At 39.2% G+C, this 1017688-nt stretch overlaps 4 protein-coding genes, 2 long non-coding RNA genes, 2 other non-coding genes and 4 pseudogenes across 43 annotated transcripts; 8 read left to right on the forward strand and 4 right to left on the reverse strand.

The window, feature by feature from the left end:
- Positions 1 to 35306: 35306 nt before the first annotated feature.
- EOMES (eomesodermin) lies at positions 35307 to 41988 on the forward strand. 3 transcript variants are annotated; one of them, XM_055285074.2, is made up of 7 exons: positions 35307 to 35335; positions 36247 to 36582; positions 37640 to 37794; positions 38481 to 38602; positions 39064 to 39222; positions 39309 to 39370; positions 40126 to 41988. In XM_055285074.2, the coding sequence occupies exons 1-7, from the start codon at positions 35307 to 35309 to the stop codon at positions 40862 to 40864; spliced, it is 1602 nt and encodes a 533-aa protein (XP_055141049.1). In that variant the 3' UTR covers positions 40865 to 41988. The 3 variants fall into 3 exon arrangements, with proteins under 3 accessions (XP_055141049.1, XP_055141041.1, XP_055141033.1); XM_055285066.2 differs by having other exon boundaries at positions 35334 to 36582; positions 40183 to 41988; XM_055285058.2 differs by having other exon boundaries at positions 35335 to 36582.
- Positions 41989 to 94346: 52358 nt separating this feature from the next.
- On the forward strand, positions 94347 to 243684 carry LOC134736322 (uncharacterized). The gene is made up of 6 exons (XR_010120282.1): positions 94347 to 94808; positions 102642 to 102852; positions 153738 to 153832; positions 204028 to 204260; positions 205981 to 206173; positions 243469 to 243684. It is a non-coding gene; the product is annotated as an uncharacterized lncRNA (long non-coding RNA).
- Positions 133630 to 134090, forward strand: LOC129489204 (small ribosomal subunit protein eS27-like; annotated as a pseudogene).
- Positions 243466 to 243629, reverse strand: LOC129461768 (U1 spliceosomal RNA). The gene has a single exon (XR_008650689.1). It is a non-coding gene; the product is annotated as a U1 spliceosomal RNA (small nuclear RNA).
- A 1030-nt stretch (positions 243685 to 244714) lies between the features above and the next one.
- LOC134732190 (uncharacterized) lies at positions 244715 to 245987 on the forward strand. The gene is made up of 2 exons (XR_010115078.1): positions 244715 to 244994; positions 245838 to 245987. It is a non-coding gene; the product is annotated as an uncharacterized lncRNA (long non-coding RNA).
- A 27872-nt stretch (positions 245988 to 273859) lies between these two features.
- Positions 273860 to 278185, reverse strand: LOC129489210 (uncharacterized; annotated as a pseudogene).
- SLC4A7 (solute carrier family 4 member 7) lies at positions 277771 to 388662 on the forward strand. 16 transcript variants are annotated; one of them, XM_055285100.2, is made up of 26 exons: positions 277876 to 278243; positions 309786 to 309867; positions 313432 to 313578; positions 324728 to 324866; positions 325715 to 325875; positions 328167 to 328355; positions 330598 to 330969; positions 338105 to 338220; positions 340461 to 340618; positions 341455 to 341542; positions 343612 to 343758; positions 350446 to 350552; positions 352669 to 352843; positions 357210 to 357343; positions 358783 to 359028; positions 360270 to 360375; positions 362774 to 362935; positions 363331 to 363444; positions 366316 to 366477; positions 366662 to 366913; positions 369583 to 369651; positions 371281 to 371454; positions 375355 to 375486; positions 378120 to 378217; positions 382005 to 382112; positions 384520 to 388662. In XM_055285100.2, the coding sequence occupies exons 1-26, from the start codon at positions 278184 to 278186 to the stop codon at positions 384599 to 384601; spliced, it is 3780 nt and encodes a 1259-aa protein (XP_055141075.1). In that variant the 5' UTR covers positions 277876 to 278183; the 3' UTR covers positions 384602 to 388662. The 16 variants fall into 16 exon arrangements, with proteins under 16 accessions (XP_055141144.1, XP_055141134.1, XP_055141164.1 ...); XM_055285110.2 differs by having other exon boundaries at positions 328167 to 328316; XM_055285169.2 differs by lacking the exon at positions 330598 to 330969 and having other exon boundaries at positions 277771 to 278231.
- A 3287-nt stretch (positions 388663 to 391949) lies between these two features.
- Positions 391950 to 643809, forward strand: NEK10 (NIMA related kinase 10). 19 transcript variants are annotated; one of them, XM_055285241.2, is made up of 40 exons: positions 391998 to 392110; positions 393745 to 393784; positions 404754 to 404875; positions 408321 to 408431; positions 408718 to 408778; positions 415049 to 415179; positions 416895 to 416993; positions 438917 to 439001; positions 447246 to 447287; positions 449377 to 449455; positions 450544 to 450611; positions 452506 to 452585; positions 453562 to 453648; positions 456526 to 456750; positions 459658 to 459797; positions 464249 to 464310; positions 465797 to 465874; positions 467832 to 467896; positions 469866 to 469968; positions 470062 to 470190; positions 470695 to 470832; positions 473692 to 473737; positions 476232 to 476353; positions 476489 to 476591; positions 493844 to 493919; positions 546603 to 546732; positions 547578 to 547648; positions 556734 to 556947; positions 575358 to 575541; positions 575637 to 575723; positions 578287 to 578341; positions 587439 to 587476; positions 587576 to 587716; positions 606889 to 606918; positions 608773 to 608873; positions 618395 to 618505; positions 630517 to 630625; positions 634308 to 634360; positions 634440 to 634495; positions 634828 to 635913. In XM_055285241.2, exons 4-40 carry the CDS (start codon positions 408358 to 408360, stop codon positions 634901 to 634903), a joined length of 3549 nt encoding a protein of 1182 aa, XP_055141216.1. In that variant the 5' UTR covers positions 391998 to 392110; positions 393745 to 393784; positions 404754 to 404875; positions 408321 to 408357; the 3' UTR covers positions 634904 to 635913. The 19 variants fall into 19 exon arrangements, with proteins under 19 accessions (XP_063493086.1, XP_055141210.1, XP_055141202.1 ...); XM_055285227.2 differs by lacking the exon at positions 404754 to 404875 and having other exon boundaries at positions 391970 to 392110; XM_055285251.2 differs by lacking the exon at positions 393745 to 393784 and having other exon boundaries at positions 392009 to 392110.
- Positions 492754 to 492857, forward strand: LOC129461214 (U6 spliceosomal RNA). The gene has a single exon (XR_008650424.2). It is a non-coding gene; the product is annotated as a U6 spliceosomal RNA (small nuclear RNA).
- Positions 534965 to 536329, forward strand: LOC134732233 (MICOS complex subunit MIC10-like; annotated as a pseudogene).
- A 102794-nt stretch (positions 643810 to 746603) lies between the features above and the next one.
- LOC129489218 (syncytin-1-like) lies at positions 746604 to 748254 on the reverse strand (the record flags this gene model as incomplete). The annotated part of the gene is made up of 3 exons (XM_063615382.1): positions 746604 to 746831; positions 747655 to 747698; positions 748113 to 748254. Coding segments are annotated over 3 exons (414 nt in total), but the record flags the coding sequence as incomplete, so codon positions are not given.
- Positions 748255 to 748924: 670 nt separating this feature from the next.
- On the reverse strand, positions 748925 to 752364 carry LOC134736637 (uncharacterized; annotated as a pseudogene).
- Between the last annotated feature and the right edge of the window lie 265324 nt (positions 752365 to 1017688).

Consider the following 1017688-nt stretch of genomic DNA (forward strand, 5'->3'; position numbering starts at 1 on the left):
GTTTTACCTTTAATAAAATGCTGAAGAATTTCAGCTTATTGACAATGTGTGCAATTTTCTATTTTTTTTTCTTTTTTTTTTTTTAAATGGAGTTTCACTCTTGTTGCCCAGGCTGGAGTGCAATGGCACCATCTCGGCTCACCGCAACCTCCGCCTCTGAGGTTCAAGCGATTCTCCTGCTTCAGCCTCCTGAGTAGCTGGGATTACAGGCATGTGCCACCATGCCCAGCTAATTTTGTATTTTTAGTAGAGACAGGGTTTCTCCATGTTGGTCAGGCTGGTCTCGAACTCCCGACCTCAGGTGATCCATCTGCCTTGGCCTCCCAAAGTGCTGGGATTACAGGCATAAGCCACCACTCCCGGCCACAATTTTCTTTAAAAAGGACACAATTAAAAAATATACATAGTGTCTGGAAATACCTTGTTGAAAACTATGCCTAAAACATGAGATGAAATAAAGGATATTATATTTTATCTCTCTGAGATAAAAATTTCATTATAACAGGCAAAACTATCATTTGATGAGAGTTTAGTTTTAGGAATGCATCATGTATGTAAAAAGATGAGATGAATTACCTTTATGAGCCCTATAAAATACAGCAAAGAGCTGGCCACCTTCCACACACATTATTATACTCTTTTGGTTGGAAAAACAGAAGCCATACATTTTTGAATGAGAAAGGAATTTATTATTAGGATACCAGGTGTCAGCACCCACCTTTAAGGCAGGCAAGAGGGCCTCCTGCACTGAGATCCCCACTTTATAGCAAAGCTCCTCAATGTGTGATCCACAGAGCAGTGCCAGTTGAGGAATTTTTAGGTACCTATCTGCCACAAGGGAAATACACATAAGAAAGTAAGCGTAAGTATTCAGAAACTTTTATAACAACCTGATATTGTCACAACATTCAAGCATATGATTTTAATTTTACAAAATTATCAGTCTACAACATTATATGTTATTTCTAATACCATTATAAATGTGAAAGAAATGGACCTTGACCACATATAGTTGGAGATGCACTGCTTTCGAAAACTCTGTCTGTCCCTCCTCAGCCATGCAACTCTCCACAAGGCAAGGGGTCTGTGGTCCATGGAGATGTGTCCACCCAGATTCTTTTAAATCGCTCCTCAAGTACCCAGGACCCCAGAGATCTCTACCTAAATGGGCAGAAAGAAAGACAAAGACAAGATAGTAAATGTAAGCTATCTCATAAATAAGATTAGTCCTTCCCTCTGACCCTATCTGTCTTGATCATGCTTCCCCTGTGTCTCCACTTCACACTTAAAAGGTAACCTTAGAAATGCAGGATGTGAAGGGGAATGGTGATCAGAGACAGGAAGGAAGACATAGGCCGGCGCAGTGGCTCACCTCTCCGATTCCAACGTTTTGGGAGGCTGAGGCAGGAGGGTCACTTGAGCCCAAGAGTTTGAGACCAGCCTGGGCAAAATAGTGAGACTCTATCTCTACAAAAAATAAAAAAAATTAAAAATTAGCCGAGCATGGTGGTATATGCCTGTGATCCCAGCTACTCAGAAGGCTAAGGCAGGCGGATGGCTTGAGCCCAGGAGTTTGAGGTTGCAGTGAGCTATAATTGTACCACTGCACTCCAGCCTGGGTGGCAGAGCAAGACTCCATCTCTAAACATAAAAATAAAATAACAAATTAAAAAAGACAGTAAGGCATAATGAGAATCTTAGAAGCTACGGAAGCAGAATCGAAATCAACATAAGCAAACCAAGTACGCATCCCACCCCCGCACCCTCTCTCACCCACCCAATATCAAACACTGAAGCAGAAATCTCTCCCCAGAAGTCACCTTCTGAAATTGTGGGGCTCAATAAGTTGAAAAATAAAATCAGCCTAAATTTCAGCTCTTGACTGCTCAAGCAGACAACAAGTGTGCTCAAGGCCCAATTTTTCTCAAAGTCCCTGAAGGTCACAACTCCATAGGAAGCCACAAGTGCCCATGACTGGCTGCTTTCTCCCTAAGTTGCATCTGGTTTAGATTCCCGTTAACAGATGCCCTGACTTCTAAGCGCTCGTTTCTCCCTACAGCTCTGGACTCTGGATCCCTGCCTTACCCAGCCATGTGATGCGTGACTGATAAACCATAACTACCAGGAAACCTGCGTACACCAAACTTCACAAGTACTCACTCTCTTGACTCAAATGAAAGGAAAACAAAAAATAAGTATCTGGGAGAAGGAGATCCAGTAGCTGCCCTGTGGTACAGGAAGAGAGAAAACATCTTTTGTTTACCCACTTATTTTTCACTATGGAAGTTCTGCCAAATTCAGTCATTCTGATGACCTTGGTGCTTGCCTGTCTCCCTGGCTAGTCCCTTTTTCAGTTTATTTGTGTATTTTTTAGTAAATCCTGAAAACTGCTCTTATAGAGAATTTAAAGAGAAAGAAAATACAGTAATTATTGTAGTTCTAAGCAGTTGGAGGAGGGATTGGGGGCCAGGCGCACACATGCCATGTGGAAGAGAAGCTGGAACAGTTCCCCCACCATGTGGAGCAGAGAAACTGGCAAAGCCACTTAAGGGGGGCAGGGAGGGAGGCAAGACTGCCATCAGGAGGAAGATGCTAATCCACAAAGCCCCATAAATCATGGCTCCAGAGGCGGCAGGCCTGCCAGTCATCAAAATAAAAACAAAAACAAAAGCAAAGTAAACCAAACTCATGTCAGGCTACTAGGCTGCAGCCGTTGCCATCGAGAGAGAACTGTGCTGTTGTTTAATGCGAGACTTGAAATACAAGTCCTAGGTGGACTGGAGCAGAAACAGACAGGGTTACTGTGAAAAGCAGGCTGTGTAGTTATTTCTAGAGCTTCACACACCAGACAAGAAAAGTCTGCTCACTTGCCTTCATTAAAGAACTGACTTCTTGGCCAAGCACCAGTGGCTCATGCCTGTAATCCCAGCACTTTGGGAGGCTAAGACAGGTGGATCACTTGAGGTCAGGAGTTTGAGACTAGCCTGGCCAACCTGGTGAAACCCCATCTCTACTAAACATACAAAAAATTAGCCAGGCATGGTGGCACATGCCTGTAGTCCCAGCTACTCCTGAGGCTGAGGTGGGAGGATCCCTTGAGCCTGAGAGGCAGAGATTGCAGTGAGCCAAGATTGTGCCACTGCACTCCAGCCTGGGCAACAGAGCGAGACTCCATCTCAAAAAAAAAAAAAAACAAAATGACTTCTCCACCAGCTAGCCACATTCTGCATGCACTTCCCAAAGTGCTGAAGTTTTGCTAAGAGTTTGTGCTTCTTTGTTCAAAACAAAGCCAGGAGAAGGGTTTCTGCAAGAACTGGCAGTGGGGGCTGATCAAGCTCTCCCAAGTGGGAGAAAAATGCCTAGAGAGGTAGCAAATTAAAAAAAAAAAAAAAAGACAAAAAAAAAAACAGGAAAATATTCTAAGTGACAGTAAAAATTAACTGAGATTCCTTGGGTAACTTTATAATGCAGGAACATAGAACAAGTAACAGCTGCAGGAAACATTTGCTGAGTGGATTTTGTAGGAAGATGAAGACTCCATCTTGAAGAATTCCAAGCATTACCTGCCCTGAGGGGAATGTGCCATGGTGCAAGAAGAGAAGAGAGGGATATGGGTAAGGACATAAAAGCAATTCTGCAACCTTGGAAATGTGGAGAAAAAGCATCCAGAAGGCATCATCACCATCCTGAAGGGTTTAAACATTCAGATGCTTCCTAACTATGACCGAGAGGGTGATACATTTGTATGCTTCCCATTCCAAAGTCTTTTCTCTTTGAAAACACACATGCACTAGCTTCTTGCCCTCCCCGTGTCTCCACCACTGTTCCTTCTCTGGCCCACGGCCTCTATCCAGGTTTGTGCAATAACAGAAGGAAGAAGGGGCTTGAGGAGAAAGCCCAACGCTTTGATCTTCCAGAGACAGCACTGAGCTCCACTCCCCTGGGTGCCCATCACCTCTTCCTGCCCATTCAGAAAGTCCCATTGATCTTTAACTACTACTTTCCTCTGAGAAAAATAGGGTAAATGTCACTATCATCACTTCCTGGATGTTAAGGTCAAGGCCCTGAGAAATTTAGCAATTTGCTGCAAACATACCCAATCCAGCAGTGAACCTCCAAGAAATGCTGAGCAGCCAACATTGTAAATTCCAATTTATTGGGCCACTTTTCTGTAAAGATGGGCTCGATATCTCAGAAAAGTGTCTGCTAATTTATATAGGATGACTGAAGGCAGTGAGGAATACAGGCTTAAAGAAAACTTAAAAGAAGGAGATTTTAGGCACAATATCTCAAAGGGGACGAGGTAATGACAAGAATTATGTGTTTAAGAAAACAATAGAAAAGAAAAACTGGGCCCTGGAATTTTAAAAAATGAAATACCAGAGTCTCAATTAGATAAGATTTTGAAGGCACCTAAGTATTAATAATAGCTCTCTGGGGCAGAGGAAAAATGAATAAGAGAATAGTTGTAAATTTTTATCTGAGTCTAATCAGTGCATAATTAAATAAATACCTGGAAATATCTGCACTTATTTATTGATACTCTCCCTTTTCCAAATATAATTTAAAGCAACTTATAAGAAAATAGAAAATACATTAAGATAAAATAAATATAAAGCAAACAAGGAAAATTAGACTCAGTGAGAATAAAGGTAGAGTAGCAAGACAGAGAAAGGGGAGAGTTTAGAACCCAAAATGTCAGTTGTGGGAGAAAGTGTTACAGAGTAGTTAAGAGCATTTGATGTCAGACAAAACAAGTTTTTAGTTCTTGCTCTGTTATCCTTCTGTGATCTTGGGTAAGTTTACTTAACCTGTTTAAGCCTGAGTTTTCTCGTCTATACAATGGAGATTTTAAAGAGCACTTATGTCATAGCCCTGCCATCAAGAACAAGCAAGAAAATTCTTATATTTTCCAGGATGTCTATCAAAAGGTGCTTTTAATAAATGAGCCCTTCTATTGTAACCTACTCATACAGTAAAGGGAGACCCCACATTGAATCTAAGCATTCCAGCAGCCAACAGATAATAAGGTTTACAGTAGATGCTGTAAATTAAATCCATTGTTCAGGAAAAGCATAATAATTTTTCCTGAATCTGAGACTAGGCAAGTAAGTTTCTCTCATGGACCTTAACAACAAAACATGAGTTTACTTTATAACTCATGTTTTTACTATAAACTCATGTGTTTCCTTATAGTAAACACAGTAATGAGCTACCAAAGGATTTAAAAAAAAAATTTTTAATATCACTTCTCAGGCCAGGTGTGTTGGCTTACACCTGTAATCCCAGCACTTTGGGAGTCCAAGGTGGGCAGATCGCTCGAGCTCAGAAGTTCAAGATCAGCCTGGGCAATAGGGTGAAAACCAGTCTGTACCAAAAATACAAAAAATTAGCCGGGAGTAGTGGCACACACCTGTAGTCCCAACTACTGGGAAGCTGAGATGGGAGGATCACTTGAGCCCAGGAGGTAGAGGTTGTAATGACCCAAGATCGCACCACTGCACTCCAGCCTGGGCAACAGAGCAAGACCCCGTCTCTAATAAATAAATAAATCTCACTTCTCATTATAAACTTCCAGTTTTATGCTAAAACACAGGTAAAATAAGGCAGTCATTCAAAGGCCTCATGACATGTGATTCAGCTACAAAGTTCTCCACTGGTCCCTTTTATAATAGAGATAGATTTTAGAGTTTCAGAAAGGTTTTCTCGTTGGTTTGGTTTGGATTTTAACGTAAGGTCCTTGGAGCCTGAGCTGTTTGGACTTCTAATTATTTCTGAACTTGCTGATGTCAGATGCAAAATCTGGGGTGGGGAGGAGGGGATGGGGAGGAGGGGGTGGGGGTGTGAATATGTATATTTTTCAAGGAGATTATCCATATTTTTCATCAGATTTCAATGGAGTCTGTGACCCAATATGTCAAGACCCAGTTTCCTAGATTAATGGATAGAATATATATGCCGCAAGTATATGATTCAATTATTTTGGCCAACCTCAAATAGGTAGAAACATCTTTGAAATGAAAACACTACACACAGGCCAGGCACCGGTGGCTCACACCTGTAATCCCAACACTTTGGGAGGCTGAGGTGAGCAGATCACTTGAGGTCAGGAGTTTTGAGACTAGCCTGGCCAACAAGGTGAAACCCTGTCTCTACTAAAAATACAAAAATTAGACAGGCATGGTGGCAAGCTTACCCTTCCTTTCCCCATTCCTGCCCCATCCCAACAGCCTAGTGTCCTTCCAGTGCACATATCAGGAAAATTAGCCTAGTGTCCTTCCAGTGCACATATCAGGAAAATTCCAGGTGGCTTTTCCTTCTCCTATAGCTGTGGCCACCTACTTACCTCCTCCTCTTCCCAGTCCCTCTAGGATTCTCCTCTACCCATACAGATCAGCTTTGGGTGCTCCTGTGGACTTCCACGATACCTTGGAAGCTTCATGCTCATAGCATTTATGACACTGTCTCAGAGCAAATGTTATTGATTATCTACTATGTGCCATGTGCCAGACACTGAACAAGAGGCTGCCTGTAACACAGTGAATTAGATATCTGTTTCCTGCCTACATGAAGTTTACAGAATAGAGTTTTTTTACTTGTTTATGTTTTTTCCAGATATGCTGTCTCCAAATTATTTTTATCTTACACTCAAACCAATAAATACATTTGAATTCATTTTTCCAATAGTGTGCTAATAGATTTCAGTTTGTTTAAAAATTGGAGAAAAAAGTAAGAAAGAAAAGAAAAAAATGCTTTATGCACTTGAGAGCAAAAAGGTTTTACATTGAGGACAAAGTAATTGAATGTACTTTAAAAACTATTGGTGTAACTCTTTGTAGTTTAGTAATTTTCTGGATTTAGAAATGGTTTTAAAAGGTTTTAAGTTACCTTCATTTCAATACAAAACTTGTATGTTTTCATTTCTATTACAGCTGAAAATTTACTTTACATGGTCCTTATATGCAAAAGAAGTATCTTACTGCTTGACTTGCTTTTTCAATCTTATAAGTCAACTACACAAAAGTTTCTGTTATTAAAATTTGCCTAATCATATCAATTTTCCCTATCAAGCAAATATTTCTGGTCCTTCTAAGTAGTAGGATTGCACTTCCCCTCAATCTTGGAATCTGAAATGTCCATATGACTTCTTTTGCCCAAAGAAATCTGAACAGAAGTGACACTTGTTACTTCTGAGCAGAAGCTTTAAGAACCAGCGCACAACACAGTACTGCTCACTTTCCCTCTGCCATCAAGACCACCAATGATTCAGGCAGTGGCTGCTGCTTTGGCCTGTGCCCATGAGTTATGAATGAGAAGTATCACTGCAAAGTAAGCCTTTGTTATCTGAGGCCATCGAGGTCCAGGAATTGTTTATTGCAGCATAATTTTTCTATCCTGTTGGATTAGATGCTAGGATTCAAGTGGCCAGTTATTAAGCAATTGTCCCTTAGTTAAAACCTACTGCTCTAAACTATGTTTTGTGATGCTGGGCCTAGAGATCCTGAGATTTCCTTTCTTCTTTCCCGGTTGGCTCCCTGTTAGGTTCTGCCAGTATGATAGATACCGAAAGACTGGAAGGTGGGAGTGTAAGGGGCAGGGGTGAGAGTGTTTCCTTCCTGTTTGCCCACTTTTCTGTCAGCATATCCACTGTCTCACAAAGATCCAGGTTTCAATATCACAGGGCCTCTCTTTCGAGTTTCCATGTTCCAATAAATAACCCTAACGTCATCTCTTTGTTTCCTCAGTCTGATGGGTCATGGCTGCTTTTTGGAGTTACAAACATTGCATTACCTCAACTATTACTTTCCGCTTTTTTTCAGTTGCGCTAATCTGTAAAACTAATTCCACATATTAAATTCTCTCCATTAACATAACTGTTATAGTTTCTGTTTTCCTGTTTGGACTCTGACTGCTACACAGAGAAATCTCGTTACATGTGAATAAATTTACTTTGATCTGTTCTTTACCCATTTTGCTCCATGTTTCTCAACAACAGGAAACTTTGAGCCAGTGAGTTCATCTGTTCCTACCATTTTGGTGAAGAAAATTGCTAAGTCCATATGGAGCAAGCACTACATGCAAGGCAATGGGTCGAGGAGTTAGGTGTTCGGGGGACATTTCACACTGAGTCAAGACCTGCAGCTTTGATTTCTAAATAGTTCAGAAGTTAGCTAACATGGCTTTGGTTTTGTTTGTTGTTATTGTTGTTGTTGTTTGAGGTGGAGTTCCGCTCTTGTCGCCCCGGCTGGAACGCAATGGCGAGATCTCGGCTCACCACAACCTCTGCCTCCTGTCAAGCGAGTCTCCTGCCCCAGCCTCCCGAGTAGCTGGGATTATAGGCATATGCCACCACGCCCTGCTAATTTTGTATTTTTAATAGAGACGGGGTTTCTCCATGTCAGTCAGGCTGCTCTCGAACCCTTGACCTCAAGTGATCCGCCTGTCTCGGCCTCCCAAAGTGCTGGAATTACAGGCATGAGCCACCGCGCCCAGCCTGGTTTGGTTTTTAAAACTAGGCTCTTTAAGGAAAAAAATTTAAAAATGTCTTCTACTTGGAATAAAACCTATTCCCAGGTTGTCACTTAAAGAAAATCCTCTGCCTCCCCAATTTACTGTTTGACTCAATTGAAAGCATCAGCAAAGTAATGAAAATGTAAAGTATTTGCTTCTCAACGTACAAGGACAGAAAATCATTTGATTTAAATAACAGGGAATTCTAATTCCTAGCAAAAAACTCAGTCAAGCTGTTGGGTGGTGTTTCCACTGCCTTTATTACACAGGTGTAGCTTAACAAGATGATCCCCCTTTTCCCATCACGTTTGCTGCTGATTGTTCTTTGGTCCCAAAATACAAAATGCCACCTATATGATATAGAAAGTAAGTGTGGTTTTTTTAACCAGCGACTGATAGCATAGCTATTAAAAAGCCACTCGTCAGGAAATTGAAGCTCAGAATTCTAACAAGTGGCTTGTTAGTGAGGAATGTCCTGCCCGAAGTATGGAGCAGGCTTGTCACTTTTTACCCCATCCTCTGAGGATAATAAGTAAGGAGGACAAAATGAGTGCAGCCCTCCTGGGTCTCCCCTTAAGAGTTTAAAAGCAAAATATTGATTTTGAGTTACCCTGCTTCAACTCAGCTTTGCTCTCATGATATTTTTATTCCCCTGTAGATTCCTGGGTCCATTTGTTGCAGATTTAAAAAAGTAAATCACTGGTGAATCTGCGGTGTGTCCATGTAACATTTCTGCACCTAAAAATATGGTCAATTGACACCTTAAAGGTTTCCAAGCAGCTCTAACTCTTAGTGACATCTCTAGTTGCATCCCTAGTATGTTCAAAACAGATAAAGTGGATGAATTGATTTTAGTTGTATAAAACCCTTTACAAAATCTCTTTGTGGCCATCTATGCAGTCTCTTGATGATTTATAAAGGATTTGCTTATGACACGAATGTGATCTTCTACTCTTCTCCGTTTTGTTTTTCAACGAGATCCACAGTGAATTTCCCGAGGCCAGCAGATCAAAAGCAGAAAATTCTTAGGTACCCAGTGAAAGCCAGAGTCTTTACTAATTTGTACTAAGAGACATTAGAATTCTGATTCATATTATTATCAATATTAGTATTATCATCAAAAAAGCCTTAAATTGGAGCAATTAGGATTCTTAAATTCTAGTTGCAACTTTAAAATGACCATTTGAGCTTTCTACTGTCATATAAAGTTGTTAACTAAATTCTGACCAGTGAAAGCTGAGAAAAATAGCATGTTAACGGTCATTCTAAATGATGTTTAGCCACTCTTCTTTGGTTTCTAAGGAACAAATAATAAAGAATTTACATTAGGGGATAAGTCTACATTCTGAGTCTTCATTTAAATTTCTCAGAATTTCCTAACATTATCAATAGTTTCATATGCATCCACAGGAGTGAACTCCTATTTATCCTGGACTCTTCTATGCAGATAAGGAGCCATTTATATCTAAGAGAATGGATCTCAGCTTTCACATCTGCAAAGAGAGGTTTTAGAAGTCTCCAAAATCTCCTGATTTTTAAACTCCAGATGTAGATGATTGCTCTTGGCTGTGCCATAGAGATGCCAAATGACCTTGATTAATTTACTTTCACTCCAGCTTTTTATACCTCTGGATCTCCCTTTATAAAATAAATGTTAACATATTCCTACGAGACAAATATTTCTCCATAGAGATGTTACTAAAGTCAACAACATGTATTGAGACAATTATGCAATGGTCTGTGGATAAAGAAATGAACAAGACACAGATCATATTGAGACACAAACAAAGAAACCAGTGGCCAAAACACAAGACATATAAAGAGAGAAACAGAGGGGACCCCAGGGTGTCTGGAGATGTCAGTAAAGGCTTCCTACGAGATAATATTTGAACCAAATATTGAACAATGGGTAGAAGTTAATCAAGTGGAAGGAGGGTATATTAATTTCCCAGGGCTGCCATAACAAAGTACCACAAACTGGGTAGCTCAGGGCAATAGAAATGTATTGTCTGACAATGCTGGATGCCAGAATTCCAAAATAAGGGTATCAGCATGGCCATGTTCTCTCTATAGGCTCTAGGGGAGAATCTGTCGCAGAGCTTTCTCCTAGTTCCTGGTAGTTCCTTAGCTTGTGGCAGCATAACTCCAGTCTTCACATGGCAGTCTTCCGTGTGCTTACCCTGGTGTCCAAACTTCTCATTTTTATAAGGACACCAGTCATATTGAATTAGAGGCCTATGATACTTTGGTGTGACCTCATCTTAACTAATTACATCTACAATGACACTATTTCCAAATATAGTCACATTCTGAAGTACTGGGAATTAGGACTTAAACAAATGAATTGGGTAGCAGGGTGGGACACAATTCAGCCCCAAAACAGGGAGGGACAGGTCAGCTAGGCAGAGTAAATGCCTATATAGCCGCTGAAGAAGGATGCCACAGCAAGGCTGAAGTGTTTGTTGGAGAAAGAAATGAGTCAGAGAACAGAGGGCCTTATGGGGCAGCCAAACACTCTGATTTTTATCCTGAAGATCATGAGATGCCACTGGAAGGTTTGAGTCAGAGGAGTGGCATAATCAAGTTTGCTGATTTAAAAACAGATGCTGGCTTCAGTGTGGAGGATTGATTGAGACAGACAGGGAGACAATTAGAGCTTTTAGCAAAATTTGAGGGCAAAAAATATGGTAGCTCATGACTATCTTATGAACTATTAGCATGGTTATTGAATTAATAACATTTCCTCATCAGGACTGATTCCCTAGAAAATGGATTACTTTCAAAATCAGGGCTTACTGAGGTCTTCTTTTTTTTTTCAGAGGCAGGATCTCACCCTGTGGCCCAGGCTAAAGTGCAATGGCACAATCATAGCTTACTGTAGCCTCCAACTCCTGGGCTCCAGCTATCCTCCCACTTCAGCCTACTAAGTAGCTGGGACTAACGGTGCACACCATCACATTAAACTTCACAGAAGACTTAAAATATGCCTGATGTGATATGATATTAGTTATGAGGATGTCTATCATAATTTAGACACATATATTTATCATACCCTATCTCTATCATAAATAACTATGTCTAAATTGTAATACACATAAATATGTTGAGAAGGCAATGTTACATAAATTAAACAGAGAACAAAATTAATTAGAGAGAAAATAAAAGTCAAATACCAAAGCGGTATGCATTGCTAAAAGTAAAAAATTCTGGAAGAAGTGGTACTTTGTATGGGTCTTAAAAGACAATTAGAATTTAGATGAAAATAAACTGAGCTTGTGTTTTGATATTCCCTTTCAAACCAAGTTATTCCTTTCTTCAACTACTGTGGAAGAAACTTAGAACACTTTAACAATGATTAGATTGGGAATGAAAGAGCAATAATAGACATGCATTGTGAAACTCTTCATTTACAAAATTGCTTTAAATTTTCTTAACTCCCTGTGAGAAGACCTAAAGTGCCCTGACTCCAATTTTAACACATTGGTAACTAGCGATTCTATGGTGAAAAGCCAGAAATCTTCTCCCAAAAATATATACAGCATTGGATGTCAGCACTCCGGCAAGTAGATCATGTCAATGTATTTCTGTGCCATCCTGAACTTGTTTCTAATCCAAAAAGAAAGTGATTCATTTTTGCCCTTTAGGAAACAGGAGCAATTTTCATATTGTGAAATTTTGGCAAAGGTCTCCTCTTCACAATAGGCGAAGGGGAGAAAGCTGCATTTGGTACCATCTGTCAATTACAAATCCTTCAAAACTAGCAATGACACAGAAATAAAATATGTAGTATGAATGTGGACAATACAATATACATGTACAATCGTGTTAGGAAGAATTGTCTTCATATAGCTCATATCCTTCTTTCTTAAGACATTAAACATTTTATACTCCCTATGTATCCTATTACTTCCTTTTTGGCATTATTAAGATTAAAATACTTTGATAACTTTGTAACTCTGTTTTCCTGACATGACTCAATTATCATTAAATAATACTTATCAATAAATAATAATCTAATAAAATGTTAGAGTCTAAAATACAATAGTGTGGACTATAATATGATTTCTTTATTATGTAGTAACCCCATGGGAAAACCAACACACTAATTAGGATGCTTCCAGCTGTAAGCCACAGAACTCCAACTAACTGTGGTATAAAATAAATAACCAGTATGTTGAGCAATGAGACCGTAAGGCATGTAATTAGACAGTACCTTTATTTAAAGGTATTTTAGTCTCTTATTAAGATGTATTCAATATGGAAACTTCTGTTCGTGCCACTGGATGAAAACTCAGACACTCAGGCACTCATGATATTTCTAACAACTCTTAGGCTAGATTAATAGACAGTAGATAGATAGATACATTAATATATACATACATACATAGATGATAGATAAATGGTTTAGAGTCATTTAAGTTTGAAAACTTGTTCAAGCTTCATAATTAAACATTTCCCACCCTAGATAATAATCACAGCTTTGAATATGATTTTAAGTTATGACATTCTCCCTTCCTAATGCTGGTGGCTTCTGAAAGCAGGAAGCTGGAGAAAGGGCACAAACTGCTGTCCTTCCTCCTCTTTCATCTCCGTCTGTCCTTCTTCATCCTACTGATCATGCTTGTTGACTCTCTTCAGGGCCAAACCAACCTGAGCAGCTGGGAGAGAAGATGGTAAAGGAAAAGAGAAAAATTCTTACTTGACTGGCACTGTGACTGTTACTGTCACATGATTACATGAGATCTGACCAACGATGAAAAGTGAGTCTTCTTCTTGGGAATTTTCATAGTTTATTCAGAAACCACCAATGAAAACAGGCACTTCCTATGATGTGGGTGAAGCATTTTCCTCTCCCTCTGACCATTTTTCTCTGCTTCAGAGTTTTTCATCAGCCATTCCTCACGGTCTCTCTCAGTTGTGGTCCCACTGCCCTTCTAGATGGCCCTCACTTGGACAGATTTAGAATGGCCCCAGACTCTAAGTTATCACCTATAGCTCACCCCCTCCCACTGCCACTCCCTATCTCTTTCTCTCTCTTGTATAACCCACATCTAATCTTTGGTGTTTCAGTCCATTCAGACTGCTATAAGAAAGTACCATAAACTGGGTGGCTTGGGGCTGGGTGTGGTGGCTCATGCTGCAATCCCAGCAATTTGGGGAGCCGAGATGGGAGACTCACTTGAGGCTAGGAGTTCGATACCAGCCTGGGCAACATGTGAGACCCCATCTCCACACACAAAAAAAAAATTTAATAAAAAAATAATTTTAAAAAAAATGGGTGGCTTATAAACAGTAGGAGTTTATTGCTCACAGTTCTGGAGTCTGGAAAGTCCAGGATCACGTTGCCAGCAGATTCAGCATCTGCTGAAGGCCTGTTCCTCATAGATGGCTTTTCATGATGCATCCCCCTCCATCTCCTGTAGAAGAGGAAAAACAGCTTCCCTCAGGCTTCTTTTAAAAGGGTATTCATCCTATCCACATGGGTTTTGCTCTCATGATGTAATCACCTTCCAAAGGCCCTACTTCTTAATATCATCACCTTGGGGGGTTAGGTTTTAACATATGAATTTTAGAGGGTCACAGACATTCAGACCATAGCACTTGGGAGAGTCTCACTCTTCCTTTTGCCCCAAAATCTCGGTGACTACAGGCCCATGCCAACTCTGACCACCTCTACTGTGTGGCTCATCTCTCACATTTTCAATTGTCCTATCAGGAGCAGCCACTGGCCCTCTGTTCCCCTCACTGCAGGGGACACGTGCCGAGATCTTCTTAAAGACCCTTTATATTGACTAGAGGTAAAGGAGGAAGCAATATTTATCCCTTCTCTTTAGGAAATATATTTCACTAACCCTATATATCCATGATATGTAAGGGGTTCAAGAACTTATAATCAGATCTTGACCACCTGCTTTGAAAATTGTTTTCAGGCCATAACTGAAACTGAAGAGGAAAAAGTTCCATTTAACATACAAAAGGGAGACTGGAAGGAGAAATTCCAGGTTTGGTTAATTCAGCCGTTGAACAATGTCAGTGCTCTTACTGTTTCTCTGTGATCCTCCAGTTTTCTCTTCTTATGGTCATAAAAAAGCCACTGCAGGGTCAAACATCATGTCTACATTTGAAAACAGCTAAAGACAAGAAGGGAAAAGTACCCGTCCTGTGTCTGTCTTTACAGCCAGGAAAAATTTCTCAGAAATTCTCAGTAAGCCTTTTCTTAATATCTTGAAATGCAGAGCTGCGTCACATGCCCACACCTATAGCAATCTCTAACAAGAGGAATGGAATGACTGCATTTGGCTTAAACTAGTTGCCTCCCTTAAGAAAATGTGGCACATATACACCATGGAATACTATGCAGCCATAAAAAAGGATGAGTTCATGTCCTTTGCAGGGACATGGATGAAGCTGGAAACCATCATTCTCAGCAAATTATCACAAGATCAGAAAACAAAACACCACATGTTCTCACTCATAAATGGGAGTTGAACAATAACAACACATGGACACAGGGAAAGGAACATCACACACGGGGGCCTGTAGGGGATGGGGGGCTAGGGGAGGGATAACATTAGGAGAAATACCTAATGTAGGTGATGGGTTGATGGGTGCAGCAAACCATCATGGCACGTGTATACATATGTAACAAAACTAAACATTCTGCACATGTAACCCAGAACTTAAAGTATAATAAATAAATAAATAAATAAATAAATAAATAAATAAATAAATAAATCTAGTTGCCTCCCAAGAAGTATGAGCACCCTGGGTCCAGGACCTAAAATACGATACACTGGAGTACAAGAGGAAAATATTAGTGCCACCTCAATATTTCTTATCCCTGACTTTTTAAACTTTAATATTTGGGTTCTTATTTTATTTTATTTTAAGATGGAGTCTCGCTCTGTCACCCAGGCTGGAGTGCAGTGGTGCGATCTCGGCACACGGCAACCTCTGCCTCCCAGGTTCATATCTTGAAATAACTATTTTTTATTTTCCTAGCCTGCCCCACCCTACCCTCCCCAACCACCCCATTCCCCACCCACCACCATGTCCTCAGCTTCTCAATGTCATACTTTTGGTTACTCCAGTAGTTGTTTGTTTTTTGTTTGTTTTGTTTTGAGGCAGAGTATCACTCTATTGTCCAGGCTGGAGTGCAATGGCGCAGTCTCAGCTCACTGCAACCTCCACCTCCTGGGCTCAAGCCATTCTCCTGCCCTCAGCCTCTCGAGTAGCTGGGATTATAGGTGTGTGCCACCACGCCCAGCTAGTTTTTGTATTTTTAGTAGAGATGAGGTTTCACCATGTGGGCCAGGCTGGTCTCGAACTCCTAACCTCAGGTGATCTGCCTGCCTTGGCCTCCCAAAGTGCTGGGATTACAGGCGTGAGCCACTGTGCCCAGCCTGAAAGGCTATACCTTTACAAGTAAATAATAGTTTAAATGTCCATCATCTAATAGTTATATTTTGCCCATTGTTCATTGTGAGGATAAGAATAAAACCCAGGTATGTCTTCTGTGGTTCTTTCTCTATGCTTTGTATCAATAAAGCTTTTAATAGGAAAGAAATAAGAGTTTAATAGTGATTCTAAATGAAGAAATGGCTTTACTGTTCTGAGAGTAACATCTGAGAATCTTCAAAAGAAAAATAGTTGGCCACTTTCCTCAAGTTTAGACAGAAAAATCTGAGAGCAATGTCACCATTTTCATAAATTTGGGGTACTTATTATCCTCTTTCCCATAAGCATTTTGTATTAATGTGTATACAATGAACTCCTACATACAGGGAGTTAGTTAAAAGTATTTTGTCAGCCAGGCACAGTGGCTCACACCTGTAATCCCAGCACTTTGGGAGGCTGAGGCGGGTGGATCACCTGAGGTTGAGAGTTCGAGACCAGCCTGACCAACATGGTGAAACCCCATCTGTACTAAAAATACAAAATTAGCCGAGCATGGTGGCACATGCCTGTAATCCCAACTACTCAGGAGGCTGAGGCAGGAGAATCGCTTGAACCAGGGAGGCAGAGGTTGCGGTGAGCCAAGATCGCGCCATTGCACTGTAGCCTGAGCAACAAGAGCAAAACTCCATCTAAAAAAAAAAAAAGTTTTTTGTCCTTCCTAGACAAACAGACCATACTGGCAACAGTGTTACCTCCCAAATTTACAAGTAAAGTACAGTGATTAAAGTGACATCTGTTCCCCGCATCTTCTTTTTTTCCCCTACAGACAAGGTCTTGCTCTGTTGCACAGGCTAGAGTGTAGTAGTTTTATCATAGCTCACTGTAACCACGAATTCCTGGGCTCAAGCCATCCTCCCACCTCAGCTGCTTGAATAGCTAGAATTATAGGCACGCTTCACCATGCTTAGCTGTTTTCTGGGTTTTTTGTTTGTCTGTTTGTTTGTTTTGAGATAGGGTCTCTCTATGTTGCCCAGGCTGGTCTTGAACTCCTGGCCTCAAGTAACCCTCCCTCTTCATAATTCCAAACCACTGAGATTACAAGCATGAGCCACTGTGCCCAGCCTCATCCCTCTTCTTGAGAGTCACAAGTTTAATTGTTATGTTCAGCAATGATAACACTAGACCTTTAAAGAACTAGGCATGTAAAATCAATAAGCAACAATTAATCCATAAGTAATAATTATTTTATTTAACGAAAACATTACCTCTTCCTAGATAACATTTTTAAAGTGGGATTTTTTCTTTGACATTAAATTATCTTGCTTTTGTTGTTGCCTTGGTTGGCTAGGTTTGTATTACCAGTAATGTTTGCAGAGTGACAATATTAGAGAACCAACAGATTCAATACCCCTCCAAGTCATGGACCTAACCTTATTAGCCTTGGTATTCTCAGGGCTAGCACACAGCCTGGCATATAGGAAGTCCTTCACAAATTTGTGTTAAATGAGGGGACCTACCACTGTTTAAATGGTTCAATCCCAGAAAAATATCCTAGAATTCAAACTTGAATTCTGTTTTACAGTTTACTTAGTGCCATATGTACAAAGACCTTCCTTTTATGTTGTTTAACGTAATGAACACAGGCAACCAAAGAAGGGACTCAAGACTGACTCACTGAGTAATCCCTGGAAATATATAGTTTTGAGATCCTATTGAATTGGACATTCTAACTGACAGTGAAATCAAGTTTTTTAAATTTCCTCATGCTTCCAGCTCAATCAGCTTCCTTGGAACTTTTATTTTTGGTTTTAATTCTTCTACTTCCTATATCTTACACACATACACACACAAGCACACATATCCTATTGGTTCTCTTTCTGTGGAAAACCCTGAGTACTACAGAAGATAAAAGAAAAATATCACCTGTAAAACTTTTCTGGAAAAATTCATATAATACCATAATCTCGGCATGCAAAAGAGGTTGGAAGTGCAGAGGACAGTAAACAGAAAGACTGGCATTGAGATCAGAATTCATATAATTATAAATAATGGCAAATCATGATAGCAATTGGAGTTATGAAATGAGTCTTAAATATTCTTTTTTTTAAGGGAAAACGACATAATGAAAAGCATAAGAATATAACATTGATGTAATGGACTTGTACCTAAATCTCAAAGACTACTGTCAAAAATTCAAAAGTGAAAGTCAGTGAAGCGCATGAATTTATTTACCCAATCAATTTATATTTATCAAATATCTGCTATGTCTGAGGTTCTGTGCCCAACATTGAGGATACAGCAGTAAATGATACAGACAATATGGATTCTGTCATGATGCTTACATTCTAGCTGGTTCATGTCTTCACAGTAGAGATCTATACATGCTGTTTTGTTTCTTAGGCTGGAAATTTCTTTAGGCTCATTATATTGTTTAAATCCATTAAAAAATAATTATTAATGAAAGAGCTGGCCAGGCGCGGTGGCTCACGCCTGTAATCCCAGCACTTTGGGAGGCGAAGGCGGGCGGATCATGAAGTCAGGAGATTGAGACCATCCTGGCTAACATGGTGAAACCCCGTCCCTACGAAAAATACAAAAAATTAGCCAGGCGCCATGGCGGGCGCCTATAGTCCCAGCTACTTGGGAGGCTGAGGCAGGAGAATGGCGCGAACCCGGGAGGCGGAGCTTGCAGCCAGCCAAGAAATCACCACTGCACTCCAGCCTGGGTGAAAGAGTGAGACTCTGTCTCAAAAAAAAAAAAAAAAAAAAAAAAGAAAGAGCTATATTTTCAGAAATACAAATAAAGTACAGAAAGAGAGAAAGGGAAACAAAAAATATAGACTATATAACAAAAAAGGCAACAAGAAAGAAGTAAAAACATAAAATAAGATGGCAGAATTAAGACTAAACATAAAACATGACTGACTATATTACTATGTAAAATAGATTACTATAATACACAACTTTGGCATAACTCTCTGCTAAAACAGTTGACAATCTGATAATTAAATAGACCAATATAAATGGAAGAAAAAAATTTTTAATATGCTGAGAGTATTTCTAGGCCCTATTCATTTCACACACAAAGTCTTATGGAAGTGATACTTATATTTAAGTCATTTCATAGAAAATAAAACAAATTTCCCAAATTATTTTTACAAAATTAGCACACAATTGCTATCAAAACCTAACTAAGAGAAAATAGACCTTATAAATAGTGATGTAGGCTGGGTGTGGTGGCTGACACCTGTATTCCCAGCACTTTGGGAGGCCGAGGCAGGAGGACTATCTGAGGTCAGGAATTTGAGACCAGTCTGGCCAACATAGTGAAACCCTGTCTCTACTAAAAATACAGAAAATTAGCCAGGCATGGTGATGCATGCCTGTGATCCCAGCTACTCGGGAGACTAAGGCAGGAAAATCATTTGAACTTGGGAGGCAGAAGTTGCAGTGAGCCGAGATAGTGCCACTGTACTCCAGCAGAGTGAAACTCAGTCACAATAATAATAATAATAATTCATTTGAACAAATAGATTTTATCTTTTTAAAAATGCAACATTATCCACTTTGGGAGGCTGAGGTGGGTGGATCAATTGAGGTCAGGAGTTCAATAACAGCCTGACCAACATGGTGAAACCCCGTCTCTACTAAAAATACAATAATCAGCCGGGTGTGGTGACACGTGTCTGCAATCCCAGCTACTCAAGAGGCTGAGGCAGGAGAATCACTTGAACCCCAGGAGGTGGAAATTGCAGTGAGCTGAAATCACACCACTGCCCTCTAGCCTGGGCGACAGAGCTAGATTCCGTCTCAAAAAAAAAAAAAAAAAATTATCTCAGATAAAATAAGAATAAATTGTGAATTCTTTAATTTCGTATATGTCCACAAAATACATACACTACATATATATTTTCAAAGGAATTCATATGTATTTTAAATACATATATATGTGTATATGTATGTGTATATATATATGTGTATATATGTGTATATATATGTGTATATATATGTGTGTATATATGTGTATATATATGTGTATATATATATGTATATATGTGTATATATATATATGTATATATATATATATATATATATGTATATATATATATATATATATATATATATTTTTTTTTTTTTTTTGAGACAGAGTCTTGCTTTGTCACCCAGGCTGGAGTGCAGTGGCGTGATCTGGGCTCACTGCAACCTCCACCTCCTGGGTTCAAGTGATTTTCCTGCCTCAGCCTCTTGAGTAGCTGGGATTACAGGCATGTGCCACCACAACCAGGTGATTATTGTATTTTTAGTAGAGACGGGGTTTCACCATGTTGGTCAGGCTGGTCTTGAACTCCTGACCTCATGATCTGCCTGCCTCAGCCTCCCAAAGTGCTGGGATTACAGGCATGAGCCACTGCACCTGGCCCAATTACCTATATTTTATAGATGTGTGTGTGTGTGTGTGTGTGTGTGTGCACGTATTCAAAATTTAGCACGAGGCTACATGATTTAACACTAGAAGCATTCCCACTAAAGTCACGTACAAGAGGAGGATATTAGCAGCAGCAGTGCTATAGTATAAATATTTGCATGCTCCCTAAATTTATATATGTTAAAACCTAGTCCACAACATAATGGTGATATTAGGGGTGGAACATTTGGGAGGTAATTAGTTCATGAGGGTGGAGCCCAGATGAAGGGGATTCGTGTTTACAGAAGAGGCCACAGAGAGCTGTCTTGTTTCTTTCTACCATGTGAGGACAAATGGAGCCTACCTTAGAAGGCACCATTCATGAACCAGAAATCAGACCCTCAGGAAATACTAAGTCTGCTGATCCCTTGACCTTGGACTTCCTAGCCTTCAGAACTGTGAGCAATACATTTCCATTGTCTATAGGCTACCCAATTTATGGTATTTCATTATAGCAGACCAAACATACTAACATAAGCACTGTGATTTCACATTGATTTTGAGTGATGGTTCAATATTCAAGAATTAAATGAAAAAACTAAGAAAATTATCATACCCTATGGATCATATCTTAGGAAAATGTTCATATCCAAGCAAGTGATGTTATAAAAGAATAATCAAGTGCAAAGCTACTCAAAGGCAAAAGAAAACTCAGATAGGTAGTCATTAACTTTTTTTTTTTTCCAGCCGTGATCTCACTCTGTCGCCCAAGCTGGAGTACAGTGGCGCAACCTTTGCTCCCTTTGCTCACTACAAGCGCCTCCTTCCCTTCCAGGTTCAAGTGATCCTCCCACCTCAGCCGCTGGAGTAGCTGGGACCACAAGTGTACACCACCATGTCTGGCTAATTTTTGTATTTTTAGTAGAGATGGGGTTTCACTATGTTGTCCCGGCTGATCTCCACCTGCCTCGGCCTCCCAAAGTGCTGGGATTACAGGCGTGAGCCGCTGCCCCCAGCCACAAGATTTTTTTTTTTTTTCATCAATAGCTTTACTATAACAAACAATATACCAATTAAGTCTGGGCGAGGTGGTTCAGGCCTGTAATCCTAACACTTTGAGAGGCCAAGGTATGAGTATCACTTAAGCCCAGGAGTTCAAGACCAGCTTAAGCAACATAATGAGACTCAGAATCTGCAAAAAACACAAAAATTAGCTGGCCTTAGAGGCCACGAGCCGGTAGTCCCAGTTACTCCAGAAACTAAGGTGGGAAGATGGTTTGAGCCCAAGAGGTCAAGGCTGCAGTGAGCCAAGATTGCACTGCTGCACTCCAGCCCAGGCAACAGAGCAAGACCTTGTCGAGAGACAGAAAGAGAGGTGCCAAGATTCTTTTTTAAGTGGCAAGTATTTTGTCCTATAGGGGGAAAACTATATTATAAAGCTAAGATAATTAAAATAGCATGTTGCTAGTAGTGATAAAGACAAATAGTTCAATGGCAGCTAATGGAATCCAAAATTAAACCAAAGTATGCAGAGAAATGTGGTACATATTTTAAAAGTGTTCAAATTAAGGATAATCAGTAAATGGTATTTAGACAACTGGTTAGATAATTGCTAAAACATAAAGATGAATTTCTAACTGTTCTTTCCCTCAAAATTAATTTCAAATGTGTCAAACATTTATGATGTGGTTTGAAAGCACCAGAAAAACTCTGAAGGAGAGCAGGATTTTCTATGGCTTCACATAAACCCCAACATGCAGCAGGAAAGATACTTAACTTTCTGTACAGAATAAAATGTCATTAAATCAAAAGACAAATGATAACAGAGGAGAAAATATTTGAAACACTCAACATAGTAGAGATATATATATGATATCCAAAAAGCTCTTACTAAACTTAAATATGACACAGAAATTCATCAACAATTTTAAAAATGCAAAGCAGTATTGACATATTTTCCCTGGCCAGACTGACGAAGACTAGAGGATTAATAATAATAGCTGGTTTTGGTGAGGATGGAAACATTTTTATTGGGAGTGTAAATTGGTATAATATTTGTGGAAGAGTATCTATTACTGTGTATCAAAATTTGAAACACAAATGTATTTCATTCTAGAGCCATGAATTCTAAGGATTTATTCTAATGAAATAGTAAAGCAAGTATGTAAAGATGTTTGTGCAAGAATGTTCATTGTGTGGTGTCGCTTATAAATGAAAAAACTGAACTAATATTTGTATATTTACATATTACATATGTATATAGCTTATATGTAAATGTAGTACATTATGCAAATGGATATTTATGTAACTCCATGCTCAATCATATCTGGAAAGATATATAACTCCATAGTTAGGATGTTGATTCACATCATTTTAGACATTAAAGTAATTATTGCCTCAAAATATAGGGCAGGCCCAACCACCAGCAGCTCAAATAAATCCTCAACAATCCAGATTCTTTCCCTGTCTTTGATTTGTTGTTTGACCATTGGGTTCCCCTAAAAAGATTTCCCTCATGGTCCCAAGATGGTGCCAGAGGCAATCACACTACTTGCTTGCTTTTTCTACTTAGGTAGGAATGTGAAGGAGAAAAACTCTCTCCCAAGCATTGACTCTAAGTCTTTCCCTTCCATCTGGGCCAGGAGCATCTGCAAGGAAATGAAACACACTGATTGTCAACCTCTCCTTAATGCAGCTGGGATCACTTTTCCCAGAGTCTTATGAGAGGGATGGATGCGTAAATAAAACAGGAATTATTTTAGGAAAAACAAATGGAATGAGGGAGACACTAGGTAGGCAGCCACTGGTGCCCTATAACCACCATTGTTCAGAGTGGTTATCACTAAGGGATTCGATTATAGATTGTGTTTTGTTTTGTTGTCCTTGTTTTTTACTGGTTCTCAATTGCTTTTTTTTTTTTACAAAGATCATATAACATTATAACATCAGGTGGGAAAGTTTTTCCCTGGTTATATTTTTTGTGTAGAAATAATATATTATATATATAATAATATATTTATTTCTATATATTTTAGTATATATTTACATATAATATATTTTTATTTTAAAAATCAGTGGAAAATCTAGACTTGAAAATGTGCTGATATCAGTAACTCTACCGTCATATAGTAGAAATGTTCAACCTAGGCAATTGCTTTGAAGTCATAAATTTAGAAGATGAAATGTAAGCACGGGGCTTCCTCTGCATTCTCAATATTCCCTAATCCCTGTCTGCTTTACCAACGTGCTTCTCTGTGGGTGCTCAACAATTTGTAGAGGAAGTGTATTTATAAGTATTTACTGTTGAACAGAAGAATACAGAAAAGTAAATGTATGCTACAGCATAGCTTCTATCTTTCTATCTCCTTTTCATTTTTGCTGCTTTCTTTATCTTGATATCCCTTCCCTTAATACTCCATAACATTATTACAATTAAATATTAAGAATATAAGGTAGGTACCATCTTCAAATAGCCAAAAATTTTTAAGTGTTACTAACTTTCTTAAAAATATAGTCTGACCTCTGTGTCTCAGCAATCCCACTCCTGTGAGTACAGGCCTGACAGAAAGATGATACAGATACTCACCAAAGGACATGTACAAGAATGTTCATATCAGCCCTATATATAATAACCCAAAAACTAGAAACAACACAAATGTCTTCAACAGCAGAACAGAAAAATTATATATTTACACAATGAAATATGACACAGCAAGTAGATGGAACAAATGCACGTATGCAGTACAACATGAGCGAATCCCAAACACATGTTGAGTAAATGAAGCCACGCACAAAGAACACAGTATAAGATTCCATTTATATAAAACTCAAAAACAGGGAAAACTAATCAATGGTTACAAAAGTCAAAATGATGGTTACCTCATGGGAAGCAGTGAGCAGAAGGAAGAATGCGAAGCATCTGGAATTTGGGCAATAATGGATTTCTTAACACGGATGCTCATTATACAAGTGTGTTCAATTTGGTAAAACATATCAAGTCGTGAATTTAGAATACTTGTACTTTTTTGTATGTATTGTACTTTAGGTTTATTTTTTAAAGTTTACTTGAAAATTATGGCCTGAAAATATACAGCTATCATCTCTTTCTTAATTTTAAAAAATAAGATGATAACTGTATATTTTATTATCTCTTTCTTATTTTAATGGATAAGAATACTCTTGGCTATATAATATTGTCTTACCACATGATTCCTTCTACTCCTAAAATATTACAAAACAGATCAAGCAGAGAAGCAGATCCCAGCCTACCACTTAATTGAGTTCTCAAACCCTTTTTCTCACTTCTCATCCTGTACCCCTCCTTTCAACACTTCTGAGTCTCAGTTGGCTCATGTGGACAATTTTCTCAGGCTCCTATTGTAATTAAGCCCTCAGTGGGTTTATGCCCTATCTCTGCAACTTGGTAATGGTCTGACTTAAAGTAACTTAGCTTTCAATGTCTCAATTTTCTCACCTATAAATGTTGTTAATAAATAATTTTTCCTACCTCATATCATATCATTGTAAGGACTAAATGAACTAAAAGGTGTAAAGCACTGAGAGTAGTGAGCTCATTGGACAACACTGACTTGCATTGATTCTATGACACATCTTTTAACTTCTTAGAAATCAGATGCATTCTACAAGCAATAGTGTCTTACCACCACTGTTGATCAGGTGGCAGTTCTGACATAGCTGTCACTGCTTGTGAATACAGCTTTTATTTTCCATTTTATGTGTGCATGAGTGAAATATGAAAATAATACTTTCTCTAAATAAGCAATTATTGGCTGGGCACGGTGGCTCACACCTGTAATCCCAGCACTTTAGGAGGCTGAAGCGGGTGGATAACCTGAGGTCAGGAGTTTGAGACCAGCCTGGCCAACATGGTGAAACTCCGTCTCTACTAAAAAAAAAAAAAAAATTTACCAGGGTGTGGCGGCACGCGCCTGTAATCTCAGCTACTCGGGAGGCTGAGGCAGGAGAATCACTTGAACCTGAGAGGTGGAGGTTGCAGTGAGTCAAGATCTTGCACACCAGCTTGGGCAACAGAATGAGACTCAATCTCAAAAAACAAAATTATTTCAATAAGCACAAAATTAAAATTCTAGGACACAGCTCTTGTTTTCTTTGTGGTGAACACATCAGTGACGCATATCAATGGATGGCATCTTAGATTTGTTGAAATGTCCTCACGTAATACCTCATAAAGTTGCTGTTAAAAGCTTTCTAGCATTATTCTATTTTCATATATTTTTATGCATTATTTAATTTTAAAATTGTGTGTAAAAATCCATCATTTTAAGCTAGATATTTTTTAGTGTTGTTTAAAGCTTTCCTATGGAATTGGGCAATTGAGAGTCTTCCCAGGGATGCAGTGAACTGTGACTAGATGCTCTGCATCACATATTTCCTTCTACTTGTCAAATGTCCTCTTTTTCCCTCCCCCACTGCCAATCCCAGAGCATCAGCAGACTCAGGGCTGGTCGCGGGGTGTTCCCACACGCCTTCTCCTGACTGCCACCTCCCTATTGCTGTCTCAGCTCAAATGTCAACTCTCCATAAAGAGCCTCCACCAACCCACAAGTTTGCTGCATATTGGAACCATCTGGGGATCTTTAAGTACTCCTGATGCCTTGTCTCACCGCCAGAAATTCTGATTTAATTGTTCCGTGGTGCAACCTGGGCATCAGGATTTTTAAGAACTCTCCAGATTATTCTAATATGCAGCCAAGATTGGGAACCACCGCATTACTCCGTTTGACTGATACCTCGATATTCTGATACTCTCTTATTTGCTGACTTGATGTTGTCCGGATCCAACATCATCCACTTTTGTACCCCGGCACCTCGTGCAATATCTGACACACATACTAGGTCAACAAGTGTTTTATAATATTGTGGAATCAACTGAATCGTACAGTGCGACTTCTGAGAAGTGTAAGGAGCTTCAGCATCTTCAAGAGTTGCCACTGGGGCCGAGGAGAATTCAGGAAGTGTTTCAGATGGGGTCGCTCCCTGGACCTTAGGTAACAAGCAATTCCTGGCCCACACCTGCCCAACCCTATTCGGGCCCCAGCTGGCAAGCAGAGCGGGATGTTAATGGGGCTGACGGTTCCCTCTAGGTCCTCCGCTTTGATCTGACCTAAGGCAGCACTGGGACCATCTAGCAGATCGCTCCCTGGCCCAAGAGCTTCTGATCACAGGGCAGCGTATGAGTGCTTGTTTACCTGCTTTTGGGGTCTCAGAGGACAAACAATGAAGGAGTCTCAGTGAAAGGGAAACTCTCACAGCGGGGTTCCGCACACGCAGAGCAAGGGGGCGCTGCGTCTTCTGCGGCGCAAATCTTTCGACCCTCTGCGCTCTGCCGGGGATTGGGGGGCGGGGGGCGGGACAGCCGGCTGCTGGCCGGGGAAAGGACTGCAGCTTGTGGGCGCAAGCAGCTGCAAGGAAGGGCCTCAAAGCATCAATATAATTTTTAAGCTATTTCCCGCCAGTTGTGAGCCCGGGATGTGCCAAGCTAGCAAAAACTCCGACGTCTCCAAGGAACTAACTTAAAGATATATCATAAGTGAAAAAAGCAAGGTGGTGAATAGAGTGTATAAAAGCGTGCAAATGGGTGGGGGACAGATAAAGAGAAATTCAGGTGCGCTTACGTACTTACTGGTGCAAACGTAACATAGCCCCAGAAACACACAGGAGAAACTAATAGTGATTGCCTTCACTTCGAGGAATTGGGAGGCGCAAGAGTTGCCAATCTTGTGGCTTTTGGGTTGCTGGGTATTTTTTTTTTTTAACTCATGCAAGTACGTTAAGTATATATTGATTTTACATTATATAATATATACTACATATAATGTATTGTTGATATATTCATATATGTATGTAAGTATTATCAGTTGTTGGAGTCAAGTTGTCTAAATTAACCTCTGCCCTGGACGATGACCTAAGGGTACAGAGAAACAGAGAAGAATCTCGGCGTCAAGGACCAAAGAGGGAGGGTGAGAGGAAATATGTGGGATCCCCTACCCCCGTATCTTTTCCCAGAAGCCAATCTGGAATGGATGTGTATTTGTAGGGGGCGGTGATAAGATAAACTGAAGCGCTCGAATACCTGAGTGCCATCCCGACTGCATTTGGAGAACTAAGCCGCCAAAGGCTGGGGGGTGGGGAGGAGGACAAAGGAAGGGGTGGGATTGCGAAACCATCGCCCTTATCCTTCTCCGCGTAGTAAGCTTCAGGAACCCAGCTCCTGAGGGAGCCTTCCCTGACTGCAGGGCCCGACGCATGGGTTTGAGCCCCTACGTGGACTTTTTTTTTTCTTTTTCCCGGGCTGCGCGAACCAGGGCGTGTGTGGGAGCGATGGTGCATCACGGGGGGAGCATTCGCCACGCGCTCGGAGCCCTAAAAGACTCCTCTGAGGCGGAGTTGGCTGTAGTGCTGGCAAGTGCGCAGTCCCAGAGAGCAGTGTTTCGGGATTAGGGCGTCCGCCGAGGTTCCGCGCTCAGAGGAGGGAGAGACTAGAGGAGCCTTCTCGCTTCCCAGCCCTTGCTCAATTCGAAGGCTTCAAACGTCTAGGGGGAGGCGAGAAGCGCTCATGAAGTCCAAAAACCCTAACTTTAGAGCGCGCTTTCATGCAGGAGGCAGGGGCACCGCGAACCCCAGCGAGGAGTAGGAGAAAAGGAAATTTATCTGGAAGGGGATGAGGGAGATAACTGGCTGTTGCTTCGCCGCGGCTCTCTCTTCGGATCGTCCCTCAGTAAAAGCTCGGGGCCGAGGGATCAGTTTTCTGTTAAAGGTTTCAGAGTTCCAGGCAGGAGGTACCGCCTTCTCCATCTTCTAGGTCCTCCTGGACTTAAGGTTCACAAGTTGTGTAACCTCAGGCAAGTTAGTTCATCTCTCTGAGCCTGGGTTTTCTTAACTGTAAAGAGAAGATGCTGAAAGCACCTACCTTCAAGAGGTGGGAGTGAGAGCCTAAATGGGATGATATATGCCAAGGGCTTGGCCCAGCCCCAGCACTTAGAGAGTGGACAACCCATGTCATAATTATGCCAAGCAAGGATGACCGATTCTACCCCAAAGCTGGGATTTACAACCGAGTGATGGAGCCCGGTTTCCTCCAGAGACTCATTCTGAAGGTCCACCGGCTGTAGATGGACACTGAATGCCGTTCACTGGCTTGCTCCGAAGACTCACAGGGTCCCCGTTCCATAGCCTACATCTGCCCCCGCAAAGAAAACAACGACCCACCCCTGCCCCCATTCACACGTACTTAATCCCCCCACTAGGAGCCCCGCAGCCCAGATCGCTCGAATTCACATCCCCAGGCTACCATTTTCAGCTGGGTGCTTTGAGCCAGGGTCTTCGCCTCTCTAAGCATCACTTTACTCTTCCGTAAAATGGGATTATAACAGTGTAGGGTGCTATTTCTTTTAAAAGATTATACAAGTAAAGCAGAGCAAAGTCAGTTGCTGCTTTTCTTATTCTCCTTTTTTGTGGATTTGCAGATAACCTCTGTTCTTGAAAAGTCAGCCCTAAGTGGTGGAAAAATGATCCTAGCTGCTCTTTGTTGCCCCTTGGATACGCCTTTACTATGGCTCCTTCATAATCTGTGGGGGGAGGGAGTTCCAGGGACCGTCCCGGCCCCTGCTGAGTGATTAAGCAGCCCAGGCCGGCCTGGCCTTCGGGGCCTCCTCCGGACTTCCCTCGACAGCCGCTCTCTGCGGTAGATCTTGCTCTGCACTTGCTCTGTCCCCTTAATTTGCAGATGCCGCCACTGAGGCCCGCAGGGACCCACAGCGAGTGGATCCAGATGGCCTCTTTTTCTGGACATCCAGTTAAGGGTGCCTTCTCCTGGAGCGAGAACCCTGCGGGAGGCTTCCGACTACTCACTTAACTCCTTCGTGGTCAGGCGTTTAACCAAGTAGGTGGAGAACAAAAGCTGAGCTAAATACCCTATTTTCTTTCTTTGACAAGTAATCGGCCGGAACGGCAAAATCCCAGCGGGTGGCGGGAGATACTGGAGGCCTTGGGAAAAACAGAATGCTAATGGCCGCCTGGAGGGGGCGGAAGGCACAGCCTGGTTAGGGCGCCCCAACCGCCTCGCTTTGAAGTGCACCTCTCCAGCCCAGCTCACCGGGAGGGCACTTGATTTCCCCTTTCGGGGAAATAAAAAAGAGCTGCTAGAGTAACTGGGGACTCTCTTTGGTTCTGATTGACTCACTCCTTCTTCCTACCCCTGGTTCACGTTGCTTTTGACCTGTTTGCTCCTGGCCTCCCCCATCGGACTGGGAATCCCCGGGAGGAAAAAGACTAAGGTTTATTCATCCTAATTTAGCTCCAGTATCTTAGTAAGAACGGTAAAAAGTAAGCTCAGTCTAAGTGTAATGGCGAGTAATAGGAAAGACTTCCTATGTAGGTGTCAGGTACTGTTCTAATTGCTTCATATTAATTATGCTGTTATACAGGTGGGGAAATTGAGGCACACAAAAGTTAAAGAGCTTTCCCAGACTCACAAAGATAGTAAAGGTTACAGCCACAAATACATACAATTCTGAATACAAGGTTCTGTTTTCTCTTAGAAGTCTGAAAAGGGAGACCTTTAAGGAATGACGGCGACGGTTTTCTATCCTGTTGTCTGTCCTTCCTTTCTCCTTCCCTCTCACTGTTTCTCACTCGGTTATGTTATGGGCTTACTTATTTTTGCCCCCAACCCAAACTTCCTCTCCCTACTTTTCTCACATAGGGTCTGGATGGGGGAATTCCAACTATCCCTGTCATATTGAAGCCTTGGTCAACAGGATTTGGGTTCTGCCCACCTGTTGTGTAGACATCTTGCTGCACCTGTATCATAGGTGTGCCTTCTGTTGAAACATTAATTTTCATAGGCTCTGTCAACTCTGTTAGGAATGTACAACTGATTTACATTCGGGTTAACATTTCTCCTTGGTGACATGGTGTTTGCTTCCCTTAACAGCTGTACTACAATTCCAGCACTAACTTCTTTTTTTCTATTTTGCTATGGAAGAAGCTTAGCATGGAAATACAGACAAAGGCCATGCAACAGTGTAAGAACTTTGAGATAGAAAAGATCTTTAAAATGATATATTTTAAAGTCTGAAAAAGATGAAAATATTACGTCTATTAATTTAGAAAGGTCTTTGTTTTCTTTTTCGCTTAGAAAAAAAATTTACTTTAGTCCTTGTGGTTATAAAGCCTAAGACCTGACACTGTCCCTGACCTCTGTTAGCTGTTCTAGCACACAGGTTTAGTAAATTTTTTCATTTAATTGATGAGCACCTACTGTGCTCCAGGCTTTTCAGGGTAGAAAAATGAGCAAGATAGATGGAGCCCCGTATAACTTTCATATATAGCATAGCAACGATTAGCCAAACGTTCCCAAAATACACTTTCTTGAGAGTGTTTTACTTTCTTTGCCTAATGTGGCTTTTCTTGTTATTATATATTCCCATATACATGATGAGGAAGAAGAAAAAGATGATGATGATGACGATAAAACAGCAGCTAAATACAGAAATTCATTAGCAGTTTAAAAAATACTTTCATAAAAAAGGTAAGTCATGATTCTGTGTTATTGTCAAAGACTGATTCAATCTTTAGGAAAAGATAATTTATCTTTGTAATAAGCAACTATTAGTGTGTTCATTTATTAACTTCCATTTCAGGATTCCTTCACCTCCTCATATTTTAACAGTGAACCACAAAGTGCATTAGCAACATAGATATATAGACTTAGAGCAAAGATAATAGTTTAAACTGGTCATTTTTGTTGAAAAAAATACCATGGGTTTAATATAACATTTCACGTCACACATTTGTAGCTCTGGTTTGGGGGTTTTTTGTTTCGTCTTGTTTTTGTTTTTTTGTAAAGCAAGTGGTCAGTGTATTTCAGTGTCATGGTGAAATATAAATTCTAAAAATTCTTATAAAAGTGAAACTTTTGGTGGGAGTGTCTTGCTCTTGTCAGCAGAATCAACACTGCTTGTCTTTAACAAGATGTTTTATCTTACGGGACATTTTCTTTAAAAAAAAATGAAACATGAACAACCTAACGGTGATTAAAGCTCCCTCCCTCATTGGAAAGCACAGCAGAGGTGGCAGATCTGGCCATCAGAGAACAAAGGGCCAAAGAGTAAACCTGAGATGGTGAAATAAAATGTAACATCAACAAAGAAAGGGCCATAGATAAATAGTAAAAGGACCAACTCACCACAAAAAACCCATTGACGCTTTCCCAGAGTCCAGGCAAAGCGCTGGTGACCGGTTAATGTTGGAATGTTTTCCTAGGGTTAAAAGGAGAACCGGCAGCAAGTCTGCTCAGAATTTACAAAGTGTTTGAATAACATGGACAGTGTTTTGATAACATGTTTTTAGTGGGGGTGAAAATAATAGTATTTATTGGGACATTTATATGGGACCCCTTGGGTGTGGGGGTGGGTGGCACATGGGGAGAGGTAAACCATATATCATTGCACTCATCTATAACTTACCTCTGTAACATATCCATATGTATGTAAATGTATTTCATGTATAATAGTCCTGTTCCAACCAAATGCTTCTCAGTTTTGCTTTTAGAAGATCAATGCATGGATAGTGGTTACCTTTAAGGGGGAGAAAGAGATAAAGAGGTCATCTGGTCAAGCTGGCAATAACTTCGACCAAGACAGTGGTATGAAGTTGGTATTATTCCTCAGAACAATAGAGAGTGAGATCTTTAATATATTCACACACAGACTTGGCCTTGGCTTCCTGGTAGCCTTTAAAGATTCCTGCTTGCTCCATCTCAGGCTGAAAGGTGCAAGATTTGAGTTAATCCAGCAGGTATTTGGGTCTGGGGTTTCAAGGGGTTTCCATGTTTCCTCTTCAGTGTTGATGTTTTTGTTCAATGTATTCCAATACACTGTCAGTTGAGCCACATAAAACCAGGCACCTTTCAATAAATGTCTCATTTGGATTTCATGAAGCTTGGGGTGTAATTGAAATCAAACAGCAAACAGGCTGGAAGGCTCTGTTATTTGCCCACCCAATCTAAGGAGGGTGCTGCCTGACATGTTCACTTAAGCCTCTGCTTTGGCTTTCTTTTCTATTCCTATTTCTGGAAAGGAGTGCCTGGATTTTAAAGTGTGGCTGGGACACGTGAAAATATTTTTTATGTCTCTTCCCCTGGCTATAACATTGAGCTAGCAAAAGGAAAGCCCATTTCAAGCAGGAAATCACAGACTTGCTCATCTATAACTCTCCAGGCATTCTAGACTAGTATATTCTAAATGTAATAATAATAATAATAATAATGTGATTAGCTAATTAACACAGAGGAACTATTAAATGAGATTTTTTTATCTTCAGCCAGAAAAAAAAGATCTGTAGCTGAAACTGTGCTTTTCATTATTTTAAAGAGAATTTGTAACATATACTTACAAATGTGATGTAATACAATATGTAATATAATATTATGTACAGATTTTCCATGTTCCAAAAATCCTGGGTCCTAGAGTAGCTTTATAGAAAATGAATTTTTATTCTCTTTGAATTTGTCTTTGCTTCTCCATATGTAAAATGTCTTGAAGTTTGGGAAAAATAATATATTTATTGGGGAAGTGTGTAGATATGAACCAAAATTTCCTGTCCCCAAGAATCAATACAAATTCTAATTATACACATCTTGTATACATTTAATAATTAGGTGGTGCTCATACTGAACTCATGCGCTTTCAAAAGCTTGCTCTGGGGCTGGAATAAAATCAACGCTTTCTGATGTGGCTCGGGGGACAGCTGGCCCGCGTTATTCGCGCCAGAGTGGGTCGGAACGATGCCTGTTGCCTGCGATGGCACTTTGCCACGCGAAGCGCTTCCCTGGCTGAGTCAAAAGCATTTTGAAGGGACACCGAGGCCCGCTTCTTGCTTTGTTAAAGCGCAAAACTGTCATGTACCTTTGGCCACCCTAGCTCCAAATAACGTGAGATTAGGTCTCACATTAAGGAGATTTCTCATCCCTACTTTTCCCTTAGACATCTTGCAACTCAGGTCAAGGATAATGTGGAGGATCCCACGAATAGTAATCAGAACCCGCTAGCCCAGGGATAGATACGTCGTCAAAGCCGCCCAAGCGGCGCGGCCCCTTTCTTTCCTTGAGCTCGCGTACCCCTCACGGGATCTCCACGTTGACAATTATGAATTCTTCACAGAGCTATACTACTTGAACAATCAATGTTCGAGACTTCCTTGGGTCAAAATAACACTAAAGCAGGGGAGGAAGGCATGGACAGTGTAGTGATCAAAATAGCCGTGCCAAACACTAACTATACTGATGACACGAAACGCAGGAAGCGCAGGGCAGAACGCGCTCAGTACCAGCTTTCTGGCTATCTGCTCCTGGCCACTCTGGCCCAGGACCTACAAGGCCACCGCCCCAGCCCAGTAGTCTCAACTTGCCCCCTCCCCTGTGGCTGTGCCTTGACCCTGAAAATCTTCGCGCACTCCTGGGTTTCACCACCACACACACGCGAGCGCCCGAGCGCGCGAACACACACATCAAAAAAAAAAAAAAAAAAGAACCGTGACAAATGCCCTGGAGAGTCCAAGTGCATTAAGGACCTCGTTCTCGGAGACCCTAGACATGCCGATGTTGGTGCTGCTGTGGTTGGAAAATTGGGTTGGAAAGCTTCGCACTGTTCTACACCTGCGTGTGCGCGCTCAGCAATCCTTTGGCCACCTCATCTGTTCTGGGCGAAGAGTTTCCCGTGTGATCGCGTTCGGTTGGGGAAGCAGAGTCCCGACATCTCAGCCGGAAAATGCGCTCCCGGAGCGATTACTGGCGGCGTCTGTAATTGCTTATTAACAGCGAATATTCAGGCTTCTCCTTATCCGCAACGAAACGTGCCCCCCGCTTCTGTAATAATGAAACAATAAAATATGACGGCCCCGCTCTTGAATCTATCTGAGGAAACGCAGCGAAGAAACAAGCAGCTGGAGTTTAATTCAATATCAAACTGATTATTTCACTAATTATTCTACCTTCTGTATTAGCCGCAGAGCAGAGGCGCAGGGAATCCTAACTGCGGGGCTGCTAGGGAACCTTTGTTTCTTGGTGTCAGGCCTAACTGAAGATGGTGGTGAAGGGACGGAATCCGGGATTCAGGAAAACTGAGCAGAGTGGATTTTAAGTTGTGGGGAATAAAAGTGATTGTCTCCCCGAAAGCAGGTGTGTTGGCGTGAGTATGAAGTGGGTGTTAGCTCGCTTAGTTTCACTCTTGTCCTGTCCCCAGTACCCTCCCCTCTCCAAGCTTCTTATTTAGAAGCTGAGAGCTTAGGTCCTCGAGGATGGCAATGTTCTCTGGCCGTACCCAGAATCCCAAAAGCTTAGCGCGAGTTTCCTCTCTACAAACCTTTCCCACTGGGTAAAAGGATGGGAACAAACAAAAAGTGGTTCCTGTGCGTTGAAGGCCAGGGAGTTTGCCTTCGACAAGAGGAAGGTGTGCTTTGAAGTTACAGCTTCTGACGAGGAAAGAGACTTCCGTGGGCCTGTCTCCAACTCGCCCCAGTTTCCCCAGCCTCCAGGAGTGGCGCTTCCCTGCAAGCTATCAGCTTGAAGAATCTTTCTCTCTCTGGCCTCTAAAATGTGCTGCAGCCATCTCATTCTTCCAGCGGAGGGCTGAGATGACTAATGTGCCAAGGGTGGACACTGCTACGGAGACCCCAAACTTTATCCCCCTAAATTTAGGCGAAATTACAGACACCAGGATTGATTATCACAGCGGGACGCAGTCTCAAAAAAAAAAAAAAAAATCAGGCTAAAGGAAAAGAAAGTCGCAGGCGACTTGATCCAATTAGTAAATGCCTAATTGAATTAGTGTCACCTCCACCAGCCAATAGGAGGGTCTCCGGGCTGTGAGGCCGGGAAGCCCCTCCCTGGCCGCAAATATATAAAGCAGCTAGTGACAGCCCGTAAGTTTCCAAGTGGTCAACTTGACCGATGCTTTGGCAATTGCAAAAGGGCAGAAAGGCGCGGGCTAGTGGGTGGATGGGGACAAAGATCTAAGTCCCCTTCTTCCAGCGTGTGAGCCTGGGAGGAGGGTGGGGGTCCTGAGGAGCAAGAGGTACGAGGAAGGAAAAAGAGAGGGCTTCTGGTTTAGTTTCCACCTCCTGCTTTCCAACTCACGGCGCTTTCCTTCCGGAAAGGACGCTGGATTCAGGGCGCGCCGGTACGCGCAGTAGCGGCCCGCGAGTCGGCAGGTGGGTAGCCCCGGCGCGGGAGGAAGGGGAAGTTACCTTCCCCTCGGAAGAGGGCGCTGGCTCCCCCATCCCGCCTTTATAATAAGGCCACGGGAGGAGAGGAAGCAGCCAGCTGCCGTCTGCGCTTTGCAAAGCATGCAGTTAGGGGAGCAGCTCTTGGTGAGCTCAGTGAACCTGCCTGGCGCGCACTTCTACCCGCTGGAGAGTGCGCGAGGCGGCAGCGGCGGGAGCGCTGGCCACCTCCCTGGCGCAGCCCCCTCTCCTCAGAAGTTGGACTTAGACAAAGCGTCCAAGAAGTTTTCCGGCAGTCTCTCCTGCGAGGCCGTGAGCGGGGAGCCCGCAGCCGCCAGCGCAGGGGCCCCCGCGGCCATGCTTAGTGACACCGACGCCGGGGACGCATTTGCCAGCGCTGCCGCAGTGGCCAAGCCGGGGCCCCCGGACGGCCGCAAGGGCTCCCCCTGCGGGGAGGAGGAGCTGCCCTCCGCCGCTGCAGCCGCCGCCGCCGCCGCCGCCGCGGCTGCGGCCACTGCGCGCTACTCCATGGACAGCCTGAGCTCCGAGCGGTACTACCTCCAGTCCCCCGGGCCTCAGGGGTCGGAGCTGGCTGCGCCCTGCTCACTGTTCCCGTACCAGGCGGCGGCTGGGGCGCACCACGGACCTGTGTACCCGGCTCCTAACGGGGCGCGCTACCCCTACGGCTCCATGCTGCCCCCCGGCGGCTTCCCCGCGGCTGTGTGCCCACCCGGGAGGGCGCAGTTCGGCCCAGGAGCCGGTGCGGGCAGTGGCGCGGGCGGTAGCAGCGGCGGGGGCGGCGGCCCGGGCACCTATCAGTACAGCCAGGGGGCTCCGCTCTACGGGCCGTACCCTGGAGCCGCAGCGGCGGGATCTTGCGGAGGACTAGGGGGCCTGGGGGTTCCAGGTTCTGGCTTCCGTGCCCACGTCTACCTGTGCAACCGGCCTCTGTGGCTCAAATTCCACCGCCACCAAACTGAGATGATCATTACGAAACAGGGCAGGTGAGCGCAGCGTGGAGGGGCCTGTGGGTTCGGGGATAAAGGGTGAACGTGTGGTCCTGGGGAAGATCCGGGATGAGGGAGCTGAACCCAGTCGTTCCTCGCGGTGCTTAAGAGTGTTTGACCGCGCGCAATAAATCTCCGTAGACACCGCATCTCCAATGCGGTGTCCCTCTGTGTCAGTGCCCCGGCGGCTCTTGCAGGGTGCCAATGTTACTGCTGTACACCGCTTTTCCCTCCCATCATCCTCACCTGAACAGACCTGGAGGAGGCGGAAATGGAAATTAGGGCATGTCCACAAGCTGGATTCGTTAGATCCTCCTGCTCGGCGGTATGCTGGTGCATGCCTGCATGCCGGCAAGGAGCCACCGGTAGGGAAGGCTCAAGAGCTGGCCACCTGAGCGCAGTAGATGGGCTCCCGCAGTTTTAGGCGCCAGGGTCTCCACGGGGCGTCTCCGGGAGGTGGGCGTGAAGGCTAGAGCGCCGGCCTCGGAAGCTTGGTCCGAGTAGGTGGTTAGATCTGCCCTGGAGCCAGACCTGGCTCGGGTTCGGTGCGCGAGAAAGTTGTGATATACATCCAACTGCTAACACTGGCTACTTCTGGGGAAAGGGAGGGGTGGGTGCTGAGAGGGGTACTCAAAGGGGACTTTTAGCCTAAAGTTTTAATATATGTGTTTAACAAGAATAACCTAATATTGTTCTCTGGTACTTTTCAAAATGGTGCATTTAAAAATTAGTAGTTTTTAACATTCTAGGAGAAAAATTTTAATGAGCGTCTGAAAGGGCCGAGAATAATGAGCCTTCGGAAGCATGCGAATTTGGGATATACCGATGTTGGGGCAAGTTCTTTTTTTTTTTTGAAAAGACACTTTCCAAGAGTTGCCAACTCAAAAATATTTTACATAGTTTCAGACCACTTGATCTACCAGCATTCTGTTCATTGCAAACTTCTAAATGTGCTCCGACCCTATCCCAGGTGTCTGGGAACCCGCCGGGGCCTGGGCGCGTTCTAGGACATCCCAATTTAAGTCGATTTTTCTGGTTCTATTCCCTTGCACAGGCGCATGTTTCCTTTCTTGAGCTTCAACATTAACGGACTCAATCCCACTGCCCACTACAATGTGTTCGTAGAGGTGGTGCTGGCGGACCCCAACCACTGGCGCTTCCAAGGGGGCAAATGGGTGACCTGCGGCAAAGCCGACAATAACATGCAGGGTGAGCAGAGAAGAGGCTTGGGCCGGGGAGGAATAGGCGGGAAGAAATCGGAACCCTCGACTCAGACAACTCACATTTAAATGTAGCACTTTTTTTTTTCTTCCATTCTGAGGCCTAGAGGTGTTAGTATGAGTTTCTTTGAGTACTTGTTTGACGGAGAGGAGAATTTGCTAAGTCAGATTTCTTGTCTGCCAATATATAGATATTTAGAACCTTTAACTAAGACATCACCCCTCCCCCTAATCCCTACGTTTAAGAAATTTGTAGTCATAAGCTCTCCAGGTGGGAAGGGCTCCTGGGATTCTAATGTTCACTTCAGAAAGCCCAGCCAAAGTTCAGTTCACCCATAAATGTCCAACTGTCTTCCATCGGATGTTGCCCTTACAGCTTTAGAAGGCCCCAAATTGACCTTCAAGAGTCATCTCCTGTTAGCTCCGTTTCTAAATTCTGAAATGCCATTCAGGGGAGTCCCTAGTGCAAGAAAGGTTGGAAGCACAGGGGCCTGGGAGGGATATCGATGTAGTCCTGCTGGTCTCCACTGGCCTGTTTAAGCAACTTTTGCTGGGAGACCAGCTGTAAGTCTAGCTCTTATATCTTGCCCATAACTAAGAAACATCCCTCTGCTTTCTCCATTTGTAAACAGCCCTATATGCTTGGGTTTTGTGTTTTGTTTCATTTTCTCTTAGGCAACAAAATGTATGTTCACCCAGAGTCTCCTAATACTGGTTCCCACTGGATGAGACAGGAGATTTCATTCGGAAAATTAAAACTCACCAATAACAAAGGCGCAAATAACAACAACACCCAGGTAGAGTGACAGAGCAGGAGGGGGTATCTTCTGGCTGTGACTATAAGTTTTTTTTCTAATAAGAGTCCCTATTCTTTTCACTGTATTTATAATATTTGCATTTGTGACCTGTTTGCTCGCCTGTTTCTAACCTTTTTTGTTCTTTTGACCTTTCTCATCTTCACTTTCTTATTGGATTTCAATAACTGTGAGTTGACTATTAAGAACAGAAATATCGAAGTATTTTGGGAATTTAGGAAACCAAGAGGAAAGCATATCTATCAAAACCACATATCCAGCTATGTTTTAAATTTCAAAAAAAGGGAGGGGGCAATAATGAGAACTTTAAAATTGCAATAAACAAAGCTGTTAGGAGCATTTAGAAGTCCCATACCAAAATACATAGTTTGTCAAAATCTAATTTTGTTGAACCACTAAGAGACTTTTTAGATTTAGCAACTTTTTTTCTATACTCTTTCCAGATGATAGTCTTACAATCCTTACACAAATACCAACCCCGACTGCATATTGTTGAAGTTACAGAGGATGGTGTAGAGGACTTGAATGAACCCTCAAAGACCCAGACCTTTACCTTCTCAGAAACGCAATTCATTGCAGTGACTGCCTACCAAAACACCGATGTGAGTGCCCCAAACATCTCAAGAGTCTCTAAAGCTAAGGTCCAGCATGATAAAGCACTCAATGACTGTTTTTCTCCCCTATCTAGATAACTCAACTAAAGATTGATCATAACCCCTTTGCAAAAGGCTTCAGAGACAACTATGATTCGTAAGTGCAGCTTTTATCCAAACTTGCATGATCATCTCTGAACAGGACATATATCAACAGGCACTTTGCTGATAATGTATTTTAGGAAGAGCTTTTACCTTTGGGATTTTTACATATTTTTATTTTTTCAAATTTTTTTCCTTTACTAATCTTGCTTTAGAATTTTCTCAGAAGGGTTGTGTTAATTTCTGAAGAAATGTTAAGGACTTAAAAATGAAGAGTTTTCTTAGCATTTGTGTGAAGACTTGAAATTTTAAGAATCTGCATTTATATATATTTCATTTTTTTATCCTACCAAGAGCAGATATTATTACTCTCCCCCACCCCCACTTTTTTTTAACATAAGAAAAAACTGAAACTAAGAGGATGTAATTTCACAACACGAAACAGCAAGGCCCTGCTCTTTTTAAAATCTGAGGTTTCTACTGCCACAGCCAGTGTTTTTTCCATCACATTGACAAAAGAGGTTTGATCTGAGTTTTTCATGTTCTAGGACTAGTAAAGGTAGATTTTCTATAGTTTAAATACGTGACGCCTAGGAGGAAACTTTTTCTTACATGGTGGGAAATTTTTCCCAATAAGCCAAGAGTCCAGCTAAAATGGGCCAGTGCATCTCCTGCCTTGGTTGTTTCAGCCCAACGGACCAGCACTTTCGGTACAGATAACCAACACAAGCCTGTTTCATTTCTGGGAGGTGGTTTGGGGACAACATTAGGGTTTTTTTTTTTTTTTAAGTGTTTCTCTTTATATTGTAGCATGTACACCGCTTCAGAAAATGACAGGTTAACTCCATCTCCCACGGATTCTCCTAGATCCCATCAGATTGTCCCTGGAGGTCGGTACGGCGTTCAATCCTTCTTCCCGGAGCCCTTTGTCAACACTTTACCTCAAGCCCGCTATTATAATGGCGAGAGAACCGTGCCACAGACCAACGGCCTCCTTTCACCCCAACAGAGCGAAGAGGTGGCCAACCCTCCCCAGCGGTGGCTTGTCACGCCTGTCCAGCAACCTGGGACCAACAAACTAGACATCGGTTCCTATGAATCTGAGTATACTTCTAGCACATTGCTCCCATATGGCATTAAATCCTTGCCCCTTCAGACATCCCATGCCCTGGGGTATTACCCCGACCCAACCTTTCCTGCAATGGCAGGGTGGGGAGGTCGAGGTTCTTACCAGAGGAAGATGGCAGCTGGACTACCATGGACCTCCAGAACAAGCCCCACTGTGTTCTCTGAAGATCAGCTCTCCAAGGAGAAAGTGAAAGAGGAAATTGGCTCTTCTTGGATAGAGACACCCCCTTCCATCAAATCTCTAGATTCCAATGATTCAGGAGTATACACCAGTGCTTGTAAGCGAAGGCGGCTGTCTCCTAGCAACTCCAGTAATGAAAATTCACCCTCCATAAAGTGTGAGGACATTAATGCTGAAGAGTATAGTAAAGACACCTCAAAAGGCATGGGAGGGTATTATGCTTTTTACACAACTCCCTAAAGATTTATTTTAACCTCAAAAATTAGCTAACTTTTTGCAGATGGACTTGGTGGTGTTTTTTGTTGTCTTCTTTGCCTAGGTTGCCAAAAAGATGTTTGCCTTCCACCTTAATGCATCCTGTTTTGTGCAATTCTCTAAAAGAAGGTGCCAAAGCTTTTTGATTGCTGCAGGTAACTGAAACAGACCTAGCATTTTTTAAAAATAAGATTAATGGAAGACTTTAAGGTATTTTAAAATTCGAAGGGTATCCAAGGTTCTGTATTTATTTATTGGAGAGACACTAACCATTCAAAGAAGCAGGCTGTGAACATTGAGTGCCCAGTGCTATCAAATGCATTAAAACCTTTGATTCTCATTTCTATTTGTAAATTCTTAAGCAAATAGAAGCCGAGTGTTAAGGTGTTTTGCTTCTGAAAGAGGGCTGGGCCTTCAGTTTCAGCAGGAGACATTTTGCTGTTACATTCTGCCAGGGGCAAAAGATATTAGGCCCAGGAGTCAAGAAAAGCTTTTGTGAAAGTGATAGTTTCACGTGACTTTGATTCCTTAACCCCCGGCTTTTGGAACAAGCCATGTTTGCCCTAGTCCAGGATTGCCTCACTTGAGACTTGCCAGGCCTCTGCTGTGTGCTGGGGTGGTCAGTAGGACTTAGGAGAGAGCAAGGGAAGGAGTCACCAAAAAAAACAAAAAAAAAAGAGAGAGAGAGAGAATTTAAAAGTGTACAGTTGTGTGTTTAGATACACTGTAGAATAATGTGGTATATATTGTATAAATAGTCTACATAGGTGTCTGGGATAATGTAAAACTGGTGCTTTGGCTTTGTAAAGAATTTGCAAATCACTTAACAGCTGCAGGGGCAAGGGGAGAGTTTCATCGTCCCCGCGATATTTGGGAATATTCTGTTTACTTCTTAGATAGTTAAGAATGTATTCAGCTACTCTGTACTAACTTGAATCGTGTTTAAGGAAAACTCCTATTTCATCCTCTTCTTGCGCCATCCCCTCTCCCTAACTTGGTAACGTGCAGAAACTAAAACCTGATACCACAGCTCCTATAGGCTTTTTAGAAATCTTGGATTTTTATGTACAGTCTTAGTCATTTTTAATAAATGTGGTTCAATAAGGGAACGGGCATAGCTCTGTCTTCTGTGCTGTTGGGGTTTTCATCTTTGCTTAAAGATCTCATTTTGCTTCCTCCTCCATCGTTTTCAGCTTTAACAGTGCCTCACCCATCCCCTACCTCCACGGAAGGCTCTAGAATCTCTAACTGGATACTGTAGTCATGCGGGGGGTGGGGATGTTTTGTTTATCTTCTTTTTTCCTTGAAAGGGAATGGGGCTATTTCCTTACCCCACTGAGAAGTCTGGACAATGGGTGTTGGCGGGGCGGGGGAGGGGGGCGGGGGGGCGAGGGAGGGAGTATTGCTGCCATCAGACTTAACCAAGCCTCCAAAACCTCCGCTTCTGGTTCTTGGAGACCAGGCTCTGTCAGGGCACCTGGCCACTAAGTTCTCTAGGCTTTTTTCTAGGCTTACTTGGGGCCACCTATCCTTAGGCCCACGTAGGCTCCCTGGGAACCCCCGTGGCCCTTTGAGAGCCCACCAGTTCCGGGTCCCTGGGGCGCGGCGGCGCGGGGGGCTGCACACAGCTCAGCTTCTGCGCCCACCTGCGGCTTTCTTCTGAACCGAGACACTGCGCACCCGCCGGCGGCGGCTGCGGGCCTCGGTAGCTGCAGTCAAACTCCGCCCGGACTCGGTCTGAGGCGCAGGCTAGCGACGGGCGTGGCACTTACAAAGGAGGATTCCAGTCGTTCCGTGCACTGCCGCTCTGCAAACAGTGACCTTGGAGCAGTTCACCTTGCGCTTAGTTCCGTTTATTTGGCCCACGCTCCACGGAAAGGCGAAGGACAGCCCATCCCCTGGCTGAACCCTGGGCGGTCCAAAGAGTGGGGTGGAGGGTCCCCTTTGTCCCCCCAGCCAGACGTCCCGCCAGGCTTATCTGCAGACGTCTTCAGGCCCAGATTGCAAACCTTTCCAGCCCCCTCCTGGACTCTCCCGGGGTAAAGGTCTGGCCGGGAGGGTCATTCTGCTAACTGTGTAGCGCGGAAATGCAGCTGCTAAGAGGATTAGCTGCTGGGAGGCCAGCAATCAGCCGGGACCTCCTCCCCTTCTGCGCCCAATTAAGGCCGCCAGGACCTTGTACCTCGACTGTCCTGTCTCCCTTCCCCTCCATCCCTCTAGGGCCCGAGTTCTTCCTGCGCCACCCGTGACCTTGGGGGCTCGAACTCCTGCTCCGCGTTTCCGAACGGCCTGCTCAAAACACTTTGGCAAAGGCGCCCCGAATTTTACCGGGGAGCCAGGGACAAAAGCGTTGAAGATGTGCTTTTTAATATATATGTATTGTGGATGACTGATTTAGATTCCTGAAGGGAGACTCATAGCCCGTCTATCCTGGTCAGCGCCTTCCCCACACCCCCAACAGCCCCCTTACATCTGCATCCGACCACCGAATATTGGGAGATGCGATGGAATTTCGAAAACAGTGCTCTCCTATTTCTGCCCTCTAGAAAGCCCCAAAGTGCTAATCACTGCCGGGATAAAGCAGATTCTGGCCCTAGTCTATTTCGGGTCCTGTATATTTTTGCATCGTACAGTAAAAAGAACCTGGTACTTGTGAAAAGTCCCTCACAGTGTTTAATAGAAACGTAAGTGGCTGAGTGGCCCCAATTAACACCTTGTGATAAGGCATTCCTAAGATGGAGTGTCAGACACCAAATTGTGAAGAGATGTATCTAATTAATCCTCCTAGGATGACACCGATAAACAAGGCTCTATTTAAATAAAGATCAAGGGCTCGGCGCCCGGTTTGTTTACATTCTCCGCCAGGGTCCCTTCGTATGCACCGGTGCAGGCGGTGTTCCCTGCGCTGGGAGGAGATACTGGCTCGGGGGTCTGCTGGCTCGTCCTGGTTCACATCTCCGTTCTTGCCCCAAACAAACAAAAAACCACAATGAAATCAATAAATTGCAATGCAACAGGAAAAAGCAGTGCAAAGAGGACCTGAATAGGAGTTGGAAATACTGTTATTTGCCATTTTCCACTGGTGTTCTTTCCATCGCCACTTTTCGGTTGTTGGTTTGCGAGGGAAAAAAGGAAGAAGTGGGGAAAGCAGCCCACATGGAGCCTCTAGAATTCTTTTCTGCTCTGGGGAGAATTCGGAGTAGGACCTTCCTCCGGTCCCCACCCCGCCCCGGCACGAGTTCGCTCTGGGTGGTTCCAGAATTCCTCCTCCTGGGTGTAGAAGCTGGGAATTGTCTGGATGTAGAGTAGCTATCCTGGGGTGGAGTGGGGAGCCGCAGACGTATCGAAGGGAAACTGGGAAAGGCAGGAAGAGTCAGAAAGAACTTGGGGAGGAGGGGAAGCGGCAGATTAGCGCGCCATATTTTCAGCCCATGTTTGGGCCCGGATTTGGAGCCGTTTTCAAGTCTGCAGCAACGTATCTTCCAAACCCTCAATGGAGAGTTTCGAGGCTCCAAATCTGTTTTTGGTCCCGGTTTCCCTTTTTACAGCGGTCTTTGATTCGCTTTAAACGTAGGTGAAAGCAGACTCACGGTCTTGCCTCTCCTCTGCAGTCTCTTCTTTCCGAATTAAACCTGCGTAGGGGGAGGAATGTAATTTTTTAAATCTCTGCGGGTGTCATGGAAACGCTCTGGAATAAAAACTTGCCCGCATTCCCTTTGATTTTTATCGACATTCAGCTACCAGTGGGAACAAAAATTAAAATCTTTCCTTTCCCATTCGCCTGGACACTGTGTCGCTTCTCTTTCCTGCTCGCGCCGCGGTGTCCTCTACCCGGCTACACAGCGACTCCAAAAGTTTAGCTTTCACCCCGCGGAGATTTCGAAAGCTCTGGGAGGCTCTTTTTAAAAGGGAATTTGGAAAAATCTGTTGCTGAGCACGATTGAGTCCCACTCTATAAAATACCCATCACCCCGCCGTCATTCCTCAAGTTTACGCTTTCAAACATGAGAACCCCGAAGGTCCAGCCTGGCAGTAAGCCAATCCCAGGACCCGGTCCACCGGTGCGTGTCTTGAAAACAATGTCGGTTCCCTCCTACCGCTTAGAGGCCTCGGCTCAGCGCACACATTTGGGGTTCGCGGGGCTTCCCGCGCGCCCGAAATCGACCTGCGCTGGATTTTCTTCTGGGCGCAGGAGCTAAGCGATTCTTGGACAGTCTGAAGTTACAGGCACCTTTTTTTTCTCCCCCCCTCGCCCCCAACAAGACGATGGGACTCCGGCCTTGTTGGTCATCGAATTTCTCCTTATTACGGCTTAAATGAAAAAGAAAACACGAGGCGTGGGCGAGTGCGCACACACACATCCACCCCCTTCTTCAACCCTGGGAGCCCTCTGTGTGTCGCCGAGGGCACGTATGGAGTTCGCCAAGGGAAGGATTCAGCTGCCCAAATGCTAACCAGGCCCTCAGCAATGGTCCCTAAAGTGCCCCCGTGTCACATGGATCTCTGACCGCCGCCGAAGCAATGCATTATTTCAGGCAGCATTCCCCTCCCACCAAATACACATACAGACACGAGTTTAATTTTCCCCTGCCTCCTTGAAAAGCTCCGAACCCCTTCCTATAGGCCCTTGTGGGGACAGCAGGGCTTGCACAGTGACTTTTGTAACTTTAAGTTCTACCCAGGTTTCCCCACACAGTTGGAGTGGAGGAGGACCCCACGCCTCGCCCTTGGCCTGCAGGTCCCGCAGCAGAGTTTCCGCGCGGGTCTGCAGGCTCCTCTCTCTTCTGGGCCTCGGGCAGCCTTCGCCATCTGGTGGCCATGGAGAGTAAGGATCTCCCCAGCCGAAGAGGGTTCCTCCACTCTTAAAAGCTGCTGCTTTGTCAGGTCCTGAACGGTTCTGTCAGAAAACAAACAAACAAACAAACAAACAAACAAACAAAAAAAACCCAATGGCGCGATCTCACTGCAACCTCCGCCTCCCAGGTTCAAGTGATTCTCCTACCTCAGCCTCCCGAGTAGCTGGGACTACAGGCGTGCGCCACCACACCTGGCTGATTTTTGTATTTTTAGTAGAGGCTGGGTTTCACCGTGTTGGCCAGGCTGGTCTCCAACTCCTGATCTCAGGTGATCCACCAGTCTCGGCTTCCCAAAGTGCTGGGATTACAGGCGTGAGCCACTGAGCCCCACATTCCTACGCTTCTTTAAAAGTTTTTTAGTGTAGGGGAAGGAGCCTGGAATTTGGAGTTCTGTGACTTAAGTTCTAGCCCGCCACCCCTTACAGCGACATTGTCTTTAACTTCACTGAACTTCATTTCCTCATCTGTGAAGTAGGGATTCCAACAGCACCTATCCCTGCAAGCAGTACCGAGAAGGAAGAGATGAGATTATAAATTTAACTGCTTTGTAAACTGTTGAGTAGTTCCGAATATTAGTAGGTATCCCTAATTACTAATTTTATAACATATGATCGTAAACTTAGATGCATTAGCATATAAGTATATAGCATTTGCCATAAGTATATAGCCTTCTGTTGACTAGCACTTCTTCCTAAATCAGCCATCATTCCTTGAGTCACTGAATTGGAGAGCTGGGAGGCACCTTAGAGACTGCTCTAGTTCTATAAACCCCACTATAGAGAGGCAAGAACCAAGTCTCACTATAGTTTTATGGTTTGAAGCCCCTTGAGGAACTCATTAGTTTGTCAGTGTATCATGGGTTAGACCCTATACTTTGGACATACAATATTTCAGAGGCTTGGGAAAGATGTTTAGTCATGAAAACATTAAATTTGAAAGCATAGTTTTTATTATTGTTTGTGTTTTTCAGAGGATAAACAATATTTGAAATCCCAAAGTATCCATGATTAATTTTTCTTCTTTTTCTTCTTCCTCTTCTTTTTTTTTTTTTTTTTTTTTTTTTTTGAGACAGGGTTTCACTTTATCACCCAGGCACAATCATAGCTCACTGCAGCCTCAAAATCCTAGGTTCAAGCAATCCTTCTACCAGAGCCTCTTGAGTAGCTAGAACTACAGTTGCACACCACTATGCCTGGCTAATTAAAAAAAGTTTTTTTTTAGAGATGGATTCTCACTATGTTGTCCAGGCTGATCTTGCAATTCAGGGCTCAAAATCCTCCCACTTCAGCCTCCCAAAGCACTGAGATAATAGGCATGAGCCACCACAGATATCTGTTTAAAGCAAAAATAATAAGATATTCTAGGTTTTTTTCTTTTAAAAAACCTTTCGTTACTTTTATTTTTATTTGTTTTTTTCTAGCAGCCCTCATCCAATTATGTGGTGTTTATAACATACATGGAAGTAAAATATATGATAACTGAAAGAGGCCAGGCAAGGATCAGACTACACCAGTCGCGGTCAAGAGATTTTTATTGGAGGTATCGAGCGGAGAAGGAAGAGAAGAGAAGAGAGAGAGAGAGCTGCTGATGTGCTGGGTTTTATATCCCTTGGGCCTACGTGGGGCGGGCCCAAGGGAAGACGGAAGATGCTTCTTTCTGATTGGCCGTCCTTTGGTGGGTTCAGACAGTGCCCTGTCAAGGAGGGGAGAAGAACCCGGAACCGGCGCCATTAAGGTACCCCTGTTGCCTAACATTCCTCCCTTTTTTGTTTTTTTAAGAAGTGGGGAAATGGGCGTTGTAGTTCGTCTGGCTACTTTCTGCTGAACAGGGGCGTTGTGGGGGAGGGGTATGGGAGGACTGTGAGGGTTGTGGACAGGGCACAGTAGGAGTATAAGGCCAAGTAGTAGGGCGCTATATATGAACACCTCCTCGGGTGTGAAGTCTACGGATGTTCCTTGTAGGTATAGGTCGTCCAAAGCCGTGAGCCAGCCAAGGGGCGGGGAGGGGTCTGCAATGAACCAGCTGTCTGTTCGGATGTCGTCTAGGAACTGGTGGAACTGAGACATTGGGCGTTGGACCTAGGTTTAGCCCAGAAGGAAAAGAGAATGATAGTTATTTAGGGTGTTTGGCAGACTCGACCCTGGAAATGGCTGAATGAGGGATGTTGGATGAGGGGTTGTTATGGTAGATCTTATCTGACTGGTGTCAGCTGACTGGCGTATTGGTCGTTGATGTATTAGAAGGGTGTGAGGCCATCTCTGGAGTCCTCTGCGTCTTCACAGGTTGCTAAAAGTTGGTAATTTCTGAGGAGAAGCTGGTTAAAGATTTGGTTAGAGATGGAAAAGATGAAGTTAGTAGTGGGGGCAGAGGAGTTATTGGCAGGCATTGACTCGGATAAGGGGATGGCAGCAAGAGGGGGCTTTGACTGTGAAAAGGTAATAGGGCTGTGAAGGGGGTTCGCTGGTGGAGGAAGGTGAAAAGATGTGGGAGGCGGTAAGAGGTGGTCTGTTAAGGTTTGCACATAGAAGTGGAACTTGAGAGGAGAAGTAGTGTATGGAGATGGTGTTGAGTGTGCGGGTGATGGTTAGGGTTTGTGCTGGGTAGGACCAGGCATTGCTTGGGTATAAACCTCCTGTGGCTGACTGGCCCCAAATGGAACTGGATGGGTCGGAGATGTGAATGGCCTGGGATGAGGCATTGTTTTTGGTGGTGTAGTATATGAAGGGGGTTTGTGTGTTCTCCTGTTGGTAGTGTAGGTTTCTTTGATGGTGAACAGGTAGTAGGGTTGTGGGGAGAGTCTATGTTTCTGGAATAGGGGGAAGAGAAGGTGTTTTAGAGATGCGGATTTTGAGTGGGCTCTTTGGCACAGGTGTGCAAGTATATTTTGTAGGATGGTGTGGGGCCGGTGGGCTTCTTGTCTGATCCAGGTTGGTGGCCGGCTTTAACCTGGAAATATGAAGCCAGGGGATTAGTTGTCCTGGAGATTCCTGGAGTCTAGCGGCAGTGGGGATGCATAGTACGATTTGGAGGGGCCCTTTCCATTTTGGGGCCAGAGTTATTGAATCGGTGTGTCCGGGTGGTGAATAAAATACCCAGCCACCGGGCGTGAGGGGGAAGGTAGTCTGTATGATATTAGTGTCTGGTTGGAGGCCTTCCTGCCTTTTCCAAAGCTCGCAACGGATAAAGGACAAGAGGGGATAATTAATGTGTGATGGGATCAGTGGGGAGGTGGGATTAATGCCAGGAGGAAGTGCCGGACGACCATACATGAACTCGAAGCCTGAATAAGGCTGTGGGGAGTAATTTCACCCATTCTAGATGCAGTTCTAAGGATAGCTTGGTGAGGGTCTCTTTGAGTGTGCAGTTGGTCCGCTCAACCTTTCCGGAAGATTGTGGGTGATAGGGAATGTGGAAATGCCATGGGATATTGAGGGAGGCTGCAACGTTTTGGGAGATCTGGGATGTGAGTTCAGGGCCATTATCAGCGGCAGATTAGCGCGCCATATTTTCAGCCCGGGAGGTGATGCTACAGTAAGCCATATTCACACCGCTGCACTCCAGCCTCAGTGGGAAAACCCCATCCCCCCAGAAAAGAAATTGCTAAGCTGTTTCTAAAATTTTTCTGGAAATGGAAAGAACCTAGAATAGCCAAAAAAGTGAAAGAAAAAAAAAACAAAGAAGAAAGTTGGGGGACTTACATTGTCTTTAGGAATTATTATAAAACTACAGTAATCAAGATAGTATGCAACTGGCATTAAGATAAAACAATGGACCTGAATATTGTCTAGATGGAGACCATCACAACTGATTTTCAAAATGGTACAAAAGCAATTCACTGGAGAAAGGGTAGTCTTTTTAACAAATGGTGCTGGAACAACTGGATATCCAAATGCCATTCATACCTCACATCGTATACATGTATCAGTTAAGAATGAACTGACTTAATGGGTATAGTCTTAAATGTAAAAGTTAACACTATAAAACTTATAGAGGAAAACAGGGGAAAAGTTTTGTGACTTTTAGTCAGAAACAGCTCTTTAAGGTCTAACACCACACGTACTATCCATAAAGAGAAAGTATTGATAAATGGGACTTTATCAACAGTAAGAGCTTATGTTTCTTAAAAGACACTGGTAAGAGATTAAAAAGATGAGTCACAGAATGTGAGAAAATATTTGCAAATCACATATCTGATAACAGACTTGAATCTAGAATATATAAAGAGAACTCAAAACTCAAAACAACTCAATAACAAATGAGCAAAAGATTTAAAAAGACACCTTCCAGAGAAGACATATGGAGGATGACAAGAACAAGAAAAGATGTTCAGCATCACTGATAATCAGGGAAATCCAAATTAAAACTACTGAACGATGGCCGGGCATGGTGGCTCAGGCCTGTAATCCTAGCACTTTGGGAGGCCAAGGCAGGTGGGTCATGAGGTCAGGAGATTGAGACCACCCTGGCTAACACGGTGAAACCCCCTCTCTACTAAAAACACAAAAACAAAAAATTAGCTGGGCGTGGTGGCAGGCGCCTGTAGTCCCAGCTACTCGGGAGGCTGAGGCAGGAGAATGGCGTGAACCCGGGTGGTGGAGCTTGCAGTGAGCCAAGATTGCGCCACTGCGCTCTAGCCTGGGCGACAGAGTGAGACTCCATCTCAAAAAACAAGAAAAATAAAAAAAAGAAACTACTGAATGATACAAGAGACCCTACTACATACCTAATATTAGAATGTCTACAATTTTTAAAGACTGGCAATACCAAGTGTTAGCAAGGATATGGAGGAACCGGAACTGTCATACACTGCCAGAGGGTATATAAAATAGTACAACCTCTTTGGAAAACAGTTTGGCAATTCCTTAAAATGATAAATAAATACTGACTATGACCCACATATTCTACTCTTAGGTATTTACCCAAAATAACAAAAATACATGTCTATAAAAACACTTCTGGCCAGGCGCAGTGACTCAGGCCTGTAATCCCAAAACTTTGGGAGGCTGAGGTGGGTGGATCATCTGAGGTCAGGAGTTCAAGAACAGCCTGGCCAACATGGTGAAACCCATCTCTACAAAAATACAAAAACTAGCCAGGCATGATGGCAGGTGCCTGTAATCACAGCTATGGGAGGCTGAGGCGAAAGAATTGCTTGAACCCGGGAGGCAGAGGTTGCAGTGAGCCAAGATCGTGCCATTGCACTCCAGCCTAGGTGACAGAGTGAGACTCCAGCTCAAAACAAACAAGTGACAACAAGTAAAAACACTGCTACAAATATATTCGTAAGAGTTTTATTTGTAATAACTTCAAACTGAGAAGACCCAAGTGTCCGTTAACCTGTGACTGGATAGACAAATTGAGGTATATCAATGGAATGAAATACCACTTAGTAATAAAAATAAATGAACTATGATACAATAAACAACTTGGGTGAATCTCAAAATAATTAAGCTAAGTAAAAGAAAACAGACAAATAAGACTATGTAATAAATGATTACATTTATAGAAAATACTAACTGCTCCTTGGTGACAGAAAACAGATCACTGGTTGCTTGGGGCTTGACACAGAGTTATGGGGAAAAAAATTTAAAGGAGCATGAGAAAACTTTTGAGGTGATACCCTACTAATCAATCAAGTACTAGAAAATTATAACATAGTAAGGTAAGTATTATGATATAGGAAGATTAAGGTATTATGGAAGCACAGGAGTAGTGTGAGCAGTGGGATGAAATGGAAATGATATAGAAAGGATATCACAAAAGGCTTTCTGGATGAGAGACATCTAAATTGAGACCCAGACAAAGAATCAGGTGAAAGGCAGTAGAGGTGCTTGTAAGGGATGTTTTCATGAAAAGAAAAAGCACATGCAAGACCCACATATGTAAGATCACAGGGTGCCATTGACGAAGTGAAAGAAACCCAATATGGTTAGTTATCTACAATGTGGAATGAAGAGACAAAGGATGAGATTGGAGAAGTAAGCAGGTCTTTTTGGGTTCTTATGCAGTTTACACTCAACCCTAAAAGCAGTGGGAAGGCATAAGGAAATTTTCCTTTCTTTCTTTCATTTTAACATCTCTAGCCACATTTTCTAAGATTTTTTTTTTTTAAGATTTTTTTTTTAAAAGAAGTTTTAAATTCAAAGCAGAGTTGGGAGGAAGGTAGAGACTTAACATATACCCCCTGCTATCCCACATGCATTACTCCCACCACTGTCAACATCCCCCACCACAGTGGTACATTTGTTACAATTGATGAACCCACATTGACACATCAAAATCACCTGAAGTCCATAGTTTAGGGTTTAGACTTTGTATTGTACATTCTGTGGGTTTGGACAAATGCAGAATAACACATATCTATCATTATGGTATCATACAGAGTATTTTCACTGCTATAAAAGTCCTCTGTGCTCTGCCCATTCATTCCTCCCCCATCCCCAAGTTTCACTGCAATAACATTTCAATATTGGTGTGCTTTAATCTTTCAAAAATGAGAATTTACCACACGAACACATCAGAGCAATTATTATTAATTTATTCCTGTAGGGTATATTTCCATTATGGAATTATTACGTCAAAAACTTAAAATTATTTATTTTAATCATTATACATATATAGGTTAAAATGTATAATTAATATTAAAATATATAATGTTTAGATATATATATAGTTACTATCTAAAAACATATAGTTACTCTCTAAAATGAGGTAGCCGTTCTCATATCTACCAAAGACATGGTTATTTCCCCACACTCTGAATGGTATCAGTCTTTTAAATTTTTGCTAATCTAATGGATTAAAAAATGGAGCTGCCTTTTAGATTTATTTTTGTTTCTTTAATACTGGTGGTGCTTCTTCTACGTCTACTACGGCCACTCCAAATGCTATTGTCCTTTACTGAGCACTAACTATGTAGCAGAAATAGTTTTCAAAACTTTGTCTTCTATTGATTAACTCTTGTAACCCTACAAAGTTAAGCACCATCATTTTTTCCATTTTAGAGGAGGAAACTAAACTTTAGATAGATCAAGTAATTTTTAGCAGGTCATACGGACAGGTTTTAAATGCTGTCTTTCTAACACCCAAAACTCATAATTTTAGGTGAACATCTCTTCGTATGTGTATTAGTCATTAGCATTCCTCCTTATAAAATGTGTTTGTAGTCTTAGCCTATTTTCTCCTATGTGATTTTATTTTTATTATTGATTTGTAATAATTCTTTATATGTAATGCTTAGGAGCCATTTAATATATATTACAAGCATTTTCTTCTAGCATAAAAAAACTTCCTATATAAGTTACAAATTATATATGCAGAAAAGTGTACATATAAATTTATAGCTTACTAAATTTTGACAAACAACACTCTTGTGTAATTTATTTAATAAAAAGAAGATTACCAGTACCCTGGACTTATCCTCATGTTCTGTTTTAGTTACTTCCCATGCCAAGGGTAACCACCATCCTGATTTCTAATGGCACTGATTTGTATCGTCTGTGCTTGTACTTTATATAATTGTAATTTATATAATTGTAGTTTATATAATTGAAATAATGTAATGTGTTCTCTTTTGTATCTGGCCTTTTTCATTCAATATATATTTTTGTTTATTCAATGGTATATATATTATATATATTATATATGTATTGTATATATTATATACTATATATATATATAATATATATATAATGACAACACAAATATATATATTTGCCATAACAGAAAATCTGGAGACTCAGTAATGTATAAAGGACAGAAATTTATTTCTCGCAGTTCTGGAGACTGGGAAGTCCAAGACCATTCTACTTGTAGGTTCGGTCTCTGATGAGGTTTCATTCCACATAGATGGTACTGTCTGGGTGTGCTTACATGGCAGAAAGGCAGAAGCACAAAAGGGGTGAATGCTGTGGACTCATAGGGCAGAAGAGGAGAAGAGCATGATAAAGGGCCTAAGCTGGTTCCCTCCAGCCTTTTTATAAGACACTAATTCATGCCCTCATGACTTAGTCACTCCCTAAAAGGCCTCAGCTCTTTTTTTTTATTTATTTTTTTATATTTATTTATTTATTTTTTTTTTACATTTTTTTTATTATTATACTTTAGGTTTTAGGGTACATGTGCACAATGTGCAGGTTTGTTACATATGTATCCATGTGCCATTTTGTTTTCCTGCACCCATTAACTCGTCATTTAGCATTAGGTATATCTTCTAATGATGTCCCTCCCCTCTCCCCCCACCCCACAACAGTCCCCAGAGTGTGATGTTCCCCTTCCTGTGTCCATGAGTTCTCATTATTCAATTCCCACCTATGAGTGAGAACACGCGGTGTTTGGTTTTTTGTCCTTGCGATAGTTTACTGAGAATGATGTTTTCCAGTTTTATCCATGTCCCTACAAAGGACATGAACTCGTCATTTTTTATGGCTGCATAGTATTCCATGGTGTATATGTGCCACATTTTCTTAATCCAGTCTATTGTTGTTGGACATTTGGGTTGGTTCCAACTCTTTGCCATTGTGAATAGTGCCACAACAAACATACGTGTGCATGTGTCTTTATAGCAGCATGATTTATAATCCTTTGGGTATATACCCAGTAATGAGATGGCTGGGTCAAATGGTATTTCTAGTTCTAGATCCCCGAGGAATCGCCACACTGACTTCCACAATGGTTGAACAAGTTTACAGTCCCACCAACAGTGTAAAAGTGTTCCTATTTCTCCACATCCTCTCCAGCACCTGTTGTTTCCTGACTTTTTAATGATGACCATTCTAACTGGTGTGAGATGGTATCTCATTGTGGTTTTGATTTGCATTTCTCTGATGGCCAGTGATGATGAGCATTTTTGCATGTGTATTTTGGCTGCATAAATGTCTTCTTTTGAGAAGTGTCTGTTCATGTCCTTTGCCCACTTTTTGATGGGGTGGTTTGTTTTTTTTTTGTAAATTTGTTTGAGTTCATTGTAGATTCTGGATATTAGCCCTTTGTCAGATGAGTAGGTTGCAAAAATTTTCTCCCATTCTGTAGGTTGCCTGTTCATTGTGATGGTAGTTTCTTTTGCTGTGCAGAAGCTCTTTAGTTTAATTAGATCCCATTTGTCAATTTTGGCTTTTGTTGCCATTGCTTTTGGTGTTTTAGACATGAAGTCCTTGCCCACGCCTATGTCCTGAATGGTATTGCCTAGGCTTTCTTCTAGGGTTTTTATGGTTTTAGGTCTAACATGTAAGTCTTTAATCCATCTTGAATTAATTTTTGTATAAGGTGTAAGGAAGGGATCCAGTTTCAGGTTTCTACATATGGCTAGCCAGTTTTCCCAGCACCATTTATTAAATAGGCAATCCTTTCCCCATTGCTTGTTTTTGTCAGGTTTGTCAAAGATCAGATAGTTGTAGATATGTGGCATTATTTCTGAGGGCTCTGTTCTGTTCCATTGATCTATGTCTCTGTTGTGGTACCAGTACCATGCTGTTTTGGTTACTGTAGCCTTGTAGTATTGTTTGAAGTCAGGTAGCGTGATGCCTCCAGCTTTGTTCTTTTGGCTTAGGATTGACTTGGCGATGCGGGCTCTTTTTTGGTTCCATATGAACTTTAAGGTAGTTTTTTCCAATTCTGTGAAGAAAGTCATTGGTAGCTTGATGGGGATGGCATTGAATCTATAAATTACCTTGGGCAGTATGGCCATTTTCATGATATTGATTCTTCCAACCCATGAGCATGGAATGTTCTTCCATTTGTTTGTATCCTCTTTTATTTCATTGAGCAGTGGTTTGTAGTTCTCCTTGAAGAGGTCCTTCACATCCCTTGTAAGTTGGATTCCTAGGTATTTTATTCTCTTTGAAGCAATTGTGAATGGGAGTTCACTCATGATTTTGCCCTCTGTTTGTCTGTTATTGGTGTACAAGAATGCTTGTGATTTTTGTACATTGATTTTGTATCCTGAGACTTTGCTGAAGTTGCTAATCAGCTTAAGGAGATTTTGGGCTGAGACAATGGGGTTTTCTAGATATACAATCATGTCATCTGCAAACAGGGACAATTTGACTTCCTCTTTTCCTAATTGAATACCCTTTATTTCCTTCTCTTGCCTGATTGCCCTGGCCAGAACTTCCAGCACTATGTGAAATAGGAGTGGTGAGAGAGGGCATCCCTGTCTTGTGCCAGTTTTCAAAGGGAATGCTTCCAGTTTTTGCCCATTCAGTATGATATTGGCTGTGGGTTTGTCATAGATAGCTCTTATTATTTTGAGATACGTCCCATCAATACCTAATTTATTGAGAATTTTTAGCATGAAGGGTTGTTGAATTTTGTCAAAGGCCTTTTCTGCATCTATTGAGATAATCAGGTGGTTTTTGTCTTTGGTTCTGTTTGTATGCTGGATTACATTTATTGATTTGCATATGTTGAACCAGCCTTGCATCCCAGGGATGAAGCCCACTTGATCATGGTGTATAAGCTTTTTGATGTGCTGCTGGATTCGGTTTGCCAGTATTTTATTGAGGATTTTTGCATCAATGTTCATCAAGGATATTGGTCTGACATTCTCTTTTTTGGTTATGTTTCTGCCAGGCTTTGGTATCAGGATGATGCTGGCCTCATAAAATGTGTTAGGGAGGATTCCCTCTTTTTCTATCGATTGGAATAGTTTCAGAAGGAATGGTACCAGTTCCTCCTTGTACCTCTGGTAGAATTCGGCTGTGAATCCATCAGGTCCTGGACTCTTTTTGTTTGGTAAGCTATTGATTATTGCCACAATTTCAGAGCATGTTATTGGTCTATTCAGAGATTCAACTTCTTCCTGGTTTAGTCTTGGGAGGGTGTATTTGTCAAGGAATTTATCCATTTCTTCTAGATTTTCTAGTTTATTTGCATAGAGGTGTTTGTAGTATTCTCTGATGGTAGATTGTATTTCTGTGGGATAGGTGGTGATATCCCCTTTTTCATTTTTTATTGCAGATATTTGATTCTTCTCTCTTTTCTTCTTTATTAGTCTTGCTAGGAGTCTATTAATTTTGTTGATCTTTTCAAAAAACCAACTCCTGGATTCATTAATTTTTTGAAGGGTTTTTTGTGTCTCTATTTCCTTCAGTTCTGCTCTGATTTTAGTTATTTCTTGCCTTCTGCTAGCTTTTGAATGTTTTTGCTCTTGCTTTTCTAGTTCTTTTAATTGTGATGTTAGGGTGTCAATTTTGGATCTTTCCTGCTTTCTCTTGTGGGCATTTAGTGCTACAAATTTCCCTCTACACACTGCTTTGAATGTGTCCCAGAGATTCTGGTGTGTTGTGTCTTTGTTCTCGTTGGTTTCAAAGAACATCTTTATTTCTGCCTTCATTTCATTATGTACCCAATAGTCATTCAGGAGCAGGTTGTTCAGTTTCCATGCAGTTGAGCGGCCTTGAGTGAGTTTCTTAATCCTGAGTTGTAGTTTGATTGCACTGTGGTCTGAGAGACAGTTTGTTATAATTTCTGTTCTTTTACATTTGCTGAGGAGAGCTTTACTTCCAACTATGTGGTCAATTTTGGAATAGGTGTGGTGTGGTGCTGAAAAAAATGTATATTCTGTTGATTTGGGGTGGAGAGTTCTGTAGATGTCTATTAGGTCCACTTTGTGTAGAGCTGAGTTGGATTCCTGGATATCCTTGTTAACTTTCTGTCTCGTTGATCTGTCTAATGTTGACAGTGGGGTGTTAAAATCTCCCATTATTATTGTGTGGGAGTTTAAGTCCCTTTGTAGGTCACTCAGGACTTGCTTTATGAATCTGGGTGCTCCTGTGTTGGGTGCATATATATTTAGGATAGTTAGCTCTTCTTGTTGAATTGATCTGTTTACCATTATGTAATGGCCTTTTTGTCACTTTTGATCTTTGTTGGTTTAAAGTCTATTTTATCAGAGACTAGGATTGCAACCCCTGCCTTTTTTTGTTTTCCATTTTCTTGATAGATCTTCCTCCATCCCTTTATTTTGCGTCTATGTGTGTCTCTGCACATGAGATTGGTTTCCTGAATACAGCACACTGATGGGTCTTGACTCCTTATCCAGTTTGCCAGTCTGTGTCTTTTAATTGGAGCATTTAGTCCATTTACATTTAAAGTTAATATTGTTATGTGTGAATTTGATCCTGTCATTATGATGTTAGCTGGTTATTTTGCTCGTTAGTTGATGCAGTTTCTTCCTAGCCTCGATGGGCTTTATAATTTGGCATGTTTTTGCAGGGGCTGGTAGCAGTTATTCCTTTGCATGTTTAGTGCTTCCTTCAGGAGCTCTTTTAGGGCAGGCCTGGTGGTGACAAAATCACTCAGCATTTGCTTGTCTGTAAAGTATTTTATTTCTCCTTCACTTATGAAGCTTAGTTTGGCTGGATATGAAATTCTGGGCTGAAAATTCTTTTCTTTAAGAATGTTGAATATCGGCCCCCACTCTCCTCTGGCTTGTAGAGTTTCTGCCAAGAGATCCGCTGTTAGTCTGATGGGCTTCCCTTTGTGGGTAACCCGAGCTTTCTCTCTGGCTGCCCTTAACATTTTTTCCTTCATTTCAACTTTGGTGAATCTGACAATTATGTGTCTTGGAGTTGCTCTTCTCGAGGAGTATCTTTGTGGCATTCTCTGTATTTCCTGAATCTGAATGTTGGTCTGCCTTGCTAGATTGGGGAAGTTCTCCTGGATAATATCTTGCAGAGTGTTTTCCAACTTGGTTCCATTCTCCCCGTCATTTTCAGGTACACCAATCAGACGTAGGTTTGTTCTTTTCACATAATCCCAAATTTCTTGGAGGCTTTATTCATTTCTTTTTATTCTTTTTTCTCTAAACTTCCCTTCTCGCTTCATTTCATTCATTTCATCTTCCATCACTGATACCCTTTCTTCCAGTTGATCGTTTCGGCTACCGAGGCTTCTGCAATCTTCGCGTAGTTCTCGATACTTGGCTTTCAGCTCCATCAGCTCCTTTAAGCCCTTCTCTCCGTTGGTTATGCTAGTTATCCATTCATCTAATTTTTTTTCAAAGTTTTTAACTTCTTTGCTATTGTTTTGAATTTCCTCCCATAGCTCGGAGTAGTTTGATCGTCTGAAGCCTTCTTCTCTCAACTCATCGAAGTCATTCTCCATCCAGCTTTGTTCCATTGCTGGTGAGGAACTGTGTTCCTTTGGAGGAGTAGAGGTGCTCTGCTTTTTAGAGTTTCCAGTTTTTCTGCTCTGTTTTTCCCCATCTTTGTGGTTTTATCTAGTTTTGGTCTTTGATGATGGTGATGTACAGATGGGTTTTTGGTGTGGATGTCCTTTCTGTTTGTTAGTTTTCCTTCTACCAGACAGGACTCTCAGCTGCAGGTCTGTTCGAGTTTGCTAGAGATCCACTCCAGACCCTGTTTGGCTGGGTGTCAGCAGCGGTGGCTGCAGAACAGCGGATTTTCGTGAGACCACAAATTCAGCTGTCTGATAGTTCCTCTGAAGTTTTGTCTCAGAGGAGTACTTGGCCGCGTGAGGTGTCGGTCTGTCCCTACTGGGGAGTGCCTCCCAGTTAGGCTGCTCGGGGGTCAGGGACCCACTTTAGGAGGCAGTGTGTCTGTTCTCAGATCTCCAGCTGTGCGCTGGGAGAACCTCTTCTCTCTTCAAAGCTCTCAGTCAGATAGGGACATTTAAGTCTGCAGAGGTTCCTGCTGAATTTTTGTTTGTCTGTGCCCTGTTCCCAGAGGTGGAGCCTACAGAGGCAGGCAGGCCCCCTTGAGCTGTGGTGGACTCCACCCTGTTCGAGCTTCCTGGCTGCTTTGTTTACCTAAGCAAGCCTGGGCAATGGCAGGCGCCCCTCCCCCAGCCTCACTGCCATCTTGCAGTTTGATCTCAGACTGCTGTGCTAGCAATCAGCGAGACTCCGTGGGCATAGGACCCTCCGAGCCAGGGGTGGGACACAATCTCCTGGTGTGCCGTTTTCCAGGCCCGTTAGAAAAGCACAGGATTAGGGTGGGACTGACCTGATTTTCCAGGTGCCATCTGTTACCCCTTTCTTTGACTAGGAAAGGGAACTGCCTGACCCCTTGCACTTCCCGAGTGAGGCAATGCCTCGCCCTGCTTCAGCTCGCACACAGTGCGCTGCACCGACTGTCCTGCACCCGCTGTTTGGCACTCCCTAGTGAGATGAACCTGGTACCTCAAACGGAAATGCAGAAATCACCCATCTTCTGTGTCACTCAGGCTGGGAGCTATAGACTGGAGCTTTTCCTATTCGGCCATCTTGGCTCTACCAAGGCCTCGGCTCTTAATGCCACCACAATGGGTATTAAATTTCAACACATACATTTTGAGGAACATTCAGACTATAGCACACATAAAGTTGTAGATGATTCACACTCATTGTGTAAACATACCATAATTTACTGATCTAGTGGCTTCCAGCTTTACTTATCTGTAGCTTCCAGTTTCCACCTATTATATTTATGAAATTACTGTTTTGACCTCTATAGCTTTATGGTATTTTAACATCCTTCTTCCCTACTCCACCGCCAAATCATCTTTTGCCAAAATTTGGGAGAAGTTTTGATTTTAAAATGATTTTATAACTTTCTTTTACTACACCTCAAAAGAAAAAAAGGGCAGGGGTTGTCATCTAAATTATATTAATTTGTTTCAAATTAATCTTTTTTACAAATTTCTTATGATTTTTAAATAGTCAATCATGCCAAAAACAAATAAAAGTCATCTTGTGTCTTTATTTCTACTATATTAACACTTAATTTCTTTTCTATTCTTTCTGCTGTAGCTAGGATTTCTAAAAGAACGTCTTCTTAAACCACAAGAGGGAATTTATTGGAAGGATATTGACAAAGTCTGAAGAACCAGGCTTAGCATTAGGACAGGGAACTATTGAATATTTTCTTCTATCTGTGTAATAGTTTTTTTCAAGATTTAAAGTGAAGAAAGAGCCGTCCAACTGGCTGAACATAGGTCTCTTGCCCATGGTTGTCAGTATTAGAGCAGTGAGAAGATATGGCTCCACTTAAACTTCCCAATAGGCAGGTCAACTAATTCAGTTACAGTGCAAAAGATTTCCTCATGTCAAATCCCAATCTCCACATACTGCCTCTGGCCACCACTGATTTGCATTTTATCACCTTAAATTATATTAATTTTCTCTAAAATTTTATATAAATGAATTATATAAAATGTGTGCCTTTTTGTATCTAGCTGCTTTTTTTTTTCTCTTAATCTGACATCTTTTGCTCTGGTTAATGTTTTTCAGATTCATCCATGTTTTTCTATCTATCAATTATTTGTTTTCTTTTATTGCTGAGTAATATTCCATTGAATGGATATATCCAGTTTGTATATTCATTCACTCGTCTGGATATTTTGGTTGTTTCCAGTTTGGGGCTATTACAAGTAAAGCTGCTATGAATATTCTTATGCAAGTCCGTATGTTCTCATTTCTCTTTGGTAAATACTAAGGAGTGGAATTGCTGTGTCATGTGGTAAATGTATATTTAACTTTACAAGAAACTGTGAAGATGTTTTGCAAAGTGATTGTAACTTTTTACATTCTCACCAATAATGAATGAGAGTTCCACTTGCCTCATATCCTCACTAACACTTGGTGTGGTCAGTCTTTTTAATTCTAGCCATTTGAGTGCATGTATAGTGGTATAACATTGTAGCTTATTTTGTATTTCCCTGATAACAAATGATGTTAAGTATCTTTTCATGTACTTATCAGCTATTTACATATTTTCCTTTTAATTTTTGTGGGTATATAGTAGGTGTATATATTTATGGGGTACATGAGAAGTTTTGATACAGGCATGCAATGTGAAATAAGCACATCATGAAGAATGGTATATCCGTCCTCTTAAGCATTTATCCACTGAGTTGTAAATAATTCAATTATACTCTTTAAGTTATTTAAAAATGTACATTTAAGTTATAAATTACTATAGTTACCCTGTTGTGGTATCAGATAGTAGGCCTTATTCGTTCTTTCTAATTTTTTGTACCCATTAACAATCCCCACCTCCCCACTATCACCCCACTACCCTTCCCAGCCACTGGTAACCATCCTTCTACTCTCTGTGTGCATGAGTTTGTTTTGATTTTTAGATCCCACAGATAATTAACAACATGCAACGTTTGTCTTTCTGTGCCTGGCTTATTGCATTTAACACAATCATCTCTAGTCCCATCCATGTTGGTGCAAATGACTGAATCTCATTCTTTTTTATGGCTGAATAGTACTCCATTGTGTATATCTACCACATTTTCTTTATCCATTCATCTGGTGATGAACACTTAGGCTGCTTCCAAATCTTAGCTTTTGTAAGCACTGCTGCAACAAACATAGGAGTCCAGATATCTCTTCAATATACTGATTTTCTTTCTTTGGGAAATATACTGGGATTGCTGGATCATATGGTAGTTCAATTTTGAGTTTTTTGAGGAACCTCCAAACTGTTCTCCATAGTGGTTGCACTAATTTACATCCCCACCAACAGTATACAAGGGTCCCCTTTTCTCCACATCCTTGCCAGCATTTGTTATTGCCTGCCTTTGGATATAAGCCATTTTAACTGGGGTGAGATTATATTCTTATTCTTATTGTAGCTTTGATTTGCATTTCTCTGATGATCAATAATGTTGAGCACTTTTTTTTTTTTTTTTGGATGAAGTCCTTCTCTGTCACCCAGGCTGGAGTGCAGTGGCATGATTTCTGCTCACTGGAACCTCCGCCTCCCAGGTTCAAGCGATTCTCCTGCTTCAGCCTCCTGAGTAGCTGGCATTGCAGATGTGCACCACCATGCCCTACTAATTTATGAATTTTTAGTAGGGATGGGGTTTCACCACGTTGGCCAGGCTGGTCTCAAACTCCTGACATCCGGTGATCCGCCTGCCTAGGCCTCCCAAAGTGCTGAAATTACAGGTGTGAGGCACCGCACCTGACCATTGAGTACCTTTTTATAAGCCTGTTTGCCATTTGTGTGTCTTCTTTTGAGAACAGTCTATTCAAATCTTTTGCCCATCTTTTGATCAGATTATTAGATTTTTTTCTATGCAGTTGTTTGAGCTCTTTATATATTCTGGTTGTTAATCCCTTGTCAGACAGGTAGCTTGCAAATATTTTCTCCCATTCTGTGGGTTGTCTCTTCACTTTATTGATTGTATAATTTGCTTTATAGAAGCTTTTTAACTTGAAGTGATCTCATTTGTTCATTTTTGCTTAGGTTGCCCGTGCTTGTGGGCTGCTGCTGAAAAACTTTTTGCCCAGATCTATGTCCTAGAGATTTTTCCTTGTGTTTTCTTTTAGTAGTTTCATGGCTTGAGGTCTAACATTTAAGTCTTTAATCCATTTTGATTTGATTTGATTTTTTTTTTTTTTGTGACAGAGTCTTGCTCTGTCACCCAGGCTGGAGTGCAGTGGCATGATCTCTGGCTCACTGCAACCTCCACTTTCTGGCTTCAAGCGATTCCCTGTTGCAGCCTCCTGAGTAGCTGGGATTACAGGTGTGGACCACCACACCCAGCTAATTGTTGTATTTTTAGTGGAGACAGGGTTTCACCATGGTGTCGAGGCTGGTCTCAAACTCCTGACCTCAGGTGATCCACCCCTCTTGGCCCCCGAAAGTGCTAGGATTACAGGAGTGAGCCACCACACCTGACCTTGATTTGATTTTTGTGTGTGCCAAGAGATAGGGGTCTAGTTTCATTCTTCTACATATGGATATCCACTGTTCCAGCACCATTTATTGTAGAGACTGTCTTTTCCCCAGTGTATGTTCTTGAACCTTTGTTGCAAATGAGTTCACTGTAGGTGTGTGGATTTATTTCTGGGTTCTCTATTCTGTTCCATTAGTATATGTGGCTGTTTTTTATGCCAGTAGCAGTATAATTTGAAGTCAGGTAATGTGATTCCTCTAGTTTTGTTCTTTTGGCTTAGGATAGCTTTGGCAATTCTGGATCTTTTGTGGTTCCGTATAAATTTTAGAATTGTTTTTTCTATTTCTATGAAGAATATTATTGGCATTTTGATAGGGATTGCATTAAATTTGTAGATTGCTTTGAGTAGTATGGACATTTTAACAATATTGATTCTTTCAATCCATAAACATGGAATATTTTTTAATTTTGGGGGGCCCTCTTCCATTTCTTTCATCAGTGTTTTGTAGTTTTCATTATAGAGATCTTTCAGTCTTTTAGTTAGATTAATTTCTAGGTATTTAATTTTATGTGTGGCTGTCGTAAATGGGATTACTTTTTAATTTCTTTTTCATATTGTTTGCTGTTGGCATATAGAAATGCTACTGGTTTTGGATGTTGATTTCATATCCAGCAACTTTACTGAATTTGTTGATCAGTGCTAATAGATTTCTTGTGGAGTCTTTAGGTTTTTCCAAATATAAGATCATATCATCTGCAAACAAGGATACTTTGACTTGTTTCTTTCCAACTTGGATGCTCTTTATATCTTTCTCTTGTCTGATTGTTCTAGCTAGGACTTCCAATACTATGTTGACTAACACTGGTGACATTGTGTGACCTTGCCATGTTGCAGATCTTAGAGGAAAGGCTTTCAGGTTTTCCCCATTTAGTATGATACTAGCTGTGCATCTGTCATATATGCTTTTATTATCTTAAGGTATGTTCCCTCTATCCCTGGATTTTTTAAGGTTTGCATCATGAAGGGATGTTGAATTTTATCAAATGCTTTTTCAGCATCAATTAAAATGGTTATATGTCTTTTATCCTTCATTTTGTTAATATGATGTGTCACATTGATTGATTTGAGTAAGTTGAACCATCTTTGCATCCCAGGGATAAATCCTAGGACATAAAGAAGATCTTTCTAATATATTCTTGAATTCAATTTGCTAGTATTCTGTTGAGGATGTTTGCATCAATATTCATCAAAGATATTGGGCTGTGGGGTTTTTTTGCTTGTTTTGGGTTTTTTTTTTTTTATTAAATGTCTTTATCTGGTTTTGGTATCATGGTAATACTGGCCTTCTATAATGAGTTTGGGAGTGTTCCCTTCCTCTCTATTTTTCAGAATAGTTTCAGTAGGATTGATATTAGTTATTTAAATGTTTGGTAGAATTCAGCAGTGACGCCATCAGGTCCTGGGCCTTTCCTTAGTAGGAGACTTTTTATGACAGCTTTGATCTCATTACTTGTTATTGGTCTGTTCAGGTTTTGGATTTCTTTCTGATTCAATTTTTGCAGGTTGTATGTATCTAGGAACGTATCTATTTCTTCTAAATTTTCCAATTTATTGGCATACAGTTGCTCATAAAACTACTAATGACCCTTTGAATTTCTGCAGTATCAATTGTAATGTCTCCTTTTTCATTTCTGGTTTTATTTATTTAAATCTTCTCTCTTTTTTTCTTAGTTTGACTAAAGGCCAATTTGTCAATTTTGTTTAACTTTTCAAAAAATCAGCTTTTTGTTTCATTGACCCTTTGTATTTTTAAAATTTCAATTTCATTTATTTCTGCTCTGATCTTTGTTATTTCTTTTCTTCTACTGATTTGGGGTTTGCTTTAGATTAAATTATTTGAAGTTTTTCCTCTTTTTTGATGTAGGCACTTACAGCTATAGACTTCCCTCTTAGTACTGTTTTTGCTATATCCCATAGGTTTTGATAGGTTGTGTTTCCATTATCATTTGTTTCCAGAAATTTTTCAATTTTCTTCTTAATTTCTCCATTGACCCGCTGGTCATTCATGAGCATATTATTTAATTTTGATGTATTTGCATAGTTTCCTAAATTCCTCTTATTATTAATTTCTAGTTTTATTGCATTGTGGTCAGAGAAGATGCTTGATATTATTTCAATTTTTTACATGTTTTAAGTCCTGTTTTACAACCTAACATATGGTCTATCCTTGAGAATAATCCAGGTGCTAAAGAAGAGAATGTGTATTCTGCAGCTCTTGGATGAAATGTTCTGTAAATATCTATTAGATCCATTTGGTCTACAGTGCACATTAAGCCTGATATTTCTTCATTGATTTCCTGTCTGGAAGATCTGTCCAATGATGAAAGTAGGGTGTTGAATTCTCCAGCTATTATTGTTTTGAAGCCCATCTCTCTGTTTAGCTGTAGTAATATTTCGTTTATATATCTGGGTGTTCCTGTGTTCGGTGCATATATATTTAAAATTGTTATATCCTGTTGCTGAATTGTCCCCTTTATCACTCTATAGTGACCTTGTCTCTTCTTACATGTTTCCTCTTGAAATCTATTTTGTCTGATGTAGTGATTCCTACTCTTTTTTGGTTTCTGTTGGCATGGAATATCTTTTTCCATTCCTTTGTTTTCAGTCTGTGTGTGTCTTTATAGGTGATGTGTGTTTCTTGTAGGCAACAGATCAATGGGTCTTGTTTTTTCAATCCATTCAGCCAGTCTATGTCTTTTGATTGGAGAGTTTAGTCCATTTACATTCAATGTTATTATTGATAAGTTAGAACTTACTCCTGCCATTTTATTACTTGTTTTCTGATTGTTCCATAGTCTTTTCTTCCTTCTTTCTTACAGTCCTGTCTTCCTCCAGTGAAGATAATTTTCTCAGGTGATATGATTAATTTCTTGCTTTTTATTTTTTGTGCATCCATTGTATGTCTTTTGGTTTGAGATTACCATGAGGCTTGCAAATACTATCTTATAACCCATTATTTTAACCTGATAACAACACTATTTGCAAAAACAAACAAACTAGCAAAAAGAAAACTAATAAAAAATCACCTTAACTTTGTTACCCCACTTTTTTAACGTTTTTTGTTTCTATTTTTATCTTATTATACTATGTCTTGAAATGTTGTTTTTGTTATTTTTGATTGGTTCAATCATTTAGTTTTTCTACTTAGAATAAGAGTAGTTTACACACTGCAGTTACAGTGTTACAATATTCTGTATTTTTCTGTGTACTTACTATTACTAGTAAGTTTTGTACCTTCAGGTGATTGTTTATTGCTGATTAATACTTCATTCTTTCTGAATGAAGTACTCCCTTTAGCATTTCTTGTAGGACAGTTCTGGTATTGATGAAATCCCCCATATTTTGTTTGTCTAGGGAAGTCTTTATTTCTCCTTCATGTTTGAATAATATTTTCACCAGATAAATAATTCTAGAGTAAAAATTTTTTTCCTTCAGCATTTTCAATATGTCACACCTCTCTCTTCTGGCTTGTGAGGTTTCCACTGAAAAGTCTGTTGTCACACATATTGGAGCTCCATGGTATGTTATTTGTTTCTTTTCTCTTGCTACTTCCAGGATCCTTTCTTTATCCTTGACTTTTGGGAGTTTGATTATTAAATGCCTTGAGGTAGTCTTCTTTGGATTAAATCTGCTTGGTGTTCTATAACTTTCTTGTACTTGGATACTGATATCTTTCTCTAGGTTTGGGAAGTTATCTGTTATTATCCCTTAGAATAAACTTTCTATGCCTACCTCTTCCTCTACCTCCACTTTAAGGCCAATAACTCTTAGATTTGCCCTTCTGAGGATGTTTTCTAGATCCTGTAGGCATGCTTCATTGTTTTTTATTCTTTTTTCTTTTGTCTCCTCTGGTTGTGTGTTTTCAAATAGCCTCCCTTCAAGCTCACTAATTCTTTCTTCTGCTTAATTTATTCTGCTATTAAAGGACTCCAATGCATTCTTCAGTATTCCAATTGCATTTTTCAGCTCCATAATTTCTGCTTTATTCTTTTTAATTATTACAATCTCTTTGTTAAATTTATCTGATAGAATTCTGAATTCCTTCTCTGTGTTATCTTGAATTTCTTTGAGTTTCCTCAATGCAGCTATTTAGAATTCTCTGTCTAAAAGGTTACATATCTTTGTTTCTCCAGGATTGGTCCCTGGTTCCTTATTTAGTTCATTTAGTGAGGTCATGTTTTCCTGGACGGTGTTGATACTAGTAGATGTTCTTCGGTCTCTGAGCATTGAAGAAAGGTATTTATTGTAGTCTTCATTGTCTGGGCTTACTTGTAGCTGTCATTCTGGGGAAGGCTTTCCAGATATTTGAAAGGACTTGGGTGTTGTGATCTAAGCTGTTTCTGCTTTAAGGGGCACTCCAAGCCCAGTAACACTGTGTTTCTTGCAGACTTGTGGATCACCAACACCTTGATGGCCTTGGACAAGATCCGGGAGAATTCTCTGGATTACCAGGCAGAGACTCTTGTTCTCTTCCCTTACTTTCTCCCAAACGTACAGTCTCTTTCTGTTCTGAGTCACCTAAAGCTGGGAATGAAGTGACACAACCACTCCTGTGGCCACCACGACTATGGTTATGCTGGGCCAGACCTGAAGCCAGTGTAGCACTGGGTCTCACCCAAGGCCTGCTGTAACCACTCCCTGGCTATTGCCTATGTTTGACCAAGGTCCTGGGGCTCTGCCATCCTCAGGTGCCAAAGCCAGCTAGGCCTCTGTCCTTCCCCTCATGGTGGAGAGGTCCCCCAAACCCTGGGTGGGTCCAGAAGTTCCATCCTTTACCTGATGTTTTACTGTATTATGGCTGAGCTGGAACCAAAACCACATGATGCAGTGCTTCCCACTCTTCCCTCCCTCTTCCAAAGGCAAAGGAGCCTCACTCAATAGCCACTGCCACCCTGGCTACAAGAAGTACTGCCAGATTACCACCAATGTTCCGTTAAGGCCCAAGTTCTCTAAAGTCAGCTTGCGGTGGCCTGGGACTCACTCTTAGGGCGATGGGCTCCTCTCTGGCCCAAGGCAGGTCCAGAAATGTTGTCCATAAGTCAATCCCTATAATTAGGGTACCCAAGAGCCCTTTTGGTGCTCTACTATCCTGTGGCAATATTGGTACCTATGGTGCAAGACAAGGTCCTCTTTACTTTTCCCTCCGCTTTTCTCAAGCAGAAGGAGTTTTGCTCTGAAGCCACCACAGCTGGTTATGTGCTGAGTCTCACCTGAAGCCAGCAAGTCTCAGAGGCTCACCCAAGGCCGTTGATGTAGGGCTCTTTAGTTAGCTGAATGATGCCAGGACTGGATCCTTTCTTTCAAGGTAGCAGGTTCCCTTCTAACCCAGGGTGTGTCTATAAATGTCATCTGGGAGCTAGGGCCTGGAACAGGGGCCTCATGGCTCTGACTGGCTCCCTATGCTGCTATGGCTGAGCTGGTATCCAAGATGGAAGACGAAGTCCTCCCCACTCTTTCCTCTCCTCTCCTCAAGCAGAAGGAAGGGGTTTCTTTTGGAGACACTAACTGTGCACCCTGGGAAGGGATGATGCCAGCACTTCCCTGGTTGCCCCAGCTGGTGTCTCAGTACATCACGTGTCTTCTACCCCCAGTCCACTGTCTCTGGACCTACTTCCACCCTAGAACTTGCCTAAGAGTTGCAGTACTTAGGACCTAGACAGCCTTTCAAGCTTACTTAGAGGCCAAGAGTACTTTGGCCCTCCGTGGTGAGGTTTGTGGGAACTCAAGCTCCCACCTCCGAGATCTGTGATTCCCCTCTGCCTAGGGCTGGTTGAAATGCTCCCTCTGTGGGTGGATGTCAGCTGAGTTTGATCCGGTTTTCCTTTCTGCTCTAACAGGACAGCACTGACTTCAATACCTCACAGTTGCTCCTTTCTCCCTCCCCCAGTGCCCAGAGGTGCTCTTCACACCCCACTGCAGCTGCCAGAGGTAGGTAGGGGAGGAGTGGCATTGGTGATTCAGGACTGCTTTTTCTATTTCTTCATTGCCTTTTTCAGTGATATGAAGTTAAAACCAGGTACTATGAGTGCTCACCTGATTTTCATTCTTATAGAAGTGTTTTTTCTGTGTAGATAGTTGTTAACTTGGTGTCCTTGCTTGGGGGGCAATCGGTGGACCTTTCTATTCTACCATCTTTCTCCACCTCCTCTCTATATATTTTCCTTTGGGAAGTATCTAGTTAAATCTTTTACTCATTGTCAAAATTTAGTATTTTATCTTCTTCTTAAGTTCTATTCTATAAATTTATATGAATGTTTCTTAATTTCTAAAGTCAGTTTCAGGAGGAATTTTTAATTTCTTATTTTATTGAATTATCAGAGAATGTTGTTTGAAAATAGTTACTTTTTTTCTTTTTGTGACAGGGTCTCATTCTGTCACTCAGGTTGAAGCACAGTGGTGCAATCATAGCTTACTGTAGCCTCAATCTCATAGGCTCAGGTGATTCTCCCACCTCAGCCTCTTGAGTAGCTGGGAATACGGGTGTGCAACCCAACTAATTTTTTTATTTTTTAGAGATGAGGTTCTCACTATATTGTCCAGTATGGTCTCAAGCTCCTGGGTTCAAGCAATTGTCCTGCCTCAGCCTCCCAAAGTGCTGGGATTACATGTGTGAGCCACCGTGCCCAGGGAAAATAGTTACTTTTTTAAATAAAATTTTATTGGTGTGTAAGTACATAAAAAATTAATCCATAAATGTAGAGAAGAATAAACAGTCTCTCTGGATTACAAATTGTATATAGGGATATTAAATCAAATTTGCTGTTTACATTATTTGAATTCCTTCTGTCCTCCACTATTTTCTGTTTACCTGATTGACCAAATTCTTTAAAAATGTGCTCTCAAAATTTTGAAAATTATTGTGTTTTAGTTAAGTTTGCCCTGTATTTTCAGAGATCTTTCCTTAATGTATTTCACTAAATGTTAGTGCTTCACACCAACATCTCTGATTCTCCTCCTTTCAAGTACATGAGAAAGCAGTACTTTTTTTTTTTTTTTTTTTTTGAGGCGGAGTCTCGCTCTGCCGCCCAGGCTGGAGTGCAGTGGCGCGATCTCGGCTCACGAGAAAGCAGTACTTTTTGCTACCTCCCACCTTGAGGTTTGGCATGGCAATGTGCCTTGTTATGACCAATATGTTTCTGGATGGTTTGATTGCTACTGTACTTTTCTCCCTAATGGTAATCATGAAAACATGTGTTGATAAAGAAGTATCACATGGGGGATAGCTGCCTTATAAAGTTCCCACACTTGCAACAGACATTGTTTGAATAATAAACATACTGTGCTAGTCCACTGAAGTTTTCATGATTATTTGTTATTCTACAGCATCACCTAGGTTATCCTAACTAATGGAACCATATTATTCAGTGCATAAAGGCTTATAATTGTTAGATTTTGTCTTGGATTGTACTTTTTATTTTTACAAATTTGCTTCTTGCTTTGTTTAATGCATCTGATGTTGAATTCACTTTTATCTGCTATTGATATTGTCACTATTGGTTTCTTCTTACTTCTTTTATTTTTGCCTAGAATATCTTTATCTTCAATTTTAATCTTTCCTTGTCACTTTTTCAATATTTTTTCTATCTTAAAAATTGCTGCATTTAGTTTTTAACAAAAACTAAAAATTATATCTCTTGATAAATCTGTTTATCTCTTCATGTACATTTATCTGTTCTTGTATATTTATTGAAATCTGTTTATGTACATTTATTGTAATAAATTACATATTTGATTTTATTCCTTTCGTCTTGTATTCACTGATGTTTTACTTTGTGCTGATTATCCTTTTGCCATTTTCTTTTCTTTTCTTTTCCTTTTTTTTTTGAGACAGGGTCTCATTCTGTCACCCAGGCTGGGGTGCAGTGGTTCGATCTCGGCTCACTGCAACCTTGACCTCCAGGTTTCAAGCGGTCCTCCCACCTCAGCCTCCCAAGTAGCTGGGACTATAGGACATAGCTGCACCTGGCTAATTTTTTGCATTTTTTTTGTAGATAGAGAGTTTCACCATGTTGCACAGGCTGGCCTTTTACCATTTTCACACTTTTGTTTGCTTAAGTGTATTTTAGCCTTTTTTTTTTTTTTTTTTTTTTTTGAGATGGAGTCTCACTCTGTTGCCCAGGCTGGAGTTGAGTGGTGCAATCTCGGCTTGCTGCAAGCTCTGCCTCCCAGGTTCATGCCATTCTCCTGCCTCAGCCTCCAGAGTAGCTGGGACTACAGGCACCCACCACCACACCCAGCTAATTTTTTGTATTTTTAGTAGAGACAGGGTTTCACCATGTTAGCCAGGATGGTCTCGATCTCCTGACCTCGTGATCCACCCGCCTCGGCCTCCCAAAGTGCTGGGATTACAGGCATGAGCCGCTGTGCCCAGCCATGTGTTTTATCCTTATCGATTATTTTGCTCATAATACAGAACTTTGAGCATGGTTGTGTGGGGGAAATCTCACCTCTGCTCCACGTGGCTTTACCTGAGTAAGATCAACTGAAGGTTAGAGGATTTGCTTCGAAGACAGCTCACTAATATGGCTACTGTGTTAGTGCTGGCTGTCAGCTGAGAGCTTAGCCAGGGCCAATGGCTGGGGGCTTCACTTTCTCTGCAAGCGGCTTCTCATGGTAATTAGATTTCACTGGTGAGCACCCCAAGAGATAGAGTGTGTGTTCTAGACAGAAGCTATATTGATTTTTATCATTTTCCCCTGGAAGTTCCACAGTGTCACTGTCTCTGTTGGTTGTGGCATTCTCAAGGACCCATGCAGGTTCAAAATACGGTCAAGATTTTGGAAGAGCATGTATGATGGGAAATGTTATTGCAGTCTTTCATGGAGAATACAGGGATAAGATTCTTCTCTCCGACCTTCGAATATTACCTCTGACTTTATATTCTGTTTTCTTTTTCTCTCTATCCTTGGGTTGTCTTAACTACTATAACTTTTTTTTTTTTTTTTTTTTAGACAGAGTTTCTCTCTCACCCAGGCTGGAGTGCAATGGTGCAATCTCGGCTCACTACAACCTCCACTTCCCTGGCTCAAGCAATTCTCCTGCCTCAGCCTCCCAAGTAGCTGGGATTACAGGCATGAACCACTACACCCAGCTAGTTTTCGTATTTTTAGTAGAGACAGTGTTTCACCATGTTGGCCATGCTGGTCTTGAACTCCTGGCCTCAAGTGACCTGCCTGCGTTGGCCTCCTAAAGTGCTGGGATTACAGGCATGAGCCACCATGCCTAGTCCAATTACTATAACTTTTTAATACGTTTTCATATCAAGTAGGACTAGTCATCCTGTCTCCCACTCTTTTCTGCTTTGATAGCGTCTTAGCTATTCTTGGCCCTTTTCTCTTCATATAAATTTTGGAGTCATCTTGCTGATTTCCTTAAAAAGCTCTGAATATTTTTTTTTACTGAGATTGCATTGAATCTACAGATAAATTGGGAAGAATTAACTTTTTTATGATGTTAGATCTTTGAAGCCCTTAATGTGTTTTTTTGTTTGGTTAGTTGGTTTTTGTTGTTGTTGTTGTTGCTGTTGAGGCAGAGTCTCCCTCTGTCACCCAGACTGGTGTGCAGTGGAATGATCTCAGTTCACTGCAGCCTCAACCTCCTGGGCTCAAGCAATCCTTGCATCTCAGCCTCTCGAGTACTTGGGACTGCAGGTATGCACTTCCATGCCCGGCTAATTTTGTATTTTTAGTAGAGACAATGTTTTGCCATGTTGCCCAAGCTTGTCTCACATTCCTGGGCTCAAGCAATCAGCCCACCTAAGCCTCCCAAAGTGCTGGGATTACAGGCATGAGGCACTGTGCCCAGTCAGCATTTTTAAAATTATAGATCTTTTAAAACTTCTTTCCATAAGTTTGTAAATGTTCTTCACAAATATCCTATGCGTCTCTTATTAAATTTATTCATAATTGTCTTATTTGTTCTTGCTATTTTAAATCTTATATGTATTTAAATTGCACTTTATAAAACTGTTATTGGTGTACAAAAATTCAATTTATCTTATATCCAGCCGTATTGCTATATTATCTTTTTCTTAACATTTCTCTGTAAATTGTTTTTAGTTTTTTATGTAACCAGTAATATCATTGGTGAATAACAGTTTGTTTCTTTCTAATCCCTTTCACATTTTCTTATACTGACTAAGGACCTCCAGAATAATGCTGAAAAGAATGGTGAAGGCAGACATACTTTTCATATTCCTGGCTTTAACAACCACCCCCAATTATAATTTGAAATAATTCTCGGGCCGGGCACAGTGACTCACGACTGTAATCCCAACACTTTGGGAGGCCAAGGCGGGCAGATCGCCTGAGGTCAGGAGTTCAAGACCAGCATGGCCAACATGGTGAAACCCTGTCTCTACTAAAAATACAAAAATTAGCCGGGCATGGTGGCACCGCCTGTAATCCCAGCTACTCGGGAGGATGAGGCAGGAGAATCGCTTGAACCTCGATTCTCTTGCCTCAGGTGGAGGTTGCAGTGAGCCGAGATCTCACCACCACACTCCAGCCTGGGCGACACAGTGAGACTCTGTCTCAAAAAAAAAAAAAAAAAATTCTGAAGTCTACGGAAAGCCGAAAGAAGGTGTATGAACATGAACACCCATGTTCTCTTCATCTGATTTTTTATAATGAGGTTTACAGACAGGTGTTCTGGTCCTAACATTTCAGGCAGTAATTTTCACCAATTGAATACAAGTTGCCTTTATTATATATCTGAACTTATCTTGCGTGATAGTTTTGTTACAATTTTAGCTTTTACTGTATTTATTACAACTTAGATTTTTTCTGTTGTAAAATATTGATAGCTTAAGCAGCAAGAAATTTACATGTATTTGAAAAACTGAGAGTGAGTCAAAATCAATTGCTTACTCTGTTAAAATTAGTACAATTAACAGCATCTACTATCATTAGAATACTGCTCACCGCACCTCTTAAAATTATCTTAGACATCCTGGAGATTTCTGTGAGAACAGATTTGTTTTTTGAGTTACATTATCATAAGTGCTCAGAAAATTATTCCTTTAAGTTTAATTTACTATCAGTGCTTTTGAAATGGTGCCTCTTCATTTTGCTTATAATTGTTTGAAGCATTATCTTAAAATAATATCGCCTTCCTGAAGAATTTAATAGTCTTATGATGTATGTCCTCTTTTTATCTTTTTTGTTGAAATGTCAGTTTTCCTATTATACCACAGAAAGCAAGAAATGTCAGACGTTATCATGTGTACAGAGCTTTGGCATGTCTGAGTGAATTAATTGGGGAATAAATAAATTTTGAATTGTTGTCCTTGTCTTCATAATAAGCCAAATTTAGATAATCTTGAGAAAAAAAGAAAGTCACAGAAGATTGAATTCTAAGATTTATTTTTTAACATTGGGTCCTGAGGCCGGAGTGTCAGAGTTTAGATCTTCTTTCAGAGTTTAGAAAAGTATTTGATTTTTTTTTTTTTTTTTACAATGGGGTTTGCAGACAGACGGGAGGATGGCTGCTTTTTATTTTTTTAAACAACATACATCAGTAGTTTTTAATTCTGTTTGATTTTTTTTTTAACCTTGGGAATTGTAGCTAAAGAAAAGCCATTATCACTCCAAGTTTAGCTTTGTTTCTAAGCAAGATTTCAGGTTAAGTAGGAGGTGACAGAATTTTTAAAAATGTATGCGTTAAAGGTTTTTTTAAAAGAGTGCTAGGTAAAAGTTTATATTTTGGTGGGCTGATTTCATTGCAAACTAAGTCAGAAAAGACAATCGTATATCCAGGCTTTAATTTTCATTTACATTGCAGACACCCGAAGGTAAGTCACTTTTTCTTTCTTTAGATTTCAATTGTTGTGCTGCAGATAATTGTATCAGAGTAAACCTATTTGTGGAATCAGATTAAATTAAGTTTTAAGCAAGAAATATGAATTTGTGTCCTTAAGGATTCTCTGTGGGAGGACTTGAGCTTCTTTCTCAGTGCCTTTGTTTTCTTTTTTCTTTCTTTCTTTTTTTTTTTTTTTTTTGAGACAGAGTCTAGCTCTGTTGCCCAGGCTGGAGTGCAGTGGTGCGATCTCGGCTCACTGCAAGCTCTTGCCATTCTCCTGCCTCAGCCTCCCCAGTAGCTGGGACTACAGGCACCCACCACCACGCCTGGCTAATTTTTTGTATTTTTAGTAGAGACGGGGTTTCACCATGTTAGTCAGGATGGTGCGTTTGTTTTCACCCTTCCTCTGCCTTCATTTTATAATGGTATCTTCTCTTTAAAGTCACGAGGCTTGATCGGGCATGGTGGCTCACGCCTGCAATCTCAGCACTTTGGGAGGCTAAGGCGGGTGGATCACTTGAAGTCGGGAGTTTGAGACCAGCCTGGCCAATATGATGAAATCCTGTCTCTACTAAAAATACAAAAATTAGCCATGGGTTATGGTGGACATCTGTAGTCCCAGCTATTCTGGAGGCTGAGGCAGGAGAATTGCTTGAACCCAGGAGGTGGAGGTTGCAGTGAACCGAGATAGCGCCACTGCACTCCAGCCAAAGTCACATGGCTTGATGAAGCACAATTAGCACAAATAATGTGTTCCAGATTTCCTTGATTCTCACCGCACTACTATGATAATAGGTACTATTATCCCAATTTGACATATGAGATAGCTGATGATTGGTGAGATCTAAAGTCACATAACTCTTCAGTGCCATACACAGCTCACTCCAAACCCAGTGATTTCCCCGTTTTCTGATGTCACCTCTTTTTTCTCCCACCAGTCATTGTTTTTATCAAGAAAAAGATCAACCTCTTGTAGACATGGTCTGCAGGTTCGGTTTGAGCAGTGTTGGCAAAAACTCAATCTGCTGGTCAGTTAGGGGAAATGCAGCAAAGTTAAAAAGGTCATCTTAATTCCCTGGAGGCTCGTCTTTCGTCATACTTTAAATTCTTTTCGTTGCCCACTAGAGGGCAGATCTGTGTCATCACTGTCTGTTTTTTTTTTTCTGAGCGAAATGAGGACACCCAGTCAAGCAGGAAGAACCTGAAAACTGAGACCAAACATTTCCTTGAAAATTAAAATGTGAATGCTTTTACCTCCTTGGTAGGCACGTGATTAAATTGAAGGTCAGGAAAAAGTTCCTGTATGCCTTGTTCTTGTTTCTGATTCAAAAACACTGTTTCCTTCACCCTTTCTGAAATCCCCAGCCCTTTAGTTTAAGGAGGAGGACTTGCAGGATTTAGGAGATGGCAACAAAAGGCTTGGCAGGCTGCCATTGTCCCTGATGAGTTCCAACAGGGTAAAGCAAGTGTCAATTTCTGTGTCACTGTTAGTCTTAAAAGTCCTGATTCCTAGTAAAAACCACTTGGCAGCCTGGCACAGTGGCTCATGTTTGTAATTTCATCGCTTTGGGAGGCTGAGGCGGGAGGATTGCTGAGGCCAGGAGTTGGAGACCAGCCTGGGCAACATAGTGAGACCCCTTCTCCACACAATTTTTTTTAATTAGCCAGGTGTGGTGGCATGTGTCTGTGGTCCCACCTACTCAGGAGGCTGAGGCAGGAGGACTGCTTGAGCCCAGGAGGTCCAGGCTGTAGTGAGCTGACAGAGTGAGACCATGTCTCTAAAAAATGAAAACAAAACAACAAGAAAAAACTTACTTGGAGTCAGCATGTGGGAAAAGGAAAAGGGAAGGAGGTGATCTTGGTTATATGAGCTGCCTTCGTGAACATGCTGGAGCTTCTGTCTCACATAAGCTTGTACGTGGCTTATGACTGAACTGGATCACGAGACCCATAAGTGCAGTTGGAAAACATCATTCAGTCTCCCAGAACTCGAAGCAGAGATAGTTTAGCAAAAACAAAATTAAAGGGTGTCCCACACCCTCATCTGTTTATTTTGGTAGTGGTGGTGGTGGTTTTTTTGTGGGTGTGTTCATTTGTTTTTTGAGACAGAGTCTTGCTCTGTTGCCCAGGCTGGAGAGCAGTGGCACGAACACTGCTCACTGCAGATTCAACCACCTAGGCTCAAGAGAGCGCTTCTTGTTAGCCCCCTGAGTAGCTGGCACCACAGGCGCACACCACCACATCTGGCTGATTTTGTTTATTTTTTGTGGAGATGTGGTCTCACCATGTTGCTCAGGCTGGTCTCAAACTCCTGGTCTCAAGTGATCCTCCCGCGTTGGCCTCACAAAGTGCTGGGATTGCAGGCATACAGGCATGAGCCATCTGGCCTGGCCACCCTCATCTGTTCTAATACAAAAGTTATGACTGAAAACAAGTTCCTCAGAGCAAGCTCCAAGCAAAGCAAAGAGGGAAGAAGCCAGGGTGGATATATACTAGGAGCTGAGGGTTTCAACTCATCTGTAAAAGTCACTTGAAGCCACTTACAGTAGTTCCTCCTTACCGGCAAGGAATGTGTGCCAAGATCCCCAGTGGATGAGACTGCAGCTAATACTGAACCCTATGTATACTGTGTTTTTACCTATACGTACATACCCATGATAAAGTTTAATTTATAAATTAGGCACAGTAAGAGATTAACAAAAATAACTAATAAAATAGAACAATTGTAACAATATAGTAAAATACAAGTTATGTGGGCCAGGTGCAGTGGCTCATGCCTGTAATCCCAGCACTTTAGGAGGCTGAGGCAGGCGGATCAACTGAGTCCAGAAGTTTGAGACCAGCCTGGCCAACATGGCAAAACCCTATCTCCACTAAAAATATAAAAACTAGCTGGGCTTGGTGGCACATGCCTGTAATCCCAGCTACTTGGGTGGCTGAGACATGACAATTGCTTGAACCTGGGAGGCAGAAGTTGTAGTGAGCTGAGATCATGCCACTGCAAGCCAAAAAAAAAAAAAAGCCAGGCGCAGTGGCTCATGCCTGTAATCCCAACACTTTGAGAGGCCAAGGCGGGCGAATCACCTGAGGTCGGGAGTTCTAGACCAGCCTGACTAACATGGAGACACCTGTCTCTACTAAAAATACAAAATTAGCCAGGCGTGGTGGTGAATGCCTGTAATCCCAGCTACTCCGGAGGCTGAGGCAAGAGAATCGCTGGAACCTGGGAGGCGGAGGTTGCGGTGAGCCAAGATCACGCCATTGCACTCCAGCCTGGGCAACAAGAGCAAAACTCTGCCTCAAAAAACAAAAATGAAAAAGGTTATGTGAATGTCATGTCTCTCTTTCTCTCAAAATACTGGAATATTTTCAGACCACAGTTGACTGTAGGTAACTGAAACCTCGGAAAGCAAAACTGTGGATAAGGAGAAACTGTTTACACTTTATTTAGACTTTGGGCACTTGGGGGTTTTAGGCACCAGGAGGAACTTCTGTTTTTGTTTCTTTGTGGTGTACCTTCCCTAAGATTTTTTGCCAGGAAAAGAGCAAAAGTATTTCTCTGAGTACCATCTTATTTCATATTTTGGAGAGGTTAAAAGAATGGAACAAGAGGATCTTGAACTCTAAGACTGTTTCCATTGCTCACTTGCTGTGCAGTATTAGAAGAGCTTCTTACTCTCTATAAGCCTCAGTTTCCCCATCTGTAAAAGTCAGAATGTTGATACTACCTAACACACAGGTAAAGAGAGGTTGGGTGAGGAGACAAATGTAAAGTGCTAATGTAGTGCCTAGCACATCATACATCTACAGTAAAGGTGAGCTATTCTATTACTGTTTATGAAATTCTAGCAAGAAGAGTCTCTTTGATACTCATTGCAATAGTAGCAGCTACTGAAACACCTCCCCTCAGTGACTTCTAGACCCTGAGTGTTCTCACTTCTTGACTGTTTATTCTTTAAATTTTTAAAAAACTTATTTTCTTTTCTTTTCTTCTTTCTTTCTTTCTTTTTTTTTTGAGACAGTCTCACTTCGTTACCCAGGCTGGAGTGCAGTGGCACAATCTCGGCTCACTGCAGCCTCTACCTCCCAGGTTCAAGCGATTCTCCTGCCTCAGCCTCCTGAGTAGCTGGGACCACAGGCATCTGCCACCACACCGGGCTAATTTTTGTTTTGTTTTGTTTTGTTTTGTTTAAGTGAAGAGGGGGTTTCACCATTTTGGCCAGGGTGGTCTCAAACGCCCGACCTGAGGTGATCCATCTGCCTCGGCCTCCCAAAGTGTTGGGATTACAGGTATAAGCGAGAACACCCGGCCTCATTTTTTTCTTTTGGTGAAGATTTTCTCTTTCACCACTCTGGTAGACATCACCTTATATAACTTTTCACCCCACTCACCCAGAGAAGCTGGAAGAAAGGGAAAGGAAAAACACTTCGCTCCATGGGTCTCTGCTCACTCTCTTCTTTCCACGCAGCAGAGCAATGATGAAACCAAGGTCAGAGAGTTGGAAATGCCTTAGGGGAGAGCCAAGACCTGAGTCATATTTTCATTACTATTAAAATTCTCATCCACCCAGATCCTGCTCCTTACAAGTCCTGTATAATTTATTTCAAGGCCTGTGCCTGGGTGTTTGCTCTAACATGTACTTATGATGCAGCAAAAAAATCATTTTACTGTTTTTACTCTAGAGCTGGCTACAGGGCACAGGCCTTCCCCTGGGTTAGAGATTACTCACTCAGACTCACCTTACTCCTCAACATGGCTTTTCCCCACATCATTCCTTTTCATTTCAGTTGAGGTGGGGGTGAGGAAGCCAAACACTTCTATCCTTGTCATTCAGCCATTTCTGGATCCTAAGGAACTTAGTTACTAGAATTGTCCTCTCCCAAATAGGATCTTTTATTTTTTCTTCAACTTTTATTTTAAGTTCTCGGGTACATGTGCAGGATGTGCAGGTTTGTTACACAGGTAAACGTGTGCCATGGTGGTTAGCTGCAAAGATCATCCCATCACCTAGGTATTAAGCCCAGCATGCATTAGCTCTTCTTCCTAATGCTCTCCCTCTCCCCACTCTCCCTTTGCTCCACCAAATAGGTCTTTATGGCAATAAATAAAGAAAAGCTCACCCTGCATCAGTGACTTCAGAATATGTGTATGTTTAGGGGTCTGTGTATGTGTTTGGTTGAGGGTAAGTGTATATGTTGGCATGTGTTGGGGTTAGTTGAGATGGAACACAAAACTGGATCACAGATACTGCAGCCCTTAAAATATATCGGCAAACATTTACTGAAGCCCTAATCTACTCAAAGCACCAAGATAAAGGAATGCATTACTACATATGGTTCCTAATCTTGGGATTTTACTATAATCAATATGAAAGAGAGGATGTGTGAATATATTTAAAACAAACAAGGAGGTATAATAATTGACAATTGGAAACAAATGCTTTGGGAAATTAAAAGGAGGAAGGATTCACAAAGGTCTGATGGGATTCTAAAAGGCTGCAAGGATAACACAATATTTTAATTGGTCTTTCAAAAAAAACAGGACTTAGATAAGCAGAGTAGAAGGGCAACCTCTGGAAAGGCTTGCTTAACACCTAAATACACTGCATTACTGGTGTATGAGTCAAAATTCTTTTGGTTGTCAGTGGCCAAAAACTCATTCAAATTACAAAGGAAATTAAAAAGATCCATGTAACTGAGAAGTTCAAGGCATGATGCTAACTTCAGGTCTCACAAAATGCCATCAGGATACTGTTGCCTTCCCTTGGCCTAGCTCTTCTCAATGTTGGCTTTATTTTCTGGTAGGCAGTCTCTGTAAACAGGACTATTCAGAGCTTCAGAATTAAGTTCTACCAACACAAGATATAGCACGTTTTCTCCAGCAGTGCCAGAAACTTCCTGGATTCTCATTAGCTTGGTGTGGGTCAAGTGGCCATCTCATCTATGAATCTATTACTTTAACTTGAGGCATGGAATTCTCTAATCTGAGTCATGTGCCCACTCCTAGAGCCAGGTGGTCAGAATAGTCCAACCTGAACCTCATGAACTGAGAGTGGAAGAGGGATGGTTCTGCAAAGGGACTCAGGATCATATCACAAGAAGAAAGGAAAGGATTCTAAGCAGACAAAAACAACAGAGGTTCACTGTCATCTCTTCCTTTAGCAATCTGTTGATGATGGCTCCTATTAAATCCTTTCTTGAGTTTCATAATTCTTTTATACTAATACCAGATTTTCTTGAACATATAACTTATCCTTAATTTTCGACCCTAACTCACGGCCTGTAGAAGTCTATTCTAGTTTTTATTGATAGGAGACACTTGGGATGATTAATTCAAGCATTCAGGGATGTGAGCACTAGCAAATCCTCCTCTATTCAGAATGAAAGGTGAAATTAGGGCTGAACTATTTTCTTCTATTTTCTGAACTATTTTCTTTTAACTATTAATAGCTATAATTTTTTTTTTTTTTGACCAAACAGTTGAGAAAGAATGAGACTCTGGCATTCATGACTTACCTCAATGAGGAAATCCTGCCTTTTGGGATGAAGCTAAGAGGTCCCCATAGGAAAGTGTTCAAATTAATAGAAAATGAGAGTTTAAAGACATTTCTGTATATTTTTGTTCCTGGGGATGAGATTTACCAAGGTCATGGATCTCTCTACCCAAGGAACAATGTCATGATTTTATTATTTCTTAGTAACCAACACTCAGGATCAAGATAGAAGTGCAAATGAGCTGAATAGTGCTTGTAAATTGGGACTTGGCAAACGTTATTTGGCAATGAGCTATGTACTTTTTCATTCTAAAGGCTTGGTGTTGAAAAATGCCTAAAGCTACACTCAGCATTTGCATTATTAGGGTCCAGGAAACTAGGCAATTTCACTGGTCTGTTGTTTTAAACTATAAGGCAATTTGTTTCTCTAGACATTACATTTGAGCCTTTAATGAAGTAATAGGTATTTTATAGATTCAGAACTATGTCAGGGTTCAAATGAGCCTTATGTTTGTTAGCAGTTATTTTTATCTTTTGTGTTTAATCTTTATTTTTCATATAATATTGTTTTTAAAGCCTTTTTCATTTAGACCTGACAGTGGCAAATATACTGATATGTATAAGCAAATGTAGAAAAATGTTTTTAATGTTCATTTTTATCCAAGGCCATATCTATGTAAAACCACCAAATTTGTAATTTCCTAAACGAATCAAAGATTTTGACACCATTTATTAAGCCATTATTTTCTTAAAAAACAATTCAAATTTCACAAACTATACATAAATATATTTTCCTTCAAAAAATATGAACCATTATAAATAAAGCTACAATTTTCCTCCTTTTTCCCCCACCCCTAACTCCCAGCCCTGGTGTTTCACCACCTTCTCCCTGGTAAACTCTGTTATTAGTTCTGGTGCACGTCCTTCCCCATACACGCACGTGCACGCACACGTGCGCGCGCACACACACACACACACCTACACCTACCCATAGAAACTTCAGAATATCACTCAGTGTATATTTACATAAAAGATATTATACTGGTTCAGGTGCAGTGGCTCACGCCTATAATCCCAGCACTTTGGGAGGCCAAAGCAGGCGGATCACTTGAGGCCAGGAGTTTGAAACCAGCCTGGCCAACATGGTGAAACCTTGTCTCTGCTAAAAATACAAAATTGGTCAGGCGTGGTGGTAGGCATCTGTATTCCCAGCTACTCAGGAGACTGAGGCAGGAGAATTGCTTGAACCCAGGAGGTGGAGGCTGCAGTGAGCCAAGATCATGCCATTGCACTCAAGCCTGGATGACAGAGAAAAACTCCATCTCAAAAAAAAAAGATACTATACTAAACATATTTATCTACAACTTGCTTTTTAAAATTCAACAGTATATCATGTAGGTCTATTGATATTTTTACATATGCATCTTGTCCGTCCCCAGTTTATGGACATAGAGATGGCTTCTGATCTTTTCCCATTATAAGCAAAGTCACTGCACATATCTTTTCTAATTTGTTGGCATAATATTCCCTTATAGTCCTGATAATCCTTGTCATTTATGTAAGGTTGGTGATGTGTCTACCCCTTCATTCCTGATCTTAGTAATTTGAGTCTTCATTTTTTTTTCTTGGTCAGTCCAGCTGAAGATTTGTCAATTTTGTTGATTATTACAAAGACAAAGAACCAACTTCTGGCTTTGTTGGTATATTGGTCCATTCTCACACTGCTATAAAGATACTACCCAAGACTGGGTAATTTATAAACAAAGGAGGTTTAATTGACTCACCATTCTGCATGGCTGGGGAGGCCTCAGGAAACTTACAGTCATGCCAGAAGGCAAACGAGAAGCAAGAACCTTCTTCACAAGGCAGCAGGAGGAAGAAGCAAGCAAAAGAGGAACTGGCCAAACACTTATAAAACCATCAGATCTCATGAGAGCTCACTCACTATCACTAGAACAGCACGGGGGAAACCGCCCCCATGATCCAATCACCTCCCACGGGTTCCTTCCTCAACACCCAGGGATTACAATTCAAGGTGAGATTGGGTGGGGACACAAAGCCAAACCATATCAGTTGGTTTTCTCTACTGTTTTTCTATTCCCTATTTCACTTATTCTCCTCTAATCATTATTTCCTTCCGTTTGCTTTGGGTTGTTTGCTCTGTTTTTTCTAGTTTCTTAAGGTAGAGGTTTAGGTGATTGATTTGTGGTCTTTCTTCTTTGTTAATATAGGCATTTACAGCTATAATTTTATCTTGGAACACTGCTTTAGCTACATAACATATGTTTCATCCTGTTTTTCTTTTCCTTCTTCTCAAAGTTTTCATTAATTTCCCTCTCTCCTCTGAGGGTTCAATAGTTGAGACTGGCTAGGCACAGTGGCTCATGCCTGTAATCCCAGCACTTTGAGAGGCTGACACAGGAAGATCAGTTGAGCCCAAGAGTTCAAGACTAGCCTGGGCAACATAGTGAGGCCCTGTCTCTATAAAAATAAAATTAAAAATAAAAAAATTAACTGGATGTGGTGGCATATGCCTGTTGTCCCAGCTACTCAGTAGGCTGTGGCAGGAGGATCACTTGAACTCATGAACTCAGGACCACAACAAGCCATGATTATACAACTGCACTCCAGCCTGAGTGACAGAACAAGACCTTGTTTCAAAATAATAATAAAAAATAACTGAGACTATGAAATAAATTTACAGCAGGCAGACTAACAGGATAAAACGTATATATTTGAGAAATGTTGGCAGTCCACCTCTCTTTGAGTGAGACAATTGCCCAGAATGGGAGCTGACGGACAAGGGAGCCCCCATCTCATTATCTGTCTGTGCCTGCCAGGAGCAGCACTTTCAGTGTAGAGCTTTGGTAACATGGCACTGCAGAGAAGGTTAGCAGGCCAGGCCATGGCTGAAATGCCACAGACACTCTCTTACTGAGATTCCTAACTGACTTTCTTGAGTGAGTTTTCTTTATTTGCTATATGTTCTTGAAACAATTTTCAGAGACTTTAATTTATTTTATTTTATTTTATTTTATTTTTTTTTTTGAGATGGAGTCTCGCTCTGTCACCCAGGCTGGAGTGCAGTGGTGCGATCTTGGCTCACTGCAAGCTCCGCCTCCCGGGTTCACGCCATTCTTCTGCCTCAGCCTCCTGAGTAGCTGGGACTACAGGTTCCTGTCACCACACCCGGCTAATTTTTTGTATTTTTAGTAGAGACGGGGTTGCACTGTGGTCTCGATCTCCTGACATGATGATACACGGGCCTCGGCCTCCCAAAGTGCTGGGATTACAAGCTTGAGCCACTGCGCCCAGCCAATTTTCAGAGACTTTAAATGGTTGTTGTTGTTGCTGCTGTTATTTTTGAGACAGGATCTTGCTCTGTCGCCCAGGCTGAAATGCAGTGGTACAGTCATAGCTCACTGCAGCCTCTACCTCCCGGGCTCAAGAGATCCTCCTGCCTCAGCCTCCCAAGTAGTTGGGACTACAGGCATGCACCACCATGCCCAGCTAATTTTAATTTTTGTAGAGATGGGGTCTCATTTTGTCGCCCACTCTGGTCTTGAACTCTGGGTCAAGCAATCCTCTCACCTCAGCCTCCCAAAGTTAAATGATTATTTAAAAATTTTTTTCACAAGTTAAATTGTTTTGCTGGAGAGAGACTTTTTATTTCACCATTCTAGAAGTCTCAAGGAAGAATGCTTTTGATTTTGTGTTTACTTAAGTTAAAATAAAGGAAACTAGCCATTAAGACTTCTATAAAAAGCAAAAAATAAAATAAAACTAAAGCTAAGTACTTGAACGATGGGAAGGCACAGGTATTAGTGGATTCCTGAATTTTATTAATTTTCAAAATGTCTTAAGGTTAAAGTTGAAAAAAAAGAGGCAAGTAGAAAAGTAAGACACCTGGCTGAGGGAATTATATTGAGCAGAAATTATTCTGGCATTCCATAAAAGTTGATTAAGAATTAACTATATATTAATGTTGTGTTTAATAATAAAATGAGAATAATTTGGTCTATAATGATTTTTATTTTTCCTTAGATTTTAGGATACTCAAAGCTAAATATAACGTCCAATCAAATTAATCATATTTGCCTAACTAGGGCTAATAAAATAACTAGCATTTACCACCTCCTCCCAAAACACACACCTCTGTATTTAATTTTCAATTCCCACATCAGTTTTACTCTTTCAGATATATGTTTTATTAGTATAATGATAATAGTTCCCATTTACTGAAAGTTATTGTATTAAGTTCTTTGCATCTGTTACCATATTTAATCATTACCAAAACCCTGAAAAATCCCAATTTTGTGAATGAGGAAGCTGAGGCCTAGAATCATTATTTGCCCATGATTTACTGTTAATAAGTGACAGAGCCTTGGATTCAGACTCAGGCAGTCTGAATTTAACCACCTTCTTCTTTTTCTTCCTTTTTTTTTTTTTTTTTTTTTTTAACAAGGTCTTGCTCTGTCACCCAGGCACGCAATCACGGCTCACTGCAGCCTTGAACTCCCAGGCTCAAGCAATCCTCCCACCTCATCCTCTCGAGTAGCTGGAAATACAGGCACATGCCACCATGCCTGGCAATTTTTTTTATTTCTTGTAGAGATGAGATTTTGCCATGTTGCCCAGGCTGGTCTTGAACTCCTAAGCTCAAGCGATCCACCCACCTCGGCTTCCTAGAGTGATGGAATTACAGGTGTGAGCCACCATACTCGGCCTTCTTAACCATATTCTGTATTGTCTTCCCAATTTCTTTTATCTTTTTGCTAATTGTTGGAATTAAAATATAAATAAACAGTAGTGGTAAGCACTTACTCATCTAGGGAGATCATAGTACTCACCCGTTTACAACAGTTTGACTTGCTCAGTCACAGGTTATCTTTCAGGCCTACACCATGTTCTGGCTGTGGATCAGAAAAATATTCTCCGTGCGCACCTGGTTAGAACACTGTGGCTTTGCTCCAGAGGCCTTTGAAGACATTGACAGATAGCTCACCATACTTTCCATCACCATCTAATTGGTAGTCACAACCTCAGGGAGAACCTAGTACCCTGGACCACACCTGAGCTGCCTTCAGTGAGTCAGTGCCTGGTCTGAATGTCTCTTTAATGTGCCTTGCCAGGCCTAATGACCTTCATTTGATACTCAGCTCTGTAAAAAACTGTCTCTCACTGTCTACTCTCAAAAGATAACTGTGGTCTCACAATAACTGCTTCTTTCTTTTTCCATTCACCTTAGTTTGGTGATTCTTGATGTTTTTAATAATCCTGCTATGCTTTTCAAAAGGCAAGATTTCCAACATCAGTCATACTTTTCCATTCTGTCCAGGGACAAGAAACATCCATAGCTTGCCATAACTCTCCTCTCTCTTGAGGTAAAAGAGTCAATGAGGCAATGTCTGGAAAGTGACATGTCTTGAAAGTGGGTGAATTTTTTTTTTTTTTTTTTTTTTTTTTTGAGACAGAGGCTTGCTGTGTCGCCCAGGCTGGAGTGCAGTGGTGCAGTCTCGGCTCACTGCAAGCTCCACCTCCCGGGTTCATGCCATTCTCCTGCCTCAGCCGCCTATGTAGTTGGGACCTGCCACCATGCCTGGCTAATTTTTTGTATTTTTAGTAGAGACGGGGTTACACCGTGTTAGTCAGGATGGTCTCGATCTCCTGACCTCGTGATCCACCCACCTCAGCCTCCCAAAGTGCTGGGATTACAGGCGTGAGCCACCGCACCCGGCCGAAAGTGAGTGAATTTTTATTCACACTGTGGTGTTCACATGATTTTCAGTTATCTTTGTTTTGACAGGTTTGAATATGATATTCACTTGTTAAATACATCCACTTGTGTTTAGATGTTGGCTATAATTTTCAGTTCCTCATAAGGTTACTAGAGGGAATTTAAAGGTTTGCCAAAGGAGGCATGCAATGACTAAGGGAGCAATGCTAAGACAGTTCTCCTTTCAGCAGGTCTCTGAAGCTCCCATGTGACTCCAGGCAACAGGTTAGCCACCTGCTTCCTTCTATGCCATTCTGCCATTGATAAAGTTCTGACAAGTTAGACATGGGGGCTATATCTGCAAGGTTGTCTTAAGGCTTGAAAAGTGCATTGATGACATCATGCTTTCTGAGGTACTTACTCATGTTCTAACCACACAGCCATGGCATCAGTCTCTGCAGTATCCCTAGAGTCACGTTTTGGAACAAAAACTCATGGTTTTTGTGTAACAGAACAGACTCTGTGGGCTAATTTCCTTTGATCCTTCCCTGGGGCAGACACAGTTGCATTGCAAGTTTAGGAATCATTACTTTTTATCTGTTCAAATTGGGAAATAGAGGAAGACCTACCTTCATAGAATGCAATTGTGATGAGAAACAGAAAATCTTGGGTAGACAAGATCTCAGTGGGGTGGGAAAGTGGGAAAGATGCTGAGGTGAGTAGGGTGGGAGGGCAGGTGGGAATGAGGAGAAATGTTTCTTCAGATGAGAACTTCATGATTAGCCAGAAAAACAAATTGCGTGTTAATATCTCATTCTCACCGTTTAGAAACTTTAGACACTAGTCAAGTTTTGTACATTCAGATACAAGAGCTGGCTTTGGGGCCTGTGATGCCGATTTTAGTAGTAGTCTTTTTCTCCCCTTCTTTCTCCCTTCACCTTGTTCTCTTCCTCTTCCTTCTCCTTCCTCCTTCTTTTCTACTCAGTCTTTGTAATATATGTTACTTGATGGAGTTTCAGCTTTCAATATTGAATAATATAATTAATCTTCTACAAAAGCCACCCATACTATTTGGGAAGTTTTCTGGAGTTTACCCAAATAATAAAATCCAAGAGTCTAAAACACCAACTTCTCACCACTGAGAGAACACATTCCCCCAATGGTTAAATTAAACTAAATTTGGCCTGAAGATGCCTCAGTACTTGACACCTTACTTAACAAACTGCAACCAACTTAGTGTGTAAACTAACTGAAAGCTTAACTTGGAAATATACTTTTATAACAAGTAGCTGAGTCTCAGCCAGTGACAGCAGCCAGGGATCAGTCAATCACAGGCAGCCAACTGATGAGACCACGTTCAAATAACGCAAACACTAAGCTGTCTCTATACCTCCCTTTTGTTTTCTGGGGTTTTTTGTTTGCTTGTTTTTTGAGACAGGGTCTCACTCTGTCACCCTGGCTGGAGTGCAGTGGCACAATATTGGCTCACTACAAATTTCCCCTCCTAGGCTTAAGCGATCCTCCCACCCAGCCTCCAGAGTAGCTGGGACTACAGGCATGCACCACCACAGCCAGCTAATTTTTGTATTTTTGTAGAGAGAAAATTTAATCATTTCGCCCTGCTCTCAAACTCCTGAGCTCAAACGATCCACTTGCCTCATTCTCCCAAAGTGCTGAGATTACAGGCCTGAGCCACAGTGCCCGGCCTTTATTGGCTGCCTTTCCTTCCCTGTCTTACTTCTCTAATCTGCTGGTGTTCCCCACACTTCCTAAATAAACTCTCATATGTGAACTTTTATTTCAGAATTTGCTTTCAGGTAAAGCCAAATAAGATAACTTTGAAACATTTATGTAACCAGTATTTATTGAATGCCTGTAGTATATACCAGGCTTTCTGATGAACCAAACGCCACGGGCCTTGCCTTGTTTTAAACTACGTGCGATCTTCCCCTTCCTTTCTCTTCCTGTTCCTGCTGTTGAAATCGTCAGTCTGTTTCTCCTCCATTCTATTCTACACATGAATTCCAGAATCACCATAATAATACAATTTTCATTGTAACACCATGATGGTTTCTCACGACCAAAACACAAACTTCAGATTTTTTAAAATGGCATTTGAGGGCATGATAATTTACCCCTCATCTTTGTTTCCCAGCAGTCTCAACTCTTGTTTCCCCTCTTTCTCCATGTATATCCTGTGACCTTGCCTTCCCAGAACAACGGGATAAGCATAAGGCTGAGATTAAATACATGAACTTTGGAGCCAGAAGCCTGGTTCTCCCACCCAATATCAAATACCAGTGTAACCTTAGGCAAGTTATTTTACTTATCTGTGCCTCTGTAAAATGGCACAGCAATACCTCCTCTACAGAGTCACTGTGAGGGTTAGCCGAGATAATACACATCAAGAACATAGAATAGTAGCTGAGCACTCTGCAAGTGCTATTATTATTGGTGGTTTTCTGATACATCCCATGTGGAACATACCACAAGTGTTTGTGTTGTGCCCTGTCTAGACAATTTTTTTTTCCATTTAACAAACTCCTTCAAGACCCTACTCAAGTATTAGCCTTTCTATGCAGTTTTCTCTTATCAGCTTCTTACACTCAACTCTAAGAATTAATTGCACTTGGTTTTTCAAGTCTGTAATATTTTTTATATATGTCTATTTCTGCACTTATAACGTTATATCATGGTTAATTGAGTGTGTGTGTGTGTGCATCTCCTATCTCCCATGTGAACTGTGAGCTCCCTGTAGGGGGGTGGGGGATGGTATCTTTCTCATCGTTACACCTCCAATGCCCAGTATAATGCCTGGAGTATGATTGGTCTTCCATAAAATTAGTTTAATATAAGAATGAGCAAGTGGGTAAATGAATGAGTGACTGAAATTGCTGCAGAAGATAGGGTGGGACCTACATCGACAGCCCACCCATCTTCCACCCCTTTCTTGAGACTTCCAGTATAGCGGGAGGCATCTTACCTGATCCTCCAACAATCTATTTGTTTCATACACCCTCATTGGTATTCCCCCAACCCCCTCATCCTACCTTCTTTCTAATACTTCCCTTCCAGGCCAGAAGAGCATAAGGATGAGATTGCTGAAAGATGCTCAGCATTTGAGCAGAGACAGGTTGCCACGGCAACCATCCACAAAAAGGGTGGCAGCATGTGCTACTATTTCTCAGACCTGGCTCTCAGCCTGGCCCTGGCTGGTGGGAGGCAGCAGAGAGACGCTGTGTAGCATTTCCACATTACAGTTTGTGCTGCACCCCATTGCTTCCTCATTTCATGCTGCGGTTGTGAGTTTTACAGTTTGCTTTTCTGTAGGAATTTTGTTTTCTTTAGGTTTGTGGTGGTAGAGGCAGGGAGGAATGAGCAGACTGAACCCAAGCCATCTTTTAAAATGTTTCTAAATTAGCAGGAGTCTACCCTTGGTCTCCTGTTTTTATCCCACAGAAATGTTTTGGGGATTAATGACAGGAAGCCCTGCTTAGTGCTTAAGAGCTGCTTTGTGAGGAAAAAATCATTATTGTTGAGCCAGAAACAAGCCCCAGGTGTGTTGCATTCAGACCTTGAGTAGAGGATAGGGCTGGGAGGACTTGTTCCTGCAGCTTTGGGCTTTCAGGCCTGTTGTTGTTTACCGGGTCTTTCACCAAAGTCACATGGGAGACAAGTTTGCATTTCCTGTAAAAACAGCTGTGGGAGGCTTCATTACAGTAAGTAAGAGTCTAGTGATAGATTCTAAGAACTCAGTACCAGGAAAAGCTTCTGTTTCTTCATGAATCGTGGCTTATTTTTTTTTTTCTGCTAATGGACAGTGGATATCATATAATTGCTGGAAGTTCTGAGCTACATATTATGTTCCAAATACTAGTTTCCTTTTTTCTATTTTTTTTTGGTTTTTTATATTTATTTTATTTTATTTTTTGAGACAGAGTATCTGTCTGTTGCCCAGGCTGGAGTGCAGTGGCACAATCTCGGCTCACTGCAACCTCCGCCTCCCGGCTTCAAGCGATTCTCCTGCCTCAGCCTCCTGAGTAGCTAGAATTTTAGGTGTATGCCACCACGCCTAGCTAATTTTTTTGTATTTTTTAGTAGGTACTGGTTGTCACCATGTTGGCCAGGCTGGTCTCGAACTCCTGACTTCAGGTGATCTGCCCACCTCGGCCTCCCAAAGTGCTGGGATGACAGGCGTGAGCCACTGTGCCCAGCCCCAAATACTATTTTCCTTAGCCAGCAGTTCTTATTACAATATATTTTATTACAAGCATGTAATAAAATACGTACTAAAAATATAATAAAATGTAATATTTTATTAGGAATATTACAATATACGTCTTTTAGCCATTTTGGACCTGTGAATTTTTTTTTTTTTTTTTTTTTTTTTGAGACAGGGTCTTAATCTGTCACCCAGGCTGGAATGCAGTGGCATGATCTCAGCTCACTGCAGCCTTGACCTCCTGGGTTCAAGCAATCCTCTCACTTCAGCCTCCTGAGTAGCTGAGACTACAGGCACACCATCAAACACAGCTAACTTTTTAAAATTTTATTAGAGACAATGTCTTGCTTTGTTGCCCAAGCTAGTCTCGAACTCCTGGACTCAAGTGATCCTCCCGCCTCAGCCTTCCAAAGTGCTGGGATTATAGGCATGAGCTACTGTGCCTGGCGGGGCTGTGATTTTATTAGAAATTACCATCTATCCTTTTGGTAAATGAGATTGGGACCAGAATGTACCTGGTATGTTGAAGAATCTTATAATGACATATTTGCCCCATAATTTCCACTGACTATGCCAGGTTGAGTCTTCATCTAACAATATAGCCTTTCCTTTCATTTGAAAAATGACTCATTTGGTTTTAAAACTCAGTCTTGTTCTTTTATTTTTTATTTTTTTATTTTTTGAGATGGAGTTTCGCTCTGTCACCCATGCTGTGAGTGCAATGGCACAGTCTCTACTCACTGCAACCTCCGCCTCCTGGGTTCAAGCGATTCTCCAGCCTCAGCCTCCCGAGTAGCTGGGATTACAGGCACCTGCTACCACGCCCAGCTAATTTTTGTAGTTTTAGTAGAGACGGGGTGTCACCATATTGGCCAGTCTGGTCTTGAACTCCTGACCTCAGGTGATCTGCCTGCCTTGGCCTCCAAAGTGCTGGGATCACAGGTGAGAGCCACCACGCCAGGCCAGTCTTGTTCATTTAACATTTCAGTCTCATTTCTTGTTCAAATGATTCCTTCTCCTCAACCATCTTGACTCCTTACCATCTTCAATATACTAGACTTGAGAATCTACTGGCCAAGAGCCAGTGGGGAATGGGAGATGGCAGAATAGCAATTGCCCGAGGAAGAGTTGTAATCCCCTGACCTAGCTCTTATCTGTCAGTTCCCATAGGCCAAGCTGACAAGAGGCCACCCCAAGCAGTTCTCCACGAGTGACCCCTTTGAAAATTTAGCCACTTTGTCTGGCAGCATTGCAGCTCATGGCAGCATCCTCTGCCCACACCGTTGTGGTCTTGCACATGGCCGTAACACAGAATCATCTTCTGACCCTGGCCATCTCTTCTTCACTTGGACGTGTGTTCCTTATCCCTTTTCTCATCTATAAATTTATCCCGACCACGAGGCACCCCTGGAGTCTCTCTGAATCTGCTGTGATTCTGGGGGCCGCCCACTTCGCAAATCGTTCATCGCTCTATTAAAGTGTAAATTTAATTGGGCTGAAGTTTTTCTTTTAACACAGCACACCAGCAGGCCTGAATGCCTGGTGGCTATGAAGAGAACACAGTGTCGGTGAGCCCCAAACATCATGGGTGATTCTCTGATGCTCTCCTGAGAGGTGACAGTCTGCTGGCAGCCCTCGCAACCCTTGCTCCCTCTCGGCGCCTCCTCGGCCTTGGCGCCCACTCTGGCTGCGCTTGAGGAGCCCTTCAGCCCGCCACTGCATTGTGGGAGCCCGTTTCTCGGCTGGCCAAGGCTGCAGCCGGCTCCCTCACCTTGCAGGGAGGTGTGGAGGGAGAGGCTCCGACGGGAACCCGGGCTCTGCGCGGCGCTTGCGGGCCAGCGTGAGTTCTGGGTGGGCGAGGGCTCGGCAGGCCATGCACTCGGAGTGGCCGGCCCCGCCGGCCCGGGCAGTGAGGGGCTTAGCACCTGGGCCAGCAGCCGCTGTGCTAGATTTCTCGCTGGGCCTTAGCTGCCTCCCCGTGGGGCAGGGCTCAGGACCTGCAGCCTGCCATGCCTCAGCCTACCACCTCCCCGCCCCCCACTACGCCATGGGCTCTTGAGCAGCCCGAGCCTCCCAGATGAGCGCTGCCCCCTGCTCCATGGTGCCCAGTCCCATGGACAGCCCAAGGGCTGAGGAGTACAGGCTCACGGTGTGGGACTGGCAGGCAGCTCCACCTGCAGCCCCCCTGTGGGATCCACTGGGTGAAGCCAGCTGGGCTCCTGAGTCTGGTGGGGACTTGGAGAATTTTTATGTCTAGCTAAGGGATTGTAAATACACCAATCAGCACTCTGTATCTAGCTCAAGGATTGTAAATACACCAATCAGCACCCTGTATCTAGCTCAGGGTTTGTGAATGCACCAATCGGCACTCTGTATCTAGTTAATCTGGTGGGGACTTGGAGAATCTTTATGTGTAGCTAAGGGATTGTGAATACACCCGTCAGCACTGTGTCTAGCTCAGGGTTTGTAAATACACCAATCAACACTCTGTATCTAGCTAATCTAGTGGGGACGTGGAGATTGTAAATGCACCAATCAACACCCTGTCAAAATGGACCAATCAGCTCTCTGTAAAACAGACCAATCGGCTCTCTGTAAGATGGACCAATCAGCAGGATGTGGGTGGGGCCAGGTAAGAGAATAAAAGCAGACTGCCAGAGCCGCTGTGGCAACTTGCTCGGCTCTGGTTCCACGCTCTGGCAGTTTATGTTCTTTTGCTGTTTGTAATAAATCTTGCTACTGCTGACTCTGTGGGTCCACACTTCTTTTATGAGCTGTAACACTCATCGCGAAGGTCTGCAGCTTTGTTCCTGAAGCCAGCAAGACCAGGAACCCGCGGGGAGGAATGAACAACTCCAGACGCGCTGCCTTAAGAGCTGTAATATCGCGAAGGTCTGCAGCTTTACTCCTGAGCCAGCGAGACCACGAACCCACCAGAAGGGGAAAACTCCAAACACATCCGAACATCAGAAGGAAGAAACTCCGCCTTTAAAAACTGTAACACACACCGCGAGGGTCCGCAGCTTCATTCTTGAAGTCAGTGAGACCAAGAACCCACCAGTTCCGGACACACTCACACACTTCGGTTTGGAATTGTGAAAAGAGGAAGCAAAATAACTTCACAAATGCATCATGTCTCCTCCTCCAAAGGTACCTCTCCTCAGGCCCCCGTTGTGTGGACTAGGGTGTGTGGGAGGGTGGAGAACATTTTGCCAGCCTGGCGGTTCTCATCAAGCCCTGTGGTGCGGCAGCCGGGCCCAGCCTTTGCAGATCCTAGGAGGCAGATTGTGGGCTGCTATTGGTTTTGTTCTTAGAGATGACCCTTGAGTCACAATTCTGGGAAAATGGAGGGAAAATCACATATCCTCCATAATCTCATTCCTGTGAAATTAGTAAATTGTCAAAAATCGTTTCCAGTGTCCATGAAGGGTTTATGGCACCAGAAAAAAACAGGAGAATTCTTTTGATTTATTTATTTATTGGTAGGCCTCTCTTTTGCAGATGTCAGACCTTCTTGTTTTAAGGAAAGGACATATGATTTCCAGTCTTTCGTCTACCTCCAGCAGAAAGTGGGTTCACCTGCAGCTCAGAACTTTATGGCATCTATTTTATAGGCTACAGAGAGATGCATTTGGTTTGTTTGCAAAAGGCTTTTTTCCTTTTTTTTTTTTTTTTTTTGAGACAGTCTTGCCCTGTCGCCCAGGCTAGAGTGCAGTGGTGTGATCTTGGCTCACTGCAACTTCTGCCTCCTGGGTTCAAGTGATTCTCCTCTCTCAGCCTCTTGTAGCTGGGATTACAGGCGTGTGCAACCATGCCTGGCTAATTTTTTGTATTTGTAGTAGAGACGGGGTTTCACCATGTGGACCAGGCTGGTCTTGAACTCCTGACCTCAAGTGATCTGCCCGCCTCAGCCTCCCAAAGTGCTGGGATTGCAGGCATGAGCCACCATGCACAGTCCCCCTTGTTCTTAAGTTGTGCCCAAGTCCATGGTTGCTAGACAGCTCTGGCTAGATAACATTGGCCAGAAAAAATTTCCATGTTCTTTTCCATCTAAGAGATGGGAAGCATGCTCTGTGGTGAAGTTCAAAAGGAACTTGCTGTAATAGATGAATGGTGCTTATTAGGAGCAATTGTGCAAATCCCTATCAAAAAAGGACAAGAGGCATAGAAATCTAAGGGGGAACAGTTGTCTTGGTACGGCTTCTCTAAATCTAGTTTAGATGTTACAGCTGCTCTGTGGCTATAGTATTATTATCAGAATGTGTTGACAGGAGTTGTGCTGGGGGGAAGCCCACCTCCTGTAATAGATGTGATGGAGTGGGCAGGGGTGGAGGAGTCTCACTTAGAGAATAAGATTATTTCTATTGTAGTTACCTGAGGAACACAAACATCCTTTAGAACTTCAACTGAGATCAGTGTCCCCAGGTAAAGATTATAGCTATCATTTATCTTATACTAACCATGTGTGAGGCTTCATCTTAAATGGTTGTCAGGTGTTAGCTTACATATTCCTTACAACAACACCTGAAATAGATCCTATTAATGTCCCTTTTTATAGATGAAAAAGCTGAGGCAAAGAGAGGTTAAGTAACTTGTCCAGGGATACACAGTGAGTAAGCAGTAGAGTGGGGATTTGAATGTGAGTAATTTCCCTTCAGAACCCCAATTCCTAACTCCCTACTATGTTGTTACTGCGTTGGTATAGGCAGGATTCTTTGGATTTGGGGTGCAGCAAACTAAGCTAGGGGATGAAACCCACAAGCTGTTGGAGCAGAAACTGTACAGTTTCTGCCTTTTTTTTAACTTAAATGTTTTTCCTATTTGGTTTTCTTTGGTATTAACTATCCCCTTTTTAGCTTAATGAGGGAGTCCATGAGAACTGGATTTTTACAGTTGGATCAGAATGACACAGAGGGATCAGAGTGACTTCAGGCCACTGTGGTGACAGTAAGGCAGGGTTCAAGTGAGACAACACCGAAGGTGACCTGGTAAAGGAAGGCACGGTCAAGGTTGGTTGGCTGTCTACAGATGTTCCCATCTCGACATTCTCTTTCTGTGGCCAAACTTGGAGTTCCTGGTTTGATTTTCTTGGAGAACACAGAATTTTTTAAGATACCATCTTCAGAAGAAAGTTATAAATTAAACATACAAAACACACATACTGTGTTAGTCTGTTCTCACACTGCTATAAAGAACTGCCAGAGACTGGGTAATTTATAAAGGAAAGAGGTTTAATTGATTCACAGTTCAGTATGGCTGGAGAGGCCTCAGGAAACTTACAATCATGGTGGAAGGGGAAGCAAACAGATCCTTTTTCACACGGTGGCAGCAAGGAGAAGTATGAGTGAAGGAAGGGGAAAGCCCCTTAAAAAACCATCAGATCTCATAAGAAATCACTATCACAGAACGGCATGAGGGTCACCACCCCCGTGATTCAATTACCTCCCACCGGGTTGCTCCAAGGACACATCGGGATTATGGGAACTGCAATTCAAGATGAGATTTGGGTGGGGACATACCCAAAGCATCTCTCTCTCTCTCTGTCTTACACACACACACACACACAAAAAAAAAAACTGGGAAAGGCTAAGTTAAAAAGGAGAGGCTGAACTTTGACTAAGTGGGGAAAAAAGTCTAGAATATCATCTACACAGTGGTTCCTGAAGTGCACCTGCAGTTCGTCTAGTGGATTCCTGTTAGAGTAGCTCCTCTGTGGACCATCATTTGGGGGAACGAAGTATTCCATAATAGTGTCACAGCTAACAAAAATTACCTCTTTTAATATTGTTTTAAAATTTGTGCACTTTTGCATGAAAAATATCTTGCAAGTGATGTATCTACCTTATATCCTGATGGTGGTGGTATTTACACAAATATATACAAGTGTTAAAATTCTCAGAACTGTATAGCACCCCTCATCAATTTTACTGTATGATTTTTTTTTTTTTTGAGACAGAGTGTCACTCTGTCACCCAAGCTAGAGTGCAGTTGTTCGATCTCAACACACTGCAACCTCCACTTCACAGGTTCAAGTGATTCTCCTGCCTCAGCCTCCCGAGTAGCTGGGACTAGAGGTGTGCACCACCACACCTGGCTAATTTTTGCATTTTTAGTAGAGACAGTGTTTCACTATGTTAGCCAGGCTGGTCTCCTGACCTGAGCTCAGGTAATTCATCCATCTTGGCCTCCCAACGTGCTGAGATTACAGGCATGTGCCACCACGTCCAGCCCTATATGATAATTTTTAAGATGAAAAAATTTTAAGGGAAAAAATTTCTGCATCTTTTGAGGGAAATGTTATGGGAATATTTTTAAAGGGAAATTCCCTTAGTGTTTACAGCAGGTTGGAAGAATTTTTTAAATTAGAAAAAAAAGGCAGGCTTGGCAGTGGGGAATGTCCCAGCTTTCCTCAATGAGATATTGTGCATATGATTTTACCTCTTTCGTGGGGTTTGAGACATTCATTTGAGGAGCAGGCGACTGATGTCCCCCTGGGTAGAGGCAGTTTTACAGAGAAGCTAATGAAGCTTAAGCACCATGACTCCTCATCTGCACAGGGCCATAAGTGCGGGCTCTAGGCGGAAAGTGTAGCATGTTCTAAGTGGCAAGGGGAAACAAGGCTGCATTACAGAATTTTTTCCATGTACATGTTTCTGGTAAATTTCAGAGAGATTGCAGAAGAAAGAGACCAAACTCTCCAGAGTTCCAGGAATTTGGTGTGTGTATATTTTCCCATTATAGATAAATATTCACTTTTGTCCCTAATTTTTATTTATGTATTTGTTTTTTGTTTTTTTTTTGTTTGTTTGTTTTGTTTTTGTGACAGTGTCTTGCTCTGCCATCCAGGCTGGAGTGCAGTGGCATGGTCTCGGCTCACTGCAACTTCTGCCTCCCGGGTTCTAAGCAATTTTTCTGCCCCAGCCACCTGAATAGCTGGGACTACAGGCATGTTAATATTGTATTTTTAGTAAAGATGGGGTTTCACCATGTTGGCCAGGCTGGTCTCGAACTTCTGACCTCAGGTAATCCACCCGCCTCGGCCTGCGAAAATGCTAGGATTACAGGCATATGCCACCCCACCTGGCCTGTATTCTTTTTCTTTAAAAAGATCTATTAAGTTATATAAGCCACAAAACCTGAGTCCAGCCCTGTTCAAGGTACCTCTCAGAGGTATCTTGGGCATTTCATAACCCAGCATTGCTGCATTCTAGTTATTGGGTTGATTTTTTAAAGAGGATTTTTGTCATTATTCCTCCTTTTCCTGTGACAGTATGCCTAATGCTAATAGTTCAGACATTTTATTTGCTATTTATTCCCCTTCTTCTGACCTGTTGGAAATGAGAAAATCATATAGTGAAGTTTTTCATACTTAAACCCTGAGTGAGAATTAAATACAGTTTCCTGTGTTTGAACATAATGCCTAAAACTTTTCTTTACTCACTTCCCAGCTCCCACGTATACTCATGTGGCTGATATTGCTATGCAAGTTATTACCACTAGAGTTAAGTTTCTATTATATTTTGCTTGGTAAAAAAAAGACATTTTGAAAAAAATAAAAGGAAGTAGGGTGTTAGGACATGATAATTTTTAAAGACAAATTCTAAGCCTTTAAGCTGTTTATTGCAGCCATCTTGATCTCAAATCACCCAATAGTGTACGTGCAGTTACAAGCAGTGGACTTTCAATCAGTATTTGTGCATTTGGTTTCAGACGGCCCCAGGAACACCTGGCTGTGTCTATTTCAGGCTCTGCCTGTAATAAGCGATGGGAGATTTACTAAGTCACTCTTTCTCCATTGTATGGTCTCTAATGCTCTTCCCACCTCTGTGATTCTTTGTCTACCTCTGGAATTAGGGAATGCGTGGGCCTTTGTTCCAGGTATTTCTGAGGTGTCACTGCAGCTTGTGGCCAGCAGGGGGCTGTGGCATTTAGTGGCCCTCCAGGTTCAGGTCTGCAGAATGCAGAATTGACAAAAAAATAGAAGATGTCCATCCATCCTCAGAGATTAGTAGTGAGCACTGTTCTTTCCAAACCTTATTCTCCATTTTCACCTATGTCTGATGTAGATTCCAGTAATAAATACTAATAACTATTAATATTAACTACTATGTATTACTAACAACAATCATTTGTACTCACACAGTACTTTAGTCCTAATCTAGACAACATTTCTTTCCAGTTGCCTGACAGAGTTTGTTAATGCAGAGGAAGAGGACTGGAGAGGACAACAGTTTCTCCCAGTCCCATCCATGGAGGGAAGACATCCCTTCTTTCTACGCATCACCTAACATAGCTCTAATGGGTACAGGATGACTCATGAGTTTCACGTCCATGCAGTCACCCACATTCTTCTCTGCCCCCTTCTAAAGGACAGAAGATAAGACTCTACTGATTAAAAAAAACAAAACAAAAAAACAAACAAACAAAAAAAAACCCTTTCTTGTGGCTCAGGCCTATAATCCGAGCACTTTGGGAGGCCGAGGCGGGTGGATCATGAGGTCAGGAGTTCAAGACCAGTGTGGCCAAGATGGTGAAACCCCATCTTTACTAAAAATACAAAAGTTAGCCAGGCATGGTGGTGGGTTCCTGGAATCCCAGCTACTCAGGAGGCTGAGGCAGAGAATTGCTTGAACCCGGGAGTCGAATTTTGCAGTGAGCCGAGATCACGCCACTGCACTCCAGCCTGGGTGACAGAGCAAGACTCCATCTCAAAAAAAACAAAAAACCTTTCTTTTCTAAGTGATGATGTGGCAGTAAATTTAGTGAAAGAGCATGGATCCCTGATAAGAAACTTGAAATCTAGGTTTTGCCACTAAGCTATAATATGACCCTGGCTCACTCAAGGCTTCCCCTTCCCTTTCCTCATCTGGAAAATGTGAAAATGAGCTTTCACAACACAAGGACCTCACTTAACATATTTGCATGTTTTTTCTTTGTTTTTAAAATAATTATTGTTATTGCCATCTATGTAGACCATAAGATTCTGGAGGGTCCACAAAGTAGAGCTTAGCATCACCACGTACCTAACTCACATTACACATCATCAGTGTAATGCACTGATAATAACGTGGTTCATACTGTAATTCACCAAAAAGGAATGTGCAACATGGCAGGCATTGTGTTGGGCATTGTTTTTGTATAAATTCAACAGGGTCATAATCTCTGTTCTCCAAGACTTTACAGGTTAGTTGGGGGTTCTGGAGCAATGCTGTGAATATCATAAATGTAGGGAGCACAGAGTTCCCTATCTCATACTAGGAGCCAGAGAAGACTTTAGGAGATGACACTTGAACTAAATCCTGAAGGATGATAGGAGATAGGGAGATGAAGAAAAACAGCAAGGGAGCATTTCAGAGGGGCAAGAACAGCATAACCACCCAGAGGTACCCTGTTGATTAATGCCAATCTGAATGTTTTGTGAAAAAAAAACAAAAAGCAATAGAGCCCTCTGGTCCAGAAGTCAGGAAATCTGGATTCATGTTCCAGCAATGCCAGCAGCTTTGTGAAACTGGCTCACCCATTCACATCATTGCTCTAGGCCTGTTTATTCATCAATCTAGTAGGAAGGCAGGCTGGATATCCTTGAGGATGGCCCCAGCCCTAACTTTTTATGGTTTTATATCATGAGTTGACCCTAAGAACCCAAATGAGAGTTCTGAGCTTCCAGTGACATTTCAAGTTGGTTGGCACCCCTGAGGTCATCGGCTAAGTCTTAATGAATATGGTGGGATGAATTATACCTAGCACAGCACAGCTGTTCAATGTTTGTGTGAATAACCTGAACTCAGCTATTCTCCTCCTCCTCTCAGGAGTGGATGGAAATTGGAAATCACAATCATCTTTTAGAACCAAGGAAATCTGACGTGTGACGTGTTGGCCAGGCAGCACGGTGCAATGTGACAAAGCAAGGAATATTGGATTTGTGCTTGAAGTTGTCTTGTGGGAAAAGTTAGAAAGCTAACCCTGCCTCCTGTGTGGCCCCCAATATTTTTGATGGATTAGGATCTCCTACACACACTTGGATTCTGGAGAATTAAGTCTTTAACCTTGAACTTGGCTCTTGAAAGGTCTTGAAATCCAGTTTCTTCTGACTGCCTTGAAATCCTGTTTCTTCTGACTCACTCTGGTAGGATACCTACCTTTGTATTGTATGTATTGGCCTACTATGAAAAGAAAAATAAATTCCTAGGCTGGAATGAGGGTGGCTAAGCAGGATTAGTCCTGTCCTTTTCTTATCCTCAGCTGCTCAGTGTTTCACTAACTGGTTAAAGCAGAGAGGGCCTGTATGATCCTGTGTCCCCTCCTCCCTAGACTCCTTCTTGTCTCACTTTCTGGAAATAGCTCCTGTCCTTTGTGGATTGGATCTTTCCACTCTTTTTTTTTTTTTTTTTTTTTGAGACAGGGTCTCTGTCACCTAGCCTGGAGTGCAGTGGCATGGTCTCAGCTGACTGCATCCTACGCCTCCCGGGTTCAAGTGATTCTCCTGCCTCAGCCTCCCGAGTAGCTGGGACTACAGGCACACACCACCATGCCTAGCTAATTTTTGTATTTTTAGTAGAGATGGGGTTTCACCACGTTGGCCAGGCTGGTCTCAAACTCCTGAATTCAAGTCATCTGCCCGCCTTAGCCTCCCAAAGTGTTGTGATTACAGGCATGAGCCACTGCTCCCGGCCCCTTTCACCTTTTAGATCTGGTTACTAACAGCCAGCCTTGATGTCATCCCCAGAAAGAAGCCCCTTCCCCATTTCTGCCAGAAATCAGCAGATAAGTCAAGGAAAAGGGAATTAGGCCAGGAATGAAGACTGTCATTCCTTTGTCAAATAATAACATATGGCCAAGGGCCTTATTCTCTGAAGCTGTTTAACAGAAGGTGTCAAGAGAGGTTTTAAAAACACGAGGCAGTTATGGGAATTGGGGAAATGTTGCATGACATTTGAACATTATTTATTGTTCTTCTAAATTGATTCCCCTGCGATCTTACAGGGTCAAGTGGAGTTTGCCTATGAATTGTGAGGAAAAGTTCTACCTAAAACAAATGATCTCAAGAGAGAGCCTTACAGGCAAAGTGAACCATGCCTAAGAGGATGTTCTAGGAGTAAAACGTGGGAACTTCAAGTACTTGCTGATTACTAATGTCCCATCAAGGAAAATGTGGAAGGAAAAGGTAAAGGGAGATAAAGCACCAGTAGCCAGGGTGAGTATATTCAAGGATTTCTCCTTGGAGCCAAATGTCATTAACTAGCACCTTGTTTCCACTGTAACATCTGATTCCAAAGAAGATGTACTAAGTTTGTTTTTCTCTCAGTCATAACCCTTGAACTGCATTTAAGCCCACGTGAAGCCTCCGTGTTTATGACGGTGTCTAGCGTAAGACTACCAGCTTGGGAGAACCTTTGTACATGATTACTGATGTTACTATTGTATGTTACTAAGGATGTGTTGGGCGGGGTGCTTGAAATGAGATTAAGTTATAGCGAAGCTAATTGTTGCATCAGCTGGAATTGATGAGGGATGGGTCAGCTGTTGGGGAGAAAGTCAAAGCCTGGCCTTCCTGGCCCTTGGGAAACTGCTTTGGAAAAGGGAACAAAATGACTCCCTGCCTTAGAATGATGACAGCAGTTAGGAATCTGTATGTGAGTCTTTGACATGGGGCAAATATAAGTTCAGATACAAGGTGTTGCCTGTTAATTAGAAACTACAGCTACTGTCTTTAGAATCCGTTGGTTGCCTGGAAGGCAGAGCTGCAGAGGTAGTGTGGGGAGACTCTTGACCAATGGGATGAAAGCAAGGTCTTCCAGGGCCGGGTGCGGTGGCTCACACGTGTAATCCCAGCACTTTGGGAGGCTAACGTGGGCGGATCACCTGAGGTCAGGATTTCAAGACCATCCTGGCCAACATGGAGAAACCCCATCTCTACTAAAAATAAAAAATGAGCCAGGTGTGGTGGCGCATGCCTGTAATCCCAGGTACTTGGGAGGATGAGGTAGGAGAATTGCTTGAACCCAGGAGGCGGAGGTTGTGGCGAGTGGAGATCGTGCCACTGCACTCCAGCCTGGGCAACAAGAGCAAAACTCCGTCTCAAAAAAAAAAGAAAGCAAGATCTTCCTTTTCTACACAGTGTGCTTCTTGGCCTGTATTCAATCCAGCATCTTGAGGCTAAATGCAGCCCCACTGGAATAAGAAGCATCAGTTGTGAGAAATAGAAGATTGTATTTATAACAATGCATGAGGCATAGAGAACTATTTTGGAAGGCATCCTTTCTGATTATTTTTGTACCATAATTGGAGCCAACTGCCATTTTGTACAAGTCATCAATGAGCTCCACAGTACCATGGAACATTTTTGCCTTGGACATCCTGAATGTGACACTGGCGTTGTTCCCTGTCAGGTGTACCATTGAGATTACCTTGTAGGAGGTGAGGGGCAACCTCGCTACCACTTTTTTGCTGCAGGCATTCCCTATGCTCTGTTGGTCTCTCTGCCTCTGTGTTATGAACAACATGGTTATAAGAACCTGTCCTTTTAATTTCTATAGTCTCTCTGAATAGAGATTTTTCAGATAAATTTCTAATTTGGTTGAGTCAAAGGCAACTCTGAGAAACCAATGTATCCCCCAAATACAATCCACTCCCACAATGCGCCCTCTAAGACAGTGATGCAAATTTTTTTTTTCAGAAGCGGGATCTCATTCTTGCCCCAGCTTGGAGTACAGTGATGCAATCACAGCTCACTATAGCCTTGAACTCCTGGGCTCAAGTGATCGTTCCACCTCAGCCTCCCAAGTAGCTGGGACTACAGGCACATGCTATCACTCCCATCTGCAAAACAATGAGTCTTAAACTTTGCTGCCTATTATAGTCAACTGGAGAGTTTAAAAACTCCAGGTGCCTAGGGTGCACCCCAGACCAGTTTATCAGATTTTTCTGGAACAGGGACACAGTCCTCAATATTTAAAAACAAAACAAAACAAAACAAAAAAATACCCTGGGTGATTACAACATGGAGCCAAGTTTAAGAACCAGTGCTCAAGAATCCCCAGAAATTTGGTGTTAGGACTGAGGACCTGGGTGATTGCTTCAAAAGTGAAGACTCTCAGGCAAACGCATTTCTCTTTAGCCCCATCAGTCACCTGCATTTGCCTGAGACAAGCAATAAGAGTGAAATGGCCTTACGATTGTAAATCTTGATGCCTCCAAGACAACGTGAGGTGCAGCGTGCTCCCTCAGAGCCCCTACCTTTGCTTCACAAATAGTGTAAATATGTCTCAGAATATGGATCGTAGCTAAAAGGCTGACCTGCCTATCTTAACTACATAGCTAAGCAGACATTTTAAGCATAAGACAACACAAATAAATATTTCTGTCTATCTACTTACCAGGTAGTTTTCATAATAAATTTACAGAACCATGGTCCTGCTTTTTGAAAAAAATCCCCCATTCATGATTGGAAAAGTGGTTGAGTAGCAGTAAACACCTACACACACACACACACACACAGAGGAATGAATGGGTTTTTAACACGACAGCTAAAAAGATTATCACAAACTGTTCTGGGACCAATCCCCTGTTCACACCCCCTCAATTATCACCAATGTATCAGATGCCATTTTCACCTGCTTCTGCAAAGCAGAGTAAGGCATCAACCCTCTCTCAACATAGCTGTTTCATTTGAGGCTTGGATTTGCTGGCTGGGGGGCCAGGGAACATAATCTCCCTCATATCTACTTTCCAACGTTAAAGAACACCCAGGAGCTGAGCTGCCCGCTTGGTAGAGGATGGGGGTGGGGCACAGGGAAGTGGCAGTAACTGATGCCTAGTTTTGCTCCTTAGGGTGGTGGCTCTTGAAGAAACTGAGGTCAGCCTGTGCACACAGCTTAATGAGAGTGTCACTTGCTGGGGGTTGTGGGGAGGGAGTGGGTACAGGGCAGGTGAAAAGCGACATTTGTAGACGGTTCCTGGACGTGTGTGAGGCTTCTTGCTCTATAATATGAAGCAACACAGGAGTAAAATAAGGACTCCTTGAAAGACAAATGTGTGATCCCCGGGGGAACCTGGAAATTTCTGAGGCAGGAGATTCTTGGAAAAAACTGGCTGGTAAATCCTTGAAAGCATGGCCACTACAGATTTGCGGTGGTAAATGGGACTACTTTTGTATTCTCATATATAGGGTTAAAAAAAGAAAATAATTGAAAAAAAAAAAGCACAGAATAGTAATATTTAAAAGGTACAAACTCTCTGAAATCCAACTACCAAGAGAAAAGCCTTATTAACATCTTCCAAATAGTTCTATACAAATATATATATATACACACACAGAAATATACGTGCAATATAGCTACACATTTTCACAAACTTGGGGCCTAATGTACATGCTGTTCTGCAACTGGTTATCTTTCAGTCAATAATTAATTAGTCCTGGCACCCTCTTCAATAAATGGTGCTGGAAAACTGGATATTCATACGCAGAATAAAACTAGACCCCCGTCTCCCACCATATACAAAAATCAACTCAAAATGGATTAAAGACTTAAATGTAAGACCCAAAACTATAAAACTGCTAGAAGAAAACAGGAAAAATACTTCAGGACATTGGTCTGGGCAAAGATTTTATGGCTAAGACTTCAAAAGCAAAGGCAACACAAGCAAAAGAAAGCAAATGGTTCTACATAAAACTAAAAAGCTCTGAAGAGCAAAGGAAACAACAGTGAAGAGACGTAAAATGGGAAAAAAATTTGCAAACTATGCATCTGACAAGATGAATATATAAGGAACTCAACAACAAGAAAAGCCCCTCAAAAACCAAAAAACAAATAATCCCATTAAAAAGTGGGAAAAGGATCTGAACAGATATTCTCAAAAGAAGATAAACAAATGGCCAACAAGTATATTTTTGTAATACTGAATATCACTAATTATCAGGGAAAACAAAACCACAATGAAATGTCATCTTACCCCAGTTAAAATGCCATCAACAAGACAAAAAATAAATGCTGGTGAGGATGCATAGAAAAGGGAATTCATACACATTGCTGATAGAAATGTAAATTAGTACAGCCATTATAGAAAGTGGTATAGAGGTTCTTCAAAAAACTAAAAATAGAACTACTACATCATAGTAATCCATGCAGTCTCACTACTTGCTATTTATTCAAAGGAAAGAAAAATCAGTATATCAAAGGAATAATGCATCCCCGTGTTTATTACAGTACTATTCCACGATAGTCAAGATATAAAATCAACCTAAGTGTTCATTAACAGATGAATGAATTCTAAAATGTAGTATATATACACAATGGAATACTATTCAGCCATTAAAACATGAAATTCTGTCATTTGCAGCAACATGGATGTAACTGAAGATCATTATGTTAAGTGAAATAAGCCAGGCACAGAATGATAAATATTACACGTCCTCATTCATATGTGGGAGCTTAAAAGTTGGTCTCATGGAGGTAGAGAGTAGAAGGATAGTCAGCCGAGGCTGGGAAGGGTGTTTCGGGGGAGAGGGAGGAGAAAGGTTTATTAATGAAAACAAGCATACAATTAGATACAAGGAATAAGCTTTAGTGTTAGCTAGCACAGAGGGTGACTATAGTTAACAATAATTTATTGTATATTTCAAAATAGGAGAGAAGATCTGAAATATTCGTAACACAAAGAAATGATAAATGTTTGAGGTGATGGATATCCTGATGCCTCTGACTTGATCATTACACATTGTGTACATGTATCAAAATATCACAGGTACTCCATAAATATGTATAATTATTATGCATCAATAAAAAATAATTACTTTTAGAAAACACAGTCCTGGATTTGCTCTATGTCAATAAATATGCATCCATAACATTTTCAGTGTCTGTAGACTGTTCCCTAGTATGTGCACGTAATTTGACTAGCTGCTTTGTTTTTTGTTTTTTGACATAGTCTGTCTGTATCATCCAGGCTGGTCTTGAGCTCAAGGGCTTAAGCAATCAGCCTGCCTCAGCCTCCCAAGTAGCTGGGATTACAGGTCCACAAGCCACTGTGCTTAGCTGACTAGACACTTTTTATGAATAAAGCCACTAACAACTATTTTGTATATGTCTTTTTTTTTTTTTTTTTTTGGACATACAACTTTATTTCTCTTGAAATGCACCTAGGAGACAGATTGCTGGGGCTACAAGCTATCAGTCTCCTATTGGTGGCCCCTGCAGTAATTCTCGTACTGCTAGAATGTAAGCTCCGCAAGGGTAAATACCTTTCCTGTTTGCCTCATAGATGAATTCCAAATGCCTGTCTGCTCAGCCTGTCTTAACAAAATCCCATGGGCTGGGTGGTTTAAGCAAAAGAATTTATTTTTCATAGTTCTGGAGGCTACAAGTCTGAGATGAAGGTGCCAGCAGGGTCAGGTTGTGGTGAGGGTTGTCTTCCTGGCTTGTTGGGTTCTTGCAGTGTCCTCACATGACAGAGAGAGCAAGCTCTGGGGTGTCTCTTCTTCTAAAGGTACTAATCCCAGCATGAGGGGCCCACTCTCATGACCTTATCTGACCTAATTACCTCCCAAAGGCCCCATCTCCAAATTCCACCACTTTGGGAGTTAGGGCTTCAACATATGAATTTGAGGGGGACACAGACGTTCAGCTCGTGTGTGTTCCTGTTTAAAGACATATTCTGTAATATATAATATTGATTCATGAACACTAAATACAGGGCTAACACCACTATAACTCATGCCTGAATGAAGTTTATCTAACAGTATCTTCTCCGTAAGGAACATCACAGCCTTCTTGAACTATGATGTACCTTATCACAGGTACAGTGATGGAGGTTGACATAACTTCAGCACTATGCTTTAGGACTATTTTAAACAGTGAAATGACCAACAAAAAGCACAAAAATGTGAAAAATGTGGCACTAAATAGACCATGAAAAGGATACTTGTTTGCAGTATAAGAGGAGAAACAAGAAGGCAACACATTACCTTGTTCAATTTCAGCTGGGAATATGTATCCTCAAAGCCTTTGCTGCCCTACGTGTTCAGGAATGACTGTGAAAATGCTCTGAGTAATAATCTTGGAGTTATAAATAAATTTTAGTGAACAGGCAAATTCACAAACAATGAGATCAACTGAATTTTCATAGGATACATTCTCAGAATTGGACTTGTTGAATAATAGAGTATATACACTTCAAGTACTAATAGATTCTGTCATATATCCACCCCACTTCATGACGAGGTGTATTAATCTGCTTTACCAACAATGGTATACTAGAGTGTTTATTTCCCACATTCTTGTCAACCCTAGACCAAACCTTTAACTTGTATATTCACAATGCCTAGCGTGTTGCCTGGCATGTAGCTGGTGCTTAATTGATGATTGTTGATTTGTTAATTGATTGCATAAAGAATGAATGAATACTTCACTACAGGCTCTTTATTCCTGCCCATTTAGCTGTAGATTTTCTAACTTTCTCTGTGTTTAATATTGACAGTAGTTTCTGGATTACTTCTCTGAGTATTTTCTACCCTGACCTTTAATGAGTCCAAAGAGCAGTGGGAAAGCAAAAATTCTGAAAAGGAAGGATGACTCAAGGGCCCAGCTTTTTCTCCACAAAGTACGAGAACTACCAGCAGAAAACACAAATACCTTTACAAAGCTGATAGGCAATTGATTCTTCATTTCAGTTTATGAAATATTTTTCAAACCATTTTTCTCCAGAAAGGACAAGAACTACTAGCAGAAAGCACAAATACCTTTACAAAGTTGATAGGCAACTGATTCTTCGTTTCAGTAAATTATAAAACATATTTTAAACCACAGACAACTCTAATTAACACCAAAGAAGATTAAGTATGAACACAAGTTTTTTGCTAACTTTAATGAATTAGTTGGATTGCTGGAGCATTACTCAACACTGGAGAAATAAAGGACAGATACATGCTTCCCAGTCTGCTGAGCATGATAATGAGGTCTCCACCTCATTTGCAGGGAAAACGTTCTTCGGTGAGCATCTAGAACTGACTGAGATAATGAATCTATGCCCAATTTTCCCCAATTTTATTAATAGATTATTTTACAGACAAATGCAATTATAAATTAGCTATTCAACAGCACACAATGGAATTCATGAACAAATTTGGTTAAATGCTTTTCTTGATTGTACTGTGTGTATAACATGTTTAAAACAGGGATATGATTCTTAATTTACACCATTAATTAATGTTTGCACACATTGTATTAATCAATTCCCTTTGCCAGAAAGAGTCCCAGTTGTTTGTTGGTATGTCTGTATTAGCATTTGCTTAGCATCTCTGATTACTAATCTGAAATCCCTAGAAAAAAAGGAGAAAATATTTTTTAAATTTGCATTTTTTACATCCAAATACTATCTTATGTTTATGATGTAGTAAAGGTAAAAAGCAGGTTCAAAATAATGTGAATTTATAACGCCAACTTTGTTCATCTAGAAGAGCTTAGAAGAATATATCATAAAATTTTGATCATGGTTATTTCCAGGCAATAGGCTGCCTGGTGACTTATTTTCTTTTTGCTTTCCTGTAGTTTTGGATATTTTTCTCCAGTGAGCATGTATTATTTGAAGAATGTTATATAGAGCCTTACACATACACATACAAAGTATACTGAAAACATATAAAGCATTTTATGGTTGCTAGGAGTCCTGATATTCAATAAATCCTTGAGCAAATGGACTATAAAAAATCTATCCCACCCCAGAATGGAGCTCTGTTTGCAACAAATACATTTAACTATATTTCAGATGTATACAATAACCTCACAGAAAGGGGTGGGGAGCTGACCTCAGCAACTTTTAAAAATGCTATTTTTATTAGAGGCTGTAAGACTAAAGACAAAAAGAACTCAGTATAAACACCTTACCTAAGTTGGCAAATTTGTTTCTTCAGGGCTTCTGGTTAGCAGTATATACTAGAGTTGAACAAATAAATACAACTTAGAGAAAGGAGTTACAAATATGCAAGAAGAGAAGGCTAGAATGTCCCCTATGCTGCCGAATTAGAGTAAGAGATACCAGTATAAACTTATGTTTATTTTATATCTGTATTTTAATATATTTTAGTACATATGCATGCAGGTAGCCAGATTCAGAAAAATATATAGATACGTGTGCATACATGTATCAGAATACACACATATATTTCCTTGCTATGTCAGATGACAGGGCCTAGAAGTAATGACACCCAGCATCAATAAACACAACTAGTGTCCAGATCTTGGTTTCTCAATTCTATGGCTCTTTGGGGCTGGGACAGGGAAAATGAGCTTGGGGATGTCAAAAGGACACAGGAGCCAATGTGAAACAGCTCCCAATGGCCAAAGCTTAGGACAATTTGAGCAAGAAAATGGTCATAATATAGGATTATAAACTAAAAAATTAAATATCCCTGAGTACACATCAATAAAAAATAATGAATAAATAAATGAGGAGGAGGGGCATATCTTTTGCGCAGAAGAATTCTAATTAATGTAGATACCGCCCCCTCTAGAAATTGAAACATAATTCTCCTCTTCTTGAGTGTGGGCTGGACTTAGTAGTGACTTAGTTCCAATGAATATATTATGGAAAGGGAAAAATAATACCATTGCAGTGGGGAAGCCTGACACAGAACACTTTGACCAAGTGCTCAAGGTCAATGTTGCCAGTGATAAGTTATGTTGATAGTATATACACACTGGTACAAGTGTGAGAAGGTGAGAAGGAACCTCACCTCCAGAACCCAGTTCCACAGTCTCATCATGAGAAAACTTGTCAGACAAGCCCAAATTGTGGGGCATTCTATAAAACACCAGACCAGCACCCTTCAAAACCATCAATATTATGAAAATCAAGGAAAAGTTGGGAAATTGTGATGAATTGGAGGAAATGAAGGAGACAGGACAACAAAATGCAAAACAGTATGCTAAAATGACTGTTGGAACAGTTTTTACATTTAATGAGAAATAGTAAAACCTGGTAAAATTGGAATAAAATGTAGCTGAGTGAAAAGTGTTGCACCAATGCTAAATTCTCAATTTTGATAAGTGTATCATGGTTATATACGATGTTAACATTCAAAGAAACTGAGGAAACTCCTCTGTACTACTTTTACAAATTTTCTGTAAATGTAGAATTACTCCAAAGTTTTAAAATATTTCAAATTTATTCTAGCACTTTATAGAATAGGTATTCTAATGATTTCTGCTATTCGAAGAAATGGCTTTTTAAGAACCACTATCTTGGCCAGGCATGGTAGCTCACACCTATATTCCTAACACTGTGGGAGGCTGAGGTGTGCGGATCACTTGAGGTCGGGAGTTCGAGACTAGACTGGCCAACATGGTGAAACCCCGTCTCTACTAAAAATACAAAAATCAGCTGGGTGTGGTGGCACGGGCCTAAAGTCCCAGCTACTTGGGAGGTTGAGGCAGCAGAATCGCTTGAACCTGGGAGATGGAGGTTGCAGTAAGCCAAGATCACGCCATTTCCCTCCAGCCTAGGCAACAGAGCGAGACCCCATCTCAAAAAATAAAAAATAAATAAATAAATAAATAAGCACTATCTAGTGGTTCACAATTTGACAACAGTGTGGTTAGTGGAGACTCACATTCCCTGGGTTTGTGCCCCTACTTGGCCACTTATTATATATGTGACCTCAGGTAAGGCATTTAACAGTGCTTCAGTTTAGAATAATAATACATCATAGGAATGTTGTGAAGATTAAATAAGATAACACAAAGCATATTTGTATTTGATAAATGTTAAATAACAGTAGTAGTAGAGATCTTCTTAAATGTCCCAGGAATAACCTAAAAACAAAAAATCAGGTTTTCTCCAAAATTCTCCTGGTTATGAGTCAGAAAATGGGCCAAAAAATCAGATGGATAAAAGGAGATAAAATTAACCTGACTATGATTATTATGTCCTAGTGGATACCCAGAGGAAACTAAATTAAGTAAAGCAAAAATTCATTTGATCCTTTTCATCTTCACAATGTAAGCTGGTCTTTCACTTTAATGTTAAAGAAATTACCTAAGTTGCTTCATTTTTTCTATTTTTTGTTTTATGTTTTTGTGGGGTCAGAAGGTCACCTGTGAGACGCCTTGCCCAGGTAGATGCAAGAAATATCTAGGACTAATTATGAAAAGCAATTATATTTTTCTAATATTCTTAGTATTGCAAAACTCTGGGGTGTTCCTGCAAGGTTAAATACCTAACCCTTGGATGCTTCACCTTTGGGCCTGATTAGTCACAATCATTAGTAAGCAGAGTTCAGATTTCACTTTTTTTTTTTTGAGACGGAGTCTCGCTCTGTCGCCCAGGCTGGAGTGCAGTGGCGCAATCTCGGCTCACTGCAAGCTCCGCCTCCCGGGTTCACGCCATTCTCCTGCCTCAGCCTCTCCGAGTAGCTGGGACTACAGGCGCCCGCCACCACGCCCGGCTAATTTTTTGTATTTTTAGTAGAGACGGGGTTTCACCGTGGTCTCGATCTCCTGACCTCGTGATCCGCCCGCCTCGGCCTCCCAAAGTGCTGGGATTACAAGCGTGAGCCACCGCGCCCGGCCCAGATTTCACTTTTTTAAAACTATTTAAGTAGGTACCTGATTTAAAAAAAAAAAACACTTCTGAAAAAAATCTGGCTTTTGGATCCCATTGGTAACAAAAGGAGGGAGGTTTTAAAGAATTCCCTTAAGATGCTGGTTCCAAATTTTAGGCTGCATCAGAATCACCTGAAGCATTTGTTAAAACACATAGTTTCAGGCGTACTGCCACAGTTTAAAATTCAACAGGCCTGCAATGGAACCTGAGAATAACATATCTAAGAATTTCCCAGGTGATACTGATGCTGCCAGTCTGACCATACTTTGGGGTACCACTGGTTTCAAAGAACTAATGTATTTTAGAACTTGTTTTACCTAATATGGGGAAAAGGTTTAAATTGGGGGGTGAACCTAGTAACCTGGTGAGCCTCAAGGGTACAATCACCTGTCATTGTTCTCTCCTGTGCTCTGAGCAGTGACACAGCTTTTTATTTTACCCCAAAAACTTTCCATGCAGAAGGTGTTTGCTTACTTACTGAAGTAGAATAGGCTTCCTTAAATGTTTTCTTTGTAAATAGGAATGCCAAGGGGTGTGTCTCTAGTTCAGCGGTTCTCAAATTTTATTGTGCATGAGAATCACTTGGAGAGCTTATTTGAAAAGTATATTTCTGGGCCCCACCCAAGAGACCTTGATCTATTCAATAATAATAGCATTTCTTATATACATTTACAATGAGCCAGACACTACTATAAGCACTTTACATGTACGAATTCATTTAATCCTGGTAAGAGCCCTATGTGGTAGCTACTGTTATTATTCCCATTTTACAGATGAGGAAACTGAAGCTTTGAATGGTTAACAACTAGTTAGCTAGTTATCAGCTAATCAGTAGTGGAACCTGGAGTACACCCAGGCAGTTGGCTCCAAAGCCTCTTGTCCATCATGACTCTACTGCCTCTTGTCTGAGATAAAGCTCCTTAATTTGAGCTCTCCAAAGAAACCCTAAAACAAAGACATGGATGTAAGCAGTTTATTAGAGTGACGGCCCCAGAAACACAAACAACAAAGAGAGAGATGAGGCAGGGAACATGTGCATTAATGAGCAGGTTGTAGACTTGGGCAACTAGGGCTCTACCTTACTAGGGATTGACTGAGGAACTGTGAAAAGCAAGCCTTAGAATTGCCCTACTGAGGGAGACAGAGAAGCTGGGGTATTTATCCACCAACTCCTTTCCTTTATTAGTTGATGGTTGTCTTGCTAGGCATGAATTCCCTGGCACTTAAAAATTTCTCTGGAGCCAGGGAAAGCCCTCAGGAAAAATAGAGAAGAGATTCATGTACAGAAACCATCTAGCTGCAGGCAAACTATGAGGTGAGTCATAGGGATGAAGGGGAGAACATCAGTAGGAATCTGCATTTTATTTTTTAATTTTTTTTTGAGATATTTCACTCTGTCACCCAGTCTGGAGTGCAATGGGGTGATCGTAGTTCACTGCAGCCTTGAAGTCCTGGACTCAAACGATCCTCTTGACTTGGCCTCCCAAGTAACTGGGGCTACAGGTGTGTGCTGCTGTGCCCAGCAAATTTTTTAAAAAATTATTTTTTGTAGAGACAGGTCCTCACATTGTTGCCCAAGCTGGGCTTGAACTCCTGGCTTCAATTGATCTTCCCACCTGCCTTGGCCTCCCAAAGTGCTGGGATTACAGGCATGAGCCACCATGCCCGACCAATATGCTATTGTCAGGTGGTGCAGAAAATACACTTTGAGAAACAGTCTTTTAATTTGAGGATGCCCTTGGGCTGTCCCATGTGACGGCTCAGGTCACAACAACAGAGTTCTAAATGGTATGAAATGAGAGGCTGGGCGCGGAAGTGCATGCCTATAATCCCAGCGCTTTGGGAGGCCAAGGCAGGCGAATCGCATGAGGCCAGGAGTTTGAGACCAGCCTGATAAACATGGTGAAACTCCATCTCTCCTGAAAATACAAAAATTTGATGGGCTTGGTAGCTCAGCTTGAACCTGGGAGGCGGAGGTTGCAGCAAGCTCAGATGGTGCCACTGCACTCAAGCCTGGGTGACAGAGCAAGACCCTGTCTCAAAAAAAAAAAAAAAAAAAAGAAGATATGAAACTAGATGGTTTCCCCCTTCTCTTTTCATCCCTAGCCCCCAAAACTATACCCTAAGAAGTGAGCTTGCCAGGCATGGTGGCTCATGCCTGTAATCCCAACACTTTGGGAGGCTGAGGTGGGTGGATCACCTGAGGTCAGGAGTTCGAGACTAGCCTGGCCAACATAGCGAAATCTCATCTCTACTAAAAATACAGAAATTAGCCGGGTGTGGTAGCAGGCGCCTGTAATCCCAACTACTCGGGAGGCTGAGGCATGAGAATCGCTTGAACCCAGGAGGCAGAGGTTGCAGTGGGCCAAGATCATGCCACTGTACTCCAGCCTGGGGGATAGAGTGAGACTCTGTCTCCAAAAAAAAAAAAAGAAGAAGTGAGCCAAACCAGACCAATAATTCTTTAAGGTCCTGGAGTTGAGTCCTGCCTTCTGTCCTAGAGTGACACATCACACAACCATCTGGAGACAACTGGGTCTAAATGATTACAAGGTTCCCTTTCTCTAGATGGACAAGGAGAGGGGAGACATTTCTGTGCCCATATTTTCATTTCTATCTAAATATCTCAAATCTGTTTAAAAATTCATAACTGATTCTCTCCCTATCCCCACCAAACCCCTCTCTCCCACTGATAAAATTGAACAGAAACCAGAATCCAAATCATGGAGCAAATAGAGGATGAAGCTTAAGAGACATCTAAATTAAATACACTATATTTAAGACCCTTGTCTCCCACGGCACTTACTAAGTCCTGGTGAAACAGCACAACACTAAGAGGGTGTTGAGAAAGAACAAGAACCAGGAATGTCAGAGCTGATAGGGGAGCCAAGGAAAGCTTCCAGTTCAAGGACTGAAAACTCAGATACCTTCATAGGCAAGACATCTATGTGTCATGGCTGGTTATATAAATGTATGCAAAGCAATTGTGAAAATAGGGTGTGCGCAGTAGAGAGTGGCGAGACCTGTGGCAAACTAGAGAATGCGTAGTCTAATCAATAATACTGGGCTTAAAACGTTGAGGCTCATCTTTGTCTGCAGACTACTAATTTTTGAATATTCAATATAGGCCCCTTTTAGCTGAGAGGAAACTGTATTCCGATGTCACTCCAGGCCTCATATTCAGCTGGTATGAGCCCATAAATCGATACTTGTTCTGCATAGTCAGGGTCTAGCCACACCTGTTTTTAACTATTTGCCTGTCACCTCTGAGTTCACACAATTAGCAGACCAAAGAACTGAAAACACATGTACTCTCTCTTCTGTTTTCTGCCCTTAAAAACGTACTTACATTTTATATTCATAATATGGAAAAATAAATGTATATAAAAAATTTTAAAACAATAAAAAGTCATCCAGGCACTGTGGCTCATACCTACAATCTCAACACTTTGGGAAGCCAAGGCAGGAGAATCGCTTGAGGCCAGGAGATTGAGACTAGCCTGGGCAAATAGTGAGACCCTGTCTCTACAAAAATTAACATTAGCCAAGAATGACGGTGCGTGCCTGTAGTTCTAGCTACTTGGGAGGCTGAGGTGGGAAGATTGCTTGAGCACAGGAGTTCGAGGATGCATGATCATGCCACTGCCCTTCAACTTGGTGACAGAGCAAGACCCCATCTCTAAAAAAATTAAAAAATAAACAGATACATAGATAAATGTATCAGTGTAAAATAAGATAATTTTCCAATGAAAATGACCTGAGATTGTATTAAAAATTCATCTGGAGAGCAGATCCATCTGCAGGATGACATTGACAATCCGAACATTTGTTCATCTTTCTTTTGTTGACCTCTGAGTTCTCAATGGACTGCTTGTGCGTGTGTTCTCATTGCGGATACATTAAAACATATTGAAAAAACTTCTCCGCCTTAATTTTTTTAAGTACGTTAATAAGTACAAAGTCTTGCTTTGTTACTGTCAAGGAAGTTCAGTTTTTAAAAACCCCCGAAATTTGGCAACAGTCAATAAACAAACCAATTGATTGTGAGTAGAAATGCCACAGGTATTTACCCCCTTGAGCTGGGAGCAGGATGTTAGCCAGCTGTAGGAGCTAAGGATATTTTCTGTTTTGTTCTCCTCTGTGTCCCCAGAGACCTAGGATCATGCCTGTCACAAAGACAGCTGTCTGGAAGAGTCAAATTCTGAAATTTTTCAAAACCAACTTCTGTTATGCAGAGGTCCTTTACCTCCAAGGGCTGAATGATGACAGAGGTAGAGATGGGATGTTAAAGCACAGGGGACCATCTGGAGAAGTTTGGGGAAATGTCAGTTTGAAGGGATGGGGACTAGGGGGTTAGATGAGGGAGAAAAAGAAAGGTGGGCATTCTGAACACACGTGCAGTTTTCACAGCAAAGAGGCAGGAGAGTGAAAGAAAGAAAGAAGGATTTTCTCTGCTGAGCAGGCAGTACAGTGCAGAGGGGAAAGAAAAATAAAACTAGAGATTGAGAGAGAGAGAGGTGATAGGCAGGGTATTGAAAAATACTTTTGCCAGGAGTTCCTGGTATACCTCTAAGCTTTGCTAGTTCACAGACCTCTCTATACAAGGAATGCAAAACATTGCATTTGGGTAGATAATGTATGATTAAGCTTAAAAATACCCAATAAGGGAAATATTGCATCAAGAAATGTGTGTCAAAACAGCCAGAGAGAAAGACAACTGGACAGAGGGCTGGTCTTACGGACCTAGGCTTCAAGGGAGCCCACCCTGAAAGAAGAGCTGTGTGAGTGATAGAAATCTCATCTAATCTCCCTACAAAGATGCCCTGGGAAGTATCTGTTTCCAGAAATCCAGAATCCTGAATGACTGTGTGCATTGTCAGTCTTTTTTTTTTTTTTTTAGTAAATATGCCCATGAAAGTTAGATTAGGCATTGCCTTTTTTTTTTAAACTATACCCTAAAAATGCTCTGTGAAGCTTTATATCAGTGTAATTAGGCAAAAGAAAAGCAGGAAATCTTAATGGAATCTTTTGATCCCATTAGGGCTACTGGGAGATTTGCTGAGCAAAGTCAGAGAAGGTTAATATCTAACCAGGGTTTAATTTATGATCTGAGTGTACAAACCACTTTCAAGACTATACAGCTGACTAATGAATTTATTAGGGAGATTAATGCTTATTACCTGCCGTTTCAAGACATGCTGTTATGTGCTAACTTGACTGTTGTACCTTGGAACATGCTGAAACCTCCCGAGGTTCACCTGAATGGCGGGTGTGTTCCCCAAGCTTAGTGCTCCCATGGAGTTTGAAGTGGAGGGTTAAGAGGAGTCAGTCCTCACTTCTGTGTTGGCTTCTGTACCTCTCAGCCCATCACCAGGACTACTATAGCCCATGAGACTAGCACAGTCTCCTCCTCCAGCCCTGCTCAGGGCTTTCCTTGGTTTCCTTGGGTAGGGGCAGGCAATGGGTCTGATGTAGGGATATTGCCCCGACAGAGGTCATTTCCCCCACCTTCTGGCAGCCAAGTGGCCACCTCCCTTTGAAAGGTAAGCATATATCTTTCCCATTGCCACTCTCCTTCAGCCTCCTCCCCACTCCTACCTCATAAACAAGAGCAAGTGAATCATGCTGTATATTCAGATAGAAATAAGTCCTATTAAGGCAGTATTTAGTAAGGCGGGGCTAATGAACAGATTCATCCACACCAAGCCCCAGAGTCTTACTGAAACAGTCGTGTAGAGTCCTCCTTATCCAGGTATCTCTTTTTCTTAACTTAAAAGTCACTTAGCCAGAAGTTTTGTAAAAAAAAAAAAAAAAAAAAAAAAGATTTAATCTAATCTATATGATAACCATACACATTTATTCTTTACCTTTAACCTAGGCCTTGAAATTCTTACAGCCCACTTGATAAGCTCAAGTGGAATCAGGCCTTCCCTTATTATTAAGAAGCACAGTATTTCCCAAAGACCACTCATCACTCTGCAAATAGTCTAAGGACATGAGGGGCTTAATCAAAGCAAGGGGAGAGAGAAACCTGAAAGTCACACATCAGGCCAATCCCACTGTTGCTCTGGCTGTGGGTGTGACTCTTGAAGACTGATCCCACACAGGCTGAGGGACATTCATCTGCTAAACGGAGACCCTTACTGGTTGAATTATGCCTTGGTCAATAGTGCCCCAACTTCGGATTGATCCAAGGTTATAATTCTTTTCATTAATCTCCATGTGCTTTGTATAGTCACCAAGGTATAGCACTACCAAACAGTATTTGTCCTCAGCTGTATGTTGTACCAATACCAACCCTCCCCCACACCCTTTTCCATCTCTCTGCATTGAACTTGGGTTACCAGGCTTGACCTACCTTTCCCTCGTGGTGAGTTCGTCTTTGATATTCTTTCCTGATAATAGCTATTAGTGGGCCTACCTCAATCTAAGAGTGATTCTCCAAGTGCTGAACCTCAAAACAGTAAGAGCTGGGGCCCAGATGCAGTGGCTCACACCTATAATCCCAGTGCTTTGGGAGGCCAAGGCAGGAGGATTGCTTGAGCCCAGCAGTTGGAGACCAGCCTGAGCAACATAGTAAGACTGCCATCTCTGCAAAAAATTTAAAAATTAGTCATGAGGTCAGGAGTTCAAGACCAGCCTGGGCAACATGGTGAAACCCCATCTCTACTAAAAATACAAAAATTAGCTGGGCATGTCAGTGCATGCCTGTAATCCCAACTAGTCAGGAGGCTGAGGCAGGAGAATTGCATAAACCTGGGAGGCAGAGGTTGCAGTAAGCCGAGATCACACCACTGTACTCCCAGCCTGGCGACAGAGTGAGACTTCATCTTAAAAAAAAAAAAACAAAAAAACAGGTGTGGTAGGTGGTATGTGCCTGTAGTCCCAGCTACTTGCACGCTTAATCCCATCTCCTTGCACTCCCTCATGAGGAAGGCTGAGGCAGTAAGATTGCTTGAGCCCAGGATTTCAAGGCTGCAGTGAACCACGATCATGCCACTACACTCCAGACTGGGTGATGCAGAGATACTCAGGCTCAAAAAAAAAAAAAAAAGTAGGATCTGAGGATTTTTGGTCCTTCTCTTCCAAGAAGGCTCCTTCACCCTACCCTTCCCTCACAGGACAGCTCTGTAAGCAGTGAGGAGCCAGAGAAATGAACACCTCTCTCCTTTTGACCCTAAGAAGACCTGAAGAGAGACTCTTCTCTGAACATAAAGAATTCTGGCTGTTTCCTCTGCCTTCCTTTCCACCTCCCAAAACAAGGGGAAAGAAGACTGTAGTCTCTGCTCACCAGGCACCCTGTCATAAACAATCTATAGCAATTTCTGATTCCTTCTGCTAAAGAACTATTGTTGAGGGTTGGGGAACAGACAAAGATTCTTAGCCATAAGAGTCATCTCTGTTCTGCCATAACCTAAATGTTTCTTCTTCAAATTTCTACTAATTGTCCTCTGTCTGTCTACTCTATGATGTCCCAACTCTCAGGTCTACTTATGCACTTACTTAAAGGTCTAATTTTATTTTTATTTTATTTTATTTTTTGAGACGGGGTCTCACTTTGTGGTCCAGGCTGGAGTGCAGTGGGTACAATCATGGCTCACTGCACTGCAGCCTTGAATCTCCGGGCTCAAGCTATCCTCCTACCTCAGCCTCTGGAGTAGCTGGGACCACAGGCATGCACCACCAAACTTGGCTAAATTTTTTTATTATTTGTGGAGACAGGCTCTACCTATGTTGCCCAGGCTGGTCTCGAAACTTTGGCCTTAAGCGATCTACCCACTTGGCCTCCCAAAGTTCTAGGATATCAGGTGTGAGCCACTGCACCTAGCCCAAATTTCATGATCTTTGTCTTTTGTTTCCTTTAAAGGTAAAAACCTGCAGATGTGCTGTACAGATGTGGGCTGCTGTTGTACTCATCATTCCAAGTAGATTTGTCTTCTGTCTGTTTGCAAAATGCTCTGGCTCTGCTCTCTAACCTAGGTAGAAGTGAGCAGCCTCTCTCAGGATACTGTATTATGGGTCTGTGGGAGAATTAGAGAGACGTTTTATGCTGCTGCCTATGATATGAGTTTATTTCCTGGTTGAGGTCTGTGCTAGAGCAGGTTCTCACTCAGAAAGGCAGAGACAGGAAGACTGTAGGGCACTTCCTCTATGAACCCACTAAACAGCAACTCTGGGTTCTCTAGTTCCAGGTGCATTTCTGTTCAGATATCTCATGCACTATGTCATGTGATTTTGCAAACTTATCTTCATTCTGTTTCACAGTTTAGGCACTCTGTTCCAATCCTGGGAAGTGAAGAAGGGTCACTTACTCAATTGACTTCAGGGTCTAGGCAGTAACCAGGTTCTTGAGTTCTCTTTCAACACATACGATCTTTTGACAAACATATAAAGTTTACATATTGAACATGCAGGAATATTCCTCAAGTCTGTGAAGAAATTTGTGCACTCCTGTTTTACTTGAAATATAATTTTCAGTTTATCTTTTGCTGTCTTACTCTTTTTGTTTGTTTGTTTGTTTGTTTGGTTTTTTTGAGACAAAGTCTCACTCTGTTGCTCAGGCTGGAGTGCAGTGGCACGATTTCGGCTCACTGCAACCTCTGCCTCCCGAGTTCAAGTGATTTCCCTGCCTCAGCCTCCCGAGTAGCTGAGATTGCAGGCATGCACCACCACTCCCGGCTAATTTTTATATTTTTAGTAGAGACAGGGGTTCGCCATGTTGCCTAGGCTGGTCTCGAACTCCTGACCTCAAGTGATCTGCCTGCCTGGGTCTCCCATGCTGGGATTACAGGCATGAGTCATCGCGCCTTGCCTGATATCTTTCTCTTGATAAAGACATGGGCCTAGATAAATATTTCTTTACTTTGAGATAAATAACATAGCAAGTACAAAGATCAGTAAATGAAAACTGGCCCCAAGATCAGTAAATGAAAACTCAGCCCCAAAGTCAGGGCAATGGTAGAGAACAGTGGAAACCGTGGCGTCCTAGGGTAGTCACTAGCCATTTCCAGCTGATCACTGTCATACGAAGAAGGATCCATGCCACACGAGAGTCTAGTCTTGTCACATATTCTCATTAAGTGAAGTAACTCTGATATTTTGGTGTGAAATCTCCCTGTTTTTACATTTTGGCTCAAAGTTTGTAAAAATAACTGTGGAGTCCAAATAAAACATGTCTGCAGGCCAGAGCTAGGCTTCAGACTACCAATGTAGAACCTGCCATGGGAAACGATAATATCTGGGAAGCACAGAGGTACCCCGGTGTTTTAAAGTGAGCAGTAGGCTGTTGAATTCACTTTACTACTGTTGTATTAGAGAAGAGTCGGAATATTTCAACATCTTGAGCACCAAGAGTCATCTGAGTGACTTCTTTTTCTTAAGGAATAAATCACACGTTATGAAAAACAATGCATGCAACTTTCATCATCCCCTAGCTGTCACAAACTATAGACAGAAAAGAACATTCTCTCCTATTTTTCCAGGGAGAAAAAGATTCACAGAACATTGTTTTCCTTGGTTCAAATTTGAAGTTCTAACTTGAAGTAGCTAGGTGCCGGAGAGAGGTTAAGAGGCTGGATTGTGTGTTCATTGGTGCTTTTCCCCCTGTAGCTGGGAGAGAGAGGACAAGAAGTAGTATGGTCTCAACATGGTGAAAGAAAATGAGAAGATGGAAAACGGAATGAGGTATTCAATTATCCTAATGTTGGCAAATATCTCTGAGGCTGGTATCATGTAGTCGAAACATCTGGATGAGTCACTGAAACTGTCAGACCTTAGGCAATAGCTGGTGCATGAATGCCGTGAGAGTAGTGTTTCCACTTATAGATGGAATGCCTTTCTTCTTCTTTCTTAATTCTTTCAATTGACAAAAGAATACAGCATCACTTGAGTTAGTACTCCTGCATGATAAGTAGGACACCCATGGAGGCTATTCTATCCCTTTCATAATCTCAAGGTGCCAGACCATTTTCACTAGTTCCCTGAAATATGTAAAAAACTTAGAGCCCATGTGTAACCCTCATGCTGTCTAATCTTAACTGAATAAGTTACACAACCCTGAGAAAGCTGGCACCTTGTGTGCTATGGCACTAATCAGCAATGTTTGGCCAGATGCAGTGGCTCATGCCTGTAATTCCAGCATTTTGGGAGGCCAAGGCGGGCAGATCACTTGAGGTCAGGAGTTCAAGACCAGCCTGGCCAACATGGTGAAACCCCGTCTCTACTAAAAATACAAAACTTTTCTGGGCATTGTGGCACACACCTGTAATTCCAGCCACTCGGGGGGCTGGGGCAGGAAAATCACTTGAACCGGGGAGGCGGAGGTTGCAGCAAGCCACTGCACTCCAGCCTCAGCAACAAGACGCTATCTCAAAAATAATAATAATTAGTAATGTTCAAGGTCACATAACAAATGCATAGAAAGGAAATATTGATTAAATAATGAAGAGAGAAATGAATATAAGTACAGCCTGCGTTTAACTTCTCAGGCAGAAAAAAACAATTTTGTTGTTTTTAAATGCATAAATATAATGCTAATGGGTACAGCAAACTTCGCAAACAAAACTAAACATGTCATTTGACCATGGATCTAGGCCTTAATGAATAGGCATGATTTTTAATTAGTCTATCAATTATCTGTAGATAAATGAGTATTGGACGTTACTTGTATTCTTTAAGTCTCCCAAATTTGTATTCTTGGACTCATCTTTGTGTCATCTCTGTCTCCAAAAACGTCAGAATACCAAGGCCTGCTAATTGTTACCTTGATCTGCCTTGCTGATCTACTCTTCCCTCCTCAGCCTCTCAGCTAACAGCCTAGCCCAGTGCTTGCCATATTTTAATTATATTGACAAATCTCCTGGGGATTTTGCTAAAATATATATTCTGGTGCCAATCCTGTTGGTCCAGGGATGACAGTTTGAGTAGCAAGGCCCCAGCCTAGTTTTTCAAGAACAATCTCCTCCCCACCCTACTCTCAATTCTAACCTCCCTTTTGTCTCTTCAGGTGAGTTCCAGCCCTTCTTGTATCCCACTGGTTACAAGATAAATGTTTTCTTTCTTCTCTTTTTTTTTTTTTTTTTTTTGAGACGGGGTCTCTCTCTGTCACTAGGCTGCAGTGCAGTGCTGAGATCTCGGCTCACCGCAACCTCCCCCTCCCGGGTTCAAGCGATTCTCCTGCCTCAGCCCCCCGAGTAGATGGGACTACAGGCATGCGCCACCCAGTTAATTTTTGTATTTTTAGTGTTTTTGTATTCTTAATAATTTTTAGTTAATTTTTGTGTTTTTAGTAATTTTTGTATTTTAGTAGAGACAGGGTTTCACCATGTTGGCCGGGATGGTCTCGATCTCCTGACCTTGTGATCCGCCCGCCTCAGCCTCCCAGGGTGCTGGGATCACAGGTGTGAGCCACCGCACCTGGCCACAAGATAAATGTTTTCTAAGTACTCTTCTGATTGTTTTAGAAGGGATCCACGTCCCCTTAGAGGCAGAGGCTCAAGGCACTCCAAGGGTTTAGTAGGGAAGCATTGACTAGTTGACTCTGCTGGAAAAGGTCTACCAAAACAAACCTGGCAAACCTCCTCCCAAATTCCCCATTCTCTGTGCAGTCTTTTTTTTAGTCATGAGCTGTGCTGCCAATATGATACCAGTCCCAAGGGATTCTCTCTCTGTTGCCGCTTTAAAACCCTCATCTGGAAATGGTCAAAAGCCCCTTTTCTTGGTTATACTTAGCACAGAAAGGAGGGGAAAAAAAGAGGGTAGTGATAGAAATTCTTAAAGACATTATGGGAATCAGAGCCAAGTATCTGATCTGAAGGCAATACACTCCAGCCCCAAAGCCTGGTATCATTTTCTTAGGACGTGGTCTGACTTTCCTTTTTAACTCCAGCTTCCGTTATGATTGGCATCATTTTATTTCTAGCGCCCTAGAAGCTGTATCCACAACAATGAGACCCAGATATAAGTCCTCTAGACACCCTACATTCTCCCACTAAGTTCTGCTTTGCAGTTGGAGGGTATTTATGGTCAAGGCCAAATGGCAGACCAGCAAATGATCTCATTCTTCCTGGCCCACCTTTGCCCACAGAAAAGCATTTTGTGATCCAGATGAGATCTATCTCTCCATATACAAAAAAAATTTTGTCCACATATGTAAAATGGTCATAGTGACTCCTTAACCATAAAGTAACATATATAAGACACAAATTATCAAACCCTGATTAGAGCTATCACTAGGCGCATCAGGCGCAGCGCCTAAAACTCATGATAGCTTTAGAAACCAATAAAATCATTTTAATTTTAATTTCTTTTAAAATTGGAAGAATAAATATAATAATATGAATATGACACCCAGCCAAACAGGGTCTGGAGTGGACCTCTAGCAAACTCCAACAGACCTGCAGCTGAGGGCCCTGTCTGGTAGAAGGAAAATTAACAAACAGAAAGGACTTCCACACCAAAAACCCGTCTGTACATCACCACCATCAAAGACCAAAAGTAGATAAAACCACAAAGATGGGGAAAAAACAGAGCAGAAAAACTGGAAACTCTAAAAAGCAGAGCACCTCTCCTCCTCCAAAGGAACGCAGTTCCTCACCAGCAGTGGAACAAAGCTGGACGGAGAATGAGTTTGACGAGTTGAGAGAAGAAGGCTTCAGACGATCAAACTACTCCGAGCTACGGGAGGAAATTCAAAACAATAGCAAAGAAGTTAAAAACTTTGAAAAAAAAATTAGACGAATGGATAACTAGAATAACCAATGGAGAGAAGGGCTTAAAGGAGCTGATGGAGCTGAAAGCCAAGTATAGAGAACTACGTGAAGATTGCAGAAGCCTCGGTAGCCAATGCGATCAACTGGAAGAAAGGGTATCAGTGATGGAAGATGAAATGAATATGATAATAAAAGCTACCTGGATTTTATATATATGTGTGTGTGTATATATATATATAATTTTTTTTTTTTTGAGACGGAGTCTCGCCCTGTCCCCCAGGCGGGAGTGCAGTGGCATGATCTTGGCTCACTGCAAGCTCCGCCTCCCGGGTTCACACCATTCTCCTGCCTCAGCCTCCCAAGTAGCTGGGACTACAGGTGCCCACCACCATGCCTGGCTAATTTTTTGTATTTTTAGTAGAGACGGGGTTTCACCGTGTTAGCCAGGATGGTCTCCATCTCCTGACCTTGTGATTGGCCTGCCTCGGCCTCACAAAGTGCTGGGATTACATGGCCTGAGCCACTGCGCCTGGCTGGATTATATTCATTTTATACTGGTATAGTCATAAAGTATAATTTTAAATTTTTTTGGAAGGAAGAAACTGACCCATGAAGGTAAAAATGCCTAGGGCATGTGAAAGTCATAATGCAACGCTGGCTATAATTAGAGAGGGTCATTCTGTCAAAGTCTTCCACAACCTGGCCTCACCCCACATGTATAGCCTGTGTCTAATTTTCCTCTGGTTGGGCCTTCTTGCTAATCTAGCTGGTTCTTCTCCAACTGTTATTTGGGGGAGAGACCCAAGTCAAGCTTTCTTTTATTAATGTGTCTTTATTGATTTCTTTTTCACATTTGGAAAGTTTTCTAACTTACTAACACAAACTCTACCCATTTTAATCCCACCTTCTTTCATAAGGCCTTCCCTAACTACAGCCGCCTACATGGATCCCTCTATTTTCTAACCTCTTACAGCGCTTTTAATTTATTGTACCTGCCAGAATACAGGCAAACACAGGTGAGAAGCAATCGCCCATTTCTCTATGAGAAATCACCTCCACCAAAAGAAAAAGAGATTTGGCCAATTTAACTTTATAAACTTTTGGTCATGTTGATGAAATAGGCAAATGTCTATGTCAATTTAAATTAACTCGAATGTATTTAAATGCACAAACATTTTTAAAATAGCAATTGACATAAAATCATGTCTTGATTTAGAAATACTGCTTTTTGTTCTTATATCACATTCCATGAGACTAAATAAAACTCCTAGTTGCAACTTAATTTCTTAGTCATCACTAAGGCCACATTTTGAGTCATCAAATGCAGTGTTCAGATGGTATCATCTTCACTTTCAGCTAAGTTCTTTACTTCCAGATAAGTAAGATTTCCTTTTCGAAATCCTGTATTGGGCTATTGCTAGAAAATTTATCCCAAGCTACAGGTAGCTATTCACATATTAGGACTATTTGCTTATATTCATGATTTCCTCAATATAATTACTGAATTGCGTTTTAAAAAAATCTTGCTTTAAACTATCTTCTTTATAATACAGCCAACATCTTTAACTGAGAGGCTATAACCTTTGGAATAATTACCATATCTTTGTTAAACCTCTGCATTCCTTTTTGAAACAACTTTATCACTTGATATCTATAGACATGTCAAGCTAGTATTGACTGAAGTGGTTTCAGGTTAATATGTTATTCTCCATCAATAATTTGTTGTTCAAAATGAAGTCATTGAGACAGAGCCCATAATGTGAAAGACTTGTAAGTACTAGAATTTAAGTCCAGTTACTCCTTTTCTGAAAGATAATTTAGGGGATAAGATTTTGCTGGCCGGGCGCGGTGGCTCACGCTTGTAATCCCAGCACTTTGGGAGGCCGAGGCGGGCGGATCACGAGGTCAGGAGATCGAGACCACGGTGAAACCCCGTCTCTACTAAAAATACAAAAAAAAAAAAAATTAGCCAGGCTTGGTGGCGGGCGCCTGTAGTCCCAGCTACTCAGAGAGGCTGAGGCAGGAGAATGGCGTGAACCCAGGAGACGGAGCTCTCAGTGAGCCGAGATCGCGCCACTGCACTCCAGCCTGGGCGACAGAGCAAGACTCTGTCTCAAAAAAAAAAAACCAAAAAAATTTTGCTTTGTATTTGAACCTATCTGTGTGTCCTACCATTTAACTATTTGTCACAGTTTGGTAATTATTTCAGATGTATCGGTCTTTTCTCAAACAGATTGCTTTTATTTTCCACTTTTTATGATAAAATTTTAAAACGTACACAAAAACACAGACCCTAGCTTAATAAGCCAAATATACCCATAACCCAGCTTCAACAATAATCAGTAGATGGCCAGTCTTATTTCATGTATATCCCCACTCAGTCCCCACACCTTTATTATTTTGAGGCAAATTCCAGACTCTACTAATATCTCAAAAAAATCCCACCACTTTCAAACCTAAAAAATTAATGATAATTCCTTACTATAATCAAATAACCAGTGTTTGAATTTTTTACATATTGCTTTTATGTTTTCTTTATTTCATTCCACATCAGGATAATGTCTATGCATCATGATTGTTGGTCTCATTTCTTTTAAACTATCTATCCCTCTTCCATCTCTTTTTTTCTTCTCTCTTTGCAATTTTTGTTGTTGAAGTCACTTGAATCATTTGATAGGAAGCATTTCCTACAGTCTGTATCTTGCTTGCTGCATTCCTGTGGTACCATTTAACACGTTTCTCTGTGTCTCATATTTCCTGTAAATGTGTAGTCAGATCAGGAGGCTTGATCAGATTTGCCTCAATTATTATCTTTTTTGGCAAGACAACACCATAGGTGGTGCTGTGTATTCTTCCTGGAAAGTGCGTAATGTCTGATTGTCTCCTTTTTGGTGATGTTATCAACCCCTAGTGATCATTGCCTAGATCCAGTAATTCAAATGGTGATATTCTAACTCTATCCCTCATTCTTTATTTATTAGCTGGAATTTCTCTGTAAAGAAAAATTTCCCATATCAACTATTTGGTTATTTTTTGCATAGCGAAGGCAAGATAAACAATTTATTCTTCATCTGTCAGTTTAAAAATTAATGAAGTTGTTTCCTAGCATTCTTCAAAGATATTCAATGTTAATTTGATGGGGTATTTTAGTGAACTTACAGATTTAAACATGTCTGAGAATTTTAAGTCATTATTGATGTTCAATTTGTTTCGTCTTTGACCAGTGGGAGCCTACTAAGTATGGCATCTAAGTCTTTTTAACATGACCCTAGTAGTCTTTAAGAGCTGCCTTGCTTTATAGCATGACAAAGTGTGGTAGGCTTAATTTTATATGGAAATGTACAATGTTTCCGGTTGGAATTAGCCATTTCTCCAGGGAGTCACAATCTGGGTGCTAGGCCTACCCATCAGCAATAATTGGTTACTGTTGCTAGGCCTTTTCAGTGGACGGAACAAAAAATATAAATCTATTTTATGAAAACTTTCTTGAGGTATAATTCATATACAATAAAATTCACACATTTTAAGTATACAGGTAACGACTTGACAAAGTATAAACCCATCCAAGCAGCACCCCAATAAACATATAGAAAATTTCCATCACTTCAGAAAATATCTTTATGCCCCTTTGTAAATCCCTTCTATCAGGCAGTTACTGATCACTATATGTTGATTTTAGCTACAGAAATTTATATAAATGCAACCATGCAGTACGTACTGTTTGGTGTCTGACTTCTTTTGTTTAGCATGTTTTAAAGATGTGTCCATGATGTTTCCTGTATCAATAATACATTCATTTTTGTTGATGAGTAATGCTCCATTGTGTAAATATACTGTAATTTTCTTATCTATTTATCTGTTAATGGATATATTTGATTTGTTTCCAATTTGGGACCATTATGAATAAAGCTATAACTGTATGCATACAGGTCTATTATTGAGCATAACTTTTTGTTTCTCTTGAATAAATACCTAGAAATAGAACAGCTAGATCATATGGTAAGGGTAATATATGCTTAACTTTATAAGAAACGGTCACATTGTTTTCCAAAGTAGTTATGCTATTCAACACTTCTAATAAAAATGTATGAGTGTTCCAGTTACACCACATCCCTGCCAATATTTGGTATTACAAGAATTTTTTATTTTAGCCATTGTAGCCAGCAGGAAGTGAAATCTCATTGTGGTTTTAATTTACATTTTCCTTATAAACAATTTGTTATATGCTATTTGGCTATGTATATGTTTGTGTCTGTGTGTGTGAAATGTCTGTTTAAGGCTTTTGCCCATTTTTTTTAACAGATTGAACTTATTTGTTTATTTGTTTAATAATGTGCCAGCATTTTGCTGGGAGTTACAGGGGATAGAAAAAAGTTAATTTGTAATCATCAGATTGTATCATTTTTATTTGACCTAACCCTACTTTTTAATGGGGTTTGGTCTCTCTCTATGTGTATCTCTCTCTTTTTTGGTGTTGGGTGATGAGGTCTTGCTCTGTCACCCAGGTTGGAGTGCAGTGGCATAATCTTATCTCACTTCAACCTTGACCTCCTAAGCTCAAGCGATCCTCCTGAGTATCTGGGATTATAGGTAGAAGCCACTGAGTTCAAGCAATTCTCCTGCCTCAGCCTTCCAAGTAGCTGGGATTACAGGCACGCACCACCATGCCTGGCTAATATTGTATTTTTAGTAGAGACAGGGTTTCACCGTGTTGGTCAGGCTGGTCTTGAACTCCTCTTCCTCAGGTGATCCACCCACCTTAGCCTCCCGAAGTGCTGGGATTACAGACATGAGCCACCGCGCCTGGCCTCCTTTTTCTTTTAATAATTTTGTATAAGATTCCACCATGGTTTGTTTCTGTTTATAACTTTTTAAGTGAAATAAATTTTCCTTTGTGTTAGGATGGAGGAGTGACAGTATAGCTTTTCTAGCTTCAGAGCTCTAGAGCTCTTCTACTGTTTTTACAAAGTGTTTAAAAAACAAACAGGCCTAGCACAGTGGCTCACACCTGTAATCCCAGCACTTTGGGAGGCCGAGGTTGGAAGATGGCTTGGTCCAGGAGTTTGAGACCAGCCTGGCCAACATGGTGAAGTCTCATCTCTACTAAAAATACAAAAATTAGCCAGAGGTGGTGGCATGAGCCTGTAGTCCCAGTTACTCAGGAGGCTGAGGCAGGAGAATCGCTTGAACCTGGGAGGCAAGGGTTGCAGTGAGCCAAGATCACGTACTGCACTCCAGCCTGAGCAACTGCAAGACTCTGTCCCCCACCCCCAAAACAAACAAACAAAAACAACTCTGTGTGTGTATGTGAGACTTTAAATTTTCTGGACCTGATCGTATCTGGATTGCTTTCTTCCCTACTTGTATCCAAACCTTTTTGTCCCATGCTCCACTGTCTTGGCCCTGCTCAGTGTGGATTACGTCCAGCATTTTCTCCTCACTGCCGAGCTTTGTCTTGGAAGGGAGCTCCTGTTTGTCAGTTTCAAGAGCGTTCGGGGCCCCGGTGACTCCAGCACCATCAGATCCGACTGCTTTGCCATCTCCTTGCATGCACACTCAAATTGGATCTTGTAGAACCCCATTCCAGTGTAGTGGCTAGTTTCAGATTGACCTGCCTTGCTTTCTGGTGCGTGTCCATTGGTGACTTAGCACTTTCCTTTTCTCATGACTGTCAGAAACCCAGTCACCCCTCTGTTTCATCCCAGTTTCTTACCCCATTGGATACTTTGTCCTTGCCCACAGTGTCTAGGTGTTGTGAGAATACCTTGGTATGCAGTTTTATTGTAGATGTTGCTATGGGTGATTGATTTTGATAGCCTAACTGCTTTGTCTGTTCATATGAGAAATTCGGAGAAATTCAAAACCACCATAAGCATTTTGTCACAGTGCTAGGCACAGAGCAGATAATCTGATGTTTGCTGACTGATGAAAGTTTATAGAAAATGTTCTGTTGTTGTGTAACAAATTACCATCAATTTAGTGCTTTAAAACAACACATATGTATAATCCCACAGTTCCCGTAAGTCAGAGCCACAGCTTAGCGGGGTTCTCTTTTTTGGGGTCTTCACCACACTGTAATCCGGGTGTCAGCCAGGGTTGCAGCCTCAATAGAGGCTCAAATGGGAGAAGATCCACTTCCAAGCTCCCTCAGTTTATTAGCAGAATTCATTTGTAGGACTGAGATCCCATTTCCTTGCTGGCTGTCAGCCAGGGGCTGCAGTCAGCTCCTGAAGGCCCCCACAGTTCCTTGCTTCATAGCCCTCTCCATAAGTCCTCTCACATCGTGATATCTACTAAAGCCAGCAATAGAGAGGCTGTCTCTGATGTATGCTAGCAAGATGAGCCATATGTATGTCGTAACATAGTCACAGGAGAGACATGCCATCAGCCTTGTCACAGCTTTTTGATTAGAAGCAAGTAGTAGGTTTCTCCTACACGGAAGGAAAGAGGATTGTTCAGGGAACCAACATGGGGCCACTCTAGAGTCTGTGCACCACGGTTCACATCTGCCTTGAGACCTGGTTTACCCTCTATATTTGTTTTTTTGTTTGTTTGAGACAGAGTCTCACTCTGTCGCCCAGGCTGGGGTGCAGTAGCACGATCTTGGCTCACTGCAACCTCTGCCACCTGGGTTTAAGTGATTCTCCTGCCTCAGCCTGCTGAGTAGCTGTGATTATAGGCACCTGCCACCATGCCTGATTAATTTTTATAGTTTGTTTTTAGTAGAGACAGGGTTTCACCATCTTGGTCAGGCTGGTCTTGAACTCCTGACCTCGTGATCCACCCACCTCGGCCTCCCAAAGTGCTGGGATTACAGGCATGAGCCACCGCACTTGGCCTACCCTCTTTGTTTGTTAAGACAAAAAGGTTTCTGCTGATAGACTGCCAGTGGTGACTTTTAGCTTAATTTCATGGCAAAGGATAATAAATTCAACTGTAATAGTGAAATATGCAGTTCAAATAGAAACTTTAACAACAATAACTTGAAAGTCCTACTACAGCAAAGTTACTTTGATTCCTTGCCCTTCTCTGTGAAATGGACATGGGTGTCTCTATTGCTCCCAACCTCACAGAGAAAAAATTAAATGATGCTTTTTAGTATCCAGAGGAAAAATAAGATTTCATATGCATCTTAGGCATTTTTAACCTATTTTGTGTCACCTGTGCTTGTGTATACTTTTGGAGTACTTCAAAGAACACATGTCCAAGAATGAAATAGTACCAAAAGCAATGGTTTCAATACTCCAATAAATCAGACAACCTGGGTAACCATTTGGGGAAGAATCAAAAGACGTGTATTTTGGAAACCACATTTTTTGGTGCTAATGATAAAGGAAATGATCTTATTTCCTATGCCAGAGCAGCTTAAGGGTTTAATGAACGAACACAGTGTTTCATTACTTCTGCTTCTGTTCTAACAACTGAGAGTATCCATCAGATTCACCTTTGCTTCCCCACTTTTGCTCATTCTGTCTACTGTTTTCTTCATCTCATTTTTCTGGTAAGCAAGAAAGGGGTAGAAAAAAGTGTACCTCTAATGAGACAATCATTTTTGGGGAATGATATTCTGTATGCTTAGAAGCATTCAGCTGTAGCAGTGAGGGATTCTCCTCCCCTGCTTCACTGTAGGAGAAACACTGAATAGCCTTTTTTGGTGGATGAGCATGGATGCTGTATGCTATGGTGAAGCTGTTTCTTCTCAGCAGCAGGGAGAGAGTGAGGATGGGGATCTCAGGAATACAGCATACAATATATGGGTACAGATTGTGCAGGATGCCCTCTCTCCTGAATTCCTGATTCCCTTCCTTGTGAGAACAGCAATAATAATAATCAGAGTTGCCTTTCCACTGGTGACCTACCCACAAGAACATACCCCTTGCAGAGGATCTTCTTCATCCCTCTCCGTAAAAGGAGAAGAGGAAACACAAGAAGAAATGCGTGGTGCAGAGCCTCAATTCCTGCTTCATGGATGTGAAATGCCCAGGATGCCATAAAATCACTACAGGTCTATAGCCATGCACAAATGGTAGTTTTGTGTGTTGGCTGCTCCATTGTCCTCTGCCAGCCTACAGGAGTAAAAGCAAGGCTTACAGAAGAACGTTCCTTCAGAAGGAAACAGCACTAAAAGCTCTCTGAATCAAGATGAGTGGGAAACCACCTCAATAAACACATTTTGTATAAAATAATCGTAATAATAATCAGTTAACATTTATTGAATAATTATACCAGGAGTGGTATTCAAAATATTTAAAAACTGAAACAGCACAGGTATCAACCAATCAGAATGAATACTGGCCATAATGGCATCCACTCTGATTAGTCATGCCCTCACCATATCAGTTGTTAAATATTTTGACAACAGACTATTTGGATATTTGAGGCCCACCGATGTCAGCCCTGCTTTACTACATGCCAGGCACTATGCCAAGCACCTTAAATACCTTTGCTCATTGAATCCTCCTTCCCACCTGCTCTACAAGATAGATACTCTTATTATTCCAACTTGGAAGATGGGGAAACTGAGACTTAAAGAAGTAGCATGACTTGTCCCATGTCAGATAGCTGAGAGGCAGAGGGACACTAGACTTACACCCTGGTCTTCTGACCCACAAGTCCAAGCCATTAAGTTCTACATTCTAGTAACTCTTGAGGAAGCCACGCCCTACAGCTCCCTCAGCCCTTATGAGAAATATACACTTTAAAAATATGAAGGCTGAACTTTATCACCCTGCTCTTAGTAACAAGGAAAGTAGCCCTTGGCCAATCCAAAAAGGAAAGCAATGCAAACAGCTCAGTAAAAATGACAGAATGAGGAATAGGCCTCAGGGGCCAGGCCTACTCAGGAAATTGTTCTGAACTTGATCCAAGGTCCCTGGAGTACCACTGAAGCCCAAAGTCCAGACCAGACTTCCAGCCTGAGGGGGCATTTTTCAGATAATTGTCACAAATCCTGACTCTACCTTCCTCTCACCATTAAGAGAATTCTGACTGTTTGGGGCTTTTGAAGTGTGTTTATTTAGAGCAAAACAAACAAGGGGGTCCTGGAGAGGAGCCACACGGAACTTATGTCATTGTCTTTCCTGACTAGATGACTGGCTATTTGGTTGAATTTTTTTTGTTCTTCAGCCGGTAGTGACTCCACGTCACTGCCTGTGAGCCAATCTTGATAGTGACACATTACCATTTCCAGAAATTGTGTTTTTCGGCATGACATACGGGACTAAAGAAGTCCACATGCCCAATACCCTACCTTGAGTCGTCCTTGGATTATGTGGCATCCCCAGATATCCCCCTTGTCCCTTTCCCTCCCATCCAAGAAAGCATATAAGAATGCAGAGAATGATGTAAGTCTTACTAGAGGAATCCACTTGGACACAGTTCTTAACCTCTTTGAGCCTCAGTTTCCACAGCTGTAAAATATAATTGAAACATTATATGTTTGGAGGTAGTGTGGGGTGAGGGCACAGTAGAAGTCATGATTAGTTAAAGCAAATCTTTATCCCAACTTCTTCACAACACTCATACACAGACTAGATTAGATCCCTGAATTGCAAAAAAATGAGTTACTAACAAGAAGTACCAATATTAGTATAATAGTAGCAGTATTACTACTACTGCTATTGCTACCACCAACCATAAATAGTAACAGCAACAATTATTAAATAATAACAGTTACTATGCATTGAGCTTTTACTGTGTGCCAGACATTGTGCTAAATGAGATATACCTTATATCTCATTAGTTCCTATGAAATTAGACTTTGTATGGGCATGTTTTACCACTTCTCTGGGGTGGAGGAAATGACACTGGGTCCTAAGATGCAGGATCCAGATCTGGGTGATCTATGTAGAGAACCAGAGTCTACCAGCGTCCACTGGCTGGCATGAATATCATCTGCTGTTGGCACCAGGAAGCAGCATTGTCCAACTGCTAGTTTCCATTCTAGTGAGAAGCATTGTCTGTGCTGAGGAGCTGGGCTAGCTGTTCTGCCTGATGGTGTCTGGGGCGAACAGCCCATCCTCAGCATCCAGCTTGGATCCTCATCTGGCAGGAGTGATGTCTGTCTGTCCTCAAGACATGCAGGGCTCATGTGACATGTTCCACTTGGACTCACAAGCTCCCTCCCTTATGATAGAAGGTGAGGTCATAGACACCAGAAGGGTTTAGAGAGGTGTGGAGAACTTTTGATGGGCCTGTACATCTTTCTTGGAGCTAGAGCAGTGGCAGAGTACATCTACATCTACTCATGGAGTTGTTTTGAGAAATGAATGAGCTCTGAGATATACGCTATTGACTACAGTCTCTGGAGCATCATAACACTCAATAAATAGCAATGTATTATTAATAAATAATAAAAATAATAGAATAAACAGAATGCAAGCATTGGTACTTTATTAGTAACATACTGCCAACACTCCTCACAAACAATTATGACGAAGACCATTTCACCATTCTGTTCAAGAACCCATGCTCTGCAGAAGCAAAGGACCTCTTCAAGGAGAACTACAAACCACTGCTCAAAGAAGTCAGAAAGGACACAAACAAATGAAGAAACATTCCATGCTCACGGATAGTAAGAATCAATATCATGAAAATGGCCATACTGCCCAAAGTAACTTATAGATTCAATACTATTCCCATTAAACTACAATTGACATTCTTCACAGAATTAGAAAAAAAATGATTTTAAAATTCACATGGAACCAAAAAGAGCTCAAATAGCCAGGACAATCCTAAGCAAAAAGAACAAAACTGGAGGCATCATGCTACTCAACTTCAAACTATACTACAAGGCTACAGTAACCAAAACAGCATGGTACTGGTACAAGAACAGTCACATAGATCAATGGAACAGAATAGAGAACTTAGAAATAAGACCATACACCTACAACCATCTGATCTTCGACAAACTTGACAAAAACAAGCAATAGGGAAAGGAATCCCTATTCGATAAATGGTGCCGGGATAACTGGGTTGCCATATGCAAAAAATTGAAACTAGACCCCTTCCTTATACCTTATACAAAAATTAACTGAAGATAGATTAAACACTTAAACGTAAAACCCAAAACTATAAAAACCCTAAAAGAAAAACTAGGCAATATCATTCAGGACATAGGCATGGCCAAAGATTTAATGATGAAAACACCAAAAGCAATTGCAACAAAAGCAAAAATTGACAAATGGGATCTAATTAAACTAAAGAGCTCCTGAACAGCAAAAGAAATTATCATCAGAGTACACAGACAACCTCCAGAATGGGAGAAAATTTTTGATTGCAATCTATACATCTGACAAGGTCTGATATCCAGAGTCTACATGGAATTTAAACAAATTTACAACAAAAAAAAAACCCCATTAAAAAGTGGCCAAAATACATGAACAGACACTTCTCAAAAGAAGACTCATGCAGCCAACAAACATATGAAAAAAAGCTCAACATTACTGATCATTAGAGAAAAGTAAATCAAGATCACAATGAGATACCATCTCACACCAGTCAGAATGACTATTATTAAAAGGTCAAAAAACAACAGATGCTGGTGAGGTTGTGGAGAAAGAGGAACGTTTTTACACCATTGGTGGGAGTGCAACTTAGTTCAACCACTGTGGAAGACAGTGTGGCGATTCCTCAAAGACCTGTAGGCAGAAATACTGTTTGACCCAGCAATTCCTTTACTGGGTATTTACCTAAAGGAATATAAATTATTCCATTATAAAGATACATGCACGCATATGTTCACTGCAGCACTATTTACAATAGTAAAGTCATGGAATCAACCTAAATGCCCAATAATGATAGACTGGATAAAGAAAATGTGATACATATACACCATAGAATACTATGCAGTCATAAAAAGGAATGAGATCATGTTCTTTTCAGGGACATAGATGAAGTTGGAAGCCATTATCCTCAGCAAACTAATGCAGGAACAGGAAACCAAACACTACATGTTCTCACTTCTAAGTGGGAGCTGAATTATGAGAACACATGTTCACATAGTGGGGAACAACATACACTGGGGCCTGTCAGAAAGTGTGGTGGGGGAGGGAGGACATCAGGAAGAATACCTAATGGATGCTGGGCTTAATACCTAGGTGATAAGATTATCTGTGCAGCAAACCGCCATGTTTGCAGGTAACAAACCTGCACATCCTGCATATATATGCCTGAACTTAAAACGAAGTTGAAGATAAATAAATAATTAATTAAATAATTAAAGAACAAATGAGTAGGGGAAAAAAAAAATGGATAGTGAAGGCAACCTGTGACCTCAGAGGCTTAGAGTCAATTTTCTGGCCTGAGCTATGCCTGGTCTTAGACAGCATTATTGGATGCAGCCTCAAAAGAGAAGTTCTGTGTCTAGTAACAGCCAGTGAGAAATACAAAACTAAACTGGTCACAGTACCATAATATAAGCAGCCAATGGTGACCCAATGCAAACATGAAACATTGTATCTCATCGGCACCCAGTCTGTATGTTGACAGTGCCATGTTACATAGCCATTTTCTCTCCATAGTTATGTTAAATTACTCAGGTTGAATTCATTTGCTCATTTTTTTTTTTTTTTGAGACGGAGTCTCGCTCTGTCACCCAAGCTGGAGTGCAATGGCACCATCTAGGCTCACTGCAACCCCTGCCTCCCGGGTTCAAGCAATTTTCCTGCCTCAGCCTCCCGAGTAGCTGGGATTTGGGATTACATGCGCCCACCACCACGTCCAGCTAATTTTTGTATTTTAATGGAGAAGGGGTTCGCCATGTTGGCCAGGCTGGTCTCGAACTCCTGACCTCAAGTGATCCACCTGCCTCAGCCTCCCAAAGTGCTGGATTACAGGCATGGCCTCATTTGTTCATGTTTTTAGTCTATAGTGAGCCCATTTTCTTACCCTAGGTGTAAGTCTTTGAGTCTTAGAGCTAGAACAGGCCTGCGAGTTCATTAGTCTGGTGCTGTCTAATATCTGCAGTGATAGGAATATTCCATATCTTCACTGTCCAGGATTGTAACCACTAGATATAAATGGCTATTGAACTCTTCAAATGTAGCTAATGTGACTGAAAAACTGAATTTTAAACTTTAAAAAAAAATTAATCCATTTAAATTTAAATAACCGTATGCTGCTAGAGCTATCTATTGGAAAGAAAAGATTTAGTCCAATTCTTTCATTTTGTGGATGAGTTCCAGAGACGCTAGTGACCTCCACACGATCGTTCAGCTGGTTAGAGGCAGTGCAATGCATAGGAAACACTGATTACCAACTCAAATGTTTTGTCAAACACATTATGTTTCCATTTATTTGTCCCCAGGTGGAAATGGCTTTCTATACATCCACTCAGGTTGGTAGGGAGGGAAGGCGGGTAGATGGAGAGATGCAAACTACTTTTGTTGTCTTGGTCGACCATCTATAGAAACTTTATTATTATTATTTTTAATAGATGAAAAAAGGGTCTTACTGTGTTGCTCAGGCTGGTCTCAAATTCCTGGGCTCAAGTGATCCTCCTACTTCAGCCTCCCTAGCAGCTGGGATTACAAGCATGCCTGGGGTTCAACATAAAAACATTTCTGAAGAGACAGGAAGAATAAGAAGCATCCCATTTTAAATACTGTGAAGAACCGAGAGTAGTTAAGGAGAGATGGGGATCAGGGTGGTAAAATGTGGTTTTGGCTTTGTCACATTGTAAATAAACACTGACAACTCATGTTGGTTTTGTTTGTTTGTTTGTTTGTTTAGTTAAGTTTTGTAGGATGAACCTCTATAGTGAAAAAATAAATGAGTTAAATACTGTTGAGGACTCACTATGTAGAAGGCCTAGTGTTAACTACCATGGGCGATTTCTAAAAACCATAAAATAGAGTTCCTCCCTTCGAAGAAGAGGCCATTTAATTGAGAAGATATGATATGCAAGCAGTAAAAGCTAAAAAATAGTATAAGCCTTTAAATAATTGTTAAATGTCATTGTGGAGAGTGGCCTCATTGCAGGTTTGGGAGACAGAAATGGGTAGCTCCTTGCTTCTGAGAATGTATTCCAACCCTTTGCTTATTTCATAAGTACCTTTCACTTCCATTTAGGGACATTAGCAGTGTCTGATTTTTGTTGTTGTTGTATTGTTTTGGTTTTGTTTTTGGGGTTTTTTGAGACAGAGTCTCGCTCTGTTGCTCAGGCTGGAGTGCAGTGGCGTGATCTCAGCTCACTGCAACCTCCACCTCATGGGTTCAAGCTATTCTCTTGCCTCAGCCTCCCAAGAAGCTGGGACTACAGGCGTGCACCACCACCTCCAGCTGATTTTTGTATTTTTTTTAGTAGAGACAGGGTTTCACCATGTTAGCCAGGCTGGTCTCAAACTCCTGACCTCAGGTAATCAGCCCGCCTCAGCCTCCCGAAATGCTGGGATTACAGGCATGAGCCACCATGCCTGGCCAGGTCTTTACCCATAATATGCTCAAGGGAAGCCAAGATCCAACAGCCAGGAAGGGGGAATGGGGTAGAACGTGGTCTCAGATCAGAACCCCTCCTGGCTGTGTGGCCCTCATCTGGGAACTTTGCATCCTGCGACTTCCTTTTCTCATCTGTCTAAGGGAAGAGTAACTTCAACTGTACAGGTTGTCATCAGCATTTATCAGCCCACCTATTGATTCATCCACACCCTATCCCACTTGTAAATGCAGACTGTCAATGCCACCATTACTTGAAATTTGGTTCTCCTGTGCTGCTTCTTTGGCTATTTAATTCTTGCACTGGTATTGGGCCCCGGTTGTCTCCTGCCAATTCAAGCTTGGCCTATTTCTCCAGCTTTTCCTTCTCTCATGAAAGGAAAATAGATTTGGATAAGATTAAATGATAAATTGAGTGCAGGTGACATAGTACTTGGCACAAAGTAAGCATTTAATAAAAATAAGTAGAATAGCTGTTAACATTTATTAAATTCTCATTATGTGCCAGACATTGTTCTAAGCACTTTATGTGTATTAACTCATCTAGTGCCTGGAGACAAGATTCAAGTACAAGTGTTATTAAGACAATGCTTCTGGGAATAACTTGTAAGAGAGTGGGGGAAGCAGGAAGCAAAGACAAAAAAAGAAAAAAAAAAAGCAAAATAGGTGCAATTTCAGGCAATATCCCACAGAGAGGTGGCTTCAGTCTAATCTCTCAGAGGAGTCCTGGAATGTAACTTATGCCCCAGTGCTTGGTTTCTGAGCTTTCAAATGCAGGTCCCTGCCAGTCATTGGCTAAAAATTAGGATAACGTAAACCGTCAGGCACTTCTGGCTCTCTGAACTTACGGGATAATGGGTCCACCAAGCAAAAATACAGGAGCAGGAGAAGGGATGCGAAGAAAATGATAAAAGGATGCTGAGATATTGGGCCAGAATACTAATAATGTCTGCTGCAAAGCCTCACAGTAACAACAAAAATTCTAGTGAACACATATTTCAGGCTGGGTACAGTGGCTCATTCCTGTAGTTCCAGCACTTGGGAGGCTGAGGTGGGTGGATTGCTTGAGCTCAGGAGTTTGAGACCAGCCTGGGCAATATGACAAAACCCCAGCTCTATTAAGCAAACAAACAAATTTAAAAATCCATTTAACAGATGAGGCACAGGAGTTTAAGTAATTTGCTCTGAAAAAATTAGCTGGGCATGGTGGTATGCATCTGTAGCCCCACCTACTCTGGAGACTGAGGCAGGAGGATCACTTGAACCCAAGAGACGAAGATTGCAGTGAGCCGAGATAGCACCACTGCACTCCAGCCTGGGCGACCAAGTGAGACTCTATCTCAAAAAAAAAAAGTTTTAAATATTAAAAATAATAAATAAATACACTGCTCCAGTCACATAGCTAGTAAAGGGAAATAAGAATTCAAACCTAGGCAGCCCAGCTCCCAAGTTTGTGCCCTTCATCTCAGTGCAGTACTAGCCAGGTGTCCTAGCCACACCACATTCTCTTTTCAGACATAATGCCTACATGTTGGTCTGTGGTACAGACATCTGGAAACACACTAAACTTAACCAAATTGTTCCTTCATGTGGGAGGTCCTTTGCCATCCTGACTTTTCTCAGCCTCCATCACTGTAATGTAATCAGGATGCTTTTCATCCCTAGCAGTTTCTAATTCCTGCAATTTTCCCCTTAATGGCTCTCCGGATCTTGCCACTGATTATGGTGCCATTCACAGCTCTTCAGCAGGTGCTGGGCATAGGCACCAGGTGCAGGCTTCCAAGAGCTCCACTTTTCATTTGAAACAAATTTCATTTTATTTCAACATTTCAAAAAAATTCCTCTCCCTTCAACATGTTATTAAATCACTTTTTTTCTGGAAAGACTTTGGCTACAATTTTTTTTTTTCTATAAAAATAGAGCCAAAGTATTTCCTGCTGGATTAAGTAATTAGAGAAAAGAAAGGTATGGACTTTATATTCTCTTCAAAGTGGCTGCAGAATGTGCATTTGTGTTTGGCAGCAGTTGAGGTTCATTTGGCATTGGAATTCACAACTTTTGGTCCTGGGGACAATAGACTATGACCTTCTATGACATAATTGATGGGATAACAATAAAATTTTATTTAATATGTTGATTAAATGTTCCAGATTAAACACATATTACTTTTTATATGTTACTGATTACTTTTTATAATCAGATAAACAACAATAAGTATGATAAAGCATTGATGCTGGCAGCTACAGACAGTCTAGAGCAAGGTTTCTCAATCTTGGCATTATTGACATTTTAGGCTAGACAATTCTCTATTGTCCTGTGAATTTTATAATGTTTAACAGCATCGCTTGCTGATAGTGACAGGAGGCGGCAAATGTACAGGGACAGGCCTCCAGTGAAACCCCATCTTCAAGCCAAAAACAACCTGAAGCCTGAAAGACCAGACTGCTGGTCCCAGATGAAACCTGCAACTCACAGTGCTAACTTCTGTTCCCATTTGCTCACTCTTTCCGATTGATTCTTTTCTTATTTTGAGACAAAGTTTCACTCTTGTTGCCTAGGCTAAAGTGCAATGGCATGATCTTGGCTCACCACAACCTCTGCCTCCCAGGTTCAAGTTTTTCTTCTGCCTCGGCTTACTGAGTAGCTGGGATTATAGGCATGCACCACCATGCACGGCTAATTTTTTATTTTTACTAGAGGTGGAGTTTCACCATGTTGGTCAAGCTAGTCCTGAACTCCTGACCTCAGGTGATCCAGCCACCTCAGCCTCCCAAAGTGCTGGGATTACAGGTGTGAGCCACTGTGCCTGGCCCCAATTGATTCTTTCTGAATAATGCCTTGTAGCCAATCGAATGTTGCCTTTTCCAACACTATCTATGGCCTGTCCCTCCCCCATTCTGAGCCCATAAAAGCCCTGGACTCAGTCATATTAGGGGGACTTTCCCACCTTCAGGTAGGGGGACCATGTCAGTGTCTCTGCTCTGCTGAAAGCTATTTCCTCACTCAATAAAACTCCCCACCTTTCTCACTCTTCAATTGTCAGTGCATCCTCATTCTTCTTGGGCGTGGGACAAGAACTCAGGAATTAATGCATAAGCCAGACTCAGCCTGGGTGGGCTGAGTGGGTGAGCCATCTTCTGCAGCAGGTAACATAATCAGGCAAGGCCCGGGTGGGGCATCACCGGCCAGAGGTCCCCATTTTGCAAAGTGACCAAGAAGAAAATCTTGCCTTATTGCCTCCACTCACTAGATACCAGTAGCAGTACCCCTCAACCCTGCATAAATTGTGATAATCGAAAGTATCTCCAGATATTGCCAAATGTCCTCTGGGAAGCAAAATTGCCCTGATTGAGTAGCACTGCTTAGAGAGGACAGTAACAATGAAGGGACATCTGATGATATGCTTTCTGGGCTCTTCCCCACCTTCTCTTCTCTGACAACCTCCCTTCTTGGTTTCTGTTTGCTGGTATTTCTGAGCTTGACCAGGTTTAGTTCCTTGTAGTTTTCAAATTTTTCTGGCAATCTCTCACCTACCGTTATCTCCCAGATGTTCACCCTATTTTCAGTTCTCATATTTTTGTCCATTGACACCATTTCTGAACTTTGGTTGTTCCCATTACCTTCACATCTGTACTGTGAGCCTAACTTTCTTGCAAACACTATATGTGAAGAGGACACACTGCAAGTAGGTAGAAAAGAGGCTGTATCAACACATCTGCACATTTTCAGCACTTCTTTTTAGCAAGTTTATTTCACCCTCATGATACACAAAATATGGGGAAAATGAAGTAGAGGAATTTAGAGTGACTCATTTTGACATGTCAGAGAGAACTGGTAATGGAAAAATAATCCAGGTTTCCGAGGATCTAGTGACAGGACTTTTCATTTTGAAAAATATGATCATCCTACTCAAAGAAGTTTTATTAAATCTGATCAAAATATTGATGTACACAATCACACAAGCCTGTTCTTGTATTTTTTTTCAAAGTTCAGGCCAAGTACAGCAAACAAATTTGGCCCATTGTACCACCATGATGGGTTGTCTCTTTACACTGTCATTTTCTATCAAGTTTCTAGGGTTGGACTTTACAAAACAGGCCAAGCAAATTCCTATGCTGCCAAAACCTCAAGCAAAGTTTCTGAGGGGATCTGAAGGACTTCTGGGTTCCATTTAAAACCTTCCCTCAAAAATTAGTTTCTTCCTTGTGGCATATGAGAAAAATTAACCTCTCAGATTTGAAGCTGATACTTAATACTTGCCACCATCCATGAACAGTCAAACTCAACAACTGTTCAAAGGTGGCTTGAATGAACCCAGTGGGTCCATTCAAAACCCTGTTATGCAACTCTACTGCACACCTCTGTTGGTCTAAAGGCCCTTCATCCTTCAAGGTCTAATGCCTTACGTGAAGATTTCCTCTCTTTCAGAGCCCATACCGTAATGGTCACTTTTTTTTTTTTTTTTTTTTTTGAGATGGAGTCTTGCTCTGTCGCCCAGGCTGGAGTGCAGTGGCATAATCTCGGGTCACTGCAAGCTCCGCCTCCCGGGTTCATGCCATTCTCCTGCCTCAGCCTCCCAAGTAGCTGGGAATACAGGCACCCGCCACCTCGCCCAGCTAATTTTTTTTTGTATTTTTAGTAGAGGCGGGGTTTCACCATGGTCTCGATCTCCTGACCTCATGATCTGCCTGCCTCGACCTCCCAAAGTGCTGGGATTACAGGCGTTAGCCACCATGCCAGGCCAATGGTCACATTTTTATTGCTCTCCTTTATACTGCAGTAATTTGTGATCTGTTTTCTTGTTTTTGTTTTTTGGTTTTGTGTTTTTATTGTTTTGTTTTGTTTTGAGATGGAGTCTCCCTGTGTTGCCCAGGCTGGAGTGCAGTGGTGCGATCTCGGCTCACTGCAAGCTCTGCCTCCCGGGTTCACGCCATTCTCTTCCCTCAGCCTCCCCAGTAGCTGGGACTACAGGCGCCTGCCACCACACCCACCTAATGTTTTTTTGTATTTTTAGTAGAGATGGGGTTTCACCGTGTTAGCCAGGATGGTCTTGATCTCTTGACCTCGTGATCCACCCGCCTCGGCCTCCCAAAGTGCTGGGATTACAGGCATGAGCCACCACCCCTGGCCTTTTTAATTTTTTTTTTTTGAGATAGGGTCTCGCTCTGTGGCCCAGGCTAGAGTGGCATGATCTTTGGCTCACTGTAACCTCTAGCTTTGAGCTCAAGTGATTTTCCCAATCCAGCATCCCAAGTAGCTGAGACTACAGGTGCACCACCATGCTTGGCTAATTTTTAACTTTTTTTGTAGGATGAAATCTCACTGTTTTGCCCAGGCTGGTCTTTAATTTGTGTGCTCCAGTGATCCTCCCACCTCAGCCTCTCAAAGTGCTGGACTTATAGGTATGAGCCACCATGCCCAGTTGATTTTGTCCTTCTTAAACTTCAAGATTCTTAAGGGTGGATATATATTTATTCCATCCTTTTGTGTGCATAGGACCTGCCCCTGTACAGAGCAGGTAACCAACAAATATTGGTATAATTTTTTTTTTGAGATGGAATCTCACTTTGTCGCCCAGGCTGGAGTGCAGTGGCGCAATCTTGGCTCACTACAACTTCTGCCTCCCAGGTTCAAGCAATTCTCATGCCTCAGCCTCCTGAGTAGCTGGGATTACGGGTGTGTGCCACCATGCCCAGCTAACTTTGCATTTTTAGTAGAGACGAGGTTTCACCATGTTGGTCAGGCTGGTCTCAAACTCCTGACCTCAGGTCTGATCCGCCTGCCTCGGCTTCCCAGAGTGCTGGGATAACAGGCATGAGCCACCACGCCCAGCCCAAATATTGATACAAATGAGTTTAATCTTGGTAGAATCCCCCTAGGTCCTGCTATGACACCTAATGTTTCTCTGCCAAGGATGCAAGGAGGAAGGAAGGAAGGAAGGAAAAGAAGAAAGCCAGAAGGAAGAAAGGAATGCAGGGAAGGAAAAATACTGTTTTCACTCAGACATGTTTAAATACTAGAGCTTCTTAGTAGGTGTGAAATGCTCTGTTGAAATCACGGTAAGATCATAATAATATGGAACCCAGTGTTAGCTTCCTCTAAAGATAAAGGTCATTTTAAACAAGAACTGAATAAACACCATTCTCTCCCTGCCTGCTGCCTCTTCCTATGCGTTTTACAATCATGCATAGAAAAAGTGTCCTTTTCTATGTATATATCACTTTCTATGCATGGTGTAAAATGAGTAAAAAAAAAAAAGACACTTATTGCAATTTAGGATACAGTTAAGCTTGTTTCTTTGCAACTGAGTCTTATTTCGTTTTGATTCAGAACCCTAATGTTGCTCGGGTTTTCTCTATAGCTTTAAGATTGTGAATGAAGAAAAATAATAAAGTGCTGCTTTATCCCTTTGGAAGCGCCATGACTTCTCTGGTATGTGAACATCTGTATGTTCTCTCCTTAGAGTGGGAACCTTGGTCATGTGATGGTGTTTCCTCCAAATATAACATCCATCTGTCCGGATCTGGATTTTTCATTATCAAATAGATTCTGCAGCATCCTGCAGCAGCGTCTTCTGCCTTCACTGCAAGGCTGCGACAAGCCACAGTCCTCACTCACTCACACTATACAATTATAAAGATTAGGGGGAAGAGAGTCAAAAAGAAAATCAGTCTTGAAGTGGTAGCAAGAGTGATTTCAATAAACTGTAAAAAGATTTCCTGACCAAGAAGGTAGCCTGAGAACACAGGCTCAAAGACATGTGGTCTTAGTCCCAGGGCCTATGCAAAGCACACAGCACAGGAAATAAAGGGTTTTTTTTTTTTCTAAGACAGTCATATGTTAGATGCCAACAAAGCTATTATGGAATCTGATGCCTTTTGGGTATGTAGTTGATGTGAAACAGAACCTATTTGGGGGTTTACCTGGTAGGATTTGGGAACCTACCCAAAATGGGTAGATAGAATTGAGAGGGTGTGGTTAAAGCAGGAGGCTCAGCCTAGAGAAATGGATATGACCAGGTCCTAAGTTCCTCAAGATATGAAGACTTCAGGGAATTAAATTATGTATCAAATTTTGTACATTTTCCTGGAACAAGAATCCATCCCTAGAAAGTAAAAATTTAACTGTAGTTGACCAAGGAGTTAGATTCTCTAAGTAGGCAAAGAGAGAAAAAAAGAAAGGGGCTGGTCATATGGAGGTAAAAATGTGACAATGAGGGACATTGTGGAGGGCCAGGAAGTTAAAATTCACAGCCATTCTATCTAATGTATCAGGGCCTTCCAGGAGAGGTGAGCTAGTCAAATGTAAAGAGTGAGGGTCTAGTGGCTGTGTTTATCTCACCCTTCTGGCTTACCACGCTGTGATCTCACAGACTTCTGAAGGGCAGAGACTTTATGATGTGGCACGATCAGATATCCTCTGACTCTTGAATATTTAATGATGGGATGCCTTCCAGTTGCTCACTTCCTTTGTTATTTATAGTCCCCATGATCTCAATAGGATGGAGATGCTATGGCTTTATTCCAGAAACTGTCCTACAGCAGGCCTCAGATAAAAACTAAAGGAGGGAGAGTGATAAACACATTGACGATGGAGGTATAAATGGTAGCTACTTTCACAGTCTCATGTGAGAAGGTTCAAGAGCATCATTGTCCATTGATTTGCTGTAGACAGTGTCAGATACCCCACCATTACCAGGATCACTGAATGGTATTACAGCTTCACTTCCACTACATGGGAAATACATCAGTCACCAATACTTCAATGTGAATTAGTATTCCCTGTTTTCCTCAACTGAGACTATGTGGAGAAGGCATGCTTTTAAATAAGAGTGAGGAGGCCTGTAATCCCAGCTACTTAGGAGTCTGAGGCAGGAGAATCACGTGAACCCAGGAGGCGGAGGTTGCAGTGAGCCAAGATGGCACCATTGCGTTCCAGCCTGGGCAACAAGACCGAAACTTCGTCTCAAAAAAAAAAAAAAAAAAAGATCTAATGTTAATGGACTGAGTGGGGGAAACCCAGCAAGGCCTGTCTTTCTAGATTCTTCTTGGCCTCTCTGAGCATGGATTCCTTCTTTCTGGGTATGGGGCAGGATCATCTCTGGAATGGGGGTATTATGACCTACAATTTCTTTATGGACAGATTTTACACAGAAAGGCAGGGGAGGTGGGAAGGAAGTTTGAGTAATATTTTTAGGTTTTATGGCTGGCTTTGGGGAAAGGGGGTTCTGGTTTCTATGACTCTCCTTGGGGAAGAGGGATTCTAGTTTCTACGGGTAGTCATTGGGGAGATTGAGAGGCAAGAGACAGGAGGGTGGGAGAAAGAGAGAGAGAGAGAGAGAGCTGCCTCTGAGGCCTTCATTTTGAGGTATTGTTTTTTTGTGAGTCTACACAACCATAAAATGGACCTGACAAAGGGCCTAATGGAAATAAACTGAGACCTTGATGCCACTATAAACCAGCACTGAAACCTGAATCACCTTTGCTTAAGTGAATCTTCATATCACCTGCATTGTTTAAGGCAGTTTAATCTCAAACCCAGTAATGTCTGTGGTCTAATGCAGGAAATAATATAGAAACCAAGATTACATTCAGTTCTTAGGGCTGGTCCTGGGCCAGTCTAAATCCAGTTAAATTTGCTTCTAGGGTCATCCAAAGCATCCCTCACCTTGCTGCTGGCTTTCTATTGAATCCCTCTTCGTTTACCCACTGTTTCACTCCTTCTATTCTGCTCTCATCTTTTAAATCTTTTTATCCTTCTCCTCATTCTTATTTATTTTTAATTTTATTTATATATATATTTTGTGATAGAATTTTGCTCTTTCGCCCACGCTGGAGAAAAGTGGCTCAATCTTGGCTCACTGCAAAATTTGCCTCCCGGGGTTCAAGTGATTCTCGTGCCTTAGCCTCCCAAGTAGCTGGGCTGGGATTATAGGCATGCATCACCATGCCCAGCTAAAGATTTTTAGTAGAGATGGGGTTTCGCCATGTTGGCCAGGCTGGTCTTGAACTCCTGACCTCAGGTGATCCACCCGCCTTGGCCTCCCAAAGTGCTGGGATTACAGGCGTGAGCTATGCACCCAGCCCAGCATTAGATCTTATCCATTTTGTCCAGTCATATTTCTACACGGCTGTGCATACTTTTTTTAACCTAAGCACAAAAATGGACAGTTTCTCCTATACCTTTGGGTCTTCATTCTGAAGGCTCCCATGTCACATAAAATTTTTATTAAATGAATTTGTATGATTTTTCTCCTATTAATCTGCCTCTTGTCTGTGATTTTCTGCAAAGGTTCAGAAGGCAAAGGGGAAGCTTTTCCTTGGTCTCTGGTTGCCACCAATCCTTCATACTTCCTGACTTCCATATTCAGGGAGAGAGAAGAAATTAGCCAGACACAGTGGTTCACACCTGTAATCCCCACATTCTGGGAGGCCGAGGTGGGTGGATCACGAGGTCAGGAGTTCGAGACCAGCTTGGCCAATATGGTGAAACCCCATCTCTACTAAAAATACAAAAAAAAAAAAAAAAAATTAGCTGGGCATGGTGGTGTGCGCCTGTAATCCCAGCTACTCAGGAGGCTGAGGCAGGAGAATCACTTGAACTCAGGAGGCATAAGTTGCAGTGAGTCGAGATCACACCATTGCACTCCAGCCTGGACAACAGAGCAGGACTCCATCTCAAAAAAAAAAAAAAAAAAAAAAATTCCTAAATGAAACACAAATATTTAGGTCAGGAGCTGTGGCTCACACCTGTAATCCCAGCACTTTGGGAGGCCAAGGTGGGCAGATCACGAGTTCAGGAGTTCCAGACTAGCCTGGCCAACATAGTGAAACCTGTCTCTACTAAAAATACAAAAACTTAGCCTGGCGTGGTGGCAGGCACCTGTAATCCCAGCAACTTGGGAGGCTGAGGCAGGAGAATCACTTGAACCCGGGAGGTGCAGGCTACAGTGAGCCAAGATCATACCACTGTACTCCAGCCTGGCAACAGTGTGAGACTGTGTCTCAAAAAAATAAATAACAAAATAACAAAACAAACCTGGAACTTTATTCCCCAAAAGCTCCCAGAAAATTAAATTCTCATGTGTCATTGTTCATAATTTGGTCACATGCCAGTTTCTGAATAATTTCCTGAAGTGGGGAAATGCCAAGTGTTGATTAACCCAAACCAACAACCAATCTCTTTAGCAAAGGGGATGAGACTGGATTAAACAAACATGGCCCACCCATGGAGCTAGAGGTGGAGTCAGTTTTCTCCATGCCAAAGGACATAGCTGCTACCCAGTGGGAGAGAGTCAACAAATGTCCATTTTACTACTCTTTTACTAGTTTTAGTTTTTGACAAATATTGAGAGTAAAGAAAAAGGAACTACGATATTTAGTGCCGCTTATGTTTTACATATGCGAAACCATTCAAGCCTTACAACATCTTTTGTGGTATTATGATTTCCATTTTACTGATAAGAAAACTGAGACATCAGTTAACTTACCTAATACACAGCTAGTAAAAGATAGAGCTGAAGCACAAACCTAGGTCTGCCCACATTCAAATACTCTTACCAACTGTTGTCTGATAGATGATTACTAATCTATTGTCTGAGGAATCCATTGTTATTTATGAAAAGCAGAACTCAATTCATTTTAGCAGGCATTTATTGAATATCCACTCTGTATATGGAGCACTCTGCTAGGCCTTGCATTTCCCTAGGTAAGGTACATCTAGAAGTGAACAGAAATTTCCAGTCTGCAAAAAGAAATAATAATTAGATAGTGAAAAGCAAACAAATATTAGGCAGAGAAAAAGTGTGATTGGGGAAATTGGTGAATATGAGATGTGGAGCGTGTGTGCTCCATCTATAGACCTCTAGAATTCATGCTACCCATGCCTAGATTTTGTTCACAGTTCCCGGGGTACAAACTTTGGCTTAACAGGAGGTTGAGCATGGTTCCACATCAGATATGTGTTTTCATGGAAAATAAGTACAGTTCCAAGTGTGTCAGTCAGGGTAACCAATATTTGGCATGTGTATTGCTATTCAACCATCCTCTCTACACACACACGCATACATACCTTACCCACCATGTCAGACATCACTAATCAATTGCTGCGTTTTTTACCTCTGAATCTGAATATGCTCTCATAATTCTTGGGCTTTACTCACCCCTATATCGTCAGCATTTAAAATTGTTCAAAGAGGCCGGGCACAGTGGCTCACATCTGTAATCCCAGCACTTTGGGAGGCTGAGTTGGGAGGATCCCTTGAGCCCAGGAGTTCAAGACCAGCCTGGGCAACATGGCAAAAATCTGTCTCTACAAAAAACACGAAAATTAGCCAGGCATGGTGGTGCACGCCTGTGGTCCCAACTACTCCAGAGGCTGAGATGGGAGTGTAGCTGCCCAACGGGTTCTCCTTGCCCGCTGCCTAGACAGAGCTGATTGATGGAGAGAGAGGAATTGCAATACAGAAAGAGTTTAATTCGCGCAGAGCTGGTTGTACAGGAAGCTGGAGTTTTTGTTACTCAAATCAGTCTCCTCGAGAATTCGGGGATGGGAGTTTTTTGGGTTTGTTTGTTTGTTTGTTTGTTTTGAGGCAGTCTCTCTCTGTCGCCCAGTCTGGAGTGCAGTGGCGCGATTTCGGCTCACTGCAACCTCCTCCTCCCAGGTTCAAGCGATTCTCCTGCTTCAGCCTCCTTAGTAGCTGGAGCTACAGGCATGTGCCACCACGCCTGGCTAATTTTTGTATTTTTGGTAGAGAGGCGGTTTCACCATATTGGTAAGGCTGATCCGCTCCCCTCAGCCTCCCAAAGCGCTGGGATTACAGGTGTGAGCCACCACGCCTGGCCAGGGTCGGGGTTTTTAAGGATAATTTGGTGGGTACAGGGCCAGTGAGTCAGGAGTGTTGATTGGTTGGCTTGGAGATGAAATCAAAGGGGATCGAGCTGTCCTCTATCAGTTCCTCGGTGGAGGCCACAGGACTGGTTGGCAGGTCCAGGTGGAGCCATCCAGTTGTCAGAAATGCAAAACCCTGAAAATAGATCTCAAAAGGCCAATGTTAGGCTCTGCAATAGTGATGTTATCTTCAAGGATGATTAAGGAAGTTGCGAATCTTATGACCGCTGAAATAATGGCCGGTAATTATTTAGAATTCAACTCCCTGTCATCTTAACTTGGAGGCCTTTCATTATTTTTATAAGAACAGTTTAGTTTGGGGGAAGGGCCTATTATTTAAATTATAAACTAAATTTCTTCCAAAGTTAGCTCACCCCATGCCCAGAAATGAGCACAGCCAACCTGCGAGCTAGAGACAAGATGGAGCAGCCATGTCAGATTTCTGTCACTGTCATAATTTCATCAGTTATAATTTTGGTAAAGGTGGTTTCAGAGGGATCACTTGAGCCTGGTAGGTTGAGGCTGCAGTGAACTGTGATCATGCCTGGGTGACAGAGTGAGACCCTGTCTAAAAAACAAAAAAAAATGTGCAATGTATATCAAAGGCATTCAGTAAATACTTGTCAAATAAATAGTAATAGTGCATTTATGTATCTATTTGTGTAGAATGTGCCTGACACAATTTTAAACATTGTACTATATCTTTACTATTTTATTCCTCATAATCTCTAGGATGTAGATGGTATTATCTCTCTTTTATATATGAGTAAGCTAAGGCAGAAAGAGCTTTAACAGCTTGCCCAAGGTCATCTGGCTGGTAGGAGTGGAATCAAAGTTTGAACCTGAGTTGTCCAGAGCCGTGTATGTAATCTTACACCCCATTATATTGTTTTTACCACAAACAGATGAATTCTTCACAACATGAAGCCCCTAATGACTCTGCCAATCAACCATACCAATAAATTTGTTTAGGTGATGAACAGTTAAAATTTTAGATTTTATTTTGAAGTGACTTCCATTTAATGTGACCCATTCTATGTGGCTTAAATATGAAAAAATTATGATTGCTTAAGTTTTATCTCAGTGAGAATGGGTTATTGAAACCACTTTTTCTCACATTATAATTCTTGAGAATAGCACTTGAAAATTACTTCATTCATTAAAGCATTTTCTTGTTTTTGAGGCAAGGTGCTAATATGAGAATTTGTGTTCAATAAAACAACCTGACACTACTTCTGTTTCAGTGCTAATGAAGGAAGGAAGAGGTAGAAATGATATAAGACAAGAGGAATTTTTTTTTTCTTTTTATTGAGATGGAGTCTCACCTGTCATCCAGGCTAGAGTGCAGTGGTGCTATCTTGGCTCACTGCAACCTCTGCCTCCCAGGATCAAACAATTCGACAAGAGGAATTTTTTTAAAAAAATATTTATTTCGTCTGTTTTGGAACAGGACATTCCATGGCCTCTTGAAGCAGCTTACTCTTGGTGGACCAGAGATCAAGTAATTAGTGTAAACGAGATGACGTCAGAATAAATTACAAAGAGGTAAGAATAAACTGCCAACTGGAATGAGATTTGAGTCTACTTTGTTAATTCTTTTTTTTTTTTTTTTTTTTTTTTTTGAGGTGGAGTCTCTCTCTGTCACTCAGGCTGGAGTGCAGTGGCACGATCTCAGCTCACTGCAACCTCCACCTCGCAGGTTCAAGCAATTTTCTGCCTCAGCCTCCGGAGTAGCTGGGATTACAGGTGTGTGCCACCACACCTGGCTAATTTCTATATTTTTAGTAGAGACGGGGTTTTACCATCTTGGCCAGGCTGGTCTTGAACTCATGGCCTCATGATCCACCAGCCTCAGCCTCCCAAAGTGGTGGGATTATAGGCATAAGCCACCACACCTGGCCCCTACTTTGTTATTTCAAACTATTTCTACCTATAGTGACCCATCCTATGGGTAAATTTAGAAAGACTGACAATATCAACTGTCTGAAAGGATATGGAGCAACTGGAACCTTCTTATGTTGCTGGTAGAAATGGAAATGGTCCAACCACTTGGGGAAACTGTTTAGAAGTTTCTTAGAAATAAAGGCTACACTTATCCTATGACCCAAAACTCTACTTCTAAATATTACCCAAGAGAAGCCAGGCATCAGTGGCTCATACCTGCAATCCTAGCCACAGCAGGAGGATTCCTTGAGTTCAGGAGTTTAAGACCAGCCTGGGCAAATAATGAGACCCTGTCTCTACAAAAAATACAAAAATTAGCTGGATGTGGTGGCATGTGCCTGTCATCCCAACTACTTGGGAGGCTAGGGCAGGAGGATTGCTTGAGACCCAGGAGTTTGAGGCTGCAGTGAGCCATGATCATAGAACTGCACTCCATCCTGGGCAACATAGGAAGACCCTGCTGTCTCACACATCCATGTGAAGAGACCACCAAACAGGCTTTGTGTGAGCAACAAGGCTGTTTATTTTACCTGGGTGCAGGTGGGCTGAGTCCAGAAAGAGAGTCAGCCAAGGGTGGTGGGATTATCGTTAGTTCTTACAGGTTTTGGGATAGGCGGTGGAGTTAGGAGCAATGTTTTGCAGGCAGGGGGTGGATCTCACAAAGTACATTCTCAAGCGTGGGGAGAATTACAAAGAACCTTCTTAAGGGTGGGGGAGATTACAAAGAACCTTCTTAAGGGTGGGGGGATTACAAAGTCCATTGATCAGTTAGAGTGAGGCAGAAACAAATCACAATGGTGGAATGTCATCAGTTAAGGCTATTTTCACTTCTTTTGTGGATCTTCAGTTGCTTCAGGCCATCTGGATGTATATGTGCAGGTCACAGGGGATATGATGGCTTAGCTTGGGCTCAGAGGCCTGACATTCCTGTCTTCTTATATTAATAAGAAAAATAAAACGAAATAGTGGTAAAGTGTTGGGGTGGTGAAAATTTTGGGGGCTGGTATGGAGAGATAATGGGCGATATTTCTCAGGGCTGCTTCAAGCGGTATTAGGGGTGGCATGGGAACCTAGAGTGGGAGAGATTAAGCTGAAGGAAGATTTGGGGGTAAGGGGTGATATTGTGGGGTTGTTAGAAGAAACATTTGTCATACAGAATGATTGGTGATGGCCTGGATACCGTTTTGGATGAATTGAGAAACTAAATGGAAGACACAAGGTCTGAATAAGAGAAGGAGAAAAACATGTATTAAAGGACTAAGAATTGGGAGGACCCAGGACATCCAATTACAGAGTGCCCAAGGGGGTTCAGCATAATTGCTTGGTTGGTGAGTTTTGGGGCTCTATCCTTGACAGAGTCCTTTTTGTTAAGTTAGAGGCTGAGCTTGGTGAGGTGTGTTTTTAAAAGATCATTAGTCAGTTCTACCTTTCCTGAAGACTGAGGACAGTAAGAGGTATGAAGGTTTCACTGAATACCAAGAGCCTGAGAAACTGCTTGGGTGATTTGACTAGTAAAGGCTGGTCAGTTATTGGGCTGTATAGAGGGGGGAAGGCCAAACTGAGGAATTATGTCTGACAGAAGGGAAGAAATGACCGTGGTGGCCTTCTCAGACCCTGTGGGAAAAGCCTCTACCCATCCAGTGAAAAGTGTCTACCCAGACCAAGACGTATTTTAGTTTCCTGACTCGAGGCATGTGAGTAAAGTCAATTTGCCAGTCCTGGGCAGGGGCAAATCCCCGAGCTTGATGTGTAGGGAAGGGAAGGGGCCTGAACAATCCCTGAGGGGTAGTAGAATAGCAGATGGAACACTGAGAAGTGATTTCCTTGAGGATAGATTTCCACGATGGAAAGGAAATGAGAGTTTTAAGAGGCAAGCTAGCGGCTTGTAACCTACATGGAAGAAGTTATGAAATGAGGACAGAATAGAATGGGCCTGTGAGGCTGGAAGGAGATATTTTCCTTGGTCTAAGATCCATTTGCCTTGTGTGGGAAGAGATTGATAGGTGGCAGTTCCAGTGGGGGAGTAGGTGGGAGTGACTGATGAGAAGGAGAAAAACTGGATGTGAGGGACAGAAGTTGGAATGCTGGCTGCTTCTTTAGTTACCTTACCAGCATGAGCGTTGCCCTGAGCGACGGAATCTGATGCCTTTTAGTGGCCATTGCAGTATATGACTCAAGCTTCCTTTGGAAGTAAAGCAGCCTTGAGAAGAGTTGTTATTAAAGAGGCATTAATGATGGACGACCTTTGCATAGTGAGGAAACCTGTTTCAGCCCATATAACAGCACGGTGGTGCAGGATATGGTAGGCATATTTAGAGCCAGTATAAATATTAACGCATAATTCCTTTGCAAGAGTGAGGGCTCAAGTTAAGGCAATGAGTTCGGCTTGCTAAGAGGTAGTGAAGTGGGGCAGAGTGGTAGCCTCAATGATAGATGTGGAAGATACTATAGCATAGCCTGCCTTTGCTGGTGAGTGGTGATTAGGCCTGGTGGAACTGCCATCAATAAACCAAGTGTGATCAGGGTGAGAAACAGGAAAGAAGGAAATATGGGGAAATGGAGTGAATGTCAGTTGGATCAGAGAGATAGTCATGGGGGTCAGGTGTGGTATCAGGAATAATGTGGGGGCTAGCCTAAAACAGTAAGGTCAGTTGTTTGGACAGAAAGGCTACAGGGCGCGGTCCCAGCTCTTGTGTAAGAATTTTGACCACACAGCCCTGTACTTTGGCTGTATGTAATGAAAAGAGTTGGGATGAGTTAGGGAGATCTAGTGTGGGAGCAGCTTCTAGGGCTGTTTTTAAGGAACAGAAAGAGGAATGGTGAAAGGATTTAGGATCTATGGAGTCAGCTAGGTTTGCTTTTGTGAGTTTACATAATGGTTTAGTCAGGATGGTAAAACTAGGTATCCAAAGGTGCAAGTACCTAACCATGCATAGGAAGGAAAGGAGTTGTTGTTTTGTAGAAGGGGTTGGGGTTTGGGAGATTAGCCGGACACAGTCAGCGGGGAGAGCACATGTGTTTTCATGAAGAATTATGCCGAGATAGGTAATGGATGAGGAGGAAATCTGGGCTTGACTGAAGTCATGGTAGCTGTCCATGAAGCCCTGCGGCAGTACAGCCCAGGTAAGCTGCTGGGACTGATGGGTGTCAGGGTCAGTCCAGGTAAAAGAAAGAGAGGCTGGGACGAGGGGTGTAGGGGAATACTGAAAAAAGCATCTTTAAGATCAAGAACGGAATAGTGAGTTGTGGAGGGAGGTATTGAGGACAAAAGAGTGTATGGGTGGGGCACCACTGAGTGGATAGGCAAAACAATTTGGTTGATAAGAAGAGAAAGAAGAAAGATTTGAGACGAGTCACATTGGGAGCAGAGACTAGGGAGGGACCAATGTGTAAAAAATGCCTGGACGTCAGGCACCTCAGACCATTTGCCCATTTTTCGACAAAAATTATCTAGGTCTCATAGGATGGAGAAATCAAAAGTGCCGTTTTCTGGCCATTTAGAATCATTGTCGAGTTTGTACTGGGGCCAAGCAGTGTTGCAAAAGAAAATAAGACACTTAGATTTTAGGTCAGGCGAGAGTTGAAGAGGTTTTAAGTTCTTGAGAACACAGGCTAAGGGAGAAGAAGGAGGAATGGAGGGTGGAAGGTTGCCCACAGTGAAGGAGGCAAGTTTAAAGAGAAGGGTGGAGACACAGAGAAGGGGGGTGGGGACCAGCCCTGGGCTGCAATGTGGGTGAGCAGCCAAAGCAGGCATCCCGCAATTGACCTGTCACCAAGGGAATGTGGGTGAACGACCAAGGCAGGTGTCCCTGTGGTGATCAGACACCAATGAAATGTGGGTGAATAATCAGGCAGGCATCCCCCCAGTGATTAAACACCAAGGGAAGGCTGTCTTCCCGAGTCCGTGACGGGCACTGGAGTTTTGGGTCCACGGATAAAATGTGTCTCCTTTGTCTCTACTAGAGAGGAAAAAGAACTGGAATTGGAAGGATAGGAGGATTGAAGGGTAGTGAGAGAGGCTGGAGCAGAGAGTGAAAAGACTGCTTTGAATTTGATCTTACCCGATTTGAAATTGGGAAATGTTCCTTGGGCTGGTTGGTCTGAGAACCTGAGGTTGTAGGTGCATCTCCTCACGGAGTGAGGGCGAAGACAGGGGACTGGTCTCTTGAAGGAGTCCCTCTGACCTGGGTCTTCAGCACCAAATGTCACACGCATCTGTGTGAAGAGACCACCAAACAGGCTTTGTGTGAGCAACAAGGCTGTTTATTTCACCCGGGTGCAGGCGGGCTGAGTCCGAAAAAGGAGTCAGCAAAGGATGGTGGATTATCATTAGTTCTTACAGGTTTTGGGATAGGCGGTGGAGTTAGGAGCAATGTTTTGCAGGCAGAGGGTGGATCTCACAAAGTACATTCTCAAGGGTGGGGAGAATTACAAAGAACCTTCTTAAGGGTGGAGGAGATTACAAGGTACATTGGTCAGTTAGGGTGAGGCAGAAACATCACAATGGCGGAATGTCATCAGTTAAGGCTATTTTCACTTCTTTTGTGGGTCTTCACTTACTTCAGGCCATCTGGATGTGTAGGTGCAGGTCACAGGGGATATGATGGCTTAGCTTGGGCTCAGAGGCCTCACACCTGCCTTGAAAAATAAATAAATGTTACCCAAGAAAAATGAAAACATGTCTACAAAAAAACCTGTATAAGCATGTTCATAATAACCAAGAAACAACCCAAATTTCCATTAAGTGAATATATAAACAAACTATAACACATTTTTACAACTGAATAATAGAACTGAGCAATAAAAACAAATTAGTGATACACAAAACAGTGTGGATGAATGTCAATAATATTATGCTGAGCAAAAAAAGACAGACACTGGCTGGGCATGGTGGCTCACACCTGTAATCCCAGCACTTTGGGAGGCCGAGGCTGGTGGATCACGAGGTCAGGAGTTTGGAACCAGCCAGACCAACATGGTGAAACCAAGTATCTACTAAAATTAGAAAACTTAGCCAGGCCTGGTGGTGTGCATCTGTAATCCCAGCTACTCAGGAGGCTGAGGCAGGAGAATGACTTGAACCCGGGAGGTGGAGGTTGCAGTGAGCTGAGATCATGCCACTGCACTCCAGCCTGGGCAATAGAGCGAGACTCCGTCTCAAAAAAAAAGGCAGGCACAGAAAAGTACACACTGGTTGATACCGTTTATATGAAGTCCAAGAATAAGTAAAGACACCAAAAGTGGTTGTCCATGGAAGGCAAGCAGCTAACTGGAAAAAAGCATGGGAAAACTTGCTGGGCACAGAAGATGTTCTCCCTGATGATATTGGGCATTGGATATTGGTTACGTGAACATATATATTTGTTTTTTGTTTTTGTTTTCTGCTTTTTATGTTTTTTTTCTTTTGTTTTGTTTTGTCTTGTTTTTGATGGAGTCTTGCTCTGCCACCCAAGCTGGAATGCAGTGGCGCAATCTTGGCTCACTGCAGTCTCCACCTCCCGGGTTCCAGTGATTCTCCTGCTTCAGCCTCCCACGAGTAGATGGGATTACAGGCATGCACCACCATGCCCGGCTAATTTTTGTATTTTTAGTAGAGACGAGGTTTCAGCATGTTGGCCAGGCTGGTCTCGACCTCCTAACCTCAGGTGATCTGCCCACCTTGGCTTCCCAAAGTGCTGGGATTACAGGTGTGAGCCACTGCGCCCGGCCACATGTATATATTTGTCAAAACTCATCAAACTGCAAGCTTAAGATCTATGCATTTTACTGTATGTAATTTATACTTCCATGGAAAATAAGAATATAAAAAGTAAAATGACCTATTATGGCTATAAAAGTAAACTTTTGACCGTACTCAACTTGATCTTATCTCCTTAATATGGCCTACTTTAAAATTAATTTATCATGTGGACTGATCAGAGACTGTCATCGTGTGGGCTAAAAGTACACTTGATAAAACCGTGCATAAAGGTCCATAGTTCATCTCTTTCCTATTGAATAATTCTACTCATTTTTTAAATCCTAAATATGTTTTTGATGTTAGTAATGAGACTAGCAATGAATTTAGGCATGTCTGTTGAATTCAGGTGATACCTAGTCAATTAGCATTTTGATTCACTAAAGGTGTTATTGTTCACTTTGGGGTTAAAATTTTCTGGAAGGTTTTGTTTTTTGTCAAGGAAGCAGAATATTTTCTTTTGAGAGTAATTAGCAATAAACTTATAAGTCACATTAATTTTCATGTTGTAAATATGATTTCCTTTCTCTCTTGCCCTGTTTGTTCTCAAAGTTTTTATTTAGTTAAAAGTGAAAATAAAAAAAAGTTTCTGTATTTACTCCAAATCCAGTCTTTCCAGGACCTCAGAGACTGATCCTTTGGTTGTTTGATGTAACCACGCTGGCTCTATGGTGACTGACCTGGTATTTTCCAGCTAAAATTACCCACCATGCAGCCAGCAGGGTCAGTCATTAAGACACATGAATCACTAGGTTGTCTGACCCATGGTCTGGATTTCTTGTTGTTATGAAGATGAAGCCTGAGTTCACTGGAGACTAGTTCCTTAACAAGAAAGACACCAAACTTCTCCTTAATTCAGCCTTGCATCAAGTCACTCACATGGAATGGGAAAATTTATGAAGATATAAAGAGAGCTCTGCTTTTCCTGTATGTGTCCCCATAGAAGGAATAGGTCTAGGGCCAGGCTTTGGAACCCTTGCCAGCTGGGCTGCATTAGCAATTCTGTTCTCCTTCATTTGTTGACCCTTCTAACTAACTATAAGCAATATTAGATTTCCTATTCAAGTATTGCAAATGCCTTGGTGTTTGGCAGGATATCAGATTTATTTCATACTTCTGTGGGAAATATTACTGCTTCACTCTATCAACAATCAGGCCGGAATGGGCAGCCCAAAGAGTTCTGTTCATGTTTTTTGGCTTTTGGCAAACCCCATCTCATTTTCTTTTTGATTCACTGTCTGCTTAACTTCTTTTGCTTTTATGCATGGCTCGCTTTGGGTGAGTAATTTTATTTACAGTCTGGAGAAAAGGAGTTTTAGATATAGGTCACCAGAAGCAGACCCAGAGACCAAGATTCATGCTAAAGTACTTTATTAGAAAACGTTTCTGAGAAGAAACAATAAGAAAAAGGGAAGTTGGATGGGAACCAAAGGAACCCTTTTGTGCTTGATACTGCCCTCTTGATTCAAGAGGGAGGTCGACCTCCCAGGCTCAAGCACAAAGAGGCAAGCACAGTATCAAGTACAAAGCCACCATGGGACTGCCTCAAACCTGCCGGGTAGCTCTGGAAAAGGTAGTTGTTTCAAACAGAGGCGAAGTTGATGTATTTATACTCTTGTGTCTATAAATCACTGGTTAAAGGCCATCTCACAAGTGTGTAAATGCCCAGAATCTCCTGAGTTTTGGGGGGTTTTCTTGTTTGCTTGTTTTTGTTTTGTTGTGTTGGGGAAGATGAGTTTTTTGTTTGTTTCTTTGTTTTCTTTTTTTGAGATCGAGTCTCTGTCGCCCAGGATGTAGTGCAGTGGTGTGATCTTGGCTCACTGCAGCCTCAACCTCCCTGGCTCAAGCAACCCTCCCACTTCAGCCTCCCTAGTAGCTAGGACTATAGGCACATACCACCATACCTGGCTAATTTTTGCACTTTTTGTAGAGATGGGGGTCTCACCTTGTTGCCCAGGCTAGTCTCAAACTCCCAAGCTCAAGTGATCCTCCCACCTCAGCTTCTGAAAGTGCTGGGATTACAGGCATGAGCCACAACTCCTGGCCCCCAGAATCTTCTGGCCCTTCATACACACAGGCCAAAGTAGCTTCAGTAACCTGACGACAATCACCTGATAAAGACACTCAGGTTTGGACTGTTGTGAGTGAAAGCACCTGGGAGCCAGTGTGCATAAAATATGTGGTGTGCACCAAAAAGAACCCAAGAGGCTATTGTCAGAGGCGTTTGAACCAGAGCAACTCCATGTTGACTAGGGGGTGGGTAAAATAAGGCTGAGACCTACTGGGCTACATTCCCAGGAGGGTAGGCATTCTTAGTCAAAGGATGAGATAGGAGGTCAGCGCAAGGTACAGGTCACAAAGACCTTAGTCATAAACAGCATGTGGTAAACAAGACAGCCAAAACCCACCAAAACCAACATGAGGACAAAAGTGACTTCTGGACGTTCTCACTGTTTATTACATGCTAATTATAATGCATTAGCATGTAAAAGACACTCCCACCAGCACCATGACAGTTTATAGATGTCATGGCAACCTCAAGAAATTACCCTACATAGTCTAAAAAGGGGAGGAGCCCTCAGTTCTGGTAATTGCCCATTCCTTTTCCCAGAAAACTCATGAATAATCCATCCCTTGTTTAGCATGTAATCAAGAAATAATTAGGCCAGGCACGGTGGCTCACACCTTTAATACTAGCACTTTGGGAAGCCAAGGCAGGCTGGTTGCTTGAGCTCAGGAGTTTGAGACCAGCCTGAGCAACACAGTGAAACCCTGTCTCTACTAAAATACAAAAGAAATTAGCTGGGTGTGGTGGCACGCACCTGTAATCCCAGCTACTTGGGAGGCTGAGGCAGGAGAATTGCTTGAACCCAGGAGGCAGAGGTTGCAGTAAGCCGAGATCAAGCCACTGCACTCCAGCCTGGGTGACAGAGCAAGACTCCATCTCTATTAAAAAAAAAAAAAAAAGAAAGAAAAAAAAGAAATAACTGTAAGTATAATCAGTCAAGTAGCCCACACTCCTGCTCTGCCTATGGGATAGCCATTCTTCTATTCCTTTACTTTATTGATAAACTTGCTTTCACTTTATAAACTCACCCCAAATTATTTCATGCATGAGGTCCAAGGACTCTCTCTTGGGGTCTGGATCGGGACCCCTTTCCAGTAACACTATGGGTGAAGCCCTGACATCTACCTAGCAACAGGTATCTATTTTAGTGCTTGTGATGGGACAAACATGGTTTCTTCCTTCCTTCTTCCCTTCCTCTCTCCTTTCCTGCTTTCTTTTCCCTTTTTCTCCTGTTCCCTTCTAAGCAACTTTCTGAATAGTGGACTGATTGTACTGCATCTCTACTGCAGTCTAATTTTTGGTTTTGCTTTTAAATTATCTGGCTAACTTCCCAGATTGTGCTATTGGTAAGGTGGAATATTTTGAAGGCTTTTTTCTCCAATCTTACTTTACTCTCAAAAGCATATCAAATAAAAATGTTGTGAGATTCCCTCAGGCTCTTTTTGGTTCCTGTTATGCCAGGCAAGTTGCACAGTGTTTGACTACCTTTCTTTTCCTCTTAATCGATCATGTTTTGTCTTGCCATTACTCATATTCGCCTCACTTTTGTTGTGCAAGTGACACAACAGCAAAAAGACAACAACAGAGACTGTGGCAGCTTAAAGAAAGAAGAGCAAAAACTTTCCTAGGATCCCCCAGCAGATTTTTCCTCATATCTTGTTGACCAGAACTTGACCACTTGGCTTCTGTAACAGCAAGGGAAGCCAGGAAAGCAAGTATCTACTGACAAGAAAGTAACAAGGGGCCAGACACAGTGGCTCACACTTGCAATTCTAGCACCTTGAGAGACCAAGGCAGGAGGATTGCTTGAGGCCAGGATTTGGAGACCAGTCTGGGCAACGTACCCCTTCTTCATCCTCCTGCCTGACTTCCTGAACTGTTTTTCTTCTCTGACGTGTTCCCCAAGGATAAGAACATGTAAGAAACCCTCAGAGAAGTGGAAATCTCAAATGACAAAAAGATGGCACTATTAAAAAGTGAACATTTTGGCCGGGCATGGTGGCTCACGCCTGTAATCCCAGCAATTTGGGAGGCCAAGGTGGGTGGAACATGAGGTCAGGAGTTCGAGACCAGCCTGGCCAATGTGGTGAAACCCCATCTCTACTAGAAATACAAAAATTAGCCAGGTGTGGTGGCACTCACCTGTAGTCCCAGCTACTCGGGAGGCTGAGGCAGAAGAATCACTTGAACCCTGGAGGCAGAGGTTGCAGTGAATCGAGATCAGCCTGGGTGACAGAGTGAGACTCCGTCTCAAAAAACAAACAACAAAAAAAAGAACATTTTACATGAGTGGACACTAGTGTACAATTATTTTGATAGGATTATCATTTAAACATGGTTAACAGTTTGAAAATGACACAAGCTTGCTCCAAAGTGAGCATGAATCTCCTCACTGAAAAGCTAGCTTGCTTTTGGAAGCAGTCATGTGATGTGCTGCTCTTGCTAATAAGCATAATAATGTTGAAAAAACAAGGTTTCTCACTTTCTTAGCAGCATTACTTATTATGCACCAAATTTCAAATATATATTTATCATGTGCTTAGATTAAATGTATTAAAAGCTACTATGTCATCAATACTCTAAATTTCTTCTGTAAAAATATAAATGTTTATTTATAAGTATATTTATAAGCATGTTTATAAGTATGCTTATTTGTATATTTATATTAATGTATAATACATAATATCATATACTATATATTTGATTATATATACATACATAAAATGGTATTTTTTATATATATAAACACACACACATACAATTTTGCATAACCCAATGAAAAGCCTAGAATAACTACTTCTTTTGAGCCATAAAGATGTTGGGGGAAATATAAATGTTTCTACTGATTCAAGTATTTCATTCTTTCTTTTTTTTTTTTTTTTTTTTGAGGTGGAGTCTTGGTCTTGTTGCCCAGGCTGGAGTGCAATGGCACAATCTCAGCTCAGTGCAACCTCTGCCTCCCAGGTTCAAGCGATTCTCCTGCCTCAGCCTCCCAAGTAGCTGAGATTACAGGCATTCACCACCATGCCTGGCTAATTTTTGTATTTTTAGTAGAGATGGGGTTTCACCATGTTGTCCAAGCTGGTCTTGAACTCCTGACCTTGTGATCCACCTGCTTCGGCCTCCCAAAGTGCTGGGATTACAGGCGTGAGCCACTGTGCCTGGCTCTTTTTTATTTTCTTATTTTCTTTTGAGACGGAATTTCATTCTTGTCGCCTAGGCTAGAGTACAATGGCGTGATCTCAGCTCACTGCAACCTCTGCCTCCCAGGGTTCAAGTGATTCTTCTTCCTCAGCATCCCGAGTAGCTGGGATTACAGGCATGCACCACCATGCCCAGCTAAATTTTTTTTGTATTTTCAGTAGAGATGGGGTTTCGCCATGTTGGCCAGGTTAGTCTCAAACTCCTGACCTTAAGTGATTTGCCCACCTTGGCCTCCAAAAGTGCTGGGATTACAGGCGTGAGCCACCGTGTCCGGCCAGGTATGGATTTTTAAAAACAGCAAAATCTATGGGAATCTAGTATTTCTCTCTGTATGAAGTAATGTCATTGAATATAATTTAAGTTGTAGTGTAATTAAAGATGGTATAAATCGCTCTGTTCTTCCCATGCTGGCATTTTATCCCAAGCCCTTTCTTCTGGCATCATTGGTCAATGATTTATGGGTTTTCCATGGCTTCCATATCTTGTCTATCACCAACTGGTTTCTGAGACATGAGTGGTTTACCCCGGAAGTGATTATTCAAATTCTGTGGCTGCTGGGCTTTGTTCTTACATCTAATGTATTCAGCTAGATTCTGCTCCAGGAAGAGATAACAAAAATTACTGAAACAATTTGTAAGATGCAGCCAGCTGCATATTGACCTTCAACTCCCACGGGTATCCCTGCCAAAATGGTACAGTTACTTAGTTTCCAGAGTCAAAATTATCGATAAAGCCCAAAGGCTTTCTCTCAATAGACAATGGGTATGTGTTTTGGTGTTTGGCTGTGGATGTGTGTTTGTGTGTCACAAAGAGAGAGACTTTCACTCAAAAGACAAGGTATGTGTGCATGAGTACATGTGTGTTAGAGAAAGAAAGAGAGAAAGACAGCAATGAAGAGAGAGCACAGCTTTGTTAGAATGGTCAAAGGAGACCCAATGTTAGTTTGCTTCCAGGACTTGAGGGAGATTATTGGTTTTTCTTTGAAAGCCCATTCCTCAGCCTAGGTAAAAGCTTTTCCTAGTAGACCATGATTCATTAACATCCTGTCCTTCTGGGGAGGAAAAGACAAGAAAATTTAAGGCAAGATTCTAGGCTGGAAAAGAGCTGTTGTTGAGACAAAAGCTTTGATGGAAGGTGAAAGCAGGCCTGGAACCATGTGTGTCATAGTGATTATTTTTTATGGCTCAACCTCAAAATGCCTCTGCTACTTGTTAGTTTGGGGTTTGATGGGACAGAAAAGAGGAAGGCTATGAGGAGAGTAAGGAGCAAAGAGGGAGAGATTGCAGAAAACTTTTTAGAGCAATTGAAGCTTGATAATACTGGATGTGTCCTGCCTTTTCTGTTGTTGCTTTCATTTGTTGAAGCATTTCGTAAATAGATCACATGTTCACAATAGAAAAGTGAATCTATTATGCAAAATGTCCCAGTTGGAAACTTGTAAATTCTGAAGGGAAAATACTCTTTTTCAGCTTAATTCCCTCTGGCAAAATTTCATACAAACAGACTGCTGTGTGACTATTTGGAACTGTTGACTAAACCAAGCTCTAAGGGAAATGAAAGTATCTTTTGGTCTGTGCACAACCACTTCTTTATTTTTTCCTTTGCCATTTACCAACTTATTGCATCTGTGTTGACAGCTAAAGACTGAAGATTAAATTAGAGGACAGTTCCTATTACATTTTAAGATTATGTTAAACACTTGAACACATTGCAGTTCTCTAAGGCTGAAATGACTCCTTTAATCTTTCATCAAGATTTATAATCACTATTTCCTTCACTGACAGTATCAAAAAGCTACAGTGGTCAGGGAATGTTCCAGCCACATTGGCAAGAGGATATGATTATATTCTCCAGGGGAAGTTGTAACTTCCGGTTGCCTTTTTCCCTGTGAAAACAGTGATTTCCGGTTACCTTCAAGGGTACTGTGACTTTATGACACATCACTTCAGAAAACCAGCTCTGTGGTTGTTGAAGGGGACCCAGAAGAGATGATGAATTTTTCTTTGGAAATCAGATTTTTCTCTCCTCGAAGACAGAAGAGGAAATAACATTCTAGGCCAGCACCCATTATTGTGCAAGACTTGGACTTTATCAAAAGTGATGATTAATTGAATTTACATCTCTGAGCATGCACCTACCACTCCAGCACTGATTTTTATTTTTCTTTACAGAAAATTTATTTCTCCTTCTTCAACCTTGCATTGTGCATATACCCACTGAAAACAAAAGTCACCAGTGTTTTCCACGAAGGCTTTTGCTGAAAAAGAAATCAACCTCTTTTCACTTTTATGTTATCAACAGAGAAGAAAAGAGATGAGAAAGCCAGAAAGATGAATAGCATTCCTATCTTTCTCATTCTTGCTTTTCTTCTCCTGTTTGTGTTCATTCTTTGACTCTTCTATTTTTACTTTTTGCTGCATTTACATCTTCTTTTTTGTTTTCTATCCCTTTACTTTGCTTTCCCTTCCCAACCCACACACCTCCTTTGCTCAGGAGGAAATCTCCTCTCCTGGGAGGAGGAAAGAGATAGAATAGAGAAAGAGCATGTAGTAACAGCAATGGAATTCTAATGTTCTCACTCATATGTGGGAGATAAAAAGTTGAGCTCACAGAAATAGAGGAGAACTGTGGTTACTATGGACTAGGAAGGGTGGGGGATGGGAGATAGAGATTGGATATGGAATGCAAACGACAGCTAGATAGGAAGAGTAAGTTGTAGTGCTCTATAGAACTATAGGGTGACAATAGTTAACAATAACTTATTGTATATTTTCAAATGGCTAAAAGAGAAGATGTTGAATGTTTCTCTTTTTTTGACCTAGAGCTTGGTTCTGTCGCTGGGATTACCAGCATGAGGCATGGCACCCTGTGGATTTTGAATGTTTCCAAAACAAAGAAATGATAAATGTTTTGAAGTGATAGATATACTAATTACCCTTATTTAATCATTACACATTGTATACAGATATCAAAATGTCACGTTGTACCCATAAATATGTACATTATTCCATGTTAATTAAAAATAAAATAAAGCCAGGCACAGTGACTCATGCCTGTAATCCCAGAATTTTGGGAGGCCAAGGCAGGCGGATCACTTAAGGTCAGGAGTTTGAGACAGGCCTGGTTAACATGGCAAAACACTATCTCTACTCAAAATACAAAAATTAGCTGGACTTGGTGGTGGTATGCACCTGTAGTCCCAGCTACTAGAGAGGCTGAGGTGGGAGGATCAGTTTAGCCCAGGAGGAAGAGGTTGCAGTGAGCCGAGATTGAGCCACTACGCTCCAGCCTGGGTGACAAAGCGAGACTGTGTCTCAAAAAATAAAATAAATCATTTTGCCCACTTACAAAAATGGATTGTTTTAATCCAAATTATGTATTCTGCGTGTAAATATGTATTCTAGATATAAATATATCTGGATATAAATCTTTTATCAGATTACCCTTTCTTCCATTCTATGGGTTATGTTTTCTTTTTTTTTTTTCACCCAGGCTGGAGTGCGGTGGCCCAATCTCAGCTCACTGCATCCTCTGCCTCCCAGGTTCAAGTGATTCTCCTGCCTCAGCCTCCCAAGTAGCTGGAATGGCAGCCACCCGCCACCACTCCTGGCCAATTTTTGTATCTTTAGTAGAGACGGTGTTTCACCATGTTGGCCAGGCTGGTCTTGAACTCCTGACCTCAAGTAATCTGCCTGCCTCGGCCTCCCAAAGTGCTGGGATTATAGGTGTGAGCCACCATGCCTGGCTGATTTTCATTATTTTAAGAGTGTCTTTCAAAAAGGAGAAGTTTGCCGGGTGTGGCGGCTCACATCTGTAATCCCAGCACTTTGGGAGGCCAAGGCGGGCAGATCACCTGAGGCCAGGAGTTTGAGACCAGCCTGACTAACATGGTGAAACCCTATCTCTACTAAAAATGCAAAAATTAGCTGGGCGTGATGGCTCATGTCCGTAATCCCAGCTATTCAGGAGGCTGAGGCAGGAGAATCATTTGAGCCCAGGAGGGAGAGGCTGCAGTGAGCTGAGATTGTGCCATTGCACTCCAGCCTGGGCGACAGAGTAAGACTCTGTCTCAAAAAAAAAAAAAGGATTTTATAATTTTCATGAAGTCTATTTAATCAGTTTGTTCTTTGAGGAATTATGCTTTTAGTATTGTATAATATCTAATGAATTTCTGCTTAACCCAAGATCACAAAGATTTTCTACCGTATTTTCTTTTAGAAGATTAGTCACTTTAGATGATATATTTAAGTCTGTAATAATTTTTTTTTCTTTTTTGGAGACAGAGTCTTGCTCTGTCACCCAGGCTGGAGTACAGTGGCACAATCTCAGCTCACTGCAACTTTCGCCTCCCGGGTTCAAGTGATTCTCCTGCCTCAGCCTCCCAAGTAGCTAGGATGATAGGTGGCCACCACCACGCCTGGCTATTATTATTATTTTTTTGTAGAGATGGGGTTTCACCATGTTGGCCAGGCTGGGATAATACATATTTAGATCATTATTTTCATATGGTGCAAGAATGGATTGACATTCTTTCTGTTGCATATGAATTTCTAATTGTTCTGCCACCATTTGTTAAAAAGACTATTTGTCCACTGAATTGCATTTGTGCCTTTGTCAAAAACAGTTGTCAGGACTGGGCGTGGTGGCTTATGCCTGTAATCCCAGTATTTTGGGAGGCCGAGGCAGGCGAATCACCTGAGGTCAAGAGTTCAAGACCAACCTAGCCAACATGGTGAAACCCCGTCTCTGCCAAAAATACAAAAAATTAGCCAGGTGTGGTGGCTCACGCCTGTAATCTCAGCTACTCTGGAGTCTGAGGCAGGAGAATCGCTTCAACCTCAGAGGCAGAGGTTGCCGTGAGCTGAGATTACACCACTGGACTACAGCCTGGGTAACAAAGCGAGATAACAGGCCGGGAGCTGTGGTTCATGTCTGTAATCCTAGCTTTTGGGGGGCTAAGGTGGGTGGATTACTGGAGCCCAGGAGTTAGAGACCCCCTGGTCAACATGGTGAAAACCCATCTCTACAAAAATACAAAAAAAAAAAAAAAAAAAATAGCTGGATATGGTGGCGTGTGCCTGTAGCCCCACTGGCTCAGGAGGCTGAGGTGGGAGGATTGCTTTGAGCCCAGGCAGTTAAGGCTGCAGTGAGCCATGTACACACCATTGCACTCTATCCAGGGTTCTCAAAAAACAAAACAAAACAAAAAAACAAATAAAAACTGGTTGTCAATATAAATATGTGGGTCTCTTTCTGGATTCATTTCTATTTCATTGACTTGTCTGTTTTTTGATTTTGGGGGTTTTGTTGTTTTTTTGTTTTTTTGTTGTTGTTTTTTTTTTTGGGACAGAGTCTCACTCTGTCGCCCAGGCCGGAGTACAGTGGTGCAATCTCGGCTCACTGTAACCTCCGCCTCCCAGGTTCAAGCGATTCTCCTGCCTTAGCCTCCTTAGTGGCTGGGATTACAGGTACACACCACCACATGGCTAATTTTTGTATTTTTAGTAGAAATGGGGTTTTACCGTGTTGGCCAGGATGGTCTCGATCTCCCGACCTAGTGATCCACCCACCTCGGCCTCCCAAAGTGCTGGGATTAGAGGCGTGAGCCACCACGCCCAGCCGACTTGTCTGCTTTTTTATACCATTAACACACTGTCCTGTTTACTAGAGCATTATAATGAATATTAAAATCAGGAAAAAGAAAAAAAAAGAACAGAACAACCAGGCAATATCCTGATGGTTCAGTTGGGCTGATTTGCTCTATCTTAAACATATATCCAGAATTTGATGGCTTACTACTCGCACTGCTACTGTTGTAGTTTAAACAACAGGGATTTGAGTCCAATCTCTCTCCTCTACTACAATACCCTGTTGCAGTGGTCCCCATATCTACAAAAAAAAAAGAAAAAAACAACAACTGAAAAAAAAAAAAAATAAACCACTACCAGCCTGGCATGGTGGCTCACGCCTGCACTCCCAGCATTTTGGGAGGCCGAGGCGGGCAGATCACCTGAGGTCAGGAGTTCGAGACCAGCCTGGCCAACATGATGAGACCCAGTCTCTACTAAGAATGTGTGGTGGTGGGCGCCTGTAATCCCAGCTACTTGGGAGGCCGAGGCAGGAGAATCACTTGAACCCAGGAGGCGGAGGTTGCATTGAGCTATTGTGCCACTGTACTCCAGCCTGGACGACAGAGCAAGACTCTATCTCAAAATAAAAAAAGGCTGGGCGCGGTGGCTCATGCCTGTAATCCCAGCACTTTGGGAGGCCGAGGCGGGCGGATCATGAGGTCAGGGGTTCGAGACCAGCCTGCTCAACGTGGTGAAACCCCGTCTCTACTAAAAATACAAAAATTAGCTGGACGTGGTGGCACGTGCCTGTAATCCCAGCTACTCAGGAGGCTGAGGCAGGAGAATCACTTGAACCCAGAAGGCAGAGGCTGCAGTGAGCCAAGATCGCACTACTGCAGTCCAGCCTGCGCAACAGAGTGAGATTCCGTCTCAAAAAAAAAAAAAAAAAAAAAAGAGATTTATGTCTGTCTACCAGACTGAAATGTAGAATATAGGGATTTGTCTCTATCCCCAACATCTAAAACACTGCCTAGCACATTTGGCACTATATGTGGGCTGAGTAAATGAAAAATCATAGCACCAGCACTATATGTAGCCTTTGGCCACACTATCTTCCTGGGACTTTTGTGTGTTATAAGGCCACACATCCTATGGTAGAAAGCCATATTGGAATGCTGATGACTTGACCAGAAGCCGGTTACTTTCTCCTCAGCGACAGCTCTGTAAGCCTGCAAATCCGGCTGCTTTCTTTTCCTTAGTTACTGGTTAGAAAGAGCCTGTTCAGTCACGTACTTGGCTTACTCATTTTCCAACCAGAACAGTGTGCACTTGCCCTTTTCCTGAGTCCCAATGCCAGGGACTGTACCTGCTGGTTGCATTTTGAGTTCCTATTCATAGTCGTGATTCTGCCCCACCTGAGTTCTTTTATGCCTGGGCAGTCTTGGGACTTGCAAGTCACTCCATTGGTTTCTTTCAAGTTGGTCAAGTGGAGGAGGAAAACTATAGCCTTTCCCAACATGACTTAGTGGACTAACCCATCATTGCTCAGACCTTCACGGAATCTTAGAGTATTAGAGTGGGGAAGACTTAAATCTTGGAGTACACTAATATTTAATTTTTTTTTTAAACTGCATCAATACCTTTTCTTTAAACCAGCACTCTACTGAAAGCTCAACATGTCAAACAAACGGAATTGGAGCTTCTCTGTTTGAAGCAGAGACAGGGACCAGAGTCTGCTTGGTTTGACACAGCCTCTTCCTAGGGGATTCCCTGAGGAAATTTGCAGAGCCAATAGTTTTTACAGGAAACAGTGTGAAGATCCCAGGTGCCATCCAATGCCATTGCATTGTAGATAAGAAAAGCAAAGTTCAGAGAGATAAAGGTATTTTCCCAAAGTTATACAGAAAGCAGCTGTCCTGGAATGAGAATTCCAGTCTCTTACTTCCCAGTTTGTACCCCTCTCCTCACCATATGCACCATGTTCTGCCAGCAGCCTACCACCCATTAAGAATTACTGTGTGCCAAGCCCCATGCAAGGTGTTTTACATTCACAATTTCATTTATTCCTGACATCTACCTTTTGTGGTACATACTATTAATTTTATTTTTCAAATGAGAGACTAGGCTGGGCATGGTGGCTCATGTCTGTAATTCCAGCATTTTGGGAGGCCAAGGTGGACGAATCACCTGAGGTCAGGAGTTCAAGACCAGCCTAGCCAACATGGTGAAACCCCATCTCTACTAAAAATACAAAAATTAGCCCAGCATGGTGGCGCATGCCTGTAATCCCAGCTACTCGGGAGGCTGAGGCAGGAGAATCGCTTGAACCCAGGAGGCAGAGGTTGCAGTGAGCTGAGATCCCACCACTGCACTCCAGCCTAGGTGACAAGAGTGAAACTCCGTCTCAAAAAAGAAAAAAAAAAAGAGAGAGAGACCAGGCCTGGTGCAGTGGATCATGCCTGTAATCTCAGCTACTTGGGAGGCTGAGGCAGGAGAATCACCTGAACCCAGGAGGCAGAGGTTGCAGGGAGCTGAGATCCAGCCACTGCACTGCAGCCTGGGTGACAAGAGTGAAACTCCTTCTGAGAAAAGAAAAAAAAGGAAAAAAGAGCGAATAGGCCCAGCGGATCATGCCTGTAATCCCAGCACCTTGGGAGGCCGAGGCGGGCAAATCACCTGAGGTCAGGAGTTCGAGATCTGCCTGGGCAACATGGTGAAACCCTGTCTCTGCTAAAAATACAAAAATTAGCCAGGCGTGGTAGCACACACCTATAGTCCCAGCTATTCGGGAGGCTGAGGCAGGAGAATCACTTGAACCCAGGAGGCAGAGGTTGCAGTGAGCCGAGATCGCACCACTGCACTCCAGCCTGGGTGACAGAGACGAGATTCCGTTTCAAAAAAAAAAAAAAAAGAAAAGAAAACAACATGGAGGAACACCATATGGAAAATGTCTATAAGCTAAGCCTGGAAGTGGGAGTGTATTACTTGTACATTCCATTTGATATAACCCAGTCACTTGGCTGCACCTTACTGTAAAGAGTACTGTAAAGGGGCCAGACACAGTGGCTGACACCTGTAATCCTAGCACTCTGGGAGGCCGAGGCGGGCAGATTGCCTGACCATTTGGGAGGCCAAGGCGGGCAGATTTCCTGAGCTCAGGAGTTCAAGACAAGCCTGGGCAACATGGCGAAACCCCATCTCTACTAAAAACAGAAAAAATCAGCCAGGCTGGGTGGTGCACATCTGTAATCCCTGCTACTTGTTAGGCTGAGGCACTAGAATTGCTTGAACCCAGGAAGTGGAGGTTGCAGTGAGCCAAGATCACGCCATTGCATTCCAGCCTGGGTGACAGAACGAGACTCCATCTCAAAAAAAAAAAAAAAAAAAAGTACTGAGGGGCCAGGCATGGTGGCTCATGCCTGTAATCCCAGAAGTTTGATCATTTAAGCCCAGGAGTTCAAGACTAGCCTCGGCAACATAGTCAGATCCTGTCTCTACAAAAAAAATTAAAAATCAGCCTGGCATGGTGGTGTGTGCCTGTAGTCCCAGCTACTCGGGAGGCTGAGGCAAGAGGATCACTTGAGCCCAGGAGGTTGAGGCTGCAATGAGCTGTGGTGCTGCCACTGCACTCCAGCCTGGGTGACAAAGCGAGACTCTGCCTCAAAAAAACAAACAAAGAGTGTCTGTAAATGTAGTCTGTAGCTTGGAAGCCACTTCCCTTTGACAACTTTATACTTTGAAAGGAAGGGCCCAGACTTTCAGTGTACATCTTGCTTTCTCTGCTTCACCAGCTAAGGGCTGGTACATACATATGAATACAATTCTACATTCAGTATTCTTTTTCCTGACATAGCTTTTAATTTCTGTAGCTAGAGTCATAGTTGTGGTGAATCTTCATTAATTGTTTTGCATTTCCAACATTCAACCTCCCTTTTTACTTTGGAGAAATCCACCAATAACCCTATTATTATAAGACACTGTTCTTCCCAACTTTCTAAGACCAGGGGAAGACAAAGAGGAGATAGCCCCCAGTTTCTCCTGCCCCTAGTAGTAGGGGTTCAAGCAAGGAAGCTAGGCCAATTGATCAGATGATCACTCTTGGCACTTTGAATTGGCAGAGTATAATGCAAAAAGCATAGGCCTGCTGGTGTGCACTTGCAGAGTGACAACAGTATCCACTGGTGGCCATGTTTTGTGGTCATGTCCAGCAACAGGTTGACATTTAGAAAGATAATGAGAACCCCAACCAGACTGTTTCTGTGACAATTTCTGAAGCCTTCTCATTTCCAACCTGTTTCCAAGGATTTCTACTCTCCTTACTCCAGACCTAGTGGATCCTGTGAACTCCCTCCTGATAACCTTCCAGGAATCTCTCTTTTTGCTTAAGTTATCCAGCGTTGGTTTTCCTTACTGGCATTCACCACCTCTGACTGGTACAAAGCCTCTCAGAGCACTTTGTGTAAATCTGCTTCCATCAGTCCTATTGCTTGGTTAATTCAAATACTGCTAGAAGGCTGAGCTTGGTGGCTCACACCTGTAATCCCAGCACTTTGGGGGGCTGAGACAGGCAGATCACTTGAGGTCAGGAGTTTGAGACCAGCCTGGCCAATATGATGAAACCCTGTCTCTTCAAAAAATACAAAAATTAGCCAGGCGTGGTGGTGTGTGCCTGTAATCCCAGCTACTCAGGAGGCTGAGGCAGGAGAATCACTTGAACCTGGGAGGCAAAGGTTGCAGTGAGCCGAGATTGCGCCATTGCACTCCAGCCTGGGCCACAAGAGCGAAGACTCCATCAAAAAACAAACAAACCCAAATACTGCTAGAAACACCATGGTTATTGACAAATCTGGACCCTTTACTCCTGAAGAGCTGGATCCAGGGTTCCTGGCATGACCTATGCTCTCTCTCTCTCTTTATTCATAATAAAGGTTTTATACTTCCTGTGAGAAGGGAGGGGCATGGAGAGGAGGAGAGGCAAGCAGCATGGCTTCTGCCAGCTGTTTCCAACCACCTCTTCAAGCAGAGCCTAGGTGGCACGAAAGGAATTCTCTAGAGTCCTGCATGGTAACTAGTGAGGGAGAAATTTGGAGGGCTGCAACAAATTTGGTGTGCGTGTGTGTGTGTTCAAGAAGGGAGCCTATACAAGATTCTCCTGACCATGGCAGAGGAGAAACAAGTCAATGGCCAATTTGTTGGTCCATTGAACTTTAAAACCTGTGTATCATGTACTCTCTTTCAGACAGTCAAGCCCGTTGACCCTCTCTCCCTGCAATATCTGAATGAACTTTTGCTGTCAAAGAGAGGACCCAGGCTCTACATTGTCAGGGCATTAACTATTAATGCAAGTAAATATGATCGATGTGCTTTTGAAAGGGGATTTGATCCCCTTGGTGTTATGGGCATTGGCCTTTGGTATTGATTGAATCTTGATTCAGTATAGATTTATTTTATTTATTTATTTATTTATTTATTTATTTATTTATCTTGAGACAGAGTCTCACTCTGTTGCCCAAGCTGGAGTGCATGGCACAATCTTGGCTCACTGCAGCCTCTGCCTCCTGGGCTCAAGTGATTCTGCTGCCTCAGCCTCCCGAATAGGTGGGATTACAGACATGCGCCATCACGCCCAGCTAATTGTTGTATTTCTAGTAGAGACGGGGTTTCACCACATTGGCCAGGCTGGTCTTGAACTCCTGACCTCAGGTGATCTGCCCACCTTGGCATCCTAAAGTGCTGGAATTACAGGCATGAGCCACCGTTCCTGGCCATATAGATTTACTGATAATCTTTCACATAAGCAAACACTCCTGTACTCTTAATTTGTCTAGGCCCCCAAAGCTCATAGATATGAATGAGGTCATATTCACATACTACCCAAATGTTGCTAGCTCATCGTCCTCATGTGTGTGTCTTTCCCTCTACCAAATCCATCTTTTTTTTTGAGATGGGGTTTCGCTCTTGTCATGCGATCTCCACTCACTGCAACCTCTGCCTTCCAGGTTCAAGCGATTCTCCTGCTTCAGTCCCCTAAATAGCTGGGATTACAGGCAGTGCCACTGTGCCTAGCTAATTTTTGTATTTTTAGTAGAGACGGGGTTTCGCCATGTTGGTCAGGCTGGTCTCAAACTCCTGACCTCAGGTGATCCACCCGCCTCGACCTCCTAAATGGCTAGAATTACAGGCATGAGCCACTGCGCCCAGCCCCAAATCTATCTCTTATTTTCAAGTGATCAAAAAGGTGTCTTCCTAAAAATCAAACGTTGGAGCCCTAACCCCGGGTACCTGAGAATGTGACTATATTTAAAGACAGGGTCTTTAAAGAGGTGAAGTTAAAATGAAGCTGTTAAGGTAGGCCCAAATCTAATCTGACTGGTGTCCTCATAATAACAGGAACTTTGGACACACAATGAGACACCAGAGAGGTGCATGCGCAAAGAAAAGACCATGTGAGGATGCAACAAGAAGGTGACCATCTGCAAGGCAAGGAGAGAGGCCTCAGAATGAAATTAACCTTGCCAACACCTTGATCTTAGACTTCTAGCCTCCAAAACTGTGAGAAAACAAATTTCTCATAGCTGTATAAGGAACCCAGTCTGTGTTATTTTGCTATAGCAGCTCTCTCAAACTAACACAGTCCCTGGCTCTGACAGTGATTCTTGAAACTGGTGTTAACCAAGGGTTTTGGGTGCTTTGACATCTGTGGCTTTTTGCACCCTGGAGGGTCTGACCCTCTAATGGCTAGCCAATTCCTAGAAATAGTAAAGGACTCACCTACTTTTTTTTTTTTTTACCTTTACTAGGTAAACCTAGTAAAGTTTACCTTTTACATGCAAGCCAAGTAATCCAGAGTCCATACCCCAACTCTCTCCTTTACTAAGCTCTCCCTGGGCTTTCACACTTAGGAGGCTGAGGCAGGAGAATCACTTGAACCAGGGAGGTGGAGGTTACAGTGAGCCGACATCGTGCCACTGCACTCCAGCCTGGGTGACAGAGAGAGATTCTGTCACAAAAAAAACAAAAAAGGAAAGAAAAATTTGTATTTTTAGTAGAGGCAGGGTTAAGCCATGTTGGCCAGGCCAGGCTGGTCTTGAACTCCTAAACTCAGGTGATCCGCCCGCCTTGGCCTCCCAAAATGCCGGGATTACAGGCATGAGCCACTGCACCCGGCGAGACTCTATCTCAAAAAAAAAAACAAGAAAAGAAAAGGAAGAAATTTAAATTTCCACAGCATGCTTAAACCCTGGAAAAATCTGTAAAGTAAGCGTAAGCAATTGCCCTTTGCCCCAGCCTGTTTTTCTGATCTGGAAGGATGGTGATCCATCTGTTGACTTTCTCTTTGTTTTGAGATGGAGTCTCTCACTGTTGTCGCCAGGGCTGGAGTGCAGTGAGCCTTGGCTCACTGCAACCTCTGCCTCCCGGGTTCAAGCAATTCTCCTGCCTCAGCCTCCCAAGTAGCTGGGATTACAGGTGCCTGCCACCATGCCCAGCTAAATATTTTTGTACTTTTAGTAGAGACGGAGTTTCATTATGTAGGCCAGGCTGGTTTCAAACTCCTGACCTCAGGTGATCCACCTGCCTCGGCCTCCCAAAGTGCAGGGATTAGAGGCGTGAGCCACCATGCCTGGCCCCATCTGTTGACTTTCAATCCTCTATTGCTTTTCTTTCCTTTTTTGAGACAGAGTCCCCACTCTGTCACCCAGGCTGGAGTGCAGTGATGCGATTTCAGCTCACTGCAACCTCTGCCTCCTGGATTCAAGCAATTCTCCTGCCTGAGCCTCACGAGTAGCTGGGATGACAGGAGCGCACCTCCATGTCTGGCTAATTTTTGTATTTTTAGTAGAGATGGGGTTTCACCATGTTGGCCAGGCTGGTCTCGAAATCCGGATGTCAAGTGATCTGTCCACCTCGGCCTCCCAAAATGCTGGGATTACAGGTGTGAGCCACTGCGCCCGGCCTTCTTTTCTTTTTTAAGCTTACATTTATTGAGGGCTTTGTGTGTGCCGGATATTCTGCATAAATCCTGATAGTTCTTGGAAATTTTTTCCTAGTGACACGGACACACACACACACACACCCCACACCATCCTTGGACCAAGCATTAGAGTTTGTACTAGTGTGAAAGGATTTTGTTAACATTTCAAAGTTTCACTTTATTGTTCATTAATCGTCAATTAATCCTATTAGGTACTATTATTATTATTCCCATTTAACTGACAAGAAAAAAAACTGAGGTTCAAAAAGGCTCATTACTTGCCCAAGATCATAATAAGTAAATGAATTCAATGGCAAACTACGATTAGAACTCAGAAACATCTAACTCCAAAACTTACAAGGCTAGGCCTTACCTGTTTTATGATTTGTGGTCCCACATCAGGAGAGTTACTGCCTACCTGGGGTAAGACATTTAGCCAAAGGAAAATACATTACTTGCTATAGTTGTTCAGTTTCCTTTGGACAGGACCAGAAACTAGCTGGCCTTAGAGGTCAGCACTGAGGTAGGTGCCAGGAATGGAGTGAGTCAGGGAAAGTATCCAGATCTTTCATTAGTGGACAAAATCCAAAAGGCAAGTACCAATATTGGAGCCAAAGAAGGGAGCTCTGGTCATTTCCAGAGAATCAGTATCAGATACCAGGGGCAAGTGTGAGGCTAGATACAGGAAATGAGACACAAGGTCCAGAGCCCCAGAAATCAGAAAGATGTTAGGGAGAAAGAGGAAGAGACAATAAGAGGTAAAAAAAAACCTCCAAAATATAGACCAAGAACAAAGGCGGGTGTAGGGAGTTTGAATTCGATTCTGAAGAAGAAAGAAATAAGACAGCTTAAGACTGCAGGCTGTGGCTAGAGAGAGGTAATTGAGAGTGCCTTTATGGAACCAGTGATGATGGGGTTTGAGCTGGCCCTTAAGGGATTGGCAAGATTAGATTAGACCAGGAAGTTATTTCAGGAAACTGGAGAAGCAAATTTTGGTCTATGCCTATAAGGGAACAGCAAGCTGATATTGTGGTTGCCAACAATTTAACAAGAGACACTGATCTGAGGCCAACTGTTCCGTGCGCACTCTTTTTTTAAAAAAAGAAAAACAGTCTCGCTCTGTTGCGTAGTTTGGAAGGAAGTGATCCGATGATCACAGCTCACTGACAATTGGCCAAGTTATTTTTATATTTCGTAAAGACAAGGCATCCCTATGTTGCCCAGGCTGGTCTTGAACTTCAGGGCTCAAGAAATCCTCCTGCCTTGGCCTCCCAAAGTGTCAATATTACAGGTGAGAACCACTATGCCTGGCCTCATGAGTACTCTTGGTCTTTAATTCCCCAGTGGTTCAAGAATTAAGTAATGGATCTGATGTCCATATTAAGGGATTGTCTGCATCTAAGCAGAGGATCCAGGCTTATGATACAGGGCAGGGTTTCTACAGATGGACGCCATGACAGAGGTGTTCTTCTTACAGAAACAACACCCCAGTGTTTTATGAACATCTGGGACATCTTATGAACTCTGGGACATTTTTGTCAGTTTGTGCAGCAGGAAATCTATCTGGGAAGTTTATCACTTTTCCTTCTTGAAGTGTTAAAATGTACATATTGCCCAAGATTTGGAGCTCTCATTAAGGTTCTCTCTGAAGGAGCCTGGACATCAGTAATAGGCCAATCTGGTCTGGGCATGGTGGCTAATGCCGTAATCACAGCTCTTTAGGAGGCCAAGGCAGGTGGATCACTTGAGCTCAGGAGTTTGAGAACGGCCTGGCAACAGGAGTTTGAGAACGGCCTGGCAAAACCTCATCTCTACAAAAAAATAAAAAAATTAGCAGGCCTGGTGGCACGCACTTATAGTCCCAGCTACTTGGGGGGCTGAGGTGGGAGGATCACCTGAGCCCAGAAGGTAGAGCCTGCAGTTCATCGTGATTATGCTACTGGACTCCAGCCTGGACAACAGAGTGAGACCCTGTCTCAAAAAAATAAAAGAGAGAGGCCAATGTGGAAACCCCTGTCTCCTAAGAAAGTCAGAATTATACCAAGTGCCTTTTTTCCTTCACATAGAAGACCATGTCCCACCTTATTCTAAATTAAACAACGAGTGAGGCTTTGCTGTTGTCTTGTTGAGCTTTGGAATATGCTTCTACACTCCAGTATACTCACCTACCCTCCCACCCCAGCAAAAGTTTTAAAGTCCTATTAACTAAAACTAATTCTGAATTCAGAGATAACATCTGGGATAGTAAAAGGTGAACATGTGACAGTGTAATGCTAATTTTCTAAAGAACAGACAGACTACAGGACATTACTTTGGGCAAGTAATGCTTTGTCAGGACCTAGTGTCTCCCTTATGAAGGGAGCAGTGAAGCAGCTAGAACAATGACTGGGCGGGAGCTCTGCATGAGGCGAGCGCAGGAACTCAAGAAACGTTCTTGGGTGGCTAATGATCCTGATTCTCGTGAGCCAGTTGATTGCAGTTCACTGGGAAGGATTCGTATTGGTGTGATACTGAGAAACATATATTTGGTCTTTGACCCTGTGTAATGGCACACAACTCCTAAAATCCTTGGAATATTCAAAGTGATAAGTGTCTTCCATACACTGAGTTGACTCAAGGCTGGCAGTCCCTAGGTAGTTTCAGGATGGGGGCCTGGTCACCAGAAGGAACAAGGCAGGGTTAGAGGGGGTGGGACTTTCAGCCCCATCCCCCAGCTTTCAGGGAAGTGAACAAGAACTCATCCATGTGCCAAGAGAATGTCCCCAACTTCACAGGGACAAAAGCTTCTGCACTCAGGGACCCTTCTAGAACTCATCCTGTGTATCTCTTCATGTGGCTGTTTATTTGCATCCTTTAAGATATCCTTTGCATTAAATTGGTCAATATAAGTATTTCCCTAGTTCTGTGGGCTGCTCCAACAAATTAATCCAACCCAAAAAGGGGGTTGTTAAAACCCCAAGTTAAAGCTGGTTGGTCAGATGTTCCAGGGGCCTAGACTCATGACTGGTGGGAAGGAGCGGGGGCTGACTTGTGAGACGGAGTCCTCATCCTGTGGTTTCTGATGCTATACAGCTGGGATCCACTGCAAAACTGATTGTTTGCATGGTGTGTGGGGAGAAACTCCCACACATTTGCTCAAAGAAGTCTTCTGTGTTCATTGTTATTGTGGTGTGAGAACAGCAGACAGATGGTTTGAGTTTTTTCTGACACAATTAGGGTTCAACACAATATAGCAAGGCAATATCCTTTGTGCTCCTATTCCTTTTAGAAATCTTTTAAAGCAGTATGCAGGAAAAAGAAAAGTCCAAGAGCGACTAAAAGAATCTGCAAAGTAAATGAAGGCCAGGGAGGTGCCCACAACAAGCAGGTAGTCTAAGTGGGATTTAGATTCTCATTAACACTAGTTTTGGGCCAGGTGCAGGGGCTGACGCCTGTAATCCCAGCACTTTGGGAGGCCAAGGCGGGCAGATCACTTGAAGTCAGGAGTTTGAGACCAGCACAGCTAACATGGTGAAACCTCATCTCTGCTAAGAATACAAAAAGTAGCTGGGCGTGGTGGTGGGAGCCTGTAATCTCCGCTACTCTGGAGGCTGAGGCAGGAGTATCGCTTGAACTTGGGAGACGGAGGTTGCAGTGTGCTGAAATCATACCACTGCACTCCAGCCTGGGCAATGGAGTGAGACTCCATCTCAAAAACAAAAAACAAAACAAAACAAAACAAAAAACCACTAGTCTTGGTCTTTGGTACTAATAAAAATAAAATAACAAGATAAATTATCGCCAGGTGCGGTGGCTGTAATCCTAGCACTTTGGGAGGCCGAGGAAGGTGGATCACGAGGTCAAGAGTTCAAGATCAGCCTGGCCAAGATGGTGAAACCCCGTCTCTACTAAAAATACAAAAATTAGCTGGGTGTGGTGGCGAGAGCTTGTAATCCCAGCTACTCAGGAGGCTGAGGCAGAGAATTGCTTGAACCCGGGAGGCGAAGTTTGCAGCAAGCTGAGATGGTGCCACTGCACTCCAGCCTAGGCAACAGAGCGAGGCTCCATCTCAAAAAAAAAAAAAAAAGAAAAAGATAAATGAATTATTAGTAATATGTCAGTGTGTGGACATACTACTTCCCTGTTTGACATCTTAAGAAGCATAGGCCCCAGCTGGGAGAACACATGTTTGGCTCAGAGCTATGTCTGAATCTTGTCTCCACACCTAAGGAACTGGGAGGAGGCAGGCTTTTCAGCTCCTCCACTTTCCCACTCCCCAGTGCAGAGCTCAGTGAGTGACCCAGGACTGATGCAGAGCCCGTTGTCTCATTGTCAGTGGAAATGCAGCAACATAAAGACTGCTTTATTTCATTTTGTTTGAGGACTAAAAGACAAAAAGATTAAGGCATGTGGTACTTGTTTTAAAAACTGGAATAGAACAGATGGGGTACGGAGCATCTACACAATTATTTTATTACTCTTGGGTTGTTACCAATGTTTGCTCCTCAGTATAAGAACACTAGAGACTTTAATGACAGGTGTGTACATGAGTGTGTGTGTGTGTGTGTGTGTGTGTGTGTGTGCTGACTGATGTGACATTGTCTCATTAGGGTCTTAGAGTCAACCCATCCAGTCCTAGTCACAGTTATGAAGCAATATCATGGAGCACCTGAATACAAGTTTTGGAAGAGCCCTTTGGAATCATAGTTGCCAACTTCCTCATTTTATAGATGAGAATTAAAGTCTAGAGAGATGAGCTTTTTTGGCTTTTTTGGAAAATCACATAGCTTGATTGATTAAGTGAGTCATGAGCCCAGGAATCCAGCAAGATACAGTGGAAAGAACATTGGCCTAAGACCCAGGGTCACTGTATGATCTTAGATAAGTCATTTAGCCTCTCTGAGTCTCAGTTTCTTCACGTATAAAAAAGACCGTAGGCTGGGCATGGTGACTTTTGCCTGTAATCCTGTACTTTGGGAGGCCGAGGTGGGAGGATCACAAGGTCAGGAGTTCAAGACCAGCCTGGCCAACATAGTGAAACCCCCATCTCTACTAAAAATACAAAAATTAGCCGGGCATGGTGATGCATGCCTGTAATCCTAGCTACTCGGGAGGCTGAGGCAGGAGTATGGCTTGAACCTGGGAGGCGGAGGTTGCAGTGAGCCAAGATCGTGCCACTGCACTCCAGCCTGGGTGACAGAGCGAGACTCTGTCTCAGGAAAAAAAAAAAAAAACACTATAACAACTTAATGAGGACCCAGTCCCAGCTTCTCTCAAAGCGTGTGTCATTCCATTTTGCATTGCTATAAAGGAATACCCAACACTGGGAAATTTATAAGAAAAGAAGTTTATCTGGCTCATAGTTTTGCAGGCTACAGGTGCATGGCACCAGCATCTGCTTCTGGTGAGCCTCCAGGAATCTTTTACTCATGGCAGAAGGCAAAGAGGGAGCAGGTGTGTCACATGGCAAGAGAGGGAACAAAAGAGAGAGAAGAAAGGAGGTGCTGGTCTCCTTCTAACAACCAGCTCTCTCGTGAACTAATAGAGCAAGCATTCACTCATTATTACTAGGATGGCACCAGGCCATTCATGAAGGATCTCCCCCCCATGACCCAAACACCTCCCACTAGGCCCCACCTCCAACATGAGGGATCACATTCCAACATGAGATTTGAAAGGGACGAACATCTAAACCATATCAGTTTGTGAGAGCAAATGGGTCTGAAAAAAATAAATGATTGCGTGGATGTGGATATGTGTGGTGTCTATACCAAAATGTAATCTGTGTACTGTCGTGGGAAGAGCTTGGGGAGAAGAGTACTAATTTGTTACGATTATTTTGGTTGGTCCATTGCAAATAATAAATCTCAGCTCAAACTTGCTTAGGAGGTAGGGAGGGAGGAAGGGGAAGAGAGAGAAAGAGGCAGAGGGAGAAGAACATGGTGGGATGGAGAGACAGAGAGACTGATTTTGACTTATTGATCCTGTAACAGAGAAGTCCAGAGATAAATAGATACAGCTGGATCTAGGGACTGCAATGATGCCATCTGAGCTCACCCTCTCTGCCCCTTATCTCACTTATCCTCTTTGATGGCTCCATTATTAGGCTCTTCGTGGTGCCTCCTGGTAGATTCAGGCTCACATCACCCTTACAACTTCTAGTCTCATTGGAAAGAATTTCTTGCTTTCTTTCATCCCATTAAAATAAGGGCCTGGCCGGCACGATGGATCATGCCTGTAATCCCAGCACTTTGGGAGGCCGAGGCAGGCCTATCAGGAGTTCGAGACCAGCCTGGCCAATATAGTGAAACCCTGTCTCTACTAAAAATACAAAAATTAGCCAGGCGTGGTGGTACACACCTGTAGTCCCAGCTACTTGGGAGGCTGAGGCAAGAGAACCACTTGAACCTGGGAGGCAGAGATTGCAGTGAGCCGAGATTGCACCACTGTGCTTCAGCCTGGGTGACAGAGCAAAACTCCATCTCAAAAAATAAAGTAATTAATTTAATAAAATAAAATAAGGGCCTAACTCTGGTCACGTGCTCATCTTTGAACCAATACTGGCCAAAGGAAGAGTGTATGGTGACTGGCTTGTGCCTGGAATCCGGGGTGGAGACATCTTCACCCAAATAACAAAGATTGAAGTAGAGAGGGCAGTTTCCAAAAGATAAATGTGGGCACTATACCAGAATAAGGAGGAATGGATCCTAAACAGGAAAAAGATAACAGAAATTGCTCAGAGTCAGGCAAGCCTAGGTTCCCATTTTAGCTTTAGACAAAAATATTCACTTCTTTGAGCCTCAATGTCCTCTTCTGTAATATAACAGGAATAATCTTTTTTTCCAAGGGGTGCAATGAGCATTACAGAAAGTACTATAAGCCTTGTCAGGAAAGCTGAGCAACTGCTGGGAAAGGAATTAATCTATGAAAGGAGCAGAGGGCTCAACAAGACTGTATTAGAAATGTAACAAGATGGAGAAAATCAAATTCCCCTAGTCCACTCAGGAAAAGTGGTACACATGACTGAAGGGAATATATTCATAAACAATTTAGGGTGAGGGTAGAGAACAAGAACTCAAATCCCTAATATGCCTTTGGAGAAGATACAACAATTACTTACAGGGCTTTATTTTTGTTGTAGGTATTTGCAAATTTGTAACAAGAGTTTAATTGTGCTGGAATGTAGAGGGGACACTGAGCGTGTTAACAACCTTCACCCTCCATCCATCTCCCCAAGGAAGCCCAGCCTCTTTTCTCACTATGTTGTCATCACATATTTAAAGCATGTGGGTTGAAGGGATGCCAGTGTTTAAAAGCAATTTAGTACATGGTCCTTAGTGGATACGTTATTTTCCCTTTATAAAAAATTTTTCTTAGGTGTGTGAGGGATGGCTGGGAACTCAAAATCATATCATGTAAGGATTATGTTGAAAGAATTGCAGATGTTTAAAAAGCAGGGAACCATGGGTATACAGAGGGACTATTATAACTATTTCAGATATTTAAAGGCTGACATGCAGAAAAGGCTTTAGATGTTTTGAGCAGCTCCAGAGAGTTGAACTAGCAGCCACTGGGGAATGTAGGGACAGGGAGATTTTAGGATACATGGGAAAGCACTTCAACACTTGAAGTTGCCAACAATGAAATCATTTGCCCTGATATGTACTAAGTTTCTTCTCAGTTCAGGTGTGGAGTGGGTATGGGAACACCAATTGTCACAAATGCTATGGAGAGGATTCAGGTCTCCCGTGGACAATTTTCCCTGGAAAGGGGTGTAGAAAATGCAGTGTGGGCCTCGCCCATAGACTTTCCCTCAGACTTTCCACGTCAGTGTGCTCTGGCTGACTTCCACCTTCCAGCATCTGCATCATGGAGCCTGAGGGAGTTTCTGAAACTGTGGAAGGCCACCCTGTCCTTCTATGTGTGGCAGGTTGAAAGGGCTGGGAAATTATGACACCCCCAGGAGCAGCCCTCAACAAATGACTCTCAGGATTTGGCATATAAATTATTTGAGCCACCTCACCCTGGGTTGGGATAATTCTGAGGACATGCTTTGTGCCATTTCCCAGAGCTTCCCTGAGATTAGACTCCAGCTGCCTACAGAGAAAACTTGCTTAATAACACACCCTTTTATTGGCTGCCTCCCCTCCTCTTCCCCATCTCACTTCCTCTCTCCCTTATGGTGTCCTTGGGATCAATTCCCAACTAAACAACTTACACAGGAATCCTTGTTCCAGCGTATGCTTCTAGGGAGACCCAAATTAGGAGAAGTATCTTCTTCTTCTTCTTCTTTTTTTTTTTTTTTTGTTTGAGATGGAGTCTAGCTCTGTTGCCAGGCTGGAGTGCAATGGTGCTATCTCGGCTCACTGCAACCTCCGCCTCCTGGATTCAAGCAATTCTCTGCCTCAGCCTCCCAAGTAGCTGGGACTACAGGCGCCTGCCACTACATGGCTAATTTTTGTATTTTTAGCAGAGACAGGGTTTCACCATATTGGCCAGGCTGGTCTTGAACTCCTGACCTTGTGATAGGCCTGCCTCAGCCTCCCAAAGTGCTGGGATTACAGGTGTGAGCCACCACAGCGGGCCGAGAAGTATCTTCTAACAGTGTTTGTTCATTTAGTTGTCAGTTTTCATGCAGCTACAATGGAATACCACAGATTGGGTGATTTATAAAAATAGATGTTCATGGCCGGTGCGGTGGCTCATGCCTGTAATCCCTGCACTTTGGGAGGCTGAGGTGGGTGGATCATCTGAGGTCAGAAGTTCAAGACCAGCCTGACCAACGTGGTGAAACCCCATTTCTACTAAAAATACAAAAATTAACTGGGCATGGTGATTACAGGGCACCTATAATCCCAGCTACTTGGGAGGCTGAGGCAGGAGAATCGCTTGAACTGGGGAGGCAGAGGTTGCAGTGAACCAAGATTGCACCATTTCGCTCCAGTCTGAGCAACAGAGTGAGACTGTGTCTCAAAAAAAAAAAAAAAAAAAAAAAAGATGTTCATTTTGCTAACTGTTCTGGAGGATGGGAAGTCCACGACCCAGAGGCTTCAACTGCTGAGGCCTTTCTTGCTGCATCATAACAGGGCAACAAAAGGCATCACATGGCAAGAGTGAGCAAAACAGTGCTGAACTCACTTTTATAACAAAACCATTCCCACAGTAACTAACACACTCCCGTGCTAAAAACACCAATCCATAGCCAGACACAGTGGCTTGTGCCTGTAATCCCAGCACTTTGGGAGGCCAAGAGGGGAGGATCACCTGAGCCCAGGAGTATAAGACCAGCCTGGCCAATACAGTGAGACACTGTCTCTATAAGAAATAAGATTAAAAAAAATTTTTTAAAGGAAAAAGAATAAAATAAAAATAATAAAAATAAAAAGATTAATTTGGTCTGGGCATGGTGGCTTATGCCCATGAGCTCAGCACTTTCGGAGGCCAAGGCAGGCAGAACACTTGAGTCCAGGAGTTTGAGACCAGCCTGGGTAACATAGCAAAACTTCGTCTCTACACAAAAAAAAGAAAAAGAAAAGAAAATAAGCAAAGTGTTGTTGTACATACCCGTAGTCTTAGCTACTTAGGAGGCTGAGATGGGAGGATCAATTGAGCCCTTGAGGTCGAGGCTGCAGTGAGCTGGGATCACACCACTGCACTCCAGCCTAGGTGACAGAATGAGATCCTGTCTCAGTAATAATAATAATAATCCATTAATGACCTAATCACCTCTTAAAAGTCCCACCTCTTAATACTGTTGCATTGGGAGTAAGTTTCCAGCACATGAACTTTGAGGGACACATTCAAACCATGGCAGTCATTCAGCAGCCAACACTGGGGTTACTCTGAGGAGTAGATCCTACAGAAGTTAAGGTGACTGACATGTGGTTCTTCAGTATGAGAACAATCAGGGTAGAAGAAGATGAGATGTATCGTGATGTTTTCTGTACCAGAGAGGGTAAGGAATGTTATGAGATTGTAGCCCCAGGAGCTGTCAGGCAATTACCCCATGAGTCCTTTGGCATTTATTTGATTTTCACAAGCAAAGAATATTTTGGGAACAAGAGCTCTTGGAGGCCAGGCCTCCTTGCCTTTTTTGGTCAGGGCCTGCCTGGGAGTCGCACAAGCATAACCATCTATGTTTTCAGGAAGCCCTGTTTAATAGCGTGTCTGCCTTTCCTTTACATGCTCCCTCGGGTGAAGCAAGGCAGATGGAGAAGGCTTTAGCAGACAGCGTGGGCATGTTTCCAAGCCCTCAGGCTGCTGAGCAACAATGCCGATGCCAGCACCAACAGGCTGAGGTGGCTTCTTCATTTTAGAAACAGAAAGGATCAAAATCTCCCAGTCGTCCCAGTCCCTACTCATTCTTTCAAGGCTCAATTTAAAAGCCCACCCCCTCCATCACATCCTTCCTGATCATCTGGTGCCAGCCTGCTGCACCTTCCCTCCTCTAAATGCCTCTGTCATCACTTATAGGACCCTTCTGTCTTCTTTCTTTGAGTTACCACCACCGTTTCCTTGTATAAATAGGTCTTCTTTGTTGACAAAAACGATAATGACTTTTTACTGAATATGATGTTTTAAGGCTAAGAAGTACAAAGTTTAGTAGAAGCTAAACAGACAATTCAAAAATTTGAAAAAAAAAAAAAAAAACCTGTGTGTCTGTCAAGAAGAAAAAGGGTAAAATCAGGCCAGGCATGGTGGTTCACACCTGTAATCCAAGCACTTCGGGAGGCCAAGGTAGGTGGATCAGCCAAGGTCAGGAGTTCAAAATCAGCCTGACCAACATGGTGAAATCCCGTCTCTACTAAAAATACAAAAAATTAGCCAGGCATGGTGGCAGGCACCTGTAATCCCAGCCACTCAGGAGGCTGAGGCAGGAGAATCACTTGAAGCTGGGAGGCAGAGGTTGCAGTGAGCCAAGAACACGCCATTGCACTCCAGCCTGGGTGACAGAGCGAGACTCCATCTCAAATAAATAAATAAATAAATAGAGTAAAATCGTTTGTACAGTCATACTGTAAAATATGTATGTAGACATTAAAGAGCAAAAGGTAGATCTCTATGTAAGGACATGGAAAAATATTCATATCCACGGATTTATTTTTATCATTTTTTATTTTATATTCATTTTATTTTATTTTTCAATTTATTTAAAAATAAATTATATCCATGAAAAGACAGAAAAGAGCTTTAAGTGTATATTGCTGAGTGACAGAAACCAGTCTGAAAGGGCTACATACTGTATGATTCCAACTATATGACATTTTGGAAAAGGCCAAAGTACAAAGACAGCAAAAAGATCAGTGGTTGCCAGGGTTAGGGGAGAGGGATGAATAGGCAGAGCACAGAGGACTTTTATGGCAGTGAAACTGTTCTGTGTGATACTGTAATGGTGGATACATGATGTATTTGGTAAAACCCATAACATGTACAACACAGAGTGAACCCTAATGTAAACTGTGGACTTTAGCCAATAATAATGTATCAATATTAGCTCATCAATTGTAACAAATGTACGGCACCAATGCAAGATGTTAATAACATGGGAAACTATGAGCGTGGAGAGGAGTAAATGAGAACTCTCTCCTTTTTTTTTTTGACCAAGTCTCACTCTGTTACCCAGGCTGGAGTGCTTTGGCATGATCGTGGCTCACTGCAAACTCTGCCTCCCGGGTTCAAGGGATTCTTGTGCCTCAGCCTCCTGAGTAGCTGGGACTACAGGTGTGCACCACCACTCCCGGCTAATTTTTTATGTATTTTTAGTAGAGACAGGGTTTCACCGTGTTGGCCAAACTGGTTTTGAACTCCTGACCTCAGGTGATCTGCCCGCCTCAGCCTCCCAAAGTGCTGGGATTATAGGCATGAGCCACAGTGCCCAGCCGAGGACTCTATTTGATTTTCTCTAAACCTAAACCTTCTCTAAGAAATAAAGTCTATTAATTTATTTTAAATTATAGAACAACAGGTATAGTATGGTTCCATGTGTATAAACAATTACATATTTGTGTCTATTTATAGGTTTGGAAACATGGCAAATGCTCGAGAAAAATGAGCACCCAATAAACTATTAACAGTCATTTTTCTAGCAAACAAGATGAGTGGCAAAGAAAATGAAAGACTATTACTTTTGAATGAAATAGTTCAGATACAAAAATGTATACAAAATAATAGAATGAGCACTTCTGTACTGGGTACCTCTTCTAACCCTGCCAGCCAGCTTCTGAATAAAAACGTGGGTGAAGGGATTCACACTTGCCACTCTATGTACTTGTTTTGTGAGATAGATTCCAGCTCTGTTGCCCAGGCTGGAGTCCAGTGGTGCAATCTAGGCTCACTGTAGTGGTGCAATCTCGGCTCACTGCAACCTCTGCCTCCTAAGTTCAATTCTCATGCTTTAGCCTCTGGAGTAGCTGGGACTTCAGGCATATGCCACCATGCCTGGCTAATTTTTATATTTTTAGTAGAGACAGGGTTTCACCATGTTGCCCAGGCTGGTCTGGAACTCCTGACCTCAAGTGATCCACCTGCCTTGGCCTCCCAGAGCACTGGGATTACAGGGATTAGTAACTGCGCCTGGCCTGTAATTGTATATTTTTTAAATATTTCTTTTTTTTTTCTTGTTCTTTTTTTTATTTTTATTTTTATTTTTTTTTTTTGAGACAGAGTTTCACTCTTGTTGCCCAGGCTGGAGTCCAATGATGCGATCTCAGCTCACTGCACCCTCTGCCTCCCGGGTTCAAGTGATTCAACTGCCTCAGCCTCCCAAGTAGCTGGGGTTATAGGCATGCACCACCATGCCCAACTAATTTTGTATTTTTTTAGCAGAAAAGGGGTTTCACCATGTTGGTCAGGCTGGTCTGGAACTCCTGACCTCAGATGATCCACCCACCTTGGCCTCCCAAAGTGCTAGGATTACAGGCGTGAACCACCACGCTAGGCCTAATGTTTCTTTTTTACATAAACATTTACTAATATTGTGATTTTTTTTGATAAAGAAAAAAGGTAGAAATGCGATAAATACAAGATGCTGCATGAAAACAAAGGTGGAAGTGATGAATGGAGGACCGGGGGAGTCTGAAAGCTGGTAGACAGGTGACATTAAAGCAGGCACAGAATTAGAGGAAGAGAGAAAGAGGAATTTTAGTAGATGCAAAAACAAAGAGCTGGGAAGGGAACAGGAAGCGGTTCTGAAAGTCAGTGGCAGGGAGGAAAGAAAATGTTCCAAGCCTTACAATGGAACCTGGAGTATCTGGTTGCAGTTTGACTGTGAAAGGCATTCAATATTGCGGTAAGGAGGTTGGTCTTTGTGTTGTCAGCACAGAACATCTAGAAGCAGCACCTAAGATGGCTCAAGATCTGCTCAGATGTATTTGATAGGGAGTAGCAGCAGGGAGCAAGGGCTGGAATGGGAACACCAGGCACACCGCCAGGGAGTGGACTCCTGTGTCCCCAGATTCAATGATGTTCAGAAAACATGTATTTTATTTTATAGTCTTTAAATGTTTTGTTCATTTGACTTGGAAAATAAACCTAAATATTTTCTCCTAAAATGTTGAAATAACACACCAGTACGTATAAAAACCTGTAACTGCTTCACTTTACCCCTCCCTGCCTCAGGCTTCCTGAAAGTTAGACTCCATTAATTCTGATTATTTTTAGATGCCAAGGTACAGAGAAGACTACGGTCTTCCCAGCATTCTCATAAAAGTGTATGAGCTATCTTCAGGAGGCTCCAGTTAAAAGCGTATATGTTACCTGGGCATGACACTAAAATTCCCAAAGCCCCAGTGGTAACAATTCGTTTCTTTAGAACTGCTTGGATATGTTTTGTATTTCCTCAGTAATGGCATGCCATTGATTTTGAGAGTTCCGAGGTAAATTACCTCTTGGCCTTTATTAAGCTAATTGTCTTTTCCAGGAGGCAGTCTGTTTTTCCCTCTTACGACAAAGGGTCAGTCTTTGTGAGTCTAAATATCAGAAATAGAGAAGCATCTTGATTTGGGAAGTTATCACAGGTAGGGTTCCCTGGGAAGCAGACTCTGGGATGGAGTTAGTGTGCAGGAAGTGTACGGGGGAGTGCATTTGCAATCTACACCTGTGGAAGGAAAGAAAATGAAGCAAAATTGGGCACAGGAAGAAGTGGAGCTACCACACAGACACGATGAAGGCCACAGCCAACCCCACGGGGAGTTCTAAAGATGGGGGACACTTCAGAATTGTCCTAAACTGAGCCAAGAGGTCACGGCCTCTAAAATTTACACACATCAGTCACTAGATGTGGGCTGCCCTGAGATGAAAGTGTGACACTTGACGAGGCACCTCTCTTCGGCTGAGGTAATCCCCCAAAAAGGCTGTCAGCTGAGAGAATAAGACCTTCATTCCTGAAGAATGGTCTGACCTATGCATCACAAAAATAATGTATCTAGGCCAGGCGTCATGGCTCACGCCTGTAATCTCAGCGCTTTGGGAGGCCAAGGCGGGTGGATCACCTGAGGTCAGGAGTTCGAGACCAGCCTGGCCAACATGGTGAAACCCTGTCTCTACTAAAAATGCAAAAATTAGCCGGGTGTGGTGGTACACGCCTATAATCTCAGCTACTTGGGAGGCTGAGGCAGGAGAATAGCTTGAACCTGTGAGTTGGAGGTTGAAGTGAGCCGAGATCAAACCACTACACTCCAGCCTGAGTGACAGAGTGAGACTCCGTCTCAAAAAAAAAAAGTAATGTATCTAAACCCTTTGCTGTTTTACAGGGAGACCCAAAGAGGCCTGGGCTTCCAAGACCTGCTATCTTTTTCATCCTGAGTTACTGCAATAGCAAAGTGCCTTGCAGAACAATCACCCCCAAAAGTTAATTAATTAACTTAACAACCACTTACTGTACTGAATTTCAACCATATGGCAGATATTGTTTTGAATGCTAAAGCATCCCAACAGTGAACACAATAGAGCTGACATTCTAGTGGTGGGGGCACACAGATCCTAAACAGAAGAGCTGATTAGAAGACACAGTATGTTAGACAGTGACTGTTATGGTGCTTATGTTTTTGCTGCCCACCCCCTCCCCCCATCCCAACAAATGCATATATTGAAATTCTAACCCCCAAGGTGATGGTATTAAGAGGTAGGGTCTTTGGGAAGGTGATTAGGATATGATGGCAGAGCTCTCACGAATGACATTTCTGTCCATGTAAAGGGACACCAGAGAGCTTCCTTGCCTCTTCCACCATCTGAGGATACAGTAAGAAGACAGCTGCTGTCTAAGAACCTGAAGCAGGCCCTCCACAGATCTCTAATCTGCTGGAGCCTTGATGTTGGATTTTCCAGCCTCTGGAACTGTAACAAGTAAATTTCTGTTGTTGCTAAACCACTCAGTCTGTGGTATTTTGTTATAGCAACCCAAGGATTACTATGGAACAGGGAAGGAAGCTAGGAAGTGCTAGGTGTGGTTAGGGGAGGGGTGAGGGTTTCCGGATATGTGGAGCACCAAGTACAAAGGCCCTGAGGTGAGGGTGGGCCTGAGGTGTTTATGGAACAGCAAGGGGTCCAGTGTGGCTGAAGTAAAACAAAAGAGGGAGAAAATACGCCCTGCAAGGTGGCTCACGCCTGTAATCCCAGCAGTTTGGGAGGCCAAAGCAGGCAGATCACCTGAGGCCAGGAGTTCGAGACCAGCCTAGTCAACATGGTAAAACCCTGTCTCTACTAAAAATACAAAAATTAGCTGGACATGGTGGCACGTGTCTGTAATCCCAGCTACTCGGGAAGCTGAGGCAGGAGAATTTCTTGAACCCAGGAGGTGGAGGTTCCAGTGAGCTGTACTCCAGCCTCCATCTCAAGAAAATAAATAAATAAATAAAATAAATAAATATGGGCAAGGAAAGTTGTGTTTTGCATTTCTTTCCATCTTTTTTTCTTTTTTTTTTTGTAAAAGCTGGAAAAATCTTTGACTATGAGCAGCCGTACTTCTAATGTCTTTAGCTTTCACACTTTTCCCAAAATTATGTTCCTAAAACTAGCTCTGGTGGCAAAGTGCTTGGAATTCTAGAGTTCAAAGTCTGTGTAACCTTGACCAAGTTTGTTAACCATTCTAAGCTTTAGGGAATAATAACAGTACCCATGTCATAGGATTATTGATAGAATAAAAGGAAATAATTTATGAAAAATGCTTAGTACAAAGATGAGCAAATAGTATTAATAAACATTAGTTTTCATTAGTAATGCTACTATCATCATCCTCATCCTTATCATCATCACCATTTTTATTATTATTTTATTCATCCTACCTCAAAAAGTCCTCATGGCTCACTAATGCCCACAGAATGTTGTCTAAACTCTACAGCAGGCATTTAAGCCAATCATCTTTTATTGCATCTGTGTGTGTGTGTGTGTGACAGAGTCTCGCTGGAGTGCAATGGCATGATCTTGGCTCACTGCAACCTCTGCCACCCAGGTTCAAGCTATTCTCCTGCCTCAGCCTCCCGAGTAGCTGGGATTACAGGTGCCCACCACTACACCAGCTAATTTTTTTTTAGTAGAGACGGGGTTTCACCATATTGGTCAGGCTGGTCTCAAACTCCCAACCTCAGGTGATCCTCCCACCTTGGCCTCTCAAAGTGCTGGGATTACAGGCGTAAGCCACTGTGCCCAACCTTATTGAATCTCAATTCATTCCCTGTATCCCATTACCACCCGCCTGCCCCATACTACAGTCTCAGCAAGCCATTTACTGTTATCCCTCATGCTTTACCTAAGACCACTCCTACTTCTTGCCTGGCTGTGGCTCATGCCTGTTATCCCAGCATTTTGGAAGGCCGAGGCAGGAGGCTCTCTTGAGGCCAGGTGTTGAAGACCAGCCTAGGCAACATAGCAAACTTTGTCTCTACAAAAACATTTTAAAAATTAAAAAAATCATCTGGGTATGGTGGCACCCGCTTGTAGACCCAGCTACTCAGGAGGCTGAAGTGGGAGGATTGCTTAAGCTCAGAAGTGTGAGGCTGTGATGAGCCATGATCATGCCACTGCACTCCAGCCTGGGTGACAAAGTGAGACGCGGTCTCAAAAATAAATAAAGCCATTCCTTCTTTTTGTATTGCCTTTCTCTCAAATTTCTGGCTGTCAAAATATTACCTATCTTTACGACTCAGCTCAAATTAGGGGCAGTACAGCATAGTCTTTTTTTTTTTCTTTTTTTTTTTTTTGAAATGGAGTCTCTCACTCTGTCATCAGGCTGGAGTGCAGTTCTCACTGCAACCTCCACCTCCTGGGTTCACCTGATTCTCGTACCTCAGCCTCCCGAGTAGGTGGGACTACAGGCATGCACCACAACATCCGGCTGATTTTTGTATTTTTAGTAGAGACGGGGTTTCACCACGTTGGCCAGGATGGTCTCGAACTCTTGACCTCGTGATCCATCTACCTCGGGCCTCCCAAAGTGCTGGGATTACAGGCATGAGCCTCTGTGCTCAGCTTTTTTTTTTTTTTTTTTTTTGAGACAGAGTCTTGCTCTGTTGCCCAGGCTGGAGTGCAGTGGCCCAATCTCAGCTCACTACAAGCTCCGCCTCCTGGGTTCACGCCATTCTCCTGCCTCAGCCTCCTGAGTAGCTGGGACTACAGGTGCCCGCCACCACGCCCGGCTAATTTTTTGTGTTTTTGGTAGAGACGGAGTTTCACCATGTTAGCGAGGATGGTCTCGATCTCCTGATCTCATGATCCGCCTGCCTCGCCTCGGCCTCCCAAAGTGCTGGGATTACAGGCATGAGCCACCATGCCTGGCCTTTTTTTTTTTTTTTTCTCTAATTAGCCCTAGTACTCTAGAAAACAGAGCCCAAGGCAGGGATTAAAGTGCTAATGCTTCCTTTGTGAAGTGCAAACCCATGGCAGCTGGGCTGGGGAAAAGGGGAAGTGGGGCAAGAAAAGATGTGGAGCAATATAAAGTAATGTTTTACTCTGTTGTGCAATATAAAGTAATACCTTGCACAATATAAAGTAATATATAAAGTGCAATAATATAATGTATTATATATAAATATATATTAATATTATGTAATGATAATATTATATTAAGGTAATATATAAAGGGCAATAATAATATAAAATGCAATATAAAGTAATGTTTTACTCTGTTGTGCAGGTGCCTGCTCAGCACACAGAACTTCTCTCACATTGAGGTAGTCCATGGAAGAGAGGAAGGTAGAGGAAACCCTGCCTCCTGCTTCCAATTGGCCAATTGTGGTTTTGTTTTGTTTTATTTGAGACAGCGTCTCACCTTGTCACCCAGGCTGGAGTGTAATGGCACGATCTCGGCTCACTGCAACATTTGCCTCCCAGAGTTCAAACAATTCTCCTGCCTCAGCCTCCAGAGTAGCTGGGATTACAGGCGCCCACCACTACCCCCAGCTAATTTCTGTATTTTTAGTAGAGCCATGTTGGCCAGGCTGGTCTCGAACTTCTGAACTCCGGTGATCCGCCCACCTTGGCCTCCCAAAGTGCTGGAATAACAGGCATGAGCCACTGCACACGGCCCCAATTGGCCAAAGTTTGCTCTGCAGGCAGAAACTACCTTGCATTCCTGCTTGCATCATTCTTTCCTTTCGCCTGTCTGATCCTATGCCCTGCAGCACAGCATTGCATCCAAATCCGGAAGCAGTGGGAGAAGCCAGACATTCTGGAAGAGCGTTGGCTTGACCCAGCCGCAGAGCACTAGCCAAGGGGGAGGGCCTAGTTGGTCCTCAGCTGCGGTATGATTGAGGAGGTGGACCATGCCAGAGGATATGAGAAGTCACAAAGCATCTGTGTTTGTACAGCATCTAAGAGAGTGGGTTCTAAAGAACATAGGAAAAGACCATTTCCTACCAGTCACCAGCTGCGTGACCTGGGTAAAACACTTTATGCCGATGTTTTTTCTTTTTTCTTTTACCTTCTTATTTTTAAATAATTCTAAACTTACAGGAAGTTGCAAAAATAGTACAAAATTTCCACTATACCCATCACTCACTGCTATGGACTGAATGGTGTCTCCCCACAATTCATATGTTAAAGCCCCAACCCCCAGTGTGATGGTATTTAGCCTGGTGCCTTTAGGAGGTGATTTGGTTTAGATGAGGTCATGAGAGTTGGGTCTCATAATGGGATTAGTGCCATTAGAAGAAGAGGCACCAGAGAACTTGCTACCCCCCTGCCATGTGAGAACACAGTAAGAAGGTAGCCATTTGCAAGCCAGGAAGAGAGTTCTTATTAGAGCCTGACCATGCTGCCCCTTGATCTTGGACCTCCATCCTCCAGAACTATAAAAAAATAGACTTCCGTTGTGTAAGCCACCTAGTCCATGGTATTTTGTTATAGCAGCCCAACCTGCCATATGTCACCAACTGTTAACATTTTGCTACATTTGTTTTATCATTCTTTCCTTCTCTCTCTCTCTCTCCATACGCATGAATGCACACACATCTAATTATTACAGTTTTCTGAAGTATTTGAGAGGAAATTTATGACATCATGCCCCTTTATTCCTAAATACTTCAGAGTAAATTTCCTATTAACAAGGACTTTCGGCTGGGTAAGGTGGCTCACGGCTGTAATGCCAGCACTTTGAGAGGCCGAGGCAGGCAGATCACCTGAGGTCAGGAGTTCAAGACCAGCCTGACCAACATGGAGAAACCCCGTCTCTACTAAAAATACAAAATTAGCCAGGTGTGGTGGCACATGCCTGTAATCCTAGCTACTCGGGAGGCTGAGGCAGGAGAATGGCTTGAACCCGGGAGGCAGAGGTTGTGGTGAGCCGAGATCACGCCATTGCACTCCAGCCTGGGCAACAAGAGTGAAACTCCATCTCCAAAAAAAAAAAAAAAAAAAAAAACCAAGGACATTCCTGGCTGAGTGTGGTGGCTCATGCCTGTAATCCCAGCACTTTGGGATGCCGAGGCAGGTGGATCACAAGGTCAGGAGTTCAAGACCAGCCTGGCCAAGATGGTGAAACCCAGTCTCTACTAAAATTACAAAAATTAGCTGGGCGTGGTGGCAAGCACCTGTAATCCCAGCTACTTGGGAGGATGAGGCAGAGAATTGCTTCAACCTGGGAGGCAGAGGTTTCAGTAAGCTGAGATCACACCACTGCACTCCAGCCTGGGCAACAAAGTGAGACTCCATCTCAAAAAAAAAAACGAAAAAAACAAGGACATTCCTTATATAACCAGAAAATAATGATCAAAATCCAGAGATTTAGCATTCATACAATAATATTATCTATCTAATCTACAGTCCATGTTGACATCTCACCAATTGACCCAGAAATGTCCTTTATAGCAAATTCTCCCCATGTTTGTTCTAATTTGGTTAATGGGAACAATGACGGTGCCTTCTCATAAGATTGTTATGAGAATGACATGGGGTGACATATATAAAACACTCCAGTACAGTGCCTGGCTTATAGGAAAAGTTGGACAACTGTTAGCTACTTCTATCATGTTTATAATTTCTTCAGTGAAAACTTTTCCAGTCCCCTTTCTCTTAATTCAGAATCAGCCTCTTCCAACTATATTTTCTTAGCAGTGTATTTCTACATTCTTGATTGTGCTTTCACATATAGCCTTTTTTTTTAACAAGCTTTTTAAGACCCATGCGTAATTCCTCTTTGCTTCTTCCAATGGCACCAAGCATAGCACCTTGTACATAATAAGCCTCCAACAATTTTGGCAGAATTTAATTTCTTTGGATAAAGTGGAGGGTTGATTAAGGCAACTAGAGGAAATGTATCTCATAGTATTGCAATAGTAGATACAATTCTGCTTTTAAAGAGTTTATATTTCATGTCAGGGAGAAATACACAAGTGAAAAGTTACAGAAAAGAAGATAACATTATATATCTTGAAACAGCCTCTGAGAAAGGTTTGAAAAGTAGGAGGAATAAAGAGGAGTTCTGGGAGCTCAGAGAAGCAAAAGGTTCATGTGGGAAGGAAAATAAAAAACTTCCAGAGACTGCTCAGCATGGCCTCCTCAGCAGAAGGGACTTCACGGAGGCCTGATAAACTAAAGTACTAAAAGACAAAGTTCTCAGATCTACTTTCCCAAGGCTGTGGATCTGGGAAAACAGTTGAATTACATCTTGGCCTTCCTTGCTGAGATTGGGTTCTGGCCAAAGGACATGAGCAAAAGCGATGTGAGCCATTTCCAGGCCTGGCCCATAAAAACTCCCATGTGTGGTCTCCCACTATTTCCCATTCTCTAGTAGCTTTGGAGGCCACATGTGGAAGATATTGATGCACAGGTAGAAAGAACATGAGTCTCTGCATGACAACATGGAGCAGAATCCCCAGCCCCATCAACCCATACTGCTGTGACAAGAATGAGGAATCAACTTTACTGCGCTCCACCACTGAAACATGGATGTCATTAGTTTCAGCAGCTACAATTACATGTCCTGTCCAGTGCACAGTTAGAACTGAAGGCCAGATTCAGAAAACCTGTGTTTATATCCTAGCTGTGCCACTTAGCTACAGGTGAGCCATGGCAAGTCACTTCGGCTCAGAACTGCTATGAGGATTATATGGAAGAAGACTTTGTAAACTGTGAACGTGCTATAAATGTTAGATACTATTAGTATTAGTCCATTCTTCCTAAGTTGGTGAAAATAACAGTTTCCAAGAATAGAATACAGGGATTAGTCATTCTTTCCAAACTAATAAAAAGAACACAGTCTGGGATCTCATGATGCTGATATTAACTCGAGTTGTTGGAAAAGAAATTTGGGTGGGTCTATGGAAGGCCAATGATTCACTTCAGAATTCATGGAGTTACTTTACTGTTTTGTTCCTATGGAGAAACCTCTTTTTTTTTTTTTTTCTTTTTTTATTTAGAGACAGGGTCTCACTCCATTACATGACTGGAATACAGTGGCAGGATCACAGCTCACTGTAGCCTTGAACTCCTGGGCTCAAGCAATCCTCTTTCCTTAGCCTCCCAAGTAACTAGCACTACAGGAGTGTGCCATCATGCCCTGCTAATTTTTAAAAATTTTTATAGGGATGGGGATCTTGCTATGTTGGCCAGGCTGGTCTCGAACTCCTTGCCTCAAGCAATTCTCCCTCCTTGGCTCCCCAAAGTTCTGAGATAACAGGTGTGAGCCACCATGCCTGGCTAGGAAACCTTTTGTTTCTGAATATTTCATTAATTGTAGGTGTAAGGGTCAAGGGAAAGCTTTTTCTTTGGCCTTCTGAGAGTTACCCAAAAAGTCAAATCACAAAAGGCAAATTAACTAGAGAAAAGGCATACAAATGTATTTAACACATGTACAATGTGTGCATGAGAAGCACACATTGCCCATCTCCAGTGTGGTTCAGAAGCTTGTATATCATCTCTGCAAAACAGGCTATGGGAGGGAGGAGAAGAGAAATTCTGTTGAGGGGATTACAAGGGAGAATGAATAGATCTAGGAACAGGCATTAATTTGTTCTGCATCTATTTCTCTTCGAAGGTAAAAGGATCTGTTCAGGTGTGGTAACATTCTTGGTCTTACTGGAAGGGGAAGAAAAACAATTGTTCTTTTTGGTGGGTTTGGATCTTAAGAAGATAAAGATTCTGGGAGAGGTGGTGGGGGGTGGGAGGGAGGGAGGGAAATCAGAGAGACCTTGAGGCTTTTTTAGTTTAGCGTGTCAAAATACCGTATTTTGGTATTTTGGTTTTTGAGCCCCAACATAGGTAACTCCAACATTGGAATATCTTAAGAATTCAACTTTTAGGCCAGGTGTGGTGGCTGATGCCTGTAATCCTGGCACTTTGTGAGGCCGAGGTGGGAGGATCGCTTGAGCCCAGGAGTTGGAGACCAGCCTGGGCAACATGGCAAAACCCCATGTCTACAAAAAATACAAAAGTTAGCTGAGCATGGTGGCATGCCCCTGTAGTCCCAGCTGCTTGAGTGGCTAAGGCAGGAGAATCGCTTGAGGTGGAGGTTGCAGTGAGCCATGCTATTGTACTCCAGCCTGGGTGGTAGGAGTGAAACCCTGTCTCAAAAAAATAGTTATAATAATAATTCAACTTTTGCGGGGATTGGGCAACAAGAAGAAAAGAGAGAAGAGTTGTTTCAAAATGAAATTTACCAATCATTTTCCTTAAAATCAAATGTATTCAAAGTATTTTTTTTTTTTTTTTTTGAGACAAAGTCTCACTCTGTCACCCAGGCAGGAGTACAGTGGCGTGGTCTCGGCTTACTGCAACCTCCAGCTCCCGGGTTCAAGTGATTCTTCTGCCTTAGCCTCCTGAGTAGCTGGAACTACAGGTGCATGGCACCACACCCTGCTAATTTTTATATTTTTAGTAGAGACGGGGTTTTACTATGTTGGCCAGGCTGGTCTTGAACTCCTGACCTTGTGATCTGCCTGCCTCGGCCTCCCAAAGTGCTGGGATTACACGCATGAGCCACCACGCCCAGCCTCAAAGTATTCTTTTTGACCACACATTGGTTGGTGTTTTTGTATTTATCACAGGTGTTAACAATTCTTTGCTTTATCAAGCAGGCTGAGATAAGCCAGAAATCATATTCCAACATAAATTATATTTTAAAGTAAATCATGGGCAGGACCAAAGGAGACTTCAGAGACTGTTACTTTATAAATTTCAACCTAGGCTTGAATATTGCAGCAGTCCTGAGTGGGTAAACAGGCTTCTTGGTGTGAGATTTGGCAAAGTGGGAAAGTATCCCAGACTCTATGAGAAACTTCCAAGGCACCAGTGGTGCCTTCACCACCGGTGACAGTTCCTGCTGCAGTCAGATGAAAGTAATGAGGCAGAGTTTGGTCATTAAAACCATCTGGGTCCTTTGTTCCTGGCCCTGGACCCATCCCTCTCCTGAGGAGATGATTTCTTAAGTTCCCTGTTTCTCCATTTCTTTTCTTCTGTCTCCACTTCCCCTTTGTAGTTTCTAGTCCCTCTTCTCCCTAACCTTCATAAGCTTTTTTGGTTTAATTTTAAACTTTTGGAGTCTGATTTAGGGAAATGAATGTGCAAACTCTTTTCTGGACCTTTTCTCCCTGGGGCTGTATGCCCTCCTGCTTCTCAACCCTTTTGTTTATAAGATTTGTTCACACTTCTCACTGGATTTTGAGCATTGGAATGAGAATCAGAAGACTTAAGCTGTTGCCCACCATAACATAGATAAAGTAAATTTATTCTGCTGGGACTCAGGATCTCATCTGTAAAAATAAAACAAGGTGGATTAGAGTGTCTCTGTCTATCTCTTTAGATTCTGTGTAAGTTAAGATCCCCCATCAGTGGCTGACAGAGGAGGTCTTTGGAATTATCTTGCTAACTTCTAAAGTTCTACAGTTAAGCAGATTCTCCTTGCATTTGCTGGGTGAGACATCTGAGGGAATTTCCAGAAGTGTGCTGAAATCATGAAATATGAATAAATCAGGAGTCAGTGAGGATGAGACTGGAGAAATGGCATCAAACCTTGTTAGAAGGATTTTGCTTTATGTTAGGTTTGGAACTTTATCCTTGGGTGATGTTGAGTCTTGGAAGGATTGTAATTAGGATCAGACTTGTGTTTTAGGAAGCTCATTCTGATGGAAACAGGAAGAGTGGTGAAAGCAGAAGGCAGTGCCACCAGATAAAACCACTGCCAATTGTTCAGGCAAGATACAGGGAGGATCTGAAGTTGGAAAGTGGAATGTAGTTGGTAAAAATGGGAAGAAGCCAATTTAATACATTTGGGGATTTGTTGGCTGATTGGCTAAGAGAGTTCAAGAGGAATAGAGGTCTAGGATGACTTTCTCTCATTTGAATGGATGGATTTGTCATGATTGTGGCACCTAAGGCTTTGCTGCTTATACCACTGCATTTTTTACTAAAAATAAAAAAATCAGGCCAGTCATGGTGGCTCATATCTGTAATCCCAACACTTTGGGAGGCCAAGGCAGGAGAATTGCTTCAGCTCAGTGTCAGGCCTCTGAGCCCAAGCTAAGCCATCATATCCCCTGTGACCTGCACGTATACATCCAGATGGCCTAAAACAACTGAAGATCCACAAAAGAAGTAAAAATAGCCTTAACTGATGACATTCCACAATTTTGATTTGTTTCTGCCCCACCCTAACTGATCAATGGACTTTGTAATCTCCCCTACCCTTAAGAAGGTTCTTTGTAATTCTCCCCATCCTTGAGAACGTACTTTGTGAGATCCACACCCTGCCCACAAAACACTGCTCCTAACTCCACCACCTATCCCAAAACCTATAAGAACTAACAATAATCCACCACCCTTTGCTGACTCCTTTTACAGACTCAGCCCGCCTGCACTCAGGTGAAATAAACAGCCTTGTTGCTCACACAAAGCCTGTTTGGTGGTCTCTTCACAAGGACTCGTGAGACACTTGGTGCCAAAGACCTGGGTCAGTGGGACTCCTTCGGGAGACCAGTCCCCTGTCCTCACCCTCACTCTGTGAAGAGATCCACCTACGACCTTTGGTCCTCAGACCAACCAACCCAAGGAACATCTCACCGATTTTAAATTGGGTAAGCGGCCTCTTTTTACTCTCTTGTCCAACCCCTCTCACTATCCCTCAACCTCTTTCTCCTTTCAATCTTGGTGCCACCCTTTAATCTCTCCCTTCTCTTAATTTCAATTCCTTTCATTTTCTGGTAGAGACAAAGGAGACATATTTTATCCGTGGACCCAAAACTGCGACACCTGTCACGGACTTGGGAAGGCAGCCTTCCCTTGGTGTTTTATCATTAAGTGGATGCCTGCCTGATTATTCACCCACATTCCATTGGTATCTGATCTCCACGGAGATGCCTGCCTTGGTCATTCACCCACATTTCCTTGGTGGCAAGTCGATTGCAGGGATGCCTGCTTTGGCTGCTCACCCACATTGCAGCCCAGGGCTGCTCACCCCACCCCTTCTCTCTGACCTCTTCTCCACTTTCCTGGGGGGGCAAGCACCCTCCACCCCTTCTCTCCGTGTCTCTGCTGCTTTTCCACTTTCCTGGGGGGCAAGCACCTCCCACCCCTTTTCCACTTTCCTGGGGGGCAAGCACCCCCCACCCCTTCTCTTCATGTCTCTACCCTTCTCTTTAAACTTGCCTCTTTCACTATGGGCAACCCTCCACCCTCCATTCCTCCTTCTTCTCCCTTAGCCTGTGTTCTCAAGAACTTAAAACCTCTCCAACTCTCGCTTGACCTAAAATCTAAGTGTCTTATTTTCTTCTGCAACACCGCTTGACCCCAGTACAAACTCAAAAGTGGTTCCAAATGGCCAGAAAATGGCATTTTCAATTTCTGCATCCTGCAAGATCTAAATAATTCTTGTCACAAAATGGGCAAACGGTGTGAGGTGCCTGACGTCCAGGCATTCTTTTACACATCGGTCCCTCCCTAGTCTCTTCCCAGTGCAATTTGTCCCAAATCTTCCTTCTTTCCCTCCCGCCTGTCCCTTCAGTCCCAACCCCAAGTGTCTCTGAGTCTTTTGAATATTCCTTTTCTATGGACCCATCTGACCTCTCCCCTCCTCCCCAGGCTGCTCCTTGCCAGGCCAAGCTAGGTCCCCAATTTTTCCTCAGCCTCTGCTCTCCTGCCCTATAATCCTTTTATCACCTCCCCTCCTCACACCTGGTCCGGCTTACAGTTTCGTTCAGCGACTAGCCCTCCCCCAGCTGCCCAGCAATTTCCTCTTAAAAAGGTGGCTGGAGCTAAAGGCATAGTCAAGGTTAATGCTCCTTTTTCTTTATCCGACCTCTCCCAAATCAGTTAGCATTTAGGCTCTTTTTCATCAAATATAAAAACCCAGCCCAGTTTATGGCCTGTTTGGCAGCAACCCTGAGATGCTTTACAGCCCTAGACCCTGAAAGGTCAGAAGGCCGTCTTATTCTCAATATGCATTTTATTTTATTACCCAATCTGCTCCCAACATTAAATAAACCTCCAAAAATTAAATTCCGGCCCTCAAACCCCACAACAGGACTTAATTAACCTCACCTTCAAGGTGTACAATAATAGAGTACAGGCAGCCAAGTAGCAATTTATTTCTGAGTTGCAATTCCTTGCCTCCACTGTGAGACAAACCCCAGCCATATCTCCAGCACAGAAGAACTCCAAACGCCTGAACCGCAGCTGCCAGGGGTTCCTCCAGAACCGCCTCCCCCAGGAGCTTGCTACAAGTGCCGGAAATCTGGCCACTGTGCCAAGGAATATCTGCACCCAGGATTCCTCCTAAGCCGTGTCCCATCTGTGCAGGACCCCACTGGAAATTGTACTGTCCAACACGCCAGGCAGCCACTCCCAGAGCCCCTGGAACTCTGGCCCAAGGCTCTCTGATTGACTCTTTCCTGGATCATCTCAGCTTAGCAGCTGAAGACTGATGCTGCCCGATTGCCTCGGAAGCCTCCTGGACCATCACAGACGCTTTGGACAACTCTTATAGTGGAGGGTAAGTCCGTACTCTTCTTAATCAATACGGAGGCTCCCCACTCCACATTACCTTCTTTTCAAGGCCTGTTTCCTTTGCCTCCATAACTATTGTGGGTATTGACGGCCAGGCTTCTAAACCTCTTAAAACTCCCCAACTCTTGTGCCAACTTAGACAATACTCTTTTAAGCTCTCGTTTTTAGTTATCCCCACCTGCCGAGTTCCCTTATTAGGCTGAAACATTTTCATTAAATTATCTGTTCCCTGACTATTCCTAGGCTACAGCCACACCTCAGTGCCGCCCTTTTCCCCAGTTCAAACCCTCCTTCACATCCTCCCCTTGTATCTCCCCACCTTAAACCACAAGTATAGGACACCTCTACTCCCTTCTTGGCGACCGATCATGCACCCCTTACCATCCCATTAAAACCTAATCACCCTTATCCCGCTTAGTCATCTATAGTACCCCAACTGCCGTCCACCTGCAGTATCCTCCACACCAGGTTCACTGTTCCAGGATAAAGCTGTGTCCGTCGGACAGCCAGCCTAATCTCTCCTCTTCCTCCTGGAAGTCGCAAGTACTCTCCCCTACTTCCCTTAAACTCACTTGCATTTCTGAAGAAGAGTAATAACCCTTATGGGCCTAATACATTCCTACATTCTATTAGGTCTGTTCGTCCTTACCCTACTTTTTGCAACAGGTCTTTACGAAGTCACCCCCACTACTTGGACTGAGCCCCAAAAACTAGTCATCCCTACTATCTTCTGTCTAGTCATACTCCTACACCATTCTCAACTACTCATAAATGCCCTACTCTTGTTTACACCGCCAGTTTACACTGTTTCTCCAAGCCATCACAGCTGATATCTCCAGGTGCTATCCCCAAACCACCACTCTTAACTCCCTCTTAAAGTAAATAATCTTTGCTGGCAGGGCTATGCTGAACCTCCTTGGGCACTCTCTAATTGGATGTCCTGGGTCCTCCCAATTCTTATTCCTTTAATACCTATTTTTCTCCTTCTCTTCAGACCTTGCGTCCTCCATTTAGTTTTTCAATTCATACAAAACCGCATCCAGGCCATCACCAATAATTCTATATGACAAATCCTCCTTCCAACAACCCCACAATATCACCCCTTACCCCAGAATCTTTCTTCAGTTGAATCTCTCCCGCTGTAGGTTCCCGTGCCGCCCCCTAATTCCGCTTGAAGCAGCCCTGAGAAACATCGCCCATTATCTCTCCATACCACCCCCAAAATTTTCGCTGTCCCAACACTTTACCACTATTTCATTTTATTTTTCATATTAATATAAGAAGACAGGAATGTCAGGCCTCTGAGCCCAAGCTAAGCCATCATATTCCCTGTGACCTGCACATATACATCCAGATGGCCTGAAGCAACTAAAGATCCACAAAAGAATTGAAAATAGCCTTAACTGATAACATTCCACCATTGTGATTTGTTTCTGCCCCACCCTAACTGATCAATGTACTTTGTAATCTCCCCTACCCTTAAGAAGGTTCTTTGTAATTCTCCCCATCCTTGAGAATGTACTTTGTGAGATCCACCCCCTGCCCGCAAAACATTGTTCCTAACTCCACCGCCTATCCCAAAACCTATAAGAACTAATGATAATCTACTACCCTTTGCTGACTCCTTTTTCGAACTCAGCCCGCCTGCACCCAGGTGAAATAAACAGCCTTGTTGCTCACACAAAGCCTATTTGGTGGTCTCTTCACACAGACACGTGAGACACTCAGGAGTTTGAAACCAGCCTGCTCAGCATAGCGAAACCTCATCTCCACGAAAAATGAGCGGAGCATAGTGGCATCACCCATAGTCTCAGCTACTCAGGAGGCTGAGGTGGGAAGCTCCCTTGGGCCCAGAAGGTTGAGGCTGCAGTGAGCCATGATTGCGCCACTGCATTCTAGCCTGGGTCACAGAGAGAGACCCTAACTCAAGAAAAAAAGACATTCCCAACTTTTCTTCTGAAACTGCTTAACAATTTACTTCAAGGGAGCTGGAGTTGGCTTTCCTATAATTTTGCCACAATGGCCCTAACTGATTGGTGTAGGAAGACACCTCACCTATGACAAGCATATATCCCAACCCACTGGCATAGATAGGGATGGATACAGGGAGAACAACTGATTCAATCCAAGCCAATCAGACTTCTCCAAAATTTCTAACTTGGAACCAAAGTGAACCTTAGTCAGTCCCTTATAAAGAATAGAAGTTGCAATAGGTAGATATAAAATGATGCAGCTGGCAGCCATATTTTTCATCATATGGAAGAAGTCAGTCTGAAGCAAAAGAAAATGAAGGCAAAAGGCAAGGAGAAACAGGAAGAAGAGTCCTGCTAATACTGAAGACTCTGGCTGTAGTTGTTCCCGGGGCCCATCTGCATCCTTGCCCCTCCTACAATTTGGTTATATAAATTTTCCTTGGATTTCATGAGGCAATACGCTTCCTTTGTTGCCTAAACTACTTAAAATTGAGTTTGGGCACTTGCAGTTGAGAATCTTGACTATTTGGTAGTCCACTAATTGAGTTAGGGAGAAATGGACAGAGGCAATTCCGAGAGAGGATAATGAGTTCAGTTTTGAACTTGTTAGTTTGAGTTGCTTTGGACATTTACATGAAGATTTCTAGGAATCCTTTTATTAGGAATCTGAAGCTCAATAAGATAATCGCATTATCCAAGTTATTAAAAATTTACTGAAAAAGACAAGTTCAAATATGATGCCTTCAGGCACAGTGGCTCATGCCTGTAATTCCAGCCGTTTGGGAGTCTGAGGCAGGAGGATCACTTGAGCCCAGGAGTTCAAGACCTGCCTGGGCAATATAGTGAGACCCTGTCTCTACAAAAAAAATAAAATAAAATTTAGCTGCACGTGATAGTGCACACCTGTAGTCCCAGCTACTTAAGAGGCTAAGGTGGGAGGATTGCTTGAAGCCTCAAGGTTGAGGCTGCAGTGAGCCGTGATCTCTCCACTGCACTCCAGCTTGAGCAACAAAGCAAGATCTTGTCTCAAACAAACACACAAAGAAATATGATGCCTTATGGAATTTCACCAGAGATATCCAATCAATATTGATTATTTCAGGATATGATTAAGTAACTACAGCTCTCTTCAATTGAACTAGTATTCAGATTACCATCCTCATTTCACAATGATATTGTGAAGCATCTTTCTAAGAACCTTGATCAAATCAAGTTAGAATGTTTCTACAGCATTCCCTTAATCTTCTTGTTGGGCAGAATAGCATAGATATGGATGAAAATGAGATTAGCATGACATGGCTTGTTCTTGGTGAACATAGCTCCTACTGCTAACTCCAAATGAGTGTTACTGTTTTCTAAGTTGTCATAAATCAACGAGCAATAATTTAATTATTTTGGCTACATCTGCTATCCTTACCTAAATCTGTAGAACTAGGAAGTACTAGGTGGGTGGCTGGTCCAAGAGCAGTGGTGTTTACAACTAATTGATCACAACCAGTTACAGATTTCTTTGTTCCTTTTCCATTCCCACTGCTTCACCTGACGAGCCTAAAAACAAATAAAGAAATAAATAAAGATGTAATAGGTGGATGTACTGAATCTTGAATAATGTCTTCACAAATTATAAAACATGTCTCTGTTAGCCTCACCAAATCTATGCATGGAAGCTTTTTTACCTCCCAATAGAAAGATGCCAGCATTTCATAAACTTAATGGTGCGTATGAATTGTCCTTGTTGTTCTGTTCGGAATGCAAAGGTACTGCTTCAGAAATGCCAGGTTGACCCTCCATGAGAAAATTATCTTTTCTGAGCAGCACAATAGTCCTCTACAGGTAGAGAAACCTGGGATGGAAATATTGACTCTAGTGATTACAAGCAGTGTGATTTTAGCGGGGGGGGGGGGGTTACTTACAGCCACAATTTTCCTCATCTGTAAAACAGGAACAACAATTAATTCTTAGTACATTTGTGAGAATGAAATTAGATAATATATGTACTGTCCTAAACGAGGGCATGGCACAGGAGTCCATTTTCTCTTTTTTTTTTTTTTTTTTTTTTTTTTTTTTTTTTTTTGAGACAAGGTCTTTCCACTGACTGCAGCCTCAACCTTCCAGGCTCAGGTGATCCTCCCACCTTAGCTCCCCATGTAACTGGGACTACAGGTGCATGCCACCACATCTGGCTAATTTTTGTATTTTTTGTAGAGACAGGGTTTCACTATGTTGCCTAGACTGGTCTTGAACTCCTGGGTTCACGCAATCCACCCACATTGGCCTTTCAAAGCATTGGGATTACAAGCATGAGCCACTGCGCCTGGCCCAGTTTTCAATAAATCGTCACTATGGGCTAGATGTAGTGGCTTGTGCCTGTAATTCCAGCTAAGTGAGAGGAGCACTTGAGGTCAGGAGTTGAAGACCAGTGTAGCTGAAAAAGCAGGACCCCATCTTTATTTATTTATTTATTTATTTATTTAACGAAAGCACAGATTTATTGAAATGAAAGTACACTCCACAAAGTGGGAGTGGGTTCAACCAAGTGGCCCAAGAGCCCCCACTTCTATTTTTAAAAGAAAAAAATTAATAATAAAAAGAGAGAAACTATGGCTGTGTTTGCTTATCTATTTTAGTTGATGACGTTGCTTCTTTCCCTTTTCCATTTGCCAATGTTTGTCACTGGTCTTGATTCCTTTGCATATCATTGATTTCTCTTTCTGGCTTCCTTTTTGAATTATTTCTCTCATCAAGGCGGGGCATAGATCATCTTCGTGAGAAAAAAACTAAACATACTCCTCTATTAATAAAAACTATCTCATGGATAGTTTGTATAATTGGTGATCCTCTTAGGCAGCCAGTTGAATAAGGCCCTTGGAAATTTCTGTCTATAACCCTGGCAAAGTGCCCATTTATGGGCTGGTTTTCCAGTAACTCCAAGTCAACCAAAATCACATTATAGGTAAATCAGGTACACTTTATTAATTTTTTTTTGAGGTGGAATTTTGCTCTTCTTGCCCAGGCTGGAGTGCAATGGCGCAATCTCGGCTCACTGCAACCTCCGCTTCCCGGGTTCAAGCGATTCTCCTGCCTCAGCCTCCCAAGTAGCTGGGATTACAGGGACCTGCCACCATGCCCAGCTAATTTTTGGTATTTTTTAGTAGAGGCGGGATTTCATCATGTTGGCCAGCCTGGTCTTGAACTTTTGACCTCAGGTGATCCACCTGCCTACCAAAAAGCTGGGATTACAGGTATGAGCCACCACACCCAGCCAAATATATATATATTTTTTGAGACAGAGTCTCTCTCTGTCACCGCAGGCTAGAGTGCAGTGGCACAATCTTGGCTCACTGCAGTTGAGACCACAGGCATGTGCCACCATACCCAGCTAATTTTATTTTTCGTAGAGACTATGTTGCCCAGGCTGGTCTTGAACTCCTGGAGTGCCACTGCACTCCAGCCTGGGTGACAGAGGGAGACACTGTCTCCAATTTTGCACCTATCCAAAGAGCAAAACAGTTTTTGAGTGACCTTCTAAATAGCTCTTGTATCTATTTACTTCTTTCTATACCCATTCCCAACCCACAACAACGGTGTCCTCACTTCCAGTCCATTTTCTCCTCTACTGCCAGAGTGAGCTTTCTAATTTGTAAATAAGACTGTCACTTTGCTGCATGGACCATTCAGTAAGGCTTCCATTGGATTTATACAGGGCCCCTCATGATCTGACCATGGCATACCTCTCTAGTCACATTTCTTGCCACTCACAGCTTTGTGGTCTATGGTTCAACTAGACTTTATTGGAGTCTTCGGTTTTTCAAATGTCCCGTGATATCCGTTGTCTACCAAGCTTTCCCCTTGTCATAGGTACATTCTCATTAGACTCTCCCTCTACTTCCTTAACCTTTTTGCCTTTGGCCTAATCTAAATTACTTTCTCTAGGAGTCTTTTTCTGACCCAAGCCTGGGTTAATTGTCCCTCTAATGAATAAACTGTGAATCATGGCATGTATTACTCATTTCAATCAGCCTACTGAAAAGATCATGACTATTTTGCTTATCACCATGTGGTCAATTCCACGCACAGTACTTGACATAGAATAAGGCCCTCAATAAATTACTGTTGAATCAGTAGTTGAATTAATGAATCACAATAATTAGTAGCAGAGAATCAGAACTGAGATATAAATCCATTAAAAATGTGAGATACACTTATGCTAAAATATTATTTGTTTATCTGAAATTCAGATTTAATTGAGAGTACTTTATTTCATCTGGCAGTCTTGCTTGTTAATTAAATACCTCCTTCTGAATGTCTGAGAAATAAACGTACTAATTTCATCAAACCCAAATCTTAGATTATTTACTGCCTTAGCATTTCAATATAGTGAATGATCATGTTACTGAAGATGAATAAATTACTTTTCTCTCTCTCTCTCTCTCTCTCTCTCCCTCTCCCTCCTTTTAACAGTGGGGATTGTGTAGGTTCCTTGCTTGAATTTCAGTGTTTCAATACTTGGCTTTATGTGATCTGATCTAATATGCATTCCTTTACATACACTATTGTTCTGAACATTGTAGTTGGTTAAGTTCCTAGAGACAGCTGTGACCCTTAAAATTGCTCAATCCTCATCTTTTAAACATTCCATTCATAATCTAATTTGCTGACTCTTTTTGGAGTCTCCTGTTTTTAAATTTTACTTTCATTATTGCACAATTCATAGTGACTGATGTTGAGTAATTAATGAGTAATCTATTTCCTGTGAAAAATAGAATATCTCTTTTTAATTCAGTTTCATCAACAACTTATTAGAGAAACTTTTTTTTTCTGAGATGGAGTCTCAGCCTGTCTCCCAGGCTGGGGGTACAGTGGCATGATCTCAGCTGACTGCAACCTCTGCCTCCCAGGTTCAAGGGATTCTCCTGCCTCAGCCTCCCGAGTAGCTGGGACCACAAGCATGTGCCACCACACCTGGCTAATTTTTGTATTTTTAGTAGAGATGGGGTTTCACCATGTTGGCCAGGCTGGTCTCAAACTCCTGACCTCAGGTGATCCCCCTGCCTCAGCCTCCCAAAGTGCTGGGATCACAGGCACGAGTCACCGTGCCTGGCCTAGAGAAATTTTTTAAGACTAACTTCATTTTTTCAGTGAACTTAAAGAAACAAATACTTAAAAAGTTAAGTGCACAAATGTTCATATTAAAAATCAATGTTGAGCCCGGTCAAGGTGGCTCACACTTGTAATCCCAACACTTAGAAAGACTGAGGCAGGAGGATAACTTGAGGCCAGGAGTACTAGGCAAGCCTGGGCAACATAGTGGGATTCCCATATCTATAAAAAAATAAAAATGAAAACAACCTGCTGTGGTGGCATGTGCTTGTAGTCCCAGTTACTAGGGAGGCTGAGCAGAGAGGATCACTTGATTCCAGAGATAAAGGCTACAGTGAGCTACGATGGCACCACTGCACTCTAGCCTGTGAGACCCTATCTCTAAAATAAATTGTTTTAAATGATTAAGTATTTACCTCCATTTAAGGTTTTAGCCTGGGGGCAGTTGCAGATGTAAAAGTAAATGGTTTCCAGAAATATTTGGCAAGATAAAAAGTAATTGACACTACACAAAGATGCTGAAAAAGTTCTGTGAGACTTCAGAAAACGTAAGAGAGTTCCCTTCCAACTAGAGGAACCAGGTGAGACTTTGTTTCAGGTTTTTGTAGAGGAAGTGGCATTGGTCCTGGGCTTTGAGGGCAGGATGGATGAGAATGTACCACCATGCAGAAGGATCCCCATAGGCAAAGTCTTCCTTTACCTTTAATATGAGCAACATTGAATCTCTTAAAAATTACATCCTTTAAAGAAGGCTTCAAGCAATATTTATACAATGGCCACACATCTGAGAATTGCCAAGGTAGTGTCACAAGATGCTGATAAGACTTCTACATACATTTTAAGAACACGACTAAAGAAATGTTGAGAAAACATGGTGTGGATCATTATCTATGTATGTGATAATTACATATAGCCATATTTAGTGTGTTAATACATGTATTTTAAGATGATTCCAGGCCAGGTGCGGTGGCTCACACCTGTAATCCCACCATTTGGGAGGCCAAGGTGGTCAGATCATGAGGTCAGGAGATAGAGACTATCCTGGCCAACTTGGTGAAACCCCGTCTCTACTAAAAACACAAAAATTGTCTGGGTGTGGTGGTGCTTGCTACTTGGGAGGCTGAGGCAGGAGAATTGCTTGAACCCGGGAGGTGGAGGTTGCAGTGAGCCGAGATTGCGCCACTGCACTCCAGCCTGGCAACGGAGCAAGACTCTGTGTCAAACCAAAAAAAAAAAAAAAAAAGAAAGAAAGAAAGAAAAGAAAAGAAAACAATGATTCCAAATCATTACTTATCTGGCTGAATGTTGTAGACAGCCTGTTGAAGCACTTTGCCTACAGTTAACTACCACCAGCCCTTCAGTTGACATATATGAATATCCTTAAAGAGCTAGAGGACTTCCCCCAGTTCAGAGCCCAAAGTGGTAGCAGCCACTTTGACTTAGGATAACCTAGGAGGAAGTTTCCGTGGGTGTGCTACAGTGCATGAAGGAACAACTCCGGGAAAGGTCGGTGGGGATTTTTGTCCCCTGTACCTTAGTTCTGATTCATTTTCTAGGCTCACGTAGCTCTCAGTTATCTGGGCCAAGGGGTGTGGAAGGCAGTTGCAAGGTTAGATCCTGAGCCATCCTCCTGGCCTTTCCAATGTATCATGGGATTCTCTCCCAGCAAACTCGTCTCTCTCATTTTGTTCTCCTGAGTTCATTGCAACCAGAACATGAATGTGAGTGGCAGGAGAGGCCAACTGATGGAAACAGGAACCACACATCCACTAATCCTGATCTGCATTCCAAAATCCAGAAAGCACTACAAACTGAGTTTTTGTAGCTTATTTGGCAGCAAAATCTGACCTCACCTGAACTCATTTGAAAGCAAAAGTTTACCTGGACCTACATGAGACTATTTGGCCAAGTAGCATTAATATTCACATTTTACTGCAGAAATATTAATGTATTTTAGTACAGAGTGCTGTCCCAGAGTCTGCTGGGAGTGTAAATAATACACAGTACATACATTGTATTACTTTTCTAAAAATCCAAGATAATTCTGAATTCTGACATCTGGCCCCAGGGTTTTAGATAAAGCCTTGTTGTCCTATAAGAGCAGACATAACTGTACAAAGGAAGGACATTGGTTCAGTTAATATTATTTCTGAACTCTCACTCGTTAGCATATGAAATTAATATTTTTCTAAATCAGTAGGTTTCAATATATGATCTCAGGACACTGGAAATTTCTAAGCTATGTTATGTGGTCTATACTTTTATTGCTATATATAAAAAATTATATATGCTTTATAGTGACAGCAAGAGATTATTGATAGCTCATAAAAAACCAAGCCAATTTGTTCTTCCCACTAACTCACCTCTTTCTCTTTCTCCTCCCCTACTTTTTTCTTTCTCTCTCTTTTTGTGCTATGTGTTGGCAAGTAGGGAAAATAGGAACAGGGTCGGCTTCATGGATATGTGATCAGTGCAGCTACACAAGATCCTGCACTTTCTCTGGAGTCAGGGTTCTCCAGAGAAACAGAAACAGTAAGATGTAGGGGTGTGTGTGTATGTGTGTGTGTGTGTGTGTGCACGCACTCGCATACGTGTGTATAAAGAGATTTATTATAAGGAATTGGCTCCTGCTATTATGGAGGCTGTCCAGTCTCAAGATCTGCAAAGTGAGTTGGCAATCTGTGAACTCACTCAGGAGAGCTGATGGTGTGGTTCTAGTATGATGACCAGCAGGCTCAAGACCCAGGAAGAGAGTGATGTTTCAGTTTAAATCTTTGTTTATTTGTTTGTTTGTTTGTTTGTTTGTTTTTTGAGACAGAGTCTCACTGTCACCAAGGCTGGAGTGCAGTGGTGTGGTCTCGGCTCACTGCAACCTCTGCCTCTCAGGTTCAAGCGATTCTCCTGCCTCAGCCTCCCGAGTAGCTGGGATTACAGGTGTGCCCCACCATGCCTAGCTAATTTTTTTACATTTTTAGTAGAGATGGGGTTTCACCATGTTGGTCAGGCTGATCTCAAACTCCTGACCTCATGATCTGCCCACCTCGGCTTCCCAAAGCGCTGGGATTATAGGCGTGAGCCACCACGCCCGGCCAGTTTAAATCTGAAGTCAGGGAAAACCTCTCTCTCATTTGGGAAGGGTCAGCCCTTTGTTCTGGCCTTTAGCTGATTGAATGAGGCCCCCTACATTAGGGAGGGCAATCTGCTTTGCTTAGTGTACAGATTGAAATGTTAATCTCTTTCAAAACACTCTCACAGAAACAGCCAGAATGATGTTTAACCAAATATCTGGACATCCCGGGGCCTGGTCAAGCTGAAACATAAAATAACAGTCACAAAAAGGGACCACATGCTTGGAGTTTAATGATCTGTGGTCACCAACTAGACATTTTTAATACTCTTTTCTTTGAATTCCTATTTCCTAACTGAAGTCTAGTGGACAGTGAAACATATACTAGGGTCTTGGAGCCTTGTTTCACTATCATCCCACCTCTCTACCTCCTGGAACCAGGTCCTGTCTGCCTGTTTCTCGCCCCCTGCCTCATGTACACTGCTGTCCTTTGCCCGCAACATGAGTCCTGAGAACAAGTGTGGGGAGGATCGGGGTTGGACACATGCACCCCAGGGCCCCAGGCAACTGGAGGGTTTGTGTTCACACCATGAGCATCCTATGCCCAAAGTAATTTGACATTAAGTAGCCAAAAATAATAATAACAATAAAGAGCATCACATGACAGATGAAGAAATAGGCCATGAAAGAAGGGAATAAATGGTTTTCCTGAGTTTCTGAACAAGGGCCTCTGAATTTTCATTTTTCATGGAGTCCCACAAATTATGTAGCTGGCACTGGTTAAGGAGAATATTCAAGAAAATCTTTTTTTTTTTTTTGCTTTTTTTTTTTGAGACAGAGTTTCACTTTTGTTGCCCAGGCTGGAGTGCAATGGCACGATCTTGGCTCAACGCGACCTCCGCCTCCCCGGTTCAAGCAATTCTCCTGCCTCAGCTTCCCAAGTAGCTGGGACTACAGGTGCTTGCCACCACGTCCAGCTAATTTTTGCATTTTTTAGTAGAGACGGGGTTTCACCATGTTGGTCAGGCTGGTCTCGAACTCCTGACCTCAGGTGACCACCTGGCTCAGCCTCTCAAAGTGCTGGGATTATAGGCGTGAGCCACCGCGCCCGGCCCTTAATGAAATCTTTAGCTTCTTACACACAGACACAGACACACACACACACACACACACACTCTCACACACACACCACAGAGTTATTTTTCATCATCGTTATTCCTATTTTTGGTACTGGTGGATGCAAATGATGAAATTCAAGAATCAGCCAATTCAACTGATATTTTAAACTTGAATCATAACTGACTTTTCCTTTTACCTCACTTCCCATCTCCAGACTACATACAGTCTTACTGATGTTTGCTAATAGCTCTCAAATCCATCTTTTCTTCTTTTTTTAATTATATTTTTTAGAATGGGGCGAGACAGGGACTCACTATGTTGCCCAGGCTGGTCTCAAAGTCCTGAGCTCAAGCAATCCTCCAGCCTCTGCCTCCTAAAGCGCTGAGATTACAGGCCACAGTCACCCTTTCTTGTTCATTTTCACTCCCACCAACCTAGTCCAGGAATAGTTTTCCTATTCTTCTCCCCATCTCCGTCTTCTTCCCCTCCGTTACCCCTCATTCTCCCTTTTCCTCCTCCTCATCTTCTTTCACTATTACCACTGTCACTATCATTACAAGAAGAGTCATTATGCCTATATTGTGTCAGACACTGTATTAGGTTTTTTGTTTGTTTGTTTGTTTATTTGTTTTTGAGACCGAGTCTCGCTCTGTCGCCCAGGCTGGAGTGCAGTGGCACGATCTCGGCTCACTGCAACCTCCGCCTCCTGGGTTCAAGCAATTCTCCTGCCTCAGCTGCCCAAGTAGCTGGGACTACAGGTGCTCGCCACCACGTCCAGCTAATTTTTTCATTTTTTAGTAGAGACGGGGTTTCACTATATGTAGGGCAGGCTGGTCTCGAACCCCTGACCTCAAGTGATCCACCCACCTCAGCCTCCCAAAGTGCTGGGATTACAGGTGTGAGCCACTGAGCCTGGCCAATATTGAGTTTTATTAGGGGTAATTTCCATAAACAGACGGCCCAGTGGCAGTGAGCTGGACAGGAGATCCAAGACTGCTTGCAGAAAGCATGCAGTTTAGGTAACATTTTCACTTAGCATCCTCCCCCTAGCAACCTCCACGTGGCAACCTTCATTCAACCCAAAACAAAGGACGTCAATCCCCTGTATGGCCCGTGTTCATGAGACAGTCTGGGGGTTCAGAAGTTCCTCATAGATAAGGAACGAATCTCCAGGTTGGCCACTCCTGGATTCCTTAAGCTGAGAACTCTGAACACACATTCTTCTTAAGTTATTGCTGTAAGGTGCTTCTACAATACACTCCACCCCAGTATACTCTTTTTTTGGGGGGGGAGGGGGACGGAGTTTTGCTTTTGTTGCCCAGGCTGGAGTGCAGTGGTGCGATCCTGGCTCACTGCAACCTCCCACCTCCCAGGTTCAAGTGATTCTCCTGCCTCAGCCTTCTGAGTAGCTGGGATTACAGGCGTGCACCACCATGCCCAGCTAATTTTGTATTTTTAGTAGAGATGGGGTTTCTCCATGTTGGTCAGGCTGGTCTCGAACTCCCGACCTCAGGTGATCCACCCGCCTCGGCCTCCCAAAATGAGCTAGACACAGGGTGCTGATTGGTGTGTTTACAAACCTTGAGCTAGATACAGAGTGCCGATTGGTGTATTTACAATCCCTGAGCTAGACATAAAGGTTCTCCACGTCTCCACCAGACTCAGGAGCCCAGCTGGCTTCACCCAGTGGATCCTGCACCAGGGCTGCAGGTGGAGCTGCCTGCCAGTCTCGCACCATGCGCTCACACTCCTCAGCCCTTGGGTGGTTGATGCGACTGGGTGCCGTGAAGCAGGGGGTGGCACTTTTCGGGGATGCTCGGGCCACACAGGAGCCCATGGAGGGTGTGGGAGGCTCAGGCATGGTGGGCTGCAGGTCCCGAGCCCTGCCCCGCGGGAAGGCAGCTAAGGCCTGGTGAGAAATCGAGTGCAGTGCCGGTGGGTTGGCACTGCTGGGGGACCCAGTACACCCTCCGCAGCTGCTGGCCCAGGTGCTAAGCCCCTCATTGCCCGGGGCCGGCTACTCCGAGTGCGGGGCCCGCCAAGCCCACTCCCACCGGAAACTCCAGCTGGCCCACAAACGCCACGCGCAGCCCGGGTTCCCGCTCGCGCCTCTCCCTCCACACCTCCCTGCAAGCTGAGGGAGCCGGCTCTGGCCTTGGCCAGCCCAGAAAGGGGCTCCCACAGTGCAGCAGGGGGCTGAAGGGCTCCTCCAGTGCCGCCAAAGTGGGAGCCCAGGCAGAGGAGGCGCCGAGAGCGAGCGAGGGAGGGCTGTGAGGACTGACAGCACGCTGTCACCTCTCGATATTAACAAGATTTCAATCTCCTAGAAGGATGGAAATAATAATAATTCTGGTCTTAAAAATAATTCCCTGGTGGGCCAGGCACAGTGGCTCATGCCTGTAATCCCAGCACTTTGGGAAGCCAAGGCAGGCCGATCACCTGAGGCCAGGAATTCGAGACCAGCCTGGCCAACATGGTGAAATCCTGCCTCTACTAAAAATACAAAACCTAGTGGGCGTGGTGCTGGGCGCCTGTAACCCAGCTACTCGGGAGGCTGAGGCAGGAGAATCGCTTGAACCTAGGAGCTGGAGGTTGCAGTCAGCCTAGATAGTGCCATTGCACTCCAGCCTGGGCGACAGAGCAAGACTCTGTCTCAAATAAATAAATAAAATAAAAAATAATAATAATTCCCTGGTCTGAAAGCCCTGTAGTAGCACTCAGGTAGCACATTCTATTTGCGTGCTCTCCAGTCATTTGTTGAAAGATTCTTACCAATGTAAATAAATATCTTTCTATAGTCCCTTGGGTCTAATTTTCCTTAAGAAAAAAATTTTGTTGATCTTGATACTTTTTTTCATAATCAACTTGATCGGTATTTTAGAAACCCAACCTGAAGTAGCTTAGGTCAAAAACAAAACAAAATGAAAAGGCCGGCGCGGTGGCTCATGCCTAAAATCCCAGCGCTTTGGGAGGCCGAGGAGGGCGGATCACCTGAGGTCAAGAGCTCACAGACCAGCCTGGCCAACATGGTGAAACCCTATCTCAACTAAAAATACAAAAAAATTAGCTGGGCGTGATGGCGGGCGCCTGTAATCCCAGCTACTTCGGGAGGCTGAGGCAGGAGAATTGCTTGAACCCGGGAGGCAGAGATTGCAATGAGCGGAGATCGCGCCGTTGCACTCCAGCCTGGGCAATGAGAGTGAAATTCTGTCCCAAAAAAAAAAAAAAGGAGAAGGTAGTGGTGATCATTTTTAAAAAGTATTCTGGCATATGTTATCCGTAAGTGGCAAGCTGAATGATCTTAGGGACAAATAAAACCAAAAACTCAAATGCGGCCAGCACTTTCTCCGTCTCATCTCTCAAAGTGTGAGCTCTTTTTTTTTCTTTCTGAAGATTGGCTTCCTCCATATGGCAAGGAACACCACATCTCCAGATTTCACACCCCATGCTCTCATGCAAGAGAATATGGGATACTCTGCCAAACTAGCCTGACTTGGGACAGGCACACTGATAATCTATAGCTAAAGAATCAGGATGACAGCAAAGACATGGCCCCTAGGTACCGACTTCTTGGATATCTTGAGCTGAATGAGCATGGAAGCAACTTGATGGGTTCTCATAAGATTTGAGAACATCTCATCTGTCACTTTTCTGAGAAAAGATACCCAAGGTTAAGTGAGATAAAAGCAGAATTCTTCTGAAAAAGTGTTAACAAGTCAGTCTGCCAGAGTCTGATCCCAGGTCTTCATGTTTTTCATAGAATTTAAATTTAAATTTTTTTTTTTTTTTCCTGGCAGGGTCTTTCCCTGTTGCCCAGGGTGGAGTGAAGTGATGCAATTGTAGCTCAGGGCAAGCTTGAACTCCTGGGCTCAAGTGATCCTCCCACCTCAACATCCTGAGTAGCTGGGACTACAGACACACACCACCATACCTAGCTAATTTTTAACCTTTTTGTAGAGACAGGGTCTCACTATGTTGCCCAGGCTGGTCTCAAGCTCCTGGCCTGAAGTAATCCTCCTGTCTTGGTATTCCAAAGAGCTAGGATTACAGGCAGGAGCCAAACAACTGGTCACTTTTTTGAGAGAATTTTTAAAGATGTGTCATGAATACCAGGCTAGTTAGGCATAAAGTCACAATTAGGTGTGTGTATTGTTTTGCCTTGGAATGGGCCTCGGGCATCTTTTAAATGTGTATGCCCACAAGTAAATGGGTAGTTCCGGAAGTTCTTTTGTAATATCCACAAATAATTATCCTTAAAAACAAGTAACTGAGACATTAATGAAAAAAATGTTCTGCAAACACTGAAGCCTTTTATTTTAAAATGTCAAGGTCTCAGGAATACAACTCCAAGTTTATAATCTTTATTTTCCACTTGCTGGTGATGTGCATTATAATTTTTTCTCCCCTAAATAAGAATGCTTTGAATCAAATAATACTTCTTCCTTCCGCTGTGTCTATGCCAACAGTGGCAGCTGAGTTCATTTTCATTACCTCAGCATTGTTACCAAGAGTTTAAATAGGTTGACTAACATTTGGAACACCAGGACAGAGGCTCTGTTTTCCTGGGCTTTGTAAAGTACCTAATATAGTGACAATATGTGGGCATACAGATATATTGTGATTATATACTAGAAATGACACAGAGTACCTAGACTCCTCTGGGTAGAGAAAAGCCAAGCTTTGATTTCCACACTCAAACCAGCTGAAAAGTCAGAGCTTTTTTTCCATTTGTAATTCCTCGCTTTCTGAAAGCAAACTGAAATGCCTGTGGTCAAATGCCTTCTCTGAGTCAAATCCAGGTTGAGTCCTCCATGAGCTCAAAACCTGCTGTGTGTGTGTGTGTGTGTGTGTGTGTGTGTGTGTGTGGTCATCTTGATTTTTTTCAACCATCTTAAATGGCTTGATTTACTGCCCAATGTCACTGAAATAAAACTAGCTGTTAGGGTAGCCCAAATTGTCAAATCACTGGTTTTCAAGCTGCTGTTTTTTGGTTCCTGGTCCTGGCATGACACTGTGACTTTATAGAACATTCTCCGTTGTAGAATTCTGGGTGGTCTTGAGGTCCTTTCCCAGTATTAAATGGTACCAGGCATAGCACCAATGGGAGGAACATCAGGAAGATGTCCTTTTTTTTTTTTTTTTTTTTTTTTGAGACAGAGTCTCACTCTGTCTCCCAGGCTGGAGTGCAATGGTGCTATCTCGGCTCACCGCAACCTCCACCTCCCAGGTTCAAGTGATTCTCCTGCCTCAGCCTCCTGAGTAGCTGAGATTACAGGCATGTGCCACTACACCTGGCAAATTTTTGTATTTTTAGTAGAGACGGGGTTTCACCATGTTGGTCAGGCTGGTCTCGAACTCCTGAACTTGTGATCTGCCTGCCTTGGCCTCCCAAAGTGCTGGGATTACAGGTGTGAGCCACCGCACCCGGCCGGAAGATGTCATTTCAAAGCCGTGTTGTTCTTTCAGATTCTAGAGTTGATGGTTAACACTGGCAGTCCCTCCTGACTGCCCTCCCCACCCACACTCCCAGGCCAATGAGGAAAAGTCCTAGAGAGCAGCATCAGATGCTTGTTCATGTGTGGAGTTTGGTCAACATCACCAGCCCCGGCCCTCCTCTAGCTGACAAACAGGCAGTTGTCTATTTTGGCTTTGACTAGACTCTACTTCCGTTTACCTCAGTCATATCCTTTTTAGATTTGTTTCTCTCCCTTCCCCCACCTTCCTCTTTCCCACTGTTATTTATAAACGTTATATACTTGTTTACAGAGAAAAGAACAAACTTTAAAGTTAATTGTTGATACAATTGCCAAATGAATAATGTCCAGGTGTCCGCTTTTAGCATCACAGGCATCTCTAGTCATCTCTTTTTAGTTGTTACCCTAGGATTGAGAAGACCAACAGCAGGAAAGGTGGTGACTCACACTCAGAACCCAGAAAACAAACAGCCACTAATGACTCACACCCTGGAACCAGGGAGATTTTGAGACTTTCTTTTGCTGAAAAAAATGCATATGCAAACAACATTCCCATCACCAGGAGGCCAAGCTGGCTATTCCTGCACGGACTGGGGCTCTGCTGAGGTGGCTGCGAGTCAGGGATGTGTCACCGACCCAGGGATGGAGTTTACTGGGTTAGTAGATGGAGGGCAGCTAAAACTAGACTTTCTTCTTTGCTTTTTTCCAAATGCCTGCTGGAGAAAATCCGATGTATCCTGTGTGAGTCAGTTGTGAGTGTATCTGCTGGGATAAGGGCATGTTAAGTCACCACTCTCCATCCCCTCTGCTTGTTTTAATTGTGATTTTAATTAGCAAGCAGGTCATGTGAGCAGAGGTGTGGCCTTTCATCTGAATGTGGATTTTCTGTCTGTGTGGTCCTTGATTGGCTACTTGGATCTTATAATGATAAAAGAATTTTTAAACTACTTTTTCTTTCCAAAGTTTAGGGCTTTACTGAACTTTAAATATAAACTTAGGGCCCTCAGTTTATATTTAGATAAAAAAGGAATTGTGAAGATAAAGGATCTTTTGTGGCAAAGTGCTTTGAAATCCTGAGATGAAAGGGAACCCGTAAAGAGAAATTAACCTCATTTATTTTTAAGCAGCATTTTGCTGCGTGTGTGGACAAATGTAATTTGAGGCAGCTTGAATTAAGAGCCTCGTCTTCACTCCACTCATAACCCTCCCTGTCTCCAACTGAGTCGAAGCACCTCTTTTTTCTTTCACTTCTCTATTCCTCAAGCCAGAGCTTGTCTGGTAGGGAAGGCAAATTCAGAGTTGAAATCCATCCTGTCTCCCGAGGTCTGAGTGCTCCCTGGCTGGGCTTCCGCAGGGGGACCTAGTCCCCTTTGTGGAAGATCCAAAGTTCAACACAGAAAGGGAAAAGTGAGATGTGTGGAGTGGGAGACTTGCTTGGCTTTGCTTCCGTTACTTTTGAGAACTCTCATTACATTCCTGAATCCATTGATGCATACGTGGCAAAGCACTCAAAAGCTCTCTGGGGCAAGACTACTATTTAACTGAGACACACTGGTACCACCATGCCTATTACTAAAATATTAAAATATTTACATTTTGATTTGTAAATAGCCATTGCCCATGCCTTCACCATTGTCAAATATTTTTAATTGTACCAATTTTTTGTAAGCTAGGAGAGGGTTTACCTTCTTAGTTTCACACAGTGTTTAGCATATCTTGTATATACTAATATGCATATTATGCATAGTATTTGAAATGCACATACCAATTGGTTAGGGGAAGAGAATAGAAAATTCCAGCTGCTTTTTTAGGCTGTCAGGGTAGTGAGAGATCAGCTTGGAGTTTCCCTACAAACTGTATTTGAGTGCTTCTAAGAGAGAATTTAGAACTCAAGTTCTCAATTCATTCTCTTTGGGATTCTGAACCAAGGGAGGGCACACAAAAGGATCAGTGACTGGATAGGAAACAATACCCTTCTACTTAGGAGGCACCAGCTGAAGGTCTAATAACCTCTGGGAGTCTGTGCGGGAGGCAAGGCCCAGGCATGGGGCTAAAGTTCTCTACTTTCCAATCCGGAGATTCTCAGAGACCCTGTTCCAGGTGCAGAGATACTGAGACAGAGGGGGCCAATGTTCCTGAGCCCACCACTTTAAGGCACTTTTTAAAGTTCAATGTTACTGTGGAAATTAGCAATCCTCTGCTTTTACCTTTCTTTTTCCTTAATTTCCACTTCCCAGAGGTACCCACATTTGCCCTTTCAGCTGTTCTTTTAACATTTTCCACTCTGTGTTTAGGTAATAGGTTTACCCTGCTATTTCTTGATTTCTTACTTTTAGAGACAATCTGTTGGCTTCCTAATGTGAAAGATAGAGTTAACTCTCTTACTCTACCTCTGCAACATAGACAAATACATACTCTCTGATATCCTAATTAAGGCATAGATTTTGGTTAGATCAGTATTCAGTTAATTATGTAATATTATTCAAAGCTGGGCCATGTAGTTTTTTGTTATTTTGTTTTGTTTTTTTTAATACAGAGCCTCGCTTTTGTCACCCAGGCTGGAGTATAATGGTGCGATTTGAGCTCACTGCAACTTCCCTCTCCCAGGTTCAAGTGATTCTCCTGCCTCAGCCTCTCAAGTAGCTGGGATTACAGGTGCCTGCCATCACAATCAGCTAATTTTTTTTTTTTTTTTTTTTTGTATTTTAGTAGAGAGGGGGGTTTCACCATGTTGCCCAGGCTGGTTTCGAAGTCCCGACCTCAGGTGATCCTCCCACCTCGGCCTCCCAAAATGCTGGGATTACAGGCATGAGCCACCATGCCCGGCCAGTTTTTTGTTTCTTTTGTTTTTGAGACAGGGTCTCACTATATCACCCAGGCTAGAGTGCAGTGGTGTGATCACGGTTCACTGCAGCCTTGACCTCCTGGGTTCAGGTGATCCTTCCACCTCAGCCTCCCAAGTAGCTGGGACTACAGGCACTTGCCACCACACCCTACTAGTTTTTGTATTTTTCGTAGAGACAGGGTTTTGCCATGTTGCCAAGGCTGGTCTCACACTCCTGAGCTCAAGCAATTCGCCCACCTTGGCCTCCCAAAGTGCTGGGATTACAGGCATGAGCCACTGCACCTGGCCTTCATTTTTGATTTGCTCAATTTTCTATGTAGCTTATATTAAGTCGTCTTCAAACACTCTTCCAGAAGAATACATCTCCTGTGAATATGTTTGCATGCATCAGATACTCTATCAAATTCTGTTTTTTAAAAAGAATGATTGCTACTGGTGCTTTCTTTGTGTATGCTCCAATCTGGACTGGTTGTGCTCTAGACTTGAGAAAGCTGATGTCCTAGGATCTCCCTTCACCATCATCTCAGGAAAAACCTAGACCTCCCTCTCATGTTGGATCTCTGCTTTCCTCTTTCTTAGTTTACTTTCTCATTTTAGTGGAACATATCCTCCAGTAGCTACGTGAGCTTCCTGGGCTACTGGAGGATATGTTCCACTAACCATATTCTCCAGGTTGTATGAGAGGAAAATCATTTGAGGCTTTGTTTATTGAAGCATATCATTATTTTAGCTTTGTAGTTGGTAAATAGTTTGGTAGGGAATGCTGGATTGGGACTCATTTGCTTTCCGAATTTTGAAGACATTGATCCATTCATTATCCTCTGGGTTCTAGGGGTTTGTTCAGCAATCCACTGCCATTATGATAACCAACCATTTGTATGTTACCTATTTTTACATTCAAAAAGATTTTAAGATATTCTCTTTTATCTCACTATTATAAATTTTAATGATAATATGCCTTGGCATAGTTAATTTCCGTTTATTGTCCCAGTTCTTGGTGGAATCTCTCATTACAGAAACTAGCATCCCCTACTTATGGAAATACTCTTTTTTGAGTTGGAGTCTTGCTCTGTCGCCCAGGCTGCAGTGCAGTAGCATGATCTCAGCTCACTGCAGCCTCTGCCTCCTGGGTTCAAGTGATTCTCCTGTCTCAGCCTCCTAAGGAGCCGGGATTACAGGTGTATGCCACCATGCCCAGCTAATTATTGTGCTTTTAGTAGAGATGGGGTTTCACCATGTTGGCCAAGCTAGTCTCGAACTCCCGACCTCAGGTGATCTGCCTGCCTCAGTCTCCCAAAGTGCTGGGATTACAGGCATCAGCCACCACACCTGGCCTGAAAATATTCTTATATTATTTCTTTGATAATTTCCTCCTCTCTGTTTTTCATGTTCTCTCTTTCTGGAACTCCTATTAAATAGTTGTTGGATGTTCATGATTGGTCCTCTCTTCTTATTACATTTTATTTTCTATTTTCCACCTGTTTGTATTTTAGTTCCACTTTCTGGGAGTTTCCAAAAAATGTTATCTTTTAATTATTCTATTGGGTTTTTCATTTCTGCTAAATGTTTTTATTTTTCAAAAGCTCTTTTCATTCTGTTTGTTTTATCTCTTAAGTAGTATCCTGTTCCTGTTTTGTGGCTATGACATGTTTTCTTATTTCTCTAAAAATATTAATATTAATTTGAAATTTTCTCCTTTCTGCATAGCTGTTTCTTCCAAGTGTCTTTTTACCCCTCCCATGTTTTGTTGTTTAATTTTTTACATTAGAGATTTTCCTTAGATTTGGTAGCCATTGATTTTTCCATTATGGTTAATAATGGTAGACCGTAAATGTGGTTGGAAGCTCTGAATGTGTGGAGTGACCTGCCTGGGCTCTGGGTTAGAGGTCATGACTGGGCACAATTGCTCATGCCTGTAAGCCCAGCACCTTGGGAGGCCAAGGGGGAGCAGATCGCTTGAGACCAGGAGTTCAAGACCAGCAGGACCAGGCAAAACCCCATCTCTATTAAAAATACAAAAATTAGCCAGGTTTGGTGGCACGCACCTGCAATCCCAGCTACTCAGGAGGCAGAGGCACAAGAATCTGGGAGGCAGAGGTTGCAGTGAACTGAGATTACAGAGACAGGCCTTCCCCACGTTGGCCAGGCGGGTCTCAAACTCCTGACCTCAGGTGATCCGCCCGCCTCAGCCTCCCAAAGTGCTGGGATTACAGGCTTGAACCACAGCACCTGGCTGGACTTAAAATTTGAAAAAATAAATTAAGAGTTGGTAATGATAATTCAGTTGCATTAAAACAAAAGAAGGCCTGTTGTGGTGAGATGAGTAAAAAAAAAAGAAGAATTAAGAAAGTAATGAAAGAAGTAAGAGTTTCATCTTACTATGAAAACTGAGAACTATGTATCTCTAAAGAATTCCCCTGAATAAATTAGAATCTAGGCTAACCTCCTAAAAGAATATAGTACCAAACTCATCAAAATGTTGTATCCTTTAAGCCCAGAATTATAAAAGTTAGTGATTTCAATCCCAGAAACATAAATCTATTTAAGCTAGCTCCCACAAGGCTACAATAAACCATCTCATAAACATTAAAGGACAGAAAAACTCCACATTTTATGTTTAAAAATGATTATATCTGGAACAAGGCTAAATTAGAAAATTGGTTTGCTGAGAAATTAAGTAACAATAATTTTCAATTTAACTGGTATGAAATGCAAACCAAGTGTTACGGCAATATGAGTCTGGTTTCCTGTCTAGAAAACCAACAGGAAAACATTTCTCAAAATGTCTCTTTTCTGTGCATGAGTATCTTTATGGAAACAGCTGTGTAAAATTTAGCATAGCTCTCTTGTTTAAACCTGTGGGGTTACTAATTTACATTACTAATGTTTTGGTTTTATTTATTTATTTATTTTTTCTTTTTGAGATGAGATTTCGCTCTGTCACCCAGGCTGGAGTGCAGTGGCAGGACCTCAGCTCACTGCAACCTCTGCCTCCCAGGTTCAAGTGATTCTCCTGTCTCAGCTTTTTGAGTAGCTGGGATTACAGGTGTCCACCACCATGCCCGGCTAATTTTTGTACTTTTAGTAGAGATGGGGTTTCACCATGTTGGCCAGGCTGGTCTCAAACTCAAGCTCAAGTGATCTGCCTGCCTCAGCCTCCCAAAGTGCGTGGGATTACAGGAGTGAGCCACCATGCCCGGCCCGGTTTTATTATTTATTTGGATTAGCAAATTACCTGATTTTCTCTAAAAGAAAATATGCATATTTTCTGACTCTGAAATATGACTTTTGTAACCATAGAGCAAATATTTCTTTACCTGCTAATTTTGTTTAATTTCACGAGCATGTATATTTTATTTTACAGTTTTGAAGGAGGCATGCACTTCATTCTGAACAAAGAAATACAAACCACAGCATGATAAATGGTACAATATTAACTGCCTTAAAATGATGTCAGTGTTGGAGGTGGAGTAGGGTTATAATTGTTTTTAAATGCAAATACAGTTAGGTTTTCTTTTTTTTTCTTTTCTTTTCTTTTTTTTTTTTTTTTTGAGACAAAGTCTTGCTCTGTCACCCAGGCTGGAGTGCAATGGTGCAATCTCTGCTCACTGCAACCTCCATCTCCTGGGTTCAAGCAATTCTCCTGCCTCAGCCTTCCGAGTAGCTGGGATTACAGGCACCCACCACCATGCCCGGCTAATTTTTGCCTTTGTAGTAGATACAGGGTCTCACCATGTTGGCCAGGCTGGTCTCAGACTCCTGACCTCAGATGATCCTCCCGCCTCGGCCTCCCAGAGTGCTGGGATTACAGGCATGAGCCACTGTGCCCAGCCAGGTTTTCAAGGAATTCAGCCTGGCTGTATTTGGGCCTTCCCCAGTTCACAGTCAACATGATGTTTTCTTTGGAAGTGCAAATGAATAACCCAGGGAGGTGGGTCTGAGAGCTTTCTGTGGGCAGTTCACTTTTACTTTCTTACAACTATTTCATTGGCAGCCAGACAGAGGAGGAATGAGGGACATCTTTCCTTGCATGGCCTCAGGTTTTCATGCTGCACAGGCTGCATTGTGCCTCCAACACAATCATGTGTTTTTCGTTAGCTGAGATGCTCAAAACAAAGTAGAGGTCAAACTTTAACTTGATTTGAAGACAAAGTGCAACTTATTCAGATGCTGTATGGGGAAAATAACCAGATTTGCTTATTTGGGGTCTGCTGTTAATCATATAGGTTCCTAGATCTTCACTCAGTTTAATTGTTCAGACACCACTCCCAAAGGAGACATCCTAGTGCTCAAATTGGTAAGCCTCGTCTGCAAGGTCTTTCAAAAAAATTCTGCTTAAGAGTCCAGCATTTCCTCTGCTGGTATTTGATAGGTCATCTCATTTAGATAGCCTAGGTCACCCAAAGTTCCTGATTTCCTCAAATTTGTCAAATAGACACTGTGCTTTTTAACTTTCAGAATCTGGTCGAGACAGTGGAGGTACAAGCTGGCATGGCAGGATCCACAAGCTGTGGCCCAATCTGAAGCCCAGCATTGGAGGATGCAGAGCAGGGGAAACCCTGCAGGCCATGGGGCCAGGACAAGGGCCTGGGACAAGCTTGGAGGCATTGACCAGGGTGTCCACCTAAATGGCATTCTTGATCATTCTGTTGACTCCATTAACAGAGTCACTGATAGAGCTATGAGAGGCTTAGTGAATATGGTATATAGTGAATATAGTGTAATAAACGTGTAGATTGTGGCTGGGCATGGTGGCTCATGTCTGTAATCCCAGCATTTTGGAAAGTCAATGCAGGAGGATTACTTGAGGCCAGGAGTTGGAGGCTAGAGTGAGCCATGATCCCACCACTGTACTCCAGCCTGGATGACAGAGCTAAACTCTGTCTCTTAAAAAAAAAATAAAAATGTAGATGGTAATTGCTATCCATTTTCAGCAATGAGAATCCCTTGAATGTTTACAAGGTACCAGGCCAAATTTTGAGACTTGCCATGTGGTAGTGTTCTTTGGATTTCTTGAACTCATACTGGTAAAGGCGTATCAGTCATTATCAGTTGTTATTCCATCTTTGTTTGAGAACTAAGTTTGGATTACATAACCTTTTGAAAAACCTAGATTTGTTCTGCTTTTATATTTTGTCCATGGAAAATCATTTCAGTTGTTTTTAGGCCTTGCTTTCTTCTGGGCTTGGCATTTCAGATTTGCTTCTAATCTGTGAATAACTAACCAAATTAATGGGCTGCTTTGAGCATCATTTTTAACTGGAGAGACGGAAATTCCATTATGCTTCAGGTCATAAGTCTTGTTGCCAAAAAGTTTCCCCAAGTGACAGCAGTTATGTATTTGAGATTTCTTGGTGAGTTTGGGTGTCCCAGAGTGACATGAGTAGGAAAATGAACACTTTAAGGCAAATCCTGAACTGATTCAGAGAGACTCCTCCAATCTTTTGAGGTTACTTGTCCTTATAGGAAGTGTGTGTGTGTGTGTGTGTGTGTGTGTGTGTGTGCTGTCTTCTGGAATTAGGGAAAATATAGTCATTGGTGTATTAGGTTCAATATTGAATAGAAGTTCCTCCCTCTGGTCACAAAATGAAATGGCCAACATTGCAGTTTTCAGGACAGTTAAACTCATAAACAAATTTCAAAATCTTTCATCTGAGATATTTTTATGAGTAGGCACAGGGTTTCTGAATGCATCATACAATTGGATCGAAGCCTGGAAAGTCACTCCGGTGTGTTTGAACAAACTAGCCCACGAGTACCATGTTTTTTACATTGGAACTTTCCTTTTCCTTTTAAAAGTGACCCAGCATCTATCTTATCCCTTTTTCACATTCTGGAATAGTTGAAGTAGATTTGTCACAAAGTCTTTTCAAAAACTTTACTTTTGTCCTTTTACAAGGCTAGAAAGCAATAAATCAAGAGGATAAATCCTGGATCTGCAACCCCAACTGGATAAAAAACTTTTGTAGCTTATAGAATTCTCTTTCTGTCACACACACAAACAGACACATATGCACAGTGGGTCAATTATGAGTGTTATTATTTATGGAGTTAACATTGTCAAATGGGCATATTGCATTATACTTATGACGCAGGTAATATATGCCTACATACATATCTTGTCTGCTTTAGTTAATCATATAGTGAGAGGAACTATGTTGCTATGAGAAGACAGAATTAGGTAAAATACAGTTAATCTGATGATTTCAAATGTTTTCGGAATGACTACAATTATTCAGTCATTAAACATTTGGATATTTCCTAGATGTCCCAGACTCTGTTCTAGGCTCTGGGAATATAAAGTTTTGTTTTTTTTTTTTTTTTAAAGCTATTTACCAGCTGGGCACAGTGGCTCATACCTGTAATCCCAGCACTTTGGGAGGTGGGTAGATCACCGGAGGTCAGGAGTTTGAGACCAGCCTGGCCATCATGGTGAAACCGTGTCTCTACTAAAAATGCAAAAATTAGCTGGGGGTGGTGGTGGGCACCTGTAATCCCAGCTACTTGGGAGGCTGAGGCAGGAGAATTGCTTGAACCTGGGAGACAGAGGTTGCAGTGAGCAGAGATTCCACCACTGCACTCCAGCCTGGGTGACAGAGAGAGACTCTGTTCAAAAAAAAAAAAAAAAAAAAAGCTGTAGGAGACAGTGCATATAAATTATGATTAATGAGACAAATGCTATAAGAAATTTTTGAGCAAAGGGAGTAAAGAGTTAAGCTAGCTAACGTGCATGGGAAAGTTTTCAGAGAAGGAAAGCATTTCATTTGAAACTTGAAGTATTAGTAGAACAAGCCTGGTTTAGAAAAGTGTCAAGTGCATTCCTGGAAGAGGTGCTACAGCACATCAGTAGGATTCAACTGGATCTGACTTCCTTTTTTTTTTTTTTTTGAGATGGAGTTTCGCTCTTGTTGCCCAGGCTGGAGTGCAGTGGCACCATCTCGACTCACTGCAACCTCCGCCTCCCGAGTTCAAGCGATTCTCCTGCTTCAGCCTCCCGAGTAGCTGGGATTACAGACATGCGCCACCACACCAGGCTATTTTTGTATTTTCAGTAGAGGTGGGATTTCTCCATGTTGGTCAAGCTGGTCTCGAACTCTTGACCTCAGGTGATCCACCCGCCTCAGCTTCCCAAATTGCTGGGGTTATAGGCATGAGCCACCGCTCCTGGCCCAGATCTGATTTCTAAGGTGAGCAAAATATAAATTAATTGAATTTTATGAGCTGAGCATTTGTATTTATTGAGCCAGTCTTGGAGTCACCTTAGACTCCTCTCTCTCTCACGTATAACATACCCAAGCTTTTGGCAAAAGCCCTTAGCAAATCTATCAACTCTGTGTTCAAAACATATCCCAAATCCAACCATTTCTCCCCACCTTAATGGCTACTAGCCTGGTTCAAGTCACCATCAATTCTCACCTGACTACTACAGAAACATCCTAATTGGTTGTGTTGGTTCTCTGTTGCTGTGTAACAAATTGCCACACACTTAATAGCTTAAAACCACACACATTTATTATCTCACTGTTCCCATGGATAAGGAGTCTGAAAATGGCTTAACCAGATACCCAGCTTACAGCCTCCACAATCTGTAATCAAGATGTAGGCTGGCTATATTCTCATCTGAGGGATTGACTAGGGAAGAATTTAACTCCAAGCTCATTCAAATTGTTGGTAAAGTCAATTATTTGTGGTTATATAACTGGAGACCCAGCTTCTCACTGGCTCTTGGCTGGGAGCTATCTGTAGGTCGTAGAGGTGTCTCATAGTTCCCTGACAAGTGGCCCTCTCCACAGCAATTCACACCGTGGTGGTTTGCGTCTTCAGCAGAATCACTCACACTCTGGTCGGCTAAGATGAAGTGTTATGTAATGTAACATATTCATGAGAATGACATCCATCATCTTTGCCATATTCTGTTCATTGGAAGCAAGTCACAGGTTCTGTCAGCACTCAAGGGAGCATATTACACAATGCATGAGTCATTGGAGGTCAACTAAGGCTGTGTCAACCAAATTGGTCTCCCAACTTCCACGCATGCTCTCCTACTGTTTATCTTCTATACAAAACCCAGAGTAATGTTTTTAAAATGTCAAACTTAACAGTGCCATTCCCTTGCTCACAACCTTCTAATGGCTTAAAAATCTAAAAGGCCCATAAAATCATATATGTGTGATCACTGGCTACCTCACTTGCAGTCACTCTGCTTATTCCTACCCAGTCCCATGGGAATCCTTGCTGTTCTGGAAATAGGCCAAGCACATGTATGTCTTTGCATTTACTATTTTCTCTGCCTCAAACACTCTATTCCAGTAGATCTTTAAGACTTGAACTCTCTCTTCATTTAGGTGTCTGCTCAAATGTCACTTCCTCAGAAACTACTACTTTTAACCCTCCAATCTAAGATAGCCCTTCCAGGATGATCCACACCTTTCCTTTGCCTCATTTTCTTTCTGTCCTTTGTCTTTCTGTGTATTTTAGAATGTACTCATTCACTTATTTATTAACTGTCTCTCCCACTGGAATTCAAGCTTCATGAGGACAGGGACCCAGTCTGTCTTATTCACTGTAATTTTCCCAGTGCCTATAAAATTGCCTGGCATATAGAAGACACTTATTTTTTTGAGATGGAGTTTTGCTCTTGTTGCCCAGGCTAGAGTGCAATGGCACAGTCTCGGCTCACCGCAAGCCCACCTCCCAGGTTCAAGCAATTCTCCTGCCTCAGCCTCCCAAGTAGCTGGGATTACAGAATGCACCACCACGCCTGGCTAATTTTTTTTTGTATTTTTAGTAGAGACAAGGTTTCTCCATGTTGGTCAGGCTGGTCTCGAACTCCTGCGCTCCAGTAATCCGCCCGCCTCAGCCTCCCAAAGTGCTGGGATTACAGGCATGAGCCACGGGGCCTGGCCCTTTTCCCTTTTTTTTTTTTTTTTTTTTTTCTGAGCTGTAGTCTCACTTTGTTGCTTAGGCTGGAGTACAGTGGCACGACCTTGGCTCACTGCAACCTCTGCCTCCTGAGTTCAAGCGATTCTCTCACCTCAGCCTCCTGAGTAGCTGGGATTACAGGCAACCACCACCACACTCGGCTAATTTTTCTATTTTTAGTAGAGATAGGGATTTACCATGTTGGTCAGGCTGGTTTCAAACCCCTGACCTCAAGTGATCCACCCACCTCGGCATCCCAAAGTGCTGGAATTACAGGCATGAGCCACCACGCCTGGCCTAGAAGACATGTAATTTCTTGTGATAATAAATAATGAAAAAATTGAGACACAAAACTTTTAAAAATATTTTATTGTCACTGATGATATGTTCAATTTTTCTTTTCTATTTTTTTAAATTTTTATTTTATTTATTTATTTTTTTGAGACGGAGTTTCGCTTTTGTTGCCTGGGCTGCAGTGCAATGGCACAATCTCGGCTCACCACAACCTCCGTCTCCCAGGTTCAAGCGATTCTCCTGCCTCAGCCTCCCAAGTAGCTGGGATTACAGGCACGTGCCACCGTGCCCGGCTAATTTTGTGTCTTTAGTAGAGATGGGGTTTCTCCATATTGGTCAGGCTGGTCTCGAACTCCTGACCTCAGGTGATCCACCAGCCTTCAGCCTCCCAAAGAGCTGGGATTACAGGCATGAGCCACTGCACCCAGCCTTTTATTTTTTTTTCTTTAAGAGATGAAGTCTCACTATGTTGCCCAGGCTGGTTTCAAACTCCTGAGCCCAAGTGATCCTCCCACCTTGGCCTCCCAAACTGCTAGGATTATAGGCGTGAGCCACCACACCTGGCAAATTTTTCAAGTAAGCAGTGAATAAATCCTAAACCGTATCCTTCTGAAATCTTACTCATGATTTTTTTTTTTTTTTTTGGTAGAGTGAAGAACAGTCAGTATCTCAAATGAAATTTAAAGTCATATGTACAATCTCAGAATAGTTAATATTTCTTGGTCATCAAATGATCAAAATTAGCATTGTGGGAAAGCCTGACATTAACACAAAAGAAGGCAGTTATGGAGGAAGAGAAACAAAAGATACAATACATATAGAAAACAAACAGCAAAATGGCAGTTGTAAATCCTTCCTTATCAGCAATTACATTAAATGTGTATAATTGAACACTTCACTTAATAGGTAGAGATTGGTAGAATGGATTTTTTTTTTTTTTTTTTTTTTTTTAGACCGAGTCTCGCTCTGTCATCACCCCGGCTAATTTTTGTATTTTTAGTAGAGATGGGGTTTCACCATGTTGGCCAGACTGGTCTCAAACTCCTGACCTTAAGTGATCTGCCCACCTCAGCCTCCCAAAGCACTGTGGTTACAGGCATGAGCCACCAGGCCTAGCCCCTACTTTTATTTATTTATTTATTTATTGAGACAGAGTTTTGCTCTTATTGCCTAGGCTAGAGTGCACTAGCGCAATCTCAGCTCACTGCAACCTATGCCTCCCAGGTTCAAGTGATTCTCCTGCCTCAGCCTCCTGAGTAGCTGGGATTACAGGTGCATGCCATCATGCCCAGCTAATTTTTTGTATTTTTAGTAGTGATAGGGTTTCATCGTGTTGGCCAGGCTGGTCTTGAACTCCTGACCTCAGGTGATCCACCCACCTCAGCCTCCCAAAGTACACGGATTACAGGTGTGAGCCACCATGCTGGCCTCTATTTTTTTTTTTTTAAGATGGAGTCTTGCTATATTGCCCAGGCTGGTCTCAAACTCCTAGCCTCAAGCAATTCTCCAGCCTTGGCCTCCAAGTGCTAGGATCACATTTGTGAGCCACTGTGCCTAGCCCCCACTTTCCATAATGGGTAGAACAACTGGATAAAAGATGGCCAAGGAAATAGAAGATATTAACAATACTATAAATCAACTTGACATGAAAGACATCTATAGAATATCCAACATTCATTCAGCCAGGCATGGGGGTTCATACCTATAGTACCAACACTTTGGGAGGCCAATGTTGGACGATTGCTTGAAGCCAGGAGTTTGAGACAGCCCGGGCAACATAGTAAGAACCTATCTCTACAAATATAATAATAGTAGTAATAACACCCAACATTCTAAGATATTCAAAGGTGTCTATAAAATACATGTTCGGTCAGGTGTGGTAGCTCATGCTTGTAATCCCAGCACTTTGGGAGGCCAAGGTGGACAGATCGCTTGAGTCCAGAAGTTTGAGATTAGCCTGGACAATTATAAATACAATAATTAGCCAGGCGTGGTGGTGAGTGCCTGTAGTCCCAGCTACTCGGGAGGCTAAGGTGGGAAGATTGCTTGAGCCTGGGAGGCAGAGGTTGCAGTGAACCAAGATTGTGTCACTGCACTCCAGCCTGGGTGACAGAGTGAGACCCTGTCTTAAAAAAAAAAAAGTAATAAAATAAATTGAAATAAATTAAAAAATACACATTCTTCTCAAGTGAACATGGAATATTCTCCAGGATAATCCATATGTTAGGCCATAAAAAAAACACTCAGAAAACTTTAAAAGACTATAATAATACACTGTATGTTCTCTGACCACAGTAAAATAAAATTAGAAATAATAGTAAAAGAAATTTCAGGAAATTCACACGTATTGGAAATTGAACAACACAATTCTTTTTTTTTTTTTTTTTTTTTTTTTTTTTGGTGTTGAGACAGTTTTGCTCTTGTTGCCCAGCCTGGAGTACAATGGCATGATCTCAGCCCACTGCAACCTTCGCCTCCCAAGTTCAAGCGATTCTCCTGCCTCAGCCTACCAAGTAGCTGGGACTACAATGCGCAGGCCACAATGACTTGCTAATTTTTGTATTTTTAGTAGAGACAGGATTTCACCATGTCGGCCAGGCTGACCTCAGGTGATTCACCAACATTGGCCTCCCAAAGTGCTGGGATTACAGGCGTGAGCCACTGCGTTTGGCCTGAACAACACATTTCTAAATAACTAACGGGTCAAAGAAGAAATCACATAGAAAATTAGAAATACTTTGAGATGAATGAAAATTAAAAAAACTACAACCTACCTTAAATTCAATGCAGTTAAATTGGTGCTTACAGGGGAATTTATTGCTCTAAATGCCTATACTTTAAAAAGAGTAAAGGTCAAAAATCAATAACCTAACTTTTGTCCCTAAGGAAATAGAAAAAGAAGAGCAAACTAAACCCAAATCAAGCAAACACAAGGAAGAAGATGATAACTATTATAGCAGAAATAAACAAAATAGAAAATAGACAAGATCAAGTGCATTCAGGGTGGTATGGCCGTAGAAACAAAATAGGAAATAGGAAATAGAATAAAAATGAAGAAAATCAGCAAAACTAAAAGTTGGTTGTTTGAAAAGATAATCAAAATGACAACAGTTAGCTAGGCTGACAAAAAAAGAAATGAAAGAAGACCCAAAGTACTAAAACCAGGTATGAAAGAGATGACAGAATATGATGAACAATTACATGCCGACAAATAAGATAACCTACATGAAAGGGGCACATTCCTAAGAAGATCCAAACTATCAAACTGCTTAAAAAACAGACAACCTGAATAGAACTATAGCAAGTAGAAAGGTTGATGAATCATTAAAAAACCTTTCTTTTTTTTTTTTTAAATTTTTGAGATAGAATCTCGCTCTGTCGCCCAGGCTGGAGTGCAGTGGTGCAATCTCGGCTCACTGCAACCTCCGCCTCCTGCGTTCAAGCTATTCTCCTGTCTCAGCGTCCTGAGTAGCTGGGACTACAGGCACCCGCCACCACGCCCGGCTAATTTTTGTATTTTTAGTAGAGATGAGGTTTTGCTGTGTTGGCCAGGGTGGTCTCCAACTCCTGACCTCCGGTGATCCACCCGCCTTGGTCTCCCAAAGTGCTGGGATTACAGGCGTGAGCCACCGCACCCGGCCAAAACTTTTCTATAAATAAAAGCCCAGAACCAGATGACTTCACTAGAGAATTCTACCAAGTATTAAAGAGGAATGAACACCAATCCTTCACAAAACCTTCTGAAAACATGAGAAGGGAACACTTTTCTACTAATTTGTGAGACCAATATTAGCCTGATACCAAGTACTAGCATACTAGCAAACTGCATACGAAAAGGATTATGCTGGCCGGGAGCGGTGACTCACGCCTGTAATCCCAGCACTTTGGGAGTCCGAGGCAGGCAGATCACAAGGTCAGGAGATTGAGACCATCCTGGCTAACACGGTGAAACCCAGTTTCCACTAAAAATACAAAAAAATTAGCCAGGCGTGGTGGCGGGCGCCTGCAGTCCCAGCTACTCGGAAGGCAGACGCAGGAGAATGGCGTGAACCTGGGAGGCGCAGCTTGCAGTGAGCCGAGACCACGCCACTGCACTGCAGCCTGGGCGACACAGCGAGACTCCATCTCAAAAAAAAAGAAAGAAAACAAAAGAAGATTATGCACCATAGCTAAGTGAGGTTTATCCCAGGAATGTAAGATTGGTTTGATGTACAAAATAAATGAATATAATGTACCATATTAATAGAATAAAAACCAAAATCATATGATCGTCTCAGTAGATGCAGAAAAGCATTTGACAAAATCCAACACTCTTTCTGAATAAAAACACTCAACACAAATAGAAAAATAACTTCCTTGGGGAACATCACACGCCGGGGCCTGTTGTAGGGTGTGAAGAGGGGGGAGAGATAGCATTTGGAGATACACATAATGTTAAATGACGAGTTACTGGGTTCAGCACACCAACATGGCACATGGATACATATGTAACTAACCTGCACGTTGTGCACATGTACCCTAAAACTTAAAGTATAATAAAAAAAAAAGAGAAGAAAAATAACTTCCTCAATCTGATAAAGGTCATCAACAAAAATCACATGGCTACCACCATACTTAATGGTGGAGGACTAAATGCTTTCCCCCGAAGATGAGGAACAAGAAAAGGATGTCCATTCCTGCCATTTCTTTCTTTCTTTTTTTTTTTTTTTTTTTTTTTGAGACGGAGTTTCACTCTTGTTGCCCAGGCTGGAGTGCAATGGCACGAACTCAGCTCACTGCAACCTCTGCCTCCTAGGTTAAAGCAATTCTCCTGCCTCAGCCTCCAGGGTAGCTGAGATTACAGGCTCCCACCACTATGCCCAGATAATTTTTACATTTTTAGTAGAGCTGGAATTTCACCATGTTGGCCAGGCTGGTCTCGAACTCCTGACCTCAAGTGATCTGCCCGCCTTGGCCTACCAAAGTGCTGGGATTATAGGCATGAGCCACCTCACCCGGCCAAATTTTTCACTTTTTGTAGAGATGATGTCTCACTGTGTTTCTCAGGCTGGTCTCAAACTCTTGAACTCCAGTGATCCTCCTGCCTTGGCCTTTCAAAGTACTAATACTATTTCAACATGTTTTGTAATTTTTTTAGCAACAAAGTCTCACTCTCTCACCCAGGCTAGAGTGCAGTGGCACAATCATAGCTCACTGCAGCTTGGAACTCCTGGGCTCAAGCAATCCTCCTGCCTCAGCCTCCCAAAGAGGAGTGTGCCATCATGCCCAGCTAACCTTTTAAATTTTTGTAGTGATGAGGTTCTCACTGTGTTGCCCAGGCTGGTCTTAAATTCCTGGCCTCAAATGATTCTCCTACCATGGCCTCCCAAAGTACTGGGATTACAGGTGTGAGCCACTGTACCTGGTAAGAGTATATATTTTGCACTTCTTTTGTTTAGTTTATTCCTAAACATTTTATTCTTTTTATGCTGAATGAAATTATTTTCTAAGTTTCATTTTCAGATTGCTAGTGTATAGAAAAACAATTGATTTTTATATATTGATCTTGTATCCTACGAACTTGCTGAACTCATTTATTAGCCCTAACAGTTTTTTGTGGATTCTCTAGAATTCTCTGTATTTCATGTATGTATGTATGTAAATAGGAATAGTTTTAGCCTTTCCTTTACAATCTGGCAATCTCGGCGCCTTTTAGCTCTTTTTCAAAAAAATTTTTTTTGGAGACAGGGTCTTGCTTTGTCACCCAGGCTAGAGTGCAGTGACACAATCATGGCTTACTGCAGCCTCGACTTCCCAGACTCAAGTCATCCTCCCACCTCAGCCTCCCAAAGTGCTGGGATTACAGGTGTGAGCCACTGTGCCCAGCTCATTCTTACCATTTCTATGTACCGTTGTCCTAGATATTCTAACCAGGGTGATTAGGCAGGAAAAATAACTAAAAGGGCAGCCAGGTCCAGTGGCTGGCACCCGTAATCTCAGCACTTTGGGAGGCTAAGGCAGGTAGATCACTTGAGGTCAGGAGTGGGAGAACAGCCTGGACAACATGGCAAAAACCCCATCTCTTCAAAAAATACAAAAATTAGCCAGTCGTGGTGGTGTGTGCCTGTAGTCCCAGGCACCCAGATTGCCAGATTGTTAAGGAAGGGCTAAACTTATTTATATTTGCATACATACATATATGAAATATGGAGAATTCTAGAGAATCCACAAAAAACTGTTAGGGCTAATAAATGAGTTCAGCAAGTTCGTAGGATACAAGATCAATATATAAAAATCAATTGTTTTTCTATACACTAGCAATCTGAAAATGAAACTTAGAAAATAATTTCATTCAGCATAAAAAGAATAAAATGTTTAGGCATAAACTAAACAAAAGAAGTGCAAAACATATACTCTTACCAGGTACAGTGGCTCACACCTGTAATCCCAGTACTTTGGGAGGCCAAGGTAGAAAAATCATTTGAGGCCAGGAGTTTAAGACCAGCCTGGGCAACATAGTGAGAACCTCATCATTACAAAAAATTAAAAATTTAGCTGGGCATGATGGCATACTCCTCTAGTCCCAGCTACTTGGGAGGCTGAGGCAGGAGGATTGCTTGAGCACAAGAGTTCCAAGCTGCAGTGAGCTATGATTGTGCCACTGCACTCTAGCCTGGGTGAGAGAGTGAGACTCTGTTGCTAAAAAAATTACAAAACATGTTGAAACAGTACTAGTACTTTGAAAGGCCAAGGCAGGAGGATCACTTGAGTTGAGGAGTTTGAGACCAGCCTGAGAAACATAGTGAGACATCATCTCTACAAAAAGTGAAAAATTTGGCCGGGTGAGGTAGCTCATGCTTATAATCCTGGCACTTTGGTAGGCCAAGGCGGGCAGATCACCTGAGGTCAAGAGTTCGAGACCAGCCTGGCCAACATGGTGAAACTCTGTCTCTAATAAAAATACAAAAATTGTCTGGGCGTGGTGGCACACACCTGTAATTCCAGCTACTCGGGAGGCTGAGGCAGGAGAATCGCTTGAACTTGGGAGGCAGAGGTTCCGGTGAGCCAAGATCACACCACTGCACTCCAGCCTGGGTGACAGAGTGAGACTCTGTCTCAAATAAATAAATAGTGAAAAATTAGCGAGGCATGATGGTGCATGCCTGTGGTCCCAGCTACTCAGGAGGCTGAGGTGGGAGGATCAGTTGAGCCTGGGTGATCAAGTCTGTAGTGAGCTGTAATTGTGCCACTGCATGCCAGTCTGGGTGACAGAGGTACATCCTGTCTGAAAACAAACAAACAAATGAAAAAACCAAACACATGTTGAAATAGACTAAAGAAGACTTAAATGAATGGAAAAACATCTCATGTTCATGGATCAGAAGACTTAATTTTGTTAAATATTGTAAAATATTGTTAAAAAAGCAGTATTTCCTAAAATGATCTAAAGATTTAATTTGATCCCTATCAAATTCCCAGCTAGCTTCTTTGCAGATATTGACAAAGTGATGCTGAAATTCACATGGAAATCCAAAAGGAAACCAAAATAGTGAAAACAATCTTGAAAGGGAACAAACTTAGAGGACTCATATGTTTTGATTTTAAAAGTCACTACAGGCCAGGTGCGGTGGCTTATTCCGGTAATCCCAGCACTTTGGAAGGCTGAGGAGGGCGGATCATGAGGTCAAGAGTTCGAGACCAGCCTGGCCAACATGGTGAAACCCCGTCTCTACTAAGAATACAAAAATTAGCCAAGCATGGTGACAGGCACCTGTAATTCCAGCTACTCAGGAGGCTGAGGCAGGAGAATTGCTTGAACCCAGGAGGCGGAGGTTGCGGTGAGTGGAGATCACGCCACTGCACTCCAGCCTGGGTGACAGAGCGAGACTCCATCTCAAAAAAAAAAAAAAAAAAAAAGGATGAAATAGTAATACATGCTATAACATGAACAAATATTAAAAACATTATGGTAAGTGAAAGAAGGCACACACCAAATGCCACATATTTGATGATTTTGTTTATATGAAATTTCCAGGCCGGCCACAGTGGCTCACGCCTGTAATCCCAGCACTTTGGAAGGCCAAGGCAGGTGGATCACCTGAGGTTGGGTGTTCGAGACCAGCCTGGCCAACATGGTGAAACTCTGTCTCTACTAAAAATACAAAAATTAACCGGATGTGGTGGCAGGCGCCTATAATCCCAGCTACTCAGGAGGCTTAGGCAGGAGAATCTCTTGAACCTGGGAAGCGCAGGTTGCAGTGAGCTGAGATCACGCTATTGCACTTCAGCCTGCGCAACAAGGGCCAAACCTTGTTTCAAAAAAAAAAAAAAGAAAAGAAAAGAAATTTCCAGAATATAGAGACAGAAAAGAGATTATTGGTTTCCAGGAGCTAGAAGGAGGAAAAGATGGAGAGTTACTGCTAATAGCAAAACACATGATTTCCTAAGGGTGATAAATATATATATATATATATTTTTTTTTTTTTTTTTCCATTGTTGTTGTTACAGAAGAGAGTGTGAACACAGTTTACCACTGCCAAAGATTATGCAGTTGAGTTCTCCACATTTGGGGAAATTGCAGGGATCAGCACATCCAGAGTGCAACGGATAAGCCTCACCCTGGGATAACCACCTTTGAGATGATGGTATTTCACCTCCTAGGTAAGTATGAAAGTATTCTTGAATTAATTAGTGGTGTAGATTGCATAACCTTGTGAACTTACCGCAAATCCTGAGCTATATATTTTAAAAGGATGGATTCTATGGTGTGTAAATTATATTTCAATTTTTAAGGAAGAATTTACAAAATTTATGAAGAAGTAGGTTGTAAGGAGTTACTTAAGCAAGAATATCTTTCTGGCTGGAGAGACATGGCTCTTCATGGAGTCTACAGACAGGGTAGGAAACCCAATCCACTTCCCTTCCCTAATAGGTAGGTTCTGCTCTTCACTTTATCCAAATGTCCCCCACTCTTTTTTTTTTTTTGAGATGGAATTTCACCCTTGTTGCCCAGGCTGGAGAGCAGTGGTGCGATCTCGGCTCACTGCAACCTCCACCTCCCGGGTTCAAGCGATTCTCCTGCCTCAGCCCCCTGAGTAGCTGGGATTATAGGTGTGCGCCACCATGCCCGGCTAATTTTTGTATTTTTAGTAGAAACAGGGTTTCATCATGTTTGCCAGGCTGGTCTTGAACTCCTGACCTCAGGTGATCTGCCCACCTCGGCCTCCCAAAGTGCTGGGATTTACAGGCATGAGCCACTGTGCCCAGCCTCTTCCTCCATTTTCTTTCCATTCTCTCCCCTGCCTTGTTTCCCCTCTCAACTCATTCCTTGATCACTTATGTTTTCCTTTTCCTTTTTATGTCTTCTCATCCCTCTATCCAGGTCTCTACTTTCCACCCCTGCCTCCTGCTTCTTCCTTCTCCCTTCCTATTTGCTCCCTTCTCTAACTCGTCACAAAATGGAAATAAATAATATTTTAAAGCATTTTTGTAAGAATTATGTGCTTTTTTGTTTGCTTAGGTGGAAAAGGACACGATTTTGATGTTTAATGTTTCTTTAAGCTAAAACAACTCTAAATTAATGACATAGTTGGTTTTGCTTTAGTGAATGTAATCAGCAATTTTTAAAAAAGAAAGATTATCCACCCATGCTATATGACTAGTTAGAAATAAATAATTGAGAGAAAATACTTTCATGAACATTATAAAGTGATTTGTAAATATGAGCAGACACTACGGATAAACACTGATAATATCTAGTGTGGTGGTGTTCACTGATAGCTCTTAATTATTATTTGGCTGTTCTATGTGTAGACATGTCTGAGTCAACCATTTAGGCTACAAATTGAAAACCTCTAACCCAGACAGTTTCGTCTGAAATATAAACATGATTATATTTTTTTCCCCCAGGAACATCCTTTTTGAACTAAAAAAAAAAAAAAAAAAAAGAAACCCAACATGGGTTGTAAGTTCTTCTCTCATGAAGCCATCTACAGAATGGCCAATTATTCTCTGTCGTTGATCTGGAAGAGCGAGTAAGTACAAAAAGAATACCATTAACCACAAAGTTGTCATCTTCTTCAAATAAAATTCTGATCTCTGGCTTGAATGCTGATTTACTGTTTACTTGTGCGAATAGGTCAAGAGAAATAACTTTTTTCTTAACAGTCATTTTATAAGAAAAGCATATTTCATTTGTTGACAAAATGTTAAGAAAATGAACTGGTTAAGTCTCATTGGTCGTCATGATTGAAATTCTAGCACCCAAAGTGGTAGTGTCAGAGCAATGAGACACCCAGATAATGGTCTCAGAAGACTTCCCAAACAATGGGGCTGATTCATTAGAAGGGGGAAGGGGGAGAAAAGGCCATCTCAGTCTGTTCCTAAGAGGCCATCTATCCTGTCTTGAAGCAGACAAAGTGCTTTACTATGGGGCCTACTTTGGTATATTGGTACAACTATTATTGAATGTTAGAATTATTTTTAGATACTAAGTTTTAAGCACTCTCAGGACAGCTAAAGAAGGTGGATTCTCATCCATAGCGTTTCTGCTACTGACTGACTCTAGCAGTCAGCCGACTGACACCTTTAAGATCCATCTAGTATGGTTTGAAGAGCTTGGTATTTGTCTTTCTTATGCTACACAAAGACTCTGTGTCTGGGTCTGTCAACTGTGCAGCAAAAATGAGTTTCCACTTTTTGCTGAGCACACAACTAGACTATTTTTCTAAACTTGCCTTGTAGTTAGTTGTGGCCACACAACTGAATTCTGATCTATGGAACAAATTCTGATCTATAGAACAAAATAATGATCTATGACATTATTTTAACAAATACGTAAGTCTCTTTTCTGCTCTGTTTCCCCCTTTACTGGCTAGATGCTGATGACAGTGAGGATTTGAGGAAAGGAGAGCTACATAATAAACTTAACATAAGGGGGCCTGATACAGAGAGGGTCCACCATCCCTCAGCAACAACAACCTCTTAGGTGAGCAAGAAATACACTGTTACTATGTTTTAGTACTATATATTTTGAGGTCTATTTATTACAGCTGTTAGTACCAGCCTATGTCGCAGTGCATTAGGATTGCTATAACGAATTACCATAGACTGGGTGGTTTATAAACAACAAAAATTTATTTTTCATATTTCTGGAGGTTGGGATTCCAAGATCAAGATGCTGGCAAATTCAGTGTCTGTTGACAGCCTGCTTTCTGGCTCGTAGAATTTGGTTATTTCCCTGTAAGTTCACATGGTGCAAGGGGCAAGGGAGCTTTCTCCGGCCTCTTTTATAAGGATCCCCTCCATGAGGGCGCTTCATGACCTAATCACCTCTCAAAGTCCTCATATCCTAATATCCATCATCTTGGGGGTCAGGATTTCAACATATTAATTGGGAGAGGAGCTGGGCATGGTCGCTCACGCCTGTAATCCCGGCACTTTGGGAGGCTGAGGCAGGTGGATCACCTGAGGTCAAGAGTTTGAGACCAGCCTGGGTAACATCGTGAAACCTTATCTCTACTAAAAATACAAAAATTAGCCGGGCGTGGTGGCAGGCGCCTGTATTTCCAGCTACTAGGGAGGCTGAGACAGAAGAATGGCTTGAACCTGGGAGGTGAAGGTTGCAGTGAGCTAAGATCACACCACTGCACTCCAGCCTGGGTGACAGTGTAAGACTCCATCTCAAAAAAATAAAAAAATTGGGAGACGAGTGCATAAACATTCAGGCCATAGCACCCTAACTACTAACTGATTGGAATGGCTAGTAATTGAAGTATTGCAATTAAAAGAAGCAGTGCCAACAGATGTGCCTTCACAGAAGGCATGGTAAATATGCCTTCGAAATATAACTCTTTTACCTTCTTTTGTTTCTTTCTTTCTTTCTTTTTTTTTTTTTTTCTGAGACAGAGTTTCACTCTTGTTGGCCAGGCTGGAGTGCAATGGTACAATCTCAGCTCACTGCAACCTCCACCTCCTGGGTTCAAGTGATTCTCCTGCCTCAGCCTCCCAAGAAGCTAGGATTACAGGCGCCTCCCACCTCGCCTGGCTAATTTTTGTATTTTTAGTAGAGATGGGGGTTTCACTATATTGGTCAGGCTGGTCTCAAACTCCTGACCTCAGGTGATCTGCCTGCCTCAGCCTCCCAAAGTGCTGGGATTACAGGTGTCAGCCACCGTGCCCGGCCTGTATTTGTACTTTCTAAGTTTTTGTGATACCAACTTATATATACTAGGCAGAGTGCACAAAAAATAATAGATTAAAATGAGGACATTTTTATCCCTCTTGATTTCCTTTAGTAGTTGTTGTTGTATTTATTTTTTTACTCCAGGACAGTCCACCAAGTTGTTGTTTTATTAAAGACAGGGCCTCAGGCTAGGCGTGGTGGCTTATGCCTATAATCCCAGAACTTTGGGAGGCCAAGGCTGGTGGATCACCTGAGGTCGGGAGTTTGAGACCAGCCTGGCCAACATGATGAAACCCTGTCTCTACTAAAAATACAAAAATTAGCCTGGCGTGGTGGTGGGCACCTGTAATCCCAGCTACTCAGTAGGCTGAGGCAGGAGGATCACTTGAACTCAGGAGGCGGAGCTTGCAGTGAGTGGAGGTTGTACCATTGCACTCCAGCCTGGGTGACAGAGTGAGACTCTGTCTCAAAATAAAAAATAAAAAATAAATAAATAAATAAAGGCAGGGCCTTACTATGTTGCCCAGGCTGGTCTTGAACTCCTGGGCTCAAGTGATTCTCCTGCCTTGGTCTCTCAAAGTGCTGGGATTACAGGTGTAAGCCACTGCACCTGATCCCCTCATAATTTTCTAATTTTATTTGGAAGTTCCGGGGACCTTCCTGGGAAACAGATTCTGAGATTCTGAGATTTTTGTGCAGAAGGTTAACTGCGGTGCGCTTTCAGGATCAGCACTTGTGAAGAGTAAAAAAAACAGAACCAGGCAAAAGCAGAAGTTGAACTCCTATGCAATTGCAAAAAAGGTGTCTGCTGATCCTACAGAGAGCTCTGCAGCTGTGATAGCCCTTCGAAGTTGTTCCAAATGGAGGCAAAGTGTCTGGGCCATTTTGGATGCTGGCTGTCCCCAGGCGGGAGTGTAACCTTTTTTTTTTTTTTTTTTAAGATGGAGTCTTGCTTTTGTCACCAGGCTGGAGTGCAAAGGCGTGATTTTGGCTCACTGCAACCTCCACCTCCTGGGTTCAAGTGATTCTCCTGCCTCAGCCTCCCGAGTAGCTGGGATTACAGGCATATGCCACCACACCCAGCTAATTTTTGTGTTTTTAGTAGAGATGAGGTTTCACCATGTTGTCCAGGCTGGTCTCGAACTCCTGACCTTGGTTGATCCACCCGCCTCGGCCTCCCAAAGTGCTGGGATTACAGGCGTGAGCCATCGCGCCCGGCCGAGGAGTATAACTTTGGGCTAGATAACTTCTTTCAGCCCAGGGCAATTCTTTGAGAGAAACTGAGTTGTGAGCCATCAGCAGGCAATACCCAGCAGCTGGAGGAGTGAGTTCCTTGATCCAAAAGGGATCTGGTAGGAACATAACATACACTGTATGCATATTAGATGGACTGTATTATTTTGTTACAAAAAGAATAATAACAGGATAGAAATAAACAGAGGGAGAAATTCAAGTAAGAAGGAAAGAGAAAAAAAGCATAAATCAGTATTTGAGGAAAAGGGAAAATATAGAAGAAACTGAAAAATAATTAAGTAACACTAAAATATAAAATTATCTGTCATAAACAATCGTTTCACAACACAGTGCATTCTAGTTGAAAACAGGCATTAAAATTGCCAAGGTCACTTGGTACATCAGAATTAGAGTTATAGAAAACACCTGTGAATCATGTTCGGAGGCTTGGGCTGTAACCTTCAAAGCACATTAAAATGATTGGAAATGCATTCTGTTAAACGATTTACCAGCAGAGGTCATTGAGTCAGAAGAACACTTTCAGAGCATGAAGAGGCAGTATGATGAATATTGATGCTGTGAGTAAAGGAATTTAGGTTTAGCAACTTTGAGTCTTGGCTTATCTATGAATTGCTGACTTTTAATTGTCCCCTAGGAAATTCAAAATTTATGTATATCTGGCTTTGGAATCCATTGTGAGAATATTTTGTTTGCCTACTGGCCATCACACTTTGAGTTCCACCAGAAGCTGACCCTGAGACCAAGATTCGAGGACTAGTGGTTTATTTGAAAGTTGCAGGAAACACTGGTATGGCAGGGTGTACGACACAGGGATAGAAAATGCAGCCACTCGGCCGGGCGCGGTGGCTCACGCTTGTAATCCCAGCACTTTGGGAGGCCGAGGCGGGCGGATCACGAGGTCAGGAGATCGAGACCACGGTGAAACCCCATCTCTATTAAAAATACAAAAAAATTAGCCGGGCGTGGTGGCGGGCGCCTGTAGTCCCAGCTACTCGGAGAGGCTGAGGCAGGAGAATGGCGTGAACCCAGGAGGCGGAGCTTGCAGTGAGCCGAGATTGTGCCACTGCATTCCAGCCTGGGCGACAGAGCGAGACTCCGTCTCAAAAAAAAAAAAAAAAAAAAAAAGAAAATGCAGCCACTCAAAGGTACGTTAGAAGCTTAGCCCCACTGTGAAATAAAACACACACTTTAGAATTACCTTGGCTCAAGGACTAGGAAGCTGGGGTATCAATCACCAGCACTTATTGGTCATTGGTAATGGCTCCTCCTGGGCATAGTAATTCTAAACTTCAGGCCTGTTTTGTGCACAGGTAGAGCAGGCTCCTTGGGCTTGGGGAAATGGCCTGAGGGCAGAGAGGCATGTACTGACAGCTAGAAGCTTGCAGAGAAGACCTGAGGGATATGAGTAAGGACCTGTCACTGTGGCCTCTGATACACTGACAGTCCTAAATATATTTTACTTGTTATGATATAGTCAGTTTCCATCCCCTGAGAACAAACCAGGCTGTGGCCAGGGGAGAGTGCCCAGATGGGTGCTGAGACATAAGAGGAAACCATTCTGAGATTAAGCATTTGAGTGTGGACTAGGTACAAGGGCAAAACTGAAAGCTGACAGCAGCTTAACAAGGCACTCAATGCTCCTGGAAAAGTGCTATGTATGAAAGCCCACAGAGGTGGTTTCTTCCATTCATTCATTTGGACTATATGATTCCTGAACAGAAGGATAACAGCAGAGTGGAAAGTTTTCAGGTCGCAGTTACCTTGGTTCTGTGCCAGGTATATTACTCACTGGTCACAAAGGTCCAGCTGGTATTTACCACCTAACAAAAGAGGAAAGAAACGAGAAAAGTTCTGATTTTCTCATATCATTGTGCATAATGTGTGAGAGATGAGACAACATGATGGGGAAGAACAAGAAAAATTTCCCATGGATCTTGTTTATTTTTATCATGGGACATCAATTTATTTCTACCACTTAGGGAATATAAGATTCTCCAATGTTTTGATGCTTTAGCTATATTTTGTTTATTAACTTCATATCTAAGGAAATAACATTTAATTGGCTCACTTCCTGAAGGGCTTGTTTCATATCCTTGACTCAGATTACTGTTGCACGATGAAGGAACAGCTTTACTCTCTCCTCCGACACAGAGCTGACTGAAGAACAATTCTGTGTCTCCCCCAAAATGAAATAAAGACTAGAGCAAGAAATGCCATGACCCTAAACATTCTCTTATGTTTTTACTAAGAAAATCCCCCTAAAAATTTAATCTGTAAAATCCCAACCAACCAGCCAGGATCATATTATCAAATTTATTTAACAGATCTTTATGTACTTCATATACTATGTACAGACTGTTGAGAGGAATACAGAGATGTGTAGTCCATGCTTCTAAACTTTATGGAGTGTATTAATTTTGAATTCAGAAGGCACGAAAGCAATTAATTGTAACAACCCAAAGTAGAGTTAGTGTTCTGATATCACATGAGAACATTAATGATGCTAATAGCCCCTCGCTCATTAACCCTTCTAGCCTTTATGTTTCATAATACATTATATAGAAGTTTTTTAAATTCTACCTTCAGTAGTTCCCTATGGTTTTTCCAACTCAAATGATAATTTATTTCAGGTCAGGAAGCAGATCTTCAGAGCAGTCCTTCCTAAGTGTATACAAAGGCCCATGGTTCTGCATGTCCAGCAATCTCCCAGAGGCCAAGACTGCTGGTCCTCTGATCATCTCTTTTGTCCCCTGTAGCTCTGGCCACACTGTTCAGAAAACACCTGAAGATTCAAGATTGCAAAATTAATTTTGAAACTATCAATCACTCTTATTGCACCAAGAAAACTAGTTAGGAAGTTCTCAAAACACGGTAGATACTTCATGTGCTCAACAAATTATAAGGCGAATTGGATGTGTTAGAATACTGTTTCCCCAACATTTACCCTTTTGGTGCTACTCTGTGTGCTCTAAGCCTAAAGATTAAACATAGGAACATGTCCTGCACTTATTTTATTTTATTTTTATTTTTTTGAGGTGGAGTCTTGCTCTGTTGCCCAGGCTGGAGTGCAGTGGCATGATCTTGGCTCACTGCAACCTCCGCCTCCGGGGTTCAAGCAATTTTCCTGTCTCAGCCTCCCGAGTAGCTGGGACTACAGGTGCACGCCACCGTGCCTGGCTAATTTTTGTATTTGTAGTAGAGATGGGTGTCACCTTATTGGTCAGGCTGGTCTCGAACTCATGACCTCAGGTGATCCACCCGCCTTGGCCTCCCAAAGTGTTGGGATTATAGGTGTTAGCCACTGCTCCTGGCCTATCCTGCACTTTTTAAAGAGGATGAAACATGTGTCTTTGTATTTTAACTCTGGTCTATCCACAGAATTGCTCAGTTAACATTTCCTTCGGGTTATTTTATTTTATTTTTGAGATGGAGTCTTGATCTGTCACCCAGGCTGGAGTGCAGTGGCACCATCTCGACTCACTACAACTCCCACCTCCTGAGTTCAAGCGATTCTCCTGCCTCAGACTCCCAAGTGCTGGGATTACAGGGACCCACCACCATGCCTGGCTAAATTTCTGTATTTTCAGAGAGAGGGGGTTTCACCATGTTGGCCAGGCTGGTTTTGAACACCTGACCTCAAGTGATCCACCCGCGTCAGCCTCCCAAAGTGCTAGGATTACAGGTGTGTACCACCATGCCTGCCCTCAGGGTTATTATACTTGCTTTGCAGAGTAAGTTCTTTTGTAAGAAAGGGTGTGGAACTGAGTGCTGGTCATGGGCTCCAGAACAACTATTAAGCCTCAATGCTGTGTAACAGTTCTAAAACGGTACATGCGTGGTGAGAGCCTGTTGCTAATCTAGCCTAGTCTTCCCCCCCCAAAATAAAACACACAGTGCAGGCTTCAGCCTGTTTTGTTTGATATATTTTGTCCCCCTCCAGCAGTTTATTTTTATTTATTTGAGACAGGGTGTCACTCTGTCGCCCAGGCTGGAGTGCAGTGGTGCAATCTCAGCTCACCACAACCTCCACCTCCCAGGGTTCAAGGAATTCTCCTGCCTTGTTGGCAAGTTGGTCTCTAACTCCTGACCTCAAGCAATCCACCCACCTCGGCCTCCCAAAGTGCTAGGATTACAGGTGTGAGCCACTGCACCCAGCCTACCAGCAGTTGATATTGAAATGAATTCTTCATGGCTTAATCTTTAACATCCTGGGTCTTTCTTACCCCAGTGTAAGCCCCTCTAGTTATCTAGTGCCTCCCATACATCCCCAAACCAATCTCTGCTTCCTCTTCTTTGCCCTTGATGGGTCTTCCTACCAAACTTTCCCATCCTGCCCTTTGGGACTTTTATTCTCTCCATTGCAGTTTGAGTGATCTTACATAAACACAAGACTGATCAAGTCACTCTGCCTTAAATTCCTCCAAATGGCTCTCACTGCCCTCAAAAAATGCAAAAAATGTTGGAACTCATTAACATAATGGAGAAAGTCCCCACCTTCCATTTTAGCCAGTTTGTTTTAGTTCCTGGAATGTCCCATTCTCTTCTACCCCTGGTTCCTCAAGTGCTGTTTCCTCTATCTGCACACTTTCTCTAGTTTTATTCCTTTTTGTACATTAGGTCTCACCTAGCAGTTTCTATGTTTGAGCCTCTTTCCCTGACCCCAGGACTGAAGCTACCAGGGTTTGCCTGTACTCCCATCAATGCCCTTACCCAGTGCAGAGTAATTTCCTGTTTTCTTGTCTGCTTTCCCTGTTAGGCAGAAAGGTTCACCAGTCTTTGCCTTGTTCACATTGTACCCTCAGGGAGTAGCACGTAATAGATTCTCAACAGATCCACCCTCATGAGCACTCAGAAGGGAGCTGTGGGCTTGAGATTTAATGTTCAGCAGTTGTCCTCTTATATTTAATAATTTATTTTTGAATTTGTGTTTTGTAAATGAAGTCCAGTGGAACAATGGAGCAGGCACCAGGGGTTTGAAGTCTAGGCTCTAGCCTGGTTCCACCTCACTGGACGCTCTCCTGCCCCTACTCAGTGACTACTGCCGTCCTTCTACACCCCCACACACCCACCAACAATCTGGGCACAGGAGGAGCACTATGACCACCTGTGGAGTAACTCACAGAGTCTGCAGTGTCTGCAAGGGTCTGCGAATATCCACATGCCCAAGGGAACACGACATTGACTAGCAAATATAAAACATAATTTCAGGTTGAGAAGGAGACTGCAGAAGAAAGAAAAATACTTTTTTCTTGCTTTCTGAACAAGGAGTTTTCCATTTTCATTTTGCACTGGGCCCCACAAACTATGTAGCAAGCCCTGGTTCTCAATGAGTATTTGTTGAAAAGATTAATCAGAGTAATTTGATGAACCAACTGCATGTTGTTTCTTCAAAGCAGTCACCTAGAGAGATTTTCCAACAGTGTTGTCATTTCTTAAAATACTTTGGAACTTTTGAGAAAGTCACTCCTTTGTTTAACAGTTTTTTGAGCATCTACTATGTGCCAGATTCTGGTGTTAAGCAGTGAATTATTCAGAAAATACTGGAAAATCTATTCTTGGAATTACTTTGGGGTGGACTTACTTTTTGAAAGTAGCCAGAAGTCTCTGGGGATCACATTTGGCGAATAAAGTGCACTATAAAGCTAAATAAGAGCAATCATATGACTTGAGACTAAAATAAACTTTATAACAATGAAACCACAAATTAAACATATGGGGTTTCTTGGCCGGGCATGGTGGCTCATGCCTGTAATCCCAGAAATTTGGGAGGCTGAGGAGGGTGAATCACCTCAGGTCAGGAATTCGAGACCAGCCTTGCCAACATGGTGAAACCCTATCTCTACTAAAAACACAAAAATTAGTCCGGGCGCAATGGCTCATGCCTGTAATCCCAGCACTTTGGGAGGCCGAGGCAAGCGGATCATGAGGTCAAGAGTTCAAGACCAGCCTGGCCAACATGGAGAAACCCCATCTCTACTAAGAATACAAAAATTAGCCAGGCATGGTGGCAGACGCCTGAGGTGGGAGAATCGCTTGAATCCAGGAGGTGGAGGTTGTAGTGAGCCGAGATCATGCCACTGCCTTCCAGCCTGGGCCACAGAGCGAGACTCCGTCTCAAAAAAACACAACAAAAAATTAGCCAGGTGTGGTGGTGCACTCCTGTACTCCCAGCTACTTGGGAGGCTGGGGCAGGAGAATCGCTTAAAGCTGGGGAGGTGGAGGTTGCAGTGAACCAAGATTGCACCACTGCACTTCAGCCTGGGCGGCAGAGTGAGACTCCACCTCAAAAAGAAAAAAAAAAAAAAAAAATATATATATATATATATATATATATATATATATATGGTCCTTATATGAATTTATAAAATTATTTTAAACAAACATTGAAAATTATTGCTTTCCTTTTTTTTTTGAAATGGAGTCTCACTCTGTCGCCCAGGATGGAGTGAGTGGTGTGATCTCAGCTCACCACAACCTCTGCCTCCCGGGTTCAAGCAATTCTTCTGTCTCAGCCCCCCAAGTAGCTGGGATTATAGGTGCATGTCACCATGCCCAGCTAATTTTTGTACGTTTTAGTAGAGACGGGGATTTCACCATGTTGGACAGGCTGGTCTCAAACTCCTGACCTTGTGATCCACTTGCCTCGGCCTCCCAAAATGCTGGGATTACAGATGTGAGCTACAGCACCTGGCTGAAAATTATTTCTTAATAAATGTAGAGTATCCCAAGGTTACTACCTTGATGCAGAAATTACAATTTAAATGTAGAAGTTCTATAGTAAATATCTTTTTTTAAAAAAAAGAAAATTTTTTTTGGTCAGTTCCATTTTTCTATATTGCCATTTCTATTTTCTTTCTATCTTTTTTTTTTTTTTTTTTTTGAGTCACAGACTTGCTTTATTGCCCAGGCTGGAGTGCGGTGGCGAGATCTCAGCTCACTGCAACCTCTGCCTCCTGGGTTCAAGTGATTCTCCTGTCTCAGCCTCCTGAGTAGCTGGGATTACAGGTGCCCACCACCATGCCCAGCTAAGTTTTGTATTTTTAGTATAGATGGGGATTCACTACGTTGGCCAGGCTGGTTTCGAACTCCTGACCTCAAGTGATCCCCTCACCTTGGCCCCCCAAAGTGCTGGGATTACAGGCGTGTGCCACCGCACCCGGCCTGGTTTTTTTATTTTCTTAAACATTACTTTTTCACATAATCCCACACACAAAAGGAATCTGCAGCTGGCCAGAATGTGGTTATAAGGAATAACCTATTTCCACAATCACATTATTCTCATAATTTCTACCATGACTTGTTTGCTGATTTATTGGAGCTTCCAAATTATGATTTTGTTCATTTCTTGAATCCTTGTGATAATCTATTTATTTTGCAATACCTTCTCTACCTAGGCCAGACACAGGCTTATTAGCTGTGTTACCTTAACTTCTTTATGCCTCAGCTTCCTCATAGGATTGTAGTGAAGACTAAGGAATTAACATATGCAAAGACCTTAGCGTACTGCCTGGCATATGGTAAATGCCACATAAGAACTTTATTATAGGCCAGGGTGTGTTGGTTTATCCCTGTAATCCCAGCAGTTTGGGAGGCAAGGTGGGAGGATTGCTTGAGACCAGGAATTGAAGACCAGCCAGGCAATATAGCAAGACTCTGTCTCTACAAAAACATATTTAAAAATTAGCCATGTGTGGTGGCATGTGCCAGTAGTTCTAACCACTTGGGAGGCTGAGGCAGGAGGATCGCTTGAGCCTAGGAGCGCAAGGCTGCAGTAAGCTATGATTGCGTCACTGCACTCTACTCTGTTGTTCAGGCTGGAGTGCAGTGGCCCGGTCTCAGCTCACTGCAACCTCTGCCTCCTAGGTTTAAGCAATTCTCCTGCCTCAGCCTCCCAACTAGCTGGGATTACAGGCACGTGCCACCACGCCTGGCTAATTTTGTATTTTGGGTAGAGACAGGGTTTCACCCTGTTGGCCAGGCTAGTCTCGAACTCCTGACCTCAAGTGATCCGCCTGCCTTGGCCTCCCAAAGTGCTGGGATTACAGGCATGAGCCATCGTGCCTGGTCCCAATAATTATTATTATCTGGCCCTATGCATCTAGGTCAGAGGTAGACAAAGTTTTTCTCAGAAAAGCCACATAGTAGATATTTTAGGCTTTATAGGTTAGATCATCTCTGTCACAACTATTCAACTCCACCATTGTAACACCAAAGTCAGCCTTAAATAATACATAAGTGAATGAGCATGGATGTGTTCCAATAAAACTTCATAAAAACAGGCAGCTGGTCAGTTTGGGCCCACGGGCTGTCATTTGCTGATCCCTGACTAGGCCTTTTCAACTAGGGTTTGCATGTGGATGGCTGGGAAAGGCTTAGCCAGGAGTCAAGAATGGAGGAGCAACAGGACCCCAGTCATCTGAAGCCCAGGTCACAGTAGTAACAGGCCTCTGTAGATATTATGGCCAAAAGTAAGGGCAGACTTGGCATCCCCATGGACAGTGGAGGTAGTGGAGCTGACAGGCCACAGCTGGAGAACAGGAAGATGACTCCATGTATTTCACTTTCCAGAATTAGTTTTGTCCTGACATATTGATTCAGTGAGCATTTTATAAACACCTACTCAGTGCCTATGTATATAGAAGTTTACTATTGATCTACAGTAAACTATGTACCTACGCAAATGCCATATTTCAACCAGCTAATATTCAGTAGCCATCTCTAATGTAATTGTTTAAAAACTAGAGAAAGGTTTTTGAGGGCGTTGCAGGCCCCAGATTTCTATAACATTCTTTTTTTTTTTTTTTAATGAGACGAAGTTTTGCTCTTGTTGACCAGGCTGGAGTGCAATGGCGCGATCTCGGCTCACTGCAACCTTTGCCTCTCGGGTTCAAGAGATTCTCCTGTCTCAGCCTCCCGAGTAGATGGGATTACAGGTGCATGCCACCACACCTGGCTAATTTTTGTATTTTTAGTAGAGATGGAGTTTCATCATATTGGTCAGGCTTGTCTCGAACTCCTGACCTCAGGTGATCCGCTTGCCTTGGCCTCCCAAAGTGCTGGGATTACAGGAATGAGCCACTGTGCCCAGCCTACATTCTTTATTCTTACAGTTTTTGGTGAACCTAAGTATTAGGAGAAACTGGAACCTATTTAGTTATACTGGCCCCTGACCTGCTTGGCAATTACTTCCCTCAGGACTGCCCTCAAAGGAACCAGAAAGTTAAGCTTCATATGATTGCCTAAGTAGAGATAGTAAAGTAGATCTAGACAGATATATATTTGTTTTCTCTATGAATTTGATGTCTTAATGCACTTGACAGTCAGCATGTCCTGTTTTGCAACAGTCTGCCAGTTTTGTGTGGCACTCTCCTTAAGATAACAAGAATTCCGTGCTTGAGTACCAGGTAGTCTGGATTCACATTGTGCTTTTCAGGGGTAGTGCTTTTCCTACAATCCTGAGGATGATCCAGACTTAAGTTGAGCTCTTATGATATGTAACGAAAGACTTAGATTGATTCATTCAGGAAGTATATTAATGTTAGCATCTTAGTCTATTTCCTTTCCATCATCTCATTGTTAACATTTATATGTATTACCTTCAGTTGATCATGTATAGATAGCTACAATTGATTCTACAAAAAAAAAAAATTTCCTTCTACTCTCACATACTGAACACTGGACACCAGATGTGTGTGGGTTTTTCTCCACACACCAAGCAATTCTCTAGTGGACAATAGCTGGATGTTCTACAATTCAATTCAATTCTGACACTAACTGGAGTCTGCACTGGTTAAGGGCTCACAGGTTAAGGGCTCAATCCCACAAGAAGACTGTCCCACACTTGAGAAACCAATCCCAAACAGCAGGTTTCTGGTTACTTACAACTTCTCTCCCACTTGGTTGGAGGTTCTCACAATCCTGTCCTCAGATGGATTAATTTGCTAGAGTGGCTCCTGGGGGGAAATACTTATAGTGACCAGCTTATTATATTAATAATGGATAGGATAAAGGACACAGAAGAACCACTAGATCAAGAGATACATAGGGCGAGGACTGGCAGAGTTCTGTCCCTGTGGAGCTGGGGTGTATCACCCTCCTGACATATTTATGTGTTTGCTAACGCTGAAACTCTGAACCCCATACTTTTTGAATTTTTATAGAATTCTGGATTATTAAGTCCATTTCCAGCCCCTCTCCCCTCTCTGGAGTATGAGAACTGTGGCTGAAAGTTTCAAGCCTAACCAGGTGAGGTAGCTCACGCCTGTAATCCAAGCACTTTGGGAGGCTGAGGCAGGAGGATCACCTGAGGTCAGAGGTCAGGAGTTCAAGACCAGCCTGGCCAACATGGTGAAACCTCGTCTCTACTAAAAGTCAAAAATTAGCCAGGTGTGGTGGCAAGTGCCTGTAATCCCATCTACTCAGGAAGTTGAGGCAGGAGAATCGTTTGAACCCAGGAGGTGGAGGTTGCAGTGGGCAGAGATCGAGCCACTGCACTCCAGCCTGGGTGACAGACTGAGACTCCATCTCAAAAAAAAAAAAAAAAAGAAAGAAAGAAAGAAAGTTTCAATCCTCTAATTATGACCTGGACTTACTGGTGACCAGCCCCATTCAGGAGTATGCATCAAGTCATGTTACTAGAACAAAAGATGCTCCTATCATCACCCAGGACATTTCAAGGCATTAGTAGGTCTGTGTCAGGGATTGAGGTCAAAGACCAAATATTAGAACAAAAGATGCACTCAGCGCTCTTATTGATCAGGAAATTTTACAAGAGTTTTAGGAGCTGTGTGCCAGGAACTGGGGTCAGCAACCAAGTAAATATTTCTTATTATATGGCAGTATTATATACTCTATATCAAGTTTGTGCATATCTATATCAAAATATCTGGCCGGGCACGGTGGCTCATGCCTGTAATCCCAGCACTTTGGGAGGCCGAGATGGGTGGATCATGAGGTCAAAAGTTCAAGACCAGCCTGGTCAAGATGGTGAAACGCCATCTCTACTAAAAATTAAAAAAAAAAAAAAAATTAGCTGGGCGTGGTGGTGGGCGCCTGTAATTCCAGCCACTCAGGAGGCTGAGGCAGAGAATTGTTTGAACCTGGGAGGCGGAGGTTGCAGTGAGCTGAGATGGTGCCACTGCACTCCAGCCTGGGCGACACAGTGAAACTCGTCTCAAAAAAAAAAAAAAAAAATGTGCATACTGGTCCTTAAATAGACACCATCACTGTTTTCATGGAACTTACTGTTTGATGGTAGGGGGAGACATTAAATAAATTATTAAACAGGTAAGGACAGAATGTAATTGTAACTAGCAAGAAGTGCTAGGAAGGAAATGAAAGTTTAAAATAATGTTTCTCAAACTTGCTGGTTATAAGAATTATCTAGGGCCCTTGAAATGATGAATTCCCTGGCCCCATCCCAGACCTACTAAATCATAATATTCAGAGAAATCCATGTATTTCACAAGTACCCCAGATGTTACTTATAAACAAGCAAAGTTGGGAAACCCTGGTCTAATAGAATCTAAAACAAAGACAAAAACTTTAGCTTCCCACCTGGCAGTAATCTTAGATGCTTTTATTCTAAAGGATTATTGGGAAGATCTTTGAAGATTTGTTATAATAATTGGCAGAAAATTTCCAATTCATATTTGTGTTTGCTGATGCCAATGACCTATGGACTTAAATGCCACCTTTATGAAACCATCATTAGGTTGCTAAGCAATGCGCTGCTCTACCAACCGGGTTTTGTTTCCTAGACATAAGACTTCCTGACACTCCTGCAGTTTTCTTTCTCTTTGTTAAAATATTCTTTTTGTCTCCCTTCTCCAGAAAAGATGCCATTGAGTATATTTACTCTAACAATTTAACAGTCTTCTTATTTTGGATCCCTAGAGCATACTCAACAGACCTCCAGGGAGACTCTAGTTTAACTCATTCAGTGTTTGACTTGGCCTCAAATAGTGGTCCCTCCTAACAGGTTATGAGTACCCTTACACTGCAGTTACACTGTTTAGTTTTAGTTACTATTAATGTGTTTGACTTTTAGAAAGTGGCATTTAACTCAAAAATTAGCCGGGCATGGTGGCACACGCCTGTAATCCCAGCTACTTGAGAGGCTGAGGCATGAGAATCGCTTGAACCCAAGAGGCGGAGGTTGCGGTGAGCTGAGATTGTGCCACTGCAGTCCAGCCTGGGCAACAAGAGCAAAACTCTGTCAAAAAAAAAAAAAAAAAAAAGAAAGAAGAAAGGAAAGAAAGAAAGAAAGAAAGAAAGAAAGAAAGAAAGAAAGAAAGAGGTATTTAACTTTGAAACATTCCTTTGAATGTTGAAACATTTGTCACTAGCATTGTATTTTGTCTTAAAATAATTAAAACAATGTTTATGTTTTTTCTCAATATAAAAATAATGTATTCATTGTAGGAATTTGTGGAAGCCAAATAAAATTTAAAAAAATAAAATTTTAAAATCTGTTCTCATGCCTATAATCCCAGCACTCTGGGAGGCCAAGGAAAGAGGACTGCTTGATCCCAGGAGTTGGAGACCAGCCTGGGCAACATGATGAAATCCCATCTCTACAAAGAAAATACAAAATTAGCAGGGCCTGGTGGCACGCACCTGTAGTCCCAGCTACTCAAGAAGGTGAGGTGGGAGGATCACTACAGCCTGGGAGTTTGAGGCTGCAGTGAACTACGATCATGTCACTGCACTCCAGCCTGGGTGACAGAGCAAGCCACTGTCTCAAAAAACAAACAAACAAAAAACACCTGTGATTTTACTACCCACCAATAACAATCGTTAGCACTTTAGTCTATTTCCTTTCCATCACTTGATTTTTAACTTTTAAATATTTTGTGTTGTTGATCATTCATAGGTTGATAGCCATGATTGGGATTATATTCTATATCAAGTTTGTATATAGCCAGGTGCAGTGGCTCACGCCTGTAATTCCAACAATCTGAGAGGCTGAGGTGGGAGGATCACCTGAGGTCAGGAGTTTGAGACCAGCCTGGCTAACGTGGTGAAATCCTGTCTCTACTAAAAATACAAAAATTAGCCAGGCATGGTTGTGCATGCCTGTAATCCCAGCTATTCGGGAGGCTGAGGCGGGAGAATTGCTTAAACCCGGGAGGCAGAGGTTGCAGTGAGACGAGATTGCACCACTGCATTCCAACCTGGGCAACAGAGTGAGACTCTGTCTCAAAAAAAAAAAAAAAAAAAGAAAAGAAAAGGAAAAAAAGCTTATATATAGATATTGTAATAAAATTTGATACCATGAGGATTTTTTCATTACAATTTAGAATGTCTTTCTAATGAATGCATTCTATTCCATCATATTCGTAAGCAACTATTTATCAGTTTTTAAATTTTTATTATTTATTTATTTTTTTGAGTCTCACTCTGTTGCCCAGACTGGGGTGCAGTGGCATGATCTCGGCTCCCTGCAAACTCCGCCTCCCAGGTTCAAGCAATTCTCCTGTCTCAGCCTCCCAAGTAGCTAGGACTACAGGCACCCGCCACCACACCTGGCTAATTTTTGTATTTTTAGTAGAGATGAGGTTTCACCATATTGATCAGGCTTCTCTCGAACTCCTGACCTTAGGTGATCCTCCTGCCTCAGCCTCCCAAAGTGCTGGAATTACAGGCGTGAACCACTGCACCCAGCCTATTTTATCAGTTTTAAATTGCTATGATTTTAGCTGGTTTTTAATTTTTCATCTTTACACTTAACATTGGCTAAAATTCCTTTGTATATAAATATATATCCATATCTGTGGCTCATCTTAGGTGGCAGTCTTAGTATGAAATTACTGTGTTGAAGGACAAGCTTTTTTTTTTTTTTTTTTTTGAGATAGGGTCTTGCTCTGTCACCCAGGCTGGAGTGCCATGCTGCAATCATAGTTTACTGAAACCTCCAACTCCTCAGCTTAAGCAATCTTCCTGTGTCTGCCTCCTGAGTGGCTGGGACTACAGGTGCATGCCACCATGCCCTGTTAATTTTTAAAATAATTTTTTGTAGAGACAGAGTCTTGCTATTTTGCCCAGGCTGCAATATCTTTTTTGAGATTGTTAATACATGTTGCCAAATTGCTTTTCAGGAAGATTGTACCAATTTAGTTTTAGGAAGTGTCTTTAGAGGGAGGGGTTAAAAATTATTCATGACTGATGGATACATTGGGACCAAAAAACCCTAGAAAATGCATTTGATTTATGGATGTACCTAATTATGGATGCTTCATTGTGTTCCTTTTCTTTTTCTTTTTTTTCCAGAGAGAGTCTCGTTCTGTCACCCAGGCTGGAGTGCAGTGGCGCCATCTCAGCTCACTGCAACCTCCACATCCCAGGTTCAAGCGATTCTCCTTGCCTCGGCCTCCCAAGTAGCTGGGATTACAGGCGCCTGCCACAACTCCCAGCTAATTTTTGCACTTTTAGTAGAGATGGGGTTTCACTATGTTGGCTGGTCTCGAACTCCTCAGGTAATCTGCCTTCCTTGGCCTTCCAAAGTGCTAGGATTACGAGCATGAGCCACCATGTCAGCCTATAAGCACTATTGTGAATTGGTGTTTAACAAGGAGAGCTAGGCTGGGCGCCATGGCTCATGTCTGTAATCCCAGCACTTTGGGAGGCCGAAGCCGGCAGATCACCTGAGGTCAGGAGTTCGAGACCAGCCTGACCAACATGGAGAAACCCCATCTCTACTAAAAATACAAAAAATTAGCCGGGTGTGGTAGCAGGTGCCTGTAATCCCAGCTACAAAGCAGGCTGAGGCAGGAAAATCGATTGAACCCGGGAGGAGGAGGTTGCGGTAAGCCGAGATCACGGCATTGCACTCCAGCCGGGGCAACAAGAAAGAAACTCGGTCTCAAAATAAATAAATAAATAAATAAAAGAGAGATATAGCTAGTGAGTCCATTGGTGAATGACAATACCAGTGTATCCCATTTGCAAGGGATACACTCTCAGTCCTCAAATGGAAACATTTCAAAGTCTCAGTGCTTTTTCTGATTACTTGTCTTTAAGCAAAGACAAAATGCTAGTGCTTATAACTTTGTATGAAAATATCTTTTTCATCTTTCCCTTCCCATTCTCAGCTTTCAGTTGTGCAGGATGTCTCGATAGACCTCAACTATGAAAAACAAGTGAAAGGAAAACTTACCACTTCTGAGTCCTAGTTAACCTCAAGCTACATTCTTTATATTTAAGTGGAGTATAATGTGGGTCAGTGTGCCCACCAACATGTAATGAACTTGCTGTTACCACCAAATGAATCTGTTGGTATAAGAAAAGGCCATAATTTATTTGAACAGACCACGGCTTGTGTTGCTTGTGTGTGTGTGTGTGTGTGTGTGTGTGTGTGTGAGAGAGAGAGAGAGAGAGAGAGAGAAACAGTGAGAAAGAGAGGGAGAGAGGGAGGAAGTATGTGCCTTGTTTCAATGCAGGCACAAAGCACAGATTGTACCTGTATTCTTACTTAGCTTCAAGCGGTGAAGACTATAGAAGCCTCCACAACTCCTAGAGAGCATTTGGAAGCATCCCAGGGCTTAAGTTTCCACTTGATTTAATTGTCTTCTACTCTGTTGCCAATTCTTTATGAGCTGGAGTTTAGCAAAGCTACAGAACAAGGACATCCAGACTGGCCCCCATCATAGGGAGCTGTTTTTAAAGAGATCTTTAAGGAGACGGAGAGAGAGCATAGGTGTGGGACAGAAGGAGCTATAGGACAGGTAGAAGCTGAAAACTGCTTCCAGTGTAAGACAGAGTCTCCCCACCCAAGGAGTTCTAGACACTTGGATCCCCACGGCTCCCCACGGCTCCCCACGGCTCCCTACAGCTCCCTCTTTGTTCTGCCAGGTATTTTCTTATCTGTTACCTTAACGGGCCTTTCCAATGTCTTTGAAATAAACACAAGTATTGTAGGTCTGAGGTCATTTATTTGAAACACTTAGGGCTTTATATTTTTAGAGTTCAGAACTTTTTAAAGTTTAGATAGGTGGTATAATGACAATTATGTATGTAATGAAACACCCACAACAGGGTCTGAAACAGTATCTTTTTTTTTTCAGATGGAGTCTCATGCTGTTGCCCAGGCTGGAGTGCAGTGGTGTGATCTTGGCTCACTGCAACCTCTGCCTCCCGGGTTCAAGCAATTCTCTGCCTCAGCTTCCCCAGTAGCTGGGATTATAGGCACTTGCCACCATGCCCGGCTAATTTTTGTATGTTTAGTAGAGACTGGGTTTCACCATCTTGGCCAGGCTGGTCTTGAACTCCTGACCTCGTGATCCACCCGCCTTGGCCTCTCAAAGTGCTGAGATTACAGGTTTGAGCCACTGTGCCTGGCTGACAATATCTTTTTATCAGATAGATATTTCTGCAAGGAGATCTATGAATATTCACAATAATGCAATAAAGATTATAAACAGCCTCATGTCAATTTGGTTAGGCTTTTTTTTGCAGTCAAATGAGTTACAAAACACTTTTAGTCTTTCGGGGCTCTATAGATTTTATAATTGAGGAGAACAGATTGAGGCCTGAATTATTCCCATTTACAGATGAGAAAATAGAAGTCCAGTGGTGTTAAGTGACATGTCCTGTGTCATGTAGAACCCAAGTCTCTTTTTTTCTGCCAGTTTTAGATTATTGTAAAATAATTATGAATATTCCAAGATGACTCAATCCAATTCAAGCAATTATTTTAACATGATTGCATGAAAACACTTTGTTTTGATAATTTTGATCCCATGGCAAGAAATCTCTTTCTCCACCTCTGGCTCCTTAAAAGTCTATTATATGTTTTTCTGTGCTTCTTAAAATGGGACCTTGGAATTTTAGATGTCCTCTTTGGTTCATTTGGGTTCTTCTCCAAAACTCATGTCAGTCCTAGTCATGGGCTTGGCCGAAGGGACCATTTTCCTAAAAGAAGTGTTTATTGTAACTGAGGGCTGTATAAAGAGTGGTTCTCTTTATATCAAATGAGCAATAGGAATCTGTTGTTTAATGCTTCCCTAGCTCAAGTACTAAGAGGAACAGTCTTCTGAAACAACTTAAAAAAAAAAAAAAAAACCACACCCAGGTTTACCTAGGTGTGACCGATATGGACTCTAACTTTTAAAGAACATTGTCTAAATCAAAACATGTAATGATCGTTAAAAGAAATTTGCTGGCACATCTTGGAATGCCAACGTACACTATTCAGTACTTGCCACCTGTTACTCAATGGTAGATTACAGCATTTGAGCCTGATGCCTGAGCAAACTATGTGGTGATCAGTGACTTTAACCTGACTTGGAAAAAGTCAGCACTGCAAAAGAAACAATGAGATGAATGTTAGCCTGTCTAGGGGTCAGTTCCAGAACGCTTCCTACCTGTGTTATTTGACCATGACAGTGCTTCCAGGCTTTATTTATTTATTTTTATTTTTTGAGACAGAGTTTTGCTCTGTCGCCCAGGCTGGAGTGCAGTGACGTGATCTCGACTCACTGCAAACTCCACCTCCTGGGTTCAAGCAATTCTGCCTCAGCCTCCCGAGTAGCTGGGATTACAGGCACCTGCCACCGTGCCTGGCTAATTTTTTGTATTTTTAGTAGAGATGGGGTTTCACCATGTTGGCTAAGCTGGTCTCGAACTCCTGACCTCAGGTCATCTGCCCTTGGGTCACGTAATCCTGTAATCTGGGATTACAGGTGAGAGCCACCATGCCTGTCGAGACTTTAGTTTTGATAAACATAGTTTCTTCTGAATAAGTATATGCATAATAGAATTCAGAAACAGACATAAACATAGTTTGGTATATATTCATAAAAAAATTGAAGAGAACTCAAAAATTATTATTTTATTAAGGATGCTGTGTGATATGGTTTGGCTGTGTACCCACCCAAATCTCATCTTGATATCTTGTGTTCTCATCTTGAGATCCACATGTTGTGGGAGGGACCTGGTGGGAGATAATTGAATCAAGGGGGCAAGTCTTTCCCTTGCTGTTCTCATGATAGTGAATAAGTCTCACAAGATGTGATGGTTTTATAAAGAGGTGTTCCCTTGCACAAGTTCTCTCTCTTTGCCTGCTGCTATCCATGTGAGATGTGACTTGTTCCTCCTTGCCTTCCACCATGATTGTGAGGCCTCCCCAGCCACGTGAAACTCTAAGTCCATTAAACCCTTTTTCCAATATAAATGACCCAGTCTCTGATATGTCTTTATCAGCAGTGTGAAAATAAACGAATACACTGTGACATACTCTTTTAAAGCACAGCAACATAGAATTGCTGTATAATCACTTGATATAAAAATCAAGTGAATGTCAAAGAGAATTGTATTTCACAGATTGTAAAATGTATCTTGATCAGTTTTATATATGCCACTTTTTGTGTTAAGTCACGTTTATTGGGTATTATTTTACATACAGTGATATTCATCATTTTTAATGTACAGTACTGTGAGTTTTGGCAAATGCATCTATAGAGTTGTGTAACTAACATGATCAAGAAATAAAATAGTGGCCAGGCATGCGGACTCACGCCTGTAATCTCACCACTTTGGGAGGCTGGGGCAGGCAGATCACTTGAGATGAGGAGTTCAAGACCAGCCTGGCAACAAGGTGAAACCCCATCTCTACTAAAAATACAAAAATTAGCTGGGCATGGTGGCACATGCCTGTAATCCCAGCTACTCTGGAGGCTGAGGCAGGAAAATTGCTTGAACCTGGGAGGCGGAGACTGCAGTGAGTCAAGATCATGCCACTGCACTCCAGCCTGGGCAACAGAGTGAGACTCCGTCTAAAAAAAAATTAATAAAAAATAAAGTGATGTTTTATATTGTGATAATACAAAATTTCTATTCTTCTTAAGTGAGAACTTTGTTGATTAGAGAGCATACTGGGAAATGATTAAAAGGGTTTTTTTTTTTTGAGACTGTCTCGCTCTGTCACCCAGGCTGGAGTGCAGTGGTGAGATCTCAGCTCACTGCAACCTCCGCCTCCTGTGTTCAAGCGATTCTCCTACCTCAACCTGCAGAGTAGCTGGGATTACAGGCGCACACCACCACATCCAGCTGATTTTTGTATTTTTAGTAGAGACAGGGTTTCGCTATGTTGGCCAGGCTGGTCTCGAACTCCTGACCTCAGATGATCCGCCCGCCTCGGCCCCCCAAAGTGTTGGGATTACAGGTGTGAGCCACTGTGCCCATCATAAAAGGGAATTTTTGAAGTACCAATAGAGGACTCTACCAAATAGGTTATTTCTTAAAACCTGAAGGTAAGGATAAATCAAATCTCATTGTATAACTTATCTACATTATACTTAAAAATATATAACATTTAAAATTAAATGTTCTTTAATAAAATTTTTTTTTTTTAGAGACGGAGTTTCACTCTTCTCGCCCAGGCTGGAGTGCAGTGGTGCAATCTTGGCTCATTGCAACCTCGCCCCCTGAGTTCAAGCAATTCTCCTGCCTCAGCGTCCCCAGTGGCTGGGATTACAGGCGTGCGCTACCACGCTCAGCTAATTTTTTCTTGTATTTTTAGCAGAGATGGGGTTTTGCCATGTTGGCCGGGGTGGTTTCAAACTCCTGATCTCAAGTGATCTGCCCTCCTCGGCCTCTGAAAGTGCTGGGATTATAAGCATGAGCCACCACCTCCGGCCATAAAATGCTTTTAAATATAAAGAAACAATATATGACCTTTGTTTTTACTGTCGATACAATTTTCATTAATATTAAAGTATAAAAAGACCAGGTGGCTGGAGGTGGTGGCTCATACCTGTAATCTTAACACTTTGGGAGGCGGACGGAGGTGGATCGCTTGAGGCCAGGAGTTCAAGAGCAGCCTGGCCTACATAGTGAAACTCCATCTCTACTAAAAATACAAAAAATCCCAGGAATTTCAGAGACTGAGGCGGGTGGCTCACTTGAGGTCAGGGGTTCAAGACCAGCCTTGGCAACATGGTGAAACCCTGTCTCTACTAAAAATACAAAAATTAGCCAGGCATGGTGGTGCATGCCTGTAATCCCAGCTACTCAGGAGGCTGAGGTAGGAGAATCATTTGAACCCGGGAGGCAGAGGTCGCAGTGAGCTGAGATTGCGCCATGGCACTCCAGCCTGGGCGATAGAGCGAGACTCTGTCTCAAAAAAAAAAAAAAAAAAAAAAAAAAAATTAAAAAAAAATTTGACAGATGTGGTGGTGGGCACCTGTAATCCCAGCTACTTGGGAGGCTGAGGCACGAGAATAGCTTGAACCGGGAGGCAAGGCAGAGGTTGCAGTGAGCTGAGATCATGCCATTGCACTCCAGCCTGGTGACAGAGCAAGACTCCGTCTCAGAAAAACAAAAACAAAAACCAAAAAACAAAAAATTAGCCAGGTGTGGTGGTGCATGCCCCTAGTCACATCTATTTGGGAGGCTGAGTCAGGAGAATCGCTTGAACCCGGGAGGCAGAGGTTGCAGTGAGCTGAGATAGTGCCACTGCACTCCAGCCTGGGTGAGAGAGACTCTGTCTCAAAAAAAAAAAAAAAAAAAAAAAGGACCAAGTATGGTGGCTCACACCTATAATTCTAGCACTTTGGGAGGCTGAGGAAGGAGGGATTCTTGAGCCCAGGAGTTTTAGACCAGCCTGTGCAACATAGTGAGACCCCTGACCCTACCAAAAAAAAATTAGCTGAGTTGGTGGCACGTGCCTGTGGTCCCTACTCAGGAGGCTGAGTTAGCAGGATTGCTTGAGTCTGGGATGTTGAGGCTGCAGTGAGCTGTGATCACACGATTGCACTCCAGCCTCAGTAACAGAGCGAGACCCTGTCTCAAAAAAGTTAAAAGTACAGTAAGACAGATACCCTCACCTTCTCCAATGATGCCCACTCTTAGAAGTGTCTTAACTTACTTCCAGAAGGGAATAGATACATAGATATATAATTCTTTTAGCTTGTAAAAAGAATCATAGTATAGCCATTGTTACTTACCTTGTGTTTTTTTGTAACTTAATAATATTCATAATATATTTTGAAACCCTTTCCTTCTCAGCACACCTGTCTAACTCATTCTTTTTAATCTTAAATTGCATTTCATCATTTGTAGTAGTAAAATAGATTTAACCAATCTCCCTTGACTGACATATTGATGATTACCAGTTTATTTTTCTATCAAAAATGTTTCAGTGACCATATGTGAACATATACTCTACCCACAGTATTTTTTTCTTTTCTTTTTTTTTGAGACAGACTCTCGCTCTGTCGCCCAGGCTGGAGTGCAGTGGCGTGATCTCGGCTCACTGCATGCTCTGCCTCCTGGGTTCATGCTATTCTCTTGCCTCAGCGTCCCCAGTAGCTGGGACTACAGGTGCCCGCCACCACGCCTGTATAATTTTTTTGTATTTTTTAGTAGAGATGGGGTTTCACTGTGTTAGCCAGGATGGTCTCGATCTCCTGACCTCGTGATCCGCCTGCCTCGGCCTCCCAAAGTGCTGGGATTACAGGGGTGAGCCACTGCGCCTGGCCCCTACCCACAGTATTTTAGAAGTGAAAAGAGATGAAAATGCCTCTTAAGTCTGGAAGGGGATGTGTTCCTATTGTAAAGGGAAAATAAATCTTGGAGCCCCCAAATCACTAAGCTAAAGGGAAAAGTCAAGCTGGGAACTGCTTAGGGAAAACCTGCCTCCCATTCTATTCAAAGTTATCCCTCTGCTCACTGAGATAAATGCATATCTGATTGCCTCCTTTGGAAAGGCTAATTAGAAACTCAAAAGAACGCAACCATTTGTCTCTCACCTACCTGTGACCTGGAAGCCCCCTCCCTGCTTGAGTTGTCCCGCCTTCCCAGACAGAACCAATGTATATCTTACATATATTGATTGATGTCTCATGTCTCCCTAAAATGTATAAAACCAAGCTGTGCCCCAACCACCATGGGCACACATTGTCAGGAACTACTGAGGCTGTGTCACCTGTGTGTGTCCTCAACCTTTGCAAAATAAACTTTCTAAATTAACCTGTGTCAGACTTTTGGGGTCCACACTGTGAAGGAACAGGTGCTCCAAGGAATGGTGATGATGGTGGTGTTACACTCTATGTGAATTATACATGTACACAGAGACTCCATGTTATGTAGCTTGATCTTAGTGATCTACATTCTTCTCTGTCTCTCTCCCTGGATGAATATCTGATCAATAATAGCCTCTCAAAATATCCACGAGTATACTAGCCTAGGTATTTTGTTGCTTCAGTGGAGACAACAAAATACCTAGGCTAGTATACTCCCGGATATTTTGAGAGGCCATTATTTAACCCAAATTATCCAAAGTATTGTCATTTCAACATGTAATGAATATAAGATTATTAACAAGATTACTTTCTTGGTGTGTATGTTAAATCTTTTAAACTTAAGCATATCTCAATTAAGACTAGCTACATTTCGGCCAGGCCCAGTAGCTCACGCCTGTAATCCCAGCACTTTGGGAAGCCAAGGCAGGTGGATCACAAGGTCAGGAGTTCAAGACCAGCCTGGCCAAGATGGTGAAACTCCATCTCTTCTAAAAATACAAAAATTAGTCGGGCGTGGTGGCGGGCACCTGTAACCCCAGCTACTTGGGAGGCTGAGGCAGAGAATCGCTTGAACCCAGGAGGCAGAAGTTGCAGTGAGCAGAGATCGCGCCACTGCACTCTAGCCTAGGCGACAGAGTCAGACTCTGTCTCAAAAAAAAAAAAAAAAAAAAAAAAAAAAAAAAAAGACTAGCTACATTTCAAGTCATTTCCCTCCGTAATACCCTCTAATGGTGGGTCTGCAATTTTGTGTAAAAAAAAAAATCCAATATCCTTAGCACTTACTCATTCAACATATTTTTGATGCCCACTATGTGCCAGGTACTCTGGGATGTTCCCAGTGACAAGGAACATCCTGCACTTGAGGAGTTTTCACTCTAATGAGAATATAAATTCCTCAGGGGCCTGGTATACAAGGCCTTTCCCTTTACATGAACCTGAGCCCACCTTTCTCCCACCTCGTGGTTTCCCAATCAGATAATAATTATAAGCGTTTATTGAGTGTTTCTTGCATGTAGATGCTATACTTGATGCTCTCATTTAATATTTATTGCAGTTCCCTTGAGGAGGGTACCACTATTATCCCCAAAACATCTTCTAAAAGGAGGCTTTTGGCTGAGCGTGGTGGCTCACACCTCAGTGTGTAATCCCAGCACTTTGGGAGGCTGAAGCAGGTGGATCACTTATTAGGAGTTGGAGACCTGCCTGGCCATAATGGTGAAACCCCGTTTATACTAAAAATACAAATTAGCTGGGCATGATGGTGCACGCCTGTAATCCTAGCTACTTGGGAGGCTGAGGCACGAGAATCGCTTGAACCTGGGTGGCAAAAGTTGCAGTGAGTTGAGATTGCACCACTGCACTCCAGCCTGGGTGACAGAGCGAGACTCCGTCTCAAAAAAAAAAAAAAAAAAAAAGAGGCTGGCAAGATGAGATAAAGACACAACTAGCACAAGGAGAATCGGCCGGGATAGTCTGCCCCCAGACCAGGCAGGCTTCACCACTGAGCAACCCTGATTCAGATCAATGTTGCTGATCTTGCTGTTGCTGTTACCTCTATCTGTAATGCCCTTCTCCCCCTCCCCCCCATTTATTTGATGATGTAATACTATAAAAGGAAAAAATTTTTTTCTTTTTTTGAGACAGAGTCTCACTCCCTCTCCCATGCTGGAGTGCAGTGGTGTGATCTCGGCTCACTGCAACCTCTGCCTCCCGGGTTCAAGCGATTCTCTTGTCTCAGCCTCCCGAATAGCTGGGACTATAGGTGCCTGGCTAATTTTTGTATTTTTAGTAGAGACAGGGTTTCACCATGTTGGCCAGGCTGGTCTTGAACTCTTGAACTCAAGTGATCCTCCTGCCTCAGCTTCCCAAAGTGCTAGATGACAGGCATGAGCTACTGCACCTGGTCGGAAAAACAATTTTTTCTTTCTACTCTCACACACCAAGCAATCTCCGGTGGACACCAACTGGGTATCCTATAATTACCTTCAATTCTGATGCTTCCTACCAGGAGATAGTGTCAGATCCCATTTGTTGAGGGCTCAGGCCCACAAGATAACCCCAACTTCAGATGCCAATCACAAGTAGTAGGTTGTTACCTGTACTTCTGACTGACCAGCTACAAACCAGAGTTCTCATCAATAATTTGTTGAGATGCCTCATATAACTCAGAGAAACACATTTACTGTTTTACTAGAAAGAATATTACAAAAGATAGAGATGTACAGCTAGATGAGGTGATGGAAAAGGCAAGTTATGGGGGCACGTGGAGCTCTCCTGCCCTCTCCAGCCACCTTCACATGTTCAGTAACCAGAAAGTTCATCAAATCTTGTTATTCCAGAGTTTTTATAGCATGTAATCCCTGCCTCCCTCTTCTTTCCCAAAGGTTGGTAGCTGGGCTGAAAATTCCAAGCCTCTAATCCTCTAATCAATTGGTGTTTCTGGTGACTGACCCCATTTCTGGTGACTGGACTATCTAGTGGTCCCACTGTAGGTAATCACATTAGTTAGCATAGACCCGGAAGTTATGAAAGTGTCTTGTTTTGAATAACAAAAGACGTTGCTATCACTCAGGAAATTCTAAAGGTTTTAGGAGTGAGTGCTATAATAGGAACCTAGGACAAAAACCAAATATGTTTTATATTATACCACGTATACCATCATGAATCAGTTTAAATCTACTACATTTCTCTATAGCTTTTCCAAACATCTTCATATTCACCTTTCTCCCACAGAGGGCAGCCTTATCCCCTCCCACCCTCAGTGGAATTCATTCCATTTCTTTCATTGAGGTTCCTAGGACTCAGAACTACACACATTGCTTTGTTGACAGTTGTTTATATATTGGTGTTTTGCACTCTGAACTCCATGAGATAGGGACAAGGTCTGTGTTTATTTCCTCATCTTTTGAATATTTATCTGTATGCCCAGCCTATAGAAATAAAGAACAATGAAGTAACTTTCCTTGTGTCTTTGCCCCGCTGAGGCTGCTCTGGTGCTCTTGAAAACACTATTCCAATGATTTTACTTTTCTTTATAGGATCAGATGATAGAAAACATTTAAATTTTAGCCATGACCAAGAAGAGGCAATGAAGATACATATAATTGCCAAAGAACCCTCTGCTAAAAGTTAAGAATGGTTTCACGTGGCCAGGTGCGGTGGCTCACACCTGTAATCCCAGCACTTTGGGAGGCTGAGGCAGGCAGATCACCTGATGTTGTCGGGAGTTTGAGACCAGTCTGATCCACATGGAGAAACCCCATCTCTACTAAAAATACAAAATTAGCCAGGCGTGGTGGTACATGCCTGTAATCCTAGCTACTTGGGAGGTTGAGGCAGGAGGATTGCTTGAACCCGGGAGGCGGAGGTTGCAGTGAGCCGAGATCGTACCATTGCACTCCAGCCTGGACAACAAGAGTGAAACTCCACCTCGAAAAAAAAAAAAGAATGGTTTCACACTTTTCAAAATACCAAAGAAGCTGCTCTCTGTCTTTATAAACTATACCTTGGCCTATAGAGAATTGTTCTTGGGAAGACTTCACTCCTCAGGATGGAGATCTTGCCAAGGAGTTTTTAGGATTATCTACTGCTCCAGATACTCAGGAAGTATTCTGAATTCAGGATACAGCTAAAACTCATTAACTTTAGGTACTACCACTTCATTGCTACTGATGAATTTAGGTTTACATTTACCTTTGTTTAGCAAATGTTTCCCTGTGCCACATTTCAAATTAATTTTTTTTTTTTTTTAATGGAGTCTGGACCTGTCCCCCAGGCTGGGGTGCAATGGCGTGATCTCGGCTCACTGCAACCTTGGCCTCCGGCGTTCAAACAATTCTCCTGTCTCAGCCTCCTGAGTAGCTCGGACTATAGGTGCCCGCCACCACGCCCAGCTAATTTTTATATTTTTAGTAGATATGGGGTTTCACCGTGTTGGCCAGGCTGGTCTCAAACTCCTGACCTCAGGTGATCCATTTGCCTTGGCCTCCCAAAGTGTTGGGATTACAGGCGTGAGCCACTGCACCTGGCCCCAGATGAATATTTAAAATATTCAAGAATACAATTTACTTTTCAGCACCTTGGAACACTTTGTAGCCATCTCTGGTTGCACAAAAGCAATTTTAACACATTATCTTCTTGAATGAACTTTGGCTGAGGTTGAATTAAGTGGGCAACTGAGTGACAAATTTAATAATTCAGATCTTTGCTACATTCCTCTTCTAGCAGTTGGGATGAAATGAGGAGCGGAAAAAGTGCATGGCAACAAAGACGTCACTAAAAAAATATTTGTGGATTAAATAAACCAATAATTTTTTCTCCTTGCAAGATAGATGAACAGAAATTCATTGTTTAGCAAGGTCTGCCAAGCATATATTTTTAAGACCTTCCTGAAGCTGACTATTTAACACTTTCAACTCTGGCACCATGGTTCTTGTCTCCTACTTTGTTCTTGTTACTATGGCCACATCCTCAGCTGCCATCTAAGATGCTCTTAGGTCTTAAGAAGAACAGATGTATCGCCCCACTTGTACATTTACTCATTTAACACATGTGCTGAGAGTTTACAGGGGCCAAACACTCATGTAGGCATAGGGATGTCTGAGAAAAAACCAAAAACCAAAAACCAAATTTGCTGTACACATGAAGCTTACATGGAGCTCGCATTTGTGCGTGTGTGTGTGTGTGTGTGTGTGTGTGTGTGTCTGTGTGTAGACAATAAGCATAATAAATCATAAAATATATAGAATGTTATAGCCAGACGCGGTGGCTCACAGCTGTAATCTCAGCACTTTGGGAGGCCAAGGTAGGTAGATCACCGGAGGTCAGGAGTTCTAGACCAGCCTGGTCAACATGGTGAAACCCCGTATCTACTAAAAATACAAAAAATTAGCTGGGTGCGGTGGCAGGCGCCTGTAATCCCAGCTACTCAGGAGGCTGAGGCAGGAGAATCGCTTGAACCTGGAGGGTGGAGGTTGCAGTGAGCCGAGATCGTGCCACTGCACTCCAGCCTGGGCAACAAAGTGAGGCTCCACCTCGAAAATAAATAAATAAATAAAAAAGAATGGTGCCAATAGTAAGAGCAGTTCCACTCACCAGAACTTAAAACCAGTATTTCTGTGGGCTTCAGCTTCCTCATCTGTAAAATGGAACTATAACATATTTTGTAGTATTGTTGTTTTGTTTGTTTTTGCTGCCCCAGTCAACGAAAGAGACACTCTATTGAGGCTCCAGGGAGGCTGCCCTTCGAGGAAGGAAGAGCCCTGACCTTCTTCTTGGGGTGCAGGTTGTTGGTGTGGTCGCACTTCTTGCAGCAGTTGACAGCACAGGGGTGCAGGCAAGCATAGCACTTGCAGCAGATCATTTTGTCACAGTTGTATTTCTGGGAGAGCTGGCAGAGGGAAGGCTCAATAATGCCACCTTGCAGGCACAGCACCAGGTGCAGGGTGGACTCTTTCCGGATGTTGTAGTCTGAGAGAGTTCGGCCATCCTCCAGCTGTTTGCCGGCAAGTATCAGATGCTGCTGGTCAGGTGGGATACCTCCTTGTCTTGAATTTTGGCTTTGACATTCTCAATGGTGTCACTTGGCTCGACCTCAAGGGTGATGGTCTTGCCCGTGAGGGTCTTCACAACGATCTGCGTCTCTGCATCTGCAGCTCGGCTGCCTTGCTGAAGAAAAAGAGGATGGCAGATATTGTGCAGTATTGAGAGGATTAGAAATGAAATATGTTTGCCAAATGTCACAGTCTCTAATTGTAGGCCTCTTTACATAGTAGCTATTAATAGAGGCACATCTGCTCTTGTACAAGTAAGTGAACAATGTGTGCTGGACTGGAAGTAACTCTCTGGGAAATTTAGGACAAAAGGGGACTAGGGCCCAAAGAAGGAATGAGTCATCCAGCATACCTAGCTACCTATTGCTGACAAAAAGCTTTACTAATACCCTGTTGGAGATGAATAGGATGTGAGCTCCGGATCCGCTGATGTATTTATATATCCTTCCATTGCACGGCTTCAGTTCTTCCCAACTAAACCTCTCCTTATCTTTTTTTATTTTATTTTTTATTTTTTTTGAGACAGGGTCTAGCTTTGTCGCCCAGGCTGGAGTGCAGTGGCGTGATCTCAGCTCACTGCAACCTCTGCCTCCTGAGTTCAAGAGATTCTTCTGCCTCAGCGTCCTGAGTAGCTGCGATTACAGGCGTGTGTCACCACGCCAGGCTAATTTTTGTATTTTTAGTAGAGACGGGGGGGTTTCATCATATTGGTCAGGCTGGTCTCGAACTCCTGATCTCAGGTGATCCGCCCGCCTCGGCCTCCCAAACTGTTGGGATTATAGGCGTAATCCACTGTGCCCGGCCAAATTTCTCATCTTTATGAAACACTCAAGAGAAACCTGTTAACAATAATGACAATTATCAGCATGCTATGTGCCAGGCACTTTTATGAATATAAATCCCTTTAATCCTTCAATGAGCCTGCGTGGCAGGTATTACAATCATTCGGTTACAGAAGGGATATTTGAGAGACGGCCTACAGGGTGGACTCAAGAATGTGGCAGCTGGCCGGGTGTGGTGGCTCACCCCTGTAATCCCAGCACTTTGGGAGGCCGAGGCTGGTGGATCACCTTAGCTCAGGAGTTCGAGACCAGCCTAACCAACATGGTGAAACCCCGTCTCTACTAAAAATACAAAAAGTTGCCGGTCGTGGTGGCGCGCGTCTGTAGTCCCAGCTACTCAGGTGGCTGAAGCAGGAGAATAGCTTGAACCCAGGCAGCGGAAGTTGCAGTGAGCCGAGATCATGCCATTGCACTCCAACCTGGGCTGGTGCAAGACTCCGTCTCAAAAAAAAAAAAAAAAAAGTGGCAGCTGTCGTGGTGCTTAGTGGGCGAGCAAGCACAGGAGGACACCTGGTCAAGTGTACCCCATCTTTCACGGTCCCTGAGTTGGGGTTCGTGCCTACTGGACAGACAGAAAAGAAACTTTGAGGAGTCGTGAAGACTCATTAGTTGCTTCGGAGGGTTATCCTGGGCGTCCTTGAGAGAGGTGGCGTCCTTCTTCCCTGCAGCCTCTAAAGAATGTAGTTAGGAGCCAAGGGAGGTGGTGACCCCCCCACCCCATTGAGAACGTCAGGGGAGCTTCCGACTTGAAAAACTAGTTAGACGCTCAGCTTCGGTCAATTAAGCTTATACAAAGAGAGGCGGTGCGTCCTGAGGAGGTGGCACGGGGGGAGGCGGGCGGAAGTCCGCCAGCCGCCGATTGGCTGGGACAAATGTCCGTCCTGCCTCCCTCCCGCCCCATCTCCCGGTGGCCTAGCGGCGCGGCCCGCGGGCGCGCTGAGGAGGCTGACGGTGCCAGACTGGCAGGGGGCGTGACCCGAGGAGGCGGGGCTGGGGGGCGTGTCTTGCCTGGCCCCGGCGCCGCGCTCGTCACGGTTTGCGGCTCCGCCCCCGAACCCCTCCTCCTACGCGGCTCTCCTCCTTCCCGCTCGGTCCTCCGGTTCGCTCAGTTCTAGCTTCAGGTTCCACGCCGCGGCCTCGCTCTCCTACTAGAGCCAGCCCAGCAGTCGCAGCGCGCACACGCACGCCCCGCGTCTCCCGCGCCCGGCGCCCGGCTCTCCCCACGCGCGCACACCTAGCGCACGGACGCACCAACGTTTGTCCTCGCGCGCCGGGGGGCTCGGCGGCGGCGGCGGCGGGGGCAGCGGCAGAAGCAGGCAGACCGCGCAGGGCAGTACCGTAGCGGCCGTCACGGGCTGGCCGGCCGGCCATGGAGGCTGATGGGGCCGGCGAGCAGATGAGACCGCTACTCACCCGGGTAACGAGCAGGGTGAGGGCGCCGCGGCGGTGGGGCTCCTCGGCAGGGGGAGGGCACGGGGCGAGGCAGACAAAGGCGGGGGGCGCGGCGGGCGTCGCGGCTCGGCCACCTAGTCCCAGACACGTCGCCCCTCCACCTCCCGGCGGCCGGCGCGCCTCGCCATCCCCTTTGTGTGGCGGCCTGGGGCGCGGTTGCGAGGGGGCCGGCGGCTGCGCCCGGGAGGCCCGAGTCGGGGCGGCCGGCGGCGCGCCGCGGGCATCCTCTGCGCGGCTCAAGCGGGACCCCGACATCTCCGCAGAGGCCGCCTGTGACCCCGACCATCCATCCCTTCGCTCAGCGCTCACCTCCCCTGTTTCTTAGCGCTCTCCCCAGGCGGGGTCCCGGTTCCGGTTGCCTTGGCGCAGGAGTTTCAGATTAGCCCTCGAAAACCTATCTTTCTTCTCCTTCTAAGGAGGACGGCGGCTCCACCTGTCTCTAGCCCCAGGCAGTGGTGAAGAGCTGGTTGAATCTTTCCCCCTCTTTCCGAGTGTCCCCTCCCGCTCCGCGGTGCGCTTTGTTCGGTGAGTTCTCCGGCCGCGTGGACTGGCCGCGCTCCTTCCCGGCCAAGGCTCTTTCGCTGTTGCCTGCCGGGTCCGCCTTCTCCACTGGCTGGAACCCGGGGAGTATCCTCCTGCCGCAGGCCAAGTAGAAGGAGGAGGGTGTCCTGAGCTGTCTGGTGCTGCTTCTTTAACTCAGCTAGCAAGATCGCGTTTCCTACTGAGACTGGCTTTGGTTTCAGGGTTAGAAGGGAATGGGGATGGACTTAAGGCCGGTGTTCCCATTTATGATGATGGGTGAATGGCCCGTGCTCAAGAAGCGGACTTCCTGCTTTCATTAGAGCACATGCGTCCCCGCAGTTGTCTCTTTCTTTCTCCTTTCCAAGTTCGTGACTCAAAGGAGATGGAAGTATTCTAAATTTTCCTACTTCTAATTTTTACTATGCAACCAGCAAAGGCGGGAAGGTTGCAGGGAAAATTGTCCGGTCTTTCACAACTAAGAGGAAAATTACTTCTCCTATGTTTTTATTCAAGAGTTGTCTTTAAAACTGCCTGCCGGCTTTCCCTTTTAACTTTTAGGATTATAGTTAAGGTTATGGAAAGTAGTCATTCATTAGTTCAGTACGTTCATGTAAGTTCTCTAACATAGAGGAAAACTCAGTCACCAGACAGTGAAGTCATTTAGCAGTGGTTATTGGAAGATCATTCACAGTGATGGTAATGGAATACTGGAAACTCATCCTAAATAATCTGTAATTATTATTATTATTATTTCGAGACAGAGTCTCGCTCTGTCTTCCAGGCTGGAGTGCAGTGGTGCGATCTCGGCTCACTGCAACGCACTCTGCCTCCTAGGTCCAAGCGATTCTCCCGCCTCGGCCTCCAGAGTAGCAGGAATTACAGGCACGCACCACCATGCCCAGCTAATTTTATGTATTTTTAGTAGAGACGGGGTTTTGCCATGTTGGCCAGGCTGGTCTGGAACTCCTGACCTCAGGCAATCCGCCTGCCTCGGCCTCCCAAAGTGCTAGGATTACAGGCGTGAGCCACCGCGCCTGGCCTTCTGTAATTCTTTGTGTAGCCTTTGAATAAACTGTTTTATAGTACTTTCTCTGTGTGTTTCAAGTATGATGTTGTCTGTTCTTAAATTTATTTGCAAATTCTCAATTGAGCAGTAAAGTGCATTCGAGTTTTCACGGAGCTGGATAGAAACTATGGTGTGTTCTCAAATTTTGCATGCCTAGCTAGTAGAGGAAGCATATGATAAGGCCATTGCCCTCCAAATTATTCATTCATTCATTGTAATAACACTTATTTAGACTAGTGTTTATGCGATTTAGACTATTATTTACACTACTTACTGTAGTGTCCAACAAGGCAGAACCAACTCCATCCTAATATTTATTTATTTATTTTTGAGACGGAGTTTCGCTCTGTCACCCAGGCTGGAGTGCAATGGCCTGATCTTGCCTCACTGCAACCTCCGCCTCCCAGGTTCAATTGATTCTTTGGCCTCAGCCTCCCGAGTAGCTGGGATTACAGGCATGTGCCACCATACCCGGCTAATTTTGTATTTTTAGTAGAGATGGGATTTCACTGTTGGTTAGGCTGGCCTCGAACTCCTGACTTCAGGTGATCCACCCACCTTGGCCTCACAGAGTGCTGGGATTACAGGTGTAAGCCATGGCGCCCTACCCAACTCTATCCTAATAGAAGTGGTATTTGAGTTGGGAGACAGATGACAAAGGAATTATTAAACACTGCTGTTAATGATGTGGTAGGGGAGCACTTTAGAAGGGTAAACCTCCTAAGTCTTTGAGAAGATAAGGCTTGGTTACAGTTAACGTATATAAATCAATAATAGAAATCAAATACAGTAAACTAGCATATAGTCTAAGAATAGAATGGGAGAATAGTAAAGCTGTAGGTTGAACTGATTTGAAAACAGGAAAGAGAAACTATTGGCTTTGATAAAATTAAATCTTTGCTCACCCGGTTTTGGTAAATGAAAGTCGTAAAAGTGAGAGATTATGATATTCATCAGTCACAACTCTTAACTCGCAGCAGACTGCTCAGCATAGCCAAAAAGTAGAACAAATTAATATTCATAAAATCCCATCTTAGATTTGTAATTATGCAAAAAGATGTTGAATAGATTGGTGGCAGTTTATATTACTCTGAAATTGGAGCCCATCTGTTTCATAGTTCAGCCTCGGTTGCTTCTGCTCCTAAAATTCTCTAATTTTCACTGATCAGGGTGTTGGGATAGAGAGAGGAAAGTCATTAATCTTGAAAAAATGTAACTTGTCTTTTGCTTTTGCTGTAAAGCCTCATAATTGTAAGCCTCACTTGGAATTCATTCGTCAGTCTTTTTCTGTTGTTGTTGTCCGTCTTATTTTCCAGTATAGGTTAAATCCTTTTATAAATAGCATGGTTTAGAAGGTTTCTAAGTTTTAGCAGATAATCTACTTTCTTTTAAGCAGTGCATGATTTAAGACAATTCTGATAGCACTGACATTTTAGGACCATGATATTTTTCCATGATTTTGTTATGATTTTATTCATTTTGCACATATTTATTAAATATCCTATAGGTGCCAGGTAATGGGGATATAGTCAAACAAGGTAGACAGAATCCTGCCTTCGCTGAGTTTATTTGGCATATGGTGTGAACACAGTGATGGCATTTACATTTCTGCTTTCCATTTGTGAGTGCCAGTTAAAACATTTCATGAGTCTGTAAGAAATTAAAAAAAAAAAATAGTCATTAGAATAAATGACAGACCCAAACAACCCAGTATGAATTCAGTAGTGATTGGCAAATGGAAGTTTTTTTTTGTGGGTCTGTAAGTAGGCATTCTCTTTGGGGAACTGCAGTTACGTATTGATAATAGGTATTGATATGGCACCCTAGGAATAGTATCAGGATTTCAATTACCCTATTGCCTTATTCTAAGTGTCTTTGGGCCACAATCCATGGAGTTGTAATAAAGGGAGAGAGCAAATCTGAAACTGTAGGACAAGGCTGGGTGCTGTGGCTCATCCTGTAACCCCTGTACTTTGGGAGGCTGAAGTGGGAGGATCGCTTGAGCCTAGGGGGTTCGAGACCAGCCTGGGCAACATAGTGGGACCCTGTCTCTACAAAACATAATTTCCCAGGTGTGTTGGTGCTCGCCTGTAGTCCCAGCTACTTGGGAGGCCGAGACAGGAGGATCACTTGGGCCTGGGAGGTTGAGGCTGCAGTGAACTGTGATTATGCCATTGCACTGCAGCCTGGGTGACAAGAGTGAAGCCCTGTCTCAATACAAGATGAAACAAAACTGTAGGACATTTGAGTTAGATTGATGAATCGTTTTGCCTCGTAATTGAGACTGGGAAGTACACAGGTTTTCTTCTAAGAGCTTAGAGAATTTTGTTACATTAGACTTGTTATTTGAATAGGTTAGAATACAGAGCCAAAGTAACCTGGTATTGGAGGAACCTGGTATATTATTTTAGTGGTATGTGGTGTGCTAACCAATATATTCTAAAACTTTGCTAGTTATAATTGTCAACATCCTGTAATGGGTGTTTTCTTCCTCTTTTCCTCCCCCTCCTTCTTAGTGTATCTTACCACAAATATGATCTTAAAGTGGATAGGATCTGCAACTGACTAAACTGTGTGGGCCATTTAGGCGCTTAGAGATATTTCCATAGAGTTAATGTTAAAGATTAGTTACAGATCAGTATAGTTTTTGATTTATACTATAGTTTCTTGTTGATGATTACAATTTCCTCTGTAGCTATCACTTTTTATGCATACAGTATTTTTAGTTTTGTAATAAGCAGTGAATTTTACCTCTGTTTTCATTTAGCAGGCAAAATACACAACAAAATGTGTATTTTGTTGCATTTTTGCAATTTGGACAAATTTAGGATTATTTGCAATTATAATGGTGACAAATCATAAAAGGTCTTTGGTTGATATAGTGTTACGGTAGTGTTTGGCAGTGCTGCTGTTGACAATCTTCCTTAAGGCAGAGGGCTAGCTGATTAAAGTAGACTAGTTTGCCTAAATTAGTGACTCTTTCCTTCCATGGACTAGACATTTTCAAATGACTGTTAAAATAAGAGAGTGGCCTAATACTTCTTTTTTGTTGTTGTTATTGAGGCAGGGTCTCATGCTCAGGGTTGTCCAGGCTGAAGTGCAGTGGTACCATCATGGCTCACTGCAGCCCCGACTTCCCGGGCTCACGTGATCCTCCCACCGCAGCCTCCTGAATAGCTGGGAATACAGGCACACCGCCACGTCTGGCTAATTTTTTGTATTTTTAATAGAGGCAGGGTTTCAACATTTTGCACAGGCTGATGTCGAACTCCTTGGCTCAAGCAATCCACCCTCCTCTGCCCCCCAAAGTGCTGGGATTACAGGCGTGAGCCATATACCTTGGCAACACGTCTTTTCAGTACTTGGTTTAGAAAGTTAATGTGTTTATAATATAGATGTGCATTTTATCTGGAGCTGATATGCCAATACAGACAGGTTCTAGTTTGGCGTTTTGTTTTTTTTTTTTCCCTGAGACAGGGTTCTCACTCTGTCACCCAGGCCGGAGTGCAGTGGCACCAACTCGACTCACGGCAACCTCCACCTTCTAGGTTCAAGAGATTCTTGTGCCTCAGCCTCCCCAGTAGCTGGGATTACAGGGGTGTGCCACCACGCCCCTCTCTCTCTCTCTCTCTTTTTTTTTGTTGTATTTTTAGTAGCGACAGGGTTTCACTACGTTGGCCAGGCTGGTCTTGAACTCCTGACCTCAAATGATCCACCTGCCTCGGCCTCCCAAAGTGCTGGGATTACAAGCATGAGCCACTGTGCCTGGCCTAGTTTGGCGGTTTTAAGCAGATTTTCAGATTTCTTGCAAAGAGGATGTTTTAAAATGTTTTAATTTTTCTTAAGCCATTTTAGTGAGCGTACTTAAGCAGTTTTCAGTATCAAGGGGTTAAAGCATAGTCCACTGTTGATAGTGAAATAGGGAAGATGCTTTAATGTTGTTGGTTGTTTTTTTTTTTTTTTTTTTTTTGAGGCAGAGTCTCGCTCTTTCGCCCAGGAGTGCAGTGGCATGATCTTGGCTCAGTGCAACCTCCGTCCCCCGGGTTCAAGTGATTCTCCTGCCTCAGCCTCCCAGGTAGCTGGAATTACAGGCGCACGCCACCATGCCCAGCTAATTTTTGTATTTTTAGTAGAGACAGGGTTTCACCATGTTGGCCAGGCTGGTCTCAAACTCCTGACCTCAGGTCATCCGGCCGCCTCAGCCTCCCAAAGTGCTGGGATTACAGGTGTGAGCCGCCGCACCCTGCCTGCTTTAATGTTTTAAATGACCTTTTTTTCTCATTTTTCAGAGAATTTTATGTGAACTAGTATCATTTGGTTCTGATTCTGTTCATTCACATCTTAGACAGTAGAGAAGTTGTCTTCTCCCTCTCTGGATTCCAGGACTGTATTGCTTCTTTTCAGTCAGATTTCCCAATTTGGAAAAGCTGTTGAATTGTATATCATCTCTGATTAGGAACATGAGAAATGGTTATACTTTTGACAGTAGATTCACACTTGGAAGATGCCTCTTTTATTTCGTTACAGAAAGGAGTGTGGAATGGTTTTCAAAAGAGCATGAAAGCCGGGCGTGGTGGCTCACGCCTGTAATCCCAGCAATTTGGGAGGCTGAGGCAGGTGGATTGCCTGAGCTCAGGAGTTCGAGACCAGTCTGGGCAACACGGTGAAACCCCGTCTCTACTAAAATACAAAAAATTACCAGGGCGTGGTGCTGTGCACCTGTAATCCCAGCTACTTGGGAGGCTGAGGTAGGATGAGGCAGAAGAATCACTTGAACCCAGGAGGTGGAGGTTGCAGTGAGCCAAGATCGTACCACTGCACTCCTGGGCAACAGAGCAAGACTCCATCTCCAAAAAATAAAAAAAAAAAAAAGGGCTCTGAGAAACCTTATAATAAATAAAGACATTAAACTTTGATGGGGAGAGAATGCAGCTTAATATTACATGGTATTGCCAAACAGAGATCTTTGATTATTCCAGCCTAATGAGAAACAGAAGAGAAGGGGACGAGCAGTGGTTTGGTATCAACCATGGGTTCAGATCTTAGCTTAGCCTCCAATGGTAGGGCCTGAAAATTTTTAGAAAATCTCTGCCCATGAGTTCACATCTTTAACACAGAGATACTAATAAGTGATTAAATGAGAGACCTAATACGATGCGTTGTTCAGAGCAGCTTTCTCTAAAAAGTTACCTGTTGACTAACTTGCCACACAGCAAAGGACAAAATCATAAATCTTACATTAGGATTTACATCAATGCAAGAAACATGACATTCCTCCTGCCCAGTGCTAGAATTAGAGGAAGAGTATGGTAGAACCTTCAATGGAGTTTCATTATTTCTTCTGAGGGGCTAGAATAATGCTGAAGTTATTAATTCAGAGTTAGCTGTAGTAGTTTCCTTCTATTTTTAAAAGGTTTTATTATGTAAGTTTTGTGAATTAAGTTGCTAATGTTATAGAAATTAAGTATCTGATATTTGCCTCTCTGCCTCCAGATTCCCTGATGGCTGGGGATAGAGTTTTCCTGGGTCATTCATTGCTAAATTCTCAATTAACATTGAACAAATGTATTTGTTCAATGGATGAATGTTAGGATGATGTATTAGTCTGTTATGACACTGCTATAAAGAACTATAAAGAACTACCTGAGACTGGGTAGTTGATGAAGGAAAGAGGTTTAATTGACTCACAGTTCTGCAGGCTGTACAAGAAGCATGGCTAGGAGGACTCAGGAAACAAATATGGCAGAAGGGGAAGCATGCAAGTCTTCACATAGTGGCGGGAGAGAGAGAAGTGGGAAGTGATACACACTCTCAACCAGATCTCATGAGAACTAACGAGAGCAATGAGGGGGACATCTGCCCCCATGATTCAGTCACCTCCCACCAGGCCCCTTCTTCAACATGAGGGGATTACAGTTTGACATGAGATTTGGGTGGGGACAGAGCCAAACGATAGCAGATGATATCATGACTCAATAAGATTTGAAATTGAATATACTGCTAGTTAATTGTTAAGTAATACGTTATATGGCTTTTATTTATGGTATTAACCATTAAGAAAAAGAATGCTACTTTGCTTGATAGAACTGCCAGTAGAAGAGAATGTTTCTTGCCTTGGTTCCTTGAGTGAGAATGTTGAGTAAATGCAGTAAATGCAAGTTGGATTGATTCCAAAGAATACATAACATTTTTTAAACCTGAGAGAAAATTTTAGGCAAGTGAATATTAAGCACCATTAAAATGAAAATTTTATGAAAATTTATCCTGTTTTCACCAATTTTAAATACATTTACACTGATTGTTGGAAAACTGGGTATTTTACTTAAATCTTAATACTTGTGTTATTTTGCTTCATGAAAAGCAGTGACTTTTGATATATATGATTATAAAACCACCAATGACAAGCAATTTCAGGTTCCAGATGTCAGCTGTTATATGTATTGGTTTGAAATTATGCTATTCTATTCTTTAGAATTATTACTTACATAATATAATTTCTTTCTGTTCATCTGCTTTTAATTTTGTGATATTGAGGTTTGTGGACCCTCTTCGTGAACTCTGCCTCCCTAACTTGCCAATCCATGCATAAATGTTTATACAGGTGCTGTAATTAGCCAATGCACTGACTCAGTAGAGTCCTTTCAGTAATATTTTGTCTTTTTTGTTGTTTTGTTCATAATCCCAAATGACCTTAATTATAAAATGTCCAAGAGGAACTTCCTTATCCATTTTTGCATATGCCATTAGCAGTATCCTTGGGATAAGATTTTGTTATAAGCCTGTTTGTATCTGGGGAAGTTGGTCATTTGTTAGGAATAAGGGATTCATTCAGTCTAAAATTGGCCTTCGTTTGGCCTTTCATTTTATCTTATTGAGCTATTTTATTCAGTAATAGGAAATTCAGTAAATAATCATAGACTCTAACCCTCATTTTCAAAACAAGGTAAAATTTGGGGGTGGCTTAACCTAGATGTAACAAGTACGTGTTTGGGTTTCAGATATACCTGGGTTCCCTATTTCTAATCTGCCACTTAGGTGGCTTTGGGCAACTGACAACTTTGAATCTCATTTTTCTCATTTGCAAATTGGAATTACTATATTAAACTTATCTCGTAGGGCTCGTCTTAGGATCAGGTAGAATACTGTGTATAAAATGCTAAATGTGCCTCTTGGAAACTTACTATTAATAATCAGCCTGTGTTCTTATGGAATGTCCTACATAATAAAATTCTAAAAGAGTTTATGTACAGAATGAGGACAGAGAAAAACATCTTGGCTGTCCTTAAACCCCTGGTGTTTAGATATTCCAGATAACTCTGTGGGCAGGGATTTGATACTGGTTTTTTTTTTTTTTTGAAACGGAGTCTCGCTCTGTCGCCCAGAGTGCAGTGGCGCAATCTTGGCTCACGGCAACCTCCACCTCCCAGGTTCAAGCGATTGTCCTGCCTTGGCCTCCCAAGTAGCTGGGATTACAGGCATGCGCCATCATGCCTGGCTAATTGTTTTATGTTTGTAGTAGAGATGGGGTTTCACCATGTTGGCCAGGCAGGTCTCGAACTTCTGACCTCAAGTGATCTGGCAAAGTTCTGGGATTATATGCGTGAGCCACCGCGCCTGGCCTGATACTGGTTTATTGCCTAAAGCTTCACATTTTAAAGGATATGACGTGTTGACAAAATTGTTTAAAAGCCTAGTTAAAGCACAATATAATTATCTTCCTTCATTTATTTTGAGACAGAGGCTTGCACTGTCTGCCGGAGTCACTGTCTCCATGAGTCTTGTATTGTCGCACGAGCTGGAGTGCAATGACGTGATCTCATTTGCCTCCCGGGTTCAAGTGATTCTCCTGCCTCAGCCTCCCGAGTAGATGGGATTACAGGTGCCCACCACCATGCCAGGCTAATTTTTTGTATTTTTAGTAGAGACCGGGTTTCACTATGTTGGCCAGACTGGTCTCAAACTCCTGAGCTCGTGATCTGCCTGCCTCGGCCTCCCAAAGTGCTGGGATTACCTTTAAATGATTTAACCATTTTGACAAAATATTTAAAATGTGATATATCTCTCTTTTTAAAAATAGAGTACTGATCACTAACTAGCTTTAGACTGTTTTTAAAACTTACCTTGTGTTTAACTGTTTTATCATTGAATTTCTTACCTGTTGTAGATTTGTTATTGATAACAAATGAAATCACAGTTATTTAATCAAGGCCTCTGTTATTTCACTTGTTTACTCTCTGAGACACAAATTTTACCTCCTAAGACTGCTTTCTGATTCTTGTTGTAGATAGCTTGTTTTGATGAGATCTTGCTGTATCTTTTTGATAATGTTAGACTTAAAATTTAGTGTCTAGAGTATAGAAAGTCAGAGAGCTTAGCATAGTGCTCAGCCGAACAGGCGTAAGATAGTTTCTAGTTGTTATTCCGTTGAGGCAGGACGATAATAAATTATACTTTATAAAGGGTTCATATTCATAGTTTCATCTTAAATTTACCATTTATGTATTTTTCCTGTAGTGTGAAATAAGAATTACCATGAATTTTATTGAGTAAAGTGATAGTCTTCTAAATTTTGTGTACACACACAATTTGTGCACATACACTCTTTGTGATTTTATATATGTATTTGTATTATTAGATAACTTAAAAGATGTTTACGAATTTCCAGAATAACTATGTAGCATTGAATTTTGTTGGGTTAATATACTCAATCTGCCTTTTTTTTTTTTGAGATGAAGTCTCAGTCTGTCACCCAGGCTGGAGTGCTGGTATGATCTCGGCTCACTACATCCTCCACCCCCCGGGCTCAAACAATCCTCCCACCTTAGCCTCCTTAGTAGCTGGGACTACAGGCATGCACCACCACACTTGGATAATTTTTTGTATTTTTGGTTTTGCCATGTTGCCCAGGCTGGTCTCAAACTCCTGAGCTCAAGTGATCTGCCTACCTTGGCCTCCCAAAGTGCTGGGATTACGGGCATGATCTTGGCCTCAAGCTGCCTATTTTACAGAAATGTGGTTTCTCAAAGGGTCGTTAAAGTAGGAATTTTAAAGTAATTCACCTTGTTTTAAAGAGCCGGTCATATATGTACTGACTTTATTAATTACATTTTTTTTTTTTTTTTAAGAGTTGAGGTCTTGCTATGTTGCACAGGCGAGAATGTGGTGGCTATTCACAGGCATAATCATAGTGCACGGGAGCCTTGAACTCCTGGGCTCAAGTGGTCCTCTGGCCTCAGCCTCCCAGGTAGCTGAGACTAATGGTACATACACACACACCATGCCCAGCTTATCAATTTTTGAGATAGATGTTAGATGTTTTCTTACTTCCATTTTTTAAGCTGATTCTAATCCTTTTTTTTTTGAGACAATGTCTCCCTCTGTTGCCCAGGCTGGAGTACAGTGGCGTGATCTGGACTCACTGCAACCTCCGCCTCCCAGATTCAAGCGATTCCCCTGCCTCAGCCTCCCGAGTAGCTGGGATTACTAGCTTGCGCTACCACACCCAGCTAATTTTTGTATTTTTAGTATAGATGGGGTTTCACCATGTTGGTCAGGCTGGTCTCAAACTCCTAACCTCAGGTGATCTGTCCGCCTCTGCCTCCCAAAGTGCTGGGATTATAGGCATGAGCCACTGTGCCCAGCCTGATGCAATTCGTTTTTGAAAAGCAATTTTGATAGAGGTAAGATACAAATAGAAATTGTTTCATTGATTAGAAATCAAAACAGTATTTTAATATGGTTCCATAGCAAAGTATGAGCCCATCAGAATTTGAATTCATATTGGAGGTGTGAGGCAAGAGGTGGGAGATAAGGTCGTAAAGGGAGTGGAGGAAATGATTTTTAGATTAAATTTCATCATTTCAGATCACAGCTGAAAAATGCAAATTATACACTTTATATCACTGCATTCAATTTATTTATTTTATTTTTATATATATTTTTATTTATATATATATATTTTGAGATGGAGCCTCATTCTGTCGCCCAGGCTGGAGTGCAGTGACGCAACCCATACAGATGGGGTTTCGCCATGTTGGCCAGGCTGGTCTTGAACTTCTGACCTCAGGTGATCGGCCCACTGTGTCCTCCCAAAGCACTGGGGTTACAGGTGTGCATTGCGGCAACCAGCTGCATTCAATTTAAAACGACATTTTTAAATTTAATATCTTGTCACTGACTTAAGCTCATGTATTCAATTTTTATATAACTTATTTGCTGTCATCTGCTAATTGCATTGGTTTAGCAATAAATGGCTTAAAAGGTTAATAAATGAGTATTGACTGGATTAGCTCTGAGGGATTGTTTTATACCACGCCAGTGCTTTCTTTGTTATGGTTGTGAGCTTTGAATAGGGAGGGGCAGTTTGAGATTGTAATTTGGTAGCAGTGAATTTCAGATGTTGGGGGATTGCTGCCTCTCTGCTAATCTAGAGTAAATAGCTGATTGGAGGAGTAAATACTGTTCATTGAGAAGATTTTCATATAAAGCCAGAATGATAATATTTTCAGCTTTTTCAATTGGCCTCACAGGAATGGCATATAAAGTGTAAAAAATAGAGCACTGGCTAACAAATTTTTGTTGGGTCTGTTGGTTAGCAGTCATTTACTGTTTAATGCCTTGAATCACTCAAATGTTAAGGCTTTTGCTTTAGTTTGTTATCTGAAACAAATTAGCATGAACCACAGTTTATAAAATGCAGGCCTGGGACCTGTAATGAGAATTTTTTATTCACTTTGTTGATGGTGTATTAAAGCTTCAAATTTGAAGCTGGGCACGGTGGCTCACACCTGTAGTCCCAGCACTTTGGGAGGCCGAGGTGGGTGGATCACCTGAGGTTAGGAGTTTGAGACCAGCCTGACCAACATGGAGAAACCCCATCTCTACTAAAAATACAAAATTAGCTGGGCGTGGTGGTGCATGCCTGTAATCCCAGCTACCTGGGAGGCAGAGGTTGTGGTGAACTGAGATCGCCCCATTGCACTCCAGCCTGGGTAACAAGAATGTGAAACTCCGTCTCAAAAAAAAAAAAAATTCTTCAAATGTTCCCCCTTTCACCTTGTTCTCCAATCAGAATAGCTATGGGGCTGAAATCCTGACTAGCCTCTGCGTGCTTTAATGTAGTTATTGTTAAATAAAATTCAGGAAGGGTATACCCCAAATATTCATTTCCTGAATCTCTTCCTTACTGCAGATTGAATCTTTTCCAAACTGCAGGTTGTGATTTATTAATAATTTGTAAAAACAATTTAGTGGATTATAAGTGTTAGAAAAGAAAGGAACAGAATAGAAAATTAAAACAATACGTTGCAAATAGTAGGGGCATATATTGTTTTGTGAAACTTTGTTTTATACATGCATACATACATGGCATGTAAAGAGGTATATTCTGCTTCTCGGCCGTTTGGCTAAGATCCAGTGAAGCGGTATGTTATGTACTGGGTTGTGGTGCAAAATGTGTTTCTTTCCAGGGTTTGCTGTTTTGTTTTGTTTTTTTGTGAGATGGAGTCTTGCTCTGTCGCTAGGCTGGAGTGCAGTGGCGCAATCTCAGCTCATTGCAACCTCCGCCCACCGGGTTCAAGCAATTCTCCTGCCTCAGTCTCCGGAGTAGTTGGGAGTACAGGCGCCTGCCACCACGCCCAGCTAATTTTTTGTAGTTTTAGTAGAGACGGGGTTTCACTGTGTTTGCCAGGATGGTCTCATTCTCCTGACCTCGTGAGCTGCCCGCCTCAGCCTCCCAGAGTGCTGGGATTACAGGCGTGAGCCACCGTGTCCGGCTGTTTTTTTTTTTTTTTTTTTTTTTTTTTAAAGTTGGAGCTACTCTGCCCATGAGGTAGCCACCCTTTTATTCCTTTTCTTAAAACAAGTTGGAAAACCATTGCTGTAGATTAACATTCGATTTCATTCTTTTAGAAATAATACATACCTATATTTTAATGTATTCATTATATGTATCAGTCATATATATATTCATTAAAATGTTAACACCCAAGTATTTAGATTAAATGCTGTTATTTGGCTTATAAATTAACAGTACATCAAAAGGTTTTTATTTTGGCAAATTTAACTTCATATTTCATTAATAGTAGCTTACTTGTTCCATGTATATTAATAAATTGAGGTGTAATGAGAAGAAAGAACTGCCAACAGATTATCTTCTGTTCAATTTCAAACTCAAATCAACTGCTTAAGCCTTTAAGCTCATGAGGAAAAAAAAGAAAGATTTACGATTAGCAAGACTGTTTAGTCAGTTCGACTCAGAAATAACTTGAAATATTGCAATGTGTTTAATTTGAAAAGGACTTAATGGAAAACTATTGAGAAAAATATCTTTAATGCTGTGGCAATTGAGCCAATTACTAGTTTTGATAAGAAGAAAGATAAGATACATGGAATGCTTAATTACACTAAACTGTAATTCTTATGTTTTTTATGTATGCCAATACATGGTTAAAGGAGGCTTGAAAGAAGACAAGTATTTATTTTTTAGGATAGTCTCAGACTTATTATTCTCAGTTATTTTGTTACAGCTACTTCTCAAAGGTTAGTTGAATGTTTATTTCTAAAAGAGTTAACTTATTTTGCAGTGATTGGATGAAATGATCAGCTTTTATAAGACTATCAACTGTATCATCATCTTAGCACCTCAGCAATGGCTTTAATTATTATTATTATTATTTATTATTTTTTTTGAGGCAGAGTTTTGCTCTTGTTGCCCAAGCTGGAGTGCAATGGTGTGATCTAGGCTCACTGCAACCTCTGCTTCCCGGGTTCAAGCAGTTCTCCTGCCTCAGCCTCCTGAATAGCTGGGATTACAGGCATGTGCCACCACACCCCGCTAATTGTATTTTTAATAGAGATGGGGTCTCTCCATGTTGGTCAGGCTGGTCTCGAACTCCATTTGTATCCTTTGTAATATCCTTTATAAATCAGTAAACATAAGTAAGTGTGTCTATGAGTTCTGTGAGCTGCTCCAGGACATTAATTGAACCCAAAGAGGGGATTGTGGAAACCCCAATTTAAAGTTCCAGAGGCCTGGACTTGTGATTAGTAGGGGATGGGGTGGTGAGGAGGAGGCTTGGTGACTGAGCCCTCAACCTGTGGGATCTAACACTATCTCCAGGTAGTGTTGGAATTAATAAATTAGAGGATACCCAGCTGGTGTCTACTGCAGAATTGATTGCTTACTTGGCTTGCTCGTAGGGAGAAATCCCCTGATATTTGGTCATAGAAGTCATCTTCTACGGTGATGATTATTGTGAGAGCACAGGAAAAATGATTTGAGTTTTTTCCAAAGAGTACTAATACCTAGTATTTAAGTTTTTTTTTTTTTTTTTTCTCTTTTATTGAGACGCAGTCTCCCTCTGTCACCCAGGCTGGAGTGTAGTGGTGCAAAATCGGCTCACTGCAACCTTCGCTTCCTGGGTTCAAGCAATTCTCCTGTCTAAGTTTCCCAAGTAGCTGGGATTACAGGTGTGCGCCACGAAGCCTGGCTAATATTTGTATTTTTAGTAGAGACAGCATTTTGCTTAATGGCCAGGCTGGTCTGGAACTCCTGACCTCAAGTGATCCGCCCACCTCGGCCTCCCAAAGTGCTAGGATTACACGCATAAGCCATCACGCCCCACCCCTAGTATTTCATTGAATGCTTGTATTGTACCAGAAATGTTTCTAAACTGTATTCATTGCATGCAACATCTTGTTTAATTTTTTTAGCCTATCATTTGTATAAATATTGTTGTTGTCCCCATTCTACAGATGAGGAAACAGATCCAGTGAGACTAAGTAATCTACCCAGCCTAGTAAGTGAAGAGCCAGGATTTCAATTCAGACAGTCTTAATAGATCTAGAACCTGTATTATTACAATTATTATTAATTTCTTCCTAGAGCCATGTTGCCTAGGCTGGAGTGCAGTGGCTATTAACAGGTGGCTTCATAGCACAGTGCAGCCCTAACTCCTGGGCTCAAGCAATCCTCCACCTCAGTCTCTTGACTCAGTGTGACAGGTGTGTATCACTGCACTCAGCTTAGATCATGTATTATCTTCAGCCAAAATAAATTGGTTGACAAATTGCATTGCATATGTTTATGTACAGTTTTTCAGTAGTCTTAATTTTATCCTAATATACAACTTAGGGAGATAATTTTTTGGATTATGTCATTAATTAGAAGCTGTTGACAAACGTGTAAATTGTTTTAATCTCTTAATAAGAATTTATAAGGCTGGTCTTGGTGGCTCACGCCTGTAATCCCAACACTTTGGGAGGCCGAGGCGGGCGGATCACTTGAGGTCAGGAGTTCAAGACCAGCTTGGCCAACATGGTGAAACGTCATCTCTACTAAAAATAGAAAAGTTAGCTTAGCTGGGTCTCGTGACGTGCACCTGTAATCCCGGCTACTTGGGAGGCTGAGGCAGGAGAATCTCTTGAACCTGAGAGGATTTTATTTACATATAAAATGCCCATCTGAATACTACTCTACTATATCCTAAATTTGGCTAATATAAAAATGAAATATTTAATAGTACTTTGCCTTAATAATTTTTTTCTGAATGAAATTAAATGTACAGCTTTCTTAAAGCAACTGCTAGAGAAGTTTTTTCAAACTCTGAATTTCTTTGCCTTTAGTCATTCTCTTAACCATACTCACAGCATGAGAGAAAAATTCCATGATTCGAATCATAACCACTAGATGGTGATCTTATACATTGGTGAAGCCTAAATTTTAGTGGTGTTAAATACTGAAATGGTTGCCCACATTAAGCAATGTGAACTCAGCAGTGATATTTAGCAGTGTGAAAGGAGTGGACTGGCTGTGCTCCTCACTGAAACATATGTTTTGAAGTGAGACAGGTTTCCATTTGTTTTATGGGATTTCTCCTTCCTCTTTTCTCGGCTACTTACTTCAAATTTATGTGTAAATTAAATTAAAACCTTCATGTTTGTTATAGTATTAATGCTGATTTATTGTGTTGACATTTGTGCTGCTTATTGCTGTGATTTCAATTTTATTAGCTGTTACTGAATTGCTAGTAAAGTGTTTTAAAATAATGAAGTGAAATTTTTTGTGATTGATTTAATTATATTTTACTTACAATTCCATAAATAAGGCATATGAGTAAAATTATATGTAGTTTAATATAGGGGAAGGTATGTGGCCTAGTGAAATGAACATGGGCTCTTTGAAATAAGATACCCCTGATTTGAATAATGATCAGCTGTGTTACCATAAGGAGTTTTTGTGAGAATTAAAAATAATGTTTGTAAGTGGCCCAGTGAAAAGTGCATTGTCCCTGGAAGTGGGACATGATTTTAAATTATATCTTATCCAAGCTGAAGCAATGGGACCTTGGGAAAACTATTTAACTTTTCTGAGTCTCAAGTTTCTTTCACATATTTGGGAGAGTAATACTTGCTCCTAAAATTGTTTAGTGTAAGACTATTATAAGAGCTAGTAAGAACCACAGTGTATGACTGTGGAATACTAAATAAAGCTAACTTCCTTACCCATCCATTATTAATGGATATTATTCTTCCCAAACTTATATTTCTAAAGAGTTTAGGAAAATATAAAGAAAATAAAAAAATTTTTTTTTTTTTTTTTTCTTGAGACGGAGTCTTGCTCTTTTGCCCAAGCTGGAGTGCAATGGCACAATCTCGGCTCAGTGAAACCGCTGCCTCGCAGGTTCAAGCAATTCTCCTGTCTCAGCCTCCCTAGTAGCTGGGACTACAGGCGTGCACCACCACGCCAGGCTAATTTTGGTATTGTTTATAGAGATGGCTAATTTTGGTGTTTTTTTATAGAGACGGGGCTTCGTCATATTGGCCAGGCTGGTCTCGAACTCCTGACTTCAGGTGATCCACCCGCCTCAGCCTCCCAAAGTACTGGGATTACAGGTGTGAACCACCACACCCGTCCAAGAAAGTTAAAATTTTAAAGAATTTAAAACATATCTTCTTATAATTAAAATTGTGCACCTTAATGTACCCCCTTTTCTGTCGTATAAAGAGAAAACATGGGCCCTCTGCTTTGTCAGCAGTATTATTTACATCTAGTTACATTCCTGTATTATGTTCCTATACAGAAAAAGTAATTTCCCATCTCTAAAGGAACTTAAATGGATACTACATATGCTTTCTTAATCACTTTAATTCCTGTACAGTTTTCTTTCTTTCTTTCTTTTTTTTTTTTTTGAGACGGAGTCTCGCTCTGTCGCCCAGGGTGGAGTGCAGTGGCGCAATCTCAGCTCATTGCAACCTCCCTCTCCTGGGTTCACGCCATTCTCTTGCCTCAGCCTCCTGAGTAGCTGGGACTACAGGCACCACCCACCACGCCCAGCTAATTTTTTGTATTTTTAGTAGAGAAAACCCCATGTTAGCCAGATTGGTTTTGATCTCCTGATCTCGTGATCCATCCGCCTTGGCCTCCCAAAGTGCTGGGATTACAGGCGTGAGCCATGCGCCTGGCCTAATTCCTGTACAGTTTTCTACCTAATTTAAAATTTCTCGGTTTCTCCCCGCTTTGGCCAATTGAAATTCACAATTAGAATTTCAAGCTGTGTAGTATTTCTTTTTCCAGAATTTAAGATTTCAAAAAATCAGTTAATTTGATTACATAATTTAAGGATTGTAAAGCAGTAAACATGTTAGTACTTTTTTTTTTTTTTACTGTGCCTACCAGGTTCAGTTTTAGAAAATGGGAAAATGGTTAGGAAAATTTTGAACCATCTTCTGTAGGTAGCTGACCTTGTGAAATGCTTTTTCAAAAATGTTACTTGCTTTTTTATTAAAGTCGTATCTACTTAAAACAAGAATTGATTGTAGGTTTGTGGTTTTTTTTTTTTGTTTTTTTTTTTTTTTTTTTTGAGATGGAGTCTTGCTCTGTTGCCCAGGCTTGGAGTGCAGTGGTGCGATCTCGGTTCACTGCAAACTCCGCCTCCCGGGTTCAAGCGATTGTCGTGGCTCAGCCTCCCGGGTGGCTGGGATTACAGGCACGCCTGGATAATTTTCGTGTTTTTGGTAGAAACCAGGGTTTCACCATGTTGTCCTGGCTGGTCAAACCCCTGAGCTCAGGCAGTCCACCCGCCTTGGCCTCCCAAAGTGCTGGTGTTGTAGAAAAAACCGGGTTCTTGTCACACGGCCGGGAAAGATTAGGGACGCAGATACTTTGAAAGGTGAGGGGTTACGAATTTATTGGGCGAAAAAAAAGAACAACACAGCAAAGTGAAATGGAGTCCTGGCTAACAGGCTGTCCATCTCACCAATTGAATTCCAGGTTACTATCCCGGAACAGGAGGGGCCAGACTCTTCTCCACTGCAGATGGCGCGAACTTTTCGCGGTTCCAGCCCATCCTCCCAGTGCTCGTAGATTGTCTTGGGAGCCCTTTTTACTTGACTGTCTCACTAGGATTACAGGCATCAGCGACCACGCTGGGCTGGTTGGCTGGCTTGTTTTTTTTTTTTTTTTTTTTTTGAGACGGAGTCCCGCTCTGTTGTCCAGGAGGGAGTAGAGTGGTGCGATCTCGGCTCACTGCAACCTCTGCCTGCCGGGTTCAAGCAGTTCTCATGCCTCACCCTCCCGAGTAGCTGGTAAAGGCGCCCGCCACCACGCCTGGCTAATTTTTGTATTTTTAGTGGAGATAGGGGTTTGCCATGTTTTCCAGGCTGTTCTCGAACTCCTGAGCTCTGCCTTGGCCTCCCAAAGTGCTGAGATTACTGGCGTGAGCTACCGCTCCCCGCCTTGATTGTAGTTTTGAATGGACTAAAATGTCACTATTTCACCCTTAATGAATTATCAGTTATCTTTTATATTAAATCTTATATTGAATTAATACATCTTTAATATCTCTAGAGAAACGTGATCTTTGTTGAAACAGACTAACTTATGTATCCTTATATATTTTGTGTTCATATAAACCCTCACATATGGGTTTTATCCTTCTGAAAACGTGAAAATGTGATATTAAAAACAACAGTGTGTTTTCTTTTTTTTTTTTGAGACGGAGTCTTGCTCCCAGGCTAGAGTGCAGTGGCACAATCTCGGCTCATTAGCTTCCGCCTCCTGGGTTCAAGCGATTCTCGTGTCTCGGCCTTCCAAGTAGTTGGGATAACAGGCATGCGTGGTTAATTTTCGTGTTTTTGGTAGAGACCAGGGTTTCACTGTGTTGCCCAGGATGGTCTCAAACCCCTGAGCTCAAGCAGTCAGCCCGCCTTGGCCTCCCAAAGTGCTGGTGTTGTAGACAAAACCGGGTTCTTGTCATACGGCAGGGAAAGATTAGGCACACAGCCACTTTGAAAGGTAAGGGGTTATGAACTTACCGGACGAAAAGAACAACACAGCAAAGTGAGATGGAGTCCTGCTAGCAGGCTGCCCATCTCACCAATTGAATTGCAGGTTACTATGCCGGAACAGGAGGGGTCAGGCTCTTCCCCGCTGCAAATGGGAACAGGAGGGGTCAGGTTCTTCCCCACCCTGCAGATGGCGCGAACTGTTCGCGGCTCCACCCCATCCTCATCCTCCCAGTGCACAGGCCACTCGTAGATTTTCTTGGGAGCCGTTTTTATTTGGCTGTCTCACTAGGATTACATACATTAGCCACCGCATTGGGCTTGCTTTATTTATTTTTTATTTTTTGAGGTGGAGTTTCGCTCTTTTTGTCCAGGCTGGAGTGCAGTGGTGCGATCTCGGCTTACTGCAACCACCACCACACTCGGCTAATTTTTGTATTTTTTGTATTTTATTTTATTTTTTTTAAAAGACAGTCTCGCTCTGTCTCCTAGGCTGGAGTGCAGTGGCGCGATCTCGGCTCACTGCAAGCTCCGCCTCCCGGGTCCACGCCGTTCTTCTGCCCCAGCCTCCTGAGTAGCTGGACTACAGGCGCCCGCCACCAAGCCTGGCTAATTTTATTTTTTGTATTTTTAGTAGAGACGGGGTTTCACCGTATTAACTAGGATGGTCTGGATCTCCTGACCTCGTGATCTGCCCGCCTCGACCTCCCAAAGTGCTGGGATTCCAGGCATGAGCCACTGCTCCAGGCCCTAACTTGTATTTTGAGTAGAGACGAGGTTTCGCCATGTTGGCCAGGCTGGTCTCTACTGACCTCCGGTGATCTGCCCACCTCCGCCCCCGCCTCACAAAGTGCTGGGATTACAGGCGTGAGCCACTGCGCCCAGTCCCTGCTTTCTTAATACTTTACCGACATCTGTTGCATGGGACTTTGTAATTGTAACTCGTTGTTCATAATATCGTTATAATATTCCAAGGTAATCAGCCATTTCTCTTTTTGCTTTCAGATTCTTTGTTTTTCCCGGTTTGAACAGTAAACATTTTTTAAACCCAACTCGTAATCAGTTTATTAAATAGTTAAGCATCTCCAGTGGTAACTTCAACCTCTATTACTAGTGCAGTAGTGATAGAAGTAATCTGTTTAACAATCTTAGAAGGACTCTCCAAGTCTATGAGTTGCTTGTAGATTCTCAACTGGAAGCCATCCCATGTTTTAGGACCTTCACCGTGAGTTTTTCTTGTAGTGATTCTCAAAGTCTTAGGCATCTGAACTGGTCCTTTTAAGATTCCTTTCCTTTGCACCTCTGTTCAAGCCAGCACACATCATCTTCGGGGATTTTACGTTGCGACTGCTTAGCATAATTCCGATTTGTCAAAGCTCCACCTCTGGTTCTTTCCAGCATCTTTAGAAGCATGGCTATGGTATTGCTTCCTGACCAACTTGTTCCTCAGTGACACCAAACATCAGTGACTCAGGAACATAATGTGAGTCAGGAGCAGGAGTGGGTTGACCAGAGCTCCCTAGTACCTGCGAATGTGTCTTCTTAAAAAACCCCAAACGTTCTTGACTTTATATTTTGTTGGTTTTGTTTCTGTTGAGTAGATACCCAGAAGTTATATTGCTGCACCAAATGTATGCTGAAAAGTTTGTAAATGAATTCTTGCTAGTTTACTCTCCAAAGTTTTGGGCAATTTACATTCCCAAGTAGAAAGTACAGGAGTGTCTGTGTCTCCCTATCTTTACTAGTTTTAAATGTGAATTTAAAAAAATTTATGGAAAGAAAAAATTAAATCTCATGGATGGTCCATTAAAAAAATTTGTTTTGCTAATCTGATGGGTCTTAAATTCCATTTGTTGAATATCTAGTGAGAGTGTCCCTTTAGTTATTGGCCATTGGTATTTTTACGTAAGGGAATTACTTGGTTCATAGTCTTCTTCTTGAGATGAAATGGCACTCTCTTTCCCAGGCTGGAGTGCAGTGGTACAATCTTGGGTCACTACAGTCTCTGCCTCCCAGGTTCAAGTGATCGTCCCACCTCAGCCTCTCGTGTAGCCAGGACTACAGGAGCATGCCACAATGACTGGCTAATTTTTTTTTTTTTTTTTGTAAACGAGGTCTTTCTGTGTTGCCTAGGCTGGTCTCAAAATCCTATCCTCAAGCAATCCTCCAGCCTTGGTCTACCAAAGTTGTAGGCTTATCACCATTCCTGGCCTGTTACTGCTTAAAGAAAAGCTATTGGTTTTAATTTATCTTGTAATTGGCTGCCTTCAAATGAATCTGTTTTTTTTTTTTTTTTTTTTTTTTTTTTTTTTTTTTTTTTTTTTTTTTTTTTAAGGCAGTGTCTTGCTTTGTCACCCAGGCTGGAGTGCAGTGGAGTGGTCTTTGCTCACTGCAACCTCCGCCTCCTGGGTTCGAGCAATTCTCCCTGCCACAGTCTCCCAGGTAGCTGGGATTACAGGTGCAAGCCACCACGCCTGGCCAAATGAATGTGTGTTTGTGTGTGTGTGTGTGTGCTAATTCGTTGAATCTGTCATTCTAGGTACACAGTCACATCATCTGCAAATAAAGATAATTTTGTTTTTTTGTTGTATTTTCATTACATTAGCTCCACATTCAAATTGATGGATTTTCCTATAGACAGTGGAATCTTACAGCTCGCGTAACAAGTGAAATCTTTAGTGTTTTACACTTTAGTATGTTTGCTCTTGGTTTCTGGTTATAATTTTAATACTTTTGAACAGGTTCGTTTTATTTTCATTATACTTGATCATGTTGTAAAGGTCTACTGGGAGTCTTGAAGGAATAATAAAAGACACACATCTAGACACATCTTGATGAAATTATTGAGCTAGAAGTGGAAAAACAAACAAAAACCTGGTGGATATTAGGCTTCTGGTCAACAACACTAGATTCTTAAAGGCCATGGCGCAGTACCTGAGAGAAGGTATCTATCCAAAATACATATCGAATAAAATGATTTTTGAACATGAAAGGTTTTCTTTATCACCCATATATTCATCGTGAAGCATATTTCTCAAGGCCTTAAATGAAAATGAGAAAGGAATAACATGAGCTGAACATCACTGAGACAAATCAGGGGAAAACACCCTTGATAATAAGTTAATAGAGGGATCTACTTTAATGTTTGAAATAGTCTCTTGTGAGCAGTAGGGATTTGGTGACATTGATTCAGATGGTCCAATTTTAATTATTGGTTCTGCACAGACAATACACTATTTAATTCTAGTACTTCAAATGCTTTTTAATATGAGTTTTCAGTTTTAGAATTAACCAGAGGACACAGCTTAGAAGGCTTTATTATAAATATTGAATGGAATGTAAATGTTATTCATCTTGATACAAAAATATATAGGCCAGGTGCAGTGGCTCACACCTATAATCCCAGCACTTTGGGAGGCCCAGGCGAGTGGTTATCTTTTGGGGCCAGAAGTTTGGGACCAGCCTAGCCAACATGGAGAAACCTGGTCTCTACTTAAAATATAAAAATTAGCCAGGCGTGGTAGCAGACGCCTATAATTCCAGCTGCTAGGGAGGCTGAGACATGAGAATTGCTTGAACTTGGGAGGCAGAGGTTGCAGTGAGCCAAGATTGCCGCTGCACCCAGCCTGGGCGATAGAGCAAGACCCTGTCTCAAAAGAAAAAAAAAATTATATATGTGTGTGTGTGTGTGTATATATATATATATATATATACACACACACACACACATATATATACACGTGCATATATACATATATATACACATATATATACACACACATATATATACACGTGTATATATACATATATACATATATATACATATACATATATACATATACATATATATATATATACACGTGTATGTATATAAATAAAACACTGAGATGTGGAAGAGAGATTGTAAATGAAAGGATATGGGTGTGTTAGAGAAAATTCTTTTCTTTTTGTGGAACAGATACTGTCTAAAATTGATAAACCAAGACGTAAAGTATTTAACGTTATAACAGCAACTCTAGCAACTAGAAAGTTACAAGACACAACAGAAAGTAGTTATATCTCATGAGTGGAAGTGGGAATGGGAGGAATACTTGCTTATTTGGGGACACTTCTGTAACCTTGGATTTTTCTACCATTTACAGATTGATAAATTACTTAAAAATGTAGTTTAAGTGAAAAAAGCAAGTTATATATAAAACAGTAAGTGTGTAATGAATGCTATCTTTTTTGTAAGAATATATATATTTCCATTTGCATAAAAATATTAGAAGGCTGAAAATGGAGTGCAGAGACAAAGGGATCAAATGAGATGTTTGTGTGTGCCTGCTATTAAATAAAATTATACTGAAAATAAATCTTTAAAGAATCAGCCAAATGAAAGCGTATTGGTTAAAGTTTATTTGTTGAGTTACTTTATATTTTTATTTTATCAAATAATGTATTAAACTAAAACTAACTTCAGCATTTCATCTATAAACTTTGATTTTTAAAATTTTATTGGAATATTGGTTTGGTAGTGTCCATGATAGTGTTACAATGGGAGATGTTGGAGAAGTGTGTCTTATGTATTTTGGTGTATAATATTTTGTTTTGTATTTGGGAAATTAAAAAGTCTACGTGCACCTAGTTTCTTCTTTTCCCTCTGGGGTTGCTTCACCTTCCCTTCCTCCCACTCAAATCCCTATGCTTATGGTTTTTATAATCCAGTGGGGGAGGAGAGGACATGTGCTTGACCAGGAGGTTAAGCTCTTAAGTACTGATGGGGAGGGCCAAGATTTTCCATAGGAAGTATGTTTCAAGAGGTCATTTTGGAATTTTTTTTTTTTTTTTTTTTTTAGATGGAATCTCACTCTGTTGTCCGGGCTGGAATACAGTGCAGTGGCATGATCTCAGCTCACTGCAGCCTCCGCCTCCCGGGTTCCAGCAATTCTCTTTCCTCAGCCTCCAGAGTAGCTGGGATTACAGGCGGGCACCACCATGCCTGGCTAATTTTTGTGTATTTAGTAGAGGCGGGGGTTTCACCACGTTGGCCAGGCTGGTCTTGAACCTGACCTCAGGTGATCCACCCACTTTGGCCTCCCAGAGTCCTAGGATTACAGGAACGAGCCACCTTGCCCAGCCAGAAATTGGTTTTTAACCTGATTGTTTGCAGATGTTCTTTGGGGCTTAATGTATTGAGAATTTAAAACAATCATTGACTGACATATGTCTTATTCTTGTATTTGATTCTTCAGATTTATGTTTATTTGCCAAGTATATATCATGCATAACAAGGGTGAAGATTTCAAATATGTAATTAATTATATATGTTATCTAGCTGTTCATGTTATTGGGATTTCTATTCTTGGAGAAGTTTAGAAGCCTTAGTTGTATTTGAAGTGTATGACATGTCTATCACCTGTTACCTACAGTCAGTCTCCCTACGTAAAGTTGTGAAAGATTTATTTCTTATTTTGTTACTTATTTAGTGCACGTCATCAGTGAATTCTCCAGGATGAGCTGGGTAGTAAGACTTTAGCTGTGGGATATAGATATTTTTATAGAAAATATTAAATATCATCTATTTTGCTACCTTATAGAATTGAGGGTACCAAGAAACAAATCTGTATACACAAAGAGCACTTTGATGCAGCAGTAAAAACCAGTTATCTTGTTAAATTTTTGCCTTTGTGTATTGCTTTAATATTCTGAATGACAAAATAGGCATTTGTAAAAACATTTCTGGGCCGGGCGCGGTGGCTCACGCTTGTAATCCCAGCACTTTGGGAGGCCGAGGCGGGCGGATCACGAGGTCAGGAGATCGAGACCAAGGTGAAACCCTGTCTCTACTAAAAATATAAAAAAAAAATCAGCCGGGCGTGGTGGCGGGCGCCTGTAGTCCCAGCTACTCGGAGAGGCTGAGGCAGGAGAATGGCGTGAACCTGGGAGGCGGAGCTTGCAGTGAGCCGAGATTGCGCCACTGCACTCCAGCCTGGGCAGCAGAGCGAGACTCTGCCTCAAAAAAAAAAAAAAAAAAAAAAAACATTTCTGCTGCGTATCCAAATAGAATGATTGTTTGGAGAAAAATCACTGGTTAATTGCCTGAATTGTGAACTCAACTAGCTGTTATTTTCATGGAACACCATTTTTACCTGAAAGAAAAACTGACAGACTTGGTTAATCATACTTGGGCATTTGACAGGTATTTTGTTAAAAATGAATGGAGCAAACTTGTCACTTCAAGAAAAACAACCGATAGTATTTGTTACCCATGATAATAATGCAAGCTTTCAGGCAAAACTTAGAATTTTGGAAAACTTGCATCTGCTAACCTGACTTTGACAATTTCTCAATACTTGGACTTATGAGATTATTGGTGATATTATTAAGTGTGATTTAAAAAAATTTTTGATATTGTTTAATGAAATGTGACATTTGGAAAAGCTCTAATACCCTGTGAACACATACATTCCAAAAATGTGGGAGATCCATTCAAAGTGCATAGTAGACAAATGGGTTTTGATGTAACAATGTATAAAATGTTCATTTGGAATGGTTTCAGATTCTACATTGCAACTATTAAGAAACAATATACTTGTTGAGCTTGATGAAATATCAAAGAGGAATGTCCATAACTACCTGAAGAGAATATTGAAATATGCCTCCCCTTTCCAGCAGAATATGTGTGTGAATCTGGATTTTTAAATGTACTTTAACCAAGGGCAGATCACATCAGATTGACTGCAGAAGTAGATATGAGAATCCAGTTGTCTTCTATTAAGTTAGATAATTGAAGAGATTTGTAAAAATGAAAAACAGAGGTATTCCTCTAAGTTTTGTCTTGTTTTTGAAAAGTTATTTTCATTACAATGTTATGTATATTAACGTGTAATGGCTTTATTATTGTGTAAATAATTCTGAATAAGTACTTTGAAGTTTTCTGTTTTAATCCTGATGTGGTAACTTATATAAACCAAGGTCCTTTGAGGTTTTCAGGAATTTTTAAGAATGTAGAGAATCCCAAGTCCAGTAGTTAGAGGGGTGCTAGTCTTTTTTTTTTTTCTAGCTATTGTCCATATTAATACTTTGTTTTTTGGTTACAATGATAATTATAAACCATACTCTCAAACATCCATCCACATATATTCTTAGAGTATGCACTCTTTGTACTAACATTGCAGAAAGGTTTTAGTTGAAAATGGATTGCTGCATTCCTCTTGGTATTTTTACCTATAACTAAATGTGTATATTACTTTCCAAATCTGTTATGCTGTGACCCTGTGTAAGTTGTAGTTATTAGCTTGGAAGATTAGGTAACTTAGAACACAGTGATTGGCTGTACCATAAAAGTAACTTAGAAGAATTCATCTCTGCAAAGCACAGTGACCTAAATCAGATATGTGCTCACTGTCCCTGGAATCTTCAAGGGACTTACTGCATTACATCATCAGAAACAAGGCATTTCTATATTACTATGGAAAGATTTCGTCTAGAGAAGAAGTTACCTGTATGTACCTAATTATGATCTTGTCTTTTATTTACAAACAAATTTGAATCGAGTTTAATAGTGACGCTTGAAGAAATGTCAGGCTTATTAGCACTGGCTTAGAATAGTATCATCCTTTGTGTCCTTGGCTGTGGAAGTCATCTGTTGAAGAGTAATTCCTTGTGTAAAGTTAAAAATAATTGTAGCATCTTTATTCTTCTATAGAACTAACTCTTTGGATAGTTAATATTACTTGAACGAGTCTTTAAAAATTATTTGGTTAAGATATTAGGAAGGAAATCACTTTATCTTAATGGTTAAGTGTGTTTTGAACCTAAAGTGTTCAATAACTATGAAATTGCTCCATATGGTTCATCATAATTTATGGGAGGCATTACTTTAGGCTATAGCCATATGTCTTATATAATGGAAAAATTAGTTTGTGACAGGGATCTCTAATGGCTGTTTTAATGGATTTTTGTAAACCTTAGGGTGTTGAAAGGATATTAGACACTATATTTTAAAGGAATCTTTTAACATCCTTTTTTTCTAATACTTTGCTTTTGGCATGTTAAGTGTCATTTTTGATAATTTGACCAACAAAAATATAAATTGTGGATTTTGCTTTTTCAGGCAAGATAAATAACTATGAGAGGAATTATTAAAATATCTTATGAAGGCATAAATCTGTTTCTAACAAAACTAGATTTGATTTTGCTGGGATTTGCACGTTGAATTGAATTTTGATTTTGTAATTCGTTGATGCTGGGTTTTTAAATTTATGAACTAGGTTTTTTTTTGTTTTTCTTTTTTTTTTTTTGAGACAAGGTCTCGTTCTGTCGCCCAGGCTAGAGTGCAGTGGTGCTCTATGCGCTCACGGCAACCTCCACTTCCTGGGTTCAAGCCAAGTAACTGGAATTAAAGGCATGCTCCACTGCACTCAGCTAATTTTTGTATTTTTAGTAGAGACAGGGTTTCACCATGTTGGCTAGGCTGGTCTTGAACTCATGACCTCAAGTTATCTGCCTTCTTTGGCCTCCCAAAGGCTGCACTCCAGCCTGGGTGACAGAATGAGACTGTCTTCAAAAAAAAAAAAAAATTTAGTTATGCAAGTTACACATGAAAACACTCTCATTGAAAACTGAAACAGTAACAATAAATTAATACTCTAACTTGACTTCCATTCAAACCCAGTTCCCTTTCCAGAAAGGAGCAGTTAAGAATTTGGTGTGTATCCCATCAAGCCTTTTCCCCTGCTTTTTACTTAATACAAATAAATACATATGAAAACATGTCTATGGAAATAAAATTTTGGTTTACTCTTGTAAATATTTTTAACATAAACTTGATCTTATTCACTACAATGTGCTTTTGCACTAAACAACTATCTTTGAGACCTTTTCTTACCAGGACACGTAGATCTACTTCCATTTTTTGGGTCTGGTTTCTCAAACTGTTTCCTAGCACTCCTTGGTATGAGATCGTCTCCTTACTATTGACACACATTTTTGTTTCATTTTTTTAAATATTGGGAACAATGCCTCAATGGAAATGAAAGTTCAGAGAAGTTGAACTTTCTCTTGCCCAAGACTTCACAGACAGTATATAGGGGGAGCAGCCTGTGTAGACCATGAGAGGATGTGCTCTTTTTTTTTTTTTTTTTTTTAACATGTCATGTTTGGTACATGTGGGAGCATTTATCTATGATAGATATTTAGAGGTCAAAGGGTATGTGTATTTTAAATAAGTATAGTAAATAATATATTTATAAGTATTGTGAGATTATATAACTTAAGCTGTTTTTTGAGTCCTTTTTGTTGTTATTTGAAGGTGAGAGTTAATTGTTTTGCTTCATATCCTGGCAATTGCACGACCTAAATGAAAGTTTGGAATGGGAGCAGTTAATCCCTTTTAGAATAGGCAGTATGCTACCTCTCAGGATACAACTTCTGTGCCTTTTACTTAGGAGAGCTTATCTTTTGTATCTGTGCATGTTCAGAGACTAAATGACATGAAGTCATTGGAATATGTAGCTCAAGATTTTAGAATATTACTTGGTTGATGGATGGAAATTATTATTCATTCTTGCACTTTTGGGGTTTGGTTTGGTTTCCTACTTTGGCTTTTCCTTGTTACTGAGGAAGTGAATGCTGTAAGGCGGCTTGATTAATTTGTGTCTTGTTTTTTATTAAAAAATTTTTTTTTTCTTTCTTGAGATGGAGTCTCGCTTTGTCTCCCAGGCTGGGGTAAAGTGACGTGATCTCGGCTCACTGCAACCTCTGCCTCCTGGGTTCAAGCGATTCCCCTGCCTCAGCCTCCTGAGTAGCTGGGATTACAGGCGCCCACCACCATGCCCAGCTTATTTTTTCATCTTTAGTAGAGATGGGGTTTTGCCACGTTGGCCAGGCTGGTGTCGAACTCCTGACCTCAGGTAATCCACCAACCTCGGCCTCCCAAAGTGTTGGGATTACAGATGTGAGCCACCATGCCTAGCCTTAAGTTTCTTTTTAATTAAAAATTTTATTAAATAAATGGAGATGGGGGTCTTGCTATGTTGTCCAGGCTGGTCTCAAACTCCTGGCTCAAGTGATACTCCTACCCCAGCCTCCCAGAGTACTGGGATTTCAGGTGTGAACCACCACACCCAGCCCATCTTGTTAGTCCATTGTATGAAATTGTCTCATGGTCTACATGGCCTGCTCCCACTCCTTTAAGTATGGAACTATAGCCAAGTCATTTAATATCTCTGTTACCTATATTAAATTGAACACCAATCATTCAGAGTCATATACATGTATCTCCTGATATCCAAATGTATTTGATTTACAGTTTGGATATCTAGCCTTTAGAAAGTAAATTTGGGTATCAAAAGATCTGCCTTTTCTTAATATACTGTGTCCTGTTCTGAGTTTTGGGTAACAAATAGTGGTAGTTTGGATAGCAAGGAATTTATTTGAAAATTTAATCAAATCAGTTCAGTTCCTGAGTTTACTTACTGAGAATTTGGACACCGAAGGTTTCCATAGCAGCAACAATTGTATCTCAGTTTACTTTGTATACATTTTTAGACGGAGTTTTGCTCTTGTTGCCCAGGCTGGAGTGCAACGGCACCATCTTGGCTCACCAATACCTCTGCCTCCCGGGTTCAAGCGATTCTCCTGCCTCAGCCTCCTGAGTAGCTGGGATTATAGGCGCCCACCACCATACCTGGCTAATTTTGTATTTTTAGTGGAGACGGGGTTTCTCCATGTTGGTCAGGCTGGTCTCGAACTCCGACCTCAGGTCATCTGCCCACCTTGGCCTCCCAAAGTGATCCAATTACAGGCGTGAGCAACCGTGCCCGGCTTCAAAGCCTTTTTGAGGGAAGGGTATTTGTTCTTCTCTGTCTAGCAGTGGCATAGAATCTTGTGTATAATAAGTTAATAAAAGTGGTTAATGATGATTAGAATGTCCTTTTGAAAGTTATTACAAGTTGAGAAGGGAAGTTAAAGCTAAAATTTTATCCTTTTAAAAATAGCCTATACAACATTTTCTAATAAATATGTTTAGTCTTTTTGTTGAACTGAAAAGAGAACAAAATTATGAAGGTGGGATTTTAACAACTGAAGCTAGAATTTCCCTAGAGGTTAAATTTTGGCATGAATTTTACTTTGGGGGAAAAGAAAAAGTTCTTTTAACTTTTGTTAGCTCTTGATTAATCAGTTGAAGTGGTACTGCATGTTGAGTCTTCTTATTTTTGACAATTTTATGTTTGACCATAATTCAATCCAGTGTAACTGTTTCCTGTTATTTAGGAGACTTAAGAGCAAAGATGAAGAAAGAAAGCATTCCATGTTGACATCTAAGGATTCCTCTCACATCACATTTTCTTTAATCTCTGACCCTGGAAGGTCTGTCTTTTGAGGATGAAATTAATATATTACCAGTTATTTAGTAATTTGCATGGAAAACCATTTAAAAATCTTTGCCATTTCACTTCTTACTATGGGATTTTTGAATGGTCTTCTGTGGATTTAAAAAACCTATAAACATAATTTTAAAAGATTGCAGTTAGCTGTAATGAGTTCAGTTTTTGAGAGAAAGCAATCTGTTTTATATTTTGTTGCCATTTCGAAGGATGCATTTAATAGGTCCTCAATAGATTGTGATCTCATGAGTCAATGAGAATAATTTGTTTTTAGGGTCCTGATGAAGAAGCTGTTGTGGATCTTGGCAAAACTAGCTCAACTGTGAACACCAAGTTTGAAAAAGAAGAACTAGAAAGTAAGTTGGTTTAAAATAACTTATTTTGCTTAGTAGGATAATTTACTAATTAACGTTTGTAAGTATCCTTTTAAATTTTACCTAGTATTTGTTGAGTTTTTTTGTTATTGTTGTAAAGCATACATTTAGAAGAGTGCCGTTTGAAAGTATTGGCAAAAGGTAGAGTTCAGAATGCTTCTCAAAATTTAGTGATGGTTACCATTAATTACCTTAACTTGGAAAAGTGAAAGGACACAGGCACAAAATTAGTTAACTCTTTTATTTTTTTCATTTCTAGCAGGCTGAGTAATTTGCATTATGAGTACACTAGAGTGCCAGACTAATAAACCACAGTTATCATTAGTTGTCATCTCAACATTCATTTTATAGGTGTTACGTTAGCCTTTTAAAATGTTGCAATAACCTCTCTCTAGAGCTGTAGAGCAACTGAGTTATTTGTCCATCTTTCTTCCTTAGACAGGAAGAAGTCCTGGCAAATGGTTTCTTTTCTTTTGAAAATAATTTTAGGTTTACAGAATAGCTGCAAAGACAGCACATAGTTCCTCCATACACTTCACCCAGTTTCTCCTAATGTTAACATTTTGCGCAGCCATCATACGTTTGTGTAAATGAAGAAATTAACATTGATTAATTACAAATTTAATTAGAATCTGACTAATTACTAGTTTACTGTTAAACCACAGATTTTATTTAGGCTTCACTAGTTTTTCCACTAATGGCCTTTTTCTGTTCTAGGATTCAGTTGATCCAGTTCAGGATCTGTAACAGTACATTTAGTTGCAGGTCTCCTCAGTCTCCTAATCTATACCAGTTTCTCATTCTTTTTTTGTTTTTCATGACCTTAACGCTTTTGAAGAGTAGTCGTTAGATATTTTGTACAGTGTTTCTCAGTTTGGGTTTAGTCTGATGTTATGGCATGAATAGGTGGAGGTTATGGTTATTTGGGAAGCATACCACAGAAGTAACGTTCCCTTTTCAGTGCATCATATCTGTGGACAATATGATATCAACATGACTTATTATTGATGATGTTAACCATGACCATGTGGTTAAAGTGGTGTTTATGGCAAATATTTTGATAGACATTTTTGGGGGATGTTTATAGGAACTACATCCTTAAGTTAAACTCTTCTGTGAGAGCTAGTACTATATTGAGTTATTGTTTATTTTAATAAAGAGATGTACAGAGAAACAAAGTTTCATTTATGTTGTAAATGTTTTCATTTATATTGTAAGATTTTGTTTTTTAAACTCAAAGTTTTTTTTTTTTTTTTTTTTAACTCTAAAAATTGGCTTTAAGAGCCTAGGCTTGTTAGGGTTTCCAAAAAGAACCTCAGTTATCTAGAAGCTTATGGTTAGATCCTGTGAATTATAGGAGCTAGGGAGGTTAAAATTTTTAGCAGTAATTTTACTAATTCAGATGTACAGTCATACATTTAATGTTTAATGTCAACCCTCACCTATACATAACCTGGATGTTCCTTCGCTTCCTTTGGTTACCACAGGCCCTAAGCTCTGCGTACTTTGTACACATCTGCAAGTTTGGTATCAAGTTTGAGGGAGAGATTAAGAGAGTTTGAGTAAATAGGCTTTTGATAGAATAAAGTAAGGGCAGAAGAAAAAGGAAAGAAAAAGAAAATAATTAAAACAGAGGACACTAGAAGCAATAGTAAAAGAAGAAAACACAATAAGCCTTAATCTACCAATCTTTGGATTATAGTGTGTTTTTATTTATTTTATCTATCCCTTTCTTTCTAAACTGCATACTCATAGCGTTTATTTTTACCTTGGTGCATTGGGGCTTCTGTGCCAAGACCCATTAGTACTAATTGGAGGAACAACTTTGTAGTTCCCAGTGCAGTGATGGGAATTTGACCCTTTAATTTCCACTTTTCTTTATGTTTTGAAGGAAATAGTTTCATTAAAATAAAATTGAGGTTTTGTTATATTTATTTATTGCTTTTTAAATGAGATTCACATAACATAAAATTAACTATTTTAAATTATACACTTTTTTAAATGTATTCACTATATTATGCAACCAATACCACTGTCTAATTCTCGAAACATATCTATAATTCCAAAAAGAAACCCTGTATAATTAGCTTTTACATTTGGAATTTTTGTTTTCTAGTAGTTGAGATTTAATTCCATAGACATTTATTGAGTACTTACCATGTGCTAGGCTGAGTACTGGGAGAAGTTTAAACAAATAATTTTAGTTCAGAATGTTTTGTTAAGTTGTCCCTCTTTTAATTTAAAAGGTGATTATTTATGAGATTAATATATTGGCAGCTGAAATAAGATGTCAGAGTATCACATTTTTCAGCCTTACCTGGGGACATGAGTGTCAGGCAACTCAAATTTTATGCTGCTCTCTGCCTGTCCGAAAAATGGCATGAAATCTCGATAAGTATTGATTTTGTGGTTACAAGTAAATGTTAGTGAGTCAGCAACTTTGCAAATATGGAATCCCATGAATAATGAGGATCAACTGTACTTTCAAATCACATGTAAAGATGGCAGTCCTAAGTTTCTTGAGGTACTTATTTTCTGAGCATGTTATGGAATTTTTAGGAAAGGAATGTCATTAATCATTTGTATTTCAGCCTATTAACTTTTTAAATTGTGTACATAGTTGGAGATTAGTTGACCTTGTACTTCATTCACATCCTTCTTCACTCAACACTCATTTGATACTTGACATAGTGCTCCTAGCTCTGTAGCTTTCCCTATTCAGTTCATCTAGTGAGCAAAAGCAGACTGCCTTTCATAACTATTTTGTTATTTATACTGCAAAGTTGGGATAATGCAATATCAGCAGTAGCTTTTTCTAGTTTAAAAGCATACAATAGCTTTACTTACTGCTTTTTTATTTAATCTGACAGTTTCTAACCTTTATTTGGATTATTTATATTTAATGTAGCTCTCAGTAATTTGGACTTTATTTTTATTTTGGTCTCTATTGATTTTTTTTCAAAACTCTAAAAAATTAGTAAATATTCGTAAATATTTATACATTATATTTATTACAAAGTATTTAATTGTTATTAAAATGTATCTCTTAAGGACCTCTACTAACTATGGTTGGCCATAAATGTAGATGGAATAAATATATGTCTACATAGTATGATTTCAGGTGGGCTAAGCTCTTCTTTCTTAAGATATCTTTTTAGGCTGGGCGCGGTGGCTCATCCTTGTAATCCCAGCACTTTGGGAGGCCGAGGTGGGCGGATCATGAGGTCAGGAGTTCAAGACCAGCCTGACTAACATGGTCATCTCTACTAAAAATACAAAAACAAAACAAAACAAAAGATATCTTTTTAGATGTGCAAATACTTACATAAGTGATTTGTAGATTTAGTGTAATGATCTGTCAGTGATATTAGCCCTGGGCACAATATTCTGTGTAGTGCTTTGTAAAATAAGAGAAGTAACTGGAGACTAACATTGTGAATTACGTGAACTTATATTCTTTATCAGAGTAGATTTTGGAGTACTTTTGTGTATATCACTTTTTTCTCTTTTGGAAAGCTAGAAACATGTTTCCGAACCTTTTAATAGGTCATAGAGCTGTATATATTGGTGTTCACGTCCCGTTTAGTAAAGAGAGTCGTCGGCGTCATAGGCATCGCGGACACAAACATCACCACCGGAGAAGAAAAGATAAAGAATCAGATAAAGAAGATGGACGGGAATCTCCTTCTTACGGTAAGAGAAAACAGTTCTTCTTTAACAGTTTAAAGTTCCTATTTTCCTGGAAAGTATTTTCTTTTAATTGAATATTTCTTTTAAAAATTGTATGTCTGCAGTAATATAGTCACATTGTATACATTGGGGAATACCAATTGAAGTAAGAATTTTTTTATAAGAAAAATCTTCATAGGTCAAGATCTCTTTCGTATAAGTGAAAAAATAAAGGGCTTTGTTTTCTTCATTGTATCCCATCCTCGAAATTGTAAAAGTTATGCCTAGTCACTTAGGCTCAAATTTAGTAGTGTTTCATTTTCTTTACTAAATTTTTAATTACTTAAATATGCAGTGGATAGACATTGGGAATGCTAAGGCTGTCATGGAAGTCATTAAAGTTTTGTTTCCTTCTTCTTCTTCTTTTTTTTTTTTTTTTTGAGATGGGGTCTTGCTCTGTCACCCCGGCTGGGCTGGAGTGCAGTGGTATGATCTCGGCTCACTGCAACGTCTGCCTCCAGGGTTCAAGCGATTCTTGTGCCTCAGCCTCCCAAGTAGCTGAGATTAAAGGCACACGCCACCAAGCCTGGCTAATTTTTGTATTTTTAGTACTGACAGGGTTTCACCATGTTGGCCAGGCTGGTCTTGAACTCCTGACCTCAAGTGATCCACCTGCCTCAGCCTCCCAAAGTGCTGGGATTACAGGTGTGAGCCACCATGCTTGACTGTTTTTTTCCTTCTTACACCACAGTTTTGGCCAGAAGATTTTATCCACTAGGCTGGATTATTTGGTTTTCTGTACAAAAAAGAGTACTCTTATTTGATAATATTAGTTATATAAAAGGACAGGGTTTTTTTGTTTGTTACTTGAAAGCAGAGAAGTTAGCGGTACCAATAGAAATCAGAAAGAAAAACAGGGATAGTCATGTTTTAAGTGGCCCTGAGAGTGGGAAAGGAAAGAACCAAAAAAAAAAAAAAAAAAAAAAAAAAGGCTGTGTAAAACCTGAGGAGGATTCTTAGACATTATACTTAGCATAGAGGGCATTATTAGTATAAGGCCATCTGTACGTCATGGGTCCTAGTGTGTGTTTTCTAGCAAAGAAAGCTATGTGCTATGTGAGCCACATTCTATAGGCAGTTGCGTGCTACGCTAAAAGAAAGTTTTTGTGAAAAGGCAAAGAACAAAAAAATTGTTATGTATAATATAGTTACTGCATGAACATAGGAAAGAAAATACTGATGGCATAGTAAAATCTAAAGTGCAAATTCTGTGTCTAAACATTGTACCAAGCCCTAGACAAATGGTATTATATTTAACCATCTTAGTATTTTAAATATATAACCATCTTAGCATTTTAAAAATACAGAAATTAAATTCATTTTATAGATCAGGAAACTTCAGCTCAGCAAGACTGACAGGAATCCATTAAGAAACTCTACTAGGCTGGGCGCAGTGGCTCATGCTTGTAATCCCAGTACTTTGGGAGGCCGAGGCGGGTGGATCATGAGGTCAGGAGTTCAAGACCAGCCTGGCCAACATGGTGAAACCCCGTCTCTACTAAAAAAAAAAAAAAAAAAAAAGTTAGCTGGGTGTGGTGATGGGCACCTGTAATCCCACCTATTCGGGAGGCTGAGGCAGAGAATTGCTTGAACCCAGGAGGCAGAGGTTGCAGTGAGCAGAGATCATGCCACTGCACTCTAGCATGGGTGACAGAGCGAGACTGTTTTAAAAAAACAACAACAACAAAAAAAAAAAAAACAAGAAACTCTACTAAGAGATACTGATGACCTAGTAAATCTAGTAAATATAATACTAAGTGGTCATGTAGCTAGCAAAGGAAAAACAAACACTGAATTTGGAAAGGGTCACTAGTGAACTTTTTTTTGGTGATGCTAAGTAATTTAGAAGTAAAAAATACTTAAACAGTAAAAAACTGTTCTGTACATAGCAGCCATTCAGTTTAGGATATCCTGGGTTCTTCTGTGAGTAAATGGATCAGTATGCTTCTCTAATTCATACTGAGTAAAAAGGCACACAGTATTTTTATGGACAGAAGTGTTGTTTACTTAACTCTTAGTATATTGATATGTTCACCTAAGTGTGTGGTTTGATGTTTTAAGCTAGGATATGGGATTAAAAGTGTAAGTATAGGGGCTTCAAAAATAGATTATAATGAAGAAAATATTTGACTTTTCAAAGGAATAACTATTCCTAGAAAAGATTTATGTTCCTGAAGTTTTTATTTTAACTACCAATTTGTATCCAAGAAAGTGCTAAAGATGAAGTCTCTTCGTTTCTGCTCTCTAAAGGGATTACACAGGACTTTGCTTCTAAACAGGATGGAATAACGGGGATTAAATTTTCTCACCATTTTATTTTAATAATTATTCCTATTTGGGTGCTGTTTTCCATTGCATTTTCCTTTAGCTTTATTGAGGTATAATTAACAAATAAAATTTGTATACATTTAAGGTGTACAGTATGATTTATATATATATACACACACACACACACAATTGTTAAATGATTATCACAATCAAGTTAATTAACACATCATTAACCTCATATAGTTGCCTTTTATTGTGTATAGCGAGAACACACATAATTAAAGTCTACTGTCTTAGCAAATTTCAAGGGTACTATATATATATATATTTTTTTTTTTTTTAAATTTTTATTTTTTTTGAGACTGAGCCTCTCTCTTTCACCCAGGCTGGAGTGCGGTGGCATGATCTCAGCTCACTGCAACCTCCGCCTCCCAGGTTCAAGCAATTCTCCTGCCTTAGCCTCCCAAGTAGCTGGGATTACAGGTGCCTGCCACAACGCACGGCTAATTTTTTTTTTTTTGTGTGTGTGTTTTTAGTAGAGACAGGATTTCACCATGTTGGCCAGGCTGGTCTCGAACTCCTGACCTCAAGTGATCTACCTACATCGGCCTCCCAAAGTACTGGGATTACAGGTGTGAGCCACTGCGCCCGGCCATTACAATATTATTAACTATAGTCATCATGTTGTCCGTTATTAGATCCCCAGAATTCATTTATCTAATAACTGAAAGTTTGTAACTGCCATCCCATTTAAAGTAGCCGGAAAACCAGATAAAATGTATGAAACAGTAGTTTTAAGACATTGTATAAAAGGCAGCCCAGGACTTCGATTTCTGAGAGAGGAGAAGCCAGTGAGAGAACACCTATGATGACCTGAGCTTATTGCCCAGAGACAGTTTCCAGGCCACAGCACAGGGAGGGGAACCCAAACAGAGCCTAGAGTTGAGGAGCATACATTGGAATTTGGGGAGGTCAAAGAGGCTAGAATTTCAGGTGTAGAGTTCAAGAGAGTGGAGAGTACTCAGAGTTCCAAAGATCTGAAAAAGGATCCTTTTGAATGTTTGGCTGATCACTGGTCTGGCCATGTGTGAGAGGAAACTACCTGTGGCCTGGGAAAAACTACCAGGAAACAGTAGTAGGCTAAGCAGTTTCTGTACTTTCACACAAGACTGGGAATAGTTTGTGTTCCCTTCAGCCACAATGGAAAGACTTTGACACATACAGGGTATTGGATAGAGTTCTCAGAAGGCTCTGGCCTTAGTAGTGAGTCTAGATTAGTTTTACAACAAAGACTGCAGTGAATCTGCTTTGAAAATTCTTAAAGGCAGGTCTTGAAAGAATTAAATTAACTATATGCTAGGGCAAAGTATTACACTACTAAAAGAAAGAAGATAAAATCTAGCACCTGACCATGTTAAATTTCACAATATCTGGAATCCAAAAATTATCAGGGATATAAAGAAGCAGGAAAGTATGAGCCAAAACCAGGAGAAAAATAATAATACAGATCCAGAAATGGCAGAGTTGATTGAATTAGAAAATAAGAATGTTAAAGCAACTAGAATAAATATGCTCAAAAGGATAGAGAAGAATATGACTGTGTTAAAGAGAGCTATTGAAAATAGGAGGAAGCCCCAAACAGAAATTCTAGACAGGAAAAAATACAGTATCTGAAATGGAAAACACACTGGATAGGATTAACTGAAGATTTACTATAGCAGGAAAGAAAAGTAATCAGTGGTTTTCAAGACAGTGATGGTAACTATCCAAAATGAAACACAGAGAATGAAGTGACTGAAAAAGAATGAAGGGAGCATCAGTAATTTGTGGGACAATATCATGTAGTCTAACATGTATGAGTAGAATCCCAGAAAGGAGGGTATCAGAAAAGATACTTGAAAAAATTATAGTTGAAGAATTTTCAAACTTAATGAAAACATTGAACTCATAGATCCAAGGAGCTGAACAAAACCCAAGAAGAAACATAAAGAAAACATATAATGGCTCATGAGAATCAGATTGCCAGAATCAGAATGTAATAAGCCTGAATGTGTATGCATATAACAACAGGTGCAGAATACATGATAAAATTGGAAATAGACCAATCCACAACTAGAATTGGAGATTTTAGCTCTCCTCTCTAACAGACAGAATACATAAACAATATTAATAAGGATATGGAAGACCTGAATAACACTGCCCAACCAGATTGATACTGACATTTATAAAACACTTCTCCCAAGGACAACAGAGTACATTCTCTACGAGTGCAAATGGCATATTTACCAAGATCATATTCTAGTCCATAAAACAAGTCTCAGTATAATTTAAAAGAAGTGAAAGTGTGTTCTCTGATCACAATAGAATTAAACTAGAAATGTCTCAATAATTCCTAGGTATTTGGAAATTGAAAATACTTCTCAATAATCATGGGTTAAGGAAATAATCACAACAGAAATTAGAAAATATTTTGAACTCATTGAAAATGAAAATAGTACAGGCAGGTAACCAAGATAGATTTTTGCCAAGTAAGGACAGTTTTGATATGTACAGGATTCATGCATGGTACTGTGCAGAGTGAGGACTGTCTAACATTCAAATTTGTTAGGTGCAACTAAAGCAGTACTTTAGAGAAAAATTGGTAGCATTTAATCCTTACATTAGAACAAAAAAAAGTTGAAATCAGTGACTTAAACTTCTAGCTAAGAAACTAAGGAAAAAAATAGGACAAATTGTAAGGAGAAGATGGGAAACAAAATTGAAGGAGAGTGAATAAAGTAAAAATCAGAAAAAAAATAGCAGACCTCAATCAGACCTAAATCTGGTACGTTGAAAAAAGATTATTAAAATTCATAACTCTAAAGCCAGATTGATCAGAGGACAAAAAACCCCCACAAATCACCAGTATTAGAAAATTTCGGTACACGTCCCGCAGAAATTAGAAAACTAATTAGAGGGCCGGGCCTGGTGGCTCAGGCCTGTAATTCCAACACTTTGAGAGGCCGAGGCTGGCGGATCACCTGAGGTCAGGAGTTCGAGACCAGCCTGGCCAACATGGTGAAACCACGTCTCTACTAAAAATAAAAAATTAGCCGGGCGTGTTGGCACGTGCCTGTAGTCTCAGCTACTCAGAGGCTGAGACAGGAGAATTGCTTGAACCCGAGAGGCAGAGGTTGCAGTGAGCTAAGATCTCACCACTGCACTCCAGCCTGGGCGACAAAGGGAAACTCCATCTCAAAAAAAGAAAAAAGAAAGAGAATGCCCAACGCGGTGTCTAATGCCTGTAATTCTAGTGAGACAGCCAAGTAAAAATGGCTCCCAAGACAATCTGCAAGCACTGGGAGGATGGGGTGCAGCAGCGAAAAGTTCGCACCATTTGCAGAGGGGAACAGCCTGGCCCCTCCTGTTCCAGGACAGTAACCAGGAATTCAGTTGGTGAGATGGACAGCCTGTTAGCAGGACTCCATCTCACTTTGCTGTGTTGTTCTTTTTCCTTATCGTCCAATAAATTCATAACCCCTCACCTTTCAAAGTGTCTGCGTGCCTAATCTTTCCCTGCCATGTGACAAGAACCCGGTTTTGTCTACAACACCAGCACTTTGGGAGGCCAAGGCGGGCCTTGAGCTTAGGGGTTTGAGACCAGCCTGGGCAACATAGTGAAACCCCGGTCTCTACCAAAAATACGAAAATTAACCAGGCGTGCCTGTTATCCCAGCTGAGGCACAAGAATCGCTTGAACCCAGGAGGCGGAAGCTAGTGAGCTGAGATTGTGCCACTGCACTCCATCCTGGGAGTGAGATGCTGTCTCAAAAAAAAAAAAAAAAAGAAAATGAGCTGTAGTTTTTGACGTCACATTTTATGTGGATGACGTCGCATTTTCATGGGATAAAACCCATTTGGGAGTTGTTTATTACAAAGTATAGAAAGATTAATAGGTGAGTCTGTGTTTCAACAAAGATGATGTTTCTCTAAAGATATACAAGATCTATTCAATATAATATTTAATATAAAAGATGACTGATAATTCATTAAGGGTGAAATATTAGGGACATTTTAGTCCATTCTTCAAAACTACAATCAATGCCAAGAGTGGTGGGTCACACTTGTAATCCCAGAACTTTGGGAGGCCGAGGCAAGCAGATCACCTGCCTCGTCACCTGGTCAGGAGTTCGAGAACAGCCTGGCCAACATGGTGAAACCCTGTCTCTACTAAAAATAATTAGCCAGGTGTGGTGGCACGTGCCTGTAATCCCAGCTACTCGGGAGGCTGAGGCAGGAGAATCGCTTGAACCTGGGAGGCGGAGGTTGCAGTGAGCCAAGATTGTGTCACTGCACTCCAGCCTGGGTGACAGAGTGAGACTCCCTCTCAACAAAAAAAAAAAAAAAAAAAGTCAAACTAATAAGAGAATATTATGGATGACTTTGTGGCAACTAAATTGATAATTTACATGAAATGGGCAACTTCCTCTAAGAATATAAACTACCAAACAGAAATGCATTAAAGAAGCCAGACATGTTGACACATGCCTGTAATTTCAACACTTGGAGGCTGAGGCAGGAGGATTGCTTGAAGCCAGGAGTTCCAGACCAGCCTAGGCAGCAAAGCAAAACCCTGTCACTACAAAAAATAAAAAATTATCTGGTTGTGGTAATGTGCATCTTCCCAACTTCTGGGGAGGCTGAGGTGGATTGATCCCTTTAGCCTAGGAGTTTGAGGCCGCAGTGAGCTATGCTTGTGTGACTGCACTTCCAGCCTGGGCAACAGATACCATCTCTTGAAAAAAATAAGTAAACGAAAAAGGAAAAAATGGATTAAAGACATTAAATGTGTAGTCTAAAACTTTCTTTTTCTTTTTGAGACGGAGTCTCGCTCTGTCGCCCAGGCTGGAGTGCAGTGGCGCAATCTCGGCTCCCTGCAAGCTCCGCCTGCCTGGTTCAGGCCATTCTCCTGCCTCAGCCTCTCCGAGTAGCTCGGACTACAGGCGCCTGCCAATTTTTTGTATTTTTTTTTTTTTTGTAGAGACGGGGTTTCACCGTGGTCTCTATCTCCTGACCTCATGATCTGCCCGCCTCGGCCTCCCAAAGTGCTGGGATTACAAGTGTGAGCCACCGCGTCAGGCTGTGTAGTCTAAAACTTTCTGACAAAAAAAATTTACTCTCAGATGGCATCAGTGATGAAATAAAACAAACTTAAGGAAGAAATAATATAGACCGCTAGAAAACGTAAGAGGAGGGAACACTTCTCGATTTTGTTAATGAATCCAGCATTACCCTGATACCAAAACTAATCAGGGATATTACAGGAGAAATACAACTATGGACAAAATATTTTTGTGCATATGGATTAGAAAATCCCTAACAAAATTACAACATTGTATCCAGCAATATTTAAAAAGGATAATATATCATGGGAGTGGTAGGCTGAGTAATATCCTGCAAGATACTCATCTCCTAAACCCTCGAACCTGTGAATGTTACCTTATATGGCAAAGAGGACTTTGCTGATGTGATTAGGTTAATTTTTTTTGTTATATATTGTTTTGAGACAGAGATTCACTCTTGTCACCCAGGCTGGAGTGTGATGATGCGATCTTGGCTCACTGCAACCTCTGTGTCCTGGGTTCAAGCGATTCTCCTGCCTCAGCCTCCCAAGTAGCTAGGAGTACAGGCCTGTGCCATCATGGCTGGCTAATTTTTGTATTTTTAGTAGAGACAGGGTTTCACCATGTTGGCCAGGCTGATCTCAAATTCCTGATCTCAGGTGATTCACCCACCTTGGCCTCCCAAAGTGGCTGGGATTACAGGTGTGAGCCACCGCATCTGGCCTATTTTTTTAAAATTTATTTTTGTTTTTATTTTTGAGATGGAGTCTTGCTGTGTCACCCAGGCTGGAGTATAGTGGCATGATCTTGGCTCACTGTAGCCTCTGCCTCCTGGGTTCAAGTGATTCTCCTGCCTTAGCCTCCTGAGTAGCTGGGATTACAGGTGTGTACCAGCATGCCTGGCTAATTTTTGTATTTTTCATAGAGATGGGGTTTCACCATGTTGGGCAGGCTGGTCTCGAACTCCTGACCTGAGGTGATCCACCTGCCTCGGCCTCCCAAAGTGCTGGGATTACAACTGTGAGTCACCACGCCTGGCTGGGTTAAGAATTTTGGAGTGGGAATATTATCCTAGATTATGCAGGTTGGCCTGATATAATCACAGGGATCCTTAGTAAGAGGAGGTCAGAAGATCAGACTGGATATAGATGTCACAAAAAGAAGCAAGTGGCTACAGTGACGTCAGGAAGGGATCCTGACCCCAGGAATGTAAGCTGCCTTCAGAAGCTGGAAAAAGTAAGGGAATTTGATTTTCCTGGAGCCTCCAGAAGGAACTAGCCTTGCCAACACCATGATTTTAGCCCTCTAAGACTCATTTTGGACTTCTGGTACCCAGAACTGTAAGAGAATAAATTTGTGTTATTTAATCCACCAGGTTTGTGGATTAAATTTGTTGCTAGCATGATGGCCAAGCTAGAAACGTAAGGTTGGTTTAAAACTTAAACGTCTGTCAATGTAACTAAGTAATGTCATTAACAATACAAAGGAGAAAAGCAATACAACCATCTAAATAAGTTCAAAGTAAGCCTTTAACAAAATTCAATCCTATCCGTGATAAAACTCTCTGCAAACTAAGAATAGCAGGAAACTTCCTTAACCTGATAAAGGGCATCTACGAAAACCAAAAACCAAGAAAACCACCATATAGTCAACATCACATTTCACAATTAAAGACTGAATATTTTTTGTAATTTGGGAAAAGGAAAGGATGTCCTCTCTGGTGACTTTTATACAACACTATACTAGAAGACCAGCCAGTGTAATAAGACAAGAAAGAATACAGGGCATACAGATTGGAATGAAAAAGTAAAATGGTCTTTATTCGCAGATACAGGATCATGTAGGTAGCAAATCCTAAGCAATCTACAATACTTAAGAGAACTAAGTGAGTTTAGCAGGTCCCACGACATAAAATCAATTATATTTCTATATAGTTGCAATGAGTAATGAGAAATTGGAATTAAAATTATTGCTTATGGTAGCACTAAAAGTAGTATTTAGGGATCATTCTGACAAAGATTTGTGCAAGACCTAAATGCTAGAAAGTTTAATACAGTAGGAAGTTCAATCACAATATGTGTTTTTTTAATCCTGCATAGGTCTTAGGTTATTTCTTCAATATGAAGGCTCATGACATAAACATACTGGAAAATTTTCAGATATGTTTTTTATATGCTTCTCCTCCTATTCTTTTATTTTCCTTGTCCTGGAGTTCTTGACTTTCTGCATCCTTCTTAATCTTTTGTTTTCTTCCTTCTTATCTGTTGTTTCTGCATTCTCTGAAATTTTCTCAGATCTGACTTTTACGAAAACAATGCTATTGAATCTACTCTTTATCCTGTTTAAATATCCTTGTTGTATCCACAAGTACTTGGAGGATTGTTCACTTAGGTGTAAATTTTGAGTGAGAACTCATCTCTCATATTCAGGGTAACTATTTGTGGTGGTTTATTTGTTTATATGGAGCCCTAGGGCTTTCAACTGTCCTGGACTAGTGTTTATGCTAATTCATCTGTTTCGGGCTCCTATACTACACAAGTAGTTTAATTTCAGATGCCATGAGTGGGTTATCTGTTCTTCGTAGTGACTTGTTCTACCCCCAAAACCCCAAGCTTACAGTTTTGTTTCTCCATGATAGTAGGAAAATATAGTTTCTGTATAGTTGGAGCTTTGAGTTTTCTCATCATTTTTTGGAACTTGGAGATTTTCTATTTTTCACTCTTTAACATAGCTTACATTTTATGTTATGTTATGTTATGTTATGTTATGTTATGTTATTTATGTATTTGAGACAGAGTCTCGCTCTGTCGCCCGGGCTGGAGTGCAATGGCACAATCTCGGCTCACTGCAACGTCCACCTTCTGGGTTCAAGCGATTCTTCTGCCTCAGCCTCCAGAGTAGCTGGGATTACAGGTGCCCGCCACCATGCCTGGCTAATGTTTGTATTTTTAGTAGAAACAGGGTTTCACCATGTTGGCCAGTCTCTAACTGCTGACCTCATGATTCAACTGCCTCGGCCTCCCAAAGTGCTGGGATTACAGGTGTGAGCCACTGTGCCCGGCCACATTTTATTGATTGATTGACTGAGACGGAGTCTGTCGCCTAGGCTGGAGTGCAGTGGCACAATCTCAGCTCACTGCAGTCTCCAGTTCCCAGGTTCAAGCGATTCTCCTGCCTCAGCCTCCCGAGCATTTGGGATTACAGGCATCCACCACCATGCCTGACTAATTTTTATATTTTTAGTAGAGATGGGGTTTCACCATGTTGGCTAGGCTGGTCTCGAGCTCCTGACCTCAGATGATACACCTGCCTCTGCCTTTCAAAGTGCTGGGATTACAGGCATAGCCACAGTACCTGGCCTTAGCTTATATTTTAAATGTTCTGTTCTGACTTTTCCATGTAGTTTTGGTGAGGAAAAAGGGCTGCCTTTGAGCATTATGTTCATGTTTTGGAATGTTACTTTTATTTTTGTTTGTTTAGATCAGTTATAAAGTTAGTTTGACTTGTTTATTTTCAACATAATTTTCTTTTTTTTCTATAGAGGTTTTCTGTGACTTTTTTTTTTCCTGGATTGTTGGTTCTTATTTCCTTTCAGAATTATGATAGTTCAATAATTAAGAGAGTTTTGATGAAATATATTTGTTTATACAGGTAACAAAAGTGTTTCATTTTCAAAACTGTGAATTTATCTTTGAATGACTTGAGGAAAAATTTGAGTGTATGTAAATTCTTATTTTGTAAAGATACACCATCCCAGAGAGTTCAGTTTATCCTTGGTACTGAAGATGATGATGAAGAACATATTCCCCATGATCTCTTCACGGAAATGGATGAACTGTGTTACAGAGATGGAGAAGAATATGAATGGAAAGAAACTGCTAGGTAATACTGCTAAAGTCTCTCTCTTTTTTTTTTTTTTTTTTTTTTTTTTGAGACGGAGTTTTGCTCTTGTTGCCCAGGCTGGAGTGCGATGGCGCGATCTGGGCTGACTGCAACTTCTGCCTCCCAGGTTCAAGTGATTTTCCTGCCTCAGCCTCCCGAGTAGCTGACACTGCAGGTGCCTGCCACCACGCCTGGCTAATTTTTGTATTTTTAGTAGAGATGGGGTTTCACCAAGTTGGCGAGGCTGGGCTCGAACTCCTGACCTCAGGTTATCCTCCCGTCTAGGCCTCCCACAGTGTTAGGATTACAGGCGTTAGCCACCGTTCCCGGCCTAAGTCTCATTTTTAAATTGGCTTTACTTGATTTCTTTTTGTAATGGGAAGTATGAGATATCTGGTGCTTTAAACCAGTGAGCAGAGAATTTCCTTATTAATTGATAGAAATTCTATCTTTAATTTTTCTCTTTATTCTCAAATTTGTTTAAATAATCCTTTATACTTCAATAAAGAAATTATGTCATTGTAGATTTTAATGTCTGCAATTTTGTGTATTGCAAGTTTAGAAGAGGAATAAAAGTAGAAACTATATGAAATTCCATAGTTTGTTTTTGTAGGCTTATTATTATGATACCTGGAATAGAAAGAGGAACTACAAAGGAAATTTGTGACTATAGATATTGTAGACCTTTAGCCTAATTTGTGAAAATGTGTTTGTAACCAAAGTTTGTTTGGTTGTGGTTTTCTTTGTTTATTTTTTTTTTTTAAAGAAAAAATTTTTCTTTATCACATTAAGATAAACAAATGGAATCTTCATTACTTATAAAAAATTTTTATATATTATGCATTCAGATGGCTGAAATTTGAAGAGGATGTTGAAGATGGCGGTGACCGATGGAGTAAACCTTATGTGGCAACTCTCTCTTTGCACAGTCTTTTTGAACTAAGGAGTTGCATCCTCAATGGAACAGTCATGCTGGATATGAGAGCAAGCACTCTAGATGAAATAGCAGGTTATAGTAAACTGACTTTTAAAAAATATGTAAGATGTAGTAGAATTTTAGACATTCATTTAACAACTATATGCTGAGCTTCTATCCTGTGGAGTGCAGTATAAGGAAATAAGATAGACTTTTTGTCTTTGATAAATTTGCAGATGAGATTAAATTAAACCGACATAAGTGTAGTGTCAATAAGAGAGTGAACAGTGGCACAAGAAAATACAGAGTCTGTTCTGTGGAAATTCAGAAAAGAGTTTTTTGTTTCCTTGTTTTTTGGAATGGGGATGTGGGGAATAGCCACAGAGAACATTAATTGTACAAGTTACTCATAAAATGTGAACACATGGGAACAAGGAGTAGGTGATACAGGAGAAAAAGTATTTTAAGGAAGAGTAAAGAAAAGTCTAGAGAAGTATAGACAGGAATCTCAGGAAAGTCAGTTCTGTGTGAATATACATATTTCTTCAGTAGTGATAGGAGGTATGTTGGGAAACCCAGTTAGAGATTAGATGGTGACTAGCCTTCAATTATTGGATTTTTTTTTGAGGGGGAGATCACAGGGTCTCTCACTGTTATCCAGGCTGGATGGAGTGCAGTGGCACGATCTCGGCTTACTGCAGTCTCCGTCTCCTGGGCTCAAGTGATCTCCCATCTCAACCTGCCAAGTAGCTGGGACCACAGGTGTATACACCACCACGCCTGGCTAATTTTTGTATTTTTTGTAGAGACGGGTTTTCGCCATGTAGCCCAGGCTGTTCTTGAACTCCTAAACTCAAACGACCTGCCCACTTTGGCTTGCCAGAGTTTTGGGTTTACAGGTGTGAGCCACGGTGCCTAGCCAAGAAATAGGATTTTATTTGGTAGGCATTTTGGTGGTCTTGATGGTTTTTAAGTTGAGGAATAGTGTGATTTGAGATACATATTCAGGAAGATCATTCTGGCAACAGAATGTAGGGTGGCTTTGGATTAGGAAGAGTTTAGAAGCAAGTAGGCCAGTTATTCTCTAGGAGCAGTCTAAGCAAGGAAAGAGCTCTGGTAGGTTGAGCAGTGAAAATGAAAGGGGGAGATTTGAAGGATAATGTGGAGGCAGAAAGTAGAAAAAGGCAGCTGTAATACAGCTTTTTGTCCACTAACTAAAATTAATGAAAACCAAAATTAAGTTTGGTGGTAATGAATTTGATGGTGGGACTACCATTGTAGATTGCTCCCATGGAAAAACAAAAAATTTGTAGTATTTAATCTTCAAGAGAACCATGAACTTAATACAATTTCTCAGGCTAGAAATACTTCAATTTTAGCCGGCTGTTAGATTTGACTGTTTGCTGCAAATACTTAAATTGTCAGTCCTTGCTTTCTTGTCTTACATGAATAACTGAAAAATTAAGGTTGGGAATATTGAATTTGTATAATACATATGGGTTTCAGACTTTGGTTTGCAATTATCACATAATACCATGTAGTACTTTTAGTATATATTGTATAATCTAGTGTTCATTTGTTTGCTAAACTGTAGCTGTTGTGTTAATGTTAACAGTTTACCTATCAGGCTGGTCCTTCCAAGGTTTTTTTTAGAGTAGCCATATAGTTTTGAAAATTTGACCCTCTTCTTCCAAGTTAGTACCACTGTTTAAAAATATTAATATATATTTTATAAATTAAAAAGTTTAATCACTTCAGTAATGTATAAAATGGCATTGCCATCAGTTTCCCCATTCCCCACATCCCTTTCACAACCTGATTTTACTCCTCTTCCTAGAACTTACGACCTCATGACGTTTTATCTGTTTGTATGTTGGTTTCTCTACTTCTCAAAGAGAGCAGAAACTTGGCCCTGTTTTGTTATTGTTAAACTGCTGTATTCCCAACACACAGCGGACGCTCAGTGAACAGTTAATGACTGAGTGGGTCCTGATATTCATCTGCTGGAACAGTTTTGGGGGAGAATATGAGGTTTGGCAATAAAATACCTTTACATCTTAGGAAGCCAGTATTATTGAATATGCAGCTTAACAGAATTTACTGTATTCATACAGGGAAGCACTTTCAGCTATAGGAAGGCTATTGGTATATAATAGTAGCCTCTTTATAAATAATAGTATTTATTAAAATAAGGCGGTCTTTGTAATTCATTTTTATTGGTTGGGATAATATTCATTTATGCATTGATTATTTAATAGTGACAGAATAAAACTTTCTAGAGCTATTTAAGGTTCTTATTTTTGTCATAAGGTTTCACTCACAGTTTATTCCTATATTATGGTCATCTGAGTGTTTAGTAATTTATTTTTTTTTTCATTGAATAGATATGGTATTAGACAACATGATAGCTTCTGGCCAATTAGACGAGTCCATACGAGAGAATGTCAGAGAAGCTCTTCTGAAGAGACATCATCATCAGAATGAGAAAAGATTCACCAGTCGGATTCCCCTTGTTCGATCTTTTGCAGATATAGGCAAGAAACATTCTGACCCTCACTTGCTTGAAAGGAATGGTGAGATAAGTTGTGGCATCCAATTTTTGCTAACACTTCTACTGTAAGAGCTTCCCAGTACGTTACGATTAACATTTGGGGATATTTAAACACTCACTATACCTACCTCTGAATTACTTCTCCTTCCTGCTTTGTTTCTTTTCAAGTCCTCTTGTATAATTAATTAAAGAGGCATAAATTATCTATAATTTTTAATTTTACCTTTTTGAAATTCTAAATCTTGGGTTTGAACCTTTATTTTAGATTTTTCCTAATTTTTTTTTCTCCTGAATATACTTGATTTGCTGGTATAAACAAGTGTTCTTGGATTGATTTGCTGATTTCACGACTCTTTATTTGTACAACTTGTGAAAGACTTTTATGACTATTCCAGTCTTACACTAAGGGTGACCTAGTTGATATCTTCTAATCCACTGAGAATGGCTCAGACCCAGGTCTACATATTCTGCCTTTCCACTCTCATTTTAGGTTACAGGCAGGTTGTGTGGCATGTGGGAAGACAGTGTTTTTGCAGTCGTTTACCTCTGTCAGTGTCCTAATGCTGGGCACTTGGAGGTTTTGCCTTTCCTTATTCTTCTGTGTAAAGCAGAGGAATGCATCAGTAGGGTTGAGAACTCTAACAGTGAGTCTGGAAAACCCAGATGCAAAGGATTGGAGTGGCTTATGGAGAGTCACTGTAGCCTGCAGCAGTTGCTGTAAGCTGCTACTGTTACCCAAAGCTTGTGAGGATTACAGTGAGGACTAGTAGAGTATGGGACACAATGCCTACTCATCTTTTTTGTCTCTGAAATAATAGTATAACTTTTAAGTGTTCTACCAACAATCAAGCATAGGTTAGAGGGTCTAATTTTTCTAAAGTTGAAAATAATCATCTTTTGTATCTTCCATTTGGCCATGAAAACCCTTTTTAATCCATTTAAAATTATGCCATGGTGCATTTAAGCAATCTTAGGAGTAAAAGAATATCTCTTATGGACCAAAATTCAGTGTAAAAACAAGCCATGTATAGCGCATTTTAACTGTCTTTTTTGTCTTTTATTTGTTGTTTATATTCTCTCCTTTGGTGAAATAAGTTCATTTATCCAGAGGGACCCTATTCAGTCTTTAATCTTCATATGCAGTTGTTCCTCACTATTGTCCAATTGTAATTTGGTCATCATAAGACGTTGGCTGTTTTAAATGCCATTTTAGCATGTTCTTTTGTTGAAATACAGTTATAATTTGAGTTTTTCCTGCATGTAGCTTATTGTTTAAATGGTGTTTTCTAATGGATTATAGTTTAACTATTTCTGAAACCTCTTGAGCATGTAACTTTGATTACTTAGGCCATATGGAATTGATTATTGTATTTGCATGGTTTTCGTAAAGAATGTTATTCTTTTAAGATACACTTAGTAGAAATATGAGGGGTTTAATTAAAAGTATGCATGACCTTTTGAAATATTTTAGACCTGCTGCCATATTGCTGTTGTTGGTGAGAAGTACTTTATTCCTAGCTAGTGAAATAAAAAATTATATGTATTTGTTTTAATGTATCTGCTACATATCAGAAGTGAGAAGCATACTTTAGGACATTTATTAATATTTTTAGAGAGCTCAAGAATATGTATCTTTTAAAATTGACATTGTGTTTCTCTTTTTAAAAAATTTCTGTTATTTGTCTTTTTTTAAAACTTGAGAGCAGCACCACCTGTAGATGGTGTCTTACTGACTTAATATTGTAAATATTTAATACCAGTTTTAAGTTAGAAATTATTACTTAATGTTAACATGAACTTTTTCTCTAAGAGATAATTGTCTGTAGCTGTTTGGTAAAATGTAGGAAAAATACGCTAAATATAAGCTATTAGTTTTGGTTATTTTTGGTTTGAATTATATTAATTTTGTATTACATATTTTCATTTGCTATTTATTGTTTAAGCAGTGACTTTGTATTGATATTGTCCTTTTTAAAAATGCCATGCTATTGGTCATTCCAATTTCTAACAGGATATTGCCCTTACCATCTGTCATTAACAATTTTTTTTTATGTGTTCTGAGAACTAATTACAGTTTTAAGCAACTTTTTAGTGACTTTCTAACATGTAAAAACCCGATTGACGTGCTAACCATCACAACATGACTTTGAAATTTTGGGCCTTTGAAGTATGCAATTTATAGTGTAAATTGGTTTTTTTTTAAATGTCTCTATTTGCCTTCTGCAGTGAACTTCATCATTTTTCATTTATTTGTTTTATCTCAGGGGAAGGCCTTTCAGCCTCCCGCCACTCTTTGCGAACAGGTCTGTCTGCCTCAAACCTTTCCTTGAGAGGAGAATCACCTTTATCTCTTCTTCTCGGTCATCTCCTTCCTTCTTCAAGAGCTGGAACCCCTGCAGGCTCAAGGTGTACAACCCCAGTACCCACCCCTCAAAACAGTCCTCCTTCTAGCCCTACCATCAGCCGCCTGACCTCCAGAAGTTCCCAACAGAGGCAGCTTCAGGCCCCAGAACTACTGGTTTCACCTGCCAGTGATGATATTCCCACAGTAGTAATTCATCCGCCTGAGGAAGACTTAGAAGCAGCGCTGAAAGGCGAGGAGCAGAAGAATGAGGAAAATGTTGACTTAACTCCAGGCAACTATCCAAAATCCTCCATGTGTGGTGCTTTCTGCCTCTGAGTCACTTGCACTTGGAATGCCTTTTAGCACATAGCTTAAGCAGCATATGTAGATAATGCTTATAATTTATTTTGACTTCTGCATGTTTTTTTTTCTTTATGATAGACTGTGTTAGGTTGGTGCAAAAGTAATTTCGGTTTTCGCCATTGAAAGTTTGCTTTACTTCAATGGCAAAAATTACTTTCGGTGGCAAGAACTCAATTGCTTTTACACCAACCTAATAAAAAAGAGGAAGATTATTAAAAATTTGAGTTACAAAAAGACTACAAAGAAGACTACACATAATTTAAGCCCTTTTAAAAAGTTTCACTTGAAGGTCAAGGCATTTGAATGCTTCAGTAAAACATAGACATTTTTTATAATGTTTTAATTTGCCATGAACTTATTTTGTATTTGTTTATGTATTTATTTATTTTTATTAGACCGAGTCTCACTCTGTTGCCCAGGCTGGAGTGCAGTGGTGTGATCTTACCTCACTGCAACCTCTGCCCCCCCGGGTTCAAGTGATTCTCATGCCTCAGCCTCCTGAGTAGCTGGGACTACAGGTGTGAGCCACCACGCCTGGCTAATTTTTGTATTTTTTTGTGGAGACATGTTTTCACCATGTTGGCCAGGCTGGGTGAACTTTTTTTTTTTTTTTTGGAGACAGGGTCTTGCTTTGGAGGCTGGCATGGTCTCAGCTCACTGCAACCTCCACCTCCTGGACTCAAGCAATCCTCCTGCCTCGGCTTCCCAATTAACTGGGACCCAGGGGCATGTCACCATGCCTGGTTAATTTTTGTGTTTTTTAGAGACCAGGTCTCACCATGTTGCCCAGGCTGGTCTTGAACTCCTGGGCTTAAGTGATCCACCCACCTTGGCCTACCAAAGTGCTGAGATTACAGGTGTGGGCCATTGCATCCTGCCTTGGTAGCTTGGTTTTGTGTGTGTGTGTGTATGTGCATGCAGTTCACTCATAAGGTGAATGAACACATACAAATAAATTACAGTGAAGTGATGTGCCTTAAATAGGGATAGAGTCGTACTCTGTCACCCAGGCTGGAGTGCAGTGCCACAATCATAGTTCATTGCAGTGCCACAATCATAGCTCACCTCAGCCTTGAACTCCTGGGATCAAGCAATCCTCCTGACTCAGCATCCCGAGTAGCTGAGACTACAGGCACATGCCACAACATCTGGCTAATTTTTTTGTAGAGACAGGATCTTGCTGTGTTGCCCAGGCTGGTCTTGAACTCCTGGCCTCAAGCAGTCCTCCTGCCTTAGCCTCCCAGAATGCTGGGATTATAGGTGTGAGTCACCAGGCCCAGCCATACCGTTTTTTCTGTTTAATGCTTTTCTCCAAAGAATGTAGTACATTTTAGGCTTTTTTTTTTTTTTTTTTTTTTTTTTTTGCGGGGGTGGGTGGGGCGGAGAGACAGGTTCTTACTCTGTTGCCCAGACTGGAGTGCAGTGGCACCATTTTGGTTCACTGCAACCTCCGCCTCCTGGGTTCAAGTGATTCTCCTGCCTCAACCTCCTGAGTAGCTGGGATTACAGGCTCGTGCCACTACCACCCAGATAATTTTTGTATTTTTTTAGTAGAGACGGAGTTTCACCATGTTGGCCAGGCTAGTCTTGAACTCCTGACCTCAAATGATCCACCCACCTTGGCCTCCCAAAGTGCTGGGATTACAGGCGTGAGCCACCGTGCCCAGCCACATTTTAGTCTTTTAAATAAAGATAGAATCAAATGTTCTTTGTCTCATTTTGTCTTTGAGAAGATTGAAGTTCTCTAATGACTGACGGCCTGGAATCATATCCAGACTTGGATTTATGTTTTGGAATAGACTTTAGTTGTCCATTGTTTCATGCTGTTATTTATCTTTAATCCAAATTTACCTTGAAATTTTCAGGACCAGAGTTCCTGTAGTTAGGGAAAAAAAATTTGTACGTGCAAATTAGCAAAAAATTATTATTTTTTAGTGGATAAAATGTTTATAACTTTTTTTTTTTTTTTTTTTTTTTGGAGATGGAGTCTCGCTTTTTCGCCAGGCTGGAATGCAGTGGTGTGATCTCGGCTCACTGCAACCTCCGTCTCCCGGGTTGAAGTGATTCTCTTGCCTCAGCCTGCCAAGTAGCTGGGACTACAGGCATGCACCACCATGCCCAGCTAATTTTTGTATTTTTAGTAGAGATAGGGTTTTACCATGTTGGCCAGGATGGTCTCAATCTCTTGACCTCGTGATCTGCCTGCCTGGGCCTCCCAAAGTGCTGGGATTACAGGTGTGAGCCACCATGCCCAGCCTATAACTCATCTTAAGGGCTATAAAGTATGAAAATTTGGTTTATCCTTATGTTGACTACATGTACATTTGTACATATATCTTTCTGCCTAATTAGTATAAAATAAATGTATTTTAGTGACTTTTTTTACTATTTCAGCTAAGCGTCAATGTGATGGATACTAATGCTAACCATTGGTTTTAATCACATAAGTATTAATCACATTTCTCCAAAATACTGACAACATCGAACACTTCAGTGGGTAGCTTGGTTATTAGCCTATTTAATGTGTATACAAATATGTGTAAGTTAGATGGACACACCCATTTTCAGAAACTTAGAAAAGTTAGTTATCTTTCCCTGCATCATACAACTAGTAACTGATGGCCTAAATCCTCTGACTGGAAATCCTTGTGTTCCTATCATTATGAAGTAAACCTCTCTTTCTACTGGCTTTATGGAAACACACCAATTACATTTAGCCAAAGCTCGTTGTAGTTGCAAAAAAGGATATACTTTTGGAAGTACAAATAGAAGCTTCATGGCTAAATCATTATGACATTAGTTATAATAGTAGTATGGCTGCCATTGTTTTATAGTTTGTTCCAGAGACAGTGATAAGTGCTTTTCAAATATATTTCTAATTCTTGTAATGATTTGATGAGGTTGGTGGTATTCCTGTTTTTCAGTGAAAAAAGACTTGGAAATGTTAAGATCAACCAGAGCGAGGATTTGAACTCAGGTCCACTTACAACAAAATCTATAGTAGAGTGTTTCATTGTGAACTTTATCAGTTCATGAAAAAGATAAAGCTTAATGATGAAGTAACTGAACATAAAAGAGGAAAACAACCCTAGAAATAATTATTCAGAAGTAATCAGCATTGTAATCTTAAGAACTAACAAGATTTACTATTTTTCCTTGAACAAAAGTGATTTTAAAAGCTACTTCCTTCCATTTTTTCCAATATTACATTGATCAGTAACAATGAACACATCTTGTTTTACTAGCGTCTATGTTATAAATAATTAGGAACTATAAATTTTATATAGGAAGGAAGGGGGAGATGGGTTCACATTGGCTTCTTAGGCCGTTTTAAGGGGATAAATTAACTGAGAATCCAACATACATTTTTTCCCACAAGTTTTTGTGATGAGATTTATCAGCCTTTTTGAACAGAAGAAATTAGAATGGAGAGGAGAGAGGGAATTTCTAAAGACAAGAATTACGGTTAAAAAGACGACTGCAGATAGTATGTAATTGCTGAGGAAAAATAGGGACAGCTATACATTATTCTCTGTTCAATTACTTTTGGTGCTTAAAGCATCTAGAAACTCTCATGGAGTTTCCTTGAAGTCTGGTACTGTCTTAGTGGGAGAAAGTGGCCTCAGTATCATTATATCTCAAGCGACTAACACCATGGATTTTTGTGTCATGGAGTCATAATTTGCATACTTATAATAAAAAAGTGGTATTTCCTATTAGTTACTTTTTAGAAGATAATTACATGTATAAAAATTATATGTATAAAATTGTAAATTGTATAAATTAATATGTATAAAACTTGTGGCTGGACATGGTAGCTCATGCCTGTAGTCTCAGCATCTTAGAAGGTCAAGAGGGGAGGATCACTTGAGGCCAGGAGTTCATAGTGAGACCCTCATCTCTAGGGAAAGGAAAAAAAAAAAAAAGAAGTGAATTTATTTTTAGTACTTGTAAATAACTTTTTTTGACTCAGTGGTTCTCAATCTTGGCACTATTGACATTTTAGGCTGGATGATTCTTGGCTGGGTGATTGGGTGGCAGGGGAGTAGTCCTGTGCTTTATAGGATGTTTAGCAGTATCCTTGGCTAGCTGCCTGTAGCACCCCCGAGTTGTGACAACCAAATATGTCTCCAGACATTGCCACAAGTCCCTTGGGGGTCATAATCTTTCCTGGTTGGGCACCATTGCTGTAACTACCTCACTTTCAAATTTTTAATGAAAAGTTTGAAATTTGAAGTTTAAAGAAAAATTTAAAGAAAATGCTTATATCTTTGATTTCCTTATACATATATTTTTTTCCTTAAAGCAAAGTAATATAGTCATTCTGTGTTTGTGCTAATGATGGCTTTATTTTTTTGTGATTTGCTCATTTAATTGTGAATGCTGGGAATTATAGGAGCAAGGAGACTTAACTGATTGAGAAAACAGTTTTAGTTTAGCTGAGGTTGGGAAAGACTACACAAATCATAATAATGAAGAACTGTGGCATGCATCTGGTGTGCCAGTTTTGAAAAAGGGACAGGTTTTCAAGACGACCAGGTTAGCCATATGACTTCAGGTTATACCTGCTAACTTTGTCAATGTTGAGTTCTTCATTATTTCTTCTTCTCATTGCTGGCATATCCTTACTTTTCCTTAGTCTTCTCATCATTCCACTTTTTTCCCTCAAATCTGGCAGCTAGAACTATTCTGGAAAACTGCGTTATGTATGCTTTTGATGATATATACACAGGTGGAATACATTTAGCCTTTGGAAGTATGTAATGCTCAGCTGCATTTGCCACCAGGGCCTAATGGTACTCTCAGTTTTCTTATGTGGAAGTAGTTGGAAGTCACTGAAAAATACTGGTTAACTTTTTATCTCTTGAGCAAGGAAGGGACTCTTCTAGAAGTTTAGGGACAAAGGTCAAAGAAGAGGAATCTTCTTGGTGTGCCAAGCTAAGATTGTAAGAAATGAGTTGAGGCTTGGGAAATCGTTTTTATTTCGGAATTGTTTAACTTTTCCAGAAAGTGAGCACATGGCTAAAATAGATTGCAAATTAAGATTTTTCATCACATCAACATTGTAGTTTAGGTATTTACAGAGAAGTGACGATGACAGCAGTCTCTGTCATTAAGCGTAAGCCATAAACCCAGATGACTTAGTTTCAGTATTCATTGCTTATAGTATATTCTGTTTTACAAAAGTGAAAACTCCTTTAGATGTGTCAGGTATATCTGATGTACTTTAAATTCTGGAACTTGATTACCAATACATCTTCGGAGCTTACAGAATCTAACCACAAAACAGATTTTAACTGAACTTCCATGTGTTGCTGTGCATGGAACAGTTAAAACAAAAAGTAAAGTCTATTGTATTTCAGTACCTTTTCCTCCTATAATGTTCAGTGTTTTAGGAATTATTAGTCTATATTCTTGCACTAGAAAACCTTGGATGCTTTGAAAAAAATGAGATGCATTTAATATTAGATTGGAGCAAAGGAAATTGCACCAACCTAATAGTAGAAATCTGTGTAGTGTACTTGAATTTAAATTTTTTTTTTTTTTTTTTTTGAGACAGTGTTTTGCTCTTGTTGCCCAGGCTGGAGTGCAATGGTGCAATCTCGGCTCACTGCAACCTCTGCCTCCCGGGTTCAAGCAATTCTCCTGCCTCAGCCTCCCGAGTAGCTGGGATTACAGGCATGCTCCACCAAGCCCGGCTAATTTTGTAGTTTTAGGAGAGAGGGTGTTTCTCCATATTGGTCAGGCTGGTCTCGAACTCCAGACCTCAGGTGATCCGTCCGCCTTGGCCTCCCAAAGTGCTGGGATGACGGGTGAGCCACAGCGCCTGGCCCATTTTTTTTTTTTTTTTTTAAGATGGAGTTTCTCTCTCGTTGCCGAGGCTGGAGTGCAATGGCGCAATCTTGGCTCACTGCAACCTCTGCCTCCTGGGTTCAATTGATTCTTCTGCCTCAGCCTCCCAAATAGCTGGGACTACAGGCACACGCCATCACGCCTGGCTAATTTTGTATTTTTCATAGAGATGGGGTTTCACCGTGTTGGCCAGACTGGTCTTGAACTCCCGACCTCAGGTGATCCACCCACCTTGGCCTCCCGGAGTGCTGGGATTACAGGCGTGAGCCACCGCGCCCGGCTGAATTTAAAATTTTTTAAATTTTAACTTTTTTTTAGAATTAGAATTCATAGTGTTAATGATTAGTCTCATTAATATGTGTTTTCATTTTATTATTGTGAAATGTTGGTGTTGAATGTCACTTTCGAAATGAATATACTAATGCTTCAATATGTGTCTATCCTTTGAAATCCAAACAGGTATCATTTCTAATCCAAATAAGCTATTTTTATGAGTTTGTCTGACTCTTAGAGATGGAGTGAGTTTCTTACAGTCACGTAGATACAAAGTGGCAGAGAGTGCGTAATTTAAACACAGATCCCTTTGGTTATAAAACTCTTACTCTGCCAATTTCATTGCGAAAAACTTGCTTGTTGTATTTTAAAGTTGGATTTCTTAGGAGTAATGACAATAGGTATTATAGACATAAATGTTACCAAAGAAAAATGAAAAGTCTTGAGGAAACTTCTGATTATGGGAGATTATGTTAATTCAACCTGCATTTAGTTAGTATAGCTTTTTTCTGAGGGTTTGTCAGAGAATTTATTGTTGAAAGCACGCTAAGTATAGCTAGGCTTCATTAAGCTCCATGCATTTCACATGTTTATGATAATTAAAAGTATATTCCCTAAGTATTTTTAACAGTAATCAGACTCAGGTCTTCCATCTTTTGTGGTTCACACCAACTCACGTTTTATTTCTTTTTGCAAAAGACCACAATTTTTGTAAATTCTAATTGTATTATTTTAAATATTAAAATGTATAGCTTTGTTATTACTTAAAATGTTGTTCTAGTTTTGCTGGTATGTTACTAACACCGGGCACTTATTTTTTTTAACTTTGCACTTTTGCTTTTATAATATTAATAAATCATCACTTTCAGAATGTGAGCAGAGTCAGGTTGCAAAGTGAATTTTCTTTTTACTAATTTGGAATTTGTCTTTAAACATAGGTATTTTGGCCTCTCCCCAGTCTGCTCCTGGAAACTTGGACAACAGTAAAAGTGGAGAAATTAAAGGTAATGGAAGTGGTGGAAGCAGAGAAAATAGTACTGTTGACTTCAGCAAGGTAATTCTATCATTAACTGAAAATTCTCATAATTATTCTTACTGAGAAAATAAGTAGTAATTTGTGGCTTTATTAACATTGATTATAGTAATTTTTTAGTAGACTGGTGCTTACAAACCTGCATGTGATGTCTGTGATATGTTAATTTAAGGTAAACAACTGTGAGAAGGGTTACAGTTAACCTGTGAGTACTTGAATAACTTTGCACCATTACTGGTGTTAGAAATTCTGAAAAAGAATATGTGAATAATATGATATTTCCATCCATACCTACCCATAGATAACGTGAAACGTCAGTACTTCTTGAACTACAGTCATTTGTTCTGGAGCTACCACCACTAGAAGGTTAATTCTGGGAGTGATGTTACAGCACTAATGATTCAGTCTTTCCTGGGCTGTAATGCGATCCCAGAATTACTGTCTTACGGTGTCAGTACTTTTGGAATGTCACTGAGAAATTTATTGGTGCTTCCCCGTGGGTAGATAAAGGCATGGATTAAAAAAAAATACCTATGTGAACTATGATTTTTTTATTTTGGTAAATGAGTATTTTGTTGAAATAGATAAACCTTAATTTAAAAGAACACGGCAAAAGACTACTAAGTTCAAATTATAATGGAATGTAAAATGTACTTTATGAGTATTTCTTATGAACAGTTGATTCTGTCTAGCCACTAATTTTTTAGTAATATTAATTTGCTATAGGCAGATACTCATGGTATTTTAATATTTTTGTATCCAGTATAAGACTTTTTAATAAATGTAATTATGTCAAGCTGATTTCATTTCTTAAGGCTTTTATTCTTTGATGAAAAGTCTACAAGATATATTTTACGGAAAAGGAGTTTAAATGGTTTGCATTATAGCTTTGTTGAGTGTTGTAGTCTAAAACTATAGGAAGCCTAGCATTAAGGATATTGGCTGTGCAGAAAGCCTGTTGTATTTTAAATTTTTCTGATCTATCCTGATCACATTTTACTGCTGCTCATGTTATTTCAGATAGTGCAAAGTACTTAGTAACAAAATTGCAATTTATTTCTTGTTAAATGAATAATTAATATAGTTTACATTATAGTGTTCCTCTAGGCATGGCAGTTGCCGTTTATTTTTGTTCCTCTGTCACAGTCTTATACTTGGCCTATCTTTGTGTATACCTCCTTGTCTCCTGTTGGGCAGGAGTCTGCCTCCTGGCACTGTAGTTGTGGCACACTGGGTGTGGGACTCAAGAGGCCCGCTGTAAGTGCTGGTTTTACTTTTCATAGATAGCCCTGTAAGTGGTTGTTTAGTGACTTGTGTGAAACTGCATATAAATGAAGTTCACATAATTTAATATCATGTGTAACCCTTTCCTTGTAATTATACACAGAAAACTAAATTTTACTATTATAACATTATCATATATCTGTGCCAATAAGGGCTATAGATTTTTGTTTTAAATAAAAACAAGGGGCCAGGCATAGTAGTTCATGCCTGTAATCCCTGTGTTTTGGGAGGCTGACGCAAGAGAATCACTTGGCCAGGAGTTCAAGACCAGCCTGGGCAAATAGCAAGCCCCCCACCTCTACAAAAAAACAACAAAAATTAGCCGGGCATGGTGGCGCATGCCTGTAGTCTCAGCTACTCGGGAGGCCAGGGTGCGAGGATTGCTTAAGTCCAGGATTTTGAGGTTTACAGTGAGCTATGTTCCTGCCACTGTACTCCAGCCTGGGCAATAGAGTGAGACCTTGTCTCAAAAATACTACTAATAAAATAAAAGTAATGATTTTTTTCCAGTTAATGAAGAGACTGGGAAATGCCCAAAGTTATTTTTTGGTTTGTTTTTAGGGGGGCTTTACATAAAATGTAAAGGTTTTCTAAGGTTAAGTACTATAAAACCATGAATATTTTTTAGCACTGTGTATAATTTCATGAACCATTGTTAGTTTGTGAACTACATATTTGTCCTTAATAGTTTTTAATGAATAATGCAGTATTCATTGAAAAATTTCTCAAGTTCATGTTTGATAAAGATTGTGACAGTTAAAACAGTAGCATTGATTCAAATATGTTTGCTTGCTTTTTTGTATTTGTCTACTCCATTCTTTATAGTTGTGAAAATTTTGACATTTTAAACATTCATTAGATCACAAGTTTTGATTAGCAAATAGTAGTCTTATGAAGCAGTTTTTCTTTCCTGTTTCTCTCTAGTCTTACAAATACCATGGAAACTTTATTTTTAATTATTATTTATTTGTCAATAGGTTGATATGAATTTCATGAGAAAAATTCCTACGGGTGCTGAGGCATCCAACGTCCTGGTGGGCGAAGTAGACTTTTTGGAAAGGCCTATAATTGCATTTGTGAGACTGGCTCCTGCTGTCCTCCTCACAGGGTTGACTGAGGTCCCTGTTCCAACCAGGTAAAGAGTTAGTTCCAAGTAACATTCTCTAAACATTTTCAAAATCTACAAGTTTTTATCCAGCGAATGAACAAGCATGTTGATTTGTGTAATAAAAGCTCATTTTATTTAATTTTATTTTATTTTTGAGACAATCTCCCTTTGTCATCCAGGCTGGAGTGTAGTGGCAAAATTTCAGCTCACTGCAACCTCCACTTCCCAGGTTCATGCGATTTTCCTGCCTTAGCCTCCCTATTAGTCTGGATCACAGGTGTGCGGCACCATGCCTAGCTAAGTTTTGTATTTGTAGTAAATACGGTGTTTTGCCATTGTCTCAGCTGGTCTCGAACTCCTACTTAAGTGATCTGCTTGTCTTGGCCTCCCAAAGTATTGGGATTACAGACGTGAGCCACTGTGCCCAGCCAAAAGCTCATTTTAATAGTTAATATTCAGCCATTGTACCAAATACTTTGAATATAAGACTACTATGAATAGGGCATAAAATCGTTTTCTTCCTGGAACTAAAAAGTACAATAAAATAAATATCGGCTGGGCTCAGTGGCTCACTCCTGTAATTCCAGCACTTTGGGAGGCCGAGGTGGGTGGATCACCTGAGGTCAGGAGTTTGATAGAAGGTTGATTTGGTAGAAAGTTAATTATGGATGCTTTTCCTAGTTTTGTGATTTCCTTTAGTCCAGGTGGAGTTGCCATCTTTTTTCAGTGATTGGTGTAGGGGAGTAGAAAAGATGTCAGAGTGTTGTTTCTTTGTTTATATTTGAATGGTTTCTTTTTTATGATTGCCTAGCTTTGTGGGTGTATGATGTTTATTTTAAAATTGTATTTTCATATTTCCTTAGGTTTTTGTTTTTGTTATTGGGTCCAGCAGGCAAGGCACCACAGTACCATGAAATTGGAAGATCAATAGCGACTCTCATGACAGATGAGGTAATCAGAATACTCCAAGTCTCTTTGGAGTAGACACTGATTATGCAGCATATAGTATATATTAGATTACACTTCTCTTTCTTTGATAGTGAAGCTCTAAAACTTTTCCTTGCTGTGTATACTGTTTTATCTCATATTTACTCCTCCTATTTGCCTTCGGTTAGGTTTTTAAGACCTATATATCAAGATCAGTGGGTACTTTAAAATTTTTTTTTATTTTAAACGTTTGTAATTGACTACTTTCTTGAACTTTCAAAATTTCGGGATGTTTTTATCCTAGATTTCAGGATATCGTTCCTCTAGGTTTTCCTCAGAACATTTTTTTTCGTGTGAATTTCTCTCATATGGGGTCCTGATCTTTGAGAATAATCTACATACTAATCAGGACCTTGTCTTTCTTTTGAAGAGAGATTTGTAGTCAGATTCTTGCCAAACATCAATGCTATGTGTCCCAAGGGTATTTGAAATGCCCCATATCTGAACCTGAGCTAATTTTTCTTTTTATTTTTCTTTTCTTTCTTTCTTTTTTTTTTTTTTTTTGAGACACAGTCTCACTCTATTGCCAGGCTGGAGTGCAGTGGTACAATCTCGGCTCACTGCAATTCTCCTGCCTCAGCCTCCCGAGTAGCTGGGACTACAGTCGCACGCCACCATGCCCAGCTAATTTTTCTGTATTTTCAGTAGAGACAGGGTTTCACCGTGTTGGCCAGGATGGTCTCAGTCTCCTGACCTCGTGATCTGCCCGCCTCGGCCTCCCAAAGTGCTGGGATTACAGGCGTGAGCCACTGCATCTGTCCCATTTTTCTACCTTCTTTCAACCAGCCAGTCACCAGATTCTTTTTACTCCTCAATTTGTTTTGCATTTAATCTGTCATATTCTTTCCATTTCTACTGCCATTTCTCTGGCTTAGCCTTTTATTTGTTGATTCAAGTAGACTTTATGAGTCTTTATTGTGTAGTATTTTTTCTACACTCTCAGTAACATGCAAATTTGAATGTATCATTTCCTTAGTCCAAAGGTATTAATGACTTCCTATCGTATAGTGAAATTTAAATTTGAACTTTTGGCTGGGCGCAGTGGCTCACTCCTGTAATCCCAGCACTTTGGGAGGCCGAGGTGGGTGGATCACTTGAGGTCGTGAGTTTGAGACCAGCCTGGCCAACGTGGTGAAACCCCATCTCTACTAAAAATACAAAAATTAGCTGGGCGTGGTGGCGCAGTTCTCCTGCCTCAGTCTCTTGAGTAGCTGGGATTACAGGCGTGCGCCACCACGCCTGGCTAATTTTGTAGTTTTAGTAGAGATGAGGTGTCACCATGTTGGCAAGTCTGGTCTCAAACTCCTGACATCAGGCGATCTGCCTGCCTCGGCCTCCCAAAGTGCTGGAATTACAGGCATGAGCCACCGTGCCTGGTCAGTTACCTCCTTTAAGAGAATGTTCCTGGCTCCTTCGTTCTTTCCCATCAGTTTCCCTTTCTGTACCCTACTTTCTTTTTATCAGAGCGTCTATCAATACCTATAATTATTTATTTATTTAATAACTCATTTCACTGTCTTTCCTCCTAGAAAAAAAGGTTCTTGAGTGTAGGGACCTTGCCTTACCTGTCACCATTGCATTATCCATAATGCTTAGAATTGTATTTTAGCAGTTAGTAGGTAGCCAATAAATATTGGTCATTAAATAAATTATTTAAGTAAAGTTGTTTGCATATCCATGACTATTTTCTTAGGATAAGTGACATTTAAATGTCATAGAAGTAGAATGACATACTACAGTGTTTTATTTTCTAATCAATTACTATTTCCCAGGCAAAATTTTATTTTAAAAAAATTGTTCTGTCATAACATGTAACTGTTGTCTTTCATTGCTTGTTATTGTTAATACATCTGATAATACTGAGTGGATTACCTTTTATAGTTGTTACCCAGGCTGGGCTGAATACCTGCCTGAGATAAGAGTTTAGGGGTTATCTTTATTGTGAAGCTATTTATGATATCCAGAGTGGATTTACTATGTGTAGAAATTTTTTTCAACTTTAAAAACTTTTACCCAATATTTTTTTCACTTAGATTTTCCATGATGTAGCTTATAAAGCAAAAGACAGAAATGACCTCTTATCTGGAATTGATGAATTTTTAGATCAAGTAACTGTCCTACCTCCAGGAGAGTGGGATCCTTCTATACGCATAGAACCACCAAAAAGTGTCCCTTCTCAGGTAAGAATCCAGAGCTATTCTTCTGTGACTTACTTTATTTTAATAGAATTTTTTTTTTATTAGCTATGATTCAAAAACTAAAACAGAGAAGTTGTATCCCCACCTCGTCCTCTTTACCTTCTTACCCCCATACTTACCTCCTATAGGTGGACCATTTTTTACTAGTTTTTTGTTTATCCTTTTCATTTTTCATTCAGTACTTGAAACTATGAACATGTAGTCTTGTTTCTCTCACCAAAAGTTAGTGTACTGCATATACCGTTCTGTACCTTGCTTTTTTCATATAAAAGTATATCTAGGAGATCTGACATAAGAAATCATGAAAATATCCCTTATTCTCTTTTTCACAGCTTTATTGTATTCTGTGCATGAATGTACCATAATTTATTCTATTCCTGGGTTCTGATGTTACCAGTCTTTTGCTATTTCAAACCATGCATGACAATATCACATGTCATTTTAGTCTTGTGCAGATATATCTGTAGAATAGATCCCCAGTAATAGGATTGCTGGGTCAAAGGGGAATTTATTTATAATTTTAGTAGATATTACCAGAATTCCCTCCATCAGCTGGAGTGTTTTGGACTCCCACGGTGATGTATGAAAGGGCCTATTTCCCTACATCCTCACTGACACTGTGTGTTGCCAGACTTTTGGATATTTGTCAATCTAATAGGTATCTTTATCTTCCCATTTTAAGTATTTTAATGAGGTTTTTAATTGAGTTTTTATGAGACAGGGTCTTGCTGTGTCACCCAGGCTGGAGGGCAATGTCATGAACATGGCTCACTGCAGCCTCAGTTTCCTGGGCTCAAGCAAACCTCCTGCCTTAGCCTCCTATGTAGCCTGGACCATAGGTGTGCACTACCAGCCCCAGCTAATTTTTTGGTACTTTGTAGATATGCTGTCTCACTTTGTTGTGCAGGCTGGTCTCAAACTCCTGGACTCTAGTGATCTTCTTGCTTCAGCCTCCCAAAATTCTAGGATTACAGGTGTGAGCCACTGCTTCCAGCCTTTTAATGAGGTTTTAATTTGCATTTGTATAATTAGTGAGGTTGAATATTTCTGATTATCTTTTGTTCATTGCCCCACCACTATCTGTTTTTTTTTTTTTTTAACATTTAAATTGTTCATTGATCCTTTGGAGGTTATCGTAGCGTATTTTATGTGAGTATAGACCCAGCTTCATCTTTTTTCTAAATTGCTGCCTGGTTCTCCCTGTTCATTAAGAGCTAAACATTGCTCCCCTTGGTTAGCGATGCTACCTTTATTAGCTAACATTCCATTTGCATTCAGGCCTGTTTTGGACTTTGTTTTGTTTTCCATTGGTCTGTCTATTCCTGGACCAATTCCGCACTCCAATTTTTGAGGCTTTATGGTATATTTTAATATCTGGTAGGTCTAGACTTGTTCTTGCTCTCTTTCTTACTCTTGTTTTTCTGCATTTTCTTGGCTATCTTGCATATTTATCTTTCTGTGTAGGCTTTAAAATCAGCTTTCTATATTCAGAAATATGCGTAATGGTTTTTAAAAAGTTGTGATGACAAATTTCTCATTCAACTGAGGGAGAACTGACGTCTTCATGACTTTGAGTCTTTCTATTCAAAAACATGGAGTGTCTCTCACAAGTTGATTTTCTGTTTCAAGCAAGTTTTTGTATTCTTAAAGAATGTTGTCAAGTTTTCCTTATAATTTACATGTTTCTTGGTGAGTGTATTCATGAGTATTGCATCTTTGTTGCTTTTATATGAAATGAAGGCTATTTGTTATTTTTATGTGCATATATACATACACAGTTGACCCTTGAACAATATGAGTTTGAACTGTGCAGTTCTAATTATGTGGAGTTTTTCAATAAACATTGGAAAGTTTTTTGATAATTTGAAAAAATTTGCATGCAAACTTCATAGCCTAGAAACATCAAAAAATTAAGATTAATTAGGTATTCCTGAATGCATAAAATATATGTATGTACTAGACTTCTTTAATAATAATTTATTACCATAAAATATATACAAATCTATTCTGAAAAGCTAAAATTTATCAAAAACTTATACACACTAAGAGTGTACATGGCACCATTCTCAGTGGAGAGAAATGTAAATAAAAGTAAAGATGCAGTATTAAATCCTAACTGCATAAAATTAACTATAGTAAATACCGTACCACTGTCATTGTAATTTCATAGTTACTACCTGTTGCTGTTGCAGTGAGCTCAAGTATTGCAAGTTAACATGCGTAAAATGCTGTGTGTTGCTCATCGTCTCCACATCAGCAGTTTGTCTCTCCAGTAAATTGTGTTTACCCTAAAAAGTGATCATGAGGTTCTCATATATTTTTCATCATGTTTACTGCAGTACTGTAAACTTTTAAATAACAACATGGGACTCACAGGAAGTCCTGTTAGTGATACTAGTAAGTGTTCCTAAGAAACAGAGAAAAGTCATGCAAATGTAAGATGAAGTGGAATCTCTTGGTATGTACCATAGAATGAAGTCTGCCATTGCCTGCCATTTCAAGATAAATGAATCTAGCGTAAGGATGATTGTAAAAAGAAAAGGAAACATAAAGTCGTCACTGTAGCTGTGCCAGCAGGCATGAACACCTTTGCTTTTTGCAAAATATCTTTTTATCTCATATTGAAAATGCAGCTTTTATGTGGGTGCAGATTACTATAAGAAAGACATACCTGTAGATTCTGATATGACCAAGAAAAAGCAGTCATTTTACGACAACATAAAGCAAAAGAAAAGCAAAGGATCGGATAATTTAGTGCCAGCAAAGATTATTTGATAATTTTAGAAAGAAGTTTGGCTTAGAAAATGTCAGAATAACTAGAGAAGCAGCTTCTGCCGTCCAGGAGGCAGCAGATGAGTTCCCAGATCAGATCCTGTTAAGAATATCCCCTGAACGGGTTTTTAATGCAGATGAAAGTACCCTCTTCTGGAAATAATGCTACAGAAGACATTTATTCGTAAGGAAGATTAGTGAGCACCAGGATTTAATGCAGGAAGGGTTAGCTAACTGTTTTGTGGAAATGCAGTGCAATTTATGATCTTGACTACCCTTCTCTATAAAGCTGCTAATGCTGAGCTTTGAAGGGACAAGATAAATGCCAGCTTCCAGTCTTTGTTATATGAGAAGGCCTGGATGAGAACCCTTTTTCTGGATTGGTCCCATCAGTGCATTGTTCCTGAAGTCAGGAAGTACCTTGCCAGTAAGGGACTGCCTTTTAAAATCTTTTTGATACTAGACAATGCCTCTGGCCACCCAAAACCTGTTAGTTCAACAGCAAAGGTGTCGAAGTGGTCTACTTGCACCCAAGCTCAACATCTCTAATTCAGTCTCTAGATTAGGGGGCTGAGGACTTTTAAGGCTTGTTACATTAGATGCTATATAGAAAAGATTATTAATGCTGTGGAAGAGAACCTTGGAAAGCAAGGACATCATGAAAGTCTGCAAGGATTACACCATTGAAGACACCATCATTATTATAGAAAAAGCCAGGAACGTTATCAAGCCTGAAACAATAAATTCCTTCTTGGAGAAAACCGTGCAGATGTTGTGCATGACTTAACAGGTTTTACAGCAGAGCCACTCAAGGAAATTGTGTATATGGCAAAAAAGGTGGAGGTTGAAGGGTTTCAAGATGTGGATCTTGGAGAAGCTCAAAAACTAATAAACACCACACCAGAGGAGTTAACAGAACACAACTTGATGCAGATGAGTGCGTCTGAACCAGTGCTGGTGATGAGGACAAAGATATAGAAGTAGTAGTGCCAGAAAACAAATTGACGTCAGCTGAACTGGCAGAAGGGTTCTGATTATTCAGGATTGCTTTTGACTTCTTTTGCGACATGGATCCTTCTATGGTTTGGGTGCTAAAGGAAACAAGGATTGGGACTGTCCACATTTTTAGAGAAATGAAATAAAGTGAAATAGAAATTATGATGTTTTTCCATTAATGTTTTCTTTTCGCTAGCTTACTGTATTGTGAAAATGTAGGATATAATACCTCTAACATTCCAAATATGTGTTCGACTTTTCATGTTACCAGTAAGGCTTTCCAGTCGACAGTAGGCTTATTAGATTGAGTTTCAGGGAGTTATACCCAAAATTTCAACTGCATGGGAGTTGGTACCAACTCCCTTGTTTATTCGAGTCAACTGTGTATTTTATTATTTTTTTCAAGATGGAGCTTCGCTCTTGCCACCCAGGCTGGAGTGCAATGGCGAGATCTCAGTTCACTGCAACCTCCGCCTCCCGGGTTCAAGCGATTCTCCTGCCTCAGCCTCCCGAGTAGGTGGGATTACAGGCATCTACTACCATGCCCGGCTACTTTTTGTATTTTTAATAGAGATGAGGTTTCACCATGTTGGCCAGGCTGGTTTTGAACTCCTGACCTCAGGTGATCCACCTGCCTCCGTCTCCCAAAGTGCTGGGATTACAAGTGTGAGCCACCACGCCCAGCCTCAGCTGTGTATTTTTAATCCTGCTACCATCCTTAATTGTTTGTAATAGTTTTTCAGTCAAATAATCTGTAAGAGATAGTTTTATTCCTCCTTTTCTAAATTTTATACATGTAATTGTTTTCTATTATCTAATTGTATTGACTGAAATCTCAAGTACAGTGTTAAGTAGCATGGGCTTTAAATAGGCATTTTTTAACTTGTTTCTCACTGTGGTCAAATGTCTCTAGTATTTCTCCCATTAAGTAAGATAATGACGTTGGAGCCAAAATATACATTTCATCATGTTAAGAAAGTAACATTATTTCTTTTTTATTGACATTTAAAATATAAATTGATGTAGAATTTTATCAAATGCCTTTTCAGCATCTCTGGCAAATGATTATATTTTATTTATCAATTATGGTAAATCATGAATAGATTTTTGAATATGAAAGAATTCCTGGAGTCAACTCAGTTTGGACTTTAAAGTGGTAGTGGTCTGTGTCTACTCGTTTGTATTACTATAGATTGGTTTATAGATTTTTGTGCCATCTTCACATTTTATACTTCACATCAATATACTTGTTTCATAAAAAAGTTTGTAAGTTTTCATTTTTGTTAAACAGTTTTAAATGATGTGGAATAAGTTGACTTTAAAAGTTTGCAAGAATTCCTTTGTAAAGTTTTTTGAGCTTGAATCTTCTGTCATGTAGACTTCAACAATTAGCTTATTTCTTCTTTGAAAATTGGTATATGTAAAACTTTTTTTTCTGGTGTCAGTTTTGGTAAGTCATTTTCCTTGTATATTACCAGTTTCGTCTAGGTTTCAAATTTATTTGCATGGAGTTATATAAAGTATAGTATGTATATGTGTATGTATATAAAATGTGCTCACTACGAAATTATTGCCTCTGCTTTTTTTTTGTTATTAGCTAAAGGTCTATTGTATTTTTCAAACAGCAGCCTTTAAAATTTATTTTAGTACTTTAAAAAAATGCATTTTATTTTGTATCTTAGTTTCTGCTCTTAGCTGTTTTATTTCATTCCTTTCACTTTCTTCCAGGAAAGATTTTTTGTTTTCACATTTTCTGAGGTAGTTGTTTAATTCACTTTTTTTTCCTTCTTTCATTTTTCTTAATATAATTCCTTAATTTTCTTGAATGTGCTTTGGCTAGGTCTCATGGGTTTTATTAGGTTGGCACAAAAGTAATTGTGGCTCTGGCCATTATTTTTAATCAAATCAATTAAATGATTAAATCAATTAAATGATTAATTAAAAATAATAGCCAAAACCACAATTACTTTTATAATTTGTAGTTTTAAAAATTATTTTTGTTTACTAGGAGTCTAAAATTTTATCCCTTTCCTCTTTAAGATGTAAGTTTGAAAACTGAAATTTTGTAAGTGAGATTTTGACATTTTCAAATGGCAGTCTTATATTTGTAGATGAGCCTTGCTACTCTCTAAATACAGAACATGTAAACCAGGTAGCCTAAGTCTTTAATTCAGCTAGAGCCTTTGACCCAGTAAACCTCCTGGGATGACAGATCTCTGTCTCCCTTTCCCTTTACCTCTCTGTTTCCTTTTCTTCCATCTTTCCCCTTGTATGTGCACATGCACACACATATTTTTAGCCCCAGCAATCTCTCGATGTAACAAGTTAAAAGTTCATTTCTTTGTCTTTAACAGAGGGGGAGAAATCCTGTATCATGTTAATAGTACTCTTGAATTTGTAATAAAATGTAATGGGAAGTTGATTTTTGTGGAAACGTTTATCAAACAGCTCTTATTTTTTAAGGGACATATTTTAGTAGAAGAAAAAATGACATTTGCTTTTTTCTTAATGTAAAGCGTATTTTTCAATAGTTAACAGGAGCAGTATTTTTAAAGTTTTGGTGGGAGAGATGCTTTTTTGGAGGTTACTTACGTTTGTAGCTATTGGTGAATAGGAATTTGAAATGGTATGTATGAATATATTTTATAGTATATTGATAATTAGAATATAAGATGCAAAAAGCTAATTACAGATTTAAAATATTAATAGAAACTGATACTAGATTCTATTTTTAAAGAGCAATCTATTTCAGAAGAGAGTTTATTTTAGGAACCATTCTTTTCTAGGAGAACTGATTAGATACATAATCAATATAAAATCTGATATTCACTCTAATTGAAGATGCCATCTCAAGTTTTCTTAAAATAGAATTCTGAAAATAATGTTTTTTGTGAAACTCAGGAAAAGAGAAAGATTCCTGTGTTTCACAATGGATCTACCCCCACATCGGGTGAGACTCCTAAAGAGGCCGCTCATCATGCTGGGCCTGAGCTACAGAGGACTGGACGGTGGGTGCAAATACTGATATTTTGAGGGGTTTGGGGGATGATTTGATGAAAACATAAATATTATATTTTTTTCCAAGTGTTTGGAACCTAATCTTGTACAGTATTTTTTCATATTTAGAAAAATTTGCATTATTATATATAAGGAAAATTTATATGTATAAATATGTAAGAATTTATAAATAATTTTAATAGTATGTATGAAGCTTTAGTTTAAAAGGAAAATAATGGACTGTATATTCAGAATATTGCAGTTATATAGTGTATAGGTTAATTTCCATTGCTTATACAGAAGGTTCTTGAAGAAGGTGTAGAGTCTTATTATAATTCTTCATCTTGAGTTAGAGAATTATGGGAACAGAGAGTAATTACAACTAATAATTTCTTTGTATATGTGCACCGATTTAAAACTCCTAAATGAGCATTATATCATGAGGTGATCTTCCATGGACAAGCATGATTAAACCATTGTATTGCTCTCTGGAAACCTAGCTAGAAAAATTGTTTAAGAAGTTAATTTTTGTAACAAAAAATAGAAATACTGGCAGATGCAAACATTGCCTTAATATTTTGTAGAAGTAGATAAATGTTATAGTATTTTCATAATGTGGAAAAGCATGTGGCTATTGATTCTTTATTGTCCACTGGTGGTCAGTATGGAATTAAATAATCTTAAATATTAAATCTTTGTTTTAAAAAAACCAGGATATCTTATACAGATACAATATGAGGAATTTTGATGACATCCTTAAAGGGTACTATATCATAAAAATAAGTAACTGGCATACTGAATATAGACTTTACAGAAACTGAAATTCACAATTAATTCATTGACTAATGAAGTGTTTTTGTCTCTGTGAATATAATAGAGAAAAGATTCTGACCCTGTGTGAACAGTACTGTTCTGTTATTAGCTATTATCGCTTCTTCAAACTGGGATAGGGTTAGTCATTGAGAAGCACTTGTCAGGCCTCCACTGATCTCAGTCACCTGAGAGCAACTGTATGCCTTCTACTAAGTAATTATCGATTTGATGATATACTATAGATTCATATTTTAGATTATTGATGGCACGTTTTTTATTGCAAGCTGATTTCCCTTGCTGTCAGATTATGAACAGAGTACTACTTGTCAATTTGTGTTTAGGATTTCAGTATCAACTTAAAAAAATTACAGTGGTAAAGCTTGAACTATCCATTTGAAAGCTTAATGTTAGTTTTTTTGGTCAATTTTCTTGCAGTTGGGATTTGAATGATTATCTATTTTTTGAGTATTAAAACGAATTACTGATTTAGTCACCAGTGTTTGTTGAGTGCCTACTATTTCCCAGGTAGTGTTCTAGACACTGTAGATAATGCAGTAAACAAGAAAAAGTCTCCCCTCATGGAGCTTATATTTTATTGGAATGTCTTCAAGTTAGATGTATCCAAAAGACTAATTGTTAAAAATGTTGAAATGGTACGGCTTTGATGTACAAACATATTTTTAATCTACTAATTGAAACCTGTTAGTTTTATTAATGTACATATTAGTTTGTCTGCATACACAGTAAATTAAATATACTGAAATGGTTTTTAGGGATATTTTTCCCTTTTTATATGATTGAAGTACTAGTTTTAAAAGTTTTTAAAGTTATTGAATTCATACTACTTGTGCATCTAAGCACAGCATACTGCATTTATATTAAAGTGTATTTGGATAATAATTGCCTTCCTCGTATTTGTGATTGTTGCCTTTAAGATTTTAATATAGACAATTAATAGAATTGCTTATGCACATTTTCATAAATGGGTTGTTGGGTTTTGTTTATTTTGTTATACCTTGCCTTGCACATTTGCGTCCAAAATTACATTTACTCATATAAAATCATTTGCCTGCAGTCTTTTCATTATATAGTCTGTAAAATACAGATATTTGTCTCTTAATGAAATATAACATTCCTCTATCATTAGATTAGATTAAATGAGTGTATCTTCTGTAATTTATAAGTTAAATTGGATTTAACATTTTGTTGACAAAACACCTAGGCACAAGCAGTTTTGTGTAGCCCATAGTTTTAGTTTGAACTAGCTAGAATCCTCTAGTGTACAGTTTGACGAGTTTCATCTCACCTATTTAGGCTTTTTGGTGGTTTGATACTTGACATCAAAAGGAAAGCACCTTTTTTCTTGAGTGACTTCAAGGATGCATTAAGCCTGCAGTGCCTGGCCTCGATTCTTTTCCTATACTGTGCCTGTATGTCTCCTGTAATCACTTTTGGAGGGCTGCTTGGAGAAGCTACAGAAGGCAGAATAGTGAGTACAAAGATTGGTAGTGGCCAGGCTCTTAGCTCTTCAGAGGCAAGTGTCTGTATGCATTTGTCTCACTATTCATACTTTTATTTGAAGAGTCTACCCACAGCATGATTAACGTGACCCAAAGCAGACTTTCCCCAAAGGTAATTGCTGTGGAAAACATGGGGAAGCCATTTGAACAGAAGATGCACAGTTGAGGTAAAAAAAAATTAAAAAAAAGTTTACTTTGGCTTGCTGGATGAATGGTTTTATAAATTGAGTAAAAGGCTTGGATTGTCTTTTGAGGTGGGGTGGACTGGGAGAAGACAACAGTTGAACTGATTCTGGGTGGGTCATGGGGGTTTTTATTAGTGGGGCTACTTCATATCCTATAAGGTATCATAGGATTAGTTAGAGCCACATGATGAATATTAACTCCTCAGTCCTGGCTGGTAGGCCTAGACTAGACTGGAAGAATAGAACATAATTATGGAAACTGTGGCTTTTTGAAGTGGCATTTAATTTTGCTGTTATTAAATCTATGTGAAAATAGCTAAAACTTTTATTTGGAAAATATAATTGAAAGCTCCATCCATTCTTTGATATGACTAAAATGAAAGTTTTTATGTTTTCCTGTTCCTGGTTATACTGTATTCAGAGCTATGGTGCTTTGTAAAATCTTGAAAGGCATTTCTTTGTTGTTGTTGATATGCATTTTAATGGCATTTAAATGAGACAATTTATAATTCTTAAGTGTATTTTACTTAATTGTATTTATTCTTGGGAGAACATTCATTTTTTTATAGATGAAAGGTTAAAAAATAACCAAAGCTAAGGCATGATAATTATTGAATTAAAATATTTCATGATCTAAGCATGAAATAAACCTAACAACTGAAATTTTCTTTCAACTCTGAATTTGTTTTGGATTATGTAAAATCTTTTTACCTTAGTCTTTAATCATTGTATCAAAGGTCCATATTTTTAGTAAGTTGCTTTATGTGCTGTCACAAATTGTGCATGTCACTCTGCTAGTCCCCATGGAAATGTGTTTTATCTGTTACCATCACGGAATTGCTGCCTCTTTGTCCGTGGACTGTCATTCATTACCTGCCCATCTAATCTCGCTATTTGATATCTTGTACATGTGACAATGTGTTTGGCATTGGAGGAATATAGATAAGTGTAAGAAGAGCCAGTATCTCCTGTCCTCAAGGATTCTAAGTGAAAAAAGTGAAAAAGACAAAATAGTATATACACAGTGCTTTGCCACACATGGGTGAGATAAAGGAAGAGCTGTAGGATTTGAAGTAATAGAAATAGAGGAAGCAGAAATATTATAGAAGAAAATGATAAGGATATGTATTAGTTATTAGGTGCTTTATTAGAACTTCAGGTGGAAATGGAGATATTAGGAGATACAGTCACAGAGTGTGTGGAGTAGTGAGGAGGAAATACAAAATTGGGAATTGTTTGTATAGGAGTGAAGGTTGAAATAGAATAGAGGAAGTTAACAAGAAAGATAATTTACAGGGAGAAAAGGAGAGGGAAAAAGTGTGAAATTACCCAGATTTATGGAATGAAGGAGGGATGGGATGGAGGAAGAAAATGATCCCAGCAAATTAGACACACAGACCTAGAAGAGGAATCAGAATGATGAAATTCTGTGAAAACCAAACTAGAGGTTTTGAGGAGGGAAGATTAGCAGGAGTATTTGATGATTTGAAAGGATAGTACAATAGAGAAGGTGTATTTATAGGTGTGTGAGGGGAAGGTAAGGGTAGATAGGCCCTCCGATGGGTACAATGGAAACTTCTGAATGTGAGAATGAGGTAGGCAGGCAGTGTAATAGGCTGTGTTTTTTTTGTTTGTTTTTTTTTTTTTTTGAGGTGGAGTCTCGCTCTGTCACCAGGCTAGAGTGCAGTGGCGAGATCTCGGCTCACTGCAACCTCCGCTTCTCGGATTCAAGCAATTCTTCTGCCTCAGCCTCCTGAGTAGCTGGGACTACAGGTGCCCACCACCACACCCGGCTAATTTTTGTATTTTTAGTAGAGACGGTATTTCATCATGTTGGTCAGGCTGGTCTCGATATCGTGACCTCGTAATCTGCCCACTTCAGCCTCCCAAAGTGCTGGATTATAGGCATGAGCCACCATGCCCAGCCACGCTGTGATTTCTTTAGGGGAAAAGACAGGTAACAGTATGGCAGTGAACATAGAAACAGTTCAAAAATTAGAAAAAAAAAAAAAAAAAGGTCTTCATATGGCAATATCTGCTTTTCAACCCAGGATTAGGAGAGGGGAACCTTAATTTTATACCCATTTGCCCCTGTTAATGTCTTTTTTGACATCTCCTTGCTTCGTGTCTCAATGTTTTGCTTTCTTTCTCTGTATGTATACCATTTAGACATTTTTTTCCTTTGTTTCTGCTTTTTGTTTTTTTGGGACAGGGTCTCACTGTGTCACTCAGGCTAGAGTGCAGTGGCATGATCTCGGCTCTCTGTAGTTTTGACCTCACTGGACTTCCCTCATAACCTCCGGAGTAGCTGGGACTATAGGCATGTACCACCACGCCTAGCTAATTTTTTGTATTTTTTTGTAGAGACCAGGTTTTGCCGTGTTGCCCTGGCTGGTCTTGAACTCCTGGGCTCAAGCAATCCACCCACCTCGGCTTCCCAAAGTGCTGGTGTTATAGGCGTGAGCCCATTTTTTTCCTTTGACTTAAGCTGTGCATAAATTCATTCCTAAATATGCTTATTGTAACTGAACTAAGGATTTATCATGGCTTAGCAGTGTCTTCTAAGAACAAACATTTTTCTCCACAGACAAGAAAACAAATTTAGCCCATATAATTAACAAATGTGTCATTAACATGGACACTTCTCCTTTATGTTGCGAAAAGATAAATTTGTTTATCTTTGAGTTTGATCCTGTTTTTATTCTAATAGTTGAATTATACTTTCATTGCATACTGTTATTTTGTAATTTTTGATTTTGGAAGATGCTGTTCTAGCTGATGATGAGAATTGCTACCCATTCATTGACTATATTCTGTGTGCCAGACACCATGCTTGCTAGGTGTTTTTGCAAATACTATTTATATTCTAGTTATCATCACCCCCTATTTCAAAGTGAGAAAGCTTAGGCTTAGAAAGGTTAAGATATGGCCATGGCTGAACACATGGTAGTAGTCAGTCTTCCCACTGGAAATCTAGTTTCGGAAGCCCGCCTCTTTGCCTGTTGTTGTGCTGCCTCTCATTTCAGCAGGATTGTTTCTTACAAGCTTCTTTTCTCCTTCCCTTTACCAATTAATGGGCTGGCTTTTCTGGATAGTACATTCCAGTTGACCTTGATGTTTGTATATGGTAAACTATTCTTTCCTTACTTTCTGATTCTTTCCCCCTTTTTCTAATGGCATAGCTAATCACGTGATAGCCTAATTAGTTAGAATGTAATGGTGGTGATTGTACGAAATTAGTGTACTAACTTTGATTTAAATTCCCTTAGTCTTTCATTTTCTGTTTATGTTTTCTTGCCAAACTTTAGCGATACTTTGTCATTTATAGTTGCTATAAAATTTTTTGAGGAGATTTTTGTCATTTATTTTGTTAAGTATTTTAGTTTTGATAATTGATTAAGCCTATCATATTAGGTTAATTTCTTTAAAATATGTGGAAAGTTTTGCTCTTTAGAAATCAGTTTGAGAAAGATAGTCGCATGTTGATTTATCACCTATTCGAAAGATCTTTTTATAGCAGTTCTTTTTTGTAGCACCATATTATTTACTATTTTTATTTTTAAAATGGACTATTTCTGCCATATAAAAGTATTCAAAATAATACATATCCTTCTGTACTCACAGACTTAAGAAATAAAACATATATAGATAAAGTTGAAGCCCTTGTGTGTGTCTGTCCCATTTACTCTTTGCTCCTTTCATCCCACAGCATAGGTTGAGTATCCCTTATCTGAAATGCTTGGAACCAGGAGTAGTTCAGATTTTGGATTTTTTGATTATACTTCTGGTTGAACATCCTTAATCTGAAATCCGAAGTGCTCTAATGAGCATTTCCTTTTGAGTGTCGTATTGGCACTCAAAAAGTTTGGAGTGTGGAGTTTTGGATTAGGGATACTCAACCTGTATTGAGTTTTGAATTAAGGATGATCACAAAAGTTTCTTTTTAATATGCAAAAAGAAAGCATTTTTTCTTGTGTATTTAAAATGTATTTGTAATTTTTTATATTTTAAATTAAAAACTCAAGGTGGTGTTGGTTTTATAACTGCTTGATGGGTATTTTTATGTTCCAGATGTCTTACATGTATTATAGTAGGTTAGAGAAATGTTTATGATGTATTGCTTTTATTCATTTCTTTTTTCCTTAAACAGAGTGCAATAGAGTCTCTTTTTGGAGCATCATTAACTGGGATTGCCTATTCATTGTTTGCTGGGCAACCTCTAACAATATTGGGGAGCACAGGTCCAGTTCTAGTGTTTGAAAAAATTTTATATAAATTCTGCAGGTAAGTAATAGCCCTCTCTACTTATCACATGTGTTATATATGAAATTGTTTATTAACTTAGAAGGGAATTATTTAATTGCTGAAAAGTAATTTGGTCAATATATGCATTCTCATTATTTTTGAGCTACTGTATGATTGACCATACTCTGGCCCCTTCCATTCTTAATCCAGTAACTTGGAGATGAAGAAAGTAAGATTGTCCTTGAGTATAAAATCAGTGGATTTGAATGCTGATAAGGAGATCACTTGAGAGCTGAATACAAATCCTTTGTGCTAACAAATTTAAACCAGTAAGAAGGTGTTAATCTGAATTGGGATGAAGCAATCAGAGTGAAGTGTCAGTTTCCATTGGTGAGGTTGTTCACACTGTAGAAATGAATATAGGGTACTGTAGCTGTTAGACTTTGAATTCAGCATGGCTAATACTGTTCCTTATTTTATTTATTTATGTATTTATTTATTTGAGACTGAATCTCACTCTGTTGCCCAGGCTGGAGTGCAGTGGTGCGATCTTGGCTCACTGCAACCTCTGCCTCCCAGGTTCAAGTGATTATCCTGCCTCAGCCTCCCAAGTGGCTGGGATTACTGGTGCCGCCACCACGCCTGGCTAATTTTTGTATTTTCAGTAGAGATGGGGTTTAACCATGTTGGCCAGACTGGTCTCAAACTGACCTCAAGTGATCCACCTGCCTCGGCCTCCCAAAGTTTGGGATTACAGGCGTGAGCCACCGCACCCAGCCTCTAGTACTCTTCATTTTGTGACATAAATGAAGTTTGTATATTTTAGTTTGAAACAACTTGATGCTATTACATATTTGATGGATCCAGCTCTCTTTTTCTGATTCTGTACTCACTAAACAAGCTTAATCTGATTCCAATCTGGCATGCCACGTAGACTAATAGAGAATGCAGTGACCCGAAGTATAGATTCTGGTAGCAATTTCTTGAAGTTTAAAATAAGAAATCACTTTTTGTGGTGATAATGGTGGAAGAGGAGGGTAGTGGTAGTGATGGTAATGATGTTGGAGCTGGTTACTGTATTGATACATATGACGTCTGGATCTTTAGAAGGAGTAAGATGCAGTTGTTTTTTCATATAGACACCATACCTGTCATTTGTTCATAACTGATTTATAAAGTGAGCTGTAATGATTTTGAAATATTTATCGCCCAGTAGATTTTTACTGCAAACCTTTTATATAAGTGTAATAAACTATTAATCATAAATTATAATTATTAATAATCTATTAATAAGCTAGTCTTCAGTTGAAGCAGAAAAAGATACAGAGTTTTCTCTAGTTGTTATTTTGTCATTCTGTAATTCATTCTCTTTTAGGAATCATGTTTTCATGCTCTTCCCATTGCTTGCTATGAAAAATTTTAGGTACAAATACTATTCCACATATGTTTATCATATTCATATTTTTCTTTCTAAACAGAGATTACCAACTTTCTTATCTGTCTTTAAGAACCAGTATTGGTCTGTGGACTTCTTTTTTGTGCATTGTTTTGGTTGCAACAGATGCAAGCAGCCTTGTGTGTTATATTACTCGATTTACAGAAGAGGCTTTTGCAGCCCTTATTTGCATCATATTCATCTACGAGGCTTTGGAGAAGCTCTTTGATTTAGGAGAAACATATGCATTTAATATGCACAACAACTTAGATAAACTGACCAGCTATTCGTAAGTATTTCTCTTTTCTCCTAATATTAAAATGTGTTTTTACAGAGATGTCAGAGCCTCAGAAAATGAATTTTTTTGCAGTATGATAGTGTAACTAGCTATAACTACTTAACTAGCTATGTGATAGTGACGTGGTTGTTTCAGATGAGATTTTGTCACAGCATTCAGTGAACAAAAATAAAGTTGATTAAATTCAGTATTTTTTGTTCACGGAAATAGCTTATTCACATGTGTATGTTTTGGTCTTCTGTTTGAATTGGATTGGCCAATTTAAATTTGATTGGCAACTGATCCACTACATATTTGAATCAGGCAATTATTACATTGGATCTTATATTCTTTAAGTGCTAGACGTATAATAGAATGTAGACTTGTTTTTTTATTTTTCAAATTTTGCATCTTTACTAATATTTTTGAATCTTGATTTTTTTTTTTTTTTTTTTTTGGAGACGTAGTCTCTCTCTGTTGCCCAGGCTGGAGTGCAGTGCCACAGTCTCAGCTAACTGCAGCCTCTGCCTCCCAGGTTCAAGTGATCTTCCTGCCTCAGCCCCCTAGTAGGTGGGATTACAGGCACATATCACCGTGCCTGGCTAATTTTTGTATTTTTAGTGGAGACAGAGTTTCGCCATGTTGGCCAGGCTGGTCTCAAACTCCTGACCTCAGGTGATCCACCTGCCTCGGCCTCCCAAAGTGCTGGGATTACAAACATGCTGATTTCCTTATGACTCTCCTAGTCCTGTCCTGATGAGAAACTATTTTTTATTTATTTCTTTAAGATTGAGCCTTAAGATCAACAAAGGGTGACTGTGAGTAGGTAGGGCTTGTCAGTTATAAAGAATTAATGGTAGTATAACTTATTGGGAACCTATACGTGCTGTGGGGGAGTGGGGGGAGACAGCAGTAACTGCTATGGAGGTTGAGTAGATAAGCTTTAGTGGAGACTAATCTTGCTAAACATGGTGGAATCATCTCAGATTTTTAAGTAAAATAGTGCCCCTGCCAAGGACATAACTAGCTTCATTAACTAAACATTTTGATATTTGTATTGGTTTTATTTTATTTCTATAACCCGAACTTTATTCCATTCTGTTGTTTCTTATGTATTTTTCACTTTCTAGTCTCCATGCTTTGCAATGTGGGAAAAAAAGAAGTTAAAAACTACCACATTGTATAATTGATTCAGTAAAATATAAGCATGAAATTCAGGATCCTTAAAAATGTATCCTACTCTAATTTCTCAGATGTGTATGTACTGAACCTCCTTACCCCAGCAATGAAACTCTAGCACAATGGAAGAAAGAGAATATAACAGCACACAATATTTCCTGGAGAAATCTTACTGTTTCTGTGAGTGTATTTTGAAATAAAGGGTTTTATAATATTGATCTGGTTCTTTTAGCTTTTTCTAATTAGACATCCATTTTCTTCTTGATTGATGGATCGGTAGTATGTTTTCAGAATGTAGTATTGTTTTGACCAGATAGTAGTTACCACATTTTTATGTATCATGCGCTCGAAAGTATAGGCTGAAAAGAACGAAACTGGCACGGGAGATGAAGGTGGATTATATTTGACTTCCAAGATATGAACAGTATAAAGATGTGAATATACTTCTGTTTTCTAATTCTACTTAGATTGATACATTCAAAGGAAGTGTTTACTGGGACTGTGGATACATATACGGTACTTTACGATATTTTATATCCACTTGTCCTGCCTTTTTATCTGTTATCTGCTCCATCGACAGCTTATTTAGATCATGAAGTGCTGTGTTAATGTCCTAAATGTCTAAGTTAACCTTGTCTAACTCATCAAGACTAGTCTGGGTCGAACATTAAGGGAAGAGAAAGGAAAAAGAATTAAAAACATGTAATGAACACCTACTGTGTGCTGAATACTATTACAGATGTTTGTGTTCTGCTGGGGGAATATTGTCCTAATCCTAGAATATTTATTTTTGACATTTCCAAGCCTGGGAGTTAGAAATAAAGATGTAAAGTTTGCCAGTAGTTAGAATTAAGACTAAGATCCCTTGAGCTACTGTTGTGCTTTTTATATGATATAAGTAACTGTAGGTCATTCCTTTCTCACTAAAGGTGATAGTTAGTTCCTAACTATATAATTTGAAGGGTATTATCTGAAATTTTATCCCACTGATAATTTAAGGCTGTATTGTCCAATACATTAGCCATTAGCCACATGTGTCTTTTTTAAACTTAAGATTAATTAAAAGTTTAGTTTTTCAGTTAACTAGCCACATTTCAGGTGTTCAGTCAATTCATGTGACTGCTGGCTTCTGTATTTCCATTATTTCTGTGATGGAAATGTTACATTATCTGCATCATCTAATGTATCTATTGGGCAGTGCTGATTTAAAGCAGTAAAAGTTGCCAGGCATGGTGGTTCACACCATAGCACTCTGGGAGGACAAGGCAGGAGTATTGCTAGAGTCCAGGAGTTAGAGACCAGCCTGGGCAACATAGCAAGGCACCATCTCTACAAAAATTAAAAAATTACCTGGTATGGTGACTCGCACTTGTAGCTAACTTATTGGGAGGCTAAGGAGGGAGAATCACTTGAGCCCAGGAGTTGGAGATTACAGTGAGCTGTGATAGCATCACTGCTCACCAGCCTGGGCGACAGAATGAGACCCTGTCTCTAAAAACAAATAAAAGAAAAAACATAGATTAATGCTTAACTACTTTATATTTAAAAAGTCATTTTTGTTAAGGAAGAGGTATAGTTAATAGAGGTGTTCAAATGAAAGTGATTTGTTACAAAGAATTCATTTCATGATGGGTCAGATGTCTTGATATATAGATATAAGTGTTTTCATGTTATCCCAAAGGGCCATGCAGGGTGGGTATTTTTGTTTTTCTGGTAATGGTATAGCTTTTATTTTCATGATCCATGGAATTGATTAGGTTTACTAATCTCAGCACATGGCATGTGAAAATAAGGGAACATTTAACTATTTTTCTTTGGGTACAACTGACTTGTTTTGTTAAAATGAGCCTCATTAGATTATAAGTAACAAAAAGGAGAACTTTAGTGGCATGTGCTTCTGTTAATCTCTGGTTGCCTTTCAGTTATTTTTTTTCCCTAAAGGAAAATGAAGTCAGTAGTTTCTATCATTGCATTTTATTATGCTATATTATTATGTTACTGATTTTATTAATGGAAATATTTTAACGGTCATTTTACTGCTTATGGTCCCTGTGTTTTTAGTCTGAAGGTACTGAATCAAGTCAGAAAAGCTAAACACAATTTTTATTACTGATTTTAATTTAGGTACCGTAGCCATCTCTTATCCAGCATCATAAAAGAGCGTAGTATTAGTTTTCTATCTGCTGCTTTTGTTTTAAACCACTTGTTCAGAAACAAAAGCGGCAAAATTGTGGACAAGCAAGAATGCAGAAGAAACATTTCACAAATAATATTCACTACGAGGCTTTCACTATAGGGAATATGGAACTGAAAGAAAGGAGTATATGAAGTGACTTGGCAAAATACTGTATTTTAGTGATTTGAGATGCACGTATTTTTCAAATTATAATATTGAACTCAGGATATATATTACAATTAGTGTGTTATAGTTGACTGGACAATGTTTTTTCTTTATAAGGAATACAAAGTAATGGTGCCTCTTACAATCAGTTGCATCTTATGAGTCAATGAAGCTCATAATAATTTATTGAATACTTAAGAATCCCCCATTCTCTTTTTTCTTTCTTCTTTTTTCCAGGAATGTAAAAAACTTCATGGTGTATTCTTAGGGTCAGCTTGTGGTCATCATGGACCTTATATTCCAGATGTGCTCTTTTGGTGTGTCATCTTGTTTTTCACAACATTTTTTCTGTCTTCATTCCTCAAGCAATTTAAGACCAAGCGTTACTTTCCTACCAAGGTAACTGTGATATAATTTTAGAATTCTGGTAATATTCGTATTTTTGTTTTTTATTTCCTTGGTTTATTTCAAAATGGTGATATATTTTTTGAGGTTAATACTCCATGCCAACTGGTTAATAAAGAAATTATTCATAGTGAAAAAATATATATTGCATGCCTGAGCTCACAGTAGGAAGATGATGGTACCATAAGAGTTGTTAGGTTAGTTGTGAAATGTGTTTCTTATATTTTTGGAAAGAATTAAATATAAATGTGTTTCTCTGTTAACATTGTCACTAGTTAAAAGCTCCATTTGTACGTTGTAGTGACAATTTTATCAATAAAAGATGTGAATTATTTAGAAAGAACACATAGTATTTCTGTGTTTATATTAACATAATCCCTTTAACATAGGTGCGATCGACAATCAGTGATTTTGCCGTATTTCTCACAATAGTAATAATGGTTACAATTGACTACCTTGTAGGAATCCCATCTCCTAAACTTCATGTTCCTGAAAAATTTGAGGTAAGGATTAAAACAAGTGGCTATTTGTTACTTGGGAATACCATACTACTTTAAAGCAAGATACTATTTTCTCAGTAGTTATTGTTTTAAAAGTATGTAGTCTCTTTGAAGGGCTGATGCTTTGAAAGGAAATAATTTATATGTGTTTTTCATGTATATATAAACAATGACAATATGGACAGAAAAGAGACATGTGAATTTAAAAGTATCCGTGCTGGGCCAGGCGCAGTGGCTCACGCTTGTAATCCCAGCACTTTGGGAGGCCGAGGCGGGCGGATCACGAGGTCAGGAGATCGAAACCACATTGAAACCCTGTCTCTACTAAAAAATACAAAAAATTAGCCGGGCGTGGTGGCGGGCGCCTGTAGTCCCAGCTACTCCGAGAGGCTGAGGCAGGAGAATGGCGTGAACCCGGGAGGCGGAGCTTGCAGTGAGCCGAGATTGCGCCACTGCACTCCAGCCTGGGCGACAGAGCGAGACTCCGTCTCTAAATAAATAAATAAATAAATAAAAATAAAGTGTCAGTGCTGGTCCATTAGAGAGAGTGAATGAAAATATTTGTGGTAAGATGTAGGGAGCCATTTAAAAAAAAAAAAATCTTTGCTCTCCTACCTGGAGTTCTTGCTGTACCTTCCAGGGAGAAGGAAACACCCTTTATTCTTTTATAAAGAAGTAACCCAGGCCAGGTGCAATGGCTTGTGCCTGTAATCCCAGCACTTTGGGAGGCCGAGCCGGGTGGATCACTTGAGGTCAGGAGTTTAAGACCAGCCTGGCCAACACGGTGAAACCCCGTCTCTACTAAAAATACAAAAATTAGCCAGGCGTGGTGGCGGGCGCCTGTAATCCTGCTACCTGGGAGGCTGAGGCAGGAGAATCGCTTGAACCCAGGAGGCGGAGGTTGCAGTGAGCTGAGACCATGCCATTGCACTCCAGACTGGGCAATAAGAGAGGAACTGCATCTCAAAAAAAAAAGTAACCTAAAATTGAATTTTCTAGGAGTGGCACAGAGGATCTAGTTAAATTTCTAGAAGGGTAATATATCTGACAGTAGTTGGAAAGTTCCATGTAACAATTTCCAGTAGCATAAGGAGAAAACGAAATGTGTTCTATAAGAAAAATGCTATTTGATCTGAGCATCCATTTGAATTTTCTGCTTTCATTAGCAAATTTGAATATATTCATTTTCCTTCTGCTGTGTTTTTGTTTTCTTCCATCCTCCTTTGCTTATGCTAAAAGGAAAGACATTGTGAATAGTGTCACTGGTTATATTTCATTTAACAAGTTATGTGACTTCTTTCAGAAGCAGCTGGTTTAAAAGGGATCCGAAATAAAGAATATAATGAAGATCATTTTATTTTATATTATAAAATCTAATTTTATAATACTGCACTGAGACCAAAAAATGTTATTTTTAAGACCAGTGGTCTTTAAAGTAGGGTACACAGGTGGAAAATGATCTGCCAACAATTTTTAGAAAGTCTATATTTTTAACATAAAAATATGAAAATATTAAATAAATAAATGAAACTGTGAATTAATATTGGTTCAAAACGTGATGTAATTTCCTGTAATCCTGGCCTAAGTTCCTTATTCTGATTCTTAAATATGTCCTTGTTATTAATTTACTGATATGGCTTTCAGGTAATAGGCTGATTTCAAGGGGCCTAAAATATACTTGGGGAAACAAATCAAGGAACTCTTAAGAGTAAATGGCATTGTATAAGTAGAATAAAATATTTTTATTCATACACAACATTGAGTGTGAGGTAGTTTAATATATATTAATGTGGAAAGATTGAATTACCTGAACTTTGAAAGTATTGAATTTCCCTTTTATACTGACAAATGTTTTCATGAAGAAGAAGCAAGCTTAATACCAAGTTGAGGTAATAAAATCATATGTTTAGGTTTCAATATATGCAGTGTTCTCCCAAACATGCTAAACTCTCTTGATCTTTAAAAAAAAAAATTGCTATTAAATAAATCTTACATTGTACCATCAAAATGTATTAGTACCTCATAAAGTGCCAGATTTTTGTTAGTAGTTCCTTTGGAAATATCATGTATTGAGGACCAGTTCTGATTTAGTACTGACCCTGTCAAAATCACTAAGTCTGCAGGACCTATAAAGCAGTTTAGTTTAGGAGTTTAGTAGGTAGATTGATTTCACCTTATATGAATTATGCAGGAACATGTGGAAATACATTCCAGTTTGCTTATCAGTTTCTACATAACAAACTTTTGAATAACAGCCCTTTATTTGTTTATAATTCTGTGGCAGTTGAGACTAGGCTTTGCTGGTTTGTGGTCTGCTCTATGCGGTGCAGTCATCAATGGGGGTAATATGCCTTCATTCATATGTCTGAGGCCTCAGATCAGATGGATGAAACAGCTGGAATAGTTGCCTGGGGAACCACCCCTGACACCCACTACCATATAGACTATATTGAGGATAGTCTTATCCTCAAGAAAGCTTATCTAGGCTTACTCGACAGCGTAATAATCTTAGGGTTCAAAGCAGGTTAGAGAAGAAGCTGCAAGGTTCGTTAAGGTTAAGACTTAGAAATCACATAGTGTCACTTTGGCCTTATTCTGTGGGTTAAAGTCACAGGGTCATCTTGGTTTCAGGGGGGAAGGAAGCAGACTCCACCTCTAGGTGGAAAGATTGACTGAGTCACATGGCAGGAGGTATGCTTGTAGGGATAGGAAGAATTACTGTGGCCATCTTTGAAAATAATTCACCATATAGTTCAAGATTTAAGTTATTTCCCATTCCTTGGTATTTCTTGGAACAGATCAAGTCTATGTTATGGAAATTTAGTGCAATACAGCAGGGAGACTTTTTGAAAATTATTTTTAATTTTTTAACAGCCTACTCATCCAGAGAGAGGGTGGATCATAAGCCCACTGGGAGATAATCCTTGGTGGACCTTATTAATAGCTGCTATTCCTGCTTTGCTTTGTACCATTCTCATCTTTATGGATCAACAAATCACAGCTGTAATTATAAACAGAAAGGAACACAAACTGAAGGTAATTTTAGAATTTTGCCTTAAGCATTGTGATTCTTCAAGGGTTTGAGCTGTTTTCGTAATGATTAGAACATTAAAAGATGTAAGATGAAAATTAGCTTCTTCCCTCTTTATGATTAGTGTAGAATTTTAAATTGAGGGAACAATTTAGACTTACAGATATTTATGTTCATTTCACTTTTCAGAAAGGAGCTGGCTATCACCTTGATTTGCTCATGGTTGGCGTTATGTTGGGAGTTTGCTCTGTCATGGGACTTCCATGGTTTGTGGCTGCAACAGTGTTGTCAATAAGTCACGTCAACAGCTTAAAAGTTGAATCTGAATGTTCTGCTCCAGGGGAGCAACCCAAGTTTTTGGGAATTCGTGAACAGCGGGTTACAGGGCTAATGATTTTTATTCTAATGGGCCTCTCTGTGTTCATGACTTCAGTCCTAAAGGTAAAATTTCTTTATTGCAGTGTTTTACAATCTTATTATAACATTTATACTTAGTTATGTGAACATGAAACATTAAAATATGCTTAAAATACCTAAAATTAGGTTTGTTTTCCACAGTTTACTTGGGAAATAATTTCATTAGGTTTTTAGTATAGCAAGCATTTCAGTGGTAAGCTGTATATATTTTTAAAATAATATATGCCTGGCGTAGTGGCTTACGCCTGTAATCTCAGCACTTTGGGAGGCCAAGGCAGGAGGATTGCTTGAGGCCAGGTGTTCAAGACCAGCCTGGGCAACATAATGAGACCCTGTCTCTATAAAAATAATTAGCCAGGTATGGTGGCGTGCTCCCATGGTGCCAGCTACTCAGGAGGCTGAGGTGGGAGGATCGCTTGAACCTGGGAGGTCAAGGCTGCAGTGAGCCATGATTGGGCCACTGCACTCCAACCTGGGTGACAAAGTGAGATCCTGTCTCAAAAAACAAAAAAATTATAATATGGCAAATATATGTATAAAACACTCAAAATAAAAGTATTTATGGGGGAGGGGAAATGACCTCAGTAATTTTTAAGAGTGTAAAGGAGTCTTGAGACCACAGAGTTTGAGAGCTGCTGACCTAAAGTTGTGTCTTTCACCTATGACTCCATCCTCATTCTGTCTTCCGTCACATCCCTCTTGTTGGCTTTTATTTTTAATTTTATTATTATTGTAAAAGTTGTTATTAACATTTACATTTTGTGCTATGATGATAATTAAGCCTTCCTTGCATCTCCTCTAAGTTAGATTATAGAAATTTAAACCCTCTGGGAACACATAAATGGTATTACGATGGTATTTGCTGAGGACTAAGCAGTGTGAGTTGCCTGCAGGGAGGCAGAAATATACCCTATTTTACTCCAGCCCAAGCCTCAAGACCAAATAAGTCTTTCTAATATCTGTTACCTTCCCTTACTGTAAAAAATTGCATATGCAGGTTCCTTTTTTCTTGTATTCACTTTCTGTATTGATAAATTCTTTTTGCACATGGTACCATTAGTGGTGAACTTATTGAGAGTTCTTGCGTATTTCAAAATGTCTCTATTTACCTCAACATTTGATCCATAGTTAGATGTTCAAAATAGTTTTCTTTTGGATCTTAAAGTCATTGTTTTCTACAGACCAGTTTTCTAATGAGAAATCTGTAATCTATTTGATTTTTGTACTTCTATGGAGACCTTTTCCTTCTTTAAGATAAACCAAAAAAATTTTTTTTAACTTCTGTTTTTGTGAAATCTCAGATACTTAGGGAGGCAGTTAGGGGCTTTTCATTTACCCTGCTTAGTCTCTGTTAGTTTCCTCAAGAAACTTGTGCCTTCTGCTGTGAGAATTTTCTTCCCCTGTTTACTTCCCTTTTCGTCTATTGTCTCTGTTACAAATTTCTTCAACTCCAGCTAAACATCTCAGACCTTTTGGATTTGTTCTAATATTCTTATCCCTCCTCCCCCTTGCTATTAAAGAAAATTTCCTCCTTTTTTCATATCATTATATTGGTCTTCAGTCTTATGAAAATTATTACTACAAAATTTTTGTTACTTTGATATTTATAGATTTAATTTTCACGAGCTTTTCCCATTCTTTTTTCTTTTTCCTAGCATTTTTTTTTTCTTTTTTCTTTTGAGTCAGAGTCTCACTCCATCACCCAGGCTGCAGTGCAGTGGCATGATCTTGGCTCACTGCAACCTCTGCCTCCTGGGTTCAAATGATTCTTGGCCTCAGCCTCCTGAGTAGCTGGGACTACAGGCACGTGCCACCATGCCCAGCTAATTTTTGTGTTTTTGGTAGAGATGGTGGTTTCACCATGTTAGATTCGTCTCAAACTTATGGCTGCAAGTGATCTGCCCACCTTAGCCTCCCAAAATGCTGAGATTACAGGCATTACTTAGATTTTTTAAAATATGTCTGCTTCATAAATTGTTTTCTTTTTTTCCAGTGTCCTTAGAAAGACACGCTAGGTTGTTTAGAAGAGATGTAGTAGATGTGGTTTTCATCTGTCATTTTTTAATTTGTTTTTCCTTATAGTACACTTCTACCTTAGGTCAGAGTGCTTTTTGTGGTTTTTGAGTAAATGGATGGGCTCTGTTAATAGCCAGACTTTCTAGCAGGATGATTAGGTGTGAACTGTGTAGACAGTTTGGGATTGTCATAACTGCCAAAGTAGTAAGGATTTTATTTTGGAGATGGATTTTACTTACTATATTCAGTAAAGGCTACTGCTTAGTATTCATCGCTGCAGGTAGTGATAGCAATGATAACGGTTGTCACTTTTTGTGTGCTTAATATGTGTCAGGTGCTTTTCTGAGTGTTTTATGTATTTGAAGTCATTGAATCTTCACAGCAATCTGATATAGAAACTGAGGTACAGAAAGTTAAGTTTGACTTAAAACTAAGTCTGACTGCAGTACCCCGATCTTAAGTGAACATACTCCCTTTTTAGGAAGCAACATGTAGAAGATGAGTCATTTTTCAAGTAGGTTATTGTATATTAGCAATTTTCTTATGTGTGGAAATGTTAGGTTGGTCTAATCCTCATGATTGAAAGATCTTTTAATTCTAGCCGTATAATTACTCACTGATTATGTTTTTGTTTACTTACTACTCATAAGTTCTAATTGTGGTCATTTTATTTACAGTTTATTCCAATGCCTGTTCTGTATGGTGTTTTCCTTTATATGGGAGTTTCCTCATTAAAAGGAATCCAGGCAAGTTTTAAGTATTTAATGATTTTCTATAGAAACTTGATAATTGTAAGTATGCAAAGATTGTTTTAATGATGGTAGTGATTTATTCTCAACTCTGGCATTTTGAGGGGAGGTTAGTCTTCTAACTGATGACTTCAGACATTTGCCAAGTGATTGTTTGCTTACTGCACATTTTTTCCTCCAGAGAGTGAGATCATGAGCTGACATGGTCCTTACCTGTTTTTAATTGAAGCCAATGAAAAGCCTTATAACTCAATAAAGACTAGTATAGTGAGAGGGAGGATCAAAAGGATTGTATTGAAAAAAAGGTTTGGTACTTAAAAAGGTAGATATTAGTTTCCTATAAAAATAGCAAGACCCGCCATTTGTGTAACACAGTACAGCTTATGAAGCCTAGCACTTACATCATTTTGTGATCCTCAAAATACTAACCAGTTGGGAGAGAGGAAAGGAAGAAATCCTAATATAAATCAGGAAACAGAAATAGAAGGACTTATTGAAGATTATTAGCTAAACCAGTGATTTCATTATTTTGTTTTGTTTTAATAGTTACTGGGAAAAAACCTAATAAAACTTCTTAAGATTTGTACTAATGTAATTTTAGTATAAAACATTTATGCTGGCTATCCTGACTCACGTCTGTTATCCCAACACTCTGAAAGCCTGAGGCAGGAGTATCACCTGAGGCCAGGAGTTTGAGACCAGCCTGGGCAACACAGTGAGATCCTGCCTCTACAAAACCTTTAAAAATTAGCTGGCTGTGGTGGTGTGTACTTGTAGTGCTGGCTACTCAGGAGGCTGAGGTAGAAGGATTGCTTGAGCCCAGGAGTTTGAGGCTGCCGTGAGCCGTGGTCATGCCACTGCATTCCAGCCTGGGTGACAGAGTGAGACCCTGTCTCAAACAAACAAACAAACAAAAAAAGATCATAAAGCACAGTTAGCACTACATGACCACCTTTTCTCATGAAAAAGGATGTTGTCTAAAGTTTCCAATTCATAGGCTAGTGGCAGGAAAGCATCTTTATTTTTTCAGCACCATCCAGGATCTACTCTTCACTGGTCAAGAAATTATTTCCTTATCTCACTTGATTTTTAAGAGTTTTGTGAGATGATTAGGGCTGATCTTATTCACAGTGTGTAAATGAGGAAATTAAAGCTCAAAAAGATGAAGGCATTTACTCAGTTTTATTTTCAATTAGTGAAGAATTGTAATTGTTATCTCAAGTTATTTTCTGGTTAGATTTGGAAAGAACCTTAGAAGTCACTCAGACTATTCTTTTGTCGTGCACATTAGAAAACAAGTTCAAAGAGATAAATGACTTGTGCATTCGATTATAGCAGATAAGTTTATCTAGATATTTTAATCCTTTGAATTAAACATTTTGGCTTGAGTTTTCTGATTAAATTAATTACGGCAGTGCAAGTGGTTGCTTGGTTCCCACCTGCCACCCCCCCACCCCCCTTTGGATCCAGAGCATCCTTGCTGTAACATTCTCCTGTACTATCAGAAAATGTCAAGGAAGTTACAATTTAATACACAAAATCCTGAAGTTGAGCATAGATTCTTCTTCTAAATAGCAGAAATATTTTATTGAAAACTTCTTTGTTTGTTTTTTATTCTATATGTAGTTATTTGACCGTATAAAATTATTTGGAATGCCTGCTAAGCATCAGCCTGATTTGATATACCTCCGTTATGTGCCGCTCTGGAAGGTCCATATTTTCACAGTTATTCAGCTTACTTGTTTGGTCCTTTTATGGGTGATAAAAGTTTCAGCTGCTGCAGTGGTTTTTCCCATGATGGTAAGATTTCTTCAGACTTGTTTTGTCACTAATTAATAATATGTTTACAGTAATTTTTTATTAATATTTATAATTGACTTTGAGAAAAGGAATAATGCATTTTAAGTACCTTAGGTGTTTGAAAATGTGAATTAGCTGTTACTAGATACAAACCAGTTGTTTCCCAGCCTCAGTTTTATTATTTTGTAAATTTTTGTTTGTTTTGCTTTTTAGTCCTTAGGCTGTAGGACTCGGTTTTGTGTTTTTAAATAACTTCAGAATTCAGGATGTTTGTGGAACAAATACATTTTCAAATGTAAAAGCAAAGGAACCAAAACAACATGGTTCATTATTAAAATATTTTGATACATCTTTTTCAGAAATTGACAGATCTGGAAGTTAAAAAGTAATGAAGGCTACCGATGACTTTAATAAGACAATATAATTCATTAAATTATCACAGAATATTGCGTTTTACAAATAGAGAATGTACATTCTTCTGTAAATACTATGTAAAAATTGGTTTTGTACATGGCCACAGAGAAAACTTTACAGAATTTAAAAAGCTATAAAAATTACTCAAGTAGTATTTTCTAATAACAGTTAAATTAGAAATAAATAATGGAAAGCCACTAAAATAATCTTAAATATTTGGAAATTAAACACTGTTCTAAATAATTTCTGAATAGAAAACAGTTAAAAAACCATCTAGAGGTATTAAAAGAGAGAAAATTGTAACAGTGTCTAAAACTTTGAGTACAACTAAAGTTACACTGAGAGAAAGGTGTATGCACTTCATTGCCTTTATTATTCAAGAAGACTTCAATGCAACTAAGTTGTTTTTTTAAAAAAATCAATAATGGATAAACCACTCCCAAGCCCATGTAAAGAAGAAAATGAGAGAACAGATATACAAGATTAAGGAAGAGAAAAGAGAGATAACCAGAGATATGGAGGTGATTCAAGGGACTTGATGAAAATAACACTTGCATGAATATCAACAAATTTGAGTATCTAGAGCAGAGGTCAATAAACTTTCTTCTGTAAAGGGCCAGATAGTAAACATTTTAGGCTTTGTAGGTCACGAGAGTATTATGTGGGTACTTATGTAATCTTACTGATGAAATTTTAAAAATAATTTTAAAAATATAGGACTATTAGAAGAATGGAATTATTTTTTATTTGACATTATTTTACTTAATTGGGGTTCATGGTTATTGTTCTCTACCATCAAATTAATTCCAAATGTTTATCTGTAAAAAAAAATTCTTAGGTTATGGGCTATACAAAAATAGATGGTGGATGAAATTTAACTCAGGTGCTATGGTTTGCTGACCTCTGACCTGGAACAAATGGATTATTTTCATACTATATCTAAATTTCCAAAATTGACACTAGGAGTATAAAATTTGTGTATAGCCCAGTTGTGTAGAAGAAACTGGAAAAGTGGTTAAAGACCTGTCCTTAAAGTATCAGGGTCAGATTAGTTAAAAGCTTAATTTTAAAGAACAGATAATTACAGTACCCTCTTGAATTATTCTAGACTGAAGGAAAAGATGGAAACCTATGCAATTTTTCTCAAAAAACACTAACAAGTTATTAATACCCAAGGCTAATTAAGTTGCACAAATGATCTATGCTGCCTTCTTACTAATATAAATGCAGAAACCTTAAACTAAAATATTAGCAAGTAAACAAATTCAGCAGAATTTCTAAGAGTAATATATCTTAAGTAGATAGACAATGATACTTTGGCTTCAAAGAAATTATTAACATATTTGTTGAAAATGTGATCGTATACCTGTTAACCCAAGTGATTTTAGTTAAAAACAAAAACGACTGAGCCCTTAATAGAATTAATAAGAATTGTGTTAGGGTGCCTGGATGTTAGAAAACTTGATGAATTAGTAGGCAGTCTCTCTCAATGATCAAAAACCATAAAATACTTAAGAATAAATTTTAAAAGAAAGACCCCTTTAAAGAAAAAGGCTTTGTAATAGCATTTGTATTAGCTTCCAAGGGCTGCTGTAACAAAGTACCACAAACCAGAGACAGTATGTGGGGGTGGGAAGCGACATGCTCTTTCTGAAGCCTCCAGGGGAATCCTGCCTTGTCTCTTCCTCTCTTCTGGAGATTTGCTGGCTGTCTTTGGCATTCCTTTGGCTTGCAGCTGGGTAACTGAAGTTGGAGCCTTTGTTGTCACATGGTGTTTTTCAACAGCTTATTTCCAAATAAGTTCATATTCTGAGGTACTGGAGGTTAAGACTTAACTGTCTTTAATGAGGAACAAAATTCAATCAGTAACAGTATTAAGGGACAACAAATAAGACCTGAACAAATACCGTGTTCTTTGTTTTAAAGATTTCATATTATGAAACTTTCAGTTTTCTGAAAAATCGCATTTGAATGTAATACAGTGCCAAGTACAAATTCTACTGGAGTTTTATCTGAATGTATGTGTTGGGGTGGGGGGTGGTGTCATTGTGAACTGGATAAATAATTTGGAACTGGATAAATAATAAATGCCTAACTCAAAAACATGGATGGTAGAAATGTTCTGTATCTTGTCTGGGTGTGCATTATATGAGTAGTATATACATTTGTCAAAAGTATCAAACTGTACACATGCTATTTTTCAATTTTTCTATGTGTAAATTACATATTCATTAGAAAGAAAGACATAACTACTGGAGAATAACAAGATAATGATAATTATAACTAAGAAGGATTCCTGGCTAGGATTTGGAATAGAGGGCTTTGCTTTGCCATCTACTTCACTGTTTGTGTGCTGATACTGTACTGTTTTAATAACCAAATATTTAAAAATTGCTGACAAGTCAGTGTAGCCACCATAATATAGAATTGGCATATGAATAGACAAATCAGAAAAATAGACAAATGGGTCCAGAAATGTATCTGAATACATCGGAATTTTATCACTTGAATACCATAAGCAGGTTATTTCATTAAAGGTAGTATTTCTTTTGTATGGGATAATTTAGTATTGGACGATTTAAATGTATACTGGAAGCTAAGTAATGTTGTACTCCTTATCTGAGACCGTGTTCAGAAATCATAATTGAATTCAGTATTTAAATGGTAAAATAAATTGTAGTAGAAAATGTAAAAGAGTATTGTATAATCCATTGATCAGGACTAACTTTTCAAAGAAGATAGGAAAACCCAAGTGTAAAAGGAAGATATGCTGTATTTGACCACATGATAATCAAATGTTTCTTGTATGTTCAAAAAGTATAAAAAACAGTAAAATCAGACGTGAACTGGGAGAAAATATGTGTAACATATAAGGCAGATAAAAAATTTCTATTCAAACTACACAGAACTCATAAATTCATAAACAAAAGTCATAAAAACCAGCAGAAAAAACGGTCAAAGTTTAGGAAATAGCAGGTGCAGAAGTGGAAATCTCATTGGCCAATCAGCATTCAAAAACATGCTCATCTTCAGCAGCAGTTAAAGCAAATTAAAGTAGTTCATTTCTCCCATATGACTGAAAAGTTAAAACCTAATGTTGGGAATAGGTACTCTAATGCATTGCTCAAGAGATTTTTAAAAATTATATATACTTACATAATATATAATGTCTTAAAAATTAATTTTTTTTGCTTTGATATTCAGTGTTTAACCTGCTTCATAATTTTATGTGTAGTGCAAGGGATTTATTCTGGAGAAGGTTAAGAATGCCATTTCCTTTTTTCCTCTATAGTTTTTTTTTTTTTTTAGCAGAAAGTAAAAAAAGATAAATAATTGACTCAATTCCTTTGAAACAAAATGATGTGTGAATAATTTTTAAACTAAATGAAGCATTTTTTAATAAGATTTAATAAATATGCTTCTCCTCTTTAAGTGATATAGTTTGTATTACGTGTTACTTAATATTTCTTTCCCCACTTTTTAAAGGTTCTTGCATTAGTGTTTATACGCAAACTCATGGACCTGTGTTTCACGAAGAGAGAACTTAGTTGGCTTGATGATCTCATGCCAGAAAGTAAGAAAAAGAAAGAAGATGACAAAAAGAAAAAAGAGAAAGAGGTAAAAAGATAACAATTTTAAAGACACCACTTCCTTATTTAATATTTTATACCATATTGCAGGCACCATTATAATCACTTTACATGAATCAGTTCCTTTCATCCTTCTAAGAACTTTATAAAAGTGTAGTAGGTACTGTTGTTATCTCCATTTTACAAATGAGGAAACTGAGGCATAGAGTGGTTAGGTAACTGTTCCAAATGTAGGCTCTTAACCATTTCACTGTGTTGTACCTCCATAGCTCTGACACAGGAATACTTTTCAAAAATTACATATCATGTGCTTACTAAATCAGCAATCAGAAGAATTAGAGCTTTTAGCAATATTAAAATATAGGTAACACAAAATAGTTGTACATCAGAGTTTATTATCTGAGAAAACCTTAAATACATTTAATATAAATTTTAGCATATATTTAATTTTAATAGCGTTTTAATAATTGGCATACATAATGACAAGGATTTTTAAGTAATTATCTTTTTTAAAAAGTATAATAAAATTTTAGTCTTTATATGCACTTACTGTCTACCACCATTAGTTGATTTGTATGCCGAGATTTAAACATACTTTATTCTGAATTGGAATTTGATTTTTAATAACCAACTAGATACTATCAGTTAATAAGAAGGAAAAGTAGAGACTTGAGTATACAGCATTGATGGTTTTGTTGATTGTAGTTTCTTGCTCCATTTTCCCATTCAGAGTATTGTTTAAAAATCAAAGATAAGAAAGATACATGTTTTTAAACGTTATGGTCCTGTTTAAATAAAGATTAAAATGTTATTGATTTTATGTTTATTTTTCAACAAAAATTGAAATTCTTTAATTAGATACTAATTAGAATATTAATTTGAATTAAGACACCAGATTTTTAAAATTAAGATTTTGGTTTTCTTCAGAGTTATATATGTAAATATGTATGAGGGTTTTTTGTTTTTTTCTTCTGAGATGGAGTCTTGCTCTGTGGCCCAGGCTGGAGTGCAGTGGCATGATCTCAGCTCACTGCAACCACCTCAACCTCCCGGGTCCAAGCTAGCTGGGATTACAGGCACCCGCCACCAAACTGGGCTTATTTTTGTATTTTTAGTAGAGACAAGGTTCCACCATGTTGGCCAGGCTGGTCTTCAACTCCTGACCACTGGTGATCTGCCTGCCTTGGTCCCCCAAATGCTGGGATTATAGACGTGAGCCACTGTGCCTGGCCTGTATGAGTTTTTCGTGATTTTTCAAATAGGATATAATTTGCCTATAAAATATATGGGCCAAATTGCCTGTTTATTACTTTATGTGTTAATTAGAATAAAGTTCGTCATATATAACAAAAAACAAAAGTGAAAGTGGCCTTTAAACACAAGGTTATTCTTGTGTTTCAAGTAAAAGAATTCTTGAAAGCAAGTGATGTAGTGTTAAGCCCCACAAAGTTATCAGGGGCTCCTTGTTACTTTTCTCCTGACCTCAGCATATAGTTTCCATCCTCATCTTCACTTCATGAGTCAAGATGGCTGTCAGACTCCAGCTGTCATGTTAGCATTAGAGACAGCAGGAAAAAGGAAGGGATAGAAGGCAAAATAGCTTTACCATATTGTCAAGTTTAAGGAGTCTTTCCAGAATGTCATCCAGTAAGTTCTGCTTGCACCTCATGATCCTACTAAATTGTAAGGAATGCTGGGATATTCAGTTTAGGGGTTTTTGTTTGTTTGTTTTTAGAATCTGGGCAAATTGACACCTCAAAATAGTCAAATTTCTATTAGTAAGGAAAAGAAATATGAATGTTCTCTCAGTGTCGCCTCTACTGTCCTGTCACCCCCATTATTAACATCCTAATTTTATTCCGTGTCCACTGTCCAAGTTGGTCTCAACCTGAGCTTGAGCCTTGATCTTAACTAGCCTTAGCGGTCTGCTTTGCTGGGTTCTATAAACATTTGCTAAATGATTTAAGATAGTACTTTTATTGATGTACTTTTAAAAAGAGTATAGGAACTACCATGATGGTTATTAGTAATTATCACTGGGGTGGGCTGGAGGGAATTACACAGCAAATACTCTCAGTAAGTTAGTCTGAGAGTATTTGAGACATTGCCGAGAGTATTTCAATTTCTGAGATATTTTTGATTGTTATAACTGGAGGGGCTGCTACTGGCATCTGATAGGTAGAATTCTGGGGTGCTGTGAAATACTGTATATACACAGGACTTCTACTACAAAAGATAAATATTATACCCTAAATGTCAGTATTGCTGAGGCTGAGAAACCCTGCCTTATCCAAATGACATTCTGCTCATATTGTATTGTGATAAGGTTTCACAGAATGTTATCTCTCATTATAAACCTACATAATAATTGATAATCATATTTATATAGTTAAATTGTAGTTAAATCTTAAATAGTATAAGTGATAGTGATTTACATAAAGAAATGAAAGTTATATCAGTGTTAAATTAGTCATGTTTTACAAGTGTTTTTTTTATTTTATGTTACAAGTATGTGTTCATGATTATAAAATTTTTCAGTAATGGCAGATATATTTAAATAATGTCAGTTTGGGTTTCTAAGTCTTTAAAATATTATATATTAACCGATTCTCATGGAAAATATTCTGGGAAAAGTAACCTCTTCACACATGTGTTATAAAGGAAGCTGAACGGATGCTTCAAGACGATGATGATACTGTGCATCTTCCATTTGAAGGGGGAAGTCTCTTGCAAATTCCAGTCAAGGCCCTAAAATATAGGTGAGACATAACTTTATGCTCTAAAACTTTTATATGCATGTCAAGTGTATTAATAAGTCATATAATGCTTCCTTAAAGTGATGATTTCTATTTTATAAAAGATGATAAAATCTGCATATGGTGTATCAACTAAAGGAGGGCTTCACACAATTTGAAAAGGAAGTCCCTTGCTCCTTTCCCACCCAAGCTGGACTTGGACTAGAGCCTTAAACTAACTTCCATGCCAAGCCAATAAAATTCGCTTGTCTTCTATCACTCCATCTATCTTAGTGAAGTTTAAAATCAGTACATGAGTCTGAGAATATTTCCATTTTCCCAGTAGTGTAGCTTTTTCCTTTGTGCCCTTCATTAGGGCTGGGGTCGGTGGATGCTGGAAAATAAACGTTTTCGGTAATCTTTGTCAGTATCCATTCAAATACCAGTAATTCATTTTCTGATAGCCTTCCAATATATAACTATGTTTAGAGGCCCTGGAAGTCTCTTAGTTTTCAAAGATGTGATTTGATTATTGGCAGTGAGGGTTCATATGATGTAAGAATTAATATTTTATGTATAATTCATTATGTGTGATTTTGATGATTTATATTTAAATTTAAGAACTAAAGATATAGAGGTTGGGAAATGCAGACTTTTTTAGTTTTAAAAGATTAACCTGTATTTGTGTACACACCTGATTTCTATTTCTACACATCTATTCCATTTCTGATTAGCTAGAGAAATCAGTCTTAGAGGCCTAGCGTGGTGGTTCACGCCTGTAATCCCAGCAATTTGGGAGGCTGAGGCAGGTAGATCACCTGAGGTCAGGAGTTCACGACCAGCCTGGCCAACATGGGGAAACCCGTCTCTACTAAAAATACAAAAATTAGCTGGGTGTGGTGGTGCCTGTAATCCCAGCTACTCAGGACTGTGAGACAGGAGAATTGCTTGAACCCAGGAGGCAGAGATTGCAGTGAACCAAGATCATGCCAGTGCACTCCAGCCTAGGCAACAGAGCAAGACTCAGTCTCAAAAATAATAATAATAGTAATAATAACAACTTATATTTGTGTACACACCTGATTTCTATTTTTTTTCTTTGTTTTTTGAGATGAAGTCTCATTCTTGTCCCCCAGGCTGGAGTGGAATGGTGTGATCTCGGCTTACTGCAACTTCCGCCTCCTGGGTTCTCCCAAGTAGTTGGGATTACAGGCGCCTGCCAGCATGCCCGGTTAATTTTTGTACTTTCAGTAGAGATGGGGTTTCACCATGTTGGCCACAATGGTCTTAAACTCCTGACCTCAGGTGATCCGCCCTTCTTGGCCTCCCAAAGTGCTGGGATTACAGGCATGAGCCACTGTGCCTGGCCCTCCTATTTCTACACATCTATTCCATTTCTGATTAGTTAGTGAAATCAGTCTTAGAAAATATACAGGTTTCTTCCCTGACCAGTTGATAGAAGATGTTTTATTGGTATTTCATTAACTTCCATTTTTTTTTTTTTTTAGCTATTTATAGCTTTTACAGGAGTAACATTTGACTTGTACATGTTGATTAGTTGCGATGAATGCATTCAACTAATTTTCCTCTATACATTTTGCTATTAATTTTCACTATTGGTATTATTCTGTATTAATATTTCCCCTCAAATTTTTATATACTTTAAATGCCAAGCATAGAGGCATTTAATATGGATATTTAATATATCCAGCCACAGCGATCTGCTTTGCTGGGTTCTAGAAATACTTGTTAAATGATTTAATATATTAGCTTCATTGATGTAAAAAGAGTATAGGAACTACCATGATGGTTGTTAGTAATTATCACCAATTTGCTAAGAGTATTTGTGCTTAATTTTTATATCCTGCTTTATCACTTTTTCAGTGTAATTATATATGGACCTTGACAAATTTAAGTGGAGTCTATAGTCTCATAAAGAAAAAGATGGATATCTGTAGTTTTCCTTTTGTCTTTTAAGTGGTGACATAAGCCATGATTAATGTGGCTATGTTTAAAAGTTTTTTACATCAGGAATGCCAGGAAATGGCTAATGTGCTTATTTGCCAGAATTTTATATCTTAAATAGCTTTGGATTATTTGTGTGGAAGAACAAATGAGATAGTATATGAAAGTATTTGGAAACTGCAAAGCCCTTATAAAAGATGAAAATAATTTATGTAACGCAGGCGAAGTTTTTCCCATCTAATTTCATTTTGAGGGAAAAAAATATATACTTTCTTCATAGTGGAGGATATTTAGAAGCTAGAAGGTTTATCAGGAATTCCTTTCTTCACTTATTTGAAGTTGGCAACCAAGTGAATAAACGTTTACTCGGGGTAGGCAGAGTTTCAAGTTGGATGGCTATGCCATTATAAACTTGGGTATTCAGACTTTGTGTACTTTTAAAAATCTGACCTAGCGAAGGTAAAGAAGCCATTCATAGAGACTTTTCAGTGACCACCTCACGCTTCTCTTCAATCTTAAATTTGTAAACAACATTCTGATTTTAAATATGAACAGAGCACTTTCTAAATGACTGCTGTTTAGTCATTTGTAAACTAGTTGCCATCACATTGTTAATTTAACATTACCTAATTTGACATTTGTATTTGTAGCTTGTTTGTCTGAATGTATTTTTTTAATCAAAGAAAAAGGACTTGCAAATGTATTTGTATTAACTTTATGATACTTTCCTATTACTTGTGATGGACAACCTTGAGCCCCAAATTAATTACTTATGGATATTATTGGATTTGAGGTCTTGAAGTAATTTTCATAGAAATATAGAAACAGAAACATTTGTCTCTTATTGTAATAAATGGATAGTACTCTGGGTTTTTTTTGTTGTTTGTTTGTTTTTTAAATTCTGGAGATGGAGTCTTGCTGTGTTGCCTAGGCTGGAGTGCAGTGGTGCGATCTCGACTCACTACAACCTCTGCCCCCCGGGTTCAAGAGATTCCTCTGCCTCAGCCTCCCAAGTACTGGGATTACAGGCGAGTGCCATCGTACCTGGCTAATTTTTGTATTTTTAGTAAAGATGGGGTTTCACCATGTTGGCCAGGCTGGTCTCGAACTCCTGACCTCGTGATCCGCCCGCCTCATACTCCCAGAGTGCTGGGATTATAGGCGTGAGCCACCATGCCCGGCCTACTCTGTTGTTTTAATTTTGATAAACTTGATAAAATACCACTTTTATCACACTGAATATGTGAATAACAGGTAAAAGCGGTACCTATGAGGCTATTTTGTGTTAGCTGTTGAAATATTTTCAGAGCTTTGTTTTCAATTTCAGAGGGTTATCTTTCCAAGCATTCTTTATAATGATTTGTAAAAGCTATGAAAAATAAGATTTTAAAAATCATAATCTTAAGTTTTCCTTACATACTTTGGGTATTTATTTGATAAGATTAAATGTGTGCCAATTATAAACGTTTTCTAGTTGACTTGAGATTGTATTATTTTTTGTATGTATAAGCACATTAACATAGTCGTATGTTATTTCAGTAGCATCTTTTCAGCCAAGATGATCAGAGAGCATCATTGCTAGAGTGCTGCCGAAGTACTACTGAAACCCCAAATTGGATTCTGAAGCAAAGTTCCATAAATAAATCTTGCTAACTTACTTAATCTCACTCCTAGTTTCTATTAGAAAGAAAGGTGTAATTCTTCATAAGGACTTTGTAACAGAACTCAAATTCTGATACTGGCAAAGGTTTTCTCAATGTAGTTGATGAAAGCAGATAATAAGAATGACAATATTAATGCTTTTGCAAGTACTGAATACTAACCAAAAAGTGTATTTGTTCTTCAGTGTTGATCCCTCAGTTGTTAACATATCAGATGAAATGGCCAAAACTGCACAGTGGAAGGCACTTTCCATGAATACTGAGAATGCCAAAGTAACCAGATCTAACATGAGGTAGTTATAACTATTTATGTGTTTTCTAACTGTAGCCAATTTTCATTTACTTATGATAGCTTCATTCCTTTCTTCCTTTCGTCCATCATTTTAATGTATACTTGGAATAAGGTATAAATAATGATGATGTTTTTGTCTTTTAATTTATAGTTACCTATTTTAAAAAATAATTTGAGTCAGGCACGGTGGCTCACACCTGTAACCCCAGCACTTTGGGAGGCTGAAGTGGGCAGATCATCTGCAGTCAGGATCATCTGAGGTCACTTCCAGTGAGCCGAGATCGTGCCATTGTGCTCCATCCTGAGGGACAAGAGTGAAACTCTGTCTCAAAAAATAATAATAATAATTTGAGCTATTTTATAATAAAAGTAAATTTCACATAGCAGTATGGAGTAAACATAAAGATCAGAAACCATATAAAGATTAGATAACTATTAGGGATTAAATACTGTAATTGAATACTGTTTCAGTCATGCTTTCTGATGGTCTAAGAAAAGAGAAAAACACAAGTTGTTTCCCTTCTTGTGTTTTGGTTTAGTATGCCATTTGTTCAGGTGAGGTAAACATTTTGCTTGGAGATATTTGGAAGAAATTGAATCCATTGACATAAAGACCATTCAATTTTACAGTGGACCATGTATTGAAAGTATTATGTAACTTCTTTCTTACATTTCTTGTTATGTAACCTTTTTTCTTTCTTTTGTTCTCACTTCAAGAACTAAGCCCTCAGGGATTCTGTTTGGTAATCATTAGTACTTTAATCCCTTAAGCCTCTGGAGAAATGAATTACTGTCTTGTAGGGTGCTCAGTCATTCATACTCAGCAAATACTTCTTTTTTATATACAGTTTGTGTGAGATGCTATGTTGGGTGTCTGTATATTCTGCTTGGGCATCAGGTGAAAACTTTTCTAGGCCTTCAGTCACGTAGCTGTTTTTGTTCACTTGCTGTCTTAGCTCTGTCTTCTGACAATAATTGATTAGCTTTTTCTCATTCTTTCACTACCCTCTTTTAGAACCTTTTTCCTACCTACTCTCTATCATGTGTTTTTCTCTTCTGTCATCTGAGTTCTAATTTCTCAGCTGGCTGTTTCCTTTCTTCTGTTTTTGATCTTAAAAAGTTTTAAAGTTAAACTCTTTGTAATTTTGGATCATTCAGTACAGCCAGAGTTTTTCTAAATATTCTTTTTACTATTAGTGATTATTCACACTGTGTCAGCACCTCTGGCCTTGTTAGTATAATTATCATAAAAAATAAAGGCCTTACAATAATAACTAACATCTTTTATGCTTCTGCTTTTTGTTTGGGTTGTCCTGCACTTCAAAATCACATAGGAAGAAAGAGAATGTCTTGGCAATGTTGTTTAACAGGAAAATGTTTGGGGATGGGGGTCTATTCTTCAGTTTGTCTGGAGAAGACAGCAAACCATAGTGTGTTTTTACACTTTCTGAAAACTTTTTCCAGAGCCCAGATATTCATATGTTACAACTAATCAATTAAAATCCATGTATGTGGAGTCACTGTGTGATACTAACTTGAAAATATAGAATAGGTCGTCCAGGTGCAGTGGTTCAGGCCTATAATCCCAGCACTTTGGGAGGCCAAGGTGAGTGGATGATTTGAGGTCAGCAGTTCGAGACCAGCCTGACCAGCGTGGTGAAACCCCATCTCTACTAAAACTACAAAAATTAGCTGGGCATGGTGGTGCATGCCTGTAATCCCAGCTACACGGGAGGCTGGGGCAGGAGAATCACTTGAACCTGGGAGGCGGAGGTTGCAGTGAGCTGAGATTGTGCCATTGCACTCCAGCCTGGGCAACAAGAGCAAAACTCTGTCTCTCAAAAAAACATATATATGTATATATTTCAAATATTTGTTCTCCATATATAGAATACATATTCATAAATACAAAACCAATATGTATATAGAATATATAGATGTATTGGTTTTGTATTTATGAATCAAATTTGGGGTGAGAAGTTTTATAAATTTATAACCTTCTTGGAAATTATTTGATACCTATCTGTATTAACAAAGATTCATATATTAATAGATTTTTCAGTAAAATAAAAGTCTCATGCTGTAACTGTTCATATATGAAATGAAAGTAATCCAACAGATTCTGACCATATACTGCCCTATTTTAAGGACCCCCTTTTTAGTTGTAAGAAAAACATGAGTTTAAATTGTAAATAGAACTTTTAATATTTGCAATTTTTTAAAAACAGAATTTTTAATATTTGCTTTTCCAGTTATGTTTATTGATTTAGAAAAGGTAAAATTAGCAAGTCATAAGTTTGTAGTGTTAATAGTAATCTCAGAAGGTTTAATATACTCATTGTTAGCCATGTTTAGAGTTGAATATTTATGTTTAAAAATTATTTATTTTCATTCTTTGTTTTAAATAGTCCTGATAAACCTGTGAGTGTGAAAATAAGTTTTGAAGATGAACCAAGAAAGAAATACGTGGATGCTGAAACTTCATTATAGAATTGAACCAAGAGGCATTATATATGTAGATAGATACATATGTAATGTGTGCGTATCATGTCACCATATATAAGAATATTGTACGTCATGCTGTTTATGTGTGACTACCGGGTTTTTAAAAGTAGTGTCTGGAGTTTGTAATGAGCACCGTGGAAACTATGTATTTAATGAAATGCTCTCTTTGAAGTGAGGTACATGGTTCTTAACTATTCAAATATTTATTCTGTTAGAAAAAAAAAATTTCTGTTTTGCAGTAGAAGGATGTGGAGAAATGCTTTCAGTCTGCTTTTCTTAAATCTCTTTGTTCATCAGTGGCAATTCATAAAAACCTTAAGTGATACTTTGCTTATATGTTTATAATTTTTATGTGTTTCTTGAAATTTTCACATATTATTTCACTTTTGTTAGTGCTTTATGGGAAGAATTAGGGAGTCTATACCAGTGCTGTGGGAAAAGTGGTAACATTTCAGGGCTTCTCTATTTGTGTTTCATTTCTGTAGATGTCCATCATGTTTCACTAACTGGCGTTTTCTTAGCCATAGAGATGACTGTAGAACAATGGAAACTTTAATAATGATAGTTTTTAACTTTTATGTTTAAATTTGTTTTTAATCTTAAAACCTTCATATCTAGGTATCCATTGTGACAGACAAGTAAAATTGCAGGTGATTTGATAATTAAACACCCATACCATTTATAACTTCATGAATTTAAAAAGTTATACAATGCCAGTTTGCAACAGTTAGATTTTGATACCTTTGTAGAATTTTTTTTCTGAATCCTTAGATTCTTTTAAAGCCTGTAATTCCCACTCTGTTCTCTGCCTTGTCTCTCTTTCTCTTAAAATGGTTTAGTTTCCATCAGGTTCAAGTTCTTGACTTTTTTTCTCTTATGAGTAGTAGGCGTAAATAATCAGGAGTCAGAATTCTCTCAGATGGGTCTATGATCAGTATTACTTTATTAAGAATTACCTTTCATTTCTCTTTATGTTGTTATTCTTTCACTTTTGTAGATTACATTTAATAGCTTGTTACCTGTGATTTTATTTTAAAATATTTATTTTGATATGATGCTTAAATATTATATAAACATTTGGAAAAGTAACAAATAGAGTAAATTGTTAATGTAAATAGTTGGTGCTCACTTGCATTTATGTTTATTATCTTAAAGCAATTGATAGATTTTACATCTTTGATATAAAGCACTGCCATATTTATATTTTAAAAGGAAATTAGACATTTTATCTGTAGCTCAGATTAATGGCATTTTTATTTTGTGTATTAGTTTTTGCTTTTCTGAGCTTTTTAAAGTCTAACAAATCTTTTTAGTCATCTTTTATATACTTTTAGCTCCCCATGAAATAAATGTTGTTAAGCCTGTAGGACTGGATGAATGGGGTTGTGAAACTGATTTGACAAGAGAATAATTTACAAAAATCAAATGAGTATCGAGAAGCCACAGTAATATAAAAAATGGTGACATGACTATTAGGATGACAATTTTAATGAAATTCCAGTGCTCCCTTTAACCATATAATTAAATTACAAAAGTATACATAATTAATCTAATAAAGGATCATGAGGAATGCCAAAAGCTGAAATTTTAGTAAGTCTGGTGTTTTAAATTCATTATAAACTATTCATTAACTAATGTAATGTCCTCCTCTAAGACCATATTGTAAGAGTCTAGTAAAATGATGGATTCAACTTCTGCCTCGGATGAGAGGTTGGAAATGTAGCTGCTTTTCTTTAGAAAATATATAGCTGTCATCATTTGGTACTGCCTAAGAAGAGTTAGACTCTATTGGCAATTGATAGAGTATTACCCACCCACGGTGCTTATTATTGTTTATGAGCTTCCATTGTAATGATTCCTTTTTATTTGTAGCAGCATAATTATTTCCAAAGACCCCAGTATTTGCTGCTATTTTTAAAACTCCCCTGATGTACCTGAACAAGAGGATTTCCTCACATCATTTCCTTGTGTCTGGACAGCAGGGGTAACAACTGTACTTACTTTACAGGAAGAAATTTTAAAACTGAAAACTACCTGGGATCATAGTGTTTCTGTGATTTTATTTAATTGTGTATAGTAATTATCCAGTGCCAGAAAAACCGTCACTTGCAAAATACTTTGCACTCAAAATGTTTTTACAATGCTTCTAATTGTTACTGGTTTCTGCTTTCTTTTGACTACTTGACTGACAAAATGATCTGACTACTCCATTTAAGAGCAAAGGTAACTCATGTTTAAGTAATTAACTGCCTGTTTCAAGTGATTATATTTCTTCCACTGTTTTTGAAAAATAATCATAGATAGCATTCATTGAGAGACAGTGACAGATATAATTTACTACATATATTGATTTTTAAATAAAGTTGCCTTAAATAAGTGTATATAAACAGTAGTAGTCGCTGTGTACTGATTTACCTCAAGGTGCAAAATAATTAAACCTGTACATATTCCATTTACAAAATAAATTCAGCCCTGCACTTTCTTTAGATGCCTTGATTTCCAGAATGGAGCTTAGTGCTACTGAATACCCTGGCCACAGAGCCACCTCAGGATATTCTTTTCTCCACCCTAGTTTATTTATTTATAGATATCTGTTTACAAAGTCTGTAGTAAATCCTGATGCTGACCATCTGAAATGTACTTTTTTTCTGAATGCTGTTTCAATCTAAAATAGCAGCTTTTGAGAAAACAATGACATAAATTCCTTATGATAAAAGGATGATTCTATATATTCTTTAATGATGTTAAATATGCCGAAGCCAAGCACACAGTCTTTCTAAAGTGTGTGTATGTTTGTGTGAATGTGAATGATACTGATCTTATATCTGTTAAAAGTTGTTTTAAAAAGCTGTGGCATACCATTGTTCATATTTGCCAAGTCTTCTGTAAAGATGTCTAGGACAAAATATTTTATGTGCTAATGCATGTATTTGTAAACCAGATTTGTTTACCACTCAAAATTAACTTGTTTTCTTCATCCAAAAAAGTTTATTTCTTCCACATACTTAAATTTTCTGTGTGGGTATAATTTAGCTTTCTAATTTTTTTCTTTCACAAAGGCAGGTTCAAAATTCTGTTGAAAGAAAAATCCTTTCTGAAACTGAGGTATAACACCAGAGCTTGCTGTTTAAAGGATTATATGATGTACATCAGTTCTATAAATGTGCTCAGCAGTTTAACATGTGAATCCTGTTTTAAAATGCTTAGATTTCAACTGTGTAAGCCACTGATACAATGTTGTAATTAAAAATGTTTATATGAAATAACTTAATGTTTTAAATTTATTTATGTAGATCACATCATTTTTATCGTATGCAGTGCAAATATGTGAAATGTCTTTTGGTTTATTCCAACAATTATTTATTTTAGAAAGTAAATTTAAAGACTTTAAGGACATTCAAAGTTTAAAATAGTTTTCAAATTGCAAAATTTGGCAATCTTAATATAAATTGGTTTCTTTTCTAACTTTTCAAAAACTAACATTAAATGTCAATTATAGGAAAACATAGTTGGAAATGTAATCATCCAAAGATCGTTTTTAAAATGAAATTTACTTAGCACATATTGACTTCAACATTTGACTTGATTGTTAAACCCCAGTTTTGTTTTGTTTTTTTAAATCAGATTTTTGCACATTGATTAGTTTTTGTGTTGTGGCTTTTGTTGCTTTATTATTCAAGGTTTTTTTTTTTTTTTTTTTTTCCCCATGGGGGAGATTGTCTTCCAATGTTTACTATGTTTAAATAAATAAAAATTGAATTTTATTGTTCATTTATATAAAATTTGATACCTTGATGTAATTTCACAATACAGTTCCAATTTTTATGGCTTTTATAATTACAATGATATTTTCTTCTATAATAAAATCCAAAGTAAACATTTAAATTGTAGAACTGATATTTTTCATTTATATAAAGTATAAGCCTCTACCGGGTCTATATTGTGAATGATCCTGCCTTTCAAATTTGTTTCATAATTGTTAGATGAAAACTATTTTTTTGGAGATGTTACTGAAGTTGATCGAGCAATAAAAGTCTACTTCATTAGTTGTTGGCTATTGTCTTTACTTTGTACTCTGATTATTAGAAGAGCCACATCTCTGTCTCAGCTTGAGATGGGATAGGAGAGGAAGGAAAATGAGTGATGTCTGTTTCCAGCCTCCTAATATTCCTAGGCTTCAATAGGAGAGAGAAAAGAGGAAACATTGAGGAAAAAATAAAATAGTGTTTGTTTCACAAAGGTGTTCGATAGTTAAGAAATAATTGATATTAAAGCTAAGAAAAGGCTGATCCATTTATTCCCCCCGATTTTAGAAATGTTGCTGTGTGATGTGTAATGATCTGCATGATATTACCGAACTCTCCAGGGCTTTTCTTTCTTTTTTTTTTTTTGTTTGTTTGTTTGTTTGTTTTTGAGACAGAGTCTTGCTCTGTTGCCCAGGCTGGAGTGCAGTGGCCCGATCTCTGCTCACTGCAAGCCGCCTCCTGGGTTCACGCCATTCTCCTGCCTCAGCCTCTCGAGTAGCTGGGACTACAGGCGCCCCCCACAACACTCGGCTAAGTTTTTGTATTTTTTTTAGTAGAGACGGGGTTTCATCATGTTAGCCAGGATGGTCTCAATCCCCTGACCTCGTGATCCGCCCGCCTTGGCCTCCCAAAGTGCTGGGATTACAGGCATGAGCCACCACGCCCGGCCTCTTTCTTTGTTTTTAGTGACTTACTTTATTAATTTCCTTAATAGCAAATTACAGGTCTTAGTTTGTTTTTCATTTGGCATGGGTGGAACACTTTCCTTTTGTGTTTTCTGCACTGGAAAACATCTGATAACCTCACCATGAATTTGATAGCCTTTGGAATAAGATGGGGATAGACACTTATGTTTTTGGAAATTTCATTTGAAAATTTAGTTCACATTTATTTTAGGGGAAATTTTTTTTTTTGTCAATTTATAATTCCTAGCTACAGACCTTTGAGATTCTGTAAGAGGAGAGAGGAAAAGAGTTAGCTCTCTTTGATCTGGCCAATAAAGGCATATCTGATCTCTTGAGTATCACTTCTTTTCATGGTTGACCCATACGTTCCTACCTCTATGCTTTTAATGAAAACATTTCTGCTGTTTAGAAAACCTTTCTTTCTGCTTTTCTTTCAAAGCCCAATTTAAGTTCTGCCTTTACTTCAAATTGTACTCAGTCCTCTGCTTTCGTTCCACAAGATCATTCTCATTCCTCCACTTAGATTGTGTGTGTGTGTGTGTGTGTGTGTGTGTGTGAATAGCCTTTTCTTATTCTAGACCATTGGGCTAAAGTCTTTATAAATTTTGGGAAGTGGTTTTGTCTTCTTGTTGAGTTGATCCTGAATATCTACTTACATGCTGATTTGTTACCTTTATGCTGTAGTTAGGGCATTATGCTGTTTTACTTTTGAACTGTATAACTTACATTATGCATTTCATTTAAAAAAAGATCTTAGAAAAATATGTTTTCATAGTTTTGAGCCTTGCTATATGAGCTATAAGCTTGGTGCAAGATCTCTTGTGGGATTTTATTTTTTGTCATGTTACAGAGGGACCCTTAACATGTGAGATGATAGTGTATGTGTCTGTTAGAGGCAGTGTCATTCTTGCCTCTTAATCTCTGCAGCTTTCAGGGAAGTTCAGGAATATTCTGGGATGGCCAAAACATTAGTTTAAGACTTTAATTTTACTGAGTAGTGGAAAGATGGGAAGCACAATTGATATTCTGGTGAAGATGAGAAGTTCAGTGCAGTCATGTCTCACTGCTTAATATTTATTTTTTAAGATAGTCTTGCACTGTCTCAGGCTGGAGTGCAGTGGCGTGATCTTAGCTCACTGCACCTCTGCTTCGTGGGTTCAAGTAATTCTTGTGCCTCAGCCTCCTGAGTAGTAGGGACTAGCATGTGCCACCATGTGCGGCTGATTTTTGTGTTTTTAGTAGAGACAGGGTTTGGCCATGATGGCCCGGCTGGTCTCGAACTCCTAACCTCAAGTGATCCTCCTGCCTCGGCCTCCCAAAGTGCTGGGATTACAGGCGTGAGCCACCAAGCCAGGCCGACTGCTTAACATTTAGAATGTATGTACAGAATACTTTTTCTACTCAGCATCGGTCTTCCTGCCCCGTCACCTTGTTTTGTTTTATTGGTAACATTAATCCTGATTGTTTTATATCTGAAGTTTAATTAGTTCTGCTATACTCACCAGAGTTTGGCTTTCATCTCGCCTTTCTGCATTTCCAAAATAGGACCGTCTTCATTTTAAAAAATGCTTTCAATTACCCAAGCCTAAGTACTGTTAACCCAATGGGCCTAGTATACTATCCACACCGGAAAAACGTTAGGGTTCACTGTATTCATTTAAAATCCAGTTTGGGAAGATGTGATCACCAGACACACTCATGAGCGTTTAGTGATACTCGAAGAAATCGTCGAAGGAGCATCATCGTGGTTAAGACCAGACTCAAGTAGGTTTTACCCTGAGTCCATCACTAGCTCTGCCACACTGGAATACTTACGAAACTTCTTGTGCCTCCATTTTATAACTAAGTGAAATAAATAAGGAAAGAATTTGAAATCGTGCCCAGCACAAAATTAAGCACTTAATAGATTGGCATTTTTCATTTATTTAAAATTACAGAATGTCAGGTATATTTTTAAAGCGTTTTCTAATGCAGTTCAGAAATTTTAAAGAAGCTTCAGACTTTCACAAAAGGTGAAGTGACTTGCCCAAGGCCACAAAACGAACTGGCGATAGTTGTACTATACAGGTTTCTTGAATACCAGGTCACTCTTATTTTTTTGTGAAAAATATGGTGCTGTGGCACCATATTCTCATTGCCTGTGGCTTGAGTAACTCAAGACGTTTTCATGCCATATGAAAGGTACTTAGCATGCTGCATTGATTCCTTATCAGATTAAATCTTTGCTTTTAAAGAGAATTGATTTTTAGCCCATAGCAATTCTTGAAAGTAAACAGTCCAAGCTGAAGCTGCCCTTTCCCATCAAAGGTTAGACACCCTAAATCCAGAAAAATCTTCAACGTATAGGAGACCTGTTCACAGGTAGCTCTAGGTTCCGGTGAAGTGGCTGCAGCACAGCCTTCAGCATCACTTGCCGCCTCTTCTGCTTGCAAGCTTGGTTGTGGACCTTGCGCGTCTCTGGTTGCTACGGCGGTTCCCCAGCAGGCGTCATACGTCGCTATGGCGCGCTGCACTGCGCAGCATGGCTGCTCCTGATTGGCTGAGGCGCCCCAGGTGGCGGAGGAAGAATTGTCGGCATTGGCCTGGCGAGCGCTGGTTGGTGGCCTAGAGAAGGGTTTGATTGGAAAACCAACGGTGCAGCTGGCCGCGGTGTCCCTGAGGTTGAGGGGACCGGGAATAGGCTGGGGGGAGGACGGGACGGGCTGAGACTGCAGCAGCAGGTGACAGCAGCAGGGACAATGATAAGGAGATTGGCCTGAAGGAGGGACCGTCCCTCCCGCGCGGTGAGTAGGCGGGAGCCGGTGCTCGGCTGTGCCGGCGCGCAGCTTGAGTCAGGGTCTCCGGGGAGACGTCCTCAGGTCCCTGTGGAGCGGCCCCGAAGCCTCCGGAGCCAGCTTCACTAGACAAGAGGCAGGGGTAGAGAATGCAGCTGTGGTGGGTAAGTGAGTCACTGCGTGAGGCAGTCTTTTCAAAGCAGGTGGGTTTGTGTTGGACGGATAGATGGTGGGAAAGCGCCATCATCGATGCTTCATGGCGCTTCCATTTTGATAACGGAATTATTCTGGTTAAATGGAGCCTGAATGTGTCTCTTCCAATCTGCTCCGACGCCTCTGGAGGCTCATTCTTCATCTCTATGAGCGTCGCTTTTCTGCCTTCTCCTTACAGGATGCTGCTTTGACTTTGCCCCTCTGCTTTTCTGCTCTACTTCGCTGAGCCCTTCCACTTCCTCGCCTCAGGCACCATCTATCTGACGATGATTAGAAAGCCTCCACCTGGAACCTAGCCTGCTCTACTAACCGTCAGACCCCAAAATCCAGCTGCCAAGTTAACGCCACACATGTGCAACCTTGAACGCCATCTTCCCCATGTCTGCTACTGCTCTTGGATTCCCTATTTTGGGCATCACTATCCATTAAGTTTTCAAAAACTACAGTCTAGACAACATCCATGACACTTACTGCTGCTTCCTCTGCATCTCTATCAATTATCAAGACTATCCCTTCTTAATAGGTGTTGAATCAATTCCCACATTACCATCTCCATTTTTACTGTCTCAATTTCCACCGTCGCTTGGTTAAATTCAACACCTATCTGGCTTCTCTGATTCTAGTCTGGCCCTATCTATCTAATCCACTTTTTTTCCCACCATTGTTAAACTGATATATATATATATAAAATTTTTTTTTTTTTTTTTAGAAGGAGTCTTGCTGTATTGCCAGGCTGGAGTGCAGTGGAGCAATCTCAGCTCACTGCAGCCTCCGCCTTCCGGGTTCAACCAATTCTCATGCCTCAGCCTCCAGAGAGCTGGGATTACAGGCGCGAGCCACTACGCCTGGCTAATTTTTGTGTTTTTAGTAGAGAAGGGGTTTCACCATGTTGGCCAGGCTGGTCTTGAACTCCTGATCTCAGGTGATCCACCCGCCTCAGCCTCCCAAAGTGCTGGAATTACAGGCGTGAGCCACCGTGCCTGGCTAAACTGATCTTTTTAAAATGCACATGAGGGCATTTCCCTTCCCTACTTAAAGTCCTGCAGTGATTCGCCATTACCCTAATCCAGTCTTTAGTTAGGCCTTCTATCAGCAGTTCCATCTTGATTGCTCCCAGAATATGTCGCATTCTCTCCTGTGTGTAATTATCTCACCTGTTGCTCACACGGCCTGGAATGGACTTTCCTTTTTGCACCCCCACGCTCCTGCTCTCCCTCCCCAATCATTTTCTGTATGTTGCTTGATTACTGTTTCTCTAGACTGCCTCTGTGATGGCAGAGGCCATCTTTGTCCCAGTCACTATTGTTATATATATCCAGCATTTAGCCCAGTACAAGACATCGTAACAGGTGTTCAACAAATACTTGTTAACTGATTGAATCTGTAAAACGAGAAGTTACTGTTTGCCATGGTATCTTTATTTCTTCCAGAAAAGTCAGAAATGGCCAATGAAGCTTTTGGTTATAAAAGGTAAATGTTGAGAAAATGTTATAAAAGGTTCAGGTTTTACTTTAATTTCAAGACGCTTAGTAATTGGAAACTACTTCAATTCACAGTTTATAGTTCAAGCCATAATCATTATCACGGTAGCTGTTATTATATGACATAAACTTAAAATGGTAAAGAGTGAGAGAGACAGTACAGCATGGTTTGCAAGAGGTAAGCTTTGGAGTCATACATACATGGGTTTGAATCCTAGCTCTAGCATTTTAGTTGTGTAACACATAACAAATTACTTAGCCTCTAGTCAGATTCTTTATCTGCACAATGGGCATATAATAGCACCTAGCTCATAGGATTGTTTTAAATATTATATGTACATAATTCATGCCAAAGGTATAGTGCTTTATATATAGTAAGATTTCACGTTTAAAAATGAACACACTGGGCCGGGCATGGTGGCTCATGCTGTGAATCCCAGCACTTTGGGACGATGAGGTGGGTGGATCACCTGAGGTCAGGAGTTCAAGACCAGCCTGGCCCACATGGTGAAACCCCATCTCTACAAAAAATATAAAATTAGCTGGGCATGGTGGCGCACACCTGTAATCCCCACTACTTGGGAGGCTGAAGCAGGAGAATCCCTTGAACCGGGAGGCAGAGGTTGCAGTGAGCCAAGATCATGCCACTGCTCTACAGCCTGGGCAACAAGAGTGAAACTCTGTCTCAAAAAAAAAAAAACAAAAACACACTGAAGTCTAGAGCTGTGAAATTGTCATGGTCAGTTTACAAAAGGTAAAAATCAATCTTTTGATTCAGTCAAGTGCAATTTCTAGGACACCATCCTGTTGTTATAGTACTTGATCACAAACTTTTGTGTTTGGTGACAGCTCTGATAACAGCTCAGAATCTCAATCATTCAGTGAGTATTTATTGACCATCTAATGGATTTGGGGCTCCATGCCCAGTGAGGGTGAGCCAAAAGACAGTGCAACAAATAAAGTCTTCAGGAGGTGGAAGAAGGGCCTGGAATGTTACTCTGCCTGTTAAAGCCAGTCAAGCTTTGAGGCTGAAGTCAAAGTGAACTGGGTTGAGCACTTGGATAGGCAGAGAGAAGCTGGAAGTTCATCCAGACAGTCAACAAATATTTGTTGAACACCTGGGCCTTCAGCAGTGAACAAAACAAAGGCACTATTCTCTTAGGACAGTTCTCAGGTCACAGTAGAGCAGAGTTCATAGAACACAGATTCTCGAGCCATACTTCTTGGGTTCTAATCCTAGCTCCCCAAATCCTAGATATGGGATTGGCAAGTTACTTAATCTTTCTGCACCTCAGTTTCCTCATCTGTAAAATGGGGTGGTTGTGAATATTACATGAATTAATATGGAAAAATTTCTTAGAACAGTGGCCAGTATGCCTCGGGAGCATGTAAATGTTATTTATTTGTATTATGTTCTATTTGGAACACAATACAAGGAGAGAAATAAGTAAAGCAGGATGAGGGAATAGTAATCATCAGCTTGTGGATAGGGTCTATGGCTTGGATTTGGGAATAAGTCTTACATTTTGAAAGATTTCATCTTCTAGATGAAAGTGAACTTTAAACAAACTCATGCATATGCCTGATATGTATCATGATTTAAGAAAAAGGAATGGCCAGGCACGATGGCTCACTTTGGGAGGCCGAGGTGGGAGGATCACTTGAGGTCAGGAGTTTGAGACCAGCTTGGCCAACATGGTGAAACCCCGTCTCTACTAAAATCGCAAAAATTAGCCAGGTGTGGTGATGCGTACTGGTAATCCCAGCTACTGTGGAGGCTGAGGCAGGAGAATCACTTGAACCTGGGAGGAGGAGGTTGCAGTGAGCTGAGATCGCGCCATTGCACTCCAGCCTGGGCAACAGAGCGAGACTCCGTCTCAAAAAAAAAAACCAACCAAAAAAACAAAAAACAAAAACAAAAAACAGGAATATGAGCACTGGATAAAATACATAGTTTTTCATTTGGTAGAATAATTACTTATCTATAGGTCAGACTCCCCTCATCTCAGCTAAAATCTGCCATGGTCATAATGAAAGTCATGGACTTAAGTCCATAGAGTTGGCATCAATTCAAAGCTTATTAAATCTTATATTAGAAATAGTTATGATAGACACAGATTCTACTTCAAAGCAGTCAGCAGAATCAAAGTGACAAAATGACAATTGACTGGCTCATGTCTACAAAAGATACCTAAGCCCTCCTGTAAAAATTAAAGTAAAAACTACAAGCAGGACAGATAAAGCACAGCAGCCATAACACTGACCTTGGGCCATCAGGAAAAAGTTGCACAGTATTTAGTATATTTTGCAAAAGACAGGGAATTGTTAATATGAAAAGTATGAATAAATTAATATTTGTTTATTAAAGAAGTAAATATTTATCTAGAAAATTCACTTAGATGAATAGAGAGCTGGATAACTGCCACCAATAAATGAGAGTTAGTACTGCATTAGATTAACAGGAAGGGTTCTGCCTGGCTTCAAATCTCCACTCTGCCACTCACCAGCGGTGGGACCTTGGCCAATGAATGAACCTCACTGGGCCTCATTTCCTTCGCGTGTAAATTAGGGACAGTAAGGGCAGCTACCTTACAGATTCATTAGGAGTGTTAACGTTAGGTAATGTATAGAAAGCACTTAGAACAGTGCTGGCACCACCATGTAAATGTTTGCTCTTATTATGACTGTTGTTATTACTAGATATGAGATCTTGGCCAAGTTCCTTGACATTTTAGTGCCTCAGTTTCTTCATCTGTAAGTTGGAGATATAATACTAATCACCTCAAAGGGTTGTTTTGAGGATTAAATGAATATACTAATGTGCTCGTAAGAATAACCCTTAATAGGTTTTTAAAAATTAAAATGAAAACCATTTGTGACATTGAATTTAAACCCTCTTTTTAATTTTATCTCTAGTATTTTTCATTAATGAGTCAAAGTCAATGAATATAGACAAATGATTTAAAATAAATACACGGCTGGGTGCTGTGGCTCATGCCTGTAATCCCAGCACTTCGGGAGGCCAAGGCGGGTGGATCAGCTGAGGGCAGGACTTTGAGACCAGCCTGGCCAACATGGTGAAACCCCGTCTCTACTAAAAATACACACACACACAAAAAATTAGCCAGGGCATGGTGGTGGGCTCCTGCAATTCCAGCCACTTGGGAGGCTGAGGCAGGAGAATTGCTTGAACCTGGGAGGCAGAGGTTGCAGTGAGCCAAGGTTGTGCCACTGCACTCCAGTCTGGGCGACAAGAGCAAAACTCCATCTCAAAAAATAAATAAATAAAATAAAGTAAATACACAAACTCTTCAAATGAAGTAATATTACCAGCCTGGGCGACATAGTGAGACCGCACTCTCCACACACACACAAAAAGATACTACTTACAACAGCTGTCATAACAGTAACATATTTCTCTAGTTGTGGACGGTTCTAAAGGGGTGTCACTCTATTTTATTTAGTCCCGACTACCACCTTGTCATAGGCATGTTGTTATTTCTAATTTTCGGTCAGTGAGAAAATAGAGAAGTCCACTGACATTTCTGAGGTCGCTCAGTGGGCAAGTGGAAACCAAGTCTCCTCTACCCTGTTATTCTTTTTGACTGTATTCCAGTGGTGTAACCAGAAGAATTCACATTCCCAGACTTGTCAACTTGCATCAGCGGAGACAGTGGCATTCATATAATACACATGTGTATGCTACACTTGACACAGTGTGAATACTCATCTTTCCTTTAGGAAACCTTATTGTCCTGTTCATTTATACTTGAGGTAGTCCATCTTTAACATCAATGTAATACTTTATGTTCTTTTCTTTATGGCTTCCTTGTATTTATAGAGAGATTTTGTCAAATCAACATGCTGCAATCACTGGATACTAGTCAGCTGGGGCAAACTTATTTGCTGTTCTTTTTCGTTGTCTTTACTCTCCATATCTACATCATGATGTTCCAGTTATATTTGGAGCTTCCCAATCACATTTAACTTGGGATTTTTTCATTGATTGATTAACTCAGCAATTATTTATTGAATCCCTCTTTTGTTGTAAACTACAAAGTATGTGCTAGATAGTGGGAACGAGCCAAAAAGCTGTCCTACATATGCTTGACTAGTTCACAGTAAACTAATGGAGATGGACATACGTACTCGTTGAATTATGACCTGAATCAGCCTCTTTGTCAAAAGCTGCAAGGCAGTGCTTGGCAGGGTTGTGACCCTGTCTAGGAGGTCAGCCCAAAGAATGGATACTTCAGTTGAGACATGAAGGATGAGACTTCCAGCCTTTCCATACCACTGTAGCCCTTGAGTCCAGGAGTAAAGACCTGGGGATATTCAGGAGAAGTAACTCTGGGGTGGCAGTTCAGGACCAAGTGTGAGTAGCAGCTGGCTAGGCGCCCAGGAGTGTCAATTGCATGCAGCACCTCGCAGACCTTGGTAAATTTGCTTTTTATCCCAGGAGAAATGGGAAGCATATAAGGGCATAACTGGTCAAATATGTACCATAAAAAGAGTGCTTTTGTTGATGTGTGGAGACAGATTTTTTTGTTGTAGTTGGGGAAAGGGAGAAATTGGAAGTTGGGAGATCATTTAGGAAGTGATAATGGTAGTTCATGTGATCACTGATGTTAAGTTTGGACTCGGGCGTTGGCAGTGAGGGTGGACAGATAAGTGTCATATTTAATAGAAAAATAGGACTTAGTAGCCAAATATCAGATAATGGGGGTGAGGAAGAGGAAGGTGTCATTTTTCTGACGTCCATGCCAAAGGACTCTCTCTTATTTGAGACTATTTGAGACAGGATGAATGAATGTGTTAGGTTGGCGCAAAAGTAATTGCGGTTTTTGCCATTGAAAGTAATGGCAAAAACCGCAATTAGTTTTGCGTCCACCTAATATGTTTGCATTCTCCTTGCCTCATATAATTACCTCTGGTGTTCCTGCTACTTAATGCAGTTCTTTGAATTCCATGAACACTCTAACATTACCTCAGGTCAATTCTTCTTTATCCAAAAGAGTTGGCCAAAGATTTAATGGAATGTGATGATAAACTGAATGATCTGCATATAGATGTTTTACATTTCCAAGAATAGCATTGCTTCCAAACTCTTTAGCCATCAGGAGTTCCATAAGCTGGCTTGCAGACTGAAGGCTGCCACTTACTCCTTTTCCCAACACTCGCTTTCTTCCAGATCCTTCAGCTCTAGCTCAACTCATCTACTCACTGTCTCCTCAAGCCACTTTCAGCATCTTGCCTGCATCCCTGTGTTCACTGGCCAGGCCCGTTGTTCACCCCCCTGCGCATCCTTCTGGACCTTGTTCAAGTTCGCAGTTCACAAAATCTTTGTATAATCTTTCCTCTGATTTCATTCAGTTTATAATCTCATTCGGACATTTTTTTTCTGCTTTTTGACACTTCTAGTGTTCTTATTTAATCCATTGTATTTGCCTGAACCATTAAAAAATGTCTTCTTTTACAAAGAGACATTATCAGCAGTTTCATATGCTTTCGCCTACATATTTATGATTTCCCAGACACATTGGATTGTAAAGAGATTTTTGTTTTGTAGTGCCCAGGGGTCTTGTGCACAGTCAGAGCACAGTAAATAATAAAATGCACTTGAAATAAAATGTTATTTGATGAAATTCAATTTTATTTTATAGCTCAGAAAGTACTTCTAGTTTTTGCAGCGCCACCAAACATATGAACATTAATTTGTTGATTCAGTCTTCTCTTCACTTGTGAAAGTTCTAGGGGTTTGGGTTGAATCTGTACTTACTTTATTACTTATTACAATGATGGTTAACTATTTTATTGGAAGACATTATGAACATGTCTTATTCAGTGTTGTATCCTCAGTGCCTGGCATATACTAGGGACTCAATAAATATTTCTTGGAGTAATGAATAAATATAATTCTCACCTTTCTGTTTCTCACAAAATCAGGAAATAGAATATAGTCTTATTCTATTTGGGGTCAATGAGAAAAGAGAAATTTAGTGTGCTACTTTAGTTATTTTTGTTGACGGGTTAATATAAATTCTTCCTTCACATCATCTGGGCCTTTTTTACTCTTTTCAATATCGCTGCTTAATATGTGAGTCTCAGGTTCATTTGCTCTAACACAGGCACATTGTAGACCATATGATGAGTAGACTTGGATGCTGTAGCAGCTACGCAAGGCACAGACGTAGCACACCACAAATATCATTATGCGATGACAATGGAGGGGATCCACAGAATCTACATTTATATCTGCAGATTTCCCTTTACAATAAAAGATATGAGTTGGAATGAGAATAAATCAGAAAATAGGGAGATTATAGTGGTATCTGTTGTCACACATTCTAGTTAATTTTGGAGCAGCACTCAGACCAACTTGGGTCAGTATTAGCCAGAGGAAAATGAAAGTCAGCACTTAAAGGAGTGTCCATCATCATAGCAGGTGGTCAGTAACTATTTGGAGGATTAAGTGGGAGAGGGTTAGAGTAGTATTAGAATTCTTGGTTCTTTTTATCCACAAGTGCTTGTTTACATATAAAATAGAAAATTGCTTAAAGTATTGACTATTTGCACAAGGAAGGTGGCAAATGTACTGACTCAGGAGCAAGGCCATGATAATAATGCTTGTCCTTAGCTGGCGACACACTCCTGCCCTTGGAGATTCTGTACCAACTGTGTCTTTGTTTACCACTCTATGATGATTAAAATACACCACCTACATATTTCACATGAGTGAACCAGGATGAATGAATGGATGTTTGCAAGCACCCCAGGGTCCAGGAGGTGAAGTTATGCAAACATCAGTTGTTATATCACCCTCTGCCCTTGGCTAAGGGCCAATATCAACAAGTTCTCTTTTTCTCATCTGCCTTAGAGTTTTCCATGAAGATTTAGTTCCTGAAGGTGAAGTGGGCTTTGTTCTCCTTCTACTCCTAAAGATGCAGTGTGGCCTTTGGCACATTTTTCCTCTCTGGGTCTTAATTTCCTCCTCTAGTAGAAGGGAGCTGAATCATGGTCTGCAACTGGTGACCTGTGGATTTGTTTTGTTATTTTGTGCAAGTGTCTTGTCTTGTTTTGCTTCATTTTTAATGTGCTTTTGAATCCCTCTTGGGAGAATGTGCCTTCTCAGGTGTGACCGAAGCTCTACCACCCTCTACGCCTGTCTTCATTCATTTACAGTCTGTTCTTGGGCCTGGAGGGTGTTAGACGTCCTGATACTGCATGTTCTCTGAGGTTTATTCTTGTCATAGCTGTCTCTTTACTGCTAACTCCACATATAGTTCCCATTGAAGAACAATAACAATGTAATATAAGGGATAAAATCATGACAACAGTTGAGACTAGAGAACCAGATGTCCTTTTTAAACTGTAATGGGTATTAGCAAGTTATGTTTCTTACAGGATTTCCTCAACTTTTTGCTCACCTTATTTTGAAAATGTGTGTGTGTTTATTTTCGGGCAATTTGACCAATTTAACTTGACATTTTCTGTGGAGGATTTATAGTTTTCTAAAGCATACATAATTTGAAAAGTCCAAGCACTATATATTTGTGAGATTTAGTGCAAATATTCTTTGCAAAATGAAAATTGTTTCTTTATTCTCAAAGCACTTTAACTACATAAACTGCTGAAGTGGTGAGTACACTTTAAGTGTGTATTTTGAAATAATTTTAGACTTAACATAAAAACTGCAAAAACAGCACAGAATTCCCATATACGCTTCACTCAGCTTCCCTTAATGTTGACATTTGCCATCACCATGTTACAGTCATCAAAACTGAGAACTAAACATTTAACCAGTGAATTTTAACATGTTTGTCTTATCTCTGGCTGCTGTATGTGAATTTTTATCTTATTTTAACTACTTTTCTCAAAGAATCACTATTAGAGGAATTTTTAGAAAAGTATCTACAGTAAAGGAATTAGAGAAATGGTTTTCCATTTTGTACTTCTAGTTAGTTACGGGGCTGAAAGTTCTCTAAATTCTTTTAATATGTCTCTTTGAAAACAGACAGAACTGTTACTTGTCATCTAAAATGAAAGGTTAATCATTATTCATCAGAAGAAATAGAGACTTCTTGTCAGTACAGGAAGTTCTAACTTCCTTTTGTGGTAGGGTTCATTGCAGTTTATTTTAGTGCTTTTTTCAAAATAATAAACCTGACATAGCCAAAGTGGTAATTAACTTTAATCTGATGTATTTTCACAGTTACTACTTTGTTTTTGATTGATTGATTGATTTTTTTTTTTTTTTTTGAAACGGAGTTTCATTCTGTTGTCCAGGCTGGAGTGCAGTGGCATGATCTCGGCTCACTGCAACCTCTGCCTCCTGGGTTCAAGTGATTCTCCTGCCTCAGCCTCCTGAGTAACTGGGACTACAGGTGTGCACCACCACACCTGGCTAATTTTTGTGTTTTTAGTGGAGACGGGGTTTCACCACGTTGGTCAGGCTGGTCTCGAACTGACCTCGGGTGATCTGCCTGCCTTGGCCTCCCAAAGTGCTGGGATTACAGGCATAAGCCACCACTCCCTGGCCTGTTATTACTTTATAAGTACCGTTTTTAACCATTAGTAAATGTAGTAAATAAAATGGTGTATTTACAAAGATGCAACCTAAGTGATTAGTAGGAAAAAAAAGATATTTGTGGATTTGTGGGCAATTTACCATAATGATTCAAATGACTCTGTTTTATATTTAGTAAATATGAGGCCACCTGAGGATCTTTTGAGTAGCTAAGGCAACCATGGAATAAAAACAGGTTTCTGGGTAGAGATCTGAAAACCATATCACAAATACTCCCTATGTTATTTAGTTAGTAGATTAATATTGCACAATTTAGATTAATTACACTCAGGTAATTTTGCCATGGCATGTGTTTTTTTCTCTGTCATGTGTGTTTACACAGCAATTACCAAGATATCACGAGCAAATGAGGTGCATCTCTGGGGACTTCTTTAGCATTAACCCAAAGTTCAAACAATAGAGGGTAGAAATTACTTCTGAGAGTTTCTTTTAAAAAATGGATTTAAAAATTCAACAATGAATCGTAACTGTGATTATAGTTGTACTTGTCTAGGGCTGTAAGCACAAAACCCTGAGGTTTGGAAAAGTCTCTTCTCTCCCATCTGAGATGGTATTCAGGTCCCATGACTGAGGTGTACAAAAAAAGCAAAGACACCAAAAGTTTTTGTTTTTAAAGTAGCATGCCTTTGGTTTTTATATATAATCTTTCACTACTGTGACTACTCCCTATATAAAAAAATAACAAACTTAATTTTCACCTTCCCATTAGAATGGAAGAAAAACCCATATAGGTACAAGTGTTTGTATAGCAAATTCTCTAACACTTATTTTACAGATAAGGCCAAAAGTTTTTGTAAAAAGCCAAAGTTTTTGGCCTCATCTCATTGGTAAAATAAGTGTTGGGGAATCAGTGGTTTTCTATTTTTATTTTTAGCAATAGAATCCTTTTCTCTAATGAAGCTGTATGCAGAACCCCAGAGAAGTATGATTGCTTTGATTTAAATGGAGAGTCCACTTTGAGCTTTAACTGCTTGGCCACAGTTCTCCTTTCCCAGCCTCACTCTCGCCCTCTCCTGGTTGTCATGGAATTGTCAATTTCTGGGTTAGTCCCCTCAGACTCTGTACTTAGGGCTGTGGTTCTCAATTAGAGATTCATCTAGGCTTGCTGTGAAAACAGTTTTGTTACTTAAAAAGATAGACTTTAATAATCCAGACCAGTGGTATTCAGGTGATATTCAGACTGGTGTGTTACTGGTCCATGAGCAGATAAAGACAGAAATTGAGAGTAAGAGTTTAGAAATATTTACAGCACTTCAGCATTGCCATGACATCTTAGGCACATCACCAGTGGCATTGTCTCACTGAACAGGATTTGAACCAAAGTATCAGTCCATAAAAGATTGGAAATTAAAAAGAGTTCTTTATTACAGATAGTTTTAGAAGCACAGGGATGAGTATTTTCGTATATAGAACTCTAAGTTTCCCCCAATGACTGAATAATTCCTGAATGTGCTCAGGATTATTACAACATCACAAATGCTCATCAACTGATTTTATTTATAAAAGAGCTTTATGAGCGATTTGTTGACCTAAAAAAGTAATAACACAGGTTTTTTTAAAAAGTAATCCTTTTATCCGTTCATCCATTTATTAGGCATTGCATTCAATAAATATTTATTATTTGCCTACAACTCACCATTCTCTGGTGAATAATGGAAGCCCAATTCCTGGCCTTCTGTGGTAATAAGGCAATTGCAACATCAAAACCTCCCAGAGCAAACCCATATATTTGATATTGGATTTTCCTGATTACCACATAATAGTAATACGTGGGGAGTATAGGCTGCTCTGGGGGCATGGAGAAGGAACACCAGACTTGGGATGTCAGAGGAGGTTCTAAGCCTTAAAATAAGTAACTGTTAAAAGCAAATAACTCACAAAATAAGTCACTCCTTACAGATTGTGATACATATCTTTTGAGGGCTTATGCCATGCTTACACTGTGTCATGCACTGTGTGCTGTTCTATGTGTCAGGGACATATTTGTGGATGAAACAGACACAGTCTCTGCCATGTGAGGCTTATAAGCTAGTTCAAATAAGTCAATAAATGGACAAGAGGATTTCCGATGTTGATGAACTCCAGAAGGAAAGAAAACAGAGTGCTGTGGTAAGTATGAGTGTGTAGGGGTGAATATGTCACAGAGACTCATCAGAGGAAACCCCACTTAGGAGAGCACATCTGACCTGAAACCCAAAGGATATGGAAAAGCCAGTGTGAGATTATAGGAAAAGAACAGCAAGCAGGCAGAAAGTGCTTAAGGCAAGAATATAGTTGGCATGTTCATGGGCACAAGTGGTCTTAGTCTGTTTTGTGCTGCTATGATAGCATACTACAGAGTGGGGTATTTATTTATTTGTTTATTTTTAAGAGACAGGATCTTGTGCAGTTGCTCAGGCTGGAATGCAGTAACACCATGAGGGCTCACTGCAGCCTCAACCTCCTGGGCTCAAGCAATCCTCCTGCCTCAGCTTATTGAAGCTTGCACTACAGGTACACACCACCACACTTGGCTTATTTTTAAATTTTTTGTAGAGATGGAGTCTTGGTATGTTGCTCAGGGTGGTTTCAAACTCTTGACCTTCAAGCGATCCTCCCACTTCAGCCTCTGAAGGTGTTAGGAATACAGGTATGAGCCTTCATGCCTGGCAGACTAGGTAATTGATAAAGAACAGTTCTGAAGGCTGGGAAGTCCAAGACCAAGGTGGTAGTAGGCTTGGTGTCTGGTAAGTGCCCAGTCCCTGCTTCCAAGATGGAGCCTTGAATGCTGTTTTCTCTGGAAGGGAGTCACACTTTTTCTTACATGGCAGAAGAGCAAAGAGAGAGAACTCATTCCTGAAAGGCCTTTGTAAAATGCACTAAACCTACTCATGAGGACAGACTCATGGCTCAATTATCTCTCAAAGGTCCTGCCTTTTTTAATATGTTTTAGTGGCAATTAAATTTCAACATGAATTTTAGAGAGGATAGACATTCAAACCATAGCATCTGGCATGTTCGTGGGTTCATGTTTCTCTCTAGAAAGCCAACATGGCTGAAGTGGAGGAAGCAAGAGGGAGAGGGGAGGAGGCAAGATCACAGCAGTGACAGTCATGGTTGGAAGCCAAGTCCAGTAGGAGGCCACTGGAAGGTTGTAAGCCACGGAGTGGTATGATCTGATTTACATTTTAAAGCATTCCCTGGGGTTCCTGAGAATGTAGAGGAGCAAGAGTGGAAGCAGAGAGACTGTTGAGGGGGTTGTGGCTGTCATCCAGGCAGAGAAGATGGTGGCTTGGAGTAGGGTGATAGTAGGAGTGGAAAGAAGGGAAAGCTAACTAGTTTTGCTGGTGGCTTGAATATGGGAGGTAGAGGAAAGAGAGGAGCCAAGAATGTCCCCTGAACTTTTGTCTGGAGAGCCATTGTGGTACCAGTTACCAAGATGAGGAGCACTAGGGGCATTTGGTACTAGGGGGTGGGGGTCAAGAGTTCTGTTTAGGGTATGTTAAATTTGGGATTCTCATTAGGCATCCATATGGTGACTTTGTGAATTTAGGAGGTCAGAATGGGGTTAGGGCTGAAGATATAAATTTATAATTGCTGATGGTATGTAAAACCATGGGACTGCAAGAGATCCTTGGGAGAGGGGGCAGATAGAGAAGGGAAGAGGACCAAGGACTGAGCTGCTAGGACATGAGATCATACCAACATCTGGCGAGGTCAAGCAAAGAAAGAGGGAAATTCAACTCAGTAGTTGGAAGCTAATCCAGTAGGCGCTGCTTGGTTTGTAGCCATAGCAAAGATCCCTTACCTTCATTATCCACAGCTCTTCCGCATAGAGTGGGTGATTTTAGTGGCACTCTGCCCAGAACCTCTCCCATTTCTTGGAATTGTGTGTCCTGGTATTGGCTTCAGTGTTCTGCTTTAACAGCTAGATTCTGTATGTCTTTTTTAGAGGACTGCCTCTACGTGACTTGGAGTCACTACCACAAGAGAGGAGTGCCTGGGGAGTTATGACTGAAGGCTATAGGAATATGAGAGCCAGGCTCTCACTTCTCTCAGTTTAGACAACTCTGAGGACTAATCTACACTGCAGCATTCCTCCATGGGCTTAGAATGAAGCTACCCTCTAGAGAGCTTTTGCATTAGCACCCTTGCCTGACCTCTATTGGGAATGCTTTCTTAATACATTGTCTGCCTTTGGGCAACTTAACATATGAACTGTCCTTCCTTCCCCCATCTCCCATTTTGTATTATAGCGTAGACATTAGTATAATGTAATCATTTTTGTTAATTTAAAATGGGATTAGGTTAAATATTTTGAAGCATTCCCAACTTCTCAAAGCTTTTTTTCAGAATATCTCCATTTGAGCAGCCATTAAATGGAAAGGATTTTGTTTTTTATCCTAAAGGCAATTGTCTGTTTCTGCTGATACTGGTGAATTTGTTTACTGTTTAATTAAGTGAAACATTTCCAAAGAGTCATCTATATTCAGCCTTCCAGCTCACAGAGTACATGCGGATCTCAAACAGATATAACGATTCGATCATTATTTCCTGTTCACACACTTGTTCAATACAATTATGGAAATTAAGCAAGAGAATAAGACAGGGCGTTTAGCGAGTTTGATAGTGGTAAACGCGATCCCCTTCTAGCAAAAGAAGCCTGTGAGCTTTTCCATAGGCTCTCCTGTGCTTGTCATTGTGGCTTCTATTTTCTGCTTCTAAAACAGTCTGTAGCTAGTTTGAGCAGGAATTCGAAGCCAACAGCAGGACAGTGTTGCTATGTAGAGTTTTTCTTCTGTCTTTGAGGGAAGAGTAAAGTTAGATTCTATTTATTTTGAATGGATTTCCATTTATTGTAGAACTTACGGGGCATTTTTGTATTTGCATATTAAAAACACTTGGGTCTTTTGCTTTTAAACACTACCTTACAGATCCTCCATTCTTTTTACCTCCCCTTCTCTCCCTTCTCTCTTCTCTTTCTTTTAGAGTAAAAATAGATGCTAAATCTCTACCTGAACACCTCACAAACATGTTCTAAAGTTCATGAGTGGGTTTTTGTTTGTTTTTTTGCTTGTGGTGGAAACGCATACCTGTAATAGCTTCTTTAACCTTTTAGCAGTTTTCAGTCTGAGAGTGGGCATAGTAAAGGGTCAAAAAATATTTGTGGAATGAAAGAGGTGGTGTTATATCCTCACAATTCTAAAGTGTTAATATTGTACCTTTTATTGTTGTGCTCCTGTGCTGAGAGACTTGGTCCCTGGCTCTTAGTTGTAGCCCAACTATTTGTCAAAAATATGACAAATATATTGGGAAAATCATTTTTAAATCCTTAAACTGTCTTTGAGCATTTCACAAAATTAAATTTCACTAGATTCAGTGGAAGTGAAGTGCCCGTTGGTACATTCCTTTTGCCTCTAAATACTTCTGAAACACTTGGATTTTGACCATAGATTTCACAATACATTGAAGCATGCTATTATAAGACAATAATGCATACTTTTTCATGCCTGAACAACACATTGAAGTCAAACTGTGGCATTGAAGCACAGTTGGAAAATTTTACATCCGTCAAATTAAACCCATAGAACACACTTAATTTTGTATTTGTTATATAATTGAAAATATGGGCATCTTCAAGTTTCTATTTCTATTCTGAAAATTAAAATAATTGCATTAGAAATTGATTAAGAAAAATAAAAGCAAACCAATTGTTCTTTGTCTATTGGCAAACCCATACTTATCTTTTGAGTGAGGGTAAAGCGTGCCCTAAATGTTCCCAATGTCCTTTGAATGATAAATAGTGGTATTCATATTAACACTTTTATTATTGTATTAGAACTAAATCTAGGTTTTCCATGTTTAAACAGATATTATAAGTGGGTTTTGCCTGTATTAACTGAGAATATTTTGGCGCACACAACCCAACTAAAATTTTCCCTCTGGTTTAATTTGAAAGGAATGCGATGTTAATTCTGGGGCATTGATGTTTTACAATGCCTGATCAAGACAAAAAGGTGAAGACCACAGAAAAATCAACTGATAAAAAACAGCAAGAAATCACCATCAGGTAACTCCCTACTGAGTGTTTGCTAATTATTAACTCAGGCAGTGGCCATTGAACAGATTTAATGGCTTTTTGAGAAATAGAGAAGACTCTTGACAACTACTATTCAGAGTTACAGTGTTTACTGAAACATTTGGTCATTTCTAGTGTTCTAAAGAAAATGTTTAGTGTGTGTATACATTCCACTTGATAAAAGCAGGCCTCCAAGTGGCAATGCCATCAGTGGGCAACATGATCTTGTTCACCTGGAGCCTTCTGTGGGTTCACATTGTGTTATTCTCTCTCCTAGGGACTATTCAGATCTTAAAAGACTTCGGTGCCTTTTGAACGTCCAATCAAGCAAACTACAGGTAGTGTTTTCAAAGAATGTTCACGTGGTAATAAAAGAAAAATCATATGTTTCCAAAGGGCTCCATTTAACATCTCTGTGCATGATATGTCTGCTTTCCTTTGCTCATTCGCATCTTTGCTCTTTCTTCATCTGGCTGTTTCTCTGACACCTGGTTCAGGCTTTGCCAAGACTTGGCATCCACATTCTTCTCTCAGGCCAGGTCCTGCTTTAGCCAATGCTTGTCACCCTGTGTCCTACTTAGCAAACCCTTTCCTCTTCGGTCTGTAAACAAACTGCATACTCTTTTACGGAATGGCCAACCTTTGGCTTTCCGAGCTTTAGGGAAATTGTTATTTTCAAAGCACTTTCTACCACATTTTTCTCCTCCTTCCCCCTCACTCTTCCCAATCCTGCCCCCTTGCTACAGTACCACTCTTGAGGCTTGCTGCACAATGTACCTCACCAAAAAGAGGGGCAAGGAGTGATTTTTGGCTATTTTTATAGTAGCATTTTAATGTTTTTATTAGAGAAAAAATGGTATTTCTGCTTGAATTTATCTCCAAACTTTTCCTTTTGGTTTTGCACCTGTGAGACTTTGGAAAGTCATGAGATTAGAGGCTATCCAGGGAGTCTTGGGGAACAGCATAGCAATGCTAATAATAATGAAAATAGCAGACACTTATTTAGCACCTTAATTCATAAATGGCAGGGATGGGACATGAACCCTGGTAGTCTGGCTCTAAAGTCTACATTGTTCTTGCTTAAGTAAATGTGTTTAAGAGCTCATGTGTTTGGTAATCCAGCCCTGATAGTTTTTGTTATATCAACCACATTTACCAGAGAACTATAGCATTTTTATCTGCTTATACTGGAAAATGATTTGATGGCATATAAAAGCCAAATAATGATAGTTCATATTTAGGGAACACTTTCTATGTGCCCGCTGCTTTACCTGCATTACCCTGCTTAATAATTACAACTCCCATTTTTACAGATGAGGAAACAGGCACAAAGAAATCAAGTGACTTTCCCAAGATCATACGGCTTCCTAATTGGTGAAGTCTAGTTCTCAACCCAGACACCCCATCTTTGCAGTGTGTGCTTCTAAATACTGAGATACCTGTTAAATGACTTGCAAAATTAAGTCTGTTCTTTCTTAAAGAGGCAAGCAAGATGGCTAGGCATACAGTTTGGAGCGTAGTGCCCATTCTTTCCCACTGTACGTCCTGTGATGTAACCATAATATCAAAGACTTCTACTTTTTGCTTTTACTATTTCCTTCTCCTAAATTTCTTTCTTATAAAATCTCACCCATTTCCAAGACCCAACTCTAATGATATTACCTCCATATAGTTTCCATTCTAGAGGTGATCTCTGTCTTCCCAAGGCTCCTTCTTTTACTGCTGTGGCATTATTTTCTCCTGTGTTTTGGAAACTCTTGTTTACACGTCTTATTTCCTGACAAGATCTTGTATTTCCTAATGCCAGCAACTTTGACTTTTGCCTCTGGTTCACTATATTTGATGAGTTCTTGGCCAGATTTTGCTAAATTGAATTGTGACTTGAGAATTGGGTCACCACATGAGGATGTATAACCTCCTAGCCAGGGCAAAGAAAAAAAAAACAAAAAAAAACAAAACAAAAACCAATACGGTTTTTCTGGCTCTAATTTTCCAACTTTGAAGTTTATGCTGACTTGATCTCTTGTGTGCCCTTTCAACACTGCTTGCTTGATAACACTTGGTAGGCTTAATTAAAGTTAATTTAGTCATTTTTTCTCCCTTTAACCAATTTTCGAATTTGCAATCTGTTGTGGGACAACTTTACATGGCGTATATTTTTGTAAAATCTTTCACATGTACAAAAATGCATACTTGTAATGCTTGAGTTATTCAGAAAATAGATGGTGCTAAAAAAATAAAAATACTGTCAATTTAATGAAGATCCTTAGGTTTACAAAATTAATGCCTAATTGTGTTTATAATTATAAAGTTTCATTCATTTGTAATTTTGAAATAAGAAATGTTACCCTGTTCTCCTTTTGTTAAAATAATGTGGAGACATTTATAGGAGAGGGAAGATATTGGAGAAAATAACTCAAGTTACACTTATTTATACTTTGCTTGTTCCAGAAAGAGTCATTAAGAGCTTATAAAGAGACAGAAAGTATGATAGGTTGTCATACATTAAAACCAGAGTCCAAAATAAGAGGAAAACAAGGGTTGGGAGCAAAGTAGAGTTGGGGTCAAGCAGAAATGCTCGACAAAATATACACATGGGCAACATATTTGGTTCTGAGATTTTCAGTACTCAATTTGAAGAGTGAAACCTGTGATTAAGGCCCACTCAGCTGCATTTCTGTGCTAACAAGTTGTGGCCTGTTTTTTCAAATGAACCAGGCTGGCCAAATTCAGGTTACAGAGGAAATCTACCTTGTGGGTAGAAAGTGCAGAGAACTGAATGCCCTTCCTCTGGATCTCTAAGGAGCGAGGCTACTTCCCCCGTTGTTCCATTGTGTTCCAGTGTTCTGCTTTTGTTCTTTGTCCTGACCTACACTCTGTGTATCTCTGCATATCTCTAGGACAGTCTCATAATGTGACAGAACTGGAGACAGAGACACACAGAGGCAGAAAGGCCTCCTTCAGGATGAGCAGGGTTAGAATAATCATAATCCAGGAAAACCCAGTAACTCAAGAAAAGGAACTGCCCCAGGATTGCTGAGGCAAAGTGAAACTACAAAGCTGATTGGAGATGTCACCAGAGGTTTTCACAAATCTTGAAGCAACCTGATGACACCTGGAATTCAGATTATTTTCTTCCTCCACATTTAGAACCATAGGAAGCTAAGGAATTTATTTGCAATTTTAAAAAAAGATGGAAGAAAGAAGAAAATTAATTTGTTATGGGCTTGTTAATTGTCTTGAAATAAAGGAGGTTTTGATAGATGCTGTAGAAAGAAAACGTATAAGGCATCGTGGTGGTTCTTATGTTTTGAGAGAGCGGGAGTAGGCACAGATAATTATGGTATGAGTCAAGACACTATCCTGGTTGAATGATGCATGCAGTGAGGATATAGCTTTTGAGGAATAGGAAGCCAGTTTTAGCTTGAATGACAGGGAAGGAGGTGGTTCTTAAAAAATAGGCTGGTTTTCTGTCAGTGGAATTGATGGAAAGGGCATTCTAGGTGAAGTGAGTAAAATAATCAAATATCTGAAGGAAGGAAAATGACAAGCATTTAAGTAAAAGAGTGACTAGACATTTCTATTCGATAAATAAAGCTGGAAGACACTGTGTAATGTCTGAAAGCCTATCTATGAATTTTGGACTTGATTCCATAAGCAACAGAGAACTTTGAAGTTTGCAAGCAGAAGTGACACAACATTCTTGACATTCTGGTCCATGGACTGCAACCCCCTCCCGTGACCCGTGGGACTGTAAGCTCCTTGAAGACAGAGGCCATGACTGTTCTGCTTACTATATATATATACAGTGTCTCACACAATGTCTGGTATATGATATGCCTGCAACAAGTACACTGAATTAATGGATGAACTTTTCTGGAGGTGGTTTAGCAGATGAATTAGTTTGGCAAAGAGACTGGGAACAAAGTGAGCATTTGTTCCACAGCTTCACATTTGGATACCTACAATATGCCCAGCTCTGTGAGAGGTGCTAAGAACGCAAAGATTAATAGATGTGATGCTGCCCTCAGGGTGGCCAAATTCAAGGGGAAAGGATGTTGTGTAAGCTATACATTATACTAGCCTGAGATAAGTTTTCAAAGAGAGGTAAGCATGGTATTGCCACCAGGAAAGGAATGAACAGCTCTATCCAGGAAGGCTTGGGCAAGTGCTTGTCAGGAGGTTAAGTCACACCCTGACCCAAGATCAGGAGTAACAGGCTGCAGATGCCTAGGTGTGGAGAGATCAGACACGCAGAAGATAGACAAATTGGGGACCCAAGAGAAAAGACTCTAGGTTTTGAACTGGATTCTGAAGGTACATTTCTTTCATATGCGGTGATACTTGCTTCAAGGTGCCTACTATTAGGTTCCTGGTCTTTGCAACTATCGATGCCAAATGCATCTTATCCACCCGTTTTCCATGAGTTGATTTCCGATACAGGCCGCCTGCTCTGCCTGCAAAGGGAATGGCTGCAAGCTGTGGCAGCTTTCCACTCCTCCCTTGGAATCACCTGGGCTTGCTTTCTCTTTGCTGGCTAATTTCTCTCTTGCAAACTTTTCTAGGAGTTGTGCTGATGGTAAGGGGGTTTAGAATCTCTTGGGCCTGGAAAACCTGCCTTTTTTTTGCCGTGTATCATGATATTTTGAGTATAACATAGGAAAATTTCCTTGTGCTGTTACTTCATGTTAGATATCATTTGGATTAATAGTTCATATTCAGAAATCACCTAATTTGTAATGACAAATTTTATTCGTTTAGCAAAATTCATCTGTATAATAGGAGTAATTATGAGGATTAAAAGAGAATGTACAAAGCAATTAGAACTGTGCTTGACACATAGCAAGTGTTTTATAAATAGTAACTCATGCAATATTCATAACTCTTGAGTTATATACTATTATTATTTCCATTTTAATGATACAGAAACTGATGTACAGAGAGATTGCATAAATTTTCTAAGATTATGCAGCTAGTTAATGGTAGATTTAAACTCATAGAATCTGGCCAGGGAATTTGTTCTCTTAACCACTAAGCATTGCTGGCTCAGCCTATTGTCTTTTGGTGGTTGTAGACTGGCTGACCAAATTGAGATAGAGAAGTAGTTTTATAGGATGGAAGATTTATTATTAACATTTTGAAAATCTGACTGTGGCTGGCATATGATAAAAAAGGATTTTAGTTTTTTTGTTAACTATTAAACAATGTCTTTATTATAATCAATTTTTCTGTAAGCTGACCTTATAAAAAGTCAGGCATATTCTCTTTGAATAACGAAATTATGTCTTTTTTTTTTTTTTTTTTTTGAGACGGAGTTTCACTCTTGTTGCCCAGGCTGGAGTGCAATGGTGCAATCTTGGCTCATGGCAACCTCCGCCTCCTGAGTTCAAGTGATTCTCCTGCCTCAGCCTCCCAAGTAGCTGGGATTACAGGCATGTGCCACCACACCCGGCTAATTTTGTATTTTTAGTAGAGACGAGTTTCTCCATGTTGGTCAGGCTGGTCTTGAACTCCCGACCTCAGGTGATCCACCCACCTGGGCCTCCCAAAGTGCTGGGATTATAGGCATGAGCCACTACGCCTGGCTGGAAATGATGTCTTCGTACTGATTTACATTAAATACTTCAGTGAAATAAGACAACAAGTGCAACATATTATAACTTTGTTTGGTAATATATAAAATGGAATAATTTACTGAAAAATAATTTTTTTGTTATGTTATACTCTGCTTACCTCATCTGTAATAATTTAGCTAGTTATAGAATGTCCTTCATTTGTACTTTGGAAAAAACAGGTTATTTGTCTATACCATGCTCAACTTTATTGTGTTATCAGAAACCTCAGGGTTATCCCAATTATAGACAAATACTGGTAAGTGAAACTATTTGAATACTGATAACCTGACAATTTATTATTGCAAGTGGAAGCATAGTGAAGCTGTTGTAGTTAAATTTTTACTTATGGTAAATTTGATAATATATTTTAATGTCTTTTATAAATATGATTGAGTAATCAGGATGTTCAGACTGATTAAAAATGATAGAATCTTCTTTATTGTTATATCCCTAGCACCAGAAAAATAGTGTGCACACCTGGTAAATATTGAAGAATGAATGAATGTATGATGACTCATTCTCAATTTGGGCACTCTGCTCTATATCAGAGTCTTCTACCTGGATCCAGGAGCTCTCTAGTCAGCTTGCACGTTTGAATCACGTGAGAAACTTCAAAACCTCCTGATACCCAGGTGTCACCCCAAACCTATATCTGTTTTAGGTGCTGGGGTAATAGCATTGAACAAAAACAGGCAAGTTCCTGCTTGTGTTGAGGTGACATTATAATCAAGGGAGACTAAAAGTACATAAATAACTGTCAGATATGACAAGAGGTGTTACAAGCTATGAAGAAAAATAAAACGGTGTAAGGTAGATGTTTAAGTCAAAGATACTTGATTTGAATCTTGGAAAACCCTTACATTTGAAAGGGTTGTTATCTTAACTATTGGCCTGGAAAAAATCTCATTCTCCTCATCCTCCCCATATTTTGTTACTTTCTTCATCCCGTGCTGAATTGTGATCCTCATGTACTCTATGCTTCTATTTCTGTAGCTTCCAGCCATTAACTTCGATAGTGCCCAAAATAGCATGACAAAGTCTGAGCCCGCCATCAGGGCGGGTGGACACAGAGCTCGGGGTCAGTGGCATGAATCCACAGAAGCTGTTGAACTTGAAAATTTTAGGTAAGAAATCCAGCATCTCCTTCGTCTTCAGTAACTTACTCTACTTAGCTCACAGTTTTATTTAAGTTTATCCCAGGAGCTAAAATTTAAAACCCGCTTCAAAATTTACCATAGAGTTTCTTAATTTAATATTTTCAGTTAGTGCTTAAACCATTCCCAGAAATAGTATGTAAATAGCAGGTTTAATGGGTACAGGTGGAACTGACCTGGGAGATTTAGGACCCTATGCTGACATGCGTTTGGCATTGCTCAACGAGGAAGTGGTTCCAGATTATTGACCTGGTTAGGCTTGTCCCAATCTTTGTCTGTCTAGATCTTGCCAGTAATGAGATGGCATAAAAGGAGCCGTTGCTGGGAACAGATGTGGTGGTTAAAGTATGTCGTTGTCAAAACAACTGAGGTTTTCAGTTGAAGGGGTTGCGGCACACCTCTAACATTGAAAGTGTCAGGTAATGTTCATCTCTGTTGCCACGCAGACCTCTGCAAAGCTACACATTCTTGTGGGCCACTCCCCTCTCGGGAGCTGGTTCTCTCAGTTTTACAGTGTGCTTGGGTCATTTGGCACTAAGTACCATGTAAATAGTGAGTGGCATGAAATATCAATATGAATAGTCTAGAAGGATCATTTGTTTATTTGGCCTAGATTTTGTTTTTGTTTCCCTGTCATCTTATGACAACAAATTTAATAGTATGGGAAAGTTACATGACATTTCATGGGTTCATATTTTAAAAATATATTTTTAGTGAGGAACACTTAAATACTTAAAAAATTGTCATATAGTGAGTACCAGTGCCCATGTACTAAGAAACGATTACAGCCCTCAGGTGACTAGGATGGGGACATGCTGTCCAATGGCATCTGAAACACTGAGAAGGCAGAACATTACACATGGCAACATAAGGTTACACACCTTTCCTTTGAGGTTGTATGTTCCTGGAATTCCAGCTTATTTGTCCTAGATCTTCAAATTAGTTTTATTTAATTATGTGCAAAAATACTGTATCATGTATTTGGTAGCAATGTGACCCTTTTATTATCTCTTATGCTTTTCCAGTTTTAAAATAGAATGTTTTAGAGGTATTTTTAACCTCTTTGGTGGGCTGTAAGATCAGCAAAAAGAAGCTGAAGCTGGACTATCTCAGAATTTTGTTAAACACACACACAAAACCATATAAACAATCAACAGTGACAGTCAACATGGCTGAAGGTGTATAAACTGTGTTAATAAACTCTTCTTATCTAGAAGGAATTATAAATGATAACCACTGGTGTTGATAGCAAGATCAGCCAGTGGGGTCGAGGGTATGTGGAAAAGTGGAGAGGGAATTCTTCTCTTCCTGTTACCCAGCTGTCTAAATAATGTGTCCCAATCATTCTTTCTCTCCATTTACCCTTTTCTTCCCTCCAACCAATTTTGGCCATTAGTGTTTATAGGGAATAATTTAATGAATATGGTAAAAGGAAATACATATACTTGACTATATTTTATTTTTAACTTTGTAATTGAATTTCTAGTTCCTTTTTAACAGCTGATAGTTGCTTTTAGCAACATGTTAAATGCAAGCCTCCTTCAATATTTGCCTGAGTCCTCATTAGTATAGTGGTTAGTAATAATAAAAACATTACCTGAATATAGATGATCTTTGTCTGCATTGGCAACTTTGAGACAGCCTGATCTCTGTTACAAAATCCTTTTCTGTTTGTTTTGTCTCAGTATAAACTACAAGAATGAGAGAAATTTCAGCAAACATCCTCAGCATAAACTATTTCAGGAGATCTTTACCGCCTTGGTGAAAAATAGACTCATATGCAGGTAAGATTGTTCCTGGAAAACAGGCTTTTACTCAAGAGTGGCATATGTCATCTATCTTGTCTCTAGAAAATGATTTGAAACATCTTACAGGATTGAACATATCATTAAAGGAAAGAAGGAGGCAAATGAGTGGGCATTACAGATGATCTCATTAAAATCACTGATTAGGTACTGAATTTAGCTGAATTTTATGACAGATAAGGAAAAATGGGAAAACACTCAAGTTATTATGTTTTCTTTATTTTCTTTGAGTTTTGATACTCAAGGAGGAGTTTATTGTGTGGGACTTATGAAAGAGACATTGGACAGTACCACGGACAACATTCTTATGCTGCACTTTTGCAGTGATTTAATGACTGATTAAATGGACTGCGCAAGCCTCGATCTTGAGGAAAGAAAGGATGAGTGTGTAACATCCAGCCACAGCCTCATAAAGATGTTTCTTCTCAGGACCAAATCGAACATTCCTTTCTTTGCCTTCTTAACACAGGTGCAGTGTTGGGACTATAGAGGAAGGATTAGTTAACAAGTCTTCTGGATTCTCTCTCACAAATATCAGGGGTTTTCAGGGAGCCATTGATTGTTGCTGGATTGCAGTCAGGAATGAGTTTTCTGTCCATTCTGAGCTGCTTCATAGAAGAGCTGGGTATTCTGCTGCCAGATGCAAAGGAGGCTCCTAACAGTGTGTCACTGTAGGGTCCTGTCTTTTGCTCTTTTCAGGGGGTGCATACTCTTCACACATGCATCAGCTGAAAAATGCCTATAAACAACCTTAAATCTTCCCTGTCACTTTGTGATTTGATTGAGATGTGAATTCCATCCCAGTGAAAATTGAAAAACATTATTTTTATTGTGAAAAATAAAAATAGGAGTATTAATAATTTAATACCTTGATCAAAATGAAACTCTGACTTGGCCCAGTGTAATAGCTAATTTTAAATAGAACAGCATTCTGACGAGTCCTCCATGACGAGTCAGCTACTCAATACGTGCTTAAGTGATGACCTCATATCTCCATCTTTTGGATGGGGTCATTCAGTATTACGTATTTAAGTATTGGACTTAAATGACTGTCCAATACATTACTTTTGTTTAAAACAATACAGAATTGAGACTGCATCTGTCATGCCTTTGTACTTAATTTAAGCAGAAGATTATTAGACTGGCTCAGATGATACAAGAAGCCTAAAATCTTTACCAAGGTTATGTAGTTGGGTCACCGTTCAGTTATACAAGAAGCCTAAAATCTTTACCAAGGTTATGTAATTGGGCCACTGTTCAGTTCTCGATTACACACTCAAAGATTGTTCAAAGATTAATGAACACTGCAAAGAACCTGAAGTTATATATATATTTCAATTGTTTTCTGCTTAGATTGAATGGAGTGAAACAATGGTAATAGCAGAATCATTATGCATAAAATGGTATTAGAAAATAAAGTTCTTTTTTTTTTTAAAGCCAGCTCACATGGACTCTTCCAGGGATGCCCGGTAGACTATTTATTGGGTCAATACTTTGGGGGAAGGCACTAGATGCAGAAATTATTAGAGAAAATAACCGGGCACTGGTTGGCATCAACTAGTTGAAAAAGATCTCAACAATTCTAAAGTCGAGAGATCTCTTTTCAGGGTGTTTTAAAATTCTTAGTGATTAAAGGAGCATCTTAGGCTGGATGCAGTTACTGGCTTGTAACATGAGTAGTACCTGTAAGTCTTCAAACTAGGAAGAGATAATTGTAGATCTCTTTGCTTTCACAGTATGAGATGGAATTCAGGAATGTTGAACATCAAGGGCATCCTTTTATGTCATCCTGTGGCTGCTGACAGCTTGTTATGTTCAGTTCTATTCTAAAGGCATTGAGTAAAAGATGGCTTAAATATAAAGGTTTTCCATTGTGCCTCACCCCATATAACCTTGCTAAAATAGCCACGATCATCCCTCCTTTTTTTTTCTTCCCTTCTAACTTTAGACTTATAGAAGAATTACACCTCAGGACCTTTTCTGGTATGGCTTGTTATCCCCTTTCTTTGCAAACATGAGATTTAGTGTTGGGTTGAAGGCTTAGATTCAATTTGATAAACAAACTGGTAAGCATGTACTGTGTGCAAGGAAGGGAGGAAGTAAGGGTGAAGAAGGACAAGAGGGTGAAATTAAAAAAATTAACAGGACATGTGGTCCTCTTCTCCCTGGGGACTCAAATTCTACTCTGATCAGCAAGACAATTACCCAATAAAGGAAAATGTACTAAATATATACAGTTTGTATTAACACAGCTAACTAAAGGCTGCATGAGATTGGGGGGTGGGTGGGAATTTGGGTCCTTGGTCCAATTAAGGTTGTAGATAAGACTGTAGATAAGACATTCAGCATGTTATGCTACTCAATTTTGCCCTGAAAATGTGACTTATTGGGAATTTAGTCTCATTTGTGAAGTGTGACCCTTTTCAACTCATTTCTCAATGTCTACCCAATTGGTGATAATTTTCCTCTTCTATTTTACTTACCCGAGCTCCAGCCTTTCCCTAAATCACATTTGTGGACACCTCCTTTCTGTGTTTTCCTAAGATTGATTTGTGATTACTCCCCCATTCTCAGAATGAAATTGCCAGATGGCAACTGAAACTGGAAAAGACTTGTTAATCCAGAGTCAGATAAGGTAACACTGCAAATACCTCACAGTAAATCTCAAAGGACAAGGGAAAGTATCATCCCTGAGCCTGGGATTACTCCTAGTTACACAATGGTAACTAATCTTTAAAAAAATCCTTTTATAATAGTATTATTTATAATATACTGCTATATAATATTTCACATATTTATGGGGGTACATGTGGTATTTTGTTACATACATAGAATGTGTAATGATCAAGTCAGGGTATTTGAGGTGCCCATCACTTTGAGGATTTGTCATTTCTATGTGTTCAGAACTCTCTTCTAGCTGCTTTGAAATAGACAATACATTGTTGTTAACTATAGTCACATGACTCTGCTGTCAAATGATGGAACTCATACCTTTCATCTAACAATACATTTGTACCTGTTAACTTACCTCTTTATCCCCCGTTGCACTCACCCACCCTTCCTGGACTCTGGTATCTATTATTCTACTCTCTATCTTTATGAGCTAACTTTTTTTAAGTTCCCATGTATGAGTGAGACTACATAATATTTCTCTTTCTATGCCTGGGTTATTTCACTTAACATAATGCCTCCCAGTTCCATCCATGTTGCTATAAATGATGTGATTTTTTTCTTTTTTATGGCCAAATAACTTTTCATTTTGTATATATACTACATTTTAAAAATTCATTTGTTTGTTGGTAGACACTAAGGTTGATTCCATAGCTTTGCTTTTGTGAACAGTGCTGCAATAAACATGTGAATGCAAGTATCCCTTTGTTATACTGATTTCTTTTTCTTTGGATAGATACCCAGTAGCAGAATTGCTGGATCAGTGGTTCTATTTTTATTTTTTTGAGAAATTGTCATAAGGTTCTCCACAGCAGTTGTACTAATTTGCATTCCCATAAACAGTGTATGAGTTCCTTCTTATCCACATCCTCTTCTGTTAGTTTTTTGTCTTTTAATCATAGCTGTTCTAACTGGGGTAAGGTGATATCTCACTGTAGTTTTGATTTGCATTTCTCTGATGATTAGTGATGTTGAACTTTTTTTCATATACTTGTTGGCTATTTGTATGTCTTCTTTTGAGAGTTGTCAATTCATGTCCTTTGCCCACTTATTTTATTTTATTTTACTTTAAGTTCTGGTATACATGTTCAGAACGTGCAGGTTTGTTACATAGGTATACATGTGCCATAGTGGTTTGCTGCACCTATCCACCCGTTGTCTAGGTTTTAAGCCCCCCATGCATTAGGTGTTTGCCACCCACCACCCAATAGGCCCCAGTGGGTGATGTTCCCCTCCCTGTGTCCATGTGTTCTCATTGTTCATCTTCCACGTATGAGTGAGAACATGCGGTGTTTGGTTTTCTGTTCCTGTGTTAGTTTGCTGAGAACGATGGCTTCTAGCTTCATCCATGTCTCTGCAAAGGACATGAACTCATTCTTTTTATGGCTGCATAGTATTCCGTGTTGTATATGTGCCACATCTTCTTTATACAGTCTATCATTGATAAGCATTTGGGTTGGTTCCAGGGCTTTGCTATTGAAAATAGTGCTGCAATAAACATACGTGTGCATGTGTCTTTATAGTAGCATGATTTATAATCCTTTGGGTATTACACAGTAATGGGATTGCTGGTTCAAATGTTATATCTGGTTCTAGATCCTTGAGGAATTACCATGCTGTCTTCCATAATGGTTGAACTGATTTACACTCCCACCAACAGTGTAATAGTGTTCCTATTTCTCCACAACCTCGCCAGCATCTGTTGTTTCCTGACTTTTTAATAATCACCGTTCTAACTGGCGTGAGATGGTATCTCATTGTGGGTTTTTTGTTTGTTTGTTTGTTTGTTTTTTGAGATGGAGTTTCACCCTGTGGCCCAGGCTGGAGTGCAGTGGCCCGATCTTGGCTCACTGCAACCTCCGCCTCCCGAGTTCAAGCTATTCTGCTACCTTAGCCTCCCAAGTAGCTGGGACTACAGGCACACACCACCACACCTGGCTAATTTTTGTATTTTTAGTAGAGTCGGGATTTCATCATATTGGCCAGGCTGGTCTCAAACTCTTGACCTCATGATCCTTCCACCTCAGCCTCCCAAAGTGCTGGGATTACAAGTGTGAGTCACTGTGCCCAGCCCTCATTGTGGTTTGGATTTGCATTTGTCTAATGACCAGTGATGATGAGCTCCTTTTCATTTGTTTGTTGGCTGCATAAATGTCTTCTTTTGAGAAGTCTCTGCTCATATACTTTGCCCATTTTTTGATAGGGTTGTTTGTTTCTTTCTTGTAAATTTGTTTAAATTTCTTGTAGATTCTGGATATTAGACCTTTGTCAGATGGATAGATTGCAAAAATTTTCTCCCATTTATAGGCATGGACAAGGACTTCCTGACTAAAACACCAAAAGTAATTGCAACAAAAGTCAAAATTGACAAATGAGATCTAATTAAACTAAAGAGCTTCTGCACAGCAAAGGAGACTATCCTCAGAGTGAACAGGCAACTTTGCCCACTTTTTAATGGTGTAATTTGCTTATGTTTTGCTATTGAGTTGTTTGAGTTCCTTGTATATTTTGGATATTAGTCGCTTGTTGATGAATAGTTTGTAAATATTTTCTCCTATTTAACGGGTTGTCTCTTCACTCTCTTGATTGCTTCCTTTGCTGTGCAGAAGTTTTTAGTATAATATAGTTCCATTTGTCTATTTTTGTTTTAATGTCTGTGCTTTTGAGGTCTTAGTCATAAAATCTTTGCCTAGACCACAACCTACAGAATGGGAGAAAATTTTTGCAATCTAGCCATCTGACAAAGGGCTAATATCCAGAATCTACAAATAACTTAAACAAATTTACAAGAAAAAAACAAGCCCATCAAAAAGAGGGCAAAGGATATGAACAGACACTTCTCAAAAGAAGACATTTATGCAGCCAACAGACATATGCAAAAATGCTCATCATCACTGGTCATCAGAGAAATGCAAATCAAAACCACAATGAGATACTATCTCACGCCAATTAGAATGGCGATCATTAAAAAGTCAGGAAATAACTTAGGATGTGGAGAAACAGGAACACTTTTACACTGTTGGTGGGAGTGTAAATTAGTTCAACCATTGTGGAATACAGTGTGGCGACTCCTCTAGGATCTAGAACTAGAAATACCATTGGACCCAGTAATCCCATTACTAGGTATATACCCAGAGGATTATAAATCATTCTACTATAGACACATGCACAGGTATGTTTATTGCGGCACTATTCACAATAGCAAAGACTTGGAACCAACCCAAATGTCCATCAATAATAGACTGGATAAAGAAAATGTGGCATATATACACCATGGAGTACTATGCAGCCATAAAAATGATGGGTTCATGTCCTTTGCAGGGACATGGATGAAGCTGGAAACCATCATTCTCAGTAAAATATCACAAGGACAGAAAACCAAGCACCACGTGTTCTCACTCATAAGTGTGAGCTGAACTATGAGAACACATGGACACAGGGAGCAGAAGATCACATACCAGGGCCTGTTGGGGGGCTGGGAGAGGGATAGCATTAGGAGAAATACCTGGTGTAAATGATGAGTTGATGGGTGCAGCAAACCAACATGGCACATATATACCCATGTAACAAACCTGCACGTTGTGCACATGTACCTTAGAACTTAAAGTATAATAATAAAAAAAGAAAAAAATTAAAAACTAGCAATCAAAACCCTAAAAAAAAATCTTTGCCTAGACCTTCCTATGTTTCATAGGAAAATGTTTTCTGTTTTTATTTAGTAGTTTCATAGTTTTGAATCTTATTTTTTAAGTCTTTAATCCATCTTGTGTTGATTTTTGTATATGGTGAGAGAGAGATAGGGGTCCAGTTTCATTCTTCTGCATACTGATATCCAATTTCTTCTGCACCATTTTTTGAAGAGGGTGTCCTTTTTGCAGTGAATATTCTTGGTGCCTTTGTTAAAAATCAATTCGCTGTAAATATGTGGATTTGTGTTGGGGTTCTCTATTCTGTTCCATCAGTCTGTATGTTTGGTTTTATACCATTACCATGCTGTTTTGGTTACTATGGCCTTGTAATATGTTTTGAAGTCAGGTAGTGTGATGGGTCCTGCTTTGTTCTTTTGCTCAGGATTGCCTTGGCTCTTCTGGTTCTTTTTTTGTTTCATATGAATTTTATTTCTTTTTTTTTCTATTTCTGTTAAATATGATCTTTTGATAGGGATTGCATTGAATCTGTATATTGCTTTGGGTAGTATGGTCATTTTAATGATATTAATTCTGATCCACGAGCATGGAATGTCTTTCCTTTGTGTTCTCCTTAGTTTCTTTCATCAGTGTTTTGTAGTTTTCCTTGTAGACATCTTTTACCTCATTGGTCACATTATTTTTCTAGGTATTTTATTTTTTTGGTAGCTAACAGAAATGGGATTGTCCTCTTGATTTCTTTTTCAGCTATTTCATTGTTGGTGTATAAAAACTCTACTGATTTTTGTATGTTGATTTTGTATCCTGCAACTTTACTGAATTTATTTATCATACCTGGGTCTTTGGTTTTTCTAAATATAAGATCCTGTCATCTGCAAAGAGGTACATCTTCCTTTTTTTCTCCCCCAATTTGGATGCCTTTTATTTCTTTGTCTTGACTTATTGTTCTGGCTGGGACTTCCAGTACTATATTGAATTTGAGTGGTGCAAGTAGACATCCTTGTCATGTTCCATTTCTTAGAGGAAAAATCTTCAGTATGATGTTGGCTAAAGTTGATGTTGTTATATATGGCCTCTATTATGTTGAGGTATGTTCCTTCTATGCATAGTTTGTTGAGAGTTTTTAATCAGGAAAGATACTGGATTTTATCAAATGCTTTTTCTGCATCTATTGAGATGATCATATGTTGTTTATCCTTCATTCTGCTGATGTGATGTATAACATTTATTTACTTCTGCCTGCCAAACCATTCTTGTCTCCCTGGTGTAAATCCCACTTGGTCATAGTGTATTATCTTTCCGATATGCTATTTAATTTGGTTTGCTAGTACTTTGTTGAGGATTTTTACATCTATGTTCATTAGGGATACTGTTCTATAGTTTTCATTTTTTTAATTCTTTTCTTGTTTTGTTATTAGGGTAACGCTGGCCTCATACAATGAGTTAGAGAGAATTCCTTCCTCTTCAATTTTCTGGAATAGTTTCATGAGGATTGATATTAGTTCTTCCTTATATGTTTGGTAGAATTCAGCAGTGAATCTACCAGTCCTAGGCTTTTCATTTTTAAGAGACTTTTTATTACTTATTTAATCTTGCTGCTCATTATTGGTCTGCTTCAACCTTGGGAAGCTGTAGTTTCCAGGAATTTATCCATTTCCTCTGGGTTTTTCAGTTTGTTACCACATAATTGTTCATAACAGTCTGTGATGATCTTTTGTATTTTTGTGTTGTCAGTTGTAATATCTCCTTTTCCATTTCTGATTTTGGTCTGGGTCTTTCTGTCTTTGCTAGTCTAGCTAGCGGTTCATTAATTTGTTTATCTTTTTGAAGAACCAACTTTTTGTTTTACTGATGCTTTGTGTTGTTTTTTAGCCTCTATTTTGTTTAATTCTGCTCTGATCTTTTTTGTTTCTTTCCTTCTGTTAATTTGGGGTTTGGTTTGTTCTTGCCTTTCTAGTGTCTTGAGGTATATTATTAGATTGTTTAAAATCTTTCTACTTTTTTGATGTAAGCATTTTATTGCTATAAACTTCCTTCTTAGTACAGCATTTGCTGTGTCCTACAGGTTTTGGTATGTTGTGTTTCCATGTTCATTTGTTTCAAGAAATTTTTCTATTTACATTTTAGTTTCTTTATTGACCCAATGGTCATTCAGGAGCAAATGTTTAATTTCCATGTATTAGTGTAGTTTCCAAGTTCCTCTTCTTATTGATTTTTAGTTTTATTCCATTCTGCTCTGAGAAGATACTTGATATGATTTCACTTTTTTAAAATGTGTTGAGACTTACTTTTTAGCCTAACATGGTCTATCATGGAGAATGTTCTATGTACTGAGGAGAAGAACTGTATTTTGCAGTTGTTGAGTTGTTGGATAAAATGTCCTGTTAATGTCTGTTATGTTCATTTGGTCTAATGTCCAGTTTAAATCCAATGTTTCTTTGTTGATTTCTACCTAGAACCTCTGCTTACTGCTGCTATTATTATATTAGAGTCTCTCTCTCTCTTTAGATCTAGTATTATTTGCTTTGTTCTTTTTTTTTTTTTTTTTTTTTTGAGACAGAGTTTTACTCTGTCACCTAGGCTGGAGTGCAGTTGTGCATTCTCGGCTCACTGCAACCTCCAACTCCCAGGTGCAAGCGAATCTCCTGCCTCAGCCTCCCAAGTAGCTGGGATTACAGGTGCCTGCCACCAAGCCTGGCTAATTTTTGTAGTTTTTAGTAGAGAGGGAGTTTCGCCATGTTGACCAGGGTGGTCTCGAACTCCTGACCTCAGGTGATCCACTCACCTCCGCCTCCCAAATTGCTGGGATTACAGGTGTGAGCCACTGTGCCCAGCCAGTTTGGTTCTTTTTTAAGATATCTATGTTTGTATCCTGAATTGTTTTTCTGATTTATTTATATTTTTTTGGACTTTTCTTATATCTCACTGAACTTCTTTTGAAACAATTTGAATTCTTTTTCCATGATTTTGTGAATTTATTTTTGATTGGGATCTATTGTTGGATAATCATTGTTCTCCTTTGGAGGTGACATATTTCCTTTCTTTTTCATGTTTCCTGTGTTCTTACAGTGATATCTGCACATCTGGTATAATAGTCACTTCTAATTTTTAAAATTGGCTTTCATATGGGAAGACTTTTTCCTGAGGATGAATCTATAATGTTGGTTGGGTAGGGTACTTTGGTTTTGATTCTGCGTGAGTACAGTTGTGCAGTCTCTGTATGATTTCTTTCTCTATAAACAGTGTCAGTGGTATCTGAGATTTCCTCAGTGGCTTAGGCTGTAGTTATTCTTGGAGGCTGGGGTGTAGTTTTGGTGGAGACTGGGACACAAGGTAGGCTGGTCTTCAGTCTCCTGGGGAGGCATCAGTGGGATAGCATGCCTATCCTGGGGACCCTAGATGGCGTACACTGCCACTAGTGTTAGCAGGTCCAGTTGGGTCTATTCTTGGGCCTCCAAGTGGCTTACTTGGATGCCAGTAGTGGCAACCATGGGCTGGACAGGTAGAAGGGTTCTCATGCCTCTGAGCAGCTGGTGTGTTGTGAGTGATGGTCGTGGCAGTTGTAGGGCTACCCTCTAGGTCCCAAGTAATGCATGCTGGTGTTGGTGGTGGCTGCAATGGGATAGGCACACTAGTCTCCAGCCCTGCAGGCAGCACATGCTGGTAGGTGCCAGCTGTGGTTGTAGTGGCTTGGTGGGTAGGCTCAACTTCAGGCCCTTGGGAGGAGTGTTTAGGTGCCAATGGTGGTAGACTAGGCTGGGCAATCCCCTGGCCCCTGGACTGTATGCTCTGGCATGGAGGGGAGGGTGAAGCTGGGCTGGGCTGGCTGGTCCTTAGGGCCCTGTAGTTGTGTGTACAGGTGTTGGCCATGGTAGGCAGGAATGGGGGCAACCTCTAGGCCACTGGCAGAATGCCACTGGGTGGTGGTGGTGGGGAGGCAATGTTTTTAGTGATGGCAGCCTAGGCCAGCAGATGTTAAGCATGTGTGCCCCTTGTGCCTCAGCCCCAGATATGGTAGCCCATGGTTGCTTGTTCCTAAGCCCTGGGGTCAGTAGCCAGCTCTTCTCTTGCACCTCTATCCCAGCACTGCTGGCTTCCAGGATAGTGCACACTCTGTTGGGGGTAGGGCTCTAGAATGGTGTCTTGCGCAGCCCTGGTGGTAGCCTGCATCTTGATCATGCCTCCTACCTGGGTATGGTAGCCCACGGTTGCTTGTGCCTAAGCCCTGTGGGCAGCAGCCCATGCTTCTCTCGCACCTCAACGCTGGTGCTACTGGGTTGCAGGATAGCATGCAGTCTATTGAAGACAAAGTTCTTTTTTTTTTTTTTTTTTATTTGAGATAGAGTTTTGCTCTTGTTGCCCAGGCTGGAGTGCAATGATGTGATCTTGGCTCACTGCAACTTCTGCCTCTCGGGTTTGAATGATTCTCCTGCCTCAGACTCATGAGTAGCTAGGATTACAGGTGCCTGCAACCACACTGAGCTAATTTTTGTATTTTTAGTAGAGACAGGGTTTTACCATGTTGGCCAGGCTGGTCTTGATCTCCTGACCTCAAGTGATCTGCCTGCCTCAGCCTCCCAGAGTGCTGGGATTACAGGTGTGAGCCACCGCACCTGGCCGTGGGTCAAGGAGCTCTCCCATGGCTAGGATTGCAGGAGTCCATGGTGATAATGTGGACCACTGAGAGTCTCTCACTCACCCTTTCCCTGTATTGTAGTCTCCCTTGGCTCCCAGCTGATCTTGGCTAAGCAGGCTTCCTTACTTCCTTCTCCTTGTTTACTTTAGGTATTGCCTGCCACTTTTCTACTGAATTCCAGTATCCTCTCTTGGGTGACCTATTTGAAGCATAATTATCTGCTCACTATATTGGTTCTTCTTAGTGGAGGAAGCAAGTTCAAAATGCTCCTAGTCAGCTCTCTTGAATTGTTACTCCTGGTAACTAATCTCAAGGTGCGGCAAGATATGGAAACAAATTGTGGTCTTCCAATCTTTTTTTCTGTCGTGACGTCATTTGTCTGTAGTAGAGTTTGATTTCATTTCCAGCTCGTCTGCCTGAACGGGAAAGTACAAAGGGCATTGGTATCCAAGACCAGGTTGTTATGAGCTGTGTAGGGAAGTTGTCAAAACATTATCATATTCTCTACTTAATTGACCTCTTATAAAATTGACCTCTATTCAGATATCTCTTGTGTATATCTGCTTTTCTGGGATTTCTCTTTGTTAGTCCATTCCTTGCTGACATGAAGATTCTGTATTACAAGGCAAATATTATTTGTTTGTGAAACAAACTTGCAAATCTGGCTGAAGTTGTAGAGTTTTATGAAGTTATTGAAAGTGATGGAGCTGAGCTGGTGGAATATGACAAATAAGGCTCAGGCAGAAATAGGTCACCTGACAATGAAGGAAGAGAGTGTTAACAAGGAAAATGATGAAGGTAGTTTGGAAAAACAGAATAAGAGAGGATTTTGGGAAAAAATAATGAATCCTTCCAATATATTCACAAAAATAAACCTCTTTTTCTTGCAAAATCAAAAATAAAGAAAGAATTGGATCATGTTATGTGAATATTTTTTCAGAAAAAGTGTTCCAAAAATGTCAGCAGAACTTATTCTTGCTTTGCTCTAGTTACCAGGGCAATGTTGCAGTATAACTTAAATTTTGTTAAATGTAAAATAAAATACATCTTGGTTTCCTAATTTATTTTTTAAGATGTTGTTTCAATCTTTCCTCCTGCTCTTTAATATGAAATTTGGTGTTATTTTGAAGTGGGTTTACTTAACTGGCCTCGTTCTGGTACTGTCGTTCTAGAATAACCAGGATATACCTCTTCCTTTGCCTGTAACTTTTGTATAGGTAAGCTTGTCTAAGGTACTCATTCTAGTTGGAATGAGTTGGAAGAAACCATTTAGTATGACCTTATTTGTAAAAAAATTAATTTACTTTTCTGAAAAGAATAAGTTAGTATCCTTATTATTTTATACCCCAGTTTCCTGAGATATCTGCTACAAATTTGAAGAATTTTGGAAATGAGTCTGTAGGAAGTCTAGATGAGAAATGTTTGCATAATGTATAAGAGAAAACTTGTTGAATTAGGAGAAAACATCACAATGTTATTAGAAATTATCATAAAAATTATTCTGAGAACATCATAGATACTTATAGCCAAGAGGATTAATATAGTTATTTGTTTAGCTGTCAGACAATTTGTTATCAATGTCCACTCCAGGACCTAGATCATGAAGCAAGTGACTCTTTTCCTTTTGAGCTTTACCTGGTCCTCAGCATTGATTATCCAGACTCCATCACAGAGGGAGGTTAGATGAGAGGACCAGAAGTTAGGATACAGGGAGAATCTCTTCAGTGTTTTGAATAAATTCTTGAAATAGATGAAGCTAATGAAGAGATGCTTTTTCTGTGAATTTATCTCTTCAGCCAGTACAGAGGCCAATAGAGACCTTTGAAGGTTCCTTACTGCCTAAGAAAGGAGAATCCTGGTCACCTTGGGAAAGCCTGTCAGATAGTTCAGAACATCCCTAGAGATAGAGCTTCAATTTAGCACCATAAACTGGGCACAGATAAAGTTTCATTAAGGTCTCAAAATCTTAGGTTTGTGTCTTTTTTTTTTTTTTTTTTTTTTGAGACAGAGTCTTGCTTTGTCACCCAGGCTGGAGTGCAGTGGCCTGATCTCAGCTCACTGCAACCTCTACTTCCCGAGTTTAAGCGATTCTCTCTGCCTCAGCCTCCCGAGTAGCTGGGATTACAGGTGCCTGCTACCACGACCGGCTAATTTTTGTATTTTTTAGTAGAGACGGGGTTTCACCATGTTGGCCAGACTGGTCTTGAACTCCTGACCTCAGGTGATCCGCCTGCTTCGGCCTCCCAAAGTGCTGGGATTACAGGTGTGAGCCACTGCATCCAGCCAGGTTTGTGTCTTTATGTATTAAAAAATGTTATAACAGCCTATTCCTTAGTTGGTTCACATAGTTCTCTGAGATCTTGTTCCTTCTTGGCCTCATCTCTTTATTCTGTCCAGTGTCTTTCCTGGACTCATTGAGGTCAGAGTGAAATTTCTGTTCCTTTGAAAGTTATTCTTTTTGTCACCTCTGATCCTTTGACCGTGGTATTCCTCTGCCTGAAGCACTCTGTCTCCACCTCTTTATAGTCTTTTATCCCCTGCTCAAGCCATTGACACTGGTTTTGTTAGGGGAACATTGAGGCTAAGATTGTTCATTTGGAATTTCTTTTCATTAAATTATTTTGATTGCTTTAAAAATTTTGGAAAACACAGAAAATTATAAAAACATGAGAGTTTACTATTTATACCACCCTTGGAAACAGCTATATTAACTTTTGCTATATTTCCTTCTAATCTTTTAACAGTTTTATGTTGTTTTCCTTCACTTATCTGATAGATTATTACGCACATACAAAACTACATTCTGCTCTCACCCAGAGTAGAACTTTTTAAACAGACTGGATCATTGTTTGAGAATGAAATTTGTCTTTTTTTTCTCTCTTTTACTCGAAGCTTCACAACCTTAAACATAGACATGAAGCAAATAAGCTTTAACAACCTAAGATCTCATGTAGTCCTCAAGCAAATGATGATTTCCCTTCTTCGCATCACCTAACTTGGAGCAAATATCTAGCTCTTATATTATTATTTCTCATGCAATATTATCTAGGGTATTTTAGGTAAATGTGTACACACATGTACACACACACACAGGCATAGTCAGCCCTCGATATCCAAAGGATCTGCATCATCAGATTCAACCAACTGCAGATTAAAAAATATTCAGGAAAAACAATAAAAAACACAACAATAAAAAATATTTACATAGCATTTACATTATATTAAGTATTATGAGTAATCTAAGATGATTTATAGTACATGTGAGAATATATTTAGGTTCTGTGGATTTTGGTAACCATGGGGGTCCTGGAACTCCTGAGGATACCAAGGGATGACTATATATACCAAAAAGGTCATGAAATAATTGTAGAGGTAGAATGGACTCTGAAGAAAACCTTCTTAAGCCTCATTTGATAGATGTGGGAGATGAGCAGGTAAGGTCCAAGGTCCTGAGACAAAGCCATGGCTGGTACTCTTTTCTCTTATGCCTCATGGATTCCCTTGTTCTTTACTAGTCAATGCACATTTAAAATTTGTTTTAGGTATGCACCAGGGAAAAGTATCACTTTGGTAACCAGACTTACTGCTTCTTGTGTAGCTCATTCACTTGGCTGTCAATAGGCATGAAATGAAAATGTTCCTACCTTCCTAGGAAAGAACTGGTTGTTCCTTGGCTACAGGTAACCACCAGAACCAGTTTTAAACCTGGCCAAATCAATAAATGACAGTTTCTCATGAGTACACGAGTTTCTGAGAGCCGGGCAGTAACTGACAGTCACATTCTGGGAGCTGCATTTCCACAGCTAAAAATCAACCAATCCCCAAACAGCCTTGTGAAACCTGGCCTTTCCTAAATTTTCCTATCCACTTTGCTCCAAGAAATGGGGCCTTCTAAGTACACTGTCTGTATTAGTCTGTTTTCACATCGCTAATAAAGACATACTCGAGACTGGGTAATTTATACAGGAAAAGAGTTTAATGGGCTTACAGTTCCATGTGGCTGGGGAGGCCTCACAATCATGGCAGAAGGCAAGGAGGAGCAATTCATGTCTTACATGGATGGCAGCAGGCAAAAAGAGCTTGTGCAGGGAAACTCCCATTTTTAAAACCATCAGATCTCATGAGACTTATTCACTATCATAAGAACAGCACAGGAAAGACCTGCCCCCATGACTAAATACCTCCCACCAGGTCCCTCCCACATGTGGGAATTCAAGATGAGATTTGGGTGGGGACACAGCCAAACCATATCACTCTCCTTTGCTGTAAATTCATCTTTTGTTATACTATTGATTTGTGGGCTCTTCCTTCTTTAAGCATCTCAAAGTTAAGATGTTTAAAACAGTACTTTTGAGTTTTCTCACTCAATGTGTGAGAATGCCTCAGTTTTAGTCTTCCCCATCGGCTAGTCGAAACCCCCATCATCTCTTGCTTGGACCATTGCAGTAGGCTAACAGGGCTCCCTGCTTTTGATGCTTGGTTCTTCATACTCTGTTCTCAACATTGAATTTAGAAGGATTTTTTCAAAATCTCCTTCCGATTATGTCAATCCTCTGCCCAGAGCCTTCCAGTGACTTCCCTGAATAGAAAATCCAAAGGCCCTGTTCTTATTTTACAAGGCTGTTAAAGCTCTGGCTTCTCCTGTCTCTCTCACCCCAATCGCTATTGCTCTATCTTTGCTCAGTCTGCTCCAGCCCCACTGGCTTCCTTGCTATTCTTTGCAGATTACAGTATTCCTGCCTCAGGGACTATGCTGTTCTGACTACTGTTCTAACTACTCTGCTGTTCTGACCTAGACATCCATATGGATCAATCCCTCAAAGAATTCAGATGCTAATCTTACCAAAGAACTGTTCTGTGACTGTCCTAGAATAGAATGCCCAGTACTCGTTAAATCATTAACCTTGATTATTTTCCACTGGCCACCACTTGATATGCATTTTTATTTGTTTTTGTGATCAGAATGTAAGCTCCATGAGTACAAGTGCATGGGTTTTTCCTCTGCTGTACTCCTGGGCTTATAACAGTACTTGGCTGATGACAGGTGATGAGTATATATTAAATATTTGAAAACATTCTGAAATTTTCATTAATTATGTAGAAGAAATACCTCTAAGAATGCATTTATATCCTGATTTTAGGGGCCAACATGATCCATTTGATGGGTTTCTGATTGGGTGTACATTTCATGCTAGATTTAATAGGTGACACAGAGAAAGAACAAAGACCTATTAAGAATAACAAAATAAGTCAGTGAGAATTCCCTAAATAATCATTTAGGATGGATTTCTTCACATATATTCTTTTTTTTTAAGTTTTGCATAGATGTGAATTTTGGTTTTTCAGCTCTCCAAAAAAATGGGACTCTTATGAATTTGAGGTGATATTTGTTTTGAAATAGGCTTGAATTCCTCTATTTTTAATGAGTCAAAGATGTCAGGTTGTTTTGGTTTGTCTTGTGTGTTAATGAAAACAGTACTACAACATGAAAAGGGCTGTGACATGAAAGAGACAGAGTGTGCTACAAATGACGGTCAATGTTGTCACTTCTGCCGTTTGCATCAGTTCCTGGGTTCAGTTAACCCTGCTTCATTATAATAGCACAGCTTCGTGGACTGACTTTTTACTTGGAACCCTCACATCACATATTTGTTTCTCTTACTGTGTAAGAAGTTGAAACCCTGTCTACTCTTTCTCTCTTCAAATAATGTGTCTCCAGTGCTTTTCCTTCTTTTTATATTGATGGCAGAAGATGGCACCTGATGCTGACAGCAGAATGGCAGGTGGTCATGGACAGGGGTGGCGGGAGCTCATCACGCTGCCATGTATTAATAGTCCTGTGAAAACAGTGGCATAAGTTCAGTCATAAGAGGGGACAAATATTTGCCCGCTCATGAATTTGCTTCTGTGTGGCTGCTATATTGAGACATGGCCTCTAGAGAAATACTATCTTTGCAGACAGGTTTTTCAGGGCTGCCCCCATGCCACTCTACTGAATGCTACTGTTCCCATATTAAACATATCTGCAGAGTCACTTTCTTTTCAGCCATCCCTGTTAGACTCAGGTGGAGGGGAGGGATGGCAAGAGCACTGGAATGGGAGTCTGGCACCTGGCTCTATTACTTATTGTGTAGCTGTGGGCCAGACACTCAGCTCCTCCAGGCCACAATTGCTGAGTCAGTAAAATAAAGGTGCCTGTCTTTATAATCTGTCACTATTATTCACTGTAATTCTCTGGTTGCACTAAGCTGTGTGTTTCCTAGTCCCTCAGCTCTTGGCAAACAGATATATAAATATATAGTCTTACAGAGCATGCAATTCTCCTTGAACACCAGCACTTCATCCCATGTGCCCCATCCTTGCAGTGGGTTAAGGGCTGAGAGCCAAGGAAGGAACAACTGCTCTTTCAGAGGTCAGCGCAAAGAGAGGAGAAGCCAGAGGACTCAGACACCAGGAATTCTATTTACATTTACAGCAGCAGAGGCCACGTAGAAATATTAATAGCTTTGGGCTTCAGTTACCAAATTGCAAAACAAAACAAAACAAAAATGCCATTTGGTTGAAACAGAAATTTCAACTCTGAGATTTTTCTGGAACTCTTCATTTATATACACTTCTTTATTAGTTAAAAAAAAACTATTCTGGAATTTTTGTTCTTTTCTTTTTCCTGGGAGGTGGGAAGGAAACAAACTTTTTATATTTATATTAATATGAAAAATCACTGGAAAAGTCATGAAATTTCCTCATGATGATTGTATATGGCTACTGGTAAAAATACCAACTGTACACATATTTGTAGCATGAATCATCTCTTAAAATGCCCCATGGCTTTTCCTTTAAATAATGAAAAGTAATTAGCATTCAACGTCACTAGGTTGCTAGCAGCTGTTGCAACCTGATCATTATTTCTGTTAGATCTTTGGGATGTAGTATGTTTGCCCTATAATTCAGGCTGCATGCTATCTTTAGCTAACCCAACACCTGGAAGAGAAACTTGTCATGTGCCCTCTTCCTAATTATAAAGATTAAAGATATCCTCTCTGTATTAGGAGCTTTAGAATAACCATATTTTTAATAAGTGCCCCCATAGATGATTATTTTGAATTCAAAATGTATTTCAAATTTGGTTTATTTTTCCCAATGCAGGTTATGTCCGATCTGAATTCAGGATGAACCCATAGTACATCCTGGATGTGGCCTTGGATAATTCTGCCTGGCTGGCAGTTTTGGGATTGGTTGAATCCTGACTCTATTTTCAGAGGAAAATGGGCTTTGACACCTTGGCAAAAAGGGGTCACTGACAGGGTGCTTGGGCCAGAGGAGGGGCCAAGGTGTTGATGGCAACTGTGGTGGGCAGCATAGCTGCCAAGAGTCTTGGTGATGGGAGGAAGAGTAATCCTCAGCCAGTGAAATTCTTTGGACATCTTACTCAACATCTCTCCACAGAGCCAGGCCTTATTGGGGGACTGTAATCTATAATGAGCACTCAGGAATATAAGGCTTTGGGAAGAGCCTACCTATCAACCTCCTTCCCATGAAGTCAGTCTTTGTAGATGGAAGGAATGGTGAGTGGCTTGGGGTGGAGTGTGAGTGGGGTGGGGTGGGGAGTAGCACCTCTAGTGGCAGTCACTACAAATGTTCATCCTAACTTTGAGGAAGGTGGTTCTCATTCACTCAGGTTTGAGACGTGCAGGTTTAGGGGCAGAGTTGAATTTCTCAGGATCGTAGAGGAGACAAAGTTGAACTGTACCCAGAGGCAGAGGATCAGTGTGGGACAGGCCAGGCAATGGATGGCTTGGGTCCACAGCTCAAGTAATTGCTCTGTTTGACAAGGGGGCAGATCTTTATTCTTGCTGGATACACAATCAGCTCAGCTGTGGAGGTGGGAGATGTGGGAGAAGTTATGTAGATTCTAGTCTAGAATAGCTTCCATTATCTCCCTCACTTTTTCTTGGCTGAGTATGAAATAGAAGATGCTTTGTGTTTTAGGCTTTTGTTAACGTGTGCACCAAGCACCACTATGGAACTAGCTTGCAGGGCAATGTGAGCAAGTGTCACCTGGCCAGGACCACCTTCTGTTTCCAAGTTCCAGTACATGGCAGCACTCAGTCTCTCTTTCTCACCTCAGGAGTTCAGTCTGTGCTGTGTTGGCCACTTCTGCACAACATACATGGTGGTTAGAACAACTGCAGGTGACTGGCCTCATATCATGGAGAACATCTTTCAAATTCTTTATGAGGTTCCAGTGTTGAAAAGCCACAAAAGGCTTTCATGGGAAGCACCTTAGGCACTGGACCTTGGCCCAGCCATGTAATGAGAAGGTCAGCATGACTGGGAGGGAGTGAACAAGGGGCAGTGGAAAGACATGAGGCCAGAGGTGTAATGGGGAGGCCAGGCCCTGGAGGGCCTATGAGTCATGGTATGGACTTTGGTTTTTATTCTGAATGAGATGGGGTCTATTGGAGGATTTGGGCTGAGGAGTGACATGAATGGACTTGTGTTTGTAAAGAATCATATTGGCAGATGTGAGAGAGTAAAGGAAGGGGCAAAGCTGGAAGCAAAGATGCCAGATAGAAGGCTTTTGCAATGGTTCAAGCAAAAGATGATGGTGGCTTGATCCCGGGTGGTGGTGGAGGAGATAGTGAGAAATGGATAGGTTGTGGAGGCAGATATTTTAAAGGTAGAGCAGACAGGATTTGCTGAGGAATTGGCAAAGAATGTGAGAGAAATAGAGGAGGCAAGAAGAACACCAAGGGTTTCTAGATGACTGGAAGAATCAGGCTTGAGGGGGGGTTCATGAAGTCAATTTCAGACATGCTAACTATCAAACTGAGATTCAGGAAGCCATGGGTTCTAGTTTCAGTCTGGGCTCTGTTGCTCCAACTCTTTGGGTACAAGTATCCTCAACAATTGATGTGAAATGCACCTTGCATTGTGCACATTCTATGGCCTATGAAGCAACATTGGGAGCGGACTGAAAAGCTTTAACATTTTGACTGCATTTACTACTAGCTATAACTGGATGTGGGACAGCTGAGCGACAAAATAGAAATTGTTCACAGTGGCCCAGCAGGGTCAGGAAGGGATGTGGGTGTCACCAAAGAGCATAGACTATCCCTACCCTGACTTCCTACTTCTAAGCTAACCTCAGCTTCTGAGCTCATAGAGGCATGTCAGTGGAGGGATTGTCTTGACTGATGTGCTCCCTTAGGTTTAAATCTAAATGAGAGGTGCCTAAAATGAGACCAATATGTGCTTACCTTTACCACACTGGTTTAAATCAGAGAATTGGTCATCCATGTGTATTTGAGTAGCTGGTGGGTGCAAGGCCTTGTGACCACCTCTGAATTTGATTAGTGTCTGGCTTCTTTCAAAAACATTGCAAAATTGAAATTGTCCTTATTTTAAAGACCTTTGAAGGATGCAACTAAATCATTCTTTGCTAAAGAAACATACTTTTTGAAAGCCTCTCAAAAGGTAGTTGAGTGAATACTTGCAGCATTTGATGGCATTGAAGTGATACTTTTAAGTTAAATAGTTCTTTAGAAATCTGATGATGGTATTTTGGATATTGGCTATATTCAGTATTCGAAGCAAAAATCCAGGTTTTTTTTTTTTTCCCTCTGAACAGACCTGTGGCAAATACACCTTCAATTTCTGTCATAATATGACTTCTCCAGTGACTGTGACTTTGATTTCAAAGGGTTCTGCTGAATCTCACTATAGAACTGTAGGGTAATATTGGTGCTTTGCCCAGAATCCTCCCGTTCTCACCCTTTTGGTTTTGGCACCTTCTTTTCCAACAACACTTGCACCAACCACCCTCAGGTTCCTTGAGTCTGCCTTGCCTTCAGGCACAGAGAGCCAGTGGGAGTGTCTGGGAATGTTCCATCAGTCCCTCCTGCGGCTGTTAGCGAATGGCAACAGCTTCAGTAGTATAGAAAAGCCCAGTGCCCTTGCCTCAGTATGGGACAACTCTGAGCAGTAACTTACATTCCAGAGCCCCACTGATTGGGTTGAGGGGAGATTTTGGCTGATGTGATACCCTTGCTTGGATTTCTCCTCTTCCCTTTCCTGTTTCTCCCACTCTCTTACTGGCCTCTCTTGAGAGCATGCTTTCAATCATTAATTTGCATACACTAATCTTCATCTCAGGGTCTGCTTCTGGGGAAACTAATCTAAAAAAATACTTTATCCCTGTTTCCCAAACTGAGCACCAAACTGCCTCAGGGCTGCAGAGAACTCCCAGGGGACACTGTGAGATATTTTCAATTTTCTAAAAAACAAAACCAAAAACACCCTCAGTGCTACTCAACATCCATCAGATACAGCATGAACAACTGAAGGCAGTTTATGATTTCAATGTTAGGTAGTCCTGCCTTCCTTTAGCTGATTGGCATACCTTTCAGAAGCTGAGTTTTCAGTGGTTGCTATGATAAAAAAACAAGTACTCTATGAAAGGGGGAAGAGAAAACAAAGATGGTGAAGTCCAGACTGATTCCCAAGATTGAGAAGTTGTTTTGTTTCCACTAATGCACACACCCCCATTAATAAGTAAGTGTGGTTATGAAAATAATCTTTTGATGTAATGTATTATTTTTTCAAATGGATACCAATTTGTTACGGCATAAATTCTTACCAAGTTGGACCTACCTAAATTTTGGAATATTTAGCTCTTTCTTTTGATCTTAGGTACTATGAAATATTACTGAGTCAGTAAGGATGGTGGCATGAACCAAATACGTTTGGGGGGCCTCTCCTCCACACTGATAGTTTAAATGTGTTTTGAATTAAAATGGGTCAAGTGTTCAAGTACCAAATAACAGTCCCCAGTGCAAATTAACTAAGTGCTTCGTGTGTTCTTTATACTCCTTCATAGCCTTGCATTTTTATGAATTGTCACACTGGGGTTTTAAACGTGAACATGTTCTCTTGTTTTCTTCTTTCAGAGAGTGGGTTAATCGAGCCCCATCTATTCATTTTCTGAGAGTGTTAATCTGTCTGAGGCTACTGATGAGGGATCCATGTTATCAGGTTGGTTGGATAAATACAATTATTTTTTTTACTTGTTATAAAGTCGTAATAAAAGACTGATGGGCTTTTCTTTGAAGTAGTCCATGTATACTTTTTGTTTTCTCTCTCACAACTCAATAGCTTCCATATATGGGGAATGTCTCATCTACTATTTAAAAAGATTTGAGAGGAGCGCTTTAATGGGGACCAAAAATTTGTATATTTCTGTTGTATTACTTACGGGATTAAGTGGATTGAACTTTTTGGTCCATGTTTTTCTTTGCTATCTGGCATTTTAAACCATTTACCATTCAAGAAGGTATACACTTGGCCACATCTTCAAACATGTTCAAGGCCAAGCAGCTCCCTAGGTCAAAGTCAGCAGTGATGAGTGGTGGCCTGCTCATGTGGCTGAGAGGCAGCCAGTGGAGCTTTACTAGCTGCTCCAGGGTCAATCTCTTCCCAACCTCTAGAGTCAAATTTGAGTTAGAGGTGAGCAAGGAGCCTCCCGCTTATCCCAAAGGAGGGCACTGAGGTCAAGAATCTTTTCCTGGCCGGGTGCGGTGGCTCACGCCTATAATCCTAGCACTCTGGGAGGCCAAGGCGGGTGGATCACTTGAGGTCAGGAGTTCGAGACCAGCCTGGCCAACATGGTGAAACCCCATCTCTACTATGAATACAAAAATATTAGCCGGACATGGTGGCGCGTGCCTATAGTCCCAGCTACTCAGGAGGCTGAGGAGGGAAAATTGCTTAAACCTGGGAGGTGGAGGTTGCAGTGAGCCAAGATTGGACCACTGCACTCCAGCCTGGGTGACAGAGCGAGACTCTGTCTAAAAAAAAATAAAGAATCTTTTCCTTCTTTCCGTAGTTAGTTTGATGTGCCACCTCTGGGTTTTTTTTTTTTTTTTTTTTTTTTTTTTTTTTTTTTTTTTTTTTTTGGGAGACAGAGTTTTTCTCTTGTTGCCCAGGCTGGAGTGCAATGGCATGGTCTCGGCTCACTGCAACCCCCACCTCCCAGTTTCAAGCGATTCTCCTGCCTCAGGCTCCCAAGTAGTTGGGATTATCAGCATGCACCACCATGCCTGGCTAATTTTTGTATTTTTAGTAGAGATGGGGTTTCACCATGTTGTCCAGGCTGGTCTCAAACCCCTGACCTCAGGTGATCCACCTGCCTCTACCTCCCAAAGTGCTGGGACTACAGGCATGAACTACCATGCCTGGCCTCTGTTTTTAGTGCCTCTCAAACTTTAATGTGCATGGGAATCACCTGGACATCTTGTACATGCAGAATCTGACTCAGTAGGTATAAACAAGATTCTTCATTTCTAACAAATTTCCCAGGGATGCTATTGCTACTAGTTCACGGCCCATACTTTGAGTAGCGAAGACATAGTGCTCTAGCTGTGAGGCTCTAAAGAAAAGCTTACTTAACACTTTTTTTTTTTAACTGAAAAAGTATCTCCTTTTATGCCCTGTCCTCATAAGCTACTAGGAAGCTCACACCTTTAATTCCGAACTCGATTTTATTGATGAATTGTTATTTAACTCAGAATATGTTTCCTTTATGTGCCAAGTTTGGAAAAGTAACCATTTCCTGTTTTACAGGGAAGCCCAAGGCCATCCCAGTGAGAGCTGTCTTATTTTCTCTTTGTTGTTTGAAATATTTGGGTTATCCTGCAACTCTACTTCCCTCATATTTCAGAAGTAACCATCTTTTCCATATTTGGCATTTGAGAAAGTATTTTGGTACCAACCAGCCACAGAGCCTGCTCTGATTGGACTCTTCTGGGATTCATGGGCACTACACATCTTTCGATTAGAAGAGTCGTCCTCTTCCTCATACTGTATTCTAAACTGGCCTTGTGCTATTGTAATTTAGCTAACCACAGCCCTTTGGATATGTGAGCCAGGGCATCCTTGAAATGGCTTTCTGTCCTTGTTGCTCACAGTTTTCTGCGTAGGTAAGCCTCCTTACTTTCCTGTGACCAACCATACAGAACTGTGTGTTCCATGCATTTCTGAGCTGCTTTTTGCAATTCTCTTTGGGTCATGTATAAATGAGCATAGGCCATAAGTTTCCTTTTGCCTGGATCAGTCTTATTATGCGCTTACTGTTCCCACTTAATTATTCATAGCACCGTCTTTTATTCCCCAATGTGTCTCAGTTTAGATGAAAACATTATATGTGTAATATTAATAAAGTTTTCCAGGAGGAAGGTCCGGTTAATCTGACTTGAACTAGCAAATATTTGTCCTAGAGATGTTCTGTTTGTTCAGAAAAACTGTTGATAAGAGTGTCTTACTCTGCTGATCTCCCATCTAAAGTTCTGCCTTTCTTAATCTCATTCTGGGTGGATTGAACAGGGTTGATTGTACTGCCCTCTGAAGGAAAAAATTCAGAGACAACTTTATGAGATTTTGTGACCAAGACACATATTAAATGAATATTGTCCTGCTGGCCAGCCTTTCCATAGAAGGGAATTATCTCTGAGTCTGTCCTCCCTGGCACTCTTTCCACACAGAAGACCACGTGCTCAGGCAGTTGTTTAACATCTTGAGGTGCCAAGAATTGTTGGCTGAAGTCACAAAGCTATGCTGGGATTTACTACAACTTGCGACTTAACGCCAGTGACTCTCAGCATGCCTTTTTCATGGGTATCTGTTCGTTTCCTCTCTTGTTCAGTCAGTACCGCAGGGTCCATAGCGGCTCTTCCAAGCCATCTTCACTTTTCTCAACCAAACCCTCTCCTGCCCCCATTATTCTCATCAAATTATATCATCCTCTGTTTTACAGGGAAGCCCAAGGCCATCCCAGTGGGAGCTATCTTATTTTCTCTTTGTTGTTTGAAATATTTGGGTTATCCTGCAACTCTACTTCCTTCATATTTCAGAAGTAATATTCCTCCCCCTGGCCAAGGCTTACCCTTCTACCTGCTCTCTTTCTATTTTTCCTTATCATAAAAATGTTCTTCTCTTGACCCATCTATTCCTTCAAGTCCTCCTCCTACTTTTATACTATATTTTTTGAAAGGTCAGGCTATGTCTCCTGAATCCAGTTCCTTTCCACCAGGACTGATGTATTGCATAACTTGCACATTGAATTCTATGTACAAGGTTCTCTCTGGAAGTCATTTAAATAGACCACACTGGGCCATGCTGCAGTCCTCATTCCTCGACTCAGAGGTTGCAAACTAGTGGCTTGTAGACTGGATCTTTCCTGCCGGTACAGTTTCCATTATATGTTTAGTGAATGTTCCAGCCAGGAAAGACTGGAAGGAATGATAGAGAAGCCATTTTGAAGATATAATTGTTTAGAGTTTTTCAGAATTAAAGGAAGACATGTATTGAGGTTTTGAGATGTCAGTTACAGCTGGAGTCCCAAGCAGGATAAAGATAAATGTTCACCTGGATTCATTATAGTGAAGCCATAGCACATTGCTTATCAAAGATAAAGAGAAAACCTTAAAAGATCCTGAATTGCAATTATGTTAGAAACAATAATAAAAAATAGTGGGATTGAGTAGTCTTCTCTCATCCCTTACGTTCCCCAACCTGTTTTTAGCAGGAGACACACTTTCACATTTTCTCTTTGCCTATACTGATCCTGAGAACCTCTAGCATTTATTCAGCATTTTTTGGGTATTATTTACACATTCCTATTCTTAACCTTGTCTTCCTAAGTAACCTTCCCCAAAGTTTTTTTTTTTCTTTATTGTCTTCTCCCATATCTTCCAAGCTCTTGGCTTCAACTATCTTTTTGTTGTTGTTTGTTGACAAGTTCATATCTTCAGCCTCAAACTTTCCCCTTTAAGTCCCAAGTTTCCAGAGACATGTTAGACAACCACCTCGATGACACAGTAGCATAATGGTTCTCAAAGTGTGGGCCCATGTACTGTTTACAGGTCTCTGAAACTCTTTCAGGGGTTCCATAAGATCAAAGCTGTCTTCAACATGATGCTAAATTATTCGAAATGATGTTGTTTGTCTTTTCACTCTCTTACATGTGTGCAGTGGAATTTTCTTTAAGCTACACAACATCTCATGACATCATGGCCCTGGCAACTGATGGAACGTGTACTTGTGTATTCTTGTGTTTTAAAAATTTCTCACTTTTAATTTCTAATGCAATAAATATAAACAGATACATTCTAACCCATATAAACAAAAGCTCTTTGAGGTTCTCAGTAATTTTTAAGAGTGTAAAGGGGTTTGAGACCAAAACTTTGAGAACAGCAATTGTAGCATATTATACTCAATAACTTTATAATGGGGCTCTTCAATTCTTCCCCTCATCCTTGAACTTTTGGAATCAATTCCTGATTCTTTTAATGGCACCATATTTTGTCAGACTTAGGGTAGAAAACTTTAGAAGTATCTATTGTATTTCCTTTTTTCTCATCCTCCTACAAATCAAGTATACCAAGCCTTTTAGAAGAGTGGTTACTGTTCCAAACCTAGAAAGATAGGTAAAGGCCAGTCCACAGAGGGGCATTAAAATCATAACCAAAGAATAAACTTTGGCCAGGCGCAGTGGCTCATGCCTGTAATCCCAGCACTTTGGGAGGCCGAGGTGGGCGGATCACGAGGTCAGGAGATTGAGACCATCCTGGCTAACACGGTGAAACCCCTTCTCTACTAAAAAATAGAAAAAATTAGCCAGACGTGGTGGCAGGCGCCTGTAGTCCCAGCTACTCGGGAGGCGGAGGCAGGAGTATGACGTGAAGCCGGGAGGCGGAGCTTGCAGTCAGCCGAGATCACGCCACTGCACTCCAGCCTGGGCGACTGAGCGAGACTCCATCTCAAAAACAAAAACAAACAAACAAAAAAGAATAAACTTTATGGAGCCACTGATGATCTGAACAGAGGAGTAAATGGTCATGTCAGTAATTCAGTGTTAATGGTTATGCAGTGTGTTCAGCATTCATTGATTTAGTTGCCACGTAGGCTTAGGATGAGAGCACCCAAATGGAAATGACAGTTTTGGCTGTAATAAAAATATATTGGCAAAATGTGCTCCATTTTTAAAAACATACTTTTTACCAGTATTATATTATTGACTCTATTTTTTTTAAAAAAGGAACAATTCAGGGGTAAGCTTAGGAAGGACATTGTTCACACTTTACAGATTGAACTGAAGTTCAGATTAACTAGGGGACTTTCTCCAAGTCATTAGACTCAGAAATATAGAAACCAGTTTTATGGCCCTCTGGCCTGTGACAAGGGAAAGATGCTGAGGGCTAAAAGGGCACACAGGGCGCATTGCTGTAATCTAAGCTTGCAGTCATATTTGCTTTTCAGGTCAGTAACTAGAAGTGTTAAGCCCATGTGTATACATACCTTGTAGTCATGGTTTTCTTTAGTTTACACTCTCGGGTTTGTACAGTCCTGTTGGTATAAGGAAAGGAAATGCAAGGAAGACCAGGGTCTGTGAACAATCTCCTGGCCTTGCTCCACTTTCCATGGGAGCACGGAGGGAAAGTGTTCATTTCATAAACGAAGGTTAAATTCTTGAGTACATAACATAATGACAAAATTCTCTAAGAGGGAGTAAGCGTCTTTCTCCTTCTTGTACTTTATAGCAGCACTTCTCAAACTTTATTCCACAGGAGTAATACGTGTCCTTGGAAATGAAGTGTGCTTTGGTTAGGGATGTTTAGAAAAAGCTGCACACTAGTTCTTCTTTTAGAGACTTACAGTGTACAGCAGCTCCAAAGAGTCTTGAGATACAGAATTTGTTAAATCTGTTTTACCTTACATTTCCCAAGCTGATTGGACAATAAAACTCTCTCTTTCTCTCTGTCTCTTTTTTTTTTTTTTTTGGTAGAATGCCTAATTCCATCCGCTGCACAAAATAAAATCACTGTTTCCAGGACATGGTTTAGGAAACATTGAGTTAGTCCCATATCATCAAAATTATTGAATAAATTTATTGTCATGGCAAACATTTAAAAATAACATTACCATGACCATTTAAACATTATTCTCTTCCTTGGTGTCTTCCCACTCCCAAGCTTCAGATAAATCTCCTTCATGTGAACGACTCCCAGATTTTAATCTTTTGCCCTCACCTCATTTTCTGTGGCCTGTTGTATTTTTTTTCACCTGGGCCTCCCATCAGCACTGCAGTATGTCCAAAATAGAGTCCTCTCCTCTGTCTCAGCCTATTCCTTTCTTTTTCCCTGTGTTAGTTCATTATGACATTGTTCCCAGCCACTCCCACTAAAATAGACTGATGTCTTTGACTTTGCTTCTTTTCTTCCAATCTTTCTTCATGTTCAGTTGATCATATCGCTTCAAATACTACCCCTTTCTCTCCATTCTTATTCCTGCTGTCACTGACCCCCAACTGAGCTCCCAGTTGATACCCTCCCCATCTCCGGTTCATTTTATGACTAGAAGGAAGTCCCCACAGCTAATTCTGGCCAGTCCGTTGCTCACATGTTTTCATTGGGTATCATGGTCTGCATGAAAACATTCAAATTCAGGCTCACATCTAAGTCCTCCCACAGTGTGAATCCACCCTAAGTTTCTGACATTTTTTCCCAATAATACCCTCCATGGAGTTATGGAACTGCTTCTCTCGGAATTACAGCATGTCTTGATGTTTTGTCTGCACAATTTCTATTCACCTTTGAGCCTCCTGTTCTCTTTGCTGGAATCTCCTTTATTTTCACCTCTTTCCGATCTTTACTCAGCAAATCCATGCATCCTTCCAGTCCCCACTTAGAGACCACCACCCACATGAGGTATCTCTTAGTCCTCTCAGGAGGAATGAGGTGTCTCTATTTTGGCCCCTCATAACACTGCATGTATAATTTACTTTTAACGGTTATCTTGTTCTGTCTTAAGTTCTAGTTGTTTGTATACCCACCTTATGCTTGCTTACAGTTCAGCAAAGCACACCCCTGCCATCTACATATTTGTGTCTCCAGAGCCTAACTCAAGGATTTTACATAGGTGGAATGGAAAAAAATGTTTGTTGAATAAATATAACTGGTTTTAAATGTTATTTTAATTTTTATGTGTACGAAACCTCCTACCATAAATAGAGATCATATGTACAATATTCTCGTGCTCTTTAATTATAGCTCTTCTAGAGTGAATAGCATTGATGAGGCTTCAAATTAGTAGGTAGTCATAGAACTATTTTTAATTGAGTTCTAAATGTTATTTTAAAATTTAATTTAGATGTAAGTGTGTTCAGTATTTCCAAGTTCACTTTATACAGAGTATGAAAACCTTGACCCAGGAGGCCTTGAGAGAAAAAGGCCCCTGTGCCTTTTCCCAGTCTGCCCACTCACTGGCTTCATGGCAGAGCTAGACTGTTCTCTCCCATGCTCACGTACTCATCCTTGTGCACTTCCCAGAATCGAAATTATGGCTCTTGTTTATGTTTCAAATAACTTCCTTGTGTGCATGTTAAGTAAGGAGAGAGATGTCAATACAGATGTAATTAAGCAGGTTAAAGCCACCTGAGAATATTTGTCTATAGATAAATGACAATGTGGCTAACCTAAGAGCACTTATTATTAGTAGATCTCCAGGCTGCTCCATTTCACAATTTAAAGTCCTGTATCAGGAGACATTGTCAAAAATTATCTTTACATTTATTTAGAGCATGGGTCTAATAAGATCATTCATCTAATAATTTTGAGAAGCTCCTTCTGTCCTAGAGCAATGCTTCTCAAACTGTACTGTACGTGCGTATGACCTGGAGATCTTGTTGAAACTGAGTGTGATTGAGCAGGTCTGGGGTGGGTGCAGGATTCTGCATTTCTGTTCAGCTCCCAGGTAATGCCGGTGCTGCTGGTTCATGGACACTAGGCAGAGACCTAGCTGAGGGTTCTTGGAGTTTGGTGACGAACTCATCCAGGTTCGTCAGTTATGCAAAATGGTTTTCTTTCTGTGTCTTGGTTTTCCTCATCTGTAACATGAGAATACTGAATGAAATGGTGTCTAATGGCTCTTCTCAACTCAAACATTTTATGATGACACAGGAGGAGGTAAGAAGAAGGAGGGGGCAGGCTGCGGTTCTGAGCACAGATTCATTCTCTTAATCTCAACCCAACTTTCATATTTATTAATAGTTTATTTTAAAGGTAGTATGAATGACATACCATAAGTTTTCCATATTTATATTAGAATGTAGACCTTCACAAAATAATTATAAATATGACAACTTAGTAAAGAAATTGCATGTAAAATATACTTCTCCCTCTACCCTCATCATTTACATGTGTTTTGTTGCTTTTATTTTATTAGGAAATACTCCATAGCTTAGGTGGGATTGAAAACCTAGCTCAGGTAAGATTCCTTTTGTGGTGGCTGGTCTTGCCTTTTCATTTTGTGCCTGCTCTGAGCAAGAATTAAAAGGATATGTGACAGAAGGTGGCTTTCCTATGTTATGCTGTCTGCCCCAGAGAGGGACAGACAGCGTTAAGCGTGAATGTGAGGCATGATACTCATAGAGCAGGGAGGAACCCACGACATTTTGTTCTGGCTAATTGGGCTCACTTTACTCAGCCTGATCAAATAAGAGAGTGCTATAAAAGGTCACATGTCTTTAGCTAGTAATAATAAGAAATAGGCAGCGGGGTGTGGTAGCTCACGCCTGTAATCCTAGCACTTTGGGAGGCTGAGGTGGGTGGATCACCTGAGGTCAGGAGTTTGAGACCAGCCTGGCCAACATGGTGAAACCCCGTCTCTTAAAAATACAAAAATTAGCCAGACATGGTGCCAGGTGCCTATAATCCCAGCTACTCGGGAGGCTGACGCAGAGAATCGCTTGAACCTGGGGGCAGAGGTTGCAATGAGCTGAAGTTGCACCATTGCACTCCAGCCTGGGCAACAGAGCGAAACTCTGCCTCACAACAACAAAAGGGGCAATGGCTGGAAGGCTCAAGCCCTTAGCATTGTATATACCATGTGGCAGGAGGAAAATAAATATGTATATATATGTATATATATTTGAGACGGTATCTTACTATGTTGCCTAGGCTGGTCTCAAAATGCTGGGCCCAAGCAATCCTCCTGCTTCAGCCTCCTGAGTAGCTGGGATTACAGGTGTGTGCCACTGGGCCTGGCAAGATAATAAACTGATTATGAAGATGTTCAAAACATTTTCAAACAAGAAAACGATTACTGTGCTCACTAAAATACTAATAAATAGATGACAAAGAAAGGAATTCTTGACCTTATTTATTTTTCTGCTTTGCTAACTACTGAGGGAGGGTAAGCAAGTGAGTATATATACTGAGCAACTCAGAGGCTTGCATTTATTAATACAATAAAACAAAATTTCTTTCCTTCTTTCTTTCTTTTTTGAGATAGGGTCTCACTCTGTCACCCAGGCTGAAGTGCGGTTGTGTGATGTCAGCTCACTGCAACCTCTGCCTCCCGGGTTCAAGTGATTCTTGTGCCTCAGCCTCCCAAGTAGCTGGGATTACAGGCATGCGCCACCATGCCCTGATCATTTTTGTTTGTATTTCTAGTAGAGACAGGGTTACACCATGTTGGCCAGGCTGGAATAAAACAAAATTTCTGATCATGTTTTTGAGTTGGAACAGGCTAGTCTCCTAAAACCTGCATAATGTTTACAGAAAGAATGATTTTCATAATAAACATGTGGCCCTGCAAACTCAGTCTGAATAATTAATGGAAAATTAAGTTTGTGGCAATTTAACATTAAATCTATTATATTCTTAGAAAATTGATTCATGTTTATTTTTTGTTTTCAAGAAACTTTTTAAATTGACTAGAGGTTTACCTCATTTAATAACATGTTTCATAAGATTATGTTACAAAGCATCTTCTTATCCATTTTAACTTCCATTATAATATTAGAAATTGCCTGTTTCCCTGAACCTGTTTATTGTAATCAATTATCCACAGTGAGAATTATCAGACTACTCAGTACCCATTTTATTCTGATTATTGCTAACTGCATGTATGCTGGTTAGACATATATTCAGAGATTATAAAATATAACGTCAGTAAAATATATACAATGTATTATAAAAATTATCCTAAAAAGATAACATTGAAGAATATACATTCTATATGCTATATATTATATGTATCTTGTATTTGGATACTAAATTACACCACAAACTTAGTTAAGAGTAATTTTGAGACTTTCGAGAGTTTATAGAGTCAGCCTTGAGATGGTCTTTCCCTCAACTTCATAGCATGCAAGAGAAGCGAAAGAATCTAGAAACCCAGCCACCTTTTGCACTTGAGTGGTAACAGTTACAGAAGGAGCGCGAGAGTATTATTTGATGAATCTGTTATGCCACCTACAGTTTATTTTAAGAACTGCAGCATCTTGTTCCTTGCTTCCTTGTGTGCTTTCGGTGTCCTCCTGACTGGCTTGTTGGTTTGTTCCTTCATGCAGTATATGGAGATTGTAGCCAATGAGTACCTCGGCTATGGAGAAGAGCAGCACACTGTGGACAAGCTGGTCAACATGACATGTAAGTGTTGTTGCGAGGACACAGCCAATTTTGTGGACTTGCTGGAAAAAGCAATATGGTGTTTGCAGCAGGAAACAAGGATACTTTAAATATTTATTAATGTTCGCATACACAGCTCAAGTGTTGAGCATCCAGGCCAATTGTTATATTCAGTGGCAACACAGCCAGAAGGAAGATGTTTAGATTACAACCCTTACCTTGAAAAGCACAATTTATTTAATGCAAGAGAGGCTTCCATAAAAGCAAATTTTGGTAAAATCTATTTTTGCCTCTTTTTATTTCTGTTAAAATGTCAGAGATTATCCAGTTTTTTTTTTTCTATAAAATTGGGTTAATCATGATTACCTACCTCATAGAATCTGAAACATCCAGAGCATGAAAAAGAAAAATAACAACAACAAAGCTTATCTGATGCTGCGAACGTGAAAACGTTGGGCTGTGAGTGTGAGGTATTCCTTAGTCACTCAATCTTCTCCTGTTGGAGGCTCTTCCCAGCCCTGCTGTCCTGCACTCCAGCTTTGATGAGCCACAGACATCCTGCCGTGTGGGATGCCAGTCCGTTTTCTTTGTGTGACTGGACTGGCTCTTCATATCTGCTTGTGGAGCAGCACAGTGATTCTCAGATCCGGGGAGACAAGAGTTTATGGCAAGCCCTGGGCACTAGGAAGTCTCTTTGAGGATGACTATTTTCCTCAGCTGAGGAAACGTGCAGGTTCCTCTCATTTGCTGGCCTTCCCTCTCTTCTTTCTAAGTTGAAATCTTCACAGAAAAGACCTTTGAAGAATAGGCCTCACTTTGAACTGGTAATGATGTTAAGGAACTTCAAGTGGAAAGAGAGGCTTGCCTTTTTTGGTATTTTTATACTTCATTATTATAATAATATTACAAAATAAATACCAGTGGAGCTTGAGGAGTAATTCTTGGGGTGAAAAAGTAGCCACGCTGCTCCTGCATCTGTTGTTCCTTTCGTGCTGTCTGTTCCGTTTGCCCTTTCTCTGGCTGCCCATATGTACTGCAGATCTGTGCACCTAGAAGTACGCCCCCTTTAATCTCTGGATGTGTCTTTGTGCTCTTTCTTTCCTTCATAGATATTTTTCAAAAACTTGCTGCAGTCAAAGATCAAAGAGAATGGGTCACCACAAGCGGAGCCCACAAGGTGAGTGGCCCCTGAAAGAGTTAATGCTTCAGCTTTCTATGGCAATAGTTCACATTAGGGAAGTTCAGAGCCTTTGTGGTTAAGTCATGGGTAATTAGAATCCACAAACCTGCCAGCCTGGCCTAAGATTGTGGATCTTTGTCAACCCTTTTATATTCTTTACCAGCGTTACAAGTTAATAGAGATATAATAAATACAAGTTTTCTGTAACTCTTTTCTTTTTTTTCTATGCCATTTAATACCAACTAGGTTTATTACTTAAATGTTATTTGAAAAGCCCCAGCTATGTATAAACTCACCCTAGGTGTGCATTTATAAATAAGCCAACAAAAATAAACAAAATGTACATATGTATACATATAAATTCCATATGGCATATGGGGCTATATTAGTTTGAACCATATATGATTGCCATTGTAGGTCAAAACAGACTATATTTATAGCAAAACTGTTTAGACTGTAGCCATGTGGAGCCAAGTTTCAGTAACCTGTTGAGTTTCATATCCCGGGAAGCCACTTTCTAGTGTATATGGGAGCAAGATTGCCTAAAATGTGTTAATGCATGCCACTCATGGTCTAGAGGATGATTCTAGGTGATACACAGGTCAACGTTTTTTGTTTCAGTAGCCATCTATTTCACAGATATTATTGCTTACAATTGGAAAATTTTTTTTTGAGTTAACATTAAAGATGTTAATTGAATATGGCAAAAATTGTGAAAATGATATGTAATGGATCGAAGTTTGGGAAACATTAGAAGACAGAGAAGAAAGAGAGAAGAAAAAGAGGAAAGGATCAGACAAATAAAGATAATGATAACTTCATTAAGATAAAATGAAATCATAAAGGCAAAAAATCCATATACTGGAAACATAAAAATTACCTTAGCAGTTGTTGCGCAGGTTGCAGCTCTGACCTGGGACATTTTGGGAGGCACTTTTCAGGGGCACTCCACATTCTGAAAATGTAGAGAACTTTCCAAATAAGAAAATTTGCCTTAATGAGAATTCAGGTAAAGCCACTGACAAGATACAGACTTCCAGCTAAGTCATGTTAGTTAAGATGATGCTTGGGAGCATCAATGATGCACTTTCAACATCAAATAGAAATCTGAGAGGCAAATGGAATGCTTGATAGTATTCATATCTTTTTTAGTTTGGCAAAAGAATGAAAGTTTCAATATTTTGTTGAAAAATAGTTTCATAATTTGGAAAGTGCCTAGCACAATGCCTGGGTCAAAGTGAGTTCTCAACGGCTGATCACTACGACTATTGTAATTTATGTCATTAATCTTCCTGGTTCTTCCCAGGGTGGGATCAGAAGGGGCAGAGAATACTTGGGCACATGGAAATAGAGGGAAGTATGAGGACCAGGCTGGTCTTGTAGCTTGATGCCTTTTGCATCCTGTCCTGGGCAAGGAATGGCTACAGGAGGTTACTCTCAAGAGTTCCAAAGTAAGGAGAGATGGATTCCTGCCATCTGTAAAGAACTGGATATTTTGAATGTTTAATAAAACTCTTTTTAAGAATAAACTTTTACATTGACTGCAAAAAATAAAAAAGAAACTGCATAAGGCTTGATAGGGCATAATATTTTTTCACTATTCTATGGGTAAAGCCATAGTAAAATAAACAACTTGATTATATTGACAAAAAGTGTTTATAAAGATATATTTAATGCCATGAAAAATTTCAGTAGATAACATTAAGAAAAAACATAAGAGAGAGCAGCTTTAACATTATATATAGTTTGTGCTTAATTGTATATACACATACATTATAAACTACTAAGCAAAACAAAAAAAAAACAGTTAAGCCTGTATGATCTTGAGAGGGAAACATTTTGCCATTCAAGCAGCTGGTAATGCAAAATAAATTTTTAATTTATTTTTCAGACATTAGTAAATTTACTTGGTGCCCGAGATACTAATGTTCTATTGGGTTCCCTTCTGGCCCTGGCTAGTTTAGCAGAAAGGTAAGTAGTGTATTCTAATATACTTTCCAGTTCTGCTACTATAGCAATTTAGGTGGTAAGGATGCAAAATAATCAGTTACTTTGTCAACTACTTAATACAATTTCTTGATAAATAGGTGTGAAATAACATGTTGAAGAGAATCTTGGATAGAAAGCATTATTTAAAAATTTAAACTGGAAAGGCAAATTGCAGTTTAAAATTTTCTTTTTATTTCCTGACTGGAAATGTTTAGTCTTTTCATCTAACCCTCAGTTACTTCTAATTTCAAAATTACCATAATATTTCTTTGGCAGTTGAATCTTTCTGACCATCTTAATTCATTCTTACCTGTGAATTTTAGCATACAGAACATTTTCAAACATTTGTGGGCTTTGAAAAATTTTCAAGAAGTTCTTTCCTCTTATAAATGTCATGATTATTTTAAATGTTTTTATGACAATAAGTGGACCATTGCTTTTCTGTGAGTGACATATGATTCCTCTTGTTTTTTCATGTCTTCTCCAAAGATAATATTGGAGCTAGGATATTAAATAAATAAATTTATATGGTTAGGCTTTGTGTCCCCACCCAAATCTCATCTTGAATTGTAATCCCTATAATCCCCATAATTCCCTCATGTCAAGGGAGAGACCAGGTGGAGGTAATTGAATCATGGGGCCATTTCCTCCATGCTGTTCTCATGATAGTGAGTTCTCATGAGATCTGATGGTTTTATAAGGGGCTCTCCCCCTTCTCTCGGCACTTACCCTTCCTGCTGCCTTGTGAAGAAGGTGCCTTGCTTCCGCTTTATCTTCCACCATGACCATAAGTTTCCTGAGGCCTTCCTAGCCATGCTGAACTGTGAGTCAATTAAACCTCTTTCCTTTGTAAATCACCCAGTCTCGGGCAGTTCTTCATACCAGTTTGAAAAAGGACTAATACATGGATGTAGCAAAATATGCTTTTAGTAATTGCTAATTATCTTTCAATTTATAGTCCAGAATGTAGGGAGAAGATAAGTGAACTCAACATTGTAGAAAATCTGTTGATGATTTTACATGAATATGACTTGCTTTCTAAAAGGTAGGATTGCTAACAGTAGAAAAAGACAATGCAGTGCCTTTATTTGACAGAAACACTTATTATTTTTATTACGTCATGTTATTTACATTGTAACTGAATATAATGAGTCAGCTTGGCATTTATTTTCTGTTTAAGTTTATATAAAGAAAATAGAGCAAAGAAGTATATCCATTTATCTTTAGTCCTGCATTATGTCTAGATCTGGGCATAGAAGCTGATGAAATAAATTTTTCTGATATCATTTTTAATGTTTTGTTTATTGCATTTATTTATATCCTGCCTTTTTAGGGAAAGAAACTCTGCAGTGGCTCTATTTTTAGTAATTTCAAATTGTATATTATAATAAATGATTAGATTGCTAAAATCCATTTGCATTAAGGCAAGTAAAATAAGATAGCAACTGACTTGTTTTGTGATCACCTGCTATAATAACTCAAAATAAAATCTAGAATAAAATGGATTCATTTTTACTTGAACTGCATATTGTTCTAATAACTATCCAGATAGTTATTAGATTGTACTTAAATAGAGTTGCAATCTACATCATTTGATATTTAGTTGAGTAATTTTCTAAAGAGGCAAAATAGATAAAAAGAAATCTCCAGCAACGAAGCCCTGATGCTTAACTCATAGTAAATCCTTTTGCATTCTTCTTCAAAACTCTCGTAAAAGAGCATTAAATATAGATAATACTTATAGACGTGGTTATCTGAACAAACAAGGTTCCAAGCTTGGTACCAGGTGTTGAAAACCAAAGATGAATAAGTTATAAATATGTAGTGTAGAAGAGGGTCAGACAGTGCTATAACTGATACAGTAGACAGATGCACAGGGTGCTCTGGGAGCATGGAGCAGAGACTTCCCAATTAGAATGTGGAGTCATGCAAAGTTTCCTGGAGGAAAGAGGAGATATCTAGGCAGAGAGAGAGAGACAACATAAAAACAGTATGTGCTTGGACATGGAGGCATGAAATTGGGTGTGTTAGAGGAATGTGATGGTTGGGCACAGCAGGAGCATAAGAATGAAAGTGCCAGAGAACTAGAGCAGATAGTTAATGATAAATTTAAAATGTAGATAACTTTGATCAGTGTTTTCTATATGCCAAGACCTGCTCTAAGCACTTTGCTTATTAACTCATGTGATCTGCACATTAACCCTATTTTTCCCATATTTTATAGATAAGGCAACAAGACACCTTTATCCAGGTCATGATGGTCTCTGATAAATAACGATGTGAATTTTATCATGAACATTATGGGGACTCATGGAAAAATTTTAAGCATGATCAAATTTGTTTTTTGAAAGATCAGTTTGATAGCAGTGTATGTGAGAGTGGGGTGGGGGGTGTTTGTTTATATCCACACACTGAGATCCACTTACAACAAGGAGAGGATGTTTGGTGTAGAAAGTTTGTGAAGGTAAAGAATACTATTTATCAAGGAACATTTATTATTAATGTCAGAGCACAAAATTTGGGAGGGAGAGGAGCCATAGATAATCAGCTCAGGGGAAAGGAATGAGAAAGCTGTATGAGAATGAGAATATTGGAGAGGTAGATGAAAGAGGGGTTTATATCTTGAGCATGACCGAGGATTACAAGGATGGGAGGAGCAGTGGGGTTAGCTAGCTGCCTGATGTTCAAAAGAATCCCAGCAGTTGCCCAGGAAATAGAAAACACTAAGAGCTCTTGATTGACAGTGGAGGAGTGTGAAAAGAGGAGTATGTGTGTTGATGACTCCCAGTCTTGTGGCTTGGAATATTGAAAATATTGTGGTGCCTCGAGTCAAGATTGGGGATATAAGGTGAAGAATAGACCTGGGGAGGAGGCTAATGACTGAGTTTAGGAGTAGTATGGAAAGTACTTGTGGAATACCCATGTGGCTAAAACTTCTGGAAGTTAGGAGCAATGCCTGGGCTGAGATCATGATGACAGGGTAGAAAGAGTGTTTGAAATCATGGGAATGGATGACACCATCCAGGAGGGGAGTGTTTAGAGAATGAGACTGGAGGACTAAGGATGATTCTATAAAACATTTATCATCATAATATTTCATGGCACAGCTGAACCTTGTGTCTTTACCATCAATTTAATGCACTTTGCACTGAGTATATAGTAACTGAGTGCTTTGCCCTTAACTTACCTGCATTGTAGTGTTTTTGACATTTTCTAAGAATGTCTTATTTTGCAATTACATAGTAAGTTTCTGAAGACTAGAATAAGGCTTTTATTATTATTATTATTTTAGTCTTTAGCACAATACAGATGTCATTGTTTGTCCTTGATACCTATTTGCTGGTCAGTAGGTTTTTTTTTTTTAAAAAAAAACAGAGTCTCGCTCTGTCACCCAGGCTGGAGTGCACTGGCAAGTGACCTTGGCTCACTGCAACCTCTGCCTCCTGGGTTCAAGCAATTCTTCTGCCTCAGCCTCCCAAGTGGCTGGGATTACAGGCACACACCACCATGCCCTGCCAATGCTGGTCAGTAGGTCTTTAACCAGAACAGTGATGATGCAATGAGCCTATAATTTAGAACAGTGGTCTGCAAACTGTGACCTACAGGCTAAGTTTATTCCACTGCTAATTTTTGTAAATAAAGATTTATTTTAACATAGGGATGTTAATTTATTTTTATATGTTGTCTATGGCTGCTTTCATGCTATCTCAGCATAGCTGAGTAGTTGTGACACAGATTGTACAGTTAGTAAAGCTAAAAGTGTTTGGCTTTGATTGGGCTTCTTACAGAAAATGGCACATTGACCCATGACTTACAAAATGTTAGGGTTATATTTCATGCACTGATGATAGCTTTAGTCTTAATGTAAAGTCATCAACTCATGATGCTGTGATTCTCACCCCACCCTCCGTACCCCTTTCAGACTAACAGCGGAGTTGCTGCGCCTACTTTGTGCAGAGCCCCAGGTGAAAGAGCAGGTGAAGCTCTACGAGGGGATACCTGTCCTCCTCAGTTTGCTCCACTCGGACCACTTGAAGCTGCTCTGGAGCGTTGTCTGGATTCTGGTACAGGTTTGTGAAGACCCTGAGACCAGCGTGGAAATTCGCATTTGGGGAGGCATCAAACAGCTTCTTCATATTTTACGAGGGTGAGTCAAAGTGAGCTTTGGCCTACTTTGCCCTATTTGTTGAAGTCTGGGGACTCTGTGACGAGATGGCAGATTGGTGTGTGTCACCTTGTTCCCTCCTGCTTTGGGGTTTCTTTGGTAATTCATGCTTTCCAAAGTCATCTAGACTTGTCACAAGCATGTTCTAGATCAATGTTAGGGGCATTCATCTTTTAAATTCCTTGGGGACCCAGATATATTTATCTTTGCCTCACCAACCTCCAGTACGGTGCTGGGAATGTAGAAGGCCATCAATCTGCAAATATAGTGAAGGCTGAATGGAAATCCAGTAACCTAAAAAAAACCTTTGTCTTGCCACCTTTTCCTTGAATTAGTATATGCATTTTGTCATTCCAACTATAATGATTACTAATATTTTCCTAAAATGTTTGTGTGTGCACATATATTATTATCTATAAAGAGAAAGCAAAGCCTATATGAAAGGAGCAGGTGTATAATCCTTGTTTTTGAAAGATGATATCATTAATCAAGTGGTTGCCATGTTACTAACTCTAGTCCAGTTCTCTACTTTTCTCTCTAATCTTCATTACGGTCCTCTAAGGTGGGCATTATCTCTCTTTTAAAAGTAGAATTCCAGTGACATTCTAAGTCAGGAACATGGAGAATGGATAGTTTAGTTCCCAGTTGAAATTCTCTAGAAGTATGTTGCAATCTAACTTCTGTATTTTCTGAATTAAATAGATTGAAGTATTTAATAATAATATCTTGTGGTACCATCCATGGGAAGATTCTATTACCTAATATTGTTATAAAGTATAATTCAGTTCTATGGGTGCTGAACCAAAGTTAAAAATGAGTATGCCTCCTTGAACTGGATTGTGTTTATGATCTGCAGCATAAATAGAGCTCATTCTAATACAAGCAGAGGGACTTATCAATTTTCATATAACTAGATATTGTCAAATCAATATTGTTATGACTTTGTATTTGTTATGCTTCTAGGGATATTGCAGAACTATGTGTTACCAACTTCATTTTATCTTAAGGAACATTCAGAGCGTAAGAATAGACTGTAGAGATATGAACAGTCGCTTTGTTAACAATATCTGTCATTACCTAAACAAAGGAAAAAATTTATAGACTGTTGACAGTCTACTTCATGAATGTGACATAAAAGTATCTATTACTTTATAGTATAGATTATAAGTCATTCATTAGTGCTGTGACATAATAAGCCAGGCCCTTGGTCAAAATAATTACAATTGCCAAATATTTTTTATTTAGGTTTGTAGGATGACGATGGTAATGATGATCATGGTGGCGGTTATTCTTTATTATTGGACAATCATACCTATTACAATAGGTGTGGGTTGCCCTCTTGGAGAACAGCTATTTTCTTAAGGATAAAATGAAATTCTGTAATAGCTAAGCAGAATTTCAAAGACAAAACCTGCCTTTTTCTCATATAGAATTGAATCTGGCTTTCTTCTTTTGCTGAAGTCATAACTATCCTTGGTAAAAAAGAGGTCTTTCACATCTAAAGAATCATTTTCCAGTCCATTTTGATGGTGCAATGTTAGCAAACTTTTCCCGGGACAATGACATATTTTAACTCTTATTCTATGTTAAATATGTACTGGTGCTCTGGGAGAATTTATTACCCCAGCTGGATAAACAGTTTCTTTTCAGAGCTTGTGCCTGATCCTGGGCTGACTGCAGCTGGCACTAGGGGTAGAGGTTTCCAGGCTGTCTTGTGGCTGGAGTATGAACAGCACTGTTTTCAGGGTAGTTTCCGGGAAACTTGCTCATGCCTGTTCACCTGCCATCCCAAACTCAAAGGCAGCTCCCAAAGGGCTCCCTTGATCAGGTGAAGAGATCCCTACAATTTGAGTTTTAAGAGAATAATGTCGACAGATAAGATCGCCACCTGTGACTGTCCCTAGGCCTAGCTCCATTACCTTCCCCATGCTCATTTCAGGGAGGACACTAGTGGACCCAGATGACATGAGAGGGAAGTCAAGGAAACTCCATCCACGTTACATTTAGGCACAGAGAAATCCAGGTAGAGTTGCTGCTATAAAAAATAAATACATGGAAAAAAATGGTAACTATGTAAAACAAAAGGGATCAAAGCAGGCAAAAGACAGATGAAGAACCTATTATGGAAGAAAGTGTACTGAGTAAGCAGAAAAGCGAATGCTTTATTTCATCAAAGACATTAAGCAGAGCATGAATTTATGAAATGAGATTAAAGATGAAACAAATTTTTGGACCCAAAAAGGCAAGAAGATTGCAGAGCTGGGAAAGAAAACAAGGATTGAATAACACCTACAGAACCAATAAATTAGATAGATCACCAGAAAAAAAAATGGAAATAGTAAAATGCAGGATAAGCTTGAAAAAAATTACATATAATGCAGAAGAAAAAGACCAATGAATAAAAGAAATTAGAAAATAAAAGATATGCCCAGTAGAAGAAGACAGGTTTTCAACATGTGGATAATTGAGATCCCTGAAGTACAGAGTAAAATGTAAAGGGCCAAACATTTCCAAGATACGATAGAAGAGAACTTTCTTAAAATAAAGGAAGATTGAAAGTTCATGGAAAAAGAAAACTGAGAATAATCAAGACTGAGATGTATTCAGGTGAATCAACTCCAGGAAAATTGAAAATTCAAAAACAAAGATGGCCATATAGAGCAGTGGGGAGAGGACACTTTTCAATAATAGTGAGAAATCAGTAACCATAAAAAAATGATTCTTACCACACACTATACACAAAAATCAGTTACAGGTGGATTGGAAAGTGAAACAATAATGATGCCTTCATGACCTGAGGGAGGCAAAGATTTCTTAAATGTGACACAGAAAGGACTGATGGTGAAGGGAAATTGATAAATGGTCTATGCATTAACTTTTCTTTTTCAGAGACAGAAATTTTGTTTCTGATCGCTCCTCCATTGGAAGCCTGTCCAGTGCAAATGCTGCAGGCCGAATCCAGCAGCTTCATTTATCAGAAGACTTGAGCCCTAGGGAAATACAAGAAAATACTTTCTCACTTCAAGCAGGTATTTATGTTTTATTATTTGATATGTTATAATTTATTGTGTTGTATTATTATTCACTATTATAGATTAGTGTAATAGTGTTAAGTAGGCACAATTTAGAAGTTTACAAAAATGTAAAGTGAAATCCACGTGGATGCCAGAAACTTCTTGGTCCCAGTGATGGACTTGCAGATGAATGATACAACAAATGTTTCTTTGTCTTCTGTGTTCTGAACCCAGCAAGAGATAAACACAGAAGTCAGAGATAAGGAGACAAAACATTAGCTTTATTATGAGGGAAGCTGGATTAGGGGATGCAGCTTGATCTGTGGCCAGAATCATGCTTTCTAGAATTTTCTAGATCCCAGGGCACCCTACATAAGGGGAAATCTACAGTGCACACACTTGTCTCACCAGGTGCAAGAGAGTACCTTCCCCATGCTTCTTGAGCTCCAAAGAGAAGACTGAAGGATGCTGCCCTGTCTAGGATTTTCACATGCAAGCGGGAGCAGCAATGCATCAATGCTTTTTGGCAGGGCCACCTTGAGTAGTCATGCAGTTTGTGCCCTGTCTGGGGGCACCTGGCCTTTGGGACAACTGGAGCTACAGTGCAGTCTGAGTGCTATTGGCCAATTTGGGTGCCCTAGAGCAGCCCACAGAAAGGGAGCAGAGAGGTGTGGTGTGGGCCAGCAGGAGACAGGGGGACTCTGAGGGGAAACAGCAGACTGCAAGAGAGGGATAGAGGGAGTGGGGAAGTGGGAGAAGGCAGGCTTTCCATGCTGTCTACTATTTTCTCCTGAAGAATACAGAAGATATTTCTTCACAGATGGTGTGAAAACAAGGACATAGGAGCTCCTCCTCAAAGTGCCATTTCTGCTTACTCTGAAAGGCCCCTGTCTCAGTACAAGGTCTTGTGCTGGGGGTTTACTGTTTGAAGACTCCCCAGAAGTCTAATCCAGTGGAATCTCAGAGCTCTGAGTGTTTCTAGCAATCATTCAAAGAGTGGGTGAGATTGATGGTGATAGAATTCAGAAGAACAGTTACTTAGATGTGGAATTATAGGAGAGTGAGTGCCTGAGAAGGGGCACAAGGAGCCTTTGAGAGCTGGAAATATAGCCTATGCATTCCTCTGGGTGGAGAATGGTTACAGGGCACATAGATATGTAGTATCTCATTGAGCCGTACGCTTAAGATGTGTTTACATTATATAGCTTATTCTATACTAGTATTAGTCCATTTTCATGCTGCTGCTAAAGACATACCCAAGACAGGGCAATTTACAAAAGAAAGAGGTTTAATGGACTTACAGTTCCACATGGTTGGGGAGGCCTCACAATCATGATGGAAGGTAAGGAGAAGCAAGTCACATCTTACATGGATGATGGCAGGCAAGAGAGGGCTTGTGCAGAAAAACTCAGTGCACTTTCAATGGTTTTACAAAAAAACACATTTTAAAAACAATCAGACCTCAAGTGAGACTCATTCACTATCATGAGAACAGCACAGGAAAGACCCATCCCCATAATTCAATCACCTCTCACTCGGTTCCTCCCATGACACATGAAAATTGTGGGAGTTACAATTCAAGATTGAGATTTGGGTGGGGGCAGAGTCAAACCATATCATTTTACTCCCGGCCCCTCCCAAATCATATGTCCTCACATTTCAAAACCAGTCATGCCTTCCCAACAGTCCCTCAAGGTCTTAACTCATTTCAGCATTAACTCAGAAGTCCACAGTCCAACATCTCATCTGAGACAAGGCAAGTCCCTTTTGCCTGTGAGCCTGTAAAATTGAAAGCAAGTCAGTTACTTCCTAGATACAATGGAGTACAGGCATTGGATAAATACAGCTGTTCCAAAGGGGAGAAATTGGCCAAAACAAAGGGGCTACAGGCCCCATACAAGTCCAGAATTCAGCAGGGCAGTCAAATCTTAAAGCTCCAAAATGATCTCCTTTGACTCCATGTCTTGCATCTGGGTCATGCTGATGCTATAAGTGGGTTCCCATGATCTTGGGTAGCTCCGCCCCTGTGGCTATGTGAGGTATAGCTTCTCTCTCGGCTGCTTTCATGGGTTGATGTTGAGTTTCTTTGGCTTTTCCAGGCACACAGTGCACATTGTCAGTGGATCTACCATTTTACTGGAGGACAGTGGCCTGCTTCTTACAGATCCACTAGGCACTACCCCAGCAGGGATTCTGTGTGGGGGCTCTGACCCCACATTTCCCTTCTGAACTGCCATAGCAGATGTTCTCCATGAGATCCCCGCCCCTGCAGCAAACTTCTGCCTGGGCATCCAGGCATTTCCATACATCCTCTGAAATCTAGGCAGAAGTTCCCAAACCCCAGTTCTTGACTTTTGTGTACACACAGGCTCAACACCACATGGAAGCTGCCAAGGCTTGGGGCTTCCACCCTCTGAAGCAACAGCCTGAGCTGTACCTTGGCCTCTTTTAGTCATGACTGAAGTGGCTGGGATGCAGGGCACTAAGTCCCTGGACTGCACACAGCAGAGGGACCGTGGATCCAGTCCGTGAAACCATCTTTTCCTCCTAAACCTCCAGGCCTGTGATGGGAGGGACTGCCACAAAGGTTTCCAACATGCCCTGGAGAAATTTTTCTCATTGTTTTGGGGATTGACATTTGGTTCCTCATTACTAATGCAAATTTCTGCAGCTGGCTTGAATTTCTCTTCAGAAAATGAGATTTTCTTTTCTATTGCATTGTCAGACTGCAAATTTTCCAAACTTTTATGCTGTGTTCCTCTTTTAAAACTCAATGCCTTTAACAGCATTTAAGTCACCTCTTGAATGCTTTGCTGCTTAGAAATTTCTTCTGCCAGGTACCCTAAATCATTTCTCTCAAGTTCAAAGTTCCACAGATATCTAGGGGAGGAGCAAAATGCCACCAGTCTCTTTGCTAAAACATAACAAGAGTCACCTTTGCTCCAGTTACCAACAATTTCCTCATCTCCATCTGAGACCACCTCAGCCTGGATTTCATTGTCCATATCATTATCAGTATTTGGTCAAAGCCATTCAACAAGTCTCTAGGGAGTTCCAAACTTTCCCACATTTTCCTATCTTCTTGTGAGCCCTCCAAACTGTTCCAACCTCTGCCTGTTACACAGTTCCAAAGTCACTTTCACATTTTCTGTTATCTTTTCAGCAAAGCCCCACTCTACTGGTACCAATTTACTGTATTAGTCCATTTTCATGCTGCTGATAAAGACATACCTGAGACTGGGCAATTTCCAAAAGAGAGGCTTAATGGACTTACAGTTCCACATGGCTGGGGAGGCCTCACAATCATGGCGGAAGGCAAGGAGGAGCAAGTCACATCTTAAGTGGATGGCAGCAGGCAAAGAGAGGGCTTGTGCAAGGAAACTCCCATTTTTAAAACCATCAGATCTTGTGAGACTCATTCACTATCACAAGAACAGTGCAGGAAAGACCCACCGCCATAATTCAATCACTTCACACTGGGTTCCTCCTACGACATGTGGGAATTGTCGGAATTACAATTCATGATGAGATTTGAGTGGGGACGCAGCCAAACCATGTTAATACCTAAATAAAAATGGAAAAATAAAAATTAAAAACATAAAGGGTTAAGAGTAGGGTCTGAGTTTTGGTTCCACCCTCATTGATGGCTATATGGCCTTGGGCAAATTCCTTAACTTCTCCAAGCTTCAGTTTTGCTTATGTAAAATGGTGATGATAATCATGATATCAGTGATAGAAGATCATTGTGAGAATTATATGGGAATATATGTAAAATATTTAGCACAGTAAAATGGAATTATCCTTTATAGGAGCTCTGTGCTATAGAGTCTGGCATACTTCTGAGAGCACAAGTATCTCAGTGCAAAATACCACCAAAGGCTGCCACTGTGGCTGTCAGGAGGCAAGAGTGGTGCTGCTTAGGGCTGGGGATTTAACGTCTGGCAGACTGGGGCTGTACTCCTGGTCATTTCCACTTACTGGTTGTGTGGCCTAGTCTAGTAACTCTTTGAAACTGTTTTCTCACCAGTAACACTGGTAATCACAGTGCATACTCTTGTTATAAGGATTGAGTTGGATAACATATTTAAAGCATTCTTTTATTTATCAACCATTATAGATATATTTGTTGAGCACCTGCTAAGTGCCAGGCATGTGTTGGGCACTGGGGATTACAATGAAATGGACAGATGCAGTACTTGCCTCCTGGTACACAGAAAGTGCTCAATAAATGGTTGCTGTGGAATAGACATGCACATGAATTACATGGGGAGGAGAATTAGAAGCCATTACAAGTCAACTTCTCTTCGTCCAGAGCTGTGCCAGAAGGAAAATTAGTGTTTCTTGAGAAGTAACTTTGCTAATAAAAATAGCAAAATAATAAAAATACCCTGTGGAGTAAGAGTATTTATGTGAAAGTATATTTATTGTAATGATGCACACTATGCATTTGATTGTTGTCATTCCAGCCTGCTGTGCTGCCCTCACTGAGCTGGTGCTCAATGACACCAATGCCCACCAGGTGGTTCAGGTGAGAGCACTCTTTCTCAAGGTCAGGTCTCCATAACCATTCATAGTCAATTCACCTTGTGGTACAGTCTGTATCCCAGAACATAGGTTTTGGGATTCCCATCATGTGAATTTAAAACTATTTTAACATTTCTCATTTTACTAATAAAGTCTTACTTTATATTCTTGTCCTTCCTCCTTTAACTCATTTGACTTAAAAAGGACTGACATGTGGTTAATTGATGTTTCTTCATTATGTTATGTGCGGTCCCTTTTATTTTTTCTTTCTGAAAGGGATACTCTAAATTGCTTTAATTCTGGGCATATAGAATACCATAAGGTAAGGACAGCAGTCATTTTGATTAAGACTATGCATCAGATTATTAAGTTAAAAATGATGATTGAGACACAGCAAACAAAATATTTATTGCCAAGAAACTGATTTTGCAAAGTATAATCCACTAATTAATCTACTATATGTACAGCTATATATATGTTTGTGTGTGTATGTATATATACACATAAATATAAATTAATAGATCTATATAAATAAATATAGACACATATATGTACAACCCTTATATGGGTTTCTATTGCAAAAGTTACCTCCTACTTAGTGAATTTTACAGAGAAACCATTTTTGGCTGTGTCAATACGATATCCAACTTCAAGATCCATACATGTTAGTAAGGGATCAGCTCATCAATGATTAAATTAGGACATAAGAGAAACTCAGCAGATTAGGGGGTAGTTGATAGAGCAGGGCATTTGAAGTTGGCCAGATTGAGGTTCAATTCCTGGAATTATTACTTCTTGGCTTGGCTTCTAAAAAAATAATGTATCTGCTCTAAGTATTGGTTTTCTCATGTATAAAACAAGGAAATTATAGACTAATTTCACAGAGTTGTTACAGAGATTAGATGCAATAAGGCAAATAAAGCTCTTTGCAGTTGTAATATGAATGCCTGCACACAGTAAAGATCAGTGCATTATATATTTACTAGATAATAGAAAAGTGGCTGTAAGGTATTATTATTTGTTCATTCCTTCCTGTGTATATTTCAATTAAAAAATCTAGAAAGATATCAAGATTATAATAAAGACATAAATTAATAGCTGGAATATAATTTCTCCCTTTATGGTTGTAGTAATTAAGGATATAAATAAATATCAAAGATATAAATCTAAGATATTTGGACACCTTTACTCTGTCCCTTTTTAATCTCTTATTATTTGTTTTTAAGGTATTTGAATCACTTTACGTTTATGTACTTTATTACAATCTTGGTTCTCCACGGACAGTTGAAATTTTAAGATTATAGTTGTACTCTTTTGTGTTTAAAAGTGTTATGTTGACATTTTAAATATTGTCCTGTAATGTTTACTTCAAGGTCCAAAGTTATACTAATATTTCTTCTTTGATATTAATTTTTGAGATTATTTGCCTCTTTTTGCTTGTGTATCACTACAGTGTTGTCACTCATAGTATGACCCCTTTATTCTTTCAGGAAAATGGTGTATATACAATAGCAAAATTAATTTTACCAAATAAGCAAAAGACTGCAGCAAAAACTAATCTATTACAGGTAATAAACATGTCTATTGTCCTTCAATATCAAGTTATTGAAATCTTGGGTAACTATGGTAAAATGATCTATGATTTTTAGAATGTTTAGGTTAGTACTGGTCCCTGTACTGACTATGAGGGAAAATATCTGGCAAGGAAGACTGGCATGGAATCAAATAATATTAAAACAATGCAGAAGGCTTAACAGTGGTTTCCCTGTGTGGGAGAATTACGTGATTTATTTAGGTGTTTCTTTGCTTATCAATAAGTTCTATTTTAAAAAAAATATGCAATCCTTATGTATCAGAATATAACAATAGGGGGAAAATTATTTGCCATCATGGATCTTGATGGATGAGAAGGGACTTGCCAAGTGGATAAGGGGATATTGGGTGGGGCACCAATGGCATCTGCTGCAGGGTGGAAGGGCATTCCATGCAGAGGGAACAGCCTGTACCAAGTGTGAAAGCTGTGAGCTTAGAGTGTGCTGAAGGAAGGGTGAGCTGCTCAGTGGGGCTGGGTTGTGTGGTTGTGGGAGGCAGTGCTCCAGCAGATGAGGCCTCACATGTACGAAAGGGGAACAGTTACGCAGGTTCTACATTCATTTTTGAGGAGTGGGTGTTGGGGGAGCTGAGTAAAGGGTGAGCTGCTCAGTGGAACTGGGGTGTGTGGTTTGGGGAGGCAGTGCTCCAGGAGTTGAGGCCTGACATGTAAGAAAGGGGAACAGTTACACAGGGTTCTATGTTCGTTTTTGAGGAGTGGGTATTGGCAGAGTGGGGGTTGGGGGGCAGTGGCCCTAATGTCAAAATCTGATTTAAAGTTAGTCTTTGCAATAGTTGTAGTTCATCTTTTTTTTTTCCCCAAGTCATTTTGAAAAGGAAGAAAGAAACAACCTTTGTCTCCAATCTAATTTAAGACTTATCATCCAAAATGATGGCCAAACCCAGCAGACGCTTTGGGGGTGTCTCTGTGCTGGAGGGTGGGGGTTTTTGGAGAGCTACCAATGGGAAGGTGCAGGCATGGAACTTGATTTCTTCAGTGCATCACAGATATATGACACTGTGCTGTTAAACAGATAAAGACAAACCCATCCTGCAGATACATTTTGTTAAGCCAGTAGAGAGTTTTTTAGAATTCCAGATGGAGGGCTTTTGAGGAATATGCATGCTCTCCCTTTCTCACAGTCTCCACTGCTCTCACCTGGCTCCTTCATGTCATTTTGTTACCAGCCTCACGTCTCTGGGCAATTTTGTTTGGGACCCTTCTGTGTTCAGATCACTGATTTTAGTAAATGATCCCAGATTTGATTCAGCAGACCCTGATCACTCCAATGGTGGCCTATTGTGCATGCACGCTGCAGGCTGGGCACACTCTTTTTTCTCAGTACTGCAAAATGTCAGATGTTTATTTTTCCTAGGTAAAGGCTCACAGGCCTCTTTCTGAGCGTTCTAGAGAGTAACTGTAGATTGTTCTATTTGGGGAATGCTTAAGACTCTTTACTCAAGAGACTAATTTGTCAAGTTTGAGTCCAGTGTGCCTGTGGCTATTTTTATATGTCATCATTTCTAGTGTTTATTTTCTCACAGAAACCATATAAATATTGAGGTATACATAGCAGGCTAGAAACAAAATAAACCTTGAGCTCCTGGAAATCTTTAGACGTTTGGTTTTCTCAGCATCGGAATTTTATTTCTTGTCTCTGTACTCATTTTGTACTTTCTAGAAAGAAATTAATGACGAGTACCAAGTGAAGCAAGGCCAATATTCCTAGCATTCTACAACGTAAACACTTTTTAAATACAGGAATGACCTCAGGTGTTGGTGTTTTTTGTTTTCACTTACAAGCTTTGGCTCCAACTTGGACCAGCCACTTACAATAAAGTCATGTTAATGTTTACTTCCTGTTAATTCTTTCCTGAAAAAGTTGTAATTTGTTGAGCTACCATTTAAGAATCACATATCCTTTTGTTTTCTAGTGTTATGCTTTCAGAGCCTTGAGATTTCTCTTCAGTATGGAAAGAAACAGACCACTCTTTAAAAGGTATGAGGTTAGAGAAATATAAGTGATCATTATGTTTAGGAGATCATTAGATTGAACTGTTTTCACATACTTGGCTTAGAAGCAACAGAAGGAAAATAATGCATCAGTATGCAAACCATGTGTCTTCAGATTTCTTATTTCACAGACATAAGTGAGCTACTGTAGTGATTCAGTATCCAGCCACACTGAATATTAACAGAATGATGATGAAAGAGCATAAATCGCTATATCAATACAACTCCCCTTAATTACATGTGACTGCTATGATTTTAGTTTTCTTTTTGATAATTAAAGATAATAACATTTTTAAAAGATGGCATTAAAATATGAGCTTATTTTTTTCCAGCTAGAAATCTGAAAGTCGATCTGGTAATTTCCCTTTAATCAAAGGGAATTTAATCAAAGGGAAAACAAACTATTTTTTTGTGTGTCTTTGATGGTGTAGGAGCTCATTTGAAGGGGAGGCTGGATGTTCTGGGGTCAAGATACTGTGTTGGTGAGCCTGACCAAAAGGTCACCATTTCGGGAAGCAAACACTGGTTCCCTCAGTGGTGTTCTGCACACCATTTAGTTAAGTGGGTTAGCCAAAATCATAGGCCCAAGTTTTTATTAAAATTCTGTTAATAAGGCAGAATAAAGTATTGAGTTAATATAGCATTTTTTGTTCAGAAAGCGTAGAGCATCACTTTTCAGCCTTTTGGCTGAGATCAAGTGCAGAAAGCATGGAGTATTTTATGTTGTTACTTTATTTCTATACTATATTTGGATTTAGAAGAAAATAAAGTAAAATTAGTTCTCTTTTTTTTTTTTTTTTTTTTGACAGAGGCTCATTCTGTCACTTCTCCTGCCTCAGCCTCCTGAGTAGCTGGGACTACAGGCATGCACCACCACACCTGGCTAATTTTTGTATTTTCAGTAGAGACGGGTTTTCACCGTGTTGGCCAGGCTGGTCTTGAACTCCTGACCTCAGGTGATCCGCCTGCCTTGGCCTCCCAAAGAGCTGGGATTACAGGCGTGAGCCACCACACCCAGCTACTTATTCTTTATAATCTTTCATTTCAAAGCTCTAAACCATCTCTTTTAGTGAACTCAAATATTTTAAAAGCCCTTGAAACCAGTGTCTTGGGAATGATAAATGAATCTCTTTATTTGTTTTATTTTTCATGTACCAGTATTTTTATTTTCATGAAACTTTTATTGAAAAGTTGGGTTAGTATTTACTTCTTACTAAAATCTGAGTTAAATGACATTTGTGAAAGTGCTCCACACCCAAAAAAAATCTAATAAATGTTTCCTTCTAATATATTCAATACCTATAGCCCCAAATATCTTACAAGTAAGATTTTTGTGTAATCTGTATCATATCTAATTTTAAATTACTGTAAAAATATTAACACGCCATCTACTTTCTTAAAATTTTAAGTGTACAGTGTTGTTAACTGTAAGCACGAGGTTGTACTGCAGATCTCTAGAACTTTCTTCTCCATTTGTTTTTTTCTTACCCCTCAAAAACTATAAATAGCGTATTTTTTTGAGGTTGTTGATAACCAAAAGAAGTTAAGTTTGTTTCATGTAATTAATCAGTGAGTGAGCTGCATTCAAAAGGGAAGTAATGGGCCGGGCGCAGTGGCTCATACCTGTAATCCCAGCACTTTGGGAGGCCAAGATGGGCAGTCATGAGGTCGGGAGATCAAGACCATCCTGGCTAACATGGTGAAACCCCATCTCTACTAAAAATACAAAAAATTAGCCGGGCATGGTGGCGGGCGCCTGTAGTCCCAGCTACTTGGGAGGCTGAGGCAGGAGAATGGCGTGAACCCGGGAGACGGAGCTTGCAGTGAGCCGAGATGGTTCCACTGCACTCCAGCCTGGGTGACAGAGTGAGATTCTGTCTCAAAAAAATAAAAAAGGGAAGTAATGATCAACAGTGTCCAGGTTCTACTTTAAGTGTGTGTAATTTTCTCTGTAGACTTTTCCCCACAGATTTGTTTGAGATCTTCATTGACATAGGGCATTATGTACGTGATATCAGTGCTTATGAAGAATTGGTATCCAAGCTGAATTTATTAGTGGTAAGTCCTGAGTTTTCAATATTTTGGCAGGCTGTTATGTAGTCAGGATGGAATTTATCACAGAAACCCATTTCCTTTTTATATTTTGATTAGGAGGATGAACTGAAGCAAATTGCTGAAAATATTGAAAGCATTAATCAGAACAAAGCTCCTTTGAAATATATAGGCAACTATGCGATTTTGGATCATCTTGGAAGTGGAGCTTTTGGCTGTGTTTACAAGGTGACTTTCCCCTTGGGGAACATTTCTGATACTCCCAACCAAACAGGATGTCACACTTGCACACCGATATTCAACTGAGTTGGAACTCTTGTCATTGAAAAATAGCAAACAAATAGATATGAAAATTAGAATGATTGTTTTTGTCAAACAGAGATAGCCACACTAATATTGTTTTAGCTGTAAGCTCTAGAAATTGGCCACTGACTTTTTAAGACAAGAGGCATTATTAATCTCTCACAAAGGTATTCAAAATAGCTTCTCTCAATGCATGATGCAATCTCTAAATTAAAAAATGCTACTAAGTATTGCAGACTGACCCAGGGGATGCCAGTGTTTTGAGCTGAGCTTAATGTAAATACAGCTGGAACTTTAAATGCTCTGTGACTTATTTATATAACTTAGTTACTCATGTGACTTCGTTAGTCTATCTCTTTCTTCCCCTTTATATCTTCTCCTTCTTTACCCTGTTTCTTTTGTTGTTGTTGTTGTTTTTCTTTATTTTAGGTTAGAAAGCGTAGTGGTCAAAATCTTCTAGCAATGAAAGAGGTCAATTTACATAACCCAGCATTTGGAAAGGATAAGAAAGATAGAGACAGCAGCGTAAGGAATATTGTTTCTGAATTAACAATAATTAAAGAGCAGGTAAATGTTTTCCTTGTTTCTGAAGATGTTTTTCTTAAATACATGTCATTGCAAGAAAGTAGAATTGTGGTGCTCTTGTCCATGCTGCTTATGAACTAGTTCCAGGTGAAATAATTGACGCTGAAGCAGTGATATTTTTGCCAGCTTTTTTCCTAAGGCTTGACACTGAAGCGTAAAACACTGTCTGGAGTTTATATCAGGGTCATGGATGCAAAACAATTGGATTTACAGTACAGAATGCATCATATATGAGAAATCCTTTTCATTGTGAGCATATCTATTCTTTTCTCATTATATTTTAGGATATTTGGTTACTTAGTTACATACATAGAAATATGACTAAGAGTTTCTTGACTTTTGTCAAATGGAACCAAGCTGTTAACATTCCTCAAATATGACTTTATTAAATCTAAAATGTAGATTTTCAAAATGGGTTATTATTTATTGGCATGAGCAGAATACTCTGACATAATGTAACAGCTCAATTAACTCTCATTATGCAAGTTTGTTTGAGGAGGAAGAATAAACATTTCAAAGAGAAATGGGATTTCTTTGTGTGATCCAAGAACACATTGGTTTCTTTTTCAGCCTTCCTTATTTGCACATTCATCACGAATACTGTTCATTTATAATTCCTGTGATGCACTATCAGCTTTGCTGCTTTTGTCCTCCACTGGTCACATTTGCATAGTACCTGTGTTGGGATGTACTGAATTCCATAAACATGAGAACTTTGTTCATAGAAATCGATAGTTCTACTCCAGTGTGTACATTATAGTAAATATTATCAATTGTTTATTTTATAGTTGATTTTATATACTAATAGACTAGACTTTAAAAAGTTTGTTCATGTGTAGTTTGTTCATGTGTTTGTATGGTCATCTAGCCTTCCACAGTGTGCTCTTTCATTGTAGCACAAGGCTAGAACAGGGCTTCTGACCTAAGCCAGTCCAGTGTTTTCATCTGGACCCAAATATGGTTTTAGTCCTTGTGGGTGAGCCAGGTCCAGAATATGGTTCTGGTTGGTTACCTGGTCACATATTGTTTAAGGTCTGCTGGCCACTTGCTAGTTGATGAAGTAGATTATTTGTTTTAGCACATTTCCTAAGAAAAGAAACTGTCAAACTAGGGTTAGATAGGAGCATATGCTTGGGCTTTGAGGTAACTCAAAATTGCCCTCTCACTAGAGGATCAAACTGATGGAAAGGATGATAACATTGAGTCCTTAAAGGAGGAGGTAGTGGCAGACAGAAGCAAAACAAATGGGGCTAGAATGGAGAGTACATTAAGATTAGCCTGCATTAACAAAGAGGATCCCAAATGCAGGTGCTTAGAAAGAGGACTCACAGTACAGTGGGTTATTTCTCTTTCACGGAACAATCCCAAAGTGAGCAAACCAGGTTGAAGATGTTCTCTGCTCCATGCGATCATTTGGGGACGCAGGCTTTTTTCTCTCTTCTTGTGCTGTTACCTCCTAGTGCATTGTCGTCATCTGTGTGGTTGAAACTGCCATAGCCATGCTCACATCCGAGGTGGGATGAGGAGGAGCATGGAGGGCTATTCCCAAGGTTTAGAGTTCACACAGGAAGCACACATGCTTCCTCTCATATTCCACAGGTCAGAACTGAGTGGTAGCTTCACCCCCAGCTTCAAGGGAGGCTGAGAAGTCTTCTCTAACTGGGAAGCCATGTCCAGCTACAACTGTATTGCAATGGGACAGCAGGTTTTTGGTGGACAGCTAGCAATCTCCCTTCAAAAAGACTTGCAGAAAGACCAAAAAGAGATGCAAGCAAGCCATTTGTTGATGTGATGGTGACTGTTCTAAGACAAATTTTATCTAGAAACTCAAATTATAAGCAAAAACTACAAAATTATTGGCATTCTTCTAGAAAATGATCTTTTTTAATTAAAAAATTAGAAATTCCACTAACATTCTTATATCAAAGAGAAATTGCACCAGACATTTTTTAAAAATGGTGAGGAAGACTTTATTCAATACTATTGCAATAGAAGTCAAACTATTGTAATTGAGGAGAGAGATTGAACTCAACTCTGAATTCGAGAACTGGACAGCTGGGGACTCAGAGCCAATGGTTAGGGTGAGGGGGGGTCAGTGGATGGAAGTTTACTAAGAGGAACTTGGTTAGATATCAAGGGTGAGTGGATGAGAAACTTAATTGGATGTCAAGGGTGGGAAATTTTTCCACAAACTGACTTAGCAAGATATAAGTTGCTAAAACTGACAGACCAAAGATGAGGCCTAGTCACGAAGAGGACTCAGAGGAGCCTGACTAAAGCTTGGTTAAGTAGGAAGTCCTTGTCAACTGTTATTATGATTTAAACTGAGTTGACTTAGATTATGTCATTTTCTACTAATCGTTTTGGAGAGCATAGAAAGACAGAAATAGTGTAAATAGGCACAAACTTTATATAAATATTTAGATGGTAGAGAGAGATAAAGAACAATGAATATTTGTAGTCAACAGAAGTTACCTCATTTCACTTTTCTCCTTTATACAGTCTGTGTGTGGGGTTGTGACAAGGCATGCTAAAGGAATTCTTAAGATTCCTTCTACCTCTGTAGTTCTCCCGGTTAAGTTAGATAGTAAAGTTAGGTGATAGAACGTTTTTAATTTTATTTAATAAGGCTATGTAGGATTGCTATTTTCAGATCAGTTTATAAGCCACAAGTTTTTAAAAATCACAACAATCTCAGTTTGATGATATCTTGAAATACTTAGTTTTGTAAATAAATATAATTTCTTTGTAGTTTTTAAACATGAAGTCCAACTAAGTAGTCAGTGAAAAACTTGTATTTTGAAGCAGTGCAACACATGTTTGTTATTTATTTTCTTATAGCTTTATCATCCCAACATTGTACGTTATTACAAAACATTTCTGGAAAGTAAGTATGAGTTTTCATGATATTTCTAAATAAGGAAACATTTTTGTCACATATATTTTCATATCGAAATGTCACAAAAGAAACCTAATCAACTATTTTATTGACCTTTTTTTGTTAATATGACAGTAGATGATCTGAAGCCTCACTTTCTTGACTAGTGAAACAGTGACCTAGTCAGTGACCTGAAGATAGTTATAAAATACTTAGCTCCCTGTGTGAAAAACACATGAACAAACCAAAATAGTTATTGCTATTCTCATATACAAAAAATCACTTAATAGGACCAAGGAAAAAGAAAACTAACAGATGGTGGTTTCCTTAAGGAAAGAAAGTTGTTTTTGTTGACTCAGGTGTCATTTTCCATCCCCAAAATAAGTTGGAGAGAGCTAGGTCTTTATTTCTTTTATCTGAAGTTCAGGTAAATGCCACAAGGTGGCGATGGAGGCCAGACTGATTCTGCAGGCGGGCAGGTTTGCTTTCTGCAGGTATTTTGGAATGCTGAACTAGAACCAAAACACAGATAAAGCTAAACTCAGCCACTCTTTTTTTTTTTAAAAAATAGGGCCTATGACAGAAATAATACAAGTATTGATAAGCTTTAATGATATGTGTCACATATGAAATGTCGAAATAAATCTCCACTTGAAGGATGATTTAAAGAGATATAAGGCAATGACTGGGGCTTCCGGACTACCTCTTTATCGGTGCTATTGTTATTTAAGAAAACCTTTTGTCTGTGTATTTTGGCATTTGTTACGATTTTACCCATCTCCCTTCCCCTAGATGACTCAGAAAAACTCAGTGCTAATACTCATGCAGTAAATCCTGTCCCCTTAGCCATTTGTTCTTGATATTAAAATAATTTTCTATAATTTAGTGTATATCCCTTCAAAAAAATCAAGGTTGCCTTCCGACTTGTACTGAAGTGATATAAATTATCTTAATATAAAAAACAAAAACTTTTTTACTACCTGGTGAAACCCTGTCTCTACTAAAAATAGACACACACAGACAAAATAGCTGGGCATGGTGGCAGACGCCTGTAATCCCAGCTACTTGGGAAGCTGAGGCAGGAGAATTGCTTGAACCCGGGAGGCAGAGGTTGCACTGAGTCAAGATCGCGCCACTGCACTTCAGCTTTGCGACACAGCAAGACTCCGCCTCAAAAAGAAAAAAAAAAAAAAAGGCCGGGCGCGGTGGCTCACTCCTGTAATCCCAGCACTTTGGGAGGCCAAGACGGGCGGATCACGAGGTCAGGAGATCGAGACCGTCCTGGCTAACACGGTGAAACCCCGTCTCTACTAAAAATACAAAAAAATTAGCCGGGCGTAGTGGTGGGCGCCTGTAGTCCCAGCTATTCGGGAGACTGAGGCAGGAGAATGGCGTGAACCCCGGAGGCGGAGCTTGCAGTGAGCCGAGATCGCGCCACTGCACTCCAGCCTGGGAGACAGAGCGAAACTCCATCTCAAAAAAAAAAAAAAAAAGAATTGGAAATGGCTTAAAAATACATAAAATATGATAAAATATATTAGGAAATTGCAATAAAGAGGAATGAAGGATGAGAAAATTAAATGATTAAATAAATTATGGTATACCCATATTGTGCTATACCATACAACCAGCAGAAAGAATGGTATGGATCTGTGTGTACTGAAATATCAAGCTGCTTAATGAAAAAAAGCATAAATTGCAGAACATGTATGATTCCATTTTTGTCAACATTTTCTACACACATATTTTGTATATATCCCATAGTTTCAAAAGACACATATCACATCCCATTGTAAATAAACCCTATTGGTTTTAGAGGAGGAAGTAGAATTTACTCCTTTGTTTCTTGGCATCCAAAGCAAAAAGACAAACACAATCAGTCATGAAGTTCTCCGTATCCATAAGATAAAACCTAGAGAAGTCCAGTTTTTTTTTTTTTTTTTTTTTGCTTTTGAAAGGCATAACAGAAATTTCTATCATGTGTGTTATTCTCAACTGTGTCATTGCAAGACCATGGCATTATTCCAGTGTAAAATTCTGTAAGGTAAATCTATCAGGCTATGAAACAGCACAGTTGAAAATGCAATTTTCTGAATGTCTGACTTGCTCTGAGGGTAAATTTTAGACTGCTGGGAGGAAGGATGGGCTTACAGGTTCTTCAGGGAATCCTCCATGACTGGAGATTATTTACTTGTTCTCTGTGGCACCTTTCAATCATTCCACATCCTTGCATACACAGAAAATGATATATTTGTCAGTGTAAACTTATGCTAAGGGGTTGCCTGTAGCCAGAAGATACTGTGGCTGGGCCCCAGTTTCCCTAAGACCCCCTCACCTCCACCTCTTCCATGGTTGAGTGGATCCATATTTTAGCACATCATCCCTAATTCTTAGTGTTAGTGTCCCGCACAGACATTGGGAAGCTTGAACTCTCATTTGTAAACTTTTTCAAGATGTCTGTATTGAATTTAAATTTCTATGACCTTTTGTGATATTTATATAGACGATAGGTTGTACATAGTTATGGAACTTATAGAAGGAGCCCCGCTTGGAGAGCATTTCAGTTCTTTGAAGGAAAAACATTACCATTTTACTGAAGAAAGACTATGGAAAATATTTATACAGGTATGCTTTTATCTTCATTAAATTTTTCTTAAAACAGTAAAGTTCTGAGCTGGCTTCTTAAAGACGTGCAGTAGTCATCATTGGCTTTATGTATGTTGGGGGAAATAAAATTTGTTTTCTATTCATTGTTTCAAGCTGTGCTTAGCTCTTCGATACTTACACAAGGAGAAGAGGATTGTCCATAGAGATCTGACACCAAACAACATTATGTTGGGGGATAAGGACAAAGTAACAGTTAGTAAGTATAAAGATTTTAAAACTTTTAACTAAAGAATTCCTGAATACTATCCTAGAGTAAGTAGTGTCCAGTAGAACTTTTGGCACTCATGGGAATGTTCTTTGTCTATGCTGTCCAATACAGTAGCCACTAGCCACATGTGGCTGTTGAGCCCTTGAAATGTGATTAGTGTGACTGAGGAAATACATCTTAAATTTTAATTAAATTTTTTTTTCTTTTTTTTTTCTTTGAGATAGAGTCTTGCTCTGTCACCCAGGCTGGAGTGCAGTGGTATGATCTCAGCTCACTGCAACCTCCACCTCCTGGGTTTCAAGTGATTCTCGCGCCTCAGCATCCTGAATAGCTGGGATTACGGGCACCCACCACTATGCCCACCTAATTTTGTATTTTTAGTAGAGACAGGGTTTCACCATGTTGGCCAGGCTGGTCTCAAACTCCTGGCCTTGTGTGATCCACCCTCCTCATCCTCCCAAAGTGCTGGGATTGCAGGCATGAGCCCCAATGCCTGGCCAAATTTTATTAAATTTTAATTTAGACATGCCTGTGTGATGAGTGGCTACCATGTTGGACAGTGACTAGTATAGTTCTAAATGACTGAGCTATATTTTGCCCATATGAGAGAATGAAGTACTCTTAGAATACTGAAGTGTTTCATTCCAAAATCAATGGTTTTCAGGTTTTTTCTTACTGTAGAACACTGCCTCATCAACAAAAGCTTTTATGACCACCACATGAGCACACTGTTTTGAACCATTTTACCATAGTCTGTGCCTTATGAGTGACAAATGTACATATGGAGGGCTATAAATCCTCTAGCCATTTGTATATTTCAACATAGAGTTTTTATCACAATTTACTTCATCTGTAGCAGGTAGGCCTGATGTTGGATAAAATTTTGCAAATGAGAAGGTTTATTTTCTCCTCCCAGTTGTTCAATTCTTAATCATAACTTAAAATTAAGTTTTTAGCTTAGGATTACATATTAGCTTTCTCCTGCCTGCCTCGTGAACACTTGTGTTACCCTCATGGACTTTAATGGTTCACTAACTACAATTAGGGAGACACCTTCCTAAACCAGCAGTTTCCAAATATTTTTCATCATAACATCCCAGCAATAAAAATTTTTTGAGAATACACTGCCAATATACATAAATTCTATACATATATATTACTGAACAAAGATTCTATAGTAAATAACAGAATCTACAGAAATAAAACATAAAGGGATACGTTTAAAAATAAAAATAGAGGTCTTAATATTTTTGCTGCCCCTGCCCACATTGGGTTGCCTTAGTAACTTAGTGCTGGAGACTACTGCCGTCAATGTTATTGATGTGGACAAATCATCAATGTCATATGACAACTTATGACAGCGTCTAAAGCTGAGTCCCTTAGTTTTAGAATTTCAGCACCCATGAAGGCAATTCCAAATGTACACATTTGCTATAACAACATGTGTTCAGGAATGGTGATAAGATTTACTGTCCAAATTTTCATAAGTAGAACATCATATTAATATATTTGTTGAAAAATAAAAAAACAACCTACAACAGAAACTCTAAATAACCTTCAATACAAAGCTACTTGGAAATATTTCCAAGCCAATGCATTGTGAAATAAAAAAAGAGACAAAATAACTGTGAATCTTTATATTAGACACACATTTGCTTAATGATTTGAAATTGATTATAACTTTGTTTACTTTAGGCTTTTTATGTTTTCTGTTTGTATAAATTGAACTTATATTTCCTGAAAATTTTTTACAATTTATTTATTTGCTGGTATGTCAACTTATAAGTTAATAAGGATTATCATAAATTGTGTTTTAATTTTATAACAAATAGTATATATATATATATATATATATACACACATATATAACACAGTTATGTATATATACAACAGAACAAATATGTTTAATCCTCCTTAAATGGCTGTTCAGGCCACATTTTCTGAGTAATAGCCAACTCTGCATTTTATTTTCTTATGAAGATTAGCTGTAATCATTTCCTTTCATTACATTTAAATGTACTAAGCTTAGTCTTTTATTGCAGTAGCCTGGTTTATTTTTTTCTAAACTTATATTTACTTTGTTTAGTCATTATCACACATCAAAATAGTTTACAAAATAAAAAGCTTATAGAGAAAAATAGTTTTATGACCCACCCCTTTGAAACCCTTAGTTCTGTTCCCACAAAACGGCCACTTCTCCACTTTTTGTTCTTTTTCTTATGGTATTTGATTTTCTATTGTAATGGGTGAGAATTTAGTTTTCTTTCTTCTTCTTCCCCATCTACCATCCTGCCAGTGCAGTTACATCAGAATTTTATGTTAAGTCAATTTTCAATGTTTACATTATTGCTGCTGTGTAATTATTGTTCGATGTTGATTACCTATACTTTCTCATAGGTAGTTTTGTTTTTCTTAGAGTTAATGATTGCCTTCCTTTTTGTTTGTGTTCCCAGTTTTCTTTGTACCTATTATTTACTTTTCTCCAAATCTTCCAGAAGAATTATAAAGCCCTATCAGTACTATTTTCCACATGGTCAAACATGACAAGTACTCCCACTTTTGTTTTCCTGGAATCCTCATTCCTGCAGCTGCTTGTTGCAGTGTATACTGGATTTCACTTTAGGCCTGCTGCACAGCCATTGTCATGGAACTATTGTTTGTTGGTCTTCCGATTGTAGACTCCGTTTCTTATGTTCTGTGTCTTTTTCTTTGTAAACTTCCCTGCTCTGCTGAAGTAAGTCTTCTAGTACTTTTCTAAGAGAGAGTGCTTTGGGCGCTATGTTTTTTGGATGTTTGTTTGCTGCAAATATTTTTATGGGACCCTCTTATTGGACTGGTATTTGGCTTAGTGTATGTATTCTCAGATGAAAGTCCTTATTCTCTCAAGTTTTAAAGGCATTTATCTAGTCTTCTGGTGTCTAGTTTTGCTGTCAGGAAATCCAATGTTCTTCTGATGCCTATTTCTTGATACATGAGGTGTTTTATCACTCTGGAAAATTTCAGTATGTTCCGTTTATCCACTGCTTTGGATGGATCTTTAAAATTCAATGTGTCTGTAGCTACATGTGCTCTTCAATCTGGAGACTTAAAATTTAAGTCCTGGGAAGTTTTCCTGCATTATTTCTTCACTACTTTTCTCCACTCTGCTCTCTCTGTTTTCATTTTTAGAATCTTTTTAGTCTTAGATACCATATGTACAAAATGATCTCCTGATTTAAAAAGTAATTATCTTAGTTTTTAATGTTTGTCTCTTTGTTGTAATTATTTCTTCAACTGTCTTTTCCATTCCATTGAATATTAAATTTATATTATCATATTTTAATTTCAAAAATTTTTATCTTATTTTGTGTTTTATTTTTATGGAACCCTGTTTTTATTCTTCTCAGGGTAATATAGACTTTTTTTCTTCAGCGTCCTGAATTGTTTCTGCATCTTCTGAAGGTGTATATATATATGTATATATATACATATACATATATGCACACACACACCATATGTACATATACACACACGTACACACACATATAATACTTATATAACTAAACAGGAGTATATATACATGTTTTATTCCTACTTAGTATTATCTGTCTTTCTGGCTGGGGGCTTTTCTCTACTGTCTTGTGACCCTGGGCTGGTCTTTAATAATTTTGAGGAAGGCATGAAAAAGGCTGTCAGAAGCACTGCGAGTTCCAGTTGAGGCTGTCATCTGGTGCCCTTCATTATAATAAAATGGAAATTTTCCTTTGAAGACTCCAAAATCAGTATCTAAACTTTGTTTTTTCTAGCGAATGCTATTCAAGTATCTTGCCTGGGGGTATGTACACCTGTTTGCTGTCATTCTGAGAGCAGCGTCGACAAATGGGGCTCAAGGAACCACATTCAGTTTATAGATTTTCATTGAATTATACTGTGCTTGGTTCCTTGCTGGTTTATTTCTTTGAAAAATGAATATTTTCTCTTAGTGGCAGCGGGTGCTTGATTTACTGGCTGTGTGTATGTGGGAGGGCACCTGGGAACTTGATCTCAATTCTAAGTATTGAGCTTTCTGCTTCTCTTCTCCCTTGGATGGCACCCTGGGCTAGGCAGGGTAAATGGGCTCCCTTCAGCCTTTCCTCCTCAGATGCATGGGTGGCATTTTTGCTCTGCTGAGTCTGACACCATCTTCTATCTACTTTCCATCTGCCATACATTTATTGGAATATCTCATCCTCTGTTGTTGCCAAGCCCATTCTCATTGTTCCTGTGGGTTAGTAACATTCCAAAGAATATCCCCTCTCCCAGCTTTTTTTTTTTTTTTCCATTTTAGCAGGATTTGAGATTTAGAGGAGATTAAAACATATGGTCAATTCGCCTTTTAACCCAAAATGGGCAGGCTAGTTACATTCTAAGTTTACACATTTGACTTAAAACATCCCATTTTCATGTTGACTCTCTAATAAATATATATATTTCTACTTGTATTCAAGTCATTTAGGACTCCCTAGAAAAAGTCACTTTGTTTTACAAAAACAAGCAAACTTTTGTTTTGTCCTTCTCTGTCCTGCCCCTCAATGTTATTTTACTCCATCTTATTAATATTTATCAGAGTTCTACTTAGGAGTTATAAAATTAAAGAATTACTTCCAGATTTTTTTTTTTTTTTTTTTTTGAGACAGAGTCTCACTCTGTCGCCAGGCTGGAGTGCAGTGGCACGATCTCAGCCCATTGCAACCTCTGCCTCCTGGGTTCAAGCGATTCTCCTGCCTCAACCTTCCGAGAAACTGGGACTACAGGTACATGCCACCACACCCAGCCAGTTTTTGTATTTTAGTAGAGATGGAGTTTCACCATGTTGGCCAGGATGGTCTCGATCTCTTGACCTCAAGATCTTTCTGCCTCGCCCTCCCAAAGTGCTGAGATTACAGGCGTGAGCCACCGCACCTGGCCTACTTCCAGGTTTTAAGGCTGTTCAGCTTTAAGTGAAGCAGTATTTTCCTAGTTTCAAATAAAGAAGCAGCACAGGTTGGTGGCATACTGGTGAGGCTAGCAGCCTTCAGATATAGAAGCAGTGAGCTCAGAATGGGATCCTAGCCTAGTCTAGTTTCTCTTCACTAAAGCAAATGTGTGGTTAGGGCATTGATGTACTCCCATTATTTTCAGTGAATATAAAATGATTTTATGACTGAAAAGATAATCCCCAGAGATTTGATGTCATTCTTTAAAAAGTATTTTAAATATAATAGTGCTGAAATATTTTTTAGTGTCTATCTCTATTGATATAATGTAAATATGTCCATTAGTCTCTTATCTTTAAGAGGGATTACGGTTAAATTAAAACCCTGCAGCATTAATTTAAAACTAAGTGTATAAAATTTCCATATTTTAGGAAGTGGAATGCAGCTGCAATTAGTAGAGCCTGTGAGAATGGGCTGGCTGCTGTGGATGTGAAAGCACGTCACCACAGAGGGGCAGCCTTGTAATGTTTTATTTTTCTCTTTGCTTGCACTAGAGGGTTTATTTACTTCCAGAAAAGAAACACAGAATTGCCAAATGATGTTTAAGATGCATGAGACAAAGTGTACTGAAAATGTGACCAGAAAAACAGCTTTCAGAAAACTAAAATTTTCATCTTCTCATTTTTCTCAGTATAGGTGAATTAAATGCTTTAAGATTGAGGTTGGTTTGCAATTATTTATAGTAAGCACACTGGCAGGAGTTTCCTTTGATGAGGAAGCAGAGTAGAAAGTACTCACATATTCTGTTATGCTTGGTTTTGCAAATGCTGTATATTTTTAAGTCTAAATATATTTCCATTTGAAAGACTATCTTTTGATGACATGTGCCGTGACACATGTTCAGGTCTTGCTCCTCCATTTATTTGCAGCCTTTGAAACCATACAAGGAAACAGACCCCAACTCAGTGGTACATGGAGTGAAACACAGTCAACATTTGCCCTAAATACTGTCACCTGCCAAGTAATGTCCATATTGTGCCATCACATTACAAAATGACTCTTAAGGGAATTTGGTAAAAATGAACTTAGCCTTGAACCCACCATTCCATATTTCTTGAACTTTTCAAATACCATTATTTTAATGTAAACCTTCCATGTCCCCTTGTCTCCTCTGCTTTCAAATAAAAAAGAAAAAAACGAAACTCATTTAACTATAGTTAATAGATTTCAGACATGAGCTTTAGTACATGACACAGAGGGTCACATGTTCATCTTTCAAACAAACAGGCTGTGTGAATTTCTGTTTCTCAAGTGATATTTGGCACCTGCTCTGATGATAACGACAAGGACAAACCTGATTCAGTGTAAAGTTTATCAAAGGCTACAAGGATCATCAAATGTTATCAAAGGTCAGGCATTGCTGGGATAGATATAAGATGAAAAGCCATGGTTTCTGCTCCCTAAGCTCACAGTCTTATGGGGAAAACGTCTGTTATTCACTCAGCAATTACCTTCCTAGCTGACACATCCTACAAGTGAGCACAGCAAGCATGAAGGACATAACCCCTGTCTTCATGAAGCTTATAGTTCTGTTACAGAGTGATGAAGGCTAGAACGTATGTGCAAAATACTGTAACGTGTAATAAGTAACCCGAAAGTCTCAACAGCTTAAAACAGTGGAAAAATACAGCCTGTGGGACAAATCGAGCTGTGACCTATTATTATATGTCCTGTGAGTTAAGAATGGTTTTTATATTTTTAAATGCTTGTTGAAAAAAGAAGAATACATGACAAAGACCATATATGTCCCATTTAGGCAAAGCCTAAAATGTTTACTATCTGGCCTTTACAGAAAATTTTGTCTGCCCCTGACTTAACAAGATTCCTATCCTGCTAATGCTACATGTCCATTATGTGTCAATAAGGGAGCTTCCTCTGTACTTGCTTCTACATCCCAGAGGCAGGAAAGACAGAACATGGGAAACCATGCTGTGGCTCTTAAAACTTCTGTCCCAAAGTAACACATGTTACTTCTACTCAGATTTCGTTGGTCACAGGAAGTCAGGTTTAACAGGATGCAGATGCGTTCCTCCTCTGAGAGAATATGAATGAATGGTTATGTAGTCTATGACAGCTGTATAAGCACTGGGGAAAATGTGACTAACTCTGCCTTAGGGATCTTTTGGTGCAGAGTTAAGCAGGAAGGGTAAGAGCAGTTAATGCAGGGGCATAGCACGTGTGGAGGATAGGGACATGAAGGAGTATAGTGTGTCTAGGGACTATCAAGGTGTTTGATGTGGCAAGAGATGAAGGAGCCTTGGTGGGTGGGGAGCTTGGTCAAAGACTTATCCTCAGAGATTTTTCAGACTGGAAATTATATGATCAGATCTGGGAGGTAGAAGGATTATTAAAATGGCAGGTGAGGGAGCATGCTGGGGAAAGACTGGACCCAGATACTCAGTTTAGGATATGTATTAGTTAGGATATGTTCAGGTGCAAAAAGCCAGACTAACGATGGCTTAAACCATGAGGATATTTAGTTATCTCACAACAAGGGGTCTGAGGGTGAGTAGTTCTAGGGTGGGTTCAGCAGCTTAGGGAGATCAGCCATGATCTAGGCCTTTCTGTGGTTTCTTTCCAGTATCCCCAGTAGATTGACTTCTTCTCCATATGTTTGTCATCTCATAGTCACATGATGGTTGCCAGAGCTCCAGACATTATTACCAAATTCAAAGACAGGAGGCAAGGTGGCTGCTTGGGTAAAATCTAGAAAAAAAAATTGTCTTCTTCGAATGCTGTCTCGTCTGCTTTTACCACTAAAGAAAATCCTTCAAAGAAGGTCTCCATTAGCCTTCTTATATTGTGTTGACTGAAACCAAGTCATGTGACTACTACTCATTGTAAGAGAGACTGTTGAGGTGAGCTTCCAGCCTCTGTAGTTGGAGATGAGAAAGGGAGAGGATTTGGTTGATGGCTTTTGCAGAGCTGGCCCACAATGTTTGCCACTGAAGACTCTTGCACTTGTCCAGGAAAGTCATGATGTGGGTTTTTCCAATGACAGCAGGAGAAGAGGATGTGAAAAAGGGGCTCAATTCAGCAGTTATTTGGGAACCAGAATTAAAAAGATTTGGTGGCCAGTTAATGAGATGTGAGGTATGAGAACAGGAAGAGGCTGAGTTTGTGAAGATTGCTCTGCCATTGGCAGAGATTTAGGTGTAAGGTTTTGGACCTGCTTAGTTAAAATCTGATTATGCTTTTCTTCTGGTTAAAATCCTTCAAGTAGTTGCCTATAATATTTAAGATAAAGTTTAGTTTCCTTATGGCACCCAAGGCCCTTTCTTCATAATCTCCTCCTTGCTCCTTGCTCTGACCTCCTGGGACAGATTGCACTTTCCTGAACAAGATGTGGCTGTATACCTCTGGGACTTATAACATGCCATCCCTCTGCCTGGAATGCTCTTCCTACCTTCTGCCACTCAAGTCAAATGCCCTTCCTCCAGGTGGCATCTTTGACATCCACATCCGATATGTCCAGTTTCTGGGATCCCTTAGTACCCTGGGCTTGCCTGTCTCGTAGCACATGGCACAAAATATTGAAAACACTGGCTTATTGCCATTTTCTCCTTCCAGGTAAGAGAAGTGAACTTTCTTGACCTTGTTTCTCTGATAGCACTTAATATTTTTATTCACTAAATGAATAGAAGAATGAATGAACAAGAGAATGAATTAATGAGCAAATGAACAAAAACACTTCCAGGTGGAAATATTCAGAAGCCGTTTACAAATAGGGAGCAGAGATTGAGGCGATACCTGGGTTTGAGATCTCCATCTGATAGCGAAGATTGTCTAGAAAGAGGGCTTAAAACAAGAGGAGTTGAATATTAATGTAGAAATTGCATGCACACATGGGCAAAAGTCCAAGCAGTTCCCACTGTCATCTTAGCAAACAGTAACCCAAAGAAAAAATTTTACTTTCTTGAATGCCACCAAAGTTTCAGACATTGAATTGGACCTACGCTGTATTGCCAGAATCTTCAGTATTTTAAATTTTTCAGAGGATTAGAGGACTTTTAATTGTTATTGGTTGGCTAAACTGCGGCTGAGAAATCTGTGTCATTATATAAATAAAAGAGTTAGTATTGCACTTCTGATAGGGAACTCAAAGTCTTTATATGCACATTACTCATATACTTACAAAACCTCCTGGTCAAATACATATATGATGGACTCTTCGTGGTTTTTGTAGGTCTGTCGACATGCCTTGCTTTGAACTTGTTCTGTGGTTTACTTCCCGTTAACCAGATATAGTGTCTGTTTGAGTTTGAGCTGACACAACTTGAGTACTCTTAAAAGACTACAGAATATTGAGCCACTTGTGTTAAATACCCTCATAGCAACTGTTGTAAGAAGGATCACCATGGAATTTTTCTCAGTCAACATATTGGCCTCATGTTAGTAAGAAAGTAAGAATATTTTTGTCAAGTTATCACAGTTGCCTTGTATTGCCATTGGGTCTCATAACATAAAAAGGAAATGTCAAAGGAAATTCAGTCAAATCCAATTTCTGAAGTACTTTAGAGATTCTTACACCTTTGATGGATCATTCTGCATTTGTCAGATTCTGTAATTTTGAGTTGGCTACAAGAAAAGGATAAGAATGGCAATTTGACAAAGTTAGAGCCAGATGGGGTTACTTTCTAACCCTGACAATTGTTACACTCCTCTGATGAGACAGTGAATTGGGTGAGCACAGAAGGAGACACGAAATTTTTATGACCTTAGGTGAAAGTTGGAAATAGCAACCTCATAACTGAGGTTATGAGGCCAAATAAAAACACCAAAGACTAAGGTTAATACAATAGAGTTCATTTTATTGTGTATTTGGGATATGATTTGGTTCTCTGAGAGCTTTTAAATGAAAGGGGTAGAATCTGATGTGTGATGTGTTCTGGATGAGTTGTTTTCACTCTGTGAGTTTTCTCAAAGTGTGTTTTCTGAAGCAACATAGTGAGTAGGCAGTAGTACCTATTTTTATAGAGACTAGTTCAGTGGTACAGAGTACTGTGCTTCTGATTATGTCATCAGCATTTCCAGCCAGCTGTCTACTAAAGCCACTGGAGCTTCAGAGGTACTGCCCTGATCTCCATCCTAGGCCTTTTAAGAACTAGTATCATGCCACGCATAGTATATGTGTGTGTGCATGTGTGTGTGTATGCCTGCCTGTGTACACACATGTGAGAAAAAGAGCGTGCACCCCTGACTTCCCATCCTTATAGAAGTCTGGCCCTTGGCACTTTTATGTAATATTAGAGCTATATGTACAGAGCTCCATTATTCCAACTGATAGTAACCAGAAACAAACCCCATTCTGAAGAATGATTTTAGAAGAGCCCTCTGTGGTTTGCTTCCCATTAACCCCAGATATAGTGTCTATTTGAGTCTGAGCTAAGGACATTAGTTTCTCCAAGAATCCAGTCTGTTGATAGACATCTTAGAGCTAGGTGATGTTTATGTACCACAGATATGGAGTTACCTAGAATTCAGAAAACACTCTTATCAGGTGTCGAATTTTTCATCATGAAACTCTGTGTCATCATAACCCCATCAATAAAATCAAGCAAATAATGATGCTGTTGAGAAAGAGAAGTTCCTTCCTTCTCCCTCATCCCTGGTGGAGTCTGCACTGGAGAAGGAGGCTTTGGAGAAGGGGAAAGTGGCATGGTACAGGGGTCCCTGGCACACCAACACCAAACACCTGCCCTCTACTCTTCGTTTAGGAATATCCACTTTAGACTTAATTAGCATGCCATTTGTTGAATTAGAAATAATTTTAATATTAATAGTAGTTGGGCTTTATTGGTCAGGAAGCAGTTTGAGGGGCAGAGATTAGAATCTGAATGACCTTCAGAGGAGGAAGTGCCAATGAGACAGGGGTTCGTTGAGGGAAAACTCTGAGCATTATCCTGGGAAACTCCTTCCCATCCCTCGCTGACTCCTGCACTGAGAGGATGTTACTGATGGTCCTATTGCTGTGGACATTGTAGGTTAGCCATTCCATTTACTGAGGCAGCAGGAAAGAGTAGAGTGATAAATGAGATGGAGATCTTTATTCTGGTCTGTTTCACAGTTGTGCTCAAGTAGACTCCTCTGTCATTGCCTAGTATTATAGAGGTTTCAAATAATCATTTCCTGAAGTTGTCAGAGTCATTAACTATTTTCATTTTACTTAGGGAAGACATCTTTAAGATGATAAAAATTTTAGCTGTGCTTTGAAGGAAAGGAACAACCACCCATAGTTACATCCCTTGAGCATTTACTATGGGATAAAAGGATAGATATGCATTTTCTCATTCAATACTCTGATGTCTTTTAAAGATAGTGAAAAAGGCTTAGAGAGTTTGGAAAACTTGCTCAAATTACCCTGTTTATAGATTGACAGTGTCAGCAATGAACCATATCTACTTCTAGAGGTCATCTCTTAACCTAGTTTCTCTATAGTATTCTCTCAGAGGAAGCCATTTCAGGTAAAGAAAAGGACATGTTTGAAAGGCACCAAGATGCTTATGGTCAAGTGCCGTACAAGGATGAGTAGCTTTGTTGGAATGGACATTTCAATTTGGGAAATTATGAGAGAGGTCAGTCATCTGAACGTGGCTGCAGGGACTTGCATAGCCTGCCAGTAACCCCCATTTGGCCACGCAGTTCCTCAGTGGACCATTTTCCCTTGACCATAGGGCCTTTGCACATGCCATTTCCTCTGCCTGAAAGTCTCTTCTTCGCTTTCTCCTCTTACCTAGATAACGTCTGCCTTCCTTCAGATGTTAACCCAGTCGCCATTTGTCACAGAGGCTTTTCCCAATCAGCTGTTTTCCTTATATTACCCTCTCTTAACCCCATATATGGGGGAAGGTCAGGAAGCAGTTGGGGGGCAGAGATTAGAATCTGAGTGACCTTCAGAGAAGGAAGTGTCAGTGGGACAGGGATTTGTTGAAGGTCAGTCTTCTTTAATGATCTTATCACAACTGTAAGTTTACATTTATATGTGTGATTCTTTATTTAATGTGTATCTACACCACTGATCCCTAAAGTCTGTGTCATCATGGATGGTTTTTGACCTGATTATCATCTTATCTTGACCTGGTTCAGTACCTAGAACATATGCTCTTAGTGTTGGACAGATGAGTAAATGGACAATCATGAAGTCCAGATAAGGCAGCTGGAAACTGTGTAAAAAATAGCAATTGGAAGACCTTCTGGTACATAAGTGGGAGCCTGATGTGATGAAGGCAGGTGTTGGTAGATTGTTTCATTGTCAAATACCCTGTAGGTGGATTAAAAGGAAAAGCTTTCTAAAGAAGTGCATCCCCTTTTTTGCACGAGGAGTGAGAGCCTAAGCTCCTGGCACATTTAAACTATAATCAGACAAATCAACAGAAAGATGCAGATACAAGAGCTGGTGAGGGGTTGAATACAGCAGCAAGTGAGAAAAGGCAAAGATTTCAAGCCCAGGAAATGGGGAAGATGAGATGCCATCTGGTTTACTGGGATATCCCTGATGACTGAATGATGAGCCCAGTCTTGGGTGGGAAGTGGCAGGTGCTTTATAGGGCTAGAGGTGAAACCCCAGACAAAGGCTGGGACTTTATGGCTGAATTTGGAAGTCACTGACACGTATGTGATGGGTGAAAGGTTGTGAACAGCTGAGTTCCATGTGGATAGGGATGGGAATACCTTGCATCTGTACAGTATTTCAAATTGCTTTTCACCTATTGTCATGCTGTTGTTGAAGCAAGCCTTTGCAAACAGTAAGGTAAGTTTTATAGGTCATTTTTGAAAACCAGAGAGCAAGAATCTAGGGACTCAGCCAAAGCCCACACAACTTTTCCATATGAAGGCTGGTAATTGTAGGGCTGTAGTCTAAACGTGCTATAGAATTTAACATTTTCTATATCATTTGTTCTGTCAAAGGGGAGAATTTCTTTGGATCCTATATTTTTTTTCATAATGTGCTGTATGCAAAATGTTTTCTGTTGTCATTTCGAATACCTATAATAGCATATGAATGCTTTTATGAGTACAATTTCTGAAATAAAACACTTTCTTCTTCTCCAAATATGATCACAAATGAGGAAAGAGTAATAGAAACATTTCTGTTACCACCAAAGTCTCCCAAATGTCCAAACAATATTAATTTTTGCTCATTTTAAGAATACTTCTCAACTATCTGTTTTTTACGGATATCTGTCCCAAGTGTCTGCTATTATCTAAATTAACTGGAGTGAATAAAATCATTGTAATGCTCCTCAGTTTTTGCCTTTCAAAATAAATGACATTTTAATAAGAATAAGATGACGCTTATGTAGCATTAGAACGAAAAGTCAAAGCATTATTTTTGGTTATAAGTTGGTCAAGAATTGTGTGCTAAAATTATAGTGGGCTCCCTAAAATTATTGAGGTTGTGAATATTGAATGCAAATTTTTTCTATAGTGGTTGCTTAATTTTAACTAACTTTCTCCAGTACATAAAAGGGGAAAGGAAAGATAGCAAGCCATCTAGTTTGTGAATAGTTGTTAACACCACCTTATATGATTTAGTCTTCTAATATGTCCTATATGTGAATAGTACTACTAGGTGGAGAGGTTAGACAGACAGATAGATGGATGGATAGATAGATAGACAGATGGATATACATATAGTTATGCATATATATGTACATATACGTGTATTAAAAGATATGTATCCATCAATCTACAGGGATAAGCAATACAAAGTCCTCTCATGGATCTTTCATACTAGTTAAAAACAACAGACCCTAAATGAATGAAAAAATACTAAATAAATACATAAAGTAATTTCAGATAATGAAATATGTTAAGAATTAAATAAATGTAATAGAAGAATATTGAAGGAGAGGGCATCCTTTTTATAGTGTGTACTAGAAAAGTCAATCTGAACGCCCAGATCATGTATGGTCATATAGACCTGGTAGTAGTTTGGCTTTTATTCTTAGTATTTATCAAAAGTCTTTGTAGAATTTTAACCTTGTAAGTAGTGACAAATGAGTAAATGGACAATCGTGATGGCTGCTTTAGATATTTAAAAGATCATTTGGGATCTGAAGTGGAGAATTATATTTCATGAGGAGAGATGGAAGGAGGGAGTCTGTTCAGGTGGAATAGCTCAGTAGCCTCAGTGAGAGGTCACAGCAGCATGGACTAGGATGATAGCAGTTGTATTCATTATCCATTGCTGGGTAACAAATTCCCCAGAAATTTCGAGGGTTAAAATAAGAAACATTTATTTTCTTATAGTTTCTGAGCATCAGGAGTCCAGAAGCAGTTTATCTGGGTGATTTTGACTCAGGGTTTCTCATGAGGATGTAGTCAAACTGTCAGCCAGAGATGCATCATCTGAAGCCTGGACTGGGGCTGGAGGGTCAGCTTCCAAGAAAACTCACTACCATGGCTGGCAATGAGTTCTGGCTTTTGGCTGGAGTGAGTGCCTCATTTCTCTTCCATTTGGCCTTTTATCCTCAAGGGCTGCTCTTCTCTATGTAACCTCTTCAGCAGAATAACCTTTACTATTCTACATGGTGGCTGGGTTCTGAAAGAGAGTCAGTGAGCAAGAGAGAGCACAACACAATTGGAAGGCACAGTCTTTTTATAACCTAACCTTGGAAGTAACATCTCATCAGTTCTGCTATATTCAGTTAATTAGCCATGAGTTACCAAGTCTCATCCACACGTAAGAGAAGGATAATTAAGATTCCCTTCCTGAAGGGAGGAATGTTAAAGAACTGGTAAACATTTTTCAAAACTGTAACTTCAGTGGAGGTGATGAGAGGTGGCCTAATTCACTCTCTCTCCATATATATAACTTTTTTTGTAGAAACAATAGGATTTTGCTGTGGTAAAGGAAAGTGAGGAACTATATCAGTCAGGATTAATCCATGAGACAGAAACCACTGAGTAATTTTAACAGGACAAGTTTCATGTTTTCATGTATTAAAATGATTTTTAACTAGTACTAACATTAACTACAAAGTGTTAAAGGCAACCCAATAAAGAATACAGGAATAGCATCTATAGGTATACCTTGGAGATACTGTGGACTTTGTTCCAGAACACCACAATAAAGCAAATATTACAATAAAGCAAGTCACGTAAACTTTTTGGTTTTCCAGTTTGTACACATGTTGTGTTCACATTATATTATAGTCATTTGTGTGTAATAATAGCATTATGTCTAAAAAGCAATTAAGGCACATACCTCAATTAAAACATAATTCGTTGGTAAAAACTGCTAACAATCATCTGAGCCTTTGGCAAGTCATAATCTTTTTGCTGTTTGGGTTGACATTGAGAATTCTCTTTGAGTGTGTTAATATTGAGATGCCTAGGAGACCCTTAAGTGAAAGTTTTGATTATCCAGATGAATATGTAAATCTGGTGCTCGGAGAGAGGAAGGGGCTATTTCCAACAAATGGTTCAGGAACAGTTGCAAATCGCCATAAAAAAATCAGAACCTCAACCTACGTATTGTATCTTATATAAAAATTAGCTCAGCTTGGATCATAGCACTATATGAAACTCAAATTATGAAACTTCTGGAAGAAAAAAATGGATATAGTCTTTGCAGTATTGGGCTAGGCAAATATTTCTTGGACATAACATCAAAGCCATAACATGTAAAATAAACTAATAAATTTGACTTAATCAAAGTTTAAAACTTCTATTCTTTGAAAAACATTAAGAGAATGAAAAGATAAGTTGTAGACTAGTAGAAAATATTTGCAAATTGTAGGCCGGGCGCAGTGGCTCACACCTGTAATCCTAGCACTTTGGGAGGCCGAGGTGGGTGGATCACGAGGTCAGGAGATCGCGACTATCCTGGCTAACATTGAAACCTCGTCTCTACTAAAAATACAAAAAAATTAGCCGGGCGTGGTGGCAGGCGTCTGTAGTCCCAGCTACTCGGGAGGCTGAGGCAGGAGAATGGTGTGAACCTGGAAGGCAGAGCTTGCAGTGAGCCGAGATTGCGCCACTGCACTCCAGCCTGGATGACAGAGCGAGACTCCATCTCAAAAAAAATATATATATTTGCAAATTGTATATCTGATAAATAATTTGTATCTAAAACTCAAAAATAAGAAAATAAATAACTTAATGAAAAATGCAAAAATTTGAGTAGCCACTTCACTAAGGAAGATACCCAGGTGCTCACTGTGGCAGCACAGATACTAAAACTGGAACGATACAGAGATTAGCATGGCCACTGCACAAGGATGACATGCAAATTCATGAAGTAGTGCATTTCTTTAAATGAAGATGCCCAGATGGCAGATAGGTACATGAAAAGTGTTCAACACCAATAAGTTCTTGAATCTGTAGCATACAGATAGGAAAAATATCTGTTTTTATCATTTTGACCTAAGTTGTTGAGTGGTTTATAAAAGACAGGCTGGGCATGGTGGCTCATGCGTGTAATCCCAGCACTTTGGGAGGCTGAGGCAGGTGGATCACAAGGTCAGGAGTTCAAGACCAGCCTGGCCAACGTGGTGAAACCACGTCTCTACTAAAACTACAAAAATTAGCCGGGCATGGTGGCACGTGCCTGTAATCCCAGCTACTTGGGAGGCTGAGGCATGAGAATCACTTGAACCTAGGAGGCAGAGGTTTCAGTGAGCCGAGATCACACCACTGCACTCCAGCTTGGGCGACAGAGCAGGACTCCGTCTCAAAAAAAAAAAAAAAAAAAAAAAAACAGAGAAAAAAAGACAAGTACCTGAAGATATTTTGAAAAGTACAAGATTGTGCTAATATTAAATATAGAAATTTGGTGTTCTGTGATAAAAATCAGAATATTTTGTTGATATATAAATATTTTGAGATTATTTTGAACATAATTGTACTGTGATTAGTACACGTTGTCACCAGTTAATTTTAGGTTTTCAGGCCTTCATGGTATTTATTCGGGTGTATCTTACTTTTCTTTTAGCCTGACGAGGTCATGACTGCCGTATGCCAAATGTTAGATTCATTCTGTTCACTTAAAAATTATAAAGGATAATCTAAAAAATGGAATCACAATTTCAATAAGTACTTTGTCCTATGTTTCAGTCAGCAAGACTTATTTTATGTTTTTTTAAAATGATAAACCTCATTATATCAAAATATATAGCATTAAGAAAAGAAAAGCCTTGGGTTATGAAGTGTGGTGGTTATTGTGTAGATTGTCAAATGCTAAGGAACAACGCTAACTCTGGGAAAATATAATAACATACTGCATTGTTTTGTGAATTGTAGCTGACTTTGGCCTGGCAAAGCAAAAACAAGAAAACAGTAAACTCACGTCTGTTGTTGGAACAATCCTGTATTCTTGGTAAGGACAATTCTTTTATGGCTCTCAAACATCATACTTAACTGATTTGGGCTTTCATTTCTATTATTGACTTGCAAAGGAAAGAGAATTTCAGGAAAGAAAGCTTATTTTATAAGTTTTTTTCAATTATCTAGGTAATACACATTACTAGAATTGAGGATCATTATGTGTGCTTAAAACAACCACCACAAAAATAATCTTTCTTCTAAGGTATCATGCCCCTCATGGGGATTACTTTTATCAATTGTAAATTGAAATGATCCTTGGCATATAGTAGGTGTGCAATAGTTGTTGAATGAATCTGAGAATGAAGTAATAGATATGCTACCCAACATGATACTTGGAACATTTTATTGTACCCACTTGTGTGTATGACTCTTTTTCTCTTTTCTACCTATAAACATTCAAGTGCAGGGCAAGGATTTTTGTACCCTAATACCTATCCTAGTATCTGGCAAATAATAGGCACTGAAGAAACTTTGTTGCATGAATGAATAAATAATGACATGTATACTTAAACATATGTTTACAAAGTAAGTTGCTTCTTGGATAAATGAGTGTTTGTATTTTGATAAATCGAGACACTTAAATTCTTTCGCATACTTTGGGGGTTCCTTTGCAAGCCATTAATTATTATGAAGTAAGAATCTTATTTTACTGATCACATGTCATTTGTCTGAATCTGCTGAAATTAGCAAACAGTTGTGATAGTGAGTAGAAAAGCAGATTTCAGGGAGATATTCTGAAATCTGATTCAACAGGTCAAGTAATCAAGACACTTTTTTTTTTTTAAATCTAGCTTATAGTTGTACAATTGAGTCCTGGGGATAGAATTAAACACGACTCTTCTTGAGGAAGAGTAGAAGTTGTCTAAAAATAACAGCCTAATTTTACAAAGTCCTTTTATGCAGAAGTGTTCAGAATAATGTTTTAAGAGGGTGACTTTTCACTTATCTTACTGGAAATGTTTTACATCTTTATTCTTGAAACTGGTTTCATGAGACGATGCAAAGAAGCTGTGGCAGGCTAATATGTACCTTGTAAGCTGCAAGCTTATGTGATGTCTACTTAACCTCTTAACAGTAAGGCTGACCTACTCATTACTTGCTGACCGAAGAATAATTTTCTTTTGTTTCACTGTGTACTGTTTTTATAAAATAAATAATAAAATTTGATCATAAAAGTGTCAAATAATCATATATTTCTGAACAGATTTGATTGTTAGTCAAATTATGGAACAATTAAAACACAAACTTAAATTTCTGCTGGTCATACTTGGTGAAAGCATATTTTTATTCCTGAGACTTTGAATTAAGTTTAGAATTGCTCATATGATAGTATCAACTGTGTGTGTGTGTGTGTGTGTATAAGAGAAAGAGAGAGAATCCATAGAATATGTAGGAAGAAATCCAAAACATGACAACTTTTTTGCCGTATTAGCCCAAACATGGCTTCACATTTTCATTTAATTTTTAAATTAACTGAAGAGTTTGTAAGCTGAACCTACTTATATAGATAAGCTATTATTTCATGTATGTGTACTATGATTGTTTTAATAGCATGTGCAGTATATCTTACTACCATTTATCTTTCTGTCAACTTCTTATTCTTTTAAATTGCTTTAAAAATTTCTTTCTACTCCCTTCTCTCATCTCTCCGAGTTATTAGAAATGCCCCTTGTCTGATAGGTTTTACTATGAATTCAGGCTCACAAACCATCTTTCTTGCTAGTTTTTGATGTCCTTAACTGAATATGGAGTTAAAAGAACTCAGTCCTACATCATATTGTGTTTCTTTTTTAGTTTGGGATTCTCCAAAAGCAGAATCTGAGGCAAGAATTTGAGTGAAATTTATTTAGGAGGAGGTCCCAGGAAACACTGTTAGGAGAGTGGTGAAGTGAGATTGGGAGGGAAAGCAGCCAGTACAGTGAACATTAATAATTAGGTTCATAGAGTATTATCTGGGATATAGTGTAGAGCAGGGGTGTCCAATCTTTCGGCTTCTCTGGGCCACATTGGAAGAGGAAAAATTGTCTTGGACCACAGACAAAATACACTGACACTAAAAATAGCTGATGGGCTTTTAAAAATTGAAAAAAAAAAAAAACAAAACTTCATAATGTTTTAAGAAAGATTTTTGAGTTTGTGTTGGGCTACATGCAGTCCGTGGGCCGGGGGTTGGACTAGCTTGGTGTACAGGATGTTTTAGAGTTGCCCTGTGCGTCGGATGAGAGGTTGGAGTATTTTTTTTTCCAATCACAAGGGGGAATCCTCAGCATCTGACTGAGGGCTGTTCTGGGGAGCTTATGCCCAGGTGCTTATGGCATGCCAGGGCGTGGGCTGGGGCCCTCCAGGCAGAGAGCTGGAGGGGCATTGCTTGAGGTATGATGCCATAGACTTGTACGAAATGTGAATAGGAGTCTGGCTAGGGTCCCAACATTCCAGAATTCTTTTGTAATTCTGTAATTATTTTCATGTAATTTTTCTAAGCTTGTCTGAGCCTATAAATGTGGACCTGGGTTGTGGACATTTGGATGCCATAGAGATGCCTAGGCACCCCTTTCCCTTCCCTGCAGAGTCCCCAGAGTTTGATGTCCCCATGTCATTTTGCCCTTTCCATTTGCTTTTGCTTCCTCAGATACTAACTTATTGAATGGAAGAAAGGTCTCTTTGTCAACTCTTGTAGGAAGTGCCTCAGAGCATTTATTCTGTATTCAGCTGCTAGAGAAAGAGTTTGTGGGCACATTGCTGGAGCAATTGTACTAGAACAGAAGGTCAGTAAAGGTTCTTTTCATTTATCTGATGTGATTTATTATTAGGCAGGTCTTTGTTATCCTTCTCAAGGGAAAAAATATCCAAATATGGTACTTGTTTCCATTTTTTATCTCTATGTCTTCCTCCAATTCCAGAAAAGAAAATTAGACACCACCTTCAACTTCATTTTCTTAGAAGAGTGTAGAGTTTGAGGCTCTGGGAAGCATTTTCAGCTAGTTCTTCACAGAACATATATGGGATTTATGAAGCTAGTATGATGTATAAAATACAATAAAAGTTTTCCAATAAAAATGGAAAACTTCAACTATTCCTGGAATGGGAATTATTACTCTATGGCTTAGTATAATCCCATTCATATTATGACACTAGATAATTAAAAGAGAAGCTCATGAACTTTAAATTGGATGGATCAAAACAAACCTATAGGTAAATCTGGTTAAGTAGAGACAAAGTGAAGCATGCTTATTAACTGCACTTCTCAAATTAAAAAAAAATTTTTTGATACATAAAGTTGATAGAATTCTTAAGAAAGCTATAATACACTCAAAATTTTGAGAATTTTAAGTGGCTTAAAACACTTAAGTGATTTCCAGCTGCTCATGCAAAGACCAAGCAGATAACCTTGCATTCTCTGGCCTCTGCCAAGTTCTTCAGCTTTACCACAAACCAAACTTTAACAATTCCTAGCTGTTTCAACTGGGCTCCCTCTGACCACAGGGCCTTTGCACATGCAGCTCCCTTTGCCTGGAATACTCTTTTCTACTTGTCATCTGGTTAACTCTTACCTGCCTTCAGCTGAACCCCCTTAGACAAGGTGTATTTCCTCTGATCTACACACTCCATGTACTTTTCCTTCACACAATTGATTTTTTTGTTGATTTTGTGATAAGCAATGATGATTTTGTTCATCACAATCCCCAGCAGTCCTAAGTCTGGTACTTTAAAACTCACAAGTAATATTTGCTACATGAATGATCCAGTGCTTGCATGATTATAAACATTACTGGAAATAACGTATTACAAAGAAAATTATTTCTTTCTGTTGTGACAAATTTTTGATTCCCTATCCTTTTCCCTCTTGCTGTTCCTTCAGATCTCCAAAATGCTCCTCCTTGGAATACTCTTCCTTCAGAGATAGCTGCAGAGTTTACTTCTTTACTTCATTCTGCTCTTTGCTTAAATGCCATTTATGTAGAGAGGATTTCTCTGATCACTTGCCCCAAATAGCAACCTCCCTTCAGACTCTATCCCTGTATCCTGCTTTATTTTTTCATAGTCTTTGCCTCTACCTGGCCTTATGTTGTACTTGAATTGGCTTACAGTGTGTCTCTCCACTACACACAAGCTTCATGAGCATAGGACTTGTGTCTCCTTTGTTCACCACTGTTTCCCTAGAGGAGTCGACTGGCAGAATCTTAAGAAACACTTTGAATCATTGAAGTGAAAACAAGTAATTTTTTTCATATTAATATGTTAAAAATTAGTGTATATTTTTATTGAGTTCTAGTATATCTTTGAACTTTTCTGATTTTTACCCTAATAAAGCCTGAAGAAAATGCTTTTCATTTGAGATAGTAAGTACCTCGATGGTAGGGTCTATTTTATTTTGTTTTCTCTTTGCTTATTTTATCTTTATATATTACATAATTACTACAACAGTGAGTAAATGAGGTCAAGTAGGATGTTAACATTTTAACAAAATAAAATGTGTAGAGATTATATATTATAGAAATATGTATTCTTCAGTGACCAATAAAGTGGCCCTGAGGGAAATTTCAACAAAGAGATGTGTTAGATCATTCTTGGATTGCTATGAAGAAATACCTGAGACTGGATAATTTATAAAGAAAAGAGGTTTAACTGGTTCATGGTTCTGCAGGCTGCACAGGAAGCATGATCCTGGTACCTTCTTTGCTTCTGGGGAGGCCCCAGGAAACTTACATTCATGGTGGAAGGTGAAGGGGGAGCAGGCACATCACATGGCCAGAGCAGGAGCAGGAGAGAGGAAGTTAGGAAATGCCACACACTTTAAAAACAACCAGAGCTCGTGAGAACACACTCACTGTCAGAACAACAGCACTAAGGGGATGGTATTAAACCATTCATGAGAAATCCACCCCCATGATCCAATCGTTTTCCACTAGGCCCCACCTTCAACACTGGGAATAACAATTCAATATGAGATTTGGGCAGGGATTTTCAAAAATAAGCATAATTGGAAAAAGACCATAGTATTGACAGAGACAGGTCATTATCAAGAGCACAAGCTCTAGAATCAGATGGCCTGGGTTTAATCCTAGATCTGCTATTGAGAGTTTTAAATGATTGAATTTTTCTGTGCCTCAGTTTCCTCATCTGCAACCTGGCGATAATAATAGTGCCCATGTCCTAGGATTATTGTGAGATTAAATGAGGTGATACATGCCTGGTGCTAGGAACAGTGCCTGGCTGGCATATGGTAAGCACTCACTAGATAATAGTGATTGTTATTTCCTGTTAGTCTAAAGTTTGAAAGGATAGTACTCATTTAAATGTATATATATATATAAATGTATATATTATATTATGCATATATAGGAGGTTATAGAACCTAAAGAAGACTACCTCAAGGTATTTAATAATCAAACTCGCAAAGGTCAGGGATAAAGAAAGGATCTCAAAAGCAGCAAGAGAAAAGAAACAAATAACATGCAATGGAGCTCAATACATCTGGCAGCAGACTTTTCAGTGGAAGCCTTACAGACCAGAAGAGAGTGGCATGACATATCGAAAGTGCTGAAGGAAAAAAAAAATTTACCCCAGAATAGTATATCTGGTGAAAATATCCTTCAAACATAAAGGAGAAATAAAGAGTTTCCCAAACAAACAAAAGCTAAGGGATTTCATCAACATCAGACCTGTCCTATGAGAAATGCTAAAGGGGGTTCTTCAATCAGAAATGAAAGGGCATTAATGAGGAATAAGAAATCATCTGAACATACAAAACTCACTGGTAATAGTAAATACCCAGGCTGGGCATGGTGGCTCACACCTGTAATCCCAGCATTTTGGGAGACTGAGGCAGGCGAATCACAAGGTCAGGAGATTGAGACCATCCTGGCTAACACAGTGAAACCCCGTCTCTACTAAAAATACAAAAAATTAGCCAGGCATGGTGGCGGGCGCCTGTAGTCCCAGCTACTCGGGAGGCTGAGGCAGGAGAATGGCATGAACCCGGGAGGCAGTGCTTGCAGTGAGCGGAGATCGTGCCACTGCACTCCAGCTTGGGTGACAGGGAGAGACTCCGTCTCAAAAAGTAAATACACAGAAAAACAAAGAATATTATAATAATGTACTTGTGGTGTATAAACTACTCTTACCTCAAGTAAGACTAAAAGATGAATCAATAAAAAATAATAACTACAACAACTTTTCAAGACATAGCACAGTAACATATAAAGAGAGACAATAAAAAGCTATAAAGTGGGGGGGCAAAATTAAAGTGTACAGTTTTTATGTTTTCTTTTTGCTTGTTTGTTTATGCCATCAGTATCATCAGTTTAAAATAATGGGTTACAACATAGTATTTGCAAGTTTCATGGTAACCTCAAATCAAGAAATATACAACAGATACACAAAAAGTAAAAAGTAATAAATTAAATCATACCATAAAAGAAAATCGCCTTCACTAAAAGGAAGACAGGAAAGAAGAACGGAAGAGAATACCCCAAAACAACCAGAAAACATAAATGACAAAATGGCAGGAATAAGTGCTTACTTATCAATAATAACATTGAATGTAAATGGATGAAACTCTCCAATCGAAAGACAGAGTGGCCGAGTGGACAAAAAAATAAGACAAAATGATTTGTTGCCTATTAAAAATGCATTTCACCTCTAAAGAAACATAGACTGAAAATAAAGAGAAGGAAAAAGATATTCCATGCCAATGGAAGCCAAAAAAGAACAGAGCAGAAGTAGCTATACTTATATCAGAAAAAATATATTTCAAGACAAAAACTATAAGAAGAGACAAAGAAAGTCATTATATAATGATAAGGGAGTCACTTCAGCAAGAGGATATAACAATTGTAAATATATATGCACCCAATACTGGAGCACCCAGATATATAAAAGAAATATTATTAGAGTGAAAGAAAGAGAGATGGACAACAATATAATTGTATTAGTCTGTTTTCAAACTCCTATGAAGAACTACCTGAGACTGGGTAACTTATAAAGGAAAGAGGTTTAATTGATTTACAGTTCAGTGTGGCTAGGGAGACCTCAGGAAACTTATAAACATGGTGGAAGACTAGGGGAAGCAAAGCTCCTTCTTTACAAGGCAGTAGGAAGGAGAATGAATGCAAGAGGAACTACCAAACACAAAATGAATCTCATGAGAACTCACTATCATGAGAACAGCTTGGGGGATATCGCCTCCCTCCCCCCCCCCCCCGATTCAATTACCTCCACCTGGTCTCTTCCTTGACTTGTGAGGATTATAGGGATTACAATTCAAGATGAGATTTTGGATGTGGCACAGCAAACCATATCAACAATAATAGCTGGAGACATCAATACCCCGTAGCATTGGACAGACCTCCCAGATCACGAGGTCAGGAGATCGAGACCACGGTGAAACCCCGTCTCTACTAAAAATACAAAAAAATTAGCCGGGCGTGGTGGCGGGCGCCTGTAGTCCCAGCTACTCGGAGAGGCTGAGGCAGGAGAATGGCGTGAACCTGGGAGGCGGAGCTTGCAGTGAGCCGAGATCGCGCCACTGCACTCCAGCCTGGGCGACAGAGCGAGACTCCATCTCAAAAAAAAAAAAAGAAAATCAGTGAAGGATCAGTGGACTTAATCTTCACTGTAGACCAAATGGACCTAATGGATAGTTACAGAATATCTCATCCAATGGCTACAGAATACACATTCTTCTCAGCACATGAATTATTCTCAAGGATAAACCATATGTTAGGTCACAAAACAAGTCTTAAAACATTTAAAAAAAGTCGAAATAATATCAAACATCTTCTCTGACTATAATAGAATAAAACTAGAAATCAGTGACAAGAGGAATATTGGATACTATACAAACATATGGAAATTAAACAGTATGCTCATGAATGACCAGTGGATCAATGAATAAATAAGAAGTAAATTGAAAAAATTTTTGAAACAAGTAATAATGGAAACACAACATACCAAAACCTATGGGATACAGTGAAAGTAGTACCGAGAGGGAAGTTTGTAGCTATAAGTGCCTAAACCAAAAAGAAGAAAAACTTCAAATAAATAACCTAATGATGCATCTAAGAGAACTAGAAAAGCCAAAGCAAACAAAACCCAAAATTAGTAGAAGAAAAGTAATAATAAAGAGCAGATATGAAAGCAATGGAAATGAAGAAAACTATTGTTTTGTATTCAAAAGATCAACAAAATGGAAAGTTGTTTTTTGGAAAAGTTAAGCAAAATTAACAAACCTTTAGACAGACTAAGAAAAAAGGGAGAAGACCCAAATAAATAAAATCAGGGATGAAAAAGAAGACATTACAATTGTTACTGCAGAAATTCAAAGAATAATTAGTGGCTACCATGAACAACTGTGTGCCAATAAACTGGAAAATCTAGAAGAAGTGAGTAAATTACTAGACACATACAACCTACCAAGATGGAACCATGAAGAAACTCAAAACCTGAACAGACCAATAACAAGTAATGAGATAGAAGCCATAATGAAAAGTCTCCTAGTAAAGAAAAGCCTGGGACCCAGTGGCTTCACTGCTGAATGCTACCAGACATTTAAAGAATAACTAATACCAATCCTACACAAACTATTGCAAAAAATGAAGGAAGAGGGTATACTTCCAAACTTACACTGTGAGGCCAGTATTACCCTGACACAAAAACCAGACAAAGATGCCTCCAAAAAAAAAAGAAAAGAAAAGAAAAGAAAATTAAAAGAAAAACTACAGGCCAATATTGCTTGAGTGCAGGAGTTTAAGACCAGCCTGGGCAACATGGCAAAACCCTGTCTCTACTAACAATGCAAAATATTAGCCAGGCATGGTAGTGTGCATGTGTAGTCCCAGCTACTTGGAAGGCTGAGGCGGGAGGATTGATTTAGTCCAGGAGGTGGAGGTTGAGGTGAGCTGAGATCGCGCCACTGCACTCCAGTTTGGGTGACAGAGACTCTGTCTCAAAAAAATAAAATAAAATAAAATAAACAAAATTCTAGCAAATCAAATCCAGCAACACATTAAAATGATTATTCCTCATGATCAAGTGGGATTTATCCCAGAGATGCAAGGATATGTAAATCAATCAATGTGATACATTATATCAACAGACTGGAGGACAACAACTATATGATCATTTCAATTGATGCTGACAAAGCATTTGATAAAATTCAACATCCCTTCATGATGAAAAACCCTAAAAAACCTGGGTACAAAAAGAACATACCTCAACATAATAAAAGCCATTTACAACAGACCCACAGCTAGCATCATACTGAATGGGGAAAAATTGAAAACCTCTTCTTGAAGATCTGGAACATGACAGGGATGTCAAGTTTCATCATTATTATTCAAAATAGTACTGGAAGCCCTAGCTGGAGCAGTGAGATAAGAGAAATAAATAAAAGGCATCCAAATTGGAAAGGAAGAAGTCAAGTTATCCTTGTTTGCAGATTATATGATCTTATATTTGGGAAAACCTAACGACTGCATCAAAAAGCTATTAGAACTGATCAACAAATTTAGTAAAGCTGCAGGATACAAAATCAACATACAAAAAGCAGCAGCATTTCTATACCCCAACAGCACACAATGTGAAAAAGAAATCAAGAAAGGAATATTTACGAGAGCTACAAATAAAGTAAAATACCTAGGAATTAACTTAACCAAAGAAGTGAAATATGGGACTAAAAATTGTGTGGGAATAAAAATTTGTGGTGCTAAAAATTAAATATTTGAACTCATGGAGAAAGAACGTAGAAGGATGGTTACCAGGGGCTAGGAAGGGTAGTGGGCAGGGATTGGGGGGATTGGGGTCGTTAATGGGTACAAAAAATAGAATTAGTGAATAAGAACTAATATTTGATAGCACAACAGGGTGACTATAGTTAAAAAAATTTAATTATACATTTTACAATAACTAAGAGTATAATTAGATTGTTTTAACACAATGCTTGAAGTGATGGATACCCCATTTACTGTGATGTGATTATTATTCATTGCATGCTTGTGTCAAAATATCTCATAAACCCCATAAACATATACACCTACTATATATTTACAAGTAAAGTTAAAAATAAAAAATTAAAAAATATAAATATACTTGAGGATGAAAAGTTGGAGGAGAGAGAGGATCAGAAAAAATACCTATTGAGTATTATGCTTACTGGTGGGTGACAAAATAATCTGCAACAAACCCCTGTGACATGCAGTTTACCTGTATAACAAACGTGCAGATGTACCCCTGAACCTAAAAGTTATAATAAAAATGGGTGAATGTAGGTACATAATGCCATTGTACCTTATGCATTTTTCAGTCTGATTTGTTCTGAACTCCTCAGAATCACAAAATGCAAGAAAGAGAGCTCTCTGATGATTGATTCTGCCAGTGGAAGTCCTTGCTTCTTTTATCAATTGGAAATTCAGAATCACTTATCTTCAGTCTCTACATTCTTTTTCTCTTGCCCTTTTATAGTCTTTACTTTTACAAGTAAAAGTGAATCATAAGCACTGGATTTCCTTCTTCATGTTTATTTATCTACTTTGTCATTTTGAACATTTAATACCTAGTTGTTATGTATAGTATTTCCCATTTCCTATTGGAACAAGATGCAAGAGAAAATACATAGTGATAAGATGTGATACTTTAACATGTTTTTCTGAGGGTGGGAGGGGTGTGGTCAAAAGAAGTTTCCTCATGTATTTACCACAAATTAATGTATTGAATAATTAAGAAATTAGAATCATTTGATGATGGGGAGATGTATATTTCAGTTATCTATTGGATGCATAACAATCCATCCCAAAATTTAGTTGCTTAAAACCACAATGGTTTATATAGGTTTGCTTGATTATTCCTCTGTTGGTTCCCCTGAACTCATGTGGATGCATTTGGCTGAATTATTGGCTTGGCTGGGCAGTCCAAGATGGCTTCACTAATAAGGCAGTTGGTGTTGATGCTTGTTTAGAGTCCCTCGGATGTTTTTCAGGTGGCCTTTCATTTACATGACAGTAGTGGAGTAACATTCCAAGAAAGTAAAAGCTGAGCTGCAAGGCCCAACTGGGGCTAGCCTTGGATGTCACTAAACATCCCTTCTGCCGTATTCTATTGGTCAAAGCACATAAGGGCCAGCCCAAATGTGTGAAATACATTTATCTATAGATGGAAGGAGGTGCAGAGTACTTGTGTCCATATTCAAGAAATCATAATGTAGCACCGTATTTCTTTAAAAAAGAATAATCCCCTAAATGGCTTCAGGAATCAACACATGTGAAACAAAGAAATAGTCTATTTTAAACATTAACGGTTGGCACGTTAGCCCCACATCTCCTTAGAATGAAGTATAGCAGCCTGGATCCAACTGGGAGATAGAAATGATGCAGTGGGCTAAATAGGGGAAGTTTAATATGAAGAATAATTATGATAAAAGAGTAACTATAAGATGTAAGAAAACTACATGGTACTTTAGGGTTGAGTGACAGTACCAAGGAAGGATAAACTTGGAAGGGGTTCAGATTTCATTGGAAAAGGTGTGGTAGCCCAACAGGCAGCAGAGAAGTTGGCTGGATGGTCCAGGCTGAAGCTGTTCTGGAGCTGCTGGGCAAGCTGGGAGCAACCCTCTGACGTGCAGGTGAGGGAGCAAGGCATCAGCATCCGCGGTGTGAGCACATAGTGGGAGTCCAGCTGCCACAGGTGCCCTTCAGAGTTTAAGGGCCACAGGGAAGGGAGAAGAGGGGGCGAGTCCAGGAACTGCACAAGCAGGAGGCCTTCAGAGGGTGCAGGCTACGCAGGGGCTCTGGTTTCTGTTTGAGAAGGTTGAAGAAAAATGATCACCAGGCCGAGGCTGCAGGGTTGCAGTGGGAGAATGGGCTATGGTTGGGAGAGGCTCTACTGGTTAGTCCTATACCTATACTGCCTACTTGTGGCCCATGTCAGAAATCGCAGGAAACCTCTTCTTCCTGCAGTGTCCCTCCAATCCATGTATAGAGAAAGCTTAATATTGTGCTCACTTTAAAGGAGAAATATTTAAAGGAATTCCATTGTTTATTGAAGAGTACATTAAGGACAACAGGCAATAAATTAATAACAGACACAATAAGAAACGTCAGGGCTTGGCCCAGCGTAACAGTGTACTGGGCAACTAGTAGAATAGGGCCACACCCCTGCTAGGGGATGTTCAATGCCTTTAATTCTTCTGTAAAATAGGTGTTTTATTTTTCTGTGCCTCCAAACTTTTGGTGTATCTCCAGAGTGTCTTTCTGAATTGTGAAAATTAAATCTTTCAGTTCAATTCTGAATAGGCTCAGCATATTTGGTGAAAAGTAGGAGCTATAGTTTGGCTGGGTTGAGTTTGTGCTGTGACATTGGAAGACCTAGAATTTTCCTCTTGGCATTGTAAAGCCAGAAGATATCCCTCAGCCTGACCGTTACTTAATGGAAGTGCGGTTTTTTGCGGGGAATATCTGTGGAATGAAACTGGGAAAAGGGAAGGAGAGATGTGTGTTCATCATTTTATCTGTCCCTCAAGTGGACATTCCAATATTTACTTCACAGGAGCAGATGACTTAGTTCTTTACCACTAGGAGAATTCAATTTAATTTGGGGACACGCACACACACACACACACACACACACCCATGGTGTCAGTCAAGTGTAGAAGAGTAAAGGATTACAAAACCCTATGATGCTTGTAATGAGTCTCCATCAGGTGCATAGCAAGTCCTCAGGATAATATAGAAAGTCAGGGTAGAACAGGGACCTCCCAGCACAGAGCTGCAGAACTCGAGGGAAAGGCCATTGAGGCTGGGGTGGATGCTCTGCTTTTCTGTATAATAAATGTGCCATATTCTATGCACTAACTAAGAATTATACAAACAGACATATTTTCCTCGAATTCAGACATTATGACAGTATATGCGTAGAAGGGAGTCTGGTTGATGGATAAAATGGTCACAAGAAATCAGAAGGAAAGAAGAAAAAAAGATAGCAATGTGATGAGGGTAAACAGATAATGGAAAGAGTGGAGAAGTCAGAGGATTCAAACAATGGGGAAATATGAAAGTGAAATTACCATATTAGGGGCAAAAGAATTAAATAAACATTTTCATTATTTTGCAGGGCTACATTTAATTTGTCTTATTCTTGTGAATGAGTTACTCCAAGTGACCTTACCAGTCATATATCCCTTTACATCAATTTATTTCTTAACTCATTTAGCTATTAGTAATTTATTAATTTTTATATTTAATTTTAAGTATTAATTTTTTGATCTTGGCATTTCAGACTGTTCATAACAACCCTAGAAGCAATGACACGATGCTAACACAAGAAAACCTTCCTTTGAAGTGCCAGAAATTATTTTCTCTAAAATAGTAGACTATTAGCTAAAAGGCCAATATTTTGAAATTCAAGCGTCTCTTTGGAGAAGGATTTAAAAAAATACATTTAAAAACAAGATAATAAACTGTTAAACTGTGACAATTTTATGGCCTATCATAAAATGTCAAAATAAAGACTTTAAATGTTAACTTTATGTAACCTTGATACATTGGCAATACTCAACCATTTTAAAACCTTCATTTTCACGGCAAGGCATACTTCTAGGATCCTCACATTTGGCAGTTAAATTTTGAAGATTTTACATATATTGGCCAATTTCATTTTAGCACTCTAGGGTTCCAGGAAGGCCACATCTATTCCTCAGTAAAGCGTTTGCCTCTCAGTCTGTTCAGCTCCTCCTCACCTTAATTCTTCTGAGTTCATTTGTAATTTTCATAACAAAGTGTACTTTGTTCATAAATTTAGTAAATAATGCTCAGAACTTCAGCAGTGAGAGAAGTAAGATGCCAGTGGACATGGGTGCATCTGTGCACAGTGGGCAACTGTGCTGTGTGGCTGTCCCTTCCCCTAGGAGCCAACAGGACATAGTGCAGACTCTAGACCTGGATTGCCTGGGCCCAATCCTGGATCTACACCTTCCTGTTTGACTTTGGGCAAACTACTTAATTTTTCTGGGCCTCAATTTCCTCACCTGAAATGGGGGCAGAGGGTGGTAATGATAATTTCTACAACATACGGTTGTTATGAGGATTGAGAAGATAGTTGGATAGATGGATGGAAGGATGGATGGATGGCAATAGATTGATCAATCGATTGATAAATAGTATTATCTGTAGCATAGCAGGGATTTAATTAACATTACCTATTGTCAGGCTGGAAGCAACAGCCTCATTCTTTAGGAAAATATTTCTTCCTTGCCTTTACTTCAAGCACATGGTTTAAATGGCTTATACATTGGGAATACTCAAAAAAGTATCAATGCCAAAAGTCCCATTGCTTTAGAGATCCTGCCTCCTTGGCCTTACATGGTGGAACAATTCTAGTATTCATGTCCCTATAGCCCAAAATGTTAAAAGTAGAAGTGTTTTCTTGATTCAAGTTTAACCATTCAGAATTCTTTCTTGAGAACGTGTTGAGCTGAGGCTCAGTTAAAAGTTGAAGCTGGGAGGCAAAAGGCCCAGCAGTGTTTTGGTGGCCATGGTTGTAGCCAGGGAGGAAGTCAGTCGGACAGCATGAGGTCAATACTTAAGAATAAGAGGTGGCAATGTCCAGGCTCAAGATTCCATTTTCTTAAGTCCCAGCTGCAGCTTTGCTCTTCCTGCACTTACAGGAGCCTATCAATAAAGTCCTCTATTTGCCTAACTTTGCTGGGTTTCTTTCTCTTGTCTCTTAGTTTGGGTTGCCCTGAAGGCAGACCCTGAGAAAAGAATTGAAGTGCAAGTGGTTTATTCTGGAGGTGATCCTAGGAAACATGAATAAAAGAGTAGGGGAAGTGAGACAGGGTAGGAAAGTAAGCAGATAACGGATTTCTTGGGCAAGTTACCACTGTGGGCAATTAGGGCTCAAATCTGTTGAGGAACTTGGGAGCCATTTATTTGAATACCCAAAAGGAGAGAGAGGGGTGTTTATACACCTGCTCTTGCCAGTCATTGAGTAAGGTCTGTTTCTGGGGTACAGTGATTCATCAGCACTTCAGGCTCATCATGTTGCAGGCACAGAAAGTCATGGGATTAAAGAAAATCCTCTGACAAACCTGCAAATGGTTGGAATTCAGTCCAGTGTGCTCGCAAGAAGTAAGGGTCAGGGGATGTTAATAGGACACCTACAACATCTGCTTCAAGTTAACAATGGAAACAACTTTGACTGTCACAATAGAGATATGGTTGTAGGGTGGCCTCAAAGTCTGTACATGCCAGGTTGTCTGAAAAAAATCTAATTTTCCACCCATGATCTCTGAACACGTTCTTCTATGCTGAATAGTTGGAAGTCATTAAAGATGTCCCTGAAGTCTGTTTTTAGATTTTCCTCACAGTTACATTGAGTTGAGAATTTTTTTCCCACAGTCACGCCCAGAGAGACTGTCTGCCTCCCTGTGGTTCTGGAGTGCTTCTCACTGTGCCAACTTTGCAAACAAAATAGCAATACCAGGCAGATGAGGTAATGATCATTTAAAAATAGATGTGATAGGCCAGGCATGGTGGCTCATGCCTGTAATCCCAGCACTTTAGGAGGCCGAGGCAGGCAGATCACCGGAGGTCAGGAGTTCAAGACCAGCCTGGCCAACATGATGAAACCCCGTCTCTACTAAAAAAATACAAAAATTAGCTGGGTGTGGTGGTGCACGCCTTTAATCTCAGCTACTCAGGAGGCTGAGGCAGGAGAATTGCTTGAGCCTGGGAGACGGAGGTTGCAGTGAGCCAAGATTATGCGGCTGCACTCCAGTCTGGCCAATAGAGTGAGACTCTGTCTCAAAAAAAAAAAAAAAAAGATGTGATAGTAATAAATGTAAATCAGAATGAGATAAGAATATTCTCCTGTGAGGGTCTCTGCTACCTTGAATAAAGACTATCAAATGTTTACATGGAAGTTACTCAACTGTCTTTTTTTATTTCTTAGTCTGTTAAGGAGCAAGAATACACATTTTTATGTGACTTTATATTTAGAGAAAGGCATTTGTATAATTATGTATTATAATTGGGAGATTGTATTATCTTTTTTGTGAAATCACCATAATTATTTAGTTATGTACTTGAATTTTAAAAGCTGCTGCTATTTGGCTTGAATACAAATACAAAATGTGTGATGTCAACCTATAATGCCAGCTTGTTTTTTTCTACAAAAAATCATTAGAGACAAGCAAATGGCAGTTGATGTATAATGAGAAATTTCAAGGCTGTTGGATCTGAATTTAATTTGTATTTGTGACTCAGAGTAGGCAATGCTGGATAATCATTTGATGGCTGGAGTGTAATCACTGGGTGAATGTAATCCATTTGTTTAATTGCCCAGACTCCTCACTGTATTTACAGTTAATTGGTTCCCATTAAGGTCCTCTTAATAGAGACCATAAAACAGTAGGATTAGAGAAACCCGAAAAGGAACATTTAGTTTGAGTCCTTTCTTGAAGCCAAGTTGTAACGTGTGTTCATCTATTTCATTTTTTACCATCTTCATAACAGACTGAGGGAGAAAAAGACTCTCAGGAAGGTGCTTTATAAATTATTTTTACTGTTTTGGCCTATGAACATTTCTATAGCCAGAAAATTAAAAATATCTAGTGTTCTTACATATAATTGAAGTTTTTCTCTTATGACTTGAAATTCTTTTTGGGTTTTAGTGGCCAGGCAAAGCAAATGGTCACTACCCAACATTTAATGATTCTCCATATACTGAAAGGTTATTTTAAGCCTTTTTTCCCTAAATTTCATTGCTCATTTGTAGTTTTTGTAACCTTTTGATTCAGACTTCTAGATATTACATACAAACATCGGATAGAAAACCTTTCAATACCTTAGGAAAGTCATGTGAACCCATCTGATGAGAAGGGATACAAGTCTCTTATAAAATGTGATTTTAGTGCTGCATTTTTAACTTACAGATTTTTTTTTTTTTTTTTTTTTTTTTTGAGACGGAGTCTCACTCTGTCGCCCAGGCTGGAGTTCAGTGGCGCAATCTCAGCTCACTGCAAGCTCCGCCTCCTGGGTTCACGCCATTCTCCTGCCTCAGCCTTTCCGAGTAGCTGGGACTACAGGCGCCCACCACCACGCCCAGCTAATTTTTTATATTTTTTTTTTTAGTAGAGACGGGGTTTCACCGTGGTCTCGATCTCCTGACCTCGTGATTCGCCCGCCTCGGCCTCCCAAAGTGCTGGGATTACAAGCGTGAGCCACCGTGCCCGGCCTAACTTACAGATTTTGTTTCTTCTCCAAATAAGGATTTCTTTACTTCAGGACTGATGAAGCAAATTAAAATTATAAATTCTCATTCCCTTTCCACAGAGATTTTCCAGTCTGCCTTCTTCTCCCTTTCTCCTACCCACAATAACCCTCACTACAAATGCTGGAGCTTCCCTTCCATTGGGCTCCAGCCAATTTGGGAAAATTTTGAAAGTAAATTAGTTTCAGTGACAATATAATCAAAATAACAAAATTTCTACAGTTGAATATTTCTCATCACTGATTTTTAAAATCTATTGATAATATTCAGGAGTTTTACATTCTTTCTGGGCACTTAACATTTTTAGTTATTTTAATTTTTTTTGTGAACTTGACATTTTATTTCTTAATTCATTTTTAGCCAATTGTGAGTATTATGCATTAAAATGGGAGATTGGCCCCTTTCCACTGCATCACAGATGAAAAATGGAAAGTACCTTTGATTGGTCCCCTCCCAAAACCAATCACTGGTTGTGGGCCAAGTCTTCATGTGTAACTTTGTTAACTTCACTTCAGCCTCTGATTGGTTGACTCTTGCAACCAATCAGACTAGTTGTGGGCCAAATCTTCATTTATAGAGGGTGTAACCAAGTAACCAATGGGAAACCTCTAGAGGGTATTTAAATCCCAGAAAATTCTGTAACCAGCGCTCTTGAGCTGCTTGCTCGAGCCCGCTCCTGCTCTGTGGAGTGTACTTTCATTTCCATAAATCTTTGCTTTCGTTGCTTTACATACACACACACACACACACACACATGAAAGGGGAGGTTGGTTAGATAAATAGCACTAAGCTGGTAATACAGTAATGTATTTGTTAACCCAGAAGCATATTTGCAATATTAAATAAAAAGATAAGTTACCAATGGCATATATTTTATGATCCTATCACAAATAGAAATATCTGAAAATATTGTCAAGTCAAGCAGACATCACAGACAAAAGTGAATTAGAAATTAAAGGAATATTAATACATATAACAAAATAAAAACAACAAAACTTCAAATCTGAAAAAAGTATATAATTTGTTGATTAAAGTTTCTTATATTGTTTTCTTATTAGAAAATCAGTATATTCTCAGTGCAGAAAATGAAGAAAAAAATCCCATTAAGAATATTTGTAATCCTACTAACCTAGAAATGGAAAAAACTCACAGAAAACAGCTTATTGTCCAGATTCCAAATTCCTTTCTATGTGAACACACAAACACACATACACAAATACTGATATTAATGAGTGCTTTTCTGTAGCTTCAGTTTTAACATCTGGATCGAATCCCATTACTTGGTTAAAATCATGATTCATTCAGCCAATCTCCTTTTTTTAGATATGCAAATTATTACCAGCTTTTCCCTAACTCATATTACACAGGGCATGTATACTTGGCTAAAATTAAATTAGAAATAAGAAAACAAAAGTTATCTGTGGCAAAGTTAGCCTCTAGCACACCATCCCCTTCTTAATCCCCAAATAAAAAACCCTAACTACACTTGTCGGTGAATATTTTGTTATTGGCTATAGTATTTAAAACCTTTCTGCTGTATGCAGCTCACTAATCTTCTCTGCTCTTGAGTTTGGGGAAAGCATGGTGTATTATTGGTGACACAAGCCCTTTTTATACAATTCCACATATCAGAGCTGGTTTTGAAAGGATGACTTGATGATTTGATGCCCACCATTTTCTTTACTTTTAAAAAATTTCAATAGTTTTTGTGGTACAGGTGGTTTTGGGATGCATGGATAGGTTCTTAAGGGTGATTTCTGAGACTTTAGTGTACCCATCACCTGAGCAGTGTACACTGTATGCAATATATAGCCGTTTATTCCTCACCCCACTCCCACTCTTCCCCGAGTTCCCAAAATCCATTATATCATTCTTATGCCTTTGCATACTCATAGTTTAGCTCCCACTAATAAGTGAGAACATATGATGTGGGAAGTCAGGGACCCTGAACGGAGGGACCGGCTGGAGCCACGGCAGAGGAACATAAATTGTGAAGATTTCATGGACATTTATCAGTTCCCAAAATTAATACTTTTATAATTTCTTACACCTGTCTTTACTGCAATCTCTGAACATAAATTGTGAAGATTTCATGGACATTTATCAGTTCCCAAATAATACTCTTATAATTTCTTATGCCTGTCTTTACTTTAATCTCTTAATCCTGTTATCTTTGTAAGCTGAGAATGTATGTGACCTCAGGACCGCTATTGTACAAACTGATTGTAAAACATGCGTGTTTGAACAATATGAAATCAGTGCACCTTGAAAATGAACAGAATAACAGCGATTTTAGGGAACAAGGGAAGACAACCAAAGGTCTGACTGCCTGTGGGGTCAGGCAGAATAGAGCCATATTTTTCTTCTTGCAGAGAGCCTATAAACAGACATACAAGTAGGAAAGATATCACTGAATTCTTTTCCCAGCAAGGAATAATAATAATAATGCATTCCTTGGGGGAGATCTATAAACGGCCACTTTGGGAGTGTCTGTCTTATGATCCCGCCCTGGTAAATTTGAGGTCAGACCGGTTCTCTGCTCTTGAACCCTGTTTTCTGTTGTTTAAGACGTTTATCAAGATAATATGTGCACAGCTGAACATAGAACCTCATCAGTAATTCTAATTTTGCTCTTTGCCTTGTGATCTTTGCTTTGCCCTTTGCCTTGTCATCTTTATTGCCCTTTAAGGCATATGATCTTTGTGACCTACTCCCTGTTCATACACCCCCTCCCCTTTTAAAGTCCTTAATAAAAACCGGCTGGTTTTGCGGCTCAGGTGGGACATCACAGACCTACTGATATGTGATGTCACCCCCGGAGGCCCTGCTGTAAAATTCCTCTCTTTGTATTCTTTCTCTTTATTTCTCAGACCGGCTGACACTTAGAGAAAATAGAGCCTATATTGAAATACTGGGGGCTGGTTCCCCCGATAATATGATATTTGGTTTTCCATTCCTGAGTTACTTCAGTTAGAATAATGGCCTCCAGCTCCACCCAAGTTGCTGCAAAAGATATTATTTTGTTCCTTTTTATAGCTGAGTAGTATTCCATAGTGTATATATACATTTTGTTCTTAAAAATATTTCATTTATTTATTTACTTATTTTTTAACTTTTAAGTTCAGGTGTACATGTGTAGGATGTGCAGTTTTGTTACATTGTTAGTTATACAGATTATTTCATCACCCAGGTATTAGGCGTAGCATCCATTAGTTATTTTTCCTGATCCTCTCTCTCCTTCCACCCTCCACCCTCCAGTAGACCCCAGTGTGCCTTGTTCCCCCTCTATGAGTCCGTATGTTCTTCATTTAGCTCCCACTTATAAGTAAGAATGTGCGGTATTTGTTTTTCTGTTTCTGCATTAGTTTGCTAATGATAATGGCCTCCAGCTGCATCCATGTTCCTGCAAAGGACATGATCTTATTCTTTTTTATGGTTGCATAGTATTCCATGGTGTATATGTATCACATTTTCTTTATATGTATCACATTTTTTTACCCAGTCTATCATTTCTGAGCATTTAGGTTGATTCCATGTCTTTGCTATTGTGAATAGTGCAGCAATGAACATGTGCATGAACATGTGAATAGTGCATGCATGTTTCTTTGTAATGGAGCAATTTCTATTCCTTTGGGTATATACCCAGTAATGGAATTGCTGGGTCAAATGGTATTTCTGTCTGTAGGTCTTTGAGGAATTGCCACACTGTCTTCCACAATGGTTGAACTAATTTACACTCCCACCAACAATGTAAAAGCATTTCTTTTTCTCCACAACCTCATCAGCATCTGTTATTTTTTGACTTTTTAATGATAGCTATTGTGATGGGCGTGAGATGACATCTCATTGGGGTTTTGATTTGCATTTCTCTAATAATCAGTGATGTTGAGCTTTTCTTCATATGCTTGTTGGCTGCATGTATACCTTCTTCTGAAAAGTGTTTGTTCATGTCCTTTGCCCACTTTTTGATGGCGTTGTTTGTTTGTTTTGTAAATTTGTTTAAGCTCTTTATAGATGCTGGATATTAGACCTTTGTGAGATGCATAGTTTGCAAAAATTATCTCCCATTCTGTAGGCTGTCTTTTTGCTGTGTTGATAGTTTCTTTTGCTGTATGGAAGCTCTTTAGTTTAATTAGATTTGATTTGTCAATTTTTGCTTTTGTTGCAATTGCTTTTGGCATCTTCATCATGAAATCTTTGCCAGTACCTATGTCCTAAATGGTATTGCCTAGGTTTTCTTCTAGGGTTTTTATAGTTTTGGGTTTTAGATTTAAGTCTTTAAACCATCTTGAGTTGATTTTTGTGTATGGTATAAGAAAGGGGTTCAGTTTCAATTTTCTGCATGTGGCTAGCTAGTGATCCCAGCACCATTTATTAAATAGGGAATCCTTTCCCCATTGCTTGTTTTTGTCAGGTTTCTTAAAGATCAGATGGTTGTAGGTGTGCAGTCTTATTTCTGAGTTATCTATTGTGTTCCATTGGTCTATGTGTCTGTTCTTGTACCAATACCATGCTGTTTTGGTTACTGTAGCCCTGTAGTATAGTTTGAAGTCGGGTAGCATGATACCTCCAGCTTTGTTCTTTTTGCTTAGGATCTCCTTGGCTAGTTGGGCACTTTTTTGGTTCCATATGAATTTTAAAATAGCTTTTTCTAGTTCTGTGAAGAATGTCAAATGGTAGTTTTCACGGGAATAGCATTGAATCTATAAATTGCTTTGGGCAGTATGGCCATTTTCACAGTATTAATTCTTCCTATCCATGAGCATGGAATGTTTTCCATTTGTTTGTGTCCTTTCTGATTTCTTTGAGCGGTGGTTTGTAGTTCTCCTTATAGAGATCCTTCACTTTCCTTGTTAGCTGTATTCCTAGGTATTTTATTCTTTTTGTGGCAATTGTCAATGGGAGTTCATTTGTGATTCAGATCTTGGCCTGATTGTTGTTGGTGTATAGGAATGCTAGTGATTTTTGCACATTGATTTTGTATCCTGAGACTTTGCTGAAGTTGATTACCAACTTAAGAAATCTTTGGGATGAGACAATGGGGTTTTCTAGATATAGGATCATGTCATCTGAAAACAGGGATAGTTTGAGTTCCTCTCTTCCTATCTGAACATCCTTTATTACTTTCTCTTGCTTGATTGTCCTGGCCAGAATTTCCAATATTTTGTTGAATAGGAGTTGTAAGAGAGCTTTCTTGTGCTGGTTTTCAAGGAAAATGCTTCCAGGTTTTGCCCATTTAGTATAATACTGGCTGTGGGTTTGTCATATATGGCTCTTACTATTTTGAGGTATGTTTCTTCAATACCAGTTTATTGAGAGTTTTTAGCATGAAGGGATGTTCAATTTTATCGAAAGCCTTTTCTGAATCTATTGAGAATAATCATGTTGTTTTTTTTTCTTTAGTTCTGTTTATGTGATGAATCACATTTATTGATTTGCGTATGTTGAACAAAACTTGCATTCCGGGAATGAAGCCTACTTCATCGTGGTGGTTAAGCTTTTTGATGTGGTGCTGGATTCAGTTTGCCAGTGTTTTGTTGAGGATTTTTGCATTGATGTTCATCAAGGATATTGGCCTGAAGTTTTCCTTTTTTGTTGTATCTCTGCCAGGTTTTAGTATCAGGATGATGCTGGCCTCATAGAACGGGTTAGGGAAGAGTTCCTCCTTTAAAATTTTTTGGAATGGTTTCAGTAGGAATGGTACCAGCTCTTCTTTGTACATCTTATACCACATTTTCTTTATCCACTTGTTGGTTGATGGGCACTTAGGTTGGTTTCATATCTTTGCATTTGTGAATTGTGCTGCTACAAACATGTATTTTCATGAAACAACTTCTTTTCCTTTTGGTACATACCCAGTAGTGGGATTGCTAGATCAAATGGTAGTTCTACTTTTAGTTCTTTATGTAGTCTTCTTACTGTTTTCCATAGTGATTGTACTAATTTACATTCCCACCAGCAGTGTAAAATGTTCCTTTTTCACCACATCCACACCAACATCTATTGTTTTGGATTTTTTTAAAAAAACCTTTTAATTATGGTCATTCTTGCAGGAGTAAGGTGGTATCTCATTGTGGTTTTAATTTGTGTTTCCCTGATGATTAGTGATGTCGAGAATTTTTCATATGTTTGCTGGTTGTTTGTATGTCTTCTTTTAAGAACTGTCCATGTGCTTTGCCCACTTTTGATGGGATTATTTGTTTTTTTCTTGTTGATTTGTTTTGAGTTCCTTGTAGATTCTGCATACTAGTCCTTTGTTGGATCTATAGTTTGTGAATATTTTCTCCCACTCTGTGAGGTTGTCTGTTGTTTACTCTGCTGATTATTTCTATTGCTGTGCAGAAGATTTTTAGTTTAATTAGGTCCCATTTACTTATTTTTGTTTTTGTTGCATTTGGTTTTGGGGTCTTAGTCATGAATTGTTTGCCTAAAACAATCTCCACTAGAGTTTTTCTGATTCAGGTGTTAGATTTAAGTCTTTGATCCATCTTGATTTGATTTTTCTATAAGGTGAGAGATGGGGACCCGGTTTTATTCTTCTACTTGTGGCTTGCCAATTATCCCAGAACCATTTATTGAATAGTGTGTCCTTTCCCCCAATTTATGTTTTTGTTTGCTTTGTTGAAGATCAGTTGGCTGTAAGTATTTGGCTTTATTTCTTGGTTCTCTATTCTGTTCCATTGTCTCCATGCCTGTTTTTATACCAGTACCATGCTGTTTGGTAACTATAGCCTTGTAATATAATTTGAAGTCTGGTAATGTGATGCCTCCAGATTTACACTTTTTGCTTAGCATTGCTTTGGTTATGTGGGCTCTTTTTTTGTTCCATATGATTTTTAAGATTGTTTTTTCTAATTCTGTGAAGAATGATGATGATATTTTGATGGAAATTTCATTGAATCTGTATATTGCTTTGGATAGTATGGTCATTTTCTCAATATTGATTCTTCCCATCCATGAGCATGGGGTATGTTCCCATTTGTGCATGTCATCTCAGATTTCTTTCAGCAGTGTTTGGTAGTTTTCCTTGCAGAGATCATTCACTTCCTTGGTTAAGTATATTCCTAAGTATTTTATTTGTTTTGCAGTCTTTGTAAAAAGGGTTGCATTCTTGATTTGATTCTCAGCTTGGTCATTCTTGGTGTGTAGCAGTGCTACTAGCTTGTGTACATTGATTATGTATTCTGAGACTTTATTGAATCCATTTATTGGGTCTAGGAGCTTTTTGGATGAGTCTAGGTTTTCTGCATATATGATCATATCATGATGTGTTATCTTTTTGATATGCTGTTGGATTTGGTTAGCTAGTATTTTATTGAGAACTTTTCCATCTATATTCATCAGGGTTATTAATCTGTAGTTTTCTTTTTTTGTTATGTCCTTTCCTGGTTTTTGTATTAGGGTGACAGTGGTTTCCTAGAGTGAATTAGGGATGATTCCCTCTCTCTCTATCTTTTGGAATAGTTTCAGTAGAATCAATACCAATTCTTCTTAGAACGCCTAGTAGAATTCAGCTGAGAATCTGTCTGGTCCTGGCTTTTTGTTGGCAGTGTTTTTGTTACTGATTGACTCTCACTGCTTGTTATTGGTCTGTTCAGAGTTTCTATTTCTTTCTTATTTGATGTAGGAGGGTTGTATATTTCCAAGATTTTGTCCATTTCCTCTACATTTCCTGATTTGCACATGTAAAGGTGTTCATAGTAGCCCTGAATGATCTTTTTTATTTCTGTGGTATTGGTTGTAATATCTCCAGTTTCATTGCTAATTGAGCTTATTTGGATCTTCTCTCTTCTTTTCATGGTTAATCTCACTAATGGCCTATCAATTCTGTTTATCTTTTCAAAGAATTGGATTTTTGTTTCATTTATCTTTTGTACTTTTTTGTTTCACTTGCATTTAGTTATGCTCTGATGTTTGTTATTTCTTTCCTTCTGCTGGGTTTGTGTTTAATTTGTTCCTGTTTCTGTAGTTTTTTGAGGTGTGACATTAGATTATCAATTTGTGCTCTTTCAGACTTTTTGATATAGGCATTTAATGCTATGAACTTTCCTTTTAGCACCAGTTTTGCTGTATTCCAGAGGTTTCGATAAGTTGTGTCACTGTTATTCATTTCAAATAATTTTTAAATTTTCATATTGATTTTATTTTTAACCCAAAAATCATTCAAGAGCAGATTATTTAATTTTCAAGTATTTGTTTGATTTGGAGGGTTCCTTTTAGAGTTGATTTCCAGTTTTATTCCACTGTGGTTTGAGAAGATACTTCATATGATTTTGATTTTCTTAAATTAATTGAGAATTGTTTTGTGGCCTATCATATGGTCCATCTTGGAGAATATTTCATGTGCTGAAGAGAAGAATGTATATTCTGCAGTTGTGGGGAAGAGTGTTCTGTAAATACATGTTAAGTCCATTAGTTGTAGGATATAGTTTAAGTTCACTGTTTCTTTGTTGACATTCTGTCTTGATGATCTGTCTGTTGGGAGTATTGAAGTCCCCCACTATTATTGAGTTGCTGTCTATCTCATTTTTTGGGTCTAGTAGCAATTGTTTTATAAATCTGGGAGCTCCAGTGTTAGGTGCATATGTATTTAGGATTGTAATGTCTTCTCATTGGACTAATCCTTTCATGAATATATAACATCCTTCTTTGCCTTTTCTTACTATTGTTGCTTTAAAGTCTGTTTTGTCTCATATAAGAATTATTACTCCTGCTCGCTTTTGGTTTCTATTTGCATGGATTGTCTTTTTTCACCCCTGTACTTTAAGTTTATTTGAATTCTTATGTGTTATGTGAGTCTCTTGAGGACAGCAGATATTTGGTTGGTGGTTTTCTATCCATTCTTCTGTTCCGTACTTTTTAAGTGGAGCATCTAGGCCATTTACATTCATTGTTAATACTGAGATGTGAGGTACTATTCTATTCATTATGTTAGTTGTTACCTAGATACTTTTTTTACATTGTATTATTGTTTTGTAGGCCCTCTGAGATGTATGCTTTAAGGCGGTTCTATTTTGGTGCACATTGAACTTCTGTTTCAAGATTTAGAAGTCCTTTTAGCATTTCTTGTAGTGCTAGTTTGGTAGTGGCAAATTCCCTCAGCATTTATTTGTCTGAAAAAGACTTTCTTTCTCCTTTGTTTATGAAGCTTAGTTCTTCTGGCTATACAAATCTTGGCTGAAAATTAATTTGTTTAAGGAGGCTAAAGATAGGATCCCAATCCCTTCTGGCTTGTAAGGTTTCTCCTAAGAAATCTTCTGTTAATCTGATAGGTTTCTCTTTATAGGTCACCTGATGCTTTTGTCTCACTGCTCTTAAAATTCTCTTCTTCATGTTGATTTTGGTTTGCCTGATAACTATGTGCTTTGGTGATGATCTTTTTGTAATTAATTTCCCAGGAGTTCTTTGAGCTTCTTGTATTTGAATATGTAGATCTCTAGTAAGGCCAGGGGAGTTTTCCTCAATTATTCCCTAAAATAAGTTTTCCAAACTTATTTGTTCTTTTCCCTCAGGAGCACCAATTATTCTTGGGTTTGACTGTTTTACATAATCTCGTATTTCTTGGAGACTTTGTTCATGTCTTTTGATTCGTTTTTCTTTATCTTTGACTGGGTTAATTTGAAAGCCTTTTCTTTGGGCTCTGAAATTCTTTCTTCTACATGTTCTAGTCTATTGTTGAAACTATCCATTGCATTTTGTATTTCCCTAAGTGTGTCTTTCATTTCCAGAAGTTCCGATTGGTTTTTCTTTATGATATCTATCTCTCCGGAAAATTTTTTATTCATTTTCTAGATTAAAAAAATTTCTTTATGTTGGTTTTAACCTTCCTCTGTTATCTCCTTGAGTCACTTAATAATCAACCTTCTGAATTCTTTATCTAGCATTTCAAAGATTTCCCTTTAGTTTGGATTCATTAATGTGGAACTAGTGTGATCTTTTGAAGGTGTTATAGAACCCTGTTTTGTCATATTGCCAGAGTTACTTTTCTGGTTCCTTCTCATTTGGGTAGACTGTTTCTTCAGATTGTTCTTGAATTTATTTTTGATTTGACTCTATTTTTCATGAGTTCCTATTTTTCATTTTAAGGATCAGACTTTAATGTTTATATTTTATTATAGCCTAATTTGATTCTTTGTACTGTTAGGGGTAAAGACTCTGTATGAGTTCCTAAGTTGTAGACTTTGTGCACTGGCTTTCCTAGATGCTGGTTGTAGTAATTATGTGTTTGGTGTGTGGGCAAGTTCACTGTCTTCTATTGGGTTGGAATGGCAGGGGTATCTTGAAGCTTATCTCATTCTCTCGAGGTGCAAAATTTATTTAGTTATTTAATTTTCCCCCAGTATTTTACTTACTGAGTTGATGATTCAGGCTTCAGGCCAGTAGTGGGGGTATCCCTGAATAGGAACCAGTTGTAGCTAGGGCAGGTGGGTAGATGTAATACCCAGTGGTAATACCCAGAGGTCCCAGTCTCCATGAAGGTTGCTGGGGGAGCTCTCCATTCGATGTGCTGAGGTTTTTATCAGGGTGAAGGGTGGGAGCTACCTCAGCTCCTCTGCTAGGCCAGCAGGAAAGGAATCCACCTCCCAGCCTTACTCCTATCCCAGAGTTCCAGCTATTCAGATCAGACAGGCATCTCTTTTTTTTTTTCTTTTTTTTGAGACGGAGTCTCGCTCTGTCGCCCAGGCTGGAGTGCAGTGGCGCCATCTCGGCTCACTGCAAGCTCCGCCTCCCGCGTTCACGCCATTCTCCTGCCTCAGCCTCTCCGAGTAGCTGGGACTACAGGCGCCCGCCACCACGCCCGGATAATTTTTTGGATTTTTAGTAGAGACGGGGTTTCATCATGGTCTCGATCTCCTGACCTCGTGATCTGCCCGCCTCGGCCTCCCAAAGTGCTGGGATTACAAGCGTGAGCCACTGAGCCCGGCCGTGGCATCTCTTTTCATCTGTAGGAATGTTGATGTTCCAAGTAGGGAGAAATTGTCACTCTGCCTCTTGTGCAAGCCTGAATCTGGGGAGTGCTCCTCCTGTGGGGCTACAATCATTCTAAGTTGTTCCAGGAAGGCTGTCTATAGGTTGATGCCCTCCATTTTCTCATCTGAAACAACCTGCTCCCACTAGCTCCTGCCTCTTAGATCATGTTGTCCTGCATGAAATCTCTTTATGCAGCTTTCAAATATTGCCAAGATGTGATGGGCCATGGTAGAAATAAGCAGAATGTGCTAATTGCCAGGGAGAAAACAACAGCATCTAGCTAACATTATTTACTGAAATTGTTTTGGACCACTGAGAAAATAGGGCCAGATAGTTTCTCTATAATAGGAGATAGCAGGAGGGCCTGAAGAGAGCACAAAATCTGAGCAATGGGAAGGAAAGTGGTAATTCCAAATATATTATTTTAAGTCGTCATGAGGAAATGAAGAGAGTAAGATGTGTAAGAAGTGGAGGTTGGTTTAATATCTTTGCTTTAATAACCAAATCACATAGCTAGTAAATTGGGCAGTGAAAATTTAAACTTGGTCTTGCCTGATACAGCATTAAAAAAGGAAAGGACAGAAAGGTTTTCTTAGTAGCAAGATAATGATTAAGATGTAGAATGTCCAGTGACTAGGAATATTCATAGGTGATCATTTTCTCATTTTATCCAGGAAAATGTTCACTTCTTGACTATTGCAAGTTATTAAAGTAATAATAACTAACTAGAAGTTATTGTGCCCTTATATATGTCAGTGTCTGAGTTTAAACAAGATCTGCTTTAACTTGAATGCTTTTTGACAAAGCAGTTTTTACTCAAATTGCCTGCCACACTATTATATCACTCAAGAGTGGCCAAGGGCTATAGGCAAAGTAGCCATGCCTGTGGCACTTCTCAGATCAACAGGGCCCTTCTACTATTTATGTACAATTAGAAAAACATTTTTATTATTCTCTGTTTATACCTGTTCATATGAATAAAATAATGTTTCCTTGGTTATGGGTATTACCTACTTAGTGATATTTACTTTCAGGTTTTATGCTGTTGAATTGCTGACATACAATGTGTGTTATGATGGAATCAAGTGTTCATCCTGTACCCCTTCAGCCACCATGTCAGTAGGGAACAGCAGAGCAAGCCTGGGAAGGTTACAGGAGTTGAAGGGGCTGCAGGAGGTCCATGAAATGGGAAATCAATATGTGCCCGATGTCTGAGGAGGTGTTTGACTATAATTAATATTTGGATTAGGAGGATTTGGCAGGAGGAAGAAGTTTTGACTCTAACCTTTATGCTAATGAGCCTGCTCCCTACTTCACAGAGAAGCTGGGAGCTATAGAAGAGAAATTGCACAAGCTCCTGCCTCCATGTCTTTCCCCTTACCCCTACCTGTGTTCCTGTAGCCGACCTTCTCTCATGTGACTGCTTCCACGGTCCTGGTTAAGGCCAACCCTCCTCCTGTCTGTCCATTTCCTCAAGGGCATCACTCCAGCAATTCTCTGTCATGTATCAATTTCTACACCTCCATTAGTTCGTTTCTACCAATTTACTAGCATTCTGTCATTTTTCCCATTAGAAAAATAATCCATGAAAAAGAGGACTTGGCACATAGCAGGTGCTCAGAAAATGCTTGTTCAATGAATAAATGAATGAATGAATAAATGAATGAAAGCACTTAAGGGAGTAAGGCTTTTGTAATAATTTAGGGGTGGGCTGATTTGGACTTGTTGGCAATAAGAATAAAAAGAAATGGGAGGTAGGATATAAACTTTGAAGAAAGAATTAAAAATCTTTGGTTAGTTATTATATACATATGTAATACAGGAGGGGAAATAACCTGTAATTTTAGGATTGTGTGTTTGATAATGAGATTATTTTGTGGTATAACTAATAAGGATATACTTGATAGAAGTGGTTTGTTTTCCTCCTTCAAGTATTTTTATTTCCATTTTTTTATATATCTTTTTTCTAAGAATAAAAATCTTATCATCTTAATATTACATATGTGCATTGGCCAGGGAATGTTTTCTTTTAAGATTTATAACTAATGGTAGATTATTAATGTTGAGACTGAGAGGAATTTGCCTCTGTTCACTACGAGTTGTAATTACTCTTTGGAGCCAGCAGAGGGCTAGAAAGAGGTGACCCAGAGTTAAAAAGCATTTAGCCCACTTTGCCCAGGGCATCTGAAAGCATTACTGTGACCTCTGCAGCAGCCGTTAGGTCCACTCAAGAAATAGCTAGTGCACTATGGACTATCTAGACATGGAATATACTTCGCAAGAATTCCCTCAATAAGTAAATTATTCCCACCTTCCTCTTTCTCTCTTTTTTCTTTTCTTTTTTTCTTTTCTTTTCTTTTCTTTTTTTTCTTTTCTTTCCTTTCCTTTCCTTTCCTTTCCTTTCCTTTCCTTTCCTTTCTTTTCTTTCTTTTCTTTTCTTTTCTTTTCTTTTCTTTTCTTTTCTTTTCTTTTCTTTTCCTTTTTTTCTTTTCTTTTAATTGTGTCCGAGCATGGTGGCTCATGCCTGTAATCCCAGCACTTTGGGAGGCCGAGGTGGGCGGGTCATGAGGTCAGGAGATCTAGACCATCCTGGCTAACACAGTGAAACCCCGTCTCTACTAAAAATACAAAAAAAAAAAAAAAAAAAAAAAATAGCCGGGTGTAGTGGCAGGCGCCTGTAGTTCCAGCTACTCCGGAGGCCGAGGCAGGAGAATGACGTGAACCCAGGAGGCAGAGCTTGCAGTGAGCCAAGATCATGCCACTGCACTCCAGCCTGGGTGACAGAGCGAGACTCTATCTCAAAAAAAAAAAAAAAAAAATTGTAACCATATTTTATTTGGTTTGGGACGTTTCTTCAAGTAGATATAGAGTGTACATTTGTCATATTTTCTGGCTGTTCAGTCAATCTTACGAACTCATTTCCTATATTTGGAGGGGACTTCCTACCTTATGAATATTTTTTCCTTAAGCAAGTCAACAGAAAAATGTGTAATCTTAGCCTCCCTTGCAGCTGAAGCACAACCATGTGACTTAGACTCCATCAATCAGATTACGTCAGCAAGACTTGGATTTGCAAGTGAGAAATGGGAGAAAGTGTGTATTGGCTAGAGTCCAGTTTGGGGTTGGGGAAAGGGTGGTGTTGGAAGATGGCAGGATTGGGTCAACTTTCCACTGTCGGTGGTACAAGTTGTGCCTGACCCAATACGATGTTGGCTAAAGTTTTGTTCCTCCCTGTATGGCCTTCAAGCCTGACTGCTGTGTACTCCAGGGACTTTCTAAGCCTTCTAACAGCCTTTAATAAGTGTTTTCCTGTGTAAATGAACTTTAATGCTTCCATAGCGCAAGGTACAGTGGTAATGGTTTTTAACGTAGCACAGTAGGATTAAAGAAAAGAAGGGACATTATGTGCACATTCTCTGGTTTCTTCTTCCTGTAACAAAGTAGGCGTGATGGTTAATACTGAGTGTCAACTTGACTGGATTGAAGGATACAAAGTATTGATCCTGGTTGTGTCTGTGAGGGTGTTGCCAAAGGAGATTAACATTGGAGTCAGTGTGCTGGGAAAGGTAGACCCACCCTTAATCTTGGTGGGCACCATCTAATCAGCTGTCAGCATGGCCAGAATATAAGCAGGCAGAAAAATGTGGAAAGAGAGACTGGCCTAGCCTCCCAGCCTTCATCTTTCTCCCATGCTGGATGCTTCCTGCCCTCGAACACTGGACTCTAAGTTCTTTAGTTTTGGAACTCCAACTGACTCTCCTTGCTCCTCAGCCTGCAGACTGCCTATTGTGGGACCTTGCAATTGTGTAAGTTAACACTTAATAAACTCCCCTTTATATACATATCGATTCCATTAGTTCTGTCCTTCTAGAGAACCTGAACTAACACAGTGGGAGAAGAATGCAAAAATAGCTCTGGATCTTCATATAGTTATAATTAATAGTAACAAGTGACATTTTGTGTACACTAACAATTTCAAGTTACTGTGCTTTTCAGATATTGTCTGATATAATACTTTTGGTGGTCCTATGAGAAGAGCCATCATTATCTCTATTTTTAGAAGATAAAAAATGATGTTTAAGCAACTTGCTATCTTAGCCTGGGTTCCATAGAAAATGGAGCTTACATGTGAGCTTTTTATTGGAGAGGAGAGGTAGTAATCCCAGGGTAGTGAGAGTAAGGAAAAAACCAAGAAACAAAGAAGGGAAGGAAGGACAGCAGATACAATGTACTGTTACTGAGCTTGTCACAGCTTTATTAAGAAGCAGCATTTACTTGGTCATGGGAGATATCTCTGGACAGATCTTATGGGACTTCTGTGCATTAGAAGAGTCGATTTTGGGAGGGAAGGAAGAATAATTCATTTCCTGTCTCTCATTGATGAAAGTTTGCTCATAGGCCAGATTCTTTTGGATTGTGTCACTCAACCCCACTGGAAGTGTTGTGGGGGCAGAAGTATGCAGCCAGCACCTCTTTTAGAGCAGTTGGCAGGTGCCTGGGTACAGAAGCTGCTATAGCTCTCACCACACTGCCATGAGGGAACTCATGCTGGAAGCCAGCCCTCACGCTAAGAAGCCAGACAGCTGAAAGTGTTAAGAAATGGGACTGTCCATTGAACAGGCTACCAAAAGCCGGGGAGGCAGTTGGGACAGGACAGATCTGGGAAGGGACATACTTGACAAGAGACATCACTCTTGTCTCTGCCTCACCTGGCATTCTCTGTGTGTCTATGCCTGTGTGTCTGTTTTCTCAGAAGTACAGTAGTCATATTGGATTAGGGCCAACCCTTATTCAGTATGACCTCATCTTAACTTGATTACCTCTGCAAAGATCCTCTTTCCAAACAAGGTCGCATTCACAGGTACTGTGAGTTAGGACTTCAACATATCTTTTCGGGGGACACAATCCAACCCACACAACATCTTGATGGTTAGAGAAGACATGGATAGAATTTGCAGAGAAAATGAAGTGATTAATTTAGTTTTGAGTAGGTTGAGTTTGAATTGCTTTTGAGACGGTAAGACTGTTAATGTCCAATAAGCAACCCAAATATGTTTCTGGAGCCTCAGGGGAGTGTTTCTGGCTGGTAAGGAGACATAGGGTCATCAGCATCTGTGTGAAACTTGCTGTGATATAGACAAGTGATGAATAAAACCTTGAGGAGCCACAACGCTTAAGAGGCAAACACAGAGACAGGAAGGTTGGGGTGACTTACAAGGAGTAGGCAGACAGGAAATTCAAAAGAAAAAAAACTAGGAGAAAGTAGTGTCAGACACGATGTGAGAAAGTTCCTAAGGAGGAACACAATGCTTTTGTAAGCTCAATAGTACTACAGAGCAGCCAGGTATTGAGAATTGTTTTTATATGGTGATTTCATATGAGTCCATGTAAAGGATGGAAGAATATCCCTCGGATTTGCAGATGGACAATGGTTATCCAGAGAGGTTTCAGGGGAGTGGTAAGGGCTGGGGTGCAGGGGGATCATGACAAGCAATGGTAGGTAGAACTGTGGCAACAGCCAATAGAGGAAAACTGTGCTATGATGAAATATGAGAACAGAAGGTGTGGTTAGAAATCAGGAGACTTGACGATCCTTGTTTCCAGACAGGAAAGAGCCGTTGATGGAGGAAGAGGATAAAGGTTTGAGAAAGGTAGCAAGCAAGGGCTCAGAATGCAGCTCCCAGCTTCAAACACAGCACCTTTGTTATGGCTTCTTCTACATGTTGAGCTTCTGCACATTATTTAATATGAAGAAAGGTTTCTAGAAAATCATTGGAAACTGTTGAATTAGATGTCCTAGCTCTAAAAAGTTCTATTAATTATTAATTATACCTCTACACTGAGTAATTTATAGTAATAGCTTGAATGACCACATTCAGATAATCCTGGGCTATTTAAGGTCATGTTGCCAAAAAAAAAAACTTAATAGGAATAATTATTAAAGCTGTAATTATTTGCATTTCAGTTCCTGACTAGCTCTTACAATTTGGACATGTGTAAATTTCAGCTTTTAAATTTTAGTTTGCGTTTGAAAAATAAAAGCATTTCTCAGCACTGAACTATTAAAATATTTGTAGAGATTTTTTTACATGAAAATGAGATTTTAATACTGGTTCAATTTTTAAGCCATATATTACAGTTTAACAAAATATATTTTTATAGCTCTCTGCTTAACTAAAGTTATGGGTAGTAATACCTCTTTGTGAAACACATGTATTATTTATTATCATTATAAAAGAAATTCACGTTGTTTGGAAGAGTTTGAAAAAATGTATATACATATCAAGAAAAAACTAAAATCACAATCACATATAATTTCACCACCTGGGGCTAAGAATTATTTCAATATTTTTCATTCTTTTGTATTATGAAATATTTCATATGTGTAACAAATATCCATTTATGCATACTAGGTTTTACTACATTATGGCTTTATTATATTTTCTTAAGAAAAGATTTTTGTTTTGTTTTGTTTTTTTGAGATGGAGTCTCGCTGTCACCCAGGCTGGAGTGCAGTGGCATGATCTCGGCTCACAGCCACCTCTGCCTCCCAAGTTCAAGTAATTCTCCCGTCTCAGCCTCCAGAGTAGCTGGAACTACAGGCACCGGCCACCATGCCTGGCTAATTTTTGTATTTTTAGTAGAGATGGGGTTTCACCATATTGGTCAGGCTGGTCTTGAACTGTTGACCTCTGGTGATCCACCCACCCCAGCCTCCCAAATTGCTGGGATTACAGGCATGAGCCACCGTGCCCGGCCAGGAAAAGTTTTTTGAAGAAATAATGTTATGGAGTCAACTGAAGGCTCCTCTTCATCCTACTTCCCCTTCCTACCCAGAGGTAACCACTATCTAGAAGGTGGTATGCATCCTTTCTATGTTTTTATACTTTTACGATGTGTGTAACTGTTCATTCAATATGAAGAAGTATCACTAGTAGCTGAAAGTGCTGCCTCAGCCAAGCCCTCCCTAAGGAGGTCTCAGCTGGGACTGCTGAAAAGGGCCTGAGCTGAAGCCTCTGAACGGAAGTGCCTGAGCTAGGAAAGCAGAGAAGCCTATGAGCAGGGCTGGTTGGGGTGGAGGGCACAGGGAGTGAGTTCTTGGCTGCAAATCCCTCCAGGAGCTGTAACATACTAGCTGTGTACCAAGTCTGGTGTGGAGATGGCAGTTTCCCCCAATGAGGTCTGCCGGGCAAAGCCTTGTAACTGTCTAGGGTCCTGCCTGAAAGATAATACATAGAATTTTGGCCTGCAGCCATACTCCTCAATATGGTAATTCTATGTTTAACTTTTTGAGAAACTGCCAAATTGTCTTCCAAAGTGACTGCACCATTTTCCATTTCTACCAGGAATATGTGAAGGTTCCAATCTCCTACTTGTTTGCCAATAGTTATTATTTAATCTGTCTTTTGGATTATAGCCACACTAGTGGGTATGACATGGTATCTCACTATGGTTTTTCATTGCATTTCTCTATAACTCATTAAGTTTAACACCTTTTTTTTGTCCATTTTTAAACTAGGTTACTTGTGTTTTTACTATTGAGTTATAAAAGTTTTTACTTATTTTGGAAAGCAGACATGTATCAGATACATGATTTGTAAGTGTGTTCTTCTATGTGTTGTCTTCTCATTGTCTTGATAATGTCCTTTGAGGCACAAAAGTTTTCAATTTTGATGAAATCCAACTTATTGATTTGGTTGCTTGTGCTTAAGAGTCATTCTAGGAAACCATTGTGTAATCCAAAATCACAAAGACTTACACCTATATTTTCTTCCATAAGTTTTATAGTTCTAATTCTTATATTTAGGTCTATGACTCATTTAGCATTAATTTTTGCATATGGTATGAGGTAAGGTTCCAACTTCATCCTTTTGCATGTGTGTATCCAGTTGTCCCAGTACCATTTGTTGAAATAACTTCTTTTCCTATTGAATTTTCTTGTCATTTTTGTCAAAAATCAGTTGACCATATATATAAGGTTTATTTCTCAAGGGATTCTTAGTTTTATTTTATCAGTCTATATGCATATCCTTATGCCAGTCTCACACAGTGTTAATTACTGTGCTTTGTAGTCAGTTTTGAAATCAAGAAGTATGAGTCCTTCGTTCTTATTTCTCACAATTGTTTTGGCTGTTCTGTGTCCCCTGTGTTTCTAGATAAATTTTAGGATCATCTTGTCAATTTCTGCAAGAAAAAAAAAAAGCCAATTGTGTTGAATCTGTAGATCAATTTGCCTATTGTGATAGGCAGAAAAATGATCCCCCCCCAAGATGTCTACATTCTAGTATAATCCCTAGAGCCTATGGATGTGTTATGTTACATGGTGAAGGGGAATTAAGGTAGCAGATGGATTTGAGGCTACCGGACCCAGTGTAATGACAAGTGTCTTTAAACATGAAAAAGGGAGGCAGAAGATTAAGTGCCAGAGTGATGTGCTGTGAGAAAGACTTGACTGCCCATTGTTGACTTTGAAGATGAAAGTGAGCCATAAGCCATGGAATGTGGGCAGCCTCTAGAAGCTGGAAAAAGGCAAGGAAATAGGTTCTCTCCTAGACCCTTCAGAAAGAAATGCAGCCCTACCAAAACCTTGATTTTAGTCCAGCAAGAACCATTTTAGATCAATCCAGGACTATAAGATGTGTGTTCTAAACCACTGAATTTGTGGTGATTTACACAGCAACAAGAGGAAACTAATGCAGCCATTTAAACAATGGCAAGTCTTCTAATTTTTGAACACAAAATGTCTTTCCAGTTATTTAGGTCTTTTTTAAAAAAACTTTTTTCAGTGATGTTACGCTCTTTTTCGTGTACAAGTCATGTACTTTTTTTGTTAAATTTATCCCTAAGTTTTGGGTTTTTTTGATGCTATTGTAAATAAATTGTTTTCTTAATTTCGTCTTGGATTGTTCATTCTAGAGTATAGAAATATAATTTATTTTTGTATATTGATTTTGTATACTATAAACTTACTGAACTCACATATTAGCTGTAATTTTTTTGTGAATTTCTTGCAGTTTTCTACATAAAATATCATATAATCTGCAATAGAAATTGTCTTACTTCTTTCTTTCCCATCTGGATGCCTTTTATTTCCCTTTCTGACTAAGTGACTCGACTAGAAATTCTAGTACAATGTTGAATGAAGTGGTAAGGGCAGACTTCCTTGTCTTATTCCTGATCTGAAGAAGTGTTAGGGGAATATAAATTAAAAAACAAAATCTCTTGCCAACCCAGACAAGCTCAACCCAAAAGTAGAAAAGAAAACAGTTTGGATTTTTGAATAAACATTAAACCAGATGTCATTTTCAACATAGGCAATCCACTAAAGAGATAGAAAAGACAGAAAGAAATCTCATACAGCTAAGCAGATGTAACCCTTGTCATACATATTCTCAAGATAAATGATAACTAGTCTTCAAGCAAGAGGACTTGACTCACCATTTGTCACACATAGTTCACCCTAAATTCACCTGATAATTGGGGTAGCCATCTGTGTTTACTAATTGCCTTAATCCAAAAGAAAAACAAATTTATCATATCTTTACAATAGGAGGTAGGTTTGTAGTTTGGACCCAGGTGCCTGCTGAGTTAGGCTCCCACCCTCCCATGGAAACTCCCCTAGTAGGTGCATTGTCTTCCTCATTGGCTTCATTTCAAAGAGATGGTGGCTACGCCTTTAAGGAAAAGGTTCCTGGGTTATAACACTGACAAGAGGCTTATTTAAGTTTTGGAAAGATTTACAGAGTTCATTTTAAAGAGGCAGAGAAAGAATGAACAATTATAAATTTTCTAAGGTATATGCACTAAAAAAAGGCAGAGAGTGTGGAAAATCTCTTACCCTTCTTGTGTTGAGGGAGAACGTAGGTAGTTGTGTGTATATGTGTGTTTTTCAAGATTCATCTTATTTACCCATCTGAGTGGAAGCTGTTGGTCTTCATCATGAAGCCTAATGTTACCTGAGAATTGTGCAGATGTCTTTCATTGGGCTGAGGATGTTTCCTTCTGTTCCTAGCTGAGTGCTTTTATCATGAAAGACAGTTGGACTTTGTCAAATGCTCTTGTCTGCATTTACTAAGATGATCCTTTTTTTTTTTTTAGACTTCATTCTGTTAATATGATGTTTTACCTTGATTGATTTTCGTATTTTAAGCCGTCCTTGCTTTTCTAAGACAAATCCCACTTGGTCATGGTATACACAGTAGTCCCCTCTTTTTTTTTTTTTTGAGATGGAGACTTGATACGTTGCCCAGGCTGGAGTGCAGTGGCGTGATCTCGGCTCACTGCAACCTCCGCTTCCCAGGTTCAAGGGATTCTCCTGCCTCGGCCTCCTGAGCAGCTGGAATTACAGGCATGCGCCACCAAGCCCAGCTAATTTTTGTATTTTTAGTAGAGGCAGGGTTTCATTGTGTTGGTGAGGCTGGTCTCAAACTCCTGACCTTGTGATCCATCCGCCTTGGCCTCCCAAAGTGCTGGAATTACGGGTGTGAGCCACTGCACCCAGCCCACAGTAGTCCCCTCTTATCCATGATTTCACTTTCCACAGTTTCAGCCAACTGCAGTTTGAAAATAGTAAATGGAAGATTTCAGAAATAAACAATTTGTAAGTTTTAAATTGCGCACCATTCTGCGCAGTGTGGTGAAATCTTGCACTGTCCTGCTGCTTCTCACCTGGGATGTGAATCCGCTCTTTTTCCAGTGTATCCACACTGCATGCTCTATCTACGCAGTAGTCACTTAGCTTTCTCAGTGATCAGGTCAACTGTCATGGTATCTCAGTGCTTCTCTTCAAGTAACCCTTATTTTACTTAATAATAGCCCAAAAGCATCAAAGTAGTGATGCTGGCATATTGTTATAATTCTTCTATTTTGGTTTCAGGCATCCACTGGGGGTCTTAGAACATATTTTCCTTGGATAAGGGGGTACTACTGTAATTCTTTTTATATGTTGCTGGGTTCAGTTTACTAGTATTTTATTGAAGATTTTTGTGTCTACATTTATAAGGGATATTGGTCTGTTTTCTTTCTTGTGATTTTATTTACCTGGGTTTTGTAGCAGGTTAATACTGACCTCACAGAATGAGTTGGGAAGTGACATGATTTGGATTTGTGTCCCCACCCAAATCTCATGTTGGATTGTAATCCCAGTGTTGGAGGTGGGGCCTGGTAGAAGGTGACTGGGTCATGGGGGCGGATGTACCACTTTGGTGGTGCTGTTTTTGTGATAGAGTTCTCACAAGATCTCATTGTTTAAAAGTGTGTGACACCTCCCTACTCTCTCTCTTCCTCCTGCTCTGACCATGCAAAGATACCTGCTCCCACTTTACCTTCTGCCATGAGTCAAAGTTCCCTAAGGCCTCCACAGTCATGCCTCTTCTATAGCCTGTGAGCCAGTTAAACCTCTTTTGTATATAAATTACCCAGTCTCAGGGATTTCTTTATAGCAATGCGAGAATGGACTAATACAGGATTTTCTTCTTTGTTTCGTAATGTTATGCCAGAGTTGGGTTGGAAAGTAAATCATGATGTGTAGGGTTAAATAAAACCTATCTGAGGCCATGACTCGCCAGATGCCTTAGATAGGAATTTGGGCAAGATAAAAAAAATCAGAAGTTAGTCATCATTTTCATTGTCCTTATTTTCTAAGAAGACTGTCAGTAAAATTTTTGTATCTTTATCACTCATAAGTAATTTATAAAACGTTTTTTATTTCAAAGTTTTTGGTTTTTTCTCTTTGTTCAAAGCTTATATTTTATTTGGCTTTACTATGTCAGAATAAAGCTTGAACAATTATAGTTTAGAATAAACTGATAAATTGTTCATACTCTGATGATTTGGATAATCATTGCATAGCATTTATCCCCAACTTATTGGTTTAATACAATAATAATAATTTATTTGCTCAAATTCTGCAGTTTGAACAGGGCTTATTAATAACAGTTTATCTCTGCTCCATGCGGCATTACCTAGGGCAACTCAAGTGGAATGGGAGGAATCTCTTTTAAGGAGGATGTTGGTACTGGCTTTTGGCTAGGAGCTTACCTGGGGATATTGGCTGGGTTCTTGGTTTACTTCCATGCGTTCTCTTTAAATGGCTAGACTGGGCTTTGTTTTTTTCAGTATTGTGGTTGGAATCTGAGAGGGAATGTTCCAAGAGTTAGAGTTCTGAAAATATAGCCTGCATGTACGGGCATGAATCACAATTGCTAATGTCCCATTGGCTAAAGCCAGTCACATGGCCAAAACCAGAAATAATGTATGGAGGGACTACACAAGGGCATATATACTAGTAAAAGTGTTTTTTCATTAGATCACCAAAGTAAGAGTTTGCCACACCTGATATATAGAAAAGTTTATGTAAGTTTTATGAATTCCTTGAAGATAATGTGTTGTTTTTAGACTGCAGTACTCAATATATATTTATCCAACTATATTTACTGTATTGAATTTGTAATGATACTGTCTAGAATTATTTGTCTTTTCTTTGACTATTACGGACCCTTCTCTTGGGCAGGGGTTCTTTTCTTTCTGTTTCTTTTCTTTCTCAATGACCCCATTCACAAAGCTGGTTAGTTTATACTTTTCATAAATTTGAGACAGTAGAGAAAAATTTTAAAGTAATTTGTATGTCAATTTAAAATCAGTGAAACTTTAGTGTTGGTACAATCAAGGTATACTCTCTGATATGGTTTGGATCTTTGTCCCCACCTAAATTTCATGTTGAATTTTAATCTAGTATGTTACAGGTGGAGCCTGGTGGGAGGTGATTGTATTATTGGGGCGAATTTCTCCCCTGGTGCTGTTCTCATGATGGTGAGTTGTTGTGTGATCTGGTTGTTTAAAGCGTGCAGCACCTCTCCCCTCGCTCTCCTGCTCCTGCTCTGGCCACATAAAACGTGCTGGCTCCTCCTTTGCCTTCTGCTATCATTGGAAGCTTCCTGAGGCCTCCCAAGAAGCAAATGCCATCATGCTTCCTGTATAGCTTGCAGAACCGTGAGCCAATTAAACCTCTCTTCTTTCTGAATTACCTAGTCTCAGGTATTTCTTTGTAGTAGTGCAAGAACGGATTCATACACTCTTTAAATGTGATAAACAAAACAAAGTACAATCCTTATTTCAGCTTTGTTTACCTTTTGCCTTTCTCTCATTTAAACTGCCAACATCCAAGGAAAGAAGACTCAAAACTTATTTGAGTAAATATAAAGATATTCTATGCCTTATATTTTAAAAATGTATTGCATTTGGCAATTCTTATAACACACTGAACCGGTCATTCTCCTATTGTATAAGAAAGGAAGCTAAGGCACAAAGCAAATATCTTGTTTTCCACAGTCCTACAATTTTGAAGTGTCATTTCATTCAGCCACACCAGGTCCATTGCTAAAATGGTTTATTCTCTCCTTATAGAGTTGGCATCCCATGGGCTACCCAGATAGTAGTTCATTCCCAAATGGAACACAATAAATCTGGAACTAAATAAAGTGCTTTATTTCCCTCTGTTTTGAAAATCTATATTGTGCAGAAAGAGAAAAGAAAGGATTATCTTTATGTGTTCAGAGATTAAGACTGATTTTGATGGTGTTAAGAGCCGAAACTATGGAAGTTTTCAAGGGTAATGCTTTTAAAAAAAATAGCTCGCGAGACTTGCAGGGGTTGGAGCAGGAGGCCGGCCGAGAGGAAAGCTGGAGGCGCGGGTGGGGAACAGGTCGGAGTTGGAGCCCGGCCGGAAGTGGGACCGGTGCCTGGCGGATGCGGTCGTGAAGATAGGCACTGGTTTTGGATTAGGAATTGTTTTCTCACCTTCTTTAAAAGAAGAATGTGGCCATTAGCCTCCGGTTCTGGCATGGGATTAGGAATGGCATACTCCAACTGTCACGTGATTTCCAGGCTCCCTATCTTCTACACGGAAAATATGTCAAAGAGCAGGAGCAGTGACTTCACCTGAAAACATCCCAGTGGGAGGACAAGAGAAATCGTGTTTATTCCTCAGGAATACTGAAGTGCCCTGGAGTAAGCTGCCATTCTTCTTTAACAATGTTATCAGTAATGCTTTAAACTCCAGCACCTGGTTATGTATTTGAAACCAAGTCTGTTTCTTGTTTTGTATTTTCTCTCTGGAAATTGTAAGCAGGTGGTCTTAAATAAATTTTAAAAAAAAGGAAAAAAAAAAAAGAAAGAAAGAAAGTAAAAGCTGCCTGCATTGCATTTGAATGACTTGAATAAGTAAAGGGAAGCTGAAGTAGGCCATTCAGCTTCTTGCTTACAGGAGGAGGGAAATTAGCGATTTAGTGCAGGTAAAATGGTAGTAAATATGGACTCTCACTTTTTAACTTTTACCTAGAAATTATTGATGAAAAAAGCCAAGCTCCGTAAAATACTTGAAGAGATTTGTTCTGAGCCACATGTGAGGACGGTGACCCGTCACACTGCCTCAGGAGGTCCTGATAACATGTGCCTAGGGGTGGTTGGGTTACAGCTTGGTTTTATATGTTTTAGGGAGACCTAAGACATCAATCAACGTATGTAAGGTATACATTGATTTGGTCCAGAAAGGTAGAACAACTTGAAGCAGGAGGTGTGGGTGGGATTCATAGATTTTCTGATTGATGATTAGTTAAAACTGGTATTATCTAAAGACCTGGAATCAGTGGAAACAAGTGTCTGGGTTAAGATATGGGATTGTGGAGAGCAAGGTTCTTATTATGTAGATGAAGTTGCATAGGTGGCTGCCCTTAGAGGCAATAGATGGCAAATGCTCTCTATTCCAACCTTTAAAAGGGTCTAGACTCTCAGTTAATCTCTTCAGGATCAGAAAAAGACCTGGAAAGGGAAGGGGGTTCTCTACAAAATGCATTTCCCCCACAAGAGACAGCTTTGTAGGGCCTTTAAAAATATGTCAAAGGAATATATTTTGGGATAAAATACTTTGATTTTTTTCAGGGCCTGCTATCTGTCGCGTGATGCTACACTAGAGTCGGGTTGGAATTTGGTATCTTATTCCTACAAAGATCAGTCCTAAGATCTCTGTTGTAATGTTAATGCTGGTCAGCTGTGCCTGAATTCCAAAAAGAGGAGGGTATAATGAGGCATGTTTGAGCACCCTTACCTATCATGGCCTGAACTAGTTTTTCAGGTTTCTTTGGAATTCCCTTGGCCTAACAGGATGGGTCCATGGATTCGGTTGAGGGGCTTTGAATTTTAGTTTTGGTTTACAAACCTAGGAGTCATATATTGGACAATTGCTCATTTTTTCAAACCTTAATTTTTGGTCAGGTTAGTGGAAACGATGACCAATTATGGCAAACCAGAATGTCAATAAAGCAAAATACCAAGGAAAACGGCTTGTTGTCATGTCAGATGTACAGACAGCAAAGATCAGTTTTAATAAAATGTGACTTAAAGTTCCTCCTCCCTTCCTCTCTGAAACCCCTTCTTTCTTTATTCCCCCTACTCTGTCTTTATCTTGTTACCAGTGGAGGGAGTCCAGGTTCTTGGCATCTTGAACAAAGAATTGGACAGAATGCACAAAGCAAGGAAAGAATGAAGCAACAAAAACAGAGATTTATTTAAAATGAAAGTATGCTTCACAGGTGGGAGTGGGTTGAGCATAGGGGCTCAAGAGCCCTGTTACAGGATTTTCTGGGGTTTAAATACTCTCTAGAGGTTTCCATTGGTTACTTGGTGTATGCCCTATGTAAATGAAGAAGATGAATTAAAGTTACAGTCATTTACTTGGGGCATGCCCAATGTAAATGGAGAGGATATTTCCTGTCATAGGAAATTAATTTTAATTTCCCATTTAATTAAATTTCCCATTTAATTTAGTTCCAGGAAGTCAGTATGAATTGGCCTTATGTTTCCTGCCTCCAGACTCTATTCTCCTGCCTCCATCTCACACTCTAGTTTGAGGGAAATTACTATAAAGTTACTCCCTGTGTGGCCTTGGCCTCAGTATCTTATCAAGCTATTATCTTTTAGTCCACCACCAACCAACAGTCACTGTCAAACATACTCAAGCCCTGCGTTCCCCATATTTTCACCCCTCTTCCTCATTTTCTCCTTATCTACTTCCCAGAAATAACTACTATATAACATAGAAGAATAAATCACTAATTGTGAGAACTCACACATTGGTGTCAGAGAAGATATTTTGTGTAAAGGACATTCCTTGGTCCTCAGATGTCATCAAATCTGTGTTTTCTGTTGACAGGTGTCTTTGTATCTGCTCAGCAAATGGGAATAGGGAGACAGAGTGAAATTGGTTGTGAGGAAGTTGTCAAAGGCCATGGCCATTGGTTTTCGCATATTCAGTGAGGGAACTTCTGTTTCAGAGATGAAAGAGGAAAGAATTTCTTTTGTTCTTCAGCCACATAAGTTTACAGATTTAGGATCTCTTTGCCCAGCATTTTTTGAGCAAATGTGGTGATGATTCAGGTTAAGACATCTATAATTCTTAAAAGTGACTTTGAAATATGTGTTAGCTGTCTGTTAAAATAAAAATGCCTTATTTTGCTTAAAAATCTTAAAACACAGATTTTAATACTGTACCAAAGCAACAATCAAAAATTATTTACATGTTCATGAATTTGTTTTGATAGAACACATTTTAATTTGGAAAATATTGTTGACTCTGTCCTCAGAGATTAAACCACACTGAAAAAGAAATGTAATCTTTATCTTAAAACTATGTGCATATCTGTCACGAAGGTATTTTCAGTCTTTAATCGATGGACATAGCATTTGGAACAGGAATAGATACTACAAATTATCTCTCTGTCTTACAGATGTGAGGAAATTAATATCTACCCAACCTCACCTCCAAAGTCAAACAGCCTATTAAGGCCACAGAACAGTTTAAAAGTCAATTCATGAGATAAATGTTATTTTAAAAAATAGTCTGTTTTCTTCATGGCATCTAATAAATTTTAAATCAGTCAATCAATCAATCAGTCAATCAATCAATTAGTATATTGGTTGTCTCCTTTACTGGAATGTAAACTCCATGAGGCCAGGTATTTTGTGTTGTGTTTGTTTGCTCCTGTATTCTACTACGTGCTCCTGGCTCATAGTATTGCTTGGAGATGAATGGGTAAACTTGCCAGATAGGGGTTTCCATGAACTAGGGGCAAAGATCAGGAGGGAGGCTAACATGGGTGGGACAAGGTAAGAGTAGGCTGCCACTCGTGTTTTGAGATCATACATACTTTTACCAAACTGGACCTAATGGAAAGGACAACTGACACCCCTGTCACCACTACCAACATTTTTACCTGTAATAGTAAAGGTTCTTGGTCTATCTGACTTTGACTTTAATAGACAGAAGGTCAACTATTTGGTTGTCCACTCAGAACTCCTCAGAATTCAGGAATATGACAGTCCCTTCTTTACTACCATATTTATTCTGCTGCCTGTTTTTTTCTAGCTCACTTATTGTCACAGTCCCTATGAAATGTGACAGATCTCTCTATGTAATAATAATGCCACTTTGTATTTGTATAGTACTTAGTATTTTTCACAGCACTTGCACATTTATTATCTCATGAACAGATTCTACATAATTTGGAGTGTCTCATGAAATGATCTGAAATCAATTGTGTCATTCAGTCAATGTCCACTGATCCTAGTGGAGAGATGAAAATTTAGTCTAATTTGACTCATCATTTTGCAGTAAAAACAAGAAACTAATTAAAGGCAGATCAACAGCTACACTGGTAATCACAGATCCTGATTTGCATAATGCAGTGTCAGTCTCTTCTGCTTTTTACTGTTATGAATTTTATATATATTAGATATAAAATGTTTCCCTAACTTGAAGAAGTATTGCATTAATCTTTCAAATAAGGGATTGGTTTTAGTTGTAGCAGTTGTCTACCACTCATTCATAAAAAGTACATTGATAACTCTTCCAGGTGGAGTGTCTTGTCACTCTGGTTCATAAAATGTTATTTAGAGGTCTGAATCATGTGTAGGGGTGAAGATAACTTCCTCCTTCCTCACCCTTCTGAAGGTTTGATAATTTGAGTCTATAAAACAAATGCATAATAGACAGATTGATAGGAGAAAGGTATACAAATTATTACTTGCACATGTGTACATGAGAACAATATGAAATATGAAAACTCAGAAAAGGCCAGATGACTGAAGGTTTTAACCATCCGGAAGTTGCAGAAGGAATAGGGGCTTGGATTTTGCAAGACAGGTTATGGGAGGGAGGGACAAGAAAAGGCCTGGCTAGTGAAGGTGGTCTTGTTATACAGAGTGCTATGGTTTGAAATTTTATTCCTTCCAAAACTTAGGTTGAAACTTAATTCCCCATGTGGCAGTATTAGGAGATGGGACCTTTAAGAAATCACTGGATCATGAGAGAAGAGCCCTTATGATCTAGTGGATCATGAGGATCCATTCATGGATTAAGGAATTAATGAGTTATTATGAGAATGGCACTAGAGGGAGACCCAAGTGAGCACTCTCAGCCTCTTTGCTGTGTGATGCCTCGTGCTGCCTCAGGACTCTGCAGAAAGTCTGCACCAGCAAGAAGGCCCTCACCAGATGCAGCCCCTCATCCTTGGATTTTCAGCCTCCAGAATTGTAAGAAATAAGTTCCTTTTCTTTATAAATTGTCTAGTTTCAGGTATTCTGTTATAAGGAACAGAAACAGAAAACAGACTAAGACACATGAAATTTCACAGGTAGCAGTTCTCAGAATAGATGGTGGCCTGTGGTAACATGTCTCTGTCAGACTTTCAGAGGTATCATACTCTCCCTCTCATTCCTGTGAGTTAATCTTTCCTGGATTTGGATAGGACTGGGGTGGGGCTGGGCTCAGAGAAACCCTAGCTGTTTATTTCATGAATGTAGATTTTCTCTACAGATGCAAATATTCTCCACAAAAGAGATTTTCAAGAAGATTTCTGTGGTTTGCAGTTCCTTTGAATAGCTATATGGAAATATGCCAAAGAAGTGTTTTTTGGGGGTGAGATATTCTGGTTTTGTTCACATGCATGTCCCTAAACACAATCCACAGGAGCTAGGTGACCTAAAAAGAGGGTTTGGCATCTAGAAACCAGTCGTGGCCCACCTTTGCTATGGGACTACGGAGGCTATTCTGATGGCTTCTACTCCAGTTTGTTTATTATCTAACTTAACATTTACAGAGACATTTGGTAAAAGTGTTTGTAAAAACTAGGCCTGAATTTAACATTTCATATATTCAAATGTGTTTTGTACTTTAAGATGCTGCTTATATTTTAAAGAATTTTTAAATCATTGATTTCATTGGCAGTTAAGGCATGTTAATGCATAGCTTCATGCAACATGAAAGAAATAGCATTTAGAGAAGTGTCCCAAATGCCCAGTATAAACACCCTGCTTTGCTATTTTTGTAACGTAAGTGCAGAAAACCATAGATAGTGTTTAAATAGCTCTTTTTGTGCCTTTCTAGAATAAAGATGACTTAAACACTAACAAAGAAGAGTACATGAATAATACTGCAATTTAGGATTGCGAGATGAAATACAGGGTGGCCAATGAAATTTGAATTTTGAATAAACACCAATGAACATTTTAGTTTATGTCCCATTTACTGTATTTTTTAGCATATTTTTCAACTATTGCATTTTTAAAAGTAATTCAAATTTAACTGGCTGTCCTATATTTTTAGTGGATAAAGCTGTCAATGCTGGATGCTGTCCAGAAGCAGGCAGGCTCTCAAATTTGTGTTAAAGGTGTGCCAATTTCTTTTAGTGGCATAGTATATTATTCCACAGCTCTTGAATGTGTCTTCTAATTCTCTTGTCTCTCTGTAAGAGGTTTGTGTTCAGAAAAGTCAGAGCTGTTTAGGTATCAAATCTTTTTAACTAACTGCATAATGGCAGTAGTCATCTATGAGCTGAGAACATTTCCGTGATGCCAGGCTTACAGACAGCACATGCTCTGAGGATAAGGTTTTGAGAGACTCTTCACATCTAGAATGATGTTGCCCATTGAATATCCCCAATTGTGGATCTTGCAGACATACATGAATTAATATATTCCAAATTGATGTAGTTTCTTCCTGCACATCTGCTCCCCCTGTATCTGTGTTAATGACTCTTATACCCATTTAGTCACCAGAACCAAATACTTGGGAGCTTAGAGAAGAAGGGGATCATCTTTCCTTTCTCTTTTTCTCCTCCCCACATCCAATCAATTCTGAAGTCCTGTGGCTTTCATCTTCTCATTTCCCTGATCACCACATTAGTGGGCTTGTCCAGCCTTCCAGTCTCTTTTCTGGCTCAATCCCTTTACTCCTCCATAGTGGAGAATGCCACAAGGCTGATCAGGGTGCTCTTTAATTTTTGTGGCTCTTGTGGGACCAGGTTATATTTTATCAATGCTATTAAGTGCTTATAATAAGTAGGACCTTATAGAAAAAGATCAAGGCATGGATGAATCTCTCTACATTCATGATTCCTGCCTAGTGTCTTTTCTGCTAAGCTATGCTTATCTCACCATATATCTGAATATTATGTTGCTCAGTTTTTCCAGAAAATGCACCGAGATTTATTTCCCCGTGGTTTTTCCAAGTTTCCGCATCCTCATTAGTTCTCATTAACTCCTATCCTACCATAGTGATGGTTTTTTGAGCCATTTCTCGGCAACGGTTCACCTACCTTCAGCAACCATAAATATCCATGGACATGCACACAAACATTCACATACACATACAAATACACAGACATCCACAATACATGCATACACACAAAAATACACACACACACATTTTATTCATCCTATATTGCTACATGCTGTACAATGAATTATAATTAGAGCATCATTTGATTTTCAGTCTAAATAGATGGTTACTTATTGGCACACAGACTTAATTATGTCATCTCAGGTCAGAATTTTATCCTCATGAGTTCAGATGGAGTTTTGCCTCCTTGGGTGCACAAATAATGCATCTTAAACCTTCAGACAGAAGGTTTATGTTCTTTTTTCAGTAACGATGATAAGTTAGTTCTCTTTCTCCTTTGTATTTAAGGTACTCCCAGGAGATGAAGGTGTGATAGCCAATACCTGAGAACTAAGTGTACTTTTTAATAGACTCAGAATTAACACATTGCAGTGGGATGCAAAAATCCCTTTTCTGTCTCTACCTAGTGAAGCAAATATTATTGGATAAACAACTTCAATAGAAGTTACTACTTACAGTAGTAAGTCTATTTTTATTTATTTATCAAATAGACTTTGTAATAGTCTTCAAACAATTTAGCCCTCACTGTGTCCCAAACTCCTTGAGATTCTTTTATTAGTATTTTCTAACGCTTGTTAAGGGAACATTTTCTTTTATGACATCTCTAAATATCATTGTTTCCAAGATGCTATATCATTATATTGTCAATGAGTTACTTCTTCAATGATAGTTTTTCAATTTCTCTTAAGGTTTTAATTTCTTCTTCAATTTCTCATACCTGTGCCCTAGTATTTCTTTCAGCTCATTAATGATGAAAATAAGCTAGTTCTTATAAACTCTTAGTTGTCAAATCTTATAATCTTATCTTTTGAGGAAAGAACTAGCATTTAGAGGATAAATTTAACTGCTAATGTGGTAATGCTGGACACACCAGGAATTAGGGGCAAATCTGAAACCAGCAGATGTCCTGGAAACATTAACTCTTGACATCAGAAAGGTTCCCTGGGATGCAGAGTAGTCACCCCGGAGTCTTGCAGATTAAGAAAAAGCTCCCATAGCACACACACATATTTAAAAGAATTGCTTGAAGTGACTAGTTTTGAAGTGCAAATGGAAGCAGAGGTGGAAGTAGAAAAATAAATAGAAATGTTTGTCTCAGGAAGTCATGTGTGGGCAAAGACAGTCACAGGCCCAGGGCTTTAAGATATCTCCCAGGGAGCTATCTTCCTGTTGCAGATGCTCACGCCTTTGTCCTGCAGGGTTGTTTTGTACACCTCAGAAACAGTGCTTGAAATTCAAGAAAGTAAGCATTGTAGACTTGAGATGAGTTCTCCGCCCTAATTTATAAAATAGGCAAATTGTTTAGAGTCCACTGCTTTAACCCTATTTTAGTCAGTGATTTGTAACAGAGCCTTCATCTCAAGCACTTGAGGGGCTTGAGGAATGGAAATTAGGTCTGCGAGTTACCAGCATATGGTTTCAATGGAAGCCTTGGATGTGAATGAAATTATCCAAGGAGAGAGTAAAGTATGAAGAGAAGATGAACGAGTGAATGAAGGAGGAAGCCACTGAAGGGTCATTATATGCTATCTGAGAGGGAGGAAGGAGCCATTTTTTCTAATATTGCAACTTGCCACCTTACCTCCTCTCCAGACCTCCTTTATTCTAGTCAAGTTTATTTTCCTATAGCATTTTTCACTTATTAAAATACTACATCATTTACTTTTATTTTCTTGTGTTTTATTTTATATCTTCTCTGCCTCCTGTCCCTTACTAGAAGGTAAGCCCCATGAGGACAGATTCCAAGCAGGTAGAAGAGTGACTAGTACTTTGGAGGTGCTTAGTCATATTTACTGGATGAGTGAAAAGCATAGCAGTGTTTCGAGAGGAAAGTCTGCTACAGACTGAATGCTTGTGTCTCTCCAAAATTCTTATATTGAAATCCTAACCTGCAACGTGATGGTATTAGGAAGTGTGGCCTGTGGTAGGTGATTAGATTATGAGGGCTCTGCCCTCACCAATGGGATTAGTGCCCTTATAAACGAGACATTGAAAATTTATCTTTTGAGGAAAAAATAGAAAGCTGTCCTCCAAACAAGTGCAGGTGCTGGCTGTGGGGAGTGAAAGCACACCAAAAATAGGAAATGCGAAAGGGATTTGAGGGGATATGGGTGGAACACTCACAGCTTGTGCTTCATGATCTTTTGGAAATATGAAGCAAATCTTCTGAGATCTCAGTAGATGAGAATATGAGAAATTTGTCTGTGGGGAGCCAAAGACATTTTCTGTGTTGAGCATGTTTTCCTCTTGTTAAAGCATTTTTTTTTTTTTTAATGCGAACAGCTGATGAAGGGATGGCAGGGAATACTTTTTGCACAGTTAAAACCAGCAGAGCCTTGTGGAAATCTAAGCCCCAATTCCCCCATTTCCATACTATTGAACTGAAAAACACTAAAAATGAAAATGCTTAACTGATAGACCTAGAAATCATACTTTTCTTTGCAAATACATACTATAAATCTTACACTAGGAATTCTTCTTCTTCTCAAGAACAGTAATTTGTTGATTATTTTTAAGTCAATGCTGATGTATACCTGCCCTGATTGTTTTGATGCTAATTTATGAATTTCTGTATACCTTAACCCACTGTCAATGCTAACTATATTAATCTTTACTCCATTAGAGTACTGAGGCCAGACCCAAGTACTTATTATGGAACTGAATTAGCAAGCTACTTAATTTAGGGTGTGTGTGTGTTGAGTACTTTTAGTACTTTGTTTTTTAGTGTACATATATGTTAAAGGAAACTTCTATTATTACAAAATGTCCAAGGGAACTACACTCGCCTCCACATAAATTAAATCCAATTAAATTAAAAAATAGATTCAAGAACCCTTGCAGATTATTTAAATGTTGTTTAAATTGTGTGGCAATTTCAGAAGCAGCAAACATGGTAGATATTGTCATTTCCCGCAACATATTTAAATATGGTCTTCCCCCTACTTTATATGCTAGAGCTGAATAGCAAAGGGGAAGGCTCTATCAGTCAGTTTTTTCCGAATTAACACCTTATCATTAATCACCACAAAGTCTCAGTGGCATTCAACTTCAGAATCACAGGTATGTGAGCCTGCTAGGCTAGTTCTCCAGCCTGTTGGTATATGGGTTGTCTGGGGGCAGACGGGTTCTGTGTGTCTTATGCTGGGCCCCGGCTGCAAGGGTGGAAGCTACCTGTTACATATTCTTCCTGTGGTAGTGGACTGAAGCTCCTAGAAGGATAAATGGAAGCCCTCGGTACCTGTTCAGACTGAGGCTCTAATCAGGTTATTGTCACTTCCACATTCCACTGGTCAAAGGAAGAAAACACAGTCAAAACCAAAGGCAGGAGCGGATGATGAACACTGCCTTGAAGAGGCTACAGCAAGGGTGAGATGTAGAGAAGCTCCCACAGCAGCAAAGAACTGGGGCCAGCAACTCCATCTACCACAGTGGGCTAGCTCTTTCTGGAAATAAACACATCCTTGGATGCATACTAGGTGATATTTATATGAGTTCTTGGTATTTAGTGCTTAAGCTGGAATTGCTTGATATGCTTCCTGGTTCATCTGAGGCTGGGAAATTTCAAACAGACTTTTTGATATCCTTTCCTGAAATAGTGATTAAGTTAAGCATTTCAGATACTTAAAAAATAACTCTAATAAAGGTTGAAAACTGGATCTTTCTGAGCAGATTCTCCCTTCCTTAGCATGTATTGTCCTTATTTTACGTCAGCCCTGAGGTACTGAAGAGTGAGCCGTATGGGGAGAAGGTTGATGTCTGGGCAGCAGGTTGCATCCTTTATCAGATGGCGACTTTGAATCCCCCCTTCTACAGCACTAACATGCTGTCCTTGGCTACAAAAGTAAGCAACACTGGGAGACAAAAGGGTCTCGTGTAGTTAAAAATGCAATTCCTTTTCTTATTAAACAGATCTCTGTGATTTGTATATAACTGCCCATTAAAAGCAAGAATTGTTTTTAACTGCATGATCCAGTTTATTTTTTCCGCTTTCTTCTAAGTATATATCTCGTGTAATGGCTTATTTCCCTCGATAATTGTCTTTATTTATAATACAAAATTATTTTTAAAAAGACATTTTAGTTTTCTATTTTTTATTTATTTATTTATTTATTTTTGAGACAAAGTCTCACTCTGTCGGCCAGGCTAGAGTGCAGTGGCATGATCTTGGCTCACTGCAACCTCTGCCTCCCAGGCTCAAGCAATTCTCCTGCCTCAGCCTCCTGAGTAGCTGGGATTACAGGTATGTGCCACCATGCCTGAATTTTTTGTTTTTTTTTTTAGGTTTCACCATGTTGGCCGGGCTGGTCTTGAACTCCTGACCTCAGGTAATCCACCCACCTCGGCCTCCCAAAGTGCTGGGATTACAGGTGTGAGCCACTGCACCTGGCTAGTCTTTTATTTTTAATTGCAGTCTGGACTACTCACAATCCAGCACCTTATATTATCTCATACACCATTTTATTATGAATCTAAGGTTAATTTTTAACTCAGCTTGGAGAATATAATTCCACATTCAAGAACTGTTTAATTGATGCAAATGTTTTATTTGGTCAGGATTTCTGAGTAAAATTTGTGTATGAAGTTATCCTGCTTAATTAGTAACTCTCAGGTTATGGTCAAGTACTAACTATTCAAAGACATCCGTGGCCCCTTTGCTTCCATCACTCTAGTCTGTTTGTTTTGCAGATAGTGGAGGCGGTATATGAACCAGTGCCAGAAGGTATCTACTCTGAAAAAGTAACAGACACCATCAGCAGGTAATTAGTCTTGCGGCTTCAGACATGTAGGGACAATCAAGAAATACCTCATGTCTATAATTAATCACTATTTATGGATAAAAGCTCATGAAGAGAAAGAGTCCCTACATAATCCAAATCTAGAAAGATGTTTGTGCATCATCAGTAACAGTGACTATTTGGACACTACTTAAGTATCCAAGAGGAAGTAGAGCATTCACTTACTGTGCAACCACTAGAACGATTATTTGGAAGGGTTTGTAACAACCCGTAAAACACATTGTGATATGTGGGTAAAATAAATATGATGTAAAGGTGTTTGTAGCCATGACAAACCCCATAAAAATATGCAAAAAATTGGAAAAAGGCCGGACAAGAACACATGAAACAAAAAGCTATGTTAGATGATAAAGTTGCAGGTACTTTTTAATTTCCATTTTTAAACCGATAATGTAATTTATCATAATTTTTCATAGAGAATCAGGAGCTCCAGCTACCACTATAGCAGGAGTTTAATGAAAGTCATTATTTAGTTGTACTTCCAAAGTTTTGGCCAATGCCTGCTGGCCTGTCACCCATGCTCCCTCCCACTTCCCCTTCTGTTTTCTCTGCTCCAGCCACATGGTGCTTTCCGCCAGTCCTGGCATGAACCCTCCTTCTAGACCTTTGCCCTTGCTTTCATGGTTTCCTAGAACTCTCTTTCGTCAGATATATGTGTGACACAGGCCCTCACTTCCTCTAGGTCTCTGCTAAAATGTTCCCCACCCTGATGGCCCCACTACCTCGCAGTACTCTCTAACCTCCTTGCCTGCTTTAAAAAGCTCACAGCACTCATCATCCCTGACATATTATACATGTGCATACATGCTTTTTGTTTATTGTCTGTCTGTTCCCCACCAAAATGGAAACTCAAGAGCAGGGACTTAGTCAGTTTAGTTTGCAGCTTTTATTGCCCAAAGCCGTGGCTGGCACAGAGTAGACCCTTAATAAATATTGCTTGTAAGAATAAATGACTCATGTATCTGGCTGATTGCTATTTCTGGACCATCTTGGGTACTTAAGTTGCATCTTGAGTACTTAAGTTGGGTACTTAAGTTGATGGGATTTCTCCATCCCATCAAACTGAGCCAAATCCTCAGTATTTTGGATTGTAGAAATTCTAGAGTCACCCCGGATAGAATCTTTTTTCATCTGCCTTCTGAGTCTTTTAAAACTTGGGTTGCTATCTGTGCTAGCACTTAGCCCCATCTCTGATGAAATATAATAGATGTATTATTGTGGCTATACCCCTTTCCCTTTGATTTCTCCTCCTAGCCCATTGTTTGTGCTAATATTACTCCTCACCTGTTTTTGTAGGATGATATCTAAACCTTTCTTTCTTTGGCACAATACTAATCTACAGTCTTATTTTTTTAATTGATTTTTTAAAAAATTGTTAAGTTCAGAGGCACATGTGCAGGTTTGTTATACAGGTAAACTTGTGTCATGGGGGATTGTTGTATAGATTGTTTCATCACCCAGGTATTAAGCCTAGTGCCCAATAGCTATTTTTCCTGATACTCTCCTTCCTCCTGCCCTCCACCATCCAATAAATCCCAGTGTCTGCTGTTCCCCTTTATGGGTCCAGGTGTTCTCATCATTTAGCTCCTACTTATAAGTGAAAACATGTAGTATTTGGTTTTCTGTTCCTGCATTAGTTTGCTAAGGAAATGGCCTCCAGATCCAGCCATGTTCCTACAAAAGACATGAGGTTGTTGCTTTTTATGGCTACATAGTATTCCATAGTGTATGTATACCATATTTTCTTTATCCAGTCTAGAATTTATGGACATTTATGTTGATTCCATGTCTTTGCTATTGTGAATAGTGCTACAGTGAACATATGTGTACAGGTGTTTTTGTGATAGAATGATTTGTATTCCTTTAGGTATAGAGCCAGTAATGGGATTGCTGGGTTGAATGGTAGTTCTGTTTTTATGTCTTTGGGGAATCACTACACATTGTTTTCCACAATGGTAAAACTAATTTACACTCCCACCAACAGTGCATAAGTGTTCCTTTTTCGCTGAACCTTTCCAGCATCTGTTATTTTTTAACTTTTTAATAATAGCCATTCTGACTGGTATAAGATGGTATCTCATTGTGATTTTGATCTGCATTTTTCTAATGATCAGTGATGTTGAGCTTTATTTCATGCTTGTTGGCTACATGTATGTCTTCTTTTGTGAAGTGTCTGTTCATGTTCTTTGCCCACTTTTTAATGGAGTTGTTTTTCTCTTCTAAATTTGCTTAAGTTCCTTATAGAAGCTGCATATTAGACCTTTGTCAGGTGCATAGTTTGCAAAAATTTTCTTCTGTTCTGTAGGTTGTCTGTTTACTCTGTTGATAGTATCCTTTGCTGTGCAGAAGCTCTTTAGTTTAATTAAATCCCACTTGTTGATTTTTTCTTTCTTTTTTTCTTTTTTTTTTTTTTTTTGTTTTGAGTTGGAGTCTTGCTCTGTTGCCCAGGCTGGAGTGCAGTGGTACGATCTCAGCTCACTGCAACCTCCGCCTCCCGGGTTCAAGTGATTCTCCTGCCTCAGCCTCCTGAGTAGCTGGGACTGTAGGCCCGTGCCACCACACCTGGCTAATTTTTTGTATTTTTAGTAGAGATGGGTTTCACGGTGTTAGCCAGGATGGTCTCCATCTCCTGACCTCGTGATCTACCCGCCTCGGCCTCCCAAAGTGCTGGGATTACAGTCGTGAGTCACCATGCCTGGCCCCCAGCTTGTCAATTTTTGCTTTTGGTATCTTTGTCATGAAATCTTTGCCTGTGCCTATGTTCTGAATGGTATTGCCTAGGTTGTCTTCCAGGATTTTTGTAGTTTTGGGTTTTACATGTAAGGCTTTAATCTGTCTTGAGTTGACTTTTGTATATGGGGTTCAGTTCAGATTTTTGTAAAGGGGTTCAATTTCAATTTTCTGCATCTGGCTAGTCAGTTATCCCAGCACCATTTATTACATGGGGAATCTTTTCCCCATTGCTTGTTTTTGTCAGGTTTGTTGAAGATCAGATGTTTGTAGGTGTGCAGCCTTATTTCTGGGTTCTCTTTTCCGTTCCACTGGTCTGTGTGTCTATTTTTGTATCAATACCATGCTGTTTTGGTTACTGTAGCCCTGTAGTATAGTTTGAAGTCAGGTAGCATGATGACTCAAGCTTTGTTTTTTTTTTTTTTTTTTTGCTTAGGATTGCCTTGGCTATTCAGGTGCTCTTTTGGTTCCATGTAAATTTAAAAATCTTTTTTTTAGTGGTGTGAACAATGTCACTGGTAGTTTGATAAGAATAGCATTGAATCTATAAATTGCTTTGGGCAGTATTGTCATTTTAATGATATTGATTCTTTCTATCTGTGAGCATGGGATATTTTTCCATTTGTTTGTGTCATCTCTGATTTCTTTGAGCAGTGTTTTGTAGTTCTCTCTGTAAAGCTCTTTTACTGGTTAGCTGTATTCCTAGGTATTTTATTCTTTTTGTGGCAATTGTGAATGGGATTGCATTCCTGATCTGGCTCTTGGCTTGACCCACAGCCAGTGTTATACTGAATAGGCAAGAGCTGGAAGCATTTCTCTTGAAAATCAGCACAAGACAATACTTCAACATAGTATTGACGAGTTAATGGGTGCAGCACACCCACATGGCACATGTATACATATGTAACTAACCTGCACGTTGTGCGCATGTACCCTAAAACTTGAAGTATAATGAAAAAAAAAAAAAAGAAAGTACTGGTCAGAGCAGTCAGGCAAGGGAAAGAAAGGGCATCCATATAGGAAGAGAAGAAGTCAAACTATCCCTGTTTGCAGATGATGTTATCTTATATCTGGAAAACCCAATAGTATTGGCTCAAAAGCTCCTTAAGCTTATAAACAACTTCAGCAAAGTTGCAGGATACAAAACCAATGTGCAAAAATCACTAGCATTTCTATACAACAACAGTGAAGCCGAAATCTACAGTCTTAAGGCCTCAGGCTCTGAAGACAGGCTTACCTGGGGCTAAGTCATGTAAACAGTTGCAAACTCTAAAAAGTGATTTGAGGCCAGGTGCAGTGGCTCACACCTGTGATCCCAGCACTTTGGGAGGCTGAGGCAGGCAGATCACCTGAGGTCAGGAGTTTGAGACCAGCCTGGACAACATGGTGAAACCCCATCTCTACTAAAAATACAAAAATTAGCCAGGCCTGGTGGTGTGCACCTGTAATTCCAGCTACTTGGGAGGCTGAGGAAGGAGAATCACCTGAATCTGGGAGGTGGAGGTTGCAATGAGCTGAGATTGAGCTATTGCACTCTAGCCTGGGTGAAAAGAAAAAAACTCCATCTCAAAAAAAAATTTTAAATAAAAATAAAAAAAAGAGTGATTTGACCATTATTTCTGCATCCCTGTTTTCTGATCTAGTAGAATTAGAATCATAATACTACCAGTCTCATTAGGCTGATGTGATGATTACACAAAGTAACATATGCAAATCACTTAGGATAGGGCTTGCAGAATGGTAAATACTTGAGCAATTTTGGCAATCATCATGGTTAATATTATGGGAAATGAGACGAACCTGTCTTTAAATCATTTGATTCCACAAACACTGGATCATGCCTTGTTGTTAATGAATCCAAATATATTTAAACTGCTCATCTCTATGTTTGTTCCTGTTCTTTATTGTTTTTTGGAAACTACATTAAAAATTGACAGAGTCGTCAGAGGTGTCAAGACAAAAGTACCATATTTGCTCATTTAATTTCTCCTTTTAATAGGTATTTGAGTGCCACAAAGGGCAAGGGAGGGGTAGCGCAAATAACAAGCTGCAGAGACATTGCTTTGATTTTGTAAATCTGGGCAAATAGGACTGTAAATCTCTTCTGAAAGTAATAGACCCTGGCTATGGCTACCCAGGACTCTTGGGGTTAACATACTAGTAGGGGAGTCAGATAGCAACATTAGAGTGTAAAGGTTTAGAGCGTCACCAGGTTCTGGAGTCAACTGGATTCTAATGCCTCCTCTTCCACTCAATTTAACTTCCCTGAGGCCCAATTTTCTCATCTATGATGTGTGGGTAGCAGTAGTAATTACTTTGCAGCAGGATGAGGCCCAATTTTCTCATCTATGATGTGTGGGTAGCAGTAGTAATTACTTTGCAGCAGGATGAGGCCCAATTTTCTCATCTATGATGTGTGGGTAGCAGTAGTAATTACTCTGTAGCAGGATGAGTTCATGAGTCTGATGAACTCCTCAGACACTGAGTTGTAGAAGGAAAGGGCTTTATTCAGCTGGGAGCATCGGCAGACTCACGTCTCCAAAAACTGAGCTCCCCGAGTGAGCAATTCCTGTCCCTTTTAAGGGCTTACAACTCTAAGGGGGTCTGTGTTAAAGGATCGTGATTGATTGAGCAAGCAAGGGTTACTTGACTGGGGGCTGCATGCACTGGTAATCAGAACAGAACAGAACAGGACAGGGATTTTCACGATGCTTTTCCATACAATGTCTGAAATCTATAGATAACACAAGCGGTTAGGTCAGGGGTTGATTTTTAACTAACAAGTCCAGGGCACAGTGCTGGGCTATTTGCCTGTGGATTCCATTTCTGCCTTTTAGTTTTTACTTCTTTCTTCGGCGGCAGAAATTGGGCATAAGACAATATGAGGGTGGTCTCCTCCGTTAACTTCATGGGCTTGTTTTAAAGCTTAAATCGGATAGTGCTTTTGACACACTTAACACAGTACCCAGCAAGTTGTAGGCACTCAATAAAATTAGGTATTATTATTATTAATAATGATATTATATTATTTACAGAATGAAGTCTATAAAGCAAATTGTGATAAATGTGACGAAAAATGGTAAAGGGGGCAATGAGAGATTACAGAAGGACCTGTCTTACTCTGGGAATTTGCAAAAAGTTTCTCTGAAGAAAGGACATGTAATCTGAGACCTGGAACATTTCATTAACTCTCAAATAGTAAGCAGCATTTCGCAGACCAGCATCTGTGAAGGCTTTGCTGAGGGAAAGAGCTTCTTAATTTGAGGTTGCTTTTAATTTAAAATACTAAGATGCCATAATAAGTTAGAACTGACAATTCAACTTTATATCTGACAATAAATTAAGATTGCAGGGTGCATTCTGTAATAAATTTATTTCCGTTTAAAGTTAAGACTCCTCATTGTCTGGGTTTACATTCCAAATAAAGTTTTATCTTCAGAAAATTTGACTTAAAACTGAAATCAATCATGCATTATATGCAATTGCATATTTAATTTACTTTGGATTTTTAGTATTAAAAAATTGAGTTCTGAAAGAATTAGGGAACAAACTCAAATTTCCTGTTTTCTTAAAGCAGTGATGCAAGGGACACATAAAGGCAAGTGTTCCTAATGATCATTTATGACTCAGCAAAAGATCAGGCTCACAGCCAATCTTTAGTAATTTGATAGAGCCTTTGAAATAGAAGACAGCTCTTGACAGAAACTTTTATTATAATCATTCCTAAACAATATATTATTTCTAATCATATATATCTTCTTTTCTCTATTTTACTATCTTCTCATTATTTTTCACATCCTTGTCAAGTAGAGCTCACACAGTTTGCATTTCTAATGTGCAGCATGTTTCCTTTTTCCTGTTTGCTCATGTGGTATACAAGCACATTTGTTATTGAAACTTGTCTTTCCTAGCAGGCCTTCAAATTGGGAGAATAACTTAGCAACCCTGAGGAGTTTGGGGCAGAAAATAAATATATTTTTTTGTTCTGCTCAGTACTAGGATTACTATTTTTACCTACCAGTATGCTATTAAGAGAATATTGTCTGTTTACTTTTTAAAAAGGGAGAACATTTCCTTTTACGCATAAAATATTCTATTAAAATAATTGCCTTATTTTTCTCTCTCTGTGCCTGGTTGCATAAGCTGCCTGGTGCTTTGCTTCAGAAGCAGTCATGAGGACTAACAAAGTTAATACTTTCAGCTAGCTCCAAGGACAAATGGATCTTTATATTTTTCACCCCTTTCAATTCTTTGTATCTTAAAACATGACATGAATGTAATTGAACAAGATATCCTAATTCTTTCCATCTGGCCTTTCAGAGTGGAGTGGGGACAAAGTGGATGTGGTGAGAATATCCCCAATTTTTTTTAGGACCAGATTTTATGCTTATTTGTTTACAGAATCATTGGTAGACAATCTTTAGCATGTATTATTACTCTGATTCAGTTGCTCTTAAGAATTTCTCTGAAATACCTAAGCAGGGAGTCATTTCAGAGCAACGAGACTATCCTGGAACTTCTGGTAGGAAATGTTCCTGGGAATCCAAAAGTCTATGGCTAAATATTTTGGGTTATGTGTAGGTAAACTTTTTAGATGTTAGGCTGAGTTTGTTTGTGGATTTATTCATTGATTCATTCATTCATTTGCTGAATACCTATCAGGACTCAGATTCCATTGTATATGCTGGGAGATCTTAGTGAAGGGGACACCTGTCCCTCTTCTCTAGAAGTTTCCAGTTTAGTGGTGAAACAGACCATTATAATGAAATAATTACAATAGTTTTAAGTACTTAAGTGCAAATGGTGCAAAAAGAATGTACAAAAGGGGCTCAGGATATCTGTCTGAGGGCAGTCCAAAAGTATTCCTAATGGAGCCTGGAAAAAGAGTGGGATTTTGGCAAGTATATAAGAGATGGTGGCTGGGAAAGACAACATACCATTGGCAAAAAAAAAAAAAGAAAGAAATCAAGCATGTGGAATAAAATAAGCAAAGAAATGGGGGTATAGGAGAGACAGGTGCTATTTGGGGAAGTGCAGGTAGCTGCATTGGATGTGTTGATGGAGGAGGGGAAAGAGTGGAGGAATTTAAGGGCCAGTTCAAGAGAGACCTTGTATAGCATTCTAGGAATTTTAATTTTATCCTATTGGACCATGAGAACTATTGAAGAATTTTGAGTAGAGAAATAATATAGTCAGATTTAGGAATATTATTCTGGTTAGCAGTTTACAGTACAGACCAGAGGTAGACAAGAAATGAGTGTGTTATTTAGGAGACTCTTTCAGTAGTCCAAGTAAGTGACGTTGTAATAGCCAAATAGCTGTGGGATTACAGGGGAAGGATGTGGATTCAAGAAATATTTAGAAGGTAGAAGTCACAGGACTTAGTGTTTGTTAAATGTAGGAAGAGATGGAGGATACATAAAAGTGTGGATTTTGTTTTCAATGTATTGAAATTTTACAATGTGTGTGCACTTCACAGAGATTACCTCATTCAAACTCCATACCAGTTTAATGAGGTAGATACTATAATTATCCCATTTTACAGGTGGGCTATCTGAGTCTTAGAAGCTATGTAACTTGCCCAGGATCTGACCTAATAAATGGTAAATGAGGTTTTAAACCCCAGCAAAATGATCCAGAGCCTGCATGCTGAGTTATGATGCTAAACTGCATCTTCTTTGTGGTGCCTTTTCTAGTGATGGCAAATACAGGACCAGGAGAGTAACCTTGGGCAAGGAGATGACTATATGCCAGGAGAACAAAGGTCATTTCCATTCCCATATACCATAATATGTAGCTATATAATTTATAAAACTAGTTTATGTTGCTTTTTTTTTGATTTTTAGAAAAGCTCAGCTGATAATTCAGCTGCCAATATTACCTTGAAGCAGCTTAAACATCTGCAGTCTAAGAATTCAGAATATCCACACTAATGAAAGGCTTAGATACTGGGCTTTTTTTTTTTTTTTTTTTCACCTGCCAGTGAGTTGGCAGTGATTTCAGAAAGCAGCCACCCCATGCAGGAGAAGATGGTCCCATCTGCCCATCCAAAGAGCATCTTCATGCTCAGCCTGGAACCCTTACCTTCCAGCCCAAGTGCAAAGAGAATAACACTGCCTCTTTTTCCTTCCTTAGCTTTCCATATGCCTTTTGAGAAGTCTTGGACTCAAAGCTGTGCTTGATATCCATCTTATCCCAGGTTACCTTAGGTGAAAATACCATAGTGGACACACAGTGGTTTAACCTTGACCCTTTACACTCTGTGGCCTGCTCCCAACATTGACCAGAGTGTTATAATTATCTTATGTTATCTTAGGTGCCTCACTCCTGATGCGGAAGCTCGTCCAGATATTGTAGAAGTCAGTTCGATGATATCAGATGTCATGATGAAATATTTAGACAACTTATCTACATCCCAGTTGTCCTTGGAGAAGAAGCTAGAACGGGAACGAAGACGCACACAAAGGTATTTTATGGAAGCCAACCGGAACACCGTCACATGTCACCATGAGCTGGCTCTTCTATCTCACGTAAGTGCAAATATTTCAATCTGTTCATGATGCGCTCCAATGGGCTGTCTGAAGTTGTTCATGCTTGTTTTAAGGAACATTCATCAAAAGTTAGAAAAATAGTTACATGCAGTATTTCAGTAGTATAGTTACGTATTTATATCCATTTCTGTATCTTATACACAAATTAAAATAATTAAATATGACTGACCTTCCTAAGAATGAATCCATAATTTATTGTATTTTTGCAAAAATCAGAGGTATCACAAAGTTCTCTTAGCGAAGTTTAAGTTACAGACTGTAAAATTAGCAGTGAATGCTTATATTTAATTTCTTTAGCAATCTGACTGCAACTTTTGGGAATACGGATGAAAATGTTGTGAGTTAATTCAGAGAAGGAAATAATATTTGCCTTTAAAATTGTTCGTATTGGTCTTTGCAATTTCTTTCATTGCTGTTTGTGGTATAAATAATGTTGCCATGCTTCAAATCAGAATATGTCTTATTTTTCTTGCCAAGAACCTTTAGATTGTTTCGATATTTAAGTATATTTCTGAACATTGCTTGGAAAAGAGATGCCAAAGCTACAAATGTCCACATGTGCAAGCGATGGTGCCAGTGATGCTCTTGTTGCTGTCTCTTATTTTCTTTCTTCTGTGTCTTTGTTGCAATCACTATCAATGTTCTGTTGTTTGCTCATGCTTTGGGCCTCCACCCAGTGTCGACCTCGTAAGGGGACTTTCACCCTTTTTTTTTTTTTCCTGTCCTTGGGGTGGGCCCAAGGCAATTGGATCATAAAACTCTTTCTTAGGGTACCTGGTCATTAAATTCCTTCCCAGGATCCTAAGGACCTGCTCCATCTCAGCTGGGAAAATTATGTAAGAAGTTGGTCTCAGAGAGGCAGTTCTGATTTCTTGAATAACAGTGTTTCCAGTGAACTGCTTTCTGAAAAGAAGGAAAGTACTACTGTTTAGTGGGTTTGTCTTCAGGTATTTGGAATCCAGAAGTTGAAGACTGAATGCAGTTTTCATTTGGGAAGGAAACTCTTTCATCTTCATTGCCTTAAATGCTGAGCCTAGCTGTAATTTTGCAGAACACTCCATGATGATTATTTAAGTTATATGTTTATGTAAAGGAGCATATAACTTGGAGTTATAGCCCTTACTAAACACAGTTAAATCTCAGACAGGGAGTTAGAGCTCACTTTGCTTTTTATTTTACTACCTGACTTAATAGTAACTAGGCAACAATGCATCATTCTGTGTATGTCATGTTGCATTCTAAATAGAGTATTCCTAGTAGACTAAAATGCAAGAGATTTAGCTATTTCTAGATATCTTAGGTATTTGGGGCCTTCTATTATTAAGTTCTGCACTGCAGAGCTACTTAGCTAATTTCCAGTTGTATGTGAAAGAGTCATTTCATATTAGATTCGTGTGGCTGATGTGGAGCTGAGTGGCATTAGTTTACAATCTAACAGCAGAAAGTCTGTTATCTTTAGCAAAACACCTTGAGAAGGACCATTACTTATCTATTTATTTGTACTTCTCAGCTTAAAAAATTCTTTATTGTGGAAAATTTCAAACATTTATAAATGCAAAGATTGCTTCCTGTACCCATCCCAGCTTCAACAGTTAGCTATTCAGGGCTAATCCTGTATCATCTCTATTCCCACCTGCTTCCTTCCTTCCCCAGATTATTTTGAAGTAAATCCCAGATACCATATAGTTTCCTCTATCAGTATTTCCATATGTATTTGGAGAGTCATTTTAGCTATAGAAATATAATTTTCAGGCTATCGCCAGGTAAAATAAAGGGAAAGCTCTGAAGCCAAGGGAGGGATTTTAATGTTCCAGAGGTTGTATACTCATTTGTAAATTAAGGGGTGGAGGATATTATCTACCTCAGAGGGTACTAGGATAAATGAGCTAATGTGTTTGAATATATTGCAAGACTTTAAAAGTGGCGTAAATTGTAAGATAGCATCAGTTATATAAATGAGCATAGCTTTTGTTAGAATAATTTGTTGATGGAACTTGTTAATCTAGTGCTAACTTGTCCAAGTAGTCTCTACATTAAATCCTTATGTCAGGCATACAGTTAATGCATATATATTAGCACCTGCTGCTAGCCAGCCTCAGTGCCCTCATTGAGCATTCAGGTTTTTATGGACCATACAGAAATGCTTTACTTCAAAGCAAAGTTTATATTCCTGCTTTAAATAGTCATACAATACTTTCTCCTTTCGCACTATTTTAAGTCTACTGATGTAGTTTCATTTCAAGGTTAACCAAATGTTAACTGAAAGGAAAAAATGCAGCTTTATTAAAGAAGCAAGAAGGAAGTAAGATTGCGTTTCATCAAAAGACAGTATGCAGTTAATTGGCATTTTTTTCGCTGGGGACCAATTATTATTTTTAAAAACTTACATCTACACCATTGCTGCAGAAAAATTATAGGTGTAAAATTTTATGACTCTTTTTTCTTAAGCAGTATTATGATTATCTTATTTCAGATATACTGAAATGTTCTCCCAGATCAGTTATTATCAATAATGCAGTTACATAATCCAGTGATAAATTATAGTCAAGGGAAAGAGAAATTAGTGGGTTCAGTAGAACTTTATGAATTCCCAACATCAATAAGGAGATCCACTGTGAATTACTGAAATTTTGCAAATTAGTGGGTAAGCAAACAATTGATAAGAAACATTAAAAGTTTCTATTTCATGGGGAAGTATTCTATTTACTTTCATATTTTAGTCTATTCTTAATTATGGCAATTTTTATAGTGGCCTAGTAAAGGTAAGTACTAATATGTATTTTAGAAGGACAGGGAAGTCTTCACTAAAAAGTTCACTCTGCGTGCTGTGGTTTACCCACTATGAAAGTGAAGCAAACCTTTCCTTTTGAAGAATGTTTTCTGATTCTTACAACTTAAAATTAGAGATCATAAGGAGAGCATAGAGTTGAGAATGATAAGAATCACGCAGAGTAAAAGGAAGTAAAATTTTAACTTAAATGTGTAATAATTAGAATATTGTCATGTAGAGGGTATTGTGGCATCATAATAGTGAAAATCGTGATCCATGTTTTGGCACTGTTCACAGTATAGTGAACACAGAGAATCATTACCCTTTCGATCTTATATCCCAGGCAGAAAAATCAATCAAAGACATTTCTGAAGAGTCTACTGCTTATATCTTTCCCAACAAATACAATAATGTGTATTAAAGAAATTCAGCCTGACAAAACCTGGAGAATGAATGGAAAGCTTCAATTCCGTTAGAATTATTGGGATTTTGTAGAGACAGCTTTAGACTAATATTTAAATGGGTGAGAAAAGCATATTTCTAAGTGTACAAATGGAGCAGAATTGAGTGTTCCAGGGAGACTGAAGAGAAATCATGAGAGAAGCATGCTCTCAGTGCGAGGCTTGGAGGAATCACAACTACTTTTCCAGTGAAATTTGACAGGAAGTTTGTCTTCACCACTCCCTATTTAAAGGCTGAATGATGATTTCTTTTTACTAGTTTAGTAAGTTTGTTCAGTTTGGAGAACTGCTTTCACATCTATAACACAAAGAGAGAAAGATTGAAAATCCCTGTGGTATATAATTAATAATGAAGGAACAAGCATTTGTTGGATGTCTTCTGAATGTAAGGCATTATGTTTGGTATAGTGAAGTTTATAAAAAAATATAAACAATGACCCCAGTCATGAAGTAGCTGATAATCTACTTGGAAAGACAAGATAGATGTGCATATGCAGGAGGAACTTTCTAATGATTCCGAACAGTTTGGGTAAATAAATGAGATAAGGGAGGGAAATGAATTAATGAGGCCTAGGGAGGAGGATCTCAGAGCCAAAGGAAGATAGGGTCTTGATAACTAGATAAGGAAATCACTCCTTGATGGAAAAGAATAACGTTAAGTGCAGAAATTCCAGCTCAGCTCACTTAATACTAAGAATCAAACTTAGAAATGGATTTGTTTTATGTTTTAATTGCACAAGGAAAAGGAAACCAGGAGAAGTTAAAAGACTTGTCCAAGGTCATCTAGCTAGTTAGAGACAGCCCCAGGACCAAAAACTGCGTCTGCTGATTTACAATGCATATTTTTATATGTGTAGTTTGAAAAGCCTGGGGAAGTAGGCTGGAGCTAGATGATGGATGTTTGTGAATACCTCATTAAGCTGTTTGAATTAAATCCTGTGGGTAACGTGGACTAAAACTTTGAATTTCTCCAAAATACCTAACAAGCAAATTGCCAAACTATGAACTAATTCTTTCTTTTTTTTTTTTTTTTTTGAGATGGAGTCTCACTCTGTCGCCCAGGCTGGAGTGCAGTGGTGCAATCTCGGCTCACTGCAAGCTCCACCTCACTACTGGCTAATTATTTCTTATTGTACATACCTGCTTTTTAATGTTTTTTACCCCCCAGTGTTTTCCATTACACTCCTCTGTCCTGGTTTCTGTCTTCTCTCTTTGAATACTCTTGCTCATTTTCTCTTCCATCCCTGGCCTTTTAACTTTAAATGTTCTGCCTCTCTTGCACTTCCCTTGGTCTCCATCTAGTCCCATGGTATTTCATTTCATATGAATTTGGGTAAAAATTGGTGTACAAGATGGAAACTTTATTTTCTATAATTATATATCTGAACCCCTGTTTGTGCTGGTAGCAGAAAATAGTAGTAGTAGTCAGGATCAATTATATCAGTCTCTTTTGGTCTAAAAGTTTTTTACCGTCCCAAGGGTTCTCTTCTCCATGCCCTCTTTCGAAGATGGCAACAGAGTACAGGAGAAAGCTTAAGCATCTCCATGTTGATGAGAGAGGGGCAGGGGCTCTGGTCTTCTTCTATTGGCCCCTGCTGAACTTAGACGACATGAACCCTGTGATTTTGGGATGCTGACCTCTGTCCTTATTAAACGTTTATGGCATCTGTAACTCATGGCCTCTTTTATCATCATGGTTTAAACCCAAGGAATTACACATGATGCCCCAACTCTCAACTTGGGGTTACTACTTTTGATGCTCTGAGGCTTGATTGTGACTTTCTTGGCATTCTTAGTTTAAACAGCCTACTCTGTGGCCCTCAGTGCAGTGATGGCCAAGTGAACTCACCTGCCAGCCCCAGAGCTGTCTTCTACATTGGCACAAGACACGTGGGGGCTTTGGATTCCCATCCACACCACACACAGCCCATGGGGAACTCACCGGCACTAGGGGACCCTATCTCAGCCCCATCAGCTCCAGTGCCTTTTTCATCCTTTTCTATTCTTCTATCCCAGGTGCCTACAATGCAATTATTCATTCAACAAGTATTTACTGAGTGCCTAATAGGTGTCAGGCACTATGTGTACAAAGTATACCACAGTGAGCAAAATAGACAAGGCCTCTGCTCTCATGGGCCTTATGTATATAGTGTTATGATGATCATGAAGCTTCTTCAAAGCTCCCAGTCTTTTCTGTCTGTGCCCCAGTTTCCCCCTCAAACTCTCTGTGTATCTCCATCAACAGCCCAGCTCTAATCCCAAGGTTCACATCTGCTGGAGTGGATGTGAGAAGGAAAAACAAGGAGGCTTGCACTTGCTCTTTCATTTTCTCTTCCTTCTGGCAGGCTCTTATTTTGAGCTCCAGAAGAAATTTCCAGTTTCACCTTTCTGCCAGAAGCTACCCTTGCATTTATTATATCCTTCTTTTTCTCCAGGTATTCTTTTCCCCTATCTTCTCCTGGGTCTATAAATCTCAGCCTCATAAACTTGTCTTAATAGTAGAAGAAAAGAGCTCTGGAGAAGTGCACAACATTTTCTGCGAAGGCAAGATATGTCGGGATGTGTTTCACAACATTATTTCCACACCCATTTGCTGGAGATCACCAAAGCTGCCTGTCTGATCTCAGTCTCTCTGTGTGCCAGACCTATATTTTGAACCGAACATTTACCTGCATGTCTAACAGGTACTTATGCTCGGCAAGTCCACAATGAATGGATTCTCCTCCCTTGATCAGCCATGTTCTGTCTCCTCATATCACCTTAATTGTAAGCTTGACATCTTCAGTTCACACTCTCTGAAATCCTGTATTCATTTTGTTAGCAAGCTCTACTAATTCTGTCTTTGAAATGTCTGACAAATCCATCTTATCCTTTCAGTTCTCATTCTCATTATCTTGCATTGGATCATTGCAAGATCCAACTTTCTTGTCTCTAGTTTTTTCCTTACCTCTACCAAGTGATTCAGTCAGTATATCACCTCTGCACTGTCCACTAGGGGCCATTAAGGAATGTATGTACTGGGGGTGGGGTGGTATAATTGTTGTTTATCACTGTTAGCAGCCAAGGATGCTGATATGTCATATACATTGACAGTCCTGCACAAAATGTGTGAAACAGAACCAGCAGTAGATACATATTCAGATATTTATTGCAAGGAACTGGCTTACATGATTGTGGGGACTGACGAGGCAAGTGCTAAATAGCATAGGGATGGTTGGCAGGAGGAGCAGGCTGGAAATCTTGGTCATGGGCTGAAGCTGTTGTCCACAGGCTGAATCTCTTCCTCATCTCAGAGATGCCTCAGCTCCACTTTGGAGACCTGCCACCTGATTAAATCAGTTCCATCCAGATTATCGGGGATCATCTCCCTCCTTTAGCCATCCTCCACATTCCTACCCAAACTATTTTCCAAAAAAACATATCTGATCTTGGTAAATTGTTTCATGCTTAGGACAATAAGTAAATGCTCATGTAGTGAGTCCTAAAAATTTTGTCTAAGCTTTTGGTGAATCTAAAAAAAGATTCCTATGATGATTTGATATTGCCAAAGAGTCAAAATATGGCATACATAAGTGTCATCTTAAATTCTATCTACTTTGGAGGACCAGGCTGGTAGAGCAATTATTAGCAAATATTATTTTTTAAATTCACAAACCGTTCATAACTTCACTTCTTTGTTATAAAATTCTTACTGTAGTTTTCTAATCTATGATTTTTAGCAGACATTGACAGATACTGATATTTTTCATAAATTCTCAGATGTCTTTAAAGTTGAGCATATAAGAACTGAACAGATATGTAAGCATCTAGATTCTCTTTTTTTAATGCAAATTTTAAAAAGTGCCATTTATTTATCTGGGTTGCTTTATTTTTATTATACCATATGTCATTTACAATTGCTGAGCACACCACTAAAGGCATGTGTCTGCAATCCTCTGCTAGGAGATTAAATTAAGCCATGTAGAAAATGATGTGTTTTTAAAGGACAATATTTTTGTGAACATCTTTGCTTTTATTGTCTGGTTAATTGTTGACTGAATTTCTCCTAAGCCTGTGAAAATGCTACAAATAATGATGTAGGAAGAGAAATATTAGGAAAAATCATGACTTGTTTTGGAAATGTTCTATGCTCATTATGTTATATGAAAATAAAGCAATGCCTTATAGGCTCCCTCACAAATACAGACACAATTCTCACATCGACACTACAATTCTCTCTTTTTTATTGACATATGATTTACATGTAGTAAAATGTACACATCTTTAGGTGCCTAGTTCTGGGGCTTTTGGCACATGTGTAACCCCCACCCCAAACAAGAATCAGAACATTTATCTCACCTCAGAATGTTCCCTTAAGCCTCTTTCTATACAATTCTCTGCCCCAGGATGAAGACTGGTGATTTCTGTCACTATAAATTACTTTTGCCTGTTGTTTGACTTCATTTAAATAAAACATGTGTTCTCTTTAGTGGCTGGCTTTTTTTCCATGACAAAATATCTATGAGATTCCCCCACATGGTGTGTATTAGTAATTTGTTCATATTGCTAGGCAGTGTTAAATTATATGACTACACCATAATTTGTTTATCTGTCCTCCTGTTGATGAACACTTATGTTTTCTCCAGATTTGGAATTTCCTAAGACTGTTGAAAACATATTTACAAAAAGACCCATACAAAAATATTTATAACTTTTTTCTCTTAGATAAAGACCTAGAAATAGAATTTCAGGGTTATAGGTAGTTGTATGTTTAACTGTTAAAGAAAGCACCAAATAGTTCTTCAAAATTGTACTGTTTAACACTTTCAGAAGCAGTATATGAGAGTTCCAGGCGTTCCACATCCTTGCCAATATTGGGTATTGTCAGTCTTTCCAATTTTAGCCTTTGCGGTGTAATGGTACTTCTTTCTGGTTTAGTTTGCATTTTCCTGATGATCAATGATGTTGAGCACATTTATGTTTGATTTTTAGCTATTTATGTATCTTTGTGTGTGTGTATGTGTTAAATATCTGTTCAAATCTTTCGCCTGTGATTTTATTGGATTACTTGTCTGTTTTTGTTGATTTGTAGGAGTTCTTTATATATGCCAGATAACGAGCCTATTGTCAAACATACGTATTGCAAACATTTTGTATAGTCTATGGCTTGCCTGTTTTTTTTTAATTAATGGCATTTTTTGGATAAGCAGAAAATTTTAATTTTCATAAAGACTTATTCATGTAGTTGTTTGTGGTGGTCAGTGTTTTTTGCCTCTTTGTGATGAAATTATTGCCTACCCCATGGTTGCAAAAATAGAATTCTTTATATTTTTGTAAATGTTTTAGACCTATGATCCCTTTTGATTTAATTTTGTGTATAGAATAATGAGGAGATTGACTTTTTTTTTTTTTGGCCTTTTGGGGATCCAGTTTTTCCAGCATCACTTCTTTAAATGTCTAGTCTTTTCCCATGGATTTTGCTAAGCATCTTTATTGAAAATTGCTTGACAATATATATGTAGATCTATTTACTTTTTTATTTGTTTATAGATATTTTTAAATTTTAAGTTTTAAAGTTTTAATTATTATAGGTACATAATAGTTGTACATATTTATTGTGTACATGTGAAATTTTGATACAAGCATAAAATGTTTAATGATCAAATCAGGGTAATTGGGGTATCAGCGACCTCCAACATTTATCATTTGTTTGTGTTAGAAACATTCCAATTGCATTCATTTAGTTATTTTAAAATATACAATAAATTATTGTTACCTATAGCCACCCTATTTTGCTACCAAACACTAAATCTTATTCCTTGCATCTTACTGTATTTTTGTGCCCAACTGTTCCTTTTTTATCCCCCCTCTCCTCTCCTCTTCCCAGCCTCTGGTAACCATTATTCCACTCTTTATCTCCGTGAATTCATATTTTTTAGCTCCCACATATAAGTAGGAACATTTTGTATTTCTCTTTCTGTGCCTGGCTTATTTCACTTAACGTAATGTCCTTCAGTTCCATCCATGTTGTTGAAAATGACAAGAGTTCATTCTTTTTTATCACTGAAAAATTCCCCATTTCTTTATCAATTCATCTGTTGATGGGTACTTAGGTTGATTCCAAATCTTGGCCACTGTGAATAGTGCTATAATAAAAATGAGCATGCAGATATCTCTTCAACATACTTATTTCTTTTCTTGTGGATAAATACCTAGCAATGGGATTGCTGGATCGTATGGTATTTCTATTTTTAGTTTTTAAAGGAAACTCCATACTATTCATTATAGTGGCTGTACTAATTTACATTCCCACCAACAGTCTGCAAGGGTTCCCCTTTCTTGCAGATCTATTTCTGAACTCTATTCTGTTCCATGGATTATACATCTCTTCTTAGACCAATATCACACCGTTTTGATTTTTGTAGCTTTTAAAAAATGTTTTAATTTTAATTGGCAAAAAATTATATATATTGTATACAACATGATGTTTTGAATATATATACGTTGTGGAATGGCTCAACTGAGTTAATTAACATATGCATTACCATACATATGCGTTACCACATAACACATACATTACCACACAGTATAATTTTTGTGGTGAGAACACTTAAAATCCGATCTCAGTATTTTTCAAGAATACAATATATTGTTATTAAGTATAGTCATCATGCTGTGCAATAGATCTCTTGAACTTATCCTCCCATCTAACCGAAACTCTGTATCTTTTGATATTGTAGCTTTTTAATAAGTCTCAAAACAAGCCCTGTAAGTCCTCCAACTTTGTTGTTCATTGTCAAATTTGAATTGGGTATTCTAGGTCTGTTGTATTTCCTTATTAATTTTAGAATAAGTTTGTCAATTTCTTCAAAAAATCATACCTACAATTTTTATTTTTACCGTTTGTTTTAACATGGAGAATCTTGGCAACATTTTAAAAAATCAATCTTTTATTTTACTTATTCAACAAAATTTATTAAGCATTTATTCTTTCCTGGGACCTATTCTAGTATTCTCCTGATACAGTAGTGAACCAAACAGCCACAGACTCCCTCCTTCATAGTGAGGGAAGACAAATAATAGATAAATAAAACTATATTTAAGTGCTATGAACAAAAATAAAGGAAGGCAAGGTAATAGAAAGTGGTTGTAGACACAGGGAGACAGGCTATTTTAAATAGGGATGTCAGCGAAGGGCTTTATAATTACATAACATTTGGGCAGAGACTTTAATACAGTTGACCTTTAAACAATCTGGGTTTGAACTGCATGAATCCACTTATACATGAATTTTCTTCTGCCTTTGCCACTCCTGAGACAGCAAAACCAACCCCTCCTCTTCCTCTTCCTTGTCTTCAGCCTACTCAATGTGAAGATGACAAAGACGAAGACCTTTATCATGATCCACTTCCACTTAATGAATAGTAAATATAGTTTCTCTTCTTTGTGTTTTTCTTAATAACAAGCTAGAGAAAAGAAAATGTTATTAAGAAAATCACAAGGAAGATAAACTATATTTACCATATGACATATCAAGTATGTATTAATTGTTTCTGTTATTGGTAACGCTTCTAGTAAGCAGTAGGCTATTAGTAGTTAAGTTTTTAGAAAGTTAAAAGTTATACATAGATTTTTGACTGCATGGAGGATTGGTGCCCCTCACCCCCATGTTGTTCAAGGGTCAACTGCACATTAAAGGGATGAGCTCTGCAAATATCTGAAGGCACAACATTGGTAGCAGAAGGAGTAGCATGCCCAAAGATCCTGAGGTAGGAGTGAGCCTGCCAAGCTCAGGGAACAGCAAGGAGGCCTGTGTGTCCAGAGTGCAGTAAAGCAGGGAGAGACAGTTGGACATGCGGGTGCCATAGTCCCTGGCATGCACTTGAGTGATATGAGTTCTGAGCAAGCCAAGGTGGCACCACTAGGCTTTAAAATGATATAGCTGGCCGCTGAGTAGGAATAAACCACTGAGAGCCAAGAATGAAATCAGGGAAATTGGTTAAGAAGAGATTGCAGTGGGCCAAGCAAAAGACAATGGTGACTCTTTTTCTTGACCTTTAATTCTTTCTCTACTGGCATTTAATCAGTTTGGAATTTTGACAACATGTGCAAAATGTGCAGTTTAACAAGAACTTGACCTTTCCTTATGTAACTCTGTGTTAATGAGGTTCTAATTTGTGTATTTCATTCCTGTTGATAACCACTCATTTCTAATTCCATACTCTTTAATTCCTTAAGCATTGGTAAATTTCAATGGCATTGTTTTTTTGAGAAACAAAAAATTTCCAATGAGAACACATGGACACAGGAAGGGGAACATCACACTCCAGGGACTGTTGTGGGGTGGGGGGAGGAGGAGGGATAGCATTAGGAGATATACCTAATGCTAAATGACGAGTTAATGGGTGCAGCACACCAACATGGCACCTGGATACATATGTAACAAACCTGCACATTGTGCACATGTACCCTAAAACTTAAAGTATAATAATAAAAAAAAAATTTGCCCACTTAATTGTTCTCTGTACATTTTCCCTTCCCTTTCCTTCCCTTCCCTTCCCTCCCCTCCCCTCCCCTCCCCTCCCCTCCCCTTCCCTTCCCGTCTTTCTTTTTTGAGATACAGTCTCACTCTGTCACCCAGGATGGAGTGCAGTGTTGTGATCTTGGCTCACTGCAACCTCCACCTCCCATATTCAAGCAATTCTCTTGCCTCAGCCTCCTCAATAGCTGGGATTATAGGCACCCACCACCATGCCTGTCTAATTTTTATATTTTTAATAGAGACGGGGTTTCACAATTTGGCCAGGCTGGTCTCAAACTCCTGACCTCAAATGATCGGTCCACTTTTGGCCTCCCAAAGTGCTGGGATTACAGGCATGAGCCACCATGCCTGGCCCATTGTTTCTTTCTTTTTTTCTTGAGACAGAGTCTTGCTCTGTTTCCCAGGCTGGAGTGCAGTAGTATGATCTCAGCTCACTGCAACCTCCGCCTCCCAGGTTTAAGCAATTCTCGTGCTTCAGCCTTGCGAGTACCTGGGATTACAGGTGCCCGCCACCATGTGTGGCTAATTTTTGTATTTTTAGTAGAGACCAGGTTTCACCTTGTTGGCTAGGCTGGTCTCAAACTCCTGACCTCAAATGATCTGTCTGCCTCAGCCTCCTGAAGTGCTAGGATTACAGGTGTGAACCACCATGCCCAGCCCCCATTGTTTCTTTTAAATGTTAAATAGAATTACCTGATCCTGGCCTCATTTGAAATGCTTTTAAATATATTGGTATATACATTTAGTTCTATTGGCATGTTAGTCTGCTGTCTCAGAAGAACATGGTGGTCAGTATTGTTGTGATGGACCAGATCTTCTGCATTCTTAACAAATGATAATTTCAGATTATGACATTGTTTTTCTTCTCCTCTTTGTTAGTATTATTCCTTCTAGAAAACCTGTATTTGAGTTAAAAGTGATAGAAAATCTATTCATTTCTGATGCACTACTAGGTTTGTTATGGGATAACAGTGAAACATTTTTAACCATAATAAATTTATACTGGATTTTTAGATTGAATTGTAATGACCAATTTATTCCCTAATTAATTTAATCACAGCTCATTAATATGTAATAGTGCTTTTAAGAAGTTCTAATTAAGATAGTATCATAATAATGAGATCATAACTATGTCATGACAGTAAAATTTTTAGCTTTGTGTAAATATTTAAGAAGTTCAAAATAGATAAGATCCAACCGAAAGAGAATATTTTTTTATTATATAATCCATATAAATTAGTTATTTTTAGGGTCCCAAAACACCAGTTTTTCTGGTTTAAATTTAACTATTGCTCTCTTAACTGTATGTGGAGAATGGGAGAAGGGAAATTCTTCAAGATTCCCTGATGAAAATAGACGATGTTACCATCCAAACCATTTTGGGAAAGCTGGACACAGTGGTGTGCCTCTGTATTTCCAGCTACTCAGAAGACCGAGGCAGGATGATCCCTTAAACCCAGAAGTTCGAGAACAGCCTGGGCAACATAGTGAGAACCTATTTCTAAAAAATAAACAAAAACTAACTTCCAGGATCAAAGATGGAAAGATTTCCATCTACCACTGGGTGGGGGGTGGGACCAGGCTCCAGGCTTATTTCATCAGCCCACCTGTCTGATGTGGCAAAGCCAAGTCTTCCATAGGGAGGCCTGGAGAAAAGATTCCTATCTCACCACTACAGTGAGCAGTTCACTCAGCTATGGTCTAGTCCACAAGGTTCCTTAATCATCTGACCACACTGGCTGATTTTTAAAAATATACCTTAAAATGTAGGAACTAAGTTTATTTATAATAGTATGCAATCAATGGCCTGTCTCCTAGTTTGAATTTTCTTTGTGCAATCATCCGTGAAAAGCATAGAATGCAGTGCCACTGATAAAAGATCACCTCAGCCAGATGAATTTCTAGCACCTGGTAGCACTAAATTGAGATATTTAAGGGTACAGTTTATTAACAAAACAGATGGAAGAAACTGGGTAAAAATATACCTAATAGAATATGAATATTTCAGAACACAAAGAAATAGTGTATTTTTTAGAGTTCTAATGTAAAGCATCTATGGGATATAGCTGGTGTTATGCTTTATATTTATTTCTTGATTTTCTTTCTCTCCTAAAACTAACATTCTGGCAATTTTAAAAATTGCACTGATTTTAATAAAATAGATGCCCTTAATTTTCCTACTGTAGCAGTTAATTTGGGTAATGTCAGTCTGTTACTGTTAGAATTGCTATTCAACTGAAAATGTATTATGATCTGCTGCACACATAAAAATATTACATTATAATGCGCAAAACCGAGCTAAACATAATTGTGCCTATACTAGCGTGGTGACAGGAAGCATCTTCTATAATGGTGCTGATTTCCATATCAGCGATAATTTTATTGTCTGATTTGCATTGTATTCTCCTTGCTGCCGTACTGATATCCAGAATGTGTCTATTCATTCCTAGGATAAATGCATGCAGATGCCAAAAAAATCTAGTTAACTCCCTCTCCTACTCCTTGGAAAATCTTCGTAATTAGAAAGTGAAAAAGATGATAGCAGCCAAATTCTGTCTCCAAAAACTTTGTCTTTTTTCTTGCCTAAATCCCTTTAATGGGTTAATGTACTTGCTGGATGTGTCTTCTGAGGACAACTTAATGGCTCAACTATTTATTGAGCCTTTGCTATGTGTAAGGCATTGTGCAAAGCACTGAAGGATTTAAAACGGACTAAAGTGCCCCCAGTTCTTCACGGAACAATTTTATAAAGAGCTGGATACTCAAATACTCACAGTGAAAAACTCCAGAAATCACGGTAGAGAAAATGTGTGGCATAAGGTTTATGGCAAGGTCAAAAATTATATCAATTTTTTTGAAGCAAAAACTGCTGCAAGGGACTGTTATAGAAATATGATTTTTTTTTTTTTTTGAGACAGTCTTGCTCTGTCGCCCAGGCTGGAGTGCAGTGACACAATCTCGGCTCACTGCAAGCTCTGCCTCCCGGGTTCATGCAGTTCTCCTCCTTCAGCCTCCCGAGGAGTAGCTGGGACTACAGGCGCCCGCCACCATGCCCAGCTAATTTTTTTGTATTTTTTAGTAGAGACAGGGTTTCACTGTTAGCCAGGGTGGTCTTCATCTCCTGACCTCATGATCCACCTGCCTCAGCCTCCCAAAGTGCTGGGATTACAGGCGTGAGCCACCATGCCTGGCCTAGAAATACAAATTTTAAACCAAAACTATCCATCTATATTATCATATTTTTATGCATACAGAGTCTGAAAAAGCATCTCTCTCAGACTGTAAATTCCCCTTTATCAGAATTTATGCAAACAGTCAATTACCCATGGATGAAATTTTGGCAGTTACAAGTGACTATTGATTTATGACCCAATTAGTTCTTGGGTTTTGATTGCAAGTCCAGCATCCTTAAGTCTCGAATTGCCTTTTTCAGTGGGGACTCCAGCTTCTCCTGACTCTTCACTTGTTCAAAGAAAATGTTTTCCTCTAACACTTTTACACTGTTGGTGGGACTGTAAACTAGTTCAACCATTGTGGAAGTCAGTGTGGCGATTCCTCAGGGATCTCGAACTAGAAATACCATTTGACTCAGCCATCCCATTACTGGGTATATACCCAAAGGACTATAAATCATGCTGCTATAAAGACACATGCACACGTATGTTTATTGTGGCACTATTCACAATAGCAAAGAGTTGGAACCAACCCAAATGTCCAACAACGATAGACTGGATTAAGAAAATGTGGCACATATACACCATGGAATACTATGCAGCCATAAAAAATGATGAGTTCGCGTCCTTTGTAGGGACATGGATGAAACTGGAAAACATCATTCTCAGTAAACTATCGCAAGGACAAAAAACCAAACACCGCATGTTCTCACTCATAGGTGGGAATTGAACAATGAGAACTCATGGACACAGGAAGGGGAACATCACACTCTGGGGACTGTTGTGGGATGGGGGGAGGGGGGAGGGACAGCATTAGGAGATACACCTAATGCTAAATGACGAGTTAATGGGTGCAGGAAATCAACATGGCACATGGATACATATGTAACAAACCTGCACAATGTGCACATGTACCCTAAAACCCTAAAGTATGATAAAAAAAAATAAGAAAAAAAATAATAAAATAAAATAAAATAAAATAAAATAAAATAAAAAAAAAAAAAAAAAAGAAAATGTTTTCCTCTGATGTTTTATCCATGACTGTTCTTTTTTTTTTTTTTTTTTTGAGACAGAGTCTCGCTCTGTCGCCCGGGCTGGAGTGCAGTGGTGCAATCTCGGCTCACTGCAAGCTCCGCCTCCCGGGTTCACGCCATTCTCCTGCCTCAGCCTCCGAGTAGCTGGGACTACAGGCGCCCGCCACCGCGCCCGGCTAATTTTTTGTATTTTTTAGTAGAGACGGGGTTTCACCGTGGTCTCGATCTCCTGACCTCGTGATCCACCCGCCTCGGCCTCCCAAAGTGCTGGGATTACAAGCGTGAGCCACCGCGCCCGGCCCCATGACTGTTCTTAAGAGAAACAAAGCCTTTGTTAAAGTTTTACTAGTTTTAGAGATATTCGAATTCCAGCATCTTAATTGCATCGACAAAACAAAAAGTTTTCTCAATTCAAAAATTCTCCTTCATCTTTTTTCAACCTTGGTAACGTTGACACATCTTGGGTGTAAAGTCCTTAAAAAGTTGCAGATGCCAGCTGTGGTCTTCAGGATAGGGTAGAAGATGATTTACTTAGAATAAAAAAGGTCATAAAAGGAAAAGCCCTTGAATTGGGTTTTTACTTCTACGTAAATTTCTAATGACTTCAGTTGAGGATAGAGGAAGAAGGGTTTTGTGGTTTGGGACCAAGAAAAAAGGTACGCATGGAAGAAGTTGAGTTGGTTTTGCCCTAATGTTTTGAGCCTTAGAAAGAGCTCCTGGATTTGGTATCAGGGGTTGAGTGTGGCAGAGCTGAGGCTGGCCTTAGAAGCCCCATACTAGCCTTAGGCATTGGAAAAATTTCTGAGTAGCGTATATCTTTTGCCAGAGAGCGGCCAAAGCATTTCCCATCTCAGGTTGTAAGTTAGCCAACCCGGGTGGACCTCAGAAGCAGAAATTAACAACTCAGGGTCATAAAACAGCCTTCGAACATTGGATGTACTAATTATGGAAAATCAAAGTTAAAATACTCCTTCACCTGCAAATTAACTTCAACAAAGCAAGGAGATTGGTGAAACTTTGAAGAATCACTGAAAAGAATCTCAGGGAAAAGAAAGAATAAACAGCAATTGATCAGACAGTTTGCAATGCGCAAATGTTTTTTATATTTTAAAAATCTTTTCATCTTACCTGTAGAACATAAACATATAAAAGCTTTTAGAGGTTTACTTCTGATTCTAGTTATCCCTAAGTTCTTAGGTTTTCTTCATCCGCAAATTCTATTATTATGGAGTTTTTAGAAACCTGTGCCTTGGAGCTGTGTCATTTTACTGTAGGAAAAAAAATAAAAACACATAAATCTGAAATAAATAAGTCTGTCTCTCAAATGAGCATCATTGGAGCCTTTTTAGTCAAGAAGTGCTAGGTAATTTGCGACTAAATCATCTTGGACACAATTCATAGAGGGAATTCTTTCCCCTTCAATAAATGCACCTTTTTCTTTCTTCTCACACTCTCTGCCTGTTATCCTTTCCTCCATCACGGCCTTTCTTTGTCTTTTGGTCTACCTGATCTGTAGCTTTACTTTGCCAGCACTGTTTAGCCTCACCGCCTAAAAAGGCTCTTCACACTTGCTGCAAATAGTCCCCATACAATGAACATCTTAGGAATTGCTTGGGTAAAGAAACAAGTGGTACTTTTTTACTGATTCATAGTCATTCCTTCTGCACGGTCTTTTTCTTAGAAAAATGAAAACTTCCAGCATTAGTGACGTTAATTATTTAATTTTTATTGACCCTTGAGACATAATTTTTGCAGTTTCTAATACTATTATTTAGGGAAATGTGGAATTACACAACCAGATTGATGATTTTGTAGTGCTATCATAATGGAAATGCATCCTTCTGTTTTGGAGGATTCAGGAGGACCCTGTGGCTAGTTCTGCAGAGAGTGTTCAAGCCAGGCAGTAGTGTTAGAGTCCCAAGTGGTTTGTAAGTTCTGTTCTCTGTAGCTCTTCTTTTTTTGGAAGATCCTGCCTCTCACTCTCCATGGCCTGGCTTTGTCTGCTACTAATTTTCCTGGAGTTTTGAAGAGAATAAGCCTTACTTATTTTCAAAAATATTTGCTATCAAATATTTTTGAAAAAACTTAAAGGAGAGAAATTTCTCCTAAATTAATATAGTCTATTTCATAGAAGTACATTCCCAACCCCCGCCCCCTGCCCTGCCACTGGGTTGTATGGGCCTTTTCTACTGAGCACTCTTGCCACTTCCATCCTTTTTGATCCAATGTAGCTTATAGACCTGCATCTTTTTGTATTTATGGACTGAATAGATTCTATAACAGGTGTATAGATGGAACTACTGATGCTTCTTCTGCATCAAACATTTATATTGATATTTGAAGCAGTTAATATATGTTCTAACAAGATTTAGGTCCTATAGAAGGAAGGATGGAGAAAGAGGCTATGAAAAACTGAGTGTCTCTTTCCAGGAGACCTTTGAGAAGGCAAGCTTGAGTAGCAGCAGCAGTGGAGCAGCCAGCCTGAAAAGTGAACTTTCAGAAAGCGCAGACCTGACCCCTGAAGGCTTCCAGGCCTCCTGTGGTAAAGATGAAGACAGGGCCTGTGACGAAATCCTGTCAGATGATAACTTCAACCTGGAAAATACTGAGAAAGGTACTGCTAGTGGCGGTGTGTCAACATGAATGTGTTCTGGACTCCTTCCTGATTCAAGACTCATTTGCTTTTTTATTGTTTTTATTAATGTACAGATACATATTCAGAGGTAGATGATGAATTGGACATTTCGGATAACTCCAGCAGCTCCAGTTCAAGCCCTCTGAAAGAATCTACATTCAGTAAGCTTTCTTTTATCAATTTGCTATTTGTGGGATTCCGGAAGACAGTGGTTTGGAAATCATATTTGAGTCAAGCAAATATCACCATATACATAACCCAGTGGTTTGTTTTTCAGGTGCATTGCTAATTAGGACAGATATGTCTGTCTCTCTGACAGAGCCCAAAGGTTAGCCAGCACAGTGGTTTTATATTTTCTCAGCTGTCAAATGAATAGTTATTATTTCTACCAGCAATTGCAGGTTCTAACTAGAGAGTCAAGATAGCTAACTTGGAGACAGCCAAATAACCACAGGAGTAATGGACATGACCTTTTATGAGCCTGTTGGTTAGATGAATTCAAAGCCTGTAGAAGAAATTGGTCTTGGTATAGACTAATTTTTGTACAATTTTATTTATATAAATCCAAAGGGATGTGTTACATTTAAAACAATAAAATAAAAGAAATTTTTTTAGAGTTATAAAAAATATGACATATAAATTCAGTCCATAATGTTAATCTTGACTCTTAATTTAAAACAGTAAAGAAAATAGTCATACTGGGATATGGGAAAGAAAAGGAAAAGGCATATTTAGATAAAATTTAAAGATTATAAAGAGAGATAGAATAAAATACATGGAACAAACCTTAAAGTTAAAGAGAAGTTAAAATAGAAAATGAAGAGAAACAATTTTTTTTAGAAAAGAGTAAGTTGATAAAATATTAAAAACTGTAGATAGAAATATTCTGAAATAAATTAAGTGAAAATAATTCTCTCTCCTCAGTGACTATACTATGAAAATCTCATAAAAGAACATTTAAAATAGCTTCTCTAAGGATCAAAGTAGAACCCTAAGGATTTAGCTACATTCTTTGTGCTTTCCAAACTTAATTGATCCATCGAAATAATGACTAGATGTTCCAGATTTTCTGGGACAACCCCAGTTTTCAATATTCTGTCCTATTTTCTCTGTAAATCCCTGCCTTCTAGGTGTATTAATTTGCGATTGGGAAAACATGAAGCTCATATGGGAAAAAATATTTATGCATAGAAACATATATAACAAATTCCAGAAGAAGTTTATTACTGACTGATAAGTTTAGTGTTCTATATACCTGGCAGCAATGGTGGGAGGGTTAGTGGGAAGGTAGGAAAGAGATGCTTGACCCTTAAATTTGCATATGGTAACTTGGCAAGGATGGTTATGACATTTTATTGCATGACATTTTATTGTGTTTTGTTAGATATTAATAACAGGGTTGTTTTTGTTTGTTTAGCACATTAGCTTTGGAAAAAAAGCCCTTAAACAAACCTGACAAATAAATAACAATTTGTAACATATTTTAGCTCATGCTTTCATAATCAAAGACAATTTTTACAGTGTGTACAATTGCTCAGGTAACAGAAATTCAGCATTGTTTTTTGTTGTTGTTATTGTGGTTTGCCATGAATAAAGCCATGTTTGTTTCTTGAATGTTGTTTGACTGCTTTCATGCTACAATGGCAGCAGAATTCAGTTGTGACAGACATAGTATGGCTTGCAAAGCCTAGAATATTTCCTACCTACCGTTTACAGAGAAAAGTTTGACTTTAGAACAATATGAGAGTGTTTATAGACAAAGCCGTTCATGGAATATATATGTTCTTTATTATTTTTAATTTAATAAAAAAACTTAATTTAAATTTTTTTGATATATAATATTTGTACCTATTTATGGATACTTGTGATATTTTGATATATGCATAGAATGTGTAGTCATTAAATTACACATTGTATGGGTAATTCAGATATTGATCACCTCAAACATTTATGATTTATTTGCGTTGGTAAACGTTTCAGATCTCCCCTTCTAGCTATTTTTAAATATTCAATAAATTATTGTTAAACATTTTCTTTATCCATTCATCTGCTGATGGGTACTTAGTTTGATTTCATATCCTGGTTGTTGTGAGTAGTGCTGCAATAAACACGAGAGTGGGGATATCTTTTTGATATACTAACTTCCCTTCTTTTGGATATATACCAGTAGTGGGATTGCTGGATCATATAGAAGTTCTATTTTTAGTTTTTTGAAGAGAACCTTTATTTATTATTTTAAGTTTTTTTTTTTTTTTTTTTTTTTTGTGACGGAGTCTCGCTCTATCACCAGGCTGGAGTGCAGTGGCACGATCTTAGCTCACTGCAACCTCTGCTTCCTGGGTTCAAGCGATTCTCCTGCCTTAGCCTCCCGAGTAGCTGGGACTACAGGCATGCTCCACCACACCCAGCTAATATTTGTACTTTTTATTAGGGACGGGGTTTCATGTTGGCCAGGATGGTCTCACTCTCTTGACCTCATGATTCATCTACCTCGGCCTCACAAAGTGCTGGGATTACAGGTGTGAGCCACCACACCCAGCTGAGAACGTTTATACTGTTTTCCATAATGGCTACACTAATTTACAGTTCCACCAACAGTGTATGAGTTCCCTTTTCTCTGCATCTTCACCAGCATTTGTTGTTCAGTATTGTTTTATTAAAACATAAAAAATAAAAGATTTGCTGAGGAAATAATGTAAAGTTATTTGTATTTTCTCGTCTCAGACATTTTAAAGAGAAGTTTTAGTGCTTCAGGAGGAGAAAGACAATCCCAAACAAGGTAGGTACAAATTGAGCTCCTAGAAATATCTTTTGATTTTGCAGAGCTGAGTTATTGATGGCTGAATTGAAACCTGATAGCCAGAAGTTTCCTTGTGCCTGCGGGAATAGAAGGAGTTAGAACTTACTTGCCCAGAACCGTTTATAGTTCACCAAGTAGCATACTGAAACAGGTACTGATCTTGGACCTGGGTCTTAGTCTAGCTCTGCCTTTTTCTAGCTTTGTGACCTTGAGCAAATCAGTTAGCCTCTCTGAGCTCAAGGGTAGGCCAGCAGGGTAGGGCAGCTGTGCTCCATGAGGTCATCTGGAGCCTTGGTCTTATACCTTGTTCTTCCATATCCCCAGGGTATAGATTTCATCTTTTTGACCAATATGACTTATGAGACCACATCCTACCTCCAAGCCAGCAAGAAGAAGAAAGGGGAAGTAGAGGCACCCCTCTTCCTTTTAAGGATATGACCCAGATGTTATGCTCATCACTTCTGTTCACATACCATTGGCCAGAACTTCCTCCTATGACCATAGCTAGTTGCAAGGGAGGGTGGAATATGTTTGAGAGATTGTCTTTTAAAAGCAAAGCAAAATTGTTATTTTGGGACAGCTAGCTGTGTCAGTGACAGTTGTTTCTTAGAGTAGGGACTGAAACAAAACTATTAGATTGAGCCTTCTGCAAGTTCTCCTGACCTTCATGAGAGCCCCTTCACTGGCACTAGATGAGATTAGAGGGAGCAGAAACTTGATTGCAATGTTCCAGAGGCAGAGATAGGAGGCATTTAAGAAGTTGAGAAATGAGCTGGGAGAATGAGCTGGTGGGGAATGTTTGATGGAAAAGGACCTCCTAGAATCAGGATGAACTCAGGGCATTTGGGACAGCGGAAGGAGAAGAGACCAATGGAGAGGAGAGATTAGAGAGGAAAAGAGATAACTGACAGTATACAGTTGCATCATAGACCAGAGCCAGAGGAGTGGGCCTGGAAAAGATGAGTGGCAACTCCTTCTTTGTGTCTGGAGAAAGGGAGGTGAAGATAAAATTAAGCTAGAGAAATAGAGAAAGGCAGATTAAGGAAGAATATACTTTATGGTTTCTATATATTTATATTATTATTATTATTATTATTATTATTATTGAGATAGAATCTCGCTCTGTTGCCCAGGCTGGAGTACAGTGGCATGATCTCAGCTCACTGCAACCTCTGCCTTCCAGGTTCAAGTGATTCTCCTGCCTCCGCCTCCCGAGTAGCTGAGATTACAGGCGCCTGCCACCATACCTGGCTAATTTTTGTATTTTCAAGAGAGATGGGGTTTCACCATGTTGGCCAGGCTGGTATCGAACTGCTGACCTCAGGTGATCCACCCACCTTAGCCTCTCAAGGTGCTGGGATTACAGGCCTTCGCCAATGTGCCCGGCCGGTTTCTATGTATTAGTTGATATTCTAGGCCAATATTCTAGACAGCTGAGAGGAATGTCTAGATTTGAGAAGTATATTCAGCTAGGAGCAGCCAATGTTGAGGTGAGAACTGAGCAGAGAATGGTGGAAGAACTGCCAGGCTTCTCTGAGGCTGGGGCACCTATGAGGTTGGGCCACATATAAGTGGTGACGCCAGGCAGGAGTCTTCAGAGCTGTGGAATGACTCCCACTCAGGAGGTGGCAGCATCTGTGTGACAAAAGGCTAAGGCTGCGATGTGCTATAGCAGGCAGGGCTTTTTGGATACAAGCAAAGGAGCCTGACTCTAGCTAACTTATGTGACAGGGGGTTCTTTAGAAGGCATTGTGGGGCTTGCGTAATTTAGGCTCTGGAGGATCAAGCTTGGGAAGGCATAGGAGCCAGTTCAGTCCCTGAAGTCTATAAAGGAGACATTTTGGGGAGGCTTATAAGGGCTCAAGAACTCTGGGATAAATGAACTCCCAGCTTGTTTATTCCATTCTCATGTCACCTTTCTTAGGATTCAAAATCTTCAGAGAGAGACAGCCAGATTGGCCTGGCTGGGATCAGGTTCCTGTTTACTGCCTTGAGGAGAGCTGAGATCCTTGACTAGTCCATCAGGGGTGCTTGCTGAAGGGAGCAGGTGTTAGTGATGGGCAGCCTCAATGGAACCACTTGGATCAACCTCTGGGTTTGAGGGTGCTGGGAATCACGTAACATAAATGAAGTTCAGAAGAACCTGCTCAGCAAAGTCCTGGGGGATTCAGTTAGGTGACAAAGGAAGGTTCCTATAGACAAATCCTTTTCTTGTTTAGTCAAAGATGCATCACTGATACATTTATCTTCAAATGAAGATCAGGAGGAGTTAGGGTGGAGCCTTTTAATTTCCTAACTTTTTTTCCATGTTTCTGGGAATAAAAACCCAAGGAAAACTTACCAACAGGGTGTATGATCTATCAGAAAGGTATTTGAGAAAAGCCTGTAAGACCTCATGACGTTCTTTAGTGGGCCAAAGTGCAGAGGAGTCATGGTCAGAAGTAATGGGGAGGGTAGGGGAAAGAAAAGTACTCCAAAATGCCAAAGAGAACCACAATGGGTGTTTGTGGGGACTGGAGATCTGAGTTAGAAGATCTTCCAAAGGATCTTTAGGACTTCCCCACTTACTGACTTTCTATTGCTAACAAAGCAAGTATTTTAGTTCAAAAGTAAATTATGATATATGATGTACTCCTAATTAAGTGAGTTTTATATTAAAATGAAAATTTCCAATCAGATGAATGTAGGTATCTTGGCCCTGTCAAAAATAATTCTATTATTTTTTTGAAAGGATCCATGGAAAATTGTCTTATTTGCACAAATCTGGTTGATGTCCACCCCTTCAAAAACAAACAAAAACCCCATATGGTCTATATCTTTTAGAGCTTGAGATGGTTTTTAAAAAGTTAGTTATTAATTAAATACTTTATAACAAATTGGGTAAGCTAGAATCAGCAGAAAGGCAAAGTTTAATCTGAAGACCATTGAAACAGGGTTATAGAACAAGCTTTAACTTGGGGTTATGACCAAGTCAACAGATGGATATGGAAAGTGGCCCATACATTGAAGTTGATGTTTTGGAAAATATGTTCCAAGGTGAACAGGACCTGACCTAAAGCAACATTTGCAAAATTGTGCCGTGAAATGTGGTAATACAGCGCGACATGCCACCAGGGAACACAGGTTTGTTTAAGACAAACTCTCTTCCTTCAGGGAGCTCACAGCGAAACTGAAAGACGAGGGCCGACTTCAGAAGAAAAATGATAAAAGACAGCCTTTGATTTATGCCAAATAAGAGGAGAGAAAATTATAACTTTTGACTCCCTCCCAGGTAATCCCTGGGGCTTCTCTGAATTAAAAGGAGACAATACCAAAATATATTTATAATTCTTTAAAGAACGTTAAATAGAGCTAAAGTTATTTGCAATCTAATTTGTTTAGGATTTTCCTGGGTTTCTTTGTTTATTAATGTGAAATGTGAACCCATCCTGCAAAATATTTAGAAGCTAAATAAGTTTGAATATAAAAGAAGATAGCAAAGCTACATAATAGAATAAAAATAAATTGAAAATCAAGCCTGTAGAGGGTTTTCTTTCTTTCTTTTTTTTTTCCTATTCTGTGCCATGTATAAAATGGTATAACAATTTCAAGGAGACCCTAGGCAGCTCTCCCACTTGGGGACCCTTACTGACTCTTTAAAAAGGCCCAAAGAGAGAAGTCACAGGGAAGTACATACCTGTTCTGACCACAGCCTCCAAAATATAGAAGTCAGACATGGCCCTGGCTAAATATTAATAGTACCAAGAGAAAGCTTAAGCATAAACTCATAACTTTGGTCAGGTATCAGTTATCAGGAGCCAGATTTAAACCAATTGCCTGTGGAAGAACTAACATAACTCCCTAATAACTTAGGATATGCTTTTGGGCAAATGAGCCAGACAAATGGATAAAACATGAGCAAATGGAACTAGGAGGGATAGCCCCTGCCTGCTCAGAGAAGTTTTGAAGTCTCAAGGCTGGAGAATAATATTAGAACTGGAAGGCACCTGGGAATCCAAGCCATCATCAGTGGATAAAACTTTTTTTTAAGGAATATAGTTAATGGCAAGATCAGGAGAGGAATAAGCCCCAATTTCTTTGAAATTTCCAACCTTAATCATTTTCAAACTTGATATGAAATCTTTTATATCTACTACTATTTGCTAGGAAGGCATTAAGAATGGGCTTGACTTTTACCAGTTTTTATGCAGGTTTCATAGGCTGACCTAGTATATACACATTGAGGATTCTAATCCAGCAAATCATAGCATGTTATTTCAACTTATAAATAAAATACTCTGTATAGTGGAACTTGGTAATGCTCACTGGGGCTTCAGCCTCTTTATCACATATTCTCAGATCCTAGTAAAATTTAGTCATTGTATTACGATCATCTTAAGAACCTTCATTCATTCGTTTAACTGATGGATATTTATTACTGTGTGCCAGGCCTGCGCCAAACTATGCTTAAGTCATCTTTGCATTCTCCAGGGCACAGTGTATTGCACATAGGTACCAACCTACAGATACTTGTTAATTAATACATGAATGACTGTTATCTCAGTGTAAATTCTTTATCTCATTACCAAGGACTGAAATCTTGCCTACTGACAGCCTTTGCCATAGCCACAGCTTAAGGCACATTTTTTTTTTTTTTTTTAAAGGATCCTGTTGCTCCGGCAACAAGATTTCTCCACGTCTGCTTGCCTCCTGTCACCAAGGCAACAGGGTATAGTTGGCAGGCTGGTTTGAGACACTGGATGTTTGTGGTATCAGAGATGCCTGTGGTTCACAACTTTTTTGATTCATCAGTGTATGCATAATTGTATTTGACAGTGTGCGCTCCTAAGTCTAAATCTATTTTTTTTTTTTTTTTTTTGAGACAGAGTTTTGCTCTTTCACCCAGGCTGGAGTGCAGTGACGCCATCTCAGCTCACTGCAACCTCCACCCGCTGGGTTCTAGCAGTCATCCTGCCCCAGCCTCCCTAGTAGCTAGGATTATAGGCTCCTGCCACCACACCCAGCTAATTTTTGTGTTTTTAGTAGAGATGGGGTTTCGCCATGTTGACCAGGCTGGTCTCAAACTCCTGACTTCAGGTGATCCACCCGCCTGGGCCTCCCAAAGTGGTAGGATTACAGGCATAAGCCACCGCGCCAGGCCTCTAAGTCTTTATATGTAAAGATGATTGTGGATATTTGTGACCATTCAGCATCATATTTGTGACTGGAAAGACCTTGTGTATTTTCAGGACCTGTGGATCTTGCCTCTTAAAAGCAGAAGTCTTGCTTATTTTTACTTGTAGCTCTTCTCCCTCCATCTTTTTCATAATCTGTATCTGGTTTTACTTTGGTTGAATAAATACTGCATGATTACTCTTTGCTAGAATCAACCTGGCCCATCTGCTAATGTCACACTCCAGCAGTCTTAAAACAAACAAACAAACAAACACACATAGTAAGACCACTTTGTTTCTTTTCTGTCATAGTTGTATACTTTCCTGGTTTATTGCTCATTTGTTTCTAGCTGTTATTGGAGTAGGAGGGGATAGCCACAGGAGCATTATAACTTTGTTGTCATGATACCAACTCTATTAACGTTATAGATAAATAGGAGAACTCAAAGCTACATAATGTTGTTTATTCACACAGGACATATTTATGAATGTCACTGCCCGAAAGAGACCTTAAGCTATAAAATGCTCATTAGCTCACATGGTGTGGTTGCAGTAGTTTCGGAAGGCATTACCTTACTATTGTAAGCCAAACCTCTCATTTCATAAGGTTTAATTATTTTTATCAATATCAAATAACATTGATACTTCTCACAATTGAATTAAATGATGGAATACCTTTATAATGCATTTGAAAATGTTTTCTTTGTTCAGATACATATTTCAAGGAATTCTTACGAGAGATGAAATTCTAGGGCTTCATCTTCTTCTTGGCCAGGACTCTGCTGGCAAAATTATTATCCAAATAATTCACCTTGCTCTTGACTTAATTCAGTGAAAAGTCTATTTAAAAAATTACAACGCTAATTCCTGGATTATTCACTTTATCTGTTAGTGTTTTGGGGTAGAAGTTGTAGGCTAACACTCATTTTCAGCACTTCAGTTTCTCTTTTGCCTTATTAATTCCAGATGAGGTCACGCTAAGCCTGAAGAGAGCTGGAAGGGATGGCGTTATAGAATTCTTTCAGCCTTCTATTTTTCTGAAATTCTTCCATCAGCCTGAAGTGCTGTTGGTCAATGCCCATTTCAAAATTTTCAGAGAACACAAACTGTAATATGTTAAGCCTCTTCACCAGAAACTATTTCTGGAATGTTCTCTGTGTGAAACCACTTTGGTATATTTTCCAGCTTGTGATACGATGGGAACACCACTATCTGTAGCCATAATGCTCTATTAGGCATAAACATTCAATGTGGTTCAATCTAGAGGCAGACTTCCCCCAGGCTCTGCATAATTTCAATCGTTTGTCCATCTGTCAGCCCAACAATTGCATAGTTAAAAGCTGTCACTTCTGGTGACAATGAGTCTGTCCTATTTTGAAATTTCAGATAACTATATTTTCTTGTGGTTAGTGATATAATTTCCAGAGAAATTGACATTTTATTTTCTGCTATCTCTGTGCAATCTTTTAAATTCCAAGACTGTGGAAACTATTTATTTTCGCCATACCATCTCCAGTGTCTAGCATGGTGGCTACACATCGTGGGCACTTACTAAATATTTCTTGAATCATTGAATGAATGTGTAATGGTTCTTTTTAAAGATTCCCTAAAGTTTATTAAAGAGGAATTTAAAATTATGTAAAGGAATAGCAAAAGCGGCAGCAACTCAGCATTGTCAGGGTGTTCTGTGTCACATATCCCACTAGCACACATTCTGCATAACATTTGTTAATATGTAAAAATGTTTGAAATGTTAGATTCTTCAGGACATCTGGAATAGTCATCTTGCAAACTCATCATGTGACTGATTATCAGCTTTTCAAGAACATGTATAACCTGATGGATACAAGTTTGCCACAAGTTGCATTTTTATTCACTTTTTAAGAGAGTGGGATTCAGGAGGTATTGCAGGTTTAGCAGCTACATGGCATGAATGTAGTAAGTGTATGAAGACAATGATCAACACTCAAGGAAGGGCCTGGACCACATTGTTAAGTATGGAGGCCACTGGGCACATGTGACTCTTGAGCAGCTTAAATATGGCCAGTGCAACTGAGGGACTGAATTTTTAATTTCATTTAATATTCATTTAGATGTAAAATAATAAGATATCTCAATTTTTATATGTTGAAATAATATTTTGGATATTTTTGATTAAATAAAATAGATTTATTTCACTTTATTCTTTTTATTTTTTGAAAATGTGGCTACAAGAAAACTTAAAATTATGTTTGATGCTTACAATCGGTTTCTATTAGACAGTACTAGTCTCATCTAGAAGGGTAAGGGACAAAGTTATTCGGAAAGCATTTGCTGGGGTATGGCATTTGTGCAGGCATACGAGGAGCTGGAACACATGCTCTGTTCCTCAGCTCAGCCCTGGGGCTGTCTTGCCTACACATGGGCACTGCTGTCATCATGCCTCTTTTCAAACTTTCTGAGGGCAGGATCAGCTTCATTTCTTTTTTTAAACATGCTCCTTATCTCAGGGTTAGGGAAAGTATATAAACTGTTAAAGGCTGGCAGGTTCCATTTACTTTTCAAGGCTCTGGAAACGAGCTCAGAATGGAACAGAATATATTATGAGATCAAGAGAGTGTTAGCCTGGTGAGGATCAAGAGGGAATGGAAAGGAACAGGGAAGAAACTCATAGGTGGATGCAAAGATTTTGGCATTATTCTAGTGCTTAAGTTGGGTAGTAGGTAAATGAGTCCCAATTTTGCTATGCTTAATAACTTAGGTAGGCGTTGCATGCATGTATCAAAAATTCTATGATTAAAACGAAAAGGTTGGGACAAGAGAATTATCAGCCATGTTTACTTGTATTTGAATTCCTGTATTTATTCCTGCTTAACAAATAACCTATCATGTGCCTTATACCTAGTAGATGTATGATATATTTTTGTTGGATTGCATTAAGTTTAAGAATGATTCTTATAACTTGTCAGGGCACAGATGTTTCCTATTTCATTCCAGAAAACTATTAAAAACTTGGTTCTAGGCTGGGTGTGGTGGGTCACACCTGTAATCCCAGCACTTTGGGAGGCCGAGGCAGGTGGATCATGAGGTCAGGAGATCGAGACCATCCTGGCTAACATGGTGAAACCCCGTCTCTACTAAAAATACAGAAAAATTAGCCAGGCGTGGTGGCGGGCACCTGTAGTCCCAGCTACTCGGGAGGCTGAGGCAGGAGAATGGTGTGAACCTGGGAGGTGGAGGTTTCAGTGAGCCGAGATCGCGTCACTGCACTCCAGCCTGGGTGACAGAGCTAGACTTGTCTCAAAAAAAAAAAAAAAAAAAAAATTGGTTCTCGGGTACAGTGGAAAAAACAAGGCTGAAGGTGATTTACAGATATCCCTGGTGGGGTCTAAGGCCACCTCCACAGAGGAGAAGACACTGAGCCCAACTCGTAAAATGATCAAATAATCTAGAATTTTGGAGCAAGGCAAACAAGGGATGTTAATAACACTGGCAACTCTAGGAAAGATAATTATTTTCAATGCAAAAAACATTTTATAGGAAGAGGTATAAGGTTTTTTTTTGTTTTTTTAATAGAGCAGGAACAAATCATAGAAAATACTGAATATAACATTTTAAATCTTATATCCTTTTAGTGCAAAATCATATTCTGAGTTTAAGCGTAACAAGAAAATCATTCAGGATCCTAAAATTTAGGCTCTTAGTCATACTTAGAGCCTAAAAACCAACTGTGGTGAGACAATTCTGCCATTTGTCAGTAGAATGCCATTTGTACTGTGTGTTGCAATATATTTATTTCCCTCTTAATTAAACTCTTGAGAGCATCTTGAGGGAAAATAATCTTTATTAATCTTTATAATGTAGACCATAGCAAAATGTAGGCTCTTAGTTTGTCAAATCCGAGTTGAACAAGTCATTCTAATGGCCTGTAATTCTATTTTCAGGGACTTCACTGGAGGAACAGGATCAAGACCAAGACCAGGTAACTTAGTGTTGGTAGCAATAAAATCAAACACAACTCTCTAAAATTCAATGTAATTTATGTTACAGTTTCATATCTTTCCCCCTTTTATTTCTTCAGCTTTGCTGCCTCTCGACCTGCTTCTGAAAGTGCCACCCCTCATGCTCAGGGCCCACATTAAGGAACTAGAGGCCGAGTTAGTGACAGGGTGGCAGTCCCATAGCCTTCCTGCTGTGATTCTTCGAAATCTCAAAGATCATGGTAGTACTTACTAGATCACATTGATGTTAAGCACACAATGGGCAAATGCAGAATTATAGTTGGGCCTGAGATGTCTGAACAATGCTGGAGTGGTAATTTTAATACAAAGAGCAGGAGAATTCTGCCTTGTTTGTTCACCATTATTAGTTTGGCAATTTGATGGTAACAAAACGCCTTCTGTGTTCACTGTTGGTTGAAATATTATGGGCTGTTTTTTCCAAAATTTGCATTTCTGCCATGGTGGGAATGTTAGCCAGTTGACCTATTGATGCTTCAAGTACATACCTACAAACAAGAAATGTAACCATATATTACATAAGTATTTCTGTAAACTCTACACCTACATGATACATGTAGAATGAAGAAAGTAAGTCATATTTTTTTCTATCTCCTTTACCCTTACACAAATAATTATTTTTTACTTATTTATGTTTCTTTTTTTCTTTCTTTTTTTTTTTTTTTTTTGAGACAGAATCTCACTCTATCACCCAGGCTGGAGTGCAGTGGCATGATCTCGGCTCACTGCAACCTCCACCTCCCAGGTTCAAGTGATTCTCCTGCCTCAGCCTCCTGAGTAGCTGGGATTACAGGTGCCTGCCACCACGCCTGGCTAATTTTTGTATTTTTAGCATAGATGGGGTTTCACCATGCTGGCCAGGCTGGCCTTGAACTCTTGACCTCAGGTGATCCGCCCACGATTAAAATGACATATCACAATGTTTCCCTAATAATTAATTAATGTTTCTATTTTTTGTTAAAGAAGACCAAAGTCCATCAGTAACATTAAAGTTATTAGTTAACCTAGACAATTCAGAAAAAAGTTTGATGATTATGCTTTTATCGTATGTGTGAGTGTACAGCTCTTGAGCATAGAGTTCTACTTTACTATTGGTTAATTTGGGATTATTGTTTAATGCTATTTTCACTTCAGCTTCCTTGATTCACATTCTTTTGTAGAGCTAATGTGTATAGTGAATATAGGCAAACTGACTGTAATATTAGCCCATGTCTCCACATTTATTAAATTTGCTTTGGATGAGTTATTGACAGTTTGAGGCCATTACAATGTCAGCATAGATGCCAAAAATGATGGTTTTATTAAGATGCCTGAAACTATCATGTTGACCATGCTCTGGTCCTGTTATTTGGCAAAGGTAAGTTCAAAATATAATTATGAAATTAAGATGATTGTTATTAATTGATGTTATAACAGCAAGAATGGAACACACATATATATGTAAGCAATTGGCAGTTCTGTTGTAATCCATATTAGAAATTCTTTTTCCTAGACAGTATGTTGACTTAGTTCAGTGCAAGACTTGATTTTATGTCAGTGACACTGATCAGATCTCTGGACCTTTAAACAAATTATTTACATTATGGCACAGTTTACATACATTTCTTTCTTATCCCTACAGTTTGCTATATCATCTAATTCTTTAAAATCTGCTGATTCATATATTGTTAAAACTTGTATCAGAATACACAAAAGCATTTTTTTTTTTTTTGAGACAGAGTCTCGCTGTGTTGCCCAGGCTTGAGTGCAGTGGTGTGATCTCAGCTCACTGAAGCCTCCTCCTCCTCCTGGGTTCAAGCAATTCTTCTGTCTCAGCCTCCCGAGTAGCTGGGATTACAGGTGTGCACTATCATGCCTGGCTAATTTTTGTATTTTTAGTAGAGACGGGATTTCGCCATGTTGGCCAGGCTGGTCTCTAACTCCTGACCCCAAGTGATCCACCCACCTTGGCCTCCCAAAGTGCTGGGATTACAGATGTGAGCCACCACTCCTGGGCATTTTAAGTGTTATCACTGAGTGCTAAATTTTATACATAAAAGGAGTGATTAGGTTTTACTAATATTGTACAACACATTAATTCACAGGGAATATTTGGGTTACCACCTGAGAGTTATTATACTTTCATGTCAGAAAATGAGACCTTTATTTTTCTCAACCTTAATATGAAAGTTTTTTCCATTAATTATAAAACTCATACCTTTTAAGTGTTGCAGGTAAATTTGGATGATTAGTTGCTTTATCAAATTATAAACAGCTGGTGCCAGTGCCATTCATTTAGGTCACCCCATCTGCAAACCATGCTCTAATCCAGTCATTACCTTGGTATCTCTGTCTTAACTAAAGTATAAAGAGGTGATATTAATCTGGTAGTCCAACAATAAAGTAGTACGTTTGGACCAAGGTGTCATGAGACATTGTTGGTCCTGTCAGTAGTGAGTTATACCTTAAGTATTTGTTATGAAAATAGGTAAAGCACTTAAATTTGTGAATGATTTATATTTTTTTAAAAATAAGCTGATTATATTAGTGTATTTTCATTTACTTAACATTTGGTTTCGCTTTCTTGGATAGAAAGGAACACGTTGGACTTATGCATAACCAACATTTACAGCCCTGTATTGCCTAAATGTTCTGGAAAAAATAGCAGAAAGGGGAGAATTTTGCCAAAATCAGGGTATTCCCCCAGGAATATATCTAGTATGTGACCATTATTTTCCATGTATTATGGCAGAATACGGGGTTAGAACCATTATTTTAGAGTGCCAAGTGCCTATATTGTAATATGATCTTGCCTGTATGGTACTCCCAAAAGCTGAACTTCTAGGTTCATGTCATGGTAATAACAGCAGTACCTCCAAACTCTTCTAGAACAAATGACGGTGAAACTATTTTACATTACTTGTATTAAAAATCCCCTTGTTCTTTTAATACTAACTAAATTGTATCAATAATTTATTTTCTACAAATTATTTTGATTAAATAATAGATTGCAATTCCCTGGAAACAGAAAAGAAAACTTAGGAATTCATATATTATACAAATGAAAATATTAACAATAATTAATATGAATAACTGAATGAAGAAATATTTTTAACATGTTAATTATTTTAGCTCTGTTTTCCCAACTTTAGTCACTAGTGAATTACCATGGTACAAATTTACCTATATCTGAGAACTATATGTACTGTAATTTTCCTAATATTTTTCTTTACATTGACTAACTCAATTTAAATTCATTTTTAGAGGAAAGTTATTATTATTTCTGTAAATGACAACCAGTATAGTATCACTTGCCATAAGTAGGTAACCATTGTAAAAGTAAATACAAATCTAAGAAAGACAACATTAAATTCCAGGTAGATATTGTTGTCTGCTTATCTTGAGGTCTGTTGTCTTTGCTGTAAAGGAACATTACCTAATATTTGAGAAATGATGAAAACATACTTGCACGATACTGAAACTTAATCCTTGATATAAACAACAGAAAGAAAACTGTAAAAGGAATACCTTTCCTACTGGACTATTTCATACCTGATCTACCTACTAATGAAATTAGGCTGTGTAGGTGTCCCATGCCTTGGGAAACTCAGTTCTTTAAAAATAGATTGATTCTGTGGTCTATAAAGTCAAATCAGTTAATCAAACAACTGGATATTACCAAGTATTTGGAATTGGGGAAAAAGGTCTCAGGTCTGTCTTGTATAAAAAAGAAATAATCGTTTCCTTTCAAGGCAAGGGAAATGGTATATATTTGTGAAAATTAAATCACACAAAAATATAACACAAGAAACATGTTCAAGTACATACTATAATGTTATGGATTCTATTAGTGTGGGTCAAATGTAAATTTTTGGGTGTGTAGGTCAAACCTAAATTTTCAAGTGCAAATATAATGTCAACTAAAAATATGGCCTAATTTGACCGGATTAACACTGACATTTTCCCCTCCCTTGCTGAGGTTTTTATTTAGACAGCATCTGACACTCAGGCACTGAACTGATGTATGGGTTCTTATGCACTGCATTTTGAATAGAAATTGTCACGTTATGATTTCTGGGTCCTTAATTATGTTTTCTTATTGGATGACTGTGAATCTATTTTTATGCTTCCATCTTGTTAGTAAAGGCAGATTTAAATCAAATTGTCAATTTTTTTTTTTGCTCAAATATTCTAGAAAGCATAGCTAACATTCTAGTTGTCCTTATACGAGCAACTTTTAGTAGTTTACTTTCAAGTTAATTATTAACATAAAGTACTTAAAACTCATTTTCACAATTGCCAAAGTGATTTTAAGTACATACCATCTTTTATTATGTTGCATAGCATTTTTAATCATATAAAAATTTGCTCACAGGTTTTAGTCAAAACTTCTATGATACTAGTCTATACTATATAATTTGGCATATAATTACATACATTGTTGGGATTTGTGAAGTATTACTTATGTTTTCCAACCAGATTGTAAGCATCTTCATTGCAACTTTTATAGATATAGGTGTATCTCACAGATATTGCAGGTTCCGTCCCGGCCAACAGCAATAAAGCAAATATCACAATTAAACATGTCACCTGAATTTTTTGGTTTTCCATTGCACCTAAAGGTTATGTTTACACTATACTAAGTCTATTAAGTGCAAAATAACATTATGTCTAAAAATATATATACTGTAATTAAAAATGCCTTGTTGCTAAAAAGCGCTAAAGATCATCTGAGACTTTAACAAGACATAATCATTTTGCTGGCGGAGGGTCTTGCCTCCGTGTAGATGGCTGCAGATTGATCAGGTTGGTGGTTGCTAAGGATTGGGGTGGTTGTAGCAATTTTGTAATATAAGATAACAGTGAAGTTTGCTCAATCAATTCAGTCTTTCACAAAAGTTTCTCTGTAGCGTGCGATGCTGTTTGATAGCATCTTCCTCACAGTAGAACTTCTTACAAAAACTGGAGTCAGTCCCCTGAAACCTACTGCTGCTTTATGAACTAAATTTATAGACTATTCTAAATTATTTGTTGCCATTTCAACAATGTTCGTAGCATCTTTACCAGGAGTAGATCCCATAACAAGAAACCACTTTTGTTGCTCATCCCTAAGAAGCAACTGCTCATCCATTCAAGTTTTATCATGAGACTGCAGAAATTCAGTCACATCTTCAGTCTACGTCTAATTTTAGTTCTCTTGCTATTTCTTTTTTTTTTTTTAAGTTAAAAAAGAATATTTATTTTTGTCACTGAAAGAACAATTATTCATGTCTTTAAGTTATTTACAGTATTTTTATGAATTCTAAAACATTTTGATGTTTAGCTGCACACAATAAAAATGCCATATTAGTGGGTCCTTCAACTAAAATATTTTGGTTGCAGGGTCTTGGCCTTTCAATAATACTAGGTATCATTTATTATTGAAAGTTCTCTTGCTATTTCTACTACATTTGCAATTACTTCTTCTACTGAAGTTTTAAACCCTCACAGTCATCCATGAGAGTTGGAACCATCTTCTTCCAAACTCCTGTTACTGTTGATATTTTGACCATTAATCATAATTTTTTTTTACTTTTTAAATTTCTTTCCATAAGTTATTGGGGTACAATTCTTTAGTGGTGATTTGTGAGATTTTGGTGCACCCATTACCTGAGCAGTATACACTGCACCATATTTGTAGTCTTCTATTCCTCACCCCTTTCCCACTCTTCCCCCCAAGTCCCCAGAGTCCATTGTATCATTCTCATGCCTTTGCATCCTTATAGCTTAGCTCCCACATATCAGTGAGAAGATACGATGTTTGGTTTTCCATTCCTGAGTTACTTCACTTAGAATAATAGTCTCCAGTCTCATCCAGGTCACTGCAAATGCTGTTAATTCTTTCCCTTTTTTATGGCTGAGTAGTATGTCATCATATATATATATATATATATATATATATATATATATCAGTTTCTTTATGCACTCCTTGATTGATGGGCATTTGGGTTGGTTCCACAATTTTACAGTTGTGAATTGTGTGGCTACAAACATGCATGATTTATTTTCCTCTGGGTAGATACCCAGTAGTGGGACTGCTGGCTTAAAGAACTTTTAGTTCTTTAAGGAATCTCCACACTATTTTCTATAGTGATTGTACTAGTTTACATTCCCACCAGCAGTGAAGAAGTGTTCCCTGATCACTGCATCCATGCCAATATCTACCGTTTTCTGATTTTTTGATTATGGCCATTCTTGCAGGAGTAAGGTGGTATTGCATTTTGGTTTTTATTTGCATTTCCCTGCTCATTAGTGATGCTGAACATTTTTTCATATGTTTGTTGGCCATTTGAGTATCTTCTTTTGAGAATTGTCTATTCATGTCTTTGGCCCACTTTTTGATAGGATTGTTTGTTTTTTTCTTGCTGATTTTTTTGAGTTTGTTGTGGATTCTAGATACTAGTCCTTTGTCACATTTATAGATTGTGAAGATTTTCTCCCACTCTGTGGGTTGTCTGTTTACTCTGCTGACTGTTCCTTTTGCCATGCAAAAGCTCTATAGTTTAATTAGGTCCCAGCTATTTATCTTTGTTTTTATTGCATTTGCTTTTAGTTTCTTGGTCATTAAATCCTTGCCTAAGCCAATCTCTAGAAGGATTTTTCTAGAATTCTAGATCCTAGATCTTATAGTTCCAGGTCTTAGATTTTTCTAGAATTCTAGATCCTAGATCTTATAGTTCCAGGTCTTAGGTTTAAGTCCTTAATCCATCTTGAGCTGATTTTTGTATAGGGTGAGAGATGAGAGTCCAGTTTCTTTTCCTACTTGTGGCTAGCCAATTATCCCAGCACCATTTGTTGAAAAGGGTGTCCTTTCCCCACTTTATGTTTTTGTTTGCTTTGTCGAAAATTGGTTGGTAAGTATTTGGGTTTATTTCTGGGTTCTCTATTCTGTTCCATTGGTCTATGTGCCTATTTTTATACCAGTACCATGCTGTCTTGGTGACTATGGCGTTATAGTATAGTTAGAAATCAGGTAGTATGATGCCTCCAGATTTGTTCTTTTTGCTTTGTCTTGATTTGGCTATGCAGACTCCTTTTTGGTTCCATATGAATTTTAGAATTGTTTTTTTCTAATTCTGTGAAGAATGATGGTGGTATTTTGATGGGGGTTGCGTTGAATTTGTAGACTGTTTTTGGAAGTATGGTCATTTTCACAATATTGATTCTACTCATCCCTGAGCATGGGATGTGTTTCCATTTGTTTGTGTCATCTATGATTTCTTTCAGCAGTGTTTTGTAGTTTTCCTTGTAGAGGTCTTTCAACTTCTTGGTTAGGTATATTCCTAAGTATTTTATTTTATTTTATTTATTTTTTTGAGATGGAGTCTCACTCTGTTGCCAGGCTGGAGTACAGTGGTGCAATTTTGGCTCACTGCAACCTCCTCCTCCTGGGTTCAAGTGATTCTCTTGCCTCAGCCTCCCTAATAGCTGGGACTACAGGTGTGCGCTACCACACCCAGCTGATTTTTGTATTTTTAGTAGAGACAGAGTTTCACCATGTTGGCCAGCATGGTCTCGATCTCTTGACCTCGTGATCTGCCCACCTTGGCCTCCCAAACTGCTGGGATTACAGGTGTGAGCCACCATGCCCAGCCAGTATTTGTATTTTTTGCAGCTATTGTGAAAGGAATTGAGTTCTTGATTTGATTCTCCACTTGGTTGCTGTTGGTGTATAGAAGAGCTACTAATTTGTGTACATTAATCTTCTATCTAGAAAATTTGCTGAATTCTTTTATCAGTTCTAGGAGCTTTCTGGAGGAGTCTTTAGGGTTTTCAAGGTAAATGATCATATTATCAGCAAACAATGACAGTTTGACTTCCTCTTTACTGATTTGGATGCCCTTTATTTCCTTCTCTTGCCTGACTGCTCTGGCTAGGACTTCCAGTACTGTGTTGAAGAGTAGTGGTGAGAGTGGGCATCCTTGTCTTGTTCCAGTTCTCAGAGAGAATGCTTTCAACTTTTCCCCATTCAGTATTATGTTTTCTATGGGTTTGTCATAGATGGCTTTTATTACATTGAGGTATGTCCCTTGCATGCCAATTTTGCTGAGAGTTTTAATCATAAAGGGATGCTGGATTTTGTTGAATGCTTTTTCTGCATGTATTGTGATGATCATTTGATTTTAGTTTTTAATTCTGTTTATGTGGTATATCACATTTATTGACTTGTGTATTTTAAACCATCCCTGTATCCCTGGTATGAAATCCACTTGATTATGGTGGATTGTCTTTTTGATATGTTGTTGGATTTTGTTAGCTAGTATTTTGTTAAGGATTTTACCATCTATGTTCATCAAGGATTTCAGTCTATAGTTTTCTTTTTTGGTTATGTCCTATCCTGGTTTTGGTATTAGGGTGATGCTGGCATCATAGAATGAATTAGGGAGGGTTCCCTCTTTCTCTATCTTATGGAATAGTGTCAAAAGGATTGGTACCAATTCTTTGAATGTCTGGTAGAATTCTACTGTGAATCCCTCTAGTCCTGGACCTTTTTTTGTTGGTAATTTTTAAGTTACCATTTCAGTCTCACTGCTTGTTATTGGTCTGTTCAGGGTATCTAATTCTTCCTGATTTAAGCTAGGAGGGTTGTATTTTTCTAGGAATTTATCCATCTCTTCTAGGTTTTCTAGTTTATATGCATAAAGGTGTTCATAGTAACCTGAATCATCTTTTGTATTCCAGTAGTATCAGTTGTAATAGCTCCTATTTTGTTTCTTAGTGAGGTTATTTGGATTTTCTCTCTTTTCTTGATTAATCTTGCTAATGATCTATCAATTTGATTTATATTTTCAAAGAATTAGCTTTTTTTCATGTATCTTTTGTATATTTTTTGTTTCAATTTCATTTAGTTCTGCTTTGATCTTGGTTATTTCCTTTCTTTTGCTGGGTTTGAGTTTGGTTTGTTCTTGTTTCTGTAGTTCCTTAAGGTGTGACCTTAGAATGTCAGTTTGTGCTCTTTCAGTCTTTCCGATGTAGTGTTTAGGGCTATGAACATTCCTCTTAGCAACGCTTTTGCTGTATCCCAGAGCTTTTGATAGGTTGTGTCGTTATTGTCATTCGGTTCAAAGAATTTTTAAATTTCCATCTTGATTTTGTTTTTGACCCATTTCTCATTCAGGAGCAGGTTATTTAATTTCCATATATTTGCATGGTTTTGAAGGTTCCTTTTGCAGTTGATTTCCACTTTCAGTCCACTGTGGTCTAGGAGAGTGCTTGATATAATTTCAGTTTTTAAAAATTTATTGAGGCTCATTTTATGGCCTATCATATGGTCTATCTTGGAGAAAGTTCCATGCACTGTTGAATAGAATGTATGTTTTGCGGTTGTTGGATGAAATGTTCTGTATACATCTGTTAAGTCCATTTGTTCCAAGGTATTTAGTTAAATCCATTGTTTCTCTGTTGACTTTCTGTCTTGATAACCTGTCTAATTTTGTCAGTGGAGTACTGAAGTCCCTGCTACTGTCTATCTCATTTCTTTTTTTCTTTTTTTTTTGAGATGGAGTCTTGCTCTGTCGCCCAGGCTGGAGTGCAGTGGCACGATCTCGGCTCACTTCAAGTTTCATCTCCCAGGTTCATGCCATTCTCCTGCCTCAGCCTCCCGAGTAGCTGGGACTATAGGTGCCCGCTACCATGCCCGGCTAATTTTTTGTGTTTTTAGTAGAGATGGGGTTTCACCATGTTAGCCAGGATAGTCTCGATCTCCTGACCTCGTGATCTGCCCACCTCGGCCTCCCAAAGTGCTGGGATTACAGGCATGAGCCACCGCGCCTGGCCAGTCTCATTTCTTAGGTCTATTAGTGTTTTATAAATTGGGAAGCTCCAGTTTTAGGTGCATATATATTTAGGATTGTGGTATTTTCCTGTTGGACAAGGCCTTTTACCATTATATAATGTCCCTCTTTGTTTCTTTTAACCGCTGTTGCTTTAAAGTTTGTTTTGTCTGATATAAGAATAGCTACCTTGCTCACTTTTGGTGTCCATTTGTATGAAATGCCTTTTTCCACCCCTTTACTTTAAACTTTTGTGAGTCCTTATGTGTTAGGTGAATCTCCTGAAGACAGCAGATGGTTGGTGAGTTCTGATCCATTCTGTGATTCTGTATGTTTTAAGCAGAGCATTTAGGCCATTTACATTCAATGTTAGTATTGAAATGTGAGGTACTGTTGCATTCATTGTGCTATTTGTTTCCTGTGTACTTTTGTTTTTTTTTTTTTGTTTTTTTGTTTTTGCTTTTTAAGTTGTATTTTTGTTTTTAGGTCCTGTGTGATTTATGCTTTAAGTAGGTGCTGTTTTGAGTGTTTCCAGGATTTGTTTCAAGATTTAGAGCTCCTTTTAGCAGTTCTTATAGTCGTGGCTTGGTAGTGATGAATTCTCTTGGCATTTGTTTGTCTGAAAAATATTGTATCTTTCCTTCATATATGATGCTTAGTTTTGTTGGATACAAAATTCTTGGCTGATAATTGTTTTGTTTGAGGAGGCTGAAGATAGGGCTCCAATCCCTTCTAGCTTGTAGGGTTTCTGCTGATAAATCTGCTATTAATCTGATAGGTTTTCCTTTATAGGTTACCTGGTGCTTCTTCCTCACAGCTCTTAAGATTCTTTCCTTCGTCTTAACTTTGGATAACAGATGACAATGTGCCTAGGTGATGATCTTTTTGCAATGAATTTCCTAGGTGTTCTTTGTGCTTCTTGTATTTTTATGTCTAGGTCTCTAGCAATGCTGGGAATTGTTCCTTGATTATTCCCCCAAATATGTTTTCCAAGCTTTTAGAATTATCTTCTTCCTCAGGAATACCAATTATTCTTGGTATTGGGTTATTTAACATAATCCCAGACTTCTTGGAGGCTTTGTTCATATTTTCTTATACTTTTTCTTTGTCTTTGTTGGATTGGGTTAATTCAAAGACCTTGTCTTCAAGCTCTACTTGTTCAATTCTATTGCTGAGACTTTCCAGAGCATTTTGCATTTCTATAAGTGTGTCCAATGTTACCTGAATTTTTTATTGTTTTACTTTAAACTATCTATTTCCCTGAATATTTCTCCCTTCACTTCTTGTATTGTGTTTTGGATTTCCTTAAACTGGGCTTCGCCTTTCTCTGGCTCCTCCCTGATTAGCTTGGTAATTAACCTCCTGAATTCTTTTTCAGGTAAATCGGGGATTTCTTCTTGGTTTGGCTGCATTGCTGGTGAACAAGTGTGATTTTTTGGGGGTGTTGCAGAGCCTTGTTTTGTCATATTACCAGGGTTGGTTTTCTGGTTCCTTCTTATTCAGGTAGGCTCTGTCAGAGGGAATGTCTAGGGCTGAAGACTGTTGTTCAGATTCTTTTGTCCCATGGGGTTTTCCCTTGATGTAGTACTCTCACCCTTTTCCTATGGATGTGGCCTCCTGTGAACTGAACCTCAGTGATTGTTGTGTCTCTTCTGGATCTAGCCACCCAGCAAGTCTACCCAGCTCCAGGATGGTACTGAGAGTTTTCTGCACAGAGTCCTGGGATGTGAACCATCTATGGGTCTCTCAGCCGTGGATGCCAGTGCCTGTTCTGGTGGAGGTGGCGGGGTGGTGGTTGCAATGGACTCCATGAGGGTTCTTTAGTGGTTTAATGCTCTATTTTTGTGCTGGTTGGCCTCCTTCTGGAAGGTGGTGTTTTCCAAAGAGCATCAGCTATGGTAGCATGGAGAGGGACTAGCAGTGGGTGGGGTCCTAGAACTCCCAAGATTATATGTCCTTTGTCTTCCGCTACCAGGGTGGGTAGGAAAGGACCATCCAGTGGGGGCAGAGCTAGGCATGCCTGAGCTCAGCCTCTCCTTGGGCAGATCTTGCTGCAGCTGAACATTTGGGGTGTCTCCTAGGTCCTGCAGGAGCAGTCTGCTTCCTTCAGAGGGTCTGTGAGTCCTCTCGGGATTCCTAGTTTGTTCTTGGAGTTGATCTGGAGCTAAAATGCATAAATATTTTTAATGGCATCTAGAATAGTGAATCCTTTCTGGGAGGTTTTCAATAGACTTTGCCTAGATTCATCAGAGGAATCACTATCTATGGCAGCTATAGCTTTATGAAATGTATTTCTGAAATAATGACTTGAAAGTCAAAATGACTCCTTGATCATTGGGCTGCAGAATGGATGTTGTGTTAGCATACATGAAAACAGTATTGATATCCTGTACCTCGTCATCACAGCTCTTAGGTGACCAAGTATTTTGTCAATGAATGTCAATATTTTGATGGGAATCTTTATTTCAGGGCAGTAGATCTCAAGAGTTGGCTTAAAATATTCAATAAACAGAGTGCTGTCATCCAGGCTTTGTTGTTCTATTTATAGAGCATAGGCAGAATAGATTTAGTACAATTCTTAAGGGCCCTAGTACTTTTGGAATGGTGAATAAGCATTGGCTTCAACCTAAGATTACCTGTTGCGTTAGCTCCTAACAAGAGAGTCAGCCTGTACTTTGAAGCCAGGCTTTGATTTCTCCTCCCTAGCTATGAAAGTCCTAGATGGCCTCTACTTGCAATAAAAGGCTGTTTTGTCTACCTTGAAAATCTATTGTTTAGTGTAGCCATCTTCATCAGTTATCTTGGCTGGATCATAAGAAGATCTTATCTTGCTGCAACTTCTATATCAGCAGTTACAGCTTCACCTTGTACTTTTATGTTATGGAAATGGCTTCTCTCCTTAAACTGCATGAACCAACATCTACTACTTCCAGCTTTCCTTCTGCAGCTCTCTCACCTCTCTCAGATTTCATAGAGTTGAAGAGAGTTGGGGCCTTCCTCTGGATTCGGCTTTGGCTTAAGGGAATGTTGTGGCAGGTTTGGTCTTTTATCTTCTAAATCTTTCTCTATGTAAGCAATAAGGCTGTCATTGTTATTATTCATGTGTTCGCTGTTGTAGCACTTCTAATTTTCTACAAAAATCTTTTCTCTGCATTCACAGCTTGGCTAACTATTTGATGCAAGAGGCCTAGCTTTCTGGTATCTTGGCTTTTGACATGCCTTCCTCACTAAGCTTTATCATTTCTGCCTTTTGATTGAAAGTAAGAGACATGTGACTCTTTTTTCCACTTGAACAATTAGAGGCCATTGTAGGATTATTAACTGGCTTAATCTCAGTATTGTTGTGTCTCAGGGAATAGGAAGGCCTACAAAGAAGGGAAAGATGGGGGAATGGCTGGTTGGTGGAATAGTCAGAGTATACACAACATCTATCCATTAAGTTTACTATCTTATATGAGTGCAGTTTTTGGTGCCCCAAAACAATTACAATAGTGACATGCAGGATCAGTCATTACAGATCATCACAACAGATCTAATAATGAAAATTTTGAAATATTGCAAGAATTACCAAAATGTGACACAGAGGCATGAAGTAAATGCACGCTACTGGAAAAATGGTGCCAGTAGCCCTGGTCAATGCAGAATTGACACAAAACTTAAATTTGTAAAAAAAAAAAAAAAAAAGCGACATCTTTGAAGTGCAGTATAATAAGGTGCAATGAAATGAGGTATGCCTGTAAATATCTTGGAGTATTTCCTCTGAGATCAAGCCCTTGAAAACTATTTATTGAGTAACTGATTTAGACCCATCACTGTATAAACTCTTGTTTATCTTTGCTATTGTATTGAGAGCAACTGCATGAGTAATCTGAAGCAGTAAGGGAATCACTGATTTTTTTTGTATTAGACTTTTAAAATATTTTATTTTATTTAAACTTAATTTTATTATATTAAAGTACATACATATAATTTTTTAGATTTCAGATTGAGATAAGAAATTTCCTTTACCAATGATTATTTGCTTCCTCATTCTTCATACCAAGGGAGGTGCCAAATGACTGTGTACAAGGTCCTAGGAGGATGCTGCTTGGAGATGTAGATTTTTTTCATGGTCATTTTAGGGTAATGTGTTTTCAAAGGGATACTCATCTCACAAGAGTTACTGGTGGTTCCAATTCAAGCCTAAATCCAAATTGCATATCACCTGTTAAATGGCAGCTCATACTCATGCCATTTGGGTTTCTGCCTGGGAGGAAAGGCTAAAGGAAGTAGGGGTTGAAAGGTATCCCACTGTCTGGTAGGAGTAAAGGGAGGTAGGTCAGCATGACTTGGGTGATGATTGTAGCATGGTGTACAAAATAATTGAATCAATAGAGAAGAGCATCACCCTCAAATTCCAAATTGCCATTATTAGTAATTCATAGTGGATTTTAAAAATATGTTAAAAGTATTTACAAATATGCTTTGAATTAGTTTGTTGCATTACCAATTTGAGAATTGAGGACAGTGACAGAAGAGCCAATTATAATAAGAAGAAACCTGGATATCAAAGACCTTAGGTTCATGTGGAGTCTTTTGCACATGAGCCATACCATTTTGGACATACATATGGACATCTAACCAAATTATTACTGTGTAGAAATGTAAGCACCAGTAGCTAAGAATCTATCCATGTATTGGCTCCTGTCTAGGGAGTAGTTTTTTTTAAGGATCTCAGAGTACATTTAAACCATAAGGGAGTATTAATCATTGAATCAGTCATTAAGCTTCTATTAATTCCCTTTCTTCAAGAAAAATGATGATAAAACTAAGGCTGTGTCCAAACCATTCTATAATGTTTGCTACAGCAGTTCCCTCTCCTGAAAGCAAGAGGCCTCTTTCTTCTCTCTGGGCTACCTGCCTGCCCTCCACTATAGCTGGAACCTTGTTCATTCTTAATTGACTCTGCTCAGTATGGATTCAATAATTTATTTGGGATGTTTCATATAGTGTGTCAAGTAAAAATTTTTCTGTTTATATAACTACTTATTATTTTTTATAGTGGGGTGCAAAAGCACAATTCTTAAAGTTATTCTTTAGCAAGTGTCTGAGTTTTATTGAATGCATTAATGATAGAACCAGGTGGAAGACAAAAATGCTGATTCCAGAGCATTTGAAGAACAGAGATTTATGTAGTTAGGCAAGAAAGAAAAGCTGACATAAGATTGCTAAATTAAGCGTGAGTGGTAGAACTTCTATAGGGCAATAAAACGATACCATTTTTGTAATCAAGTTCTTGACTGGGTGTAAAATCATACCAGTATATTAATTTCTTCAGGTTAACCTCTAACACTACAGGCCTGTGAACTGTCTGCTCCTTTATTGGTGTAGATTGTTAGTTAAATATACTGTGACATTACCCATTACAGAAATTTAAGACACATTACTTAAAAGAGGCTCAGCCAGAATTCAAGAGTTAAGGACTTCAAAGCAGCCTTGCACCTGGCCTTTAAACAGCTTGTTCCTGAAGTTTCAAATGAAAGGAAGTTTGTTGCTTGATTACCCAGAGGTGAAAGGAGCTGATGCTTTGACTCAGTTCCTGCCATTCTGTGAGAAACTCCACCGGAGGGTAGAGTAGCAGGGGCATCTAGGCCTAGACTGCCAAGCTCCTTCCAAACAATTTTGTCTGATTATAGAATGGTCTACTGGTCTGTGTAGGGAAGTTTCATTGTCCATGCACCATCTCCTCTGTCACTTCCCTATCTCTTCTGATGGAACATCATATTCTCAGTATCTCAGTCCCAAGCTTCAGCAGTCCTTGGCTCCTGCTCCCCATGTGGAAACAGCTACAGTGCACTGTAGATTGATTTACCCCGCAACGTGTATGAGCTCAGCCCCCTTGGTTCTAGTCCCATTTTTACCATGCTGCCATGTCAGATGAAGAAACTAAGGCCCAAAGAAGTTGTGACTTTCTGAAAACCTGCTAGTGCCTAGCAGAGAGACAATGCAAGCCAGGCCTCTGACTTCAACTGTATGAGCCTCTTCCCGTGAGATCACCTTTCCTGAAATACAGTCAGCCTTATTGTTCCTCACCATTGTGTATGGCCCCTGGCTACCTCTTCAGCTGTATACATACTGTACTTTTTTTATTGTACTGCACAGCAGCTAAACTGAACACTTTGCTGTTCTTCAGTTGCAGCCCTCGCTTAGCTGTCTTCGCCCTTTGCTGGAATTATTCCTTCTCCTAAGAACCCACACTCACATACAACTTCCCTCACACCCAATACATTTCCTGTGCTATTGAAGACCTTCTAATTCTTCCTGGTCTTCTCAAATGTAACATTTGAATCTGCTCTTTATCCTACATCCATGGTTGTCTGGGTGAACCTTCTATGAAATCCTTATGAGTTCAAGATTCTTCATCTAACCAGGGACACAGGGATTGATTGCTGAACACTTACAGATTTGAACTACAATTACGTTACTTTATTTCATTGTTATGATAGTAAAGAGGTGAGAGTAAATTTGTATTGTAGTTTGACAAGACTGTTGGTCCAATATAGAGAAGCTCGTGTGTGTTTTGGCCCCCCATTCATGAAAACAATATGTTTTTTGCTTCTTCACAGATTTCCTTCCTTAATCTTTTTTTCTCCAGTTGTCCAAAAGTTCCTGATCCTTAGCTGAGAGAAATCAGAAAAATAATACATTGATACCATATTTTGATCAACTGGGAGAATACAGTGTAACCCACTTTTTTGGGTTTAATTTGTAGTTATTAACAGCTTCAAAGTGTATATTGTGAATTATAGTTTCAATAGAATGGACATATAGTATAAGTCAAGTGTCAAAGCACCAGGGATGGGCAACTAACTTGGCTATTTTATTATGCAATGAGATACTAAAGCAGAATGTAGTGCACAGCACTAGTCGTAAATACCTAATGCTTCCAGCTTATTATGTCTACATGCTTTCCAAAAATAATTAATCCAATGTTGAGAGATATAGGTAGAACATTGTGTTAAAAGTAGCATTCCTTTTAAGAAGAGAAGTAATATTTCATTATGGGAAGGAGATATTGTTTTGTATTTGCAGTAACCAGAGGCGCCTTCTAGCTGTGTCCTTGCATGGTAGAAGGGGGTGACCACCTCCCTCTGGCCTCTTTTATAATGGCACTGATTCCATTCATGAGGCCTCCACCCTTATGACCTAATCACCTCCCAAGCTCACTTCCTCCAAATGCCATTTGGGGATTAGGATTTCAACCTGTGAATTTTGGTGGTTCAGAAGCATTTAGACCATAGCACTCAGTCTCCTCATCTGTAAAATGGGGATAGAATCTACACCAATAAAGGAGCAGACAGTTTACAGGCACTGGGAGGTGTTTTACGCATTTAGTCTCCTCCGTGGATTAAAGGAGACTAAATGTGTAAAACACCTCCCAGTTTCTCACCCAAGTTCTTGCTAAAAAAGAAGGATGCTCTTCTTGCAAGTCCTCTGACCTAACACTGCAAAGGGGAAACAAATAGCTCTTTAGTGTCGTGCTTGCAACAGAGTAAGCTAGCAAATATAATTATGTAATGACTTTTTGACGCTTTTAAGTCAATTGCCTCTTATAAGAAATTTTGTAGTTTCCTTCTAAGTTTTAAAATACTAGTCAAATTTACTATTTTAATAAAAACTGTAAAAGGATACAAAGTATCCCAATATTTTAAACTTTGATTTTATTTAAATTTTAAGGAGACCAAATATTGTGTATATATTTTTGCAGTAGGAAATGCCACATAGATATGAATCATGGGCATATTATGTATGACTGACATTGCACATGAACTGTGATCAGCCTCACAGATGTCTCTTTAATAAAAAATTGTTTTAATACAAATATTCTCAGTACAAAATTGGTAGTATAAATATATGCTGCATTTTTTTTTTTTTTTTTTTTGGTGAACAGTCAGGAAGTGTAGTGTTTTCAGTGGGCTAATCTAAAAGATATACTGAGAGAGAATGTTTTTAAAGCTAGATAAAATGATATGGCTAACAATTTGCCAAATGTTTGACAATTAATAACCTTTAAATAAAGAATAAAAATACACTTTGGGAGGCCGAGTTGGGTGGGTCACTTGAGGCCAGGAGTTCAAGACGAGCCTGTCCAATGTGGTGAAACCCTGTCTCTACTAAAAATATAAAAGTTAACCAAGTGTGATGGTGCATGCTTGTGGTCCCAGCTACTCGGGAGGCTGAGGCAGGAGGATTGCTTGAGCCCAGGAGGCAGAGGCTGCAGTGAACTGTGATCATGCCACTGCACTCCAGCCTGAGTGACAGAGTGAGACCCTGTTTCAATTTTTTAAAAATGTAGTAAAAGGATGAGTATTCAGAATATCTAAAGAGCATTTACAAATCAGTAAGAACAAAGAACTATGGATACAAGCAAGAAATTTACCAAAGAAGTACAGCAACCTCACTAGCATTTAGATAAATACAAAAACAATCAGATTGGCACAGTGGAAAAGTTTGATAATATATAGTGTTGACCGAGGTGTAGAAAAATGGATTCTTTTCTGGTCAGAGTGTAAATTGACTCAGCCACTTAAAAATGTATTTGTTACAATGTATCCTTGGGTCCAGCTATTTCACTTCACTGTATCTACCCTAAAATAACTCTTGTACTTATGCACAATGAGGCATGCCCATGTATATTCACTGCAGCATCACTTATTATCATGATAAATTGAAAGCAAACGAAGTGTCCACTAACACAGAAGTGGCTATGTAAACTACTGTGCATCCAGGACACATAGTAGTCTTCAGTGGTTACAGAGAATGGGCTAGAACTGCATGTGTTGATCATAAACAATCTCCATGATAGACTAAGTGAAAAAAACAAATTGTATAACAGTTCATGTGATGTGATGGGTCACCATTTGTTTACAAAGGAAGGGAAGGAAGGAGGGAGGAAAGAAGGGAGGAAGAGTGCAAGGGAGAAAGAGAGGAAAGGAGGGAGGGAGGACGGACAGACTACTATAGATTTTCCGTAATAGTAGCTTTCAAAAGCTTGGAAATGACTGTCAATAGAAAACACATTTTATGTCTTGACTGAGTGGACCCTTCCAATGTACTCTGAAATTTTAAAATCTAGTTCCAATTCACTTGATATCATTTTTCAAAATGCTGATCATGACGCATTAAAATTGGCTTCAGGACTCAAGTATGGTTTGAAAAATACTGTTTTGAAGTATACATTTATGTATGTAAATGGATAGAAAAGTGAGTGGAAGTCAACACACCCCTCTGATATCACAGGTTATTTCTGGGGAGGTGGCTGTGATGGGTGGTGGCTCCTGGGAGCCTTGAATCTCATTTGTAATACTAATATTTTTGTTTGTTTGCTTGCTTGTTTTTATAGGGGCATGCATAATTAAATCTTTTTAACTTTATTTTTTAATAACTAAGTAATCAAAAGTATTTCCAAAAGTCAAGGATGTATTGGGATTGTGAGGGTAGTGGTCAAAGGGTCTCAAGAAAAATAATTTTTAAGTTAAAAATATTACATAGTTGATTAATTTAGAAGGCAGACCTTCTAGCTAACTCTTTGTTTTTGTATTTAGGGCCACAGATGGGCACATTCTTGTGGCAAGGTAGAGTCAAACCTATGTGATATCCCCTTCAAAATGTCATCACAGACCTAAGAACTCTCTGCCATGTTGTGAGATTTTAACTCATTACCTATGAATGTTGCATCTACAAATAAAAAACCTAAAGTAGTTAGTATAAAAATGATTTTAAAAAATCAAGCTTTCCATTTTCAGAGAATGCAAAGTTAATTTTTCTGTAGCAACAGCAACTTGGTCATGTTACACAGTGTCTAGTATTTGGTTTGGGTCTGGACAAACGGTTATATTTTAAGAATTATTTCTCCAAGAAGCACTACTGTAGAAAATATGGCATGTGTACCCTTGGTCATCTCCACAAGATGGAGCAGACAACTCCAGCTCTCTGTTTTCTATTTTAGAGCTACATTAACTCTATTGGTCCCTTTACATTTTTATCCCAAGGATATTTATTAAACCTCATATTAATAATCAAATAATTCATATTAAAAGGAGTAAACATTTTGTCCATGGGATAGAGACTCTTTAAATTTCAAACATTTAAACAAGGTATTAACTGAAGATGAGCTAGAACTGGATTATTTCTTGTGCTAAATTCTAAACTGACTCAGTAAAGCTATCTGTAAAGAAAGTAGTATTTCTTTGAATGTTTATATTTTATTCTTTTTTGCATTTTATGTCTTAAATATACATTTTCCTGTGCTTATAATAAAACAAGTTGACTCTTTTAAATGACCACATTGAATGTTCTCTTTAAATGTCTTGAAAACAAAATATTTATGGTAAAATATGTAAGCTTTCTCAGGAAGTGCTTATAATAGAAGCATTTTTAAAAATGTTTAGCTGTTGTTAAAGCGAGGACTATATTCGTGTTTAACTTCATAGTGGCTCACTGTTGTGTGAAGGGAAGAAAAGAGGGTCTTTGGAACTTTCAACTTTTTTTTTTTTAAAAGGAAATTGGCAAGAGAAGTTTTATTGCGGAAAGTACACTCTAGGTTAAGAGGAGGAAAGGAAAGAGAAAGAGAAGGAAGAGAAAGGAAGGAAGATAATGCACATCACATATCTGAAGTCTCTTTTTGTTTTATCCAGTGTGGTTCTGTGGGTAAAAAGAGGCAGAGGTGGCCTTTGTAGGTAATCTAGAGAAAAAAAATCATTCCTTTAAATAGTTTTATAGTCCTCAGGTTAAGAACAGACTGTGGCTATGACAGAGGACGCTGGGAAAGCAACTAATCTACAATTTGACACCAAATTAGTCTGAAAACTGTGAAGGTGGTGTGGCTGTATGATGAGAATTCAGGATAAATTATAAATGTACCCCCACTTAGACCTGGAAAGAAATCTAGGTGAAAATTATAATTCGTAATAATCAAAGGTTTGAAAGTTATTTAATTCTAGCTAAAAGAATTTTCATTTTTTTTTGCTCTGTAAGAATGTCTATTCAGTGATTACATTTCATAGTTTTGATAAAATTAGTCTTAAAATATGTTAGGGAGGGCATAATGAATTTAAAACTTAAAAGCATGATAGCCTCTTAACTATACATGTCTGAAGCCTGGCTTTTCAGTGGCCACTGTATCTAAGGCCCTGCTGACTCCGGATGGCAGCCTGCTGTAATTGCCAGCAAAATATCCAAGTGATAAGCAGTCTTTCAGATGTTATTATAGGTAATATCATTGTGTTACTTAGAAGTCTGAGAAGTAAAGGGAAGATACTTTTTATTCCAGGTGATAAAATATTGAAGTATTACAGGGTCTCTGCATATTGTCTCATTGATAAGGTGAAGTCTTTGCTTTAAAATTTGTGTTAGAATTTTACTTCATTTTTTCATTAATGTAACTTTTGAAAGAGAACTTGACTAACTACAAAATTTATCACCCACAGCATCGGCAGGAATTGCTGTGTCCCAGAGGAAAGTGCGTCAGATCAGCGATCCTATTCAGCAGATATTAATACAGCTGCACAAAATAATCTATATCACACAGGTCAGTGTTCTAGCTTTTTATTTCCTTTTCATCTTAAATGCAAGTTTGGTGCTAATATTGCTGAAGAACTATTTTGTAGGACTTTAGGTTGAATACTTGTTCTTATCCTCCCCAGCTACATACATGTGGGGACACTTTAGTTTAGCAGCAGAGCTGGGAAGGTAGTAGGGTAAAAAAGCAAATATATAGGATTTTCCTTATGATACCTAACATCCTCTCTTACTGTTAGTGCCCAAACAAACCAAACTTCAACACAAATGGCCCTTCTGTAGGGGTGAAAGTGGAGACAGAATTGGGATTCTTTGCTCTTAAGCAGCTTTACTATAGGAAAGAAAGAGGAAAATAGTGCCCACACATTAATTCTGAGAATGCTAGGTTGAAAATAAGACCTTTCGGAGAGTGAAAGCCAAAACCACACAAAATCCAGGATTGTTAAAATTTTCTACTTGTAAATCTCAGTGACTCCTGGCACTGAGAAAATAATCAGTGCTAAAAAATGGCTATTTTAATTATTGACAGAAATATGTCTAGAAATAAACAACTTGAAAGCATTGTTATATATGATTAATAAAAATTTTTTTTAGACAAAGTGCAGAAGACCTTTAGACATGAAAGTCACTGTTATTTTGAAGTCTAAAATTGTATATCTTATGTGGTTTATTCATTCATTCACTCACTTGACATATAATTATTAGGTGCCTACTATGTGCCAGATGCTATTCTAGGGACTTGAGATACATCCACGAGCAAAACATAAACATTGCCTTGCTCTAGATTCAAAGAACCAACGGGGGATGCTGTCAGCTGCCAGTTGTGGCAATTCCAACTAAATATTCAGATACTGAAGAGAAAAACCACAAGTTAAGTGGACCAACTGGGCCCACTGGGCTCATATTCCATTTAACTAACCCCCATCCCTACCGAAGACATCCCCAAACAAAAAGTCATTAAAAATGGTGTACCATAGTAACATTATAAGACTCTAGGAATCTTGATGTCAGTTTGCAACCAGTGTCTAGTATTCGCTGAAAGCCTGTATTTCCTTTTCCCCAGTAAACAGTCACTCTAGTAAATGGCTGCAGTTCTCCTTGGGGAGGTTTGGAGGAAAATTTATAGTGTGCACTTGTAGTAATGTTTCAGGGCCCTTCCTCAAGGGGTCCCAGCTTTCCACTCAATCAAGGGGCTTTGAGTCTTTGAACTGACTTGCATGTGGAAACTGTGTGAGAGGCTATAACTCTCCACTGTAGCAATGGCAACTTAGGGCAGGTTTCTGTCTACCACACCTAGATATTCTTTTCTGTTAAACTGATCAAGGAATACTTTAATAGGCAGACCATCTATTTCTTTTCCAGGAACACCCTAGTCAACTAACCACTACCAAAGATCTCTGTTGGCTAAGGCATTCTAAATGATAGTACCTCCCTGCTGCCCTTTCTGGAAGATGCTCTCAGTTTGCTATTGGTGGTCGAGGGCTGTCAGTTGGCCCTTGCCAACTGGATACACTGAAATCGTGTATCGTTCGGTGTCATACCTGGCCTCCAAAGGAGAGCAACCACAGGGCTTTTCAAGGATGCTGGTGCTCCCCTGTCCAATGTATTTCTCAGTGCCTTAGTGAAAGGAGTGGCTTCTGGATGTTCTTGCTGAATGTGGTTGGGGATTGGGTGTGCAAGTCACACATGGTAAATCTACCCCAATAAGCCCTTCTCTCTGAGCCTTTGAAATCATCCCTTCACATGCCAGAGAAGCTCTGGCATTTTACCCTCATCAAACACAGACCATGGTTAAGTACCAGTTTTAGTCAAACAACCAGTTAAACTACTTCCAGCTGCATGAACTAACATGTGAAATCTGGAATCTGTAGTACGTGTACTCATATCAATGAATTCAGCCTGATCTAGTGCTATAGTTTTTACCCTTCTTGGCCTATCCCTCTTAGAATCTACTCCTGTACATGTTCTCTGGGTTGTTGCTGAAATGTAATAGCAAAATCTTGCAATTGTTTTCCTATTTCCTACTGGGTCACGATGTACATGAATTCCCCTGGATCATATTGAAATAGGACCCTAGTTATGGATTTGACCCTCATTGTGTTGGGTCTCATGAAGAAATGAACATCCCTTTTAAAGACATTTGTCCTAGATGAGGTTATCATAGGGTTTTCAAGCAAAGAAAGGCTCGTCTTCTCAGACACAGAGTGGCAAGCTATTTTTAATTGCTATGAAGGCTCAGAGTGACCTTGGTTTCAGGATTGTTGGTTTTACTTGGGTGGTCTCAACAAGATGTTCCTATTCCAAGTTTTAGAATTCTTATTTTTTCTAAGTTTCACATGAGAAATTTGATAACGTGTGACTTCATCCGACCTTGTAATTTAGTAAGCTGCTCAATTAAATTTCGATTATCAGCCATATCAGCACTGTAGCAGAACAAAGCAACAGATTCTTTTAGGGCTATCATGGGATCTTTCCACGTTTCAGACCATGACTTGAGCTGAGCTGTAAAGGACCCAAGCTTGTCATTTTCTTTCTGTAAGTGCTCCAGTGCATTCAAAAGAATCCGTTCTGTGCCATAGTCCTTGTGTTCTTCATTACTGTGTACCAGTCAAGAACAGCAGCTATTTGGGCTTCCAAGGCACCTGCTTCAGTTGGCACTTCATCAGGATGATAACCTGATTAATTGTGATGCAACTGCATGCCATGGATTACTAGCATCTCATGTCCTATTGGCAACAAGCAAAGGAACAAACAAAACTCAGCACTGGGCTCAGTTCCAAGGGCACAATCAAACCAATTCCCAAATCCTATCTGTGTGGGCTCTTCTGGGACATTCCTAAAACCTGTATCTGTATCATTGAGGGTCTAGTCAGAAACCATACCATAATTTCAGCAGGGAAGGTTTAATGTAAAGAATTATTCACTATGATGAGTATTATCTACTAGGGAGGGGAAGAGAAATCTAAAGAATGTAGGAAGAGCACTTAAAGGAGTCACAACCTCTAGGGCTGAGGCAGAGCAACCAAGAAAGGAACAAATATAGAAGTGGGCACTCCCACACTGGGTCGAAGTCCTGACCTTACTGAAAAGATCAGAAAAATTAGTAAGGTGCTATACTGGAGAAACTTGAAGCGAAGGGTCCCTCTGGAGGACCTGGGCAAGCCCTCCACAGTGAGGTACTATGCCCTGGAACTTGCTGGGAATCAGCACTTGAGGGTGTTGTGCTGGGTAGCACCCTCCATGGGACCAGGAGAGGCCACCCCGAGTTAGGTGTTGCTCCATGGAATTCTCTGGGGAGCTATCTGCCAAGTTGGTACCACTGGATTTGACTGGCGGTTAGCACCAACCTCTAGGGGTCCCACTTGTGCTGTTTACTACGAGCTGCCGCAGCAAGGCAACGCAGGAGCATCACTGGAGCCAGGAAACAAGATCCATCCTCCTCCAGCATCCCTCCAGGGCTCTCTTCTGATAGAGCTTAGCATCCTGCTAAATGGCAAGGGAGAAATGTTCCAGTATCACAAGCTGGATAATGAAAGGGTGGACTTGGAGCTGACAGGCTGCTTACTGACACATTTAACCTAGGGGACTAGAAAAGGAACCGCCTTCTTTGGTGTCTCCCTACCTCTGAGTTCTCATTGCTTTCCCTTTAGCCTTGGTAGTCTTTAAGCCTGGGGCTGAGTAGCGTGGGTCTTATCTATCAAGTTTTGTCCAAACTCTGGTGTTCTTTTTTCTTTCCTGATGGCTGCCTTTTTGAGATGCAGGAGTCTAAAACTGATTACTTTTCTATATTCTGCTGTCAAGCTTTCTCTTAGGCAACCACAGAATTGTCTAACTAATTACATAAAAGAGGGCAAAGGAGTACTGGGAAATATTGGGGGAAGCCTGATTAATACATCAAAATATAATCTGCCATATCTATATTGAGTCAAGTGATTATATTAATGCATGTCCATTTAAATACTGATATAGAAATATGGAAAAAGCATTCTTAACTTTAGTGTTATAGAAGTAGCTTTAAATAGCTTTTTAGTTCTCTTAACTGTTAACTATTCAATTGAGAGAACTATCCTTTGAAATTTAAATGTAGTTTTCATATGCCTGTCTTGCTAATTTTTATGTAATAAAAAACTTTTTAATGTATACAATTTTCTTATTGGATTTCAAAGTAGTTTAAAGCAAGAGTAAAACTATTATAAATATCTTGTTATTATGCTCTTGAACTGCCAGTGTAACAAATGATTTCATATTTTTTGGCAGAATGGCATTCCTTGCTACAAGTTCAAATATAACTATTGTGATTTTTAAAATGTATTTCCAGAATACTCTAAAGTTTATGACATTGCACATAGTCGGGAATGATTCCTCTTTGAGGAACTTTAACTTATAGTGCTAAACAAAGTCAATGACTTTCAAATAAAAAAGAAAAATACATGTAAATATTATACTAGTGTATTTGCTATAGGTTAAAGATCAAGATCAGTTTTCTAACTCTGCTAGTTGCAAAGGAAGACTGAAAGTAAGAATGAATTGGAAAAACAAACAAAAAGACAATTTTTTCACATATTTATTTACTAATCAAACTCTCTCAGACTTACACTTGGTAGCTGCCCTGAACTGAGGGGCCACATATCTCCTGACAACCATCAGATGAACTTACAAGGAAAACTTCCTGCTTTTGGTTGGTGGTGGCCTTTTCTATCTCATTTCCATGGAGACAGATCAGTGAAAATCATCTAAAAGCAACTATTTTATAAGGCAGGATGTTAAAATCCTTACCTTGCTTTCTTACTGATTTGACCTCTGTTTTTATCAAAACTGAAATGGTAATCTTAAGACCAGCAAGCTAAGAATGAAATCAGTGGTTTACTTCTATTTCTGGAACCCCGAATCTACCTTTGGGCATATAAGGTGACTAAAGTACGTATGTTACCTTTGAGTATGAGTCTTTATGTGTTATTGCTTAGGTCACACCTGCACAACCCAAAGAAGCACTGGATTTAACTTTATACTTACATTTAGATTGTTTTGTTAAATAGATGCTTTGAAAATCAGGATATATAGCATCTTTTAAAAATTAAACATCAGGGCTGGGCATGGTGGCTCACTCCTGTAATCCTAGCACTTTGGGAGGCCGAGATGGGTGGATCATGAGGTCAGGAGATCGAGACCATCCTGGCTAACACGGTGAAACCCCGTCTCTACTAAAAATACAAAAAATTAGCTGGGCGTGGTGGAGGGCACCTGTAGTCCCAGCTACTCAGGAGGCTGAGGCAGGTTAATGACGTGAACCTGGGAGGTGGAGCTTGTGGTGAGCCGAGATGGCGCCACTGCCCTCCAGCCTGGGCAACGGAGTGAGACTCCATCTCAAAAAAAAAAAAAAAAATCAAACATTGGTCTCCTAGAGAACAGGCAAGCCATTTATTTGAAGCGCCTTTGGATTGCCCATCTTCACAACCACAGTTATTGCCAATGGAAAAAAATGTGGTTCAGAACAGCAATGTGTTGTCCTCTGATGACAATTATACTACTGACTGTCACTGGTGAAACGTTCTGTGTGTTTTCAACAGTAGTGAGGGATAAGACTAGAACCATCCACACCTGCTCATCTGGATCTCCTGTACTAATGGCAAGGGTGACCTAGATTTAACAGAATAAGATATTTAGGGTAAAATTGTATTTCTTAAATTCACTGCCGTTTTCAGGGTTTGTAAATTCTAAGAGAAGTGTTATGTTTTGTGTATTTAGTTTGATAACAGTCTTTGAACATTCTGTTTTAGTATTTAGTATTTAGTATTTAGGGAAATATCCCTTATGCAGTAGTATTCAGTATTTAGGGAAATATCCCTTATGCAGTGAAGTCAAAATAACTTTTTTAAAAATAGAATTAGGTACTAACTTAAGTCACTTTTTATCAAATGGAGTCCTGTGAGCAATGGATAGTTTTCTGATGTATATTTGGAGATACTAGAGAATATAGTAAATTCTTTAAAAGAATCCGTATATTCTTCCATATGTAGAAATCTATATGTTCTATTCCAATATTAATATTACACAAGTTTGGGAAAACTAGTATAAAAGATGCAGATCGGTTTTCATTATTTTGTTACTTTGTGTAGTATAGTAAAAACAAGCAAACAAAAACCAAGCTTTTAGGTGTGTGACTTTGAGGAAGTAATTATCTTTTTAAGAATCACTTTCTTCATTTGTAAGATGGGGGAGCTTATGAGACTACTTGCCTCAAATGAAATAAAGTATGTAAAAATGTTTATTTTTTTGTTTCTTTTTTGGAGATGGATCTTGCCATGTTGCCCAAGGCTGGTCTTGAACTCTCCTGGGCTCAAGCGGTCCTCCCACCTTTGCCTCCCAAAGTGCTGGGAATACAGGCATGAACCACCGTGCCTGGCTGAAAATGTTTCTAAACTAAAAAGTGCTATCCTACAGTAATGCTAGTCATGGTGGCATCTGTTCTAGAATAATGGCTGTGCTAGAAGGCACTGCTCAGAAAGTATTCTTGCATGTTACATAATGTCTTTAAGCTCTGACTTCCTCACTTATGAAATAGTACTTGCTTTATAAGTTTGTCGTGGAGAAAAAAGTGAGGCTGGACATAAATGAGTAATCATAGTGTCTGGCTCAAATGAATCATATACATTAATATTCTATTCTTAGTATTATAGTCCTTATATATAATATATTATTATGTTTATATCACCTGCAATTAAACTATGCATGAGTCATCATTTTGTAAAATTTTAAATTCTTGTATGAAAACTTTAAAGATGGGGTGCTGTCCATTGTGATAATTATTCCAGTAAGATCAATAGCTTTCTAATATATATGCAACTTAATTTGACTGAATGTTAACTTACTCAGATGAGTTTTTGAGGCTTAATTCAGGCCATCAGGAGCAGTAAAAACAATTCTAAGTTAACTAGAGGCTTCTCAAGTTAAATAAATCACAAGAATTCTCAGAGTACCTGAATTAATAATCTGATACTCATAGCTTCCAGTAGTGGGTTGAGTCCCCTTTGAAGGAAGCTATGAGCCCACTGGTGTTCCACACTTTCAAAAGTTTGTCATAGCAGAGAAGGCTCGCTGCCTTTCTGTTTGACAGCCCCTTGCAGTCAGCTGGGCAGCAACTAGAGGGATCTGGGCCAATACTGCTCTCTGGTGTTTGGTTTGGGGAAGTGGCAACTTTTGGCGCATTACAAAAGGGAATTATCAAAACTGTGCTCTGTCCAGGTATTTTCTGGTCCCCTCATCACTCCATCCCATCTTCCTGGTAGGAATATACATGCACATGCTCCTCACCTTCATGTCTGTTTCTATTCTAAGTTAAATTCATTTCTCTTTTGCTATTCTCTCTCACACGCATATGTCATTTATACTCATTTTCCTTCTCATCTGTCTTCGATTTGCCCCTTAATGCTGAGAAATCTCTCTCCCTGCACCCCCCTTCCTCTCTCTTCTTTCTCTCTATTCCACATTTTTTTTATTTCCTCCTTTTATTTCATGTGAAAGGACAATAATAATTATGACTATTTGCAGGGAGTAGAGGGAGGGATCCCATCTGGATTAAGGCAAAAGAAACTATAATATTGACATGAAAAGAGGTCAGTGGATACTCAGTGCTGCCAACCTACAAAACATTTCAAAGTACACTGAAGTGCTTCAGTATCTCCAGAAGAGTCTTATTTCTTCACTAATTAACTTATTTTGACTCAAACACTAGGATAAAAGATACATTTTTTTATTTTTTGAGACGGAATTTCGCTCTCGTTGCCCAGGCTGGAGTGCAATGGCACGATCTCGGCTCACCACAACCTCCACCTCCCAGGTTCAAGCGACTATCCTGCCTCAGCCTCCCAAGTAGCTGGGATTACAGGCATGCACCACCACGCCCAGCTAATTTTATATTTTTAGTAGAGATGGGGTTTCTCCGTGTTGGTCAGGCTAGTCTCGAACTCCTTACCTCAGGTGATCCGCCTGCCTCAGCCTCCCAAAGTGCTGGGATTACAGGCATGAGCCACTGCACCCGGCCAAAGATATATTTTTTAAAACATTTTTCAATTGAATTATTTTCCTGTTTTATATAATTACAGTACTTCACAACAGGCCCTACATTCTACTGTATTGGGATGATGAAAAGTTTTTATTTGGCCGTGCGATCAGTGTTGTGAGCCCCTCTCTGTAGGCCCTATACTTTGCTCTGCCATTATCTTTTATATATCCTCCTGTCTAACAAAACTTGAGTAAATAGGATAAGATAAGTTATGCTGAATGAACAGTTACACCCTGAAATTCCTTGGCTTGACACAATGGAGGTTTATTTCTTACTCAATTCCATTTGGGCTGCTCAGGTGCTCTGTTCCTTCTTGTGGCTGTGCAGTCAGAATAGGATGGTAATGCCAAGCTCCTTGCAGTAGGGAGGACACTGGTGGAGAAAACACACTGACTTTGAATTGTCTTATCCTCAGAGTGACACACATCATTTTTATTGACCAAAAGTAGTCACATGGTACTAACTAAGCCTGTAAAGGAGCCTGGAAAATAGAGCAGGGTTGGGATAATAATTATTTCTGATACATTCTTCTTTCTTTTGATCTGAACTTTGAATTATATTCTTGTTTAATATTGAGATCTCTTACTATCACATTTTCCTTTCCACTTAGCCATCTTTTTTTCTGACTGGTTCCTCTTTCTCTCCCTTCAAGTTCTCTCCATAATTTAAACAAAACCAAATATTATTTCTACTCTGAGACCCTTTGACCCAATTTCTTTTCTGTTATTCTTCTTCTAAATGTCACTTCATCTTTCTGTGCTTTCCAGGACTTTTGATTTTCTTATAGAGATCCAACCTACAAAGCATGACAAATCATTTTTTTAATCCCCATTTTTTTGGTTGTTACCATGTTTTCTAAGGTCCTGCCATGACTTTCTACTACTCACTTACTAAATGTAACTCATCCTAGTCTGGTCTTAATATATACTGCTCTGTCCTCTCTTTCTTCTGGAATGATTGGTACCTAAATCTGACCTCTCTGCAGCTGAATTTTCAGGAGCACTCCCAGACAGGCATCTGACTATATATACTACTAATGCAGATATGTGTTTCCTGGTCCAAAGTGTCAGATCCTATAGTACCACGGCTACAGTGTTTGGCATGGTTCTGGGCATATTATAAGCACCTAAACATCTGATAAAAGTGCACCATTCTGTGTCAAGACTGTTCTTCACAAAATTCAGTATATGTGTGCAAATAATTTGTTAAATGAAAAATAATATCAATCAGTGAAGAAACAATAAGATAAATGGAAGCAGCCATTTGAAAAAGAGCAAAATAATATATTCCTTCTGAATCGCAGGGTAAAAAATTGTAGCATCTAGTCATGCTATTTGCAGTAAAATTTAAATTCTTACATAGTCCTATTGAGTGAATATTGTTCCATGGGCCCTCAGTGAATGCTTTTTGTAGTCAGCTGTGTAGTGTTAACAATTTGTTTATAATGATTGTTTTCTTATTTTATGCAGCTTCCTCCAGCTTTGCACTACAATTTGAAAAGAAGGGTTATAGAGAGATTCAAGAAATCCCTCTTCAGCCAGCAGAGTAACCCTTGTAATTTGAAATCTGAAATTAAAAAGGTATGGTATTCTATATATAGGAATTCTTTTGCTGACAAAAACACATCATAAGAGGTACATTTTATACCTCCTTTACTTCATACTTTAAGCTCTATCCTCTATTAAAGTTTCTTATTGCTGCTTTAGATACTAAATTGAGGATATGTCTTTGCTTCTGATTTTCTCTAATCCTGTGGCCCTTATTTTTAGATAACAAATGGATAGCTTTTTCAGTATTTTCGTATGTTTTCCTAAGCAAAAGTAATATTTAATTTGAAATGTGTATATTTTAGCCTCTTCTAGATTATTGTATTCTGATATTTTATTAGAATAATCTTCAATAAGCTCCAAAATTGAGATTTGTCACTCTGAAGAAGTCATTTAACCATCTGGGGCCATTGATTTTTTATTATCTATGAAAGCTGACTGAACTATTTCTAAGATTCTTTCCATCTTAGATATTCTGCAATTTTCTAGACCTTCGATACTAGCAGACATTTCTATCTATACATATAGCAACTAAACTACAAAAATACTAAATCAACTGGGCAGAAAGAAAATTGTTTACCTCTGGTTAACAAAACTTGATGTTGGAAATTCCCTTTGTCCTGGTTGGTAGACCTTTAGATACAGCCCTGGAAGCGGCCATAAGCTCCCCTGAAAGGCCCAAGGTACAAGCAATTCAGGCCCACCTAGGTAAAGACAATTGGTACCACTCCAATTTCATATTTTTTAGAAAGTTTCATCATATTTTTAAATGGGTAGCATAGTCATGCTGCCCGTGAACTTTTCCTTTAAGGTTTCACTTTCCTTTAATGCATCAAAGCTTCAGCATAAACTTACTCATTATTTAGAAACTATGATAGGCTTTTTGATAAGAAATGCAAACAACATGGTTTAGCTTTGTTGTCTCACATCACTGGTATCTGCACATACACCAAAAACAGATGGGGGAAAAAGACACAGCTGCAGGTAAACAAAACATAAAGCCTACTCCATCAGAGATTAGAGAGCAAAGTTTCTTTCTTGGGTTGTGTTGGCAAATAGGGCCAAGAAACAAAGCTGAAGGAGATCAAAGCAGTAGAAGAGGCTTCATATATTTATCTTATGATATTTATATATTGTATCATAATACACACATTTTTAAAAGACAAAAGCTTAAATGTCCCATGAAAAGATAATATGTTGCTTGGTTTTTTATTCTTATTAAGGTCATATAACTCTTATTTTTTATTCTTATTAAGGTCAGAATAATCTGGTTTGAGCATAGACTTATTTTAACAGAAATCGTAGTTTTATGAGATGAAAGCATCTGCTACAAACTGTCTGAGACATAAAGGTGACTTCAACTCCCACTGAGTGATTTTCCATCAGTGCTTCTCTTTATTTTCTCTTTTATTACTTGTGTTTTTGGTTTTGCAACTCTTCCTCACTTTCTTTCCTCTCCTGATAGAGAAGATTTTGTTTGTTTGTTAAATTCCCCCACCTTCTCCTTGTCTTCCTTCCTGTGCATTGTGGCAGCATCTCTCATTGGGCATTTACCTTCTGATACACCTTGTCTGGGAAAATAAAAACAGGAATTGATAGGGTGGTAGTAGATGTTTGGGAAGCATGGGTGAGGGAACCCTCAGGAATAGACTCATCCTTATTGTTAACTTGTTTAAGAGGCAGATTATACTATCCTATAAAGACTGCCATGGTTCTCTTCTCTGATACTGCAAGCCCATGGTGGTCTTTGGGACATCTAGTATGGACCTTTAGGTAGGGAAAGGCCCTATATATTGTTTTAGGGCTCATGATCAACAGATTTGTGGTTCCATTCCTCTACAGGCAGCTTCAGGCTTGAGCCATCTCCCCATGAAGTTGGATGATACCTTCATGGGAGTGTATCCTCCTAGTCAGAGAGTCAGGCCTCCTGGGCGCTAAAGAAATCCTCAGCTTGGGATATTAAAACAATTCCTATTCTTTACCACCAAACTGAAAAAAATAGCTCTGACAAAAAAACCTTTCTTAATTTTCCCTGTCCAGAATTAATCTTACCTTTCTCTATGAGTGAAATCCACTTTTTCACCTGTATTACTGTGTTTTAGATAGCTTTTTATCTACCTTACATTCTGTTTCCCCCAAAGTTAGTGGGTGTGTCGTATTTATCTTTGATTCCCCAGGGCCTTGCACAGTGCCTGGCATGTGGTAGGTACTTAATGTTTAATAATTGGAGATAGGATATATAATACTTTATATTCTGTATAATATATAGTTGTTCTATTCTTTATTGGTATACTGATAAAATATATTCATATATGTAGCTTTCCTGGCTTCATCTAAACTTAAATGAGAAAAGTTTGTGACCTCCATTTTTACCCCCTTTCTGGTATAATCTTTTGATAGCAACAACTTTTGTTCATAAATGGATTTTTCATTCCCTGTATAACCATAGAGGAGTGGCCAATTAGCCTTTGACTGACACAGTCACCCCATACCAGGGCCATAGGAGCAGTAAGTGGTGACAGCCCATAAATGCACTTGATTTCTACCTTTCTCACTGAAACTTCTAAAATCCACGGGCCCTGTGTCCCTAGTTTGAAGGAGCCATTATGGGATGATTGTGCCTACTTATTAATAGCCTAAGACCCAGAAGGATACAGAAGATTCAAAAAGTGCAAAAGCCCTTTTCTAAGAAATTAAGCTCTTTATTTATACCTCACCTAAATTGGTCTTCAATCCAGTCTGCTCAATCTTGGCTAGAATTGCAAGGGGAATAAAGCAACTAAGTAATTGTATAGGTACCTTTGGGAACTAGGATTTTCAGCATGGAGGAAAGGGGAAACAGCAGCAAGATAGAAGAGATTCATTTAAATTGGAATTGGAAGTATCAGTGTGAATGAATATGAGCTCATGATAAATCTCATCTATTAAAAAATATACACATTTCCTAATATTTTCATTGAAATAGTCTAGAAATTAATCAAGCAGCAATGAGGTCCTCCAGCCATGACTCCTTGGGGATATAACTGGTTTTGGTCTAGAGCAGGAACTGTACAAGATTAGACTGGAATATTTGGACATACAGATAGCATAGTAAATATGTTGTCAAGGACTACTGAGAGTATATCAAAAGTTCTCAGGAGCCAAACTGAAGAGGCTCCCACTGGCTATTTATGGGATAATTGGAACATCAATAAGAATAATAAATTGAAAGCATTAAATAAGGTTTAAACCCAAGAGTTCATAATACCAAAAAAGAAAAAAAAGAATCCCTCATTGGTTACCGTTGGAAGATGCTAAGTAACCAACTTATTATATTGAAAATTGTTTACGTAGGAAAGAAGAAAGCTTTTATTCTGCCTTTCCTTTATGAATTCTATGCCATGTTAACAAAATCATTGAGAGGAAAAGTTGCTTATTGTAGAAGTACTTAAGCTAATAAGTGCAAAAGGGATAAAGAATATTCCCGTTTTGCAGTCCCTATTTAAATGATAGCACCTAGATATGATCACCAATGGAGGTTAACATCACAAGAAGGACAATCAGGCATTATATGCCACCTGATGGGAGTGTACAGCACTGTCTATGAAATATTCTTGCTAAAAGCTTGAATCTACATCTGATTAAGGCTGTAGATTAGAAGTCAGCAAATTGTAGCCCTCAGGCCAATCATTTCTGATGCCTGTGTTTGTAAATAAAGTGTTGTTGGAACGCAACCACAGAGGTTCGCTTAATACTGTCTATGGCTGCTTTTGTTTAGAGACAAAGTTGAATAGCGGTTACAGAGACCATATGGCCTGGAACGCCAAAAATATTTACTATCTGATCCTTTACAGGAAAAGTTTGTCAGTCTCTGCTCTGGATCTAGCTATCTACTTGCAGCAAATACAGGGGACAAGAGAACATGTTTAATGACACCAGGGGGATAATCAGCAAAATCCAGCTAGGAAATCCATAGGAAAAGTGACCTGTTTTCTTCAATAAATAAATTTCAGGAAGAAGGGAGGAGGAGAGAAGGAGGAAAGAAAACGGAGAGAAAGAGTATGGAGAAGAGGAGAGGGATTGCCTGTAAAGATTAAAGCATTTTAGTGAAAATAACCACTTGCAATATATGGAATTATTTATTCCTGACTTAAATATAGAAACTCTAAAAATGTTTGAAATATATATTTACAAGAAAGTTGGGAAAATTAAAACATTGATTATATATTTGTTAGAGAGTCATGCACCACATAATGATGTTGTGGTCAGCGAGAGACTGGATATATGACAGTGGTCCCACAAGATTATAATAGCATAATTTTACTGTACCTTTTCTATGTTCAAATATGTTTAGATACATAACTACTTACCATTGTGTTGCGGTTGCCTACAGTATTTAATACAGTAAAATGCTGCATAGTTTTGTAGCATAGGAACAATAGGCTCCTATTGCTCCTATTGCTAGCATATAGCCTAGGTGTGTAGTAGGCCGTACCATCTAGTTTTGTGTAAATACACTCTATGATGTTTGCACAATGATGAAATTGCCTAATAATGTGTTTCTCAGAATGGATTTCTGTTGTTAAGCAGTGCATGACAGTATTCAGGAATCAATAACCTCTTAGGTGGGATAATTATATTGCGGTTTTGTTTTTTTAAAAAGAAATCCATCTTTTTTAAAGAGCCATCCTGAAATATTATCGATAGTGTGATATGTTGTACAGGATTTGCTTTCCAATTCTTCAGAGTGAGACAAGGTAGGAAGGGAAGTGGGGGAGATTTAAATGAAGCAAGATTGAACATGTTTTAACTGGGTAATGGGTACATGGAATTCATTGAATTGTTATCTTTACTTTTGTAAATGTTTGACGTTTTTTATAATAAAAATATGTATGGGTTTTTTGTTTGTTTGTTTGTTTTAGTGTATTCCGGGCTTCTCCTAGATCAATTACTGGGCATTAGCATTTTGAAAACAACTCTCCCATCAAAGCTGCCAGTTAGAATTGGACAGGTTATGTTCTGTTCAAGAGCACCTGGATGAAGAGACTGACTGGGGTTGCGTCCTCTGGAAGAAGGGAGTGACTTTTTCTAATTTGCACTAAGACACAGTAGGGGCTAGTTGGCTCTCTAGGAGTTGGATTAAGGATTTTTTGTTTGTTTTTTGTGGTTTTTTGCTCCCAGGTGATTCTAATTTGCAGCTAAGGGTGAGAATCAGTGGCCTGGTAGGATCAGTGTTTCTCACATTTCATTGTTTATATCAATCATCTGGGGATCTTGTTAATGTGTGGATTCTGATTCAGTAGGTCTGGGGAAGGGTGGAGATTGTGCTCTTCCAATCATCTTCCAGGTGATGGCTGCTGCTGCTGCTGATCCAGGGACACACTTTGAGTGGCAAAGCTATAAAATATAGTACCTGCGCACTGTGAACTTATGGTATATCCAACAGGCCTGAGACTATTTATTAGAAAGACAGGTTGTCTAATAGGCCAAATATTTATCCAGATGCAATTGTATCCTGGAGCCAAGATTCTGCATTTCTATCTAGCTCCCAGATGTTACTGATGCTGTAATTCTATAGATCACGCTTTTGATAAGAAAGCCCAGACAAAACCCAGTAACATTTTCCCTGTGTTATTACCCAGATTGCTTCCTGTAGGCATGGGCCTTTCTGACATTTCTGTTTAGTTCCTAATCTCTGCTTCAATGCAGATCAGCAAGGTCAAGTTTGCTTTATGTAGCAGCTGGCACTTCCTTTAATTCCTAAGTCCAGGTTTTCAGCTCTTTTCCAAGCAGGCAGGTTGCTTAGGTCCTCAGACTTGAATTAATGGCTCTTTATGCATATAATAATCATGACTTAGATCTGCCCAACTCTTATTAGGGCCCCATAGAGGCATTGTGAATCAGCAATGCCCAGCAGCAACCTGTTCTGAACAAGTAGAGAAGCTCCTATAGCAGGGCTCTCCTGCCCAGCCAGGTCAAGCCACCATTCACTCTTCCTTGACATCACCTTCAGTGTTGAGTCAAGGTCCTGGGAGGATGATCTCCTAGTTGTAAGTAGTGTAGAACAGTGGTTTTCCAGCCTTCTTTTAGTTTAGGGATTTTCTGTTAGGAACACAATCCTTGCTGGAAATGTAAACACCACAGCAACAGGAATACTTTTGGCAGAAAGGGGGTTGAGGGTGAGGTGTACATCCCTGGGGCTTAGAAAGTGTGGTGGAGCCAGTGATGGGTCATGCATGTATGGGTCCACATGCATATGTGCATTTGTGTGTGTGTGTATAAGAAAATAGTAAGTAGGAATACTGGACATTTCTGTTAACAAAATGTCCCATAGAAAGCGAATAAAAACTCATATGGAGAAGCTGTAGGTTAGAAAAGATAAAAAAATTAGGCAATATGTTGTATCTTATAATAGTGTAGTTCAGTCAAAGAAGATAAGGAAAATCTGAGGGAAGTAAGACCAGAAGACGGGCGAGTGCAGAGTGATGAAATGTGTTGAAAATTTTCTCACTTCTGGTACCTCATTTTATTTATGTTTGGCTCAGTTTCCTTCAGAGTTCTACCTCAGTTGATTAGATTCCCCAATATTGTGTGTAATTGTTCTACAGTGAGGATAACCCTATTTTATCATATGAAAAAGATGTAGTTTGGGAAATTTAATAAATATTACATGTATAGTTTCTTTTTTTTTTTCTATTTAGGTTTTGCCTAAAAAGTACTATATTCCCAATTGACCAAATAAATGATAAAATTGCTCAATACTTGCTCAAAAATCAATGTTTTTTTGGGAGGGAGAGGTAGTAACAATGATACAGTCTGTTCTCCATAATATATTAGTTTAGTTCAAAAGTATATTCAATCATTTGCTCTTTAGAACTGTCGGTGTCTATTCAGAGCAGGAGGGCCCTATTATGTCAACTCAGAATGAGGCTCTTACACATCCTTTCAAACAGTTTGAATGCTAAAAAGGAGGTACAACTATAAGCTGAATGCTCACAAGGCAAAAAAAGGGCTCACACAACATTGGCATTGGACTACTGAACCATCTCATGGCCTCATCCAGCCACTGGGGCCTCTGCTTAAAGATGTTCTGCTGTGTCCTCCATATTTCCACCTGCTGGGTGAACATTTACTTTGCCATCTGGCATGTCTGGAATTAGACTCACCACCTTCTCCTCCCTTCCTGTGTCCGCATCAGTTTCCTTGAAAGCATCAGTTTTCCTTCAGCTCATTCTTTAAACCTCATACTTTTTCACCTGCTCTGCTTCATTTCTTTTACCCCCTAAGTCATTAATGCCTGAGTAGTCTGTAGTCTCTAAGGTTCTGACCTTTGATGTAAGACAGCCCTAGCTTCTGGCCCTGGTTCTGCCACTTAATAGCTATGTTTCTTGTGTAAATTACTTTCATTCTCCATTTCCTTGTTTGTAAAAGGGGGTAATACTTGCCTTAGAGGGTAGTTGTAAGAATCAAATAGAATATCTAATGTGTCTAGAATGTTGTAAGTATCCAATACATGTCAATTAGTGCTACTATTTTTAAATAAAAATATCCAGTCTTCCATATCCATTCCTTCCTTTGGTTGCCATCTAGTCTAAGTTCTGGGCCCTTCTCTCTTGCATTAGTGTCACAGCTTCTTTGCTGATCTTCTTGTTCTCCAATCTATCTTGTCAGACTAATAGTTATTAAGCATTTTTTATTAGCATACTCAAAAATCTTAGTAGATTCCTGTTTTCTGTCTCATCATCTAAACTCTGGGATCCAGCTTTCCAGGTCCCCCTTACTTGTAGAAGCCTCTTCATAGTCTGTCTGCATTCACCCTGATGATCCCAGCCCCTCTTAAACTGTTTTGTGTGTTACATCCAGGATGAACCTTTCAAAACAGATCATGTTACACTTGTACACACACACACAACACAGAAAATCCTTCAAGGAACTCAGTATAAAATGCCCAAATCAGGTCTAACTCCTGCCCTTCTGTTCACCCTCATCTCGTATCACTCTTGCCCCTTGCTGTCTCCACGTCAGCCACCAGGCCCTTTCTAAAATTTGTTTATCTAGCATGCTGCTTCCTTTATAGTCTTGTACATGCTTTTTCCTCTGCCTGTAATGTTCTTCTCACCCCTTCTACTCATTCTTACTCATTCTTTCAGCTCTTGGCATAAATGTCACTTTTTCATGGAAGCCTTTGCTGACTAAGTCAAATCTATCTGCTACCTCCTAAAGCCACAAACCTATCTTTCGATGCATTTGGAACAGTTGCAATTTTACATGTATCTAGGTGGATATTTCACAGACATATTTCTTCCTAAGTAGTTAGCGAACTCCAAGAGTATAATTTTTGCCCATCAATGGGTTTTTTCATTGTTTGGACCTGTGCTTGGCACAAAATAATTGATTAAAAATAATAAATTAATGAATGGAACTTGTTTTCCCCATTTCATCATGAATGCCCATATCTCTACAACATGGAATCATGTCATATCCCTGTCATCATTTTTCCATTAAAATGCAATGCCCAACCTTTACCTCCAAGTTCTCCCTACCTGGAATGTCCACTTTGATTGCTATGATTTACCTAAATTTATCGTTCAAAGATCAGCTCCAGTGTTTCTTCTACAGAACCTCTAAAAAAACCATGCTAGTCTTCATGAAGGACCCTTCTTTTTGTCAGTTTACAAATCACTATTTCATTTCATAGTTCATGATTTATGATATCACCCTATTTTTTCACATTATTATCCTGTTTTCCTAGTCAGATTGCAAGTCTCACAGAAACCAGATCGTTTCTGCATCCCACTCAGATCATAAACCATGCTGTCCAACATATACTAGGGGGTAAAAAATAGTTTGCCAAAACAATGTGTATATCTAGAAACTGAACTGCAAAAAGTAGCTCTGGGAAGTTCTTAGAATGAAAGTCAGTGTATCTGGGATTCATCACAAAATGAATTTTAGTCCTTGCCTTCTCTCTAAGATCTCTCTAAGAATTTCCAGTTCTTAAGCTCAATGAGGCTACCAATGTGACATAAGCACTGGAAATTTCAAAAACTCCTCTCTTCAGGGTTTGAGATCAACGAAAAGGACTTGTCCTTGTCATCTTAAAATGGCAATCTTGACGTCTCCAAGTCACAATTCACATAATTTTTTTTGAGGCTTTAAATATCTTTCTGCCTTTGAAATCTTTAGAATTCCAAGGTATAAACTTAATAATTAAATTAAGTAAGCTTTTTATAATTAGGATGATATTTCAGGCAGCCAATTACTCCTATGCTAAACCATATGAAAAATTCCATCTGAAGTCATTTGAAAGGTAATACCAGGAAATCACTTTCAGCATCACAAGACATTAAAAAGCTTAGTTGTAGCCACCTACAAGCTGGGATATGAGACATACAGAATGCTCAGGGCTACCTCAATGATACCCTACAGCACAGATGAGAAAGTTATTAAGTGTGTGACTATCAGGGCCTCCCGTATTACAGTATTTATAATCTTACAATCTTGTCATATTACAGATGGGTTATATATTAGTCCGTTCTCAGGCTGCATGAAGAAATACCTGAGACTGGGTAATTTATAAAGCAAAAAGGCTTAATTGACTCACAGTTCCACATGGCTTGGGAGGCCTCAGGAAACTTACAATCATGGTGGAAGGCACTTCTTCACTGGGCAGCAGGAGAGAGTGAGTGCAAGCAGGGGAAATGCCAGACACTTATAAAACCATCAGATCTCGTGAGATCTCACACACTATCATGAGAACAGCATGGGGGAAACCACCCCCATGACCCAATTACCTCGGTTATCGGTTATCACTGATAAAAATGGATATAATCATATATTTTTTTCCTTAGAGGGTAGTAGGTGTTTGTCAACATGGAGACTAGGAAACCCATAAATGATTTGTATTTATAATATCCAAAGTACATTGATAGAAAAAATTAATTTTAAATTGCTAATATAAAATATTTTAAGGTTTAAATGCATAGTGAGTACAATGAGGTACATATACAGCCTCATGAAGTTTTATGAACACATTTTCACCCATACAACCACCACCCACATCAATATATAGAATATTTCTAGCTCTGCAGAAGCCCCCTTTGTGCCTCTTCCCAGCCACATTACATCTCCTGCCACAGTGTAATCATTACCTGATTTCTGTTACCCTTGGTTAGTTTTGTCTGATTGTATTAGTCTATTTTCATGCTGCTGATAAATACATACCCAAGACTGGGAAATTTACAAAAGAAAGAGGTTTAATTGGGCTTACATTTCCACGTGGCTGGGGAAGCCTGACAATCATGGCAGAAGGCAAGGAGGAGCAAGTCACATCTTACACGGATGGCAGCAGGCGAAAAGAGAGAGAGCTTATGTAGGCAAACTCCAGTTTTTAAGGCTATCAGATCTTGTGAGACTTTTTCACTATCACGAGAACAGCACAGGAAAGACCCATACCCATGTTTCAATTACCTCTCACCAGGTCCTCCCATGACACATGGGAACTGTGGGAGTTACAATTCAAGATGAGATTTGGGTGAGGACACAGCCAAACCATATCACTGATGATGAAAATTTATAAGAATGAAGTCATACACTATGTATTTTGTTTCTGGCTCTTTTGTCCAACACTCAACCATGTTGCTATGAGTATCCATAGTTTGTTCTTTTTTATTGCTTTGCAGAATTCCATTGTATGAACACACCATGATGTGTATCTATCCATTCTTTTCTCCATGGACAATTGGGGTTTTTCCAGATTTTAGTTATTATGAAAAAAAGTTGTGCTGAATATTCTTATACATATCTTTTGATGGGACATATGCACTTATTTCTCTCATATAAATCCTTAAGAGTGAGATTTCTGGGTCATAGGGTAGGCATCTGTTATTAAATTGTAGTGTATATTGCCAAATAGTTTTCTCAAGTGATTGAACAATGATGAATTTTAACTCATAAAGTATATGAATACAAGCTAACTACTATTGCATAGTACAAATTATGCCATTTTTTCTGATTTGTTATTATGAATTTATATTTTAAAAGTAACTTAGGCACTAAAACTTGGCCAGCCCAAGTGATAATTGGAATTAAAGGTGAAAGGAGGTTGAAAAACATTTATGGTCTAAAATTCTACTTTAAAAATTCAGCTTTAGAGAAAGGCATTAAATGATTGAAACTTTAATAAATACTGTCATTTGGCAAATTACTCTTTCCTTCAGAGTGCTGGGAATTAATAATAGGAGATTAAAATTAATTAATAGTAATTTAGAAAAATGTATTAAAAAACTTATTTGGCCAGGTGCGGTGGCTTACGCCTGTAATACCAGCACTTTGGGAGGCCGAGGTGGGTGGATCACCTGAGGTCAGGAGTTTGAGACCAGCCTGGCCAACATGGTGAAACCCCATCCCTACTAAAAAAAAAAAAAAAAAAATGCAAAAATTAGCTGGGCATGGTGGCAGGTGCTTATAATCCCAGCTACTCGGGAGGCTGAGGCAGGAGAATCACTTGAGCATGGAGGTGGAAGCTGCAGTGAGCCAAGATTGTGCCACTCCACTGCCCTGCGGCCTGGGCGACAAGAGTGAGACACTGTCACAGAAAAAAAAAAAAAAGAAACAAAAAGAAACTTACTTGCCTTGGTCAAACAAAAAGGAATTATTCAAAGCAGATACAGGAAAAAAAATAGTGATTTGGGCTAAACATATTGTTCTGTTGAATAATTGGAGTTTATTCCTCCCATGCCTGATAAAAATAACATCTTGATGTCCCAGCTTCATGCCAGTATTTTTATATTCATTTTCCTTTTGCTCTCATAAGGCCATAAAGTATATTTTTTCATATGACCAGAGAATTGTCTAACTTGCTTTCACTGTAATTTTGCTGCATCCAATTTATAAGTTCTTTTGGAAAGAAGATTATTTCTTTATCAATTTACAAGGGATTGAAAACCACAGAACACTAAATTTTCTGTGCAGAGACATACGGAAATGAAAAACCCCACACAGAGGTCTCCTGCCATTTCCTTCTGAGTGTAAACTAAGAAGTGATTTTGCTTTTTCTATTTCAGTTGTCTCAGGGATCTCCAGAACCGATTGAGCCCAACTTTTTCACAGCAGATTACCATTTATTACATCATTCATCCAGTGGAAACAGCATGTCCCCAAATGACCCTACAGGTAATAGTGATCAACGTGGGTAACCCGGTTTTCACGAAGAACTACATTGTTTGGATCAACAGCTATTTCTAAAAGATTATCTCCAATTTTTTTTTTTAAGTAGAGCTTATTTTGATTATTTATGGCAATAGTTGGAAGGCACATATGGTAGGAATCTAGAAATTCCCTTAAATGTATCTTACCCAGTTGTGGCAGCTTCCTTGATCATTTATTAATATCATAAACAAACAGTATAATCTGTGTGGGTGACTTATATTTCCTTTTATTTCTTTTTGTTTATCTGATGATGGGAAATCAAATTTCCTAAAGCATATAGGGAGATAAGGGGCAGAAATAAAGAGCTTAAATATTCAAAATAGAGAAACCTTGAAACTCAGCTGAAGAATCCACATTAGACACTTGAATTTTTTTCTCTTTTACATAAAATTCACATAGGGAGGCAGTGTAGCATAGGGATTTAAAGGCACAGATTCTGGAAACCTGGGTGCCTAGATTCAAATCTTGGCTAAACCATTTAGTAGCTGACTATAGACAATTATTTAACCTCTCTGAACCCCGGTTTCCTTACCTGTAAAGTGGGGATAAATACTTGCATCTTAAGGTTATGGTGAGGATTAGAGTAAAAATAAAAAGTGCCTGTCTATTAGTGGGGGCTCAGCATAATTGAACTCTTCTTGTCATATCTGAATTCTGAGAGGAAGCTTTCAAGCTACTCTTAGGTTTCAGTACTCTTAAATAATTTTTGAATCTTTATAAACGGTAGCTATGTCACTTGGAGGAGTGGATAGAAGTGAAGATTTTACAGTTAAATGAAGACTTGCCATCTCTTTAGCTTGGAAAAAATGCTCACTTTTGTTGTGCTTTTGTTGTTGACTGAACGAATTATTTCATGAATTAATTGACAAACTTTCCTTAGGTCTTCTGGGATAAAGCTAACCCCTATGCATGCAGAATTTTATTTAAAATAATCCCTGAGAAATCCAAGATAAAATGTTGTTTAAAGTCATTTGCTTTTAAAAGCATTTCCAAGACAGGGAAGTTTATCTGCAGGCCAAACTTCTCCTCATCATAGAAACTCTGATGAAATGAAGAACTTTGATAAAAGTCTCTCAAAAACCTGAGGGTGAGTTGACAAACTCCTCCCAGGGCAGCTGGATGCCCCACCCCAGAGCTGACTAGGCTTGGCCCGTGTCACAGCCAGCTGGGCAAAAGCAAAAACAGCAGAGCCTGCCAGTACTCTGGGGAATGCCTTTAAAAATGAGCTGCCAGTACTCTGGGGAATGCCTTTAAAAATGAGCTACCAGTACTCACATTTTCATGTCTCTTCTTGACCCTAAACCCATTCTCTCTTCTCTATTTGAATTGGCAGAGAAGTGGCCTAGGCCTCTACATGTCAGTGTTGATTGCTTTGAGTGAAAGCTGGTCAACACAGCTTTGGGTGGCATCAGAGTGGGTTAAGGTGCTGGTATACCAAATTCTGATCAACCATCATAAAGTCTGTCCAGCAAGACAATCCCAAGCAAAAAGGACAAAGCTGGAGGCATCATGTTACCTGACTTCAAACGATACTACAAGGCTTTAGTAACCAAAACAGCATGGACTGCTACAAAAACAGACACATAGACCAATGGAACAGAATAGAGAACTCAGAAATAAGACCATACATCTGGAACCATCTGATCTTTGACAAACCTGACAAAAACAAGCAATGGGGAAAGGATTCCTTATTTAATAAATGGTGCTGGGAGAAATGGCTAGCCACATGCAGAAAATTGAAACTGGGCCCCTTCCTTACACCTTATACAAAAATTAATTGAAGATGGATTAAAGACTTAAATGTAAAACCCAAAATTATAAAAACCCTAGAAGAAAATCTAGACAATACATTCAGGACATAGGCATGGGCAAAGATTTCATGACGAAAATGCCAAAAGCAATTATAACAAAAGCAAAAATTCACAAATGGGACCTAATTAAAGAGCTTCTGCACAGCAAAAGAAACTATCATCAGAGTTTACAGACAACCTACAGAAAGAGAGAAAATTTTTGCAATCTATCTATCTGACAAAGGTCTAATATCCAGAATCTGCAAGGAACTTAAACAAATTTATAAGAAAAAGGCAACCCCATTAAAAAGTAGGCAAAGGACATGAACAGACACTACTCAAATGAAGACATTTATGCGGCCAACAAACATATGATAAAAAGCTCAACATCAGTGATCATTAGAGAAATGCAAATCAAAACCACAATGAGAAACCATCTTGTGCCAGTCAGAATGGCAATTATTTAAATGTCAAGAAGCAACAGATGCTGGCGAGGCTGTGGAGAAATAGGAATGCTTTTACACTGTTGCTGGGAATGTAAATTAGTTCAACCATTATGGAAGACAGTGTGGCTATTCCTCAAAGACCTCGAACCAGAAATACTATTTGACCCAGCAATCCCATTACTGGGTATATACCCAAAGAAAAATAAATCATTCCCTTATAAAGATACATGCACACGTATGTTCATTGCAGCACTATTCACAATAGTAAAGACGTGGAATCAACCCAAATGCCCATCAATGATAGACTGGATAAAGAAAATGTGGTACACATATACCATGGAATACCATGCAGCTATAAAGAGGAATGAGATCATGTCCTTTGCAGGGACATGGATGGAGCTAGAAGCCATTATCCTCAGCAAACTAACACAGGAACAGAAAACCAAACACCAAATGTCCTCATTTATAAGTGGGAGCTGAACAATGAGAACACATGGACACAGAGAGGGGAACAACACACACTGGGGCCTGTCAGGGTGGTGGAGTGTGTGAGGGGAGGGAGAGCATCAGGATAAATAGCTAATGCATGCTGGGCTTAATACCTAGCTAATGAGTTGACAGGTGCAGCAAACCATCATGGCACACATTTACCTATATTACAAACCTGCACATCCTGCACATGTATCCTGGAACTTAAAATTAAGTTAAATGTAAAAAAAAAAAAAAGTCTGGCCAGCCATGGTGGCACATGCTTATAATATACAGACGTTGGAAGGCTGTAGGCAAGAGGATGACTTGAGCTCAGGAATTCAAGACCAACCTGGGTAACATAGTGAGACCCTATCTCTACAAGATGATGATGATAATAGTAATAATAATAATAGTAAAAATAAACATTTTAAAAGTCTTCTGGCAATAAATATATTTTTTTCCCTCTAGGCAGCTATATGAGAGGGTGAGATCTTTGGTCTCTTTACATCTATATCTGCCTCTCTATAAGAATCAATTTTCTTTCTAACGTATATTTATTCTTCTTAGCCTGTGGATTAGGGAGAGTTTCTTAATCAGAAAACAACCATCAGGTAATTTGCATTTGGAATCACCCCTCACTTGCCCTTAATACATACACACACACACACCTCTAACTTAACTGGACACTATGAGCAATGCCCCTTAATCTTCATATATCATTTTGTGATGGCCATGCCCAAGGAAGTCAGTTATTAAAGAAAGAAAAACAAAACATTTGTATATTCAAAGCCAAGGCAGATGCTTTGGAATTTGCTCGTTCCATCTTTATCATTAAGAAATTGACCTGTTTGCCCTATGGTTGAAGTCATAATTGCCAGTAAAAATAACTAAGAAAATGTGAACCCAAATGTCAGACTTTCCATAGTTTATCTTTTTTAGGTTTACCAACCAGCTTTGAATTGGAGGAAGGAATAACGTATGAACAGATGCAGGTGAGGTTTTTGCGGTGTCTCTGAATGATTTTATTTTGTTGCTTTTAGTTCAATACTAACCTGATTTTTAAAATTTTAGATTGTGATTGAAGAAGTCCTTGAGGAAAGTGGCTATTACAATTTTACATCTAACAGGTAACAGCTAGAGTTTACTTTCAATTGTGAAAGATGAATTGAGGTCATCAGATGTTAGATCTAATTTCTCTATCCTTTATTCCAGAGGGTTTTTTTTCAAATTTTATTTTAAATACTTTTATAAAATATGTTTGCTTAGACTAGATACATCTATAAGTAGAATATATGTGCCCATCTTTTGTGTGGACATAGTTGCTGTATTCTCAGTTGAAACAAAAAGGGTGATTGCTTAGTAGAACTTTATTCCAATAAAAAATAATAAACATAAGTAAGTGGAAAAGCACTTCTAGATCGGTTTTTTAAAAATCAAATATTTGTTTGTCTCATTCTAGAAGAGCTGAAAACTCACTCCTATCACTTAAATCTACCCACTATGTGCACGGAAGGCTAGGGACAAAGTGCAACTGAACAAAGAATCATTTCTTGTGAATTTGAGATATATTTGTGGAGAAGAGACTTTGCTATTGTATGTTGCCATTTGTTTACCCTAAATAAAAAACCTCCATTTACTGGAGCTGTATGTTATCTTCCAATATAGCTATTATTGTTGTTCTAAGAATATATGCTATTTTATCAACCACATCAATTTTTATAATTTTAGTTTTGGAAATAGTGTTGGCACAACAATTTGAGTACAATTAGTTTACTAAGAAGTTATTCAAGAAAGATTTTATAATCAAGCAAATTAGCACTGTAGTTGATTGGAGCCTGATCCCACTGGGGAAATCTAAGAGCTGGTGTAGAACATGTACCAGGGCCATCCCACATGAAGAGTGAGAGAGCTGAGGTATTTATCCTCCAATCTCCATCAGTCATTGTTTAAGGCCTTTCCCTAGGAAGTGTTAATTCCCTGTTTTTTTCTGGCCTTTTGTAAATATGAACAAAGAAGACTCCAGGGGTCAGAGAAATCCTCAGGAAAAGAAATGCAGATATTTCTTTATGAATTTCTTTATGTATTGGCAGGTAGAAATCTGCCAGCATGCTTTGAAGTGGAATAGATAGGGGTATGGGCGTTTACAGTGTCTGCCACACAAGAGTTGTCTCTTGACTTACCTAAGGAGCCTACTCATAGCTGAGTCATCAAATTGATTGCAAGTATCCACACACACACACACACACACACACACTCTATATGGGCCACAGTTGTTTTAGGAGGCATAGTCCTTTGGAGTCTATTCTCTCAAAGTGGTCTTTTATGCCTGGAGGGACTGCCTTCCTTTTCAATTATTGAAACTATTTTGTGACCGTCATTTAAATTATTCCAGAAGTCTTCACCAAAGATGACTAGTAACAACAGGAAGAGAAAGAGGCTCAAGAACCTCCTGTTAAGGTCATTATATAGAAATTAGATTCTTTTTTAAGGTTAGTTCAGTCTCCAGTGTTTCTTCTCCTTTTTCTTCTTCTTCTCCCATTTCAAGGAGTTTTTCTTAAGAATCACAAGTAAAATTATTCAACTACTTGCTCTTTTGACTGGATAACAGAGTTTCAAAATACTACCTTTATAAATTTAGATCTGTTGTGATTTATAACTGCAGAGGAACAATGAGTAATTCTTATTTTCTAAAGATATATCGTTAATAGAAATTACCATCTCCACAACTATTCTCCTCCCACCATCCCTGGAGAGATTTTTGAATTTTCATTTTCTATTCAAGGTCTGAGTATATCCAGCCTTTCACGGATAGTATGAATGTTTCTGTTTTTAACTCTGAGCCTTATTATTTCAAGTGCCCTTGGCTTGTACTGGGGCAAAGATCACTCTTGTTATTTTATCTGCATTTTCTCAGAGACTTGGGATCATGGGCAAGGAATGTCTTCATATCTTTTGCAGAAACATTTAAGGAAAACATTAAGGAAAACTAAGTGTGCAAGGAACTTAAGGAAGCTCTTACAAGAACTTTTATTTTCCCTTTATTAAAAAATATTTAAGTCTTATTTTGGAATTTATCATTATTCTTTTTCAATTCTACTTTCATTGGGTTTTAAACAGATCTAGTTCCAAAAACATATGGCTTTATTGAAAGATACTGCAAATTTTCTTATTATGATAAACAGATAATAAGATGCCTTATAACAAAGGCAAAAAATTATTCAGTTGTATTTGTAATTGTGAATCTATTATGAAGGTATGATGAAACAGTCAAGTTTAAGCAATATAAGTTGGGTATTGCATTAAAATTTCATTAAAGGGCTCCAAATTAAAATGAATCACATTTAAAAATCCATATATCCATGGTATTCCCTTTTTGGCATCTTTTTTTTTTTTTTTTTTTTTTTGAGATGGAATCTTGCTCTGTTGCTCAGGCCAGGCTGGAGTGCAATGGTGCAATCTCAGCTCACTACCAACTCCACCTCCTGGGTTCAAGCAATTCTCCTGCCTCAGCCTCCCGAGTAACTGGGATTACAGGCGCCTGCCACCACACCTGGCTAATTTTTGTATTTTTAGTAGAAACGGGGTTTCTTCATGTTGGCCAGGCTGGTCTTGAACTCCTGACCTCAGGTGATCCACCTGTCTCGGCCTCCCAAAGTGCTGGGATTACAGGCATGAGCCACTACACCCGACCCCCTTTTGGCTTCTAATAGCAATGATAGAACATATCTTGGGAGAAAAACTGTCCAGAATTTGCTTGTAAAAATAACCCTTGTGTGTGCCTAAAGCCACTGTTTGTTTACTAGTGTTCCAAAATAATTCCCAAGAAATAAGTCAGGCTTAAATTAGAAGCACCTAATAATCCACAAACTGCAAATAACACATAACTCCAAGTACAAATCAGATTAGCTGGTACTGTCATGCTTTTTTCCACAGTCAAAGGATGGAGGGTGCTAAATGTCACAGCATATGTAGAGGTATTTAGAATCAGTATTTAGAATTAGTAGACTGCATTTTTCCCCAGTAGGTTTCATAGAATGGGCAATATTATCAAAGATGTCAGTAGATAATCTCTGAAAAATAAAGTTTCATGGCCACATATATTTGGGAAACTCAGAATGCACAATTTTTTATTTTTGGAGAATGTTGACACCTATTACCATATTAAAGACTCTGAGATGTACTATAGGAAAGAAATCTGTTGACCTTGTTTGTTGACCTCAGTGTTTTCCTGACTCTTTACATGGAACACAATTGAGGAAAGCTGTTTTAGCTATGTGGTTGGAAACGGGGAACACTGTTTTCACTCCTTCACCAGGGTCTCCCCAGATCTCTGTTGTTCTCACTGGCATGGTCATCATTGTCATCATCATCATTGCAAAATTTGTCTTAAATGAATTAAGCACCATGCTGAGAAAGTTACATACATAATTCCTGTGTTATTCAAGTTTACAGTTCAAGACTGTCAGTTTGAATAGTACACACATAATCTAGCCAGCCACTCACTAAAGGATTAATTCAAGATAAGGTACATTTTTGGCTTAAATTATAGGTTTTATATTTAGTTAAGGAAGAGAATAGAGAGGTGCCATTTTCAGACTGAAAGTCTCAGGATAAAGCCATTATCCATCTTTGAGAAGGATTTCTGGAACTGTTTAAATCAGGAGGAGACTGCTTGGACAGTTAGGAAGAATGTCTCAGGCATAAAATGCTGCATTAGAAAAAGAAAATGGTAACAGGAACCGAAAGAGCAGCAAGGACCTCTGACCAAGGTGGGGTATTTCTCATTTCTGGGCTTCTGGGAAAAAGGGAGCTAGGACCGAGTTGGAAAGAAGAAAGCTGTGTAAAGAAAGTTAAAGAAGGTCAAAAAGGCTTGGCCAGCCTCATAGCTGTTCCCAAAGCAGGCTCTATTTTTGATCATTTGCATGGTTGTATGATAAATTACATTTTAGATACTTAAGCGTTTAGGTCGCTTACCAGAAGGATGCAACTTAATATGCCTTAATTTTATCATTGTTGTTTGTGAGGATAAAATCATTTGAGTCAGGAATAAACAGATAATGAGCATATAATCTTTATGAATATACTTATGTATTACATTAATATTTTATTTTTAATAATAAAATATGTTGAGAAATAACAATATACACGATTACAAGAAATCTACATTGAATCCACTTGAATTGCTTTATTTCCCCAATTGACTGATAAGCATGTAAAATAGTTATTTTAACCTACACAGGTATTCAAATGTACAAGCTACTTTGAATGAGTATTTGTTTTTCTACTACAAAGTGTTATCAGTTCCTATTGAGTTAATAATTTGAGAAAGGCCTTGTTAGCACCAGACTTCAGCCAAAGGCAGCTTTCTAAAAATGTCCCCATCCTAACAAAAATAATCTTTATTTACTGTGATTTATTTACTTATATGCCTGAGCCCCAGTTTTTGAAATTGAATGTATGAACTAAAATATTTGTAACTATAGAGAATTCTTTCCACTTCTGAATCTTATAGGTATCATTCCTATCCATGGGGGACCAAGAATCACCCAACCAAAAGATGAAAATGCTGCATTTTGAGTGGACTTGATTTTCTCAGTGAAGTTTGAGTTCTGGACTTCAGCCGCTATTGCAAGATGCCCAAGGATTGGGTGTTGCTAGAGGGTGTGGAAAAGACCAAGATGCCATGGGGCCTGCAGGACTTCTTTCTGGGGGTCCTGTGCTGGAGTATATGACAGCTGCAGTACTTGAGGGCTTCATTGCCAGAACACATTATATACAGGATATCAGAGCTGTCAGTGTGCTGCTGGGAGAAAATGCTGCAAAATTCATCTCTGGGGGGTGGGGGGAAAACCCAAAAACAACAACAAAAAAATTCTCTTACAGAATTTTCCTCAACATTAAAAAAAAAACTTGTCATATTTTTCAAAGGCACATTTGGTACTCAGAGTTGCTAAAAGTATATTTAAAGGCATCTAGCCTTCCATATGTAAAAAATATTTTAGATAAAGACAGTTACAGGACTCAGAATAATATATTGGGTGATTCACTGTATCCTCCATTTTTATATTTAAAGAAATTCAAAATATATGATTGAATTTTTTTTTTTTAATGGACGGGTTGGTTTTCGCTTAACCACTTGGGTGCTAGTGGTCTTGAACTGTGATACAATGTAGACAGTATTTGTAGCCTTGCACAGCCCCTGGGGGTAACTGTCAAACTGTCAGATTTAAGTTAGACTAATAGAATATATTGCTGACAGTGTGTGTATATGTACATATATGAGGGCGGAAGGAGAGAGGTTTTGATTAGACTAATGCTTTGCTGCTAATCAAACTTGTAGTATTTTTAGAGCACTTTGAAGAGTTTATAGAATCTATGAAAAAGATGCAATATTCCTCATCCTAAATCCCTCCTTATTACAATTACCTAAATTGTTTATGAATTGTTATTGTTTAGGAATTTGAAATGAAAAATAAGTTAAATCCCTTTTTTACTCATTGAAGCAGCTCAACGAAAGTGAAATCAGAATGCCAAACTGTGTATCATCCTTTAAACAGGGAGAATTATGATGAAAATCTGCTAGATTCTCACTGGGCTTAAACTCCTTCTCTTCAATAGGCTTCTTAAAACTCTGGTGTAATGTCAAGAAATGCCCTCATTGTGAAATCTGTCTACACTTCTAGCTACCTAAAGAGCAATTTATTCTACGTAATTAGTAACCTGAAAGTTGAAATTATATTTTTTATTTACTTTTCATGGAGTTCTGTCATCCTTGTTTACACTGATTTTTTTTAGTATGATTGAATCGATTTTAGTTCAACATATTTACAGTGGTTGAAAGACCATAACCTTCTTTCTGTATAGTATGAAAATCTACACTATTTTTTAAATGAGTGTATTTAATACTTAAATTATATCCAAATTCCCTTTAATCATGCACTAATGCTTTTGAAGATTGTCAGTGGATCTTTCTTTAAGCCAAATTAATAATTACAGATACACTGTAATGTAAGATAATAGATGCAAATATAGTAATGAAAATTTCAGTTTCAGCTTTCAAACCAATTCTATCCATATGTGAAATTCATAAAATCAAAATGCTATGATACTGATTTACCCAGGCAAAATTTTATTTCTGTTCCAAGTCAATTTGAACCTGCACTTATAATTCTTTATATCTTTCAGTGTATGGAAGGGGCACATTTCTTCTTCATGCAGGAAGCACAGACCTGGAGGGGCACAAATTCTGATTGTGGGGTGAGAGTTTGAAATCAAGTTATTTCTCAAATGGTAATATATAGTAAACAGAATTTAGGAAAGAATAGTATTCAAAAGGCATACCATGGTAAGAGAAGATAAATGGTTTACTTGAAGATGTTTTAAAGTGCATATAGTTGGTCTTATTGACCAGAAAGTGAGCAAAATGTTTCCATCTGACTCTTTTTTTTTTTTTTTTTAAGACAGAGTCTCACTCTGTTGTCCAGGCTGGAGTGCAATGGCGAGATCTTACCTTACTGCAACCTCTGCCTCCTGGGTTCAAGCAATTCTCCTGCCTCAGCCTCCTGAGTAGCTGGGATTACAGGCATGTGCTACCATGCCCAGCTAATTTTTGTATTTTTAGTAGAGATGGGGTTTCACCATGTTGGCCAGGCTGGTCTCAAACTCCTGACCTCAGGTGATCTGCCCGCCTCGGCCTCCCAAAGTGCTGGGATTAGAGGCCTGAGCCACTGTGCCCAGCCATTGCATGTAACTCTTTTAGGTGATAGGAATGGACATTTATTATGTTAGAAGTCAGTGAAAGTTAAGTAAGTAGAAGCTGTCCTTTTCAACAACAGCTTCAGGCCTATCAACTCTATGTGGATAGATGTATTGTTTTGCTAAAAGTATGAATATGCTCTATTTGAATTCTCCCTAAACTACCACAATGACTGAGTCTATATTTTCCCATTTCTCTAAGAGAAAGTCAGGCTCTGGCAAAAGCACCGTTTTGTACATAGAGTCACATCCCAACAGTGAAGTTAACTTTTCAGAAGCCTTTCTAACTCAAATATGGAGCACCTCTCCTCATGACCAAGAATGATCATTTTGTTTTGATTCTCCAAAATGTCTATTAGTACAAAGGAGTTGTTACATGAACTTAATAGACCTCCTAATCTTTTCTTGATTGCATTTATATATTTTTCCCTTTCTCTTGTATAATTTTTAATGATTTGTTGTGCAATGAAATCCCTACGAATGCACCTAATTTCCGTAACTGAATATTTTTATGGAATAGAATATGCATCAGTCTTTTCAGAGCATTTTTGAAACACAAATGCTTCCATTAATTATGTTTCGATCCACCAGCCCTTTCTGAATTATGTGTACTTGAAACCTTAATTTGCTTTTTAAAAGCAAAATGTTTCATTCTCAGGGAAGCGACTGCAGCAGGAATATTTGCTTGCTTGTTGTTAACTTTATCTTCCTCCAGGTAGGTAGTCTTCAAATGGAGTCTTCAAGGGAATAGTAACATGGACACTTAGACCCACTGCTTGTGGATGAATTTCAGAATCCTAAAGAGATGCTGCTTGTTTATTGTGGACATTTGTGTGGCATTAGGCAGTGTTCACAGAATGTTTAGGCATTCTAAAGCAGAACACAATTAAGAAACACTGTTAGGAAATTTACTCAAATGATATAATTGATTAAGAGTTAAGGTCTTCCTATAAGTGTCATCTATGACTCGTTAAATACTATGAATTTTGATGTCCAAAAACAAATACAGGACTGGTTATGTACAATTCCAGAAATATCATTAATTAATCATCACTAATTTTTAAGACGTGTGAAGACTGTAATATTGGCTAGTGAATTTTATCAGTATTAATATGCATAGAACCCACATTCCTCTTTTTGATTTGATGTATTATAACATGTATGTATTGCTATTTTTCTCTTTTTTTGAAGTGGTGAGGAATCATGCACAGTCAGTATGCTGGGTTCCTTTAAAAATGACTTTAGCTTCTGTCTGAAGGCAGGAAAAACTTCTTTTTAAGGAATTTTCATCATTGCCTTTTACTTTTTCTATGATGGTTTTCATGAGCACTGAAATCACTTGGAGAGGCAAGGCAAAGAAATCTATCTGAAACAGCTTCTTGGCACCCTGGAGTTACAGCTATGAAGGGCTCCAATGTAAGGGAAGCTTAATGCTTCCGAATATTGACATTGACTCCTTGGGTGAAATTCTGTCCAAATATAAAATTCTTCATGTTCAACAACTGAATGTAATAAATGAATTTCATATATACTTATATGATATCTTTGAGATTATATCAATTATCCTTTTGTGGGAATTGATAGCTTTGGGTAGATTATTTTTTTAGTTGAAATGTGTTGCTAACAATTTCATATATACTTATATGATATCTTTGAGATTATATTAATTATCCTTTTGTGGGAATTGACAGCTTTGGGTAGATTATTTTTTCAGTTGAAATGTGTTGCTACCCTTGAATGCTGTTTTTCATATTGATAGGAAGACACAAATTTCTCAGGGAAACAACTTTGTGATAAAGGAATTCTTATGTGTGTCATTACAGTAAATTGCATATTGTAAATATGACTGTTGTGGTTGATTATAGTCCTGCTGTGATGTTGTTTTGAGATTTGCAAGAGGGACAGGAAAGATTTTATGAGTTTCATGGGGTGACTGATGGATATGGCCAATTTATGTATTTTTTGAGTTCATGTGCAATAGTTGTTTTTAAAAATGAAGATCACATACCCTAAAATCACAGCTGCATACTTGCTATGTGAGGTATACTAGATGCTTTATTGCATGTATGTAGCAATTGTCTAATAATACAAAAAAATTAAGATACGGTGCATTGCTTTATCCTAAAAGTAAATGAACTGTAGTCTTAATTCAAAACTGAATGTTATTCCTCAAAACATGAGAAACTGCCTTTTTCTCCCCTCTCCTTTTGTGCTGTGAAGATTTGCACTGGCCCCATCTACTGTATTTAGTGATAACAGAAGTGTGTGACTGTTTAAATGCTGTCATTTGGAAATAGCTTACCTTTCTTTCTCCTGAACAAAGATGGAACTTTGTCTTCATGTAAGGAGGATTATGGCTGACTGTCTTTTTGACAATCAACAAATCCAGATGGATACTCGGAATTGATATGGTGAGTTCACAAATGAAAAATTAGCTGAAGTTTTTGCAAACGTGAAAAACTGGTCCCATAAAACATGCAGAGACAAGTTTGTGCCAGAAATAACAAACCAAGAGGAACAACTGCTTTAAGGCCTTAGCACCTTTAAGTCAGACTGTGAAGGTCACTTAACAAAATGATGTTCTTAACCCATGATTTAGCTCTGCATTTCAAGTGCCATTTGAGTCAAGATTCTGAAATAGAATATAAAGCTTGTAAGTGGCTATTAAATTTTAGCTAAAACTCTTGCCCTCCGTGTTCTATGTGTTTGCCTCATACTGCAGTGAATTTTGGAGGAAATGGAGCTGGTTTAGGGATACTTCATGTCATGACAAAACACATGAAGTATTTACATGAACCTAACCTTACTTTGAGGGAGGTTAATAAGTGTAAGCACTCAGAAGGGAAACCTTGACTTGCTAAAGATTAAGGATCTTTCATGGAGGTGGAACAATCTTCAAATAGAAATTATGTTTTGAGAAGTCGGAGAGCAAGAAGAAGGCAAGGAATTTCCTAGTACCTGGGTCGCCCAGCAGGCTGCCCACTAGGGGGTGAGCAATGGCAAAGGGTAGCTCCAGAGCCTTCAGTGATTCCTGCTGCTGGGTTTCCCAGAAGCAGCTGACCAGATGCTTCCCCAGCATGCGGCTATTGTTGGACGTTTAGCCAGGCACCATCACCAACAAGTTGACCACCCAGAACAGTAGCAAAAGGCCCCAAAGTCTCTTCATAATCTGCTGGCTGGTGAAATCCTAGGACAGGGTCCCTAGGAGGCATTCCAAAGACATTAGACTCCTCAAAGAAGCAGTTTTATCTGCCATTAAGTGAGTGTGATTCTGCCCTAGGGTTTATGTTCCCCATCTGTAATCCATGGGCTCAGGCCCATTTTGTCTGACAATGCATATTTTACAAGAAGTATATGTAAAACTTAAATGGATAAGCGCAGGCAGATTTGAATATACTTATACCAGTTAAATTAGAAAAGAAACATTGCAAGCTATTTTAGTTGTTTGCAAGCAAACCAGTTGATAATCAGGCTGTAGAAAGATTCTATTATTTTACTCTTCCAAACTGAAAAACAAAAATTACTTGAAAAATTTTTGGGTGCATTTTGCTTACTGACATTTAGTGGGTCAAAACAAAACTATAGTGCTTCCTGTATTCCATTGTTCACAGTGGTGAGTTTGTGAGGATAAAAAAGAACAGAGCTGTCCTCTGAAAGGAAGAGAACCCCCTAAAGTATCATGTTGCCCAGAGCTTCTATTTTCTGGACAGCCCAGGATCCAAGACAAAGGCCTGTGCCCACAGAAGCAAAAATACCTGCAATGTGCTTTTTTTTCCCTATTAGCCTCTAACATAGTATCTTTTTGTTGTTGTTGTTCTAGCACCCCTCCCATGTGGGTGTCTCTCCTGACACCTCTTCCCCTTCCACTATTCCTACCCAAGGAACAAACAAGGTTTCTTGCACAGAGCTGTGTTATTAGAGGGAATGAATGTTCCATAGTTATTTAATGGTGTGCCATGTGGAAGGCAGAGGGAAGTACTTCTCTGTACGTGATTTCTATCTTTCTAAAACCTCTGCAACACTTCCTTCATGAGCACACCTACTCTAGAATGACCTCAAAGTCAGAGATCCTCAAGAGAAGGAGAAAGAAATGATTCTATAAAAGATTTACATAAGATATGCAAGCAGCTTTTATTTTTGCTATGATTAAATATGCCCTGTAAAATGCTAAAATAATTTAAAAAGTTATTTTCAATTTTATTGGAAAATGATTTCTGTTTTATTGAGAATTTACAGTAAATGATCATCTCTTTTCTCTCACCAGCTTCCCTAATTTCTTCTTTTATGCTCTTAAGTCTTTTGATTAAAAAAAAAATTTCCAGAAAGCAATCATATATGTGTGAAAGCTCAAATGCATACCTCAGCTTTCATTGGTGGGTCCCTGTAGCAATTATGTATTGCTACACATGTTGTGTAACAACGCACCTAAAAACTTAGTGGTTTAAGGTAGCAACCATTTATTTTTTTCTTATGAGTTCGTGGATCAGTTGGAAGTTCTGCCTATCTGAGCAGAGCTCCACTGATCTCTGCTAGACTGTCTCCTGTGTCTATGGTTAGTTGGCAGGTTGGCTGAGGTCTAGCTGATTTAGGATGGACCTAAAGGGGACAAATCAGTTCTCTTCCCTGGACTCACACATTTTTTCAGCAACTTAGCCCAGATGTGTTTTTGTGGCAGTAGCAAGAGTTGAAAAGAGAATGCAGAAATGCACTCCTATTTTGACAAGCCACTTCTGTGTTGTTTTCTTCATTCTCACGGTCAAATCTATCATTAGTGTGGGGAGCTGTATCAGGCTTTTACTGCTGTGCAACCAATTGCTATAAGTTTAACAGTTTAAAATAACATACATTTATTATCTCACAATTTCTGTGTGTTGGAAGTTTGAGCAGGGCTTAGCTGGTCCTCTGCTCAGTGTCTCACAACTATAATCCGTGCTGGCTAGGGCTGGGGTCTCACCTGAGCTTGGGGATCATTTTCCAAGATCCTGTGATTATTGACAGGGTTTATTTCCTTGTGTTTATAGGACTGAGGTCCTCAGCAGCTAGATACCATAGATGCCACCTGTAGTCCCCTGCCATGTGGCCCTCTCCAGAGACAGTTCACATTAAGGCAGTTGGCCGCTTCAAGGTCCACAGGAGAGTCTCTTTCTCTCTCTAGTCTGCTAAGATAGAATCTTATAACCAAATCACAGGAATGATAACCTGTTGCCATATTCTAGTGGGTAAAACAAGTTACAGGTGTACTCTACACTCAAAGGAAGGGGGTTATATAAGAGCAAGGTCACTGGGGTCACCTTGGATGGTGTCTGCCACAGAGTGCAATACCAAAGAACACAGAAAAAGTAGACCTGAAAAATTGGGTCCATGAAGTACCAAATGCCACAATATCAAATTACCACATGATAAAAAGGCTGGAGAAACGCTGAGAGCCCTATATGCGACGGGAGGTCTCTGGATGGTGTCACACAGGGTCCTGAGCAGATGCCTCCCTGCTGCCTTCCTTTGCCCCTGAGCTCAGGTGCGTATGGCCACCTGTACCCTGGCTGCCAAGGTGTGTGGCCCCCAGCAGAACCTTGGCACTCACACACATTCATCCCCCTCATGTGGGATCATGGCTCTTCTGCCCAGAAACTGCACCCACTTTCTTCCTCCCAAACAGCTCTGATGGAAGACTGCTCGATGGTCTGGAGAAGAAAGAATTGTGTGGGAGTCTTATGAAAATGACCTCAGAGTGCAGGACATAAATTCCAGAATGTTTCCAGTCCCCATCCCAGGATTCTGTTAGATGTATCCAGCAGGCTATTTGAAAATCATTTCTAATCCACCAAGCAAACAGACAAACCTCAGTCAGTGGAATGAGAAGGAGGAATGGAAATTATTCTTTCTCTAGAAGCCCAGAGGAGCTTTCAGTAGCATCACAGTAAACATCCTTCACCTCTTTAAAACTCGGTGTGTTGTAATCTGCTATTCTTATTTTAGTCTTTTATCAAATGGGGACATATTGATAGTTCTCAGTAATTATGTTCATATAGCAAAGAACAGGAATTAAATAAATGAATTACAGAGTATATCTTGATACAACTACAAACGACAATCTTAAAGAAAAACCTTATAGGCCATGAATAAAGGAAAATGTCTCCCAAGTCTCCCAAATTTAAAGATTCTGTTTCTCTTCTCAAGATTGAGCATATAATTTTATATTCATTTTACTTTTAATATGATGCTACTTCTATAATGCAGATTTAATTTGTCATCACACTAGAAAGACTAAAATATCATAAATTTATTTTGTACATACACTTGTTTTTTTAATCTCTTGAGCCATGCTGTTTGTCACAGACATTTTAACCATCTTTGGGATGTGCAAAAAAGTTGTTTATATAACTCAGGAAAATACTTGTAATTTTCATAAGTATATAGGTACTTATATTGTACACCATTCAAGGATCAAGAAACAAGTCACTTAAAGCCTAGAATTTCCTAAATTTATTTGCACATAAGAAGTAAGGATCATTAAGAATTTAGGCCCTGAGCACACATGGACTTGGATATGAATGCCAGCTCCATGATATTCTACATGTATAACCTCAGAAACAATACAGATGAATCACTAACTTTAAAATAAAATTATGTTTCATCTTTAACTAGTATTTAAAAAGCTTTATGGAGCTATATAGAGTTTTAAAAACAAACACAAATAAGAGTTTGACAAATAACTTAATATTTAAATCAGAAGTTCTGTTCACTTAAAGGTTAATTGGATCAATAGATTTACAGGGGACCATGTGTTCATGAGGATAATTTCTAAAATTCTTACTAGAAAATCAGTCTTCTTACCTTCCCCTGGAGAGGGAGAGATGTGTTGAATGGTTACTATGTGGTAGGCACTGTGCAAGGCACCTTATTTATTCATTATAACAGCCACTCTGAAGGGTGTTACAATAACTAACACTATTGTAGATATTTTTAAAACTGAGGTTCAGAGGCATTAAGAAGACAGTAGCTAGTTGTAAAAAACAAAAAAAGGCAGAATGCAAGGAAAAAAACCTAGATTTTAGATTGCTCCAATACCCATGATTTTTTTCCCCATTTACACTAAGCAAAACCATGTTTATATCATAGAGATAAGATTATTAAAATTATGGGATTTAAACATTCTATATGGGCCTTATTTAATGGTATTGCCTTGCCTGTAGCTCTTAGTGGCCATTTTGTGCGTGTCATTGATGCATACGATTATAAATAGTTGTAGGGGAAAAATGCTCAATTAATTCTTTTCAAAAGCACAAATGTAGCCTACATAGGATTTTTTTTTTTTTTTTTTTGAGACAGAGTTTCACTCTTGTTGCCCAGGCTGGGGTGCATGCAGTCTTGGCTCACTGCAACCTCCACCTCCCAGGTTCAAGTGATTCTCCTGCCTCAGCCTCCCGAGTAGCTGGGATTACAGGCACCCACCACCACACCCGGCTAATTTTTGTTTTTTTAGTAGAGATGGGGTTTCACCATGCTGGCCAGGCTGGTCTCAAACTCTTGACATCAGGTGATCCACCCGCCTCAGCCTCCCAAAGTGCTGGGATTACAGGCTTGAGCCACCGCACCTGGTGCCTACATAGCATTTAAATAATTATTTTACTACTGGAGACTGAGCCTCCCCAGACTACTCACAACCCAGCCTTTTTTATGTTTTTATTTGGACCCAACTTTCCATAAAGCGCTTTGGTAACTCTGCTCATGTCAACTCTTGATATATAATGAGAGCTCAAGTAATATTACTAATTAAGTGGCTCAAGAATCAGTCAGGCATTTTGACTCCTAAACTCAATGGACTGAAAGAAAAAAAGTCAATGGACTGAAGCATTTCCTTTCAGAGACAAAGTGAGAGATATACTGGCCATTTGACCTAAGTTGAATGACTTAACCACTGTGAACCTCAATTTTCTAAGATAGTAGTGCTTTCCATTGTATTATCATAAGATTAAAGGTGGTGACTAACATGAGAAATGGTAAGTTCAATGTGCAGATCAAGGAAACAAATAAATAGAAACAATTAGTTTTATTAAGCTGTAATTTCCCAAAGATGAGGGAATGCACTTGCTGACTCTTTTTTGTCTCATTTTCCTCATTTAAGAAATGACCCAGTCAGCATTGCCTCCTCTTTTGTGGATGTCCAGCTCTAAGGGTGTCTGTTTCAGTGTGACAGTGTCAGAGGACTGCTGATAACCTAGCATCCTGTTCAATTCTTAGTTGCAAGAGATAGAATATCAATTGGTTCAATAAGTAAAAGGGAATTTATTGGCTTATATAATTGAAATGATAATTGTCCACAAAAGGACAATCTTGAGGCATTGCTAAATGCAAGGGCTCAGAAGATATCAACAAGTCTCTCTCTCTCTTTCTACTGCCCCCCTACCTGTTTCTGTTTCATTTTTGGCCTTTGCTCTCGTCCATCATGGCCTTACTCTCAAGTAGGTTCCCTTCTTCCCATGGTAGTTCCCAGGAACACGGAGATGAAACCCTTCCAGTTTCCAGGCCATCAGAAGATTCCCTTACCAGTTTGACAGAAGTTCCAGAATCAAGTCTTAATAGGCCAACGTGAGTAACAGGCTCGGGGCTTTAGCTGGGAGAAGATGGTATAATGGGATATGCCAGTTGCCTGTGTCATGGGCCAAACCTGAACCAATCACTGGCCAAGAGAATGCAGTGTCCATCCCTGGAGCCCAGAGCAGAGGAGCCCTGGAACAGCATGGTTTGAGAGTGGGAAGGAACAACACTGCGAGGATGCTGATGGGGGAAATCATGAGTCTAAGGATAATGAGGAACTAGGTTTTTGGTAGATGAAAAGCAGATGTTTATGAACTTGGCTTAGTCTTGCAAGAAAGCATTTGTATCTGATCATTGGCTGGGACTCCTGACCAATTGCTCCTGCCTTCCTCTTCCATCACCTCAGTTAGCTTAGAAGTACTGAGATAAACCATCGCTTAAGCAACACATATCAGCAGAGAAGCATAATCAAGGCAGGCTAGGAAGTCTGGGAAAACATGAATAATATTTGCATAGCTCTTGTGTTTCATTTGTCACAGAGCCCACTGGGTAAGAGTGGACAGAATAGTAACACTAAACAAGCTGCAAGAATATGCAAATGCCCTGTGGTCAGTTTCCAGCTTTGCTGCAGTAACACCTGTTAACTCTCTGTTTTTTAGTTTTATAATACTCAGCTCAAAAGGGATGTTGTTTCTGTGCAGGGATGCCATTATTTCTCTTCACCACCCTCCTCCTTCTGGGTGAAAGCATGCTCCAGTTTTTCTCCAAATTCCTCTCCTCAGCCTGCACCATTGATTACTAACCTACAGGCTCAGTCCTTCAAACTTTGGGCCCATCTTAATTAGGGCAGCCAGCAGTATATTGCTGGCCAACTCAGAGCCACACAAAACTTCTCCCATCTCTTGCAACTGTTAAGGTCTTGCATTACTCCTGCTGGGCTAAGTCAGGTATGTCAGACAGATCCCTGAACATTCACATAGGTCCCTGTGTTAGGCTGTCCTCTAACCTTCTTTCAGGGGTTACCCACCTGATTGTAACCCAAATCCTGGTCTGGCCTTTGACTCCAACCCATTTGGTTGAATCCAAAACAAACTTACCTTCTAGAATCTAAAATCTAGCCCGCTGTACACCAAACATCAGAGTAACTCCTTGCAAATGGCTCACCCAGATCAAGCCCAAGTTTTCAACATGAAATTTGAGCAGCAACCCTCACTCTTTCAGTTCACAAAGGTCCCACTTTTCCTGTTCACTCACCCAATTCTGTACTCATGTGTTTCTGAGGTCCCGGTGTGCAATGGCACCAAGCCTGCTTTCATGATCTATGGCATAGAGGGAAGTTGGGGGGTTGCGGTGGGAATTCTCCTATGTAAACACAGCAAAACTGGACTATCCTGATGGGGAGCCTCTAGTGAACTAATGGTGTTCATTCATTTATTCATACAATGAATATTAATCACATAATTTAGTGCTTCTGAAACTTGAGTGTGTATACAAATTCCTGTGGATCTTATTAAAATGCATATTCTGATTCAGTAGGGCTGGGATAGGGCCTGAGATTCTGCGTTTTAACACACTCCCAGATGATGTGCATGCTGATGTTTTATGAACCAGAATTTGGGTAGCAAGGACTATAGAAACTCAGGAAGTATTTGTTGAATGTTAAATGAATGAAAATCTGAATAAAAGCTTTGAATAATTGTTTCACTTTAGATAGAAAAGAGAAGTATAATGTTGATGGAGTTACTGGTAAATGACAGTTAATGGGTCAAATGCTGTAGCCTTTGCCAATGAGTCTTGCCTGGTGTTGTCCCCTCATTATCCATCCTAATGGCCTTTGACCCATTTCCCCTGCCTCTTGCTAAGGGAATAAGATAGCCAACTTCAGACTAGCATTCCAATTGCCTGACTTTTAAAGCCTGTTCTTTTTGAACCACACCCGTAGTTTTTCAACATTCTCAACAGAAGCATGGCTTTGTAGTCACATACACACACAATGCCCAATCACTGGCAATTTTGGTATAACAAGGAATGTACATCCCCAACCCTACTGGATATCAAGACATTTTATGGCATTTCATGTCTATGTAGATTCTCAACAATGCCACAGAAACTCAAAACAGGTGAAAAGAGGAAGTACTAGAATACCACACTAGAGACAAACCCTCTTCCCCCTATTTTTTTTTTTTCTGCTGACTGTTTCTGGCTTGATTTTTTTGCCAACACAGATTTCTTACTGGACAAAGCAAACACTCTGTTGTACTCCCAGAAAGTTCCATTTTTAGCTCACAGCATAATGTGTGGTGCGGTTTGTTCTCTAAAGAAGGAACTCAGCAGGTAAAAGGTAAATTATTTCACAGAGGTCAGCTGGGAGCCCGTTCTCTTTTGATAATAGGAATCTTGCCTTGTGGAGAGCTCATTAGAGGTCCCCAAGAGGCCCGAAGAAGAGGCTGGGATCAGGAGATGGGGGATAAAAATGCCTGCTGAAAATGTTAGGGCTGTCATTCCTACCCCAGAACTCTGGCTCTCCATTTAATGAACAATTTTCCCTTAACTAAAACTCGCTGGAAATGATGGAATGCTCATGTGTTAGTTATCTCCCTGCCTCTCCGCCAAATGCCTCTTTGCTGCATTCTTGTCTTAGACCATAGACTCCATGGTCCCAGACAAGAATTGTAGAGACCTCTGGTTCCTCAGATATGTCAAGTTGGAGCTATATCTTTGAAAGTCAAATTTTATGTTAAGAGAACATCAACTTAAACAACTTTGGCTTTGCTCCTAAGTCCAACCCCATCATATATTAAATTTCATTTGTTCTCTCTGGAATGGGTTCTCTTTCCAACTTAGATAGCAAGTGAGAAAATTATAGTTCTTGTTCAGCTGGCACACCATTTCAATTTAAACTGCTGTCAACTTAAGCTTAGCTGAGCTTATGAATAGAAAATGTGTATGTCCCATGACCACAATGGAACAGGCTTTAGGAAACAACCCATGACACACAACAACTTCCTGAATAGGCAGTAGCTGACCACAGTTTCAACGTCCTAACTGTGATAACCATTACAACTTTATTAGGCATCCTGGGGCAGAAACTACTCTCTGTCAACTGTAAAAGGTGCTTCCACAAAGAGTCACCGAATTGTGAACTTTTATTGCAGAAAGGGTTCAGAGAGAAGAATTCTAAGTCTTCACTCTGCAGGTTCAAAAACTTGTCAAATGTCACACCACTTCAGACTAGTGAAAGAATCACAGATTGGGGGGAGCCCTCAGGCTGAATTTGAAAGGATAAATTGAAAAAGTCATACTTGAATAAAAAAATGGCTTGAGTTGGACTTGTTCCATGAACGCAATTTAGCTTTTTACTGTGGCTGGTGACAATGTGGTATTTTCAGCTTCTGTGTTGATTGACAGTGGCAAAATACTGGAAGATTTTATTTAATAAGAGTGCCATTGTTATCTCTACATTAGGACAATTTCTTTCTCTGGTACAATCACTTTTTTTTAAAGCTAAAACCCATTTTCTGTTTTATATTCCCCTTCCCCTGGGAAGGAAAAGAATACATGCATGAAGAAGAAAAAATGTAAAACACAACCCTGCCATTTAGGGCTTTTTCCAGGCTTATATGTTGTTATTATTCTTTAAGGATACTATATGCTTCCTAATGTGATTTTTTTTCACTAATCAATATAATGTGGGCATCTTTATATGTCAAGGAGAACATCATCTATACCAGGTTTCAGCAAATGATGGTCCAAGGGCCAAATCCTGACCAATGCCTGTTTTTGTAAATAAAGTTCAAATGGAACACAGCCATGCCTATTCATTTATGTATGATATCTGGCTGCTTTTGAGCTAGAATGGCAGAGATGAATAGCTGCAACAGAGATAACCTTACCCATGAAGGCTAAAATATTTACTATTGGCCCTTTGCAGAAAATGTTTCTAACCCTTGATCTACATTATTATGTTTTAACAGTTGAGCAACATTTCATTGCATCATCATATAATTATTTGTTTAATCAGTCCTTATTGAGAGACATTTAAGTTATTTCCTGTCTTAAATAACATTTAGGTTTTTTCCCATTGCATGGAACACTGGGCTCTAACATCATTATCATTGCTTATATCTTTACATCCCATTAAGAAGTAGTCTGAAGATTAAAAATTACTAGATTAAAGGATTTTTCAATCTTCTAAAGGGATTTTGGTAGCCATTCCCGTATTTTTTCCACTTCTACATAGAGGAGCTCTTATTATTGTGATAATAGCTGATACAGAGGGGTTGCCCTTTCCATAGTTTCTCTTGCCTATCATCTACAAAGCTATACTCACAGAGCACGAGACTTCAAGACCACACAGACCATCTAATGGAACTTGGCAGTGGGGCCCACTCCATTATCAAGCTCCAAATTTGCAGCCCTAGCAATTGCTGAAAACAAGGACTGAGAGATGATCTATCTTCCAATGGTTTTGTCCTTCAGCTCAGTGTACACCACATCCTCATAAAAACACCTTCATTCAAAAGTCAGCCTGTGGAGCCAGCTTGGAGATAACCAGTATGGTTTGACTGGGGGGCTTGTGTTATATCTTTTATGAGTTTGTCATGACACCAAGAGTAAATAATCAAATCCAGCCTTTAATAGCCCAGGGTTTGGTAGCTGCCTATTCTCGGGTGATGGAGGCTGCCATGGATGGAATGCGGCAAGTTAAGTTATTTCTGTTTCAGGTTTCTCTTTAGCCAGGGCCTGAAGCAGTCTGCTATGCTTCTGCTATATAGCACTAGGTCTAAGCCCTAAGTTCCACAGGACCCCCTTTATAACCTGATATATGCTGGGCATTTTGTCTAAAGTAGCCTCCATCTCTTTTCACAATGCAGAGAGAAAGCTAAAATGTAAAGTAGAAAAGAGTGGGGAACATTTATCCGGTATCTTCACTTGTTAACCACTTCTTATGGCTCTAAAACATATGTGTTTACATATATTTACTCAAAGGCAAATATAATCTTTAATATTATTAATATTAATTATATTAGGTGTATATGTGTTATATACACCTAATATTAATAATCTTTATATATAGGTAATATTATCTTTAATAATCTTTAATATTAGGTAATATTAATAATATATGTATGTATATACCTAATATTAATAATATCAAAGATTCTGCTGGAAAAAACCTGGTTGATTTTGTATATAAGCTCAGCTTTCTTTTCTCTGTGTGGGATAACCTGGCACTGCACTTAATCTTAGTGGGACCAGTTCTGTTGGCTTTTTTCTCTTCCATGCCAGTGGAAAGGGTGACTTCCCAGCCAGTCAGAGACTGAGTAAGAGAATTTATATAATGAAATGCTATACAGCAATATAAATGACTGAACTACTGATGCATGCCCAGGCAAATCTCAAAAGCATTGTGCTAAGTGAAAGAAGCCAGACACAAGAGTCTATTTACATGAAATTCTAGAAAAGGCAAAACCATGGTGAAAGAAAATAGATTAGTGGTTATTAGGGGCCTTGGATGGGATGGGATTGAGATAATCTTTTGGAATGATGACCATCTTCTATGTTTTGATTGTGGTGGTGGTAACATAAATGTATACAGTTGTCAAAATTTACTGAAGTATAAACTCTTCAAATAGGTGCATTCCGTAATACATAAATGATACCTTAATAAAGTCAAAGTGATGAAAAAGAAGTAAAGGAAAGAATTTGGGTTGATTTATGAATGTGTGGCTTGAACATTTATATGGGTGGTGGTTCCATTGGACATTAGACAATAACAAACAAGAGTGCAAATATAGGAGGTGGTGAGGAGGATGATGGGCACAATTTTGGGCCTGTCAAGTTGAGAGACACCCAGGTGAAGAGTCCAAGTTTTGCATTGGATATGAAGATTTTGGAATTGCTAGTGCATTGGTGAGAGTAGACTCTAACAATGTGCATGAAAGTGGAAAGAAAGAGAAGACTCCAGAAATAAGGACCTATCCTGAAGAACACCCATGTGGAATCCACTAGAGTCTAAATTTTAGATGATTGCTACTCCTAGTACGAGCCACGGATCAGCAGCAATGGCATCACCTGTGAGCTTGTTAGAAACGCAGAACTTTGGGCTGTACTCCAGACCCATGGAATCAGAATCAAAGTCTGCATTTTAAGACCCTCTCCCAGATAATTATTATGCAGGTTAAAGTTTGAGAAGTGCTACTTTAGGTGGACCTAAGTCCACCTTTTACTTATACCAATTTCTCTCTAAAATCCAGTTGACAGAATAAAGGAAGCATAGGCTCCTGAAGCCAAGGATTGCATCATGGCGCCGAAATTGTTTTTTATTTTTAGTAAGAAAAACCACTGTATGCAAACAGAACTAAAGAAATGTTGATGTAAATACTGTCTGTTTATTCAACAGGCTGCCGTAACTTCTGGGAAGCCATCAAGGTTTATTTAGACTAGAGAGAACCTTTTTTTTTCTTTTTTCTTTTTTTTTTATTTAAAAAAACCCATATACACAGAGAGACAAGTCTTATTTCATTAGGATCTACTTGAGGAATCATTTCCTTTCTTGCTTTTATAAAAAAGTCCTTTGCCTAAAGAACATGCATGCTTCTTTTTGAATTCTTGCAGACAAACTGTTTGTTAGGAACTTTGATGAGCTGGGAATGTATTACAGCAGCTGTCACTGGGTTAACCATGTGATTGCTCCTACAGAAGTAGTTGCTTGTCTGAGTGCATTTCCTAGGGGAGGGGCGTAGGTAAGCCGGAAGGTAGAAAAGCTGTCCAGGCCACTTCCTGTCTGAGCTCCACTGGTTTCGGGCCTTGAGATAGGAGCTTGCCCAGGGTACTTGGCCTATTTGGTTAAGTTGTCAGGGTTTGTTGGTGAATTTTTATTAAAATGCAGAGAGGCTGTTGAAGAAATCATGGCATACTGGTAAGTGCTTGGGCTTTGGAAATATACAGGCCTGCATTTAGTCCCAGCTCTGCTACTATTTGCTTTGTTTTCCTGTCTTCCTACCCCTAACTTTGTTTTTCATCACTAAAATGGTTATTATAAGGAACAAATACAGTAATGGACTGAAAAACTTTATGTAAGCTGCAAGTGACCGACTGGTGTCACTTGCAGGCATTATTATAACTACTGTTGTAAAGCACTATGTTGGTTATACACGAGGTGGTCTCATGGGAAAGAAGAAAAGGCTGCAGTTTATATTTACTTTTCCTAGAACCCCTATTTATTCCCCACCCATATTCGGGGGGAACTGTGAGTACATCCTTGTCGGAGGCTCCATTTGCACAGTAATCTTTGTGAGTGGCACCTCAAGGGATATGCAGTGCATCCCTGCATGGGCTGCTGCTCTGCACACACACACACATTCCCTCCTGACTATGATGTCATGTTCTGGATTTGGGTTCCAGGGCCCAGTTGTTTTTCCTTCCCTTTGATCTACATATATTATTCTTAGAAAAGTCACAGCTGTCAATCTAGGATTTCTTACTGGGCAGGAAACTCATTATGTTATATACAGAGGAGTGATATAAAAAAATACCTGAGAATTCTCAAGCTTGGCCCAGTTTCCAAGGGGAATGTTTTCCTTTTCAACACTCATTCTAAGGGCAGGTTGACCTAAGCAAAAATAACGTGTGCAGCTTCCTGAGACTCCCAACTTGATAGGATGTGACATATAATTGGGTGGAGCTTTGTACTTATAGCTTCTTAGCCTCATTGTTTTTTTGCTACCACGTGACTTATTTTGGCCGATGGATATTAACAGGACATGCTGCAAGCAGTGGTTTGGCATGTACTTGTGTGATGGGACTTGCACCTGATAAGTTTGCTGTTTCCATGAAAAAAACATACTCAGGCAAGCCTGGTATTCTAAGGGGAATGAGGGACACGTGAAGCAAACCTGGCTTAGTTTGCAGCTTGCAGGCAAGCCCAGCCAAGCCCAATCTAAATGAATCAATTTAGGTTGAACTATAACAAACTGAGAAAGAATAACTGTAGTTGTTTTAAGCCATTAAATTTTGGAATGGTGTTAAACACACCCCATTTCCAACATTTCCTTCACCTCATTGGTCCTGTGGTCAATTGATCCTGTCACATTTCCACCATCCCTTACATTCCTTACAGCCTTATTTCTATCCAACAGGTTCTATAGTTTATCATTATAATTACTTCCTTGCATTCACGCTAAAGTTTATAATTTGGGAAACTCCTACCTTAATTACATCAAACTTTCACCCTATACCACACTTATACCAATGTAGCTGAGCCTGGCCAGAACCTGCTAGCTGGTTTATGAATGTCAAATGGGCTCTTGGTGCAGCCTAGCAGTACCACTATGTTGCTCTAGGCCCTTTACTCTCATAACCTCCTGTTATTCCTTATTTGATTTTTATCATCACTTAATTTCATTCTTTTCAAACTTATAATACCTTCTCCCCCGTCCCCAATCTTTGCTGATGACCTTGCTTACTCTTTCACTAAGCAACCAGAAACAACCAGAAGAGAATGTCCACCAGTTCTCGCTAGCATATCTTCCTAAATTCTTGCATCACTGCCCATCACTCTACCTATCCTCCTGCTCCCAGGGTCAAACCAGCCTTCCTCTTAAAACCAACCCCTTCCTTATGTACTAGATACATCACTTCTCATTAATTCAAATATGCAGCTCCAGGGAACTGTGTTCTCTCTCTCCTCCATCATTACTTTTCCTTCTTTTCCCATGCATATAAACATGCCATGATGTCTTCCATCTTTAAAAAAATTATTAAAAATGTATTTTAATTCCACTCACTGTCCAGCCTCCAAATCATTTTCCTCTTATGGCAAAATTTCTTCAGAAAGTTTTCTGTAGTCACAGTATCTACTCTCTCTCCTCCCATTATTTCTTAAACCCACTCCACTTGGGTTCTCATCTCTACTACATCAACAAAACTGTTCTTGTTAAAGTCACCAGTGATCTCCATGCTGCTAAATCTGGTGACTGTTTCATGTGAATCACTCTTTCGTGCTTGAAACATTTCCTTCATTTGGATTCTGGTATTCCATGATTTTCTGATTTGCTTCCTACCTACTTGTTCACTCTTTTTCCACCTCATTTTCTGACTCTTCGTTGTTCTTAGGACTTCTAAATATGGAGTTCCCGGGGACTCCAGTGATTTCTCTTTTCTATCTACACTCACATCCTCCTTTAAATACCATCCAAAGCCCGTGTACTGATGACTCCCAAATTTATAGCTAACCTGACCTCTCTTCTGTGCTCTAAGCTCATCTATGCAACTGACTAGCTTCATGTCAAGGTTCACTCCGTATCTCTAATATTCAATGTCCTCTAGTTATCCTGCTTTTCTGGCTCTCAGAACTTCTCCTCTCAGTCTTTCCCATCTCAGTAAATGTCAACTCCCTTATTTCAGTTTCCCAAACTTTTAGCTTTTTGATTATCTTGTCCTTTTCTTTCCCTCATATCCCACATTCCTCATATCTTGAACAAATCCTGCTGCATTTACCTTCAAAATATATCCAGGATCCAATGCCAGATCATCTTGTCCACCTCTACCACCCTCACCCAAGCCTCTGTCGAGAAAGGTAGAGAGAAAGACACATGATCACAACATGTTCTTGACCACACTCATTCTTCAGTTCATCTCTCCCCACTTGCTCCTTTCTGATGGTTCCTGTTGCTCACAGAATAATTATCAAACCCCCCACATCTGGCTTGTTTACCCCCTTTCTGAATGTTCTATCCTCTCTAAGCTGTGCATCTTCTCTTGACCACATTGTGATGTGGTTGTCTCTCATCCTCTGCTCCGGCTGGTCCCTCTGCCTGATGTCTCCTTCTTCTCTCTTTGATGCCACTCATCCTTCAATGCGCAATTCAAATGACACATGATGTAGCTACTGCTGTGAGCAGCCCACCCATGTCCCCTTGACTCCTTTTTCTGTGCATGTCAACCTGACTTCCAACTGCCAGTCCCTGTGACTGTGCCTTGGAGCCCTCTATTGTCACACAGTCCATTTTGCCTGTGCAAGGCTCACTGCAAGCACAGGAGAATTCACTTAATATCTGTCTCCCTGGCCTCAGCAGTTCTCATCTGTAACCAGCAGGATTGCTTTTGGACAGAATAACTCTGAGGTGTTTGTTGTACACTGGCCCCCATGCTCTGCAGCAAGATTGGTCCCCTTGGTAGCATGCCCTTTATTAGTGTCCTTTCTTTTCCTGTTCTGCCCACTTTCCTGCTGGTATTTCTTGGGAATTATTTCCAAAAGAAATTATTTGCCCTCAGATTCTTATCTCAGGGTCTGCTTTCCCTTTTCTCTGCTCTCTGAGAATGCCCCAAGAAAAGTAATTGCTTCCCTGTATATTTTCTTATAACATTTGTACATATCTCTGGTATAGCATTTATAACAGTTTATTAAAATTGTTTATGTGTTGGACTGTGATGTAGTAGAGGCAGGACTCATGTCATGTCATTCTAATTCGTGTAGCCTCCTTGCCTGGCATGTACCTGTCACATAGCAGGCACCCAAGACTGATCAAACACAAGTGTTTTAGATTGACTTCTCCTTCTCTGATCAGCCCCTTGCTCTATTCTAGCATGGCTGGGATGCATCAGCAGTTTTTCTCTAAATCCCTGTTTTTACCAGCATCTTCACTAAGAACTTGTAATGATATTCTAAGGTCCCTGGATTTCAACCAGAATAGCAAGAAGCAGCTATTGAAGAATAACAGAGAGGTCTAAAGGTTAACCAAATTCGTAATTATAAAAAGCTAAGCTTAATAGCACTTGGGGAGTTGTGCATGTTTTTAGGATGATTACTAAGCAAGAAGGTTAGGCTAATGAGGTTTGGGTCCATGACCCAGGGAGGCAGAAAACTTGCCAAGAAGAGCGAATGTAAGCTCCTAGTCCTTCTGGGTCTCCTGGGTTCTACTCGGAATATAGAGTTGGAAAGAGCATCACTCCAACACTTCCAGCAATAATAAAGACACAGTGAATACAAATTCTCAACTTTTCTTAAACCTGTCAGATGACTAAAGTTATAGGGCAACAAATTAGCCTAAAATCTGGAGATAGGCAGGCCCCTGCAGGGAGCTTACCACTAGACTCCAGCAAGGAGACTTCAGCTGGAATTGTTGACAAATTGGTGGAGGCCAAATATGGGCTGCTGGGACAATATGAAACTCCTGAGGCTGCAGGCATAGCAAGATTTTATATTCTCTTACAGACTTTTCTAAACACGCCAGACACAGGAAACACAGAGTAGAGTCCTGAGAAAACTTTCACCCTAGTGCTAGTTAAGGAAGATAAAAAGCAGTGACAACAGGACAGGCACAAAACCCTTAAACACTGCTCCCTATCTTTGCTATGGAGCAAAACCCTTAGCCTGGAGGAGGAAGAATAGAAATCATTGCCATGGGGCACTGGTGAACCCACTGTATCTCAGGAAGGGAATAGAAAAAAACAAAGCAAAACACATGTGCTCCTGGGAAGAGACAAGAATACGGTAAGACTGTGTTCAAAAAAGGATGAGGATGTATTGAAAGGGCACAGGAGCCAAAGTAGACAAACACCCATGGGCCAGAGCTGAAACAATCTGAGAAGCAAAATAATTAACGTGAGTACATAATAAAATGCCAGATCCATGACTCCACAGTGATACAATAATATCTAAATGAACAAAAGTAGGAGAAGGGTAGGAGCGGCAGCTCTTCCTTACAGAACAATTCCAATGAAAACATGCAGAAAAAATGAAGGAAATAGAAAATCACAAGTAGAATGCCTTATTAACAACAGTGCAGGTAAGGAAAGAGGCACCAATGGATGCAAAAATTAATGGAAGAAGTTTGAGGAGAAATAGGATATTTACATAGTCCCAAAGTATCCGCCACAAAACATTTATCAATTATAAAATAAAAGACATTAGTCAAAAGCCTTGTGAAATCCAAATAAAGACTGTAATTTAAAGTATTGCATAAATGTTAATTTGTAGTCTTGATAATTTACTATGGTTACTTAAGATGTTACAACAGCGAAGCTAGATGCATGATATACAGAAACTCCTATTTTTACATTTTTTGTAAGTCTGAAATTATTTCATATTAGTAATTTGGAAAAACATACTAAAATTATGTCCATATTTTGTTCACTACAATCAAATTTTTATGCATCGGAAAAATTCTTGGAAGAAAATATACAAAAATATTGCCAGTATTTATGTTTGGTTGATAGGATTAGAAAAACAAAATAACATTCCTAAAATTCTTCCATTTAATTATTTCTCTTAATTCTCAAAAACATTTTTTATATAGCATAGTTATCCACATTTTACAGATGAGAAAACAGGCTCAGAGAGGTCAAATGTCTGCTCAAGGCTGCAAAAAAAACAAAAGGAAGTTCCCCCAAATGGATCCAGATTCACTAAGACTAAGGGTTATAGATGATACTACCTTTCTTTTCTTTGTCATATTTCTTTTTACTTCTTGTGTTTCTGTTTCTTTGGGGATTAATTAATTAATGGAGTTACATTTTTAGAGGAAAAAATAAAGTATAATGAAAAAGAAATGATATCTAATATCTGAAAATAGTAAAATACTAAAATACATCATGTAAGGGAGAAAAAAATTGAGTCTCAGTCCTACAGTGCCATATATGGATGGCAGGCCACTGCTTAGTTGCATTTCTTAAAACTCTTGGGAATACTACTGGGTTTGTAGACCAAGAACCTGCTGTGTTTCTCTCATATCCTAGGTTTTAATGGTCTCTGATGCATTAGATCCAACAATATATTAGGAATATACTAAACACAAATTATTAATTTTTTTGAGAAAGAATGACAGGCGCATAAAAAAATCTGATGACCTATAAAGAATCCGAAGAAAACTATCGTAGTTCTATTGAGAGAAACACATATATAAAATGATGTGACAATTCAATTTTCTGTGAAGTCTGAGCCCCCAAAGACCTAAAACAATATAATATAATAGATGTTCAATACTGCGAGCTCTCAGTAGAGATTTCAGGCCATATATGCAAGACAGGCTGTGAAACTGGTTCTTTTAGCATATTAGATTGTTCATCCACAACAGTGACACCTGATAGAAATATGTGAGCCATGTAGGCAATTTGTGGTTCTTTTGTTATTGTTGTTAGTGTTTTTAAAAATAATTAGTTATAATAATATATTTTATTTGATCCAATATATCCAAATTATTATTTTAACATGTAGCCAATATAAAAATTCAGAAGATATTTTACTTTTGGGTTTTATATTTTTTTCACACCAAGTCTTTGAAATCTGGTCTGTAAATTTACACTTACAACACATCTCAATTTGGATTAGTCATGTTTTCAATACTCAAAAGCCACATGTGGTTAGCATTGGTCATGGCAGATACACAGGCCATGAAAAGGTAAAAGTTGACGAGGCCTGGAGAGGAGATTTTTTTTTTTTTTTTTTTTTTTTTTTTGGAAAAAATAGACGACTTCTCTGCATTCTCCATAGGAATTAGGAGGAGAGTGCATCCTCTCACCTCAAGCCAAGTGACAGGGCTTCAAAGTGTCTCCTCAAAGGCCTTGGTATACACCACCTGTAATTTGTACGACAGAAAGCTTGGCATGTAATTTCCATCTGGTAAAGACCAGAGGTGAAGAGAATGGCTGGTGCCACTCTCCTGGAGAAGGCACAAAGACACAAAACTTCAAGAGCAAGGCTAAGTGAACTTGTGGAAAGTGGGCTGTAGAAGGGAGTGGGCTGGGGCTGAGTTTGAAAAGCTCCTCCTTTTAAGCATCCACCGTCCAAAAGGCTGGAAATGCCCTTTCAGATGCTGATGTGGCAGGAAGCAAGTAGAGGAGGAGAGGTACTGCCTACTTCAAATGATGGGGAGTCCCTAAGAACCCACAGAAATGGCCTGAGCTAAAGCATGAAAGTTCTATGGGGGCAAAGGTTTATGTCTCTTTTGTTTGCTTTTGTATTCAAGTACCTGAAACAGTACTTAGTAGGTGATAGATAACTTTTGCTGTATCATATTTATATGACTTATGATGATTCATATGAGAATGAACTATCTGTTCCTACAGCAAGATCACAACAGGACCACGTAAGACTGCTCTTTTCCTAATCCCTGTCTCCTTGGCTAGCTTATCTCTGGAGGAGGGAAAGAAACAGATCAAAGTTCCTACTCCCTGACCCAAGCTTTTGAAAGTCCTAAAAGCTTAGGAAGAAAGTCCTAAAAGCTTAGGAAGGGGGAAGATAGCAGGTGTCTTTGAATTAGTTTGCTCATCTGTAAAACAGTCATAACATTCTCCACTTGGTAGAGTTGTAAGATCAAACAAGATGAACTGAATGGTTATCACTCCCACAGTACCTGGCACACGGTATGCACAATACCTATGAATGTTTGTTCTTTCTGCTTTTTTGCCTTCGTTTTATAGACTGCAAAGCTGCCAGGGAAACCCAGCAGACACGGACTCAAGGCCATATATTTAAGTGTAAATCAGGCCCACATCACAGTTGGAATGTCCTGAATGGGCCCTGTTTCCTCTTGGAAGAGCCTGTGACCTCTATATCCTCCCACTAACTCTCCTCTTCTGCTAAAATACTAAAATACACCAGGTTCAGACTTACTTGCCTCATCTGCAGCCTTTGGTTTCAGATTTTTAATCAGAGGCAGCAAAATTGCTGCGGTTATCAAGCTTTTCTCTCTCCCTCTTGAAAAGTCTTGGACAGGCCAAAATAGAGAAGAGTCATTTTCCTAGAACTCTATTGGATGTGACTTAACCACTGCATGCTGTATTGCCCAAGCCAAACAAGGGTCTTTAGGTCATAAACACACAGGCATCTCTGTACCCTCTTTAAGAACAGGCATGATTTATGGTGTTTCATGAGCTTTAAATGAGGCGAGATAATGTTTGCAATGTTCTTAGCAAACTGCCTAACATATAACAAAAGCTCAAAAATGCAAGCTTCACTATTTGACAGAATTTTCCAGTCTTGCACCACAGAGTATACACAGTCTGGCTTGAAAATTTATTACTTCCCAAGTCGTTTCTTCCAGGATGAGGAAAGAGGGTGGTATGATCTATGCTGAGAGAACATTCACATAAGAAGGTGCCACCTGCTGTATCAGGTTCATGTCTACATTTAGCAAAAGATAGTTTATTTTGCATATTTATCACTGAAGCTACTACGTACCCATAATAATAGGAAGCAGTATAACTGGGGAGTCTGGTCAGAAATGGGCAGGCTTGTCTTTTGGCTGTCATTGTTCCTGCCGATGCCATATGATCTCACACGTTTGTGGCTGGCGTGATGACCCATCTACCCCTTCATTTCACTGCATAAGCAATAATGGAGGCCCACACTTGTGTTCCAAGCATACAGTTCTTTGCACTCACATGCCCAACTCTTCAGGCATTGTTTCTGCAGCTCAGCCACTGTCCCAGAGAAGCTGGCATTAACCACATGTTCTGCTGGTACCAGATGATGAAAGGGAGCAAGGGCATTCCTGGCAGAGGACATAACAGGGGCAAAGACATGGCAGTGTTAAAAATAGGCTCTGCTGGGGAACCTGCCACAGCATTTTATGGCCCTAGAGCATTGTAGATTCTCAAAGGTAGGGGGTAGAAAAAGAAAAGCGGGGGACATGTGGCAAGTAATTGGAAAAGTGGGTTGAGATGAGACAGTAAACGTTCTTGAATGTCTGCCAAGTGACTAGAACTTTACCTTATAGGTGATGTGTTGGCCACATAAGTTGGTAAGCTTGACAGGGCTGAGGTGTGTTAGAGAAGGGGAGAGCTGAATTGGGGAACATGCTACCTGGAAGACAAGCTGCTCTGGGGGCACTAGCATATAACCTGACTGTGCTTGTTTTTATTCTTGCTAATTTGCCACCTCAGGGACAAAGGCCACAGACAGTTTGTGACTCTGGTGTGCCCACACTCACACACACACACACACACACACATAATGTGAATCAAGGCTCTGTCCTTGGAAATGCCCCTGGGTTGGGTGATGGGTATGGCAACTGCCTAAGCAGCTCCTAGACGAAGATTTGAGGACTCAACCACTTAGCACTTAATAGGTGTCAGGCATGAGCTAAGTATTTCAGATGTTGTGTTTTATTCCTCTAGAAAAGCTCCCAGGTGAGAAAGGTTGATTGATTTCTAATCAAATAATTACAGTACAATGCAATCAGGGCTGTAATCTTGAATATGTAACACATATTGGAGGGAGGAGCCAGCTATGGGAGGAGAGGCTGTGAGAAAATCACTGGAGATCAGGAGACACTGTAAAGTCTTCTCGGGGACATCTCCCTTTGGAAGTTTTGTGTTAGTCCCCATGGAGCTTATTTTACTAACCGCATGCCTCCCCCCAGCCACCCCCCAAAAATACTGTGAGGAATCTCAGCATAAACTGCCAACTGTTCTCATGCAAACAGCTTCAAGTTCTACTTAAATGAAATAGTGTTACTTATCCACGTAAAAGGCATAGAATTTTACAGGAAAGTCGATAAATTATTTTGTGAGATCCTAGAACCCTCCAGGCTGGAGGATATGGGTTTTGTTCTATATGTGTGATTTCACAACAGGGTTTACACATTCCAAAGCCTACAGGGGCAGGCCAGGACTATGGAAGGTAAAGTGAGCAGGTGGAGACTGAGGTGAATGAAGGCCCCACGTCCTGAGAGGAGAGTGGAGACCTCATGTCCTCTGCTACTGAGATCCAGTAGAATCGCTAAGCCTTTGTCTCTGGCAAATATCAGCAATTTATTTTAAAAATATTAAGACCGTGAATGGGCTAAATAAATCATGTCCACAGGCTTAATCTGGCCTATGGTACCCTTGGATGACCTTTGATTTCTAGAAACCTCAGGAATTTCACATCAGTTGCATGAGTCACTAAGGAATCATAAATGAGCCCCAAACCAATGAATTATAAGAAAGAGCTCATCTCACATTTGAGGCATACCCTTCCTCCAAGAAGAAAACTCTTCCGTTAACTCTGCAGTGACAACCTGGCAAGGAATTTTCCCCTCTCGCTCATATTCTTGTTTTTTTTTTGTTTCTCACAGGGGTCATCAATCAGTTAGAAGGTGGCCAGGTCTTCCAAGGAAATAGGGATGTCTAGAGTCACTGGAACTCCAGCTGTTGGTTGTATCTTTAATAGTGGCAGATGGCTTTCTTCTCCTCTGCAGTTCTTGATCTTTTTGGCGATTGCCAATTAGCCTCACAGCTTTTAGTCCTGGAGGCAAGAATAAAAGTGAAAGATTTCTGTTGGAGTCCAGCCCAGAAATCTGGAAATCATAGAAGCCGTTATTGTGGAAACCATCTAGCCCAACTCCTTCACTTTACAGATTAGGAAATGAGGCCTGTGAGGTTAAGTCATTGTCTCACTGGCAGGCAAGGTCTTTAGAGCTCATGGGATTTTCTGAGGCTGGGGTGTGCTGAGTGATTCAATTGGAAAGTTTGGTCCCCATATTACTACTTATATTGAAATGGAACGACTTTCAGTCTTTCAGGTTAAATCTGTGAGCACTTGTGGCAGCTGAAGGAAATTATTATTATATTAAGACAGCCAAGGACAAAGGATTCCCTGGAGAAACTCTGAGTGGCCTGAGCACTGGGAGAATGGAGTGGAGCCATGGAAGCTTGTGCTGTTTGCAGTGGGGAGGAGCCTGGCCTCTCCTGATCTGGAGTGGGAAACTGGGATTCAATCTGTGAGGCAGGAAGCCTACTAACAGCACTCTTGCTTTGCTGAGATTAGGTGTTTCCATTTTTTTTCTTTTTTACCCAATAAACCCTGCTCTTCTCACCCTTCAAATTGTCTGGGAGCCTAATCTTTCATGGTCGTATGACAAGAACCTGACTTTAGCTGAACTAAGGAGAAAGTCCTACAACAATATTATTGAAGGAGATTTGATCCATTTTAGGTTTATAACTGGTATTGTAGACTTGGCTTACATAGGCCAAAGTTATAAGCCTGCAATGTTGAAGAGATAAGATCTTTCATCACCGGAGGGACTCAAGAGTCCCCTCAAACAAGTTTGTTCATTCACTCTAGTAGAGTCTTTCCCATCTTCAGCATCAGCAACTTTCTAGGCATTCAGGCTCCTATCGTCAGGAGGATAGGAGCATCTTATGTGGCTGCCATTTGCCCTGGGCCATTGACAAGTGTCAATTGACCCGTGGAGTAATTCAGACACTACTGAGCAAACTGGGGGAGGGATCAAATGATGCTACTCTTGCTGGGCAATGTACAGGCTCGTCACTGGCTGCTGAATCCTGTTTACTGATGACCTGAGAAGGATAACTGGTACACGGTAGAGGTAATAGTGTGGTACATCCTCCCCTGGCAAGTGGAGGATCTTTAGACACTGACTCAGCTCCTGATAGTTGCTAGTGTTGCCCACTGACCTCCTCTACCAGGCCAACTCTGAGGAGCTTTGTGACACTAACTCTGCTGCTGCTCACAAGGTCCCTTCCAGCCTCTCCACTTCCCAACTCCTCACTGTGTCCCCTTGCCCACTCCAAGATACACACATCTCTGCCTGAGCTATTCTTTCTAATCCTCTCAGAATGGGATGGGGATAGCCAGCTCTTCATCCCCACATGTGTTATTAACCATAAAATGTTTTTCTTTTGCTACTCTGAATACGTAGGCTCTTGCAAAGAAATTCCTTTCTTTTAAAAGCAACTGTTTTTTTTGTTTGTTTTTTTTTAAACCAAGGACCTCAGAAGTGTGCTTGGAATTTCAGGCCCTGCAACTACTCTTTCTTTTTCAATGCATTTTTGCTGTAACAACCTTACCCTGAGGGCAGCATGTAGAGCAGAAAGTCTTTGTTGCTGGCTGAATGGCAGGGACAGGATAGGAGTGAATGAAAATTGCAGAAGAATAATACAAAGATTCGTTTAAAACTTTTTTTAAAAAAATCATGATACACAGAGAGTTTACATCACCACCTACCCACTCGTCGTGTTTGCAAACTGTCCAGATAATTAAAGAGAGACTGGGGCCCTGTTGCCTAAATGAGCCAGACTCTTGCTCAACTTTCCGCTTCATACATTGCTTTGTTTTGATTTAAATATAAATGATTTCACCCAAGAGAGGAAATGTGTAGATATTTTCTATAGGAATACAATTATTGGAGAATAGTACTGGTCCTTCACCCTTGTGTTTTCAGAGGTTGCATTAAGGTGACTAATTTAGGCAGTCCCTTCTCAAGAACAGAGAGAATTAGAGGAGGGCTCTCATGTCTTAAGAGAAGTGGTCAGGGCCGGGCGCGGTGGCTCACGCTTGTAATCCCAGCATTTTGGGAGGCCGAGGCGGGCGAATCACGAGGTCAGGAGATCGAGACCACGGTGAAACTCCGTCTCTACTAAAAAAAAAATACAAAAAATTAGCCGGGCGTGGTGGCGGGCGCCTGTAGTCCCAGCTACTCGGAGAGGCTGAGGCAGGAGAATGGCGTGAACCCGGGAGGCGGAGCTTACAGTGAGCCGAGATCACGCCACTGCACTCCAGCCTGGGCGGCAGAGCCAGACTCCGTCTCAAAAAAAAAAAAAAAAAAAAAGAGAAGTAGAGAAGTGGTCAGAAAAGATCGTATTGAGACACGAGTAGGGGCCTGAAGTACAATACAGTGTGTTTTCAAAGATGGTTCTAAAAATTTAGTATCAAATATGTCCTTGAAGTAAATCTTCTTTATGTCTTTAATTTAGACATGATATAGAGTTTGAGTAATTGTCAGCCTCCCTACTGGGAAAAAAATCCCACTGTGACTTTGTTACTATCATTATTATTATTTTTACACTTCTGTTTCCATTGCTCCAGTTGTAGACATTTTAAGTATTTAATAGTCCATTTCTGATTAGAGGCTTGTGGTGGTGAAAGGTGGGTGCCTGTTGCTTAGTATGCATTTTAGCAACTCCTAAGAGAATTGCAAAGTTCTTCTGGGACTGTGGATTCCCCTATTTTGCTAGTTTCAAAGTTGACTAGAGCTTCACAAGCAGAGTCAGCCCCTGACTTCCCCAGCCAGCTTCTAGCTTCTCCAGGCTCACTGATTTGCTGGCTGAGCCTCATCTCCTGCCTGGGTTATGTCTCACCAGAACTTTCGGCCACGTTCTGTTTTCCCAGGGCCTGGAGTTAGTCATGTGGCCTTAGGTAGGGGGGTCTTCTTATCTGCTGAACTTACCCTCACCCTGCTGCAGTGCCTTAGCCTGTGTGCATGTCTGGGATCTTAATTCTCTGTCTCATTTTTGGCCTGATTATTTGAGAAGGTTGAATTTTGCTCCCTTTGTTACAGCTACTGGCTAGAGTCCCGATGACAAGGGACCAAATGCCAAAGCACTCTAGGACCTTGAATGTCTGCTTTCAAGATAACTGCCAGATATTCTTGGGTAGTTTCTTTTGATTTCAACATTTCCCTCCTCTTTTATCAACATGGGCGTATGGCCAGAGGCCTAAGGGGTAGGCTTTGAAATCAGACATTTTGGGGAGGCATCCTGGTCCTGCCTCTTGACAGCTGTGTGACCTTGGGAAGTGTGTTCAATTTTCCCTGGACTTTCTTTTCTCTTTCAGAGGATAGCAATAGTTGTCACATAGTGGCCAATGGTTTGCCACCTACCCAGTATCCATTCCTTTGTTGTTTTTTCCAACTGAATTATAGTTTTGTGCAGGCCTCTATCCTTCCTCCATAGAGACATGCAGCTCAGTCAAAGTAAACCTCACACCCTTTGCTTTAAGAATGGACACACGTCCCAATTATATCCACTGAGAAGGAAGAGAAATTCTTCTGCTGGGTACTTCCTTGACCCTGAAGAGAGGGCCGAGGAGTCCCTTTTCCATCTAGATACTGGATGTGAAAACCTGAAGCGGCGGTAGTCATTCTGCTATACTTTGAGGATAGAGCCAACATTGAGCATGAGACATCATGGGGACAGATTGAAACTGAGGTATTTGATTACATGGTTAAAGCACCAAGTCAACCCAATCCTGAAGTGTGACCTACTAGACGTCATTTTTTAAGAGGATAAATTTTGCCGGGCACAGTGGCTCATGCTTGTAATCCCAGCACTTTGCAGGGGCTGAGGCGGGCAGATCACCTGAGGCCAGGAGTTCAAGACCAGCCTGGCCAGCATGGTGAAACCCCGCCTCTACTGAAAATACGAAAATTAGCCAGGCGTTGTGGTGCGTGCCTGTAATCCCAGCTACTCAGTAGGGTGAGGTGAGAGAATCACTTGAACCCGGGAGGCAGAGGTTGCAGTGAGCCAAGATCACACCATTGTACTCTGGCCTGGGCAATAGAGCAAGACTCTGTCTCAAAAAATCACAACAAAAAAATTCTGGTTAAGTAAGTTTAGGTAGAGGGTTATGTTTTTTGTAGCTCAAATAATCTTAACTTACTAGTAAAGTTATTGAGAATGCCAAATAAGAATAAATCATTTAAAGTACTAAGTGCATATTCATCACACATTACTTATTTTTATTATTATTTTTTTTTGAGTCGGAGTTTTGAGCTTGTTGACCAGGCTGGAGTGCAATGGTGCGATCTCAGCTTACCGCAACCTCCGACTCCCAGGTTCAAGTGATTCTCCTGCCTCAGCCTCCTGAGTCACACATTACTTATTAATGTAAATGTTATTTTTATTACAGTTCACCTGACCCCCGTGGGCCTGCCTTTAGGGCTAAGCCTATCTTCTTGGACCCCTGACCCACTTAGTTCTGGTATGTGTGTTCGCCATAAATCTCTTGCTGCTAAAATTCCAGTGCGTTCCATTCTCAATCCTTTCTGAGTTTATGATTGACAGAAAAGGGAAGAATTATGCGTATGTCCACAGGAATCATTAGAGGTTGGCCTCAGAGACTTGCATATAGAACGAGGGGAACTAAAACGTGTAATTCATTCCTTGATTGTGCAGGCACTGGGTAGAATTTATTTTAGGCTCTTGTGTGTGCACACCCTTACTGCTATTATTCCCTTTAGGATTTGTCCACATGCTCCTGCATTTCAGTTTGTTTATGGTTCCTCGGACTCTGGCTGGATTGCCATTTACTGCCTGGTTTTCTTCTTTATTTCATGGTCTGTTCTCAGAATGGACATGTTTTGTGTTATCCTGGTTCATGGAGCCACCCACAAAGCCCTTAGCTTTTCACCCATCAATCCTCCGGACTCATTTCTACTTGAGTTTCCTTTGTAGCCTCCCTTCCCTGCACATTACCATACAGAAACACACAGTCCTGGGGTATGATCTCTGAAGTATACCAAACTGGGGCATCCTCAAAATACTCTAAACAGATATTTTGTCATAGAGAACTAAAACGCATATCTCCTTACAATTAACAAGCATAAATTAATTCCTCTGGCTAAAGATAAGAAATGCGTTGAACATTGCTAAAGTACAGTATAAACGACACCTTGCATTTTCAAATTAGCATATGACTAATGCTCTCCGACCCTTAGCTTATTCACAGCTGGGTTTTGAAGACTCTGAGTCCACTTACCATTCTAGGTTATCACTGCCATTTTTATTTGTCTGTCTGTCAGAGAGCCAAGAGATTAGGAAGACCTCAGGCTACCAGAATGCTGGGATGTTCATGTTATCCTTTTTGTTTGTTTCATTTTTCAAAATAAATACAAAATTTTATAGAGAACCGAGAAGCAAGGAATTGAGAATTGGTGTAGGCCAAAACAGAAAATGAAGAATTTCATGGGTCAGCTGTCAGAGCAGGAATAATACTTTAAGCTCTATTAGAATTCTCTAATTAGGGAGCAGTTATCCCAGCCTTAAGAATATTGTAATTGGGTGATATCAACTGGGAAATAGGTTAAATACGTAGTTATCATGACTGGATTTAAACTTCTTATTTTTTAAGCTAATTCAATGTTTAATTTTAGAGGCGTGAATCTTCAGTGTGCTCACAAGGGTAAAATACACTTCTTCAATTCCTTATGGGCCTAATAATAATTTCTTACATCCTTTATGGTTATATCACCAACATCACCTTGAAGTTTATTAACACATCTTATTGCTAAATACAGTCACTGCCTGCTGTCTGTCATGGATGTGGTGGATGACCTAAAGAAGTTGTAAATCCACAGGTAATTCTCAAAATACTCTTGGCCAGCAGTTACACCATCAGTGTTTTTGCCTAGATATAAGTAAGCTGCACATCACACGATTAGATGATTAGAGTGTTTCTACTCTCTGTTTCTGGGCTCTTTCTCTGATAGAAGTAATGAAAAGCATTAAAAAAATTTGTGGGGACACTTATCAAGAGCTGTCAGGGTTTTACATTTATAACTCATTCATGTTTTACAATCGGTAGCACTTGCACTCTACTGCTTGTGAGAATCATTTGGGAGAGGTTTCAACAAATTCCAGTGATAAGGTTACATCACAGAAGACCTCAGTGTTTTATGAATTCCCCAGGCGAGTCCAACGTGCAGCCAGGACATTGCTCACAGTGGCCCCTTCTGTACATTGGACTCTGAAGCCTAGTAACTTTAATTGACTTACTCAAGGTAATAGCCAGGAGTAAGTCTTAGAGTCAACATTTGAATGCAAATCTGCTAGCATCCAAGCTTAATGCTCTTTTACCTGTACTTTCTCAGCCTCTCCTATTTGAATAAATAACCCTTGGGAAATTGGAATGCATCACATAAAAACTAATATATTTGAAGTGTTTGCCACACTATTTATGTTAACATTCTGTTCTATTCTGTTCTGTATTTCATTTCTTATGTTGCTGCTTTTCTAGAAAGTATACCCTGGTGAAAAGGCAGTTATGCCTACTTCATTGGTTGAGACTCAGTGGCTGCAGGATGCATGTTCCTGGATTAATGGATTTTTCCTAGGAGCCTCCAGGACCCCACCTGGATATTTAGCTGTGCTGAGGCTTTCTTGCCTCCTCTTGCAAGTTTTTCCTGTGGATACACTCCCAGAACCAGATGCTGAGTTTGTAGCCACAATGCTCAGTACTGAAGAGGAGGCAGCTTTGCCACCTCTAACTGAGGTTTGGAAGTAGTCAGATGGCAGCCCTCCCCCACCTGCCTTCTCCTTTCCAGGTCTGCTGGGCTGTGGGCATTAGCATTTAGATAAAGGGATTAGGTTCCTGGGTCTGTGCAGCCAATTTCCTCTTGCCATTTTTAAACCTCAGGAGATTGCCTGGTGTGACAGAAAACATTCTAAGCGAGACTGAATTTTAAGGAGGGAATGAAGCAGTTGGCTTGTGTGAGAGCAACAGGGTAGAATATTAACTTTATTTGTCTTCCTTGTTATGGTTATTGAATCTTGAGGGAAGGCTATGCCAATTAGGCTTCTTTTCCTACTAGGATTCACCAGGAGCACTGTCTATTACTGAAGGTAAATGTGGAGGGTGAGGAGGAAAGGAAGCGAGTGGGAAGCCAAGAAGGACTAAGCACCTTAAAAGATGTGGCATTGCTAACCACTAGCAGTGGGGAGGCCACAGACTGCAGAGGGAAGATACTTCCCTGCTTTCCAATAGCAGTTTTGCAGGTAGTCTCAAAGGGACTTCTTCCCCCAGCCCTGCAGTTAGCATTTCAGGTTGACAGGTGGGGCAGACTGAGTCCAGCAGACTGGGTCTTCTTCGTTACCAAGGCCTTTCAAGTCCACAGAGCTCCATTTATTTGTTTCTTTTAACAATCAGTTTCCAGGCTGCAGTGGTGGATGCGCTTGGTTGGGAATGAGGGAAGCTGGAATAAGTGTGCTAGCAGAACCAGTGGGTGGAGATTGTTTGCTGTCTTGATTTAAAGTGCAGAGGATGTCTTGCGGGGGAATCAGGAATTCCAAAAAACAACTGCGCCTCCAGGGAGGTAGCTTTTGACAAATCTTAGTCTTTGCCTCATTCTGGCACTGCTTAGTAGAGGTTACTATGCCTTGGGAGTAGGAAATTGTGCCTCCTTCCAAGGAGGAAAATATGAACATTTCTTTGAGAGAAAAATAACCTCGAATGCAACCATCACAGTATTGTGGTTGAGTGGGCAGCCTCGGGAAACAGACATATGTGTGATGACAATCCAGGTGTGTCACCCCAGAGATTAATTTAGCCCCTCCAAATTTATTATCTGTACGTAACGGGTGTAAGAATAAGAGCAGTGGGTCTCAAGCTTTATTTGCATCAAAATCACCAGGTGGACTTGTTAAATATAGATTGCTGGGCTTCACTCCCAGAGTTTCTGATTCAGTAGGCCTGAGATGGAGTTGAAGAATCTGTATCTCTAACCAGCTCCCCAGCGGTGCTGATGCTGCTTGTCTGGGAACCACATTCATTAATTCTGTGTATATTTATAAACCAAGTGCCTGGCTTGGTTATCTGGACACTGAAGCCGCAGTAGTGAACAAAAATATATTCTTGGCCGCCTGAAGTTTATGTCTAGTTATAAACCAGATAAACAATAGACAGCAATAAACAAACAGGCAAATATTCAGTTAAATATGTATGTAGCATAAAATAAACAGGATGGGGCTATGTCAAGTTGTGGTGGACATATTCTTCTATGTCCAATGGTCAGAGTAGAATTCACCAATATGTTGACATTTGAGCACAAACCTGAAACAGGAGAGTGAATAGACGTTACAGATATTTGGGGAAGAGCATTTTAGGCAGGCAAAATAGCAAGTCCAAAGGCCCTGAGGCAGGAGTGTGCTACATGTGTTTGAAGAATAGTGAAGTGGCCACTATGGCTTGATAAGGAGTGATCGTGGTAGAGTGTAGGAGGAGGTAGGGTCAGAAGTGTAATTGGGGGAATGCCTCTGGGACGTTGACATGGGCCATTGAAATAGGATGGCAGTGGAGAATTTTATTAGAGGGGGAACCTAGCCTGACCTCCATTATAAAAGATTTACTCTGGTTGCTGTGTTGAGAGTAGACTGTGGTAAAGTAAGGATGGAAATTAGGTAAGAGGCCATTGCAATAACCTAGGTGATATAGAATTGTAGCCTGGACCAAGGTTGGGAGAAGTGATTGAAAATATAAATAAATTATGTGGGTATAACTAACAGAATTTGCTGATGGATTTAATGTGGGATAAGGGAGACAAAAAGAAGAGTCAAGAATCACTCCAAGGTTGACTTCATTGTCTGGAAAGATGAGATTGCTATTGACATACACAAGGAAGACAGGGAGAATCAAGTTGCACAGGAAAGGGTAAACACAGCAGGTCATGCACCTTTTCCCTTTGCTGATTGTCATCAATATCCTTTCACTATAATAAACCATAGCCTGAATATAAGAGCTTTTCTGATTCTGGTGAGTGCTTCTAGTCAGTCATCAAGCCAGAGTGTGGTCTTGGGGGTCCCCTGACACACAATGTACAAGAGCAGCCTGTGAATTTGATTTTGGGCATGTAAAGTTTGAGATAGCTATTAGAGAGACATCAAAATGGAGATGTCTGCTAAGTAGCAGGAGATATGAGTCTGACATTCAGAGGAAGGATTTGGGCTGGAAATATAAGTGGGAGAGATGGTTGTAGTGTAAAAGTGTACAATCTATTCTCTATAGTCCTCAGAGTTCTCTTTCTTCATATATTAGGTTTGGGTGAGAACCTAGCAGGTAGTATTTCTTCCAGAGGTATTAATAATATTCAGTATGTTGATGTCTCTTTCTACCACAGTATAATCGTTTTTAGCTTTTTACTTAGAAACATGTTTCCATTAGAATAGAGTGAAAAGCATGATCCTACTTAGTTGCTGGTAAGTAAGGGCATAGATGTGGGATGGAAATGGCCAGAGAATAACTGAATTTATTACAAGATTTGCTGCTCTCCAACCCTCTGTTTTACAGCCATTCAGTGTTTCAGATAACCTTCTAACATCATCCTAGGTTTTTGCTTGAGAGATGACAGAAAATGGTAGGAGGACTAATCCAACTGCTTTGCACTAATAATAATGAAACGAAAATATTTAAGGAGAATTCCTCTGGCTGGGCCCCTCCTGTGTTGTGTTTAAAGCATATGTGAGCAAAATATCCTTTTCACTAAGGGCTGAGAAACCCATTGTGTGAGTGAACAGGTTCTTGGTCACTGCCCATAGACATCCAATAGAGACATCTTTATAAAATGGGCTCAATGAGAACAATTGAGTGTGTAGACAAGTAAGCTACTAAGATCAAAAATTATAGACACTTAGCACTGAGTTTTAAGCCTGGGTCTGCTACTGTTCCCTTTAGGATGACCAGCTCTTGTGGTTTCTCCAGGACTGAGAGGTTTTTGTTTGTTTGGTTATTTGTTTTTTATTTTATTATTATTATTATTATTGAGGTGGAGTCTTGCTCTGTCGCCCAGGTTTGAGTGCAGTAGCATGATCTCCACTCACTGCAAGCTCTGCCTCCCGGGTTCATGCCATTCTCCTGCCTCAGCCTCCCAAGTAGCTGGAACTACAGGCGCCCGCCACCAAGCCTGGCTAATTTTTTGTCTTTTTATTAGAGATGGGGTTTCACCATGTTAGCCAAGATGGTCTCGATCTCCTGACCTCGTAATCCACCCGCCTCGGCCTCCCAAAGTGCTGGGATTACAGGTGTGAGCCACCGCGCCCGGCCCGGCTTACTTGTTTTTAATAATGTGGGGCTTTCCATGCTAACCCAGGAGAGTCCCAGACAAACTGGGATGAGTTAGTTACCCTAAAGGACTCGGAGAAACATATTAAACTTTTGCCCTTCATCTGTCAAATGCAAATAATGATTCCTATTTCACAGGATGGTTATGAGGATTTAAGGAAAGCATGTATTCCAAGGAAGTTACACAGAGGGAGTACACACAAATATTTGTTCTCTCTCATTCCTGAAACCTAGACCTTACATGGTATGGTAAGAATGTATTTTGCTATTGTCTAGGGCCCTAGACAATAGAAATTTTAGAGTTAAATGTAATCAAAGGTTGGCTGGAATGTTAAATAACCATCCCTAATTACACATTACATTTCGTGCTGCACCTGGCTGCCTATAAAAACCCTTTTGCATTCTTCATTGCATTTGATCTCATTAAAGGTCCTGCATTTTGCAGATGAGAGATGAGAAACTCTGACATGCCATGGTTGTAAGAGTAGCAGCCAGGGCTTCAACATCAGATATTCTGGTTTTGAGTCCAAGGTACGGTATTTATGTGTCTCTAAGGGGTGAAAATGGTAATCTGTTAAGTGACACTTTACATGAATGTAGTAACCATACACATACCCCTCACTTCCCATGAATATATTATTTTTCTTTTGAGATGGAGTCTTACTCTGCCGCCCAGGCTGGAGTGCAGTGGCATGATCTCAGCTCACTGCAACTTCTGCCTCCACTCAAGTGATGCACTCACCTCAACTTCCTGAGTAACTGAGGCTACAGGCTTGCACCAGCACACCCAGGTAATTTTTGTATTTTTAGTAGAGGCGGGGTTTCACTGTGTTGGCCAGCATGGTCTTCAACTCCTGGCCTCAGGTGATCTGCTTGCCTTGGCCTCCCAAAGTGCTGGAATTCCAGGAGTCCCCCACAGCACCTAGCCATACTATTTTTCAATTGAAAGCTTTTGTTACCTCCAACCCCAAAAATAGCTCCTCAGGTACTGTGAAGAATGGAAGAGCACTGGCGTATGTTAGTGAATTCTATGTTTTCTGAGACCAGAGCTATCTTATCTCCCAATGCTAAGCTTGAAAAGGCCATTTTCCATATAAGTCCTATGTAACTCTAATAGGCTCTATTATTGTTAAAAAAAAAAAAAAAAAAAAAGAAAGAAAAACCAAACCCGAGCCTTTTTTTATGTGGTACTTCAGAAAGTTAAAAATGACTTTGTAAATTAATTGTTGAAAATAGTGATCCTATACAGAACAGTGTATTGGCAAACTTTTTAATAAGGAGACAGATAGTAAAAATTTTAGGCTTTATGAGCCATAGGATCTCTACTGCAATTATTTAACTCTGCTATTACAGTGTAAAAGCAGCAATAGATCATACTTTAATGGGTACACCTATGTTCCAATAAAGCTTTATTTATAAAAACAGGTGGCTGCCATGGGCCTTAGTTAGCTGATCCCTGCTCTTTGTGACTCAGTCCTTTAAAACACACTGTCAACATATTTCATAAGCCATAAGATGTATTCTTGCACTTAAAAATAGTGGCTAAGACTAATAAATATTAATATACACCATCCTGGTATAGTTATGACTTGGAGTGGTTTACTTATTTTCTGTTAATTTCTGAGCCCTCTGCCGTTGTCTGTAGTGGTAGCCTCCTGGAGAGTCTAAGACATGGCATTAATTTCCACCATACCTAACTCTTCCCTACTTTCCTAATATACTCACCACCATACCTTCTTCTTAGACAATCTGTATTGCCTGAAGTTCTAGAAGGGAAGGACTATGATTCATGGGACAGCAGTGAAACAGACTAGGGGAGAATATTTAATCAAGAAAGGAGTTAGTATTTTCTTTGCATGGGCGTTGGAAAAAAGATGACAGTCAGTTATTTTTAAGGAGTTGATTTTGAAAGTCAGATTGACCCAAAGGCTAAGTGAGGCTGCCACCTAGGTAGGTATCTGAGTGAGCATAGATTTTCTCCAGAAAAAAGAAGAATGAAGCATATGACCAATGCCAACCTGGACCTAGAGGCCACAGGGGCTCAGGAAGAGAGAAATGGAGAGACTGACTACCCAGGAATAGTCCAATTCCCAAAGCTCTACTTTTTGCAGCTGGATTCCATGAGATTCTTATGAAATCCTAAAACCAATTCAATTTTTAAATGAGTTTCTTTAAATGAGTTTCTCTTCCTTCTATCATTACAGTCCTTGTCTAAGACTGTGTCAAACTCTTCTCTTTTTTTCTTATTTATTCTCTGCTTTAAAAGCCTTCTATGATGTACTGCCTGCTGGAACTTCTGATATATGAACTGCACTGACAACTTTGAAGAAGTGTAGAATAACAGAAAATCCCTTTTATGAAATGTAGCTTGGCCATCGTATCAGTAAAGTGTGGAGTTATGGAAAGATCATTGACTTTAGAGTAAGATGCATCTGGCTTTGAATCCTGGCTATACCACATACTAGCATTGTGATTATGAACCAATTATTTAACTTTTTGGAGCCTACATTTCCTTATCTGTAAAATGGATACATTAATATCAATATCATCATATTGGAATGAAGATAAAATAATATAGCTAGAGGTCTTGGTGCAGCACTGGCAATGAGTTGGGGCTGAATGCAAAGTAAATTTATAAGCAGTGAACATCATTTTTGTTATAGTATCAAATTGAGAGGGGTCAGGAGGCTCTCTTGGAGGAATTATAGCAGATATTAGGCTGGAATGGAGGGTAGAGTAAACTTTCTCTTAAGTTTGAGAGAGGGATGAGAAGTGAGTTTGTTTGGTTATTGTCAAGGAGTATCTGTCTGGTAAAGTCTGAAGAGCTGAGGTAAATGAGAAGATCTGGGCAAAGTCAGATGCTGCAGATTCACAGTCTCCTGGAGCAAGAGCTTTGAGTGTATGAAGGAAAGCAGTTGGTTGAAGTGTCAAGATAAATATTGCAATTGAGAAACCTCCTTCTTATGGCTGTCTTATGCTTGCTCTCCAGCCTTCCTGGTGCACATGAAATTTGAACTCTCTGCTACTTTATTCTCTTCTCAGAATTTCCTTTTATGTGCACTTGATTATGTTCTTATTTTCACTTGAACTTCATTCCCATATTTCTATTAAGTAATGATGATCTCTTAAGGCCTGGTCCAAATGACCCCTTCAATCTTTCCAACTGTAGGCTCTTTTTCACCTTTAATTTTCTGTAGTCCTTTATCCGTGTTTCTGTCTATACCATTTAGTGTTATGTGCCCTGCATTATAATTTATAACACAACAGATACTATAAATTTATTAGACTTCCCAGCCCATTACCCCATTCTGTTAAAGAAACTTAGACTTTGCCTATCTGCATTTTATAATTCCTACTAGGATCCTCTTATTGACAGACTACTTTATTAGGCCTTCATAATATAGAATTTGGAGACTTGGAAGAAGCAGGTTTGGGTCATATTTCTGATTGTCTATGTAACCCCAGTTCCTTCCTTCTTCTTTGCTAATAGAATCCAGTTTGGGAATTGTGTAGGTAGCAGCACCCTTAGTTACGGACGTATTTCTCCAGTCTTAGGATATAATACTGTTTGGCTCTGTATTTCCACCCAAATCTCACACTGAGTTGTAATTTCCAGTGTTGGGGGTGGGGCCTGGTGGGAGGTGATTGGATCATGTCGGTGGAATTCCCTCTTGCTGTTTTAATGATAGAGTTCTCACAATAGCTGGTTGTTTGAAAGTGTGTAGCATCTCCCCCTTCTCTCTGCTCTCTCCTGCCACCATATAAAGATGTGTTAGCTTCCCCTTCACTCTCCACCATAATTGTAAGTTTCCTGAAGCCTCCCTAGAAGCAGAAGCCTGTATGGTCCACAGAACCATAAGCCAATTAAACCATTTTTCTTATAAATTACCTACTCTCAGGTATGTCTTTATAGCAGTGTGAGAAGGAACTAATATAGGGGAGAAATTAGAGTTAGCTTTATCTAGTCATGGTGCTCTGAATTCCTTTACTAATGACTAAGGAACATAAGACTCAGTTTGGCCAGTGAAAAGATGGAGAAGTCTGCTGAGGGGTCCTAGAGAAACTTTTACTTTCTGATAAAATATATAGATAGACAGACATATATAGACATGATATGGATATATAGATCTTCCTTCTAATTGTGCTTCCGTACATATTGGGTGAGGGTATTACGCTTGCAGCTACAGATATCTTGCAGTCATGGTAGGAGATTTTGCCAATACACCGAGGAGAACATAGCAGAGCAGAACAAGTAGAAAATCCACCATTGAGGTGCTAACTCAACTTTATCTCTTTTCTTTTGTGTAGTGAAATAATGTATTAGGGTAGACTAAGTTTTTGTAAAAAACTTATACCCCCTAAATCCAGTAACTTAAGGTAATTGCTTATTTCTTGTTCATGTAATGGTCAGTGGTATTCAAGTCAGTGGGGATATTTATTTTCCGCATGATCATTTAGAGATTCAGGGTTTTTTCATCTGTAGCTCTGCCTTCTCTTTTGCATCAAGTCATGGGAAACAGAAGTAGCATGGGAAAATCCACATGGGAGGTTTTTATGGTCTAGGCCAGGAAGTGACATATGACTTCCACTCATATTCTATTGAAGAGAACATAAAAATTTACAGACAACTTCATCTAACTTCAAGGGAGGCTGGGAGACATAGTGTATCTCTGAGCCAAAAATGGGGAAGTTTTTGTTAGAAAGCTAGTGAACTCTCTTACAAATAATACGTATCCTTACTGTTTAAGCCACATTTAGTTATATTTTCTGTTATAGTTCAAAGCATCCAAACAGATACAAGCTAAACCAGAGAGACAGAAGAAGAGAGAGAGGTAAAGAGAACATGAGTGCTAGATCTGGGGAAGAAATTCTTTTCTTGGAGAAAAAAACTTTATAAATCAGGGGTGGAACAGGGGTGTAAGAGTAATGCTTAAAAAAAGCACTGGATTAGCAGTGACATGTGAGGTTAAGTGGATTGTAAAGAAGGGAGATTTAATAAGTGTGTCTATATATTTTGTCTTTGGATCCTGTTTTCTGCATTTAAGTCACTCCAGTTTTAGTGTTTAAGTCAAGAAACACTTTGACTTACTTAAAAATTCATCTAAGTGGCATCATTCTGTTTTTTTTTTTAATCTTGGAATCACCCTGAGAATGAACCACATGAGTATCTGATTTCATAAGGGTTACCTAGTATATACATCTAATCCATCCCACTAGACTATATAGTTTTTTGAGGATAGTGAGATCAGTGTGATGGAATTTGGAGAAGACAGAGGCAGAGATAACAGCTATATTAACAGAGAAGTGATAAAAACCTCAATTAAGATCTTTGAAAATAATCTTCACTGCTTGAACTGGCCTTGGACATATGGATAGAAGGAATGAACCAGGATTCCAAAAGTAGGGTACGGATAAGCAGTGTCAGTCTAGTGTGCCCTGTGGTGGGATCCTGGCTAATAATTAAGCCCAAATGCTCTCATGGGGAGCAAGGAGATTTGAAGAAGTCTCCTTACGTTCTGAAGTTGTCTTGTCCGCTCTCCTATTCAAAAATATTGAACTTATAATTACAAAAAGTTTCTCAAGAGTCCCATCTGTCTTTCACTTTGGGGCTTTTCGTGGGACATTCTCTCTATTCCCCATTTTCCCTCATGCTCCTCTACTCCAAGCATATTCATTTTGTTCGGTTAACCCTGAATTATCCTTTAGGTGTATGATTAGAATGTCACTTCCTCTAGAAAGTCAACTCAGCTCTTCCTAAACTGGGTTAAGCTCCTCTCTTGCATGCCCTTATAGCACTTTTTATCTTCCTTAGCATATTTCCAGTCACATGGCCTGGCATGCCCTTGTTGAATTATCTGCCTCCCTAACTGTGCCGAAAGTTCCCTGAGGTCAGGGATGTGTCCTCTCTTTGCTCATAGCCCCTAGCACAGAGCTGACAACAAGTGAATGCTCTATAGACTTGTTAATTGAATGAATGAGTGAATGAATAGGAGATTGATATGAGCCTGAGATAGTGGCAGAGGAGCATTGAGTCAGAGGGCTGCCTTGTCAAAGTATGAGAGAGAGAGGAGCGTGAGTACAGCCGGGTGCTGGAGGTGGGTTGGGTATCCTGCCGTTGCAGGATATCAGCAACATAACCTGAGCAGCTAAAATCTGCCTGCTGGTCCAGTGCCCATGCTGAGCTTTAGCAGGATTTGCTATGGAGTGGAAAATAGAAAGATCTAAATAACTGAAAGTGAGACAAAGTGAAGTTTAAGTGGTTGCCATTAGGGTCTGCCTTTTATACACACAGCAACCATGATAAGCTAATTAGGAATTAACTAGACCCTGATTTGAACTAATATCTGACTTGATTTTATCCCATTAACACTATTGTAGACAAGAGATAAAATTAAACAGTTCCATGTCAATATGACATAATGAGCAGAAGACTGGAGAACTTGACTGGAGACCATCTACTCTTCTACTAAATACACATCCACCTTCTCCCCAGGGGAAATCACAACTCATTTTAGCATAAGGAAAGAAAAGCTAGGATTGACCCCTACATTGGAGTAACCAGGAAACCTGGGTGGGAAAATGATCTGACAGATGACACTGTCAATATTTAGAGTTAAGCTCTTATTAATCAAGAGGCCCTCCTGAAAAGCGACTGAGTGTATTGTGTGTAACCTGGAGAGTAAATCCTTTTTGTCTCTGTATCTATCATTGAGGGCAGGGCCTCCTGGTGCCTGACACAGTTTCTGCCAGAGAAGGTCCTCAGTAGGAGTTTATTGAAAGAATGAATGAGTGGGTGAATGAATAGAGTCCTACATGTTAAGTAGGGGTGGGGGATGAGGAGGAGGACATGAACATTTCTTGCTTACATAAGTACCAGATGATATCGTATAAAATCATGCATTTTCTTATTACAATAACTCTGTGAAATTAGTGAGATATTCTGTTTTCCCCATGAGCAGTTTCATCTTTTACCAGCTACGTGACCTCAGGCAGGTTAACGGAATCTCCTTGCACCTTCATCTTTCTCATCAGTAGAATGGGAATAAAAATACGTATTTTATACGGGTGTGATGAGAATGAAATTAAACAAGGTATACAAAGTACTGAAGAAATGGTGGGCACCCAATTAATGTTCAGTTTCCTTTCCTCAGTAAACATTTCTGTGGTCATTGAATGGTAGATTTAAAGACAATGACTTATACGGGTACTTTGGCGTGTTCTAAATTGATGATGTAGTCACACAATTTTTTGTTTGGTCTTTGTAAGTGATCATCCAAAGAATTCCTTGAATCAAAGATATGGGATGGTCCATGCATGAGATTTCACTGCTCTGGAGCACCAGGTATGTGAAGTCCAGCCAAGGTAGCTACTAGGCTGTAATTCAACCAGAAAAAAGGGTGAGAAGGGAAATTTCTAGGGGAAGGTGGCACCTGTCACTACGGCCACTCTCTTTTTGGGTGGTGATGCTGGATGGCCCAGTTCTCTGTGGTGAGAGGCCTTCCCTGGGGAAGAGTCCCACACTTCGGCAATGAAGGTAGAAATGTCGGCATCTGACAGCAAAGGAGTCCCAGCTGGATGTCTTTTTGTGTCAGTGTGTTTGTCTCCAGATGGATTGTTGGAAATTTCACTGCCTTGCAATGTAGACATCTGGTTGAGGAACACAGGATTGCATTTTCCTTATGTGAATCTTCTTTATTGCCTGACATCTTTTTCTGCAGTGTCTTGAAATTTCAAAATTGAGAATGACAAAACATGCAAAAATGAATCACAGGTAAGAGTGATGGTTGAGAAATGACAAAATGGGCTGCAGGTGGAATGCAGGTTGAAATGGAATATGAATGGCAAAAGGCTTTCCCTTCCTTTTTCTCTCTTCTCTCCACCCTGCTCCCAACTCTTGTCTAGGAAGAGAGGAAAGACAATGTGAGGAGTAACATGTACTCCACTCAACAAGCCATGTGAGAGATGGAATTATAAAATTGCACAATTAGGACGAGAGAAAAGGAACACAAAGGGGGAGGCCAGGGATGAGGGCTAAAATGAACACATGTGAATTTTATTGCTCAAGACTGGGCTGCATTATCATTTCCTTCAGTCTGTAATAGAAAGCCGAGGGACAGGGTAAAATAGGGAGATACATGTTGTGGAAAATGACACACTTTTGATTTTCAGTTGTGGTACAAGTCATGCCAAGGCTGCAATTCTAAAGAAGGAGAAATTAGTCACATATTGCACTGGCATTATTTGTGTATCAGTTAGTGATTGCTATGTAACAAAGGCCCAGGCTAAGATGGCAGCAGCCACCCGGGGGAACTCTTCTCATGTTAATGGTAGAAGTACAGGAAGCCAAAAGGAAACATATGATGCTTTTAAGGTCCAGGCTTGAAATTGGCACATTGTTACTCTTCCCTACAATTTATTCCCAGCCATTCTTATGGCCAAGACCAATGTAAAGATGGAGGGAATATACATTTTGCTCGGGTGGGAAGAACTGCCCAATTAGATGGAAAAGGGTGTGGACACCAGGATGGGCAAAGAAAGGTCTCCATTAATTACACCACAATTAGCATGGTCTCTGAACTTCTCATCTTGTACTTTTAGAGGGGTTTTGTTAGGAAAACTGAACAGGTCTACTATAACCCACACTGGGGCAAGAACTCAAATTTCATCCTTTTTGGCTGATGTGGGATAACAGCAACTTATTTCAAGAAAGGATGAGGTGTAAACCCCTTCTACCCTGAAGGGTGACATGATGGACAAATTGAATTGCTGATTTTTGTTACTTAGTTTAAATTGGTTCACTAAGGAGCCACTATTCTCACTATGGGGGAATGGCTTATTGCAGAGTTTCAGAGGCATCTGTAAGAGGGCTGATAAATGCATTGCAGGCCTCCCACAACAGAGCTATTCCAGAAAAGCTGGTGACAAAGGACATTTCCATTTAGTGGACTTTATTTCCCATTTTATGAATACAGGCATGCACAATAAGCAGGAAATCTTCAACTTTTTGATTAAATTCATTGAAAATTTATTTGAAAAAGTACTTATTACTTTCTTTGTGTTTGTTTGGAGATTAGAATGTGAATTCTGGCTGGCAACTTCCTCTCTAATGCTTTGCTGTCTCTAGGGTATTATTTTTGCCAATGTCTGACATGCTGTCTCCTCTTTTTCTTTTTTTTTTTTTTTTTTTTTTTTTTTTTTTTGCTGTAAGATCATTGACTTTGGTCTTCCAGTTAAAAGATGACTTTGAATTTAATTTGACTTTACTATTTTACTTTCCATTTCTATTTACTGACCTTTATTGTTTTAGTAATTGGTTCACCTTTTTATTATTTAAAAAAGTAAATAAAATCAACCACAGAAGACAAATCTATAGCTCAGTGAATTATTATAAGGTGAACACCCATGAAACCACTGCCCAGGCCAACAAAGAACGTTGCCAGCACTCCAGGAAGCTTCTATGTGCCTTTTTCCAATCATAGGCCTTCTCTGTTTCCAAAAGTAAACACTGACAACTTTTGAATAAAACTTTCTTGAATTTCCTAATGGTTTTATATCCCAAATGTTCATTCCTTAACATAATAGTTTGAGTTGTCTCATTACATTAAAAAATTTGTTTTTTAAGTCTCTTTTTAAATCTGGAGATTCACCTTTCATCTTTTTTTTTTTCTCTTACAATTTAACTGCTGAAACACCTGTGTCATTTGACCTGTAGAATTTTGCAGTCTGGATGTTATGGATTGCATAACCATGGTTTAGATCAACTACGTCCCTCTGTATTTCCTATAAATTTACAGTGGAATGAAATTTTATCAGACTTAACTTCACCCTTTGACTAGACTCTAGATGATATATATATATTTTTATCGTTAGGTGCATAATGCCTCGTTTATTCTCTCTCTTTTTAGCAGGAATTGATGCCTAGGTCTATTAATTACTTAGGTGTTGTAAAATGGTGATATTCTATCATTTTATTTGCATTTATTAGTTGGAATTGTTTTATAAAGAGATGCTTCTCCTTCATCTACTAATTGGTTACCCAGTGGTACAGTTCACCTAGGAAACGCAAAATGGATCCTTAATTTGTTCCCTTTAATTGCCAGTTTTCAAAAACAGTGAATTTGTTTTCTGTCATCCTTTGAATAGGACCAATTTTTGATGTTATTATTATTAATTCATGAATTAAAAATATTTGATGAGTTTGCAATTCTTATCTTTATTGAAGCTCAAACTGTCTGAAATTTGGCCAGCGGGAGACTCATTATGTTGGCTCATGACTCCATTTCCACATCCACCTATTGAGTTTTCATATCTTCCTACCGGGTAGAAGGTTGCAGTTCATCTTGTAATTTCCTGGTCAAGAGTGGAAAAGGAAGGCTGAGCATCAGGAATGTCCCTAGCTATTTGGCTTGTGATTCCTTTCTTTGCCTTTCCAATGGTCAAACCTGGCTGTATTTGAGGGAAACCTTGACGTGTAGTTTTGTTGTAAGCTTTGTTCTTGGTTTTTAGTGTTGGTGTCTAGTTGCTCTGTTCATTTTTAAGTGGAAATTTGGGAAGAAACAAAAACTATGTAGTCTTTATTATGGTTACCTTTAATTTGATTTTACTATTTGAAATAGAGAAATATTAAAGAATATAAAAATGTGATTGTCATGTTAACTCACATAACTGAATGGGAAAGGAAACGTAGGGGAAAATCTCACTTATTTTTCTAGTATGTACTCTTTTTGTTTTCTCAAAGATCTAATCTTATAGTAAGATATTTGGAATTTTCTGGATTATACACTTAATGATTCTTAAATTTCATTATTGATTTCTCCTTTTACTTGTGTTAAAGGTGAGCTGAAGAGTAATACTTTATAACAAATGTCACCATTAATCTTTTGTTATCTTACTTTTAATATTTGAAGATTTTAATGCTGTGAAATGAGTTAATTTTTGAATAATTCTTCAAACTGAATGTTATTTTCTGCAGTCTCAGAGGAATGCCTCAAAGTACTCTTTGGGCTTACTCTGGCTTCCTCTTGCTCACATTTGATGCCTGATAAACAGCTTATCATCATAGATGTCACCAGGATTGGTGTACACACCTTGGGAGAGGGAGTGCTGGGCCTGGCAGATGTTAGTTTGGAGCTCACTGTAGCCATCTTGCCCACTAATGGAAGGAGGCTGTCTAAAGAATAATGGCACACAGAGAGGACCAGAGCTGGTAAGATGAAGAGAGATACAAAGCCTGAATGCATCTGGACCTAAATCTAGATGCATCCCTGTTATCTCCAGCTAATGAATAAAAAATGAAGTCTTAAGATACGTCCAACTTGAATTTTCAGGGGCAAGCTTATGAGGTTGGTTTTTCCATCTCAGAGACTTCAGTAAGACTGCTTTGGGAGAAAGGGAGAGAAAGGATAAAATGAAAACTAAAAACAATGATAAAGAGTGAAAAAACAAAGATAAAGAGTGATATGGACCTCACAGCTTGCTCTGACTTTGGCAAGCACAGGGGACCAGTACCCTGAGGGGAGATTTAGATCCCCTGGAGACCTAAGCCTGATTGTGGACTATTTCTGAGGGATGGGGAGAGCACAGTCCACCAAAGCCCTCACCTTGGGACAAAGGAAATACTGGCAGGCAGCAACTGCTGAAGGGGGCATCATCAAGGTCTGGGACCAGACTTGGAGAGAAATTCACCTCTCACCCCCCACTTCCCATCCTTAGTGCACTGTTGCAGATGCAGCAATGGCTCTTCCATTTGGAGCATGGTAAACATGTGCTGAAAGAGGCTGCTTTTCATAATTCTCTAGTGGCTCCACCCTCATCAAAAGTGAGTGTGAGCTGATAAAGTACACTATTCATGTTTCTCTGGCACTGCTGTCCCACTGAGGGCAAGCGCAGCTGAGTAACAGCCTAACTGTTTAATTCAGCCTGTTTACTCTTAAGTGCATTTATACTAGAATGCACCCTGAATTATACCATCAAACAAAAATGCTTTGCTAAATCAAGCAATACCTGTGAATCCTACTACATGAACCTATCTGCAACCAAGGAACCCATATAGGGCTTTGGCCCTCTGAAAGAATCTAGAAACAAAGCCAATCAACTGTATATAAAATGTACCCCACAGTCATACCCTCAAGGGAAAAAAAGAATAAAAAATACAAAGCCCCATACAAATGACAGCAAATTCAAACAGAAAAAAAAAAATGTTAGCTCCCTTAGACGAGAAGGAATCAGAACAGGAACTCCAGCCATACAAAAATCTAGAGTATTTCATCACCTCCAAAGGATTGCACTAGCTCCAATCCACTGCCAATGGATCCTATCCACACTGAAATTTCTGAAATGACAGATATAGAATCCCAAATATGGATGGCAAGGAAACTCAATGAGATCCAAGAGAAAGTTGAAATCCAATCTAGTGAAGCCAGAAAAACAATCCAAGATTTGAAACATGACATAGCTATATTAAGAAAGGACCAAACAGATCTCCTGGAATTGAAAAATTTACTGGAGGAATTTCAAAATACAGTTGGAAGCCTTAATAACAGACTAGACCAAGCAGAAGAAAGAATTTCGGAACTCAAAGACTGGTCCTTCAAATCAACCCAGTCAGGCAAAAATAAAGAATTAAAGAATTAAAAACAACAAATAAAGCCTCTTAGAAATATGAGATTATGTAAAGCAACCAAACCTACAACTCATTGCCATTCCTGAGAGAGAAGAGAATGTAAGCAACTTGGAAAACATATTTGAGGATATAACTCAGGAAAATTTCCCCAATCTTACTAGAGAGGTTGACATGCAGATACAAGACATCCAGAGAACTCCTCTGAGATATGTACAAGATGATCATTCCCAAGGTCCATAGTAATCAGACTTTCCAAGGTCAATTCAAGAGAAAAAAATCTTAAAGGCAGCTAGAGAAAAGGGCTATATTACATATCAAGGGAATCCCATCAGAAAAACAACAGACTTCTCAACAGAAACCCAAGCCAGAAGAGACTGGAGACTTATTTTCAGCATTCTTAGGGAAAAGAAATTCCAGCCAAGGATTTCATATCCTGCCATAATACACTCCACAAATGAAAGAGAAATAAAGTCTTTGCCAGCCAAGTAATTGCTAAGGGAATTTATCACCACCAGACCAGCCATACATGAGACGCCTAAGGGAATTCTAAACATGGAAATGAAAGAATGATACTTGATACCACAAAAGCACATGTAAGTACATATCTCACAGACCCTATAAAACAGCTACGCAATCAAGACTACAAAGCAACTGGATAACAACAGCATGTCAAAAAGAACACCTCACATATTAATATGAACCTTGAACATAAATTGTCTAAATGTTCCACTTAAAAGATATAGAGTAGCAAACTGGATTAAAACAAAGACTCAATTTTCTGCTGTCTTCAATAGACCCATTTCACATGTAATGAAGCCCCAGGGCTCAAAGTAAAGGGAAGGAGACAGATCTGTTATATAAATAGAAAACAAAAAAGATTCTAGGTGAATATTATTGTATCAGATGAAGCAGACTTTGAATCAATAACAGTAAAAAAAAAAAAGCACAAAGGAGAGCATTACATAATGATAAAGGGTTCTGTTCAACAAGATTTAACTATTCTAAATATATATACACCCAACACTGGAGCACCCAGATTTATAAAACAATTACTACTAGACTTAAGAGAAGACTTATGCAGCCACACAATAATAATGGGAGACTTCAACACTCCACTGACAGCATTAGACAGAGCATCAAGGGAGAAAACTAACAAAGAAATTCTGGACTTAAATTCAACATTTCACCAACTGGACCTAATAGATATCTACACAATTCTCCACCCAACAACCACAGAATATACATTCTTCTCATCTGCACACAGATCATACTCTAAGATTGACCACGTGCTCAGTCATAAAAAAAGTCTCCACAAATTCCAAAAAACTGAAATCACACCAAGCGTTTTCTTGGATCACAGTGGAATAAAAATAAAAATCAATACCAAGAGGAAACCTTAAAGCCACACAAATTCATGGAAACTAAACAATTTGTTCCTGAATGACTTTTGGGTAAACAATGAAATCAATGCAAAAATGAAAACATTCTTTGAAATAAATGAAAATAGAGACACAAGGTACGAAAACCTCTGAGATGCAGCAAAAGCAGAATTAAGAGGAAAGTTTATAGTGCTAAATGCCTACATCAAGATGATAGATTTCAAATTAACAACTTAACGTTGTACCTAAAGGAACTAGAAGAACAAGAACAAAATAAGCCCAAAGCTAGCAAAAGAAAAGACATAACTTAAATCAGAGCAGAACTAAATGAAATTGAGACCAAAAAAAAAAAATCATTCAAAGAACAAAACAAAAAGTTTGTTCTTTGAAAGGATAAACAAGATTGATAGACCATTAGCTAGATTAACAAAGAAAAAAAGAGAGATGGTGCAAATAAGGACAATCAAAAATGACAAAAGTAACATTACAACTGATCACACAGAAACACAAAAGTTCCTCAGAGACTGTTATGAATTCCTCCATACACACAAACTAGAAAATATGTAGGAAATAGATACATTCCTGGAAAAACACAACCTCCAAAGATTGAACCACAAAGGAGCAGAAACCCTGAACAGACCAATAATGTGTTAAGAAATTGAATCAGTAATAAAAAGTCTACTAACCAAAAAAATCTCTGGATCAGATGGATTCAGAGCCAAATTCTACCAGACATACAAATAAGAGCTGGTACCAATCTGACTTAAACTATTCCAAAAGATTAAGGAAGGAGGACTCCTCCTTAACTCATTCTAGAAACCAGGATCATTCTGATACACAAATCTGGCAAAGACACAGCAGAAAAATAAAACTACAGGCAAATATCCCAGATAAATATAGATACAAAAATCTTTAACAAAATACTAGCAAAACAAATCCAGCAGCACATCAAAAATCACATGACAAAACCATGATCAAGTGGGCTTTATCTCTGGAATGCAAGACTAGTTTGATATATGCAAATAAAAAAATGTGATTCACCACATAATCAGAGTTAAAAACAAAAGCCATATGATCATCTCAATAGACACAGAAAAAGCATTTGATAAAGTCCAGCATTGTTTCATGATAGAAGTCTTCAAGAAACTATACATTTAAGGAAATATACCTCAAAATAAGAGCCATCCATGACAAACCCACAACCAATATCATGCTGAATGGGCAACAATTGGAGGCGTTCTCTCTCACAACTGGAATAAGACAAGGATGTCCACCCTCACAACTTGTATTCAACATAGTATTGGAAGTCCTAGTCAGAGTAATCAGGCAAGATAAAGAAATAAAAGGCATTCAAACAGGAAAAGAGGAAGTTAAATTATTTCTCTTCACTGATGCTATGATTCTATATCTAGGAAACCCTAAAGATTCTATCAAAAGATTTGATGACTTCAGTAAAGTTTCAGGATACAAAGTTAACATACAAAACTCAGTAGCATTTCTATACACCAATAACCTTCAAGCTGAGAACCAAATCAGGAACATAATTCCATTTACAGTAGACACACACACACACACACACACACACAAAAAAAAAAACAACTAGGAATACATGTAACCAAGAAGTTGAAAGATATCTACAAGGAGAACTACAAAACACTGCTGAAAGAAATCATAGCTGACACAAACAAATGGAAAAGCACTCCATGCTTATGGGTTAGAATAATCAATATTATTAAAATGTGCATGTTGCCCAAAGTGATGTACAAATTCAGTGCAATTTCTATAAAATAACCAACATCATTCTTCACAGAAATAGAAAAACCTATTCTAAAATTCATATGGAACCAAAAAAGAGCCTGAATAGCCAAAGCAATCCGTAGCAAAAAATGACAAAGCCAGAGGCATCGTGTTAGCCAATTTCAAACTATCCTACAAGGCTACAATAACCAAAACAGCATGATACTGGTAAAAAATAGATACCTAGACCAACAAAACAGAATAGAGAACCCAGAAGTAAAGCTGCATACCTGCAACCAACTGATCTTTAACAAAGTAATCAAATAATGAGAAAAAAACACCCTATTCAATAAACAGTACAGAGAAAACTAGCTAACCATATGTAGAAGAATGAAACTCAACCCCTACCCCACACCATATACAAAAATCAACTTAAGATAGATTAAATACTTAAATGTGACACCTCGAACTATAAAAAGAAATCCCAGAAAAAAACTAGGAAAATCCCCTCTGGACACTGGCCTAAGCAAAAACTTTATTTTGCAAACTATGCATCTAACAATAGACTAATATTCAGAATCTATGAAGAACAAATTAAGAAAAAACCAAACAGCCCCACTAAAAAGTGGGCAAATGAATAGCCACTTCTCAAAAGAAGACACACAGTTGCCCAAGAAAATGAAAAAAATGCTCAACATCTCTAATCATCAGAGAGATGCAAATCAAACCACAATAAGATGTCATCTCATGCCAGTCAGAACGGCTATAATTAACAAAGTCAAAAAAGGACAGATGTTGGCGAGGTTGCAGAGAAAAGGGAATGCTTAAACATCATTGATGAGATTGTAAATGAGTTTGGAGATTTCTCAGAGAAATGAAGATAGAATTACCATTCAACTCAGCAATTCCATTACTGGGTATATACCCAAGGGAAAATATATCATTCTACTAAAAAGTGCAATAAACATCTGCACTCCATGTTTATTGCAACACTATTCACAACAGAAAATATATGAAATCAACTTAGGTGCTCATCAAAGATGGATTGGCTAAATAAAATATGGTACATATATACTATGGAATTCTTTGCAGCCATAAAAAAGAACAAAATCATGTCATGGATGCAATTAGAGGCCTAATTATCCCAAGTGAGTTAATGCAGAGACGAAAACAAACACTGTATATTCTCACTTATCAGTGGGTACTAAACATTGGGTATACGTGGATATAAATATGAAAACAATAGACACTGGGGAATCCAAAAGTGATGGGGGGAAAGGGTTGAAAAACTGCCTATTGGGTACTATGTTCACTATTTGGGTGACACGTTCAACTGAGGCTCAAACTAGCATCAGGCAATATATTCATGTAACAAATCTGCTCATATAGCCTCTGACTATAAAAGCAAACTTCAAAAGACTGGTGAGTAAATAGAAAAAGTCATTAGAGTGGGGGTTAGAATGAGAAATTTCCATCTCAAAGCACTAGGAACAGAGCAGAAAGTATTCTGGCATAGAACTCATATAACCCTGTTGTGGCAGACTGTGTTATTGGTCCCAGTTATTTACCCCTCTCTTTATCCATGTGACTTTACAGTGCCCACCCAATGTTGGCAAGGAGTACTTCTCTGCCTCTTGACATTGGTTTTGGCCATGTAACTAACTTTGGTCAAGAGAATAAGGTAGAAGTGATGATGTCCAGACCAGGACTAGGTCTCAAGAATACTTGCTTTTGCTTTTTATCGGGGGAACCAGCCCCCAATATTTCACCGTATGTTCTTTTCTATTTTCCCTAAGTATCAGCCGGTCTGAGAAATAAAGAGAAAGAGTACAAAGAGAAGAATTTTACAGCTGGGCCGCTGGGGGTGACATCACGTATCGGCAGGTTCCGTGATGCCCACCTGAGCTGCAAAACCAGCAAGTTTTTATTTGGGATTTTAGAAGGCGAGGGGATGTATGAACAGGGAGTAGGTCACAAGGATCACATGCTTCAAAGAGCAATAAAAGATCACAAGGCAGAGGGCAGAGCAAGATCACAAGGCAAGGGTGAAATTAGAATTACTGATGAGGGTCCATGTCCCGCTGGGCACACATTGTCTTGGTAAACATCTTACCAGATAACAGGATTTGAGAGCAGACAACCTGTCTGACTAGAATTTACCAGGCTGTAATTTCCCAATCCTAGTAAACCTGAGGGCACTGCAGGAGACCAGGGCATATTTCATCCCTTATCTCAACTGCATAAGACAGATACTCCCAGAGTGTCCGTTTATATACCTACCCCTGGGAAAGCATTCCTTCCCCAGGGTTATCGATTATTAATATTCCTTGCTGGGAAAAGAATTCAGCGATATTTCTCCTACTCACAAGTCCGTTTATAGGCTCCCTGCAAGAAGAAAAATATGGCTCTATTCTGCTTGACCCCACAGGCAGTCAGACCTTATGATTATCTTTCCTTGTTCCCTGAAAATCACTGTTATTCTGTTCTTTTTCAGGGTGCACTGATTTCATATTGTTCAAATCCACATGTTTTACAGTTTGTACAGTTAACACAATCATCACAGGGTTCTGAGGTGACATGCATCCTCAGTGTATGAAGATGATGGGATTAAGAGATTAAAGTAAAGACAGGCATAAGAAATTATAAGAGTATTGATTGGGGAAGTGATAAATGTCCATGAAATCTTCACAATTTATGTTCAGAGATTGCAGTAAAGACAGGCATAAGAAATTATAAAAGTATTAATTTTGGGAGCTGATAAATGTCCATTAAATCTTCACAATTTATATTTTTCTGCCACGGCTTCAGCCAGTCCCTCCATTCTGGGTCCCATAGCTGGCTGTAACACTGGAAAAAAAATTGACTGCTTGTGGGCATTAGAGGCAGAGGGATTAAACAAAGTATGACAATGGCAAAATGTTCTGCTCAGTGTAACAGGCCTGAAGGTATTTGATGTTCTTCTCAGAACTTAGTAGGATAATCTATCTGTTAATGTACCAAATCCATGTCACTTCCACAGCTATACTCTTTGGCACTTCCCTCAGCTGCTAAGAATAATCACACAGTGGGTTTCCCCTTTATATTGACTGGCAATCACAAGGTATGACCTTGAAAGGGTCACTTCCCCTCTCTAAGTTCAGTGTTCTTACCGGTAAAAAGAGGTTGTATATGAAATTATCTCTGAGGTCACATTGTGTTCTAAAACTGTATGATGCTCAAAAGGTCAGGTTAGGAAGGTGCAACTTAAAAAAAAAAACATGGGTAAGGACCAAGGAACCAATCAGAGCCTGTGTGAAGTTGAATGGTGGTCAGGAGCATCTCCAGTTAGCATTATCATGGACAAAGAAGTGTCTGAAATGGTTAGGCCAGATTCCCAAACTCTGGTTGCCTGCAGTTTAAGATATATTGGAGGCCCACACCGCTGAAAGGGAGATGTTGGGGGCTGAGGGGAAAGACAGAGTAGGAGTACGGAACTTCAAAGAAGTGAGTTAACAGGGGGGAAATCTCTCTGACCTATGAACTTTTGGACTGTTCCTTTTGATTATCTTTTTTTGAATTCTGTCTTGACTGCTTCTGCACATGATACAGAAGGTATAGCACCTGCTGGCTGGGCATGGTGGCTCACACCTATAATCCTAGCACTTTAGGAGGCCGAGGCAGGTGGATCACCTGAGGTCAAGAGTTCGAGCCCAGCCTGGTTAACATGGTGAAACCCTGTCTCTACTAAAAATACAAAAATTAGCCAGGTGTGGTAGCAGGTGCCTATAATCCTAGCTACTTGGGAGGCTGAGGCAGGATAATTGCTTGAACCCAGGAGGTGGAGGTTGCAGTGAGCCAAGTTTGTACCATTGCACTCCAGCCTGGGCAACAGAGCAAAAACTCCATCTCAAAAAAAAAAAAAAAAGTATAGTGTTTGCCTATATTGAGAGAGACCTGAATGCAAATCTCTTTTGTCCTATTAACTGTGTTACCTTAAGATAACCACTTAACCTGTGAGCTACAATTTTTATGTCTATAATATTGGAAAAATAATATCTGCATCAAAGGGTTGTGAGTTTTAGTTGAAACAATACACATGGCAAAGAAATCTCAACTCCAGCCTAGACTGGACCCACCATGGGTTTCAGCATCTGACAAATTTATGAGTTGGCCCAGGAGAAGTGTATTTTCAGGGGCTATAAGGAAATTTCCAGACAAAAATTTATCTTATGACGAGAAGGAGACATGCTTGATGAGCTTGATTATTTGTATTAGTCAGGGATCAGTCATAAAAACTGAATTCCAGGGGATTAGGCCCCACATAATCTTGGAAACTTAATAACCAGTCTATGCAAGGATAGTGCCTTTGTGTCTGCAAAATGGTAGTTGGTAAGGGAAGAGGAAATGAAATATCAGAGACCAAGGGCAAACTAAAACCTGCAAAGATGAGCTGGAATCCATGTTTTTCCCTCCCTTTATATAATCTCAAAGACAAGGGCAACCTGCAGAAGATGCTGATGCCCTTCTCAGTGGAGCTGAAAATGTATCTGCTCTAGGATTAGGAGAAGCTGAAGGAAAGATCTGGAAGGAGGTGAAAGAGCTGTAAGTGCACTGCTGCTCCTTGCCAGCGAGGTGGACCCACAGATCAGTGACAATGTGCATCAGCTGCATCAGCACCTGGCCCCACACTCACCTTCAGAGCTTAACAAAATTGCTGTGGATACACTTCCACCTTCCAAATCTCTTCAAATCTCAGTAGACCACCCTAACCTTAAGCCATATAAGAAGGGAATTATGGAAAATGTCATTCCAGCTTAGATAAGTTGGCAGTGAGAGACCATCGCCTCCATTAATAAAGCCTTAGGAGGCTGTAAGCATAGCAAGGGGTCTAGTATTTGAGCCCAGGCCCAGCCTAACTAAGGCTTTGGGAAAGAGTGAACACTGAAACAGTGGATTTGTTCTATTTCATTACATATTGACATGCAAGTATCACTGCTAGCCAAGATTAAGGGAGAGGGCACTTCTTCTCTGCTCACTTTATTCCAGTCTGAACATAGTGTGCTTGAAAAGGAATATGTAAATGTTTATACCTAGAATAGTAGGTATCTTTGGTGAAGAAAAAAAGAATATGACTTGGAAATGAATTCTAGAAGGGGAATCAAGTGGTCATCTTTTCAAGAATCAAAAAGTCACTCTCAAGGGGAATAGGCACTCCCCCTAATTCAGGAGGCAGAAATTGCCAAAAAGAGAGGGACCATACGGTGGCAGCCCCAACTGGAGGATAGGCCTGGCTAAAGGAACAAATCAAAAGAATTCTGGTGATTGACAATGTGTAACTTTATAACACAATTTTAGAAAACTTGGAAGAAATAGATAGTGGTCTAAAGAAAATACAAATGATCAAAGCTGACTTATGAGGAAACGAAAAGTCTAAGTAGACCACTTGTCAAAGACACAGGTGGAAATGATTAAAGGTCTTTCCAATCAATAAATATCTATTTCATACTTTTCCATGGGAAAATTCTTTGAGTCCTGTAAATGACAGATTATTCTAACTATATCTAAATTGTTGCAGAGCACAGAAAAATAAGGAAATGCCCCAAATATATCTCCTGTACTGGTCCAGAGTACCTGTCTCTGGGCTGCTGTGAATGTTGGCCACTAATGGCTTACACTTGCCCCCTTTTCAGAGAACTGCCTATGGCCTCTGGGAACTACTTCATCCAGAAATACTTGAGAGTTTGTACCCTATCTCCTGGGGCAGCCCACATCAAATGACTAACTGTAGTGAGGGTACATAAACCCATCTTCCTTGCCTTGAAATGGAGAGTTCTGTGATATAATTTATGTGCTAGAGTTACCTGTGGGACTGGGTAGTCTAGAGTGCAACGTGAACTGGAGCTTGACATATTTCTTCCCCTTGTCGTCTTGTAACTGGCAAAAGGGTCTGGTTGCTTGCTATTTGTAAAAAGAAGCCAACATAACAAGAGTGAGGTGTGATAAAGAGAGAGCGAGTTTTATTATCAGTGCTAGCAAGGGGAGGAGTGGGTGTATTCTTTCCAAAAATTTTCACTCTTCCATTTGTGGAGGGAATGCAGGGGTTTTTAAAGAGAGGGTTTGGAATGCAGGAGAGGCAGCGGGGCTAGGCTATGTCAGGTGGCGCGACCCACTCCGATGTCTCGTCTTGAATTACTGTTTCATCTGGTGTCATCAAGGTTGGAGGTGTTGGTCTGTATCAGGAGCTAGCCCCTGAAAGTTCTAAGGAAATATTTTTGTATTATATGACCAGATAAGTGAGTATGGTATGTGCTTAGCAAGCATCTAGGTAAATAAATGAGCATAGAATGGGAAAAGAAAGGGAATGGAGGTTCACAGCTCATTCTGAGGCTGTATTTCAGGATGAAAGGTAAAATAAATGCACTTTGTCTCAAGGTTTTATCTTAAGACTGGGGAGTAGGGGGAGGAGAAAAGGAGAAAGAAAAAAAATTTAAACACGGTTTGAGGCTAAGCTGCTAAGCTGTTTGGTTACATCATCCTGCTTCCATTCCTGTCTTACAGGTTTCTCTGGGGAGAAATCCCTCAATAAATCAGTTGCACAGAATCCCTGTTTCAGGCCTTGCTTCTATGCTTAAATAAGAATCAATCTTTTCTTGAAATTAAGAATCACTGATTTAATACTAAAAAAAGAAAAAATATATCTTTAATAGTCTAGCAGGAAAAGAAGAGACCAGTCTCACTTATAAATATTGACTCAAAAAATCCTAATAAAATAATTCAAATGGGATTAGTGCCACATCATGATTATTTGGGTTTTATTGCATGAATGAGTTAAAGGAAAAGAAATCTCAGGACCCTAAAACCTCTTAAGCCAAAGGGAAAAGTCAAGCTGGAAACTGCATCAGGCAAATTTGCCTCCCATTTTATTCCTAAATAACATAGCTATAAAGATTTTTTTTAAAAAGCTACATATCTCCTTCACAATTTGTCCACAAGGAAATTACTTGGAGGGGGGCCTCAGGATTGTTACCCTGAGACAGTTCTGCTGAATTTTACCCTGGTAATGTAAACCGCTAGCTTATCTTCACAAGGTGAGGGGAAGTCATCTCTCTGCTCATCTGAGACAAATGCACATCTGATTGCTTCTTCTGCTCTAGTGTTTATGTAAAAATGCAAATTCACCGAGCCAGACTAAAGCATAAGTGACTATTCTTCTATTCTCCTGTCACATGTAAATTGTGTATTCAGTGAAAGGCTAATCAAAGACCCCAAAGAATGCATGTTAGTCTCTTATCTACCCATGACATGGAAGCCCCCCACCCAATTCTGCTTTGAGTTGTCCCACCTTTCTGGACCAAACCAATGTACTTCCTACACATAGTGTCTGACTTCTTATGTATTCCCAAAATGTATAAAAGCAAGTTGTACCCTGACCATCTTGGGCACATGTCATCAGAACCTCCTGAGGCTATGTCACGGGCATATCCTTAACCTTGGCAAAATAAACTTTCTAAATTTATTGAGACCTGTCTCAGACACTTTGGGTTCACAAGTGCCAGGATAGCTTGATGTTTCAAAATTGAATGCCATCATTCTTCTATTAATAGTTCAAAGAAAAAAGCACAATGATATCATAAGAGCATATATATTTTTCAAAAACAAAAATGAAAGCCTTCCTTTTCATCTTTTATGTCTGCTACAAGTCTGTTATGAGTTGAATAACTTCCTCATGAGGGCTATTGTCAATCATGTGGTATTTTCTATAACATGGTATTTGGAAATATAAATATGTGTACTTTAAGGGAGTGAAAGCTTTGAAAGACAGACCAGGGAAGGAAAATTTATTGCCTACAACATGGGCCCTCCAGGCTGGGCTACTGTTACTTTTACAAGTTCTGATATTGTACTTTTGTGCCAAGTAGCATGGAATCTGAGGACAGAGTAGCAGATTGACAAAATGGCCTGCGGGCTGCTTGGAGAGAAAAATTCTTGCATATACAAATGAATGCAAGAGTAAGGAAGTTACAAGTTTTACTAAGGCTCCAAGATCTGGAAGCAGTGACACAGAAGAAACTAAGGACATAAAAGCCGTGTGTTAACACAGGCTTCAGGAGTCTAGAGTAGCCCCAGCTACTAGGGAGACTCATGCAAGAAGGACAGCTACCTCGAGTTGTGGCTTTCACATGGCAAATTTTCTAGGACCAATGATATTTAATAGACACAATTTATTAGAGATAAAAATTCTTGGTAACTACTTTTTTAATACAAGTAAAACAAGTTCATTTTAGAAAACACAGATTTAAAAAAATTTAAAATTAATGTCACATAGAATTCTTGCATATATCCTAGAAAATATCACGGTTTTTTTTTTTAATATTTCCTTCTGAGTTCTCTAACTTATTGTCTAGCTGTCTATTTACTGAGCTGTTTGTCCACCCAGGTGTCTGGTGAATGATCTTACACTATATTTTATATGCATGTCATATAAATGGTATGCCAATATAGTATTTATTGTATATTTGTATATTTCTTTTAGAAAAATTGAGGCAGGAAAATAGATCTGGAGGCACGGAATATAAGGCTGATTCACACTTCAGCTATAACAGGAAATATCCTCTCCATAGGATATACACCATAAATGACTTTTGTAACTTTACTTCATCCTCTCCATTTAAATAGGACATACCTGAAGGAACCAGTGGAATCCTCCAGGGATATTTAAACTCCCAGAAATTCCGTAATGGGGCCTTTGAGCTCCTACGCTTAGGCCCGCTCCCACACTGTGGAGTGTACTTTCATTTTCAGTAAATCCCTTCAGCCCTTCCTTGCTTTGTTTGTGTGTTTTGTCTCATTCTTTGTTCAAGATGCCAAGAACCTGGACACCCTCCACCTTTAACATATTTTGGTGAGCCAGCCAGGAGGAAGAGGTAAGCCCAAAGTTTGGGCTTTCTTCTTCTTTCTCCTTTTCTTCTCTGCTCCATATAGGGGAATCTCTTTCTCTCTCTTTTCCTTTCCAACCTGGGACCCTTGGTGGCAGTGGCTAAACATGGAAGCAACTGCAGGTTTCTGGCTGTGGCCAGTGAAAATAAGGGGTTTTCATGTGGAGAAGCCTGACCATCATGGCCCAGTTCGCTTAAGGAACCCGGGTCTTTTTCGTGTTTTTTTTTTTTTCTTTCTTTGTCAGTCTTTCAGTAGCTGTTTATAATTGCCCTGCCCCGAAGAGGGAAGGACTTCTTTTTCTGTTTTCCATGCATGGTCCCTGATCCAAGCAAACTCACACATGTTTCAGGGGACTTAATCCTTCTTTTCTTATGCAAAATTCTTCCCTTATTGTACTCAACTGGCTAAGGAACAAAAAGGTCCACCCAGCTTCCAGTTCTCATTACAGTTCATGGCTATGCTTATAAAGCTCACAGTATGCTCTGGAGGGGAAAATCTGCATGTGGTGCCTACCTAAGGTCAGAGACATCTGGCACTGTAAGACTGGACCCCACAGGAGGACGCTCCATCATGGGTCCTGCGAACCCCAACCACTCCAAAGAGGATTCTCTTGGCAGAGGTTCTGAGGTCTAGTATTAAGCCCTCCTTAGAATTTTCTCTCACAGTTGCAATGCTGCTTGGTCCCAGCATCGTTTGGAATCTGGAGTTTACTGTCTAATGGGAAAATGGAATGGTGTTGCATATATACAGGCTTTTGTGCTGTGGTTCTAAGCAGGGGGTCTGGTTAACGTGTGATGCCTTCCTTCGGTGTGGTTTTGTCCCAGTGCTCTTTTGAGTCTGGGGAGGTTTGGCCTTTAAAAATGAAACTGCTATGGAGACTGCTTTACCCAAAATTTTGGTTTGCAGCCTTCACTGGATTATCTACTGGGGCAAGGTAAAACTGGCAAGCTTCTATTGCTATCTCATGGCTAAGTTTCCAAGCTATTAGATCTTTGTTTATGTGTATGTATACATGTCTAGATGTATTTATTTGTATGTACACTTATCGTTATATGTTGTGTCTACCAAGTTGGCTTATAAGTAAAAGAGCACTCATAAATTAGCAAATGAGTCTAAGCAGTTTTCAAGTTCACGTGACTTAAAGTATCACTTTATTAAGCTAGCTTTAAAATTATTGATGGAATAAAAATAGAAATGCCTTTAGAATTGTCAGCATACATTTGGTCTGAATTTTATGTTTGTCTTTGCTAGATATTTTTAAATAGTGTTAATTCAAGCTGGGAGCTGCTTGGGGTAAGCCTGCCTCCCATTCTATTCAAAGTCTCACTGAGATACATGCATATCTGATTGCTTCCTTTGGAAAGGTTAATCAGAAACTCAAAAGAAAACAACCGTTTGTTTTCTACCTGTGATCTGAAAGCCCCCAAGCCTCCTTGCCTCAAATTGTCCTGCCTTTCTGGACCAAACCAATGTTCATTTTAAGTATGTTGATGTATCGTGTCTCCCTTGTTAAAAGTAAAAAATTAAGGACAGTGATAGGATAATTGTTTTAGGTAAACTTTTTGTGTAAATTAAAACTGTAAAGTTATTTTTGATGCTCATTTAATATCTGAGTCATTTCTAATTAAGATAGGATTGCAATATGAAGAAATATGTTTCTGAAATTGTAGAATTTTTCTTATGTATAAATGCCCATATCTCATAGTTCAGGATTTCTTGCTTTTTAGGAATTCACTAAAGCTTTATGTTATTAAGGATAAAATTCTAGTTAACATGTAATTCTGTATACAAAATGTGCCAGAAAAGGGTTGTGTTATAAGTGGAAAAAGAATAATTTTGTCCAATTCAGAAGTTATCTAAAAGTTGGCTCAAATTACATATTTGAAAAGGTTATTTATGAAACAAGGTGGTAAGGAACCATCAAGTAGGGGAGAAAGATGTGGAAAAATTTAGATAATAAAATGTTCTTTAAAACTCGATAAATAATTGGAAACATTTGACTAATATTTCCATAATAAAGCTCTTAGTCTTAATTAAAGTACGAAGTACTGTAAAAATGCATCAGAAGTTTGACAATTTTTTTTTAATATAGTTAAGCATGAATCTGGATTTAGTGTGGAGTCAAATTTCACATACATGCTTTCATTGCTTCACACTATGTTTACCATTTTGCATGGATAGTGCTGGAGTACTTATTGGTCATGTGGGTAAAGTGAATTTCTTACTCGAGCAGGAGGTATGATAATATTACTGAACTTAACAGACATTGAATTGTGTATTTGGAATAAAATATTCATTATGTAGGTTGTCTGGGGCCCTAGGTAACACTGTAGTCTCCAGGGTAAATTGAGTAGGAAAATTTAGGGTTGGTTTTCTCCTTATTTGTTTTGTTTCTAGTTTTTATTCATTTGCTATTTATTCTCCTCTGGCTTTGCTTGTGTATGCATATGTATAAAACCATGATTTTTTTTTAGAGTTCCTAGTGAAAGGCTTTTATTGAGTTCTGTGTTCCTATGCATTTCTAGCAAGTCATTATCCGTTCCATTTATATGGAATTCCTAAGCTACCTTTGTCGGGCCTGCAGGGATTAATGGAGCACACAAGCTTTTTATCTTTAACTAACTTTTTGGATTTTAGGCTTCCTGATACTTTAAGTGTGTTGAGTATACTCTCACAAATAGAATTTGAGTCATATTTCTCTCTCTCTGCCTGATTTCTCCAAAATTTGTTAAGTATTTGTGAGTATTCTTAATTCATGGCCATGTGTTTGTTTGCATACAGTCAAGCAGGGTCTCCAGGGCTGCTCAGGGAGAGAGAACCCAGAAACCTGGCATGCTGGCAAAAGGGTAAGAATTTCTTACCGATCAGTCTCTGGCCTCTTTCTCTTTGTGCAAATTGGTTAAATATAAAGTAAAAGCCAGTGTTTATCTGCTGTGTAAAGTTTTAATTAATTGGTTTATTAATAATAAGAGCTTAAATCAAATATTTTGTCAGAAAAGTAGAAAGTGTAAGGCTTTTTACTTCATGTGACTTTAGCAATCTTTCGGAAATAAAGATGGTTTTAAAGATTATTGGTAAAATACAATTGTCTTCAAAATGTAAACATGTGGTCTAAATTATGTTCAAATATGAGGTTTGCTAAATGCTTTAAGGTCATAAACTGCTACTTTGGCTTTTGAAACTTGTTTAACTTGCCTGCTTTCCAGCTAGGTAAGGCCTGGACATGCAGAGTTGTCCACACCTTAGCTGTGCTGTAAACAGTCAAAACTTATCAGAACATAACTTACCAGGTTTTACATTAAAGTTAAAATTGTTGAGTCGCCACTGTAACATGCAATTAAGACTACTAGAAACAATTTTACATGTTAGGTATGTAAAAGGAGTAGAATGTTTTTGTTTTCATTTTTTTTAAAGGTTATAGAGTTTTTCTTTAAAATTTCTGAATCATCATTTTGGCAAAATAAATAATTTATGGTAATCTGGAATTTCAAAATCAAACTTCAGTTACAAAATTGTCTTTCCTAATGCCTGGCTTTCTGGATGGATCATAGGGCCCCTGAAAACATCCAGAAGAGAGGTAAACAGGATTATTTGATGTGTTTAGGTACATGGGATTGCCAAAATGATGTTCAATCTTCTTTAGGTTATATTTTTGTGCATAATACTAATATATATTCCAAAATTGTATGGGATTTCTGAAATTCTACTGTCTAAGTATATGCCACCAATCACAATTATAGTTATTGTTAAGTTATTGTAAGCCACAGAAATAACCAAATTTCCTTGTATAAAGCTACTAACCCAAGTAAAACCAAAAAGTTAATTAAATATCAAGAAAATACTTTCATGTTAAACCAATGAATACTGAAATTGTTTAAAATATTTATAACCAATGCTTGATCCCATATTCCTGGGAAAACCATTAAAGCTTCACATTTGGTCACCTGGTTGGCCATTTAAATATTTAAACATTTTATAAAGGGATTTCATTCAATTGTTATTTCCAATGCATGTTTTCTGGTTGTATAAAAGCTTTCCCATGCAAGGGGGCTGATGTTACAATGGTAGATTATCATGCTACATTGTATTTCACCAGGTAAAGAAAGCTTTTTATGGTTTGAATCTTGTGGAAACATCAGAGAAAGACTGTCCTTGCCATCCACACTACAACAAAACTTTGGGAACTTGAACTTTGGGTTCATGGTCTCACAACTGAGAAGGGTCCCTCCATACTCTTGGAGCTGTGCACTCATTGGGACTCTTAAGGTAAAACTAACCAGAGAAATTTCTACCAAGAAGAGGATGGCATCCTTGATGTGAACAGCTTTTCCCAAGTTCACAGATTAAGACTTCTACTATCATGAAACTCTTATCTTTGAATATTTTTTCTTGCTTATGCCTCTATGAACAATAGAAGTGGAAAAGGGGTCTGTTATGTGCACTTATGGGGTATACTTCTATTTGTGAAGAAGTTTGGAGCCAGCCTTATACATGGATAACCTTATACTTTGATAGATAAATGATGAAGGCCCAATGTAGGTAAGAAACTTGAATGGTACATGCATTGCCTCATAATCAGTCAAAAACAATACATTGGTTCACTCCTCTTAATCAGCATTATGGATTAAAGAGAGCATGGCCAGCAGGACTTCATTCTTCTAAAAGGGCATCATTGGTTAGGTCCTTTTTCCATGGTTTAAAGTAAAAGAAACAATGATTAGAAATGTATCCCTCATAATAGGTTCTATAGCAAATTCTACTGTAAAAGATACAGTTACACAATAGACTCTAAATTCTCTTGTGAAAGTTATAATAGAATTGGCTAAATAGAGAAGTATCTGTGCAGCTGCTGGCACTTGTGGCCTATGGAGAAAGACATCAGATGAAGGTTATAGAAATTCAGTGATAGGGGATTAATGAAAAAATTGCTTAGTCAAGTGAGTAAACTCTTTATCTGGCTCATTATTTGATCTATTTGATTTTAGGAGGTTTGGTTTATGGGGACCTTGGGTAAGGAATATACTCCAAACTCTTGATATTATCCTCCCAATAGTCATAATAATAGTCTCCCTGGTATGCTGTATTCTCTCAAAGGTTTTAAATGCTTGCGTGCAGCCATCTCTAGAATGTCACATGGTCTCTCTTCAACTGGAATAACAGGAGCTGAAAGAAATGTGCAACTATGAGAACACCATAACCTATAAATGATGTGCTGAGACCAGAAACCCAAAATGATGGTAACTGAGAGTGGTGCTAAGGCGCTAAGTTTTGGTTACACTCTCACCCAAGTGAGAGCCTGACCAAAAAGGGAGAACTTTTTAAAACAAAATTATGGGAGGCCATTGTTTTGAACTGAGCTCATGCACTAGGACCTGAGAAACCAAACCAAAATGGAGTTGCTCATGCTAAGACTGTAAGGAAACGCATAGATTCCAGAACAGACCAAGTTTTGTTTTTTCTCCTGCAAATATCTATAACAAACCCTTCTGACAGCATAGGTATCCACCCCCTAAAGTTCTCATTAAATTTTTTAATCAAATTCATTTCCTCGGCCAGGCACGGTGGCTCCCACCTATAATCCCAGCACTTTGGGAGGTGGGTGGATCCTGAGGTCAGGAGTTCAAGATCAGCCTAGGCAAGATGGTGAAACCCCATCTCTACTAAAAATACAAAAAAATTAGCTGGGTGTGGTGGTGGGCTCCTGTAATCCCAGCTACTCAGGAGGCTGAGGCAGAGAATTTCTTGAACCCAGGAGGCGGAGTTTGCAGTGAGCCAAGATTGTGCCACTGCACTCCAGCCTGGGGGACAGAGCAAGACTCCGTATCAAAAAAAAAAAGTCATTTCCTCCTGCCTAGAGACTATCAAGCTTCAGATGGTCGTGCAACAAAGGTTCCAGCCAATTCCAGGTGAAGCCATCACCCCTGGCTATCAAGAAGCTACCCTGTCTCCACTGGACACAACAGGGCAAGAGTTCCTTGATCCCCCATAGGTAGGAACAATGCCGCAAGCCAGCATGAAGCAGTTACAAGAGAAAACCATCAGTCCCTCTGCCTTCCATAAAGATTTATGGGGATCACATCTCTCAGGGGGGAGATGAGGCAGGCAAATAGAGTCTGGAGGCAGGGGAATATAAGGCCAATTCACACTTCAGCTATAACAGGAAATGTCCTCTCCATAGGGCATATGCCATAAATAACTTTGTAACTTTACTTCATCCTCTCCATTTACATAGGGCATACCCGAAGTAACCAATGGAATCCTCTAGGGGTATTTAAACTCCCCAAAATTCTGTAACAGGGCCTTTGAGCTCCTATGCTTAGGCCCGCACCCACACTGTGGAGTGTACTTTCATTTTCAGTAAATCCCTTCATCCCTTTCTTGCTTTGTTTGTGCATTTTGTCCAATTCTTTGTTCAAGACCCAAGAACCTGGACACCCTTCACTTTTAACAACATGATATTATACACATTTGTAAATTGCTTTTAAAAATTAACTTATAATATCATTTCTTTATGCCAGTGCCTGTTAGTCAGTAACATTCAATGGCTACCTGGTGTTTCTTTGTACGGATGGAGCATAACTTAGTTACTGTGTCTCTTCTTGTGGGACATTTAGATATTTACTAGATTTTCTTGTCATAAACAATGTTAATGTAAAATCCTTGTGGCAAAATATTTGTATATATTGTTAATTGGTTCTTTAAGGCAAACTCTGAGAAGTAGAAATGCTGGATCAAAGGTAATGCACTTTAAAAATAGTATTGTTCTATGTACCGACAAATTGCTTTCTGGGAAGGTTATGTCAACTTATATTCCCAAGAGCAGAGAAATTGGCTCTGTTTTTAAATAATTCGAGGGAAAGAATTTTCATAATCATTCACTGCAGGCAGAATTTAATGTCTATCTCCTATAAAACCTAATCTATTAATTTAGCTATTAATACTTCTGCAAGTAAACTAGCATTTCAGCCAGGATACAGTCATTGAGGCTTTGATCTGCTAAGGACATTGCAAAGTCATTGCATTCAGAACTTGACAGTAAATCATAATAGCGGCAATTAAACTCAAATTTGAGTGACTTTGGCTAAATGCTTTAATCTCCATTATTTTTAGTCACCTCATAAATGGATGTAATAAAATAATTTGTACTATAGAGTTCTGCGAAGATGAAATAAGATAATTCATATAAAGTGTACAGCACATGGCCTGGCACAAGAGAAAGTGCATAAAAGCATTAGTTATTACATTGGCTAAGGAAAAAATTATTGAAAAAATTGAGCTATTCTAGACAGAACAATTCTACGTACCTACATAGATTAGGCATTCAAAAATATTGGCTGAACTAAATTGAATTTTTGGGGGACATATCAAGTCAATAAATCTTTCTGTTGCCTTAATGAATGCACGACCTAATTCCACAGAAAAGTTTTAAGGAATAGGAATATGATGAAGTGTGGTCTTGTCTTCAAATAGCACACAATCTAGTAAGGGAGATAGGGCAAATACCAAGATAATTAGAAGCACTAAAAAAGATTAAGGGAGGGAGAAATCCCTTCCATCTCTGAAGATCAGGGGAGATTTCATGAAACTCTAAGTGGCTTTTAAACAAATGTGTGGGGAGAGCATTCCAGGAGGAGAATGTACCCAGTGGGTTGAGAAATCGTGGGCTGTGTGCAGAATTACCTAGTTGACTAGAGTAAGAGAATCCCTAGTGAAAGATAGGTCAGGTCAGGTATAGGGGGTGGAATGGTAGAGGTTGTGAGTGCCTCCAGGATGGAGGGGGAAAGAGAAACTAGTTGGGAGGCTGTGGGAGTGGTTCAGATGTGACATGATAAAGGCCTGAATGGGGAGGTGTGAATGCTGAGATAGAGTTCATAGGATTAGGGCCCCATTAGGGGAGCATTCCAAAACCCTGGGGCCCCATTTTGCTCTTGCTGCCATCTCAACAACTAGCTGCCTCAGCCAATTTGCATAATTCTCTTGGGGTCAGCATCTTCTTTCCCCCCCTTTTTCCCTTCCTCTCTTCCTTCCTTCTTTTTCTTTTTTCTCTCAGCTGAGTCAGATGTCAAAATAAGGGCAATAAAGGTGATTCAAAGTAGCCTTCAAACATGGTGTAAATCTTATGCTTCTTAATTAAAATAATACTGAGGGTGATGTAATGAGAGGACAAGAGTGGGGCAACTTCTCTGTTGCCTTTTGTTACTGTTGGTTTTAATTAGATTTTTTTTTAAAAAAACTTTTCATTTTGGAATAATTTTAGATTCACAGAAAAGTTGCAAAGAGGATGAAGAATGGCCATATACTCCACACCCAGTTTCACTATGGTTAACAGCTTAATTTACCATGATATATTTGTCAATACTAAGATATCAGCATTACATATTACTATTAACTGAACTGCTAACTTTCTTTGGATTTCACTAGTTTTTCCATTAACTCCCTTTTTTTTGTTGTTCCAGGGTCCAATTCAGGGTACCATACTGCATTTAGTTGTCATGTGTCTCCCCAGTCTCCACTGGTCTATGACAGTTTCTGAGGCTTCCCTTGTTTTTCTTTACCTTTACAGTCTTAAGGAGTGTTGGCCAGGTATCCTGTAGAATGAACCCAGTCAGGATTAGTCTGATGTTTTTCCTCGTGATTAGACTGGGGTTGTGGGTTTTTGGAAAGACCACAGAGGTAAAGTTCCTTTCTAGCCAAATCCTATTGGTAGGTACATGATATCCATTACAGTTCAGAAAGTTAAGTTTAAACTCACTTACTGTGTGACTCAATATACTATGTCCCTGTTCAATGTCATGAATTCATTGTTTTTTTCTCTTCATTTTTTTGGGGAGGAGAATGGTGGATTTGTAGGAAAAATGCAGTGACCTTCTGGGGTACTGGGACTGAAGATGTAAGAGTTTAAGGTTTATGAGCATTAGATGTGGTGGTAGACACTGTTGGCCCCTCCCCCAAGTTTCATTCTCCCGCTGGTGCACCCATCTGTGGCTGTTGCAAGTGCTGCAGCTGATACATTTACCTGTGACTTGCTCTGGGAAATTGCCCTTGGCTGAGTGAACCACCTCACTCAGAGATGCTTGAGAAGTTAATACCCACTATTCCAAGCCCTGAAACTTGGCCAATGACAGACTCTTTGGGGGTATAAAAGCCCAGGTCCCTTGCCTTAGAGATGCAATATATGGTCTTGTCTAGAGCCAATCCCTGCTTGGGGATGGGGGTTGTCAGGCCAAGGCTTGACATTACCTGAGACCCTTGTTCAAGTCTGTCCCTTTCCCTAATTTGGTTCTTTGACTCTGTTAGCATTTTTCTCTTAAGAATATTTTCTCAATTAATTATTTGCAGCTGAACAAATCTCTCAGACTTTGCTTAGAGAAACTGGCCCAATATAGACACATACTCTCAAAAATGTGTTAGCCTTTAAGAGTGCCCTGTCTAGCCCAACACTCCACATCCTGGGAAGAATTTAATTAAATTTTATATAATGCTTAATCATTAAAGGTTACTCAAATCCTGGTTGTTTTCCTACAGTTGGAATTATAATGCTGAAAACATTACTCAAGGATTCTGAAAAGAATCAATATTAGTAGGATGCTTATTATTATTTGGATAGGCTATGAAACGGTCAGTCTTAGTCTATCAAACTATTAACTGCTGTGACACTATGGGGAGAACAAAACTGGTTCTCTAAATAGTTGCCTTTTTGTATAATCATGAGTGGTCTGATTACTAAGTGTGGTGCTATGGTTACACCAGCTGCCCTGGGTGTATCAGAGGTCAAATTATTCTTATGGTCACATATAGGGAGCCTATTGTTCAAAAAGTTATAGCTTCTGGAAACCAAGCAGCTTCATGTCCCCAAAGTCTGTGTCTTGGCAGCCTTCGGCTTATCTAGGAAATTGGTAACCTAATATCTCTTAGTAAAATAGTTTGAAGCCAGGTAGACCCACATTAGGTTGCTTCAAGTCAGGATTATAAACATATGTTCTAAATACATACCAATAAAGAGTCAAAATGTGAGGAAAGGGGTGAAATCAGAGATGACTAAGATTTCAAGCCTAGGTCATTATGATTTTTTTTTTCTTTATGAAAGACTAGCTGGAGTTTAAAAAGTTTGGTGATTTTTAAATCCTAAAGAACAGTATAGTTTCAGGGGAAAAAGCTGGAAATATTTATTGTATTAGTCAGGATTCTCTAGAGGACAGAACTAATAGGATAGATGTACATATAAGAGGGAGTTAAGGAGTCATTGACTCACACGATCACAAGGTGAGGTCCCACAATAGGCTGTCTGCAAGCCGAGGGGCAAGGAAGCCAGTCTGAGTTCCAAAGCTGAAGAACTTGGAGTCTGATGTTTGAGAGCAGAAAGCATCCAGCATGGGAGGAAGATGTAGGCTGGGTGGCTAAGCCAGTCTAGTCTTTTCATGTTCTTCTGCCTGTTTTTATTCTGGCTGCTGATTAGATTGTGCCCACCCAGATTGAGGGTAGGTCTGTTTCTCCCGCTCCACTGACCCAGATGTTAATCCTCTTTGACAACACCCTCACAGACACACCCAGGAACAATACTTTTCATCCTTCAATCCAATCAAGTTAACTGTCAATATTAGCCATCACAGTAATTTACTAGGCAACAAATTCATTGTTTCAAAGAGTAGCCAGATAAAAGTAGAAAGGTTTGTTCTGTCTCATTGCATTGTTGGAGAATGCAGCCAAAATTAAGAAAGGCAAAGATACGATTACTACAAGAAAAAGGATGGAGGTGCCATGTGGAGGATTAAAATTTGATAGGCTGTTGGGTTAGGGAAGGAATGCACATAGGTAGATACTAGTTACAGGTGATATTATAGTTCTTGGATTATTAGGTGGTGAGTTCATAGATGTTATATTATGTAAAAAAATAATACCTAAATTTAATATATAAGCCATGGATTGAGTTTAAACTAACTCTTCTCAACTAAAAGAGAGGAAGAGAGAGAGAGAGACAGAGACAGAGAGGCAGAATATGAATGTAGCAATTGTGTCTCAAAGGTATTGTAGTTTATATATATTTATTAATTTACTTAGTGTTGTTTTGATTAAGACAAGAAAGACAGCACAGCTGTATAGAGAGCAGTAACAAAATAAAAAGGGTGGTTAAAAATACGTATTTCAAGGTATTCATTAATTTACATGGTCTTTTTTATTTCCACATAGTCACTTTGAAAACTAGTGATACGCAAAAAGTTGAGACATGACTGTTTCAAGTTTTTCAACTCTGCTGCTTCCTGGTTGTTTCTTGAACACCTTTCCTAAACTCTATCTAATTTAGTTGCTTCATTTGAAAATGGAGACTGTAATCCCTACCTTACAGGGTGGTGGCAAGAAATTAAGGTAACACATGCACAGTTCCTGGGACACAGCATGGGCTGAGCAAATAGTAGGAGCTGTTTTTAGCATGTTATTGCAACAGAATGTCCAGCCTAACATTCCTGATGCCCCAGAATTGGAAAATTAACCAAAGACTGAGGATTAAAAGGTATGAAATAAAATGGGATGGGACACTAGCCTCATAATCCAAATGAAGCTGAAAAGAATTGGAGGCCTGATACTCCTTGTAGGGCTTATTAACTGTGGGCAGCCAGACTGGTTTTGCTAATCTCCTGCATTCCCCAGGATCCCTTTCCAGGTCAAGGACATTCAATCCATCACTGATTGAACAAATACCCATTGACGTCTTCTGTGACAGGTACTGTATTAGGTGCCTAGGATCCAGCAGTGAATAAATAAGACACAGACATAATCAAAAGACTAGGATATGGGCAAAAGAACCCTTAGACTTTAAGCAGATCTTTAGCTTAGTAGGGTGGGCCATGGTTTTTCTCTGTGAGATAGGGGAGGGATACGTCCCTCTCTCCTGAGTAGAGAAAAGGCAGGGGGCATCAAGAGAGTAGTCCATAAAGATAGGGGTGCCAGCAAAAGGGGAAGTGGATTAGATGTCTGATTAAGCTGAATACATTCAGCTGTCCTAGATATAAGCTTATAGTAACTGAAAGTAACCATATAATTATGTAATCTTCCTGGAGTATTGTTATAGGACAGTGAAGTGATCAGAAAAAAAAAAAAATACAAAATACAATATTCCATGGCTTAGTAAACCCATTATATCATTGTCAACATCATCATTGTTGTCATTGTTATTATTGTCATAATCTTCATCATTACCCGACCATTAATTTAGGGGAGGGGCACCTCTTGCCAAAAGGAAGGTAATACGAGGTTTAGGGAAGCCAAAGAAAAACTCTTGTTTGGGAAATATGAGTTTTGCAGTTGCGCATGAAGATGGCTCTGGCTCAGCCTGCCTTCTAGTATCTAGCTCCCTGAGGAGAGTTCTCAGGTCACTGCAGCAATACACAGGGGGAACCAGGGTTCATATTTCAGGCCAGTTTGAAAACATATCTGCAAGGATTTAGCCAGGGGACTAATGACTTCCACAGAGCTGGTGTGACTTCTCTTCTCTGTCAAGAACACAGATGGGTAAACAAGTATAAATTCCATTTTTTCATGAAGAGGGGATTAGGAATCTGCACGAAATGACTTTCTTCACAAAACAACATATGCTTGGGTCTTGTCCTTGTTTCTCGAAGGGAATCTTGGGCCATTGGGAAATGAAGCTGTTGGAACACAATGGTCAGAATTTGGCTAGCAGTCAGAAGCTGCCTCCTCAGTGGCCTGGCTGGGTCCAGGTGGGCTCTCTTATTGGGTTCCTCAGAGATGGCATCCTGTAAAGACTCAGAGATGGGAGCAAGACATAAATACTTTAGCATGAGGTATCATGGAGTCCTTTTAGAATTATGGAAGCTGCCTTCTTGCTGAGGAAAATTGGGTTCAGATACCATATCTGGCTTTTCTGGATTCTTACCTGCCATCTTAAGCAAGAAAGAAAATCTTGCCGTGGCTCAAGCTTTGCCATGCTCACTTGGAGAGTTTTGATTGGTGTCTGGGATTATACATAAAGTTAAAGACAATTTGGATGGCCTCCTAAAATAACAACAAATGAGGGAAAGAAGTCAGAGAATCCCAAAATAAATGTCTCTGTTATTTGCTCATATAAAAGAAGCATGGGCTCTGTAGTCAACATCATTTCTCTTAGGCGGTTGTCTTTGTGACTCTGCAACTAAACATCCTAACTTGTATCCATCCCTATTGAATTCATTTTCTATTTTTACCCATGCTCGTTCTTCAAGTTTCAATTGGAACGTGTTTATTAAGTGGTAGAATTGGTGTACACAAATATACACACAAATACACACTTATATATACTCTCACCCCAGCCAGTGTTTAAAAAAAGCAAAAAAAAAAAAATTTTTTTCTGGAATCTTACTGCTCAAATCAACCCCACAGAAGGGTGATATCATCAATTTTGTACAGAAGCCATATAGCGAGTGAAGACTAGCTGCCTGAGCAATTAAAAATAAATAAAATATCAAATTTTAAAGCCACTATACCAGTATTTTTAAAACTTTTTGGTCTCAGAACCCCTTTACGCTTTTAAAAATTATTGAGTAGCCTCAAGGGCTCATATTGATGTGTGATATAGCTCTCTATAGCTATAATATTAGAAGTAAAAGCAAAAAATTTAAAAGTTTTATTATAAGTACATTTAAAATAATAAACTCATATCTTGATATAAATGTTTTTATTAAAAACACTTTTATTTTCGAAAACCAAGAAAAGATACTGAGAAGAGTGGCATTGTTTTACATTTTGTAAACCTCTTTAACCTCTAGCTTACTGGAAGACATCTGGAATCAAACATCTGTTTTTGCATTCATTCTGTTGGAATATATTGGTTTGGTTGAAATATATGAAACAATCAGGCACACAGATACTTAAACTGGCAAAGACAGGGACCTTGTGGAATCCCTAAAACCATTTTGGTAACCCTCAGGGATTCTTAGACTCTACTTTGATAACTGCTGCTCGGTCTAACACCCAGGACTGTGAAAGATTCTGACTAGAATGCAGAGGACTCACCTCTTCAAAACAAAAATGTGCCTGTTGGGCCCCTTCGCGCAGCAGGCTGCACACAGAAGGGAATTCTAAGGAAGTACAGAAAGCAGTCTCAGGGCCAGGCATGGTGACTCACATCTGTAATCTCAGCACTTAAGAGACTGAGGTCTGAGGCATAAAGATTTTTTTTTTTTTTTTTTTTGAGACAGAATCTCACTCTGTTGCCCAGGCTGGAGGGCAGTGGTGTGATCTTGGCTGACTGCAAGCTCCGCCTCCCATGTTCACGCCATTATCTTGCCTCAGCCTCCCCAGTAGTTGGGACTACAGGCGCCCGCCACCACGCCTGGCTAATTATTTTGTATTTTTAGTAGAGACAGGGTTTCACCGTGTTGGCCAGGATGGTCTTGATCTCCTGACCTCGTGATCTGCCCGCCTTGGCCTCCCAAAGTGCTGGGATTACAGGCGTGAGCCACCACACCTGGCCAAGGATTTCTTATGGTCAGGAGTTCAAGACTAGCCTGAGCAATATAGCAAGACTGTCTCTATAAATATAAAAAATTTAAAAAATATTAGCTGGGTATGATGGTGCATACCTGTAGTCCCAGCCACTCTAGAGGCTTAGCTGGGAGGATCATTTCAGCTCAGCCACCCTGAGCAACATCCTGGGTGACAGAATACATGAAGTGCATAAAATAGTGCTGGGAGGCACATGATAAATGGCTGAAATTTGCATTTTTAAATTCAGTGAGAATAAGGCTAATATTTATGAAATGAAACAATAACAACTATCTTTTATTTAATAATATGCAGGGTATGGTCTGTGGACTTTACATGTATTATTAACAAATGTAGTCTTTGCAAAAACTCTGTAAAATAGAGCATTACTTTCCTAGGGCTGTTCTTAACAATGTACTGCAAATAGAGTGGCTTAAAACAATAGAAATTTCTCACAGTTTTGGAGGACACAAGTCCAAAATCAAGGTGTTGGCAGGGGCATGCTTTCTCTGAGGGCTCTAGGGGAGAATCTGTTCCACGCCTCTCTCTTAGCTTGGTGTTGCTGACAGTGTTTGGTATTCATTGGCTTGTAGATGGGTGACGCCAACCTCTTCCTCCATTGACAAATGGTGTTCTCCCTTTGTTTCTCTTCTTCTTATAAGCACACCAATCATATTGAATGATGTCATCTACTCTAATAATATCTGCAGTGACCATGTTTTTAAATAGGGTCACATTCTTAGGTTCTGGGAAGGATCTGACTTTTGAGGGGGCACTATCCAATTCAATAGAGGTAGATATTATTTTATCCTCATTTTATAGATGAGTAAGCCATGCACGGCGAGGTTAAGCAATCTGCCTAATATTACACAGCTAGTAAGTGACAGAGCTGGGGTTCAAGCTGAGGCAACCAGACTCCCGAATCCATGTTCTTAGTCAATGTGCCGTATGTAAGGAAAACAATTAAATACGTAAACTATGATATGTTATAGGATTTCACCTATTTTTTTTTTGTTTCAACTTTCTTTTTTTAATTTTATTTATTTTTATTATTATTATACTTTAAGCTTTAGGGTACATGTGCACAATGTGCAGGTTTGTTACATATGTATCCATGTGCCATGTTGGTGTGCTGCACCCATTAACTCGTCATTTAGCATTAGGTATATCTCCTAATGCTGTCCCTCCCCTCTACCCCCACCCCACAACAGTCCCTGGAGTGTGATGTTCCCCTTCCTGTGTCCATGTGTTCTCATTGTTCAATTCCCATCTATGAGTGAGAACATTCAGTGTTTGGTTTTTTGTCCTTGTGATAGTTTACTGAGAATGATGGTTTCCAGTTTCATCCATGTCCCTACAAAGGACATGAACTCATCATTTCTTATGGCTGCATAATATTCCATGGTATATATGTGCCACATTTTCTTAATCCAGTCTATCATTGTTGGACATTTGGGTTGGTTCCAAGTCTTTGCTATTGTGAATAGTGCCACAATAAACATACGTGTGCATGTGTCTTTATAGCAGCATGATTTATATTCCTTTGGGTATATACCCAGTAATGGGATGGCTGGGTCAAAAGGTATTTCTTGTTCTAGATCCCTGAGGAATCGCCACACTGACTTCCACAATGGTTGAACTAGTTTACAGTCTCACCAACAGTGTAAAAGTGTTCCTATTTCTCCACATCCTTTCCAGCACCTGTTGTTTCCTGACTTTTTAATGATGGCCATTCTAACTGGTGTGAGATGGTATCTCATTGTGGTTTTGATTTGCATTTCTCTGATGGCCAGTGATGATGAGCATTTTTTCATGTGTTTTTTGGCTGCATAAATGTCTTCTTTTGAGAAGTGTCTGTTCATGTCCTTCACCCACTTTTTGATGGGGTTGTTTGTTTTTTCCTTGTAAATTTGTTTGAGTTCACTGTAGATTCTGGATATTAGCCCTTTGTCAGATGAGTATGTTGCAAAAATTTTCTGTAGGCTGCCTGTTCACTTTGATGGTAGTTTCTTTTGCTGTGCAGAAGCTCTTTAGTTTAATTAGATCCCATTTGTCAATTTTGGCTTTTGTTGCCATTGCTTTTGATGTTTTAGACATGAAGTCCTTGCCCATGCCTATGTCCTGAATGGTATTGCCTAGGTTTTCTTCTAGGGTTTTTATTGTTTTAGCTCTAACATGTAAGTCTTTAATCCACCTTGAATTAATTTTTGTATAAGGTATAAGGAAGGGATCCAGTTTCAGCTTTCTACATATGGCTAGCCAGTTTTCCCAGCACCATTTATTAAATAGGGAATCCTTTCCCCATTTCTTGTTTTTGTCAGGTTTGTCAAAGATCAGATAGTTGTAGATATGTGGCATTATATCTGAGGGCTCTGTTCTGTTCCATTGATCTATGTCTCTGTTGTGGTACCAGTACCATGCTGTTTTGGTTACTGTAGCCTTGTAATATAGTTTGAAGTCAGGTAGCGTGATGCCTCCAGCTTTGTTCTTTTGGCTTAGGATTGACTTGGCAATGCAGGCTCTTTTTTGGTTTCATATGAACTTTAAAGTAGTTTTTTTCCAATTCTGTAAAGAAAGTCTTTGGTAGCTTGATGGGGATGGCATTGAATCTATAAATTACCCTGGGCAGTATGGCCATTTTCACGATATTGATTCTTCCAACCCATGAGCATGGAATGTTCTTCCATTTGTTTGTATCCTCTTTTATTTCATTGAGCAGTGGTTTGTAGTTCTCCTTGAAGAGGTCCTTCACATCCCTTGTAAGTTGGATTCCTAGGTATTTTATTCTCTTTGCAGCAATTGTGAATGGGAGTTCACTCATGATTTGGCTCTCTGTCTGTTATTGATGTACAAGAATGCTTGTGATTTTTGTACATTGTTTTTGTATCTTGAGACTTTGCTGAAGTTGCTTATCAGCTTGAGGAGATTTTGGATTTCACCTATTTTTAAGGGCAAATATTTTCTTCAGATGACATATGATAGAGAAGTCCATGTTGTAAATTTGAAAAATATAGAGTTCTCTAGTTGAATTTGTTGCAGAAGGGCCCTAAAAATATCCAGAATGCTGAGGAGCATGCCTTAAAAACCACTTTATTAGTTTCTTCTTGCTGCTGTAACAAATTACAACAAACATAGTCACTTAAAACAACACAAATTTATTATCTTGCAGTTCTGGAGATCAGAAGTCCAAAATAGGTTCCACTGGTGTTGGCAGGCTCTAGAGAAAATCTGTTCCCGTGACTTATCTGAGGTCTACAGGCCTTCTGTATCCCTTGGCCTGTGGCCTCTTCCTCCATCTTCAAAGCTAGCCATATAGCCTCTTCAGATCTCTCTTTGACTCCGAATCTTCATTCTCCCTCTTCCATCTCTTAAAGACTCTTGTGATTACATTGGGCTCACTTGGGGAAAAGGAATATCTCATCTCAATCACATCTGTAGAATCCCCTTTGCCAAAGAAGGTAACATGTTCACAGGTTTCAGGGATTAGGACAGGGGCCATTTTTCTGCCTACCACAACCATTGGCCAGATAGGAAGAGGAGAGGGCAATCAGGAGGTGTGGAGTGTTGGCAGGAACTCACTGAGCAGAGGAGAGTCAGAGGTAGGTCTTACAGATGGGGAGGCTTTCCATGATGTGGAGAGGATTCCAGGAAGGCTAAGCAGCATGAGAAAAGGCATAGCAGTTAAAGTGAACCTGGCGTGAACATGTTGGGTGGCAGGGAGATGGGTCTAAACTGAAGAAAAGAGGTGTGAGTTGGAAAATTATGGAAACTGTGCAAAAGTTGGGTTCAATTCTTCTTCAACCATGAAAAATAGAAGGTAGTGCCTTCTTTTCAACAAGCAACATTTCAGTATAATTTGTGGATGGTCTGTGCTGGAAATTAGAAATAGATTAGCTAAGCTAAGATTCTATCACGGAGCTTTTTTTTTTTTTTTTTTTTTTTTTCCTGACTGGCATCTTTCTGTCTTTCCTGATTCCTTTAACCCTTTTTTGCTTTTTTTCTTTCAAACTGAGTTTTAGCTTTGTAGCAGACACCATCAGTATCCCCAATGCACCCTTTCCTCCACCCTGCATCTGTTTACCTTCAAAATGCCAGCAATTTTTTTTTCTGACATCTTTCTCTCACCCCAAAGATTGGTTTGTGCACCTGCCAGGTGGTGAAAAACTTTGAAGGATTCACCACTCCTCCCCTTCACAGCAGCTCTCTTCCAAAGACTGAGGGGAGTTGACATATAAATTATATTTCTGTTTTACCCCTTCATTGGGATAACTGAAGGATGTGTCCTACACTGGCTCCCTGAGTTACTCAGCAATTCCTGCTCCAGTTGCCCCCAGTGGTAACGACTGATATTGACCCCTCTGCTGGCTCCTTCCCTTCCTTGTCTCACTTCCCTACTCCCCTACAGGTGTTTGTTGCAATCGACTCCCAGCTGAACTAGTTGCCCTGTGGATCCATATCACAGGGGGCATGAATTATGTCTTTGGGGAGACATACAAAACAGGCTTTCATCAACCCCCAATTCAACCCTTGTAAAGAGTTAAAAGAAGTCAAGGGGGAAAGTGTTCACTAGGAAAATGTAAGAGAAGAGTTATGTGCAAACAAGAAGGGGTAAAAAATGTGATAGAAGGGACTATTGCACGTAAAATGGTTCTAATTAGAAATATCCTGGAAAATAAATCTTGGTCCATTGTCAGGGGCAGAGTATAGCATAGAAAATATGGTCTGTAGAATCAATGGAAAGAAAGATCTAGCCAAGAAGACTGGGACCCTGTAGTAGACATGTTTGCAGTTCTTAACCAATCCCAGTAACCTTGCAGTCTGAGTGTTAGCAAGAGGGTCAGTTGAGACTTGACTTGCCCATGATTCAGATAGTCCAACCCTATTATGGAAGGACATGGTGCCAGAAAGTCCAGTTTCCTATGAAACTAATCACCTAGGGAACACCTTGAGGAAGATCCAACATGAGTGCCCCCCTGTTAGATACTGGGAATGTCTTTTTTTTTTCTTACAGGGATTTTGGGAAGTATTGCCCTGGCAAATACACTATTGACAATTTCCTCAACCCCCGGAAGAATCCTCTGAACTAAGGCTTATTCCACATGCCTCTCCTTTTATTGGTTAAAGATCAAGCGATTTATTATCAAGCAATGTATTGCTGTTTGAACAGAAACTCAAAATTACCTTTTGAATTTGTTGACGTCAGTTTTAGATAAATATTCAGGGTCTGGAAAAGAATGTTGACTTCTTTGTTATACTTTGGTTATAATTATTATTTCTGTTATCTTTTGCTTTTAATAAGACTGGATTAAATTGAATGTTTAAATGAATTAGAGGAAATTTGGGACCCTTTGACAAACTCCTTTTACATATGTAGAACTTTAAGAGGTGAAGTAAGAGAAAGATTGGAAAGATTCTGAGAAAACTGTTGGGTGCTGGGAAGTAGGAATGAATACTACTGATGAGCAGGCTGAGGCCTCTCTAGAGGGCCTTGCTCTTCACTCTGATGAATGTAAGCTAATAGTGATCAACTGAATATTTTTGAACGTGGGACTGATGTGGTCACTATGATGAATAAAGGACCTCTAAATATTTTATTTTTGTTCCACGATTTCTTTGTCATTCAGACAGATCATACAGGATAGATTGGGTTGAACCATATGAGATTAGGTTTGACCATTTTTGTAGGTTAACTAGTCAAATATTGACTGGTGATTTCATGTGATTTCACCTAATGTCTTCTAAGTGAAGTAACTAGGAATGGCTCAAAACTTCTAGTTGTGAAATGGACTCTAGAATATTTTCTTCTTCTTGTCCATTGGCAGCTGCAGAGGCCTGCCAGTTGGAAGATGGGCAACACCCAGGGTGGAACCCCCCCTGGGACTATGAATATTACCACATCCTTGCCTCCTGCCTGGTGGAGTCAGTTTTCAGGCCAACATTAGAGGACCCCTGCTGAGCTAGTGCCTCTTCCAAAGCCAGCTTCTCAGTGGGAGGAAGTGTCAGCATGTGGAGCTATCTTTTTCTAACTTCCAAGAAAGAGGAAGGGCAGCTGGCATCGTCAAAAGACTTGCTATTCTGTGGAGTCACCTAGAGACGTCACAAGCTTTTCCCTGGCAATCACACAACCAGATGGCCTATGGTGAGCCCCTGTGAGAAGGGAAATAGACTGATCTGTCAAATACTTTATGGAAGTGTGAGAAAAGGAGGAGAGAGGAGGATGGATGGAAAGAGGGAAAGGGGAGAAGAGAAAGCATGGGGTGGGGGCTTGATATTGAGAGAGAATTGAAATTGAAGCTTAGAAACAGAAAACTACTTTTCTACATGTGTGCCTCCATGCAATCTTCCATGGGGAAATTGAGGGTTGTAAAGTGTCCAAATCCCAAACAAGAAATATAATCGGTTGAAAAATTTACTTTTCTTTTTGTTCTGTGGATTTATTGTTATTTAAAAAAATCCTAAAAATGTCTAAAATGTGTCATCTGGATTGAAAACAATAAAATAATATTTAATCAATGGTTGAGCAATAATTTAGAAAAACCACTGCACTTCCAAACTAGTTTTTTTCTCTCTAGCTAGCTGTATAACGTTGTGCCCCTCTCCCATTTTCTCCCTTTCTGGCCTCAGTTATTTTAATCTGCTACATGACCCAGTCATGCAGGCTAATTGTTGAAGGCAGTAGGGTCTGAGAAAAAGCTGGATAGGCAGAACTTTGACCGCTCACCCCATGTCACCTGGGTCATGTCAGTGCCAGAAACTTTGTCTCATTTAAAAAAAATTGTCTATCTTTCCACTTAATAAAGCTAGAGTCCTTTCGATGAAGCCCTTCCCTGTCCTGTCTGCAGTTCACCTAAGAAACCTCCAGACTTCTCCATGTTTCCAAGAACCTCTATCAGATTGCTTACTTAAGATTCCATGAGCCATTATCATGCCTCCTTCCATCAAGACTTGTCATCATTGATGGTAAAAAACAGAAAATAAGTGTGTCTGCTAATAAAAGACATTTTCTTTTTTTTCTCCCTGATAGCATCTTGGTAGATATGGCCTGATTCAGTATTTGAATGTAATGGTTGGCCTGAAAATAAGACTTCAGACAAAAATAAATGAGATTGATGGAAATACATCATCAGTGCACAAAATCCAAGGCATCTGGTAGAATTCTATTACCCATTTTTCCACTTGGGGAGAAGGATTAGTTTCTTCTGCTTTCTCTAAGTGCAGCAGAGGGAAGGTTGTGGTTTTGGTTGAGAAAGCACTCTTATTATCCACCTCTATTTTTAGAAATTTTAGATATCTATCTTATTGACTTGAGTTTATAATTTAGACCTGTAACCTTTAGAAAAAATAGGCCTTCCCCCTTGAAATTTCTCATGCATGCTTTTAGTCCAGAGGAGAATTTTTTCGAAAGTTTAGCAAAACTTTCCTTATCATCAGGGTTATAGAACTACTCAAAGGGAAAAGAAGGCTATTTTATCCATAATGTCCTGGGACACTCCCTAGATTCCCACTGCCTACCTGAAATTCATGGTATCCCTGAGGATCTGTGGGTCACTAAGGATCCACAGTATATGAATTCAAGAGTTGGAGAAGTTCTGAGTAGTACATACTGAACATTCATTCATCCAACTTACGTTACTTGCTGTCTATTTTCTGTTTAGAGGTAGTATTTGGAATATATAGGGTGGGGTTTGGAGGTGCTTATGGGAGACATTACAGAGATGGACTCTTTGGAACAATTGAGGGTAGCTTTAGTAGATGCTGCTGGCCCCATAGAGTGTTACATTCCTCCTCTCACTGCTCTAGGTATTACCTGATAACAGCTTGCTGTGGTCTGAAGTTTGTGTCCCCTCAAAATTTATAGGTTGAGATGTAATTACCAAGTGTAGTAGTATTAAGAGGTGGTGCCTTTGGGAGGTGATTAGGTCATGAGGGCCCCACCCTCATGAATGGGAGTAGTATCCTCATAAAAGAAGCCTGAGGGAGCTTGTTTGCCCTTTACTCCATGTACAGATGCAGCAAGAAGGTGCCATCTATGAGGAATGGGCCCTCAACAAACCTAGAACCTGATGGCACATTTATCTTGGACTTCCCGGTCTTCAGAACTGTGAGCAATGCATTTCTGTTGTTACAAAATTTACCCAGTCTATGGTATTTTGTTATAGCAACCGGCATGGACTAAGACAGGGCTGAAAGCTGAACCCTTCTACAGAGACTTGTCCTCTACCATGAGACATATATTTCTAGGAGATGCTGAAAGGTATGCTCTCCTCTGGAGGAGTAGCCACAGCTGATAACTGACTGAAATAGGGCACAAAAGCCCATCCCATTTCCTCAAGATGAGACAGCTCATGGTGCTGCTCATTCTGCAGAGTTTCTTGTGCTCAGGCTGAGACTGATTCTCGTTCAGCTTCTTCACCTGCCCTATCCTGCTCCTGTTACTCTCTTATGGTTGGTTTTCTTCTGGGGGCACTAAATCACCTGCATAAGAATCCCCATCTTAGGTTCTTCTAGAGAACCTGATTTAAGATAGTAATATTTGTTTTGTCAATTAATGTTGGCTTTGTTCTATATGTAGTGTATATTCTTTGTTCAAAATAAGAAAGTCTAACTGGTAAATAAGAACAAAATAAATAGCTCTGGACTCTAGAAGTGACCTTTGTTGACCTTGGCAAATATCCTTTTATACAGAAATATTTATGTAGTAACCATTACGTTGATGGCCCTGAGTAGACTATATCTCCCATATTTATGCCCTTGTTTAGTCCTTTCCCATTTTGTCTCTTACTTTGGTCATGTGATTTGTTTTTTTTCAATGGGATCCCAGCAAACATTATGCAGCAGAGGCATGGCAAGAGCTTGCATATCAGGGTTTGTATTGACTTTACTTTCTTATTTGCTGTATATTTGACGCTCTGGCATTTGGGGACTTGATCCTAGAGAGAACGTCCACTCCAGGGCTAGCTAATTCCTAGAAATAGCAAATGATTCCCCTCTGAGAGTAGCTTTGATATACAAACCAACTAGCCCAGAGCCCACACCCCTAATCATCTTCTTTATCTCTCACACACCAATCCAATATTCCTTCTATCCTAAATCACCCCATGGCTAGGTATCAGACAACTAGCAAGCACCCCTCTAGCCCAGAGCTCTCTGAAATGATTAAAACTCTCTAGTCTTAAGCTTACTCAGCATGCCTACCCTGCTCCTTCCATTCCTTCTCGTGAAAACCCAAACAAAGGGTCTCAGTCATTCTAGTGCTTCTCCCACTTCTGCTTCCTAACTGACCTTAGTGCTTCCCTCTGTGGACCAGCACATCAGGCCATGCCTCCTGTTTCTAGAGGTCTGTGCTTATGAACTTCCTCCTTTGTGGCAGCTATTTCCTCGTCTGCCTTACCATATCTGATTAAATCAAATCCTGGGTACATGTTTAGAGCAGAGTTTGTTTTCTTAGAACACCCCTCTTTAAAGCCAGTCCCTATGCATAAAGAATTTCTAGTAACTGTCCTGAATGATGAGTGAGACCCTGGAGAATGAGAAGCCCCATAGGAGGCTCTACACCAGGTGAGCTGCTAGCTGAATGCAGATGCATGAAGAATCTCAGCTGTACTACATGGGGCAGAGCTGCACGTTAGAGCACAGTCAACCCACGGAATTGTGAGAAATAATGTCATTGTTGTTTTAAGTCACTGAGGTTTGGACTTGTTATGCAGTAGAAGATTATTGAAACAATGTAGCAGGAAAGGAACCTTATGGTGGCAGGTCTGCTTTTCATTCTGCACTTATGCAGCATATCTCCCTCTGCACTACCCTACCATCCCAGGGAAGGAAAACTTCTCATTTCATTGATAAAATTCTATGGCATTCATAGGCCCATGTTTCCCACTGGGCCAGGTTGCTGTATTTAAAAGGTGGCTCCCAGGTAGTTTACCTTCATTGGCTCTCCTCATTCCATGAAGTGAGATCAATAAGCCAGGGCCCAACTCTCCTCTGTATGCACGGCTAAACAGAATTTTTGGTTTTGGCTGTGGTGATGTGGCAGATGTCCCACTTAGGCTTCCAGTTCACCTTTAACTGTCTTTATGAACATTTCAGGCAGTGACCCAGCTAATAAACTGGTACTCTGTTTACTATTTGGGTTTGTTCCTTGGATTGCTCTACCTTGGGAATGCTAACAAATAGGAAAACTTAGCAGGGCAAACACCAGGCATTCCTGAGTTTTCTGACCCCAGATACTGAATACCATCAAAACCTCTCCACATTTTTACCTTTTACACTTTACATCTACCAAAATAAACTCACAATTTCTGTAACCTTCTTTTTCATAACAATTGTGCTGCAACTATATCTTTATGTCTATAAAAAATCTTCAATGTAATTTTCAATGGCAAATGGCATTCTATTATATAGATATAGAGTGATTCATTTAACTGACATGATTTTTAAAATTTAAGTTCTGTTTTTTTTCACTATTATAAAAATACTGTGCTGAATATTCTTAAAGCCAAATGCTTATGCACATTCTTAAATATTTTCTTAGGATACATTCATAGAAGTAGAATTTTGAATCAAAAGGGTATGTGAATTTTTAAAGCATTTAATAAATATTGCCCGGGCTATCCCCACCACTAGCCACCACCACAAAACACTGGACCACTTTGTACTCTTAGCAGTGGATGAGTATGACCATTTTCTATCATCCTGACCATCACTGATATTTTTATTTTTATCATTTTTATAAGAAAGATACTATCTCAATGTTTTAATTTCTATTTATTTGATTACAAATGAGGCTAAATAATTTTTATATGTGTATTTGTCATTTTGCTTCTTAATCTGTGACATGACTATTCATAAAATATTAAAAAATATTTTAATTTCCATGTAGTATCATTTATCTAGAAAACTACATCCAACTGGCTATCAGTTTTGTGAATTATGGGAGAAATATAGATGACTCTTATTTGCCCTGGTTGGAAGCAGAAAATAAATGTCCAAGTACATTTGTTCAACACATATTTGACTTGATGGTGGAAATCCAATGTGAATAAGGCACAGTTCCTATACTCAAGTCCTCTGCAGTCTAGGAAGGAAAAATGCTTAATGATATTTTTTAATTTAAAAACTATTATTTTATTTTCATAAGAACACAACGTGAAATTTACCCTCTTAACCAAATTTTAAGTGTATAATACATTATTGTTGACTATAGATACAATGCTGTAAAGAATATCTCCAGAGTTTACTTATTTTGCTTGACTGAAACTTTATTCTGATTTATTAGTAACTCTCCATTTCCTCCTCTCCCTAGAATGTTGTTCTTAAATTCCATTTTGATTCAAGACATGACTAGGCTTTAATACATAATTTTCCAGTTGCTTGGAGAAGTGCTAGACCTAGAAAAATACCAGAAAAAAGTATTGATTTGGTCCCAGAATTGCCACAAGGGTATTGTGAACACCTAAGACCTTTTTTCACAACTTTCTGCACCCGGCATGCATGATTCAGTTCTTTGGATCTAGGCCTTTGGTTCCAAGTATGGAAAGACCTCTGCAGTGGGATTTGTAGTATATGTGGTAAATCCTATAACTTTTTTTTTTTTCTTAGCTCTTCCTACAGCAGGAGGTAAGAAGCCATACTGAGCACAATTTCTGAGATGTTTTCACCTTTCCTTCTTCCATGTAATCTCTTTCTTCTTAGTCTTTTAGACAGCTCTATTTTCAGCTTTGCATCTGCAGAGTGAACTAGAGAAAATCTCTGGAGGCCAGCAGTCATGTTCGATTTTGTGTGAGCAAGGACTAATTGTACATTTGAACATTGTTCTCATGGGGGCATTTGCTTCTTATTTTAATAATAAAGCTTGCAGTGATTATAACTACTCCACAAAGGCAAATTTCATTCAGATTGCCCATCAAATAAACATCATGGTACTAACAGTAGTTTAGTATGCTTTAGATAAGGATTTTGAAAAAAAAAAATTCTGTCTTCTCTGTCATTCCTTTGTGTCTGCAAGAAATAAGAATGCAACACAGAAACCAAAGCGTACTGAATTAGTTTTCTGATGGTATCAATAAGGGACCTTTTGTGGGTAGGTGTGCTTGGCATTTGTGACAACTCCTTGAATACCTCCAATTGCTCTAATTTGAAGCTCATGATTTCTTATGGCTCTCCTGTCCATGGATTTATTTAAAGCTCTTTGTTTTTAGCTCACACCAAATTTCTGGTAATGAATTAGTTATGTTCCCACTTTCATATTTCAATATAACTTAGTATTTTCTTAAATTATTCACTAGTAACTTTGTTTCTCCTTTTTAAAGAACTAATATTTTTCATGAACAGGAAGTATCTCTTACTTTAATTTCTTATTTCTCTTCTGAAAAGCAGTCCACTCCCTGCCAAATAGATGTGAGTTCTGAGGATTGGTAGGCATCTTTCTTGGAAGCTCTTCTCAGCCAAGTAGAAAGTCTCTCATGGGACCCAGTTTTATAGTTAGTTCTCTTCTCTACATTTAGTATGAGGCTCTCAAAAGCAAACTTTGGAACATATTTTTTGCAGCTCTGCTTGAGCAAAGAGTATGTTTTTGGCTGGTCTTACTAGAGGATGCAGTTCAAACACAATAATTTTTGAAGACTTTTCAGGCTGTCAAGCTTCTTCCCATCTTTTGACTTCTAAAGAGCTACATCTGGGCTCTGAAAGTAGTTCAGAACAGTGCCTGAAAAAGAACAGCTTTAATAGTCAAGAGGGAAAAATATATAAGGAACAAGTTAAAGAATGGGTAAAATCTTCATGTTTTTGCTCTTTAACCCATATAAACTAATGAGAATTCATTGTCAACATGTCATATTTATCCTCTTGTTGCTGGCCCTCTTGTTGTCGAAGCTTGCTTCGTGAAAATAGTGGAGAGGACGTAGTGGAGATTGCTTCTACCTGCTGGCTCTGGAACAGGACACTGCCCTCCTCTGAAGACATTGTACACCACAATTGCATTCTCTTCCAACTCCACATTTCAAAATGTGCCTAGTAGACCTTTCAGGTTTTCTGAATGCTATTCTTGGAAGAATCATAATGGATGCTAAAAATAAACAAATTGTCTCTAAAAGAATCAAGTAAAGAGCTTGTAACAAAAGCAAAAGCCATCACCATTACCGATTTTGGGTCATTACTATGTGTTAAGTCCTGTGTTTATTAAGACTATTACATCCATTGACTCATATAATCAACCCATCCAAGAGCTAGAAGATTGGTGAGTTTTATTATTCTAGTTTTACAGAAGGGGAAACTGAAGCTTAGCAAGATTAATAAATTTTGGCCAAAGATCTACACGGATAAGTAGTAGAGCCAGAATTTAAACTCAGGTTAGACTAACTTTCAACTGCATACTGCATACTGATGTTTTCACCATGTTAAGAGCTAAGGATCATAGAATTTCACAATTGGAGGGAAACTCCTCTACCTCTCTCATTTTACAACTGGGAGACCTGAGACCTGGTCTGGTTCTGGTGAGGGTCCTCTTCTGGAGGCAGGCTTTTAACTTCTAGTTTTATCCTCACATTGCATTAGCATGAGAGAGTGCGCTAGTACTCTGGCCTCTTCTTAAAAAGACACTAATCTCATTCATGAAGGTTCCACTGTTATGACCTAAATGTCTCCCAAAGATTCCACCTGCTAATGCTATCACATTGGTGATTATATTTCAACATATAAATGTTGGAGGCACACAAGCATTCAGTTCATAACAGAGATCTACTAACAGCATGGCGGTTTGCTTCTTTCAAGCCAGCAGCCAAGAAAATCTCACTTCAGTCTGCTGTAGGTAACATGGCCTGATCATGGGAGTGATATTTCATCACCTTTGCCATGGTCTGTTGACTAGAAGCTAGCCAGTATTCATTCAAAGGGGTTTTCTTCAAGGGCATAACTCATTTAGGGTCATGTTAGAATTCTGCTTTCCCAAGACAGAAGAAAAGTTCAGAGAGGATGAATGTAGTAGATGATATCAAACTGAAAGTGACAGAATGTTCATATAGGCATGCATTCAGGAATTACCTGGTGTCATGGGTCTTAGCTGTGGCTGAACATTAGCATCACCGAAGGAACTTTAAACAAATAACCCCATCCCTGGAGAGTCTGATTTAATTAGTCTAGGTTAAGACCTGGGCATCACATTAAAAAAAAAAAATCTCCCCACATAACTGAAATACATCCAGGATTGAGAAACCTGATCTAGTCCAACTACCTTGCTTTTTAGATGAGGAAGTTGAAGCTTCATTGTTTTTTAGATGAGGAAGTTGAAGGAGAAGAGGGAGTGTTCTAAGAAAATAAACTCTGTTCTAAAAACCAGGTAGTTTGTGTCTTCTTGAAATGCATGCATCCAGCTACTTGCAGGAGTAGGGTAAGACCCCGTTGTCTTAGCTAAGGTCAGGTCTTCCTAGCAATGGAAACCTTGTAGAGGTTGTCCAATTTGCCATGTGATTCTTTATGGTCAAAAAATCTCTAAATTTTAGGTTTGACCAAAGTTATGTTAAATTCTCTCCTTTGATGTATAGTCAACTTCTTATTACCAATATGATTTTCCCAGATTGAGTTTTCCAGATTTAGGAGAAAAGTACTTTCCATTGTGGCTTAAACCTCACGTTATGTGATCCTTATATAGGATGCTATTTATTTTCTGACATAGATGAAATGGGAACATGAACTGTGTCATTTAGAAGGGTGGTGGAACTCTTTTGGTAAAACATAATTAATCTGAAAGGATAAACTAAACCACCTGTTGTGCTGATGGGTCCTGATCTAGTGATCAGTAGATAAGGCCTTTTTTGGGGGGTTTGGCCATGCATTAAAAAAATGAGTTCTTTACTTTTCCATGCCATTCACTCAGTCTCTACTACTATAGAATCCCAGTTGGTAGAGAAATAAATATATTCCAATCAAAGCCAAAATTTGCTATATTTAGCCCTGTGTATTAGTCAAGGTTCTCTAGAGGAACAGAACTAATATATATGGGAGTTTATTACATAGTATTAACTCACACAATCACAAAGTCCCACAATAGGCCATCTGCCAGCTGAGGAGAAAGGAAGCCAGTCCAAGTCCCAAAGCTGAAGAACTTGGAGTCCGATGTTTGAGGGCAGGAAGCATCCACCATGGGAGAAAGATGTGGGCTGGGAGGCTAAGCCAGTCTAGCCTTTTCATGTTTTTCTGCCTGCTTTACATTCTTGTGGCATTGGCAGCTGATTAGATGGTGCCCATCCAGATTAAGGGTGGGTCTGCCTTTCCCAGCCCACTGACTCAAATGTTAATCTCCTTTGGCAACACCCTCACAGATATACCCAAGGTCAATGCTTTGCATTCTTCAATCCAGTCAAGTTGATGCTCAGTATTAACCATCACACTCTACTTCCCCCTTGGCTTAGGCAAGCCATATTTCCATTTTGAAGAGATAGTAGGGACACCAAAGCCCTAAACATGAGATTCCCTTGGCTCCCAGGCTTGTCAGGAACAATCTTGAATAGCTGCTCTTTTACTTGACCAACAAAGTATTTCTGTATGTTTTATCAAAAATAATGGGAGTCCCCAAGAATCTGTCACTAGCTTCTAATTATTCCAGCCCAGTGATGTGGAAGGATCTAGACTGGGCACTTTGGCATTTCCTCACCAGACTAGCCTAATACTGAAAGTTACAACCTAGAACAGATGATCCCACAAGATTTTCCAGATACTGACAATGAGGACAAGTTATCTATAAAAAATTCTCATTGAAAAGTTCAAGGATGTGATCATGCATTTGAGATGCACATAACCGTATTGAGTTTAATTTAGAATGAAGAAGAGTATGTTAACTCATTTTGATTAAAAACTCCTCTAGAAGAGCTGAAAAATGTCTGCAATATCTATACAGATATAAATATACAGCTAAATACCACATAATCACAATAATCACCATGGAAAGACTGCATAAATTCCTGGGAGCCTAAGGGCCATAGTAATTAATGCTCCTGCAATTTATGCAGGGCTTTTTTTTTTTAAATGATAACTTGTTCTCCTCTTCATTAACAGAAATAGTTACCTGTTACCGAGAAATACAGTGACTGAGAAATACAGCCCTAACTCCACAGAGAAACACAGCAGCCTCTTCCTGAGTCTGAGGAGGAACCAGTTTTTAAAATCAGCTCTCTGGCCTGATGTAGGGTACTAAACATTGAAGGCTGAGAGATGTTTCTCAGAAGATCGAGCAATTGTGTTAACTCTATAATCTTTCTTCTTGTCTTTCTTGTAATTAGCACTGCCCTTGGTGTCTTACCTTATGAATTTCAGAATGCAAAAGACTTGTGTGGGGCCAGGTATGGTGGCACATACCTGTAATCCTAGCGCTTTCGGAGGCCGAGGCGGGTGGATTACCTGAGGTCAGGAGTTCGAGACCAGCCTGGCCAACATGGTAAAACTCTGTCTCTACTAAAAATACAAAAATTAGCTGGGGGTGATGGCAGGCACCTGTAATCCCATCTTGCAGACAGATGGCTTTTTTGTTATTTAAAACACACAGACACACACACACACACACACACACACACACACACACACACACACACACAGACACATTCATTCTTTATTCTCATTGAAAGAGTATGGGGTGGGGAAGAAGATGGATTACTCTAAATCTTTTCAAATATTTATTAAACGAATTTCTGATTAGCACACACATTATATATAGTAAGTTTCCAAGGAGCATCTGCAAATGTAGCTAAGTTTAACATTCTTTTCCTATGATATTTCTGTATAGGTGGGGCAGTTGGATAGTCATGGAGACAAGCACTAGACTGTGTGCCCTGGTCCTGGATACAGTTTGTATCAAGCAAAAAGATGAATGACTATTTGGCAGGAGGCTTAAAATAAATTACAGCATGTATCCCCCCTCAATTTACTTTTCATATATATCTTCTTTTGTGGAAGAACTGAACTTATATCCCTGTGATAGTACTTAGAAGCATAAGATACAGGATTCCATGAGAAAATTGAGTCTGGACGAGTGATGCAATTTGATCAATGTCATACAATGGCCAAATATAGATTAGAACCTTGCTATTCAAGGTATGGATGCAGATCATGTGTTGAACAGACTGATGGAAATGCAAAATGTTAGACCCCACCCCAGACATACCGTATCAGAAATTTACATTTTAACAAGTCTCGCTTGTGCAGATTCAAATTCACCTAAAGTGTGAGACATATGCTAATTTTGGAGCTATAATTCTTTCTACTAGATCATTGTATTATGTGTGATGTTTTGGGCTGCAAGTAATAGCATCAAACAGGAATAGCATATGTAAATAGGGCTATTATTGTTTCCTATAACATGAAGTCAGGAAAAGGTGTTCTCATGATTGATTTTATCAATGACTAAAATTCATTATCACCCTTCCATTTTATTATTTTCAATGTTTTGGCTTTTTGCCCCTTTGATACAAAATGGCTGCTATAATGCATACAGCTGAGTCTGAAGACAAGAATAATTGGATGAAGGGAGAGGGTAGAAGAGGGATCCAAAATACTTCTCACTTATTCATGTTGTAGCCTGTTGCAAAATCTTTCTCAGAAAATATCCCAGGGCATTAATTCCCTTGGGTCTTCTTGGCCAAGTTTTGGCCACATGGTCATACTCTAGCTGGAAGAGCGATTCAGAAAACCCCACCAGGTTTTACAGTGGGAGTTGGCCACTGCCAGTGAGGAAGACAGTGAGGGATGCCTGGGTAAGTAACGTACAGTGTCTGCCTCATCATGCTGCCTTAAAGATATCCTGGATGTAAATAATTATAGAACATGAGAGATCTTCTATGTTATTATTCCTTTTTATTCCTCCCCCCCTTTTTTTTGCATGGGAAAACTGGAATCCTGAGAATTAAAGGGCTTCCCCTTAGTTAGATGTTTAGTTAGATCAGAGGATTAGATAGAAGCCAGCACTCTTACTCCTGGTCTGCTACTGTGGCAGACTCTGTAGTTACAAAGCAGTTAAGTGCAGACACTTTAGTTACAAAAGTTTTGTGACTAAACACTATTAATAGCCCCCATTCTTTATCTTCCTCTACTGAAGTGGTTGAAAAGATAAAATATTGCTTGATTTGTTGTGGCCATGTGAAAAGCTTTGGCTTAATAGTATATAGGCAGATGTCACTGAGGGGAACTTCCCCTTTTTCATACAAAGACAAGACTTCACAAGGAGAAGGCTTTTGGTGCTTCCCCCTTTTTCTGACCTGGAATGTCAATGTGATGACTGAAGGAGCAGTAGCTATATTGCAACCACATACTTGAAAGCCAGGCACTAAAGTTGGTGGTCTTGAAAAGACAGAGGGAAACAGAACCTTTTATGTAATTGTAAGACCCTTGTAATGATTTTGTTCTGTCAATCTTTGGACTTATATGAGGGAAAAAAACCTTAATTATTTAAGTTGTATTAATTAGATTTATAACTACATGCTGCATAATGTGATCTAAGCTGGTACAGCTATGTCTCAAACTTGTCCCCTCAGGGAAAACTACTTTTCCCAGAATACTTTGTGGAGGGGACTATTGTATCAGAAAAATTTTAATGCAACAGTCATCTTCAGAAAAATTACTATGATCACTTTTTTTTTCATTTATGCAACCTAGAGATGCAGGAGACAGAATGGAAGTATGAAGCAGAGCTGTTTCAGAAGAGTTTTGATGTTCTTGGAGCAGGCACACAATTTTGTTTTTCTGTGGAATTTTCTGTCTGACATTCTTATCTTGTTGACTAATCACTTTATGCTGAAGCAATGGAATTCCTCCATCTTCAAATAGATCATAAAGTGATGCTGTGAATAATCCAAGTCTGAGGGGTCCTTTCCACATGTTTTTCTCATTGGCCATTGTCTAGTCTTTTGATATTCTCTTCTTTTTCTCTCGTGCTAGTCTCTGCAGTTTGCAGAGAGTAGACACAATTATTATTTTCTTCCAAATCTGTGTAAGGAACAAACTAAAACCTTACTTTCTAATGAAAGTAGGTCAGGTTTCTGGGAAATGGAGTCCCTTTGTTTTGACTAGCAATGGAAATAGGATCTGGGGGACAACTGAACTACTCTTCATAGTAGAGGGAGAAAAATTTGGAGCTTGAAGGGAATATGTGAAGAAGGCAGTAAGGAGGTAGGATAGGGAGAGGAGGGAAGAGAGAAGCCAATAAAATAATAAGATAATAAGATACTTCATGAGATTATCCCTTTGTAGCAAATTGCATTTTCCAAAAATAATCACAAACATGTGTCCTGTCCCACATTCTCTTTCAAATCTTTGCTATTCCCCCATCAGGAGGAGATAGCCTATCTCTTCTCCTTAAAACTGACTGTGACACTGTGACTTCCTTGACAAGTAACAATGTGGTGGAGGTGACTCCTAGGCTAGGTTAGAACAGGCAATTTGGCGTCTGCCTGGCTTTCCCTCAGGATGCTTGTGTGGTGACTCTGAGCTGCCATGTATGAAGTTTGGCCATCCTGAAGCACAAATGCTTAGAAAAGATCCTGTGGATAAATCATAAAGAGAATGACAGATGCCCTGAGGAGATCCATATGTCTGGTCCCCAACTATTTGAGTCTTCCCAGCCCAGGCACCATACACATAAGTGAGGAAGCCTTTGTGACTCCAGCCCCAGCCTCTGTAACTGCTTGAGAGAAACTGAGTGGGAACCACCCGGCTGAGCCCAGCCTCAGTCAACCTGCTGACCAGGAGGTGTTATAGTAGTAATAACAATAATAGAAATAAATGATTGCAATGGTTTTACAGCACTAAATTTTGGGGGTGATTTATTTCAGGTAGGCCCTTTTTTTTTTAACATAGCAATGGATAACTGGAACATGTTCCTTGTGATTCTCAAATTTTCAGTAAAGTCTCATATACTCAAGAAATGCTTGCGATAAGTGTGCATATATGTAAGGCAGAGACAGGAGTACATATTTTGCCTTGAAGTTGATGACTGTCATTAGGATAGTGCAGAGATGGCATACTCACATATAGGAACAGAAGGAAGAGGGGGCCAAGAAGGAATTTGGTGCTGCTGGGCGTGGTGGCTCCCGCCTGTAATCCCAGCACTTTGGGAGGCTGAGGCATGTAGATCACCCGAGGTCGGGAGTTCGAGACCAGCCTGACCAACATGGAGAAACTCCATCTCTACTAAAAAAAAAAAATACAAAATTAGCCCGGTGTGGTGGTGCATGCCTGTAATCCCTGCTACTTGAGGCTGAGCTAGGAGAATCGCTTGAACCTGGGAAGTGGAGGTTGCAGTGAGCTGAGATCATGCCATTGCAGTCTAGCCTGGGCAACAAGAATGAAATTCTGTCTCAAAAAAAAAAAAAATAGAAAGAAATTAATTTGGTGCAAAAATTGTGTGGAAAGTATTATCCTCTTACAGGCCTTTGGGGGTTCAGCCAAAGGGCAAGGTCTGCCTAATCAGCATCTGGATTATATTCCATGGCATTGCCTATGAATTTTAAGTGAGGAGTGGCATGAGATCTACTTTATGTTTCTCAGTTCATCTGCATGATTAAAAGCTGCTTCTCCAGAGGTTCTTTTGGTTCGTTACAATACTAAATGAGAGCAAGATCATTTGAAATTCTGGGTCAAGAGGGTAGCCCCTTGAAATGTATTGATGTGAGGTGAATAAATCAGCTAGTTGAATTTTAATCTCCAAGACGAGGCTTAAAGGAAGGGCTTCTCATGTGATAAGCAGGCACCTTCCATATATAGCTATAACTTAATACTTACTATGTTCCAGGTATTATGTTAAGATATTTAGGTAATTAATCATCAGTGCAACTATAATAAAAGATTTTAGGTGTTATAATCTGTAAGCTATACTCTATAATAACACAAATATAACATATATAATGTATAATCTATATTAAATATGACTATATATTCTTATATATCTATGCTTTAAATAAACACACAGAAATCTGTGAAATTAACTTATTTTTAATTTTGATTTTTCTATTACTTGGATTATTATCCTGTTAAAAGTTTAAATTAAAATCACACTTAAACATATTTAGAGATATGTGCTAAAATTGCCTTGCTAATAAAATGTAAATAATACTCAAAATATGTCCTAAACAAAAGTATGTTCCTCATTGAAAAAGAACTCTGTCTCAGAAATAGCACTAGTTGGGATTGTATCTTCCAGAGAAGAAACTATAGGTGTTTGATAATCTGGCTCTTTAAGTATGTTTTTTAGAGACATAATCTTCCAGTCAGGTTAAGACAGTGCAATAAAATGGAGGTATGAGAGTCTTTTCAGACAAGTAGATTTGAGCTTTTTCCTGTCTCTAGTTACTAGGTATGAGTATGTGAGTAAAATACTCAACCAATCTCCATCTTATTTAGCCATATCTCATTTAGCCCTATGTATCAGCCATGTCTCATTAAAAGTAATGGCAAAAACTGCAATTACTTTTGCACCAACCTCATAAAATGGGGAGCTGCACATCTTGAAGGATTGCCACACAGATTTAAAATGATACAATGTTAGAGTGTTGCCATATAGGGAGTACTTCCATCAGTGTCTTTTTTCTTCTGACATATATGTAAATATTGGCCAGTGACTGCAGCCTCCATCAAATTATACATAAAACTCACATTTACTGAAGGTAGTTGTACTTGCAGGTATTTTGCGGTGGCTGGATCTTACCTTGTCAAGGCCAGAATCACTATGACTCATTTTCTGGCTTTTGAAATGGGAAACTTCAGCTGAGGGATCTTTGGCCACTGTAATGTTTCTTCAGTAGGGGCTCTGTGAGGCAGGTCATATAGGAGGAGTTAGTTTATGAATTGTAGCCTGAGGTGGATTGTATTTACGGTGCCAGGACTTCTCTCTACGAGGAACTGGGGCCATCAGTGCAATCCATGTTCTTTGGCGTGTGGCTTTGCAGTTCTGCCCACTGAGAAGGTGAGTGTATTTCTCTGCTCGTCCATTCTTAATTCACCCATGTGACTTGCTTTAGGAGATTGGGATATTAGCAGAACTGATTCAAGCAGAGGCTTTAAAAAGCCTGCCTACAATAGGGTTTGCACTTTTGAATCCCTGCTGTAGCTATGAGAAAGATATACCCACATCAGTCTGTTGGTTTTAGGAGGGGGATTAGAAACACATGGAGCAGAGCTACTCCTAGCCAATGTCAGCATATGTCAGTCAACTCCTAGCCTATGCAAAGATCAAGAAATAATACATAACTCTTCTCTTAAGCCATTGAATTTTTGGATGGTTTCTTACATGGCAATATCTAACCAATAGAATCCCTCTTCATTTTATAAATTTATTCCAGTTTGGATGACATATAGTCACACTAGATATGAGGGACTCCCTTTCAAGGATTTTCTCCTTGGCCTTTCTGCTAGTATCTTCTGGTTCCTTAGCATAGTATCTTCAGATATGACTTAAAACTAAGCATGATATTTGGTCACTTGCTTTGCTAAATCATTCATGCTTGCTCTCCACTGACTCTCAAGGCCATGAAAGAGAACAAAATTTATGGAGGTGATAATTGTATCTAATGAATTTTTCAGATGAAATTTCCCAGGAGGGTAATTGGAAATATTAATAGAAAGGACATTTTTACTTGAAAACCACCAGTATTTGCATATCTGGGAGCTTTTGCCTAACTGTAGTGAAGCCAATCAGCAGAGAACTGTTCTTAAGGACTCTTATGTAGTACACTGACTTTGTCGTCAGTTTCTCCAATATATCATTCACTGTCTTAATGTTCGTGGTTTGGGGAAAGCAAGCAGAGTACAAGCAGACACAGTCATTCTTTTTCTGCATAGCCTTTTCTTTCTCCCTAGGAATTGTCTCCCTTAACTCTTTGATATAAATAAAATATTTTTGGGAGGCAGAAAGGAACATTTGGAAGGCAATCACAGATAAACTCTAGATGTGAATTGATAGTGCATTTTACTTGGTAGAGAATAGCCAGGTCAATTTCCTCCCAATATTTTGAGCTGATGTGAGTTGCATTCTGTTTTGACAGGCGGATTTTTTTTCAGGGTTGATTCCTAGTCACTGGAGACGTACTCAGTTCAGGGAACTGTTAAAGTTACAAGCAAATTGGACAACTTGCTTTCTCATGTTCTGATCATTAGTGTACCTTCAAATGGGGGTGAAGTATGTATTATTAATCCACTACCACTATTTATGACACACCCACACATTACTGAGTGCTGCCTGAATACCATTAATTTATGTAAAAGGTGGATTGTTGAAGGCATAAGTAGAAATTTTTTTAATGAAATTGAAGGACCAGAAACTCATGAAAATATTTTGGTTATTTCCTAAAGTATGGTAGAACTACCACTGGAGACTACAGGAAATGATCTTCGGTGGCATATGATATGATTTTAGTTAGTACCTTGATAAGACATTAAATAACATTACCTCCTAAATGGTGTTCCCTGATTATGTTAAGTAGAAAGTTTCAGATTGATATTAGTATTTTTTTTTTTTTTTTTTTTACCACTTCTGGAATGCTTCTTAATCTATTTTCACCAAAATGAGAGAGAACATCATCTAGCTAGGATCTAATGTAATTGTTTAATTTACATTTATTTCTATGAATGTGTTTTATTTGTGGCAGGTAATAATGGCAATCCGTTGTAGCTGCCAACTTTGAAAAAGCAAAAGTCATGAAGATGGCACACATGAAGGTAGTGACTAAAAATTGTGAAATGACTAATCTAGTCTCACATAGATGAACAGTTTGCTGCCAGTAAGGGGAACACATTTTTCATGACAATAAAGCCAATGGAGGAAACTTAAAGTGATATTAATATTTATAATAAGCAATCATTCATACTAATGGTAAAAAGGTCATCTGTTTCTGAAATTTTGCATAATTTATACATGTCTTTATACAAAGGAATCAGCATAACATATTAGGAATAGTATAAACTTTTATACTTGAACTAGCCTGGGTTTGAATCACAGCTCTTTCACTGTGTGACAGGAGCAAGTGGATTAACCTCTCTAGGCTTTAATTTTATCATTCAAAGTGTAATGAGAATGATATCAAATTCACTGCCATGGAGATTAAATAAGGTAACATAAATAAGTCGCTAATATGGGCCCTTGTTGAAAGCCTGAGCTAGCCTCTAGTAGCTTGCAAATCTCTGGCTTTGGAGTGTAGCTTCATGTGGTTGGGGCATTTTGATTTCCTTAGAGTCTTTTTCTGTATTTCTTTCTTTCTTTAAAATTATACTTTAAGTTCTGGGATATACGTGCAGAATGTGAAGGTTTGTTGTATAGGTATACACGTGCCATGGTTGTTTGCGGCACCCATCAACCTGTCATCTACGTTAGGTATTTCTCCTAATGCTATCTCCCCCAGCCCCCCATTGCTCCCCAACAGGCCCCGGTGTTTGATGTTCCCCTACCTGTGTCCATGTGTTCTCATTATTCAACTCACACATATGAGTGAGGACATGCGGTGTTTGGTTTTCTGTTCTTGTGTTAGTTTGCTGAGAATGATGGTTTCCAGCTTCATTCATGTCCCTGCAAAGGACATGAACTCATCCCTATGGCTGCATAGTATTCCATAGTGTATATGTGCCACATTTTCTTTATGCAGTCTATCACTGATGGGCATTTGGGTTGGTTCCAAGTTTTTGCTATTGTGAATAGTGCTGCAATAAACATACGTGTGCATGTGTCTTTATAGTAGCATGATTTATAATCCTTTGGGTATATAGACAGTAATGGGATTGCTGGGTCAAATGGTATTTCTGGTTCTAGATCCTTGAAAAATAACCACAATATCTTCCACAATGGCTGAACTAATTTACACTCCCACTACCAGTGTAAAAGCATTCCTATTTCTCCACATCCTCTTCAGCCTCTGTTGTTTTCTGACTTTTTAATGATTGCCATCTCACTGGTATGAGATGTTATCTCATTGTGGTTTTGATTTGCATTTCTCTAATGATCAGTGATGATCTGCTTTTTCTCATATGTTTGTTGGCCACATAAATGTCTTTTTTTGAGAAGTGTCTGTTCATATCCTGTGCCCACTTTTTGATGGGGTTTTTTGTTTTTCTCTTGTAAATTTGTTTAAGTTCCTTGTAGATTCTGGATATTAGCCCTTTGTCAGGTAGATAGATTGCAAAAATTTTCTCCCATTCTGTAGGTTGCCTGTTCACTCTGATGGTAGTTCGTTTTGCTGCGCAGAAGCTCTTTAGTTTAATTAGATCCCATTTGTCAATTTTGTCTTTTGTTGACATTGCTTTTAGTGTTTTAGTCATGAAGTCTTTGCCCATGCTTATGTTCTGAATGGTATTGCCTAGGTTTCCTTCTAGGGTTTTTGTGGTTTTAGGTCTTACGTTTAAGTCTTTAATCCATCTTGAGTTAATTTTTGGGTAAGGTGTAAGGAAGGGGTCCCATTTCAGTTTTCTGCATATGGCTAGCCAGTTTTCCCAGCACCATTTATTAAATAGAGAATCATTTCCCCATTGCTTGTTTTTGTCAAAGATAAGATGGTTGTAGACGTATGGCATTATTTCTGAGGCCTCTGTTCTGTTCCATTGGTCTATATATCTGTTTTGGTACCAGTACCATGCTATTTTGGTTACTGTAGCCTTGTAGTGTAGTTTGAAGTCAGGTAGTGTGATGCCTCCAGCTTTCTTCTTTTTGCTTAGGATTGTCTTGGCTATACGGGCTCTTTTTTGATTCCATATGAAATTTAAAGTACTTTTTTCTAATTCTGTGGAGAAAGTCAATGGTAGCTTGATTGGGATGGCACTGAATCTATAAATTGCTTTGGGTAATATGGCCATTTTCATGATATTGAGTCTTCCTATCCATGAGCGTGGAATGTTTTTCCATTTGTTTGTGTCCTCTCTTATTTCCTTGAGAAGTGGTTTGTAGTTATCCTTGAAGAAGACATTCACATCCTTTGTAAGTTGTATTCCTAGGTATTTTATTCTCTTTGTAGCAATTGTGAATGGGAGTTCACTCATAATTTGGCTCTCTGTTTGTATATTACTGGTTTATAGGAATGCTTGTGATTTTTGCACATTGATTGTGTATCCTGAGACTTTACTGAAGTTGCTTATCAGCTTAAGGAGCTTTTGGTCTGAGATGATGGGGTTTTCTCAACATACAATCATGTCATTTGCAAACAGACAATTTGACTTCCTCTTTTCCTATTTGAATACACTTTATTTCTTTCTCTTGCCTGATTGCCCTGGCCAGAACTTCCAATACTATGTTGAATAGGAGTGGTGAGAGAGGGCATCCTTGTCTTGTTCCAGTTTCCAAAGGGAATGCTTCCAGCTTTTGCCCATTCAGTATGATATTGGCTGTGGGTTTGTCATAAATAGCTCTTATTATTTTGAGATATGTTCCATCAATACTTAGTTTATAGAGAGTTTTTCACATGAAGTGATGTTTAATTTTATTGAAAGCCTTTCCTGCATCGATTGAGATAATCATGTCGTTTTTGTCACTAGTTCTGTTCATGTGATGGATTATGTTTGTTGATTTGCATATGTTAAACCAGCCTTGCATCCCAGGGATGAAGCTGACTTGATCCTGGTGGATAAGCCTTTTGGTGTGCTGCTGGATTCGGTTTGCCAGTATTTTATTGAGGATTTTCACTTACTGTAGATGTATGAGGGATACTGCCCTGAAATTTTCGTTTCTTGGTATCAGGATGATGATGGCCTCATAAAATGAGTTAGGGAGGAGTCCCTCTTTTTCTATTGTGTGGAATAGTTTCAGAAGAAATGGTACCAGCTCCTCTTTGTATCTCTGGTAGAATTTGGCTGTGAATCCTTCTGGTCCTGGCTTTTGTTTGTTGCTAGGGTATTAATTATTGCCTCAATTTCAGAACTCGTTATTGGCCTAATTCAGGGATTTGACTTCTTCCTGGTTTAGTCTTGGGAGGGTGTATGTGTCCAGGAATTTATCCATTTCTTCTAGATTTTCTAGTTTATTTGTGTAGAGGAGTTTATAGTACTTTCTGATAATAGTTTGTATTTCTGTGGGATCAGTGTCTGTTTTATTCTTTTCTTGTTTCTTCTTTATTCATCAGGCTGGAGGTCTATTTTGTTAATCTTTTCAAAAAACCAGCTCCTGGATTCATTGATTTCTTGAAGGGTTTTTCATGTCTCTGTCTGCTTCAGTTCTGCTCTGATCTTAATTATTTCTTGTCTTTTGCTAGCTTTTGAATTTGTTTGTTCTTGCTTCTCTAATTCTTTTAATTGTGATGTTAGGGCGTCGATTTTAGATCCTTCCAGCTTTCTCTTGTGGGCATTTAGTGCTATAAATTTCCCTCTAAACCTCACTTTAGCTGTGTCCCAGATATTCTGGTACATTTTGTCTTTGTTCTCATTGGTTTCAAAGAACTTATTTATTTCTGCCTTAATTTTGTTGTTTACACAGTAGTCATTCAGGAGCAAGTTATTCAGTTTCCATGTTGTTGTGCGGTTTGGAGTGAGTTTCTTAATCCTGAGTTCTAATTTGATTGCACTGTGGTCTGCGAGACTGTTTGTTATGATTTCTGTTCTTTTACATTTGCTGAGGAGTGTTTTACTTCCAATTATGTGGTCAATTAAGTGTGACATGCTGCTAGGAAGAATGTTTATTCTGTTGATTCGGGGTGGATAGTTCTGTTAAGGCCAGCCAGAGAGAAAGAACGGGTTACCCACAAAGGGAAGCCCATCAGACTAACAGCAGATCTCTCTGTAGAAACCCTACAATACAGAAGAGAGTGGAGACCAATACCGAACATTCTTAAATAAAAGAATTTTCAAGCCAAAATTTCATATCCAACCAAACTAAGCTTCATAAGTGAAGAAGAAATAAAATCCTTTACAGACAAGCAAATGCTGAGAGATTTTGTCACCACCAGGCCTGCCTGACAAGGGTTCCTGAAGGAAGCACTAAATATGGAAAGGAAAAACCAGTACCAGCCACTGCAAAAACATACCAAATTGTAAAGACCATCAATACTATGAAGAAACTGCGTCAACTAATGGGCAAAATAATCAGCTAGCATCATAATGACAGGATCAAATTCATATATAACAATATTAACCTTAAATGAAAATGGGCTAAATGTCCCAATTAAAAGACACAGACTGGCAAATTGGATAGAGTCAAGACCCATCAGTATTCAGAAGATTCATCTCACATGCAAAGACACCCATAGGCTCAAAATAAAGTGATGGAGGAATATTTACCAAGCAAATGGAAAGCAAAAAAAAAAAAAAAAAAAAAGGGGGGAGGTTGCAATTCTAGTCTCTGATAAAACAGACTTTAAACCAAGAAAGATCAGAAAAAACAAAGAAGGGCATTACATAATGGTAAAGGGATCAATGCAACAAGAAGAGCTAAATATTCTAACTATATATGCACCCAATACAGGAGACCCAGATTGATAGAGCAAGTTTTTAGAGACCTACAAAGAGACTTAAATTCCCACATAGTAATAGTGGAAGACTTTAACATCCCACTGTCGATATTAGACTGTTCAACAAGACAGAAAATTAACAATGATATTCAGGACTTGAACTCAGCTCTGGACCAAGCAGAACTCTTAGAGTCTTTTTCAACTGAATATACAAAGCCACATTTTTCACAGGAAACACTATTAAGCCAACCAGTTTCCAAGTTGGAAATATGTAGAATAACCCTCTTTACCACGAAGACTTTACAGGTCTGCCTTGATCTAGTTAGCACTGACTAGTAATGGTGGTAGAGTCTTGTACTCCTAAGTGTTTCTAAGAATTCCATGGAACTCCTGTGTTCCAAGTACTGTATGTACTTTATATAATCTTCATAACAGCCCTACAAGCTAGAGGCAAAAGCTTTGGTTCAGTGATGTTACGTACCTTGCCTGAGTTTCTACACTTAGTAAATAGTAGAGCCAGGGCTTGATAAAATTTAGGCAGAGTGAATAATTTATGTGCAATAAGCAGACTATATATTATTATAAACAAGTGTATAAAAGGCTCTCAGTTATCATAGGGAGCAATGTAGTGTAGTAGTTAAGGAAACAAACAATATACTTCTTGGGTTGACAACCTGGCTCTACCACTTGCCAGCGAGGTGAGTTTGGTTGTTAATTAACTTTGAAATGGAAATAATAATAATACTCCCATATTGAATAATTATAAGGATTAAATCAGAAAATTCCTTTTTGGCTCACTGCAAGCTCTGCCTCCTGGGTTCACGCCATTCTCCTGCCTCAGCCTCCCAGCCTGTAGCTGGGACTACAGGCACCCGCCACCACACCTGGCTAAGTTTTTGTATTTTTAGTAGAGACAGGGTTTCACTGTGTTAGCCAGCATGGTCTTGATCTCCTGAACTTGTGATCCACCCACCTTGGCCTCTCAAAGTGCTGGGATTACAGGCATGAGCCACCATGCCTGGCTGAGAAAGTTCTTATAAGGATGATGTGCCTGACATGGAAAAAGGCATATTACATATTACTTATTAATATTATAATGAGGCTGGTACAAGTATTTAAGTGTTCAACAGATGCAGGTTGAATAAATGAATGATATTGAGCAGGCTTGTTATTTTGAACACCTGGAAACCTTGACTGTTTTCATCACCTTCCGGTAGATCTGTAGTTGTAGCTTTGCACTTACTTATATGCTGGTGTGAGTTTTAATAGGGGTGTGTGTTTGCGTGTGTATGCATATGCACATGCCAGAGAGACAGAAAGAAACAATTCAGCTACTTATTCATATAACAAACCACAAGATTCCAGCTCATTTAATAAACAGTGCAATTGTATGGCTTATATATAAAAAAATTATCTGAGCTTTACCTGAATTCTAAGGTGTTTAGTGAAGAATTTAAGTTTTTTTTTTTTTTTTTCAGTTGCAAGATTTAATAGAGTGAAAACGGAGCTCCCATACAAAGGGAGGGGAGCCAAAGAGGGTAGCCATTGCCAGCTCGAATGCCTGGGTTTATATCCCGATCATTGTCCCTCCAGCTGTGCTCTCAGGCAATAGATGATTGGCTATTTCTTTACCTCCTGTTTTTGCCTAATTAGCATTTTAGTGAGCGCTCTTTACTACCTGATTGATCGGGTGTGAGCTAAGTTGCAAGCCCTGTGTTTAAAGGTGGATGCAGTCACCTTCCAAGCTAGGCTTAGGGATTCTTAGTCAGCCTAGGAAATCCAGCTAGTCCTGTCTGTCAGTCCCCCCTCTCAACAGGAAAACTCAGGTGCTGTTGGGGAGGTTGGCCGACGACCAGTCTAACTGCTTCCTGCTGAATTGGGGCATAGTAGGGATTGTGCAGTTGAGATTTTCTCAGGAGGGGTGTCTTCGATGTCATTAACATTAGAGCATGGGCTAGCAGGCCGGTCCAGGGGTCCGTGGTAGGTCTTAGTCATGGGTTGCATCTGGGGCACCATTTGAAGAACGATTTGTAACTTTACAGCTTCGATTCTGGAAGAGACAAACTTAACAAGGAGGTTAAAGGTCCAAAGAGGAGTAACAATATTATAGCTGTCAGAGGTCCTAAGAAGGGGAGAATCCAGGGCATCCATTGGCTGAGGAGGCCCCAGGGCCCAGTGTTTTGAAGCTTCTCTGCTCTACATTGTATTTGATCTCAAATTTCTTTAACTTTCTCAGATTGATTAACTCCAGATTGATTAACTTTCTTGGATTGATTAACTCCGGATTGGTTAAATAATAATAGCATTCTTCCCCTAAAAAAAAACAGGTTTCCCCTCTTTCAGTGGTTAGCAAGTCTAAAGCTCTTCAATTTTGAAGGACTACTGCTGCTAGGGAATTAAGTTGATCTTGCAAGGTGACCAAGGAATCAGTGTCCCGTTCCATGTCACCATTTAGTTCTTGAGATAGTTTATAGTAGAACTGAGTAGAGGTTGTGATACCGCCAATGCCAATACTTGGCCCACCTTGCACTCCTGCTCCAATAACAAAAGGAAGAATGGGTACTGTTTTGTTGTGGGGCTTAGGTACGACATAATTGTATAAATCTTGTTCAGTGTAAATGGTCATGGGGGCACTAAGAGTGAGAGGAAGCACATAGATTCTGAAGAGCCATTCAAACAACGATAGGCTAAGCTACCAAAGACAAAAAATATTCCTAAGGGCAGGCAGACTATTCGTGTGGGAGGAGTTACCCACCTGATGCATTGGGATTTGGTTGTGTCTATAGTATTACTAAATTTTACACAGGTGAGGTTTGAGGTATGGGTTATTTCCAGATTGGAAACAAGAGGTTCTACTAAAATGGAAGTGGTGTTTATTTCTGTGCTGAAGTTGTTCCATTGTTCAGGTACAGGGATTGAAATGTATGACCTGAAGTGCACGGGGAGGCACATCCAACAGTTAGTAGAGTTTTGGGTGGAGACCTCATGGAGCCCAGTGAGGGTGCTATTCAATAGGCTTACAAGGCAAGTATGGGTACAGAGGGTTTCATGTAGTTTTGAGAGATCTAGTCCTTTGTAGGGGCTATGGGTATTATGTACCCTGGTCAGTTGGGAGATTATTTCCTTTACGTGTTTTTCTCTTGCCTGATCTTGAACCCCACCCCCATCAGACATACCTGATCTTGAACCCCACCCCCATCAGACATACCTGATCTTGAGCTCCACCCCCATCAGACATGGGTGAAGTCAGTCCAACAGAGAGTGGCTCCAAGTCCTCCAGGACAACTAGGATTAATCATTTTCTCTGTCTAATAATGAGTATTTGCATGCATGCAAAAAGTGGCAGAGTTATAGCAGTTGCGGGGCATATGGGTGTGGGCGGTGAAGGTGGGGTTTCCCTTAGATAAACTCCTATACGATGGGGCATTAATATTTCCGGGAAGCCGCATTCTCCATAGAAACTCTTGGTAAGGGGAGCTACTGGTTGTACAGTGGCATGGAGGGGGTGCAGTGAGAGTGAAAGGGGGTAAGAAAACAGTAAAGAGAAAAATATGATAAGGGAGGGCCGTGGGGTTTTATGATTTTAGTTACTTTCCTCACGGTTGTCTGACAGCCACAAGTCTCCTTTAGCAGTGAGTATGCCATTCACATCATGAGATGTCCACACAGTAAGATCTCTTTCTTGTATTATTTTAACTGCTTCAGATACTAAAACTGCTGCTGCCACCACTACCTGTAAACAATGAGGCCAACCCTTTGCCACTACATCAGTTTCCTTACTCAGGTATGCCGTGGGTTGCAAGCTCATCCCTTGGACCTGTGCAAGGACTCCTAGAGCTATTTCTGTTTTTTCTGTGACATATAAAGAAAAATCTTGCCCTGTTGGCAAACTTAACACTGGGGCTTGAGTTAGGGCCTTCTTTAGGGCCTGGAAAGCTGCTTCAGCTTCAGGTGTCCATCCTACTAAATGGGTATTGGCTTTCTGAGTTTCCTTAATTAGTGTATATAATGGTCTGGCTATTTTGCCATACCTGGGGATCCATATTCGGCAGAAACCTGTTATGCCAAGGAACCCTCTTAGTTACTTTATGGTTTGGGGATTAGGATAAGCCAGTATAGGCTGGATACATTCCTCACTGAAGGCCCTGGTGCCTTTGGATAATTTTAGCCCTAAGTATTTAACCTGCTGTGAGCAGAGCTGAGCCTTTAGTTTGAAAACCCTGTAGCCACAGGTAGCAAGGAAATTTAAGAGCATTTGTGTGGCTTGATGGCACAAGGTTTCTGAACGGGCGGCTAAAAGTGATTTCATTCACATGCCAAAGGTCAAGAGTGTCTAGGTATGAGAACTGGCTCAAGTCTTGGGCTAATGCCTGGCCAAATAGATGGAGGCTATCCCTGAACCCTTGGGGTAAAACAGTCCAGGTGAGTTGAGACATTGGGTTCAAAGGATCTTCAAAGGCAAACAAGAATTGAAAGTCAGGATGTACAGGGATGCTGAAAAAGGCATCCTTAATGTCCAGGACTGTAAACCACTCTGCTTCCTCTGGTAATTGGGAAAGCATAGTATAAGGGTTAGGTACAGCTGGGTATAGAGGGACAACGGCCTCATTGATAATCCTGAGATCTTGCACTAACCTCCACTGTCCATTGGGTTTCTGTACTCCTAAAACTGGAATATTGCAGGGGCTACTGCATGCTTTAACTAGGCCTTGGGCTTTTAGGTCCTTAATCTTTTGAAGTCCTTGTTGGGCCTCTGGTCTAAGGGGGTACTGCCTTTGGTAGGGAAAGGAGGTGGAATCCTTCAGTATTTTTTTTTTTTTTTGAGATGGAGTCTAGCTCTGTCGCCCAGGCTGGAGTGCAGTGGCACGATCTCGTCTCACTGCAGGCCCCGCCTCCTGGGTTCCAGCCATTCTCCTGCCTCAGCCTCCCGAGTAGTTGGGACTACAGGTGCCCACCACCATGCCCGGCTAATTTTTTGTATTTTTTAGTAGAGATGGGGTTTCACCATGTTAGCCAGGATGGTCTGGATCTCCTGACCTTGTGATCCCCCCGCCTCAGCCTCCCAAAGTGCTGGGATTACAGGCATGAGCCACCGTGCCCAGCCCCTTTAGTTTAACTTGAACAGGATGGGCATTCTTTGCTCATCCATATTGTCCTGTTGCCCAGACTTCAGGATTAATTCCTTCCTCAAGCAGGGGACAACAAATGGGTGTTCTCCTATGTTCAGGTGTATAATCGCCCCTGCTTTTACTAGAATGTGTCTCCCTAACAAGAGAGTGGGGCTTTCAGGAATAATTAGAAAAGCATGTGAAAAGACTAAAGTTCCCCAGTCACAACTTAGTGGCTGGGAGAAGTATCTAGTGACTGGCTGTCCTAGGACCCCTCAGATAGTGACAGATCAGTGACAGTTGTCCGGGACTGAGAAGGCTGTGCCAGTGTCCAGGAGACAGTTAACCTCCTGGCCCTCAATGGTCAAGCACACCCAGGGCACTGTGAGAGTGATGGCATGGGCTGGCGCTTGCCCCGGGCACCCTCAGTCCTGCTGCTGGATCATCTGGTTAGTGGCTTCTGACTCAGAGGACCTTTATTCCCTGGGGCAGTGGGCCTTACAGTGATTCCCTTGACATAAGGGGCATAGATGACGGGGCGGCTTATTTCTACTTGGACAATCTTTTTTAAAGTGTCGCACTGGAAGTGCGACCGCACTGGGAGCAAGCGCTATTAGGCATTCAATTTGCCCAGCTTTTCCCTTTCCCAGAGCCTCCAAAGTCCACTTGCCTGAGGGCCATGACTAAAGTGGTGGCCTTTTTTTGAATCCCATTTGTTCGGTTCTGCCTGCTCCTCCTGATCTCTATTATAAAAAACCGAGGTTGCCAGGTTCAATAGGGTTTCTAAGTTTTGCTCCAGGCCTAAGGAGGACTTTGGAAGTTTTTTTCTAATGTCTGCAGCTGACTGAGTGATAAACTTATCCTTTAAGACTAGTTGGCTTTCAATAGAGTCAGGTGACAGAGAGGTATGCTTTCTCAATGCCTCCTTTAGTCTCTCCAGGAAGGCGGTAGGATTTTCTTTCTTTCCCTGTGTTATAGTGGACATCATTGAGTAATTCATAGGCTTCTTCCTAGTTTTCCTTTGTCCTTCTAGCATGCAAGTTAGCAAATGTCTGTGGCACCAATCTCCATGTTCTGATTCTGTGTCCCAATGAGGGTCTACACTGGGAACTGCCTGCTGGCCTGTGGGGAATCGTTCTCTTTCCTCTGTTGTTATTCTATCATTGACCTGACTGAGATAGTAGAGATCGCCAAACTCTCAGGCTGCAGTTATGGCGGCACTTCTCTCATTTGGGGTTAGTGTCTGATCTAGCAGTAACATTATATCTCTCCATGTCAGATTAAAGGATTGTCCTAACCCTTGTAAAACATCAATATAGCCATCAGGGTTATCTGAGAATTTACCTAGGTCTATTTTAATTTGCTTTAAGCCTGAGAGAGAAAAAGGTAGATGCACTCTGGCTGGGCTGAATTCTCCTCCTCCCACTGCTTGGAGGGGGCAGAATCGGGGAATATTGGCACTCTTTGGTTCATTGTTTACTCCTTTGTCTATCTCCTTTTGGACTGTTTGGGTTGAAGTGGGGTCCTTATTAGTTGGGGAAGGAGTCAGAGAGATGCCGGGGTAGGGAGGTAGATCTGAGGGCTTCCTGTAGGGCACAAATCACACTGTTTACATAATTGCGAGTTGTCTTTTAATGAAAAGAAAGTTTGTACATATGGCACTTCACTCCATTTGCCTCCTTTTCTTCAAAAGAGGTCTAGCTGTAAGATGGTGTTATAATTTATACTTCCCTCAGGAGGCCAGGTTTCTCCCCCTTGAAGAGGGTATCATGGCCAGGAGGTGCTGCAGAAGAATGTAAGTCATTTTTTTCTTAGTATCTGAGGGTCAAATTGGTCCCAATTCTCCAGAATACATCTTAGGGGCGTTTTTGCCTTGGGAGGAACATTTCCAATCACTTTGGAGATCCCTTCCTGGTTGTGGGTTCAGGTCCCTTCATGGTCGCCAAATTGTTACCTGGGGATCCTTGCTCCCAGAGTTCCCAAGATAGTGATGGGCCACTTCCAAAATGGTGGTGGGCTGCTTCCAAGATGGTGGCAAGCCTTGTATTCTCTGACCTGGGGTTCTTGGCCCCACAGATTCCAAGGAATGGAATCTCGGACCATGCAGTGAGTGTTATAGCTCTATTAGAAGCCATGGGTCATGGAAGAGAACCGTGGAACCCAGTGACTAGTGTTCAGCTTGATTAGGATGAACCCAGGCACTTAGCGGTGCAGGAACAATGGCAAGCCTTCAGCCCGATTGGGAGAGCCAACGGGCGCCTGTGCTGGATCAGGAGCACAGCGGACACCCTGCCAGATCCGGAGGGATGGAAGTCAGTTGGGGGTCTGTGACTGCGACAAACAGGAGTGGTGGACAGCAAGCAAAAGCTCAGCTTGAGCCATGACAAACACGGACCAGAAAAGTGCAGTTGCAAGATTTAATGGAGTGAAAACAGAGCTCCCATACAATGGGAGGGGACTCAAAGAGGAATTTAAGTTTTTTAAAACAATTTCACATGCAGAATAGTCATGGTCATGATATTTACATGTCCTGTGTGAGAAATGCATTTGTACTAGGCTTAGTCCTATCTGTTAATGCTTATTGACACATAAAACACTTGTCAAAGGAAGCTAGCATGATTTCTTGTATTACTTATTGCTGTCATTCCTCTGCTCAATTAGTAGTGTCCACGTGATACCCATCTATATTTTGGTACAATCATCTACTAGCTCGGTTGGTGTCCTGTTGCTGCCTAAATTTAAAACAAAAAAGCTAAAATTTTGTAAAATTTCTGACTTTTAATACAGGGAATTGTGTCAGTACTGTATTGTGGGATACCCTACACCTGTGGCTGTCAAACTTTAGCTGCATCAGTATCACCTACAAGACTTGTTAAACATAGACTGCTGGGCCCCCTCTCTGAATTTCTAATTTAGTAAATTTAAAATGTGACCTAAGAATTTGCATTTTGTAACCTCTTCCCAGGTGATGCTGATGCTGCTGGTCTAAAGACCACACTCTGAGAGCTATTATTCTGCACTAAAATTTTATACGGTTCAACTTAAGAGAATATTAAAAAATATTGAGCCTCTTGAACCATACTTGATACCACAAAGATTAGCACTTCACCTTGAAAGAAAAAGTAGAGTCTTGCCTCGGTGAGCCTGGATGGTATTTCTGCCTCTGGATTTCCATATTCTAGAAAATCTGTTTGTCTGCAGTCTACCCTGACTCTGAATTATGATGATCTCAGTGATTTTGATAGTGATGACACTGGTATATGGAACAGGCAGAACTTATAAGGGCCAGGCTCACACATCAAAGTACAAATTTATTTTCATTTCCCATCAACTTTAAAAAATTTATTCAGGGGAAATAATTTTCTCTTTCAAATGAAAACTCAGGCAGGCCTTTGACTTTTGTGTTCACTTTTATTAATAGACAGGTAAAAACACAGTTTGCTTGCTTTTAGCAATTAAAATGTTCAGTCAAAGGTACCCTTCAATTCCCTGAACTGAACTTATAAAAGCTCTTCTCTCCACCGCCACCCCGGCTTTGGTCTGCTTCAGGGAGCAAGTCTGTGAATGAGAAAGTGTGGTTTGGTAACGTAATTTATGTTTCTCGGCCAGGTGCTTCTCCTTTTTCCTTGCCAGCTGCTGCCTTGGGATTCTAGTGGAGAGGGGTGAAATAGGAAGGAAGGAGGTGGGAGGAGATTCAGAGGACAGGATGGTTCTTACTTGAACTGGCACCTTTATCAGCTAGCTTTGTGCTCTTGGGTCAAGCACTTTTTTATTTTATTTTATTTATTTTATTTTATTTTGACAGGGTCTTGTTGCATTACTTAAGCTGGAGTGCAGTGGCACAATCATGGCTCACTGCAGCCTTGAACTCTTGGGCTCAAATGATCCTTCTGCATCAACCTCTCAAGTAGCTGGGACTACAGGCATACAACACTATGTTTGGCTAATCTCTTAGTTTTTGTTTGTTTGTGTGTTTGTTTTTTGTAGAGACAGGGTTGCCCATGCTGGTTTCAAACTACTAACCTCTAGTGAGATGTTTAAAACTAACTCTTTTTTTGTGTGACACTTTCATTAGCTCATTGGAGTTGTTGTTTTTTTTTTTTTTAATTTTCTGCTGGGTTCTATTTTTTCTTAGTTACCTGGACTAGGATGGATACATCTCTATTACAGATAATTTTATGGGATTGCTTCCTCAGTGCTCCTCAGGAATGAGCCAATTTGTCTCCATATTCTTGCTACTGGGGACTCTGACCCCTGAGGAGACCCCATTGGAAAAAGTCTTATTACTGTATGCTTGGTCTCTCTTCCACTACCTGATCCTATTCTTGATCACAGGAAGAATTCATGCATCCTTTGCCCCACTGAACTCTGAGAGCCCTAAGAATCCCAAGCACATAGCCTTCTCTTCACACCACTAAGGCAGCTGTGTTCTCACTGGTTAAATTTCCCTTGGTGGAGAGGGGAAGGAAAATCTAATTCTCCAGCTGGAAAATATTGCATTAGTACTATATACCCTTCCCCCTAGGGGGTGGTAGACTCACAGCAGAGAAACAATTTTCTGTAAAGAAATGTCTTTGCAAGTCTTTTTCTTCCATCTTCTAACTCCTTGATTTGGCCAAGAGGTCCAAAAATTATAGAACCGTTTCTCAGAATTATTTTCTAATTCTTCAAGTGCTAATTTGGCAACTTGCTTTATAGTTTCACATTTATTGAAACATAGGTGCCTAGTTGAAATTTCGATTTTATACGCTGTTTCTTGAGTTCAATCTACTCACCAAAAATTCATTTTCTCACACGTAGCTATATTATCTCATTCAGAATCAACTCAGCTAAATCCAACACTATTCAACTGAATCTAATTATTAAGTTTATTCTAGGCATCTGTGCTAACACTGGTGCTACAAATACAGAAATATATAAGTCCTCGCATCAAGGTGGTTCACAGGTCTAATAGGGGAAACAGTCGTGTAAAAAAACAGGATCAACAAAGAAGAGTTTGCACAGAAAAAAGAAGTAGTTTAACCCTCTCTATGATAAGAAATGGAGGAAGTATTGACCCCAAGTCGAGATTTGAATGTGAAAGTTTACCAGGTGGTAGGGGTGGGGGGTGAAAATGTGAGATGATGGGAAAATTATTCAGTATCCCCAAGCCTCAGTCTAGAGATTTGTAAAATATTAGTACTTATCTGAGAAGACTTTGCGAGGATTACCTAATTTGTACAGCACGCTTGGCACAATATCCTGCGTTCAAATTGAGGTTCTCTGAGAAGCGGGGCACCAAGATAAAATTAAATATGCAAGGATCATATTTGATGAAATGCCTTAAGAGACTACAGGGAAGAAAGTGGGTAAAACTGGACGAATCTTGAGACTGTGATGGGAATCTGACTCTCAGTGAAGGAGAGAGGGAAGGGGGATTAGATGGCAGAGTCCTAGACTTCCATTCAGCTAAGGCAGGTTCAGCAGGGCATCAAGGGGTCCTTGAGTCAAAATTGACAGAGGAGTTCTGTGTCTCTAATTAACAGTCCTTTGTTAGTATTAGCTGCAATAATGGGGGCAGTCGGGGGAAGCACAAGCTCCCTATTGTGGGCTTAAAAGTGCAATATCTGGAGCCCTGCAGATGGAAGTCCCTGTAGTTAGAGGTCTGTGAGGTGCGTTTTCATAACCAGCATATCTGACCCATAAACAATACTTATTACATTATCTGTATTTCAGAAATTAGAAAACATATGAACAAATGTGCACTGGCAGTAAAAAAAAAAAAAAAAAGAAAAAATGCAGATTTTTTTTTTCAGAGCAAAGCAATTACTTTGATATTGTTTTAATGTAAAGTGAAAATTTGGGAATAATGAATAATTGAGAGATAGCAGGAACCATATCCTTTGCATTAGCTAGTGTAGGTCAACTGCTGTGACAGACCTTAAATCTACAATAGCTCAACTACAACAGGAGCTTATTTCCCATGCATGTGATCAACAGGGCAGATGCCTCCATGTGGTGATTCACAGACCAGGTCCTTTCTATCTCATGGCCCTACCGTCTGTCAAACGTCATGATCTGCACCCAGCTGATGAAGGAAAAAGAAAGCAAGGAGGAGCCTGTGAATCACAGAAGCACCCATCACATTTTCTCACTTTCCACAGATCAGACTTTGTCAACTGGCTTATCTAGATGCAAAGTGATCTAAGAAATCAATTTCCTTCTGAACTTCTATAAATGCCCCTGATAGCAATAACTTAAGTATACCCTTAGAATGGCCCTATATGGCAGACACTTCTGAAGGTGTGTGTTCTGAGCCAGGGAATCCTGGTATAGTCAATCAGGAGATTTGTTCCTTTTCTATGAAGACTATCTGAGACCCCTCCCCCTAGCCCATTTCATAGAACATGGGTGATACAGGGGATTGAGGCCCTGAGTTTTGGGTTAAATGAAGGTTGCCAGGTCGAAGTAATTAATGGGAGGGTGTCAAATGAAAATGCTCTATCAACAGCATGCTGTTTTTCAGTGGTTGCAGTTTTCCTGTCGCACCCACCACCACTGGACTCTCCTGCATATAAGCCCCTAATAGAACCCCATGTCTTGTTTCTTGGCTCTGGGTCTCTTCTTTGACCTCTTGAACCTGGTGTTTTCCCTATTGAGGTTAATATGGTTTGACACAATAGCATCTATCTTCAAGCTAAAACTCTATGCTAATGAAGACAAAACTTCTGGTGGTCAGTTAACCTCCCTTTTATGTCATGACTCTATTTTACTGCTAAGTTGCATAAATGAATAATAGATGCTGGGAGCCACCAAAAATTCTAAGCTATAGAATGACCTGATGATACTCACATTTTAAAGGTCATGAGGGTAACAGTGTGTCAGCGGGTTAAAAAGAATCATAAAGGCTGGGCCAGGGGCCTCTTGCTTGTAATCCCAACACTTTGAGAGGCTGATGCAGGTGGATTGCTTGAGCCCAGGAATTTGAGACCCCTGTCTCTACAAAAAAAAAAAAAAAAAAAAAGCCATGAAAATGGAGGCAAAGGAACCAATATTGAGACTTTTGCAGTAATTCAGGTGAGAGAGAAGGATGACCTAGATAAGTGAGAATTAAGAAGAATTTGACAAGTTCTGGAGAAGTTTAGGAGGCGGGCCTTGAAGTCTGGTTAAATATGAAAGGAATGGGAAGAGATGGTATAAGGAACATGGCTGTGCTGCAGCGACGAAGGCATAGAGCAGCAGGCATAGGCCAAGGTAAACAGCATAGATAACTCAGCAGGACTGGGGTGCAAGGGCACAGTCCCATATCTTAGATAATCATAGCCACAAAGACACAACAGAGAGAAGCTCCCCACCTGGCTCTCAGCCACTATTGTTTGTGTAGTGTATAAATGTAACACTGACCCTGTGAAGGCTCTGCTGAATAAAGCCATGTCTCATTTACCTGCTGTCTCTTGTGTGTTCTTCCAGCTCCCTTCCCCACATCCACCCATTCCCCTCAGCTCTCAGCTGGGGCTGGAACCTAACTCTGAGCATGACAAATAGGTAGCTGAGATTCTGGCCTGAGTAAGTGGATAAACGTGTTATCAATCAAATTAGAAGGAAATGGAGTAGGATCCCATTCAGCTACTATGGTGCTTCTGAAAGTTTTCTTTCAAAATTCCTTTAACAACAAAACAAGGTAAATGCATATTTTGTGAGGCTCTAATATGTAATTTGCCCCCCAAATAAAACAACTTCTTCAAGGTATTATGTTTTATTTTGGAAATTTGTGCAAATTTTACTTTCTATTTTTATGTATAGGTAACATATATGCTTGTTGCAAAATAAAATAATGTTTTAAATTACTTTGAAAAGAAAAAAGTTATTTAAACAAGTGATTTACCAATCTATCCTCCCAGCTTGAACACGTTTAGAAGATGATAGATATGGTTAAAGTCTCCCTTAACTGCCACCTGTAATCCCAGTCTTCGACTTCCCACAAGTAATTACTACTTTTTATTTGTGGTTTTTCCTTAAAGATTTGCATTCATTTATTTGTGCTGGGAAAAGATACTGTTATGGACTTAACATTTGTTGTCTCCCAGCTCCCCATCCCCAAATTCATGTGTTGAAATCCTTTCAAAATGATAGTATTAGGAGGTGTAGGGCCTTTGGGAGATAATTTAAATCATGGGGGTGGAACCCTCATTAATAACATTAGTGCTCTTATAAAAGAGACCCCAGAGAGTGCTGCAGCCCCCTTTCTCCCACGTGAGGATTCAAGGAGCAAGGGTCTGCAACCTCGAAGAGGGCAGTCACCAGAGCTGACTATGTTGGCAACTTGACCTCAGACTCCCAGCCTCTAGAACTGTGAGAAATAAATTTCTACAGTTTATGTCAGTCGGTAGTACTCTGTTATAACAGCCGGAACTAAAACAGATATAGTGTTTTGTGTTTCAAAAATAAGCATTATACATAATTTTGTACCTTGCCTTCACTCAAAAATGACTTTTTTGAGATCTATACATACTAATACAGATAGATGACTTCATTCCTTTAAATTACTTCTTAGGAGTCAAACTGATACTTTGGGAAGATGAATTACATTTATCTTGTCGCTTTGAATGTTCCAGGCATGCTGCTGCCTACCTTGGTCTCACATTAGCTCAATTAGAAACCGGTATGTGGAGTTTAGAGCTTCTATTCCTGAGCTGGTGGGAATCTGCTTATCCATGTTTTGCTAATCACTCATATTTATTAGTACTATGTACCACTTTTCTAAGTATGGTATGTGTATTATAACTCTATGAAGTAGCTACTATAATTTCACACTGTAATTGCAGAAGAGAAAATAGAGTGTGTAGTATTCAGTTGTCTATGGTCATTTAGGCATATGGCAAAGATAGGGACCTTACCTACGCAGTCTGATTTCAGGGTCTGTGTTCTTAATCACTTTGCAAAACTGCCTGGGGAAATACGTGTGATGCATTTAAGAATCCCAGTTAATTTCTCTGTGTTCCACAAGGCAGTGAGATATCCAATGAGACATATGCTCTTAATGCTGAATTTGAGCCAGATAGCTGTACTCAAGTAGTATTTTCAATGACCCATATTATGAGAGGCTCTTGTCCTTTCTGAGGTTATGCCTTGGCTTATTTACAGATTACATGCCTGCTAACTTACCAGGTGAAGTGAAGCAGGAGAGATGGTTAATGTGTTTGCTCAGTGGATGATGTGAAACGTGCAATAAGGTGCCAAAATCCACAGCTAAGCAGCTCAATCTGCACAATTGATCCAAAGAATTGGGGGAGCAGTGAGAAGTCAATTTTTAAGAAAGGAGGATGCTGAGAAGCCCTTCAGTGCCTACTGCTTTCCCCTTTCAAGTGGCCCTGAGAGGACAGTGCCAGGCTGTGGACAGGTTTTCAGCTGCTGCTGCTCCCCAGGGACAAGGGTGAAATGACACCAATGAAAAGGTGTGGTGATGGGAATGTCATTTGTCCTGCAGTTTGCTTTTTCCCTAATGTGATTGTGAGCTTTGACATCTGTGGGGGAGAAGGAGGCAGTCTTTTGATTAGGTTCCTTCACTGACTTACTGAGTGCTTGAATATCAAAATGTTGGGTTGAGTCAGCTGTGACTTTGTTTTTCATTTTCTTGTACTCTTTAAATACAAAGTAATTTTAAATTCTGTTGCTGCATTCCTTTTTTTTCATTTGGTGGGATATTTTGGGTGTCTAAACAAGTGTAGCAGGGTGAAAAATAGCATTGTTTAAAGAGCTGGCAGCAAAGTTTTTCTTAGGGAAAGAACAATATCAATTTAGGCTAGTGCCCTGATAAAAACACTTAAGATGTAGAAGATGAAGATGAAGCCTAGGGGAAATGATTAAGAAGGCAATTGTATGATGAAGGAAAAGGCTCTTATGTGATGTTTTTCCTAAGACATAAACAGGAATTTGAGAAAGGACAGAAGTGAAGGAGAGGGGAAATCTGGCAATTCAATGGAAGGATAAGATGAACATAGTGGCTAACAGAAGCACAAAGGCATCTAAGGACTGAGAAGTCTAATGTCCAATTTTAATTCCCCCTTGTCCTCCCTATCTCTCTCACAATGTAAATGGCCAGCATTGGCCCTCAAGTTGTGTGCAATATACAAACCATCATAGGATAGATTTCGAGTAAAATTAAGGAAAGGGGACTGAGTTCCCAGTCTGGGCACACCTGGAACAAAAAGATGTGAGTAGACCAGTCACAGGAGGGAAAGTGAAATTGAGACCAAGGTTAAAACAACAGCAGAAATTTATTTCAGAGAAGATGCTCCACTTTCCACAAGATCTGTGACCCAAGTCTTGAGTCCATTTCCTTTCAACCTTGAAGAGTTGCCTCAGCAGACACTTGAGTGACAGAAAGAAAAAGTAGACTAAACTAAAATCTGCAGGGATTTTTCATTGGCATATACAGAAAACCTTATAATTAAATAGCCTGCTAGGTTTTAGGTCAAAGCAGATATTCCACCATCTCCCATCCTCTCCTTATTTTCATGATAATGTATAATTTGGTGATTCTTAAATCAGTTTCCTAAAGAACAAGATGCTGAGAAGGACAGAACTCAGGCTCTGCATCAGAAATACGTGGGTTGGAAAAATCCCTCTACTGTTTGTAAACCATGCATTCTTAGGTTATTTTGACTCTGTGATTGTTATTTTTTTGCAGGAATAATTTGTAATTATTTTTTATTTGGCTTACTTGTTTCTTGTCTGTTTACTTGGTAGAGAACAGGCTGCAAAACCCATGAAAGAGTGACAGTGGCTGTTGTGTCGTTATTGCATCCCTAATGCCTGCCCCATCAAGGATACTCCAATATGAATATATTGAGTGGATACATACACTTTTTTTGATCTTCTGTTTACGAATCTGAAAAGAATGAGGGTGGGAATAATACCACCCCTACTATAGGTCGCTGTGAGAATAAAACAACCCAGGTGATGACACTTAGTACAGAATCTAGATTCACAGTAAATGTCAACTTTCTTTGCCTTCCAAAGTCATAGGTTTGTTCCCTTTCTGGAACGGTGAGGCCACTCTTCTCTATGACCATACTCTATGATCTTTGTTACCCTGCCACAATATGTTCTTGGTTTTATAAAGATCTTAGAGAAAAAGAACATAGGAAGTTCAATATAGCTCTGCCAGGAGTACTAGAAAAACATCAAGCACCTGCCCTTCGAGTAGGGAAGATCCGTGACATTAACTACAATGACCAAAGTTTATTACTGGCCTGTACTCCTGTCCATCTACCAACCTTAGAAAAAAGGTGCTAGTTTGGCCTTTGACTCCTGAGTGCTCTTCTCTGCATGTTTTTATTTTATTTTTTATTTTTTTTGCTATGAGAAGATCTGTGAATGAATGGTATTATTTTGTTAATTGATAGTTACCAAAGCAGAGAGCAGTTACCAAACCCATATCAGAAAATTAAAGATAAGGGATGAAAGAAAGGATCATGCTCTTGGAAAGACCAAGAATGAGGCTACCTAGAGGAGAAATTAGAGCAAACAATTCAGACCCATCAAAAAGAAAAAAGAAATAGGAAAAGGAACAGACATCACAAAATACAAAAGTGACTAAGAGGAGAGGGGGCTTCCTGTTTGGGTATGGATGGCTTTTGAATTGCAGGTCCCTTAAATTTGTAAATTTAAGATTTACAGGCCGGGCGCAGTGGCTCACGCTTGTAATCCCAGCACTTTGGGAGGCCGAGGCGAGCGGATCACGAGGTCAGGAAATCGAGACCACGGTGAAACCCTGTCTCTACTAAAAATACAAAAAAATTAGCCGGGCGTGGTGGCGGGCGCTTGTAGTCCCAGCTACTCGGAGAGGCTGAGGCAGGAGAATGGCGTGAACCTGAGAGGCGGAGCTTGCAGTGAGCCGAGATCGCGCCACTGCACTCCAGCCTGGACGACAGAGCGAGACTCTGTCTCAAAAAAAAAAAAAAAAAAAGATTTACAAATAAGCAGGTGTCACCACCTCAAAGAGATAATAGGAGAGGCAGGCTGGATCTGTTTGTGGAGTTTAAGACTAAAGACCAAGAGACCCAAGAAATCTGGCTGCTGGAGAGTGTGAAGGGAAAGGTTTGCCTAGGGTTGCATGTGAGAGAGTCAAATGATTGCAGGGAGTCTGTCAACCAGGAATTCACTTCAACAAATTTTGAGGTTGCCTATCCTGACCTTTTTAGGTTGTACTTATTAAAAATATTTTAGGATAGGCACTGTAAGTTATAGCAATTGTAGGCATATTATTCATGTCTGACCACGAACCCAGGCAACTTGGATTCTTTTTTTTTTTTTTTTTTTTTTTCTGAGACGGAGTCTCGCTCTGTCGCCCAGGCTGCAGTGCAGTGGCGCTATCTCGGCTCACTGCAAGCTCCGCCTCCCGGGTTCACGCCATTCCCTTGCCTCAGCCTCTCCAAGTAGCTGGGACTACAGGCGCCCGCCACCACGCCCGGCTAATTTTTTTGTATTTTTAGTAGAGACAGGGTTTCACTGTGGTCTCGATCTCCTGACCTCGTGATCCGCCCGCCTCGGCCTCCCAAAGTGCTGGGATTACAAGCGTGAGCCACCGCGCCCAGCCGGCAACTTGGATTCTAGATTTGGCTCTGTCTTTATTGTATTCTGTGACTTGGAAAAATCATAAACCCTCTGTGAATTCTCATTTTCTCATATCTAAAGTAAAATATTACTGAAGAAACACTTTTCACATCTCTCACAGTCTTAAGATTTTCATTTCAGCCCCTCCAGTTGTAGGGTTCCTCCCCTTCTTTGGGGTTCCCAGGTTCTTGCTGTGTTTTGAGGGGTGTCTGCAGGAAGTTATCAGAAGCAGACTGTTGTGTGTGATATCACATGTCACTCCTGATCACAAATCTTTGTGGAAGTGACGCATACTGACAAAGTTAAGTCCTCAGTGGGTGCTCATGGGGAGGCACAGTTGGCAAAGGCCCCTCGACCTGGGTGATAAAATATTCACCACTGTGTGGAAGCTTGATAGTTGGAGATGAGAGATCGTTTCCTAGGTAGTTCCTGGGCATTTGGACAATGCAGTGAACTTGATGAGTTCCACTTGCCAGGCTCTTCCTATGTAGCTGACCTATCCTGCTATGAAAACTTCCTTAGGAGCTTCCTCCTCCTTGTCCAATAAAGCTTGATAACTTATTTAACTCAGGCCCAGGACCATTATAGCTCAACAAATTGTTCTGTTCTCAGCGGGTAGTACAGGCTTAATTCTCAAACCTTTCTTTGAGATGTGGGGAAACATGAGCCTTCTATTCTGCAAAGAAAAGGAAGAAGGCAAAACAGTTTTTGTATTAAAGCGGTCTGAACTAGCAACAATCTAGATGCTAGATGGGATCATCTCTAAGGTCTCTCTCAGCTGTGACATACTATAAATTTGAAGCCAAGAGCAACAGAAGGTTGCTTTTCTTTCTGGCAACACTATGGTGAGAAAACTTTAGCCTCTTTAGGACTTGGAAGTATTAAAACTTTTAGACTCCAAGGTACAGAAAGGAATGAATGGTAGCGTGTAACCCAAATCTTTGGGATCATGGTTTGGTGGATTTTTCATACCAAACTGCTATGTGCCACTATTTAGAATGATGGTCTTGGAAAAGACAGTCTGTAAATGTATTTCTTATGAATTTGATGGTTATCTAACTTAATTAGCATGCTGATTCCTTACTTTTAGAGTTCCCAGGAATTGTTGGAAGGGGTTTATATGGGCAAGTGAGTTAGGAAAAAATGACAGAGAAACCATAATCAATTACTTCACAGTTTGAGAGTCATAAGCAAACATCTGAGACCTTCCCTCTATGTAGACTGTCATTTTCCTTTATAGCTCAGTCTGTTTAATCTAGTTTCACAATGCTGCTTGAATCATGACAAGTATTGCCATTCTGAATTTGTTCAGCCAACTGAAATAATCTAGAAACATCTGTGGGCCATTCCTTGATGCAGAGAGAATATAGGATACAGTCTTTGACTCTGCTTTGTGCCTGTCTTGAAGAGAGCTTAGTTTTTCATTCACTCATTCATTTAAAAAATTTCATGCATTCCTTAATCCAACCATTTATCCATCTGTCTGATACTGGGCATTAATTATGTATTAGGCACTCTGATAGGCAACAAAAGAGTCTTATATATTTCTATCTGGAAATAAAAGGCAGGAAGCAAGAGAGGGACACATTTTTCATTTCAGTGTCAGGTGGTGGTGAGGCATCAAAGATGTATGCATTTGCAGCAGAGTTTATTGAGGGGAAGTGGCTGCTGTGAGCAATCATCTGAAACTAGGCTGCCCTTCCTGCCACTGTGGGACATGAGTCTTAATGCTGTTCCTGGGAAGAGGCAGGGAGCCTCCAGGGAGCACGGAGGACTCCCCAGTTTCTCTTTGTATTCTAGGCTCATAGAAAGCACCATTTAGGACTACTCATGGGGCACAGTCTCCCCAGGCTCCCCTCTGCTACTATCCTCTCACTGCATATTCTTAAGGAAATTAGATGAGGCTCTAATGTAATACAAAGCTGATTAACAATTTAAGCACACACTGTCTCCAAGGGAGGCACTCAGATGAAACTACTTAAATGTGTCTGCCTAAAATTAAAGCAATTAACCTAGAAAGTTACACACCCAAGACTTCAATCTCTGAGCTATTTTCATCCACAGAAGGAGTTTATGAAGTTTTTTATCTGGGATATTGTCCATTCTTATTTCTTTTCCCCAAAAGTCAGATAGTTCTTTACTGGCCTAGAGGGAGTGGTCTTGACAGCTATATTCATGGCCTTCTTGAATGGATATTTTGTGATAAGTCTTAGAAAAACTTCAAGGAATAAGCAAACTCAAACTTTCATGTTCAGTAAAGCTCATCTGCCTCATCTGAAAAATGGGAATAATAGAACCTCATTGGACTGCTGCACAGAGAAGATAAGAAAATGTGAAGCTGATATGAAATGGCTTGGCTTATAGGTGGTTCTCAATAGCTGTTACCGCCCCCCTTCTGTTTGTCTGTGGAAAATGCCGATCCCCTTTGGATTCTGGGAAGGGCCTGTAATGGATGCCTTAACTCAGCCTGGGAGGAATGCTTATTAGGCATTCACCTGAAGAGTGGAGGGAGGAAGAAAGGTGAATAAGAAGGAATTAGACTTTGCTGGATGATGCTGGGCTTGCTGAGGCAAATGGCTACCTTTAAAAAAACATTATGTGGCACTCGTCCTTTCCTAGGAATGCAGATAGCACTACTGGTTTACCTACCCCTTCTTGGCTAGCAGAAGTATGTTCCAGGCTTCTGAGAGGTCCGGGATGTTGAAACTGAAGAAGTAGGGACCAGGTTTGAACAGAAAGGCCTTCTTCCTGGGGAACTGTCTTCTGTAAGAAGGAGCCCTGCTGTTCCTTCACGTTTTGCAGATCCGGGACTCTTTTATTCCTGGATTTCATATCTTTGTTTTCCCAAAATTGACATCCATAGGAGGACAGCCTGTACTTCTTCACTAGCACCATAGGAGAAGAACATGGCTTATTGAGAGACCCAAACTCACTTCTTCCAACACAGCACAACCTAACATGATAGTTAAGAATGTCTTCTATGTATTATAACTGACTAGGTTCAAATCCTAGTCCTTCATGTAATCCTTTTAAGCCTTAGTTTCTTTGCTTCATTATGGAACTAGTAAGACCTAACTTGTAGTGTTGTTGAAGGATAATAGAGCACATAAAGCAATTAACCTAACACTTGACTCTCAATAAGGGCTTAATACATAATGGCTATTATATTTGTGGTTTGTCTCTTCCTTTCATGCTTTCTCCTATGCACAAAACCTTGTGGATTAAACAACTCCATGGGCTTCACGAGGGAAAATGTTTGTAGAACCTCTTTAACAGATGATCATTGGAATGGAGCCTGCAGTTTCCCTTGGCTTGTCTTTTAGCTAAGGATCTCCTTTACCAATTCAGATGAGGCTCAGGAAAGTCAGAAACCACCCAAAGCTAAGGAGTAAGGGATTCACTATTTTAGGACATAGGACAGATGCTGCCCGTTCTCTCTCTATATCCCTTGGGGCTTTCTACTTCAATAATCTTCAGTTGAATTCTAACTGTCAACATCTACATCTCTCCCTGCAAGGGCTTTCACAGAAGCTGGAGAAGGTCTCTTGGCAAGATAGGCTAGGAGTGCTGGGAATTAACACCTCAGGAAAGCTGCATATAAAAACCTCAGCTCCCTTGCTCCTCAGGTGGGATTACCCTGAAATGTGTGTTTTACCGTTTCCCAGAGGTTTCTCATGGGATGGAGCTCCAGTCTATCTACAGTGGTAGCTGGAATGATAATGCATCATGTATTTGCTGCCTTCCTTCATCTGTTATGCCACTCCCCTCCCTTACTCATATTTCGTGTACCTCCCAAATAAACTACTTACACTTGAATTCTTGTTTCAGGGTATGTTTCTGGGAGAACCTAACCTGAGAAGAGAGGATTAAATTCAGAGGAGAACAAAACACTGGCACGTGGTGCCGTTGAGGGCTGAGAGTGTCTCAATTACCATTGTATCCCCAGCACCTAGGGCATCATTTGGTTAGCCACTCAATACATACTTCATTCAGGGAATGAGAAATAGAGGTAATAATTTAGCCTCTGAGGGAGCAAAGTAGAAAACTCTGTATTATTTAACAAATGACCTGCATTAATTTATATAGGAATTAACTATTTAGAATTTTAGAAGGCAGTTTTATATATGTCTTCTGCAGACATTAACCACTTTTTTTTTTTACAGATGAAGAAACTTAATTTGATCATTACATTAACTTGCCCAATGCTGTGCTGTGGATCGTAGTGCTGGAAATCACACCATGGTCCTTGCAGCAAAGTCAAGCTTTCCCTGTCACCATCAGCGCGTTAGCTTGCCAGCAGCATGATGCCTTTGCTACCATGGGATAGAAGGACACATTCAGTTGTCAGGTTTCAGTCAGACACCACACTGAGCATGATCCAGGTTGCTTTTCTTCTCTTCTCTTAAAATCTTCTGACTTAGAGGTCCCTAACCTGGGGCCCAGATGGACTCTGAGGACTTAGTATTTATATGTGCTTTGTTTGTTTGTTTGTTTGTTTAAACAAAGGGATCCTTAGTTTCCATCATTCTCAAAGAATTCTGGGATCAAAATAAACAGCCATTGTCCAAGCTGCTGCTGCTAATAGTGCCTTAGTTTCTGAAGATAAAGTGCTTTTACTATTACCATTTCCCCTACCTGCTTCACCATCATTTATGGGACTTTGGGACAGTCTAAGCTTTCTTTATGAAGTCAGTGATTTTCAGAAAGTCAGTAGGTTTCTTTGTTTTTCTTGTTTTGTTTCATTTAGAAAAAAGTTGGAAAAATCACTCAGGATCCTTAATATGCATATTAATACTTTTTTTCTTATGCTTGAATGTCACTCAAGCCTCAGTTTTAATTCAAGACTCTCCAATATTGGGCAGCAATCAACTTTCCCATCATATCCTCCATTGGTTCTTTCTAGCTTCCCAGCTGCCCAGTGACACTGGACCAGTCTCATTTCCTGAACCTTTTCTTCTCTCTACATCATAAATCCCATTTGAAATGCTGTCCCTTAGACCTCTTGCCAATTGAATTCCTGCAAGTATGTCAAGGCATAACTCAAATGCCATTTCCTCAGGCAAGCTTTCTGTCCTAATATAGAATGATATTTATAATGATAGCTAACATTTATTGAGGGCTTGCTATGGACCGGGTGTGATGCTAAGAAGTTTTTGGCAAATATTTAAACCAAAACCTTTCAGGCTTTTAAAAGATTAAGTAATGTTAGCTTCTATAACAACAAAACCAAACAAACAAAACATAATCTCAGTGGCTTAACGGAATTGAAGCTTATTTCTCATGTATGTAAAGTCTAGATAAGTGTTTCTGATAAGCAGGCACTGTGGGGATTTAAAGACTTTGGATCTTTCCATCCTATGGCTCTGCCATCTTTAACACATGGCTTCCAAGCTTCCTGGCTTGGAGAGAAAGGATAAATGCTCACATATGAGAAGATTTTATGGGCCAGTCCTAGAAATGGCACGTATTACTTCCAGTCACATTCCATTATCTACAATTTGTCTTATAGCTGGGAAATGTAAACTAGTTTATGTCCAGGAGAAAGACACAATTAATTTGGTGAAAATTTAGAAGTTTTTGGCCACAAAAGTACCTACTAGTGTTATTGTCTGAACGTGTCCCTCACAATTCATATGTTGAAGTCTAACTCCCAATGTGAGAGTATTCAAAGGTGAGACTTTAGGAGGTGATTAGGTCATAACGATAGAACCCTCATTAATGGGATTAGTACCCTCATAACAGAGGCCTCAGAGAGGTCCCTTACTCTTTCCTCTGTGTCAGGATGCAACAATAAGACCGTTGTCTATGTATCAGGAAGCAGACCCTCATCAGACAACGAATCTGTCAGTACCCTGATCTTGGACATTCCAGTCTCCAGAACTGTGAGAAACAAATTTCTACTGTTTATAAGCCACCTGACCTATGGAATTTGTTATAGTAACCTGAACAAACTAAGACTGAAATTAACAGAGCAGTGACAATGTTAAATTTGACCTGAGCCCTGGGATCCTGGAAAACAGCAATTATTAAGAAGTCCTCCTATCCTTTTGTATTTCAGAAAGTGGCTTACTGAAAAAAAAAAAAAAGACAACCTTTTTCATAGGACTTAGGTAAGACTCATGGATGCCCCATGTTTATCTGTGATTAAGGCCAGACCTAGGTCCTCCAAATTCCCACTCTTTACTTCATAAATGGTTAGCTGAATTGTTTTGTCCCTACTGATTAATCAGAACAAAATGCTTAAGTGAACTGAGTTTCTCTCCTTCCTCAAGGATCTTGAACTTCAGCCCACCCTCAGCCTGAGCTAGCATCTAACCCTCCCTAAACAGCCCCTCCTGAGAGTAGGCTGGCCTCAGTGTAAACATGCTCTTGTCTACTGTCTCATCACCCATTCGTCCTGTTGCCACTTCCCTTCACTGGTTCTTTCTAACATTGTTCACTCTTCTCTGTTAAAGGAAAGCCCTTTTTCTGCTTAACTTCGTGACACTTGCAGATCTCATGGTCAGTGCCTTCTACCTACAGCTACAACCCCATTGCTTGCTCTTGTAATAATCCTTTAGAATAAAGTCTTTCCTTATGTATGCCTTGATTTTTTTTTTTTTTTATTTGACACCAGAGACTTGAACTTGAGTTCACTTTCACATCGCCTCCTATACTAGCTGCCTGCCATGGAAGTGGCCCCTACCCTTCCATGGCATAGAGTAGTTGTGCTGGGAATTGGCTAGTCAGTTGGACACTATAGTTTCCAGACCCTTGCTTTTAGGCATGGGAGCAAGTGACTCATTCTAGTAATTGAAATGGATTGATAAAGCATTTTAGGCAAAAGTGGTTGTGTATCTGGTATACCTTCCCCTAGTTCTTGTTCCTTTCTCAGGAGAACTTGGAAGATGTCAGCATCATCAATTGGAAAGCACTTGATGCCTAAGTCATTGCTTAGGGAAGAGGCATCAAAAGAGCCACCTGACTAAAAACATCTGCATTGGTCTTTTGAACTTGATGGCACATAACAGAGTAATACAGCTTGCGATGCTAACAACACATTGAAAACAACAAAATCCTATGATGGGGAACTAGAAATCATTGATTTCTCATACAGATAGATACCTGAGAGAAAGGTAGAGAGAAAGGTATTGTATTTTGTTTGTCCCTTACAGTACTTGTCACTTCCTACTTTTCCTTGCAATTAGCTGTTTCATCTCTCTCTGTCTCCTCAATGTATGGTTTTAAAGACAAATATGGCCTTCTTAAACCTGCAGGATTTAAATGTTTTTGGCATATGTCAGGGTCTGAATGTTTGAAGAATGAATAAATCAACTGTAATTTTACTTTTACAACAACTTTTTCAGATAAGCAGAGCAGATATTTTTTATTATGGTAGTAAAAAAACACAAAACATTTCGAAAATAAACTTAAAAAAGCAATTTAAATCTCATCACTTCTTTGTTACTATGTTTGTGTATTTTATTTTTCATATTTAAAAAATATTTGCAATCATACACATGCATTTTTATATCCTTTTCAATTTAATTTTATAGCATGGCTATTTTTGCATGCTGCTACTTTGCTTATATAATCATTGTTTTTAATCCCTATTTATACAAGTGAATATAGTATAATTTATTCGTCTTCTCTCAATATGCACTATGCAAATATAGCCTCAGTAAAATTCCTTTTGCATAGAGATTTTCCATGTATTTATTTATATCATTTCCTTAGAATAAATTTTTAAATGTAATACATATGACTATGTCAAAGGCTGTGAACATTTTTTATTGTTGTTGCTACATACTACCAAATTGCTGTCTAGAAGATTTGTATCTATTTACAAAGAATTATTGTACTATTGCTAGCATGATTGAAAATGGAACATTTTAATTTAGATTTATTATATAAAATATTGTTTTAAAATCATATCTTTGTTTTGGAGAGGGAATGCTTTTGTGTTTGTGTTTTTTGTTTATTTAGGAGAGGGAATTTCCTTTTTTTTCTTTTCTTTTCTTTTCTTTTAAGAGACAGAGTCTGTCTCCATCACTTAGGCTGGAGTGCAGTGGTACAATCATAGCTCACTGAAGCCTCCAACTCCTGGACATAAAGAATCCTTCCTCCTCAGTCTCCTGAGTATCTAGGACTACAGGTGCACACCATCACACCTGGATAATTTCTTTTTACATTTTTTTTTTAAGGGAAAGAGTCTATGTTTCCCAGGCTGGTCTTGAACTCCTGGCCTCAAATAAACCTCTATACTTTCATCTTGGCCTCCTAAGGTGCTGGGATTACAGGCATAAGCCACAGCACCAGGCCCTTTTGTAAATTTTATATTCCAATTTCTTTTTTTAATTATATTTTATTATTATTATACTTTAAGGTTTAGGGTACATGTGCACAATGTACAGGTTTGTTACATATGTATCCATGTGTCATGTTGGTCTGCTGCACCCATTAACTCGTCATTTAGCATTAGGTATATCTCCTAATGCTATCCCTCCCCGCTCCCCCCACCACACAACAGTCCCTGGTGTGTGATGTTTCCCTTCCTGTGTCCATGTGTTCTCACTGTTCAATTCCCACCTATGAGTGAGAACATGTGGTGTTTGTTTTCTTGTCCTTGTGATAGTTTGCTGAGAATGATGGTTTCCATTTTCATCCATGTCCCTACAAAGGACATGAACTCATCATTTTTTATGGCTGCATAGTATTCCATGGTGTATATGTGCCACATTTTTTTAATCCAGTCTATCGTTGTTGGACATTTGGGTTGGTTCCAAGTCTTTGCTATTGTGAATAATGCCACCATAAACATATGTGTGCATGTGTCTTTATAGCAGCATGATTTATAGTCCTTTGGGTATATACCCAGTAATAGGATGGCTGGGTCAAATGGTATTTGTAGTTCTAGATCCCTGAGGAATCGCCACACTGACTTCCACAATGGTTGAACTAGTTTACAGTCCCCCCAACAGTGTAAAAGTGTTCCTATTTCTTCACACCCTCTCCAGCACCTGTTGTTTCCTGACCTTTTAATGATCGCCATTCTAACTGGTGTGAGATGGTATCTCATTGTGGTTTTGATTTGCATTTCTCTGATGGCCAGTGATGATGAGCATTTTTTCATATGTTTTTTGGCTGCATAAATGTTTTCTTTTGAGAAGTGTCTGCTCATATCCTTCGCCCACTTGTTGATGGAGTTGTTTGTTTTTTTTCTTGTAAATTTGTTTGAGTTCATTGTAGATTCTGGATATTAGCCTTTTGTGAGATGAGTAGGTTGCAGAAATTTTCTCCCATTTTGTAGGTTGCCTGTTCACTCTGATGGTAGTTTCTTTTGCTGTGCAGAAGCTCTTTAGTTTAATTAGATCCCACTTGTCTATTTTGGCTTTTGTTTCTATTGCTTTTGGTATTTTAGACATGAAGTCGTTGCCCATGCCTATGTCCTGAATGGTATTGCCTAGGCTTTCTTCTAGGGTTTTTATTTTTTACTCATAAGACATTTATTGTGTCAAACAATGTGCTGTTGGGTGTGGTGAAAAATGAGATCTTTGCCCTTAGCAAATGTTTGTCCTAGTGAGAAGAGATAAAAAATCAACAAGTAAACATAAATAAAATAATGTGTGTCATTATAAGATACATGGAGGAAATTCATAGTATTGATGAGTGCTTAACTTAAGGTGGTTGGAGAGTCCTCTCTGAATTGGAGAAGTTTTAGCTGGGATGTGAAAATTTTGAAAGAGCCAGTCATGTCAAGAACTTACCATTCAAATATTTGGAAGATGAGGATTCTACGCAAAGGAATAAGAGGACTATTATTCATTTTTTTTCTGATTTTCTCATAGTTTTAAAAAATTATTTATTTATTTATTTTTACAAAAAGCAAGGTCCATCCATTGCATTGGGCTGGTGTGTCTTTTTGTCTTTCAAGATTCTTTTAATCTTTGGGGCCCCCTCTCTTTATTTCTCTCTCTTTATTTGTTAAAAACACTTGGTCATTGTTTTCTGTAGAATTTCCTATAATTTTGTAGATTTTGCTAATTGCCTGTCTGATACTGTTGATCACATTCCGTATTGTTCTAACTCTAATTTCCAAAACTAGTACTTAGATCTAGAGGCCTGCTCTGATTCTGACTAAATATATTTTAAAAGTTTTATTGCCAAAAATTTATAGGAAGTAGTTTTTATTGTATAATTTCAGGAGGCACATAATTTCTGGTTGTTTTTCTTGTGATGCTAAGATCAATTCGTAGGATTAAGTGTTACTAGCTTGATCTATTCGTTATAAAAATTGTTCATGAATTTTATAATTTATAGTTTTATCAGTCATTGATGATCATTTAAAACCATTATATTTGTAGAAGTTATAAAATAGGGATATTCTGATGCATCATTCCTTCTATATTAATTAGTTGGAATTCTTTTATAAAGAAGAATTTTCTCATATCAGCTGTTTGGTTATCCTGTGGTACAGGCCACATAGGAAAGACAGAATAAATTTCTAGATACTTCTTAGTCCTGGGTTCTTGTAAAAATTACATTCCTGGGTGGGATCTGTGGTCTTACCTTTCCTACTCCTGTTGATAGAGATGTCAAGAGGCACAATCTCTTTTGCTTTTTGCCCCAGTTTATGGCATACTATAATCCTACTTCAGATTCCTGGTAATTTTATTATTTTTTACCTTCCCTTATGAGCACTTGTATTAAAAAAAAACACCTGAATAATGAATGTACAATGAGTACAATTCCTAGCCTAGAAATACAAGTGTATGGGAAATCCAATTCAAGTTCATTTCTATTTCAAATTTCTAGTCCACTGACATGAAAGTTTATATTTTGGTCAATTTGGCTTTTCTCCCCTATTTGCTCTGGGTTTGTTTAAGTTCCCAGACTTACCGAGTGGCAAGAACTGAGCTTGTGTTTGGGAGGGAGACTTTGTATTTCAACCCTGACACCGTCTTTTTTCATTAGTGTTAATTGAGATGTCCATCATCCTACCTTGTTCTTGGCCACCATTCTGGGCAGACTAGTCTTACTTGTCCTTCCTTCCCACCTGCATGGTTCCATCAACCAGGAGACCACTTACTATTCTTTTGTCATGATTGGTACATGAGACTCATTCTGGATCCATGCTGAAGCACAGTAAACTGATGGGTTCTAGCATTATGTTGCCTAGTCAGAGTCTGTGGTACTTTCTTTTCTGCATATTTCTGCCTTCCTCTATGGTTTCCCCAAGAAATTGGCCCAAGATCCTTCTGTGCTGGATCCCACAAAATGATTTTTACTGCTCTCGATTATAAATTTTATAGTGTCCTTGAGGGCATCTTTCATGCACAAAAAACTTTGGTTTTAAAAGTTAATGTTCACAGTTGTTTGATATTTGCCAAAGGTTCCAAAGCAATGCAATGGGGAAAGGAAATAACACTTGGATAAATGGGTCTCTATGTGGGAAAATAATTGACCTCAACCTCTGTTTTACACCAAACATTAAACAAATTAGAAATGGGTGACATACCTAAACATAAAAGCATTGAAAAGCTTTTAGATGAAAACATTAGAGTATCTTCATGATTTAGCGTAGACAAACGTTTCTTAGGCTACATAATGTGATAACCATAAAATTAACATTAACGGGACTTCCTCGAGACTAAAATGTGCTCTTTAAGTAACATTGTTAAGAAAATGAGTAGGTAAGCCGCAGTTTGGGAGAAAATATTTGCAAAACATTTCCAGAATATATAAGAATGGTATCCAGGATATATGAGAAACTCCTACAACTTAACAACAAAAAGACCAATAATCCGATAAAAAAAATGGGCAAAAGTATTTGAACAGACACTACAAAGGAAAATTACTCAATATCATTAGTCATCAAGGAAATGCAAATCAAAAACATAATGTGATTCTACTACACACCCACCAGCATGGCTAAAATTCAAAAGATGGATAAAAATGTTGATGAGGATGTGGAGCAAAACAATACTCTTATGTACTTTTGGTGAGAATGTAAAATAGTACAGCCACTTTGAGTAAAGATCTGGAAGTTTATTATAGAACCAAAGATGTATGTTGCCTATGACCCACCAATTTCATGCCTACACATTTTTCTAAGAATAATAAAAACATATATCACAAAAGGCTTGTATGACGATATTCATATCAGCTTTATTCTTAATTACTCAAACTGGAAATAGTCTAAAAATTTATTAATAAGAAAATGCAGAAACAAACTATGGTATAGTCATACAGGAATACTACTCAGCAATACATAGAAACAAACTACTGATATATGCAACAACATGGATAAATCTCAAAAACATTTTGCTGAGTGAAAGAAGTTTTATACAGATGAGTACATACTACATGATTAAATTTACATAAAGCTCTAGAGAAGTCAAAACTGTGGTAGAAAAATTCAGAACAATGACTGCCTCTCAAGGTGTGGATAGGGATCACTTGGAAAGGTGCCTGAAAAAACCGTCTGTGTGATGAAAATATTAAGAACCTTGACAGGATTTGGAGTTGTGCAGGTGTGCTTTTGTCCAAACACACCAAATAATATGTTTACAATTTGTGCATTTCATTGTATATACATTTTATCTCAAAAGAAAATACTGAACTATAGTTAATGATATATATGCTGTGTATTTTAGGGTAATGTACTGATGTCTGAAATTTACTTTGAAATACATCAAAATAAGACGGACTGCTGATTAATAGAATAAAAATAATAACAAATATTTGATAAAGCAAGCCTGGTAATTCTTAATTGTACGTTCTATGTGGTGGGCATATAGGTACTCACTGTAACAATTTTCAACTTTCTATAAGTTAAATTTTTTCTATAATAAAACGAGAGGTGAAAAGTAGTGCTACATTTACTAAAGTTACAGATTTAAGTACCTGGCTGTTCCTTAACATTTCTTTCTTTTCTTTCTTTCTTTCTTTCTTTCTTTCTTTCTTTCTTTCTTTCTTTCCTTCTTTCCTTCTTTCCTTCTTTCCTTCTTTCCTTCTTTCCTTCTTTCCTTCTTTCCTTCTTTCCTTCCTTCCTTCCTTCCTTCCTTCCTTCCTTCCTTCCTTCCTTCCTTCCTTCCTTCTTTCTCTTTCTTTCTTTTTCTTTCTTTCTTTCTTTCTTTCTTTCTTTCTTTCTTTCTTTCCTTCCTTCCTTCCTTCCTTCCTTCCTTCCTTCCTTCCTTCCTTCCTTCCTTCCTTCCTTCCTTCTTTCTTTCTTTCTGAGGTGGAATCTTGCTCTGTCGCCCAGGCTGGAGTGCAGTGGCACTATCTTGGCTCACTGCAACCTCCGACTCCTGGGTTCAAGCGATTCTCCTGCCTCAGCCTCCCGAGTAGCTGGAACTACAGGCACGTGCAACCACGCCTGACTAATTTTTTGTTTTTTTTTGTATTTTTAGTAGAGACAGGGTTTCACCGTGTTAGCCAGGATGGTCTCAATCTCCTGACCTCGTGATCCACCCACTTCAGCCTCCCAAAGTATTGGGGTTACAGGTGTGAGCCACTGCTTCTGGCCATTCCTTAACATTTTAAGTTTTAAATTCTTATCTTTATTGATAAATCTGTTAGATTCCAGTAATCCATTTTAAGGGATCCTGGATTGCTATTTTAATCAGGATAAGCTCAGTTATGCTGTAGTAACAAATTTCAGGCTCTTAATTGTAGTAAAGGTGCATTTCTTGCTCTTGTCACAGCCTGATACAGGTCAGGTAGTTTTCTTGGGCATCTGTCCTCCAAAAGTTACTCAAGGATCTGGGCTGCTTTCTTTTTGCAACTTTGCCATCTCAGAGTACTTCACTTTCATTTAGTCTTGCTCTTAACCATCTTAGACCAAAGTGACACATTTCTATAGGCAAGAACTCATTTATAAGATCTCAACCTATCAGTAGGGCTGGGAAATATAATTTTCCTGAATGTGCAAGAAGAAGAAACTGTAGTAAATACACTGTTTCATTGTAATCATTACTTGGCCCTATTTACACACACTCTGTTAAACTCATTTAAATGGTATTTTAAAATGTGTCTATAAATTTAATATATTCTATTTCTTTTTAAGTACCTCAATTAAGTACCTAAGTTATTCTTATCAACTGAATAACTTATATGCATGGTGAATCTCAAGTTCTATTTAGTGTTCTAATATTGTTCACAATACCTTAGATTTCAATTTAAAATTATAAGTCTACTAGTATATAAACAAAATCTTAATAGTATTTTCTCCTAAGACTGAATAAAAAGTTGCTATAAGGAATAAAGAGGAGGATATAAATTGTGAATAAAAATGTTAATTATTTGCTAACATACTTTTCTTTGTATTTTTAAAAGGCATACTTTAGTAAAAAGAATAGAAAATATAAACCAATTACTCAATTGTGCATTAATTTCTGAATTAGAATTATAAGTGTAACCTATTTTAATAGACCAAATATTTCTGATTATTATAAGTTCTCAGACACACCACATATGCACAGATTTAGAACATAATGTTCATATTATAGCTTAGATTTGCTTAAGTATTTGTATATCTAATTATAAATCTTCTCTGTGTTGAAAAATGCTACCAACTAATGAAATAATTATGCTAAGCCAAAATATTTAGGGTAACACTTTCATATAATTTCTGAGGTTACATTCTCAACTGGCTGAGCTTTTTAATGACCTGAGAGGGTGCTGTCTGGAATGCCAGTGGGATTCTTGCCTGCCAGACTGAGACGTGTTTTACATTTGTTCCTTCTGGCTGTCCATCTCACTTCACAGACTGCATCTTCTGGATTCACTTTCCACATTACCTATTTGTTATGCCTCCTCATGAAAATTGCCTCACCATTTAATTAGATTCAACTAATCTCTTTATGCCTTCTCCTCTAAATTCTATCTATATTCTTTCTACGTGTTAGTGGCACAAATCACAGATGTTTAAATGCTATTCAATTTGGTTGCTCATGTGCCCTCAGAATCAGACAGCATAACTAGGTGGTTATAAGCATGAATTCTGGATCCAGACTGCCAGGTTCCAATTCCAGCTTGCCCATTTACTTGCTGTGTGACCTTTACCAAGTAATTGGACTTCTCAATATCCTTATCTGTAAAGCAGGGATAATAGTAGTGCCTACCTCACAGGGTTGTTGAGAGGGTTGAGTGAGTTAAGTACTTAGTCATACTTTGTATGGCTGTGAGGTCAAAGGTCTAAGGTCATGTCAGTGACACTCCAAAAGGGTAGTGTGCTGAACCTCACTTTTTGGGAATTGTCAATGTTTACACTGTCATTGCAACCCTCCCTTCATTTTGTCTCCTCAGGGAATGCTTTTCTTGTTTGGTGGTATTACAGGTGTGAGACATTGTCCAGCCTCAGTCTATAGTATGAATTAAGACACAAAGTAATCTTTGTCTCAGCAGGGAACTCTGCTGCTAAGATAGAGTAAACCTGAACTAGTAGATTCAATGGAGAGAGGGCAAAAGAAAAAGAGAAATACCAGATTTAATGATTATAATTAAAAAAAAATACTATCTGATCATTCTTGTTAACTACTAGGGCCTCTCAAACTTGTGGCTATATCAGAACCACCTGTAGGACTTGTAAAAGGCATAGATTACTAACGTACCCCTCTCTCTCCACTCTTAGTTTGATTTAGTTGGTTGAAATTATAATTTTTGGATCCCACAATTTGCATTTCTAGTGAGTTCCTGGGTGATGTTGATGGTGCTAGGCCAGGGACCACACTTTGCGAACCACTGCTGTAAATGATGACTAAGGCCTCAAGTGTCTCCTGTGCATGAAACATTTGCATAGTAACAGAAAACTGAGCCACATGATCAAATAAAGAAGATCTAAGATTGTTTTGTAGATGTCACAGAGTTAATAACAAAGTATTTTGCAGGGAAAGGCTGGAGGATTTGCAGATATTCCTCATGTGATCCCAAGAGGGATTCCAGTGAATAATATGTTACATTTCTTTTTGTACTTTGATTTGAACGTGTGTTTATTTTAGTTTCACCCACTTTTATTATCCTCAGGATAAAAGTCCCTTAGTCAAAAAAAACCATATATTACCATGGGTAAAACGGCCTCACACTGTGCCTACATCACACTTAGGCATCCAATAGATATAATTTCCTATTCCTTCTCTACTGTCACCAGTAGAGGGTCATGACTGCAAGTTGTCCAGGTTCTTGGCATTTTGAACAAAGAATTGGACAAAACGTTCAGCAAAGCAAAGAAAGAATGAAGCAATCAAAGAACAAAAGGGATTTATTGAAAATCAAAGTACACCCAACTGTGTGGGAGCAGGCCGAGCAGTGGCTCAGGGGCCCAGACATAGAATCTTCTTGGGTCCAAATACACCCTAGAAGTTTCCCATTGGCCACTTCATGCTCACCTCATGTAAATGAAGTGGTAGCTCACAATCAGTCTGATTGGTTGCATAGAGCAGCCAACAAGAGGCTGAAGTGAAGTTAGGAAGGTCATACTCCTTTGCAAACATCTGATTAGTTGTAAAAAGTGAAGACTCCACCCACAATCAGTGTGATTGGTTGTGCACAGCAACCATTTAGAGGCTGGAGTGAAGTTACAAGGTTTCAAAGGAAGAGGGGCCCGCAATCAGTCTGATTTGTTGTGGACAGCCAATTTCCCATCTGCCATGCAGAGAAAGTGGAGGGCTTGCAAAGGGAGTAGCCTCTGGCCTTTTGTGACTTAGGCATGGAAAGTTAGGGTTTTCCTTTCAATTTAGTTCTAGGAAGTTGGCGTGAAGCAGCCTTAGGTTCCCTGCTTCTAGACCTTAGTCTCCTGCCTCACTATCTCACTACCTACTCAAGCCAGGCCCATCCGTTTGATTTTCTTGGTACAGTTTCTTGTTCCTGTTTGAAAGCAAGTGTGGTTGAGAGGATGAGGTACAAAATCGCTCTATGATGTGTTGCTGCTGTCGGAAGTTTCTAGGCTATTATCATATGAGATGATGTGTGTAGAAGCACATTAGAGAAGGAAATGCACAAATAAAATGTCATCATTTTATTATCTGAAGCAGCTGTTAGGGAATACACTATCCTTTTTGAACATTATTTTCAACACAGGCAGCCACTTGGAAAAATGTGTTTGTTGATCTGGGCAAAGATCTGTGGAGAGATCATGAAGGGCTGAAGGCCAATACTTCATTCACCCCTACAGAGGGGGAACTCCAAGGACCTGTTGCTCTAGAAATGGATATGATGTTTCAGTTTTTGAAAGTGACAGAGCAGATTATGTGATTCATGTGAAATTTCCTTTTTAGGAAGCCTTAGTAAATACCTATTGAAAGAGAAAGTGAATAATTTGAAAGATGTAGTTGATTTGCTTAGGACTATTTCACAATTATTATAACATATATAGAGGTTATTTTAAAAATATATAATTTAATGTGTTTTTTGTTTATCATAAAGCATTCTACCTATAAAATTCAGAAAAAATTTTTAAAATATATGATAAATAATGTTAGAAATTTTTATAATTTCAAAGAGAATCATTATTAACATTTGCCCCAATATATGTCCCTTTTCTCCTTTTAATACAAAATGTACATATACAATTAATCCTTGAACAATTGCTGGGGTTAGAGATACTAACTCCCCTTGTAGTAAAAAATCTGCATTTTTTTTTCGGTTCCCCAAAACTTAAGCACTAACAGCCTCCTGCTGACTGGAAGCCTTACCGATAACAAACAGCTGATTAACACATATTTTGTTTGCTATATGCATTACATAATGTATTGTCACAACAAATTAAGTTAGATAAAAGAAAATGTTATTAAGAAAATCATAAGGAAGAGAAAAACATGTCTACTATTCATTATGTTGAAGTGCATCCTAAGGTCTTCATCCTTGTCTTTACTTTGAATAGGAGCAGGAAGAGGAAGGGGTTGGTCTTGCTGTTTCCAGGATAGCAGAGGTGGAAGAAAATCTGTATATAAGAGGGCTTGAGGTAGGAGGCAGGGCTTGACTCTGGAGGTGGTGGCTTGTCTCTGGGACAGATTGAAGACTAATTGAAACAGGGAAGAGGTGAAAGCACCTCTTCATAAGAGCACCTCACAACCAGCACCATGTCATTTTACCATTGCCATGGCTGCACCTGAAAATTACCACCCCTTTCCATGGCAATGACCCAGAAATACCACCCTTTTTCTAAAAAAAAAAAAAAAAAAATTGAATAATCTATCTCTGAATTTGCATATTGAACATATTATGTTAAAAAAAAAAAAAGGAAAATGGGAAAAGGCCCCTTATTTACCGGCCTTTATGAAATTTTACTGACTCACATTACTTCCAGGCACTGGGAAGCCACACCTAAGGGATCTGCTCCTAGCTGTTCCCCCTAGAAGTCCTATCCCTCCCTAGAGTCTCCTCATTCCCCCAATTCTGAGGTGATCCTGCAGGTTATATAAAAAGGGATTCCACCCCATGGTCCTCTCTGTTATCCAAGTAGCCCCAGCCTATATCTCCCGCTGCTCAAGAGAGTAAGCCCAACCAATACCACCAAGAGTGGGGCCGCATATTAGTTCATAAAGTCAAATCTATGTGCATTGCAGGAGGTAGATGATGGAAATAAAGAAACACTTAGAATACATGTGACATTTTCTATGTGTGATTTGGCTTTAGATAGGGAAAAATTTGACCAGTTTTCAGAGGATCCAGAAAAATTTATAGAAGAGTTTGTTAAGTTGACCATGTTCTTTAACTTGCCATGACTTGCAAGTATTGTCATCTGCTTGCTGTGCTGTGGAAAAAAAGTGGAGAAAAAATTATATGGTTAAGCCAGTCAATTATGACAAGGTTAGAGAAATAACTGAGGGAAAAAACAAAAACCCCACTCTATTTTAGGGCTACTTAGTTGCAGGAAATATACTAATGTAGACCCAGACTCCCCAGAAGGGCAAGCTCTCCTGAGTTACCACTCAGGAGAGTTACCTGAGTGGTATATATTTTATTACTCAGTCTGCCCCTGAAATAAGAAGGAGACTACAAAAAGCAGCAATGGGACTTCAAATCTCTATGAGCCAACGTTTAAACTTGGCTTTTAAAGTTTATAACCATGGGAACTGGGCAAAAGAGATAAAAATAAAACAAAATAAATAACCCTAAAGTGTAATTTTTAACAGTTTTTTAAGCCTCCTACCCCTCAGGGTTACTCATCTTGAGAAAGTGTTGCGAGATCAGCATCTGGGATGCCCAGAGAAGAGCCCTGGGCCAGAATCAGTGTGCCTACTATAAACAAAAAGGCCATTGGCAATGAGAATATCCTACATCTCCCCATTGAGAGAAGAAAAAGCTTTCCATCAATACCAGAGCTAGGCTTCCTCCAGTAGCCCCAACAAACCACCTGGCTTAAGTAAATTTGGACCCTTGACCCAACAGACAGCTTCCCGCAGTGGCAGACAAGCAGCTGCCTGAACATTTTTCTTCAGCGTCTCCACTGCTGGGTGAGCTCTCCAGTAGCTCAGGGACTCCGTTTGAACAATGCAATTCACTCTCTCCCTTCCTTTTGTAGTGCTATGGGATCTCCTTCCCTGCCACCTCCTGTCTTCCATACTTATTAGGGCAAACAAAATTTGTCCAGGTAGATGGGTCCCAGTTTTATAAATAGCTTGAATCAGTTGCCTGATATAGGCCATTTTATTTAATTTGTTTTTTAAGATATAAATACAGATAGTGTGATGTGTGTTGTGTCTAGCATGCTATCAAACTGACTTACAAATAAAACAGCACTCATAAATTAAATAAGTCTAAACTTGTTAATTAAAAAAAAAAAATTTCAATCCCCAGTTTGCACCCTCTTCTTGGTGATATGTTTGATATATTTTCACAGCCAGCCCACATTGGGCCCTCCTATTGATCTTGGAAGGGCAAAGAGCCAAATGTGACATTTTTTATAAATCATTGGCTAAACACAATTAGATGGGATTGTGCAGTACATAAGAAATCACATCAGGTCACTTCCAAGATAGCCGAATAGGAACAGCTCCGGTCTGCAGCTCCCAGCAAGATCGACGCAGAAGACGGATGATTTCTGCATTTCCAACTGAGACACCTGGTTAATATGACTGGGGCTGGTTGGACAGTGGGTCCATGGAGGGAGAGCTGAAGCAGGGCAGGGCATCGCCTCACCCAGGAAGTGCAAGGAGTTGGGGGATTTCCCTTTCCTAGCCAAGGGAAGCCATGACAGACTGTACCTGGAAAAACAGTACACTCCCGCCCAAATACTGCACTTTCCCCACAGTCTTAACAACCAGCAGAGCAGGAGATTCCCTCCCATGCCTGGCTTGGTGGGCCCCACACCCAGGGAGCCTTACTCACTACTAGTGCAGCAGTCTGAGTTCCACCTGCGAGGTTGCAGCCTGGTTGGGGGAGGGGCGTCCATCATTGCTCTGGCTTGAGTAGGTAAACAAAGCTCAAACTGGGTGGAGCCCACCGCAGCTCAGCAAGGCCTACTGCCTCTATAGACTCCACCTCTAGGGTAGGGCATCCCTGAACAAAAGGCAGCAGACAACTTCTGCAGACTTAAACGTCCCCATCTGGCAGCTCTGAAGAGAGCAGTGATTCTTTCCCCTAGCAGGGCATTCGAGCTCTGAGAATGGACAGACTGCATCCTCAAGTGGGTCCCTGATCCCCTTGTAGCCTGGATGGGAGACATCTCCCAGTAGGGGATCACAGACACCTCATACAGGCAGGTGCCCCCCTGGGACGAAACTTCCAGAGGTAGGATCAGGCAGCAATATTTGCTGTTCTGCAGTCTCTGCTGGTGATATCCAGGAAAAGAGTCTGGAGTGGACCTCCAGCAGACTCCAACAGACCTGCAGCTGAGGGGCCTGACTGTTGGAAGGAAAACTAAGAAACAGAAATGAATAGCATCAACATCAACAAAAAGGACGTTCACACCAAAACCCCATCTGCAGGTCACCGACATCAAAGACCAAAGCTAGATAAAACCACAGAGATGGGGAGAAACCAGAGCAGAAAAGCTGAAAATTCCAAAAACCATAGTTTCTCTTCTCCTCCAAAGGATCACAGCTCCTCGCCAGCAATGGAATAAAACTGGACGGAGAATGAGTTTGACGAATTGACAGAAGTAGGCTTCAGAAGGTCAATAATAACAAACTCCTCCAAGCTAAAGGAGCATATTCTAACCCATTTGCAAGGAAGCTAAAAATCTTGAAAAAAGGTTTGATGAATGGCTAACTGGAATAAACAGTGTAGAGGAGAACTTAAATGACCTAATGGAGCTGAAAACCACAGTATGAGAACTTTGTGATGTATGCAACAAGCCTCAAGAGCCGATTCAGTCAAGTGGAAGAAAGGATATCAGTGATTGAAGATCAAATTAATGAAATAAAGCAAGAAGACAAGATTAGAGAAAAAAGAGTAAAAAGAAACGAACAAAGCCTCCAAGAAATATGGGACCATGTGAAAAGACCAAATCTATGTTGGATTGTTGTACCTGAAAGTGACAGGAATAATGGAACCAAGTTAGAAAACACTCTTTAGGATATTATACAGGAGAACTTTCCCAACCTAGCAAGGCAGGCCAATATTCAAATTCAGGAAATACTGAGAACACCACAAAGATACTCCTTGAGAAGAGCAACCCCAAGACACATAATTGTCAGATTCACCAAGGTTGAAATGAAGGAAAAAATGTTAAGGGCAGCCAGAGAGAAAGGTCAGGTTACCCACAAAGGGAAGACCATCAGACTAACAGCAGATCTGTTGGCAGAAATCCTACAAGCCAGAAGAGAGTGGGGGCCAAAATTATACATTCTTAAAGAAAAGAATTTTCAACCCAGAATTTCATATCCAGCCAAACTAAGATTTATAAGTGAAGGAGAAATAGAATCCTTTATAGACAAGTACATGCTGAGAGGTTTTGTCACCACCAGACCTGCCTTACAAGAGCTCCTGAAGGAAGCACTAAACATGGAAAGGAACAACTGGTACCAGCCACTGAAAAAACATGCCAAATTGTAAAGACCATCGATGCTATGAAGACACTGCATCAATTAACGGGCAAAATAACCAGCTAATGTCATAATGACAGAATCAAATTCACACATAACAATATTAACCTTAAATTTAAATAGGCTAAATGCCCCAATTAAAAGACATAGAATGGCAAATTGGATAAAGAGTCAAGACCCATCAGTGTGCTGTATTCAGGAGATCCATCTCATGTGCAGAGACACACAAAGGCTCAAAATAAAGGCAAGGAGAAAGATCTACCAAGCAAATGGAAAGCAAAAGAAAGCAGGGGTTGCAATTCTAGTCTCTGATAAGACAGACTTTAAATCAACAAAGATCAAAAGAGACAAAGAAGGCTATTACATAATGGTAAAGTGATCAATTCAACAAGAAGAGCTATCGTAAATATATATGCACCTAATACAGGAGCACCCAGATTCATAAAGCAAGTTCTTAGAGACCCACAAAGAGACTTAGACTCCCACACAATAATAATGGGAGATTTTAACACCCCACTGTCAATATTAGACGGATCAACAAGACAGAAGGTTAACAAGGATATCGAGGAGTTGAACTCAACCCTTCACCAAGTGGACCTAATAGACATCTACAGAACTTTTCACCCCAAATCAACAGAATATACATCCTTCTCAGCACTACATCACACTTATTTTAAAATTGACCACATAATTGGAAGCAAAGCACTCCTCAGCAAATGTGAAAGAACAGAAATCACAACAAACTGTCTCTCAGACCACAGTGTAATCAAATTAGAACTCAGGATTAAGAAACTCACCAAAACTGCACAACTACATGGCAAGTGAACAACCTGCTCCTGAATGACTACTGGGTAAATAATGAAATGAAGGCAGAAATAAAGATGTTCTTTGAAACCAATGAGAACAAAGACACAATGGACAAGAATCTCTGGGACACATTTAAAGCAGTGTGTAGCAGTAAATTTATAGCACTAAATGCCCACAAGAGAAAGCAAGAAAGATCTAAAATCAACACCCTAACATCAAAATTAAAAGAACTAGAGAAGCAAGAGCAAACAAATTAAAAAGCTAGCAGAAGACTAGGAATAAGTAAGATTGGAGCAGAACTGAAGGTGATAGAGACACAAAAAACTCTTCAAAAAATCAATGAATTCAAGAACTGGCTTTTTGGAAAGATCAATAAAGTAGATAGACCACTAGCAAGACTAATAAGAAAAGAGAGAAGAATCAAATAGATGCAATAAAAAATAATAAAGGGGATATCACCACCAATCCCACAGAAATACAAACTACCATCAGAGAATACTATAAACACCTCTACACAAATAAACTGGAAAATCTAGAAGAAATGGATAAATTCCTGGACATATACTCTCTCCCAAGACTAAACCAAGAAGAAGTTGAATCTCTGAATAGACCAATAGCAGGTTCTGAAATTGAGGCAATAATTAATAGCCTACCCAACAGACCAATAACAGGTTCTGAAATTGAGGCAATAATTAATAGCCTACCAACCAAAAAAAGTCCATGACCAGATGGATTCACAGCCGAATTCTACTAGAGTTACAAAGAGGAGCTGGTACCATTCTGAACCTATTCCAATCAATAGAAAGAGGGAATCCTCCCTAATTCATTTTATGAGGCCAGCATCATCCTGATACCATAAGCCTGGCAAAGGGACAATAAAAAAAGAGAATTTTAGACCAATATCCCTGATGAACATTGATGTGAAAATCTTCAATAAAATACAGGCAAACTGAATCCAGCAGCACATCAAAAAACTTATTCACTATGATCAATTTGGCTTTATCCCTGGGATGCAAAGCTGGTTCAACATATCCAAATCAATAAATGTAATCTGTCACATAAACAGAACCAACAACAAAAACCATATGATTATCTCAATAGATGCAGAAAAGTCCTTCAACAAAATTCAACAGCCCTTCATGCTAAAAACTCTCAATAAACTAGGTATTGATGGAACAGATCTCAAAATAATAAGGGCTATTTATGACAAACTCATGGCCAATATCATACTGAATGGGTAAAAACTGGAAGCATTCCCTTGGAAAACTGGCACAAGACAAGGATGCCCTCTCTCGCCACTCCTATTCAACATAGTGTTGGAAGTTCTGGCCGGGCAATCAGGCAAGAGAAAGAAATAAAGGATATTCAATTAGGAAAAGAGGAAGTCAAATTGTCCCTGTCTGCAGACGACATGATTTTATATTTAGAAAACCCCATATTCTTAGCCCAGAATCTCCTTAAGCTGATAAGCAACTTCAGCAAAGTCTCTGGATATAAAATCAATGTGCAGAAATCACAAGCATTCCTATACACCAATCACAGACAAACAGAGAGCCAAATCATGAGTGAACTCCCATTCACAATTGCTACAAAGAGAATAAAATACCTAGGAATCCAACTTACAAGGGATGTGAAGGACCTCTTCAACTAGAACTACAAACCACTGCTCAATGAAATAAAAGAAGACACAAACAAATGGAAGAACATTCCATGCTCATGGATAGGAAGAATCAATATCTTGAAAATGGCCATACTACCCAAAGTAATTTATAGATTCAATGCCATTCCCATCAAGCTACCAATGACTTTCTTCACAGAAATGGAAAAAAATACTTTAAAGTTCATATGGAACGAAAAAAGAGCCTGCATAACCAAATCTTAAGCAAAAAGAACAAAGCTGGAGGCATCACACTGCCTGACTTCAAACTATACTACAATGCTGCAGTAACCAAAACAGCATGGTACTGGTACCATAACAGATATATAGACCAATGGAACAAAACAGAGCCCTCAGAAATAACACCACACATCTACAGCCATCTGATCATTGTAAACCTGACAGAAATAAGAAATGGGGAAAAGATTCTCTATTTAATAAATGGTGCTGGGAAAACTGGCTAATCATAATGAGAAAGCTGAAACTGGACCCCTTCGTTATACCTTATACAAAAATTAACTCAAGATGGATTAAATACCTAAATGTAAGACCTAAAACCATAAAAATCCTAGCAGAATACCTAGGCAATACCATTCAGGACATAGGCATGAGCAAGGACTTCATGACTAAAACACCAAAAGCAATGGCAACAAAAGCCAAAATTGACAAATGGGATCTAACTAAACTAAAGAGCTTCTGCACAGCAAAAGAAACTACCATCAGAGTGAACAGGCAACCTATGAAATGGGAGAAAATTTTTGCAATCTACCCGTCTGACAAAGGGCTATTATCCAGAATCTACAAAGAAGTTAAACAAATATGCAAGAAAAGAACAAACAACTCCATCAAAAAGCGGGCAAAGGATTTGAACAGACATTTCTCAAAAGAAGACATTTATGCAGCCAATAGACACATGAAAAAATGCTCATCGTCACTAGTCATCAGAGAAATGTAAATCAAAACCACAATGAGATACAATCTCATGCCAGTTAGGATGGTGATCATTAAAAAGTCAGGAAACAACAGATGCTGGAGAGGATGTGGAGAAATAGGAATGCTTTTACACTGTTAGTAGGAGTGTAAATTAGTTCAACCATTGTGGAAGACAGTGTGGCGATTCCTCAAGGATGTAGAACTAGAAATACCATTTGATCCAGTGATCCCATTACTGTGTGTATACCCAAAGGATTATAAATCATGCTACTATAAAGATACATGCACACATATGTTTATTGCAGCACTATTAACAATAGCAAAGACTTGGAACCAACCCAAATGTCCATCAATGATAGACTGGATTAAGAAAATGTGGCACATATACACCACGGAATACTATGCAGCCATAAAAAAGAATAAGTTCATGTCCTTTGCAGGGATATGGATGAAGCTGGAAACCATCATTCTCAGCAAACTATCACAAGGACAGAAAACCAAATACCACATGTTCTCACTTATAGGTGGGAATTGAACAGTGAGAACACATAGACACAGGTAGGGGAACATCACACACCGGGGCCTATCGGGGGGTGCAGTGTGGATGGGGCGGATAGCGTTGGGAGAAATGCCTAGTGTAAATGACGAGTTGATGGGTGAAGCAAACAAACATGGCACATGTATACCTATGTAACAAACCTGCACATTGTGCACGTGTACCCTAGAACTTAAAGTATAATAATAATTTTAAAAATTGTGTCTTCTAAAATTTACCTTTAAGAGTTTTACCTTGGTAAATCATTGACGTTTATAGGCTTTGAATTTGTTAATATGGCTTTAAATATTGAGTTTTTTGTATAGTTGAGAATCTTGAAATTAGAGAATAGTTCTCATCTATAGAATGGCAATGTCTGATGGGCAGTTCAAGATTTCTTGCTTTCTAGGTTTCTATAAAATGTGATAAAATGTGCCAAAGAAAATGTATTTTATTGAGGAAAAATAATTTTTATCTAACTTGGAAGTTTCTTAAAGGGGGGTTCAAAATATGAGGAAACTAGTGAGTAGAAAACAGATGTGAAGAAATTTATGGATAGTTGTATTTTTTTAAAAAGAAATGTATAAAGAGAGAGTAATATTGTATGAAAAATAATCTTATATAGTAAATTTTTGTCCTAGAGTAAAATGACTGGTTATTTAAGAAAGAGATAGTATAGGACAAGTCAGAAAGTTCAAGCCATGTCTGTGTAAATTGTGATTAGGTTCATGAAGGGTAATTTATGAAAGAAATTTTGTGTATGATAAAGCTTGCTATGAATAAAGGAAAATTGTTTGTGGTAGATTTTCTAGAAAATGGTCTACATATTGGAAGCAGGTTTTCTTGAGCCACTGATTTCCTAAATTATGGGAAATTTTGCTTTTAATGCTATTACAAGTTTCTTTTAAAACTTATTGGATTTGTGTCTCAGAGATTCAACTGTTGTTGTATCTTGCTGCTATCAGTTCTTTCTCCCTTTAAGAAAGCCTAGGATGATGCCTATCTCCTTTAGCTTTTAAAATCAGCTCCTGTGACTTTTCTTCCTCTGGTTCAGATTGTTGTTGTAGCCTGATGCTCGTGTTTTGTCTTAGAGGTCTATAGGAGCAGTGTTTCCCCCAGTGGAGTTTGATTTTATGCTCTTGGGTTTTTGTTTTTGTTAAATGTGTAACCTTCATTTTGGCTTTTTGACTCTTATATTGCCCAGGAGGGTTTTAAGAAATAATAAGTGTCAGCCCACCTCCATTCCCATCTATCCTAGAATGTTTAATTAGCTATAAGTCTTTTGACTTAAGTCCCTTGGCCAAAGAAATTCCAAAGACATCTTTAAAAAAACAAAAAAAACTAAGCCATGGTGGGAAATGGAGTTGGACACATCTCACTACACCCTTTAAAATTTAGGCTAGGTATACAAGGTCATTCAAGAATACGGATATAGAGTATTGCCTCCAACCAGAAGACTTAGTCTTACTAAAAACTTAAAAAGAAGGATCCCTCAATAATCAATTACAAGCAAAATAAAATCTAAGAACCAGGTTTAATCTTTGACAGGTACCTATTGGGCATTGTTAAATATACTCACCACTATTAAACATCAGGCAATAACTACTTGAGTCCATCTATTAAGGATTAAATCTGTTTCTTATGAGTCACAGGCACAAAGAGGGCCTACTACATTAGTAAACTTTTGGAAGACTTCTACCTATTTAATATAATCAGCACTCAGCCAGAAATGGTAATGTGATGCTGTGGGTGGGAATAAAGGCTTTATTTTTTCCTTTTCTTCCTGATTGTAATACATCTTTTCTATTGCTTTGGCCAACCACCTCCTCCTGAGAAACACCTCTTTAGTCCTTGTTGGGTGTAGAGGCTGCTCTAAGACCCAACTGGACACCATTTTGCCACTGTTAATCCTGTTTCCACTTCTAATTTCCCTGATCCAGTGTGGGTGAGAACAAAACTCTACAGTAAATATTTCAAAAATTATATCATCAGGGAATTATCTTCATGGTTGCCAGATTTGTAATCAACATCTCCAGGGCAGAGAGTTTCATCTTCTGGCCCATTCAGAAAATCTCACGGCCATCTCCCCAGACCTCCTAACTAATCATAGCGATCCGAAAGTATCCAAACTCCTACTCGTTAGGTGAAGCTCTCCCCAACTTAACGGATTCCACCAGAACCCTCCTGCCATTGTTACCCGGACCTGGGAAGTTGGGTACCTATAGCTCCAGTGCACTAATGATTCCATCTTTCACACCCACTGCTGTGTTAATGAGACAAAAGAGGAAGTTTCCCTGCAATGCTGTGATCCAACTCTAGTTGCCAGGTTCTCAAGGCTGCAGCAAGGTAAATGGGATTCCTCTCATAAGCAAGGAGGATATATATGATACCTTTTCTCAGATCAGAACATACAGAGAAAAAAACAATAGCCTAATCAGGGAAGGTAGGAATACCACCCCCTTCTGGAAAACAAAGATTGTTCTACCACCCCCACTGGAACAGGGAAGAAATATTTCTATAGACCTAACTTGGTAGCACAGTGTAAACATCACACCCCGCAGGGCTTCTCTGTTTGTGCCTCAGATGGGCTTATTTTTGTTTATGGCCCTGAGTGGGGAAAAGTCACACCCCTAAACCATACCCACCTTCCTGGAGAGTCATCTATTCTTTTAGGAGCAGCTTTCTTTTGTATATCAAAAACTTGGTACAGGGGTTGATGTGCATTGGCCGCCATTGCCCCTTCAGGGGTCACAGCCTATAATCATGTAAGACCCAGGGATGCCAGAAGTAAGTGAGCAATAGGATTAATTTAGGTGGGAAGTGGGGCAGCAATAGGACTAGTGACACCCTGGAGTGGCTTTGCCTACCACGACCGACTCAACTCTAAAGAACTGGACTTAAACCCCAGAATTCTTAGCCACCAGCACAGTTCAAGCACGAAAGGGAATTCAAGAATCTCTAGACTCTTTGGCAAATGTAGTTCTAGATAACAGACTAGCATTAGATTATTTACTAGCTAAACAAAGCAGAGTCTGTGTAGTTAATAACATAACCTGCTGCACATATATGAACAACTCTGGACTTGTTGAAGTTAACATTCAAGAGATCTTGTACCTGTTTACGTAGACATAATAAGGGCACTGACCTCAGTTACGTCTGGTCAATTATCAAAAGTGCCTTCTCAAGTCTGACTCGGTTTTTACCTTTCCTAGGACCATTGAGAGTTCTCTTGTTGTTACTAATTTCTAGCCCTTGCTTGTTTAACCTCTTAGTAAAGTTTGTAGTCTTCTAGATTACAACAGTTTCTGCTAAAGAGAATGCTGGCACAAGGCTTCCAACCTATACCCTTATATTGGGTATCCAGAGATTTATACTCCTTCAATGATGGGCAGGGCCTACACCTATAAAATCATCAGGAAGCAATTACAGATGTTGGGCCTCCACCCTGCTGCAGCCCTCTTAAGATTCAGAAGGAGTATCTATTCTCTGAGAGGGGATAAGTTAGGAGGTGGGACTCAACTCCAGAGGCAGGGACTCAACTTTGGACCAGATAGAAAACTAGCTGGACAAGGGAAGAGGAGAAAGCACCTCTTCACAAGACATGCCCACTAGTGCCATGGCAACACCCAGAAGTTACAGCCCCTTTCCATGGCAATGACTCAGAAGTACGACCCTTTTTCTGGAAGATTCAGAATAACCCACCCCTTAATTTGCATGTAATTAAAAGTGAGTCTACATATGACTGAAGAACTGCCCCTGAGCTACTACACTGGGCACACTACCTACAGGGTAGCCTTGCTCCACAAGCAGCAGTACCTCTGCTGCTGCTGTACAATGCTGCTTCAATAAAAGTTGCTACCACCAGCAGCTTGCCCTTGAATTCTTTCTTGGGTGAAGCCAAGAACACTCCTAGGCTAAGCCCCACATTTGAGGCTTACCTGCCTTGCATCAGAACTGTGTAGTCCAAAGTCATATTGTTAAAGGGTCAACTGGATTATTGAACAAAATAGGACTCTCTATTTGTTTTTCATTGCTGATGTAACAAATTATCATAAGCACAGTGGCTTAACATAAATTTATTTTCTTATAGTTGTTCCACAGCTCAGAAGTCTGACATAGAGATCCCTATGCTAAAATCAAGGCTTCAGCAGGGCTGCCCTTTCTGGTGATTCTAGGGGGCAATCTATTTCTTTGCCTTTTCCAGCTTTCAGATGCTGTCTGCATTCATTGACCTGGGTTTCACTTTCCTAATCTTCAAAGCCAATAAAGTAGCATCCTCTTACGTGTTCACATCTCTTTTTGAACATAACCAGGAAAGGGTTCTGTTTTTAAAAAACTCACATGATTAGATTGGGCCACTTGAATAAAAATATAATTTTTTCATCTTAATGTCCTTACCCTGAATTTCATCTTCAAAGCCTCCACTGCCATACCACCTATATTTACAGGTTTTGGGGATGAGTTATGGATATCTTTTAGAGGAGGTAGGAGGGACATTATTTTGCCTACCAGAGGATAATAGTACAAATCAAACTTTGTAATGTATTTTTCCCCATGCTTAACAGTAAATCTTGAGAGTTTTCTGATATCATTAAATATTTTCCTAGAACAAGACTGTTAAAGATGAATGAGATCCATTAATGGATATACTATACAACATTTGAACAATGCCTTTCTTTCCCCCTCCTTCCCTCCCTCCCTCCCTCCCTCCCTCCCTCCCTCCCTCCCTCCCTCCCTCCCTTCCTTCCTTCCTTCCTTCCTTCCTTCCTTCCTTCCTTCCTTCTATCCTTCCTTTCTTCTCTTTCTCTCTCTTTCTCTCTTTCTTTCACTTTAAGTCCTGCGATACATGTGCAGAACGTGCAGGTTTGTCACATAGGTATACATATGCCGTGGTAGATTACTGCACCTATCAACCCGTCTTCTGGGTTTTAAGCCCCTCATGCATTCTGTATTTGTCCTAATGCTCTCCCTCCTCTTCCCTCCCACATCCTGACAGGCCCTGGTGTGTGATATTCCCCTCCCTGTGTCCATGTGTTCTCATTGTTCAACTGCCACTTATGAGTCAGAATATGCAGTGTTTGGTTTCCTGTTCCTGTGATAGTTTGCTGAGAATGATGGCTTCCAGCTTCATCCATGTCCCTGCAAAGGACATGAACTCATTCTTTCTTTATGGCTACATAGTATTCCATGGTGTATATGTGCCACATTTTCCTTACCCAGTTTATCATTGATGGGCATTTGGGTTGGTTCCAAGTCTTTGCTATTATGAATAGTGCTGCAAAAAACATACGTGTGCATGTGTCTTTACAGCAGAGTGATTTATAATTCTTTGGGTATATACACAGTAATGGGATTGCTGGGTCAAATGGTATTTCTGGTTCTAGACCCTTGAGGAATCACCATGCTGTCTTCCATAATGGTTGAACTAATTTGCACTCCCACCAACAGTGTAAAAGTGTTCCTATTTCTCCACTGCCTTGCCCCCATCTGTTGTTTCCTGACTTTCTAATGACCACCATGCTAACTGGTGTGAAATGGTGTTTCATTGTGGTTTTGATTTGCATTTCTCTAATGACCAGTGTCAATGAGCTTTTTTCCATGTGTTTGTTGGCTGCATAAATGTCTTCTTTGAAAAGTGTCTGTTTTAATCCTTCATCCACTTTTGGATGGGTTTTTGTTTGTTTGTTTGTTTGTAACTTTAAGTTCCTTATAGATTCTGAATATTAGACCTTTGTCAGTTAGGTAGCTTGCAAAAATTTTCTCCCATTCTGTAGGTTGCCTGTTCACTCTGATGATAGTTTCTTTTGATGTGCAGAAGGTCTATAGTTTGATTAGATCCCATTTGTCAATTTTGGCTTTTCTTAAAGTTGCTTTTAGTGTTTTAGTCATGAAGTCTTTGCCCATGCCTATGTCCTGAATGGTATTGTCTAGGTTTTCTTCTAGGATTTTTATTGTTCTGGGTTTTACATTTAAGTCTTTAATCCATCTTGAGTTAATTTTTGTATAAGGTGTAAGGAAGGGGTCCAGTTTCTGCTTTCTGTATTGGCTAGCCAGTTTTTCTAACACCATTTATTAAATAGGGAATCCTTTCCCCATTGCTTGTTTCTGTCAGGTTTGTCGAAGATCAGATGGCTGTAGATGTGTAGTGTTATTTCTGAGGCCTCTGTTCTGTTCCATTGGTCTATATATCTGTTTTGGTACCAGTACCATGCTGTTTTGGTTACTGTAGACTTGTAGTATAGCTTGAAGTCAGGTAGTGTGATATCTCCAGATTTGTTCTGTTGCTTAGGATTGTCTTGGCTATATGGACTCTTTTTTGGTTCTATTTGAAATTTAAAGTAGTTTTTCTAATTCTGTAAAGAAAGTTAATGGGAGCTTGATGGGAATAGCATTGAATCTATAAATTACTTTGGTTAGTATGGCCATTTTCACAATATTGATTCTTCCTATCCATGAGCATGGAATGTTTTTCCATTTGTTTGCACCCTTTCTTATTTCCTTGAGTAGTGGTTTGTAGTTCTCCTTGAAGAGTTCCTTCACATCCCTTGTAAGTTGTATTCTTAGGTATTTTATTCTCTTTGTAGCAATTGTGAATGGGAGTTCACTCATGATTTGGCTCTCTCCTTATCTATTGTTGGTGTATAGGAATGCTTGTGATTTTTGCACATTGATTTTGTATCCTGAGACTTTGCTGAAGTTCCTTATCAGCTTAAGGAGATTTTGGGCTAAGACAATGGGGTTTTCTAAATATACGTTCATTTCATCTGCAAACAGAGACAATTTGATTTCCTCTCTTCCTATTTCAATGCTCTTTATTTTTTTCTCTTGCCTGGTTGCCCTGGCCAGAACTTCCAGTACTAAGTTGAATAGGAGTGGTGAGAGAGGGCATCCTTGTCTTGCGCCAGTTTTCCAAGGGAATGCTTCCAGTTTTTGCCCATTCTGTATGATATTGGCTATGGGTTTGTCATAAATAGCTCTTATTATTTTGAGATATGTTCCATCAATACTTAGTTTACAGAGAGTTTTTAGCATGAAGTGATGTTTAATTTTATTGGAGGCCTTTTCTGCATCTATTGAGATAATCATGTGGTTTTTGTCAGTGGTTCTGTTTATGTGATGGGTTACATTTGAACCAGCTTTGCACCCCAGGGATGAATCCAACTTGATTATGGTGGATAAGCTTTTGATGTGCTGCTGGATTTAGTTTCTGAATATTTTATTGAGGATATTCACATTAAAATTCATCAGCGATATTGGCCTGAAATTTTCTTTTTTTGTTATGTCTCTGCAAGGTTTTGGTATCAGGATGATGCTGGCCTCATAAAACGAGTTAGTGAAGAGTCACTTTTTCTATTGTTTGGAGTAATTTTAGAAGGAATGGTACCAACTCCTCTTTGTACCTCTGGTAGAATTTGGCTGTGAATCCATCTGGTCCTGCACTTTTCGTGGTTGGTCAGCTATTAATTATTGCATCAATTTCTGAAGTTGTTATCAGTCTCTTCAGGGACTTGACTTCTTCCTGGTTTAGTCTTAGGAGGGTATATGTGTCCCAGAATTTATCCATTTCTTCTAGATTTTCGAGTTTATTTGTGTAGAGGTGTCTGTAGTATTCTCTGATGATAGTTTGTATTTCTGTGGGATCAGTGGTGATATCCCCCTATTATTTTTTCTTGTGTGTATTTGATTCATCTCTCTTCTTTTTTATTTGTCTAGCTAGTTTTTCATCCATTTCGTTAATCTTTTCAAAAACCAAGCTCCTGGATTCATTGATTTTTTTGAAGGGTGTTTTGTGTCTATACCTCCTTCATTTCTGTTCTGCTCTTCGTTATTGTTGTCTGCTAGCTTTTGAATTTGTTTGCTCTTGCTTCTCTAGTTTTTTTTAATTGTGATGTTAGGGTGTCAATTTTAGATCTTTCCTGCTTTCTGTTGTGGGCATGTAGTGCTGTAAATTTCCCTCTACACACTGCTTTAAATGTGTGCCAGAGATTCTGGTACGTTGTGTCTTTGTTCTCATTAGTTTCAAAGAACTTCTTTATTTCTGCTTTAATTTCATTATTTACCCAGTAGTCATCCAGGAGCACATTGTTCAGTTTTCATGTGGTTGTGTGGTTTTGAGTGAGTTTCTTAATCCTGAGTTCCAATTTGATTGCACTGTGGTCTGAGAGACTGTTTGTTATGATTTCCGTTCTTTTGCTGAGGAGTGTTTTACTTCCAATTATGTGGCAATTTTAGAATAAGTGCGATGTGGAGCTATGAAGAATGTATAGGCTGTTAATTTGGGGTGGAGAGTTCTGCAGAGGTATATTACATCCTTTTGGTCCACAGCTGAGTTCAAGTCCTGAATATCCTCGTTAATTTTCTGTTTCATTGATCTAATATTGACAGTGGGGTGTTAAAGTCTTCCACTATTATTGTGTGGGAGTCTAAGTTTCATTATAGGTCGCTAAGAACTTGTTTTATGAATCTTGGTGCTCCTGTGTTAGGTGCACATATATTTAGGATAATTAGCTCTTCTTGTTGTGTTCATCCCTTTACCATTGTGTGATGCCATTCTTTCTCTTTTTTGATCTTTGTTGGTTTAAAATCTGTTTTATCAGAGACTAGCACTGCAAACCCTGCTTTTTTTTTGTTTCTTTTCATTTGCTTGGTAAATATTCCTCCATACCTTTATTTGAGCCTATGTGTTTCTTTATATGTGAGATGGGTCTCCTGAATACAGCACACTGATGGGTCTTGACTCTATCCAATTTGCCAGTCTGTGTCCTTTAACTGGGGCATTTAGCCCATGTACCTTAATAAGGTTAATATTGTTATGTGTGAATTTGATCCTGTCATCAGGATGCTAGCTGGTTATTTTGCACATTATTTGATGCAGTTTCTTCATAGTGTCGTTGGTCTTTATATTTTGGTGTGTTTTTGCAGTGGCTGGTGCTGGTTGTTTCTTTCCATATTTAGTGCTTCCTTCAGGAGCTCTTGTAAGGCAGGCCTAGTGGTGACAGAATCCCTCAGCATTTGATTATCTGTAAAGGATTTTATTTCTCCTTCACTTATAAAGCTTAGTTTGGCTGGATATGAAATTCTGGGTTGAAATTTCCTTTCTTTAAGAATGTTGAATTTTGGCCCCCACTCTCTTCTGGCTTGTAGGGTTTCTGCAGAGAGATCCACTGTTAGTCTGATGGACTTCCCTTTGTAGGTAACCTGCCCTTTCTCTCTGGCTGTCCTTAACATTTTTTCCTTCATTTCAACCTTGGTGAGTCTGACAATTATGTGTCTTGGGGTTCTTGTTCTCGAGGAGTATCTTAGTGGTGTTCTCTTTATTTCATGAATTTGAATGTTGGCCTGATTTGCTAGGTTGGGGAAGTTCTCCTGGATAATATCCTGAAATGTTTCTTCCAACTTGGTTCCATTCCCCCCATCACGTTCAGGCACACCAATGAATTATAGGTTTGGTCTTTTCACATAGTCCCACATATCTTGGAGGCTTTGTCCATTCCTTTTCATTCTTTTTTTCTCTAATCTTGTCTTCATGCCTTATTTCATTAACTTGATCTTCAATCTCTGATATCCTTTCTTCTGCTTGATTGATTCAGTTGTTGATAATTGTGTATGTTTCCTGAAGTTCTCGTGTTGTGTTTTTCAGCTCCATCAGGTCATTTATGTTCCTCTCTAAACTGGTTATTCTAGTTAGCAGTTCCTGTAACCATTTTTCTTTTTTTTTGAGATGGAGTCTCACTCTGTTGCCAGGCTAGAGTGCAGTTGCATGATCTTGGCTCACTGCAACCTCTGCCTCCTGGGTTCAAGTGATTCTTCTGCCTTAGCTTCCCGACTAGCTGGGACTATAGTTGCGCACAACCACACTCAGCTAATTTTTGTATTTTCAGTAGAGACAGGGTTTCACCATGTTGCCCATGATGGTCTCAATCTCTTGACCTTGTGATGTGCCTGCCTTGGCCTCTCAAAGTGCTGGGATTATGGGTGTCAGCACCGGACCTGGCCCCCTTTTTATCAAGGTTCTGAGCTTCCTTGCATTGGGTTAGAATATATTCCTTTAGCTCAGAGGAGTTTGTTATTACCCACCTTCTGAAGCCTACATCTGTCAATTTGTCAATCTCACCCTCCATCCAATTTTGTGCCCTTGCTGGAGAGGAGTTGCAATCAATTGGAGGAGAAGAGGCATTCTGGGTTTTGGAATTTTTAGCTTTTTGTGCTGTGTTTTCCTCATCTTTGTGAGTTTATCTACCTTTGATTTTTGAGGCTGATTGACCTTTGGATGGGGTTTTTGTGTGGGGGTCCTCTATGTTGATGTTGATATTGTTGCTTTCTCTTTGTTAGTTTTTCTTCTAACAGTCAGGCCTCTCTCCTGCACATCTGCTGCAGTTTGCTGGAGGTCCACTCCAGACCCTGTTCACCTGGGTATCACAAGCAGAGGCTGCAGAACAGCAAGGATTGCTGCTTGCTCCTTCCTGATGCCAGCTGGAGCTCTCCTGTATGAGGTGTCTGTTGACCCCTGTTGGGAGGTCTCTTCCATTCAGGAGCCACAGGGGTCAGGGACCCACTTGAGGAGGTAGTCTGTCCCTTAGCAGAGCTGGTGAGCTGTGCTGGTTGAATCGCTCTTGTCAGGATCAGCTGCTCTCTTCAGAGCTGGCAGGCAGGAATGAAAATCCACTGAAGCTGTGTAAACAGCCACCCCTTCCCCCACGTGCTCTGTTCCAGGGAGATGACGGTTTTGTCTGTATGCCCCTGACTGGGGCTGTTACCTTTCCTTCAGAGATGGCCTGCCTAGAGGGGAGAAATCTAGTGAAGCAGTCTGGCCACAGCCACTTTGCCGTGCTCAGCCCAGACCTCCCAGTCTCCTTAGCACTGTTAGGGGAAATTCCCCTATTAAAGCCTCAGTAACGGCAAACACCCCTCCCTCCACCCAGCTCAATCATCCCAGGTCAACTTCAGACTGCTGTGCTGGCAGTGAGAATTTCAAGCCAGTTGTTCTTAGCTTGCTGGGCTCCATGGAGCCAGATTACTTGGCTTCCTGACTTCAGCCCCCTTTCCAAGGGAGTGAATGGTTCTGTCTCACTGAGGTTCCAGGTGCCGCTGGCGTATGGAAAAAAAAATCCTGCAGCTAGCTTGGTGTGTGCCCAGACAGCCTCCCAGTGTGGTGCTTAAAACCCAGGGCCCTTGTGGTGTAGGCACACAAGGGAATCTCCTGATCTGCAGATTGCAACAACTGTGGGAAAAGTGTAGTAACCCAGCCAGATAGCACAGTACCTCATGGCTTCTCTTGGCTGGGGGAGGGAGGTCTCTTCTCCTTGCCCTTCCTGGGTGAGGCAACGCCCCACCCTGCTTCTGTTCACCCTCCATGGATTGGACCCACTGCATTACCAGTCTTAGTGAGATGAACTGAGTACCTTAGTTGGAAATGCAGAAGTCATCAGCCTTCTGCTTTGGTCTCATTGGGAGCTGCAGATTGGAGCTGTTTTAATTCTGCCCTCTTGGCCCCTCCCCTGCAATAATGCCATTCTTTGACCTACTCAAAACATTTCTAGTTTTTCACATTAAATAAACAACACAAGTAAATTTTAAATAAAAGGACATATTGCTGATCATTGGGATAAATGTCTAAAAATATAATTTCTGCAACAGAGGACATACAGTTAATATTTAAAGCTATGACTACATTTTGCCAATCTCTCCCCAACCCAGAGAGGTTTTGCTAATTTGCACTCCCATTGTCACTGTGCAAGAGAAAAATTCTCTATACCTTTACCAGTGCTGTTATTGACATTTAAAAATCTTTGTCTATTTCGTAGAAAAAAATGTTTTATTTTTCTTATAATTTGCCTGGTTTTGTTTAAATAGGCCAAAACAGTTTAAGACAAAATAATTTAGGCCGGGCGCGGTGGCTCACGCTTGTAATCCCAGCACTTTGGGAGGCCGAGGCGGGCGGATCACAAGGTCAGGAGATCGAAACCATGGTGAAACTCCGTCTCTACTAAAAAATACAAAAAAATTAGCCGGGCGTGGTGGCGGGCGCCTGTAGTCCCAGCTACTCGGAGAGATTGAGGCAGGAGAATGGCGTGAACCTGGGAGGTGGAGCTTGCAGTGAGCTGAGATTGCGCCACTGCACTCCAGCCTGGGCGACAGAGCGCGACTCCATCTCAAAAAAAAAAAAAAAAGACAAAATAATTTTCCATATTCATGGTATATTTATTTCCCATGAAGTAGTTATTACTAATTTTTTTTCTTGAGAGAGAAAGAATAATCTTAGGTAATTTGGGCATTAAATAATATCTTTGCTGCTAGAATTTGTTTTTCAAGCACAGTGTCAGTTCTCTGTCATTATCTATAAAAAACTAACAAACACACAAAGACAAATTTCTTCAAATTAAATTCAAATTCTCCCTTGGCTAGGTTATTTACAAGACAGAACCAGTGCAAAATCTGCTCCAGCTAAAGGTTGATATTGACTAAAGAATTCCCACTCGGCATTCTCAGCCTATACTCAGTAATAATAGGAACATATATTTTTGTGGTTCTTTGTATATTTTCAGAATATCATCTTATCATATTTTATGCCTGCTGCTTTAATTATGGATATTGAATTTCTTCAAACCTCTTTCCTACATCCATTAAAACATTAGTTTTTCTTTTATTATATTAACATGGTGTATTACATTACTTGATTTTCATTCGTTAAACCAACCTTGCACTCCTGGGGCGAACCCTACTTGGTCATAGTGTGTAATAAGTTTTATACCTTGTTGGGTTCAATGTATACTATTTTGTTAAAAATTTTTGGCCGGGTGCGGTGGCTCACGCTTGTAATCCCAGCACTTTGGGAGGCCGAGGCAGGCGGATCACGAGGTCAGGAGATCGAGACCACGGTGAAACCCCGTCTCTACTAAAAAATACAAAAAATTAGCCGGGTGTGGTGGCGGGCGCCTGTAGTCCCAGCTACTCGGAGAGGCTGAGGCAGGAGAATGGCGTGAACCCGGCAGGCGGAGCTTGCAGTGAGCCGAGATTGCGCCACTGCATTCCAGCCCGGGCGACAGAGCGAGACTCCGTCTCAAAAAAAAAAAAAAAAAAAAAAAAAAAAAAAAAAAAATTTGTATGTGCATGTATATGAGAGATGCTTATCTTCGTATTACTTTTATAGTGAAGTCTGTCAGGTTTTGGCAATGAGGTTATGCCAAACGCTAATCTATTTTAAAAAATAATTTGTGTAATATTGGTATCATTTCTACTGTGAATGTTCAGCAGAGTTCCCCAGTGAAACCATTTGGGCCTGGAAGTTTGTTTTTGGTTTGCGTGTATATGTGCATGGTAGAGAGAAATGTTTTCAGTAAAAAGTTCAGTTTCTTCAGTGAATATAAAATCTTTATTTTTTGGGTTCTCTTGTTGTGATAATTTGTAATTTTCAAGAAATATGCCCATTTCATCAGAGCTGTCAAATTTATTTGCATAAAGTTACACGTAGTATTCACTTCTTTCCCTTTTTCTCCTTTTCTTTCCTTCTTTTATTTTTTTATCCCCTTCTTCTAGTCCCCTAGTTTGTTTTGTCCAGAAAGTGAAATAAATATTGCAGAAAAAATCATAAGCTGACAACAGTGTGACAGAGTCATACCTGGCCTCATACCAGAGTTGAATGACCAAGGTAGAAAAATTTGAATGCTTTATGTCAAGAATAGTCAAAGTTCGTTGGTTAAAACTTCCCTGTGGTGAGCAACACTTAAATTCTAATACTTGATTTTATGACTGTCTTTTTCTTATATTATCAAAATTCTAATACTTGATTTTATGACTGTCTTTTTCTTATATGATCACATTCAAATATAAACCAACTCATTTACTGTATATTTTTTAAATTTAGCTATAATTTACACGCAATAATCCATTCTTTTTGGAGTATATTTCTGTGAGTTTTCACAAAAATTTACAGCAACTGCCATAATCAAAATGAACAGTTCCACTGCCCACCTATCTCCCCAATTCCTTTAAATCTCTTTGTAATCAACTCCTGCCCTCACCCCAGACTTTGTCAACCACTGATCTATTTTCTCTTCCTGCAATATTGACTTTTCAAGAATTTTATACAAATGGAACCATGCAATATGTTTTTTAAAAATTGGCTTTTATCAGTTGGAATAATGTATCTGTGTTCATTCATATTGCTACATGTATAAGTAGTTTTTTTATTATTGCTAACTGGTATTCTTTTGTATCAATGGATCATAGCTTATTTATTCACAAGTTGGTGGACATTTGAGTTGTGTTCAGTTTTCATAGATTATTAATAAAGTTGCTACAAAATTCTACATTTTTTATGTGAACATAACTTTTTATATCTTTTGAGTACTAAAAAATAGAATTGCTGGGTTACACAAGAGTATATTTAATTTTATAAGAAACTGTGAAACTATTTTCCAAAATAGTAGTACCATCTTGTATTCTTTTCAGTAACATAAGCAAGTTCTGGTTAGTTTGCCTTCCCACCAGCACTGAATACTGTCAGGCTTTCTTTTTAAAGACTTAATTCATTCTTACTGGTTTTAAAATATTTTAAAAGCCTTGCATTCATGAGATAAATACCAGTTGATTTTTTTCATATTGCTGGATTTGATTTACGACATTTGTAGGTTTTTTTCTGTTATTTTATAATTACCTTGTCAAGATTTGGTATTAAGATGATCAGAGTATTATAAAAAGGAGTTGAGAATTGTTTGTTTCTACTTTTAGGAGGGATTTGTATAGAACTGGTACTTTTTTCCAACATATGGTAGAATTTACAGAAGGAACCAGAGTTGTCTTTGTAGAATGGTTTCAACTATGAATTCAATTTCTTTAAAATATTTAGGAATTTTCAGGTTATTCACTTCCAATTTTAAATTAATGGACATAAAGTATTTTTATAATATTCTATTATTATCATTTTACTGTCTGCAGGGCTAGTACTTTTTCCTTTTTGTAGGGTCAGTAGTGATGTATCCTCCTAAATTCTTTTATTTTTTTCTTGGTAAATATGTTTACAGGACTATTAAATTTTATTTATCCTTCCAAAGAAGCAGATTTTGCTTTCGTTGATTTATTCTATTGATTTTCTGTTTTCAATTTTAATGCATTCTACTCTTATCTGTGTGATTTCTTTTTTCTGTTTACTCTGGGTTTAATTTGCTCCCCTCTACTAGTTTGCTAAGGTGGAAATTTAAATTATTGGTTTGATAATTAATTTAAAATTAAATTTTCATGTAAGCACTTTGTAAAGCTATACCCTACAAATTTAATATGTTATATTTTTATTTTCTTTCAATTAAAAATATTCTTTGATTTTCCATGTGAATTCCAGTTTATGCCATGTGTTATTTAGAATTATTTAATTTCCAAACACTTGGGATTTTCCTGCTATATTTGTGTGGTTGATTTCTACTTTAATTCTGTTAGGATTAGAAGGCATACTTTGTCTAATTTTAATTCTTTTAAATTTGTTATAGTTTGTATTCTGGTCTAGAATTTTGTCTATCTTGGTTATTGCTTCATATGCACTGGAAAAGAATGTATATTCTTCATTTTTTGGGTAGAATGTTACATAAATACTAATTAAGTTGGTTGCTAATGTTGCCCAAGTCCTCTATTATCCTTACTGATTTTCTGTCTACAAGTTGTACTGATTGCTGAGAGGAGAATGTTGAAATCTCCAACTATTATTATAGACTGATCTATCTCACCTTTTACTTTTGTCAGTTTCTGATTCAATATTTTGAAGTTTTCTGAAGCGCTTACAGATTTAGTCTTCTAATTATTCTTGTTTAATTATTTTTAATCCCTTATTATATTGCTTGTTTTGAAGTCTACTTTGAGGTCTGAAGTTTATTTTGTCTGACGGTTTTATATAGCTGGATTTTTATATTATTGGATTATAGGGTTCTCTGTATTTTAGACAGTTCCATTAACTGAAGCAAAGCAGCACAAAATGCACCATTAAAGAAGTGTACTTTGATTTACCTTTTGAACATGCACATGTTAACCCATCCCAATAAGCCCTATGTACAAAGCTAAAAGGTATTTTTCAATAGAATGTTCTCAACACTTGCTTACAGAGTTCTCCCTCTATTAAACAGTTCCATTCACTGACAGAAAAACCAAACAGCACATAATTCGTCTTTAAAAAGCCACTCCAGTTTTCTTTTGATTAGTATGTGCATTCTATATCCTTTTTCATATTTTACTTTGAATCCATTTATATTTTCTTATTTAAAGTGGATTTCTTGTAGACAGTGTATAGTTAGGTATTCATTATTTATCCAATTTGATAACTTCTGCTTTTTAATTGGTCTTACATAACTTACATTTCATCAAATGATTGTGGTTGGATTTAGAACTATTTTATTATTTTTTCCTTTTACTATTGATTCTTGTTCTTCTGTCTCTTTCTTACCTTTATTCCTTATTTGAATAATTTTTAGTGTTATATTTTATTTTTACATTTTTGGCTCCTCTATGTGTATTTTAAAGGGATACTGTGTATGTGGCTAACACTTCAGGGTCTACTTACAGTTAGTATTGTACAACTTCAAGTAAAATGTAGATACATTACAATCATATAGGTTCACTTACCCATCCAAAATTGACCTTTGTTATTGTTATCATATGCATTGAAACCCCTATTAGACAATGTTATAATTTTTACTTTCAACAGTTATATGTGTTTCATATGTTTTGTATTTTTATGTTTACCCAGATATTTATCATTTATATTGCTTTTCCTTTATTCCTGAAGACTGAAGTTTCCCTTGGATAGTATTTCTTTTCAGCCTAAAGAACTTTCTTTAGCATTTTAATTAGAGCGGCTCTGGTGGTAACAAATTCCCTTAGTTTTTTTTTTTTTTTTTCATCTGAGATTATCTTTTACTTCATTACTGAAAGATGTTTTCACTGTATATAGGTTTCTAAATTGAAGGTTCTTTCAGCACTTCAAAGATATTCTGCTGTGATCTTGCTGCCGTGTTTTCTGATAAGAAATCCATAGCCATGTAAATAATTGTTTTCCTGTATGTAATATATTATTTTTCAAAGCATTTTTAATATTTTCAAAACATTTTTAATATTTATTTTATGCTTTACAACAGTTTGACTATGATTTGTCCGTGTGTTGTTTTGTTTGGTTTATCCCAGTTAGGATCACAGAGCTTCAAATCTCTAAATTTATATCTTTCACTAAATTTGTCAAGTTTTTGGTCACTATCTCTTCAAATGTTTTTTTCCACAATGTTTTTCCTCCTAAGATTCTAAGAACACATATATTAGATGTTTTAATATTGTCTCATTGGTCTTTGTGCTCTTTTTTTTTTTAACTTTGTGCTTTTATAATTGGATAATTTTATTGATCTTAAAGTTCACTGACTCTTTCTTCTATTCATTCTTAAGCTCAGTAATTTAAAGACAAATTTCAGAGATTACATTTTCAAGTCTAAAATCTTCCCTCGTTCTTTTCTATTTATTTTGTGTGTTTTTGTTTATGTCATGGAGCATAGATATAACAGTAGCTTTAATAATTTTGTCATCTGGTTTTTTTTAGGGGCTGGCATGTGTTTACTGTCTTTTCTCTTTTAAATCAGTCACTTTTTGGTGCTTCATAGTATACTGTATAATTTTTCATTGTATCCTGAACATTTTGAATGTTATGATATTTAGACTCTGGGTCCTGTTATAATCTGGGGAGTGTTGATGTTTTTCCTTTAGCAGACAATCAACCTGATAAGATTCAGACTGGAAATTCTGACTTGTCTTTTGTGGAAGGTGATTCAAATTCCAGTCCCAGTATTTAAGCTTTGTAGTGCTAGTTTGCATCTGATCTGTCCATGCACAGCTCAAGAGTGAGCCTGAAGACTTCAGCAGATTTGTTCGTACAATTAGGAGCCATACATCCCTTCTGACTTTCTTCACTGTGGGACCCTCCACTCATTCTGTAGCCATCGAAGTCTCTTTTCCATTGTTTCTCTGGCTGAACCAAGTTTGTTTATTTGTTTGTTTGTTGTAATTAAATTATTAGCTGCCTATGCTGCTGCTACCGTCTCACAGCTCTGTGCTGGGAACTCACTCATAGAGTGAAGCAATATAAAAGAAAAAAGAAAACAGTGAAACATATTTCATCAGTCACTTCTCCAAATGTTGACAGCCACCCTTAATCCATCTAAATTTTTCTTATTTTTCAGCATGCTCAGGTATTTTTTATGTGTTTTGTTAGGAATTTTTAGTTGTAAGCAGCAGGAGATATGGGCTGTAATGGGCTCCTGTGCCCATGCTGGAGCTGGAACTTCTCGAGATTCAGTTTTTATATCTCTTAGAAAGTGCCACTATAAGTAAAAAATAAAATATACCTTAACATTTTTTCTTTACAGCTAGAAACTGAATTTCAGAGAACCAAAGTAGATTGGAGAAGATGGCCTAGCCAGTTTGTGAAGTCATATAATATAGTGGAAAAACTATACATATCAGAATGAGAAAGATCTGTGAAAAAACCCTGGCTTCACCACTTATTAGAGTATAATTAGTTAACTTCTTCGAATGTTAGTTTCCCTTCCAAAAATGAATGAAATCAAAAAGGCATTCCTCCCTGCACTGCACCGCTATACTTGGAAATGAGAGAAGTATTATTGGCAGCTGAGAGTAGATATGGAATTAATTTTATACAGTCCAAATAAGTGATTTGCAACTCACCTCAGAGAAGAGTGCCTGCTTTCAGCGCAGCAAGGCTTAAAGATCATTACTAAGCTATCATGTTCTTATTTGATACTCAGGAATAACTTTTAGGTTATTTGTTGGCTTTAGAGAGAGCTTAGTCTATAGGGAAAGAGTATTCTGGTCATACTGATGTGAGTTCCCAGGCAGGCTGGCAGTTGAAGTTTTCACTGCATTTTCTCAAATTAGGACTCTGGTTTTCTAAGGTTGTTTTATATGATTTGTCAGTTTGATTAAGCTTTGTAGGATTTGGACAATTGGGGGATACTGACAAAATCTGAATTTGTGAGTTTGTGAGCCAGGCAAAAGAACAGCCTTGGAATATAGTAAATTTTCTAGAAAACGTCATTTTTGAAAGCTCTTTTGCAACTGGACCTCTTGGTACAAAGTTAGTACAAAGTGTGGTATGAAATTATTTTAAACGTTCCGTGTACAATTTTTAAAAATTTAATAGTGTTTATTTTAAATGTAATTTAAAAACTAGCACAGAAAACCCCAATGATTGATATATTTCAGAGTTTAGAATGAGGTTATGTTTAACAAAATAGATCATTTCAAAGAAAAAATATTAAACAAAAGAACCAGTGGTATATGTATGTGACAAAAATCATGAAAAATTGATATGTGACTGAAGCTTTGAGCACACTGAATTAGTCCACAGCTGACATTGAAATGCTACTAAGATTGACAAACTAAGAAACATTATGTTGAGAGAAAGAAGATGGATAAAAAAGTACTCTGATTCTATTGACATGCAGTCTAAAAACAGACAAAACTAACCTATTGCAATAGGAATCAGGATTGTGATTACTTTTGGGGAGAATGCCTAAAAGGGGCCATATGTGGTCTTCTGATACTGAAGAAAAATGTTCTGTTTTTGATCTGGTTATTCACTTTGTGAGAATTCATTGATTTTTACACTTATGATTTGTTCACCTATATGTATATGTGCTATACTTCAGTAAAATTTACATTAACAATCTAATAAAATCAGGACAAGCTGGAAATAAAATTTTCCCCATTCCATCAGTAATTTTAATCAATTTAAGCATGCTCCATGTTTGGGTTTTATATATTTTTAAAAAGTGCTGGGTGCGGTGGCTCACGCGTGTAATCCCAGCACTTTGGGAGGCCGAGGCGGGTAGATCACCTGAGGTCAGGAGATTGAGACCAGCCTGGCCACCCTGGTGAAACCCCGTCTCTATTAAAAATACCAAAAATTAGCTGGGCATGGTGGCGTATGCCTGTAATCCCAGCTACCCAGGAGGCTAAGGCAGGAGAATCACTGGAACTCAGGAGGCAGAGGGTGCAGTGAGTCGAGATCAGACCACTGCACTCCAGCCTGGGTGACAGAGCAAGACTCTGTTTCAAAAAACAAAAAAAAAGAAAAGAAAAAAAGAAAAAAAAGTATCATTTACTTTGGTAGTGTGAATAAAGAAAGAAGTGAAACTAATTACTAAAACCTCATTTCTCATGCAAGCTTTTGGTTTGTGGATTGGATAAATTTACACACCAGTACTTTTTCCTTAAGATAGTTGGGAATTACAGTAAATGTATTTATTGTCAATAGTGCTTTTTGAATCATGGCCCAATCTTTTATACCAGCGAAAAGGAAAAGTAGGATAGAGCCTCAGGGCATCATTTTGAAAGGAAGAATATAATGCTAGTTGCAGTATCCCTCAGTCATGGTTGAAATGTGTGAGTAACCTTGAAAGAGTTAAAATAAATTGATTATATATTTCTCAAGTTCATCTAGAAATCTTGATTACAACAGTGATATTTGACAGCACTGGCAGTTGTAATTATAAAGAACTCATATAAATCAATAACAAAATATGCATACCTCAGTAGGACATGGAAAAGTGATATCAGTAGCTAAAGGTATTTAGTAAATATTTAAAACAATGTGAGATAACACTAGTAATGAAAGAGTGGTATATTATAATAACTGTGAATGTGTGAAGTCATGCTCTTTAATATCAAGGTTTTTAAGAAAGTACAATAAATAGCATCTATCTTCCCCACACAAGTTCTGAATAAGTAGAATAATAAGAGTGAGAGATATGAAGGCTGAAATGTCACATTTGCTTCTGACAAAGTTTAAGTTGGAGAATATAGCATAGTATGGAAAACAAATGGTCTTCCTAATACTAAATCCCAGAACTAAGCAGACTTGTCCACCTATAGACCCATGCACCACTTGACAAGGGCTTGCCTCTACATGTGAATTACATCATGGAGGATAAAGAGAAAAATGTGTGTTTTTTCATGAAAAGGCTGACTTTCAGATGACAAAGAACAGACCAAATCTGAGCATGCACAGCCAAGTCTTCTCAAATTTATCAGTCAGATAAATTGCTCTGTCTCCCCTGGGATAGAATATAACAAAAAATAGAGAGGACAAAAGTGATCACAAGCCAGTCCATTTGTTAGATGTTCTGAAAAATAACAGCAGAAAAAAAAAATTCTCCTCTAGTTTCTGTCCTCTGATGCAGTTAATTGTTGCACCTGCAACTCATCTTGGTTGCTAGTTTTAAAGACATGATAGTAGGTAAAGAAAGATGGGATTGTCATCAATGAATGTGCTATTTGGATTGGATGCATAGACTGCAAAAATTGCTGTCACAATCATGCCTGGGTATATATTATTACTAGGAAGTGAAGAAAACTTGCTAGTAGATTCCTGTTTTACCCTGGGAAACAGATATAGCCTTCCACAGATGTTATTTTAGACATTTTTTTTGCTCTTTTAAGAATTTTAATTTTAAAAAATATTTAATAATTTTTTACTTACCAAAAGCCTGGTCTTAATTTTATGGAAAAAAAAAAGACCAGCATATAAATTTACTTTTTTAAAAAAGAGAAATATGGGAGGTTTTTTTTTTTTTTTTTTTTCTTATAGAAATGCTTACCTAGGTTGTCTTGGAACACTCAGGCTGAGAGCAACTAATATTTTCGGAAGTCAAAAGAGATAAACCCAGTATATGGCAGCCCTCCAGATGATTGTCCATACTGAGTAAGGGTGCTAAAAAGGTAAGGTGAAAAGAGTTTTTGACAGTCTCTCAGAGATGAAGGTATGAAAACTAGAGTTTCAGGGCCTATCAAGAACAGATGACACCAGTAACACCCCCCAAAATTACTTGTGATTCCAAACAGATCTATGCTAGAAATAAGCATAAGCCTGACACAGACTAGTCCACACAGGACTGAAACCAATCAAATCAATCACTGATTAGATTAAGGCAATCTTTGCCCTAGCTGCCAAAACAAAAAAGCAATCTTCTTTGGAGGAAGATACTATTCATAGTGTCTCATTTTCTCTTCACGTTTTTAATATATTCCAGAACTCAATAAAACGAGGTATACAGGGAGTGAAGAATTGCCCCCAAAATCAAGAAAATATAAAGGAAACAGAAACTGAACTAGAAGGTGATTTACATGATAAAGTTAACAAGTGTGGACTTTAAAATAACTATGAGCAATATGTTTACAGAATGAAAATGATATTTATCAGTAGAAATTTGGAAACTATAAAAATAATCAAATGAAAATTCTAGAACTAAAAACATACAGTAATGGAAATTACCAGCTCGATTAATGGTTTTAATATAAGATTTACAGCTAACAAGAAAATTAGTTAACTGAGAGATAAGTCAGAAGAAAATAAGTTAAAGAACAAAGAAACAAAAGGATGTAAAGTATTAAAAAGTATATATGAAACTTATATATACAGTTGGAATATCAAAAGGAATGAAGAGAGACTAGGTCAGAAGCAATAACTAATGAGATAATGGTCAAAATTTTCACAAGACAAAAACATCAGGCCACAATAACAGTGGACCCAAAGCAAAACAAAGAGTAAACAAAAGCTAGGTATATAATAGTAAAACTTCTGGAAATTCAATACAAAGAGAAAATATTTAAAAGAGCTAGAGGAAAAGGACAGATTTTTTTTTTTCAAAATAGAAAAATTAAGACCAACTTTGATTTCTGCTTACTTCTCTAAAGAAATAATAAGGCAATGAAATGATGTCTTCAAATTGATGAAAGACTATAGATACCTTAAATTTTGCATTAAATGAAAATTTTCTTCAAATTTTAGGCACAATAAAGAAATGTTCAAACACAGTAACTAAGGGAATATGTTATCATCCACCTGACAGTGAAGAAAACACTAAAGGGTCTTTTTCAAGCAGAAGGAAAACTATCCCAGATGGAAGCTCACAATTCTAGGAAAGAAAGATGACTGAAAAGATTACATTTGTGGGCCAATAAAAATAAATATTGACTATATATAATAGTAATATTACATCTTAAGTAGCTTAAACTATTTAAAGAATTAAAATTCATGACCATAGTAATAATGCATAAAATGAAAGGAAGCAAATGGAGTTGAAGAGTTCTGAAGTTTTTGTTTTCCTGGGAAATTGAAAAGTACTAAATTTTATAAGATTGTAATAGGGAAAAATGTATTATTATCTGCAGTTACCATTAAAATTATAAAATAATGATTTTAGATAAGTCAAATCTAATGGAAGAATGAAATAACTAATTTTTCTACATTTTAATCATTGGTGCATATGGAATTAATTTTAGGTTAAGGAAGAGGTGAGAGATAACTCTCTGTGGTTATTTTTAAAATGACTTGTGAGCTACCAAAAGTTTTTGAAGCCAGACAGACACAAGGCGACCTCTGTATCTGCCACTTGTTATTTGTATAGTTGGGGCAGTTTACCAACATTCCTGAGTCTCAATTTCTTCTTTGTGCATTATAAAAAACAACATTAACTTGAGGAGTTGTTGCTAAGATTAGAAATAACGTATATAAACCACTTAGCATGGTACCTGGCACACTGTAGTTTCCCAATTAAGGCTGTAACTACTGGTGACTATTGATGCCTGGAAAAATAGCTGAATTTATTAGATTTACTGCACCAAGAAAAACTACTGCCTTGACAGAGTCATGGGAAATTAGGGCAGGGTATTTATAGGGTTTTAAGGTCTGAAAGGGATAACTTTAAGGTGGGTCTTGCAAGGTCAGAACTGATGAGGGCTGAGTAGAGTTTATGACATAATAGCTTTAGTTTGATGTTAATAGTGAGAAGAGAGGTTGGAAGTAAGTTTTGATGAGGAACCTGTTTTGATGAGTTAGTTGATTGATTGGCAAACAGACTTAACCTCCATGTGTTGTATTTCCTGGAGCAAGCAAGTTATTAGTATTTAGTATAGAGTTGGGGAATTATGTCCATTCAGTCCCAGTATTGCATACACAAAGACAGGAAATTATGATAGTTTTAGTTGTCACTTCTCTTTTATTTTTTATTTTATTTATTTTTTAAATTATACTTTAAGTTCTAGGGTACATGTGCACAACGTGCAGGTTTGTTACATTGTATGCATGTGCCATGTTGGTGTGCTGCACCCATTAACTCGTTATTTACATTGGGTATATCTCCTAATGCTGTCCCTCCCCCTCCCCCCACCCCACAACAGACCCCAGTGTGTGATGTTCCCCTTCCTGTGTCCAAGTGTTCTCATTGTTCAATTCCCACCTATGAGTGAGAACATAGGGTGTTTGGTTTTTTGTTCTTGCAATACTTTGCTCAGAATGATGGTTTCCAGCTTCATCCATGTCCCTACAAAGGACATGAACTCATCATTTTTTATGGCTGCATAGTATTGCATGGTGTATATGTGCCGCATTTTCTTAATCCAGTCTATCATTGATGGACATTTGGGTTGATTACAAGTCTTTGCTATTGTGAATAGTGCCACAATAAACATATGTGTGCATGTCTTTATAGCAGCATGATTTATAATCCTTTGGGTACATACCCAGTAATGGGATGGCTGGGTCAAATGGTATTTCTAGTTCTAGATCCTTGAGGAATCACCACACTGTCTTCCACAATGGTTGAACTAGTTTACACAGATCAACAAAATTGATAGACCGCTAGAAAGACTAATAAAGAAGAAAAGAGAGAAGAATCAAATAGACACAATAAAAAATGATAAAGGGGTATCACCACCAATCCCATGGAAATACAAACTACCATCAGAGAATACTATAAACACCTCTACACAAATAAACTAGAAAATCTAGAAGAAATGGCTAAATTTCTGGGCACATACACTCTCCCAAGACTAAACCAGGAAGAAGTTGAATCCCTGAATAGACTTATCACTTCTCTTATTGTTAGCTAGGCATTACTTTTAATATATGAATTGAACAGAGCTGTAGAAGAAGTCCCTGCAGAAAGTGATAGGAGGCTTAATAAGAATAGTACTCTCTGATGACACTGGCTTTTCTAGTGATAATTTGCCTTTCTTGGTTTTTCCTGCTCAGTGAACTTGACTGGAACTCACACCAATTCCTGACTCTCTGGGTACAAAAAGTTGTAATCTCAACCGGGAGCCGTGGCTCACGCCTGTAATCCCAGCACTTTGGGAGGCCAAGGGGGGCCGACTACCTGAGGTCAGGAGGTAGAGACCAGACTGGCCAACATGATGAAACCTCGTCTCTACTGAAAAATACAAAAATTAGCCGGGTGTGTTGGAGGCTGAAGCAGGAGAATTGCTTGAACCCAGGAGACGGAGGTTGCAGTGAGCCGACACGGTCGCACTGCATTACAGCCAGGGGGACAGAGTGAGACTCCGTCTCAAAAAAAAAAAAAAAAAGTAGTAATCTCTCAATTAGATGAAATTGAACTTAGCACCTCCACATATTTGAACCATTCTTTGCTCCTTTCCTGATGCCCACACTGATATTTGCCAAGGGATATTATTTTATCATTTGGCTATCATTCCTTGGAATAAATGTTGTGATTTACTAAAATCCAGGAATTTTTTTATTTTACGAGTTTCTTATCTTCCTCTGGGATTTAAAAACCATCTAGAGACCTAATCCTTCAGTAAATGTATTAATCATAAAGAATGTAAGGAGGGTTAAATCCTCGTGGGCTTGTGAAAAGTGTTATTGATAAATTCTGCAAGATTTCAAGTCTAAACTCTGGAAACGCATAAAAGTTTTTGTTTGTTCATTATTTGCATTGAATTTATTTGGAAGCAAGGCGCAAATAAGAGGGTTTGAGTAACCACCTACCGGTGGAATTCCTGAAAGATTGTATTTTATCTGCGATATGCCCCAGCGAAGATGATATTAGAAACAATCTCTTAATATTTACCGATAACATGTTTTCAGAGTTGATGAGAGATCAGTGTGAGTGTTTCGTAGTTGTGTCTACTGGCACTGAAAGAAATGACTTGGGGGTAGGTAAATTGTGTTTGCTAGCAAGAAAATAGGTGCATAAAATAAATAGAAAGTCTTACTATTCTCCCTACTGTCAGTTTCTGGGAAGATGGATGACAGTGGTTGAATTTGTTTCTGTTTTGCTAGTGGACTATAGCTAACTGTCAAGAACAGTACCCTCAGGGCAAATATGAATGATTGAACTGTTTAGCCTTTTTTTTTTTTTTGAGACGGAGTCTCGCTCTGTCGCCCAGGCTGGAGTGCAGTGGTGCGATCTCGGCTCACTGCAAGCTCCGCCTCCCGGGTTCACGCCATTCTCCTGCCTCAGCCTCTCCGAGTAGCTGGGACTACAGGCGCCCGCCACCGCGCCCGGCTAATTTTTTGTATTTTTAGTAGAGACAGGGTTTCACCGTGGTCTCGATCTCCTGACCTCGTGATCCGCCCGCCTCGGCCTCTCAAAGTGCTGGGATTACAAGCGTGAGCCACCGCGCCTGGCCTGTTTAGCTTTTAATAATGTTGTGATTGGGCATATTCTGTCAATTTTAAAACTTGAAATAAACAAATTTAATGAACTGATTGAATTTGGTATTGTTTGGAACTAATTAGATCCAATGAACACCAACTGGCATTTTCAAACTCTTAAATTAGTGCCTACTTGATCATTAATAAAAAGCATGAGTTTGGGGTTACAAAGGTTGGGATTTAAATTCTAGCTCCAACATTTACTACCTGTTTTACTTTAGGCATGCTATTTAATCTTTCAGAATTTGAAATTTTGTAACAAAAATGAGTAATTCACAAGGTTGTTTAGGGAATTAAATGAAAGGCTATATGTAAATACATAGCATGTGATCTGGGATGAAGATTCTATGATTTCTTTTTAAAATAAGAGGGAATAATGGAGATGTACAATTATTTGGTGAGAGAGACAGCATCTCCTCTATCAGAATTTCAGCATACACAACTAAATCAAGGTGCAGTTGCCCATTTCAGAGAAACTGATGGTATGGTAGCAATTAGGTTAAAGAATAAAGAGGCCAGGCGCGGTGGCTCATGCCTGTAATCCCAACACTTTGGGAGGCAGAGGCGGGCGTATCACGAGGTCAGGAGATCAAGACCATCCTGCCTAACATGGTGAAACCCCGTCTCTACTAAAAATACAAAAAATTAGCTAGGCGTGGTGGCAGGCGCCTGTAGTCCCAGCTACTCGGGAGGCTGAGGCAGGAGAATGGCGTGAACCCGGGAGGCGGAGCTTGCAGTGAGCTGAGATTGCGCCACTGCACTCCAGCCTGGGCGACAGAGCAAGACTCCGTCTCAAAAAAATAAAAAATAGAGTTAGGCCCCAGTTCAATTCTACTATGCACTACAAAATCTTGAGTAAGACGCTATTACACAGTCTCAGTTTGTTCATTGATTAAGAATAAAGATAGTAGTATGGGATTAAATGGCACCACATAATGGAAAAGGACCAACACTACAGTAAGTAGGCAGCACATGTTTGTTGATTCTTCACTGCCATCACTTTCTTTCCTAGAAGAACTAGCATGTTTTGAAATTTACATCTGTTTCTCTGAATAACAGTTTTCTATATACTATTCAAGCACTTTTCTTTCTTAGCAGAAAGAACAAAGCTTTCCAAAATGATACCAAGGGATTATTGGTTTAAGATGGCGCTCTGAACACATATATCTATCCTTGCTCCTTCAAATGCATTAAAATAACAGAAAAGTACTTAAAAAAATAATCTCATGCAGTAGAAGCTGTTGGTGACCCTTCCAGATCAATTTAACCAAAGCTGTCTTTTCCCCAGCTGCTGTGAATGTGTTAAAATCTCACAACTACCCCAGGCCATTCCTGCTCCTCTGCTCCCCAGGGTGTCAGGTTTGGAAGCCAGGCTCCAGCTGAGACCACAACCTATTTAGCTCCTTCTCCTGTTCTAATCCTGCCATCTTCACTTTCTTTTTCCAGAGACCACTTTCCTAATAAGTCACTTGCATTAAAATCTCCATCTCAGGCTTTTCTAGAAAGCATATTGATAAATAGAGCCAAAGCTATTCATGTGGAAGATTCTGGGGCTCAAAATGGGCAGGAGCAGAGTGAGAAGTGGGGATAGAGTGGAGTTAATAGAAAATGCAAATTCGAAAACGCTGTGAGTTAGTGCCTATCTCGACCTCAACGCATATCCTCTATATGTAGCATACAGAGTTAGGTAGTCTACCATTTTGTGCCAGCCAAAAATCATAGGACCCATTCCTTAACAAACCGAAATCTTTGTGGGGAAGATTGCCAATGGCCATGATTTCCCCCTTGTTAGTTAGCCTAACAGCCAGCTCCCTGCCCATGTGTATGTGCCAAATAGAAGAAACCCACATCTCCTGCCTGGACTAATCAACTGAGTCCCTTACTTTTAGGTATAAACATACAAAGATCAGCAGGCATATGAAGGTCAAAGTAAACAAATATAAAAACTGATCCCAGAAGAGAAATAACTGGAACAGAAGAAACCTAACCAGAGCAAAACAATAAAGTCAGCAATTAGTGTGCACAGATGTGAGAAGATACTGAATTTATTAAACAAGAACTAAATGGTCTACATTTTTTTCAACTAAAAGTAATAAAAGAACAAAAAGGTTCAGAGAAATTCCAAGTGATTACAGAAATAAAACATTTAGTATGAGAATTAAAGATAAACTTTGGGTACTGTGCCATAACGTAGAGAAAAAAGGCAAAGAAATATGGAAGAAGACATACATGCTACAGATCTGCACTGTCAAATATGGGAGCCATTAGCTACATATGGCCATTGAATGACTGAAATGTTGTTAGTATGCAGTAAAATGTGCTGTAATTATTAAATATACCCCAGGTTTTGAAGGCAATACAAATTAAGAATGTAAAATATCTCAATATTTTTATTGATAAATATGGAAATAATATTTTGAAAATATTAATATATTTAAAAAGCTATATGAAATTGATTAAAATTATTCTTACCCCTTTCTTTTTATATTTTTTGATGTGGCCACAAGAAAATTTAGTTACATATGGAGCTCACATTTATAGCTTGTATTTTATTTCTATTGGACATTGCTGCTATGGAGTGTCAGTCTAAGAGGTTCAACTTTTGATTAATAGAATTTCCTGAAAGAAGAATTGAAAAGGAGGGAATTATCCAAGCAATAATAGGTATAACATTCTTGGAGCTAAGGAAAATCATGACACTAAAATGAAAGCTCTCACTGAGATAGGGAGGTGATATGGTTTTTCTGTGTCCCCACCTAAATCTCATCTTGAGTTCCCACATTGTTGTGGGAGGGACCCAGTGGAAAGTAATTGAATCATGGGGCAAGCCTTTTCCATGTTCTCATGATAGTGAATAAGTCTCCTAAGATCTGATGGTTTTATACAGAGGAATTCTCCTGCACAAGCTCTCTCTTTGCCTGCTGCAATCCATGTAGGATGTGACTTGCTCTTCCTTGCCTTGCACCATGATTGTGAGGCTTCTCCAGCCACGTGGAATTGTAAGTCCAATTAAACCTCTTTCTTTTGTAAATTGCCCAGTCTTGGGTATGTCTTTATCAGCAGCATGAAAATGGACTAATACATGAGGTTACTAAAATTGTGTAGATCTTAAAAATAAAACAAGAGGAAGCTGATACCTACAAAGCTATACTCAGAAAAAAGATCATGCAAGTTTTAGATTTTTTTCTTAGTAATTCCAGACGTCATAAGATAATGAAACTATGCATTAGAAGTTACAGGAAAAATAATTCTGCATCTCAAATTCCCTTTCCAGCTGTTCTGGCAATTAAGTATGAGACATTTTTAAATGCAGCAAAGTCTCAGAGAGTTTACATCCCAGAACGATTTTTAAGAAAGTTACATAAGGATGTACTTCAATAAACCTAGGGTGAAACACCCCAAACATATAATGACATGGGAAGCAAGAAACTATGGAATTAAACCAGAAATCCAATGAACAAAAATCCCAAGGTACAGCTATCCAACACTCCTCTAAATTAGAATAGGAAACATTATTTAGGTGATGGCCACACTAAAAGCCTGGACTTTACCACTATGCAGTACATCCATGTAACGAAACTGCATTTGTACCCCTTACACTTATACAAATTTAAAAAAAGAAGGAAAAGAAAAAGCACAAACCTGACTACCTTATCTTCGAAGATTGGAATGGATCCCAAATAAAAAATGCAATTGGCAAAGATGAGGAAGGTGTTCCTGCTATTACATGAAAGATGTGTCTTTTTTTTTCCAAAGAAATTCAAAGACAGAGGCCCCAGGAGTCACACAGAAAAGTAACAGAAGGTCACAGTCAGACTGTGAAGAAAATGAAGCTGTGGCATGGTTTTCTGTCTATTGATGGGTAGGAGAAAGAGGAATACATTAAACCTTCACACTTAGATTATTCTCCCTCTGGTTGTATAAGGATTATATCAGAGTGAAGGAACAATAGCTTTAGCTTCTCAGCTCAACCACGACAATAGTAATGCAAACACTGTTTATTAGTTTTAATTCTAAGACTCAACCTCTGGGCAGTGCTCAAAAGTCTTAATTATGGTTATAACACAGTTTCTGTTACCATATTTGACAATGTTAAAGCTGATATATAAAGCAATAGAAGTTGGAAGGTAAAAGTTAGGAAGTTTAAGGGAAGATGAGGTTACTGTCAAAAACAAAATCAAATCAAGTTGATAAATTGTAGAAGTTTATTGTGCATACAAAATAATTCAAGAACTTGGAGGCCTCAAACCAAGTGTAGAAAAAGCCTTGCTTACAGCAGTTGCAGCACAGTTTATAAAGCATAAACGATAAAGTATTTTAACCTTTTTCATGATTGTTTAACATTAACATTCTTTTTAGGGCAAATAGAGCTGTTTAGGCTGATCTGTTTATAGCCAAATGGTGTGACTTTCCTGAATCCTGCTGACAAGAACTTAAAGCATACATTTTGAGTTTCATTTATGATTAGAGCAAGCATTTGGGGGAAATTAGGATGACTTAAGTTTTTATCGCATGGTTATATGTTATATCTAAATGTGGCCTTCATTTTATTTTACTTTAATAGTATAAATCACAACAGCTCACATAGAAGGGGATCAAGAAATAGTGTCTACAGCAGATGTAGTAGGGTATAGATGAAAATATTTTATTTGACATTAGAAAGAGAGACAAACAGATTTACAAAAATAAACCCATGGAGTAGTTATAATGAAACCATTAAAAATGGAAAGCAGAGAGTTGGAGAATAGTGTGAATACATCAAAACCCTATCTTTTTTTTTTTTTTGTCAGAGAGTCAATAAGGTCTAAAGCTGATATATCAGGAGTAAGAAATAGAAAATGTATTCTTTAGCACTATGGTGGAAATTGCCTAAAAAAACTAGGAAAGCAAAGAAAGTTCTGGGAATGAGATTGCTCCTTTTTATTCTAAGCCATTCTGTTCAATTTCATTTTTAAATTATGTGCACTTATTGCACCATGTTTGCTTCTGAAATTCATTCTTATCAAACTATTATGAGGGGTAAGGTCAGGGCTTTGACCAGGTTGCCTAGCACTAACGTTGGGTCCGGGGGGTGGGGTGATAGTGCTGCATAGGTGGAAAAGGGAGCTCTTCCGAGGGCCTCCACATCATTCATTTCCACAGCAGGAAAGCTAAGCTGCTCTCATGATTGCTTCCATACTTTATCCCACAGTTCTCAGCCCAGAAATGAAGGACTTTGAGTTACTTGCATCAATCTGCACTTCTTGTTCATTGTTAAAAAAAAAATTGATTTGAGAGCTAAAACCTCATAACCTCTAGATACCAGAAAAGCATAGAACTTCTGCTTAACCAGACACCTTGTGTGACCTCCAGGAGAGATGCCTCCAGCACACCTTTCAACTTCTCCGAGCTCTGTTTTACAGTGAAAGAAACTGAGCCCCAAAGAACAGCAGTCACTTGGGTAATAATATGTAGGGCTTCATGCAAAATAAATAAATAAATAAATAAAAAAATAAAAAATATTGGGGATCTAGAACAAGGCCACCTGATTCCAGATGATTTATATTCAAACAGTTTGCATTTGATTCCAAATGTTTTTATGTTTCTTTTTTTGATTCTAAATATTTTTATGTTTCTTTTAGTGTTTTTAGAATAAACAGCTTATTTTGAAGAAAATACTTTCTGGAAATCTATATGGGAAGTATGATATTGGGCTGTGGGATCCGAAGTGCATCTGTTCTTGCTGCTTCTGGGTATCCTCACTGACTGGGTATCTTGTGAACCCAGCCTGAAGTCCATACGTTTGAATATAATTCAAAGCTTCTTTCTTCTGCCGTAAGACTGAGTTTCTATTTCTGATTTAAATTGCTCAGATGGGTCCCTGTTTCCTGTTCCTATGGCACAGATTTTAGATTCCCATTAGGTCTCACACCCTCTTCAGATAACAATGATTTACCGGCTGTGTCTACACCCTGCTGTTTTTTTTCTCTGTTAACTGATTCTACCAAGTAGTCCGACCCTCGTTTACCAGAACTAATTCATAGGCTCCCAGTTCATTTGTATGACTGTGGTTTATTGCTTTGCTTGTTAAATAGAAAACCGAGTTGGGTTTCCAAGTGTTGTTTTCATCATTAGACATCGTTGGTAAATCTACTTTTTCGCATTTGTTTGCTTCTTTATTCTTTTCTCCAACCGTCATACATTTTTCAGCGGCTGGACACCTAGTGAGACAGAGTCAGAAGATGTCTCTAAGCAGTGTGACTTCCCAGACTGTGACAAGGCTGGCTTGGATTTTCAATAAGAAAGTTGAGAGAGAAGAAGAAAGCAAGCAAGTAATTAAGCAGCAACGGGGTCTTGGCAGAAGTCATTAAATGAATTGTTTAATGAAGCAGTTTGGTGCAAGAACTGGCTCTCTCTCACGCTTGCTTCCTGTAAAATCCCAAGTGGCTGCTTCCTGCCCTCTTTGTCATACTCTGACTAAAAGGGCCAGGTGAATCCATGGGACTTGGGGAAAATGGGGAATTGTAATAAATGTTTTGCAATGATTTGTCAGCCAGATGAAGGCTCTGCCAATAAAAGAGTTGCTAGAAAGGGGCTTTGTTTTTTTAATCCCAGTGCTTCTAAAGAGGGTTCATAAGTAGGAGTAGGTCTCTCCAAGATACAGACTAATATGGCACCAGAGTTTCAAGGTACCATGCATCCTGGGGCTAGGTAGGTTGTATGACTGAGGAGGGAATCTAGAATTTCAGATTTTCATGTTTAATCTCTTTCTAGTAACTAATCCAAAACACGTTATTATACCCTTCTGGCCATCTGCTGGCTGGAGTTAACATCTGAGCCACCAGTTTAATTTGCAGTCTTTGGTTCAATCATGTAAATAGCAGGAGAAGAAAGAGAGAAAGGGATGGGAGTGAGACGAGGCACACATTGCTGAACCTGAGCTTCCACACCATAAGGCATCAATGATTTAGTGTCTCAACCTTCCCATCAGGAGCACCTTATGTATGGCTATTCTTGCTCTTAAGTATTTATTTCACAGAAAAGGTTTCTTCTGTGCACATCTGGGCTTATTCATACTGATTAGAGGCCCCTAGGATGGAAGTAAGTGGAGTGCTGATGTGTGTCTCCATTGGCAGGATTTCTCACTGATTATCCTGATTTGTGAATACTGCTTTGTAGGATGCGCATGTATCAGTCTGTGTGCACATGTACCGCAAAATCTTTCAGAGGAAACAAAAGTGTGTTTAAATAATGCAGGAAATAATGGAAGGGACTAGAGGACAGTATGTGAGTGGCTAAGAGTGGCCTTAACTTTTCAAAAGGCAGCCTTGGTGTACTAATACGAAGGGATGTTCTGAGCACATAGTGGATCCCTGATAAATGTTTATAGTCCTTGAGGGGCTGCTACTAAGGTCAGCACCAGCATTGTGGTCAATGTTAAATATTTCCATATGGGATTGGAAGCAGGAGATCATATCTAGAAAAAGGGAAACACATTAAACAGAAAGTGTTTGAGGAAGAAGACCAGTGTCTGCATAGGAGGGGAATCAGGCAGCCATGTCCTCGGGAAAAGGAATGTCGAAAGACAGTAGAGGTGAACTCTTATGGACTGTTCACCTCCAGGTAGTAAGATATCATGAAGATAGTTGTCAATTCTTTCCAGTTTCCACCTGCTAGTAAAGAGAAGGCTACTGGTAGCCTTCCAGTCTTGTCTCTAGTTGATTTCAATGCTGGACAGACATATGCCCGTGTCCAGAGAACCTTATAGCTTTATATGGTAGGGCTGCAGCAGGGAGAGACTGACATGCATAAAATGAGCCATATGCCCACACTAATAATAGTAGATGTCATTTCTCCAGTGTTCCCTACAATGTAACAAGGAATTTATTGGTATTATTTCACTTAATTTAATATTTGCAATATATTTAAGAGAGGTATTATTTTCCTCACTTTGAAGATGAAATCTTCAATCTAAGCTGAATCTCATAAAATCTAACTTACTAGTCCAAAGTCACACAACCTGTCAGTGGCAAAGCCAGGCTTTAAGCTGTATTTTATTTGGCAAAAGGCAATGGATAATGAATGTTTGTTGTTGTTGTTGTTTTTTGTTATGCTGTCCTCACTAAAGGGCTATAAGGGTGTAGCTAAGCTAGACAAGGCTAGGGATTTGTTATTGTTGTTTTTATTGAAAAGAGAGAGCAGCGAGAGAAAGAAAAAGGTTGACTGGGCTTTGTAATTCCAGGAGAGCTCCTGACCGGTAGAGACAAGTGACAGGTGAGAAGAGAGGTTATTCAAAGTAAGGTAGACTTGATCTTATTTACATTAATCATTAAGGATGAAGTTGGTAGCTGAGAGAACACGAAAGAATTACAAGAATAAAGATGTAAAAGGACTGAAACAAACGTGTCAGAGGGTCCCTCAGTTTTTCCTTTGGTTTTTAACTGTGACTCCTTTCTTTTTTTTAAAAAAATCTGGTTCTCCTGCTCCAGAAACTTGACTAGCTTGTAAACCACAAGGCTTGTAAGAACAATTTTGAAAAAACACTGTTCTTGTGTTTTCTGGGAGCTTCAGCAAGCAGCTCAAAAACAGGAAATAGCTCTCTTAAACTCAAGTAAGTTTTGGTCAAAGTAAAAACCTGCTGCTTATGTTCATACTGCAAGGGACAGCTACTCAACTGTCCCCTCCCTATCTATAAAGCACTAACCCAATTCCAATCAGGGTGTGTCTTGTTAGCAGATGCAGCAGGTGCAGCCTGATGGGTGTCAGCTGAATTGAGCCTTAACCTCTATAGTCTATTAAATAATTTTCTTTTAACAAAAATTGTCAATATTTCTGCTTTTCTCTGAATTTCCAAGTTATAGGTCACCTGTCTCATCTGATCTTTCTTGCTCAGAAGACAGATTCCTAATCCTCACTTCCCAGGTTCTACTTGTCCCCTTGAGTCTTGGCCTTTTTGCTTCTTCCTAACACTGTTCCCTCAGTTACCTTCATTTTACTTGCTTCATCACTCCCACCCTACTCCCCAGCCTTCCCTCAGTCCTGCCACCTTCTCCATCACATTTTCCATAACCTTTCAACAATATTAACCCTTAACCCCTGGTTATCATTTCTCACTGTTCAGTCTTGTAAACTGCTCCAACTTAGTTTCAGCCCTTACCACACTGAGAAAACAACTCCTTCGAAGCTTGCCAATGGCCTTCTAAGGTTCCCTGCCAGAGGTCTCATAATCCTCAGAAAGTGTGGCTGATGCTGGTTACTGATCTGGTTCCCTTCCCATTCTACCTTTAAGCCTCCCTGTTGATGAGTCCTTGCCTTCTTGCCTCTGCGGTTGGCATTCTGTCCTCAGCATTTTTCTTTCCCCTGTGGTCTTTCCCTTAGCCTGAACACTGAAACTTCTATGGTTCACTGGTGGTATTTCCATCCTGATCTCTTCTCTTAATGCCGTATTTCAAATCAGTGTGACTTTGTCTGACTGTGTCTAAAATGGAGCCTGACTTGTCTTCCTTTCAGATTAGTTTTTAAAACAATTTGATAGCCTTCCTGTTGCACCACATAGGGACCTCAGGATCACTTTTAGTCCTCGTTTTTCTGAAGACCTGATCTTCATTAAAATTCTAACCCTTGTCTCTAGCTCAACTAAGCAACAGCAGTGGATGTTTTCTATGGCTCAATTGCTAAATAAAAATGGCAGTTTAGGTATTCCTGAAGCTTTGTATTTATTAACTGTTGCCATATTCTCTCTGCCAGCTGCCAAATGGAGCCCCCTTCAATTACTTCCGTGCTGCTGCAATAGTTCTCTACCTGGGTTCTGGTTTCCAGGAGTAACATTTCCAACAGATTTTGCACACCACCGAAAGATACACCTACATCATACTCCACTACCTAGATAACTCACTTGTTAAAAAGCTGAAGGATAAGTTCAGATTCCTTCCTGAAATTCTATTCATTCTAGCCTTAAACTCTTACCTACCTGCCCAGTTATCTTTGTGATTGTTGTATTGCTTTCCAAACACACTTTTAAGTAATTTTTCTTTTTTAAAATATATTTTGTCACTCGATCCCCACCTCTCAAAACCCTAGTTATCCTGTAAGACCCCTTCAAAATGCCAGCTTCTTCATTAGGCCCTCACTTTTACCCTGGAATAGAGCTATTCTTCCTAACCTTTGAACTTCTAAGATTTTTAAAAATAGTGTTTTTAAAAATATCAGTGAAAGGTCAGTGTTTCACCCCCAACCCATAGCAAACTGATATATCTGTAAGTTACAATAAAGTACTCAAAAATAAAAGGCATATAAAACATTAATCCCCAATTTTTACTATTATGTTCATCATTTAAGACCACTGATTGTATGGAATATTGCTGCAATGCCAAATACTATCAAAGTTTCTGTATAGTACTTCTCAAATTCTGTACCTTGCTCATCATAAGCAAGTAATACTTCCCCAGACTGGTCTTGGTCTGCAGACCACAATGTGAGTAGCAGTTCTTCAGGCTAAAGCACTAGAATAATCATACACTATTATGCTGAATTATTTATATACTTGCTTCATGTTTCCTACTGGCTAAAGCAAATAGAGCATCTAAGATGGCTGTAACTGGGTCTTAAACATATTTTATATTCCATCCAACCAAGCAAAATGTCTTATAACGAATGTTGTGGAGTACTGATTAACTGAATAAATGAATAACTGATATTTACACATATAATAGTTCCTATCATTTGATATAGATGAGCAAACAACCTCATGTTCAGTCCCCATGAGGCATTTTATATTTAGACACTAACTGAACTATATTACAAATGTGTATTTTCTTCTGGCTTTTGCTGTTCTTTTCTTCTTTGTCTGAGTTGGGTTTTTGAACTTTCTTTATTGCCACCACTACCAGCCACTGCTAATAATCATACTTTTGTTGAACAAGCAAATTCTAGTAAATGAAGCCTGCTTTTTATTAAGACCGGAATGTGGTAGATATTGATATCCAACAAGAGATGATCTTTGCTTGGCCTTGAACCTCTTATATTCAACTTAAAAAAATTCCGCTGCACAATCCTTAATACAGTTCTATTGTACATTTTTAGACTGATATTCTCATGTATTCTAAGCAAAATTTAATTTTTTTTGATAAAGCATTTCTTGTAGTGTAAAGAAAGTGATTGAAAAATTGGGTGTCCGATGTTTTTCAATGTCATTGCAGTTATTAATAAATTAAGGACAAATAGAATTTAGCAATTTAGCAACTTTTAGAAAGAAAGATAGTATTAAAGCTAGTTTAAATATATAAGACAGGGCAGGAAATATTGTTGATTCTCAACTCTCATCACAAGAAGATCTCAGAATGATAGGAATTGAACTCACACCAATATCCTCCAGGTATCCAAAGATCAAACATTCAAGGCTAACAGAGCATTTTGAGACTCTAGTTGGCCCCTGGAGTAGAGAAGAAAAGAAAGCAGAAGTCCTTAAAAGCACAATGATGGAAACCCTTTGACTCCAAGCGCAGCTAAGTATCTGCTAATGGGAAAAAAAATCTTCTCTCCACATTGGCTTATATTGGAATACATCTGAGGAAAGAAAAAAAAAATGTCCTTGAACAATATTCCTACCTTATAGATTTTCTGCTAAAAAGCCTCTCAGACTCATTTGCCACTAGTAGGAATACTGCAAAGAAAATGACCTCAGAGTAAAAAGCTGGGATTTTTCAATTTTTTTTTCTTTTAAATAGACTTTATTTTTAAGAGCAGTTTTAGGTTCATAGCAAAATTGAACAGAAAGTACAGAGAGTTCCTATATACCTTCTGCCTCCACACCAGTACAGCCTCCCCCATTATCAGCATCCTGCACCACAGTAGTACATTCGTTAACAGCTGATGAACCTACATTGTCACACTCATTATTACCCAAAGTCTAGAGTTTACATTAGCGTTCACTCATGGTGTTTTGCATTCTGTGGATTTGGATAAATGTACAGTAGCATGTGTCCACCATTATAGTATCATACAGAATTGTTTCACTGTCCTAAAAATCATCTGTGCACCATTTATTTGTCCCTCCCTTCCTGCTAACCCCTAGCAACCACTGAATTTTTTACTGTTTCCATGGTTTTGCCTTTTCCAGAATGTCATATTGTTGGAATAATACAGTATGTAGGCTTTTTGGATTGGCTTCTTTCACTTATTAGTATGCATTTAAGTGTTCTCCACGTTTTTTCATGGCTTAATAGCTCTTTTCCTTTTAGAGCTAAATAATGCTCTATTGTCTGAGTGTTGTTTCCATGTTTTGGTAATTATGAATAAGGCTGCACACATCTGTGTGCAGGTTTTGTATAAATATAAATTTTCATCTCATTTGGATAAGTACCCATGAGTGCGATTGCTGGATTATATGGTAAATTTATGTTTAGTTTTGCAAGAAACCGTCACATTGTCTTCCAAAGTAGTTACACCATTTTGCTTTCCCGCCAATAATGAATGACAGTTCTTCTTGCTCCATATTGTCTCAAGCATTTGATCGTGTCAGCGTGCTGGATTTTGGCCATTCTAATAGATAAGTAGTGGTACCTCATTGCTGTTTCATTGTCATTTTCCCATTGACATATGATGTGGAGCATCTTTTTGTATAGGACATTTTGATGATGGAAAATAGAGTTTTCATATGAGAGACTGGAAAGAAGGGCTCATATTTGAGATTATAGCTCACATTGGCCCTCAGCCACTGGTGACCCCTCCTTCTGAGTCCTCACCTTGTGAGACTGAAGAGAAGTCCACATTGATTTCAACTTTTTACTTTGAAGCCTTTATGTTATTATTTCTGAATTTGACTCCATCAGTAAAAATATTTTCAATATGCTTGAATAGGCTTGTGAACCCTAACAGTGCAGAATGGTAAGAAGGAGAACCTGTTTGCTTTGTTTTTTTTCCCGAACTCCACCAAGTACACTGCAGCTCTGAGTTCCATGTGGCAATTGGTTGCTCTGAAAGGAGGGTCAAATGGAAAGAAGGGAGGGCAAGAGGGACCCTCAGCCTTAGAGAGTGTCCCAGAAAAAGCATTTACTGACAGCTATCAGCAGATAGCAAGGAGGAGTGAAGAAAAAATCTTGAATAAAAGACAAAAAAATGTAATACAAGACTGTAAAATTTTATGGAATATAATACAATACTGTGAAGTGTGAAGTTTTTTTCAGTAGAAATATTTTAACCTGAAAAACCCTTCATATAAAGAAAGTACTTAAAAACCTAAGAGTTTAAGGAAGCATGCTAAAATGAAAATAAGATGATGATATTTCAAATATTATGTAGTAGAAAATGAAAAATAACAGATTATTAGCTTTTGTCTGAGTTATAGTAGAAAGTGTATGTCTTTTATATGCAGATGATATGGACTCAATCCTTCTGATTATGGGAACCTGGATTCTCTTCATTTTAGTTTCCTCATCTGAAAAATGAAAATAATAAAGGCAATTTCCCACAGGAATGAGATATTCCATGTAAGTCAATACACCTAGCTTACAGCTGCCTAATATGTAATAAGTATTGATATCAGGCTTACAGTCAGTATTGCTATTGAAATTGGCACTAGAGTTCTGTTCACATTACAGACATCCACTCTTCAGTTCCTTTTCTAAACATTTTGAGGTAGGTGGAGATATATATGTATCTGTATTGCTTCAAAGGAATTATAGCCTAGAGTAAATCCTGTTATATGGATTCATACCAGATGGGGAGTGAACAACATTGGTTTCGATTATTATTCTGCATGGGTGAGGACAAAGTGGTATAAAATTTTGATAGACATATATCCCCAACATAGAGGTCTGAAAATACGAGGAAAAAGGGTATTCAGTTATCATCATGTTTGCATGAATCTTAGTTGCATTAGCAAAAGAGACTGGGTAAATTTGCTGTTTAGAATTAAGTAAAACACTCAATTGAGATGGGAACACGTGTTTATTGACTATATCTTTCTTGATTAAGCTGGCAAATAAAAATAAGTTCTAATACATTGACTTTGAGTTGGTCTATCATTAGATATTTTCTAGATAAATATTTGCTAATTGCTAAGCATTATGCATAATAATACTGTTATTGCTAAAGTTCAACAGTTTAAATGTTCAACAGTTTAAATGATCAACACGGTTTTTTAAAATGCTATTCTCTTGATGTTTTGCATAGACTGATTTGAAAAATTCAACAAATACAATTATAAAAGTCTTCATATGCAAATATAAAACTAAAAGTGCTCATGTGTCAGACCATAAGTATGTGTTTTGAGCTCTACTTATTCTGAAGGTTAAATGCATGCTCATTGGGCCATGAAACTCTTATATAAAAATTAAATCTTGCACAAATTATTTCATAGAGTTTATTATTTTTAGAGGCAGATAATACTACATTATGTAGAGAAAATTAAATTTGTCAAGTGCGTGAATCAAGGACTTAAGGTGAGATTGCAAGTGAAGAGTAGATAGCAGAAAAAGACATTTTATTCCCAATCATTGTTGATTGTTGAACTCCAAGACTGTGGAGATGGTGCCTGCCTGCAAGTTAGAGTCAAGAGCAGTTAAATTGAAGGTAGCATCCGAATTCTATGGTTTCTCTCACGTTGCTAAACAATCCTTCTTCTCCTTGTTAGAAGACAGAGTGATGATCAGGCCCAAGGCTCCTCTTGAAATTCTCTGAGCTTCCCAAGATCTCTGGAGGGTCCATTCCCATTCACTTTCTCTTAATTTCCACTCTGTACCCCAGAATCATTAGGTATCTTGAATACATAAATTACATATTTTTTTGACCTTGCAAAATTTGAGTTACAAATGACCTTCTGAAATTGAATAATTTTATAATTTGGGAAATATGTATGTACTTCTAAGTCATATCTGAAATTGAATAATTTTATAATTTGGGAAATATTTATACACTTCTAAGTCAAGTAGCAATGACTAGCTGTAATGAACATAATTTTTACTGTGATAAAAATGTAGGGAAGATCAATTTACAGAACACTGACAAGTTGCCCAGAACATCCTACATAGGAACAATTGCATAAAATGTGAATTATCTAGTCAGCTCTTGGGCAAAAGTTGAACATTAGCAATGATACACATACTTTTTACTGCAGTAAAAGTTTTATGAGAAGATAAAATTACTGTACATTGACAAAGAGTTCTTTCTTTGGGAAATTAAATAGATTCTGACCAATATCCTGATCACATTTCTGGAAGTTATTTTTGACACTGGCTTGTAATAAGGGCATACCACAATAAATTATTTAGCAGATTCAGAATTAGACCATCATTCAACTCTCATCGGAGCCTGCTCCACTCATCTGCACTCTTGATATCTCATTTCTAGTAATGACAATGGCAATTGACCTATTTTTTTTCTTGAAAAGATGCTATTTTAAAAGCACACATTCAAATGAATTGCAATCTTATGGTGACATTGGGCTTCTAAAATATTGTCTCAAGAAAATCAAGTAGAAATTTGAAAATTTGTTGCATTTTCATTTCCTTTTTGTTTAAGAAAGATATGAGATTTTTCTGAATAAGTGGCATAACAATAAACCCACTGTAAATAAGGATTACTATTATGTCACTGTCCGTATTATTTTGTAGCTGATGCCTCCCCCACTTCCTTTTTTCACATATGAAGAATAAGTGTTATAGCTGCATGAACTAGATGTGGAAGTTTTTGAGATTAATTATCTTAGTCTTTTCTGACATACTTCCTAGACATTTATTATTAAGTACAGGATATAGACCCTTAAACATGGGAAATAGGGAAGAAGATTCTGCTATGTACTCAAATTATTCTTTAAAAAAGCATTCTCAATCTTTGTTCTAATATTTGACAAAACTGTATGCCTGGCATGACGTTCCATATTAGACCTCAGTGTTCATTTCTCCATTTTTCAGGAAAGAAAATAGGCCACTTAATACATCTATGCCTCATTTTCCTTGATGCTAACAGCAATGATCATCTTCGCTATCACAGGAAGGAAAATATACTGATTTAAAGAGATGATTGAGGAATAAAGGATGATTTTGAAGCACATAGCGCTTAACTAAGCATAGCATAAGAACAGCTAAATTAAAAAATATTTTCAGCACAATTGCACATTTCTCATTTTCTCCAATAAGTTGAAGGTCAGCAGAAAAAAAATTCTAGGAGGATAGTGCCAAGTTGAAAATTAAAAAAAATATATTCAATATAAAACTCAAGAAGCCAATAATCTGTAGAAAAATCCACCTCAATAAACTATAACATTTTGAACTACTTGCTGGCAAATGACAGAGAATGAAAGAAGAAGCTTACTAAAATTCAAAAATGACAGCAAACCAAATCCAGGTTTTGACTCATAGCTATGTAATGAAGATGACTTTCTGCTTAAATTAACTGCTACAACTCAATGACGGTCTGTTGATACTCAGGGTTACTCAGTGTTTTTCACATTTCCATTATGATAATTTTTAAATAAGCCAAAATTTGTACTGAACACTTTTTATTGTATTAAAATACTTAAGATGGATAGTGAGATATTATGCATGCATTTTAGTTACATTGTCAGTATCGTCGGTTTTCTAAAGAGGAATCCTACTCTAGAAGGGGCAATAGCATTTTTATCAGAAAAATCCACAGTTAGGAATTTAGCTGTCTTTAATTCTGATTAATATCAGGGGCATTGTTAACTACATACGACTACTAGAAATGAGTTTCCATTGATTAAATTCCTTCCTAATTAGCCTAATGTATGCTTTAATGTATGAGCTTCCATTGTGAAATTGATGGCCTCCCTCCCTCCCTCCTTCCCTCCCTTCCTTCCTTCCAAGATAGATTTGTGTTCAAATCTAACCACTCTCTTACTAACCAAATGACATTTGGAGCTGGTATTTGAGCCTTAATTTCTCTGCTGATGTATCATTTTCAGGGTTGCTATGCTGACTAATTAAGATAATTTGAGTAAAGCCCCTAACACAGTGCCTTGCCCTCAGCAGGTTTTAAGCAAATTTTAGCTCATTTCTGCCATCTCATCATTGCTACCTGTTGTGGTTCATTTTATATGTCCACTTGACTGGGCTAAGGAACGCCCAGATAACTGGTATAACATTATCTCTGTGTGTGATTGTGAGAGGGTTTCCAGAAGAGATTAGCATTTGAACTGGAGAACTGAGTAAAGCAGATGGCCCTCCCCGGTGTCAGTGGGTATCATCCAATACATTGAGGGTCAGAATAGAGGAAAAAGGTAGAAAAAGGGTGAATTTGCTCTCTCTGCTTGAGCTAAGACATCCATCTTCTCTTACCCTTGGACATTGGTGCTCTTGGTTTCTTGGACTCAGACCAGGACTTACCCTCTTGGCCTCCTAATTCTCAGGCCTTTGGACTTCGATTGAATTATATCATCTGGGTTTTTTTTGGTCATCTGGCTTGCAGATGGCAGATTGTGAGACATCTTGGCCTCTATAATCTCATGAGCCAGTTTCTATAATAAATCTCCTTTGATACAAACCTATATGTGTCCTATTAGTCTACCTGCTTCCTGTTCGTATTTATTGAAATATAATTGAGGTACAATAAACTGCACATATTTAAAGTGTACAACTTGATGAATTTTAACATATATATGCACTTGTGAAAACTAACTGCTTCTACAAGTCACAAGTTTTCAATCTAAAATCTTTCTATAGGTTACGATAAGCTAAATCTTTCTACCCTAACTTTCATTATAATCTGCTTAAATGACACCCAGAGTCTAGAGGATCAGATTTGAACTTTTGAGCTGGGCGTTTACTTTGTTTTAACGTAAAGTCCTTAACATTCCTCTCCACTTTCATTTCCTTTAGACTCTTTGTTATAGAATTGGGTCTGTTCTTCTTCTTCAGGCATGCCTTGTAGCAGGGTCATATTCTTCCCTTTAGAATACTGCACTTCTCCATGCTCACCTCATCTATTAAAATGTTACTTTTCCTTCGAACATCAGATGAAATGTCACATTATTTATGAAGGAGTCTCATCAGTGTCAACTTTCTTTCCTTCGATTCTCTTGACTATTTTGTACCATTGCTGTTGTGTTTGCTACATGAATAAGAGGGTGCATGACAAGCTCCTAGCTCAGTAACTGGTACAGAGTAGGAATTCAATAAATGTTATTTTAATGTAATTAGTAGTGAATAGCTTGTCTACCTACATTTATTCATTCACTTAATAAATATTAACACTTTAACAGGGTATATACTACATAAACTTTGGTGGTAGGGGTACAGGTTTAAAAGAAATAGTCTCTCTCCACATTCTACAGGGGAAAATAGTGAGCAGGAGATAATCACACCTCAGTGTGATGTGTGTGATAAAGATGACATGAGTCTCATAGGAGAAATCCTATGGATTCAGCTCCAGCTACTCATTGCCATGTGGGAACGCCATGGATTAGCTCCAGCTACTCATTGCCATGTGGGAAGGTATTCCCAGTGCTGTCAGACCAGATTTTTCAAGCAAAACTTGAAATCCATATTTTCGAACATACTTTCATTCTGCAATGTGGGCTTAAGTTTCTTAAACATGATTTTGGCTAATCCAAATAATTTTGAGAGGTCTGGTCAGCCTGTAGGGCATCAGTTCACGAATTCTGCATGCAATGGAATTCCACACTTACTTATGAGATGAAAGGGGCCTACTGTGCACAAGAAAGCACACCAGCGCTGGGAGGGTGGGTATGCTGGGTGTGATATAGTCTGGGACATGACTTTCTGGTCAACTTGCCTTTTTCCTCTTCTGCTGTCTTTATTCTCTAGTGTCGAAGTATCTCAGAGTCCCATTATGAGTTTCCACAGTGCATGCCATGCCCCGCACATGTCCCAAACTGAGGCCAGTTGTCAGATGTCATTTAGTACCAGGCTTGCATAGTATTCCTTATCTCCATAGTAGAGAAATACTTCTAAAATATATCTATTAATGAGGAGAAACAAAAGACAGGTCAAGAATACACTTGATTTCAAAAAAGTAGTAGAGACCGTATTATTTTATAAAAGTGAAAAAAATTCTTAAGTATTTAATATGCATCCATGAGCTCCTAGTAACTTATTTACAGCTTCTCCCCTGGCCCCTTATATTAATCTTCTGTTGAAGATAACAGAAACTACATTAGCATTTTACAGAGGAAGTGGTTTGGTACAGGAAATTTGGTGTTTACAAAATCACTGTTGATCAGAAGGCTAGGTCTTCAGGATTGATTCCCAGCAAACAGTACAGAGGTAGACAGCCATAGAGGGCTGGCTGTATTTTGCTATATGCAAGAGGTGCATGGTGTGGCCACCATCGTGTAGTCCTCATTGTAATGTGGGCATCAGGAAGCTGTTGCCAGACTGCTGTAGTTATATACTGTCTTAGCTGAAATCCAGGGGGAAGGTGGCTGCTACCAGGTCGGAGCCAAGCCATGCCTGTTAGATCTATACCAGTAAAATAAAATACCTTGCATTCCCTTGTCCCTCTCTACTAAAGACATTCATGAATTCAGATAAAATGGGTATATCTTATCAATGAAACTTTAATAATATTTGGAAAGCTCAACCTCAAGAGATTCTGGAAAAGGTAGCTTTTAATTTATTTTCTAATTTTTTAAAATTTCCATTTTTATTTTAGACTCAGTGGGCACATATGCAGGTTTGTTACAAGGGTATATTGCATGATGCTGAGGTTCGGGCTTCTATTGATCCTGTCACTCTGATAGTGAACATAGTACCTGATAGGAAGTTTTTAAGCCCTTGCCCTCTCACTCCATCCCTCCTTTTGGAGTCCCTAGCATCTATTATTACTGTCTTTATGTTAAGATTTAACTCCCACTTATAAGTGAGAGCATGCAATATTTGGTTTTCTGTTTCTGTGTTAATTTGCTTAGGATAATGGCCTGCATTTGCATTCATGTTACTGCAAAGGACACGATTTCATTCTTTTTTGTGGCTGTATAGTATTCCATGGTGTACATGTACCACATTTTCTTTATCCAGTCCACTGTTAATTGGCACCTAGGTTGACTCCATGTCTTTGCTGCTGAAAATCATCCTGTGACGAACATACAAGTGCATGTGTCTTTTTGGTAGAATGATTGGTTTTCCTTTGGGTACATACCCAGTAATGAGATGACTGGATCAAATGATAGTTCTATTTTCAGTTGTTTGAGAATTCTCCAAACTTCTTTCTACAGGGGCTGAGCTAATTTGCATTCCCACCAACAGTTATAAGCATTCCCTTTCCTTTACAATGTCGCCAACATCTGTTATTTTTTTTTTGGCTTTCTAATAGTTGCCATTCTGACTGGTGTGAGATGGTATCTTACTGTTTTATTTGCATTTCTCTGATGATTAGTGATGTTGAGCATTTTCTCACGTTTGTTAACAACTCATGTGTCTTCTTTTGAGAAGTTTCCATTCATGTCCTTTGCCCACTTTTTAATTAGGTTATTTATTATTTTTTTGGCTTATTGATTAATTTTAGTTACTTACAGATTCTGAGTATTAGACCTTTGTCAGATGTATACTTTGAGAATATTTTCTCCCATTCTGTAGGTTGTCTGTTTATTTGGTTGATAGTTTCTTTTGCTGTGCAGGACCTCTTTTGTTTAATTAGGTCCTACTTATTAATTTTCATTTTTTGTTGTGATTGCTTTTGTGCACTTGCTCATGAATTCTTTACAAAGGCCAGTATCCAGAAAGGTATTTCCTAGGTGTTCTTCTAGATTTTTTTTTAATAGCTGGAGGTCTTATATGTAAGTCTTTAATCCATCTTGAGCTAATTTTTTTGTATATGGTAATAAGTGAGGTCCAATTTCATTCTTCTGCACATGGTTAGCCAGTTTTCCTGCATCATTTATTGAATAGCAAGTCCATTCCCTATTTCTTACTTTTGTTAAGTTTGTTAAAGATCAGTTGGTTGCAGGTATGTATGCTGCTTTATTTCTGGTTTCTGTATTATGTTCCACTTGTCTATGTGTCTATTTTTATACTAGTGTCATGCTGTTTTGGTTACTGTAGCCTTGTAGTACAGTTTGAATTCTGGTAATGTGATAACTCTGGCTTTATTCTTTTTGTTGAGGGTTGCTGTGGCTATTCAGGTTCTTTTTTGTTTCCATATTCATTTTAGAGTAGGTTTTTCTTATTCCATGAAAAGTGATGTTGCTAATAAGATAGAATAGTATTGAATTTGTAGATTGCTTTGGGTAGTATAGACATTTTTTTAAATTTTTTTATTTTATTATTATTATACTTTAAGTTTTAGGGTACATGTGCACAACGTGCAGGTTAGTTACATATGTATACATGTGCCATGTTGGTGTGCTGCACCCATTAACTCATCATTTAGCATTAGGTATATCTCCTAATGCTATCCCTCCCCCTTCCCCCCACCCCACAACAGGCCCCAGTGTGTGATGTTCCCCTTCCTGTGTCCATGTGTTCTCATTGTTCAATTCGCACCTATGAGTGAGAACATGTGGTGTTTGGTTTTTTGTCCTTGTGATAGTTTGCTGAGAATGATGGTTTCCAGTTTCATCCATGTCCCTACAAAGGACATGTACTCATCATTTTTTATGGCTGCATAGTATTCCATGGTGTATATGTGCCACATTTTCTTAATCCAGTCTATCATTGTTGGACATTTGGGTTGGTTCCAAGTCTTTGCTATTGTGAATAGTGGCGCCATAAACATACGTGTGCATGTGTCTTTATAGCAGCATGATTTATAATCCTTTGGGTATATACCCAGTAATGGGATGGCTGGGTCAAATGGTATTTCTAGTTCTAGATCCCTGAGGAATCGCCACATTGACTTCCACAATGGCTGAACTAGTTTCAAGTCCCACCAACAGTGTAAAAGTGTTTCTATTTCTCCACATCCTCTCTAGCACCTTTTGTTTCCTGACTTTTTAATAATCGCCATTCTAACTGGTGTGAGATGGTATCTCACTGTGGATTTGATTTGCATTTCTCTGATGGCCAGTGTTGATGAGCATTTTTTCATGTGTCTTTTGCCTGCATAAATGTCTTCTTTTGAGAAGTATCTGTTCATATCCTTCGCCCGCTTTTTGATGGGGTTGTTTTTTTTCTTGTAAATTTGTTTGACTTCATTGTAGATTCTGGATATTAGCCCTTTGTCAGATAAGTAGGTTGCAAAAATTTTCTCCCATTTTGTAGGTTGCCTGTTCACTCTGATGGTAGTTTCTTTTGCTGTGCAGGAGCTCTTTGGTTTAATTAGATCCCATTTGTCTATTTTGGCTTTTGTTGCCATTGCTTTTGGTGTTTTAGACATGAAGTCCTTACCCATGCCTATGTCCTGAATGGTACTGCCTAGGTTTTCTTCTAGGGTTTTTATGGTTTTAGCTCTAACATGTAAGTCTTTAGTCCATCTTGAATTGATTTTTGTATAAGGTGTAAGGCAGGGATCCAGTTTCAGCTTTCTACATATGGCTAGCCAGTTTTCCCAGCACCATTCATTAAATAGGGAATCCTTTCCCCATTGCTTGTTTTTGTCAGGTTTGTCAAAGATTAGATGGTTGTAGATATGAGGCGTTATTTCTGAGGGCTCTGTTCTGTTCCATTGATTTATATCTCTGTTTTGGTACCAGTACCATGCTGTTTTGGTTACGGTAGCCTTGTGATATAGTTTGAAGTCAGGTAGCGTGATGCCTCCAGCTTTATTCTTTTGGCTTAGGATTAACTTGGCAATGTGGGCTCTTTTTTGGTTCCATATGAACTTTAAAGTAGCTTTTTCCAATTCTGTGAAGAAAGTCATTGGTAGCTTGATGGGGATGGTGTTGAATCAATAAATTACCTTGGGCAGTATGGCCATTTTTACGATATTGATTCTTCCTACCCATGAGCATGGAATGTTCTTCCATTTGTTTGTATCCTCTTTTATTTCATTGAGCAGTGGTTTGTAGTTCTCCTTGAAGAGGTCCTTCACATCCCTTGTAAGTTGGATTCCTAGGTATTTTATTCTCTTTGTAGCAATTGTGAATGGGAGTTCACTCATGATTTGGCTCTCTGTTTGTCTGTGATTGGTGTATAAGAATGCTTGTGATTTTTGTACATTGATTTTGTATCCTGAGACTTTGCTGAAGTTGCTTATCAGCTTAAGGACATTTTGGGCTGAGACGATGGGGTTTTCTAGGTATACAATCATGTCATCTGCAAACAGGGACAATTTGACTTCCTCTTTTCCTAATTGAATACCCTTTATTTCCTTCTCCTGCCTGATTGCCCTGGCCAGAACTTCCAACACTATGTTGAATAGGAGTGGCGAGAGAGCGCATCCCTGTCTTGTGCCAGGTTTCAAAGGGAATGCTTCCAGTTTTTGCCCATTCAGTATGATATTGGCTGTGGGTTTGTCATAGATAACTCTTATTATTTTGAGACACATCCCATCAATACCTAATTTATTGAGAGTTTTTAGCATGAAGTATTGTTGAATTTTGTCAAAGGCCTTTCCTGTATGTATTGAGATAATCATGTGGTTTTTGTCGTTGGTTCTGTTTATATGCTGGATTACATTTATTGATTTTCATATGTTGAACCAGCCTTGCATCCCAGGGATGAATCCCACTTGATCATGGTGGATAAGCTTTTTGATGTGCTGCTGGATTCGGTTTGCCAGTATTTTATTGAGGATTTTTGCATCAATGTTCATCAAGGATATTGATCTCATTTTAATGATGTTGGTTCTTCCCACCCATGAGCACAGAATATTTTTCCATTTGTTTGTGTCATCTGTGATTTCTTTAGACAGTGTTTTGTAGTTCTCCTTGTAGAGATCTTTCACCTCCTTATTAGATGTATTCCTAGGCATTTTATTTTATTTTCTGTGGCTATTGTAGTGTGATTACATTCTTGATTTGGCTCTCAGTTTGAAAGTTATTGGTGTATAGAAATGCTACTGATTTATGTATGTTGATTTTATATCCTGAAACTTTACTGAAGTCGTTTATCGGGTTTAGGAGCCTTTTGGCAAAGTCTTTAGGGTCTTTTAGGTATAGAATCATATCGTTGGTGAAAAGAGATACATTGACATACTTTTTTTCTATTTGTATGCCTTTTCTTTCTCTTGTCTTACTGCTCTGCTAGGACTTCTAGTGCTATGTTTAATAGGAATGGTAGGAGTGGGCATCCTTGTCTTGCTGTAGTACTTAAAGGGAATGCTTTCAGCTTGTGCTCATTCAGTATGATGTTGGCTGTGGAGTTGCCATAGACAGATCTTACTATTTTGAGGTATGTTTCTTCACTGCCTAGTTTGTTGAGGGTTTTTGTTATGAAGGGGAGTTCAGTTTTATCAAAAGCTTTTTCTTCATCTATTCAGATAACAATACGGTTTTTGTTTAAATCCTGTTTATGTGGTGAATCACATTCATTGATTTGTGTATGTTGAACCAAACTTGTACCCCAGGAATAAAGCCTACCTGGTCATGGTGAATTAACTTTTTGATGTGCTTGGTGGGTTCAATATGCTAGTATTTTGTTAAAGTTTTTGTATCCACATTAATCAGGGATATTGACCTTTAGTTTTCTTTTTTTCATTGTATCTCTCCCCGATTTTGGTATCAGGATAATGCTTGTTTTGTAGGATGAGTTAGGAAGGAATCCATTCTCCTCAATATTTTGAATAGTCTTAGAAGGATTGGTACCAACTCTTGCTTGTATATCTGGTAGAATTCAGCTGTGAATTCATCTGGTCAGGGGCTTTTTTGGTTGGTAGTTTTTTAAATGACCAATTCAATGTTGAAACTCATTTTTGGTCAGTTCAGTGTTTCAATTTCTTCCTGATTCAATCTTGGAAGGTCATGTGTTTCCAGGAATTATCAGTTTGTGTGAATAGAGGTGTTTGTAGTAGTCTGTGAGGATCTTTTGTACTTCTGTGGGATCAGTTATAACGTCACCTTTGTCATTTTTGATTGTGTTTATTTGGATGTTATTTCTCTCTTTTTTCTTTGTTAATCTAGCTAACAATCTGTCATTCTTGTTTAACCTTTAAGAAAACCAATGTTTTGTTTCATTGATCCTTACTATGGTTTTTTTGGGGTCTCAATTCCTTTTAGTTCTGCTGTGAAACAAATCCACATCCCTCCAGTGAACTCATTTTTCAAAAAGGGTGCCAAGAACATATTCTGGGGAAAAGACAGTCTCTTCAATAAGTGATGCTGGGAAAACTGGATATCCATATGCAGAAGAATGAAACTAGACCGCTATCTATCACCATATACAAAAATCAAATCAAAATGATTAAAACTTAAATCTAAGACCTCAATCAATGAAACTGGTACAAGAAAACAGTGAGGAGAATCTCCAGGACATAGATCTGGGTAAAAATTTCTTGAACAATACCTCACAAGCACAGGCAACCAAAGCAAAAATGGACAGATAGGATCACATCAAGTTAAAAAGCTTCTGTACAGCAAAGGATGCAATCAACAAAGTGAAGACAATTGTATCCAGAATGTTTAAAGAATTCTTAAAACTCAGTAATAGAAAGACAAATAACCAAACTAAAAACTGAGCAAAACATTTAAATAGACATTCCTCTAAAGATCATGTCCAATAAGCACATGAAGAGATGCTCAACATCATTAGCCATCGGGGAAATGCAAATCAAAGCCACATTGAAGTACCACGTCACATCCACTAGGATGGCTTAAATGAAAAAGATGATAACAAGCATTGATGAGGATGTAGGGAAATGAGAGCCCTCATAAACTGCTGATGGGAATGTAAAATTATGCAACCCCTTTGGAAAACATCCTCACAGTTTTTCAAAAGGTTAAATATGGAGTAGTCATTATTGAAACTCAGTAATTTCGCTTATAGGTATACATCCAAGAGAATAAAAGCATATGTCCATACAAAAACTTGTATACAAATGTTCACAGCTGCATTATTTAAAATAGGCAAAAGTAGAAATAATCCAAATGTCCATCAACTGATGAATGGATAACTAAGATGTGATATAATCATACAATGGAATATTATTTGGTCATAAAGAGTGCTGATACATAAAACATAATGAATAAAGTTGAAAACATTATACTAAGTGGAAGAAGTCCCAAAAAAACACATACTATATAATTCCATTTGTATGAAATGCCCAGAGTAGGCAAATCTATAGAGTCAGAAAGTATATTACATTACTAGAGGCTGAGTATAGAAAGAGTTGAAGGAAATGGGTATGGGGCTTCTTTCTGGGATGATGAAAATGTACTAAATTTGATTGCAGTGATGATTGTGCAACTTTGTGAATATACTGAAACCATTGGATTGTACCCTTTAAATGAATGAATTGTATGGTATGTTGAATTACATCTTAATCAAGTTGTTTAGAAAAACAGGCCTGGGTTGGATTTGGATTACTGTGTAACCTTGGATTTCGCCTTTCTGAGCCTCAGTTTTCTTATCAATAAAGTGAGGAGAATTAAAGAGTTATGAGGATTAAATTAGAGGTCTTATATAAAGCACCCAGTCAAGTCAGTACCTAGTATATAATATGCATTTGATAAATGTTAGCTGTTGTCACTATTCATGTCAATAAATATTTATCTATATTAGCTTTTTAAATGATATAGTATTCATTAGAGGTATACTTCTCAACTTATTTAGCCAATAGGATAGTTTTTTTTCCCCTACAAATAAAAATTTGGTGAAAATCACCTAGAATACTGCATGGCAAAGAGTAGTTACATAATGCATGTTATGTATAAATGAATAAACACATTATTAATAAATTATGAACATTAATGTATAATAAATAAATATTTGTGGGCTCCTTTCAATAGTTGGTTATAATGAATTTCCAGAAGTAGAACATGTGATTATTTACAGGTTAATTTATTTTAATTGGATGGTTGCCACAGAAAGATATTTCCAATTTCCATTCCCTCTAGCTGACTAGGAGTCTGTCTGCTTCCCTGCACAGAAGGTAAATTTTCCTTATTCTCTCTAACAGAAACATACATGTTAATTGCAATAACCATGACACATTATTAAAGCTAGTAATTTAAATACCTTTTCTTTTCCTTTCATTATATTATTTTACTATTGTCTAAAACAACCAGCAGGATTTACAATCCACTACAGTTTGCTAGAGTTTTACAGGACTCAGGGGAAATTACTTATGCTTTCAGATGTCTACCTTCTCCAGAGCCACAAGGTCTCCACTGAGTGAAATTCAGACTCTGGTGGCTTTCAATAACACAAAGCCAAACTTGTAAAAACAGCTAACAAGTGCTGGCATCTGGAGGAGGTCTGTTCATGTAGTTGGAAGTAAAATCATTAGTCAACTTTGTCTTTTTAGGTTATAGTGAGAACCTATTATTATCTAAGTTCACAAAAACCTGTATGCTTCTCCTGTTTTTACCAGCTGGGAGTATGAATAGAGGTATTTCACTGAAGTTCTAAATGTTGGCGTTACTGTAATTATAGTGGTGATGTGATAGTAGGGGTGCTAGTTAATCTGGGCTGCTGAGACTGTTTATTTGATGAAATTATCTTGATTTACTGTAAGGGTGAATCATGCAGCAGTTGGCAAGGACAAATCTTATGAGAATTCCTGCAACAACAACACATATAAAATGAGTGCCTCTGATATACAAAAAGTCATATAAATGCACAAATTATCTTCAAAGTTACTTTTGGTTTCTAGAGGAGAGTTCCCTCTTTTAGGGATTATGCAAAGATAGAGAGACCTTTGTAGGAACTATGAAAGAGAAGTTATATCAAATGGGAGAGGTAGATGACAGCATTTCAAGTAAGAAATACAGCAGAATTAATTTTTTTTTTTCTGCTGTTGTCTGTGAGCTATAAGGGTAACTAAAAGATTGTGGGCAAAGAAAAAAAAGGTGAGAGAAAGGAATAAGGAGGTAAGGAAGCCTGACAAGACCAGTTGTGCCTTCCTAAGAAGAGCACTGTGCATAAAATCTCTCTCAAAATACTGACAGAAATGATTTTATATGACTAATAGAAAAACACCATAGAAGGCTACTGGCAAACTGGTTACAGGATAATTGTGCCCTTGAAGAAGAGGCAGCATGGATGGGTAGACAGAATAAGCATGGGGAAACTAAAATAAGGGATGAAAAGAGGGCATACCTACAGGGATATCCTTGGCCCTATATTCGCTTTCCTTTTTTGTGGAAGATTATTATTATTATTTTTTTTAACTGAGTATGGCATTTAATAACTGAAGTACTTAGAGTACAGAAGAGAATGGTAGGAAAATCTAATTGCCTTTATGTATACTTTGACATGCATTTTAAAAATTAAATATTAGAGGGTCATATCAGGGGCATTATGAGGTAGAAAGCATATGGTAAAAGTCTCAGATTCTTGAGGGCTTCCAGAATAAGGAAATTAGAAGAAGTAAACTCTGCTTGGGATCTTGGAGCATCTTTAGGACCCTGTATTAGAAGGAAATAGAGAAGAGTCTTCCATATGAAGGGATTGTTGTGTAGGCTGTTACTCCCATTTCTAGGATGCCACGGGTTATGGGATACACCATGGATTTAATAACTTCCTTTGAAGGGTGGGTGGGGAGGGATCCCTAAAAGAAATCTTTATATCAATCAATTTAACACCTTTCCAAATTTAGGAAACATTAAATAAATTTTGAAGGAAAAGAAATGTACATCTTAGAACCTAAGATACGTCAGGTTATGTGGTCATAGAAAACAATACCCCCAAAATAGGATTGGCTTAAGACAAATAAGCAAATGACAAAGGGGTTTCATTTACACACAGGTCACATTTGCTTTGCAAGTTAGTGGCACTTTGCTTTCCATCACTTTACCCAGAGATTCAGGCTAATGGAGACTTCATTACCCAGAACTTCCTGGTCATGTCAGCACTGACAAAGACAGAATGGGCACATGCTACTTCCATTCTTATTTCTTTGGGCAAGGTAAGTCAAATTGCCATGTTGCCTAACTTTAAGGGACAATGAAGTTTCTTTGACGATTTGTGCTTTTTGTGTCCTCTCTAAAAAATGTTTGCCTTGCTCAGATTACATAAATTTTCACCTATTTTCTTCTAGAAGTTTTATATTTTTTATTTTTGTGTTCGAAATTGTGATCTATTTCAAGTTAATTTTTGTATATCATGTGAAGTAAAGTTTGAAGTTTATTTTTTACAGTTGTTCCAGTTTCATATTTGTTGAAAAGGCACACCTTTATTGAATTATCTTGAAAATAAATTGACTATATGCACACAGCACATGGGTTTATTTCCAGATTTTATCTGGAATTTTAAAATTCCATTCTTTTTCACTGATTTATATATGTATTATTATGCCAATACTGTCCACGGTTAATTGCTGAAACTTTAAGTTTTGAAATCAGCTAATGTAAGCCTTCAACTTTGTTCTTCTACAAAATTGTTTTTCAGGAAATACTGAGCTTACTGACTTCTGAGATTATTTCCATTGCTAATGTCAAAACAATTAATTGCCATGAACACAAAAAATTGATTTGAACATACTATCTAAATTTGTTAAAATAATCTCTTTTAGAATTGGAATTGTTAAGAGAAAAATGTCATGTTTTGTAGGAAAGATATAAAGCAAGGCTACCTAAGGCTATGTGTATATATATGTGTGTGTGTGTATATACATATATATATCTGAAGAACAAACTGCTGTGTTTTGATAACACGTTTAAATGATATAAATTTAACTAAAAGGAAAATACTTGCATTGCATAAAAACAGATATTTATATGGTATTTATAAGAGACATACAAGGGTAAATGGTAATACCAATAGGTTAAAAATTAAAGTGTGAAAAATTATAGTAAAAAATATCAATTAAAGCAAGGCTTACAATTTTGTTAGAAAATGACATATATAAGTTGAGGTTGTATTAAATGAAACCGATTAAAAGTATAGTCCACGGTGAGTATAGTCATTTGCCTTGTGCATTGACATACATAGTGCTGAAATCAATAAAGCAAACAAAATAGGAGCAGAACACTTGAAATTAAAAACTCCTTCCTAAACGTTTTTTGTCCCAAAGAGACCATTACAATATGTAGAAAATTTTAATAAGGAAAACTATATACCAAAACTATTGCACTCAATCAAATGTGTACTGAGAAGAAAATTCATGACTATAATCACATATATTACCTAATAAGAAAATATAAAGTAACTAATGTTGTCAATTTTCAAAGTAGATAGCTAATAAAATAAGCCTAAAGAATAAAAAGATAAATAGAGACAAATAGTAACAGTAATAACAGTAATTATAAGCCAAGCCAGCAACCCACACCCATGCTCAGTATTTGGGTCACTGTGGGCTTTCATCACACATCTTTCTTCAAAGAGTCTACAGATGTGCAGTTTAGGTGCCATTGTTGAGTTGTATGAAACAAATTAGATCATTCCATGGGCTCTAGCAACTCAAATTTAATAAATAATATTACCATTAACACAGTTACATTATAGGGAATTTTCCTTAAACAGGTATAATATGCAATATTGAATATATAGATACAAAAATTTCATATTAAAATAGACTAAAGTACTAAAAATAATACTTAATTTGAAATTAAAAGACTGGATTTTAGTTTGTCAACAAATAGCTGGTAACCCTTTGTAAGTCATTTAGTCTAAGATTATGTTTCCTTATATTCCAAATAAAGATAAAATGTGAATATTTACCCATTAATTATGAGAATTAAAAAAAATGTGTGTGTGAAAGCACTGGTAAGCCATAAAGACCTATACAACTGTAAGGTATTAATAAACATGGCACTGTGTACCTACTTCAAATAAGGCACTCTAGTAGAGTCTTAGTCTTGCAATATTTGGGGATATTGATTTCCTTTTGAAAAGGAGACAGAATAATTTCATGTGCTGTATCCATACTTTGGAGAGTAGTAGCTAGTGCATAAGTGGTTTGCAGAGAGAAACTTGCTTGATGCATCTTTTGCATCCTTTTTTTGTCTTTTAAATGTCAACAGGCATTTGCTTCTTTTTCATCTCTCTTTTACTTTGTTACTCAGCGATGTGATTCAATGATACCCTGAGGATGAGTGTTAAATTTCAGTGGGCTGAAATTATCATATCCCTTTTGGGACATACACAAATGTGTTCATTCAATCATTTTATTTCTTTGTCAATATAGACAATGCAATCACAGGATACACAGTAACAGATGTGAGCATAATGAATGAGATGCACACATTCTCTCAGCCCAATATTGACAAATTGGATGTTTAATGTAAATCATTCATTTGATTGCATACCCTAAAGTATTCTGTCACTCTTCTGAGAACTAATAGGTTATAGTGTAACAGCAACATTTTCAATGCCCTTCCCTTGTTCATGTCTCTCCCAGCTTCCTTCCCTCTCGTTCCTCAAAACACAAGAAACTTCTAGGTCATCTCTTGCTTAAACAAGCCTGTTTGGCTCATCCAAGGACATTTCTGGATCTCTTACACCTGAGTGTGCTGTTATTTTGTGGTGGTCTTGGATAATAAAGTTCAGACAGTTAATATAGCTACAGTGGCTTAAGCTCTAAAGTCAAATTTATATTAGGCTAGGCAATGAAAAGCAGGACCATAAAGGGCCTAAGATAGACAAAGGACTCATTTTGAATTGGTATCCTTTCTACCTTGGTCTTTTAGAAGACTGTTATGCTCTCCCAGATAAACAACGTAGATCATCAACCCTTCAATGTTCAAGGGAATGCCTTTAGAATCCCAGCCATCCTTCTTTAATATCAGTTTGCTCCTATTTAAACACCATCCTCCTCGCTTCTTTCTGGATCTCTGATTCTCCATTTGATTCTTGCCTCAGATGCATGGCTTCTGTGATTAGACCACATCTTTTCATGTCTAAGTCTTGGATTCATCTAATTGTTTGGCCATCCCCCCGGATTCCTGTTTCCAACTACCTCTAGTAGGAAACTTCTAAATTCCAACTACTTCCGGAGTATCTCAGACAGTACTTCCCTCAAAAATAACAAATATAGAAGATATTGCTTGAGTATTTGATGCTTAGGTATCCTGGGAAGTTGAAACAGAATAAAAGAGAGAGAGAGAGATTTCAGAGAGTACCAATACTGTTAGGAGAAATTCTGCAGCTGGCTCCAGAGAGTAAGACTGGTTACAAATTAACTGGTACTGATTTCTGCGGCACTTATCACAGAAAGCCAACCTGTAGCAGTGTTAATTCTTGATTTGCATGTATGAATCAAACATGGCCAGTGATTAGAGTAATAAGTTAGGACCAAGTAATGCATGCAAATTGTGTAAGTTGGTCGTGGCAGGTAGGTGGGAGCCCTATAGTCCCAACATTGAGATCCACAGAATGTGGATCTATCAGCTAGTAAGGTGTTCACCTTTGTCACGTATGCTTCTATTGGTAAACAAAGCACAAGTGTTTATAAAGGAAAACTTCCCCTTCATCCCCCAAACAATAGAGATTTGAAGGAAGCTCCAGGCACAAGCAAAATTTAAAAGAGGCAATAAAAGGGCAAATGCATACTTGCCTGTGTGCCTGTATGTGTGTGTGGTGAGGGCTGAAGGGGAGGTGGCAGTGGTGATGGTGAAGAAATGTTGCATATTTTTTATGAAAGGAAGGATAATTTCTGGATTGACATCTAAGATAAAACATATTCTGCCTATTTGATGATCCTCCGGCACTCCTGGTTAATAATTTAAACTTCTCCATTCCTCTTTCCATAGCTCATATTTTATTATTAAATACCATGTTCTCAATCTTTTTCGTCCCATGCCCCCTTTTGACTAAAGGGAGCACGCTTTAACATTAGTTGACATTTAAAACTAAAATAAATAATAATTAAATGCCAATCAAAACCATTTTTGAAAAGAGGCTCACGCTTATTTTTGCCCAAATGCATTTCATGTGAAATGTGGAACATTTTCCTATAGATAAAAGTGACTTAATATTGTAGTCATTCTAATCCCACAGTGGGCTCACATATGAATTTGTAGATAGGTAACTCTGTGTAGCTTGTAAGAGACCACCAAGTGATTCTGACCCATTTTCTATGTCATAAGGATAAGCAGACCCATCCTAGAGTGTGAGTTTCATGGTCTGGAGGATAAAGCCTACAAATCCATGAAGGTGAATTTCCCAAGTTTTTCATGTGATATTCAGCACTAGTAAGGTATTCACCTTTGTCATGTATGCTTTATGAATAGAGCTGCTAAGAGAGACATTTATTTATTCAACAGCTCCTGAAGTGTTGATCCATGCTAAATTCTGCAAGGAGAATCAGAGGTCCCTGGGAACCAGCCAAGCACTGCTCATATGAGACTTGGACATTGTGTCATGTTACTCCTTCCGCTGTGTGCGTTGATACTGTGTTAGCTTTTAATTGGCCACTTCTGACTGACAAAAATCATCTGGAAGGGAGTCTCTAAGCCTGGGTGCAAGAGGTTAAACTTTCACAGATCTTTGAAGGCTTTCGAATATCCAATTCTTTCCCCTGGCAGATGGAAAGGAGAAATAAGAGTATTTCATATTTCTCCAGACAAAACTGCAGATATTTAGTGATAGAAAGTAAATTTTCCAACAAGATCGAATTATTCCCAACTCTGAAAACTGAAAAATATGTGCCTCAAAAACTTTCCTTTTATCTTGTTGAGAATATAGTTCAATGTCAACCATTAATAGGATTGATTGTGACTTGGGGTAAATTCTGTGTACGTGATCATCATATAATAAAGGAACTACAGATTTCTGATTAGACACACTTGTTTGCCATATGATTGCCCAAATATGTAGTTGTGCTGCATATTCCAGAGCACATGAACTGAGGTAATTTCACTTGAAGTAAAATTGTGTTTTATACATCTTATTTCTTGTTATGTTATACAAATACTCTTTTAAAAAATCCAGGTCGATATTTGACAATGTGCAATGCAATAGATTCTTCTTTTTTTAAAAAAATTATACTTTAAGTTCTGGGATACATGTGCAGAATGTGGAAGTTTGTTATATAGGTATACATGTGCGATGGTGGTTTGCTGCACCCATCAACTCGTCATCTTCATTAGCTGTTTCTCCTAATGATCTCCCTCCCCTTACCCCCCACCCTCCAGCAGGCCCCGGTGTGTGATGTTCCCCTCCTTGTGTTCATGTGTTCTCATTGTTCAGCTCCCACTTATGAGTGAGAATATGTAGTGTTTGGTTTTTTGTTTCTATGTTAGTTTGCTGAGAATGATGGTTTCCAGCTTTATCCATGTCCCTGCAAAGGACATGAACTCATTCTTTTTATGGCTGCTTAGTATTCCATGATGTATGTGTGCCACATTTTCTTTATCTAATCTATCGTTGGGCATTTAGGTTGATTCCAAGTCTTTGCTATTGTGAAGAGTGCCACAATAAACATACCTGTGTATGTGTCTTTATAGTAGAATGATTTATATTCCTTTGGGTATATACCCAGTAATAGGATTACTGGGTCAAATGGTATTTCTGGTTCTAGATCCTTGAAAAATCACCACACTGTCTTCCACAATGGTTGAACTAATTTACACTCCCACCAACTGTGTAAAAGCATTCCTATTTCTCCACATCCTGTCCAGCCTCTGTTGTTTCCTGACTTTTTAAAGATTGCCATTCTAACTGGTGTGAGATGGTATCTCATTGTGGTTTTGATTTGCATTTCTCTAATGACCAGTGATGATGAGCTTTTATTCATGTTTGTTGGCTGCATAAATGTCTTCTTTTGAGAAGTGTGCGTTCATATACTTCACCCAGTTTTTGATGGGGTTGTTTTTTTCTTGTAAATTTGTTTAAGCTCCTTGTAGATTCTGGATATTAGCCCTTTGTTAGATGGATAGATTGCAAAAATTTTCTCCCATTCTGTAGGTTACCTGTTCACTCTCATGATAGTTTCATTTGCTGTGCAGAAGCTCTTTAATTTAATTAGATCCCATTTGTCAATTTTGGCTTTTCTTGAAATTGCTTTTTGTGTTTTATTCATGAAGTCTTTGCCCCTGCCTATGTCCTGAATGATATTGCCTAGGTTTTCTTCTAGGGTTTTTATGGTTTTAGGTCTAACATGTAAGTCTTTAATCCATCTCTAGTTAATTTTTGTATAAGATGTAAGGAAGGGATCTAGTTTCAGTTTTCTGCATATAGCTAGCCAGTTTTCCCAACACCATTTATTAAATAGGGAATCCTTTTCCCAGTGCTTGTTTTTAAATTAGGTTTGTTAAAGATCAGATGGCTGTAGATGTGTGGTGTTATTTCTGAGGCCTCTGTTCTGTTCCATTGGTCTATATATCTGTTTTGGTAACAGTATCATGCTGTTTTGGTTACTGTAGCCTTGTAGCATAGTTTGAAGTCAGGTAATGTGATGCCTCCAGCTTTGTTCTTTTGGCTTAGGATTGTCTGGGCTATACAGGCTCTTTTTTAGTTCCATGTGAAATTTAAAGTAGTTTTTTTACAATTCTGTGAAGAAAGTCAATGGGAGCTTAATGGGAATAGCATTGAATCTATAAATTGCTTTGGTTAGTATGGCATTTTCACAATATTGATTCTTCCTATCCATGAGCATGAAATGTTTGTTGATTTGTTCATGTCCTCTCTTATTTCCTTGAGCAATGGTTTGTAGTTCTCCTTGAAGAGGGCCTTCTCATCACTTGTAAGTTGTATTCCTAGGCATTTTATTCTCTTTGAAGCAATTGTGAATGGGAGTTCACTTATGATTTGGCTCTCTGTTTGTCTATATAGGATTGCTTGTGGTTTTTGCACATTGATTCTGTATCCTGAGACTTTGGTGAAGTTGCATATCAGCTTAAGGAGTTTTTGGGCTGAGACAATGGGGTTTTCTAAATATACAATCATGTCATCTGCAAACAGAGACAATTTGACTTCCTCTCTTCCTATTTGAATACCTTTTATTTCTTTCTCTTGCTTGATTGACCTGGCTTGAACTTCTAATACTATGTTGAATAGGAGTGGAGAGAGAGGGCGTCCTTGTCTTGTGCTGGTGTTCGAGCTTTTGCCCATTCAGTATGATATTGGCTGTGTGTTTGTCATAAATAGCTATTGTTATTTTGAGATATGTTCCATCAATACTTCGTTTTTAGAGAGTTTTTAGCATGAAGCAATGTTGAACTTTATTGAAGGCTGTTTCTATACCTATTGAGATAATCATGTGGTGTTTTTATTTTATTTTATTTTATTTTTATTATTATTATACTTTAAGTTTTAGGGAACATGTGCACAATGTGCAGGTTTGTTACATATGTATCCATGTGCCTTGTTGTTGTGCTGCACCCATTAACTCGTCATTCAGCATTAGGTACATCTCCTAATGCTGTCCCTTCCCCCTACCCCCACCCCGCAACAGTCCCCGGAGTGTGATGTTCCCCTTCCTGTGTCCATGAGTTCTCATTGTTCAATTCCCACCTGTGAGTGACAACATGCGGTGTTTAGTTTTTTGTCCTTGTGATAGTTTACTGAGAATGATGGTTTCCAGTTTCATCCATGTCCCTACAAAGGACATGAACTCATCATTTTTTATGGCTGCATAGTATTCCATGGTGTATATGTGCCACATTTTCTTAATCCAGTCTATCGTTGTTGGACATTTGGGTTGGTTCCAAGTCTTTGCTATTGTGAATAGTGCCGCAATAAACATACGTGTGCATGTGTCTTTATAGCAGCATGATTTATAGTCCTTTGGGTATATACCCAGTAATGGGATGGCTGGGTCAAATGGTATTTCTAGTTCTAGATCCCTGAGGAATCGCCACACTGACTTCCACAATGGTTGAACTAGTTTACAGTCTCACCAACAGTGTAAAAGTGTTCCTGTTTCTCCACATCCTCTCCAGCACCTGTTGTTTCTTGACTTTTTAATGATGGCCATTCTAACTGGTGTGAGATGGTATCTCATTGTGGTTTTGATTTGCATTTCTCTGATGGCCAGTGATGATGAGCATTTTTTCATGTTTTTTGGCTGCATAAATGTCTTCTTTTGAGAAGTGTCTGTTCATATTCTTTGCCCACTTTTTGATGGGGTTGTTTGCTCTTTTCTTGTAAATTTGTTTGAGTTCACTGTAGATTCTGGATATTAGCCCTTTGTCAGATGAGTAGGTTGCAAAAATTTTCTCCCATTTTGTAGGTTGCCTGTTCACTCTGATGGTAGTTTCTTTTGCTATGCAGAAGCTCTTTAGTTTAATTAGATCCTATTTGTCAATTTTGGCTTTTGTTGCCATTGCTTTTGATGTTTTAGACATGAAATCCTTGCCCATGCCTGTGTCCTGAATGGTATTGCCTAGGTTTTCTTCTAGGGTTTTTATGGTTTTAGGTCTAACATGTAAGTCTTTAATCCATCTTGAATTAATTCTTGTATAAGGTGTAAGGAAGGGATCTAGTTTCAGCTTTCTACATATGGCTAGCCAGTTTTCCCAGCACCATTTATCATGTGGTTTTTTTCCATGGTTCTGTTTATGTGATGGATTACATTTTTTGATTTTCATTTGTTGAACCAGCCTTGCACCCCAGGAAGCTTGATTGTGCTGGATAAGCCAACCTGATGGTGGTGCATAAGCTTTTCGATGTGCTACTGCATTCGGTTTGCCAGTATTTTATTGAGGATTTTCACATCAATGTTCATCAGGGATGTTGGCCTGAAATTTTCTTTTTTTATAGTGTCTCTGCCAGGATTTGGTATCAGGGTGATGCTGGCCTCATAAAATGTTTTAGGGAGCAGTCCTTCTTTTTCTATTGTTTGGAGGAATTTCAGAAGGAATGGTACCAGCTCCTTTTTGTACCTCTGGTAGAATTCGGCTGTGAATCCATCTGGTCCTGAGATTTTTTGCTTGGTAGGCTATTAATTACTGCCTCAATTTCAGAACTTGTTATCAGTCTATTCAGGGATTCAGTTTCTTCCTGGTTTAGTCTTGGAAGGGTGTACGTGTCCAGCAATTTATCCATTTCTTTTAGATTTTCTAGTTTATTTGTGTAGAGGTGTTTATAGTATTCTCTAATGGTAGTTTGTATTTCTGTGGGATCAGTGGTGATATCCTCTTTATCCTTTTCTATTGTGTCTATTTGATTCTTCTCTCTTTGCTTCTTTATAAGTCTGGCTAGCAGTCTATCTATTTTGTTAATCTTTTCAAGAACCCAGCTCCTGGGTTCATTGATTTTTTTGAAGGGTGTTTTGTGTCTCTATCTTTCAGTTTTGCTCTCGTCTTAGTTGTTTCTTGTTCTGCTAGCTTTTGAATTTGTTTGCTCTTTGCTCCACTTCCCGGGTTCACGCCATTCTGCTGCCTCAGCCTCTCTGAGTAGCTGGGACTACAGTCGCCTGCCACCACGCCCACCTAATTTTTTTTATTTTTAATAGAGACAGGGTTTCACCATGGTCTCGATCTCCTGACCTCATGATCCGCCTGCCTCGGCCTCTCAAAGTGCTGGGGTTACAAGTGTGAGCCACCGCATCCAGCCTGAATTTGTTTGCTCTTGCTTCTCTAGTTCTCTTAATTGTGATGTTAGAGTGTTGATCTCAGATCCTTCCAGCTTTCTCCTGTGGGCATTTAGTGCTATAAATTTCCCTCTAAACACTGCTTTAGCTGTGTCCCAGAGATTCTGGTACATTGTGTCTGTTCTCATTGGTTTCAAACAACATTTATTTCTTCCTTAATTTAGTTATTTATGCAGTAGTCACTCAGGGGCAGATTGTTCAGTTTCCATGTAGTTGTGCAGTTTTGAGTGAGTTTCTTAATCCTGAGTTCTAATTTGATTACACTGTGGTCTGAGAGACTGTTATGATTTCCATTCTTTTACATTTGCTGAGGAGTGTTTTACTTCCAATCATGTGGTCAACTTTAGAATAATTGCTATGTGGTGCTGAGAAGAATGTATATTCTATTAATTTTGGGTGCAGAGTTCTGTAGATGTCTGTTAGCTTCACTTGGTCCAGAGCTGAGTTCAAGTCCTGAATATCCTCATTAATTTTCTGTTTTGTTGATCTGTCTAATATTGACAGTGGAGCATTAAAGTCTCCCACTATTGTGTGGGAGTCTAAGTCTCTTTGTAGGTCTCTAAGAACTTGCTTTATGAATCTGGGTGCTCCTGTATTGGGTGCATATATATTTAGGATAGTTAGGTCTTCTTGTTGCATTGGTCCCTTTACCATTATGTAATGCCCCCGTTGTTGTTTTGATCTTTGTTGCTTTAAAGCCTGTTTTATCAGCGACTAGGCTTGAAACCCCTCCTTTTTTTTTTTTTTTTTTTTTTTTTGCTTTCCATTTGCTTGGTAAATATTCCTTCATCCCTTTATTTTGAGCCTATGTCTGTCTTTGCATGTGAGATTGGTCTCCTGAATACAGAACACTGATGGGTCTTGACTCTTTATCCAATTTGCCAGTTTGTGTTTTTTAATTGGGGCATTTAGCCCATTTACACTTACAGTTAATATAGTTATGTGTGAATTTGATCCTATCATCATGATGCTAGCTGGATATTTTGCACGTTATTTGATGCAGTTTCTTCATAGTGTTGTTGGTCTTTATATTTCAGTATGTTTTTGCATGGCTGGCACCAGTTTTTCCTTTCCATATTTAGTGCTTCCTTTAGGAGCTCTTGTAAGGCAGGCCTGGTGGTGACAAAATCCCTCAGCATTTGCTTGTCTGTAGAGGATTTTATTTCTCCTTCACTTATGAAGCTCAGTTTGGCTGGATATGACATTCTGGGTTGAAAATTCTTTTCTTTAAGAATGTTAAATATTGGCCCCCTCTCTCTTCTGGCTTGTAGGGTTTCTGCAGAGAGATCCACTGTCACTCTGATGGACTTCCCTTTGTAGGTAACCTGCCCTTTCTCTCTGGCTGCCCTTAACATGTTTTCCTTCATTTCAACCTTGGTGAGTCTGACAATTGTGTGTCTTGGGGTTCCTCTTCTAGAAGTATCTTAGTGGCATTCTCTGTATTTCCTGAATTTGAATGTTGGCTTGTCTTGCTAGGTTGCGATGTTGTCCTGGATAATATCCAGAAAAGTGTTTCGCAACTTCGTTCCCTGTCACTTCCAGGTACACCAATCAAATGTAGATTTGGTCTTTTCACATAGTTCCATACTTCTTGGAGGCTTTGTTCATTTCTTTTCACTGTTTTTTCTCTAATCTTGTTTTCTTGCTTTATTTCATTGAGTTGATCTTCAATCTCTGATATACTTTCTTCTGCGTGATCAATTCAGCTATTGATACTTGTGTATGCTTCAAGAAATTCTTGTGCTATGTTTTTCAGCTCCATCAGGTCATTTCTGTTCTTCTCTAAACTGGTTATTCTAGTTAGCAGTTCCTGTAACTTTTTATCAAGGTTCTTAGTTTCCTTGCGTTGGGTTGGAACATGCTCCTTTAGCTTGGAGGAGTTTGTTATTACCCACCTTCTGAAGCCTACTTCTGTCAATGCATCAAACTCATTCTCTGTTTAGTTTTGTTCCGTTGCTGGTGAGGAGTTATGATCCTTGAGGAGAAGAGGCATTCTGGTTTTTGGAATTTTCAGCATTTTTCCACTGGTTTTTCTTCATCTTCATGGATTTATCTACCTTTGGTCTTTTATGTTGGTGGCCTTCTGATGGGGTTTTCTTTTGGAAGTCCTTTTGGTTGATGCTGATGCTATTCCTTTCTGTTTGTTAGTTTTCCTTCTAATAGTCAGGCTCCTCTTCTGCAGGTCTGCTGGAGTTTTCTCTCCAGGTCCACTCCAGACCCTATTTGCATGGGTATTGCCAGCAGAGGCTGCAGAACAGCAAAGATTGCTGCCTGTTCCTTCCTCTGGGAGCTTCGTCCCAGAGGGGCACCTGCCAGATGCCAGCCAGAGCTGTCCTGTATGAGGTGTCTTTCGGCCCCTGCTGGGAGGAGGTATCTCCCAGTCAGGATACATAGGGGTCAGGGACCCATGTGAGGAGACAGTCTGTCCCTTAGCAGAGCTCAAGTGCTGTGCTGGGAGATCTGCTACTCTCTTCAGAGCTGACAGGCAGGAACGCTTAAGTCTGCTGAAGCTGTGCCCACAGCTGCCCCTTCCCCCAGGTGCACTCTCCCAGATAGATGGGAGTTTTATCTATAAGCCCCTGACTGGGGCTGCTGCCTTTCTTTCAGAGATGACCTACCCAGAGAGGAGGAGTTTAGAGAGGCAGTCTGGCCACAGCAGCTTTACTGTGCTGCAGTGGGCTCCACCCAGTCTGAACGCCCCGGCAGCTTTGTTTTACCCTGTAAGGGGAAAACCACCTACTCAAGCCTCAGTAATAGTGGACTCCCCTCCCCCCACCAAGCTTCAGTGTCCCAGGTCGACTTCTGACTGCTGTCCTGGCAAGAAGAATTTCAAGCCAGTGGATCTTAGCTTGCTGGGCTCTGTGGGGTGGGACCCGCTGAGCAAGACCACTTGGCCCCCTGGCTTCAGCCCCCTTTCCAGGGGATCGAACAGTTCTGTCTTACTGGGGTTCCAGGTACCACTAGGGTATGAAAAAAACAAAAAACAAAAAAAAACTCCTGCAGATAGCTCAGTGTCTGCTCAAACGGCTGCCCAATTCTTTGCTTGAAACCTAGGGCTCTGGTGGTGGAGGCACCCAAGGGAATCTCCCAGTCTGTGGGTTGTGAAGACCATGGGAATAGTGTAGTACCTGGGCTGGAATGCACGGTTCCTGAAGGCGCAGTCCCTCACGGCTTCCCTTGGCTAGGTGAGGGAGTTCCCCCACCCCTTGTGCTTTCTGGGTGAGGCAATGCCCCACCCTGCTTCTGCTTGCCCTCCATGAGCTGTACCCACTGTCTAACCAGTCCAAATAAGATGAACTGGGTACCTCAGTTAGAAATGCAGAAATCGCCCACGTTCTATGTTGTTCTCTTTGGGAACTGCAGACCGGAGCTGTTCCTATTTGACCATCTTTCCCGGAACCCAATAGATCCTTTAGATTAAAAAACCCTCAAAACACATGTTTCATAATAAGTGCCTACTGAATAAATACACAAAATGGGGCACATTTGTACAATTGAATATTACTCAATAATGAAGAGCTATAGATCACTGACAGTTGCAACAACACAGATGAATCTCAAAAGCAATATGCTAAGTGAAAGAAGTCAGACATAAAAGATAACATAATGTATGATTTTGTTTATACGAAATTTTTATAAAGGCAAAACTTGGGGTGGTGTTTTTAAAATGTACACAAATTGTTTGATACCCCTCCTTTATTAATTTTTATTTTTTTTTGAGATGGAGTCTTACTCTGTTGCTCAGGCTGGAGTGCAGCTGTCTGCAACCTCTGCCTCCCAAGTTCAAGTGATTCTCATGCCTCAGCCTCCCCAATAGCTATGATTACAAATGTGTGCCACCATGCCTGGCTTCTTTTTTGTGTTTTTATTAGAGGTAAGTTTTCTCTATATTGACCAGGCTGGTCTTGAACTCCTGACCTCAAGTGCTCCACCTGCTTGGGCCTTCTAAAGTGCTGGGATTACAGGGTGAGCAATTGCACCTGGCCTGATATCCCCCATTTAAATAAACAGAACTAATTCCCTTTACCTTGAGTGTGAGTTGAACTTAATGACTTGGTTTTAACAATTTGAAAACAGTAGGAGTGGTAGTGTGCTACTTGGTGGACCAGGTCATAAAAAGCACTGCAGCTTCCTGCTTGATCCCTCTCTCTTCGGTAACTCACTCTGGAGGACACCAGGGGCCTTGTCGTGAGAACATCCAGGCAGGCACGTGAAAAGTCCATGTGAAAAGGAACTTTTGCCTTCTGCCAACAGCCATGAGGGTAAGCTGTCTTGGAAGTGGATCCTCAAGTTCCAGTTAAGTCTTCATAGACTGCATCCCTCCCCAACAGCTTGACTGAACTCTCATGAGAGTCTCTGAGCCACAATTACCCAGCTAGGCTGCTCCCTGATTCCTGACCCTCAGAAACTGTGTGAGATAATGTTTCTTGTTTTAAACTGCAAAGAGTTGGGGGGTGATTTGTCACACTGCAGTAGATAACTGGCACATATAGTTAAAAAAAAGAAAAACAGATCAGTAGTTGTCTAGGGCCAGGAGTGGGGGTGGAGAATAACTGCAAAGAGACAAAAGACAATTTTTGGGTTAGTGGAAATAATCTAAGTTTAGATTGTGGTGACGGTTGCAAGAATGTTGACATTTGCCAAAATTCGTCAAACCATTTACTGCAAATGAGTACTTTTATTGTATGAAAATTATACTTTAGTAAAGCTGTTAAATATTTTAAAAGAAAAACACATTTATATTCTGGGGTTTTTTTTGTTGTTGTTTGTTTGTTTGTTTGTTTGAGATAGGGTCTCACTCTAGTTGCCCAGGCTGGAGTGGAATGACACAATTTCAGCCCACTGCAGCTTCGACCTCCTGGGCTCAGGTGATTCTCCCACCTCATCCTCCCTAGTAGCTGGGATTATGGGTGTGCACCACCAGGCTAAGCTACTTTTTGTATTTTTAGTAGAGATAGGGTTTCACTATGTTGCCCAGGCTGATCTTGAACTCCTGGACTCAAGCAATCCAACCACCTCAGCCTCTCAGAGTGCTGGGTTTATAGGCCTGAGCCACTGCACCCAGCTATGTTTATATTCTTGACATTAACTCAATTTAAATGCAAGTGAATGAAGTAGGAATGTGTTTCAGTCAATGACTGAGTGTCCTGAATTTGTCAACTAAGGGCTGAGGATGTTTAACATGGTCCAACTTGAGGCTCATGGTTAGCAAGGCCCTTCAGTTATTTAACTTTCTCCGGAGAAGGGTGACTTCTATTTCCCTTCTCCATTGTTCTCTGGATTCTCTCCTGTTGGTGGGCGCCTCTGTGGAAATTTACCTTTTTTCCGTCTTCACCACAAATCATATGAATAGTGAATAGATCTGTGAGGGTGGAAAAGAGTAATCATAGTGTTAATTAGAACGGAAAAATGCCGATTTATATGTTGAGGAGACCCTGACATCTACATCACTTGGCACTCAGGAGTGGGTGGGGTTGAAAGCAAAAGAGAGGGCAATAATCGACAGTTGAGATTAGTGGCTGGAGAATCTGCAGCCAGCTACAGAACTCAGTTTATTTGTATGGGGAAGGTACATCGGAGGAAGAGATCTCCTGTCTGAAGATCAGGGTTCCAAGAGAAAAGGAGATTGTAAATGGCTGTAGAGCATGGCTATCAAGGCTTCCAGGATGTATTAGAGCCTCCCTATCCTGGATTAATCTCAACGGGCCAGAAATCCAGAGAGAAATGCTTTAGAGAAAGTTTTCAACCAGAAGATTTTGTGATGACTGAAATGAAACTTTAAGAACACAAGGCCTAATTTCAAAAAGATTAAAACCAGAAGCAGTCAAGCACCTTTAGAGCAAGACAGAGTGGTGGGTTCTCCCACAGTTGGCCAAAATGGGTCAGTAGTCTTTGCCTCAACCATTTAATCATTTCACATATATAATTGTGAGTGTGACTGTGTGTGTACCTAATGCGCTGATTTGTGGTAGGCTGAAGTGACTCTGAAATAGTCTGAAGACTGTTATGGTTGTTTGGTCACATATAACTGAACACTTTGGAAATCAAGATTAATAGGAATTGCATTATGATGATTATATGACAGTAAATGAATGATTAGTAAAACAAAACTATGACTGTACTGGTTTAAAATGGTAAAATAATAATTTTAGCCTGTAAGAACCCAGTAGCATGATTAGTAAAACAAAACTATGGCTGTACTGGTTTAAAATGGTAAAATAATAATTTTAGCCTGTAAGAACCCAGTAGCATGAGGGTATTTAATGATTGTATCCACTTTTACAGTTACAAATAGGTTTGGTATGGAAGAGGGTATTAGCTACATACATATCACTGAGTAAAAATTACTCCTCAAATAATACTAAGTAATTAGTTTTTATGAAGTGTGAGTGGGTCAGGAATCTGGGAGTAGTTTAGCTGGGTGTTTCTGGCTCACAGTTTTTTACAGGTTGTGGTCAAGATAACAGCTAGGGCTGCAGTCATCTAGAGGCTTGGCCGAGGCTTCAGTGTCCACTTTCATAATAGGTCACTTACATGGCCATTGTCAGGCTTTAGTATTCTCCACGTGTGGACTTCTCCGTAGATGGGCTAGTTTGAGCATCCTTATAACATGGCAACTGATTTCTGTCAGAGCAGGTGATATGAGAGAGAGAGAAAAGTGTGTGTGTGTGTGTGTGTGTGAGAGAGAGAGAGAGAGAGAGAGAAAGAAAGAAAGCAGCAACATATTTTATGATCTAGTCTTAGAAGCCATACACTGCCACTCCAGCCGTATTTTCTCCTTTAAAAGTAAGTCATTGAGTCCATTAAGTTCAACCCACAGTCAAGGGGAGAGGAATTGGTTCACATCTTTTCAAGGGAGGAATGTTGAATAATTTGTGAACACACGTTAAAACCACAATGGAGAAGCTAAAGGGAATATTATTTCAGCACAAAGTTATGGGTGCACCCAGAATAAACTGGTGTTTTCTTGGCTGCAGGAGTGCTTGAACAAAAAGAGCCTTGTAAATGTATATGAAGGAGCTGAGTCAGACCAAGATGTATAATCTTGAGCATGTCACTGAGTGGTATAAGCCTCTGTTTTCCTTATTTGCAAAATGTGAATAAGGATCATAATAAATAAATCAAAAGTTCTCCTCCAAGTCTAATACTTCTATAACTATTTTATGCTATCTTCAAATAATTTATACTCGTGTCAGAGAGTTTTCTACCATACAAATAACTTTAAGAGGATAAAAGTTATTAAGTGTCATAAGAGAAATGTAAGTAAATGTTCTGTAAGAGAACCTGGAGGAAGAAGAGATAGTTGCCCAGTTGGCTTGCAGAAGCTTCCTTCTTTCTCACTCCCTACCAAAAACCTGAACGTAGATTGGTGTGCTGTGCTCTGCTCTAAGCCTGGTAAGGGTAGGAGCCATGTGGCCATGTATGTCCCCTTGATACCCTTGCCTTCATCAAAATGCCTGGCACATGGTACATATTTAATAACCAATATTGAATGAGCAAATCAATCAATGCTTATTGAATGAAACACTCTGGGAAATGAATTCATGTTGAAGTGTTATTGAATAACAGGACAGTAAAATGTGACTATTTTCCCAAGTGATCAAAGTGTTGAATTTCCAAATAGTGAAATGTTAGACATCAGTGAGCTGGTGAGAAAGGGTTTTCCTAGCCTAGGAACTCTTTTTATGTCTCAGAAATCATTTAATATGGGAAACTCCAACTGTGATTCAGGATTGGACATATAATTTCTTGCCCTTCTTGACTTTTGCCCAGTTTTTTCTCTGACCGCCTCTACCTCCTACCTCCTCTACCAATAGTGCTCTGTTTTAAGGCTCTGTAAAACTCTCTGCTTCAAATTCTAGGCAGAGTTATGAGTTTCATGAGATTCTTACCCATACCCCCAACTCCAACAATCTTTTCTTCTCATGCAATATTCTTTCAGCTCTGGACAATACAGTTGAGCTGCGTGGCACCAAGAAAAGTAATTTATTGGACAGTCATTACTTTTATACTTGTCATGTGAGAATTTCTAAAAGGCCAATAATTATAAAGCCTTATGATTCCAAATCCAAAGCTGATTCATTTCTGCCTGTTTGCTGCCAATATGCTAAACATACAATTAAGAGAGGTGAAAACCAATTAAGATTTGCTTTGGAAAAGTGCCAGAAGCCATTTACAAACAACAACAACAGCAACAAAAACACGTTTGGGTTGACTTGTACGATACTTCACCTGTGCATTTTGCTTTTAATGCATATTTTTTGGCTTGTTTCTTTGATTTTTTAATTGCAAAAATATAAACTTTATCCCTTAGGAAATACCAGTATCTTATTATTGTAAGAATTCATTCATCTGCTGGAATAAGAATCAAGGCAGGGCTGGTTCTGCGGGCTGCAAGGGATAAGATAAACACCGTGAAACTGATTGTAGTTTTCCATGCATATGCTGTTTGCTTTCATAAACTAACCTGAATATGTGTTATTTCCTTAATTTTTCTGCACATGCCATTCCTTCTCCTTGGAGTGTCCTTCCCATAACCATCTCTGTTTATTGGGCTCCTATTCATCCTTGATGAGCCAAATCAACTGTCATATTCTCCTTGAAGCCATAGCCATGAGCCATTATTATTCCAACAAGATGTCCACTCTCTCCTCTTTGATCTGCAGTAATTTTTTCTTATTTTTCTTAATAGACTTATAAAACCAGCTTTGGGGTATTATTTACAAACATGCCTTCTGTCTCTCACCAAGTATTAAGTTCTTTGAGAGTAGTATTATGTCTTATCTACATAACTCCTTTCGAGCCTGTACAAATGATATTAAAATTTATAGCCTTGTATTCAGCACAAATTTCTTTGTTTCTTCATGATACATACTGTCACATTGATACAATCTTCAAAGACATGCTTGGTATCTGAAACATGGAGCAGAGAAAGGATGATGTTTGTAGTTTATAATATTGTTACAAACTGATCAAGAAAAATATTGGGCTGATTTGAAAAGAGTGGCAATAGCACACACTTACGTAGCTCTTGCCATGTGCCAGGTTCTGTTCTAAGCACTTAGTGGGTATATTTTAACTATCACAATTTAAGAAGAAACTGAAACACAGAAACAATACATAACTTGTTGGAGATTGCAAGGCTGATAGGTTGCAGAGATATGCTCCTGATAGCCCAGGCAGCTCTGGATTCCCTGCTCTTAACCTCTACACAAGGCTACCAGGACAAAGAGAGCCCTCTCTTCTGTGTCTCATTCTGGTGCTCTCCTCTTTGGAAACTCTCCATGCAAAGAAGGCTTAATTTAAAAATCAACATTCCTTTCCAAGTTCTCATTCTCATCCCCTTCTTGGAAGAAAATTTACTTAAAAGAGGAAATCTGTAACTAAGTTAGACAGATATCATTAATGTGTAGGGTTATTGAGTAGGTACTTTTTTTTCTGATGAGATAAAACAAATATAAAGAAGTTTCCATACTCTGGTACACGGATTCTGAAAGTCTGATTTCTGAACCAGTAGCATTCATAACACGTGATCTTGTTAGAAATATAGATTATTGATTTTGTGTGTGGTGAGAGATAGGAGTCCAGTTTTATCCTTCTGCATATGGCAACCCAATTTTCCCAGCACCAATTATTTTAAAAAGTGTTCTTTACCCAGTGTATGTTTTTGTCAGTTTTTTCAAAGGTCAATTGGCTATAGATATGAGGCTTTATTCCTGGGTTCTCGATGTATTTTTGTGCTAGCACCATCCTGTTTTGTTTACTACAGGCTTGTAGTATAATTTGAAGTCAGGTAATGTCATGCCTCCAGCTTTGTTCTTTTGCTTAGGATTGCTTTGGCTATGTGGGATCACTTAAATGTAAGACCTGAAACTATTAAAATATGAGAAGAAAATCTAGGAAGCCTTCTGGACATTGGTGTAGGCAAAGAATTCATGACTAAGACCTCAAAAGCACCAGCAACAAAAACAAGAATAGACAAATGGGACTTAATTAAACTAAGAAGCTTCTGTAAAGCAAAAGAAATAATCAACAGAGGGAACAGACAAGTTGAAGAATGAGAGAAATATCTGCAAATTATGCATTTGACAAAGACTGATATCCAGAATTTACAGGGAACTCAAACAACTCAGTAACAACAAAAAAACCGCACAAATAACCCCATTAAAAAGTGGGCAAAAAACATGATTAGACATTTTTCAAAAGGAAACATACAAATGACCAACAAGCATATTTTTAAAATGCCCGCTACGACTAATCATCAGAGAAATGCAAATTAAACCAGAATGAGATATTGCCTTACACCAGCCAGAAAGGCTATTATTAAAAAGTCAAAAAATAGTAGATGTTAGCAGGGATGAGAAGAAAAAGAAATGCTTATACACTGTTGGTGGGAATATAAAATAGCAGTACCTCAATGGAAAACTACTGAAATTCACAGAATAGTAAAAATAGAACTACCAATCTATCCAGCCATCTTACTACTGGGTATATACCCAAAGGGACAAAAAATATTACATAAAAAAGGCACCTGGACTTGGATGTCTATTGCAGTAATATTCACAATAGCAAAGATGTGAAATCAACCTAAGTGCCATCAATGACTGACTGAAAAAAAAATGTAATACATACACACACATACACACACACACACACACACGAATATTATTCAGCCATAAGAAGAATTAAATAATATCCTTTGCGGCAATATAGATGGAACTGGAGGCCATTACCTTAAGTGAAACAACTCAGACACAGAAAGTTGAATACTGCATGTTCTGACTTATAAGAGCTAAATAATGCATATATATGGACGTAGAGTGTGGAATAATAGACATTGGAAATTCAGGAGGCTGGGAGAGGTGTAAGGGATGAGAAATTACTTAATAGGTACAATGTACATCGCTCTGGTGATAGTTACACTGAAAGCCCGGGCTTCACCACCATGCAGTGTATCCATGTGTCAAAACTGCAGTTGTACTTTTAAAATTAATACAAAGAAAAAAAGAAATATATATTCTTGGGTCTTACTCCAGACCTACTGAATTAGAAATTGTAGGGGCAGAGCCTGTCAATCTGTGCTCTAACAAGCCCTCCAGATGATTTTGGTGCAGTTAAACTCTGAAAACCACTGCTCCAGTATAGTGCTTCTTAAATGTGGCTGAACACTGGAAATCACCAGGATTTTAGGAAATACATTTGTATTCCTCCCCAAGATTTTCATATTTAATTGATAGGATGTGGTCTTGGCATCAAAATTTTTAAAAGTTCCCCAGGTGATTCCAATGTTGCACCCTGAGTGAGAACCACTGCTCTGTTCTAATATTTAGGGCTTCTGGCTTAGCACAGTCACTCAGTATACACCTTGTTAGTGAGTGGGGCAGCTCTGTCTTACTGGTGACTAACCACAAAGACTAGAACAGTGCCTAGCATTTAGTAGAAGCTCAATAAACATCTGTTGAATGTGTGGATGTTACGTAGTATTATTATGCTTCAAAAAGTCTATAAAATAATACATAATTTATCATAGCAATTTTACATTTTTCCAAGAATATGCAAAAACCTTGTCTCAAATGAACCTACTCTGCCTCAGATATGCCATTCTTTCCTTGAGTCTTTGTGAAACAGTTGCCTCTACCTATGAGTTCTTTTCCCCCTTCCAAACATTTTGTGGCTAACTAACTTCTCAGTGTTCCATTCTCAATCTCTCGCCCCTCTGGAAAGCGGGCTATGACCAAGAAAAGCTGCTGAGGAGATGTTCATGACTCAGACCTCAAAAGCACAAGCAACAAAAACAAGAATAGACAAATGCGATTTAATTAAACTAAGAAGCTTCTGTAAAGCAAAAGAAATAATCAACAGAGTATACAGATAATTTGAAGAATGGGAGAAATACCTGCAAATTATGCATTTTAAAAAAACTGATATCAAGAATATTTCTCATTGAACCTATTGCTTATTCCCACTGCCTTTTAAATCACATGTATAGCAGTTTCCTACTTACTTGGCTATTTGTCCTCATTGGCCCGTGTCCTCTTTAATGGCAAGTACTGCCTCTCCTCACTTGGAATCTCCAGCCACAGAGTCAGTTCTTGGCATGTGAGAGATGCTCAAAGCACATTGTTCAAAAGAGTGAATTATTTACTCCCACAGGATTGTCCTACATTAGGCTCCTCGTCACGAGATCATGCCTCCTTTGAACAGGTAATCGAAAAATCTGCTCTGTGTTGGTATCCAGGTGGATACTGGCATTGATGAAAGGTGCTACTTTTAGAAGCTGACCTTCTTGGGACCAGCATCCAAGCCCCAGAAAATGGGTTGGCTGAAATTTTTTTTGGTTCTATCTGATTCTGCTTTTGTGCAGATGAGCTATTTGGAAGCTCCAGTCTCCATGCCACGTTGTTAAACCTGACCATCTGTTGGGGAGAATTTTATTTTAGATGAGAGCATCTGGGTCCTCATTTACATTTGCTGAGGTTAATAGACCTGACAACCTTTCTCTGTTCTCAGCAGGAAGCACATCCTGAAACCATCAGGAAGGAGGCAGCTGAACTTTTCACTGGTTGTTCTCACATGCATTCTCCCCACCTGAAAGCTTTTTTATATTCCCTCTTAATACTCTTATTTCTTAAAGTCATTGTTTTCTAGTCCATTAATGGCACTCAACTGAGAAACTGTCTCAACCAATATGAGGTTGTGGTAGGCTACAAGGCAGCGGGATGAAAGTGAATCACACTATACCCTCAGGTCCAATCCCAGGCACTGAAACTTCATAACAAGCTCGGTGACCTTGGAAAACAGAAAAAAAAAAAAAAAAAAAAAAAAAAAGACCTCTCTGAGCTTTAGTCCTCTTATCTCAAAATAATTAAGAATGAAATTATCTATTGTGCCATTTTTGGTTAAAATTACACATTTACTAAGGTGCCTAACAAAGTACTCAATGATCAGTCATTATTATTTTTACCTTTCCATTGATTAGCACATCAGAAATTCTACAAGACTTTCACATACATTTAATTTGATTTGATTGTTATAACAACTCTGGCAGGTTGTATTTCCTGGGAGGCAGACACTGAGATGCTTTAGTGGGCAGAATATTCCAAAGTATTCTTGAGATCAACACCTAAGAAGGAGAGGGGAGGACGCAAGATGGGCAGAGGGAGAAGTCAAACTATGGTGTAACCCAGTAACAGCCTTGGTCTACTCTGTGGGAGCTCTGTAGCTGGAAGGGCCTGATGAAAAATTGTCCAGAGTTGGGTCAAGCCCCGGGTTTTCATACCCCTGCACCTGACAGTCATTGAGTGAGGCCACTCTGTGTCTGACAGACAAGTGGTCTTAGATAAAGACACTACAGGGAGACACTTGTTGAAGAGGCTGACAACTAAAGGTTGTACACAGATAGCCCTCCCAGGCAGCTGGGTGATGAGTCTTTCACTGAAGGGAGACCTGGTTGTTGGAGCTTATCCCAGGCCTGGAGCGTCTTCTCTAAATTGACAAGAAGGGTACCTACTTGTTGTAAATGACATAGGTAGAGAGGTGTATGCATGGTTGTGTGTGGGAGTCAGGGGGTGTTGTGTAGGAAGAAGGTAGAAAGAGAAGAGAATCGAGAGGAGAGAGGGGAAAGAAGAGAATGGAACCCAACACATTTTTTTTTTTTTAAATTGCAGGACTTTTAGTAGTAAAGGCAACTTGTTTTCAAAGTGCAACTTGCAAGACCCTTTTGAGCTTGCTTCTCATTGATCTGCCTCGCCACTCCAGAGTTGAGGGAGCCAACTGAGAATCCTATTTCCCCTTGCTAAAAAATCACTGCTGATTCATAAATATAGGATAATCTCAGGAGGGAACTGGGAGGTGTCAAATTAAGAATTGCACTGGAAAAAGTTAAACAGGAAGACTTTGCTCAAGACTATCACAATAGGGATGAGAGAACCTGGAAGGGAGATATTGCAGGTATCAAACATAAGTTCACAATCATTTCTCACTGTAGGGTTTTCAGGAGCTGGGGTGGGAGAAATCACAGGATGCATGTCATTTCTAATTGGCTTCTACCCAGAGGAAAAGTAAACATTCTGTGTCTTCATGACAGGAAGTACTTTTACAACTTGGAACAAGGAACTCACTGAAGTTAGGCTCCTACCCTTCCACAGAAACTGGAAGATTGGAGAGCTATCTCCTCTGATGTTTACGTTTCAAAAAGACAGCTCCCAGGTCCTTGAGAAAGACGTTTATTGGGTCTTAAAACTTGTGAGGTTTCTTTTTTTTTTTTTTTTATACTTTAGGTTTTAGGGTACATGTGCACAATGTGCAGGTTAGTTACATATGTATCCATGTGCCATGTCGGTTTGCTGCACCCATTAACTCGTCATTTAGCATTAGGTATATCTCCTAATGCTGTCCCTCCCCGCTCCCCCAACCCCATAACAGTCCCCGGAGTGTGATGTTCCCCTTCCTGTGTCCATGAGTTCTCATTGTTCAATTCCCACCTATGAGTGAGAACATGAAGTGTTTGGTTTTTTGTCCTTGCAATAGTTTACTGAGAATGATGTTTTCCAGTTTCATCCATGTCCCTACAAAGGACATGAACTCATCATTTTTTATGGCTGCATAGTATTCCATGGTGTATATGTGCCACATTTTCTTAATCCAGTCTATCGTTGTTGGACATTTGGGTTGGTTCCAAGTCTTTGCTATTGTGAATAGTGCCGCAATAAACATACGTGTGCATGTGTCTTTATAGCAGCATGATTTATAGTCCTTTGGGTATGTACCCAGTAATGGGATGGCTGGGTCAAATGGTATTTCTAGTTCTAGATCCCTGAGGAATCGCCACACTGACTTCCACAATGGTTGAACTAGTTTACAGTCCCACCAACAGTGTAAAAGTGTTCCTATTTCTCCACATCCTATCCAGCACCTGTTGTTTCCTGACTTTTTAATGATGGCTATTCTAACTGGTGTGAGATGGTATCTCATTGTGGTTTTGATTTGCATTTCTCTGATGGCCAGTGATGATGAGCATTTTTTCATGTGTTTTTTGGCTGCATAAATGTCTTCTTTTGAGAAGTGTCTGTTCGTGTCATTCACCCACTTTTTGATGGGGTTGTTTGTTTTTTTCTTGTAAATTGGTTTGAGTTCATTGTAGATTCTGGATATTAGCCGTTTGTCAGATGAGTAGGTTGCAAAAATTTTCTCCCATTCTGTAGGTTGGCTGTTTACTCTGATGGTAGTTTCTTTTGCTGTGCAGAAGCTCTTCAGTTTAATTAGACCCCAATTGTCAATTTTGGCTTTTGTTGCCATTGCTTTTGATGTTTTAGACATGAAGTCCTTGCCCATGCCTATGTCCTGAATGGTATTGCCTAGGTTTTCTTCTAGGGTTTTTATGGTTTTAGGTCTAACATGTAAGTCTTTAATCCATCTCGAATTAATTTTTGTATAAGGTATAAGGAAGGGATCCAGTTTCAGCTTTCTCCATATGGCTAGCCAGTTTTCCCAGCACCATTTATTAAATAGGCAATCCTTTCCCCATTGCTTGTTTTTGTCAGGTTTGTCAAAGATCAGATAGTTGTAGATACGTGGCATTATTTCTGAGGGCTCTGTTCTGTTCCATTGATCTATGTCTCTGTTGTGGTACCAGTACCATGCTGTTTTGGTTTCTGTAGCCTTGTAGTATAGTTTGAAGTCAGGTAGCGTGATGCCTCCAGCTTTGTTCTTTTGGCTTAGGATTGACTTGGCAATGCAGGCTCTTTTTTTGTTCCATATGAACTTTCAAGTAGTTTTTTCCAATTCTGTGAAGAAAGTCATTGGTAGCTTGATGGGGATGGCATTGAATCTATAAATTACCTTGGGCAGTATGGCCATTTTCACAATATTGATTCTTCCAACCCATGAGCATGGAATGTTCTTCCATTTGTTTGTATCCTCTTTTATTTCATTGAGCAGTGGTTTGTAGTTCTCCTTGAAGAGGTCCTTCACATCCCTTGTAAGTTGGATTCCTAGGTATTTTATTCTCTTTGTAGCAATTGTGAATGGGAGTTCACTCATGATTTGGCTCTCTGTTTGTCTGTGATTTGTGTATAAGAATGCTTGTGATTTTTGTACATTGGTTTTGTATCCTGAGACTTTGCTAAAGTTGCTTATCAGCTTAAGGACATTTTGGGCTGAGACGATGGGGTTTTCTAGATATACAATCATGTCATCTGCAAACAGGGACAATTTGACTTCCTCTTTTCCTAATTGAATACCCTTTATTTCCTTCTCCTGCCTGATTGCCCTGCCCAGAACTTCCAACACTATGTTGAATAGGAGTGGTGAGAGAGGGCATCCCTACTGAATGGGCAAAAACTGGAAGCATTCCCTTTGAAAACTTGTGAGGTTTCTAAGGAGATTTATTTCAAAGGAGACAGAGGAAGAATTTACAATTACAAGTTTTGTAAAGTAAATGCTCTAAGGAAAAGGAGGTCAGGGGCCTCTAGTCAGGAAGAAATCTGTCTAAAGTGTAGTCAAGCTGCAGGGAACATTAAGGCTGCCTTGGTCAGAGGTTTTCCTTTGGTTAAATGCTTTCAGAGAAGCTCATGAGTCAAAGCTGAATGCCTAGTTTTGACAAGGGAGTCCAATTAAATATGCTCATGGCAAGCAGTGCTCTGGGAGATGGGTCCTTGCTGAACTGCCTTGAGATGGATAATCAGAAGCTAGTTACTGAGAAATGTCCATGTGAGTCAAAGTCCAACCAGGAAAACAGAAAGCACCAAGTATTTTAAACAAAATATATTGCGGTACCTTATTTTTAAAAACCTTAGAAGGTAATAAAAGTAATATAAACTCATTGTAGAAATTTCAGAAAATATATACATAATCATTGTTCATGTATATGTTTTTAGTTATCTAACATGTATGAGTAATCAGAATTCTTCCACGTGTCAGTAGTCTAGAGGTAAAGCTAGGTCCTATTTATGGTAATAATCGAAGTTTCATAGACTAAGTCTCCTTGAATATTGGGGGACCATTAGCACCTCCTCTTCTCTACTTCTTCATAGTCTCAATGATTTTTGGGATCTTTGTTGGGAGGGGGATGCTGCAAGTGTCAAACATGAATTCACAAACAATTCTCACATATGTTTCCACTGCAGGCCTATAGCTGCTCCTCTTCCTGGAAAGAGGTTAGCTTGGGCTTGTGAGATGGTTGTACCTCATTGGACCAACACTTAAATCTGCATCTCTTGCAGCTCAGTTCTGGTAGGTACAGCTTGAAGTACGTTATAATGAAACAATTCTGCTTCTAAGCCTTTTTGCCAATCCTGTCCTGTTTGCCCTGAGAGCTATTTCTTGCCCTTCTGCTGCTGAGCCCCTAGGTGATGCTTCTCAGAAACTAGAGAATGGGAAGAAAGAAGAAGCCAGGGCAATTCTGTGCCTTACTTTCTGCTGCAGTCTTCACCCCCTACCTGAGGCAAGCCCACCAGGGCTCCAGTTTCCCTTGGATGTCACAACACTAGGGACTGATGTTACCACTGCCCCCTTCTTTCCTAATGGTGGAAGCAGCTTCCTGATTATCCTAATCCCTAACGGCCTCACAGTCTCTTGTTTTCACCGGCTGTTCTATGACCTGTGCCACCAATTCAATGAATTAGATTCTCTGTTTAACATATTTAGAGTCTTTTTTTTTTCCGATTGGATGCTGACTGGCACAGACCTTCTCTGGATAGCCGAAATATAATCCGGTATCACCTTTATTCTTCAGGCTAGGTCTTATTTTTCTGGGAGCTCCCTCAGAGGAAATTTCTCTACTGTTTCAGCCTCTAAGAATAAAGGAGGTGACATGGTTAGCTGAATTCATATTTCCTTCACAGCTAGGTTTGCAGCAGAGACTTGAAGAAGGAAAAAGTTGAGGTCATCTGTAATCCCTCAGAGGTTTCCTTCTCTTTGTCAGATAAAGAAGGGAAAATCAAAATTTGTTGAGTTACAGCAAGACTTTAAGAAGCATTGAACTGCTAGCATTCTATCGTTTAAAGGAAACTACAAAGAAACAAATCTTATTACTTATGATATAACAGCATTTGTTGTTTGATATGTCACAAATACCTAAGGCAACTGAGATATGCTTAAGTGAGTAAATAGTTTGAATTTCGTGTCTATGGATATACTATTTTTAGTTACTTTTTTTCTAAGCAATTCTTCATTGCAATCCGATACTTACTTTTCCCCCATAACATTATGAATATATTAAATGCTCTTTAATAAACAAATTAACTAGAGCTTAATTACTGGAAGCTGCAAATAATTATTAATGTGAAACAGTTCTTACTATTTGTGGAGAACTAAGGAAAAAATGATATTCAAAAAGTTTATTTAAAGTGGCTGGCATTTGGCTCTTAGTAAAGGGCTTGGATGGGCATAACCAATGATTACCTCTCTGACTCTCATTTTTCTAACCTTTCCTAGAGCATTCTGGTCTGCTACTCGGAACATTCCCTTTATATTCATTATTTTGGCATATGTCTCCATCCCTTTAGTCATCAGAAAAATCCCCTTCTACCCCTTTAATATAAAAAAGATTAATGCAGATTAATTACAATGCAATAGCTTAAGTTTAGCTATAAATGCTATATTTCAAAAATAAATGTGTAAATATTTTTTAGCAATGCATTTTAGGACTAATGGGTTTTATAATCATGGATAGCTGAGTCCTGGAATGGCTGACCACTCACTGTAAGAGTCAAGAGCCTTAAAATAAATTGCTATAACTATCTCTTGGGGCCTTACTGAGGTAACTGGAAACATGAAGAGACTGGTGAGCAGAATTGCTCTTCTTTATTAGTGAGTTTTTTTTTTTAAGGGCACATGTCATATTTTGCTATTTACTTTGTGTCTAGTTCCTTAGTATGGTTCTTACACCGTATTCAGTAGAATTTTAAAAAAAGATAACAAATGATCATGGATAAAAATTTTTAAAAATCACAAAGAAAGGAAAAAATAATATATTGTGAAGAATATTAAAGAAAAAGAATCTCATCATCTTGTTATGTAACAGCTGTTAATTCTGGCACATATATTATTTTTTTCTCCCCCACCCCCGCAAGGTATAACTGACAAGGTTTGAACTACCACAAGACTCATATACTTGAGAAAATGGTTTTTTGTTTTTGTTTTTTTTTTTTTTTTGAGACGGAGTCTCGCTCTGTCGCCCAGGCTGGAGTGCAGTGGCGCAATCTTGGCTCACTGCAAGCTCTGCCTCCCGGGTTCACGCCATTCTCCTGCCTCAGCCTCTCCAAGTAGCTGGGACTACAGGCACCCGCCACCACGCCCGGCTATTTTTTTTGTATTTTTAGTAGAGACGGGGTTATCACCGTGGTCTCGATCTCCTGACCTCGTGATCCGCCCGCCTCGGCCTCCCAAAGTGCTGGGATTACAAGCGTGAGCCACCGCGCCCGGCCGAGAAAATGGTTTTAAGGTTTCATGTTAAGGAATGCATATACAACATTGGAATTAAAAGACTAATGCATATGTGACAACTCTTGATGTCTTATAACACCACAGTAGCAGATCCTCAACACCATGGCCAATTCACTGGGCCAATAGTTAAGGAAATAGTACAGGGGCAGACTGAATTTTGGCTAATTTTTCCTCATAACACAAACACAACTGGCCAAGTTCATGAAGACATTAAAATATAACTTCATACAAGTCACTTACCCTTTCTGATTTTTCATTTTATCTGATAAATGAGAGTAATAATAACTAGCTCACTGATTGATACATTTTAGTTCATCATGTACTAAAGCATCCATGAGACATGATCATGATCAGAGGATTAAATGAGATTCTATTCAAATCTGTTTGCACTCTGGTACTACGTAGTAGCTGTATGATACATGTTAACTCTCTTTTTCTGCCATGAAACCCCGTTGTTTAATCCTTCTCCTCAAAATAACCTCCAATAGTAATTGGACATTAATTACATGTTACCATTTTGTTTTGGTAATAAATGGGTCAAGCCTCTGACAATATAGATGTTACGTTATGCATAAATACACAGCTGACATCCTGACTTTGAAGGCTAGACCAACACCACCCTACCAAGGTCACTACTATTCCAGCTAGGGAACACATACAACAAGAATACCCATAGAAAACTTTCACTCTTTATTGATTTGGCTCTAAATCTTCATCTCAGTCTTATGTTGCTGATCAGAGCTCAACTGTGGACAAAACTCAAAGGCCTCTACTTGGTACAAGGTCAGTACTGGAAGCTGTGTCCCCTATATTCTGCAGTATTTCTTTTGTTTTGTTTTTTGGCCTAAGGCAAACAGAAGGCAGCTATGTGCATCTGCCACTGGTAGCTTTCCTCCAACTTCATTACCTTACAGCTTCATGGGAAAGGGGAGAAAGTATAGAAACCAAATAGTTCCAAGGTAAGAGGATTGTGATCACATCTTATTCTATTTGGAATCACTTTCATCCAAAAAAAGAGCCACAACAGCAAAGAGTGACCCATTTTTAAAAATGATGGCTCCATTTTGTGACCTTGAGACTACATTTTGTCCTTGTCTCATAAGAGGGTTCTGTCTTACTGGGGACAAAGTATGTGCATATTAGAGGAGAGAGGAAGAGCAGAGGGTTTTAAATGCCTTATAGAGAATAAGGACTTTTTATTTGGAAAATGGAAGCACAAATAGGCAAGAGATGATTGAAATGAGCAAAGGTGAACCAACATTTTTAGTTTTGACACAGTCTATGCAGATTTTCTGGTTATCAATATCCCAGAGAATGAGTGGAAAAGTACATAAATAGTTATGCCTGCAAAACTGGGAGCTTTTCTGGGGTCTGAGCTGTGGGCATGTGGGTAAATAAAATTCTCTGTGCCTGGAAGCATGTGTACACATTGTACATGGCAGGAGAGAAGGGGGTTGGTGGGAGGGGGCTCATTTGCAGGCCAAGCAGCGTGGGCAGAACCATTTGAGGAAACTCCCATAACATTCACCAGCTGCAGAACTGTGTGTATTCATGAAGGGCCAAATTTACACACTCTTAAAATAAACATAATGGAATCAACCAGAGATAGTTTTCAAATGAAGTCCCTTCTCACATCAACAATCAATATATCAAAACCAATCTAAGAGCAAAAAAGAAGGAAAACTGTTTCAGCAGGTAATCCTCGGATAAGTAGGGCATGAAAACCATGGTAGCCAGTGCATTGACCAAGAAAGATTCACGTTAAGCAATCAGAAAATGCATTTATTTTGTTTCCCACTCTACATTTAAAATGTATTTAGTGGGAATGGTCCTTTCCTTGCTTCTTGATGGAAATTAGGAAAAGCTCCAGAAGCTTTCAAGTCACTCTTAAATAATGAAGTTTGATGGTCACATTAAATCACAATTGTCATCTCATTAGCAGTTGAAAATTATCTGTTACAAACCATAATCAAAACCAAGAACTTGATTGAATGTTAGATCATCTTCCCTCCCTCCTCTAGGAGGACTGGGGCGGAGGTGGAGCATATGTGCCTTTTCTCTTTCCAGCTTTACCTTCTCTTGTATCAGTGGCTACTGACTCTGACCCTGCCAGTGGACAGGGAGAAGAGGGGTCAGAAAGAGGGGGTAAAGGTGGCAGAATGTGTTTACCTATCCACCAAGGTCCAAAGTCAGCCCTGAGCAACCTGTCCCCATATGATGATTTAAGTTGACTCTTCTCACCAGAGCTTGGGTGGATTCTCAGGTGACCCCATTATGGGGCCCCACTGGTAGTCAAAGTTCTTGGGGCCTTTCCTGCCGGGAGGCTTCTTATCTTCTTGTAGCTTCTGCCCTGTTATGAGGTGGGGTGGCTAGTACCCCACTTTCTGTTGCTAGGGGGCTCCTCGTGCCCTGGCAGTTCAATTTCTTGGGTAATTTGGTGGTGGTGGGGAAGTGGTAGGTCCACAGGTAAAGAATGATAGACGAGAGGGAGAGCATTCCTGAAGATGAAGGAATCAAGGTGGGTCTCTTTCTTCCTTCTTCCTGAGCCAAGGGGAGAAAAGAGTCCAATATAAGAAGAAGGTGAAGAGAGGAGGGTAGGTTCCTATTTGATGGAGTGGGACAGACTCCTCCAAAGGAAGCTGAGAGCTCAGAAGAGAGCTAGGGGAAGAAACTGAAAAAGAATATAATATTGTAAATATCTCCTTGGAGAAAGAGGTGAGAGGAGAAAGAGATGAAGGGCAAGGAAATAACTAGAGAGGATGAGTGAAGCAGCCTGAATTCTTATCTCCCAAACATCTAGAATGGAATAATAATCCATCCCTTCCTCCTAGTGACTCTTCCTTGATAATCAGAATCACTTAGCTTACTTCCTGTTTTCTCTTGGTCACTACCTGGATTTGGGATGTTGCTAGTGCTCTCTGTTCCCTAATCGCAAGGACACATATAAAGCTCTCCCAGGGTTGTGTTAAAGCCCCTTCACATGCATAGGATTAGGAGATTCCATACCCCCTTCCTTATTGGGAGGCAGATGTGAGATTCAGACCAACTCTTCTTCCAAATAAATCCTCCTCATAAATATACCCTCCTTTCATATCCTCCTTGCAGATCAGTTATTTGGCTGTTCCTTATTCAAGGCGAGTGGCCATTCATTGACTGTCTTACCTAAGCTGAGGCACATTAAGCGCTGCCTTAAGATTGTCCAGTTTCTGACTTTGCCTTGGCCGTGAGAAACCACCTTAGTATGAGTAGGTGGCAAGTGGGATTTAATCTTGTCCATCTAACCTCCCTAAAATAAACAGCAAACTCAGACTCAGTAAAGCCTTACACTTTATAGCCAATTGAAATGACTCATGTTTCTTATCTTGATGGCATATGGCGAAGTAAATCAATAATCAGCGTTCCCCCTTTTCCAAGATAGATGCTGCTACTAATAAGGTAGCCTCAGATATGCTTCTAGACACCAAGAGCATGATTTTATTGCTTTTTCTACTTTCTCCCACCCACATAGAAATCAGTTCAATACCCATTATAACGTGCGGCACTGAAGGCCCCAGAGATCACTCAGAATGTTCACCTCTCTGCCAACACCGAATTTACCTTTGGAAAAGCATTTTAGCAACTGCATGAGTGCTCAGGGAATTCCTTGTTGATAAATTTTCTGAAAGAGCTTGCTTTTGGCCCTCTGGACATTTTCCAGTACTTATTAATGCCTTGCCGAGTTAAAGTGCCTAAATTTCCCATAACTAGATTAGTATCAGATTTTTCAAGCTACTATCTGTAATGTTGCTAAAAGAAGGGGAAATGCCAACACAGAATAGGACATTGGTGTCATGTGATTGGCAGCTGATCCTCTGCTAATACCATCTTGAATGTGAATATTCATCACACACCTATATTTTATGATAGAACGTGAAACCCCAACTCATAGCATCTATGTGGGTCCATTTGATCTAAGCTTAATATCTATTTTATATTATTTTAGCACTCCTCCATTTAAGTTTTAATTTTCTACTTTGAGAAATGTCTCATAAAACAGAGGAAACACTTTCTTAAAATAAACCATCTTTGGATTCTTCCTCTTTCTGGTGATGTCAATGTGACTTAACACCTCTGAGCCTCACCTATAAAATGGGGATAATTATGACCTCTTTCAGAATTGGTAGTATTAAATTACATAACAATATATGAAGTCCTTGGAAGGGAGCTCAATAAATATTTACTCAAGTTGTGATAGATAGAGTTATGGGTCATTTTCGAAAGCATCTGCTAGGCAGCCTGGGGCCAATGGATTGCTTATCACTGTCTGTAGTCTAAGCTTCTTGTCAAGATGTTCACGGAAGTGGCATGGCTTGTCAAGGTGGCGCAGCAAAATTGGAATAGATGAGAACTTTAACCTGTTTCTCTTGCCCCATGCTCACTGCACTTGCTGTTCCTTCCATCACATCTTGCTATCATTTGTTAAAGATCATGGTTTTAAAATATCATTACTTCTCATTTTAATTAATATGGCATCCTATGGGAGATGTTTTAAGTAATTTAATACATTTAAGACCTATTGTGAAATAAATTTTGCTTACAAATTGCTAAAAGATAAACACCGTATAATTTAAAAGTTATATACTTATTAATGCAAGCAGTACTCTCATATACATTTATTCATTTTTGAGGCTAATAATTTAGGGGAGTTTTCAGAGAAATTAAGTTATTTCCCTCCTTAACAGGGCACAAAACCTTCAAATTTGGAAATAATGTCATTCTTTTTACTACAGAGACTGGTAATCTCAAATGACTGTCAGGCAAATATATTTCTCAGAGGCGTCATACTGGATATCTGAGCATTCTACCAACATAAAACAATTTTCTATCTTTCACCCATTGAGAGCCCTTATGTGCAAAATTCAAAAGAGGAGGAAATAAAATACTTATAAGATGGTTGGTGCAATTTTAATTCTATTTTCAACATTTCTCAGACCAAGAAACACATAACTGACATTATTGAAAAAAAATGATATAAAGTGAAAATAATACTGTTGAAATATTCCTTTAAGGATTTCTGTTTTGTTTGGATTTTTTTTTCTGGGTTGTAAACATATTCTGTTTTAATAAAGAGTAATCTCTTACATTTGCATACCATTTGACTAATGTGGCCAGAAAGGTTTTTCCATTGATGACCTCAATTTTAAAATGCTTATTTAGATTAATTTGAGATAGATAAGTTTAATTATAATCTCTTTAAAGAATGCAGGTGAGGATTTAGGGGATGAAATAATTCTGGAATCTATTGAAGAAGTGCGTAGAAAATGCTGGTCACCTGGATAATAAAAGGGAGGTCACCTGTTCTTTAGAGATGAAGAGAAAATGTAGCAAGAAGATAACTTTTGTGAGTTGGTTGAGGGAGAAATTTGCATTTGATTTAATCAGTGATATGGAAGGCAAAACCATCTTTGGAGAAGGATGGGATGTGAAGAGAAAGGTGGGTGGCAGCATCTGTGTTGAGTGAATGAACCACTTGGTTGTGACTCCCTCAGTGTGAACAACATAGAAGGGGCCAGTGAGAAGGGCAGGTGTTGCAAAGCTTGGTAGATCGATTACATTTAAGTCTCCAAGGCTCGAGTTCTTCATCTGTACGTTACGGAAAATGTCAGGGATGATATGAACATTGAATTAGATTAACATAGCAAAAGCTCCCAGGGTAGTTAGTGCCTGGCATGCAGTGAGCATGTTAGTGCCTTTCTCTTCCTCATATAATGCAGTAACATATTGAATAATAAAGCTCAGATTGGGTAAAATAATTTGCAAATTACTTTCCAGTTCTCATATTTTAACTTTTATGAAAACTTGTATTACCCTCTTTGCAATTTATTACTTTGAAAATTACAAGACTTTAGGACAAATATCGATCACTGATAGAGCTTTCTTTCTTCTACCCATTCCCATTTCTTTTACTTTACCTATTTTTCGAAATATAACATGAATAAGGAAATCCTTGCTGCATCTTTAAATGGTAAACTTTAACATAGCTATGGGGATAGTACAGTCAATCTATTAATTGCACTTACATTTAAATTTTATACTTGTGAGTAAAATGCAGTTCAATACAGTTTAAGCCAGTTTATTTTTTTTGGTTATGAGAGCCATTTTTCATTTCATGTTACAGAAGCTGGATACAATTGTTTGATTTAGAAAAAGAGACAATAAAGCCAGTGACTTGCTATGAGAACCTTGGAGAAATTTCTTAACCTCCTTGATCTTCCATTTACTGATCTGCAAACTTAGGGGAAAAAAACAGACAAGCATGAATCATGAGGTTTAAATAAGGACTGTGAAGACCTAGAGCAGTGTCTGCCACCATGATATGATACATAAATGGTAGTTATAACCATTACCTCTAAAGTATAACAAATTTTATTTTAATTGTACTTTTAAATATTGTTTAATAAAATGAATCTGTCTGAAAAAAAGTTACCTTCAGGAAAGCAGTGACCGTATATGAGTCAGAGATCTTCAGAAAGACAGAACCATGAGGAGATACACACACACACACACACACACACACACACACACACGTACACATACATATATAAAGAACTTTATTTGGAGGAATTTGTTCGAGCAGTTGTGAGGGCTGGCAATTCTAAAATCTGTAGGGTAGGCTAGTAGGCTGGAAACCCTCCAGCAGGAGTTGATGCTGCAGTCTTGAGGCAAAATTTTTTCTTCATTAGAGAAATCGCAGTTTTTGCTTTTAAGGTCTTTGACCTGGATAATACCTACCTATACAATTGAAAATGATCTCGTTTACTTAAAGTCAAATGATTATAGATGTTAATGACATCTACAAAACATCTTCACTGCCACACCAAAATTAGTGTTTTTGTTTGTTTTTAAGACAGGGTCTCACTCTGTCGTCTAGGCTGGAGTACAGTGGTGTGGTCTTGGCTCACTGCAACTTCTGCCTCCCAGGCTCAAGCGATCCTCCCACCTCAGCCTCTAGAGTAGCTGGAACTAGAGGCATGTGCCACCACTCCTGGCTAATTTTTGTATTTTTAGTACAGACGGGGTTTCACCGTGTTGGCCAGGCTGGTCTCAAACTCCTGGGCTCAAGCGATCCGCCTGCCTTGGCCTCCCAACGTGCTTGGATTACAGGCATGGGCCACCTCAGCTGGTCTAAATTAGTGTTTGATTGAATACTGGGTGCTACAGCTTAACCAAACCCGTCACAGATGAGAGACCGACGTGAAGTGGGCTTCTAGAGTCATGGTCTGCTTCTTAATTTGGGTGCTGGAATTTTAGAAATTCTTCCAGCAGTAAACTTATATGATACTTTTCTACATAATCATTATACTTTTATGCAAAGCTTTTAAATGTGTTTGTTTTTAATCTACACCCTAAATTAGTGATAGTAAGGGATTTCTTCTCAGAGAGTTTTGGCTGGTAGATGCTCTAGATGTTGTATAAAACAATATCGTGTAATTGCATCCAGGCTTGGTGGGTGATACCGTTGTATCACCTACTGATAGCTCCCAATAAACAAGCCCAAGGAGCAAGCATGTCAGCTATGTATTTACCATCTCAGTGGTTATTACAGTTTTAAAATACATGAAAACTCTATGAAGTCCTAAAGTACCCAAGGACTCTATGGAGTTGTTATATATTTTTAGAATAATGATATTGCTAACATTGTCTCTGTAAATATAGTGATAAGTAGTCCAACATTCACTTAGATAGAAGAACCCTAATGTGGCTTTCTTCTCTAGATTAATGTATCTATAGGTCTTCAGTTTTCCTTATTCTTCTAATATTAATTGGACATGGCAAATAAAGAATGTATGACTCAAAGCATACCTTTGCTGAGTGGTAATTTTCTCAACCTTTCTGGTTGAGAAAATGTATGCTAGATTCCAAGTCTCCTAAAATAAATGCTAATATATACAGTTGACAATTAGTACAATTGCCTGGTTGGACAATTGTACCATAAAAACACTATTTCAGCTGGGATTTAGGAGACTTGGAATCTACTATATATTCTGACAAAAATTGTATGGTTTTTTGCATCCTGGTTTCTGCATCCTGTAGGCTCAGTCTTATATCAAACTTACTATGGCCTAGATTCTTTTACATTTTTTTTTTTTTTTGCAGACAAAGGAAATATGAAAATGTGAGAGTGCAGTTCTCTATTCATCCTTCATAATTGGCCCAATTTTGCCAAAGATCAAGTCAAAATGGAAGGAAATTTTCCAGGAATTTCCTCTTATCTGACTCTTTAAACCTGATAAAGGCTGCATTTCATTAGCCAGGTTCTTTCCGGCAGTGTTTAAAAAAGGCTTTTGGCAGTGAGTGTATTGAAGAAGGTGGCATACAAGGGAAGGTGCAGAGGCCAGGCACAGTGGCTCACGCCTGTAATCCCAGCACTTTGGGAGGCCGAGGTGAGAGAATCATTTGAAGTCAGGAGTTTGAGACCAGCCTGGCCAACATGATGAAACCCCATCTCTGCCAAAAAGTACAAAAATTAGCCAGGAGTGGTGGCGCATGCCTGTAGTCTCATGTACTCCAGGAGGCTGAGCCAAGAGAATCACTTGAAACTGGGAGGCGGAAATCACAGTGAGCCGAGATCCTGCCACTGTGCTCCAGCCTGCAAGACTCCGTCTCAAAAAAAAGGAAGACACTGAATGGAGGATGGCAGGAGTCCCTGTTTTTCAGTCATGCCAGATTGTTAATTTGTTTACCCCGCTCTGTTGACTGTAGGCAGGAGAAGAGCCATTTTTATGCCAGATAATCCCTTTGCAAATGAGCAGGGCATATTTTTATGTGACATTGGGTGGAAGGATAGGACTAGGGTGAGGCGAATGAGGCACTTGTCTTGAGTACAAACTTTTAGGGAGCTCCAAAAGTCTCTGGAGTTAAAATAAAAACCATTTAAAAAGTTATTTAAAAAATAGTCTTTCTCTTGATTTATGAGTTTTTTCCTCTCCTCTTAAATATTCCCAAGCCAAGTTGAGTGAAACTCAATCTGAGATATTTTTAAAGTCCCGTTTAAAATTTCTATTTCCTAAACCAAGGTTGTTTGAGGTTTGCAATTTTTCTTGAATGTAAGGTTTCTCTTCTATAATTGTTTCACTTTAAATTTATCCAAACATAGGTAGGGGAAACAGCAGGCTAGGTTTTAAAGGCAACAGTGATAATTCAAGGGATAAAAAGGGTTAAATGAGTGGAAGAAAATACAAAGGGAACATTGGGGAGAAAACCTAAGTAGAGTTTTCTGATTGTAAAAGTAATAAATACTCAATTCTTCTTATGAAATTGGAAATTTATGAATTTTAGAAAATTTTGAAGAAAAAATATTACCTTCCAAACCATCTTTACTGCCAAAAAGAAAAATGTGTTAGTAAATATCTTTACATTCTCTTTTATCTTTCTTCCTCATTTCCTCTTCCTTCTACTTCATACACATCTATTTTCAAACATCTATCTGACACATGCTAATTTTATGTACACAGTTGTATGTACTACTGTTTACACCTAACATTTTGTAAGTATTTTCCTATGTCAAATCAAATTCATATTTTCAAGTTTAGAATTTTAATAAATATTTATATGGCTCTCTATTGCTCTACTATATTTTAGCTAAGCAGTTCTTCTTACTATATATTTAAGCTTATTTTTAGTTTTTGGCTATTGTAAGTATTGTTAAACGTAAACATCACCTAAGAAGAAATTCCTATAAGTTAAGTCATAAAATCAAATGATATGGACCTCTGTATGGTTAAAGATACAATTGTCAAGTTATTTTCCAGAAAGCCTTCTTATACAATTATTGACAACATTATGTTTTTTCCCTATTATTGTCAATTCTTAGACAGTCCTTTTCAAACCTGAGATGTATTTTCATACGTCTTTATATAACATTCACTTTTTTTTTGTTTTTTAAATAGTTCTATTTTTGATGCAACAATTTAGTCCATTTAGTCCAGTGTAAAGGATAAGGGTTGCAGATTCACACCTCCATCCCCCAAGTTTATAGTGCTTTGGGGCCTAGTTTAATGGAAAAATGCAGAGGTCTATGTACATGTTGTTAACCTGATCTGTGTGGTACAAAAAGTTCCATGTATAATTCTTGATTATGGATTGATTATCCTTTTTTTTCTAATAAGTGATCCCTTTTGCCCCATTTAGTTAAGTTTACTTTGCATTAAATTAGCCTAATGAAATCATATTACTCATGTTTGCCTTTGGTTTGTTTTTGCTTGATATACTTGTGTCCATATTGTAGTTTTACTTTTTAGAGTCGCTTTATTTTCAGCTGTGCCTTTTGTGTATGTAGCATGTAATCAATAAATTTTTCTTTTAACAAAATATTTACCCTATTTATGTTTTTTTTTTTTTTTTTTTTTTTTTTTTTTTTTTTTTTTGAGATGGAGTCTCACTCTGTCACCCAGGCTGGAGTGCAGTGGCACGATCTCAGCTCATTGCAAGCTTGGCTGGGTTCACGCCATTCTCCTGCCTCAGCCTCCCGATTAGCTGGGACTACAGATGCCCACCACTACGCCCGGCTAATTTTTTGTTTTTTTAGTAGATACGGGGTTTCGCCGTGTTAGCCAGGATGGTCTCAATCTCCTGACCTCATGATCCGCCCGTCTCAGCTTCCCAAAGTGCTGGGATTACAGGCGTGAGCCACCATGCCCAGCCTAGCCTAGCCTATTTATGTTTATGTTAACTAACATGTTTGTTTTCTTTCTGTCATATTTTTATATTTGTTTTTTATTTTGTATATTGCTACATGAATTTTACATTTCTCAAGTGACTTTTAGTGTTTTTATTTTTACAAATGGTTTTATTTAAATTTTCAAAAGGTAGTGCTGAATCTATATGTATTTAATTATTGCTATCAATAATGAAAAAGCTTTAATCTCTCTTTTTCTACCAAATATGAAATAAGTCAATCTCCTGTCACAATAAAAAAATGAAGAAAATATTAAAAAGAATGCCTTTCAGGACAGTGGGCACAATATAATAAAGGACAGGGATCCCTGAGAGGAGATGTGGGAAGCAACATTAGCCCTCTGATTGACCCAGCTTTGTGCCTTGAGAGTTTCCTGGTAGTGGGGTAGGGATGGCGAGCCCAGGCAGAGCCCAGTGGACATTACTTGTTGTGCAGACAGAGCTGAGGATTTGGACAGTAAGAGCAGCTGGAGTTCACAGGGCAGAATACAGGAATCTGAAGATCTGCAGAGTGACCCCTCAAGTTTTCTGTAGAGTACTGATCACTGCATGCATATGAGAAAACTACTTGAGGCTGGTGAAATAATCACTTTAAAGGGTAGAAACCACAGTACTTAATGCTCACACAGTGATAGAAACAGTGTCTATTTCTACTAACCAGGCTGGAAAAATCTCATATTTAATTGGAGTATTCGGTAAAATACTTTGAAGTGTCTTGTTTCCATGGTAAGGAAAAATTAGCTCTGGACTAATTCTAGTTGAAACCCTGAATATTAGCATTGCTAAATGTTCTGCTCACAGAAGTCCAGAAGCAGTGCCTGTTTCTACCAGCCAGACTGGCAAATCTCATAATTCATTGGAATATTGGGTAGAGTACTCAGAGTTTCTTGCCTCCATAGTGGGAAAAAGTAGTCCTAGATATTATGTGATAATTGGTTACATGTAACCAATCTTCGAAGCAAGACTTGAAATGTTCAAACTGTTTCCAAGTAATTCATCTTTGTCCCAGAAGAAAACTAAAAAATGAGTATGAGAGTACAAAAGTATCCAGTACTCAACAAGATCATATCCAATCAAAATACCTTGCCATTTAATAAAACATTATCAGATATCAAAGAAACAGGATAACATCAACTATAATGTGGGAAATAAAATCAGTTCATTTCACACTTAACCAGATGTGACACAGATGTTAGAATTAGTAGACAATGGCATCAATCACTGTAACTAAATTACATAAAATTAGTAGGTAGAGACACAGAAGATATTGCAAAGACACACATTTAACTTCTAGCCATAAATATTACAAGGTTTGAAATAAAAATAAACTGACTTGGATTAATGGTAGATTAGACATCCCAGATAAAAATATTCATGAACTGGAAAATGTATCTATGGAAATAGTTAAAATAAAACATACTGAGAAATAAAATAATTTTTAAAAAGAACCCAATAGCAGTGAACTGTGTGACAACTGGAAGCAGCCTAATTGTGTATAATTGAATTTCCTGAAGGAGAGATAAAAGTGGGAAAAGAAAATAATATTTGAAGAGCCAATGCCCAACATTTTTCAAATTTTATGAAAATAATAGACTTATACTTCCAAAGATCTCAGTAAACCACAAGCAGAAGAAACAGAAAAAAAGAGGTATACTAACAAGCAGCAAAATGCAATTGTTGAAAGTTATTGCTGAAGATAACATCTTAAAAATAATTAGAGAAGAAAAAGACATGTTGTACAGAAGAACAAAGATAAATATGGACAAAACAGACTTCTTGGTGAAAGCAATGCATGTAGAAAAAGTGGAGTAGTATCTTTAAAGTACTGAAACTACAACAATAACAAACAAAAATCCCGCAAAAAATGTCAACCTGAAATTCTACACCCAACAAAAATATATTTCAAAAACAAAGGCAAGAGACTTTCTAAGACATGGAAACTCTTGAACTAACTCATGGTCAGCACATCTGCATTACAAGAAATAAAGAAGTCCTTCAGACAGAAGGCAAATTATATCATGTAAAAAAATATATATATGAAATGGTGACTACATGGGTCAATACCTAAGATTTTAAAGATATTGTTTAACTAGCTTTAAAACATAAATGACTTCAAATAAAAATTATCACAATGTAGTGTTAGGTTAAAAACATGAAGAAGTAAAATATATGACAACAATACCTGAAAAGCCAGAAATAGAAGAATAAAATTACACTATTTAAAGTTCTCATTTTATACATGGAATGGTGTGATATCCCTTAAATTTAAATTGGGATAAATTAAAGACATAGGGTCTAAACCCTAAAGCACCAGTAGAATAACAAAACCAAAATTAAACTGTAAAATTTATCTGTACCTTTTTGGCACTATAGAATTGCTTTAGCTACCATTTTGTTTGATTTGTAAAAATTGATTCTGACATCTGGCCAATTATGGACCAATATCTTAGTTTCACATCCTTTTGTTTTGTATGTAATTCAGTAGGCAGGGACTGAGCGTGGATCTAGTCTGCTATCTAGATCCCCAAAGTCTAAAACCACTTATGAAGCATTTGTTCTTTTCCCTTTCTTTCCTGTTTGAAAATGTCATGTTATACACAGAATGATTGAAAACAGCTCCTAATTCTTTTTCAAGTGCTGCCACAGAGATGTCACTATAAAAGTCCCCTGATGCAGCTGTTAAAAAAAAGTTGTATTTTTTTTTCTATTATTATAATTGGTAGGAACCTCACTGTGCCAACACAGAGCTAGTTGATGGCTATGCATTTTCTTTGAAATGGAAGTTATGTTAAAGACACAGGCTTCCAATTTTGTTGTCAAATTTCTTTCTGTTTTTTTTTTTTTTTTTTAAGTTGAGATGGTGTCTTACTCTGTTGTCCAGGCTGGAGTGCAGTGGCATGATCTTGGCTCACTGCAACTTCCACCGCCCAAGTACCTGGGATTACAGGGGGCACCACCACACCTGGCTAATTTTTGTATTTTTGGTAGAGATGGGGTTTCGCCGTGTTGGCCAGGCTGTTCTTGAATTCTTGACCTCAGGTGATTCTCCCGCGTTGGCCTCCTAAAGTGCTGGGATTACAGGTGTGAGCCACCATGACCAGGCAAGCTTCATTTTTATGACTTGTAACAAATTGGGATAGACGTTATAGACTTGTAAAGAGCTAAGTAGAAGTTTCTGGCTTGCTTCCAACTGACATGCTACACACATTTGAAAAACAAAGCCGTCATCCTCAGCACAGTCTCCTAATTCATTCCTAAACTTCCTTTCAAGGAAACAAGTTTATGCTGAATAATCATTTTATCTAAACCATTTGAAATCTCACGTTACAAATGGCACTTAACAACCATTCCTGAGACTTCAAGTTTCTCTCTTTTTTTTTTCTGCAAAAATTCACTGATCACCTACTATGTTCAAGGTGAAAATCTCATTACAGAAGACTCAATGATGAAATAAGCTATTATAATAACAAGGCAACTCCTGTCATGGAACTCACATTTGACTGAGGGACACAGGCAATAACATGTAAACAAATACAATAATTTCACAAATTTTAATTGCTAAGAATAAAGGTAGAGTGATGGAGTGAGGGAAGGCACCATTTCCTAGGATCCCTTGTGATAGGATGACTGGAAAGAAGTCACCATTAGATGATGCATTAACAGATGCCCCCCACGAGGAGATTAATTTTGGAAGGAGCCATTCAAAGATAGATAGGAGAAGAGACTTCCAGGCAGAGGAAACAGCAATGCAAAAGTTCTAAGGCAGACACAAGTTTGGTGTGTTCAAGGAACAGCAGAAGGCATTAGGCTGAAGCATCATGAGAGAGGAAGACCTAAGTCGTGGATAAAGTTCTGAGGGCAGAGTAGGGTCTTTTGTTCATGACAGCGATTTGGGGTTTACATATGATCAAAAACCTTTTGAGGACTTTAAGGTAGTCATAATCTGATTTACAATTTTGAAAGAGCACTTTAGATGCTCTGTGGGAAAAGGATTAAAAGGTGGAGAAATTCTAATTTAGAAGCAGAGGTTCAGAGGCTATTGCAGAACTCTGTGATGCTGGCTTATGTAGCACTGGAAAAGGGGAACAGCAGACTGATGAAAGGTATATTTTGGAGGTAGTGTTGATAGCATCTGGTATGTAGAGAATTGCTGTTACCTGAGAATAATAGTTACCATTTATTTTCCAAACAATATTAAAGAGTACTTTTAAGAAAAACATTTGTTTGTTTTCCCTACCAATTTGTTTTATTTTCTGTATTATTTTTCCATTTAAATCCAAACAGTGTTCTTTTATAACCCTTCATTATTTTCTTAATACATTCATACACGTTGTTCTTTTAATCCTTATACCATCCTTGGGAGACAAACAATGCGGACTTTCTTATTCCAGTTTTTATAAAGAAACTGAGCTTCCGACAGGATAATGTGACTCATTTAAGGTTGCCTAGCAAGTCAAGCTATAAATTAGGATTCAAAGCCCAATTCATCAGGCTGTTTCCGTACAGTTTAGCACAGTTGAGCACATAAGAGATGGATCTGATAAAAGGGTCACCATTTTACCCCTTTCATTTGCAGTTCTTTAGGACTACCTCATCCCCCCTCATATCATCATCGAATAGTTCTTTGGTGGCAGAGTAAAGAGGGATATTTTTCTCTTCTGCTTCTAATTGTCAGAGCTACTAAACACTCTGAGACAGGGCATTTTACTCATTACTTAGTGCCATCATGACATGGTCAGGAACTCATTCTCTAATAACGATTGGGGAAGAAGTTACAAAAACAAGAAATCCACAGAAGAATGCACCATTAAGGTGCTTTGGAGCAGTGAGAACACTCAACAAGGAAAATCAAGAGTAATCAGTGCTTACCCAAAAGCCATAACGTGCACAAAAGATGAGGGTTATGAGAAGGAAATTAAAACAGCAAGGGTGAAACTCATTTTAACAGTCAAAGTTACCTTGAAAGAAGTTAAAATTTGATGAGTGTAGCCTATCATTGAATACAGTTCACCTACTCTCAGATAATCTGGTGCATAAAGCCCCAAATTTCCTCCACATTTGAATGAGTTTGTGAACATATCTTTATTTTACAGAGGATAAATCTGCATCTTTTTTTCCCAGAAAGTGTACTAGTTTGAGTAGAATAGTTTATAAATCATATGGTATTATGTCAAATGTATTATTAATTTTATTTTTTTTTTTTGAGACGGAGTCTCTCTCTGTCACCCAGGCTGGAGTGCAGTGGTGGGATCTCGGCTTACTGCAAGCTCCACCTCCCGGGTTCACGCCATTCTCCTGCCTCAGTTTCCCAAGTAGCTGGGACTATAGGTGCCCGCCACCATGCCCGGCTAATTTTTTCGTACTTTTTAGTAGAGACGGGAATTTTACTATTTTAAAATAATTCAACAAATAGTTACTTAGTACCTAAGCACAGCACCACAATGAACGTAATCTACTCTTGCTGTCTCCCTCCACTCCAAAATTGCTGGCAATATGGCTATTCCTGGAATATGCCAGACATACATTTTTCTCATGGCTTAGATTTAGCCTATTGTTTCCCCTGCCTGAACTTTCTTATTCCAGAATCTTGTTTCATTTATTTTCTCACCTCCTTCAGGTTTTCCTCAAATGTCACCTTCCCACAGAGGCCTTCCCAGGATATCCCATGTAAAATTCCAAAGTCACCTTTGCCTCCACCACTACCATAACACACACACATTTCATATCCTCCTGTCTTCCCAAAAATGTAAACTTCCTAGGGGCAAGGATTTTTGTTTTGGTTGTACCCTCAGGACCTAGGACAGTGCCTGGTACATAGTATGTAATATTAATAATATGTTTTGAGAAAATGAATGAATGAAATTAATCCCTGCACCCAAGAACTTGCAGTCTAGGCTGGAAATTTCTATGTCATATGATCATTGTTATGGAAAGGTTAGCACAGGATGTTATGAGCACACAGAGTTTGCAAGTCACAACAGGGATGGGGAAGACAGATGAAAGGAGATGTTACTAAACTGATACCCAAATATTAACTAGGAATTAGGTTTAAAAAAAGACATTGATTGAATTGTAAACATCTGATTAGATTTGGTCACGGCCATAAAGTAAGATACTACTGTCTATCTGTACGCAGATCTAGAGCAATAGCTTTGACAAGCACACATCCAAAAAGTAAAAGTTAATAACTAAAAGGCACCTTTTGAGTTATCATGGGACATTATCACATTTAAATCCCTTGAACTGTGATACTTACATAGATGAGACACTGATATAAACTCATAAACTCATTTTAAGGATATTAGTTCATAAAATTGCCGTTTGCTTTTACTTGGCTTTGATTCACAAGTTTATCACTCAAGAAAGTTTAATTTCTCTTCTATCCACTTATAATTTCTGTTATATAGAACATAGGTGTGTGATGACAGCATGGATTCGAAGTTGAGATTCATGTTATGTTATCTACAGATTTCTTCAGTATTGTTTTAAATCATTTAGTCATAGCCATTTATTATTAAACAGCTAATAACAACACTGAAATAACAAATATAAAGGTGATACACATTTAGAGTAAGATTGTAAGTAAACTATTTGCTGTTATTGAATTCTTCACCTTAACTATTTTGCATGTTAACAGGGAAACCACTGGTTCTTAACTAAAAGGGACAAGAATGCTTCCTGGATTAAGGGTCTCTAGGGAGAAGTAAAAAAAAAACATCTCTCATTTCTGGCTCCTACCTGTGTGTAGGGACTACACTGGTCTTCATGGCAAAGGCAGAAAACAGAAAAGTCTTGGTTACATAAATGCATCTTCTAGCAAAGAGTGAAATGCTTTTTTTACCAGTGGTAAGGGAATAATATTCCGCTTTCTGCCTAAAGAAACAAAGAGAGCATGCCCTTCTACGGAGAGCATTCTAGCTGTGTGTTGCTCACTCAGTGTTGCTCCTCCGCTCAGCTGGTTTCCCTGGTAAATTGGATTGCCCCTAGCAACCTCAACTTCTCAAATTGTTATCTTTTGCAGAGTTGGCAGCTATAAATCTAAGCTTATATTGGAAAAGGACAGCATTCAAATAGAAAACACAGCAAAAGTATAATCATACCTTTAGCATTTTATTACACGTTTCCATAACTGCTTTTTCACCCGACATTCAAATGATGATGATTATTATTTTTTTAGAAAAGTGGTTCTCAACTCTGCTTGCACTTTAGAATTACCTGGGACACTTTAAAAAATAGCAATGCATAGATCCTCCCCCAGAAACTCATGCAAGTTGATCTGGGTGTGACCTGATTCCATTTTTATTTCTCTGACATGATCAACCAACATTAATACGAGTGTGTGTGCACACGTGTGTGTGTGGCAGAGGGATCAGCGAAGACGTAGGTCAGAACACTTGGCTTTAAGATGCAGATATTACCACCTTCTACACAAGTAGCCTTAGGCATATCTCTTGGCATCCCTAATCCTTAGTTTGCTCATCTTAAAAGTAGAAATAGCAATATCTGCCTGTTCTTTGAGTGTAAGTTTGCTTGTTGGAATCAAATAAAAAATAGCTTTTACAATACTTTGAAAGTACATTAAAAATTGTATACATTTAAGGTGTACAAATGCAGTTTTGTTACATGGATGTTTGTGTAGTGGTGACAGCTGGGCTGTATAATGTACATTGTACCCGTTAAGTAATTTGTCATTCCTCAGCACCCCCCCACCCTTCAAAGTCTCCAGTGTCTATTATTCCACACTCTATGTCCTTGTGTATGCACTATTTCACTTCCACTTAAAATTATTTGTGTAAATATGTAGTATTTGGCTTTCAGTTTCTGAGTTGTTTCTCTTAAGATAATGGCCTCCAGTTCCATCTATGTTGCTTCAAAAGACATGATTTCATTCTTTTTTATGGCTGAATAGTATTCCATTGTGTGTAAATGCCACATTTTCTTTAAGCATTCATCTGCTGATGGACACTTAGGTTGATTCAAAATCTTTATTATTGTGAATAGTGCTGTGATAAATATATATGAGCAGGTATCTGAAAGTACATTTTAAAACATGCTGCAGTAGCTATTTGTTACTTTTTGACTGCCTGCCATCTATTTTACCTTGGAACAACCAAGAAACTGTACTCCACTTCCACTCATGACCAAAACCAGCCAATTGGAGTCCCTTCCTAAAAGGTTTGAGAGTTTCAGTGGTTGCTTTTCCATTCAGTCCTAGTGGTGGAGCTGTGATCTGTCTGCTCTAAGATCCTAGTCAATTCCTTACTCCCCAGCCTGCAGAGATGCCCTGGTGCCTCTGAACTCAGTAACTTCATTCTCCATCTTCTTTTTGTCATTACATAATTGCAACTACTCTTCTGTATACTAAACTAAAATTATTCAGCCATGACCTTTAACAAATATCTCATTTCCTCGATATTTTCATGAAGACCCAGGTTCCCTGCAGACTCAGGTGGTCTCAGAAGAACTGGGAGGGGGCGCTACTCTGCTCACCCACAATAGCTGCTGCCTGACTTGACTTGTTCTGATTTCTGTATTCTTCTTGGGCTTCTTCGAGAAAATGATCTTGTGCCCCTTTTCATAATATACATCCTTTTCTTAAGAAGGCCTAGGAATAGAGATAATAATCTCTTAAAAGCAGAAATACTATGCAGCCATAAAAAATGATGAGTTCATACCCTTTGCAGGGATGTGGATGAAGCTGGAAGCCATCATTCTCAGCAAACTAACACAAGAACAGAAAACCAAACACTGCATGTTCTCACTCATAATTGGGAGTTGAACAATGAGAACACATGGACACAGGGATGGGAACATCACACACAAGGGCCTGTCAGGGGATGGGGGGCTAGTGGAGGGATAGTATTAGGAGAAATACCTAATGTAGATGATGAGTTGATGGGTGCAGCAAACCACCATGGCACATGTATACCTGTGTAAAAAACCTGCACGTTCTGCACATGTACCCCAGAACTTAAAGTATAATTTTAAAAAAAGGAGAAATCAGAAGGAATGAGGAACTTTCTTGGTATATGACATATTCAGTTAGAGAAGGAAGGCTGCTGGTTCTACCCTTGGATCCATCACTGGTTAACCATGGACAGATAATTTAACCTCTCTGTTAAATTATGTCTATATCTGTAAATGAAACTTAGAAGTTTATTGTGTTAAACAATTGAGAGTGTTATAAAATAAGTACTTACAGATACCAGAAAATGTTAAATGTTGATAATGGTGGTAATGGTTATGATAAGAAGAAGAAACTAGGCTGTGGATTTAATTTGAAATATATATGTATATTGTAAAAAAGAATTATATGTTTATATGTGACATATTTTATTGCATAAAATATACATTTAATAAATATATAATATATACTATACAACATATTATATATATTTTTATTTGTGTTTTAATTATATATATGTTAGTATATATTATACACTAATATTTTTATATAGATATTATTTTTAACTGATTCCAGTAGCTACTTCAATTGGCCTGAAAGCAAAAACATTGCTGATTATTCAGTGCCCAAACCCTCTCAGAAGACATTCAAGACACAGACCTATGGATTGCAATGAACTTTTCTATTTTGGGGATCTTTTCTTCCTCTAAGGAAAACAATTTATTTTGTGCCAAGGAAGATTTACAGTTAGTAAGCTGTGGTCTCCTTACTTGAGAAAACTTTTTCTTTCCTACCAATGTCACACATGTACTGTGCTTATGCACACACGCACACAAATCTGAGTTAATCAATGCTAAGTCTATTGCAAGCATAGAAAGCAAAATGCTTCAGCATCATCTTTGAAAAAAATTGCTCATTGTTATCCTGCACAACACATCATTGGCAACTTGTTCTCACACAAAAACTTTACTTTTTCTCCTGTGGAGTTCTGTTTAAAGGAAGTGAAAGGACATGTCCTTAATTTTCAGCTTCCATGAGTTTCAACAGTTTTTCTTGATGCTGATGCCCACCTGGAAAGAATATATCTTGTATTTACCACTGGGCAGAACATGTACTGCAAAAATCTATCTGAATTTGATAACAAGAATGTATGATGGGGTTATTAGTGGCTAACTGCCTCCACTTCTCCTGGTACTTGGCCTGGGTCAAGTATTTATTGATTCTGGTTGCATTTTGACAAGATGGTTTTGCAGTTACAGAGCAGACATTGTTAGGAGTGTGGGATACTTGAGAACGTGCTGAGAGGTTCTTTTGTCTGAACTTTAATTGGAAGAATAAGGTAGTGTATTTAGGCATTTGGGACATGTGTAATTTCCTTAGGAGAAGGCTGGGAATCCTGGGGAGGAAAAAAAGTGAAGGGATTGAATATGAGGGTTTTTGTGGGCCAAGCTTATTCGACATTATGCAAATAGCAGAGTCAACAAAGGCACAGAACTGGAGGACTCAGGCTCTGATTGATCTCTCAGGCATGTCTACGAACTTACCTAGAAATAACTGCTTTTGTCTCTGTCAGTTGAGTTTGGCTTCTATTATCTTTGAGGCCTTGGACAAGTTACTTAACTACTTTAAAGCTTCAATTTCAAAAGTGAGTAGAGTATCTACAAAGCAGGCATATTTTATGTGAAGGAAGGATTCCCAAATGCTGTATTCAATAAAAAATGCATATATGTCAAAATTAATCCTAAAAAGTAAGGCCGGGAATTGATTTGATTAGGCCTGGGGCCAGGCTGCAAGAGTTTAAATTCTACCTCTGCTACTCAGAGCTTGCACATCAACTTTTCCTTCTCTGCAAAAGAGGGATAATAAGAGTGTTGCTTCATGGAATCTTATTTTTTGTGAAAAATAAATAGCCTGAGATCTATGAAGTGCTTAATGTTCAACAAGTATTAGATTTTATTGTAACAATTTTTATTTTCCTGCAAAAGTAGCACATCCTCACATGACCAAAACATAAATGTCATTTAAAATTCTCCAGGCTTGTCTTTTAAATTAGGCAATTCTTCATAATATTTTAAATTGGAATATATTTGCTATATTTGAAATTTTGTAAATAAAGTGAGAGTGTGTTGATATTTTTATATTGAACTATTTCATATTTGCATACTTAAAATTTGTGTGATTCCAATTTATATAAATTGTGAGTAGCCCTGTATCTCAGTGGGATGTCATGAGCATTAAATATGCTAATGCATGCCAGTATCATTTAGCCCATGGCCTGACATTATTAATAATAATGATCTCTAGGCAGTGAGAACTAAGATTGGGCTCTTGAGACAGAAAAAAAAAATGCTGTTTCTTCCCCCATGGCATCTTGTAATAATTTACCCTAGCACAGAGCTGGTTTATACAGAAGCATAAGGGAGGTGCTTGATAATTTTTATCTACTTCTGTCCACATCAGGAAGAGTTTCAGAAAACTAGGGCAAACTTATAAACTCCATCAAACTCTCTTCCAATTCCATACTGAGAGATGCTGATATTTACCTAGGATATCCTCATCTGTTTAACTTGGGCAAGAGGCATGTGAAGTTTAGATCTTAGAGAAAAATACCTTAGTATATGAGAAGTTGGTAAAAAAAAAAAAAAATAGTCCTCAGGGCTCTTGCTTTCTTTATCACACTGCCCCTGACCAATAGATGTCACTTTTAATCATGCAGACTCTAGCATCATATTTACTCAATTGAGGACAAAAGTCTGTTGAGGGTTTATGCCAGATCCCTGCCTGTCTCACCAGAATCAGAATCAAATTTCATTTATCCATCTATCTATTTATCTATCAATCAATCGATGTATTCTTTCTCTTTTTCTTTTTTCATGTATTCATCAAAAATATTGAGTCAATTACATGTTAGGTCATGTGCTAAGTTGTGGAAAAAAAATAAATGCGTCATAAGCTCTTAGCACACATATAGTCTATAGTAAGAAGAACTGACAATCAATCATTATAGAAAGTAAATCATGGTGAACTGGCAAGAGTGTAGACAGAATGCTGGAAGACTCCTCAGTGAATTGTCCTCAGGTCAGAGCCATCTGAGCAGGCTGCTAAAGAAATATTCTTTCTCACCTTTCTACCCCTTAGGCTGGCTTGGTTTTTTTTGAGCATGGAGAGAAGAACAAGGAGTCAGTCAATACAGAAATACTCTGAGGAACTTCATCTCAATGTTAGACGTCTTGCTTCTGAAACTACACCCTGAACAGTGAGTTTCATTATATAGATAATCTTCCTTTCTGAAGGATAATTAGTTGTCTAGTGATTTCTGACCTGAGAGGCTTGGGACTCAATCACGAAATATAAATCTATATATTTTGTATCTGAGCACAGCTGTTTTTTATAACTGCTAAGACACCTGTGAAATGCTGACTTCTTCTCAATCTGGAGACCAAACAACTTGTGTGATTTTCCAGCCATGCCAAGAGGTTTCTTCCTCCCCCCTCCTCTCTTGTCACATAGATCTAAAAAGGCATTTTTAGACATAAGGGTAAACTAGAAGACAACCTTGCAAATAAATTTCTGGTGCCATGTTTCATTAATACCTTTCAGTGGCAGTGGAAAGGAGTGCTGTCAGAGTGTAATTTCACTTACAAAGTCAAGCAGAAAATGAATTTCTCTTTGTGCCACGTCTGTATCAGTGAGCATGACTGTTTCAAGGCCAGCTTCTGAAATCAGGGGAGTCAGTTCAGGGGAGCATTACATTACCACAAAAAGGAAACAATTTGCATCATTGAAGTGTAATAGGAGTGGAGGAAGATTTTTCATGAAATACAGCCTTTTCAAAAGTTGTTTTATAAAAGACGACTTTAATGCTCTCATAATGCTACACTAGTCACACTTTCCTAAAGCAAATATAATGCTACATTAGTCCTAACTTCCTGGACTACCATAGTGTTCAGTTAAATATAACTGAGGTTAAAAAATGTGTGACAATATTTCTGTTGGTGATGAGAAGGTGATTAATGTCTAAAAATGGAACACACTCCAGGTCCCACAAGGTCTACTGGAAGGTCAGCCTAAACTCTCTTACTTGAACTTCTTTTACAGCATGAAGAATTCTTTCTGGTCTGCTACAGAAGCTCTTGGTCTTTGGGGTCATATTTTCCTGGGTTAAAAATATTACCTCTGCTATTTTGAGGCTGTGTGAGCCTGGATAGTTTGTCAAATATTTTAAGCCTCACCTTTCTTATCTGGAACATGGCAAAAATAGTACTTATCATATGATTCTGTTAACATAAACTAGGTGGCATATGTAAAATACTAACAAATACTGACAAATGATGCAATTTACCTCTCGAATCTTTTCCTACATAAGGGCAAGGGCTATACTTTATAAGCACACTTCAACAGGTAAGTGTTTTGGTCCCCAGAGAATGAGGCAAATGGCTTATGGAGCATCTTTATTCCCTCAAGGACAGATTATGAAAATGTAGAATAAATGATCAATGTCATGAGAGGGGAATGTGAAAATAAGATGGATTGAGAATATAATGCATTAATGTACTTATCAAGATTCATTACTGTGACTTTTGCAAAATGGACTGATTTTGACCATGTATTTTGTACCATGAGTTTTAATGACCATATTCAAAGTTGCTGGATTCTAAAACTCTTTTGGGTGTCACTGGATATCAAGGTCCCCCTTTTATCAGCCAGATGTACGGAATTCCAGATTTCAACCAGCTTTTTTTGTGATTTTCTTTCTCCAGTTGGTGTGACAACATAACGTTTGAATAATTCCAGTTATTTTGGCCTTGTTTTATTTGATTAGTTTGTTGTACTCTCTGTCACATGTCATAAAATATAGACCAAATTACAGTGGCATCACTGTAATCTATTCTTCACACATGCTGTCATGGTGATCTTATAAACGAGTCAATTGAAGAATGATGTTTCCCTGTGTAAAAGCTTCAAACGTATTTCTTTATACTAAGGATAAAATTCAAACCTCCTGTCATAGGCATTACAGGGCTTCCGCATACCCCTGACCTCATCTCTCCCCGTTGTCTCCTTTAGTCACCACACTGTAGCCCCACTAGTCTTTCCCCTCCTGGATTATTTTGCCAGCCTTGTTCTGGCCTCCAGTCCTTTGCCACCACTGTCTAGAATGGTCTTTCCTAGGACCTCACATGGCCGACTCCTTGTTACCGTTCAGCTTCTAGTGCAAGGGTTAATGCCTCAGAAAGACCTTTAATCTAAAGTAGTCACCTCCTCCCTTTCATTCTGTTTACTTCCTTTTTAGAATGCATCACTATGTGAACTTATTTGGCTTATCAATTTATTTTCTTTAGACTATGTGTCTCCAACACCTTCACTACCGGCACCTCCCTGACTCCCACTAAAATCTAAGTTCCATTTAAAGTGAGGGGATTTACATCTCTACTATTTGGAACAGTGCATGCTACTTATTCAATGAATAAATGAATTTTTTTTTCTTACTGTAAGCCTTCTTGCTTAATGTTTTTGATCTTCAGAAAGACTGGCTTATAAACATCTGAACTAAAAATAGATTAGTGGAAGAACAAAAATCTGAATAGCTCTCCCATCTTATGCCCCTTACCCTCCAAAATGGTAAAAGGTCCCTGGAGTGGGAATGAAAAGATGTGAATTCTAGTCGATGACCTGGTATGAACTATTTGAAGTGACACTTCAGGTAATTGCGTCACTTATCTAGGCCTGTGTTTCTTCATGTATTAATCAAGCAGATTTTTTTTCTAAGATATCTTTCATTTCTATCGTCTTATAATTCTAATGGAAGTGACAAATCTGGGAAGTCTGATGTTAAAGTAGATGTTTATAAAATTTTGCACATGGTTGAGGTTAATGAACAGATGAACTATTATTGAAATCTCTGAAATTTGTTCTCGGTTTATGTCATAGGAGTTTCTTAAATAGAATTTTAAGGATATAGAACATACATCTCCATCCTTAGTGCCAGAATGGGAGATGGGAAGCTATAAATTTTACCCAGCATCTTCTGTGTGGAGGAGACAACCAGACTTCACAGAAGACATTTGTAACACAGATAGCATTGTAACTTTAAGCCATTGTTGCTTACATAAGGTGCAGACAAAAGTACTAGCTGATCAAAGCACTCTTCCTACTTTTCAACTAATGACTCTACTATTACATAGATAGACCTTTAAACGGTGTGAACAATTTTGATACATTCTATAAGGCCTGAGTTCCAGTTTCACTTCCATTGGCAAGTAGTTTTATGTCCTCAGGCACTTCGGGGCTTTAGTGAGCCCATCTTTGAAATACTCCCAAGGACTCCCCTTGCCCTGCCAAATTCATGAAAATTGTGATTTTTTTAATCTTCTAATTTTTTGAAGTAATATTTACTGTAAGTAACACTTAATTTACACATATCCTAAAATTATGTAAAACAAGATTGGTCAAAAATGAAAGTGAGTAGAATTTTTAGGAAAAAAATTCAACCTTAATGACATCTGTTGAGCATACTGGCCTTCTCCAGGGTGGAAGAGAAGTTGAGATGAAGAAAGAGACTATAACAAGGTATTTCTTCCTTCCTTTCAAAAGAGGAAATTTAGCTTGGTGTAGCCAGAATGCAGTACAATTACTATGGACCACTGTTCAGTGACCTATATGACATAAGTTGTTTATTGATCTATGGAGTAATCTCTTATATGAAATGAGGAAGACAGAGAACAGAAAACAATAATGTTCAGGTGGGGACATGTACACTCCAGAGAAATGAAAATACCTCTAACTTTATTTTAAGTGGAACCAGCAAAGATCCACTGACCATTTCAAGAGAAGCAAAGTGATTAGATGCAAATTTTGACTCCATCTTAAAAAATATTCAATAAGCTTTTCTTTCACAATTCTTTATTTGTAACATAACAAACTAATACAATCAAATATTTTTGTCATCTATTTTGTTTGCTTTTGTCTTCTTTCCTATCTCCTATTTACATAAAGGTTTCTGTATTCTCCAGCCTCTGTCCCTTTTATTTTGTTTCTTATTTTGAAGATTTTTTTGTAGTGTTAATCTTCTGCTGATTATGAGTTTTTCATGTAATTGCTTAAATATAAACATTTCTAATAAAATCGATACTCTTTCCTCTCTCTCCACAAAAGAAAATTTACTATGCTTGCCTAAGCCTTTGCTAAATATCGCCTTTAATTTCCTGTCATTGTGAAAAATTATACCACTTCACTTTATTTTATTAAACCGTTTTTTTTTTTTTGAGACGGAGTCTCACTGTGTCGCCCAGGCTGGAGTGCAGTGGCGCGATCTCGGCTCACTGCAAGCTCTGCCTCCCGGGTTCATGCAATTCTCCTGCCTTAGCCTCCAGAGTAGCTGGGACTACAGGCGCCCGCCACCACGCCCGGCTAATTTTTTTGTATGTTTTTAGTAGAGATGGGGTTTCACCGCGTTAGCCAGGATGGTCTGGATCTCCTGATCTTGTGATCCATCTGCCTTGGCCTCCCAAAGTGCTGGGATTACAGGCTTGAGCCACAGCGCCCGGCCTTATTAAACCATTTTTTCAGAAGCACTTAAAATTTTTTTTGTTTGTTTTCATAGGTTTTTGGGGAACAAGTGGTATTTGGTTACATGAGTAATTTCTTTAGTGGTGATTTGTGAGATTTTGGTGCACCCATCACCCAAACAGCATACACAGAACTCAATTTGTAGTCTTTTATCTCTTGCCCCTTTCCCACCCTTTCTCCTTGAGTCCCCAAAGTCTACTGTGACACTTGTATGCCTTTGCATCCTCTTAGCTTAGCTCTCACTTATGAGTGAGAACATGCGATGTATGGTTTTCCATTCCTGAGTTATTTCACTTAGAATAATAGTCTCCAATCCCATCCAGGTTGCTACGAGTACCATTTCATTCCTTTTTATGGCTGAGTAGTATCCTACTGTGTATACATATACCTCTTCGTTTTGATTGTTCTTTAAAAACTTATACTTAATTTAAGAGGATGGTACATTTATTTCATTTGCAATAAAAATACACAAAGCAGAACATAGTGTGAAGTATTTATTGAATTTTAAGCTTCTCCTAATAGTGAGCTAGGTGATATAGTTCAACTCTTTGCTTGAGGCAACTATAATACTTCAGTGAAGGAAGAATCATCTTCAAAAAACAAGACACAGTAAAATGTTGATAGGGTTAGCATTTGAAGAGGTGAATCAGAGATGCTTCATCCTGTTGTCATTAAAGAGATAAGTACATTTTAATTAAGCAACTAATTAAGCAACAACTACTGTTGTTATTACTGTAAGTCTTCTAGTATTATTTGCCTTTTAAACTATGTTCATGAGATACTTTGTTTAAAATTTTTAGAAATGTGAAAACTAAACAGATACTTGTCAATAGTAATAAATGCCATGATGAAAATAGAAGACGGCAATCTTCAGGACATAAACTGGTATATATGTGGGTCAAACTTCAGATGTGGTTGGCAGCTGGGGCTTATCAGAGAATGTGATTTTAAGCTAAGATCTGAATTTAAATAAGAAACCACCTATGCTGATGGGTTGATCTGTGCAGGAAACCACCATGGCACACGTTTTTCCATGAAACAAACCTGAACATCCTAAACATGTACTCCAAACTTAAAAGTTGAAGAAAAAAAGACTTTGCGGCAAAAAAAGACCACCCAAGTAATGGGTTTATCATGTTTGAAGAACAAAGGAAGGAAATGTATTAATTTTCTGTGGCTGCATAAGAAATTACCACAAAGTTATTGACTTAAAACAACACACATTTAGCATCTCATATTTTGTGTAGGTCAAGATTCTATCATGTATACCTGGGATCTCTGCTTAGGGGAATGTCTGAATCAAGAATGCTGAGCTACAGTTTCTTCTGGAGTTTGGGGTCCTGTTTCAAACTCACTAGTTGGCAGAATTTAATTCATTGTGTTGTTTTCTTGTGGGATATTCAGAGGGTTGCTTCCAGCTCCTTAAGGACTGCCTTCAGGTCCTAGCACATGACTCTCTCACAACATGGCATCTTTCTTCTTCAAGGATAGCAAGAGTCTCTCTAGTCCACCAAGACAGTCTTATGTAATAGTAGGTAATCATGGAGTGACTATCCCATCATATTTGCTGTGTAACATAACCTAATCAAGAGGGTGTCTGCTATCACATCATATTTACAGGTTCTGCTCACACTCAAGGGGAAAAGATTAGGCAGGGAATATATACCAGTGCACAGGAATCTTGGTGGGCATCTTAGAATTCTGACTGTCACAGGCAGTGAGACAGAATTGTAGTGAGTGAGGTACAATATAAAGTCAGAGAGATACCCATTGGACAGGAATGTAAAGTCTTCTCAGCCTTGATAGGGAGTGTAGATTTTATTGTAATTGCAGTGGGAAGCCAATGAAAGTTTTAACTATTCAGTAGTAAATAATTGATTTGCCTTAGGGATATGTAGTACACAAATCCATGAACTGGGGTTTGCTTTATGCATCAGCTTTTAATTATTAATAACTTAAACACTGATATAAACAAAGGGAAGTTCTAACAAAGTTAGAGTATCTTGTTTTGAAATTCAAACTAAAATTTAAAAAATATTTAATTTAAAGGTATTTTAATTTACAGAGAATAGTGATTTTCATTAAAGAGTCTGCCTTACTCATACAGAGGCTTAGCAACAAAGATATACAGAATTTGACATCTAGTATTTGCTACATTTGCTAAATTTTTTCTCTGCCATGGGTTTTATATGGTATTTAGTTTTTGACTATGGCATGTATACTTATACCTAGTAGATAAACTTTGAGATCTTTCATGAGGAAAGACTTCTTTTGAAAGTCTACATATATGCATATATCTGTGACATAACTCCTGATATTACCCTAACAGGTCTTATCAGAGTGTTTGTCTTTCCCTGGCATATGCTCTTTCCATTTGCTTGGTTGAGTACTGAATGGACTTTATGCATAGTTGACCATTTTAAATTCTCTTTTGTTTGAAGCCCTTGAAAGAATTAAAGGGCATAAGTCATGTATATCAAACTTCTTCCTTAATAAAACTTTATCATTTAAAGTTGCTGTACGTTAGGCAGAATTTATTTGATTTAATAAGTTACAAAAATTATTTTTAAATAATCACAGAATTGGGCTCAACAGAGCCCCTTGCATTTTCCCTAAACAAATTTTCTGTTTAAATTCTGAGTTTTATTAAGAACATTTGTTTATAAATTGTAAGAGGCTCTCTCTCTTTCTTTCTCTCTCTCTCTGTAACTTCTCTCCTTCCCATAAACCTGCTTCTCTTCCTCACTGAGGTTAAATGCCTCATTTTACTCTATAACTGCATATGGCAGTAAAATAATTTGAATTTGCTCTTCTTCTAAGAATATTTTAATATAAATGTAAAACACAACATGTTCCTTTTTGCTTCTCTGAGTTTACATTTTGAGCATGGTCAGTTAAAGGGAGAAGTTAGAGTCTGTCAATCCTAATATTTTCTGGCATATTTTATGAGTTGCTAATAAAACATGTAGAATGTACTATCTGGAGTCTTAAACAATACAAGGTAAACAACAGTTACCTTGTATTGTTTCCCCGGCCATACTCTACAGGTAATTCAAATGATTCAAAAAAATGAGAAACCCAAAGAAAAGTAATCACATCAAGATTAAACGACTTCCCCCAGCATGTAAAATACGTGGCATCACTGAGCTACCCTTAATGAAGCCAGAATGTATCTGTGTCATTGTCAAAGACTAAACACCAGTTAAAACTTCTGGTAGTTGATGATTGGTTACCTTAGTTGCAGCAATTTTAGTAAAAGAATTAAATATTTATATATTTGGTGACCAAGGTAATCTTTAGGAAGTGCAACTGAATTTCAGTATTAACTGCCATTTAATATTTACACCTCTTGCAAATCCATTATGTTTACTCACTTGAAACTATTGTTTTATTCTTTTGACGTACCAAATCTGAATCACATTTAAGACACGTAACTTCTTCCTTTGATATAAAATGAAATCACATTCTTTTATCGAGATTCTTGGTTAAAAACATGATAGACTTGATTTTAGTGGTAAGGGAGCACGTCAAAGCATTACTTCTGATCTGAGTCTTGGTTGTCATTGGTTGGAAACTGCACTGGGTATATTCACCCATATAGTTACTCTATTTACAAGACAGTTTTTTTCTTTTTTACGTTCTAGGTTTATGCTTCATTAGATACATCCGAATTTGATTAACTTACATCAATTTTTATAAATTTATTTACGTTCCACTTCTTAGCACTCAGTATATTTCAAATGTTTGCCTTTTAATGTGCTATACTTAAGTTCACTGACTCTGTGTGACTGTTTATAAGACTCATTGTGTGAACAGATGTACAAACTCTTAAAGTTCTTACTTTTCCATAAGGGAAAAATTACCACTTTGGCACCAAATATGCAGGATTCATATGTATTAAATGAAAATATACATAGTTCTTCTGAAAAGACCTTGTTTAACAAACAGAGCACAGCTTCTACAGAAACATAAAGGCTTTTATATCTTTTTTAAACTTTTAGTTTTTTTTTATTTTTTCCTCACATTTTGATGTGGGCATTTAGTTTTATAAGTTTTCCTCTTAACACTGCCTTAGCTATGTCCCAGAGAATCTGGTATGTTGTATCTTTGTTCTTGTTAGTTTCAAAGAACTTCTTGATTTCTGCCTTAATTTCATTATTCACCCAAAAGTCATTCAGGAGCAGGTTACTCAAATTCCATGTAATTGTATGGTTTTTGAATGAATTTCTTAGTCTTGATTTCTAATTTGATCATACTCTGGTCTGACAGATTGTTAGGATTTCTATTCTTTTGTATATTCTGAGAAGTGTTTTACTTCTGATTATATGGTTTATTTTAAAGTACGTGCCATATAGCAATGAGAAGAATGTATATTCTGTTGTTTTGGGGTGGAGAGTTCTATAGATATCTATCAGGTCCATTTGACCCACTGCTGAGATCAGGTCCTGAATACCTTTATTAATTTTCTGTCTCAATTATCTAATACTGTCAGTGGAGTGTTAAAATTTCCCACTACTATTGTGTGGAGGTCTAAGTGTCTTTGAAAGTCTCTAAGAACTTGTTTTATGAATCGGTTACTCCTGCGTTGGGTGCATATATATTTAGGATAGTTAGATCTTCTTGTTGAATTAAATGATTTACCGCTGTGTAATACCCTTCTTTGTCATTTTTTCTCTTTGTAGGTTTAAAGTCTGTTTTATCTGAAACTAGGATTGCAAACTCTCCTTTTTTTCTCTTTTCCACTTTCTTGGTAGATTTTTCTTCATTGTTTTATTTTGTGCCTATGTGGGTCACTGCATATGAGATAGGTCTCTTGAAGACAGCAGACCAATGGATCTTGATTCTTTATCTGGAACCACTATCTTGCCATTCTGTGTCTTTAAATTGGAGCATTTAGCCCATTTACATTCAAGGTTAGTATTGATAGGTGTGGATTTGTTCCTGTTATTATGATGCTAGCTGGTTATTTTGCAGACTTGTGGTTGTTTCATGGTATCACTGGTCTGTCTTTGTACTTCAGTGTGTTTTTGTAGTTTCTGGTAATAGTCTTTTCTTTCCATATTTAGTGCTTCCTTCAGGAGCTCTATTTTTTTTTTTTTTTTTTTTTTTTTGAGACGGAGTCTCGCTCTGTCGCCCAGGCTGGAGTGCGGTGGCGCAATCCAGGAGCTCTATTAAAGTGGGTCTGGTGGTAATGAATTCCCTCAGCAGGATCTTATTTCTCCTTTGCTTATGAAGCTCTGTTTGGTTGGACATGAAATTCTTTGTTGGAATTTCTTTCTTTAAGGATGTTGAATTTAAGTCCCCAATCTCTTCTGGCTTATAGGGTTTCTGTTGACAGGTCCACTGTTAGTCTGATGGCCTTCTATTGGTAGGTGGTTTGACCTTTCTTTCTAGCTGCCTTGGCATTTTTTCTTCCATTGCAACCTTGGAGAATCTAATGATTATGTGTCTTCTCATGGAGTATCTTACTGGGGTCCTCTGTGTTTCTTGAATTTGAATGTTGACTTGTCTAGCTAGGTTGGCAAAGTTTTCATGGATGATATACTGAGATATGTTTTCCAAGTTGGTTCCATTCACCCTTTTCTCTTTCAGGGACATCAATGAGTGTAGAGTTGGCCTCATTACATAATCTCATATATCTGGGAGGTTTTGTTAACTTCTTTTCATTCTTTTCTTTGCTATTCTTGTCTGTCTTATTTCAGAAAGCCAGTCGTCCAGCTCTGAGATTCTTTCCTCTGCTTTATCTATTCTATTAATATTTATAATTTAATTATAGAATTCTTATAGTGTGTTTTTCAGGTTTGTCAGGTTGGTTACATTCTTTTCTATGCTGGTATTTTGTCTGTCAGCTCCTCCATTGTTTTATCATGATTTTTTTGCTTCTTTGGATTGGGTTTGAAGATACTTCTGTAGCCCACTGATCTTTATTCCTAACCATATTCTGAATTCTATTTCTGTCATTTCAGCCATCTCATTCTGGTTCAGAACCATTGCTGAAGAGGTGCTGCACTCATCTGGAGGAAAGAAGGCACTCTGAATTTTCGTGCTGTCAGGGTTCTTGCACTGATTCTTTCTCATCTCTGTGGGCTTATCTACCTTTAATCTTCGAGGTTACTGACCTTTGGATTTTTAAAAATTCTATTTGATGACTTTGAGGGTTTGATTATGGTATAAGGTGAATTCAGCTGACTGCTTTGTTTCTGGAAGATTTTAGGGGGCTAATGCTCATCTCCTAACTCCTGGACTATGTGCCTTAACTCTGGGGGACTTATATTAGGTCCTGAATTTGTTCTCTGGCTCCTTGAGGTTAGAAATCCACTGCACTGAGGGAAGCAAGGTGCCCCAGACCACTGGTCACTACATTCTGATGGGTGGGGTCAGCCAAACCATTTTATAGTGCAGTGACAGCAGGATCCATCTTCATTAGCATGTGCCAGCAGCCATGGTAGCAGCAGCTGTGGTGGAGTGCTAGTAGGTGGGAGTTACCTATCTCCCTGTGGGCATTCTCCACAGAGGCAGAGGCAATGCAGCTGGTGGGGACAGGGAGTCCCTGCTGGTGACTGTGTGGACAGTCACTCTAGAGGTGGTGTTGGCTTGGGGGTGGGATACTGGTAGGCTTAGCTCTGGCTGCCTTTTCTGTGCTTCACAGGCAGGAGTGGTCACTGGGGGTAGGGGAATTATCCACTGTTTTCTGCACAGTGTTAGTGCAAGGGCATGGTACTTGTGAGGGTGGGGCTGCCAAGGCTCTGTCTGCAATGGTGGTCATCTGGGGGAGGGGGAGGAGACTTCTCTCCCATGAGCTGGTGGAGCAAAGAAAGCAAAAAATCGCCTGGGCAAATATGCACCAGTAAAGTGATGTGGGGAGTTGCCATGGGCCTGGGACAAGCTGCAGTATGGGGAGGGTGCATGCAGGCTGCTGCATGGACTTAGGGGCTGACCTGATGAAGCTCTCTGTGGGCCAGGCATGGCATGCCAGTGCAGAAGGTATGGTGTGGGCCCCCGAGTACTCCAGACTGCCCTGCAAGCAGGTATGGCCAGGCTGGGTCCCTGGGACAGGCCAGCAGATCAAGAGGTGCTCAGGTCAGGCCAGCCTTGTCTGACTGGCAAGACTTTCCTGCAGAGTTTAGTTCTCCTAGGGCTAAAGTATCCTGTAGGAGAAAGTCAAGCCTAGGGGAATGGCCATCCCTGGCCATGTTTTGCTATAGACCCTTCTGCACCAAACCCTCTGGGCTGCTTATCAGCTGGCTTGCTGTCCCTACGACTTCTCTAAGATGTCCCTGCCAACTTGAGTGTCCTTGGTGGTCAAGGAATTCTTCTCTTGCCAGGGTTCCAGAGGTCCTTGGTGGAAGTGGGTTGCTCCTTGCCAGTTCAACTCACCTGTTCCCCTGGAGCCCTTGGGGGCCAGAAATGAGTCCCAGTGTGTGGTAGCCCCATGCAATTCCCAACCTTTTCCCTATTCAGCCCAGCTTCTGTGTCTTCCCTCCATTCACTCTTGGTGCCTTCCCTCTAAAGACCTGTTAGGAGCATGCCAGGCATCTCAGTTTCTCAGTGGGAGCTGTTTCACCTGGCTGCACTTATTTGGCCATTTTGCCATCCCACTTTGGCTTTTATATTTTGAACATAATTTTGCAGCGGGGTAAATCATCCTCTTTCTTTGAGGTCTTTATTCCTACCTCTTATGATACAACTTCTCTACAGAGAAGCCACATAACCCTCACAGCACACTCTCAGATTATACACATTACAGAACTGGAACAATGGTAAGACTTATGATGGTTTTGATAACCTTGTCCAATATTATCTTGAAAAAACAATTTCTAGTTTTTATTAATCATGATGGCTTTAATTTAAGTGTTTCTCTTTGTTCCATTTTTATATCCCATTAAAATACCATAGAAGGAATAAGCAAGAAAATAATAAGGATACAAGGATAAATAAAACTGGAAAGGAAAACAGTAGTAGGGGAAGCATGGCCTCAGCTGGAAGAGTGATGACTGACATAGCAGAGGAAGCTGAAACCTAAGAGCATACAGGATCAATAATAAGGAGAGGTTGATACCTCTTGCTCCATCCTGGAAAATGTCAGAAATTGAAGAAGCCTGGGCAACATAGGGAGACTACCATCTCTTAAAAAAAATTTAACTGGGTGTGGGTGTGATGGTGCATGCCTATAGTTCCAGCTACTTGTTGGGGCTGGGAGGGAGTCATGCCATTGCAGTCCAGCCTCTAGTCTCAAAAAAAAAAAAGGAAATTGAAGAACCAGTGAAATATGGATGAAGGCATGGGACTAAATAGAAAGATAATTATATATTAATTAGTGAAATTAATATATAAGTTATTTATCAGTCTTACCTTTTGCAAGCAGCAATCTTTTCTCTGATCCCTGAAAAAAAGTAGAGGTTTATTGTTAGGAAAAATGGAAACAGAGTCTCAAGACTCTAGGGCACACAACATAGGTGAGGTCAAAGGTAAAACAACATAATCGAAACAGGGAAGTTTCATCAAATTATGAGGCCCTCGGCAACCCTTTCTCCCTGTCCTCAAAAATGTCAGTACCAAGGTTTATGATTTCCTAGGCAGAGGAAAATAAAATTATTCTCTAGACTAATAGTGATGCAGGAATTTTCTCAGTCATTTTGCCAGCTGGGACCTCTGGCTGGTGATAACCCCCAACCCCACTGGGCCTAGCTCAGCCCCAGGCCTGCCACTGGAGGTGCCCTGCCTACTTGGCTGGCCCAGACCAAGTCTGGCTTTCACACTGGCTCAGCCCATGGCTGGGCACACCCCAGCCCACCTGTATTATAGCTTGTGTACCTGTCTTCAGCAGTTCCTGAGCTCTTGTCCTGCATCCAAGAAGAATGGGGATATGCTGAAAGTTGAAGGGTGAGGATGGACAGAGAAAAATTTTAATGAGTGACAGAACAGCTCTCAGTGGAGAGGAGATGAGGGGACATAGGGTCCCCTACCCTGACAGTCAGGCGTTTATTTTATTTTTTTCTCTCTGTGGCTGGGTCCGGGGGTTTTTATGGACTCAGAATGGGGAGTGGGTGCTGATTTGTTTGTCAGTATGCAAAAAAAGTTTAAAACAAAGACACCACTTAAAGGTGGGCATGGCAGTATAGAAAACCAAATTAGGAAAGGGTAGGTATATGTAAAATAGGTGAAGAGTGGGGATCAGTCAGAGAAAAGTGTGCCAAACAGGAAGACAGCTTCTCAATCTGGTCTGAGGATTTAACTTGTAGCTTGGCTTTCAGGCTTTAAAATCTCTTTGGCTTGGAGGCGGGCCCCTCCTCTATCTGCCTAGGCATTTGACTGCCTCCAGGCACTATCAATTCTGATAGTGATCTGAAAAGATACAGAACCATCATCCAAGGCTCCAGTTGCACAACTGTTTGGAGTTTGATGGCCTGAAGGTAAGAAGGGACAAACCAGGTTATTAGACAACGTGTATAAAAATGAAACAAGGGGGTAAAGACAGCTTAAAAATCCTGAGGCTGCCAGCATGCCCTGATAACCGGTGGCTATAGTTATGCTTGCTAAGATTTGAGTGCATGTGGCTTGGCTTTGGTCAGCTTCTTTGGTCTTGTTTTCTCAAACAAGGAAACCTCCAGGTTATGGGCACCCTACTTACTCCTATCACCTGGCAGGATTTGCAGGATAACTTCCCAGAACTAGAATATTGATCCAGATTTTTACACTACCCATACCTTTTTTTTCTTCTGAGCTGTAGCTGGAAATCAGTGGTTGGTTCACAGAAATAAGCAGGATTAGTTTAAAATGTAGGTAAAAACTTAAAAACAACTAACAAAACTAGACTTAATGACTAAGTGTATGGTAAGTTTTGAAACATAATTTTTCTCTCTTCAATCCTCATTTTTATTAAAAACAAATCATGATAAGACTGATTTCTTTGCAAAGTAAACATCAGTCTTGTCCTTGGCCTGATGATTTGCATAAAGTACAGCAAGAATGATTATTTTCTCATAGGCTTTTTAAATTGGCTTTGTTGGAACTCTGTTTTACAAGAAATCTCAGATAAGACTTTTTAAAGCCAAGCCCAGCTATGGGTTTATACCCTCAAATACCTATAAGTTGGGTACCTTCCTCCCTTTTTGAGGTCCCAAGAACATGAGGCTCCTGGGCCTGTTAGAGAGTGACATTCTTTACTCATCAGAGGTTAGGAGTCCTGTATGGGGACTGTGTAGACAAAGTATGAGGCCAGTTTTCCCAAGGGGCTTTTATTGGCTCTGCAAGTCAAGTTTGATTTATTAAAGGGAAGAATACCCTTTCAGTCAAAGTCTTGACACAAAGTTTCTCTAATTGTGTCCTGTTGCAAAAGAAAATGAATTTTTATTGCACTAATACAAATAACTATATTGCCATAAGTTAAGAATACTCAAAACAGTTTCCAAATTCTAGAGAAAGCAGGCAGGTAGAAACAAATATGCTCCAAATTTTGTTCATAGGAGTGTACTTTACTCAATTGTTAAAAACTGTAGATAGCTCAAAAGAAAAGTTTCCTTGACTCTGAAAAACAAAATAAGGATCAGCAATATTTTAAGCAAAAAGTTAAGAAGAATTACTTCAATTTTCTGTTAGTTCAGTCCATTCCATTAACTCTTGTTCTGCTTGATATTCATGAACATTTCAGCTCTTATGAGTGCTGTATATGTTCCTCTATTCCAATGTCACAATCTCCAAAGTTAGAAACTTGCATATGAGAGCACCTGTAAAAGTCCTATAGCTGATTATAAACCATCTTTTAAAAGGATCAAAATAAGATGACAATTGTCTGTGAATGACAAAATGTCGTTGGGTAGCCACAGTAAAAAACACAATTGACAAAGAAATTTGGTTATTTCTGTTGGGAACAGGCCCCCCAAAATCTGGCCATAAACTGGCCCCAAAACTGGCCATAAACAAAATCTCTGCAGCACTGTGACATGTTCATGATGGCCATAACACCCACACTGGAAGGTTGTGGGTTTACCAGAATGAGGGCAAGGAACACCTGGCCCACCCAGGGCAGAAAACTGCTTAAAGACCTTCTTAAACCACAAACAATAGCATGAGTGATCTGTGCCTTAAGGACATGCTCCTACTGCAGATAACTAGCCCAACACATCCCTTTATTTTGGCCCAGCCCTTCGTTTCCCATAAGGGGTACTTTTAGTTAATCTAATATCTATAGAAATAATGCTAATGACTGGCTTGCTGTTAATAAATACATGGGTAAATCTCTGTTCGGGGCTCTCAGCTCTGAAGGCTGTGAGACTCCTGATTTCCCACTTCACACCTCTTTATTTCTATGTGTGTGTCTTTAATTCCTCTAGCACCACTGGGTTAGGGTCTCCCTGACTGAGCTGGTCTTGGCAATTTCTAAGGTTTACTATAACTTAACATAATAACCTTAATTATGATTGATAACATATACTCAGTCATTAGAATTTTAGAAATCCCATGAAATTTTGAAACATATATTAATATTTTCACTAAAATATAACCTGAAGATTAAACTTTATTTTTATTTGGCAGTCTCACATAACTAAACATGTCAAAAAATCCTGTTTACCTCTTTTTTGGATGCTCTAGGGGCCCTCTGTAGCATCCAAATATTAGGGGTTAGAAAAGACAACCTTGAAACTGAAGTTTGATTTGGGAAAGCCTGTTAAATATGTTAGAGGTTTAAAACACTTGATAATATGGAATTCTATTTAGAATTCCATATTACCATAAGTCATTTATTTAGCCAAAATGGCTCAGACTTAGCTTTTCCAACAATCTGTCTCCTGTCTTCTCCTTTTTTTCAGTAGTTTATTCACAAGGTAAGCAAACATTTTTCGTTATTCTTTACTATTACGTGAAAATCTTGTTCAAAGGAGAGAAAGTCAAATTGCACCCTTGCATTAGTCTACTATTAATGTTGACCCCATTTTTTAATGAAACCTTATAGACAATTCTATCCTATCTTAACCAGTTTGACCATGAGGTGAGATTCTTGTAAACCTTTTGTAACCCTTTACAAATTTTTGTTAAAGAGTACATCAGTGCCTTAAGAAAACCTTGTTGTGCTTTTATTTCAATGTTCAATTTATCTGGAAAAACATATAATGCACTTATGAATTTAGTAAATATGTTCACACACAGAAGATGAACCAGTAGTTGTGAGATTTTTCATTTGCCAAACTCCTAATTTGATTACTGGCTTGAGTGGAGCCCTTCAAGAGCAGAGCTAGAAAAGCATGCAATTTCTAAGGCCTAATAAGCAGATATAGCTGGGAAACAAAAATAGATTTTGAGAGGGTTTATCCACTTTTAATTCTTGGGGTTCCATGAGGAAAACAGAGGTTTCTTTCCATAATGGGATCAGTGGCACCTTCTGTTTATCCCAGGGAGTCCCAGGCCATCAGAAGTTATGTTAGTGCCTCTCATGCATGCATTAAGAGTGGCAAGACACAATGGAGAAAAATAATTCAGTTGACTGAAACAAACAAACAAACAACTTTTTCCAGTGAAACAAGATTGAAGTAGAGAAAAACATAAAGGCCTTTTAAATATACCTATAGCTTGGATATCCACTTTTAATTAAGCTGGCTTTTAACCATAGTGCTTTTTTAGAAAATCCTTTTAAATCCCTTGCTACCTGACTTTAGCTGCACCAAGGAGCCAATATTTATGGCTTTTGAACTTTGCCAAAAGTAACCTCACAGGTGAAACCAAGAAGGCTTAACCGAGGTTATGACTTAAAAATGATTGTACTGGTATTTTCAAAGAGATGGTAAGCAGTACTTAAAAAATCTAGAATCTTTAAGGGTAGCTCAGAGAAAGGAAGATTTAACAAAGGAAACTAGAAGTTCACAGAAGGGGAGAGAATCAGCAAATTGTAAGTCACACAGATATTAGCCAGAAAGTACTCATTCCCTAAGCCAGGATTAAACCCAGGCCACTATTGTAAAATGACAAAGACCCAAAGAATCTACTGCTATGTGGTTAAAATGCCAAGCTCCCAAGGACGTAAAACAAGATGGAGACCTCATTTATGTTTTTTCCCTTCAGAGACCTATAGCAAAGTTTGTAACTGAACAGTTTCCTGGGCTGGCTTGATAAGTGGGCTTATTGGGTCCTAGGCCCATGTTCTATCCTGATATATTCCTCATTAAGACAGAACCACGTAGAAAGACACACAAATCACATCAGATTGGCTACAGCTTAAAACTAGCCTCACAAATCCTTTTTTCCATTAATCAAAACTTTATAGAGGATACAAACAGTAATTTTTACCATTCCTTTACCAGTTTGCAGAGGAAGAGAGAGGCCAGAAGTCTGACTGGCAATAACTTTTACACTTTTGCTGGCATGTCAGGCTTTGGGGTTCTTTTCCCAGTTTAACTTTAAGCCAAGCAGTTAAGGATTTAAGGTTTGGGGAAATTAAACTTTTCTCAGTTTGGGGGATGCATCTGAGGGGAGTGTCTTGTGGTACAGGGACAAAATTACCCATTTGTGAAGAGAAGACAGAGGAAGAAAAAGGAAAAAGAAGGCTTTATTCCACCCTCAAAGGAGTGTCAGTGATTCAGGACATTGGTGTAGCTAAAGAATTCATTACTAAGACCCTAAAAGCAAATGCAACAAAAACAAAAATAAATAAATGGGACCTATTAGGCAAATAGATTGTTGCAAAAATATGGCAAAAACCACAATTACTTTTGCACCAACCTAATAATTAAACTAAAAGTTTCTGCAAAGCAAAATAAATTAGCAGAGTAAACAGACAACCCACAAAGTAGAAGAACGTATTTGCAAATCATGCGTCCAAAAAAGGACTACTACTCAGAATCTAAAAGGAACTCACAGAAATCAGAAAGAAAAATACAAATAATGCCATCAAAAAGTGGCAAAAGGACATGAATAGACGTTTCTCAAAAGAAGATATATAAACAGCCAACAAACATATGAATAAATGTTCAATATTTCTAATCATCAGGCAACTGCAAATTTATATCACAATGAGTTACCATCTTACTCCTGCAAGAATGGCCATAATTTAAAAGTCAAAAAACAATAGATGTTAGAGTGGATGTGGTGAAAAGGAACACTTTTATACTGTTAGTGGGGATGTAAATTGGTACAACCTCTATGGAAAACAGTATGGAGATTCCTTAAAGAACTAAAAGTAGATCTACCATTCAATCCAGCAATCCCACTACTGGGTATCTACCCAAAGGAAAAAAAAAATCATTACCTAACAAAGACACATGTCCATGCATGTTTATAGCAGCACAATTTGCAACTGCAAAGGTATGAAACCAACCTAAGTGCCCATCGGCCAATGAATGGATAAAGAAAATGTGATATACACACACCATGGAATACTGCTTAGCCATAAGAAGGAAAAAATAATGTGTTTTGCAGCAACTTGCGTGAGTTGGAGGCCATAATTCTATGTGAAATAACTCAGGAATGGAAAACCAAATACTGTATGTTCTGACTTATAAGTGAGAGCTAAGCTACAAAAATACAAAGACATAGAGAGTGATGTAATGAACTTTGGGCACTTGGGCAGAGGGAGGTTGGGAGGGAGTGAGGGATAAATGATGATATACTGGCTACAACATACACTGCTCAGGTGATGGGTGCACTAAAATCTCAAAATTCACCACTATATCATTTATCCATGTACCCAAAAACCACTTGTACCCCAAAAGCTATTGAAATTAAAAAAAAAGCAGGGCTGCCACTATAAACCTGGCAGATATGCACTATGTGTGTAGGGTTGGGCATTTGGGTGGTGAACAAACAGCATCTGCTACATATAGTAAGTTATTAATTTGCTCAAATTTGCTGCATGGATTATATATTTGGGCCTCACAGATGATTAAAGACCATAACTGTATGATATGACTTCTTTATTTTGTTTATTTAAAAAAATAGATCACCTTTGTATAGAAATTCTAATTAAGTTTATGGAAAAGATTGACTTCAATTATTTCCTAAGATTATTTGCAAAGGGATTTTAAAAAGCTGATAGTAAAATGTCTCTTTTCTTAACTGGATCCCATCTTTACTTCCAGATAAACAATATTTAAGATCAAAGATGGTTCTGATTCCCACAATGAATTTATCATAAAATGAAAACTACAGAAATACTTTCAATACATAGAGGCAGGCTCTCAGGGACAAATAAAACAGAAGAAAAAAGTAACATACCTCACTAATATTGGGATATAAAGTACACAAAGGAAAAATTAGTTAAAAATCTCTGCTGCCTCTGAGGCTGAGAGGCAAAAATTTTACTTGGAAAAGATATTGATTTATCATGGCCTTTACATAACGTAAAACACATCAAATTTTTAGCCATGAGCAATACTAGTTTCATCATTTATGCCCACATTTATTTTACATCATTGATTACATCCTAGGTATAGAAGTGGCCTTTGCTCTTTGTTGGCTATCAAAAGAAAAAAAAAACATTTCCTGGGAAATTTATGAATGGTAAGGAGCAAAGTACCTTTTTCTTATTTTCAGCCTTGTAGTGTGTGCCCTGAATATCTTAGATACAATAGTGGTAAAAAGAGGCCTCTTCTTCTTCAAATTGAGATACATTTTAGGAGTAAGGAGCAGCCTGTATGTGTCTTCCGGTTAATTTTTCTTCCAAAACATTTTCCTCTTAGAATTATTCTTCTGAATAATTTTTCAGTTCAACATCTGATTAAGTCATTGTTTTTCATTATAGCCATGCACTTTTTCCATATTTCTCAACATGAAATTTAACATTTCATGTACTTGGTGGTTGGTTTGTTTTGCTCCTATATTTTGAGACACGATTTTAAAACATTATTTTATAAAATACTTTAAAGTGTTACAAATGTTGGGAATCATTCATATCTTCATAACTAAAGGGTTGTTACGACACCTTTTCTATTTGCTAACTCAATTTTCTGTTTTGCATTGGGAGAATTAATTTTAAAAATAAATGGCTTCTCTCAGCACATTACAGGTACTTTTCCAAGTGTAGAATTGTACTGTTCGTTTATTGCATCTAATTTCATATTGCATGTAAGGAAGTCTAAAACAAACAAAAAAACACAACAGAACTACCGAAACAAGAAATCCTCTCAATAAACTTGGGTCTTCTTTTCTAAGGAAATTATTTCTCAGTATTTGTTATGGATTAAATGTTTGTAATCTTCTCCCGAATTCCTATGCTGAAACCCAAATCCCCAGTAAAACTCTCTTTGGAGATAGGGCCTTTACAGAAGTAACTAAAGTTAAATGAAGTCATAGGATAGCACTGTAATCCAATAAGATTGGTATCCTTATGGGAAGAAACATCGGAGAGCTTGCTCACTCACTCCACAGGCACAGGAAGAGAGGAAACTGAACCACGTGAACCAACAGAGAGGAGACAGACATCTGCACTTCAAGCAGGGAGCTTTCCCCAGACACCAAGCCTGTTGGCATCTTGATCTTGAACTTTCAGTCTTCGGAACTGTGAGAAAATACATTTGTTTTTTAAGCCACCCAGTTTATGGTGTTTTGTTATGGCCATCTGAGCAGACTAAAACAGTGCTATTTTAATTAAATACGTTATTGAGGTAAAATTTGTGTGTAACAAAACACGTATAACCTAAATGTGTGGTTCCATTAGTTCTGACATCACCCAAACAACAAGTGCGATATCATGTAACCACCACTCAAAGCAAGACATAAAACCTTTTCAGCACCGCCACAAAAGATTTTCCTGAGCTTTCCATTAGAAAAAAAATGTTCATGTACTTGTGCAAGTAGAATCATGTAGTATGTATCCTTTTGTGTCTCCTGTCTTTTATTAAATAATCTTCAGATCTTTTTAATATTGTTTCATGTGTGATTAGTTGTATTTCTTATCACTAAGTAGTATTCAACTCTACAAATACCAGTTCTGTTAATGGACATATAGGTCGCTTCCAGTTTTTGGCTTACGTAGATATATAAACCTACTATGAACATTTTCATATAAATCTACTTTGATTTCCCTTGGCTAAACACAAGAAGTGAAACAACATCATAGGTTATATACATGTTTAACTTTAAAAGAAGCTGCCATGCAGTTTGTTAGGGTGGTTTTGCCATTTTATGCTCTTACTTGGAATGTATGGGAGTTCTAGTTACTACACATCCATGTCAACATTTGGTATTGTCGATTTTTATATTTTATACATTCTAGTAAACTATACATCACTGTGGTTTTAGTTTGAATTTTCCTGATGACAAATTGATGTTGAGCACCTTTTTATGTGTCTACTGTGTGTTCATTAAAATGTCTTGTCCATTTTTATTGGTTTGTTTGCTTTTTCATTTTTAATCTGTAAGCATTTCAAAATATAAATTTTATATAAAAGTTCCTTATCACAGATATAATATTTATACATATATATTTGTGTATGCTTGTGTGTATATACTTTTTTCCAGTCTGTGGCTTCATTTTTTTACATTGATTTTGATGATCAGAAATTTTACAAAAGGATGAAATGTAACTCTTCAACTTTCCTATTTCTCATTGGCAGTTTTTATGTACTATCTAAGGGATCTTTGCCTACCCCATGGGTTGCAAGATACTCTTTAGTGTTTTCTTCTAGATGCTTTATGGTTCCTTCTATATTTTACATTTAAGTCTATGATTCATTTTAAATTAATTTTTGTTTAAAGAATTATGTAGGGATTAAGTTTTAATGTGTTTCAAGATGGATATCTACTTTTTCCAGAACCATTTGTGGAAAACGATTTTCTTTTCTATTGAATTGATGTCACACCTCAGTTTTAAAAAAAAACACATACATGCACATTAGCTGAGAGTTAATCTATTTCTGGGGTCTCTATTCTGTTACACTGATCTATTTGCCTATCATTATGCCCAAACCCATAGTTTCTTGATTAACTGAGATTTCTAGTAAGTCTTGAAATCAGGTAGTGCAAATCCTTCAACTTTGTTCTTTTTTTTTTTCTAGTAGTGTAGATTTGTTTTGACAAATACTCTCACCTGTTATTTGTCTTAAATGTTTTTTATTTTACTTTCCTCTTTAATGCTAGTTTTTACTGAAGATAGAATTTTGGATTGACACTTCTGTTTTCTGTCAGATTTTAAAGGATGATATTCTATCTAGACCACATTGTTTCTGATTAGAATTAAGCTGTCACTCATATTGTTGTTCTCCTGTATGTAAGATACTTCTTTTCCTATTTTATGATACTTTTTTTTTTTGCAGTTTGACTATTACATGATTTACCATTCTTTTTATTCATCTTGCTTGAGGTTTATTTGAGGCTGTCTTTGTTTTATTCCTCGGCTTATTTATTTGATAATACTTGATAAATCCTCAGTCAATATCTCCTTAAATACTTATTTTACTTTGTCTCTCTTTTCTCTACCTCTGCTTCTTGAATTATTCCTATGTAGACTTTGGATATTGTCTTGCAGCTCTTTCTCTATTTTATTTTATTTTCAGTTTTTTTCTCTTAATGTTTCACTATGAATAAATTATTAAATTGTATGCAGGTGTCTGAATATTTTCTCTGCAATAACCAATCTGCTGTTCATGCTATTAAATGAAGTCTGCATTTATATTTTTTTTACTAACATTTGCATTTGGTTCAAATAGTTCATAATTTCCACATATCTGTTGAAATTTTCCATCTATTCCATCTATTTAGGCATGCTGTTAGCTTTAGAAGCAGATCTTTTAATATATTCACCACAGCTATTTTTGAAAAATCATTTCTGATAATTCCAAAATCTGGCCCACCTCTGCAGCTATTTTTATTGAGAGTATCTTCACTTTACCATTTTTTTGATTTTTTATGTGCTCATAATCTCCCATTTTATTCTGAACTTTGTGTGTGTAGAGAAGTAAATAATTTTTATTCCTCTAAAAAGGAGGGCTTCTGGCATTGGTGGCTTGGTTAACCTAAGCTCCATTTGAGGTAGGTTTGAGTTTTGTTGCAGCTTTAGTTGGAGGCAGTTAACAATTGTCTTAGAATATTTCTGATAATTGAATATAGACTTCTTTTGTAGCAGGGCTTCAGATCTTAGAATCTTTGAGATTCTAGAAATCACTTTATCTTTTACAGCACTGCTGCCAGTTTTCTGGACCACTTATGATATGACTCTGAATTACAGCCTCACTCTTTGTCATCTACTCTCTGAGTTGCTGAGGAATGTTCTTTATATTTTTTATTTCTACCACTGCCTTTTTGTTCCTAGAAAGACCTATCTTGCTATGCTATCTCCATATAGCATAGTTTGAATATAACGCATTTGGTGAAGATCTGAAGCACCTTGGAGAGACTTATCTCAGCTCTGTTTCCTGCCCTGAGCCTTCAGAATACTGTCCCACTTATTAAGCGAAAGCTAAGGGAAAATAGTTGGTGTATGAATGTGGGCTTTCTCTGTGGTTAGGGCTTCTCAGGATTCCAGTTTATCATATCATTCAACATGCCATTGTCAAAAGTTTGTTAACAGTTTTTTCTAGTTTCTCTTTATCCTTGTATAGGGTAGACGTTTTCTTTTTTTCGTTGATTTTCAAAGGATAAAAGTGGTCATGGAGTGCTTCACTTCTAAGAATGTATTGCCATATTCTGGAAATTGGTTGATGCAGGTTTGTTTGGATTCTCAGGTCTCTGACACGTTTGTAAAAACTATAATTTTACAGCTTATTTAGGTTGTTTTTCTTAGGATGGAAGCAGTGGTAATGTGGGACTCTCCTTATCCTTTTTAGAAGTGAAGGGACCTAGGATTTCAAAAATCCAGTTTGAAGACGTTTTTTTAAAATTATACTTTAAGTTCTAGGGTACATGTGCACAACATGCAGGTTTGTTACATAGGTATACATGTGCCATGCTGGTTTGCTGCACCCATCAACTTGTCATTTACTTTAGGTATTTCTCCTAATGCTATCCTTCCCCCAACTCCCCAACCCCCGACAGGCCCTGGTGTGTGATGTTCCCTGCCCTGTGTATATGTGTTCTCATTGTTCAACTCTCACCTATGAGTGAGAACATGCAGTGTTTGCTTTTCTGTCCTTGTGATAGTTTGCTTAGAATGATGATTTCCAGCTTCATCCATGTCCCTGCAAAGGACATGAACTCATCCTTTTTATGGCTGCATAGTATTCCGTGGTGTATATGTGCCACATTTTCTTAATCCAGTCTATCATTGATGGACATTTGGGTTGGCTGCAAGTCTTTGCTATTGTAAATAGTGCCACAGTAAACATACATGTGCATGTATCTTTATAGTAGTATGATTTATAATCCTTTGGGTATATACCCAGTAATGGGATCACTGGGTCAAATGGTATTTCTAGTTCTAGATCCTTGAGGAATTGCCACACTGTCTTCCACAATGGTTTAACTAATTTACACTCCCACCAACAATGTAAAAGCATTCCTATTTTCCACATCTTCTCCAGCATCTGTTGTTTTCTTGACTTTTTAATGATTGCCATTCTAACTGGTGTGAGATGGTAGAAGAGCAGATGCAAGACACATAATTGTCAAATTCACCAAAGTTGAAATGAAGGAAAAAATGTTAAGGGCAGCCACAGAGAAAGGTTGGGTTACCCACAAAGGAAAGCCCATCAGACTAACAGTGGATCTCTCAGCAGAAACCCTTGAAGCCAGAATAGAGTGGGGGCCAATGTTCAACATTCTTAAAGAAAAGAATTTTCAACCCAGAATCTCATATCCAGCCGAATTAAGCTCCATAAGTGGAGGAGAAATAAAATCCTTTACAGACAAGCAAATGCTGAGGGATTTTGTTACCACCAGGCCTGCCTTACAAGAGCTCCTGAAGGAAGCACTAAACATGGAAAGGAACAACTGGTACCAGCCACTGCAAAAAACATGCCAAATGGTAAAGACCATCAATGCTAGGAATAAACTGCATCAATTAATGAGCAAAATAACCAGCTAACATCATAATGACAGGATCACATTCACACATAACAATATTAACCTTAAATGTAAATGAGCTAAATGCTCCAATTAAAAGACGCAGACTGGCAAATTGGATAAAGAGTCAAGACCCACCAGTGTGCTGTATTCAGGAGACCTATCTCACATGCAGAGACACACATAGGCTCAAAATAAAGGGATGGAGGAAAATCTACCAAACAAATGGAAAGCAAAAAACAGCAGAGGTTGCAATCCTAGTCTCTGATAAAACAGACTTTAAACCAATAAAGATTAAAGGAGACAAAGAAGGCCACTACATAATGGTAAAGGGATTAATTCAACAGGAAGAGCTAACTATCCTAAATATATATGCACCCAATACAGAAGCACCCAGATTTATAAAAAAAAAGTCCTTAGAGACCTACAAAGAGACTTAGACTCCCACACAATAATAATTGGAGAATAATGGGAGAATTTAACACCGCACTGTCAATATTAGACAGATCAATGAGACAGAAGGTTAATAAGGATATCCAGGACTTGAACTCAGCTCTGAACCAAGCGAACTTAATAGATATCTCCACAACTCTACACCCCAAAGCAACAGAATATATATTCTTCTCAGCACCACATCACATTTATTCTAAAATTGACCACATAATTGGTAGTAAAACACTCCTCAGCAAATGTAAAAGAACAGAAATCACAACAAACTGTCTCTCAGACCACAGTGCAATCAAATTAGAACTCAGGATTAAGAAACTCACTCAAAACTGCACAACTACTTGGAAACTGAACAACTTGCTCCTGAATGACTACTGGGTAAATAACAAAATGAAGACAGAAATAAAGATATTCTTTGAAACCAATGAGAACAAAGACACAGCATACCAGAATCTCTGGGACACATTTAAAGCAGTGTGTAGAGGGAAATTTATAACTAAATGCCCACAAGAGAAAGCAGGAAAGATCTAAAATTGACACTCTAACATCACAATTCAAAGAACTGAGAAGCAAGAGCAAACAAATTCAAAAGCCAGCAGAAGGCAAGAAATAACTAAGATCAGAGCAGAACTGAAGGAGATAGAAACACAAAAAACCCTTCAAAAAATAAATGAATCCAGGAGCTGGTTTTTTGAAAAGATCAACAAAATAGACAGAGTGGTAGCAAGACTAATAAAGAAGAAGAGAGAAGAACCAAATAGACACAATAAAAAATGATAAAGGGGATGTCACTACCGATCCCACAGAAATACAAACTACCATCTAGAGAGTACTATAAACACCTCTATGCAAATAAACTAGAAAATCTAGAAGAAGTGGATAAACTCCTGTACACATACACCCTTCCAAGACTAAACTAGGAAGAAGTTGAATCTCTGAATAGACTAATAACAGTCTCTGAAATTGAGGCAATAATTAATAGCCTACCAACCAAAAAAAGTCCAGGACGAGACGGATTCACAGCCAAATTCTATCAGAGGTACAAAGAGGAGCTGGTACCATTCCTTCTGAAACTACTCCAATCAATAACAAAAGAGGGAATCCTCCCTAACTCATTTTATGAGGCCAGCATCATCCTGATACCAAAGCCTGGTAGAGACACAACAAAAGAAAAAGAGAATTTTAGGCCAATATCCCTGATGAACATTGATGTGAAAATCCTCAATACAATCCTGGCAAATCGAATCTAGCAGCACATCAAAAAGCTTATCCACCACGATCAAGTTGGCTTCATCCCTGGGATGCAAGGCTGGTTCAACATATGCAAATCAATAAACGTAATCCATCACATAAACAGAACCGATGACAAAAAACACGATTATCTCAATAGATGCAGAAAAGGCCTTCGATAAAATTCAACAGCCCTTCATGCTAAAAACTCTCAATAAACTAGGTATTGATGGAACATATCTCAAAATAATAAGAGCTATTTATGACAAACTCACAAGCAATATCTTATTTAATGGGAAAAATTAGAAGCATTCCCTTAGAAAACCAGCACAAGACAAGGATGCCCTCTCTCACCACTCCTATTCAACATAGTGTTGGAAGTTCTGGCCAGGGCAATCGGGCAGGAGAGAGAAATAAATGGTATTCAATTAGAAAAAGAGGAAGTCAAATTGTCTCTGTTTGCAGATGACATGATTCTATATTAAGAAAATCCCATCATCTCAGTTTAACATCTGCTTAAGCTGATAAGCAGCTTCAGCAAATTCTGAGGATACAAAATCATTGTGCAAAAACCACAAACATTCCTATACACCAATAATAGACAAACAGTGAGCCAAATCATGAGTGAACTCCCATTCATAATTACCACAAAGAGAATAAAATACCTAGGAATCCAACTTACAAGGGATGTGAAGGACCTCTTCAAGGAGAAGTACAAACCACTGCTCAGTGAGATAAAAGAAGACACAAACAAATGGAAGAACATTCCATGCTCATGGATAAGGAGAATCAATATCATGAAAATGGCCATACTGCCCAAGGTAATTTATAGATCCAATGCTATCCCCATCAAGCTACCGCTGACTTTCTTCACAGAATTGGAAAATACTTTAAAGTTCATATAGAACCAAAAAATAGGCCACATAGCCAAGACGATCCTAAGCAAAAAGAAAAAAGCTGGAGGCATCATGCTACCTGACTTCAAACTATACTACATGGCTACAGTAAACAAAACAGTATGGTTCTGCTACCAAAACAGATATACAGACCAATGGAACAGAACACAGGCCTCAGAAATAACACCACACATCTACAAACATCTGATCTTTGACAAACATGACAAAAACAAGAAATGGGGAAAGGATTCCCTATTTAATAAACAGTGCTGGGAAAACTGGCTCGCCATATGTGGAAAGCTGAAACTGGATCCCTTCCTTACACCGTATACAAAAATTAACTCAAGATGGATTAAAGACTTAAATGTAAGACCTAACATCATAAAAACCCTAGAAGAAAACCTAGGCAATACCATTCGGGACATAAGGATGGGCAAAGACTTCATGACTGAAACACCAAAAGCAATGGCAACAAAAGCCAAAATAGACAAATGGGATTTAATTAAACTAAAGAGCTTCTGCACAGTAAAAGAAACTATCATCAGAGTGAACAGGCAACCTACAGAATGGGAGAAAATCTTTGCAATCTACCCATCTGACAAAGGGCTAATATTCAGAATCTACAAAGAACTTAAACAAATTTGCACGAAAAAAATAAAAACCCATCAAAAAGTTGGCAAAGGATATGAACAGACACTTCTCAAAAGAAGACATTTATATTGCCAACAAACATATGAAAAAATGCTCATCATCACTGATATCAGAGAGATGAAGACAATTTTTGACTTTATTTCTGTCTCATTTTAAAGATTTACAGTGTAATTTGCTAACTAAAATTTTCTAGCTGCATAGTACTTCCTTTTACTTTGGCTAACATCCATTCACTGGCTAATGTATTCCAATGATTGAACAATTAATAGAAGATGATTCTACTTTCACCAATGAGTTATTTACTGGAGCACAGACACTGGCTTAGGCCAGTCTAGCATTCATTTTGAATTACTGTCACTGCATGTAATAGGCTTTTGGTCCTCAACTTTCTAAGATATTTTTACTGAAGCTCTTCCATTTTTCTTGGATGAACTGTTATCATCTTATTGTTTTAACTATTTTGTTTATATTTCCATTTGACCGTGTTTTTCTCAGGCTTATGAAACTGTGCCCTAAGGAGTTAAAGAAACCAATGATTAACAGAAATTCGTGAGTTTGCAAGATGGCACATAAGAAGCAGCTTGCTGAAACTCTGGAACTCTCTCTGCCTCTAAGATACGAAAACTGGCTGAAATCAGCTGGACCCTATATGGCCAATTGCAGTCTGTTCAGAACAAACTTGCTGACATCACAGCCCCATTTTTTACTGCATTTTTAATGTGAACTCCCCACAAATTATCACATGTGACCCATGAGGAGGCATAAAGAGATACTGCACAAGCCTGAGGACTTTCCAGGCCCCTTCTTTCTTTCCACAAATCACGTGTTTATCCCCAAATTGGCTCCCTAACCCTTTTCTAATAAAAGTGGAGACAGGCAAATCTGAGCTGGACTCCTGTCTCCTTATTGTTCAACCTACAAAGAATGGCTTTCTTTTTTCAAAAACCTAGTGTCATGGTATTGACTTCTAGCACATTGGGCAGTGAGCCCTATTGCTCAGTAATGCTTATGCTGTTTTTAAAATTTTGAAATCTTTTTTTTATATTTCATCTAAGAAAAATAATCTGCTTATATTTCTATTTGTTAAAGATAAATTATGCGTAACTTTACTTTAGAACTTACATCTTTCACATATGTTTCTTGTCATTGCTTCCCTCCCTCCAACCATCCTCCCCCTCAGAAATATGGGTTTTGTGAATTGCCTACATTTCATAATTGTGAATGTGTTACCTAACTTCATAATCATTTTATTAATTCACTTATTCATCTTTTAACAAGTGCTAATTAAACACCCACTATGTTCTCTGCATGTACTCTATGCTTGATATATAACAGTGAGCAAGAAACTCATTGACCTAGATTGGTTCCAGTATATTGTCCTATATTCTTTCATATTTATCTCTTTCTAACTCAATAACTTTGTGTGACATTTTCCATAGATACTACCAGTACTCTATCATTTTTCAGTAGTACCTTTTGCCGTGCTGTCGTACATTAAAGATGAAAATACTTATTTGGCTTATGCACTCTTAAGGGATGTATTTACTTAATGTTGCCCTAATAGACATTCTATCAGGTAGGTCCAGTGTAGCACCTGGAGGATATTCTTTTTTTTTTTTTTTTTTTTGAGACGGTGTCTCGCTCTGTCACCCAGGCTGGAGTGCAGTGGCGCAATCTCGGCTCACTGCAAGCTCCGCCTCCCAGGTTCACGCCATTCTCCTGCCTCAGCCTCTCCGAGTAGCTGCGACTACAGGCACCCGCCACCATGCCCGGCTAATTTTTTCTTTTTTGTATTTTTAGTAGAGACAGGGTTTCAACGTGGTCTCGATCTCCTGACCTCATGATCCGCCCACCTCGGCCTCCCAAAGTGCTGGGATTACAAGCGTGAGCCACCACGCCCGGCCGGATATTCTTTTTAAAAAAAAAAATTATAGCAACTTTACTCATAATAGGCAGACTCTGGAAACAACCCAAATATCCTCCAATGGGTGAATGGTTAAGCAAACTGACACATCCATACTGTGGCATACTACTCAGCACTTAAAAGGAACAAACAGATTGGATACATACAATAAGTCAGATCAGTGTTATTCTTTTAGGACTCATACTGAGTGAAAAAAGAAGGGAGATTTACAATGGAGGTAAGTGTAAAATCTTGTTGGTTAAGTGTAATTTCTATCTAAATGAAACAGGATATATACTTATTTCCATTTTAAATCTCCCTTCAAATATAGTAACAACCAACATTTTTATGAACTGTGGAACATTATTAGGATATTAAAGAGAAGGCACTGCAGGTTTTGTTCTAATACCTAGATATTAGGTGTCTTGGGTGATGTTCATCTCTCTTCCTGTGAGCCCATGGCATCTTGGTTCTCATTACTTACTATTACAAGGGGCCGCAGTCTGAAAAATTCTCAAGATTGTAAAATTTTCTTGAAAATTAAAACTTAAAGAGTTTATTACTGTGTTTGGCCCAAAAAACAAGCTTGCAATGTATCAATTCTCTTCTTGATAAAAACAGGGTTGGGAGTCACTAAAGCCACATTTTAATATATTTAGGATGTATTAACAAGAGCCTGAGATGTTTATTAATCAGTGTGGATTATAAGTTTTTAGAATTTTCTATCATTTACCTTTATTAATATCTCATCCTTCCCTAGAGTTTTATCTACCCAATTAATAGCCAGCTGGTATAACTTTTAGTCATTTTCTAGTCATGCTGTATATTTAGATTATAGTATGATTGACAGAGGCCTTAGCATATTGGTTGTTTCAGATGCAGTCATCAGCATGGACGAAGGATAGTCCATGCTAATTGTTTGATCTCTAAAATAATAAATAATGTAACAAGTAATAAGTAAGAAAGCTGATTGTTTGTTCTCTAACATATTAAGTAAAACTTTTAGAAAGAGAATTTAACTGTTGTATACCAACACTAGAATACCCTTAGGTAGATTTCATCTAGGTATTTTTTGCACCAAATATGCCAAGTCTCTTCCAGCATTGGTTCTGAATATGTGACTTCAGGAGAAGCTCCTGAGACTGGCAGGAGGAATCATTTAGCATGACTCATGACATCCAACAGAGCAGCTGCCACCACATGTCACTGACAGCCTTGCTTAGGTGTTCTTACTAGTCCACACCTATAAGCTTCTCCCTTTCTGTTACATCTCTGGGTAGCAGTAAGAGCAAGGTGGAGACAATTTTCTTTGTAGGAATAAATACAGCTACATATGAAAGTATAAAATGTCAAGTGAGGCCATCTGTAGATAACTTGAAATTTTTGAGCACGGACAACAAACACAAATTACTGGTTTCAACTTCCAAGTCAGATAGTTTAGCCCATAGTTTCTTTTTTTTTTCGGTTGAAGGGAGAGTAGAGAAATATTTAATTATAATGCCCAAAGTGAAAGTTGAAAAAAAGGAGAATATATTTGCATCCCAAAACTTACATGACGGAAAGCCTGTGTCTTAAAAAAAGGAATTTACAGACCCATTTTCCCATGACATTGTCTCTGAAATAACCCAAAAAATGAACTACAGATACATATTTTACCAAGTTTATGTGTCTGATTTAATGGTTAATTGTAGCCTACAGTGTCTGGAATTAGCTAGAAAGAAATGCACTCACAGGCCATTCCTCAACTCATAGTCAAGCTGAAGAGAACAGAGGGCAGAACTCACCTTGAGAATATTTGTTGTGGAGGGATAGGCAGTGAAAGCCCAATTTCCTTTCTATACCTATCTACCCCTAGCCAGAATCCTCAGTTCTTCATAGTAAGCCTGTCTACTTTGTCATCACCACTCCCAGATACTCTTCTCTTTCTTGGAGCCTAATGTGATGATTGGGGTTTTAGGTCACTTGATCGGCCTATCAGAAGCTTGTGTCATGCTTAGAGCAGGGATCTAATAACTTTTTGAGACTATAAACTGATAGTTCACATGTTCATCTCATTGTCTTGGATAACTTCCAGGACCCACTGATCACTGTAAGAGGATGGTGAAATGTTCTCCAACATCAGTTTTCAAGCAGTTATTCAATTTAACATATATGTTGAGTGTCTACATCGTTCCAATTAATGTGGTAAGAATAAGGCATATAAATGTAGTCTAAACACCCCTGTGACCTTCTGCACGTCGGACCCTTGATGAATCTCACTTTTCACTTCAGTTCAAAGTTCTCCTAATAATTTCCAATACTTCTTATTTTTTCTGACTTTGCATTTTCTTCACTAGCACACATTTATTTTTTTCAGACCCCTGACAACTAGTAGACAGACATTAGTCTTGTTGCAATTTCCCATGAGAAATGCTATCATACTCAGAATTTTCTAACTTTTAAAACTAATGAAAACTTAAAGAATAGTGAGGAAGTATCACATTTCACAATCTTGTTTTGTTTCATCTTTTTGGCTTGATCTCTCTCATTTTTCATCCCATGAAACGATTGTTCTTTCACTACACCTTCATAACCACCTGTTCCTAAAAAATATAAAAATCCACCTCCTTAGGCGCTTCTTCTGCATGTGTTAGTTGCAGCAATTAAACTTACTTTCATAAAAGGAACTCTACAGATACCTTCAAAGGTAGACAAAGTACTTGCTCAACAATTCGTAATGCAGTTAAAATGTATTAAATATAGACAAGATTTTATGGAATTTCAAATGTCCAAAATTAACTCAAAGAAGCAGTTACAAAATCTGTGTAAACTGCATAGATTACAGGTAGACTACTTGAAAAAAATTAAAGGTGGTAATATACCTAAGTCAACATCAGGTCCAAATAAAGGTCCAAATAATATCTTGTGTTTCTCCAAAGTTTTAATAACCCATAATCTCCATTTTGTGGAAATTGGTCCAGATGAGAGAAGTTAATGGTAAATATGAAAATCTCTTCAAATTATTCTGCAAGGCTAACATAACTCTGACATCACAATTGAAAAAGGAATACACAAAGAGATCATCATTATCTTTAACAGTTTAGGAGCGTTGTATTTTTCTTGAGCTTATGTATGGAAAGTTACATGGTTCTTGAAATTATCCCATTTCATATAATTTTCCAAAATTGTTACCATAGTAATATTCCATTGTCTTATCTTCTTAAAGTTAAATTTTATAGGAGTATCACATATAATATGCACAAAACACTTTTAAACTATATTTTCACAAAAATGAATATAAATAAAAGCAGTACTCAGTAAAAGTAATACAATCCTGTCAAATATCAGAAATGCCCTTTATTCTCCCTGAGGGAAACCATGCTAGAGTAACCGCTATCCTGTGTTATACCATTATAGACTCATTTTGCCTGTTTTTGAACTTTATATACATTGAGTCACATGGTAGGTACTTCTCTGTCTAGCTTTTCTCTTAAGAATGCATCCACGCTACAGCATATAGTTATAAGTTATTTGTTTTTTTTAATGTGTAGTATTTCATTGTGTGGATACACCGCACTGTATTTATTCATTCTATTTTTGTTGGACATCGGAAGTGCTTCCAGTTTTGGCTATTTCTTAAATAGAAGAACATTAAAAAGGAAAAGGAGTTGAATATCGATCCCTAAGTAGGCATCCAGTTCAGATAATTTAGGGGGACGAGTTCCACCAGACTTTTAAGAACCCATATTTTCTATTTCATATAAACGGCTCCAGAAGTGCTTATATATGCCTTTTGGAATTGCTAAGTCACAGGGTATGAGCATGTTGAAACATTTTTCTAAAATAGTTGTACCAATTTAAACTTTCATAAGCACAGTTATAATACATTCCACTAAACACTTGGTACTCTCAGTCTTTTCATTACAGCCATTCTGGTGGTGGATAGTGGTACCTCCCTATGGTTTAATTATTTATGATTAAGATGTCAAGCACTTCGTATTTACTGGCCATTTGGATGTCTTTTGTGATGTGTTTGTTTAAGTCTTTTTTCTTGTTAGATTTAAAAATATATGTATTCTAGGTGCAAATCTTTTTTTTTAACTTTAAGTTTTAGGGTACATGTGCACAACGTGCAGGTTAGTTACATATGTATACATGTGCCATGTTGGTGTTCTGTACCCATTAACTTGTCATCAACATTAGGTGTATCTCCTAATGCTATCCCTCCCCCCTCCCCCCACCCCACAACAGGCCCTGGTGTGTGATGTTCCCCTTCCTGTGTCCATGTGTTCTCATTGTTCAATTCGCACCTATGAGTGAGAACATGCGGTGTTTAGTTTTTTGTCCTTGTGATAGTTTGCTGAGAATGATGGTTTCCAGCTTCATCCATGTCCCTACAAAGGACATGAACTCATCATTTTTTATGGCTGCATGGTATTCCATGGTGTATATGTGCCACATTTTCTTAATCCAGTCTATTGTTGTTGGACATTTGGGTTGGTTCCAAGTCTTTGCTATTGTGAATAGTGCCGCAATAAACATACGTGTGCATGTGTCTTTATAGCAGCATGATTTATAATCTTTTGGGTATATACCCAGCAATGGGATGGCTGGATCAAATGGTATTTCTAGTTCAAGATCCCTGAGGAATTGCCACACTGACTTCCACAATGGTTGAAGCAGTTTACAGTCCCACCAACAGTGTAAAAGTGTTCCTATTTCTCCACATCCTCTCCAGCACCTGTTGTTTCCTGACTTTTTAATGATGGCCATTCTAACTGGTGTGAGATGGTGTCTCATTGTGGTTTTGATTTGCATTTCTCTGAGGGCCAGTGATGATAAGCACTTTCTCGTGTGTCTTTTGGCTGCATAAATGTCTTCTTTTGAGAAGTGTCTGTTCATATCCTTCGTCCAATTTTTGTTGGGGCTCTTTGTTTTTTTCTTGTACATTTGTTTGAGTTCATTGTAGATTCTGGATATTAGCCCTTTGTCAGATGAGTAGATTGCAAACATTTTGTCGGTGCAAATCTTTTATTACGTATACAGGACAAATATCTTTGCCCACTCTATGATTTACCTTTCACTGTCTTAAATGGTGTCTCTTGAGAAATGGAATTCCTTATTCATTTTTATTTGACCAATTTATTAATATTTTTTCTTTACAGATTTTCTATTCTTGTGAATTACTTGAAATATCTTTGTGTAACACAAGATTTTAAAGAGATCCTCCTAAGTTTTCCTCTAGAAACTTTACATAAATTATTATATGTAATCTATTTCTTGTTTTAATATATATAACCAATTTGTAATTGTATGTATGTATGTATGTGTTTATAGACAGCATGAGTTATGGTCGAGATTGAATTTCCTCATGTGATATTAAATTTTCCTAGCACCATTTATTGAAAGGATGATTCTTTTCCACTTCCCCTGCAGTGGCATCTTTTTCATAAAGCAAATGATTGTAAATGTATGTGTCTGTTGCGGAGCACTTGGTTCTGTGACATCTGTTTTGTTGTCCCTACTACCTCCATTTCTATTCCTTTAAAATAAATGGTATATTTGACTGTAAGAATTCTTCAGCATTGGTCTTTTTCACTATTGTCTTGGCTTTTCTTGGCCCTTTGCATTGTTGTATAAACTTCAGAATCTTGTCACTTTACACACACACACTCCCTTGTGGGATTTTAATTGTAGCATGTTCATTCTGTAGATCAATCTATAGAGAATTTATTATTTTCTAATAGTGAGTCTTACAGGAACGTGATGTATTTCTGTTCATTTAGGAATTTTTAAAGTTCTCCAAATTACATTCAATAGGTTTTAGTGTACAAGATATTACATTTATTCTTACCTACTTTTTCATGCAATTGTATTATACATTTTAATATTTTCTGTTTGTTTGTTGCTGGATATAGAAATCTAAATGGATCTTATATTATGCAACCTAGGTAAATAATTTTATTATCTTTTAAATTTCTATTTTATCTATAGTTGTATTTTCATTTTCATCAATATATTTATTTTTTACTTATATCTTTTTATCAGTTAGTCTTTATAGCAGTTGTGTATTTGTGAGGTTTCTCAAATAACCAACTTTTGACTTTATTAACCTTCCTTATTATATTTTTCCCTTTTAATTGACTTTTACTTTCATATTTAGTATATATTTTCACTATTTCCCTTGAATTTTTGTGGTATTATTTCTAAATTTTTAAGATGAGTGCTTAGCTTTTTAATTTTCAGGATATATTCTTTCCTAATATAAATACTTTATCACTATACATTTATTGAAGTTCCACTCTTCTTATATCCTACAAATTTTCATATATAGTATATTTGCTGTCATAGGTGTAAGAATATTGAAAATAAATTTAAATTAGGATTTTTCCTCTGACCCATGACTTATTTACAAACGTGTTTTTAAAATTTCCAAATATGGATGGGTTTTTTATTTAGCATTTTGTTATTAACTTCCAAATTGTACAGATATGATTTGTAGATAACTATTTTTTAAATATTGTTAAGTATTTTTTATAATTTTTACAATTCAAAAAGAATATCAATGATCTAAACAACACAATTATGTAACTTGACCTACTGAGTGTGTATATTGTTCTCCTATCTATGATTGAAGATGCATGATTAAAGAATGCTCATTTTCTCCAGTACACAATGATAAAACTGAACAAAATCAGGCATTTTGTACACGGTTTATGGCAGTAAATGTTGGTATATCTTTTCTTGAGTTGATGATTTGGCAGGACATAGCAACATTTTACATGTGCATACTTTTCATATTAACAGTTTTGTTTCTAGGAATTTGTCCTACAGAAATACTCACTCATGAGCACACAAATGCATATGCTGTACAATAACATTTGTTACATTGTTGTTTTTAAGAAATTTAAATATTCTTCAGTAGAAAAATTAAAAAATATATAATACACACATATTATGAACATTGTCCTGATGGAATATAAACTTCACAAGAGCAGGGACCTTGAACGGTTTCTTTAGCCTTCTATGCTCAGTTCTTAGCATAGAGCATGGCACATAACATGCAATCAAAAGTTACTTCTGAAGCATTTAATGAAGGAATGCATTTGTTTTAACTACTGAAGTATTACCATAAAATGATTAAATGTGGGTCCTAGAATCATATTGTCTGTGTTTTAATTTCACCTTTACTGCTTCTTAATTATGGATTTTCAGGGAGCAAGTAACCTCTAAATGCCTCTGTTTTCTGGTGTGTAATGTAACAATACCAATAATAGTTCTCACTACTTAGAGATAATCTAATAGCTAGGTGAGATAATGCATAGCAAACACTTAGAACAGTAAGTAGCATAAAATAATTGCTAAATAAATGTTAGATTGTATTATATAATATCTATTAATATGAAGTAATCTTGAAGACATTGTTAACATACCAAGTAACAAATCTAGACACAAAATATAATTCCATTTGTGTTTAAACAGCAATGAGTATGTGCAGAAGTACGTATTTACGTGAATGTATAGAAAAAAGTCTAAAGGACACTAATACATCAATAATGTCAACTTCTGGGGATGACAGTATAGTGGGGAAATGTAAGAGACATTATTATATATCTGTGTGTGTGTGTGTGTGTTTGTATAGATATCTAAATATAGACGTAGGTATAGATATAGACATATTGCAATGAGACTGTGTTTGAATTTTATTTACATCCTCCAAAATTCTAACTTAAAAAATAAAAGATATGTTTTGGTGGCTGCATGAAAGGTAGATTCGAGGTGGCACAGCTCAATAGAATCTTTCAGTGACAGTGAAAGAGTTCAAAAGACAACTTTCCAGGGCTTGCAATTAGCAGTGGCACAAGGAATGGTGAACAAAGCATGAATTGAAGACATACTGCACATGTGGAATGAACAAATCTTAGTGGTGAATTAGATTTGAGGAGCAAGGGAGGAAGAGGAGCTGACTCTAAATCGAGGTTTCTGGTTTGGGTGACTGTATGGATGAAGATGCTATTCACTAAGATGGCAAACCCCAGGGCAGGGTAGGTTTGTAGAAAAATAAAAGAAAAAAATTTCTGATTTGGTCCTGCTAAGCCTGAGAAATCTGTGCAGCATTGTCAGTAAGCAACTGTGTGTAACGTTCTGTGGAGTGGCTAGAGATCATATTTTGGAGTGGTCTGTGTCTAGCTAGTATTTAAACAGCACAGACGGTTCCAGCAAGGATGATGAGACAGATACGAATCCTATGGCCATAGTTCTTCTCCCTCCTTTTTTTTCTGTCTTTTTGCAAGGAGTTTGGGATTCCAAACAGAAAAGATAAATGCTCTACCAGAGGGTCTATTAATTTTTTTTCCTTCTCTTCCTTGGAAGATCACCATTTAATACATATAGTGGAATACAAACTTCCTTTTTTGATGGTAGTCTGCTTTCTCTTAAAGCTGAACTGTTCTTAGAGCAAATAATAAAATAAATTTTGGATGCTTTTCTGCTTCTACACAAACTAATAGGAGTCCCAGTGGCTGGGAAACACGTTCCCCTTCTCCTTTTTCTCTGTGATTGCCCCATGAGAGCTCCTAATGCACCATCCAGCCAACCGGAAGTGAACGTGAGGCTCTAAAGCCTGTGAGAATCCGAAGGCAGGGGCCCTTTTCTTGGCTGATCGAAGGTATATTGTCTTCACAAACCCGTAACTCCTGGACAAGTAGGTTTTTAAAAAATGTTGTCAAGTTGTTGCTTTAGCTAGTTGACACAAATTGGTTGATTTCAAATTTTTCCTCTCATCAAATTATTTGCAGCAATAATTCACCATTCAGCAAATTTTATTAAACCTAGCACAAATTCGGGGAACCAGAAAAGACCTACTATCTTGGAATTGAATATTATGAGGCTATGGTAATTTTTATGTCTCTCAGAAGGGCCCTAAATATTTTTCTATGTGTTATATAAGTGACTTAACAATACTTTACAACAAAATGGTGAATAGAATTTTGGAATACAGAGTGTGGAACTTGCAGTATTCATTTATACACTGAATTAGATTTTTATAAATATATCAAGACAAGAAAGTTTAATAAATAATCAGCTTATCAGTAACATCTGGTGATATTACTGAGATATAGGGCTTTGCCCTTAGTTACCAAGAGAAGTATCTATTGGGTTTAAGTTTCTCAACATAATATTGACAACATTGACATATCCTGAGATTATGTTGAGACATGATCCAGGTATGAGGATTTATTATAATTAGTCAAGCAAAAAATAAGTTAATCTACTATTCTGTACAAGTGACTAGAAAACAGTAGGCTAAGGAGAAATGTGATTGAATGATGAAAATTAAAAAATGTTTCATGGAATCGTGGCCATGGTACATCGGTGATTGTATCTTAACCCAAAGTAACAAATCCTGTGTATGGATTTCCCGATGCTGCTACATTCAGTAAGAATATCAGAATAAAGATCTGACTTCTTTAACAGATGGACAGTCTCTCTCATACACACACACACACACACACACACACACACATATCTACCCAGTAAAGAAAACAATTATTTAAATACTTCAATCCGGAGCTAACTGGATTAAACTGAAGAAGATATTTGATGAAAAAGGAAGAAATTTTTTTTCCTGTATTATCCATGTTCACTTTCAAGCAGTTGTCACTGGAAGTAATAAGAAGCAAGCTAACAAATAAATTAAAGGTCTTTTGGAAATATTTTAATAATACACTGTACTTGTTTCCTATTGCTATTGTGACAATGACTCATGTCCATTCCACACACAAAATAAAGTCAACCCATCCCCAGGTCTCCAAAACTCTCAACCCACTAGAGAGTCAACTCAAGTTCAAAATCTCATATAAGTCTCACAAGTTTAAAAGTCCTAAATCTCATCATACAATTTTCCTAAATTAAGTATAAATAAGACTCTGGATATATTCCATCCTGGCACAAAATTTCTCTCCACCTACGAATCTATGACACTCAAGACTCTAGTTATCTGCTCCAAAATAAGGTGATGGAACAGGCACAGGATAACAGTTGTATATATTTCCATCCCCAGAAGAAGAAAATGAAAGGAAAAAAGGAGGGCCCACTCAATTTCAAAAATCAACTGGGCAAATTCCATCAGGTGTGAGAGCTGAAATAATCCTCTCTGGCCTGTGAATCTGCCCTCTAGGCCAGAGGGTCTGTCCTCCAGTCCTCTGTGTGTGTGTTAGGGGACTAAAACCAGGATATTAGCTGGTTTGGTTCCTTCTGGAGGCTCTGAGGGGAGAAGCTATTTCTTTGCCCTTTTCAGCTTCTAGCAGCTGCCTGCAATCCTTTGCTCATGGCCCCTTTCTTGCATTGCTCCAACCTCTTGCCTCCACTGTCACCTCTCTTGCTAATTCTGATCTCTTGCCTCCGTCATTCAAGAACACTTGTGATTACATTGGACCCACCTAGATAATCCAGAATAATCTTCCCATTTCAAAATCTTTAACTTAGTCACACCTGCAAAATTCATTTTGCCATGTAAGGTAACATATTCACAGATCCTGGGGATAAGGGTGTGTGTATCTTTGGGAGATATCTTCAGGAGGGTGCCTGAAGAACACAATTTTTTGCCCATATTATTTAAGTAATTTTATCAGTCCTCATTTTCAACACTTTTATTCACTTGTCTTTTTATTTAATAAATTAGCATTTAATAATCATCTTTTCTGGACCTAGGCATTATACCATGGGTTAAGAGAGATGATAACTGGGTTTCCTTTCCTCAGTCTAGCAGGGGAGAGTGGCAATACAACACAGTAATTACAATAATGGAGGTACAACCAGAATTTCGGATAATTGAGAATTAATACCCTAGATCTGTTCACCACTAACAGAAATGATACAATCAAATTGTATCATACAATCACCTGGATTCCCAGCTGAAGATAGACTGACAGCCCTTACTCATTTTCTCACCATTTTGGGCTATATAAGAGGGTTTAACCTGGAATTTTTCTTTAGCAGGAAGCGTTTTATATATTTACCACAGCCATTTTATGCCTTAGACAATCCTGGTACCTAACAGTGTCCAATAAAGTTCTAGAAGCACTGGAAATGCTTACTAAATACTTCTCAAAGTGAATTAAATTTGTTTTTAATTTCAAATAAATACTGCTTGAAAAGCATCATTCCTGCTGTTATAGGTGGGATTTGAGAAGAGTGTTAATTAGATTCTTTTTCTGTACCTCCACTTTAGCTGGTGGTCAGAGAAGGGAAACTCCCATAAGATGTGAAATGAAGAAATGATATCAGAAGAGAAGATATCACTCACTACAATTGGAGAAGGGATCAAGAGAGGTGTTATTTACTCCTTGGTAGCCTCTACAGAGCCTTGATAACTGTATCCTTCCTAAAAGCCTTAATAACCCAATCACTCTTTTTGGCACTGATGCTACTGATCATGAATTTTATACTTGCTAACAATTCACTAGTAACAAACCAAGCTCCAAAGTCTGCAGTCCAGTAGTAATGACAGTCATAAAGGAAATACTGGCCTTGAGGTGCTGTAGACGCTGTAAAAGCCAGAATTGTCTCGTCTCAACACTTTTTTAATGCTGCCATTAACTGTGCAGCCTTGGACACAAGCTCTGCTCCTGGCTCAGAAAATGACACTATCAGAGCTACCAAAGCTTAGTCTTATAATAGACAGATTGTGCTGGTGGGGAATTCTGTCATCTACAATCTTCTGTGTTTCCATAGGGCAGGAATGAAATTTATCCTTTCACTGTGGAGCAAATTCATGGATCAAAGGGTTTTCTGAGTAAATGGATAAAGTAAACATGGGCAATGTTTATCTGCCTTATGGGTGAAAGCCAACAAATAAATTTCAATCTCTTTAGCAGATGCATTGGCATTTCCAAAATGAGTGTGATAGCTACAAGTATCTTTTATCCATCTGTTGAAGTATTTCAACGACTCTCTAAAATCCAGAGCCTATAAATCTCATCTCCCTTCCACAGTGTCCAGGTAGCAAGCCTTACTTCGAGTTTTCTCCATTGCAGTCTCTATTACCCTACCATTTACTGAGCACCAACTATCTACCAAGCATTCTAATGAGCACTTTATTAAAAATATTTTATTCTTTTCATTTAATCCTCTTATATGACAACTTTCCAACCTCAACATCAGTTTAAAATACTCTTAGCCTTCTAGATTTGAACCCAAACTTCAGGAGCTACTACCTGCATAACTATAGACCTCCATGTCCTTGGGGCTTCTTTTATGCTTTCTAATATCCTGACATGTGTCGGGAATGAAACCTTTACAGAGTGACCAAAGACTATGACCTTCGATAATGGAAAGCATGGGCAAGACACTGGCCTACTTACATTATGACTAAAGAACAGGATTGTGGGCATTCTGGATGTGGAATGGCTAGGTAGTTAGCCGTAGCAAATTTCACCCCAATAGCAACCTCAGCGTTGGTGAACTCCCTCATACGCCTAGTCAGGAAAACAGAGCTCCTTGCAATAGTTCTTTCCCTGTCTACATTACATGGTACTTTCCATATTGCCAAGCCCCTTTTGAGGCAGGGCCCTGAGGTTTCCATATACTTCAGTGTGGCACCTCTCTTCTTCTGGTTTCATTCAATACCCACTTTCTCCCTTCTACACCATGCTACGTTTATTCAAAGAAAGAACACATGATATATCTAGCAATGTTTAATTTCTCCTAGATCTAAGCCCCTAACCATTATTCACAGGAAATGTGTTTATTCTACTCCATGTGAAGAAGGGCTTGGAATGTAGAGCAAAAATATGAGTTTAGTGGCTCTTATATTGAAAGTTAGAACAGGTTTGCATGTAATTCGGAGGAAGTAGATCATAGTGGCTAGGCTATGTGCATTTTCAGGTCAGACTGGCTGGTTTGAATCCATAGTCTGTCACTGTCTACCTGAATAACCAAGGGTGAGAACTGGCAAACTTCTTCTGTTAAGGCTTGATAGCAAAAATCTTGACTTTGTGGGCCACACAGTCTCCTTCACAATTACTGAACTCCACCTTTGCATCATGAAAGCAACCACAGACATGCTTACAAACGAGTGTGGCTGTGTTCTCATAAAACTTTACTTAAAAAACAAACAGTGGGCTGAATTTGGCCCATGACCTATATAATTTGCTAACCACTGACCAGGCCAAGTTACTTAACCTCTTGAATTTCATCTATAAAATAGAGATAATAAAACAATATAAATGCATGTAAATTACATAGAAATATACTTGGCACTCAAGAAATTCTGCTGTTGTTATTGTTAGTATTAATAATAATTGGATTTCCAGCTGTTTACTCAACATTTCCACTTGGTTATCTGATGACACTTCACCCTTAACAAATCCAAAACTGAACTCTTGATCTTCCCTGTCAAACACACCTCTCTCACAGACTTCCCCATTTCAGCTTGTTGTAATTTCATCCTTTCAGTTGCTTGAACCAGTACCTTGGGATCAATGTCAACTCTTCCTTCTCTCACACCCTATATCCAATCCATTAGGGCATTCTGTGGACTATACATGTAAACACATCCTCTCCTTCCTCCCAACCACAGGGCAAGGATCAGAAAGAATACCTGTTGGGTACTATGCTTATTACCTGGGTGATAAAATAATCTCTACACCAAACCCCTGTGACATGCAGTTTACCTATATTAAAAATCTACACATGTACCCTTGAACCTAAAAGTTAAAAAAGATAAAAAAAAACAGAATTATGAATATATATATGAATATACATATGTGTATATATATGAATATATATGTGTATATATATATGAATATATATGTGTATATATATGAATATATATGTGTATATATGAATATATATGTGTATATATATGAATATATGTGTATATATGAATATATATGTGTATATATATGAATATATATATGTGTATATGTATATATGAATATATATATAGTCTGTAGATGCTATGTACCTTGAAAAAGTATACAGTATCCATAAAGGTATCTGGAGGTATGGGTTCCCAGAGAAGGAGGAGTCAGTGTAAATGCCTGACTTTTTTTGTTTGTTTCCCCACTATATATAAACCCCATGAAGGCAGGAATATATTTTTCCTCCCGCCGGTTTCTAAGCTCTTATATTTGTGCCTAACACATAGTATGTACCCAGTATATATCTGTTGAACAAAGAAATGAATGAAATATCATATTCTGCAATAGTCAGAATAGTTGATGGATGTTGGCCTCTTTAAATTGTTCAAGGGGAAGGCAGTATAAAATTCAGATATGTCTGATTCTAAAGGATTCTCCTTTATCCCCACCCCTTGCCATTTTTCTCTATATCATTACACCCTGCAAAATACTTAATGGAATTTATTTTATTTTTTTTCTCCTGATTACTTTCTTTTTTTTATTTTTATTTTTATTTTTTATTATTATACTTTAGGTTTTAGGGTACATGTGCACAATGTGCAGGTTTGTTACATATGTATCCATGTGCCATGTTGTTTTGCTGCACCCATTAACTCGTCATTTAGCATTAAGTATATCTCCTAATGCTGTCCCTCCCCCTCCCCCCACCCCACAACAGTCCCCAGTGTGTGATGTTCCCCTTCCTGTGTCTATGAGTTCTCATTGTTCAATTCCCACCCACGAGTGAGAACATGCGGTGTTTGGTTTTTTGTCCGTGAGATAGTTTACTGAGAATGATGTTTTCCAGTTTCATCCATGTCCCTACAAAGGACATGAACTCATCATTTTTTATGGTTGCATAGTATTCCATGGTGTATATGTGCCACATTTTCTTAATCCAGTCTATCATTGTTGGACATTTGGGTTGGTTCCAATTCTTTGCCATTGTGAATAGTGCCACAATAAACATACGTGTGCATGTGTCTTTATAGCAGCATGATTTATAGTCCTTTGGGTATATACCCAGTAATGGGATGGCTGGGTCAAATGGTATTTCTAGTTCTAGATCCCTGAGGAATCACCACACTGACTTCCACAATGGTTGAACTAGTTTACAGTCCCACCAACAGTGTAAAAGTGTTCCTATTTCTCCACATCCTATCCAGCACCTGTTGTTTCCTGACTTTTTAATGATGACCATTATAACTGGTGTGAGATGGTATCTCACTGTGGAATTTATTGGCAAAGATGTGGTAGTTGGATCTTCTCATAGTAGCTTAATGGAAACCCTCCTTCCATCTTTCCTCTCTGGCCAGCTCCAGTATCCCTCCTGTGGTTCCTTAAAGTGTGTTAGTTTTTACTCTATTTGCAACTGTTTTTGAAAGCTTTAGCCTGATGAAGCCCAAGTAGATGGGCAATATTTTCATGAGCACTATATAATCATTATGGAGTCTTAAGAATTAAACATAGGGAATAAAATCATAACAAAGCATGGAGGAAATTTTCCAAGAAAAACATGAGGAAAGTAATGTAAATTTTCTGTGGCTAGTTAAGTTCCTATACCTTACCAGATGCAAGGTAGAAGATTTCTCCTCCTAACCAAAGAATAGTAAGACCAAGGCTAGAACTAGGGGGAGGTGAAGGAGACATTTGCCTTCGATGCAGAACTTCAGAATAGGCCCCAAACTCCATAGTCAAGAGAAATGCTATTTCAATGCAATATTCCAAAAGAATCAAATCAGCAAACTGTGGAAAACCACCTATTTTCGTCAGTAAAGTTTAATTGGAAGAGACCTCTCCGTTTCTGAGGGAGATGGTGTCAACTCCTGAAGGCAAGCAGCAGGAAGCTCAGTGGGCCAGCTGACCAGCCAGGCTTTGTGGTCATCTTTGACACCTGCAACACTCACCAGCATCCAAATGACCCTGGTGCAACAGAAAAGAAAGTGGCCCATAAAGCTAGTGACCCGCATTCTAGTCTTGGCGTTACCACCATCCCTGTACAAGATTTATAATCTCTTCATCGATGAAATTAAAGGTTTAGGCTTTATCATTTTCAAAAATTTTACTTCAAAAATTCTCCAAGTTGGCCAGACTTTCTCTGAGTATTTAGTCGTGTATTTTTCTTATTATTGTAATCCTCTGTGATCACACTTTCCTTTCATTTAACCAAGTTTCTTTCACTTCTTAACTTAAACTTTGCAAAGGTTGAATTCTGGTACTGGTATAGTTAAAGCATAATCTGTATCAGGCTTTGAATCCCATAGTAAGTACTGACTTACTAGCACCTCCCTATAGTGCCTCCTGTTCCCTTTTTCTGCAGAGGATCATGGTGCATGCTACAGTGTTTCTACTTTTGTTGGTCTCATTTTGCAAGTACTTTTATATTGATTGTTCAGAATAATGATAACTTCATATGGGAGGCTCATGGAAGGCTCAGTCTTACTTATCTCTGAAGTTGGGACCAAAGTGAATGGGTGCCTATCAGAAAAATTTAAAGGAATTGAAAGGAAAAACATGGAAAGAACTCATTCAAGTAGGTGAGACACTGCTTTCCTGAAGTGATCCATACTTGACTTTGTTGAGTGGAATGAAGACAGGGAGTGACAGCAAAGAACTAGGAAATACATGGTTCAACACTCCTGACTTGATGCCGCTAATACCAAACTTCATCCAGTCTCTATCATAATTCAGATGTCTTTTCTACAAACTAATGTTAAGTCACCACTATTTTCACCATGTATTAAGAAATATATTTAACTAGTATGTAAACAAAAAATAGGCTAAATTCCTCTTACTCAAGGATATCAATTTTTCTACACCAATAAGTCTATTTCTTACTCAAATGGCTAATGAATTTGACATTTATTAGACAATAATCTGAGCTATTCTTTATCTGTCTTCCACATGTTCCATTCTCCCATGCAACACAAAAAGGCAATCACAACTCACATTAGCTTTTGAGCCAACCTGCAGCAATCACAAGTTTACACATTTTTTCTTGTCAATAAAGAAGTTTTCCATTCATTGACCCATTTGGGCTCCCTTTGTCCACTCAAGAAACAATGTTCTAATCTGAGACTAATTGCAAGGAAGCACATACCTCATGCTAAACCAAGTGGCTAATAAGCCAATAGTCACTCAATCTAACACTATTTTTCATTTGGTATGGCCTAGGAAACATTTCTTCAATTCCACTCAAAATGATCACTGCTTTGTCATTAGTCTTCAGGCCATGTTCTGTCCTAAGCTAACCTCTTCCAGAGGGATTTAAAGCCTGACATCTTTTCTTTCCACATTCACCCTCTCATCTTTTGCCTGCACCTTAGTCACCATCTTTATACAATTCTTCCAGGCAGTTGATCTTCTCAGAGAAGCCAGAATCACAAAGTATCCAAGAAATTGTTCTGAAGAACTTGAATGGATCCACTTGACACAATATGCCACATGTTCTCTGAAACTCTTTTGCTCTTGTTGTTGTGTCACCTTTTATTTGACTAAAATTTGCCATCAAATTATTTTAAGGACTATTTTCTCTCCAAAATAATGCTTTTCAAAGCAGAAATGCCGAGGAGGTGGAGCAAGATGGCAGGATAGAAAACTCTGCCAATTTTCACCCCACCACCCCGCAACAAGGACACCAAGCTAACAATTATTTACACAGAAAAAACACCTTCATGAGAACCAAACATCAAGTGAAGAGATAGTCTTGAATAACCGATGCTACTCCTTCTCCACCCGGCAGCAGCAGAGTAGTGCGGAGACTATCTCTGGGCATTGGGGGAGGGGGAACACAACAATTCAGTGCTGTCCTGTTAGAGCAGAAGTGAAAACTGGACCAAACTCAGCTGACACCCACCCATGGAGGGAGAATTTAAACCAGCCCTATCCAGAGGAGAACTGCTGGTCCCAGTGGTCTGAACTTGAGTACCTGCAAATCTCGCCACTGAGGGCTACAGCACTGTCTGTCTCCATGTAAACTTGAAAGGCAATCTAGGCCATAAAGACTGAGATTCTTAGGTGAGTACTAGTGCTGAACTATGCCCAGAGACAGTGGACTGGGGCAGGGCAGGCACACAACATAGTGAAATACCAGCTGGGACAGCCAAGGGAGTGTGGCATCACTCCTCCTCTAATTGCAGGTTACACAGCTCACATCTCCAAAGGAGACCCCCTCCTTCTGCTTGGAGAGTGGAGAAGGAAGAGTTTGTCTTGCATCTTGAATACCAACTCAACCATAGCAACATAGGGCATTAGTCAGGGACATGAGGCCCCTGTTCCAGGCCCTGCTCTCAGACATTTTTAGACATACCCTGGGCCAGAAAGGAACCCATTGCCTTGAAGGAAAAAACCCAGTTCTGCCAGCATTCATTGTCTGCTAAATGAAGAGTCCCTGGGCCCAGAATAATTAGCAGTGATACCCAGGTACTGCACTGAGGGCCTTGGGTGAGCCTCTGAGACCTTGCTGGCTTCAAGTGAGACTCAGTACATCATTATCAGCTGAGGTGGTTGTGGGGCAAAACTCCTTCTGTTTGAGAAAAGAATAGGGAAAAGTAAAGGGGACTTTGTCTTTCACCTTAGGTATCACCACAACCACAGGAGGCAGAGCACCAAGGGGGCTGTTGGGGTCCCTGATTCAAAGTACTGACTCTTGGACAGCATTCCTGGGTCTGTCCTGGGCTAGAGGAAAGCCCACTGCCCTGAAGGATGAGTCCTAGGCCAGGCAGCATTCCCTGCAAGCTGACTTAAGAGCCCTTGGGCCTTAAGGGAACATTGACTGGGAGTCTGGCAGTACTCTTTGCAGCCTGGATGGCAATGGATATGGGATGAGTCTCCTCTGCCTTTCCAAAGGGTAGGTAAGAGGGGGAAGGACTATGTCTTATGGTTTGAATGCCAGCTCAGCTGCAATACAATAGAACATCAGGTAGACATCTAAGGTTTTTGACTCTAGACTCTGACTCCAAGACAGCACCTCTGGATCCACCTGGGGCCTGGGGGACCTCACCATCCTGAAGGGAAGGAAACAGACCTGGCTGGCTTTACCACCTGCTGATTGTAGAGCCCCAGGGCCTTCAGCAAACATAGACAGTAGCCAGGGACTGGTTACAGCAGGCCTTGGGTGAGACCTAGTACTCTGCTGGATTCAGGTCTGACCCAGCACAGTTATAGTGGTGGTAGCCACAGGGGTGGTTATGTTACTCCATCCCCAGCTTTAGGTGGCTCAGAACAGAGGCAGAGACTCCGTTTGGGAGATAGTAAAGGAAGAGAACAAGAGTCTGCCTGGTAATCCAGAGAATTCTCCTGGATCTTGTCTAAGACCATCAAAGTGGTACCTCTATGAGTCTTCAAGAACCACAGTATTTATGAGTTTTCAAGAACCACAGTATTACTGGGCTTGGACTGCTCCCTAAGGTAGGTACAGCTTCTATCACAATACTCAAGTCCTTCCAAATACCTGGAAAGCCTTCCTAAGAAGGAGGGCTATGAACAAGCCTAGATAGTGCCGACTACAATAAATAGCTAACTCCTTAATGACCAGACACAGAAGAACATCTACTAGCATCAACACCATCTAGGAAAACATGACCTCATCAAATGAACTAAATAAGACATAGAGGACCAATACTGGAGAAACAGAGATATGTGAACTTTCAGAAAGAGACTTCAAAATAGCTGTGTTGAGGAAATTCAAAGATATTCAAGATAACAAAGAGAAGGAATTCATAATTTTATCAGATAAATGTAACAAGGATATTGATATAATGAAAAGGAATCAAACAGATTATGGAGATGAAAAATGTAACTGAAATACTGCAGAATGCATCAGAGTCCTTTAATAGCAAAAATGATTAAGCAGAAGAAAGAATTAGTGAGCTCGAAGGCAGGCTATTTGAAAATACATGGTCAGAGGAGACAAAAAAGAATAAAAAACAATAAAGTACACCTACAGAATCTAGAAAATAGGCAAAGCAAAAGGGCAAATCTAAGAGTTATTGACCTTAAAGAGAAGGTAGAGAAACAGATAATAGGACAAAGTTTATTCAAAGGTATAATGACAAAGAACTTCCCGAACCTAGAGGAAGATATTAATATCCAAGTACAAGAAGGTTGTAGAAAACCAAGCAGATTTAACCCAAAGAATACCACCTCAAGGCATTTAATACTCAAACTCCCAAATATCAAGGATAAAGGATTCTAAAAGCAGAAAGAGAAAAGAAACAAATAACATAAAATGGAACTCTAAAACATCTGGCAGCAGACTTTTCTTGAAAAACCTCACAGGCCAGCAGAGAGCGGCATGACATATTTAAAATGCTGAAGGAAAAGAAAAAGCTTTTTCCCTAGAATACTGTATCTGCAGAAAATATCCTTCAAACATGAAGAAGAAATAAAGACTTTTCCAAATAAACAAAAGCTGAGGGCTTTCATCAACACCAGACCTTTCATACAAGAAATGCTAAAGGGAGTGTTTCAATCAGAAAGAAAAGGACATTAATGAGAAATAAGTAATCACCTGAAGGTATAAAACTCAATGGTAATAATAAGCATACAGAAAAGCACAGAATATTATAACGTTGTAACTGTGGTGTGTAAACTACTATTATGGTAAGTAGAAAGACTAAATGATGAATCAATCAAAAATAATAACTACAACATTTCAAGGCAACCTGAATATTGAAAAAGTCAGTAAACAAGAAGTTTGAAAGCTAGAGGACAAAGTTAAGCCATGTAGTTTTTATGAATTTGCTTTTTGCTTGGTCGTTTGTTTATGCAAACAATGTTAAGTTGTTGAAAGGTTAAAATAACTGGATATAAAATAGTATTTGCAAGTCTCATGGTAATATTAAACCAATAAAACTTACTAGGGAGACACAAAAAATAAAAAACAAGAAACTAAATCATATCACTACAGACAATCACTTTCATTAGAGGAAGACTGGTAGGAAAGAAAGAAGGAAGAGAAGTCCACAAAACAATGAAAAAACAAATACCAAAATGGCAGGAGTATGTCCTTACTCATCACTAATAACATTACATGTAAATGGACTGAACTGTTTAATCAAAAGACATAGACTGGCTGAATGGACGAAAAAAACAAGAGTCATTGATCTGTTGTCTGCAAGAAACACACTAAACCTAAAAAGACACACATAGGCTGAAAATAAAGATATGAAAAAAGACATTCCATGCCAATGGAAGTCAAAATAGAGCAGAAGTTGCTCTACTTACATCAGAAAAAATAGATTTCAAGACCAAATCTATAAGAAAAAACAGAGAAAATAATCTATAATGATAAAGGGGTCAATTCAGCAAGATAATATAATAATTTTAAATATATATAAGCCCAACAGTGGAGCACCCAGATAATATAAAGCAAACCTTGTCAGAGGTAAAGAGAGAGATAGGCCCTGATACAATAATAGCTGGAAACTTGAACACCCCACTTTCAGCATTGGAGTGATCTTCCAGATAGAAAATCAACAAAGGAACATCAGACTTAATCTGCACTATAGACTAAATATATCTAATAAATATTTATAGAAGGTTTTATTCAATGGCTGCAGAATACACATTCTTCTCCTCAGCACATGAATTATTCTCTAGGATAGATTATATGTTAGGTTACAAAACAAGTCTTAAAACATTCAAAACAATTGAAATAATATCAATCATCTTCTCTGACCATAATGGAATAGAACAGAAATTAAAAACGAGGAATTTTGTAAACTATACAAATACATGGAAATTAAACAATATTCTCCCGAATTACTTGTGGATCAATAAAGAAATTGGTAAGGAACTTGAAAATTTCTTTGAAACAAATGATAATGGAAATACAACATACCAAAACCTATGGGATACAGCAAAAGCAGTACTAAAAGGGAAATTTATAGCTATAAATGCCTACATCAAAAAAGATAAAAAAACTTCAAATAAACGATCTAATGATGCATCTTTAAGAACTAGAAAAGCAAGAGCAAACCAAATGCAAAATTTGTAGAAGAAAAGAAATAATAAATATCAGAGCAGAAATAAATAAATTTGAAATTTAAAAATATGAATAAAAGGATTCAACGAAACCAAAGTTGGTTTTTTGAAAAAGCAAGTGGCCAGGCGTGGTGGCTCTCACCTGTAATCCCAGCACTTTGGGAGCCTGAGGCGGGCAAATCACCAGGTCAGGAGATCGAGACCATCCTGGCTAACACGGTGAAACCCTGTCTCTACTAAAAATACAAAAAATTAGCCAGGCATGGTGGTGGGTGCCTGTAGTCCCACCTACTTGGGAGGATGAGGCAGGAGAATAGCGTGAACCTGGGAGGCAGAGCTTGCAGTGAGTCAAGATAGCACCACTGCACTCCAGCCTGGGCAACAGAGCAAGACTCTGTCTCAAAAAAAAAAAAAAAGTAAGGAAAATTGGCAAACCATTAGTCAGACCAAGAAAAAAAGAGGGCTGGGCTTGGTGGCTCACACCTGTAATCCCAGTACTTTGCGAGACCCAGGTGGGTGGATTACAAGGTCAAGAGTTCAAGATCAGGCTGATCAACATGGTGAAACCTGTCTCTACTAAAAATACAAAAATTAGCCGGGCGTGGTAGTACACACCTGTAATCCCAGCTACTTAGGAGGCTGAGGCAGGAGAATTGCTTGAACCCGGGAGGCAGAGGTTGCAGTGATCCGAGATTGTGCCACTGCACTCCAGCCTGGGCAACAGAACAAGACTCCATCCCCCCCCACCAAAAAAAAAAAAAGGGAGAAGAAGATCCAAATAAAGTCAGAAATTAAAAACGAGATATTACAACTGATACCATAGAAATTAAAAGGATCATTAGTGGTATAATAAGCAATGATATGCCAATAAATTGGAAAATCTGGAAGAAATGAACAAATTCCTAGATACATACAACCTACGAAGATTGAACCAGGAAGAAATCCGAAGAAATCCGAAACCTGAATAGACCAATAACAAGTTATGGGTTCAACGTCATAATAAAATGTCTCCCTGTAAAGAAAAGCCCGGGACCTGATGGCTGAATTGTACCAAACATTTAAAGAAGAAATAATACCAATCCTATTCAAACTCTTGTGAAGAAAAGAGAAGGGAATACTTCCAAACTCATTCTGTGAGGCCAGTATTATGCTGATACCAAAACCAGACAAAAACACATCAAAAGAAAGAAAGAAAAACAAAAAACTATAGGCCAACATCTCTGATAAATATTGATGTAAAAATCCTCAACAAAATACTAGCAATCCAAATTCAACAACACATTAGAAAGATCATCCATCATAACCAAGTGGGATTTATCTCTAGAATGCAAGGATGATTCAATACATGCAAATTAATCATTGTGATACATTATATCAGCAGAATTATTCAACATAGTACTAGAAGTTCTAGCTAGAGCAATCAGACAGGAGCAAGATATAAAAAGCATTCAAATTGGAAAGGAAGAAGTCAGATTATCCTTGTTTGCAGATGATCTGATCTTACATTTGGAAAAACCCCAAGACTCCAACAAGAAAATTATTATATCTGATAAACAAATTCAGTAAAGTTGCAGGATACAAAATCAACATACAAAAATCAGCAGCATTTCAATATGTCAACAGTGAACAATGTGAAAAAGAAATAAAATTAAATACCTACATTTACAATCACCAGAAATAAAATTAAATACCTACAAATAACTTAACCAAATAAGTAAAAGATCTCTTTAATGACATTTATAAAACACTGATGAAAGGAATTGAAGAGGACAGAAAAAAAATGGAAAAATATTCCATGTTCATTAATTGGAAAAATCAGTATTGTTAAAATGTCCATGCTACCCAAAGCAATCCATACATTTAATGCAATCTCTATCGAAATATCAATGACATTCTTCACAGAAATACAAAAAATTTTTCTTTTTTCTTGTTTTTTTTTTTTTAGACAGAGTATCCCTGTGTCACCCAGGCTGGAATACAGTGGCACAATCTTGGCTCACTGCAATCTCTGCCTCCTGGGTTCAAGTGATTCTCCTGCTTCAGCCTCCTGAGTAGCTGGGATTATAGGTATCTGCCACCATGCCCAACTAATTTTTGTATTTTCAATAGAGATGGGGTTTCACCATGTTGGCCAGGCTGGTCTCGAACTCCTGACCTCAGGTCATCTGCCCGCCTTGGCCTCCCAAAGTGCTGGGATTACAGATTTGAGCCACCGTGCCTGGCCCAATCCTAACATTTTTATGGAGCCATAAAAGACCCAGAATAGCCAAAGCTATCCTAAGCAAAACAAAACAAAACAAAATGAAAACCAAAAAAGCTGGTGAAATCAAAAAGCTGGTGAAATCACATTACCTAACTTCAAATTATACTCCAGAGCTATAGTAACCAAAACAGTGTGGTACTGGCATAAAAACAGACATGTAGATCAATAGAAAAGAATAGAGATCCTAGAGATAAATCTGCACACCTACAGTGAACTCATTTTTCACAAAGGTGCGAAGAATATACACTGGAGAAAAGACAGTGTCTTCAATAAATTGTGCTGGGAAAACTGGATATCCATATTCAGAAGAATGAAACTAAATCCCTGTCTCTTGCCATATACAAAAATCAAATCAAAATTGATTAAAGTCATAAATTTAACATCTCAATCTATGAAACTATTACAAGAAAGCACTGGGGAAAATCTCCAGGACATTGATCTTGGCAAAGACTTCTTAAGTAAGCAATACCCCAGAAACACAGGAAACCAAAGCAAAAATGAATAAATGGGATCACATAAAGTTAAAAAGCTTCTGCACAAGCAAGTACACAGTCAACAAAATAGAGACAACCCACAGAAAATATTTGCAAACTACTCATCTCACAAGTGATTAATAAACAAAATACATAAGGAGCTCAAATAAATGAAACCTAATAATCTGACAAAAAAATGGGCAAAATATTTGAATAGATATTTCTCAAAAGAAGACATACAAATGACAGACAACATGTGAAAAGATGATCAACATCATTGATCATCAGAGAAATGCAAACCAAAGCTACAATGAGATATCATCTCACCCCAATTAAAGTGGCTTATATCCAAAAGACAAATGCTGGAGAGGATGTGAAGAAAGGGGAACCCTTATACACTGTCGGTGGGAATGTAAATTAGTACAACCACTATGGAGAATACTTTGGAGGTTCCTCAAAAGACTAAAAATTTAGCTACCATAGAACCCAGTAATCTCAGTGCTAGGTGTATACCCAAAAGAAAGGAAATCAATATATTAGAGAGATATCTTGTACTCCTATGTTGTTGCAGCACTGTTTAGCTATGATTTGGAAGGAACCTAAGTGTCCACCAACAGATGAATGGATAAAGAAAATGTGGCATATATATACAGTAGAGTACTATTCAGCCATAATAAAGAATGAGATCCAGTCATTTGAAAAAACATGCATGGAACTGGAGATGTTTGTATTACATGAAATTAACCCAGCACAGAATGACAAGTATCACATGTTCTTACTTACTTGTGGGATCTACAAATGTTAAAATTAAACAATTAAACTCATAGGCATGAAGAGAAAAAGATGGTTGCCAAAGGCTGGGAAGGGTAATAGGGAGCTTGGGTTTGGAAGTGGTGGGGATGATTAATGGGTACAAAAGTAAATAGTTGGAAAGAATGAATAAGACGCACTATTTGGTAACACAATGGAATGACTATAGTCAATAATAACTTAATTGTACATTTGGAAATAACTTAAAGATTATATTTGAAATGTTTGCAACTCAAAGGATAAATGTTTGAGGAGATAGTTATCCCATTCTCCATTATGTGCTTATTTCATATTGAATGCCTATATCAAAACATCTCATGTACCCCGTAAATATATACACTTACGATGTACCCACAAAAATTAAATAAAAAAAAACAAAGGATTAATGAATCTAAATAAAAACAAAGCAGGAGTGCCTTGTTGTCTATAAAGATGGGTTTTCTTAAGTAAAAACATTTTAAAATCTTTTTGTGTTTGTAAAACAATATTATGACTAGAATAATTTGTTTTAAAAATAAGTATTATCTATAATATCACTAGCTGAACATAGTAATAATTTCATTTTTAATTATTCTTTTCCAACCTGGGTCTCCATGTCTATATATGTATTTTAAAAGTTGCAATATTTGTGTACGAGCAAGCTTTCTTACCTTCAGTCATAAGACTTTCCCATTATACAGTCTTTACTGGCACCACTTTTTAATATTAGTGGGTAGAAGTACAGATTTCTTACATGCATATATTGTGTAGTGGCGAATTCTGGGCTTTTAATGTACCCATCACCCAAATAGTGAACAGTGTACTCAACAGGTAATTTTTTAACCTTCACTATCCTGCCACCTTCTGAAGTCTCTGATGTCTATTATTCTACCCTGTATGTATATGTGTACCTATTGTCTATCTCCCACTTAAGTGAGATCTTGAGGTATTTGACTTTCTTTTTCTGAGATTTTTCAGTTAGGATACTTGCCTCCAGTTCCATCCATGTTGCTGCAAAATACATGATTTTATTCTTTCTTATGGCTGAGTAATATTCCATAGTATATATACACCATATTTTCTTTATCTAATCCTCCATTGAGGGACACTTAGGTTGATTCCATATTTTTGCTATTGAGAGTGGTGCTGCAATAAACATACTAGTGCAGTTATCTTTTTGATAGAATGATTTTTCCCCCTGTGGATATATATCCAGTAGTGGAATTCCTGGATAGAATGGTAGTTCTATTTTTAGTTCTTTGAGAAATCGTCACACCGTTTTTCATAAAGTTGTAATAATTTACATTCTCACCAACAGTGTATAAACGTTCCCTTTTCTCTGCATTATCAACATCTGTCATTTTTTGACTTTTTAATAATAGCCATTCTGACAGGTATAAAATGGTATCTGTCTGTACTCTTAATCTGCATTTCTGATTAGTGACATTGAGCATCTTTTCATATGTTTGTTGGCTGCTTGTATGGCTTCTTGAAAAATGTCTGTTCATGTACTTTGCCCACTTTTTAATGGAGTTGTTTGTTGTTTTCTTGTTGAGCTGTTTGACTTCCTTGTAGATTCTGGATATTAGCCTTTTGTCGGGTGCATGATGAAAATATTTTTTTCCCATCCTGTAGATTGTCTATTTTGTTGATCATGTCTTTTGCTGTGGCATCATTTTAAATAACAGCTTAAGAATGCTCTAGATGACTACATAGTCATTTGTGGTAGTAGTCTTCTGTGTTGTCCTAACATTGGTAAAATATCTTTGGGTGGTGTGTACTCAACTTCCATTTTCACTTACTGTCTTTTTACATGTGCCTGCTACAGAGACAATTTTTTGGATGCTTTGAAGCTTGGATTATAGGTAATTGTGTGACTCTTTTTCCTCGTGCTCTCTACATTTCTGCCCCATGGAATACAAAGGTGGAGGTGAAGTATCCGTCTTGCAACAATAGGACTACAATTATGAGGATGCTGTGAGCATGCTAAGGATGGCAAAGCAGGATGACAGAGAGAGCTTGAATTATTGAAATGTTGTACTGGCCTTGTACTACCTAACTCCAGTTTTATATTGTAAAGACAAATAATCTCTTCTATTTTAAAGCATTGTGATTATATTTTCTGTTATTTGCAACTGTACTTATTCCTTAATGATTCAGTTTTAATAAACCATAAGACTCATTTTGATATACCTGCAGAAATCATATCATTGAATAATTCAGTTGCAACACAGGAATGCCACTAACCATGACCCTGGGGACGCCATGGTAGCAGTCCCATGGGCTTCTCAGTATGCCTGTTGGCTCTCCTCCTACGATTTAGACAACAGACTCTGGGATTGGAAACGCTTGTTCAATTCTTCGCCTCTGATGGCACTCAATCAGTGAAGCATTCTCAATGCGTTCTTCCTACTACTAAGACAAATGCTTGTTAGAATCAAGGTAGAGGTAGCCAGGTAAGGGCAGTGGAAAGCAGCTGTTGGGAGCATCTGATGATTTTTTTTCTTTTAATATTTGTTTATTAAGCAAATTTGAGTGCCTTCTAGTAGCTACAGACTGGGTTAGGCATTAGGATGTGAGATAGCTGATTGAGGAAATTTCTTAGTTGAAAATGAGTTGAAACACTGGAGAATGTAAGATGTATAATGCCACAATCACCAAGACACCTGGAGAGAAGAAACAAAAATGAAAGGGTACCTAATATGTGCCTGCTAACGAAAGAGAGAAGGGTGATCGTGGGTGAGTCTGAAGTCCAAGGCAGATTAACAGATAAAGCAAAGGATGTTGAGGGGTCAGTTGGATACTTTGTTTCTGTTTTTACTTTTAATACAAATCAAAGGTTTATGTATGTACCACATACAGGAAGGTAACCCCATAGTAATTGTATAGCTCTATGAATTTTCACAAGCTGAGTCCATTTGTGTAACCAGAACCAAGATGAAGAAAGATAATATGACCAGCACCCTACAAATCCTGCCCTGTTTCCTTCTACTTATAATCCTTCCAGTGGTAACAGCTATCTTGCTTTTTAACACCATAGATTAATTTTGCTTACTAGTTACTTTAAATTTATGAGAACATCCAGTATGTACTCTTCTGTGTCTAGCTCCTTTTGCTCAACTTTGTATTAGTATGATTCACCCATGTTTTTGCTTAAAATTATTATTTATGATAATTCTAATTTCTGTGTAGTTTTCCATTGTGGTGTTGTTCCATAATTTCTCTTTATTAATTATACTTTTGATGGATTATTGGGCAGTTTCCAGTTAAGGGTCATTGCAAAAGTATGCAAAAAATTGTGCACATATCTTTGGTGCACTTATGTGAACATTTCTTTTGGGTAAATATACTTAGGAATGGATTTGCTGGGCTATAAAATAGTTGTATATTTACTATTTGTAGAAACTGCCAAACATTTTCCTCAAGGTTACTCTGTAACTTTATATTTTCTGCAGCAGTGAATAAGCTATACACTTAGGCTCATTGTAAGGTGTGTGTGTGTGTGTGTGTGTATGTGTTTATGCTAATACTTCATTGAAATATAATTTAAATGTAATGAAATTGCAAGACTCTCAAACTTAATTCATTTTGACAAATGGATACATGTAACTGTCACTCAGATAATGATATATAATATTTCTTTCCATGGCTACCAAAAGTTCCTTCATACTCCATTTCAGTCATTCACCCTCTCCTGAGTCATTTTTATAATTTCTTATACCATCGATTAGTTTGGCCTGTTCTCAAACCTTTTACAAATGGAAACATAGTATATTCTTGGATCTAGCTTCTTTGGCTCAACACAATATGATCCCTCGAGTTGTTGGTATGTTTGCAATTTGTTTTTTTTCTCATTGCTGGAGATTATTGAAGGATACTTTTTAAGGGAGGAAGGCAAGGCCTACCCAATCTAAACCTGGTCTATCTCTCAGATATCTGGGAATCTTCATCATTTTTAACCACAGTTTTTGTAGAATCATAATCTGTTGGCATCAATGTATGGCCTGACTTTGCCTGATTTTTAAAATTGTTCCTCTCTAGAGCAATCTTATTTTGGTGGAAGTAGCTTGACATGACCCGCTAATATCAGAATGTTTATTCTATTCTCTGACTCTTGGCTTCCTATTTTCACATTTTTTAACATACATTTCAGTTTCTTTCCACTGGATTTATAAATCAAAGCATACCATTTAAGTAAGAATGTGTATTGAAAATTGCTAGTGCTCCATAACGCTATGGAAATTTGACCCAAGTATAGGTTAAGTCTGTAGAATTACAGACTGAGGGTAGCTCAGTCTCCCAAGCAATGTGTGCAACCCAGTAGGCCATAAATCAGCACACCATTCAAACCAATGTTATTTATTTTTTGGTTTAACATTTGTTAGAAGCTAAGTGTCTGTTCGTAAAGTGTATACTCCATTCTATATATTCAAAACAAGACATTTATTAAATGTATTAATATAATACAATGCTGTAATTTATTTGGAATTACCTTTATGTGACCACATTTTGGCAGTCACAACAGATTACAGGCGGTCATTTTCACTCACAATAGACAGAAGCAACTGGCAGGCATAAAGAAACAAAATATCTTCCAAATACTTTTATGTAGATTACATGCTTGCTGCTTTTCTGTAATTATTGTTCTCTTTTTTTTTGCAATGTATATGAAATGGCTCAACATTTAGCTCTTAGGATCAACCTTCAGCCTTGCTGGAATGGCATTCCTATTCATGCTTTAGTTTCTGCTCAACTTACCCAACTGGTGAATTCCAATTCAGGGTTGGTGTGTTTTTGTTTTGTTTCTGTTTGTTTTCTTTTTCTGTTGTTGTTGCTTTGTGTTGTTCTTTTCCTTTTCTTCCTCCTTTCTTCTTTTCTCCTTCCTTCTCTTCCTTTAGTCCCTCTCTGATGGGCATCACATGGTTCTGAGGGAGGAAACTACACTTACACTTTTTGTCCATTATGGATAGAGGTCCTTGTGGAAACCTGTGTTACCTGGAATCATTTTTCTGATTTATTTCTGTGATGGTTTAGAACCCCATAGTCTGGCCCCTCTAGTAGCTGCCATCCAAATTCTTAGTCTAGTCTAAGAGATTTACCAAAATATATATATCAGGTATGGTGAACTGTGAAGATAAGATTTGAGGTTTCCTAGTAAAACATTAATTAACAGAAAATATTATCCACATGTTGTTTAATTTTAAATATGAATTTTTGCTTTATTGAAGTCAATATAATAATCTATTTTTTTCTTATTTTAAGTTATACTTACAAATCTCTTCTTGTACTTATAAAATTAAGAAAAATGCCCGTTGGTTTTAAAGAAACTTCAACTAATATGCTGTCCAATTTAAAGCTTTAAGTTTTATTTTATTTTATTTTATTTTATTTTATTTATTTTATTTTTGAGATGGAGTTTTGCTCTTGCTACTTAGGCTGGAGTCCAATGGCGTGATCTTGGCTCACTGCAACATCCTTCTTCCAGGTTCTAGGGATTCTCCTCCCTCAACCTCCTGAGTAGCTGGGATTATAGGCGCCCGCCACCACGCTGGGCTAATTTTTGTATTTTTGGTAGAGACAGGGTTTCACCATGTTGGCCAGGCTGGTGTCAAACTCCTGACCTCAAGTGTTCCACCCGCCTCAGCCTCCCAAAGTGCTGGGATTACAGGCATGAGCCACCGAGCCTGGCCCAGCTTTAAGTATTAAACTTATATATTTTAAACTCACCTTATACATTTAGTACATTAAAACATAAAATTTCCTTTTTAAGAATTTCAAGTAACAAGCAAAAAAAATCTTTTAGAGCACCTAAATTACTCTTTCAAATCTATAAACTTATGAAACTTATTTAAATTTTAAATTTGTATTAAGCAGTTCCACAATGAATATATATATAAATGTATATATACAAATATATAAAGATTTCAACCTCAAATCACATGTCCAAATCAATTACTCAGTTACACATTTCACATTGGAATCGTAAAGCTGATATGTTACTCTCAAAGGCAAAATTCTTTTAGACTTTACAAATTCTTAAAATATCAAGCATGTACTTAATACAAAATATTAGTACCATAATTTTCTTAAACCTGTCTACATTTATTTCCAAATTTTCTCAAGGATAAAAGAGTCTTATTTGCTAATGAGACAATTATATTATCTGGATGATTTTGAGGTTATCTTCTCAACTAGTGAAAGTTACATATGAAATAGAGATATATCCTTGTTCAAAATTTATTTTCATGGTTTTTATGGTCACTGTGACAGGGACTCTAAAACTTAAACAGGGCAGACTGCCCACCATCCTGAGCATGAGTTCTATCAGTATCTTATTCTTCTGTCTATTCAAGGAACTTTACAACTCACTTTGCCTTATCATTTGGTTAGATTCAACTGTGTGGCTCCATTCTGAATTTTTTTTTATCATTCCTCTAGCTATTAGTGCTACACAGCTTATGAAATTGTTTGATTCCATGTTTCTCTAGAGCCAGATGTGTTATTTTAATTACAGGAACCAAAGATTGAGGTGTATACTTTGTAAAAAGATGGAGAAAAGTACTTAAGAAAGTAAAAGACCAGAATTTATTTAGCTAGTGTACTCAGAGGGTGTTTTTACTGTGTTAAGCTCAGAACCATTGTTACCCATAGAAAACACTTCCTCATTTTTTTTTCATTCATACATACATTTAATCAATACTTATTAATATCCATCATTGTCCAGCCTCTGGAACTAAGAAAGGAAGAAATAGTTAAAATAAACTGATCATTTAAACATTTATTATAGACCAGAAATTTTATCTGCGTCTATTAATGCCATGAAGTAGGAACCACCAGTTCTGTTTTACAGATGAAGAAAATAAGGCCCACAGGGGATAAGAAAATTTTCCATTTTCTATATTAACAAAGCTATCCAGTAACCAAAACCAGATAGGAACTTAGTGATGGCTGGATCTAAAATGTATATCCTCTGCCTCCAGAGAGGAGCTCATCATTGAGGGAATGGAAGTTGTCAGTAAAGGTGCAAAAGGACGAGAATAGAAATAGCAGAGACCTGAAAAGTAGAAAGCCTAATGCTTATGACCTTGCTACTGGAACTCAGCTTGACGGGTGTGTGTGTGTGTGTGTGTGTGTGTGTGTGTGTGTGTGTGAATGTAAATGTTGCAGGTGAAAGAACTAGCCATGTCAGTAAAACCTTCCTGGAATCTCTGTTTCTAGGAAACAAATACGAGAATGTTTACCACCAAAGATAAAGTGGCAATCAATCAATACAAAGTGGGTATGAGACAGGCTGACACATAGCCCTCAGATAAACTAAGATTTTAAGTTTGTTCTTATCATATCCATTGTCTTCACAAAAGCATTAAATTATCTTCTATGACTGCTTCATAGGAGAGGGTTATTTTATTCTTCTTCTTTTTTTTTTTTTTTTTTTTTTAAGATGGAGTCCTGCTCTGTCGCCCAGGCTGGAGTGCAGTGGCACGATCTCGGCTCACTGCAAGCTCCGCCTCCTGGGTTCACGCCATTCTCCTGCCTCAGCCTCCCGAGTAGCTGGGACTACAGGTGTCTGCCACCTCGCCCCGCTAATTTTTTGTATTTTAGTAGAGACGGGGTTTCACCATGTTAGCCAGGATGGTCTCGATCTCCTGACCTCGTGATCCACCCGTCTCGGCCTCCCAAAGTGCTGGGATTATAGGCATGAGCCACCGTGCCTGGCCTTTATTATTATTTTTTTAAACAGTCTCGTGCTGTCACCCAAGCTGGACTGCAGTGGCATGATTATAGCTTAATGCAGCCTCAAACTCCTGGACTCAAACAGTCCTTTCACCTCAGCCTCCTGAGTAGCTGGGACCACAGGTGTGTGATATCGTGCTCAGCTGATTAAAAAAGATTTTTTTTTTTTTAGAGGTGTCACTATGTTGATCAGGCTGATCTCAAACACCTTAGCCTTCCAAAGTGTTGAGATTACAAGCATGAGCCAATGTGCTTCGTCAGCAGAGGGTTATTTTATTGAGAAATTGTAGTTGCACCATGACTGCACTAGCCTTTTGGCTTTCTTTGTTATCTGTGTTTGGGAGCAGTTTAACACTGACTACTATCTTCGCAAATTTTCTAACCATACAATGGCAGCTCCCTGAATTACAGGCATCACACCTAGGAAGAAGTGACTTTTTCCTCACTGCACTTCTTGATAGAGTAAACCACCTGAAATGATGACAGACACCCTAAGTTTAAACCCATTCTAAAGTGAGCTCGTCTCATGCTTCATATTCATATTAACAACTTCTTGCTTATCTAGCCCTCTATTTTTATGCACCCATAGTCTGTATACGTTCTTTCTTTTGACTATTTCACTGTTTGTTGCCCTTTCCGAGTAAGGAAAGAAAAGAAAAAGTTCAGTTACTTAAGGCTGTCTTGGCTAAGATCCTCTGTTGTAAGAATGTCTTTTAGGTTTTGATTTGCCTGACCGATGTGGTCACTAATTTGTTTTCAACAGGGCCAGCCAAACTCATTCCAGCTCCTGTCACAGCCACTTCACTTTTTCTGTCATCTTTTCTATTATGTGACAACCTTGAAACTGTGCGTTTTACATAGACTTTGCTATTCCACGCTGGTTTTCAAGTGACCGTGTAACTGATTTAGAATGGCTGTATAGAAACATCCACTGCATCACGGACATTCTCAAAGTAGAATTCCTAAGTGCAGAATCTGTTTCTATCATGTCCCAGCTGCATGATCTTGTGCAAAGCACTGAAACTTTTTGTGCCTCAGTTTCACACTCTAAAATAGGAAAAGTTTTGTCTCTACTTCATAAGTTTACTGGAAGGGTTAAATTACTAAATACATGTAAAGCCTTTGGGAGCACGTCAGTTGCATACCTAGTGCTAGATAAATGTTTGTTATCAGTCTTATTTTATTAGAGAAAGGGCTGACATAGTTTGAGTATGGGATATAACCTTTAGAGGGAGAGTTCTGCACTGAGTTTTCCATTGCCTCAGCTCTCTAGGCCCTGAACCCATGATTAAATGAGTCAGCTGTAGATTTAGTTGTAACTGATTAGAATAAATAATGTGCAGGATTTATTTCCATTTGGCCTGGATCCTCATATCCTTCCAACAGTGTCCTTCTTCCATGATCAGAGCTCTCTTTGACTAAAAAATTAAAACTGAACAACCACAATAGCAACCAAAAGTCAGCTGTATCAAAGGATAGAATAGGAGCTAAGCAAACAAGGTATCCTGGTTTTGTTCTGTGAGTTCCATGTTTTCAGACACAGGGAGTAATTTAGTTACATTTTCCCCATGGGCTTGCTGGAAAGGTGAACCCATGATACTAACTTTTCTAGAGGCGGATTATTTTTGGAGTTCAGCTCTTATGGCATTAACCAAGTTCTAAATAGTAAATTATCCTGAGTCAGCTGATTGTGAATGAATAAACAGTAAAAGGCCTTATTCTCTGACGACTGGGTCTGGTATTTCTGTCTCCTTCAGAGGTTTGACCAAGTGTGAGGTTTGGGAATGGGAACCCAGGCATGCCATCTGGCCGGTCAGCTTTCTCCCTCATTCCTCTTCAGTGAGGTTTTCCATTGTGGTCCTTGTTGCATCTGCTTGGTGGTTGAATACCAATCCCAGCTAACATCTCCTCACTCTGTTACAAATGCCACACTCATTATCTGTTTAGCAGACAAAGGCTGCTGTTCTAGGGCCAGGAGTCCATGTTGTATAATCCTGGCTAGCACAGATGGTATGTCGGCATAGATTCAGAATTTTGGAGTTAGAAAAGACCACATACATCTTCTCTACCGACATTATTCAACAGAACGTTCTGTGATGATGGAAATGGTTTATAATCTGTGCTATCAATACGGTAGCCACTAGCTACACATGGCATTGAAATTTAAGTAGTGTGACTGATAAAGTAAATTTTAATTTCATTTGCATATAGCTGGGGTAATTACATTGGTCAATTTGGAATTTTTTCACTTATTTTATAAATAATAAAGCTAAGACCCCAAGAGAGGAAGAGTGAGTTGTTCGAAGTCCTATCGTAGATACACAGCACAGCTGGGATTAGTGATTGGAAATACCCACTTCCATACTAGTGCTTTCCCTTTCTTACAATCCCAAAGCCATGAACACAGTTCTAGAATCCCACTGGTATCAATAAAACACCAGGGTCTCATATTTTTGTGAGATCTAATATCCAGGAGGCAGTTCCCCACCATCACCACCTTCCTGACATGCTTTTCTTTTGTGACTATCGGGGTGGGGAGTGCTGTTTCTGCTTACTAGATGGACAAGATTTCACCAAAGGCTGTAGTGGACAAAGCACTCAGTAACTTAATCCGCAGCCCAACAGTTTTTCTCCTCCTTCAGGGATAATGTGAGCTCATTTGTGTTAGGCTCTGCATCTGGATCCCTCTGGAAAACTCTAGATGGTGAAATGGAACCATTTTCTTGAAAACTTTCCACACAGTATCTTCTGGGATTTGTCAACAGTCTCAGCAAATCCCATGGTAAATAATATTCTAAATGTTTGGCACATTTCAAAGCAAATTTTTCTCGTCAGGGTTTTGCTGGCCTCTGGGTGGTTTCTTAGAAGAACTTTAGTATTCATTGAAATATTCATTTTTATAACACTAGAAATTGACACTCAAGTGGAGTGTGGCTAAGGGTTTGAGTCCTAGAAGATTTTAAGCTGCCAAGTGAAGAGGTACAGAAAAAATCTCTTCCTGTAATTAGATACACACAACCACCAAGAGGTTGAATATTTCACAGTTATCTAGCCCTTTAGGACACTAAAACTGTGTTCAGAGACCTTGATCCTGAAACGTGCTCTCCTGCACTGTATTGACGAGTTGACCAGAACTAAAAGAGATACTAGAGTAGTCACATTTACACCTCTTCCCTCTTGCTTCTTGTTCTTTTGATGATATAGTCCAGAGGGTCCCTATAAGACTTGCAAGCATATTCCTACGCTTTTTGTTTCTCTCACATGATTTTTCCTGACTGGGAACATTTTATAGCCAAACCTATTTTTCCCTTGCCTACAGTAAGAACTTGGTAATGCACTTTTAAATATTTAATTTCTATGATTATTTTGCCTATGACTTTCATCTCTTTGCAGGGATTAAATATGCATGGGGAATAGTAAACAATTCCTGTGGAATTTCTTTCGGAACAAAGAGTTTCTTAACTCTATGGTAGACCCTGAGGGTATCCCCTGAGTAAGCTTGAGCCAAAAAGAATGCCCTATAAGGGCCATGGTAACCAAGAATCTGTAAAGAACGAGGCAAAGGAGTGACAGAGGGTTTAAAAGGAAACAGAATTTTTCTTTTCAATTAAGAAGCTACAACATATTTCTCTCTTCGGTGTAAGGGTAGAAGGCTCCCAGCAAAGGTGCATGTTTATATGAATGGAATCTATGTTCTTATTTGGAAGGTCAGGGCAGGAGTTTTCTTTCTACTTATAATAATCACAGAATCCGATTCAGATGCAAAAACTTGGTCACCTGATGGAGAGGTAGATGGCTGATACCAGAGCCCTTTGGGGTCACTTCAGCAGACCAGTGGTGACTCAGATTTCTCCATAGAGCCAAAGAAACTTAATGGAATATTCAATTCTGAACTTCTTAACAGCGTATTATGGAAACACTGTGCATATATGCAGTGAACTGGAAGGCTGTGGAGGTTCTGGATAATTTCAGCATGGACAAGCAGTGAAGATAATACTGGTGCAATGAGCTCTCTTCTCTCTTTAACCCAGTTTGTGGTGTCAACACCACGGTCACTATGGTTTACACATCAGATCCAAAACAATCACCAAAGTAGGAATTAGCTTTGGTGAATAGGTATTAGCAGGCTTTAGAATCAAGTCAGCCAGGCCTGAGTTTGGCTGTACTCTGTGTAACCATGGGAAAATTGCTTATCTTTCTAAGCCTTTGTTTTTCCATCTTTAAGTTGCAGCTAACAGTATTCAATTTGAAGGGGTTCTTATGAGAAATTATACACAGTACATCAGTGCAGACCTTGACATGTCGCCATCAAACATGAACAACTGTCACAAAGTTTCAATGTCTACATTTTTCCTAAAACTAATAATTAGCTTATATTAAAACTATGTAACTTTCACTGACATGTCTTAAAAATATGTACCACATTTTCTACTTATCCAGAACTTCCCAGCCTGTGGCTGCCAAAGGGGAAAATAGCAGTGACATTCAATTCCCCTGGTTCTTGCTCCTTTTGCTTAAACCCTTCTGGGGAGGGCTCCCGTGTGCTCCTGAATAAGCCTGCATTGCCAGTCACTTTATTTGAAATCTGTCATTGCCATACTAGACCCAAGAGCACTCATAATGATGTGGCTGACAACCTGACAAAGTTTAAGCTTTCTTTAATAAATGGATAAACATAATACCTCACCTTTTATCAAAGTTACTTAAATGGCTGAAAAATAATCAAATAGTCAAATCCTTTTGAAAAAGTTTTACACACTAACATGCTTCTTTTTTCATCTGATATGCCTCCCTGCGGGGAGGTGGACATTGCCTCTCTTTTGAATCACCTGCTGTCTGCACTTCTATTGTAGCAGGTAAAGACATGTTTGTTCTTTCACGTTATACACTGTTAGACAGAGGCTCACATGGTGTTGCTTGGTTCATAGAGCTTTTCAGAAAATTGCCATCTCGACACAAGGCTCACATATAAATCTGGGGTTCCTGGTGTTGCAGAGCAATGATGCATACTTGTGATACAATACACAGTCCTTGGAGGTGCCATCTCCATAGATGATGATGCAGAACTAATTTTAAAGGATGTGATGATAGGATGAAATGACATACATCAATAGGTTTTGTAAGATAGGAAGAACTATCAGAAACTAAAGTATTGTAACTATTTCTTTAGAGTTAAGTATGAATGAGCTGTAGATTATGTAGAATCTTGAGAGGAGTTGATAGTTTTCAAAACAACAGGCCAGCTAGCGCCCAAGGGATGTCAGCTGCTGAGCCTTTTAAAGCAACGGTGGTGAAAATGTCATTTAAGGCCAGGCGCGGTGGCTCATGCTTGTAATCCCAGCACTTTGGGAGGCCGAGGCGGGCGGATCACGAGGTCAGGAGATCGAGACCACGGTGAAACCCCGTCTCTACTAAAAATACAAAAAAATTAGCCGGGCATGGTGGCGGGCGCCTGTAGTCCCAGCTACTCGGAGAGGCTGAGGCAGGAGAATGGCGTGAACCCGGGAGGCAGAGCTTGCAGTGAGCCGAGATTGCGCCACTGCACTCCAGCCTGGGCGATAGAGCAAGACTCCGTCTCAAGAAAAAAAAAAAAAAAAATGTCATTTATAAAAAATAGTCTGTGTCTGACAGACTTGGCATTTTGATAGTTAATTCATTGTTTGGGGCAATTAAATGCTGGTAGTAAATATTCAGAGATTCCAGTGAACTGGCCAAATGATGTGAGATTTAAAATTAGCATTAGGTCAGGAGGCAGGAAGTCAAACTCAACAATCAATATAGGTGCTATGGGTGCCATGAGGGCAGCTAGAGGATAAAGACTTGAAATCAAATGGAGTAAATCAGCTGTTAATGTAGAAGCATGGTAGGTAAAGAGAATTCACTCCTTCCTCCATGAGCCGAAGGGCAATGGCACTCCAGAACAAATTCTTTGAATGATCATCCAGTTGGGTTATGGTATTCAAGCCAGATCTCACCCCTCAAAATGTGGTCCATGAAGAAGCAGCATCAAAATGACCTGAGCTCTTGTTAAAAATACATAGCCTCAGACCCTGTGCCAACTCCAAGACCTCCTGAATCAGAATCTGCATCTTAACCAGATCTCCAGGTATTCATATATTCTCAAGTTTAAAAAACACTGACTTGGAATTATTTTGTTAGGAAGCCCTATAAACTGGCTCTGTTTAAGCTTCAAGGGGGGATTTATCAGAAAAACTTTTGGAGTCTCAAAGAATTGAAGGAGGGGTTGACCATACAAAAGTAATGAAAAAAAAAAAAAAAGGAATCTCAACAACATGGAAAACAGAAACTTCTTTCCAGAATGTAACCAAAACAAAAAACAGCTCTACTTATCTTTTTTCCTTCCTTCTTCATTCCTTCCTTTCTTCCTTCTTCCTTCTTTCATTCCTTCCTTCTTTTCCTCCTTTCCTTCCCTTCCCTTCCTTCTCTTACTCCTCTCCATTGCCTTCCCTCTCCTCTCCTCCCTTTCCTTCTCTCCCTCCCTCTTTCCTTCCTTCCTTCCTTCCCTCCCTCCTTCTTTCCTTCCTTCCTTCCCTCCCTCCCTCCTTTCCTTCCTTCCTTCACTTCCTTCCTTCCTTCCTTTCTTCCTCCCCCCTCCCTCCCTCCTTCCTTCCTCAGTCCCTCCCTTCCTTCCTTCCTCATTTCCTTCCTTCCTTCCTTCCTTCCATTCATTAAGCAAATATTCATTGAATGCCTACTATTTGCTCAACACAATGATAGGCAATAGGGATCCAGCAAACATAACTGAAATAGCCTCTACTCTCATGGGATTTACAGCCCCATGAGGAATGTAGAATGAATAGAGAATATAGAATTAATGAAGTAATCACACAAATAGCATAATTAAAACTATTTGAATTTCAAGGAGAGGCAAATTATTTTATTAAAATATGCATATTAGGACAACCTGTCCCTAGCTACCTTCCTAGTTACAATTGGAAGTTACAATTGAGTGTTAACAATTGGAAGGCTAATTAGAAGTTTACAAGGCAGTAATGGGATAAAGAATATTTTACGTGAATGAGAAGCATATGCCCTGAGGTTGGAACAGAATGGATTTGTGTAGTAATAGGTAGTGACTAGATCACAAAAGACCTTAAAAGCCACATGTAACAGAAACATTTCTGTTCACCAAACCCCTACCTTTATCTCCTGGGCCTACAGCCAGATTTGCAGTTATGTGCAGCCATCTGAGTACGTTTTGGCCAATGAAATATGGGTGGAAATCAATAAGGATCACCTCCAGGCCTTAAACCTCCTACTAAAATCCCACTCTTTCTTATTTTATCTGCTAGTCATTAACAAAACTCTAAACAGTGGTGGAGCCTCGAATTAGAAGGTAGCTAATCCCTGAATGACTGCACAAAACAGACCCATTTTCTGCCAACTTGTTTGGATTGGAAATGAAACAAGAAATAAACCTTTATTAGATTAAACCACTGATATGTTGGGGCTGTTTCAGCCTTAGCTTACCCTGACTGATATGCCCACTAAAGATTTTGCCCTTTATCCTGAGAGCTGTGAGAAAGCTTTGGAGTATTTTCAGTGGAAGAGGTCCTGGTCCCAGTTTTATTTTCCCTGCATGGATTGACCTATAGATCAATCAATTATAACCACAAATCACATTACACAGCACAGAAAATTTCCAGTAGGAATTCAGCACTGCATAATTTGGAACCATTCCTGGTGATGAGAGATTTGTATGCCAAAAAATTACCCAAAGTGTTTTTTCCTATAACATCTAACCCATGGGTAAAATAGATTTAAAGGTGAGGGCTCAAGAGAAGGGAGAGATTGCGATTCACACATGAACAAGACACACCTTTCTGCTAGGACAGTGGCCTCTCAAAGTGTGGCCTAATAGTAACATGAAATCCTAATTGGAAAAATGCAAATCATCACCTGAATGACGTAGATTTCTGGGGCAGGCCTCAGCAGTCTATATCTATGGGCTGGAAAATCTTCCAGGTAATTCTAATGCATGCTAGAATTTGATAACTCCATGTGCTAAGCTGATAATAATTAATTGAGAGGGGAGAACCTTATTAAGAAGTTGCTGTTTATGAGAGAGCATTTTCATACATATCACCATTTTAATAGCATAAAGTTTTCTAATGGCTTTCCTGGCATTTTCTGATTCCTTCTCTGTTCTTCCAGTGATATTATACACTATTTTCTGGAAGATAAAACTGAGTTAAAAACAAGTAAAGGAAATTGACTTGAAGAATCCTTAAAGACAATGAGCAGGTCTTTCCAGAATAAAACTGAGGGGATCCTTTTAAATGGGAAGAAATGAAGGTCTTCATAGGTCATTCCACCATAAAAGACCTGAGCCTCAGGCCAGCCCAGGCCTTCTCCTGCTTCCCTATCCCCATCCCCCACTCCTCCCTACAGCCTCCTTCACTCATTTACAGCCAGAGAACAGAATCGAATTTGGATCAGAGGTCTGGACTGCCGTCTTAGATCCATATTTAGATAATATGTGTCATTGGGCAAGTTCATAGCTGTGGAGCTTTACCCACAAAGTGGAAGGGTTGTTCAATGTATATGAAAACTGGGGGCACAATGGGCTACCATGAGCACTCAGTGAATGGTAGGGCACTGAATGGAAGTTAGGACCATTTGGAGCAGAGTCGTGCTTAAGAGCTTGCAGGGGCGTCAGAATCCCAGGAGCTCCTAGCTGGTGATTCTTCACTGACTGTGGAGGCCAAAAATGTCGTGACCTTTTTTCCGGGCTGCTCATCACCACAGAGCCCAGCCAGGGCAGACCGCAAAAAGATGCAGCCCAGCATCCTGCCAGCTATGTTTGCTAGGCTGTGGAGCACTTTTTATGGCATCCGGCTTATGCTGTTGTTGTGGTTTTCATTATTGGTGTTTTTATGCCTCCCAAGGCTCTCTTGCAAAGGGTAATGGATATCTTTTTAAAAATTCCAAACCTCAGATTTGTAGCAACACAGAGAAAGAGGACAGGAAAACCAACTCTGACAAGTTTTTGGAGATGCTTGTGGCACAGTCTCAGAGGAATGAGTTTGGGAATTTGGCTGCAGAGTGTCCAAGTGTGCCTTCTCTCTCTCATTCTCAGCTGCTCCCACCATTTTCATTCTTGTGCTAAATTCTGTCCTCTTCTAAAGGGGCTTTGCCATTTACTCCCACCTGGCCACAAGGGACTGTTCTATTGCACAGCTCTGTATGTTTGTGTCAGATACAGAACTAAACCATCAGTCCAGTGCTGCAGAAAACCTAACAGAAGCTTATTGCTTAATTTTCTCCTAACTAGCACTCTTCCTTGATCCAAAGTTTGTTTTCTGCTCTTACCTCTTTTCCATTACCTCCTAATATAGTAGTGAAAATAAAACTAACGCTTATTAAGGGTTTCTGATGTTCTAGGCACTGTATTCAGTACTTCATGTGCATTTTCTCCTTTTAATCTTCACTATCATAGTAAAAGGAAGGTATCATTGTCTCTTTTTTATTATACTTTAAGTTTTAGGGTGCATGTGCACAATGTGCAGGTTAGTTACATATGTATACATGTGCCATGTTTGTATGCTGCACCCAATAACTCGTCATTTCACATTAGGTGTATCTCCTAATGCTATCCCTCCCCCTTCCTCCCACCTCACTACAGGCCCCAGTGTGTGATGTTCCCCTTCCTGTGTCCATGTGTTCTCATTGTTCAATTCATACCTATGAGTGAGAACATGCGGTGTTTGGTTTTTTGTCCTTGTGATAGTTTGCTGAGAATGATGGTTTCCAGCTTCATCCATGTCCCTACAAAGGACATGAACTCATCATTTTTTATGGCTGCATAGTATTCCATGGTGTATATGTGCCACATTTTCTTAATCCAGTCTATCATTTTTGGACATTTGGCTTGGTTCCAAGTCTTTACTATTGTGAATAGTGCGGCAATAAACATACATGTGCATGTGTCTTTATAGCAGCATGATTTATAATCCTTTGGGTATGTACCCAGTAATGGGATTGCTGGGTCAAATGGTATTTCTAGTTCTAGATCCCTGAGGAATGGCCACACTGACTTCCACAATGGTTGAAGCAGTTTACAGTCCCACCAACAGTGTAAAAGTGTTCCTATTTCTCCACATCCTCTCCACCACCTGTTTCTTCCTGACTTATTAATGATCGCCATTCTAACTCGTGTTTGATGGTATCTCACTGTGGTTTTGATTTGCATTTCTCTGAGGGCCAGTGATGATGAGCATTTTTTCATGTGTCTTTTGGCTGCATAAATGTCTTCTTTTGAGAAGTGTCTGTTCATATCCTTCACCCACTTGTTGATGGGGTTGTTTGTTTTTTTCTTGTAAATTTGTTTGAGTTCATTGTAGATTATTCGCCCTTCGTCAGATGAGTAGATTGCAAAAATTTTCTCCCATTCTGTAGGTTACCTGTTCACTCTGATGGTAGTTTCTTTTGCTGTGCAGAAGCTCTTTAGTTTAATTAGATCCCATTTGTCAATTTTGGCTTTTGTTGCCATTGCTTTTGGTGTTTTAGACATGAAGTCCTTGCCCACGCCTATGTCCTGAATGGTATTGCCTAGGTTTTCTTCTAGGGTTTTTATGGTTTCAGGTCTAACATTTAAGTCTTTAATCCATCTTGAATTAATTTTGGCATAAGGTGTAAGGAAGGGATCCAGTTTCAGCTTTCTACATATGGCTAGCCAGTTTTCCCAGCACCATTTATTAAATAGGGTATCCTTTCCCCATTGCTTGTTTTTGTCAGATATGTCAAAGATCAGATAGTTGTAGATGTGTGGCATTATTTCTGAGGGCTCTGTTCTGTTCCATTGGTCTGTATCTCTGTTTTGGTACCAGTACCATGCTGTTTTGGTTACTGTAGCCTTGTAGTATAGTTTGAAGTCAGGTAGCATGATGCATCCAGCTTTTTTCTTTTGGCTTAGGATTGACTTGGCAGTGCGGGCTCTTTTTTGGTTCCATATGAACTTTCTAGTAGTTTTTTCCAATTCTGTGAAGAATGTCTTTGGTAGCTTGATGGGGATGGCATTGAATCTATAAATTACCTTGGGCAGTATGGCCATTTTCATGATATTGATTATTCCTACCCATGAGCATGGAATGTTCTTCCATTTGTTTGTATCCTCTTTTATTTCATTGAGCAGTGGTTTGTAGTTCTCCTTGAAGAGGTCCTTTACATCTCTTGTAAATTGGATTCCTAGGTATTTTATTCTCTTTGAAGCAATTGTGAATGGGAGTTCACTCATGATTTGGCTCTCTGTTTGTCTGTTATTGGTGTTTAAGAATGCTTGTGATTTTTGCACATTGATTTTGTAACCTGAGACTTTGCTGAAGTTGCCTATCAGCTTAAGGAGATTTTGGGCTGAGACGATGGGGTTTTCTAGATATACAATCATGTCATCTGCAAACAGGGACAATTTGACTTCCTCTTTTCCTAATTGAATACCCTTTATTTCCTTCTCCTGCCTGATTGCCCTGGCCAGAACTTCCAACACTATGTTGAACAGGAGTGGTGAGAGAGGGTATCCCTGTGTTGTGCCAGTTTTCAAAGGGAATGCTTCCAGTTTTTGCCCATTCAGTATGATATTGGCTGTGGGTTTGTCATAGATAGCTCTTATTATTTTGAGATACGTCCCATCAATACCTAATTTATTGAGAGTTTTTATCATGAAGGGTTGTTGAATTTTGTCAAAGGCCTTTTCTGCATCTATTGAGATAATCGTGTGGTTTTTGTCGTTGGTTCTGTAATTCGAAGAAGTGAAGGCCCAGTAAGTTGAGAATTGGCCCACAGTTGCATGGATAACATGCATTGGAACAAGAATCAGAATCCATGTTCCATCTCTCTCCAAAGGCACTGTGCTATCTTGTCTGCTCCTGGACATCACCACCTGGGTTCTATGTAAATTCTAAAATACACTCTCTGTTCTTTGCCACTCGTAGAGATGATCATGGTTACCCACATGCAGTAATGTTCCTCTGGCAAATATGTTGGCTGTGAGTGCAAATTTAATAAGTGACCAGGATGTAAACCCAGGTGATATCTTTTGGATTCAGAAGGTAGTGAATAATTTTATTTTATTGTTTTTATTTTTATAATAAAATTTTATTTAATAATGAAATAATAAAACTATTTATTTTATTTAAAAATACACATTTATAGATATAATAGAAATGTTTTCTATTGTATGTTTGTTTACAATATTCCAGACCTTATTCTAAACACTTCATATATAATAATTAATTCAATTTCACAACATCTTATGAGGTAGACATTATTACTATCTCTGTTACACAGAGAACTACATTGCAGAGAGGGTAAGTAACTGCTGGAAATGAGATTCTAACCCAGACAGTCTGACTGTCAAGTTCTTTTGCTTAATCACTCAAAGTTCTCCATTCTCCACACATCACTCTCCTTTGCGTCTTCTGTCCCCTGTCACTTTGTTTCAAGGCAAAAGGAGCATCCACCCAACTCCCCAGTAGGCCAATTCCTGACTTTAATGATTGCTTTTCCCCATCTTTTCCTTTGTTTTTCACAGCCTTTTACTCATATTGTCTGAAGGAGAATTGGTACCCATTTTTGATAAGGGGTAACAGAATGTTTAGTACTTAGTCTCTTTGTCTCCAGCTTTGGGGCCTTGTTGCCAGTTCTAGGACAACAGGAAAAGTTCCACTCAGTTTTCTGCAATGCTTACTAAACTTCTATTATAGGCTGGGCCTTATATTAGGGGTTGGAGTTCAAATGTGTATCAACCAGGACCCCTGTCCTGAAGGAAAAGCTAGTTTTGTTGGAGGAATGCAAAATTGCTCTAACACAAGGTGAAATATGATAGATACCCTTGTAGAAGGCACAATTTCTATGGGAGTTTGGCAGAAGCATTCCAAGTACTAAGGAGAGAACATTTAATTTTGGTGACAAAGGATGAGGAGATAGTCCCTTACGGACCATTTTCTTCTCAGAATTACAGGATGCTTTTGTTCAAAGGGATCATTTAATCTGCACTACCTGGATTATCAGATGAGAAGATGAAATCAGAGAGAGAAGTTTGTCTTTCAAGGTCAAACAGTGTTTGAGCCGAGACTTAGTAGGGTCCTGACTCATAGGTCGGAGTTCCTTCTCTTACACCATGTGGTCCCCAGAGGTTGCCACACCTCCAAATTCCAAGCCCATCTCTTAACCAATACCGACCATCCTGACCTTGATCAGCTTGTCGAATCAGATGGGATCAGGGAAATGAGTCCTGTGTGTATACTTGAATTTTATTTAAATACATGTACACCCTATCCTTGATGACTTGCCAGAATTTGTCAATCACAGCTCAGTAATTAACTCTGCCAGCTCTTTAAAAGTCCAAAAATAAATAATGTTCAGTCCCAACCTCCATATGTTTACTAAACATTTCTTTCCTTCCCCACATTTTCTACCAACATACCCAATAAACTTTGTACTTTGGATGGACTGTTTCCCCTCTCTGATGTTTTAATTTATGCATAAGTATTGATGAAAAATAGCAATATTTCAAGACAGTTATTTAATGTTACTATTTAACCCTTGCAGCATATTATATGTTTGAGGAACACTTGCTTATTAACCTCCTCATGTTTACTAACTTCTTCACCAGTCCTCTTAGAAGAGTGCCAGTTTATTTATTTCTAGGCCTTAACTAATAGACATTGATAATAATGACCTGGTAGGATTGGAAGGGACTTTGAAGAGATCACAGAAGTATGTGATCTGCTCCCGGAAAAGCCTGCGCGGAGAGTACCCTGGAGTCTTTCTCCCAGCTTCCTAAGGTCATTTCCCTCTCATTCTCTGTTCTCCTAAATTCTCTAGGAGCACCAATCATTGCCTCTGATCCCTTCTCACCAGGTAGACATAAGAAGAATGAGCTTCTTGCATTTTAATTGTGGTTTCTCAAATCTGGCCATTAGAAGTGAGCATCTCCAAATGGTCATGTTACATGCCAGATGGAAAATCATCCTGATCTCAGTTTAACAGAGCTCTTGAGAATTGGATTTGATAAATTCACCTTGTGGGGTTTTAAATACAGATTATCACAGAAAAGAAATGGAAAGGAGAAAGAACCTTTCATTTATTGCATAGCAGCTAAGGGCCACTCATTTTCTAGAAATTTTATATACTTGATTTTTTTTTAGTCAACATGATAGCCATGCTTTATAGATATTTTTGTCCCTATTTTTAAAAACAAACTATCTAAGGCTAAGAGAAATTTGATAACTCATCCAAAGTCAAACAGCTCTGAAGTGTTAAACTACAATTTAAAGCAGAATTGGGTTGATTCCAACTCCAGAACACTTTGTCGTAAAACAGTCCTAGGAGCTTTCGGATTGGGGGTTGTAGAGAATACCTTTATTTTTGTCTTTCCAGCATCCAAATCCCTTTAATATTGAAATAGCATGCAAAGACCCAACAGCTTTCAGTACACATATTGTGACTGGCGCTACTTACTTCCTCTGCTTAGATAAAGATAGGATAAAATGTCTCAGAAATAGTCGATCAGAGCACCAGATCCCCCAAGCTAAAGAAATTAGTTCAGAAATGAAGAAATAGTCCCCTCTGGGCCAATGAGAACCTGTGGTAGACAGAATCATGACCACAAAGATGCCCACCTCATCCTAATTCCCCAAACCTGTATGTTTTCTTTCATGGCAAAAGGGAATTTGCAGGTATGATTATGTCCTGATATAGGGAGATTATCTTGGATTATCTGAGTGGGAACAATATAGTCATGAGGGTCTTTGTAAGAGGGAGGCAAGAGAGAGTCAGAGTGTATTACTCAGAGCTTTCGAGAGAAACAAAGCCAATGTAATGTGTGCACATGCACATTCGCACGCATGCACGCGTGCACACACACACACACACACGAACAGATTTGTTATAAGGAATTGGCTTACGTGGTTATAAAGGCTAAGGAGTCCTAAGATCTGCAGTTCGTTATTTGGAGACCCAGGAAAGCCAATGGTGTTTTTTCAGTCCAAGTCTGAAAGCCTGAGAACCAAGAGAGTCTGCGGTGTAAGTTTCAGACCAGAAGCCACAGGCTAGACTCAAGAAGAGCTAATGTTTTTGAAGGAAACAAAACAAAACAAAACAAAACACCAATGTTCCAGCTCAAAGTGGTTAGGCAGGAAAAGTTTCCTCAAACTTGACGGAGGGTCAGCATTTTGTTCTATTCAGCTTTCAACTGATGGAGTGAAGTTCACCCACATTAGGTAAGGTAATCTGATTTATTCAGTCTACTGATTGAAATGTTAATAGCCTAATCCTAGTCAAGTTGACATGTATTATAAATTAACCATCACACAGACAATTAGATGTAATGACACAAATAGAGGTGTGTCAGGGAGAGGAGAGAGAGAGAGAGAGAGAAAAGAGAGATGTGAAGACGCTATATTGTTGGCTTTGAGCATGGAAAAATAAGCCATGAGTGAAGAAATGCAGACAGCCTTTAGAGGCTGAAAAAATCAAGGAAATACATTTTCCCCTAGAGCCTTTAAAAGAAATGTAGCTCTGCTGACCCATTTTGAATTTTTCTGACTTCCAGAGTTATAAGATAATAAACTTGGTCTATTTCAAGCCATGAAGTTTGTGGTAATTTGTTACAGCAGCATTGGGAAACCAATACAAGGCCCTATTTAAAACTCTTTCTAGAATCATAGAGAACCCTAGAGAACAGAAGTACTCTTGTTCCATAAGGGTCCTCAAGCCAGTAGAATGCAAGCTGGGAGCTTCTGATGGTAATTCTTGCCACCACATTAGGAAAACCCATCTGTGAATAAAATCAACCACGAGAAAAACAGGACACTTAGATAAGTAAATACAGATTTCTTTTCATTATGTTAAGAACGTTTAACATGAAATCTACCCTCTTAACATATTCTTAAGTGTACAATACATTATTGTTGCCTATAGGTACAATGTCACATAGCAGATCTCTAGAGCTCATTTATCTTGCTTGACTGAAATTTTATGTCAGTTGTTTAGTAATGCCCCATTTCCCCTTCTCAGCCCCCAGCAATCACCATTCTACTCTTTGATTCTGCAAATTTGACTACTTTAGATACCTCATATAGGTAGAATCATGCAGCATGTGTCTTTCCACGAGTGACTTATTTCAGTTAGCATAATGTCCTGAAGTTTCATCCATGTTGTCACATTACAAAATGTCCTTTTTTTGAAAGGCTGAATAGTATCCCATGGTATGAATATACTCATTTGGTGCAAAAGTAAGTGCAGTTTTTGCCATTAAAAGTGATGGCAAAAACCACAAATTACTTTTGTACCAACCTAATACCATATTTTCTTTATCCATCCCACTGTCAATGAACATTTAGGTTATTTCCACATCTTGCTATTGTGAATAGTGCTGTAATGAACATACAAGTGCTAATGCCTCTTTGAGATCATGATTTCAATTATTTTGATAGACATATATGTGATTGATGGATCATATAGTAGTTTCATTTTTAATTTTTTTTTTTAGTGAGGAAGGTTTTTTTTAATTATTATATTGTAAGTTTTAGGGTACATGTGCACAATATGCAGGTTTGTTACCTATGTATCCATGTGCCATGTTGGTGTGATGCACCCATTAACTCGTCATTTAACATTAGGTATATCTCCTAATGCTGTCCCTCCCCCCTCCCACCACCCCACAACAGTCCCCGGAGTGTGATGTTCCCCTTCCTGTGTCCATGTGTTCTCATTGTTCAATTCCCACCTGAGTGAGAAACTTGCGGTGTTTGGTTTTTTTGTCCTTGCGATAGTTTACTGAGAATGATGTTTTCCAGTTTCATCCATGTCCCTACAAAGGACATGAACTCATCATTTTTTATGGCTGCATAGTATTCCATGGTGTATATGTGCCACATTTTCTTAATCCAGTCTATCATTGTTGGACATTTGGGTTGCTTCCAAGTCTTTGCTATTGTGAATAGTGCCGCAATAAACATACGTGTGCATGTGTCTTTATAGCAGCATGATTTATAGTCCTTTGGGTATATACCCAGTAATGGGATTGCTGGGTCAAATGGTATTTCTAGTTCTAGATCCCTGAGGAATTGCCACACTGACTTCCACAATGGTTGAACTAGTTTACAATCCCACCAACAGTATAAAAGTGTTCCTATTTCTCCACATCCTCTCTAGCACCTGTTGTTTCCTGACTTTTTAATGATGGCCATTCTAACTGGTGTGAGATGGTATCTCAGTGTGGTTTTGATTTGCATTTCTCTGATGGCCAGTGATGATGAGTATTTTTTCATGTGTTTTTTGGCTGCATAAATGTCTTCTTTTGAGAAGTGTGTGTTCATGTCCTTTGCTCACTTTTTGATGCAGTTGTTTGTTTTTCTCTTGTAAATTTGTTTGAGTTCATTGTAGATTCTGGATATTAGCCCTTTGTCAGACGAGTAGGTTGCGAAAATTTTCTCCCATTTTGTAGGTTGCCTGTTCACTCTGATGGTAGTTTCTTTTGCTGTGCAGAAGCTCTTTAGTTTAATTAGATCCCATTTGTCAATTTTGGCTTTTGTTGCCATTGCTTTTGGTGTTTTAGACATGAAGTCCTTGCTCATGACTATGTCCTGAATGGTATTGCCTAGGTTTTCTTCTAGGGTTTTTATGGCTTTAGGTCTAACATGTAAGTCTTTAATCCATCTTGAATTTATTTTTGTATAAGGTGTAAGGAAGGGATCCAGTTTCAGCTTTCTACATATGGCTAGCCAGTTTTCCCAGCACCATTTATGAAATAGGGAATTCTTTTCCCATTGCTTGTTTTTGTCAGGTTTGTCAAAGATCAGATAGTTGTAGATATGAGGCATTATTTCTGAGGGCTCTGTTCTGATCCATTGATCTATGTCTCTGTTTTGCTTCCAGTACCATGCTGTTTTGGTTACTGTAGCCTTGTAGTATAGTTTGAAGTCAGGTAGCGTGATGCCTCCAGCTTTGTTCTTTTGGCTTAGGATTGACTTCACGATGCAGGCTCTTTTTTGGTTCCATATGAACTTTAAAGTAGTTTTTTCCAATTCTGTGAAGAGGAACCTCCCTACTGTATTCCACAGCAGCAGCAGCTGCATCATTTTACATTCTCACCAACACTGTGCAAGCATTCAAATTTCTTCATGTCCTTGCCAACGCTTGTGGTCTTATTTTTGTTGATAATTACCATCATGTCAGGTATGAGGTAATAACTCATTGTGGATTTGGTTTGCGTTTCCCTGATGATTAGTGATGTTGAACATTTTTTTCATACATCTGTTGGCCATTTGCATATCTTTTCTGGCATACAAATAGAAATGTCTATTCAAGTCCTTAGTCCATTTTTAAAATGGGTTATTAGTATTTTTACTAGTGAGCTGTAGAAGTTCCTTATCTATTATGGAGATTAGCCCCTAATCAAATACATGGCTTTAAAATATTTTCTCCTACTTCATAAGTTGCCTTTTCACTTTGTTGATTGTTTTCTTTGCTGTGTCAAGAAGATGTACAGATTTCTGGCAACATTGTCTGAACATCTGGAACTAATCATGCCTGACGACTGATGCCATAGACTTTTCAATCCCTTTAGCCAAACTAAACCAGTTTTAGATGGATTTCTACCATTGTCAAGCTGAAGAATCTTGAGTAAAACAAGAATATAGACTTTGGCACCTATTTAATGTATCAACATAGCAAAGCTGGAAACATCCAGAAGTCTCTTCCTATAAAGTTCCACGTTAGGGATGGCCACAAAGATATTTGCACGCAATCTGGAAGATAGAAGCAAATCAGTAGTCATTATGTTCTGAAGATCAGTGCAAGGTACTGGATGTTGTTGCAGGTCATGCGTGCTGTTACTGATCTGCTATCTCATCTTGTTAGTTGGCATATGGCAGCAGAGCCAGGCCTGCAGCTCCTCCAGATCCTGATGGATCTCCTTCAGCATCTCAGAAGCCTAGATTAGATACATGTACCAGCTGTGCAGCTCTACGTACATGATAGGTAAACCTTTTCATAAAGTGAAGAAAGCCCCATATGATTTTTTTCAATGAATCAGACTTTGTATAAATCAGTTGGCTAAAAGAAGAGCACATCTGCTCACTCTGCTGTTTATGCAACATGCTACAGAATGAATTTAAAAGCAAAACTTTTTATTAAAATGACAAAATTGAGACAAGGACATAAGCTGGTATTTTTCTTGGCTGGAATCCTTGGGAACCCTGGATACGCCCACATAAATATATCATTGTCAGATTTTCTTAGGTAGATGCTTATTTAATCTTATTTTGAGATGCCTTTTGTGTGGAATATGGTTTTTAAAAACATTTTAAAAGCTCTCCTACACTTTTTCAGTAACCTTCTCAAATGGGCCTGGGAAATGTCCTTTTTGCCAAACAGTAGGAGGAAATGACTTACTTCGCCTTTTAAAATATGAAGTTAGGTTTTATTGATGAAACATGAACTAAATAAAACTCAGGATTGCTGTTTCTGGTCTTATTTCATTCGTGGGCTCAAAAAGTATTTGTTGAGGACCCATGATGTTTCAGTCCCTATGCTAAGTGATGGGGCAGCAACTTAAGTAAAATATTTTCTCTACTCTCCATACACACATACAGTAAAGTGCTGGAGACAGAAGAGAAAACCAGCAAGCACAGAACAGTATATAATGATCATTTTAATGGTTCCATTAAGAGAGAGCTATAAGAACACAGGGCTAAGTATCCTGATAAATGAGGTGGCGGTAATGAACTCTGCCAGAGGGAATTGTTGCAGAAGTTGACCATTGAAGGAAAGGGGGAAAGAGCCCTCAGTCATGTCAAAGAGATGGAACTGCATGTGCATATCTATGTAGATGGAATAAAACTCACTAAGGCCAAGGATTTTGTTTTGGTCAATAAATATTTATTGAAAGAATGTCAAATGTTCCTCAAGATTAATGAGAAGAATGTGTTAGAGTAGGAGATATAGCTGTGGGGATATCCTGGGGCCATGTATGTTGGACCCTGTGTGATGAGCTAAGTCCTTAGCATTTCATCTTGAATGTGCTCTCACAAACAGATCCACTGGTAGAAGCCTGAGGGAGAGACTGGAAGGGAGTGAGCTTGAAGAAAGGGAAAATAATTAGAAGACACAGGCACAAGTTTAGGATGAAAAAGCCTCTTCACTGACAAGTGAAAGTAGAGGGTAAGAGACTGTGATGGCAACAAAAAGACAGCAGTTATGAAAATGGATGATCAATTGGATGTGTAGTGGGGAGGGCCAAGTTGGGAGAGTCTAGAGCCATGATGTCCAGCATGGTAGCCATTAGTCATGTGTAGCTAATGAGCACTTTAGACATGGCTAATTCAATTTGAGACATGCTGTAAGTGTGAAATACACACCTAATTTTGAAGATATAGTATTAAAATGGAATGCATGATATCTCATTAATGATTTTGTATCTTGATCACCTTGAAATGATAACATTTTGGATATATTAGATTAGACAAAATATATCATCAAAATTAATTCCACCTGTTTCTTTGTACTGTTTTACTGTGGCTACCAGAAAATTTTAAATTACCTATGTTGCTCACATTTGTGGTTCATGTTATATTTTTAATGAACGGCAGTGACCTAAAATTATTACCTAAATAACTTTTTTTTTTTTTATCTTGAGTAACTTTGTGATTGTGTTGTCATTCAACACAGTAGAAATGACAGAAGGAGGAATGTTCTGGAAGGATGAATAAGTGTCTAGTGGACTTCTGTGTGGAGCTATCTACTGTGTTGGTATGTTAAATATATTGGTTGGGGGCTCAGGCTTTAGATACATTGTAAAGTATGAATTTAATTTATGTAAAGAATTTTCTCAATAGTCCTGAATCCTGTAACATTATTACTGTCACCATCCCTGTTTTTCAAATGAGGAGACTGAGGTAGTGTAAACAAATTGCCAGAGCTCTTAGGCACATGCTCATGATGTTTAAGCTTTAGGGCCCTGCTCTTGCATGGAGACATTCCAAGGATTAGTGTGTTTCTCTCTGAGGATGAAAGTAGAAAGCAGTACCTCTAGCCATGTGCCTTGACGGTCACTTTTTTGATCTGGAAGTGATCCTGGGGCTGCCAACTTTAACTGTACATTCTCTCAGCCACATTGACATGTTATGTCTGACACAAGCATCAAGCATCAGGGCTGTACCTTCACTCAGAAGAGAAGGATCTGAAAGAGAGGCTACTCCACTAAGGACCTGTGTCTCAGGCTTCATGGCCACCTCACCGCCACCCCTACACCCCGCCCAGGATCATCCCTGCAGAAATGGGGGGCTGTAGGGCAGTGACCAGCAAGGATCTGGCTGAGGTGGGCCAGCTGCTGAGTGGTCATCAGGGGCCACACCAAGAAACATCAAATGTCTGGAGATACACAAAGCTGCTTCTGGGCAAGAAGCACTCCCTTCACAAAAAACCAGAAGAACTTATAGATATGTCATCACCCAGAGTGTGTCAAGAAACTGAAGGAAGCCCTTCTAAATTATCAGAAATGAAAAAGTAAATTTCATGCATCCATGCCAGAGGAAACTCTGCAATAGCCTTTTAGTTTCTCTAGAGATAAATTACAAGACTTTCGTTATATGAGGAGACAATCAAAGGATATACACTGTATAGTCAACAATATAAGGAAAAATGTATTAGAGAGATAAAATGTATTATAGATGTAAATTAGGTAAAATGGTAATAATATGCTTTTCTGGACTGGGCTATATTTGACAACTTTAAAAATGATTGATCTCCTGAGTTTTCTCAATTAATTCTAAATAAATATTTGCTTTTATACTTACTTAGTTTTGTAATTTTGTTTTAAATCACCTTTATTCAGGAATAATTTATATAAAATAAAATGGATCTATTTTAAGTGTACTGTTCAGTGAGTATGACAAACTTTACAAATGTTACCACCTTGCAAGTCAAGATGTGGGACATTTCCATTACCCCAGAAAGTTTCCTTGTGTCCTTTTGAAGAAAGTCAACTTCCATCCTCAGCCCTGGGAAACTACTTATCTGCTTACATTATAGAATAGTTTTACCTGTTTTAGAGCTTCATATACATGAAATACTATACCATGTACTCTTATATTTGGCTTATTTAGTGTAGCATAATGTTTTCTATACTTAGGCACATTTTTGTGTATATTGGCAATTCCTTTTTTTCATTTCTGGGTAATATTTCATTGTGTGAATATATCAATATTTTTAATCCATTTATTTTTTAATGGACATTTGAATTATTATCAGTTTGGATTTATTATGAATAAAGCAGCTGTGAAACTCTTGTGCAGCCTTTTCATAGACAAATGTTTTCATTTTGAAAGGGTAGAGTTGCTCTGTCATAGGGTAGTGGAAATGGTTACCTTTATAAGAAACTGACTAGCTGATCTTCAAAATGTTTATGTCTTTTTCTGCTCCTATCAGTAATGTCTGAAATGAAAAATGGACTTTGTTTTATGTCTTTTAATTATTTCTCAGAGTTGGCCACTTAAATTACTTAAGCATCAAACCCCACAAAACTTGGGTTCTTCTGTTAAGGTGGTAGAGTCAGATGGAAGACTCCAGACCCCTATGCTATGGAGAGAAAAAAAAAAGGAATGGGTCCAGAGGCCCATAAATATGAGCAGTCTTCTGGGTGAATCTCTCAGAAGCACTTTGAGATAGTTAACTTTATGTATCAATTTGGCTGGGCCATGGTACCCAGATATTTGCTCAAATATTGTTCTAGATATATCTATGAAGGTATTTTTATGTGAGAGTTCTACTTAAATCAGTAGATGTAATGGTTTGCATATTTGTCTCCTCCGAATCTCATGTTGGAACATGATCCCCAGTGTTGGAGGTGGGGACCAGTGGGAGGTGTTTGGGTCATGAGGGTGGATCCTCATGAATGGCTTGCTGCCTGCCTCATGGGTATGAGTGAGTGCTCACTCGATTAGTTCATACAAGAGCTGATTGTTTAAAAGATGCTGGCACCTCCTCCCCTCTCTTTTACTCCCTTTCTGTGAGTAACACGCCTGCTCCCACTTCACCTTTCACCATGATTGGAAACTTCCAGAGGCCTCACCAGAAGTAGATGCTGGCACTGTGCTTCTTGTACAGTCTGCAAAATCCTGAGCCAAATAAACCTCTTTTCTTTATAAGCCTCATATATCCCTTCATAGCAATGCAAAATAGACTAATACAGAAGACTTTAGTAAAGTACATTACCTTCCATAATGTGAATGAGTCTCAACTAATTGGTTAAAGGCCTTAATAGAAAAAAGACCAATCTTCCTTGAGGGAATTCTGCTAGCAGACCACCTTCAGACTTGAATTGCAGCATCAGCTATTCCCAGGGTCTCCAGCTTGCTGTCCTACCCTGAAGCTTTTGAGATTTTGGATTTGTCAGCTTTTACAAGAATCAGATGAGCAACTTCTTAAAATCTTTCTCTCTCTCTCTCCACACACACCCCCCCACACACACACACGTGCACAGACACACACACACATGCACACACACACACACGATCTTGTTTCTCTGGAGAACCCTCGCCTCTCATCTGGAATCCTAAAGGGCTACCAGCATTCAGAACAGACTTCTCTCCAATTTCCTCTCTCTCCTAAGTTACTACCCAACCCAGTAAAAATAAAGTTCTTCTGTTAATGTTATAAACACTCTTAGAAACCAAAACTTATTGTACCTAAAAACAACCTTTCTTCCCTACAGAGGAAGCCCTTTTGTTTGATCACATGGAGAAGGTTTGCTTTCTTTGCCTTGGGCACATTCATGTGCTTTTCTTTTCTTTTTTTTTTTTTTAAATTATACTTTATGTTTTAGGGTACATGTGCATAATGTGCAGGTTTGTTACATATGTATACATGTGCCATGTTGGTGTGCTGAGCCCATTAACTCATCATTTACATGAGGTGTATCTCCTAATGCTCTCCCTCCCCCAGCCTCCCACCACACAACAGGCCCTGGTGTGTGATGTTCCCCTTCCTATGTCCAAGTGTTCTCATTGTTCAATTCCCACCTATGAGTGAGAACATGCGGTGTTTGATTTTTTTTCCTTGCGATAGTTTGCTGAGAATGATGGTTTCCAGCTTCATCCATGTCCCTACAAAGGACATGAACTCATCATTTTTTTTGGCTGCATAGTATTCCATGGTGTACATGTGCCACATTTTCTTAATCCAGTCTATTGTTGTTGGACATTTGGGTTGGTTCCAAGTCTTTGTTATTGTGAATAGTGCCACAATAAACATACGTGTGCATGTGTCTTTATAGCAGCATGATTTATAATCCTTTGGGTATATACCCAGTAATGGGATGGCTGGGTCAAATGGTATTTCTAGTTCTAGATCCTTGAGGAATCGCCACACTGACTTCCACAATGGTTGAACTAGTTTACAGTCCCACCAACAGTGTAAAAGTGTTCCTATTTCTCCACATCCTATCCAGCACCTTTTGTTTCCTGACTTTTTAATGATCACCATTCTAACTGGTGTGAGATGGTATCTCATTGTGGTTTTGATCTGCATTTCTCTGAGGGCCAGTGATGATGAGCATTTTTTTATGTGTCTTTTGGCTGCATAAATGTCTTCTTCTGAGACGTGTCTGTTCATATCCTTTGCCCACTTGATGGGGTTGTTTGTTTTTCTCTTGTAAATTGGTTTGAGTTCTTTGTATCCAGCAGCACATCAAAAAGCTTATCCACCATGATCAAGTGGGCTTCATCCCTGGGATGCAAGGCTGGTTCAACATACGCAAATCAATAAACATAATCCAGCATATAAACAGAACCAATGACAAAAACCACATGATTATCTCAATAGATGCAGAAAAGGCCTTTGACAAAAAGCAACAGCCCTTCATGCTAAAAACTCTCAATAAAGTATTGATGGGACGTATCTCAAAATAATAAGAGCTATCTATGACAAACCTGCAGCCAATATCATACTGAATGGGCAAAAACTGGAAGCATTCTCTTTGAAAACAGGCACAAGACAGGGATGCCCTCTCTCACCATTCCTATTCAACATAGTGTTGGAAGTTCTGGCCAGGGCAATCAGGCAGGAGAAAGAAATAAAGGGTATTCAATTAGGAAAAGAGGAAGTCAAATTGTCCCTATTTGCAGATGACATGATTGTATATCTAGAAGACCCCATCGTCTCAGCCCAAAATGTCCTTAAGCTGATAAGCAACTTCAGCAAAGTCTCAGGATACAAAATCAATGTACAAAAATCACAAGCATTCTTATACACCAATAACAGACAAACAGAGAGCCAAATCATGAGTGAACTCCCATTCACAATTGCTTCAAAGAGAATAAAATACCTAGGAATCCAACTTACAAGGGATGTGAAGGACCTCTTCAAGGAGAACTATAAACCACTGCTCAATGAAATAAAAGAGGATACAAACAAATGGAAGAACATTCCATGCTCATGGGTCGGAAGAATCAATATCATGAAAATGGCCATACTGCCCAAGGTAATTTATAGATTCAATGCCATCCCCATCAAGCTACCAATGACTTTCTTCACAGAATTGGAAAAAACTACTTGAAAGTTCATATGGAACCAAAAAAGAGCCCGCATCGCCAAGTCAGTCCTAAGCCAGAAGAACAAAGCTGGATGCATCATGCTACCTGACTTCAAACTATACTACAAGGCTACAGTAACCAAAACAGAATGGTACTGGTACCAAAACAGAGATATAGACCCATGAAACAGAACAGAGCCCTCAGAAATAATGCCACACATCTACAACTATCTGATCTTTGACAAACCTGACAAAAACAAGCAATGGGGAAATGATTCCCTATTTAATAAATGGTGCTGGGAAAACTGGCTAGCCATATGTAGAAAGCTGAAACTGGATCCCTTCCTTACACCTTATACAAAAATTAATTCAAGATGGATTAAAGACTTAAATGTTAGACGTAAAACTATAAAAACCCTGGAAGAAAACCTAGGCAATACCATTCAGGACATAGGCATGGGCAAAGACTTCTTGTCTAAAACACCAAAAGCAATGGCAACAAAGCCAAAATTGACAAATGGGATCTAATTAAACTAAAGAGCTTCTGCACAGCAAAAGAAACTACCATTAGAGTGAACAGGCCACCTACAGAATGGGAGAAAATTTTTGCAATCTACTTATCTGACAAAGGGCTAATATCCAGAATCTACGAAGAATTCATGTTCTTTTCTAAACAGGACAGACTTTCTCTTTTTACTTCCTGCTCCGGTCCCTTCTTTATCAGCTTTTAAGCTGGCCATTGTTTTCTTCTCACTACAGCGAGGAGGCCATACAGTGTGCTCAATATAGACAGCTGTGAAAGAAAGGAAAGTAGGAATTACTATTTTCACCATGTGGCAAGAGCCACCATATACATTAGGTCCAGACACAAAATTGCCGTTTACTACCCTGGCCCTGCCTAACATTGGAGCTAGGGATACAGGAGAACACAGTGCCCCAGTGCAAATAGATAAAAAGCTAAAGTGAGTTCTGCCTTTAAGAGCTACTGAAGCTTTCCTTAGAAGGTGATTCTGGGCAGGGGAAAGCCTTCTTTTTCTCTGCAGTTGGTCACTAGGCATCCCAGAGTTCACCACCTGCCCAACTCCTAGCCTTATCCATCCACAGAACTGGACTTTTGCTGCTTTTGCCTTGACACTGAGCTAGATGATCTTGCAGCTGGGATCTGTGAAATCAGCGGAGCTGTTAGGCTAGAGTTTGTTTGCAATACTAATGAAAACCTTTTCTTGAGTCTTCTCTTATTTATTGTTAGCATCATTATCATCATCATCATCATCATCATCCTCATCATCGATGATATGGTTTGGCTCTGTGTCCCCACCCAAATCTCATCTTGAATTGTAATCCCTACATGTCAAGGGAGGGAGGTGATTAGATTGTGGGGGTGATTTTTCCCATGCTGTTCTTGACATAGTGAGAGAGTTCTCAGGAGATCTGATGGTTTATAAGTGTTTGAAAGTCCTCCTTCACTCTTCTCTTTCCTGCTGACTTGTGAGGAAGGTATCTGCTTCCCCTTCTGCTATGATTATAAGTTTCCTGAGGCCTCCCCAGCCATTCAGAACTATGAGTCAATTAAACCTTCTTCCTTTATAAATGACCCAGTCTTGGGTATTTCTTTACAGCAATGTGAAAACAGACTAATACAATCAAGCTTCCTAACAATATCATTTATGCTAGTATTTTTTGTTTATATAGAACTGCATTCAGTTTTATTTGTCTAAAGGTTAGAGTCAAGCTAATCATGCTTTGAGGCACACAGAAGAAAAGCTTGGGATTCTTTTGGCTTCTCCTCCAGGGCAAAAATAAATATAGCCCAATCCAGAAAAGCATATTATTATCATCATTTTATCTAATTTACCTCTCTAATACATTTTACCTCTCTAATACATTTTTTCCTTATGTCGTTGACTGTACAGTATATATTCTTTGTTTCTTTTGGCTTTTCCTCCAGGGCAGTAGCAAAGGGGAATTCCTGTGAGAAGCTACATGAATTTTCAATCCTACTGTGAAGAAGTGGAAGAAAAATGCTAAGGAATTGCTCACACCTGGACTGATTTGTATCTTTCAGCATTAAAACTTTCTGATGTTTTAAATTCCCAAGGATAATATAGATAATGTAGAGGCTGTGGTGGTAGGTTAAATTCTGCACAGAACTTCCCCAACATTGAACAGTTCTTTTGTTAAGAAGGGACAAGTTCCCTGGAGGTAATGGAGATGAAGGAAGAATTATTCTCTTACCACAGTAAACAAAATGTCAGGCAGTCTTGTTTCAGTCATTCCCATTCCCTAAGTCTCTATAAGCACTCCTTTCTGAAGGTGAGGTGCAATCTATCTCGCCGGAAGAATGTTAGGAGCCTGTTCCATTTCTGCTTCAATTTTGTTGTCAATTTCTTTTTTTTTTTTTTTTTTTTTTTTTAGGTTATGCTATGTTGGTTGCTATCCTGAGAACTCTGTATGTTCTCAGGATACAAGCTTAAAAACTTCTTTGAATCCTGGCTTTGCCCCTACAGTGTCTGCACAACCTTGTTAGTTCATCTTTCTGAGCCATATTTATCTCATCCGTAAATTAGGGAAAATAATAACCATCTCAAAGAGTTTCTTTGAGAGTAAATAATAAAATCCGTGGCCCTCTGATCCCTGGCAGAGATGGCTTTGTATACCATTCACGGTGTATGCTCCTCTTCCAGAATGACTAATGGGAAATGATAATCCATCTGGGACTTCCATTTCCCAGCTCTCTTGCACCTAGGGGGGGTCATGTGGCTAGCTCTGGCTAATGATATGTCAGTGGAAGTGATGTGTGACACCTTTGATCCTAGCTGGCTGAATGTGTCTGTGTGCCTTCCTCACTCTTTCTTGTCTCTAGTTTTTGACTAGAGGATACCCAAGGAATCTTGGAGCTATAAGATGGAAATGAATGTGTCTCTCAGTCAGTTCTCACTTAAATTATCCAAAAGAACCTCACCTCACAGAGGATTTTCAGGAACAAGAAAAAAGGGGGAACAAACTTTTATTGTGTTAAAACACTGAGATTTTAAGGTTATTTATTATAAAGTTAGTAGCGTCTGATGAACAGGTGTAGTTATTTTTATTTCTACAGGTGAGTCGCTAATGTATTATTAACCTCGTCACTAACATCATTTCACATCTTTCTTTACACAAAACCACCACCACAGAGATAATTGGCATTAACAACATCATTTAGTGTTGAGGTTTTTCAGTAAGTAGACAGAAAATTGTCTAAGAACATTATAAACTTTAGGGGGGTAAAAATTATTTCTCTTTTTCACCATTTTGTTAGTGCTTACTATAGTGTAGGTGCTCAATAAATATTTATTGATCAAGTGATACATTACTGCTACATAACAAACATAGCTAAAATCTCAGTGACTTAATACCTTAGAATTTTGATTTTTATTTATATATCAGTTCAGCGTGGTTCTTTGGTGGATTACTTTCCATATGGACATTCAAGGTAGCAATATCCTTCTATATTCTGGCTCTAGCCTTTCATACAGCCTTAGAGTCCTCTGCTGTATCATTTTCATACAGCTAGCTAAAGGGGAAAGATCATGCAGGATCATGAGAAAAGATTTTATAATGGCTTGGCCTGGAAATCATGCATTTCACTTCTTCTGAGTTCCATTGACCACAACTCAGTCATATGGTCACATCTAGCTGCAAAGGAAGTTGGGAAATGTAGTCTAACTATGTTAGAAGAATGTATTCGTAGGAAGAAGAATGTATTAGTATACTAGTGTTGCTATAATAAATTACCACAAATTTAGCAGGTAGCACAATGCTATTATCTTTGGGTTCTGCAGCTCAGAAGTCTTACAACCAAAGTGTTGGCTGGGCTGAATTACTTCTGGAGGCTGTAGCTGACAATCCATTTTCTTTCCTTATCCAGCTTCAAGAGGCTACCTACATTTATTGGCTCATGACTCCTTACTTCATCTTTAAAGCCAACAGTGTAGCACCTTCAATCTCTTTCTGTGACCTCTGCCGTCACATCTGTTCTTACTTTGAGCCTCCTGCTTTCCAAGGACCCTTGTGATTACATTCAGCCCACCAGATAATCTTCCCATCTCAAGATCATTAACTTAATCACCTCTGCAAATACCCTTTGACCATGTAAGGTCACCTATTCATAGGGCCTAGGAATTAGAATGTGATCATCTTGGACATCTTTGGCAGGCCTTATTCTATCAACCACAAGGAAGAAACGGGTTGTGGTAAATATATAGCAATGTCCATGACATGGAAAGTAATCCACCAAATGAATTAACTAATTATGAGAAAATAACAAGCGTTGCTCTGAGAAGACAGGGAGATCATCTTTGATATTCTTCAGTCAATTACAGTGCTCTAGCAACATGCTTAGGATTTAAAGAAGGATGCCAGGCAAGGTGGCTCAGGTCTATAATCCTAGCACTTGGAGAGGCCAAGGCGGGCGGATTGCCTGAGCTAAGGAGTTTGAGACCACCCTGGGCAACATAGTGAAACCCTGTCTCTACTAAAAATACAAAAATTAGCCAGGCGTGGTGGTGTGCACCTGTAGTCCCAGCTACTCAGGAGGCTGAGGCAGGAGAATTGCTTGAGCCTGGGAGGCGGAGGTTGAAATGAGCTGAGATCATGCCACTGCCCTCCATCCTAGGTGACAGAGTGAGACTCTGTCTCCAGAAAAATAAATTAAAAAAAGGATTTAAAGAAGGACAGAAGGACTACAGTTTGGGAAATTCAAATAAGAATAGAATAGGGACTTCAACTTGGAAGAAATAGTGAAAGTATCCAGGTTTTGGAACAAAAGACTAATATGAACATTTTTAACAAGAATTGGGCAGTAGCCAGTTGCTATGACTTTCGTCTGCCTGTCCTGTCTAAAATAAATACAGGTATTTCTGCCTCAAAATTTATTCCAAGACACAACCCATGTTTTCTATGTAGTGCCTCCAGGTCTTGGGCCAGAAAAACCAAGAGTTCTATAGCAGAACATTCCCAGAAGGGCAAAATATGTTTGACTCTGTGTTATTTTTACAAATCATAATTTTAAAATATCTGTATTCGCAAATTAAGTAGCTTTTCTAACACCAATTAAAATATCCTTATTAACTTTTGTCAGGGAGCTGCTGTTCTTAATTTGAGAAAAACAGAGCTAGAAGAAAGGTTTGAAACTATTAAAAAGGAAAAATAGACTTTACAGAAAAAATACCAACTTTATGACTACATCAACCTTGCATACATATAACACTAAATTTACTACCATCATTGGAATAAGAACTCTATTTCTCAACATCGTAATATTAGAAATATTACATGGAACTAATTTTATAAAAATAATACCTCTTTTTGAAGCTTTACAAATATTTGGTTAAATTCCAATTCAGTGGTTCTTTTTCATTCTGATAAGAATACCTTGATGGAGTACTTTTGCTCAAGGTTCTTAGTCACTGACACAGAATCCACTGTAGCCATTGATCAGAAAGAGCTGTGAAATGATATTAAGTATTTCACAGGAATTCAGGCTTCAATGCTACACAGTGAAGAACAAAGCAGTGAAATAAAACAAACCATATTATGAAGCTGTCTCCTAGAAATATCACTGCTGCTACCATCTCCCACTCAGCAATACAATACCAAGGCCTGGATCTTACAGTGTTCCCTATGGTCCAGAGTAACCAGACACCTGTTTTCCAAAAAGTGGATATTCTCGTGTGGAGCACTGCTTCAATTTTCTCTCTCTCCCTCTAAGAAACGTGGGATTGTCTGTGTGGTAAAACTTAGTTTACCTGTGGACTTCTAGCTTCTCAAGAGTTTCAAAAGGTAACTTGTAGTTTTACAGACTCAGTAGCTCAGGAGGGCAAGCTAGAATCTGTGCTGAGTCAGATGATCTACACCAGATGCTGTAAGGACAGTCGTCTCTCCATATTTGTGGGCTCTGCATCTGCCCATTTAACCAAGTGCAGATTAAAAATATTTAAATAAATAAAGAAAAATACAACAATAAAAAGTAACAAAAATAAAAACAGCAGAATATTGCTGCAATCTCCATAGCATTTACATTTTATTAACTATTATAAATACTCAAAAGATGATTTAAAGTATACAAATGTGCATAGATTATATGCAAGTACTGTACTATTTTATATAAGGGATTTGAGCATCTGCTGATCTTGTTATCTTAGGGAGTCCTGGAATCAATTCCTTGTGGATACCGAGGGATAACTATTAGGCTTTCCTCTTTGGAATCCCCCTCCCCTAGAAAATAAAGCATTCACTGTACTTGTAAGGAACAGTATCTGATATTGTGTGCTTTTAGCATGATGGAGGGTTAGTAATAAAAATTACACACTTGGGCTCACTTACTTGGGCACACAGACCTCTGCCAGACCTACAATAATTCTGTGCCATCTCTGAAACCTGGGGACTTGCTTAGTGCAGCATAATGTTAGTATTGAGTTTCAGAAATCAGGAAAAGAGAAATTTTGATTCCAAATATTGTGGAATGTATGTGTCATAGGGTGAGTGAGGATAGCAGCCCATGGCAATCCAAATTTTTGGAGTCAAGGTGTGTCTTACTTTCCTCGAATCCCTTGTTGCCAATGAGAACATGAATAAAGAATGGAACCAGTCAAGGGAATGGAGGAAAAAAGAAATCCTATTAATACACATTTGTAGAATGTGAGTCAGAGTAAACACACGCATACGTTTACATATACTCTCTTGAAAGTCTTGAGAGATAGGCAACTGCAAAGGAGGCATGATTATCTCTATCTTAAAGCAGCAAAACAGGCTAGATTGAATTGTTCAAGTTCATAGAACTAGAAAAACAAACGTAAGTAGAAACGAAGTTGAAACCCAAATCTATGTCTTCTGACTATAAGTCTACTATTCTTTGGACCATCCAAATTTGCATTATATTGGAGAGAAGGGAAAGTACTTGAAAAGTTCATTTAGAATTTTTCTATGTGATCACACCACCTCAGGCAATTTTCATTGATTATCTCATATTTTCTCAAAACAATCCCCTGAAATAGGTATCACTGCAGATGAGAACACAGGTTCAGGTACATTCCAGAATCAGCTTCAGAATCGGTTGTCTTCCAAATGTTTTGATCTTCACTAAGAAATTAGCTCCCAGATTGTTAATAAAAATAATCTGTGGGGTGGAAAAGGAAAAGCAGATGTTCCCAGAAAATAAGGAGAATAAAGAAAAGGAGGAAGTATTCCTGACAAATTGTCCAAAGATTGGTAGCTGCCTGTGCTGTGCCTATCAGATTCAGGACTCATTCCCTTGAAGCAATCTCACAAATAACTGCTCTCTCTGCTGACATTTCCTGCCCCACTGATTTCTGAAAACTGGAATTATCTTCACAAAGTGTGGGGACAGAGTTAGTAATGATGAGACTTTCCCTATCTGTATTAGTTCATGCTACCCGTGACTGAAGCCCAATTTCCTCCTCAGTGTCCCTGCTGCTAATCAAGTGTGTCACTAAGTTGCTTGATTACAGAAGTGGAGGGGTAAGTTGGGATTTATCATTTAGCAACAATGCAAATAAAATATGTGTGATTAATCTTATACCTGTATATCCCCCAGTATTTCTGTTTTAAGAGTTATTTAAAAAGTTAAAAATGGAGCTGCCATTTGACCCAATAATTCCCGTCTTACATATGTACCCAAGAGAATGGAAAATAAATGCCTGCACAAAAACCTGCATGTGTTCATAAGAACATTATTCATAATGTTCTTAATTATTCATAATGTTCATAATTATTCATAAGAGCCAAAAAGTAGAAAAGCACCAAATGTCTATGAATTGACAAGTTAATGAACAAATTGTGGTGTAGCCATACAATGGAATATTATTCAGTCATAAATAGAAATGAAACACTGATATATGCTAAAAATAGATGAATCTTAAAAATATTATGCAAAGTGGAAGAATCTAGATACAAAAGATCACATATTGTGTGATTCTATTTATAAAAAATGTCCAAAGTAGGCAAACCCATGGAGACAAAAAGTAGTTTAATAGTTATCAGAGGCCAGCGAAAGGGAAGAATGAGGAATAACTGCAAACAGATACAGGGTTTATTTGGGAGATTATTTTAAAATATTTGGAATTAGACAGTGGTGATGAGTATACTCCTCTAATATATTAAAAAACACTGACTTCTACACTTTAAAAGGATTAACTTTATGGTAAGCAAATGGTTCTCAATAAAGCAAAAATAAGTGCTGCATGCAAAAAAAAAAAGAGAAAAAAAGGAAATATTTCAATTACCTAATCATATGGAATTCATCAAGCATATGACTATAACCCCTTAGTAGCATTTAAAATATTTTCATTCTCACATTGGATATATGGAATCCTTTCCAGAGAAACCCACATTTTAAATCTCAGAGTAGTGAGGTAAAAATAAACTCTTGAAAGAATATGCCTTGAAAAAAGAAATCTATATATTTCTTTCAATGTATTTTGATTTAATTTAAATGGCTACTTTCAAAATTTGTCTAGTTTAAGTATTTATTCAAAATATTTTAATAAAGCAGCTACTACATGCAGGACACGGAGTTTTTTTACCTAGGAATTTTTTGTCTATGAAATGTTAAACACTAATGAATAAGCAGTGAGTTAATGTTAGATGATGTGCTAACTGATATAGAATTTTAGAAGAGCAAAGACAAATATAGGCTGTCATATTGAGAAGACCTTCTGGGTGAGAAAAGTTGGAGGCAGATGGGGAGCCTTACCAGGCCCCAGAAATTGCGTGAAAAAAGAATGGGAGATAAGAATGACCACAGCATTGGGAGTATAATGATATCCACAGGAAGTAGAGGTACAAGCGTACTGGAAGATCCCTATACTTCATAAATGTAATTGCTAGCTACTAGTACTTGAAAAATAAACAATTTTAACCTTTGTCCATATCCATTTAATAAATAAATGGCCCCGGCAGAAGAAAGTTATTGTGTTTCTTCATTACAATTACTTATTGAATACTTATAATGTGCCAGGTTCTGGGTCAGCCGAGGCATTCAAAGAAGCAAAAAGTTCGGGCTAGGGACTAATGGGGGAAGGCCCACAGGTGTCACCGATTTTCGGAAGCTCAGAATAAGTGTACTTATCTCCTGCCTTCTTGAGAATAAATTGTGGCTGTGGGCATGGGCGGAGGGAAGAGAAGTGCAATATAAATTGGTGTCAGATTGTTGAGGGCATGTAAAACTGACAGGATAAATTTGAACTTTATTTCATAAACAACAGAAAGAAGTTTGGACTTATGAACAGTCTCCACCACCTGTGTTGTTAAGGGAGGGGCCCTCCATAATTAGGTCTTGTCTCTTATTTTCATTGAGGGACTCATTTAACAGAGAAAGTGATAATTTGTCTGGGGCCACACTGCTTTTTGCTTGTACCACATGCTCCACATTACTTCCCAAAAGTCCACATGGATTGGAGCTAGAATTACTATAAGGGACAAGGTGTCTTGGACATGGCTGGACCTTGGTTCTTCATCATCATGCCTGTTTATTTGCTTTCTTTGTTCCATCAGATTAAATGATGAATACAAACAGCAATATATTAACAAGCAAGTGAGTTTCCCAAGGGCCATTTGTTTATTAAATGGAGATGCACAGAGGTTAAAATTGTTTATTTTTCAAGTACCAGTAGCTAGCAATTACATTTATGAAGGATAGGGGTCTTCCAGTGCTCTTATAACTCTACCTCCCGGGGAGGTCATCACCACACAGTGCCACCTCAAACTTGTATCTTCAGTTTGCTTCAGAGAACTATTTGGTTGGCAGTCAGCTGGGCCTGGACTTTAAGGAATTCAGTTGGGTATAGCATGCTTGATGATGTTTGAAATTAGTATCAAGAGGCTGCTTTATATGAAATAAGTGAGGCTACTCCTCAGCAGACAGGTGCTGCATTTTTGGTAATAAAGGCAATTTGCAGGGCTACAATTACTTTTTTTAGTCTGAAATAAGACTTTTGTAGCCTGCATAATGCTGACTCTTCTATTTCCCGTTGAGAGGTGGTCCCATAGATCACCTCATTCAGTATATCCTTCAATGAGAATAAACTAAAAATGAAACTTCCTAAAATCCCAATCTGAGGTATTCAGACAGAAATTAGAAACAGTAATGAGATGCAGGCATCTAGTTAACACTTTTTAAGGCAATTTTAAAAATTTCCCCATGGGAAAGTCAATGATTCTTTAAAGCAGGGACACGAATTCTGATATATAAACTAAGACCTAAGTAGGTGTTAGCTTCAGTGTGTCAAGTGTAGAAAGGCCATGAATGAAGGCCAAATGGAAAGGTTCATGTAGTGATCTTCCAGAATACCTCCTATTTGGGGCCAGAAGACACAGGAGTGGTGATGAAAAGCTTGACATGAGTGGGGCAAATATGGAGTAGAGGGAAGGAAAGCAGAAAGTGGCTTGCTGTTGGCTCTGCAGCTATATGGAATCTAGATATCACTTGGGGCCTTTCCTTCACTGGAGAGTTGTAAAAACATGGCTCTCCTTGACATGTCCATGAATTACTATTTGAAATTCCTTATGGCATCTTCCAGTCTGATCCTGTGTTTGTGACATGTTCAATGTAGGCATTGCTCAACTCTAGCTTGTTACTCAACCCTGCCCTCTTCCCATCCTCATGGTTTCTAAGAAAAAATAAGCTTATATTTGAGTTTTGTGGGATCACAGAGGAAGAGAGCTCATTTCATTCTACCCAACTCACAGCTCTCTGCTGAGTGCTTGACCCATCCAGTCCCGATTCATCCTACCTACCATCTCACCAATGAGCTTCTCTTCCCAAGAGACAAGAGAGTCTATATTTATGGTGACAGAATGTGCCTGGCTGTAAGTGATAGGATGGCATACCAGGTAGAAAACCAAATGGACTGCCTTTTAAATAAAAACTTCATTTTATTTAATGTGTAACACTTGCACTGTCTTTCTTCTTGCTTATTGTCAGAAAAATTACTTTTGGGTGACAGTTAGTGCCCTCGCTCAGTCCTTTCTCTGCAGTGATTGACCCTCAAAGTAAATTATTAAACAGCTACACATATACCACTCTATAGTGTTTAAATGTTTTTAAGTTGCGTGAAAATCATTTTTGAAATGAAAGATGATATGGATGAATAAGAGAATGAATAAATGATATAAAGCTAAAAATGAGTACTTCATTCCTCCTCCTTTAGCTTCCACATGAATTTGTAATTTAATATCCAAAATATTTTTAGAGTGAGCTTAATGTAATATATATTTTTATTCCTACTGTCTTTTTTTTTTCCACCTCGTAAAGCACCCTGACATGCATGATAAACATGAAGAAGCTCAATAAAGAAAAGTTATTCCCAACAGGAATCTTAGCTGGTACTTTTTGTTTGTTTGTTGTTTGTTGTTGAATTCTTTTCTGTCATGTTTGTTATTGAATTTTTTTCTGTCAATAGCATTTGAGAGCTTTGCCCTTTTCAAAACTGACATTTTACCCACAATTCTGCAAACAAAAAGTTTTTGATGATATCTTAAACCGTTGAAGTACTTTATACAATTCAAATTTTAAATAAGTTTCTATTTTTAAAAACATCAGAAAGCGACTGCTGTGTATTTTTGTTTAGAGACTATTCCCCATCTGTGCAGTCTTTGTCAGAGAATAAGATCTTACAAGGTGCCAGGGGTCCTCCTCACACAAGCTTTGGCTGCCTTTTCAGGGTTGCTCTTGAGATAGGCCTTAGACACAACATGACTGATGTCTCTGCCATGAGGGCCATTGGAGTTGGGATTTATATGACCAACATCTCCTTTGTTCCTTTACAATCGAATGGGTCTCAATGAGCTTTTCCTCAACAAATATTATTTATTCAGAGCCTATTTTGAACCAGGCCCTAATTCAGCAACTGGGGATGTAAGAATGAATAAGAGCAAGGTTTTTTAGGATCAGTAGGAGTTCGTGAGGAGAAAAGCAGAGGAACAACATCTCCAAATGGCAGGAACAGTGGTTTCATCCTTTACATGCATTGCTTCCACTTGGTCCATAATTAAACTCTTCTCTCTTGCAAAGATTCTCTCAATCACTCATTCTGGAGGGAAGATATGTTCCGGTTTTTCTTTTCATTCAAAGATGCTTGCCTTATAAGTCTGGTCTCTTTAGAACACCTTAGTCCACTGTTAAAGAATTTTCAACCATTAGGCACATGTTTGAAAGTACTTGTGGCAGCGTGCTGAGTGAGACCCTTTTAAATCTTCTTCCAATCACGACTTAAAGGGACTGATCATCTTTCCTTTGGTACCACAGATACCTTGGGAAGAAATGCTTATAAACCGTCAAATAATTTTAAGTACTTTTATGCTAAGTATGTAAGGTACCTGAAGACATCTTCATTGCTTCTGGATCAAGCTTTATCTGCAGTTAACATTACTTCTAGATTGCTCAGATTACTATTTAAGCCAATTTGAGTTGCATTTTTCATTACTTGCCACATTAAAACAATGCCTAACTTATGCTTGTGTCTCCTACACACTGGGTATGTGCCAACAAAGATAAATACAACATAGTTCTTGACTTTAATATTAAACAGCTATTTGATGGATACAGAAAAGCACAGAATGATACTCACTATACAGTGTGGTACGCGCTTGTATAGAATTAATGAACCACATTTAGAATAACCTAGTTAACATATTCAATTGACCAGAATAATTTCTTCTGAGATCATTTGTATAAAATGAAGATTGGCTATATCTTGACCTGAAGCTGAGCTATAGCTCTTGGTGAAGTTGATTACAAATGCTAAATTTCATCATGATAGTTGTTCCTGGGCCTAACCACTTATTTTCCTGAGTGTATGGCCTCCAACTGAATTATAACATTTCCAATCTTTGGACACTAGGCGGTTCTTCTGGAAGAGTGCTGTAGAATTCTAGAAACTTCTGAAATAAAAGCAATTTGTCCTTGAGAAAGCATTATTTCTACAGAGTTTTCAAAATTGCTGTGCTTTTTTTTTCTTTAGAAGGGAAATAGGCCAATCTTTGTCTGTTTATCACTCCAACTTTTAAAGTGATAAAAGTCACCTACAAGCAGAACTGTCAACTTGAACATTACAGATAAAGATAGGAAACTTCCTCCAAGTTATGAGCTTCCATTCTTCCCTTCATCTCCAGCTCCAAAGAAACTGAGAAGTCTTGAAGCATCCTATAAACCAAATGCGACATTCCATTGAAAAGGAGATAGGATTTCATGAAAAGAATCTGTCTCTTTGAAAAAATCAGGAAAAATGTATTTCTCTAGAATATATTCTAAGGTGGTTTTATACCTGGCAGCAAAAGGGGAGAAGAAAGGAAGGGTTGAAAGAGAGAGAAAAGAATGACAATTGAAAATAGAAAAAGATAACTATAAGCATAAAAAAAAGGAATAGGCTAAAGTATGCAATTTCAGGAATAATTTTGCAAATTGCGTAAACATGTTATTATTGTGACACCTGCAATTCCTTGATCTTATTTTTTAATGTAGTAAAACTTTCGAAAGGATTAAAAAGACTAAATAATGCAGAGTGTTAGGCATCTCATTGGAAAGGCCTGCTTTTTAAGGATAAGAGAGCGAAATGTTATATGGCAGAGAGAGGCTTTTATGAAAGGTTCTGTTTGTGTTGATTGAGGCTTTTCAAATCTGTCCCTAACAAAAGGATTTGTAGTTGGATTATCCAGATTAATTTGCTGAGCCAAGGACTAGTTTCTTCTTTTCCTTTCCGGTTTTTTTTTCTTTGTGTGTGTGTGTGTGTGTGTGTGTGTGTGTGTGTGTTTCAATTAAACCTAATGCTTAAACACAAAGCCTAGATATCCAAGTAAAATTTGTTGACTGCTGATTTAAGGAGAAGGCTTCAATGGCTGGAACTCAAAATTGGACTCTACTAAGAATGGAAAAGGTTGATGGGATGGGTGAGGGGCTTGTTATTAATTCTAGTGAGGATGGGACTGTTTCTGGAATTGTTTCACAATGGTTTCAAGGAATGTAACTTTTAAAGAAATAATTCTTAGTGTCTCTAGAGACCCACATGTAATAATAATAAGAAATAAATTGGAATAGAGTTTTGGTGGAAACTGAAAACCAGCTTCACCTGTATGGAACGAGTACAGTATGAAAATGATGGAAATGATGTCAGTCTTTTAAATTATTTCTTTTTTGGGACAGTAAAGATGTCATTTATAAGACAAGTTATTTCTGAAATATGAGAAAACTTGATTCTTTCTGCTCACCAGGTCAGCACCAATTGTTGTCCACTGCAGAACATGCTGGGTGGGGGAATTTTATCCCTAGACATATGGTTGAAATTCATTAGGGGTATCATTAACTAAAGGAAGAATTGTCCCAGCCGGACACAATCTATGTTCTCACCATTCAGATAGAGGAAAAGCAGGAAGGGCCATTTCACCTAAGTCACCTACTCATCCATATATGGCCCACCTGGAAATCCCAAGGACTGGGATTAAGGTGATGCATCTGATTTCTCAGAACCATTAGATCTCTTTAATTATATACCTGATACTATATAAAGATGCCTCTGGAACCTGAAACTTTACTACAGTCTGATCCAAAGTTATTTACCCAAATTCACCTCCATGTACACTCACCTTCCACTCTACTGACCCTATGGAGACTGATCATATTTCTAAGGCTTAATTTTGCCTCTTGTATCTGATTTTTCAGGCCTCATTTTTTATTTCGACTTTAAAAAATGAAGTCTCACCTTGTTGCCCAGGCTGGAGTGCAGCGGCACAATCCTGGCTCACTGCATCCTCTGCCTCCCAGGTTCAAGCAATTTTCATGCCTCAGCCTCCTGAGTAGCTGGGATTACAGGTGCCCACCATCATGCCTGGCTAATTTTTGTATTTTTAGTAGAGATGGGGTTTCACTGTGCTGGCTAGGCTGTTTTCAAATTCCTGACCTCAAGTGATCCTCTCACCTGGTCCTCCCAAAGTGCTGGGATTATAGACATGAGCCACCGCAGGTGGCCTCCCATCACTTTCTGACATAAAAATGGACCAGTGTCATGGTTCACGATCTTCTTGCACATTGAAGTCACTTGGGAAACCTAAATTAACTTGAGTCCCACCCATCAAAATGCTGAGTTAATTGGTCCAAGGTGTGGCATAGGCACTGGGACTTTTAAAGTTCCCCAAGGTGATTCTAATGTGTGGTCAAGATTGAGACCCACTGGACTAAATTCTAAAGGCCACAGAATTCACACCATTTTTGCCCTAGCCACTTCTCCCTTACTCTTACTCCCTCTTCTCCATCTCCAGTTCCTGTTAAATTTCCTTGGGTAATGACCTACATGAGAAACTGCTACAGAGGCTTTCACTCCATTTGGAGTGAACTGAACATCTGTATTTTGGGCCTCCACCTGATGGCTGGTACAGTTTTGTGGACCTTCTGCTCAGGGTGCTTGATTCAAGGCATTGACTGCTTGGGCAAGGTTTTCTACTCGATGTTTGACTTGTTGGCCATCCCACAAATCGGGCCCAAACTGATTTTCTCGATTTATATTTTCATGTTGAAATAGTTCTGTAACTGGAAAACATAACTGAAGCATAGCAACCAAAGAAGAAACTTCCCTGCACTGCTAGTTTTTCTCTGTTCACAGGTTTGCTCTCTAGGAGGAGAAGTTGGCAGGTTGGAGGGAATCATCCTGTGCTTCCCATTGTGTGTCTGGCCTCAGACAGAAGCTCCTTCTTGACCGGTGGTTTGTTGTGAGGGGGCTACCTCTGCTTACTGATAATCAGGAAGAAAGGAAATCCACTTCTCTATTAAGCAGAATTCATAGGAGAATTTCAATGTCCTTACCTAAAGGAGTTGGAGAGATTATGCCAAAGGAGTAGAGAGCTGAGGAGGGGAATAGGGTGTTTCGCACCAGGTCCTATACCCAGTTTTAGGTAATGCCCATGAAACAAATAATACTCTGGATGGTGTCCTTCCTAAAAGGAGCTTTTCAAGCAAGACTTTCTGTTGCTTGTTTCCCCTGCTACTTCAGAAACTTTTTCCCCTTTAGTTCTTTTTTTCTCAGGTCCCCAGTGTCCATATTTTTTAATTTGGGGAACCACCAGATTTACCAAGAATATGATCAACTCTTAATCTCTATTTTCCCCTTCTTATGTCCTATAAATTTGATATTCATGGACATCAGTTGGCAACATTTTCATCCTTTGCTTTGTTGATATTGCTCTGATCTCAGTGTCCAAAAGCTTGGACATTGTGTGGGGGATGAGCTTGGTTCCCGTTCACTCAGAAAGCGGAAGAATGAGAGAGGGGTTCTATTCCAAGCAGTAAATTGTTCCCTTTATAGATATTTAAATTCAAACACATCACAATACCATAAGGTTTAATTTCTTTCCCAAGTCTCAAGTCTGAACGTCTTGAGAAACAACTATTCCTCATGTTAATTTAATTTTGATTTTCTTTCATAAACTAATAGCGTGGCCTTATAATGACTAAGAAAGCATTCACTGCTTTCCCTGAGTTAATTCAAAAAGCATTTGTATTACCATGACAGAGACTCTCTAAGCCCAAATCACAAATTCCTAATCCCTAGAAAAGACTAATCAATACAACACAATGTTAGTTATCTCAAGATTCTAACTAAGGAAAGCATTGTATCCTTCAGAATTTTTGGTAAGGGTGAGATATTGAGGTAAATTCATCAGACATAAAGATAATATTATTCATTTGGTTTAGAAATGAAGTCTGTATTTCAAAATAGTAACTAAGGATCAGTGCGTGTGTTTGTGTGTGTGTGCATGAATGCACATGTGTGTACATTAAAAAATGATACCTAGAAGCTATTTAAGTCAGTCATAAAACACTTTTAAATTATCAGTGAATGTTCTGTATCTCTCCTGTTCACAATGGAGTTGGAATGCTGTCTCCAAACACAATTTATTTTATGCTGAAGGTTAGTAACTCCTTTTAGTTTACTAATGTGATTTTCGTCCATTAATCCAGGCTCTTAAACCTATATTTCAATTTCTAATTCTAATATTTTGACATAGAACCACACCTTAACAGTAGGAGTGAATTTGACTTCATGTCTTCTTAAAAGCATGACTACCATTTTTCCATTTCTATAGTGAGGGTTTTTTTTTAATTTGAAAGATATTATTATTTTCCTTTAGTGATCATATTTTATGCCACATTTCAACTCTATGCCTCAGATATTTCTCGCTTCAACATTGCTTTGTCAAGTCTTTTTTATACCATGACTCTCTTTTCATTCTGCAAATAATAAACAAGAGCATCAAGGGAAAACTGACACTTTTCATGAGTTTATTTCTGAGGTGGGAATTCACTTACATTGTACCCACTGTATTTTAGTATCACACTGGGTACACTGCATTTCATAGATGGGAACATTCAAACATTGATAATGTTGCTCAAAAGAAAAGTAACTGGGACAAAATTGCTATCTTTTATTATGAGAAATCATTTGATTTAATTTGCATACTTTGAGTATGATGCATAAAAGACAATTTATTTGAAAGGCTCACAGGCATTTCCTGCAGGACAACATGTGCCTATTTATCTACATGTTTCTTTCCTTCTTCTTGAAATAAGGGGCAAGAAACATGTAGAGTATTCTTAAATGGGAAAGCACAGGTATTTGCTCACCCTGTTCTCACACCCAGCTGACCCAATTTCTTCTCTTTTCAGACTCAATTATCTAGCTTCTTCAAGGAGTCACCAACAATTCTCCTTGTGCACACTGAGTTTCTCCTTGCTTCATATAGTTTTGGGGTTTTGTCTCAAAAATACTGCAGTTTCCTTAATTTTAGGGACCATATTTTATAATTCTTATACTCTTACTGTACTAAGTGTACAGTAAATTCATTTCACTTTTGCATTCAAACAATATTTCATTAAACACAAGTTTGTTGAAAGTCCTTTAAATGTGAGGCATCATACTGAGTACTGTGAAGGCTACAGTTAACAATACATCCCTGCTTCTTATTTAGTGTAATGACTGAAGCTTCATGAAGAAGTGTTCCTCAAGAAGCAGCAGGAACCAACAACTGAGGATATGCTATCTCCATCTCTAGCTTTCTAAGAACCCTCAGAGGTCCTTTTTGAACTCAAGCTTCCCCTCATCTACTTGTGGGTTTATATCTGGGCTTACAGGCCAAGAAGCTTCCAGGAAGCTTCCAGGAATACACTGTCAGTAACACTGACATGTCCCTGAGGTGATCGCATAAGATCACATGGCATAAGAGATCCTAGAGATATTGAGATAGTTATAGTGACTAAGGAACTGGACTTTCATTTCTGTTTTCTTTATATTGTGGGCCACAGTGATCAGGAATCACATAGGCCAAACGCCCCTTTTTGCTGCAGTTATGGCTGTCACTCCTCTTCCCTATCCCTAGCCTCCAAATGTCAGCTTCTGGACAGTACAGAGGCTGGCAACCCCTCTGCTTTGGAGAGAAGCAACTCTGAAGGTGTTTCTGGGTGGCTGGAAAGCAATATTAGGGTTTATTTTCCTTGAAAATTATAACATCAATTACCATTTATTATTTTTAATGTGGTGGGTATTTCTTTTGATCACACACTGTTCAACACATTGTTAAGAGACAGGTTCTTGCCCAAGAGTTATAGGGATGGCTAAACATACAACATCTTATACTGGGCAGATGACATTGATAGCCATTTATTAGTCACATATACTCACATCCCCAGGGAGAAGAATACCACACACCATATAAGGTTACACAGGGGCTGTACTCAGGAACAGAACAAACAACTAATGGCTATGGTTGGCAGGCTTTATAGTACCAAGAAGGTGAGGTCCCCTTACTATGTATTTTCTATATATTATCTCATTTAACCTTCTTAATAACTCTACTAGAGAGTTATTTTTATCTCTTATTTTACAGTTGAAGAAACTGAAGTTCATAGAATTTAAGCCACCTCATGTAATTTTCCAATAAATGAAAAATCCAAGATTCAAACCTGGATCTCTATCTCTCTATAGTTGTGACATGTATAGTGACACAGATAGTAAAGCATTCCTTGTGAATCATACCAGGCCATGCTTCCAACTCACAAAGCATGTTGACACCAGAATGTAGATGAGAAAGTGGGGTGTAGATTTGTGATGTGATGCCTACTCTTCTCAATGAACTGCAGCTCAACTCATGGAAAACCCTTGGGTACAGTGAGTACCTTGGTTCTTATGCAAAGTGCTAATATCTCACAAAACCTTAACAGCTTCTTTTTCCCATGGATTACGTTTCCCTTGAGATTTTTGAAGTTATCATGCCAATCTCAGGGAGACATTTTAGATTAAAATGGGGACATGTGACTTGGAGTGGTTCAATTAAAGTTATCTATGGCTATTTTCAGAAGCAAGCTAAATATTAACTAATATTAATGCCTACCATTATTCATCTTTTATGTCAGAATCAGACTGAATACACAAGGGCATTTGCTATTGATGGATGGTTTTCCCAAAGAATTTTACAAAAGAAGAGCATAGGTTGTTTCTATACATATCACACACACGGTGTATTTTCTCTTAAAATAAAGTGGTTGTCCCCTCCAGGCTCTGAATGCAGTGGCACTGATGAATTTCTCCACTGTTGATGGAGGGGAGCATTCACTTACAGCAGCAGGCAGAAAATTTTAGATCACTCTTTTTCTCATCCCTTTATTTTAGGTATACTTTTAGGGTCATATCTTACGGGTTGTAGCAGTTAGCTATTGCTGCCATAATACTGCATAAGAAACAACCTAAATGTCTCAGTGGCTTAAAAGAGGCAACAGTTATTTCTCTTGATCATTGTTCTGCAAGTCAGCAAGGATGACTCTGCTTCAAGCTGCTAGGTGGTCCACTTCAGGGGAGTCAAGGAGTCAGTTTCATGAGTCTGTCAGCCTTGTTAGATCAATGGCTACCTGGTATATGTTCTTCTAATGATGAATAGCAGAAGTGTAGGAGGGTATGTGGAAACACTTGACACCCTGGCTCTGAATGGGCACACTGTTACTTTTGACCAGTGGGAAGTACTGCAAATCACTTGGCACTGGGTAAGAAGTGATAGGGCTATGATCTAATCTGCCACAGGGCACCCAACGTACTGGTACAGGGACATTTGTTTTCCTCCTTTTGGCTCTTTAAATTTTGCCTCCTGATTCCTCTTTCTATATATCTAAATCTATATTGATATCTATATCTATATATAAAATCACAGCAAATAGCTATATGAAGAGCCATGTTAAAGTATATTTAATTTAGGCAAAGCTAAACCCTCAAAAAAAGAAGATTAAAATTACACCAAGATTATTTCACCCCCAAAGCTGATATTTTTCTTACTTATTATATTTTTTTCAGGATGAATAAAAAAGTTTTATTCAATTGTTTTGGAGATGTCTCCACTGTTTAGGAAGAACCAGAAACTAAATTTATTGCATACTTTCTCAAAGAAAAGTCTGTATGTTATAGCTAAAGCACCCAATTTTCCATAGAGAAGAGCAATGTACACATTCATGAACTGGAATAAAGCGTGTGCCCAGAATGTGATGCATTTTAGTTTATTGTCTTAAGTAAGATCTTTTTATCTTAAAATGGTTAGTAGATTCTTGTTACTGGCAGTGTACTGTAATATAGGTGAGAATCAAACATGAATGTAGTTATTATTATTAAATTGTCAAGTCTATTACTTATGATGAACAAGAGTTCTTATCACATCATGGTAGATGGTTAAAACATACAAATAATTACCTTTAACAAATCTAATGTTCCTTAATTTGTAAAATGCTCAGCTACTCTTCTGCATGACAGGAAGTAGCTAAATTCAGGACTGCCAGTACAGACTTGGAAATAGATTATATGATGCCGATACATCACACTCATCAGCACTGAGTGTCAGAAGACTGAGGTTATGGTCCCCATTCTGCCTTAGTAACTTTGAAAGGCTAGTAAGACACTAAAAGTTTGGGGGCATGGAAGATTATAATGGTACATAATGTAGGTTCTTAGGCTTAAATGAATTGACCCAAGTGTTAATTATCATGATGATGAAAAACATGTAGACGTGTATTATCCTGGCATGGGGCAGCGTTGCACTGCTGTGGCTTGGTGATGTGACCTCTAGAGTCAGAATGCTTGAACTGCAATCCCCTGCTCTATCACTTGAAGAAGGTGTGACCACAGATGAGTCTATTACCCTCTCTGAACTTCAGTTCTTTCATCTGTAAAATATGACTCGTAATAGTATCTACTTCAGAGTGTTGCTGTGAAGAGTAATCAAAGAAGGCATGAAAAATGCTTAGCATGATACCTGGCACATAGTAATTCCTTAATAAATGTTGTTAGCTAAAATTTATCATTTTCATTATTTTAAAATGTATTAAATTTATGCAACACTAAAGGGTCCCAGAGGGCATTTTATTACATTGAGTCTTAAAAACAATGTACTTCATTTTATTTTGACAACCAGGCATTAATCCTTTATACCAGTTTTTGTTGGTCTTTAAGACTCCATGGGATGGTATCCGAGTGGCTTGCAAAATAATATTTAGTTGTGTTCACCCGTCTTTAAAGGACATCTCTTTTGGTGAATTCCAGGTACAGCATGCCACACCCAATCTCCTGAATAAAAAGCTCAGACATTACCTAGGTTTTTCAAAAAACAGGTCCACACGTGTGGAGATGTAGAAGGTGCTAGAAGGGCAGAGATTCCAGCTGATTACAACTCTCAGGTCAAAAATTAGACAAGAAATGTAATAAATGACATTAACAGGAGCTCAGTCATTTTCTTGCAAGGTGATAAGTGATTATAGTTTTTGATATAAAGCCTTCATTAAAGGATGTCTTCAAATAAAATTAATTCCATCCTTTTCTGACAATTAATATAAAAGATTTGAGACCATTTTTTCTGTGATACAGTTTAAATCAAACCTATTTTTGGCTAGATCAGGTTCAAATTGACAGTGAAACTATGTTGCTGGCTAGAATAATTAAGCTGGTTTTACCAAGCCTCATCGACTCCATGTATTTTATTTTATTTTATTTTTATTATTATACTTTAGGTTTTAGGGTACATGTGCACAATATGAAGGTTTGTTACATATGTATCCATGTGCCATGTTGTTTTGCTGCACCCATTAACTCGTCATTTAGCATTAGGTACATCTCCTAATGCTGTCCCTCCCCCCTCCCACCACCCCACAACAGTCCCCGGAGTGTGATGTTCCCCTTCCTGTGTCCATGAGTTCTTATTGTTCAGTTCCCACCTATGAGTGAGAACATGCGGTGTTTGGATTTTTGTCCTTGGGATAGTTTACTGAGAATGACGGTTTCCAGTTTCATACATGTCCCTACAAAGGACATGAACTCATCATTTTTAATGGCTGCATAGTATTCCATGGTGTATATGTGCCACATTTTCTTAATCCAGTCTATCGTTGTTGGACATTTGGGTTGGTTCCAACTCTTTGCTATTGTGAATAGTGCCGCAATAAACATACGTGTGCATGTGTCTTTATAGCAGCATGATTTATAGTCCTTTGGGTATATACCCAGTAATGGGATGGCTGGGTCAAATGGTATTTCTAGTTCTAGATCCCTGAGGAATCGCCACACTGGCTTCCACAATGGTTGAACTAGTTTACAGTCCCACCAACAGTGTAAAAGTGTTCCTATTTCTCCACATCCTCTCCAGCACCTGTTGTTTCCTGACTTTTTAATGATGGCCATTCTAACTGGTGTGAGATGGTATCTCACTGTGGTTTTGATTTGCATTTCTCTGATGGCCAGTGATGATGAGCATTTTTTCATGTGTATTTTGGCTGCATAAATGTCTTCTTTTGAGAAGTGTCTGTTCATGTCCTTCGCCCACTTTTTGATGGGGTTGTTTGTCTTTTTCTTGTAAATTTGTTTGAGTTCATTGTAGATTCTGGATATTAGCCCTTTGTCAGATGAGTAGGTTGCAAAAATTTTCTCCCATTTTGTAGGTTGCCTGTTCACTCTGATGGTAGTTTCTTTTGCTGTGCAGAAGCTCTTTAGTTTAATTAGATCCCATTTGTCAATTTTGGCTTTTGTTGCCATTGCTTTTGGTGTTTTAGACATGAAGTCCTTGCCCACGCCTATGTCCTGAATGGTATTGCCTAGGTTTTCTTGTAGGATTTTAATGGTTTTAGGTCTAACATGTAAGTCTTTAATCCATCTTGAATTAATTTTTGTATAAGGTGTAAGGAAGGGATCCAGTTTCAGCTTTCTACATATGGCTAGCCAGTTTTCCCAGCACCATTTATTAAATAGGGAATCCTTTCCCCATTTCTTGTTTTTGTCAGGTTTGTCAAAGATCAGATAGTTGTAGATATGTGGCATTATTTCTGAGGGCTCTGTTCTGTTCCATTGATCTATGTCTCTGTTGTGGTACCAGTACCATGCTGTTTTGGTTACTGTAGCCTTGTAGTATAGTTTGAAGTCAGGTAGCGTGATGCCTCCAGCTTTGTTCTTTTGGCTTAGGATTGACTTGGTGATGCGGGCTCTTTTTTAGTTTCATATGAACTTTAAAGTAGATTTTTCCAATTGTGTGAAGAAAGTCATTGGTAGCTTGATGGGGATGGCATTGAATCTATAAATTACCTTGGGCAGTATGGCCATTTTCATGATATTGATTCTTCCAATCCATGAGCATGGAATGTTCTTCCATTTGTTTGTATCCTCTTTTATTTCATTGAGCAGTGGTTTGTAGTTCTCCTTGAAGAGGTCCTTCACATCCCTTGTAAGTTGGATTCCTAGGTATTTTATTCTCTTTGAAGCAATTGTGAATGGGAGTTCACTCATGATTTGGCTCTCTGTTTGTCTGTGATTGGTGTACAAGAATGCTTGTGATTTTTGTACATTGATTTTGTATCCTGAGACTTTGCTGAAGTTGCTAATCAGCTTAAGGAGATTTTGGGCTGAGACGATGGGGTCTTCTAGATATACAATCATGTCATCTGCAAACAGGGACAATTTGACTTCCTCTTTTCCTAATATTTTAATCATGAACCTCATAATCATTAAAGTTAAGGGCCAGAGCACAATAACTACAAAAATGATGATAATGATAGACAGACAGATAGATAGATAGGCAGGTAGGTAGGTAGATAGATAGATAGCATCTAACATATGCCTGATTGCATCTCCCAAGCATGTCTCAAATTCACCTACTTTCTGTCTCCACTGCCACAACTCTAGTCTATGCTTCTAGCTTTTGTTCACCTGGAATTAGTGCAATAAATACCTGGGCTACTTATATCCAATTTTCCTCCCACTCTTGACAATTCATTCTGAATGCTGCTGCCAGTTAGCTTTCAGAAATACAAAGTTGATCACAGTCCCATCTCAGCTTGGAGCTCTTCAAAGGATTGCAGTGGGGTGGATTGGCGGGTTAGAGGGACTTTGTTTCCAGGAATTCAAGATAAGAGAGGTAGGAACCTAATGGGTTATGAGTATGTAGACAAGAGATTATTCCAGAAAACTGGACAAGGTTGATCTGGAAGGGCCATATCAGCATAAAGGGGTCTGGCCTGAACATTATTGAGAGGGGCATAGGGAGTTATTAAATGTATCTCAACAATGTGCATAATATGTCACTTTTATATGAAATTTTAGAAACGTATGTGCAGGGAGAGAGGTCTAAAAGAAAGCACAGAATAGGAAAGAATACTTATTTCTTAGTGGCTTTGGAATAATTTATAATTTCTCCTAGTGTCTTTTAATATTGCTCTCATTTTCTACATGAGTTTATACTCTCCGATTTTTAAACATTGAAGTTTTTGTTTTGTAAGCAAACTAAAACAAAAGTCCTGAGCTCTTTTGTTTTTTTACCACTCCACAAGGCAAATTAAAATACCGAGTTAATTGGGCCCCTCTACACTGGTCTCTTATTGTAGCTAAATCTTTGGCCCAATGACCTGTTTTCTAATAGGCTTCCCACCATCTCTGCCTTCCAAATTTCTTGCCTGAAGAAGTCTTTTTGAGTCTCTTTCTGGCAGAACCATAGCCCCTGCTAGCTGAGCCGAGCCAGCTGTGAGTATCATTGACCAAATGGTAAGCCAAATCTAATTACAGTGTTTTTGTTACTCTTTGAGAGGAAAGGGACAAGAGCTATCGTTTACAATCCTGGTCAGAGTTTTCAGCTCTCCCAACCTCAGAAGTGATCACTGGAGTTGTAAACAGAGCCAAGCTACTGTGAAAATTGCTGGAAGGGAATTAATAAAGCCTTGTCATTTTTTTTCCCTGTTTTTAAGGAAAACTATTTTAATGGGTATTTGGGATTTTTAGCTCTGAGGAAAATTCCTAATGAAGCTGGGCCAGGGGGTAGAATAAGAATTCAAATGTAATTAAATGCAGATAATTATATCATTCTCCCAATTAAGATATTTCATTATATATGGCTATTTCCCCTTTAAAATAGTTATCTGGAAATAGAGGCAGCATGATCTGATTATGTATTCATTTTTTCTCATTTGCTTTCATGTATCTACACATAAGTTTTCACTTCTCAGAGGTACAATACATACTCCTCAGCACAGGGCATTTCCAAAAGACAGAGGTAGATCTGTTTCAAAGGCAAAGTTGCCCCTGAAAACTAAGGGCAACACAGAAAGATACACATATAGCACTCAAAATGGGATGGCATTAATTGATCATTTGCACTTCCTACAATTTTCCCATATTGCCTACTAAGAAAACCTTCCAAAAGTCCTTGTAGAAAAAGGGGTAATATGGTGTAGTAGTTTGCTGGAATGTCATAACTAAATAACACAGGCTACGTGGATTAAACACCAGAAATTCATTTTCTCAGCTCTTTTGAAGCTAGAAGTTCAAGATCAAGGTGTTGGCATGTTTGCTTTCTTCTGAGGCCTCTCTCCTTGGCTTGCAGATGGCTGACTTCTCACTGAGGCTTTGAACACATACATCCTTGGTGACTCTCTGTGTGTCCTATTCACTTTCTTAAGATACCAGTCAGATTGGATTAGGGCCCACTCTAATAGCTTCACTTTTGACTTATCTCTTTAAAGGCACTGTTTCAAAATACAGTCACATTCTGAGGCACTAGGGCTTAGGGCTTCAACATATTACTTTTTGTCATAATTCAGCCCATCATATATAGCATCAGTTGGAAAGCACAAATTGACAAAATGAAACAATAAAGCAACTAAGATATTATTTGTTCTCATAACAATAGCAACAGTGATAAGATAATCTTCCAAATCTGAGTAAAGAGATAAATATGGGCCTTTTTTACTCCAAAGAAAACCAAGAAGCTGCTCAAGCCAGATCATTACTCTTCTTCTTGCAATTGCCTGATGCCTCTCCAAAGGTGTTCATGCCTCATAAATGAAAAGTGGAACATGAGCTTTGGTGTCAACTGAGTTTTCTGTAAGTCCCAGCTCTCTTACCAGGGAACACCTTGGGCAAGTAACTTAGCATCTCTGGGTCTCAGTTCCCTTATTTGAAAAATAATGCTCTCATCCACTCTACCTCCCTCCTTCCAAGGTGAATGGGGATCAAATTAGCAAAAGCTAATGGGGGGCTGTGAGATTGGGAGACTTGAACTTGTGTCTGATCTTGAATCTTGGTGATCAAGGCATAGTTTCATAGCAAAGGATAAATGGATATCCAATATTTCTGGAACATGAAACCAAGTTTGAGGAAACAAATTATAAGAAATCAGAACTTGAGCAATATAGAATATTAAATGAGTCTGGGAACTATCTATAAATTTGAGAGAAATGTAAAAGACAGCAAATGTCATTTTCGTCCTTCTTGCATTACATAAAGGATTTGAGAGATGGTAAATAAATACTCATAATAAAATGGGAACATACAAATAACAAATTTAAAATAATCAGAATAACTAATGACTTAAATGAAATAGCCAAAAGTAGAGGAAATTGGGCTACAGCTAGATGGGCTGTGAAGTTGTATATCTGAAGCATAGATTTGTTTTTCTTATGATACTCCTAGGATGTAAGGCAAAACAGGGAACATTATTATGGGTTCACATGACACTCACTTTTCCCGAAGGAACAGAGCTCACTTTTTTTCTTTTATGGCAGCAAAGTTTTGTCAAGTGCAATGTTCCAGAAAAAATTTCTAGTGCAGGATGCTTTATGGGTCAGTGTTGGTATCCTGACTAATCACTAAATCTGCAGAAGAAGGGAGATTAACAGAAAAGACAGAGGCCTGAACCCAACCTCCAGAGATTTTAGTTCAGTAGATCTGGGTAATGCATTCGTGCTTATATTTTTCAAAGGCTTTCTCAATCTGTCTGATCATTAGCCAGGTTTGGAAAGTATTGATGTAGGGTATATTCAGGTGACTTAGGTTGGGTTCCCCCAAAAAGTGGGCAATGAGATGAAATTTGAATGCAAAGAGTTTATTTAGGAAGTGTTTCCCAAAGGTTTATTTGGGAAACACCAAAAGGGAAGTAGAAAAGTGAGACAAGGGAAGAAAGACAGCAAGAATTCGTCCCTCACAAAGCCCATTATTTTGATGTATGAGTTGAGCTTCATTCTGCTGGGGAAACTCTGCAACCTGGGGTAGAATATATGCTTCCAAGAGTGAGGGGTCTGGGTGTTTATACACCAAGTTCTTAGTAGTCATCGGTTGAGGATTGCACCTGAAAGGTGCAACTTGCCAGCATTCCAAACCTGCTATGTAAGTGGCAAAATGTGCCATGGTGGCCACCGAAAACCCTCAGGCAAGTGGATGCAGGAGGTGCCAGTTGGAATTTGGCTGGTGTACATGCAAATAGTAAGACTGAAGGCAGATGTGGCTGCCAGTGACACCACCCTCCTCAATATCCCCACCATCCCGGGAGCAACCTTGAAATAAAAGTCATCATTCCCATGATTGAAAACTATATGTACATCTGCCCCATCCAGGAGCCTGGTTTACTTTAGGTGTATGTGGGATTTCAGAGCTGGGCCTAAAGGGATGGGTATAAAAAAGGGATAAACCACTGTGGTCCCCAAACACCAAGCTCTGCTAACTAGCTGAGTGAGCTAAGACTTGCTTTTTTCTTTAGAACCTCACTTCCCTCTCCTGCAAATTAAGAAAAATGTCTTTCCCTATCCTCCTCCACTTATCATGAGTCTTAAGATGAGACTTCATAAAACGAAAGGACTAGGCAATGTGACACTGGTGGAGCAAAGGGCTTTGCAGATAGCTACCTGGCTCTGCTCTTGCAGGATGCTTTCTAAGTTTTAGTTTCCTCATCTGTAAAATGAGAAAAATGATAATATCTACCTGATAATAAATGTTATGTGAACTAGGAAAGATGGGAACAGAATCTTGCACTATGCCAAGTAAATGACAACTATTGTTAGGGAAAGGTGGAATTATTTGATAAGAGATTCTTTATCTGTGGCTTATGCACAGGATTCCTCAGTTCATGTGAATATAAAAAGTCTTGTTAATGGTGAAGTGCTGAAAATATCAGTTTAAGTCAGTCCTGTTTGTCCCCCTAAAGACTTACTCCAGGCAACATTTTTCCAAGATTTTCTTCTTCCTTTCTCACATCGCATTCACCTCTTGTCACAGCAGTTGGCTCCTGAGGGAGCCCAAGAACTGGCAGGGCTGTCTGTAGGAATGAAAGACTTTGAGGGAAGACCAGCATCTTTCAGACATTTGCCTTCGGAAGAAATGCAGACAATCCCAAGGAAGCTGGCTTTCTGTGAATTAACCTCATCCTACTCCCCATGGGTCATTTTCTTTGGAAATCTATTCAACAGTCGATGCCATTAGCACAACAGACTGCTTGTTAATTCTTAGACCAACAGCCAGATTTCAGATTGCCTTTTGTTTTACAAACTCTTCTTTGTAAGAAAATAAAAACAGAAAGAATAAAACAAAAAAACATGAGATTTTGGTTCCAACCCCAGAGAGACCCACAGTGTATTCATTTCAGGCCTCACTTTTGAGGTCAGATCCAGAGAACTCCTGCCATTTGAATGCCTGGACATCTACAGGGAAAGAAAGAAAATACGTCGATTCTTTTTTGTAAATGGTGAGCAAAACGCAGAACATTTTCCAGCCAAAGAAGAAATACAACTTATGAAATGGATCAACTCAGTTGCCACTAGTGAGTGACAGTGTAAATGTTTGCACTCAACTTGGAGACAGCCTTAAAAATATATCTAGTAATTTCCCCAGAAACCTGAAACTTAGGCCATCCCTAGGCCAAATTTGGCAGGTACACTTTGTTTTAAATGTTTCCAGCACCTGTTTTCCTGATGTTTTCAGAACCCAATTCCATGTTACCCCAATGTGCATGCAGACACACACACTCACACATGCACACTCACACACATGCACACATACATGCATGCACACGTGCATGGTTCTTAAGTGATCCTCACTAGCTTCTGGTTCTTTTCCTATTGAAGAGATTATAGCCATAAAACTAGTGGCTTTCCTTTTTACTGTCATCCACCAATGAAACCATGAGACTCTATGTTCACCTTTTGGCCTCTACAGCATAATTTCCCTCAGTTGGATGAAAAAGTCTTGGACCTTGAGGAGTGCCCCTGGCTGAGGGTATGTAGCCCACTAAGTTATTTGGCACATTTGGGACCATCCGTATCATGAGTGTGGGCAAATGTGGGATGAGGAATGCAGATCTTCCTTTTTTTTTTCTTTTTTTTTTTTTTGCGAATTCTGATTCACCTATTTGGACTTCAGAATGAGTTGGACAGGACATTTACAAATGTGTGGTAATTGAGATTGCCTCTGGTTTGCTTTGTCTGGGTCAGACCCAATCAACTTGACAGACGAGTGATACCACTTTGGGAAGCCAAGCTGACAAGAGCTCTGGAAATAGAGAAGGGCATCATTTATGGACAGTCATTCTCCTCCTGCCAAGCAGGGATGCACTCGATCGCTTGTGGTTTATGTTGTTACTCAAGGAAACAAATGCTAATCAACTCTCCCTCTCCAGCAACTTGCACCAGGATTATTTTCTCTATTTCTCCACTGGGAAGCTAGGTCATGCTCAACATGGAGCATGTTATCTGGGGTCTATTTTAAAAGGCAAACTGATCTCCTCATCCTATCTTGAAAGAACAAGAGGGTTTTTGGAATCATAAATATTCTTTACTGTGACTCTGTGACAATGTGGGAGCCTTACATGCCTTTTGAATCCTCAAGGAAACTTGCTGATGGCCAGTGACATTTTCATGGTGTATATTGTTATGTTATTGTTTCTTTGTTGATTGGGAAACAATTTATCAAGAGAGGAAATTAGTGTACTTTAAGGGATACTGGTTGGGGAACATGAGGACACGAGTGCTAATCTGCAGACCTGCAAGGGTTTCAATTTCAACACCTGTAAAATAAGTAGGTAAGCTCATCCCTAAGACTCTCCCAGCCCTAACAATCTAGGAATTCACCTAGCTGTAGTAACAAAAACATTCAATTAAGCAGAATTTTCCACTTCCTCCCTCTGCCAGATAGATGAGAGAACTTACTATATGAATTGAAAGTATTAAGCCGATAAGAAAAACCTACCCACATCTGAGACTGCCTTATGTTTGTTGATGTCAGGACAAGAATTATTGTGAAGAATCAGAGAAAGATGAAAAAAGAACAATGCGTACCTGGCAGATTTTGTATATCATTGCATTACAATTTGCCAAAGTGTTCTTGAAAGCTAAATCTTCCATTACATAACTTTTCATTACTTTGTTAAAAATGTTCCAGTTGAGTTGACATGGTTTATGATTTTCCTTGCTTCAAAGATAAGCACATTGTCAAAGATTAGACTAAAATTCCTAGGTATTTCTGAATTTAAAAGGTTGGGGTTAAGGAAGAAATGCCAAAAAAGAAGGCTGAGAAAAGAAGCATTATTTAAAATATTTAGAAGGTAAGATCGAGGTAAGATAGTATGTGCTTTGGATAGTGAGTTGATAGTTAATTTAAAAAACCTTACAGTCCCAAAATAGGTAGCTCTCCATCTGCAAGGGTTTGGAAAATTGAGGGCCAAGCTGGGATCAAAACTGAAGCATGCATGTTGGGCCTTTTTCTGTGCAGACTTGAGTCTTAGTTCTTTTCACTCATTGGCAGCATATACTATTGGCCTTGGGGGACAGAGCATTCCCACAAGCTGGCAGGAAGAGCGCTTCTTCTCAATTCTGATCACAAATGGGCGCCATAGCCTGGTATTTATTTTAAAATGAAGAAACAAACAAAAGAATTAATTTTCTCCTCCAATGGCTTATACATGATTCATGGCAACTGAACTAAAGGCTTTTTTTTTTTTTAAAAAAAAAAGCACTTAAGGCACTGTTAACTAAAAATCTACACATAGAATTCAGGCAGGAGAATTATTAAGCTATGACACACCTCTCAGCTCTATGTATATGGAGAATTTCAAAGTGAATATGTGGAAATTTAACTTTTCTGCATCTGAACAAGGATATAACTATACTTACAAAACTTTTCAGAGATTTTTGCTTTACAAGTACTTTTACTTGAATAATACAATTGACCATTGGGAAAATAAGCTCTCATTAGTGAAGACAAAGATTATTTTGGAAGCAGCAGCCTGGAATGGATTATCTGATTTGTGAAAGCTTTTCTAAAATGAATGTGACTCATACACTCAAATAAATACAATTAATTTACCTTTTTAAAGGGCTGTCTTAGCAAAGGCTTGATTTTCCTATTCTTTAGGAAAAAATTATGTCTATTTCAGTTCAGTTGGGCATCTTTCTAGAGTACCTGCAGAGATATATTATAGTATTGTCCTCCAGGGGGCGATAAATCTTCAGCAAAGCTTCAATCTCACTGGAAAGGTGAACTCTCAATTCAGTTCGTAAAAGCAGACAGTCTGGCTTCCTTCTTGCTGGGATGCAGGAATTCTTGGGCCTATATCCTGAATTTTACATCTAGGAGTTACCTCAGGCTTCAAGACTAGATCTAACACTTTAAGCAAGTTTGGTGGGGTTGGGGTGAAAAGCTCATGGCCCTGAGGTGTGTACAATGAGCAGAGCTTGGCCACAGTGCTCTGCATGCCTAGCCACAGGTCCTGGATTAGCTGACCCTGATTGCCCCTTGCAATAAATAAACATTTAAAGAGACTATTGCTGCCTAGGACCTCTAGGGCTTTCTGAAAGCAGAAATATTAGGCCCAAAGATAACCTAACTTGGGTTGGAGAAGGCTAAGTGTCTCAAAATGGGAGGTTCCCACTTACCTACATAAATCTCACAAAGGGCTATTTTTGTGCTACTTGAAAAATAAAACCATCATGTAGGAGGCTGCAAAATTGTAGGTCTGAGGAATCCGCAACTTTAGGTAGTAAAGTTGATGAGCATAAGGCAGCACAGTGGATAAAAGGTTCATAGGTTCTGGAGTTGACAGACTGGGTTTCATTGCCTGCTGTGCTTACCAACTCTGTATTAATTACTTAACTCCTGTGTCTCTGATTCTCATTCACAAAAGACTATCTCATAGGGAAGTCTGTAAGGATTCATTAAGATACTCCAAAGAAAGTACTTGGTGCATAGTAAGTGTTCCATAAATGCCATCAGTTCTATTATTCCTTAGTCTGGAACTGAGATCTCCACTATATAGTTCCAGCCTTGTTTCTCATTTCTGTGCATAGACTCCTTCATCCCAAACACCTCCCTATATGGTATCCCTCTGCTTCTTCTATCTTCCTTGTCTACATCATCACCTTATGAGATCCCACCCAAGTTTTAAGGATTATCTGTAATCGTACCTTAAAACCAATAACTTCCACACAATTCCCTACTCCCAAGAACCAAATGTGCTGTCTCCTATCTCTGGCCAATGACAAGGACACAATATCTTGATTGTATGACAGATGCCAGGAGTATATACATTTTAAAACTCATAGAACTGTGTACTTAACCTAGGTGCATTTTTTAACAGAAAATTATAACTATAAACCAACTCAGTAGGAACGTAATGTGAAGACCTTTCTTT

The sequence above is a fragment of the Symphalangus syndactylus genome, chromosome 1 (genome assembly GCF_028878055.3).
Source record: "Symphalangus syndactylus isolate Jambi chromosome 1, NHGRI_mSymSyn1-v2.1_pri, whole genome shotgun sequence".
NCBI classification, from domain to species: Eukaryota; Metazoa; Chordata; class Mammalia; order Primates; family Hylobatidae; genus Symphalangus; species Symphalangus syndactylus.

Excerpts from the sequence above, each read along its gene's own strand:
- EOMES (XM_055285058.2), top strand. The coding sequence starts at position 35,702 with ATGCAGTTAGGGGAGCAGCTCTTGGTGAGCTCAGTGAACCTGCCTGGC. Across the intron at positions 36,583-37,639 it reads ATCATTACGAAACAGGGCAG|GCGCATGTTTCCTTTCTTGA; the intron begins GTGAGCGCAGCG and ends TCCCTTGCACAG. Across the intron at positions 37,795-38,480 it reads AGCCGACAATAACATGCAGG|GCAACAAAATGTATGTTCAC; the intron begins GTGAGCAGAGAA and ends ATTTTCTCTTAG.
- NEK10 (XM_055285235.2), top strand. The coding sequence starts at position 408,358 with ATGCCTGATCAAGACAAAAAGGTGAAGACCACAGAAAAATCAACTGAT. Across the intron at positions 450,612-452,505 it reads CCACAAGCGGAGCCCACAAG|ACATTAGTAAATTTACTTGG; the intron begins GTGAGTGGCCCC and ends TTTATTTTTCAG. Across the intron at positions 476,592-493,843 it reads TAAGGACAAAGTAACAGTTA|CTGACTTTGGCCTGGCAAAG; the intron begins GTAAGTATAAAG and ends TGTGAATTGTAG.
- SLC4A7 (XM_055285100.2), top strand. The coding sequence starts at position 278,184 with ATGGAGGCTGATGGGGCCGGCGAGCAGATGAGACCGCTACTCACCCGG. Across the intron at positions 359,029-360,269 it reads GATAAACTGACCAGCTATTC|ATGTGTATGTACTGAACCTC; the intron begins GTAAGTATTTCT and ends CTAATTTCTCAG. Across the intron at positions 360,376-362,773 it reads GGAGAAATCTTACTGTTTCT|GAATGTAAAAAACTTCATGG; the intron begins GTGAGTGTATTT and ends TCTTTTTTCCAG.